We start from the raw sequence: 1,153,433 nt of genomic DNA on the forward strand, positions 1-1,153,433 counted from the left end.
CTCTTGTCCTGTTTTGATATCTTAATTTGAATTTCTGGTAAACTGAGATCACAGAACTATTTCAATCTACATTTTATGTCCGATCTGGTTGTGTTAGTTTTGCACTTTGGTTTCCTGTGTAGATTTTCTCTAAACTCAAGGCCAATAAAAAAATCTGAATGTGTGGTATAAAACAAATCTATAATGCCATACATGACTTCTCACTGTCACAACTTCTTCTATAGGTGAAACTGACATGATGAACTTTACAAGCTATGAACTTTATCTTATGTCATCAGTACCAACACAGGACAGCATTACATGTTCTGGCAAAGAAAATGTAAGCCTGTTATTAGCGTAGCTAATATTACATCCATGTGAAATATTCTTTTTTTTCTGTTGGATGAGTTCTGGAGACATTAGATAATATTTGAAATTATCACAAACTTTCTACTTAACACAATATTACCTGATATATAGGCCAATTGGAATACTCAACAATTCCTGAAAATCAAGCCATTTCAAAGTGTCACAGGTTGAGTAACCAAAAATGGAGGGACCTAAAATCTCATCACTTTTTGAAAATCTTGGCTGTACTAACTATGGGACATTTGTGCTAAAAATATGACACTTGATGTCCATTCTATAGTGCATTTGATTTCTCTAGGCAGGGTCAGATTTTCAGATTTCAGCTCATTTAGCATGTAATGAGCTGAAAAGTCTCTCCCATCATAGATAAATTTGCTTTTTTCTTTCCAGAGTGATGCTGCTTCTGGTCAGTAGGCTATCTTTTCATGAGATGCTACCGTCAATGTGGAAAGGGTCAAATCAAGTAGAGGTATGCATGTCACTTGCTGTTGTCTTTTGTGGGAAAGAACACATGCTTGTTAACCAGTTGGAGAACTAGCAGTTTTCCACTGAATGCATCCGATGAAGTGAGCTGTAGCTCACGAAAGCTTATGCTCAAATAAATTGGTTAGTCTCTAAGGTGCCACAAGTACTCCTTTTCTTTTAGCAGGACATAAAGACACATAAAAGAGATCAGGACAGCATCAATCTGTGAAATAACTGGTATCAGGGTTCTGTCAAATATGTAGGAGCACATTGTGGTTGATGCAAGAATCCAATCATAATTTGAGAGTTTTGTCCTCCTTCCCTTGTTCAAGAGATCCTGACAAAGGAGAAAGACAATCCTGGATTTAACAAAATGAATTGTGACATCCCCGAGTCAGTCTCTACTGCAACATTAACTTGCATAATGTCTGCAGGCAACTTGTTTTACTCGTACCAGAGGACTGTGTACTTTTCTCTGTGTTCAAGGAAAATCGTGTCAGACACAAATACACAAAGTAAACAATGAAGCACAGAGTATTGTCATTGGCGAAGCCAAGGAAAGAAGTTGACCATCTGCCAGTATGTGCGGAGAACCAACGGAAGGAGCTTTACTCCAAAGGACACAGGCGTGGAGTACAGAGGTGCTAGGATCTTTCATGTCAGACAAAGACAAAGAAGAAACATTGCACCTGTTTCTTGTGCCAAAGAAGCAGACCTAATTTTGTTTTGCACAGTGGTAGATAAGTACCAAAGGTACTGTATCTGTATCCTAGACAAATTCATACCCTCTCTAGTACAAACTTATCCCTACCTGCTGAAAACAGCTAATGTCTTATCACAGTAAAAGCAAACTCAGAGATAGACTCTAAAGCAAACAACATAAAATAACATCTGTACAAAAAGCAATTTATTTTGCCAGTAATTTTGTGTTCTCTTTCTTATTGTAAAGATAGACATAGAGATAGATCGATACGGATATATCACACCTTGTCTCCACTGTGTGATCCTGATGTTATGCTTCTTTGTTTATGGCATCATGTTGTGTTACAAAGAAATTATTTGTTTCAGAGTAACAGCCGTGTTAGTCTGTATTCGCAAAAAGAAAAGGAGTACTTGTGGCACCTTAGAGACTAACCAATTTATTTGAGCATAAGCTTTCGTGAGCTACAGCTCACTTCATCGGATGCATACTGTGGAAAGTGTAGAAGATCTTTTTATACACACAAAGCATGAAAAAATACCTCCCCCTACCCCACTCTCCTGCTGGTAATAGCTTATCTAAAGTGATCACTCTCCTTACAATGTGTATGATAATCAAGGTGGGCTATTTCCAGCACAAATCCAGGGTTTAACAAGAACAGCTTGGGGGAGGGGGGTATAGGAAAAAACAAGGGCAAATAGGTTACCTTGCATAATGACTTAGCCACTCCCAGTCTCTATTCAAGCCTAAGTTAATTGTATCCAATTTGCAAATGAATTCCAATTCAACAGTTTCTCACTGGAGTCTAGATTTGAAGTTTTTTTGTTGTAATATCGGAACTTTCATGTCTGTAATCGTGTGACCAGAGAGATTGAAGTGTTCTCCGACTGGTTTATGAATGTTATAATTCTTTACATCTGATTTGTGTCCATTTATTCTTTTACGTAGAGACTGTCCAGTTTGACCCATGTACATGGCAGAGGGGCATTGCTGGCACATGATGGCATATATCACATTGGTGGATGTGCAGGTGAACGAGTCTCTGATAGTGTGGCTGATGTTATTAGGGCCTGTGATGGTGTCCCCTGAATAGATATGTGGGCACAGTTGGCCACGGGCTTTGTTGCAAGGATAGGTTCCCGGGTTAGCGGTTCTGTTGTGTGGTATGTGGTTGCTGGTGAATATTTGCTTCAGGTTGGGGGGCTGTCTGTAGGCAAGGACTGGCCTGTCTCCCAAGATTTGTGAGAGTGTTGGGTCATCCTTCAGGAGGCTCAAATAAATTGGTTAGTCTCTAAGGTGCCACAAGTACTCCTTTTCTTTTAAAGAAATTATTGTGATTTCACCACAACTCCAGCATTATGAGGACTCATGTCAGTGCTACCACAGAAGATTGATGGTGAGAGAGAAGACTTTTATTTAAATACAAAATGCTGAAGATCCATAAAAGCAACTAGTGAGTATGGATACCTCCATACCTGGGTGGCTAATTTGAGACATCTTAAAAGGGGGCGATATTTCAAATGACGGGTGTTCAGCACTTTCTGATGCCCCTCGAAATATCTCAAATTTGGCACCCAAAAATTTGAGGTACCTAGAGTCACCAGTTACTTTTGAAAATCTTGACCAAATATTTTTTCCTAGCAAAAGGCACAAAAGACACGTGAAAGATGGACTCATGTAATTTTAAAATTCAATGCACCTTGTAGGATTTTCAAAAGCACCATCTGCGTCTTTAGGCATCTAAATACCTTTAAAAATCTGGCCCAGATTTTTAGATAAAAAATATCTAAATATCTGTAATTTGATTAACCTTTCTCAGTTACCTTAATTACCATCTATTTGTCACAGAAGTGGGTCTCACAAGGGCACAGAAGGAAGAGACTTTCCCCAGGCAAAGTAAATACTTTAACTGATAGAGATCAGCCAGAAGTGAAATACTGGGGTTTGGATCTGGATAATGACCCCTACAATGTTTGGAGCTGTTCAGATCCAAGGTCTGGGCTCTTGACATTAATTCCTTTTTTCCTTTCACAAGTTACAGTGCTAAAGGGAGAATTCTTGGTGTTGGCTGCGAACCTTCATACATTGCAGATGGGACTCACCTCTGGTTTATGCTAGTAGCTGCGGGTACCAGTGGCAGCTGTTGGTCCATCGGGGATAGATTAATAACAATAAAAAATATTGCAGTTGGACTTAGAGGACCCAAATGACACTGGGGCCCCACTGTGGTAGGCACGTTGCAAACACTTAGTGAAAAATGTCCCAAAAGGTGGCCAGTAATGTGCTTATTCTTTGACAGCCTCCATTGGTGGGGCTCCTGGTATGAACTAAAGTTGCCTTTTCTTGACATAACCTGTGAGGGAAAGCAGACAGTGTTTGTTCCTGAAGTGCAACAGTCCACACTGGTACACTGAGATGCAGGCTTCACCTCCTTGCTTCAGTCAGAATGAATATGGCCTAATTTCCTTTTTCTATATCCAACTCACACATCTACAGAGAGGAGGAAGATTTATGTCTTAAGGAGAGGCAGTATGGCCTAGTGGATCGCACACTGGAGCGGGACTCCAGAGATATGGGTTCTATTTGTGACTCTGCTATTGGCCTCCAGGATGACCTTGGGCAAGTCACTTAATATCTCAGTCTCCCTGTCTTTAAATGGAGATAATGACACCTTCTTTGTCAAGTACTTTACTTGGAGCTCTACTGCTGCAAAACTCTATGTAAGAGCTATTAACCCCTCCTCAGAGTTGCATAAATATCAAACTACAATATCTACTTGGTTTTGCCATGGAGAAGTTCACATTACTAATACACTTATAGACAATTATTACTATTATTATTTATTATATTATTATACTATTCATCATCTTTTTTGAGTGCCTAGAAGGCCCCCTCAAACCATGTAAGAACATCATCCCCACCTTGAAGAATGTCAGTCTAAATTTAACCTGACATTCACAAGTGGATTATAACTATAGAGTCGGGGAAGGGGACAGGAAAGACAAAGGTAGCAACAGTTTCATGGTGTGGTTACTCAGCAAGACCAGCACACCATCAACTGTTCAGAGTGTGCTATGACTATTAACAAATGAATCCGCAGAACGCTGCTGGGTGGTGGGTCAATACACATTACTATGCCTGTTAGACAGTTGGGCAAATGGTGGCAAAGAAATGAAGTGATTTGCAAAAGGCCACACCACACCACAAGTGAGTCGCACAGCTGGTGTTAGAGCTTGGGTCTGCCTGATTTACAGTCCAGTGCTCATGTGACCAGCCCATGCTGCCACCGCTAGCTTTTATCCTTTATTCTCAACGACTCACCCCTTGCTTCCGATGGTATCAGCTATGTAGGCCCTGATCCTGCACTGAGAATTGTGCAGAATTTCAGTGTGTGGGGAGGGAGGGGCGTTGGCCTTATGGGTCTCAATGCAGAACTGAGGCCTTATTTTTAAAAACAAACAAACAATGAGAATGCTTCCAATAGCACATTGTCTCTCTATCATAGGTACCTATATGGTCAATGTGTCTGCAGGTCTCATAATCATTAATGTGTTTACCTTCAGAACACCCTGGTGAGGCAGGGAAGAGCTATCATCCCCATTTTACAGATGGAGAACAGAGACACAGAGAGGCTAAGAGACGTGCCAAAGGTCACACAAGAAGTGTGTGGCAGAGCAGGGAATTAAATGCAGGTCTCCAGCATCTGAGAATAACAATCTAACTCCTGAGCCATCCTTCCTCTTTTTTCGATCACTTTCCTTGCTTTCACCATTGCTCTCAAATGTTGGGTTTGGAGGGGTGCCTGAGTGGGTTATAATCACAGTTGCCAACTTTCACGCGGTAAATAAGCACTCCGACTTTCACAGTAAGCCAAAAATCAAGCTAATCCCATTTCAAAACAAGGCCAAAACAAGCCAATCCCTAAGAACCCCAACACTATATGTGACTAGATCACCCCTGTCTGGGACTATGGTGGGCCCCCTGTACACTCTTGACTCTCTCTCCCCCTTGTCCCTACTTGCCCCTTGTCCCTGCTTGCCAGGAGCTGATTAAAAAAAAAAAAAAGAAGCAACAAGCCACAACAAGCTACAAGCCAAAAACTAGCCAACAAGCAACTCACAAGCCAATTAAGCCAAAAACAAGCCCAATTTCTGAGGTTTTTTCATGGGTATGGCATGTCTGGTTATAATACTGCTAATTAGTAAAGGAGGTCTCAACATTAATAGTTTCACACTTTCAAGTTCACTTGTCTAGTTTGCCCCTGTGGTCCCTAAGAAAATTCTGCCCATTTCTTGTTTATAACTGGCTAGGGGACTAGCACTAAGAAAGGCTGGTTGGGGTGTGAGGGCTTTCTGACACGTGTGCAAGCTTTATTCATGGAACACTCTGTTTCTCATGTAAGTTCTTTGATGCTGAACAATCCATTTTATTCAGGGGATCACGTTTCACCTCTAATATACTTAAGTTTTGTACGTGGTTCAAGAATCACTGTTAGGGTTGTTGCTTTTTCAGTGTTTTGGTCTTGGAGACCTAACAAATCTGCAGCCAACAAAAGCTCATTCTTTCTGTTTCATGCCCAAAAAATATCATCATGTAACTAACAAATATCATATTTTGGTTACAGTATCAGATGGGCAGAGCTTGTTACCTCCCAGCAGATTAACCTTTGAATCTGTACCGATTCATTAACTGTGCATATCAGTCACCAGATTGTAGTAAAATTTATTGCAATTAAACGTTGCTGCACTGTAGAGGCTGAATAGGATTCTCCGTTATCAGCACTGTTAATGGCTTTCTGAACTGTTGCCAGTTCATTCACCCCACCCAGCCTTCAATAATAAAATAATTTTGACATAGGGCCCATGTTTCAACATTTTTAATAAAAACAAAATAAAAAATCCATCCGTAGCAGAGCAGTAAAGTTTCCCCTCTCTTTCCTCTTTGCCAAAACTAACAGAAAGGAAAATGTCAGCCTGGCCTGACTCCAAAAAGGGAGGAAATTGAATGGTCTTAGTTCTGATTCTTTGACTAGTAGCATTGTGTACATAGAAGACTTGAGTCCTAGGCTCATTTTGATGGATCTGAAACACAGATAAGAACATAGAAGACTAGATGCTGTAATTTATAGCCAATGATTCTGTTTAAGATCTTTCAGTACCACATAACAAATCAATGTGATTTAGAAAATAACATGGTTTCTGCCATTGACATAAGCCATATGTGAACTACTAAGCTACTATGTAAGCCACAGTTATAAATTTTAGTCAGTAGGAGGAGATGCTTTATATTTTTGTGCTCAAAACAATTTAATCCATTATCAAAATTCTGAAAGAGCCCTTGCTAAATTGCAGTCTGGAAATGTACTGGAAGTTCTCTCTTACACTAAGTGAAGATATAAGACTGTCTTCCAATCAGTTTCCTATGCAGTTCACTCAGGAGAATATGACAGTAGCATCTGTTTTAACAGCACAACCTCTGTATCGTTCAATATTGTTACTGCTTTATCACAGCACATTAGCAATACAATCAAGAGATTAAATTACATATGGTGTATTTCTGATATGGATGGCAGGGGATGCAGATCTGTAGTGAGTGGGACAGCTAATTAGCCATAGCAAGACTCAAATAGCAGATAAATGGGCCTGAATCTTCCCTGCAGTTATTACCATTTTTTAAAACAGAGTTTTTAGCTCACCCTGAACTTCTTGCTGGGAAGGATCATGACTGCTTGTCCTGATCACGGAAGTCTGACATTTCTGGCAGTTTTGATGGCACAAATGAAAAATTAAAGAGCCAGCCCTCAGTATACTGAACTTGATTTCTGATGTGGTATCATGTCTCTGAGCTTGGGTGAAGATGCTACCAGCTGACTCCTACAGGGCCATGGTTTTCAAAGCACCATGCAAAATTTATGTGCACCCACCATGTAGGCAAAATCCCACACTTTCACATATAAATAGCCATTTGCAAGTGTAGTTGCCTGATTTACACACACAAACATCAAGCTACACAGGCAAATGTGGGATTTTGCTCATTTAGGCCTAGGTTATGAAGCAGTCCTATGAAACTGCACATGAAAGGAAAATGCCATTAGACTAGACTACAAACCTTTGCACCACAGCCCACCCTGCCCTTTCTTTCAGGGTACGGGAAGAGACCAGGGGCTAAGGTCCAGACTTTCAAAGGTATTTTGGCATTGCTTTGTTCAGCATTGCAATGCCTAAGTCTCATTTTCAAAAGTGATGTAGTCATCTAGAAGTCTAAATCCCATTGTCACTGGTGCCGAAATCCCTTTTGAAAATAAAAGACTTCTGGCATTGCAACTCTGAGTGCAGCAATGTCTAAATACCTTTAAAAATCTGTGCCTAAATGTTCCCTACTCTCCACGTAATGGCTCTATCCCTACTTGTCTCGTTAATGTGCCGGCCAGCAGAGCTCATTGGACTTAAAGGGATCATGTGCCGCATCTGGTAGCGGATCTACACAGCATATTCCCCTGCTTGTGCAACAAGAGACCCAGAGGAATTGTCACTCTTCAGAGCTGTCTAAATCATAATTCCTTGGGCACCACACCCTTACTCAAGACCAAGTAAACGTTCAATCTGACTTTTAACATGAACATACACATTCTCCTGCTGCATGAAAAATTGATCTGCTAACTTCTTTATGGAATTAATATAAAATAAACAGCAAATATATACTCAGGGAATATTTGGCATTATATACATTCGTTGTATAACTTCTAAAATATCACAGCTTTTTGGCAATGTAAAGTATTTGGAAGCAGATTTAGTGCTAAGGATAGGAGCAGATTTTCAAGGTGAAAAGACTATATAAAAGGAAACGAATCCACTTTTTTGACTGCACTTTTAAACAAATAATGGCAGGAGTTGAACATTTCTCCTTCTCATCATCAGTCTATGAAGTAGGCTTAGAAAAATGTGTTTGGACTGCCCTGCCAAAGTGTTACTACCCCTGACAGTTAGCAAAATACTGGATCTTAAAGTGTGGGAGTCAAGTAGTTTATTAAAATATTTGCATGTGTTATTGAATGTTAACTATGTTCAACTTCAATAGTTCACAAAACCTAAAAGAAAATTAACATTTGTACCTCCTCAATGAGTCTCCCTCCCAGCAAAACTGTCTGAATCACATGCTGTTGTTGACATCATAATTAGTTCCTGTTTCTGCCAAAAAGAGAATTCACCAGGACCAGTAAAGTGGAGAAACTATCAGACTTAGGGTAAAATTTGCAAAAGTACCTAAGTGACTTAGGAGACTTTGTTCCAGTTTCAAAAGTGACTTGAGTACTTAAGGCCAGATTTTTAAAGGTATGTGGGTGCCAAGAGATGCAAATAAGCCCCAGTGGAATTTTCAGAAATACTTAAGAAGTTTAGGTACATAAATCCAATTGAAACCAATGGGAGTTAAGCACCTAACTTGCTTAGACACTTTTGAAAATCCCACTAGATACTAACCTGCATCTTAACTGACTAAATACTTTTTTAAATGCATCCTTTAGGTGCTTTTGAACATTTTACCGATGAAAACAGATGTGTAAATCTGGAGTAAGATGGTAGGACTTCTGAAACTATTAAAGTTTTAGTTCCTATTCAAATGAACTCCCAAATAATCAATTACACAGCGAAAGTATTTTAATAAATTTGTGACATCCATGCAATGATCCATGCCTGCTGATAGGGGGGAGTCGCAGAGTGAGGGCAACTCGCTTCAGCAGTGTTACTGAGCATGATCAGTCCATACGAGCATGCTCACTACAAGCCAAGTGTAAGGGGACTGTTGCCCCCTTACTAACATTCAGTGGGGGTGTTTTGGTTGTCTAGCTCCCAGTACTAAGAAGGGGGAAGGGTCAATGGGGAATCAGGACCCTGAGACTGACAGCCCCCAGGAACAATGGGGAGAGGCCAATGCTCCAGGTCAGCCTGAATGACAGGGCGGGCAGGCTAATTAGGGAGACAGGAGGCCAGGGAGGTCCCATCCTCCGTGTGAGCTGGATTTGCCTGGGTCAGACAGAGTGGGGCTGAGCTAAGGAGAAAGCAGGGGCCCAAGCTGAGCTGGGGAGCAGAGCTGTGCCAGATCCAGAGGGACCAGAAAAGCAGCCCAGAGAGAGAGACCCTGTCCTGGGAGCAGAGCTGCAGCCCCACAGTCAGAGGCACAGCCCAGAGAGAGCAGACTTGCCCTGGGAGCGGAGCTGCAGCAACCAGAGGCAGAGGGGCCAGAAAAGCAGCCCACGAAGCAGGTCAGTGCTGGGAGCAGAGTCACAGAAGCAGCCTGCAGAGCAGACCTGTCCTGGGAGCAGAGCTGTAGCAACCAGAGGCAGAGGGGCCAGAGAAGCAGCCCAGGGAGTTGGAGGCAGAGCAGCAGCAGCAGCAGTGCAGAGACCGAGTGGTGGAGCTGGGGCTGGAGCAGTCTGGAGCTGGGTGCGGTGAGCAGCTGGGGAGAGCGAGGGGGACCCTGGGCAGTGGGCCCAGCAGGGGGAGATGCCTCAGCCAAGAGGCTCTGCAGGCCAGGCTTGGATCGTAACCCCAACAGGACGGGGGTGACGCTGGGAAGAAGGGGCCTACCACTTAGAGCCTGAGAGCGTGTGGCCACCACCAGAGCAAGTGTCCAACCCACAGCATCCCTGCAGCACAGCCAGGGCCTGAGAAGAAGGCCTGGGACTTACAAGGAACAGACTGTGAACTGCCCTGACATTCCAGAGACACTGTTTGTGATGTTCCCTGCCACAGAGCGGGGTGATGTGTTTCCTTTAACCTTTCCCATTTTTCCTTATTCTTTTTAAAATTAATTAATTAAATAACTTGCATTTGCTTTAACTTGTATGTAATGGTCAGTGGGTCAGAGAAGTGCCCAGTGCAGAGAGAGTACCCCGGAGTGGGCACACCCTAGCCCTGTCCTAGGTGACTGCAGCAGGGTTGGGGGTTGAGCCCCCCAGGAATCCTGGGCCCAGCCTTGTTGGGGTTACGAGGACTCTGCCAGACAGGAGAATGGAAGGAAAGTCCTCAAGGGCAGGGAGGCCACTGGGTAAAGGAAGTGGGAGCGAGGATCCTTTTGCTAGCCCACTTCACCGGGGTAGTGCAGAGGCCAGGAAAGTACCCCACCATAGCAGGACTATTTCCCCGCTTACACAAGCAGCAAATGGGGAGGGAGGGTCAGGTGACTCTGCATGCCTCCTCCTACGTCTCCTCTGCATCCATGCTTAAAGAATACTGTATTCATTCTTAATACCATATTTTTTCCCTTTCTTCAATTTCAGCCTGTTTTTACTAGACAACATTCTAATGTATCCCTAGATTTAGAGATTATGAGCTTCATTCTCATTTATACTAAGTCTCATTGACATCACTGTGACAGTGTAAAGGGGCCTTAAAGTGGTCCCAGAGAAGTTTAAAGAGACTTTAGTGAAAATGAAAATCAGGCCTCGTGTTTTTAAAAATTTTCTGTTATATGAGAACCTCAAAAGTTGAATGGAGCTACTCTGGATACTCGAACTGGTGTAACAGAGAGCAGAAGCTAGCTCTAGATTACATCAGCTATGACTAAGATAAAAGAATGCTGATGTTCCCCCATTTCTTTGTTGGAATCTGTGGGTACCATGTTTTAGGATCTAAGGGCCAGACCTTTAAAGGCATTTAGGCACCTACATAGGCACCTAATGGATTTTTAATAGTGCCTTGATGCCTAATACCCGTGAAAATCTGCCCCAAAACCACCACTCCTAGCAGATTCACAATTCTGTGCTTTATGAGCCAAAAGAGAAGACTCCACTGGTCTTACGTTGCTGAGAAGCTATAAAGATAGCTATGTAGCTAACTCTGCCTAAAGAAGGAAGATATTGGGCTACATCCTGCTCTTATTTCAACTATACTAAATCTGGATTAATTCTGTTAAAGTCAGTGGAATTACTCCAGTCTAAGTAAGAGCAGAACTTGGCCCCCGGGTACCATATGTTCTGTATTTACTTCTCAACATGATTAGAACAGAAGTAGAATGTTGATAAAATCTGCCATTTAAATCAATAAGGGACTATAATGACATGTAATTTCTCTAGTAGTCACCAGATTTTCCTAAATACACTTTCCCTAGCTGAAGCGCTACCAGCAAAATGTAGAACATCATGTCATGGGAATAATAGTCAGCTTTCAGGCAGCTGGTAACTTATATCTCCCAAAGTGCCTGCCCTTCTCTCCCACATTGTTTTTAATCCAACTTTAGGTTCTAGACAAGCCAGATAACTAAATGGTTCATCTTAATTACTATTTCATGGTCAATATATGATGTAACAACTGTCTGAAAGTTACAGATTCATGTTTCAGTTTTATGCAGTACTGTGGTCGTTGGCCTCCGTACTAAAACCAAAATAAATGTGAGCATTTTTGGACCCTTTACTACAACTACACCATGCATTCCTTTCATCTTTCTTTCTGGAGACATCATACAATAGTTTCCTTGTTTTAGACCTTCAGCATTGTTGACATTAATGCAATTATTTTTGACAAGTTGAAAATCTTCTTGTAATTGAGTTTGTATTTGACTTCAATGTTTGCCCCATTTGGAAAGCCCTGTTAACAGATTTCAAGCTGTGATAATAATATTTCCTTCCTCGATTATCAAACATTCTAATCTATTTTTTTCCAGACCAGCACGACTCAAAATGGCTACAAGATATTTTTAAAGGTGGAAAAGATCTTCTTTTTAAAAAGCCTTTTGGATTTGTATCATCACGTCCAGTGTTTTCCAAACAAAACAAAAGAGAGTATTAGTACCTCAAACTAATAGTCTGTAGTTAGAATTTAACAGAGCTGCGGTCTGTGCAGCTTTACAGAAAGTGTTATATTTTTTGGAAAATACCATGTAATATATATGTATTATATTTATTAACAAAGATATAAATAAAGATACTTGCTTCTAATTTATTTGTCTTTTCAGCTGGACCTCCTCCTCCCAACCTTTTCTGACTCAGGTTATTTTCTTTGCTTGTTTGAAAAGTCCGACTTCCACACGCAAAGACAAATGAAAGCCTGGAAAATTTAAAGGCTTCAGTCTTACCAGTCTTGAATTGCTTTTCAGAGAAATTACTATTCACAAACTTTCTCATTTAAGGCACACTGACAGTGAAATTATCGTTTTGGTTTCAAATTGATTTTTTTTTCCTGGCAGAACAGTTTCTAGGCATTTATTCTGAGCTATCCATGCCAGGGATCACATTACTCTTAAAAATAGAATCTGGGATTTTTTTTTTTTGAGTATCTGATGGTTTGGATTTAAGAGATAAATATCAGCTTCTAGTTCTCCTTTCAACACTGTTTATATAGATATTTAAAGGCCAAAGTTGCATTCTTCTTGTACCCACTGCTCCTGTCAAAAAAATTAAGGAACAAAAGGCAAGGCATTTATAGAAACTCTGCCAAAACAACCAAACAATGGGAATTTACATGGAGGATCATTTTTAAGACATGCCCCTCTAACCACCTCCATTCTCAGGTTATATCAATTGTCTGCCCCCAAGACCACCAGGTTCGGCAATGATGTCCACTACTGGTCCTCAGATATTGAGGTTAGGGAAGGGTGTGTGCATATGAAGCCTTATTTAAAACATTGTTCCGATTTCATTATAGATTTTTCAGGATGTATAGATGTTAAATTCTGATCAGAGCGATGATAATGGGTGACCTCAGATATTCTTGCGTTGATGTAATCATTGGCAATTGCACTTACATCTTTTCTCTGCAAAACTCGGGGGCAAGTCCTGTCTTTCCCAACTGGAGTGGAAGGCTCAGAACCATAACTACAAGGGCGCAATTAGGTTTATCATCTGCAGTGGAGGGGCTAGGCTTTGCTTTTCCGGAGGTTTTCTGCCCTTGTGCATAAAGGAAGTGGCACGTTCCCAAGAAGATGCTAGACTGCTAGTTGTGAGACTACACAGATTCACCCTTAGCGATGGTCAGAAGGGTGTTACAACCCTGAGGCGGTAGTAGCTGCTGTGGAGACATTCTGTTGCTGCCTCTTGAGATAGGGACAACCCGCACCACCACCACCACCAGCTCCCATGGACCTTCTTAGCACACAGGCGCTTTATTAAAGCTGTGCACCAAGAAGAGCATTTGTGCCTGAAGAAGTAACAGTCCCCATACAGATAAGCTATGGGTTGTCTATGGGTTGCAAAAAAATGTAGCTGTGAGACTTTTGATGATAGGTGGCATAGCAAACCTCTTAAGCCAATGACAAAACAGTGTTTCACTGCTATCTGGGTTCCACTAATAGATGTTAATAGAACTTGTTTCCAATTTAAAAAAAATGAAGAATTGCCTATTTACTAGAGCTGGTCAAATAATGAAAAAAGATTTGCAAATATAGTCATGAATAAAATACTCAAAATCAGTTTGCTTCTCTTTGGGGTTCTTGTTATTTGGTATTACCAAATATTCACACTGTGCTCCTGCTGGTACAGTATCCATAAAAAGCTTGATGAATCCCCAAAGTTTCATGAACAGGTGCAAGAAATGTGGTAGCGTTCATTATTTCCTCTCTATTCTCCCTCTAAAAAATATAATTAATCCCAATCAGAGAGCAGGAAATGTGACCAGTTGCATGATATGAATGGCAAGCAGGGGTTTCTCATGCCTGAAACTTGAGGGAATGGAAAGAAGGTGAAAACCTGCAAAGAGCAAAACCATGGAAAAAGTGCAAATGAACCCTGTGTGATGCAAAAATGCTGATTTTCACAGGACTCTAGCATTGGTGCTCAAGGCATTTAGCTTAGAACATAGACAAATATACGAAAGATGTGACTTGTATGATAGGGGGGTTATTAAATATTTTGTAATTGATAATTTGCCACCATAACTCATTGCCTTGTTCTAAATCAGTCTCTGAGGTGTCATGCTCCCTGCTAAAAGCTCTAACAACATTCAGCTCCAGCTAGCTCTAAATAAATTTATAACTTAGCATTTAACTATAAATTGCATTTAAATATCAAAATTCCTAATACCAGCAGAGACTGCTTTTTGAGCTGAAAAGTACAGGAAGAGCACCTAGACTTGCAGTGTCTGCTCAGAGTCATAGCAGCCACAGCAGCTGTGCTGGCCTGTCATCTGCCCTTCCCATTAAAGGAATACTGCTGTGGGTAATAGGCAACAGGATAAATGGGAATGGATCCCAAGTGAATGAGTATCCGCGTAAATATGATTCAGTGGCAAGTCATCTACCGCCTTCTAGTTCGCTCAGTTACGGTAATAATATATACATTCAACTGCTTAATCTTTTACTGCAGCGGTTCTCAAACTTCACTGCACTGCAATCCCCTTCTGACAACTACAATTACTACATGACCCCAGGAGCCGTGACTGAAGCCTGACCCCACCGAAGCCCTGCCGCTCTGGGTGGGGGAGGCCAAAGCCCAAGCCCCACCATCCTGGGCACAGGGGCCAAAGACCAAGGGCTTCTTCAGCCTCAGGCAGGGGACTTGTAACCTGAGCCCTGCCACCCTGGGCTGAGACGGTGGGGCTGGGGCTTGGGCTTGGGCCCCAAGCCCCAGCAAGTTTAACATCAGCCCTGGCAACTACATTAAAACGAAGTTGCGACCCACTTTGGGATCCTGACCCACAGTTTGAGAACCGCTGCTTACTGTCAGGTACTAAGGCGTATGATATGGTTATGTGCTTAACCCTTTTTTATTCCTTTCTTTATATGAATGGTTTGTTTTCTTTTTATATGTGAAGATTTACTGACACAAACTTGAGGGACTGAACTAGAGTATGGATTCCAATTTTGCATCTGTTTGTACTATATAAATTGTCTTATAATGTCATGTGCCTTCTTAGGCACTTTCTAAAATACCCGCTTCTGAGAATCTTATGAGAGGATTCCCTGGGGACGATTCTAGTTCTCATACTCACTTATTTAGTAAAAAGAATAAAGCTGCAAAGCTATTACAAGGCTGTAGTACTTCAAAATTTAATCTGGTGAAATTAAAAGTGTAGGACTTGAAATTCCTGATATCAAGTATTTCAGAGACCCATTTGATGTATTATCAATCTAATCTTATTATTCAATCAGACTAGGGATTGAAGGTCAACTCATCAACCAGACTGATGAGTCAGCATCAAATTGGGTTTCATATATGGAGGCTTGGAAGGATTAGATTTTTATCTGTAAATGTTGGTAACTATCAGTGTCACCACTCACAAACAGAAAAAAAAATTCTGTTGATAATAATCAAAATGTGTAGATATGCAAAGTAAAAAAAATGCTTCTTGAGAATTTATTAAAGATTGATTTAAGGATGTGTTGCTTTGTATATTTTGATATGTGATGTTGACAATTTGTGTTTTAATTGGCTATAAAGTTTTAATTTTTTTTAATCTTAACGTCGACTCTCCTTAAATAACTATTGTCTGACTGCCCCACACATAATTTCCCACAACTGTGAAAATTTAAATTGATAAACTGAAAATTTAAATTGGTAAATTTAAATAGATAAAAATTGTAAAAAATACTTTAAAATAAACAGTTATAATATCAGTCAAAAATATAAACAAATAAAAAATAGAATTCTGCCAATCCTACGTATATGGTCCTGTACATAAAAAAGATAATGTGAACAGAACAAAAAATACCCCACTGAAGTACATTCTCTCTGTTTAATTTTGTGTTATCTGGATGCACGTGAGTGTAGCGGAAACCTAAATGATAATGTGTCAAACAATTGTACTCATTCTGCTGTATTCCATCCTAGAGGAGGCTGCATTTGGTGTTGGATGAATTACACAGCATATATACAAAAATCTGCTTTCCCCCCCTTATTCCCATAAATGAACATGCAAGACAAGGTGTTTTTTAGTAATAGCTTGCTTAGCTTATTTTTATCCTGATGCTCAGACACTAGCTTACTGATATGTGATTTGAAATTAATTACAGATTTAGGTAACGTTTAATGTTTTATATTTTTATAACTGATGCATAGCAATAAACAAGAAATGGAGAGAAGATAAAGAAGGAAACATTAGAAATGGAGTTCTCTACATATTGTAGCAATGAAAGTGATTTACCAATCTTGCCAGAAAGAAAAGGAGTACTTGTGGCACCTTAGAGACTAACCAATTTATTTGAGCATAAGCTTTCGTGAGCTACAGCTCACTTCATCTCATGCATCAGATGAAGTGAGCTGTAGCTCACGAAAGCTTATGCTCAGACAAATTGATTAGTCTCTAAGGTGCCACAAGTACTCCGTTTCTTTTTGCGAATACAGACTAACACGGCTGCTACTCTGAAACCAATCTTGCCAGAGTAGCACATTTTATTTGATGGGAGGGGGAGCAGGGAAGGTTATGACTGTATTGGTTTAACATTTGTGGGATGGGATGTAATTGCTTCCATTATTGAGCTTTGCCACTACATTCTGACTCATACCTGCACATGCTACTTTCCATGTGTGAAATTTTCAGTCACTCCTCAGCCTCTGTGAATGAACACATGCTGAATGAGCAGATTTAGGACCTCTTTCTGGTAGTCTTAAATACAATAGAGTCCACAGCAAGAACATAACAACGTAAGAATGGCCATACTGGGTCAGACCAAAGGTCCAACTAACCCAGTATCCTGTCTTCTGAGAGTGGCCAATGACAGGTGCCCCAGAGGGAACGAACAGAACAGGAAATCATCAAGTGATCCATCCCCGGTCGCCCAGTCCCAGCTTCTGGCAAACAGAGGCTAGGGACACCATCCCTGCCCATTCTGGCTAATAGCCATTGATGGACCTATCCTCCATGAATTTATCTAGTTCTTTTTTGAACCCTGTTACAGTCTTGGCCTTCACAACATCCTCTGGCAAGGAGTTCCACAGGTTGACTGTGCATTGTGTGAAAAAATACTTCCTTTAGTTTGCTTTAAACCTGCTGCCTCTTAATTTCATTTGGTGACCCCTAGTTCTTGTGTTATGAGAAGGAGTAAATAATACTTCCTTATCTACTTTCTCCACACCAGTCATGGTTTTATAGACCCATCATATCCCCCCTTAGTCATCTCTTTTCCAGATGGAAGAGTCCCCGTCTTATTAATTGCTCCTCATACAGAAGCTGTTCCATACCCCTAATCATTTTTGTTGCCCTTTTCTGAACCTTTTTTTATCTTTTTTGAGATGGGGCAACCACATCTGCAGTCAGTATTCAAGATGTGGACATACCATGGATTTATATAGAGGCAATATGATATTTTCTGTCTTATTATCTATCCCTTTCTTAATGATTCCAAACATTCTGTTTGCTTTTTTGACTGCCACTGCACATTGAATGGATGTTTTCAGAGTCACCATTAAAGACATTGTTTACAAATGGTTACCACACAGCTTGCAGGGATTTCACTTCTGGCACTGTACCTTTTAACTAGCTTCGTTGTTTTTGTGTAGTCTCCCTTTCTGAAATGAAATGCTACAGTGTTGGGCTGCTGTAGTTTTTTCCCCACCACAGGGATGTTGAATTTAATTATATTATGGTCACTATTACCAAGCAGTCCAGCTATATTCACCTCTTGGACCAGATCCTGTGCAGCACTTAGGACTAAATCAAGAATTGCCTCTCCCCTTGTGGGTTCCAGGTCTAGCTTTTCCAAGAAGGAATCATTTAAGGTGTCAAGAAACTTTATTTCTGCATCCCATCCTGAGGTGACACGTACCCAGTCAATATGGGGATAGTTGAAATCCCCCATTATTACTGAGTATTTTATTTTTGTAGCCTCTCTAATCTCCCTGAGCATTTCACAGTCACTATCACCATCCTGGTCAGGTGGTCGGTAATATATCCCTACTGCTATATTCTTATTATTCGAGCATTGAATTACTATCCATAGAGATTCTATGGTACAGTTTGGTTCATTTTAGATTTTTACTTCATGTGATTCTACGCTTTCTTTCACATATAATGCCACTCCCCCACCAGCATGACCTGTTCTGTCCTTCCAATATATTTTGTACCCTGGTATTACTGTGTCCCATTGATTATCCTCATTCCGTCAAGTTTCTGTGATGCCTGTTATATCAATATCCTCATTTAATACGAGGCACTCTAGTTCACCGATATTATTTAGACTTCTAGCATTTGTATATAAGCACTTTAAAAACTTGTCACTTTTTAGCTGTCCTACTTCTTTTATTTATTACTTATTTTTAATAAATTGTACCGAAGGCAACTGGGCTTTGGGCAATTTCAGATTCATATTATTGTGGCCCCTGTGGTGAACAAAATAACAAAATGAAGGGCCACATTTTAATGGATGTCAGCCAGGCCTCCATTTCTGCACACATAGTTTTGACCACATAAGTGAGGGTGTGGCCCAAAGTTTTGCGTAGCCAAATGGAAGTGCCTACAATGAAATCCTGACTCCATTAAAAAATGGGAATTTTGCCATTGTCTTTAGTGTGGCCAGGATTTCACCCCTAAAGTGAGCTGAGTTGAATTAACTATTACAAAAATATTCTGTGTTACTGTGTTGTCATACTATGGGTTCTGTCATGAGTGGCCTAACTTGCCCTCTTAGCGCATCAGCCAGGATAGCTGAGCCAGTGCAGAGAGGAAGTAAGCTGCCCTAGGAAAAGGGGTGGTGCAGTTTACTTCTCTCATTGGGCAAGGAGGTTTCTGTTCTCTTCTGCTTCAGCCATAGCACAGCTTCATACTGCCTCTTACTTGGACAGAGTTGCCAGTCTGCCCTATATGAATGGTTACAATTGTTCCTGTGCATGTCATGAACTCTACCCTTTTCAAAAGTTTCAATTTTTAAAATACAGGTTCATCTCATAGAATCATAGAATATCAGGGTTGGAAGGGACCCCAGAAGGTCATCTAGTCCAACCCCCTGCTCGAAGCAGGACCAATTCCCAGTTAAATCATCCCAGCCAGGGCTTTGTCAAGCCCGACCTTAAAAACCTCTAAGGAAGGAGATTCTACCACCTCCCTAGGTAACGCATTCCAGTGTTTCACCACCCTCTTAGTGAAAAAGTTTTTCCTAATATCCAATCTAAACCTCCCCCACTGCAACTTGAGACCATTACTCCTCGTTCTGTCATCTGCTACCATTGAGAACAGTCTAGAGCCATCCTCTTTGGAACCCCCTTTCAGGTAGTTGAAAGCAGCTATCAAATCCCCCCTCATTCTTCTCTTCTGCAGGCTAAACAATCCCAGCTCCCTCAGCCTCTCCTCATAAGTCATGTGTTCCAGACCCCTAATCATTTTTGTTGCCCTTCGCTGGACTCTCTCCAATTTATCCACATCCTTCTTGAAGTGTGGGGCCCAAAACTGGACACAGTACTCCAGATGAGGCCTCACCAATGTCGAATAGAGGGGAACGATCACGTCCCTCGATCTGCTCGCTATGCCCCTACCTATACATCCCAAAATGCCATTGGCCTTCTTGGCAACAAGGGCACACTGCTGACTCATATCCAGCTTCTCGTCCACTGTCACCCCTAGGTCCTTTTCCGCAGAACTGCTGCCTAGCCGTTCGGTCCCTAGTCTGTAGCTGTGCATTGGGTTCTTCCGTCCTAAGTGCAGGACCCTGCACTTATCCTTATTGAACCTCATCAGATTTCTTTTGGCCCAATCCTCCAATTTGTCTAGGTCCTTCTGTATCCTATCCCTCCCCTCCAGCGTATCTACCACTCCTCCCAGTTTAGTATCATCCGCAAATTTGCTGAGAGTGCAATCCACACCATCCTCCAGATCATTTATGAAGATATTGAACAAAACCGGCCCCAGGACCGACCCTTGGGGCACTCCACTTGATACCGGCTGCCAACTAGACATGGAGCCATTGATCACTACCCGTTGAGCCCGACAATCTAGCCAGCTTTCTACCCACCTTATAGTGCATTCATCCAGCCCATACTTCCTTAACTTGCTGACAAGAATACTGTGGAAGACCGTGTCAAAAGCTTTGCTAAAGTCAAGAAACAATACATCCACTGCTTTCCCTTCATCCACAGAACCAGTAACCTCATCATAAAAGGTGATTAGATTAATTAGATTAATCTCCTTTTGTTTTGACCTTTCCCACAGGGCCAGGGGTTTCCCTTGCTGTATGCGCTGAGATCATTTTGTTCATTCAATCAAGACCCATACTAGTATGTGCCATTGGTTCTTCAAAAGGGCAACACCAGTGGTCTGTGGAGCCCTTCATGTTAATCTACCCAATAAAATACGTAGGGAAGTGGAAATGAGAGATTGGCTGGGATGCTCTCCTGCAGGGACCTGGGACAGATAACCAGCTGCAACCCTAATCCCTCTGACTGATGCAGGTTTCAAAGGCCTCCTTCCCAGCTAGTAAGTAATGATGAACCCTTTGTTGTCCTTTTCTCCTGACTTTCTGCTCTTTCATTCCTCACAATCTCCAGTTGCTAACTGCAACTTATCAGAAGAGAAAAACTTTGCTAGAGGTCTAAATAGCAAACTGGTATAGCGGGGACTTTGTGCTATTTGAAAGAGAAGGAGGATGAATTTGGTGGGATCTTTAGTTTTAGAACTTTGTCATGATTCAGTCAGTCGTGGTGTTGATGGCAATGAGAGACACTCCTACTGAGGTCAAGGTGGAGTTTGGCTCAGTGTGTTTGTCCATAGAGGGTATAATGGCTTTTTATTACTTTCATTTTTAACAACCTGTTGTTACATTATTGTAAGTGTTCATCTCTCAAAGTGTGACCGAGTGCTGGAAGATAACAGGTGAACAAGCATTCTAATCATTTAGGCACCAGTCAGTTCTGCTGGAGATGGCTGATTGGGACTATGCAGTTAATTAGCCTGCGAGGGCTGATGAACCAATCAGCCATCAGCTGAGGGGTATAAAAGAAGATACAGGCTGCATGGGGAACTTGGGTTAGCTGGGGCCCAGTATGCACTGATAGCTCAAGCAAGGGAAACCTCTGGGCCTGTGGAAAAAGGCTAATGGGCAGAAATGCTGTAAATACTTAGCTGCATGTTACTGTATTGGTGTTAGTGATGGGAATATAAATAAAGTTGCTACCTACTGACAGAACCTGAGAGGTTCCTAGGACATCAGGGGATGGGGATGGTGCATACCTCATTACACAGAGTAGTAACTATTACTATTAGTAGTAAATGTTTATATTATGAAAGCATCAAAAGGCCTAGTGGGGACTGGGTGCTGTACAAAGCCCTGAAGTGTTTACTCCCCTTTTAACTTTTCCTATCTCCTCTTATTGGTATTGAGGGAAATCGGTGGAGTGATGATGATTTACATCAGCTGAGAATCTGGCCCAAACTATTTTTGAGAATGGTCTTGCCTTTGGCAATTTACTGTGCACTGTTGGCAAATATACAAATATTAGACAGAAATACAAGGCATAGCTTTGAATTTGGATTCTCAAGAATATTTATACTGTTGATTCAATATAACAATTAGTGCCTAGCTGTAATGCTAAATGGTTAATATGCATAAAATACTGTTATGCACTGTACTCAGGTGCTGATTGCTTATTCCATCACCTCACCTACTTCATAGCTTGAATATCATTGCGAGTCCAAGCAGTGCTCAGTAAGGACATAAGTAGCTGACAATGACTCATAAAATAGAAAGGAGAGAATTCTAACCCTGGAACTGACAGGGGAACATTGCTAATCTTCATGTGTTCCCACAGCTGGAGAGTCAACATCTTACATAACTACAGACTCTGCAAGGATGCCTCATACCCGGTTGCTGAAGTGGCTTTCCTGTAAAACACAGAATGGTTAAAAACACTCTGCAGATCCTGCCCAATCAAAGGCCGTTGGCTTTATAAGTTCACTTTACTGCCTGAGTTTGAAGTTTTCATTTTCAATGCCAGACAAGTTCAAAAAGAATGTCTGTTTTCATTTCAACAAGCCTAATCCCTACGTAACATCCTTTCCCACTATTTACTAGACTGCAGCTATCAAATGCAGATATGATGTCTGTGTTTGGGTTAGTTAGTTTAAATTCTAATGACCATGATGTAATCACTATAATCAAGCAGAGCTTGTCTGTCTTTGCATTTTGGTCTCTTTGCCATCAGCCCAATGTGTACTCTCTAGCCTCGTCATTAAACAAACCACAATTCTGCCTAATTTTCAATTAGCAGTAAGCTTGCTATACAAAGCTGTGTGGCCCTAATTTAAAGCTTGTTTCTTAGGGTTCTTTGTTCTTTCTTAACAGTTTACTAACATTAGTAGCCCCAGCTGAACTGAGCTTTCACTGATTCCCCTCCCTCACCAAAACCACTCATTAATTCCACTCACATTCAGTGCTGATGAGACTTCTGAGTAGAGTTGCCTAGGAAGGGCTTAATTTAAATCAATACAGAAATGTCCAAGAAAAAGCAAAACAAAGCTCTTTTAATGTGCAATTTACCGTGTGTGTGTTGCTGGTTAATCAGAATTTCCAAAAACACACTGGGGGGAGGGATAGCTCTGTGGTTTGAGCATTGGCCTGCCAACCCTGGGGTTGTAAATTCAATCCTTGAGGGGGCCATTTAGGGATCTGGGGCAAAAATTGGGGATTGGTCCTGCTTTGAGCAGGGGGTTGAACTAGATGACCTGCTGAGGTCCCTTCCAACCCTAGTATTCTATGACCTTTATCTGGGAGAGCAGCAAAGATCAACCCACTGCAGCAGGAACTCTGAAGTGATAGTAACCCCAAAAGGAGGAGAAAGGATAGGGGATTCAAACTGTTATGCTGTTTAGCTAACACAGTTTCTTGAGCCAATGGCTAATAATAGATTTCTTACATTTGAAACTGATTAGCTGTATTGTCAAAAGCAATTTTACATTGCTTCCCTCTAGCTTGATCAGTCAGATTGTGAAAGCAAGGTACGACACACAATAGTTTTACATTAGTGTTCTCACCTGGTCAAAAGATTTTAGTGTCAAAAACTATTTATTGTCAAGCCATTGGCTGAGAGAGTTACATGAACCTGTGTCCCAAAGCAGAGAAGGGCAAAAAAGCCCTGTGCTTGGAACATTTATATGTATCTCACAACTTGGGGGGGGGGGGCAGTAATATTCTACTACAAACTTTAATTTTAGTTCAGTTTAGTGGCTCCAATTTATATCTCAGACTGCTCTCATATGATATCACCTACAAAATTCCATGTAATTTTGGGCTCCGTGTGACTGGAAAGATGTAAACAAACCAGAGGGAAATCAGCTAATAGTGGCAAAGGACTTGAGGAAATATTAAAAGTATTAAATGTGTGTGGCTTGGCAGATCTACAGTTAAGGGCATCTTACAGATATTTTCAATGTAAATATCAAGGAGGGAAGAAGGGGTTTGTTTTTAGTGTGATAGAGAGAGGTACAACTTGGACTAATGGGATGAAACTAAATAAAAAAGGCAAATTTAGGCTAAACATAAAGAAAAACTTCCTGACAGTGAAATGTCCGAGGACAGTACAGTAGTCTCCATAGGGAAGCAGGGGAAGCCCAATTTATTGGGACTTTTAAAACTACATTGAAAAAAAGGGACAAAATATGCTGCATGGAATAATCCTACATTAGCATAAACATGGACTGGTTGATATAGTATACTTTTATAGGTGAAAATAATTTCTGTCTATTATTCTATCTACTATATTTATATGCATTCTATATGATCTATACATTAGTGTGATATTTCCTTACCTATATTCTGCCCTTGTGGAGTTCACTAAGCTCCACCTACACCAAGGATGTCATGGTTTTCATAGTAATTATTGTACTTTAAATAGAAAAAATGCTTAGAGATTTTAAACCTACAAAAAGGGACAAATATGTGGACTAAACAAAGTATGAGAGGGTGTTATGGTATAAAATTTGTATTGCAACTTGTTTGGGAAGCCCTCCATTATTCACGAGTGAATAATGAGGTCATCACAAACTTATGTGGATCAGGTATTCTCTCAGTATGATAGATGCAGCTTTCTTCAATCTAACCACTGAATAGTAATACATTTTTAAGGCTATCCGAGGAAGTGAAAAGGGCTTATTTGCCAAAGATCAAATTTCTAATAGTTTGCTTTAACTTTAATTCTGATGATGTCTGACTGCCCTATATTATCCTTTATCCATGTGAGAAACTGCCATTGATATCAAAAGGATTGTCAGAGTCACTGATACTCATTTATTTGTACACTTAGTAAATTTTGTGTCATCTTTATAGCTGCCTAATAATCTGCTAGAAAAATTAAGAAGCTTGAATATTAATATCAAGCCAGAGGATAGCTGTAATAAAAATGAGCTTCTGAACCTAAGCCAACCTAAAACCCATTAGACCTTTAAAACACATGTGTAGAGAACGGCATCTATATTGACGTTTGTAATCCGCTGTGTGAATTATCACTGATGATTCAGCCATACATTATTGCCCTCATGTCAGTAAAAACTGCACTAAAATGTTCACAGTGAAACCCAACAGTATATGAAACTCATTTGTTTTCGATCTTATTACTGCAACTGCTCAAAATGTAAACCAGGTTCACAAACCTTTTGAGCAAACATGGGGCCAATTTTTGGTTTTGTATTGAAGTCAAGGAAAATCTGCTGGTTCACATGGTATTGATAAAAAGAAAAGGAGTACTTGTGGCACCTTAGAGACTAACAAATTTATGGTGCCACAAGTACTCCTTTTCTTTTTGCGAATACAGACTAACACGGCTGCTACTCTGAAACATGGTATTGATAGAAATTCAGCAGTTTTGACTAAGTTTTGCATTGCAGTTTTTAGATTGTTCAAACCCCAAACTTAGGAGTGTGAAACCAAATAAAATGTTTGCGCAGAGAGATTTATCCCAGCTCTAGGTATGCAGATGTGGAGAAGAGCAGGAACTAGATGAAGAAAAAACACAATAAACACAAGAGGTGAAAATGATCCATGCAGAGGTCTTTACACTAAGTCAGAAGAGCTGCATGCTGTACATTAATACCATGTAACCATGATTTACTGAACACTTGTTAAGTGGAACTCCCAGTTAACCAAAGCTTTGTAATGCCCCCAAGGGTCATATTGAACTCTTCACTCACTTCTACATTTTCCAAGCCCAGAGCAAAGTGAAGAATTAGAAAGCCAGCCAGCCAGCAAAGAAAGCCTGCGTTCCAGATTACCCGGGCCCAGAGCAAAGTGAAGATTCCAGCCCAGCCAGCCAGTAAGCCTCTGTTCCCAGTTCCTCCCATCTGGAAAGCAGTGAAGATAGTTGCTTTGCAGACTGGCCAACTTTAAAGCAGCTGTACTAGCTGGAATACAGCCCTTTTAAAACTGACCAGAACCCTCTGAAATCAACAGGGTACCTCCCCTGACCTTCTGAATCCCTTCTGTCTGAAAGTTTCTACAGCTCCTGGACACCATAGGTCAATCAGGGTGGTATTGTACATGTATTTGATCTCTTTCGTGTAATGAAGGCATATAGCTGGCTATACACCTTCTTAGTCTCCTTATTTTGACTGTGATCTCCCAAGCTTTTGACCTTCTCATGACGTCTCCTGAGCTTTTGTCTCACTGCCATACTCCCAAAGCTGTGAGATGTTTCCTTACATTGTATGTGCTGGCTCCTTTTAGCTCTCCTCTCTGCCCTGCAGAAGTCTGCCATCTACTGAAAGTTGCAAGAGCCGAGAGCACAGCAGCTGGAGCTCTGTGTGAGTGGAAAGGAAGTCAGCTGGGTGGGCTGACTTGACCAGCTACAACTTGCAGTGCCAAAAGCTCCCCACTAGTTATGGCTGCACAAGAAATTGTGGGTAGCCCCTTCAGAGTTACAGTAATGGAGAGAAGGATAGTGAGGCAAGGTGGGAATTTGCAATGCTACAGAGGGGGGTGGGGTTGAAGGAGAAATTGCTGGAGGATATTTAGAGCCTCAAGAAGCATTTTTGTGGGACTTACCTGGACCACTTAACACATGCTTTACATATCTTCAAATATAGCTGCCACTCTTCTTAAATAAGCTGTACCTTCCTGCATTATTAATTGGTCTCTTAAAATGTTTGTTTAACCTTTAAAAACTCTTCTCTGGAGCATGCTGTCTCTCTAACTTTGTATTTAATTTTATTTCTCTCTTTTTTTGAGGAGTGAAGTGTAGCTCGGCTCCTATATTTCTAGGAATATAGGCACTCCCATACTGGATCAGACCAGTGTCCTGTCTATTCCAGTATCTAGTCCCCAGCAGTGGCCAGTGCCTACCTATAGGCAAGCACGGAGCAACCTGCCCACATTACAGTTTCTTCCTAGCCCTCCATTAGTTAGAGATTGGCTTATGCCTGTTTCAATCCCACTGTTTTCCTTCTGCCACTTCTAGTCTCTCATGAGGCATGAATTTTTTATTTTTATTTTTTCCTGTTGAAGCTTTAGAGATTCGTGTATGTTGCCTTTTATTCTTCCAACTACCTGAGTCCAAATGCTAATGAGAATAGCTTCCCAAGAGCATGAAATAATTGAACAGAAATGATGTAATGCTGTGTAAATATGTTCAGACTTTCACAGGTCACTGTCCTGCAAAAAAAAAAAAGGCTTTCCTCCCAAATTAAAAAATATAGATGATGAAGGCTGCTGCCTACCACCCACCCACCCACCTCCTCAAAAAACTTGTCAACAAACGTTACAGTGAAGTACCTGATGCTTTAACTACTCCAGTAAACAGTAGTGTCCGAGTTGTCTGAAAGGCAGATTGCATGACACTTCAGGTATAAAGCAAATTACATACAAGGCCACTACTTTGCTTTAGGATTATTCTAACATATAAAATGACATGTTGGATATGGTTAATTAATGTGTTCACTCAAACTTCATTCACCTATGGTCATCTGTTGCATGGAATAACATAACTATAAGCCAAACTAATATGAGGAGGGAAATATGCTCATTCATTTTAGGGAAACCTAAACTTTTTTTAAAAAGAGAAACAAGGAAATACTTACAATTGCTCTCAGTATTAGAGCCAGCAGTAAAAAAACAACAAACCTAAACAATCACAACAACAAAAAATGCAGATGTTAAAACAAAAACTGTGATGTTTATGAAGAATAGCAACTATTGAATGAGCGTAAAAATAGAAAAGAGCGATGTTTAACATTTTTGCCCGTTCTTATTTTAGAAGATGACTGCACAAAGCAAACTTAGAGTGGGATAGGATTTCACATTTTATTGGCATTTGGGGAAACTTTATACTCTGTCTCTGGAAAATCAGAAAGGGAAGTGGTTGCAAGGAATCCACATAATAATGTATGGGAAAGCCAACTAGAATTTACAAGGGAGTGGACTGTGCTGGTAAATCAAAGGGTTGCCAGATCACATGGTTCACAATTAATAATAGTGGGGTGCTTACCAGCAAGCAGCTTCTCCATTTTCTTCTCCTTTATTACTATTTTATTCCCACTAAGCCATTAAATGATTTTTGCTTAACTGTTGGTGCAAAATACATGTTATTAGTAAAACCACATTGTGTATAAAATGGGAAAAAAACAAGCCTATTGCAGTTTCATAAAAAGGCAAAAATGTTCCAAACTGCAGAGTGTTGTGCTTTGTTTTGCTGGGAAATAATATTTTATGGCTGAATGTTCTGAGAGACCAAGTATTCACAAAGACTAGAGTTTCTGTAGCTTGGTTTTGAGGCTCATTTTAGGTATATGGAACTAACTTAAAGTGTTGGCTATTGACTTAGCTCCAGTTTCCCAGCTGTGACTCCCAGTAAAGGAGGTTTATAGAAAACCACTGACAGAACAAGCTTGAAAGTCTTTTTCTGATGTTCTCCAAAATGCCAGATATCACATAAGCTAGCATTTTCTCACACCATGTGACTATACAGCACTCAGCTGAAAAATATGGTAAAAAAAAATTGCCTTATAAAGCAAAAAGGAATGCCAACTGTCTAGGTAATTGACGTCTCAAAACATGGTTTACCCTAAAACCTCCCAATTTTGGTTTGTTAATCCTCTTCCATATTTAATTATAGTATGGCTACCTAGAGGGCTTTGTAAGAGAACAGACTGGTTAAGAGCATTCTTGCCGCTCACATTTAGAGGAAAGAAAGGGAAAGAGAAATTCACCAGAAACTATGCATATCTTTGAACTATCCCTAGAAACATCCAAAAGAACTCGAAGTGTTTTACCAACTAGGAATTATAATGCAGCCACTACTGGGGTAGAATGCTGCAGCTGTGCATAGCAACATTTCACATCAGTTAAGTACAGGAAGCTTCACTTTATAAAGTGTGCATGGTGACCTAGCGATGTATAAGAAGATAAGATGTAAGATTCAGTTTGATTTTCAATTTGAGTTCAGTGGGAGTTTGCCCTGTGAGGATTCAATAAAAAGCAAGTAAGAAGCTCAGGATTTAGTCCATAACCACTAGAGTTGAAGCTTTAATAAATAGGAAGCATGAATATTTTAGGATGGATGAAGTGAATGCAAAATGCCATAAGAAAATTTGATTGCAGTTGACGTAGGGAAATATAGTAAACTATCATCATTAAAGAACAGTTCAAACCCCAGAGGTAGAAGCTTAATATAAGAGTAAAGAAGGATTTTAGTCAGAAATATTTCACTCAAAGAATAGTAAATATATGGACTATATTGGCAAGTAAAGCCATTGAAATAAATAGTTAAATGAGTCTGAGACATCTAGACACTTTTATGAAGAGAAAAGAGAATAAAGGAGTCACTGACAAAGTAGAGAGGTAAAGCTGAGATAAACTGAAAACATACAGGCCTTGTAAGCACTCGTTTTATAGAAATCTTACATCTTATGCATGACTTGCATACCATTCATAGTACTGAAAAGCTATTCTACACAGCTGCTGAAATGAGAATATATATAAATAAGGGAAATTGTTGACTATATGTCCAGAATCTTGTTGGACATACTGTGTAAAAAAAAGAAAAAAAAAGTTTATACTCGCACAAAAAACTCAAGAAACCAGGGTATTTGTCTTAAAGGGATAAGACATCGGACAATAGGATATCTTTAAATAAAGCACTTCACTACAATGGTGCATGGCTACCAGCCTTGGGAGGGATTTTCCAAAGCACTCCGGATTGAGCAACTCTGCTCCCATTGAAGTCAGTGAGAGGAGAGCTAAGCTGTGCTGTGTGCTTTGGGGAATCCTACCCCTAATATTCAGAAACGCTGAGTGCAAGGCCACATGTCAGAATCCCCTTCCCACTCAGCACAAATAGACGCATCCACAGATTAGCTCAAACCTTCTCCCAAACTGTCTCATTTGATCATCATCCCAGTGCTGATTGCTGGACTTTCCCTTCCTCCCAATACTTCCCTGGTACCTGCGACAGAATCACTTCAGTTGCTGGATGAGGTCTCACTGTTTCCTTGTGCCACCTTGGTTCCTGAAATGCTGCTACTATCTGGGAGGAATGTTTCTAGATTTGTCATGAGACAAGTCTCTTTCACTCTCTTCCCCCTTCACTCTCGCCCTCCATTCTATTCCCCCCTTCCCTCAGCCAGTGCCCTGGACTTGTTTTCCTTTTTCTCACCTGTGCCTGGATGGCAACCTGTGAGCGATTTGGCAGGGAAAACTCTTCTAATAAGCAGAGGGCCGACGGGCTGCCAGGCCCCAATGCAACATTCAGCTCTTTGGGATTCTGCTGAGTTTCAGTTGGTGGGGTTTTGTTCGGTTGCTTAGGTGGTGATGGTGGTTGTGGTTGCTCTGTGTGTGTGTGTGTGTGTGTTGGTTTTTTCTCCCTAATGAGGGGAAAGGCAGTAAAATGTCACCCAAAACTCCCAGAAGCCACAACTTCTAGTGGCTCTGGCTGATCTGAAAAATCATCCCTGGAAAAAAAACATAGTTCCCCTCTGTGCTACCAATGCAGATCCCCTTACTCCCAGTAGATTCTCTCTTTTTCCAGCCTATTTTCCCACCAAGGGCTGCTCCCCACCATTTGTCCCATCTCTCTCCCGTTGCCTGGGCTTCTTTTAGCTCACATAGAGTGTGCAACCCCCCCAGCTCCTTGCAGGCTGCTGCTGTCTACTGCATGCTGAGCCTGGCTTTAGGGGTAACTGAAGGGGATCAAAGCTGACAAAAGCAGACATCAGGGAGTGGAGGAAGGGGCTGCTGAACACCTGCCTTCTGCACATTCCCAGAGCATTGGCTGGGCATAACCTTCACCCTGCCAGGGCCTAAATGTGGGATCCAGTATACGATAAAGACCCAAAATGAGGAACACATACAAAGTATCCATGCAGGAAGCTTGGTGTGCTGTCAGATTAATTCCTTCCTACAGATAGTGCTTTCTGTACCCACCAATGCAGGAGTCTTCATTTCTGATGTAAATAATTTCAGCAATGAAAATGAGGGGACACCAAATTTGTATCATGGAATGTAGGTAACTCTAGGACTCAGATGAGTACTAGCCTCATAGCCACTTTACAACTTTTATGAGGCTCACTGATATGTCTACGATGCAATAAAACACCTGCAGCTGGCCCATGTCAGCTGACTTGCGCTCCTAGGGCTAGGGCTCTGGAGCTATAAAATTGCAGTGTAGCTGTTTGGGCTTGGGTTGGAACCCATGCAGTGTAGATGTAACGAGGTATTTGGCTAAGACAGTGGTTTCCCAGGATGGGTTTTCAAAACCCAGGACTGCCCTGACTGAAACATGACTATTGGTGGGTGTGTTGGTTGCTACCCTTCTCTGCTCCCCCTCAGACTTCCTGGAGGGATCTGTGCTGGGAGACAAAGGGGAAAGATGCCTCTACTGGGTCTTTAGGAAGAAGCAGACTCATGTGCAAAGGGTCTTCATATAATGGCAAAGATTATACAAATCAACAGAGCTCCATTATATTGAAGTTTTAAGTAATAAGAATGAATTATGTCACAATTATAATCCTATCAAACACACCTCTAAGGTGGTTATGGGAAGGAGCTGTCTGAGATCACCTGTTTCAAGTATAAAGAAGGCAAGTGAGAGTCTGCGGGAAAATTTACAAGAAAAAGAAAAGTTCAAATTCAAAAGTTTTTCAGAAACCAGAGGGAATAAAAATTTAGATGGAAATTGGCTGTATATAGGTCGATATTTCGTGCCTCCATCACCAATTCTTCATGCACAGCCCTTTGATTGATAGAGATTTTAGTGCCAAAAATAGGGCTGCTAGCACCCAGTCTCATGATAGCATGGTACAACACATAGTCTCAGCTTAAGTCAAGTAGCTGTTGTTTATGACTTTAAGCCAAGCACACTGGAGTCCTTATTTAAACAGAGATGCAAGTTTTGTGGAATGCTTTTGGCAAGGATAGTGCTTCAGAGGTAAATCTTAATTTCCATGTCGGTGAAAGATCTTACAAATATAACATTTGTGGTAGCTAGTTTACAGCAGAGAACCTTAAGATGCATTTTGAGACTCTTAAATAATACAAAAGGCCTCTCATTCATATGACTATAAATCCAGAAGCTGACCATCTGTATAATGTTCCCACTAGCAATGGCATTCTGTAAGATGACCAGTCCATCATTATGTAGCAAACATGTAATTGTGGGTTACAAACTTGTTTTGACAACACTGCTCGCATTGGTGAGGATTGACGTGCTCCCGAATCTCTTTTCTTCAGATGGTCTGAAAAATTCATAGTGTCACAATATGACAATTCATATTCAATTGACAACTTATCTGGGAAACAAAGGCAAATATAAAAAATTTGACACGGTTACCAGAAACCAAACAGAAATTGTGTTGGCGAGCTAGCAGCAGTCCTAGTGGCTTTTGTAGAAGTGGGAAAAAGAAATATAGGTAAGGAGGGATTTCAAAGTTCTGTCACTTTGAGAATACGACAAAATCAGCAAGAGAGTCCAATGTATCAACTCTATCCGAGTCCAAAGTCCTCCAGAGTTACTCAAAAGTATATTTCTACTCACAGTAGATATGGCTCATGCAAGATTCAGTTCTGGCCCCCAAGAAATGCCTAGTGGGGAAGCAATAGATGTGACAGAACTTAATTTTAGTAAGGCTTTTGACACAGTCCCACATGATGTTCTCATAAGCAAACTAGGGAAATGTGGTCTAGATTAAATCACTATGAGTGCAAAGCTGGTTGAAAAACTATATTCAATTATTAGTTATCAGTGGTTCACTGTGATATGTGTATACATAGCTGGTGGGGTCCTGCAGTGGTCTGTCCTGAGTCTGGTACTATTCAACATTTTCACTAATGACTTGGACACTGGAATGGAGTAAAATTTGCAGATGACGCCAACGTGGGAAGGGTTGCTAGCACTTCAGAGGACAGGATTAAAATTCAAAATAATCTTGACAAATTGGAAAATTGGTCTGAATTCAACAAGATGAAAATCAATAAGGACAACTGCAGAGTACTCCGCTTAAGAAAGAAAAATCAAATTCACAATTACAAATTGGGGAATAACTGGTTAGGTAGTAATACTGATTAAAAATATCTAGGGGTGATAGTGGATCATAAATTGAATATGAACCAGCAATGGGATCCAGTAGCAAAAAAAGACTAATATCATTTTGTGGTGTATTAACAGGAGTGTCACATGTAAGACACAGGAGGTAATTGTCCTACTCTACTTGGCAGTGGTGAGATCTCAGCTGGAATACTGGATCTTGTTCTGTGTGACACACTTTAAGAAAGACGTGGACAAATTTTGAAGAGAGTCAAGAAGAGAGCAAAAAAAATGATAAAAGATTTAGAAAACCTGATCTATGATGAATTGTGGTTTTTTTTTAAAAAAAGGGGGCATGTTTAGTCTTGAGAAAAGAAGACTGAGGGGGAACCTAATAACCGTTTTCAAATATATTTAAGGGCTGTTACAAAGGGGATGGTGATCAATTTTTCTCCATGTCCATTGAAGGTAGGACAAAAAATAATCCGCTTAATCTGCAGCAAGGGAGATTTAGGTTAGCTGTGCAGGAAAACTTTCTAACTATAAAGGTAGCTAAGGACTGGAATAGGCTTCCAAGGGAGGTTGTGGAATTCTTGTCACTGGAGGTTTTCAAGAATAGATTAGACCAACACCTGTCAGGGATGGTCTAGGTCAGCGTTTCTCAAACTGGGGTCCATGGACCCCTGAGGGTCCATGAGGGAACTCCAGGGAGTCCGCAGACCCCACAGTTTAACCCTTTCCCCTCCCTCCCAGGCAAACTCCCTACCTGCCCCGGTTCTGCACAGCTCCCAGAAGCAGCTGCCAGATCCCTGTAGCTCTAGGCACAGGCACACCCAGGGAGGCTCCGCAGGAGGGGTCCTCAGGTTGCTAAAGTTTGAGAACCACTTGGTCCTGCCTTAGCACAGCAGGCTGAGCTAGAGAACCTCTCAAGTTCCCTTCAAGCCCTACATTTCTATGTTTCTATGCCACTACTTTGCTTCCACAGTTTTGTGGTCCTGCATGGGTAGAAATAAGAGCTTTTTAATATTGGGAAGGGAAAACCCCCAGATTCTGGATGGGATCCAGCACTCTAGCCCTGGTATGAAAAAATGTATCTAGAAAAAAGCTATTTTGGGTCTTATTTTATAGATTTTCGTTTCAGCCTCTGAACCTTGTATAGTTGGACTTTATAGTAATGAAGGCACATAGCATTACTATAGCCCCCCAAAATTTTTAGACATTTAAAAATATTTATAAAAACACTCTTTGCCAGCATTGTGGTGTATACAGAATAGAGTAGTGAGGTTGAAAGGTTTTATTGGTACTCATTTGGGATGACTAGAATAATTCACTCATGGTTTTTCTACTCATAAGGAATTTGACCATTCCAAACTCATATCAATAAAGCTTTTATACCACATGACACCATTATGTATTTGCTAGGCATATCGTTCTCTTATGGTCACTTGCTTTTTGTCTCCCTCTCATCCGTATGTGTGCATTTAAGCCAGTTCTACTTCTTTGAACAACATACTATGATATGGTAAGACAGTCAGCTTTTAAACCCAGAAGTCACAGTGGCAGGGCTAAAAGTGGCAGCTAGGACAGTGAAAAAGCAACATCAGAAGATCAAACACACGCACAACTACCATTCCCAATCCTCTTGTCTCCTGAACTGTAAATCGGCTTTCTTACCACATAGGCTGACTCTGAACTGATTTCCTAAAATTCTGTTGTCGCGGTACTTTTTCTGTTTTTGTTTTGTTTACAGTATCTGAAGTGAAGTTAGCATCCAGGAAAGCTGCAGGAGATGACATAATTGGAACGTGAAGTCCTGTATTCAATCACAGCTCAGGTGCAGCATAAGCAGCAGCAGCGTGCCAGTTGTAATGGTGTTTTCAATAATGTGGACGTATTTTTCTGGGAGGAACTGAAATGGCCAACTGACTTTAGATCAGATTACAGAAAGTGATGTGGTTCTACTGACTTATGCCAAGCCATCATTTTGACCTTCTCTCCTTTTCCAAGGCAAATACAAGCCTTCGTTGTTAACAAGCTGCTTTCTCCTAATGAAAGATACCCCACGAAGCCACCTTTATTAGAAAAGAGAACCGTCCATTTAAATGCCCAAAGTCTGTGCTAGCAAAACATATAGACTCCTTTTTCTGAGGAGTCTCCCTCCGCTGCTTACTCTGATGTTAGCAGCATCAGGTGGGCTAGTGTTGAAAGTCTCCCATGCATAACACTATTTTGAACACCATGTTGTTTAGACCTTCCTTTAAGCTGGGTTAGATGACATGGTGTTAAAAACAATTGCAGCTCTGACAGCTTTGCCTACACTAAGGCTCCCACATGCAAACACTGATGGAGTGGCACCAGTATTAGCAATGATGGGAGATATTTCAGGGTAATGCGTACTGCAGCCCCCCTTCCCCAAAGAGTTTTCTTGGCTAGCAACTAGAAAAATACCAGTTTTCACTTTGTGCATATTCCTTTGCAAAATCTAGTGTTTTTGCAAGTATTTTTATAAGATAGATAGTCTGATAAAGTACCTAGATAATAAAACATAACAGGACACTTAACTATGGCCATAGTATCATGATATGTCTCTCAGATCTTGCCAATTATACTATATATACACTCAAGTTCTTTTTTACACTACAAAATTAAGATGCACGTGTTAATGTAGCACTCTGGTAAGTACTTTAGAGTTGAGTATACCTCTGTTCGTGGAAATGTTATTCTGTATTGTCCCTTGTGTATTCCTATTGAAGACACTTGTTAGGTAGCATGACCTAGTGGTTACAGCTTGAGCTTGCGAGTCAAGAGAGCTAGGTTCCAATCATGCCCTGCTACTGCCTCACTACGCAGCTTTGGACATACCATCTAAGCTCTGGCTCAGTTACTAAATCTGAATTATATAAATATCATAAGAGAAAACTGTATCACTGGGGTGTTGTGTGAATTTGGTTAATTTTGCAAAGCATCTGGAATGTGCAATTCAGTTATTATTGTACCTAAGCATGGTACATGTACCCTGCTAATTATTATTTCATTATCAGTTTGGCCCATTAACAGGTGTGTAACTGCCACCCCTCCAGCTGCATGGTGCTAGAGAAATGGGAGGCCCAGCAGGAACTGCAAGGGTTGGAGGAGGGTGAGGAGCCAATCTGACTGGACTGTGATGTCGTGTGGAACGAAGCAGGACGACGTAGGCAGGCATGGTGTCACAAATACCCAGAGGCAAAGGGAGCAGCAGTGGGTAGAGAATGCTGCCAAATCCCTTCCTCTCTCCCTTGGAGAATAGCTCCCATTGCTGTTTGATGGTCTGAAGCAGGGGAGCTGAGAAAAGCAGCTGTTCTTTGAAAGGGCTCAAGCTTCTTGCCTGGGAGCAAGCATGGGAAGCTACCACTTGCCTAGCCACCAGAAGTATTAAATGGGAGTCTTGAACAGCTGGAAGGTTGGCAAAGAGGAGAGGTTGCCACAAGTTAGTAACTCATTGTGACATAATGGCAGCCATCAGCTACAGGGGAGAGGAGGAGGAGGGCAAAGAGAGAAGGTGGTAGCAAAGTAGCGATGAATCTGGCAGCCACCTGGTGGGAGGGGAAATGGAAATGGAGGGTGGTAGCCACTATGGACAGTCAGAGTTGCATGGGCTAGGATAGACATTTTGGGTGAATGAGGAGAAAGGGGCAAACTCTGGGTTGGGGAGCAGTGTGAAGTTGTGTAGGGAGAGGGACCTACTTTTAAATTTTGCTTGGATGGGTTCATCCAACTATCATTTTGCTCTGGCCCATTCTGTCTGTTTAGAGTCTTATTCTCTTATATATTAATTGGTTTTCACTGTACCTCAGGCACCGAGCATTAGTAGGTAACCAGAAGGGTGAGTGAACAAGTTGAGAAGCTAGTAACATTCAGACATAGGGAGAGAACCTGGACATGCAGGCACATCTTGATAGCTTTGAGGAAGACAATGAGAAGCCCTGAAGTAAAGACCCCACATTTTGGCCAAGAAGAGGTGGGTAGTTATTTTAAAGCTACAGGCTGGAGCAAATGTGAGCACGGCAAGTTATGAAGTGATGCAGCTGGGGTGCAGAACACAGGCACGACCAGCATTGATGACATAACAGGGAGTTTCTAAAGTGTAGCTGTAACATATCGGATTCTACTAGCTAAGTTATCAGAATGCATGACATAAGACAATGCACTCCAGTGTAGTCCTGGGAAGGAGTACTGTATTTACGCAGCCATGTTACCATTACCCTCTACATCATGGTGTTCCATTACAAATGAGAGTGGAAATTAATTAAAAGACCTGGTGGTCCAAAATGTGCACAAAGAGCAGTCACAGAAGGAATTACTTTTATTAGGAGTAAAATTTTTGGTGTAATGTAGTATTTCCTAGCCTCATTACCAAAAGGGCAAATTGAGTCCGAGTGGAAAATACAACTATATGCTGTGTGTATACATCTGTGTGCCTCTGCATGTGTGTCATATCTTACCTGCACACATACAGAAATAGGTTATTATATAGTAAATATACAGTATAAAAAGGATGTCTGTAACGGTTGCTCAAAATCTATGGGAAATTTTGTCAAATCCTGCAAAATTTGGGGGCTTGGGGTTTTTCTTCAGATTCTGAAGAATTTTTTTTGAAAACGGGCAAGAAAATCAATGTAACTTTTTTTCAGTTGTCTCCCAAAAATATAATTCAACAGCACAAAAGGATCACAAAATACACATATTACAATCTACATGTTCTATAATAAAATAGAATACATCACCACGAAGATAAAGGGGCTCAGTCTTGCTGCCACTGAATTTAAGAGAAAAACTCCCATTGACTTCAGTGAGAGCAGGTTCAGTACCAGGAAGGATACATTTTTCATGCACAGCCCAGTCACAAACAGTCCTTTTCCCAACCTCACTCCTCCTTTAGTTCATTGTATTTCAGTATTTTTCAATATTGACATATGAGCAGCAGGATCAGCACTAATGTAACTACAGTCCTAGTGGGCTCCACCATCACAAGGCCTCTTCCAGCTGCCTCCTATACCACCCTACCCATCACAGAGTTTTAAAGGCCCTCACCCAACCCCAGTACTCCTGGCAACCCATTTTTACAGTCTCTAACAGTTTTCTTGATGTCAGAGGCTGCATCATTCACCCATGATTCTCTGGATTTGATCAACTAATTGATTTTGTAGCTGCATTTTTTATTTTTGTTTAATTAATTCATTACTTTCTTGTATTGTATTCAACATAATCAAAAAGAGGAATGGTTACATAGGAATCTGAATGTACCCCATGTTGGTATATCAGAAAGCAGAAGTCAGTGGAAACTGTTTTACATTATGAGGTACTCAGCTTATATGTCAATGCTTAGTTTTATTTTTCATTTAACTAATTAACAATATTTATCATAATTTAAAATCCTACATAGATGGATGTCAAGGAATCCTATTCATCTTCAGTATAAATCTAAATATCAGATCATAATATTATTCTTGGAAACCAATTGATTGGCTTGAACACCCCTCAGGTATCTTTAGAAGTTAAAAGTGGTAGTCAATTGATTTACTGTTTTGTGAAGTCCCAGGAGTCTGCTGGGTATATTTGTGTTTATAGAAGCTTTCTTTTTTGGTTTTGATATAGCATGTTTTTTTCAGTAGGTAAAGGTAGGTTCTGAGTTCATGTCTGCAAATCTGTAATGTGGACTTTGTTGGTACAGTCAGTAGATTTATGATAAGCATTTTTTTCAGCATAAACATTTTATTCTGTACTTAATTTTTTTCTTATCAATGCCTGCATTTTAAAAATAGGCTTTTTAGAATTTTATCTCATGGTCAGTCACCTACACTTCTCACACCCACACATACATTTATCATTGCCTTGAGATGGCTCTTTGTTGCAGGCGGAAAATGTGTCATGCCTATCACCAGTTAAGGTTAAAGCCCTGCAGAAATGCCTGAAAGTACTGGATATTTCATTTTCCATTATCTGTAGTTCTCTGTTGATAGCAATGATTCTGTCTCATCCTGAATATGTTTCTGTCTTGGTATCTTACTGAAGAAAGGATAAAGGTCTTTTATTTTTGGTGAAGGGGATTGGGTGGGGGAGGTTAAGCAATTACAAAATACAGTAGTTCAATTAACAGCAATAAAGAGACTTGTGTTTTTGGACTAGCAGTGTGCAAGCCTTAGGGCTCTCCTTTCAGTCTCCCTCAAGATGACCAGAAGGCAACTAAATTTCATGTCCTTCCCTCCTCAACAAAATGAAAAGGGTAGTTATTTGTGAAGTCCTTTTGTAATAAGGGTGCCATCTCCTCTTGGCTGACTGTTTCTCTATTTCACTGTGCCTTAAAGAAGAGTGTTCCTTTGTCAAGAAAGCTGGAGTAGCTCTGTGGGGATTATGAAAACTGATGGGCAATTTATGAGAGACAGGCCCAAGAAGAGAGGTATACCTAGAAAGTTTATGTCTCTGTATCCCAAAAGTAAGTTCAACCCTTTTATTTAGGTGGAAATCCCTTAAGAAAAGGGATCAAGATTTTCCAAAGTGATTAGTGACCTTAGTTGCCTCATATTGTAGGTCCCCAACTTGAGACAGTTTAAAGGGGCCTTGTTTTCAGAAAGTGCTGTGCACCTATTCTCTGAAAATCAGCCCACTTTAAGGAATTCTATCATGTGACTAGCCAACTCTTCTCAGACCAAAAAATGCTATATATTAAACTGGTGCATTCTGGGATATAAGGGAAAGTGTTAATTTATTCAGTAAGTCATCCTGACACAACACTCCGAGATTATATTATTTTTTTTGGAAGCAACTTGGTTATAAAATTAGTTGAAAATGCATTTTGGAGCAAATATTCATTTTAACAATTTTCAAAAAGGTATTGAAGTGGAAAGGACCTACTGGGCTAACTGTACAAATACATGAAGCGAATTTGGGCATGCAAAACAGGCAATTTGGTGTGCAAAAGGAGACAATTGGGAAGCCAGTTACAAATTCCACAATAAAAAAGTGTAGATTGAGGAGCTAAATATTCTGTATGTGAAGTTGGATCTTTTGCATGTGCACCTTAGATACATATTTCTTTAAACTCAGCCCACTAAGTTATCTGTTCCATTATCTTGTCAATAAAAGATTGGGTTATTTGTATGACCCCAATCTAGCAACATAGGTGCTGAAACTAGGTTGTGGTGGATGCTGCACCACCACCCCCTGGCTTGAAGTGGATTCCATTATATACAGGAAAAAGAAAAGGAGTACTTTTGGCACCTTAGAGACTAACAAGCCCTCCTTTTCTTTTTGCGGATACAGACTAACACGGCTGCTACTCTGAAACCTGTCATTATATACAGGGTTTCAGTTTGGTTCAATGGCTCTCAGCACCTCCACTATACAAATTGTTCCATTGACTACGAGTCGTGAAGCGAATCACAAAAGTCACCCAATTTGCTTAAAGTTACAACAAAGCACATGGGTGTATCAGGTCTTTCACTGGTATGTACTTTATCAAGGACAGTTCAATACTGGATGGAAAGGGACTTCCTTATTTTCCTACATAGTGCAAATTTGAATAAAAGATTTTTTGGTGTTGATGTTATTGAGGTTGGGGGTTGGTTTTGCTTTTGCTTTTTGCTATGGTTCAGTTTTCAGTATTGAAGTTCTACAACAGCCAAATGCATTATTAATCACAAAACAGTGGAATGTTTTGAGGTGCCTACCTTTTTAGCTTTAATTTGCTGTATTTCTTTGCCAGCACTTTGCCTTCATTGTTTCAAACAGCAAAATGATGATGATAATAATAATGGCTTTCACATAATTCTTTCTTTAAAACATTCTGAAGGCTGAATCAGGAAATGGGAGATCTGCTTCTGGGTCACTGTGGCATGAGGGGAGAAAGAAATGCCATGATAACTAAGAATGAAAGTCCTACACAAGTAGGTGAGCCCAGAAAAGATAACTAAGAATTCATTTTGAAATGAAAGTTTGCTTTTCATTATGATTGTATCTGGAGGAGTTGGGGACGGATTCAAAGTTTGCTACAAGGCTGCACACTGTCAGACACGTAACTGAAACCTACTCCCGCTCCTACTGAAGTCAACAGGAGTCTTGACATTGACTTTACTATAAGCAGGGTCACCATGCCTCTGGTGATGACAACCACCCTACCAAGCTTTCATCTCTGTTTAGTCTCCTTTTGGGGGATGAGGGTACAAAGAATGCATATTCCTTTCGGATGATTTAGTTAATTATTGCTGCTTGCCTTTACAAAAAAAATACCATTGTGCTCGGGAAAATACGCCAAGTAAAAGCCTGAGACAAACCTGTCTGTTAAAGGCATACAGGGAGGTGACTTTGTTTAATTTAATAAACTTTATTTTATTATATTTCAGAATTAGAGAATTCAGTAAATCTAGAAATAAATCAGAACACATGATGATTGTTCATTTGTCCCTTATAAAGCATAGGTGCTATGGTTAAGTTTTTCAAAAGCACTTAGGCTCCTAAGTCACTTAAGTCTCATTGAAAGTCAGTGAGAGTTTGGCTTCTAAATCCCTCAGTCACTTTTGAAAATGGAACTTAGGATTCTAAATCACTTAAGCGCTTTTGAAATATTAGCTCATGCTTATGCATTTCTTTTAATGTCTGTGTCTCCTAGTGAACATGACAGTACATAACTCAGTTAATTCAGTTCCTCTTTTTCAAGTGATTTATATTACTTTTCCAGTGCTCCTTTAGCTGTGTTTTTGTAGAGAAATATGTCTGCATATAGAGACAAGTAAGGACTTTCAGAAATACATAATGTCTAATCCTCTACCCAAATTCCTTATTGCCTACTTAAAAATCTACATGTGAATTGTTCTCAGAATCCTATATACAGTAGTTCTGAAAGAAACTCAGAAAGAATCTTCACCCTGACATTTAATCTGCAAATTAGTGGAGTCTAATCATTTGCTAACCATATAACAAAGGTTCACAGATCTTAAGCGGGAGAAATTTCCTGGGACACTCAGTCCACCTCCGTACTCGAGCAGTCATCTGTCCTGTTCTTCTGATTTCCCCTTGGACTCCGCAAGTGTTAGTGCCTTGATGACTTCCCTGGGTATATTATTCCATATAATCCTCATGCCTGTCTAATTTCAGGCCATTATTACTGTTCTTGCCTTATTTCTCTATCCTGAATTTTGTCCTTCAATTTACCCGCAGTTCCAACAAAAACCTGCCTGGTTTATTGCCAGTTTGCTCACCCCAACTTCTAGGCAGCAGATACCCCAGGGCTTCCAGGTCCACAGCTCTGAGGTAACCCATCAGCTGGGCTGCCTCTGAATCAGAGACCCTAGGGCATCCAGGAGCTGCAGGTCCAGGACAGCATACCAGGTTGACTGCCTCAGGCCAGGGACCCCCATGCAGGGTCATGGCTCCAGGGCAGCCAACCATGCAGACAGCCCCAGACCTGGGACACCACCCTCTTTCACAGGAAATTTCAAAATTTTGGGGTTTAATTCCAAATCAGAACAAAACCATATTTTGAAATAGCAAAATACTCCACAAAACAGAATACATCTCTCCGCCCATCTCTACTTTTCAGTTCTTGGTTTTGCTATCTTAATAATATTCTTTTAACATAGCTGTTTTGGGCGTAATTCGTATTGAAGGGCCCTAGTAGCATTTAGGAAACATGTAGACTTCCTTTCTCCTCCAAAGGGGCCCAAGCCACTGCCCATTCTCCTCTTCATCAGATCTCTCTTTCCGTTACCAAGTCAAGCCCTGCTTACTTGCGGTAACTTGTCATCTGGACGGGGAGGTCTGGTGGCCTTTTAATCTCCTTCCAATAAGAGTTCTGCTACTTTCCTCCATTAATTTTGGATGAATAGAGCTGCGTGAGTAATAGGATAAAAATACAAAAGACAGACGAAGCTCCATTAGATCTGGTTCTGAAAGTTCTTCCAACTTAGGTGGGGAGTGGAAAAGATCTGCGTTGGCAAACCCCAGTGTTTTCACAGTATATGTGTTTTGCCAGAAAATCTTAAGGTCTACTTGAAAAAGTGCTGGGGTTGGCCTGGGAAGACTTGGGTTCAAATACCAGCTCAGCCACTGACTTCCTGTGTGACCTGGTGGAAGTCACTTAACAAACCCTGTGCCTAGGCTCCTGCTCTGTGTAACTGGGATAATCCTTCTCTTCCACACAGGGGTGTCAGGAGGTGAAATTGTTAAATCTACTGATGATTGTGAGGGGCTCAGACACTGAGGGCAGATGGTGGCTGCCCCTTACACAGCTGTGTGGGGAGGCTGGCATAAGGAGCCTGGATAGGGGCCAGCTGCAGCTGAAGTCTCTGTGCTCAGGGGAGTGTATGAGCTGCTTTAACCAATTCGCTCCCAGTAGTCCCCAGCACCCCCAATGTCATGGGGAGGAGATGTGGACACAACCTCACCCTCCTTTACGCTGGCCCCTAGAACAGGCTACACTACACTAAAGCATAGTGACCTCTACTCATCCCCTGTGCACGCCGGGGAATGGTTGTGCTTCCCTTGTATTTGGGTGGTTCTGCACTATAGCAATGCAGGGTTGTCCGTTAACTGCCTGTCCTAGCTGTAACTGTGTGGTGCTGACCAGAAACTTTTATGTTTAGAGGTCAGGACTCAGACAATCTGAATGTGAAATTAAGTGTTTAAAGTTGGGGCAGAGGGGTGGGGGAGAAATCATTGTCATCATATAAATTCATGAAACCCCATAAAAAGTATTTACACGTCACAGCTAATCTAACTTTTTTTGGCCCTTGACTAACTCATCATTATAATGAAGTATATTTTTGGTTACTTTATTTTAGTTTGCTTTTTTACAGTTCATATTTACCAAGTCTCTGGGGCCTGAAATTACCTCCGTCTTTTCCTTCAGATCTACCGCTGCAGTTTCTTGCCATCACTATAGCAACACTTGGAATGCAAGCATTGTGTTTGCTTTTCTGTTAGGAAAATAAGTGAAGTTAAAGTAGCAACTACCACCAGGAGACAGATAAATGCCTTTATAAATGACTGTAATTAAGAATTTAAAGTTGCATGGTTATGTGGAATACAAGAATGACTTCTGAGTACTTTGATATTCTAACAGGCAGTAAGTCAGCTACAACACATGGCATATTCTGTCGTGCCCTCAAAATAGAAATTCAGCTAGGTTTATCATGTAAACATCAGCCAAGATTAGTTTACAGAATTTGTATGGAAAAGAACTATTGGCTTTTCAGAAGTGACTAGTTATTTTTGGGTTCCTCAATCTTTAGGTGTCCAATTTAAAAAGCCTAAAAGGGAACTGAGTTTCAGAGGGTGGGCAATCAAGTTTAGCCTCCAAAAACTGAGGCACCCAAAATCACTATTCACTTTGAAAATCTTGGCCCTTGTCTTTTTTAGGATAGAAAAATCTCACAAGAAGAATAGAGCTTTTTTCCCGCTGAGCCAATAATCATATCTTTTGGATCATGCCAAAAAGTGAGGTGGAAGGAATTGAAATAGCTTGAAGGCCTGGAGCTGATAGGATTTGGCTTTGGATAGTCCTCTAGGGTTAATCACGTTTCGTTGTAGTAGTAGTGCCATATGACTAAAAAACCCTGTAAGTATAGTGTATTGATAATTATCAATGGTGCTTTACTTCTTCATTTGTGTTGCCTTTGCTGTGCATGTATTTAATATCAAGGTCAAACAAATAGTAGTGTCAAGTTTGTTATTAGTTGGACAGAGGAGATATTGTTCATACTTTGCATTTGAAAACAGAGATAAACTAATGATCACATCTCTGTTGTTAGCATGGCTCAGCTAATATTACTCTTCTCTTTGGACTGACAAGGTCATGGGCTCAAATTTGAAACCAGGCCTTGGACACAGTAAATGCTGACATTGTAGCACAGGGGATACCAACCCCCTAGGAACACAAAATGTAACACCGACAGACCCCAGTCATCAGGAGGTAGGATCGGACCTCTAGAGCTAAATGCTTGAGCCTCTACTGCATGAGCTAAAAGACACATAGCTCTTAGCTAAGGCTGTGGCAGACTCATTTATCTCTAAGTGGTCTTGGTGTGGGACAGAACACCACACCCAGGAGGTGTGTGGGTTACATACTTCCCCCTAGCTGAGGAAGCATGTCCTGAGCTTCTGAGACTTCCCAGTTGATATCCTGGGCAAGCCCCCACTTGTAACACAGTGGGCGGGATTGAACCTGGGAACCTCTGATGCTAAATGCATGAGCATCTACTGAATGAGTTAAAAGGCAAGGGGCCATTAGCTAAGGTTGTAGCAAACTCATTAATCTCTAAGTGGTTCAGTGCCACTAGAGAGGACAGAGTAACACTGGTTATTTATCTAGTTTTGAATTTTAATAATCAGCAATGACATCTGTTAACAATCTGAAAATCGTGTGTCCATTTGATGAACCTGATTGGGCTGCTTGAAGAAATGTGGAGAAAACACCATTACATTTAGCATCACTTGGCCATATATAGAGATGGGCCTGAGCTGCAAAGCTGGTCACAGCACTTGCAACTTCCTCAAAGTTCAAGGATTATTTGGATCCAGGGGGTTGGTATGGTCAATTACAGGATTAGGGCATCTCCACACAAGTCAGATCTGCATCCAGATCCAAACTTCCCCATAGATTGGGGAATCTCCAGAGATTTGTTTCAGGCCCACCTCAGTCATATCAGCGTTGGCTTTACCATACATACCAAACAGAAAGCTATCAAGGCAATCAAATATGCAGGGCAGCACAATGTTCAGTAGCTCTTAGACGGTCAAATTTTTCTGGAAAGGGACTGTCTTTTACTATGTCTCTTACTAGCACCATAGGGCCCAGATCCTTTGGAGCTGTTGCAATTCAAATACATACATATTAATTGATAATAATTCATAATAAATGTTTGGGTGTGGGGCAAATATTTTATGGATTACTTACAACAGCATCTACAACTCGCTCAAAGCCACAACATTGATAAGGGAAACAAAATTATATATTCGACCCCCTCCCCCTCCCATTGACTTCAATGGCAGCAGACCTTAGATCTTTTAATTTATAACTACTATATGAAAGTAAACAACACAGAATCATGCTTAATTCCAGGTGACAGCTTACTAGACCCCTTCCCTTTGCTGACAGGAAGAATAGAAAAGAGTTATTAAAATTACATCCTGTCATAAATATAAAGGGAAGGGTAAACCCCTTTGAAATCCCTCCTGGCCAGGAGAAAGCTCCTCTCACCTGTAAAGGGTTAAGAAGCTAAAGGTAACCTCACTGGCACCTGACCAAAATGACCAATGAGGAGACAAGATACTTTCAAAAGCTGGGAGGAGGGAGAGAAACAAAGGGTCTGTGTCTGTCTGTATGCTGTTCTTGCCAGGGACAGAACAGGAATGGAGTCTTAGAACTTTTAGTAAGTAATCTAGCTAGGTATGTGTTAGATTAGGATTTCTTTAAATGGCTGAGAAAAGAATTGTGCTGAATAGAATAACTATTTCTGTCTGTGTATCTTTTTTGTAACTTAAGGTTTTGCCTAGAGGGGTTCTCTATGTTTTTGAATCTAATTACCCTGTAAGATATCTACCATCCTGATTTTACAGGGGGGATTTCTTTATTTCTATTTACTTCTATTTTTTATTAAAAGTCTTCTTGTAAAAAACTGAATGCTTTTTCATTGTTCTCAGATCCAAGGGTTTGGGTCTGTGGTCACCTATGCAAATTGGTGAGGCTTTTTATCCAACATTTCCCAGGAAAGGGGGGGTGCAAGTGTTGGGAGGATTGTTCATTGTTCTTAAGATCCAAGGGTCTGGGTCTGTAGTCACCTAGGCAAATTGGTGAGGCTTTTTACCAAACCTTGTCCAGGAAGTGGGATGCAAGGTTTTGGGAAGTATTTTGGGGGGAAAGACGCGTCCAAACAGCTCTTCCCCAGTAACCAGTATTAGTTTGGTGGTGGTAGCGGCCATTCCAAGGATAACGGGTGTAATATTTTGTACCTTGGGGAAGTTTTGACCTAAGCTGGTAAAGATAAGCTTAGGAGGTTTTTCATGCAGGTCCCCACATCTGTACCCTAGAGTTCAGAGTGGGGGAGGAACCTTGACACATCCATTTGCTTGGCATATCATGTCTTCATTCAAAAAGGTTGGGACAGACAGGGTGAGGAGCAGGGCCACGACACACACACACAAGGCTAAATTCAGATCTTATTTACTCCATTAACTTCAATGGCATTACTTTGCATTTATGTTGGTGTAAATGAAATCAGAATCTGGTCTTGTGGGGCCATTGTTAATTAATATTTTTTTTTTTGTCACTGCTGGACCATGTCACCATTACAAATTGCAAATAAGGTGGAAAAGAATTTACTTTCCCCATAGTTCAAGTGGGTAAGTATTTACATATCCATGCCAGCAAATAAATGAAAGAGGGAAGCCAGCCACAGTATTGAGTACTAAGTCAGCTGGATCAGATAACTCTGCACTCTATGATAAACCTATCATATGGGACTTACTTACCTATGATGCCTAAAGTACTGCCAACCATACACTGATTCTAATCACTCTTTAACTTGGTTCCCAAGAATGTTTGAAGAATTTGTTTTGTAATGTATAAGATCTTAGTTCAGGGGAAAAAAATCATACTATGTCTCTTAATTTTCAGAGAGACAAGGTGGGTGAGGTAATATCTTTCATTAGACCAACTTCTGTTGGTGAGAAAGACAAGTCTTTACATAACAGAGCACTTCTTCAGATCTGGGAAAGGTACTCAGTGTCACAGCTAAATACAAGTTGAAACAGATTGTTTAGCATGAGCAGTTAATACATATTCTTAGGAACCATTCAAGGTGAAGTGGCCTGTTAACACCCCTGTAGTCACTGGACAAAAAAGGCAGATTAGTGGGTTACAGATTGTTGTAATAAACCATAAATCCAGTGTCTTTATTAAGGGCATGACTACATTTGCAGATGTAGAGCGCTTTGAGTTAAACCAGCCTTTGGAGAGTCCAGTAGGGAAAGCGCTGCAATCTGTCCACACTGACAGCTGCAAGCGCGCTGGCGTGGCCACATTTGCGGCACTTGCAGCGGTATTGGGAGCGGTTCATTATGGGGAGCTATCCCACAGAGCACCTCTTCCCATTCTGGTGCTGTGGCTTGTGGGAAGGGGGCGGGGGAGGGATTTTGGGTCCTGTCCCAATGCCCCGTGATGCATCGGTTCGCATCCCAGCAATCCCTGTCCACATTTGGCACCATCTTTCAATGTTTTTTGTACTGTGTGCTCTGTCTTCCCTTTTGGTCTGTGGGAATGGAGCCCGAAGTGCTGAGGAATATGCTGACGAGTCTTGCCAGCACATCACGTTTGGCAGTCGAGTTACTCCTTTAGATCCAAACTGACAGTGAGGACTCCGACGATGATACTGACTCCACTAATGCATACTACACGAGACTGCTTGTGGCATTCACGGACATGCTCACCACAGTGGATCACCACTTTTGAGCTCAGGAAACAAGCACTGAATGGTGGGATTACATCGTCATGCAAGTCTGGGATGACGAGCAGTGGCTGCAGAACTTTCGGATGAGAAAAGCCATTTTCATGGGACTGTGTGATGAGTTCGCCCCCACCCTGCAGCACAAGGACACAAGATTGAGAGCTGCCCTGATGGTGAAGAAATGGGTGGCTATTGAAATCTGGAAGCTGGCAACTCCAGACAGCTACTAATCGGTCGCTAACCAGTTTGGAGTGGGAAAATCTACCGTTGGAATCGTGTTGATGCAAGTTTGCAGGGCCAATGATCGCATCCTGCTCAGAAGAACCATGACTCTGGGTAATATGCATGACATTGTGGCTGACTTGGCACAAACGGGTTTCCCTAAATGGGTTTCCTTAACTGCGGAGGGGTGATAGATGCGGCGCATATTCCAATGCTGGTACCAGCCCACCTAGCCTCTGAGTACATTAATTGGGAGGGGTGTTTCTCTATATAGTTCTCCAGGTGCTTGTGGATCACCATGGGCATTTCATTGACATTGGCACTGGCTGGCTCGGAATCGTGCATGATGCACACATCTTTCGGAACACTGGCCTGTTCAGGAAGCTGCAAGCTGGGACTTTTTTTCCAGACCAGAAGATCACCATAGGGGAAGTCGAAATGCCCATTGTGATCCTTGGAGACCCCGCTTATCCTTTAATGCCATGGCTCATGAAACCCTACACTGGGAGCCTTGGCAGCAGCAAGGAGAGGTTCAACAACAGGTTGAGCCAGTGCAGAATGACTGTGGAGTGTGCTTTTGGCCATATAAAGGGCCGCTGGTGCTCTCTTTGTATGGGAAGCTGGACCTGGCCGATGACAACATCCCCGCGGTTATATCTGCGTGCTGTACCCTCCATAATATTTGTGAAGAGAAGGGTGAACGATTCACTCAGACATGGAACTCCGAGGTTCAACACCTGGAGGCTGAATTTGAACAGCCAGAGAGCAGGGCTCTTAGAGGGGCCCAGCGCAGGGCTGCAAGGATTAGGGATGCCTTGAGGGAGCAATTTGAGGCTGAAAGCCACCAGTAATGTTTGGTGCCCTGCACGGGAGTGAAGTGCAGTGATTCCAATGTTAGTAGGAATCTGTGTTTGCAACGTTGACTTGCAGTGCCTGTTGCTTTTCTGGGCTGAGGTATCTTTTACTTTATGGAATAATAAAGAATGTTTTCAAAGCCAAAAAATCCATTTATTGAAAAGAAGATGCATTTATTGAAAAGAAACACAACTGCCTGGGAAACAGAAAGGGCAAGGGGGTGGGGTGAGGAATGGTACAATCACAGATTTGCGTATGTCCTGTTATCATACTCAGTCTTCCTGTCTGGAGTGCTGTGCAATAAGTGCTGCACTTCAGGATGGCTATACTGCATGGTGATGGGAGTTGAGTGCAGTGGGTAAGGGTCATAGTTTTCAGGGCTGGATGGTGAAGCTACTGGTGTTGGAGGCAGCTGGTGGCAATAAGAACCTGGCTGCTGGGGAAAGTGGGTTGGAGGTGACATAGGGGCACAGGGGAAAGAGTTTTGGGACAACGGCTGTGGGTGGGGGTGGGGGGAGCAGCTTGTTTCTGATTATGAGCTTGGTGAGTTTGGGGGTTTGTTTGAAGGCCAGAATAGGGCGTTCAGGAAAGCTTTCTTTCAGGATGTGGTCCCCATCAAGTATGGGCTATAGTTGTTTGATGATACCCCATATGGTTTCCAGTGAGAATTTTGGTGACAACTAGGGATGTGCAGTTGGACTGAGGGTGGGAGGTTCTGTATTGAAGCAGGTTCTCTTGGGGTACTTGGGTGCCCGGTTCCATGATGCAATCTACTTCTCTAGTAGAGTGTCCTTGTTTGGTGAAGGTGGTTTTAAGTGTGTTAAGGTGTGTATCTCTGACTGTCTCCTTGGAGCATATTCCATGTATCTGAGTGCCTGGCTGTAAGTAACAGATTTCTTGGTGTATTTGGGATGGTTACTGGATCTGTGAAGGTAGGTGTGGAGATTTGTGTGTTTCTTGTATATAGTTTTCTGGAGGGTTGAAGCTGATTGTGGTGTCCAGGAAGTTGATGCTAGTGCAAGGGGGACATGCAGGGTATGATTCTGTTCCCACTGAAGTCAATGACAAAAACCTCTAATTGATTTCAGTGAAAGCAGGATCAGGCCCATACTCTGCAGATGTATCTTTAACTAGATATCAGCTTTCTAAAACTTTGGTGAATAATAAATAACTGGCAATTAATCTATATCTCCAAAATGGCATACAAACATCAGTTAAACCTCACAACACCCCTTTGGGGTAAATGTTCTTACCTACATTTTTAGATGGAGAAACTGAAGCAGGGAGCTGATCTGATTTACCCAAGTGCACACAGTGTTTCAGTGGTAGAGCAGCGAGTAAATCACAGGAGTAATACAGAAAGATCAGCTTTATTAACTACTCCTTGCTCTATGGAAGCTTTATCTCCTTGTTCAATAAGTAAAACTCCCAGAGTATTGTCTCCCAGCATGCACTGGAATTTAGGTAAAGCCTAGAGTGACTTCTTCAGTGTTTCTAGTTTTGTTTTTCTAATGCCCTTGAATAGAACATAGTGGGGATCTTTCATACATCCCACACTACCAAGATCTCTTCTATCCTCCTACCTTTTGTAAACAGTCCCATTGAAAGTGGAGTCCAGTTCACAAAAAAATCACACAGTGAGTAGAATATACCCAGCAAGCTTCAGCTGTCCCTGCCTCTAGACCTTCCTCCACTCTTCTTTGGTTCTGAAGCAAAAATCTTAAGCATATGAAATTCTATTCCTTTACACAGCTCCTTATCGCCATTCTTCATGCCTAGGAGCTTTGATTACATGACCATGTAGCTCTGGTCAGTGGGACAAATGTTTATTTTACAAATATTCGTTAGCTAGGCCAAGAACAAAGACTCATTTCCTACACTAATTTCAGTATGTTATCAGATTGTACAGGTAAATTGACATCTGAGAGGTTCTCTATCAGACAGGCCTATCTTAATATATATTCACAAGGGATCCAAGATAAAGGAGATGTGGGAAGGGAGATGTAAGAATACTGATGGTGGGAGACCAAGGAGAGAGGAGAAATCTTATCTTTGAATTTCCTGACCTCTTTAGGGTTAGATCTCACTCTTAATATTCCATCCGTGTAGCATTTGGGGCTGAATTTCCTTAGTTGTAATTTCATTTTAAGAAAAGAAAATGCAAAATGGTGAGAGAGGAGAAGGAAAAGATAAGAGAGCAAGCAAAGCAGAAGAAAGGCGATAGGAGAGAAGAACGAGACTGATATCTTCCTAAGGGTATATCTGCATTGCAGTTAAAAACCATCAGCTGGTCCCACTGACTTGCACTTGCGGGGCTTGTGCTAAGGGGCTGTTTAATTACAATACAGACATTCGAGCTTGGGAAGCCAGGGCTCTAGCTCCCTGGGGGGTGGAAGAGTCCCAGAGCTCAGGCTGCAGTTCAAGCCCGAATGTCTACAACACAATTAAGCAGCCTCTTAGCCTGAGCCCCGTGAGCCTGAGTCAGCTGACGTGGGCAGCCGCAGGTGTCTAATTGCAGGGTAGACATTCTCTAAGGCCACGTCTACACTACCCGCCAGATCGGCGGGTAGTGATCTATCTATTGGGGATCGATTTATCGCGTCTAGTGTAGACGTGATAAATCGATCCCTGGTCGCTCTGCTGTCGACTCCGGAACTCCACCACAGTGAGAGGCAGAAGCAGAGTCGACAGGGAAATGGCAGCCGTCGATCCTGCACCGCGAGGACATGAAGTAAGTGATTCTAAGTCAATCTAAGATACGTCGACTACAGCTAGGCTATTCTCGTAGCTGAAGTTATGTATCTTAGATTGATTTCCCGCCACCTCAGTGTAGACCAGGCCTAAGTGTTCACAGTAGAGCTACATGCCCCCTACAGAGCGCACAGCTTTTCCTTCTGCTAGGGAATGGTCAGTATGCTTATGCAATAGCAGCAGCATTGGGAACCCTCTTAAAGGGTTACATCGTGTTGAATTTAATGGCCAAACTTCCATTGGTTTCAATGGATGCAGGATTGGGCTTATCTACGGTGCCTCTATGTACCATGGCCATAATTGGCCATCTTTGTAGCAGTGCAACTGTTTTGCTTTTTTATAGCTAGCATTTAAAAAATTAATGTCACAGACATAACTAGGTGTGAAATTCCACTGTGATCAAAATCAATTTGATGAATTAAAATAGCCTAGGGAAGGTGCAACCTGTTCCTTTCTCTGTGGTTGGCCAGTCTCCAAGGCCAGAGTAGAGAGGAGTGGTAAGGTGTGTTAAGGCAACCCAGTGAGTTAAACATCAAATTAAGGATTATCTTTATTTTCCAACACTATAATTACCTATAAAAAATGTCCCATGAGGGATTGTCCCCATTTCCTCATTTGATACTTCGTCTCTTGAGACCGAGGCATAAGCTGAAGGTCTGAGCCCAAGCCTAGGTGCTGGGAACCTTTGAGTTTTAACACTGGTGCAGATTCCTTCAGTAACCTTGGGCAAGCCACTTTTACCCTTCCTCACTTTCACTGCCTTGTCTAGTGTACCTGACAGCATTGGGAAGATGAAGGGCATGATCCTGTTCTCTTTTGAAATTACTGGCAAAACTTACTTGGACTTCAATGGGGTCAGGAGACTCAAGCTCCAATTAGTTTCTAGTGGCCCAATTTTTCGAGATGCTGAACCCCCACAGCTCCACTGACGTCAGTGGGCATTCCAAGCACTCCACACCTCATACTCAGGTGCCAGAAGGTGCAGGATGAAAAGCGTTATCTAGGGCCTATGTATAAGAGTTATGGATTTGGTTACTTTGTCCAAAACTTGACCCAGCACCCGGCATAGTCGCTCTGCCTGTTGAGCTAAGGGATAATCTAGTATCTGTCTATCAATTGAGACTGATAAGCAAAGAATTTTGGCCTGCTCTAGCCCCCCACTTTACAGGGACAAAGGCCAAAATAGTACGGAATGCAGTTTAGCATAACACAGAAAACAAGAGATGTTCTAAGCATGGGGGAGCAGCGTGGGGAAAAGACACAAAAAGTCACATTCTCTGCTGCGGTAACCCCACTGAAATCAATGGCATTATTCCAGCAAAGACCTTAATCCAAAAGTGGAAAAGGAGAAAACAGAAGCAGTAAAGTTGCATGTTTGAAAAAAGGTGGGGCAGACATGTGAGACACAGGAGGAGAAGACCAGGGCAGAGAGAGAGGCAGAGGGGGAGCTGTGTGAAACAATGTTGAGAAGGAAGAGACTGAATTTAATACACAAAAAGATAAGAACATAGCAGAAGGTTAGTGGCACGGGACTGACATGGTCAATGTTGTGAGAGACAATAGTTGGCTGGCCCAATATGGTGGGAGGCTAAAGAATTCCTTTAAAGAAAGGCCATTCCTGAAATAGATATTTCCAACCGTTTCAGCAATTTGCAGACAGATGCAGTTGTGGAAATAATGGAAACCCCACTGTTTAATGATCACGCACATTCCCATATGCATCACTGCATGCACCACACACATTCTGGTCCTTACATGCTTGTCATGTCCACAGTGCACTCCAGGCAATGTAGTTAAGTCAGAAGCTAATAAAATCTAGTACACCTGACTTTGGACATTAATTTTACTTTGTGTCTTCTTCAGTGCTAATCACTGTGGAGCACATGCATTGCTAACACACCCAGCCAGTGTGCACAGTATGCAAATTCTCTCGGATAATCATCATGCATAAGTTCAAGTCCTTATTGCCAGGGCCAGTTTCTGATCTGTTACACAAGTGCAAAATCACATCTCCACTTAAGTCAATGTGGGTTGGAGTGAGAAAAAACTTAGTAAGAACCTTGAGGATTTTATGCAATGAGCCACAACTTACATGGGGGTAAAACAGATTTCAGTTTCATTTTGTCTGCGTTTTAAGGACATGATTTTACAACTTTTTGTCGCATTAAGCAGCACTGGGAACATTCTAATGAACTGTGGACTGCCTGTGTTTTGCTTGAAGTATTTATCTGGATCTTATGACAGATTCAGATTCTATAGAATCTAAGATTACAGAATCTGTTGTTTCTCTGTGTGGATGCTGCAGGTGCAAACTTAAACTAGTTTACACTAATGTAGTCCTATTTGAAGAAGACTGCATTAATGTGAACTAGGAACCTTTAAGTTAGCACCTGCAGTGTCCACACGGGAGAGTTACAGCGTGCCACTTTAGTGTGCACTGCAGTTCACGCCCCAGTCAACTGAGCTGCAAGGCAGTTTAGACATGCTCTAAAGCTTTTTTTTTTTTTTTAAAGGAAAGATTCTAGCCCTAAAAGCTGTGAAGAAAAATGTTTAAATGTGAACTGATCAAAAATCAGAGTAATCGTTTATGCTTCACTTAATCAAGGAATAATAATCAGTAATAATATGGGTTAAAACTGTTTGGATAGTTTTTTAAAAAACTACAAATATTTTTGAGACTACAATTACTAAATTTGGTTAACTATGATTCTTGTGGTGATATTATTTGTAAATAGTCAGACAGCCGCTGAGCACTTTTGAAAATGTTCATGAATCCAACATTTTCAAGAATTTCAGCATGAATGATTATCTAAAAAGTCATACCATAAGCACGTTGTTTATTTCCATGCTCTCCCCTCTCCTCTCCCTCCTCCCCCGCCACACACACTACTCTCCTGTTCATTCAAATGTTTCAGTTACCTAGTCAGACAATATCAAGCAGAAGCAATATCAAGGGCAAGATTAGAGATGTCAAACATACAGCCTCAATTGTTTTATGTGGCCCATATGACGTATTCAGATTGTCCAGAATCTCTGCTTTCTTTTTTCTAAGAAGAATACTTTTACCTTATAAAGTGCCTTGCATTCAAGAATGGAAATTCAGGGCCAAATTAATCAGTGGTCTATGTGGGAACGATCTAGTGACATCAATGGAGTTGCACACTTGGTTACATTAATATGAATATGAACCTTAGTGTTTAAACCTTTTCAGAATGAAATCACGCAATCCTGTTAAAATGTTGAGCTGTCACTTAGTAGATGCTGGCAACTTAAATCCCAAGCCGATTAAATCCCAATAATGCCAATGTATGAGCTAAACGTTCCACTCTTTATTCGTGCAAATAGAAAGCCTCAAAGAATGTTATAGAAATTATTGTGCAAGATTCCCATGGCTTATTGTCTCCTAACGCTTAACAACTAAAAAATGGTCGTTCAAATACTTGCAGGGCCAGACATGCCAGCAATGTGAAAGTTAAGGGACAGAAGGGTTAAAGGAAGGATGTCAACCATATCGTTGAAAAAAATAGCTGCAGTGGCTCGCCAGAAAGTGTTATGCCTGACAATCTCCATCATTATCTTATTTCTTAGTATCTCAGGCTGTAATTAGGGTACAGTTGCTGGGCTGAGAAATATTTTTCCACTGTTTACAGAAATCAGGGAAGTACTCCTTCAAAACCTAGTTTGGCTTCCAAATAATGTTTTATTCAAGTTACATGCTAATTTCCCTAGATATTTTTATTAGGAGAGATTTATAGGCTCTTAAAGCAATACTATTTATTAGTATGCATGTATATTTCCATATTTATATTTACCAGTCTCAGCAAGGCATAACATAGGTGCCACTAGGTAAGAAATATCATCCTTGTCTTGTGAAATCCTGAAACTGCTCAGATGCAGCTATAAATTTGTTTTATGTGGCGCACTATTTAAAATTACTTATTTGGCATCGAATTATAAAAAGACATATTTTATGTTACAGCTGGAATGCTACATCTTTGTTGTGGTCTTTCGACATTCATTTGCAGGCATCATTTTTGCCAGGGTATTATAAACCATTTTTATTTATATGAATATAATGTCAAAAGAGTAGCAGCAGAAAAAGCTAGCCTAAAACACCTTAAAGCCCCCCTACAGTACAAGACATGAGATTTATAGTACCAGAGTGAGCTCACATAAACACATTTACCATATGAACTGTCTGACAAGCAGATAGTGTTGCCTAGGACAATTATCAAGGGGCTCCTTATATTTTTTTTATCATGTCCCAAACTGTATCATGTCTCACAAATAATGAAACCACAGCAATCCCTGCAGAGTCATTGAGGCAAGAAAATAATAGAAGCAGAAAGCATTGGTAAATCCTTTCTGTAAGTTAAAAGTTTTGCAATTTGGCACAGACTTTACAAGCAGTGATATAATGAAGTTTGTACTTACATGATACATGATCTAAAAGAAAGTCCTAGAGTTAAGAGCCTACGTCTTTGGGGGACTAAATTTCCAGGACTTTCAAGACATGAAGAGTGAACAGCCCGACTACTGAAATGTGAAACTTAACATTATCATCATGCATATCCATCACTTTTGTTTGTTAACCTATTTGAAATGACAGCAATTAAAGGGAGGAGTGGTGGTGAGCATCTGGCATGTACTAGAGTAGCCTAACCATCTTCAAAAGAACCGAATCTTGAAGAGAACATATTGACAGAGACAAACTAGCATGAACATGAACTCCTTTAAGTAATAATTCAAGCATCAAGTGTCCAATTCAGTAAAACATGTGGAGTCTGTTTGTGCCCCTCTGAAGCCCTGATTTTATGATTCCAAGCTTACACAGGCTTTTGAGCCACAAAGACTTGATGTATTAGGCCAAATCCTCAGCTGAATTGGTGGTGGTGAAATATATGCCAATTTATACCAGCTGAAGATCTGACCCAGTATTTGGAGTATATATGGGCTTGGGCCCATGAGAAGTTGAGAGGTGCTTATTGCCCATAACTCCTACTGAAGTTGAGGGCGCTCAGCACCTCACAGGACTCAGCCCTTTGACCATATCAGAATATATAGCAAATCCACATGAGCTGTTTCGTTCTTTAAAGCCTATTTAAGGATTATAGCAGAGAACACTTGACTTTCCAAGAGCTCTATCAGAGGCAAATCCAGCCCCAGTCCACTGTGGAGGCTCCTCAGACTGGGGCAGAGTCAGTGCATAGAGAGGAGGCTGGATGTAGTAGTGCTCATCCCGTGCAGTGTGAGCCTCTGCTCTATGCAAACCCCTTGAGAAGAAGCATGAAGGCATGAAATAGATGGTGCCACACAAGCCCCTGCTACAAAGACCCTCTGATCTTCTGCCCCACGGAGAAGCCATGGAAAGGCTTATGAAGGCTAGTCCAGCCATTGGAGATGTTGACATTTCAGAGCTGGTTTCACAAGATTTTGGCATCAAACTGCAGAAATCTCATTCCACCAGCTGAGCATGTGTGGTTTCTGCTGTCTTGAATTGGGGAAATTGCATGAGCTGTTTCCATGAGATTACTGCATCCTGGAAACTGCATCCATGCTAGAACCAGACAATAAGCTTTTTGGTTTGTATGGTCTGGGATCAAACCCAGAACCAAAACCGTAAGGGCAAGTTCAGATCTAGGGATTCAAACCCAAACCCCCGTTGAATCAAGTTTCAAAGTGTTTGGTTTGGCTCATCTCTAGTGCTGAGGAAGCTACTGTTCCTGATGCAACAAAATGTTGATGCAGCAGTAGTTGGTAGGCTCATCAACAGAGCAATTAAGAGGTGCAGGTCAAGTAAGGACTTCTGTGTTACCATTTATGAGTGCTTTGAATGCATACCTAAGCACTGACATTGTCAAAAAAATTAATAAATACTCTGAAACTGAACCCACTTTATTTTACCACTTTGATGTCATGTGGCATCAAAACAAGGTTATACAGGTTGCATGTGTTATGGCTCCATGCTTTAAGTACATCTTTTTTATGTTTCTGATGCCAAACATTGCTAGAAACGTTGCTGATAAGGAATATCATTGCCACTATTTTTGACAATAAATTAGAATCCAGAATAAAGAACATGCCAGAACAGACTCTCAAGAAATCACACATGGCCACTGCAAGCCTATAAAGTTCTTGTGACAAAACTGTAAAGCAATTAATATCCTGAATCACCAACAGGGGTGGATAAAAAGCTCATATTGTAATTATGAATCTCCGTTACTGAATAGGGAGCTCAGATGTTGTGGGTGATGGGCACCATAGGAATGAATACATTGGTGACCCTGTTAAATGGCGAAAACACATCACTGTTAGTCCTCAAATAGTGCTCCTCTCCTTCATTGGGATGCAATAAATCTGATGTTATTGTTTTTATGTAACATATACTTCAGTAGTGCCCGGAGGCAGAATCTGAGCCCCACATCTAAGGTGTTGTACAAACACACAAGAGACAGTCCCTGCCCCAAACAGCATAAAATCTATGATAATTTCCAGTGCTGTTACTTGTTGAATAATATTCTGAAGAAAAACATGAATAATGAATAGTTATGTGAACAAAAATGTTATTTGCTTAACAAGTTAAGATAGGTACCAAAAATCTAGCCAAACTAGTAATTACAAATTCCAACCTACCGCAATGATTTACTAAATTATAACTCCTCCTTTTAAGAAACACTTTTAAACCGTTTAAGAAACACAGCCCTTCAAGCAGATCTACAACCCATTAAAACTGCAAATTTTTGAGTGAAAAATCTGAAAGGTTAGAATTTTGTCTTCAAGTCAAATATACTGTTCATTCCTTCCTAATGAATAGCTAAAGAAACCTTTCATCCACATCTTTATCTCAAACAGTAGTTCTGTTTTCAAGATCTGAAGTGAGAACCTTTTCTACATGTGATTTTATTATGCTTCTGAGCCAGAAACCAAGACATGGAAATACAAGAAATGTTGGTTTCTGTCATAGAAACCTGTTTTTTGTTGCTTTGTTTGTTTTTAAACTATCTTGGATCTAACCCAGTTTGTTTGTGTGCACATCACAGCAGAAACCTTAAGGACAAAAACCTGTTACATTTTTGCCTGGGACCCAAATCTCTGTAGTTCAATTCTTTTAAATATTGATGGGCCACTATCAAAAGGTCAAGAGTATGAGTTTGATTGGGATAAGCATCCAGAAGTACAAATTCTTAACCTATAGGAACAGACTCCATATGGAGTCCCCTTCCTTTCATGTCACAAAAGTCATCTCCCACACAGGCTCTTCCCTTCTACCTGGGTCAGCCAATTACGTAATACCCCCATCCTCTGTTGTTTCCAGCATAGTTCCTTTTTTCCTTCTCTTCCGGAGGGAATAAAGCACTTATCTTACAGAGCCACTACTTTAGCAGAGCAACGTTATACTCTCTGTGCTTTGTGAATTAGTTCTCTTCAGTTACCGGAAAGATGTAATTCATCTTCCCAACAGTCAGCGTGATGTGTAGTATGGTTTTGCACACTGTGCCAGGGTGGCATGCAGTACCCAGGATTCAGTAGGCCAATTTCTGTGCTCTCACATTGCTGTAAATCTGGAGTAATTCCATTGAGATCATAGCTGATATCAGAATCCTGGCCCATTAATGCCATACGAAACTATGGCAACTGAAAGTATTGCTCCTGTGAAAAAGCCAGTTCGTTCTTGTGCTCTCTCTGTCTTCTGTCCACAGTATTCTTGTTGGATACATGTCAGAAGCTCACTATAATGTGTTGGTTACAAAGAAAGAACTAAGTGCTTCTCACTGAATTTCATCCTGAACTCTCATGTGCAAATATTTCCTCAGTTAACACATATCCCAATTCCCACTAGGATTAGATCACTGTACCTCTAATATTTCACTGCTGGTTTGATAAATTGAAAAGATGGCATCTTCTTTACCACAAAGTCGTTTGCCCCACCAAAGAACCAGGCTGTAATAAATAATAAATATACAGTACTGCTTCTGTAGCCAGATTCCAAGAATTTTATATGCTGTAATTTAATCCTTAGAAAACCAGAGGATATTAAATGAACTAAACTGTCTTAGCCAGAAATCTCTGATTTGGGCTGCTCTTTGATGTTGGTTTCTGCAACTCTTTGATGTCTTAAAATTGTTTCAGAAATTAGAAAAAAAATCTTGACTTTGTAAATCATTTTGGGATTACAGCAATGGCAATATGATGATGAATGGCAGAGAGTTTGAAAAAAGAATAATTTCTCTGAATGTTATATTAAGCACAAAACCAAGACTGTCTAGCATTAGTTCCTGGTGACTTAGCGATCCTTTGGCATTCCAGATGCACAATGAAACAAAAATAGTCCAACTTTATTATGAGCACCTTTCCACATCTGCAGTCCTGTTATACAATAAAGTCTTGTTCTTTTGTTGCAGGATTGCACTGGCTCTTTATGTTTTTATTATCATTAATTTAAAACATGTGGGCAGAGGGTAATCCAGTAAACCATAGGCATTTCATATCAGAGCTTTCATAAAATCATATGTAACATCAACCATCTGGGTGGATGGCTAGATAGAGATTGTCTTGTATAGATAGATCATGAATGATAACAAGGTAGAGAGACAGCAGTGATCAAATGGATATAAAGTATGTATGTGTATTTATTCACTTATATACATTAATTATTACATAATTATAATTCATTTGGACAATGTTCCATATATGGAACAAACAGTTCCTCTCTATTAAATAAAATAGCAAACACATTTATTTATACACATAAACATCTATGGACCCAATTCTCATTTAAACTAAGGCCACTTTATGCTGTTCCAGCAGTATAACGTAGTCTTCAAGAGGATGTAAATTACATTTCTTCATATATTACACAATGTAAAAGGGAATAGGCCTATGTTTGTGTGTGTGTGCACACACAAGTAAATTATATTTATATATTTCATAGTGTAAAAGGAGATAGTCCTCTGTATGTCTGTGGTCTGTGCATGTAAAAGAGAAAGAGATTCCTATAAGCAAAATATTTTTTTTATGATTGGAAAAACAAATTCCGTTCTTAAAATTCCACAAATCTTCTGGATGATTCAGCTGACGAGAAATAAGGCAATAATTTTCAGACAGGATCTCTGCTTTAGTTTTCAACAGACAAAAATTATTATCTCTGTGAATACATTCATTTATCACCTATTTCCAAAGAGAACTTCAAAATGACCAAAAAAAAAAAGTGATTGGAACAGAGTAAAACAATCATTTAACAGATATCTGAAAGGGATAAGATGTATTTCTCCTTTGCCTTTTTGCCATCACAAGATATCTTACAGCACAGCCTTATGGAAACAAATAAAGGAACATTATTTTTTTATGATTGATAACCCTATTTGGGAGTTTTGTGAAAACCTGGTGAAAATTCAATAATTTGCACATCAACTCAAAATGGACTAAAACTGACCACCAATACAGACATTTTCTACTTCAGTTATTTATAGTACTGTGAAATCCAACCTGCAAATGGGTGGAATCTTGCATATGATTTTAAAAGGGTTGCACATTACAAGGTATGGAAAGAAAATAGTAGTTGTATCTGAAGATTTGTTCCTTTCTGAAGCAGAAAGGAAAAATATATGACCTATGAAGTACCTGCTGCAGCATGGTATGCATTAGTGAGTTTCCAGTGTGTTTTGTAGGTAATATATCATCTAGTCATTAAGTGTACTCCAAGCGGATGTGTTGTTTTAATTTTGAATTTCTGATACTCCCTATTTCACTATGGAACCTGTGTCCATACTGGCACCTAAAGTAATGATCTGGACACTAAAGAGATTCTGGCGGGGGTGGTTGAAATGTTTAGCAAACAAGTCATCTCAGTCAGTTCCTGGAGACTTTTTGTCTCCCAAATGACTTGCTTAAATCATTATTGATTTGACTGATTTATTTACTTTTACTCATGAGCTTTGAACATTCAGCCCCGGCCCACATAGAGAACACACGAGAGAGAGAAACATTTTAAAGAAGGAGTAAGGCAAATCACTTATGCACATGCTTAACTGAAAACTGTTATGGGACTTGAAGTTAATGGGATTACTCATCTGTCTATAGTTAAGCACGTGAATAAGTGTTTTGCTGTATTGGGACCAAACTGCTGGTTTTGAATCTGTGCTAGTAAAGTAGCAGGCACATAATTTTAATCAGTGTCAAAGCCAGTCAGGATTAGAATCCGGGAGTTCTTGGCTTCCAGCGGCCCCATAATAGATGTGTATATATAAACATTCAGAGTTCAGAATTTCCACCAATACCTAGGCACAAAGAGCCAGACCATCTCCACCCAGTGACTAACCCAGGGGAGGGAGACAAAAAGGCTGGCAAACGCCTCAAGGTTCACATGTGGAGTTTCCTTTTAATGCTTCCCGCAGGAGGAAGAGATTTGCAGGGTCCAGAACTTTGAAGCCCACGAATCTAGAGGGAACATTAGCAGTAATTCTTGTGCAGATATCTGTCAGGAGGGCTCACACAGTGGAATGTGGCTACTCTTGCCTCCCCCCTCTGCTACTTCCTGATCTGCAGAGTTCAAGGCCATGTTTACACTTACCAGAGATGGACACTGCTGTGATCGATGCAATGAGGGTCGATTTAGCGGGTCTGGTGAAGACCCACTAATTCGATGGCAGAGCGCTCTCTGGTTGACTCCGGTACTGCACTGGAACGAGAAGAGTAAGGTAAGTCAATGGGAGAGTGTCTCCCGTTGATGCAGCGCAGTGAAGACACCTAAGCTACGTTGACTGCAGCTGCGTTATTCATGCAACTGGACTAGCGTAACTTAGGTTAACTTACCACGGTGGTGTAGACAAGGCCCAAGTGGAGGCAGGGCTTCCATCAGCTTGGGGGCAAGAGGGATAGCTCATCTTGCTATCCCCCTTTCACAAAGCCACCTGGTGGCTCCTCGCTGCTACGTTTTTTAACTGTGGTACCCTATTATCATGCTGTCCTTGCAATCTATCATGTATTTATCCTCACAACAGCCCTGTAAGAAAAGCATTATTATCCTCATTTTACATATGGGGAAACTGAGGCACTACATGACTTGCCAGGGTACCCACAGGAAATCTGTGGCAAAGCAGGGAGTTGAACCTATGTTTCCTGAGTCTCAGTTAGTGCCCTAACCACTGGACCACCCTCCCTCCCTTCCTCTATCACTGTTGGAAAACTTTCTGTTGTAACTGTGAACACTTAGCTTCTGCTGGTTTAAATCAGAACTTCTCTTGCCCCTACATTTTGAGTCCAGCAATTTCAAAAGTGGGAGTCTAAAATGAGCTACCCATCTTTGAATATCTTGGCCAGAAAACTTTGTATTGAATTTTATCTATGACTTGGAAAATATAGCAGGATATGATTTTAATGCAGGTGTTTTTATCCCTGTGCACATAAAAAATCAGGGCTGGTGTATACTAGGAACTTACATTGGCACAGCTACATCTCTCAGGGGTGTGAAAAATTCACACCCCTGAGAGATGCAGCTATGCCAGCCTAACCCTGGTGTAGCCAGCACTGGGTTGATGGAAGAATTCTTCTGTTGACCTAGCTACCACCTTTCAGGGAAGTGGATTACCTATGCTGACAGGAGACCCCCCCCATGTCAGAGTAGGTGGTGTCTACACTGAAGCATTACAGCAGTGCAGCTGCAGCAATTTAAGTGTAGACAAATTCTCAGTTGCAAAAAGTCCTAATATGTGACCTTGGGATCTATCATGGGAAAGTATCCTGTATCCACTGATATTAGCCAAAATGTGTCATGAGGAATCTGTTTAATAATAGTACGCAACTTCCTAGGTTTGGGAATGAAGTTGTTTTGTTTTCCTCCATTCATTAGTTTTTAACTTAATTAGTGATGGGATTATTGATTTGAGTATTAAATAGCTTTTGACGAGGACCCTTTGTTCCACATACTTTTTTTTTAAATACTCGCTGGGTGTGTGACTTGCAATAACAATAACATTAAATTAATACTTTTAACCAAATACATGATGTAATTAGGAAAAACAAGTGCATTAGTTAAAATGTCCTAAAGAAGTTTCTTCTAGCACTAAAGATGAGGGGAAAACCTCACAACTGATATGGATTGCTTTTGAATGCATTAAGAAACTCCCTTTCAACACAGGCTTAACGGAATGAGTCAAGAAATCCTGGAAAAAAATCTCTCATGACACTAAAGGCTAAACCATAACCATCGTGGCTAATCTCTAATGTCCTAGGATGCTCCGTTTCAATAAACAGTATGTACTGTATGTCAGTAGCTTAATTCACAGGGCTGGTTTTATAAATGTACCTGAACTAAGCAAAATGGATTTCTATTTCTTTCTTTTCTGTTTCCCTGAACCCTGAAATAAATATGTCCATTTTTTGCTGTCTTTCTGGAGCACCAAATAAAATGGGACATCTCATCCCCAAATTTCTTTTTGACTGGATCTGACCTCGCTTTCCAAATCACATAATCCTGCTGAGATTTAGTACCTCAAAGGTACAAGTTACTGATTTCCACTGCAGTTGGGAAGTAGCATTGCCTAGTGATTAAAGCAGCAAACTGATATTCAGCAGCTAGTGATTCTGTTCTCAACTTTGCAACTAACTCATTTGGTTGATGTAAGGCATCATTTAACCTTTCTGGGTCTCAGTTTACCACTTTGTAAAATGTATCATGTACAATATATTTAGGTATTACTCAGAGGCATTGTGGCCTATGAGGTCAGTTTAGATGTTTGAATGAAAGACCCTACAAAAGTGCAAAGTAATGTAATATTATTAAGCTATGTAACTATTTTTATACCAGTCATAACCAAAAGATTCCTATGCTCTCATTAAGGCCCCGTGTATTCCAGGATCATGTAAACTAATGTGTAACTGCAGGTTATTTTTAAACTGCTGCATGGCATTGACATTTTTTAAAAACATATAAGGGCTGGATTCTTCCTCCCATTATGATCCCTGTATGCCAGTGTACGAGGACCAGAGCGTCTCTTAGCTGGCCGGGAGAAAATCCCTGCAGTGCGAGCATTGCATAGAACAGCTATAGGTTGTTTTACACAAAACCCCACAAACTCTGGGGTGGGGAGTGTGCTGGGGTGGGTCTAGAGCAGGAGGAGCATGTCCAGGATGGGAGGGAATGCATATAAAGTGCTAGATTCTGGGACAGCTCTGGGTTTTGGAACTGCTCATAGGCAGCACAAGGGAGGCTGTCATAACTTAGAGCAGCACATGGACTGCATAACTTACACCAGGGACCATTTTGGCCCCCAATCAGCCCAGAATCTGGAGATCCTAAAGCTACATTAATGCCACCTTTGCTTGCCCTTCCCTTGGCTGTCTGTGTGTGCTGTGTCTCTTAAAGGGATAGCACGCAATCCCACCCTAAATCTCTAGCCCTTGTGGTTGCAGAGAGAACTTTTGAACTGTGAGCTGAATGTACACTGATGCAGCTATCTCTGCCTGAGCCTGCAAATGGCCTGAAACAATAGCCCTGAGAGAAGTGTGAACTGTTAGTATTATGGCAATTCTCAACTGGCTCAATCAAATAATGGGGCAGCCCATTTTGTTAACTCTGTACAAACACATGGGAAGAGATGGTCCCTACCTAGGCGATATTATAATCCAGTGCAAAACAAGAAGCAACAAGGGATTAAGACAGACAAGAGGCAAGATGGAGGGAGGACAAGGCTAATAGAATTAAGTTCAAGCGGTTACACTGGTCAGATATCTGTGCAGCTTGGTGGTCCATTTAAATAAATAAATAATACTCAATTAAATATCAGCTGCCTCTCAGTCTATCCATTACTAGCTGTCTGATTTCTTGTAGGCGTTGCAGCAGAAGTGAAGAGCTAGGGGTTAGCTAGTGAAGAAGAAGGGTGTAGTGAGTTTATTAGCCAGTTCAGGAAGAATGTTCCATGTGTAAGTGAAGGAATCTTGGGAGAAAGCACAAAGATAATAATGGGTAGCCAAGACTGGCATCATTAGAGGACTGCAGGGGACGGGACAACACAAAATGGGCCTGGTCCATTGAGGTGCCCATTCACTTCAGTGGGCTTTGGGTCAGGCCTAAAGCAACAACAGAGGATAAATTGTTCGGGGCGGAGCAAAGATGTGAAGGGTCTTGAAGATGAAGGTCACGAAATTTGAATTTGCCACACAGGGAAACAAGGAGCTAGAGGGTAGAATCAAAGAGGGGACTAATATGGTCAGAGTGATAGGCAAAGCATATGAATTTTCAGATGCCTTTTGTATCTCAATGGGCATTCAGACTGAAGTTTAAAATGCCAATTTAAATGCCCATTAACTATTAACTATTAAATATTAACTATCCACCATAATTAACTATTAACTATCCACCATTAACTATTTCAATACAGGTCATTTTAACAAAAATATCAGACTAGGGTGCTAATCCATCATTGTTTGATGTAATGGCAGATTTTGGGGCAGGTGTGGTAGGACAGCTATTTGCTTGGAAGAATTGCCGGTGCGAGGAAAATGAGGAATTCATATTCCCACAAGAAACCATTTAAAGTAACCCCAGGTTTTCTAACTGGGAGAGGAAAGAAAGAAATGTACCTGCCCACCAGTAAGAAAAGCTTCAGCTGCTTCCTGGATAACCAAAACCACCTCCCAGGCCTCTCTGGGTGCTAAAAGACCCAACTTCCCCCTACTCAGTTGTGAAGACTTCCAGCTTTGTCGCTGGCAACTTCCACAGTGTAATTACTTGTACTTGTACTTTGTGCTTTTCAGTACAAAACTGCAGCACACTGCAAATTTAGAATTTGGCATAATATAAAATAGCAAACTAAATAACATGAGGGGCACTGTACTGATTGGACTGGTGTGGGAAGAAGGAGAGGTCTTGAGATGACTGTGCTGTGTAATTCCAGGGTCCTGATCCATAATTTAGGTTTAATGTTCTCTACAGGACATAGTGCATAAGCTATGCTGGTTTGCTATCACCTAAAACAGAGGAAAATTAAAACAGACTAGACACTGTACTGTGTGATCACAATCAGGTGATTTGGAGGCAGTTCCATACATTTTCCTTTGCTGAATAAATAATGCAACCACAGGGCCTCCAAATTAGCTGGCAATGCATTTGTAGGGGAAAGAAGGCAAAGGGAGGTCATGAGAGATGTAGACGTGTGAAAGTCTATACGTAAATTCACCAAGAGATAATGAATCATGTAATGGGGTAAGGTGAGCCCAGGCCAGAATTTTAAAAAGCCTGATGCTCCCCTCTCCCGACATGTTTTCCCTCTTCCTTGTCCATCACTGCTGGTTTGGAATGTGGTCCCAATGTACATCCCACCATTAACCATGCACCAAAGTGGGACTGTCCAATCAAGACAGTGGGGATGAATGGCTCACATGAAAACCAACAAGTCTGGGATCTCGGCTGGATCTACTCGATTTCATTCTGTGCCTCAGGAGGAATAAAGGCAGCTCAGCTGGACTCAGAAAATACTACAGAGCATCCATTAAGAGGTTCATAATACTCTGTCTCAGACAGGGCAGACTCAAGCTCTCTCTGTGTTATTAGCCTTCATTGTTCAATATGAAGAGACTCACACAGGATCTTAGAACATGGTCATAGCTTTCCTGAGGGTAGTATAACATTGAGGCTAGGGGATGAGACTGTAGTGAGATTGAGAATGCACTAAAGAATGTGTGACAAATGGCAATGACAAGGTAGCCTGTGAAGCCATGAAATGGAACTCTTGCCCAACAGCACAGAGTTCAGCCCCCTGAGTAGTACAACCAGCAGAGCCCCTGCACCTGCATTTGAAAGTCGAGACTACTCTCACGAGAAGAATTCAGTCTGTTTTCACAAGCAAATACCTCTGAGTGATATCAAGGCTGCTGCTGGCCTTCAGATCAGGAAGCTGTAACCAGCTCCCTGACAATCCCTAAACCCTCCCCTCCTGCACTGAGCATGGGAGAGAATTTGATCAAACACCTCTTTTGGTCTTCAGAACCAGTAGCAACACCAGAAGTGAGGGTGACCCACGCTTACTGAGACTGATCCTGGGTGCAGCCATTATGTACTTGAATCCTTGAAGATTGAGCATTTTGCAGAATTCGTACACTGTTGCCACCTACGGGGCAGGCCAGTAGGACAAATAAATCTGAAATAGAAATGAGACCATCTCACAATAAGGAAGTACGCAATCTTAGCCATACACAAGGATTTTTTCCCCTGTTGTTCTTCTAGAATAATAGAGATCCAAATGGCATCCCATAAAAATTAAAGTGAACTTTTCCTTCTTTGGATTGCCACACAAAACAAACCAACAGAAATGTGTCTTTACTACTGACATCAAATTCACCCAACATTTCTTTTTTGTGGAAGGATTTGTCACACAATTAAAGGTGTCGAAACATGTCACAATGAACTATCCTTGGGATCTTCACATACTTATTTTGTAAACCATTTAACAGATCACCTTGTCTCTTGTCCACTCGCTAATTCTAATCAAGTTGCAGAAAAGATTATGCACCCAAAATCTAATGCTTCTACTTTGACTGGGATTCAATACTTCTTTTTTTATTATTAACAGGTCCAGTTAAAATGAATACATTTCAATTTATATTCTTTATCAAGGAAATGGCTTTTCTTGGCTAATCCAGACATATTAAGTGCATTTTATTTAAAAACTTGTTGTAAAATATTGGCATATACCTATAACTTGTTTTCTGTGTTCTCCCCAGCTGTTACACTCAACTCCTTCTAAATACCTTTTAACCTTACAGACAAAATATTTGTATAATCAGAATATATTAGTATGTAGGGTCTAATCCAAAAGTCCACTGAAATCAGTGGAAAAGATTCCCCAAGGCTTTGGATGGGGTCTGTGGAGACTAACGATGATATAAATGTAGCATTGATTAGTCAAACATTCAGAAAACTACAAGGTCAGAAAGTAATTATTATTTGATAAAAGATAAATCCAGTACAAAAAATAATATATTTCTTAAATGCTGTTGAGTGCAGTACAAGCTGAATGTATTACAGGAAGCATGTGATTACATACATACAAAATAAACTATATTTCCATGGTGATTTCAGTATTGCCAACCCAAGCCAGTCAAATATTATGAATCAGTCAGGCCTCTCAAAATTGTGCAGTTGGCTTAAATATCATTATATTTTTTAAACAACACATTTGGGGGTTCTTGTCATTTATCATCTGGTTTCTGAGCCTGTAGGGTGCACTTGGATAACATTTTCCAGTTTTTCTATGCAGTAATGAGGGCTAGAAACTTACTTTAAAAAAAAAAAGAAAGCTGAGATTCCCATGACTCCGAGAGCTGGGGGCTAAATCCATAAAGGGACTTAGGCACTGTAAGGCTGAGCATTGCAATACCTAACTTCTATGTGTCTAGCCACATAGTGAAATCCAGAGCCCCATGTTAGGTGCTGAGGCTCTCTATACAACACATGGGGACAATTAGGCACCTAAGAATGGGAGCTACAAAAGCCAGCACACTGAGCAGGGAGCTGGTTAAGCAAGCCAATAGCTCCACCCCTCAAAGGGACTTAATCACCTAAATCCAAGATGGAGGGAGGTGCCTATCTTTGCTTGGGATTCCTAGCTGTGAACCCTCTCCTGGAATTAGGTAACTAAGCAGTTCCTTGCAAAAAATACCAGAGGAAGAGGTAGTGGTGCCTCCTCTTATAAGTTTTAGCCCAGCGGCTAGAGCACTCACCTGGCATATGGGAGACCTGGGTTAGATTTCCCCCCTCTGTCTGATGTAGAGAAGATCTTAGTCTCCCCCCTCTCAGAATACTGCCTTAACCACTGGGCTATGGGATATTCTGTGATATGTTGCTCTTAAACTCTCATGTTGAAGCTGTTGCACCATGTACAAAAAAACAAAAATGCATTAGGCTTTGAGAATGAATGTATATCCCAATGGTCAGAGCATCCACCTGGGATATGGGGTTCCAATTCCCTTGCTCCAGACTGGGACTCTGCAGAGGTGGTGAAACTAGGACTAGGACGAGGCTACTGGGACTGGAATGAGAAGTCTGAGGAGTGGAGACTAGGACTAGTGAGGTGAGGTGAATGGGACTGGGTTGAAGAGCCATGCATGGGGAAGAGGCAGGATTGGGACAGGGAAAGGTTGGGGGGGCAAGACAGAAGGAGGCGAGCTTGGAGGGAATGAGTAGAAGACCCTGTGCCCATGAGAACACAGTCCCCTCCAGACTTCAGAATGGAACCCAAGATTTCTGACTCTCGCCATTCCGGTCAGTAAATGCTTGTGAAGCTCACTGACAAAGTGTCCCATCCCCCTCTACAGCTGGTCCACTTAGAGAATAACAACCTACTATTACTCTCATTTATTTCATTAGCTCACGTGGCAGAGGTCTGTGTAGTGGATCTAATGGCTCCTGTTGATGACCCGTGTGGGTGTCAATCTGATGTCACATAATGGAACTTCGGGGTGGGGGGTTAGTTTGCTTTTTAAAAACCTAGGAAATTGCATACACGCAAAACTATATTAAAAGACAGTCTTAATGTTGCAAAGTTAAATATTCAAAAGTTAAGAAACGCCATAATTAAGGTTGCTTGTGTAACCTTAATTCAGCCCCCTTCCCCTTTGTGCATATGCATTATGATACTGTCTTTAATTACATGATCACATACTATTTTTTCCACAAGGCCCTTGCTTGATTCAGTGCACAGGATGAACTTGTTCTGGGGATGAATCAGGGTTGTGTGATGAAAGAGGCCATTGTCTATAGGATCCCTGCCTTATTTGCTGCAGAAGCTGAAAGGTATGTAGTGAATGAAGCAGGGGATATGTAGGGAGAGAAAGAACAACCTCATGGTTAAGGTTATTGAATGCTGCCCTGGAGAATTAGATTCTTTCCCTGGCCCTGCCACAGAGTTCTTATGTGACACTGGGCAAGTCAGTTTTCACAGGTGGTCAGTAATTGTGTGTTCCTCATTTTCTGGGTGCCTGACTTGAGGCATTGGGCTTTGATTTCCAGAAGTGCAGATCGCTCACAACTATAATTGAAGTTAATGGGAGCTGTGCATTAAACGTATAAAGAGCTTCTAAGTACTCTGAAAAGTCAAGTCCGAGATGTGTCAGATTGGGCACCCAAAATTAGTGGATAGTTTTGACAATCTCTTGAAGCCTCAGTTCCCCATCTGTAAAATGGGAATAATAATACCCCTCCATCTCAGAGGCGTGTTGTGAAAAGAAATTAATTAACATTTGTGCAGTACTCACAAACTATAGTGATGAGTGCCACAGAAAAACCCACTAGAAATTTAATAATTCTGTCTTCAGAGCAGTATTTTAATAGTGTGCAATAAATTGGCCCACATACTGAGTAATAAGGATACAACAAAATATTGAATAGCTGCTCATTAAGTGAGCACTGTCCATTTTGTGCACTGGAATGAGGCATAGTCTAGTGGAAAAAACAGTATGTGATCATGTAATTAAAGACTATATCATAATGTATATTCACCAGGGGACCAAGTTAAGGTTGCACAGACATCCTTAATTCTGGCATTTCATGGTTTTGAGTGCCTGACTTTACAATCTTAATTATATTCTTTTAGCACAGCTTATTTTTGGGGTGGGACTTGGGGGTGTGGTTATGTTTTTATGTGTGTGTGTGTGTGTGTGTGTGTTTCAAGAGATGCTTTCAAGGTTTAGGCAGAGAATTTAAGCTAGCTTCATTGCTACAAATTAATCATAAAGGTTCTCCTCATACAAAATATTTTTCTTGAAAAAACAAGTCTGCTGGTCCATTGTGAAGAAATAAAAACACCAAAACATAAACAGTCTCTTGTTTTGTAGAAACCAGGGTTCTGGTGATCCTCTTCTGCTGCTGCTTCAAAAGGCTAATACTGTTCCCAAAGCAGGGTGAAAATTGCTGATGGTGCTGTTGTGCATGGATTGTTTGGGATGATTAGGTGGTGACTAAACCAAATGGGATGTCAACCAATAACAGATGTCAGTTTCTGCTCTATTCAAAGCACAAGGAAAACTCCACTCTGAGGCGGTAACTGTGATGTAGTGGACTGAACATATATTTCATTAGGAATTGCACATGCACAACTGATGGGACAATCAAACCCTCTGATTCTAATTATTGCTCTGATACTAACTTGCTATGTGACCTTGGACAAGGCTTATTCAAATGAGTAATGTTGTAGGATCCCTAACCTCTCCATGTCTGAGCCTCCCATCAGTAAGATAATGATATGTGTTTATCTACCTACCTCCCAGACATTTTTTAAGATTAAGTGATAATTAGTTAATATCTGCACACTGCTTTGAAGATGGAAAGTGTTAAGTTTTCCTACTATTATTTTATTGCAGAAGGGAAAGAAGCAAGATGGGCATGGAAAAAATATTTCCAAACTTCTAAGAGGGTATCAAAAACAATGGTGAGTGAGACAACTGGCTGGCTCAGTGGTTTTGCAAAGGAGACAGAATCTTTGTGTCAAATCAGTTCAAATCCCAGCCTACTTTGTTAGTGGCAGAAAGTAAATGCCATGTGATGGATGAAACAAGCTTGTGGTCTTCCTCCCTCCAGTTCTCAGTGGAGAAGTCTCCATATCACACCAAAACAATAATATTGTAACTGTCATATGTGCAAGGACAGTCTCCAAAGAATGACCAGAAATTAAGCAGGTGTAAAGACCCGGTTACCCATTCAGCCTAGAGATGGTCCTACCGGATCAAGGTTAAGGCACATTGGTAGGTTGGTTGGTGAATCTTTCTCTGCCAGTATTTGTGCTGTACCTGATCTGATGATAGATAAACAAAGGACTTCCATCTCCAGAGCATTCAATCTGGCATTACCCTCACATTCTTTCAAAGGTGAGGGGAGAAAAAAACTATAAAGAAATAATCATTTATATCATAATAAAATTAATTATTATAATAATGACATGGGGAAAAACATTCCACTCTCCTAGGTAAACAATATATGTTTATATTATATTTCAGTTTCCACAAATAACAATATAGAGAAATCAAGATGAATGAAGCTATGTTTAAATTACATCACAGTTTTCACACAACCTGATAAAAAGCTAGGAAATTCAATAATACATGCCCTGTTCTTATTTCCCTCAGCCCCAGGTTATGGACTAAAGAATAAAGTGTCATTCATAAAACTGTGCACACATGATGAATCACATCACACCCCAACCTCAGCTATACATTTAATTTGTCTATGATTTACCCAAAACTGAACTTTTGACATTCATTCTTGGTCGTTCAGTCCCTTCTGGGGAAATATCAAGAAGTATTTTCTTAAAACCTTCCAAATGCTGTGTAATAGAATTGTAAATGGAAATGAATTGAACATTATTGGCAGAATGCTCCCTGCTTTAATTTCTTTTGCCCAGAATGCACATTTTGCCCCTGGCTTCTTACGTCAGGAAGCTGCACTGTAGTGAATGTCACATATCTCAGGAAACTCCCGATCCTGCAATCTGATCTGTTCAAGCAGATGCCTATATACCCTTATAGAGTCCTACTGACGTCACACTGGAATGTGGTGGTCCATCCGCCATCGGGACTGTGGGATAAGTGCCTAAAATGGTCTCAGGGACCAGACTCTGATGTCAATAAGAGTGTTAACTCCTTTAACTTCAATTAAGTTATTCTGGATTTAGGCAGAGATCAGAATCTGTCTCCTGGGCTGCAACTCCAATAATTCACTAACTCTGAAAACAGATGGTGCTGAAAAGATATGTCATCAACACAAGGAATTTATACTGCATGTTAGGGTCAAGCTTTTGCAGAAAGCTAATCTGAATCTTGGGATTTCAAGAGGTCTCTTACAGATTCCAAGTTCCAATCAATCCAGTTCAACAAAAACTCTGAAATGGTTGCTTTTATTTTTTTTCAATAAGTTGGAATGCTTACACACAAACTCCCAGCTCTGTGTCTCTATTTTGTCTTCCCCAGATGGTGTAGTCAAGCAACTCACTTGGTGTGTGGTGGCAGCTTGCAGAGGGCTAGTTGCTTGAGGCCCAGCCCAGACAACTCAGCTCTCTCTCTAGACCCTGTCTTTAGGCTGTGTCTCTAGCCTGTGTGCTTCTATTTCCATAACATTTCAAAGGCCTTTTCTGGCTCTCTAGATTGCCAAGGGCCTCCATCGTCTTGCATACTGACTTCTATATTCTCCTCTTCTCTGGTCTTTATGCCAGCTACATTGTCTCCTTCACATCCATTCAAAACACTGCTACTAGGCTCATCTTCCTGACTCATTGCTCTGCCCACATCACCTGAAGCTTTTGGTCACTCTAGGCTTCCACTCCACCACTGGATCAAACACAAGCTCTTTGTCTTCGCCTTTATGATCCTTCATCATTTAGCCACTCCCTAACTATCATATCTACTAACTTATGAAGACATCAGCCCTCCCCTTCATTCTTCCAGGAATGCCAGCCCCAATCGCTTGATTTTCTCCATCCTACCCTCTATGCACAAGAAAAGTTCTGTTAAAATCTATAAAGCTGCCTTCTATCCTCATTTACATCTTAATGCCTACTCTGTGGTGATCCCTGCAAATCACTCCCATCTGCCATTTGTAAGGTGTGTGATGAGCTGAGAGTTCTGCTAGACGCTATTCATCATTTTATTGTAATCTCTAACCCACACCCACCCTTCTTGGCTGTTCTGTCTGTATGTTGCATTCTGTCTGACATGTGAACTGCAGACTGTCTGGAATAGGGGCTGTCTTGTTTATTTGTACATCACCCAGCACAATGGGGCCTCAATTCTTGATAGGGTTCATGAGTACTACTGTAATGTTCAACAGCAATAGACAAGACAGAGGTAACATTGGAGAAAGCAACTGGAATATCTAGTGGAGACTACATCAGCCCTCCCAGATTCCAAGAGCGCCCCTAACATTTGATATTCAGGGTCACAGATTGAGAGTTGTGTGAGACCTTTGGCAGATCCTAGATCAAGTGTAGCCAAGGCTACTTTTCTCCATGTGAGTTTAGGAAGAAGGTTGGGGCCTTTTGTTTGGATGCAGAGCTACCTACATTTATCCATGTCTTTGTCACTTTAAGATTAGACTGTTGTAATGCATTCTGTACAGTATTGCACCTTCAAAAACTTAAGGTAGTGCAGAATGCAGCTGCCTGTCTATTAAATAGCATTTCACAAAGAGTGCAGGTTACATGAGAACTTTGGGATCAACACTGACTTGCAATTAGTTTCCAGGTATAATTGAAGGTGTTGGTTTATAGCTACAAATCCCATAATCATTTGAGACCTGGCTCTCTGAATGACCTCTTCCTCCTGGTGCCACACTGTGCCAGTTGTGATCAGCAAAATGGCTGACTGTCAGCATCCTGGTTTAAGAGGGAGGCAGCGGGGGTATTTCCATACCAGTGCCTTGAGCTCTAGAACTCATCCACCCCATTTATTTTGGTTTAAGAGACACCAGATTTGCTGTCTGAGTGAGAAAGCTATAATTATTTTGTTGGGAAGCTATATTTTTTGTAGGTTGGGATGGGTTGGTCAGGCAAGCCAATTTTTTGTGGGTTTTAATCCTGCATATTTTCAATGATTCATACAAGCACCTGGACTTGTGGTGTAGGTGATTTTAACGAAATGTGAATAACTAAATGTTTGCACAGTTCTTTGAAGATGTAAACCATCTATCTACAAGTTCTAGATGTTGTTTTTAAACTATGTGGTGTCTGTGACTGAAAAAAACCCAACCTTTGACACACAACAAGCTGAAGTTCAAAAATTAATGTGAAGCACTGACAAAATTTCAGAGTACTAGTTTAAATGATCACTGAGCAATTACTTTGTCTGGTTCAAACAAACATAGAACATAATAATCTAAGGTTTCATCAACCACAGAGCTGTTCTGGGAAGGTTTCAAAGCAGCTTCTTACAGAAAAGTATCTTCCTCCCCCCACATTATTTCTGTTGAAATGGAAAACCTCTATACAGAAATTTTGCATGGACATTATATATTTCATCCCCTCCATTTCTCTCAAGCTGTTACAATCTGCTGCATTCAAAATGTGTTAAAATATGTCTGAAATGATAGCTCACTGAATTTACTTTATGCATCTTTGAAATAAGAAGAAAATTAATATTTTAGCTTATGTTCTTTGGAAAGAGCTAAAAACAATCTTACAGCTGAACAGAATTTGACAACAGGATCCCCTTGGTTATACCCATGTACCTTTTCCATTAGAACTTCTCATTTGTCCAATCAGAATACTATGTTTTTATTCAAACCTTAATAGCAGGTGGACTCTGTAATAATCTTTCCCTGTGTATGTTACTGTATTCTGTACCCATTGTGATGCAAGCATAGGGGTTTGGTTGCTTTCTTGCTTGCTTTGCTCTTTTTGTGTTTTGTCTCCTAAAATTTTTAATTCAAAATTTGGACCAGAAACCAACAAAAACCTCCAAGAACACCAATCAGTGTTTCAGGAGCCTAGGCTAATCATCTGATACTTCTTCCGATCTATTTTAGCTTCATACGTCAGTGGAAATGTTGAGGAGATGTATATAGTTGAAGATTTTCAATCCCCATCCCGGTTGGTTTCATTTTCTAACGTAAATATATTCCTGATAAGGAACTTTGCAATGGAAATAATTTGTTGTCAGCTATCCCTCTTGCCAAACAACTTTAAACTATTTGTACCTGTATATCTTTAAACAAAACAGATTTGAAACGATGTAAAATGAAAGAGAGCATGTTTAGTTCCTTTTCAGATAAATCGCCCTATGCGTTTAATTGCTCATCTTCGCTCTTCAAACACTCCTGAACAATTTGAACTCTTCAACTTCTTGTGTTACAGTTCCCATAGTGCTCTGTGATGATCTTGGTTTACAGCAAATGTTTACGTAAACATATGCACAATAAATACCACACTGTCGTGGTATGCTCTCTCCTTTTTAATGTAAGCCTCCTAACCACATTAGTGAGAGTGAACAGAATCTCAGCGTTATTTCTGTTTCTTTATTATTAGATATTTAGTTAAGTAATTTAAATGCACAAAAAGCCACTAAACTTTGAAATAACACTACTAATAATGCAGGTGATAAGATGCTGAAAAAAAGGGGCACTTTAATTTGTGAGTAAAAGGGCAGGAAAAAAAAGCACTGATTGATTTGAAAATGGCGCATTTTGCGTCTATTTTATACTAATTGGCACTCAGACGGTGAGTACTTGCAGAAATATTGCTTACCTGTTGGGTCGCTCATGAACGCTCCTGAGTTCCGGGAGCTGTCCAATGTACCTCTCTCCTTGTCGCTTTACCTTCAGGGTGGTGTCCCAAACTAGGTGATGTACCAGACGCCTCTGTTCTCTCCTGATCACATCTAACTGTGCGGAATAGCTCTTTCCATTTGTCTTTGGAAGCCCTGAATTGCTTCATATAAAATATATGTAAGGAAGAGTGAGAGAGTCATGTGGGAGACATAGTTCCAGCCTCATCGTTCACAGAAAAAGATATTTGGTTTGCAGCAGCTACTCAGTGTGTTGGAAATAGGAGGAGAGCTTTGCCATCGACTGGCAATGTTTGCAGTCCTGTAGCCAAACAGGAAGGATTTTCCCGGATGGTTTGTTTGTTTGTTATTGTTTTGTTTCTGGGGATTTTTTTTTCTGGGGACGTGTGATGGGGTTTGAAATCCCAGCAAAAAATTAAAGGCTAAATAGCCCCAAAGCGGACGTGGTGTGCTGATGATGCATGATAAGCATTAAAGAAAATACCGATACGTTTGCTTTTCAGAAATAAACTCCAGTCAAGGACAAAAGGTACCCCGTGTACCAACGATGTACAGTAGGAAATCGATAAAGAGATGCAATTCCAATTAAAGAGTGGTGGGTCTCACAAATGATTATACCTCTAGGGCTAGTGTGCATATCTAAATACAGTAGGTGGTGTCCGAACTGAAAAATCCGACCCTCCTGCCCCCTAAAAACGCTAACTCGGCAAGTCAAAGGTAGTCAGCAGGATTCCGATTTAAAAAATCGTATTGTTCTCATTGCGTGACTTTAGCTGGTTTCGAATATGCCCAGGCGTTGATTGGGATTAAAGCCTATATTCTTCTCAAATGCAGGAAGAAAGAGTTTCACATCAAGTGCTTTGAGACTGGCTGAAACAAAATGGGCTTTACAAGCCAGTGTTTTACTGCCCCGCTGGATAGATGTTTGAACTCTAGTTGAAAGGGGGGAGAGGAGGGAGCCGATTCCAACAGTTACTATTGGGAATGCAATATGGGGTCCCCTACAATGCTTGCTTAGGCTAATGGAGGTCCTGCCTTTCAGCTCTCCTTGCACTGGGATACAGGGTAAACATTTCCCCGGTGACCCTTTGCATGCAGGTCCCCTCTTCGGGACATCATTAAAAGCCTACATGTACTTGTCTGACATCAATTGTCAGGCACGGTCGCAAGGTGCAGAGATCCGTGCAGCGAGCAGGGAAGCTAGCCCAGGGGAGAACAATCTTGGCCGCTCGGGCTTGAAAGAGGCTGAAAATCGCTCGGTTGCGGGGGTGTCGGAAGAGACAAAAGCGCGCAGCAGGTAAGAGCTAGGGACGGTTGCCAAGAAGGAACTGCCCCTGATCGCTGTGACAGGATTGAAGCCCTGGGGACCTCTCTCACTGGAACATCCACGCGTCCCCGAGGGGCTGCCTGTCTCCTCTCATCAGCATCGAGGGGAAACAGTTCATAGCCTTCCTCTTTGGTCCAGCTAATCCGGTTATCTGCTGGGTTATAAATATTAATGCCCTCGCGCCGTTGGGCTGGGGATGGTACCAGCCAAGCCCTCTGTGGAGTGAGATATCAGCCTCTTCCCAGCCCGCACACGCCCTGGGAGAATCGATGAAATACCCAGCCGAGCCCAGCAAATGGCGTATCAGGAAGGGCCGGTGGGCGCCTCGGTGCTGGACTTCGTGGCCGATCTCTCCCTGGGGCATCCTGAGTGCCACCCCCGAGGGGTGCCCAGCCTGGACCTGTACGATTTCTCCTCCGCACCTCCGTTTGGGGAGAGAGCCCTGGCTCTCCGAGAGGGCATGGCCGGGGGGCTGCCGCTGGCCCCCTTTGATGATGGAGACCCCGAGGAAGAAGAGGAGGAAGAGGAGGAGGAGAGAATGAGGGGCACGTCTCTGCTGGACCGACCCAAGAGAAAGCGAGTCATCACCTATGCCCAGCGCCAGGCTGCCAACATACGGGAGAGGAAGAGGATGTTCAACCTCAACGAAGCGTTTGATCAGCTGAGGAAGAAGGTGCCCACCTTCGCCTACGAGAAGCGGCTCTCCCGGATAGAGACCTTACGCCTGGCCATAGTCTACATCTCCTTTATGACTGAGCTCTTGGACAGCTGCAACAAGAAGGAGGCGAGCTAGAGAGCCGAGGACGCAGGGCTTCTGCATCCAGGGATGGAGGCGGACAGCAGCATCCCAGCCAGGGCAGGGGGAGGAGAAAGGACGGGGGGCGCAGGTTAGCAGGGGCAGCGCTCCTGGCGCTCAGGCTAGTGTCCGGGGTCACGCAGAGGGTTCAGGGGACGATGGGATGAGATCAAATCAAGGGGCACTCCGGGAGGGCGGGGCAGGGAGGAAAGCGCCACCATCTGTACAGTCGTTGATATCTAATGGGACTTTTGGCAAGAAAAAAAGCGACGATGATTTTTGTTTGTTTCTTTTTACTTAAAACTTTTGCAACCTGCTGCCTTTGGGGGAAAGGTCTGAGGCTCCCCCGCTGACATAGACCTGGTGGCTTTCAAAGGGATTTTCCTTGGAGGCATCCCTGCCTTACAGAGACGGGGAGTAAATGCTTTCCACGTGCTGCCTATGGGCTCCGTTCATGGTAGCGGGGTTCGCCTGTCGAAAGTCCTCACTCTTTTCTTCTAGCCGGAAAAGGCAATCTAATGCATCACATGACAACTCACGCGTCGAATGGACCATTTGAACAGAGCTGGGAATTGGCACGGGGGCTTCCAGCAAGCCCAGCAAAGTTTCTTGGGAAAGGAGTGCTGGGAAAGGACGGGGCCGGGGGTAAGGTCTGGGAGAGAGTCCAGCCGCGTCCAGGCGATGTTGAAAAGTCCCCGAAGGAAAGAAAGAGACAAGGGGGGAGGGGGACGAGCCTGGGGGAGGGGAGCCAATGGCTCCCGGGAAGAACGTGCCCTAGGAGCGATCCGTGCTCCGGGTGAGCAGGGAAACACACGCCCCTGGGCCCGATCCCCGGCTGGCGTCAATCAGCCGGCCTCCCTGGGCTAACCGCCGCTGAGGCACTGCGATGAAGGAGCCGGCCTAGCAGCGAGCGAGTGAGGCAGGCCAGAGGGATCCTGGAGGGGTCCCTGTTCCCCCCGTCTCTGGCTCGGCTGCAGAGGCCGGCTCCGTTCGCCTCCCGCGGGCACACAGCTGAGCGCAGCGGCCCGGCGCCCCTAGAAAGCCCGGCGCGTCCTCCGTTGTGCCCCCTCGGCCCAGCCCGGGCTAACTGGCTTGCGCCTCTCCGCCTGCAGGTGGGGGCGGGCGGAGGCTTACTGCAGGCCCGGCGAGGGGCGAGTTTAATTATTTTGGCATTATCCGAGAGCGCCGCCGGGGTCACCCGTTCCCATGTGCCCGGGACCAGTGGCAAGAGCCAGCGGCGAGTGACGAGATGAGCAGCGAAGGGGAAAAGCCCCCTGTCCTCCCAGCTGCCCCGCCCCCCCATCTGCCCTTGACTCGGGGCTGCTTTCCCCGGCAATAGCTCTGGCCTTTGCCCTGCGAACTGAGTCCCCTGCAGGGGCTCCTGAGTGCTTTCTGAGCTCAGGTCTGGCCTGGCTCTCGCGCCTTATGTGCGTTCCAGCTCCTCTGCCAAAGCAATGGGGAAACTGACCGAGATTAGTCACCCCTGGCCATTTTTACATCCAGCCCCGGTGTGTTTGTAAAAGATCTGTCCTAGGAATTATTTTGGCCTGAGTTATGCAGGAGGTCAGACTAGATGATCACAATGGTCCCTTCTGGCCTTGGACTCTAGGAATCTGCCTCCACTATTAGTATCACTGGAATTGCGTCTGATCTGGGGAAAGGAGGGTGGGGGAATTGGGGCCCCTGGGAATGAAAATTTGACTTGTCTAAAAATAAATTTGAGATTTTGAAATTTTTTTTAAAAATTGGCTAGCCCTAAAGGTGATCTGAAAACAGAAGAAAATTGTAATTTTTTCATTTCATTTCCCCCCAATTTTTAAAAATTTCAGAATGTTGCAATTCAGAAAATTCCAAACACCTATAATCTAAATCTGGAACATCTATATCTACATTGCGGACAAGTTTCTCTCTCTCTCTCTCTCTCTCTCTCTCTCTCTCTCTCTCTCTCTCTCTCTCCACATACATTTCTAGTGTTCCTGTTCCCTCTCACCTTCATTTCTCATGGTTTTCCGTTGTTACTTCTTCTCCAGTGAGATAAATAAAACAGGTTTATTTACCCTGACCTTACATCAAAAGCATCTTAATAAACAGGTTAGGGTCTGAGTGTGCCCTCACTGAAGTCAGTGACAGAACTCCCTTTGAATTAAGTGGTATAAATCTGCAACAGTGCCAATCAAAAGAGTGTCTCTGGATTTTTGCCAATATAACCGAGATCAGAATCTGGCCCAAGTATCTATGATTTATAGTCCATGGTTTTGTTAACTCCCATAAGGATTGTTATTGCTGTTTCTCATTATGTTTATTATTTACTATTAATATTGCTATTAACATTTGCATTGCCAGATGCTTATTCCTTACCTGTGCTGACCTTCCTAATTCAGATATCAGTTGCTTTGCAATATATCTGCTTTCTGAGTTGTTGAAATATCTTTTCTAAGAGAGGGTGGGCTGGCTAATACAGGCCAAACCTCACTATAAAACTGGGGTGCTTCCTGTATTAGAATATATTCTGCTAAAAATGAAAAATTTAACTAGAAGTGAAGATTAAACCCCTCAAATCAACAAATGGTCCAGATGTATATTGTTATTACCACTGTATAAAGCATCAACATGAAGACAGATTCTTTAAGGACAATGGAGTGTGCAATTAGATTTTCATTTCTTAAAACTACTCCTATATTATAATTTTTATATAACTGTGGTCTCCATAGAAAGGCTGTGTATCTCTTCATGAGTGTTCTTTTCTGTGTCACTGGATAAAATTAGGTCTCTATAACCCATTTTATTTCAAGCTAAGAGATTCAAAATGTAAACATGTCTGTGTCAGATAATTCAGAAATTATTGGTTTTCTCTTTTTTTGGCTTAATAACAAAACATTGGAACATTTCAAGATCCAAATTGTTTTCATACTTGTGTTAACAATTAGGAAAAAGCAGAAAGCAAAGTCTGTGTTTTATTATTTATGTATGACCCAAAATCCTGATCCATTATAATTAATTATTATTAAAGAATTCACTGGAAATTTGACAATGATAAGTCAGAGCTATAGTGAAATTCCTGTTTGAATCATTGATTTTGAAGAAAAAAATGCCACTTCAGTTTATGCCAGAGGAGAAAATGTATAAACAGCTCAGGGCAAATGTCAAGGACCTCCACTGGTGTAAATTGCTATCGCACTATTGCCTTCAAGGGAGCTCCTCCAATTCTGTGTTGATTTACATGAGGGGAGGAGCTGACAAATGTCTTCCTACAAACCAACTATCAAGTGCAAGTGTCTGGCTTTGCTTGCTTCAATTGATTTATCACTGACTTGGATGACTTTATAAAAAAAAGCATGATCTGATGCAATCGCATACTTGGTGCAGAGCTCTCTTGGGCTCCCATCAACAACAGTAACTAGATCTGTTCAGGCAGACCCCTTCACCCCTGTGGGACTGCACTGAAGGCAGTGGGATTCCACATGGGCTCATCCATCTGCCCCTGTTGATCCAGTTGCAATACTGGGGCCATGGTGTGCCAGACATGTAAACACATTTTGGAACCATACTGGGCAGGTTTCCAGCTGCAGTATAATCCCTTCTCATTGCAATCAAATGTACAATTGGCCTGATTCTCATCTCACTTACCCTGGTCTGATTCAGGGGTAACACCACTAAAGTCAATGGAGTAGTATAAATCTGGTATATCTGGGATCAGAATGGGATCCAGTGAAATCCTGGCCCTATTGAAGTAAATGGCTAAACTCCTATTAATTTCAATGGGGTAGGATTTTACCCAGTATATTTAAAGGTCTCCAAAACACAGAAGCCTCCAATGCACAAGCTAATCACAGCTATTGGTTCTCCTAAAGGACCATGCCTTTATCACCGCATTAAAAAGAAAAACTGATGGTGTCAATTATTCCTGGGAAAAGATAATAATGGGGTTTTTTAAGTCTTAGAGCTGTTTGAACAAATACCATTTTTAGATCTTGCTCTGAGGCGGGTTTGTTTATATTCTCTTTGCTCACTGAAGGCTGCCTTTTGGTATAAAGCTGAGTTCCCTCATAGCTATCAGGTTACTCTTAGTATTCAGACATGTAAACCAAAAAATAAGTCTAAATGAAATCATATTTGAAAGACATTACCAAGCTTTCCAAGAGAAGGAAAAATAATCAAAAGACTTTACAATCTATAGTCAGGCTGATCTTGTTTTACAACTTCCCAACCTGAAAGCAGATTTAAGCAAATTAGTGCTGGAAACAGAACAAAATATTATGATAGCATTGAAAACTCCTGCATCCACATTCTGACTAGCTACTAAGGCCCCATGATTGGTGTTTATTATCACATTTGTCAGCATTTCCATTATAAACACACTAGTGTGGAGGGTTTATAACTCAGCTATAAAAATTCCCTCCAGGATGAAACTTGATAAGTGAGGAATTGCCCAACAACTCTTTTTTTTTTCCTTTTGCAAAATTTAAAAGAAATTAGGTTTTAAAGTCACAGGGGTACTAAGCAGAATAGATGGGGTGGAGGCTTAGACTTTTTTTTTTTTTGGTACTTCTTTAACTTCAGATCAGCTGTGTTTCTTAAGATGATTTTCTCTGCAGCTATTTTGCTTCTTAATATGAACTTGAACCCTTTGATATTTTTTTAAAAATTGCAAATAGCTGAGATAATGAGGTTTAAAGGGTGACTGCTCCATATATGTAGGACCGGTTTTCATAAGGATCTTTTTCTATGCGTTGATATTAGTGAGCCATAATAATGAAAGTGCAGCAGGCCTCAAGAGCACCGGTTTCATATACTAGCCCTGTGCATTACGCCTGCACCATTGGTGGCACAGACTGCCATTCGAGAATAGGACTTTTTAGCCACTTGTGACACTTCAGCACGATACCGGGCTTGTCATCACGTGCAGCCCTATAGCAGCACTGCTGTACTGGTGCAGCTGCACCACTGTAGCGCTTTAGTGAAGATGCTACTATGCCGACTGGAGAGCTCTCCCATCACTGTAGTTAATCCACCTCCCCGAGAAGCAGGAGCTGTGTCAACAGGAGAAGCTCTCCCATCAACATAGCATTGTCTACGTTGGGGCTATCTCAGTATAACTCCATCACTCAGGGGTGTGGATTTTTCACAGCCCTCAGCAACGTAGTTATACCGATATAAGTCTGTAGTGTAGATCAGGCCATTGTAACTGCTTTGGCGCTTGTACCATCATCTTTTGAGAAGGACAGTTGTAATCTAATAGGGCAAACCATGCTTTTGCTAGTATGCATACACCATAACAGTTGCAAAGGCTGTTGGGTAGGATGAAAAGGTTGTTAACAGTTCTACACAAAACTTTTTAAAGAATTGCTACATCTGAAGCATTCTCATTTAGGCCTTGATGCAAAAGAACAGACTGATCCCAAACAGCCTCGACAATTGACAGTATGCCCAGGTAAAACTACCAGTGACTTCAATGGGATCAAGAATTCAATTGCAATTGCCTTCAAGACTTTGTCTGTTTAAGGACTGTAGGATGGAATCCTTAATGGAATATAGACCTGGTTGATAAAAATTCCTCAGGTTGGTCTTTATGTTAACATGATAGACCTTAGAATGTGATTCAGCTGAATAACATATGACCTTAAATGTTGTCTGAACCTCTTTACAAATACTTTTGTTTCTCACCTTTTTCTCCCCTAATTTCAGAGGTGACTCTCAGGTCTGGTCTACAGCAGGCTTTTATCCTCTAAAATTTTCCACTGTGGCTCCACTGGAGGTAAGAATAGTGAGAGTCCAGTCCAACAATCCTTGGCCATTTGAAATTCCCGTTGATTTAACCAAAGAATTCAAAGTTAAAGGGGTGATCCTTAGTTTTGGGATGTATAATGTTAATATTTACATGTGTATATATACTTGTAAGAGAACATATGAACTGTAAAGGTATTCAAATCTTTATGTATATTATCTTAACTTAGAATTATTTACCTACATTTTAATGGCTTTAATTGTAACATTCTGGCATTCGGATCATCTTCTCCCATGGCAAAGCATTTAAGAGGAGGAAATTTCTACAAAGATCCCTTCATGGAATTCCTTCCCATTGCAGGAGCATTGACCTCACTGCCGAGGAGTAGACCAGGGGGTTTAATGCCAAATCAGAATGATCCGAGGATGGATGGTTCTCAGGAATCCATGGGAGGCCAGGGCCATTCATGCCTCTGCACCAGCTCTGTCACCTGCATATTCTCCCTCCTTCCAGAACTCCACAGAAGATAGAGTAGAGCTTCATGCTGTATCACCTTTCTCACCTCAGCTCATGGGGCCAGAAGGAGACCATGTGTGTCCACTCCCTTTTCTGAGCCACCGAGTCTCTTCCCCCTAACCCTGCATGAACCCAACCCAGGACCCCAAAGGTAGGGAGTGATGCTACAAAGGCAGCTGACCTTTCACAGATGTCTACATGGCAGGGGGGAGATCTGTGTGTAGAGGGTCCTTTTCCATGCACAGATCAGGAGTTGATGATCCAAACTTTGATATATATTTTTTCTACTACATGTTACTTAGTGTAGCATCCTTCACTTCGTTAATGGCTTTATTTTTTAAATCTGGAATTCCATAGGTCAGAGGGAAAGGGGGACAACATTTCTTATTAATGATGACTGTAATGTAAATATATAATCTCAAAATCTTGAAGCCAAGCCCCACCAGAGCTTCTTCAACAATTCTGATTCATCCCTAATGTTGCAGATGATTCTTTCTCATTAGATAAAAAAAAAAAATAGTCAAAATTTTCAAAGGTGACCAGTGATTTGGGGCAACCTCCATTTTTGCATGCCCAACTTGAGATACCTTACAAAAGTCCTGATTTTCAGAGGATGAGTGCTCAGCACTACTTGAAAATCAGGACCCCTTAAAGAGTCCCAAATTGGGCACTAGTCACTTAAGAAAATGTTGGCCATTATTCCAAATAATGAACACCCTTCTACACTCAGGCTCAAATGGATGTGTGCAGGTGCACTTGTACGCTTCTGTATGTGTGTGTGAAATGCCTAGTACATGTGTGTAAGTCAGGCAAATGCTGAAGTGTGCAAACACACTGGAAAGTGTGGGGCTCAGAATCTGTGCATACCGGAGCTGATGTAAATTTCTGCCTTGCACAACAAAGATTCTATGGAATCTGGTCAGCAGGAGCCATCAATCATAGATACTTTTGCTCCACTGGATTAAAGGTTATCATTTCTTTTTCACTCACTGTCACCATTCTCAACGTTTGCTGTTCAATTAACAAACATGTTCAAAATGGATGGAAAGCCAGCATGTATTTTACCTTGCCCTAATGAACTACATTAACTAACCCTTCTACCTCCTCTGGAGATCAGGGAGGGAGCAAGCATGCGGTATGTGTAGGGTGGGGAAGAGCCAATGGCCACATGGCTCCTAGAACTAGTGACCTGGGATGATTTGAAATGGAACATTCCATCCTGAGTAGTTGCTCCCAAGCTCCACCGCCTCACCCACAACCCAACACAATGAAACAGAACCTTGACCAGACACTATTTATCGCGGGGAAGGGGAGGCTTCTGCAAGCTCAGGGGACTCATACAGCATAGTCTCCCCTCTTCCAGGGCAAGAGGCTCTTTGAATTTTTTTCCTCACTGCTTCACTCCTCTTTACACCGTCAGCAGAGGAGAGCATAGAGCCCTTGAAGGGTGACTAACGTTAATTAAAAGAAATCTTTTAAAATAAACATGAAACCCCTTAGGGCTAAATCCAGCAACAATGCATGAGATCTCATGTTGCAACAGGGGTCAGATGTCTGTGCAAACTGGCATGAGTGCCCACATGCTGCCACTCAGCCCATTCTATGTAACTCCATTTCCTCTGCCCCCCCATAAGCCAAACAAGTGACGATCTGAAAACAGCCCATTCATTTAGCTGACTATCTGCCAGAAATCAGACATCTTCTAAAATGCAGAGATCCATCTGTTGTCTGCTTCCATGCAGGGAAGTGGATTTCCAAAGAGAAGTGGGTGTTGGCCCCAAATGGCTGGAATTATCCAAATGCCAAAGTACTTCATAGATTATTATGTTTTCAAGGAGCGTTTGGACCCAGTCTTGGCCACATAAGTTACAAGTGATGTCTTTACAAATAATGTATACAACTGATCTGTGTAGCTAATGGAGCTGCTGAATACATACTTTTTAAGTATCTTTAAGCTGATTCAGAGATCCTAATGTGAGATCTAAGACTCAGGACTATTCCCTGGAACACTTGGGAGTCCTTAAATGTATAAATGGTTTACACTGCATGGCTTAAAAAGATTATTGTAATTATATATACAAAAGAAAAAAGTAAAGAGCCATAACAGCAGATCTCATATTCATTGAATATACAGAAAAATTGAGGAACCTTTAAATCCCCATTTTAAAAGATGTGTTAGAATATGTATGAATAGCATTAATGAAATGATTCCACAGTATCCTTCAACCTTACAATGAGAATCATTAAATCCAAGAGAAGTTGGAGGAGGGTGAATAACAGGCAGGAAAAAGAATAAAGTGACTGAGAGACAATGAAAACAATATTTTTCAGAGGTCTTCCCTTGTTGTACTAAGGGAAGCTCTGAATTAATTTTATCCTATGTTTGAGTTTGTTTTTAATTTCCAAGTCTTCTCAGATATCTTGAAGCATTGCCATTAAGTTGATATTTTAGCTCTTCATAAAATGCTGTCCTATCCATACATAGACTCCAATTCTTAATTGTGGGTAGAGGTGGATTTCTCCATCAGCCTAACAATGTGCCCTTCATGCCTCGTATTGCAAGAGCAAGCCTTGGTTAGATGCAAAAGATAGTTCAAACCCTTAACATTATTAACAATATCAAGCTATTAGATCTAGGGGTATTTTCCCCACTACTCTGTCTATTATTTTACCATACCAGCTGTACATGCTTCCCCAAACGGTGGGTCAGTTCTCACAATTATATGTTTGATACCATAAGTAACTAACGGGCTTTATGAAGGCCACATTGATTGCCAGCTCAACAAGTGGCCAAACCCCACACCCTGACAACATGGTACCTTGGAAACGCCACAAGTTTAAATGCATGAAGTTTCTGAGTACTGCCTTTGCGAGTTTTTCTGCAGGAGGGCTTGATCTGGCCCCATATTACTGGCAATACACTTGCAGATTTGAAAGTACCTCCAGAGGTATTGTGGAGGTTTAGCATCTCTTTCTTGAACATGGCTAAAAACATTAAAGTGTTATCCACATACAAGTCTCATATGCACTTGGGCTCAAATCCTCTCCCCAGGGCATAACCCAAGTAGTTGACTAGGGGTTTCTTTGGGGACAAGGGTTAGAAGTCTTCTCTCCAAGCTGTAGAGCCAAAGCGGATAGTTAGAAGCAGGGGCAGGGGAAGTACTGAGAAGCAGGCCCTACAAACTCTTCACAACCTCCACAGAGCCACTATTTGTGAATATGATTAGAGTTGCCCTCTCAGGGACATCTGAATAGGGAAGAGCTCCTGACACACAGCCCCACACCCTACCCCGCACTAGCACCCAGCATAACCACAGTGGTTCCACTGAGCCTTGGACCTCTGTATGGGTAAGGGTGGAAGGATTTGTGCCCATATTCCTGTCTTTTACATTTTATAAATGTCACTTGCTCTGTTTTTCTCCATTTATTTGAACAAGAGTTGTTCCGCATAGAGAGGTTTAACATTTCTATTAGGTGCAATCCATACAGAGTAAACATACTGCTTGTATTGGGAAGATTTTCTAACTAATGCAGTGAGAGTGTGAGCTACTTTGGCTTCTGTCTCCCTCTAGCATTCCAGTGCTATGATAGTGTCATGTCATGCATGTATTAGTTCCCCTGAACCATGAGGATTTTTTAATGGTGTTTAGTCCAATCTTGACCTCAACCTCACATTTTAAACTGTTTTTTAAAATACGTTTTAGCAACTTTTACTTGCAACTTTTTAGCTATATAGTCATTTAGCTACAAACCTGAGTTAGAGGCAATGTCAAACCTCTTTGCTCCAGAACAGTGTCTGAAGAAATACACTACTCCTGTAGCTTCGGGGACTACACAGGGAAAGCATGTGCTGCACTATCCTTTAGAACGACTCAGCCTGCTCCCCCTTTACAGTGAGCCTCTGCAGATGGTCAGCTTTGCACATCCAAGGTAAAGGGTATTGCCTGCAGAACTGGTTGGCTGAATTGGTTACGGAGCCACTCATCTGCATCCCATGGGGGTGTGGTGGATTTGCACTCGGATTGCCCCAGTGTTTGCACAGAATGTTTAGGTGAGTGTGAAGGGCCTTCCCCCTTCCTTGCACAATTAAACTAGGGTTAGGGACTATCTAGCCCAGTGGTTTCCAACCTGTGGTTGGCAGACCCCTGGGTGACTGAAGACTATGTCTAAAGGTCCATGAAAAGTTGTGACAGTGGTTTTCAGCCTGTGGTCTAAGGACCGAGGATACACAGATTTTGTCTAAGATTTCCAAAGGGGTCTTCACCTCCATTTGAAATGTTTTAGGAGTCCACAGATGAAAAAGGTTGAAAACTACTGACCTAACCCATAATTTTCTAAACACAATTAAACTGTGTTTCAAACACCATTTCCCCTCCCCCATTTTTTCCCCTTAAATGAAAATTTCTGTGCACAATTTATTGTTGGTTCGAATGGAAACATTTAGACATTTAACTAGCTGACTTCCTCAACAGAACAAGCACTTTGACATCTAGATGGAATCATTTGTTCCTGCAATTAATTGCAGGTGAAAAGAAAAGAAAAGAAACCAGGCACAATTATTTAGGGTTGAAAGATTCTGCTTCCAAATTGGAAGCCAAATTCAGCCTCCACTAAAATGCAGCCACCTCCAGAGGAGATTCCAGGAGATGCTTCACCATGCACAGCAACACTACACAGTAATTTAGGACACGAAGTATAGAAAATTACCACGGTTGTTTGAAATGTAAGCCAATTAGACCATACCATAGCTAAGCAACTATTGATGTTAAATTTAAATAGACAAGCTGTATTATCCATAATAAATTTGGCCAAGGCATTGGGGTTAACACCTTTACTCTTTCAAGGCTGCTCTATGATTTTCAATGACCAAAAGAAGTCTGCTGCTCAGTTTAAGATCTTGACTGATAATGGCTGGGTTGAGGGGCATTTTAAATGGGATTGTATATTTTATCCCGCTTCCTCACTCTTCATATGCTACTTTCCTTTTTAGACTGTAAGGTCTTCCTCCGATGCAGACAGCACCTAGCTGTGCACTTTACTATAATGCAAAGAATATATAATCATCATCAGTGGCATCTCCACAACCATGTATTCTACTATCATGTGAGGACATTGAATCAGCACTGACTCAGAGAGGAAATGCCACATCTACTGTATTGTCTGTACCACTTCCTCAAGTCCTGTGGATTTTTGCTAGAGGTCACCCATCTAAGTAGAGATCAGTCCTAACCTTCATTAGCGTTTCTGATCCAACAAGATCACAACATGAGTTTGTATGGCTGCAGGCCATGGAAAGCTATGTGACCAGACACATATTTATCTGTAATGAATGACCATAGCATCATAGAAATGTAGGGCTGGGAGGGATCTCAAAAGAGATGTCGTCTAGTCCATCCTCCTGCGCTGTGGCAGTACCAGGTACACCTAGACCATCCCTGACAGGTACTTTCTTAAAAATCAATAAAGGGGATTCCACAACATCCCTTGGTAACCTATTCCAGTGCTTAACTGTCCTTATGGTTCCTAATATCTAACCTAAATATCCCTTGCTTCAAATTAAATCAATTACTTCTTGTCCTATCTTCATGGAATGTGGAGAACAGTTGATCAGCATCCTCTTTATAACAGCCCTTACCATATGGGAGGATGGTTATCAGCTCCCTCCTCAGTCTTCTTTTCTCAATGCCAAACACACATAGTTTTTAAAAGATTTCTTCATAGATCAGGTTTTCTAATTTTTTTTATCATTTTGTGTCCTCTGCACTCTCTCCGATTTGTCCATATCTTTCTCAAAGTGTGGTGCCCAAAACTGGACACAGGACTGCAGTTATGGCCTCACCAATCCAAGTAAAAAGGAACAACTACCTCCCATGTCATAGATATGAGGTAATACATATAACACTCCTTTTAGTACACCCGAGAGAGAGATTAGCCTTTTTTGTAACTGCATCACATTCTTAGCTCATACTCAATTCATGATCCACTATGAATCCAAGATCCCTTTTTGCAGTACTACCACTTAGCCAGTTATTTCCCCATTTTGTATTTGTGCATTTGATTTTTCCTTCCCAAGTGTAGTACTTTACACTTGTCTTTACTGAATTTCATCTTGTTGATTTCAGACCAATTCTCCAATTTATCCAAGTACTTTTGAATTCTAATCCTGTCCTCCCCAAAGTGCTTGTAACACCTCTCATCTTAGTGTCATCTACAAAATTTAGACGCATATGCTCCACAAAAAGATGGACTAGTACCAGACCCAGGACAGACTCTCTTATTCGTTATGACTTTCATTGAATAATCAATGTTCAGCAGAAACTCCAGGAGACGTGTTTCTTTCAAATTACCCAAACTTTTGGGATAAGGAGTAAAAACAACCAACGTTATGACCCTCAGTCTGGACATGGGACACAATGGGGTAAGTGTTGGGGGGTTGGAATTTGGATTTATAATGGTTTTCTTTTAATATGTGTATTGCTATCCCCTATGTGTCGCTGGGGGGAAAAGGATTACTGACCCAAGAGATGACATAAACTTCACTCTGCTTCATTCTGGAACTCTTAGTACATTCCATTATAGATTATTTACCTTCTAATTATTTACAACATTTGCTATCACCGAGGGCTGTATTAGCCCATTTGCAAAATGTGTAACAGCAAAGAAAAACATTAAATCAGACACTAGAAAACTTCATAACCTGTCTGAGTATGAACACAGACATAAACTTGGAAATATTTCAATGGCAGGAGAATATTTTGGAATGAAGTCCCTGCTCCACCTCTGGCAATCTAGGTCATATCTTACAATTTAGGACCCAGCCCATACACACATCATTGAAATAACACACCCTTTGCACTTACTTGACCAACATACTTTGAAAACAAAGTTTTAAAGCACTAAGGAATTTTCAAGTTCTCAAGAGTGCAATTGAGCCAGAATTTTGATCAAATGAAACATTTTGTTCACTCCTGGAAATTTCATCAACTCACTTTAACTAAAATTAAAATAAATATTAATGAACAGTGGGTGAGTACTGGATGGACTAATTTGCACCCTGTGCTCCAAAAGGGATCTCTCCAAACATTTTTTCACCAGCATCAGTCACCTATGAGCCCCCGGAAAGCCCCTGTTTCCCTGACTGATCCAGGCCACATGTCATTTTAATTTACACATGGTAGGGCCTGACCTAAAGCCCTTTGAAGCTATTGGAAACACTCTCACTAACTTCAGTGGACTGTGGATCAGGCCCATTATGATCACTGACCGCAAATGTCTTAAAAGAAGAAACAAATATTTCTCTGCTCCTGATGGTAATTATTTTTAGTGCAGCAAGGTTGAATAATGGACTTGGATATGAAAGTATGTTCAGTACAGTAGACAAATTTCAGGGTAGAATCTGTATTAATATGCTATATATATAGTCATGCTGTCAGGAGTGGTTCACAACCATGAGTGTGAACCTCAGGGCAGACTGTCAAAAAGCAGAGCAGAGACCCCATCGTAGTTGTATGTTCTATAATTGCTAGATTTCATCAACTCAGTAACAAATGTGAACTCCTGATGCACTATAACTGTCTTACTATGGAATCACAGACTGTGGATATATCTACTCCAATCTGTCTTGCCACCCAGGCAAGACGGATTTAGTGACAAATTGTCACTTGCACCAAAAAACACAAAATATTCAGGTAGCTCCCAGTCCTAAGAGACCAGTCACTCACCCCAGGTCATCTGTACCTTAGATCTCACACCAAAGACAATGCTTGTAGCCAATCTTAGGATTGTAGCCAATCCTAACTAAGGATTTATTAACTAGGAAAAAGGAAATTGAGAGTTATTTACAGGTTAAAGCAGGCAACATATATACACAAATGAGTTACAGTCTATGGTTCCAAAAGATGACAGAGTTGTAGTAATCTGTCAGCACCAAAATGTCTTTTAGGGCTAACCCATGCCAAACAGCATGGGGATTTCTTGCACATGTTTAGGAATTGTTGCCATCAGAGTCCAGACAGCCTAAAAGATGGAAAATTTTCATGTCAGCTATCTTTATTTCCTTCTTTCAGAATTCAAGCTGATGGGACAAGCTTTCTTGCAGGTGGCACCTTCATGGGTGTGATGGGGCAATTAACAAAGCCTTCGTATTGTAATGTAACACTGGCCAATTTGGATTCAATAGTCCTTCCTGATGAGCTGAAGAGAACACTTTTTGTAAATATTCAATGTTTTGTGTTAGCGAGTTACATAGCTTGGAACAAACATTTTACAGTTATGGAGTAAACACTTAAGCATTACCTGATAGCATGGGGTACAGACATTTCAAGCATTTAATAAAATCTAAACACTAACAACATTGTTTTAAGTCCAGTCTCCATCCTAACTATGCTAACACATAGGTGAGCTAGACTGGTTTCCAACAATACATTTGTCAGCGCTCAGCTGCGGCCTAAAAAGCCTTGGCCAGAGATGGCACGTGGTATGCCAGCATCACATATATATAATGCTAATATGCCACTAGCCCTTCTAGAAAACATTTTCTTTTAACTCCTGTCGAACTGTGAGTAGTGAAAGATGGTATCTCAAAATAAATTGTTGTGGATTCATAACTCCAATATAAAATAAATAGAACATATTATTTATGCCCAGAATTAAGCCATAGTCATAAACAAGCTCCATATGCAAAGAAGGTTCCCTGGCTGAGTATCTTTCAAGGACCCTGTGGAAGGAAGTAGGTTCAGCATGAAATAATGTCTGTGTTTGTGCCTCTAAGATGTGCAGCACAGAACTCACAGCCAGGGGGGGTAAGGGTCTTTTTAAAGCGATCTCTGTACCTTCAGTCCTAAACTCCAGGGGGCTGGAAAGGCCCCTGGCCTTATCTTAGAAAGCCCTTGGGGCCTGTCTAAGTTACAGCAGCCTTCCCTGGCTGTCCTATGGTCGCAGCACTGCCCAGGATCTCCACAGTACTGCATGCTGTGGCCCCAACACTGACATACCTTTCTCACCCCCCCCAGCACATCCCCTACCCCGGGATGTGTGAGGGTCAGGGGTAGGCAGCCTACAGCTGTCTCCTGCAGTGTGTCTTATAGTGAGATCCTCCCCTCACTGCATAGCAGACTTTCAGGGTCTCTTAATTCGATTCCTTTCAGACAGTGTAAATGGGCCAGAGCCAGGGGAGGGTTTCACCTCTTGTCTTCTAGTTGTGTACATCATCATAAACACTTAGGGTTAAATTCGCCTCTGTGCAGAGGGCCAACACAAGGCATATGAACCACTTTTTTGAGGCTAGAGTGGGATTTAGGTCAGACTCCTTTTTCTTCCCATCCTATCAGACACTGTGAAAATCATACTGCATTGAGGGGTAGCAGTTAGTATTCTGTGATGGCTTGGACAATGACAGAGTTGCACTCTCCCATCTACAGAGACTTTATAGCTTCTCCTTTCCACAAAGGATATGTCTACCCTGGCATAAAAGGGATATGTTAAATATCCTGTTACCGAACACATTTACCTACAATTTAAAACCCTAGTGTAGACGGGCACGTTGTATTTTGACATGAGTTGGCTCGTGGAGGTGAACTCTGTACTATTGGTCCTAGAATACTAGAGGAAGGTAGCTTGTGATCCCATAACTAAGTGCTGTAGTTATTCCTTGTGCAGATCTCCCACTGGAATCAATAGCAATCTTGTATGTAAAGAGGCTGCAGGATTGGGCACTAATGTATCATGGTTTCTTTTCTTAAAAAAAAAAATCTGTGTTCAACTAATGATTAGGACCTGATCCTTCCAGGGACTGAGCATGCTTACTCCCATTGATTTCAGTGGGATCTGTGAGCACTGAGCTAGTCACAAAAGCTACTTAGCACCCTTTGGGATTGACCCCCTTGAAACGAAGGATGATCTTGTGGCTAGCGCACTGCACAGGGAGCTGGGTAACACGGATTCTGTAACTGACCTACACTAGGCTTCTTGGCTGGCTTTGGGCAAGTTACTTAATCTCTCTGCCGCCATCTGTAACATGGGGATAATAATATTATTAACCCACCTCACTGAAGGTTGTGAGATTAAATTCATTCCTGTCTGTAAAGCACTTACAGATCCTTGGATTCAAGGTGCAACATTACATAGCAATGGCAATTGTTAGCACTCTAGTTAGCGAGCTATCCTCTAAGTTTTTACATTAATAAATAAGATTTCATGCTTGATTAGTGGTAATTATTTACTCACAGAACATTTGATTACCACTCCTCTATTCTAAAGTGAGGTGCTATGTTTTGTTAGCATTTGGACTACAGCTGTTATAAACTTAGTCTCTGTCCTTCAATTGTCCAAGACTCTTGGACATTAATTCTGTATTTACTTATTACCATGGTTTATATTCTACAGTGCCCCAGTGGTTCAAACAGATTTAATCGGGTCCCGTATACTCCATTCAGAACACTCTTTTATCACCGTTTGATTGATTAAGATATCAGCATGCTAAGGCAGCAATAGTAGTAATGTAAACATCTCCTTTCTGTGTCCCTTTAAATTGGTGGCAACAGCAAAAGGAAACAAGTGGCTGCACATTCCACTGCTGAACTATGAGGAAACTCCTGGGCATCACATTTGGACATTTCCACTGCAGCACTGAGCAGTGTGGCAGGGTTGCACAGAACACAGGAGAGCAGGAGGTTACACTTTGGTCACCCAATTCAACGCGCTATCCAGAGGCAGGCAAATGAGATCCAGGACCATAAAGTGATAATTGGGTTGCATTTAGAAGTTATGCTCCATTGTAGAGCCTCAAGGTGTCAAAGCAGAAGGCCCTACACAGCACAAAATATTCATGATCTTTTCATCTACAGAAACCTGTTGATCCTGGCACTACTGTCCCAGATAGACCTAAAAGAAAGGATAACCTGACACAGATGCAAACAAAACCCCTTCCCTAGAGCTATTCCGGTCCTAGAAAGGAATCAGACTGTCCTGAGAACCAGGATAACTAGGGAAAGTCTGAGGTACATGTTCATTTACATAAGCTTTGACTTCCCCTAATCAACTCCTCTCATCCACAGGGCTATTGTAATCTCCTTTTGTGGTTCCTGGGTGGGAGGAGGAGATGGATGGGATCCAACCTGGCTTCCAATCAGCCAGACTTCCAATCAGGAGAACACTGCTATTGACCTAGGAGAACATACATGTATGGTGGGACAACCTTCCATTCCATCTCATTCACACCCACTTTTGCTGTCTGCTTTAGCAGAGGTGGGGACTCCACTGACTGGTGATCTGCTGCAGAGTCTTCCCAGTCACTGTCCTTTCTTTTATGCCTCCTTTCTTCATCTCCGTATCTCCCTCCGTGCAGCTATCAGCCAGACAGAGAGACCCTTTGGGCAGCAAGTTCTTGATGTTCTCCTGCAGGTGGCTACTGTTGTCTTAGCAAGGGAAGAGACTCTCACCCTCACAATTTGTATGATTCTAACATGAATCCCATGGGCTCTGGGGTGAGTCACAGAATCCACATCTTAAAAGGAAAAAGAAAAGGAGTACTTGTGGCACCTTAGAGACTAACCAATTTATTTGAGCATAAGCTTTCGTGAGCTACAGCTCACTTCATCAGATGCATGCTGTGGAAAGTGTAGAAGATCTTATTATATACATATTTATATATATATGTGGGGGGAGGGTGAGAAAACCTGAATTTGTGCTGGAAATGGCCCAACTTGATTATCATACACATTGTAAGGAGAGTGATCACTTTAGATAAGCTATTACCAGCAGGAGAGTGGGGTGGGAGGAGGTATTTTTTCATGCTTTTTGTGTGTATATAATAAGATCTTCTACACTTCCCACAGCATGCATCCAATGAAGTGAGCTGTAGCTCAAGAAAGCTTATGCTCAAATAAATTGGTTAGTCTCTAAGGTGCCACAAGTACTCCTTTTCTTTTTGCGAATACAGACTAACACGGCTGTTACTCTGAAACCTATCTTAAAAGGAGAGCATTTGTGCAATGCTATATCCATCATCTGTGCCTAAAAAAGAGAGGAAATTTTTCCTCCTTGGACAAGAAAGTAGCTTCAGTGGCTGAAAAGACCAGGAGTCTCAGGGTGTTTCCAGGAACCCACAACACTGAAGGCTGGGGCCTAGAAATCTGAGTAAAATGTGAGAACAGTCAGAATACAGAAAAGGAAATATATGGTTTAACAGCGGTGAAAGGGAAAAAAACCAAAAAGATTAAAATAGCAAATAAGATGCATTATTAACATAAATAACCATTTTCCTCTGGAATATATAAACTCTCAGCAATTAAGCCAGTTTTTAATTGATACTCTACTAAAATTTAGACATAAAACCACATACATATGGTTCACAACTATAATTAGGAGTTCTGCCCCAGTGTAAGAACCATTGCCACAGGATTGTGGGCTTAATTGTGCCTGGCCCTACATGAGCTTACAAGAGAGAGAGGGATGAGAGTGAGAATCTGTAAAGGGGAGAATACACAGATGCTGTTACACACTAGGGCTTTCTTCCCCAGAGAGCAGAGGACATGTGGGAGTGCATGCTCTCCCAAGGCTCCTGTAGCCTTGAATCCTAATGCCTCCTGGAGCTGCACCCCCCTCCTGCTAGATATGGCTCAATGCCACAGCTGAGTCCTGTACGTGGAACATAAATCAGGACTGATGGTCAACAAACAGCCCATTATCCTGGTTACCTGCTATAAGCAAATAAAAACAGAGGCAATGTACTATGATATACTCTGAGAAATATGACAAACCAACATTTGGGGGTGGGGGTCCAGCTAAATGAAGCTATGACAGTGTTTTAAAGCAGGATGTCTTCACCCGTAGGGAAAGCAGAGCCCAACACAAATCTGGTTCTGAAAATACAGTGATTGGCTTTTTAAAAAAAATCAAAGTCCCAGAGAAAAATAGAGATCAAAATGGAAGGGGAGTGAAAGGGAAATAAACACTGTAAAAGGTAAGCACATATTGAAATGAAATGATTTCTGTTCAAAGCAGGAGAATCAAAGGTGCAGTAACATTCTATTCTGTACAGTGAATCCACAGCTAGTCAGAATTTTAGTGACTCAAAAAACAGATAGCAGAATTCCTTTTTTTTTTTTAAGTCCTGTTTTGTTTCTTTTGGCAGTTAACTAAATTAAATGACTTGATTTCCTTCACATTTTCAACAGGTAAAAAATGACTTTAAGCGTAAGAAAAATATTAGAAATGTCAATGGTTTCATTTCCATGTAGAAGTGTCCAAACATAGATGAACAACTTGGAAATGCCTCATAAGCAATCACTAAAGTCTAGCTCATGGCATCACTCATTGGTACTTGTAAGAAAAAGCAAATTTGCATTTGAAGAGGGCGGTAGTGAGTTTGTGGGACTAAGAAGAAATGGTGGTGGTGAATTAAAATATACCCACTCTGACTTACTGTACCCCTGAGATTTTGATGTTCTTCAAGCCCAATGTTACTAGAAAGGAAAAATACAGGCTCTAACTCTGCCCTCAGACACACCTGTGTAAATCCTATGTAACTCCAATGAAATCAGTGGAGTTACTCTGGATTTACTCAACAGCAAATAAGTAACTTTTTGCATATTTTTCTACCAACATTTTAAGTAGGAAAGAGAGGTAAATTATTACCATTTCCTCCACTGATGTCCTAGTTAAGCTCTTCCTGAGCTACCTTTATTTAAAACGGGGTTCTATAGGAAATTGTGCCCTCTTGTGGTATTAGCATTACAGCACAATACCTTTGCAAGTAATGTATACTTACAACTGGATAAAAAAAATCACACACTTTGGAGACAGTGTCCCAAGTGAACAGAAGTTGAACTCATGAATCTTTGCTCCCCCAGAGCAATCACGAGACTACCTGAATTTTAAAGTTTATATAGCGATAGTTTCTGAACAACAACAACAATAACAATGGAAAGATTGAAAGGTGACACAGGGTAAAAGAAGAAAGGAAAAAGAAACTGAAAACTTGGATCTGTCCTGTTCACTTATACTTTACCATATCTCTCTGGTTTGTGCTCCTCTGAATCTGTCTGTACTGTAGCATTATAGAATTTATGCACATTTTCCCTCTACACGCTTTGAACATAGTATTCAATATGAAAGTATGTGGGTGAAATCCAGGCCCTATTGAAGTCAGAGGACTTTTGCTATTGACTTCAAAGGACCACAATTTCACTCTCTGTCTTTAGGATTAGAATGTATAGGATTGACCACAGTCTATAGAAACCAGTGGAAAGATTTCTCCTGATTTTAATTGGCTTTGGTTCAGGCCCTAAACGTACAAAATATCAGGAGATTCTACATGTGAGGCTTTTCACATCATCATTAATGCAGCCACCTTGTATGTGTGTCATATGTCGCATTACTGGACATCCTGTTAAATCTGTGCTTGCATGTGTGTGTACTGAGTTAACACTGGTTGAAACATTACCTTTCTAATTAATTGACTGTGTGTTTCAATTTGTATGCTTTCTTATTGGATTTCATTGATTTAAAAAAAATGTAAACTAGAATTCTCACTGTTCCATAACTTGTAACTGAACACTGAGCCACTACACCTAAAAGCAGTGGGGTTATCTATTAAGCTAAAGGAGAATCTGATTTTATTTTTCAGTCTGGGGTAGTCCTACACTGGATTGTGCCTAAATTGTACACGTTTCACAGACTCTGTTCCTTTTGAGGCCTTCCATCCAAATACTAGCCATGACCACCCATGACAGTTTTTAAAACCCAAATAAGATCAAGATCATACTGACCAGCACAGACCTGATCTTTCAACCATCTAGTTGCTGCAAACTCAACTTCCTATGAGCCCCATCATTTATTCATTTCAATATGCACTTATACATCTGTAATATATATTTTAATATTACAGTTTTATAAACTCTGGCTCAATAAGGAAGTCATTTTGCTGCTGTGTGCTAAGCAGTGTTCTCTCTCAGTCTAAGATCCAATCTCATAAATGCCAAGGAACTGTCTCCTTCAGTCCTCGCTCAAGCAAACCTCCCATTGAAACCACACGCTCCTGAATCCCAGTTGGCAGATTTTAAATAAAGATAGTTTCATGTTATCTGAGCACACAAAATGACCAAGATATCTTTTTGAGTGGAAAACCCCCCGCAGTTGCATAATTCGAAAATACTGAACTGATTCTCTTTGAACTTTACACACACAGAGAGAGGAACCTCTCACCTTTGGGCTGAAATCAAGAGAACTTTCAAACTTCAAAAGGCTATTTCTGAAAACGTTAAGACCAGCTGAAAAGAAGGGTTTGGAATGGAAAGTCCTTCCCAGTTTTAACTTGTCTGCCTAGCAGCTCGCTTACAATACATTCGCATGCTGTGAGAAGTACACATTCGATTTCTAGACTTCTTCTTGTGCTGGCAGTACCTGAAGGGACTTAGCTTAATTCTCTTTCTAGCAACTGATTTGTGGCTTATTAAAAATCAATCTGATGTCGATTGTTGGGTGGTTATAGCAGATCGGAGGGTATAAATTACAGATAATGCAACTGCTGGCTGACAATCCCCTGTGCAGTTAAGAAAACAGGGCATTTCACCCCAGTTGCAATAAGAAAATAACTGAGCTTGGCAGACGTCAGCAACCCCATAGTTAGGAGATTTTCTTTCTTTTCTTTTCTTGACCATGTTTAACATTTATTCTGCTAGCTATGGCCATTTGCTTGCCCTGAGTTTTTCATTAGGTAGAGAAGAGTGACTCCGAAGTCCATCCATCCACAAAGATCACTTTCTCCCCAGCCACTGTTTCCCTTTTCTTTGAGGTGGGAAAGAAAGAACGTTTGTTTAGGCTCCTCGCATGGATTTTCCTCTCACCGTGTTCTTTCGATTAACCAGTAACACGCAGACTAGACTCTCCCGCCCCATCCACCACCGCCACGCGCTACGAAGCGCGCTCGAAGTTCAGTGCTCCGGTGAAGGAAGGGTGCCACTTCTTTTACAACCACGCCCCGGGGATCAGCGATTCCGCAGGCAAGGCTGTTTTGATTGTATCCTTTTAGGCTAAAGCCTTTTACTCTTTGACTAGCTTACTGTGGACTCTCTGCCCCTCCCCACCACCTTCCTTCACCATTTTTTCCTGGCTAGATAATATTTAGGTTACATTTTGCCCTCCGATACCACGCATTTTACAGTTTTACTGCCTGCATCATAGTGAAAGAAAGAAAGAAAGATGTTATTGTCATCCTAGCAAAGGTTACGCTTGCATTGCCAGCTGCCATCAAAGCAGAAGTACTAGATTACTACTGGGAGTTGGGCAGATCCTCCTCTGGGAACAAATGATAAAATGGTGCCACCCAGGCAAGCCCTCATTCTAAGGGAGGGTGACAATGTCAAAGGGGAAAGGCCTATTGGTCACTGTAGAGTGACACACGCGCAAAGCCAAGGGCATTATGACAACTAGCGCTTTGCACCTGCACCTTGCCAATGTGTGCGGGGCAGCTCTTGGAGCTGGGTGGCGCCTTTATCGCTTCTCAGTGAGTAACCCATCTGCTTTTCACACCCCATCGATAAAGGATCGAGCAATTTTTTGTTTAAATCAGTGGGGGAAATGCAACCAGGAGACCAACCTCATTGTTCGTAACTATAATAAAACAACAACGAAGTAGCCAATTTGCACAGTTATTTCGAAACGCCAACTAGAATAGTATCTAGTATGCATGCCAACGATGAAGATTCAAGCCATGCATAAAGAAATCAGGGCATGGGATTCCGATTTTTATCAATGAAAGCTTCCATCGCAAACGGCCTCAACACACCCAGGAGCAGATCCTCAGCTGGGGTCAATTGCCCCAGCTCCACTGAAGTCAAAGGAACTATGACAATTTACACCATTTGGGGATCTGCTGAGGCTCTCTGTGTTTCTTCATAGTAAACAGTCTGAGACGGGGGGGGGATAAAACTAAATTAAGTCATTAATAAAACAAGTCACCGTTGTCTTCAAAAGTGTGAGCTTTCCCCCTTTCTTGGGATTTTCCCCCATCCATCTTTCCTGTTTAGAACAGCCGTATTAATATTCTGGATTCCTTCAATCTGTATATTTCATCTTTCTTTTCTTCTTCTAACCCAGTACGTGCGGGGAACAGAGCAATGTAAATTCGGGACTATAACTGTACTGTCCCGTGCTTTGGCTTTCGACAAGGTACCCAGACAGACACTCAAAAGGTTGAGAAGCGAGAGCTAACAAAGTGTTGTGTAAACCCTGCATTAAAGCCTTGCGCTCTCCAGATACCGTGATCTAAAATATTGACTGGCCGCATTGCAACTCTTCGCCTTCGAACTCAGGCTTTCTACGGTTTGCAGCTGAGATGTTGTGAAAAATGCACAGCACCTGCCCTTTTCTGGTAGGGAACTGGGAGGGGAGGACCAAGAGCGGTGTATGTTCCTAAAAAACCAAATGTAAAACAGATTGGCGCTATGTTCCCCCCTCCCCCCCCAAAACACATCTGGGTGAGGGAAAACTTACTGCCTGATCACCAGTAATGAAATCTCAGCAGTGAGGAGTTATACAACACAGTCTCCTCACTTACTTCCCTCTGTATGCGAAGTGTTGGATTGTCAGTACTATGTCAAATATGTGGGGGGTAGGGGGTTTCCAAGTCAGAAGAAGAACTCCAGGATATGCGTGAAATGAGCTACTATCAGCATTTCTCCATATTTACATAGAAGAAGGCTTCCCCCTTGCAGATTACATCACCCCAATAGGACAGACCGCCCAAGAAACCCTTGGCTCCCCCGGAAATGCAGCCCATGCAGCAGAGGTGATGGGAGCGAGCGGTGTGTGTACCAGCACCGCACACTGCGTCTTCTTGTTAATTTCTTCTCCCTCCCTTAGTTCTGCAAGCCGTTGCCCATCGCACGGGGAACTTGGGAGAGGGGCAGACTGCCCCAGCTGCTCGTGCTGCTGGGACAACCCGCCCTGTGCAGCCCGAACAATAAGGGCCGTGCTCCCAATTATTAACGGGGCTCAGGGCGCAGTGGCAAAGCCCCCCCCGCCAGCGATCGTGTAAACGGGAAGAGCCCGAGCGGGAGGGATGGACGAGGGAGGGGGGTAGATCTCTTGTGAATGGTTTGGAAACATAATTGGGGGAGGGGGGGAACGGAAACGTCCCTATAAAGCTCAGCAAAGTCCCTCCTCTCCACGTCAGGCCGATGACACCGCCGCTGCCCCAAACTTTCCGCCAGCAGGAGCTATAAGAGCCTCCAAGTCTGCAACTTTCTCCCAATCCCAGACACCTCGAAGGGGCTCCAAGGAGGGATCGGGAGGGGTGGGTTGTGGAGGTTTTTTTTTTTTCTCCTGGATCCTGATGCCATCCCCCCACCCCCCGAACTGAGGTCCTCCTCCCTCTCCTCCTCCTCCTCGCAGGCCCGCAAGCCGCGATCTAGGGGGAGCTGGCGGGTTAGGTGCCCCCCTCTTCTCCCTGCCCCCCTCCGGGCCCGCGTCGTGTGTCCCCCCCCAGAGATGATGCAGCAGGACGAATCGAGCTCTCCAGTCTCCCCGGCCGACGACAGCCTGAGCAACAGCGAAGAGGAGCCCGACCGGCAGCAGCAGCCCAGCGGCAAGCGAGGGGGGCGCAAGCGGAGATCCAGCCGGCGCAGCACAGGAGCGGCCGTCGGAGCCGGGGACGAGCCGTGCAGCCCGGCCCAAGGCAAGCGAGGCAAGAAGTCCGGCGCCGGGGGAGGCGGCGGTAGCAGCAGCGGCGGAGGCAGCCCCCAGTCCTACGAGGAGCTGCAGACCCAGCGGGTCATGGCCAACGTGCGGGAGCGCCAGCGCACCCAGTCCCTGAACGAAGCCTTCGCCGCCCTGCGGAAGATCATCCCCACCCTGCCCTCGGACAAGCTCAGCAAGATCCAGACCCTCAAGCTGGCGGCCAGGTACATCGACTTCCTCTACCAGGTCTTACAGAGCGACGAGCTGGACTCCAAGATGGCCAGCTGCAGCTATGTGGCCCACGAGCGGCTCAGCTACGCCTTCTCCGTGTGGAGGATGGAGGGCGCCTGGTCCATGTCCGCATCCCACTAGCAGGGAGGGGCCCCCACCCGCACCCCCAGGGAAGGAGACCTAGGTAAGGGAGGACGCGGCACGGGGGCGAGCCCATCCCTGCGCGCGTGGGGCTGGGAGGTGGGGGGGTGGGGGCGGAGAGCGTGGGGGGATGGAGCCGTGGGGCAGAGCTGGGGAATATCAGGGCTTGGGCCTGCACCGAGGGAGCCCAACGCTAGTGAGCGGAGAGGGCTCCGCTTGCTGGGTGCCCAGCGGGAGACGTCTGGAAGGGGCCTGCTGTTCAGCCAGTGCCCAGCCAAGCGCCCCCCGGCCAGGCCCCTGGGAGAGGGATCGAGCCGGGCACCAGAACCACTCGGTACATTTGCAACGCGTGGGCGGGTGTAACATACAGACGGCTTCCCGTGCGGGGGGGGGGGGGGGACGCGGTCGCTTCGGCCAACGTTGCATGAGCGAAGGTGGGGGTTCGGATGGTTTCCTGTCCTTGCTCTGTGTGTGTGTGTGTGAGAGAGAGAAAGATTATTCGTCCACCAAACCTTCATTGTAAATTCGCTTTTTAAACAGAGGAATCGGTGTCTCTGGTACACTTCCCAGTGTGCGTTTCCCAATTCCTTTCCCCCCTGCTATGGTCCCCCCTACCCCACCCCCACCGCCGGGTGCTTTAATTCCTCCTGATTGTTTTGCTGTGGTGGATCACGAGCAGTTGTGTCGCATGCAAAACAGCACAGCTCGCTCGCTCTCTTTTCCCTTCTGCATACATTTTTTTTTAATAAAAAGAATCAGTAACAAACCTTTCCTCCCCCTCTCTGGGTTTTTGCAGATGACATTGTTTCCAAAGAAGGAGAAAATGGACAGTCTAGAGACTCTGAAGTTGGATACCATTTTAAAAAAAAAAAAAAAAAAAATATGCCAAGGATTTTCTTGGAAATTAGAAGAGCTATATCCAAATTCAAAGCAGGGCGTGGGGAGCACTTAAAGAAAGAAAGAGGCAAGGGTGCTTGGACAGTGACCACCCAGATAGGCATCTGCACAATCCACACCTCTCTGCATTCTGATAGAAGTCTGAACAGTGGTTTGGGTTTTTTTTTAATTTTGACGAAGAATGTTGGAATTTAATTTTTTTTTTGCATGCATGCATTCCCAAGAGGTCGGGCCTATGATCCATTGAGAAAAGGAAAATACATTATTGTGGACTTTCGCCGTTCTTGAATGGTCATAATGAAAAACAAAACAAACGTTAGAGACGAACACTTTTTAGGGGGAAAACAAACTGAGCTCAAACTGTTATACACAAACCTACCCGGTTCCTACTTTTTATTATTATTTTTTCCTCTGAGAAAAAAAATAAACATTTTATTTATTTATTGATGACCCATGTTAAAATGCAAATAGATCCGGTGTCTAAATGCATTCATATTTTTATGGTTGTTTTGTAAATATCATTGTATATTATTTTTCTGCAATAAATAAATATGATTGAAATTTTAAGAACCTTAAAGTTTGGTCTATATGAAAACGCTGGGCTGAAGCTGGAGATAAATACCTGCTTGTAGAGCTGTAAAGACACCCAAGAGAGAGGGGGCACTAATATAAACAAAGGGGGCGAAAAACGCAAATAAACTAGCTACTGGCAGACACCGGCAAGTTATTTATAGAGACAGCTTTATTATTCTACTTTAGTGCTCATTGGACTTTGGGGTCGGAAATTCTCTGTGTCTCTTTATTTTAATCAGAACTCCAAATAATGTTACAATAAGTGAAGAACGGAATTGTTTTAGCCACCGATCTAAAGTAATGGCATTCTTTTTCCAGACCATTTGCCTCCGACATGTAAGCCAGAAAGATGGCATATGCCCCCTGCCATCGCTCTGTGCACAGCAAATTGTATTGATTTAGCTAAAAAAGAGTCGAGGACAGAGAGCGCATCCGTTTTAAAGAGGCCCATAAACAGACAAGGCGAAGGCAAAGAGAGGCTGGAATAAGAAACCAAATGGATATTTGGGTTTTATGAAGAAGGTGTTGTTTTAATATTTGAATTGCAAGGCTTACAAGCCTTATTTTTGGTTGTAAAAAGGGGTGGGATACAATAACCTCACGCTGGTTTCCTTTTCTAACTATAAACAGGAGGGCTTCGCCATTTAGGAAGCATTTTTGTCTCTATTTTTCTCCGCTTTTATGGTTTAAAATCTAATGTAGGGTAAAACTGCAATTGTAAATATCTTCGGGCTTCAATGATCAAAGTAATTGTGGAAGGGGCAGCTATTTAAAATACTAAAAACAGCCAGTCTCTCTAGTATAGTCATCGGTACCATTGTATTTGTATTGTATTCCACCGATTAATATATACAGCTAGCTATAGCTGTTGTTTTTATTTAAAGCAAACCACAAAACTGACAAGCAATGCTTCGTTTATTTTATTTTGTAAATTAGAGGTTGTGATCAATATGCTCATACTAACAGGAAAGTGGGCGGTCACTGCTTAGCTCCTAAATAAGACTCTAGATCAAATCGTAGTAACTCACAAAAGGCGTGTGGGTTGCAAACTATAAGTTCCTTTTGCTGAACAGATTCAGTCAATGTCTAGGGTAAATAAGATGGTGTGTTTACTCAAAACAAGTCATGTTTGCTTAGCCCAGGTTGAGTTTACTTTATTGCCTGACTGTTTTTGTTTCCATATCCACATATTACCATATATTGCTGACATAACAGTATTATGAATTTAATATCGTGCATATTTTAGACCAGCGCGCAATGTTTACAGTAGAAAGCCTGCAGCGTTTGTTTATATTAAAGGATTAGCGAGGACTTTGAAAATTGGATTTGGGTTGTGGTGGTCCCAGCACTAAGCATCGGACAGAAGGGGGGAATTTGTGTGTGTGTGCTAGAGAGGGATTCGCTATTTTTGGTGGTCCTACAAGTGGATTTCTGACTCTCTCCATCAAGGTCTGATCGCTTGATATTCAGATTTCTTGAAAAGCTCCAGCAATGATGAGAGCCCACCATCAAGGAGAAGGTAATGCTTGTCTCTGCTACCTTTGCTTACGTAAAGAGATGGTGAAAAGAGGAATGTCTTGTACCTTTTGCTGGTTTTCTCTTAGAGAGGGGAAGGCTCACCAGAAAATGTGTTCAGTATCATGACAAATGCTAAAGAATAATTTGTCCTAAATTTGCAAAAGAGAGAAATAGGTAACTAACTGCTGGGTAATTTTGAAGGAAAGGGGAATTTACCGAACAGATTATTATATTACTAAATATAAAAAAGCAGACCAGTGGATAATAACATGGGGGAGAAGGGGGGAAGAGCAAATTCTGCTCCCATTTTACTGGTGAAAAATCCAGACTAAATCAGCTGAGTTGGACGTCGTTTGTCCTGATTGACACCATCATAAGTGAATGCAGAATTTGGCCCAATCTACATCAACTCTTTCCAGCAACTTGCAATACGCTGAGGAGGGGCGGGGGATCAAGTCACTTCCAACATTTTTAATTACTGCATATACTATCCTTACTTGCCTTGTACCTTTCCTAGGAGGAAATTTAATCTGTATTTTGCAGTGATCACTATAAAAAGGTGGCAAATACCATATACCCAATATTTTTATTGTTCCCATTACAAAAGGGGTCTGTTTTATTTGTCTAGTATCAATCGTTATCTTTATTTAAAAAAAAATAACAGGAGATGATCCTGATTTAAAACTACAAACGTGACCTTTCCCGTTTGGTACTTTGTTACTGTGTGGCCCCCTACACTTGAGTCAAGAGCTATTAACTCAGATTCAGCCTTATTGAAGAAAAACATGAATTCCTCTTCTGGGAATGTTAAGCACTGCTGCAATCAAAAGCTGACTCTGTCTTTGAAAGTTATGATTTCTGATTGATTCTTTTTGCAAGGCACAAAGCTGGACAGTTTATTTCCAGAACAAAATGTAGCATAGATGAGGTTCCCATGCAGAATGTTCCCATGTTTTGTTACCCTAGCTATGAACACACTAAACGTGTTCTGTTGGCAATCCATGGATAGTTGTGCAGGCTAACAAACCCAATGCCTGTTACAAGGAAAGCCGGGGAACAAGGGGCCGGATCCTGGAACTTTTACTCACGCCTGTAGGCTAATAGAGCGAGGAAAGGTTCCAGGATTCAGGCCCAGATGTATAGCTTGTATCTCTCTGTCCCACGCAACAACCTCACGGCTTTGCAATTTTGAGGTTCAGTTTATTCCATGGAGATTCTTAGGACGCTAACCTCGGCCTTGTGCAAGAGAGTGGAGCATTTTGCACATTCCACGGTTTGGCAAGCTCAGAACTAGCGATTTTCTCTAGTCCAGTATCAAATTCTTCTCAGGCATATGATTTCACTTGAAGTCCTGCCCAGGAATCCTTCAAAGTGAGCGTTTGTCCCGCTCTCATGATGTCAGGCGGTTTTCCCTGCATCTGTAATTTTAAGAAAAACAAACAAACGTGTGGGGGAACAAATGTGACGGAAATCCAAACAAAATTCAGTAGAGAAAAGGGGTTCACCTGCGGTGTGGGTAAACAGCACTGCCCCTGCGTGTGGATAGGGAGGACCTGGCGGGTAAATACAGTGCCGATCCCTCCCACATGGGAACCGCAGTTAGCAACCGATGCTGTAGCTGCGACAAGCTCTCGTTAAAAGGAGACCAATAGATACAGGATAAAAGATTGTAAAAGATGGGGAAGGATCCTGGTCCCTTTGCCGTCAAAGAGCGTCTATGGGGAGCAGGATCGGTCCCTGAACCCTCAGAATGTATCGAAAGAGAACTGTACGGAAACAGAGGCGGAAGCGACTTTGGGGCCATTCTCCAGAGTCCTGTGTGCCCTTGTTCACACGATCAGTCACTTCACCTGCATCCCTGCAAGCTGGGAGCAGACCCCTTGTGAAAAGCGGGCTTTGCCATAAATTAGTATCTTTTGGAAGTCGGGGGGAAATGATCCGAATCAACTGCCATGGGATGCATGTGGCTAAGAGCAAAGAAGGCGCACACATTTAGCTCGCGCCAGAACTTGTTTTATTTGCTGAACAACACACAATCTGCCCGCAGTAAACATTGCACAGGGTGCATTTTACATTAACTTCTGCACCAGTTTCTTTAGACTTCAGTCCGCTTAATGTTCTTAGCAAATCAAAGCACGTGTCCTTTGAAGAAGGTGTGTAATTGGAGTTTAAGGCATGTATGGAATTCCCAGATGTCTATAAAATAAGAAAGAGCATTTGGCAGGTCACTTGAAGGTGGAGCAGGTTAAAATCACTTGCACAAATCCCCCCCCCCCCTTGCCCTGTTTTTAAGAGTCTACCATTTAAAAGGGCCAAGTGATAAGAATTCTGGAAGACTTTGCAAACGTTTAAAAAGTAGGAATAATAAAGAGCTACAAATAGTAACACACGTTTTAAAAACCCAAAAGAAATAGTAAAATAGTTTGGAACAGCCCAGTGGGAAAACTGCAGTGAGACCTTGCCCTGCCTGTGTCTAATGCCCTCCTTGCTAGGATTATACCGTTTTTATTTCCATCGCTTTGTCGTATATAGTAACCAACACGTCGGTAATGACTTTTATAATGTGATCTGAAACTTAAAGGAACTGAATCAGTTGAACTCGCGCTCTTTGAGAACACCTACAAGAGACTGGGGTTGAGTTTCATTCCCAAACCATCTCGTTGCAAAACAAGTCGAAAACATTATCATTAATAGCGGAATAAAAGTGTCTCGCTTTCGGATTTAGCCGATTAAGCTATCAACACCTGGCCTGCGGAGTGTTTCCTATAAGGAAGAGTGCAGGGAAGATATTAGCATACGCCAGAATTGCAGGGGTGTGTTTTGTTTCGAATTCCGTTATTTGGTCCAGAGCAGAAACCAACGCACAAGGATTGCACTGGGATGGTGTGAGATGTTACCTTTGGTAATCCAAGCAAAAGTTGGAATTGTTGGGGGTCAAAGCGGGGGGGGGGGAGCGAAAGTATTGGCACTTTAATATTTTAGGGCTAGGATTTATTTTATTTTATTTTTTTATTTTATTTTATTTTTTGCACTGTGGGGGAAAGCAGCGCACAAAACAGCCGTGGAGGAAAGGGGAGCTTCAGAGGTGGAGGGCTTTTGACATATGAAAAGTTAAGCAGGTACCTGAAAGAGGTTTATTTTGACCAGATGTTGGAGCTTTTAGGAAAACGTCACGTGAAGGGAACAGATGTACAATCGCAAATGGAGCCACGCCTTCTAACTACACGGAAGGAAAATCGAACATAAATCAGTCTTGCCTTTTTCCCCCTTTATAAATGGGCTTTATTTAAACATTAATTTTTGTTTGTTTGCGGAATGGAGGACGCCCATGTGTGATCCAGGGGCCCTCTGTCTGAAGATTAGGAGTCTTTTAAACTCCACCTTCCCTCTCTGTTGTTGTTGGAGTTTGGGGTTTGGTTGTGTGTGTGTTATTTTCTCTCTCTCCGCCCCCCCCCCCAGCCCCTTTCAGAATCGTTTGATCCTGAGAAAAGTATCGGATCTCGGTTGGGAAAAAGCTGAGACTAATCAATTTTTGTTTCGAAGGTGGGTAGCGGCTGATAAGAAGAGTGGAGGAATGCCTCTCCGGACAGAGCCTAAATTTCAAACTCCAGGGAGGAGACTCCAGGCTGGAAGGGAAGACAGGCTGGTATGCTACTTCCAGGCTGCAGAGCTCTGCCCATTCTGTCGCGCGTTTAGCCTGGCTGCCACTGCCTGCGGTCTGCTTGCCAGGAGCAGATAAATATCTGGCGTGAGTGAACGGCAGGTCTGGGACAAAAGAAGTAACGCCACGACTATGCAGGAAATCAAAAGCTGCCCAGAGGTCGACACTTCAGCAGGGCACCATCTTTCTTTGCCACTTGAAAGAAGTTAAAGGACAAATGCACAAATCCTTCGTTCTAGGCAGAATTCTAACGTTAAAAAATCTAGGTATATTTTAGTGTAAAGGAGAAAGTCCTGTTAAACAGGCACTGTCCTGTAATTTCACAGGGCTTATTACATTTTATGGATGGGGGGAAACCGCAGTTTTTCAGTTGTTGTCGCTTTAAAAAGCTAACAACCTGCAAAGCCTAAACGAGGCGTCAATATCAATTCCAGTCCAGGAAAGGAATCATTCCCTAGATGTGTGTGTCTTCCATAGGTCTGGTACAGCCACGGCTTATTCTTTTGGCGAGTTGCAGAAAATGGCAACCAACTGTCCATACTCCTTATTTATTTCTGCACATATATTCATATACTCAGGCGAGTATCCAGAGCGAGTCTATCTTCTGTCTTCTGCATTTGGGGACAGACGCTCTGTATAATGCGGGTCTCTATTAAATAGTTCTTTGGTTGAACTTCGACATCGGGAGTCTACAGAGGTAGTCATAAATGCGCCCAGATTTACTGTGTCTTTTGAACGATAAAAAAAATGTAATTGATCACATTAGCTTTAGGGATGACAATTTAGGTATGTATAATACCAGATGAATAGTCTGCTTTGCTATGCACTGTTTATAGTCTATAGCATCAGTCTAAAAATCCCTCGGGATTCTTAATCTAGATTTATTGCCTTTGAGTCCCTCTCACATGATCTCGTAAAAAGTTTTAAGCGAACGCACATACAAGATTTTGAAAACAAAAGATTAACTCTGGGGTCTTTCTTCCTTGTTATCCACCTCATAATATAAATGATGCACTTCAATTATGCAGTGACGCGAAAGCCAACTTTCCTTACAATACATTATATACTTGACAAAAATATGGCCGAGAAGCTTTTTTTTCTTTTGCTTTTTAATTTAACAAAGAACTAAGATCTTTCTTCGTGCGTAGGTACCGTGCACTCTCCCTCTTTCTCTCTCGGACTCTGGAGCTATCAAACACGTTTAGTGACAGAGTGATGTGCTGTCTATAAAGGGGTTGTTGATGTAGGAGCTAAATTAGCGTTAATTTCAAACAGGCGGCTAATTCTTCCATGGAACCTCAGCACTTTCAAAATGTGTTGATGTGCTTCAAATTTAATTTCTGTCGATGGAAAATATATCCTTTTCCCACGTGGATAGTTACATGGTTAATTATTTAATTTTGCGGTTGTGTTGGCTCTTTCTTTCTTTCTTTCTTTCTTTCTTTCTTTCTTTCTTTCTTTCTTTCTTTCTTCTTTCTTTCTGTTTTCATGCATCCTGGAGCACCTTTCAACTTTAATTTTTTACACCAATATAAACCAGATCCAAAACAGAGACTTTCCCCACCCACTTCAGATCTAAACTTAAAACATATATCATAGATCAGTTTTCATCCAACGAATTTAGGCATAGTGCTCGACCTGTACTTTCAAAGAGAATCGAAGCTGGAGTCTGCAATATTTAATCCAGTCAGCTATTAAATGTCCTCCGGCTTGAACCAAGAATTTAAACAGGAATCTGTATCGGGCATAATGACAGTAAAAGCTGGGGGAGGGGGAGGTTGGATTAGGGGGAGCCACAAAAATAAGACAACTTTTGTGCCTTTGATTTGGAAAATCTCTGATTTTAGGAGACCTGTCAGAGTAATAAAGAGAAAACATGAAAGAAAATCCTTTGTTCAAGGATATGGTTTTAATGAAAATTGTCCTATTAATACCTGACAATGCCTGCTTCGGCAACTCCACTTTCTTCCCAGCCCCCAAATTATGATAAAATACGTATTTGGTTTGCCCTCTTCCTCTCTATAAATATTCCGTTCCTTGGAATGCGTGTAACGGTGCGTTTCTCTGATCATTCCCTCATTTCGTTCCCATCAGAAATCCTCCTCTGAGGCCTCGTGTTCCCTCTTCATTACTAGACTCATTTTTCATTTCCAAGGGGCTGCACCTTGAGCTCATCTTGGCGCAGTGTGGGAGTTAGCTCTGTGGCTGAAAGGGGCACTTTAGACCGAGAGGGCATTTTTTCAAACCTGGCAATCAATGTCTAGAGTTACTCTGAAAGATGATTTTAAGAATATGGGGCATTAATAAAATCTAATCAGGCTTCAATGGGAGGGGAATTAAAGGGGGACGTGGGAAAGAGGGTTAGGTTTGGTTTTTATGAAGAATATGTCTGCTCCTGCGGTTAAGACAATTAAAACTCTTTTCTGATCAAAGGGCTGCATAAATCACCAGAAGAAATGGATTGGAAAGAGGCATTTTGTCTGTGTGATTAGGACCCGGGATCAGGCTTTCGTCTGCGCCTTTTGGATACTGCCTTTAACTTACACTGCCCTCAGTGCTTCTCATTTCGAGAGTGGATTTATGGCACTGGTTTTTGTTGTGTTTGTTTGTTTAAAAAACAGCAGCAAGAATGGGAAACCTTCCTGATCACTAGTGATAATAAGACCCTGTGCACAAGGAAGTTTTGTGGGAAAGAAAGAAAGAAAGAACCTAAAACTGGCGCTGTTGGCTTTTGGATACAAGATAACAATACTGATAGCCAAGGAAGAAAATACGCAGAAACCTAATTCCCTGGTCCCTTAGAATTAATACCTGCGCCCTGAAATATCTGATATAATTCTTTCTCAGGAGAATAGGGCCATGTATTTGGATTACATTGAACATGTGTAAACCCCTGTGCTGAAGCAGCTTTGTCAGCTTTGTTGACCGCCCCCGCGCCGCCTCCCAACGCACACAACATAGAATAATTTTCTTTTGCCCCATGGAGGGCTTGTTCTGCCCCAGGTCTTTTTGATTCTCCCGGAGGGGTGGAAATCTAAGGTATCTTTAAAACGTGGCTCCTCTGACCGTCAGGGTGGTCTCCTCGCCCAGCTTGTATCTGAGCATAGGGTGGGAGGTGGGCCGAGGGCGAAGCGTATACCTCTGCTGAGTAAACGCGCAGCACCTTCTTACCACCAAGGTCCCTGCAAGGCGAAGGCAAGTTCGCTGCAAGGTCTGTTCTGGGCGTTCGCCGGCTCGTGGCGTTTCCTAGCTGTGGGGTTCTGCGGCTGTAGGTTTCAGGGGGGTAGCCCTATTAGTCTGTATCAACCTCCCTCCCCCATCTTTACTCAATGCACCCTCTCGATAAGTCGGCCTTTGCATATAATAGGTGTTTATGGCTGGAGGGGATGCTCTTTGATCTAGGCATTTGGAGGTGAACCTCTTAGGGGTCTCAAGGCGTTTGTCTGACTTGAATGCTTCTCAGGGTGATTTATGGCTAAAGGCTCCTTCCTGACACCTCCAGATGCCAAACCTCTTACCTTGCAGGAATCGGGGGCGGGTGTGTGTGCGTGTGTTTGTGTGAAAACCTGTTTCCAATAGCCAGGGCGAGTGATAGCTGCTCCTTCAGTAGCTGGGCTGGGTTAACAGGAGGGGCACCAGCTCTGCAACAGATCACTAGCAAGAGTGGTCCGAATGGTGTCTTCCAAACATGCACGTGCTTGGTTGGTGTCTCTTCGGTTAACACCCGCGGAACTGAACCTGTCCTCATGGAGCCATGAAAGACGACGGCCCCTTCACGCATAGGGTGACTTTCCCTAACACTGTTCTGGGCAGTTCATAGCCCTCTCTGGGGCCTGGTTGTGCATTTATGAGTTGTCTACTTTAAAGAATTCGAACCCCATGATCACATTACCACAGGAGTTCCCAAGCCAGGCAAACCCAGGCGTTCTCTGCCCAGCAATCCCTGAGGCAATCTAGTCAGTGCCAACCTGGGCAAAGGAACTGAAGGGGACCCACATGCATTCAGAAGGCACCAGGCAACATGAGGCATGTAGGAATGCTAGTACTGCACTGGAATCCCAGGAGAAATCGATTGTGGTTGAATTACTGATGACCCACTAGTTTAATAGGTTTGTCCAATTGCAGCGAAATGGGTTAGATGAACATCCACAGTAAAACACTGTAGCAGTCCTGCTCTAATGCACTTCACAAAGACAATGAGCAGCAGCTGCATTCCTTGTTCAGCCCAAATTCCCATTGATATCAATGGGAGTGAAGCAAGGGAAAAAAACTCACTAAGAGTAAAGGACATCAGAATCTGGCTCAATATTTGGAAGCTGCATCGGATTTCTTGTAGCGGTGAAAAGGTGGGAGAAGACAGTTGCCACCCACTCCTTGACTTCTCTCAAAGAGGAAGAAATTCTTCCGTCTGAAATGTTATGCATACTACCAACACTGAATAGATCAGAGACAACAAGGAGCCCTGAGTATTGAGAAGAATAGCCCAGGAGGACAGTAATAGCAATATACAGACACTGACAGTTAGGATTTGTAATAAGAAAAGGAGGACTTGTGTGGCACCTTAGAGACTAACCAATTTATTTGAGCATAAGCTTTCGTGAGCTACAGCTCACTTCATCGGAAGCTTATGCTCAAATAAATTGGTTAGTCTCTAAGGTGCCACAAGTACTCCTTTTCTTTTTGCGAATACAGACTAACACGGCTGCTACTCTGAAACCTGTCAGTATTTGTAATGGAAGTTCTAGGGCCTGAGCCTTCCCCCATTGAAGTCAATGGAGATTTTGCTAATGGGATTAAATAAAAAGGTTACCAGACGATCTAACGTCTCACGCTGGTATCATCAAATTATTACAAAGCTTAATGCTATAAAAGATAGCTGTCCAGGCACCTAGATAGATACAACTACATTTGATTATAGCGTTCCAAACCTATATTACAAGCCTGTGTAATGTAGCCCATGTCAGTTTACCTGCTATTAGTTTATCTGCAAATTCACAGATAAAGTTTTACTGGGTAGAAGGTAGAGAACAGGTTAGTTGGGAGAGGGGGACAAACAGTCTATATAGATTTAATTTTCTCTCAGTATGCAGATGGACCTGTTTTTTCACCTGGAGGATGATTGCGGGACTGAGTCAGCTTTTACTGGCTTGCGGCTAACAGCTCCTTAGTGTAAAAACCTTAATCACAGGACAAAAGCCAAGTAAATGTAACTAAAAATGGTGTCTGGCCTTAAAGAAAAAGGCTGGTTCTCCCCACCCCCATCCCCATGTTTGTCAACCAGATCAAATGGCTTGGATCACTTTTGTCCTGCTGCATGTATATTTTCAAGAAAATTAAAAGAAACTCCCCTAAACTTCAAACCTATCAAATGTTTAGCAGCTGAAGGATATTCATCTTTAGGAGGTAGGCCAAAATGTCAATAACAATTTAATTATTTCTGAAACATATGGGAGCACTTACAAGACCAAACCCATGATAGTAAGTATTGATACTGGGAGGAAACTCAACAATATACTCTCATATTTGCTGGTCAAGACCCTGTCCCCCCAAAAGGCAACACAAGCCACTGAAATTGTAATTAATCCTGACAGGGCCTCTAAAGCTGGTACTAAAGATAGATCAGTGACCATGGGGGTTACCTGCATACAGCTTAATGATAGATTGATGCTGAACATCTATGTGCAGAGAACAACATGTGTTTAGCATTTATTAGTATAGTCAATAGGAAAAGAATATTTGCATGGGTGAGATTCTTGCCGTCTGAAATGAGTTATCTCCTTTGTGTATGTGGGCCTAGGAAGAAAGTGAAACCAGGAGACAATCATTTCATAGTGGAATAAAAAGCAAGGCCCAAATTTTAAAGTTAGAAATAGTTTCAACATAATGATTTTTCAAAGGTATTGTCAAGCAGGGGATTGTTTTCCAAGGGCTGGATCTGACGGCTGTTGGAGTCTTCCACTGACTTCTGTGGGTGTTGGATCAGGCCCCTGGAGAGTGACATGGCATAGCTAAGACAAGGCATTGAATAAAGGAAAGAGTTGTGTAAAGTTCTTCTGGCTTAATGTAGGAGGTTGAGATAAAATAGTTTGAGAAGGCCTTCTCAACATTTTCATCCGTGAATTCTTATATGGCTCCTGGGCCTGCCATATTCTTCAGAGCCATTCCAATTCTAAAGAGTCACTCTTTCAAACTTAAGATTGCAATCAGATTATACATGCCAGAATTAGCAGGAATAACACTACATACACATCACTGCTGTCACTGTTTTAACTCCTGTATTTTAATAGACTGCAAGTAAAGCGGGAAATAGTAATATCACAACTGTTACAACATATAAATTTGCACCAACACAACCCTTTTCCCCTTTCATCATGTGGTGGAGACATCTATGTGTTAAATTGCAAAGCTGTGTGACAAATTGTTTTTAATCATGTTTCTTTGATTGTCTCACCTGCACTCTGCCCAGTAATCTGTCTACACTGGGGCTGTTTTCAATATTCCAGATATCAGCTTCAAATAGGCATCATTACAAGCAAAAGAAAAACAAAACACTGCCAGACAAATTTGGAATTACCCTTTCCCTCACTGTCCCCCTCCAATCCCACAAAGATGACATCTAAAACCAATCCAAAACAATGGAGTGAGGTACAGTTCAGGAAATAATTAGGCCTGGAGCAATGGCAGGTTTATAGTCTGATATCACTGAAAAACACAGTTTTCCAGCTTTCCAATAGAATACAGCACTTGCTTCTAACCTGGCAGGTCCTGAAATAGTGGACAAATTGTGACATTATGTATGAAAAAAGTTATTTTATTTAGTGTGTCGAGGTTTCTAACATTTATTAGCTATCACCTTTCTCTTCCTTGGAGACCTGTACAGTTGGATTCATGGTAATTAAGGCAGCCTGGCTTCACAGGAGCTGCCTTAATTGCCAGGAATATGAAAAATAGACCCCTCCCCCCCAAATGTTGAAAACACTCTAAAATATCGTTTTTATTCCAAACATGTGGAATTAAGGATACATGATGGTCTGGTATGATATAAAGGTTTTATTGATGCCCATTGTGAAGCCCTGCACCAGTCATGCATAGATTCGTCATGCCTGAGTAATGCAGCCATCCCAAATTCATGCCAATAGAATCTTTATACTGTACCATGGCATCATGTATTGTATGGACAAAGAGAAAGGCTAATCTGGTACTTAAGGGAGAGAGTTAGGAATCGTGGGATATGTTTTCCCCCCTCTAGTTCTGCCATAGATTTCCTGCATAACACAAGCAAGTTATTGGGGGCAATACTGATTAATTAGTACTGATTAATCTCAAAGAATGATGCAAGGCTTAATTCATTAATATTTGCAAAGTGCTTTGAGGTCCTCAGCCGGAAGATGCTGTCAGTGCAAGGTATTATTTTACTATTCTCTGTCTCAATATATATTACACCAGTGGGAACATAATCTATAGGTTTTATAACCTATGGGTTATGTACCCATGTGTAGATATTTAGCTAATTTAAAGCAGTCAGCTATTATGAAGATTCACAACAGAAGATGACTATGCCATTCTGAGTACTTCCCTTTATGCCCCCCTATATTATATAGCATGCTTGTGTTACATTAAATATTTTTATTTTCTTCCTAAACTCCTGGTTTGTTTAATTCTTTCTCCTTTCCTAAACTGAAATGAAATCTAGTTCAAGCTGAACCAAACAGCCTGTGTTGATGTTACCTTTATCTGTATTTGCTGTAAGCAAAATATAACATAAGGTACGAGAGGGCAGTAGGGGGGTGTTTCTCTGGTTATTTTATGTAGCCAGTCATGCAGCATGCTATACTTACTGGACCCTGCAGTGACCCTTTTACTCACATTGAGTAGCACCTCACTCCATAAATAGGCCTACTGAAGCCAATTGAGCTATTCATGGAGTCAGGTATAAGGACTGTCTTTTGGTTCTGTATTTGTACAGCATATAGTGTGATGGGGGCCTGATCCATTACTAAGGCTACTACTTGCTACAGTAATGCAACTAAATAAACAAATAATAATTCCACATGGGCAGAGGTCTTGGAATCTGGCCCTTAGAATTTCTTGCTTCTATTTTTTAGAAAAAGAATTAAGATCCACAAGAAATGGCAAAATTCGCATTTATTGAGGGCTTTTGGCAAGTCAGAATAGGTTTCCAATGCAAGAGGGAAAAAATAGATTCACAAAGTAGAATGTGACTGGTGGAGTGATTTTTGTGCATCACCTTGCCAGTAATAACATGTCTTCCAGTCATAGTAATGATCTTGTAGCATAAAGTGAATAATTCTTGCAAACAGAGGGGTGGCAGGGGGAACGATGACCTTTTTACATTCTTTCCAACAGAAGTAAAAGAATAATTATGGGAGTTCAGCTTCAGCTAGGAATATTGGAACAAGCTCACATGTCATTATTTTAAAATGAACTGTTAATATTTCTAATTAACTTATTCATTTCTCCTGGGAAAACATTGCTAATTCAAGGAAGTGGTGTTTGTATAACTTGTTTAGGCTGGACATCACACAGGCTCATGGCCTAAAGTGAATTTTGCTTTGCAGATGTAGATGGCCCAGAGCCTCAAAGGCATGTAGGCACTCTTTGTTTGTGTGTCTTAGCAATTGTAGTCCCTCCTCTTCCCTTGAGACCATGAAGTTAGGCAGACTCTTCTGACCTGCAGTATTACTTCATTGTCATACACTGTAAGGAAATATGAAAAAACAATGAATGTGACCATCCTCTTCATGCCCATGTCTTCCTACTCCTTCACTCATTCCTGGATGGAGTGAGGAAGCTGAATGTTGCTCTTGAACCCAGTCCACCAGACAGTTCAGCCAGCCCACTGTTCTGTGGTTTCCCAGATTGCTTCCCGGACATATTTTGGATTAAAAGCTAGGCTATGATCTTGCCTCTGGATCACTGTGGGTGGACTCTGATGCCTAGTGGAGCTCCTTGAAGTCAATGATTCGATGATATACGCTTTATAAACAGGAAGCTTCTCTTTCTGGTCACAAATTAGCAGTGAATGTTTCTAATTGCTCAGCAAATCTATGATGTGAATAATAAAAGGAGCTTTTCAAAATGGCCATGAGAACAAGCCCAGTGTAAACACCTTGATGCAGATTTAGCTGTGCTACTTTTCCCCGCTGTTTTTGCTTCCTGAAAACAGTCTTGTGAACAAACACTCCTTCTCCCAAATGTTTGCAAATAAGCAAAGATATTGCAGGCACCAACAAAGTGAATTATTGGGCTTTATGCACAATGGGTGAAATTCACCTAGGGTGTGGATGGCCCAAACAAGATTCTCTGTACCACTAAAGCCCCATTTTCAGCATATGTGGACAGTCTGCTGACAGTGATTGCAGCAGGGATATCTGCCCACCCTCTATGCATCATGGAAAGAGAATGCATTAGTTCCGCATAGGCTGACAGACCAGTCGTAGGTGGGGGCAGGTAGGAAGAGGAGCTATTGATCCACATTTATACAGGTCCAGTAACTTGTTCAGTTGGCATACAGGGGCTGAGGTCATTATTTTAGCCCAGCGGTTGAAACAGCACGCTGCAGAAGGCTGGTCCTTGGTTGGGGAGATAGATTTCACCTCTTCAACTCCCCGGGCTTCACCCACATAGAGTTTGGCTCTCTGCAGGTGGAGTAGGTTTCACCCAATAATATCAATTAGCTCTTTGAAAACTCCATTCACTCAGCTCTAGTAAAAACATTATTGCAATATCAATTATCAATCTTGTTCTGTTTCCCTTCCATGGGACTGACAAAATACGGATATTTAATTAGCGGTAGAACCAAACAGCAATAGGAGCCTTCTCAGTTCTGTCTTTTCTTCACCACTTGACAGTAATAGGACTTATCCTCACTAGTCAGGATACATTTGTTATTCAGCAGCTCGTTTTTATCTTGTGTATGTATGGGAGGAGGGCAGTGTCTCCGATTGTTTGCATGTATGTGCAGCAGGAGACAAAAAGCTTTTGCACCGACAGGCAGAGATGATGTATTTGGTAATGTTTATTTGCAGCTATGCTTCATAAAGGTATCAGCCATCAGCTCCACACTGAACTTTCCTTTCCTATGTGTAACATCAAAGTCGAGGTTTAAAGCACTATAACCTTTTCTTGAGAAGCACACTCTCGAGTATTTCTGTTTCTTGTTTTGCTTTGTGGTCACTAACCACAGGAGAAATTTGTCTTTTTTACATATGCTGGAAATAATTTACTGCCCTTAGAAATATTAAACCACAAAAAAAAAAAAACCTACATTAAAGTAACGTTAAGGGTCTGCCTAAAACCCACAAAAAGCCAGGAAATTGAGAGTTAAAGCTGAAACGCTGCTCGGATACTCCAGCCTTAATTTACCTCATCATGCCTAGGTACAGCTGGTGTCTCAAGCCAGTGAGTGACTGTTGTCGTGTAGCATACCCTGTATCTTCTGCAACACCTAAACACGACAGGATAAGTTAAATAAATATTTACTCTTCATAACCCACGTATACTCTGGAGTAAGAATGTGAAGCACGCACTCCCTGCAGCCACTGTTAATTCCATTACGAGCAGCACTCGCATCCTTAGCCTGCAACCTGATTTTGGCCAGCAGATCTGCCCATTTGCAAGTACACAGGCTTCCATTCCAAATCCTACCTCTGCAAGATGCTCAGAGATTTGCAGCTCATGCCCAGAGAGCTTTGCTTCGTTGCACCCAGGGAGTCAGCAATCCCCCTACATGGTCTGCCCATGCCCTGTTCTGTCCTGTGCTGCTTTCACTGCATTTTGGATGTTCTACAACCCTTCCATGCCTGAGAAAATTCTCACACAAGGGTCTTACTGACAGGACAGTTATTGATAAAGGGGAAGGACGGATCCCTCTGTGGCTTGTCACCTGCTTTGCTTTTCCAGGACAGCTGCATTTCCTACACCCTAATCTACATCATTGGCCCATCAAAATGACAACAAATGGCTGGATTCTGGTTGATTGTAAGAAGTGGCATGGAACTGCTCTGCCCTGGGGGCAGCTTTGGGAAGGAAAGCTAGACTGGTGCTCATCTTACTTAGCTGAGTAGCCCCTCCCTTGCTTGTCCTACTGGGTTCTTGGTCCTCAGCTCCTGCTGTCTGGATACACTGCCATATGAGCCAGTAGGTAGGGACAGGATGGAGAGAGCCCGTGGGTGGGTGGAGCCTTGCTTTTTGTTCTCCCCCCAACTCACTGGCCAGAGTAGCTGGGGAGGAAGAAAGCGGGGACTAAGTTGCACCTTTCAAGGTGCAAAGGGAAGAATTGTGCCAGAGGGGAGTGTCTCTGAGAACTACAATCTCTTGGTCTGCTTCTGGGGTCATGCAGCTTACACACCAGCCCTTGTTCAGGGCCATGCCTGAAAGCACCAGATTGTCCGGAACATTTAGAGTGCAATTCAGAGTGGCCTGCTACAGGGGTTCTCAACATGGGGTCATGAACAGGGCTCACAAGTTGCTCACCCTCCCTTTCCCATGTTGCTAAATGGGAAAGAAATCCTGGGTAGACTGGCTAGGTAGAAAGGTGGTTTGAAGGGGTTCTGTTATGAAAAAGATTGAACCCCACTAGTCTTTTACACAGGTTTCATCCTCTGAAACAGGGTTATCCAAAAGGCACCTGTATGCTCCGAATCCTGCTTCCAGTGAGGTCAATGGCAAAATTCCCTTCGGTGGGAGCAGGCTTGGGCCAGCTCAGTAGAATTTTATAATGCCCTAGTGCTAATGAAATGTTCCCGAAATGAGTGGAGCGGGAGGGCTGGTAAGGTATGTAATCAATACTGAATATTTAAAATTACAGCATGTTCTACCCCCAGATGCATTATCTTCTATAATACATTAGGCCACTGATAATGTTACCTCTGCTCCTCCTCAGTGTGGAAAGTTGATCTCTGCTACAGAGAAGCCACCAAGCTGTTGAATCTCTGGGGTCTAACTTGTGCTGTACACAGATAAAAAGCCTTATGAACGTATCAGGATTTTAACTCCTCCCACTAGCAGTATCCTGTGAGGGTTTTTTTTTTTTAAAGCTTTTGAGAGGCAAAAATCCTAAATACCTCGCATGGAAATGATAAACTGCCTGTTGTGCCTTTACGTTGACCGAGTTCTCCTGCAGAGTATCATGTTTAAATAAATTGCCATTGAGTGCAGCAAGCAACACAATCATGCACGTTCAGCTGGAGCCTTTTGATCATATTCTGCAATGCAATCAAGACTCACATGAGGATTCAAGTACACACCGGCCTCATTCTATGCTAAATAGGTGATAGGGAAAAAGGAGTATTAATTGTGGATTATGACTAATTGGCCGATGCATTAGAGTACATCTGTACCCATAGAACCTTAAACTAGTTACATACAGTGCTGTATAATTGCAAAGGGATCATATTCACAGCGCTGTACTACAAATGTATGGTCATTCACCGCTGAAAGATTATTAACATAGATTTTTGTTCTGTCTCAGCTAAAAAAAGGACTTGGGGGCTTTTAATCCACAAGGCACATTAGGGTCACCAACTGGGAATTGCTAACTGATGGATTAATTGAGGAAACTTATGGATGCTGTTGAACTTCAGCCAATAATTTAGCTGATGGGTTTAAGTAGAGGCAACAGATGTGGAGTGGAACCTTTCAAGGAATGTACTACATTGGTAGAGTGGTATCTCTGCTCTCATTTAAATTACAAATAAGAAAAAAAATCCAGTGAGAACACTGAGAGCTGATGCTGTCTGAAAATATTACCTGCTTGACAAAGATGTGCAGTTTGGAGAACAAATTCTTTGCATGATCACATGGAGATAGGCTCTGCCAGCGATAACAGCCTTGCCTTCCCTGTTTGTCTGCCTTGCATACATTTCTTGGTGCATTTCTTCCATGCTGTCTCTTATGAATGATGTGCCCTCCCTGAACTGATCTGTAGGGCCACTTTTCTCTCCTACCTCTCTTCAAGACCCACTTCTTCCAGGTTTCCTGCAAGAAGTTAGCCAACTAGCACTGGCTTGGGTTGAGGGGCATTTGGAGAATGTTGATGTTTCTTTAATGTTTGAAATGAATACATTTTTACCTCATGTTTTATTCATCTTCTCCATCCCATTCTTTGTCTTCTGAAGCTGTGAGCTTTTCATGGCAGGCTACGGGTCAACTCAATGGCACTGAAGTCCTGTTGAGTAAGTGGCAAAACTCCCCTGGACTTCAAAGGGGCCAGGGTTTCACTCTGTGTCTGGGCAGCATCAAGCACACAGGGATACCATGATAGTACAAATAAAGGAGTAATAATGGGCCCAGTTTTACCACTCTTATCCACACTGAGTAGTACTTTACTGTTGGATGGTGCTGGATGCGGGCATGGAGACAACTTTTTCTGGCTCAGTCCTCAGTAGAAGGGGAATCTCTGCCATTCCTGTTCCTACTTAGCCGGGGACAAGAAAAGTGTCTTTCACAGGGCCCTCTCTCATTGCCCTTCAGTGAAGAAGATCTCACTCAGGCTCTCCCTCTTCTCGTGCTGAAAAAGGAAAATGGAAGAGGAAAGATTCCCTGGCTAGCCCAGTCTGGCTCTTGTTTTCCTTCACTAAAAAAGATGGGCCAAACTTAGCCCTGGCATGAATGGGTGCAGCTCCATTGACTTCACTTGGCTCCATCCCAGCAACATGTAATCAGCGCGAACTGAAGGGATAACAACAGCTCTGCTTTTTGCAGAACCAATAAATAATTGTTTGCTATGATGGCTATACACTGCTGTAAACATTTAGGAACAGAAAGCATGACATGGAAAGACTTTTCAGCTACATGGTATTTTTCAAGCATCATTCATGTGTGGGGTTCTCCTCGGCTTTACTTTTCTGTGTTTGCTGGGTTTTGGGGGATTGTTTCTTAAGAAAATTCCAACAGCGTATAATAGGCCCTCTCTTTCAAATGGCCCTCATTCCCCAACTCCCAGTGTAACCGCCACTATGGGACCCAATCCCATTGACAGTAATGGGAGTTTTGCCATTGATTTCAATACAAGCAGGATCAGACCCATAAACAACACTATGTGAAACTTGAAGCCCTACCTTCAAAGCTGAGGGAAAAAAATTGTCTTTTGGAAATGAGTTACCTTGACTTCATCTGCATTTGGTTTCAGGAATGATCAGCAAAAAATTCCTGGGGTCCATGGGAAAGGCACATTTAGTGTCAGAGCTGTAGCATCTCTATATCCTGCCATCAACGCCAAGAGAAAGGAGAAATAGTTGAAAAGAAATAATGTTGTGTTTCTTATTGGTGAGGAGGAAGGAGTAAAACAGCTTGATTTTTTTTGTTATCCTAAGAGAGATGTATTTAAATGTCTCTGTTGCTGAAGGCTATTTGGCAGGCCCACATTGTTAAATTTACATTTGTTCTTAGACTTAAAAGGGGTTATTTCATATTTGAAATATTATTCACTATTTCTTGAGCCTCCTGAGAAGTTTTTGTTAGATTGTATGATTGCTGTTTTGTAGGTAATAATTCTGCTGCATCTCTCCAGCGGTGAGGTCATTTTCTTTGTAATCTTTATTGCATTTTTCTGGAAATTCTTAGCAAATCAGATCAATTCCCTTGTCTCTCTGTAGTTCTGGGAAAGCATCTTAATTTCTCACTACATCTGATGAACTGATTATCACCCACATTGGACCTGTAGTTCCATGTTCTATGTATGTTAGGTATTAATGTGAACACCTCACAATCTTTGATGCATTTATCTTGAAAACAACTTTGTGAGCTAGGGAAGTGCTATTATCCCCCTTTCACAAATGGGAAACTGAGGCACAACTGGACTGGACTTTTAAAAGTTATTTAGGCACCTAAAAAGGCAGATGGATGCTTAGTAGGATTTTCAAAAGCACTAAAATAAGTTAGGGACCCAATCTGTTCAGGAGCTTTTGAAACTCCCACGAGGTACACATTTAGGCACCTAAATACCTGGCCCTAAGTGACTTACCTGAAGTCACACAGGACACCTGTAGCAAGCAAGGATTTGAACACAGTTTGTCTATGTGCTGCCCTGGTACTCAAACCACTAGACCATCCTTCCTCATAGAATCACAAGGGCTTAACTTTGTAAAAGTCCACTTGTACACACCTGCTGGTACACAGGGATGCATGTTCAGTGTACCAGTGGCTATCCTGTACATGACACTGGTTTGCACAGTCCATCCTATCCCCTTCTCAAGTCTGCCTGCAGAGCAGGGAAAAAAATGGTTGTGTTTGGGTGGAAAGGGATGGGACAGGGCCTAAGAAGAGATTCTTCATATGCTGGATGCCAGAACTGGCTGCTGTTAGCTGGGACTGCAAACTTTTAAATATTAAAAATATTAAAAATAATTAAACATTAAAAATAACTGTCCTTATGCTGTTAAGCCCCCACTCCAGTAAAGCATTTAATTGTAAGTATGTGAGCAAGGCCATTGATTTTACTGGCTCATTGAGACTACTAACATGTTTAAAATTATGTTCAGAGGGGTTACTGCATCAGGGCCTTATTTCTGATGGAAGTAAAAATATATATGAGTGTGTGACATTTCCCAGTTCACAGAAATGGGTACACAGGTCCAGGGTTCCTATCTGAGCTCCCAGCTAGAAGGCTTCCTAGAGGCAGCTGGGACAAGCCCATCAAATCTGCAGTCATATAAAGGGAACCCGGGTCAATGTACTTGTGCACACATGGAGTGAATGTGTCTGTCCTAAAAGCATGGGATGAAGTGTTTTTAGTTACCGTCTTACGGCCGCACAGCGCCCCCTGTACTGCTGATGCTAGTGCTAGCCCTGGACTAGCTGATGGCAAGCCCCCTCCCCCCTCACCTCAGTAGCTTTAAAAACATTTATACCTATTACTTGTGGTGGACATTGTTCTTCTGAACTGGGGCCTGTATAACCTCAGACTTCCTAGCCTGCATCTATTGGTTCTGTGGCATTGTTTTTTCTGAGGGGATCCATCTGTAATATTGGGGAAGGTTCCATTCTGACCTTTACCAAATGATAACAAAGGAAATGTCTTGAATTTTAAAGAACCAAAAGAATAAAAATCTATATGGGTCTGCCAACCCCTCTCCTGCTAGCTCCAAAACTGTGGTTGGTGGAGGACACACCTTGTTCTGAGAGGGAGAGAGAGAGAGAGAGAGAGAGCACATCTTCCCTAGCTAGACAACCCTCCCTCAGGCTTCTCACAGCCAGATGTGCAAATATTAAGCTTCAGAGTCTGATACCCTTGATCACATTGAGTAGTTTCTTACTCCACATTTAATCCAATTGATTTATCACCCATGAACTAAGCTACTACATGTGTATGTAAATCTGGCCCAATAGCTAGTTCTAGGACTTCTGCTGATGGCGATATAGATAGATGTACCCAAGCACCGGGCTACTTGTTTGTAAGGGAAGCGTTGTTTGTAGGGACTGACAAATCCTGACAGGAACCCACCCCCCCAAAAGAAACAAATGAAAAAGCAGCACTTGCTGAAGAACTCATCTTCAACTTTAGCTTCTGAATCTGGGATATCACTGGTGGTCAGCTGTGAAGTTATTTATAAATCCACTTCAGATGACAAACTCTTGTACTATATGAATGCAATAAACAAAATAAAAGGGAAATGCAGCAGGAGAAGGGCAAACAAATATTTACACCTTCCCCAGCTCTCTGTCAGCTGCCAAAAGTGCTTCTCTAACTGCTTTTTATGAGCGCTACATCTATCATGCATCCAGCTAAATTTGGAGGGTAATAATTTGTTTCCCCCCTTGATGTTAGAGATGCTAGAAACTTCTTGGAAACTCCGTTTAAGGAAAGGGATCTCTCGGGTGAAACAGGTGTTGAGGGTGAATCATTTTACGTGACAACTTAGATCCCTGTAACCTTGTCTGGGAAAGCGGGATCCAAACATGGAATAACACAATTCTAGATTCATTTTCATGTTGGTTGTTGCCTGCAGGCTGGTTATTTTGTTGTCTTTTAATATTTCCCTCTCAAACAAGTGGTGCAATGAAGAAGTGTCTCTTTTTGCTTGTGGCTAATATATATACAAGGGTTAAACTAAGGGGGCTTTAGGGCAGCACAGATCCCGTCCTCTGCTATAAGCTTCCTTTCTTCTCCTGTGCTTGAGTAAACAGTGATCCCTCATAACTCCCCTTCTTGCTGCTAACGGTACACCTCCCCCTCCTGTTTCAAGGTAATTTAACTACTGTATATGCATACAATGGTGCTAGATTGTGCGGATGCACAAGAATGGGGCTTCCCTTTTACTCCTGCACTAGAGCTGAGTAATGATCAGAGTCCTGAGACTCACCTGAACAAGGGTAACACTGCTACTGGCTCTAGTTGTTTTAAGGAGGCAAGAAAGAGGCAGGGTCACAGCCCAACCCCCACCTCTGCATATGCCGGCTGCAGAGGGGCATGTACAGTGCACCTTTTTTAAAGGGTGGCATGACAGCCTAACTATGTTAGACTTCTAATCAGCATGGAGCAGCGCGCACCTGGCATGATCCAGGCTAGCGTACACAGCATCTATGAGCATTTAGATTTGCGTGTGTGTGTGTGTGTGTGTTTAGCATATAAGGGTGTTTAGAACTTTTTTAAGGACTTATTTTCAATGTGGGCAGAAGCAGCTGAAAGCTTTCCTCAAAATTGCAGCTGGCCTAGAAAGCATGGCCCCTCTATCGGATTCTGTCGGAACACTTTCTTTTTCACTTGGCCTCCTTTGGGAGACACGTCACTGCATATTTTGCAGCAGAGCTGTTACTTTTTTGATCAATTGCTTGCATGGCAAAGAATTTTTATTAATTGATCTCTAGCTGGCCTGAAAGTTTCTTGGCCCATCCCAGCTGTTTGCTGGGAAAGGCTCTTTCTCCGGGAATTCAGTTTGATAATAGCACAATCATCTTAGCTTCAGCTACAGTAACCCTGAGTGTTACTCTCTGTTCAAAGCTATCATTTGATCTATATTTAGCAGGCCAGATTCACTCTCCCAGACACAGGGGTAGCAATTTATGTTCCTGCCCCTTCCCCCCGCCCCACACACCCATGGAGCAGCTGCACTAGAGAAGGGATTCATTCCAGGTGAGAGCAAATCATGAAGCTATTATTGCTCTTCCCCTGGGCTTCTGTTGGGGGAGGAGAGCTGTAAATTCTAGCCTGGGCTCTTTAGGGGCCCTTCCCACGGAGACTGCTTGGGAGTGGCATGGAGTGAGAGCATCTCCCGTCCCAGCTGGCCTGGGTTTCACCAGTCCTCTGCCATCTCCAACCCATTGTGATGCTATGCAAGTCAGCCACAAGCCCTCTAGCAGAGCTAGTGTGGTGGGTAGTTTACATCATTGTGCTTCTGCTCTAGGTGGATTTTCTGTCACTGAGAGCCCAGAACGTGGTTACCTCTGGCTTGGAGCCATGCAACCCCTGGAGTGGATCTGGCTGTGTTTCTGTTATCAAGCCATCATTTAATCACCTTCAGAACATTGCCAGACTGAGCCGCAGTCTAAACAGGAAAGATGTGAAATGTTATGTGAGACATTCATCCTTTCAAGGACAGATTACTGTAACCCACTGCTGGATCTTCCACAAAGTGTCACTGACAATTTGCTAAGGCTATGTCATGCTGCTGTGGTGCTGTTACTGGCTGTGGGTGATTCGGTCAGATTACTCCACTGGATGTGTGACAGCAGGAGAGAAATGAATACGTGTGCACGGCGATCTGTGCAGGAGAACTTGATATGTGATATGGGCTGCAGTGCAGATCTAACACCAGAACACCCTCCTCTCTTTGCTGGAAGGGTGGGTGAAGACTATAGCATCATATGATGGAATACAGAATTAGATGGCATATAAGCAATGTGTTTGAATTAAGGCTGGCTTTGGAGCTTTAACTAGAAATGTCATGCTCTTTTGGGGACAGGTCCTGGCCCCTTGTTGCAGCTGCTTGGGGTTTGGCTTAGCTAGCACCTCAAGTGTTCCTCCAACATAGGGGAAATCCCTGGATTAGCTGATTTAAGGCTACCTTCTCCTGGGCTCCAGTATATGGGATAGTTCAGGAAAAGGGGCTGCATTCTGTGGCCATTATAGCTGAATGTAAGCTAGAGTATCTCTGAGGTTGCTCTGACTTGTGTTGGGGGCCAAACTGGCTCTAGCATTTGTAGGTGAACAAAGCCCACATACCGCAGCCTTTACCCCACCATTCTTTGTGCCCTACACCAAACGGAGCTCTGCCAAACCAGAAGATTGAGATATTTGTGTTTAAAATATCTACTTTAACCTTACAATAAGAAAGGATTTTTGCTGTAAGTTTTTTGGGGGGAGTGGTTTTGTCTCTAGGGATTTTCATGTGATTTGGATAAAAAAACTGCCTGGATCTCTTATTCAGATCATATAAAGGCTTATTGCCTTTTTGCCATGTGGCATGCATTCCAAGAAGCTTGGAAGTCACATGAAGGGAGTGTGGATAGTGAATAGAGGTCAGCGATGACATATAAAGGGGGGGGGAAGTTGTCAACATGAACAAATTGCACGTATTTTCCCCTCTGAAAACGTTCCCAAAATATATGTGCCTAGGGCAAAAGCTTGAGAGAAGAAAGCAAACGATCCAGCACACTTTGTTTCTAATATCTGGCTTTCAAAGTAGATCCAGACGTTGGCCAAAGAAAGTATATAAATTCTGGGTTCTATTCAGTGGGAGGTAGGAATCCCTTTTGGATTCATAACTCAAACTGAAAACCATCACTCATGGAATCTGCTCCATTTTGTGAAAAACATTCTTTCCATCTCTATTTTCCAAAAAAATATTTAAAAAAGCTCTATCCCAGACTATTTTGTATTTACACACCAAAATCCATATGGATGGATTTGAAACAGAAGTGAAACTAGTGAGCAATTATTATGAAGCTCCAGAGCTAAGGGGCAGCATACAATCTTGAGCTATCTTGATTTGGGCCATAGCTTTGTTAGCCTGTCCTTATGAATTTGTGTAAGTAAATTGAACATAGTCTCGTATGTTTATTTTGGAAAATAGAGTTGAAAAGAATTAATTTGCACTAAAAAGGAGGGCATTCTGGGAACTATTGTTTTCATCAGATAAAGTTTTTCTTGGCCAAATTTAAGTAACACAATAAGCTTGGTCACAACACTTAGCATCACCTCACACCATAGCCACTGTATTTATTTAATTAAAATTGCTACTTTATAGGATATTCATTAAAGTTAGCAACAAGTAAAATCACCACCCATTGCCAGAGAAAACAGACACTTATGGGAATTTGGTCAAATTTTCTGAGTGATATTTTGGCACAAATGTTGGAGAGTTCTCTTCTACTTATCCTCAAGCTTTGAAATTTCCATGGGCAATTTTCTTTCTTCTTTTTAATTCCCATTCTTGTTGGTCTCACTAATATCAGAAATCAATACAAGACAGAAAGATTTCAGATATTTGAGGTATTAAATTCAGGTTTTTTAAATTGTACCCTAAGTAAAGATAATCTTTGGGCCAATTGGAATCTATAGGAAATGCTGATAAAACCTGGAGAAATTTCTCAGCACAGTTCTGTGGAATATAAATTTAACAGAATACTCCATGATATTAGAATATTCCACTTCATACAGTGAACTGCTCTGTAGTCATATTTATAATAGATGCAAAAAATTGAATGACAAAGGATAAAGACCTGGTCCCACTGAAATCTATGGCAAAATTCAATGTCATGTAAGTTTGCCTATGAGGGTCGATCCTCAGCTGGCTTTGACTCTGATGGAGCTATGACAATTTACTCCAGCTGAGGATCTACCCCCTATTGTTTAGATATTGCGATGGTCCAGATAGCACAGTCATTGATGCAGTATGTACAGCTAGACATAGGTAGACTTACATAGAATATTTTAGCACTCTGGGTCCCAAATAAATTGTGATGAATGTGGGTAGCTAACCTAAATGTGCCCAGGGTGGTCTGGCATTTATCCAATAATTCCCTGGTTAATTTGCTTCATTTCCAAGAGAAAATTTTTTTTTTCTAACTGCCAGACCTGCAAACTCAATTTTGGATCCGAAAGTCAAGCTGTTAGTTCTCTCACATGAATTATATGTAACTGTAATAAAGAGTCAGCAACAGAAAGGCAGAGCTAAATTGTGACCCCTTTACTTCTACTAGTGAGGAGTTACTCCCATGAGTTATCCGACTGACTTCAATAAGATTGCTTGTGGGCTGCTGATCAGTGGGAATAAGGCATTCACAATCTGGCCCTAAGGTAACAATTTTGTCTATGATGCTTGAAGCAGTGTAGAACATAGTTCTGTCTCCCACAGATGTGTTTCTTCTCCAGGGCTGACAGGAATACATATTTTTCAGAGTAGAATAGCACTTTAAAACTAATTCAGCAAACACAGTTTCCCTTCAGAACACTTCAGGCTGGTTCCATAATCAGAAAGGATTAAAAACTGTATTTTTTTTTAAGGCACAACAGTTTCTACAGAACATCCAGGTGGATTTCTATTCTATTATCCCCACACTCTCTACTCACCTCATAACACACTTAACATCCTCACCTTCAGTTTACACTTTTAAAAATTATTCATGTTAATTCCTTTGTGAAGCAACATTTGTACAAATGGAAAATGGGTCGAGACTAATGTCTGCTCTTCAGATTTACTGCAATACATTACCGCAGCCAACCACAGTACGTCTTGAGGCAAAATAATGCATGGAGATATAAACAATAAAAACACAAATCTGGCACATCTGGGAATATCATATTATAGAGGGCACACTCTAAGTAGACCTGATGAAGAAAGCAGACAGCAAACTGAGATAAAAACGATGATGCTGAGACAGAGTGTATAATGCAAGTGATACCGTGACAGAAATAGGGCAATGGACAACAACATATATAGAAATACCACATCCGATGAAGTGAGCGGTAGCTCACGAAAGCTTATGCTCAAATAACTTTGTTAGTCTCTAAAATGCCACAAGTACTCCTGTTCTTTTTGCGAATACAGACTAACACAGCTGCTACTCTGAAACCAGAAATACCACAGTTCATATTGTTACATCCCCATAGAAACTCACATTGTACATAAGAGAGAATACACTTTCTCCTCTTACGTGCACAAATAACTCACCTCCTTGTAGATACAAATAGACATCACGTTAGGCACCTTAGGAAATTACTCAGCAAAATATATAATATGTTAAATTTCATTGACAGCTGCATTCGGTAGTTCTTAAGTCTTTCAATAGCCATGGAAAAGATAGCTATCTGCAGCATTTGGAGACGCAACCCTCCGATCATTTGGGGCCTGATCCAAAGCCCATTGAAGTAATTGGAATAAGACTCCCATTAACTTCAGTGTGCTTTGGATGAGGCCCTTGGCAATACTGTGTACTGTCTCTCTAACAGTAATTCTGCAAGCTCTTACTCTGGCATGTAGCCATGTTGAAGTCTCTGAGATTGTTTGCATGAGCAAGGAAGTTTCTGTCAGTCACACTGACTGCATTCAAGAAATGAATAAACACATAATAAGAATAATGTTGGTTACAGAGATGTGCTAGTGTTACGGGTAAAAGCAATACTCTTAAACACCCTTTTCTCTCTTTTCTCCTTACTTGTTTTGACTTAACTGATCCTTGTGTCTGCGGCAACCATTTTGAAAAAAATTTTATGCAGCTGCCCACTTCCTGTTCCCTGTGTTGGCTTATCTGCCATTCACCAGTAGTGATGTGAATGGGTGGAGTTCAGGATCAAGATACATTTCCTTGTTCAAATACAGAGCAAGCTGTAAATTGCTATGGGTTGTATGAAGACTGTGTTGCTACTGCCCAGATCCTCAAAGATATTCAGATGCCTCACTCCCATTGATGTCAAAGTAACTTAAGTAAGAACATAAGAATGGTTACGCGGGTCAGACCAATGAGCCATCTAGCCCAGTATCCTGTCTTCCGACTGTGACTGTGCCAAATGCTTCAGAGAGAATGAACAAAACAGGGCAATTATTGAGTGATCCAGCCCATCACCCAGTCCAGCTTCTGGCAGTTGGAGGTTTAGAGACACCCAGAGCATAGCATTGTGTCCCTGACTATGATGGCTAATAGCCCTTGATCGACCTACGCTCCGGGAACTGAGCTAATTGTTTTTTGAACCCAGCTATACTTTTGGCCACCCCAACATCTCCTGGCCACAAGCTCCACAGTTTGACTCTGTGGTGTGTGAAGAAGTATTTCCTTATGTTTCTTTGAAACCTGCCGCCTATTAATTTCATTGGGTGACATCTGATTCTTGTGTTATGGGAAAAGGTAAATAACCCTTCCCTATTCACTTTCTCTGCACCATTCATGATTTTATAGACCTCCATTCACCCTACCCCCGCTTAGCACTCTCTTTTCTAAGCTGATCACCCCCAGCCTTTTTAATTGCTCTTCATGTGGAAGTTGTTCTATGCCCATAATCATTTTTGTTGCCCCTTTCTCTACTTCTTCCAGTTCTAACGTATCTTTTTTGTGATGAGGTGACCAGAACTACATAAACTATTCAAGGTGTGGGCGGACCATGGGTTTATATAGAGGCATTATGATATTCTCTGTCTTATTATCTATCCCTGTCCCAGTGATTCCCAACATTCTGTTAGCTTTTTAAGCTGCCACTGCACATTGAGCAGATGTTTTCCAAGAACTATTCACAATGATGCCAAGAGCTCTTTCTTGAGTGGTAACAGCTAATTTAGACCCCATCATTTTGTATATATACTGGGGATTATGTTTTCCAATGTGCATTATGTCACATTTATCAACACTGAATTTCATCTGTCATTTTGTTGTCCAGTCACCCAGTTTTGTGAGGTCTCTTTGTAACTCTTCACAGTCCACTTTGGACTTAATTATCTTGAGTAGTTTTGTATCATCCTGCTTCTGATGTACTTAAAAATATTTCGTTGTTAGTGTTTGCGTCTTTTGCTAGTTGCTTTCAAATTCTTTTTTTGGCCTACCTAATTGTACTTTTACACTTGATTTTGCCAGAGTTTATGCGCCTTTCTATTTTCCTCAGTAAGATTTGTCTTCCAGTTTTTAAAGGCTGCCTTTTTGTCTCTAACTTCAGCTTTTATTCTGTTGCTTAGCCATGATGGCATTTTTTTCGGTCCTCCAATTGTTTTTTTAATTTGGGGTATACATTTGGTTTGAGCTTTTGTTATGGTGTTTTTAAATGGTTTCCATGCAGCTTTCAGGCATTTCATTCTTGTGACTGTTCCTTTTAATTTCCATTTACTCATTTTTTGCGTAGTTTCCATTTTTGAAGTTAACTGCTACTGTGGTGGGTTTCTTTGGTATTGTCCCCCCTGCAAGGATGTTAAATTTAATTACATTATGGTCACTGCTACTGAGCGGTTCAGCTATGTTCACCTCTTGTGCTCCGCTTAGGACTAAATCAAGAATTGCCTCTCCCTTGTGGGTTCCAGAACTAGTTGCTCCAAGAAGCAGTCATTAAAGGTATCTAAATATTTTATCTCTGAATGGGTACCTGCCACCTCAGGTCAGGAGTCAATGTGGGGATAGCTGAAATCCCCCATTATTATTGGATTTTCTGTTTTTGTAGGCTCTCTAGTCTCCCTGAGTAATTCATGGGCACTGACACTATCCTGGTCAGGTGGTCGGTAGTATATTCCTACTGCTGGGCTCTTATTATTCAAGCATGAAATTTCTACCCACAGAGATTCTATGGTACAGTTTGATTAAGATTTTTATTTTATTTGACTCGATGCTTTCTTTCATATATAGTGCCACTCCCCCACCAGCATGACCTGTCTGTCATTCCTATATATTTTGTATCCTAGTAGTACCATGTCTCATTGATTACCATCATTTCCCCAAGTTTCTGTGATGCCTTCTATATCAATCTCCCCATTTAATACCAGGCACTCAAGTTCACCCACCTTAGCATTTAGACTTCTAGCATTGTATACAAGCACTTATAAAATTTGTCAATATTTAGTTCTCTGCCTTCCTGTGATGTAATTGAATGGGATTCTTTTTCCTTTGACTATTTCTGTTCTGCTCCTACCTGTACTTTATCTATTTCTATACTCTCCTCTTTACTAGGATGTTGAGGATTCGCTTTAATAAATCCTCCCATAAGGGAAGTGTCTGTCTGAGCCATGTGCTCCTCTGCACCTGTTGGCATTCCCCCCAGCCCTTAGTTTTAAAACATCTCTACAAACTTTTTAATTTTACATGCCAGCAGTCTGCTTCCAATTTTGTTTAGGTGGAGCCCATCTTCCTGAATAGACTCCTCTTTTCCCAAATGGTTCCCCAGTTCCTAATGAATCTAAAGCCCTCCCCCAGATATCATCATCTCATCCACACATTGAGATCCTGCAGTTTTTCCTGTCTAACTCATCCTGCATGTGGAAACTGGAAGCATTTCAAAGAATGGTTTCAGAGTAACAGCCGTGTTAGTCTGTATTCGCAAAAAGAAAAGGAGTACTTGTGGCACCTTAGAGACTAACCAATTTATTTGAGCATGAGCCCATCCAAAGTGACAACTCTCTACACAATGTGCATGATAATCAAGTTGGGCCATTTCCTGCACAAATCCAGGTTCTCTCACCCCCTCACCCCCCTCGCACATTGTGTAGAGAGTTGTCACTTTGGATGGGCTATTACCAGCAGGAGAGTGAATTTGTGTGTGGGGGGGTGGAGGGTGAGAAAACCTGGATTTGTGCTGGAAATGGCCAAACTTGATGATCACTTTAGATAAGCTATTACCAGCAGGACAGTGGGGTGGGAGGAGGTATTGTTTCATATTCTCTGTGTGTATATAAAATCTGCTGCAGTTTCCACGGTATGCATCCGATGAAGTGAGCTGTAGCTCACGAAAGCTCATGCTCAAATAAATTGGTTAGTCTCTAAGGTGCCACAAGTACTCCTTTTCTTATTTCAAAGAATGCTACCATGGAGCTCCTGGACTTTAATTGTTTACCTACCAGTCTAAATGTGGCCTCCAGGACCTCTCTCCTCCCTTTCCCTATGTTATTGGTACCTACATGTACCACAGTCACCAGTTCCTCCTCAATACTGTTTAGATGTTTCAAGAGGTCTGCAATCTTCACACCAAATGGACAATTCACCATGCGGTTCTCCCAGTGATCACAAACTCAGTTATCTATATTTATAATAATCGAATTCCCCATTACCTGTCTTTTCCTAACAACTGCGGTTCCTTAGAGGATATCGTGATGTCATCTGGAAGGAGGTTTCCCTTTGCTCCAGCTTGATGTTCTGCTTCCCCAAGGCTTTCATCCTCCTCAACAACAAAAGGCTGTCAGAATAGGGTGGGACTGCTCTACTATGTCCTAGAAAGTCTCATCTATGTATCTCTGTCTCCCTTAGTTCTGCAAGTTCAGCCCTCTGGTCTCAAGAGCCTGTACTCACTCTCTGAGGGCCATGAGCTGCTTGCACCAAATGCACAAATATGCCACCTGCCCACAAGGCAGGTAATCATACATGCTGCATTCAGCACAGTACACTGGATAGCCTCCATTCTGCTGTTGGACTTCTGCCTCCATGATTTTGATTCTTGTAGGGTTCTTTTTGTTTATTTGTTCTTTGGGATTTTTTTTTGGGTGGGGGGTGGGGTTATTGGCCTAAGTTTAGAGTATGTTTGTTAGGTGTATCTGGCTCATGCTCCCTCTCTGAACTCTCTCACAAAACTCCCCTGATTGCTGTTGCTGTTTGCTCGTTTTGCACAGCAAACGAGGCAGCACACAACAAACAATCTAACAGACAACAAAGTCACCCCGAGGGTCATGTGGTTGCTTCTCATTCACTTGGAGAACGTCCTTGCAAAACTGCTCTGTTTGCTGCTCCTCTGATTGCTTAGGAGCTGACTTTTATTAAACCCGTTCTCTCTGAGTTAGACCCGCTCCCTTGTCAAGGGATCCTAAAGGAATTAGGGATCAAATCATAGCGGGCTAGAGCCTCATTAGGAAGCTCTCAGCCTTGCCTAGCAGATCACTAGGCTCAGCACACAGCCGCCAAAACAGTCCAGAATACCAACTTCAATCAAGGAGGCACATGGCAAGCAAGCACAAAACAAACTCATGGACAGGCAACAACATTAGGTACCTAAATAGCTTTGAAGGTCTGGGCCTAAGTCACCAAAGCACTGTGCAATGTGTGTGGTTTTGTATCTCTAGTATCACCTCAAGCAGTAGAAGTGGAAGTTTGTGCAGTGCTGGATCATCAGGAAGAGAGGTTTTAGTACCAGGGCCTCCTAGTGTTGGGTGGCACCCACAGGGAGTATGTTCTAGCTTACCTTCAGTGCTGGGGCATGTAGCTAGCAAAGTAAGGATAAGTGTAAATTGCTTATGTTGATTGATAAAGATAAAAAGTAGGTGTTTTCTTCACCAATTTATGTATTTGTTGGTAAAATGTGCAACGAGATAACTGCATCAATACTTTACCCCTTTGTATAATTTACAGTCACAGGGTCTGATTCATTTTTGCCTTAAGGTCCCTTAGCATCAGCTATCATTGATGCTAAAGGGCTGGAAAGCAAGTGTAAGGACCCTTCCCAGTGACTACCATTGGTGCAGGAGATCTCTCCACCAGGCACAGAGTTGGTCCTGCCCACCCTGGAGAAGCTCCTAGCACAGGAGATGTCCCAAGGCAAATCAGGCTGAGCAGGGTTTGCGTTAGGTGTTTCTAGGGAGTTCATCTTAGCATCCAAAACAGCTTGCACCTTGATTTCAGCCTAGCAGCCAAAACAGCCCTCCACTGCATCATGACTGGGAAGATGCAAACCATCCTACTTCTGTCTCTGTAAGGCCTCAGAGCTGGCTCTTTCCCTGAGAGATCAGGAGATGGAGCAGCTGATAAAGTCATCCACAAAGAAAAAAGAAAGTTACTCATAAACACACAAAAAACCCAGGCAAATCTCCTAGTCTTCATGTGTGGCAGAAGGAGATGGAATGAAAGGGAAATACAATACTTTGGTGTATTAAAAGAAGTAATTTTAACTTGGTGCTAAGTTGAGGCAAAAGGCATAATGCCTAACTGAAATTATAGTTCCCCAATTTTGGAATTGTCTTAGATTAAATGCAGCCAAATCCCTGCTGACTTCAACGGGAATAGGAGTTGGCCCAACATCACTATGTAGTTGTTAGGAAACTAAATTTATTTTAGCACCAGATATGACAACCTTCTGTTTGTGATGGCTCTCCATAGAAGAGATTCCCGTAATAATAAGAGCTGACTTTGGTATTTCCATTCTAGCAAAAGTACTAGACACAGTCTACATAGTTCAAATTGTGCTTAAGTCATTAAAAAAAAACAGGATACCACACCCAGTTCATAAACCAAGGATTCTTAACAAGCTACCCTTTTAGGCACTCACAACGATTTTCACTGTGAATAGTGGTTGCTAGAAAGCAGTCCCGAGACTCCTTTTTACTGTTGCAAAATTGTACAGTATTTTAAGAGGTTGAATATAGTGAATTGCGGGAATCATTTGAACATATTTTTGCTGCTGTTGCTATCAAGATGTGGCCAGACATAAAGACTGGTAGAAACTGGTAAACTAAGGGTTTCTAATTTTAGTTAGGGAAGCTTTGTTAAGGCTGTACCTGCAAAAACACACATACAGTACAGTACTTTTCAGTGTAGCTTTCTCACTGAAATGATGGGGCTGAGATTCTGAATGGCAGCACTATGCAGCGCTTTACGCAGCCAATAGAAGCCCCAGTGTCCAATATAGTTTCATAGAGTTCCCAGTTAGTGTTTTATAAACATGCAGCCTGTTGGCAAATTAATCTAGCATGATGAGCTGGTAAAGAGTTACTTGAAAAGGTAAATAGACATAAAAGTGAACCTTGTAAATAGTACTTATACAACGGCTTCCTGAAGAGATGTCACTTGGACTTCTCTGGAGCTCTCTACTGGTTTTTTTTGGTGTGCTCTTAAAGGTCTCATGCATTTCCCCAGCCAAAGCCTAGCTCTAAGCCATTTTAGTACTGCAATTTGAGGGCTGCCATAACATTAAATTACACCCACTTAAATAATTACATCTCTTGAGCTACAAATGATAAAATAAACGTATCAGGTTTAGTGCACACCCGTTGCCTACATTCATACAGCAGTTTACACATAACAATTTTCCCAAAGTAAGTTGTGGGGTGGGGGGGGGATCCCTTTTGGAAAGCTTTACCAGTCTGTTAACATATTTTATTGTGGGAAACAATAGCTCAAACAAGCCAAAAGTTTTGGTGGAAAAATAAACTAAATCAAATGGGAATAAACTACAGCTAAAAACTGACAAATTTCAGTCAACATGCCCTTTATTTTCATTCGTAACCTCAATTAACTGTTTAAGGGCATCTGCTTGTTAAATGATGTCGTCTGTTGACTTCACAAGGTTTATTATACATGTTTGCCCTTTCAGGGCACATAAGACTTTGTCTCTCATTCAACTTTATGCTTGGGATCATCATTCATTGTACTGAAATATGACAAAAGATGTGTGGGCAGGAGAAAGCAGATGGATAATTGGATGCCTGGCTGTAGTTAACAGATTTTTTTGTATGTCAGGGGTGGTTGCTGGATCTGTGGCGGTAAAGTGTGTTGATCTGTGGATTTACTGTATATACTCAGTTGTAGGGTTCCATTGCTGAAGCTGATCGTGGTGTCCAGGAATTTGATGCTGGCGTGGGAGTGTTCCAGAGAGTTTGATGGATGGGTGGCGGTGGTTGAAGTTGTGGTGAAAATTTATGAGGGAATTCTAGAGGATGAAAATATCATTGATATATCTCAGGTATAGTGGTGATTTTGTGGTGCATTTCTCCCCCCACCCCCAGAAATTCTTCCTTGAAGTGGCCCGTGAAGAGGTTGGTATTTTGAGGCACCGTCCTAATACCCATGGCTTGCAGAAAGTGTTTGTTGTTAAATGTGAAGTTGTTGTGGATGAGGATGACATAGATGAGTTTGGCAATGTGTTTAGGGTGGATTTCCCAAGCATTGTACATTATCTCGTAGGTATTTGAGACAGACAGTGATGCCATCATGGTAAGGGTAGTGTTCAGAGGGGAAGGGGGAAGTTGGTGAAGTTGCGGTAGTGTATTCAGGAAGCTGGTCTGTAGCTCACGAAAGCTTATGCTCAAATAAATTGGTTAGCCTCTAAGGTGCCACAAGTCCTCCTTTTCTTTTTGCAAATACAGACTAACACGGCTGTTACTCTGAAACCTGTCTTTATGTAGTGAGTTGTTTGAGGATGATTTCTACAAGTCCCGATATTCTCTCAGTGCCATGGCCCAGCTATGATGAGGCTGCCTGGGTTCCCTTGTTCATGTATCTTGAGAAGCATATAGATTCATGTGGGATTCATGTGGGATGAGGGCTGGATTCATGTGGGATGAGGCTATAGAGTTTTTTGTGGCATTGGATTTGATGGTATATTTAAATTCCCATGTGACCTGCAGTGAGGGGTTTTCCCTGAGTTCTTTATAGTAGGTGGTCTCAGAGAGTTGTCCGTTGGCATTATTGACATAGTCATTGTGATTAATTATTTTTTATTATTATTAATTATTCGCTCCTATATTGTCCTTTCCTAAAACATATGCATATTATGGAGAGATGACAATGTCATCATATGTATGGTTTGCAGCCTTATTTTTAGTCCTATAATTTGGTGCTTCCCCTTTTCTCTTGGCCTTCAGAAACCCTTTTACCCCATGTACCTGGGCTTGGAGCTCAGCTGGTCAGGAAGCACCATCTGCTTGCACAATAGTCCATGGTTCCCTCTGGACTGCTTTGATGCCAATCTGCTATCCACACACAGGGTTAATGATTCATTCCTGATTGGAGCTGGCAGAGTATCTTCCTTTTCCCATAGATTCCCCCACATGCCTCCTCTACTAGGGGATCATTCCAAGAAAATACTGCAAGATGAACTTTACAGAATTTCCTGGACTCTCCAATTCTCAACCCAAGTGTTTTACCACAAGACAGCAAGATATTCCCTTTGGAGAGGTTTGGTCTGAGGAGCCAGCTTGTACATAATATGGGCAGCTTAAACAAATGGCATCCTCAGAAATACACAACGCAAAGGAAGCCGAAACAATCAGAAACAGGCATGCGGAGGGAATTCTGAGAAATCAGTTTCCTACAGAGAAACAGGGTTTTATAAAGCTCCTAAGGCCTGATCTAATTTCCAGAATCAACACTCATCCCTAGGGCCTTGCACTACCTTCTACTATGTTGTGATGGTGCATGTAGTTTGTATCTGTTATGACTTGTGCCTGTGTACTGCATCTTTAAGAGTAAAGAGCACCCTTGCCCCGCCCCTCCCCCTCTCCCACCTGTCTGCAGGGGCATTCCCCATAAAACCATTCAAGATGATCTTCTTGCTCTCAATGTAAAATAAAGGCCCTTTGAGACTGAAGGGCTATAGTCCTGCAATATTTAGCGTATATTTGAGCCCAAGCTCCTGGAGTCATGTTATAAAGTGAGAATCTCAGATTTCTTTTTTTTTTTTAAAGAAAAAAAGCTACTATCTGCAATGGCTGCAAGGAAAAGATTGAAGATGTGAACTTTGAAAGTTCAAAAACCAGAAGGCCAAATAAATAAATCATTTTAAACATTTTATTTTTTATTTTTAAGCCACTCTTGAGATTTTTTTTTGTGGGGGGGGGATTTTTTTCTGAATCATGACTTTTGAATGCTTGGGGTTTGCCCACCTATGTAGATGCAAATAGAGAGGCCATACAGAGGCTGCTTCCCCTTCCCCTCCATCCCTCAAGCTGTGACCCACCATGTGGGAAAGCAGGAGAGGGGGAGTAAGGCAAGTGACAGTCTTGCCCTATTCTCTAATTATATGTACACCTGAAAGGATGCTGTTGATCCAATTTCCTTTCAAATCCCCAAGTGTACTGACAGCAGCATTATAGGAGACCCGAAGTAGTTTGGTTGCCATGATTAAAAACAAAGGCAGTATTTAATGATATGTGTTTGTTCTTCATAACAAAAATTCAAACTATTCCTAACAGTTTATCTAATAAACTGATGGAATTATCTAATTCAGTATATTTAATTCGGTTATTCCTGCATTTCGTACACAGCCCAAATAGTTCTTTTTTGGTTTTCCTGCAGATCATTCTAAAAAGGTGGTAGTTAGAAAAAACAAGAAAACTACAGGATATGATTTATATAAATGCCACATCTTCCCTATAAGCTCTTAAATTCTTCTTTACTCAAGAACAAAAGCCTTATTTTCAATGTTCTAGTTAGCAGTTGGCTACCCTGGCTTTACACATACTAGAGACCAAGGGGGCTCAAAAGGGGGAGCTAAAATTAGAGGAAGAGGAACATTCAGTAGCTAAAGAAACACATCTAAAGACCCATATGAATATATTGCGGTGGAAGGATGGAAGTGGCTTAATTGGGCATTAGATTAGGTTTCAGGATTGGGACTCAGGAGCTTCCTGGATCAGCCACAGACTGACCTTGGACAAGTCCCTTAACTCACCCTATTCCCCATCTGTAAAATTAGGCTAATACTTCCCCGCCACATTGTGTTGTGAGGATAAAAATCTATTAATGATCGTGAGGCACTTGGGCCGAGAGCCTCACCAGAATTAGGTACCTAACTCACATTGAAAGCAATTGGAGGTAGGTGCCTAAATACTTTTGAGGATCTGGGCCTCGAATACTACAGAGACAAGGGGCATATAAATAGATCAATATGGTCCAATAACTTTTGCCCAATGAGAGCAAATGTAATTGTGACATCATGGCTGTTTTGCTATGCAAAAGAAAGCAAACTACAGGGAATATGAAACTAAGCAACTCCTACTGGTGTTGAACACCAGTTGAGAGCTCGTGCACACTGCCATCGGAAAATGTCTGTTTTGCTACATGAGCTAATAAAATGAGGGAATAAAAGTGATCCATGTGCAGAGGGGGATTGTGGCAGAGGGAGCTGCAAGAGGGACTGGGACTCCCTCCCAAAGGCCAAATTCTGCCGTCACTTACACCTATGTAGCTCCATTGGCACCAAAATTTCCTGTCAGCGGGGTTGAATAGAAATAGGTGTAAGTGTGGGTCGTTTGACTCATTCTGTCACTTCTCAGTCATGCTGACAGTATAGCGCCACTGTTAGGTGAACAGGGCAAAGCGTGGTGGTGAATACTGTACTAAATAACAACGTTTAAAAACATTTGAAGCTCTTAGTCTGTGACCTTTACTTCTAGGAATCAAAAGGAATGTTGTCCCCATCCAGCAATGTACTTGCTTGGATGCCCTTTGCCACTTGGGGCCCATTTAGAGGTTTGGTAAAACTCGTATGCATCCCTTTTGGCCATGTTTAGCTACACTAAAGAAGAGCGTCAAGACCTGAATGGGGAGGTTTGAGGTGTGTGGTGGATGATGATTCAACTACTCTTTATCTTCCTCAACAAACTGACAGACATAGAAAGAGACACTCCTAAGCAAAAGAAAGGGATGCCATCATGAATAAATACCCCAACTGCCTGTCTACCCACACCAAGAGGATTCAGCAGGACTTAACTGACATCACCTTAGATCCACAGCCCAACTACAGTGCAGGCCTCAAAGGTGATAGTATCAGCTTCAGGTTAGGCCTACGAAGGTGTAGTTTTCTTCCTTGGCATCATATGTGAACCAGAATGTCCCTTAAAGGCTCCAAAACTTACATTTTAGACAAGAGTCTGTCACTGCACTAATGCCAGTCAAGGAGTGATGTGCCTGGACATGCTAAAAGACAACTGGAGTGCAGCACTATTTCTGAAGTTCTCCTCTCCACCTGCTCCCTTCTTACAGATTGCACTGCTGCTGCTCCCATGGTTGGAACTATTATGCCTCAGTATGGGCCTAATCCAAAGTCCCTTACGTTCTCAACTGGAAATGTTTTTCAGGAAGGGGAACTGAAACTATAAAAAAAGAGGGCCAAGCACCCAAAGACACCTCTCCCCTCTCTCTCCCTGTCCAGCTCACTCTTTGCACCTGACAAAAGAAGCAGCTATTGGACTCTGGGGAAGGGGTCCTGACCTGAAGCGTTTGGTTAGTAATGCTGTTGGAAGCCTGTGGTGAGAAACTTTGCCTTGAATCTAATATAGTTTGCTAAGTTAGGTGCTAGAAAGCATTTTATCTTTATTTTCTTTTGTAACCATTTCTGACTCATATGCCTCTTTGCTTGTACTCACTTAAAATCTCTCTCTTTGTAGTTAATAGTAGTTGTATTGTTTTAGTTAATCCAGTGTGTTTAAGTTAAAGTGTCTGGGTAATTCTATTTAAGATAATAAGCTGGTGTATGTTATTCCCATTATTATGAAGGAATAATGGACTTAATATATTTGGACTGTCCAGGAGAGGGCTGGGCCGTGCAAGACACATTTTTTGGGAGGGAAATCCAAGACTTGGAATGTGTTGGGGGTCACCTTGCAGTGTAACCCAGGCTGGTAAAAGCCAAAGTGTAAACCAAGTGTGGCTGGCAGGTTGCAGTTACACACAGACACTCAGGGTGTGGTGGCATGCTGCAAGGGTGTTTGTGAGGGGCCGAGGTGGGAGCTACTGCATTGTAAGGAATCCAAGGTTGCAGGGTAGGGGTGACATACCCCTTTCCTGGTCTGCATTGTACCCTGGGATGTCACACCTGCTGCAAGTAACTTAAAATTAATGTTCCTAAAATAGTGTTTTCTGTAAGTAAAAACATCATTCATTAAAAGTTGTTGTAGTTAGTTATTAATAGTTGATCATTATTAATTTAGTTATGGTAGTGCTCACCATGTGATGGGTGTTTGCACACTTGTTAGAAGAGAGAGTCCCTGCCTCAGAGAGCTCACAGTCTAAGGGCAAAGAGGGTGATAGCTGCACAAAACATTGGCACCAATAGCTAGCTCTGCCACATAGGGAATCTCATTCAAGCCTTGTAATTGGGTTTACTCAGAAACTGGCCCCCATGCAAAGCCAACCCCCACATTGTCCCCAGACAAAGTGCAATAAGCATGGAATGTCACACATGGATCCTACATATCTCTTACTTCAAGCATCCAGGCTACCTGTGGGGAAGGCAAAATGACCCATAGTGTCTAGTGAGGGGAAAAAGTCCTTCTCAGCACCCTTTCCTTTCCCCCACCACACACACACAATGATGATTGGCATAATACTCACAGCATCCTCAGAAATTTGGTGTCACCTTACTCTGGTTGGAGGGGAGGGGAAAAGCAAGGTATCAAACATGAATGCACAATGTGGACATACACTCCAATCCTTGCAGGGCTATTTATCTCCTCTGAGGAGAAGAAAGGGGCCAGACAATTCCCTCTACCCCTTTCAAAGCAGCTGGTGGGCTGTGATTGTTGAGAAGAAAACCTCTCCCCAGCTAGGAGGAATCCAAGAGGAGGTAGGGAGGAACTCATTCCCAATGGCAGAAGGATCTCAGGAGTGTCTTTTACTTCTGCCAGTCCACCAGAGCACCTCCCTTTTTCAGACAGAGGAGCATTTCTGTGGCAGGTTGGTTTTAAAACAGAATTGGTGTCTGTCTGAAGTTTCTCAGAAGTTTGGAATGTTAGAACTAGTCCATGGGGAGATGGTCTAATGCACAGTGTGCAGGTGAGGCTGCAAAAGGAGACTGATGAGTGTAATTTATCACATAGCTCTGCAGTTTTTCATATGGATATCACTAACTACAGACAACCAGAGAAGCAGATAGATGAGACATATAAGCTGTTTGGGGGCATGGAACGTTTTTTTAATATTCCATGTAAATTATATGGCTACAAATATAAATGTTATATAATCACAATATGTTGTACAAGGCAGATTTCCCCCCACTCCCCCTCATCAGGATGATTAAGAAATAAAAAGACATTGAATTCTGGAGAACTAATTTAAACTGAAATAAGGCTCTTTTTTTTTTTGCTTTTTTTTTAAATGGCCTCTGAAATAGTGCCTGCAAAATCCCCATTTGTGTAGGCAAACAGGGATTTTCCTTTGCAAATCAGATACTTGTGCACCCAACTAGCCATTTGAATGCTAGATTTTCCAATTCTGTGAGCACAAAATACCACACACAGGAGCGGATTTCACAGGCCTAAATTCAGAGGCCTCTTTGGATTATGTGAATATGATGAAAATTTATTCCAAGTTAAATATGACATTTTTTATTTATTCCACCCTGGTCTTTAGCTCTTAAATGAAAACTAGTATGCTATCACACAATAGTAAGCCCCCAAATTATAGTAATATGGTAGTACACTGTAGTGTTTGTACTATTACAGTAGTGTACTGTATATTTCTTCCCCAAAAGGAGTAGGTTCTGAAGAGCTTTCAAAACAGGGTGTGTGATAATACATATTTCAATAGGGGGAGAATTGGGCCCACTGCAAATTCCGCATTGCCTCAGAACAATGAGCAAAATTAAGTACAGAATATGAGCTTGGGTTTTCAGCCTTAATTCTGAGTCTTTTTTGCCTTATGTGGGTTTTAGTCTGACATATAACATTACTTTTACATTAACGTTTGCGGTTCAGTTTTTTATGCACTCCAGCTTCATCACACTCAACCCTTTATGTTTTATTAGTCAAATTCCTCTGATTCAACCAGGGTGGCAAGTTCAGATGCTGAACATCTATTTAATCCAGATTTTTAATAACAGAAAAAAAACCGCAAAACCAGAGCAGAGTATGAAACAATCTTATTTCAAATAGCCTTTATTCACACTAGAACAAGATTAATAGTCAAATAATTATACAAAACGCAAGACAAAAGGAATTTTCACAACTTGATTGAAGTCTACTTACACCAGTCCAACGCCTATATATCTACAACCAACAAATTTTTGGAGCACAACACTACTCAAAGTCACCCAATGGATGCTTTCAGATACAAAAACGTATCAGGACTAATAATGATCCACTGGCTCCTCTTAGTTGCACAGCAATATTAATATTAACCTTTTATTCTAGAAGAGTTTTGCACATTTGGGATGATCCCACTGCTTTCCAAACAGGTTTGGCAATTTAAATTTTTCTCAGCAGCTCCTACGTTAATGAAGCTGGAAAGATAAATGACCAATGAAACTTTTAAAGCAGAGAACCCAACGTATCTCTTTTATTATAGAAACAGATAGCAAACAACAATTTAAACTAAAAATTGACATTTCAACTGTGCATCTTTAGACCAGAGAAAAAAGCAGCATTGTTGACATACACAGCAACAAGCTTGTTCTGAAAGATTTAACAACAAATGTACCAGGTGTTGCTTTTTGTTGTTCTACTGCATCCTTATTTTAAAATGTTAAATCTAACAGGTAGTTTAACATGGTAATAAATAAAGTAGCAAGGGTGAGGGGTCTGCAGAGCAGGACTGGCTCTAGGCACCAGCAAAGCAAGCACGTGCTTGGGGCGGCATAATTCCGGCCCTCCCCCCGCACCCTTTTTTTCTTTTTTTTTTTTGCTTGGGCAGATGTGCACGTTCAGGCATGTTTGGATCCAGAGTTTAGGTCTGGATCCAGCGCTGCTTAATGGACCTCATCCAAAGCACATTGAAGTCAATGGGAGATGTTCCATTGTCTTCAGTGGACTTTGGATCAGGCTCCATGCAACTTTGCCTTTGCAGATGTGCCTACAGGCAGCGAATATCCAGAAATACCCTGGGGAGTACCTTAAAATTCAGGAAAAGCATTTGGAGATTTAGCAAAGAAGAATCACCTCTCACATAATATAGTGACAGAGCTCCTAAGGTTTATGGTTCATATTTCTGCGGACCTTATGCACACTCCAAGTACTACATGACTGGACCTACAGTGTTACAGCTTAATCATTCACATTCAGCTTTTAAAACCAAGCAGCCTCATATGCAGAATATTTTATAAATGGTCATAAAATGCAGAGCTGCAGAATCCAGCTCTATGAGGAGGGACTGGAGAGTACATACAGTATATGCAGTACCAGCTGGAAAGTTCTTTTTGTTTTTAGCTTTTCTCTTGTGGTGTGCTAGTTCCTAGTGCCTAAAACTTCGCTTCTGCTGAGCTGGTAGCAAGATGCCATGGAACAAAAATCCCCCTTTCGGACCAAATGAAAATATTACATTGCTAGTCCCCAAATGGGCCATTTTTGAGGTTAGAAAGGAATGTTAGTTTCAAAGTCACAACAATCAGCAGACAGACAGTGAAATCGAACTAATAAAATACTGACTCCAGTTTGGATCTGTTACAAAACTAAGCATTTAATTGCAAATAAAGAAGACTGTTTATTCTGTGAGAAGTGACGGAGATAAGTTATTCTTATTCCCACATCAAGCATAGAGGCTTCTGTCAGAACTAACAGATTTTGTACTCTGCAAAAAAAAGCATAGTTAAAATGAAACACATAATAAGTGAAGTGAAAAGTAAAAGCTAAAGAAACAACAAAATCCCCAAACCCTTCCAATTCCAGGTAGCAGAGTTAAGAGAAATTCTTTCCCAGCAGGCTTCCCCTATCAACATATTTATTCTCTTTTACCTCCATATGGAGTCTGAAAAAAATAACCAAAATGACCCCTCTCCCCTCCCCCCACACACTTTACAGTGGTTCACCAGGTCCTATGAGCGACCTTTTAAAATAAAACAACTGTGTTTACTGTTATTTAGGCCCTTGGAAGGACCACTGGAGCAGAACCTTCTATTTCTCTATAGTTCTCATGTTAGAGAGCATCTCTTCTCGAGGCTTGTGCATTTTAGGTAAGAGGGATGACTACATGGAGCACATTTTAAGGGCAGGGCACCTAATTGTCGCTATTCTTTTTTTACTTTTGTTTTTTTTTTTGGAAGGGGAGAGGAATTTTCACAGGTGTAGATGGCAGTTAGGCACTTTGCGCTACAAGTTAATGGGGGTTAGGTGCCTAATTGCCATTTGTGGCTGTGGCAATCTTCCTCTGGGTTCCTTGTTCCAGACAGATTGCCCTGGAAGTGTTTAGCTGTATGTCTACACAAACTAGTCTGTCTCCAGTTCTTGGTCTCTGCAGTACCTCTGGAATTGGCTTCAGCACAAACTTTCTAATATTTCATCTCCAATTATGCGTCCCAGCTTCTAAGGGAGTCTGTATTCAGACAAGATATCTGCAGGAAAAAAACCCCCAAGATATTCCAGTCAGAGAATAATTTTGCCACCTTATCCTTAGCTGTGCTTTGTTGGGGTTTTTTTAATATAAAAGACAAAGTAAGCTTTGCTTATATAAGAGTTATTTTTATTCTCTAGTTATTTTATTAGTTTTATATAATAGAGGTTAGTGGGTTTTTCAGGTTTGATTTCCTCAAACTAGTTTCCTCACTTTCATGGTAAGTAAAATTAAGTAGGTATGCAAGCAAAGGACCCATCCTGCAGTCTTTACATTGGCTAGACTTCTGTGGGCTTAGATTACTTTTATGGGAAGTAAGAACCACAGAATCAGGCCCATAATTGCTGCACCTTGTACTAAAACAAATTAGTACACATATGATTCCCACAAGAAAAGTTAGAAAATGAACCACAGGATACACTGAGTTATTAGCGGTTGAATATTCGTTATTTCCACCCCAGTCCAGTAAAGGTATTATAGTGCAGAAAAACAAGTTGGTCTTGATATTATGCTACATGCTATCCCCATCTGGTTTATCAGATACAGGGGCTTGGAATCACTATGAGTTTCGATTCTGAATTTCCTGCAAGGTCTCCCACCTGAACCATGAACACCTATAGAAATGACAGGGGAGTGATTGTCCCCAAAACTGGCTGAGGTTCTGACTTCCATAGTAGGTAAGAGAATCACATGGAGGTCCCAGGCCTCTGTATACCTCCTTTGACTCCACCTTCTCCATGACATAATGGCTCCCATATGAATGTCCCATTGTATGAATATTTAGGCCCACATTTTCAGAAGTAATCTAATTTTGTGAGCCTCATTTTTTTGGTGGCCAACTTTAGACACTGGGGACTTAATTTTCAGAAGTGCGAGTCATGTCCAAATCAAGTTTAAGTCAATGGTTGCTACAAGTCTGCCATTCCTCTGTAAGTCAATTCTTACATGTCTAAACTTGGAAACTGAAAAATGGAGACACCTAAAATTAGTGAACACTTTTGGAAATTTGGGCTTGATTTCAATTAAAAACAAGCATTTTTAAGTGGGTGGGTGTGATTATTGACCAAGAGATATGGCTAAAATCTGTGCTTAAATGGGAGAGAGTCAAACAGCATCCCATGGGGAGCTATTGTTGGTAATCAAAATAAAAAAAAAACAATGAAAATAAAACAGCAGCAAGTGAAACTGCCCTCTCAGAAAGCACTGGTTTGTTTTAAAGAGAGTGTTGATATTCTCCATAAGCTTCAGTCATGTCCCACAGGGCTATGCTGTATCTTGTAATGGTATAATCAAAAAGCAATGGTGCTCTGAACTTGCAAATACAGGGCCCAATCTTCCTTCCGTTGAAATCGATGAGAGTTTTGTTATTGACTTCAGTGGGAACAAGAGCAGGCCCACAGTCATATGTCATTAATCCTATGTGTAGTTTATCTGCACATTTGCTTCTCCAAATGATTCTAACTGGACCCAACAGTGTACAGTCTCATATATGCATGTCTGTCTATAGGAAAGCATGAATGTGAGATTGCTTTAATAATGTATTTTTAATCCAAATGGTCTTGGAAATTGTAAAATGATTCCAATTACCAAGACTGACTTAGCTGGTGCCTGCACATTTCCCCCCATAAATACAGAGTTAAATTAGTGTAGATCAGTCATTCTTATTTGAATATATGCTAGAAAATGCAAATAGATTTTTAGGTTATTTTTAAATCCTCCCAATTATGTATCCAAATAAAATATTACATCACATTGTTTTAAATCAGGACAACTGTTTTAAAATACCCAATCCATCAGCCATGGTTCTTGGTTTCCTTGGAGCACAGTTTCTTTGATGATTACTAGAAAATTGCAATAACTGACAGGTAAGATTGTCATAACTAGCTCCTTTGATAATACAGGACCAAATCCTGATTGCTTTATTCATCTGAATAGTCCCATTCAAGTCAATGGACCATATTCAGCTTTGGTTTAATTCCATGGGAGAGAATTACACCTGAATGAATTTAGCCTGTTGGGACTATTTGCATTAGTAAAACAAGCAGGAATTAGCTCATAAAAGTGTGGGCAGAATTTTATTTTATTTTAAAAATTAATGAATGGTATATATCCATTTTAACGTAACTCTTTCAAAATAGAAGTCTACTCCATGTTATAGGAAATTACATTCCTTTTAGATTTCCTATTTCAAAGAGTGGCTCAAATTTCCAAGATTTCCAAGAGAGTTTTTGTATAAGTAATAAAAGTCTTTAAAATGAAAATGCTAATTGTAAACAAACCCAAATGCATGAAAAATATAGTCTGACTGCATAACAAAAGAGAATTATATAATTCTATTTGAGTGAAATCTTTCATCTTTGATTTACAGGTTTGAGTCCCCTATAACTGAAACCATATTGTTCCATATCTTTCATATCATGGCATTCCCCAAAATCTTGTTTTAATTAAGGTTTCTTTGAGATTTTTGAATAAAAAGCATGACAGTCTTCACTTATGGCTTTAATATATCCTTTGAGTTTGGAAAATATATAAAAAATGAACATCACTTACTTTCAAAAGCAAAGCCAGCTTTCAAATACTGCAAGTAGAATTCTTCAAGGTAAGTAAAACAGCTCCCAGGGTTCACTGGTGTGGGGGTTGGGGGACATTGTAAACAAAACTAAACTTGCTGTATCACAATTTGTGTTCATTTAAAGTATTCTACATAAATGCCCTGTTCCCTTTTACCTTCTGACAATAAGGCAACATGTGTAATAGTTTAAGTGTTCATTATCTGCTAAAGGCACAGTTCTATATTACACTCTCAAACATTAATTTAAGGAGTTAAAGTCACTTTTCAAGGACATTTTGCTACTTTTAAGGATCTAAAATATAGACTAAACCCTTTGAAACTTTTTAAGCAACACTAACTTCTGTGAATCTGCAGTAATGAAAATAATCTGTTTGCATTCAGATGGTGACGTGTAAAAAAACCTCTCAACAAATTATCACTGCAGAAACACCTGAGCTTCCAATGAGCTCACACAAATACTTAAGCTTTCTCTTCTTAGAGTCAGGATGCAAAACAAACTAAAACAACTTTTGAAAAGTCATCCATTTTTCAGAGACTATATGAGTCTCTAACGCACATATGCTGAAAGCTACTGTCAACTCTGCAGAGTGCAGCATTTTTAAAAAGGCAGAAGATCACTCATTGTAGAGAACCTTGATTATGGTGTTATTGATATAAAATTATACATTAAACATGGATATAATTCTAGAAAGAGAGAAAATAAAACAACACACCACCAAGCACAGTACTTTGGGGGACTTAAAGTACAGCAAGCAGTGCTTTCTTTTTAGCTAAAATTCTCTCATCCTAATTTACACGTCTTTAATTTATCCAAACAAGAATTCAGTACATTGCCTTAAAAAGACACGGTTTATGAACTATCCATTATTTCATTACACGAAGCACAGACAACAAGTTCTATTAACAATTTAACACAGTGTGAAAACGATTACCCAGTAAAAAGTTTTTCAGAATGTCAGAAAGAGTGATTCGTGGAGTTTCCCCAGAATTTTGCTGGATGTTGCAATTTTTGTAGCTATCAGTAATCTATCATGTAAAATATTTTAATATTTCTATTTCACAATTTATGTCAGTGAGTGGGTCACACAGCATATTAAAAGCATGCACTAGGCTCTTTCTCTCAAGCCTGATTTATGGTAACTTTAGAATTGTAGCGGTTACATTTAAGGAATCTTTAGGGCCCTTTCAAGTCCATCCAAAGAACAAGTGAAGCTGCTGTTCAGAGTTTTGTGCCCAGTGTTTATGTTCCATCTGATCTGTGCCACCCAAGCAGCAGACAAGACATGTCTGAGGGTGCTTTGGGGGGATACACAATGATGTCACACACAGGAAATATCAGGGAGGACTTGGCACTTCACAAGGCTGGTTCTTCTTCCATGGGCTCGCCAGCAGCTCTGTAAAAATAAACAGGCAATCAGAATACAGCGCAAGAGTACACAATGACATTGTAGATTTTCATGCATAATCAAAGCTGATTTTTCAACTCTCTCTGATGTTTATTTGTGTTATTCAGTTATCCATAAATAGAGTTTCTTTCTTAGGAAGTATAAACAAATGTCAAGTGGAAAAACATTTTAGATCTAAGCAATCACTGCAAATGTTCCTGTTTATATTAAAATATGTCAGAATATTTTATAATGTCAGGTTCAGAAATGTACATGCGTTGTGTCAGCAGAGTCAATTAATTTAATGAAAAAATTAGCTGGGATACTTTTATTTTTCAAGCATTTGCAACTAAAAATTAATTACTCTTCTTCAGCTGGGACCATACCATTAAAACCAAATAGTCACCATGTAGTTAGCTGACATGCCAGTCCTCTGATTTTTGCTTCTGCACTTTCGTAACTACAGTGGTTGGTTGCATGCCTTCCTAAAATTTCTAAGACCAAATTCTGAATTTGATTAGCAGATCACTGCCATACAGCAGGCATCTATTAATAATATATAATCAGATTAGACACCTATCCTTTACTAGAAATCATCTGGGAGACATTCCACTCAGGCAAAACCAAAATCGACTGTTAAAGATGTACAGCTGGTATAAACTGTCATAGCTTTACGACAAGTTACGCCAGCGGAGGATCTGCCCCAGTATCAGCATCCACTATATAAGGGATTGTCAAAGATTATATTAGAAACCTCATTGTTGAAGATCTTAAGAATTTGGACATGACCATTTTCTTTCCTAAGAAATAATTTGACATCTAAGCTTGGAACTTCAATTGAAAAACAAAAAAGGCAGTTCAAGCCATTTTTTTACATGAGAGGAAGACTAAACCAAAAAGAGGCATTCACCAGTAAATCTCACTTAACGTTTGGATTCAATAAAACCTCCCCCAGGAAGTGGAAGCTCTCATGCAAGCCCTAGAAAATTAATTATTTAGGGCTTGAATAGTCTTACACGGGTTTCTGCAGCAAGGAAGCCAAAGAACTTTAACTGAATCTGGACTTTATTTAAGGCTCCTCCAATGAAAATTCAGCAGTGTCTCTTTAAAGGAATTTATACAGGTTATTAATCCAATCACTAATCACTTCTGGTATTTTGAAAAAAATAAAATAAAACGAGTGTAATATGAAAAAGCAAATATCTTGTAACTGACTACTTTCCATAAAGATTTTTACAATGTGTTTGGATTATTAATCCATAAAGCACAAATCCTTCCCCCTTCCCCACGCTGTGGAGGGTCTCATATGCAACGTAACCACTCACGTTCTGCTGCTCCTGGGAGTTGAAAGGGAATGGAATTTATGGGAGCTCTACAGACGTGTACTCCCATGCATACAGTTCTGTGAAGGTATGTTTGAAAATGTGGCAGGAGCAGGGCTGGATAGGATTGGTGTATCTATTTTCAGACAGACTATTGCCACACATGTAAGGGGGCATAAGCATATGCCCATGTTCATGGACATTTTAGGGAAAAAGTAGGTTAAATTTTTCAGTGGTATTTTTTAAATGTTTCAATGAGCTACGCAGCCATTCTGTGGCCTGATGAAGGTGTCCCAGTCCCCTCTTGAGATCACTAACACATGGCCCACTACTCAGTGTGGTGCACTGAATTCCAGTGATAGGGTATAAATGCCCCACTGACTCTGTGGTAAATATGCACTCATCATAACATCTCGAAGTGAGTCATCGCTGTGTATACAACATGTATATTAAGGCTAACAGACAAAATGTACAAAAATCAAGCTACAGATAGACAAATTATCTTAGGATGGTTGATTTGTGTGAGAGAGTAGGGATGTGTTGTATAACATAGGGTTTTCATAGCATTTGCCCCCAAAAATGCACATCATTGTCAACAGAAATGGGTCCCAGAATAGAAGCGACTAGATTCTGCCTATCTGCTACCACTGGAGGTGAAGAGAGAGCCTCCTAGCATAACCTCTCCACAAGGCTTATCATAGCATTCCTATGATTCTATACTTGATGTATTGGCTTTTCTACGATTCTGTGATTCTTGACTGTCTCACCTGAACTCTGCTAATCCATCTCCCCAGAGGATACATCTAATATTTCAAACTTCTGAGCAGTTTCAAATAGCTGCCATTTTGTGCTACAGACAACAGGCTGGATAAACACAGCCATCTTTCCCACAATGTGAATTCACCCATATTCTAATTTATCCCTCATCTGGAAGGATCAGGGCCTATACCAGTGACAGGCTACAGGTCTATTAGCTTCCTAGCCTTCAGAGCTTCCCACCAGTTCCAAGGGGAGAGTCCCATCTTTTCACTAAATCCACTTAGAGCCCTGGAAGATCACAAAATATCAGACTATAAAGTCATGCTATTTTTATGTATAGAAAAGTTATTAGAGAATAGTTTTTAGGGATTTTGACAATTGTGTTGATTTTAACAGACCGTTTTCTTTCCTTTATATTCATGCAAACCATTGACTTCAATAGGATTGCAAGGATTAAGCTAAAAGCAGAAATTGACCATATTTTACATATATATATATAATATATGTGTCTGTGTATATATATCATTACACACACACACACTCACCTATGTAGAAGTGATACCCACATGCCAAATTGAAAATCCATGGATTCTTAAATATATTATCCTGCAACTTTGATCACTTCACCTGGTTTCTCTGCTCACTAATCCATCTTCCTTTGAATTCATTCTCACATCATAATCTAGGAACTGACATACGGAATCAGACTTGAAATCCATCTAGTCCAGTGTTCTGTTTCTGAGAGTGACTGGTAGTAGATCCCTCCAAGAAGGTGAAAGAAGGCGACTGTAGAAAGGTCTGGGATAATCTGCCCACCCCACCTCCACCTCCCAACACATATATACGCACATTAGGTCTCATCCTTGTCTCTTAGAGTTAGAGATTGGCTTGAAACCTGAAGAATGAGGTTTTGGAATCCTTTCCAAATTTTGTTATTAATAACGATAATGTTGGATATTCTTGCTATCCATATAAATAAACAATCTCATTTTGAATCTTGTTAAATTCTTGGCCTCAATGACTTCTGTGGCAATGTTTAATATATTTCCTTTCTCAGTTTTCAATTTTTGTCTTTGTTCTTGTATTTTAACAAGGAGAACTGAAGATCCTGATGTACCTTCTCCATACCATCATTGTTTTATATGCTTTATCATGTTCCCTCTTACTCGTCTCCATCTAAGGTCAAGAGTCCTAATCTTTTCAATCTCTTTTCATACAAGTATTTTTCTGTGCCCTTGCTCACTCTCATCACCGTTCTCTGAGTCCCCTCTAGTTCTGTAATTGCTTTTTGAAGATGGGGTGATCAGCACAGCACACAGTGCTGCAGATAAGGATGCACCACTCATTTATATAAAGGTATTATACTATTCTTTTTATTATTTGCTATCCTACTCCTTATGCATCCTAACTTCTTGTTTGCTTTTTGACTATAGCTGCACATAGAGCAGAGGTCTTCATTGAGCTGTCTATAATGATCCCCATATTTCTTTCTTGAGCTGATACCGTTAATTTAGATCCCTGAAAAATGTCTGAATAGTTCAACTTTTTCCCTCCAATGTGCACTTTATCAGCATTGAACTTCAGTTCCCATCAAGTTGCTCATTCACATAGCTTGTTTAATTCTCTCTGAAGTTCCACTCAGTCCTCTCTGGTGATAACTAACCTAAATAACTTTGAGTCAAATTTTGCTACTCATTATTCACCCCACTTTCCAGATCATTAATAAACATATTAAATAACACTGAACCTACTACACACCTTTGAGGCACCCTTTGTTAACTTTTGCCATGATAAAAATTACTCTTTACTTTCTGTCTCCGAGCCAGCATTTGATGCATTACAGCACTTTGCCTCTCACCCCATGACTATTTAATATCTTTAGTAGCAGTCAAAGCCCTTTTGAAAGTCTAAACCAATTGTGCCAGCTGTTCTTCCTTATCCACTACTCTACTGACATGTTCAAAGAATTCTAAGCGATTAGTGAGACATGATTTTCCTTTGCAGAATTCAGGCTGGCTAGATCCTAACATCTTATGATCTTTCAGATACTTTGTTATTCTGCCCTTAATGAACAGTCTGGTTTTCAAAAATCAGCCTGCTGAAAAAAAATCCTCCTTCTGATCCCAAATCTGGAATTAAAACATTTATTTGGAATACTGTTTAAAATGATTTGTTTCTATATTTGTTTCATTCACTGTTAAGAATACAGGAGAAAAAAATTGTATGTCACCAAAAAAGTGTTTTCCTCATTTTAGAAATTGGAATTACACAGATTTCTCAGCTCAACATCATCACACTGAGATTAAAAATAAAAGTACAAGGTATGGTTCTAAGCAACAGAGGACTGTCAAATGCTCAAATAGCGTAAGAACATAAGAATAGCCATACTGAGTCAGATTATTGGCCCATCTAGCCCACTATCCTCTCTTCCAACAGTGGCCAATACAGGTGCTTCAGAGGGAATGAACAGAACAGGTAATCATCAAGTGATCCATCCACTATCACCTAATCCCAGCTTCTGGCAAACGGAGGCTAGGGACACTTCAGAGCATGGTTTTGCATCCCTGCCTGTCCTGGCTAATAGCCATTGATGGACCTATCCTTCGTGAACTTATCTGGTTTTTTTAATGCTGTTGTAGTCTTGGTCTTCACAACATCCTCTGGCAAAGAGTTCCACAGGCTGACTTTGAGTTGTGTGAAGAAATACTTCCTTGTGTTTGTTTTAAACTTGCTGCCAATTAATTTCATTTGGTGATCCCTAGTTCTTGTGTTATGAGAAGAAGTAAATAACACTTCCTTATTTACTTTCTCCACACTAGTCATGAATTTATAGACCTCCATCATATCATATTAATCTCTTTTCCAAGTTGAAAATTCCCAGTCTTATTAATCTCTCCCCATATGGAAGCTGTTCCATACCCCTAATCATTTTTGTTGCCCTTTTCTATACCTTTTCCAATTCCAAAATATATTTTTTTTTGAGATGGGGTGACCGGATCTGAACACAGTATTCAAGATGTGGAAGTACCAGGGATTTATATAGAGGCAATATGATATTTTCTGTCTTATTATCTACCCCTTTCTTAATGATTCCCAACATTCCGTAAGCTTTTTTGACTTCCACTGCACATTGCGTGGATGTTTTCAGAGAACTATTCACAATGACTCCAAGATCATCATTTGGTATATATAACTGGGATTATGTTTTCCAATGTACATTACTTTGCATTTATCAACATTGAATTTCATCTGCCATTTTGTTGTCCAGTCACCCAGTTTTATGAGATCCCTTTTTAACTCTTTTCAATCTGCTTTGGACTTAACTATCATGAGTAGTTTTGTATCATCTGCAAATTTTGCCACCTCACTGTTTACCCCTTTTTCCAGATCATTTATGAATATGTTGAATAGGACTGGTCCCAGTACAGACCCCTCGGGGACACCACTATTTAGCTCTCTCCATTCTGAAAACTGACCATTTATTCCTACTCTTTGTTTCCTATCTTTTAACCAGTTACCAATCCATTAGAGGACCTACCCCTCTTATCCCATAACACCTTAGTTTGCTTAAGAGCCTTGGGTGAGGGACCTTGTCAAAGGCATTCTGAAAATCTAAGTACACTATATCCACTGGATCCCCTATGCCCACATCCTTGCTGACCCCCTCAAAGAATTCTAGTAGATTGGTCAGGCATGATTTCCCTTTACAAAAACCATGTTGACTCTTCCCCAACAAATCATGTTCATCTATGTGTCTGATAATTCTGTTCTTAACTATCATTTCAGCCAATCTGCCTGGTACTGAATTTAGGCTTACTGGGCTGTAATTGCTGGGATCGCCGCTGGAGCCTTTTTAAATAATGGGCATCACATTAGCTATCCTCCAGTCATTTGGTACAGAAGCTGATTTAAATGATAGATTACAAACTGCAGTTAGTAGTTCTGCAATTTCCCAATAGAAATGCATTCTTAGGAACAGGTTTTCTGGTGTGGTGTGGCTGTTTCAGTGCCCAGCAGAATGTGGCCCTCGTCTAGCTCAGCTGTGGAGGATCACTACTGTGTAAAGGTGATTTCTGGTATAAGGCTCTTATCCTTGCCCTGGAATAGCAGGACAAGATAGGCAAGAAAGGAAAGGGCTTGGCCAGAATACCTTGTGCCATGCCAATCCTAGAGTGTGGTTTCCTCCCACTCGCACTGTTTACAGTTGGCATAAATTAGAGCAGCCCTCACGATACTCTAATTTTATGCAGGTGGATTAGTCCTGCGCAGAGATGACACTAGGGTCAGAGGAGTGCAAAAACCAGCATTATGCACCTCTGCACATACACCCCCCACCATGACTGGCAGTCTATGAAAAACAGCTGCATCTCAGGATCTGGTCCTTAATCTTTCCAAAAGAAATTATAACATGATGAAAATCCCAATCCTTAGTTCAGAAACCACAGAATCCTCTAAAATGGATTTTAATCCAACATCTCGGAATTACATTTCATATCTCAGGTTTCAGAGTAACAGCTGTGTTAGTCTGTCTTTGCAAAAAGAAAAGGAGTACTTGTGGCACCTTAGAGACTAACCAATTTATTTGAGCATGAGCTTTCATGAGCTACAGCTCACTTCATCCGATGAAGTGAGCTGTAGCTCATGAAAGCTCATGCTCAAATAAATTGGTTAGTCTCTAAGGTGCCACAAGTACTCCTTTTCTTATTTCATATCTCATTTCTAGTTGGATAAAATCTATATCCAGGTAAACCAGGGGCATGAATTTAAATTCTTTTAAATGTATTCCTAAAATTTATAATGACTTGCTGTAAAACAATTAAGTACCAGATAGCCTTTGCTCCTTAAAAAAAAAGAAGTAAAAGAATCAAGGAGACTATTGTACTGAACTTTTTCAAAACAAAAGATTTGTAAAACAATTGTTGGCCACTACAAAGCTCTAATCAGTTAAATGTGTATCTCATTTAGGTAACAAGTAGTTATCAACACAAACAATGTGTTGTGGTTAAACATGTTTATAGGACCATGGCTGTTTATTTAATTGTCTCTGTATTTAAATTTGTATTTGCATCATTCATATTTTCCCTTCTGTCCTATCCATAAATCACTTCTCCCTTATCTATTCTCTTCTGAAGTCTACAATTTCGTTTCAAATGTATATTAAAATGCATAGAGTATTTTAACAAAAAAACACCAAGAACAAAAATAGCTTTTCATAAAGTCTGTTTCACTCAGCATGTCAGGGCCAATCAAATTGAAACAACTGTCTACTTTGTGTTGTCATTTACCCCCGCAAAAAAAAATAAATAAATAAAATAAAATAAAAGGGAAAGAAAGAAAGAAAATGAAAAAAAATACTTAGAATGGTTCTTAGCCAGGAGCATTTTATCCTTTATTCATCAGTGGTAAATGAGTCAGATATGAGTTGGCCAGAAAAAGAGCTGCTTTACCCAAAATCTGAGTTTAAAATGAGTCATCTCACTCCAAACACCAATATATCCTCCAACATAACTGGCAAGAGTTTCCTACAAAGAGACTCTCCTGCTATTGCTCTCTTCATCTGGGAGCCTGATTCTACACAGCTGAAGTCAGTGGGATCTTTACCATGGATTCAGTGAAGCAGGATTGAGTCTTTAGGATGCCCCTCCTAGAAGCACAGCAAAGAAGCTGTAGGCCAGATGCCTGTGTACGTGGAGGGAGGAAGGGAGGGGATTTAAGCCACCTTTGCATCCTCTCCGGTTGCTCTGAGCTGTGGAAAGGCTCTTAGCATAACTTATACAGTTCTGGGGGCCTGTCTAAGTTACAGCACCCTCCCTAGACTGTCATGTGGACTGCAGCACTGTGTGCTTTGGCCCTACCTTCAACATGACCTGGCATACCCTGTGTACCAGGGCTTGCCAGGGGATCCTCCGATGGCAGCCTTACAGTTCTCATCTTTAGTGCCAGTTTCAGTGCAATGCTCACTCAGCTGAAACCAGAGCTTAGAGGGGCCCTCTACATCTGCCATAAACGTCCAGGAGCAGGGGTGAGGCTCTCTTACTTGGTCTGTAATTGTTATATGTGTTACTATCCTGTATGGGTCTGTCTCACTGCAGTGCTCCTTCAGTTTTATGCTGTTGTACTTCACAGAACTTAAGAGAGTTAAGATGGGGTAAAATTGGAGTAATGCAGTGGTAAATCAGGCCCTTTGTTTCTAATACTGCTTTAGAGTTCCTCCATGCCTGTGCTAAGCACACACAGTTCCTCTCAGGAGGTTCCCAGCATCTCAAAGAAAGCAGGCCCTAGAAAGCAGATTTTAGAAGTAACTATTTTTGTTTGTCTCTGTTAACAGGAAGGTGGGGGGGGGGGAAGGAAACATGGTGGCCAAAGCTACTGGAGAGCCTGGCTATCAGTTTGGTCCAACAGGACAGGTCCAAAGGTGCCCCTGTCATTCACTTATGGAAAGGCTGGTTTTGAATGACCACTGTCCAGGTTATGAATGTGGTAGTGTAATCAGCAATGTAGGCATGCAAAGGTTTTATTGTGCTGCTGAAAAACCTCTGCAGCACCACAAACGATATTTCAAGTGGAGCCATTTTTCCACAGAACAATTCATGACAGATTCATTCCTATTACCGTCCAGAACTGATGAAGTGTAGTGAACCTGGCAGCCAAATGAATTCCATTTGTATACATATCAGTACATCCGTTTTTCTCACACTCCCTTCAGCTGCACTCTCAATTCATTCCATGTCAAGAAGGGGTAGAAATTGCCACAGGTTATCAGTAGTCAGGTGATATATTTACATAGCATTAAGAATATACGTTGTTCGCAGAAGTACTGCTTTATTGAAGTGATTATAGAATCAATTACTGTGAAGTAGCTATAGTTTTAGATTAATATAGGTTTATAACATGACTTTTAATTACTGATTATTCCAACCTATGTAATTTTATATGCAAAATTAATTACATTTTATTTAAGAGAGCCTAAAACTTGGCTTTATTTCATCATATTAATTAGTTACCAAACCCTAAATTATAGTCCCTTTACATTAGCCCCTCACTCATATGTGGAAAAGGTTTTTACATCCTTGGCTAACAAACGAGAGCACTAATTACCACACACTTAGATTATAAACATTTGGGTTCATTCCTTAGCTGAGGGTTAATTGACAATGTTGTGGATCAAAAATAAGATCACTCATATGGACCAACTGTCTGTCACTGAAAGAAAAAAATGGTTCCTTCCTATGCATTTATGTATTTGTAATAATAATAACAACAATAATCATAAAAAGAAAAGGAGGACTTGTGGCACCTTAGAGACTAACCAATTTATTTGAGCATAAGCTTTCGTGAGCTACAGCTCACTTCATCGGACGCATTCTCTAAGGTGCCACAAGTACTCCTTTTCTTTTTGCGAATACAGACTTACACGGCTGCTACTCTGAAACAATAATCATAATCTGTTATTCAAGTGCAGATCACTAGATCTGTGTCTTTGAGTCACAGCTGCTTACTTTACTGAAAAACCCAAGTTTTTACTCTTGTGAGAGCCGATACAACTACAGAAGATTCTACAATATTCTGCTGAGTTCTATAGTTATCCCCCTTGTGCATCATCAGTAAAATTGTCAGCTGAATTCAGATTAAAACAGCCAGTGCAGGTTTTGAAGGGACTAGAACCTTACCACTCAGCCCACAGGCAGCAACTGCCAGTACATTCACATAAGTCATGGATCCATTGGCTACACTCCCACTGCTCCTTTGGCCCACCCACAACTCTCTCCTCCCTTCGATGCTCCTGTGGAGAGAGCTGTCATGGAGCACAGCTTCACAGTGCACAGGGAGCTGAGGAGTCCCATTGTAGGGCCTCCCTATCTCCTGCCCCTTTTTCCTCTTGTCCAGTGGAATCAGAAGGTTCCACTGCATTTTTGGGTCTCCACTGCAGAGAGGCCAGTCGCGTTTGGCGGTGAAGGAGAATAAATAGGAAACTCCATAATGTAATTTTTATAAAGCGACATTTCTGACTCCAACAATTCCTTAAAGAAACATTGTACTGCATATGGCCCTATTCAATAGACATCAGTGCTTCATTTTGAAATACAGTATTGACAAAAGCGCATTGGCAGTTATTGTTCCATTTTATAGAATTGTTACATTCACATCCAAGTCGGTCTTACTGGATCAGTGTGAAATGTCAGCTGACAGGAAGGGAAAATCAGCACTCTTTATTTGATGACCTATCTTCATCGTGGTACACTAAATACAGTTGGCCTGATTCTCCACCGTCTTACTCCAGTTTTACATCTTGTCATACACTGAATTCAGTGGAATTACATTAGTGTAAAACTGAAGTAACACAGTGGTGATTTCAGTCTATCATGACTAAGACTGTCTGAAAGCAGTTTAAATGTATTTTTATAAAGTCAAATCTAAAATAGGTCTGAATGGCCTCTCAGGAGAAGACCATGATCAACTATGCTTTGGCAATTCATGATTTTTTCACATCAGTATTTTGCTTTTTAATTTAGTTTTTGAGGGGGGAAGGGGTGAATTTAGTAACTGTGGATCTTAATAAATATTTATACACACATTTTCAAAGGTGATTCCCTCATATAGGGTGACTCTGTTTTTTGGATGCCCAACTCAATATACTTTCCTAATGGTCTCAAGCTGGGGAGTCAAAATCCAAAGCACTCAAAATTATCAAATGCTTTTCAAAATCTGGGTTCTGGTTCTTACAACACCAGGGTACAAAATCTTGCCATCTGGGTTTCCAACAATGTCCACTTACCTGGTGCCTTCCCGAGAAAAAGACTGTTCAGCACCCACTGACAGTGAGGCCATCGCAGAGACAGTCTCCGTCTCCTCTCTCTCTTGTTTCTGAGTCTCAGCCAGAGCACAACCCACTAGCACAGGATACGGCTTCACTGACTTCCAGTACTTGCCTACAAAAAAAAAACACACATAATAATTTATGGGAATTTTAGCTAGCATGGTGGTATAAGCACAGTAATCACTTCGGTCCAGCGCAGAGTGATTATAAGTTAAAATCTGTACTGTAAGCAGTTGTAATTGGGATTTCAAGCTGCCACGGATCTAAGAATGCCAAATTGGAAAGTGCTCTCATTCCAAGGACTGTGTCACACCCTTCCCCAGAAGGTAATAAACTAAAGGAGTAACACACAGCCTAACGAACTCATATTATCAGTCAGACTGTTGGCTATATCTATGGTAGGAGAAGGAAGTTCAGAGCAGATAGGTATGATAGTGCCGGGCAATAGGTGCATTTGCAACAAATGGGAATAGAAAAAGGAAAATAATTGTACAAAATGCTCACATAGCACTGACTTGAGGGGGTGGGGGGTGGAGTCATGAATGCCAGCATGGCCTGCAGTTATGTTGCCAGAACAATCAGGTTTGTTAGTCCTGGATGTTCTTTCTCGTCCAACCTCAGGGTGTGTACTAGAACAATAATTTATTTAAAACATTCATATATGCACTGGCTTTTGTTGGAATGCTACTAGGTATTATAAGAAAGACATTTTTCTGGTTTTGGGGGTAAAAACACACCAGTGGAATAAAAGTGTGAGAGAGTAGTCAGCCTTCTGCCTGCAACAAAAAAGACTTTGAAAAACTTCCCAAGTGAAGCAAAAAATAAAGTGTAGGTGAGTAGGAATGAAAAATAATCACTCAGTAATATGTTATTCAAGAACTGGGGTCAATTAGTGGTAACCAGGTGAACAACTTAAAACTTGCATACATATTCCTCATAGTATAATAATCCATAGAATTCTTACTAAATTCCAGGTGGATGCCACCTGGAAAGTAGGAGCTGGAAGGGGGCTGGAAGGGAGTTTGGGACCAGCACTTATCCAGTGGTTAGCAAGAGGCTTCCAGCCGCTGGGCCAGCAGCAGGGTCAGAGCACTTATTTGGGAATTAGTGGAAGGGTTTCAACAGCTGTGACAGAGGGGGGCTCAAGTAGGGGAACTTTTCCAAGGACTAGGAGGAAGATTTTGGCAGTTGGGAGGTGGGTTGGGTCAAGGTGCTTAGCTGTGGGATAGCTGGAGGGTTTCAACAACTGGCAGGCAGGGCCAATTGTACTACTGTGTATTTTGGACTGAGTGTTAAAAATTCCTTCTTTGATAACATGGCATATAACACCATTCCAGGCTTTTCAAAAGATGAGTGTTTTTAGTCAAATGAGACAGCAGCAGTCAATCAAGATAGCAATAACCTTATTTAAAATATACTCAAAAGATGAAAGTATGAGTCAATCTCCATGATCGATAGGCAGCATGGAAGACGGGTGTTCCTTTGAACCCTAGTACTGTGCATGTTTGAATAGTTAGCAGGATCTTTAAATAATAGGGATGGGGGGGGAATAAAATCTAAAGTGTATTAAGTATACTACAAAGTTAAGATTAAGTGTTAGAAGCTGGATTTTCCTCCAGACACATGAGAGCCATGGCTAAAAAACTATGCACATAACACTAAACCAAATGGCTGCGGCCTGGCAAATTCTATAAAAACAAGACAAAAATATTCTATGGAGACCATATTCTCTAGTCTTTAAAATAAAAAAAAAATAAAAAAGTTATTTAGGCATTCCACAATGTTCTCACAGCAGTTATATGTAAAATCAGACTGTGCAATATACACGGGATAATTTATGGGCTAAACGTTCACAAGTGGGCAGGGTTTTTGTTGCAGAAACAGATGTGCAAGAAAATCAGATCTGTTGGCATGAGAATAATACACAGTTTTGCCCGTAAAAGAAATGAACCCATGTTCACTGCTGGAGTTTTCAAGGGCTCCTATTCATAAAATAAAATAGTAGTAACTAGCCACTACTGTGCTGCTCTCCTGCAGCAACAATAAAACAGCATCGGAGAGGACTGCTACATCAAATACACGCCCACACACACACACACACACACACAGAGCAGCTGCCCCCTGCCCCTGACTTTCTTCTAACACTGAAACTAACAACCAAATTCAAGCATATCTGTTAGCACTGAGTATCCATTTTACCTTCCACCCCCTGTGATCATTCATTACCCTCTCCCCTTCCCTTTCCCTACACTCAATTAACATTGTGAGAGGGGGTTTGGAGGTGGAGGGGAATTGCAGAGCAGGGACAGGAAGCAGGTGGCAGTATCCAGGTAGTGGTCATCGCATCTAGGTATCGATATCTGGGGGATGGAATGAGCAGTGTTTGGGGAGGCACTTCTGAAGTAGTCCCCATTAGGGACAGCATCCAGTTAGCAGAGGGTACACTAAACAGGCTCATGGACTAAGTGCTCCCTTATACTTACAAGAAAATATGAGATAAATTTCTTAAAAACACAAAGCTGTATCCTATGCCAAGATGACTCTCTTTGGAAAATGAGACCTGTAGGATTGTTTTTATAACAATGGGATGACCAACACTGTGCACAAAAGGCATGTGTAATTTATCACCTATTTTTCATGCACAACTACAAGTGAATGTACAAATTGGGCCTTTGTGTATTTTTGACTACCTGATTTGCATGAACAGTCTCAGCAATTGTATTTGCATAGTGGAGGCAATTGCACAACTACTTTTGCTAGCAGCCCAAATCAGTATTAAAATCCAGCTCTGTCTGAAACAAAAGCACCAGGGACAAACAGCTCACAACTGACATTTTCACTTTCCAAGGCAGAAATGTGAAATCCCCCTAATCTTGTTATATTTTCTAATAAGAACATTTGGGAGTTTATGAAGTGGAATGAAGTGGGTTGCTGGTCCCATACATGCCCAGCTTGTGGCATAGATTACTTCTAAGAATAAACTATGAAACCATATAAGTAATCTAGGTATGCTTTTGTTTGATGTATGAAAAAGTGCTCAAGTCTCCAATAAGGCAATGGGAACATTTCCCATTCACAAAGGAAATAGTAACAGTGAATGTTTATATCATGTAGTTTGGTTACAGACATTTCAAACTTCCTTTAAGTATGTGGGAATGTTGTATGTGGCTTAGGATGACATTTTCCATGTATAAAGAGCTCGGTTCCGGGGTGGTGCCTAAGCGAGTGAGAACAACTTACTTAGAAATACATATTGTATGGTTGTGGGGAATACTACTTCCAGTTGTATCGTATTCCCATAAATACATGATACCATTGTCACAAACAAAGAAGTTTATACAAATTCCATTCTACTTAGAAACAATTTGGGTTTTCTCTTTGTCTGATCTAAAATCTGCAATTTCCAGCCTGTTTTTGAAACAGAGATGGAGCAAAGGCAATCCTTGGACTAAAACACTCATCAGAGGTTGTAACATTTAAATACTTGACATCAGAGCTGTATCACAGAAACCTAAGCATTAAGTAATGCACATGCCAAAGCAGAATTTGTCAGTATTTTGTCCTGTCTAGTTTTAAATGTTATATGTGATGGATTTCCCCAGGTTATAATTCTACAGTTTAACACATTTCACCCCCAAAAGTTGTCCCTGATATTCAGCCTATATTTTCCTTCTTTTAATTTCATCCAGTTGTTCCTACTGAACTAACTCCCCCATGTAAAATTCATATTAGTTCCTCTCCATCACTAGTGTTTACTCCTTTCAAATATGAGTAGACTGTTATATCCTCTCAGTCATCTCTTAGCCAAATTATGCAGATTTGGCTCTTTTAAGTCAATTCCTCCAATCACTTCCATCATTAATATGGCTCTTCTCTGAACTCTCTCCATTTTGTCAAGATTTTTCTGGTTATAAATTGTACAGAACTAAATGCAAGATTCAGGTCACATCAGAGATCTATAGAAAAAGACTATTGCCTTTGTGCTCTGTGATGAATATGGCACCTAAGTTGCTTTGATATTTTTGCTGCCATATTACCTTGTACATGCATGTCTCATTTTTGTCCACTATCATCTCTAGGTCTCTTTCAGCATAACCGCATTCCAGATTTCTCTTTCCATTCAACTGTTTTCTTTTTCTCAAATATTTTTTCTCTCAAATTGAATTGTGTTTTGTTATTTTTTGTCTAGGTTTCTCATCTCTCTAGCTCTCTATGTATTATTTCTCTGCCCTCATTAGCATTTGCAGCTTACCCAGTTTTGTATGGTATGTGATTTTCATTAACAAGCTGCTTACTGTCTCCTCCAGATCGTTAGCAGAAGATATTAAAGAAGATTGAACCTAGCAGCAGCTCCTGCAGTTCTCCACTACACATATCTCCTCAAACCTGACACTGACATTTATCCTGAAGTCCTGAAGAAAGCTGATTTAACGGCGACATTCATTTACCTGAGTGCATAAGTGGGAGCAGGGTAAACTTATCAGTTATGTCGCTTCACATGAGTTTTCCAGTGTCTCTTCACACGTGAAGAAATATATAAAGAACTAACCAATAATTCTGTATTATGCACATTTTAAAATATGGTGAATCTGCTTTTTTTTTTCACCTAATACTAGCAGAACATCTGGTACTCAAACTAAATCTAAATCTAAATGGCACCAGAGGGTGATGAGAAAGAACTGGCAAATGATAGGTAGGAATCAGGAAGTCTCCCCCACCCACCCACTTAGCATGGCTTGAGGTAGCACATGGTGGCAAGTGGAGGAAGGTCTCTATAGCTGAGTTGAGGCAACTGGGAGCAGGGCAAGGTAGGAAGGTGCAGGTGGAAAACTTAGCAACAAAAACTGGGTGGCAGTAGAGGGCCACAGAGAGTTTATGTGGGGAAGGTTCAGGACTGGTGTGGAGATGCATAAGTAATATGCATAGGGAAGGGGTGGTGGGAGGGAAGCACTGAATATTTTCCATGACTATCCCATGTGGCAGCAGCCATTTTAAATATCTGGATGTACTGTAGTTTTAAACTCACGTCCATCTCAACATGAATACACTGAAAAGATATTTGTCTACAAATTGAATCCAAAGAGACAATGTCATATCCCTAATATACCCACCATATATCTATACACACACACACATATTTCTCTCACTGGATTGCAAGACTAAAATGCTTGAAATGAGAGTTGTGCAAATGAAAGATTTTCAACTATATGGGAATAGGAATGCTTTGATTAACGTTAACAACTCAGCATTTTAAGTGTTAAATCATCAATGAAACAAAAGATGTGCCAAAGAAACAAGAGCACAAGCATACATGTGATAAACATATATCGTGAATATGCTCAGATATCATATTTTTGCTTAGTCTTTACTCTGTAGCAAAAGTTTAATCAGTTTTCTCTGACATTAATTAATAATGAGAAAAAACACTGAAACATACTTTGAATTTCAGTGGTCTTTTGTAAAGAAGCCATTGCATTCATATTAGGGGTTTGGTGCAGCATATCTTCTGGGAGAGGCTCCAGCTGCAAGAATAGAACAGAATAATATGAGCAGAATATTATGAATTTACTATAAGACACATGGAAATAAACCAAACTGAAACAGCCTAATCCTCAAGAGAAGCTCAGCCCAAGAACTAGTTAATATTTTGCTGGTATCACTTCTAAAAGTATAGCCACAATTTTGTTTTTTTGTTTTTCAGCCATGTAATTGAATTCCAAGGGGCTTTTCTATTGGCTGCAAGACTAATCTATGGAGTCTCTGAAGCAGGTGCATGTCTGTGTATTATTCATTAAAAAAATTTTAGTTATTTGTGTAATTTTTGTAGGTTCTTCACAAACCAAATTCCATTGCATCTGTATGTGCAGCTGGGCACTCCAAACAAAACCTTGCTGAAGCCGCATTGGGACTAAAGTGTGCACTCTATTATCTTTATTTTTCTAGTGTTATTACATCTAACCATCTTACACATTTCAACATTTTACAGTGGAAAACTATAAAACACAGCTGCTTTTAGTAATCTTGCGTTAATTTCAAGTAAAATAGTAGACAAAATACTTAAGCATATCAACAATAAAAGTCATATAAATTTTATTTGGGCTCCGCTGTACTTTTAACTGGCTACATTTACTTTCAATACCCTTTAGTTTGTTTATGTGTTTGAGTGTGCACATGCATGAAACAAAATGCCAACACTTATATGTTGTTTTCCCTATAATTCCATTTTCAATGGCACTAACTATTCTGAAAGGAGAGCTAGTGCAGTGGTTAGGGGCCTAACCAAAGCCTTTATAAACCTGGGTTCAAGTCCCCCATAAACCAACAGATTTCCTGTATGACCTTAAGCAAATCACTTAGTGTCTTGCTGCCTTGGTTCCCCATCTGTAAAATGGGAATAATAGTACTGCTCTATTTCATACTGAAATGGTAGCTAATAAGTACCTTGGATAGAGAACCTAATATATCAGACATGAATGGATCCTAAATTAAACACTGGGACTTGTGAAATATCAACATGTCATGATATTGAGCACTGACATGATGACATTGTATCATGATGCATGATGATATATCATCACAAGAGCTAAGCAAAAAAGGCAAATCATGTTCCACGTACATTCCTTTCAATTTTTAAATGAATTCAGCTGTGCTTATGCCCCTTTCTGTATACCTTCCATTCTACACATATTAGGGCAATTAAGTTTTACTGGCACAAATGCTCACAGCCATCTGTGTGAGTTCTCATGGAAACAGCAGCTGAAATTTGTACACATAGATATTGATGGCAGAAGTATTTGCATACCCATACAGTCAAAGGGCTGGAATAACATCATGTGAGTCATCTGCCCAATCATGACTAAGAAACTAGCTCTTCTTTTGAATATTTGTAAACTAAGTAAACAAATTCAAAAATATATTTGTTGAATAAATCTGTATGATGAATACTCTGGAGAGAATTTCAAAGTTATATGGATATTCCGTGGGCAGAAAAAGAGGCAAAATTGTCTCACTTATTCATTGTCAATGATTAGATCAGCTCTAGTCATTAAGTCAAGGAGGTTAGCCTGGATTATAAAGAGGTGACAAACTAAGCAAATTTACCCAAAGTCTCCGAATTGCTGGGATTCAGGTAAAATGATCAGCAGAGAAATATTTTAATGCTGATGAAATTCCAATTATCATCAGGCTTTTGGGTTAATTCTCATGAGATGAATGGTGCTATTCATACGTCTTGTTTTTATCTGCCTATAGTCCTGCATGGGGAATCTACCTGGAAGATTTTCTTTGAAACCATAAGAATTAGCAACATAATTTATATTAAGGTAATATAAATGTTTAAATTCTCTGGAATTCAACAGGACTGCCAGAAAAAGGATGGTACAAATATCAGCCTATACTAACTCCAAAAAACCACTGAGGATGCCAGATTGTAATGGTGGATTGCCGCTATTTTAAATGATGCATTAAGACATGCCAATCCAGCTTTAGGATTAGAGCTAGTTGAATAATAAAAATCAAAGTAAGTGATATATTTGAAATTAACAAGTCAACTTTGCTTCACTGGTCTTCATAGGTCCTAGTATTCGCTTATTTGCAAGCACTTGGATGAAAGCTGAGTATTTGTGAAAATGTTCACAAATCACTAATTTCACAAATTTTAGCACAAGTGATTATTCATCTGAAAATTCATACTGGAAATCAGGTATTTGTTAATAACTATTATTCATTTTTGTCATATATTATTCTCTATTTAAAATGTTTCAGGCGTCCAACCAAGAAGCAGAAAAAATACTATGGGCCCAATGCTCAGGACCAGCTGGGCTGAGCTCAGCACAGGTCCACAGGCAGGAGAACAAAGGTGGCTTAAAGCCATATTCTTACATTATTCCAATCCGTATGGCTACTGGGACCCAATTTAGCTTCTGGAGTAAGTTAGAACAGATTCAAGGCTACTCTAACCTGCACCTCTGGGAGCCATCGCACAGGCTGTGGAATTGTCATCGTGCAAGATGCTCCAGCTGTGCCTTGCTCCATCTTCAACATATCCTTCCTGTTCCCCTGCAAACTCCTTCTCTTGGACAGGAGTTGGTGATGTAGACATAGCTATTGTAGCTCTATGCCAACCAGTGTTTCTCCTCATCAAAGGGAATCTCGTCAGGCAACTTTCATAAATTGGTTGGACTGGGGTCCAATGATATGGCCTTGTGTTATTTAGGAGGCCAATCACACACCTTAATTAACCAGCAACGAACAATTAAAGTGACGAGTTCACAAATAACTCATAGGCTAACTCATCTAAAATGTCTGATCAATACTTATGAATACCAAATACATGCACAAAAATCAGGTTAGGTTCATGACTTTAGCAAAGCTTTTGACACGGTCTCCCACAGTATTCTTGTCAGCAAGTTAAGGAAGTATGGGCTGGATGAATGCACTATAAGGTGGGTAGAAAGCTGGCTAGATTGTCGGGCTCAACGGGTAGTGATCAATGGCTCCATGTCTAGTTGGCAGCCGATATCAAGTGGAGTGCCCCAAGGGTCGGTCCTGGGGCCGGTTTTGTTCAATATCTTCATAAATGATCTGGAGGATGGTGTGGATTGCACCCTCAGCAAATTTACGGATGATACTAAACTGGGAGGAGTGGTAGATACGCTGGAGGGGAGGGATAGGATACAGAAGGACCTAGACAAATTGGAGGATTGGGCCAAAAGAAATCTGATGAGGTTCAATAAGGATAAGTGCAGGGTCCTGCACTTAGGACGGAAGAACCCAATGCACAGCTACAGACTAGGGACCGAATGGCTAGGCAGCAGTTCTGCGGAAAATGACCTAGGGGTGACAGTGGACGAGAAGCTGGATATGAGTCAGCAGTGTGCCCTTGTTGCCAAGAAGGCCAATGGCATTTTGGGATGTATAAGTAGGGGCATAGTGAGCAGATCGAGGGACGTGATCGTTCCCCTCTATTCGACATTGGTGAGGCCTCATCTGGAGTACTGTGTCCAGTTTTGGGCCCCACACTACAAGAAGGATGTGGATAAATTGGAGAGAGTCCAGCGAAGGGCAACAAAAATTATTAGGGGTCTGGAACACATGACTTATGAGGAGAGGCTGAGGGAGCTGGGATTGTTTAGCCTGCAGAAGAGAAGAATGAGGGGGGATTTGATAGCTGCTTTCAACTACCTGAAAGGGGGTTCCAAAGAGGATGGCTCTAGACTGTTCTCAATGGTAGCAGATGACAGAACGAGGAGTAATGGTCTCAAGTTGCAGTGGGGGAGGTTTAGATTGGATATTAGGAAAAACTTTTTCACTAAGAGGGTGGTGAAACACTGGAATGCGTTACCTAGGGAGGTGGTAGAATCTCCTTCCTTAGAGATTTTTAAGGTCAGGCTTGACAAAGCCCTGGCTGGGATGATTTAACTGGGAATCAGTCCTGCTTCGAGCAGGGGGTTGGACTAGATGACCTTCTGGGGTCCCTTCCAACCCTGATATTCTATGATTCTATGATTCATGAATCAACCACAAACAGAAAAAAGGGCCAAATTCGCAATCATTATTATGCAAGATGAACATTTTGGTCAGCTCTTATAACAGACCAGTATCTGACATGGATTTTCAGTGTTTGTTATCTAAACTTCTTCCCCACCCCACCCAAAAAATAAATAAAAAAAAAACCCTCCCTGTAACTATTCCAGCTTGGTTTCAACTGTAGAAATGTGCTCTGTCTCCATATTCTTTGCAGTAGCCAAGCAGAATGCTGGATCCTGTTCCATATCAATAAAACCACATCAGACTCCAGACATAAGTTCATTACATTGTATACCCTGTTCAACCCTGATGCACTATTGTTACAAAAACACTGTAAAAATAAAGACAGTGGATTATTACAGCTATTTCTATACTCCTTTGGAACATGGCCTTCTGCATCAGGGAGAATAATTTCAGTTGGCAGTGATCCACTTTTTGGATATAGCTACATAGACATAGGGGTGTCCCTGGAAAATATCAGGACACAGACCCAACAGTGAACAAAAGAAATCACTCTACACCTGACAGTCATAGCACCATCACCTTCACTCCTACACTTCTTGGCATTCAAATCATCCAGTTTATTAGAACTGGAGCCGAAGAGAATAGAAGTCGTAAAGAGCACTGGAAATATATTTGCAGAACAGAATCTTTCAGAGAGGAATGACTCAGGTCAGTGCAGGACCAACAAAGTCACTTAAGGGAGAGCTTGGATCATTTACAGAAGGCAAAATTTTCAAAGGGTTTGCACCACTAAATTGGGCTTTTTTGTGCCCAAGGGAACGTAATGGAATGTGTGTCCAATAAACATTTTCAAAGGAAAAAAGCAACTTGTGCACCACATACTTTGGGTAGTCAAAAGTTGCCATAACTGAATTGTGTCCTATCAGCAAGTGGCATAAAAATACACCGCCTATCAAATTTTCACATGCTTGGAAGGTGGTGTAAGTGATGGTAAGGGTGTAAGCAGTTTGTCAGAATTTGAGACAACTGTCATCTGCACTGGATGAGCAGCCCAGACTTGGTACCTGACTGCACTGCCTCCTTAGCCCTGCCATGTTTTAAGGAGTAGAAGCTAGATTTATTCATGGGTGTTGGTGAATTTGTTTAGAGAAAAAATGACACCCAGGAACATTTTAGGCAATCTCAGGCTTAAAGCAAGGGTTCTGGAGAAGGAGATGGTGATGGTAATAGATGGTAATGGGGTCCACAGATCCCATGGATGCCTGAGAGTCAACCATACACTTCAAAGTGGGTCTACAGGCCATGGGGGGTTTATAGATTTACTGGAGATGGGATTTTTCTTTAGTACAGGTTTGACTTGATAACCATTTTACAGCTCTGTGAAGTGGAGCCAGAAGGGTATGTGGAGACTCACACACATAGGAGCCATGACTGAGGTGGTCAAAGTGGCAAAGAGTCCTGTGGCACCTTATAGACTAACAGATGTATTGGAGCATAAGCTTTCGTGGGTGAATACCCACTTCTTCAGATGCATGTACCCTATATGCATCTGACAAATATAGAAAGCTTATACCCACACATTTTTTTTTAAAGTGTGACTCTTAATCTCCCCTGTTTCTTCCTCTAAAATGGCTCAAAGCTTCCATTTGAGGTCCTGTTCCTTATACTACTCTTTATTTGGATACCTTCCTTTGCTTGAACCAGCTTTTTAAATATTAGAAAATCCCTGTTAGGAGCCACGCTATGTAGTAAGTATGTCGACATAAAGCTGTGCCATGATGATAGCTGTAGGTATCCCCAGGTTGTATTAGAATTGGAACAATGCTGTTCCATCTAGTCTTTCAATCTAGGAGAGATTTCATTTAGGAGTCATATATCCTTCTTGTTTTGAATGTTAGGAATTTTCTGAATATTTCTATATTTTAGGTTTATATAGAACTATTTTTAGGTGGAAATTTTTCAGTGATCCATAACTGTTATGTACAACATGAATAAATCCATTTTCATTAGGGAGTATATTTTAAAGGTCTTAAGGGTGGTTAGGAACCTAATGCCCAAGGACAGTCAATGGGAGTTAGGCACATAACTCCCATTTGTGCATTGGAAAATCTCTCACTAGTAATATATCAATTTTTAAACCAGTTCCTCTTCAGTCTGCTTGGCCAAGCCATCTCCTGGCTACTAGCACTGGTCACTTCTGGGACTATAATGTCACCCTATTGGCACATACTTTGCACTATTGTAGACTCCTCCCACAGCCGACTTTTCATTTTTGGGCCCCTTCTCCCAGGTTTATGCCAGCCAGAGTTGACATAAACCTCAGGTGAACCAATGATTGTAACTGTATTAATTATTTGGCAATAATAACAAACTCAGATTAACAATGAAGATATGAGCTGTGACCAGGCTTAACTTTCAATTTAAAGTTGATCTCCGGCAATTTTCACTTATATGTATGCTATTTGGGAAATATTTCCATTTTAGAGAGAGAAGCATTTACCTATTCTGGCAAATCACACTCCTCCCCCCACCCCTCCTTTTTTTCAATGCCGTGTCTGCATTCTTAGCAGAGCTCTTTGCATAGCTGGCAAGCTTCCCCAGATTCACACCAAATTCTGCAAAAATGGGGAAATGCCAACTTTTCATCATCTGAATGAAAGCTGCAGAGCACTAATTTTCCATTTAAATGGCCACACACACCCAAACCCAAGATCCACTAATTGCAAGAAAGCAGCACAAATTTCACACTTTACAACAACAGTGTCCAGTACAGATTTTTAAATACACGTGGTAGCCAACCAATCACGATGTTTTGTCAGATTACACTTCAGAAGAATAATTCAAGCAGGAAGAATATTTACTAGAAGATGTTAAATTTAGCCATTGAAAAATGTTTTCCTACTTTGGGCCAAATCCAGCCTTGGCCAGCACAGTAAGAAAGAGCAGACACACTTCCTGGTGTGTCCTCTGCTACAAGGATCCCGCTGGGTGGAATGCACAATGGACTACACTTTGCTGCTCCCTCTGAGCAGGAGGACATCTGGTACTAGTTAGCATTTGCTACAGACTCTGGGACACTTGCTACAGCATACGGGGCTGGCTACTAGATACCTCCCTAAGCCACAGACCATTTCTTCTTGGGGACAAGGTGCATAGGGTACAAGTTAGCACTTGCTCCAGACCATCGGGCTAATAGTTAACCCAGAGACCATTTCTTTTGTGGGACAGGGTTCGTATTGGTTTGACTGTGAGCTATGGGGAGATCCTGTATGGCTGCTTACAATGGGGGTTGGAAAGGTTGTTGTGGAGAGAAGAATTAAGCCTATGACTTCAAACCAAAGTAGTCTGGGGAAAGAAGGTTTAGCAAATCTGTCACTGCACTGATATATTATTAGCCATCACCTACCAGGGCATGGTAATGTAAGGGCCAGAGAGGCTATTCTAGCTCAATGACTGTATTTGAAGCCATGGTGTGGGACCACTTTTACTCCCCAGCCTGGGCATAAGATTCTCACCACTACCACCCTCACAGAGATGCCCAACACCCACTCCAAATACATATATAGTAAAGTAATACACTTAATCGGTGATGGAAAAATATGGATTAATCCAGGGTGCCCAACCTACAGCCTGTGGACCATACATGGCACACCAGAGCATTTCGTAAGGCCCATGGCCTGCTTCAACACAGTACACTAACAGCTGATTCATCAGTGTTTTGTCCTCATGTTAACATCATTTTAGTTTACACAAGTGTGTATACAGACACTACTGTACATAGAGACAACCTATCTAAATACATACAAAACAAGAGGAACTTAAAATATAAATCGATACAGGTGACTTTAAACCTTATTAAAATATGTAGAATGTGTTTGGCCCACACAAGGTTTGTGCTTGGGTTTGTGTGGCCCTCCTGTGTAATAAGATTGGGCAACACTGAGCTAGTAACGGAAGCCAACAGGGGAAAAGCCACTGTTCACAGAAAATGCGGGAGCTGAATTTTCAGTGTAAGGTATCAACATCTCAACAGCTTCCTGGTTTAAAAGTAATTTCTCTTTTCTAATTAGCTGAAACCATCTTTTCTTTTGTTTTGACAGGTGCCCATGTAATGGATGTGATCTAAAAGCACTAACAGAAGATGTCTAGGACATTTTACAGCAACTTAACCACATCCTTCTTTCTGTACCTGCAGGAAGGATTTCACTGTTTTGATTTTGGATTTCAGGGAAATCCAATTGCTTAATCACTTCTCGCCTCTCGGGAAGATTTCCTTCCTAGGAGGCTACCCAGGGTGCTTCTAATTAGCTTTGCATTTAGTTCAGTAAATTGTCCTTAAAAGAAATTCAGGTTTTTCTTTTTGTGTACAAAAATCTGAATGATAAAAACTGAAATCTAGATATATTTATGTCTACAATTATGTCTACATTGTTTAATTTTTGCTTCATTTATTGTCTGTACAAATAAACAACTGCTACGCTAAGTCTTTCTGATTAAAAAAAATGCCAATGGTGTTTATTTTGTAGAGTTCCATATATGTTTCTGTGGAATTTCCAAAATTAATGGTCACAACACTTCTGTGGAGAAGTTCAAAAGTATTCATCACCCATTGATTGTGCTGATAACTCATTTAAATGTTGAGGTCTTCCAAGAAAAAGAGACCTTCTGAAATGGATTTTTTGGTGAGTCTTCAAAGTCAACATTTGCATGAAGGACTTTCCTTTACCATGCTCAAATTATTTAACAAAGTTAATTCAATAGCATATTATTTTCATATTGACCCAACTCATAATTATTAAGGGAAAAGTAAAAGCTATCTTCCTTAACAGATCACTTTCATGAAGGCCACATGTAATTAAAAGCAAGTTTGGGTTTGGGTTTGGAGTTGAGGGATTTCTTTTGGTTTTGTCGTTTTGGGGTGTCAACATGTTTTTCTTGCAGAGAATCAGACACAAATGAGTTAAAGCAAGCATTTCTAGTTTGTAAGTCTGTTGTTTCATCTGCATGTCTGACTGGCTCCTCATGAAAGTTGGAAGTTACTGCTAATTTTACGGTTACTCTTTTTGTTAAAAGTTATTCTGCTGATAAGAAGACATACGTAGTAGTGTATTGCTCTACTGACAGGTTCTGGCCAAGAACAATATAGGCAAAGAAAAAAGAATTTAAAAAAACCCTGCAAAATGTTTATGAATTCTATCCTCAGCACATGAATAAATACAACTGACAAACTGCAGAGTACCTTACAAAGGCCTTTCCTGACCTTTCTAATTTGAGTTCAATTGCATGTGCAGTGTTTAGAAGCCAAAGTTGGTCTTGCCAATGTTTTTAAACTACGGTTGCAATACCTATCATTATTTGTAAAAGTGAAGTGCCAGATAATAAGTTATAATTACCCTATTAATCACCTGTAAATAATTGCGTTCAAGGAAGAATGCATCTTCAAATTACAATAATTGGTGACTTAAAGGAACCGATTTTTTCTGTCCTTGACTGGAGGAGACTTTGTAGTTGGCTGTGCAAATCTACAAGTATTCTGTTGAAATGAGGCAGTGTACATCATATATATGCTTTGGTCCATATCCTCATCTAGTATTGATTGGCATAACTCCATGGAAGTCGATAGATCTGTGCCAATTTACACAAGGCCCTATATCTATATGCCCTATATCTATATGCCCTTCCTTATCAGCCTACCCATCTCATCAATAACTTTAGTCACAGATTTTCTGTGAGCAGTTTCTTATGGTGGTGATAATGACATAGTTTCTGAATCTTCCATCTCCAAAATTAGCGGGAGCAGTATCTACTCTCTCCTTCCTGTAACATTGTTCAGTTTTGGTTTGGAGATGTGTGTCTGCCTGTTTCCTGCATGTCCCTAGTTAGATTTAATACTTGGAAAATAAGCATGCTTGTATTATAAATCATAATGTAAGTGTACATGGAAGAATATTTCTTGTGTGAGAGGTTTCAAGATCTTAATGTTCATGTCTTTCCTCAAGTGAATTATAATGCACATGCACTCACACTTGTCTTCATCTTCCATTATTAAAAGTCCTTCCTTCATTTATTACGCTATATTTTGCAAACAGATAAACCCATTGAATCACCCAGCCTACTTTATTGGCCTCAGATTACTTGTCTCCCTTAAGTGCCAATAGAGTTAGGTCAATATTTCAGCACACTCACACATAACTCACAGTGAAATACATTTCATGTCTATTTCCAACCGTAGATATTTTTCTGAGAATGCAGAGGGTCAGCAGCTGTAGAAGCAGTAGCAGGGGTGATCCAACATTAAAACAAAATGAGGCCTTTCTCACAAAGAAGCAAAGTCACCAAATGGTCATCGTTGGCTGTAGAGAGTCAGGCCCCTGGCATAGTGGTTGGAGCATAGTTTCATTAGCATTATTTGTCTCCCCACGAGGCTGCAAACCTCAGAGAGATATTACCTTAAATGTGTCCAAGCTAACCACAACCAAGCATAAATCAGGCTGACACATCTCCAGGCTAAAGCTGGGCAAGATTGCACCATGAGAACATTGTTGTTGTGGCTGATTTTGGAGGAGAAGGATTCAGAGGATATGCCACCATCACCACCACAGTAAACTGCAGTGTACGGATATGAAGTTCATGAATGATGGTGTGGGTGAGGATGGGCAGGAGGGCAGGCTGATCAGGAGGGGCAACAAAACCTTATGAATAAGATTTTCAAACAGAGGTGCCTGAAGTCAGGCTTCTAAATTCATATTTCAACACCCAAACATTCAAAAGTGTTGATCATCCATCTCAAAAGGATTCAGAGGAACAGCCGTGTTAGTCTGTATTCGCAAAAAGAAAAGGAGTACTTGTGGCACCTTAGAGACTAACCAATTTATTTGAGCATGAGCTTTCGTGAGCCACAGCTCACTTCACACTGGATGTTCAGCACTTTTGAAAACTTTTGTTTATGGGCCATATCATAAGTCACCCAGCATGGAACTCAAATAGGCCTGAATATTCTGTTATGGCACACCTGTTCCCACAGAACGCAATGGGATGGGGAGAGGAGAGACCTTTCCAGCTACCCCAACCCCAACCAGCAACCCCAACCACCTTCACACAAGGTATCATTTTTCTTTGCTCACCCCTCAATGGTGGCACTCCCTTAATGTATTAATTCCTACACTGTCCCTGGTGCCTGCAAGGGAGAAGGCTGAGGAACTGTTTGGGCTTGCTCAAAAGAGCTTCTTTGCATTAATTTCCTGTTCCCAAGAAGCTCTATAGTTCCTTTTCCTGGAAGAGGTGCCTTGTACCTTCTGAATCAGTCTACTTGTTCTCAAAACAGGCCATTATGATGCAGAGCTAGCATATGCAGCCTGTTGGGGCATACTATGTTGACATGTAAACTAAGTTCAAGACTTGGCATATAGTAAATTTTCCTTAACCTGCAAAGGAAAAAAATTATGAGCTTGTGTCCTTTATTGCTTCTTTGTGATACATAAAGAAAGCCTGAAAGGTTTTGGTTCAAAGTAAGGCTTAGGATATGGCTTAGGATATGGGGGTTTCCTGCTTGTTTGGTTCAAAGTAAGGCTTAGGAAAGGCTTAGGATATGGGGGTTTCCTGCTTGTTTTTAACACTACAAATTCATGTCTTTTCTACTTTGGAAGTTTCTATGGATACTGGAGAATTGATGAAATTGAGACTTCACCAGAGCCAACAGATAGAAAACTGAGCAGCTGAAAGGGGGAAAGGATTTTTAGACAAATTGTTTAACATTGTTTTTTTTTTTAACATGTATTCAACTCAAATGCTTGAAGAACATTTGAGAGAAAAGATATCTTTGTTAAAGGTTCATTACTATTACCCTTTTGATTTAGGTTTGAGAGCTCCCAATACACATCTCTGAGATGCTCAATAGGTTCTCCAGAAAAACTAGGGAAGGCCTCATGTGACATTTTTGTTATCTATAAAGTAAAACAAGCAGAAAAAAACCCTTTCAGGCATTCTGTATGCATCATAAAAAACAAAACAAAAAAGGGCACAAAGGTCTTTACAAAGTCCTTCATAGGTGATCTTACAGGTTATAAGCAATTTCCACTATAAGAAACAGCACTTCACACCAATCTAATAGGCATAAAATGGTGCCCTGAAAAGGAATTAGGAGACTAGTAAGTGAGTAAGTACGCTAAAGAATACTGATTATTGTAGCTGTCTCAGTTTCTAGTAAAAATAATGACTTGCAATACTGCTCCCCACAACAAGATTTCACAGACCACGGCATGAGAACATGTGACAGGGCCACAATTTAAAGTAAAGATATATTGCCTTTATGTATTTGATTCTTGTATGTGCCTTTAGCAGGTTTACCCTTTATCATTTTCACCACAGAGTGAGCATATGCAGAGAGCAGAAATTTGCCAGTGAATGGTGGAAAGAGAAGTTTCAAAACAGGCATGAAAATGTGCTTTTGCTATTTTCAGTCCAAGAAATTACCAACGATCTTGCAAGAAGAGCCTGTTTTTCCATGATAGCTCACTCGAAGACTTGATCAATGATGAGCATCAGTGACCCCCACTGATGTCAAGGCAGGTTCTCAGCAGGTTCTCAGCACAGCATATTGAGTCCTTCTCAGGATCAAGATTAGTTTTGCAAATCCTAGAGATTCATATAAACATCTGATGGTGGGGTGCTTATCAAAACCAAAATAACTTCCAACTCTTTTGCATTTTGCTCATTACTAAGACATGTGCAAAAGGCACTTAGTTCTACACACAGGGAAAATTAAAAGAAAACAAAAAGACAGAACTGTTCGAAAACATGGATTGTCCTCTGAAACTCTAGGACTTGTCTTTTACCTCATTTCCTAGAAGGGCATTTACACAGGCTTCAGACGCATCACAGATGGCAGTAAGGTCATGTCCTCCCTCCAGTGCCAGCACCACACGACCAGCTGCTAGCTTCAGCAACTGCTTTGTTAGGTGACCAAAACCTAGCATGCAAAGACAGTAGTGCAAATTATTAAAGCAGAACAAATATTAATGACATATTTTGCATCTGTTGTATCAGAAAGTAGGAAACATGAGGCTATTGCACAAAAATATAAGATCAGGACCATGGTTCATCTATTTCAGTAACCTGGCTCCAACATTGGTCAGCCCTAAATGCTACAGAAGAAAGTGTAACTCTGACCCTAGGCACCTCTGTATTCACACCCTACTGTAATGAGATTTGTACAAAATATGCCTTGTGAGGTACCATACGAAAGCTAATAACACACTGGTTATTAATATCATTGTAAAATTATACACATTCACATAGTTATATGTGAAGCTGTGAATTCCCACTGTGTGACATTACTAGAACATGTTTACGACCAGACAGGCTAGCCTAGGTAAAGGTGATGAACAGGTCTGTCCTAGAAAAGACATTGCAGATTTACCCCAGTTTACATATTAGCAGTAAACAAAACCATGAAGCTAAACCAGTGGCATTTATCCTGATCCTGAACTCAAGAGGTAGAGATTTAACACGATTCCTGTATCCCGGAGAACACAGGAGACTAAATCCCCAGGAGGTCTTCCTAACCTGCAAGACATAGACATTCCTTTGGGGATATAAGGAACAAAGAGAGAATCCACCTTTATCCTTCACCATAGGAGACAAAAAACAAAAACAAAACCAACAACAAGTGATTTGAGCTCTGTGATGGATCCTGGCCAGGCAGGCTAGTAAAAGCTGAAAATGAGCCTGTGGGTAAGAGAAACTATCTTGAACAAAGACTGTATCTTGCTAAATTAAGTTTTAGACTCTTAGATGCATTTTTCACTTTGTACAGAGACCAGCACAATGGGCCCTGATCTTAATGCACTACCAAAGTGTAAAAAATAAATAATACTATATGTTACATTTTGGTGTTTGTTAAAGCCAGGGCACTAACAACAATCTCTGGAATCAGGCTTAGTGCAGGCTGAAACTGTTCAAGGTTTACAAGACAGCTCTGCTAGTGTTCCTCAGTCCTGATCCACAACACTCTGTTTCCCTGCATCACAACCAGAGGCTCCCAATGGAGTTCCATTGTATCCAGCTTTATGAGGGTATTCAACTCAGGTAACACCACCACTTAAATTTCATCTGAGATTAAAGTTCGGTGAAATTCTTTTATTTTTGTTTAATCAAATTTCATAAAAAGATAGGTAATTTGGGGAGGAAAATTTTGAAAATGGTTGTGTAATTTCCAAGGGCAGTTTTTGCTTTTGCTTGACCTCCCTTCCAATGGTTAATGGCAGGTTAGGCCTTGAGACTTTTTAAGCTAAATTCAAAACACACTTGCAGACTGGGTCTCACACTTCTATCCACTCTGTTCTAGTTGCTCTTCCGCCAGTGGTCCCTACCATCTCCAGAGCACCTCATGTCCCCTTGGTTTAATAAACAGATTGGAAAGACACCCAGGGGTCTAGGGCTCCAGAAAGACATTTTTACTGTGCTCCAGTGAGAAAGGAATGTAGAAATTCGACATTGCAATAAATGAAAAAAATATTCTGGAGAAATGTTCTGAGACACAGCCTGAAGCCCTGACCCTGTAAGCATTTACACAGATGCTTAAGAAGTAAGCACACAAGTAACCCCATTTACTTCAATGGGACATATAGTTAAGCATGGCTATAACTGTTTGCAGGATCGGGTCCTTAATTATTCCACATTTTGCCTAATTGTTCACAAAATTCTACTTGCCGCTTGTCCCAGGGCTGATCCCAGAACACTTGAAGTGAAATGTTAATTCTTTAAACCGTTTCACAGCCTAGTGTAGCTCTGTAAGAACTGCAGTGTTGACTCTACAGAAGCCACTATACTGTGCTTCAAATTACACATGGTTTGAAAAACAAGCAAAAATTTAAATCTCTCATTTAAGCTCAACCTTCACTCACAGTGGGGGGGAAAAGAAAAAGCTTTGCAAAAGACCAAATTTAGTGGGATAATAAAAGTGAAGGAAGAAGTGGAATGAGGATAACCTTTGATCATTAGCCAGTTTCCACTTTCTTTTACCTAGAGGATTTATTTCTGTCTGCAGACTACACATGGGATCTTCAGACTTATATCAAGACAGTGCCAGCAGTGGTACCATGAGATGAACACATAGCATTCAAAGGAAATGAAGACGAATGAATAGTTCCTGGGCTCCCCACATCCACATGCTGTGTAACTCTCCCTTCAGCTTTGTGGGAAGTGCAACAGGACTTTGAGATGCGATTATCCCTCACTTCACACAGCTTCTGTCAGGAAGGGAAAGTTCTACTGAATCCAATACCCTGCACAGTTTGAAAACGATATACGAACACAAGGGTCACTGCAGCCACACCATAATTTTCTGGCAATAAATTCAGAGACTCTCCCAATAGATTTTTCTTCTTTTTGAAAATCGTACTCAGTACTTGTGACAGAGATCATTACCAGGTTATTTCATTTGCTTGCTTTCCTCAAACTACTAGCAAATATCAATGTTACAATATTGCCAAATAATGTCAAATAATTAAGGGGTATGGGGGAGGAAAGGGAAACAAGCACTGTGAAAAGAAGCAGTCATCTCTCCTGGTATAAGGAGACTGAGCATGTCTCTAAATTCCCAAGTGACCAGAACTGGGGTGACTGGGGCAAGGAAGGGGTCAGACAATCCAATTTTTAATCCTAAACCTTCAGACTCACCCGAATCCTTAAAAACCAGTGGCAGATTCAATTCTTGGCCTCTTTCCTGACATTGCTGACAATGGTGCCAGTTGTGATGGTGGCTTCAAAAAACAGTTTCAGTTCGGCCTTGCCATACTGTAAAAGGGTCTGCTTTTGTTGCGGTGTATAAGATGTATAGTATGGTAGCATTTTATGCGAACAGAACAGGTTCCGATAGATGATAAAGATGATAGACTTTAAAATGGAAAGTCATATTAAAAATACTAAGAGCTTGATTTGCAGCTTAGCCTGAAATGGGCATCCCTTTTTGAGCCTGCAATTTGGTGGACAGAAATAATTGCAAGGACAACTCAGGCCATTTAGACATCTACGTACATTAATTGGTGAGTGCAGTCCATTACTTAGACGCGTAAATGGCTTAATTGTGCCCACAAATACTTGCACCCATGAGAGAGGGTATAAAAAGAGGATGTCATTTTGAAAACATCCATCCCTATGGATGTTAACAATCGATTGTTTCAAGTGGATAAATAATAAGGAAAAGATTAAACACAGGCTGGTATTTCCCAAATGCTACTGTGAATGTGCTGCATCAGTACATTTCTTAATACTTACACACCAGTAGCCAGATTTTTTAGAATAGCCATTTTTTTTTTGTGCCAGGAAACTGTGAGCATGGTTTTGTGTCAACAATTATTTTCAGGCACCCTGTTTATAATTCATACATTGAAGTACTTGTTTCCCTCTCAAATCCAGTACTTAGATATACAGGGGGTGGTTTGCAAAAGTGCCCAGCATTGGCTAATTATGAGCCTATTGTATTCAATGATAAAACTTCCATTGACTTCAATGGGACCACAGTCAAGATGGTGCGGAGCAGTTTCGAGAAGCCTGCCTCCTAACTGCCTTAAATTTTGCCAACAAAAAATCGTGGGTGCCAAACTGTGCCAAATCTCTAGACTCAAAAAGGAAGGATAGATTATGGCCAGGTTGAAAATCAGACTTTATAAACCAAATTTTTTTCTTTGGAATCTGTAGAAATTATAAAAATGTTGAGTAGTAGAACTAAACAGCAATGGTGTAAACAGCAAATTGTAAATTTGACACTGACATACACGGTTAGCAACATACATCAAGGCTATGCACTTGATGGGTATTCTTAACTACAGACCCATGCCTGCAATGATTGATGCACGTTTAACTTCACACACTACAAGTGGCCCCATTGACTTGAACTAAATGTCCATATTACTCCCCCATTCCCTTTCTCCCTTCCTATCCCCCATTTTCTGATTAAATATAGTGCTGGTTGGAATTTTAACAAAATTCCAAATAAAAAAAAATCACAAATTATTTTCCCTTCACCCCCCCTCCCCAAGCTTTATATTTTAAAGTGGGCCCTGTTAAGGGGTGCTGGATTCTACTGCACCAGACAGCATACAATCCTAGGCTGGGGTGAACAGCCTGCCGTACTGCTCCATGATGAAGGTCAAAAGCAGAGTATGCAAAGTTACCCCCTGGAGCGGAGACTTGCACAAGTGAGCTAGCTACCTGGTGGTCACCCTCAAAGCACTCTGACGTAATGAGTTAGTGAGTAGGGAGCAAAGAGATAAGTCATTTCCTAATGTTAACCCATCCATAGGATAAATCACATATTGTATTCCTAGATGCCTTAAAGTAAAATCTCTCCTATAGTCACTCTGAGAATGAAATATTCAAGAATATATTGTATCATAAATCGTAACCATGGAAGAGACCATAAGGAACACTTGTTAATACACTGTGTTCAGTGCTCCTCTCTCCAAGCAGATGGGAGAGTCACATGTGGAAGGGCTGCTCCAGGCCAGTATTGTGCTACTTATGTTTTCCATAAACTGTAACATGCACAGTCTCTATTCTCTCATCAGTGCACGTGCAAAACTTGTATTCAATAGGCTCTTGGTCCCAAGGCCAAAAGGAACCATTGTGATCATCAGGGAAATCCACTGGCGGGCCGGGACGGTTTGTTTATCGGCAGCGTCCGCAGGTTCGGCCGATCGCAGCTCCCATGGGCTGCAGTTCCCCGTTCCAGGCCAATGGGGGCTGCAGGAAGCGGTGTGGGCCGAGGGATGTACCATTGTCAGAATTCTTTTGTATAATAATACACTTTTTAAAAAATTAATGGGAACTGTGCTTGCATCTGGGAGCATAGCACCTCTACTGTATACAAGGAAGACAGTCCTATCTTGTACAGGCATTGCTCCCTGCCAGCTGGGTAAAAAGGTGGGGTGAGGTCAGAGACGTGGTCCCCCGCCTTTCCTGAGGAGGTGGTTGGTGGAAAGAGGAGGGGACAGTGCAGCCACTGAAAGGGTGGTGGAGCTGCTAAGTTACCCAGAAAACCTCCTGAGAGCTCCGCTGCAGCAGGGTCTTTGTGCACTTCCCCCCTTTCTCTCCCCCCCCCCGTGCCGCCCCCCCCCAGCATAGTCAGTATCTTAAAAGCCACAATCTGACCCTAAATTACTAGCAGACAGCTGGTGATCTCCTCTGGCTATTCAGCACAGTACAGAAAGAAATACTCCCAAAACACAAAAACTCCACAGTCTCTGTCCTGGACCTACAGGCATGCATTTAACTATTATTTACCATTTAATCATGTCATTACTCTCTAATTTACTTGAGAATGTGTTTTCCTCTCATTAAAACTTTTGTGATGGTCACTGCCAAGAATCTACCCACCAGTGTTCTGCACTCTATCCTTGCGGTTCTTTCATGACTATTTGATTATTTTTCATTGATATTCTTCCAACAATCGCATCTAAAATTAAGTGGGTCAGTTTTTACATAACTTCCTGAGTCATCAGGCTACGTGTCCTAAATAAATATCTCCACACAGGAGTCAAATGACAGTTGACCCTTCCAGTGCTGGGCTACAGCTAAAGCACTTTGCAAAGCTTGTCCTCTGTTTGGAGAACAAGTTATTCTTTTAGGGTTTGATCCTTACTTTTACTCAAGCAAAACTTCCTTTGAAGTCCATCAGAGGTTTGCCTGAGTCAATAGGATCTGGACTTTGAGTGAATGAGGGAGAGGGATTCTGCATTTAATGCCAAATACATTCTTATGAAAGGCACTTTCCAAATGGCAGAAGTTCTTAATGCCAGTACTAAAATACCTGAGTTTACAAGACGAATATTTGACCTCCCGGCAGAGCTGGTAACTTCATGGTTTTAATACTACAGAAAGAAGCTCAGCTTTAAATTACATGTCTCATGCAGGCATTTAATTTAGATTAAATTAGACAGTAATTGTTCATTAAATACCAGCATTCTCAGAAATGCATTTTTTGAGGATTAACAATTTCTATAATAGATGTTTTCCTACACAGTTGTTAGTCCTACAGTAGTATGTTTTTCATAATTAATTGGTTTTTAACTGCTACCGTGTACCTATCTTACGTTATCAAACCTCTATGGGGTACATACTTGAGGAGACACAAGACACCTAACTGAAAGCCAAGTAATATTGACCCGTCTCACCAAATATGTGCTGGAATGAGGAAGAAGAGTGGAGAGTACAGGAGCTAGCCTTCCCCATTGGGCACAATGGCTCGGGCTTCAGAAGCCATGTGCACTGCAATGCCCCCGTCTTTCTAGGTACTTCGACGGTGGCCCACATCCCCTGAATGCCTCCTTACTACTCCTTCCGTAAGAAGCAACTTGTGCACCTCTACCGCAAGGCGGCCCCTTTTGGATAGTGCAGACATGTCAGCCAACTTCTCTCCAAGAGGCAAAGGTAGTGCATGAGGGAAGAAGCAGTTCCCCCCACCTCTTCCTTCAATTATCTTTTGCACTGTCTATCTCTATGACTGTAATACATAGATAAAATTAATGGAAAGGTACAAGATAAGGGAACTATTCACTTTTAGTGCTGTTATAACATTACGTTTGTAACTAAATACAGTGGAATAATGCAATGCATTTTATCGTTATGTAGTATCCAAAATACAGAGTATGGCTACAACTTTCACAGACATATTTATAGGGCTAAAGAGAAAATGAAGGTTTTAAGAAAGTGTTTAAAGAGCAATTGCCGCAGTGGCTAAAAGAGAAAGAGAGTTCTAGGAGGATCAGCCAGAACAAGAGGGAGTGACCTCTGAACAATGAACAAGGGTTCACATTCACAAGGAGGGGAAAGAGTTGCCAGAACTGGAGAAATGTATAGGAAAGTACTGCACGTGGCTGTGAAGTCAGAGAGGTAGAGTGGAAGGGATAAATGGAGAGGGTCTAAATACCAGAAAACTTGGCTCTGTCACTGAGGTCAATAAAGCTTTGGGCTAGATCTTGGATTTTATGCCACAGCTATGTGTAGGGGGATGTTCAGAGCCACACCAGCCCAGGAGAGAGGCAGGCACACTAAGTAAAGTCATTAGGCTGGCACAGATTGCTCCACCCAGTGAATTGGCTTAAAGGCTGGGCTTCCTGCTGGCCCCTTCTCAGGTGAGTTGCTTCTCATGGGGAACCATGAGTGATGTCAATGGAACTACATCAATTTACACTAGCAGAGGATTTGGCTCACCCAAATTACTGGTCTAATCCTGCAAGGTGTTATATATCCCCTGTGACTTGCCAAGGGACCTCAGCACCCACTTATTTAAACTAGAATTGTAGACTATTATGATCAAGGAGCAGTTAGAGGCAAAAAGGCATCTTTAAAAATTGGCAGTGAAATCATACTGAGGAAAATAGAAAGAAGAATAAACTCCAGCAAGATTTTGTGGTTTCTGAACTGATTGGGATTTTCATCATGTTATAATTTCTGTTAGAAAGATTAAGGGCCAGATCCTGAGATACAGCTGTTTTCCAAAGAGAGCCAGTCATGGGGGGTGCATAACACTTGGCTTGCACTCTTCCACCTACATTAAATTAGAGCAGGGGTTGGCAACCTTCGGCGCAGACCACAGGAACGTGCTGGCTGCCACTTCCCGCAGCTCCCATTGGCCGGGAACGGTGAACTGCAGCCACTGGGAGCTGCAGGGGCCTGTGCCTGCGGACAGTCAATGCAAACAAAATGTCTCACGGCAGTGGATTATCTTGATGGGCCACATGCCAAAGGTTGCCGACCTCTGAATTAGAGCATCTTGAGGGCTGCTCTAATTTATGCCATCTGCAAACAGCTCGACTGGGCTGAAACCACAGTCTAGGATTGGCATTGCACAAGGTATTCTGGCCAAACCCTTTCCTTTGCCCATGCCTCTCTTGTCCTGCTATTCCAGGGCAAGGATAAGAGCCTTACACAAGAAATCACCTTTTCCCAGTAGTGATTCTCCACAGTGGAGCTAGATTAGGGCCACATTCTGCTGGGTGTGTGGCACAAAACAGCCACACCATACCAGAAAATCTGTCCCTTAGAATTCATTTCTATTGTGAAATTGCAGAACAACTAACTGTGGTACGTAACCTATCATTTAAATCAGCAGGTCTATAAAATTGTGACTGGTGTGGTGAAAGTGAATAAGGAAGTGTTATTTATTCCTTCGCATAACACAGGAATTAGGGGTCACCCAATGAAATTAATAGTCAGCAGATTTAAAACAAAGAAAGGGAAGTATTTCTTCACACAATGCACAGTCAACTCGATGCCAGGGGATGTTGTGAGGGCCAAAACTATAACTGGGTTAAAAAAAGAACTAGATAAATTCATGGAGGATAGGTCCATCAATGGCAATTGGCCAAGATGGTCAGGGGTGCAATCCTATGCTATGAGTTTCCCTAGCCTCTGTTTGCCAAAAGCTATGACTGGATGTTAGGGGATGGATCACTTGGTGATTGCCCTGTTCTGTTCATGCCCTCTGAAGCACCTGGCATTGAGCACTGTGGAAAGAGAGGATATTGGACTAGATGGACCATTGGTCTGACACAGTATGGCCGTTCTTATGTATGAAAATTAAGTAAAATACAGAGGGCCAGATCCTCCAGTTAGGCTGAATGGTGCTTGGGGCAGGACTTGTGAAGTGGAGGGCAAAAGGTGACTTGAAGCCAACTTGACAGCCCCAGAGCCTGGGATCAGTCTCCAGTGTCAATCAGATGAGCTTCAAGGCTGCTCCCATCTGCATCAGCTGTCGATGGTTCTCAGGGGCTGCTTTCACAGAGATCCTCAGGAGATAAGGAAAAACCTAGTGTGCCCCTTATCTAAGCATCTGCTAATTTTTTTCCGTGGTGCTCCCCAAAGATTCTGACTTAAGCCCACGGCTCAGAAATTCAGAACGGATTGGTGCTGACTGGATAAGGTCTACAGAATTCTGCCAAAAAGGCAGAATGGACTAGATATCTCCGATCTGACCTTTTCACAGTGTGCAGATCTATCATTCTGTGAACTAAGGCTCTCACTTTGTCATGTATTTACCCAATCACACCTACATAATCATTAAATTCAGGGACAAATCCTCAGCTTATGTAAAGCAGCACATGCCGATGAACAGTAGCTGAGGATCTGGTCCCCATATGTAAAATAATGCACCATGCTGAGATTACGGCAATACCTACAATGGGTACAGCAAGGATGGGTTTTCAATGATCAGGTAGCTTCAGGGTTAATGTTGAATTTCCTGGCTCAAATTGGCACCCACTCTACCAGTGAAGTCAACATGAGTTGTGGGTGCTTTGCATTTCCTATGAGTTGGTCCCTTATGTTTAATAAACTCGATTTCCTACTAGCAAGAGGAACTCAAGGAAGTGCATTTCTAAGGGATTACTGGGTAGTTAGTCACTTTGTCTCTGGCTTTATGCCTTCAAACACCACCTGACACATGTTATAATAACCCAAAAATGCACTGCCTGTCATTTATTATTGCAGAAGCAGTGTGTAAAATTCAGCAAAAGAGAGGAAACTGTGTTGAAACTGGGTTTGGGTTTGAATAATCGTAATTTCCAAATTAAATGCACTGAGCACCATTCTGCTGTAGTCTGTTAAAAAGATATATGAGAATGAAGGGTCAGATTCTGCCTCATACGACAGCACTTTGTGCCTCTCTGAGGGTTCAAAGGGGCTGTAAAGGATGCTCTGAAAGGGCAGGTAAGGATTCCCCCGGTGTGAGGAAAATCATGGATGGCATATGAATGACATAGCTGGATCTATACCACCACCTCCCAGCTCCCCTAATGTAGGAATCATGTTAGAGTCTTGTCAGGTACATTGTTATCAGACAGCAGAGGGAGGAAGAGTCCTGAGGCTGGTCTAACTTATGCCAGAGGCAAAACCAGTTCTCAGCTGCCCCAGGGAACACACAAAGGTGGCATACAGCCATCTGGGCTCCAACAGAGGACCTTTGCCCCACAGAGCCAGTCCGAAGAACTGGGACCAAGGTTCAGAATTTACTTCACTTTATTGTGATTCACAGTCAGGTAAACACAGTAGAAAATGACAAGGAGTCTGGTGGCACCTTAAAGACTAACAGATTTATTTGAGCATAAGCTTTCATGGGTAAAAACCCCATTTCTTCAGATGCATGGAGTGAAAATTACAGATGCAGACATAAATATACTGACACATGAAGAGAAAGGAGTTACCTCACAATTGGAGAACCAGTGTTGACAGGGCCAATTCTATCAGAGTGGATGTAGTCCACTCCCAATAATAGATGAGGAGGTGTCCATTCCAGGAGAGCTAAAGCTGCTTTTGTGATGAATCAGCCACTCCCAGTCCCTATTCAAGCCCAAATTAATGGCGTTAAATTTGCAAATGAATTTTAGTTCTGCTATTTCTCTTTGAAGTCTGTTTCTGAAGTTTTTTTGTTCAAGTATAGCTACTTTCAAATCTGTTACAGAATGTCCAGGAAGATTGACAGGTTTCAGAGTAGCAGCTGTGTTAGTCTGTGTCCGCAAAAAGAAAAGGAGGACTTGTGGCACCTTAGAGACTAACCAATTTATCTGAGCATAAGCTTTCGTGAGCTACAGCTCACTTCATCGGATGCATTCAGTGGAAAATATAGTGGGGAGATTTATATACACAGAGAACATGAAACAATGGGTGTTACCATACACACTGTAACAAGAGTGATCAGGTGTTCTCCTACTGGCGTTTGTATGTTACCATTCCTGATGTCCAATTTGTGTCCATTTATTCTTGTACATAGGGACCATCCAGTTTGACCAATGTACTTGGCAGAGGGGCATTGCTGGCACATGACGGCATATATAACATTAGTAGATGTGCAGGTGAATGAGCCTCTGATGGTGTGGCTGATGTGGTTGGGTCCTCTGATGGTGTCACTAGAATAGATATGGGGACAGAATAGGCAATGGGGTTTGTTTCAGGGATTGGTTCCTGGGTTAGTGTTTCTGTGGTGTAGTGTGTAGCTGCTGGTGAGTATTTGCTGTAGGTTAGGGGGGCTATCTGTAAGCGAGGACTGGCCTGCCTCCCAAGGTCTGGGAGAGTGAGGGATCGTTTTCCAGGATAGGTTGTAGATTGTTGATAATGTGCTGGAGAGGTTTTAGCTGGGGGCTGTACATGCTGGCCAGTGGTGTTCTGTTATTTTCCTTGTTGGGCCTGTCCTGTAGTAGGTAATTTCTGGGTACCTGTCTCCCTCTGTCAATCTGTTTCCTCATTTCCCCAGGTGGGTATTCTAGTTTTAAGAATGCTTGATAAAGACCTTGTAGGTGCTTGTCTCTGTCTGAGGGATTGGAGCAAATTCAGGGGCATCTTAGGGCTTGGCTGGAGACAATGGATCATGTGCTGTGTCCTGGATGGAAGCTGGAGGCATGAAAGTAGGCATAGCGGTCAGTAGGTTTCCGGTATAGGGTGGTGTTTATGTGGCCATCACTTATTTGCACTGTAGTGTTCAGGAAGTGGATCTCTTGTGTGGACTGGTCCAGGCAGAGGTTGATGGTGGGGTGGAAATTGTTGAAATCCAGTTGGAATTCTGCAAGGGCCTCCCTCCCATAGGTCCATATGATGAAGATATCATCAATGTAGCGCAAGTAGAGGAGGGGCACTAGGGGACGAGAGCTGAGGAAGAGTGGTTCTAAGTCAGCCAATAAAATGTTGGCATACTGTGGGCCCATCGGGTACCAATAGCAGTGCCACTGACTTGAATGTATAGATTGTCTCCAAATCTGAAATGGTTGTGGGTGAGGACAAAGTCACAAAGCTCAGCCACCAGGTGTGCTGTGGCCTCATCAGGGATACTGTTCTTGACAGCTTGTAGTCCATCCTCATGTGGAATATTGGCATAAAGAGCTTCTACATCCATGGTGGCCAGGATGGTGTTTTCAGGAAGATCACCAATGCATTGTAGTTGCCTCAGAAAGTTGGTGGTGTCTTGAAGATAGCTAGGAGTGCTGGTAGCATAGGGTCTGAGGAGAGAGTCCAAATAGCCAGATAATCCTGCTGTAAGAGTGCTGATGCCTGAGATGATGGGGCGTCCAGGGCTTCCAGGTTTATGGATCTTGGGTAGCAGACAGAATACCCCTGGTCGGGGCTCTGGGGGTGTGTCCATGTAGATTTGTTCCAGTGCTGCAGCAGGGAGTTTGTTGAGCAGATGGTGTAGTTTCTTCTGGTACTCCTCAGTGGGGTCAGAGGATAGTGGCCTGTAGAATGTGGTGTTGGAGAGTTGCCTGGCAGCCTCCTGTTCACAATCTGATGTGTTCATTATGACTACAGAACCTCCTTTGTCAGCCCCTTTGATTATAATGTCAGAGTGGTTTCTGAGGCTGTGGATGGCATTGCGTTCTGTACGGCTGAGGTTATGGGGCAAGCGATGCTGTTTGATCACAATTTCACGTCCGTGGAAGCATTCTATGTAGAAGTCCAGTCTGTCATTTTGACCATCAGGAGGAGTCAATGTAGAATTCTTCTTCTTGTAGTGTTGGTAGGAGAGTTCCTTTGGGTCACTGTTCAGTGGTGTCTTGAAAATATTCCTTAAGTTGGAGACAATGAAAATAGGCTTCCAGATCACCGCAGAACTGTATCATGTTCGTGGGGGTGGTGGGGCAGAAAGAGAGTCCCCGAGATAGGACAGACTCTTCCGCTGGGCTAAGTGTATGTTGGATAGATTAATAATATTGTTAGATGAATTGAGGGTACCACTGTTGTAGCCCCCTGTGGCATGTAGGAGTTTAGATAGTTTACTGTCCTTAGTCCTCTGTAGAGAAGTGAAGAGTGCGTTGTAAATGGCTTGTCTTGTTTTTGTAAAGTCCAGCCACGTGGAAGTTTGTGTGGAAGGTTGGTTTTGTATGGGAGTCTCCAGTTTTGAGAGCTCATTCTTGATCTTCTCCTTTCTGCTATACAGATGGCGATGGTTCCTCAGTTTCTTTGAGAGTGTACGGCACAGTCTCTCACCATAGTCAGTGTAGTATGTCGATCGCAATGGATTTTTTACCTTCAGTCCATTTGGTATGATGTCCATCTGTTTGCACTTGGAGAGTATGATGATGTCTGTCTGTATCTGTGTGAGTATTTTTTGAGGTTGATGGATTTCCACTCCATACGGCTAAATTTAGTGTCTTGCATGGTGTCAAGTATCAGTGGGGTAGCTGTGTTAGTCTGTATCCACAAAAACAACAAGTCCAGTGGCACCTTAAAGACGAACAGATTTATTTGAGCATAAGCTTTCATGGGTAAGTTCTTTCTTGCTACTTCCTGAAGTAAAACATGTGACTGCATCACCTCAGATGCTTTGGATTTTAGAAAATCTAGAGCAAGGGTTTTCTTGCTATTTCATTCAGTAGACATGTACATGAGAATAAAATCTTCCACAGAACATCCCTCTCCCACCCCCCAATATATGGTGCTCAAATGTTTCATTCTGTGCACTACTGAAAACCAGTGGCTCCAGGGACCACAGTTTGAGGACTGCTATTTTCAGTATTTAGAGCTTTGTCTGGAAATCCTCATCCATTAGTTTTCTGGTTTTCCAAAGGGAAACTTTGAAATAGTGTTGGCATCCAGTTACATATCCCCACAGGACCCCCGCATGAGAAAGGCCTTGAGGCAGATCAGCAATTGTCTGATCCTACCCTCTGGGTCTCGCCACTTGAGTTGAGTTGCATCTTCCCCACTAGGCTCTGCAGATAGGTTAATGGCCTCTAGCTATCTAGGCCCCTGTCACCATAGTATTGGAGTAGCATCACAGGCAGCTGACAGATCTCTAAAAAGAAATCAGTGGGATGCCTAATCTTCATTCATCAGCAGAAGGATCAATCAACAGTGCAGTTTCTGTACCATACCCAGCCCTAAACCCAAACAGATTGGTATTGAGGTGATCCGAGGAATCTAGATATTGCTGCAGCTGCAACCTCATAGTCTTCTCAGTAATTCTTCCTTAGAGCAGAAGATTCAAGATGGGGCAATAAACGGAGAATTTCTCTGTGTTAAGAGATGGTTTCTTCAACAACAATAACAATAGCTTCCTTAAGGGAAGAAAGCATCTTGTCTGCGGCAATCAATTACAATAATAGCCACTGTGTCTCTCCTGACTTTTACTAACTAGGAGGGACAAGGAGCTAGCTCACAGATCCTGAAGATCTCCAACAACTCCAGGACCTTCTTGAACAGCATGTACTGAACTGCAGCAAAAAAGACTGCATTTGTCCCCTAACAGACACAGCTCTGCAGCCACAGAAGCTGAAAGCTCAATCCAAAGCTAAGCAGTCCTATTTGCAAAGCAACTCCAAAATTCCTGACAGCAAGAACTCTTTGACTCTCTCACTAGGTACAAACAGACAAGATCAACTGAATTGTTCTAAAACTGGAGCAGTTCCACAGATCACAACTTTTCAGATGTTCTACTGCATGCGGGGAAATTATTTTTCCCTTCTCGGTTTTGGCAGAACTCCTTAGTTTCTTTTTATGAGATAGATAGGCAAGAACCAAAATTCCAGATCTAAACACCACTCTGCTATTCAGATCCAAATGTCACAGCTGGATCCTAGTGTAAGACAGAGAGGATGTGGGTGTGTCAGAAAAGGGATAAGTGTGTGTGGTGTGTCAGTGAATGAGTATGACAATGAATAAGTGTGTGTGTTTGTGCCAAAGAGACAGTATAAGCATGTAAGGGAGAAGACTAGATATCTGAGTTCCTGTGTGGGTGAGCAACAGTAGAAATGAATGTATGTATGGGGCCAGAATGATGACAAATTGTATTTTCCTGTACTGCATATCCCATCATGAGATTTGGAAGGAGGAGGGAGCAGTGATAAATCACTTAGAGATAAATCACTTCTCTCTACAAACAGAGGGGACCTAGAGCCAGAGAATCTCCCCAGGGGGATGAATAAGGGGAGATGCTTTGGTAGCTCCTTTGTAGGTGCTTCACATGGACTGAGTAATGTGTGTTTACAGGAGGTGGGCTGGAGAAGGAGGTGGTGGAACCTGGGAAGGGGTCATGAGTGATGCTTTCTGCAACATTAGATCTCACAGGCCCATGCAGCATCCCAAAGCAGGATAATGCTGACCCAATCCAGCACTGTCTTGACAGTGTAGATCACTACATAGTAAATCACACTTTCTGAGGGAGAATTCAGGGGCAACAATCAGCAGGGAAGTCCATGGAGCTGTGCTGCCATAGAGCCTTGAGGTAAGTGTTGAAGTATGGTGCTCCTGTGGACCTCGGAGGATGTGTTTAGGGGCCAAACCCCCAGCCAGTTCCATGGGAAGCACAAGTCCCACCTCCCATGAAGACAATTCCAATATAACCTTCAATGTAATCAAGGAGGACGTTCCTGTGAAAGGCTGATGAAAAAAAGAGAAAAAATAAGCAGCAGTGGATCATTTCTAAAACTTTTATGCCAAATATGTAGCTCGGCTTCTGATTTTACACAGCAGAATTTATTGACCATTTTTCTTATTCACTTTGGAAGGGTGAGTTGATATCAGTCATTGTTACCAGTTGTTTGCTCAACTCTCCTTGATATCCCATCCAGTGTGGGGAGTGCTCCTGGACCCAGGGCTTGGCTCATGCTGTCTTTGACCAAGTGTGAGAAAAGTCCTGATCAGATACATCCATTAAGTCTTTAAGGGTACGTCTTTACTGCAGGGTTAGACCAGGCGATCAGCACCAGGCAACCAGGTTAGCCTAACCTGTGTCTGAACAGCCAGACTGCAAAGTCATACCTAAGTCACTGTGTCCTCACCGGTGTTGAGTGATCTTCTGTGTGATTTGGCAGCACTACTGGGGCCATTGTCCATGGTTCTGTGTGCTGCAGTAAGTTGCTCTCTTTGTTCGTGAATTCTGGGAGAACTCGTCTGTCATTCTGGGCACATGGGGGGATTTGGAGGACTGGACTATCGACACTCAAGCAGCTCAGCCTGCATCCTCACTGCAGATTGGGCAAGTTACCAGCCTGAGTGAAAGTGGAACCTGAGCTCTAACCCACACCCCCAGCTGTGTCAACTAGACCTGATTCAAAGCATCTCTTAACGCAGGTGAGGAGTTAGTCTGTGTAGATAGGAGGCGGGTTGAGGAGAACACCTGAGGAAGAGCCAAATAGCCAGGCCCTTGACAAAAAACATGTGGCCCAAGAGGAGATTTCACCCCTTGTCACTGCTTCAGCTACGTTTAGTATCATTGCTTCAGTCATGTTAGTCAGTGGGGGCCAATGTAAATCTGAAGTAATCCCATTGACTACAATAGAGTTATACCTGTGTAACAGCGGGCAGAATTTAGCCCAATAATTGCAATATCTTCCCCAGTCTTTAATCATCACAAAAATAACCCTAGAAATTGTGTGTAACATCTACATTCAAGCCAAAAGGACAGAGATGCATGTTTGGAAGCAGAATACAGACTATAGCAATCACAAGGCATTAAAGATTTTCATAAGCTTCTGTAATTACACCTAAACTAGACAGTACTTAATAGCATCCAAACTGTGGTCCTACAGTTCTGTAGGGCAGCTGCTCTTTCAAACTTGTCATCATGTATGTTTTTACATACTGTGTTTTGTTCTGATGGTTTGTCCAAGTGTTGAGGGCAAGAGGGCAGGTGGTGCAGGGCCAATATGAGGTGAAGCGAATAGTAAGGAGTCATGAGTGGGAGCAACATAAAAAGGGAGAGGGACTGTAAGAGGATGAAAACAGGAGCCTGTGGAGCACAGGGGAGGGCATGTGTAATTTGTTGGGGATTTTTTTAACCTTTTAACCTTGTAGGCACAGCCCCTCACTGGGGCCACATCATCTTCGCAGGAGCTCACACCCCTTTACAGGGTAGAGCACACTACCCCAGCCAGACAGCACCACTGGTTAGCTGGGTGGCTGAGTGTGTGTGCGTGTGTAGTGAGGCTCTGTGGCCCGGTTTCCTCCCAGCCCCCTTTGGGATACTCTAGGTACTCAAGGAAGCAGGGAAGCAGCCGTGCCTGTGCTCTTTGAAGAGGAGGGGGCTGAATTTCTTCCTGGTTCTTATGCCCTCTGTGCTGTGGATATCACCTCATTACCTCATATCCTTGCCCTATTTTGCACCGGGATAAGGCCCAGACAGAATTTTTCTCTTTGATTTGAATATTGTCAGCCCTGCAGGACTAGCACAGGTCTGGGAGAGTGAACGGAGTTATTTTTTGCCTTGCACATTATCAAACATTTTTAACTAAAGTACATTGGCAAGGCCACCTGTGCAGCCCTACTTTCACCTTCAGATTATCACCTCACGGATCTGCGTGCAATTAGACTGTCTTCAAGTTATGCACACAGTTAACCTGGCAACCCCCACAAAAGCACTACTAACTATAATAGCTGCTAATAGGAGAAGCCTGTTATCCTAGGGGCGGGAAAGGCCCATTGATACAAAGTCCTGGTGCTGGTTGTGGAGGAATCCAACCCAGCTCTCTATCCCCTGACCTGTGAGATGGAGGAACTCCTGCCCCCATAGGGGAGAAGGGCTGCTGGGGCCCATGCTGGGTCTGCTGGTTGCGGGGGGGGAAGCCGGCTCAGCATTCATTCTCTCTCTCCCGTCCACTGGGAATTGAGGGAACTCCAGCCCCACATGGTGTCCCCAGAGAAGCGGGAGCATGGGCCACTGGGGCAAACATGTGCCACTTTCTGGGGGAGCCTAGCTCAGCAATTTCTCCCACCCAAGTCCAGCTGGTCTGGCAACTCTCAATTCAGTGTCTGCAGTTGCTGTTTTAGTGGTAGCATGGGTCTAGCTTTAGGATGTTCATGGGTTTATTTTGCCCAGCTGCTAAAATTTTACTGAAGAATGAAAGTGGGAAAAGGGAAATGCCAATTTTTAAGTTATATCTCGTCTGGTATATATTGTCTTAGCTTAATGGATCCACAAGCAGATCTCAGCAAAAGCTGTACGGAATTTTATGGGACAAACAAGAGGCATTTCCCTAGACTGAGGGAGTTTTTGCTGCCAGATATCAAAAGTCTGCTGCAAAGAATGGAGCTGTGAGAGCTTCTCAAAGAAAAGATCAGAGGAATCTTTTATAATGGAAAGTGTTAGGCAACCTAAATAAAGAGGTTGGTGCAGCTCTTCCTCTAATTATGGTATTTATATAAGAACACAAATAATTGTATTTATTCTTTTAAAAGCAGTATTTCAATGAATCTTTAAAATCTTTTCTTCCCTCAGTGCAAGAACATCACTTTCATTACACTGCTAGAAGTTGCGCAAGTGCACTGAAGCAGTGATAGACCTCTCTGTTTGGGTATGGTTCTTCAAGCCCTTACTAGAAAATTTACCATGAATAAAAATGTAGCTGCTAGATCAATAGTGCCCACCAAAAGTCTCTAACGGTCCAGGACCAAAGAGAATCTTGGGTTGTCCAGCGGGTTTTACATGGGAGAGGAGAGAAAAATTAGCTACCACATAGTAAATATCTCAAAGTCTGCAATTCACCTTGAGATATGCTACAAATGGTGCCCAGCCTGACAGGCTTTTGTGCAATACGAGCAGCATGCTGTTTAAGGGCCCAATCCTGCTCTCATGGAAGTCAGTGGTAGTTTTTTCCCATCGACTCAATGAGAGCAGGATCAAGCCTTAAATGATTACAGCTGATTAAATGATTCATTTGCAAATAAATTATCTAACACATTTAGCTCCGATTTATGTTCATAAATGGTTTGTGAATGCATTTGTTAATATTTGCCAAATAATCTGTTCAACAAACTTCAAACTATAGATTGTTTGCTAACTGTTCGCTTTGACCATTCACCAGTAGTAATTCATGGCACATGGGTGATCACCAAACTTACATGGTATTGTTTCTGCTCCCTGAGTGGCGCTTTACACACAGCAGAATAGTGACTAGACAAGACAGAGTAATAAATACAAATATTCCTGTCCACACACGTACCCAGGTAGTCATACAAGGAACAGCTGCTCCTCACACATTAAAGGGAACAAAAGCTTGTGCTTGTAACTATTCTTGAATAGGAAATAAAAAGGGGGAAGAAGATGGCTGGAATGGGCAGAGGTTTGAAACTCAAACACATGTTTGCTGATTTAAAAAAGAGCACTCACATTCAACCAGTTTTAACATTAACCCGTGTCACTAGCCTCCATTTCAATCCACTACCTGATGAAACATAAAGAATGTGCTGATAAAAGTAAAGACGACTTGGCAGAAGAACAGCAAATGATAATTCTACAAGTAAGTACTGTTTAATGAAGGACACACCAAAGGCCCCAACATTGTGATTTGATACATGCAAATGGACTGGTACACCCACATGGAGCCCTTCAAGGCGGAGACAGGCAGATATGTCATTTCCTTTGAGAACAACAAACTGCAGGATAGGTTACAAGAGAGTAACAGAAAATGCATCTGTAACTAGGGCTGGTCAAAATGTTTCAAAATTTGAAGGCTGGGTTTTTTTTATACAACACCAGGAAATTTACACAAACATTTTTGTGAACAACTTATCCCATTTTTTTATCCAAATCTATCAGCCTGGAAAACATATTTAAAACCTTGTTTTTAACTTCATTGCTGCACTTCCATTTTTTATTTCAATTCTTTACCCTGGCTACCAAACAAAACCTTGGCAAACTGTGATTTTTGTTCATATTCACAATCAGACAAATCACTGAAAAGCTTCATTTTCTTCCTTATGTTCCTGCCAAACTTCAAAACAGCCAGATACTGGTGTTCAGACATATTCTGACAACGTCTCTTTCTCTATTTTTTTGGTCTTTACCATGGTGAAATTGCCATGTTTGGTAAAGTAAGATTAAACCAATACAGCTGATTTACAAAAAAACAAAATACACACCCTTAAAGGAACTGAATGCATAAAAAAACAATTTGGGGGCCACATGGGAGTTTAAACAGCACATTTATTTACATCTAATTTTTGTGCTGTCACACATCAGCACTGAAGGCCTGATTCAGAACACATGCAATTTCCCTTTGAAGTTTTGGCTGCTTTTTTAACAGTGGCAAAAAAAGATATAGAGAAATTAAAGTACAACACATATTATAAAACTGGGCTTTCGTGCTCTTGATTTACAAGCTGTTATTATCTCATGTTTGTAAATAAACAAACAAATAAATTAAATAAAATAAAAACACCACACCTTTATTCCCAATAATCTTTCACAGGAAAAGTCACTGATATATCTTTCTACATCAAATCCTTCTCTTCTGAACTTAGTTCTCTTCTTTTTTCCTCTCTGAGTCATTCTGCTTTTATTTTAGTTCACTGAAAACAGTTTATTTTAGTTTTCTGAAGACAAAAAGGGAGTAGAAAATCTGCAGCATCTGCACATGTCAAACCCTTATTGTGTCAGTGTTTACTGTACTCCCTGTACGGTGTCCTGACTGAATTTGCGGGGTAGTTGAATGAAAAAATAGTGTACTCGGTCTTCTTGGTCAAGTTACCTAGCAATGGCATTTTCCAAGGCTGTGCATGAAAGCTGATATTTATAGCTATTTGGTGTTATTGGTGTCGGCTTAATGATGCCATCTATATGGCTTTGAAGCATATCTACATAATAATAATCTATGTGCCTCTGAAGGCTGAAAATTTCAAAGGGACAGGAATTATTGTTTAAGGAATATCTATGGAGATATAACCAGGAGCAATTTCAGAATAAATATTAGTTAAGTTTAAGTGGACCACCCTCCCAAAGAAAGTTGTACAAGCACCATGACTAAAATAATTTAAAATGAGAATGGAAAAGGCATTCAGTAATATGGTATATAGAGGAGGGAATAATCCTGCACTAGCAGAACAGATCTTTTCCATCTCTGACTTCTTTGATTATGTCCTTATTTATGGTTCTTCTCCAAAGCAGTCTCTTACAAACATGAGTTTTTCTTAAGAGTGATGCAAAAACCTGAGCACAACCCAAATCACATGTGGTATGGCCCTCCCACTGTAAATTTGATAAGGCACAGTGCACCTGCAACCATAACATGCTGACAGTGTTATTCATTGTCATAAACTACGTAGAATCGAGTCAGGTCAACAGGATGAAAAACCAGACTTCCAAGGAAAAAGTGGGTTATTCAGGAAGTAGGGTAGGTGATTTAGTCTGTGGCACTCTTCCCTCTGAATCAGTATTGATTTAATTCCAAAGGTGTGCTGGAGGAGCTGTTATCTTCTGGATGAGATATAACAAAAGCCCTGACTATTAAAGCATTGAAAATATCTCCTCCCAGTTTTTGCTTAAAGTAAGTTTGTATTTACCTTGGTATCCATTTTAATGGTAATGCCATTTTAAATTGCAGAAATTACTCCTCATTTCCCCTCTTTAAAATAATGTGCAGTGTGGCAAATACAGATTGGTTGACATGTACCCCCACAGAGGAGGTTGCTTTACAAAAGTAGCCAAATGCTCTCTGTGTATTATCTGATATGTCCTGTCCTGTTTTCATTGAAGTCAGTTGCAAAACTCCCATTGCTTTAATGCAAAAAAAAAAAAAAAAAAAAAGAAGTCAGGTCAGTGATCTGTAAAGCACTTTGAAAGCTTTCAGAACAAAAGATGCAGCTTATCAATATTTTTTCTTTATTTACTATTGATTTCTATTTTTAACCATGAAAGTCAGACTACATAATACTCTCGGGGGATCTACTTGATCTTTAGTACATTGTTTAGAAGACAAATGGGTGATTCATTGTATGTTTTCAGTGTGTATGTGTGTGTATTTCCCTCCAAACTTTACTATGTCTGCGATAAAGCATTAAATGTGGTCCAGCAGATTTAATTTCCCGTTCTCTTTAAAAGCACTAGGTAAAAACTTATCTTCATTAAGTGCCACTGGGAGTCTGGCACCACATAACTAATCAGAGAATTCAGTAGCTTCATGTCCATGTGATACCTCAAGTTCAAAGGGGACCAAGACATCCTGTTTGGTGTTTTGTTTCACTCAAGCTATTAAAACTGCCCAGGCCTCCTTAAGTGTATTTTTAAGGTAATCTTCTTTACTCCTCATCAATAACACTAACCATTATAAAATCCAATGTCAGCCTAGATAATTTTCAAATTTGCAACATGATTAAAAAAGATCAGTAACCATCAGTGAAATGGAAGGTCAGAAACTCTTGATGGATACTTCCATTTCTATTCTATTATTGTTTTCCATAGACCTCTAAGCATTTTGGTTCAAACGTTGTGACCCTGATGCCGCTACACCAAGATGTAGGTAGGCATGCTGGGAAATTTGCCAGAGATGTATGTTGTATGCAGGAACGAACACATCCAAGAAGGGTCAAACAAAAAAAAGGTATGTGTCAGTACACTTACCCTCTCCTCTAAAGTGCTCTTTTAAAACAACCATTAGTGGTAGCTGATACAACTAGAAAAACAAAGTTTTACACAAAAGGTCACTTTCTCTTCAGAAGGTATAGAAACATCACAATTTTATACACTCTTCCTTTGATCTAGTTACATTAAATTATGAGATTTGAATCAATATGTTATCACTCGATTCACAGATTTACTTCATTCTGTTCCCAGGACCTGATTAATACTGTGTAGCTTTAGCAAACTTGCTCACTTATTTATGTTTAGTTTAATAAGAAAATATTAAATGCATCTTTTTGTGTTAATTTTTATATACTAAAATGCATATATACTAAATGTGAGATTAAATACTATGTACCACTTTTATTTCTTACACTAAGTGTTCTGAAATATTGAAGAAAATGGGTACGTACATGTTAAAGCTGCCCCCAGATGCTGCTTTCTTCAAATCTTACTGAACTTGTTAGCATTTACAGGAATCACGTTCAAACAAATAACTTGTTCTTAAGCTATTTCTCCAGTATATGGAAGTTCAAAAGTTCTCATTTGGAGTAAATTATGAATGGTATTTGAAAATAAAGGATTTAATTTTTTCACTGAAAAATAAAAATATGTAAAAGGAACTAAAATTTTCCATGAACATCTTTGATTGGAGAAAAGGCCATTTTTTACTGAAAAAAAGTACTGGATGAAAAATTTTAACTGGATCTACCGGCAGCATGAGAATCCCATGCAGAAGATTTTAAGTTAGGGTTTTTTCCATGCTTTAAACCTGATTTGACATAGAGAAAAAGAACCTTAGAACTGGACTTTTTAAAGAAGAGTCGATGCAGAACTGCACACATACATCGTCTGTGCAATCACACATGTAATGTGCATGACTGCAGGCACAAATTGGGTTACAGTATGTATACAAGTGATTATCTGATTCATACCCAAACACAGTAGTGACATGTGCAGATTAGGCATGCAATTGTGCACTTACCACTTTTAAAAATCAGACACTTTATGTACAAGGAAATCATATAAATGTAGGACTGGAAAGCACCTCAAGAGCTCATATAGTCCAGCCTTCCAAGCTTGAGGCAGGACCAAATAAACCTAGACCATTCCTGACAGGTGTTTGTCTAGACTGTTCTTAACCTCCAATGATTGGGATTTCATAAACTCCCTTGGTAACCTCCTATAGTACTTAGCTAGTCTTACAGTTTTTCCTAATATCTCAGCTACATCTCTCTTGATGCAGATTAAGCCAATGACTTCTTGTCCTACCTTCAGTGGACATTGAGAACAATTGATCTCTGTCCTCCTCTTTAGAACAGCCCTTAAAATATCTGAATATCCGCCCGCCGCCCCATTTTTTAATGGTAAAGTCTTGTGTGTTTTTTAAGATTGCGAAGCAAGTACAAGTAGAACTGAGGCTGCTTCACAAACACATGCATCACCATCAATTTGCACTACCCAAAGGATGGTGTATAGGCAGATGTTTGTTTTGGAAGTTTTTGGCAGTGCAGCCAAAGAGCCATCCTTCCAGGATGTATATAGGGGATGAGGCTGAGAAGGCTACATGATAAAAGAGACAGAGAAAAACTCAATAGATATCAGTAATTAGTAAATATGAGCAACCAGAATGGAAGGGAACTGTGATGGATTGGCAATATTTAGTTGTTTTTGTACAGTATCTTATTCTTGGCTTGCTCTTACTTTACTGAACAATCTTTCAGCAATCTGCCTTTTGGACATATTTGTGCATGTTGTTTGAATCTCAATCAATGGGAAAAACGGAATCTAAAAATGTGCTTCTTTTTTATGCATTTTAAAGTACACTGCTTTTTATTAGGAAAACTGCTTCAGCTTCTTCCAAGTTATCTCCATGAAACTGAGGGAAATATTAAATCATTCTAATATTTCTCATGTGATTTCTCATGTGAGAAGGAATGTGACGTTTTCCTCCTATAGTGAATATTTATATATTATATTAACACTTACAAACCTGGTGCCTGTTCCCAAAATTATTAGAGTACTCATTTCAGTAAATCTTAATCATGCTAGTAGAGTAGTCCCACTTAAGTCAGCAGGACAACTCAAGAGAATAAGGATTTGTGGAATCTGACCCTACATTCTAGCACGTCTAGCAGTTTACGGTCGTTCATTGATAGAAGCATGAACCATTTCCTTTTGACAAAATATCTTTTAAATATTGATAAAAAGTAATAATTTTTATCATGTTCTGATATTGCCAACTTTCATATTTTATTGCAAATCGCATCAAATTTGGTACTTGTATTAATCTCCAACTGCTGGAATCAAGAAATTGCATGAGAATCTCAGCTTTCCTTAAACAGAAAGTGTCGAGTTTTCATGGTTGCAGAGAAAAGCTTGAAAATTGGAGCAAGCATATGTTAAGAGTTCACAAACAAGCAGACAAAAAAAAACCTACCGCCAAATTTCTTATTTTTAATATATCTAATGATTTTGGGGGACTTGACTCAAGATTTTTTAACTTTTGGATTAGCAATACTAATGTTCTATTTTAGTTATTGGTTAAAATTCAAGCATAATGCACAATATTGCACATAAAGTAGATTTCTGCAACTATACTGTCCTGTGCAGGATTGCAGGATTGGGCCCCATCAGCGAATGTTCAACCAAAACAACTCCAATTATAATTCCATGGGTTTTTCTTTTCTATTGAATCTCTAAATGGACACAAAAAACTCCTACACCTTTGTTTTAAATTTGATATCTGTTTGATTTTGAATGTTTTACAAAAATAACAGAAAACAAGACAATTGTTTGGATCAAATGTAAATGAGTCTAGAAAATATCATTAGACAATTGAGGGATCCCTGTTGCTGACACCAGTCAAGCATGAAGTGTACTTGATACTGGGACAGTGTGAAAGAGATGAGGTTTCAGACCAGAAAACAGATGGCCCCTTATCACCCCCTGAGGCTAAACACACAGCAGCAAACTTCAGAGATGCCTTTACCTTTACCCTGTCTGTCCCTATCAGGATAGGATCTGTTATATTAAGGGTTATTGCCTCTCTAGCCCTCCCTGGGATCAGCTTTTGAAGTCCATGGCCAAGAGGCCAGTGTGAGAATATCACCACAGATAAGAGGTGTTTGCTTTGTGAAATTTTCAGGACAAGAATCCATGGAACCCTTCATAGTCCAGTAGGGAACCACAAACTCAAGCTAATATCTTCTAATCCCCTGTTGGTTTCAGAACTACCCACCATAAAAAGCATAACTGGCTGTTCATTTGTGCAGCCAAGTGATAACATCCTAAAGTTACAATCTGCCTTAAGTAGTGGGGATATGAAGCCCAAGAAATGAACCATCCAAGCTCATAATCAAAATTGCGTGTGCTCTCTCCTTCTCTGCCTAATGAAATGTAAACATTTTGGCCACTAATTCTTTTTTTGAATATTAATCAAATATAGTGGTCAAAAATCACAAAGGAGAGCTCTGCTCCCTAATTAAATGGCTTGCGTTGTAGTTTTCTGAAGCTTTGGACAATATGTTAAGAAATGTTCCCATGACACAGCCAAGTAAATACTTGTGGCACATTTCTCTTTATTACAAAGAATACTTCAATTCTAAGACATAAGTCATGCTCTTCTAATAAAGGCTTTACAAATTCCCAAAGAGAAGCTGAATTCCCAATGCACCAATGCTGCAAAAGATCAGACCCTTCCTTTTATGTAGAAATTCACATTTTGGAGACTGCTTTCAACATTCTCCTCTCAGACAAATGCCAAGAAACTCATGCAAGTTGCTGAGCACCCTCAACACCCTTCAAATAGGCCCTAAAGCTTAATTGTTATCGGTTTTCTTTGCCTCACAATTTTGTCAAGTTTAAAATATCCTGACTGGAACAAAATCCTTCTCCATCTTCCTCCCTCTTACAATGGATTACCCAAACCTTTTTGATATCAGGCAAAAGTGTGGATTGATTGAGTTTAAGTTACAGAATCTAGATAATACACCACCAAAATATTTATTGCATGGGTTGTATTAGTTATTATCTCATCATCATTCTGTGCCTCTATCATAGCACAAAGGGAAAAATAATGTGAGTGGGAAAAGAGATAAAGGAAGAGCAGTGAGAGGGAAAAATGTTTCTTAATGGTGCAGTGGGTTCTCTTTCCATTGTAATCTATCCTCCTCCCTGTCACCAGCAAACTACCTTAAATCAAGTAACTGGCACCTGATGTATTCTGCAGATGGGTCAGCACTGTATATCTGGAACACAGTATACAGGTGGTTTTTCACTTGTGCTTGTTAGTTAACTAGCTAGAAGACACATCTTCTTTAGGGGGGCTGCGGCACTTGGAAAGGAAAATATCTCCTGGATGATTCACAAAAAGTAAGAGTAAGTGAAGGAGTAGATCCACTGAGTGTTTATCTATTAATACATTTAGTTGTCTTCACTTCCTCCTTAGGCAGACACTTCCTGGAAGCAGTAAGTGACAGTTGCAGTGATAAAATCTAAGTACATTAGATAACCAGATGAATTTTTGAAAATGTGGACACAAAAAATCAGTGCTAAGAAGAGTTCTGTATAGTTCAGATATGCTTTGGATAAGTATCCAGTTAGGGGCATGTAGTAAAACCACCAATTTATGAAGTTCTCCCTTCCCTAGTTCTAGCCAATTGTTTACTTCCTTTACCTGAGGATTTCTCTCACCTTGGCATAGTAGGTAAAATGTTCAGAAAGAGCTCTGGCTGTCAGCCCTCGGTGGCTGGGGCTTGTGCTGAAGGACCATGGACACCTGGGAGGTGAGGATAAAGGAGAGAGCCGGAGCCCCGCCATCTGGGTTGGGTTCACCTCTCCCCCAACCCCAATTCCTCACCTGGAAGTGGCGGGGCTCCGGCCGTCAGCCCCGAGGTGATAGCAGCAGTGCAGAAGTAAGGGTGCCAATGGGGCACTAAGTCTGCTGTGAAAAGTGATATTGCTGAATATCACTTTTCACATTAGAGACTAACAAATTTATTTGAGCATAAGCTTTCGTGAGCTACAGCTCACTTTATCGGATGCAACCGATGAAGTGAGCTGTAGCTCAGGAAAGCTTATGCTCAAATAAATTTGTTAGTCTCTAAGGTACCACAAGTCCTCCTTTTCTTTTTGCGAATACAAACTAACACAGCTGCTACTCTGAAACTTTTCATATTGCCACCCTTACTTCTGTGCTGCTCCTGGCACAGCTCTGCCTTCCGAGCTGGGCGCCCGACCAGCAGCCACTGCTCTCCACTCTGCCTTCAGAGCTGGGCGCCCGACCAGCAGCCACTGCTCTCCACTCTGCCTTCAGAGCTGGGCGCCCGACCAGCAGCCACTGCTCTCCACTCTGCCTTCAGAGCTGGGCACCCGACCAGCAGCTGCTGCTCTCCGCTCTGCCTTCAGAGCTGCGTGGCGATACATGTACTTAGGGGGTGTGGGGCTGTAAATGATTACAGACACAAAAAAAGAGGGCTCCGGTCAAATAAGTTTGAGAACCACTGATCTAGTATACTGCTAACTCATATATCAGTTCCACCTCTAAAACATCTAACAGAATATGTTTCTCTGTTCTGATGTAGATATAGTTTTGGAATCTTCTATATTTCAGATGTATTACACTAGAAATGCAGATTACGTGTCTGATCCTACACTCACGGAAATCAACAACAAAGCTGTAACTGATTTCAGTGATGTAAATTCAGGCCTTAGAAATGGAAGGTGTGGATGACTGATGGAATGCTGCCAATAAGCTTGGCAACTGCTTTGATGAGGAGAATCTACCACCCACTCTATAGCATGCAATAATTCAACCAGTATTAAAGAAATCACTGCAAGAGATCTCACAAACTCCCATGGTTTAACATCCCTTTCCTAAGCAAGCTAATGGAGAAGAAGCCAATACTGCAATTAGACTGTATCTTCCTTGAGCAAGTCTGGGTATAGTAAAGGAACCAACACTTGTTGCTTTGGTAGATAACCTTCTCCTGTCTGTAACAGGGGAAGTACATCCAAGTCATTCAGGTGGGCCTCTGTGGAGCCTTTGATACCATCAGTTACCAAGTACTCCTGACCCGACTCCAAGAGGCAGCAGGAGTGAATGGAAATTCCCTGGCGCAGCCACCTTCCTCTGAGATTGATATTCACATTATGGACAACTGTTCCTCCACCTCCAAGCTGTCACCTGCAGAGCTCCTGTACATCAAAAGTAAACAGCATTATCTGCTTTCCAACCCAACTCACCCTTTGGATGAAAAGCAGCAGGCTAACAGGGAATCCAGAAAAAATGAGGTAATGCTGAACTCTCAAAGCTCATATTTTGTTGGGCTGGCTGTTTGCTTGTAGAGAGAGGAAATTTGATATGGCATCAGTGAGACACAATGACCCTGAAACCCTACAATTTACAAATTTTTGTAAACTAGAACTCCACTTAAAAAGATACCAAACCAACATTCATTTTATATGCTATCTATCATATATTTATATGGGCTTCCCTTGCCTGTCTCCTTTATAATAATATTATGTTATCTGTATATTACAGTAACTCCTAGAAGACCCAACCAGGATTGGAACTCTGTTATGCTAGGTGCTGTACAAACACAGAGGAACACATGGCCCTTGACCTAAAGAGTTTACAATCTATCTAAGGTACTCTGTATCGGACTGTACAACATTCTCTTGTGAGCCCTCTGGACAATGCAAAGTACGTCAAAAGACCACAGAGGATCAGTTATTGGAATAGCCAAATAGTTACTGAGAACAATATATCAATCCTAGTGAAAGCAAGTATCAAAGTCATGCTTATAGAGACAAGCCTAAGTCACTAAGTTTAGCTCCAGATCAAAAGTCCCCCAAAGATTAAGGGCTTTAGTTCAGATCCACCCCTTTTAATCATATTACAAATCTAATGCCACAGACAAACTGAACAGAACTTCATGAGATGATGTAGCAACTTTGAACCTGGGAAAAAACTTCAGGAGGCCACACATGACTGAAGAGACACAGAGAAAGAACCAAATAATTTATTTTGATGTAAGACAGCAGCCATAATGAGCACCCAAAAAAGAGCATAAAAATATTATTTACTACTCCCTGAGACTTCATAGTTTCTAATGTCAGAAGGGACCATTATGATTTAGTCTGGCTTCCTGAAGAACATATGCTCCGTAGAATTTCACCAAGTAATTCCTAGAGCAAGTCCATAACTCCTGGATGAGCTAGAGCACACCTTTTAAAAACACATATAATCTTGATTGAAAGGGTTCATGTAATGATGGATCTATCATACTAGATAAGCTGCTTCGAAACATGGGTCTTATTTCTAGTCTGAATTTGTCAACTTCAAACATTCGATTTTAGATTAAAGACCCCTCTACTGGCAGACATATTTTCCCATGTAAAGCATGTACACTGTGATCAAATATCTGAAGAGCAGAACAGAAACTAGGGTTCAAATTGCCCATTCTCCCTCTGAGTTCTGAGAAGCACCACCAGGACCCAAAAAGCATGAGGGCTTGATCTACAGGATGTGAGCACAGCTAATCCAAGAAATGGGAGCTGCAGAGCAACCCTAATTTGCACATTAAGTTTTACAGCAGAAGGCAATATGTCTCTTGGGAAAATATTGCTGCTTAGGATGTTAGTGAATCCTGTGCTGTGATTAATGAGACAGGCCCTGTGCTGTGATGAGAGGGTGCCCCATTCCCTATGCTGTGAATGGTGGGATGCGTTCAGTGCTTTACAACTGATTTTATTAGTCACCATTCAAAGTATTCGATAATGCAATATTTATTTCAACAAGCTTAGAGAAGTCAATTTGATTTTCTTCAAGAAAAAAGCACAAGGAAAGCAAACCAACACATCATGGGCAATATAATGGGCCTGCAGCACATTAACTTAGAGTGAGTTGGAACCCATCGATTCCATATACTTGAGCAACCGTGCGTCACTAATTTGACACAGCAGTAAGTAGGTATCCAACCTGACACTGAATGATTTACTCTTTAAATGCCTGCAGTGGCGTCTTTTCCTACTGCTAATTGTTGATCTCATTTTGCACCCTGGTGTCAAATAGTCTCCCTGGGATAAGAGAGTAAAAGGACAGGAAAACTTCAGCAGATCATTATAGCTCTTAATGAAATGCAGTTGTCAAAGAAGATAACAGACCCCAAAACATCTTAAGTCTTGCTTGACACTTCTCTGTTTACAGTTTTTATGGAATGATCACCATTTAATGACCAATTGCCAATAATCCTTACTTAAGTGGGAAAATGATATAAGGGACTTTACTGCAGACAGTATACTAAGGACTATACTATAAGACAAAAAGAAAGCAATTCACATAAGGATAATATTACAGGGAGAAATTCTCTATTTATAATCGCTAAATTTGAAATTGTTGCTTTTACTAGATCCAACAAACTGCAAATTTATGACCAGATCTGACAGTCCTTTCTTAGATCTGTGTGCAGAGTACATCAAATGGCATGAAAATATGACCTAGCATAGGCTATAGAAATTAACTATAAAAGAAAGTACAGGACATACCAGCTACATCTCAGCGTTCCAGATAAGGCTCAGCAAGCCAACCCAAAATCTTAGAATACCATACTCTCAGCATCATTTCTCCTTCCTCCCTTTCATCCTTAATGGAGATTTTTTCATTACTCCAAAATCAAAAATGGTATTTTATGCTCATATATTTTTTTATAATATACTATATATTATACTGAATTTTTTATGTTACATTATTGAAAGTTTAATAAAAGGTTAGCCATAAAAGAGAAATACTAAGATTATTCAGTAACTGATATGGGCTTTCCCCTTAAATGTTTTTGGATTGTATTAAAATGAACACTCATATACTACACTTGATCCATACAAAGAACTTCCAGTAATATCAATAGTTGCTCTGTATGAAAATCAAAGGCAGCAGTATATGGTCCTAATTTTGGTAAATCTTTTATTGAGTGCTACAGTAAATGGCCAATGGAATATCAATAGTAGTACATTGTGTGATGAAAGGTGCGACAGAAAATGCTCCGATTGTTAGATAACATGTATAAGTTTATACAAGCTGAATGGACAATCTATATGTTTGTTTTGCATTTTTCATACAACTGTGTATTGTGCAACAAATTAATTTAGAGTCAGGCTTCAATATTACTTTTCTTCAACCCAATAATAAATACACACATACATACTTGATGGTGGGGTGTACAGATTTGATTGGCATGTGTTTAGGGCATGTACCCGGTTACCATCTCACCTCTATTTAAGCTCTCACTGGCATAGTGCCACTGACCTGGGGATATACCATTTCACCCCAGCTGAGGATGGTGCCCTTAGATGTTTGCACATATATTTACAAGTAGCATCGTTAAAGAAATAATGCCTGCTAAGCCAGTAGAGGCTGTCAGCTGCACAGGAATGCCATTCTATCTGGATCATGATAGCTTGCTGAAAGAACAGCAATACAGAGAGAGAGCCTCCTGTTGCACAGGTCCTCTCCAAAAACAGTTTTTGTAATTGATTTAACGCACCAGTGTGGATATAGTTATACCAGTACAAAGGTGTTTTGTAAACTCTCTGCAGAAACATTATGGGGTTTCACTGATTTAACCAAATGGTTTTTCTATCTATCAATTTAGTTGAATTAGTACAAAACTGTGTGCAGACAAGCTTTTAGTAACTTCAGCATGAGAGTAGTGTTCACATGTACCCCGGTTCAGGAAGGAACTAATGCATGTGTATAAGCTCATCCCTGTTCAGGAGAGCACTTAAGCACATACGTATGTATTACATTTAACTTTAAGGCTTCAATTCTCTGCTATATGTGGATTCAGCTCAGAGATAGTAACAAGTGTCAGCTGCAGGGAGCTGGGTGTGGGTCCCTGATCCTCAGCTGCCCGGTCCCAATAGAAGCTAGAGAACTATGTGGCCTACTCTAACTTCTACTGCTAACACAAGATCCATAACAGGCCCTATGCCAGTGGAGGATCAGGACCACGGCTTCCCCTTGACCAGGCTCCCTCCTGTTATGTCACATAACATGGTGTAGCTCTGAGAGGAGTGGTGGGTGAAGGAATCCTCCCTTCAGCAGCTGGCAAGATTAACTGGGGCCACAACTGCAGCCTCAAAACTGCAGAAATACCTGTGGTCCCTCTGAATCCTCTTCATAGGGTGTTTTAGGCAGTGGATCCACATGGCCCCCTGGTCATGCCACCTCTCTCCCTTATTGCCTTCAAAGCCCTTCTATAGAACTCCACTTCATGGTACGGCTTCTCCATGACTCAGACCCCCCATGAACTGCAACTGTGCAGTTTGACTCCTTTGACACCTTTGACTCCTTCCACAGCCTTTCAACAGACTGCTGGATTTGGCTCATAAATACTTGGTAAGCTAACCAAAGAAGGAATAGCTCTAGCTGTGGACTGTGCAATAAGTTAGTCTGGTGACAGATCCTCCAGAACCAGCATTACTATCATCAGAGGACTCAACTGTGCCTTTAAACTGCAGTGCTCTATTAGGCACGGCAAGGAGCACCACCACCTCAGGGGAATATCAGGGAAAGACTCTGCTTCACGGGCCATGCCTGGTATTGAATGGGAGCCAGCTGAAAGGGTATGGAGTAGTCATTTGCTGCTGATGTATTCATTTACTGTTCGGAAGCTGAGACCGGGCAGTGGCCCAGACTACACTTATTTTAAATAAAGTAACAGGCAAAAATGTGTGATTGCATTAATACAGGCTATAAATTAAACATGCTTCCCAAAATAACAGACCACAATCATTGGACACATAGCTGGTGAGACGAAAGCAACTGGGACTCTAAGGGAGTTAGCCAGCTGAGTTCACCAGTGGAGGAAGGTTTTTTATTTTGTTTTGTTTCCCCCCCCCCTTTCGTTAACTTGCAGGTAACTCCACAAGGAAGAACCCACAATGGGAGGAAAATAGTGTGTTGCCAACGCCACTGCTAGCTCCTTCTTTTCCTGCACCTGTGGGGTACCTAGTCAGACAAGCATCCTGACCCTGGAGCCTTCTACCAAGATCCTGTTTTTGACTTGCTTGGAATGCAGCCTTCATGTCTGAGCCAATGAAAGCCAGGCAAGGGAAATCACCTGGTGTGAGAGGTGTCTGTTGGTGGAGTCCTTCAAGAAGGAGGTAAGAGAGCTGAAGGAGGAGGTGGCTAATTTGTGTAATATCTGGGAGCGTGAGGACTACATTGACAGGATGCAAATGGAAACATCTGGGATGAAGGATGGTAGCCAACTACAGATGACTACAGCAACACCAAAGGAGGAAAGAGAACTGGCTGCTCTGTGTGGAGGAAATTGGCTGCCTGCCACCTAGGGTAGGACACAGTGCTCCATCCTCCATGCAGGTCTCATTTCCAACGTGGTCAAGAACCAGTATGCTGTACTGGCAACAGGACGTGATGCCAATAACAGAGGAGAAGGAGCCATCTGCCATGAAGCGTGGGAGGCTCACGGCCACAGCACCTAACAGGAGGCGTGCTGGTGGCTGGGGACTCCCTTCTGAGGGGGATGGAGATATCCATCAATCTGACCTGTCATGATGCCCCAGGAAGTGTGCTGCCTGCATAGAGCCCATATCAGACACATAAAGAAAGGTTGTTGAGGCTCACTATCCCTCTGATCACTACCTCATGCTGCTCATTCATGCAGGCACTAACAGTATGACCCTGAGCAGATCAGCAGTGACTACAATGCTCTGAGAGTGATGGCAAAGGAGTTGGGGTGCAGGTTGTGTTCTTGTCCATCCTCTGAGTCAGGGGAAAACCCAAGGCAGAGACGCACACATCCTGGAGACAAATACGTGGCTGCACAAATGGTGTCAGTAGGAGAGATTAGGCTTCCTTGACCATGAGATGCTGTTCTGGAAAGGAGGGCTGCTGGGAGGAGATGGGGTCCATCAAAGAAAAGGAAGAGCATCTTTGCCCATCAACTGACTAACCTAGTGAGGAGGACTTTACACTAGGTTCAAAGGGGGCAGGTGACAAAAGCCTACAGATAGGCATAAAAATGCAACCTTGACAGCTAGATGTTGTGGGGAACATGGAAAATTACAGTAGGGTCATAGGAGCAAAAAGATAGAAATCAGTGGGGGAATCTGCTCAATATCTTAGTCTATACACAAATTCAAGGAGTATGGGTAATAAACAGGAGGAACTGGACATAATAGTGCATAAGCCAAATTATGACTTAATTAGCATCACAGTGACTTGGGAAATATCATGCTGGAATATTCATACAGAGGGGTATATCTTGTTCAGGATGGACAGGAAGGGGAAAAAAGGAGGAGGTGTTACATTATATATCAAGAATATATACATTTGTTCTGAGGTCCAAGGAAGGAGGTGAGGGGCAGACCACTTGAAAGTCTCTGTGTAAAGATAAAAGGGGGGGAAAATAGAGATGATATCATGGTAGGGGTATACTGTAGACAATGAAATCAAGAACAGGAGGTGGATGAGGTGTTTTTAGAACAAATAACAGAAATATGCAAAACATAAGACTGGTAGTAGTGGGGGAATTTAAGATGTCTGCTGGAAAAGTAATATGGCAAAACACAAAATTTCCAATAAATTCTTGGACTGTATTGTGATCAACTTTTTGTTTCAGAAATTGGAAGACATAAGGACAACAGGACAGTCATTTTAGATTTTATTCTGACCAGCACATGAGAATGGGTTATGAATCTGAAGGTGGAAGGCAATTTGGGTGAAAGTGATCATATAATGATAGATTTCATGATTCTAAGGAAAGGAAGGATTGAGATCTGCAGGGACAATGGTTAAAAAAAACAGACTTTAAAAAACCCAGAGAACTGATAGGTATTGCTGTTTAAGAAGAAAATCTAAGGGAAGGAGTTTGGAAGAATTGGCAGTTTCTCAAGGAAGCAGTATTAAAGACACAACTTAAACTATCCCAATGTGAGGAAAAGGTAGGAAGAATAGTAACAGCCCAATATGGCTCCATCTGAAGCTCTTTAATTACCTTAAAATAAAAAATAATAATCCTACAAAGAGTGGAAACATGGACCAATTGCTAAGGAAGAATGCAAAAGAATAGCACAACTATGCTGGTACAAATCAGAAAGGCTAAGGCACAAAATGAGTTAAACCTAGCAAGGGACATAAAAGCCAATAAGAAGAGATTCTTTAAATATATTTGGAGCAAGAGAAAGATGTAGGAAAGTGTGGGTCCTCTACTTAGCAGGAAAGGAGAGTTAATAACTGACAACATCAAGAAGGCTGAGGTGTTTAATGCTTATTTTGCTTCAGTCTTCAATAAAAAGGTGACCAGATAATCCACACCAATTAATATTGACAAGAAGGAGGAAGGAATGCAAGACAAAATAGGAAAAGCAGAGGTTAAAATCTTTTTAGATAAGTTAGATGTAGTCAAATCAGCAGGGCCTAATGAAATCCATCCTAGTATACTTAAGGAACTAGCTGAAACAATCTTGGAACCATTAGCAATTATCTTTCTGAACTTATGGAAGACAGGTGAGGTCCCGGGGGCTGGAGAAAGACACAAAGAAGATCCAGGGAATTACTGACCAGTAAGCCTAACTTCAATACCTGGAAAGACACTGGAACAAATAATGAAATAATCAACTTGTAAGCACATAAAGAATAATAGGGTGAGAAGGAATAGCCAGCATGGGTTTGTCATGAACAAATCATGCCAAACCAACCCAATTTCCTTCAGTGACAAAGTTACTAACCTAGTGGATGGGGGAAAGCTATAGATGTGATATATCTAGATTTTAGTAAAGCTTTTGACACAGTCTCACTTGACAGTCTCATAAGCAAACTAAGGAAATATGGTCTAGATCAGGGGTTCCCAAACTTGGTTTGCAGCTTGTTCAGGGTAAGCCCTTGAGGGAGACGTTTTGCTTACCTGAGCATCCCAGTGGACGTGGTTCGCCATTCCCGGACAATGGGAGCTGTGGGAAGCGGTGGCTCAGCCACCTGGTCTAGATGAACCCCTGGCCTAGAAGAAATTACTATAAGGTGGGTGCGCAGTTGGTTGAAAGACCGTACTCAGAGTAAGATATCAATTGTTTGCTGTCAAACTGGGAGGGCATATCTACTGGGGTCTTGCAGAGGTTAGTCCTAGATATAGTACAACTCAATATTTTCATTAATGACTGGAATGATGGAGTGGAGAGTAGGCTTATGAAATTTGAAGATGACACCAAGCTGGGAGGGGGGTGCAAGCACTTTGTAGGACAGGATAAGAATTCAAAATTACCTTGACAAATTGAAGAACTGGTCTGAAATCAACAAGATGACATTCAATAAAGACAAAGGTAAAGTACTTCACTGAGGAAGCAAAAATCACATGCACAACTACAAAATAAGGAATAATTGGCTAGGCAGTAGTACTGCATAAAAGGTTCTGGGTATTATAGTGGATCACAAATTGAATATGAGCCAACAATTTGATGCAGTTGCAAAAAAGGCTAATATCATTCTAGCATTTGTTAACAGGAGTGTTGCATGTAAGACAATTGTTCTGCTCTGTTCAGCACTGGTGAGGACTCAGCTAGAATACGGTGTCCATTTCTGGGTGCCACACTTTAGGAAAGATGTAGATAAATTGGAAAGCATCCAGAGGAAAGCAATAAAAATGATAAAAGGTTAGGGTTAGGATAAAAGGTTTAGAAAACCTGACTATGAGGAAAGGTTAAAAAACTGGGCATATTTAGTCTTGAGAAAAGAAGATTGAGGGGAGACCCGATAAAACTCTTCAAATATATTAAGGGATCTTATAAAGAGGATGGTGATCAATTGTTCTTCATGTCTACTGAAGATAGGACAAGAAGCAATGGGCTTAATCTGCAGCAAGAGAGATTTAGATTAGATATTAGGAAAAACTTTCTGCACTATAAGGGTAGTTAAATTCAGGAATAGGCTTCCAAGGGAGGTTGGGGAAAACCCATCATTGGAGGTTTTTAAGACAAACACTGGTCACGGATGGTCTAGGTTTACATGGTTCTGCCTCAGCACAGGGGGCTGAACCTGATGACCTCTTAAGGTCCCTTGCAGCACTATATTTATATGATTCCATGAGTACAGTCGAGTTACACCAGGGATGTATTTGGCCCAGTGATTTTCTCATTTGGATCATCTATCTTCATCCTTTTTCTCCCAGCTCTTCAGAGCCAGGACTTGCTGTTCTGTTAACGCTTTACAGCTATTCCTGTGTGACTGTGCTCTGACTGAAGGCCATAAAATGCTCTCCATCAACGATGCAGCATCTCTGTATTGCTTCTTTACCAAGCGGGGAAAATAGTCAAAGAATCAGTTTTCCTTTTTTGATGTAAATGTCTTAATTCTCAAGTGCAAAGATTGTATTGGGTCATTGGAAATCAGGGAGACCAGTGTATTAAATGGGTTCAAAACACTAAAAATATATAAATGAAATGACAATAATCATTTGGCTACAAGCTACAGTTTGGCCTGCAAAAACATGTTAGAATTTCTCTGTGCACTTGCTTGTATTGTACGTTTTACAAGTCTGAGAAGTAACCAATGATATTACTGTTTCTTCATGGATCCACATTTAGATTACCTTTGTACTTCTTTAATATGGAATTTGTCTCTCAAATGTTAGGTGATTTTTTTTTTATAGGCAGTATGCACTTTTCTCTATACCATATGCAGGATATATGCTCTAAAAACGTATGGTGAAATGTTGAGAATTTTGGTTGAGGGAAATAATAAAATCCTTTGGCTCTGTACAAAGGACTTTATTCGTCCTTTAGATACGTGATTATTATCTGGGCCTATATTTGCTTTTCCTTTAATTTAAACAAGAGCCACTTACTGTAAATCAACTTTTTGTTTACATTTATACTGGTGTGTATGTGTGGCCTCTTGTTCTAAAATTTTAAGACAATTTCAGGTTCTGTATGTGCTACGCAAAGAGGGTAGGGTGGATTCAGAACACAGAGCGGATGAAGAAAAATTTTCTTCACTGTCAGGGTGAAATTCACTCCATTCTCCTTCTCAGTGTTGCGGGGGAGGGGGGAGGGGAATAAGATACATCCTCCAATATACTGGTAGGTTGTGGAATTGCTGCACAGCCCATCCTGCCTGGAACAGCAAGTGGTACCTCTCAAGCCCACTGAGCAAGGGTTCCTAGCTGTGACATCCAGGTAAGTAAGGATCCCTCTGAACCAACAATTTTAGAGTCATTGTGAAGCCCTCTTGCCCTGCACACTGGGAGTGTTGAGCTCATGCAATCACAGCTCTACCCATTCCCCTTATTTGTAAAGGATAATAATAAGGACTGTGCAGCGTGGAGGGACTTGCATGAGCCCTCCGCCAAGGGGGGATTTCACCCCCAGTGCATATCTTTGCAGAAGAAATTTAGAGATATAATAAATTAAAGGTCATTTTTTATTTGCACTCTGCATGCATGTCACAATGCAGATAACATCCCAACCTTGAAGGAGATGGCAGTTAAGCTTCTGTGGCTGGTCAGCTCCTCACCATGGCCATGTTCTTGTTTCCTCTCCATTCCCACTGCAGATTAACACATCCCACTGGCATGCAAGGACTCATTGAGCTAAACCTTTACACAGTGCTCCCTCCTTTGCACACCAACACACAACTCCCACTGACTCCTATGGAGTGATTTTAAATTACACTAAATAAGGATCTGGATTAGAAAACAGTCTATTTTGTATTCCAGCATAGAATGTCAACAGTGTCTTATATATTGCAATGCTACACTGCGCATTGCTCTACATATTGTTATTGGGCCAGATTTTTAAAGGTATTTAGGTGCCTAAAGATGCAGCTACCTACTGTAATTTTCAAAATGACCGTGTCACCTACTTCTTACTGATTTAATCAGCACATCCCTCGGGCCGCGCCACTTCCCGCAGCCCACATTGGCCTGGAGCAGCGAACCGCGGCCAGTGGGAGCCACGATCAGCCGAACCTGTGGACACGGCAGGTAAACAAACCGGTCCGGCGTGCCAGGGGCTTTCCCTGAACAAGCGGTGGACCGGCTTTGAGAATCACTGCGTTAGGTGCTTAAACTGGGCATCCAGAAACTGAGGCACTGCACATCACTAATTTCTTTTAAAAAACTTGACTTTCATGAACAGTGGTGTAAATCAGGAGTAACTCATTTAGTGGGTTACAGTAATATAAAAACAATGTGAGATCAGAATTAAGCCTCCAAATTTATCATGTTCGACACAGTTTAAAAATGACTAATTTATTACTTCATTTGGAAGTGGGGCCTGTTGAAAAAAAGCATGAAATCTCTGAAAGGTTATTTGAATGCCAGCAAAATAAAGCTTTCAAACCTATACAGAAATATGCCAAGAGGCTCTGCAACAAGGAGTGAGCTAGAATAGCTAAGATATAATTTTATTTGTATCACATTCAACTGGTTCCTGCGAGTTCTATGGCTACTCACGGATATTAACTAAAGGACAAATTCTTCTGTCAGTTACACCAGGGCAATTTTATATGTGTATAAATGAGGACAAAATTTGGTTCTAAAATGAAGACCTGTCCCAGAAGGACAGAAAAAAATAACCACTTTATGACTATACATACATTTAGCTGTGACTTTGTACCCGCCTAATGGAGCATCGTGGCCTTCCACAGCATCAAATCCCGCTGATACTAGGATAATGTCCGGATCAAACTCTTTGGCAATAGGCATAATCACAGTCCTGCAGAATAAAAAGGCAGCCAGTTACAAACTACAGCTCACACCTTCATTAAGCATACTGCTTGGCATGATCCCCAAAATCCTCTATACAAAAACAAAAGTCTGGGCATCAAAAACATTAATATCTTCCTTTAACTAAATTCATCATCATTATATTTAGTCAAAAAAATCCAACTTTTCCCATCTCTGCTTTCATTCTTTTTCTTTTCCAATTTTCTAGGGTTTTTTTTAAAGTACAGGTACACGTGAAAACCTCTAATATTACACACACATCTGTGCCTGTTTTATCCCGCTGCCTATAAAAAGCTGTCTCTTCCAGGGGAGTGACTAATGGTTTACAGAGAATATTCAAAGCCTCAGTGGAAACCTGGACGGCTCCAGTGAGTGCGAACTTGGTGTAAATTTGAACTATAAATTTCTTTTGGGAAAATGTTTGCTTTCCAAACATATTTTTTCTTAACATTTTAAAATGTTTGTCGAGGTGGGGGGTGACTCTAGCAAAGGAAAAACATGAAATTCCCTTAATCAAATCCAGGCTACGTTGTCAAGCCTTTCCAAGGTCAAGCATAGCAGGAATGTGACAACCACAAAATAGTGACAGCAACCCCTGCTGGTTTCAGTCAGATAATTCAATGCTTCACATTCCCAAATGTTCTCGTTTTTTTAACCCTTTCCTTCACGTAGGTTTTATCCTGGGTTAGGATTTTTATTGTTTAGCTTAGCTTTTATCAGCATTTAAAGATTTCTTTAAAGCAAATTTATTAAAGAGAAGGTAAAGCTCAAACTGGATTCACAAATATTTTCTTTGACTTGACTTTTCAGGATTCCTGCTCATACGTTGGCTTAAAAATTACAGGTTCAAACGCTGATACTTTATTATTGTTGACTGAGTTTAATTCTGAAGGTCTTCAATTATATTAAAAGTCAATTAAGATGCTAATCTAAATTCACTAACTCCAGACTTCAGACTGAAATTCTTTTTAAAATGGATATCTTTATATATTAACTATGATAGCACCTGCCTTATTTCAAAGCATATGTCCATTTCCTTACTGATACTGCACATAGGAGAAAGAAGAGCATGTTAAGGATCTAGGTTTCATGTTAAATAAGTTAGACTGTTAACAGTTCTTGTCCATTCTGTGTGATTTTTGTTTCTGCATTTTAATTTCCTTTGTTTTGTTCCAAATTCCTCAACAGTACTTTTAACACTAGTGACCATATCCTGCACTCTTTACTCCCCCAAAACTCCACTTGAGTTGCAGTCAGTCGGAGTTTTATCTAAATAATGAGGGTAGGATCAGGACACTGGAGAATCAAATGGCTGTCAAGTTAGCTCAGAAAAGAGGAGAGTTCAGCTTTACTGCAGGTCTGTTACGCTTATTCCACTGAGATTGCACTGAAGCACTACAATGCAAGTATGCAGACAATTCCATAAAGACAGAACAATTATTATGTAATTACCTTTAAAGAAAGCTATGTTGAAAGAACATTAAGTTTGTAAAGCAAGTAGTCAAAAGTTAGGAAATGCCTGGGCAGCCTTAATCCAGCCCCTCCCCCCCCCCGTGCATATTTATTATGAGACAGTATCTAAGTCCATGATCACTGCCTCATTCACTACACACCTTCCAACTTCTGCAACAAACGAGGCAGGGGCCCTACAGACATCAGCCTTCTTCATTGCACAGCCCCAAATTCTCTCTGAGAGCATTGTGCATCCTGTGCACTGAATGAGGCGGGGATGATGTGAAGTCCCAGCCCAGGTAATGCTTCTAACTCCCTTCTCCCTCATACTCCCAGCTCCTGCTCCTGACCTACAGCACTGCATCTCTCCTGCCATCCTACCACCACCCTGGTTCCTCACCCCTCTGCATTCCAGACAGGCTGCATATTCCTTATCCAAGCTGACAGCATGCCAGCAGGGGCAGCATTGAGAGCACAACAAAGAACAATTGCAGGGGAAGTCCTGCTCAGGCCCGCAGTCTCTGTGGGGAAGGTGCATGAGTAAAGCCCCATGTTCGTCGCAAATGCAAAATAACACAAAATGAAAAAGAACATAAAAAATGGCATAAAACAAAAATGCACCCTGCAGTGGCAGCTCCTGCAGCTCTTGTCCTTCAGGGCTGGATCCAGATCCCTGCTCTGGGTGTTGCAACCTGGCACATGGGATCACAGTGCTGCACAGGTTGCCCGGGCCCCACTGATGAAGGGGCAGCTGGGTCAAACCTGAGCAATGCTGCAAACCCATGTCCAAGTAACAATGCCTGGCATGGGGAACTGGGCCTAGACCTGCAGGACAGGAGCCACTCTTGCAGAATGAGTGCGGGTGGGCTTTATCTGCAACCCCTTGGGGCCTCCCAACCCCGAGGTGCAAGACCTGATCCCTTCCCCCAGAGTTTTCCACCTCCTGCGGGCAGGACCCAACCCCTCACTAGGTTCCCCCTCACCCAGAGAACAGGGAAAATATATAAGGAGGAATAAGTGAGGGGTCCTCAGGACTAATGGGGGACCTGGGGGGCTGGGACTCAGTAGGGGAGGTGGAATATTTAAGGGGGCTAGGGAAGGGGTTTCTGGGCCTAATGGGATTGGGGGGCTGAAGGTCAATAGGAGAGGGGTTTGACAGGTGTCAGCAGTAGTATTCTGATCACTGACATTGCTGTAGCTTGGAGAAGGCTGCAGGCCCAGCTGAGGGCAATTACGCATTTTCTGATGGGGGATTGTGAGCCCCTGGGTGACAATCACTAGGTTAACAAGGTAATTGGGGAGAATATAAGGAGAGGAAACAGGAAGCCAGGGGAGCTCAAGAGGTGCCCAGAAGGAAGCTCCAGAGAGTCAGCCTGAGCTGGGCAGTGAGGGCTGCAGGGGAACCTACCATGCTGTAAGCCTGTATTGCACAAGTACTGTTCTGTAAGAGGGACATAAATGCACACCTTGGTGAAAGATAAACAACCCAGTGTGTATGTTTGTGATGGTGAAACCATCTGGACTGGCCAGGCTGCGAGATTCACTAGGTACTGACGGAGGCGCCCTGTTACAAGGGGGGATATATAAGAGGGCATGAGGGTGCCTGGATTAATGGGTAAAATAAAAGAACAAGAAATTCCTAAAACAAAACAATTATAAAAAATAAAAAGAAGATCATGGGTTCTACAGTTGAGCAGCCTGGTCATCAAATAGTATCTGTGAATGGATGGAGAATGCTCGCTACAGATTGAATCTTTGGAAAATGTAGCTCCCATATTCTAACAGGTTTCTAGTGAGCATATGCAAACTGAGGCTATTATTATAACTTGACCACATTTGGTCACAGTTCCCCTGGGCAGCCAATAGGCTTATCCCTGATATCAGGGCATCCCACCCCATCTGCTGACCACTGTTCCCTCTAAGCTGTGTGCATGTGGGCGCGCACACAGATCCTAAACCCCGCGCACACAAAAATTTGCACAGAAGAAATTTTTTGCGCACACGGCCTGTCAAAAATTAGAGGGAACACTGCCGCGGACCAAATTTCAAGTCCCTGCTCCAAAGCCTGGAGACACTAAAGTGTCTCAGTGAAATGGTTGTAAGAATTTTTTAGCTCAGGCAAAACGTGTTTTCCTCTAATCTTGTTCACAGAAACAGCTCAAGCATTTTAGCTGAAACGTCCCAGAAAAATTCAGACTGAAGCAAAAATGCAGCATGGGAAATTTCAGCTGAAATGGTTAAATTATGGGAAAGTTATAAGTAATGAACACAGCATCTTACAATTGGACATGTCAGGCAACCATACTTAACAGGCGTCACTATTTAGCGCCACCTATAATGGTAGTAAAAAGTCTGTCCAGAGAGGATACCTGAAAACCTCCAGACAAAAGAAAGAGATGACTTTTACAATGATAGTAACTGGAAAGGTGGGTGTGACATTTAGTACGGTTCTGTCAGTGATAGCTGAGACTATAAGGTTGAGTAAATGCCTTAAAACGCTTTTCTGAAAATTAGCAAAAAGAATGAGAAATTCTGCTTTTGAGAATGCAGATGTAAAGCATCAACTTGGATGAATGTATTTCACACCAGAGCAGTACCGCCACTCCCTCCACAAAACAATGAAGTTACTTTACAAACTGGCAGACTTTTGCTAGTACGATTCAGCATATTGCACACAGAGTTGGCCTATGAAGACCAGAAAACCTGTGTCATTGCTTCCCTTCCCTTTCATCCCTCCAAATCTGGAGGTAACTGGAATATCAGGCTTAATCTAATTCATCTTTCATGTTTTAATAATAAAAATACATGTATAGTTCTTTTCTTTTCAAAATACTAAGGAAAGTATAATTTGATTGCTAGGATAGAAAGTTAGTCCCTATTTTCTTCTAAAAATCATTAGTTGTTTATGGTTCTCACTACAGCAGCCCTAGGCTGGTCTTTGGCCTCCAAGAAAACCATGGCTGCAGGTTCACTGATTTTGGGAAGGACTCACATGGTAATGGATTCCAGTGCTCCATAAACTGCTACTGATAGCACTAATGTCGCTCTCTCCCTCAAACCTAGCAACATGAATCTAACTGGTTACTCTGTTGAACAACCAATATGTCTGTAAACATGATGGGACAGTTCATCATGAAGGTATAATGCGCCTCGTCTAATAGACTACATGTAGAACTGAAAGCCAGGGATGACTCCTCTCTATGTCCAGCTCTGACAATGACTCCTTCTATGGCCTAGGCAAGTGATGGAACATCTCTGCTTACATTCCTCCATCTATAAAACCAAGACAGTGATACTTTCATACCCCATGGGGTTGCTGTCATGAATAATTTGTTTGACTCAAATATATAGATAATGCATTTCACCAGAATGCACACCAAACCCTGTGGTCACAGTGGCTCTCACAGACCCCCAACCTCCTTGACTTGTCTGGACAACTGTCCTTTGCAAAAGCTTTTAGAAGTTGACCACCATGCAGAGCCCTGTTCAAGCTGCACTTCATCAGGGCTGCACTTCATCAGGAGGCTGGGGACCCCTTGAAGATCCACCCCTTTCCCCCGCCCATACTTGAGGCTCTGTTCTTCCCTGAACCCAAGTTTTGTTTAGCTCCGGGCAGAAGGAACAGTCAGAGAGCAGGTTACAGCTCCCTGATCCTGTGCTGGCCTGGCCAAGCATCAGAGAGAGCAGCCCTGGGACCCTGCATTAGTGAAGGATCTGCATCACACAGAGAGCTCCATCATGATCTACCCTCCCTCAGGAACACCCATGACACCAGTGTGGGGTGGGGTAGTTGGCCCATAAGCCGCTTCACTGAGTTTGCACCAGAGTGAGTTCACCCACGCCATGGCAATTCTCCTCTGGCCTGCTTCAGCCAAAATAAGTCTGGATCTGATAATAACAGAGGGAAAAAAACAATAAAATTACATTTGGGTGTATTCTAAAGAATCATCTTGTTAGCCATCCCTAATTCCTCAGGACATACCTATGCTCAATAGCATATCACATCTGACGGGTTCTGGTTATGATGAATGTCAAAACACTTCTTACAATCCCAACAAAAATACTCTAAAAGTCTCTGTAGATAGAGGCTGTATCCAAGATTAAGACTAAGGATAGTTATTATTTTATCTGGAGGGGAATTAAGAATTAGATCCAGGCAATAGTGCACTAGGGGCCAAATTCTTCTATCAGATGCAGTAGTGCAACCCGATGGAAGCCAGCTGGGCTGCATGAGTATAACAGAAAGCAAAATCTATTACTAAGATATTTCTGAGACTTTAGATGGAAATACTATTGTCTGACTAGATCTGAGTTTTATATTTTAACTATTAGTCATACCCTCCTTCCCTCGCTAAAGAAAAAAATCCAAAAGAGAGACTGATTTTCTGTTATCCTGTGTCATACAGAGCCATAATTATTGGATATAAAGTATTCAGATGAAAAGGATTTTAGGGACTTCCCTGCTCTTTTCTTCCTTTTGCTGTGCCACTAATTGCATGTCACATTTTAAAATCATGAGCAGTCGGGTCATGGTTTATCTCACACCAGAGTTTACTTCACTCCATTAAGCCTTACAGCTATAGTGGATGGTTTCAGAGTAACAGCCGTGTTAGTCTGTATTCGCAAAAAGAAAAGGAGGACTTGTGGCACCTTAGAGACTAACCAATTTATTTGAGCATAAGCTTTCGTGAGCTACAGCTCACTTCATCGGATGTGACTATAGTGGAGTGACTCAAGACAATGCAGCCCCTCCTTTAGTTTGATGGCACTGGCAGTAGAGCATGTGCCTGGGAATTTGAAGAGATTAATTTTAGTTCCACAAAAGAGATTTCCCCATAGAATTAATGCATTCAATTTGGGTATGCTGCTGTCTGCAAAGAAGCCATGGGACGGCTTCCAGTTGGGTGTAGTCCTAGAGAAAACATCAAGCATGTGTTCTTTCCCCTCCCCAACAGTATGAACATCAGATGCAAGACATTATAGAGACTTTACCATTTACTTGATCTCATTCCTTTTATTCTTCTATTCTATTTTTGTGGTTTTACTGCACATGGGAAGCATGCTCCCAAACATTTGTTCTCCCAGAAGACATGCAGAGAAGTACCCAAGCCAGAAATTCATCGGGATGTGCCACCAAATAAAGCCAAATATATCCAGAGAAAGGGCTAAGTTGACATAAATGACCACTCTACTTTGATAGAGTTTATAATTTAAGAGGAAGCACAGACAACCTACACAGAACATTGAGGGTGGTAATTAGTATAACTGAAGGGTAAATCCACATTTTTCTGAACCTACAGGGCATAGTGGTTTAGTAACATCAATTATTCACACTGACTACAAAAAAGTAGCACTTTCCACCCACAGTTCTCAAAGCACTTTATAAATGTTAACTAAGAAACACAATGATCCACATCCTCAGCTGGTGGAAATCAGCATAGCTATGATCTGGCCCAACATCTCCTTAAAGTAGGCATTATTATACCCATTTCACAAATGAATAAACTGAGGCAGAGGACAGGTAACTAACTTGCTTAAAGTAACACAGTGATCATTAGGAAAAACCTGGACAGACAACAGAAATAAAGAATGCATGTCCACTGTTTTAGTTACTAGACAACATTAAGTATTATTTCAGAGTAGCAGCTGTGTTAGTCTGTATTTGCAAAAAGAAAAGGAGGACTTGTGGCACCTTAGAGACAAACAAATTTATTTGAGCATAAGCTTTCGTGAGCTACAGCTCACTTCATCGGATGCATTCAGTGGAAAATACAGTGGGGAGATTTATGTACACAGAGAACATGAAACAATGGGTGTTACCATACACACTGTAATGAGAGTGATCAGGTAAGGTGAGCTTTTTCCAGCAGGAGAGCGGGGGGAAAAAACCTTTTGCAGTGATAATCAAGGTGGGCCATTTCCAGCAGTTGACAAGAATGTTTGAGGAACAGTGGGGGGAGGAATAAACATGGGGAAATAGTTTTACTTTGTGTAATGACACATCCACTTCCAGTCTTTATTCAAGCCTAAGTTAATTGTATTCAGTTTGCAAATTAATTCCAATTCAGCAGTCTCTCATTGGAGTCTGTTTTTGAAATTTTTTTGTTGAAGAATTGCCACTTTTAGGTCTGTAATCATAGAATCATAGAATCATAGAATATCAGGGTTGGAAGGGACCCCAGAAGGTCATCTAGTCCAACCCCCTGCTCAAAGCAGGACCAATTCCCAGTTAAATCATCCCAGCCAGGGCTTTGTCAAGCCTGACCTTAAAAACCTCTAAGGAAGGAGATTCTACCACCTCCCTAGGTAACGCATTCCAGTGTTTCACCACCCTCTTAGTGAAAAAGTTTTTCCTAATATCCAATCTAAACCTCCCCCACTGCAACTTGAGACCATTACTCCTCGTTCTGTCATCTGCTACCATTGAGAACAGTCTAGAGCCATCCTCTTTGGAACCCCCTTTCAGGTAGTTGAAAGCAGCTATCAAATCCCCCCTCATTCTTCTCTTCTGCAGGCTAAACAATCCCAGCTCCCTCAGCCTCTCCTCATAACTCATGTGTTCCAGTCCCCTAATCATTTTTGTTGCCCTTCGCTGGACTCTCTCCAATTTATCCACATCCTTCTTGAAGTGTGGGGCCCAAAACTGGACACAGTACTCCAGATGAGGCCTCACCAATGTCGAATAGAGGGGAACAATCACGTCCCTTGATCTGCTCGCTATGCCCCTACTTATACATCCCAAAATGCCATTGGCCTTCTTGGCAACAAGGGCACACTGCTGACTCATATCCAGCTTCTCGTCCACTGTCACCCCTAGGTCCTTTTCCGCAGAACTGCTGCCTAGCCATTCGGTCCCTAGTCTGTAGCTGTGCATTGGGTTCTTCCGTCCTAAGTGCAGGACCCTGCACTTATCCTTATTGAACCTCATCAGATTCAATGGAATCGATTGACCAAAGAGGTTGAAGTGTACTCTGACTGGTTTTTGAACGTTATAATTCTTGACTTCTGATTTGTGTCCATTTATTCTTTTACGTAGAGACTGTCCAGTTTGGCCAATGTACATGGCAGAGGGGCGCATGATGGCATATATGACATTGGTAGATGTGCAGGTGAACGAGCCTCTGATAAAAAGAAAAGGACTACTTGTGGCACCTTAGAGACTAACCAATTTATTTGAGCATGAGCTTTCGTGAGCTACAGCTCACTTCATCGGATGCATCCGATGAAGTGAGCTGTAGCTCACGAAAGCTCATGCTCAAATAAATTGGTTAGTCTCTAAGGTGCCACAAGTACTCCTTTTCTTTTTGCGAATACAGACTAACACGGCTGTTACTCTGGAGCCTCTGATAGTGTGGCTGATGTGATTAGGCCCTATGATGGTGTCCCCTGGATAGATATGTGGACACAGTTGGCAACGGGCTTTGTTGCAAGGATCGGTTCCTGGGTTAGTGGTTCTGTTGTGTGGTGTTTGGTTGCCGGTGAGTATTTGCTTCAGGTTGGGGGGCTGTCTGTAAGCAAGGACTGGCCTGTCTCCCAAGATCTATGAGAGTGATGGGTCATCCTTCAGGATAGGTTGTAGATCCTGGATGATGCATTAGAGAGGTTTTAGTTGGGGGCTGAAGGTGATGGCTAGTGGCGTTCTGTTATTTTCTTTGTTGGGCCTGTCCTGTAGTAGGTAACTTCTGGCCTAATCACATCAGCCACACAGTCAGAAGCTCGTTCACCTGCACATCTACCAATGTGATATATGCCATCATGTGCCAGCAATGCCCCTCTGCCATGTACATTGGCCAAACTGGACAGTCTCTACGTAAAAGAATAAATGGACACAAATCAGACGTCAAGAATTATTACATTCAAAAACCAGTTGGAGAACACTTCAACCTCTTTGGTCACTCGATTACAGACCTAAAAGTGGCAATTCTTCAACAAAAAAACTTCAAAAACAGACTCCATCAAGAGATTGCTGAATTGGAATTAATTTGCTAACTGGATACAATTAACTTAGGCTTGAATAAAGACTGGGAGTGGATGGGTCATTACACAAAGTAAAACTATTTCCCCATGTTTATTCTCTCCCCTCCCTCCCCCCCTCCCCCCGGCTGTTCCTCAGACGTTCTTGTCAACTGCTGGAAATGGCCCACCTTGATTATCACTACGAAATGTTCCCCCCTCCCCCACTCTCCTGCTGGTAATAGCTCACCTTACCTGATCACTCTCATTACAGTGTGTATGGTAACACCCATTGTTTCATGTTCTCTGTGCATATAAGTCTCCCCACTGTATTTTCCACTGAATGCATCCAATGAAGTGAGCTGTAGCTCACGAAAGCTTATGCTCAAATAAATGTGTTTGTCTCTAACGTGCCACAAGTCCTCCTTTTCTTTTTAAGTATTATTTATTCAGTTTCCCCACTCCCCCCTTTTGCTGAATATACATAACACGTTAGTTCTAATCTATCTTGTTTTTGATCCAAGAGGGGCCCTCCCTTAATTTGAAGTAATGTACTGCTATCTGCTAAGACTCTTGATTTCCCATCTTGAAGAAAAACTATCAGAATCGCCTCCACCGGACTGAAAGTTACATATGTTCAAGTATTTTGCTGAACCCAGGCCCAGTGAATAGATCAGTGAAGCCCAGGAGGTTGATCCCCAGCATTTCAAAGCATATGCAATACTTGTTGGGAACAGTGCCCTATGGTATCTATTACTTTTACACATTGTTTTCATGTATGTTTTAATATAATATCATGTAAGTTACCTACTTGCATAAAAGAAAACTATGTTGCATTCCCTCCCCCTGCCTCCCAGAACTTCAGGTTAATTTTTTCTGTATTATGTAGTACAGTTATCTCTCCTAATCAATCTAGCTAACCTTGGATATGGCACTAAATCAGAATAAATGGGGTTTTAAAACAGGAATGAATCTCTAGCATACTTAAGGGACCTTCCCTTCTTAGACCGCAATCCTACCGACAATTAACCAAGTGCTTAACTTTATTACTGTGAGTAGCCCCACCAATTTCCATTGAATCAAAAGGTTTAAAGGCACCCTCAGCTTTGCATCTTTTATTTTTCTTTTTATTTATTTATTTATTTTTGGCTTTTGCAGCTTACATTTTTGAGCCTGAGATTATTATTCATGGGTTTCTTTTTAAATGAATAATGATTTAGGCATCCTGCCTGAAATTTTCCTAAGTTCTGTTACAACTGGAATTGCAACATCAACACCAACCAAAAAACATAAGAAATATTTACTACAATGTGTGCTGATCCTTCCATTTTTAAAATTATTCTTTACAAAGGTGGTTTTCATGTAATTACAAGGGCCCTTCTACATTTGATCTATGGCATGCCTAAATCTGATCCACTGAATTAGTTCAAAAATAACCAAAGATGGGGAAAATAAATTAGCAAACAGGAGGAAGTTTAGAAAAATATTACTTTGAAATTTTCAGAAACTACAAAGAAGGAGCTTATGGTATTGTCACATGAAAATATCCAACTTCTAGAAGCTATGACATACAGACATCCACAATGAGAATAAATATCTATATTCAGATTTCAGTTTATTCACAGCTTAGCAGTGTTTAGATATAGGGTTTTAAGTTTGGCCCAATATGGAGACAAATTTCAGAGAAGTTTAGATCCATAACCATGGCCAGGCTCCAGTGTTCAAATATGTGGCTTTAGTCCAAACCCATCCAGAATTTGCTGCTGAACATAGATGCCCATCTGCGTACAGATACAAAGTGATATGTGGACGATATTTGAAAAGAGGCCAAGAGAACACATACAATAGTATGCCCCCTTAAAGAGCAGTTTTATTCTGAAAGGTCAGTATGTAAAATAGCACCTGCTTACTCAACAAACCTGCTCCTACATGTATTCATAGTCATATGTGTTTACGTATTTTAGTGATAGAAATAAGTGTTTTTGGTCTTCTCCTCTGCAGAACCAACACAGCTAAAAACTGATCAAGTTGGATATCATTCCATCTTATAGATCATAAACAAAAGTATTTAAGTTTCTTTCAGCTGTGGACCATGGTACTGACAAGTGTGACTGCAGGATTAATTTGACCTTGAAGATCTTTATTATTGGTGAAGATGCACAAGAAGCAAGAAATCCAGCTTAACTTCTAGATTCTGCAAGGCTGGGGGTTAAAAAAACAACAACATCGTGTTACCTGTAAACTGAACACAATGACTAAGGAGAAGCAGAAAGATGATAAACATGAAACCTTATAACCACACTAACATACATTATGCACACACACACACACAAATACCCCACAAAATTTTGCTCTCAGGAATACCTTAGCCCAGAATTTAGCACATGTAGTGTAACGTGCCTATTGGAAACTCGTTTACTGCCCATCTGTTATTACTTTATTTTATATATATATAGACAGACAGACAGACACACACACACACACATATATATATATATAATCCCCAGAAGTTTTTCTGACATAAAATATAAAAGTAATAATAGGGATTAAAAAAGAGTTTTCTATTTTAAAATTTGGATGGCGTGCAATGTGGAGCTTAACACTCATATTTCACTTCTATAAAATCTGGGTACAGTACAGCATATCCTTTTTGTTAGGCTTAAATAGCTATCAGTTTTGTCTTTCCGTTAAATCATTTCTTTCAACAGAATTTTATCACACAAATCAATGGACTTGGCCTAAATCTTTGCCACAATAAGCCAACAATACTACTAAAATCCCCACAGTAAACCTAAATATTACATACTAAATGTGGTTGTTCCTGACAAGAAAAAAAAATCAAAATTTATAATAATAGAAATAAGTAAATGGAGAGGTCAGACTTTATGGTAAGTAAATGTAGTGTGGTTTATGGAATGCACAAAACAAATGATAGCTTGTCTATGGAATTGTTTGTTTCTATGGAAAAATTTGTATTTTCAATAAAGACTACCTTTTAATGTGGTCTTTCCAAAGCATTTGACATCAAGAATTCCCTAACTACATAATAATCTGAGAATGGTAAAATAGAAAGGATAATTTAGTAGCTAATTTACATGCCAGAAGAATATTGAACAGGTGGGTAGGGAGAAGAAGGCCAAGGGTACTGCTTGGAATAAACTAAAAAACATTCTGCCTTCATGACCCAATGGACCCTTTATTTGTTTCAGAGACCATGCAAAGCAACAGGCCAAGCCACAATTTAGAGCCTAAAATTCCCCAAAGTTCAAAAGGTATTAGGGTATGTCTACACTGCAATCATGGGTGGTAACTGCAGCTCATGTATACATATCTGAGTTAGCTTTAATCTAGCTAGCTTGAGTAGCGGTAGTAATGAAGCCATGGCAGCACGGGCTAGTTGCCCTAGTAATTACCATGGATTCTCAGCAGGCTTAATCCCAGATCAAGTTTATGAATATTTGTGAAAATATCACTTTTCACATCCACTAGTCAGGAACAGTGTTATGCATGGAACTTAGTTATCTTTTTACATTTTTTCCCCATATTTCACATATTCATTTTCCTAGATGTAATGAAAGCTGTGTGAAGTGAAGTTGGAAGTGTCCTCAGAGTTTATCTAGTCTGGCTCCTAGTATACTTAGCATAGCTTCTAAAATGTAGTTCCTCTGCTTTTTTCTTTCTTGCCTTTAAAAGCTCTTGTGGTAATGATTTCACAACTTTTCTGGGCAGCCTATTCCATTGCTCACTTTTCCCTTGAACTGAAGGAATTCAGAAGTTGCTTTTATGTGCTTAAGCTGATTTTGTCAACTCTTAAGAGTTATTACCTCAAAGGGAAGAGGTATGTATATGTTATTTCCTCCTACTTTGTCCTAATGTATAAAATGAAGCAATTGAGAAGAGTGACATGGAGATTTCCTTACACCCAGGCCAAATTCACTATGAGGGAGTCTCTCTGATCTACAGTAAGATGATGCTGTTGTCCGGCTATACCAAAAGAAGGACAGGAGACACTTGATATGAATTTAACCAGGCTGCAACTTTATTATTAGATGTCTGGGACTACCCGGTGGATAAAAGTGTACAGTGCAGGCAACTCCATGTTCATGTTCATTCAAATAACTACCCAGGACTTCCATCAGCCCTCCTTCATTCTCCATCCAGGTCCCCCAGCCAACCCATAGCTTGGACCTTACCATCCCCCCTGGTAGGAGGGTTAAGGTGGGCTATAAGAAAGTGGGGTTGACTCCTTGCCATACCAATCACAGGAGCCCTGAACACCACCCTCTATTCTGTTCCTTTAACCAGCACCTATTTTTTTATTCCTTTACCAGGCCATTTATCTGGTCACTGGATGCCTTCCCAGTGGAGTACTTGCACTGGACACCGGCCACAAGGAGGTGCCAGCAATTAACTTGGCTGCTCCCCTCCACCCCAAACCCAGTCGGGTTCCCAGACATCTCCCAATGGCCTCTTTTATAGCATCTAAACATGCCAGCCCTCAAGTCTGAGAGGTGAACCGCCATCCTCACAGAATAACTCAGTTGCCCCTTGCATGATGTCAGGATTGTCAAGGACACCAGCAGCTGGATTGCCAACGGCCATGTACTGAAACACCTGCCCCGCTCTGATGGGCCATATCGGTGACTAGCATTCCAGATCCTGAAATTGGAAGAATTCATTAAAATTTCCTTCATAACTCAGCCATGTGCCCGGAGCCAAGGATCTCCATAGCACTGGCAACATCGTACGCCGAGGCTCCGTAGTGCCAGCGGCATCTGCTCGGGTTCGTTGCTAGCTCCTGGTGCAAGCTGCTGATATCTGTGGAAGTGAAAATGAGACAAGGCATCTGCTATGCCATTATCCACCCCAGGAATGTGCTTGGAAGACAAGCAGATGTTGAGGCTTAAACATTGTAGCACAAATGCCCTCACTAACATCATAACTCTGTGTGACCGGGACGTTTGGTGACTGATAACATGTAGTACCACGGCCATGTTGTCACACCAGAAGCACAACCTTTTATTCGCTAACTCTGGTCCCCAGATAACCACTGCAACTAAAATGGAGTCAAATTTCAGGAAAGTCATGTCATGCACTACCCCGTTTTGCATCCAGATGGCTGGCCATTTCTGGGAACACAACCTGCTTTGGTAAAACACCCCAAAACCCATATCCCTGAAGCATCTGAATGGATTTTCAAACCCGCCTCTAATAACCATTCCTCCCTCCATAATGACACCCCATTAAATTGACTCAGAAACTGTTCCCACACCTTCAAGTCTTCCTACATCTCTCTAATAACTCATATATAATGATGTGGCCTGGCTATTTTCACTGTTGACACTGCAAGCCTGGCCACAGAATGCCCCACAAATATGCCCCATCTGCTTTATTAGGGTAATCCCATAGGAGATGCATTAAAACCTCTGGCCTATCTGGCATTGGTGCTCATGTCCATTGCACCGCCCCCAGCTTGGCCCCCCTTCCCCTGCTTGTGTTCTGTGCGCCATAACCTGCTCCAACCAAGCCAAACCTGAGGTTGCCACTTGACACCCCCCCCCATCCTGTTTCCCCCTTGCAACCGTCCCCTACCCCTCTGGCAAGAACGGGCTGAAAGAGTTGAGAAAAGTGACATGGAGATTTCCTTACACTTAGGCTATGTGGGAGTCTCTCTGATCTACAGCAAGATGATGTTGATGCTACAGACATGTCCCTTTTAGGAGACGCAGGATGGTTGGCACTTCTCTATCTCAGCAGGGCTATGAACCTTTCACTGAAACCATGACACAATATTGCCAAAGAAAAAACCATTACATCACTATATTCTTTTCCAAACATGCATTTAAAAAGAAGCAGGATTTCACACCCACAGTGCTGCAGCTAGAAGTGAGCTGTAGCTCACGAAAGCTTATGCTCAAATAAATTGGTTAGTCTCTAAGGTGCCACAAGTCCTCCTTTTCTTCTTACAGCTAGAACAGACATTAATGAAGTACACAAACCAAACACCAATTCTGCTAATGTGGGCTGTGCAGAATTCTGCATAATTAGACATTTAGTAGAGTCCCAAGTCAGGTCCTTACAGTGATGTGCTGTAATCAGTACAACTTTTTGGCCTCTTGTTTGTTACACTACATAAACCCCCTTTCCCTTGTTCATGGGACAAGGCGGAATGCTCATAGTAATGCTACAACCTCTAGATACTACACAGTGTTAGAAACTACTACTGATTCTGTAAAAGTTCCAGATACTGTTCAGCTAGAAATCTGACCTGTTTTGGCTCTGGATAACACTGTCATCCTGCTTTTCTCATTTTCTCTTTTTCCCTCTCTCTTTTTGCTCAGCACAATAAAAGAAATTATAACAGATCTCCCAAAGTAGTGGGGAAATTCAGTGCCAGTGATCACAAACCAACTGAAGCAGGTATATTAAGAAGGGGTGGTATCACAGACAGCCAAAGGAAAGCGCTACACTTCAAAAAGGAGGAGACTGCGAATCACAATGAGCAATATCAGATTGCTGGCATATTAAAACATAAGTACACCATCCTGCAAGATGTTTGTGGTCCTTGTATCTCACACAATGTGCTCACCATCTAAAAGGATGGGGTCAAAAAAGGTAATTGGAGGGATGGGAGACATTGGCAGATTTGCGGCCTGTTTTTGTATAGTTGAAATGAATAGGAATTTTGCCATTGACTTCAATGAAACCAAGAAATCAATCTTTATCACTGAAATATAAAAGAAAGAGATCTCATAAAGAAGGAAATCCAGAATAGAAAAGAAACACTGTCACCAAAATGAAGTTTCATAAAAGCCCAATGTCACTGAAATGATTTGCTTAAAATTGTTATCTAAAGCAGAAAACAAGATAGAGGTCAAGAGATAAACTGGGAGATTATGAGACACTGAAAGAAAATCAATGAAAACCTGTTGACTAAAGCAATGAATGGAAACTAAATGTTTTTCTCAAAGGTATCAAGCAGAGAAGAAAGATTGAAGACAAAGTAGGACCTCTGAAGAATGAGGATGGAGAGCAATACCAGAGGAATCAGGAATGGCAGAACGCCTAAATAAATATTCCCCAGTTTTTAACAGGAAGGAATGGGGAATAGACATATACACTGGGGAGGTCAATACAAGAAACAAAAAGGGAAAATACAGAGCTAAGTGGCAATAAAATGATGTTAAATAAGTATTTAATTAAACTGCTGTTGACTTCAATGAGATCAGTATTTCACCAAATGGGTTTTATTAAGGCTCTGCCAAAAAGGGGTAAGAGATGCATTGTTAATGCATGCGGCCCTGTGGCATTACACCTGTGAAAGCTAGAGCAGACATAATTCTTCCAGAAGTATTGTGAGATGGAAGCTTTGAGCAGCACCACCAGCAGATTCTGGACAGAAAGCCAGGACATCTGGCACTGGGAGGTTTACAATAGTGCAATGGGGTGGCATTTGTTCTCCTATACAGAGTAGGGGGCAAGTTCAGAGGAAAGGGGCATGGCAAGATTTGCACTAGCATCCAACGTCACTTTAAAAATGATGTTGCTGAATTTGCCTTTTATTCATTCACTCACTTACAAGATACTGCATTCTTCCTGTGAAGCGAAACTGCTCACACCTCTTTCAATCATTTTTTCATTCCCATTTGAAGTGATATATTGGGTAGCCCCTTTCATGAGCATTTTTTAAGTCGCATGAAATAAGAAATACTTTTTCTACCATATGTTATAGTTAAAATACTTAAAGCTGTTTCCCATTATTGGCTGGTCCATCTTTGTGTCGTCAGTTGCCTTGGGAACTGAGATTGATCATAATTTCAACATTTAAGAATGAACTGAATAGTATATTTCCGTATGCAATGTGCAGCTACATTTATATTATATGTTGGAACTGTTGGCAGTGCATGCAAATAAGCATGATTTCCACTTTTACCTACATTTTTCACTCACTTGTCTCCCACAGTTACAGACAAAATAACATATTGACATAGATTAAATACATGAGTAAATGACTATAAACTTCCAATAATCTATTGGGAAAACACTGTAAGGAGGATGTATAATTCTAATTACACAAGACTTGTTGTATACCTGTTAAATCCTCATTTTCCAGTTTGAATCTCTGAAGCCAAAATCTTTATCTGGTCTTATGTCTGAAATTTTCATCGAAATCAAATTTGGTTTTATTTGGTTTATTTTATTTTGATTTTCCAAATATTCCGGAGGTCCTCCAAGACTTTCATAAAATTGGGGAGTTACGTGTACACACACTCTTCAGTTACATAAGCTCCTTCATAAACATTTATTAATCCTGAACGAGGAGTTGTATTTATAGGCTTCAATGTGCTTAAAGCAAACAGGAGAAAAGCAAGCATTTGCTTATTGACACAGTTTTGCCATTTTAAATCCTTTGCCATGGAATAGCCAGTAAAGCTTGTAAACTGTGCTCAAGAGCAGTAGTTTTCAAACTGTCGTTCATGAACTACCAGCAGTCCCCAAAGTATTTGCTGCTGCTCTGAAAAATCTGGCTGCTGAAAGAGAGAGCTCTTCATTTCCCACCTGCCACAACACATTTAAATATAGGCAAAAATTCAATTCCTGTATTGGACCAGTTCCTCAACTGAAGTGAAGCATTGCCAATTTGCACCACCTGAGAACCTAACCATTATATATTTCAATAAAATGATTTTTTCAATGAAAAGTTACCATAGTTGCCACAGGGAAGTTAGGCAATTACAATGAGTGGGAAGGTGTTCTATGTGATCACAAATGGATGGGGAGACAGTCCTCGAGATAATCTAGGTTATGGCCCACACAGTGGAAAGGACTGAGGACTTCTGCCTCCAGAACTAAGAATTTGTCAGCTGTTCAAGATGAATAGCTATGGATTTAGTTCTGTTTTACACTTTTTATTCTTTGTTTCATTTTTCTTTAAGAACAGTCCAGGAAATTATATTTTAAAAAACCAAATGACCCTGCATATTAGTACAAAAACTTAGGTGATTAAAGGTTACAAACAGGATACACAACATGGCCAAGTTAAGGTTGCTTTTGGAGGGGTCACGTTAGCATATTCTGACTTTTGTGATTTAAATTTGAGCTGATCAGATAATATCCAGAGTTGATTTGGTCCACTTTTCCTCTTAAATTATTGACAAATAAGTTTTCACATTATTCAACCTGCTGCATAAGCAGGTCAAATATTATTCATCAAGTGATTTATATGATGAATTTGTTCCTACCATTAGTTAAATTATTTTGAATAGTTTGGATGTTTATTGGCCAGTTTTAACTTCTCAATGTATCTTTCACATCGCAGCAACCTGCTTTTTGTATTTGATGTACGTCCTCATTAAGTAATTAACAATCCCTTCACATTATTGTACACCTTGAGTTCAAATTAAAAAATGGTGCTGTTAAACTGTAAAGCTTAAACTTTAAGGTCACATTCCAAAGACAATTAGTTCCAAGACATTTGCAAAATCCTGGCAACTTAGCAAACCAACTGGAGACCCACAGTCAGGGAGGAAATGGTTATCTTTGAGGAGACTTGCTTGGAAAACCTGAAACTGGAAGAGGCTTGCTTGTTACAAGACAGAAAAAATCAGCATAATTGTCCCATCACCTCGCCGCTCTGTTTTGTTAGCTGTCAGAAATATACAGGGAAGGGTAAACACCTTTAAATCCCTCCTGGCCAGAGGAAAAACCCTTTCACCATGTCAAGGTTCCTTCCCCACTCTGAACTCTAGGGTACAGATGTGGGGGCCTGCATGAAAACCCACCTAAGCTTATTTTTACTAGCTTAGGTTAAAACTTCCCCAAGGTACAAACTATTTTACCTTTTGTCCCTGGACTTTATTGCTGCCACCACCAAGCGTCTAACAAATTTATAACAGAGAAAGAGCCCGCTTGGAAACGCCTCCTCCCCCCAAATCCTCCCAAACCCTACACCCCCTTTCCTGGGGAAGGCTTGATAAAAATCCTCCCCAATTTGCATAGGTGAACACAGACCCAAACCCTTGGATCTTAAGAACAATGAAAAAGCAATCAGGTTCTTAAAAGAAGAATTTTAATTAAAGAAAAAGTAAAAGAAAAACCTCTGTAAAATCAGGATGGTAAATACCTTACAGGGTAATCGGACTCAAAACATAGAGAATCCCTCCAGGCTAAACCTTAAGTTACAAAAAGACAAAAACAGGAATATACATCCCATTCAGCACAACTTATTTTATCAGCCATTTAAACAAAACAGAATCAAACACATATCGAACTAGGTTGCTTACTGACTCTTTACAGGAGTTCTGACCTGCATTCCTGCTCTGGTCCCGGCAAAAACATCACACAGACAGAGAGAACCCTTTGTCGTCCCTCCCCTCCCCCGCCTCTAGCTTTGAAAGTATCTTGTCTCCTTATTGGTCATTTTGGTCAGGTGCCAGTGAGGTTGTCTTAGCTTCTTAACCCTTTACAGGTGAAAGGGTTTTTCCCCTGGCCAGGAGGGATTTAAAGGTGGTTAGCCTTCCCTTTATATTTATGACATTAGCTAACAAGGCAAAAATGGTGATGAGGAGTACCAAGAAGCAAACAATACTTTAAAAGAAGCCTGTTCTGCAAAGACTGGTCTTATCCTCCCCCTGACTCTTCTCTGTTCTCTTAAAATGTCCTTGAATCTCTAAAGGTGTGCTCTGCCCTGACTGTGGAGAAAAAAAATCTGGTAACTAGACCAACTATTTCCCCAGAATCAAAAGTACTCTGCCACCTGTGATCTGAGCAGCATAATTTTTAGCTGTATTGTTGAGTACTGGTGAACATTTATCAAGAATGGCTTAGAAGGAATTAGGAGACTGTGCTATAGTTTTAAAAAGTGAAATACCACTAAAAAGTAAAAAGACATACAGTACAAATGAAAATTTAGAAAATGGAATGTGACATGATGTTGTTACATCAACCATAAGGTTTAAAAGAATCTTCTATTTCTCCCCCTCTTTAGGTGCAACTGGGTTAAACTCCTGACCTACATTTCCTGTAGTATTGTTGTGTGCTCTTTACCAGTTGCTGCACTGTACTCCAGAGGTGGCTGCATTTTAATGAAGAAGTAATTGTAAAGACAGATTACAAAAGTCCTTGGGATTCTTTGGGCTAAAAGTCACCAGGCAAATATAAATTATGGTGTATTTTTAGGAGACAGGAAATTATTCTCAAAATACATAATTATGAGACTGGACTGTTGAGAGATAAAATAGATATTTGGTGTTGTGGATCAAGTGCTTGAAAATAGGTTGTGTTTATGTATTTTATACATATGTTCAATTTTAGGTTCAGCTTAACTTCAAGAGGAAGTGTACATTAGCAAAGGACAGATCTCAAGAGGTTTGGCTTGAATAAACATGTAAATGTTTTGATGTTTATCTGAAGCTCATCTATGAGGGGTCACCAATATCATCAGAATATCCCTCTCACAGTATCTCTTTTTCCGGTCCCAGGATGAAGAGGTTCACAATAGTTTTGTTTTAAGTTTCCCAAACTTTTTCAAATCTTGTCAAAGATTTGGTTCATTTTGAAGTCTGACTGAAGGTATGCTTTGGTTTTTATTTTATCCAGACTAGTTCTTCCATCCCTTGTGTAAATCAATGTGTTCTTGTCTCTCTCACTTCATTGGCTTTTTTTGCCTCCATCTGTTTTCTCTCATCTTTTCCTCTCCTTTCCTCTGCCTCATCTATGTTCTCCCTCTGTTTTCTCTCATCTCTTTGCTCATTACTGTTTCCCCACTCCTTGCTCTTCTTGTTTCCCTTTTTTCTTTTCAAGTCTCCTGGAGCGGATGAAGACGAAGGACTCAATTCTGTAAGGTGCTAAGTTCTTTCAACACCAATTGACTTCTTTTAATGACTGTTGCTTCAATATAAATGAAGCATTTGAAGTCACTCATACTATGTAAAATTAAGCATGTGCATAAATCTCTTCTGGATCAGGGCCTAAATATCTATATTAAATTATTGGTGGTGACCTGACACTGTAGGCCAAATTCTGCTTAATATGTCACCGATGCAGCACCATGTATGTTGTGATTTGGATGGCAGAATCTGTCCCACCATAAATGTGCTAGAAATAATCCTTAATCTGAATTCAATCTAAAACCCAAATTAGAAGTCACTATAATTTTTTCACTTTCTTTCTAAAGAATAACTATTAACTAACACTACAAAATCCTGCAGCTGTCAGTGGTAGGAATAGGATATTGAACTTTAAGAAGCACAGATGTGATCACCATCCACTTGAGAGGGATTCACAACATTTGCTATTTGTGCACAACACCTGGCCTTCACTAATGATACTCTGAAGATATTGTCTGAGCACCTACAACTTGCTAGCGTCCACTGAAGTGGATGGGATGCATCTCAGGATTTGGCCCATCATTTCCACTTAGAGCAAAGATTTCCCAGAGCATTACCTATGTGTCTATATATCTCACTCATTATCACTCTAGTCGAGCACCTAACAAAGTTATCACCAACACAGTAAGATTCAGACATTATTATTATTAAAAATTAGTTGTATTACCATAGTGCCTAGGAGTCCTTGTTATGGATCAGGACCCCATTGTCCTAGGTGCTATACAAACACAGAACAAAAAGACAGTCCCTTCCCCAAGAGTCAAACATGGTCTACTTTCCTCTCTCCTTCCCCTGCGACAGCTGGTGAAGCTTCTAACTGCCATATCCAACAGCTAAAAATACTCATATAAGGAGCCAGTTTTTGTTTTGTGGGACCCACAAGCTCTGCTCTGGTGCCAGTAGTCTGTATGATTCTGGAACCTTGGCTCACTTGCATATGGAATTTACAAGCTCTGCAGATCCAAAGAGCACAGTCTGCAGACACTCCTGAGCCAAAAGGGGCAGCTCAGAAAGCATGACCACTGCTCTGCTCTGGATGTTCTATCAGGCATTGGGTAATTCCAAAATGTTCAGGAGGTTCCAAATAGGTTTTAGAAAGGAAACTGTTTATCTTGAACCTGGAGTTGCTATGACAGTTCCATAATTATGAAAACTTTCAAAGATTTACCCCAGGGATACAATGGGCCAAGTTCTCCCATGTACAACAACTCCCACTGAATTTCCAAGAGCTACACTGGTATCAGTGGAAAGAGAGTTTGACCATACTAAATTCTACACAACAAAGATAGCTTGTTTCATTCTATCTTCCATGACATATCATATTATAGTGAACACTAGAATTTAGTAGAAACTAGGGCTACTACTAATTGTCAGTGTAAGCATAGCTATGTGCAATGGAAGCAGTAACAAGCATTTTACATTTTCAATGAGGCACAATCTGAAAGTGCCTCTTGCAATAAAATGTTGGACTCATGAAACTGAGTAATTTGGCAAAACCCTATTTATAAACAGTTATTCAGGACAGCATTTTTGGAAGGCAGCCACCAGAGTGTACTGTATTACAGAATAAATCACACTAAAAAGACACACTCTGTCAAGCTGCAGATGATCTCAGAAAATGTCAATTACAGAACCCATCACATGTATGTGACTGTTTCTCTCTTTGCTCATGACACAAGCTTATTTCATACATATCATAAGATCCCGCATGATTTCTCATAAGATTTCACACTGATCGCTGATTTTAGTTCTGTTGGAAAGGACTTGTTCATTCAGTAACATGAAGTATAACTAAGGCAAGATCTTCATTTGACAGATCCCATCTATCTCCCTGAGGAATGTGCTGCTGTTTAACTATTTTAAAAGACCTTTCTCCACTATTTCAGCTGCTCTGAAACTCATATAAATATTATCAGCTGCGTGTACAGTGCCTTTGTGAAGGTACTGCTCAGGTCGGGCTATAATGGAATCTCACCCCAAAGTTTTATTTTGTTTATCAGTTGTTTTCAGGTAGTGCCTAGTGATCCCAGTCATGGATCAGGGCCCCATTCTGCTAGGTGCCATAGAAATACCTAACAAAAAGACATTCCCTGCCCCCAAAGAATTTACTAAGTACCTGACCCGCCATTTACTTACTTCATCAACGATCTGAAGTGGTTATCCTGTCTAGGTAAGGGAGATGGCTCTGTCCTCATCCCTACCTTCACACTAGCTTACTCTTGAACCTCTCCTGTTGGACCCCGTGTATAATGGCAGCATAACTGCACTCCTTTTCAAAAATCATCCCATAATTGTGCTCTAGAATCCTGCCATTCTGGCTGTGAAGTTAACCTTCAGCATGTGGAGCAAATATAAACTGGATGCAGTGAGGTCCGCTCAAGTCTCCTGATGGACAGCCTAAAATATTAGCTCTGAGAGAAGTGTAAAGTACTCCCATTATCTTAGACCTCAATTCAGGAGTAACCCTGTTCAGGACAGCAAGTTTGACTTAAGTACAAGCTTAAAGTTAAGTATATGCATAAGTATTGTCCTCAACAGAGATGGACTACAGCAAGTGTTGAAATGTTTTCCTCTATCAGGACCTAAATACAGTGTTAAATCTGAAGCCTAATGATCTCATATTAACTGTCACCAATGTTAACTATTTCAAACTGAACATTTTAGCAGAAACATCAAGCTAATATGCTTACTGTTATTCATAGAGTCCAAGATCAAAAGGGACCATTGTGATCATCTATTCTAATCTCCTGAATAGCAAGCAATAGAACTTCCCCAAAATAATTTCTTTTGAACTAGTGCATCTTTTAGAAAAAACATCCAATCTTGATTTAAAAATTGGCAGTAATAGAGAATCTGCTACGATCCCTGGTAAATTGTTCCAATGGTTAATTACTCTCACTGTTGAAAATTTACACCTTATTTCCAGTCTGAATTTGTCTAGTTTTAACTTCCAGACTTTGATTAGTGTTATGCTTTTCTCTGTAGATTCAAGAGCCCATTATCAAATATTTGTTCTCAATCTAGGTACTTATAGTCTATGATCAAATCACCCCTTAAACTTCTCTTTGTTAAAGTAAATAGATTTAGCCCCTTGATATAAGGCATGTTTTCAAATTCTTTAATTATTCTCATGGCTATTCTCTTCAATTTATCTACATCCTTCTTGAATTGTGGACACCAGAACTGTGCACAGTATCCCAGCAGCAGTCACACCAGTGCCAAATATAGAGGTAAAATAACCTCTCTACTTTTACTTGAGATTCCCCTCTTTATGCATCCCAGGATCGCATTAGCCTTTTTGGCCCCAACGTAGCCCCAGGGGCTCATGTTCAGTTGATTATCCACCAACCCCAACCCCGCCTCCCCATCTTTTTTCATAGTCTCATAGACTTTAAGGCCAGAAGGCTAGTTTGGATTATCTAATCTGACCTCCTGCACACCGTAGGCCACAGAACCTCACCCACCCACTCCTGTAATTGACCCATAACCTCTGCCTGAGTTACTGAAGTCCTCAAATCTTGATTCAAAGACTTCATATTACAGAGAATCCACCATTCACTCTAGTTCAAACCAGCAAGCGACCCAGGCCCCATGTCGCAGAGGAAGGCAAACCTCCCCCAGAGTCTCTGCCAATTTGACCTGGGAAAATTAATTTCTGATATCAGATATGGCAATCAGTTAGACCTTGAGCATATGGGCAAGACCCACCAACCAAGAACCTAGGACAGAATTCTCTGTAGTAACTCAGAGCTCTCCCCACCTAGTGTTTCATCCTCGGCCATATATATCTGCTCATAGCAGATGTAGATAAGCCATATGCCTTGTAGGCAACCTTATCATACTATCCCCTCCATAAACTTATGAAGCCCAGTCTTGAAACACATTAGGTTTTTTGCCCCCACTACTCCGCTTGGAAAGCTGTTCCAAAACTTCACTCCACTTCATCTAATTTCAAGCCTAACCTTATTGATGGCCAATTTATATCCATTTGTTCTTGAGCCAGTGTTTACCCTTCACTTAAATAACTCCAGTCCCTCCCTGGTGTTTATCCTTCTGATGTATCAATAGACAGCAAACATATCTCCCCTCATCCTTCATTTTTTTATGCTAAAAAATCCATGCTCCTGAAATTTCCTCTCATAAGGTAGACTCTGCATTCCTCTGATCATCCTAATAGCCTTTCTCTGCACCTGTTCCAGTTTGAATTCATCTTTCTTGCCTGATGCATCATAGGATTACATTGCCCTTTTTCGTTGCTGCAACACACTGGCAGCTCATAGTCATCCTGTGATCAAGCAATACAGCCAGGTCTTTCTATTCCTCTGTCGCTTCCCACTGATACGCCCCCAGCTTATAGCAAAAATTATTTGTTTTAGTTCCAAACTGCATGACCTTGCACTTTGTATTATTGGATTTCTTCCCATTTCTATTACTCCAGTTTTCAAGGTTGTCCAAATCTTCTTGTATAATATTCCAGTACTCCTCCCTATTGGCAATACTTCCCAGCTTTGTGGCATCCACAAAATTTATTCGCCCATGCCCACTTTTTGTGCCATGGTCATTAATGAAAACATTAAATAAGAGTCATTGCTTCCCAGGATACAGTTCCTCATCCTGTAAGTTTGGCCTACATTCTTTGTCCTTAGATGTATACATTTACATTTAGCTGTATTAAAACACATATGGTTTGCTTGAGCCCAGCTTACCAAGCGATACACACAGCTTTGTATCAGTAACCAGTCCTTGTTATTATTTACTACTCCCCTAATTTTTGTGTCAAGTGCAAACTTTATCAGTGATAATTTTATGTTTAATTTCAGGTCATTGATAAAAATGTTAAATAGCATAGTGCCAAGAGGCAATCCCTGCTTGATGATTTCCCATTTACAAATAGATTTTGACACCTATCAGTTAGCCAGTTTTTAACCATTTTATTGCATGCCATGTTAATTTTGCATCATTCTAGCTTGTTAAAATAAATGTCATGTGGTATCAACACAAACACATTCCAGAAATCTAAGTATATTACACCAACACTATTACCATTGTCAATCAAACTTGTAATTTTATCAAAAAAGCTGTCAAGTTAATTTAACAGGATCTATTTTAAATAAACCTATGTTGATTGGCATTAATGATGTTAAGCTTCTTTAATTCTTTATTAACCGATTCCTGTATGAGCTGCCCAGGATCGATGTCTGACTGACAGTCCTATAATTACCTAGGTCATTCGATTTACATTTTTAAAATATTGGCACAACATTAGCTTTCTTTCAGTCTTCTAAAACTTCCCCACTGTTCCAAGACTTATTGGAAATTGACATTAATGGTCCAGTGAACTTCTCAGCCCCTCTTTTAAAATTCTTGAATGGAAGTTGTCCAGACATGCTGATGCCAACTAACTTTAGTAGCCGCTGTTTAACTTCATCCCAAGATATTAGCGGAATGGAAAGAGTGTCATCATCATATTATATGACTACATCATCTGGCTTTTTCCCAGAACAGAAACATTTATTGAACACTTCTGCTTTTTCTGCATTATTATTGATAATCCTACTATGTTCATCTAGTAATGGAATAGTGCCATTGTTAGGATTTTTTTTGTTCTTTTTATTTGTGTTATGAGAAGAAGTAAACAACACCTCCTTATCTACTTTCTCTACACCTTCTTATTGTCCTTAAGTACTCTGCAAGCTATAGATTTTCCCTTGTGTCCCTTTGCTTCCCTTATCAATTTTCTGTGATTCCTGTCTTCTCATTTATATTCATTACTATCATTATACATAAAATAGCTGTCTTTACTTCCCTCTAAATGAGGTCAGTTTTTCAATCCATACAGCCTTCTTCCTTGATGGTGAATTTTTGGGCATTTAGTAAAGTGTCCTTAAACAACTCCCAATTATCATTCACCTTTTTCTGGCTAAATTCTTCCTCCCAGCTGATCTGGCTGATAATTGTTTTCAGCTCTTTGAAATTGGCCCTTATAAATAACCAAGGATACATACTACTAGTCTGGACTTTATTCTGTTTACACATTACAAATGTGATCAAGTCATAATCACTTGTACCCAAACTACCATTAATTTTAAGTCTGTGATCAACTCCTCTTTATCTGTCAAGACAAGATCTAATATAGAATCCTCCTGTATTGGATGCAACACTTTCTGAGTTAGAGCAACAAGAAATTCCAGTTCCTCTTCTTTGTTGCCATGGTCTCCTAGCACTGTCATGTAGGCCATTAAAGAATTGGGATTAAGAAAGAATTTATCCAAAAGACAGCACACCATCCTGTTCTTTGCCTGTCCCTTGCAGAATGTTCTTTCAATTCTTCTTTGTACAGAATCCACATCAAGGATCATCTGTCTTCCTTAAATGGTTGGAGATCTCTGTGGGAAAGCTTGCTTTTCTTACAGGTTGGCTGACAGAATTGCCAGGCAGCCAGCTGAGGCAGAAGCAGATGCAGGCTGTAGCAAAGGCTGGCTAGCGTGAAAACAGGCACACACTAGAGCAGAAGCAAAGCAAGGGCTGGCTGCTGCAGGAGCAGGATCAATGGCAGTCTATCAGAACTATAGGCAATAGGAGTGTTCCCATCCAGGTAGTGATGTTGAGCAGACTGAATAGACGGCTTCTCTTAGGAGTCTATAACCTGCCTTGGCTCTCTTGTGGATTGACTAAACCCTAGTTGAATTGTGTGGGGCCTGTCACAAGACCAGCAGATAACGGACTCTGATGACTTATCACACTCTCTGGGAGGACTCATCTGGCGTAAACAGGCTTAGGTTCAGAGATAACTCAGCGTTAGGCAGGCTCAGGCTCAGGGGTAACTCAGAGATGAGTCATCACATCAGGCCAAACAGCAATCCGCAGGTGTTTCCCATACATCTCTCCGTTCTCTTGGACCACCTGGATTTTGAGAGATATCTTCCACAGTTTCCATGTTGAGGACCTGGTATTGAGTATAAATTCCTAACTGTGTGAAATTCCTCCTGGTCCTTCTTCCTCTGGTGGGCACAGCCTGCCCATCCTTGTCTATCTCCAGCTCTATAGAATGCCATTTGGCCTCTTGCCTCTGGAGATTATGAACTGCCAAACCTCCTCTCTGACTTCCTTTCTCTCTGACTCCTTGGTGCCCCATTCCTTTTTTCCTTGAACTTGGGGTATTGATGTTTCCTGAACCTGGCTGTCCAGGAACTTCTCTGATTCTCAGTAGCATTTCTATCTGCCTATCCAATCCAAGAATCTTTTCTTCCAGCACAGCCACCAACATGCACTTCATATACAGGAAGTCCCTTCTGGCTTTAGGCAAGAAAGAAAATATGGCACATCTGCGGAAGGTCACCACCACTATTCCATTGCTGGCCATTGTGGAATCACACTCAGAGCTGGACCTGGAGGGAAAGTCTCTCATACTATATCTCCAAACTCCTTCCGAAACTCTCCTGTTAGCTGCTTCTGTTCATGGGTCTTGAGTTTGTCGAGCAAGTGCCTTTTTATACCCAATCTTCCCGTTCAGTTCAGCTCCACTCCACCCCTCAGTACTAGGGAGCAATTAACCACTAAGAAATTTCAATCAGCAGAGCTGATCAAAGGTCTGAGGGTCAAAGCCACATGGCCTTCACCAAGCAACCTGCCTCAGCTTACTTAGGGACCCACAGCCCAACATACAGCCCATACACAGAGAACTAACAAATAGCAAACAAACATCCCACAGATGGACTAACTGCACCACTCCCCAAATCCTGCTACCTACAAGCACTGAGTCTGCCCCTAAATCCTCCAAAACTTCCCTTTTAGGTGCCTCTGTTTGCAGCTCCCAAGTTTGCCTAGCAAATAACATTTTATACTAAGCCTCCCTGTTTAACTCAACTCAGCTCCACCCCTCACACCAGGGAGAGATTAACCACTCAGAGACTTCAAACCACAGGGTTGATCAAAGGTCCAACGGCCAGAGCCAAACAGACATACCAAGACACCAACAAGCAGAACTGTTACTCCATCCTCTCTCAAGGTAGAGGGGCATTTAGTAGCTGTGAAGCTTGCCTGGGGTGAACAATGCAGAATTCAATTCCTCTTCCCAAATATAAAGTCATCTTTGCCCAAAAGCAAAAGGAAAGAGGAGGTGAATCCCATCCCCCAGATCAAATTCTTCAACTAGTTCTTGGGTGCCAAAAAAAATCAAAAACACTTCCCAAGCTTTCCTGAATGCTAGTAACATCCCCTACGCAGCTGCCAAAACCTTAGTTTCCTTCTGATGATTTCTACATTTATGCATTTTCAGTTAAAAAATCATTGGTAAATCTGGGCAAGTAAACAATTTCATAGTGATGTAAATAATCAACACCAGGGGCACTGTACTGGAAATGGAGTAGTGGTCTTTTAAATTAAGGATCTCTGCCACATAATTTAAGTCTAGAATGCTAAGTAGAACATAGGGCCTTGCCTCAATGATTGAAGCAGCTATTACATAAAAACTGGATTTACTGCTAATCTCATCTGAATTATTGCACTCTTTTTTTCGGAGGCTCAAGAGAGGACGCCTCACAAACATAAACCATGGCTCTAAATTAAAGATAGAAAAACAACATTTCCCATTTGCTAAGATTTTTTTAAGTGTAATAATAAATGGAATCTAATAGGAAGTCTCTTGCCATTTTTAGCTTCTTAAAGAAACTTTAAATTCCTGGATGTTTTCCTGAGTTTCATTACCATCCTATCAATCACTGCAGTTGTACATATGAATTAAATTAAAGCAACTCAGTACATTAGGAGAAAACACGGCAACAAAAAGCACCCCATGCTTTTTCTTAATCCCAATTTTGACCTTGTTAACAAGCAGGTGTAAGTCTTCACACCACCACTACAAATAATAAAGAAGCGTGCTATTCTTTAAACCACACTAGCTACCATTTGTTTTGTGTGATGTTCCCCATTATCCTTTTTGTTTTTTCACATTTACTGTAGTCAGAAAGGAAAAGTACAGTTCTTTGATCTCCTACATCACACAAAAGTAATCTTTGAGACTGCAGCATGTGCCGTGGTATGAGAAATGTGTCCCAATGGAATTCCAGAGTCCAAAGTATAACCTAACTAGAATATCCTCTATGCACAGTTTCTGCAGTGAATTACTCCCACTGCTATTACTGAGTATAGCAATGAAATATCACAGCCAAAAAAAGCCACATTTAATACATCAGCTAGATAATTTCCTTACATTATAGTAACTCTTTCATTCTCCCTTAGCAGCACAAATATACTGTTGTTTTAAGGTAATTTGGAATTAGAACAACAGCTGAAGCATCCACACTCTAGTAGTTAAAAAAAAAGAATATTATATTATGTTTTATACTTACTTAGAGAGGTGAATTAGACTGTGTGTATTAAGTGGTTTTCCTATTCAATTACTACAGGATACACTTTGACAGTTCTGTATTTGGTAGGGTCACACTAAATGTTGGTAATGCACTTCAAAGATAAAAAGTTCTAAGTAGATATAAAACATAATGAAATATACAAAAATACAAATTAAGCACTTTATATGTAACGTCACTGGCAGGTGTAAAAGAAGAATAATTCCACTGAAGTCAGTGAAGTTACACTGATTTAAAGAAAGAAGAGAAGCAAACCCTAAATTCAGAAAAAGTCGGAAGGGGAACAGGTTGCTACATCAATACATAAAGTGAACATGGAACAAAAGGATTACTACTACTAATCATTTTTTAAAATATTGAAAAGTAGGACATAACAACAACAGTAATGTTCTGAGCATAAAGAGTAGTCAGGAAAACTACTTGGCCTGCAGGAATCAGCATAGAGTTGGTTATACTTCTAATCCTGTCTCTGCCAGTGATTCATTATGTCGTCTGTTCAGTGCTTTAAACATACACAGTGTTACAGAAAGACCGTTTTACTAATATTTTTATTGTGTTTTGCTTTTCAGGTTGCAGTCTTAAAAAAATGTTTTTTTCACAAAAATTGTTATGGTTGAAAACATGACTTAGTGAAGTGAGAAAATTCACCAGAAAATTACCGTTTATATAATGAACACTCTACTCATTTTTAAAAAGTGCTGTAAAGCCTGGAAATGAACAGAATGAACAATGGAATGCTTCATTATCACTCTACCTGACTTACATCATTCATCCACCCTTAACTTTGCCCCATAAAATTTGCAAAACTAAATGCAAAGGTCAAATTAAATTACTAGTGGATTATAAAATCAAATCACCTGTTCAAAGGATCACTGTCCGATATAGTATAACATTAACAAATACTACACAGACACATTCCCTAAAATCACATTAGTTGCTACAAAATACAGTCAATATAGTTAAAAGTGGAGACATGCAAATTTTACATACACTTGAACACACGCAGCCTCCTCACAAAGGAATATCATTACAGCAAGCAGATCAGTCATTCCAATTCTATTCATCAAAGTATTCTTCTGCTTCACCAGTACATTACAGGACGGGTATGATCAGGCTTCTATCTGATTTTGTTACGGGATTCAAACTGCATCTTACCTGGGCAAATATGAGTCCAGAATATGTTGGTTTGCTGAAGTGGTAGTTTAAACTATCTCTTATATCAAGTATGGGATCAAAGAGGAAGTCTCTTGCATTTTTTTAATTTAGCCACTAAAAATGAGAGCAAATAAAATCTGCTATTTAATAAAAAGCATAACATCTGTCCATCTGGAAATATTATCTACTGAAACTTACAACCATTCACTCTATGACACATAAAGCACATTTTCTCATCAATTATATTATTATTATTATTGGATTGTTCTGTATTAGAAGAGAAATCATTATATTCTGAATATTTTACTGCATTATCACTAAATAAATGGATATTTTGTCGTCTTATTGCATAGAGTTTTACATGCAAGTTGCTTATGAATGATAACAAAATCTCCATCAAGATAAAAAAGCTCTCTATAATGCTACCTATATATTGATCATGCTAAATTCTTCTAAGGTATTGATTAGACTCAGACAATGCTGATTATCTTTAAAGCATTACAAAACTAAATTATTTTCAGCGGAGTAAAATGCATTAAAATTATAGAACATATACAGAGAAAAAAAAAACATGCTTCTTATACATGGGTCATTTGTGGTAAAATATTTTTCAGTTACAAGTAGCATGGCTGCATGCAGAGTATTTGAGGTATATCACAGAATGGCATAATTCCAGATTACAGTGTCTTGATGCATATAATATTGCTGGATTAACAGAGGATCTATGCAATGTATAAATCCCAGCTCATAGATGTAACATTAGAACATAAAAAAGATTCAATTTTTCCCCCAATGGAATCTAAAAATGTTGAGAATATTAAAGAACCCAGGAATAACTAAAGGAGACCTTGAAATTCTGGGATCCACAGTTTAGTTTGCATGCACAATTTTGTCCTTTCCTGTTTATCGAAAGACAATTATTTTAAGGGGCTCTGAGTGTGTTATGATGATATCTACAGTCACTGCGCACAAGTTTTCCTAACAGTAGCCCCGGTGCTCATTTGGCTGGAGAGGGAGAATGATCACTGCAATGTCACATGGGTGAGGTGTCTTTGTTATGCTCCACTAAAAAAACAAAATAGATGCCCTCAAAAGTGACTCTTCAGTCCCTTATAACTTTTTTATTTTTATTTTTCTGCATGTGTATTTTTTTGCGGGGGGCGAGGGGGACAGGGGAGGAGTCTGGATCTGGATCTGAGCTTTGTAGTTTGGACCCCGCCTCCAATTAATATTGCTTTTATAACATGCCAGTGGTGGTAATATAAAATCTGGCTCAAATTTGCCAACAGTAAAGACTTTTTTCTTGAGAGGCCCAATAATGCAAACGTTTATGCAGATGTGTAATTTTACTGATGTGAGTAGTCCTATTGACTCCAACAGGACTATTTGCACAAATAAAGTTACACACTGCCTAAGTGTTTGCGGGGTTCATTCCAGGCTTCTTAAATGCTGTCTTCCCATTGACCTCAATGGGCTTGGGCCTTAGAACACTCCCTGCTTTGGTGTGCCAAGATCTGGACACTCATTGATTAGCATGAGTGCAGATCCTTATTTATCCAGCAGCACCAGCAGCAGAAGCAGCTATGGGGCTAGGACCATACTCTGAAAGCAACCATCCTTGAAAGAGTAACTCACAGCTAACAGTGCTGAAATGCTGCAGTTGTTCCTGTGAGCTACAGTATTTCACTTTTAAAAGCACAGATGTGCTCTGCATTCACTGTAGGGGTGTTCACAGGATCCCTTTTGCTTTTGCAGAACACCTTTGCATTCACTCACGTTACCCTGAAGATATCAGGCCAGATATAAGGGAGTTGGTTCTTTAGGGTGTCAGGTCTGCAAACACACCACAGGGGTTTCCTCACTTATTTCCACTTCAAAGAAGCATTAAAAATAATTTCACTTTATGACAGATTTTAACTAGATTTCTTTCCTCTGTGATGATTAATTAGGCATTTGTTATAATTTGCCATCTTTGCAGCCCGAAAAATAAATGTGCCCTTCTGCAAATCAGGCACAAACAAAATGTTTTGAAAAGTAATCACTTGTTAAAAAAAATGGAAATTGGGCTTCTGTGTTGTTAGGAATGTACACACATAATAGAGTGAAATTTAACACTGGTAAATGATCTGACTACCTCAAAGTGAAGTTTTTGCCTTCCTACAGTGGCCTTTCACCCTGCCCTTTCCTCCAATCTGAAGAGAGCTGATGTTGATGGAACATATAATGGCTCCTTTCCTGTGTAGTAAAGTCAGCAATAAAGCTCAGTAATTAAGGTGACCGGGGAGGCCCAGCCCAGCAGGCTAGTGGTGTGGCGAACACTTTTAGAACTTCAAACAATATCAAAGTCACTGAGAAACGGACCTAGTTCAGGACTGGTTTGAATTAAGCCTCACTTCCACACGCACTTTTCAAATCCAAGCTCAAACAAGAAAGCCAAGGCCTTCTGGATTTCATTAGAGCCAATTATCTTATCTGTTTCATCTCAGGCCTGACCCTAAGGCTGGCAAACAGCTATTCAGTGTGTTTGTGTGGTTGTTTGAGAAAGCCTCCAGCCAGCCAATGGCCTGAGGAACTGCTAATTAAAACACTGTTGCCCCCTGCCTCTAGTGATTAAATATTTTCAAGCTTTTGTAAATAATTTTTCCATTCTTTGCCCCAAGCCTCGGAGGTCCAATACATTCAGTAATTTATTTAGTTTGTCAGAGAATACTGCTGGAAATCTGACTATAATACAAATTTAGGAAACTTTTATACCTCTCAACTTCTGAAAGTGACATTTTATAAATGAGCAAACTATGTATACTGTTTCTGATGTAATTAAGTCCTAATGACCTTATTCTGTTTGAAGTGATATAGTGTATAACAGGGCTTACATTTTGTTGATGATCATCATATTTCCTCAAATGTCAACACGATATCTAGGCTCAGGGGCTTAATGAGATCATACATATCCTACAATTGATATTGAGGTACATATATGGTCTTTAGAATTGTAACTAGAGGGTGGGGTCAGTGTTCCAAAGCCTGGCCTGGGAAGGATTGTATCCCAAGACACCATATTCAAACATAAAAATCTGCCAAGCTAGCCTGAGAATACCTTATCCATTATTTATTATTATTGTCATTACTTGTATTACCATAGCACCTACAAGCCCTTCTCATGGACCAGGACCCCGTTGTGCTAAGTGATGTACAAACACAGAACAAGACAGTCTCTGCCCTAAAGAGCTTATAATCTAAGTATAAAACAAGAGATAACAGATGGATACAGACACATGGGGGAGCAAACGAAACAATTTAACACAATATTGGTCAGCATGATAGGCAGTGGTATCAGCTTACCAGTGGCCTAACCATGGTCAAGTTTTTTTGTAGGCATCACAAGGAAAAGCTTTAAGGAGGACTTTGAAGGAGAATGAGATGGTTTTGTGGATGTTTACAAGGAACTCCTCCTAAGCGTGAGGGGCTGTTTGTGGGAGAAAGCACAAAGGTGCTAATGTGAAAATATAACAAGTGGGCAATGGAACCTGACATCATGGGCTGCTCAGCTGAAATTTTGATACTGAATTAAAGACAATAGGTAGGATGGGGATAAGCCATGATGGGCTTTGAAAGTGAAGACAAGCAGTTTATGTCTGATGCAAAAGAGACAGGAAGTCAGTGGAGGGATGTAAAGGTGGGTAACATGGTCAAAGTGACAGGCTAGGAAAATATTCATTACAGCAGCATTGTGAATGCATATGAGAGGGGCAAGGTGGCATTTGTCAAGACAAGAGGAAAGGATGTGGCAGTACTTGAGATATGAGATGATGAGAGCTTGGAGTTTTAGCAGTGTGCATGGACAGAAAAGGACGTCTCTTAGAAAGGTTATGCAAAAAGAATCTCCAAGGTGGATATATCCTAGATGTAAGGACCTAGAGAGAGGTCCAAGTCAAAGAAGACATATTGGTTAGGGGCCTGAATGACAGGCAGAATGATTGTGTTAACCACAGTGAGTGAGAAAGGAAAAAATGGGGAAGACTTGGGGGGAAGATTAAGAGCTCCATTTTAGCTATATTAAGCTTAAGCTGATGGCTAGACATCCATGAGGAGATGTCAGATGGGCCAAGATTTTAGTTTGGACAGAAGGAGACTGGTCTGGAGTAAAGAGCATACCATAGAGATGGTAGCTGAATTTGTGTTTGTGGATGCACTTACCCAGAGAGAAAGTGTATACGACCAAGCCTTGTGGAACCCTCAGTGAAAGATGAACGAGAGATGAAGAGGATCACCAGAAGAACACACATGATTAAAAGCAATTAGAGAGGTAGGAAGAGAACAGAATCACGGAAGCAGAGGGACGACAAGATTTCAAGAAGTGTGTCAAAGGCAGCTAACAGATTCTGTTCACCAGAGTGATGAGGGTCGAGGATGGAATTGGAAGAGAACAACTCCAGATAGCGATTATATGCAGCGCACTCAATGAATTTATAGATGAAAGGGAGAAGGGGCGGTAGTTGGAGGCGCAAGTGGAGTCCAAGATAGGGGTTTTATGATGGGAGAGACTAAAGTATATTTGTATTGTGCGGGGAAAAAGACAGAGGAGAATGAGAGGTTAAGGAGAAGAGTAAAGGAGGAGATGAGAGTGGATGTGAGGGAGATCAGATGGGATGGGATGGGGTCAGTGGGACAAGTGGATGGTTTAGAGGAGGCAAGTAGATGAGAAACGTCTGTGTTTGTGACAGGGAAGGTGAAGAGAGTTGTAAGAGGGAAAGGAAGGCAAGCAGATGCTGTTTCAGAGAATTTAGTGAGTGCTTCTAGTAAAGAAAGAAATTTGAAGGGAAAAGGGTGCAGAGGAGTCTTAGCAAATACATTTCCATTGCTTAAAGGAAAAATGCAAATGACTTGTTCTAATCATTTAAATAGCTAAATAGTCAATATATATATTGAAAAAATAAATGTTAAACCAGAGGGCTTGATTCTCCCTTTCACTTCAACTTTTACATGTGCTTTGGATTGGTGTAAATGACTGCACATCTTACTACCATTCTTATTTGGTAACATTTTACACCCAATTGCATGGTGTAAATGACAGAGAATCAGGCCCAGAATCTCCATTTGTTGAATGGTGTCTTTCAATGATAGCTGGCATTTTGCTGATCCTCCCTAAGAGTGCGTCTGATGGTGCAAAGTAGGAGTGAAATAATTGCCTTCCTTGTCAGTTACTGTTAGTCATTAGACAGTATCCGAGCTGTTGTAAATTCTCTATTTCTTTTTGAGTTAGCATTGATTATATGAAAAAAATTATAGCAACAATGTTTAAACTGTTTGATTTTCAGGGTTATTGGTGGTTGGTTAGTTTTTTGTTTCTTATTGAAGAAAAAGCATTTATTGTCTGATAAATGGATATTGATTGTCATTTGAAAAACTGAATCAGCTGTAGCTCACAAAAGCTTATGCTCAAATAAACTGGTTAGTCTCTAAGGTGCCACAAGCACTCCTTTTCTTCTTCCCCAGTGAGCTAGTTAGTGGAGGGGGAGTGGGGGCAGGGCTGTGCTGATGCTCCTAAGCTCTAGGGAATGATGATACCTTATCTTGTGAGAATGGAAGTGGTGGAAGGGGAAAGAGATTATCATATTCGTGGCCACAGTTCCTTCATCCAGACACCTCTTGCTGGGTATTTGTGAATAAACCCACAGAGTTCCTTATCAGCCCAATAACTCAGGATCACTCAGCATAGGATGGAGAAGTCAGACAAAGCTTGTAGCCTTTACAGTGCTACTGCTGTCTAATGCATTTTCTTTATTGTCATTCTTTTTTTGACATGTTTGTATTTTTAAATGTATTGTTAATGTGTCTACAGAGACTCAGATAGGCAAATCATATAAGTTAAATAAATAATTAAAAGGACAGCAAATTATTTCAGCGTATGTTGATGCAGGTGAATGCTTGCGCATTATTTTTTTAACTTTCGTTACTTGAACAGTTGTTTAAACATAGCTAAAATAACTAATTTAAAGCCAGATTCTACCACCTTTACCCTGTTAGTAGTTCTACCACTCACTAGCATTAATGAGATTACTTCTGGAGTAAGCTGTTATTCAGTGTGAGTAAAAGTATCAGAACTCAGTCCTTAGAATATATACGTATAGAATTTACCCTGTAACAATGCCTTCTTACGATACAGCTGATTGATTCAGTCCTATGCCCTGATCCTTAGGTGTGTACAATTCTGCAGGTGTGTGGATAAAACGGAGGCCCATGTTTGCATCATCAAAAATAGACGACGGTAGCTTGCTATCTGAGCCTTCTTTTATTACTATTTGTAAAAAAGCAATTAAACTTTAATACCTCATTCTAATACACTACCTCACACTGAGGAGCACCTTACTCTACAAGGAGTTCTATTCACTTCAGTGGGGCTGTTTGTGGATAAAAGCAGTATTGCCAATTTCAATAATCATGAGCCAGGTGCCCCAAAAACATGAGACTTAAAAACAAAAGAGGGTTCTCTTTTTTGTAGCCTGTTTACGAGCCCTTAGGGATCATGTTTTCAAGATTTTCTGCACAGCCATGTAGACTACAAATTTATGTTAAAAAAAATAAAATAAAAGCTGAAATTCTCACAATCACAGAATTCCAGGTGCTGGGGCTTTTAATAAAAATACTATATCATGGGACTCAGGATAAAAATCACAAAAATTGGAAACACTGAGTCAATTACTTCTCAGCATAAGACAGTGTGTTAGAATATGTCCCTTAGAGATTTATTCTTCCTTGGAATGACTGCACAGGCATTGTTCTTAGTGACCTGAAGAAGAATTCTGTGGCGCTCTAAAGCTTTTCTCTTTCACCAAACAGTTGGTCCAGTAAAAGATATTACCGCACTCACCTTGCCTTTTTCATGTATAGGTACTGAGTAGAATGTATTTTGTATGAGAAAGGACGGAATTATGGTATGAACAATCTATGATACAACCACTCAATTCCTCTAGGATTAAAAAATACAACCCCAAGAAGTTTGTGCTACTCAACCATTAGCACACCCATGTGCACATATGAGTACATACACATACACACCACAGATGGACACACACTGACATACACACTGACACAGGTGCTTGCACGCACTTCTCTGCAATCCAAATCATGTTTTAATGGAGGCAAATACTAATTCCACTTCTTTTTTCTTCTTGAAGTATTTAAAAAATGGTGGTGATCTCATTAGCTAAACTAACTAAAGAAGGTATGAAAAAGAACTATGTAACTGAAAGGCCTCTGTTGCTGCTGTTCTTGAAATAACACTTCTGTCTGATTCTGGATAATGGGCTTTTACTAAAAATATCCACCAAAGGAAAACAATTAAACAATACATAAAGCACTAGGGTGCAATCTAGTGGTTCTGTTACAGTCTGGAGCTCTGGAGCTGTTCCAGAGGAGAACATGTGGAGATAGATAGATAAATAGATAGGCTATAGTATAGTTATCATAAGTTATTAGAAAGAAACAAAATTTTAAATTAGGGCTGGACAACTACACAATAAACCAGTGTTGATGCAGGACTTTACCTTCAGACCTGAGGTTTTGCCTGCCCTAAATACTACAGATATTTTGACTATCAAGAAAAATCCTCTAATACCACTTTTTCTATTTAATTTCTTCAAGGACATATGAGGTGATATTTCTTACCTCTTCACCAGAGTATTCAAAAGTTGGCAAATTCATTCTCCATATATCCCTAGTCTTCCATCTTTTTGGCTTGACAGAAATTGGAAAATACTAATAATGCTACAAAAGCTCAGGTACATTCCTGCTCTTTGAAAACCATGGACATTGCATGGCTTAGGGTTTTAATCAAATAGTTTTTAACCTGAACCCCATAAACTTGACACATGCCATATTTTATTATCCTTTCTCCCCTACCCCCTAGTAGGCCATGTTAATAAAAGAAACTGTGCATCTGTAGGAAAGTAAGCCGACACTAATTAATTTCTATAATGAAAGGTTCCATTTCTGTAGTTCCAGTAGGTTAAAGGAGCTTCATCTGCAATTTTAAAAAGCTGGTGCAGTTAGGGAGACAAGAAGATTTAGAGTGTTTTGGTGAGAAGTTGGGATTTCCAAATAAAAATACATAAGAGGGAAGAACAAGAGGTCACAGGATATAAGCACTGTTGCCACTTTTAGCTTGATGGTAAACTTTGAAGTCCAACAAAATGATGAGAGGCCATTTTTGCACTGTTTCAAATGACTCCCTTCTCGATTCCAGAGCAGAAAAAAAAAAAAAAAAAAGAACAACCTCTCCCTACCTACCAATGCAAATCTAAATGTGAAATGGCACTGGTCACTCTGGAGTTCTTCAGATCCAGAGGGAATGTCAGGAAACAAAGAAAACAGCATAGCTCCAAAATTTACCACCCACACTTTCAAAAATGTACTAGAAAATCTCAGTCCTCATTCAGGACAACTGAATAAACCACATTAGAAGCTCATATATTAAGCTATTTTGAGAGAGAGCATTCCAAACAAACATTTACATAGCAAAACAGCTCTGCATTTTAAAACCTTCTCTCTCACAGATGCTTTGTCCAGTTACCTTTACATTTTCCCCAAAACATTTTCTCTGGCAGAAGAACATACATGAGAAATTGTTTATGTGGTTATTTTCCTTTTGCACAAATTCATCTGCAAAACTCACTCCTGCAATGCCTTAGTATGATGATCCACAAAGTAACAAAATTACATATTCTTAGCCTGAATAGAGGTGTGACTACTCTGACTATAGGAAAAAAAACAGGAGTACTTGTGGCACCTCAGAGACGAACAAATTTATTTGGGCATAAGCCTTCGTGGGCTAAATCCCACTCCCATGAAAGCTTATGCCCAAATAAATTTGTTCGTCTCTAAGGTGCCACAAGTACTTCTCGTTTTTTTTGCTGATACAGACTAACACGGCTACCGCTCTGAAATCTGACTATAGAGTTATTTGTGACTCCTCTGTATTGTCTTTCTAATTTAGGGTTACATTGTGCAATTTACACAGAAACCAGTATATGCATCTCATCTATTTATACTGTAAGCGATTCAGGATTGAGACTATCTCGGACCATATGCCTGGCACAATGGGGGTCTGGTCTCAGCTGAGGTCACCAGGCAAGTACATAGAACAACACTGATCACTCTGGTTACAGTGTGTATGGTAACACCCATTATTTCATGTTCTCTGTGTATATAAATCTCCCCACTGTATTTTCCATTGAATGCATCCGATGAAGTGAGCTGTAGCTCACAAAAGCTCATGCTCAAGTAAATTTGTTAGTCTCTAAGGTGCCACAAGTACTCCTTTTCTTTTTACTGATTAAAGTTTATCTAGTAACAATTTTCAGAAGAGACAATTTCCTCTACAGAGGGATATCCATAGTGGAATTGATTCCATGTAGTCACTATACTAATGTCCTAATAGTTCACTTACTTCTAAGTGTAGCTAGGGAAAACATTATCTGTTGTCTCATATTTTATTTTCTTATTTTATCCAAAAAATACTAATTCTCAGCTAGAGATTTACGCAGCATTGTAGAATGGGCATACTACTTATTAAATAGTACCATAATAATATTGAAAATATTATACAACCATTATATAAATCAATAGTACGCCATCATGTGGCATGTTACGTTCACTTCTGATCTCAAAGATGACATTGCAGAAAGAGAAGGGCTTCAGAGATGGGTGACGAGTTTTCATTATATGGGTAGTTTGAAGAGTCTGTATTATTCCATTACTGAGATATTTAGGGTTAAAATAAAGTCTGACATCAGGTGCTAAATTTCTTGAAAGACCCATTATTTAATTAATTTTAACTCTCAAACTAATTAATGGAATTACTTGTAAATTCTCTGAAAATTCAGTTTATTCTCAAAGAATAAGTGCTGAATTTTTAGGGGGAAATGTTATATTTCTCATATCTAACTAAGAGGATGGGTGCCTGCTTTAAGTGCAAAACTCAGCTCAACCTTAAATCTGAAGCCACAAATGGCATCTCCGTAATACTCAGCTATGTGCTGGTCAGCCAAAAGGTCTGAAAAAGGTAGTGAGCATACAAATATGATGTGTACTTCATACTGACCAATAACTTAGAGCAACGTTTCCCAAACATGAAAGCTGAACCTCACTCCTCATTAAGGAAAATGAAACCAATCACTTCAATCCTTCTCGGTTAGCAGGGTAACATGGAAGAAACTAGCATTGCCATGACTCCTCACTCCATACTTTTGGAAAATGCTGCCTAAATGAGATTCTCTTCTTCCCATGAGTGAAATATCCTGAGAACTCTGGGGATAACTAAATTACTGATACTATTTAACACATGGGGCACATACTTTTAGGTAGTTTTGGAAAAATGAGTCAGCCATGAAGTAAGAAACTACATGTATGAATGGATACAGACATCTAAGTACTATTTTAATAAACAATTAGCCAATTTGCATGTACAACTGAATAAATGAGAGAGAGTGTCAGGCCTCATATTTATCCAAATCTGTCCCTCAATATTATTAACAGTTGTGTTTAGTGATGCCAAAACAAGCAAGCATAAAATAAAAACTAGTTGGCAGAATGAAAACTCTGAATTATTTTCAACATCAACTTTCCTACTTGTGTTATAGAAAGCTTTGTCCTTCTGTCTTTTAGCATCGAGCTAAATTTTCCACTTATCTCTTTGTGGTCAACAAATCAAGCACTTCAGTATGTGTTAAACTTAACATGAATTAACCATACAAGCAACAGTCTTAGCAGAAACGCAAAAGAAACTGAAGGAAAAACATTTTCTTTTACACAATAGAGAGAGACATTTTCAAGCTGGCTGCATACATTTAAAACTTTTGTTTGTATTGAAAAAAATACGTGATCTGAACTTTATCTGTGCTGAAATGTGTTTTTGTTTTGTTTTGCACATAAATGAGTGTCTGTCAGTTTAAAGAAGTGATAAAACAGCATGAAACCAACATGGCAGCCACAAGCCAGCATGGTGGTTTTTCACAGCTCTCCTAGCACACCCATGGGAGCCACTCATCCAGCACACTTTTAAAGTGACTGCTCTGTACTAGGCTTCTAGCTCATCTGCAACTGGGTTCATGGGTTCTTATACATGGAAGGTGGTTTGTTTTCACTTCTTCTGTGAATACTACAGGATTTTCCTAGGTTGCTTTAGAGGGAAAAGACTGAGATTTACTCTTGTTCAGCATAAATAAGACATGTTAATTGGATTCATCCGGTGATAGATCAGCATATCAGACGAGATGTGCATTTCTGTGCGTGTGAGTGCGGGTTCCCAAGAACAGATATCTACATAAAGCATTACATTCATGGCATCGAAAGTATCAATGAAGGCCGAATACCTGACTATAAAACAAAAATCTAATAGAGGGAAAAAAGCGGGTGTCTGTTTCTATGGCCATTATTGTTTAGAAGGGCCTCTGTTGTGAAATTAGTGTCAATCAAGCAATAATTGGCACCCTACGCCATAGTTGCCAACATTTTAAAAAATGTGCCTACGGCAATTCTGGGAAGAAGCCAGAGCTCTGAGGGCTGTTTGTATTACCGCTATCGGAGGGGGATTTGCTTCTACCCTGTCACTGCCTTCATTATGTTGGGTGGCACCATCTTGGTCCTCTGTGTTGCTCATATACCTCATTTTTTTCATTTCTCAACATCAGACCAGCTGACACCTGATGCTCTTTTTACATCCTCTTGGTCCTGGCTTTGGCCCTATCTGTCTGGGTGTGCCAGCTGACTGCTGCTACTCCGACATTGTCTTTGGTTTTGTCTCTATCAGTGTCCTGAGTCTGTTGCTACTTCATACAACCTGTCCCATTGCAACTTGAACAGTTGCCTTTTGCCATTGCTTTTGGACTATAGGACAGCTGGACTCAGACCTGCTCACCAGCGTGTAACAACCTCAGGTCCTTGGCTTTGTTGTAGTGGACTACCCGCTTAACTTGGCATTCTCTTAACTGTTTCTGTTTACCTGTTCTGCACTAGTGGTTGTTATTGTTTTGATCCTTTCCCTGAACATTTAGCTGCCCTTGCTATTTGGAGGCATTTCTCTAGGGATTTCTCTGTTTCTCTCAACAATCATTTCTGTAAGCTGAGAACGGGTCTTTAATTAGGGAATGTTTAATGTCACCAATGTGGATGCCACAGTTCTCAGCTCTGTAACCTAAGAATTTATCCCCTCTTCTACTTCTTGGTTTCAGGTAAAAAAAAATCAGAATCTTTCTACATTCTCATTCTGTTGGGGTCACAGCACTCATCAAGCACCTTTGTCAGCTGTTCCAGTGTTTCAGGCATTATTCCAGGCAACAATATCTTCGTGAAAACCCGGGGGACTGTGGACAGGCCATTGGGAAGAGCGGTGAATTGGTAATGAGTCTGGTTTACAATAAACCTGACAAATCATCTGTGGCCACAGAAGATAGAAATATAAAAGTAAGCGTCCTTCAAGTCAAGGGCGGATCCAGGGAGGGAATGACAGAGGCCAGGAAGAGCATGCAGAACCTCAGTTTCTGAGCTATCTCTTGAGGCAATGCAGGTCCAGGATGGGATGAAGGCCCCCATTAGCTTTGGGATTAGGAAATAATAGGAGTAAAACACCTTCCCTCTCAAGTTTTGAGGTACCTCCTCCACAGCCCCCATCCATAGGAGGGTCTGCACCTCCTGGGAAAGGAGTTGCTCATGAGAAGGGTCCCTGAAGAGGGACGGGAATAGGGGTGGGAGGGAGGGGTAGATAAAAATTGCACAGTATAACAAATTGCCATAGTATTTAGAATCCAGTGGTTCAATGTTATGCAGGACCATGCTGGGCTGACGTGGGGCAGCCAGTCCAAAAATAAAGAGGAAGCAGGATCTGAAGCAGGAAGTGGTATAATACCCTGGGGTGCACCTTCTAAAGGCCTGCTTGGACCCACCAGAGAACCTTTGTGACCCTGACGGGAGGTTGAGGTGGATGGAAATAGTTGACAGCACTTGTAACCTCTCTCTTTTCTCTGATAAGGTTCCTGTCTTGGAGGCGGAGCTGAGAAGTATGGCAGCTGTTGGGGCCTGAAGTGCTTCGTCGAATCAGATGGAGCACACTGGACTCAATGATCTCAGCAGAATCAATGGTGCCACCATGGGACCGGGGATGGAGGAATGGCCCAACGTGGGTTGCACTCCATCACCTTCCCCTTGCTTACCTTTCTTTGGCAGCAGCGAGGCACCCTCTATCGGTGTGCTGCTTTTTGTGCTTCTTTCTTGGCACCAGGGATGGAGAGCAGTGCCGGGATGCACACAGTGGCGGAGGAGCACTTTGCACAGAGGCTGAAGTGCTGAATCCAAGGGGCTTAGTTCTGAAGCCGGTCTAAGAGCCGCTTCCATTAGGATATCCTTAAGTCTGATCACTCTGACCTTCTTTGTGCAAGGTTTAAAGTCCCAACAAATTTGGCAGTGGTCTTACATGTGAGATTCTCTCAGACACTTCAGACAACTGGGGTGTGGGTTGCTCATGGGCATAGGCTTCGCAACCATCACGGGCAGTAAGAAGGAACTGAGAGGGTGTGGAGCCGGCAGTGACCCTTATACATGTGCATAAGCGTGCAGCACCAGAGGGCATCAGAGCTGGCCCAATGAATATCACTGAGAGAAAAATCTCTGGCAACAATCTGGCAAATCATCTTAGGTGTTCACACACCTAACGTGGAATGGACATGTGCAAGCACTCAACGAAGAGCTAAACTGGCTCTTTTTTAAGACAACTATATACACAGATGCTGTATCTGCAGCTAGCATTCAAGCCAAGAGCACACAGACTGACTTTATGGTGCCTCCTCCAAACTCCTCCTTCCTGAAACCTGCGCTCCTCCCTCCAAATTCCATTCAGGTTGCTATATTGACAACTATGCTAAACCATCATCACAATTAGTACTAATTGTATTCATGATGGCACTCTCAAAAGAGAGGCAAAGATTACTGAGGCAAATAGACTGAATTATCCTCTTATTCTTAAAGGAGTTCTATTCAGGGAAGGTTTGAGGCACAGGGGTGTGGTACTGAAGGGACACTTTTACTACTACACCTGCTCTTTTAGATAAATGGAGCACATCAGTATCCATTACAAACAATCCCATGCTGTTTAGTAGCATCACATTCACAAAAAGAGTTTCAAAATAAAATAATAATAACTGTAGAACAATGCAGAAGTGGTATGCACATTATTTGGACATAACTATGGGTTTTAAAGGGACACTGTTAGAATGGCAATACCAAATTTTGATATAACAGCTAGATAAAATGAATTAAGCTGCCTACATTTTTATGTGAAGGCATAGTAGTAAAATTAAATTTATAAAAGTCTGGTTTTTTTTTCAAAGTTGGAACAAGTTGTTATTGTATGGTTGCAGACTTGCTTAAATTATTTATTCTTTAATAAATAACAATATTTTTCTTTTTCTAAAATTTGCCTTTCAAAGTCTGAAGTCCTCTTTTTAGTCATGACACCAGCGCAGCATGGACAGGAGCAAAACAAGCTTCTCCACAGTGTTCATGAATGTGCCTCAAACTTGACCTGTGGGGAATAGATTTAGGCTGGATCATTAATTTCCTGTCTCTGCTGTCAGTGATAAGTATGGCAGTGGTCTCTGTGATGTAAACTTCTACCCATTAAAAAGGGCTGAGACCACCAACTCATTTCACATAAGCCATAATATGGTGACAATTTCACTCACTACCAACCTGGGCTGGAGTTGAACCAGGAACGTAGAGGTGAGAAGCACTATAGCCCAGTATTAGTCCTGAGTCAGCCAATCTCCTTGCTTTTATAAAATCTCAAACAAAGAACAAGACTGACCTTGGCAACAGAGTAAATGAAACTTTTAAGGGAGTCAAATTTTGGGGCCTACCACCTTGATAATGTCCCTTGAAATAACTGACTGTTTGGTTAGACTGTTTTAAGTAAGGCAAATGGTGTAAGTAAAATTAAAACCCTTTTCACAAAAACAGTAACAGATCGTAATTTTCTATGTTTAGGGTTTAGGCTTTGAATTCAGTTGTGTGATGTCTAAATACAAAACCTTCTTGGATACTGTACATACCACTTCATGGACCACCCAAGAGGTGTTACAGAAAAAAAAAAGTTTTATATGTTTGTGGTATATTTGCTTTATCGTACAGGTTCAGAGTTATATATTTTAGATAAACCATTTCAAATTATAAGTCTTGACAGGGTCAGAGGTACAAGTTAGTGGACTCACTGCCATTTTTGAACTGCAGCCATTACAAATTGAAGCCTGGTATTTCCCAGCAGTTACAGTTTGCCCAGTCTTGACTGGCACTTGTTCACCAAGCCCTTCCACAGCAATAAGACCAAATGCATTCTGCTTTACTGTGAAAGGAAATGATGTATGAAATGTAGGGCTGCTGGAAGTAAGTACAGTAGGGCATGTTTTAAATAGGTTCTTTCTCCTCTGGCCCCATGAAAACAGATTATCAAAAGCCAATGCTTCATGGCTGAAAGAGTGATCCGTCATTTAGAATGAGATATTTCACTGATATTATGTTTCACAGGTACTTATTTTAAAGCAAATAACACTTTATTGTATTGCACAGAAGATACCATTCTTGGCCAAATCCATGAACCTTAGTAGGAGTTTTACCTGAGTAAGGTGTGAAGATTTGGCCCATATTATACTTTACTGGTATTTTTTATACTTCTATACAATTACAATGCAGTTAAAACTACGTATTTTTCTCATACCGGGTAAAATTGTTTACATTTAACTTTAATAGTGGTACATGTGAGGAGGTAGATGTAAAGTTGGTTTACTGCTATCGTATAATAATGATGTTTATCAGTGACTGATTAAATTATCAAACATTTTCTTGTATATTTTGAGTTGATGGCCAGAACAAGTAAATTGCTTGTTTATTGAAACCTATAATGTTTCCAAGAATCATAAATTTTATAAAAAGTCTAGTTTTATATATTTTGTAGTATATTTGCTATATAGTGCCGGTATAAAGTTGCATATTCTTGATATAACTTTTCAAATTGCAAGTCTTGACAGACGTCAGAGGTAAAAAAGTTAGCGGTCTTGTTGCCATTTTGCTTAAACAGTTATTTTAAACTAGTTCCACCATGGGTCATTTTTTATGTCTTTCAGGATTACTATAGTTGTTACTTGTGTGAGCTTTCACTCTACTGCCAGTTTTGGCACTTTTAGAAGGAAACAAATACCAACCTGAATGCTGTTAGGTACTCTACATCTCCCATGGGGGGATCCAAGCCACCTGTCCAAGCAATATTTACATTATATCCTTTGCCAAGGCCTCTTCCAACCTGAAAAGACAGGGGAAAGTGCCAAAGTGGGAGGGGAGCAGGAAAAGGGGAGATGAAAAAAATAAGAAAACATACAAATGTGTGCTTTTGAAACAAACATCAAACACCATGTCAAATCAGCCCAGCCTTGTTTGACAGGGACTGTTCTGGGTTATACACTTGTTCTCTACTGGTCCTCCAGTCCCAATGGACAATTTGGTAATCTGGTGTAATTTAAAGCACCAGCGAAGGACGAGAAAATTAGGGGTAATCATGCAAAGCAATTACCTGAAAGATGCAAATAAAAATGGGTCTCTAAAGAAATAAACCTAACCTCATTTGGGGCTCCACTGCCAGGGAAGAAGTTGCCTTCATCATAGCGATGGAGGGAAACATACAGGATGCTGGGGTCAGCATAAAAAGCCTGCTGTGTACCATTGCCATGGTGAACATCCTAAAGGGGAAATTAAATAGATGACAAATGCAATAATGTCCAACTCGGTGAGTAGAGATAAGTTCTTCTCTCTCTCTCTCTCTCTCTCTTCCCCTCCCTCCTCTTTTCTCTTTCCCACTCCCTCCACCACCCCTATACTTCCTGAACTTTCAGGCAAATTACTCTTTAATGCACTCATTTTTTAAACTGGCTTCTAAAAATCAGGAAACCACAGTGAGCGTGCCCTGGAGACTCCAGATGAGCAGTCATTGAGAAATCCCAGTCCTTTTGTACAATTAGATATTTATACACCGGCTCTTTGTACTCCTTGCCTCAGTGATGGAATCTAGCATCCTGTTTTATGGAGGAATTTTATGACTTATTAACTGCCAACAGTTCATAACCCCTCAGGCTTAATTAACTAGCCTCACTGGCCTCTGAAGAAAGACTAATGTTTAAACTACAAACTAGTATTTTGCAAAAGGATCTATGGTTTACAGAGCATTTTCGCAATTCTTGACAGAACACTAACCATAAGTGCGTTCATTGATTTGCCAAGTTCCACTACTGAGGTCAAAGGCTTTGCGACCAGCTGAGTAAATTGGCTTTCTTGAAACATTCAGTTCAGTTAGCAGTCCCTCAGCAGTTAGATCCACATCAAAAGATGCCAGATGCAGAAGGACTTCATACTTCATTTTTGCAAAATCATGACGGCAACAGTCAAAGACATAGCAGTATGATCTCATTAGCTGTTAAATCATCTGGCAGAGAAGAGCTGATAGTATGGTGCCTTCCACAACCAGGGAATGACCATAGCCAATTTGCATATTTCAAACATTATATAACAGCCCGAACACCAGTGCACAGGAAATCTCTTTCTTTAAATAAAATATTTTAAAAAATATTTAGAGAATGAGCATACGATAATGGATAATGGTTTAAACTTTTCAAATTTCTTTTTTGTTTCTTCACAATTGTCTCATTGTACAGTATATGGTTAGATACATATGGGGTTTTATAAGTGAAAAGGGAAAACCCAGGTGCACTGTGGTGGAAGAAAACTGAAGGGTTTGGGGTTTTTTTCTAAACTTCCACATTGAACCTTATAAGAGGCTGAAAGATTTCAGATGTTGATTCTGCTTCTTTACTCCATCTGAGTAAAAATATAGATTTCAAGAAGCTATACCGCAAGGAGAATAAACAAAATATTTTGAAAAGCAACCCTAATGCTTTGACTGCATTTTCATTACAAACGAGTGTCCTTGGGTCTGGGCTGATATATAGTCTTCAAAAAATATTTTATTCAAAACCTCTCAACAAAATTGCCAGCTGTTCATCATTCATCTATTCACTGTGATCTCTGGGCACCAGATACAAATTAAAGGAACATAAAAATAAATGATATAAAGGCCTGTGCTCTCCATTCTTAAGTTGGCTTCTACTGTCATGGGGTTTGATTTTTTTAATATGTTCTTGTTCCAACAATTTTTAAATTATAGGAATTAAAATAGACACTTGGGCCTTTTATATACTTCTTCATCTTCTATCCTGCAAAAAAATAATTTTCTATTGTAAACTTAAATTTTGCCAATGAAAATAGTCCGGAAATGCCATTGAGTAGACAAAGATATCTGCATGGTAAGGATAGTGTATTCTACTATTAATCAGTTATATGGTTTGTGTATGGACTGGGTTCTGAGCCTATCCTTCTTGGATGAAATGTATGACTTATTCAGAAACTATGGATCAATCCAAAAACTGAGATTTATTCATAGGAAGGAATGAAAAAAGAAAAGCAGAAAGGGAGGTGTTTTTTTCCCCTGGCGTAGACGTAGAAAGTTTCAAAATGAAAAACAGAGAAGTTAAAGTTATATATACCAAAGCATTTCTGAACTTTAAGGAATGCACTGGACTGAATATTATTAATTATTATTATTATTATTGTAGTAGCCCCTACAGGTCTCAGTCAGCTTGGGGCCACATTGTGCTCGCCACTATAAACATATAGCCTGGAAGGTCAATTAGAAATCCCAGGGTACATCTACACTTGAAATGCTACAGCGGCACAGCTGCAGCGCTGCACTTGTGCCTCTGTAAGTGTGGACCCTGACTGCATCCACGGAAGGGATTCTCCCACTGATGTAGTTAATTCATCTCCCCAAGAGGCAGTAGCTAGGCTGATGGGAGAATTTTTCCTAATACTGCGGATTAGGTCAGCATAGTAACATTTTTCAAGGATGTCGATTTTTCACGCTCCTAACATCTATGATTCGATGTTATCTTTCAGGTGAGACCACTAAGGGCAGTTCTCCTTTGCTTTGAATGGACATTAGTGCTCTCATAGGTAATTAGTTACATTTGGATTGTGGCTTTGCCTCTATGTTCATAGAAGGGGCAACACGTTGTTGCATTGAGCCTGGAGGAGATCAGAGACCAGACTGTGACTGTTCCAGGGGTGAAGTCATCTGTGCCAGCCCTCCGTACCAGCTCAGCTCAACATGTTTGTGGAGGAGAGCCAGAGGGGAGCTGAGCGTTACTTGCCATTCAAAATTCAAGCTGGGTTTCTTAGTGGAGATTGGTCAAATAGGCCTCTTGTTTATAATTCTATTCCCGGACTGGATGACAGTAACATTATAAGCAGATCTAAACTTTACATAGGTTTGCTAGGAGTTTATAAACTTAAAATTTACTTCATGCTAGTAAATCCCAATCACCCAGTGAGCAAATGGACACAAAATACAGTGGAAGTGAATTTGTTCACAAATCCTGATGAGTTTCTGCAGAAATATGTTTGTGCTGTTCTTTCTCTCCATCAGTGCATTCCTAAACCATAGGGTAAAACTTCTGATAAATATTTGAAAACTATTCCAAGAATATCAATATTACTTTTATATTTATTTTAACCATATATTTCTTCATTTGCTATTTCTCTTGCTTACACTTTCCCCTCCCCCCTCTCTTTTTCCTTAACTACTAGTATGCACACTTAAGTAAACAAAAGTGCTAGATGGTAAGGCCATGACTTCACAATAAGATTTAATTATGAGAGCAGATATGAACAAGATTTAGACTATTAAGCCATGCACTTCAAAAAACCTTTAACATATTTTGTCTTTAAATCTTTTATCACCTGCAAAAATTAATTAAGTGCAGATGTAACAGGTTAGGTTTTGATGCCAGGGTTCATTTCCTGTCTATGCTTTGTCAGACAACCTATTACACCTCCTCATGAACTGTAGGCAAAACAAAAATGGTGCTCATAAATCAACATTCAGCTTTCTCTGGGCTGTGTATTGAGCTGATCCTTTAAGTATGAAGCAAAGCTCCAATTCATTATTCATGAAAATAATATAGACAACATGCCAAACGTCATCTGTATTTAAATAAACCATCTGTTAAAAAAATTAGAACTCTATTGTGTAAGAATGCATTCTATTAAAATACTAGATTAATCCAATGAAGTTGACTTTTAATCATTTTGCTCTCCTGCAGGGAATCATCCAAAGCTGGCATATATGATTTGAAAACTTTTCAGAGAGAATGACTTGTTGATTTGTTTTAATAATATCAATGTTACTCAACAAGCAGATGGGGGAAGTGGCCAATTTGGTTACCAAAGCAACAGCATTCTTTAAAGCATATCAGACTATTTAAAGTCTGTATTCTGTAGGGAAAAGTAAACTTGGGTTCTGTTGGGTTATTTTAACAGTGGAAGTATCAATTCATTTAAGGACCATAAATGTTGCCCTGATCTGTGCCTTCTTCTCATTAAGTTGCAGTTAACACCATTAAAGTGAAACATAGATGTTTATAGTTTCAGTACTGCCATCCTGGCTTTAATGAGTTCCCAAATTCAAAGGAAATACACACTTTTATTTCTTGTAAGTATTAAAGGCAGGAAAGCCTGACATACAAATATAAATTCATTATATTTTATCTAGATGCACTGAAAGTGTGATGCTTGCCAAGAATACATACCAGATCTACAATCAATATCTTGCCTATATTTAGCTTGTCTCTCAAGTATTTGGCAGTAATTGCAACCGAATTAAAAAAGCAGAACCCCCTGTGGAATAGAGAAGAACAGAAATAAGAAAGCAAATCAGTCAGGAAAACAGTTATAAATAATGTTCAGGGCATTTAAAAAAAACCCTATAAGATCTCTGAAGCCATAAATCTGCTTCTGGGAGTACCTAGAAAGCCTTTTCAGTCATCTGCTAACAATTAGAGTTCTTCAGAGACATGCACAGTGCAGGTGATTGCCAGTAACCCTAGCACTCCAAGATGGGCAATATTCCCTGGTACTTACATGGCTGTTGATTCTTCAGCATGATGGCCTGGGGGCCTTACAACAGCAAAACCGTTCTGTAAGAACAAGATAGGTTTTCAATTATCAGATTTTTTTGGAAAAAAAAGCTGGTTTCTCTGTGTAACACAGCACAGCAGGCAAACAGAATTGGATTCTACCAGAGGCTCTTGAGCACGTTTTGCTGCCCCCATTACCCTTTCATAGAATTAGCAGAAACAATATATGTGATCAAAGCTGCATGTATATCATAACTTAAAGAGAAGCAAAGAGACAGACTCTAATATAGTCAGGATAACAGTAAGATATTTTGGAGCTGTACAGCACATAGATGGCAAATATACACAATAGCTATTGTTCTGTACGACACAAGCATAACTGATTTATTCATTTTAGTCCAGAATTCATAGTTGGTAGAGAGAAAGTATCACTGATCCACCCAAATTAACATTTCATCCAAATTAAATTGCTCCCTGTTGATCCATTTCAGACTATAAAACAGTAGAAAGGAAAAAAGCATTGATATTTACATACAATGGTTTGGAAATGTTGGCTCTACCTTCTGTGTAAACTAAATAATAAATTTACACTCGCACACAGAAAAGGCAATTCCTAAGAGTAGAAAAGGAGGACAATGAAAATCTCATTCTTCTCCAGTCTATAAATTAAGCTTGGAGGCCTGCCAAAGCTTGCAACTTTATTGAATTCCCTTAGTCAATTTCTAACACACATTCTGGAGTTTTATAGAACATTTTCATACACAGCAGCTATCAGAAGTAGTGATGATCAAGGAATTCCTTAACCTACAGATTCACTGCAATGCATCACGTAAAAAAAAAACCATGAAGTCCCCCCTACATGAAGTAAAGGAAAGATCTATAAATCCTTGCAGGACAGCTGCTGTTCAAAAATGTAGGCTGGATAGTCATGAAAATAATTTGCTATCATAAGGAAAAAACTGTTAATCAAAACCTGGGCCAAATTCCACTCCCTCTTATACCAGTGTGAATCAGGAGTAACTCCATTACTTTAGCAGATTTACTCTTGGTTTACACAGATGCGACGGGGAGCAGAGTTGGACTCTTGTGTGTTCAACTACTGCTTTAAAACCATAGCCAATGGAGATTTAAAAAAATGAGGTTCTAATCAATGCATAATTCTGGCAGCCAAACCTATATTTTAAGTAGTCAACAAGGAGTGCCCCAAATCTCTCATACAAAATGCAGCAATGGATTTTAAGAAAACACTGTAGAGTACTGTTGAATACATATGCCTTTCATTGATAAATTATTCTAATTAGAACTAAAGAGGCTAGTTAGGTTGCAGTGCTGCAGTACTTATCCAGGAAAACAACTATGAGAATCGATGGACCTGATTGTCCTTTCACTTCCACAGGTGTAAATAATGAGTAACTACAAATAAATCAAGGGAGCTATACTGGTGTATGTGAGATCCATTTTCTTAGACAAAAGTGCCATTGAACGTAAAAATAGCAGTTGCCTTACTGAAGGCTAATTTAACAGCCAAGCAACATTACAATAGCATCTCATATAACCTACCGGTTAAACGCAATTAGAGAAGCCAACTACAATATTTTCTAGAGTCTAGACTATTGTGTTATCAGTCTAAACGGAGCCCAAGGCAGCTGCAAAGGAAGTTCCACTGACCCTCATTTAGAGACTTCAGGACACTCGGCAGCATCTCTCATTGTCATACTCCTCATTTGCATATAAATGTTCATACTTTATCAAAAAGAGACACACACGTCAGATATATGTGTCAGTTCTGAGCTATATCTCCCTTGGCAATTGAACAGAAATTGCCTGTAGATTGAATTCACCAGCAATGAAAACCAAAAACCAAGGCAACTACAAAGCCATTAGAGAGGAATATCCAGGATTGCCTACACTCATCGGGTTTGTTGTTTTTCATAAAGCTTCAGATCTTGGAGTCAGGTGATTAAAAAAAACATTTCTAGCCTTCATAATTGCTGAGAAAAACTTGAAAATGTAACCTTTGAAGGCTCAAAGGCCAGATGGCAAATTAAAAGTACCCCAAATTTACTATTTTTAAAAAATTTCATCATTTTAAAGCCAATGTAACGGACCATGGGGGATCTAATTCATGATTTTTGAATACTTAGGGTTGGCAATACTGAACAGCACTGGCTGTCTAAAGTAATTAGTCTGCTGATTGTACTTAATATACAGTATAGTGAATCAGAAGGAGGATGGGCTAGCCTATAGCTGTCAAACCAAATACTGCTAGCTAAAATCTTAGTACTTTTTGCGGCCTCTTTTTTCACAAAATATGTTTCACAGGTGAGTGTAACAAATTTCATTCTCATTCAGACAAATTCTGAGATGTGTTTCTCCCCTCTATCATTTGTGAAAATCTAAATAATATATACATTCAAGTACATGTAGGTAGAGAACCAAGAGAACACATAGTCAAGGAGGCATCACTCATCAAGTTATGACGTGTATTTTGCTCTTTCAATCCTGGAAAACAATTTGGAAATATCAGTGCAAGAATTATAGCTGCCCCTGCTCAGTTCACAGATCATTATTATCTAACCTTATCAGTATTCCCAAAAGATAGATATAATTAAGATGATTATCTCTCAGAGTACATCATGGGGATATCTAAAGGGGAGAAAATGGGACACTTTCCTGTTTTTGACAGCATGACAGATACATTGTACACTCCTCTCTTCTGTTTCTTTACTGTGGCAATCCACAAAGGCAAGGAGAATTGTTAGAATGATCCATTTGGAGATCTAGTTTCCTTACCAGTGGCTAATTTGGGACATCTTGGGGTAGTTAACCCTGTCAGTCCCCTATGAGCATCCAAAATACCTATGTGACCCCTCTGGAGCATGCATTATATATCCGTACATTACACTGAAATACAGTGCATTACAACAGGCATGTGGGGAAACATTTTTCTTAGGAAAAAACCCTATGCTGGTGATCAAGCAGTTAATTTAATCTAATCCATATTGAGCAACACTGAACAGTGATTATCAGCTAACACACAGTATTAAAAAACAACATTCATGCAACTGATAGAACACTTCACATGTCCTTTAGCTTCAAGCTTTGCACAAACATACTCTATATTAGCACAACTGAATGTCAGCTCATTTATTTAGGCAATATTTAAATACCAAACTGTGAGCTCTGAACAGCTCTGGCTGAGGGTTAGACAGAAATGCAAAAATACACTGTAGAGATAGACAGAGTAACGAAGAACAATATGTTGAAAATGAAGTGAACACATAAATTCAAAACATTTTTTACATACACCTATTTATACTAGGATACAGAAACCATTATATGTAAACTGACTGACATAAATGCACATTAAAAGAAAGATTCACGTCTGTGGCATTATATACTTAGTTCTCTGGTTAAACTTGAAGATAAGGAGTAGACCTGCAACTAAGATGGTATAAAGCAGTGGCTCTGAACCTTTCCAGATTACTGTACCCCTTTCAGGAGTCTGATTTGTTTTGCATACCTCAAGTTTCACCTCACTTAAAAACTACTTGCTTACAAAATCAGATGCAAAAATACAAAAGTGTCATAGCACACTATTACTGAAAAATTGCTGACTTTCTAATTTTTACCATATAATTATAAAATAAATCAATTAGAATATAAATATTGTACTCACATTTCAGTGTATAGCATATAGAGCAGTTTAAACAAGTCATTGTCTGTACGAAACTTTAGTTTGTACTGACTTTGCTAGTGCTTTTTATGAAGCCTGTTGTAAAACTAGGCAGATATCTCAATGAGTTGATGTACCCCCGGAAGACCTCTGCATACCCGCAGCATACGTGTACCCCTGTTTGAGAATCACTGGTATAAAGTCTACACAGGCTCAAACTGGGAATGAGAGAGGAGTCATATATTCAAACTTTCAATTCACAGAGAAGATGCATTTTCTATCTATGTGATCCTGTCTCCAGGCTACTGGAGAGAAAAACAAGGAGAATTCATTCTCTTCCTGTACTAAGGTAAGTATTCTGCTCCCTTTCAATGCTATACATGTGGCTGGATGCCTACTTTCCAAAGAGTAGCTGGGAGATCAGTCATGTATGCTAGCATTCTTTTCTTCAGTATTTTACTTAATTCCTTGATGCTATGCTATGCTATGCTATGCAACAGCACAATCGGACATCCATCCTGTTTCTGTTGAAATGCGCAGTCAAGGATAGTTTCCATCACATTATTGGGTTCTCTGCTGTTTATGTACAGGTTATATGCACTGATCTTCTATGGTGGATCCACGGCATAATGAGGTAATATAGGCCTAAGAAGCATTTTGCCACAATGTGAATTTGTCCATTCACAGCAATGTGAGAACAAGATCATGGTTACTGATGTTCTTCTCAAATATCCTGTACCCATCCTCAATGATTCATGTGTTTATGGACACATTCCTACAAAGTGCTGAATGACTTCTAGAGGTGCTGGGCACTATCAACTCTCATTGGCTTCAAAGAGAGTTTAGGATGATTAATAACTTGCAGTCAGGCCCTGAGAGGGTAACATTGATTCAGCAGTTGAAACCACTGCCAGCCAACTTTGACTAGTTAATTGATAAATATAACTTTTGTATTAAAATGAATGGTATTTAGTATATTATGTCTTGTTACAAAAAACGTACAGCATTTGTAAAATATATTTATTGCGGCAAGAAGCAGGGGTTCCTTTGGAAAAAAGACATCTAATCCTCTTTTGCTATCCTCAAGTTCAGTACAAAACTGGTACTGTATGATATTTATAAGCCCACTTGTGCATTGACTGAAAGCACCTTTTGGATCTTTACAAATGAGTTTCACATGACTTCACCCTACAGGACAAATAAATGCTCCCCAGAAAGTGTTCCAGTCATTTGCAGTGTCATGCATGCCGCTGCATCCCAATGGGACAACTTGTGTGAAAAAAGCTAGCCCTGTTTTTTTTAAAGACACAGCTTGGCTGTCTAATTTTGAAAATTTAGCCTTCTTTGTCTTTTGACTGTGTAAATAGGTAAAACAGTGTGATGCTGGGACCTAAGGCTTAACAATAGTAATATTCAAAGTGCCATTCTTGGTCATCAAAACATCCCTTTGATTTTAATAGGAGGGCTTTAGCTCTGTTTTAACAAATTTTCTGGATTTTTACATAGTAATTGGGTGCACAAGTCTTCTGGATCAGGCCAATATTGACATAAGACACTACTACATTTCTCTGTTTAGACTGCACTAGTTGGGTATATGACAAGTTCACCATGCTTTCATAAATAAAATCCTTTACAGTAGCATACTTTAAATACCTTTACTTTTAATATAGTTGGCCTATGTGATTTAAAAAAAATAATTTTGTAGCCATATTTGCAGCTGTGCAGGAGTTCCATTCAGCCAGCCGATGGGAGGGGACAAAGGTGGCCTTAAAACACCTTTGTGCTCCTCCAGTCTCTGATACTGTCAGCTCCCTGGCACAACATGGAATAGCCACAGGGCTGCTCTAAGTCCCACCAGCTTGTAATAGTCCCTTTGAAGCTATTATCCTGGATGAGAATCACTGTGTTCCAATCATCCTGCTTCAGCATGACCCCAAGACATGCCATACCTCATGGTGGAGGGAACAAGAGTGTAAGAGGTAGGGGAATCTTCAGGTGTCTGTTTTAGGGTAGCTTTAAAGGCTATTTGCCAGAGCAGGAGCTAACATCTGGCCCTTGGTGTCTAAGAATGCTGTGTACAAGAACTCATGATATTAACAGAGCAGTACAAGCAGCATGTAGATTTGCCAAGAAAACTATAACGAACATGCAGGAATGCCATTATTTCTTACAAAAGAAGCCAGCAGAGGCCAGAAACACAAGAAATCGCCATTAAACATGTAACTGTATGATGGAAACAGAGTAATACGCAACTGCTTGTCTGCATCCGTGACAATTCTGTAAAGATGACAGCATTGGAGAAAACTGGAAACGTGGGACTTGTAGTCTAAGAGGGCTGTACCTGGGTTGGCCTGTCTAGCCATGTATATTAACTACCCTAGTGAAAAATCAAACAAACAATAGGAAGAGAAAGACAATTGCTGTGAAGTTCAAGTGAATAATTCAAGTTGTATTGTTGTATAAAATAATAGCAATCACTTAGCTATGAACATAGCCATAATTACTAGGAGAAAACATCTAAGAGATGTTTTTGAATGCATTTTTTAAAAGACTAAAAGTAGAGCAAATAAAGGAAATGGTGTTTATTTAAAAATCCATACTAGGCAATTATAGTTGCCAGCTTTTATAAAAACAATACAAACAATATAACAATAACTATAAACAAAGCAATTCTGATGATAGCAATTTACTCTGTGTTTGTCTTTTTTCTTCTTTCTTTTTAACTCAGTGTGCATAGATGCTGTTGCAATAGGCACAGGGAGAGATTTTCAAAGGTGGAAATGACAGCTAAGCACCTAATCCTGAGTGTCAGTGGGAACTGGGCACCAAACCGCCCTATGTGCCTTTGGAAATCTCTCCTGCCATGGACATTAATTCATTCATTAGGAAGATGAGAGCTGGTGGCGGTAAGTCCTTCTCAGATAAGTGGCTTGTGTTGCTGCACTCCCACAGAGCTGGCCAGCAGAATCCCAAATGTGAGTGGGGCCACGGCCACAGGAGCAGGCAGAGACAGGTTCACTGGGGGCTAAACTAAATCAGTCTCTGCTGAAAAGCCTCTGTTACAGTGGAGCCGGGATTGAATTTTAAAACTGCCATTCCCCAGCGGAACTCCTTGGGCAGAGTAGCAGTGGTATCACCTCTGGAACAGTTACCCCAGGAGAAGGTGAAAATTGAATCTGTGGGGTTGAATCTGGCTCATTTTCTTTCATGCTTCATACCTTAATATTTCTTACTTACTTCAGTGTAGTTCAACAGGGATGCATTTGGGCATTGTTCTTCATTTCCCCCTTTGCTATACATCTGAAGTTGCCTTATAGAACTACTTATCAGTAAAACAGTACCACACAAATACCTGCTAAAGTAAAGCATAAACCATGAAGCAGTTCCTTACATAATCAATATATAACTGCATATGTAACACATTAGGAAGATTGGTACAGATGAAGTTAATATGTCATATTACTAACATGCCACAGTCATTTTATGTGATGTAACAAGCAGAAATAGTATAGTTCTTTGTACCCAAATGGTATAACTTGTCATATTACAAAGATGGGAAGAAAAAAAATAAATCATTTTCCCCAGTATCTATTATGCACACCAACACACATTCAAGTAACACAACTAATTCAACTCTTTCATGATGATTGAAACAATATGGACATTACAACATCCCACTCTATCCACAAATCAGCTGGTATCCAAGTTCAGTGCTGCCAAAAATATCTGACAAACTGTATGGCACATTTTTTGCATCTCATGCACTTAATCTTGTCTGACCGTATACTTTATAGACTAAGGTGAGACAGTGGTTCAGAGACCAACACCATATTCAAGCATATGGGTCTAATTCAAAGCCCACTGAAGTCAATAGGAGTCTCCAATGAAGTTTAAATCAGTCCCTATGTTCCTAGAATAGTCTTTTAAAGAAGTTTTTTTCCTAATTGTTTTTAAGAGATCAGGAGTAAAGCTCTTTTCGTGCTTCTCTTCGACTGATTTCACAGACTTTTATAAAGATGCTTTGAAGCAGAAGCAGAGCCGTATTCCAATCCATGTTCCGCCCATCTTTTGACTACTAAATAACTATGCCGTCTTCTGCTATGTACAGGCCTCAATACCTTTCTCCCACGGTAAAGTCTGAACCAACTTTTTCCCTGCTTGCCTAAACTGGATTTTAGCAATACATCTGAACTGAGGGTATGGGCAATTAAAAAAAAATTTGTTTAAAGAGGTGCATTATTGAAGGGGGAAATGAACAAATATATGCCTCTCCTTTTAAAGAGTAACAAAGAAGGAGAATATTTTGGGACAAATTGTGCTTACCCTCCTCACATGAATAATATCACTGATTTTATAGTGCTAGTTCCATGAGCATGACAGGCAGGATCTGGCCCTGTATGACTTGAGCCTTGAGCAATATCAGTATCCAAACTTATTTGGAATGACAATTTCAAGTTCAATTCCAGTTACCCAGAAATAGCAGGGAAACAGCACAGTAACAATGACTGAATACAGCAAATTTATTTTGTTCCTGATGTGTGCTGACATATTGCAAAGCACCACCCCATAAAAGGATACAGTTTTTGTTTCTGAGGATATTAATTTCAAACTGTTTTAATTCAATTAAATGATCCCTGTCTAGTAAGAGGGTAATTACACCCACCCACACACCTGAAGATATGGGAAGGGGCTTGTGTTTGTTTTGGTTCAGTTTAACTAGATGCTCAAGATAGTATCGGACCTTGTCATCTTTTAACTGATTTGGCCTTTTTCTTGAGTGTCCTTGTGCATTACTGCCATGGAAACTTTTAAAACAAAAGGGAATAACCAGACAAAATCCACCAGTTCTTCACAGTTGTTTGCAGAGGTCTCTTCTGTTTCATATTTGTCAAATTAAAAATATATGGTGCTTATGTGTTTCTCGCACAGAATAGAGTGTTGCCATTGCCAATGTTGACATATTTAATGAATATAAAAATAAAATGAAGAGAAATCCTTATTTTGAGTATTGTGCTTAAAATAATTAACTCCAACTTATAGTAGCACTTCATAGGGATATTGGAAACTGCAGAAAAGAGTATCAGAAATGTTCCTGTGGATTCCAAAGGCCCAGTTGTGCAATCTTACTCACATTGAGTAGTACTTAATTACAAAAGGCCCCCCACTGCACAATTAGTCCCCAAATTAGGCAGCCCCTTTCTTCAGCTACATTAGTTCAAGAATTAACCCATTTCACATCTGTTAATTTTTCTGTCAATGGGAAGGTGTGACAGGGTTGCCAAAGAAATCCAAGGCACATTACATAACTGGGAAAGACACTCAGAGATTGCATTTTCACAAGATACTATCCAATAAAACTAATATTGCAGCATCGAAAAAGTATTTTTTAAGAATAATATTACTGAGCAATGTGTAAACATAACCAATTATAGTATTAATTTACTTATTGTTATATACTTATAAATTAATTTTAGAGCCTTAAAAGCATTACTAATATAATGAATAAGCACTGACAATAAATAATAATAGTAAAATATCTGGTTTTAAAAAGTTACCAGTATTAATCATGACAATTTGGTTATCACTAGGGAAATACCAAAGACCCAAACACTATCACAGAAAGCAATTATTGGCTCCATTAAACATTAAAGGGTGAAATTCTGTGCTGTGCCGCTAAGAGGTGCAGCACAGAACTTACAACCTGGAGGAAGAAAGCAAAGGTGTGCCCTTTTGATGCTGGGCTGCTCCAGGGACTGGTGAAGTCCCGGACATAACTTAGGCTATCTCTGGGAGCCTCTCTAAAAATATCTCTAGACAGCAATCGGGAGTTGTGACTGCAGGATGTATAGCCATACCGAAGCTAGCTTTGATCTAGCTAGTTCAAATAACAATGGCAGCATGGGCAGCGGCATGGGCCAGCTGCCTGAGTACGTACAAGAATCCCGGGCAGGCTTGTACTTAGACAGCGCCAGAGCTGCATCACTATTCTTATTAGAGCTACCTAGATCAAAGCTCCTCCGGGTTTGCACACATGTATCATAGAATCATAGAATCATAGAATATCAGGGTTGGAAGGGACCCCAGAAGGTCATCTAGTCCAACCCCCTGCTCGAAGCAGGACCAATTCCCAGTTAAATCATCCCAGCCAGGGCTTTGTCAAGCCTGACCTTAAAAACCTCTAAGGAAGGAGATTCTACCACCTCCCTAGGTAACGCATTCCAGTGTTTCACCACCCTCTTAGTGAAAAAGTTTTTCCTAATATCCAATCTAAACCTCCCCCACTGCAACTTGAGACCATTACTCCCTGTTCTGTCATCTGGTACCACTGAGAAAAGTCTAGATCCATCCTCTTTGGAACCCCCTTTCAGGTAGTTGAAAGCAGCTATCAAATCCCCCCTCATTCTTCTCTTCTGCAGACTAAACAATCCCAGCTCCCTCAGCCTCTCCTCATAACTCATGTGTTCCAGACCCCTAATCATTTTTGTTGCCCTTCGCTGGACTCTCTCCAATTTATCCACATCCTTCTTGAAGTGTGGGGCCCAAAACTGGACACAGTACTCCAGATGAGGCCTCACCAATGTCGAATAGAGGGGAACGATCACGTCCCTCGATCTGCTCACTATGCCCCTACTTATACATCCCAAAATGCCATTGGCCTTCTTGGCAACAAGGGCACACTGCTGACTCATATCCAGCTTCTCGTCCACTGTCACCCCTAGGTCCTTTTCCGCAGAACTGCTGCCTAGCCATTCGGTCCCTAGTCTGTAGCTGTGCATTGGGTTCTTCCGTCCTAAGTGCAGGACCCTGCACTTATCCTTATTGTGCTGCAGTCACACCTCTGATTGCCATGTAGCCCTCTCCTGAATTACGGCAGCATTCCTGGGTGGTTGTATCGGTTGTAGCACTGTGTACGCTGACCCCACCCACACCACAATGCCTTGTACTCACTCCCAGCATGCCTCTTCCCTCCCACTACACCAGGGCTTGCACTGAGGGAATGCTTCCTCTGGAGGACAAAGGTCTTCTTCCACAGGAATGTTTGGTCCCTTTACTTGTCTTAAAGGGCCCAGCATAGGGGTGAGGATCTCATCCCAAAAGCCTAATTCACCAATGAAGTCCATGGGCCATATTTGATAAGATCTCATACATATGAAGAGCTATACACAAGAAGTTATTTGTAGTGCACAACTACTATTGGTCCTAAAACCCGCATGAACTATGTTCTGTATTCCTGAGCACCATCTAGTGAACCTTATCTATTAATTATTTACCTAGACATCTCTCATCTACAGAGCACTCCTGTAACAATATTCACCTAGGTTTGACACTGGCCTCCGCTTACATACACCCAAGTTGAGGGTCCATAGCTGAGAAAAGTTTACCAGGAATTGTATTGTAGTGCCAGAAGTCTCCACAACCTTCCCACCACTAGGGGTCTACAGTCAGCCAGTGTAGTGCCAAAAGTTGATGGTGCTGAACAGTGAGAGGAATGGGGGATGCAGCAGGGCTGGCTGGGGAATGTGCTGATTCAATACATCTAAGGTGCAGACTTCATCAGCAGGGTTCCTAACAATTGCATTTTGTGTCTCAAACAAATGTATGACAATGTTTTGAGTATCTAAATTATAGACAAATTCAATTTTCAATTTACTATTTAAAAAGTAAATAGCAGATTAGCACTAGATTTAAAATATTGACTTCCAGACTGCAACCACTTCCGTGGTAACTGAGGTCTTACAGTGGCTTACACTTTATTCTTCTCAGCTACTCATTACACACAGATAAACAACCAAGAAGAATCACACAGTGTGCAAGACCCCATAAATCCATGGAGATAAGCAATAAAGGTCTTGCAGCAGATCCTGGTCATGTCAACTGCACATACAGCATATCTGTTTATTCTTATCTAGTCCTCCTTTTAAACTCTGTTAAGTTCTGCAGGGCAACCTACAGTCAACAAAGATAAAAGCTTGCTAAAAATCTCTACAGGTCCCTCATTGGTCCCTCTGGCCAGGAACAATGCACTGTAACTGTATGCACAGTACTAAACAGGGCCCAATTTTCAAACTTCTGTGCATAAAGGCCTGACATTTAGTCAGCAGGATTACTCTTCAACCTGAGTAGAGGGCTCCACAATATGGCCATATGTTTGGGTGCCCCAATTCTTCATTTGGTGCTTCAAATCACAAACACTTATTATTTATTCATTTATTTATATTATCAGACCACATAGAAGCCCTAGTCATGGACCAGGAATCAAGCGCTGTACAAACGCAGAGCAAAAGAGCTTACACTGCCCACTCTAAGTAGAAGACAAAAGGCAACAGAGGGATACAGACAGACTGACAGGAGAGTACAAGGAAACTGTCAGACAATAATCATGGTTTAAGCACCTAAATGTCAACATCCAGGTTTGAAATTGAGCTAAAAAGATACTGTCTTAACTGAACTACGCTATCTAGGGTATAATTTGAAATACTGACGGAAGTAAAATTGAGATGACGGAAATTCACCATAATTTCATTCCAACATACATTGTTGGTCCTAAAATATTTACCTCCTACCTAGGCTTTGATCACGGGACTAAGTCCACCAGTATTTGGACAAGAAAATGTATACGCAGTTGCATTAAGAAGCCATGTTAGCTCCAGCAATATTTATTGGGGTAACTCTGCATTCAAGAAGAGTTATGGTGTACCTTAAATAGAGGTGTTAAAATACCAAATAAAATGTCAAAGTCTGTCATGTCTGGAACTTTTATAAATTGTTTAGACTGGGAATAATTTGGGTTTTGTACATCATTCTGTTCAGATCATGTAGAAAAGAGAAAAATAAGGTGGGAGAGGAAGAACAATGAAGCATAGTCAGTTTGAAGTTGTTTGATGGAAAAGTATACCCTGGATCATTACCTCCCTAATCAACAATTTCCCTATTCCTCCGTAACTTGCAAGTCCACTAGTTACCTTTCCTCTCTCTGGGTGGTATTCTGAGGCTACACATACTACTCAATAATCATATTAAAAATCACTTCAAAAGGGAATTCCAGTACAGCTTGCCAGATATGTACATACTATGAGTAATTTTAACTTGGACTGTAGCTCCCTAATCACCTCTGTGTTAAAAAAAAAATACTACAGTATACCGACAGCAAACCTTTCCCTTGTGAACAGAAGGTTTTGAGTAATAAAATCTGCCAACTACCTAGCAGAGTATTTAGATTACCACACCTTAGTGACCATCTTTCCCACTCTCTCCTCTTCCACCTTCGCCACAACTCCAGAAAAATAACATCTCTCTTTCAGCTTCTTCCCTCGTTTTCCCACACACCACGCAACCCAGACCTCACCTTCAGCTCTCCAGAGGCTACTTTGGAAGCCAGTTCGATGACACAGCCAACAGCCATGCGTGCAGCGCCGGACGAATGCAGCTCATTCCAAATGGTGTCACTGTCCACCTGAGCAAACAGTCAGTAGAGAAGGAAAAAAAAAAAAAGAAAGAAAGAAAGAAAGAGAGAGAGTATAAGAGAAAACAAATCAGTGAGGGAGGGCTGGCAGGGTGACAGCCAATGTACAATAACATTAGTCTTCCGCCTTGGCCAGCTGAAAAGGCCTTCTGGACATGGCTTTGCTTATACTTTTTCTCTACACTGACTTCTCCAATGGAAACACATTCCTGTCATGCCTCACTGCCATTCCCTGTTTAGATTTCTCATTACAAACAGCATTACATAGGCCGGATCTGGCCTAGTTACAGGCCTGTTAGACACCAGGCCCCAGTAGTAGATACAATATATCTACTACTTAGAGGGCCCTTAGTTATACGTGAAAATGAGTTTTGCAAGTGCCAGGACAAAGAAAGAATTTAAAAGAAATTTTTGACTACAGGCATTAGGAAAGCAAAAGTTTGTGTTATTAAGAAATCAGTAGCACATATTCTTCGCAAGACGACAGCTACCGTTCATATTCCTTAAATAAATGGAAGGAAAATTTTAGATTTACTGAGAACACTCAATAAAGCCATTTAAAAATTAGAACTACTAAAATAATAAATCAGATAAAGAAAAGCATCCTCAGGATAATCCCACATTTTTATAATCCCAATCCTATTTTCTATATGCTACTTTGCTAGGATTTGCCTAGTGGAAAATAGAAATATAATCAAATAGTTTGTTAGATTTCTGAATGCAAACTATACATTTATGATTCATTTGATTCATGATTGAGATAGGAGCAAAATAAGGAAGAAATACAATGTGAAAAATTAATCTCTGCTGCAATTCCACTGAATTTGATGCAGTTATATCAGGGATGAATTCGGACCAGAACGTTTTAGCTACTAACATTCAATTAAAGATTAACAGGATCGCTGACTCTTCAAATTATTTTCTATCATAAGTATTAAATGAGATCCTGCCACCTATTAAAAAAAATAAGGGAATACAGCAGACATGAGACAGCATAGATTAAGAACTTTAGTAAATATGTTTAAAAAGTTACACTTATGAAATTCTTCTGTTTTCAATAACCCATTAAATGTCCTTGCATAAAGTAATGAATGCAAAGCAGAATAAAAACTAATGAATGAAAATGATGAAGGGTTGCATTTACATCGTATGATTTCATACCAAGCAGAAACATTAGTATGAAATATTTGAATCTGGCAAATATGCAGCCTTCTTTGATGCTCTATAGGAAGTACCTTTAAATGGGAAAAATATCACACAAGTCCACTATGAAAATAAAAAAGCTTTAGAAATACCAATTCTAGGTGGCAGATCCTATTTTTTAAAGTTTCCAAATACACTGAGACATGTTTTTAATTTGAACTTCTGTTCTTAATTTCTCAAAAACGAAATCAGGTAATTGAAAATAGATGCAACTGTTACTTGACTCTGGAATTTCTGAGGAATTCTCTAGAAATAGTAGAAATAGAAAGAAGTTTGATCTTCTATACACCTGTCAAATGTGTTCATCATTGATGTTACATTACTATTAAATTTCAAGCTGTCGTAATGATCTCATTTTTCAGTGTATTGCACCTGATTCCTCTTTCTCTTTCACCAGGTTACACTGGTATAACACAACTGACTTCAAGTGGGTCAGTCCACATTCTCATCACTGTGAGAGGAGAATTAGGCCCTTTGAATAGTAAGACTTGCATTTGCTTGTCAAGCTTAGTATAATGAAGATATTTTGTATTTTCATCTGAGGATGTCAAAGTGCTGTACAAACATGAATTAAGCCTCACAACACAAATAAGTAATGATTTATTATGCTTCTCTTACAGATGGGTAATATTATTTTTTAAGAAATTAAGCAGGTTTTCCAAGGATACACAGTACGTCAATAGGTAGATCGCAGAATAAAACCAACAAGCACTAAGTCCCGAAGCTTCAGCCATTAGACAACACTCCTGCGGCGTTTGTCTCTAATGCTTCATATGAAGCAGCTGTCATTAAGATCTATTTTAAGTCAAAAATGGAAAAAAATAGAAGATATTTGTTAAACACAATAGAGTAGGATAAACACAGTATTGTATTCAATTTGAATGCTTATTAAGAGAAGGGCTAAACAGGAGCCCTTTCCTACCATGTGCATGGCTAGCAAATGAAGGTTAAAAAACCAAAGCAGTGGTTGATGAAAATGATTCAACTGCAGTTCAACGTGCCAAGATACAAGCAAGCAGGGAACCTACAGCCTTGGAGGGGCTATGATTCATTTCCAGAGTTGCTTGTTGAGTCAAAAATTGTAACCACAGTTTGTGAATGTATCCGCCCTTCAAAATGGTTGTCTCCTCTATAACATGAGAAAGGGATTGCTAGCAGCTGAGCACTATCCCTGTTGCCCAGACTGTTTATTGTGTTAACTATTTTCTGTGTTCTACTGTGGATAAGGAGAATGAATTGGAACAAGGCCCAATATTTACCACTGGAAATTTCCCTATGAGCTCTTGACCCACGAGAGCCTAATTTTAAAGGGACTTGAGATAATAATGGGAAATTGGAAAACAAAACAGCATGTTTCTCCTGCTGATAATAGCTCATCTTACCTAATTAGCCTCTCACAGTTTGTATGGCAACTTCCAACTTATCCGTATGTATATATATTTCTTCTTACTATATGTTCCATTCTATGCATCCGAAGAAGTGAGCTGTAGCCCTCGAAAGCTTATGCGCTAATAAATTTGTTAGTCTCTAAACTGCCACAAGTACTCCATGTCTCAAGGTATTTTCAAATATGACTAACAGAGAGTATAAGGGAAATTCAGCACTTTAACAGATGAATTGGGGATGGCACATATCATGCATTTGGATCTCCCAAAGCAACAGGTGCACACTTCCAGCTGCGGAACTGTGTGTGCTGCAAGAAGGGTACAAGAAAATTAACACACACACGAAAAAGGGATGATCAACGTGGGGAGATACAGCTTTACATTTTACCCCTTAAAAATTAAATTCTGGAATCCACACTCCTGCAAATCTCTATTGAACTCCATGGGAGATTTCCCTGAGAAACAACTAAAGAAGATCTTGGCACATAAAATTCAACTCCTGAGGTCAGGAATGGAGGAGCTCTATTAGATGATCTAGTTCATCCCTCTGCCAGTGCAGAATTGTTTCTTTCCCTATTATTACTAGTTTTAAATATCTCAGTTGCTTGGGCCTAAGACATTTTCTTAGAGGCAATTTACTCAGTAGTTTATTCAGCAGTATGCTATTGAACTACCACTGTATAAAAAGGCAAACGTGAAAGTTATGTCTGTTAGTTTTCCTAGATTTCACTCTTTAATTGCAATACACTGGGATGTAAAAGAAAGCAGAAGGTAGCCCTATGTATCTTCTTGATTGCGCACGATGGGCCAAATTCAGAGGTGTCATAAATAGGCTGGACACTGCAACAACCTAGTGTCTGAATGTAAATGTATGTGTGTTACTACTGTAAGAAATTGGAGAGGAAGGAGAAAGTTGTAGTAGAAAAAGTAGCCAGAATGTAAGAGGATGGGAAGCTTCTTTTTGCTTTTATGCACCTCTTGTTTATTTTTTCTGTTCCAACCCCACTCTTCTGTGTGTTTTAATGCCACCTACATATACTCACACCAATGTACTGGGATGTAACTTATACCACGATCTAAGTATCTTCTGAATGTATCATAGTCTGAAAGAGGTATTTGAAGAGAAACAATTCTAACTAAATTGAAGGGCAATATTTACAATTATTTCAACTCTACAGATAAATGATTATTTATTAAATAGGTAACAGCTCCTCAGAAAATGTCTCAAATGCAATCCCCTGAAACATTTAAAACTACACAAATGATGTTTAATTTAAATATTTTACTGGGTGTTCCCCAGTGAAATGTGAAGACAACTGCTGTGTTAAAGTCCAGTCAGGTATACAAGACCAATTTTTGTTTGGATTACTTGTATAAGATGAACACAACAGGACAACATATATGAATAAGTGGAGTAGGATTTGAGTCTTTGTGTAGTCCATCATTACTTCCTGCCTACCTCAGGTCCACCTCATGGACAACCTATATACTTAGTGCATAACATTCTTGCTAAAGATGTCATAGTTTCTTTATGGAAAAGTCCTATAGAATTTAATAGAAAGTGATGCCTTTTCCATAGGTGTTTTGGACCATCCTATAGACTTTAATAGAAAATGTTATCCCTGTTAGATATTCCTACAGAATATTTTAAATAAAACCCTATATAAAATTTAGCATTTTATACTAAATTCGATTGGTTTCTAGCACAGGATCCTTTCACTTTAATCCCTATTAATGGTTGTTTATTTTCCCATGAGGAACATATGCTTTGGATGTTTTGAAAATTAACCTAGAGCATTCAGTATCTTGATAGAATAAAATATACATAACATAAAACAAAAAGGGGTTTTAATAGAATTTTGATAGCACCAAAACTTCAGTATTAAAATATAACTATACTCAGTGTTTTGGCATCAATGTTCTTATCATTTATGCAGACCTTCAAAGAATAAGAATAATCTGTGATAATGCTGTGAGCCAGAAAACACAACCCCAGTCTGAAGAGTAAAGTTTTTAAGACCCATATGAATTTACTTCATTCAGAGTTTTCTGAATGAACACTGTACTTTGCAGGCTCTTTCAAGCACATCTATCGTAGCTCAACCATTGGTATGAATAGCAACACTAATACTCTGTAAAGCTGCAAATGATAAAAATTAAACTACTTATTCTTGACATAGATGTGGCGATATTAAAAAGGAAGAGAGAATGACTTAAATGAAAAGCATTTATACTGTCTAAAAGCATCTAATGTTTCAAGTGTTGGATGCACTTGAAATGCTATATCTTATACTACCAAAAGGAACTTGATAGGAATGTATTTCTTATGATCAATTTATATCGGATATCTTGAGGCCTAACAATGAAAACCTTAACATTCCAAAAGCAAGCAAACAAACAAAAGACCTCACAGCAACACATAACAGTCCAGTTTATAGGGTGCTTGTTACAACAGCAAGACTGGGACACTCTGTGTTAGGCTGGATTGGTTAGTAGCTGAAAATAGCTGTTACCACTATAAATTACTGCCAGATGCATTGTGTGGGGAGAGGTGGAGAGGTGAGGGAAGATACATTTGGGTGGGTGGGGGGGACTGTTTATCTTAATGGCTTTTTTAATTACAAAAATCTGAAATACTATATGCCTAATACTGTAAATATACGCTTATCTTTGGTGGCCTGGATCCTATCTGAGGGATGGGGAGAGTGATGAAAAAATTCTAAAAACAGTTAAACATTTTTCTTGCAACTTTTCTGTCTTCTCTCTCTCACCTGTCACATATCCCAGCCCCCACCATTGATCTCTATTCCAAACTCTCTCCCTCCTTAAGAAGGGTCCTTTCAAGATCCTGGCACCAACTCTACCCTGTGGGCATTTGGGATCCAGATTTTCTGTTCATAATATAACAATATAAGTGTGTCATTTCCAATTATCAGAGAGAGACAGGCAGGCAGGCAGAGTGTTCTACAGCTTATCTTCTTCTCTGAAACTAAGCTCAGTCTCAAATTCACATATACCAATAACCGGGAAATAATACAAGACAAAGGCAATGATCAGGGCCATTCTTTAGGTCCCACACTTACAAGCTCTGTAGGTTCTTCTGATTAATCAAACATGTCCGAGTTGGAGGGGCACAACTGCCACTGAATATTATCCTTTAAAAATCAGAGTGCATTCAACTCAAATTTTAAGGTTGGGGGGTTTGTCTCAACTGCAGCGTTAGCTTGAATGATCTACTCTCTAGTTAACAGCTCTTAAGTTAGCCTCACTCTAGTGAGAGCAGTCACACTACAAAAAAACACTCAAGCCGCTCAGAGTGATGGTAGTAGCAGTTCAGAGTAGCTGAGTCCCTAGTGAATTAGTAGGTCCTGCATCAGCAGCTCTTGAGCTTGAACCCACACTCCCTAACAGGCCAGCTAGCCTGAGTTTAAAGTGCCACTTAACTGGAGCTATTAATGTGTATCAGTTAGGAGTCAGTTAGGGGTAACACTTGAGTTACACCTTGAGCTAAAACTGCAGTGAAGGCAAGCTCTAGATCTCAAATGCAAAGGGCTAGAATATCTGCTTGGTACCCTCTGACTCCTAATGCATCTCTCTCACACGCACATATTGAATTAAAATGTATGCAGCTCCCCCAGGAGGATCATATGCTGGTTGGTGGGAACTGTTGGCAAAAGATGACCTTTTAATGGCAGTTACTGTATATTATATGCACAGTATCTTGGGCAAAAGCAAAAACGGGTAATTGTGGTTCAAAAGTAATAGCTCTTCGGAGCGATTTAAAGGGACTTCCCTCTCATCCATTGAACCACTAGGAGTTGTGCTAAAATATTCTCAGATGGAAGTTGTACCAACATATATTTCAGGGGAAATCGGTAACTTAACACATACTCTGGAGAACCCATTACATTGATTTTATGTTATGGTCAGACACGGTAAATATAAAGATGGAATGCAACAGAGTAATATTAACTAGCTAAGTTATTGGCCTTCATGGAATGGACCAACAGAAAACTGTAAGAAATACACTCGAAATCACAGATTTCCCATGTGACCATGTGATCCACAGGAATTTGTATGTTGCTTAGTGAATTTTATGTGCCTTAGCAGGTATAAAAGTTTTCAGAGTCTCACACTCTGCCACTTGTGTCAGAGCAAACATGTTTCCTTCACTGTTTTTTGTTACTGGCATGTAAGTAGTAACTGAATATTTTCCTGAAGCATTACAGCCTCTAAAACGTGTGTGTGGCATTTTGATATGTCTGCCAGCAACGAGCCTGTCATCATTGGAATGAGCTAGTGCCAAAGAGTGTTAATGCACTAGCCTGCAACAGTGTGCTCATGTCCATGCCCAGTGCTACACTCCAGCTGCCATGCTAATAGTTCCCGTCTCCTATCCATATGGAATCACTGGTCACAGTGATCATTCATCACATCCATGATTTCACTAGGAATCAAAAGAGCCTCTGTCTTGCTTCTCTGCTTCTGTTTCATCTCACCATGACTAAAGAAGCTAAGGTGTGTACATCATAACCTAGAAACGATCCTTAATAAATGGCCTGTCATCCATGTCTCTCAATAGTGAACAAAGGAGAGAAAGTATGTGTGCCTGGCCTGGTGTTTCCTTCATAAATTTCGTTTATCTGAAGCGTGTGAGTAGGATACTTTAGAAAGAATATATTCCAACACTGGCATACTGAGCTTCTTATAATATTATAATTACTTATAAAACTGCAGCAGTTTACTAAGATTTTGCTTTGATAATGGTTTTCCTGATATACGAGTACTCAGAATAGCAGCTATTCAGGAATGTATTTGTACTTCCAGTGTGATTTATAAGGAAATAATAAATATGCAACCTTTAGAATCTGAGCTAGATAAATACCTCAAAATATTTTCACAGTTACTTAAAAAAACCACGCCAACAACCTGAATTCACTTGGGCTGTGTTCACTCCCCATTTGTGTTTGCTCCCTGATAATATTCTAATAAATGAGTCTACTGGCTGGAAAGTCCACGGAAACAGCAAATTTTAAGAAGATTTTGGAAAATGTTTGCAGTGTTGCAATAGGTGTGTCGGTCCCAGGATATGAGAGAGACAAGGTGGGTGAGGTAAAATCTTTTATTGGACCAACCTCTGTTTGTGAAAGAGACAAGCTTTTGAGCTTACACAGAGCTCTTCTTCAGGTATTATTGGAGACTATAGCCAGAGAGTGAATTTTGAATTTAGAAAGGCAACTATTTGCACAAGAAATGTTACTATAATGGTATGTCTACACTGCAGGCAGAGGTGTGACCACAGCACTTCTAGAGGTACCTGAGCTAGCTTTGATCTAACCAGCTTGAATAACAATAGCACAACAACAACCATTGCAGCATCGCCCAGAACTCTAGGTATGTATTCAAGTGCCTAGTCCATGCTGCCACCTGTTCTGTCTTGGTTTCACTGCTGTTATTATTTGAGCTAGCTAGGTCAAAACAAGTTCGCAAAGTCACGCCTCTGATTGCAGTAGAGACATACCATAAGAGTACGCCATATATATACTTGGAGCTAAGCCACTCCAAACAAGGAACAGAAAAATGCCATGTTACCTATGCGTTCCCTAATCAAGACTTCTAAAGTTTGGAATAATAAATACAAGTAATTAGCTACTCATGAATGATCTACAGTCCAAAATTTATTTAGAGAAAATATTCCTGCTGAAGAAAAAAAAAGAATGTCAAGGGCCCTATTTTGCCCTGTTGCATTGGTGATTGGGCTTAAAGTTTCATTGTGAATTCAATTTCTGAGCCATAAATGCCTGAAGAAGCAAGTTTGTAACAGCAGTGCTGATAGATTTTTAAAAGTGAATTGGAAAACATTTCATTTTTTTAATTTTAAATGATCTTCTTTGGCTTTCAAATCACTAACAAAACTGTATCGATATAAGTGCAAGAAAAGTATTAAAATAATGTTATCTTTAAAAGAAGTAGTTGAACTTAATAACCCACCTTAAATTTTTGGAAAGATTCAAGTTCAGGGTTCTGTGTGTCTCTTGCAGCCGCTGAAGATATTACAAACACCTCACAAAAACACAAAGTCTTGAACCCAAATTTGGATGGATATAATAGTGGTGGTAGGATCATTTCTTTTGGGGAAAGGATGGATTAGAATTTATTTTTAGAAAAAGATCATAAATAATACAGCTTGGCACAGATTCAAGTCTCAGATATGTGGCACATATCACCAGATGCTGGTAAAAAAGTTACTGCAGACCTCGCCCTAAGTATTCTATTAATTTAACTCTACATTTGCTTCAGTTTTCAATGTATTTGTGTGCAAAAATCCATACGCAATTGCCTCCCTGTATTTGATGATGCAGTTCCTATGAGTTCATGTGCAAATTGAGCCATTTGTGCATGCAATCACAGTAACTGCAGATATTTACATGTAGAACTCAGGCCCCCTCTTTGAAAAGTTTGACCTCTTACTACAGAGTTCATTTTTCGGATGCATCATGTTTCAGCCCTCTTCTTGGACATAGATGATATTCTTTCTGTTAGGAGTCACTATGGAGCTATTATGGAGCCTTGGTATTTACTATGATAAAAATTACAGGAAAAATACAAAGAAGTTCTTGTGCCAATTCTGGAGGCTGAATTCCATCACTGAAGCATGTCACAGTGGAATTTCAAAGTACAAATGCAGAAAGTTAAGTAGTTTCTATCAAAATCTCATGTGTGTGCGCATGTGTAAGCTTGTTTGGGGGCTATGAACATATGTATGTATGTTTGTAAACCGTATATAATGTAATATAAAATTATTTATAATTAACTTACGTGTATAATGTTCAATACCACCCTTATAAATAAAGAGGGATTCTCTGTTTTACATAATACTACTCTATACTTTGCAAGCTTTGGGATACTTGATATTTTTGTGGAAGCCACAAAATGAAATAAAATCCTCAAGGCATTGAATTTATGACACTTTATCAGCTTCACATTCATTCTCTGCGTTCCACATGATGTTTGGTGCTTTATAATTTGGGTTGTCTTAGTACCTGTGAAATAGTGAATGCAATTAAGAAAGAGCTTCATTATTAAAAATGAGGCAAAATAGATCTAAAGGGACAGATTCTTTGCTTTACCAAGATTCCACCAGGCAGAAAAGTTGCATTGCAAAGGGTTACATCTCTTCAGTTTTCTGTCCAGTCCCCAATCAGAGGCCTGTACAAGACTGAACAAATTGAAGCTCTTCTAACTTTTACCCATTGGCAACAAAGCCAAGGGACTGTCTGCTAGTTAAACAACACAGGACAGCTCTCACTGCCCCCAGCATGACTCTGTGCTGGGGCTTGTGGGGGAGGGGGATGGGTCTATGTCCACAGGTTTGTCAAATGGCTGCTTCAGGACATGAAAAATATCAACATTATCACAATTACATAATGTGCCTTCCAGATTCCTTCTTTGCGCCTCTACCCAAATGAGGTCTTATGTGTACACAGTTTTGTTCTCTTATTTTCTTTTTCACATACATTTCATGCTTGAGAAAGATGCTACCCTGATAGCCCTGAAGAGTGTAGTCCTCTGTGTGGACTGCTTGAATTTGCACAAGTCCAGCCCTGTCCTGCAAATAATTACTCATATGACTCGTCCTCATTAACAGAAATAATACCATTGCCCTAATAAAGCAAACTCACGTGAGTAAGGACCACTTACATGACCCAGGATTTTCAGAATTGTGCAGCTACCAATCCAAAAGATACACTAATAAACCACTATCAAGAAGTAAAGCTGTATCACTGAGAGATACGATAATACCAATCAGACCACGACATTAATTAAAACCAGAGAAAAAAAGAACAATACATAAATAAATAAATTATTCACCGACTTGATTCAGTATTTTAAAAGATAGTAACTTTAGGGGGAAAAGCTGCATGCATTTTTAAAAATATATTTATATAAACACACACATCTACACTTTCTTCTTCTGGGTAGTCAGATGGTAAAATTCTCTATTGGTGTAAATGAGCAGGACTCCACTGCAGTCAGTGAAACTGCACCCATTTACACCAGCAGATACTTTTACCTATGGTTCGTATATATGAAAGCAAAGTTACAAGGAATTCACCGTGCATATACGGAATAGTCCCAAACCCATTGTGCACAGCAGAGAGTGGCTAAACTGATCAAACTACATCAATATTTATTACATGGACTACTGTTCAGTTAGTCCTCTCAACATTGATGCTGTGTAAGTCTGATTTCATGCAGAGTATTGTTTTGACTCTTCCACAGCTCCTCCTCTTCCAATTTAAAGATCTGACTTTGCACATCGCAGGGTGGTGGTGGTTGTTTTTTCTTGGTATTGGATGACTGCCCTATTTCATGATAAAAGTGGAATTCTCTTCTGTCTGCAGGGCAGTCCCCAGGGATCAAAGTATGAAACCCAAACTTAAATAAAATCATATCCTGTTTGCAAACATCATATTCCCTTTGCTATTCACTAATCTGGACCCATAAACCCTAGCACAGCTTGAGAGCCCATTCCTCATCTAAACAAATGCCATAAGCCTCTTTATACTTTTACAACCATGTCAGAAAATAATATTGACTGCCAATAGTGATGTGATCGGAGTTGCCTCCTCTGAGCCATAAAAGAAGTGGTCTGTTATCAATTTCTCTAAATGTATCAAGGGAACTATGGGTTGATTCAGTTCCAAGTTATAAATGACAACTCAAAAGCCACAGAAGCTTTTGAAGCTGGGAGCCGATGATGACATTATCATAAAAGCCTGCTCTTCCTTACTTTTGTGGGTTTTTTGCCTATCAACTGGACAAAAAATATAGCTGAGAAATGATTTCAAGATTTCTTCACACAGCAGCAAGTCAGATGGGCAGGAAAACAATCACTATTTTCAGTGACATACTGGGGGGGAGATAAATTTGCCCACATTAAAATTAGTTTCTGCTTCCCATAATTATCAACTTCATAACACAGTTCATAGGGAGGTGTTGTAATAAATCAATCGCATCTCAGGTGGCATCATGTAATGATCAATCAGATCTCAGATGGTGATTAAAAAACTGTGGAACCCTTTGATAATTATCAGAGCCACAAGATAATTTGCATTTAGAATCCTCTTTTGGCCATCTCACCAACACTTTATTCATTTTTCCTGGGATACTCCTAACATCCGAAACCTCTGATCAACTTCAGGGAGTCATCATTTATTATTAAAACCACTGGCCTTAATACAGTCTTTTTCTTTCTCCAACATGTGCAATTTCTCCCCAAAATTACAACAGCATGAGGTATGGAATTGATAATAGTCCAGGAATAGTATAAAGTCCAAAAACGTGCATCTCTGAAAAAAGAAAATTAGGAATATTACTGGAAAGGGGAGATTCCCAGCCATTCAACAGTTTCAAACTGCTAGTTCTGGAAGGGCCCTGGATATAAAACCTTAAAAATTGAAATATTTGTGTGAAAGAACCTATTTCAGGCAAAGTTTAAGAGGTTAGAATTAGTCATCATTTCTCTCTCCCTGTGAGACCTGTACAGTTCAGCTCGTAGTATAAGGCAGCCTGACTTTATAGGAAGAGGAATAGATTTATTTCTAATACAGTTTCTTGTAAAACTCTATAAATATTTTTAAAATATTTTTTCTGAAAAATATTTGGCACATACAGAGTCCAATTCACCAGTGACCTGTACTTTTTATGATCATTTTCACTACAGGAAAGTGAGGGCAAAGTGGATATAAAATGCTTACAAAAGGTAGCATTTTACACCTATTTTGCTTCTGTACAAAAGGTGCAGGGCAAAGCTGAATCACAGAAAATATGGGCTTCAGTATTTATTCTGGCCTCCATTTTGATTATAAGATCTTTGGGACAGGGCCTGTCTCTTGCTATGTCTATACATGGTACCTGGCACAAAGGGTCCCTGATCTTGGTTAGGACCTCTAGGTGTTGTAATAATACACATAAGAATTTGACAGGATAATGTGTCATGAAGGTTGTACTGGCCCTCATTTGGGATCATTTGTAAGTAATCCAGGCCATCCCAAACTACTACTTCTAGCCTTAGCCCTATCTATATGCATCAGCTCTTTGAGTCACTCTTCGCCATTCCAGTCTGTCTTGAAGCAGTTCCTTGGAAAGTCTGCAGCTAATCATATCCTTTTGTATGACATCCATCCATCTAGGTTTGAGTCTTCCACCCCTTCTCTTACCCTCCACTTCTAAATTTAACACCCTGTTTCCTACATATTTTTCCAATCTTCTTTTCACACGCCCAAACCATCTGAACCTGGATTCTCTCAACTTTTCTACCATCTTCACATCACCTCTAATCCATTAACTCCATGGTCCATCCTTGCAACTCCAAGCCTCCATCCTAACATCTTCATTTCTACTGCATTCAAGATCTGCTCCTGTCTCTTCCTCAGTGCCCAGCATTCAGAGCCATACAAAAGTGAAGGCCTAATTACCATCTTGACAGGTTTCAGAGTAGCAGCCGTGTTAGTCTGTATTTGCAAAAAGAAAAGGAGTACTTGTGGCACCTTAGAGACTAACAAATTTATCTGAGCATAAGCTTTCGTGAGCTACAGCTCACTTCATCGGATGCATTCAGTGGAAAATACAGTGGGGAGATTTATATACATAGAGAACACGAAACAATGGGTGTTACCATAAACACTGTAACGAAAGTGATCACTCTTGTTACAAGGTTCTCGTTACAGTGTGTATGGTAACACCCATTGTTTCATGTTCTCTATGTATATAAATCTCCCCAATGTATTTTCCACTGAATGCATCTGATGAAGTGAGCTGTAGCTCACGAAAGCTTATGCTCAAGTAAATTTGTTAGTCTCTAAGGTACCACAAGTACTCCTTTTCTTTTTGTAATTACCATCTTGTAGATCTTAATTTGCAATGAGATAATTCTCCTGTTGCAGTTCATTCCACTCAATTCTCTCCATTTAGTCCATGTCTTTCCTGTTCTGCTTATTAATTCATCTCTGAGTTCATCATTATCCCATACAATCAAACCTAAAGACTTAAACGTCTGTTTGTAGTAGTAGCTGACCCCTCAAACTTATGGTATTCTTTGTCTTCCTGAAAGGTATCATCGAATCTACAGACCATATAGTCTCTTTCAATGCTGCTAATTTTCATGCCATTTCTTTCAGGTACACACCTACATCTCACTAAGCTTTCTTCCACTTCCTTTTTGCTGTCCCACATAGCACAGCATCATCTGGAAAGAGCATGTGCCAGGGTGCCACTCTCTGGATGTTTTCTGCTAGTGCATCGTGAAAAAAAGGGGCTAAGGACTGAGCATTGATATATTCCAATTCTTACTAGAAACTGTTTAGTTTCTCCACATGGCCTTCTAACAGTGGTAACAGCACCCTAGTACATGTCCTGGATAAGTCTGGTATAGGCTATGTCCACATTTACGACAGCATGTAGTGTACAGGCAGTACACGTGTAGTTACCTGCCATACTGAAAGGCAGGCTGCATCAACACTTGCTACTGTGGTGTGTAGCTACATGTCACAATGAACTACTCTGGCAGCGGGAGACAGCTGGGTTAGGTTCTGCAGTGGGGAAGCAGTGAGGAAAGGTTCTGGCAGTGGGGAGCCTTTCCCTGCTGTCTCCCCCAGCCAGAACCTTTCCTCACTGCTGGAGCCTCTCCCTGCTTCCTCCCCCCACCAGTGCCTTTCCCCACTGCCAGAGCATTTCACTGTGGTGGGGAAAGACTCCAGCAGCCAGGAGGCAGTGGGACATTACACTGGTGAAAATAGCTGTGCAGACACAAAAGACTGCTTCCGTGTGTAAAGAGCCTATGTAGGGTATATACCCTGGGCATTCAGTTGTGTAGGGCACTTTATTCTCCTTGCTTCACCTAAGCATGCCATGCTATTTATACCATGCTAGCTGGGTGTTCAGTGTTTGTACTCTACATGATGCCATAAATTTAGACATACTTACAGTCTTCCAATATCTGTTCCAGTCTCATAAGCCACCAGATTACTTCTCTCTGAATGTGGTCATAAGCCTTCTCAAGATTGATAAATACCACATACAGCGTTTTCCTCTTTTCTCTATATTTTTCCACAAGCAATCTCAATGCAAAGATAGCATCCTATGTTGAGTTGCCTAGCCTGGATCCAAACTAATTGTTACTGACCTTTACTTCTGTTTGTAGTATCTTATCAATAACTTTTTCCAGATCTTCATCATGTGGCTCATGAGTTTAATGCCAACGTGGTTACCAAAGTCTTGTACGTCTCCTTTTCTCTTTAATACTGGTACTAATGTGCTCTTTCTCCAGGCATCAGGCATTGTCTCAATCCTCATGATACAATTAAACAGTTATGTCAATATGTTCATGTCTGTTGCTCCAGGTACTTCCATACTCTGCTGGTATGCCACCAGGGCTGAGATTTTTCTTATTTTTCGTGTGGCTCAATGCTTTTATAACTTTTCCTTTTAGGTCTGGTGCTACCAGACCTTGGTTTGGTTTTATTATAGGGCATGGTCCTATTGGTTTCTCTCCATTCATTAGCTTTTTAAAGTAATTTCTCCACTGTTCCTTAACCTGGTTCTCCTTGATTAATTATAGCCACTTTCATCTTTAATTACTTTGATCTCACTACTGTCTTTAATTCACTTATCACAGGTCTTTGCCAATGAATATATTTATTTCTCACCTTCCTTCATTTCAAAATGGGCATTTAAAATGGGCTTCCATGGCTTTAGCCTTAGCAGCTGCTATCTCTTTCTTTGCCTTTTTTTTTTTTTTTGGTTGTTTTTGGCTTTTTTATACTTCTGAAAATCCTGCTGTTGGAGCATTGCTTGCCAAAGTTTAAAACACTTTTTCTTCTCCTTCTCAGCCTCTCAAACTTTCTCATTCTGCCACCAGATCTTACTGGGGACAAAGGTTCTTGCTTCTGTTCACCAAGCGGGCTCTGTGCACTTTCTTGAATTTTGCTTGCTACATGAATCTATCTTTGATTCGTATTTTCTCTTAAGCCTTCTAAAGAGATCTCCTCTAACACTTTCATTTTAAACTTCCTGCTAACTTTTTAAGCTTACACCACTTGGTTTTCTGTAGTGCTTCGGACTGTTTTCTTCTAATGTACTAGATGTATCCATAGTCAAGACCCAGCATTCTATGTTGAGTTGCAGTGCTTTTCCCTAGGATGACCTTGGTTCACCAAATCATCATCTATTCCCTATATTTTAATGCAAGAGGAGTTGATAAACTTGGTAAGTATCAAGACAACTTGACAATTTTCTATAAGTCACTAACTATAATAACCCACTCATAGACTTAATAAGCAAAGCAGCACAAAAGCAATTTCTTTCGAACCAGCACCAAAACAATATTTAACTTAATAAAGCTGGCCACTATGGCCCCAAGCCTACCAAAAATGATGCACCTACTTAATTTTAAGCATGTGCACAATTCTTTGCAAAATCAGGGCTTAAATTCCAAAAATACTACAAGGGGAGGTCAAAGTAAAAATGTGCATCTTATCATTCTCTCCCCTGTGCAAGGAACTAGGCTTAAAAAGAGGTTAGCCATATTATTATAGTAGCATAGAAAGGAAAATCACATAAACCTTGCTAAGCACCCTGTGCACACTCAAATAATAAATAAAATAATAATAATAATAATAACAGAAAGAAAGGGGAAAAGCTACCTTCTTCGAATAACACCACTGTTTATAATATACTTTGAATGAGTGAACTTTCTCTGAGCTAGACTCTCAGCTGGTGTCAATGGACTTCAATGGAGCTACTGCAATTGACGCCAGCTGACAATCTGGCACCAGATATTTCCATTTGCAAGTCATTTCTGATTATTTATCAACGCCCCAAACACAGAACAGAGAACTTCACACAGGCTCAGAAGATCTTCTTAAAGAAGGGGAGTCTTTCATATATTCTTTCCCACTATATTCTCTGCTACAGAATACAGACTTGAATTTCATTTTCATACAAGTAAGCAAAAGAAAATAAAGATCTGCTCACCAGCAAATGAGAAAACTACATTCGAAGTCATCCATCCCATCACATAAAACATTCAGACAAGCTGTATGCTGGGTTTACTGCATTATGCAGTACAACCCCCCCCCCTTATCCCAAAAGCTATCAAATAACAATGACCCTTCACTACTTCCACCCTCATAATAGAAAGAGCTCATTTTAACTAAGAGACAACTAATTCAGCCAAAAAAAGGTCTCCTCAACTGAGCATTTACTCTGGAAAAGGTCATAACCTCCCCTCTCCCTCTCTACAAAGAGTTCCTAACCAAACACGAAAATAAAATAAAAAGAGGCAAACTAACTAGCGGTACGCTAAATAGAGGGTGTAATACAACAATATATATTTCTGTTTATATGATTCTGAATCAGAAATGAGTCAAATGAGTTTGACAAAGTGCAGGTTCCTCTAAACATCTGAAAGAACAAAGGTTGGCTGAGTATTTCCTGACCTGTGTTAGTGCAGAACAGCACACATGCCTCCCATTTCTAGAAGCACTGCAAAGCCCCTTTCTCTCTCTCTTCACTGATTTTTCTCATTGCACACATTGGTCAATATCTTGATGACCTATTTCTCAGAAGTAAGATTTTCCAAAATTGTACCCTCCAAAATAATGTGAGCACATGGCAACCTACTTTCCCATGCTCTCGAGCAATCAGGCACCTCTTATTAACTACTTTTTGCTCATAAATGCAGATAACATCTCCTGAAGTTATTCCTCATTTCTTGCTCAGTCCTTTCTCAAACAAAATTCCCAATAACTTCAATGACAGTTTTGCCTCAGTAGGACCTGATTTGGACACACACACACACACACACACAACCTGAATATATATAGCATGTCATTACCATTAGTCGCTAGTCTTACAACACTGGACCCAATCCTCAGCTTATATAGCCACATTGATTTACATCCTCTGAGAGTCTGTTCCTTAATTCCTAGGAGTGAAATCTTTAGAAATTACCAAATAATAACAACAATTATAAAGTGAAATTGATTGTTTGTTAAAGCCTGGTAGCCTGGATATGCTTTTTGTCAGGTTCAAGCTTCACGATAACATCTCGTAATAAGAAAAACTCACAGCAAAGATTACAGTGGAATGGAAATTATCCTATGTGGGGGACAAAAGCATATACAATGTGTTGGCAAGCTTCAGTAGAGAAAAAGCAAACTTGTAGTATTTCAATGGAAGTTGGCCTCTAGCTCCAATTGCACTCTAGAGACTGTGGTTTCACTCCTGAAGACAAAAACAGTGAAAGGGAGCTAGAACAAATGTGCAACTCTCAGCCAGCATATCAGTGGCCAATAATCTAAGCATTGCACCTTAATTTTATTGACAGTGATCGTTTACAGTTCCATTTAGACCACAGAACATAGGGTAGCTAAAGAAAGCACCAGTGAAGAAAATTGTAGATGGAAAATTGTTTCTAACTGTTAACGACCTTCAACAGCAAATAACAGGAGAATGGTAACAAATGTTGATAGAGCTCTCTTCTGTGGGGGATTTTTTTTTTTTAATTTTGATTCTTTTCCTAATATTGGAACAGTTTCTCCTAGAAATCTGGACCCATTGGCTCAAAATGTAGCAGAATAAATAGTTTCCATAATTTGGTATTAAAAAGGTTGGTCAAAAATTCTATTTAATATTTTATTAACAAAAATTATGCCCTGACAGTTAGTAAACAATGCCCATTATGCAAAGTGCTATTTGTGTGTACTTTATTTTTTTCCTTTCAGTGGAACATAGTGCTGGATTAACTATTCAGGACTCTTTATCAGGCTTTCGCTATAGCTAAGAACATTTCACTACAATACAGCCCCTCTAATTATCACATTACTTTTCTCAAAAACCAACGCACTAAAGAAAATATGTCCAGTGACAGACAAGTAACATACCTCCTATCAGGACAAAAATATTGCCCTGTGATACTGCAATCTCAGATTATGAATATACACAGTATCTAGAAAAAAATCAGTATGGCAGTATGACAAAAGCTTCATTTTTATTTTCTGTCATTGTATATTAGCTCCTCAAGTGTAGGACCCACTGAACATGAGTCTGAAGATGACCAATAACTTTAAAAATCTATTTATGCTGTACAGATTACATTGGAACAGCCTCTACTTACCCCAAGTCCCCCACAAGGCAACAAGGAAAAGATTTTTTGAGACACGCTGCCTATATGTTAAAGAGAAAAGACAACAATAAACATAAAACTGAAAAATAATCTTCATTAATTCAATCCTAATTTATTAATCTCTCTCAATAACTAGTCAACTAAAATACAGTTTGCAGTGTTGCTGTAGCCATGCTGGTCCCAGGTTATGAGAGAGACAAGATGGGGGAGGTAATATCTTTTATTGGACCAACTTCCGTTGGTGAAAGAGACAAGCTTCCAAGCTCCTCAGAGCTCTTTTTCAGGTCTTCCTGCAGAAGAAATCTGTGGCGCTCGAAAGTTGTCTTCTTCACCCACAGAAGTCAAACAAAAATACTATAACTTTAGAGTAACACTGTGATTTGTACTAAAAAGATCAGAATCAGTCTTTGGATTTTGGGGTTAAATTTTGAAACACTAATAAAGCTGTTAAACTGGTTAGGCTGGGATTTCCAAAGGAATGGGGGTTAGACATGAAACCTCACTGAAAATCAATGTGAATGCCGGTACTTTTAATGGTCCAGACAATTACAGTATGAGCTCATTTAAAGGGTAATTATATCAGTATTTTAATAGCTTATAATTAACATAAATAACTGTATACTTCAGCAGTACTATATGAATTGATAGCATTACTATACCAAATGAAACTTAGACAAAGAACATACAGATAACACAGTCTAATGTATTACTTTCCTTAATTTACACAATATGATGACTCACTGGATCCTGCAGTTGTTACTTAGTTTTAAGTCAGTCCTATATTCAGTTTTTATTACCTTTGAACTTAGTTTCAGAGTAGCAGCCATGTTAGTCTGTATTCGCAAAAAGAAAAGGAGTACTTGTGGTACCTTAGAGACTAACCAATTTATTTGAGCATAAGCTTTCGTGAGATGAAGTGAGCTGTAGCTCACGAAAGCTTATGCTCAAATAAATGTGTTAGTCTCTAAGGTGCCACAAGTACTCCTTTTCTTTTTTTGAACTTAGTGTTTGCCTTATTGAGGACTATGTTAAAACTAGGTAAGAATTTTAGAATTTGACCCATTCACTGTTGGAGTATGTAATTTGGTTCTAGGAAAATCTTTCCAGGGCAGTTGTGGAAGAGAACATAGATTTCCCCCACTGTACCACTGAATTAGTTTTGTAACTTCAACACAGAGGGAATGCTAGATGGTGGATCAATTCAAGCTGCCTAGGAAGTAGCAATCCATTGCTGAGGAAGAGGCAAAGGCTAGAGTTACTTGTGTTTAACCAGTATAAATGAAGTGTATAAAGAAGATTATAAACTATAGTCTTTCAGCACTGAGAGACCAGATTGGAAAGTTGGAAGAAAGTGCCTTAGTCTGATAGTAAAATCCAAGACACACTGAATTTGCAGCTATTTCTAATCAGCAGAACAGGGCATATTGATCAATTAACATAGGGTGAAAATCATACAGGTAAAGAGGGACTAAACAAAGCCATCTGCACCAATTTAGAGCTCCCATGTGACTATGCAAGGGGATTGCACATGCAGTAGCTGTACAGAATATTCTCTTACAGTATGCCATAGAGGGATGATTACCCCAGATATACCAGGGTAGGTAGATGCTCTGGGGCATGCAAGAAAGGGGATATGGAAGGGGGTCATCAGGTCACTTGCAATGCAGATCCAGTGGCTGAGGTGGATGGCACTTTTTCACATTTTTCTGAGGAGATGATGGAAAAGTCTGGGAAAGGGCACTAAAAAATACATAATTAAAAATAACAGGTTTGAGGTGCTGTCAAAGTATTAATGGTCTCAAGTTGCAGTGGGGGAGGTTTAGATTGGATATTAGGAAAAACTTTTTCACTATGAGGGTGCTGAAACACTGGAATGCATTACCTAGGGAGGTGGTAGAATCTCCTTCCTTAGAGGTTTTTAAGGTCAGGCTTGACAAAGCCCTGGCTGGGATGATTTAACTGGGAATTGGTCCTGCTTCGAGCAGGGGGTTGGACTAGATGACCTTCTGGGGTCCCTTCCAACCCTGATATTCTATGATTCTATGATTCTATTAGGAGGGGGTGACTAAAGTTTCATGAGAGATAAAGGATGACATTTTGAAAACATTGTATAACTAGAATTTTTTTCAAGAAATCCAGTGGCTAACTGATGGAACGTGAGAGAGGAAAGATGAATTCCCAGATATCTTAATCCTAGATGCATATAGGAATTGTCACGAAAAGAGAGCAGATGGTGAAGCAAGATGTAGAAATCCATCAACAGACAGTATTCAACACTGAAGTATTGACACAGGGGAAAATATGTACAAAGACTTTTCAACACATCAAGAAATTTACCAGAAACACTCATTCCCTATTGCACAATTGTCAGAGAAGCAGATAGCAAAGTGATAACAGAACAGGAAAAACATCAAGATCTCTTTGAAAGAACAGTATGAAAAGGTTTTGCTAAGAGGGAATAGGACGGTCACCTAATGATCGTCATAGCAATGAAAGAACCTCCAGCTTTGTTGACAAAACAAAAAGACACACCAAAAAAAGCAACCCAAAACCAGCAGTAAAAATGTTCAAAATGAGACAATTCAAGAGGTCCTAATGATATTTGGAAAGATTCAAAAGTACTTGGCAAATGCCTACTACTTGATTTTTCACAAAATGTATCAAAGGAAAAAAAAAGGATTTGAATATACCAGATAAGGTGGAAGGAGAGTGAAAATTTCACAATAAGTTCTTCAGTCTTGCATCAGAACAGGTCTTGTAAGATTGAGAGCCAAACACTTGAAGAAAATGACCATCAGGAGAAGATCTGAGGAATATGGTGTTTCAGCGGCCTACTCCATTAGTCACAGATACAATATAGAGCACAAATAAAGGAATATTAAAATAGGAGAATCACAAAGATTCCCTTTTCTGATATGTAAGACCACAAAGGAAAGGATTCTCTGATGAACTCTCATACAAAGGAAACTGTTTGGAGGAGAGGGTTATGATGCAAAATTAAGTGCCACGTCAGCAATCCACATGGATGCTGCAGTCTGTGTGAGTGATTCACAGTGCAGGATTGAGGCTTTGTTGAGCAAAAGAAGAGGCAGCAGCAAAACAGGACTTTGTGGAAAGATGGACAATCTAGTAATACTGGATGAAAGCTTGCAGAACACAAGGGAGGTTTGGGGACCTGAACTGTTTTCCAATATCAACCCTCAGATTGAAGAGGGTATTGCTAAGTGATCACATAGGAATGCACAAAAATTGTAACATACTTACATATGCTGTCTAAATGTATCTTTTTGTTCCACTTAAAATGAAGCATATGAGCTGACAGCAAATTTTTCACATTTACAAATTTGTGGTAATTGGAAACTTTACTTTTTTAGAAACATTTTCATAATGACGGCAGGAGAGAAAAAATTCACACTGAACTTGTGGGATCTACATGGAAATGACTGGTTGTTCTGCATGTTAAAAGAGGTTTGAAATGGTGTTTCCTGTCACATTAAACCATAACGTAATATGACACATCATCTCCTGTATTAATTTGCATCACATCAAGATGTAATGCAACATGCCATGTTGTTTAACACACTGTAGTGAAACATGAGTAATCAAAAGCTTAACGTCTGAATAGTGCAAAGTTACATAATTTCTAAAAAAGTTACATAAATTGTAAAATGGTCATTTGTAATAACTGAACTCTTAGGCCCTGATTCAGGAAAAATGTAACCACGTGGATAAATCCATCCCTCTTCAGGAAAGCACTTAAGCACCTGCTTAACTATAACCGTGTGCTTAAATCCCATTGATTTATCAGGACTTAAGTATGTGGCTAAGCACCCTTTTTGAAGAGAGATGTTTTCCTGAATCAGGGATTTAATATGTAATTTGTAAAACACGCACTTAATTAGCTAGTACTCCATTTCTCATGCTAGATTTACCCCATCTCCTGTAAGTCACTTTTAACAGTAGCGCCCTAAGCGGTATCTTTTTTTATTTTTAAACTACAGAGAAAGGTTTGGATATTTCTGAATATGAAACAGTTTAATGCCATATAAATCAGTTGTTTCCACCTGGCCTACGGTCTGCGGTGTTCCACTGAAAAGTGTCTACTGTGCATGACTGTGTGAACGGTCGATGAGGGTGGGGAACAAAAGAGTGTATGATTTTGTCAACCATCATCTTTCCTTCGAGTTAGCACATGAAGCCAAATGGTAAAGCTAGTCAAAAATATTTCAACAGAACAATTTTCTGTCAAAAAAATGCAGTTTTGTTGAAATTGAAATGCTTTGCAGGAACTTATTGATTTCATGAAATTTTCAATGGGAAATATTTCACGTAGACTTTATAATCTCAATTTATTTTGCTTTGACATTTATATATTAATTCATTATATTACATTACATTAAGGCTTGGAAGGCGTACATTTTTATCAGTGAATGTTAATAAGCACTGATTTACACTGTATCACACAAATCAATGAAAAAAATATTTCCATCCATAATAATTGATATTTACAGCTAGGTAAAGTAAGAAAAACGATGATTGAGAACGTATTAGAATTTGATTTAAGGATATTTACTTTGTATATTTTGACGTGATGATGACAATTTGTGTTTTAACAGTTATAAAGCTTTAACATTTTTAATCTCAACATGTACTGACATTAAATAATTATTGTCTGACCCCCATTGTATGACTTTCCCCATAATTTCCTGCAACTCTGAAAATCTAAATCAATAAAAATAAAGAAGCTTAAAAATAAACACTATTATCCCTCAAAATTATAAAAAAAATTCAAATTCTGCCAAACCTAATTACATATAATGTTTAATATTGTGTGTATATAACATATTACAATTAATACAGTACAAAAGTCAAAACGAAATTGATCAAAATGACAGGTTTCAGAGTAACAGCCTGTTAGTCTGTATTCGCAAAAAGAAAAGGAGGACTTGTGGCACCTTAGAGATTAACCAATTTATTTGGATGAAGTGAGCTGTAGTTCACGAAAGCTTATGCTCAGATAAATTGGTTAGTCTCTAAGGTGCCACAAGTACTCCTTTTCTTTTTATCAAAATGATAAAGTCTCAATGAAATATTTCAAATCTTCAGGGGTCTAGAAGTGATTCTATTTTAATGTATTCTATTTTAATGTAGTTTTATTCTACTTTAATGTAGTTTTAATGTAGTTGTAGAAATAGTTATAATGAATCTCTGGGGGAAAAAAAGCTTTTGAGGGGAAGGGCATGTTATAAATATAAAGCTCCATGTCTTATACTGGGTGAAATAATAGTAGCTAAGAACTCTAATGTGTAGAGTGCAACATTCACTATTGTAGGTTTGTCAAGATACTTTGCCTTGTGCACTACCTATCTGAGATTTGAATCTAACCCTACCGTTCCTAAAATTAAAGTATATGCTCAGCACTGACCATGCATCCGAATATAATTCTTGAGACGCATCAGTGCTGATAGCTTGTTTTTATTTTTACATATCCATTAAAACCATTTAAAGCTTTAAATATGATTTTATGTTACTCAAAGATACTATACACTGCATACTGCACAATTACACAAAGTTCAATTATCAGCAAAATCTGATGAATGGTATCTATATTCAACCCGACCGAAATAAAGATTAAAATAAATAAAATGAATGAGAACAGCAGAAGAACAGTTTTGACAAGCAAGTGTATTTTTAACTCTTATTTTTAGATCAAGGACATAAAGAAATAGAAGATCTATTGCATTCCAAATTTCCATAGTTACTGACTTCTGGCGGAAATGACTTAAAGGGTTAATATTAAAATGATGTAAAAGCAAATGTGGAGAAACTTCCATTGTTGTTTTCCAGCCAGTGCATTTTACTAACGTATATTGGCTTCCACTGTAACATTCTCATTTCACTTAGCAATGCATTTGGAAAAAGTGAATTTTTGTCACACTGCTTGCCAAGTATTTTAAACTGACACCAGCTATGACTAATGACAGTGCTGGAATGTGCTGTTCTCAATAGAATAGAGGCCTGTACAGACCTAGGAGTTTCCTGGGGTCCAGCTTCTGTCTGTTCAGGGGGCTGGTGCCATATAGCAGTGAATGATGTTCAGAGTGAACCAGCTGTATTTCCTCCAGACTGGCTTTTCGACCTCGAATTCGCTGAAAGAAAACAGCAGAGGCCTACAATATTCCACTGACAATATTTAGGGGGGGAAAGTAAAGGTCCAAAATAACATTTAGTATGATTAATAATGGGTTGAAATTGCGTCATGCAGGAATGTGACACTGATTTGTTTATTAAAGTATAGTAGATGAAAAACAAATGCATGTGTGGTTTATCACAAATGCTGTGTTTGAGTCTTAACTTATAGTTGGCAAGATACAGTATTTCACATAAGAAAAAATAGAAGTCTCTCTCTCTCTCTTTCTTACAAGCCAATAAGTGTTAGAAAACAAATATAAATGTGTTTTCTATAGAACCCAATCCACTTTGAATATCTGTGTATTAAAGAAAACAGTGTATTCACACCTGGAAGCCACAGATGAATTTTGAAATAAAGATCACTGTGTTTTGCTAGGGCCACTATTACTTACCACAGTATCAATTTATTCTTCTAGAAAGGAAAATATAAAAATCATACATTTAAAGGAAGCTAAAAGTACTTTTTTTCTTGAATTTAGGGTTGGTCTCCATAGAGTTTCATTCTGCCAGACTCAGATTCATTTGCTGCCTCTTTTTTATTTGTATTGCTTCCTTACATATTGTAACTGGAGTTTGGCCCTTTAAATACTTACCCAGCTGTTGCCCTTCCCGTACAGCTATGTTAAACTTCAAGGACTATTCTTCTAGCTCCATTAAAGTACAGTCAGTTAAAAAAACTGTAAAAATGACACTTGCTTACTCAACAGAGCTGCTCCCTGTGTGTATTTAGTTATATTTGCTTACTACAGTGACATAAATAAGCATTTACTACTTTCTTCTCCTGTTAGTACTGCACACAGTTGATACAGCTATAGCAGAGTGAAATGGATTTTATTCTTGTTCATGCATAATCAGCAGCAAGTTCTGATCACAATATCTTTATTACTGTAGAAGGAGAAAGAAAACAGCTCAACTTAAAAATCCCCGGTTTTATTTGCAGTGTTGACATTTAGAAACAGCATGGGTCAAATCCTCAGCTGGTGCACACTGTCATAACTCAGGCTGAGGATCTACACCCATCAAATATGTTCTGTATGTAAGTAAATAGATATGAAATTTACTGAGGGACAATACACATGTAACCCCCATGCTATTTTCATGGAGTCATTTTTCAAAGTATGTACTTCCATGCTTTGGATGACTCTTCTTTTGGATAATTTCCATTTCGGAACTTTTTTTTTCCTGGAGGTAAATTTCTAGCACTCAGTATTACATAACCGCCCCCCCCCCATACACACACACACATTGCAAAACACTAAACTCTTCTCTTCACCAGGGCACAAATGCAACAATTACATATATTTAGTGTCCTACCAAATTCACGGCCATGAAAAACGTGTGACAGACTGTGAAATCTGGTCTCCCCCGTGAAATCTGTATAGTATAGGATAAAAGTACACAAAAGTTCAGATTTCACGGGGGAGACCAGCGTTTCTCAAACTGGGGTCCCAACCCAAAAGAGGATCATACAGGGTGTTGCAAGGTTATTGTAGTGGGGTTGCAGTATTGCCACCCTTACTTCTGTGCTGTTTTAAGAGCTGGGAGGCTGGAGAGCAGTGGCTGCTGGCCAGGTGCCCAACTCTGAAGGCAGCACCCAGCCAGCAGCAGTGCAGAAATAAAGATGGCAATACCATCCCATGCCACCCTTACTTCTGTGCTGCTGCCTTCAGCATTGAGTCAGGACTCCTACAGTTACAACACCATGAAATTTCAGATTTAAATATCTGAAATCATGAAATTTACAATTTTTAAAATCCTATGACCATGAAATTGACCAAACTGGACCATGAATTGGGTAGGGCCCTACGTATATTTGAAGAGAGCAAGTTTTGAGGGAAAAGAGGTGTCTAGGGTGGTCCAACCAGACTGGGCATAATTTATACTAAGTTAAGCAGAGGCAATTTTTTCTGAATAATCAGAAAAATATCCCTAAAAACTAGATCTAGGGGACTGTGGAATAGTCTCCAAAAGGAAATGGTGGAAATCCTATTTGGTGCATAATTTAAAACTAGACTGGACACAGCAATGGAAAATAAAATTTAGGGAACAATCCATGGACTAAATGACATCAGCTCTTTTTTCATCTCCAAGTTCTCCAGGCCTCTCCAGTCTCACGTGAGACTTTGTAGCAGCACCTTCACATCCTTTTGACACAATGTTCTACAATCAAAATCAGCACATTATGTTTCTGCGTGGAGTCAATGATAAAAATATTTTTTCTTCACAAGCGTGGTGACTGGTAAGATTTGTTCATTCATCCATTCTCTCTAAAAATTGTATATATTTCTATCAATTGTTTCACAACATATGTACACAATTCTCTACAGAGATAGGGAGGGAAGGATAGTTCTTAGGTCAGCTAAAAATGTTTTCTAATCAGATAGATAAACAGATGTGGTGTCATTTTATCAGAATGAGCTTGGAATGGCTGTATTAGTCACAAGTGGCAAAGGTCCAAGTGCAATAAGCAGGTCATCTCAACTAGGTGCATGTTCATACACTTAGATCACATAGAGGGCTTGTCCACATGCCCATTCAGTTTGCAGCAAGTCTGGGTTTAAATCCACCCCACATCAGTCTGCCATGCAACAACTGTCCAAGTGAACACTGCTGCCACACACTAACAGTTCCTTAGGGCATGTCTACACTGACTGGTAGATCGGCACGGCTGCAATCGATGCAGCGAGTGTTGATTTAGTGGGTTTAGTGAAGACACACTAAATCAATGGGAGAGCAATCTCCCATCGATCTGAGTACTCCACCTCCCCGAGAAGCGTAAGGGAAGTCGCTGGGAGACATTCTCCCGCCGACACAGCTCAGTGTAGCCACCGCGGTAAGTGCCTCTAACTACGTCGACTTCAGTTATGTTATTCATGTAATCGTAGTTGCGTAAGTTAGATCTATTTACCATAGTACTTTAGACTAGCCCCTAGTGCACTTTGATCTACTTCACTTTGAAATGGGACTAGATCGCAGTGCACTAAAGAACTGTTAGTGAGTGTCAGAAGATTCCACATAGTTAATGTGCGGCAAGATAGTGCAGGGTAGATTTATACCCCAGCTTGCTGCTAACTAAATGTTCATGTAGACAAGCCCACAGATTATAGATAAACTATTTTAGAAATATTTAAGAGGGTTAGGTTTTTTTTTAACTGCCATTAATTGTTATAACCTTTTGCCTGTAAAGCCAATTTCTATAGTACCCAAACTCCAACTACTCAGGACTCAGGTCAGAATAATGTCAAGTTTTTGAGGTCCAATATGTCAAGACCTACCAAGGTTATATAAGTAAATGCTGTAACCCCATTATAAAATTTGGAGTCTCAGTTTTTCCAATGGTGCAAAGTTCCGGTTTTAAGTCCGCATAGGCCACAAGATGTCAGACAGCATAATGTAGGCATTTCTGTATCTTTAAGTATACACAAATATAATTTATTTGTTGGGGGATAAACAGAGAGATGTGAACTGCTTTATCTGTGTCCCCTAATACTTTCAAGGTCTGAAATATGGCCAATGTAATGTCCTAATTAGTTCTGATTGGCCCTGAAGGTATCTCAACCTTTAGTAAAATACAGTAAAAGATGTAAAATCATGATAAAGTACACTGTTGTTAAGGAATTAGCAATAATGTAGCAGAACAGATGGATTGCATTGGTTTTGTATTATGGAGAACTTGAAAGGGCTCATTTTGGGGTAGATCCACAGCAAGGGCAAACTTCTCTTCTCTGAACTCCACGATATTCTGCTTCCCCATCATGGTCAGTTCCCTCACTGACATCAGCTTGGAGGTATGCATACGTCAAGGGAGTAGAATATTGAAGTTGGGTAACGGGAAATGTCCACCCTAGAATCAGCCAGAATTGGAGGGGCCTATATCTTCTCCATTGTATTAAACTAAAAATAATTGATAACATGGATTAAACAGTATTTATCACTCAAATCTCTCAGTATAAGCAGTTCCTTTATCACAGCGACATGGAGGGATCTGCTTCCTCTAAACTTCCACTAGGTTCTCTAGTCTGCAAACATACAAATAAACAAACAAACAAACTAATGGTCTTCATAGTTTTCTCATCTTTCTTGGGATTTTTCACAGTGGTTAAATTCTCTCTCAGTTCCTTAAAACACACACACTAAAATGACCTGTTGCCCAGTTAGCACATCAGGGTCTCGCTCTCGCTCTCATATGTGCGTATCTTTCTCTTAAAAACACATGCACACAAAGACATGTTCTGTTGCTCTGTACATACCTTCATCTTTCCTGGTCTTTCGGTATCTCATGTGAATGTGTTTGTCATTAAAAAAAAATGTTTTTAAAGTGCCCATACAGCTCTCCCTCCTGATGCCCTATCACTCTCCTACCCGCACCTTTGCCTTTTGTGTCTCCTTTAGAGTTAAAGTGAGATTATGAAGAAGGAATCTTTATTTCAAAATTCAATAATAAAAATAATCCAGGAGTCTCAGACTTCTTTAACAAAACTTCTTCTCCTCCCCCAGAAAGTTAAAGCTCATGAACTGGCCAACGCAGCCATGTAGTAAGGCAGAAGTACCGACCCCAACAGCATAAAACATCTCCTTAATCCCCTGTGAAAGCACTGCAGGTCACATTGTGAGCTGAGAGAGCAGCCAGGACCGGGTCCATGGGCAGCGTGTATAAGAGGCGTGAGGAGGCTAAGCCTCCCTAAACGGGGAAAGAAATGCCAGATGTGGCAAACCTCCCTTTGGAGGTGTGCAGTCCTGCTGCCTGTGGAGTGTCACTGCCGGACGCTCCTGAGAAGTGCCATGCGAACCACTGGCACCCAGACCGGGGTTCCGCCCCGAGGCCCCTCTCCCACTCAGCCTCTTCCCTCACGGCCCCACCCGCACGGCACCTCTTCCCGCTGAGGCCTCGCCCTTGCTCTGCCCCTTCCTGCCCCCACTCTGTCTCTTCCTCTGAGGCCGTCCCCCCGCCCGCTGCTGCACCTTTCCACCGCCTCTCCCCCATTGCTCAACCTTAAGGCAGGATGGGGCAGAGAGGAGCAAGCAGTGGGTGGGGAGGCCTCGGGGGAGGGGTGGAGAGGAGTGGGGGGCTCAGGGGAGGGAGGAGCAGGCAGGGGGGCCTTGGGGGAGGAGGGAGAGGTTCCTCAGGGCAGAGTGGGGGTGGTGCCTCGGGGGAGGAGGCCAAGAGAGGGCAAGGCCTTGTGCTAAAGAGGGGGCAGGGCCACAGTCCAGGCACCGGTGGCCCTCCCACTTTTAGGGAGCTTCCAGCACTCGCGTCAGCCTCTCCGAAACACAAGAGGTATGTGCCACCTATGGCTGGGTCGCTACTTCCCATCTCATGCTAGGGAGGGGGGGAATAGCTGCAGCCTTGTCTCTACTCTCTTCCCCCCACGTGCCAGCCAGTGTAGCTGAGCCAGCACATTTGGGGATGTACTCTTCTGTGCCAGCAAAAGAGTTGGTACAACTTATTCCCCACACTGAAGCAAGTGGGAAGCCGTAATCAGACTGTTATTTGTGAGTCACAATTCAGTCACTATTCTGGCTCCTGAGGCAGCACAATTCTGCACTGCCCTGATGGTATTAATTTTGATGGACTATATGGGGACAAAGAGTTAAAGGTGTCAACATGACCCTTTCACTGTCCAACTTTAAATAGTTTTAAATAAGGTTCGGGGTTTGGTGTATAGAGCTCTTAGTCTGCTTAGCGCCATGGCAAGTACACTACTAAAAATCTTCTTAACTTTTTAGAGTCTTTGGAAGGAAATAACCCTAGTCTGACAGCCTCTTAGATGGTAGTAATTGTCCTTTGCGGAAAAAGAGAAAAAGTTAGTTGAGATGGGTTGGAGTTGTTAAAATCCAAACCTATTTCCTAGAAGACAAAACAAGACAAACACACACAAAAGGCGAAAGAAAAGAATAGCAAAGATAAAAGCTGCAGCTTCTGTCTCTTGTGTTGATATTCACTTGCAACCTTGCTGCTGGAATAAACACGTGCATGGCACACAGTTGTATTAGTCACTCTGAAAATTAGCAAATTTGTGCCAACATCAGGCTGTTTAGGGAATTGCTTTTAACTGCCTCTTTGATTGCAGGCTTACAGCAGTGTTGCAATATATACAGTCTTGTCTGACTGAGTCAGACTCTGACTAGGCAGAAGACAAATGGAGAAGGAATGAAAAGAGAAGAAATAAGGTGAGCGTAATATTTTGGGGTGCAACCCAGACCAGTGAGAGGTTGTGTCACTGCCTGCTCTGTAAACCCAGGTGCCTTAAATGCTCTGCTGCTGTGCTCACAGCCTGCACACCAACAGCCAGCAGACAAGCATATAGTTCCCTGTGTCTCTGTGTGCGCTGTGCAACACTGATTCAGCACTCTGACCCCAGCAGGCTGCCTACAATACAACAGCTCTACCCTGGTCTCCAGCAGCCTTGGTGACTACTTGCTGTACACTCCAACTCCCAAATTTCCATCTGCCCGGAAGTCTTGAGCCCTCTCCTGGAACACTCAGAGAAGTAGTAAGGTTCATTGAGCCTTAAAAGAGATAAAAGTGCAGTTTATCATTTTAACTGGAGTGAACAATCTCTTCAATTCAAACAGGGCACTGAGCTGGATTATAGTAAAAATAAAGCAAGTTTATTAACATAGGTTAAGTGATACCAAATAGAAGGGATTGAAGCTAGAATGGGTGAACAAATGAACAAAAGTAAAAATACACTTTCTAATGACAAAGACCTAACTTAACATGGCTGACCAGATGCTCTGGCCAGGACCCAACACAGGGACCACAAAGCTCTAGGTTTCTTTGTCTCCTCAGGTGTCAGATAAAGATGGAGTCTCTCTTTGACCCTTATGTTCCAAAGGAATTGTCTTTGTCCTAAAAGTCAGGAAGGTCTCCTGGTGAGTCAGTCTCCTGTGTCTCTCTGGGATGCAGGAACCATGTTCATTCTCTGTCTCTCGAGTACAGTTTCAGGATAACCCCTGCTCATTTAGCTTGATGGCTTTGTTTTTGCTAATATATGAACTGAGGTCAACCCACATTCCTTTGTTTATGACAAACCTGTTTATTACTTTTACCTGGGTTAGGCCGTCTGGTTTTAAAGATGTTCTACTAACATTACACAGAGACCATTCATAACTTTACATATGATGTGGTTACATTCATTTTATAATGATATTACTGACCAGTGTGTTATTAGTTTTCAAATGATACCTCACAGGGCATATTCTGTATAAATATCCTTGCTGTAGTGTGTAGTATGTGAATACACGGGGACCTAGGTTCACAGTGGGGAAGAAAAACGACACATGAAGCGCGGCAATGACAAAGTTTCATATCCCAGGTGTGGTTCAGGTTTAGCCAAAGCCGGTGGAGGTGATGATGTCTTCTGGTTTCCCCTCTCTGGCCCAGCCTGGTCAGGCCATCTTTCAGGATCAGAATGACAGAGGCTCAGCAGTGTTAAAGAAGATCCCAGTGTCCCACGAGATGGTGCGGGTGGCAGCCATGATGTTGAAACTTGCTGCAGTGGTTGCTGGCAGACAACTTCTTCTTCTTCATTCCCCCACCCACCCCCAAGACTTTTCTTTTGAGATCCCAAAAGGGAGAAAGACTAATTCAATCTTTTTGTCTCCCATTTGCACATTTTCCCATCCACATTTATTGCTATAGGCTATTGTGTCATTTTATAAACTTTCAGTCACTTCTCATAGTTGAGCTAATAATTAGGGTAAATCTGTAGGCCCAATTATCAAAACACTCCTTACTTAGGATACATTGCAAAGTCCAATCTAGCAGCTAGGTAGCACTCTGCAACTTTCAGTTGCTCAGTTCTGATGTATCACATGACACTTACTCAGTTATCCTATGTCCATAGACCTTTGTCAGGCAGAGTAGGTGCATCAATAAATGCACAAGCAACAGCTCATCTTATATGAAAATATTACATCAATGTTTTACACACAAATTAAAGTCCCCAGTATTGCAAATGCTGTATAAATTATTCCATTCTAACCCTCTGTTTTCAGTTACTAATAACTTTCTAAAACTCACCATTCAAACTAAAATTTTCATGGTTTGGTCATGGGCTGAATGGGAATTCTTACTTTTCTTTAAGTTGATGGGGAAATGATCCAGCCATTTTGGAGTAAAAGCAAAGTGGAAGGAGTAAAAAACAAACAAACACCTGCTCCATTCAACACATTTTTTTTGCAAATCTTTATATGAACAGCTAAAATGTCTACGGGTAGCCCAATGCTGCAAATGCTTTGTTAAATAAGGTTAGACGTAAGCATATGCTTAATGTTAAGTATGTCCTTAAGATGCTTTGCTGAAACTGGGCCTTAGAGTTCATGAAAAGTAAAAGACAGACTGGACTGTCAAATGAAATCCTCTCTTGAGACACAGAACAAGTTCAAGACAAACACCTGCAATGTGCACTTCCCTTCATCTCCCTATCAAAGCGCCTCAAATTTATATCCCCTCAGATTTCACTTTATTGGATGAAAAGGCTATTTTTACACTGGAACCATTACAATACCAATTTCTGAATAGTTTCAACAAAGAAGCCATTTTCCTTCAAATAATTAAACATGAATATACAACAAGCTATGAAATGTCATTTGTAAAACGTAAGTAAGCTTTCACAAAATGCTTCCTTTGAAACACATAGGGGTACCAAATTAGTTGAATGCAGCTTGAGTTAAACTGCTTTGTTTCCTCAAAGCTCCTGCAAACTTACAAGATCCTACAAGATCTGAAAGGCTACATTTTAATTTCTAAAATAACTAAATTGTAGGGGAAAATCTTATATATTTAATATGAAAAAGGTTATTTTGGCCTAATATTACACATAATAAAAACATAACATTTTTTTTACCTTTAATTGTATTCAGACCTATAAAATGTTTGGGGTCCCATTATATCACCCTTGCTAACATTGAGAACTAATCAGTGGGATGATTTGTGAAGTAAAGTGCTATAAGATCAGAGTTAGGGCATCTGAATCTGGACCTTAATGATTTACATAACAGTGTATACAAAAGAAAGGAAACCATGCAGACCACACATGACCAGACAACTATTATGGCAGCTGCTTTGATAGTGGTTGTAAACAATAAGGCTTTTTTCTTTTAGATGTCTCTCTGATTATTTTTTACACGCTGCTTGTTGCAGCTTCACGTAACCTGTTAACATGCCAGTTGCATTATTCTGTACATTTTCCAGTATGGGTCTGAACCACAAAGTTCCAGATCCAAATTTCCCAAAGTTTTAGAAGTGTTCAGATCCAAGGTTTGGGATTGGCTTATCACAAAGGTAGATAGGGGGCCACTCATAACATTTCTATCCAAATGTAAGGGGACTGTTGCCCCCTTACTAACATTCAGTGGGGGTGTTTTAGTTGCTAGCTCCCAGTACTCAAAGGGGAAGGGTCCATGGGGATTCAGGACCCTGAGACTGCCAGTCCCCAGGAACAATATGGAGAGGCCAATGCTCCAGGTCAGGCTGAATGACAGGGCGGGCAGGCTAATCAGGGAGACAGGAGGCCAGGGAGGTCCCATCCTCCGTGTGAGCTGGATTTGCCTGGGTCAGTCAGAGTGCGGCCGAGCTAAGGAGAAAGCAGGGGCCCAAGCTGAGCTGGGGAGCAGAGCTGTGCCAGATCCAGAGGGACCAGAAAAGCAGCCCAGAGAGAGAGACCCTGTCCTGGGAGCAGAGCTGCAGCCCCACAGCCAGAGGCACAGCCCAGAGAGAGCAGACTTGCCCTGGGAACAGAACTGCAGCAACCAGAGCCAGAGGGGCCAGAGAAGCAGCCCAGGGAGCTGGAGGCAGAGCAGCAGCCGTGCTGCGGTAGAATGGAGCTGTAGCTAAGACAGAGTCGAGCTGGAGCTGGAGCTGGGGTTGCAGCAGTCCGGAGCCGGGTGTCATGAGCAGCTGTGGAGAGCGAGGGGGGACCCTGGGCAGTGGGCCCAACACAGGGAGACACCTCAGCCAGGAGGCTCTGCAGACTTGAAGGGGGACTGGTAACCCTGACAGGGCAGGGACAACGCTGGGAAGAAGGGCCCTGCTACCTAGAGCCTGTGGTCACCACCAGAGCGAGTGTCCAACCCGCAGCATCCCTGCAGCACAGCCAGGGCCTGAGAAGAAGGCCTGGGACTTACACGGAACAGACTGTGAACTGCCCTGACATTCCAGAAACACTGTTTGTGATGTTCCCTGCCACAGAGCGAGTTGATGTGTTTCCTTTAGCCTTTCCCATTTCCCCTTATTCTTTTTAAAATTAATTGTTGATTAAATAACTTGCATTTGCTTCAAATTGTATGTAATAATCAGTGGGTCAGAGAAGTGCCCAGTGCAGAGAGAGTACCCCGGAGTGGGGACACCCTAGCCCCTGTCCTAGGTGACTGCAGCAGGGTTGGGGATAGAGCCCCCCAGGAATCCTGGGCCCAGCCTTGTCAAGATTATGAGGACTCTGCCAGACAGGAGAGTGGAAGGGGAGTCCTCAAGGGCAGGGAGGCCACTGGGTAAAGGAAGTGGGAGCGAGGACTCAGATCCTTTCGCTAGCCCAGTTCACCGGGGTAGTGCAATTCCCCACAATAGCAGGACTATTCCCCCGCTTACATAAATCCAACTTTCCCAAAGACTGGGAGTGTCAGGATCCAGGGTTTCAGTTTAGGTACATCTGTAATATGAAGAGTAAAAGCAGACTCCATGATATGCTGTTGTAATGAGATATGCCGTTGGAACTTCAAGGGTTCCAGAAAACTACTGGACTACAGAACTATAATGTACCTCAGGCATGTGACACTTATACCTAAGAATCAATTTATACCACATTATAGGTGCTGCCTTTCCAAAATTCGACACAGTTTACTGATTAGTAATGTCAGCTTCTTTACTGCAGATATTATGTAACGAAAATCCACACTGCATCTTACTTATGTTCTTTTGTGTTCACTATGACCCTGAGTCAGCAAAGTAATTAGGCCTCAAATTTAGCAAAGCACTTAACTAAGCATGTGTTCATGACCCATTGTAATCGATGGAACAACTCCTGCTAGAAGTTACACATGTGCTTGAGGACCTTGCCGAGTCACAGCCTACTAAAACATTAAAAAAATTAAAGCAAATGAAAAAAACAGCCTGTTAGAGTGTTGCCATTTTGTTAAATTAGTGTATATAACAAATCCATTACAGTGCTTGTTACTTCATAGTTCTATGTGCTCGGTTCTCTACAGAGCAAAAAATCTCTGTGAATAGTTAGTGTTTCCTGAAGAAGTGACCTACAGTGCTAGTTCATGTGGATTTGCAAAAATATTAGTAAACAACACAATTGTAATGTGAAAAACAGAGTATGTGAGCCGAGGAAATGACTTGATCCTGCAAAACGTAAGCACCTGCTAACTTTACTTATGGGAGTAGTGTGCATTGAGCTCTGTTAGGGCCTGCTCCTGAGAATCAGTGAGCACCCACAACTCCCAGGGACTTCAATAAGATGTGAGCATGTTCAGCACCTCTCAAGAGGCATTAAATGCCTTTCAAGACTGAGCCCCTTGTGTGTTTCCAAGATTTGCAAAATGATGACTGTAGGCTGTTTTCAGTCCACTTTTAATTAACTTATTATGCACTAATACACAATCATAAAATCATAGGAATGTAGGGCTGGAAGGGACCTTGAGATGTCATCTAGCCCAACCCCTGTGTGGAAACAGAACCAAGTAAACCTAGATCATCCCTGACAGATGTTTGTTCAACCTGTTCTTAAAAACCTCCTATAATAAGGATTCCACAACCTCTGTCGGAAGCCTGTTCCAGAGCTTAGCTTCCCTTATATTGAACAATGTTGTAAATGTAAAGGAAATTAAAATATAAATACACTAAATGCCAAAGTTGCCCAGATATTGTCTGGAGAATTGGGCTTCAAGTGTCTTGATTTTCTGACCCAATGTCCATCTCACTCCTGGGACAATAAGAAAAGCTTATGAAAGCAAGTTTTATATGCAGAAACATGACAAGGTGAAGCATGCAATTATGAAGACAATGGAGATGATTAATAAATAACACAAATGTTCTTATGCTGTTACAAAAGTGAAATTGTTAGCTGTCTGAAGAAACAATGATCCTATTGGAAAGATTGTAACTCCCTTTTGATCGCTATCTATCCATCCATCCATCCCTTCCATCCTTTACATTATCTCTCTCTATGTATCCCCAGGTGGAGAACACAGCTGAAGTCTGGATTTCATGTTATGGTATTACAAGTAGAAGAAATTTACACAACTACAGGTGGAAAAATTAATGTCAGTGTGAAGATCCCATTTTAGGAGAGGAAAGGAGGCATCAGAATGTGCAATATTTTAGTAATGTCGACCAATCATTATAGAGACAATGTATTCTATTATTACAGAAGTGACACAGATTTAGGATTTATTATTTTGCCGTTTGAAGCTACCTGGTCTTTATTACCTCGCACTTGTTTAGCAGCCCAGTTTCTTGCAGCCTCGACCAGATGCTTTGTATTCTTCCAGCATGCTCTGGATGGTTGGCATAGTTGCCACACATGCATTGGTGCTTCAGCATTAGACTGTCATAGACAATACCTTCAGCATAAAGACAATACAACAAGAAAATAGAAGTAAAACTGAAATACAAGTTATATTATTCTATACATAGTGCTTCCATCATGAACAGATTTTATTTAATACCCAAATTGACCAAAACCAAATTCCCAGATCTGAACATCCCTTAACTTTGGGCATATCAAAATATGGATCCCAAATGTGCATATTAATTATTATGACAGTACCTAGGGTCCCCAGTCATGGACCACGCTCCCATTGTGCTAGACACTGTACACACACAGAATATCTTGTCCCAGCATAGAAGAGAAAAGTAGAATCACTGAGAAATAATGCTACCAGACCACGTAATCTGCAAAGAATTATATTGAAAAGTACCTTGTGAACAGTTTTGAATAAGTAGCATAATTCAATTGAATTACTGAATCATTTATTTACAGTTTATTCAATTGATATTTTTGTGGCATGGGAAGGGCATATATTTATTGCAGATTATGAGGAAATCACTCACACAGCCCCTGAAAGTTTGATTCAATGTGTTGAACATAATAGAAAATAAAATGTAGATTTTAAACATGCTCCGTATGACATTTAAGTGAGTGGTACAAACACAGCAGCTGGAGCCAAAACTCTTCTTTCATCAAAGAAAAGAGTTATACCCTGCATGAATTTATGACCAAATTTTGCTGTCAGGTCCAAATGCAAGGCTCCCTTTGAATTTGGTTTACTCATACATCCAAGGCCAGAACAATTTAGTACCAAACAACTCTCAGTGTCATGTCAGTTTTAGTTGTATCTTGGGAGCAAGAAGCTTTTAGGGTATTTTGGTCATTGGGCTCAGTGCTAGTCTTTCATTTCAAGGCATGATTTAAAACCAAGTCTAAGCCCTGGTCTACACTAATTTTTCGAATTTAGCAGTGTTAAATCGATGTAAACCTGCACCCATCCACACAATGAAGCCCTTTATTTCGACTTAAAGGGCTCTTAAAATCGATTTCCTTACTCCACCCTGACAAGTGGATTAGCGCTTAAATCGGCCTTGCCGGCTCAAATTTGGGGTACTGTGGACACAATTCGATGGTATTGGCCTCTGGGAGCTATCCCAGAGTGCTCCATTGTGACCGCTCTGGACAGCACTCTCAACTCAGATGCACTGCCCAGGTAGACAGGAAAAGAACCACGAACTTTTGAATCTCATTTCCTGTTTGGGCAGCGTGGCAAGCTGCAGGTGACCATGCAGAGCTCATCAGCAGAGGTGACAATGATGGAGTCCCAGAATCGCAAAAGAGCTCCAGCATGGACTGAACGGGAGGTACGGGATCTGATCGCTGTATGGGGAGAGGAATCTGTGCTATCAGAACTCCGTTCCAGTTTTCGAAATGCCAAAACCTTTGTCAAAATCTCCCAGGACATGAAGGACAGAGGCCATAACAGGGATCCGAAGCAGTGCCGCGTGAAACTTAAGGAGCTGAGGCAAGCCTACCAGAAAACCAGAGGGGCGAACGGCCGCTCCGGGTCAGAGCCCCAAACATGCCGCTTCTATGATGAGCTGCATGCCATTTTAGGGAGCTCAGCCACCACTACCTCAGCCATGTTGTTTGACTCCTTCAATGGAGATGGAGGCAACACGGAAGCAGGTTTTGGGGATGAAGAAGATGATGACGATGATGATGAGGTTGTAAATAGCTCACAGCAAGCAAGCGGAGAAACCGGTTTTCCCGACAGCCAGGAACTGTTTCTCACCCTGGACCTGGAGCCAGTACCCCCCGAACCCACCCAAGGCTGCCTCCTGGACCTGGCAGGCGGAGAAGGGACCTCCGGTGAGTGTACCTTTTAAAATACTATACATGGTTTAAAAGCAAGCATGTGAAAGGATTAATTTGCCCTGGCATTCGCGGCTCTCCTGGATGTACTCCCAAAGCCTTTGCAAAAGGTTTCTGGGGAGGGCAGCCTTATTGCGTCCTTCATGGTAGGACACTTTACCACTCCAGGCCAGTAACACGTACTCAGGAATCATTGTACAACAAAACATTGCAGTGTATGTTTGCTGGCGTTCAAACAACATCTGTTCTTTATCTCTCTGTGTTATCCTCAGGAGAGTGAGATATCATTCATGGTCTCCTGGTTGAAATAGGGTGCTTTTCTTCAGGGGACATTCAGAGGAGCCCAATCGTGCTGAGCTGTTTGCCTACGGCTGAACAGAAATGTTCCCCACTGTTAGCCACGGGGAGGGGGGTGGGTTGAGGGGGTAGCCACGCGGTAGGGGGAGGCAAAATGCGACCTTGTAACAAAAGCACATGTGCTATGTATGTAATGTTAACAGCAAGGTTTACCCTGAAAGAGTGTAGCCACTGTTTTATAAAATGTGTCTTTTTAAATACCGCTGTCCCTTTTTTTTTCTCCACCAGCTGCATGTGTTTCAATGATCACAGGATCTTCTCCTTCCTAGAGGCTAGTGAAGATTAGAAAGAAAAAAAAAACGCACTCGTGATGAAATGTTCTCTGAGCTCATTCTGTCCTCCCGCACTGACAGAGCATAGACGAATGCGTGGAGGCAAATAATGTCAGAGTGCAGGAAAGCACAAAATGACCAGGAGGAGAGGTGGTGGGCTGAAGAGAGTAAGTGGCGGGCTGAAGACAGGGCTGAAGCTCAAATGTGGTGGCAGCGTGATGAGAGGAGGCAGGATTCAATGCTGAGGCTGCTGGAGGATCAAACCAATATGCTCCAGTGTATGGTTGAGCCGCAGCAAAGGCAGCTGGAGCACAGACTGCCACTACAGTCCCTGTGTAACCAACCGCCCTCCTCCCCAAGTTCCATAGCCTCCACACCCAGACGCCCAAGAACGCCACTCCACTACAGAGGATTGCCCAAAAAAAAGAAGGCTGGCATTCAATAAATTTTAAAGTTGTAAACTTTTAAAGTGCTGTGCTTAAAGTGCTGTGTGGCATTTTCCTTCCCTCCTCCACCACCCCTCCTGGGCTACCTTGGTACTCATCCCCCTATTTGCGTGCTGAATGAATAAAGAATGCATGAATGTGAAGCGACAATGACTTTATTGCCTCTGCAAGCGGTGATCAAAGGGAGGAGGGGAGAGCGGTTAGCTTACAGGGAAGTAGAGTGAACCAAGGGGCGGGGATAAACAAAGAGAACTTTCACACCGTAGCCTGGCCAGTCATGAAACTGGTTTTCAAAGCTTCTCTGATGTGTACTGCGCCCTCCTGTGCTCTTCTAACCGCCCTGGTGTCTGGCTGCACATAACCAGCAGCCAGGTGATTTGCCTCAACCTCCCACCCCGCCATAAACGTCTCCCTCTTACTCTCACAGATATTGTGGAGCACACAGCAAGCAGTAATAACAGTGGGAATATTAGGTTTCGCTGAGGTCTAAGCGAGTCAGTAAACTGCGCCAGCGCGCCTTTAAATGTCCAAATGCACATTCTACCACCATTCTGCACTTGCTCAGACTGTAGTTGAACAGCTCCTGACTACTGTCCAGGCTGCCTGTGTACGGCTTCATGAGCCATGGCATTAAGGGGTAGGCTGGGTCCCCAAGGATACATATAGGCATTTCAACATCCCCAACAGTTATTTTCTGGTCTGGGAATAAAGTCCCTTCCTGCAGCTTTTGAAACAGACCAGAGTTCCTGAAGATGCGAGCGTCATGTACCTTTCCCGGCCATCCCACGTTGATGTTGGTGAAACGTCCCTTGTGATCCACCAGAGCTTGCAGCACTATTGAAAAGTACCCCTTGCGGTTTATGTACTCGCTGGCTTGGTGCTCCGATGCCAAGATAGGGATATGGGTTCCGTCTATGGCCCCACCACAGTTAGGGAATCCCATTGCAGCAAAGCCATCCACTACGACCTGCACATTTCCCAGGGTCACTACCCTTGATATCAGCAGATCTTTGATTGCATGGGCTCCTTGCATCACAGCAGCCCCCATAGTAGATTTGCCCACTCCAAATTGATTCCCAACTGACCGGTAGCTGTCTGGCGTTGCAAGCTTCCACAGGGCTATCGCCACTCGCTTCTCAACTGTGAGGGCTGCTCTCATCTTGGTATTCATGCGCTTCAGGGCAGGGGAAAGCAAGTCACAAAGTTTCATGAAAGTGCCCTTACGCATGCGAAAGTTTCGCAGCCACTGGGAATCGTCCCAGACCTGCAACACTATGCGGTCCCACCAGTCTGTGCTTGTTTCCTGAGCCCAGAATCGGTGTTCCACAGCATGAACCTGCCCCATTAGCACCATGATGTATGCATTGGCAGGGCCCATGCTTTCAGAGAAATCTGTGTCCATGTCCTGATCACTCACGCGACCACGCTGACGTCGCCTACTCGCCCGGTATCGCTCTGCCAGGTTCTGGTGCTGCATATACTGCTGGATAATGCGTGGGTGTTTAATGTGCTCCTAATTGCCAAAGTGAGCTGAGTGGCCTCCATGCTTGCCTTGGTATGGCGTCCGCACAGAAAAAAGAACCGCGGAACGATTGTCTGCCGTTGCTCTGACGGAGGGAGGGGCGACTGACGACACGGCTTACAGGGTTGGCTTCAGGGAGCTAAAATCAACAAAGGGGGTGTCTTTACATCAAGGAGTATTTCAGGCAGGACTTCATGGAGGGTTCCAATAAGAAATGGTGCACCTAAGTTATTTTTCTTATTGGAACAAGAAGGTTAGCCTGGCCTTTGATTGATACATGGCTAGATTTACCTCGCTGCACCTTTTCTGTGAGTGACTGCAGTGTGATCTAGAGGAATGAGTCCCCTAGACAGGGGTGGGGGGGAAGCAAATGAATACAAAACAAATCTGGTCTATTTCTTGTTTTGATCCACTCCATCTATCTTTTACATCTTTGGCTGGCAGCAGACGGTGCAGAAGGACTGCATGCCATCCACATCTCATGGCTGCTTGGCAGAAGATGGTACAGTACGACTGCTAGCCATCCTCATCTCTTACCTGCCTGGCAGAAGATGGTACAATATGACTGCTAGCCATCCTCATGTCTTGCCTGCCCGGCAGAAGATGGTACAGTACGACTGCTAGCAATCCATATCGCCTGCCTGCTCACCATAAGACGGTTCAATAGGACTGACTGCAGGACTAAAGAGAATGACCTGGTCAAGTCACTCCAAATTTAGTCCCTGCGCCCATGTCTGCCCAGGCGCTCCCAGCCGACGTGGCCAGGAGCACCTCGGACACGACGATGACGGCTACCAGTCCTTTTGCACCATCTGCTGCCAGAAGGCAATGGGTTGCTGCTACTGTGTAGCAATGCCGTACCGCGTCTGCCAGCATCCAGGAGACATACGGTGACGGTTAGCTGAGCGGGCTCCATGCTTGCCATGGTATGGTGTCTGCAAAGGTAACTCAGGAAAAAAGACACGAAATGATTGTCTGCCCTTGTTTTCATGGAGGGAGGGAGAGAGGGAATGGGGGCCCGATGATATGTACCCAGAACCACCCATGGCAATGTTTTAGCCCCATCAGGCATTGGGATCTCAACCCAGAATTCCAATGGGCAGTGGAGACTGCGGGAACTGTGGGATAGCTACCCACAGTGCAACGCTCCGGAAGTCGACCCTAGCCTCAGTACTGTGGAAGCACTCCGCCGAGTTAATGTACTTAATGTACTTAGAGCATTTTCTGTGGGGACACACACACTCGAATATATAAAACTGATTTCTAAAAAACTGACTTCTATAAATTTGACCTAATTTCGTAGTGTAGACAAAGACACTGACAAGTCATTTTTATTTATTTATTTTAACTCTGGTATTTGTATTTCCCTCAGAAATGACTGAAATAAAAAATATGTTCCTAACCACTTTGGATCTTTTTCATTTGGAAAAACTTTGGATTTTTTCCCCCTTGCATTTGGATGGGACTGAAATTAACAACTTTGGTAAATTACACAATTCAACGCTTAAAACCTCCCTCTTATGCACCAACATCAGGGGAGGGATAGATAGGTGGTTTGAGCATTGGCCTGCTAAACCCAGGGTTGTGAGTTCAATCCTTGAGGGGGCTATTTAGGGATCTGAGACAAAAATTGGGGATGGGTCCTGCTTTGAGCAGGGGGTTGGACTAGATGACCTCCTGAAGTCCCTTCCAAACCCTGATATTCTGTGATCACTAAGGATGCCAATACATTTCTGGTAAAATTGTATTAGCCTGCTGTTTCTGAACAGTCAGCCAGGGAGGAAAATATAAAATTAAAGTTCAGATTCAACAAAGCACTCAAACACATCATTCAGCACATGTGTAAATTAAGCACAAGCTTAAGTGGTTTGCTGAATCGGGGCCTGTTTGCACTATGGGCAATGCAAAGTTAAGGTTCTATTTAAAAGGTAGAGCATTCCAAATTATGGTGCTTCTGATACTTTAATTCTTCTGTATTACCAATCCTGTGCACTTTAAACCTGATCCTGTGCTGGAAGATCTTCTATTCACTTCAGTGGGTATGAATGTAGGATTGCACTACAAAATGATAATACGCTAGTAAAGTTTACATATAACAGGAGCAAGAAAAACGACCTATATGCAACATAGCAAAGTTCATGCTGATTGAGCATCCTTGATCTAACAAACTTAAAAGTGCGTTAATGCTAACATTTTGTATTGACTTACCTGGTTTGTTTTCTTTTAAAGGAAAAAAAAGGAAAAAACAAGATCTGGAGGTAATCATCTAATATGGCTTAAAAGCTCTGCTGGCATTGCTGATACAGTTTAGAATTTCCTTTCTCTACAACTATTTGCATTTCACAGTTAACAAGCTTTCCTGCTTCATCATCGGGGCTTATAAATTCTCAGAACCAACAAATGCACACTCATGTAGTTGCATACTCACATGCTATGCATCTCTCTTCTGTGCCCATATAGCTTTATTTTTTATGCTCAGTGTACAGCTTTCCAGTGGGCATTACTTGGTTAAAAATAAAGCACAATTTTTTTCAGACTAACTAACACCATATGTCTCTGGTAAGTACTATGGCCAGATTTTCAAAAGGTATTTAGACACCTAAAGATGCAAGTAGGTACCTAATGAGATTTTCAAAAATCACCGAAGCAAGTTAGGTGCCTAAGTCCCATTGATTTCAGTGGTTCTGCTCACAGTGCCTAAAGTTAAGCATCTGCAAAGTCTTTACAGGATCAGGGCATATAAAACGTATCCCTCCCTCCCCCTGGGATTTGTCCTGATTATGCTAGTTCCCAAGAGGGTCTCCCAGAGTAACCCCAATTCTAATCAACAGAAATAAAAATACTATTAAAATAAATTAAAAGGTGCTGTGTAATAGTAACTTTTTTGGAAATGATATAGACATATGTGGCTTTGACAATTTTGAGGCTATTGGTTGATGATGCCTAGCAATGCAGACAACTATGCAAACATTACATTTTTAGAGGTGGCAATAATGTTCCATTAGCATGTTCTCTAATACAGAGTAAAACAAAAATATAATTTTTATGGTAATTGAGTTATTTTCTCCAAATCAAAAAATCAGTTCAGTTTGGATGAGGTAATGGGTCACTCCTATAATTTTACGATGGAAACATCCACCCCAAAATTTTAAATGGTAAGATATTCACACCACCAAGTGCATAATTTTCTTCTAAATAGGATTATTTGGTTTAAAAAGAGACTGAAATACACATTTTCATTTACTGAAAGCATCTAAATTGATTTAGGATGTGCAACTAATTCAGTGACACAAAGCACATGTGTTTGGTACAATACCACAATGCAGCAGCAGCGCTCACTGCTAAAAATAGCCTGTAGGATTTCCCCAACAGGATTCAGCCAACAATCTCCCCACCCCCACAGAGGAAGAGACAACTGTTTTCAATTGCAGGCTGCTGTGGATCATTAGCAAAAGACGGTTACTCTGTCTTTCTAGAAGAAATGCCTCGGGCCAGATTCTGATCTCATATGCCTTTGTGTAAATCCACTGAGGCCAGTAGAGTTATTCAGGATTTACACCAATGTAACTGAAGTTAGCATCTGGCCCTTGGTGACGGAATGGAATGGTGACCTCACTCAACCATGCAATGAAAGATAAGGGACCAAAGAAATCTATCTTTCATTTGTGTCAGAAAAGGTGAGTTGCTCCTAGTCAGGATTGCATAAATCTCATTCTATTCCAAAATTCCTTATCTGGAAGAACTTTTTTAATACCATTTGAAACAATGGGGGGACACCTAAATTGTGGCTAACAAATATCTTGATAACAATGTTTTCTATGAAGCTACAGCCATAAAAAGTCATTGAGAACAATAATACCTTCAGCAAAGCTCAAGAGAAGGGGTTCTAATAAATTAAACAGCATAACAATCTAAAATAAAAAATGTCAGAAGTCTGATATAAACTGACCAAATGAATATACATCAGACAATGCCGTCATTCTCCATCTTTAGCTCACAGTCGTGTGCCTAAATACTGCAGAGCTTGCATGACACTATTCTGAATCCCAGGATTTTGCTAATAGCGTTCTCTCCCACATCTCACAGACCAATGGCAGTTTTAAGTCAAGCATTCAAAGGTTTGGAAATGCCAAAATTAAGGTTGACTCTGCAACCCGAATTCAGCCCTCTTGTGTGTACGTATTATCCCAGACTCCATGCCGAGCAGCACCTATCACCTATCACACTTATAGCACTCCCAGCATTATCTATAATAACAACTCCCTCCTCACACTATTGGCATTTGCTTTATTGCTGCTGCTCATTGCAGGTTTATACGCATTTCTTTTGGGACATCTACAAGCTTCTTACTCTCCAAGAGTGAGAATCCTACACCAAGGATATCTTTGGAGAAGGAAAAAATGCTTAAATTGTTATCTCGTTTCTCTGAGGATGTTGTCTTGCAGTCATTAACCCACTCACCCACTTCCCCTTCGTGTTTACAGGTTACCTTCTTCAGGTGTTTTTTCTTTTGCATCTTTTTCATTTTTTCTCTGAGACACATTTTTCTATATCATGCTGATCACCTCCAATTGTCATTTCTCTCTGTAAACTTTATTTCCTGCATAGTCAAGTAAATGAAATATTTGGAGGGCAGTGACTATACTTGACAGGCTGATCAGTGGTGGCCATTAAGGGGTCTGGCTTGCACTCTGTTCCACTACCCTGCCCTCAAGAATTATAAACTTTAAGAGCTAGGGTAGCTCTGCCAGTCTCATGCTAAGGAGCTAAGACCCAAGAGAGAAACCTAAGAAATAATATTTTAAGAGAAGCAAATTTACAAGTCATTTTCCCTTTCTTCCTATCAGAGTAAGCAAAGCATGATTTATCTCCCACTTATAGGCACACACTGTATTTTTAGGCCAAGACCTATATTCCTATAGGTTAGATTCTATTTTTTCTGATTAGCTGCAATTGGGGAACCAGGCTTTCTGTTTAAGGCATTTTCTTCCTATTGTTGGAGACTTTCAGGCCCCTCAATCTTTCTATGGATCATATACGTATGAGCTGCTCATTGAATGTCTGGAATAGATGGTGACTGCCCAGCAAAACCTCTCCACTGATAGCTTTCACACAAAACTGTTAAAAGACTTCAAGCCTGTAGCTGACATCACTGTCCCGTGACTGATCACCTCATTTGTGCTGCCAGGACTTTGTTTTTCATAGTGAACAGCAGCACCCCTGCAGGACTGAGTGACATTCCCACTGGAATCAAATGAAGATGTTGAGAATCATATCCCAGCCTTGACACTTACTGGTGGTCTCTTTTCAATGCATTGGTGGTCTCTTTGCAAAAAGAACATGAAGAAGAGAGGCAGAGGATGGGGAAATGAAAGAAAAAATTGTAAATGACATAAAGACACCAAAAATGCACCTGTTGCTACATTGCCAGAGTCAGTGGACAATAATAATTTATGACTGTGTGAATATTAACCCTGTGATTTATCAGCTGCATTGGTTGATTTAATTCCAATAAAGCATCATAAAACTCAGTAACGGTGAGATTAAAAATGAATGCATTGCTACAGGAGATATTTAAGGCATTTAAATCAGTTGACCCCAAATGAACAGTGCATTCACTCTGCCTATTAAAAGAGGTCCTTAGGGAGTCCTACCAGTCATGTAGACAGGCTGGATGGGCCGGTCCATTGCTGGATGAGGTAATGTGGAAGCAGCAGGGGAAGAATGGGTCCTGGAAACAGGTCGATGTTTATCTAATCCTGCCATGCCAACTGTAGCCATCTGAGCCTGGTACATTTGCAACTGGTGGATACGTTGATGCTCCAGGATCTGCTGTTGCCAAGAAAACAGCACAGTAGAAAGAAATGTGAGAAGGGATCAAGTAAGACACTGAGAGAAACATGTCAACAAATTAAGTTCATTAGGTCAGGGCTGTAATAAACAGTGTGAAAAAAAAACAACACCTAAGACCTCGTCAATAAATCCATTCAACAGATGTTTTCACACTGACACTGAGGGGCTGCCCGCATTGCTGAATAGTATGTGATGGCAGGCAATCTCTCAATTCTCACTGATGGAAAGAAACAGCTCTACCCACAGAGAGTAACATTTGACTGAAGACTTTTCTAATAAGTTGATAACATAATATTAAGCAGGCTCTGTACTGTTATAAGACTATGTGAGGGGAAAAAAAAATCTTCCTTTAGTACCTCATTCTAAGAGAAGGATTCTGAGCACTTGCACTTAAAATGTGTTGAATCTAGTGGGCCAAACTTTACAAAGGCCTCAATCTAATTTTCATCAAGATGGCTGGAAAATGAGTAACATTTTAACAGAAATTTTTGTGAAAAATTTAGGAACATAGGAATTGCCAGGTCCATATAGTCCCGTAACCTGTTGCTGACAGTACCAGATGCATCAGAGGAAAGTGGAAGTACCACACAGTAGACAGATGTGGGAAGATAAGGGAAGGTAGATGTATCCCTTTTTTTTTGTTTGTCAAAAAATGTGGAAATGCAAAATTTTTCAGTGCACTCTTGGGTGAAATTCTAGCCTTACCGAAGTCAACGTGAGTTTTGTCATTGACTTCAATATAGACAGAATTTTGTCCCTAGTCTTAATTTTTTATGTACAGTCTTAGGCCCACAACTGATTGCTGATGCAAAACTGATGGTACAAAACTGAGATTTTTACAAAAAATATTTAGCTCTAAAAATAACTGAAATATAGACCTCCATTTTAGGGCTATAAGCTGCATTTTTCTTTTCTAGGCACTTATGTTTACCGATTTTCTTTGGAACTAAGCAACATATAATCAATGCATTGGCTCATTTAGTACTGCTGCAGACCTGGGTGCAATAGCAAGTTCAGTTTGCCAAAGGCCTGGCCTGCCATGGAAGGTATTTTTCAATGTTCAGAGAGTGGAAGCAGAGTTCAGTTTGTACACAAAAGCAGGCGGGAGTACACTATTTCCCCTAGCTAGCTATAGAATTAATCCAAGATCCTGTGAAATGTAAGTAGTGGTCCTGTGGGAGAGGGAATTAAAGCTTTTCCAAGGGACAGATGCTCAAAAGAGGAGTATTCAACATGAGATGAAATGGGAACCAACAGTTAAAAGACATGAAAGCCCCCTCACCCACATTAATACCCAGAGTCACCACTTCAGTGAGATGATGTTGAGTCATAGAGAGGATAAACTGCCTAGTTTTATTGCCATAAAATGACTCAACATAGAAAGAAAATGCAAATAAATAAAAAGAGCTTTTACCGAAAGTTGCTTGGTTTCAGGTCATGAACTATTTTTTCCCTTCTTTTCTTCTTTCAGTGGTGGTGGCATAGGGTGTTATAAATTCCCAGAGTTACTTGGTAATAGCTCAAGAAATCACTGCACCCAACTCCTTCATGAACATATCACAGGTACCAGACATAAAAAAGAATCCCCCTTGCCAAAAATGCTTAATAGTATGTTGTTTTAACACATCTGCTGAAGTTGCATAATGTGTTTGTGAAGATATATGTTGTACACCAGATTGAATGTGTCTTTTGTAGCCATAGCTGTGTGAAGTGGTCATCGAAGGGAAGGAATAGTTGTGCAATGGCAGCATAAACAGGAAACATTCTATCTGTGGAGGACACAGGCAGAGTCGATCTAAGTGAGTTTATTCTGTTCATATCTAGCTGTGGTTTCCTGGAAGAAAGCAGGAGCAAAGTCTGAGAACCTGGATATGTGAATTCAAGAGGAGAGGGACATTGGACATCCAATATTTTTTATGTGCTTTTAAATAGTTACAGTACTTTTGACCTCACTGCACTCTATATTTGTGTTTGATCTACATGGTATCTATAAAGGGTACTGTTTTCAACTGTAGCCAGAAGGACTGATTTTAACACGTGTATTAAGCTGAGTGTATTGTATCTAACAACTTGTTTTTCAGATATTTTAGCAAGAGTTTCTGATAAAATTTGCTGAAGACCGAGAGAGGAGCTAATTCCTGGGTTTCTTATCCTGCCAAAGTCTGTCCCCACATAAACCTATACAAGTATCTAGAAATTGCAACAACCCTATTTGACATAACCAGTTTAGAAAAGAGGAATCGTGGTAGGATATTTATTTTAATAGCCACTGCTATATCTTCTAAAATTTGTTAAAATAACTTGTAGTAATTTGTATAATGGGAATTCATTTTGGGGTGGATTATTCTTTCAAGATATCACAAAGCCCCTTTTACTTTAAGAATCAAGGTTTTAGATACCAAGCGGATGTCCTCTTATCATCATTGCTTCTGTTTTAGGTTTGATTAGTTTTGAGCCAGAGATTTAGGCTGAATTGCAGAATTAAGTTAAAGAGCACAGCCACTGAGCTCTTTGATTTTTTGATAAATAGCAGTGCATTCAGAAATTCCCCCTCCTATATATTTATGCCCTTATCTGTGAATAATGCTGTATCACACTGGTTAGGGGTTTAATTGCTAATGTATAGAGTAGCAGGGTTAATTAACACCCTTATCTGGTTTCCCAGAAAGTGCACCTGGATTTGGAAGGATGATGCTTAGCTCAATACTATGAATTCATCCTTGGATTCCCTGTGCCGTAGCACTGCGAACATATGTCCATGTGTCCAGTGATAGGACAAGAGAACTGTCTGCACATCTGTAGTTAGTGATTTGTGTGAATATATCTGGAACATTTCTTAGGTTATCTGAGCCTTGTCCTCCCTGCATGAAGCCTGTTTGTTCCAGGTGCATGAGATTAGTTCATTAGAGGAGTTAGGCAATTAGGGCCTGATCCAACAACTATTCAAGGCAGTGAAAAGATATCCATTAAATTCTCTTGACATTGGATCAGCCCCTTAGTAATTATTTTGAGGAGGATTTTCAAAGCCGTCTCTAAAAAGGAGATGGGTCTTTTGGAGGTATGTAAGTTAAATTCTTGTTGTTCTTCCAGTATTACCATAATAAGTGTTGCTTGTAGGGAATCAATCTCAGTTTAGACTTGATGTGAGTGCTCCCTGTAGGGGCTTATGTATTTTTTTCCTAGGAAAGTTATATACAAATGTGATTCATATCCATCAACCTAATGCTTTGTATAGACTATGGAATTTAATGAGAGTTATTTCCTTTGTTTCCAATGGGTCTGAGAGTTGCTACCTGATGTTTAGCAAGGTAAGTCAATTTTGTTGTTGTCAGGAAGTTATAATTTTCAAGATGAGATCAGGGGTTCCTTCTGTTCGCTGTAAAGCTGATATAAGGTTTAGTACCACCTGCAGTAATTTCTTCTGCTCCGTTGATTATTTTGTTCTGTGCCTAGTAAAAAATAGGTGCATTCATACTGGAAGGTTGTTGTTTCTTCACGTGGAACCCTACCAGTCTACTTGCCCCTTTTCTAAACAGTTATGTAGTTTCTGTACTGTTTTATCTGTTCAATTTATCATGATAGTTTTAGTCTACAGATTTGAATACCTACCCTTGTCCATTTAGAAATAACACAACAATGAGCTCAAATTTCTCTTTGCAATATTTTGTTTGTTTTCTGATATAATTATTTTATTCTGAAAACTACTTTTCAGGTTTTGCACAGGATTATTTCTTCATTGGTTTTCAGGGAAACCTTTTTTATTTCTATCCCTATAAAATGTTCAAAATTCGAATTTCCTAAGATTGAAATCCGTGTAAATGAATTGTTGTCATAAGTCAAGCAGGTGAAACAGGGTGCTTATGCCTTTGCTTATGCTTTATAATCATCTACAGCACCTTCTACTGATGTGCTTCTAACACAGTTGTTTTCAACCCTTTTCCATTTGCGGGACCTTCAAATGGAGGCAGGGACCCCTTTGGAAATCTGAAACATTGTTCCGTGGACCCTTGGGGGTGCACAGACTAAGTTGAAAGCCACTGCTCTAGCACATGGTGCTCAGAGCCGTAACATGGGTAATGTCCAGTCATCATGTTAGCCCTTTTAAAAATGCGATGGCGTCAGCATTGCCAGCCCTGCAAGTTCAAAACTCATGTGAAAGGCATAAACATAGTTTTAATCCTGTGGAAACTGCCCCTTTTTGTGCGCTCGGATTTCCAGAAACCACCTGGAAATGCACAAAAATAAATACATGCACAGGGTGGGGCCCTCCTCCTCTCACTTCTGAGGGCTGATGATGACCCTGCCTCCCCTGCTGCAGGCGAGGCTAGGCACCTTCCCCCAGCCCTGAAGGCTGTTCCTGATCTCTGCTCTGCGCCCTCCCTCTGTCTGCCCTACAGCCCCGCTTCCGGCTGCCTCCCCCCTGCACACTGCGCCTGGAGCGGCGCAGGCGGGGGGTGCTGGTGACGGGAGGATCTTCTCCGCCACCCCGCGCCTCCTCAGCGCACGGGAGCAAGGAGGCTGCTAGCGGCAGCTGGCCCACGCTGGGCACCGGCCGCGCGCCCCGCAGCACGCGAAGCCTCTGCCGCCGGCCGCCCCCCAGCTCAGGCTGCCAAGAGCAGCATCTGGCGGCGGAAGGCGGAACTGCAGCACCGGTTTCGGTTCGGCCCGGACCCCTGAGCGGCCGGCGGAGGCAGGTCGACGCGCTCCGGTGTGACCGGGGGACGCGCGGAAGGAAGTAGGACGGGGGGGTGGCAAGGCCGCCACTGAGCAGCCGGGCTAGGCTCCTGCGGGCAGCGGGGTGGAGTGGGACCAGCTCAGGGAGCGATGTCTAGCCAGTTCGTGCTCGGGCGCCCAGGGAGGGCGAGCCCGGTGCAAAGGGTGTGCATGGGGGAGCCGGGCCTAATCCCTGCTGCCGGGCTGGGCTCTCTCCAGCCACCCTGTCCTGGCGAGTTTTACCAGCACCAGGGCAGAGCTTACGTGGTGCTAATCTTCGTCTCCGCCTTGGGGGTGTCCCGCGCCCCGGCTGTGGAGTTCAGGGCACGCACTCCCCCAGCCAGCCTGGGCAATGTAGGGAGCACCTTGGGGGGGGTGGCTCTTTCCACTCCTACTGCTAGGGACCTTGGTGTGGTGCACCTGTATTTAGTAAGGAGAAGAGTCCTTTCCTCTCCAGGCTCTCTGAATAGGAGGAACTTTATGCCCAGGTTTCCCAGGGAAGGACGGGTGACTAGAAGACTGTATTTTTCTAATAAGTGACTGACAACTTCTTTTTTTTTTTGCTTTGGATTCAGAGAGAGAAGAGCAGGAAACTTGTCCTGTCCATCTCCTTTTTGAGATTTTTATGTTCTTGCCTAGTTGTGTTTCCTGTAAGTAGGAATGGAACAAGTTACAGATTTAAATCAGCTGAGAAATCTGTGTTATTGAGTAGGGGAGACATTATTGATTGCAAGAGAGAGCACCAGACTGGGACTCAGAAGACATGGGGTCTGTTCTCTGCTCTGCTGCTGACATGCTGTGATACTGAAGTCACTTCACTGGCCCATGCCTCCATTTTCTTTCCCATAAAATGGGAAGAATGAGACTTTGTAAGGTGATTTTCAGATCTACTGATGAAAAGCGCTTTGTAAGAGCAAGGAATTATTATCTTTTCTTACACAGGCCCCTTTGTGGACCTGAGCCAAAATCCCGGATCTGAACAACTCCAAACTTTGAACAACTGTTAGAAGTTTGGAGTCAGGTTACAATCCAGGACTTGGATCCAAATTTCACAGCTGAGCCCTATCTTTGTCTTTCCAGAAGAAAGTTCTAGATGCAGACACTCCTGAACAAGAAGGTTTATTTAAAAAAAAAAACAAAAAATAAACCCAAAATCCTATTTGCACTTAGAAATCTTGCAAAAATAGGTTATGTGCTTATTTATGTGCACAAATACATTCACAAGCAAGAGTGCACAAATATTCTTCACACAAGTGACTTGTCAGTGCAAAACTACATACAAGTGGAAACCCGCCAGGAGCCTTTAATAATGTAGATCTTAAGGTTACATTTTTTAGTTGTCCTATCATTTGAAATACCACATATAAAACTGCAAAACCCCAGGAATCCCATTGTAAAAAAAAAAAAAAAACAAATACAAAACTGCAAATTTCCATCATTTTAAAGAAAACCTCAGGAATTAACCATTTAAAATATATGTATAGCAAACTACACATAATTTAAAAATAAGTAAATACCACATTCACAAAAGGAGGGACAGAACAAGATTGGGGCCCTGACATGATGGATGTGAAGGAGTCAGGCTTGTGGGAGAAGTAAAGAATAGGAATCTCTGGTACCTTAACCCAAGAGAGGCAATACTTGGTAGAAATGGAGGAAACAGGTGTGTGGCCCTGACTGTGTGAAAAAAGGAGGCAGCAGGAAAGAGTGGGACTAAGACAGTCACTAGGCTGAAGGCAGACAGAAATGAAGAGGAAAGCCACAGTGGAAAGTGGTGTCTGGGAGTGACAGAGAGATACTGTGGTAAGATGGCTCCAAAGCCACCTGGGGGCTGTTTTTGCTTCCTGCTCTGTGTAAGACCTGACTTTTCCCCATAGGTGTAGCTGCAAGTATTTGACTTGTCATCTTTACCAGAATACCAGCTTTACGGAAACTGAACACACCACACACTCGGGTAAATATGGTACTTCGTCTATGGTTGGATTCCTGACTCAACCTTCTCATAACTATTTCAACACTCTGGAGGTAAAAAACAAAACAGAGTGGAAATCTCATGAATAAAAAAAAGTTGAACAAGATTTCTGGTACCTTCTCAGGCTATATATAGCACAAGGATCTCTCTCAGTATTTTGATGCTTTCCATACCAGAAACAAGATATGCAGAGATGCACAAAAGTGAACTCTACTAGAAACTAATGTATCCCCATATTTTACATTCAATTCAAACTAGAAGAAAATACATATTTAAGATGCATATACAAGGCTCTACATGTACTAGCACATAAATAATATTGCCACATAACCCCAGCAGCATTTAAAAAATTCAGATAAGAATCTGGTTCGCTAACCATCTACAAAAGCCTCTTGTCCACCCGTTCATAGTTGTAGGAAGCTTGTATTCTCAATGCTCTCCAAAAACCCTGTCAAACCAGTATGAATGGGTTATTTTATCTGAATCACTTCATCCCTGATCATAACCTAAAGTCCTTTCATTTTTGTTTCTGCTCAGTTAATTCATTTTTGGTATTATAAATATGTTTTAACAATGAGCACCATTTTTTTAAAAATAAAAATATTTGGCCCTCATTCTGTGCAGAAAGTACAGTGTATGGACTAAATTCAGCAATAGGCCATGTGCTCTGATAACATACATGGCCTGATTCTACTTTTACTTCATTGCTTTTATACAGGTGGAACTCCACTGGCTTCAAGATTTCTTGTGGTACAAACGGGAGAAGTCTCAAGCCCCATTGTATGAAGGAAATGCTGGGAACTCTTTGTTCAATATACTGCCACCATACATATGAACACACAAAGGACCAGATTCATTGTTGCCTTAAGGGAAGCATAAGCCCCCTAGCACAGATTCTCTTCTGTCCTGTGCAGAAGACTGCTATGCCAGGACTGCATCTCCTGAGTAGGAGCCCTCTGCTCAGAGGGCATTCTGGAGAGAGATAAGTGTGGTCAACACATTTTTACAGCTCAGCAATCCTGTGCCCTGGCCATGGGCCATATAGGTCACTGCAACTGGAGCACAAACTCAGCCAGCCTTTAGGGCTGCCATCATCTGTACGCAATTGTTTTCTGTGAATAATAAAGAAGGGCTGTTGTTTTGTTTTTTTTTTAACATGGATGTTTAACCTTAGAAATATCAGAGATGTCAATATCTGGTCTTACCTTGATTGGTTGGAGGACTTTTTGCGGGTTTCAGAGATGCATATTGTTAGTTCTCATGCCCTACTTATAGTGGGATTGGAATCCTTGACAGACTTCCTTTCTCCAAAATATTAGTCATTGGAGTTTAACAGGGGGTTAATAAAAACAAAAACACACACAATCCTCCCCCCCCCCCCCACAAGCAGAATTTTAAACAGTCTGACTCAAAATCCCTTCCCCTCTCAAGAGCTCAGCTTTCACCTCCTTGGCTTTTGTGATGTCATCACTTCACTAGTTCTTCAGTCGTCATAAAGTCTTCCAGGACACAAGACCTGATTTTTTTCCTAATATAAATATACAGGGGAGAAAAAGACCCTTAAGAAAATAAAACTGAAAGCTTTCCAGACCTTCTCTATACATCATTATGAATCAAGAAAGAACAACCCCCCCCCCTTTTTTTTTCTCACTTGTAACCAACCACCAGCAAGTATCAGTTGAGGGGTAGAGTGGATGTTTAACTGAAGTGAGAACAAAATTGTACTGGAAACCTTGGGGAGAGTTTAAAATGTTCACTAAAGACCAGGATTGTCTGTTACAAGTAGAAGCCTCAGGTTTCACTGTATTTAATATGAAGAGAAAATAAAACACTACCAGAGGGGGTTAATTGATTGGGGGAGAGGGGGGAAATCTATACTTGCTGATCTACGAAAAAGTAGAGGATAAAAAAAATTGGAAAATAGTGCTGTGTCAGCACATACTATATTACAGACTGCAAAATAAAGTGTAGTTTCCAATTTCTCGACTCTCCAACTGATCTTGGACCAAGGAAGGCAGAGTACATTTCAGAAATAATCATAATATTTATTATGTTGCATGGTAAGGATGGGTGAACTTGTTTGAACTTTGATTTCACACAAACATAACATGTTTGACTCTATTAAACATTAGTCGATGCATATTCCACTTAGGACAAGACTTAAAAAAAGACTAGGGGTTGAAGTGAACCAGTGAGAGCAGTATTGCCAACTCCAAACATTAAAAGGGGGGGGGGGGGCAAAATAATGAGATTAGTTTAAAAATCAAGAGCTGTTTTAAAATTAATATATTTGGATTTCTTTTTATTTGCCTTCTGTTTTTTGAGTCTTTAGTGTGCATTTGGGTCACATTTTCAGACTTCTAACACCATGGGGAAAAGAAACTTACTTTTTATGTAAATGGAAGCTGAGTTTCTCACATAATCAGGCTTCTCAGAAAGGTGGGACTTTAGTAAATCCTCACATATCACAAAACTTTCATTAAAATCACAAGAATTGGCAACTATTAGAGAAGCTGAAAAGGAACAAACTAGAGAAGAAGGAACAAATATATTTTTTAAAAATATTTTAAAATATACAAACACGCACACCTTTCCCCAATCTAGCTTTTGGGGGTGGAGGGAAGGGACTGATTTTTTTAAAATCACTGGTCACTTTTGAAAACATAGGCCTTTATATTTCATGAAATTAGGTTGCTTTTGTTACCTAGTTACCTTAGAGAAGAAAACAGTGCTATAGTCAATGAAGGAAGTCACCTAACTCAACTGGCTACTAAAATTAAGATTCACAAAACATAATTCATCATTGTGATTTGGTTTTGAGGCCAAATTGTGTTATCATGTACGCTGGTGTAAATCTAGATTAATTCCACTGAAGCCACTAGAGTTACCCTGGATTTACATTAGGATAAGGAAGTGCAGAATTTGGCCTTCACTAGCTATTCTTCAAAACAAATCCCAGAAAAGAAAAGAGAGAGTATTTCTAAAGCCCAAACAAAGTTAGAGGAAAAATGTAATAGAGAATGTTGCCTTAAGTGAAAAACCACAATTTTAACTGCATATAGTAAAAGTGAAAAGAGCCTTAAAAACCAGTCAAAGCAAAATGTTAATTCTAATTGTTCTATTTAGTTGTCCTTGATTTGTGACAGGTTTGTTAGTATGCAGATTTCCTACATGCCACTTTCCATGGGGGTGTTTACCAAGTGAAATTATGCAGACTATTTCCCCTCGCATCTCATGTCTTTAGTCCTAATTATGTTGGCCCTGTGTTCACTCAGGGTTATGTTACAGTTGTCCCCAAGTGTTCTTTATTTGGGACCAGTGACAAACTAAATCATCCGATGAAGTGAGCTGTAGCTCATGAAAGCTTATGCTCAAATAAATTTGTTAGTCTCTAAGATGCCACAAGTCCTCCTTTTCTTTTTGCAAAACTAAATCATATAGTTTATGCAGAACATTTAAAAAAAATCATAAAAAGTAAATCCTGAGATGCTGAAAAACAGGGTTGTGCTTGCTTATTCCTCCCAACAGATGTTTACCTGTTTATTGGCATTGTTCCATTATATTTCTTAATCCCTTTTTGATTTTCCTGTTCTGTATTTAGGATTTAGCTGTTCAATAATTTCACCTGGACTATATGTTTCCTAATAAAAATGTACCTGTATAACTACTGGCATGCTGCAGTCCCTGGGCTGAAACCAGAGATTCAAACAGTGATGGCTAGACTGGGCATTATTGTATTCTATGGTATTTGTATTGTACTTGGATGTTCTGCCTGTGAAAGTGAAGAGCTGGTTTTATTGGTACCAGCAGACTGGCTAATGCCTCATAGTGGACTGAAGAGTACCTAGTGCTGAGTGTCCTGAGAAGCCACCATGCCCATATCTGAAGTCCTGAGTGCTGGGACAGATAGCCAAGCAGGCTAAGGAATCACTGTGGATAGTGTGATGGGATAAGGGAACTCAAACCAGGTAGTCAGGAGGACAAGGACTCATGGTGTGTATCTAGGATGCCAAGCTCAGACCTTCACCTGTGATTGCAGTCACTGGACACTTGCCCACGAAAATTAAGGGAACAAAAAAGGATCAGCCTGATTGCCATGGGGTCTGTTACCAGCATCTGACCAGCACATACAGTATTAATCAATTCTGCCCAAAGTTAGAGTGTGATTATTCAGAAATGGGTGCCTCTACTATTGTATCAATGGATGAGGCTCTCTGGATCTTAGTGATGATCTCTGTCCATACAGGTTTGGAATCCAGGCTATGGTGAACATTCACTGCAATGTATTGTTTATTTGGGAACTCAGTCATTCTGCAACTGATCATGCATCTCTGCACTGGCGTTAGGCCATGAGGACTCCAATCCCAAGATCACATACCGTGGTAGCTGGCTCTTCAGTTTTACGCCTTATCTGTTTTCCATGACGCTAATGCCAGTGTCATTGGGATAATGGCCCTTAGAAAGTTATCACCTGTCAGCTGGTTTTGTGTGTATGTGGTATACAGGTCCATTGGGGATCTAAAGGAGTGGACGAGGAGGCCTCTGGGATCAAAATCTGCATGTTTTTTTTTAATGACAATGGTGGGAGGTGGGTGCGAAGGAAACAACCTGCAGGAAATAACCAGGCACAGTGGCTACCTCCTTTCCTCTGGTTATGGAAAGGGAGAAGGCACCACTGAGTGCCAGGATGCAGACAAGGAGAGAAGCAGGTGGATCTCATTCTTAATAAAAGGAGCTGCTGTGCTCCAAAGAAAGGTGGTAGAGAGATGCCGAGGAAATGTTTACTTGGGTGAATGGTTCAAAGCCCTGGTGCTTCTTTGCAGGGCAGGGGAGGATTCAGATTGGAGTCCATTTTTGTTTGTTTTGTGTCTAGACTTGAGTCTGAGAATTTAAATAAAATATTCCTGGGGCGGGTGGCCCAGTGAACAGAGCACTAGATTGGGAATCCTAAAACCTGGGTTCTGTTTGCAGCTGTCACTGACCAGCTGTGTGACCCTGGGCATATCATTTAACTTCTCTGTGCCTTTGTTTCCCCTTCATCTGTGCTGTCAATTTAGACTGTAAATTTGTCAAGGCATGGAATGTCTTTTACTGTGCAATTGTTCAGTGTGTAACAAAGTGGGCTCCTGACCTCAGTTGGGGTCTCTACGTGCTATTGTAATACAAATAATAAAATAATGAAAAAGGGATCTTTTTATTGTTGAACCCACCACCAAAAAAAAAAAAAAAGTGGTGCATTTCTCACAATTTGTTGGCCCTCCCACAAGAATTATCTGGGGTTCTCTAGATAGGGCTAATCATATAACAGAGTTAAAAAACACAGCGAGATGGAACTGAGGAGCAAGGGGAGTGGTGGAAGAGAAGTTAGATTGTTCGCTTATTATGGGTCTGACTGCAATATTCAATGTAGGTCCCATTGCTGAGAATCTGAATCCAACCGGTCTGTCTATCTCATGTGACTTGGAAATCATCCTTTAACCCAGTGCTGATGTGCAGGGTTCCCAGAATTACTTGTTTGATTTTCAACTATGAGTGAGAAACATTTGACTTCCTGAATAGAGAGAGTATTCAAGGGCTTTTCTTTTTCTTTAAATTCAAGGGCTTGTCCCTTCTGTAACCATCTACCTGAAAAGTCAGTGCACATTTTAATAAATGTCACTGCACATCCATGTATGAATTATTGGCCTCCACGTACTATGTAAAGTGTTCTGAAGAATAGCCCCTCTGCCTCACTTCAACAAGTGCTACACAAATCTTCAAACATAGACATTGAATGGCTGTAAGTATTAGTCTGTATCCACAAAAACAATGAGGAGTCCAGGGGCACCTTAAAGACTAACAGATTTATTTGGGCATAAGCTTTCGTGGGTAAAAAAACACTTCTTCAGATGCAACTGAATTGAATAGTCTTGTTCATTGCAACGTGATGCTTTCTGAATCTGCGGCTGGCTTTTTTCAAAGTCCCTGTTCTGATATAGCAAACCTATATAACATGGTAAAGAGCTGGTTTATTTGAAGTCTGCTAAAAAGAGATGGTAATTAAACTACCACAAACATAATGACACTGTGACAATTAATAGTCAAACAGAATCAGCTGAGAAAGCAGATCTGATTCCATGCTGACTGCAGCTTCCACCTATTGCTGACCACAATAACCTTTTTGGGAAAAGTCACTTCCATCAGTCAGGCCACTATAGGGCACTGGCCGCAAGGCAGCAAAGCAGTACTTGGAATAATTCTTTGCAGATGCCAGGAACCGGAAGTTTCAGGAGGAAAAATGAAAGCCATTCACTCTTCCAATGACACAGGCCTTTGATACCACAAAGTCATTTGGGCAGAGAGCTCCAAGGTCAGGAAGGCACGTAAAGATTGGTGATTAGAGAAATACTATATCAGCAAAGTGTGGCAAGCTATTAAAAGAAACTGTAGCTTTTATGATTGTGTTGCTGAAGCTTCCCCAGGGCTATTTGCATTAGATATTGAGTTAAGCATAACTTATTTAGTCCCAGCATTCCAGAAAACATTTTGATGTCAGCTACTGCAGGAAAGTAAACACGAGGCAAAGGAGGAAACAGTACTGATCCCAAACAGATAAAATATTGTAATTTAATTTTATGAACCCATGCATTTCAGAGCATTAAGAATGAGGAATTTTTAAAAGGCTCTTTTAACTTTTTTTTTTTTTTTTTAAAAGGGTGGTGGAATGAGGGAAAGCTTTTAGTCATTTTGTTGGGAGGGGGAGGGGAAAGGGAGAAGAGAGAAACCAAGTCATGATTTATCATCAAACATACACTAGTATCTGCCAATACATTAATGCACTTACTCTTATGAAGGATTTTATGCACAGCTATAGCTCTCTTCTAATTTTATATACTTGCATACACATAGTATTTTTTCATTTCTTTGTCCAGTGGCTCTTCTGCATGTCTGCTGATGGGGACTTACAACAAGTAAAAAGAACCTCGAAAATGGAATTGCAGTTTGGTGGAGCATGTCTGAGGAAGGAGATCCTTCTTTTTGGATTGTGCTGGCAAACACTGACTGAACACTGTTCACGGTACTTAGAGAATAAGAAGTAGTCCTTTACAATGTTGCGCACAAAATCTGGTTGCATTCAAGGCACAGTGTAGGGGTTCTATCTCCATCCCATCTGCTTCATGCTGATACTCCCAGCTGTGCCACTCTTGCTGCCAGCGTGTTTTCTGCTGTTGGTGCCACTGCAAATCCTCAACTGGTGACATTAAAATTCTGGATCGTTAGTCACTAAATTGAGATTGAACTCTCAGGAAAGGTGGTTATCCCACAGATTACCAGCTCCTATACTATACCGGAGTTGGTTTGTTTTAAAGAGGAAGCCAATAAAGCCAACAAGGAATTTTGTATATGGATTATCTATTGAATCACTGTTCTAGGATACCACAGCAGGGATACAAGGGAATCACAGACTTCAATGAATGGTCAGATTTTCCTTGGATTGACCACACTAACTGTGTACACAAGGGGGGGAAAGCTGGAACCCCAAAAGCCATACATACGTTATGGTGAAGAATACTCTCTCTCTAATACATTGGAGACACTGTCCAAGAGCAGTGTTGTTGGTTTTTTTTAACATAAAGACTGACCTTGCAGTGTTGACAAAGCTTTGCTTACTGGCTATAGAATTGTTATGGCCACAAGTTAAAGGATCCTGGAAGTAGCTTGTTCACCTCACTTTTGTGTAAGATTTTTGGTAGCTTTGTGTTCATTCACTGGTGTTGCCTGCTCACGCGTGCCTCCCTTCTCTGCCTGTCTGTGAATTTACACACCTCCCCAGCTTCATCACTGTAAGCAGAAGTACAGGGTACAGAATATTAGTTTTGCTTTGATGGCCAATTCGAGTCTGATCTTGAGAGATGCTGAGCTCCTTCATTCTCATTCACCTCAATAGAAGATGAGCTATTTCAGTACTTTGTATGGAGTGCTCAGTACCTGGCATGATCAGTACAGTGCTTTGGGGGAAATTGTTCTATTGTAACAGTGATCTCTTTTGGATCACGACAATCCTCATTCAGGACTGGAAAAGAATCCTCTCAGAAGAGGACATGTACTTTGCTGGGGGTGGTTGTTTGGGAGATGTTTTATTTTTTTGCTATATAGTGTGTCCTAACTAGTTACATAATTCCTCTCCAGTGAAAATATGATTATATTAGGAATATCCTGACTATGCAGGCAACATCTCCGTGATTAGTTCTTCCAGACAGAGGGTTGTATTCCACTTAGAAATGCAAATGCTTTGACTCCTGGTTATCAATATCTCCTTGCAAGATTTAGTCAGCATATTAATTCCTACTACGCCCACTGCCTGGAAAGATACTGATGAATAAAAGGGCACTAATGAGAAATGTTTTGAAACTATTTTATCCAAATTTAGATATTGTAGCTAGAGTAGAACCTCAGTGTTACTCCTTGGGAATGGAGATTGTTCATAACTCTGAACAAAATTTTATGATTGTTCTTTCAAAAGTTTACAACTGAACATTGACTAAATACAGCTTTGAAACTTTACCATGCAGAAGAAAAATGCTGCTTTTAACCATGTTAATTTAAAAGAAACAAGCACAAAAACACATTCCTTACCTTGCCAAATCTTTTTTAAGCTTTCCCTTTTATGTTTTTAGTAGTTTACATTTAACACAGTACTGTACTGTATTTGCTTTTTTTATTTTGTTTTGTCTCTGCTGCTGCCTGATTGTGTACTTCTGGTCCCAAATGAGGTGTATGGTTAACCAGTCAGTTTGTAACTCTGGTGTTGTACTATTTACCCTTGACATATCAAGTTACAATTATATAGTAATGTCTTGATTGTAAGTCCTTCACTTTTAAAATACATTGAACTGTACTTAATCACTAATAAAACGGAAATGAGAAAAGTATGGAACACTTCAGTTAACTATAGAGTTTAAGTCCATTACTTTCAGAAAGTGCAACTGGTGGGTTTTTTGACTCAGTGGAGGCATATTTGAAATTGTTTGTCTTGGAGGATATAGGTAAGTGTCAGTTTTTTGGTTTTGAGCAAGGGAGATCAGCAGGTGGGTGGCTTAACAAAGAGAAAGCAGGAAAGTATTTCACTCTGGAGCTAGCGTGAATTACTTTTGCTAATTTTGGAGAACAGCTGAAGGATTTTCCAAGAGTTTGACAGGACATATTTAAGTGAAGTTCTGTTGGGTTAGAATTAATAATGTTAAAGTGCATTTCAGTTTTTTAGGAGTTTGTGCATTTTATAGTAATCTGGGGAAGATAACATGCTCCCAGTTCTCCATTGTATAAGTCACCTGTCTTGGTCCCTGTATGCTCATTGGGCTGCTTTAACTTACACTGTGGCTACAGTTGTGCTCTGTGGGCTGTCCTGCTGAGAATAGCAGTGTGCAGCTATTCTCTTCCTCAGTACACCCCAGGTTTGTCCCTTACTCTGAAAGTCAAGAAGGGGCTGGCATAGAGCCGTCCTGGGGAGGTTCGCTATGTTGGTGATATTTGCCAAAGCCCAAATCTGGGGTATAGTTTAGTTTTATTTAACTGTTAAGGTTTTTACTGCCATGAATTCTTGTATGAAAGTTACACACTAAGAGTCAGTAATGTGTGTGACTTGCAAATTGTCTTGTCTTCATCTCTGCTCTTATTTTCCTAGGCCCCTTACACGCTCCTCGTTTCGTCTTTCATTCCTAGTGTAGACTTAACCTAGGCTACACACTCTGGGAGAAGCTAGACTGGTAGCTTCTGCATCAAGCTGCTGCCTGTGGGCACCTGTATGGAAAGTACCATAACGTGTCTTATTCAGTATTTGAGGGCGGTACTTCATGCCACTTTTTTCCTCTTTTAAACAAGACTAACTACAGTTCTAGTGACGGAAAAATCTGCAGAAAAGTTGTAAAAGCAAAGGAAAAAATAGTAATGTATTTCATGCTAACATTCTTTAAATAGGAAATAAATTCTCCTTTACTGTTGAAAGATACTTGCCTTTGAAGATAAAATACCATTTACAAAAACTGTAAGACCCTCTCTAATGTAGCTTTCATTATCTTCTGTGTTCCCCTCTCTCTGAAAACCAAATGACTGATGTCAAGATCAAGGGAGCCAATCAAAGTAGATACACTCCAGGACCTGGCCAGGAAATAAATCACTCTTGCCCCTATCCAAGGTAGATACTAACTAAAGGAGAGAGTTTACATGTTCACTATCCAGCTGGGGGAGGCCAAGTTTCCCAATCAGTCACCAATCAGGGTGCTTAGTATCACTTATCAAATAGGCTAATCAAAGTTTGAGATAAACCAGCTCTTGACCACTTCTTGCCCTTTGAACACTCCAGAGCCACCTCCTACCCTTAGACTTTTATCTCATTAAAGTTAAAGAGGGAAAATTAATCCATGGAAGAAAATGAGATAACAGCCATTGTAGCAGACCATCCTACAGACTGTTTGGCTTTCATCTATTGCTACCTGACAATTAACTCTTCAGCCGCACAGGAACCCTCCTTCATTAGAGATGGATCTGTCCCTTAATGCAGCTATTCTTTTGATTGTCTTTAACTCTGCTTCAGCTGTTTCATTTATTGCTCCACTCTGTAGTTCTTCGGACTCGTAATGGGTGCAGGTAAATAAAAAGGTCATCATTTATTCTGCGTTTCTCAAGCTTGACTGAGTGCTGTTTTCACTTACAAAATACAAAAGTGAAAACTGTAATTTATTACAGTACTAGCAATTCAAGATGTTTTGCTTGGATTCCGTGCTTGCAATTGGTTACCAACATTCTAGCCTCTCTTGCTTTTTTTGGCTACTAGCTTATTGCCCATAATTTCATTTCTCTCAATCTGCATTTAAAAAACAATTTAACACTTTGATTTTGTTTGGAAGAAATAGTGGTGTGTTCCCTTTGCTAATGCACTGCAAACTGTGTACTGTGTGATTGGTTGTTTTGTTTTTAGAAGCCATTAGGATTCTGACGACTCTCAAATCTAAAGACTCTTCCCTATCATCAGTTTAATTTCTCATCTACTAAAGTTTTTAGCACAGTGAATATCAGAAGTGGGTTCACTCCAGTAACACAGCAGCAGTCAGTTGCACTGCCAACAGAGAGACCTGCATTTTACAGAGGACTTGGGAGTCCCACTGATTGTACTTGCTTCTCTTGGAAAAGAGTGCAGGCCATGCTGTTCTTACAGCAACACCTGCTGGACACTACACGGTGGTGTCCCGGTACTAGCTTCAGAGGGGGCTTTCTCAGGGGAAGTTTAGTTTATATGAAACTGAAACTGCAAGGGAGGGGAATTTAACTTTAAATCACTTCAAAGACATGACAGATTTGCATTTTCAACATCTTTAATAGGAAACATTAGATTATAAAATCTATGGGGCAGGACAGGCCAAATTCAGAAATCCATGCATAATTCCTCCTTACACTCAGACTCCCTCTCGCCCACTGTACCCTGTGATAAACTATCTAAGTGGTGTCATTTACAGGCCGGGGAGCTCAATGTGTGATTTAAAGTAGCCCCTTCCTTACACCCACTTAAACTCCTGATCACAAAGAGAAAACTGGTCTAATTTATACTGCCTTTTGCATTACTTCTGAAATTGGCCACTGTCATGTGTTTTTTCAGTCTGTAGAAACCACACCCATCTATGGCATGACAGCCATTAAATTCCCAACAAAGCTACCTTTAATATTGCCTTGGCCTTCGTGTGTGGGTGTGTGTGTATATATATGCAATTCTCCACACTTAGTATAGGGCACTATATAATACAATTAATTACTTACAAATGGCCATTGTAAAAGATAAGGCTTGATCTACTTTCATCCAAGTCCATGGGAAATCTCCCATTGACTGAAATGCCTACATTTTAGAGAGATGCCCAAACTAAGCCCCTCTACATGGAGTTATTCTGAACTTTGGGAGAATTTGAATCCAGTCAATATCTGAACTAATATATGGCCCTTCTGTCTACAATGACCTGAACCAAACCCCCAGATCTGAACACCCCCCAAATGTCATAATGATGCCCTGCAATTTTCTCACAGACATTTAGCTAAGGAAACAATATTGTGGAGACTTTTAGGAGTGAGAAATTTAAGTGTTCATACCCATGAATTACTCCCTCTGTGAACCTTTTGGGCTACAAGACACCCCATAAGGAGTGGGAAGGAACTGAGGCCAGCAGTGAGGGGAGTATATTTTACCTCCCAACACCCCCACCCCTGAATTGGTGTAGCAGCAAGGCTATTTCCACTGTGTGCAGAGTTCCTCCTAAAGCACTCATTTGAATGATGCAGCTTCACTCCACAAAATGTCTGTATCTTGAAGGCACGGTTTCTTAGGTGCCAGTTAGTACCAGCTCTAGTGGTTTTTAATGTGGACAACTATCCACTACGAACTGGACAAACTACTAACTAGAAAACGTACCACAGAGAACAATTCTTCACTGGCAGGGGGATAGTTTCTATGCATTCATTTTATATAGGCCACTGCACAGTTGGGTTATAACCGATCACGGTCATGATCCACAAGAGACAGATTTGAACCTCTGACGCAAAGGCGAAAGGCTCTGTATCCAATTACCAACCTCCTCAGACATGCAGTCCCTCGTATAGTTTTTATTTCAATAACTAAATACCATTAACATTCACAGGCTACACGGCAATGTTTTCAATGGTCCTGATTCCTCATAAGTTCAAAAGGAAAGTGAAATTCAATCTTGCACTAGACTCTAAAACTTGGAGGGAACTTCTATTCCAAACAATGGAACCTCATTGATGTTTAATAATACCATTGTTCCTTATTTAAATGGGGGAAGAAGAATAATAAAAGAAAAGCAAGGGCTGGATTAGGATGAAATGTACTTAGAAATGTCTAAGGATAAGACGTACTGTACTAGTGGAACACACTATCCACTGGTCCTGTGCTGCTGTTCCCACTGTCTCATATGACTGACCATTGGCAAGAGTTCTTCTGTCTTCCTTACTGGCAGTTCTAAATCTTCTACTATAATGCCACAAAGAATGAGAGTCTGAATTCCATCCAGCATCCAAAGATTAACACTGACTTGATCGTGATCTTGGTAAGCATGATTAAAGTATTTCAGGATATATAAACTTAAACAGAATAAGGCTGGGAAGACATAATATCTTAATCTTCTATTGAAAGATAAATTTGGAAATAACCAAAAATAATTTATGTTAAATAGCAGTTGGAGGTCAGTATTCATGTTGGAGGAGGTCTAGTTCTTTTTTCCCCCTTTACCTACAAGCCAAGTATCACTAAGCCAGAAACCACCAACCAGCACAGTCTCACAGTAAGAAGATATTAATAGCCCATGGAAAAATCAACATATAATTTTATATTATGCTACTTACTAGAGTCCCTGTATTTTTTTAGTTCTGAACTAACTGTAATACTAGAAAAGGCAACAAAGTGACATACGCACATCTATGCACACTTTATTTTTTAATATATTTCAAATACTTTAAGGATTTTCTTGTGTAATTTTTAAAGCACCCTTACTTCATCCCTCAGATTACAGAGGGCTGTGGAGTTTTCTGATTTTACCCCCCCTCCACCCCCCACACCTCATCTTCCAATATTCAGAGAAATATGAAGTAAGCTTGAGAGTGTATAAAATAATTCTGAATTTCTGCCATGTCCCGTACCTCCCTCTCTGCCTACATCATTAATTATATGAGCCTTATTCACCCATAAAACAGAGCTGATGCACATGGAAGTATTAAGTAAATACACATGTGTTTTCATTGCATGGCAAAGAACATTTGCATTATATTCTGGGCCCTCTAGGAAGTGACCCACATACGTACAGGCATATAGCCATATCCCTAATAAGTGCCTAAAACACATTAGTGGTTTTTACCTTAACCATAAAATGACTGTACAGAGGTTTGTACATGTGGAAAAGGCTAACAAACTAAACTTGTTTAAACCACCACACCATGTAAAAAATACCTAACTTAGCCACCTTCCTTACTACAATTAGTGTACTAGCATTTTCCAGAACAACTTTTACTGTTTTGCTCCCATGGGCCGATCATGTAGTATCAATAACTTGAAGTGTCCTGTTGCCATGTCCCCTAGTGGGGATTATGTGGATTAAACCTAATGCATTGTACTAAACATTCACCCCATGTGCCACAAATGTTTACAAAAACATATTTTCTTGTTTGCTTTAAATTTTTGAATCAGAGCAGGCACTTGATATCTTTTGTTGGTGAAATCAAGTGAAAATAAAGGACAGCTACAGAATCATTTGATCTCATTAATTCAACGTTAAATAGCAATAAACTTTTGACTTATCTGTCTCCCACACCTAAAAAGACATGCAAAGTGATGCCTAGACTTTCAACCAGAGTCTTTGAATCATCTATGCTTTGCAAGAATTCAAGCTAGATATGATATGCAAAGGTGTTTCTCAATGTCAGAAGGAGTGTCAAAGAAGTAGAGAGAATGCCAAGCGAGAGAGAGGGAATACAGACACATTCTTTCTGAAGACTCATCCCCAGCAATAAAAAAAGAGCCTAAATGGGGGAGTCCATTAAGCAAATGATTTACAGGATAAGATGTTACATGGATAACTCCATTCTCACAGGCAAGTCAAGAGTCACAGTTAAAGTTCAAAGATATAGCACTAGGTTAGAGCAGAAATGTCAGGTCTTTCTAAGAACTGTAAGTCTTATTTCAGTTATGCTGTAGAGTTTAAGGTACTTTTAAAGCTACAATATGTGGAATTGCAGCCTAGATTCATGATTATATTAAACGTTTTGCTTCTGTTTATATTCTAATGCTAAAAATTCACTTTGAAACCAGATTAGGCAGTTGGAGAAATGTTGGGTTAATCTACTCCACAGGAATTCTCATTGGTCATCAGAATGGAGTGAGGTCCTGCTGAAAGGATTTAAAAGTAGGCAACAATATTGGAAACTAAGCCAAACCATCAGTGTTGTTTCTAAAGCTCAGGACTCTGTTCCAAACTTACTATCCCCTCTTCTCAAGCAGCCTTGTCTTCAAAAATAGGTCCAGGTAGTTCTTTTAACCACCATGATTTGGTGTCAATAAATCTTTTTTTAAGGTGACAAATCAAATAAGCACCCTATGAATTGATCTACTTCACACCATCATGGAATCTGTTGTCCTATTTTTTTTCTACATACCCAAGTATTTCATTCTGTTCTTTCTCTAAAACATGGAGGATTTGGATTTCTCCCCCTCCCCAGATAGTTATTGTTGGCCATCACATCAAAAGACTTCTTTTAGTGAACTCTAGCCACAGAACAAACACACCAACCAAACCAAAGGCGCCCTATTCAAAGCACAGCCCCATTTGGCAACCAATTCCTCTCATACCATTAAATCCAGTGCAAACTATAAATCTTTCATCTTGCTACCTCAACTGTGTAAAACTGGTTATTATAATGATTTTAGTAAAATGATCAGCTGCTAGAAAGGGATTGTACTGAAGGTGTAACATTTCACAGGGTTTGTCTCATATAGTTTTTTTTTTTCTCTTTCCCAAAATGTTTCGAATGCTGTTCTCCAGAAAATTTCAAACGATACTTTTTGGGGTCTACTGCTACATTCCTTTTATTGTTAAATTTGCTTATGTTTTCTACTCAGGCCCCTTTCTTTTGACAGTAGTTTTTTCCTCTATGACCTCTCTCCTCCTCTGTTGCTATTATTGTTGACCTCAGTGACATAGCTTATCATCCGTATGCTACCAGCAACCATGGTACAAGTTTCTGCTTTAGGAAAGAATACCACTGTCACTGCCATAGGTGAGATACAGATTTGTTAAACTCTGAACCAAATTCAGGTCTCATTCAGAACAGGCGTCCGTTGAATGTATTTAATCATGCCAGAGTTGAATTTGGTCTAGATTAGAACCTGTTTCCCCAGGTTGGTGTAAACTGAATTCTTCGTCATACTGGAGGGAAAAAATGGCAGGAAAGAGACTATCTCCTCAGGTATGATTTCCTGAAAAGTTAGGCAATTAAGCTGTACTACCCAGAAAGTTCCTTGGCATCTTTATCACCAGACAGCAAACTCCTTCCTTCCCTAATTCACTGATAAACTTTGGGTCCACCTCAGATCTGAAGCTCAGTTTACCACCAGTGCCTATCTCCCACTCACTTATGCATGCTACAACCTGTAACAGAACTTGGCATGTTGCACTAAACGAGGGTTTGAGTCACAGAGATTGCAGTGGGAAGGACCTGTCAAAATGATGGCCATTCCAGTACCAGTGGCAGAAGCTCAAATTACTAACACTGGTTCAGATACAGTGCTTGTGGTAAGAAACTCTATACTAATTATTCTGAATGGCTAGAGTGGTGATAATTTTGGAGGAAGTTACTTTGCCCATTCAGGGCCTGATCCAAAGCTCATTGACTTCATGTATCCCATTGAGGATAACTGAAAGTTGTGAATGGAATATGCAACTGCTTTACAGAGGCGTGCTTAGGAACAAAAGAAGGTGAAAATCATGAATGGAACATAGGTAGAAGACCATAGCTACAGAAAAACAATTAAAATTAGTATTTCCTGACCATTACCACAGTTGTCCCTTGCAATGCTTTGTAATTCTTGGTAAAAGCCAACTTGTAAATGGTAACTACTGTATATGTGGAAAGTTTCCTTAATCCTCTAATATGTTTATGGTTACAAATGCTTTGTTGTCATCTTCAGTGCAGTGTATTTATTTTTCACTAAGTCTTCCTCCGAGTGAGCTATTATACTGAAAAAAACAACGAGGAGTCCTTGTGACACCTTAGAGACTAACAAATTTATTTGGGCATAAGCTTTCGTGGGCTAAAACCCACTTAATCAGATGCATGGAGTGGAAAATACAGTAGCAGGTATAAATACACAGCACATCAACAGATGGGAGTTGCCGTACCAAGTAGGAGATGGTAATGTAATGATCCAACCATTCCCACTTTTAGGTCTGTTATTGAATGACCAGGAAGATTGAAGTGTTCTCCTACTGGCTTTTTAATGTTATAATTCCTGATGTAAGATTTGTGTCCATTTATTCTTTTGCGTAGAGACTGTCTGGTTTGGCAAATGTACATGGCAGAGGAGCATTGCTGGCACATATCACATTGGTAGATGTGCAGGTGAACGAGCCCCTGATGGTGTGGCTGATGTGGTTAGGTCCTATGATGGTGTCCCTTGAACAGGTATGTGGACAGAGTTGGCACCGGGGTTTGTTGCAGGGTTTGGTTCCTTGGTTGTTGTCTGCAACTCAATAACAGACCTAAAAGTGGCAATTCTTCAACAAAAAAATGTCAAAAACAGACTCCAACATGAAACTGCAGAACTGGAATTAATTTGCAAACTGGACACCATTAAATTAGGCCTGAATAAAGACTGGGAGTGGTTGGGTCATTACAAAACCTAATTTTCCCCATACTAATTTCCCCCTCCTGTTACTCACACCTTCTTGTCAACTGTTTGAAATGGGCCACTCTCATTACCACTTCAAAAGTAATTTTTCCTCCCTTGGTATCTTACTGTTAATTGAATTGTCTTGTTAGACTGACCTCCTATTTGGTAAGGCAACTCCCATCTGTTGATGTGCTGTGTATTTATACCTGCTACTGTATTTTCCACTCCATGCATCTGATGAAGTGGGTTCTAGCCCATGAAAGCTTATGCCTAAATAAATTTGTTAATCTCTGAGGTGTCACAAAGACTTCTCATTGTTTTTGCTGATACAGACTAACACGGCTACCACTCTGAAACCTGTTATACTGAGTGACCTAAGTTCTGCTCTCATGTCTAGTACAGTGGGGGAAAATTGGAATAACTCCACTTAATTTAGCAGGTTATTCTGGGAGGGATATTTCCTCCAACCATGGTCCCAGATCCAGCCAAAAGAGAACTCCTTCAGCATAAGGAACTGAGTAAAAGAGCCAGCAAGTCTTAAAATGCCCACTCCACAAGCCAATGGTGCTATTGGCTACAGGGGATGGGCCAGGAGTGGAAGGGATCAGGCTTACGAAAGACTTCACTACAGTGATTAGATGTGGTGCTATCCGGATAGGCAGTTTGGCTTGAGCTACATAACATAGGTTACTTTGGGCACCCGCAGCAGGGCAGAATTGAGAGGATACTAAGGTGGCTTAAAGCTACCTTAGCCTCCTTCCCCTTGGGCTATGTCTATCAGTTGCTGCACAAAAGCTCACCCTGTGTATAAATGTATAAATGTGCATGGACTTTGTCCCGATTATATGTACTACATGCACAAACACACTCAGAGGACATTTTCACAGAAAATACACAGCAACAGATTCCAAGTCTGAAGATGTGCGGCTTCCCATGACCATTTTGTTTTAGAGTTCTCCAGCTAACCTTCTGCGAGGTTGTGGTGAGCCACAAACAGGGTGGAGATCTGTTTGCTCTCCATAAACAATCTTCAAAGGGACATTCAATCATATTGCATTTAAAAAATAAAAACTGTCGGAACTCAAAGAAAGAAAAGCAACCCTCGCAGCCATTATGCTTAAAGCAAAACACACAATAAAAAAATTTTACAGAAGAAATTAAATTCTGAAAACAAATTACATTTGTTTAGACTAAATATTAGAGAGAACTTTTAATAACATTTCAGAACTAGTGGCTCGTTTATTGTTCTTTGGCATATAATTGTCCATGTAAAATCACCTGATATTGATTCTGTTCTCTGCTTAGACGGCTGGAACTTTTGAAATAGAATAACACAGAGTAAAGAATAAATACCCTCATACGTGTAGGATGCTCTTGTTCATATACAAAAATGGGCCTTCGTACCGCCATTCCTCCACATGCAAGTGTTTTAAAAAATAACATCCATTTGTGAGACTGTTCACAAACAGCAACAAAACACAACAAAACCACGAGGCCCAAAAAGTGGATAATTGTTCACCAACAGAGTTTCAAAAGTAATAGATTATCTGTGTTTACAATTTATAGCTCAAAAATCTAGCCCAAAATCCTGACAAAATCACCTCACCGTCCACCCAGGACTACTTAAATAAGAGCTGAAGTAAACAGACAGTTGAAGCCAATCCTGTATGGGCCAAATTCTGCTGTCACACTGGTGTGCAAGGTAACAACTGTGGACTTACACTGGTGTAGCAGAATTAAGCCCTGTATGGAATGAATTCAGCCTATGAATAAGTATTCTCAATCCTTCATCAGAACTACAGCAAATATATGACATCACCAAGTGATAGAACTAAAGAAGCAGAATTGGTGCAATTAATGAATGATGGTGTTCTAAGGTTGTCCAGCAAGTTAAGGACTTTAGCATGTGTCTCTTTAAGGCATATCTGTCTGACAATAGCATGAATGTGGTAATGTGTTATTTACTGCTTTTGAGTCATGTAGCGAATGTAGTGGCTCCATGGTGCAGAACTGATTAAATTTGTGAGGTTCTCCCTACAGCTATGGAGCAATTCTCTAGGTGAGTGAAAGTACCATCACTAAGGTTCATAGTATTCATGCAGCCAACCAGCTTCTCCTTTTTGCCATAGGTGGAGTCCATGGCTCCTTCCCCGTAGGAACTAGTGGATTTTAGGAAAGTGCTGAACATGCCCAGTGCCTCTAAAGACTGATGGGGAAGGCAGGTTTCTAATAACTTACTAGGTGCTTCACATCCCTAAAACACCCACTTTGGAGTCTCAGACCTTTTGATTTAGAGCTGTTAGGAGAAATTATGAGGTAATTGGTCTGTGATGAACAGGCAGGAAGAGGGAGAAAGACCACCTGTTGTCCAACACAAAAACTACTATTTTTATATTTTTAGGTTTACAGTACTTTCTGCAACTTCGTCTAAGAAGCCACTAGCATAGGTTTTCAGGGGGGAATGAACCCTACACCATCAGCAGTAAAAGCAGAGGTCTCTACCACCTAAGCTACAGGAGTGTCTCTGTTAGCTTGCCGAAGTAGCACAGTCTCCTCTTCGGTTACCCAGCCATTAGAGGGGTACAAGCAAAGCTGAAACAGTAGGTTATGCGAGAATGAAAAGCAAGAGGAGGCAGTTTAAGTGGAGGATTGCTTCCATGCAAATCCCTTTCTGCAGCAAGCCATGATACTCAGAATAAATTGGTTGGTGGGACACTGTTTTGAGCAACAACAGGGGATTTACATAACCTGTATTACCACATAATGGAGGGCCAGGACTTGAAACAGGGTGTGACTGTATAACAGTCTGGTATTTAACATGAAATACGTCTAGTTCAGATTACTAAATCAAAAAGAACTATTTCACTTGCTTTTAGTATGAAAAATTAGGCTAGCTGGTAGATGGATTAGAGATACATACAGGCATATCACACAGACCGTTAAATACAAGTAAACATATATTGTAATTTCTAAATAGGTTAAATATTGAATGTGAGAAGAGGTTAATACACCGATGGCCAGATTTTTAAAAAGTCAGGCATATAAGACCATGTGCAAAGATGTACGCAAAGACAATTCCATACCTGTTTATACCTGTTACCACAACTGCAGAGGCAAACCATTGTGCAAGTGCCTGACTTGCATATGCAGTTATGGTACCTGTGTGTGCAAATGTAGGCACTTTATTTTCAAATGATCTGGAGTTGCAAGAATTTTGAAAATCAGGCCCTGAATATCTGTCACTTGTTTATTGTGCCCACATGTCCCCAGGAAGGTCCCTTGTTTCCAGTTTAAAAAAACAAAACAAAAAACAAAACACAACAGGGACTCCCCAGATATGCCCAACAGCACAACCACATTTTTGACCTATTGCTCACAGATATGTCAACTCTTGACTTGATTAATGTAAGCTTTTCCTGCCTGGCCTCTCTGCCTCTTCTCTTTCCCACCACCTATTCTTTCCAATATGACACAGCAAAAGCAATCGTCTCTGCTGTCTCCCTCCCCAAGCTCCAGTTGCATCACCTCTCCCTTGAATCACTTCACTGGTTTCGTTTTACTGAATCAAGCTCAAGCTCCACATCATTACACCACAACACAGTCATGCAGATTACAATCACATATTATTTTGTTTTATACCCGACTCCTGTCTGCTTGCACACTCTCACCCACAAACAGTCACTAGATCAATGTCTAGGTATATGCACACACCTATGTACAGTTGTCAGCACAGTACCTCTATAATCGATTTGCAATGACATGGTTTCACAGCATATCAATGTGTGTTTCTAGGTAAATGGAAAACAGAGAGAAACACCTGTTAATATTGTGGGAAGTGGTGTCAGCTTGTGGTTCTCAAAAACTGAGAGCCAAGTAGATCCAGAGCTCTGATTCAGAATGAGCTACTGACACATTACTCTGGGAATTACTTTACTTTGTGACTTTGGAGAAACCAGTTTGATTTCATTTGTAAGCAAATTCCACCTGAATATGCTAGGACATAGGTGCAGTATCCTACTCAAATATACATGAAAGTGAAGTCTGTAACTTAAACTGACTACAAAGCTATTAACTATTGTCCACAGTCACACTTAACTTGTTCAGCTCTGAAAAAATGTAAAATAAAAAGGCTTTCCACATATAGTAGTTTCTTATATCAAGGACAGGTTTCAGAGTAACAGCCGTGTTAGTCTGTATCGCAAAAAGAAAAGGAGTACTTGTGGCACCTTAGAGACTAACCAATTTATTTGAGCATAAGCTTTCGTGAGCTATAGCTCACGAAAGCTTATGCTCAAATAAATTGGTTAGTCTCTAAGGTGCCACAAGTACTCCTTTTCTTTTTAAATCAAGGAATTCACCTTGATTAAAGATGCTTCGTGGAACTGACACTGTGAAAGTTTGCTTTCTTTATTCTCTGTCATGAAAGATATAGCCCCAAAAGGCTCAAGTATGTATTACAAGTGGTTTTCCAGTCTTTAAATATTACTTAATAGCATTTACCATCTGTGGCCTTAATTCAAGAAAGCACCCATTCAGGATAGCACTGAAGCATGTGCTCAGATCGTACTGAAGCCAATGGAACTTAAGCACATGCTTAAAAGTTAAGCACTCTTAAGTGCTTTCCTGAATTGGGGCTTATAATGTTCATCACCATAAATGTCATTTTACCAAATTCTAGGATTTACCACACAGATTTCTGTTAAAGTTTGTTACATATATTTCATATAACTTCTGAATTACTAAAGGTGTTTTATAAAGTTAGCCCTTATCAGGCTACTTGTGTGATGACTTGCAATGCAGTCATGCTTAGTTTTGCTTTTATAATTTCATCTTTTAAAAAGAAAAACTGAAACCTGCACCCACCAATACATGTCAGACAAGAACTAAATGCATTATGATGGAACAGTTATACATAGTGTGGGGCAGCTGGAAAAGTCCTAACAGCCAAGTCTGAAATAACACAATGATACATGCTTTAAGTTTCTGCTAACAAAGCTTATTTCTGACCAGGAAGCTAGAGTATTCTCCTTTTTTTTTTTTTTTTTTTGTATATTAAACCTCCAAAAGTGACAGTTCTTCTTCATATCTTTACTATTTCCTTTTCAGCTCACCAAGGCCAAAATGTCATCTTTTTTGTAAAACAAAAAATCAAAGCCAAATGGTAAAAATGCAAAGTTTTGGTTAAACAAACAGTCAGTATTTCAGTGGTTTTATCTGCAGCCTTCAGAGTAGCTAAACAAAGCCAAGATATTGTCCATCTCTTTGACAGACAAAGAGCCTCAGAGGTCCAGAATGACATGCCCGAGGCTGGCACGTGATTGGAGTAATTAAATTAAATAGCAGGAAACATGTTTTCCATATGCCATTGCCTGGCCACACACAAACTGTAACAGTAAATCTTTTATATAACAACGGTTGGGGGGAAAGCGTAACCATTTTAGAAGTGCACGGTGCCCACAAAAATAATGTTAAAGTGAGAATAGCAGCATGTTCTGCAAGCTCCCTGTCTTTGGTCATTGTCCTCAAATGTTAAGTCAGTTATTTTTTTTAAAGGTGTGGCTCAAACTGCTAAGGGTATGTGAAAACTCAGGAATGTTCATTAAGACAAGCTGAAAACAGGTTAAAGAAAAAAGAAATCTCCACACTGAAGTCAAGGGAAATTTCAGGTATTGCTTGAAATCAAGGTGCTAACACATTTCTGACAGCATTTTATCCTAATCCAGAGCTCAACAAATACTTCAGAACTGAAAGATAAATCCCTTTTCAGACTTTTAGTAATGACGTGAACTTAAATTTCGTATTTTGTGACAACTTGTCTGAAGGATACCGCACATTTATCTACACCTTCATATATCCAGATGAATTGCACTTGGGTGCAATTTGTCACTCTTGTTTTTGGTTGGCATTGTTATTAGCACTATCTAGAATGCTAGTTTGGAACTAATATCTAGGAGTAGCTTTTAACTAGATGAGGATGTCAGATTAGATCACTGGTACAGTTTTTTGCACCATAGGGCCAAGACTGAAAACGGGAATGGAAGGCACTATTAATGAATGATTGTCACTATGGTTTAAATGTCCAGTCACTGAGATTTCTAGGAGATGACTAATGACAGGTAAACCATTTCCCATATATGATATTCTCGAAATTATAAAGTGTTTTTAACATAAAGAGGATTAAAAATCTGGGAAAATCCTACTTGGCACATCAAGACGTGTCTTTTAAAATAATTTTAATGAAACGAAGAAAAATGTGCCCAATATCTTTTTGGTTAAGTATTTATTGTGTATTTTTGCTAATATTTTTACCCCAAATGTGTTTCTGTAGCAGCTGGTCATAGCCTCAGCAGATATTTGAAGAGGTTTAGATTTCAGGGCGGGCACTGTATTAACATGTTAGTCTTAATAATTGATAATGATATAATGAAATCAGGGTACAGTCTTCCAGCTGGAAAAATAATAGTGTAAATTTGTATTTCATAAATGGTATAACAGAGATGACAAGAGGTTGATACTGTTGGCTCTGCCTCTGGTTATTATAATATGCACTCAAATTGTTAAATTGAGATTTAGATGTAACAAGTATAGAGACTAGAACAGAGGATAGGGTTTTTTTTCTCTACTTTTTTGATCCTGTGCTTACTGATTATAATCTCCATTACTAGACCAAGAAAATTCTTGTTTAACAATAAATCTAACATCATTGAAGGAGTCACAAAGAATAGAAATGCAACAATCAATTTGGGTGTCATGCTAGGTAGCCATAAATAGTATAGTTGGTAGAAAATTTTTGAATTTAAACTTTTTTAAACGAAAATTCTCAAGCTTCATGAATTGACTCCCTGAAAATATTCAGTGAAAATCTGTATTTTATTTATTCAACCAGCTATAGAGCTGGTCCAAATTATTAGATTTTTTGGGAAAACAGAAAAAAAAAAATCACAAAATTGTATTTAAAAAAAAAAACCAGCTGTGATAAATAGTTCTCTAAACTATTACGTGTAGTAGGTAAAACCCAGGATCCTCCGTCTTTATCTATTCCAGAACTTCCCATTGAAGCAGTGATGTTATGAGGAAGGGGCAGAGGTGCTACAAATCAGTAGGTACAAAGGGACAAAACCCGCCATCCAGTTGAACGAGAGGGGATGCAGACCGGGCTAGAAGGGGTGGAGGGTGCTGCTCCTGTGCCATCTTCCTCTGTCCCATCCCTTTCTTCTTTCCTGAAGAACTTATGGGTGGGCTTGGAGATGGCAGCAGGTGCTGTTGTCCTCTGTTTACCTTCCCACAGAAGTCATAATTATCCACTCAGGTACCTGGGACCTAAATTAATACTGTGTGAAGCAGCAGTAACTAGGGCTCTGTGCTTGTAATCCTTCTGGAGAGGGTTTCCTTTGTGCAACAGCACATGCCTTCCAATGACCATGCAGCCAGGAGGCAGAAGGCCCAAGGAACACTGTGGTGGGTCTGATACATCTGGGGACTTGTGAGGATATATGAACTGTTCCACTAAAACCATAGCAGGAATCCAGGAAGGGGTGGGCTAGGGAAGTTTCTAGGCCAAAGCTCTTCAGTGAAGCAGAGGGAAACATAATAGCTTTAGGGATAAGATTGTTCTCTTTATTCTGATAAAGCTAGAAAAGCAAATGTTAGAAAGCAAATGTTCCTGTAATTATTGTGCTCTTTATCACCATAACGCTGAGGAACTCATGCTGCTTTCTCTGAGGAACACTAAGCCAGTTCCACAGTGAACCCCACACAATTGTCCAAAGGGACAGTTTGAAGAACATTTTGTGGAGTTTCCTTGCTGTTTTATCTCCCACCTGTAGGTAACTTTAGAACTGCAGCCAATATTTAAAAAGGAAGTTCCCTCAAAACCTTTCTCCCTTGGTCTGTGATACATGATATTCTCTCTGGTTTTCCCACTCAAAATCTTATCGATCCTTTAACCTGAGCACAATATATTTTCAATCCAAATCACCCATCCCTATTCCCCTAGCCAAACACTTCTTTGAGCCACCACATTTCCCCCAAAAGCTCCTCCAGAAGACTCCCCTACCTGACAGCTGTTCCTCACAGCAGCAGTAGTTGTGATAGGTGGTTGTATTGTGACCTCTCTTTGTAGCAATGGTGGAAGACGGTCTGTACTATGGCCTCTGGCTGTGGTGTGCATTGTCAGATGGGGAGTGGGTCTTCTCTGATGGTGGACTGGGTAGCTAACTTGGGAGCGAACACCTGCTGGTCGATAAGCTACTAAAAGAAAATATCTCCGGGCACACCTGTCATCTGCTAGTGTCTTGAATCCTCTCAGATAGGTGTCAGGCCCCAACACTTGTTCTGGTGGATGGCCTTCTCCTTGCATAGATATGTGAAGTACAGCTATACTCCTTCTTGACCCCTCTGAAGCATTTGATGCTGTTGATCAATAAAAACTCCTGTTCGTCCTGCAGATTGAATACAATCAGCCCAAAATGGTTTGTGTCCTTCCTCTCAGACTGAGTCCAGAGCCCTTACCTGCAGAGTCCTACAAAGTTCGGTCTCATCGATATTATTCAACATCTATACCAAAATATTGCTGCAGTGGGTGAGACAACAGGGGTTGAAGTATCAACAGTACATACACTACCAGCACTCCCAGCTACCTTCGAGACACCACTAACTTCCTAAGGAAACTACAGTCCATCGGTGATCTTCCTGATAACACCATCCTGACCCCTATGGATGTAGAAGCCCTCTACACCAACATTCCACACAAAGATGGACTACAAGCTGTCAAGAACACTATCCTGGATAATGTCACGGCTAACCTGGTGGCTGAACTTTGTGCCTTTGTCCTTACCCATAACTATTTTACATTTGGGGACAATGCATACCTTCAAATCAGCAGCACTGCTATGGGTACCCGCATGGCCCCACAGTATGCCAACATTTTTATGGCTGATTTAAAACAATGCTTCCTCAGCTCTCGTCCCCTATCGCCCCTACTCTACTTGCGCTATATTGATGACATCTTCATCATCTGGACCCATGGAAAAGAAGCCCTTGAGGAATTCCACCATGATTTCAACAACTTCCATCCCACCATCAACCTCAGCCTGGTCCAGTCCACACAAGAGATCCACTTCCTGGACACTACAGTACTAATAAACAATGGTCACATAAACACCACCCTATACCGGAAACCTACTGACCGCTATTCCTACCTACATGCCTCCGGCTTTCACCCTGACCACACCACACGATCCATTGTCTACAGCCAAGCTCTGCGATACAACCGCATTTGTTCCAACCCCTCAGACAGAGACAAACACCTACAAGATCTCTATCAAGCATTCTTACAATTACAATACCCACCTGCAGAAGTGAAGAAACAGATTGATAGAGCCAGAAGAGTTCCCAGAAGTCACCTACTACAGGACAGGCCTAACAAAGAAAATAACAGAATGCCACTAGCCGTCACCTTCAGCCCACAACTAAAACCCCTCCAACACATTATCAAGGATCTACAACCTATCCTGAAGGACGACCCAACACTCTCACAAATCTTGGGAGACAGGCCAGTCCTTGCCTACAGACAGCCCCCCAACCTGAAGCGAATGCTCACCAGCAACCACATACCACACAACAGAACCACTAACCCAGGAACCTATCCTTGCAACAAAGCCCGTTGCCAACTGTGCCCACATATCTATTCGGGGACACCATCACAGGGCCTAATAACATCAGTCACACTATCAGAGGCTCGTTCACCTGCACATCTACCAATGTGATATATGCCATCATGTGCCAGCAGTGCCCTTCTGCCATGTACATTGGGCAAACTGGACAGTCTCTACGTAAAAGAATAAATGGACACAAATCAGATGTCAAGAATTATAACATTCATAAACCAGTCGGAGAACATTTCAAGCTCTCTGGTCACTCAATTTCTGATCTCAAAGTGACTATCCTTCAACAAAAAAACTTAGAAAACAGACTCCAACGAGAGACTGCTGAATTGGAATTAATTTGCAAATTGGTACAATTAACTTAGGTTACTTTTTATAATGAATCAACCATTCCCAGTCTCTATTCAAGCCTATTTCCCCTTGTTTATTCCTTCCCCCCCCTCCCCCTCCCCCCCCACTGTTGCTCAGACGTTCTTGTTAAACCCTGGATTTGTGCTGGAAATGGCCCACCTTGATTATCATACACATTGTAAGGAGAGTGATCACTTTAGATAAGCTATTACCAGCAGGAGAATGGGGTGGGAGGAGAGAAAACCTTTTGTAGTGATAAACACCCATTTTTTCATGGTCTGTGTGTATAAAACATCCTCACTGCATTTTCCACTTTATGCATCTGATGAAGTGAGCTGTAGCTCACGAAAGCTTATGCTCAAATAAATTGGTTAGTCTCTAAGGTGCCACAAGTACTCCTTCCCATAGCTCTGGCATCCCATAGAAAAAAGTCCAGTTCAAGCTCTTTGTTCTGATACTGAAAGTCCTTTGTGAACTGGACCTAGCTACCTGAGCAGTTGTGCTTTCCCCAGGACAATGACCTGCTATACAGCCATGTTCCACTGGAAGAGTGAAACTGCCAGTCAACAGTGGGAAGTTTGAGAGTGCAGGAGACAGAACTTTCCTCAGAGCAGCATCTAGACTGTGGAATTCACTGCCAGATGAGATGAGAATGAGCACTGGCCTCAGTACATTGAGAGCAAGATACAAAACGTATTTCTTTGACGAAGCTTTCTCTACCTGCCCCCGCACCCTCATCTCTCTAAAGTGAAATAACTAAACTAACAGAGTTATTTCTTTGAAAGGCTGGCGTAAAAGAGACAGCCTTATTTCTAAATATGCAAGCGGATTCAAATACCGTAAGGGTGGGAGACCATATGAGCACATGACTAGAGAGATCAAGAGCAGCAATTGGTGCAGTCCAAGAGAGGGCTGAAAGTTACAAGATGCAGAGTCCTTTTGGGCAGGCTGCAAAACAATATTATCCTGCCCTTAAATCCAAATGTAATGGATTCCAGTCCACCTTCATCACACATCCAAGGGTTGATTCGGTGGGATATCTCTCAAATTTAACAAGTTTATTTTACATAAAGAGTGTGGTTGTGTCGTGTGCAGTATTCACCATCCCCTGCTGCTGCAGAAATGGTGCTCCCCTGCTCTTCCTTCCAACCCTAATACTTGGTTTGCATTGGTTTCCAAGGCCCTCTGTGCAAAGAAAATCGCTAGAACTATATATATATATAAAGACTATAATGAAAACTTAGAGTGTCCTTCATGGGGCACAAAGGACATTTCTGTTAGCAAAGGGGTTCGTGCAAGTTGATATAGTCCAAATTGCTTGCCTTAAGGCAGGGGTGGGCAAACTACGGCCCGGGGGCCACATCTGGCCCTTCAGACATTTTAATACAGCCCTTGAGCTCCAGCTGGGGACCAGGGTCAGGGGCTTGCCCCGCTCCACGCATGCCAGGGCTCTGTTCGGCTCCCGGAAGCAGCAGCATGTCCCCGTTCCACCTCCTATGCATGGGGCAGCCAGGGGGCTCCGCACACTGCTCCCACAGTTCCCATTAGCTGGCAACCACAGCCAATGAGAGCTGCTGGGGCAGTGCCTGTGAACGGGGCTGCACCTCTGCATAGGAGCTGGAGGGAGAACATGCCACTGCTTCTGGGAGCTGCTTGAGGTAAGCTCCGCTCGGAGCCTGCACGCCTGCCCCAGCCCTGATCCCCCTCCGAACCCCTCGGTCCCAGCCCAGAGAACCCTCCTGCACCCCAACCCTTCATCACCAGCCCTACCCCAAAGCCTGCACCCCCAGTCAAAGCCCTCACCCCCTCCTGCACCCCAACCCCCAATTTAGTGAGCATTCATGGCCTGCCATACAATTTCCATATCCAGATGTGGCTCTCAGGCCAAAAAGTTTGTCCACCCCTGCCTTAAATGCATACAATGCAAATTCTTCCCTAGAAATGAATAGATTTGAACTACTTGATGAAGTGAAATGTAATTGGAATGAGCAATGTGGTGATGAATAGAGATCATATTTAGTGTTATTTTCTTCTTCTATCAAAACTACAGAAGAAATTGTATTGAAGATATAAGCATATGGTCAAGAATTCAGCACATTTAAAAATATCCATAAGACAATCCATCACACTACTCCACAGGAGATAAAACTTGAGCAATTTTCCATTTTGAGACAAAAGGAAACTATACAGATAAGAGAGAAGAAGAACTATAAGAGACTGTTGGTTACTTTTGGTCTTCTAGCATTTTATCTATCTTGGAAAAAAGAGGAGGTTTAGAGGGATTGCTGATGAGATAGAGAGTTTTTCATGTCTAAATCACTGTTTCAGCCATGGATCAAGTCTGATATATCCAAAAGATGGTCCTGCTGGCTGCTGTTTGGTGGTGTCTGTGAAATGAGTTGGCAGAATCTGGTTGCTAAGAGATGGGTGGCCAGATAAATAAAGAACTCAGCTGCATAATTAATGTTAACTGTCAACCTTACAGGCATTCTCAGCAGAGGGGGGACTAGCTAAAGACTGAACAGTCCTGAAGAGGCCCTAGAAGAGGTCCCCCATAGTCAGGTCTGAGGTTTATCGCAGAGCAGCATGAGGAAGCTCCCCTTTCAGTTTTGCTCAGAGTCTGACAGAATCTCATCCTGAAAACACACATTTTAAATGATAACATAAAGAATAAAAGAACAAGCACTGGGAGTCACTGCAGCGCACAAGTTGTGTCACTTCAGAAGATTGACAATGGCCTAACTGTGTTGTCAGATGTGTAACCAAAACATCCCCGCTCTAGCTCCCCCTCATGGTGCAGGGGGGTTCTGAAGACATGCTTGGAATGCCCTACCCTCCTCCAATCCCTGGACGCATAATGGGCCCTAACGGGCTGTTACCAGATTACAATATTCAGAGCAGCTTTGAGCTGCTCTAAGTAGCACCTGAGGCTGAACTGCTCCCAGGACTGAAGGGGCAGAAGATTAGTGTAATGGCAGCCTTCCTGGCTCCTGTGTGACACAGACTTAAGGAGCTGGCCTAGAAAGAAGAGTAATCTCATCATTGCTGAAGGCATTGAGTTGAGCTGGTATGCACTGGAGTTTTGTACCTACACTCTTCTGGTGACACAACATTTTCTCTAGAATTCTAAATACATTCAGAAACAGAATTAGGCCTCCATCCCTTCTTGTTGTGACATTATTCTGAACACGAACGGCAGTGCCACATCTCTAAGGCCAAAATGCTGTCCCTTGCAAAAGACACAGAAGGCTCTAAATGGGCCCAACCCAGTATGGTTACACTGTGCAAGTGGAGACTTTGAAGGGGGACCTTTCTTGCAGGGCTTTCTGGTGGTGTCGCTGGGAGCTGTGAAGGGGAGTGATGAGGAGATTCAGTGCCAAGTGAATTCATGGGGTTAAAACAACTGGCCTAGGACTGGGAGCCTGTGAAGAGCTGCTTGCTCCAAGCCAGCCACTTGGTTGTGGAAGATTATTCCCCAGCCCTTCGTAGAGCCTCCATGAAAAGCTCTTTATTCACACTCCATGTGGGGTAAATGAACATTTGGTCTTAGGAGTTGTGGACTGCCCCCCTTTGAATGTTGACTCTGAAGCCCAGTAGCAACACTTTAAAATCTTAGCATTGTTAACTGTGTCTGTACACATCATTGTGATAGGCACATCTACCTGGTCTGATTTATGGCTAGAGTTTGCCATTATAAGTGGTGCTTGGTTCCACACTCTTCCCATCCCCTCCTAAGAAGGGCATCTCATTAATTTGTACAGCACCCAGCACAATGGGGTTCTGAGCTTGACTGGGCTTCTAGGCACTACTGTGTCATAGATAAGAAACTGGTCATTCTATTATACTGTGCTTTTAGAAATATAAGAACCATTCAGTTTTGTGATATAGAACAGAAAACAGATGCCGCTCCTAAGAATTGAAGTATACCATAAATGCCAGAAAACAGGGCTAAAAATAAATATATGCTCTATAAACATATGGCATAAAGCTAGAGCAGCACAGGTAGGAACACTATAGAGCTACTGGAAAAATACAGACTGATATACTCTACCTTGGCTATGCATTTAGATCTGACAGAGTTAGAACAAAAAGCAAAATAAAAATCAAGTTGGGCTGAATTATACTGAAGATGAAAGGCACAAGGGACAATACACAACCAAATACTCCGATGCAAGCCTGTTACAGTCAACGGGATTGTACCAGAATAACTGAGAGGATAATTTTACCCATGGTGAACTTCTCTTTTGCCTGAGGAGGACTTCAGTCAGTGTACAGTATAATGCTCAAAACTATGATCCTCCAGCAAGCAAATGAGGTACTGAAAAAGCTCTGCCACCTAGATGATGGGAATTGCATAAGGAAATCAGAAAGTAAACAAATAAATGACAAGCAAACAACATCCTTTAAATGGATAAGTAGGCCAGGCTGCTACTCGGACAGAACATAATACAGCAAAGTTAATTTCCTCACTAATTCTGGCTGCAAATTGTGGAGAGTTCATAGCCCAGCGTTTTGGGAGTAATGTTCACAAAAATGTTTACCTCAGAATGCCAGTGAAATAAAAACAGGGTACAGCTGGATTGCTCAGGATGGATATACAGAGTAAATCTTAGCGATCCTGAAGATGATATAGTAATGATAAAGGTGCATGACTGAATTTCTGAATGGTAGAGATATGTCAGCACTCCTCAGATTACTTCTTCGCTACTCAGAGATTCAGCTTTTAATACTATTTTGTTAACAACAAACAATGAACAGATATTAAAGGGACAAGAACTGTATAACAGCAGTGTATGGCTGAATAGAGTTTGTTTTCTCAGAGTACATAACTTATATGAAGCATTTTTACTAATTTCGAAGTGATTGTTCACAAATGCTACATATACAGGCTTTATTTTTGACAACAGGACAGCATACATACCTATTGTTCCAAAGAAGAGACACCTTACCTCCCAAAAAAATTACATGTGGTATTTATTTGATTATAACTTTTGTTTCATCGCAACTTGCTTGGAAACATGGCAAATAAAGAAATCTTTTAGCTACACTCAGAAAATGAATGCTGTAAAATAAGCTCTTGGGTTATAGATGGAAAATGTTTAAAACTGCTATTCTGACATGTTTATTAAAATAACAGGCCTCATTTCAAAATTTTTTGTCAGCAGTGTTCTCTACTTAAAGACTTTAGTTTATAAATAGGAGATCAATATGGTAAGTTGTTACAGCAGTATGGTTAATGCTAATTAACCTGTTTAACTTTTTCAAATTAAGCCTTTTACCATTATTCTTTTTAGCTAGTAAGTATTTTGAGTATAGCACTCAGATCATGGAAAAGTAGTGCTCATACAATTAACTGTAATGTAAAACTGTATTTATGGAAGCATGTTTATTCATATCTATTTGTTTTAGAAACCATTTATCTTGGTGCAAGAACCCCTGGAGGTGAAAGCGTTAAGAACCTAACCATTGCAGAGTTAGAGAAGATGGATAATAATTCTGCCAGGCCACCTTTTCAATATCTGATTTTCTGGATGCTTTATTTGCCCTTCACACATTCTTTGTAGCAAAATTTCAGAGACTCCTAACAACGAAAGTAGTTATGTATATTGGAATATGATTCCAATATATCTTTGTTAAAGTTAAAGCAAAGTTAGGGTCCAATTCAAGAAAGCATCACCCACCATTCAGCAAAGCACTTAAGCATATCGTTATAGTGCTTTTCAGAATCAATGTTGAAAACCACCCTATAATTAGTCTGAAGTTCTCTCTCCAGATTTATATTTATAGGTAAACTTTGTTTTAATCAAGGTTTCAAGAGACATCCAAAACTTTCGTCAGTTGATCAACAAATTGTAGGTTATATATGAGTTTTGGAAATAGGAATGGAAATGATTTTCAAATAGCCCACATGTTGGTTAATCAGGGGTCAGAAAATTTGGGTTTATCTGTATTTTATTTGTTCTGTATGGTACCATTGATAATCACATGTCCAAGACAAATGCCATGATGGGAAAATGAGCATGCATAGATATTATTTCCATTTGTTTTACAGTTTATAATGGCTGATGTAGGATCAAATAACAGACCAAAATAGACTTTGTTTAATCATTGTAAAAATAGTGTAATAAAAAATCTTGCTCCTAAAAGCTTTAATGGATTTTTTCAACAATGCGTAGCCAGCAGATTTGGTTATACAAAAAGCAGAGCACCAACTAAAACTATCAACTTTACACAAAGCCAGATATATGAAAGGGGATCTTTTAAAAAAAAGCTTTATTTGAGAAAGAAATAGACTTATATCAGAAGGCAAGAAAGGGAACATACAAACAGAATATATTTACAACACAAAACAAGAGATCACCTCCAAAGGTGTAGATTATAATAAATACAGTAGATTTAAAATGTAAGAGACATTATCAATTAGAAATATTGTTATTCAACCCAGTTTTCCTTTTCACTGGTTCCAGGTAGTTTCTTGATTCAATTCAGAGGCTATCAAATTTGAATAGAATTAAAGTCCACTGGCTTTACTGGGGTAACTTTCCTGAATGACACTATAAAAATATCTTTTGTTGTTTGTTACGCTTCTTTGAAATGATATTGTACAAAAGTCTTCTCATTTGCAAGTTCCTCTGTAAATAAAATGTATTTTAAAAGATTGATTATCCCTTTTTGGTGAGGCTAAAATTAGGCATGGTAGGAAATGAAATATAAACAGAATGGGAAAATACATGTTTTCCTCTTTATATGCTTCATTATGTTGAATGTGCATGTTATTTTCCCTCTTTGTATTTAAGCGCGGAGGACGGGGGGGTATATTTAAGCAAAAACCATATATTGTCAATTAACAAGTCTTTCCTATCAAAGCTGATATTAATGTTTCAGGAGGCCTTTCTTTTACAGCAACTATTTAAGTAATTTAATTTGTTTGGAGACTTTTTATGGAAAAGGATAATGTATCTTTAGAAGTCGCAACATTTTATAAGGGACTTTATAATATTAGAGCAAAATGTAAACAACACATACTAATAACATATATTAGAACAACTTCTACATTTGGCAAAACAGCTATCTCTTTTGAAACAGGATACTGCACCTTAAAATACCTTAGCTTTAGAAATATAAATATTTTGAATAGAAAAAAAACTGACAGGGACTCCAGGTCAGTTTTGGATTATCCATACTAAAGAGATCTTAATACAATGAATCTTTAACTAGCTTAACAAAAGTAAACCTATAAAACAAGGTAAACATATCAAAAGGGAATATGAAGGAAATGTTTCACTGGAAAGCTTCCTTAACAATTTCCCTACTTGCTTTGTTATTTTCTTTGACAATAAATCAATTCATAGAGTGCCCTTTAAAAACAGAGTAAAACACTATCCATCCCCCCATTCCTTCCCCCACCCCCTTACATTCCTCAGTACATGAATCACTTGGACTTCCTGTTTCCATAAGGCATTTCCTGTTCACCCCCACAGAATCACTTTTCTGTAGGAGAACAGCAGGGACCTGACAAAGTACTGACTTAAATAAACAGTGCCTTCTATTTGCATTCAGAGTTGTTCTGATTTTATAGCAAAAAAAAGGACACCAGCATTCTGAAAGTACCGTCTATATAAGTGCATTTATCATTTAGCAATTGTTAAAATACTTTTTACCAAATTAAATGACCTTTTGCCACATTGGTGTCTTACACACTATGTCATTAATTTAGCACTTCAGTGAGACCCTAATGGTAAAGGTTGTACAATATTATATGATTAGTCTTTCTTAAAAAAGTATTGACTATCAGATGATCTGTGTTTTTTCTACAATTACAGATATACCCTAATATCTGATTGGAACACAATGTTGCATATCATTCCTTGCCAATATTTGAATCTGCTTCATTTGATCATGCCTTTGTAGACAACATAATCAAATAGGGAAGAATGAAAAATACACTAAGAAGTGCAAAAGGAAAAACCTTTTAAATAGTGCCTTGCCTTGTATGTTTACTTCCACTTTGCACTCCCAATATCTCCATAATCATACTCTATACACAAACCTAGGGCCTCTGGTATTGCAACCAATATCTGCCTAATGGAGGAAACAATCCTACTCTTAACAGTGTTCAAGACTACAGCATGATACATTGTATACATATAGGTGAAAGGAAAAAGTCAAGACATCAGAAGAATTCAAAAACAGAGAAAGAATGTTTCATTGATCAATTCTGGAAACGGACTCCAGCAACTACTGATCTCAACAAATTAGTTAAACAACAGTGAGTTCTGTTTCCCTAGAACTAACTGATGTGATGAAGTCGAGAGCAAAAACAAGTTCTCTGTATTATGCACTGACTTTTGTAGAATAATTGAGTGCAGCAAGTATTTTCTCAATTAGTGGCCTTTAAAATGAGCGTCACTATGTTTTAGGAGTGCACACAAATGCACCCACTTTTGTTAGATTCTCTGAACACTAAAATGAAATTAGCTAGATCCATGAATCAAAAGACAGTCAATCTCTTATTCAAGCCCTAAAAATGCATTTGATGTTCAAATAACAACTTTAATTACAAATCCTGGAGCTAAATTTTTGCCTATTACCTGTTGCATAAAAGCAGCCTGCTCCCCAGATTCCATTTGCTGGGTTTGATTATCGTCATCAGTGTCCAGTGGCTCCTCTTTCACTTTCACAGCCCCCACGTGCTGTCCTATTCTGTCATCCACACAAACGCTGCAGCTGTCATCCCTAATGCTGTTACCACTAGAGGGAGCTCTTTCTTCCTGCATAGCATGATCTCCATGAAGCTCTTCTTCAGCTTCTTCGAGATGATTGCCAGGCTGCTTTAGCTGTTCAATGGATTTAGAGAGCAGCTGAAAGAGAGAGAGAGAAATTTAAAGTTACTGCCAATATTTCTCCACAGATGCCACATGCTAAGGATTACTATATTTGTATTGACAAGTGAGTCAAAACTTTCCTGGCAAAACTAGTTAAGATGCAACTTTGCAGCAGAAGTTTATCTGAATGAAGAATGTAAGCTCCTCACTAACAGGATCCTATCGTCTTTCAATTTAGAAGATGCTATGTACAAATATAGCATTTTATAGTAATATTAAATGTAATAATAATAACAATATAGCAACATAGTTAACAGACGTGTTTATAAATACTTCCATATAGACATTTTAAAAAATGATGTTCTTCTTAAAATACCTTAGCAGTCAAACATAAATACGTTTTAATTCAAATATTTGACCTGCAGTTCAGTACATTTTACATAATATAGTTTGCATTGAACTTCTAACAAGCTTAACAGAATTAACAATACACAAAAATATAAAAAGGGGAGAATTGAGTCATTAAAAGCTCATTTTCCATGTATAGCTTGCAAATACTGGAAGGCTGAAAAACAGGGTTTCTGTGATATTCAAAATTTCAGCAGCTGAAAGGTTAATATATTTTCCCTATCTAACTAATTTAGTCTGCACCTGTGGAACTAAATTTTGTGGTAAACATTTCCCCATTTATCTTCTGCAAAGCACAGAAACTTCTGCTTTTGTTAGATTCTGTGCTTTGCTGGGTTTCCCTCTTTCCTGTCATTGATGGAGCTATGCCAATTTACACCAGGGAAGGCTCTAGGGCCTTTATTTTAAGGGGCAGTTAGCTTTTAGCAGATCTTTTTGTTAAAATATTATCAGTATTGAAACATGTTTACTGATGATAGAAAGAAAAGAGATCATGATTTACTTTAACTCAAATAAGTAGCCCTAATAATGAAAAGAAAATTTTATGTAGTGGCAAAATTAATTTGCAAAATGTGATACATGCTAAATCTTGTGTGAATCCTGGTAGAGAACCCCAAAGTGAAGAATCTATTAGAAGGGAAGAGGAGGTGGTGCAAGAAGGTGTCTACCAGGACACAGAGAATCAATGAATTTCAAACAGTGAATAGCACTGGCCAAGATATGCACTTTGTCCCAGATCCACAAAGGTATTTAGGCACCCAAACCCCAGACTTATCTAACTGTCTAACTCCCAGTTTTAGGAACCCTTGTGATCCTCAAAAGGCTGCCTAACCCTAAGTGTTCACTGCAAGAGTTCCCTTGGTGTCTCTGTTTCCGCTTCTGAGTATGGACACTGCTACCCCCCCTCTAGGCATCTGCCTATCTCCTGCCTGAGCATCGGTATGATCCATGAAGTGGGGGGAAGATAGGTGCTCCGCCCCCTATTGGGCCCAATCCAGTAGGAGTGCTCAGAGACTGCCTACTGGAAAAGGTGTGTGTGTGTGGGGGGGGGGGATTCCATAACTTTCAATCCAATGGTTACAGCACTCACCTGGAATGTGGGAGGCCCAGGTTTATTTAGTTCCTTCCTCTGCCTGCTGGGGAATATAATTTGAATAGGGCTCTCCCACTTCTCAGGTGAATACTCCAACCACTAAGCTATGGAATATTCTGATGTGGGGGCTCCCTCCGTTTCTCCTATTGAAGCTGTTTCACTGTGTATAAATAAGGGGTCACTGGACCTCCGGTCTCCCCATTTCCAGGCTACAGAGTCTCTCTCTGTCCCAATCACTCTGATTAATTATCTACCGTGGAACAACTTCAACAGGAGAGATTGAAGGGGCCCCCACCATCAGACTATCTCATAGTTCAGTGCTTAGGGCACTCACTTGAGCAGGGAGACTCCTGTTCAAACTCTTTCTCTCCCTCTTGTAGGAGGATGAAAATAGAACCTGGGTCTCCCACAGGCAGTGATCTAACCACTGGGCTAAAATTGTTAAGGTGGACACTGGAACCACCAGCCCCACCACCTCCTCCAGCCATTTTGTGTTGTGCAAAACTGGCCCCTAGCTCTTTCTCACAAGAAATAACTTAAGCGCCTAAGCCACCTGTCTCCAAAAGGGGGTAGTTCCTGGCTGTGGATCACAAGCAGAGATAGGTGCCTCCCAGCAGTTCAGACTTAGGTATCTATCTCCATGAGAGGGTCCCATTGGCTAGCTTAGGCAGCTCCTTGCTTAGCATGCTGGCTTTTGTGGAGAGCATTCTTAGGCACCTATCTCTCCCCATTCATTGTATAGGGAGCCTAAGCACTTAACTCAAGCTTTGTGAATTGCTTTGTTGTTCCTGCAGTTTTCTAGGTTCCGGAAAGTTAGCCCTTGCAATGCTCACCATCACAATGCCTAAGTCTCTTTGTGGATCCGGGCCTTCCTGTCTGTGCAGCTCACATGGAACTCCCTGTTGAAATTATAGCGAATCCTCTCAGCAGCAACCACAGAGCACAGGCATTAGTGAAAACATCGTCAGCCATCTGCTTGCTTAAATATCTGCTGCAATATAAGAGGACTTTCTGATGCAGGAAGGTGTGTTTTGCACTTCCTTGTGTGAGTTTCTGGAATGTGGTCCAGTAACTGCACCTTTAACTTGCTGGAAAAGATGCAACTGGGCCTGAACCTGCAAATGCCTAATCACAGGACTAGTCATTATTCATGTGAGCATACTGATTTGAAGTGAATAAGAGTTTACAGGATCAAGCCCAAGATTTATCATAGAGAAGTCTTCTGTGGTAGCAGAGTCGTGTCTTTGAGGACAAAATGTAAAATATTTTCAGATCTGCACTGGCTTGAATAGAGGTTGGCAGAAAATTTTCAGTGAAGAGTCCCTCTACTCTGGAACTTATTCTCCTTTTGGTGCAGCAGAGCCCAGATGTGATATTTATTTTCCAAGGGTTTGTTTTTTTGCCTCATAGGGAAGGCTTAATGGGGTATGAGTGGATTGGGAAGAGGGGATTTATGGTAGTTTGAGATATTTATCCAATAGCATTTTGTATGATGTTTAAAAAATTAACAAATAATGTGCAGGTGCCTAAAATTTGGGATTAATGGTTTTTTTATAAATGCAAAACATCCCTTTTAGGCTATGGTCCACCTCCAGAATCATGGGCCGGTGTGAAAGAGAAAGATTTATGATGGTCACTGATTGAGGCAAGGGCAGAATTAACACCCCACTTTCACCCATGTAGACATAGGATTTATGAGCAAAGTGCTGGAGGCCATAAAATCATCTTCTATTCTATTACTAGATCCCACATGCAGATCATCTACAACACATCAGTCAGATTGTTTTCCATAAACATTAGGAAGCACCGATGCGATGTAATTGAAACAAAGAGCTACATCTCCTAGGCACTAATCATTAACACTAACCAGAGCCTGCAACAGCAAAATAATAATTAAAAGAAGTTACTTTACCATTGTTGATCCTGAACAAGTTGTGTGTGTTACAGGGATAATTGGGGTTCTGGTCATTCCCCCATAGTAGGACAAGATTACCCAGGCCATTGAAGGTGCTGAGCCTAAAAGCAGATGTGTGTACCCACTTGTGCAGCTGCATTTGCAAGCTCAGCGCTTACGTCAAATAGTACAGCTATTTAAAAAAATATGTCCATGATGAAAGTCTTCAGGCAAGAGAGAGAACCCTTTCGGACACTGGTACTGAGGGCCACAGCAGCCCACTTAAAAAATCTCTCTGTTATTCTAGTATTCATCTGTCACTTCAAATGCATCTTCAGTGCTGCAGGTGGCATCGTTATAAGCAGAGGAATCCCTGCTAGCGCAACTAACGCTAACTGACTCCTTATAAAGAAGAATCTGGAAAATTTCTCAGATCATACCAGTAAATGTCTTCCAGTTCTTTCTCAGGGGCTGATGCTGCCCAAGAAGGCAGTGGAGCTAACTACATGTATGCAGAATAGTAGACTATTATCTGTCTTTTTGTTAAACATCTGTTGGTGATCCTGCAGCAAAATAAAATTAAAGAGTCTGGCTGCTGGCTGGCTAGCAAGCAAACACAAGCTAAAACATCTGTGTGACAGATAATCATATACAGCTAGCATGAGTCACTGACGCTGATCCATCTGTAAAACATTCCATATGCCAGTTGTCTGACATCAGGTGGGTTACTCGGTAGGAAAATCCAAGAGAGACTGAGAGCTAGTCCACAGCACAGTTAGGGAGCATATTTCATTTCCTTACTGCTCTCCTTTCTTCTGTGCTTTCTCACTTTTATGTGGGCTTGCTCGCCTTTCATGCTACTGTATGGCACTGTTCCTGAAAGCTGATGAGGCTACTGATGCAACCCCATTGTGTCATTTGGGGAAATTCACCTAAGTATGGCACGTGCTCAAATGCATTTTTGGATGACCTAATGAGTAGAGTGATGCAAGCACCTATAGGAGGGGTATTTTATGCTTAGACTACATTTAGTGGTGGCATGCATTTAAATCTGCAATATTGCTGTGTTAGGGCCTGATCCTGAATTACTGAAATCATTGGATATTTGCTAAAGACTTCACTGAGATCAAGGCCTTTGTAAGTAATAAATGTGTGCCTTGTTTCATAGATCTCAAAGTGCTTAACCAGGTGGGTATACATTGTCCCTATTTCTGGAGAAATAAAAACAAGGCAATAACTTTCCCAAGACCACATGGCAGATTAGAAGATGGAACCTTGAGTTTCCTTGAGTCCCAGCCATGTTCAGTCCACGAGTCTACAGCTACTTCCCCTCCCTCCTTGAACTTTCATTTTGTTTATGTGGTTTAAAAGAGAGCTTGGCACTATCATATTATATTGCCAAATATACCTGATACCACATGGCTCTTCTAGTCACATATATTCATCATTAATGATCTGGATGATGGGATGGATTGCACCCTCAGCAAGTTCGCGGATGACACTAAGCTGGGAGGAGAGGTAGATATGCTGGAGGGTAGGGCTAGGGTCCAGAGTGACTTAGACAAATTGAAGATTGGGCCAAAAGAAATCTGATGAGGTTCAACAAGGACAAGTGCAGAGTCCTGCACTTAGGATGAAAGAATCCCATGCACTGCTACAGGCTGGGGACTGACTGGCTAAGCGGCAGTTCTGCAGAAAAGGACCTGGGGATCATCAGTGGACGAGAAGATGGATATGAGCCAACAGTGTGCCCTTGTTGCCAAGAAGGCAAATGGCATATTGGGCTGCATTAGTAGGAGCATTACCAGCAGACTGAAGGAGGTGATTATTCCCCTCTATTAAGACTGGTGAGACCACATCTGGAGTATTGTGTTCAGTTTTGGGGCCTCCACTACAGAAAGGATGTGTTCAAATTGGAGGGAGTCCAGTGGAGGGCAACAATAATGATTAGGGGGCTGGGGCACATGACTTGCAAGGAGAGGCTGAGGGAACCGGGCTTATTTAGTCTGCAGAAGAGAAGAACGAGGGGGGATTTGATAGCAGCCTTCAACTACCTAAAGGGGGGTTCCAAAGAGGATGGAGCTAAGCTGTTCTCAGTGGTGGCAGATGATAGAACAAGAAACAATGGTCTCAAACTGCAATGAGGGAGGTCTAGGTTGGATATTAGGAAAAACTATTTCACTAGGAGGGTGGTGAAGCACTGGAATGGGTTACTAGGAAGGTGGTAGAATCCAATCCTTAGAGGTTTTTAAGGCCTGGCTTGACAAATCCCTGGCTGGGATGATTTAGTTGGGGTTGGTCCTGCTTTGAGCAGGGGGTTGGACTAGAGGACCTCCTGAGGTCTCTTCCAACCCTAATCTTCTATGATTCGATATGTTAAAAACATCAGTTTACACTTTACTTCCTGATATTACTCCTTCAACTTGTCTGATCATTTTGTTTCTGAATCTATAGTTAAATACATAGATTTTTGATACTGAAAATGAATATGTTGTTTGCTAGCATGAATATTTAGTAATAGTTTTGGAAAGAGGAGTCCTTAATTTGAGCTCTAATGAGACTATACTTTAAAATAATGATAAAGCCATGTTTCAGTTAATGTTCTAAATTAGAATTGTACAAACTGGACTTCTCCAAAACAACATGCATACATTTTAGAGTTATTCAAATTGAGACAGCAGCTTAGAGAATGACCTCAAGCTACTGTAATCCATATTGTTTCATTTTTTTGTTTTAAGGAAATTAAGCTGTAAGGAATATGCATAAGCATTTTTTAATACAAGAGTCCAACCAGGGCCTGTCCTGTAGTAGGTAACTTCTGGGTACTCTTCCACACTATCAGAGGCTCATTCACCTGCACATCTACCAATGTGATATATGCCATCATGTGCCAGCAATGCCCCTCTGCCATGTACATTGGCCAAACTGGACAGTCTCTACGTAAAAGAATAAATGGACACAAATCAGACGTCAAGAATTATAACATTCAAAAACCAGTCGGAGAACACTTCAACCTCTTTGGTCACTGGATTACAGACCTAAAAGTGGCAATTCTTCAACAAAAAAACTTCAAAAACAGACTCCAACGAGAGACTGCTGAAGTGGAATTAATTGGCAAACTGAATACAATTAACTTAGGCTTGAATAAAGACTGGGAGTGGATGGGTCATTACACAAAGTAAAACTATTTCCCCATGTTTATTCCCCTCCCACCCTCCCCCCGCTGTTCCTCAGACATTCTTGTTAACTGCTGGAAATGGCCCACCTTGATTATCACCACAAAAGGTTTCCCCTGCCCTCACTCTCCTGCTGGTAATAGCTCACCTTACCTTATCACTCTCATTACAGTGTGTATGGTAACACCCATTGTTTCATGTTCTCTGTGTTTATAAATCTCCCCACTGTATTTTCCACTGAATGCATCCGATGAAGTGAGCTGTAGCTCATGAAAGCTTATGCTCAAATAAATTTGTTCGTCTCTAAGGTGCCACAAGTCCTCCTTTTCTTTTTATTTAAATGAAATGTCTCTACAAACATACGAGGTACAAAGCACCAAGAGTGAACCTGCAGCAACAGCCACTTACATTTATTTCCATCAGAACTCGATCATCTTATTTATTAATCAAATAAACATTGGAAGAGGAGGGAAAAACAATTTTCCATAAGCATATACGTTTTTTGAATCAACATATCCATGCACTTAGCGAGCTATGCTTGTAATCAGCTATGCTTGCATAACCAGTGTATTGGCCTGTTTGAAGATAGAAATTTTGTATTGAGCATGTACATAAGAAACTAATGAGTCAGCTGTTCATTCAAAATTATTTTCCAAAGTAAGCATTGGTTCTAGTTCTCAATAAATAATCTGTCTACGGCAATGCATTATTCATTTATTGTTGCGAAAGTCTTGTCCGAAAAAGTGTGATTAGAATTTTTAAACCAGGAAGTGTGTTTGGGGTTCCCTCCTCCACCCTACTATTTGCTGGACATGGTGATCACACATAAGGATATGATGGAGAGCCAGATCCTGAGCTGGAGTGAGCTCAATGGAGGTATGCCAACTCACACCCGCAGAAGATCTGGCCCAGACCCAGTTTTAGCATTTTGCTAAACAGCTGTTCATTTATTGCTTTAGTTGCCGAGAATTAGTTGACCACATTAAAAGTTCCTATTGAAAAACTCAGTTTTTTCTGTCAACAAACTCATGTCAAGAATGAGAAACCTCTAAATTATTTTCCCTCTCTTTATATGCTTTATCTCAGTTATTATCATAATCATAGAATATCAGGGTTGGAAGGGACCTCAGGAGGTCATCTAGTCTAACCCCCTGCTCAAAGCAGGACCAATCCCCAATTTTTGCCCCAGATCCCTAAATGGCCCCCTCAAGGATTGAACTCACAACCCTGGGTTTAGCAGGCCAATGCTCAAACCACTGAGCTATAATCTAAAGTACTCTCATTTCATTTCCCTGTGTATTTTCTTTCTCCTTTTCTCACCTCACAGTCATACCTAACCATTGTTTTCTCATCCAAGTAAAAGACTTTATGAACAGATTAACAGCCTGAAGTGAAAACTGAAGGTCAAGCCCTCCTTCTTTTATCTTTAAGTTATGAAAGCAGCATTGGGAATTATAATGTATATTGCAAACTGTCCCATAACTTGACTGTTTAGTTTCCCTCTCCAGTACAAAGTTTCATCATTACAAAGTAACACTGAACACTTAGTTCAATATAAATATGTTATGTAATGACAATATGTGGAAGTGCTCCTACACTGATGGGGTAAAGTCCTAGTCCCATCAAAATCTTTGGGAGTTTTGCCATCAGCTTCACTGGGGCCAGGATTTCACTCACAGTCTGCACTGATAAAACCGCTTCTAAAGGAACAGAGCATGTTCACTTAATTCCCTCACTGCTTTAATTTCTGAGGTTTTCCTAAATTCAGACATCTGCCAATGGCCTTGTGTTTATATTAATTATGCAGAAATCACATATTTTAAGTAGTAAGGTCAAGGTTCTTTAGATACCCAAATAACATAAGGAGCGAAACAGTAAGATTTTTGTTGCAATGTCAGTATTTTGGTACCTGCTACAATAAGTTTAACTGGGTTTGTAGACATGCTATTCCTTTTATTGGGTAAAATGAAGTTCTAAAATGCTGATCAAAGGACTCCACAAGGAAATAAGCTGTCATTTGGACAGAAGTGTATTAAATCTGACAACAGCAAAGCCTATCTTCCAAAAGAAAAGCCCAGTTCAGGTTTCCACACATTTGATTTTTCAAAAGCAAGGGCAAGGCTTTCCACCTACTTCTGGATGGGATGTCAAAATTTGCATTTCAGCTAGAATGTTTTGAAAAGGTCAGTGTACTAGATCCCGTAGGTATAAAGTCAGACTCTAGTGAGGAGGTGTACTATTTCCCACATCAAAAACCTGCCATCTGACAATTGACCAGAAGTAGTCCACAGGGGAATCTTCTCTTTGTTACTAAGGATAGAAGCACACCTCTTGGCTCAATGATTTGTTTCTTTTTAGAGTGGAAATGATCCAGGGAAATCTTTACCTCTGGCCTGTGTTAGGTTTTGTTTTTTATCACTCTAATCACAGCCTTGGCTTGTGGCTGGAAGTATATTTCCCTTACAAAGAAAAGGAACCATATTTTATGCCTGTAGTTTTGCAAACTATAATGCTTTACAAATCATGAGTTTAGCTGTATTGCCACTGTTTTTCCCCTTGTCACTGCTATAGCTCAATTTTCCCAATTGCCATAAAAAGAGATTCCTTGACGTTCAGGGGTTTATATCATGCCATAAAGAATTATTCCAAGCTGAAACATCAAATACAGTATTTCCATTTGCATTATTAAAAAAGTATTGATTTAAAGTTTTAAAAATAAATATGTCATGAAATGCCAGTAATTTCCAGAAGGGCAGAGTAAGAAGATGCAGGGGAAAGGGATAGTATCTTGTCCTGAGCTCATAACAACTGAGTGTTATTTTATTTCGAGAGTCTTGCCATCTCAAAAATTGCTTTCCTGGCTTTCCAAGTTAAAACTGCTAAGAAAATGCTTCAGATTATCTGATTTATTAAATAAAGTGCACCTTTTCATAAACAAAATTTAGGAAATAGAATGATAGATTTTTGGATACTTCACTTTACTGCCTTCTTACAGAAATGCAATGAGCAATAGGACCAGTGGGAAAACATTAGATGCACATATATGCTTGGGACATGGAAAGACGCTGCACTGTATTGTTTAAGAACCAAATAATCCAGCATTGAAGCCGTTTTTATTTTGTTTTAAATAGCCCCACAAACTAAAGTCATTAGTAGGATATCATGAACAGATAACTTTAACTTCAAGTAGAGCAAACTTTTAGCTGATCAACCCTATCCTATACAGTTGATTAATGCCTTTACAAATGTTTTTATCCAAAACAAGCGGACCACCTGAAGATGAAAAGACAGTTTTGAATTATTTCTTTTTAGCAAAATTTTAAGAGTGAACACAGTACACTCTGTGGTGAATAATTTCATAGTTCAGGTAAACATCAAAAGCTTATTGTAAGTGAAGTGCTGTTCAATCTCAAGCAATAATTTAATAACACAATTGTATGTTTCACTCTCATTCATATAACATTTTAAGTTACCACAGTACTCAAAATGATCACCCGCCTTCTCAGTTGTTCAGTCATCACTCTCTTCTATAGCCTCATGGTGGCTGTTCTTTAAATTTATTTATACAGGTTCTCCCTTTAGATATATGAAGATCACCTCTTGCTTTGTGTAGGTTTGCAGAGAACAGCTACATGACCAGAACAGCAGCATTTTTCAGTAATCTCTCTAAGATGTACAGTTACAAGAATGGTTTCAGAGTATCCACAAAAAGAACAGGAGTACTCGTGGCACCTTAGTGACTTACAAATTTATTAGAGCATAAGCTTTTGTGGGCTACAGCCCTCTTCATCGGATGCTGGCCCAGAAATCATGGCCACAATCTCGTGATCAGAAGACCAGTAAAAACGAGTGTGACAAAGTATTTTCAGGAGATATTGGGCCACTGAATACTATAGTCCTTGCTAATTTCTACCATAGATGTAAATCAGTGGTTAGATGCTGCTGACTGGCTGAACATGGCACAGTTAAGTTTACCCACAATAAATAAGAGCAATATTTCAGAAGCATTTATTCTCCAATGCCAAAGATTAACTAACTAATTAAGTGTATGTGTCTCAAGACGTGATTAGTCCCATAAATTTTTGTTTCTTTTCTTAGAATTACATTTTAACCAAGAAAAAAAACTTCACAATGGAACCACAGACTAAACGCAGCCTTTACAGTCCAGTTCCTAAGGGGTGAAATGTGTGCCTGGATAAAATTAAAAGATTAGTAATTACTACTTCAGTATCATTCCATTCTGATGTTGTTTGATTCAAGTTTCATTAGACACATTTAGGATAGACACCCCTAAAGCTCATATTATTTATCCCTAAAAGCTACAGACTGTCTTACAATAGAATCACAGGTTTATCTTTCATACAAATATAGATTTGATTCTTCATTTTGTGAAAAAAAAGCATGATCATTGTTTGCTGTGGATACCTTTTAACAATGCGAAGACTCAGTCCTTTACCCGCTAATAAAAAGTTCTCTTTTTTTCAGACAATTGAGGGCAGGTGAAATATTTTCAAAACCTAGAGGCTACAAGATGTACATATGCCATCTTGATTAAACATATGGAACGCATACTCAAAGAAAAGCCAACTGGAGTCCTAGTTGAGTAATCAAAACACCCTAGCTGAGAGGGGTTAACATGCAAGGATCAGCTCTGAACTTTGAAGTTTTCTGGTCTTCATTTTTCCTAATTAAGACAAGATTTAATAACCAAACCACTGTACAAACTATGTACTTAAACTCTGGGTTTGTTTCTAATTTTGTTGGGAATTCCTAACAGATTCCAAGAAATCAGCACCCCATGAGAGAAGTTCACCAGTGAGATGGGTTGATCCTTTCTCCGATGTACAAGGGCAACATGCCTGCTTTTCATCTTATTTTCTCCCATGTGACTGACTTTCATAGATACCCATCAAATAATTCTCTGACAAGATAGAAAAAGGGAAGATGCATTGATTCACATGTGTCAAAATTATTCAAAGCAGTCTGGCAAACATACATTTAACTTCAACTCAAAAATGAGTATAGTACAATGAGTAAGACGGAAGGGTGTGCACTAAAAAGGTTTTCCTGGGATTAGATCATTTAATTACTCACATATCTCAGTATTAGAGTGTGGCATTGTTCATGGCTATAACTTACCTCTTTTATTAAACTATATTGTCTCTGCTATGAATAAAATAAGGTATTACTTTATATAAGGAAGAGTAGTAGAATTGAGCCCCAAATTTATTAGTAGCAATAGTTGGTTCTCCTCTGACATACTAATCTTTTATCCTGACATGCAGGCAATGAACTTTTTATTACTTGTCAATTTTATATGGAAAGCAGTGTCTTGATGGAAGGTTACAAAAAAGTTGCTTTGGCTGATCAGTAAAGCCTCTAGATGGAAAAGGAGGTGGATTTTGAAGAAGTCCCAATGTATTGCTCACCATTAATCAAGTAAGCTTAAAATATGAATCACAGGTAGCAACACAGAATTACCTCCCAACAGCAAAATGGGAAGTAAAATAAGTCAAAAATAAATCCAATAATCTTTTGAGGAATCATTTATCAATACGACAGGAAACTGACTTAAAATGGTAATTTAAAACTTTGAGAGAATCTGGTTGCTGTTTCATTTAATTATATTCTTCCTAATGCTGATGCCCAGAGAACCAACTTTGAACAATCTTTAGGAATGACAGAAAATGGATATGTAGTCTAACATTAACACTCACACCCAAACCTGACATGCCTATGTATATATAATGTACACGTGTAGCAGGGACTTCCGTGCTGCTCAAGTACAGCATTGTACCAGATATCCACGCTATCTTGTTAGTTTTTCATTCTCTGCATGTATTGGAAAGGCTTTAGTTTGGGAGCTCACTTTGTTCATGTGAATCTGTTGCTGGTACTGTTTCTGCTTCTCCAGGAACTGCTGGTGCTGCTGCTGAATGACCAGCTGGGCCAAGGTGCTCTGAGGCAGTGGAGCTGACTGGGTTCGATTCAGGGGCCTATGGCGAGGCAACTTGTGGGCAACTCTGATGCCAGGTGAGACTCTTTCCTTTGTTGCTAATGGAGACTGTGGATGGAGAGGAACCCCTCCTGCAAAACAATGACATTTCACTCATCAAATATGAGGATCAGTAAAACTAAGAAAACATAAAAGTCAGGGAGAGCTTCAGGGTCGCTGGGGTACTGAAGAACTTTGCAGTAATATCAATAAAATAATATTCCTAGCACATGCCCAGCAACAACAGGAAGTTTGATAGCCCCAAGAGAAAGCTACTACATTTTCTGCAATCATTTTACCCTTGGAGGCAGAAGCAAGAGATTGGAGCAGATCTCACTGGAAGCAGGAGAAAAAAATCAAACACCACACTGCTTCCCCTCCTGCCCCCCCCCCCACCCCCCACAAATGGCTGAGCACTGTAGCATTCATGTATTGCATTTCATTTAAAAATGAAGTCACTCTCTTGTAAAACTCCAGTTTAAAAAAAGCTCTAAAGGACACTCCAGTGAAGCCTGTGATAATTACCAGTCACAAGAAGCTTTTGCTGTCTCATTTGCTCCTTCAGTAACAAATGTTGCAGGAGAGCCTGATGGCTACTGTTAGGTTTTCCCTCTAGAGCAATATGAGGCTGAGCTGAAGAGGGAGGCACGTTTCCCCCATACAGTCCAGGAAGAGCCACTCCCTGCCTCAGGGTCTGGGTCTCACACTTCTGTTTTTCTTTGAGTGAAGATGAAGCCTGTGTTAAGATACATCAGAAATGTTAGCTGCTTTTCAAAGACTTGGTCCATTAGGTCTCCACATAATTAGCTGAGCTATTTATACTATAATTTAAAAGAAAATCCCCATTTTACCCTGTGTCTATTGACTGAAAATGGAAAACATGCCAGTTATTTTAACACAGTGGCATCAATGCACAGGGAACCAGAAATAAAGAGGTTGTTCTCGAAGGGCAAGACTGTGACCTTTCCTTACAATGGTGTGTAAGGAAGTGTGGCCTTCCCTAGTGCCCTGCATAACTCACTCAAATCAACACTTTCTGTACAGGGGGAAGGAGAGCAACAACGGTAACAGGTGCCTTGAATTCAGTGGGAAGCAGGTGAGCTTTGGCTTTCCACACATCTCACACAATAGATCAATCAGCAATACTGAGCCAAAGTGAGATGGAATGTTAACTACAGCTGGTATAGACCTGGTGAATGTTATTTCCCCCAAAGCAATTCCTTCTCTGGCCTACTCCTGGGGCAGCACAATTATACACTGCCTCCTTACTCAGGGTGGATTATAAAGTAACAATCTTGATTCCAGGAGTCAATGGGAGCTGCTGGGCAATTGGCACTTTAAAGCCCCCTGATTTAAGTGCCTAAATACAGACTATAGGACCTAAATTTAGGCATCCATTTCAGAAAATCTTGACCAATTACCATTGCAAATCTACTTGAGATCTGTGTTCCAGTTAATGGATGCTTACATTTTCACTGAAAAATATAAACTAGATTTTTTAAAAGGGTTGATAAAAAAGTAATAAATAGCAATAATAAATGTTGAGTCTTCCCAGGTTGTACATGGTTACCATTCAGTTTGTAATAGTAAAAAAAAGCTATTCCCGGATTATCTGAATTCCAGATGTTCTAGTCAGGCAAACCCTAACCTTTTTCATTAAGTTTCTTGTACATACTTTTTACTTCACATTCTGCCTCTGCCATTCTCTCCTGAAAAAACACCATGGTGGGCTACATTCAATTTAAATTACACTATCTTATTCTAGCAATTGCATAAACATTACCTTGCAAAAATCAAATACCCTGTTTGTTCAATTTCCAAAAGTAGCATTTAGTATTAACTGATCTCAATACAAGCTTATATGATGTGTGTGTGTATGTGTTTTTTAAAGATAATAGCTTTTAATTTCACGTAATAAATTACTTTGACATTACTTAGTACCTGTTCTCAACTGGACAAGACATTTTTGCAGAAAGGAAAAATTAGTTATAAGTAGTGCATTTTGGAATGTTACTCACTGTTACTTATGACCAGTATCTTAACTAGAATCATTTGCTTACAAGTGTCTGATGCAAGATTCCTAGAGAATTTATGTAGAGTTGCAAAATTTTCTTTTGCAAACTTCTCCAGGTGTCTGATGTTAGAAAATAGTACAATATTTTCCCTCAGAAATGAACTAAGTAACAACAATATATCAGAGATAATGACATTATATTGTACTGGAAAAAAGAAACAGGTATGATATAAAACTTGAACTAGATTTAGCATTCAAATTAAGTACTACCGTACTGAAAACCATAATAAAGTGCATATTTAAAATGAAACTTCTTGCATACTATAAAGTGACACATACTCATTTATACATGTAGAATTTATATAAATTCTACCAAATTCATAAGTCATACCACTGTGTCATAAATTAAATCTTAAATTGCAGAGATTTCTTAATAATATTCCATATTATTGTACAGAGTCATCATAAAACCTATTTTAAATCCTTATTGGCAGTCAAACTGAACTAAGAAGTCCTAGGGTAAAATTTGGGCCCCACTGAACTCAATGGCAAAACTTTAATTTACTTGAACGTGGCCAGGATTTCACCCCTAGAGTTCTGTGACTTTTTCTCAACCTGATATTCTCTTTATGAGTAAACATGAAATGTCATTCATTAATAGACTACTGTGTCTACATAGTCATGCACTTATTTTAACATTTAAATACAAAGAAATTTAAATGCAAGGGACTTCTCCAAATATATTAGCTCCAACACAGCCTGAGTCAGTATTAGAATGTCATCTTAAAGACTATTGGCTTTGGAAGGGTATTCCTGGAAGAAATTTTATTGACGATAGTAGTCACCAGTACAAAAGTAGTTCAAAAGGTCAAATTGTATGACCCACCCAGGTATCTCTCACCACTTTTGTGGCTTCAAGCATTTGTACCTATAATTCAGAAATTGTGTTTGGTACATCACTGTATGGAGCGTTATGCTTACGTTTGTTTATTCATTATTATTCAGTGTGATTATTTATTGTTTCAAGTAGTGCCCACAGTGTATCAGGTCCTGTATAACACAAATGAAGTCATGGGTCTTGCCCTGAATTGCTTACACTCCAAAAAGACAAAACAGAGATGGAGATGGCTTTTTGAGGAGAAAAGAGACCAGAGTATTCTTGTATTGTGATAGAAAGTCGACAGAAGAGTGAAAAGTTGAAGAGGAAGGGGTGGTGAAAGCAGGGATAAGGGAGGTTGGTCTCAAAGAAAAAAACATGATAGAAAAAGGACACCCTTTTAAAGTGATCACTTACACTGAGCTGGGATTGTACCGCTGGAAGTCCCAAGGTAATGTTGGGCAAAGAAGGAGACGTATACAAACTCAACAGGTTCATTGATTCTTCATGAATCAGAATACGTTGTTGAGAAACCAAGTGCTGAAACAAGAAAAAAAATCACCTCCAGATCTGTAACACCTATTTCTATTACCCTTCGGCAACAAAAGCCAGTTAGTTAGTTATCTTTGTTAGTGTGCCTAAGATGCCAAATATTGGGGAAAAGTACTTCATTTCCTGATATACTGAGTATCCTGAGTATTGGGGCCTACTAATATTTCCCCAGGATAGCTCTGAGATTCTTTTCCTGAAATGGAGACAAATATTCACCTGCCTACCATGCTGCCTTGGTTAATCAGTTAAATTCCTATGCCGAACCAAAACATTAAGGATTCCCTGCTCCATTACCTCTTCTCCCACCAACCACAAATTCATTGCTATAGGGTCAATGCGAGTTTTGCTTGAGTAAATATTCAGGAAGGATTGCATAATATGTCTTATGGAACACTGATGATTCACCTCTTAATGGATGTAAGGACACATATATAGCTGCATTGGATATCATTTGGATATGCTGAGGGATATCCTCCTTACTAGAACTAGAGCAGATAACCTAAATGAGATTTTCATTAAAATGGAAGAAAAAGTTCTAAAGGAGTATAATTCATATGCCTTGCTGCAAAACTTCACCCAATGTAATTCAACACTATTCATTCTGAGTATCTTATCCCCTTGCCACTAAATTACCATTAGGCTACAGTGTTTAATATGGATGGAGAAAGTTTGAGTAAAAAGTGATTTAGGAAGCAAATGCCATTTAAAAAAAAAATGTTAAAAAACATGCCCCCCCATTGCTGTTGGGTGCTGAGCTGCCCCGTGAAGTGCTTAGCCTCCTTAACTCCCTCCAATTTCAACACCTTGCTGGACAGTCCCCACACTTGTTTTGAAACCATATGATAAAACCGCTTATGAAGAGGACATATAATTTCTGATATGATTTTTTAAATTACCCTGCACAGAGAAACAGGTATTCTGAAAAGATCCCCCATAAGCACCCATTTTACATTCAGTGGGAAGAAGCATTAAAAGGTTACATTATCACATGCTTACTGCAAGAGGAATCTTTTTGAAGCGTCTGCCATTCTGCTTTAATGGTCATGTTTTTCAACATGTGGTCTAGTATAGTTGCTTGAATTACATTTTCTGTTTAACTCTTACTTCCCTCCCAGAACTTTTACACAATAAGAGCTACAAAGGTCTTATTAGGCTTAGGAACTCTGGCATGATATGGTCCCCAAGGGAACAACATCCCTGAAAAAGAATACCCTGTGTAACAGTATGACACAGTGACTGCTTTCTTCCCAAACAAAAAGCATATGGGGCTCCAATAATAGACCACCTCCAAGAGGGATACTGCACACTCGGGCTTTGACTAAAGTAAATATAATAACTTGTCAAGCATGTTGTGGGGAGCAGTAGATTTTCCCCTGGACAAACCTGGGATATCAATTAACTTTGAAAATACCTTGTGCTAATACAATGCAACTTCAGACTGTCACTGAAAACTAGTGCTGCACAAAAAACACAGGATGTTATTCCAAAACATAACCTTCCTCATAGTTTGTTTGGAAATAAGACCTATCACTGAGACAATAACAGTAGAAGTCTCGATGTGTAATTTTCTCTTGGTATCTTGGGAATGCTAGAAGACAGCATATGAAAGAGAAGAGATATGGACTGTATGGAACACAAGTGTAAAGAAACTGCTTCATTTGTATATTACATTAATTTCCCATTAAAATTGCACTTGCTTGATAACATCCAAATATATACATTATTAAAATGAAGTATGCCCAAAATACACAAAACTAGTGTGAAATGCTATAAAGATCTTACCAAAAGAGATGCTGTAAACATGTAATCCTCTTTTTAGGACATCATCAGACTTGTACTGGTTGCAGCATCTATATGGTGCTGCATTTAAAAAATATATGTTTCCTTTTTGGTTTTATGATATGCCACTGTTAAATTCCAAGGTGTGAATTGAGGAACAAGAGTGAAATGATGGGATTTAAGGAATAAGTCAAGCACTAAAAGGCAATGCCATGGCTGTTAAAACTGAATCTCTCCTAATCTGTTCTGTTAACCATATGTAATAAGACAGCTGTGTTAAAAAAATTGATTATTAATAACATTTGCACTGAAATTTAACAGCATGAATATGCCTCTACAACATAGTCATTTTCTTTTAACAATCAACTGGTATTTGTTCTACAACCCTCAGATTAAGGCCATATTGAGACCCATATCCTGAAATGAGCTTTATGCTGACTCAGGGGGCCACTTGCATGGAGGTTACTGTGGAATCAGGGCCTATGTCTGTCTTTGAGCAACTGTAAGTGTTACTCTAGAGACAATTTACTAAGGCTGCTGTGCCATGCATTTACTAAAAGTTGTGCAGTGTGTGTAGCTGCTGTTTGTTGGCTCTCCTGCTGACAAAAAAACTTCTACCGCCAATGAGCAGCACTTGCCCTGTTCGCACTGGCACTTGTCGTGGCAAAACTTTTGTCTTTCCGGAGGACGGTGGAAGGGGGGACGGGGTTTAACACCTCTGAAGACAAAAGTTTTGTCTTTCAATTGCCAGTGTAGACATAGCCTAAGCTAATGGAGCATAGTCCTGTCCCCCACAACATCCATTTGTTGAGGCAGAAAATTTCCAGCCTGCCAGTGTTTTAAAAGAAACAATCCTATCAGTCAGGTTCACTTAATTCTTAAAATGTAAGTACAGTAATTAGATGTAGCAGTGTGTGGCTTTACTGTCTAATATCAACTTCTCTCTCCCTTTCCCACACACACACACACACACACATGTTATTGGAGGAAAAGGGACTATTTTCTTTTGGCTTTAAATCTTCCAAGTTGCAGACACAGTGTCTGAAGTTACCATTGCTTTGAACAGTCAGAATAAGTGGCACTCAGAAGTAAGAACTTTCTTTTATTTTATACTTCTGTTCTTTTCGTTAGTTTTAAAAATTAAGTACATTCCTTTTTCATGTTTGGATTGAATTCCAATTTCATAATGCTGGCTAGAGACTTAAAAGTTTTACCGTTGAAGACCTACTAAGTGTGCTTCTCAAAGCTGAGGTTCATAAACTAATATTATGCAAGATGGGTTTAAGAGACATTTATACCATGTGTGTTTATTTATGTCCTCCATATAATCAGGCAGTTCAGTTTCTCCTATTACCTTCAATATACCAGTCTCCAAAAGTTCTGTACACCAAATGTAAGTGGATTCTGTATGGGCCTGAATTAAAACCCATTGAGATGAATGGGATGAATGGGATTTCATTGGGCTTTGCCTCAGGCCCTCTCTGTGCTTAGAGTTAGCACCTATGTTTGAATGGTGCCTTAGTGAGGCAAGCTGTTCCAATGAAGTCATAGGGAATCCTTGCATGAAAAAGGCAGGCAGGGTTTAGCCAAGCACAGCATGTCATTTGAAAATATATGGTTTGCTCCAACAGACAAATAGTTACCGCAGTGAATCTTGAAACATCAGAGACAAAACCTAGGTCTAATAAACTTATAATTGCATCTTATAAATAAAAGTTGTTTTTAACTTTTAAGGCTCATATAATAACAGAAAGTCTTTTAACAGACTGGTTACTGAAATCACTATTAGAGAAATTGATAGCAAGGAATTTATCTGCAAGGTTTCTTACTCACAGTGCTCTTCTGTGCTTTCAGAAAATTTAAATAAATGGTTACCACACTGCCCGCTGTGGGTTAAGACACTTAAGGGATTGCTATTTAAATGATTAAGGCAGAAATGTTTTAAAAGAATCAACATTTCATTACTGATATTGCTCTAGTCACTAAAGTGTGATCATTTACAGTATTGACTCAGATTTTTACTGGTAAATGATTCTTCTGTCATCGCAACCTGTTTTTCCCCAGCAAAAAATGTTCATTTGCCACCATGAATACCACGGCCATACGCCCACTCGGATGTGAATACAACACTTACTGCAAATGTCACAATAACTATTAGGAAACAACAGCAGAGTGAGTCATGCAGGGTTACGGCAAAACAAGTGACATTTTGCATGATTTTAGAACACAACCTATTATTAGAAACCTCTGTACTTTGTGTGTCTGACAAAAAATTGATTAAATAAAGACCATTCGAGAGCTGGCAGCTAATGTTCAACTACAGAAGAAATATTCAGCTGTTTGGTTACTAATAAACTATTAAATAAAATCAAAATGTACTGATGTTGAGATCTATGGAAATATGTTTGCACCCACAGGACCACAAAATTAACAATCAAGTAACCAGTGAGGTAAAGAAGTCTCTGACTGGAGCCAGAAATGGAAGCCAGTGGTTTCAGCTTCCAAGTGTTCTGCCAAAGAGCTAAGTGAGTGGCTCCAGCACATAGAGCTCAGCTTTTAAAATAGCTTTTTAGGCTCATTTCAGCCCTCATGATAGTAAGAGACTAATACCACCATTGCCTGGCACAGCAAGGGAAGATGATTTTGCGATGTAGTGTTCTAGCAATGCACAGAATACAGTCCTAATGGTCCTAGAGCTTCAGTCTTTCCAAACCTTTCCTGAACAGAGACTACCCATCACACCAGACTGGCCAGTTTTGGTTGTGGTCAGAGGGCTCTGCTCTTCCTGATGAAGCTGCCGCAAATTGGCTTTGGAAGTTCTGCATCTGCTAAGGAGACTACCGGATTGTAAACTGTGTCTGTGGTGGTTTAATGATGTGTACAAATGTCTAGGAGCTAGAATATTCAGAGTACCAAACACTGTAAATAAGCCCAAATAAGCATCATTATTCCCTTTTCTATTTTGTGGTGTTAGCGTTAATGGCAAAGTATTCAAGTAGCTGTAGTATCCAATTCCATATGATTTTCCATCTAATATAGCATTAACACCCCTATTATACCCCTATTTGAAGTTGTGCTTCCCAAGGTGAAAATACACTATTTTAATCCCACTGTACTGACTAGTCTGTGGTCTGAACTTTTTTATAATTTGCAATACATAATCTGAATTTCTTTACAATCCCATACGGGGGCGATGAGGCAAAACCACATGTTAGCCATCAATGTAACTTTTTTGTTTTCTCTGTGCCACAGAGAGGCTACTAATCAGTGTGCAGAGGTCACCTACCTGCCCTCTGGATCATAGTTCACACACACAATTAATTCATTATGGGGAAGAATCCCTGCTGGAGGTTGAACTAGCCAATCCAGTTTTTTTGAGGTGAATGTCCTGCCACTGACCTGGAGAAACAGCTCCATTAGCCCAAACTCTGGTAAGTCACATTTCCGCATGCTCTTTTGTTTAATCAGCAGATAATATAAAACAATTAACAGCAAGCTAGGCCATCAAAGTAGTTATGATTATGGACATTAGCTGCAGAAGATAGGGTGGAATACAAATCTTAGCATTGAATGAGATGTCCTTTTGCGTGTATTGGCACTAATAGGGAAAAACTGCCTTTGGCATGTGTATTGCAAATATTGTATGAGGGAGGAAAGTAATAAATAATTAGTACCTGTATTGTGCCTTCCATCTAAAAACCTCAGAGAGCTTTACAAAACAGTAATGAACCCTCCTCACACCTTTGTTATGTTAGGGAATTATTATACAGATAGGGAAAACGAGGCACAGAGAGACTGAGTGACTTGCCTAAGGGCACACATGATGTCTCTGAGGATAAGACTCCTGACTTCCAGCCCTATGCTTTAGCCACACATCCTTCATTTTAATAATAACTGATAACTAATAGATTATTCAATAATACAGTAAGGCAGGACTTTGCTTACCACAAGTTAGGTTTTCCAAATTGTAGGGGGGCGGGGGGGGGGTGTATACATATGTAGTGTGCTGGGAGCTATTTTTTTATCCCTTTAAAGCCAGTTCATTAGGGCCTGCATTCAGCAGACCACTTACGCACATGCTTAATTTTAAGCATCCAAATCAATCAGAGATCAATTAGACTACTCACTGCTTAAGGTTAACTTGGATGTAAGTGCTTTGCTGAGTAAGGGCCTTGAATACCCTCTGCCTAACTGCACGACACTCAGCATGAGAGAAAATTACTACAATTCAAAATAATTCAAAAAATGACAAAATCATGTTTATAAATAAAAAATGTCAGGACATTTCTGTCTAATCCCTCAAGACTTTCCAGGGCTAGAGGTATATGCTGGTTGGCCCCTGGGGAAACTAGGAAACTCCACTATCCTATAGCATTGAACTTCTGTTTGTTGTTCTGACAGGTAACAAGATATTGGACTCTACACCCATCTGGAGTGATTAATATCCATTTGGGTCTTAGGCCAACATAATTGGAGGTGGGGGAAGGGAGAATATTCACATTTTGAGGGACAGGGAACCACTTCCTTAGAAAGTTTATTTTTAAAATAACGCCAGATGCTTGACATTCCTGAGAGTTTTGGAATGTTAAAAGCAGTCCTGGGGCAATGGATTAGTGGGCAGAGTGCAGGTGAGGCAGTCAATGATGATAAATACAATTTGTCACATGGTTGTCAATACCAAATTCTGGAGGTGTCAATAGTGACTCCATTATTAAGGTTATGTTGAGATATATACTTGAAGCAGGATTAAAATCCTTCTATTTCACTGAGAATTTTGTTTCCAAATAGCACAGTGAGTTTTCAGATGACAATTGAATTTTCCATAATTATTATTATTAATTTTATTTATTTATTTTTGGTAAAGTATTTACTAATTTTTACATAGGAAATTTAAAATGAGCCCCTTTTGCAATTTTTTACGTGTTGTGTGGTCCTTGAAGCTAAAGGTCCAGGGGCCCCACAAACACCCGGGTATATGCAGCAACCTTTTTGTGCCCCTCTCCATTTCCCCTCCCCACAGTGTCTTACTGGAGATGTTAACCTTTTGCAGTGGAAATCTGACAGACCTGCTCAGGTCTGCTAGATAGAGGTTCCACTCTGCAGATGCACAGGAAGCACAACCCAGAGGAAGAAATTGCCCCTCTAGCATCATTCCTGCAGGATCTTAAGCTGCAAGTCTCCTCCTCCTCTCCTTGCCGTTTGTTTATAATAGAGGCTGGGACAGGGAGGGGACAGGAAGAAGTAGAAAGTTACAGTTCAGGATGCCTTATAAGTGGAGGAAATAGTAAAGTTTTAATATACGTTATGGAATCGATGGGAACGCTCTCTCCATTAATAAAGCTATTAGCCCTTGTGTCTAGCTCGTACAATCTGCTCTTTGATTTCTAATACATTTGTCAGCAGTTGGAGGGATGCTAAGACCAATTATGCCTTACTGGATGTGTTGTGGTGTGTGTGTCATATCTGAAAATAAACTAAATACATTATCTTGTGAAAGGAATTTCTAAACATACTGCAAGAACATATATTTGAATGTATATCTCTATTTAATTAACAAAGCAAAACTCACCTGGCCAGCTAGTTACAACTATGATATAAAGCTATTTCACAGCTATGCTATCAACAGATTACAGCATCTCTCTTTTGTTTTTGTTTTTTTAATTCAGTTACTGGAGTACACTGCCACAAAACACCTAAATTTATTATTTTACTACCTCTGAGAAACATATGTAGGAGAACAAACAAATACATACGTCATAAGAAAAACAGTAAATGTTGTCAATTACTATATATTACTTGGGGAGTTTATGTTACGTATCTGTGCTTTCTGTTGGTCTGCCCACATTAAACAAGATGCAATACACCTGAAGTGTGCATATTGTAAGGCTGTATTTCTTCATTCACAGTTCTGATGAGCTATGCTTCACTCTTCTGGTTTATGTTTTCATTGGAAACCATCATAGCTTCACTGTGCCACTTTACTGACAGTGAGTAGTGCCTTATTGTATGAGCATTCCCATGTACATTAATGGGACTACGTAACAGTGTCTCACCACTCTGACACAGGTACGGCTGCTGCCGCCTCAGTTTCCTCAGAGCCTCCCTTTCACGGTTTAATGAGTTTAGCCCTTTGGCTAAACCGAAAATATCCTACTGTGTAAGCAAAACAAGAAGTCCACAATACAAGTCAGTGACTCTGCGTATAGCTCTCTTTTTGCAGTCTGTGTAACCCTGTGTAACCCTCCTTCCTTTGAGGAGCATAACCAAGCCCTTCTAGCTGGCACCTTAGTGCCACAGGGGAGCTCATGCTTTGGCCCTAGAAACCCAAAGAGTGAAGGTGACTGCCCACTCCAAATTCAATGGTCATTGCTTCACTTTCCCCTCAAAGCCGCCTCCTATATTTGTCTTGCCCCCACAACTCCTTTCCCTTTATTCTACAGTATGGCTCCCCCGGGCTCCTTCTCTGACTCCTCTTCTGGGTGTACCACCACTGGTCTTCAAAACCTGGACACTGAAGAACCTCCCCAGCTAGCTGTACCCTGCACAGCAAGCAAAAAGGAGATCTTTTATATCCCTGGCCCCTTTCCCAGCATATTTTGTACCAGCCTACAGTTCCCTTGTCCCTCAGGGAACTACAACTTCCAGAATTCCTCTGTTCCAGACTGGAACTCAGAACAGGAATGAGTCAGACCTTAGCTAGCATAAACTGTAAAAGACTACTTACAGAGCAAGGTACTACTCAGCATGAGTAAGAGCTTGTCTACAGAGATAGTCACTCAGGAATAATTCCATGTGTAGACAAACCCTAAAGCAGATAAAATTTAGCCCTACATTTATACGTGTGTGAGAGCATAAAGCATTTTGCTGGAGTATCATTTGCTCCAAATAAGATTCCAAAGCAAAGTACTTTGCAGTATCCTGCGTATCAGTTGTTTATGTTAATATTTAGAAACACTGGTGTTATTTCATGGGATTTCATTATTTCTAAGATACCAATAATCATTATGATATATCAAAACAGTCATTCCACAGTGTATCTCAGCACCATCATATCTCTGCCGTAGACCAGTTTCCACTGCCATCTGAAATACAAGACAGTTTCTCTTTCACACACAGTTACTGTGACTTCCAGGTGAAGGAAGGAAATCAGAGAGCAATTATGGTCTTTAAGGTGCTTTATCCAACTTTAAAAAGCTAAGCAATTACCTGGTCAATAAAAGGATTGAGTGTATTATTCTTACCTCAGCTTGAGAATTAGATGGCAAAAGTGAGGTTTCATTTTCTGTCACACTTCCAGTAGGGCCATTGCTTGGTGAGCTGGGCCCTGTTCCTGGAGAACTGCTACTAACTGATGACTCTGAAAAAAGATTAAGCACACATGAATTTACAAGTAACACAGAAATCCAGCTGCGATTATAATGACCAATATATTGCTTATGGCATAGTCTTTCTTTTGTTGAAGAATAGTTTTCCTGTATGAATGGACTTTTTACTGTCTTAAGGATTTTCTCTCAGTCCCAATTTGTTTGCAATCTTAAAAAGATAGATAGTTTCATTCTTTTCTCCTCTTGATCCCTTCTGCACAAAGGGGGAATTTATTACTTGAGTTTCCTGCAAAGATGGCAAGTTACTCAGTGGAAGGCAGAGATGTACAAACAGAACTCCTAATGAGGAAAAAGGAAAGGAAGTACTTTTTATTGCATACTCTTCTGCCTCTGTGAGAGATCAAAATGACAGAAACAGTAGACTTGCAAAGGTCATGATAACATGTCATCAATTCATGAGGCCTACTGTCATTCCCTTGCTGTTTGGGAAGGGCTCCGGAGTATTTAGTTGTGAACTAACCTCTATATGAGTAACCAATAAAAAACAATACACCATTTGCAATACATCTCTGTCAGCAAGGTATGAGGGACTGTTTGCAGCATACAAAATCTTAAAATAGCATTTTGAGGGCTATAATTTACTCGGGTTTGGTGAAAAAACTCCCAGGAGTTTTGGTTAAGACGAAAGGTAATATGTTTAGGAAATGATACATCTGCTATCGGTGATGTATATACCATGGGAAGGTATTCTGCACTTGTAAAGGAATGGACTTAATGATCTAGTTGATCTTCATCACATCTTACTGTTATAAATCCTATATTGATGACGAGAGTTTTTTGTACAGAACAAGGAAAGAATATAAATAACTAAAATCAGAATTGTATGGTGTTAGCAGAGATAAGAATATTTTATAGAACATCTTTCATACAAACTATCTCAAGAAAATTAAGATAATTTAGAGAATTTCTTTAATTAGCGAGCTATCAATTTATGGCTATCACCAATTCTTTGCTCTCTTTTTGGGGTCAGTTTGCTAGGTTCCCACTCCTCTTGTCACTGAAGAAAACGGAAGTTTTGCTAGTGACGTTAAGGAACCATTCCTACTCCCAGCTAGAGTACATTTCTGCAATTCACTGTCCCATCAATAAACTAATAATATAGGTCTGGTCAGGAAATGTTTTTGCTCAAAAATATTTCAGGTTTTAATTTTTTTTTAAATGAAATCACAAACTCATAATTCTTGCTTTTCAGATTCTAACAACTTTATGATCATTGGGGTTTTTTGTATCAATTTTACTTTAGTCAAAAAGTCATTTTCTTTCTAAAAAAGGATTCAACAGAAAATGTTTGATCAGCTGTACTTTTAGCCGATGGGGGGTTATACAAAGTATGACGGGGAAAAAAATCACAAACAAGTCAATGGCAATCTTGTAAAAATTAGAGAATGAGAATATAATTTCAGGAATATAAGCAATCATTGATAATAAATCAGTCACAGAGTCAGGATTAGAATAGAAACGTGCCAACACCCAGTCATGTACTTTAACTATGACTATAGGTAATGCTCTATTACTAAAATCATTAATGTTCTACTTTGAAACTCACTTGAAAATATATGTATCACAAAGGAATGGGCCACTCTAGAAATATATGGAAAGAGTGTCAGTAAAGAGAGAATCAGCAATAAGACGCCAACCCTTAGATCCCCAACAAATTCAGCAATTACACTTAACACCAGTGTTTGTGAAATTAATTGGGAATATCTTGGTCAGACAGCAATATTATGGAAAGCTCTGTATTCAGCTGCTCCCTGGAGATTAAGAACAGGAGAGTGATTTTTTTTACATTTGCACCCATGTCACAATCCCATAGTCTGTAATAAACCCTGTGAAAAGCTGTCCTGAAAACTGCACTTATTGGACAGGGAACTTAATTTGTTTACATTGTGTCATAGCTACATGGTGATGTAAAATCAGTGAGATGCACTGATTTAATTAAACCCTTCCTTGACTAATGGATGCCGATATATATAACCAGCTGAGCAGTAATCAAGCACCCTTATATACACAAGGCCTAAGTCTCATCACATTGAAACAAGTGTAAACCAAGTGTGATCCAGTGGAGTTGCAGTGGTGTCAAACAAGAGCAAGTGACATCGGAATCAGGCGCAGACGTTGTAGATTCTCCTATTCTATTCAGATTAATGGGCCAGGCCCTGAAAGCATCCAATGTCTGCATGTTCAGGAGTCTGGATTCCAATGTGCTTGCAGAGGGGACATTTCAAAGAAAAGTTCAGCCATAATTTTCCAAGATAACATATATGATAATGGTACACTAACGCTAAACATATATAACCACTTTATGAGCATACATAATATGCAAAAGTATACTTTATTATCCAAAGATAACTGGCCTCTTCATTTACTTAGTTCAAATGTGTGGAAAGGAATTTAAAACCAATTTTAATTAACCTAAAATCTTTCACTTTGTATTTTTTTTCCTCTCTGCAACTTTTCTCCCTAAGGTGCAAAACTTTTATGTTATAACTGCTAAAAAATCCCTTCTAATTACTAGCAGCACCATCTGCTATGACTGAAAAATGTGCCAATGAATATTTAAACAGGTCTGTAAATACTTCAAGTCACATAATACCTTGGTGGGTTCTTAAAATCAAAAACAATTAAGGCTGACATTTTCAAACAAAGGGAACCAGGAGGAGTGGTCAAACATATGATTTCAAAAAGGTTGTGAAGAGTTGCCCTCATTTCAAGTTCTTTCTTTTGAAAACATCAGCTCTCACTCATCAAAATTGTTAATCCAAGCAACACTTCTAAGGAATCAGGTATCCTCCGCCATGTTTGGAAAAATCATCAAGATGATATTTCTTATTTTGCCCATCTTGTTCAAAATGTTCAGACATTTCTTTAACCCTGGGAGATCACTCAATTCAGAGAAAGCCTAACACAGGGAAAAACATCCGAAAGACTTAGGTTGAATTTCTAACCTGCACACTCCAAAAGAAACTAAACTGTCAGATCACCCCACTATAAACTAAGCTGGCAGATACATAAGACATAATAGTGCCACTGAGGGCTATTGAATATTACGGAACATTTCCCTCTATAAAAAAAGAATACAAGTTCTCTCACACAGCATATCTTGGTTCTCTGGGAAAACACACAAAGCCAAAAAGCAGGTGGAATTTCAATTACTTCAGTGGAGTTGTATACAGACACATGCATTCCCATCCAGAAAGCTTCATATGGTTTGTGGGTCCCTACACTTCAGAGGTCCCATGAAGGTCGTTAGGTCTCCAGCAGCATCCTCTGGCAAATGAGCTCCAGAGCTCCTTCAGTGGCTGCCACTGTACTGCCTCCCTCCCTCCACTAGGGGCTGCTGCTGAGAGCCAAGAGCACAGTAGAGCAGTAGTTCTCAAAGCCGGTCCGCCGCTTGTTCAGGGAAAGCCCCTGGCGCGCCGGACCGGTTTGTTTACCTGCCGCGTCCGCAGGTTCGGCCGATCGCGGCTCCCACTGGCCACTGTTCGCTGCTCCAGGCCAATGGGGGCTATGGGAAGCGGCGCGGGCCAAAGGACATGCTGGCCGCCACTTCCCGCAGCTCCCATTGGCCTGGAGCGGTGAACCGTGGCCAGTGGGAGCCACGATCGGCCGAACCTGCGGACGCGGCAGGTAAACAAACCGGTCCGGCACGCCAGGGGCTTTCCCTGAACAAGCGGCGGACCGGCTTTGAGAACCACTGCAGTAGAGCATCCTCTCCAGCACTGTCAGCTGCCAGATGCTTCTCAATCATTCTAGCTCTGAGTGCATGCAGCTGGCATTTGACAATGGGGAGAGCTGCAGCTGGTTACTTCAGGTTGCAACAGGGGACCAGCCCTCCTCTTGACTTAATGGATGATTAACCATGTGCGCTCAAGACATGAGTATGCTTTGCATAGTCTTCAGTTAAGCAACTATAGATAAATTAAATCTGTGTCTATTACCCATGCATTAATTAGAATACTGTTATCCGGCTCCGCTCCTCTTGGATAGAAGAGCCCAAGAACAAGCGAACACACACACATAAGAGTGTTGCAAATAATGCTCTGTCCTGTTTTAGTTTGAGAGAACATACTTATTCAGGACATTATTTAGGTATGTGCCCAAGTCCCATTGAAGTTAATAGGATTTAAGCATGTGCATAAGTACTTTCCTGAATCAGGACCTTAAATTGTATTGGCTTCAGAGCTGTTCGCAAGCCTGTTAAACTACTGCTTTGATTTGTTAAAATCTGTGTACTGTTCATTCTCTACATTCCTAAAGGTCTGCTTTTCTCGAAGAGATTAATTTGGGTTTAGTATTCCCTTTTTAGCTGGGAGTATGATGAAAGATATTCATTCATTTCTTGTTCAAATTAAAGGGACAGGAATTTTGTTTATATTAAGTATTGTTAATCTATTTTTGTGATAGTGCAACCTTTACATAGTATATATTAGTATTTTAAAAGCATTTTTTTTATCCCTTTAAAGCATTATATCGGCTTTTCTATTCCCTTGCTGTCTTTTGGGAGGGGCATGGACTGCTCCTGCCTCCCTCCTTCCTCTTCCACTCTGTACATACAGCTGCCTTTTCAGTTTACATTTTAGCTTTGCTGCTGCTACTGCTAAACAGCCTCTTACAGAGCCTGAGGAAGAGCTTGTACACTCTCCACAGAGCAGAACAGGAGAGCGATGCAAGACCAGCAATGAACCAGTGACACTGACTACACAAAAGTGCTACCAACCCACACACGAAACAAACAGGAACAATAGAGAATCTTTTTCCTTCTAATCTCTTTTTATTCCAACAATTCTATGGGTTCCTTGTTTTTGTACTTATTATTATAAGTAAGAAAAAGTGTCCTGATGGAAGTGTGATTTTTAAGTTGACAGTGCCCTTCTCACAAGTGAATAAAGCAAATTATTGTATGCAATTGTATCTTAAGTACAGTTGCGTTTCTGACAGAGAAATCTCTCTCCACACCTATGTTCAATACACAATTACATTTCCATTAAACTATTTTTCAGGTCTTCTAAACTAGCATAGTTGTTTCGGCAGAATCTCTCCAGTCCTTAATTACCTGTCACTTCAAACAGTCTCTTCTTGAATGAACTGACAACATTTCCATCCTTCCGCCTGAGTAAGGGGCTGCTTCTCCTTTCTGTCACCTTCTGTTTTAACCTGGAACGCACCTTCAAGTTGGGCTCTGAGGCTGGGAATTAAGAGAAGAAAATGGAGAATTTAAAATTAAAAAGCTGTTTCACAAAACAGTGCTTCCTATCCTTGAAATACCCCTCGCTCAGCCCCCACCTAATCAGAGAAGAGAGAGCAATTTAATTACAGCTCCTCAGCCCCTGTTACCACTTCATACCTAAGGTCAGACCTAAACTCTGAGCAGACCAGAGGAGGAAGGAGAAGCTTAAAATATGCTCTTCCCAGAAATGGTGCCACTCTAGAAAGCCCCCTTAGCCACCCCCTACCCCAGCCCTGAGCCAACGGTAGAAGACAGCAGAGAAAGTACTTTATTTTTATTTCCTTTTTTTCTTCTAAGCAAAATCACTGAATCTCTTTGTTTTATAAATTTCTGTGGTTATTATTCTACAGTACTTGAATGGTATTGTGACAGCGTCGGGCCAGATGGCTATAGGAGCGTAATAGAAGGCAGATATATTAGCCCCAGGCTAAGTAGGTCCCTTCTCCTTCGGTAAGGTAACCAGGAAGGTTCCAGAGCAATCAGGAACCTTCTGGAGACAATTAAGACAGGCTGATTAGAACACCTGCAGCCAATCAAGAAGCTGCTAGAATCAATTAAGGCAGGCTAATCAGGGCACCTGGGTTTTAAAAAGGAGCTCACTTCAGTTTGTGGTGTGCGTGTGAGGAGCTGAGAGTGAGAATGCGGACTGTTGGAGGACTGAAGTGTACAAGCATTATCAGACACCAGGAGGAAGGTCCTACGGTGAGGATAAAGAAGGTGTTGGGAGGAGGCCATGGGGAAGTAGCCCAGGGAGTTATAGCTGTTGCACAGCTGTTCCAGGAGGCACTCTAGACAGCTGCATTCCACAGGGCCCTGGGCTGGAACCCGGAGTAGAGGGCGGGCCCGGGTTTCCCCCAAATCCTCCCAACTCCTGGTCAGACACAGGAGGAGTCAACCTGGACTGTGAATTCAGAAAAATGGCCAAGCTGAGGGCTGCCATAAAGCTCCAAGGCGAGCAAATCCGCCAATAAGCGCAAGACCCACCAAGGTAGAGCAGGAACTTTGTCACAGTATATATGTACCTAATGTATTAGGTCGAGATGTGCTTGAAAGATTTAGCAGCACAAAGCCCATTAAAAGTCAGTGAGACCTGTACTCCTAAAACCCTTAAGTTCTTTTGAAATTGTCTCTAAACAGATATATTCCCCATATACTTCTCCCTCTCTTTAATGGAGTACAGACCTACCACACTGTCAAAGATATTTATAATAAGAGTGGCATTTTGGTGGGTATGTTAAAGAAGAAAAAGAAAGAAATTTCACTAGTCAGCCACTGAGTTTATTTTTGTTTCCAGTCCTTAGCGAAATCCCTGCTATTTCCCTCTCTCTCTCTCTCTCATCCCAGCTGTGATACAAAGAAAAGTATCTCAACATAAGGATAGACAAAGTTTTCTATAGCAGTTAACAAACAGCAGAAATGTGGATTATTAATATGCAGTTTTATTATTAAAATTATCCAGAGGCCAAGGAAAGCTTCATTTTACTACATTCCTACTGTAGGTGAAAACTGGTAACAGTCTCGTTGGGAATCCCCTTGTGGGTTTAGACTTTGATCTGATGGTAGAAATAGCAAGAAGCTTCTGCTGAGGCCTTTTGATTTCTTATAGGCATATAATTCATATCAAAGCCCATTGGGAGAGCATTTCTTAGTGAGCAGTTCTGAGCCCTAAACCTTCAGGATTTTCTGAATAACTGCACCAAAACAACTGCATTTACTGCCGTACTCTGAGAATATTGATACATGATAATATAAACTCAGCCTGAAAAGGAAGAAGTAAGATCAAATGCCAGGAATCCTAGGGATTATATGTAATGAATTCTGGCAAGTTCTTCCACCTTTTTCCTTTACTGAATGGACAAGTCTTAGAATATGAATGCTAGAGACCAGGTTTTGTGGTGTTTATTAATTTGTGGCATCTCTCATATGAAAAAATGTTTCATGTACCCATTTATCTGCTCTTCTAAGTAAGCCTGTAACAAACAGACTGCTAAGGATTAGTGCAGCCACCTGGCAGGTAAATTTAGGGTAGAATTTGTTTATGTTTCATTGTCTGGCCATACATCTTGGCTCATCAATATCTTAACACGTAAAGAGGGTTGGAAAATAGGATCAGTTTTCTCTCTCTCTCTCTCTCTCTCTCTAACACACACACACACACACACACACACACACTCTATCTCTCACATGCTCTTTCTCCTGTGTGTGTGTGCACATGCGCACACACTCACACAGAGTTAGAAATGGAGGAAGAAAAGAAGAGATGAAATCCTGGCTACATTGAAGTCAGTAGCGTTTTGCCATTGACTTCAGTGGGGCCTGGATTTCTAATTCCAGCTCTCTTCTCACGTGCACTGTGAAGGCATTTGTTTCCTGTTCCATTAGTTTCTAAAGTGATGAGCACATGCAAAATGCCTCAGACAGATCAATGGGGGTGCCATTTTGCCTGCTCAAGAGTGGTACAAAATGTTTAGTAAACTCAGGACTGGTTGGATTTGCAATATCTCTAGCCACTATTTGTCATGCCTCTTCTAATGGTGCTAAATAGTTCCTGAGAGAACACTGCCTCCTGTGTGGTCTACAGTGTGTGCTGCTTTCAGGGGAACTATATAACACCCTGATACAAAACTAGAAATCTTTGAAGAAAATTTTAAATTTAACTTTGATTTTACACTTTATCAGTCACTATATGACTCATCCACAGGAAAGCAAATCTGATTTATTTCTTTAGAAAGATATGGTTTTGATACAGAACTGTCAACTTACAAATTAACGTATGATAAGATTACATTGGTGTACTAGGAACATATCTATGTGTGCTCAGACCATGAATCTCATCTAGTTATAATTGCATTTGGAAGTAAGGTAACTCATATATTGTGCTGACTCAGTTTGCGGTTAGGGTTCATTCTATTTATAATTCTCCAAACTCCCAAGCTGCAGGAGATGATTTCCATACCAGTGACTAACTAATGTGATGTAAATCCTCTGGGTCCAGAGAAAGAGCTCTTCAGCGTTCACTGGGGAGAAGTTCCACTTGTATATGAATGTATTTCATGCCCAGTCACACTGATTGCCTTTCTATTTTTAACCATGTTGCCATCACACTCTGCATTTCAATCAATCACATAAACAGAGATGGCAGTCTTTTTATGTGGATATCTGAGTTTATGCGCCAGCTGAGAAGAAAACCCTTGCATAAAAGAGGAATATCATTATTTAAATGAAAACAATAAATTTTCAAATGAAGAGGAAGAAAACAACCCAGTTTTTTAATATTCCAAATAAAAGATAAAAATTAAAGCTTTAAAGAGTATGAGGTTCAGAAAAAGACTTTCTTGAATATCTGTTGTGAAATGCAGCAAACTCAGAGCACTATGCCAGACAAGACTCTTAATGATAAGAGGTGAAAACTCAGATTTTAATACAGCAAGAAGAGGGTGTTAGGGCTGATGGTTAGAGTATAAGGTTGAGGAAACAGTCCTGGGTTCTAATCCTGGCTGAGATATCAATTTGGTCTGTTACCTTGGAAAAGCCCACAGGGTAAAATCCTAGCCCTGCTGAAGTCATGACAAAATGCTCATTGACTTCAACAGGTCAGGATTTCACCCACAATCTCCACAGGCTTCAGTTTATTCTGGTATCAAAAGATTGTAACAACAGGCATCTATCACTGTTTTGTCAGCGTTAAAGAGATACAGTCAGGTAGTATAGACTCCAAATATAGTCTTTGTTCTTAAAAAAGGTTTATCATAGTTCAGTATTCATATAAATGATTTGTAGAATTAAAATTTTCATTGTTTAAACTGAGTGAAATGCTAACAAGTAAACTAAAATAAAAAATAGGGAAAAGTAAATTATATGTTTACATTATTTCACTTCTGATATTCAAGCTTTTTTATTAGTAATTCTTACTATATAATTTTTAACATTTCATTGTCCCTTTATTTAATTAATGTTTATAAAGTGCTTGGAGATCCTTGGATAAAGATGCTAAAGAAATATCAAACTTATTCAGTAGTAGGTTTTAAATGAGTATTTGGTATGATGGTTTAACTATTGGTTCTTAGAAGTAACTTTTGTTATGTCCCATTATCAGTCAAAAAAGACTTTTATGACTCCATATAATGGTTCATTGATGCATTAAGACTCTGATTCAGCATGGTATTTAAGCATGTGCCTAACTTTAAGCAAATGAGCAGTCCCATTAACAAGAGTCTACAGCTAGATTCAGCCTGGCTGGTACAGGATGGTGCAAATTCCACCTTCCTGAACCAGCAGTCCCTTACATGCCAAGGAGGATGCATCCCTAAATCAGGGCAGGAGGTGTTTCCACAATTGCCCTTCATTGGGGAAGCTATACAGGGATAGGGCAACTTAAGTTTCTCTCAGGGCCTCCATAGCATCCCTGGTGGCAGAGACAGAAGTGGGATTATGCTGACTAAGAAGCCAGCATAAACCAGAGATGAATCTAGCTCATAGCTTGTAAAGAAATTTGCATCTGGCTCTCAGCTCCATCAAGCTTTTGGATTGCCAGTCAGCACAGCACTTTGAGCTAGATCCACAAAGGGACTTAGGTGCCTAAATGCCTCTTTAGGTACCTAATGTCAACATTTAGGTGCCACTGGTATTCACAAAACTTTCACTGTCTTGCTGCCTAGCCTGTGGGTGCCTAAATTTCTGCCACTAACGTCCCCTATGTGCCTAAGTTTCTGCAAGTGGGCATGTGCAAAACCACCTACATTCAGACACTGCTGAGTCATTCGGTGCCTACCTCATTCCTAAGCTATGGCAGGATTCTCAAACTAGGTGTTCCCTGACTGTCTCACATGTAGGAGCCAGTCTGGTAGGAATGCTCTGAGCATGACTTAACCCTCACAAAAGACAGCTGGGTATGAGACTTTGTGGGGCTGGCTGTGCATTTCCCATTATACCCAACAGCCCAGTGGTTAGAGCACAACCGTGGGCTGTGGGAAACCTAGATCTGAACTCCAACCCTGCCTGATTTGGAGCAGAAATTTGAACCTAGATCCCAACTGTGTGCCCTAGCCACCATGCTAATGAGTATTTTAGGGTGCATTTCTCAATCTCTCCCTTTTAAGCTGTTCCTCTTGGTATAAATAATTAACTATTCATTGGGGCAATGACTTGAACCTGACTTTCCCACATCCCAGGTGAGTTCCCCTAACTACTGGGGATATTTAATTATTTATGCCAAGTGGAACAGCTTCAACAAGAGAGATAGAGAGACTCGTCTCTGAATACCCAACAGCCTGGTGATCTGGGCACTCTCTTGGGAAGTAGCAGGCCCTGGATTTAAGTCCCTGCTCCAGAGCAGGGATTTGAAAACAGATCTCCCACATTCTTGGCTAGTTTAAGTGGCTTCCTTGCTGGCTTCTGTGAATCCCTTTCTTAGGTGCCTAACTTTTCCCATACAATGCATAGAGCCTGGGCACTCAGTTTGGGGCTGTGAATTCTACTGGGCAGAAGGGCAGCTAGGAGTTGCAACACCTAACTCCATTTGTGGATCTAGCCCTTTGTGTCTAGTTTTGCTGGTATCTCCCCAATTTAAGGAAGGGAAAATGTATTATTCAAGTTTGCTTTGGATAAAAGCAAGCAAAAAGAGAAAGTTGGCAGACAGTTGGTGGAGTGTCAAAGCACTAGAGAATCATTCTGCACATGCAACTCTCATTTGCAGTGTGTGTTCAGATCTAAAATGTTATGGGCCCTTTCAGTAATGTTGGCAGTTTAGCATCCCATTGTTATCAGTTTGCTTAATGTCTACTGAAATGCTGACCATAATATCATTCGATATTATTTCTCCAATCTATTCTAAATGGGCAACACCTAGAAATCATACAACACATGTTTTTAATTTAAACCAGCACATAAGAATTATAGGCAACTCAGGAGGTCAGCTGAGAGCAATAGCAAGAGTGCTCGAGTTCCTTCAGCTGAGAGAGGAAGGTAGTTCTGCAGAGCTGATGTTTCTGGTCCCAGAGGAAGGAGGGTGGGTTACATCAGAATGAATTTTTGGAATTTTGAGGTAGGTGGCTGTTGAGTGCCCTTGCAGAAGATGATGTTACTACTCCCTGCTATAGAGCTGTATGAACCATTAGCAAGGAAGCCAGTCGCAATGGGGTGGATCAACCAAATGGTAGGTTAAAACTTTGTGACACCCACCCCTTACACCATTGCAAGTTGCTCTCTAGGGAAATTTCCTTATTGGTTGGGTGAGACATACAACAGTTCACACTTAGGTAGCCAGTACCTGTAGGGAGACAGTACTGCAGCAAAGAGCAGCAATCCTATACTGTTGACATTAGAAAGAAAATATGACACTGTACATAAGTACAGATGATTTCACTGAGATCACCCCTCTTACTCAACTGTATGATATCACAAGTAGGCCCAGTCTCTCATGAATAGTGTGATGATGTAACACAAGCATGGGAGACAGAAAAGTAATACACTGAAATCATGTCACATATTACAGTGTTCTTAATTACTTGCAATGTACAGATACTGGCATTAAAGAATGCAGTCCAAGAACTGGATCACTCCCCAATGTGAAAACAAGGCTGAGATTTCTTGGATAGGATTACCTTGACTATTTCTTTAATTGAACATACTCAGATATTTAAGAATCCTGTTGGAGGAATCAAAACACCTAACATTGAAGGGGGAAAGCCTTATAAAGAAAGGGTGTTTAACAGATAATAGTACACTGCTTTCTGATGGTGCCTAGAAAACAATAGTACTTTTGTATTACAAAAGTATGTGCCAATTTCAAATCAGCATTTAATGAACCAAGGCAGGAAATGGGGGATGGGATAGGGGTATAGTGAGCCAGTCCTCATCTTGAGGCTAAAACCATATATAGGAAACCTGAGGAGCAGAAAGTGAGCTTTTGTCAAGGCTTAGGATGGATCTATAGTGAAAGCATTTCCTTTTATTAGCTCATAGGCTGGTTTTAGAAAATCGTAGGGAAGCAGAGGTAGTTGACACTAACTTTGGCAATAGTGACTGTTTATTTTTTTTTAAAGTTTAACAGGCAGCAACTTCTGTATGTTTCCAAGATTTGTTGCATCCCATGTAAGAATGTCAAATTTGTTCCCTATAGCTCATGCTAAAATCACTATTCCTGAGTTCATTTAGAGAAATAATAATAAAGAATGTTGTGATGTGTTTAAGTCCACAAAGAGAAATATGACAAAGATAAAGAATTAGCAAACTATTTAGTAATTTTAAAAAATTGTTGGTATTTTCTCTTTATTTTCGGGTACAGATGACCATTTTATTTGGGGCATGGAGGGTCATATTTTATTTTGAATAAATTATGTGGTATTACCATAATATATTATATTGTATTGACAAAGAAATAAAATTGTTGACATGACTAGTAGTTGTATTTCTAATCATTTAAATTGTTTTTAAACTTACAGTGTTATATCGTAGAAGTATCAATAAAGGCAATAACATTTTCAAGGGCTGATTTTCAATAAGCAGGATGATGCTTTAGACTGGAGCAATTTACCAGTCAATTACTGAAATAAAAAAGAAACCTTAACATAATACAAAACTGGTTTTAATACACTCTCATCCCTAAAACAGAGTGGTTTAAAATATGTAATAAAAAGGGATAACATGTACCTCTGGTACATTCTATAAAAGTGAAGGTCAGGGAAGATAAATGGACAGTCTTTTAAAAATATGTATAATTTTTGATACTGAGGGCCCCCAATTCTTCTCCTAATTCTTTGTCTCCAAAAGCCTGAGCCTGCATCCTGACTTAGGTATGTTTGTACATCAATATGGGTGGGGCAGCCACAGCAATACTTGGGGAAACTGAGGCTGCTGAAGAGAGGGGACTGCTGCTATTTCAAAGAGCAGCAATCTGAAAACTACTGGGGGTAAGCATCTTTGTCCTTTTCTGTCCCCAAAGGATCCGGGGGAAGGACACACATACACACTTCCCCAATAAAGGCAGCTGAGGGAGGAATACCTGTGTCACGCCAAGAATCTGAGGCTAAGGTGCATGCCTCATTTCACCTCATCAGCATGCCATTCCAGTGAAGACAGCTGAAGAAAGAGGAGCATATTTGCTTCCCAAGAGTCTGGGCAGGCAGGGGTGGAAAGAGGGCTCAGGAGAAATACACACACACACAAACACCTCTGAGATAGGAGGGACCAGAAGCTCCCAAGTCCTTCCCAATAACCTAGACAGCACAGAGGGCACAAGATTACCACACCTCCATTAGCAAGAAGTAGTTGACGCTGCTGTAGGCTCCCTCCTGAAGCTTCTGGGATGCCCAGGACCCTTCCAAAGATGGCAGAGAGCTGAGGGAAAGGGGTTCAGAGAGGACGGTTGCCAGCTTTGACTTCCTGCTCCCTCAGTGGCTTGCTAGAGAGCCACCAGTAGCCCTTACTTTACTGGAGGTGTGTGAGGATCTCAACTTCATCCCAGGGTGCACTAGGTTCAGGGAGAGGCATAAATACTCACTGTTCTGCCTGGTGGTTTCTGGCTGCTGCTATTTTAAGCTGCCCCAGCCTCTTCAGCTACCTCAGAATATTTGTATTTATTAAAGGCCAAGATGTGCCATTTAGTTCTCCCAACCCTATGATTCACTAAGTGACCTCTGTGCTTATAACGTTACTTTCCAACAAGATCCAGTAATGGGGAGTTAACTCTTTGGATACTATGGGCATCTCTCATGGCTGGCGCTCTGGGAAATGCCAGCACACTATACTAAAAGGCCACTGGCTCTTTAATTCTGATATTTTAAAATGCCATTTCAGGTTAAAGTTAGATTTATGAGAGAGAGAGAGAGCCATTTGCACCATTTCCTCTAAAGCTTTTCCAAGAACTACACGGAGCATCCATTCGGATGGGCCTGACTGTTGGGTGGTCCCAACAAGGCTAGAGCATCATGTACTGTGGTGAAGGATGAAGATGCTTTATTTTTCTGGCTTGCATCACCTAATGTGTTTTCAGCATGCACAGAAACTGTTTCCTGATCAGCCGCTTGGTTTAAAGGGAATGTTGATCACATGTGAAACCTTTTAGCCCTTTGCTTTATTTTAGTTTTGTAAAAGGTAAAATGCTTTATTTACTCAGGCTAAGGTAAATATCCAACCCCTAAATAAAAAAACAGGGTTAGTGAAACACATGTTAAAAACAGCTAATTAGATTAGAGGGATATTTCAGCCCTTTAGCTTTCTTCGGGCTATGGAAGCAGATTTAACAAGGTTAGTTGTTTTTCGTCTGTAGCCTAAAGAAGGTTCAGAACTGAAATCTCCCCTCAAGCCCATTTGTAAATTTCTACTATGCATTTTAGAATCTCCCTCACTGTTTTTCTCTATAGTCTACATATTAATGTAAAACCTGTTTCATTGGCCATCCCAGGAAGCATTAAATTTGGCTCACTAAGTCTTTGCTGATTTAGGTTTATATATTTTATATTGTACCATATCCTCTTGCAGAGAATTAGGTGCCTTTTAAATCTAGGGAGGTGGAGCAAATGATGAACACTGGGTTGGATTCTCTATTGACATTTGGCCTCTTTGTGTCACTTGGGAAGCAAAGGCAACAGATTCTGGCTGCCATCTGCCAGAAGAGAATTCCCTGGCTATGGGGAGTTCTTCCCATGTGTGTATATGCCAGATCTGGGCCCTGCATCTGCCTTGACAAAACTCCCATTGACTTCAATGGCGCCTGGGATTTTACCTATAGAGCTTTAATACATATTATGTAGGACGCATAGACCACATTTTGTTCGGCGTTTCCTGGAGTCTTAGATATGTGCATACCTAGCTTCAGGTCATTAACTGCCCTTGCCAAAACTGAGCTGTCTCTTTCTTTCCCCTCCATACCATTCATAATTTGGATATATTTCAGCTCATGGCTTACGCACATTAATGGGGTGAGATAACTATGTAGTTTATGCAATGGAGCTATTTATTCACATTGCTTTCACATAAGTTTGTATGTAACCACTCCATGTACTGGCCTCCAATAAAAGTCAATTTCAATAAGAACTATGTGCATGAAGTGTTTCCCTGATCAGACCCATAATTCTGGTGTTAGCCTACAGAAAAGTTTGTTATATTAAGTTATGGTGTAATTCTGTGACTTACTGGCTTGTCCTAAATTTTCCCGTGGCATCACAGGGAAAGCCAGATTATTTTAAAAGAGGATCCTGTCTGCTATAAGAAACAGAGGACTAATAGATAAATTAAAAAACAGTCTTATAATATGGTGGAGGGGGGGAAGGAGATCATGAATACTTCATAGTGAACTTCCCCACTCCCTTACCCCTCAAATTTAGAAATTTTGACCCCACTTTAACATTATGGGAGGAAAAAGGTGCAGGAAGTCAAGTACCTCTCAGTACACCTGTGTGAGGGACAGCCCTGATTTGGTTAGTTAGGGGTTGGGTCAGGCTCAGTGGTGAGCTGGAGCCGGTTCGCACTGGTTCGCTGAAACCGGTTGTTAAATTTAGAAGCCCTTTTAGAACCAGTTGTCCGGCGAGAGAGAACTGGTTCTAAAAAGGCTTCTAAATTTAACAACTGGTCAAAAGTGGCGCCTTAGGCGCAAACTCTGTGGGTGCTCTGGGGCTGGAGCACCCACGGGGAAAATTTGGTGGGTGCAAAGCACCCACTGGCAGCTCCCCATCCCACCCTGCCCCCAGCTCACCTCCGCTCCACTCTGCGGGAAGCCTGGGAGGGCTGAGAAGCAGGTAGCAGCTTTGCGCTCAGGCCCAGGGAGGCGGAGCAGAGGTGAGCTGGGGCAGGGGAGCGCGAGGAGGGCTGCCTGCAGGTAACACGGGGGGGCGCGCAGGGGAACTACTCCCCACCCCAGCTCACCTCCACCTCCCTGGGCCTGATCGCGAAGCTGCCGCTTGCATCTCAGCCCTCCAGCCCTAGAGCACCCATGGAGTCGGTGCCTAAGCTGCCACTTTTGATGTGAACAGTGGGCGGACCGGCTGCTCCCCCTGCTCCCACCCTAGTTTCGCTACCCCACCCCTAAGGGCCAGAGCCGCCCCAGGTAAGCACCACTGGGACTCCCCACTTCACCCCCCGGCAGGTCTCTCTGGCTCTTAGGGGCGGGGCAGAGTGGGCACCCACTACGGTGGTCCACGAGACCCTCCTGCCCGGTTCCGGGGGCAGTCAGGGGAGGGGGGTGGATTGGGCAGGGGTCCTGGGGAGGTGGGGGGAGGCAGGCTACAACCCCCTCGTGGGGTGAGGAGGGAACCGGTTGTTAAGATTTTGGCAGCTCATCACTGGTCAGGCTCATGGCTGGCAGTGCTTGGTTTAAAGGAGATATCCCTGCATTGGATTAGCATCATCCCCTCTTCCACCCCAGTATACCCAACAGTGCTAGCTGGGAAACTACACAAAGCTACACTTTGTGTGAGTGTAACTAGCTAGTCCCACTCCCCATTGCACTCCCCCTAACATCCATGGAGTCATTACACTTTACACAAGCAGAATGACTCTCTCCATTGAAGAAGTGCCAGAGCTAATCCCCTTACCCTGGCACCCCAAGCTTTTGCAGGGCCACCATTTGACCCTTAGATGCTTGACTTGTAGACTGCAGCATATTCATGCTCACTTCCTCTAGTCCCCACACAAGAAGGAATTATTTAATGTGATGATTAAATCCCAGGGATATTAATCTAGGAGAAAATCCAACAGTGATAACTCATCTGATGGCAGGCAACAAACTACAACACTGTATTTCGCCAGCCTGCAGAAGCCCAGTATTAAACATCACCACCTTCTCCCCAAATTTAAAAGGACATTAATTTCCTCAGTAGATGAAAGCTCAGGAAGTCTACACTATCTAGGCATACTGCTTAGGTATGGTGCAAAGGTAAGACAGAATGTCAGCATGTAGGGAATTTGCTATAGCAGTACATGATGCCAAGAAAACTAAACACAAAAAGCAATATGTCTTGATTTCAGAATGGATAACTCTGGGCCAAATTCAGCTCTCGTATAAGAAAGTGCAACTCCATTGAAATCAGTGGAGGCTGAATTTGGCCCTGAATATTTGTTAAACATATGTTTCAATAATTCCTATGATTCTGTAGGTATGAAGGTTGATTTTGTAAAAGGAACTGTCATGTTAATCAAAGGGAGGGGAGAGAAAACCACCTGTTTAAACTCTTAATTAGGCATAGATACTGCACATCCACAATGAACTTAATTAAAACAAGTTTACTTTCAGATATGCTCTTTTTGTTCTGGGATATAATTCCAGTCCTCTAAAACTTAATTAGCTAAATATACAATGTAACCTTCCATCTGGTAGAGTAATTTAGCTGGAATAATTGTACACCACCATAACTCAACGAGACACTGAGGAAAAGCATTGAAATGCTATTTCCTTTCCTTTGGAAGAGAATTATGTACAATTTCAGCATGCTTTGCATTTCTAACAGTTAAAGCCAAAAGGGAGGTATCACTCTCATTTATATTACTTTCCCATGAGAAAATCAACAGCAAAGTACAAAGCTTGTGCCGTTATTCATGAACAACTCTGTAATACTTATTTGGCTTTAGCCAGAACATGTTATTTGGCAGCTAAACCCTTTAATTAGAGTTGTGGGTTTGGACAGATTTTCATTGAAACTATGTTTTGTAGGAGTTTAAAGAAGTATAATCTTTACAAACCAGCATATTCTATTTTGGAGGGGCTGATGTCATGTGACTTCCAGTATTCACCTCTCTCTCTTTTGTCACCTTTCTATATGCTTTGATTTGTTTTCCCCAGTTTTCAACTTTTCCCTGCCACTGGTACAGTAGTGGTGAAATCCTGGCTCCACGCCATTGACTTTAATGTGATCAGTATTTCACCCCTCATATTTTGACTCTCTGGGTACTCTCTTATTTGTAGGGGAGAGAGTTTCAAAAGCCCCACAAAAGATTTAGGAGCTCATGTCTCACTCACCTTACATGGGATTTGTGCTCCTAAATTTCTAAGGCTCTTTGGAAAATCTTCACCTATATGTATGTATTATGCGATATATTCTATACTCAAGCAAGTTTCCCTTGGCTTCAAAGGGATCTTTGCCTGAGTAGAGCATGTAGAGAAAGTGGCCCAATGTCTGCTGTTTGCTTTTGATGCAAAGTATGTTCATATTTGAAAGCCTTTTTGGAAAGCTTTCTGTGTAACAAAATCTGCATGTATCATGTTAAACAATTCACAAATGTAAAATACATAGGGTGCGGTTTTGACTGTTTTTCTACTTAGTAAACAAATTAGTGTGAGCTCAGAGAAGAGTAATACAAATGATAACAGGGCTGGGAGGACTGATGTAAGAAGAAATGATTATGAATATATTGCCATCTGTAAGTATGGGTCTTTAGAGATGTGGTAACCCAGTTTCCTTTGCTGAGGAACTTACAATTTAAGGACCTGATCTTGCTGAGGCTTATGGCTATGCTATTTTTAGTCATGAGAAGTCCAATTGGCATCAGTGGTTATATGATTAAAGGTAAGCATAAGTGTTGATCCTGCACCAGAACTTACATTAGATATCACTCAAAATACATTGTTAACTGAGAAATCAAGTTTCTCATGTGTATTTCCTAGCAACTCAATCACTTAAAATCACCAAAGTAATATCCAAGGCAGTCTCCATTCATAAGACTTGCCAACCAATCATCAAAAAACTCTGCAGCACTCACAACTCAGAAAATGAAGGAGACAAAGGGAGCATTAACAAGACAGTAAGTGGACTAACTTTGCATAGTTTGTCTAAATGATGACTAATTGGGGACACAGTAATCATCTATCCACTAAGGAGGCAGAGGAATTATTCAGTGTAATACAAGGTGATGTAACTATAAGTAATGGGACTAAATTAAGAAAAGAAGATTCACATTAAAATATACTGGGGGGAAGGGGGAAGCATCCTGAAAGTGAGCTAGAATAGTCATTTAAAGGGAACCCTTTTGTTTGACACACTGAAAAGTAGAGTGTGTGAATAAAATACATTACAAAAACAATCTTCCGCAGACAGGGGGATGAACTAAGGGTTTCATCCTGCTGGACTTTAAGTATGGATCAAACCCTAATAGGGTCCTTTCTGTGACGCTGTCTTTCGGTTTATTTTAGCATATTGTTATTTTTGTGTTCGATTATTTTGCAGTGCTTCACAGACTAAACTGCAGCAACACAACGTTTACAGCTCTAACTCAGGTAGCTACAGAACATTAATAGTACCAAGTAGATTGCAACAGTATTAGATTTCTTCAGAGCTATTGGGCTCCAGTACAAATTGATTGCAACTTTCCTCTAGTCTGTTCATTATATAAATCCGGAAGAAGCTGTTAACGTCAGTTTGCTTCAGATTCATTCGTTAATCAAAAGTGAAAGTCTCCTCTGTTTCTCAAACCTATTATTACTAATTATGCCCTCCAAACTTATCAATAGAGACTTTAACAAGGCTAAAAATTCCACCTAGTAATTAGCTGTTACAGGAGAAGAAGAGTCTCAAAGCAAATGGCCTGGGAATCAGGAGATTTGACTTTTATTCCCAGCTCTGCCAAAGATTTCCTGTGTCTCCTTGGGCAAATCAGTTAGGGCAAAATTCTCAAGAGTGTCTACTAAATTTGGCAACCAGTTTTGGGGAGCCCTGGATTGTCAGCACCTCAAAGTCAGATCACAAATAAGGAGAAGTATGTTTTCTTTGCTGTATTTTCACTGTTTTAACAACAAATATGCCCTTGCCATTTAATAACAGTGTACACTGTCCTAACCTTTAAAAGTTTATGTATATGCCCAAAGAACCTGAAAATAACTCCCTTCTGGAAATCTGGTAATTGAAGATTTGGGCCCTTTCTAGACTTTTTAAATGGAAGATTTGCACTTAGGAGACCCAGAAGAAATCTACAAATGCAGTCTTTTCCTATAGTATTACTTCATGCGGGAGGGGCGGGGGTAATGTAGAAAATGTAGACAGAGGCACAATGAGGTGGGGGTGTGGGTCAGGAAGGAGAGGAAGAAAAGACTTTCTCACACAAAATGTTTTTCTTCTCAACCGCAGTCACTCCTGCAGATTAGTGAATCCATAAGCATAGCAGAAACCACAGTAAGGAACAAGTTTAATTACTTTCTTTAAAAAATACATTTGCTGAATTCTGATACAAGAATCTTCTACCTCACCATAATAAAGCAAGATTACCTGCTAAAACTGTGTTGTTAGTATGCTACCTAATTAGGCTAGTCCAACGTGGTCCTATTGTTTTTGTGTTTGGAGCTTCACTGTACACAGCACACCTCTCCTCTCCTTTACCACAAATGAACTCTTTGCTTACACTACGTTTTTATTTTCCAGTCTCAAATAATATAACCTAGCATCAAAACAGCACCTTGTGCTATTACTAACTAAACATGCCGTTCTGAGTTTCATCTGTACACACTTCCAATATTTGGCTAGTAAGCCGCAAACAATTTTCTTAGATCGTACTAAACCACAGATGAAAGTCTGCAGTTGAGTCCATAACAAAGTAAGGCACTAAAGACACAAAATCTAGAGAGCTCCTTACAGAAATAGAAGTGTTGATCAGTAGCACTGGTTTTCAATGTCTGCTTCAGGCATTTGTGCTGTTGTGCAGTAGTTTTCAACCTTTTTTCATTTGCAGACCCCTAAAAAATATTGAATGGAGGTGCATACCCCTTTGGAAATCTTAGACATAGTCTACAGACGCCCAGGGCTCTGTGGATCACAGGTTGAAAACCACTGTTTTGTGGTAATGACAACCTTTCATGGACCTCTTAGATATAGTTTGCGGATCCCCAGGGCTGTGGAGAATCACCGCTGTAGAGCTATCAACTTGCAATTTATGCTCAGTGTGAGGAAAATAACCTCCAAAACATTAGTCGTTAGCACTAGCTGGCACTCAGGTGAAACACAATCTATAACTCTAGAAAAATGAAAACATTATCCTCAGTAACAATTTCAAGGATAGCACCATAACTAACAGTTTATAAGAGCAAAACACAATTTAAATATGAAAGTAACATGCAGAAAGGATAAGAAGCTCCTATGTTGCAATATAAAAGGTATTCAAAAGTCTAGTCTTTTGATTGCCAGATTAGGACTCCAACCCATGGTGGTGTTCTCTGGAATTTCTTCCAACGAACGCCAAGAAATGATGCAAAATGAAGGCAGAGGCTCCATCTATAAGCAACTTTTAAAAAAGACACATGGCTTTAGTTAAAACAGTGGGCTAATCTTCATTTGGAATTTACTGGCTTTTACTGGTTTGCATCAATACTAGAGCATAGAAAGTGAAATGTTACAGTTCCAAGAAAATGCAAACATTCTGGCTTTATGCCAGAATATTTTGTATTGTTTCAACAAGGTGAAAAGTAAGTTTTGTAGAGAACAACTCCTCCTCCATGAAATCCATCTGGTTTGTTATATTTTTTACTCTTATTCATTTTAAAGGAGCCTAGTCTAAAGATAACATCTTCCCAGTTAGACACACAGAGAATTATGGTGTTCAACACCAAATGGCTTTCATCTAGACACCTAAATATGTGACCAGATTTTCAAAAGAGATCAGTTCCCTTTAGGCCTTCTAAAAATGACCTGACTTTCAAAAGTGTTCAATATTGAGCAGCTTCCATTGAGTGGAATTTTCAAAAACACCTGAGTGATTTAGGAGCACAAGTCCCATTGGAAATCATCTAAGTCATCTAGGTGCTTTTGAGAATTGCCACACTAATCTTAATGGGAGCTCCTGGGCACTGAGCACTTTTAAAAATCTGACCCTACATATTGTAGGCCAAATTCTGCTCTCAATTACACAGGTGTCACTCCTCTACATGGTAAATCTAAATCCATGTATCTAACAAAGCGATGGCTTCCCCAGTCCTCCTCCTGCTCAGCTCCTTCAAGAGCCTGTCAACAAAAAGCCTATCACAAAGTGATCACTCCATATCTGACCTCCCAGTCCTCGTTATTACAGGAAACCTGCACCTCACCTTCAAAAGATGAGCCTGGAAACTTAAATTCATAATTCGGGACACCAAAAGCCATGGTATTAACAGAGACACTGGTTTCATGGCTTATTACAACAATTTGTAACACACCCTGCTGCTTTCTATCCTCCTTTATCCTATCACTGCAGTAGTGATAATTGCCCACATCATTTTAAGTTGTTTCCTACAACAAATGTGAACCACTTATGCTTAATAATCTGTCTCAGCTTGTATTTGGCCTGGACATTATGGTTCCCTTCTCTAGACCTAAGGAAGAGTCCTGTGAAGCTCAAAAGCTTGTCCTTCCATCAACAGAAGTTGGTCAAATGAAAGATATCACGTCACCCACTTGCAACCAATATGGCTACAACAACACTGCAAACAACAAATGTGAATGCCATTGTGCAAGGAGCTGCAATCCTTGTCCTAAAGACCGCAAACTAGTGTCAAACCCCTGTGCACTAGAACTGCACCAATTTTACTACACACAGGTCCCTCTACACCGGCTGGGGAAGGAACAATACATGGGCTCACAGTCACTGCAGTGGGGTGATTACTCTGGAATCTAATGATGAGCATGTAAATATCAAGACGCTAACTAATTAGCTACAATATCCAGTTATTCCGGATTTTTGTGGCTTGTAGGCAGAATTTGAGTAGAGTAGTTCTCCCTTTTACAGTCTGACCTTTGAATACAGTTGAACAGATTTAGTAGCAAGACACCATTTCTCCATGATGACAATGGTGGGATGGGGAAGGGAAGGTTGGGGAAACATTCTGCTGAAACAAAAAGGAGGAAAACCTCATGACTTATGTATGTTTCTTTCCTAACACTGTGTTTCTTGTTCACAGTTTAGCTGTTGGAATAGCATTTTTCAGCTTTGCTTCTCATTCCTATATGCTGAATCTAAACTAACTAAATATAATCAAAAGTATCCTTTGAGGGCACCATGTAAATGTAGAGAAGAGAAAGACACCTCTTGATTTTATGTTAAGAGCATCAATAAGAACTGGGGAAACAAATCAGAACTATTATTAAAAACTAACCCTTAATTTGGGTTTTAGGTATCCCTTTCTTAATGTTCAACAGAACATAAAGGTTCGTTTTCATAGCAATTGCTGACTGCATGCAGGTTCAGAAAAACAGAATTCTGCTAAAAGCCAGTGGCAATAAGCATTCATAGCCCCAGGAAAAGGCTCACCCTGATGGCAAAGGTCAGATTTCTGCAGGCAGAGAGCCTGTCTATATATATGAATGTTCCTGGGACATCTTTGTCTGATATGGTCCCATGAGGATGACACAGGCTCCACAATGTCCCCTCTGCCTAAGGGATGGCCCTATAGCCACCCAGATCAGTTTGGGGTCATTTGACTTGTGTTGTTCCAGTTCCTGTTGATTTTACTCTGAACCTGGGGAACAATCATTGGAACCTTTGTGGAGCTGTTGCTGAAGGCTTAAATTAAGACTCTTCTGCTATTGGGAGTATTTAATAGGTAAACAAGATATTTATAAGAGTTGCTATATTAACAGATATAGCTAGCTATCAAATAGAGTTCTTGTCTAAGAAATGACATACTGAACATATCAGTAGTTTACATAGCAGAATGTTGAAGTAAAAGTATCAAACACTGAAGTGACAAAAAGACTGCTACGCTAATGAATATATCATATCATTATTTGTCTATTTCTGTTGTGTGTATTTTTTAAAGAGAATTATACTTATGAGTTCTATTTGTAACTGATGCACTGCATGCCCAAATATTTGGGATAATGTATGGAAAACATCTGCATTTAATTATATTATAGTCTTCTTATACAGACAATGGGAATTGAATTAAGGAATATTTTGAAACCCCCACAGAGATATAAAAGTATTAACAGCTGCACAAGAACTTTAGTGTTACAGTGTTTGAAAATGTTTTGTTTTACAGATCAACAGTCTGACACATCATAAATATCAATCATACTATCTAAAATATGTAAAAATGGAAGGAAAATTAAAACCTGCATTTTGAAAATGCAGAAACATTCACAGCATTTTAGAAGGTGCAGACTCTATTCTTTTGTTTTCCAAACCAATGTAAACATATAGCATGTTGGCACAGAAAATACATCTTGTACAATGCCATTAAGCAAAGAACTGCAAAGGGCTTATTATGACAGAATAGCCTCAGCAAGCTTTTTATAGGATCCTTATATTGCCACCATGGTGTACCAAAAGCAGACTGAATAATTCAGACGGAATAAATTAGCAGTTTGTTTTTCATTCTTTACAAAAACAAGCACTAAACTATTCTTGTGAAAACATTAGGGGATATAACATGAGCTCTGAGTGTCTGTCCTGAAGAATTAGATGTAGATTGGATTTTCTTTCTGGATGCTTACTGGTTTCAAATGCCACATCTCTTCTATGTCAGTACCAGTTCTGCAGTTAGTTTTCAATCTCCCAGTGATTGAAGCACATTCAAAGGCAGTTAGCACAGCAGGGGGGTAGACTTTCTCTCAGAATGTAACTATATCACTCAACAGCAGCCGCATGCAATAAGGGATCTAATGTTTTCTTTTCTCTTCTCCCTCACCCCCTTAATGTCTCCCTGCATTCTTGGATGCCAGTCACCTCACCAACAACCTGGGGCAAGAGGCACCAAGTCTCCATCACCAGCCCCTTAACATACTCTATGGTGTAGACAAAGTCAAGTCTACACTTCACCGATTGTCAGGAAAAGAGGTTCAGCTAAAGCTTGTTTTCTAAGTGAACACTTTCTTTTAAAATATTTCACATTTTTATTTGAAGGATTTTAAAATAGATATATTTAACCTTGGCAACCACCCAAAGAAAATGGTCTGATATAATACTTATCTACCTCCCCCCAAAAGAAAAAGAACTCTGAAGACCTTAATGTAAGTGCAGTATATACTGTATGTGAGCGAGAGAGCCATGATTGTCAAATTAAACTCAGAATTAATATTAGACTTATTAATAATACTGCACAAGTTCCCCTGATATTGTGAAATATTAACAACAAGTACATATGTCAGGACTGCTAGCATTGGGAGATACTGGTTCTTGACACCACAGGGTCCATCTAAATTGGAAAACTATACACTTAGCACCTTTGAACCTTTCCAATGAATCATGCAGCTGAATAGGCTTTTCGGGTTATGATATATACCTTGCTAGCGACAGCCTGATTAACAACCAAGTGAGGCAGAATTGTGGGGTAGGAGATTAGAACAAACTTCTCTGACTCACCAGTTTTTCGAAGTGGAAAATCATCCTTGGCATCCTGTGCTCCTGGTAAAGTGTATTTGTATGATGGAGAGGCCCCGCTCAGGGGTGGAGAGCTTTGATCCAGTGAGGTATGGTGGGCAGCCCTGTAGCAGACACAGAGAGGTCACGAATTAGCAGTAAGTGAGGTGACCAACAGTAACCATCTACACATGTTGTCCACATGTCTCAGCTGTGTTTATGTTCTTACTCCTCCAAGTGTGCACAAACCACAGGCTCATGTAACCAATTTCACTTTTACAGTAAGTTATGGAACTGCTCAGGATTCCCAAGAATGCCCTTTTTCACTTATCATAAAAGTCACAAAGGATAAGAGTCATGTTGCCCCACAGGGATCTGTACCAGATCAGGGAATTGAACATTTTAGGTTGTTGCGTTTTTTTAAACTGTACCAGCTGAAGCAAAGCCATTTGATTCCTGTTTATTAAATACAAATATAAATTTAAAGTGGCCTTTACTCTGCAGTTATCACTTTTTGTAGGGCAATTACCCAATATTTTGAAGAGGAGGTGTTACTCCGCTGGAAAAATATAGATGAGTTTGCCAGGAGTCGTAAAGGAGAAAGCAAAACCTTGTCTTTAGTTTGGGCAGCAAATGAAACTTCATAACTGCAGTACTTTGCAGCACGTAAAGTTAGTGTCAGCAGTGAAGTCCCACACTGGAGAGCTCTTTCTGACACATGGGCAATGCAAGAAAAACTGTGGGCAGCTCTTTCAAACCATAAATGCCCAAGGGAATTGCATCATTTGGCTCAAAGACAACATAATTTACAGAGCTTTTTTCTTGTGGGGCCCTTCGTGGAACCTCATATCTACCCATTTTACTCCTGTCCTCTTGGCTGCTGGGCCAGAAATTTTACATAGTTAGTAGAATAGTGCACATTATATAGCACAAACTATTAAGTACAGTACCGCCATCGGAAACAATGTAATTACATATTAAAACATGTTACCAGGATTCTCAAAGAGTACAATACAGTGAAAACCCCAGAGGGAAATCTTTAATAACTGTTTAAAAAGAACTAACTCCAGATCAAAATGTTTAATCAAGGGACATCTAGGTGTCTTGGTAGATTGCACAACAGACTATCTTGGTAGGAATCTTGGGTTTGCTCCTCAGGTCTCTAAGCCTCTCTTGGGAAGGAGGTGAGACCAGCATGCTCCATATATTTCGCTCTATCCAGGCAGACTCAGGAATGGTGTTGAAGTCTCTTGGAAACATGTCCACTATCCTGTTTGCAGGATTGTTTTATATTGATACAGCTGCTATGATAAGGATGGCAGAAAAGACTGGACTGAAATAGTGAAAAAAGTGACCAGAGGAATGTAAGAGTGTAAACCCTTAGGCTATCTTGCAGCCATTGCAATGCTTAGCAGCATCACTATCTCAGTAACCTGAGAACCTCTCGTTAAGGTCGTTAAGGTCTCTCTCGTTAAGGTCGTTAAGGTCGTTAAGGTCTCTCTCTGAGATCAATGTGCATTCTTGGATACCTAGGGCCAACAATTTCAAAAAGAATGGTGAAAAAAGCTTAGAGATCTTTTACCACTTTTACTTAGAGATCTTTTACTAGCATATTGAGATATGCTAGAGAATTATTTCTAAAATCCCACACAACACATTGGACCGAAGAGCAGCATTCTACAATATCTGTTAACTTCATCTTCTACAATATCATGGCTTTGCATTATACCTGAGGCTAAAAGGAGGCTATTTCATTGTCTGAGTCTTAATCTGATAGACTCAAGCACAAAGCCATTCCCAATGGAAAAATAGGTCAGATTTGCAAGATCGCTTGAGATTTTATATAAATGATATAGCAGAAGAGATTACAGACAATTAAAACTTCAGAAAAGTTGAAAAGAAATCTCCACCCCTCCTAGATCCTCAAATTACATCAGCTTCCCTTTCTGGAAATGGGATGGCTCACCCTGAGCCTATCAATCTGTTATCCATGTTCTCCATGAGCAGGTGAACCACAAGGCCACAGCAAACTTTCATAACCAGGTCTAAAGCCAGACAAAAATTGCCTAGCATCATTATAAACACTAAACTTGGCCCAGGTTCACAAGCTTTTTAGCCAGCCTGAGTCAGCTTTTGAGTGAACCTGGGAAAATTATGGGTGTGGGTGGAAAACGGATGCATTCACATATTCTGTCTCCAAATGTGACAGTTTTGGCTGAGCTCTGCTTTGAGTTTGATAGGGGATGGTTTGAATGTGAAACTCAAGGTGAGACACTTGGGACTTGAAATAGGAAAAAAAAATACAAACTCCTGTGAATTGAAACCACTTTGTTTTGAAAAGCTCTAAGTACATCACTTTGAGTACAGGTTCTCAGTACTACTCCATTCAGTAAGAAGTGTTTTTATTTTGTTTCTTTATTAATGTTCTTGGGAGAATTTTTACTTTGGCCTGGAGACAGGTTCTCAATATCCCTGTTGGCGAGGAATTCGGGTGCCCACCCTTAGCAAGTATATCGGTGAGACATGAACACATCTTAACATAGAACATACGTGTACCAGAGCTTGGGGTGGCGGCTCGTGGAATGATTCTTCCCATTAGTTGGAGAGTCTTTTGTTGCTGATTTACTCAACAGGAACTCTTGAAGTTTCTGCTTCACTTCTGTGCTTGCCACTGCCCCTAAAACACATAAAGATTGAAAGCTCTTCCCATTCTCCACAACACCAGGGGGGAAAACAAAAACAAAAAAGAGCCAACAGCTTGTGGAAAGTGATGGAAAATAGTAGGAGCCCTGGTGGAAATCATAGTCAAACTGGGACAGAGTCTAAATTAAATGTTCACTCTGCAGGACACTTCTCTTTCAGGGCCTGATCCAAAAGCCCATTGAAGTTAATGGGAGCATTTAAGTTGACTTCAGTGGGCTTTGAATCAGGCCCTTTCTCCTGTGAATCCTTTCCAGGTACAGAACCAACTCTTAAATATCCCCAAATCATTAGGAAAAAGAAATGCTGACAGAAATAAAATATGGTCTGAGTCCCTTTGAGTTTGAGTTACCCACAGATAATATCTTCACTGAACTAAAGCAATGCTAATAGCCCCTCAAACCTGTCCTCTGCCTACTGCACTGACCCCTAACAGAATGCTGCATGATGCCTCAGAGCTAAGTCTTTATTTTCAAGGCACTTACTGACCTAGGCTTGCGATCCTAAGAGATCACCTAATGATAAGGCCTGTGGTTGACAATTTTGCTCTTGACACAATGGAACTTTCCACAGTAAGAGTGAAGCTCATTTGTGCTGGAGACAGCTTCTTGTGGGCCAGTTGGGACAGCAGAACAAACTGCCCCAAGGTATGGGAACTCACCCACCACGTTCCATTTCAAGTGCAAGCCATACTTTTTCAACCTGAAAAATAAGAGCCTGAATAGAAGAGAGGAAATCTTTTGAAAACACAATTTCAGAGACAAATTTTGCCTTCAAACACTTGTGTGCAGTTTCCACTAACGCGATGGGAGTTCCAATGAGTCTTTAGTTTTTAAAACCAAAAACATATTATAGATGCTCCTGCAAAACTGGTACTATTTTCCTTATAACTAAAAAAGGCTGAGGAATGTAAATCCTGTGGGCATGGTATGCAGATCTCTTCTGGTTTGCTCTTTGTGCTCCTTCAGCTGCACCAGCAGTAATATCTCCTTAGAGCAATTCCATTTTGAATCACTTTACATTTTTGATACCCTGGAACAATCTGGTTTTAAACTGACCTTACTGAGGGAATTATTTGTATCTGTCTCCCTCTAGTGAGCATCACATTCCAGCAATGTTCTTTCTATCATTTGCCTTAAAGCCACACTGGAGCTGGAAACAGAACTCTTGGGTACATCTCAGGAAGCTGCATCAGCAACACTGATATGCCCGTCTGAAAAGAACTAGTGATGGAGCTAGACCAGATGTGCTCACTTGAAATACTCTTAAATGCTATATTAAGTTTTCCATCTTGAAATAATGTTCAAATGAATTTCTTTGCCAGCAAGCACCCTGCTCTTTGGTAGTGCACTCCGCATGAGGTAATAAAGAAACTATCTGAGAGAGAAGATCTCAAACGAAGCTTTGTGCTTTCAAACTACATAACATTATATTTTTAAAAAGGCAAGGTAGGTATCTGAGAGGAAGATATATAACCATGGTGCAACCCCCCACATCTGCATAAACTAACAGTGTGGCTGAGCCGGTGTAACAGGTGAATCTGCATTTTTGCAGGCACACCACTTACTCCTGTGGCTGAATATTTAACGTTGAATAGGACCACACTTATTAGCCTTGCTCCTGGCCATTACCCATTGCAGGGGGCGGGGGAAGGACATATAATCTTTTTATCCTGAGTCCTGGTACCGTGGCTCTTACTTTCTCGGCCTCTCTCTTTGCCTCTGAGGGGAGGAAGTTGCTGTTCCCTGCGATGTCTCTCTAGTTCCTGCTCTTGCCTCTGCTGCTCCAGTTTCTGCTCCTTTTCAAGGAGTTCCTGCTGTTGTTTAATGGCGAGGAGTTCCTGTTGTAACTTGCAAAGAATAAAAGACATGAGCAAATGCAGTCTGTACCGCTGTCCAGGTCAGTGTTGGCCAAAATAACCCACTTCAATAGCTGATATAAGAGCTTTCATCTGTGCTCATATTACTCCGTAACCCACTTTTCTATTCTTTCAAGTGGAATATTGTGTTATCAGCTGCCACTAAAATCAGCTCTAATATCACAAAGTAGCTGGCTGCATTGGTTTTGCTTCTTTTCTTTTGCCAAATGTGGGTATAACCTGCACATTATTGTCACTCTCTACCAATGCAGCATCAGACTCGAGATGCTATTCTCAACTGGATTTGTCAGTCGCATCATAGAAGAGATCACCACATTAGCAGAGCAGCAGTCTAAGATATTTCAGAAAGAAAAAGAAAAAAAACAAGACCATAATCTCTCAGTCAAAAAATCTACTTCAGTGTTTCTTCCATGACAGGTTTAATCCCATAAATCAGTTTGTTTCATATTCTGTGAGGTAGCCTAGAGAAGGGCAAAGTGCCAAATTTGCAGCACCTGTCCCCATTTTTGCAAATATCAAAAGGCAGGAGGCCTGTCTATGTGATTTGCGGACACAGACTCAAGCAGGTGCAAAAAAAAAAAAAAAAAAAAACAGTCACATATACTAGGCAGATCAAAATCGCTCCTACAAAAAAGGCAGCCATATGGAGGCCTGACTGAAAATTTGGTTAAAAATGTGGACTTTGATTGACTGAGAAGGTCTCATCTTAATGAGACAGAGTATTCTATTCTAATTCAGAGTGCCTTGATTTTCTGCCTGTATAGTACAACACTGCAATAGCCTCTACCAATTATGCTTGACCATCCTTTTTTAATAGCCAAATGTTATCACCATCAAATCCAGTGTGGGTTTCCATCACTTCTCTATACCATGCACATGGACAACAATAATCACTCAAACAACATCTTTAAATCACAGTAAAACTTCCAGGAGAGGAGCACACCCTTTGCAGTATTCAGCTGAGAATATTTAGCTTACTGTGGAGGAGCCCCAAGATAAATGAAAGATTTTGCTACCTTTATGTGCTCCTGGAGCTGGGCCTGGTGCTGTCGGGTCAAGTTTTCATGCTGTTTCTGAAACTCCGCAATCAGAAGTTGTTTCTGAATTTGCTGCTGCTGCTGGATCAGAAGTAGCTCCTGCTGGAGCTGCTTTTCACGCATAATTGGGTCCACCATGGGAACCATCATCCTGAGATCTGTTCGCAAGTCCAGTGGTGTGATGGGCTCCAATCCCACAGGAACCTCTGACTTTACATCCACTATAAAATAACAACAACAAAAGGAAAATATATAAATGAATGCAGATAAAAATGAATTTATGCTGCATATTGGGGAGAACTAATTTAATTTCACCCCAAATTCCTTCAATTTATCAAAAAGAAAAGGAGTACTTGTGGCACCTTAGAGACTAACCAATTTATTTGAGCATGAGCGAAGAAGTGAGCTGTAGCTCACGAAAGCTCATGCTCAAATAAATTGGTTAGTCTCTAAGGTGCCACAAGTACTCCTTTTCTTTTTGCGAATACAGACTAACACGGCTGTTACTCTGAAACCTGTCAATTTATCAAGTTAGCAAAATGCCTGTCATTGTAAGCCATATGCAAAATCTAGTCATTTCCACTAGCAATCTAACACATTCACACACCATCCTATTACTTTCCTCCCATTTTTTAAAGAAATCTCCCCCTGAGGAATAATGAGAACCCCAGCTCCTACAAAACATTGCACAACAGGTCAGAACTTGCAAGTTTGCAAACTTAGCATTATTTAGTTTAATTGGTGAGATATTACTGGGTATGCAGTGTTGTGTAACAATACACATTTAGTATACTTGTGGTATTTGGCATAAGTTGAAAGCCCTGGAGTTGTAAGAGTTCTTATTTTCAGTGGAGAAAGCTTACATTCAGACTGACTGCATATGATTTTACACCTTTACAGATATTCTGCATTATGCAGTGAGAGCCATAAATGTGCTACGCACAGAGGAAGACGCACAGGATTATATGGGACAATACTGGGAAAAATATATTTTTAAAGTTTTAAATAATGAACACTCACATGCTTACAGAAGATAGAATGTGGCACATACAATGCATTACTCATCAGAGAATGAAAAGATCTTGCTAAAAAGACTGTTTTAATTCATCCTCAGTAATGGAATAAACTGCTAACACAACATCGAACCAGGTAATGAAGAATCCCTTGATCTTTCATTCCCTGAATTCAATCCAAGGATATATACAAACTTAATGATTTTCACTATGCTACACAGCAGAGCCATTTGGGTTTTCATACCAACTGAGGGGAGTAGAACACAGATCTATCTGTTCCAAAAAGGCAGAAGCACCCACCACTTGTGCTAAAAGAGACTCTCCATTGGTAGTTAGCAGTATAGGGTCTGAGCAGTTCTCACTGAGCAGAGTCTGAGCAGTGTTTCGATTCACTAAAGGGGAATTATACACAAACACACTAGTTCACTGCAACTATTTCTACTGAAAAAAAATTTAGTGGATATAAATACAGTGTCTCAAAATGATGAGCTGCACATACTTCTATACATATTTTCTCTCATGTTTTATTTACTTTTATTGTTCCCTTGGTTCGAAACAAAGAAGAGAAGGACAGAATACAGTAGAAACATTCCAACACATAGTAGTAGTATGCTGGCTGTGACAGCTAAAACTCACAGCCAACATCTTCAGCTGAGTTCTAAGCATATGCTAAAATCTGTTGGGTATACTTTGGCATCTGACACATGCGAAATAAAAAATAAACTTTTTTTTTTAAAGAAGACATGAGACACCAAATCTTTCCCTTTTTATTATATTCTCTTTGTCAATAAACTGGTAACATCAAACATTTAGTTTTACTCCTTGAAACAGTGCTTGTAAACCTCAAAGTATAATTTGACTTCTTAACCTGCTATCCCAACAGAATGATTATGCCTAACTGCTTGCTTTTGTTCTGAGACTAATCACTAAATTGTAAAAAATCACCCTTAACTTACAAAAACTACTCTTGATTATAAATAATTGCCCCAGACCAAGAGAAAGCAGCAGTCAAGAACCCAGCCTTTCATCCAAATTATTCAGCTGCAATCCACATTCCATTTGTCTAGACTAAATATAGCAGCGTTTATACAAGAAATCAATAGTGCTTCCAGAGAGCAGAGCAGAGACATGAATATTTCATCAAACTCAGAGAGAAACGGCAATCAGCAAACTGACAGTTCTGTGTAGGTTGACTGGCCCTCCAGATAAGTCCCTGTTACTTGGACAATGGCTCATCGCCTGCAAGTCACAATCTTATCATAGGCACTGTTCTATTTTTAACATTACTTGTGTTGTAGGTGACAAAGGCTTATGATGTTTAAAGTGGAGAGATGGATTTTCATACATCTTCTGTGACAGGATAATAAGCCTCACCAGGGGCAATAATAGTAACTAGAGCTGTGAAAACCCTGCGGGGTTCAGTTTGCAATAGTGTTTGCAAACTGAACCCTGCAGTTTGGTTTGCAGGCACTGGCTACAAACCAATCCCTGCATGTTTGCCTGGTGATTCAAGACTGATTATAAATCGTACCTCCCAGAAGCATCCCACCTCTCTATCCCCAGAAAACCCCTATCTGGTTAGGGTGAGAAAGTGAATAGATTTTTCTAACAATGGAAACTTCCCTCTCTTAATCAGCAAAATGTAGCAAACCTGAAACTCACGCTCACTTTGAAGGGATTCAAATTCTTGCTGCAAAGAATTCACACAGCTCTAATATTAGCTGCATACTGGTAGCTCCACTTCAGCAAGTTCAACTTACCATCCTCACTAGTGGGGAGAAAATCAACGAGTGGGTATTCAGAAATAGAGACTGTGTAAATCAGTACACAATATTTACAGTGGTCATTGTTAAAGAGTCAATATTTTCCTATAAATTCGCATGATCCTGGAGACAATGCAGATATTTCCTGTCAAAAGTATTGGTAGCAATTGTGTTATCTCGGATTCTGCTGTGCAGTAACTATTGGTACAGTGATATTGACTTTTTAATGGCAACCACTGTACTGAGACCGCATCCCTGGTAACAGCTAACCTCATCAACCAAAACCTCAGGAATGATTCTGAACAAAATGTACATGAAACCATTAATTAAACAGACTGCTATGGTGCTGGCTGTTGTATAGTCTTGGGCCATTTTCATTATGGTTATTTCCTACCAATTCATGAGGATGACATAGAGGGAGCCAATCAGTGTAAAAGTGGAATAATGGCGTTCAAGTGTATAAGAGCTTTGACATATTATGGTTGAGGTTCCTTTCCCCCCACCATTTTCATTTTAGAAAGATCAAAGAAGGCACAAAAATGTTTATTCTGATCACACTTCATGTGTTATGCACAGCCACATCACAGTAGAACACGTGTGTTTTTCAAGTGCACACAAGGTGCCTTAATTTTCAGTGTTTGCAACATGTGCACAGCTGAACTAGGAGTGGGAATTTTTAAACATCCCAAGAAACAATGGGTTCAGGTCTCCCATCTGAGGACTTACCAAAATCATTGGCTGAAGGAGTGGGAAGATGGGCATAAAGAAAACAGTAAGCTTTGACATCCTGCTGTCTGCTGATGAGACAACTAAAGATGTTACTCTAAGCTCCAGCGATTCAGGAACTATGCCAAAATGTTAGAGGAACAAACACTCAGCAAGTTGCAAAAACAAGTATATTTGTTTCCCTTAAGAGCTTCTTTTGCCTTAATCTTAAAATATAACAGCACAAGGGTCACAAAAGGGTCTCTATACAGGCTGCATTCAGTATATGGGCCTTACGGCAATGTTTTTGACACACTAAGGCAAATATTAGCAACACCTGCAAAACAGCATGGTCCACATGGAGCTTGCATATCCATGTATAACAATACAGAAGGTCTGATTTTAACTGACTGAGGCTTTGGTTCTTGAAGCCACTCTTACACATGGGCATCAGTGGAGGAGCACAGCTCCTTTGTTGAAGGATGCCATTTCAAGCTGTTTCCAGTGACTCATAGTTTAAATTTCCGCTGACTGGCCTATTCAAAGATCAGGGTCTTACTCACCATTTTTGTAAGAAAACATCAGGAAAAAACAACAATCAGTGGCATTGACCACCATTTTCTCACAAACGGGACAATCTTCCCATCCTTTGGCAATTACCTTCCTTGGTACACAATTATGTCATTTTTAAATACAGGAACTTTCACAAGAGATGCTGTAATCTGCTGATCAGGTTACCATTTGTCTGCTATTCTTTATTTGAAATTTAATGAAGAATTCTAATAGGTTTGCTTTCTGTAACCTGTTTGATTCATTTACAGTTCTGAGGCTAGAGGAACTGTGTAAGTGCATTCATTGGCCGTACAGAAATTCAAGTTAACCCCTTCATCACTGAATTTCCTGGGCAGCAGGTTGAGTTGTTCAGATGGGAACGGGTGGCAGACAGGTTAAAGAAGCTAAGATCAGGTCAAGTTTTTTTGGTCACCTTTTTTGCCGGGGAGAGGGTAGCTGAAGCATTTTAGAGTTTGGAGGAGTGGCTCTTCTTCTGTGGGGAGAAGGAGGGCTGCAAAAGCTGGTGAGCTAAAATTAAATGACACATTGCAACAGGGAATATGTAAAAGACAACAGGTAACCGTCCTTTTCCTAAAGCTAGCAATTTTAATGTTGAGAGGTAAAGGAGGATTTCTGAAAACTTATAAGATTTATTAAAATCCCAAAGAAACAAACTTCAAAGAAAGGGACACAAACTATTCAAAGTGTCAGCCCAACTTTGAGACACAAGGTATAAAAAATAGACAATCTTTTCTATAGGGCATCATTGGGAAAATGTTAGTGCTACTCTTTTTAATTATATTCTCCAAAAGAGGTAATTCTTGAAATTATTACTAAGTTGTGCAGCACCATCCACAAGCATTATCTTCACTTCATAAAACGAAAACAAAAACAAACTAGAACATAATAAAGAGTTATGAACATTCAGAGAAGATAGAAGTCTTAAATTAAGATTCAAAAGTAGAGGAAAAATTAATGTACAAAATTAATATTTTTCAATGTGGAAATAGAAGGGATCGGTTGACCAGCAACAAATCATCACATGTCCATAACCAAAGTGCTGGAGAACCCAGAGAAATTAGTTTAAAATGGTAAGAATGTGGTGTGGTGGGAAAGCTTAAAAAAATCAGTTACGATGCTTTGAACTTACTTCTTACTTTAACCCCTGAACTTTGGGATTTACGTGCAGAAAATCTAGTGGTTGGGAGGAATCACTGAGGTAAAGGCTGGGTGTGTTTTCTCCTCCGGGATTTCTGCACCACTGCGGAATGCAGAATTCATGCAGAATTAATGTTCTGTGCAGAACTTTATTTTTCCCCTGCAGAATTGGTGCTGCAGAGCTGCTGGCCACCATTAGGAGCCACTGAACCCAGCAGAGCCCAGTTCTCCAGCTCACAAATAAAGGACACTGCCCGGGGGGAAAAAGGAGGGGAAGGGGAGCTGGAAGGTTCCCGGGAGCTGTAGTTCCCAGCATGTCATGAAGGAAGGAGGCAGCGTGCAGGAAACTCCATACAAGCCTGGGACCCAGCATCAGGCTGTTTCTTTCTCTGGATCCCTGGGCTCTAGAGTGTAGGGGGATGGGTGTCTGGGCTGGGGGGCATGACACAGCAGGGCTCTGGTGGGTTGGGGGTGTGGGTGTCTGAGCTGCATGGGCTCCCCATGGTTGAGTTCTGGGGGGGGGGGGGGCGATGTCTGAGACTGGTGGAGCAGAGTTTTCCCCCAAGATGTGCCCAGCTGGCACATGTGACACATCCAGACTGAGGTGCCCAACAAAAGCGTAAAGATAAACAGGAACTAGGTTGTCATACGGTTTTCTTTAATGCTCTACTCCTGGGGGAATCTCTTTTGTTGTCTGTATTGTTACAGACATACTTGCTGACAGGTATTTTGAAATAAAGTTCCAAAATAATTGAAACTGGTGTGATTATGTAGTGTGATTTTAACAAATAAAATATACAGAATTTAAAATATTGTGTGCAGAATTTTTAATTTTGGGGCGTGGCATTCCCCCAGTGCTGTGATATCCTGAAGCAGTGTGTGGAGGGGGTAGGAGAAATGGAGTGCTAGGGGGTTGCAGAAATGAGATATAAGGGGACAGTGGGGGAAGGTATAGAAGTAGTGGGCCACAAGTGGGAGTTGGTAGAACTATGGGACAGTGCAGGACAGGCATGTGGGGACTGAGTAAGAGAAGTAGGGTGAGGCAACGCCACTGGGAGAGGGTGCAGGCTGAAGAAGATCTGCCCATGCAGGGAGATCTTTGCAATCATCCAGAGACAGAGTATAGGGAGAGGGGGTCAGGAGCTCAGAGCCAGTTGAGGAAGAAATTTCTCCCTGTTGGGCAACAGAATTACAGGAACATTGCATACCCTGTAATCTAAGAGCAGTTCTGGCATGCTGATAAAGTGGTGTGGCAGGACCACGCAGCCAATGTAAATAAACAAATAATGGAGTGATGTGTCAGTAGTGAGAATACTGGAAAATTAAGAGAGCAGCATGGTTTTGAACAGCCAGGGATAGAGGAAACATGGAGTCTGGCAAGAAAATTATTGAAATGGTCCAATGTGAAATAGTTACACAATAATTCATCATTTTGGACATGTTCCTGAGAGAAGCTGAGTGCTCACAACTGTCATTCGCTTCAGAAGGAGCTATTTGTGTTCAATGGCTCTCAGGATTGGACCCATACATTGCCGAAGGGGGCTAGAAGTTTTGATTTTTAAAAGTATTGAATACATAAAGCCAGACAGTCCATGAGCAATGAGATATGGTCAAATTGAAAGGGATGCCCAGGACCAGATTCTCAGCCTCAATGGAGCAAAGTTGATTTACCCCAGCTGAGAATCTGGCCCCAAGACCTTAGCCACTAGTACCAGAATGAGACGAATCTAGACGGCCTGGAGAGAATCTCATTTTAATTATCCTTCCAGGGACACCAGCATCCTCATTTAGGACTAAAATTTAGGTTTTGTAAAAAAGGGTTTTACAAAATGTATGATCAGTAGGAATGATTCCCTACCATCACAACTGGCAAGTGAAGGCACTTGCGCTGTAGATCATGGAGTGGTCACTTAACAGATTTCACTGTAATATTTTCTCTAAGCAGTTTACATGAATTACATTTTCTCTATCATAGTCTGTCCTCTGGACATCAAAGAAAAAATGGAAGTGTAGAAAAAATGGAAGTGTAGAAAAAACCGATAGTATACACACAGGGAGATTTTCAAAGCATAAATGGCACAATGACTTTCAATGGGAGTTAGGTGCCCATTTGTGCCTTTGAAATTCTCTCCTCCTTTGTATTGGCCTGGAAGGGAAAGCACAAGAAATTAAACAACAGTTATTTTCTTCCAGAACATAAATTTATACTTAGATCACTCTTAAAGGACCATTGTGAACTGGAAATATAAATGAATTACCAACCCTGATGAGACACTCATCTAATGTTACAGTACCCAGCAGCAGAGTAATAGATTGGACTAGAAATGTATTCCCCCTTGTTCTTCATAAGGGATCTTACCATGATTATACCTTTTCTCTCTTTCTTTTAAGCATTTGCATACATGTCATAAATGAGAAGTAAAATAAATGCAAACAGCGTTCTGGGCTTTGATTTACCATTCTCTTATTTCCCAAAGGCCTGAAAAGGAAGCTCAGACAACCACAAACTTCTAAAATATCAGCGAGAGGCCTTGAAATACCAACACTGAAATAAAAGCTAGCTGGCTGGCTGTTTTAAAAATCAAAGACTGTATTATATTGATTTACTAAATTCAGACTCTTTCTCTGCAAATATGTTTCTGAGTTAAACAGTCATAACAAACCATAATACAAACATGAATTCCACATAATTTGTAATACCCAAAAAGTTCTTAAATGTTGTAGTGTTTGTTATTACTTCACTAGTGAGTACTTAGCAAAAAGCTCCATTTATAAGCTTTCCAGTTTTCTTGCAAACATCAAGCCAACATCTTGCTGTTAACTAGCAGGGGTCAGAGGATTACAGGCAAATGAACACAAGATGTTACATTAAAATCTGAAACAAATTCAAAATCTGTTAAAACCAAAACCATGATGATATGTTATCAAAGTCAGACCTGGGCTATATTTGGATTTCTATGTTGCTCTATTTATGCTTCTGCCAGTACTGTTCTTACCCACAGATTCTCTACACCTGCTGACATATGGGACTATTCATTTTTTAGAAACTGCCCTTTTCTTACAGGGAATCTGAATGGTCTTAATTCTAGATACTTCTCCTGCCAGCAAGATAAAAATATGCCAAAGATATATTTTAAAATGCAGAATCTCTCCCCAACCTTTGAACTTCCTTCACAGCTCCAATGTCCATGCTATACCCATGGTGACAACTAATTAATGATAATATAATATACACACAGTATAAATGCTATGTGTAGACACGTCATATCTGTATCTACCTGGCCAGATTGTGCCTGACCGCTGCATATGTATGCAAGAAAGGGAAGGTGAGAATGCAAATGGAATAATAGAATCCTAGAAATGGAGGACTGGAACGGACTTCGAAAAGTCATCTAATCCAGCCCCTTTCGCTGAGGCAGAATCAAGTAAATCTAGACCATCCCTGAGAGGTGTTTGTCCAACCTGTTCTTAACAACCTCCAATGACGCAGATTCCACCACCTCCCTGGAAGTCTATTTCAGTGCTTACCTATCCTTATAAAGCTTTTCCTAATATCTAACTAAAATCTCCCTTGCTACAGATTAAGCCCATTACTTCTTGTCCTACCTCCAGTGAACCTGGGGAACAACTGATTGCAGTCCTCTTTATAATGACCCTTAACATATTTGAAGACTGTTATCAGATCTCCTCTCAGTTTACTTTATTTAAGCATTCCTCAACCCTTATGTCCCCCATGCAATGACCAGACACAACTGTAGCTCTGTTTTCCTGTCTTTTCTTGATCATTACTGAAGACTGGATCTAATGTGACACCATTGTCTGCAGAACTAAATACACATGTATCCCCGACTCAATACAGTTTATCAATACCCTTGTTTAAGATCATGTAGCCAGTTTTCAATCCATGTGACATAAGCAACAGAGTTCTAAAGTGTAAATTAGACAGGAGCATATCACTGGCTGTGTGTCTATGTATACACACAGCCACAAACATTGATCTGAATGAATCCTTGGTGTTCAGACATGCACGCACATATCCTGTCATATTTGCAAAAAGTAAAGGATAGCTGTCATACACTGGGCACATGCTTTCCCCATCCTCCTTTCTTTCAAAAATATAAAAATCTGGACTGTGATTTCAGCAATTCTGCGGTTCCCATCTCAAACTACTGCATGTAATCAAAGAAGGCAAAAAAAAACTCTCAATGACTTTTGTTCAAAATCTAACAAAGAAGGATTTTAGCAAACACCACTTTGAAACGGTCAAATGAATATAATGTAATTCCTAAAAGGTAATTTTTACTCCCAGTCACTGAGATTGAATAGTAAAAAAATCATGGGCCAGATTCCCTGGTTTACTCTGAATAGGCTTGGAAAACAAAGGGATGGTTGTGGGAGACAGGGTGCGGGAGGGTTACACAGCTGATTACGGATCACTGATTCTGCCACCTGGCTCTGATGGCTCTCAGGGCTCCTGTAACCAGTGCTAGCTGCCAACACGCCCAAGGGACTGTCTGCCAATAAAACTTAGCCAGAGCGCACTATGTTCTGATGACTCCTCCTTACTCCATCATTCTCTTGCGCTGGAGACTGTAGGAAGGCTAGTGGCTATAATGGCTTTCCATCAGTTGACCAATCTCCAGCATGGGGATAAAACCAGTTTCCATCAAATCACAAAAGTATAGGAAAGGGGCCAAGAATTTTCTCCTATCACTGAGATCCCAAAGGAAGTATCACTTGAGTGGGCTGGTAGCTGTGTCCCCTAATACCATTTGCTACCAAATGCAGCTCATACAGTAGGCAGACATGTGCAAGTAAACTGTCCACAAATAAAGCTCAAACATGGGCTACCCATTGCCCATGAAAATATGAGTGAGGGCTATGTCAGGCAGTCAACTCAGTGCAAACCTGTCAGAGGACAGCAGATAATATAAACTAGAAAAAGTATATAAAAAACAAAGACTCTAGAATTTACATTTCTAAAAGGCATACTTAGAAAGCCTCAGCCTTTTGAATTTCTACAGCTACGTGTAAGTTGTTGAGATATGAGAATGCCCAGGTTTTATCACATTGCATAGTGTAACTTAATGTGCCACAACTCACTGAGCTCACAACCTCTTGAGAAGTCATTATACCCAGGAAATTAAAAAAAAGACACTTGATTATTTCAATGCCTTTAATCAATGTTTTTGGAACACCCTGGTCTTTGACAAGCAGGGGGCTAAACATGGTTTCTAATCACAGAAACAGAAAAGGGGAGGCATTGAACTGAACCTTCCTACAGAGGAGAAACAAAAATCCTGAAAGGAAGATAATAATATCTCTTTAGAAGTCTTTTGCAATGGGGGACTGGATAAACTAGTAATGAGATACATATTGAAACCTGAACTGCTACCCAAAGAGTAAAGATCCTGTACATACAAGGTTGTTAATTACTGTTTATATTTATTAGTAAAAAATGATATATTTCATTGTATATTTTATCTCTCTCTTCCTCCACCTTTAATATGTTCCTTGTTTTCTTAGACTGCATGCTATTCAGGCCAGGGACTGTGTGTGTGGGGAGGTGGGGGGAAAGGAGTGGGTGTGTGCACGCATGTGTACACATGCCACACCTAGAATATTTTGGGTACTACTAGAACACAAAGGGATACAACATAAATGCAAAGAGACCACAATGATAGCAGACACATGCCATTCCAGTTCCATATTTTTGTGTGTGTCTGGTAGTGTAGTTGACACAAGGAAGACGAACGCATTGTTGAAGCAAATAAGGTGAGTGGATAAAGGGACAGGAAAATTTAGGGGTAGACTGAAGGGGGAAATGAAAGGGGATGACTGATGGAAAGGCCTCCTGCAGAGAGGCAGCACCAGTTAGGCACACCTGCAGAACATGCTTTACCCGGAGAAGTGGAGTTTAGAAGGGCGAGATTAGCCACAGAAGGGGTGCCGGGGGGCAGTTTTCCTAGGAGTAGAGAGGCTGCCAAGGACTACTTGTGATATCCGGTAGCAAGGGCAGCTCAGCCTGAGGCAGTTACTAAAAACTTTTCCTTCAACCACCCTGTTTGGGGCAATCTAACACAATAAACTCAATCTGAGCGAAGGCCCTGGAGAGCTGCTTCTAGCCAACAACCTGTGGTGGGTTCTGGGAAATGCCACCAGGGAATAGATTCTAGGGGACTGTAAATTGGACTAAAAAAAGACCCCAGGAATGACTTGAACTCCTGCTGTGAATAATAAGATTGCTCAGGAAAGGGCAGCTCCTGTAGGGGACCCAAGGGCAAGAGACTCAAGACACTACAGCTGAGCCAAAGCGGAGGGTCAGCTGACTACAGGGGCTCAGAAGAAGCGGGGAAAGCACAATGAGCAGGCAGCATGAGGCTTGGTACGATGAAGAGCTGCAGTTTTAGGAGTGGAGTGGGATGATGGGGACAAACAACCAATGGAAAAATTATACAGGGCTCAAGATGCAGAGCTGAGATGATTTTGATATTAGAAGGCAGCTACTGCTTCAGTTTCCCATGAAGAAGGGAAGGGGAAACTACTGGGACTTGCTTCCTGGGAGGGCCCCTCTAGGTCTGGTGAGAGGATTATAGAGGACTGAATGGCCCTGATATACCCACTGCACCCTCTCCTGCAGCTGGGGTATACTTTGGAAAACAATCCTGGATTGGCTTTGGGATGGACTATATATAAATCAACAGATCTTTTCCACCGCTGGTGTTTATGCTTATAAGAGAGGAGCTTCAGAGTGAGGGATTACACAAAAGGACACACAACAGAAAGTAAAAAAGGAAATCAAGGAAGTACCCATCAATCGTCATGAACACTTAGTGCATGCCACTGCCTCCCAAACATGAAGACATTTTGGTTTTACAGCATCCAAATTCAAACCACAGCAATTTATGGAAAATAATCCCAAGTCAGCCTTTTTTCCCCTCTGCTATTAAGAATGAGTATGGGGATTGCTTAAGGTAGAGAAGAAGAGAAACAACACATATTCACAGTTCTACTCAATCAACATTTTATAGGACTCTTTCCACTGTAAACAGTGAGGTCTACTTGGCAAAGTGATACTTTGTGGGTTTTCTTTGAATATCAGATTACATTCTTGAGCTGAAAACAAAATTAAGCTGCTGAGAGATCTAATATTTAGTTCACACAATTATGTGACTTATCTAGCTTCCCTAATCTATTATACTGTGTATTTGAACGCTTCTTTTTCTAATCTGGCTTCTTTGAACACATGAAATGGTTTAATCATAGAATCATAGAATATCAGGGTTGGAAGGGACTTCAGGAGGTCATTTAGTCCAACCCCCTGCTCAAAGCAGGACCGATCTCCAATTAAATCATCTCAGCCAGGGCTCTGTGAAGCCTGACCTTAAAAACCTCTAAGGAAGGAGATTCCACTACCTCCCTAGGTAACGCATTCCAGTGTTTCACCACTCTCCTAGTGAAAAAGTTTTTCCTAATATCCAACCTAAAGCTCCCCCACTGCAACTTGAGACCATTACTCCTTGTTCTGTCATCTGCTACCACTGAGAACAGTCTAGAGTCATCCTCTTTGGAACCCCCTTTCAGGTAGTTGAAAGCAGCTATCAAATCCCCCCTCATTCTTCTCTTCTGAAGACTAAACATCCCCAGTTCCCTCAGCCTCTCTTCATAAGTCATGTGTTCCAGTCCCCTAATCATTTTTGTTGCCCTCCGCTGGACTCTTTCCAATTTTTCCACATCCATCTTGTAGTGTGGGGCCCAAAACTGGACACAGTACTCCAGATGAGGCCTCACCAGTGTCGAATAGAGGGGAACAATCACGTCCCTCGATCTGCTGGCAATGCCCCTACTTATACATCCCAAAATGCCATTGGCCTTCTTGACAACAAGGGCACACTGTTGACTCATATCCAGCTTCTCGTCCACTGTAATCCCTAGGTCCTTTTCTGCAGAACTGCTGCCGAGCCATTCAGTCCCTCGTCTGTAGCAGTGCATTGGATTCTTCCGTCCTAAGTGCAGGACTCTGAACTTGTCCTTGTTGAACTTCATCAGATTACTTTTGGCCCAATCCTCCAATTTGTCTAGGTCCCTCTGTATCCTATCCCTACCCTCCAGCATATTTACCTCTCCTCCCAGTTTAGTGTCATCTGCAAACTTGCTGAGGGTGCAATCCACACCATCCTCCAGATCATTTATGAAGATATTGAACAAAACCGGCCCCAGGATTAACCCTTGGGGCACTCCGCTTGATACCAGCTGCCAACTAGACATGGAGCCATTGATCACTACCTGTTGAGCCTGACAATCTAGCCAGCTTTCTATCCACCTTATAGTCCATTCATCCAGCCCATACTTCTTTAACTTGTTGGCAAGAATACTGTGGGAGACCATGTCAAAAGCTTTGCTAAAGTCAAGGAACAACACATCCACTGCTTTCCCTTCATCCACAGAGCTAGTTATCTCATCATAGAAGGCAATTAGATTAGTCAGGCATGACTTGCCCTTGGTGAATCCATGCTGACTGTTCCTGATCACTTTCTTCTCCTCTAAGAGCTTCAGAATTGATTCCTTGAGGACCTGCTCCATGATTTTTCCAGGGACTGAGGTGAGGCTGACTGGCCTGTAGTTCCCAGGATCCTCCTTCTTCCCTTTTTTAAAGATGGGCACTACATTAGCCTTTTTCCAGTCGTCCGGGACCTTCCCCGATCGCCATGAGTTTTCAAAGATAATGGCCAATGGCTCTGCAATCACATCCGCCAACTCCTTTAGCACTCTCGGATGCAACGCATCCGGCCCCATGGACTTGTGCACGTCCAGCTTTTCTAAATAGTCCCAAACCACTTCTTTGACCACAGAGGGCTGGTCACCTCCTCCCCATGCTGTGCTGCCCAGTGCAGTAGTCTGGGAGCTGACCTTGTTCGTGAAGACAGAGGCAAAAAAAGCATTGAGTACATTAGCTTTTTCCACATCCTCTGTCACTAGGTTGCCTCCCTCATTCAGTAAGGGGCCCATACTTTCCTTGACTTTCTTGTTGTTGCTAACATACCTGAAGAAACCCTTCTTGTTACTCTTAACATCTCTTGCTAGCTGCAACTCCAGGTGTGATTTGGCCTTCCTGATTTCACTCCTGCATGCCCGAGCAATATTTTTATACTCATCCCTGGTCATTTGTCCAATCTTCCACTTCTTGTAAGCTTCTTTTTTGTATTTAAGATCAGCAAGGATTTCACTGTTAAGCCAAGCCGGTCACCTGCCATATTTACTATTCTTTCTACACATCGGGATGGTTCGTCCCTGTAACCTCAATAAGGATTCTTTAAAATACAGCCAGCTCTCCTGGACTCCTTGGGCTATTACCAGCAGGAGAGTGAGTTTGTGAGTGGGGGGGTGGAGGGTGAGAAAACCTGGATTTGTGCTGGAAATGGCCCAACTTGATGATCACTTTAGATAAGCTATTACCAGCAGGACAGTGGGGTGGGAGGAGGTATTGTTTCATGATCTCTGTGTATATATAAAGTCTGCTGCTGTATCCACGGTATGCATCCGATGAAGTGAGCTGTAGCTCACGAAAGCTCATGCTCAAATAAATTGGTTAGTCTCTAAGGTGCCACAAGTACTCCTTTTCTTTTTCCCCCTCATGTTATTCTCCCAGGGGATCTTGCCCATCAGCTCTCTGAGGGAGTCAAAGTCTGCTTTTCTGAAGTCCAGGGTCCGTATTCTGCTGCTTTCCTTTCTTCCTTGTGTCAGGATCCTGAACTTGACCATCTCATGGTCACTGCCTCCCAGGTTCCCATCCACTTTTGCTTCCCCTACTAATTCTTCCCGGTTTGTGAGCAGCAGGTCAAGAAGATCTCTGCCCCTAGTTGGTTCCTCCAGTACTTGCACCAGGAAATTGTCCCCTACATTTTCCAAAAACTTCCTGGATTGTCTGTTTAGATCTGACTTTGCTCATACATTTATTTATTTTGCTAAGGGTCCATTTTGCTTCTTTAACACTCTGCTTTTCTGAAGTCCAGGGTCCGTATTCTGCTGCTTTCCTTTCTTCCTTGTGTCAGGATCCTGAACTTGACCATCTCATGGTCACTGCCTCCCAGGTTCCCATCCACTTTTGCTTCCCCTACTAATTCTTCCTGGTTTGTGAGCAGCAGGTCAAGAAGATCTCTGCCCCTAGTTGGTTCCTCCAGTACTTGCACCAGGAAACTGTCCCCTACATTTTCCAAAAACTTCCTGGATTGTCTGTTTAGCTCTGACTTTGCTCATACATTTATTTATTTTGCTAAGGGTCCATTTTGCTTCTTTAACACAAAGTTGTTTAACGTTTCTTATTCAATTTAGAATATTGTGATGATAGACATAATGAGCACTAAAAATATGATCCATCCGACACTCAGAGAGAACATAGATATTAAGATCTTTTTAACAATGAAATTCAAAAACACTGTACGTTATCAGGCATACTCAACATTCCCTATACCAAATAGATCTATGGATAACATCCGCTGGAATGTAAAGCTATTATTTTAGCCACCAGAGGGAGTCTATTTTTAAGTCAATAAAAACACATTTAGAATTAAAAGAAAAGAAAATACAAGGGAAAGAGAATGCAAACAGACTCCCTGGTTTCTATCAAGATATATATGAATGGGCAATTTAATTAAAATCAGGTTGAATTTAGTGTGGTCTTTACTTTATCAAAAATGAAGAATAATCCTGAATTGTTATTAGAAATGTTTTCCATGAATAGAATTTCTCTTAATATAATCTTTCATGTATGACTGTAGAGTGATCAGGTTGATCTAGAATGATGTTCTAATATTCCCATTGTCAGGACAATACCCCAGATTTCCATTCAGATTAGCGTTCTTTCCTTATTTGTCTTCAAGTCACTTCCATGAGTCTTAGTCCAACTGTTTTAGACATGCGCTGGCTCACCTAACAACTGTAAACACAGCAGATTGTCTCCAATTTACTTCTGATTAAGTCATCTTGTGAGCAAGCACAGTTATGGTTTTTAAGATACTGGGTGAGAAAGAAATTAAAATTTCCCTTCATTTACATAAACGTTTGCCTTTGTAATTTTTAATCACCAAGCAAACAAACTATAGGATTTTTTTGTGATGGCAACTTTCCAGGTACTGCTGCATTAGATAGGGAAACGACTCTTATTCTGAAAAATCACAGAAAAATGTTTGTATGTTCCATAATACTCTATAACCTAATTGCCTAGACAAATGAACCACTGCTAAATATATACAGAAATAGGACCATTAGATGAAGTAACTACACAGAACAAGTTTGTACAATTCTGCTAGGAAATAATAAGTAAAGTATCACATCTAATTCAGAGAAACTGAGACAGAAATTATAACCCATTAATTGGTTTTCTGCATCTGTGCACATCAATTTATATATAGTGGGTTGCTTCTCTTTTCCTCGTATCTGACAGGTAACGAGTCACTCCAGTAAGAGGATTTTTGGTACATTTTCCTCAGATTCTCACAAAAGATTCTTTTCCCCAGCAAGATTTTCCATAGCTGTAAGACTGCAGTAGGCCCGACCGTAAGGGACTTCCATTGATTTTAGTAGGCTTTGGATCAGGCCCAGTATAAACACTCAGGTTGGAATTTTCAAATGAGTCTAATTAAAATTCAAGGATCCCAGCCTAATCAACCAGACACTGAAAGAACTATTTACCACATTAAAACTAATATTTCTAGGTTGTTTCTGGTCTGAACTAATAGTTACGTGAGACCATCTTAACATAGTTCATTGTGAAAAAAATTGAATGGTGTTAACTGAAATTGTAACCTAATTAAAGGGGTCATATTGTGATACATAAAGACTATGACCAGGTAAGAATTTCTATTTCTGCTCTCTCAGGACATCCTCTACAACTCATGGGACCTGACTCACAATCCCTTATGGAATTATTGCATCTGATATGGTACACCAAGAGCTAGGTGAAGAACTAAGTGGGAGTAACTGCTCTAAACACCAGTCATGCTGGCAGACATGAAGGAAAACTTTAAAAAGGATAGGGCTAAGCGGGGGTCACAATTAATGGCTGGGCTGCAATTAAGCAAGAGGAAGGATGGTTCAGTGATTAGGGTGATAATTTAGGACTTGAGACCTGGGTTCTATTGCCTACTCTGCCCCAGACTTCCTGCGTGACCTTGGGCACATTGCTTAGCCTCTGTTCCCCATATGTAGAATGAGGATAATAAGAACATAAGAGTGGCCATACTGGGTCAGACCAAAGGTCCATCTAGCCCAGTATCCTGTCTTCCAACAATGGCCAATGCCAGGTGCTTCAGAGGGAACGAACAGAACAGGTAATCATCAAGTGATCCATCCCCTGTTGCCCATTCCCAGCTTCTGGCAAAATATTACCCTACCTCACAGGTATATGATAAGAATAAATATATTAAAGATTTTGATGCACTCCAATACTACAATAATGGGGCCTATAAGTACCTCAGATACAAACCCAGCCACTACATTAAAGGGACAACTTTGAGATGGGTGGATTGATGGTGAGTTCGCATTTAAACTAGAGGGCTGTAAAATTGTGGGTGAGGTAGTATCTCTAAAATTGTGTTTATTAGTGAAATCCCATCAGTCAGCAAAGATACACTCAAAACCTTTTTTGAGATCACATTAAATCTTGATTGTAAAACTAGCTGATAGTGCTTAGAGAAAGCATCCAGGGAGGAGAGGACAAGACCGCCTAGATATTTTGGAAGCCATATGGGTTGCCAAGGGGATCATGCCACGTTTCCAGACATTTTCAGGAAGGAATCAAAAATAGTGAACAACCTGTAGAGGCAATAGTTCTGGGGAGGGGAAATTCAAGTGGTTTGTGAGAAAGATGATAGTCATAAAGGAGGAGACGATACATCTGTGGTGGAGGAGGTCCTTGGATTGTTTCCAGAGGCATTCAGAGGGATGAGAATAGGAGCAGAAGATATGGGCTGTGAGCCAGGGTTGAGAGTCCGTGAGATGGAAGGTGCATTGGGGAGTGGTGAAAGAGGGAATGGAGTTGAGGGGACTGATTACAGATTAAATGGATTGAGGAAGAAGAGAAGAGGGTGCAGAGCTCCAGGGAAGTCAGGGTTTAGATACTGGATTGATGGGAAGAAGTATAAAACCCTAAGATATATACACTTCAGATGCTTATCTAATTAAATCTCTAGCCCTTTTGATGTTTACTAGCCATCATATAAATTACCCTAAAAATACACCACAAATAAAAAAAGCATAGTCAAACCTTAATCTCTCAATCACTGCCTTACATCTCCAGAAGCCTTCCTTTGATTCATTAGTGCAAGTAGAATATGTAAAACCTGGTTTTAGAGCTTGCTAAAGGAGATTTCTGACAACTTTGAAAATCCTTTAGAGAAACCAAATTCATTTCCACCAAAGAACCTCTTTCCCTAAAAGAGAAGGCTGACAGGGGACATAACAGTTTTCTAATACATAAAAGGTTGTTACAAGGAGAAGGGAGAAAATTGTTCTCATTAACCTCTGATGATAGGACAAGAAGCAATAGGCTTAAATTGCAGCAAGGGAGGTTTAGATTTGACATTAGGAAAAACTTCAGGGTGGTTAAGCATTGGAATAAATTGCCTAGGGAGGTGGTGGAATCTCCATCATTGGAGATTTTTAAGAGCAGGTTAGATAAACACCTGTCAGGAATGATCTATATAATACTTAGTCCTGCCACGAGTGCAAGGGACTGGACTAGATGACTTCTCAAGGTCCCTTCCAGTCCTATGGGTATGTCTACACTACGGAATAAGGTCGAATTTATAGAAGTCGGTTTTTTAGAAATCGGTTTTATATATTCGAGTGTGTGTGTCCCCACAGAAAATGCTCTAAGTGCATTAAGTGCATTAACTCGGCGGAGTGCTTCCACAGTACCGAGGCTAGAGTCGACTTCCGGAGCGTTGCACTGTGGGTAGCTATCCCACAGTTCCCGCAGTCTCCGCTGCCCATTGGAATTCTGGGTTGAGATCCCAATGCCTGATGGGGCTAAAACAATGTGGCGGGTGGTTCTGGGTACATATTGTCAGGCCCCCGTTCCCTCCCTCCCTCCGTGAAAGCAAGGGCAGACAATCGTTTCGCGCCTTTTTTCCTGAGTTACCTGTGCAGACGCCATATCACGGCAAGCATGGAGCCCGCTCAGGTAACCGTCACCATATGTCTCCTGGGTGCTGGCAGATGCGGTACGGCATTGCTACACAGTAGCAACAACCCATTGCCTTCTGGCAGCAGACGGTGCAATACGACTGGTAGCCATCATCGTCGTGTCCGAGGTGCCCCTGGCTACGTCGGCCGGGAGCGCCTGGGCAGACATGGGCGCAGGGACTAAATTTGGAGTGACTTGACCAGGTCATTCTCTTTAGTCCTGCAGTCAGTCCTATTGAACCGTCTTATGGTGAGCAGGCAGGCGATACAGATTGCTAGCAGTCGTACTGTACCATCTTCTGCCGAGCAGCCATGAGATATGGATGGCATGCAGTCCTTCTGCACCGTCTGCTGCCAGCCAAAGATGTAAAAGATAGATGGAGTGGATCAAAACAAGAAATAGACCAGATTTGTTTTGTATTCATTTGCTTCCCCCCCGCCCCTGTCTAGGGGACTCATTCCTCTAGGTCACACTGCAGTCACTCACAGGGAAGGTGCAGTGAGGTAAATCTAGCCACGTATCAATCAGAGGCCAGACTAACCTCCTTGTTCCAATAAGAACAATAACGTAGGTGCACCATTTCTTATTGGAACCCTCCGTGAAATCCTGCATGAAATACTCCTTAATATAAAGCCACCCGCTTTGTTGATTTTAGCTTCCTGAAGCCAACCCTGTAAGCCGTGTCGTCAGTTGCCCCTCCCTCCGTCAGAGCAACGGCAGACAATCGTTCCGCGCCTTTTTTCTGTGCGGACGCCATACCAAGGCAAGCATGGAGGTCGCTCAGCTCACTTTGGCAATTAGGAGCACATTAAACACCACACGCAGTATCCAGCAGTATATGCAGCACCAGAACCTGGCAAAGCGATACCGGGCGAGGAGGCGACGTCAGGGTGGTCACATGAATGATCAGGACATGGACACAGATTTCTCTGAAAGCATGGGCCCTGCCAATGCATGCATCATGGTGCTAATGGGGCAGGTTCATGCTGTGGAACGCCGATTCTGGGCTCGGGAAACAAGCACAGACTGGTGGGACCGCATAGTGTTGCAGGTCTGGGACGATTCCCAGTGGCTGCGAAACTTTCGCATGCGTAGGGGCACTTTCATGGAACTTTGTGACTTGCTTTCCCCTGCCCTGAAGCGCATGAATATCAAGATGAGAGCAGCCCTCACAGTTGAGAAGCGAGTGGCGATAGCCCTGTGGAAGCTTGCAATGCCAGACAGCTACCGGTCAGTTGGGAATCAATTTGGAGTGGGCAAATCTACTGTGGGGGCTGCTGTGATGCAAGGAGCCCATGCAATCAAAGATCTGCTGATATCAAGGGTAGTGACCCTGGGAAATGTGCAGGTCATAGTGGATGGCTTTGCTGCAATGGGATTCCCTAACTGTGGTGGGGCTATAGACGGAACCCATATCCCTATCTTGGCACCGGAGCACCAAGCCGCCGAGTACATAAACCACAAGGGGTACTTTTCAATAGTGCTGCAAGCTCTGGTGGATAACAAGGGACGTTTCACCAACATCAACGTGAGATGGCCGGGAAAAGTACATGACGCTCGCATCTTCAGGAACTCTGGTCTGTTTCAAAAGCTGCAGGAAGGGACTTTAATCCCAGACCAGAAAATAACAGTTGGGGATGTTGAAATGTCTACAGTTATCCTTGGGGACCCAGCCTACCCCTTAATGCCATGGCTCATGAAGCTGTACACAGGCAGCCTGGACAGTAGTCAGGAGCTGTTCAACTACAGGCTGAGCAAGTGCAAAATGGTGGTAGAATGTGCATTTGGACGTTTAAAGGCACGCTGGCGCAGTTTACTGACTCACTTAGACCTCAGCGAAACCAATATTCCCACTGTTATTACTGCTTGCTGTGTGCTTCACAATATCTGTGAGAGTAAGGGGGAGACGTTTATGGTGGGGTGGGAGGTTGAGGCAAATCGCCTGGCTGCTGGTTACGCGCAGCCAGACACCAGGGCGGTTAGAAGAGCACAGGAGGGCGTGGTACGCATCAGAGAAGCTTTGAAAACCAGTTTCATGACTGGCCAGGCTACGGTGTGAAAGTTCTGTTTGTTTCTCCTTGATGAAACCCCCCGCCCCTTGGTTCACTCTACTTCCCTGTAAGCTAACCACCCTCCTCTCCTCCCTTCGATCACCGCTTGCAGAGGCAATAAAGTCATTGTTGCTTCACATTCATGCATTCTTTATTCATTCATCACACAAATAGGGGGATGACTACCAAGGTAGCCCTGGAAGGGTGGTGGAGGAGGGAAGGAAAATGCCACACAGCACTTTAAAAGTTTACAACTTTAAAATTTATTGAATGACAGCCTTGTTTTTTTTGGGCAATCCTCTGTGGCAGAGTGGCTGGTGGTCCCCCCACCGCGTTCTTGGGCATCTGGGTGTGGAGGCTATGGAACTTGGGGAGGAGGGCGGTTGGTTACACAGGGGCTGTAGTGGCAGTCTGTGCTCCAGCTGCCTTTGCTGCTGCTCAACCATACAGTGGAGCATACTGGTTTGGTCCTCCAGCAGCCTCAACAATGAATCCTGCCTCCTCTCATCACTCTGCCGCCACATTTGAGCTTCAGCCCTGTCTTCAGCCCGCCACTTACTCTCTTCAGCCCGCCACTTACTCCCTTCAGCCCGCCACCTCTCCTCCCAGTCATTTTGTGCTTTCCTGCACTCTGACATTATTTGCCTCCACGCATTCGTCTATGCTCTGTCAGTGCGGGAGGACAGCATGAGCTCGGAGAACATTTCATCTCGAGTGCGTTTTTTTTTCTTTCTAATCTTCACTAGCCTCTAGGAAGGAGAAGATCCTGTGATCATTGAAACACATGCAGCTGGTGGAGGAAAAAAAAGGGACAGCGGTATTTAAAAAGACACATTTTATAAAACAGTGGCTACACTCCTTCAGGGTAAACCTTGCTGTTAACATTACATACATAGCACATGTGCTTTCGTTACAAGGTCGCATTTTGCCTCCCACCACCACGTGGCTACGCCCTCAACCCTCCTCCCTCCCCGTGGCTAACAGCAGGGAACATTTCTGTTTAGCCACAGGCAAACAGCCCAGCAGGAACGGGCTCCTCTGAGTGTCCCCTGAAGAAAAGCACTCTATTTCAACCAGGTGACCATGAATGATATCTCACTCTCCTGAGGATAACACAGAGAGATAAAGAACGGATGTTGTTTGAACGCCAGCAAACATACACTGCAATGCTTTGTTGTACAATGATTCCCGAGTACGTGTTACTGGCCTGGAGTGGTAAAGTGTCCTACCATGAAGGACGCAATAAGGCTGTCCCCCCCAGAAACCTTTTGCAAAGGCTTTGGGAGTACATCCAGGAGAGCCGCGAATGCCAGGGCAAAGTAATCCTTTCACATGCTTGCTTTTAAACAATGTATAGTATTTTAAAAGATACACTCACCGGAGGTCCTTTCTCCGCCTGCCGGGTCCAGGAAGCAGCCTTGGGTGGGTTCAGGGGGTACTGGCTCCAGGTCCAGGGTGAGAAACAGTTCCTGGCTGTCGGGAAAACCGGTTTCTGCGTTTGCTTGCTGTGAGCTATCTACAACCTCATCATCATCATCATCTTCTTCGTCCCCAAAACCTGCTTCCGTGTTGCCTCCATCTCCATTGAAGGAGTCAAACAACACGGCTGGGGTAGTGGTGGCTGAACTCCCTAAAATGGCATGCAGCTCATCATAGAAGCAGCATGTTTGGGGCTCTGACCCGGAGCGGTCGTTCGCCTCTCTGGTTTTCTGGTAGGCTTGCCTCAGCTCCTTCAGTTTCACGCGGCACTGCTTCGGGTTCCTGTTATGGCCTCTGTCCTTCATGCCCTGGGAGATTTTGACAAAGGTTTTGGCATTTCGAAAACTGGAACGGAGTTCTAAGAGCACGGATTCCTCTCCCCAAACAGCAATCAGATCCCGTACCTCCAGTTCGGTCCATGCTGGAGCTCTTTTGCGATTCTAGGACTCCATCATGGTCACCTCTGCTGATGAGCTCTGCATGGTCACCTGCAGCTTGCCACACTGCCCAAACAGGAAATGAGATTCAAAAGTTCGCAGTTCTTTTCCTGTCTACCTGGCCAGTGCATCTGAGTTGAGAGTGCTGTCCAGAGCGGTCACAATAGAGCACTCTGGGATAGCTCCCGGATGCCAATACCGTCGAATTGTGTCCACAATATCCCAAATTCGAGCCGGCAAGGCCGATTTAAGCGCTAATCCACTTGTCAGGGGTGGAGTAAGGAAATCGATTTTAAGAGCCCTTTAAGTCAAAATAAAGGGCTTCATCGTGTGGACGGGTGCAGGTTTACATCGATTTAACGCTGCTAAATTCGACCTAAAGTCCTAGTGTAGACCAGGGCTATGTTTCTATGATTATGCAGGACCTGATCTTGCTCTAACTGAAGTCAATGATAAAACTCCCATTGACTTCAATGAGAGATGAACTGGGCCGCTATTCAATAGATATATGGTAAAACTGAATTGCACGGGGAATACACTGAGAATCACCTTGAGCACTGTTATAACTATATTAGTCCCAGAATATTAGATATTAGGATATTAGCGAGACAAGGTTGGTGATCGTGATCGGCTCTTTGGGGATAAATGCTTCTAGAACTTCAAGTGGGCATTTTATATCATATTATTTGCAGTTACATTAATTTTATTTTTCAGAAATGTGCTTTCCTTAGTTAGCTCATATTAAAACAACATTCCACAGCCAAAAGATGTTAGATTTGAATTTGAAATCTTCACTGTCCATTTTGGAAAGTTTAGCAAAACAGATTTTGAATTTTGGGTGAACAATCAAAAAACTACAGGCATCTAATCCTTCAGTCTTCACCTCATTTCAACAAGCAGTCATGTTTGATAACTTCTGGAAACTAAAGTTAGTTTTCCAGCCAAAAAGCCATTGCCCACTGATCACACGGATTCTTTTGACAAACATGGCCTAAAGTGAAACTGCTGTTATTTAAGAGGAGCTGGTTTTCCCTCAGGCATATTTATCTTTTCAAATTCCATCATCAAGCAATTCAGTAAATAAACACACTACAGCAAGAAACTGCTTGAGTAAAGAAAGAAAGAAACTGGCTCTGGAGCTTCCTTGTCATGCATGCCAGATACCTAAGGTGACCAGTCATCTTGATATTATTGGGAATGTCCCAATATTAGGGGATTTGTCTTATATATGCAACTATAACTCCCATCCTCTGAAAAAAAGTGACTCGATTTTTCACACTTGCTACCTGTTCACCCTCCACACACCTCACCCAACTTTTAAACATTTTTCCCGATGATATTAATCTATTGATTTTGAGCATTGCTGTTTAAAAAGATACAGCAAAGTACTCTTCAGTAGCTTACACTTACTGTAACAATCCCAAAGCAATATTAAAACTGAATAATATTAAAGACATTAAAAGCAAAATTAAAATAGTTTATTGTGGAATCCACAGTAACAATGGTGTCAAGGTTCCTCCCCCACTCTGAACTCTAGGGTACAAATGTGGGGACCTGCATGAAAAACCTCCTAAGCTTATCTTTACCTGCTTAGGTCAAAACTTCCCCAAGGTACAAAATATTCCACCCTTTGCCCTTGGATTGGCCGCTACCACCACCAAACTAATACTGGTTACTGGGGAAGAGCTGTTTGGACACGTCTTCCCCCACAAAATACTTCCCAAAACCTTGCACCCCACTTCCTGGACAAGGTTTGGTAAAAAGCCTCACTAATTTGCCTAGGTGACTTCAGACCCAGACCCTTGGATCTTAAGAACAATGAACAATCCTCCCAACACTTGCACCCCCCCTTTCCTGGGAAATGTTGGATAAAAAGCCTCACCAATTTGCATAGGTGACCACAAACCCAAACCCTTGGATCGGAGAACAATGAAAAAGCATTCAGTTTTCTTATAAGAAGACTTTTAATAAAAATAGAAGTAAATAGAAATAAAGAAATCCCCCCTGTAAAATCAGGATGGTAGATACCTTACAGGGTAATTAGATTCAAAACATAGAGAACCCCTCTAGGCAAAACCTTAAGTTACAAAAAAGATACACAGACAGAAATAGTTATTCTATTCAGCACAGTTCTTTTCTCCGCCATTTAAAGAAATCATGATCTAACACGTACCTAGCTAGATTACTTACTAAAAGTTCTAAGACTCCATTCCTGGTCTATCCCCAGCAAACACAGAATATAGACAGACACACAGACCCTTTGTTTCTCTCCCTCCTCCCAGCTTTTGAAAGTATCTTGTCTCCTCATTGGTCATTTTGGTCAGGTGCCAGTGAGGTTACCTTTAGCTTCTTAGCCCTTTACAGGTGAAAGGATTTTTTTCCTCTGGCCAGGAGGGATTTTAAAGGGGTTTACCCTTCCCTTTATATTTATGACAAATGGCTATGCTTTATCGGATTATTTTAAAATTATATATTGTTAATATTAGATTTATATTTATTTAAAAATAGATATTTAGACTATGGAGGAACTTTACCAGTCAAGTTACTCGTATGACTACTTAGGTATAATCATTCTTAGGCTGAGATCATAAGCTATTGCTAGTTTTAGTTCGTGTTACTTTAAACTGTGCATCAGTTTTCCTCTCTATAGTAGTAATATTGGATGACAATACCTAAGCCCATATTACTGTACTCTTATGGTCATTTATTGAATGTAGAATTACTCACACCATCTTCCAATCTAATAAATAGAATCTTCTGCTCAAAAAAATCCAATTTATATTTCCTCTCTTCTTTGTGTGTCAAATTCCAAGGGTTTCTGGGCTCTAACTACTGTCATAACAATCACATCATATATCTTGATAATGACAGTCGGGCTCGGCTCCTGGTCCACCAAACTTAAAGCTCCGCTGGCTTTTCCAGTTGTGAGTCAAGAGTCTTAATAAGCTAAAATGGTCTATCAAACTGCCTTCCACAACTTCCTAGTGCAATTCGGCTGAAACGTTTTTCCATCACAAATTCCCCATTATCATTATGAGAAAGAAAAACCAAATAACCATTATTCATTCTGAAGCAAATGTCAGTCTGACCCAAGAAGTAAAACAAATTTTTATATAGTTAATGTTGCTCAATTCTAAGGACTTGCATGATTCACTTCCTTTGGTATTTCAAGACAACAGGTTTTTTTAGAAGATATCTATTTATTCCCCAGCACATCTCACAGCTCTTGTTTCTACACGAGAATCATTTTGACACAGAGTACACAGGCACAATGCAATAAAATGTACTCAATCTCTTATGAAAGTAGGTTTCATTTATTTATACGCACAGTGTTGGTTTGGCGGGTTCCAGGGATAGACGGCAATGCATTTAGCCTCACAAAAACTACTGCTTGTGACCTTGCCAAAATCAAAGATAAAAAATAAGATGCAGCGAAACAGTAGCAATGATTGTGTGCATTACTTTACAAGTAATTTCTTACCTATACTCTGCCTGCTTTAAAACAACATCAGGAGATACACTTTCCTGGAAACCATATTTGTAGCTATTTATTCTCTGATAGATTACTGGACCTTTGTTTCATGCATTAATGTCACATTGGGTTACAAAAAAACCCCACTGGTATATGTTACAGTAATTATGACTGATGATTTTATATATATATATATATATAAACACACATAATAAATGACACACACAGGTTAGAATGCAAAGTGCCAATAAGTCCACTCAGTATACAGCTATTACCCATCTCTTATTATGGATGAATACTATTTTCTACACAAGCTAAACAACATATGTCCTATCTCATACAGCAATATTGGGAGCAGCAATGTATGCAAATAAACAATCTGACTGACAAAACACAGAGGATCGCAACACAGACAGTGCCAAAGGAGTGGCAATAAACAAGGACTTAAATGGACACCAAATTTAACTGCAATGTATTGGATAATTTTTAAAAAAAACTATTATAAAAATTTCCTTCCATATCATGCTCTCTCTAAATCTGTGGGATCAGAATGGCATGTAAGCAACATCTCCAGCTACTAATCTGATTGTGGAACCTTATTGAGACTAGCCATTGATCTAGTGGTATTTATTGGCCTTGGAAGGAGTGCAGAGATGCTGTAACTCCTTCTTTCTGTGGTTTCCTTTTCCACAATCAGCTACACAACATTGCAAGGTACATTCGAGACCAGTATAAACTTCCTGCTAAATGACTGTGGTTCCCGACTATGGGCACCAAGGATTGAACCACAGTCTCTGGAGTAAAGAAGTATTAACACACTTCTTCAGTTGCTGAGTAAAATGATTAATGTATCCAAATATCTGTATTTTCTAGCACCGTTTGTTCCTAATGGTTTTACTAGGCTTTTTGGAATCTATAGCTTGCATTGCTGTTAAAAAAAAAAAGCCCACTTAAGGTTTCTTTTTGAAATACACGATTGCCATGATTTATATTGCACTGGATCTTTACATGCCATTAAAACTTGGTCATTTAGTCTTCAGAGTGACTATAATCTTCTTTGGGAAAAAAGTACCCTGAAAGTAGGATTCTTGAAATCTTTATTTTGTAATAAAACCTGCCACAAGCAAATAAACACAGTTCTGAGCTAAAGCTGCAGAAGCATTGGGTTTCAGTGCTATCATAAAACAGTCAGTCTGGGATGGGAGATGCTGAAGAGGAAAGCAGCCTCAGCTCAGCTACCTAGACTTACCAAAAACTCTCTAAGACTTCAATCCTGCAAACCCTTACACATAACAATCATACATTGTTCACAATTATACATGTGAGTGGTCCCACTGAATGTAAAGTTAAACATATGTGAAACAGAGCTGGATTACGGCACAGGGACTACAGGTTCCATGCCCAGGGCTGCAGCTCTGAGGGTTATGTGATTAAGTCAGAATCTAAACTTGCTTTCTTTCTCTTTCTTCTGTAACTTTCTAGCCTCAGGTTGTGAAGGAAAGGTCAAAAATGTGACCTAAGTATAAACAATGCAGTAGCATCTGCCTGAGTCTGAAGAGAGCCTGAAACAACGCCTCTGAGAGAGGTGAACTTCCCCCATGCATCCCAGTGTAGCATCAGGGCCTTAGAAAGTTAGGCCCCAATATTATGAAGTAAATGGGAGCTGTGTGCACGCAAAACATAGAGGGATTAGAATTTCCTCAGGCATGAATTTTGATCATTGTATGCTTTGCTTGGCTACAAATACATTAGCAACTACCTACTGTAGTTCTGTATTTAGCACCAACTACTTAAAACCATATTGATGCTATCTTAAAACCTAAGAAGTTGGCTGGTCTGCTGGCTTGGGAGCTCTTGCGTTCAGGAATGATCTAATCCTTTCTACATTTGGCAGAGATCTGACATAGCACAGCAGTGACACACACTTCAGCACAGGGGGTGGCACATCATAAAGGCTGATGGCTGCTACACAATGACACTGCGAGCCGTTTCATAGACCACCATCGTGTGTACTGGAAGATGGGGCCACAAAGTGCGTGGATGTTTCACAGTATGGATGGGGGCAACGATACTTAGTTAAAAGGGATACAGACATGGACAGAATTCTCACTCACCATGCAGGGGGAAGTTAAACTGCTTTATTGAGCCTGGCTGCCACATGGGGTCCATCACTGGGGAAGTGATATCAAATGTCACTTCCTTTCCTTCACTGCCAGACAGGTCTCTGTCTCCCTGTTGAGACACTACAGTCCCCTCTCTTTTTCCATTCCCTGCTGGATGTGCCTGCAAAGCAGGGAGCAGCTAAATCTAGCCAGGAAGAGACTGGCGGGTATTCAAGAAACCAGCGCAGACCTAAACAGAACCCAATAGCCTCCCACCTCAACACACTCTATAAGGGTGTGTGAATTAGGTAGGAACCCCAGAAAGAGGGAGTACATAAAACGTCTCATGATCTTTAGCCTGTGAGAAAGAGGTAGTAGAAGTGCACAGCAGAGGGGAGGGACAGAGAGGAAGGAAGGAGATAAGGCAAGAGGGATAGCTGGGATTGCAGAGAGGTAGGAGAAAGCTGCAAAGTGCTAGGAAGGGGTGGCTGGGCCTGCAGACTGCCAGAGTGGTAGAGCAGGCTTCAGAGTACTGGGAAGGTCTGAGAGAAGTGGCCTGTGATTGATGCTCCAATCTTCAGCATGACACGGCATGTGATCCCCATCAGGGCAGATACTGGACTTCTTTTTACTTTTTTTTTTAAATAAATGGAAGAGCTAATGTAACAAGGGCTGTTTTTCCATCTAGGGAGGGCAGCCGAGGCTGCCTAAGAGAGAGAACAAGACAGTCTGCTGCTGCTTCAAGCAGCTGCTTCCCTTGCCTCAATGTACATGAGACTATGGCAAACAAGGAAGGAGAGCCAATACCATATACAAAAAATCCTAATGACTCGGCAGGAAGAGATTTGAGTGGGACCTATGGGCTTTAAATCTCCCCCAGCCCATAAGTATGTACAAAGACTGGAACTGAATTTATTCACACTAGCCTTCACTTGTGATTAGTGAGGTTTTTAGTTCCCAGCCCCTGGCTTGCTTACAACAGCCATTAACCTATGTAAAAGTATTTGGCCAGTCAAACTGACTTATCTTATCAGTCCTATAGCCACTGCATACTATTTTGCTTTATGACCTCTGAGCACACATCCAGGAATGCTGCTTGGAAAAGTGAACATTTTCTAGGCCAGATACTCACAGAAAATCCCACAGGGGAGAAAAAGATGTTAAAAATAGTTATGAGTTTACCTTTTTCAAGTGAGCAGGAGGCTGGGCCTACAACCCAACTGATGTGTCAAGATCTGCAAGAAAATCCCATGAACCACACAGTATTCATGCCCGGCTTGACATTTGAAAAACATGTTGGGCTTTCCATGCTACTCCCTGATCCTCCCCTCTCCTCATGCTCTTGGCACCAGGGCTCTATTTGAAGTCATGCGGCCAGCACCTTACTGCTTACAGCTGGCCCCCCTTCCTACTTCCACCACTCACTCCTTTAGGGGATTTGCAGGCAGCACTCACATGTCCAAGTTTTGGAATCTCTCACCTGTGCATCTAGAGTTGAAAAAATAGAGACACAGAAGTTTGCACATGCACAAACCAAAACCCGATTAAGCCCTTGGAAATGTCACCATTACGACAGCTTAATACATTACTTGGTAAGTGAATAATAAATTGGCATGTACAGAGAGCACACTTTCTTTTAAATGACAGGTTTCAGAGTAGCAGCCGTGTTAGTCTGTATTCGCAAAAGGAAAAGGAGTACTTGAGGCACCTTAGAGACTAACCAATTTATTTGAGCATAAGCTTTCGTGAGCTACAGCTCACTTCATCGGATGCATTCAGTGGACTGAGCTGTAGCTCACGAAAGCTTATGCTCAAATAAATTGGTTAGTCTCTAAGGTGCCACAAGTCCTCCTTTTCTTTTAAATGTATCTCTTGGTTTTGCACTGCATCTTTAAACAACTCATGGCATTTATTACTTTGTCACACTGACAGTTTTTGTGGACATCGTATGATTCTTTGACATTCCAATAGCTACAATGCAATAGTATTTTTCTTGCAAGACTGATATCATACAATGATAGCTCTCTTGTAAAGACTGCCTTGTGATTTGGTATTGACATCATACTAAGTAATGTTTCACTGGATTAAACTTGATCATTCACTATTTGTTATGCTGCTAGCAAACAGCTGGGCCATGGTAACTTCAGCACAATTTATATGTAACTTAGTAACATATTTATTACTGATCTTCTTAAAACTAAAAACACAGCCTGAAATCTGAAAGTCTAATTTCATGTGTTGTTTATTTATAAACACTTTCATCTGAAAACACTGCCATATTTGTTCATCACATTTGTGCTAGCAGTTATGAAGGTAGAACACAGCAATCGGGTCTACCACGAACATACAGATATAATAAAAGACAGCAGATAATACCTGCTCAGAGTAGTATACATATAATACAAGCACGAATTATATGTTGGATACAACTGTCCTTCAGAGGGAAATGATCATACAAGACAGGATACATTTCCCTCTCCAGATACCTAATAAGAATATATGAACAAATATCTGTAGTACTCTTTAAGAATGTATCATAAAATGGAAAGATTTAAGAAAGTCATCCAAAGAATCATCCTCTACTATTTCAGTTCTATTGGCAAACCATGTAGTTTCCCCCCTATAAATACTGCATGTGAACAACAATAAAGACAAAGATTTTTAAAATAGTTCACCTGGGTTAGGAACAAGCAGCATTGTGCAGGTGGGAATCACCTATCTCTGGTACAAGTGCAGATTATGTCCATATTCGACACATAGGAAGTCTCTACCAATATAAATCAGCTGTCATCACCACTTAGTGAATTCATGTCACTTCAGAGCACAGCACAAATCCTTGATGTTGGTCTGTTGTCTCATGCGACATATTACCATGTCTCGAGGGAGGAAAGAGTCAGGAAATATAAACATTTTGAATGTGGAATGTGAAAGATAGATTTGTGATGTGTGTCTACAACCAGATAAGACTGCTTAGTACTGATCATCACAGATAACAGCTATGGAATACAGACACAAATCACACAGAAGAGATAGATTTCCCATTATTAGGAGCAGCAGTCTCAATGGCTCAGCACTTACTAAATCGAAACTAAACACTGAACAGGATATGGAAGTACTTAGTGCCCCCAAAGAGTAATAACTCCACAGCAGCACTGCTTACAGCTACACTCTCATGTGTCAGATGAAAAGGAGAATTGTACGGCTGCTTTTGAGAGCTTTCAGTTTTGCAACCTTTACTCACTTATTTACACCATTTCTGGAAGGGAGTACACAGCAGAATTCCTTTGGCCATGACCACACCTTTTTTCAGAAGTCTCAATCACTTTCCCAATATGCACCCAAGATATGAACAACTCATGCACCTTGCTTTCTGCCCCATCCCACAGATGCATGGGGCACAGCCTTTAGTCTTGTGTCACTCGCTCATTTTCTTTGCAGTAAGTCTGACAAAGAACCCAAAATGAGCAGATATGAAAATGAACCCATACTATCACTCTAGTCTTTCCATGCTTTTTGAAGGCAGATAGAAGACATTATGGCTCAATAACATGGAACAGCAGTGATGTGCTGCAGGGAGCAAGCTGGAGCTACTTATTAAAATGTCACCACGAGGGGATTCCTCCCACTTCTCCTACCTGGGTCTGTTAGCAAAGAAAACATGTATTAAAACCTTACTCCTGTGAACCAACTGGTTGGATTCCTGTTCACAGTCAGAAGCTGATTCCTCACTGCTTCCACTCTCCCTTTCTGTCCTCCACAGCACAGGAGCGAAGGAGCAACAAGCATAAGGAAAGCACACAAGAGGCTGCAGGGTGCTTCACTTGAGAGCAAGACACCTCTCTATCCAACTTTAATTCTTCAGCATCTATGTTTGAAGGCCAAGAAGAGATTTTCATGTGGGAATGGAGACCCAGGGGAGGATAAGAAACCATCCGGGGAAGGGGGACTCTGTGAGAACAAGACAGTGTAGAAACCCTCTGAGTGACAGGCACATTCAGAAAGCAACATGTCAGTAAGAGACTCTGAAGCAAGAGACTGGATTATGGAGCTAAATAAACAGAGGCATCTTGATTTGAACTACTTTTTTTCATTCTCCAATTTTCTTCTCCCTGACTTATTTCACAGCCTGACATTTTTGTGGTCATTTTTGGATCCAGTCGTACAAGGTCCTGAGCATGATCAACGCCGGGTGGCTTAACTGGCTCTTGTCACACTGCAGGGCAAGTCCCTCTGTGGCTGTCATGTTCTGTAGCCCGTAACCGCGAATGGTAATTTGAAAAAAAAACAACTTGCTTGAATGGAATTTGCCATCCTTTCTATTTGTCTTCCAAGAACATTGATAGGAGTGGTATTTTTCCCTTTAGAAAAAGAGAAAGGAAGGATAGTTTTCTAGTCCAGGCACTTACGACTAGCCTGCAGAGAGTGAGGTTCAATTTCCCTCTCTGCTTTCTAATAAGAAAATGATAACATGTACAGAGCCTCAAGGATTCACGTAGCTTTGCAACAATGCTATTCAAATGCATCCTCACAAAGAACTATGAACTGTTATTTATAGCCAAAGCATATTTGCTTTAATACAAAAATAAATCTGCAGTTAGACAATTAAAATCAGCTCAAGGTTTTTTGATATATATACATACATAAACATATGTAAAGAGAATCATGAAGACTTGACTATTTAAAGACTTATTTCAAGAACTGAGGGGGTCCTTCTACTCTTTTAGAACCTTGACCAGCGTGCCATGCTGCCAAGGGCATCCTCTCCTGGCACACAGTGGAAGGCACGAGTCCATACACATTAGCAAGTGATCAGATGCCAATGGAAAATCATTTCACAGTCAATTTACTTCATGAAAAAGAAATTTCTAAATCAAATCAGTGTCACCTGCTACACTTTCTAAGCCATTTTCCATAAAATCAGATTTCTTAGCTGTCTAAAACTATTTAAAGCCGTCTACTTAATGCAACATATTATGGGTTACTTTTTATTTATTTTTGCAACACATCAATTCATTTAGACTAAAGCTACATAGAATCTGATTCTGTAGCCCTTGAGAAGCCATGAGAATTCCATGAGAAGCCAACAGGACTGCAGAACCTGAACAACAAAATTTCAAAATATCAAATTTTGGGGACTCATTACATACACACACACACATAAGTTATGTTAAAGAACATTATTAAGGTTGCAAAGTTAAACACTCAAAAAAGTTAGGAAATGTCAGAACTGATGTTGCCTGTGCCTATGCATTATGATACAGTCTTTAGTTACATGATCAAACACTATTTTTCTCCTCTAGACCCCTGCCTCCTGTCCTCTCTTCCCCCAGCTAGCTCCCAGCCTCTCCCCCATCATTTCCTCCTTGGCTCCCAATCCCAATCTCCTTGCCCAGCCAGTCCAAGTCTCCCGCCCAGCCTCCCAGTCCCATTCTCCCCCCTTCATTCCCAGTTCTTTGTCCAACCCACCAGTCTCCAGTCCCACTCCTCCCCTAATTCCTTGTCCCAATCTACGAACCCCCTTAAGTTCCAACTCTTCTGCCCTCTGCATTTGAGTCAGGTAGCTTCCTCCTCCTCACTGCCTGAGGATCAGCAGGAAGGCTTTGAGAGTACAGGAGAGAGAGGCTGCCTGCTCTCAGTTCCACTGCCCAGACTCAGCATAGCTCAGGCTATCCAGGAACTGCAATGGCAGGGAAAATCCCGGACAACCTTGGGCTGGAGTATGCCCAGTGCAGTTGGAATCTTCAGGGAACTAAATTACACAGCTCTAGCCAGTCTGTCCTGAGCATGTGTGATTTTTTTTAAAGGCCAAATTTGGGTGGGTTTTCATGGGAACAGTGAACGGCATATCCTGACACAAAGGCCACCCCTGCCAAATTTCAAGTCCCTGCTCTAAAGCATGGGGTGGGGGGAATACATCTTATTGAAAAAGCTGCCAGAATTTAACATTGGCAAAACAATGAATTTTCCCCAGCCTTCTTACCGGAAATGGCTGAACTGTTTTGGCTGAAACTAAAAGAAAAAACACCAAGAAAACAAATCAGCCTGGGGCAACCCATGGCACTACAACAGGGGTGGGCAAACTTTTTAGCCCGAGGGCCACATCGGGGTGTGAAACTGGATGGAGGGCTGGGTAGGGAAGGCTGTGCCACCCCAAACAGCCTGGCCCCACCCCCTATCCGCCCCTTCCCACTTCCCGCTCCCTGACTGCCCCCCTCAGAACCTCCAACCCATCCAAACCCCCCCTGCTCCTTGTCCCCTGACCACCCCCTCCTGGAACCCTCGCCCCTAACCACCCCCCAGAACCTCCCCATCCAACCCCCCCCAGAACCTCCACCCTATTCAACCGCCCTCTGTTCCCCCCTGATTACCCCCCCGAACCTCCGTCCCATCCAACCGTCCCCTGACCCCTGACTGCCCCCCGGGACTCCCTGCCCCTTACCCAACCCCCCAGCCACGGCCCCCTTACCATGCTGCTCAGAGCAGCATGTCTGGGAGCCGAGCCACCCACCAGCCAGAGCTACACACGCTGCTGCTTTGCCCTGCAGGAGCGCACAGCCCCGCCTCCCAGAGCGCTGCCTGCGCGGTGTGGCGTGGCTGCGGGGGAGGAGGGACAGCGGGGGAGGGGCCAGGGGCTAGCCTCCCCTGCCAGGAGCTCAGGGGCTGGGCGGGACGGTCCCGCGGGCCGTAGTTTGCCCACCTCTGCACTACAAGCAGTTAAATCTCTACAGAGGGGAAGAAATGTGATAAACCGTGGGCTGGAAGACAGAGTGAGAGCAAAGATTAACCAGTGTCAGGACAAGAGTAAAATGCCCTACTTGGGAGAAAAATGCAAGTAACATGAAAAACTGCATCCCAAAGTGTAGTAAATGCTTTTCAAAATTTGGCCTTTAGTGCATGGAGGTAATTTAGATTGGTCCAGATGAAAGTTTGACTTACAAAATTCCTAGAATCCCCATGAATATAAATAATTTTAGAGTTCCTGGCAAATGTTTATGTTTGTGCAAACATGTTGGACAATGAAACCAAACCAATGTCACTGTTTTTGTCATTTCAGTGTTCAGTTCTTATAAATTATCTCTTTTATATTATTGAAGAATTCAATTAAATCCTTCTGGCATCCCCACTTGGTAAATGATGCTTCTCCTTAAATAAAACCTCTTACAAATGTTTTACTGTACAACTGGAGAATAAAGGTAAGATTATAATCAATTTTACTATTACAAATATCTAAAGGATGTCCAAGAGAGACTACCCGTTGGATAAAGTGACAGATAGGTAGCACTTCAGATTAAGAAATCTTGTTGAAATTTCACATTAGCCTTGCTCCTTTTTGGTGCCTAATCACATAAGTAAGGTCACCTCTATTCTTCTCTGACATTCTTGTCTTTACCATTTCTAAGTGTCTTTGACTAGTGAAAAATCCCTTCTTCCACAGTCTCAGAATGGTAGCTCAATAATTTTGACGTTAAATGTAACTGACACATGAGTTCCAGGAAACAAGTTCAGAAATCCCTCTTTGGAGACTTAAGGGGCCTGATTCAATCCTGAGAGTCTTTCCACTGATTTCAGTGGGTACTGCTGGACCAGGCCAAATCCTGCCCCTTACTTTGCAACCACAGAGGACCCTGACTAAGCAGAAATAGTACCATTCTGCAGCAAAATCAGAAGGCAGGAAATGGAGACCTTATGCAGAAGGTTGACATCCACTGCATGCCATGGAGCTGTAGCTCACAGGCTTGCCTTTACTGTATTCACAGCCTTGCCTTCATTATATTTGGCTGGTTTTATTATATTCAGCTGTAACATAAGAAACCTACAGTATCCTGTAAGATATTAGCTGAAGCACAAGTTAGTATAAGTGTGGTTAAGTAGGCCATAACACTTGGCACAGGTCAACAGGTACATTTAGATTTTAGGAACTAAGGAGGGCTTGCTCAATGGTAGGAGGTAGAATGTTCCAGTAAGTGCTATTGCAAGGAACATGGAAGTATTAACTGCAAAGTTTAAGCAAGGGGTGATGGGTATGACCTGAAATGGTATGTACATGTATCAGTATACTAACCTATAGAAGTAGGACCCTCAACATTAATAGGATGATGAAATACAAATAAGGAAAAAGAGAAAAACCCCTACTGAATATGCATTAGATACAACGGCATCAGTGTCACATAGTATAAAAGCTGCATCCCAGCCTGTAAAGACAGGAAAGAGAGAGAGAGATGTAGCCCTTGGAAGAGGCCAGAATGACAATCACTGGTTATAAGGAAGAAGGTGATGGCGATGAGGAAGATAACGGCTAACATTTTAGGTCGTCCTGCAATGGATGGATAAGTATATGGATGTGCAAATATACATTCTGTAGTCTCTCTATCTACCTTACTGAGTTAGAGTGTTTGTGACTTTGCTAAATGTATTAATAAACTATTTGGAAATATAGAAGAGTTCCTATAGTGTGAGTACTGCAATTGTGCACATTGGGGTTCCCAACTCTATAGTAATTTTAACAATACCAGGCCTGATCTTGGTACAAGAATCTGTCAACACTCAAAGTGATAAATGGGATTCCTTAGTAATCAATATAATTAATTAATCTATGGACCAGGCTACAGAGCCCTTCTCCACAGAGGCTCCTTATGCTTTATTGCACAGAAGGTTGGAGGAGTATGTGCTTATGGGTGAGCTATTCTCCTCTGTTCCCGAGAGAGCCTGTAGTGGAGGTTGTGTTCCATGTGGGAGAAGGGTTCTTTCACTCCAACTCTGCAGGGCTCTCCACTGCAGATCCCACCCATTTTGGTTGCATACTGGTTCCAGGACTTGGTCCTGTAAAGTTAAGCATCTCTGGATGCCTAGCTTTAATGTGAAGAACAATGCTGATGTAAGGTTTCAGGTTTCTTTGTGACTGTATATATTCAAGTGATGCCAACATCTACTGGTTGCACCTTCCATTTCTCTCCTCATTTTCTTTTAATACTGATCAGCATGCTTACCTCCACAGATTCAGTAACTACCCCAGACACTAAAAAAATAAAAAATCTGCTCTCTACAGCCAAGCACTCAGATACCATAAAGAGACACGCCACCAGAGAAGTAGACTGCATCATGGAATGGGCCACCTAAATACCCTGGGAGAACCTACTTCAGTGGGTGGGGGGTGAGAAACAGCCCTACTTGTCATCTGCTACCCCACACAGGAACACATACAGAGGATTATCAAAGAGTTATAACTAATACTTATTGGGGACCAAATCCTGAAAAAATCTTTCCCAAACCCCCTCTTCTGGCCTTCAAATAACCGCCCCAACCTTGCCAAGCTCATCATTAGAACCAAGCTCCCCACAGACTAGCACACACCAACTCAAAATGACACCAGACCCTGCCAGAACAACAGATGCAAAACTTGTGGACATGTCTCCACTGCTACAATGATCCACACCTTCCACAACACACCTTTCAAGATCCATGGGTCCTATATATGCCTATCACATGTGGTGTACGACCTGCAGTGCATCATATACCCCAATAACAAATATGTGGGTGAAACCAGACAATCACTATGCTCTTAAATGAACTCACACAGGAAAATGATAAAAGACAAAAACACCTGTGGGCAAACAGTATTCACAGAATGATCACTCCATAACTGATCTTTCAAAGGAAACCTGTGCAAACACTTTCAAAATGCGAACCTGGGAACTTCAATTTATAACTCTGCTAGACACTGAAAACCATGGACTTAACAGGGACACTGGTTTTATGGCTCATTACAACAATTTGTAATACATCACATTGCCTGCTACCCTTAATTGTGCACTTCAAACCCTTTATGGATAACAATCTAACCCCCAATTGCCCACTTCATTTCAAGTAACTGCCTCCACCTGTGTTACCTCTTCTGCTTAACAATCTGTCCCAACTTGTATTTGGCTCAGACACTCTGATTTCCTTCTCCAGACCTGAAGAAGAGTTCTGTATAGCTCAAAAGCTTGTGCCTTCCACCAGCAGAAGCTGGTCCAATAAAAGATATTATCTCACCTATTTTGTCTCTCTCAACCTCTTCTAAAGACATTCTGCCTGCATGTCTTATTGGATAGACACTACACCTAAATTCAGTCCAGGCCTTCGAATTAGTTACTGTCTCAAACTGCTGACTGACAGTGATCCCATTGCTTTCCTTTCAGGGTGCTATATGCAGCATACCTCTTTAAGTTCCAGTTAGCCTCCTTTCTTTTACGCTATGTAGGCCATTCATATCCTTTGTACTACAAATAGAACTGATATAGTTAATTGAAGGCTTCCCTGCTGCTGAATTTAGCTTGTTACTCTGTCGTTTGAAACTTCAGAGAGAGTTCCTATAATACAGAGCCAAAGGCGACTTCAATTTCCTCTGACCCCATTATGGGCAATAATTTTTTATAGTAAGTTTTGTGATGCAATAGCAAGCAGTGGTTTTATCCACCCAGCACTTTAGTGCATTACAGCAGTTACTGTCTAGCACTCCACTGGCTAGAGCTATAACTTTATTAGTATATACATACTGGTAGAACCATTTTGATTCTCCGAAATGAGAATTCCACCTCAACAGTCAGAGCAACATAAACAAGATATATAACCATTCTAGGTCAGATTTTTTAAAGGTATTTAGCTGACTAAATGTGCAGATAGATGCTTAGTGGGATTTTCAAAAGATCCAATAGGAGTTAGGTGTCTTTCAAATAGGAGGAAGCATCATCATCCCTAATTAGATAAGAAAAAAAGAGACACAAAGAGGTTAAGTGACTTACCCAAGGCCACACAACAAGTCAGTGGCAGAACTGGGAACAAAACCAGGGTCTCCTGACTCCCAGTTATCTTGCTCATCCTCTAGGCTGTGTTCTTTTTGCTTGGCCTTCCACTGCTGTAACTTAGACTCATTCTATATCCATCCCATTTTCAGAGTTTCATAACTTATGCTACTGTACCATTTTGCCCCTAAGTGAAATTTAGTGCAAAGGTCTCAGCCCTAAATTTAATATAATTTTTTACCAAACTTAAAGAAGGAAATAAAGTGGGGGCTGTTTACAAACATTGCTGTTTTATATTTTCTAAAATAAATTTCTTCTGCTCCTATGGTTCAGTAATGGCTTTGTCTCTGGAAATATTTTTTCCAAGCCATTAAACCATTAAGAGCAGTGCTGCCTTCAGTAATTAAAGGGGTGAAAAAAAGCACAAATTATAAATGACTGAGATATTCCATTTAGAATATGCATTGATTGCCTCCCACAAAAATATCCTAAGGATTACAGAACAATATTATATCTGTATCAGGAAGGCTGTGCAAGACTGATGAAGCCGAGCCTATTTATTGAAACAGGCCTCAGTAAGGATATGCAGTAAGTAATAATGGGGCTTTAACTAACCCAAATTTGCCTCTGTAGCTATGGGTCTTAGAAGTTTCCAAGAGACAAGGAGAAAAGGGAGCCACCACAGCAGAAGGTAGGTGAGGAAGAGCTGAGGTCTCTCCCCATCTCCCTGGTATGCATGCTTCTCTCCTTCTTGACACTACGCAAAGGTATAACTCCAGCCCTAAGACTAACATCTCTTATGGACTGTGCTGCGCTATCAGGGGATTTGTGGGGGTGAGTGTTGGGGGTTGGGGGGCTGATCCAACAGAGAGGTGAAGTGTATGGGAGTTTATGGATATTTTTATGTGAGCTCTCCTTTCACCCTCCCCCGGACCTGAGCGGTCCATAACTTCTTGGACACAAACTTGGGAGATTTTTGAGGCATTATTGGTCTTCTGCAGTAGGCACAGGCCATAGAGTTAACTATGGGTATAAGAGGACGATGGGAACTATAGCTTTCCCACACTTGGACATCCCAGACCCCTGCATTGGGTACCATAGGAACACCTTTTAATAAAAGCACATCAGATATTTATGTGAATAAATATTATTCAGTTTATAAACACCTACCAGAGAAAAAATAATTAAAAGAATGAAATTAAATGCAAAACATGATGGGCCTGATGGTTGTGTCACAATGGCTTTACACTAACATAACTCCACTGTCTGCAACTGAGTTGCTCCCAGTTGGCACAAGTGTGAGTAAGATAAGAATCATCACTTGTTTACATAATGTTAAAACACACAAAAGGCCCAGGACAATGACAGTAAAGTCTATCACTCACTGGAGCCTTTTCATTTGCTAGGTCTTTTATTTTTCACAACAGTGTGAATAAAGGGATGAATACAAGTCACAGCTGTGCTATTTAGTTTATGGCCATCTATAGCTAGTTAACATTATGTAACACAATTGATGTAGTTACTGTACTTAAAGGCAATTTGTCAATAGAAAAGTTAGCACAACCGGAGTCATACTATAAATACATTAACTAGGTATTTGTAAGTGATTTTTGCATTTATATAGAAAAACCCAAATAGATATATTTTTACAATCTTCACTAAGTGAGGCAAATGGGCTAATCATTTTTACTGTGCAAATAACATGTCCTCTAGGCCCTAATCCTGCAAAGAGATCCAGGCAGTGGACCCTTAGGCTTACAGTGAGTCCACTGACTCTCACACATGTTTGGATCCTTGGGGCCCTAATCAGTGGCAAATTTTGGACAGAATAATTGTATCAGACCAAACCAGTGTATCAGTCAGCTTCCTCCTAAGATTTATAGAGGTTTCCGTCTAGGCTTCAACTCAACCAGCTAGAATGTGCTAAAATACAAATGCCTTTTGCTCTAGTCTACACATACCCTTAGAGATCCATAAAGGTCCTAAATTAACAGAAAGTGACAGGAGAGGTGATGGGAGGAGCTGAAGGAGCTTTGGATAATATTTTAATTCAGGCAGTATTACGCAACTATGTTATGCAAGCTTTTTATTTTATTAGTAGTGCTCTTAAAACTATGTTTTGACGTGGAAGGCCACTGGTTTTCCTTTGTTAGTTCATTACTACTTTCTCAAAACATTTTCTTCCCCTTGAAAAGTTACATAATACTATGAAGAGGATGGAAGGAGCTGTGACTTATATTCATCCCTTAATTCACACTGCTGTGAAAAATAAAAGACTAAATGAAAAGGCTCCAGTGAGTGGTAGACTTTACTGTCATTGTCTTGGGCCTTTTGTGCATTTTAGCATTATGTAAACAAGTGATTCTTATCTTACTCACACTAGTGCCAACTGGGCAGGGCTGGCTCTAGGCACCAGCAAACCAAGCACGTGCTTGGGGCAGACTTTTCAAAGGGTGGCGCTCTGGCCCTTTTTTTCTTTTTTTCTTTTTTTGCTTTGGCGGTAGTGCTTGGGGTGGCAAAAAACCTAGAGCTGGCCCTGCAACTGGGAGCAACTCAGTTGCAGACAGTGGAGTTATGCTAGTGTAAAGCCATTGTTGCACAACCATCAGGCCCATCATGCTGGCATTCATCAGAAATTGGCTTTATGCACATTTCTGAACAAAAACATTTTAGTCATCATCACGAGTGATAGACTAAGAAAATAATACATTATTTCAGAAAGAAATGGATTGCCTCTCAATGAGGAAAATTAGAGAGGATGACACTATTCTAAACATTGCCTTTTCCTCATAAGACATCAGTTTTCCTATAACTGCATTGGTTAGTCTCTAAGGTGCCACAAGTAGTCCTTTTCTTATAACTGCATGGTATCCATTATTGTTCAAATGGCTCAATCTCTCCTGATTGGATTCCACATCATTATTTTTGCCAAAAAGAAAGGTTTGCTGTGTTCTTAAAATAATTAGGCCTGATTGCAAATCAAATTATCCAATTTCAAAGCTCTATTTTCCTCTCTGAAAATGCCTGTTAAAGAAAGACTGCAGATGACTAAGCCTTGTGTCATCCCATGTCTTTATTAGGAAAATGTTCTAAGTCCTTCACTTTCTATGTAATCAGAACTATAATTTCTTCAGTTATTTTAAGACCCAGCTATGGCTAAAGCAGGAAACTCAATTTTATTGTGCGCTCCAGACACATTGACGCAGCCAAGCTGGGCTCCAGTTTTATAGGCTATCTTCTTACATAAAACCTAACATTGGTATGAGACTAGTACCCCAAAAGATGCACTATGCTACCTAGTATCAGATAGCTTTCTATTCATGGAGCAAGACATAAAGGGTAGTACAATCTGCTTACAAGTCACTTACTCTAGAAGTGAAATAGGCCCAACATGGCCACTGCCTTTGTCTCTTCTATTTATTTTTTAAAACTTTGAAAAACAATCCTGTACACAAGGGAATTAGAAGAGCCATAGTAACAGAGATGTACCCTGAAACCGTGGAACAGTAAACTCAAACTATTCAATTCCACTTAGTTCTTGCTCATTGTTATTGGTATTTGTTTCATTATAATTCTAGTAAGTTATAGAATTAATTGTACTAAGGCATCCTGTTCATGCTAAGACACTAATCACGCTGTAAATAGTTATATTAATAGTGTATAGCATCACTTCATAACAGGTAAAATCATCCTTAAGAGCCATCTGCTTTCAGCGAGCAAGTACATCTAACTACAACACTCAAAAGAAATACAACAAACTTAAAAAAAAAAAAGAAAATCAAATCAAAGTGCAATGAATTGTAAAAGCAAATTAGCTGTGACACTGCAGCTACGAGGTCTTCTTGGGGCTGTGGAAAAAATAGAACATGGTTAGTACTACACTATTTTTCAACAGCCTAAAGAAGGCCTTGCAGCTAAAATGTCATCTTGCATCTGATTTTCTGCTGCTAGGATATAATTTAATTAACTCTTACTTTTTATTATTTTGCTATTTATAGCCCCTGTAACCCCTGCATTTGCTCAACCCCTCTATCTCCCCCCCCAAAAAATACAGATAGAAGTCCCAGATAAAGAAAACTTTTGACCAATGCCTCTGGGATTACCCAATTGCCAACGTTTTCATTAGATTACCTACTTCATTGCTCTTCTTTCTTCCCATTTCTCCACCTTTCCTCATTTCACTCCACAAATGAATCTCATCTCACCACGCTCTATTTATCCTCTTTGTCTTTTCTTCATTTCTTTTATGCTCCCTCCTGTTACTGAGCACTGAGTTCTCTCTCTCTTTTTTTCATTCAAATCCATCCTCAGAACTCACTGGGAAGTACACAAACACTAACCCAGATTAACAAAAGTACCACGAATCACCTTTTGCCTTCCCACCAGTAGAAATGTTGTTCTAAAGCAGAACCTTCAACTGGGTCCTCTAGGATGTTTTTGCCTATCTTTCTATTTAGCCTGTAAGTTCCCCAGGAAAGAGATTGTATTTTCTTCCTTTCAAATTACATATTTTTTCCCAATTGATCAAACATTTTAGATTCGTCAACAACTCTTGTGGGTTTGTCTGGCCTATTCTGAATAATAATATCATCCACTTATACAACTAGCATTAACAGGGATTGTATAAAGCTTTACAGAAGAAGGGCTCGACCGTATCTGGGACTTACCTGAGTGCACAAGGGACAGAGAAAAGTAGAACAGAGCTCTCTCCTCCTACACCATCCTTACCTCCCATGTGCAGTTCAAATTTTGAATTGCAATTGTCACTCACATCTGAAACGTTTTCTCCATTACTGTAAAGTTTAGAAACTTTTAAAAATGAAAATATTAAACCTGCAGTTTCTTTTCATGTAAGAAATGCTGGTACAAGGTACTACAAAGGACATGTCTGATTCCAATCCACTTATACAGTTCCTCCAAATCTGTGTAAAAGTCAACGAATCTTAAAGGTACAGTATTTCACATAATGAAGAAACACTCCAATCCTAGGAGCAGTACCGGATATACAATGTCACCTGCCACGGCGCCAGGCCCACACTCAGAAGGGTCCCAGCCTGCTCCGCTTGTGCTGCACCCTGAGGCCCTGCCAGCCTGCTGGCTCCTCTCCGCTGCCCACTGCTCGCTCCTCTCTGCCCCTGACCGGATCCCAGTGTGGCTCTGGCTTTAGCCAGTCTCAGCCAGTGTGGAGGGGAGGGGCCAGTGTGTGGGACTTGGCTGAGCCCCTCCAGGCAAAAGGGTCCTGAGGGACCCCGGTTTGGGTGGGGTCAGGCCTTGGCCTGGCCGATTGTGCCACTCCTGAAGGACCGGAATGATTCCCCGCCAGGAACCAGCCCTGGCCGCACTGCCCTCTCAGCCCAGCAGACACAGTCACTTCCCAGCAGGACCTGGGCAGTGGACGAGATCTGTCTGTGTTGGGGTGGTAGGAGTGGGGGTGCTGTGGGCGGTCCTGAGCAGTTGTGGTGGGGTGTTGGATGGGGTGGCACTGGGCAGGGGTGATGGTGCGCAGGGCACTGTGCATTTGTGGGAGTCTGGTGGGGAGGGGTGCTGGGCATAGTGGGTCCAGGGGCGCTGGGCATAGGGAGTCAGGGGGTGTTGGCCGGGGGGTGGAGGGAGGGCTGTGTGGCGTGGCATGGGCCTGCCCCTGAGGGGAAGGAACATGCTGGTAGCACAGGACCGGGCAGGCCAGTGTGTTTCTGGTAACTGCAGGTTTGTAAACAGTGCCCTTGCACTGGGCTGGGGCGGAGCAGGGCCACTCCTGCCATGCCAAGCTCCATTGCCCCTGGCCGGTACCTCACTCTGGGGACTGACCTCCCTGCGCCTTCTTCGATTGCCCCCATGGGGACCCAAATATATATTTGGTGCCAGGCCCACAAAGAATTAATCCAGCCCTGCCTATGAGAAATCCTTCATAGGCCAATCTATTAGACCCCAGTTCATCAAGGTACATACACACAGGCTTCAGTGGGACTACTCATATGTTTAAAGTGAGGTACATGCTTGAGGCCTTAATTACCTGGAATAGCTATGTATTTTATATGTCACCTTTATAATAGCGATATTTACCATTGGTTTGTTTAAATGTTTTTAGGAAGATCAGGACACAAGAAAGGGCCACTGTGATGCTCAGAGGCATCACTATACCACACATTTGGTTAAATCAGATATTTCTTGCTGAGTTTGACTAAAACATTTGTGAAATGAACAATGAATTTAAAGGGATACTGTATCAACCCCAGACATGGGGACCTAGTTGCATGTCAACTGCTGCATCATCTCCATTCAGAAAGTAAACCAATTCTGAAAAACAAACAATACAGAAGACTGCTATCCCTGACCAAAAGAAAACATCATCATCTGACTTGATCTTTAGCAAACAATAGCAAATATTTCATTCAGTTTCCATTGACGCAAGGCCTGACACAAATGGCAATATTTCTGGGTCTAAGTAAAACCTGAATGTATTGCCCGGGAAGATAATCATCAAAGGCAGTGATCAAACAGGCCATTTCTGCCCTCTACACAAATAGTAAAGAGAGAGTTTATACCACAGTACTAAACTAAGGTAATTTTTCAAGGGAGCAGCTGAGCAAACTAAGGATGAAATTGTCTTTTCTTTCTTGTCTTTAATTTCTACATGTTAGAAGCCCAGAGGTCAATAGCATAAAATCACTCTGGGGATCTCTGTGGCTGACCATTAAGAGTCTTAAAGACATGCTGGAACATTTTGAATCCCTCCAGCTTTCTCATGCTCAAAATTAAAGCTGTAAAATTACTGTTCAATATAATACAAGATCCAGACGAGGTTTACGTATCTGATTCAGTGTGGATTGAAATAAAGGTGCAGAAATAACATTTATGTTTCCCCTTTACAATAAAGCAAGTTGCCTATTAAGACCAGTGGTTCTCAAAGCCGGTCCGCCGCTTGTTCAGGGCAAGCCCCTGGCGGTGGTTTTCCGCTCCAGGCCAATGGGGGCTGTGGGAAGGGTGGCCAGCATGTCCTTTGGCCCGCGCCGCTTCCCGCAGCCCCCATTGGATTGGAGTGGCGAACTGCGGCCAGTGGGAGCCGCGATCAGCCAAACCTGTGGACGTGGCAGGTAAACAAACTGGTCCAGCCCACCAGGGGCTTTCCCTGAACAAGCGGCAGACCAGCTTTGAGAACCACTGTATTAGACAATTTACTGAAGAACAGCAAAAAACTATTGTACCTGTCAATACTGTGTACTCTTAAAGAACCAATAATTCAGCAGTATTCATGATTAAGAGCTAGGTGAACCCTGAAGGGTTTGGAATACGGGAAGGTTTACATGCTGAATCTGCAATTAGGTTTGTCGGGATGCCAGTAAACCAATCCCTTCATGTTCACTTGGCGGTTCAAGGCCGTAAACGTTGATTTCTAAGAGACAATTTCTTTCTTCTCAACTCAACATCAATCAACCCCTGGAATTACCCTACCTTCCATTATTCTCCTCAGTGGACTTAGGGGTCAGGGAGATCCTATCCTGGACTTCTAGCATGCCTGATTGCCCCACTCTCCTATCTTCAGGGGTCACCAGGCACGGCCACTATTCCACAATTCCAGGTGTCTTCCAGGGAGACTAAAAAGTATTCTGAGCACCCCCAAGAGTACCAAGAGAGGGAGGACTTCCTTCTCATCCCTCCCACTCTTGCAGTAGCAGCTCTGAACTGAGCTCACTGGCATTAAGTGCCTTTTAAGGTCTTGCTTAGTAACTAAAGAATGCTTGGAGGTTCTCCAACAATTGCGTTTTAGAAATTAGAAGGCTTTCCTTCCCAGTGCATAATCTCTAGACCTAGAGACAAGGGAACCTGTGAGAAGTCCCTGGATACTGTGCTAGAGTTTATGAAAAGTTGCATATGAAGAGCTGCACAAGCAACCTTAGTTTTGGCATTTCCTAATGGTTGAGTGCTTGACTTTGCAATCTTAATTATGTTCTTTTAATGTAGTTTTTGTGTGTGTATTACTACTGATGGCTAACTTTGGATGCAGTCGTTAAATAAATGATTGAACAACTGAGTAGTAAGGCAGAAAATTACCTAAAACAACACAAAACACTTTGGCAGAGAAAAAGAGATGTGCTTTGTTTGCAGAAGTTTTTCTGAGATCAGAGCAGCAGGTCAGGAAACTTCCATTTTGCAGAAATGCTACCAGAAACAAATAAATAATAATAATAGTTCAACAGGTACTGACATAAGTCCCTGTATCCTATTATCTTCTGCATTTGGTTTCTCTGCTCTCGCTGTCTCTGTCTTTTGTGACGTCGTATCTAAACACACTGTAACAAGATCCAGACCAGTGATATGCTGGAAGGGATATTTATGACTCCCAGGAACCACACAACATTTTTGCCTACTTGAACAGAAAACTGGGGTAATATTCTCTGCTGTTAATCAAGGACACTCCTCTCTGGATATGGCTAAATACTACATGGCCTTAGAAAAATATGCATGAAGAACAGATATTTTGTCTTTAAAATAAATCAAAACAAATTCAATATATAGTATAGACAAAAACCTACATTAAAAGAACATTATTAAGGTTGCAAAGCTAAGCACTCAAAAGTCAGGAAATGCCTGAATCAAGGTTGTCTGTGCAATCTTAATTCAGCTCCCTTGTGTGTATGCATTATGACACAGTCTTTAATTACCTGATCAAATACTATTTCCCCCCACAAGATTCCGTCTGGAGCAAATGAAGCAGGGGTCCTATGGACAATAAACTCCTTCATAATACAATTTTGATTCAACCCCAGAAAAGGTTTATCCTGTGCATTGAATGAGGCAGAGGTCCTGTGTGTTTTCCCAAATCTCCCCCAGCCCCCTCACCAGTTTGCACACATGCCTCCTTCTGTTTATACATTGATCACTGTGCTGTATTATACTAATAATATACTCAGCATATTTTTCAGGAACAAAGTATAAACATTTCCATGAAATATATTTAATATAAGTTTGTTTAACAAATGATGTTGCCTCATTGGTCATGAGAAAGTTTCTGATTAATTTCTGTTTAAATAATAAAACAAAGGGTTATCCAGTCCCTCTTCTCTCTGCAACCACATGCTCCCCTGATGAATGGGGTCTCCCATACAGTGCTGTTTACAAGCAAACTGGAGTGTGTTGAACCACAGTTATGACTGGGTATTCCACTTAGACCTGGTATGAAAGGTATGGCCTTAATCCAAGGGCAACAGACAACAGGCAAATACACTGCACTGAAGGAATGAAATAGCCACAGCTGATGAATGAAATATCATACTGGATCTCTTCCTGTTAACTGCTAGCTAAAACTTGGGGGAAATAGATGATGTCAGCAATTGGACTTGATAATCTTTCCACCTTGATTTCAGAGGCATCCTAAATTACACTTTACCTTCCCAACTAAAGGGCTTGAATAATGTAATTCCAGGTAATTGATAGCTATGCATTTCTGAAGTCCCAAGCTCATAAAAGGGCCACTCCTGCAAGTTGCCACTCCTGCAAGTTACAATATAGCACCGTTCGTTGTCCTGGACTAGGCACTTTATATGTACGACTGTGTCTAACAGTGGTACTTTACCCTTGTACGAAGATTCTGGATGTGTGATGTAGTAGAATATTATAGACTATCCAAATACCTGATTCAAGGTTACACATGGTCTGGCAAGATTCACTCCTATCTAAACAAATTCTCAATTCACTTCACCTACAAATTCTGTGTCAAAATGAAACCAGGGATGAGAGAATGTATTAATTAATTTCTCACCATGCAACAGGTGCCACTTCAAAATATTAATTTCTGTTTTAAGACAAATTATTTTAATTAAAGCAATATGAACAAAACAGCACTTTTACATACGTGCTTTTCAAAGGAAGAAAGAAACTCACTTAAGTCAGCTGACCCTAGTGGAAAAGTTCCACAGAATTTAATAAAATATTGTAAACTTGCTATAGGTTTCTGAACTGTCCTACAATTTAACAGAAAATCATATCTTTGCTATAGACTTTGATACCATGGTTCAAAAACCTACAGCAAATATCTCATTCTCTAGAGTGGTTTCTATGGAGCTCACTGACTTTTCTATAGGACTATTCATTTAAACAAATCTTTTCCTTAAGAGGAATCAACTGAGATAAAGTCAGAAATGGTTCTTTATTTTTATAGGAAGGGGTCTCTTTGCTTCCATTTGGTGTCTTATGTTCAGTCCAAGGAAAGAGGCAACTTTAAGGCTTCATCCAACTTCCAGTGAAGTCAATGGGGAGTATATATCTATTTTTGAAAACCTAACTAGTATCTGTGTCATGAATACTTACCATTAGATCCCAAGTATTTCCAGAGTCAAAGGACATATCTGGGGACATATCCACTAGGTTAACAGAAAATAATTACTTTTATAACTTTACCATAGTAACTGTAAATACTCTGTTAGCAAATTATTATTACAAAACAACTATGCAGCACTTTAAATTTTCACAACATAAAGAGCTATCTCCTGACCTGAAGAGCTTACAACTGAAAGACAAAAAGATTTCTGCCATAATATACTTATGAAGTGTGGTCAAGTTACTGTTGCAGTGGTTGCCATTTCAAATTAGTAAGGGATATGGGGTTTGACCCTGCAAAGTGCTGAATGCTCTGGCCCCAGTCCAGTAATGTACTTAAACACATGACTAACGTTAAGCACAAGAGTAGTCTCTTTGCAGGATCAGGGCTAGACTACTCAGCAGGATATTTCCCATGATGTACCAAACATGCACAAAACACTGTTTCACTCCTCACTTATTTCTCAGCCAATTCTTACGAAACTTGCGTTAACCATTCATTCCACATACAAGTCAGGACACTGATCCTTCAGTGAACTCTGCACAGGTTGATCCCAGCACCTTCATTGAGCCCACATTAACTACAATGGAATAGGTAGCTCTGCACAGCACAGGGCTCAGCGCACATTAATTCCTATGGAATACGTAGATCTGCATCGGAACTGGGGTCAGCAGTGCATAGCTCTTTGAAACATTGGAGCCTAGTTTTTTTAAAAAATAGGCATTTTAGAGATATCTCCAAACTCTCCAAAAGTCTGAAGAACATCTTAATACATGATTTTATTCATGTTCTGGCAACTAAATATTGGACAACTGGCTTTTACACACATATGCACAAAACAAGGATGTGAAGTTTCAAGCCAAAGAGTATTTTTTCAGGAAAGCTATTGGCACATGAAAATAGGGATTAGAATGAAGGTGCCTCCTTTAACCCCAGTACCATATAATTTCAGCCATTAACACACAGTGTATAGATTTTCATTTTGTAGAAACAAAAAAACATTTTTCAGATTATTTTGGGCAAGTTGAACACAGTCACATCAGTGTTAAATGCTAATTAGGTTTCTTAATGTCCATCATTACTTAAGAATTCAGGGTACTACTGAAGAAGAATATAACAATAAAAACAAATATAGTGGACTGGAACTGAGGCCCAGAAAAGGGCGGGGAAAAGAGTGTATCTACACGGTTTTCAAGCAACTAAACATGTCCTTGGAAGTCTGGCAGAAATCTGAAATTGACTATTATATGTATAGGTGATCTGTGCAATTTGAGCTGATTCTAAAAACTGCGTATCTACATAAAATGCAAACAAGTCATGACTCATATTTTTCAAGTTTTAAATTATTTAAAAACAGCTTGTTTGGTTGGTTCCCCCACCCGCTTCTCCCAAGGACAGATTTTATAACTTTCAACAAAACAGAATTCAAGCATTCAGAAAATGTAATTAAATCCTCAGCTCTGGGTGAGCAGAAAATGAAAAAGGAAAAAAACTGCAAAGGAGAAATATTAATAAAAAAATTGAGTATCACTTCTTTAACTTTGGGAAGATCTATATGAAACAAGGATACTGTCAATCAAGAACATGAATAAACAAAATGATAAAGACTTTTACAGTATGAGACAGCTGCTTCTTGGCAGAGAAAATATATGAAAACATTTATGGACAGCTCATTCAAAATGTAATAAACATTAAATGATGAAATGTGCCAAACAACATGCCAGAAAATTAGATTTTCCATATTCATGCCATTTTCACTTATTTGAAACCTATTGGATTTTAGATCCCTTTATCTAAAAAAGAAACATCAAATGATGACAAGGCCCTCTTCAGATGGTTGGGAAATGAATAATTTTGGTATCAGTTTGATTTAGTGGCCAATTCTCGTTAGTATCAAGGGGGAAAAAAGCCAGGACTATCTACTGTAGATTTTGTTATTTTTTTAATACACAAGGGCAACAACAGTAATAAAATTGTACCTTGAATTTATTTTGCACCATTCATGCCTAAAGATCCCAAAGCAAGTTACAAAACCTTCTTACTTTCCTGAGTCACACAAGGTAAGTGGGATCATTGTGGAGCTAGCAGATTGGTCCTTGAATTCTCCTGGCTGCAGAGTGGCTCAGGGAAGCCAGAAGAGGAGAACAAACATGCTCTGGAGAATACCTAACTGATCTTCCAAAAAGAAGCAGGAAGAGAAACCCAGAAACACTCAATTTTTCTATAGGCTGCAAGCATGCAAATGTACATTTTATGCAAATTAGATGTCTGGTTTCTTGTTGGTCTACTGTAGGCACATATGGTCTCATCTGACAGGCAGCACCTTCCTCAGCACAGTTCCTTCTAACATCATGCTGGGCACTTGTGCGTTAGACTAGGAGGTAACAGTACCACCTAGTGAATCACCAGCACACAGCACTACTTACTGCAGCACCTCCCTCTGAGATTCAGTATCCATAATATAGGGGAGGGAAGCGGGGCAAATTACTCCAGGAGGTGTGGCGTCCCTCTGGCCTTCCTCTCAGGGAAAGACGATAGGCCACCAGTGCTTGCCCCATGTTCTCTCCCCATTACTGCTGCAGTCTGCTACATGCCATGGAAGAAATAGTTGCCATCATTCAGCTTTCCTGGGTAAGTAATGTGCAAAATAAAATGCCTCAGTGCCTCTGTTGCAGAAAAAGTATTAGACAGAGGCAGAAAGCAGCAGTGGGGAAATTAAGTGACAGAGTGAGTAAACTGCACTCTTGTCCCACTGGAAGTTATCAGTTTTGCACCCATTCCTGTAGGCATTTTACTGCTGTTATATGCTATATTCTAGTTAACATAAAATCATAGATAAGGCTAGAAAAATATATTAATGTCACCCTTCTAACCCCCCTCAATTCTGCAACTCTTCTCCCTATGTTACTCCACTTAATCCTGATCTCTTGGTGAATACCTGCGGTGATGGTTTTTCAGCTTCCTCCCTTGGCTGGTTATCTATGTCACTGCTCTCAATTGCTCTTACTGTTATGAAAAAGTTCTTGCATCTTTCATCAGCTAAAATTCCCCATCCCCTCTGTTTCAGGCCATCATTTCTTGTTTCACCACCGTCTGAGAACAAATAATTCCCTCCCTTCATTTATATTGTTACCTTGAAGTTATTTATAGCTTGTGCCCAGGGCCTCCTGAGTTTTCTCCTTTATAGGCTATAAATATAGCTCCCTTAATCCCGCTTCATATGTTTTATCCTCCCAACTTTGCATCAGTTTTGTTACTCTTCTTTATGTTTCTCTAGCTTTTAAACTGTTGAGACTCAAGCTCTGCATTTGTGCAGTGACATAATTACCTCACTAGTTTTAAAAGCTATACCACTATAGTTTTGACCACTACAATTAAAGTCAAAATACAGTTTCTGTTTTAACTACTTTCCCTTTTTCAGTTGCTCTTTCTAAAACAAATTGCTTTGAGGCTAAAATTTCCCATGTTTTGTTTCAATCCAGAGATTAATCTTGTAAAGTTTCAGCAAAATACATTCAACCATTTTTGAATTATGTATGTGTGCAAATTGAGAGAGAGAGAGAGATGCCCTTTCACCATATGTTCTCTCAAACTTTATCCCCCACATAACCCAACAGCTAAATCAATTTTGTTTAAACATGGCTTGTTTTGATCTTATTGACATTTACAGAACAATTCAAGTTTGAAGGAAACTGGTTCTGTAGTTCCGTAGTAATAAGCTTTGACTTTTTGCTATACATATTTGTTATACAACTTTGGGGCATTTGAGGCAATGGATCAAAAAAATAGGTCTAAAGGAGACAGGAGCAGAGCCTCAGCTAGAAAAATTGTCATAGCTCCCTTGACTTCAACCTGCTTCCAAAAATGTATCTGGACTTTCAAAAAACCTTTCACAAGATCTATCACAAGAGGTTATTAAGGAAACTAAGGACTGGGCACCTGTTGACTTCTTTGGATCAGGCTTCACTTAGTCATAGGCTGAGAGTTAAAGTTTTATCTGAGATCAGAAACTATTTTAGAGTTTAAAAAAAAGAGAGTAAGAATAAACCATGGTAAAACGTGGTACAAGGTAGACAATGGCAAGCCACAAAGTTCTGCAACAGTATTATGCTTTAATATATTTATTAATGATGTCAAAAAATGGGAGGAGGAACAGTGATCTGGATAAAACTGTAAGTGAAAAAAATTATTTAGGATAGTCAAGGGAAGACTGTGAGGAACTCTAGGGGTCCTAGCACAGCTATGTGATTGGGTAGCTCATTGGCAGATTAAATTCACTGTTGTCATGTGCAAGATACTTCCTATTGGGAGGCTGTGACTACCTGGGAAACATTCAGTACAGTCTATGAATACTGTGTGAGATTATGAACTCTCTGTATGTATCTTTACCAACCTGCTATCCCCATTTTGAATGTTCTGCTCCTTTGCCTTCTCTGTTGGCCACAGGACTTCATGAAATTCCAAAGGCTAGTGGCAAAAGAATAGCAAAATGCGGTCTTTGATATTAAGCGCTGTTCCTTTGAAATGGAATAGCTCTAAACAATAGACAAGCTCCCAACCAGGAGAACTGGATTGTCAGGGGAGAGTTCACGAAGTTCAAAGGTACCTGAGAAAGCTGATCAGGACATCCCTGACAGCGAGGGGCTAAAAGCAATAAAAGGGCAGGAACAAACTGGTCTTCTTCAGGGCCATTTTTCTCCTGCTCAAGAGGAGGGCAAAGCAACATAGCATATAGGATTCAAATGAGTCAGGGGACTCTGCCCACCCTCCGGAACACAGGCAGTCTCCTAATGGAAGGATGAGCTAGTGACAGGCATTGCATTTAGAATGTTTACTGTGTTCTACATTATCTGTACCTTCTGTGTGATGGAAGAGCAATGGTGCTAGAATCCTATGAAAAGTGTTTCTATCTCTGTGTGTTAAGTGTTTACATCTACCACATACTCCTTGAAGAGGTGACCAGAAGGTTCATACCTTTGAGTGGAGTTCTGGGACAGGATGTGCTTATGTTACAGGGATGTCTGAGGGGTCAGCACTGAGTCCAGGGGCTAAGCAGCTGGACAACAGGTTCCAATTCTCAGAATTCTCCGCTAGGCAGAGGATCCGTGACTCAAGAGTGAGCCCAGGGACCCTAAAATGAGGCCAGTGCCTGTGTTCCATTCTGGCTCTGGAGACTTAAAATACCTGGGGATCCAGCATCTGGGCCCCCTCACAGCAGTGACCAAAAGAGGGTGCTTGACTGGACCCAAAACAAAGGCATAATTTGAACTACACCTTGCTGGGCTCTATATTACCTTTAAACAAGACCTGGGTGGCATTGTGGACAACTCAATGTAAACAGCAGGTCAATGTGCAGCAGCCAGAATTTGAAGAAAAAACAAAACAAATTTGGGAAGTATAAAGAATGGTATAGAATACACTAGGAATAGAGCAGTTCCATGTATATCAATGGAGCATTTTTGCAAGGAATACTGTGTTCAGTTCTTGTCATCCCAACTCAAAAAAGACAGCAAAAATTAAAAAAAGGCATAAATTGGATGAAAAAATTACCAGAGATATGGAAAAACTTCCAGATGAAGAAAGAGTGAAAAAATTATAAATCTGATTCTCATTTACACAGTACTGTGGCACTGTAAAGGGGCCTTAAACTGGGAATAAACATAAGAACAGTTAGAGGCCAATATGGCTGCATCAGGAGCTCTTTAATAACCTGGGAATCAAAAAGGAATCCTACCAAAAGTGGAAACAGGACAAATTGCTAAGAATAAATACAAAGAATAGCACAGGCGTGTAGGGACAAAATCAAAAAGACTAAGGCACAAATGAGTTATACCACGCAAGGGATATAAAACACTATGAGAAGTAGTTCTATAAATACATCAGGAGTATAAGGAAGTCGAAGGAAGTTGTTGGTCCACTACTTAGCAGGGAAGATATGCTAATTACAGATAACATAAAGAAGACTTGAGGTGTTTTATGCCTGTTTTGCTACAGCATTTTCTAAAAACATTAATTGTGACCAGATGTTTAACACAATTAATATTAACAACAAGGAGGAAGGCGTACAAGACAGAATACGGAAAGAACAGGTTAAAGACTACTTAGATAAGTTAGATGTATTCGAGTCAGCAAGGCCTGACAAAATTCACCCTTGGTACTTCAGGAACCAGCTGAAGCAATCTCAGAACCATCAGTGAGTATCTTCAAGAACTCCTAGAGGATAAGTGAAATCCCAGAGGCCTGGGACAGGGAAAACATAGTAGCCATCTTTAAAAAGGGAAACAAAAAGGACCCAGGGAATTACAGACCAGGAGCCTAACTTTGATACCTGGAAAGACACTGGAACAAATGATTAAACAATCAATTTGTAAGAGGATAAAAGAGTGACATGGATTTGTCAAGAACAAATTATGCCAAACCAACTTAATTTCCTTCTTTGACAGGATTAATGGCCTTCTGGATAGGGGTGATATTGTAGACGTAATAGATCTTGATTTTAGTTAACCTTTAGACACTGTCCCACATGACATTCTCATAAGCAAACTAGGGAAATGTGGTCTAGACAAATTTACTATAAAGTGGGTGTACAACTGGTTGAAAAATCATACTCAAAGGGTAGTTATTAATTGTTTGCTGTCAAAATAGGAAGATGTATCTAGTGGGGTCCTCCAGGGGCACGTCCTGGCTCCGGTACTATTCAATATTTTCATTAATGACTTGGGTAATGGAGTGTAGTATGCTTATAAAATTTGCAGATGGCACCAAGCTGGGATGGGTTGTAAGAAATTTGGAATTCAAAATGACCTTGATGAATTGGAGAATTAGTCTGAAATCAACAAGTAAAACAAGAAATTCAATAAAAATAAGTGCAAAATTCTACACTTAGGAAGGAAAAATGAAATGCACAAATCAAAATGAGGAATAATTAGAATAAATTAGGAAAAGCATCTGGGGGTTAGAGTGGATCACACATTGAATATAAGCCAACCATGTGCTGTGGTTGCAAAAAAGGCTATTCTGGAGTGTACTAATAGGAATATCAAATGTAAATGTGGGAGGTAACTATTCCTCTGTACTCAGCACTGGTGAGGCCCCAGCTGGAGTACTGTGTCCAGTTTTGGGCACCACACTTTAAAGAAGAGTGGGAGTAAAGAGGAAACTGAGCTCTTTCCTATAGCAGGATGAATTTTTGAGCATATCACTAAGTTTGTGTTTCAATTCTTCTCTCACCCAATTCCATAAGCAGGCAAAATGGTTATTGTTATTATTAGTTTTATATGTCTATGTTTCCCATTAGAGCTTTGGGAAAGCTAAGACAAAGAAGTGCGTCTTGCATTTTGCCCTGACTGTGGTTATCCTCAGCTCGTGTGGAAAGGCGTTCCACCACAATGGGCCAGCCACCAAAAAGGCTCCATCTCTGACCAGTTTAACACACTCTGCTGAGAGTTTCGCAGGGATGAATATAATTGTCTTGGGAGGTCTTGGTAAAGGAAGAAGTGCGGTTAGTAAAGGTAGTTTAGGCACAATCGACTGACAGCCTTGAAAATCAAGATTTGGGCATTAAACTTGACCCAGTATTCAGCTCCTAAAAATGGTGCACTACAGTAATATGGCCCTTTTGACTTGTGTTTGCTGATATGTGGGCTGCTGATGTAACCATCACTTCAGGGTCAATACAAAAGTAAGGTATTATTATAGTCTTTTCTTTTTACTGGGACATCCTGAAATTTAGCCTATGGACAATGAACGGTAATGGTGCCTCTTTAACCAGGACAGTATTAGCACACATTCCACTTAATGGGGGAGTGCTATGTAATTAAGTGGTGTTTAATACAGTGTTAATTAGGTGTGAAATACTAAGCTCTGGTCTTTTCATATACAAATTACCAATTAAATTTTGAGAGGTGCTTTTTCTAGGCACTCAGGGCTTGTCTACACTTGAAATGCTGCAGCGCTATGACACTGTAGCACTTCAGTGTAGATACTAACTCCATAATCCACCTACCTAAGAGGCAGTAGCTAGGTCGATGGAAGAATTCTTCAATCAACCTAGCACTGTCTACACTGGGGGTTAGGTCGGTTTAACTATGCTATTCCAGGGTTTTGATTTTTCACACCCGAGTGACATAGTTAAGCCAACTTAATTTTCTAGTGTTGACTAGACCTCAATCAAGAGCAACCTTGGTCAAGGGCAGCAGAGTTCAAGTGACTCAGTGAGATCTTCCAAAGAGACCATTCCTCAAAGAGAAAGCAAGTTGTAAAGTCCTAGTTGAATACAAAGGAGTTTCTTAATACAAATCCTTCTTGGTTGAAGCAGACAAAATCTTAGACATAAATGTAGCCAGCAGATGATGGAGTTTCACAGCTGAGTAGAGTGTGTCTCTACTGTATACTGCCATCAATTTTGTTTCTCCTATAAAATAAAATAAAATAAAATAAAATAAAATGAAAAAAAACCCCAAACCCTGACTTCCAAATTGGGAAGCTAGACTGGGGAATGAGGTGGAATTTTTCTACCAAATTTGAAAAGAGTTGGCCGAGGATTGTTATGGCATCCTAAATAAATCACTTTGTAGCAAAAAAGGGGAAAAAAGGAGAAAGCAGAAAAGAAATAAATATTAAATTTACTGAACTCCTGCTACTGAAGTTTGGCATAGCAATAAAATGTAGTATATTATTTATTAATCTGTGTTTGTATAGCACCTAAGCACAATGGGGTCCTGGTCCATGATTGGAGCTCCTAGTTGCGATGGTAAAACAAATAAAAATAATTATCAGCACCACCACCACCCCTCGAAGGAAACAAATTAGGCCAAACTCCTTGAGATCCTTATGAAGGAAGCTTTTCATAGAGTCATAGACTGTAAAGTCAGAAGGGACCACTGTGAATGTCTTGTCTGACTTCCCATATAACACAGGCCATAGGACTTTTCTGAATTAATTCCTGTTTGAACTACACAATACCTTTTTAGAAAGATATCAAATTGTGATTTAAACATTGCCAGTAATGGAGAATCCATCACTGCTGCAGACCTCAGAATATGTGCAAGTGGAGGGTGATGGGGGACAGAACAGTAGGTTTATGGCGCTTCCCCCTTCCTGTTGACCTACTGAAGCCTGCAGAATGGGAGAACTACCAAATAACCTTAGGAGAATCATTGGCCCCACTCACAAGCCTTAGCAAGCTTGTTTGAGCTCACCTAACCCTTGAGCCTTAGGCTACATCTACACTGAACCAAGGATGTGATTTGCAGCCCATGTAGACATACCCATAATAACTTTAATCTAGTTAGCTCAATAAAAAGAGTAGTCACGATGTGGCAGCACAGTCTGCACAAGCCTGCCTTACCCCCCAGGGTACATAACCACTTGTGCAGCCCACAATGAAGTGCATGCTGCTATGTCCTCACTTCTATTTTTACAGAGCTAGCTAGATTAAAGTGAGCATGGGTACATCAATACAAGGTGCAAACCACACCCCTGACTACTGTGGTGTAGATGTACCCCCCAGAGTCTCTTGCATTTCCATGAACCTTTGTAAGGTCAGTATCACTACCATTTATTCATCTGCAGTAAGAAGAAAAGGAGTACTTGTGGCACCTTAGAGACTAACAAATTTATTTGAGCATAAGCTTTCGTGAGCTACAGCTCACTTCATCGGATGCATTCAGTGGAATTCACTGAATGCATCCGATGAAGTGAGCTGTAGCTCACGAAAGCTTATGCTCAAATAAATTTGTTAATCTCTAAGGTGCCACAAGTACTCCTTTTCTTTTTGCGAATACAGACTAACATGGCTGCTACTCTGAAACCTGTCATCTGCAGTGTCACTCTATTAATCTTAGTTACAGTAGCTTTCCTTGTCTCCGTTTCCACTTTGCTCATGGTTTTTCTACTGTTGTCACTTGCAATTTCCTTGCTTCCTGCATAAAGTTTTCCGATTGCCTCAGTATTAGCCTTTATGTATTGAAATCAGCACAAAAATAGCAAATAGGTGCAAAATTCTAATTGGCCAAAAAGATGAAGGGGAGGAGAAATGAGTTTAAGTGTTCTGGTCTAATTCTATGTCCCCACAAACCTATGCAGAATCTGCTCTGTAAGTGCTCTATGAATGCCAAGGTGCATTCCAAGAAGGAGCCTAGGGATGTATCCCACACATTGTGACACACGTAACGTGCCCATAGTCCTATGCACCCCACACTAGACGGGTAACTAAGGGCTTGTCTAGATGAACAAATAGGTTCATGGTAAGCTGGGGTATAAATCATCTACTCTTGTTTCAAAACAGAGTAGATCAAACCACATTACAGAACTTTTAGTGCATGGTAGTAGGGACCACTCGTACAGTTAGTGTCCACATACTTAGGCGAAGTAGATTTACATCCCAGCTTGCTGCGCACTAACTGTTCATGTAGATAAGCCAGTGTTGTTCTGCCAAAACACTATATGTGGTAGGGAGAAGGATGCCTGAATATTGGCTCAGAACTAATTGCTTTTGTGCCTTAATGTACAACTGTTTGGGAGAAAATCAACGTGTGTCTGAATTTGGCCCTTACAACTTTTGCTTATTTCATAATGTTCTCATTTTTTCCGTGTGTTCTTCATTATTTTCCTTTTTTTGTATAGATCCTCTATTCTTTCAGTTAAACGTGGCTATTTCAGAATAGTTTTCCCCTTCCTTATTTTAGGTACACTTTCCTAGCTGGCTAATGTGTATTTCAATCTCCCTTTTCCACTTCCTATGCAATTCCCTTTCATTTTCAGTTCTTTCACCAATCTCCCTGGCAGCAACATTTAACATTTTCTGGAGGTGCACCTACAATGTTAACCTTTTTGCTCCAAGTACTATGTTTCTTAACCTCTCTCATCCTTTTCCAACCACTTTCCACCTGGGGTCTTAATCTATCATACTACCTGAAGAAATATACATGAGAGCTAAATATTATTACTGAGGCTGAAATTATTTCAATGGAAACTATTCTTAATCTTTAAAAATGTACATTGTTGTCTTTCTCTGAAAAAAAGTCATTGGATGGCAAATGTCTTAAAGAAACAATGACACGAAAGAATGGCATAAACCCTTAAGGAAAATATACTATACACCTGTCCTGCTACTTTTATTAATAAAGACATATACTGGCAATCTTTTCTTTCTACCTCATACATTTTTTCTTGTGCGTCAAGATATTAAATCTCTCTGACATTAAATTATTCATCTCAGAATAAACTCCCCAAAAGCCTGTGTTTAAATGTATTTCATCTTTTTTGTTGTTGTCGTTGTAATTCATACATTTTCCGCATGCATTTTAAACAGTTTCAAGGTCATTTCTAACCGATTCAAATTTGACTGTCAAAAACAACAGTCTAGAAGATTGGGATTGGTTGTTTAGATTCTTTTAGACCCATGAAAATATAATGTTGATCCAGTTCAAGGAAAAAGCCATGCCTTTCAAAATGACTGGTGAACTAAGGATCACACAGGTGGATTAAGAGGACTAAAAAAATATTCTCAGTAGACAGTGGAGTTATGAAGGACTAAGTAATAAAGTCAATTGCTAACATATTTACTGTGGTTGCATGCAGAAGAAGCACAAACCAAACACAGTTACTGCATAACATTTGGCATTTAGAGGCTATATTCCCTCATCCCTGCAGTATTGTTACTGCTCAACACCAACAGGGTGATGGCCTCGGGCACAAAGAAAGAAAAAGGAAACTTGGATTAAGAACAGAACAAATGGGGGAAATTATTAAATTAACATTAAGCTTTCTCATTATTCCATTCCAGGCTGCACATAAATTGAATAGCTATCATTCCTCCCTGGGGTATGCATACCTCCAGCTGCACGCACCCTGGGAGAGAACAATAACCTTTGATTGTAAAAACATGATTTTGAAAATTGGCATTTTGAAAGAATTCATTTTGTGCTCGGTCTTGTCTCATTTTGATTATACTCAGTCTCAATACCAGAAGGAATGTGCTATCATTAGAATGAACCATCCTGCATTTCAAGCACCCTCATCAACAAAGGGCCTGAATTCTTGAAGCTCTTGTCATGTTTATACGCTTCCCGAAGCAGTAAGTGGTTTATAATCGGGAGACAAAAACAACTAAAGCAGATGTATCAGCTATGTTCAGATGATAATGCCAAAGTAGCCTTAAAGTAGTGTACAAAACTGCATATCTGACAAAAACAAACTCTTGCTTATCCTATATTATATGAATTAAGCATTAATGCCGCGCTGCCACATCATATCATGGATGCTGCCATTTTTTCAAGTATTTTTAAACACTTGCATTCCAAAGTGGATATAACCCAGGGACATTTTGTTTAGTCAGGAATGTGCACAAAGGTCACAATAAGCTGTTTAATTTGGGGGGAAAGTTTGTTAGACTGTTATGATATTACTGCAGTATATTTCACCAGCTCCCTGAGCAACACGTACCTATAGATCTGTCACATTATCTTCATTCTTTCTTCTTACATTGCCTACAAAAGCTACACTGAGCCTACTACTGCCCTTCATTTCACCTGTGCAACCACACTAATTTCAGTAGGGTTCTGTGGGTGTAAGCAAGTGGAGAATTTAGCCCATCATAGTTATGACCTATAGCTCTCTATGTAGGATTTGAAGCTGTACAGGTAATCACGTATGTTTTAGGGGCAGTCGGAAGGGGTTTGCTAAAATGTGTCAAAGAACTGAAGTTGCTGATTGTGTCTTTGCATAGAGAATTACAATGCGCATTGGCATGTAGATGAATTGAAGACGTTTCTATTGTGGTTAATGAGTTTTCACTAGAAGGGTCGAAGCTGGAGGAGCTGTATATGTGTGACATGTTCGCACTGAACACGGAGCTTGACAGTGCTTGCCCCTAAAAATAGAACCTGAATGACCCTTGTTGTCTTTGTCAACCGAAATCTTGTGATCCCTGTGACATGGTGTGTTAATTTGGACCACTTTCTCTGCCTGTGGAGAAGAGAGCGCTATCCTAAGGCATCTCTTTTTAGTTGAAGTAGTAGAGATAAAAGGGATGTTGCATCTGCTACAAGCACACATTTTAAACAATATCATCACCCCTTAGCAGGCTGTTATCATGTTGTTTTGGCAGCAGGAAGGAATCTGTGGTTTTTCTTGAATGTTGCTCTTCTTTATTTAAACTACTAGAAATAACCCAAAAATGACAGAATGCTCTGTCTATAAATAATCATTCCGGTGTAGAGTTATATTAGGAGGTAACTCAGATGGAATGATAACGCCTAACAGGCTAATCTTAGACCTGTAATGCCACAAGATGAAAATAACTAGGCTAAGAATAACTGACCCATTGGAGTCAGCCTTCTGAAGAGATCCACAATATAGGGCATGTTAGATTTTCATAGATTTAACAATAATCTGTCATCTTCTTTCCTCAGAATGCTTTTGGGTTATTTTGTGTTTTTAATCAGAAGAAACTGTATTTATACTGGGTTACCATGTAATGCCATCTGAAACCTCACATGGCAAATACACACACACACACAGAGATGTGTATTAATGTTTGTATACTACATGGTCAGTCATTCTGCCTTCTCACAGCTTTTGCTTTCTCCACAAACACTGTGCAAGAGAAAGGGAAAGAATGGTTAATGCAGAAATGGAAGTTTGATTAAAGCTATGACAATGCAAATTGTATATTAAATGGGGCGAATTCTCTCCTTGCACTCAGTGCATGAAATCAATGGGTTCATACACAGGTATAAATTATGACAGAATTTGGTTCATACTATCTGCTTTTAAGTGCAATACATACCAATCTATGGAGTAGAGCTGAAGATTTTAATACATGTGGCTAAAATAATATAACGAAAAAACCAGAAAGAGTTTAAGTCCTCCCCTATTGAAAGTTATCATGCACTGTACGCTACAGAGTTGTTGTTGGTATCAGAGAGTACCTGCAATTCAGTCAAGGAGCAGCTGCAGTACTTTCAATGCCAAGCATTCGGAAATCAAGAGACTGGCTTAAAAGTTTTTTAAAAATATTACATATTGGATTGTTTTTATCTGAATCTGGCGGGGGGGGGGGGAAGGGGTTGTGCCTTTAAGGGTTTGTATTTTCACACTTTTCTCCATAACCGTGAGAACTAGAAATTTAAAGAAAGCTGAGATTTTCACATAATCTCAGGTATCCAGGAGCTAAGGCTTTAAGAAAAATATCAAATATCGCAAGACACATGATGAAATGAGAATTGGCCAAATCCATGCCCTCTTTTAGGAAAGGTAAAGTCCAAAAACAGTGTCGCTCAGAACAGGGCCAATCTAGCAGGTGCTTTCTGTTCCCCTTGGCTGTTCACAGAGCTCATTGTAGTATCAATGTCCAGTCTTGCAGCCCTAGAGCAAGCAAAACTTCCACTGAAGTCAATGGAGTTTTCACTGCATAAGGACTGCAGTATCCACAGGACTTTGGCTCTTCTAATTCCATTAAAGGTGATGGCAAGCCTCAGAATTTAAACAGCCGTAACACTGAATAGATCCTATTTTCTCCCTTTGAGTCTGTGGGACAGAAATGGATTCCCTTGGCAGCAAAATTCTGGATGCTTTAAAGAGTTTATGGGTTTCATATCTACAGCAGCAAAATATTCTCTGCTTCTTGGAACATGCTTAATGCTCAGCTTTTCTGCTTATCCTCTTTCCAGAGCTCTAGAGAGAGCCAAAAAGCACAAGTTCAGGGAAACATCAAGCGTTCTCTGTCACAATAGTGTTTTAACAGCCACAGTGCCATTGCCTCAAGATCACAAGATCCATACAGCCCCTTACCAATATAAAATGCTATATGGTATCTAACTGAAATGGACAAATAATTCAAGTTTTCCATGAATATTAGAGATGGGGTTCTCAACCTTTTCCTTTCTGAGCCTCCGCCCCCCCACCCCCAACATGCTATAAAAACTCCCCGGCCCACCTGTGCCATAACAACTGTTTTGCTGCATATAAAAGCCAGGGCCAGTGTTAGGGGATAGCAAGCAGGGCAACTGCCTGGGGCCCAACACCACAGGACCCCCACAAAGCTACATTTCTCAAGCTTCAGCCCCAGATGGCGGGGCTCAGGGCCCCAGGCTTCAGCCCCATGTGGTGGGGCTTCGGGTTCCTGCCCTGTGTCCCAGCAAATGTAATGTTGGCCCTGCTTGGTGGACCCCCTGAAACCTGCTTGCAGCCCCCCGGGGGCCCCAGACCTCTGGTTGAGAACCATTGTATTAGAGCAAATCTTCAAATGAATTGGATTCAGCCATCCTTATGATCATTTTGCATTCACTATGCAAGAACATATGAGCAACTGAGTTTTCTTGGCCTTAAGAAGTGGATTTCAAAGTCACACATGCTAGTATTTGCAGTTGACCATTCACATACTTATCTAACCACAGAACAGAAACAACAAACATGATTTATTCCACCACTCACCTCTAAGCAATGCAACTTGAATTTCTTGATCAAACCACAGAGTAAAATATTTGAAAATACATGCACTGACTAGATTTCAGGAAATTGCAGATCTTTTGGAAGCAGATAGAGAGGCTACGTTAATCAAATACGTCATTCTGAATTATTTTACTTCACGGGGAACCTCCTTGTGAGCCTGATAAGTAAGAATTATTTTCCTGATTTTACAGGAAAAACGAGATGTACCAAGTTATGTAACTTGCCCAGGGCCAGCAAGTCAACGGCACATTTAGGCTTAGAACTCAAGCTCTTTCTTGAGCTTTGACCAGGCTTGTAAGCACAACACAACAGTATAGGATCAGAAGAGAAGAATTCTTTATCCAAATACAAATGCAGGTAGAGTGCAGGGAGGAAGAATGCAGGAATCCATGTTGGAATATGGCCAGGAAAGCAGGACCAACATCCCTACCCTTCTTAAAAAATGGCAAGGAATATTTAATGAATAAAAGGATTCATGATCTTGGGTTTACTTCTCAAAGCCATGTATCCTCAGTTCTCACAGCATGGTAAATCTACGTCTCCCCTCTACACAAAGGCCAAATTCATCACTGGTTAAGCTCCATTTAATCCAATTATTATTGTTCAGTGCAAATTTTTTGCCCTGCTCTAAAAAAGCTTAGTAGTATTAAACATCAATTATTATTGTTCTGGGCAAATTATTTGCCTTGCTCTGTTAAGCTTACTGGCCTTTCACTAGAGATCAGTTTGACCCAACACACTTTCCCCATTTTCAGTGGGGAAATTAACAAGACAAAGTATTTTTTCCTTAGAGAGAAAGAGAGAAGTTCACTTTCTTTTGTCTAAAATACATATTTGATACCATAATTTTAATCAGTATTGTCTTGTTGAAGAAACCTGCCGAGTACGTGGTAGTGCATTTCAGAGCAAATAGTACCATACATTAACATATAGTACAGTCTTTTTCAAGATCGCTGATATTCTTATTGTCTGACATAGGGTGTAGGTGTTTGTAATTATATAGCTTCTTGATTTGGTGCCTATCTGGATTGTCCCATTCATGATTATACTTTGATTGGTACTTATCCAGATCATCCCATTCATAAGGTGATTTACAAGCTGAGATGGAGGCAGGCAGGCAAAGCAGTAATTAAGGGAATACCAGAAGTGCTGTTTCACATGACAGGAGTATTTCATATGCCTGGTATTCTTAGAAATTCCTCAGACAGTTTGGTTTGCGAATACATATCAGATGCCCATTGGAAGTGTCTCCTTTGGGGTTGACTCCATCTATCTTAAAAATAGAGCTGAGGAATGTGTGCACAGTGAATCTGGAGATTTGCAAATCTAAAAATCCATTAACTGAGTGCTAAATTTGTGCTAATTCCTAGATTTCTGAAGGATTAAGGGTGCACAGTGTAAATATTTAGAGGTCTAGTCTCTTATGATAAATATGCATAGCGCATTAATAGGAATGGAAGTTACACGTCTACATGAGAAAACAGACCACTAAGCTATTAGTGTACACACAAAAAACCACTACAATTAGCTGACAATTTAGCCACCCTGTCTAACAAAGCCATATAGCACCCTAGCAGCCTTAGAGGAGCAACTCCTCTCTCCTATAAGCAGTAGAGCAGGTTCTGCTGACACAGATGTCTTTCACAAATTTCAGAAATGTGGGGGGTAGGGGTGTTTTCATTTTAAATCACATTAAGGTACAGCAGCATCTCATTTATTATTTGTTGCATAACAGTGTGATAAAATATTATAGAACAAACAGGAGGCACCTTTCCAGTTCAGAAATATATGGATCCTTAGTGTTTTATTAGATTTCATCGATTGATGTGACATTTTTCATAAGTTCTGTAAAACATGAGCCAACATATAACACTGGACCCTCTAGTCACACATGTGATGGATTAAACTGCAGACTATGTAAATTGTTAACTAGTTGTATTTTATTTGTGTATTTTAAAGGTCAGCATAAATACTGAAAAATGTTTTTTGTTTTAAACAAAGTAACTTTTAAACTGTTTAAAGCCTTCAACTGGAAGACAGTCTTTTGTCTCCCAATTAAGAAAGGAAGCCATTAAAACATTATCTATTGATTTAGAAGAAGTTTTATGTGTTACATGGATCTAACAATACCAGATAAAAGACAGATGTTATCTGACATTCTTGTCTCCAAGGAAGGAAAATAGAGCTATAATCTCACAGAAAAGTACCAGCTTTTCTTGGGTTCCAAATCAGATAACTGCTGTTATTCAAATGGCACTGACTGGTAGTTCAAGGAAGCACGATGGGTTATGCACTAACTTTCCACCTCTGTAAAACTGTGTTCAAAATTGGCTTTTTTGCAAATGAAAACGAAAAGAGTGGTCCTAGTCCGATCTCTGGGTTATGTCGGTGCCTATTACAAAACCACCATACACCTATTAATCTGTGCACAGTAGGCCAGTGATTATAACAACAGGTCTATGCTTAGGTGGCTTGGCAGAGTTGTGAGAAAGCTTGAAAGAAATTTCGGAGCCTAGCCTCAATCTGAGCCGTGGCTTAAACCTTTACACTTATGAACAAATTTACCCCCAGATTTTTTTTTAAACAAGGAACCTGGCATGAGTGGTACAAAACCTATTCCCAAAACACAAAGAAACAGCTTTGGAAATTCTTGAAGAGGAGACCAAAAACTGAGTCACAATGGGAGGGGAAAAAAGCTTTACAACAGAGAAAACAGACAATACTAAGCAGTACTGGTCAAAAGTTCCCTCTCCCATTCCATTATCTCCAGGCTTGAGATTGCATTTAAGCAGTTCTTCAGTCTTTCATCACTTCTCTCATTGTATAATTATTCCTAGGTGGCCTGGGTTTTCTGCAACGGAAATTATTTACTGTGCTGTTAAGACATGTATATGTCTTGGCTGAAAAGGCAGGCATTCCCAGTTGACAAACTCTCACAACATTACCATTTATTTTAATATCTGAAACCAATATTCTGCTTCTCAGTTCCACCCCAGTATGAAACAAATACAACTCTCAGCTTATCCCTGTCCACAAAACAGGAAAGGAAGTAGATATCAAATATATATACTAATCATAGAAGGTTCAACAGGTGGACCAAGGATATGACCATTAGAACAGGCATGTTGCGAACCAGCAAAAGGGTTTTTTCAGACATGCTCACACTTCGGAAAGTGGGAAGCACTGCCAAGTTTTGTGACTGTTTCGGGGGGTTAACTAAGATTGAAGTCTATGTGAGCAATTCACAGCAAATTTCACATGCAGGTCTTATGCAAAGCCAACTTTACAACTACTGTAATAAAGGAGAACCAGAAACAAGGAGTTGAAAGTGCATAAAGCAGATAACATTGTGTCCCCAAACATAATGAAGTTAAGCACTGTAAAACCAAAGCCAGAACCTCACAGTGTTAACCAGAGAGAGACCAAATTTGACTTGCACTCTGGGTTCTTTTACTAAGTTATCTTGTTAAACTCTTGCAACGTAATTCAGTTTCAGTGCATCATTTGCAAGGTCTAAAACACAGATACTACAGAAACTAGAAAATACAAGGTCTTCAAAACTGTGAGATAATATCTGTTATTCTGTAACTGCAGCTTTAAAACACCTGCTTTAAAAACACATCCAACTTACATTTTCAGTGAGTCATCACATCTGACTGGCACTGCCAAGGTTCCCAAATATGTTTAAAAGTACAAACAGGTTTAAAGTAAAGTAATATGTTTAAAGTTACGGGAGCCCTATGTAAGAAAGACACAGATTTACTTTAGAATAATCAAAAATGACAGCATTATGAAAACAGAAAAGGACTTTTACAGAAAACTCTGTCTGTAAATTGAGAAAAAGAAACTTACAAATTGACCTATTCCTGCTTACAAAATGATATATGAACAAAACTGACTAATATGAGTTATATGAATTGCAGCCTGCTGATAACGGTCTTGTTTGATGGAGTCTCATTCTGACTGAGCTTGCAATCATTGCAAGCCCCATTTTGCCATCACAGAAAAAGAGAGAAAAAAACCCCGCACTGCATTTTACTTGCTAGTTTTCTTTCTGCTTGGAAGCAGCAGGCTTAAAAGAAAACCACAACAGCAGCAGCAAGTGTTCACATAATATTGTTGTAGAGATAATCATTTAATAAAAAGCAGAATAAAAGAACTTGAAATAGAACCAACTCCTTAAAGCAGAAGTGCTTTACTGTGACAGTTTGTATTTCCTGAGAAAGTCATCCTCCAGACAGAGAAGCCTTAGTTATTGAACTGCCTCTTACCTGAGCTGATCATACTGTGCATTCTTTGCTGAGCAAAGAGCTGTTCACGTCCAGAAACTCCATCTGAGGAAAAACACGATTCGCTCTCGTAAATTGTCTGCAGCATATTCCAATCAGTCTGTACTTCAGCTACATGAAAGATTCATCACTGTATACAGGGGTGTCAGGAGCTACCCTCTCTAATCCTACCTCCTTCGGGGGGGGGGGGGTTGGAGAAATAATAGACTTTGGTAATTAACAATATTTAAGCATTTGAATAAATATCTATTTAAAAAACAAAAGAATAATCCATTTTTGCTCTGCCCCAGTCTGCTGCAAAATAATAAGGAGGACTCAGTGGACTATGCACCTCTGAGTTGGAACAGTTGTGTTCTGGAAGCCAACAGCAGGTGGATGAAGAAATGTATTTGTGCTTCAGGCTTTCTTGTGGGGTGGTGGTGGGGAGAATAAAGCCACTTTAAAAAATAAAACCAAATAAGCACCGTTTCCAGGGACTTCAGCCCCTAAGGGCTTAGTTTCAATTACCCTCAGCCTTGACAAGTGTTTCTGTCTCTGTGCCCTCCTCCTTTCTCTCTCTCCTCTCCGTCTCTCCTCTCTCTCTCTATCTCCCTTTCTCTGTGTCTCTGCAAAGTTGGCTGAAGCTAGTGATAACTCATTTGCATATGAATCAACAACAGTGTGGCCCACAGGCAACAGAAATAGAACAATGGCCAGCCTGAGCCAAAAATAGGTCAAGCATGGCCCAGTGATTGGAGCCTGCATTAATGCACTTAAAAATACCACAGCAAACACAGCTGTCCAGTCTCTGTCTTTCAAACTGCAATTCTCTTGCCAATCCTCAAAAGTAATTAACCCTTTCCCACTGTCAAACTTATTTGTGCACAAATGTATGTTTCTGAGCAGCTTTTCAAGCAAGAAAACAAGAAGGGAACTATAAATTAAAATTCTAGATGTCTTTTATTTCTTTCTTTCTTTCTCCTCCGATCCTCCCCATGGGTATTTTGTGAAAAGAGAACAAAATGAGAAGGGCTCTGGATTGGTTCTAAAATAATACTGGAAGCTTTCGCTCATAATGTGGTTTCTGCCTCACCCACGCACAGCAATCCTGGCATTCTATTTTTGTTGCCTGTTTCTCTGGCTACGCTGCACTTGGCTGTAGCACTAGAATCTTGCTGCTGTCTTTTAGTTTCAGGTCCTACAGTACGCTCAGAAGCAGTGGCTTCTGAAACCAATCAGACTGCGGTGGGTGGGAGGCATATTAATGAGGGATCCATTTTTTCACTTTCATTATAAGCAGTTTGTTCATTTTTAGGATGATTGATATAGTCCTAATGTCTGTTTTCAACTGCAGTACGCATATTAGAGATGCGCTATTCCAGTGATTTATTAGTCTTTGGACAAGAGCTGCACTAGTCTGCCTCTCTCACAGCTTCAGCTCTAAACAATTTTTACTGCAGTTATCTGAGTTTAAAAGGAAACGTGGACTCAAAATAGCAGCTTTTAGACTTTCATAGAAACGTTAAAACTACATATTGCTGTGCATCTTGCAAGCTACTGTGTGATGCAATGTCAAGTGTAGCTGTTGCCTGCTCCCTTCTCCCCTTACTCCAAGAACTGTTTATTTGCATTTTAAAAGGTAGGTGCAGATTATATTTGCTAATTAAGTACAAAGGTCTTTATACCTGCACACACAGAAGTAGATACGTAAATCAACGTTACAGATGATACACCTGGTTTCTTTTGGTTCAGTATTGCTATATAGAGTTTGCTATGTGTACGCAAATAGTGCACCATTGTTCTAGCCAAACCATATCAGCTTTTTAATAGACCATATAAAGAGTATAAACTAGCCACAAACCTCTCAAGAGGTACATCAGAGTATTCCAGTTCTGAGAAGGGGAAGGCAACCACAGCAGGTTAGTAATTACGCTACTAGAAAGTCAAATAAGGCAGCAGATGCACATGTTCAATTGTCCTTATGAGACTCAACTAATCTCTGAGCCATTTCAACCATACCTCTTTTCTCTCTTGGAGGTGCAAGGTTACTAAGCTGAACTATGGATTCAATTCTGCTTTTAGGTCAAGTGTAGAGAACTGAATTGTCTGTCACTGAACTGACAGGATAGAACTAGTTTCAGCACAGACAGTTCAATGCATCCACATTAGTCATGCTGATTCGGTCTAAATACCATTATAGCTGTAAACACAGATTCACATTAGCATTGTTCTAAATGTTTCAGTTGCAATGCCCTATGGGTAACCATCCTGTAGTTCCCCACACTGCTCCCAGAAGTGGTTTCTGGGACATTTATATAGACCATGGATGCACTGCGGGTCAGTAGCGGAAGGCCTGCTGGAACAATTTAATCCTGCATCCGCAGTCTGGCTGCCATTCTGATCAACCTTGCTTTAGGGTCCATACAAGGTTTTTTGTGTGGATTCTGTATCTCAAGACCATACATTTTAAGAATCTGCCTGATGATGACCCTCTACCACTGTTGAGCATATTGAAATATTGACTTCTCATTCCACCTTCACCACCCCCCATAATCATTAAAAGAGTTTGCATGATTTAGGGCAAAGAAAATCAAGGCAGAAGAATTCTAATAAGTGAAATGCAGGTATTTAACATGTGCAATATCATCAATAACAATAATATTTGAGTAATAGGTGTACATGAGGATGAAAATTAGGGGATAGCATGGACCTCAATTATCATTTTATATAGTGACCACTATTTATTTTATATAGTGACCACTCTTTTTAATGTAAAAAATATTCAACACATTATATATATCATCAAAAGAATAACAACATATGGAATCATTATAAATGATTACTAGTGTTCTCTCTCAATCAAACTACAGTTGAGTGTCCGCATATGAGTAATACCACTGACTACTTGTCATTGTAGTTTTCATCTGCAAATGCTAATGCTGATTTTTTGAAATCATTGCAACACAATACACCTCCTTGGCATGCACACAATATGATTGGGACTGTTACATCTACTTCTCATAGACTTACAAGGCATATCACTCTCACAAGAGTACTTTATTAACTCCAAAATATATGGAGGAGAACATAAGAATGGCCACACTGGGTCAGACCAGAGGTCCACATAGCCCAATATCCTGCCTTCTGACAGTGGCCTATGCCAGGTGCCCCAGAGGGAATGAACAGGTAATCATCAAGTGATCCATTCCCTGTTGCTCATTCCCAGCTTCTGGCAAACAGAGGCTAGGGACACCATCCCTGCCCATCTTGGCTAATAGCCATTGATAGACCTGTCCTCCATGAATTTATCTAGTTCTTTTTCTAACCCTGTTATAAGCAAGCATGACATTGTCTGGTACAGTTTTTGAAAACAGAGACTTGGAACTGTCATTGTGCATCCATCCATACTGCAGTGGATCAAGTGCCGGTGTCTCTGGATTCAAAGCACTTTTCCACACACATGCTTGAAAATGTACTCATTTTACATTTACTATAAATGCTTCAGTTGTTAGTGGTAGGAAACTGAGATTTGGTGTTGACATTTGCCATTTTTTGCTACTGATTTCTACCATGCTTCCGACATGGTGGCACAATTTGATTGTCCGTAGCATGCAGCCATGAATTTCAATGACATCAGGCATTGCTGCACTGAGTCATCCAGAAGAGGGAGGGAGCATCCAGCTCACAGAAACTCAAACATAGTGCTTTTGCTGAGGCCGAAATAGGAAACTACTGTATCACCTGAGAGTGCATGGGCAGTTAACAGTCCTGGTACAATGTTCTGGTGTTGCTCTGCAGGAGCACGGATGTCTATTACAGCTCTCTCTTGTACCTGGGTTCCAAAATCACGGAAGAGGTTAGACTCTGTTCAAGGTAGTGGTGCAAAAAAAAGACAAATACATCAGTGTCATCTGATAATAATGATATTACCAACAGACTATGTTTTGCAACCATCACTCTTTGTTGTGCAAGGATGTTGTTGGCTTCCTCATGAGAGGTGGCCATATACTCTCTATTGATCACTACATCTCACTTGTTTATTTCAGCTGTGGTGTTGTCACTGCCTGTGATGACTAGCGTGTGCTTTAATGTGTGTCACTGGTGAAATTTCTTGTCTTGTTAATGAGTTTGGTACAAACTATGCCAATCATCTGTGTCTTATTTTCAGTTACTATCAAGTAACCTTTCTGTGGAGGAAGCTGTGTACTTGTACTCAACTGACACACTCTGCTTGTTTCTGTAGCTCTGCTAAATCTTGTGCTGAAGTCTTTGTACCTGTCAAAGACAAGGTATACATCGCCTACTGCTGCCTTGTGTTTAATGTAATCTCTGAAACTGGTCACAAGTCGTTGATGATACCTCTTGCTGGCTAGTGTATTAGCCAAAGAACGACGGAACTGTCAATAATTGTGCAGGTTATCTCTTGTGAAGTATGCCTAGTTGACACCTCTGCCTGCAGCTGCTTCTATAGGTTAGACATAGCATGGGTAATCCTTATGTCACCAGAGCCAGTGAACATTGAGGTTGATACAGGAGCCAACTCACATGACAAAATATTCTTGATGCTCACCCCGGTAAGTGTCTTGTAAGCCTCTTGAACAGATAAGGTTAGTATCAAATATCTTTGTTGGACCAATCTGCACATGCTTTTTTGTCACTGCCAGTTGCTCTGTTATCCTTAGTATTGTGTCATAGAACTCTTTGGTCAGCCATGTTCAAATTCTTGCATTTGGCGAATTCCAATTTTAAGAGTGTCATGTACATTGATGGATGGTGGTGTCATTCCACCACTGACAATGTTTACCATTGACTTTGGGTGCTTAGTGGGGTGTAAAGGATTGATGCACAGCTCTAGTTTCTTACTAGTGGCTTCTCTGTCCCCACATCTGCAGCTATCCTTGACTTCATTTCTTCTTTGTAGAGCTCTTGTATTTGTGCCTCATTGGTGCTCTTTATGTTTGCAATGTCTTCTACCAGCCAGCTGCATATGTGGAGGCTACGAATCTAAGTCTTCAGGGTAATCCAAATGATGCCACTATGGCTGTGGCCATAACTCAAGAAAGTAGTTTCAATGTACATGTCACTCCATCTGCCATTTCATATTCCTGGAACTTGGTGCATGACATGTTTACCCTTCATAGACCACTCTAAGATGTTACCTGACATGGATTCCTTGGATCACAAGTAATTGACATGTCCAACTACAAAGACACAAAGCAGCATCAGTTTCACAGCTTCTAGATGCAGTGGCCCATTTCCTTTTCTTTCTGCTCTTACCTATATAATGATGTCTTGGTTTGGGGGGATAAGAGGAAAGTACTAATAAGCTATACGGTTTATACAGACACTAATACAGATATATCATCTGTACCTCCTAGTTAATTCTGTTCCATAACAAAATATTAGTGTGAAGTTTTCAATAAAATAATTGAAATTTAATTAAAGTAATTTCACTGACATCTGGCTTGTGAATCAGGAGGCGGTGGTGTTCTTATTCCAGTGACAAAGTGTCATCAGGGAATTTCTTTGCATTCAGGGTCTTGAAATCCATAATGCACAAAAACATTGTATGGACACTAAAACAAGATACTGCCAAAAAGTGCATTAAGCTGCCAGACTATACTGGAAAAGAGCAGTGCAAACTGACTATTGAGAGAGCAATGATTCTTAAGACTTGTGGAAAGCAAGAATAATCCATTTTTTTGTGGAACACGTGCAAAATGAAGTATGGAGCACGTTTGTGTGTGGGTGTGAGGTGACTGACAAGTGGGGTTGGGGTTAAAGTCTAACATTACTTAGAATAGAAAATTTCTCTAGTGTAGAAAAAGCTTTTGTCACACATATGTATGTCACAAAGCCTTTGATCCACTCAAGAGTGTGTGGCTCAGTTTCCTAATTCAGTGCCTCAAATCAACAAATTCTGTGTTACAGAATACCACCTAAAGGGTAAGTTAAAAACGGTATACAGTATAGAATGTTCATAATTTTCAAACCTTGCTGCCTAAATTCGTATTTAGGCTCCTAAATAAGTGGACTGGACTGATTTTCAGTGGTGCTGGGCATTCACAGGTCCACTTGACTTCAAACAGAAGTTAGGGAGGCTTAGTTAGGGAAAATCGGAATATTTTGTAGGAGTATAAATATGCACTTGAGTGCCTAACTTGAGGCAACCTTAATTTTTAGCATACATATATAAAAACATAAACATACTATACTATCTAAATTATTATACCAGCGATCATCAGTGTTGTATCTGAGCATATATAAGAACACACATTTTAAATTTTATATATAAAACTACATTAAAATGTTATTTATTGCAAAGTCAATTTTTTTTTTGCAAAATCAAGGAATAAGTTAGGACTTTTGCAACTTTGATTCTTCCCCTTTGTGCACATGCATTATGGCTGTGATTAAACAAAGCGAAGAATCACAGAAGTGTAGGACTGAAAAGGACCTCAACAGGTCATCTAGTCTAGTCCCTACACTGAAGGCAGGACGACATAATAAAAGACCATTCTTGACAGGTGTTTGTCTAACCTATTCTTAAAAACCTCCTATGATGGAGATTCCACAACATCCCTAGGCAATTTGTTCCAGTACTTAACTACCCTCATGGTTAGGAAGTTTTTCCTAATGTCCAACCTAAACCTCTCTTGCGACAATTTAAGCACATTGCTTCTTGTCCTATCCTCAGAGATTAATGAGAACAATTTTTCATCCTCCTCCTTGTAACAACTTTTTATGTACTTGAAAACGGCTATCATGTCCCCCCTTCAGTCTTCTTTTCTGCAGACTAAACCCATTTTTTTTCCAATCTTCCCTCATAGGTCATGTTTTCTAGACCTTTAATCATTTTTGTTGCTCTCCTCTGGACTTTCTTCAATTTGTCCACATCTTTCCTGAGATGTGGCACCCGGAACTGGACACAGTACTCCAGCTGAGGCCTTACCAGTGCAGAGTAGATTGGAAGAATTACTTCTTGTGTCATGCTTACAACATGCCTCCTAATACGCCCCAGAATGAGGTTCACTTTTTTTTTTTGCAACAGTGTTACACTGTTAGAACATAAGAACAGCCATACAGGGTCAGATCAAAGGTCCATTCAGCCCAGTATCCTGTCTGCCGACAGTGGCCAATGGCAGGTGCCCCAGAGGGAGTGAACCTAACAGGTAATGATTTAGTGATCTCTCTCCTGCCATCCATCTCCTCCCTCTGAGGCTAGGGACACCATTCCTTACCCATCCAAGCTAACAGCCATTAATGGACTTAATCTCCATGAATTTATCCAGTTCTCTTTTAAACCCTGTTATTGTCCTAGCCTTCACAACCTCCTCAGGCAAGGAGTTCCACAGGTTGACTGTGCACTGAGTGAAGAAGAAATTTCTTTTATTTGTTTTAAACCTGCTACCCATTAATTTCATTTGGTGGCGCCTAGTTCTTTTATTATGGGAATAAATAAATAACTTTTCCTTATTCACTTTCTCCACACCACTCATGATTTTATATATCTCTATCATATCCCCCCTTAGTCTCCTCTTTTCCAAGCTGAAAAGTCCTAGCCTCTTTAAACTCTCCTCATATAGGACCCATTCCAAACCTCTAATCATTTTAGTTGCCCTTTTCTGAACCTTTTCTAATGCCAGTATATCTTTTTTGAGATGAGAGGACCACATATGTATGCAGTATTCAAGATGTGGGCATACCATGGATTTATATAAGGGCAATAAGATATTCTCTGCTTATTCTGTATCCCTTTTTCAATGATTCCTAACATCCTGTTTGCTTTTTTGACTGCTGCTGCACACCACATGGACGTCTTCAGAGAACTATCCACGATGACTCCAAGATCTTTCTCCTGATTAGTTGTCGCTAAATTAGCCCCCATCATATTGTATGTATAGTTGGGGTTATTTTTTCCAATGTGCATTACTTTACATTTATCCACATTACATTTCATTTGCCATTTTGTTGCCCAATCACTTAGTTTTGTGAGATCTTTTTGAAGTTCTTCACAGTCTGCTTTGGTCTTAACTATCTTGAGCAGTTTAGTATCATCTGCAAACTTACCACCTCACTGTTTACCCCTTTCTCCAGATCATGTATGAATATGTTGAATAGGACTGGTCCTAGGACTGACCCTTGGGGAACACCACTAGTTACCCCTGTCCATTCTGAAAATTTACCATTTATTCCTACCCTTTGTTCCCTGTCTTTTAACCAGTTCTCAATCCATGAAAGGATCTTCCCTCTTATCCCATAGCAACTTAATTTACGTAAGAGCCTTTGGTGAGGGACCTTGTCAAAGGCTTTATGGAAATCTAAGTACACTATGTCCACTGGATCCCCCTTGTCCACATGTTTGTTGACCCCCTCAAAGAACTCTAATAGATTAGTAAGACGTGATCTCCCTTTACAGAAACCATGTTGCCTTTTGCGCAACAATTTATGTTCTTCTATGTGTCTGACAATTTTATTCTTTACTATTGCTTCAACTAATTTGCCCAGTACTGACGTTAGACTTACCGGTCTGTAATTGCCAGGATCACCTCTAGAGCCCTTCTTAAATATTGGCATTACATTAGCTATCTTCCAGTCACTGGGTACAGTAGCTGATTTAAAGGACAGGTTACAAACCATAGTTAATAGTTCCGCAATTTCACATTTGAGTTCTTTCAGAACTCTTGGGTGAATGCCATCTGGTCCCAGTGACTTGTTAAGTTTCTCAATTAATTCCAAAACCTCCTCTAGTGACACTTCAATCTGTGACAATTCTTCAGATCTGTCACCTACAAAAGATGGCTCAGGTTTGGGAATCTCCCTAACATCCTCAGCCGTGAAGACTGAAGCAAAGAATTCATTTAGTTTCTCTGCAATGACTTTATCATCTTTAAGTGCTCCTTTTGTATCTCCATAGTCCGGGGCCCCAATGGTTGTTTAGCAGGCTTCCTGCTTCTGATGTACTTAAAAAACATTTTGTTATTACCTTTTGAGTTTTTGGCTAGCTGTTCTTCAAACTCCTTTTTGGCTTTTCTTATTACATTTTTACATTTAATTTGGTGGTGTTTATGCTCCTTTCTATTTACCTCACTAGGATTTGACTTCCACTTTTTAAAATATGCCTTTTTATCTCTCACTGCTTCTTTTACATAGTTATTCAGACACGGTGGCTCTTTTTAAATTCTTTTACTGTATTTTTTAATTTGGGGTATACATTTAAGTTGAGGCCTCTATTATGGTGTCTTTGAAAAGCATCCAGGCAGCTTGCAGGGATTTCACTCGAGTTACTGTACCTTTTAATTTCTGTTTAACTATCCTCCTCATTTTTGCATAGTTCCCCTTTCTGAAATTAAATGCCACAGTGTTGGGCTGTTGAGGTGTTCTTCCCACCACAGGAATGCTAAATGTTATTATATTATGGTCACTATTTCCAAGCGGCCCTGCTGACTCATATTTAGCTTGTTATACACTGTTAACCCCAGATCCCTTTCTGCAGTACTCCTTGCTATGCAGTCATTTCCCATTTTGTATATGTGCAATTGATTGTTCCTTTCTAACTGCAGTACTTTGCATTTATCCTTATTGAATTTCACCCTATTTACTTCAGACCATTTCTTCAGTTTGTCCAGATCATTTTGAATTTTAATACTATCCTCCAAAGCACTTGTTCCTTGTTTAAAAAAGCACTTGTAACCCCTCGTAACTTGGTACCATCTGCAAGTTAAATAAATAAATGCTTAACTTATGCTTAAGCATAATACTTAAGCATGTGTGTAAATCCATCCCTTTTCAGCAAACACTTAAGCACATGCTTAAATCCTATTAATCTCAATGGGATTTAAACACATGCTTAAATGCATTGCTCAATCAGTGCTTATAATACAATCTTTAACTACGTTGTGATCACATCATTTTATATACATCTTTTATAGCCCCCAGAGGGGAAGGATAAAGAGGAAAATCTGTTTCATATTTCTAAATCTATGCATGTTTCAATCTGCCTTTTCATGCAGGAACATGAGTTTTCTATTCATTTTTCCCCCCAGGCATGTCCTAAACCTAGAGAGCTTTAATGACACTAGTCTTAAGAGTACGCTCTTGAAGTGACATAATAGTGATGAGGTGGCAAGAAATTCAGCAACACTGAAGAAACTCCAAAGCACTCTAGCAGCACTGAGATCTCATTACAGTGATTTCACAATGTTGTTCTCTCTTTGCCCCTCTAACTTGAAATAAATAAATAAATACAAGTAAATTACATTAAAAAACAGCATTAATGCCATATTAATGTTGATAAATCAAGCACTCAAAAATAAGGAAGTGTTAAGGCTTCTATTGCATGAATAACTCAGCCACATTGTAATTAAGTAGTAATTTTTTATTCCTGATTTCTTTGTTAAATGCAAACAATTACTGGTTGTTTTTTAATCTGCACTATTCAATATACATGCTATTTTTTAAGATGGCTTAATTAATGTTTCAGTGAAGCCTTAACTTTTCGAATTTCCATGCTTGTGAGTGCTAGACATCTCCGCCTTGATGTTCCATTAATGTAAGTTTCACAGTGTATGGATTTTACATTTAAAAAATGAAGTTAAAAGACTGCTATTTAGGTTGCAATGTCATGCCCCTTGGAAGTTAGGAAATGTCAGCTTTATGGTTGCCCATGTAACCTTAATTTGGTCCTCTTATGCGTCCTTCCTTTGCAGAGGAATGAGGCAGCAGTTCTGGAGAAAACAGAGTATGTGATCATGGAATTAAAGACTGTATCATAATGAATATGCACAAGGGGCAACCATAAAATCTGGCATTTCCTAACTTTTGAGTTCTCAGCTTTGCAACCTAACTAACCTTCTTTTAATAAAGTTCTTTTGTGTGTAATTTTCTAGGACTTTTTTTTTAAAAGAAAAAAGTTTTAAAAATTCTATCCTGTGCAACTTTAACGCCTCCGCACCCTGTTACAAATCATTTGCAGGGTGTGAACCTAGCACCTTCAGCATTGCAGCTACCACCTAAGCTACATTAAGACTAACTACATTGGCTAGCAGCAAGAGAAAGTTGTTTTCCCAGAGGGGTGGATGGGTTACTGGGTCAGGGAAGCCCAGTTGTCTTGGTGCGATCTCTTTCTCCTCCCGCTCCGCCGCCCCTGGAGTTAGGGGAGCTCCTTCCCCACATAGTGCACCTGGGGAAGTGTAAATGGGTGTGGGTCATATGCTGAGTTTGGGAGTTTACATGTGGGGGCAGCTCAACAATTCCCCCATTCTTCTTTCCACTACAGCTGCTCCAGCGGCTCACTGGTGTCCCAATGCACTGTGTGCTGCTATTATTCTTTGACAGTGCCATGAGCCCACTCACAAGGTGTTCTGCAATTCTGGGATGTTGGTAATTTCTTACAAATGAGAGAAGGAAAATAGTGATTTGTAACATTTTTTATCTCAATCATATCTGAATGGAATGTCCTGGGACAAAGAAAAGGTAGTTCTGTAGCCTCAGGGGGCTGCATAGTAAGTCTGCTGCAAACAGTGGAGGTGTGAGAGCTTCTCGAAGAAAGCGTTGCAAGGATCCTTTGTAGTGGAAAGTGTAGGGGCCTCTACCAGTCCCCTGTATAATAATATAGAGTCTTTTAATACTGTTGTCTTGTTATAAGATTGTATCATTTTGAATAAAATAACACACTGGGGCTTTTTGTAACTTTCTTGAAAATATCTGTTAATTTTTGAACAATCATGTCAAATCAACCTCACAACAAAAATAAAAATCAGTGTTATCAATATATTTACTGGACTGATGATAAAGTGCTTGAAAATCACAGGACAATCTTTTTAAACGAGATAATTTGATGCTTAAATAATGGCTAAGGCTTCTCACTTGCACTGCTAAATTTTTAAATAAACCAGAGTGTATTTTCTATTTAATAATAATGATTAAAAACAGCAAACAAAAAGCAAAATATATCTTGTTAGGAAATACAACAACAACCCAGCTGAAAGATTAACCCATGGCAAATGGTTATCATAAAACTTTGAAAGAGGCACTGTTTAAATTGGTAGATTAACAATGTGACCTATTGTACCAACTATATTTCAGATGGTAGTTACATGCATTCACATGCCACTTTTCCCTGCTGTGATGTTGTGCTCTCTGATCGTCTTTTCTGCTTTCATTATTCTACAAACTGTATTTATTGCAGAGCAGACTAGCACAGAGAAATAATATTACACATGCAAACGTACCTCTGATAGCAGAGACAAACTTAGCACTCACTGCTCTATTATTAAAAAGTCACATCTAGAACCTTTCAATACTTTCATTATGGGACCCCATGAAATCCCCCTTTCCTGGGGAAGGCTTGGTAAAAATCCTCACCAATTTGTACAGGTGAACACAGACCCAAACCCTTCAATCTTAAGAACAATGACAAATCAATCAGGTTCTTAAAAGAAGAATTTTAATTAAAGAAAAGGTAAGAGAATCACCTCTGTACAATCAGGATGGTAAATACCTTACAAGTTGATCAGATTCAAAACATAGAAAATCCCTCTAGGCAAAACCTTAAGTTACAAAAAGACACAAAAACAGGAATATACATTGCATCCGATGAAGTGAGCTGTAGTTCACGAAAGCTTATGCTCAAATAAATTTGTTAGTCTCTAAGGTGCCACAAGTACTCCTTTTCTTTCAACTGGCATAAATTTTCATAGCTACATGGACAGTTGAGCATCTACCCCTTACTGTTTCATTGAAAACCAAGCAAAACATGAGAGGTGAAATCCTCATGAAATAAATGCAAATCAGCAGAGGTGAGATTTCTCCTGAGGAGTTCAGTAATTTTAATGTTTCTTATTCAAACCTCAAACAAAAAGGCTGAAAACCCCAAATAAAGCAAAATAAAAGTAAACATAAATCACTGAGCTTTCCAAATTCTGGATAAAACTAGGGCAAAGGTTGCTTGTTTCCCCCCCTGCAAATAAATCTTTAAATGTGCAGGCTACACAGAAAAAAATTACTTTTACTTGTAACATGCTGAAGACCAAATTTTGGCACTACCAAATCACAGCTTGGAGCGGCTTCTTGATTTTTTAAATATTTGTATTCAACATTTTAAAACTAAACTTAATAGCAGGCCTTATAATGCAGTACCTGGAAAAATACAGAGAACTGAGAATTACAAGGGACTATGGAAAATAATGAATTACATGCACTGTATTGTCCTTGTTCAGACAACACTCCCATTTAAGTCAGCTATATATAAGCGGGGGAATAGTCCCACTATTGTGGGGAACTTTCCTGGCTTCTGCACTAACCCAGTGAAGTGGTCTAGCGAAGGATCTGAGTCCTCGCTCCCACTTCCTTTACCCAGTGGCCTCCCTGCCCTTGAGGACTCCCCTTCCACTCTCCTGCCTGGCAGAGTCCTCGTAATCCAAACAAGGCTGGGCCCAGGATTCCTGGGGGGCTCGACCCCCAACCCTGCTGTGGTCACCTAGGACAGGGGCTAGGGTGTCCCCATTCTGGGGTACTCTCTCTGCACTGGGCACTTCTCTGACCCACTGACCATTACATACAATTTAAAGCAAATGCAAGTTATTTAATCAACAATTAATTTTAAAAAGAATAAGGAAAAATGGGAAAGGTTAAAGGAAACACATCAACCCGCTGTATGGCAGGGAACATCACAAATAGTGTCTCTGGAATGTCAGGGCAGTTCACAGTCTGTTCCTTGTAAGTCCCAGGCCTTCTTCTCAGGCCTGGCTTTGCTGCAGGGATGCTGTGGGTTGGACACTTGCTCTGGTGGTGGCCACACGCTCTCAGGCTCTAAGTGATAGGCCCCTTCTTCCCAGCGTCACCCCCGTCCTGTCGGGGTTACGATCCAAACCTGGCCTGCAGAGCCTCTTGGCTGAGGCGTCTCCCTCTGCTGGGCCCACTCCCCAGGGTCCCCCTCGCTCTCCCCAGCTGCTCACCGCACCCAGCTCCAGACTGCTCCAGCCCCAGCTGCACCACTCAGTCTCTGCGCTGCTGCTGCTGCTCTGCCTCCAACTCCCTGGGCTGCTTCTCTGGCCCCTCTGCCTCTGGTTGCTACAGCTCTGCTCCCAGGACAGGTCTGCTCTGCAGGCTGCTTCTGTGACTCTGCTCCCAGCACTGACCTGCTTCGTGGGCTGCTTCTCTGGCCCCTCTGGCTCTGGTTGCTGCAGCTCTGCTCCCAGGACAGGTCTGCTCTGCAGGCTGCTTCTGTGACTCTGCTCCCAGCACTGACCTGTGTCCTGGGCTGCTTTTCTGGCCCCTCTGGCTCTGGTTGCTGCAGCTCCGCTCCCAGGGCAAGTCTGCTCTCTCTGGGCTGTGCCTCTGGCTGTGGGGCTGCAGCTCTGCTCCCAGGACAGGGTCTGCTCTCTCTGGGCTGCTTTTCTGGTCCCTCTGGATCTGGCACAGCTCTGCTCCCCAGCTCAGCTTGGGCCCCTGCTTTCTCCTTAGCTCGGCCCCACTCTGTCTGACCCAGGCAAATCCAGCTCACACGGAGGATGGGACCTCCCTGACTCCCTGATTAGCCTGCCCGCCCTGTCATTCAGGCTGACCTGGAGCATTTGCCCCTCCCCATTGTTCTCAGAGTCCTGGTTTCCCATCGACCCTTCCCCTTTCAGTACTGGGAGCTAGCCAACCAGAACACCCCCACTGAATGTTAGTAAGGGGGCAACATATTTCTTCCTTATGAACTTTTCAGCAGTTGACAGACACATTAACTCTTTGCAGTTCACTTTTATATGTGTTTTTGCATTCATGAAAGTTGATATAGTACCCACAATGGGTGAAATCTTGCCCCATTGAAGTCAATGGGAACACTCTCATTGACTTCAATAAGACCAGGATTTGACCCATTACGCTTTAAATATTCTCAGTGAGGATGCTGAAGGAGGAAGTTGGCAAAACTCAGGCCACCATGTAAAGAGGAGTCCAGGAAAAGAGCTATTTTTTTTAAAGAGCAAAGCCTTAAACCCATAATTCGCAGCAGAGTTAGTGTATCAGACATGGGCTTGAACCTCACAGTGGTCAAAATCTGGATCAGAACTTTGTGGCTTGTCCCTACCTCTAATAGTAATGCAGGCCTCAGTGTATCATATAACACTGGTACTTGGTAAAAGCAGGTGGGAAGATATTGGCAATACTGTCAGGAAAAACACCTCTTAGGTCAACCAGTCAGAGCCCTTAAATGCTCAGATCACATATTCAGTAATGTCTGAGCTAACCTGCTTCTGAATTCTCTATCTGCAGAGATGGTGCCTCAACTTCTTCCCTCACCAGTCTATTCCACTGCCACACTGATTGGAACATTTTCCTAAGGTCCAGCATAAAACTTTCCTTCCTAAGCTTCTGACTATTGCTCACTGTTTTATCAGTTCCTAAAACCCATCCGCTTACCCTTAGACTATGTCTACACTTGGAAAAATAGGTGTGTTTTGCAATGAGATAGCGCACATGCACTAGCTATGACACTGTAAAATCCTAGCACAGACAGGGCAAGTTGCAGTTTTACCTCAGTGTTGCTGGCTGAAGTGAACCTCAGAGGAATGTGCAATGTGTTTGCTGTCATGTATATCATTACAAAAACATACCTGTTTTTCCTAGAGAAGACATGGCCTAGTGTGCTCATGGATTTCCTGAGTCCTCCTTACTTGCCCCTAGTGCTGTCAGGATTCATCATGGGCTTGATTCACAGCAAATCAAGAAACAAAGATTGTATCATTAAGAAAATGTGTCTTGAAAAATGTTTGTTTGGAATGGGTGAGGAAGTCTTCTCTGTCTTGGGAGATGAGTCAACATGCCCAAAAGATGTCCATGGTTCTACCTTTGTTTAGTCTGATTGGGGTAGCAAAACTGGGCACCACCCTGACTAAAAATAAATGTGTTCAGAACAGCAACAAGGCTGAAAACCACACAAGCAAATAACCAAGTTCTATGAAATTGGAATAAACCTGCAAAAGTTGTTTTTCACAGCACAGATCATATGAATTCTTCTAAAAAATAGCATTGTTATACTTCACAATTCATTTTCCTACCATCCCCAGTCCATTTCTTTCTCTATTTTCAAGTTGTGTGCATAAAACAAGATAGATCTTAGATTTCACAGCTATTGTCTGCAATAAGATAAGAGGGCCAGGTTTATTTGGTCAAATTCAAATAAAATGCTATATTTAAACTTTTGAATCATGTCACAGTCTTTATATGAGTACGTATCCACATACCATTAAGGATAAAAATCTCTCTCCCACACACACTGCACAGTACATGTTCACGTACCCCACGCAAACCATGCATTTTTAGCCACTGGCATTCCAAGACCCTGAAGTTCCTATACAGACACATGAAATGAGAGTGTATTAAGGCCTGGATTTAGCAAGGTACTTAACCACGTGCTCAACTTTAAGCATATGAGTGCTTAAATACTTTGCCGAATTGGAGCCTAAAACATTACAATCAGTTTCATTAAAGAATTCACAGGTACTCTTCTTTCATAAATTTTCAGACACTTCCAAATACAGCAGAGAGCCACTGACCAGCAGGCCATTTTGCTGTTTTATGTCTCATCTAGAAATGAAACAGCTGGCAAATATCAACTATCTAGCCTCCAAACAAGGTTCCAAAACACATTACCTACTAGAAGACCCCACAGACTAGCAATATTCTTGGAATTGCTGCCAACAGAAATATCCATCAAAATCTTTTCCTGTGGAGTTATCCATTTAAGTGTCACTTTGGAATGCAGTATTTCCAGGAAGGGCATGAAATAAATTGTGTGGATGACTCCTGAATCAGAAGGTAGCCCTGGCTCCAACCCATCTTGCTCTCGTATTATTACAAAAACACAGTTTGTGGAAACTCCAGATTCTTTGCAGTATCTAATGACTGCATTTTGGGACTGTCCTTTCTGTTGTGTGTGACACTGCTTCTTTCTGGAGAAGAATGTTAGGATTTTCAGCATCATTCCCTTTGGTCTCAAGGCTCAGCCAGCATTAAACTTATAACTACTGCCTCATGACTCGTTGTTCTACTTATTAGCATTAGAATTACAGTGACAGAAGTTCTAATTATCTTTCATATTGTATTAAACTGTTCCACTGAAGTTATCTTTAGGAGGCTCTAAGAGGATGACATTCTTTCTAGACAATCTATATGTCTGAGAGTCCCAGGACAGTATAACAAACATTCCTTAAAGATTATAACTCTTGGCGTATACAAGGCAAATATCAGTCTTTGTTTTAAAAGTTATGAAATATATTTAGGACACAGGTTGCAAAGCATTTGAAAATCAAAACCTCTAATAATCCCCCAAAATTAAAATCATGGTCAGTTTTGACAGCACAGGTCTAAATTAAATTATTTTTATGCATAATCATGGACCAATTATTTTTTTAACATTGAAATTTTCTCTTCAGTTCATTAAACATTTCTTACATAGGACCCAGCTCTATACATCATAACTCTGCATATCATCCTATTCCAGGTGTATGGAAAAGAGAACGTAGGGTGAAACCATTTCTACTGGATTTTTACCAACTTCAGCCTTTCCTTTCTATAATTTCAAACTGAGCTGATTTTCACTGCACTAGCTCACAGATCTTTCTCTTGTTCCCATTCTTGCTGCATACACGCACATATACACATGCTTCTCTGCAGCCTGTAATTTTCCTGTCCTGTGTCCTACAAGAGAGAACAATGGGAGCGTACCATTTGTGCAGTGAGAGGACAGAGTGACATTTCAGACTGTGCTGGCGTCACTGGAAAGGCTGATAAACAATCCATACAATTTGGCTGCTTTGTTTGCCAAGCTTTGTATTGATTTTTTTTCTTTTTAGTAACTGTGTAGGAAAAAGTGGGTAAACAAGTGGTTTTACTATAAGTAACAGCTGTACATAAATGTGAAATTAACCAGAGTTGTCGATCTTCAGATTAATGAAGGAGTCTAGAATTTTTAAATTTTAATTTTAGATACAGATATGGCAGCATTCAGTCTGATTTGAAAGATATTGACCTGCATCCATGATGTCTTTTCAAAGGCTTGTTTTTGCAAGCTGAACAAACTAGCCTGAATGTGACTCATTCTCCCCACTATTATCCTGAGCCAATGCTCTATTCTGCAAGCTAGCGACAAGTAACATTAGTTACTTCACCTGAAGCAATGACATTCTGTACTATGTCAGCAAGTGCGGCCTGCAGCAGTTGCGTTTTGGCTGTGCCAGAAAGGAACCTTGAGTTCCGTTCATATACCGGAGGGCAAATATTCACTAGTAAATTACTGGTTATTTTTAAGTTTGCAAGCTTCCATTTTTCTTGAGTAACATAGGTAAAGAACATACATAGCAACAACATTTTTTGTATGTTAATAAGGTACTGTAACTATCCGCGAAGCCCCTATTTGGAGGGCACTGTTAATGGCTATTTAATATATTTATTATAATACTTAATATGAGAGAAAAACAGTCCAAGAGAGGAAGGATGATGCAGTGGTTAGGGCATTAACTTAGGACCTGGAAGACATGGGATCAATTCCCTGATCTGTCATGGAATTCCGGGGCAAGTTAGTCTTGTACATCAGTTCTCCATCTCTAAAATGAGGATAATAGCACTTCCCTACCTCTCAGTGGGTTTGTGATGGCAAATATATTAGAAATTGAGGGACACTCAAACATTGTGGTAATGGGGGCCATATACATTCCTTAGATTAGAGTATAAAGCATTAACATCTCCATAGCACCTTTTATCTATTTATAATAATTTGTAAGCTTCATTTTTGCCACCTAAAATTGGCAAACTGCAGGAGTCTACTGTAGTCTTTTATTTATTTGCATTGTTGGGAGGTACAATCACTGTTGAAAAGACAACCCTACATGATCTCCCAGTACCACTGAGCTAGGTGGCTTCTACTTAAACAACATAAAGAAGGCACAAACAGCATACACAAGTTTTCCTTTTTAAAAAAATGTTGTCCTTATGTTATACTTAATCCAACCTCCCACCCTACAGAACATTTGAAGTCATGTTGTTCCACTTTATGAATGGGAAAATATCTAGTAGAAACACTGAGGAGAAAGAAGCTTCTCTGCTTGAGCATCAATTCTAAAGTAGCTTTTTAAAAATATTTTAAATTAATTTCCCAAATACAAAAAATATGCCAAAATATAAGATTCATCATAATACACAAAGTAAATAAAGAGGTTAGGACAAAGGGAGGGAAGGGGAAGTGACCTATCTATCTTCAGGGCCTCCGTTAAACATAGACTTCTAAAGAGTCAGCATAAATTTACATTTTTGGGGCTGTTGCTTTCTGTGGAATGCTGGTGATTTGTTAGCTGCAAGATCAGTCATATCACTGAGCCAGGCATCAATATTTGGTGGGAATCAATTTTTCCATTTTTGCAAGATTAATTTTTTAGTAACCAAAGCTGCACTTTGGAACCACACTACCTTATTACCAGGTGACCTCCAGGTATCAGGAATATATATCCAAGAATGAAACTCAAGGAGGAGGGCTACAACTTACCATCCAATATCAAGTTGGTCCTTTGACCCACCTCATACCAGAAATTCTTGAACCAGAAGCATTCCCAAAACATACAAGCTAATGTAGCACGAAGAGAATTAGATTTTGAAGAGCTGTCAGCATTTATGAGGCCAACTAACATTAGGCTAAGTGGTGACTGGTATATTCCAAAAAGTGTCTTTTGGTGAATAAGCCATTTTCTCAGCTCTATAGTAGGTTTTTTGTTTTTGTTTTTTTTTTAACATTAGATACGATTGTATTCCCTGGGTCAGAAATATTTGTGTATCCAAATTTCTATTCCAAGCAACTCTCAAATTATCAATCTTTGGCAGAGTTTTTCAGGCCAGAAAATCATAATAGGATACTGCTGGCTAAGAAAATCCTGGAAGTTCCTCCAAAATAATAAAAGTTCTTGAGGTTCTCAAGCTCCCAATGCATCCAGTCCAAATACATTCACAAGTAAATGCTTTAACTGGAGATATTTCCATGCTCCAGAGCAGGGCAAGCCAAATTGTTGTTGAAAATCTACAAATGGTTTAAATTTATCATTGGCAAATTAGCTTCAACACAGTCATAATTCCTCTCTCCAGCCAATCCCGCCACATAAAGGTTTTAATGATAGGATTGCTCCATACTATTGCTTTTACATGGAAGAATGGATGGAAGCAGAACCATTTAGCCACATTTGACCAAGTTTGTCTCACAGCCATGATTGTAGGAGCTCTTTAATAATCAAATCGATAATAATTTGATCCCACAGTGCCTGGAAGGAAGAGAGGGCACACAAATTATCATTCAACTCTACCCAAAGTGGGGGTCTGTGTGGTCATATCTAACAGCCACAAAGATGCCTGGCTTAACAAATAGGAGATATGATAATTTTCCAAGTTGGGAAAACAAAATCCTCCCAGAGATAGGGGTAGCTGTAATTTGTTCAGAGCCTGTCTAGGTTTCTTACCTGTGTTCCAAAGGAACATTGTGAAAATATTATTGAATTTCTTAAAATAAGTTTGAGAAATAGAAATAGGGAGACCCCTCTGGATATATAAAATTTAGGAAAAACATTTATTTTCAGTATATTAGTTTTAACCCTCAAACTGAGGGTTAACAACTCCATCTCCCCAAATCATTAGCCACATGGGCAATAATTGGTTCTATATTTATCTTAGTGATGTCCTGAATATTTTTGGGAATCAGTATTCCTAAAAGTGTCATATAAGAGGACTGCCTTTAAGAGTCCCAATTTAAGAAAAGGCCTTTGTGGACATATTTGCCAATGCCTAATATTTTCTGATTTACCCTAATCACTTTTATATCCTTAGATCCTTATATCCTTAGTCCAAGCTTACTAATAATGGTTGAAAGATTAGGAATGGTAACCTTGGCCTTAGATACAAATATAGGAGCATCATCTGCATAGAGAATAATGTTGTGCTCTTCTTGGCCCCCCCCCCCGACACCATGAATCTGCTGATTTGCTCAGATGGCAATGGCTAAAGGTTCTAGAGCTAAATCAAACAGAAGAGGAGAAAAGGGGCAGCCCTGCCTCACACCTCTCGGTAATAAATATCACCATTGGTAACTACCCTAGAATTCAGGTTACAGTATAAAATCTTAATCCAAATCTTGCTAACACATGAAAAAGATAGTCCTTGGCTATGCTGTCAAAGGCCTTTTTGGCATCTAAAGAAATGACAGCTGTGAGTCCTTTATAATCTTGCAAGTGGCAATAATATCAATCAGCTGACTCGAACAATCCGAACCACATCTATTACAAAGGAAGCCTACTTGATGTGTGTGTGTATAACCCTTTTGCCTGTCAGAGTTGGCAGCAACAAGGGCCGAGTTCAGTATCTAGGGGTTCCATTCCAATAACACAATGCAAAACTGGCTCGAGCCCCCACCCAGTGACCTGGGACAAATATATACCACCCCCGCTGGGAGCCTCCAGGAGGCAATACTTCCCCTCTCGCAAGCACAGAGTCTGAGTATAGCAAAAGCCTTTTAATAACAGAGAGAAACAATGTGGCATTATGTTGGGGAAACACCACCAACAGGATTCAGAACACAGCCAATGAGAAAAAACCCACCCCAAGCAAATTGGGGCATGTCCTTTCCCTTTGGTTCTTGAGTCCAGCAACCCAAAGTCACCCAAAGTCCCAAAAGTTCAACAACCCAAAAGTCTCTGTCCCTGGTCAGTGCAGCGCCAGAGTTCGAAAGTTTATCTGCAGTTTTACCTCCCAACCTGGGTGGAGATGGGGGGGTTAAGGGGGCACCTTACGTGGTTCAAAGCCCATTGCCCCCACCTCTCCATGGGCTCCACTCTGCCAGCCACCCCCATGAACCACTCCAGCCATCCCACAAACTGCTCCACCAGCCGCTCTGCTTGGCTGCTGTGCCATGAGCCGCTCCAGCCATCCCATGAACTGCTCCACAATATATCTTCAGGGCCCCCCCCCACTTAACACAACACTCAGTGATTTCACCTCTCAGTAAGTTTCGCTCTTTTGTGCTTTCAGCTTGTAATAGGGAAGCCTCAGTGCTGGTGCACCATTGGCCAAAGTGAATTCAGTTCAACAGCTTGTAACTAGACTGCTAATGGAATCAAAATTAGCTCTAATATTTCACAGTGGAGAGAGGAGGAGGTGCAATTAGCATGTAAGGCCCTCACCAGGGGGTCCATACCACCAGGTATTAATACCTGTCCCCAGGCTCTCTCAATTCACTGAGTTTTGGAATCCATGTCCCTTGCTTAGCAAGTGCTACTTAGTTGATGGCGAGTCCCTCCATCTTAACAAAAGGCCAAGTACAGTTCCACTGTCCTTGATTCACATAATCAGGATAATAACAGATTATTCTTCCTGCCCCAATAACAGAGAAACTGGGGATCTCACAGCAGACAAAGTGACCATGTAGACAGCTATGGGCTCATGCTTGGCGGGATGGGTGTGCCTATGCAAATGAGATCAGCCCCTGAAGTTCTTTTCCACAACTTGCCACAACTCACCACCAGATGTCAGGGTGGAGCTCATCCTGACTCTGCTTACATGTGTAACGTGTGAGAGAGGTTTGTCCAACCGCATAGTAAGAGCTTTAGCTAAACTCTTAGCATCACAATTGATTAAACTGGCCTGTAATTACTACATAGTCAAGGTCTTCCCCAGGTTTAGGAATAACTGAAATTACAGTTTCTATTAAAGTAGGCAGGAGAGTTTGCTCATTCTTGGCCTCATTGAACATATTCAATAACTCCTGGGGAATTTTTGTGTCTCTCTGTAGGTTACAGACATACTTGCTGACAGGTATTTTGAAAAACATGATGAAAGCGGAGGAAGAAAAATTCGCTGTCACCCAGAGAGCAATGCAAAGGCAAATGTGTAAGATATCGTTCCATGATCATATACCAAATGAGGAGATCAGAAGGCGTACAGAGGTGACTGATGTAGTGCAGGCAATGTACGATGCAAAGTGAAGATGGGCAGGTCATGTAGTCCACAGGCAAGACAATTCGTGGACAACCCCCATCAGTGACTGGATCCACAGAGACCACAAGCGACTGCTGGGCAGACCAAAAATGTGCTGGGCTGATCCCATGATGAAACTCTTTGGACAGTAATGGAAAGAATGTTTTCACAACAAAATGGAATGGTGGACGGACGAGGACAAGCTGGATAAATGTGACAAAGGTGATTTTGAAATAATTTATCAAAATAATTGAAACTGGAGTGATTATGTAGTGTTATTTAGACAAAATTTGCAGAAATTTAAAATATTTTTAGAATTTTTAATTTTTTGATGCAGAATGCCCCCAGGAGTAGGTGTTTCAATGCCCCTTGCTTTAAAATTAAAGTAACTAGAAAACGAGGCCTACCCGATCTCTATTCAGTTTACAAACTTCAAGTTCTGTCAGATGCATCTCTTGGCAGATGGCAATACCAACATTCTCTTTTTTAAACATTGAATATATTTGTTTCTTTTATTAGGGTTATCAAAACCCTCTATATTCCAGGACAGATACTTAATTATTGGAACCATTGTTGTTAATATATACTGGATAAAATATAAAGTCACTTTGTGACTAAATGAGAAATTGCAAATTTTCCTGAGCAACATACAGTTCTTGCACATCTCAGTAGCAAAATTTATATAATCTAGGAGTAGGGTATTGCTTCCCAGTACATATTCTATGGGAGTGGAAAGAAAATTCCCAGAGTGGGACAGTAACAGGAGGGGGACAGAAAGAGGAGTTAAATAAGTGAAAAAAATGAAACAGCAAAGATAATAGAGAGAGAAATATACATTAGCACCATACAATGAAAAGGAAAAATCTGTTTAAACAGTTCAAAAATACACACTTGGCACCCAGATCAGGTGGCTGGATTAGAGATCCTTACTGCTGTTGAGGCCCCAAACATTACAACTATAGTAATCACATATTACCAATAGAACCTTCATACATTAGTCCATAAGGAAACGCCATCTAATAAAGCAATGATTTTTTATATATATATATATAAAGTTCCTCCTCTGCCTTGGTGGGTCCTGCGCTTATTGGCAGATTTGCTTGCCTCAGAGATTCATGGCAGCCCTCAGTCTGGCCACTTTTGCTAGTGGCTCAAACCTGCCATTCACTCAGCTAACTTCATCACTGGCCAGCATGGGGGAAAGGAAGCAGAATAATCCCTGCAGTCTGCTGATCCACCTAGTGGGTAGGGGAACAGGCCAGGGACCTTCCATTCTGGTGGGACCCAGAGTCCAAGTCAACTCCTCCTGTATCCAATAGGGAGTTGGGGGGATGGAGGGATGCGGGGAACCCTGGCCCGCCCTCTACTCCGGGTTCCATCCAGGGCCCTGTGGATTGCAGCTGTCTACAGTTTCTCTTGTAACAGCTGCGTGACAGCTACAACTCCCTGGGCTACTTCCCCATGGCCTCCTCCCTTAAGGATAAACACCTTCTTTATCCTCACCTCAGTACCTTCCTCCTGATGTCTGGTAACGCTTGTACTTTGCCGTCCTCCAGCAGTATGCCTACTCACTCTCAGCTTCTTGCACCTCTTGCTCCCAGCTGCTCGCACTCACCTTACTAACTGAAGTGAGGTCCTTCTTAAAACCAGATGCCCTGATTAGCCTGCCTGTCCTAATTGATTCTGGTAGCTTTTTAATTGGCTCCAGGTATCCTAATTACCATGCCTTAATTGGTTCCAGAAACTTCCTGATTGTTCTGGAACAGCCCATTAGCCTACTCAGGGAAAATGGACCTGCTTAATCTGGGGCTAATATATCTACCTTCTATCACTCTCCTGTAGCCATCTGACCTGACCCATCTCTCTCTCTCTCTCTCTCTCTATATATATATATATATATACACACACACACACACACACACACACACACACACATATATAATTACCAATCAAATTATAGGTTTTACTTCAATGATCCTTTTTCATGAATTAAGGCAATAGGAAGTAAATTGAAAATAACACTTTAATCCTTCAACCGCAATGAGAGAGAAAAAGGAAAAGAAAAGGAACTAACGTATCAGTATCAACTAGCACCCATCAATTTGTTTAGAGCAGCCATATCAGATCTCAGACAGCAATACATAAATTCCATATGGTTGGATGATTCCTAGGTGTCTCCTGTTGCAAGAGAGGAGATGGAGACTTTTGAGTAATTTTTCTGCCTCCTGAGGAGAACTGAATGATACTATCTTCTCATCATTCTTAATGTGGAGTGTTGCCAAGTATTTAATACAATACTTCAAGTCCATCTTCCTGGCCAGTTGTTTTGTTGATTGCAACCATATCACAGGGATAATCTTGAAGGGGCAGTATTTTAATTGCTGGTTTTCTCTATAACAGCTCCTTTTTCTTCTCTGGATTTCTGCAATATAAGCTCCTTAGTGGTAAACTTCAAGAACTTCACAATCAATGGTCCAGGACCACCTCCTGGAGCTGGCTTGGGGGCAAGAGCCCATTGTGCCAGTTCTATATCAAAACAAAAATCCACTGGCAGATCCAACAACTTAGTTACCAGTTTAGGAACAAATTCAGAGAATTTACCTTTCTATGTTCCCGCAGGGACATCCACAATCCTGATGTTATGTCATCTTGAGTAGCCTTCCAGATCAGTGGTTTTCAACCTCTTTTCATTAGTGGACCCCTAAAAAATTTCAAATGGAGGTGCGGACTCCTTTGGAAATCGTACACAGTCTGTGGACCCCCAGGGTCCGTGGACCACAGGTTGAAAACCACTGTTCTATGATAATAATAACCTTTTGCATATGCCTTAGACATAGATTGCGGATCCCCACAGGTCCGCAGACCACAGGTTGAAAACCACTGTTCTAGATCAATTAGCTTGATCTTACTAGTCTTGATATCATTATAGTTCTTCATAACCTGTAATTTGCTCTCTTTGAGATCATCTTTCACTTCAGAAATTCTGCCTTCTGTTTCACCCATCCATCCGGATAGAGCTTGTAGTGCACTCCCACTCATAGTCACAGTGGTCTATAGGGTGGAAACTGTAGATTTAATTTCAACAGTACTGTGGCCATCAGCTGCATTCCATGAGGCACCATTTTGTTTGTATAAGTGGGAGAGACAGGTCTCCTCTTGTCTTTTCAGCACTTTCAGATTTGAAAAGGGAGACGTAGAGCTAGAGGGCATCTTGAGCATTTCAATAGTCCAGCACATTATTTATTGAGGTTGGATGACAGATTTTAGGGTACAATGTTGGTTGTTCCCCATGGGCTGCTAGGAACTCAAGCCAACTGCCTCCACCTCGCAGCACTATATGATGTCCTGAAAGTAGCTTTCAGAAGTGATGGTTAAGCAGAGAAGCCTTCTTACCCTCTGTCTCTCTAGCTCCCCAGTTTTCCTATTAGCAATCCCCCCATTCATAAAGGGGAACAACATGACTGAGAGGATGCCTTCAGTAAAAACTCTTAGCAGGAAATGAATCCAGCTAATGTGCATATTAAATACCTAATATGCAAAAACAAAATAAAAAACCAACCCTTTTTATATCTTAGGTGGAAATGACACATTATTTTTCAACATGGGGGTAAATATCTTGGTCTTTAAATCTGCATCACAATGACTTGTTGAGATTGAATGGAGGAGTCATTTTTATGCCATTCAGCTGTAGCTTCCTTTGTGGTCATATGCACCTGCTCTGCTCACTTCATCTCCAACATGGGCCAGGCATCGACAGGTAATTTTCCTTCCATTTTGGGCTGAGGATACTTCAACAATGATAGACAATGATGAACTGCATCTTCTCCACTACATAACTGTCTGGCCAACCTCCATCCATAGCACCCCTGACTCTGGAACCACAAGAGATCTATCCATATTGAGGTACTTATTTCCAAGGACTTTTCAGCTGTCCATGGAAGATATTTTTGCATGGCTGGAGGCTCCTGGTGTCCCTAAACCTCCAACCTGCAGAAGCTGGGACTGTACAATGGGGGATGGATCTCTCAAAACTGCCCTGTTCTATATCAAAACAAAAATCCACCAGCAGATCCACTGTCAGAAGACAGTATATTGGGCTACATAGACCATTGTTCTGACCCAGTATGACTGTTCTTATGTTCTTAACTTCATCCACAAACACAAATTAAAGCGCCATCTCTGTGTTGAAGACTCACAGATCCACTTCCCTACTCCAGACATGTCTCTTTCTGTCCAAACTAAAATCTCAGCCTTTCTTTCTGACATCTCCTCCTGGATGCCCAGCCATCAGATCAAGCTCAACATAGCTAAATCAGAGCTCTGAATTCCACTCACCCCCCCCCCCCCAAGCCTCCCCACTACCTCTTTTCTCGATCACGACCTTGATCACGACATCTCTGACTCAGACCTCTCTCTCTAAATCTTCACATCCAGGTTATATCTACATCTTGCAGATTGTTTTTGCATAACATCTTTAAGACATGGCCTTTCATAGAATCATAGAATCATAGAATATCAGGGTTGGAAGGGACCTCAGGAGGTCATCTAGTCCAACCCCCTGCTCAAAAGCAGGACCCATACCCAATTAAATCATCCCAGCCAGGGTTTTGTCAAGACTGACCTTAAAAACTTCTAAGGAAGGAGATTCCACCACCTCCCTAGGCAACGCATTCCAGTGTTTCACCACCCTCCTAGTGAAAAAGTTTTTCCTAATATTCAACCTAAACCTCCCCCACTGCAACTTGAGACCATTACTCCTTGTCCTGTCCTCTTCTACCACTGAGAATAGTCTAGAACCATCCTCTCTGGAACCACCTCTCAGGTAGTTGAAAGTAGCTATCAAATCCCCCCTCATTCTTCTCTTCTGCAGACTAAACAATCCTAGTTCCCTCAGCCTCTCTTCATAAGTCATGTGTTCCAGACCCCTAATCATTTTTGTTGCCCTTCGCTGGACTCTTTCCAATTTATCCACATCCTTCTTGAAGTGTGGGGCCCAAAACTGGACACAGTACTGCAGATGAGGCCTCACCAATGTCGAATAGAGGGGGACGATCACGTCCCTCGATCTGCTCGCTATGCCCTTACTTATACATCCCAAAATGCCATTGGCCTTCTTGGCAACAAGGGCACACTGCTGACTCATATCCAGCTTCTCGTCCACTGTCACCCCTAGGTCCTTTTCCGCAGAACTGCTGCCTAGCCATTCGGTCCTTAGTCTGTACCTGTGCATTGGGTTCTTCCGTCCTAAGTGCAGGACCCTGCACTTATCCTTATTGAACCTCATCAGATTTCTTTTGGCTCAATCCTCCAATTTGTCTAGGTCCCTCTGTATCCTATCCCTGCCCTCCAGCGTATCAACCACTCCTCCCAGGTTAGTATCATCCGCAAATTTGCTGAGAGTGCAATCCACACCATCCTCCAGATCATTTATGAAGATATTGAACAAAACCGGCCCCAGGACCGACCCCTGGGGCACTCCACTTGACACCGGCTGCCAACTAGACATGGAGCCATTGATCACTACCTGTTGAGCCCGACAATCTAGCCAACTTTCTACCCACCTTGTAGTGCATTCATCCAGCCCGTACTTCTTTAACTTGCTGACAAGAATACTGTGGGAGACCGTGTCAAAAGCTTTGCTAAAGTCAAGAAACAATATATCCACTGTTTTCCCTTCATCCACAGAACCAGTAATCTCATCATAGAAGGCGATTAGATTAGTCAGGCATGACCTTCCCTTGGTAAATCCATGCTGACTGTTCCTGATCACTTTCCTCTCCTCTAAGTGCTTCAGGATTGATTCTTTGAGGACCTGCTCCATGATTTTTCCGGGGACTGAAGTGAGGCTGACTGGCCTGTAGTTCCCAGGATCCTCCTTCTTCCCTTTTTTAAAGATTGGCACTACATTAGCCTTTTTCCAGTCATCCGGGACTTCCCCCGTTCGCCACGAGTTTTCAAAGATAATGGCCCATGGCTCTGCAATCACAGCCGCCAGTTCCTTTAGCACTCTCGGATGCAACTCGTCCGGCCCCATGGACTTGTGCACGTCCAGCTTTCCTATTCATCCACATAGCTAAAACTCTCACCCAGGCCCTCATCATCTGATGTCTCAATTACTACAACATCCTTTTCTCTACTTTAGCAAATGTAATATTCCTCTGCTAATATCCATTCAGAATGCAATTCCGAAGGTCATTTTCCTAGCCCATCACTTTGATCACCTCACTCCTCTGTTTGCATTGCTCCACTGGCTCCCCTTTCTCTATAACATTAAACAAACTGCTTGTCTTCACTTTTAAGGCCTTTCACAGCCTATCACAATCTTGCCTATTATCTCTCATTCAGTGTCAAAATGAGAGATTCCTGATATCAATCAGCCCATGATGCCAGCCTCCATCACCTACTTCTTAAACTGTCAAGCAATCACCTTAGTGCTTCCTTCCTCCATGCTGCCCTTCAAAGTTGGGAGGAGCCCCCCATAAACATCCACAAAGCCACCTCATTATCCACCATCAAATCCCTCCTCAAAACTGTCCTTTGTCATGATGCCTAAAAAAAACTTGACAAGTGCTACACTGCTGGTGTGCTGAGACCACTGTCTGTCATGTCAACCAGTGCTGTCTCATTGTTTCCCCATCTCTCTTTCTGTGTCCATCTATAATCTCTTGTCTTCTACCTAGTCCCTGCCTCAAAGAATTTAAAAGCTATCTTTTAGTTCTGTATTTGTACAGCGTCTAGTACAATGGTTCATGACGAGTGCTCCTAGCCACTTCTGCAGTATTAATAAATAATAGTAATAATGGTCGATGTGTATTATTTGTAGCCATCTGTTCCTGATACATAGAAAATGTGAGTCTGTTACAGCCATGGCTCTTTAGCTCAAGTTGTAGAAACTCACACTTTTAGCTCTGTAGGTGTTTGGTTCAATCCCAGGATCCACCAAGAAGGCATTGTCACATCTGGAATCTCCTAGAACCTAAAATGACGTGATAGTTCCTTTACTCCATTCATCTGGGCTTTCTTACTAATGGTACAGTCTGCCATCCAGCAGTATACCCAACTAGAGCATCAGGGGCACTGCTTGGAGTGTGGAGACCCCCCCAATTTGATACAGATAGTCATTATAAAGAAACTGTTGGCCATGCACAGACTGAGCAAATATGTTATTATTCCCATCAAACAAACAGAACAGCCCGTCCTTAAAATAAAATGAAACCTTTGTTTTTTCACCTTGCTCTATTATCTGTGACTCACACAACAGGATTCCATCACAGAATCATGTATTGTCTCAAAACATAGATTAACAAACCTCTGAAGAACTCAACCTTTTGAACTGAGTTATCACAAAAGTTCTTACACTTATTATGGGTTGGAAACCAGGAGGGTATCAAAATTTGCTGTGGCAAATCAGTTTTCACTCCTCTACTCAGGGATGTATCCAAGTTTATTTACTTGGTTAGTTTGTTAACTTTATTTTATTAAGAGAATGTGATAGGCCAAAAGTCTGAAGCTGATTCGACTATATGTGCACTAGGTTTATGCTAGTAGAAAAGAAGGTAGATTTTGCAACAATTTTTTTATTATGGTTATCAACATAAAGTGGCCCCTTAACAGACATGAATTTAGGGATCATGGCTCTATAGCCCTAATTATAACTCCATTCTGATCACTGCAGCTTCAGTACTACTTTGTTGTTAATCCAAAATTTCTGCTACTCCCAAGAATACCACCAACTGCATTCTTTTTGTAGGAAATGCTCATTTGGATGAATCCCAGATCGGTTTGGGGAGCACCTTGCAGTAATTAGAAATGGCATTTGTTTCCAACCTATTGTTCACTGTTTCACATAATTGAGAATTCCATGATCCCTGTCTGTGTTGAACTCCAGTAATAAATCCAGGGCATCTATCAAGGAACAGCTGACACCAAATATATTTGTCTAGACTCCCATTGTTCCTGATAAATAAACATCTTTCCCACACATTTTCCTTTCACTTTTCACAGCTCTTTTTCCTCTGATGCTTGCTTTCTCTATTTTTTCATATTTACTCCATTTTCCATAAAGTTCTTCAGAATCCCCCTCCCAAAAACTATGATTAACACTTCTCAATTCTAATCTTCTTAGCTGCCTAAAATTATCACATATTTCAGAACAGTTTTTACTCTTTGATCCATTAATTCGTATCTTACCCCCAGTCCCTTTGTTCTTCATGTATACATCCTGAATAATTTTTCATGTTGTACTAGTCAAAAACACTTCCCTCACCCACTTGTTTCCATGTTGTACTCACAGACTTTCATCTTTCCTTATACTACATACATGCTTCTCTATGACTCAATGTCTTTTCCACCTACTGATACTCCTACTTTGAGTTCCCCAGCCAAAAGAAGACTTCAGTCACAGTCAAAAAACACTTCTAATCCTCTTTTTTCCTCGTTTTTGGCAGGGTGTATGACCCAAAAGCACCCTTAGAATCACACCCTACACATTACTTTAATTATCTTTGTACAAGATATGCCTGTGAGATATCATTTGAAAACTAATAACTCGCAGGTCGATAATATCATGGTGAAATGTTTGTAGCAACATTATCTGTAAAGTTATGAATTCCCCCTGTATGATGTTACTTGTTCAAAACAGACAGTCCTGCCTATGCAAATGTTGTTAAAAGGGCCTATCCTAAGCAAAGGAATGTGTGTTTACCTCAGTTTACATATAAGTAGTAAACAGGGTCAACAAGACAGCAAGGGGAGGAGATGGCAGGGAACAGAACAATTTGCATTTCAGCAAACACAAGTTGGGGAAAAAAAGAACATGGAGCCTCCTTCACCACAACTCCATGTCTTCTTCCTCCCTACCTGAATAGACTTTGCTTGGAGGGGTAACCTCCAGAAGAATCCATTTCAAAGGTTCACTGGACTATAAAAGAACAGGACAGAAAACCCCAGTAATCTCTTTCACCTAAGAAGACAGAGGCACCAGCACCATTGGGCGTCTGCAAGAGATCCTGACAGAGGATAGGGTTAATCACCTTCTTGCTGGAAGACTGTAGATGAGAAAGGCAATTTTGAACAAATCCTTAAGCCAAAATTTACTAGATTAAATTTTAGACTTTTAGATCAGAGGTGGGCAAACTGCAGCCCGCAGGCCACATCCAGCCCATGGGACCATCCTGCCCAGCCCCTGAGCTCCCCACCGGGGAGGCTAGCGCCCGGCACCTCCCCCGCTGTCCCCCATCCCCTGCAGTCACGACGCCGCGCAAGCAGTGCTCTGGCCCACTGCTCCTGTCAGGCAACGTGGTGGCGTGGCTGACTCAGGCATGGTAAGGGGGCGGGGAGCGGGGGAGGGGGGGTTGGATAAGGGGCAGGGGGTCCCAAGGAGCAGTCAGGGGACAGGGAGCATGGAGCAGTTTGATGGGGCGGAGGTTCTGGGGGGGGACAGTCAGGGGACAGGGAGCAGGGGGAGTTGGATAGGTGCTGGGGTCCCGGGTTGCAGTTAGGGGTGGGGGGTCCTAGGAGGGGGTGGTCAGGGGTCAAGGAGCAGGGGAGGTTGATGGGTCAGGGGTTCTGAGGGGGTTGGGAAGTGGGAGGGGGTGGATAGGAGGCGGGGGCCAGGCTGTTTGGGGAGGCACAGCCTTCCTACCCAGCCCTCCACACAATTGCGCAACCCCAGTGTGGCCCTTGGGCCAAAAAGTTTGCCCACCCCTGTTTTAGATGCATGTTTTAATGTTCATTTGCTTGTATCTAACTTTCTATCTTATATCTGAATTCAGTTACAATCCCATCTGTGTTTGTTAATATGCTTGTTTTACTCTCAATCTAAACCAATAGTCCTGTGTTGGTACTAAAGTGAATGTCAGCTCCAGTTAATGTGCCAAACTGGTATGTTTTGTCTCCTTCAAGTAGCAAACAAGCCATATTATGTCTCTGAACTGTCCAGGAGAGGGCTGGAGATTGCAGAGCACACAGTTTTGGATAAAAAACCAGGACTGGGAGTGTGTTGGGGGGGTCACCCTACAAGTAGTAACCAAGTCTGGAGGAAGCTAGAATGGGGGCTCTGGGGCTGTAGACAGGCTGCTTGGGTCAGAGCTGCTGACCCAGGGCTGTCTAGCACACATACTCTCAGGGTTTGACCTGCCTGCTGGCAGCTGGTTCTGAGTAGTCCAGCTTGGGATCTACAACAGCAAAGCATTGTGAGGCACCCAAGATTACAGGACAAGCAGTGAACACAACCCCTTACTGGTGTGGATTGCACCCCAGTACACGACTGGGGGGAGGGGGATTGTGACGTGTTATAGATTCAGATAATTTCATTTTTGATTTTGTAGAAGCTACAATTTTGTCTCTCATCCTTCTCTGAGAAAATGTGGTCCTTCATATGCAACTCAAAGGGTTTGAGAGATCTTGACCCACTTGTCATCTACTCAGAGAACAAAGGCAACATCTCCTGAGTTGAACAATTTTATTTCCCAAGCCAATGTAAATCCAGTGACCAGACAAGAGAAATAGAAAACACCCAAAGGGCACCAAATTGTTATGATTCTGAGGACTCAACATGTCAGAGGCTAAAAATACACTGAGAACATAACAGGAGCTTTGTGTACTTGATTTCCATAGTTTGTGGTCATCTCTTTTTAGCCAGTTTCATTCCATGCCATTTGGGAAACAAATGGGTGTGAAAGCACTGTTTTTAATGGAAATCACACTAACTTAGGCTTTTTTTAATGAAAGAGGACACACTCTGTACTCTGGGAAAGACTGGCTAAGAGAAGGGACAGGAAGCTGCTGAATGCATAACAAAGAAGAAGGAGTGATGAGGTAGTTCCCAAACAGAAATGGGAAACTCTTAAGAAACCCAGAGAAGCCTGCTAGGAAAACAAACAAATGTGGCACTTCAGGAAAAAAACTAAGACGGACCTAAATATGATGGTTTCATAGCATATGATCAGCGTTACCAGACAACACTCATCATGGATCTTAGCGATAAGCTTGCAAAACATAAAGCAAGACTCTGCAAATCCAATTGTTAATTAGTTTAAAAGCTCTCTCTCTCTCTCACACACACACGCACTCTTTCAGTATTTTGTTCGCTTTCTATGGATGTGTTCATGGTTCAGCTGTACCTTGCTTAAAAGGTGCTCAGGAAAAGCATCAGAAGCACAAGTAATACTGCTCAGTTGCCTGATTGAGCAGATCCTCTGGCTGTCAACAGGGCAGCATCTGCAACTTCACTTTCCATTACCCTTTCACTACCTCTCTCTCTGTTCTCTGGTATGCCCGCTGCCTGCCTCATGTTGAAGGCACGTGCTGATCATCCATACACTTCACACTTTTACAGTCCTATTATTTGCTAGTTGATTCACAGTGACAAATGTCTACACAACCCCCCATTGCGTCATTTCCAATGTAACTCCTCAGGACAGGGCCCACATCTTATTTGTGTCTGTAAAGAGCCAGGCACAACTGTGGTACCATACAAATAACAATGGCCCTGATCCTCCAAACACTTAAGACAGGCTTAACTTTACATACACAGAATGTAATGTGACTGTTCAGTGCATAAAGTTAAGCATATGTGTTTGCAACACTGAGTCCAGTATGCCCATTTGTTATTTATCAAATAATGCTATGCACCATTTAGCATGTCAGAAAGCATGAAGGAAGGAGAATCAACAGCTCACAAATTAAAAAGTAAAAAAAAAATAAAAATAAGCACTCATCTCAGTGGCTCAGTCTATGTTTACGATAAGCCAAACTTTATAGAAGTAACAATAACAAATATGTGTGAGGTCTATCATTCTACTAAGATGTGTAACACTAGTGTTTACAGGTGCCTTCTGCCAGTTTAGCAAAAATAGCAAAGAAATTACTAGGTTATATTAAAAGATGAGTTTAAAATAAGCATCATGAGCTTATGCAATGCACTTAGTTAAGTCACACCTACAGTGTCTTATTGCCTTGAGCTCTGGCAACTCCTTTGCTGAGCTCTACAAACGTGCTGGTAAAGATGTAAAGAAGAGAGTCAGCAATAACTATAACATCAAGTCAGGAATCTCTCACAACCTTTTGCTTTCAATATGTGATAAATATTGCTACAATTTCCTCTTTCTTTCTTGTTTTATAGAAAATTCTGATGCTTATGTTAAGGCAGATTATATCAAACACGTGACTGATTTCTTCTGTTTAGCCACGTGGGAATGGAGTTCAGTTATGTCAAAGTTCCTTCCCCACTCTGAACTCGAGGGTGCAGATGTGGGGACCTGCATGAATACCTCCTAAGCTTACTTTTACCAGCTTAGGTTAAAACTTCCCCAAGGTACAAACTATTTTATCCTTTGCCCTTGGACTTCCACTGCCACCACCAAATGTCTGACCAGGTTTATTTTATTAGGAAAAAGCCCATTTGGAAACGTCTTTCCCCCCAGAAGCCTCCCAACCCTTGCACCCCACTTCCTGGGGAAGGTTTGGTAAAAATCCTCACCAATTTGCATAGGTGACCACAGACCCAAACACTTGGATCTTAAGAACAATAAAAAAAAGCATTCAGTTCTTGAAAAGAAGAATTTTAATAGAAGTAACAATAAAAAGAATCACCTCTGTAAAATCAGGATGATAAATACCTTACAGGGTAATTAGATTCAAAACATAGAGAATCCCTCTAGGCAAAACCTTAAGTTACAAAAAGACACACAGACAGGAATATCCATTCTATTCAGCACAGCTTATTTTCTCAGCCATTTAAAGAAATCATCATCTAACGCATATCTAGCTAGATTACTTACTAAGTTGTAAGACTCCATTCCTGTTCTGTCCCCGGCAAAAGCATCACACAGACAGACACAGAGAGATTTGTTTTCTCCCTCCCCCCCAGCTTTTGAAAGTATCTTGTCTCCTTATTGGTCAGTTTGCCAGTGAGGTTATCCTAGCTTCTTAACCCTTTACAGGTGAAAGGATTTTTCCTCTGGCCAGGAGGGATTTTAAAGGTGTTTGCCCTTCCCTTTATATTTATGACAAGTTAATACAGCAGACTTCACCTTCCCAAGGTATACTCACCCTTATTGTTCTTATATTAAATATATAGCTAAAGATATGATCACGATTAGCCCCCTCCCTCTCTCCACCCACAATTTAGACACTCACAAAGGATGAAGTGGCATATCTAAATTAGAAACACGTCACAGCTATGCTGTTTCAAACACTGAGCCAAACCTTGAGAAGTGCTGAGCTCCTCTGGAGAGGTGTTGAGGCACCCTCAAATCACATCATCTTCAATGGGAATACAAAACAATGGGATTTGAGGATGCTCAGCACTTACAGGATTTGGCTGAATGGTTGATCAAAAAACAACAGCAAAATGAGAGACCTTGTAGAATGAAAGGGGATTTAGAATGCCCTATTGCTGAGGTGCATTACAGAGTTGCACTATAGAGTGCTATCTATTTATATGTAGCACACACTTGTCCAAGGCAACTTGTTCAGGCAACTATCACAAGTTCTCAGTAGCTGGTACTAGGGTAAACCTGACCTAAATTATAGGGCTCTCTCTTGACCCATAGTATGTGAGATCAACACCTATTCAAAATGCAAAATGTGAACACTACTCCAAGATGTTAGAAAATGAAGGGGAAAAAACCTTCTAAACAAAACTTGTGGAACTGACAAGACATTGTTAAACCTCACCCCTTGGTCACCTGGCTTTTTGGCCCATTCCACTTTACATCCTTTTTCTCTCTGCTTCTGTTTAGAGGGCAGGATCCTTGTCTACATACCCATCTGTAAATCAACTAATATGCTCTGAGTGCTATATAAATAATAACTAATTAAATAAAAAGTGATAATTGATGATGATGTGTGTTAAGGAAGAAGTCTGGTATTTAACTGTAAATTTATTTCAAGGCATGTTTTAACATTATTCATTTTTGTACATTGTTATTTAATCTTCGATGGATTTTAGAATACACGTTAGATTAAAACGAGGCAGAAGGGAAGTGGCACTGCTGTAGTATGAGAGATGAAACTTCTTTAGAAAAGATATCAGGTCAATAGAGTCATTATGACTTAGATAAGTTTTCTCGCGATTGGATGCAGGTTATTTTGCCTTTAAGGCAAGCCAGACTCAGCCTCACCTGTGAGCAGACAGCTATGCCGCAGCTGAAGATGATGGATACAGTTATAATGGCTGACCCCAACTATGAGGGATCAGAGAGAGAGAGAATGAACTACTAAAACTATGCTGTGAACACAGTTTTTAGGAAGGGCCAAGGAAGCCAGGCTGGAAGAGACTCACAGAGCTCAAGCTCTGAGATAGGACCTGCAAAGAACAAGGAGGTCACTGATGTAAACTGCTGGAATACCTGGCGAAGGATCCATGGGGAACTGGTTGGGTAAGAGACAGCTTAGGAGGGCTAAGCCATATAGTGCTCAGATAGGGTACATCTGCCCCTTGGGGGTGGGGGTGATTCCCAGCTGAAGTAGACATACTTGTACTAGCTCTCATTGAACTAGTATGGTAAAAATAGAATGTGGTTGCAGCAGTCTGAGCTGTGGGAGGTCTAGCTACCCTGAGGACATACCCAGGGTCTTGGATGGACACCTGCTTGAGGTGGTTACTCCTTCCTGTAATTTGTACTGTGGTGGTCACATTCTGTTTGTTAATTCACCAGCTCAATGAGAGCTAGCTCAAGAATGTCTTCTCAAGCTAGGAATCACACAGCTCGAAGTGTAAACGTACCTTATCCGAGTGTTCTGTGACCTGGCCCTCCCAAGCTGTTTCTTACCCAACACTGCCCCCTTCTCCACAGACTCATAACCTATGCCTACATTACAAGCTAGGGGGTGTGATTTCCCATGATTGTGTACACATACTTAGGATAGCTCTCATCAAGCTAGCGCAAGGATAAATAGTAGTGGAATGAAGATAGCAGCACCACAGGCATGGCTTAGCTGTGCGGAGTACAACCCTCCCTGAAACGGGGTACATACTTAGCATGACTAAGCCATGTCTGCTCACCTGCTACCCATGCTACTCTGGCTACTCTGCTATTGATACTTGCGCTAGCTTGATGAGAGCTAATGCAAGTGTGTGCACATGAGCAGGGACATCACACTCCTAGCCTATAGTACAGCTGTAGCCATAGAGATGGTCCAGCCCCGGCACGCCCAGGGCAAGAAACAGAGGTGAGGAAGTGGTCAACACATGGTACTGCACTGCAGTGTCCAGGCATGAGGGGGCATCCTGGAGTTGAGGGTGTGCTATAGCAATGCCAAGTAGTTGCTTGATCAACTTTGCTACCTTGATTGTTTCAACAGCTGTTTTGTTTAAAAACAAACAAACTATATTAAATGTAATCCTCTCAGATAGGCTGGCAAAAGCTACTGAACTCTAGATTGCTACTACTCAAAACACCTGACTCCAAAGAAGGATTGTGAAATACTATAAATGTGTATCAGACTTCATCAACATGTAAAATACCTGGGGTGAAATCCTGCTCCACTGAAATCAATGAGAGTTTGCCATTGACTTCAGAAGGGCCCGGATTGCATCCCTGGATCCTGCTCTAAGGAGCCTACAATCCAAATAACAAGGAATACTATAGCTGTGTGAAACGCACACACTTATCTAACAGCATCAGGTGCTGCAAAAAGGTATGTAGACATTCTGATTATGTATTGTACTTTAATATAGGTATTAACCTTTAAATGTGCGGAATAAAGATAACTGTTCCAATGTTTTTTATAGGAGGACTTTAAAACTCTACTAGCCTATTTACCAGTAGCAAGCAGTGTTCACTGGAGAGTGGGGCCATCAACTTCTGTAGAGTTTGAGCTCTCATTACAAATAATTACATTTCCAGCACTTATGGTAGGAAGATACCCTTATATATGTGAATTGCTGTAGTGCTGTCTTCCTGAGCCATTAGAAAAAAGGTCATTCCCAAGCATCTGCTGCTGCATCATTGGTCCCAAGCACAATGAGACTGAAACTGACAGGACTGTGATCAATTTCCTGGCTGTTACTTAGACCCCTGGGCTGCTTGGATATTCAGGTGATAATGTCAGTTTATTTCTATTGCTTCCTGGGAAAGGTGGGAGAAGTGGAGGTGGCGGGGCACCTGGCAGACTCGGCTATGAGTACTACAACTTCCCAAACATGAAAAGGTAAATTCTTCACATAGGTTTCTTTTCCCCCCATCACAATCTGATGTACAATAAGACTTTATATGGTCTCTAGGTAACTCATAGGAAATTGCTTACAGTTGCCTACAACTGATAAGCTCCAAAAATAGAGTGAAACTGATCCCACAGGATGGACTGGATTGGCTGAAAAAAAAAGGAAAAGAAATAAACTTTATTTCCTTTGAAAGGTTATGAATAAAAAATCTCCAAACTGTAAAGCAATGAAATCTATGTCCAATCCAAATGTTTTGTTTTCCCACCTGGAGATAGGAGCTGACAATACAATTGTTAACAAAATTAGTGCTTTGTTCAGAATATCACCATAAATAGGCCTGTAATAAAAAACAGGTGCACTGCCTATTACTGTTTTAAAGGCTTATCAAGCCACTAAAGGCCAAGTTTGTTGTAATAAAAACAACACAAGAATGCAGTGGCTAGATAACTTATTATGCATAGACAATCCAGGAAGTTTTTGGAAAGCGTAGGGGACAATTTCCTGGTGCAAGTGCTAGAGGAGCCAACTAGGGGGGGCGCTTTTCTTGACCTGCTGCTCACAAACCGGGTAGAATTAGTAGGGGAAGCAAAAGTGGATGGGAATCTGGGAGGCAGTGACCATGAGTTGGTTGAGTTCAGGATCCTGACGCAGGGAAGAAAGGTAAGCAGCAGGATAAGGACTCTGGACTTCAGGAAAGCAGACTTCGACTCCCTCAGGGAACGGATGGCCAGGATCCCCTAGGGGACTAACTTGAAGGGGAAAGGAGTCCAGGAGAGCTGGCTGTATTTCAAGGAATCCCTGTTGAGGTTACAGGGACAAACCATCCCAATGAGTCGAAAGAATAGTAAATATGGCAGGCGACCAGCTTGGCTTAATGGTGAAATCCTAGCGGATCTTAAACATAAAAAAGAAGCTTACAAGAAGTGGAAGGTTGGACATATGACCAGGGAAGAGTATAAAAATATTGCTCGGGCATGTAGGAATCATATCAGGAGGGCCAAATCGCACCTGGAGCTGCAGCTAGCAAGAGATGTCAAGAGTAACAAGAAGGGTTTCTTCAGGTATGTTGGCAACAAGAAGAAAGCCAAGGAAAGTGTGGGCCCCTTACTGAATGAGGGAGGCAACCTAGTGACAGAGGATGTGGAAAAAGCTAATGTACTCAATGCTTTTTTTGCCTCTGTTTTCACTAACAAGGTCAGCTCCCAGACTGCTGCGCTGGGCATCACAAAATGGGGAAGAGATGGCCAGCCCTCTGTGGAGATAGAAGTGGTTAGGGACTATTTAGAAAAGCTGGACGTGCACACGTCCATGGGGCCGGACGAGTTGCATCCGAGAGTGCTGAAGGAATTGGCGGCTGTGATTGCAGAGCCATTGGCCATTATCTTTGAAAACTCGTGGCGAACCGGGGAAGTCCCGGATGACAGGAAAAAGGCTAATGTAGTGCCAATCTTTAAAAAAGGGAAGAAGGAGGATCCTGGGAACTACAGGCCAGTCAGCCTCACCTCAGTCCCTGGAAAAATCATGGAGCAGGTCCTCAAAGAATCAATCCCGAAGCACTTGCATGAGAGGAAAGTGACCAGGAACAGCCAGCATGGATTCACCAAGGGAAGGTCATGCCTGACTAATCTAATCGCCTTTTATGATGAGATTACTGGTTCTGTGGATGAAGGGAAAGCAGTGGATGTATTGTTTCTTGACTTTAGCAAAGCTTTTGACACGGTCTCCCACAGTATTCTTGTCAGCAAGTTAAGGAAGTATGGGCTGGATGAATGCACTATAAGGTGGGTAGAAAGCTGGCTAGATTGTCGGGCTCAACGGGTAGTGATCAATGGCTCCATGTCTAGTTGGCAGCCGGTATCAAGTGGAGTGCCCCAAGGGTCGGTCCTGGGGCCGGTTTTGTTCAATATCTTCATAAATGATCTGGAGGATGGTGTGGATTGCACTCTCAGCAAATTTGCGGATGATACTAAACTGGGAGGAGTGGTAGATACGCTGGAGGGGAGGGATAGGATACAGAAGGACCTAGACAAATTGGAGGATTGGGCCAAAAGAAATCTGATGAGGTTCAATAAGGATAAGTGCAGGGTCCTGCACTTAGGATGGAAGAATCCAATGCACCGCTACAGACTAGGGACCGAATGGCTAGGCAGCAGTTCTGCGGAAAAGGACCTAGGGGTGACAGTGGACGAGAAGCTGGATATGAGTCAGCAGTGTGCCCTTGTTGCCAAGAAGGCCAATGGCATTTTGGGATGTATAAGTAGGGGCATAGCGAGCAGATCGAGGGATGTGATCGTTCCCCTCTATTCGACATTGGTGAGGCCTCATCTGGAGTACTCTGTCCAGTTTTGGGCCCCACACTACAAGAAGGATGTGGATAAATTGGAGAGAGTCCAGCGAAGGGCAACAAAAATGATTAGGGGTCTAGAACACATGAGTTATGAGGAGAGGCTGAGGGAGCTGGGATTGTTTAGCCTGCAGAAGAGAAGAATGAGGGGGGATTTGATAGCTGCTTTCAACTACCTGAAAGGGGGTTCCAAAGAGGATGGCTCTAGACTGTTCTCAATGGTAGCAGATGACAGAACGAGGAGTAATGGTCTCAAGTTGCAGTGGGGGAGGTTTAGATTGGATATTAGGAAAAACTTTTTCACTAAGAGGGTGGTGAAACACTGGAATGCGTTACCTAGGGAGGTGGTAGAATCTCCTTCCTTAGAGGTTTTTAAGGTCAGGCTTGACAAAGCCCTGGCTGGGATGATTTAACTGGGAATTGGTCCTGCTTCGAGCAGGGGGTTGGACTAGATGACCTCCTGAGGTCCCTTCCAACCCTGATATTCTATGATTCTATGATTCTATTATCACAACTAACAGAAAAACATGTACAAACCTGATTTATAACATACATATTTAATGTTAGAATCCCACAAACGAATCTATGGAGAAAGCATGTATTTAGGTGGAAACAGCTGTTTTTGTCAGGTATAATCCTTTTCCTATTACTAGAAAATACTGACAAATGCGAACAACAATACTCCTCTGTTAGTGGGTGAAACAAGTCTTTTCACAAATACATTTTATTTTCTTAAGAGACAGATCACAATTTTCAACACTTTTTCCCCAAGTCACACTGAAACACCAATGTCAATGTCAGCTGTATTGAAAAATGTTAGCTACATGCTAGGGAATTAGTCTTAAATTTACACTCTTGACTTTCATACCAGTTGTAATCAGTTAGTAAAGTAATTTTAAATCACCCTGATGAGTATATTTCAATCTTTTCTACCAACCGTATTTTTTACCTTTTCCTCTTGACAAAACAAACCATTTGCATTGTTTACTGAATAGACGCAACAATGTTTTTACTAAAAGTAATCTAATTTTGCTGTAATTTTTCTACCACCCTAATCTAATATTCTATGTCTAGCATTTTTTGTAACTCTTGTTTATTTTCTCAGTCTGGCATAACAAGCAGTGTAGCTGCAAGTGCTAGCAAGGAGTTAGCATTGGACTGTTTTGATTATTGTTAAAATAAATCCATCTTTCACTGCATTCATATAAGGGTCTCATAAAAATGTCCTATTGGAACTTATGCATATGAACAGTTTCATCGTAGGGAAATCCCTTGCTGAAGTGCACAATGTAAAGATATTATAAACTGTTAAATATAAAAAGCTGTGATTTTTGCAAACACAGCCTGATCTCTGATGTGTCATAACTCTACAAAATTACATGTAACTTCAGATAGGAATTGTCTGACCTGAACTGAAATCTAGTGAGACTGCTGCCAAAAGCAACAATGTTGATTTCTTTTTAAAAAAAAATACATTGTATTTAAGTTAAAGGATAAGCACAACTGAAGCAGAAACAGGATACTAAACAGTGCTGTAAATTATGATGGTTTGTGAAGAAGTTCACATACAATACTGTAGTAGTATATTTCCTAATGCAATGTTTTTGAAGGTTCATGTTATTTAGATTTAGCATTTTATAATGTATCTTGTTAATGTGTGTGCACAAGTCTGATGCTATTTATCAGATGAGTAAGCAACAAACTCAGAGACCCTGATCCAAAGGCCATTGAAGTCAAAGACTCTTGACTGGATTCAATGGGCTTTGGATTAGACCCTAAGTGTATATAATTTTGGATGTTCAGAGTGATCAAGTGTGAACTACACTAGTATGAAGAGATGGGCCATATATAATTTCAGAGGTATTTTTTCATGGTCTTGCAAAAAGGTGTCAGATTTGACTGAGGACCTCAAGAATTTCATCAATCATATTATATCTTTTTCTGAGATGGGGAACTCCATTTTTTCCTATTATTGTCATTTCAGTTTTATTGTTCGTTCTCATTTTGTATTGCAAATATTTCAATCAGAGTTGAGCCAGGAAAATGGTGCTTGGATGTCACTTTGGTATGCTAAATGTTTTGGAATGTGTATTTGACAGTTAATCAAAGTTAGGGTTCAGGTTTGGATTTGATACCAAAATCTAATGACATTCTTGTAAGATTTTATCCCCAAATGGCAGAATCTTGTAAAATCAGATAACGTAGTGAGATTTCTGCCAGTACAAACAGTAGCGATCACAACACTTTTGCCATCTTGGGTGAAATCCTGGCCACATTTTAAATCAGTGGGAGTTTTGTCACTCACATCAATGGAGCCAGGATTTCACAACCTGCATGATGTTCTGAGTTTTCATCTATATCATCGCCAGCACAGAGGAAAGTCTTTTTCTCTTTTCGATTTCACCTCGAATCCAAAAGATACAATTTTTTTCTTTTTTGGATTTCACCTGGAATCCCAAAAACCTGAACCACCTGAAATTCAACAGGGATTGAGATTTGAAGTTCCTGTTTCAGCTATCTGTAATATTTCATAGATATGCAAACCCAGTATCAATACTATCAGTTTACCAAAGAAGGGCTGGTAAAACCCAGAGCTGGGGATCATAAGATTTCTCTTGTGCAAAACTTATATTCATAAACTTGAAATTGTATAAGTGAAGTTTCTGATTGAATGGAAAAGTCTCTGTCAGAGTGACAACTGGATGCAAGACACAGAGGAAACCTAGGTAAGATACGGTAGGTAACTGGACTGGGTGAAATAGATGAGATTCAGTAACAATCATACAAAGTCCAATATCTGGGGAGAAGAAATGAATAATACAGATAAAGGCAGAGGGACAACCAAAAAAGACTCATATGTGATGGGTAGGCGATAGCACAGTAAAAATGATCTTGCAGTGTGATGTCATTGCAAAAACCAGTCAGTTCCAGTTTCATACATATATTGCATATAGAGGAATAATAATATGTAATCATACCATATTTTATAAACCTGAAAAAACATGTTCAGAATGGTTAAGGAAATGTGCACACAGAATATTTTTCAGTCTCCAAGAGGTTAAAACAATCACTCGTGAATAAAATGAAGCCACTGAGAAGATTTCAATCAAGAACCTACCATCCTGTTCTACAGACAATCTGAGATTAAGATGCACTAGACTAATGCCTGGGAGTAACACACTGCAGCACAGCCCATCCCCATTTATTTCTCAGCATCACCAGTCAGTGAAAGAAAAACTGTCCCCATAATATTATACTAACAACTAACGCTGATACCTTGAGAACCCTATAGTTACCAAGTCCCCTCAGGGACAATGAATTGCATATTTATAGTTTTAACCAGGGAAGTGGTTGCCTGGTAGCAGGGATGTTCACACCTGTTATAAAATGATCTCAGAGAACCCCAGGAAAGACTGAGTAAAAACATAATACTAAAAGCTTTATAATCACTTACATTAAATTCATGGACATTCAAGATTTCCGCTGAATTAATTTTTTATTTAAATTTGTATTTACATATTTTTTGTATGCCTTGTGAATTGTTTTTAAACTTTGCACATATGCCACCATGGTTTTGGTATTAAGGGGTGGGGGGAGGAGAGAAAGCGGGTGGGGGAGAGAGAGAGAGAATCTTTTCAGTGTAGTTTATATTCTGCTTAATGTTGTGCAAGTGCATTTGTAAAGGTAGTATGTGCCTGCAAATAATCAAGTGTAATCAAATTCCATGCAAGTAAAGTTAGTTCTCAGGAGAAAAGACCATAGTCCAGAAAATTGTACTTAATTGTTGTTAAGCACTGAAATCACTATCTGTACCACTGAATCTGCAATGGATACAAAGATAATCCCCTACGGTATTTTCCTCACAGGTAATCCCCAGGTTAACAAAAATACATCTTAACTACCCTCTTTTGGTCTAAGAATGACTAGATGTGGCTCCCAACACACATCCTTGCCAACTCTCACAATTTTATCATGAGTCTTGTGATATTTGGTTTTTTTCCCTTCAAGCTCTGCCTCCTGAATGCATTTGATTAGGTGAAATCTCAGCTTTTATTTTTAAAAAAAGTTTCTAGCCCTCAAGGTCACAAAGGAAAGCTTGAAAATGTGACCCAAGTGTAACCTAAAAACAGAAATCAGAAGGCAAATAAACAGAACGCAAAATGTATTTTAAAAAATAAATGATATTTTAAATTATTTTTTCAACTCTCAATTTTTAAGCCAATCAAAAGCATTTGGCAACACTGAGGCTGGTAATATAGCATCATTGCCCAGTAATAATATGCCTTAACTGGACAACAAAGTCATAGCTGAATAACATGAGACATCCATATGTACCTCCTCCCAGGAATGAGAGGAGAGGACAGGCCTGGAAATTGGACTCATTTCTCCTGCACAACAGTGCAGGTCTGGCCAATAAGGCCACAGAATCATAGAACTGGAAGGGACTTCGAGAGGTCATCTAGTCCAGTCCCCTGCACTTATGGCAGGACTAATTAACTAGACCATTCCTGACAGGGGTTTGTCTAACCTGCTCATAAAAATCTCCAATAATCGAGATTCTACAACCTCCCTAGGCAATTTATTCCAGTGCTTAACCACCCTGACAGTTAGGAACTTTTTTCTAATGTCCAACCTAAACCTCCCTTTCTGCAATTTAAGCCCGTTGCTTCTTGTCCTATCCTCAGAGGTTAAGAAAAACAATGTTTCTTCCTCCTCCTTGTAACAGCCTTTTACATGCTTGAAAACACTTATGTCCCCTCTCAGTCTTCTCTTTTCCAGACTAAACAAACCCAGTTTTTTCAATCTTCCCTTATAGGTCATGTTTTCTAGACCTTTAATCATTTTTGTTGATCTTCTCTGGACTCTCACCAATCTGTGCACATCCTTCCTGAAATGTAGTGCCCAGAACTGAACACAATACTCCAGTTGAGGCCTAATCAGCGAGGAGCAGAGCAGAAGAATTACTTGTGTCTTGCTTACAACACTCCTGCTAATACATCCCAGAAGGATGTTCGCTTTTTTTGCAACAGCATTACACTGTTGACTCATATTTAGCTTGTGGTCCACTATGACCCGCAGGTTCCTTTCCACAGTACTCCTTCCTAGGCAGTCATTTCCCATTTTGTATGTGTGCAACTGATTGTTCCTTCCTAAGTGGAGTTATTTGCAGTTGTCCTTATTGAATTTCATCCTATTTACTTCAGACCATTTCTCCAATTTGTCCAGAGCATTTTGAATTTTAATCCTATCCTCCAAAGCAGTTGCAACCCCTCCCAGCTTGATATCATCCACAAACTTTGTAAGTGTACTCTGTATGCCATTATCTAAATAATTGATGAAGATATTGAACAGAACCGGACCCAGAACTGATCCCTGCGGGACCCCACTCATTATGTCCTTCCAGCATGACTGTGAACCACTGATTGTTATTCTCTGAGAACGGTTTTCCAACCAGTTTTTCACCCACCTTATAGCTTCATCTAGGTTGCATTTCCCTAGTTTATTTATGAGAAGGTCATGTGGGACAGCATCAAAAGCTTTACTGATATCAAGATATACTATGTCTACCGCTTCCCCCCTATCCACAAGGCTTGTTACCCTGTCAAAGAAAGCTATCAGGTTGGTTTGACACTATTTGTTTTTGACAAATCTATGCTGACTGTTACTTATCACCTTATTATCATCTAGATGTTTGCAAATTGATTACTTAATTATTTGCTCCATTATCTTTCTGGGTACAGAAGTGAAGCTGACTGGTCTGTAATTCCCTGGGTTGTCCTTATTTCCCTTTTTATAGATGGGCACTATATTTTCCCTTTTCCAGTCTTCTGGAATTTCTCCTGTCTTCCATGACCTCTCAAAGATAATCACTAATGGCTCAGATATCTCCTCAGTCAGCTCCTTGAATATTCTAGGATGCATTTCATCAGGCCCTGGTGACTTGAAGACATCTAATTTGTCCAAATAATTTTTAACTTGTTCTTTCCATATTTTAGCCTCTTCTGATCCTACCTTCACTGGCATTCACTACGTTAGAGGTCCAATCACCACCAACCTTCTTGGTGAAAACTAAAACAAAGAAGTCATGAAGGATAGGGCCAGCCAAAACAAAATCATTTAAAAAAATCAGACAACAGATAATACTCTAGAGCCTTAGGGAGGAAAGTTTACTTCCCCTTTCGGTTCCCCAAGTAACAGCTCCCCAAGCAACATAGCTTATACATTTAAAAAAAACAACAATAAATTTTGGTCCATCAAGCAAAGCTTGAGCAAAAACATATTTGTCCATGTTAATTACCTAGTGGTCGGTAACAAGGAGCTTCTTCCAACAGTTAACAGTGTCTGGAACATCCACACCGATAAGACACTGACTCAACTACGGGGCACATTCTTACCTATCTACTTAAGTTTGTAGATAAGTGTATCTGTGTGGTGCATGCCTCCGCTAGTTATGACTCGTCCAGCAGAGAGAGTTGCTCAGCTTCACATTACTAAATGCAAATCAAAATACTGTTTGATTTCTTCCCTGAGGTCCCCAAATTTTCAAGCAACTTATCACCAGAATTTCAATCAACTCTGGGAAATAATTTTGTGCTAGTAACTGCACAGAGATGTGCCTTTATCTCCCCTTTATTTACATATGCATCCTCTCCAATTTATGCTATTGTATATAATTTGCTGGAGATTGTAACACGGTTTCTACTGCCTCTTTCTTTCTCTGCCTCTTTAACTAAGAAGAAAATCAGCAGCAAGTAAAAGCTCAGTTTTAATTACGCTAGGGCCAAGATGTAATTTAATTTAAATAATACACCTTTTCTTTTCTAAATCTCCTTTAATTCCCCATAGATATCAGTTGCAGTTTTTCATACACATCTATGAAAACCACTAAGAAGAGCTCAAAACCTCTTTGCATTTCAACTCTATTAGCAGGACAAATAACGTCTGCCTTCTCATTTTCACTACATCTGATGACAGTTAGCTACCATAAACCCTTCCTCTCTGTCCTTGATGTCAGTCATATTTGTCCTCCTTGAATAAATTCTGCTGCTAAGATCATCTTCCTAGTTTATTATTCTGACCTTATCACCCCTTTCTTTTTATCCCTCCACTGGTTCCTCATCCTTCACCACATCAAACACAAGCTCCTTGTCTTTGCTTTTAAGGCCCTTCACCATTTAGAACCACCCTACTTATCAAAGCGACTAGTTTATCAAGCCATCAGCTCCTGCCCACTCCTCCACCAGCACCTCTGTACTTTTTTCTATGCTACTGTTACACATGGAAAATTTTCACCAAGAAAAATCACAAAATCTTTTCATGCAGACTATCATCATGATTTCAACCATACATGTGCATGTGTATATATATATATGGGGGGAGTGGGTATACTTTTATATCATTAGATCGCATTTGTTCCTTCTTTTTTTTTATGCTATTTGCTTACTGAAACCATGAGGGCTTTTTTCATACTGAATTATTTTGAGCTTTCTTTTGAGATTTAAAAAAAGATGTGCCACATGTTAACACGGACAGCAAATAATGGGCAGGAATACATTTTGCAGCACAGAAACGTAGTTCTGGAAATTCACTGCAATATGTCTAAAATGATAGGGATTCAGTGCTTTTGTACCACTTCTACAATGCAGGCAAATGAGCTGGAGTGAGAATGATCATAGACAGCATGTAGAGTGCAGTAGCAACAAAACTGAGGTTAATATCGTAAACCAGATTTTTGGCAATCACTTTAGGAAATGTTTCTGCAAAATGTAGACAACACCATATAAAAATAAACTGCTAAAAGCCATTGCTCCTTTAAAAATATCAATAAATATGTACAGAAATCACCCTAAATTCATGCCCTTTTAAATAACTGCTTATATAGCACACTCATTTACAACTGTTGAAAAATAAGGCTAAAAGTAAGGGATACTTTGTGCCCAGAGTTCTCCTTCAGAAGTCAGAACACACTAAGCCTGAATCCTGTATGCAGTGCGCATGGTTGGACACTTGCTCCCAGGTGGAGACCCAGCAATTTACATGGAACTCCATGTGTACAGCAGTCCATCTGCACACATCATGGTACTGGATCAAGACCTCATTCGCATGTAGGAATTACAATGGTTGAATTTAAATGGGTTTTTAAACTGATTTAGTTAACCTGGAGCAAGTGTCTGTGACCACCTTTACTTTAATTCTATTTAAGAGTGACTTATTTTGGTCTAGTTAAAATCTGTCCCAGATTTTTAGACTTTTAGACTTTTTTTTTAGACTTATGCTAAACCAAAATAAGACTAATTTAATGTGAATGTCCATGCAGGGGTTAGACGTAGTTTAAGTAAAGTAGTTTAAAATCATATTGTAAATTGAATCAGTGCCATTTCCTTGTGTGAACAAACACTGTTTGATTTCCATGGAGCTAAACTGATTTATGCCAGCTGAAGACCTGGCCTATTTTGATTAATCAACAGAGGGATTGCTAGTTTGCCTAAACTATTCAAAAGCATAAATTCTGAAAAGGGATAAGAAAACCTGTAACCAGCTGGCTTGCTCCATGGGCTGGAGAGCGTGGGGCTCAGCCAGCCCTGATTACAGTCTGGACTCTACCTGAGAGAAATCAGGTATTTCTTGTATAAAAGGAGCCAGCTTTAAGTGCTGAGAGGGCCAAGGTGGGGAAAAGCTAGAGGGAAAAGACTGCAGGGAGCAGGGAGGCTCCTGAATGGTCCCATGGGTAATGGGACCAATCTTATTTAATCTTTTTATTACTGACCTTGGCACAAAAAGTGGGAATGTGCTAATAAAGTTTGTGGATGACACAAAACTGGGAGGTATTGCCAATACAGAGAAGGACTGGGATATCATACAGGAAGATCTGGATGACCTTGTAAACTGGAGTAATAGTAACAGGATGAAATTTAATAGTGAAAAGTGCAAGGTCATGCATTTAGGGATTAATAACAAGAATTTCTGTTATAAACTGGTGACACATTACTTGGAATAAACAGAGGAGGAGAAGGACCTCAGAGTATTGGTTGATCACAGGATGACTATGAGCTGCCAGTGTGTTATGACCGTGAAAAAAGCTAATGTGGTCTTGGGATGCATCAGGCGAGGTATTTCCAGTAGAGATAAGGTTTTAGTACCATTATACAAGGCACTGGTGAGACCTCATCTGGAATACTGTGCGCAGTTCTGGCCTCCCATGTTTAAGAAGGATGAATTCAAACTGGAACAGGCACAGAGAAGAGCTACTAGGATGGTCCAAGGAATGGAAAACCTGTCTTATGAAAGGAGACTCAATGAGCTTGGCTTGTTTAGCCTAACTAAAAGAAGGCTGAGAGGAATATGATTCCTACCTAGAAATATATCGGAGGGATAAATACCATGGAGGGAGAAGAATTATTTAAACTCAGTACCAGTGTGGACACAAGAACAAATGGATATAAACTGGCCATCAGGAAGTTTAGACTTGAAATTAGACAAAGGTTTCTAACCATCAGAGGAGTGAAGTTCTGGAACAGCCTTTCAAGGGAAGCAGTGGGGGCAAAAGACATATCTGGCTTCAAAACAAAGCTTGATAAGTTTATGGAGGAAATGATATGATGGGATAGCCTAATTTTGGCAATTAATTGATCTTCAACTACTAGCGGTAGATATGCCCGATGACCTGTGATGGGATGCTAGATGGGGTGGGATCTTAGTTACAACAGAGAATTCTTTCCTGGGTGTCTGGCTGGTGGGTCTTCCCACATGCTCAGGGTTTAGCTGATTGCCATATTTGCGGTTGGGAAGGAATTTTCCCCCAGGGCAGACTGGCAGAGGCCCTGGGGGTTTTTCGCCTTCCTCTGCAGTGTGGGGCATGGGTCACTTGCTGGAGGAGTCTCTGCACCTTAAAGTCTTTAAACCATGATTTGAGGACTTCAATAGCTCAGACATAAGTTAGGAGTTTGTTACAGGAGTTGGTGGGTGAGATTCCATGGCCCGCGTTGTGCAGGAGGTCAGACTAGACAATCATAATGGTCCCTTCTGACCTTAAAGTCTATGATTCTATGAAAAGACTGCAGGGAGCAGGGAGGCTCCTGAACAGTCCCATGGGTATGTCTACATTGCAATAAAACACCCACGGCTGGCCTGTGCCAGCTGACTCAGCTATAAAAGTGCAGTGTAGATGTTCTGGCTCTGGGACCCCATAAGGGGGAGGGTCCCACAGCCCAAGCTTCACCCACAGCCTGAATGTCTACACAGCAATTTTACAGCCCTGCAGTCTGAGCCCCATGAGCTCAAGTCATCTGTCATGGGCCAGCTGTGGGTGCTTTATTGCAGTGTAGACATACACTGAGTGATCAGGTGGGAAGTGGCCCAGGGAAAACTGCCATGTGGGTAGAGGATTTGACCTAGTTGTGCAGTACAGGGACCTGGGCTGGAACCTAGAGTCAAGAGTGGGATGGCGTTCCCCAACTGGCCCCAAAGAGGGGCCATACAAATCCTTCACAAGATGAACTGAGCTCAGCAAAGGGGCTACAGACTGAACATGACCTAGCAGAAGAAAAGCCCAGAGAGGGTGGAAGCCTTTTGTTTCTGTTAAAGAGTTCTGAACTTCACTTTGGACCAGTGGTGGGCAACCTGCGGCCTGCACGCAGCCTGTCAGGGTAATCTGCTGGCAGGCCGCAAGACAGTTTGTTTACATCGACCATCTGCAGGCATGGCTGCCTGCAGCTCCCAGGGGCTGCGGTTTGCCATTCCTGGCCAATGGGAGCTGCAGGAAGTGGGTTTGGGCACATCATTTTCTATTAATGAAATGATGGATTTTCTATGAGCTTGTATTGTCCAGGAGGGTGCAGGACAGTGCAAGATGCACAATTCTGGGGACAAGTCGAGCACTGAGAACTTGCGGATATCTCTCTGTAATATAATTCAGGTGTGACTGGCACTCATATCATTCCACTTGGTCCATTTTTTGCACGTGGGTGAAAAGAGCAGGAGTGGTTGTTCTCACAGAGAAGCAGTGTAAAAGGCACCCCAGGCTGGAGAGTTGACAATACCCAGCTGTTTAACAGTCCAGCTTGTACCCTGGGTAACGTCACACAGAGACACCACCACAGAGCTGGGGTGACCGTCAACAGGAGGCCCTGCGACTGCTATGCACCCCTCCTGGCCAGGCACAGTGTAAGTGGACTCTTACAAAACCCCTCCCTATTCAGGGAATAAACTACTGGACAGGCCCAAAGAACATGGTTTTCTTGCCTCAAAAATACGATTAATCCTCCGTTTTAGTAAAAGTACTGGACAGGTCATTAAACAAAAATTCACGGCCGTGACCTGTCCATGACTTGTACTGTATATCCCTGACTAAATCTTGGGTGCTCTGGGGTGGGGGGAGGCGGCAGTGTGCAGCCTGGCACCCCCCACTGCTGCTAGGGGGTGGTGCTGGTGGCAGCACGTAGCTGGGGATCCCCGCTGCTGCTGGGGGGGTGGGGCGGGGGGATGGGTAGGCGGAGCCCAGGTCCTCTGCTGGTGCACAGGAGGGCACGGCGGTGGCCACTGCAGAAGTCACAGAGGTCCCAGAAAGTCACAGAATCCGTGACTTCTGTGACCTCCATGATGGACTTGCAGTCTTACCTATGATTTTCAACTGTTAAACAACATAAACTATAGCTGATCAAAAATATTCACTTGAGAAATTGTTTTGATGCAAAATGACCTTTTTTGCAAAATGAAATATTTTGAGGTAACTTTCTCTTTGAACTTTCCTTTATTTGACAAAGAGTTGACAATTTTGGCCTTCATCCTGCTGCGTCTGTAGATTTTTTTAAGAAGCAAAACAAGACACATTTCTTTCTTTTTAAACTTTTTGTGGAAAATATTTATCATTTTCCTACCCATTCTAGTACAACCATTTATCCATGGTTGGAGGTTGAAAATAGCCATAGGACTGAACGTTTTGTAATACACAGAGGCAAACTGTGTGTTCAGTGATAGCATTGCAACCCTATACGTTTTCACTAGGGTTTTCACAATGCAAAGGAGGGCATCCTGTGGCCTACAGGTTTTTAGGATGGAATTTTTGAAAGTGTTCAGCATTGGTCTAACTCTGCTTCCTCTGAAGTCAAATCTAATTCAAGGGGAGCCCAATTTAGGCCAGAGCATTTTTGAAAATGGCACCCTTAATAGTTTTGAAAACTGCTAGCACTGATAAAATTTAAACTGATTTAAAACTTTATTAATTTTTTTTAAAAAGGACTTTGGAGAATAAATTCAATTTTTTTTCTAACCTTGGTCTAAATAGAAATAGCTATATAGCCAGATCCTGAAGCTCACAGAGTTATACCAGTTTACAGAAGCTGAGGATCTAGCTTGAAATGTTTAACATTAATCAAGCAAGCAGGCTATCCTCGAGTGAGAAACACAAAGTCAGTTCAACCCAATGACACAAACCTAAAAGCTGCTACTGAAGAACAAAATAACATTAACTTGTCTATAAATGGTCCCCGGTTCAGCAAAACCTTCAGTGGACAACAATGAGGTATTAAGTGGCAAAATTAAAGTAACTTACTCTAATTAGATTTAGGCTACTACTTAAAGAAAGTTTTGACTTGACACTAATAACTAATGTTACCTTCCGTGATCAGTGCAAGCTGATTACAGTTGATTAAGTACATAATCTGTTGGCTGTGACATGATTGTTGTCTTAAAAACTGCATTATTCATTTTTCTGCAGCTGCAATTTTCTTTCTAACAGAAATGCTCAGCACACTGCAAGCTATTCTGTGACCCATATATTATGGGGAACCTTTGGATTATAAATTGATCACTTACGCTCTTCTACAATTTGAGAAATTAATTGCTGATCAGAGATTTAAAAAAAATATTGGTACTATTCATTATGGACCTGATCCTGAGATGTGAGGAACATCTTCAGTTTCAGGGCATATGTTCTCAGAGGTAGGGAGAGAGAGCAATTCAGCAGATTCAGGAGTCTGGAAGTTCCCAGTAAATAATTCTATCTGAACACAAGAAATAAAAATAAAAGTTATAAAACTCTTATCCTTGAGCTGATAGATACTTTGGTTCCAAAAGGGCCCAGTGAATAAAATGATATTGAAATTATCCATCCACATATCCCTCTTCATTCAGACCCTATTCCCACTCAGTCCTAGCTACATGAACAAGGTCATGGCAGGACAATACAAAAGGCAGTTTGGGATATTTATAGTAATTCAGTGGGGTTGACAAAGAAATATCCTATAAGGCCAGATTCTGATACCCTGACTCACACTGAATAGTACCATATGCCACAAATGGTCCCATTGACTCAACATGAGTAAGGGGAGCTGGCCCCGGTGTTTTCCCCATTTAACACACATGTTGCTATATACATCTATTTGAATGTTGTTGTGATTAGTTAGCTAGTATCATCCTGGAATAGGTGAATGGTAGTAACATGTACTTGTATTTAGAGAATGGGGGCCAAAATCTCCCTAAATTCCTCCATCTTCAATAGTTGCATTCAGTATAACAGAGGTGAGAAGTTGGCCCGAAATTTACATTCTAAAACTGCAAAGTCAAAATGAAATAAATTGGAAAACACTCATATAGACACCCCTCTCTCTCCCATATATTTCTCTTTTGAAAGACACAGTAAATGAAATCTCATTGAAAATTGTAATGCCTGTTCTCTATACACTGAGCCTATAAAGAATGCATATTAAAAGAATCTTCACTGTATATTAACAAATTCAAGCATGAAATTTGACAATCATGTCTTTGTCCACGACCGCTTGAAAACTGAAAAAGACTTGAGACTTTCCGAAAACCGGGAATGATTCCGTTTTGTTGTATTCAGGTTTTTTAGTAAAATTCCCCACCCTCCATACACACTTCATTATACAGTGAATGACAGGCCTTTTTAATTATTCTTAAAGTAACTGATTGTCCCTGTTGGTGAGGATCTAGTAAAAATGTCATCAGACTGATGTTCTGGGTGATTTTTTCATGGCTAGTGATGAGCACTTGCTGATTTGATTTTGTAGTTTGTTGCAGAAAAATGTTCCTCTTAGAGCCTGTTAGTTTCCTGTCTGTCCATTTGCAGTAACTGGCTGATTTTGGGATACCCTTTGTATATTTATGTAGCATAAAGTCAATGTCAGCTCTCTATGTAAGTCAGTGAAGTTGTGCCTACTCTCACCAAAGACTGAATTTGGTATCTGAATGGGTCACAGAGGGAACATGAAGATCACTGTGATGGAAAAGCTGTTCTTATAGCCTCTTACTAGAACACTGAATTTCTCAAGGCCAGAGATCCCCCCCCCTAAAGTAAATTCAGGTGTAGGGCCTTGGCAGTGGGAAGTCCCTAATGGAGAATTTGCAGCATCCACATTTCCAAGGGGGTCATAGCAGGCCAGCATAGCCTCGAAGTGCATGTAGCTGGTTGGAAATTTGTCAACAAACTTTTTTGGTTGGAAAATCCAGATTTGTCAGGAAAAGTTCCTCAGTCCAGAATGGAATTTCTGATCAACACCACAGAGAAACAGCAAGATGCCAGAACAGCCAATAGCTCAGTGATTAGGGCACTCACCAGGGATGTAGGATACCAGGGTTCAAGTTCCTACTCTGAATCAGATAGAGCAGGGACTTAAAGCTAGGACCCCCCACTCCCAAGTGAGTGCCCTAACCACCAGGCAACTGACTGCTCTGGGGTGGATCTGGGTGTGTGGTTTGTTTGTAACATTTTTTTAAAAGATTTTGTCCCAATGTACAATGGGAATTTTATTTTAAATCTCAAATTTTTCAGGATGGCAAACTGTTTCCCACCAGCTCTATTTGGAACAGGCTTGGGCAGGGTGGACAGCAGCCATACTGAGGCAGCACATCCCCTCAGCAGACTCTGCTGATAGGGATCCAATGGAGCTGTAGTCATAAATTAAACATATTTTGTGGTAGAAAACATGAGGAAGATAATGGTGGCAATGCAGCCTGCCCTCCCCCCAGGCTTTAGTGAATCTGTTCCACAGTTCATATTCTATATGCTCACACATATGCTTGTGTCTGCGTGTGTGTGTGTTGCTAAGAGGCTAGGGTTGCCAACTTTCTAACAGCACAAAACTGAACACCCCATCCCACCCCATGCCCTGCTCCTTCCCAGAGGCCATGCCCATGTCCCGCCCCTTCTCTGAGCCACACCCCCACTCGCTTCATCCCCTCCCCCCCCCGTCGCTTGCTCTCCCCCACCCTCACTCACTTTCACAGGGCTGGGGCAGGGGGTTGGGGTGCACGGGCAGGAAAATGAGGGCTCTGGCTGTGGGGGCCACGCTCTGGGTGGGGCCAGGAATGAGGGATTTGGGGTGTGGGAGAGAGCTTATGGCTGGGGGGCGGGTACGGGGTATGGGCTCTGGGAGGGGGGTTGGGAGTGGGAGGGGACTCCGGGCTGGGGCAGGGGGTTGGGGTGTGGAATGGGGTGTGGGGTCCTGGCAGAGCTTACCGCAGCTCCCAGGAAGTGGCCAGAGAGGCTCCACAGCACGGCGTGCTGCCCTCACGCCCACAGGCACCTCCCCCGCAGCTCCCATTGGTCATGGTTCCCAGCCAATGGGAGCTGTGGATCTGGCACTCAAGCAGCGCGTGTTGCCTCCCTGCACCTAGTGGCCGCAGGGATCTGGTGGCTGCTTCTGGGAGCCGCCTGGAGCCAAGGCAGGTAGGAAGTCTGCCTTAGTCCCGGGCCCCTCCTGTGCCGCTGACCGGACTTTTAACGGCCCGGTTGGCGGTGCTGACCAGAGCCACCGGGGTCCGTTTTCGACCAGGTATTCCAGTCCAAAACTGGACATCTGGCAACCCTATAAGAGGCTAGTGATCTTCATTCATGTGTACATAGGAGCATACAGCAAGACACTTAAAGAACAGGGTAAGGACATCTGGCCCAATATGCCTGCTTTTTATGGTTTATTCAGTGCTGTGCAGTTATTTTTTATGTAGAGTTTCTTTATTATCTAGAATTTTCTGCAGCTGGTTTACTGAATATACAGTAGGATTATACAGCTCCTGTCTCACACTGAATGTAAATGGAGTATTTCAATCATGCCAGTATGAATGGAGTATTTCAGTCATATTACTTCAGATTTATAGTCTTATAATTGAGGATCGAGCTCAGGCTCTTTAAGTGTAAATAATCAGAACCCCTTTGTTTGTGTCCCTTTTACTATGTATTATAACTTCAGAGTGCAAGGCTGTTATTGTGGTTTCCTTCCCGTAGGGCACATATATTGGTCTGCGGTCTACAACTGAATTTACAGGGGGAAAAGAACTTTATAATCTTTCTGACTAAACTCCCAAGATGGGCAAGTTCTATCAGAATTCATTCAAGTTTCAACTGGGATTTTAGGCAAACACAACATTCCAAAGAAACACGTAGAGGACATGAACTCCTGCCAACTGCATGCACTGATCTGAGTTCAGTAAAACTGTCTGAAGTGAAACTGACCAGTTTCCCTAAGTCCAAACAACTAATTTTCCTTTGCTAATTTAAGCAAGTACCTGAAAACTTCACCTGTTCGCAATCCTGTCTCATCTGCCACCTGCTGGAGCCCTACATATTAACTCTTCAAAATCTGCCTGAACTTCCAAAAATAAATCATAAACAATCTTACTATTATTAGTATAAGTGAATATACATCAGAAAAGGGTGAAGAATGGTGTAAGCTATTGTCATTCATTCTGATGACCTAGTATAGTGATCTCACTTTTATCTCTCCTTTGATCTGATGCAACAGTTAGGTCAGCATCCAAAATCATGAAATATGTGCCTCATAAATGGTGTACTGAATATCACAGTAAAAGCTACAGGGCCAAATTGCAGTCTTAGGTACAAGGGGGCATATCCAGAGTAACTCCCCTGTTGTCAACTGAGTTACTCTGATTGTAATTGATTCCAGACTTTGTCACATTATTTTCCTGTAAATTTTTAAAACAACCTGAGTGCCAGAATATTTAGAGCATGAGAGTCACATATTGTAGGAACCTGTAAAAGACATGTGCCTTTTAGGAACCTGTAAAAGGGGTCTGTATATATTAGACAAGCATGCAAATATCTTTTCAGAGACAAATTTAGGTATAGTATTTCCAGACATGCCATATCTCACTGTAAATTGAAAGAAACTTCTTCCCTTTGCCAAATGTACCAATGTGTCAGTCCTCATGAAAGGCCAGACTCACTTCTGAATTATCGTTACCAGGGCAGGCTGCATATTGTAAACTGCAAGGATGGACAACAATTTTAGTTAGGCTACTAGACTTCCTTAACCAAAGCAATGAGACCTCCTTACACAAAGCTTACCTCCTCACTGTAAGATGAGAGGAGACATTTCTGGACCCATGTCGGCGATGCTTACTCCCAAGACAACCAAGAAGGATATCCTTTTTACTGCTTTTGGGCCAGGCAGGTGTCTCCTCCGTGGAGTAAGGGCCTAGATTCTTGTTCTGAACATTTGGCACTCAATCCTGAGAAGTTACCAGGGTCTTAAATGGATGTTGGGGATGCTGACCGCCTCACAGTATGGGGACTTTTGTGTGTGACCCTTTGAACCTGCATTCCCAAGTTTCTGGGATAGTATAGATGGCACAAGTAGCGAAGACTATAGTTAAGGTTGCCCAAAACTTTTCGTTATATGACCATGGTTTTTTTCATTTGATTATAATTTTGCCAAAGTTTAACTATTTGGGCTGTAATTTTCCATACTATGTGTCTGCCTCAGGCTGAATTTTTGGGAAAAGTTGCAGCTAAAACAGTTCAGCTCTTCCTGAGAAGGAAGTTGGGCAAAACGATGTATTTTTTCCTTTGTTAAAAAATTCTTATAGCAGTTTCATTGAGAAGCTTGAGTACCTCCAAGCTTTGGAACAGAGACTTAAAATTTGGCTGGGGAGTTACCCTATGGTCAGAAATAGGCCTTTTGCCATGCCCAGTGAAAATTCACCTGAATCTAAAAAATCACTTAAAAAATCACTATTTGGACATGCTGCATAGAGGCTAGTCAGCAGGCAGAAGCTGGCAGTGAAGTTTCCTGAGCATTTTGTTTCTACTGAGCACGTTCCACCCTCACAGAGTGCACTGAGCATGCACACTCCAGGCCAGGGCTGAGAAAGACTTTTCTTGTAATTGCACCTTTGGGCTGCAAGGACTTTCCATGGCACTAGACCTATGAGCTAAATGACTGTCTGTCCTGTACTTTCTATGTGGAAGGGCAAAATCAATTCATGTGATAGATTTTTTTCCAATTTGTGTTTAAAAATTTAGAAAATTACAGGCAAGAAATCATTTTAAAAGCATGTTAAGGTTGCAAGCTCATGCACTAAAACATTAGAAAATTGCCTGTGTAACCTTAACTTGGTCCCCTGGTGTGTATTCATGATGACAATACAGTCTTTAATTTACAAGATCATATACTACTTTTTCCACAGGATTCCTGTCTCTTTCAGTGCACAGGATGGATGGTGCTCAGGAAATGAAACAACCGTGAAGTGAATGTTGCTGTAGAACCCCTACCTCATTTATTGCAGAAGTTGGAAGGTGCGTAGTGAATGAGAAAAGAGAGTGCAGGAAGAGAAAAGTGGTCTCCTGGCTAAGGCAATAGAATACTGCACTGGAAAACTGGATTCTGTCCTTGCCTTTGCCACAGAGTTCCTCTATGTTGTTGGACAAGTCATTTAAAACAATGTTTTCACAAGTGGCCACAGCATATTCCTCATTTTCTGAGTGAATGACTTGAGATACTTGGGGTTCTGATTTGCAGAAGTGCTCAGCCCTCCGAATTGCATCTGAAGTTGAGTGCATGGTTCTATGAATATACAAAGTGCTAAAGTACTCTGCAATATCAGACTGTAGGCTTCTAAAGTTGGTCATCCCAAATTCGTGGTCACTTGATAATTTTGGCTTTAATCTATGTGTCTCAGTTCTCCATTTATAACATGGGGGTGTCATCTCACCTTTCAAGGATGTTGTGAAAATAAATTAACTAATCTTTGTGAAACATTTAGATACCCTGGTCATCAGCATCATAAAAAAAAATAATTCTGTGTTCAATGCAGGATTTAGGTGGTGTGCAATAAGGCAGCCTGGGGCCACACACTGAATGAGTAGAGTAAAAAGAAATATTGAATAGCAACCTATGCACTAGCAATGTCCATCCTGTGCACTGTTTAGGCAGAGACCCTGTGGAAAAAATAGTATGGGATCATGTAATTGACTGGTACATAATACATACTCTCAAAAGGGGAGAATTAGATTGCACAGCAATTTTAATGTTTTAATATTTTTGTTACATCTTATGTATGTATAAAGTCACAATAATTAAATGTAATAATTAAATGTATTATTTTTGTTACATCTTATGTATGTATAAAGTCATAATAATTAAATGTATTTTATATATTTCCTCTATTTCTACCTGATTAGTTTATATTTATGCTCTTAAGCCTATTTATGGTATTTATACCAGGTTTCTAAAGACAAACAAAAGCAAAAATCCTAATTTCCTCAGTTAGGATATTAAAGTTCTATTTATGTAGAGAGGTGCATCATTACATCTCATTCCGAACCCATTAGGCACAGACGGTTAGCCCTATTTATAGATGGGGGAAGCACAAGGTTTTTTGGCATGAGGGTGTTAGAGTCCTCTCCTGATTTCAGATTTAAAATGACAGATAACACCAAAAAAAAAAAGTAATTATTCCCCTCAAATAAAGAAAATTACCTTTTCTAAACTCAAAGGTAATCTGTTTTAATTATAAAAGACTTAAACAGAAGTGTGTATGTACACACACACACGCACACTACTTACCAAAGATTATTTTAGTCAGAAATCCAAATGGAATTGGGGCTAACATCACCTTTAATTAAAATCAGCTCAGTAAACCTGATACTGGATTTCCAGTGCTAAATGGAGGTTTACAGGGCTTTAATTAGGATATAAAGTCTCTGTTTCCAGTGGAATAGATCCTCCCTAAACCCCTCTGCTATTCCATTATCCCCAGCCCAGCATGCATCATTAGATGCCTCTGTCTATTTTAGCCTTATTAATGTGTTTAGGCACATACATCAATGAATTAGCTCAAACTGGTCTAGAGTTTCAGCACTGGGGAGTCAGTCATTTCCATCGCATCAGCTTTACCTCTCACCCTTCCAGAAAAATAAATACCACAACCCACTCCTGGTAGTTTCCTTAGTTAACTTCTTTAGATATACAACAGGTTTCATAATAAAAGATTGCATTTCAGCAAAGGTTTATATAACAAATACAAAGTTTCTTTAAGAAGGCATATATGGAGCAAATAATCCATTGGTATTCTGATTTACAAGAAAGACTTACTGTCAGGACATGGGATATTTCAACCTTCCAAATGCAAAGAACTTCAAGAAAAAAGTTTACTTTTAAAATCAAAGTACTCTTTTCTCTCGTTGCTATAATTCCATCAGATAAATATAGAGCTACAACTATTTATCAGGACAGATGGAATTCTTACAAGAACTATTCTTAAATTGCTTTCCTGGCTCACTTTTTGACCCAAAATACTCAGCAGGGACCCCGCAGCCCTTCTATGGGGAGAACTTTTCATTGACAGAATCTAATGTCTGCCAATATCCCAAGTAAGAATATGTTTGTTACCAAAAGTTATTTGTTCTGTGTTTTCCAGAATGTGAAGTCCCATTTTCAATTTTCAAGATATTTCAAAGCCACCTGGAACTCCAGAATTGCCATGCTCAAGTTCACAGGAATCAAGAAGAATCTTAATTTTGTTGCAACTGCTGCGCTTGATTTTCAACTAACCTGAATTTTGAAAAAATGGGAAAAATCACAGGATGCAACAAATAGAAGGTAAATGTTAATTATTTAGCTGAACATGACAATGGTAACTGAACACACTTTACTTAAACTAAATGGACCAGTTTATTTTATCTTCAGACACACCAAATTAAGGGCTAGGTTGTATCATTAGACTCCGCCCTGAGTAAGGGGCAACACCCAGCTGCACCATCCAGGAGGAGCTTCAAGGACTATGACCCAGTCACAAATCCTCCTGTTTCTTCATTGGTCTGAGGAGGCCAGGCAGGGGGAGTAAATTCTGACACTATTTCCCCTCAACTGCTCCTGGAAAGAGAATCAGGCATGTAGCCCCTGCTCTTCTCACTTTTACCCAAGCCACATGACGAGTCCCTCCCCTTAGTCCCATGTTGGCGGCCTAGCACAGCCACTAGTGGTAACATGGCACAGTAAGTCTGCTACCAACTGAACTATGGATGGCCCCTATGCACAGGTGCAAGAAGGAAGAAGATTCCTTGCATCTTCTCTATCTTTCCCGCAGCACCTCTACCAAGCTCTCAGTTTTGGGTCAAATGCTATGCAGAGAAATCTATTATTTCACTTCAGAAGGATTTTTTTTCTGAGTGGGACTGAGAAAGAAATTCAGAATCTGGTCCTACATTTGTCATTTTAGAAGGAATTGTTCTGTGCTTTGAAATGAACACAGAACTAGTCTCACTCACTGAGATAATCTGAGAACCACTGTAACAGTGAACACATAGTTACCACTTCTGCAGCACAGTATTAAGCATCATGTTTAAAATAGCTAGACTCTTGGGAATCATAGGTTCAGGTTCTGAGGGGGTCAGCTAAACCTTAATTGGCAGATACTCTGTGACATGCAGTTTACTGGATATGGACTATGTGTTGAGACCTTAAAAACCTAGTCCAAAATTTTCAGATTTGAGTGTCTCTAGTTAGGCACCAAAATCAATATTTAGACACCTACATAAGAGGCTTAATTTTCACAGGTCCTGCGTACACAGAGCTTCCTTTGATTTCAGTCGGTGTCGTGAGTGATGTGTAGAGTTGTGCAGATAACTTATTTTTTGGTTTGCTGGAAGTTATGGAAAAATAGTTTGGGAATGAAGAAAACATTTTGTTTTTATTGTGGGCTTTTTATGCTTTAAAGTCTTTTTAAAATAAAATTGAAGGACATTTCTAAACAAAAAGTCATTTTGAATTAAAAAATAGAAACATTTTATTTCACAAATGTCACAGTGGAATGTTTTGGGGATTTGTTTTTTTTGTTTTTTTTTAACTGAAACAGTTTGGTGAATTTGACACTAAATCACAAAATGTTTTGGTCAACCCGAATCTGCATTTTTTGCCCCAAAATTTTGCCCAGCTATAGTGCAGAGCACATCTACAGTGAAAGCCACTCTTATTTAGTTGCACAAATATAGATTTAGCTACTTATCAATAGAAACCAAAGTCTGAAAAATTTGACCTTACCGTTTGTTTCTAGCTTTTCTCTGCAATTATCTTAAAGATCCCATGGCATTTTTCATATGAGTAGAGGTTTGCACAGAAGTCCTTGGTCAAAATGCCCCCTTCCTGTATTAGCTGCTTGCCAGGCTCAACACCAAAGACAGCTGCAGTTCAGTGGTGGTGAATGTGTAGAGCTTATAAAGTGTTTTGGGATCTTTTGGGATAAAAGGTGTATCTAAATATAAAACAGTGTTTGTGATCTTGTCAGTGCTGCATGTCATTCTCCATGACACAGCTTTGTATTCTCTCTGAAGAATGAACCTATTATTCAGTCCGATAGTATGGAATTACTTCTGCAACTATGATCAATAAATTCAGAAATGTTCATCAGATAATAGGCCAAATTCAGAGGTGCTGGGTAGAATGGTGTAAGTTACACAACAATAAGGAACATTGATTAGATTTGTAAGGAACACTTTGTTGGCTAATCTTATATACTGAGGGGCTAGAAGTGACAGAAAGGTATAATGACAGGTTTCAGAGTAAAAGTTAAACTTGAGGGATGAGGCGGCACTATCTTAAACCTCTCAATTGCTGCTAGATACACGTCTTGTGGCCCCTTCTCTTGGAAGTTACACCAACATAGACTCTTACGGAACCCTCTCTTATGGACACGTAGAAATCCTGTGAATTTGTTCCATAATTTCTTTGTTAACATAACCCAATTTCTCTGTATTTCTTGAGAGAAACAGTCTATATTTGGGAAACCCACTATATACCTGGGAAAGGAGATTTTGCTGCTTTCTTGAATCGTCCTGTGACAATAAAGGGATGGGCAGAAGCAAGACTTGTCAGCAAGCCAGTTACCACTGAACATGAAGATGTCCTTAGGAAGAGTAAGGTTGTCTCTCTAAAACCTGCTGAACATGAGCAGAAGAATAGATGAGTGTTTGTGGGGGGGGATTAAAACCTACTACTATTAAAAATTTTTTGTTTGCGTTAATTTAAGATTTTGTTTTCAAATTTCCTACTCTTTCCTACTGGAACACAATGCCAGAGGCCCAAAGTATAGCCAGTGGTCCAAATTCTTCCACCTAATAATGTAGGCTTCAATGGGAAACAAGGGTACATCTGGGCATATTTTGGCCCTGTCACTTATTCTTCATCAGTATTTTTTATAGTCTAGCTCACAACCAACATTTTGTGCTATCCAATTAAATGACTAAGTAAAATAAAATAAATAGTTGAAACTTTTTAATATATACTTGGATGTGCAGTTATATGTCAATAGATCCCTGTAAACTGATTTTATTAGCAGAACTATGGTAGTGCCTAGAGGCCCCAACTGAGATCAAGATCCTATAGCGCTAGACTCTGCAAACACAGAGTGAGAGAGAGATTCTCCACCAAAGAGCTCACAGTCTGAATAGACAAAAAGAATAAAGGAAACTGAGGCATGGAGACGTAAGATGGCTTGCCCAAAGTCACTTAGCAGATCGATGGCAAAGCTGGGAATACCACCCCAGTCTCCTGAGTACTGAGTACTGAGTAATGTTCGACCTAGTGGACCACATTGCCTCCGAAGGTTGAAGGTGGAAAGCAGGGCATACACGGCTGCATAGGGCACCCGAAAATTTGGGGCACCACTGGGACCATAAGTGATGACTTCTCATCTTGTCAGGGGGTGCTTGACCCCCCCAACTCTGCTCCAGGCCCCGACCCCATTCTCCCAAGCCCCCACCCCACCTCTTCCTGCTCCTACTCCACCCCCACCCCACCTCTTCCCCACCTGCTCCCCTGAGCATGCCCCATCTCCGCTCATCCCCCTCCCTCCCGGAGCTTGAACGCCGCCAATCAGCTGTTTGCTGCACTCTGGAAGCGCTGGGAGGGAAGGGAAGGAGTTGGTAAGCATGGGGCTGCTGGCGTACGAGAGGCACAGGGAGAGGGGAGCGGAGGGGGAAGTTTGGTGCTGGTGGGTGCTCTGCCCCCACTACATTTTCCCTGGGAGTGCTCCAGTCCCAGAGCACCCATCCACGGAGTCTGTGCCTATGACCGGAACAGCAGTTAAGAAAGGGTCGGCTCCCGCACACCCAGCACATGCTGCAGTCTCCTTATTAGACAGAAAGCAGGGGCCATATTCACAGAGCTGAATGCGCCAGCATAGGGGCACCAGTATAGGGGCAGTATGGGGACACCAGTATTCACAGAGCCGAATCTGCAGGTGTAGGGGCACCAGTTTAATAATACTGCGTAGGGCCCCATAAATCCTAAGGATGGCCCTAGTGGAAAGTGTTATGTACAGTAAATTCTATGTATTATTAGTTGAATGGTTAAACATCAGCTTTTCTGTTGATCAGCTATAATAATCAGATAACATTTACAAGATAAGCTTCATGAGGACGGTGGATACAAAATAGAGTGGGAAAGGCAACTGGTAAACTATACTCTTAGTAATACATAGGACCAACTTTTAAAAATTTCATTTAAGCTGTTTTGGTAACCAATCCATTTATATGATATGAAATTACACTGAAAATTGATTGACAGACTCATCAAGAGGCTGTGGAATCAGCTCAAATCCCTCTACCCATTAACAATTCTGTCCTTTTATGAATCCAGGATATAAATGTGCTCTGTATTGTATTCACATAGGAAAGAATAGAAAAGGTAAATATTTTATTCCAGCTACTGTGAGTGTGACAATGCATTGTATGAGCCTGACAAGAATATCTGATTTCATGCATCATACTTGTGTGGAGTAGTCGATAAGACGTTATGAATATTCAATTATTGCCAAAAATCCATGGAATTTTAGACAATAATTTTAAATATTCTGTTACCTACTAAACAAAAGTCTATTAGGATGCTGTCATGGCTGTAGAGGCTGCTTGTTAGCTTTCCGGCATGGCAATAAAGCTTGGGCAATGAATGTAATTGTACTGGGGATCAAAGAGTTGAGCTCCTACTGAGAAGCAAGTGTATATACTGCCAATATTTCATCATTCAGGGCCACCTTCCCTCCTCTACCTAATATGAAAGCTATAAAAACAAAACAAAAAAAGCCCCTGAAACTGTTATTGTTAAAGCCAAAAACTAATTAGTCATTGCTTCCCAAAGTGTTATGTGAAAAGTCACTAGAAATAATGGGCTCCATTCTCAAATTTTATAGGTTTACTGAGTCTAGTGTTCTCTGGTATTTCCTGTTTCCCTTGCTAGGGAAGATTGAGTAAAGTTTACAAGTCATCTTGAATAACACACAAACCTTTCAATAAAGGCAATAATTTGTGGATTCATAAAGTGTACAACTACTCTTGAAATAAAGACAAGGGCGGCAAATAAAAAAGCAATGGTTGGATTTTTGTTTGTTATGATTTTAGTTACTCACAGTGTCCAGTAACATAAATCTTCTTTAGACAGTAAATGCGTTTCCAGACTTGAGATTAGGTGACAAACTTAATAATTGTCCTTGTGAATATTTTTGTTTTTGATAAGATATCAGTATTAGGTCCAAAGTTTACACGTCATCTTGAATAATACACAAACCTTTCAATAAAGGCAATAATTTGTGGATTCGTAAAGTGTACAACTACTCTTGAAATAAAGACATATTAGAATTTGATTAAAAAAGTGTCCTGTATAAGTTCAGACTCTCTGTGTACATACACAAGCTTCAAAGCAATTCCAGACTGCTAAAAATATGTTAAATAATGAACAAAAAAAACCCTGACGTATTTGAGACATTTCATCTAAAAGTCCCAAAGCACTCAAGAAGCTGATAACAACACATACTGAGACCACTTCACCCATATTTGAAACGCACAACCTTGGCACTCAGTCGAAGGATGTTCAAAGCCATGAACAGTGCATGAATAATGCTAGAAAACAGTTAATAACAGGAAGTACAGCATACCTTCTTTTCCAATAGAAGCTATAAAAGAACCAGGGTTAAATGTCATTACTCTTGAGAAAAGTACATGGGTGAGTGAAATCCTGACCCCATTGAAGTCACTGCGAGTTTTGCTAGTTTTTTCAGCCGTCGGGATTTCACCTATGAGATAGTTTAATGATCCCATATAGTCAGGACTTTGGTTTTACATCTGAAAGACTCTCTAGAACAACTGTGAGTCATAATGTTGTGGCTGGCCATTGGTTTAGTGTTGACTCAAAGGGAAAAGGGCCATCTATTGAACAGCCAATAATAATTCTTCCAGCACCTGGGGCACTGGACAAGCATGCCCAAGCCTGCTTATGAGATCTAAAAAGATCACAGTCCAAGGGGCTCTGGCTGTTGCCATTTGGTTCTTTGTTTTGTTTTTAACATTTCATTTTATTTTGCCTTCAGCTGCATACATTTACACAAATCTATGTATATTTTATGCAAATTAGGGGCAATGCTTGAGGTCCTGACAAGTTGTCTACATGACCATTGGTGCTGCAAAGACTGTGCCCCACTGATGTTGAATAAGTTAAGTCTCTTATTCCTAACCAGAACTGCCTTCATTTTTTGATCTGGCACAATAAGCACACTCTTAATGTGTGACAAAAAGTCATTGTCATAAAATGTCTATGTATTGTTTTTAACACAGAGAGCTTTTTGGTTTTAAAAGTTCATAAAACATATCAAAACATTTTTAGAAAAGAAATCCAAGATACCTGTTTTGAATAAACTTCTGTGTTCTGAGGTAACTGGACTGTAAAAACAAATATGAGTATTAATAAAAATGTTCCATCAGTTTAAGCCTGTTGTGATTTAGTAAAATACAGTATACCCACCCACTAATGCTGTGCTATAAAGTTACTTTGGACCTAATACCGATGTATTTGTGGCTGAATTTGTGGCAATCTCCATTAATGCTGAAATTCTTTTTGATCCCACAAATAGTCCTGCAGAGAGATGCTGGAATTATTAATATCAGTTAAAGATGGGTGAGTTAATTCAGGACAATAAAACAGAAAAACCCACCGAGAACATGTACCTATGCCCCTAGCCAAACAATGATTTTTTTCTTAATGGGGTAGAGATATTGATTTATCTAAGAACTTGCCTTTCCCCTGACTCTCAACAAGCTATAGACATAACTGCTTAGGGGTGCCAACATAGAGGTGGTGGCCTGTAAGGTTTAAAAAGATGCTGGGTACTACTAGGACTGCCGCCATTAAGTTCACAGGAAGGATCCTGCCGATTGTGGAGTCTCAACACTGAGTGATTTGAACAGCTGTGGCAGTTGGTGTGTCCCTGAAGAGGATCTTTCTACCTGGAGGATTCTCCGTGCCACAAACCTGAAGAGGAATGGGGAAAAAGCACTATCTGAAATACAACAGACCTTTTGTCCTTTCTCCCTGTACTCCAACAGACGACAACTCCCTCCCCACTTTGAAAAAAACGTGTTGAACCCGGTATTAAATGGAAGACTATTACAGCCAGTGACCTCCCCGGGAAATGTACAAAATGAAACTGTCATAAGCATGAAACAGGACCTTGTACTTTGGGGATAGTATATGAAGATCACGGAGGAAATAAAAGGTATGTTGTTTTGGTTTTGGTTTTGTTTAAAGTCTGGTTTTCCTTGCACTAGCTTCAGTAAGTGTTTGTTCATGGACAAAGGAACAAAAGGAAGCGCAGACTTCATGGTAAAGAAAACCATGCCACATCCATGAGAAAAAAAATTGCGTAAACCTTTCAATTATTTCACAAGGATGATGATTATCTCCATAAATCTACCACTAAGTTTCACACCTCATAAGTTAGTGAGGTTTTTCACTGATGCAGCCTAATTGGACCATGGATGGAGTATTGAATAGTCACTCGCAGAATTAGGGTTAAAAATTAGCTTGTCTTTTCTTGGTTATTGCTTTCTATCTCCGAATATTTGGCAGAGTGGCTATTTCTTTCTGGGCTACCAGGCCCAGCTTTATGTTAATTATAATTATTCTTTACATTCTTTGAAATGCCCAGATATGGTGTCAGGGCACAATATAAATAAATAATCCTCAGTTGTGTTCCTCACTGGACGAAGAATGAAGTGACACGAGAAGCAGTGTCTATTGAGGTAAAAAAAAAAAAGATCAGTTTCTTTAAAAGTACGTGAGAGCAACACTAGGAGGATAATAATAATAATTAACTCTTATATAGTGACTTTTATCCATAGAGAGGTTTTGACAGGGCCTGATGGGAACTGCTCAATGCCAAGAAGGATAGAAGTAAAGGAACTGTTGTGCTGTGGACCCTACTGTGGGAAAGGAATCTGTCCCGTATGCTACCCTAAAAGTGAGAACTGTCATCTGAAAGGAGGTGTTTCCCCGAAAGACTACTTCAATTAGCCCAGTTAATTGGTACTAAATCACTGTGACAGTGATCAGTGATTCACAAGTGAGAAACGGGAGTGGTCCAGGCTGCAGATGACATGCATCCACCCCCAGTGGCCCTGTATAGTTCCCCATTTAAAAAAAAAAAAAAGTTAATACAGCTCCAAGCTATAAAGTTAATACAGCTCCACAGTGCAGATTCCCTTGTTAATGGGGGCCTATAGGAAGCGGCTGGCTGCTTGGGGTCTATTGGGAGTACAGAGACAAAATGGAGGCACAAGACATCTAGAAAAATGTATCCCTAGTCTCCTGAATGATCTGGGAGGGTTTGCTGTTGGGTCCCACAGCCTGACCCATGAGTGTGAAAATCCTGCCCTCCTCCCCACCCCGCGCCCAAGATGTAACAATGGAGATGCATATTGGCCAGGAAAACCTTACTAAATTTTCTCTTCCTTCCCATGGTGATTAGGCCCTCAATTTTTAATCAGGCAAACTCCGTTGCTTCCATGGGAGTTGTATCAAATAAAATCCAAGAAAGGAGCTCTGGATTTGGTGGTTTTAGAGACATGGCAATAAGATGGATGTTGTGATGGTCAATCCCAACAGCTATTTTCACAGGAGTACAAGGACACAAGTAGGAAACAATGTGTTTTTTTTAAAAAAGATGTAGTAAATTTAAACAGCAAACCAAACAATTAGGGCAACAAGCCAGGATCAATTGATGAGTGGTAGGACGTTCATTGCTCTTTCATTACAAATGTATTTGGGGCTTGCTCCTGATAATGAATTTATTTTGTATTAACACAGATGTCATTGCCCTTGCATAAGAATTCACTTGTAGCGCCGCACTTGTTTTATGTACCATTAGAAATATAATGGTGATGCCAAAGGGAAGCTGAAGGACAACAAGATGAAAAGTCCTAGCTGAAAGGAGGAAGTAGGAATTTGTTTGGTCTGCCAATCAGGAAGCATAATTCAAACAGAGACCAAATGACTGATTTTACTATTCAAAATGAAAGTGTTTAGGGAATGTGGATCCTGATTATATGAGTTAACCCTCCCTTTTCAACATCAGATATCCGGAAAAGCCAAGGTTTTTGCTTTGTTCATTTATTCATTGAAATGAGAATACAGGGAGTATCAAACATTCCTGCATCATCTAGCAGCATGTTTTACAAATAAATTCCTTGATTATTATAAAAAAAACGTTTAAAATCCCTTCAGTTAAGCCCATGCAAACATCTAATTTAGATGCACCTTAGTTTCCTTAATTTTTAAAGACAAGCTAGTCACTGTTCCGGAGCCTGGGGTAACTGCTGTTTGTGGAGCCCCTCCCCTCCCCTCTTTCCTCTTTCCAGCAGTAAGGAATCCTGCTGTGCCCTTACTCAGGAACTCTCAAGATAGGGTAGGGAGATGGACTTATCTGCTATTCTCCATCTTTCTGAGCTGTCTGGCTCTCTTTTAAACTCCTCCTCCAGCCGGAGAACACTCCGCAGGTATGATGACCAAAACTGCTCTTTAACTCCTATCCCAGAGGGGGGATTTATATACCCCACCACAGTTCTGAAATAGGCCATTTTCTGAATATATGAGGAATAGGACTTATGAGGATTTGTTTAAATTATTTTACAGTGTAAGGTTAAAATCTCCAGCACGTACAATACAGAAAATAAATATCTTTAAATCAAGCTCTAAATTCTCAAGCAGCCTTTTTATACTTTTCCTATTTGTAAATGTTGATTATTTTCAATGGAAATTTTTCCCCCATTGGTTTGTGTGTGTACAGTAAAATCAATATTTACCGACAAATATCTAATCCTTCCAAGCCTAATTATACTATTTTGCATAGTCAGATTAAGGTAATTTATCCCCAAATGCTGGTAACATTCAACGTCATGTAACTTTTTTAGAATTATTGAAGTAGGGAATAAAAATTGGTCACAACTAAAAATACCACTGGCCTGATCCTGCTTTCAGCTACAGCAGTATAAACCAGGAGTAATTCTATTGCAATCAAGGGAGTTATACCTATGTAAAACCTGTATAAGTGAGAGGAGAAACAGGTTTTGTACATATTTCTAGACAAAAACTATGTTAAAATGAAGTTAGAGTTAAGAACATAAGAATGGCCATACTGGGTCAGACCAAGGGTCCATCTAGCCCAGTATCTTGTCTTCCGACAGTGGCCAATCCCAGGTGGCCCAGAGAGAATGAACACAACAGGTAATCATAAAATCATAGAATATTAGGGTTGGAAGAGACCTCAAAGCAGGACCATCAAGTGATCCAGCCCCGTCTCCCATTCCCAGCTTCTGGCAAACAGAGATTACGGACACCATCCCTGCCCATCCTGGCTAATAGCCATTGGCGGACCTATCCTTCATGAATTTATCTAGTTCTTTTTTGAACCCTGCTACAGTCTTGGCCTTCACAACATCCTCTGGCAAAGAGTTCCACAAGTTGACTGTGTGTGTGTTGTGTGAAGAAATACTTGATTTTGTTTTAAACCTGCTGCCTATTAATTTCGTTTGGTGACCCCTAGTTCTTGTGTTTTGAAAAGGAGTAAATAACACTTCCTAATTTACTTTCTTCACACCTGTCATGATTTTATAGACCTCTATCATATCTCCCTTTAATTGTCTCTTTTCCAAGTTGAAAAGTCCAAGTCTTATTAATCTCTCCTCACATGGCAGCCGTTCCATACCCCTAATCATTTTTGTTGCCCTTTTCTGATACACAATTTTTGAGATGGGGAACCACATCTGCATGCAGTAGTCAAGATAGATTTATATAGAGGCAATACGATGTTTTCTGTCTTATTATCTATTCCTTTCTTAATGATGTCCAATCTTCTGTTAGCATTTTTGACTGCTGCTTACACTGAGTGGATGTTTTCAGAGAACTTGACAGTCATTGTCAGTAATTTAAGGTAGAATGTAACACAGGGCTGTTGTAATTATTCCAGAAACAAACATTATAAATCCAGGAAATTCAGAGTTAAACCTAAAAGAAATTCAGACATGTTATGCTACTGAAATGCACGGTTAGGGTACCCAGACAACCGTAACTCTGTCCTGTAGAAGTTCCCTAGGGAAGGAAAAAGAAATGAAAAAAATCAAATGTGTTTGGAAAAATTAGTTTAATCTAATCTGGGAACACAAACCCTAAAAAACCTTGATCATAAGCGTATGGTTATTGCATCACCCTTCCCCACCCAGCTCTGCGCAGCAGATCAGGAGGCAGGCTCCCAGTCCCAAGCAGCATGGCCAGCAGCAGCTTCATGGTGGTGGGAGGGGCAGGGGCAGCGCAGCAGCTGCAGATAGCAGCAGGGCAGGGTATAGGGTTGCCAGTTTTGGTTGGACATATTCCTGGAGGTTTCATCACATCACATAGTCTTTAATTTGAAGATTAATCTTTAATTCCTGGAGACTCCAGGACAATCCTGGAGGTTTGGCAACCCTAGCAGGGCAGTGGGGGGAGGTGGGGCAGCATCTTCCCTCCTGCTGCAAACTTCACCCAGACGTGGTACCAAACTTGCAAGGGGGAAGGGCAGATGTCCCTCCTGTCCTCTCCAAATAGAGCCCTTCCCAGGGGCGCCGAGTTACTACAGAGAATTCTTTCCCAGGTGCCTGGCTGACAGGTCTTGCTCACATGATCACGATCTAACTGATCACCATATTTGGGGTTGGGAAGGAATTTCCCACGGATCAAATTGGGAGAGACCCTGGTGGGTGGGGGAGGTTCACCTTCCTCTGCAGCATGGGGAATGGGGTTACTTGCAGGTTCAAACTAGTGTAAATGGTGGATTCTCTGTAACTTGAAGTCTTTAAATCATGATTTGAGGACTTCAGTAACTCAGTCAGAGTTTATGGGTCTATTACAGGAGCGTGGGTGGGAGGGGAGGTTCTGTGGGCTGCAGTGTGCAGGAAGTCAGACTAGATGATCACAATGGTCCCTTCTTGCCTTAAAGTCTGAGTCCATGAGTGTAACACTATGGTGGCTTTATCACTGTATATATCAGCACACAAGTCATATCTAGATGGAAACACACACATTCTCCACAACCAGGTTAAATCCATATCTTTACACAGTGGGCAAATGTCTGTGTTTGGCACCCAAAACATGCAGAGCAAAGAATGAGAGTCATTTCTAGCTTGACAAAGAAAAATGATACATTACTGACAGGAAGACATAGTTTTGACACACTGTAATTGCACCACGTATAGCAGGAGTTGCTGTGGATCTACTGAATAATCTCAAAATATCTCCTGATAATTTAATTTTTTTCATAGGAATCAAATGGCAACGTCACAATACCTAATAACTCAACTGATAATTGAAGATGAAGCTGAACCAAAACAATGGATCTGAGCACCTGGGCACTTAGGTGAAATTTGCATCTGAATCCAATGTGTGTGGCTCAGGCCCCTTCCAAATACTACTGAATAAAAAAACTCAGCCACTCAGGAAATTCATAATCTATATCAGGGTGTCAAACTCCTGTCTTATTTATTGTATTTTAGCTGGCCTCCAAGAAATATTTAGATTCTGTTGAAATGCAGCCTTGTTTGATAGAGATGTAATTATATATTAATTTATCTTCACAATCATAAGAAATATTATAAATATAAAATATTCCTTGTGATTTTGATATATAATATTCCTTATGGTCATGAAGTTAACTTTCTAAATTTGAACTGACGCAATACTATTGAAGCAATCTGAAAAATAGTTCTACGATATATGTGAACTACCCCTGCACATTTTATTGGGGTGCTAATTCCGATGCCTAATAAGGATATTCAAAACTCATACTTTCAAATGATCTTAGTATGCAATTGTATGCTTAAGTTGTACATGTATTAAGGGCCAGGGGCCAAATAAACAAAAGACAGACATCTTAAAAGAGCTCTGCATCATTTTTTCCCCCAACTGTATGAAGCTGGCTGTAATAACAGTTTTATTAAATTTAGAGGCCAGCGCTAATTTAGGACACTTACTCAAGCTGAATAATACCTTATTCCAAAAGTAGAAAGACAGAATCAGGCCATAACGGTAAGCGATTGCAGAGGGCTGTAGCCTATCCTTCAGTCTTTGTGCAAGCCTCCCACCCTCACCATCAGGAGATCTACTGTGAATTAAGGGCAGCATATGGTCTTAAACTTTGCAGCCACCAATGGACAATGATCAAAAATGTCGCTACCCAAAGACCTGACTACTGATCTAAATGGGTAAGGAAGAGCTTTCCTGAAGTTCTTGTCCAAGGCTTCTGTCTGTCAGTTTTACGGTAGCTGTGAAAGATCGCCAAAAGCCTCAAAAGGTAGAATGGGATATTCCATGGTCAGAGCTATTACCTGGTAAACTGGGTTAGCAAGAGTAGGTCAGGCATGTCTATCCTCACTGACTCTTCAGACTTGAGAACTTCACAGATAATAGATTTTATTCAATAGAACTGCGAGGATGGATGAATTTACCTAGTAGATATAAAATCGAGATTTGCTTTGGCTTAACCTTGTCAGTTGGTGAGGTGCTTTCACAATAATGGCTCTTTCTTATATAAAATGGTAACTACACATTAATGAAGAGACCCAGTGAAAGACACTATTACCAATAGTGAAAAAGCTGAATGCAGAGAGTTATATTCATGTTATTCAGGAAGAGCAGGAGGGGAGAGAGAGAGAGAGAAGGAGAGAGAGAGACCCCAAGAGGCTTCAGATGTTTTCATAAAAAAACCTAAATCTGTTGTTCTGCAAGTCTGAGCACAATTAATTCTTAAGTGCTGTGTTTCTGGGTAAGAGACACCAGAGATTAGCGTGGTATGTAGTCATTTGACAATATGTGTAAAAGGTGCTCTACTTTGACAAGCATGACCAGTAAAATTTCTATAAAGGCAAAGAATGTGCTCATAGTGGTTGTGTAAGAGATATACAAAAGGGAATTGGGGACATGCAATGCCAGCAACCAAAACATGGCTGTCTTTTTTGCTACTCCAGGTTTGTTTTATTTAAACTGCCTTGGGTGATGTTTCTTTGGAAGAAGAATTTCAAATGTACTTGCTTTGAAGAGGTTTGGCTAGCATTAGCCGAACAAACCTAATTTTAGTGAAGATGCTGCAAACCATTGGACACACCCCTACATCTCTTTCCAGCCCCTTTCTTGTACTAATTTTTCCACCACTGTTATCTGAATTATGCTTAGAAGCTAAAAGAAACTCTCACAGAAAACTGAGCGTGGTATTTTTAGTAGCATGGAGGTGATGCATAAAAGGATAGAGTCTGTCTGAGATTATTTGTATTACAAAAGAGTTGAAGCTACTGCTCCAAACACCAGCAACCAAGGCATGGGGGATTGATCTATTTAAAACACCTCTTTGATCTCAAAGATGTAGCTGTCTTCACTGAATAGACTAAAGAACTACAAACAGATGGATAATATGGAAAATAAGGCAATAATTCTGAATTTAAGTATTCTTGATGTTGCAAGAAGATTAAAATGTAGAGAAATTACTAATTTTATTTTTATTTGTTTTTTTAAATGTGTGAATGCCTGCTATCTTTGAAACAGTTTTTGATAAACTGTCATGCTCTATATCTGCAAAGATGAACTAAATAACCAAATTGTTAGACCTTAGTATCTTGTCCTACCTGCAAGCCAGAAACCAAAGACTATTTATTGCAAGATTACCTCAAGAATTTGTGCTGAAAGAATCCTAAATCTCTGCTTTAGCCTCAGATTTTACCCTGCACTTGCTGAAGACAGCATCGACTTTCAGACATGAACAGTAGCTCTGAGCATTAGGACATCATTCTGCTGTCTTAAACACGTCCAAAGTATTTGCTGACTCAGTTGGCCAATTGTATATTGAGCCAAAAACATTTGCAACAAAGAAATGGGAGATACCAGAGAACATTTCATTGTATGTGCTATGTGCACTAAATATTTGTAAGGTGTTCCATGCTTGGAGTCTTCCATTAGAGCTGTAAGAGCATTAATGATGTCTAGGGGCAGGATCTTAGCAGCCATGTGTTACTTGTTAGCGTACTAGAGCTTGCCAAGCTGTACTTTGCTAATCATACACTTTATAATTCTCTCTCTCTCTGTCACACACACACAGACACAGAGGACTTCTCAGAAAAGATTTAATAGAAGAATGATGTAGTGAAGTGTAGCATTACTAAGCCTTAATTATTTGCACTACAATACATTTATTAATATATTATGTAGCATTATAAGTGGTTAAAATTAGAATAGACTACTGCACAGGTGTCTTGATAAATGGTATGTTTTGTGATGCCTTATCCTTGTTTTTTCAATATTTATCTACTTGGGCCTGATCTAAAGCCTATTTAAGCCAATGGAAGAACTCCAATTGTCTTTTCTGGGCTCTAGCCAGCAAAATTCATACAAAATACTCTTTGAATCTACAGTAACTCTGAGTAAGGTCTGATGGATTTGGTTCTTATTCACTAATATGCAAATTTCAATAATTAGCAGTGGGTCTGACATTTATTAGTACACATTGGGGAGGGTCTCTCGTGTTGTTTGATCAAGAATTCTTGGATGTATATTGCTTTATTGTGTTTTTTCCAACATTTTAAGAGAGAACACCTGCAAACCTGGCAGCTTAGTTAGTGAGCACACACACAAGAGAGTGTAACATCGGCCTTTAAAGGTCCAAATATTGATTGGCTGCTTCAATAATACAAAATACATAAATAGTTTATAAAGAGAAGAGACAAGAAAAATGGATGCTTTTCATGAACAAATAAACAGTGTTTAACTGCCGCCTCATTCAGGGTCACTGTTCTACTAGAAGGATACACAGAACTTGAACTATTCTTCCTTAGATTAAACCCTTTGTGCCATATAATATATCACAGATGTTCTCTTGGATGGATGGACATTCCCCTTTTCAGGCTCATTGTCCCTGGTCTGCCTAACTCTGACCCTTTTGGGGATTTACACACACACTTATTATTTGTACAGCTTAGTGAGATCTCAATCAGATAAATGCATCAAGGAGCTATTTCTCAACAAGAAAAAACAAAAGTGTGTTCTGTCCTTTTTATACATCTGAAACCAAAACCACAGCTAGAAGTGGCCTATTTATTTGCTTCACAACATATACGGTGTTGAAAACAATGAGTATTATGGGCTATAACTATTTGTAGATGTTATCTCCTGCCTACAAAAACTATACTGGCCCCAAACGTTCATGCTTGCTATGCTACTGAAAAAACACTTTTGTGGTGTAGGAAACAAATGTGATATGGTATTATATTTTTCTGTGGCAAGGCCCTTTTAAGATTTATGTTTAGGCATCTTATTTAGATATGGTTGAAACAAAAGAAATGACCCATTCAGCTTTTGCTTCAGCAGTTTAAGGCACGTTTTGCATATGATTGCTGGTATTATAATCATTACTGAGATGACACTCATTTTCGGCAAACGTGTTTCATCGACCCCGAAACATCAGATGACAGCTTAGCTACCCAGGAACTTTAAGAAAAAAGAAATGGAGGAAGTTTCTTGGTTGCTTTAGTTTTTTTCTCAAGTAATTTAAGTTTGTCGTGACTCTGAAATATGTAAATGATGGATGCAATAAGCCACATTCTCCTCTGTAGCAGGAGTAGTTTTGGGGCCCAGCTTGCTAGTATCACAAATCCTGGGAACCCATGGGGAGGAGGATTAACAGATGCATGATTGGCCATACAGAGGGGCCACTTCTCCATACTATTACTTCCCCCTGCAGGCAGCATGGTTCCAGCAGGGCCCACATTGTCATTGGTTGATTGTCCTAGCTGCAGCATAGGGGACCTCACAGGAAGCAATGCTGCCTGAGTCAGCATTAATGCCAGAAGGTGTATCCTGTGGGCCCAGTTGGGAGAAATGCCGTGAAGAGTGACTGGTGTCACCCCTTCCCTGCCATGATCTCTGTTGATACCTGCTCTAGGGCTCTGTAGCATGACTCCACAAAATGTCTCATGGAGGGACTTCCAGGAGGTTCTAGGAATGGAGTGACAATATCATGAATGAAGCATTCTTTCTCTGCCATACCCTAAAGGGGCATTTTGCCTACGTTGGGTCTCCTCCGGTTACATAAAAAAGGGGATGATATGGGCCTAGATCATTATCTTCTGTCTGATACCTGCTACTCTGTTAATTTACATTGAATATGGTGCTATGACTGGACAGAAAACAAAGGCCAAGAGACATTACCTCTCACTAGTTAAAAACAAACAAGTTAATCTCATTTAGAGACTTCTCAATTAATTAAATAAAAATGCAGCCACCAGATTTGTATTGGGGGAAGGACGTTTTTAAGAATGTTTCTAATTCAATACAATTTTAAAAAAACTTCACAAAAACTGCTTTGTAACATTTTCAAGAAAAGCTTTCCAAGATTTCAATTGTTGGTTTTAGTGCACGGAAGGGAGCTGGATTTTTGAAATGTAAAGAATACAAAGGGCTGTTTACCTTATGAAATGAAAAAAGAGCCAATAGCCATGAACGGAGTCCGAGTTTAGAAGCCAGACAGAATTCTAACAAGAATCAACAAAATCAATCATATATGCACTTGGGAACACAGTATGTCTACACAGAGAAGGAGTTTAAGAAGACATTTTAAGACAGTAACATATAGACAGCTCTGCATTCACTAAGAAACATTTCATTTAGCAAACAGTTGGGAGAAAGAAAAGGAGTACTTGTGGCACCTTAGAGACTAACCAATTTATTTGAGCATAAGCTTTCGTGAGCTACAGCTAGCTCATGAAAGCTTATGCTCAAAGAAATTGGTTAGTCTCTAAGGTGCCACAAGTACTCCTTTTCTTTTTGCGAATATAGACTAACACGGCTGTTACTCTGAAAGTTGGGAGAAAAATGATCTTCTAAAATATCAGTGTAAATTCACAGGCAACTCTCTCTCTATTATCCCATTCAAAACACAGGTTTAGGATTCAACTGGGGATGATGTTTTCTCCTCTTCCCCCATCCCTATTCCCTTATGTATGTGATCAGATAAGTATAATTACTCCTGGGAAAAAACATAATGGACATCACTGTCCATCTTTTAAAGTTGCTATGATTGATCAAAATAAATATAGGCTTAGTGAACTGAATGCACACATTTCCCTCTAACAATAATTACAGACATTTAAAGAATATACATGAAGAGGGCACATTTTCAAACCCAGGCCATACAGTTCAATTGTCCCTTTTTGTGGAAAAGTCTACCAGAGACAAAAAATATTCTGCAGCCTCTGCAGGAAGAGCCTCACAAAGCTCCCTTCAAGAATTCTGTGAGGAAACCAGACTGTATCCCTCAGGGATCCAGAAGCAACTAACCGGAGCATCCCCTAGCTGAGCAGTGTGCCTGCAAGGGCTTCAATTATATTCTCCCTAAATTGTTATACCACCTTCATCACCCCAGTACAGCGGTTCTCAAACTGTGGGTCAGGACCCCAAAGTGGGGGCCAGGGCTGCCATTAGACTTGCTGGGGCCTAGGGCTGAAGCCCGAGCCCCATCGCCTGGGGCTGAAGCTGAAGCCTGAGATCTTCAGTCCTGGGCAGCTGGGCTCAGGTTACAGGCCCCTCGCCCAGGGCTAAAGCCCTTGGGCTTTGCCCCCTCCAACTTAGGTGGCAAGTTTTGGTACCCCCTCCTGGGGTAAGGTAGTAATTTTTGTTGTCAGAAGGGGGTCGCGGTGCAATGAAGTTTGAGAACCACTGCCCTAGTGTATCAGTGCCTTCCATTAATGCATTAAAGAGACAAGTTGGGTGAGGTAATGTCTTTTGTTGGACCAACTTCTGTTAGCAAAAGAGATAAGCTTTCTAGCTACACAGAGCACTTCTTTGCTTGTCTCTTTCACCAAAAGAAGTTGGTTCAATAAAAGATATCCCACCTACCTTATCCCTCTAATATCCTGGGACCAATACAGCTGCAACAACACAGCAAACATTAATGCAGCAAGTCATGTGACTACCATCTAACCAAGAACTGTGTTCAGCCCAGGGGAGAATTGTGCTTGCAATGCAGTGCTATGTTTTGCTAGGATTTTTGTTTTGAGGTTGGTTGGTTTGTTTTTTGAAGTATAAACACTGTTGTGTTAATGTTAAAGGAGGCTTGCATTTAAAGAGCAGAAGGCAGTGAGTTATTTCCTGTGAGAGTCTGTTCCATAGTCCTAGATTGGCTCTCAAGAAAGCTCTGTCTCCTGTACAGGTACATTTTACATTTATGGTAGGACATTCCATTGTGCTTGAGGAGCAGAGTTGTTGACCACAGTCCTCATCACAGAGCAGTAGGTGATCTTTTATATATCCTGGGCCCAGGCTATAGAGCATCTTAAAGATAAGGACCAAGACCTTGAGCTTGATCTGATATTTTATGGGAAGTAAGTGTAGAATGGAAGACAGGGCTGATGTGTCATGGTAGTCCATGTTGCAGAGGAGACATACGTCTGTATTTGCTGTGCTTCTGTGGGTGTGGGGTTGTAGACAGTCCCAGCCTAAATTTCCACTTCCTTTTGCTCACCTCTGCCAGCAGAAAGTGAGGGGGCCTTCAAAATTATGGACAAAATTATGGACAAAACAACAGAAATTTAAGCTCTGAACTGATGGGTGCAGTTAGGTACCACACTGCTTTTGTTAGGCCAAAAGAGGTACCACTGAGGCTAATTATTTTTCTGTGTTTCTGTCCATAAGCATTACACTTTTCAGTGTTCCCAGAGAAAATCTTTAGTTAATGAGATCCATAAAGATTCCTTTATCAGCATATATTGTGAAGGAGTATTAGAGTCTCCACTTTCACAACAGGCACATGAAATATACAGTTTTATGATATATTACTAGCATGGGAACTCACCTTCCCCTCCCCCGAACCACCTGCAATTTTTAATAGTCATGTATCGCCAGGGTACCAGAAACCCATAAAAGTTTAACCTGCCAATTAACAGCTAGGTAACGTTCCAGCCTTGTACATTTTGATTGATTCCTAGAGCTACTCACAAATATAGCAAAGATTCCCTTCAAACCATCAGCCAAAGTTTTGATCTGATCTAGTTCAAAAAAAAAAAAAAGAACAGGGCAGTGGATCATAGAAGCAGCAAAATAACAGTAGATAGAAAATTGCCTCTTTTATATAGCAGAAACTTTCATTCAAATATTTCCTGTAAGTGGGATACACAAAGAATGGATAGTATTCAGATGTTAGAGATCTCTGTTAATCACGATGTGAAGTACTGTAAAATGCTTCTCATGCTATTGTTATAGATATACAGTACATATACAGACACTAGAAAGAATGGAGGATAAATTGAGTTCCTAATAATTTTCTTAGTCCTGTTTCGTCAGTTAAAACCATGTCAGTTTTCATGTGACATGAAATGTGTTTTAGAGTTGGATAAGAAAGTACAGATCTCAAACTGTGTTCAGGAACATATCAGTAAATGTAATCTAGCCAATTGGGCTCAGGACGGGGAAATCAGGATTCCTGATTCTAATCCTGGCTGTGCTGCTAACCTGCAGTGTGACCATGGGCATCTAATTTCACTTCTCTCTATGTTTTCCCTTTTATCTGGTTAGGGTAAGACCTTCAGAGCACAGACTGTTTCTTCCTGTGTGCTTAAACAGTACCTAGCACAATGGGACCTGGTCTCTAGGGGTACTGAGAGGGTAAAAACTCATAGTCCAATCTCTCACCTTCCCACAGCAGCCTGCAAAGCATAAGATAGCTATACTATGATAAATATTAGCCATATGCCCTAGACACAATGAAGTTGAACTCTGGTGCAACTCTGCATTGCCCTTAGATCAACAATTACTTGGATTCAGGCGTCAAAAACTCCAATATGTATGCAGGTTACCTGAAGATGGATTAATAGCTATGGAGGTGCCCTACACACTCTGCCAGCAGGCTGGGGTGCATTTCAATCCCCCCCTAACCCCCCATTTAGACTTTGCAGAGAAAAGAGTCAATTTCACCCCGTCAGAGAGGTTTTATTTTACACTATTTTTACTGATGAAGGAAATAATAAAATTTACACACGAGTAAATTTCAGTGCTGCTAACTCTCAACATTTTATCACAAGTCACACAAGAATTGCTTCTTTTCTGATTGACTCCAAAACTGAGGCTCTCTACTACATCAGAATCTTAGCTTTCATTTTTTTTTTAAATTAAGTTTCTAGCCTTCCTTGTTTGGAGAATGGCTAAAAAACATGAACCATAAAGGGAAATAGAAAGACCCAAAATGTATTTGATTTTTCTATGTTAGGGGTTGGCAAGATCAAAAGTGTGTGTACTCTGCACTTTTATTAAAATCTCTCTTAAAAAATGTTTTCTCAGAAAACACTACTATGCTTTCAGCTTGCAGTGAACTACCATTACTATTTGACACCTCATGAAGGGAAATAACACAAATGTAAGGAGTGACCACAACTTGTGCTCTCTTATCAGGCCATAAATTGAGTGAACAAACAGCAGTGCACTTCATGACACTTTCAAATATTCCTCCATCATTTTATTAACCAACTGTCTGGCTTTTTCCTGCACACACAGATTTCATAATGTGTTTTGTATCCCTTTCTTGCCTTATGAGCAGCGGAATGAAACCAACATTTCTCAGTGTGCTGTTGTTGTTGCTTTTGCAATACAGGGGTAAACAAAACCAAAAAAACCTAGTAGTAAAATCCATAGGCTAAACTTTAACATTAGGTACAGGCTGTACAGCCTGACTAAAATCATTTTGATTCCATGTCATTTTTGTCTCTTCCTATTTCGCATTTGCTTAAAATCTCTCATCAGTTTCTGGATTATTTTGATTCAAGTTCCCCCCTCCCCCCAATAATATAACAGAAGTTACCATATTACTTAGGAATCCATTCCACCCCAATTCAATGGATTACAAAAGAATACCATCTTCTTGTTCACACTACACCATACTGTAGGAACATGCTCCAAAATTAGGCCTCAATCCCGAAAGACTAAACACATGCTTAACTTGATGTACTGTGACCAGTCCCATTAAAAAGCTTACCATGAGTGCAAATTTTTGCCAGAATAAAGCCATAGGTAGGGCCCTCTCAATTCTAAGGAAAGTACCATCAGAGGACTCAGGGAAGCTGGGAGCATGGCTGCCGAGACAACCATGGTGCAGGATTGGTGGATGGGCACTGGGCCTCCATGCAAATGTCCGGGATTTTCAGCATCCTGAGATGTGTGGGATTTCCCCACAGATCTTGCAATATCTGGAATTAGAAGGGCTATGCTCTTTATTGATTACGCTGTGGTGAAAAAATGCATATAACCATAATTAAAAGTTATTTTGGGGGTGTGGGAATTTGGAGGCTGGCTGAGGGTCTAGACAGGTAATGAGCCTGGGGAGCCAGTCAAATCATCAGACATACTCCATTTAAGACTTCCCACACCCAGGGAAGAAAGTGTAACCATTGCATAGCGCAGAGGAAAGTTAGCAACTTCACTTGTCAGTCCTCAGATTTTATTATTGCAAAGACAGACAGTATTAGAAATCCAGGGCTACATCCTCAGCTGACATAAACTGGCATAGCTCTGTTGAAATCAATGGAACTAGTCAATGGAATCAACATAAGCAAAGCACAAATTATGCTGTACAGCAAATATAGCCACCTTGCTTATTAGATAGCATTACACAAGAGTTCAAGAGTATCATCGGGGGGGGGGGGGGGAAGCGATAGCTCAGTGGTTTGAGCATTGGCCTGCTAAACCCAGGGTTGTGAGTTCAATCCTTGAGGAGGCCATTTAGGGAACTGGGGCAAAAACTGGGAATTGGTCCTGCTTTGAGCAGGGGGTTGGACTAGATGACCTCCTGAGGTCGCTTCCAACCCTGATATTCTATGATTCTATGATCATGAAAAGGGCCTACAATATTTCCTGTACTAAATATAGTCTGATATTTAGTATGTTCAGACTTTACAATCATAGACATGTAGTGTTGGAAGGGACCTCAAGAAGTCATCTAATCTAGCCCCTTGTGCTGAGGCAGGACCAAGTAAACCTAGACCATCCCTGACAGGTGTTTCTCCAACCTGTTCTTCAAAACCTCCAATGAGGGTGATTCCACAACCTCCCTTGGAAGCCTATTCCAGAGCTTAACTGCCCTTATAGTTACAAAGCTTTCCTAATATCTAACCTAAATCTCCCTTGCTGCAGATTAAGACCATTACTTCTTGTCCTACATTCAATGGATGTAGAGAAAAATTGATCAATGTCTTCTTCATAACAGCCCTTAACATATTTGAAGACTTATTAGGTTCCCCACTCAGACTTTATGCCCATGGTCAGATTTTTTAAAAGCTGTTACCATTTTTGTTGATCTCCTCTGGACTCTCTCCAATTTCTCCCCAACTGTCCTAAAGAGTGGTGCCCAGAATCGGAAGAAGTACTCCAGCTGAGGCCTCACCAGTGCCGAGAAGAGTGGGACACCTCCCATGTCTTACTGATGACTCTCCTGTTAATATACCCCAGAATCTTAGCCTTTTGTGCAACTGCACCACATTGTTGACTTATATTCAGTTTGTGACCCACTATAAACCTCAGACCCTATACAGCAGTACTACCACATAGCCACTTATTCCCCATTTTGTGGTTCTACATTTTATTTTTGCTTCCCAAGTGAAGTACTTTGCACTCGTCTTTACTGATTTTCATCTGGTTGATTTCAGACCAAGGTCATATCCCTTCCTCTCTCCTTCCCCCCCTTTCCACTTTTATCTTTTTAGACAGTAAACTCTTTGGGGCAATGACTATGTGTTAGCAGAACACCCGATTGGAGGCTTTTGGCACTGCCCCAATAACAATAGTTTACATAAAACCCACTCCCCAGAATGCAGCTGAGGTTTTCTCTTTTTCAACTCTGAAGAAGCTTGCAGTCCACATAATCTAAAAATGTGAAATTTTACAGTTTGCATTTTGTAACCGCCAAAAATCCATCAATAAAATCTAAATCAACATTATAATTATTTGTGTAATACCACCTTAATACATGTGAGATGTGCTACACGTAACAATAAGTAATAATAAAATGACATTCAGCAGCAGCCTCTGTGTTTCTACATTACAACATACATGAAGGGAATGTAGGCAAATGTTACACAACTTAACATCCCCATTTTCCCCAACAAGATTCCACACATGTTAAATCTATTACTGGGGGAGGAGGTGCGGTAAAAAGTCTCCTTAGGAACTCTGTCAATTTTTGGATACCTTCAGTATTCTCTGGTGTCGTTTCCAAGAGTAATAATTATATTGGTCAGGGTCTGGGACAGATCCTCAGCTGGCATAAACTCTCGTTCCTCCACTGAAGTCCAGTGATTGAAACTATGACAATTTACGCTAGCTAAGGCTCCGCCCCTTTGAATCCGCCCCTAAATCAGGCATCATCTTAGGTGGCCAATTTTGGCATCACACAGACTTTGGCAGTGGACAAGAGGTAGCAGTTTCAATAGCTCCAGAGTCCACAAAACCCATGGAAGGAAATTTGGGCCAGATAAATAGTTCCCTTGTTGCTATAATAACCCCATCCAGTTTATATTACTTACACAAGAAGGCAAATTAGGCATCAAAATAACAGTGTCAAATAACAGCTCCTTTTCATATTGTTATAACATTTTGTTTCACACTGATATTCAAAATTTATAATCAGCTGGATTCTTCCACATGCTGCAGTTTTGATTCTGCAGTTGATTTATCTGGCTTTTTAGTTCTGAGGGTCATAGGAGACTTTCCTGTTTGCTGCCTCTGAAAATGCCCTTTTTAATTTCATGATTGCAGAGGAAAATGGATCATGCAGTCATACCATATTGTTTTACTCAATGCTACAGAAATTAGCTTTGTCACACACCAGTGACCTGCATAGTCATTTTTCAGCTTCATAAACAAGTCAAAAGGAAAGGAAATCTATTTTTATTAGCCAGCTTCTAAAACTAAAGCCATTTATAAAAGCTCTGTACTTCACTCCATTGAGACCACTAGTCAAAGGAAAAGAAAGCCAACTGCAATAAGTTTACCAGTAGGTTGCTTTATTAAAACCTATAAGGTGAAATTTTTCAACACAATCAAATCATCATAAAATATGTTATGTATTTATGGTAAATTAAACTGTTATTACACTCCTTCCTCTCTATGACACCACCCGAGGGGGGCGGGGGTGGAAAGGATTTTGTAGGTTCCAAATGTGTTATTGTAAGGTGCTGCTCTAGTTAAGGTTAACTTGCATTTTCCATTATAAATGCTTATTTCCAGGGATTTATTACCCAACCATAAAAATCTGCTTGGGGCTGAAATATGGTATGTAAAGACAGCTCAACAACAATTTCTTTTTTCTTCCCTCTCTCGTTTTTTTGCGTTTAATTTAAAACAAAAGAAAAGTAAGAAAAGAAAACCTCAGTTTAGCTATTTTTAAATCAGACAAGCATCAACAATTCCATACAAGCAAGGATCTGAATTGGGATCCAAAGTATGCTACAAAGATCCTAAGGATGACAGAGGATAGCTCAGATAACTCAGAGGATGTATTTTGTTTATTCACCTTATGTCAGTCACAAGCGAATTACTCCACCTAACATGCTAGTAGTTCTGTCCAGACTTTCTACTGCCTGAGCCTGCACCCACTGGAGTCAATGGCAACATTGGCATTGACTTCAGTGGTGCAGAATCAAGTCCAGAGGCTAGCAGGAGGAACATCGTGTCTGGCGTTCTTCAGTATGGTGGCAGATGTTCAAGAAAGGAAAAGGATCCCCTCTTTCCAATTTCTTTTTAAATAAGTATTATTTTATTTTATTTTGCATTTGTATCACTCAAATATAACTTCAGTGTCAAGCAGGCAACTAACCCAAAATTTGATTTGATCGCTTTTAATACTATGGGGGAAAAAATAAAGTGTCTCCTGTGAAGGGGTATTTTATTATGCATTAGAGTCCTAGAAGTTAATAGGGCAAGACCTTGATGATGCAGTTGCACTACTCTTGCATTGCTAGACTAAAGGTGACAAGACTGACTGCATTATAATCCCAGAATTTTCATCTCATATCAATTTCTGGAAAGAAGATTTTGAGCTGAAATTTCTCTGGGTATTCTTGATTGAAATAAGATTATTTATTTTTAGCACACGAAGTACAAGTTATTCGGAGCCGCTGTAGTCCCCATTGTAGACACAAAACCCAATTATGTTAAAAGAACATTATTAAGACTGCAAGGTTAAGCACTCAAAAGCTGGAAATGTGAGAATTAAAGTTGCCTGTAAAACTTTAATTTGGCCTTTTTGTGCACATACATTAAGATACAGTCTTTAATTACATGAACATACACTATTTTCCCCACAGGACCAAGCCTAATTTAGTACACAGAATGGACTATGTTAATTTGAATAGCTGCTCCTCGTTTGTTTTTTCCTCGTTGTTCTATGTGTAGCCACATGCCTTAATTATTGCACACTAGTCAAACTCTGCTCTGAAGAAAGAATTATTAATTTTCTCATGGACTTTTCTAGGACACTCATTACTAGACTATCTGAGTGCATTACAAAGATTAATTTATTTTCACAACATCTCTGTGAGATGAACGGCTCGTATTATCCCGATATTACAGATGGGGAATTGAAGCACAGAGAGATTAAACTCAAAAGTATCCAGTATGGAGGGCCCAATTTGAGATGTCTACGTCCTGATTTTGCAGAGTACTTGGCATTATATAACACTTTATATGTTCAAGCTACAGCTTCCATTGACTTCATTTGTGGCTATGAGTGCTCAGCACTTCTGACAGCAAGTCAGAACCCAGGTATGAAATCAGGAACCCAGAAAATAAGGAACACAATTAGTGACCAGTGAAAAGTTTGTTTTAAGCGGCTTTCCCATCATCGGATAGGAACTTTCAAGCAGAGACAGGGATAGAATCCAATCTCCAGGGCAACATTCAACTGCCTTAACCAAGAGACCCTCCTTCCTCTCCTTGCAATCCTCTGCCTCATTTACTACACACTTTCCAGCTTCTGCAATAATTGAGGGAGGGGGTCCAACTGACAGTAGTCTCCTTCCCTGCAGGTCGGGCTCTCAACCCCTCTACATTTGAATAAAGCAGCTTCCTTATCCATGCTATCTGGGGCCAACAGGGGGTCAGAGAGAGAGAGCATAGGAGAGATAGGTTCCCTGCTCTCAGTTCAGGTGCCCAGACCTGGATGTGGTGCAGCCAGTAGTAGCCCAGAGCTGCAGCTGCAGGGAAAGTCCTGCTTAACCCTGGGCTGGAGCACATTCAGTGTGGATGGAATCATCAGGGAATTTAGCTGCTAAAATCTAAGAAGTCTCTACTGAGCATGTGCAAACTGCAATTTTTCAAATGCTTATAACTTTGCCAAATTTGGGTGGATTTTCATGGGGATAGAATAAGCCACATCCCTGAATGTAAGGCCATCTCTGCCAAATTTATAGTCCCTGCTCCAAAGCATGAGGACACTAGAACTTTTCAATGAAGACGTTTGAATTTTTTTTTAACATGGGCAAAACAATTTTTCCCTAGCCTCATTCTTGGAAACAACTGAACTGTTTTGGCTGAGGGAGGAGAAAACAGCCTGAGGCAGATACCCAGCATGGAAAAATTCACATCAAACAGTTAAAGTCTGGCTAAGTTATAAGTAACTGAAAACAGGGTCTTATATTGGAAAGTGCTACCAGCTCTGCCGCCTTTGATAAAATTCTATTAAAAATGATCTTTTCTTTTCTCCTCCCCAATAATTTTGCTAGGAAGTTGAAAGTGAAAAGTATCTATATTCATATTAATAATTATACAGATGTACATATATAATATACACACACTAACATTTCAATGTATGTGAATGCATAAATGTCAATGTGTGTGCAATATAAAGCACATGCTTGTAACAGGTCACTGAGTGAATGACTGACAATTATTTTCTATGGTCCCATGGAGCTAGTGTCTTGAAATTTAGCACATTTATTAATTTTGGTCCACTGAATTTAAGAAAAATTATAAATTTGAACTCTGACCTTTCCTTCCCAGGTAATCAGCAATTTCTATCAGATTGTGCGTGGGACTGCTTAAATGCTTTTACGTGTATACTAGCTTCAGGTGACAATTTACAAAAACTGCATGTTTATTTCTTCTGTAAGCCATTGATGCTGGGTATGAGGCCTCCACTTTGGGGAAATGAAGGACATACAAGGTAACCGTTTCTATTTATGGATTTTAGACAGAATAACTTCCATATGATGTTTCTGTGAGTTATTATGGTTGCAAGCCTTGATACAATCTAAATAGCAAAGTGTTCCAATTGAGAGGCTCTAATAGATTGCATAGTGTAATACAAATATCACTTATACTTTGTATATCCTGGAGTTTTAGCCACATGCATCTAAGGTAAATACCTAGTGTAGACACGATTTGTGCTGGTGCAGCTTAATCCAGTTTGGAACCATATGTTCACTAGGCACTGCACAAGTACAAATCATCTCCACACCAAAGGTATGCAGTGGTACAGCTGCAGTGACAGCTAAAAAGCCAGTGTAGACAAGACCTTGCTCTCAATGTTTTCTAAGCAGTATCTCGAAAGACATTTTCCTTTAGTACAAATTGAAACATATTGGGCTAGATTCTACACAGTGTGAGGGCAGCTTTGCCCCTCTTTGTTAGTGCTACAGTACCATCAAGCTGCTCGAGCTCCTGCATAGTGCTGACCTGGCACAGCATAGCCCTGGTTTAAAGCTTCCTTTGCATTTCCCATCCTGGGTCACCCATGTATTCCTCAATCAGAGCTGAGGATCAGGGCCACAATGTTCACTATTAATTAACTGTCAGAATGAACACACACATGCACACACAGAGTATATTGTGCTTATGCAAGACTACACAAACCACATAAAACTTTGTGCTATAGTAGTCATAATAGGAAGATTCTTCCCACTCCCTCAACATACACACCCCATTCACAGTCAAAATGTGATTTCAGGTATCCTCTTCCTAAAGGTTTTAAGGCCCCTTGTGAAAAGCTAAGTGGAGATTATTTAAAGACTTAAATACACAGAAACCCGACACACTCATTTTTAATGGGCAAGCAGACTGTTTATTTAGTTTTTGAAATCTAGTCTAGATTAGGCTTTAATAAAGAAAAGAAAAAGTCTAGGTTTCAATTAACAGATTGAAGGGATAATTTGAACTTAAGTGAAACATGTGTATGAAGTAAAAATAAAAACAAGCACTTCCTCAAAATGCATACTGCTTTGTATCAGTCCGGTTATCTGTGGTTTCGTGTTCTGGTTACATTTACGCTGGAAATTGACATTGTTAATAGATTTTTTATGAGATATCAGTCAACATAAAACAAGAATGATTCTTATTCAAAATCACTGTCTAAAATCAATTGTTAAATCTTTTAGCATTGTCCAGCTTATTAATAATGCCCCGCCTAAAGAAATCAGAGCAGTATGATCAGAATAGTAGGAACAAGAAAAGTTTCCATAAGGAACATGTCAGTGGAAAGCAGTGAAATGGAAATATTATTGTAAGAGAAAATGATGTCCCTTTCTAATGTTACTGTCAAATTTGGAAAAGGTCTGACTTCTATTGTGCAAGTTACTGACCTACACCAGTACTTACTAGTGCTGGGAAAAATACTCTTAACAAAATGTTATAATGAAAATACATTTTCTCCAAAATCCTTGCTTTTCACAAAACAAAAGCAATTTTTTAAAAATTCAAGAACTTCCCACAATAAAAATTGTTCAAATTCTTCGGGTGAGACTCTGCCACCATTACTCAAGTGCATTATCTGATTAATAAGGCTACGACTTCTTCACAGGCATTTTTAGTAAAAGTCATGGACAGGTCAGGGGCAATAAACAAAAATTCACGGCCCTGTGACTTGGCTTATACTATAAACACCCCTGAAAAAATCTTGAAGTGCGCTGCTGGGGATGGTGCGCCCCAGGGGCCACTGCTGGGGAAGGCGGGGTGCTACGGGGCCAGCAGCACTAGCTGCTGGGGGCCACTGAGTAGAGGCTGCTCCGGCAGCCTAGGGCTGCTGAGCAGCAGCTGCTCTGGCCGCCCCAGGGACCATTGCTTGGGTAGTCCCGGGGCAGCTCCAGCGGCAGCCAGTGCGGCTGGCTGTGGGGCACCCGAGCAGCTGGCTGCAGAGTTGCTCCAACAGTGGCAGGTGTGGCTGTCCCTGGGGCCACCCGAGCAGCAGCCCTGGAGCCAGCTGCTTGGGCAGCCCTGGGGTCAGCCGTACTGGCTGCGGCAGAAGCCACGGAAGAAGCGGAAAGTCATGGAATCCGTAACTTCCATGACCTCTGTGACAGACATGGAGCCCTACTTATTCCACATATAGTCCCACTGAATTCAATCCAACTACTTGCAGAGAAAGGTACTGCTCAACAAGAGTAAGGCTGTCAAAACATGTTCTTTTGTTATAAGGACTAGGAAGAAGGCACATTAATCATTGGGGGGGCAGGGCTGGGAATTAAGGTTAGACTGAGTGAGAGTGGTCTTGGGATACTGATTTTGGTGATACTGTGCCAAGCTGCAATGGGCAGGAAATATGCCAGTCGTTTTGACTCATTCTTTGAGAAGTGGCATAAGAGAAGAGATCTGTGCACTGCTTTCTGTTGTAGCTACTCCTGCACCTGAAATCAATCCAGGTTTTTAACTAAGGTTGTAGCCTTCTCAGTTTTCATCCAAAAACACTGGATGAAAAAGTGTTTCTCCACTGAAGACACAAGAAAAATTATAGTAAAACAATAGCTTAAATTCTCCCTCCTTAAAAAGAACCCCTCAAACTGTTTGTACGTCTCAGACGCTTAATAACATAGCGGGTTGGCATTAAATACAGTAAAGTGCTTTTAAGTACAAAGCCACTGAAATTAGGTCCAGTCAGGAAACACGGAATATGAAGACTACTGATTCATAATTAGTATGAATGTTTTCTGTGATACAACCAGTCATAGGGTTTGCTTTACTATTCCTTTAATCTATTAAGAAGATAAATGGGCCTAAACCACAAAGTAAGATCCAGATCTGAACTACTCATCTCTGGCTAATGTCTACTCAGCACTTTTTGAGACACAGTGCTACATAATTGTTATTTATTATTATTCTGCTTCGGTTCAACATGCTGGGGGAAACCATTAATTTATTAGTTTGGTGAACAGATCCTATGCAAAAGGATGAATGATAATTATTTATTCAGGGTTTTTTGGGATCTGCATGTACATAGAAAATGTGGAGTTGGAAGAAGCCCTGGCTCTCCTCAAGCCTGAGAGCTAACAGGAAAATGTACTGAACTGAAAACACGATTTGTTCACCTTGCAAACCCTGAAACTAAAGCACGAGGGTTTTTGTACTGCTGATACGTTTATATTACCTTGTAGGAAAGTGTAGTTATAAATTTTAAAACCATTTGTATATATAAAACAAGCTCAACTTCCTGTTCGCCTCCAATTTTAGGTTAAGGGTCAGAGGTCACTCCACTTGTTCAAGGAAAATGCTTTGTTGTTTCAGCTCTTTAAACTATCTTACATCCCTTCTAATTCCCTAGTGTCTCCATTTAGGCATTCACTTTTTGGGGGGAGGGGAGGGTCTTGCTTTGAGGCCCCTTTCTTAGTCCTCTAAACATTGTAACACAGCTTGGAAAATACATGATTGCACAGTAAAACACATTTGCTGTATGTGGTTCTCTAACCCTTCTTTAACTGTTACTCATGCATATAATCCTTACTTAAATGAGTATCCCCATTCAGTAAGCCTGTGTGTTCTACGGAGGTTTAAAAAAGTATCCCCATTCAGTGTAGATACTCATCTGAGTAAGATTGCAAGATCAGGCCTAAAATTCTAACATACATAAATGAATATTACACGATACCCTTCCTTACACTGTATCCTCAGGAAGTCACACCATCTTGTATATTACCAATGAAAACTCTTGTCTCTCTTTGGGCTACACTGTCCCTGGTCCTTGGTCAAGTGCACATGGGGACTTCTCTGCCCTTTCGCACCCTACACAGAAGCCTGGAACAATGTGCTCAGAGAAGGACAGAGTTGCTCTCTCCTCGGGACCTGACGGGTGCACATTGCCCCACATGGCATTCAGACAGCATGTTGATTAGCAGAGCATTAAAAGTTAGCTAAAAAGCAAAGGGTCAAAAGAAGCTAGGGTCATTTGCCTCACATGCCCTATCCAAGTGAGAGCAAGCTGCCTTATCCTGTGCCATGCAGAACACAGGGAAAGAGTGTGCCTCCCCGACAGCCCAGTGTATCATGAACAGCCTCCATCATATCAAGCTGTGAAATGGTGTGCCAAGACATGCATAAAAAGGGGACTCTAATATGGGGGACCTTCGTGTTTCTGGGTGGTAGATGGAATTTACAATTTTGCTCAGCTTTGGGGCCCATTGTCACAAGTGACTGCAATTTACAGCAAGCTGCAAAGGTAACCAGTGTCAACTATGAACTTTTCATGGGATAAATAATTTCTGCTTGAACACAATGACAACTGCATTGCCAAAAACTGCTGAAAAAAAATCTAACAGAAGTTCCATTTGAAGGCTTAGTTTGCATACTAGCCAACCCCAACCTTTGCCAGTAGTAGCTCTGATGGCTTTGTAATCCAGTGCCCAAAGTGAAGGGGCTTCCTGTACAGAGGTTTGCATCACTGCTGACTGAGGCCTCCCTTCCCTAGTGGCCTTCTCCAAGTTTTAAGTCACGTGAGGCAACAGCAACAAAAGTGATGAATGTTCCATTCTATCAGAAACCTGCCTGGGCTGGGGCAGTAGGCACTGGGCTGGAAGTCAGGAAGCACCGAGTTCTAATCACAGCTCTGCCACTGACTCACTTTACCTCTCTGTCTCGTAACACTAAATTCACAGCAGCATGGGAGGGTTAAATTAGTTACTATGTGTACTATGGTTTGAATATGTATAGCTCTAGGTAAATGCTAAGTATTGCTGGGCCAGATGGCTTCTGTTGTTCAAGCTAAGAAAAATGCAAAAGGTAAAATCAGTAACAAATTAGATTTACAAAATACTTTCACTTTAATAACTGAGGGTGCTATTTTGTTGCATGGAAAGAATTTTAAACATATAGGGGCTGAATTCTCTGCCGCATCAAACAGTTCATAATGAGATGTCTAAGTCTCCAGTTACTTTTCCACCTGCCCTCCTGTTCTGTGGCTGCCCTGCAAAGGTTACATGAGCCAGCACACCTCAGAACCCATCAGCTGAGGATTCCCCCTCATTGAGATTCTTTGCCTGCCCATTTAAGGCAGCTTTAAAGTCACTTTGACCAGTAAGGTGGCACAAAAGCCCATGATTTGGCCCATATGATTTTCATCCCCGCAATGTCCTTTTTTAAATTCTATTACGCCAGCTGAGGGGAACAGTAATGAGTTGGGGGGTGGAGGGGAGTCATGTGTTATGGTATGCAGCAGAAATTTTCATTAGTGGTGTGCATCTATGGTAATCAGGGATAAGTTTCACTGTAGTTTAAGAAAATTGATTTTGTCTATAGGTCATAGTCCATCTAGGCATAAGACACCTATGGCAGATCTTAAAAGCATTATACATTTTAATACAGCTGATAATTGATTAATGAGGCCTGGAATGATGAGAGCCGAATGTGGGATTTTTTTTTTAAGAAAGAAAAGATCTTCAAGTTAAAAATGAAATATTTTTGTAGCTATCTTTGATTAAGTTATTCACTGTCCTAGTAATTTATTTTCAGATACTAATGAACAAGGGCCTGATTCTGATCTCACGCTGTTTTTTTTTACCAATGTAAATCAAGTGACTTCACTGAAGTTACATTTGATTTACCCTAGCATAAATAAGATCAGAATTAGACCCAAAATCAGAGCTTAAATTCAGCCAGAGCTGCCCGGAGCAGAGCTCCGGTAAATATTTTCAAAACCGTGGGAGCATCCTGTGGGGCAGAAGCCCTGGCAGCACCTTCTCCCCGCCATGGTGCAGATAAAGCCCCGAGCCCTGGCACCGCCCCCCCCCCCCCCCGGTGGAGCTAAAGCCCCGAGGAGTCCTGACTGCTCCCCCTCAAAGCCCCAAGACCCCCTGCCCCTGAGCTGAAGCCCGGAGGCCCGAATGCGGGGGGGGTGGGGGGAGGACGGGAGGAGAGCGCGGCTCCGGGAAATAATCTGTGAGAATTTAAGCCCTGCCCTAAATGTATAATGGCTTCAGAGTTACAGAATGAGCGGAAGACCATAGAGAATAACAGAGAAAGTACATGCGCACACTCATAAATTTATGACACTAAAAAAAAGTTTGCCAAGAAGACAAAACAGCACTCTAGTTTTCTAGCATGCACTAGAAGGGAACATTATAGTCTGTGCCACCTTGTACCCAGAAAACAGAATTGAGCTAGCTAACCACCACCATTCTGTAGATGAATTATTGTTACTTCTAATGAGACTCAACTGGGTCCCTAGTGGTACATAGGCAGCATTTCTGCTGGGTGAGCCAAAATGAAGCCTCCCTCCGCCAGGTCAGTAGGAGCTGTGAAAACAGGTCTCAGCTGGAAGTTGCTCTGTCTATCTTACATATCTAACCTTACATTTACGTTCCTTAAATTTGGGATTGTAATTGGGGAAGCCTGCAGAGTGTGCATCTGGTTCTCTACAGGAGATGTCAGTGGCAAACAAAGTTAATCTGACACAGGGACACTTGCACTTAACACACAAATCTGTGTGTGTCTCTCTCTCAGGCTACTGCTGTATTGTACACCTCGTGCCGTGGTGTGTACGGTATGTGTAGCTACACACTGCAGTGAAAAGCAGGCTGCGTCCACGCTGCAGTGGATGCAATGTCATTTAGAAGGCTCTGGCAGGGGAGATGGCACAGAAAAGTTTAACAGTGGAAAGTTGCTGGCGTCTTTCCCCACTGTCTCTCCTTGCCAGTCTTCCACTGCAGGAGGAAGAGGGGAAGCAGGGCTAGACTTAGGGAAAATGGCGCCCTGGGAGAACTTGTATTATGATGCCCCTGTCCCCAGCTGCCTTCCAGAGCTCCCCACCCATCCCCTCATGGCTCCTGGCCCTCGCTGCCTCCCCCAGCCCCCTGCCCATCTCCCCACGCTCCCCCCGACCTATTTCCCCATCTCTCCTGCTGCCTCCTTGGGCTCCCCACACACCCATTGCTTCCCCGCCATTGCCCCAAGCTCCCTTCCAATCCCGCTCCTTGCCTCTTGACCACAACACCCCCCTGACCATGAAGCCCTGGGCATTCGCCCACATTGCCCACCCATAAGGCCAGCCCTGGGGGAAAGGCTCTGGCAATTTCCTGAGGTCGTGAAAGGCTCCAGCTGCAGGGGGCAGCCAGAATCTTTCCCTGTGGTTGGAGCTTTTCCCTGCAGCTAAAAATGGCAGTGTACACAGGGGTGGCACTTGGGTGAGAAGAGATCTTCTAGGGTACATAGCCCTAGAGGGTTCAGGCATGCGAGGGTCTCACCATCTACACTGCACCGCTTGCAAAAGCAATCTCTGGTCACGAGACTAGCCCTACTGAAGTAATCGAAGTTGGGCACTAGATATTTATTTTATGAACCATACTCATATTTTAGAGGAAAACTGTAGTTTGAAAAGCTACAGCTTTTTTTAAATGCTGTTTGCTCCATGAGTCCCTCCTCCCCTAATCCTTTGTTTGCAGATTTCAGTTATCTTGAGTGGAAACTGGCCACTACCACCTCAACAGCAGTGTTTCTAGTGTTCATAGGGCTCTCTAAAGGGTCTGTGGAAGGGGAGGAAATCTCACAAAGGAGAGGGGAGCTGATGGCAGGCCCAAGTGGCACACAGAAATTACAGAGGAAAGATCATACGGCCCCAGGCTTTGGGGATTCCACATTAAGGGGAAAAATAAATCAGCCCCGATGATGGATTTGTGGGGGGTGGGGGGGAGAGATCTCCACAACAGCTGCAGAAGCCATGGAGCCTGGCTCTATTTGAACTGCAACAGCAGGGAATGCAGTATATGTCCAGGGAACATGGTCTCAGCACAAATGCTCCTGGCTTCCTGCTGATCACTAGTGATCCGTGCAGTTTGTGGGTCACATTCTGTTGTTTGGGGGAGGCAGAAGCAGCATACCTTCCTCACCTACAGTGTAATGATCAGAGACAAACCTCAGATTTCATGCCCTTTAGTCCCCTCCAGCAACTTTTATTGCAGGAGGGGGTGATCAGGCCCATTGGTTTTTATTCTTTTAGGCATAGCATTAGTTATGGGTAGAGTTCCTTACTTGTTAGACCAGTTCAAACAGAGTCAACTAAAAATATAACTTTATATACATATAAGACATTTAAATTAAGTTATGATAGTTATTGTACAATAGTGCTGGAAGTGCTGCAAAAGTCACACTGTGCCACAGAACGTTCTACAGAATCCAAGCTGTTATTTAAAAATGTTTCTGGCCTTCATGGTTGCAAAGAAAACAATGGGCTTATATTTTCAAAGTTAAATGAAGCAGTGCTTTGTTTTTGAGTCTGCAGACAGCCAGCAACAAATGAGATGAGAGCTATGAGCTGTCTCACTCATCTTAAAGGTGATAGCTCTGAAACCTAATGATTGCAACACTGATGTCAACACTTAATCATTTCTTTACTGCTAATTTTCCTCACAAACATCCTGCTAGGGATTGTGCTCCTGTGATCCCAACCATACCTCACCTGGTGACAAAAGCCCCACGTATCCTCTGCACAGCAGCCAAAACCTCCAGCTTGCTGATGATAACTTTTATGATAGGTTTCAGAGTAACAGCCGTGTTAGTCTGTATTCGCAAAAAGAAAAGGAGTACTTGTGGCACCTTAGAGACTAACCAATTTATTTGAGCATAAGCTTTCGTGAGCTACAGCTCACTTCATCGGATGCATGTGGTTATGTGTTGTCAATACAAAAACAATGGCCCACTGAAAACTGACATTGCAGAGACAGTGAAAAAATAAACTGAATGTAATGCATTGATCAGGTTAGCACATTTTCATATATAATTTATAATGCTGATTTTTAAGAATTTGAATCCGCTACAAGTATTTACAGAATTTCCACTCGAATACTGATTAATCCAATGAACTTGCAACAGACTTGCCTCAGAACATATGGGGCTTTGGTTATTTCTGTAAATTTCTATTAAACTTTTATGAGTCAGTTGAACTAGCACAGACAGGATCTTTTTCTTTACTGTAGGGTGGACATATATTTCTAGAGGCCCTTATATTGTATTGGGACTGTGGTTTTAAAATATTATTTATTGTTTATGGCAGTGCCCAGAGGGCCCATGTGACATCAGGGCCACATTGTTCTAGGCACTGTTCAAACAGTAAGAGACAGTCTCTGCCCTGAATAGCTTTCAATCTAAATCGACGAGGAAAACAAAGAGTGTGAGAAACGGAGTATTATCCCTATTTTACAGAGAGAGAACTGAAACACTAACGAGATGAAGTGAATTGTCCAAAGTCACATGGACAGTCAGTGGAAAAGTTGTGTACAGACCTCAGAAAGCCCAAGTCCCAGCTAGTGCCTTCAACACAAGACCATCCTTCTCTATGAATTCAAATGAAGTTATTTTCTTTTTTAAAATAAAAGAGTGAGAGAGCATAAGTTTCCTCTTCTACAAGTTGTTCTGTGTAGGAAAACTCACAAAGCTAATGGGGCACCGTGCAAGTAAAGGAATCCGTCTGGAATAACTTGTACGACTGATTTTTGTTTTAAAATCTAAATGGGAGATAGATCACTGGCAAAAACAGATCTACAATGCCCACCAATAGTCTGTTGAACAAAATGATTTGCTCTCCAGTTGCACAGAAGGACCCGGACTCATCCTTCCCTGAACTGTTCTAAATCTGTGAAACAAAATCAGTTCCTATGCTATCAGCCTGGTATGTGCTACTGATTCAATTAAAACATTGTATGCTATCACCTTCTTTTCTCCCAATCTTTAAGAAAACATAATACCAAAGTGTCACAGTAGTTTGGCATTTCAGGAAAAGGCCATTGTACAGCTGTTTAAAAACATCCCTAGAGACATAGGACTTCAGATCTGATCTGATTGCAGACTGAGTCATATTCAGACTATACACTACGACAGTAATAATTGCTATGTGTTAAGAAAATGTTTTTTATAATTCACATGGCATACTGTTTTGTGCTGTCTGTTTTAAAACATCACAAATATCTGTGTGGTCTACTGAAAAGCTAGTTGGATTGTCTAGATTTTAACATTCATCCCTGGTCATTCCAGTACTGAGCCATATTCACACTGACACTGTTATAGCGTTAGTTAAATGTGTCAGTTTGAAAGGTATTCTAAAACTTGACTCTTTGGAATACATTTTCAAAGGCAGGCACAATTAGTGCACCCCATATTGTACAACTGTGGCAACTGCATATTCAGTGAGCTCTGTGTGCAAATATGTATTTGTGTATGTGAACATGTTTGAAAGTCTGTCTCATTAATTATGAGTCCCTAAACACACACACACCCCATATATAATTACATACAAAATCATTACATTGTAAGATTTATTTAGGTTGCCTTCATGCACCATTCTTTGTTCTGAATGAGGCAAAGCACCCGTAATCATGTAATTAAAGACTGTATACATAATACATATGCACAAGGAGACAGAATTAAGGACCGATGGGCAACTGAAATCTGACATTTTTTAACTTTAATCTAAACCATGGTCTTTTTTGTGTAATGTTTTGTATATAATTTCCTAGGGATGTGGGGGTGCGATGGGAGCATTGTTTTTAAGAAAAGGGTAAAAATCAAATCCTATTCTGTACAACCATAACAACCCCCACATCATGCATCAGCATTTGAACCTAGCACCTTCAGCACTGCAACCCACATTTCTATCACATGAACTGAAGGACTAAAGACATTAACTGGGAACAGCAGAAGGCAGTTATTACATGGGGTGGGAGGATGGGTCACTGAGGTCATGTGCTGAGGCTGCAGGGATGGTCGTGGGAGCCTAGTTCAGCTCTCCCCTCACTACCCCACAACAGGGGTAATGCATAATTTTTTATCAAGGTCCAAATTTTGTGGTCAAGGTATAATAAAGGTCCAGACTTCAGAAAAAATAATAAAATACTCAATAATGATAATAAGTAAATAAAAAGATTTTGTGGTCCATTCAAAAGCATCTGGTGGTCCAGATTTGGTCTGCCTATTGACTGCCCCGCCACAGGAATTGGGTCGCTCCTGTCCCATGAGACACTCCAGGGGAAGGGGGTCGCTAGGTACATGTGCTGGGTTTAGGGGTTAGACAGAGGGGGAGTCCTGCCTGCCTCTCTCTCTCTCTCTCTCACCTCCACCACTGATACAGCTGCTCTGGCGGCTCCCGAGCATTCCCACCAGCCAATTGCTGCTGCTGCTTGGGCAACGCAGATACCAGCTCTTTAGAATGTTCTTGTTCGGTGCATGCAAACAGGAAGGAAATGGCCATTTTTAAACTATTTCTATTTTAGATAAACCTGAATAGAAATTCATGGGATAAACAAAAAGGCACATCTCTAACCAGAGGGCTTTGTCCCTGCTGAATTTCAAAGGCCTGCTGCAAACAAGAACTTCTCAAAAGAAGGTTGCAAGAATCTTTTATAATGGAAAGTATTAGGTAATTTAACTATAGCGGTTTTCTACCAGCTCCCTCTATAATTATGTGTATATACACACACACTATAGACATGCGTACATCATAGAATATCAGGGTTAGAAGGGACCTTAGGAGATCTTCTAGTCCAACCCCCTGCTCAGAGCAGGACCAATCCCCAATTTTTACCCCAGATCCCTAAATAGCCCCCTCAAGGATTGAACTCACAAGCCTGGGTTTAGCAGGCTAATGCTCAAACCACTGAGCTATCCCTCCCCCCATGCTGAGTTGGGATGTTTCTGATGGCAACTTCAGAAGAAACACAGTCTCGTCAACAAACCACTACCAAACAACAGTCTTACATCCAGAGTTTTGCCCCAGTGATTCTAAATATCTTCCCCTCTTTTAAACAACCTAAAGTCATTTAGATCATTTTCAATTTAATTTTTACAAGTTAAAAAACAAGAAAATATTTAGCCAATGGGGCCTGAATCCCATGAGCTCCAGGATAGTACCACGGCTGTATTTTAAAAAATTTCTGGAAATCCATAAATACCGTATCAGAAATAAAAAAGGATGGTCATACACCGTTATTAGTGAGTTGGAAAAGCCAAAACAGCAACCCAGTGGGAGAGAGAAATGTTAGACTGATATGATTATGAGTCAATGCAGTTTTGCTTGAATCATGGCCATTTATTTGAAAATCTGCTGTCCCAAAATGTTTCCTAATTTGCAAAGCCTTTATTTTTTTAACTGGAGATCTTTTATATAAATTTGTTTCCATCACTTTATTCTCAGGAATTTTTCATGTTGGCCTTTGTGTAGCATGATGCCAATAACATCCAAAACAGAGGGCTCCAGGATGTCTGCCATAAGAAAATATACTGGCTTTCTTTATTTTTAAATGTTAATACAGTTGGCAACCATGAGGACATGAATGACATGATTTACAAGTTTGTGGGCCAGACAAAGAAGGATCAAAAGATTATCTGCAAGCAAAGAGTCAACGTTCCAAATGGAGGAAATAGAAATAGAAAAGGCCTCAACTGTACCCAGCCCAAATCTTTTCAACAGTCAAAGGTAAAACAGCAGAGATAGAGTGAAATCTTCTACTCTAGCTCCCTCTAAAGGAGTTAAAGTGTAATCATGTGGGAGAAAGAAGAAAATTAAGGCTAACAAAACCCTTTTTTCAGATCATTTTGTCCAGCTAGGACACCAGTGCAAAATTGGGTACTCCTCTGTTGTCTGACAAATAGATAAAATTAAGAGGATGATTCCTGGCTATTACCTATGCAGTAAAATTGAAATTAAGACAAAATCTTCTGGACACAGAGGAGTCCTTTTAACCTAAAAAAAGCTTGACCAATCTTTTCACACCTCCAGTATTTCTTCCCTTCCAACTCGTCTTCCCTGCTGTCTTAACTTTCTTCAGCTTTCTCCCTTGTTGTATCTAATTTCTCCTTATTACCTCTCCGCCTCTCACTTCTCTGCCAATGAAGTATAGAATAGAAGTATATACACTCACTATCCCTGAAGTCATCCTTTCTCCCAGACCCTTAAATAAATCTCTCTCTGCTATTACCTTTACAACATGAGATAGGAGGGAGACACTGCAGACAGACACCTTCACCACAGTGAGTGGTAGGGACAACTGGTCACAACCCAACCAAAAAAAATGGAATTCCTATGTCTAGTTTTAGTTGTAAACTCAATCTTTGCAGGAAAGAGTCACATTATAGAGTCTTTGTCCTCTAGGTCAGCATTTTTCGAAGTTTGGGTGGCAACCTAGTACTGGGTCACGGCATGTAAGACACTGGGTTGCTCTGGTCAGCATCGTCAATTGGGATGTTACATCTGCCCTGGGCGGTGCTGCCCGGCTAAGGCAGGCTAGTGCCTACCTGTTCCGACACCGTACTGCACCATGGAAGCAACCAGCAATAGGTCCAGCTTCTAGGCAGGAGGGCCACAGGATTCCGTGTGCTGCCCCCACACTGAGCACTGGCTCCGCACTCCCATTGGCCAGTTCCATGGGCGAGAGCCACGCAGAGCCGCTTGCACGCCTCCACCTAGGAGCTGGACCTGCTGCTGGCCACTTCAGGCACAGCGCCGTCCGCGGGGCCAGGACAGGCGAGAAGCCTGCCTCTGCATCCGGGCTGTGCCGCTGACCAGGAGCTGCTGGGGGTAAATCCATGCCCCAACCCTGCTCCCCAATCCCCTGTCCCAGCCCTGAGCCCCCTCCCCAAACCCTGAGCCCCTTCTGCACCCCAAACCCCTCATCCGTGGCCCCACCCCAGAGCCCTGACCCTCTCCCACACCCCAACCCTCTGCCCCACCCTGATCCCCCCAAAACCTGGAGCCCTCCTGCACCCCAAGCCCCTCATCCCCAGCCCCAGCCCAGAGCCTGCACCCCCCAGCCCAAAGCCCTGACCGCCTCTTGCACCCTAACCCCCTGCCCCAGCCCAGAGCCCGCTTTTACACACTGAACCCCTCATTCCCAGCCCCACGCCACAACCCTCACCCCCACACCCCAAACCCTTCATCCCCAGCTCCTTTGGGTCACAGGCATCCCCAATTTTCTTCAACTGGGTCTCCAGAAAAAAAAAGTTTGAAAACTACTGCTCTAGGTCCTAGGTCACTGGGTTGAATGCAGCATTGGCTGGTTGTGACAAAGCACTTAAGGGGCTGTTAATTGCCTTTGTCAGCTTAGTTGTTTGCCTCTGTCTTGTCCCTAATGAACAGGTGTTCACAGTTACCCTTGCTTTCAGTGCCTACAGAATCTGTGTGAAGGAGAGTTTTATATTACCAATTCTGAAGAAGGGTGTGTATATTTTTAAAAAAAGTAATCTTCTTTCCAGCTACTTTTACAGATCTCCAGTCTCTTCTTTGCGATTAAGATCCTGGATACCTGAAGAAGCAGCTGGAAATGAGGAGGAGGAGATACCATCACTTGAGCAGCCAGCCTCTACATAGCTGCAGTGGTCCATGGACTATGGTTTGGGAACTAGTACTCTAAAGATTATCCCTTACACTAACTTCTCTCTTTGACAGACACATCTGACTGCTTTCTCTGCTAACCCCATGGGAAGAAATATTTCTGTCATTCTCTCCCCTAGCTCAGCAAAGAATGTGAAGGACAGTTTTTAGCAGGGGAATGGAAAGGAGAAAAAGCAGGAACTGGATCACAATGGGAGTGAGATGGAATATTATGGGAATATTCAGCCAAATCAAATACCCTCTGGATATCATAACAGTGCACAAGTCCCCAAAACAAAAGTAACCTAATGCTGAACATGCAACCCTGCAGATTTTATGAGCTGTACAATGAGGATCATGCAGGTATCCCTTCAAGGACATGTGCCATTTATGAATACAGCATTTGAGTTGTTAAAAAGAGCCATTACAATTTTAAATTAACACCTACTTTTAAAAACAGTTCTCCAAGTGGACTGTTGACACAATACAGGGCTCACATTTCCAGATTTCTCCTTTTTCTGTACCCAAACGGGCATTTTCTGAATGCAGTGACTGGGGAAACTGGTCTTTCCCTGGAGCTCTGCAACCGTTTATACAGGCAGTCCCATCCACTGAATAATGAAAGGTCTGTGTTTAAGGATGAATTGTTTAACCAGATGGGTACAACTTCAACCTGCAGCTCTCTCTACCAGCAAAGTCAAAAGAAGTTCAAAAAAACTGAAAAGGCAGAAAGTGAAATGGTTTTTGAATTGAAAAGCACCAGGTGTAAAAAAAAAATTTTTTCCACCAACAACAGCAACAGTTCTACAGAAGTGCAGAAACTCATATTCAAAACCGGCAACAGCCTCTAAAGAGTGGTGACAGTGACACAGCACCTCATAATATAGCTGATCAGTGGACAGCAAGGGTGCTGCTGCACGTGCCCCAAAGCCACTATTGAAAATATTCTACTCATTTTAAAATTAATTTTAACACGCATTATACATTTTTCACATTTTGTGATATAAAATGAAAGATAAATTCTGCCTTGGCTGCATGTACAAGGCCACCATTAACTTCAAAGGGAGCTCAATGAACACATCTGAGAGCAAAGGATTGTTGTTGTTCTTGTTTTATTCACAACATTGTGAAAAGCTTTCAACAACAATAAACCACAAGTGCAAAGGGTTGGGGTTTTATAATATAGTACACAGACATACCATGTGTGTTCAAATACAAATGCGCGCACACACACATTTATCTATCAAATGGCTGTGTAATTTATCACGTGGATATTATCTCCAAATGCGTGTGTATTATACACACATACATATGTGTAACGCATACACATTTTTAACATGAAGAAAAGGAGTACTTGTGGCACCTTAGAGACTAACCAATTTATTTGAGCATAAGCTTTCGTGAGCTACAGCTCACTTCATCGGATGCACGTGCATCCGATGAAGTGAGCTGTAGCTCACGAAAGCTTATGCTCAAATAAATTGGTTAGTCTCTAAGGTGCCACAAGTACTCCTTTTCTTTTTGCGAATACAGACTAACACGGCTGTTACTCTGAAACCCATTTTTAACATGTGCACTCTAATAAACTAAGTACAGATGAATGGATCTTATTTTTTAATTGTGGACAAAATACTCATCGAGTGAATTTTTATGCTAGAAACTTTTCAAATTATATCTATTCAAATTATAACTATTCAACTTTTCAACTCAACTCTTCCAAAGTTTTTACAGGAAATGAATGGTTAAATCCCCCTCACTGCTGTGAAAATCTCAATGAGCAGATAAGCAAATGGAAGTGAATCATGAATGGATGTCTATATTCAGATCTTCCAGACACAACAGATACTGGACAAAATCTCATTGCTATTTGATTTATGCTCTTATATTGCTTGGGTACTTCAACCAAATGTTTCAAATTATTTATAATAGATCATTGTGGGATCCTTATTTTTATGATTTCACTAGTTGTTGACTGCAAAAGTGATATATGCGATTTACTTTACCTTTTTGCAAACTTCAACAGAAAAAATGGTTATTAAAATTCACCCAGCTGTAGACTCCTCTTTATTCTAATCCTTCTTAGTGTGTCCTTAACCTAAGTTCAAAAGGTATGAATCTGACATTTGCATTATGTAAGAATCTTTCTTTCATTAGATCCATGCAGGAATTAAAGGGGAAAAAAGCAATACTATATACACATATATTACTGTATATGCACTACTATTTATATAGAAAGTCTACATGCTTATTTAATCATCTCAGGAATCCTGTACACAATCCTTTGAGCATCAGTATACTGGCAAAGAGGAAATCTATGTTTGCTTTCATAATATTGCATAAATCTAACTCTAGGGACATACCAAAATTCTTTATTAGTCACCTGCAAGTTACTGTAATATATTAACCATATCAAAAACAAACTGTCTTTAACTATACAGTCTCATTTACAATTCCCTAGCTTCCAGTCACTAAATATGAACCAGCCATAGAATAAACACTCAAAACCCTACAAACATCAACTATTCCAAAGCTAGCTTTGGTCTCTATTTTTCCTAATGCTTAGATATTAGTTGTTTCATTTTTGCTGACTGATCATTTAAACTCATATCTATTAAGTCTTTGGGCTTTAGGAGTTTCCGTTCTAACTACTGAGGAATCTGAGATCTCCTTTAGGTTTCCTGGAATGAGAGGTTAAATATTTTTCAAGAGGTGTGAAAAATGAACCATTTCCTTTAGCCTGTCTGTGGATAACTCTTCATCTCTTACCAACAAAAGCAACAGGATAAAGCTTCACCACACTAGCATTCCATAGTCTTTAAAACTGAATTACACAACAAGGAAGTAAGAAGCTTTACACTTGTAAAAATGCAGATCTTGGCAGGTAAGGAAAAAAGAACATATTGTTATTATTATCTGTTTTTTATCTTAAATCCATCAGTATATCTTTTCAGTAGTACATTCAGAGAGCTACACACATGTTTCTAATTACAATGATTGATAGTTTAGTGTAAAATATTCACTAAGAAATTAATGAAAGTCAAAATTTGAGGTTTTCCCCAAAATGGTCCAATTTCACACACACAAAAAGTTTTAAATGAAGAACAGGATAACTAACAAAAATGTAATCATACTACTCAAAAATGGCCTAATTTTAAAGAAAAAATTATGATATTTTAATTCAATTCAGAAAATTATCCATTTTCTTTTCAAAAACATGTGCCCAAAATTGAATGTTTGCATATTTTGGTGCCAAAATTCCATTTTGTGAAATTTGTGAAATTTTATAAGAACACAATTTTGTGGGCATGATATCATACAATTTCACAGCTGCAGTGAATGTTGGGCATGTGTGTATATTCCATCGTAGAATATCTATCTACATATTATCATTTATATTATTTCAGGTCACACTAACATGAGTATCAAGTCTACAGAATTTTCAGATTCTCAAGGATGAACATATTCAATGTAATTCAATTACAGGCCATACCTGCAGATGTCCCACTGCACCACCGAGTCCGGATACAGTCGCTGGGGTTCTGCATGGGCGCAGCAGCATATTTGTGCATTACCAATTTCAATGTCAGAACCCCCATGTAAAAAATGAGTTCTATTAATTAAATTAGGATGTAATCACACAACTCTCATTTGGTTTCAACAGGACTCTTTGCATGTGTAAGACCTACTTTTACAAGTCAGGGCCACATGATCTAGCACTTTCATTGTACCGCTCCCCAGTGCTAGAGATCTGTCATTTATCTGTAAAGCACCAGGCACATCTACTATACTGAATAAATTATAAATAAATAAATAAATAAATAACAGAATTTATTATATAATAAATCACCGCAGGTGAAATCTTGGCCATTTAAAGCCAACCACTGAAGTCAATGGCAAAGTCCCATTGACTTTAATGGAGACAGGATTTCACTTTGTATGACTACTTGCCTATTTGTTCCCTAGATCAAAGTAGTGGGGCTAATACTCTGTTCCTTTACACTGGTTTTGAAGTCTATGAGTGCTATGCTGGTGTAAAACCAGTGTAACAGAATGGAGAATCAAGCCTAATAATTAACAACATTGATCAATTGTCATAATGTAGCTCAAATTCAATAGCCACTGCAGAGGCAGGAAGAGTTTGCACATAGGAGCTGCAATAAAATGACATAACTGGGTGAGCTAAGATGGAAGTGAATTATGAGACCCTTTCAGTAGAGGACTTAAGCTGTCATCTTTAATTCTGGATGTCTTCGGTTTTATGGCAAATTTTAAGTCACACCCTTGAAGCTTTTTAGCACAGTTTTTATATTCAACAAGATGAGAAAAAGACCAATGAGTTAAATATCTTAAATTCCAGTGTAATGGTTTTCATATATATTTTTAAAAGGAAAATGTTGCACCACAAAACACAGGTTGGTAGGTTTTGGCAGAACACAACAATACCAAGGCTATAAATTTGTTTTAAAAAAAGTTCAATTACTTACAAGAAGTGTCATGATCTTAAAGCAAAGAATATATACACCATCATAACCTCATCCATAGATAACTGAAATTTCAAGGAACAGCTGAAGAATGTTAATGATCAATAAAGAAGATTTACCTCACAGGTTCAAAGTTGGAGAGTGGTATTAAATATATGGTCCTTGCAGAGCTAATTTAGTTTCACTTACACTTTGGTTCTGAAAGGACTGGTATAACACAATGACATTTCAATAGCATGACATTGCATTCATTTGCCACAAAACTACAAAAGGCATTGCTTTTCCGAGAAAAGGAACTCACTGTCAAGAACCTGTAGTAGAATGAAAGACAGTAGATAAACTCTAAGAATTTCGGTGCCAATTTTAATCTTGCTTTAAGGTTTACCGACAGCAGTACTAGGGCTTGAGTAACCGATGAAACATCTGTTTCCACCCTTCTATCATCCATAATGTAAACGAGCAAGATCTATAAAAATCTATGCAAGTCTGAGACTCCCAGTCTGACACAAACACATAATTATGTCTGCAGCTACACAGATAGAAAGTTAGAATGCCTTTCTTAACTACATCTAGATATTGACACCCTGCTGTTAGTTAACCATTAGCTAACTGTTAAGGACAACTGGTCTGATTCTATCATCTTCCTCAAAACGTTCCTTTTAATTTCCTTTTTAAATTGATACTTTAAAATATTAAGGTCTATTTTGCCATATCCAGGAGAATTTCTTCTGTCCTTTCATTTAATTATCTATTTCAGAAGTACTGTATGTGAGTCACATGAATCTGAAGAATCAATAAAATATGTAAAATAGTTGTTATTTTAGTGCCTAATCTGAATAATCTATCTAATAAGTAGAGACGGTTCCAAGCTGCAAAGTTTGGAACAGAGTCTGAACTTCTCAGAACTGAGGGCTGCTCAGATCTAAGGATTTTAGCTAATGTTCATCTTTAGCAGCAGTGTTTTCTAACAGCTTTAAGATACTGAAAGCAGGTGGAGTACAGACCTGACATGAATGCCTCATACACAGGTGCGGTACCAACTAGCTCCTTATACACCCGTCAGGTAAGATAATGGACTCAAAAAGAAAACAGTTTTGTTCTCAAAGACATCCATTCAACCCCATTAATGTTAATGGTGCTGCATGGTGTTATTTGAGAGCAAATTTTCACCTGGGTTCTAAATTGGAAATACTAATACAATGAATCTCTCCCATGTCTAATTACATTATTTGGATACAGCACGTTGCATTTCTGGTATTACATCTATCATGATATGCCTTACGTTATTTCTGACCAGCAGAAGGGCAACCAGAATTTTCATAGAGCTCTCCCTCTGCTGCCCTCCACCCAGCACCCCACACTTCCCCCTACCTACTGCCACTGTACCCAGCCCGGAGCTCTCCCTCCTACACCCACATTCGCTCCCCTCCCTGCTGCCCCACACTCAGACCCACTCTCTCCCCACTCCACCCAGGTCCACACACACTCCCCTCCTGCTGTCGCACACTGTGTCTTATGCTCTTCCCCCCGCACAGACACACATTGCCCTGCACCCAGCTCCGAGCTCTCCTCCCTGCACCCAGTCGTGTGGTCTCTCCTTCCCACACCCAAACCAGATCTCTTACCCAGAGAGGTGATGTGACAGGACAGTTTGCCCCTTAAAGGCATAATGGTCAGCCCACCACATCATATGGCATGGCATGGCTGCTAAGGGTTTGAAAAGTCTGATTATACATGAGGACCCAGGAGACATTGGGAGAGAGGAAGCGGTCCTGGGAGTAAGAAGTGTTTGGGAGGAAATCCCATTACTATTTCTTAAAGGGCCCCGGGGCCAGAAGCCTTGCAGGGAGGGCAGGGCAAGGCTCCCCCGCTCTTCCCTACCAACTGGGGATAAGCTGGGGGAGCCTTATCATAAAGGCTGTCTCCGCACTCAGAGTGGATACCAGCAGGGAAAGCTGGCCTGCTGAGCAGCCTGAAGCCTAAGAAAAGGGGCCAGCTGGGGGAGAAGCTGGTTAAGGCCGCACGGCTGGCTAATCCACAACTCAGCTTCAGAGAGTTGAGGGGAGAGCTAAGGAGAGACTAGAACATAAGAACAGCCCAATTGGGTCAGACCAAAGGTCCATCTAGCCCAATATCCTGTCTTCCAATAGTGGCCAATGCCAGGCGCCCCACAGGGAATGAACAGACAGGTAATCATCAAGTCGCCCATTCCTAGTTTCTGGCAAACAGAGGCTAGGGACACCATTCCTGCCCATCCTGGCTAATAGCCATTGATGGATCTATCCTCCATGAACTTATCTACTTCTTTTTTAAATCCTGTAATAGTCTTGGCCTTCACAATATCAAGAGAATCTAATTAAGAGAACTTGGGAGACTCCTGAGTAGGAAGAAAGTGCGGGACTAACTAATATAGCTCAGTTCTAGACAGGAGAGCTGGGAATTCCTGCTTAAGGAAGGACAGACAGAAGTAACCCAGAGAAAGAAGTAAAAAGGGTTCCAGAAACAGAGTGTTTACACGCCCAGGAAAGAAGAGTCTCTTGAAGGAAGACCGGTAGTTGTATGAAGCCTGAGACGATGAATGCCCCAGGTGTAGCTGAGAGCACTTGTACTTACACTCATGGCTCTTGTAAATAAAGGAGACTCTTGGAAGGGGGCACTCTTTGATAAAAAGATCTGCCTGGACTTGTTTAGAACTTGGGTGAAGGGAAGTGAGGCAGGACTCACAAGCATTACCATTCCTGACTGAAAGGGGGAACACCAGGGTGGACACCACGCCATCACAGGTGGCCAGGCTGAGGCTCACCATCCCCACCAGGGGCCAAGCAGTTCTGGGAGCCTCAGACACCATCCTCCTTCTGTGTGTGTCTGCTTCCCCAAGAAGCAGCAAAAGCCCGGATCCAACCCTCCCATCCTCCTGAGAACTGGGGGTTCCTGGTGCCTCATGCTCTGCTTCTCCTCGATGGCTGGGAATGCCTGGTGCCAATGGATGCTGGAAGATCTACAAAAGTATGTGGGGGGCGGGGCGAGGATTAAGCTGGTCCAAGAAATAACAATGTCATGCAAATTTGACCCAGTCGCCCCTCCGTCACACCAGCCAGGAAGGGGCTTCACCATTAGGTACCCCAATCCAGTTGATGCCAATATTATGCCCTTACTTTTCAGCTCTCTATTTAGCAAAAACTGACAACTCGTTGAGACAAGCAATTCTAGAATGGATACACAAAATGTTTGGGGGTGGGGGTGGGGTGTATTCCTTACCTATTTTAGGCCCCAGTGAAGCAAGATAAATAAGCACATGCCTAACGAGTGAGTAGTCACATTGACTTGTATAGGACTATTCAGAAGCTTAAAGTTTGACCCGTTTATGTAAATTGCTTAATATGTATTTGGACCAAAATGCAAACAGACACCCACATTTTTATATGAGCAAGGGAGTCAGATAACGTAGGTGCCTCAATCTGCAAGTCCTATAATCATTCGGGATGCATCTGTTCTGGTTTATTTATTTGTTCCTGTGCAGTGAATGTTTTTCTTTAACATTTTTTTTAATACTGAAGTTTCTTGAACATATTTTTACTCTTACTAGTACATCTGATTATTTTTAATTCCTCATACCAAACCTCCAGGCACCTTTGCAAAGAATATCTACAAACAGTGTTTAGAACAGATTGAATACATTCTAGGCAATTTGTCCTAAGGCATGCAAATACTAAGAAGTAGGATACACTCAGACAGATTCCTTCTCTTATTGAGGGGTGAGGAGAGGGTACTGACTTAAATTAAAAGTATCCTCTGGAAAGAGGAACAGAGAGTGTGGCTAAAGCAGTCTGCAGTTAAAATCACAAATCGTCCTGTTCTGGACCCTGAAATCCATGTTAGCCAGCCTCTTTCTGCAGCTCCTAACTTGTTTCTTTTTGTACCTCAACCTCCTACAGGTCCTTTATCCTTAACATACTCTTTTACCCATCCTCATACACCTATTTTCTACATGCGTTTGTAGAGCAATATGATACCAGCATTAGCCCAATGCAAAGCACATCCAAGAAATAAAGTGGTTGTTGAAAACTTTCCTTGTATTAGGCTGAAATGCAATACAAGTAAATGTTTGAATGAGAAAATCTTTATAATTATAGTCTAACCATAATTCATTATTATATATTTATTGTAGTAATATTAATTATGACAGATAAACTCATTTGTTAATAATGAAGATGCCAAGTGTACTTCAATGGGATTTTTTTGTTCAGTATTCATTAAAAGGACTATTATTTTAAACGGCTTCCAAAAATATTAATACATAATGTTAAACTGAAATCCATACTTCAGTTATGTTCGTGAAGCAACTGGCAAGGTTTGCTTAAGAAATTTCATGCCCGAGCTTTAGAAGTGTGCACCCTAACCTTCTTTGACACATAATTCAAGATAAACACTTTCTTCGTGACAGACATTTCAAGAGATCAAAGAGTGGAACAAAGGCAGACGGTGACATGAAGCACAAGTTCTGGACCATTAAGATGAATGGATAGATTAGCTGGAAAATTCATGATGACACATTGGGCTGGCTGAAGTGGCTCTGTTTATGTAATTACAGCTTGGGTGCCTAGGGGATATGATGCTGTAAACAACAATTTTACAGTACTGCCCCTGTAGGAGAGCTCCTGCAGTATTTCAGCAAGCCCGTCCATCAGTGCCAATCAATGCAATTCACCTCACATCTCATTACAGGTTTTAAGCACTTAGATGTCATCTAGAAGAGGACAAATAGTTCATTAGAAAAACTGTTATGGAACAAATACAACCTTTATGCACAACATTCCAAACAACATTCAAGTGTAATGCCAAATAGGGCTAAATAAAAGTCAAACAAGTTAAATTAGCTATAATGGAGTGCGCTCTTTGTATAGCCCAATCACCCAACCGGCCCATGTTTATGATTTATTGACATAGTGTTCTGCTTGCCAAACACAAACGTGTTTTATAACGCATATCCCAGATACAGAGAGTGAGATTGGGAGTGTTGCTTTCACCTCTGAAGCTTTCTTTGTGATGTGAATAAGGAATAAACCAATGATTTGTTTTGTTTGCTGAAGCTCAATGTGTTCAGCCCACCATCTAAATTAATGTTTTCAGCAACGTTGTAGACCTTAAGACGGACTTTAGAGTATGCCATGACAGCAAAAACCTGGCCAAGGTTTCTCTTTCAATGGCAGTTTGAAAGGATATGTAATTAATTAAAACTGTGATTTATGAGATTCTAAGTGGAGCTACACTCACTGATTTGCTGACGATTACAGGAAGAAAGCTATCCACACAGCTGGCAAATCCTAGAGTGCTGGAATATAGAGATAGTGGGGTGGGGGGAGGGGGAAAGCTAGGGTTTCTTGAACTTGTTCACAGGTGCCTTCCAAACAGTTGCACATTTCTTTTCATGCTAGGAACTCCACTGCACATTTCTCAGAAAAGCAGAAGGTCTCCTCTAAAGCTAGAATTCCCTCCCCTAGAAATGAAAAAGCATAAGTGATAGGGAGCAACCCTGCAATGGCAGGAAGATGGACTAGCTCAGTCATTCCCCATATTTTTTCTCCATAAGGTGGATAACATGTTAATAGAGAGTTTGTTGCCTGTTTGCAAACACAGAGACCACCTTCCTTCTCAGTCACAGTCACAGCCTCCATGGCAAGAATAGCAACTGCTTACTTGGAAAGGGAATATATGAACAATAATGTATTTTTAGATCCTTTAAATGCCATTTAACAACTGGAAGCAAGGAGGATAATCAGTACCATGATGAATGCCAGCGAGTGTGCCAGAGAGCCCAGTTTGCATTCTAGTCTAGAAGTTCGCATAGTCTGCGAACTGTTGCACTAGATGTCCTCGTTGGCATTTCTCATTTCTAATTTTTTTTATTGCTATTTTGTCATTGTGGGTAACATTTTACTATATTAGCAGGATTTAGAGGTTATAGTGGACAAGCAACTGAACATGAGCTCCCAGAGCAATACTATGGCAAAAAGGGCTGATGTGATCTTTTGCTGGAGTAGAAGTATGCTTTTACCTCTGTATACACCGTTGGTGAGTACACTGGAATCCTGAATATAGCTCTGGTGTCCACATTTTAAAAAGGATGATGAAAATTTGGAGAGCGTGCTGAAAACAAAAGCCACAAATATTATTTGAGGACTGGAAAAAATGCCTTTCAGTGAGAGACTTAAAGAATCTGTTTAGCTTTTCAAAAGGAGGGCTGAGAGGCAACTTGATTACAGAATATAAAAGTACTATCCTGGGGAGAAAATACTGGTATTAAAGCATTTTTTAATCTAGCAAAGAAAGGCATAACACAAACCAATGGCTGGAAGCTGAAGCCAGACAAATTCAAAATAAAGATCAGGCACACGTTTTTAACAGTGAGGGTGATTAACCACTGGAACAAACTGACAAGGGAAGTGGTAGACTTTTCATCTCTTAATGTCTCCAAATCAAGACTGGATGCCTTTCTGGCATATATACTTTAGCCAAACATAAATTATGCTTTAGTCAAACACAAGTTATTCGGCTCAATATAGGGGTAAGTGGGTGAAACGTAATGGTCTGTGCTATACAGACTAGATGATCTAATGGTCCCATCTGGCCTTAAGCTCTATGAATCTCTATAGTAAGAGAATTAAAGGAAAAATGGCAGAATGCCAGTTCCAAACACCAGTGTTAAACTGAAGTGACCATACAACACATTTCCAGTTCTGGGTTTGATCTTGGGGCCACATTCCAGCTGCTTCATTGGCACAGGGAAGCCCTCAGCTTGGTGGATCAGGCCCCTGTGCAGAGGATGCCAGTGCAGGGGCTGTTGCCAGGATGAAGAGGTAATTGCCAGGACTCCCCTACTCCCAGGCTCCCTTAGGAAGCTGAACCAACACAGAGCAGCCCCAGGCATCTCTGCATAAATCCCTCCTAGCTGCACTGACTGCTCCACAGCCATGGCAGGAAATCTGACCCTCTGTCACATCAAAAGCACACTCTCCTTCAAGACTCTGCCCGGGGCCACCCCGCTTACATCTCTGCCCTTGTGTCCTACTACAGAGCCATTAAAGTTATATATTTTGTCAACTGCAACCACCTTACAGTCTCTTCCAAGCTGTGCTCCAGCAAGCTTCACTGATGTAAAACATAAATTAGAGCAACTCTTAGGCTACTCTAACTAGCAAGGCAGAAAATCAGCTTAGAGGCACATATGCCTCCCCAGGAGTTGTGTCAAGCATGACTGGCACAACTAAGGATTGCTCAGAACCTGAAAAGCACTTTCGGCAGCTTCAGGATAAAAGGTGCTATATGTTGTAAAATTAAAATATTATTTCCATCAGTATTAAGATTTTTGTCCTGAGAAGCCATGTTGTCAGGGTTTGAAACCAAGGGTACATCTACAGTATGAAATTATTTCGAAATTATTTTATTCAAATTTTTGTAAGTTATTTTATACATTTGGTCTTCTTTGTCCCCACTAAAGCGCGTGAATTCGGCAGATTGCATCCACAGTACCAAGGCTAGCATCGAATGTCAGAGCGGTGCACTGTGGGTAGCTATCCCACAGTTCCCACAGTCCCCGCCGCCCACTGGAATTCTGGGTTAAGCTCCCAGTGCATGATGGGGCAAAAACATTCTCATGGGTGTTTCTGGGTGTGTGTCGTCAGAAAGCTATGGCAGACAATTGTTTCGCACCTTTTTGGCGTGCAGATGCCACACTGCTTTCAGCAGACGGTGCACCGCTGCTCTCCTGCTACTATGAATCCACCTCTCCAACTCAACTCTGCTCAGCCATCGTGAACCGAGCAATACAGCTTCCGCCGCCAACTCTCCTCTCCCGCTATTGCCGTGCTTCCAAGCTTCTCCATGTTGTCTGTCCTGGGGTCCCACCTCCGTGAAAGCCACAGAAGACAACCATTTTCAGCCTTTGTTTGGCTACCATGAACCAAACAGCACAGCTTCCACTGCCACTCTGCTCTCCTACATTTCACGTCCTTTTTCCAGGATTGCCGGTGCAGGCGCCATAGCCATGGAGCCCGATCAGATCTCCGCTGCAGTTTTGACCATTGTAAATACCTCACGCGTTATCCAGCAGTATGTGCAGTACCTGCAAAAGCGGGCGAGGAAGCGACGACAGCACAATTACTATAGTGATGAGGACATGGACACAGACCGCACGGCATGTGGTGATTGGGAGATCATGCTGCTGTTGGGTCAGGTTCATGCTGTGGAACGCCAATTCTGGGCCTGGGAAACAAGCACAGACTGGTGGGACCACATGGTTTCCCAGTGGCTGAGAAACTTTCATATGTGTAGGGCCACTTTCATGGAACTTTGTGACTTGCTGTCCCCTGCCCTGAAGCACAAAGACACCAAAATGAGAGCAGCCCTCACAGTTGAGAAGCGAGTGGCCATAGCCCTGTGGAAGCTTGCAACGCCCGACAGCTACTGGTCAGTCGAGAATCAATTTGGAGTGGGGAAATCTACTGTGGGGGCTGCTGTTCTGCAAGTAGCCAACGCAATCATTGACCAGCTGCTATCAAGGGTAGTGACTTTGGGAAATGTGCAGACCATTGTGGATGGCTTTAATGCACTGGGGTTCCCTAACTGCGGTGGGGCGATAGATGGAACGTATATCCCTATCTTGGCCCCAGAACACGGGAGTGGCCAGTACATAAACCACAAGGGGTACTTTTCCATGGTATTGCAAGCACTGGTGGATCACAAGGGACATTTCATCGACATCAATGTGGGATGGTTGGGAAAGGTTCATGAACGCTCGCATCTTCAGGAACTCTGGTCTGTTTGAACAGCTGCAGGAAGGAACTTACTTCCCAGACCAGAAAATTACTGTTGGGGATGTTGAAATGCATATAGTTATCCTCGGGGACCCAGCCTACCCCTTAATGCCATGGCTCATGAAGCTGTACACAGGCACCCTGGACAGTAGTTAGGAGCAGTTCAACTGTAGGCTGAGCAAGTGCAGAATGGTGGTAGAATGTGCGTTTGGATGTTTGAAAGCGCGCTGGTGCAGTTTACTGACTCAGTTAGATCTCAGCACAACCAATATTCCAATTGTAATTGCTGCTTGTTGTGTGCTCCACAATATCTGTCAGAGTAAGGGGTAGACATTTATGGTGAGGTGGGAGGTTGAGGCAACTCACCTGGTGGCCAGTTTCACACAGCCAGACAACAGGGCGATTAGAAGAGCACAGTAGGGTACATTGCACATCAGAGAAGCTTTGAAAGCCAGTTTCATGACTGGCTAGGGTATGGTGTGAGAGTTGTGTTTGTTTCTCTTAAAGTTACCTGCCCCCTATATATATATTAAAGGAAGTAAAGTCACAATTGTTTAAAAACAGTTCTGTATTATTTGTTGCACAAAACACTGAGAGAAATCAGAAGCTAGACGGGGGTGGGTGGGTTGGGGGGGAGTGGAGGAGGAGGGAAGGACAAGTCCAGAAACCAAATAAAAATTTAGGATATGCCAGCTTTCTGCTGCTTGTGCAATCCTCTGGGGTTGGCTGTGTGGGTCCCTGTAGCCTCCCTCTCCGTGTTCTTGGGCATCCGGGTGAGGAGGCTATGAAACTTGGGGAGGAGGGAGGGCGGTTATTCAGGGGCTGCAGCGGCAGTCTGTGGTCTTGCTGCCTTTCCCGCATTAAATCTACCATACAGTGGAGCATGTCAGTTTGCTCCCTCATGAGCTTGACCATAGCATCCTGCCTGCTCTCATTGCACACGTCCCTCCTCTCTTCGTATTCATGTAACGTTTTACAGGACTCCATAATTATTTGCCTCCATGCATTCAACTGGGCCCTATCAGTGTGGGAGGACTGCATGAGCTCGGCAAACATGTCGTCCCGAGTTCGTTTTTTCCGCCTTCTAATCTGGACCAGCCTCTGGGACGGAGTCGATAGGGGCAGTGTTGAAACATTCGCACCTGCAGGAGGAGAAAAAGGGAGGGTAGTATTTTAAAGATACATTTTAGAGAACAAAGGGGACACTCTTTCTCAGTGAAACAGGCAATTCATAGTACACAGCACATGTTCTTTCTGTACAAGGTCGCATTTTGCCTCTTATATTGAAGTGCCTCCCACTTTGGTGTGAGTAAGCCATCACATGCAGCCAGGGAACAGAATTCAGCTTGCAGGCAGTGGCCAGGCAACAGAATTCATCTTGCAGGCAGCCTGCGGGCTCTCTGGGATGATCGCTTCACACAACACCCTCTTCCCCCCCCCCCAAACTGTGGGGCTCCGATGAGGCTCTGAGCAGGGATGAGCCCTTTAAACTAAATGTGAACAGCCCAGCGCAGCTCTGGTGAGGCTCTGAGAAGGGATGAGCCCTTTAAACTAAACGCGAACAGCCCAGCTGTTTCCCCCCACCGTGTGGCTCCGATCAAGCTCTCACTCACCAGAAGTGCCTTCTCCAGGGTCATGGTCTGGGAGCATGCTTTGGGAGTAGGGGGAGGCTATTGGCTCCAGCGTTAAGAATAGTTCCTGGCTAGGGGGGAAAACAGATTCCCCACTTGCTGCCTGTGCACTGTCCTCCTCCTCTTCCTCTTCGTCTTCCAAAAACTCATCCTCCTCAATCCATGCTACTCCCCCCTTGCAGGTGTCCACGACAGTTGTGGGATAGTGGTGTCATCACTCCCCATAATTGCATGCAGCTCACAGTAGAAGCGACATGTTAGGGGCTGTGACCCAGAGTGCCCGTTCGCCTCCCTGGCTCTTTGGTACACTTGCCTGAGCTCCTTGATTTTTGTATGACACTGTTCTGTGTCCCTGGAGTAGCCTCTTTCCGTCATGGCCCTGGAGACTTTAGCATACGTATTTGCATTCCTTTTTTTGGAACGTAGTTCTGCCATAACATATTCATCTCCCCAACATGCAATGAGATCCAGTACCTCCCTTTCAGACCATGTTGGAGCTCGTCTGCGAATCAGGGACTGCGTGGTTACCTGTGATGATGGACTGTACTGATGGTCACCTGTGATGGTGGTGACCAAACAGGAAATTCAAAAGTTCCCGGGGCTTTTACTGCCTACCTGGCTAGTGCATCGGCGTTCAGAGTGTTGTCCAGAGTGGTCACAAGGGAGCATTCTGGGATAGCTCCCGGAGGCCAATATAATCGAATGGCGTCCACAGTATCTGTAACCCGGAACTGCGATCTCGATTTTAGCGCTACTCCACTTGCCGAGGTGGAGTACAGAAATCGGAGTAAAGAGCCCTTTAAATCGAAAAAACTGGTTTGGTTGTGTGGATGGAACCAGTTTTATTTCGAGGTTACTCAGCTAATTCCAAAATAACCGCGTACTGTAGACCAGGCCCAAGAAAGAATGGATGCAAACACCATTTAATTACTTCATGTGATATTACCATAATTCTGTTACTAGTATGAGAGATGCTAGCTGCACTACTTATGTTGATAACTTAGCATACTTTTTATGGATCATATAATTACCCTGTAGAATGAACTGCCACAGGATACTATTGAAGCTAGTTATTTAGTCAAATGGAGAAAAGGATTATACATATATATGAATAAGGAACAGCATATGATGTTGTTCTAGCTACATTAAAACATAAGCAATATCAGTCCTCATGCTTCGAGTCATAAACTAATTGCCATCTGAGGTTAGGTAGGAATATCTTGCTCATTTCATATTTGGCTGGGTGCATTACCTGGTTTTTTTTACCTCTCTGTGACTCATCAGTTACAGTATGCACAACTGCCTAGAGGCATACAAAAATAACATGTTTTAATATTTTGTGTAAAACATAATACACATTAAACTTGCCCAATATCGTATCCTTTCATTGTATATTATCCTTTAATACTCTGGTAAGTGAAAACTTTTTGTTGCTGTAAAATCTAGGAAGAACACTGAGAGAACGTGATAAATACAACATGTAATTTGGTAGGATCATACAGGACTCAGTTCATCATTCAATAGAATAAGTCAACAGCAGTCCTAACAGTTCAGGATCATTCTTCACTGCAAAGTCAAACTGCATGCACAGGATTTTAATTTTCTAAAGTAAAATGTTGGTCCATTCAATTACTTTTATCAGTAGCATACCCTGGTATTTATTCTACTTTTCCCACATTTTTAGACCAAATTAGTCCAGAAGTAGCCCTCAAATTCATGAAAGCAAAGTTTATCTGAGAATTCTATTACTATACAATACCATCATTAAGTTTAACTAATTTACAATGATTCATGTTCCTGTTTTGAAAATGACAAAGGTTCTCCAATTTATAAATTGTAAAAAACCCTTCACTGTGCAGGAAGAAACACCTAATGAAGAGCGATAGAATAAACCTAGTTTTGTGCACACCAGTAACAGATTGTTTCTGTTTACATCGTATCTATATTTAGAAAAGGGGAAAAAAGTAAGCCAGACCAGCTAGTCTGACCTCAGTGGTATGTAAGGTTTTAAAACAAACTGTGAAGGAAAGAATAATTAAATTAATGGATGTAAACAGTAAAGGGGATGTAATGCAACTAAGGTAGATCATGCCAAATTAATGTGATTTCTGTCTTTGAGAAAATAACCGACTTTTTAGATTAGGGATGTGCAGTAGATCTACCGGCCTGTCTATACTTAAAAGGCTGCAGCAGCATTTTGTAGTGCTTTAGGGACAGACAGTTTACCTACACTCCCGTCAACGTAGGTAAACTGTCTACACCGGGGATTAGCTTGGTTTAACCGCATTACTCAGAGGTGCAGCTATTTCACACCCCTGAGTGACGCAGTTATATTGACTTAATTTCCTACTGTAGACCAGGCTTAATATACTTGGATGTAAGTAAAGCATTTGATGCAGTACTACAAATTCAGGCTAGAAAACAGAAGGTTTCTAACCATCATAGAATATCAGGCTTAGAAGGGACCTCAGGAGGTCATCTAGTCCAACCCCCTGCTCAAAGCTGGACCAATCCCCAATTTTTGGCTCAGATCCCTAAGTGACCTCCTCAAGGATTGAACGTACAGCCCTGGGTTTAGCAAGCCAATGCTCAAACCACTGAGCTATCCCTCCCCTCTCATCAGAGAGGTGAGGTTCTGGACTAGCCTCCCAATAGGAGCTGTGAGGGGGTGGGGGTCAAACAACTTAATTAGTTTTAAGAAACAGCTGGACAAATTTAGGAGTCCAACTGTATTATGGGGTTGCTTCTGATGCTAGAGGGTAGGACTCAACAGGGCTCACTTCCAGTTTATGTCGAATATTCCTAAAAGCTCATTCTTCAGGGCTTGAGCTGGCCACCTACAGGGGTCAGGAAAGAATTCCGCCCCCCCCCACCCCGAATGAATTCTGAGAGGATTTGTTTTAATCTCTTTCCTCTGAAGCATCAAAGGTGGCATGGCTGGAGATGGGCCATTGGATGGGGAGGGCCAGTGCTGTGAGGTGGCACTGAGCATTCTCCCTCTCAAGTGCTAGGCTGGCTGGTTCTTGCTCACATGTTCAGCATCTAACTGATTGCCATATGTGGGGTCGGGAAGGAATTTTCTCCCAGGTCAGACTGGCAGTGACCTAAGGGGGTTGTCGCCTTCATCTGCAGGGTGGCAGTGCAGTTCATTTGTCAGGATTATCTGTTTATACCTCACTTAACCATTTCCCGGTCATTGCAGGGCCTCTCACACCGGTGCACCTCAGTCCCTCCTAGTCTCTGCCTGTGGCACACAATACTCTAGTCTCCTGAGGGATGGAATACTTTGATCTAATTTCGGTTTGGGGTTTTGTGTGGGGCGCTGGGTGGTGTTGGCGATCTGTGATATACAGGAGATCAGACCAGTTGATCTGCTGGTCCCTTCTGTCCTTAAACTCTAACACTCTATGACTCTCTAACAAGATCAATCATTCACCCAGTTCCCGAGAGTCACAGGAGGCACGTATGCTGGTCTGCTGCACAACAAAACACTGGGGGGTTAAGTAGCCCAAATTAAAAGGTTAGATTGTGCAGCAGTTTAACAAATCAGACTATTCTCTTGCAACCAAAGTGCTTCAAACTAGAAGAACTATAGATCCTTTGGGACTTTGCCTGGAGCTCTAGTTGGTCGACTCATGTCAACTCCTGTAAAAGCAGGAATGTGCTCCAGCTAACTTAAAGAGCTAGCCAATGCTGAATTAGCACTTGCATTTGGACCAAAGTAGAAGAGGAAGGGAGAGAATCTCTCAAGAACAACAACCAAAAAATTGGCTGCAAGTTTTTTGCCTCTGTCAGTAAAGGACTGGCAAAAAAAATTCTCTCTCTGTGTGAAGTAGAAACGACAGTGCCACATTAAATTGCCTTTGTAAACCAGATATTTTTAAAAAACCTTGAAGGCAACATTTCTTCAAATGGCTTCAACTTAACTCTTCTGCTCTGTTAACAGAGAAAGTTAAGCTGAAAAACAAGACACAGGTCCCTAAGCCACGCAAATCTATACAATTCTTTGGATCTTGAGTTCAGTTACCTCCTTTTGAACACTGCTAGGTAGGCTAGGCCAGAAACAACATGTGATTTCCTCTTCCCGGATCAGAGGAATTTGAGTTAAGAGTTTGCAAAAGGTATAGCCTGAGGATTCTCATGCTTGAATTTGATTTAAAGATGCAGTTTAAATTTGCAGCTGTTATTTAAAAAAAGGAAAAACAGTTGACAGGCATAAACTCAATGTTCAATGCTTCTGGTTAAACTTTCACTAGTGATCCAAGCTCAGTGGTGCCAGGTCCTACCATGACAGCTTGTCTGATTCCAGCCCTTCTTTCCAGTGACCGAGGAGCCAGTTGGCTTGTTAAACTTTCCATTAGATTAGGAACAATCTACTCTCCAAATCACATAGGTACTGTAAGTGATGCCATTAATTTAGTCTGCCGTGCAGTTCTTTGCCTTTTATTGTGCCTTTTACTTCTATAAGCACTCAGCTAAATGAAAGACAATGGGACTGATTCTCCATTAGCGTACCCTATATGTTATCATTCACACCAGTGCAAAGTGAGTGTAGAAGGCTGCCATTTTCATTTAGTAGTATTTACGCCCACTTGGCTCTGGTGTAAATGACTGCAGATCATGCAGGTTAATGGAGAAATGGCCTATTTATACATTAAACTTCCTTTTGAGGAGTATGTAAAGTTGAGCATAAGCTATTCTTTCCTCTCTTTAATTCAAGATGTGTTACGTTACACTCACTAGCCAATTGCTTATCTGATTTTAAAAGGTAATCCCTAATCAAAAAGGCAATAATGTTCTGTTATTCTTTACTACCAGTGGCAATATCCCCCAGGTGGTGAACTCAGGTACATAAGAAGTACCTCAACAGATCCCCGAAGGTGGATGGGAGTGGATTTAGGGTCACATAAGCTAAGCAAGGAGTCTCCACAACATTTGGATATACTTTAGGTAAAAAGCATCTCGACTTCTGGGTGCTAAAACACATTTCATTTACAAGGCCTCATGCAAAGTCTATTGAAATGTTCACTTAGCACTAGTTTCACTGACATATTTACTCTAAGTTAGTTTTTTGTAGCCATAGACAGTTTTAAAGGAATTGTGAAAAGAAATCAAATTTGAGGTGTAAGTTTTTACTTTAAAGGGAATTGAGGGCTTTAACAAAAGAGTATAATGTTTCTTTAATATTTGTCCTTATAGCTAGCTTATTTCACATTGCAAATTCTACGATCCCTATTATTCCTCCTAATAAAAAACCGTGGATTTCCCTCTAGAGGTAACCTGGCAAAAGGGCTCAATCTGTTGGAAATTCACCAAAATAAATAAGATCACATTTATTCTTTAAGTCTTTGAGTATTAGACTGGTAAATCACTGGTGTTTTCCAACTCTCCCTACAGGATTTTACCCTCTTTGGTAATCTCCTAATATAAGCAGAAATGATAGCAATAGAAAGATAACACAAAATTGTCTCTGAATGTAAACTCAATGATCTGATGCAGGCTAAAATTTTCCCTGGGGTTTGTTTATATTTTAATTTATTAAAAGCTGAAGTTACATGGTCAATGGTGCTTGCAACACATATGCAACAGATAATCCTCAAGGAAAATATGCTCTACGTAGTATCCCATTTTCATCTGACATTTATATTTATCATTACCCTGCTCTATGTTTTGAAAAAGCATTTAAAGGACATTTTATTTTTAATTGATTTTTTTATGATGATGGTGTTGCAGATACAAATAAGCCAGATCTAAGCCACAACATTTGGATTTGAATGTCTCCTAAATTGGGAAGCGTGTACTTGGATCCAGAGGTTTGGTCCATTTCCAGTTGTGGCAGCAAAGACAGCCATTTAGAAAAGGCACAGTAACACCTGTTGTGCAATGTAATTCCCTAAAGTCTCATTAGTTAGAATCTCTCAGGGTACGTCTTCACTACCCACTGGCTCGGCAGGTAGTGATCGATCTATCAGGGATCGATTTATCGTGTCTCGTCTAGATGCAATAAATCGATCCCCAAATCGATGCCTGTACTCCACCTCGGCAGGAGGAGTAAGCGGAGTCGACGGGGGAGATGCCGTGGTCGACTCGCTGCCATGAGGACTTATGTGAGGTAGGTAAGTATTAACCCCATTTTACACCTAGAGATAGGAGGTGGAGAGTTTGTGACTTTCCCCAAGGTTGTGGAGAGAGAGCAAGTGACAGTCAAGATGAAAACTACAGGTCTTACAGCACTTTCAGGAAAAAGAGAGGATAATTCCAGTGTCTAGGCTAACCCTCACAGGTAAATAGGCTCTAAAGCCCAAAATATGGTGAGGGCACAACAGCTGTCTCATTTGCCTACATAGTCACTGTACTGCAAGTATGTAACTAATTGCATCCAATGCCTTGAAGTACCTAGACATCAAAAAGGTCCTCTGCCAAATCTACTTCTATTTTATTCTTTACCTGAATGTCTAGATATCTCCATTTTCAAACGGTCATTGGGCACTGGGATTTATCAGCCATTACACAGGATGATGGGATAGAAGATTAATTCAAAAGGAATTTTACTACAGATAACCACCTTTGTTTATGAACAGGTAACAAAATTCATTTTAAAATCTGAAGGAGATTCATGAACACTACCAAGGTCACACACCACACTCTATAATCACACTCAAGTTCTGTCTCTACTCATAATGAACTGCAATGTAGAGCAATGGTAACATGGCTGCATTACTGTATCGTGTAATTGTGTATGAAAGGTATAAAGCTACTTGGCATCTTGTGGGTTATAATGCATAATGAAATCAAGCTAATAAGCTAAACCAGGGTGTAGCTTATTAGCCACTTTACTTTGAGTCAGTATTTTAGAAGACAAGGTTTCCTTTCATTTTCTCCATGTATTTATACTGTGACTAACCTTTTTCAGCATTAAATCTGCAGATGGATGCATCATCAAGCTGCACCCTCCCCAACCAAAACCAAGAGAACCATCAACTGTTCCAATAGACATTCATCTAGCATGATGCATCTGGCACCCTTCTGCACTAGCCCCCGCCTCTGCCTTTAGAATTCACGTCTGCACATTAGCTACTGTCAGTCTTTTTCTCCCACTTTCTAATAGTGTGAAGTGAAGTTTCATAAACAGTGAAGTGTGTTAATTCAAACAAAATACAAGACAGCAGTTCTTTCTAGGCGGTAAAGCCCTGTCTGCATATTTCAGCTCTTGCATAATTGTTACCTTTAGCCCATAAACTTCAAGGTCAATTCAAGGTCAAGAAGAAGTGGTTAGCACATGTAACGGGAAGGAATGTAGCTAGAAAGAACACATTTGAGAAAATACAATGATTGTTTTTGAATTTTTTTCAAATTTTCTTCACAATATGTATTGTTATACAGTACTTCCAAGCAAAATGTATGCATGTATATACTATTATATGTACAATAACTGTATATCTAGAATACAAGATTAACATATCATTTCTATAAGCCAGATTCTTTTACTTTCCCCTTTAACCTCCACATCAAGTGTTCATGTTTATGGTTGTGGAAGGGCAGAACTCAGCTGGCCATTCAAACATTGATCCATTTATTCATGGGGGCCATGTCTGATCATTGAGGGTCCTTATGAAGACAAAACACTATTGAGACTGGCATTCCAGACAAGTTCCTCCATATTGAAAAAGCTATAGGTGTTTTACAGTACATTTAAAACCAAGTACATACAATTTTATTTAATTTATATTTCTCTCCATCATTTCTAAATGATGAATTCTATATGCCAGCCATAGCTAGGACAAACTTCTCATTACAATATAGATATTTGCTCCCACACAAAATAGCAACACATTGTATAATCATGAAGAAAACATCCCAAAATATTAAAAGTATATTACTGCGTGTGTGAAGTAATAATGTGTGTGAAGTAAGTAATCGCTTAAATTTCTGCTAACATGCAAAAGTGGTTTCGAAAGTTGACTGTTTTTATGCTCCATTTTCACTTGCATGCTTGTTGATACCCAAGATACAGCAAATAATGTCATCAATTTCCTTACAAAGGATTAATTTGCTCCCTGGGAATACAAGGTTGCGACAGTAGCTTTTGGATCACTTGACAACAGAATCCAGCATTTATAACAAGGCTCAAAAGCACAGGGGAAGGGGGCGAAAAAGTCATTTACTTAGCATTCTTTAATTCTTTGAGGTATAACAAGAATATGTCATGATTTATGGTTGAATAGCACATTTATTTTGCTCACAAGAAAAGCCTTTCATAACCTGCTCATTTTTGTGGCACTTTAGAGTTATGAGATCTAAGTCCACTCATAAATGTGGTGTCCTGCTGAAAGCTATCAGATAGCCTTTCCATTCCAAAAAATAGTTGTATGTACTGCAAGGTTTCTAAGTCTCTGGGTTAAAAATTCTAAGTACCAGAGTTTGTAAGTATGTATCGAATGATGGATACAATTAGTTATTGTATTACTTGTTTCTGAATATGGGGTCATTTATTTCTAATTAAGCATTCTTACCCTGACTTGATTACATAAAGAGTTAGTTTTGTAACACAATAGCGCATGAAGGTCAGTATGGCTAGAGAAGAAACCTTATATACTGTGACAAATCCAATAACCATCAGGGTATTTGGTTCACAGAAATACAGCATTTCTGAAAATATTTTGCTGATTCTCTAAGGTATTGGTAGACATTTTGCTGACTGTGGAGCCTGACCTACATTGAAAGGCATATAGAATATAGTGAGGCTGTCAACAAATTTGCTTATGAGATGAAAGTTTTCACTTTGGGGAAGCTAAGGGTATACTGGCAGAACAAACAGACGTGAAGACGCAGGGGCTGCTGAAAGAAAGGGAAAAAAAATGAAAAACAGCTACTTTTCGTCTCTGATTTCACATCTCTGCCTATTTGCAGAAACTGGAAAGATTGTGTTGGGCTTTCCCTTTGCTGGGCACCTTGAGAAACATTTTTAGTGTTGTTACATTTAACCTTTTTTAATTTTCATTACCTTTTAGGAAACTTAAAGGCATTAAGGATGTTAATTGCCATTACATTTCAAGAAGTTAAAACATGGTTGTGATCAGCAATGTATACTTCAGTCTGTAACTTGTTGGTACAATTGAAAAATGTATTTAAATACGGTATGTTTAAATCTCAAAATAAAAAAAATTAGGAAAAATACCATCCCAGAGGAACACACACTAACTTATTCCAGAAATTAGTTTCAATTCTCTGTAAAAGTGTCTCAAGTAAAAGCAAAGCTACCCCCCTCCCTGCAAAAAATGGTAATAATAAGACTTCAGCTCCCTCTAGAGGTTTCTAGCTTGTAGCCTGCCTTCTTTCCATTTATGTTCATTTAAGTTCTATTCCCTGATCAGGGAGAATGATTTCAGATGCACTAAGCTAGGTTTCAAATGCTTATTGATTTCACATTTTTAGGCGTATGAGACTGTTAGAAGAATATCAGGAGAGAGATGCAGTCAAAGTAATGTTTGTGCTAGCAAAAATAACTGTCACATCACCATATTGTTCTAACCGCTATAAAACAAGTTAACACAGCCTGATGCAAAGGCCTTTGAAGTGAACGATTCTTTCCATTGACTTCAAAGGGCTTTGGATCAAGGCCTTACTGTTTTGCGTATCACAGCATGAAAATGAGATGGGGCATCAAGCCATTTACATTTACATCAGTTTTAAAAATGTAAGGGCCAAATCCTGTTCTTAGAGCACATTCTGGGGAAAGCCATTGCCCTCTCATGTCAAAGTGGTATTGATGTATACAGTACATATCCACTAGCCTGGTCCCTACATTTTTCCTGCATACTGGGCACTGCGGCACAGAGCGTGGACCATTTGTGTGAATCACTCAGGTTCCCCTGTGTTCTCCAAGAAAAGGGCAAGTCAGCAAGTATTTTCAGCATGATTAAAAACACTGGTTCTCATTATTCTAATGACACTTTTTACTGGCAAACGTACATGATTTGTTTAGTTTTAATCAGATTTCTATACAATGGTAAAGCTTGGAAGACAGTCCAGTCCTCTCCAAACCACTGCAGCTCAAAGCTGAAAAACAGGTTAAGAAGAAACATGCCAACAACAAAGCTACTGCATGCACGGTCATAGTACTTATGGGTATTAGTGGTGGGTCAGGATCCCATGGCTGCACCTGCAAAGCTTGACACTGTGATATTAGTTAATATCCTGCATAGATTATATTCCTTCTGTTTTAAAAGCAAATAAAAAATAGCTGTGTGTGTTACTAACCTGTATTCCTGGGAAACTTGTGTAGTTTATCTTTATGGCAATGGACTATTCCAAACCAACCCCATGTGGCAGGGCTTCTCCCTATTGTTCAAGTAGAATGGAAATTCAAAGCTCCCACCATCCTTTTTTTTTTTTTTGGCTTGGAGGGGGTTGGGGTTTGTTTTGTTTTGTTTTTTTAAGAAGGGGAAAAATCTAAGAGCATGAAATCAGAAAATTCAAAAAGACATATATGGTTCACTCTGCATGTACTGTATTCAGAAATAAAAAGAAAACTGAGCTGTCCACCTGTTTAAACTGTTTGAATATTTTTGATATGTCAAATAATGATATAATATACAACAAGCCAAAATTATAATGCTGGATAGCAAGGGCCTTGTGCCTTTGATCTGGGTTCAGGTTATGAAGCCAGATCTGGATGTGAATTTCACCCTAACTCCTGTTTTCACAATGGATTAAATATATCCAAACACCCATGAGCATAGCTGAATTGAAATTCAAATCCAGATCTTAACTTGTGGGTAATAGGCCTCAGCCACAAAGTATATAGATGAAGAACTTGTAAATTTTGTTTGCAAAAATAGAAGATTCGGTCAATTATTTCTCAGCAGCAGCTCATAAATCACAACTAAACAGTGTGTTTGTATGACATTCACATACTATATGGAAATAATGGTGATCAAGGATGAAAATTTTTCCTTTCTGATGACTTCCCAGAATCAGTACCATATTGTTTTTACGTCCTGGGGAAAAAATGATCCCTCAAAGTATATCTGCCCATGATAGGTCATGAAATACTCATAATCTAAAAAAAATAACATAATTCTGATCATGTTGCTTTCTTCTAACCTCCAATGATTTTAAGTAGTCAGTATCTGATGAATTGCGACATTTAGAGATTAAAATATTGGGTTTTTTTAAACAAATCATGAACAAGTCGGTGAACCACACACATGAATAGCTACATTAATTGTTCCTTGTGCATGCAACATGATTTATACACCTGATTTGTTCAAAAATCACTTCCTTAGTCTTTTTGTGACTTGAAAGATTTTAAATTGTATATTACAAAAGCACTGTTTTCTAGCTTTAGCAGTTCTGTTGACAGTACCTTCTAAAATTATATTTGAATTGAAATGTAGGAATGAAGACACAAGAATGCAATCAGAATGGTATGGTTTTATCATCTTAACTCAAGCTTTTTGGTCTGGAAACAACTGTAATTGACTGTTGAAAGATGAGATCTCCAGTTTTCCAGAGGTAGATAATAGTCATTTCTTGCCTTGATTATTTATGACATACCCAATGTCCAAAATGTCACTGGTCCCTTGGCATAAACAGAACTTTTTTTTTTTGGCACTGCTGAGGAATTCAATATAGCAAGTCCCTAGGCTGGTATCAGTTTCATTTGCATTCCAAGATACTGACAGAGCCTCGTTGCCTTGTTTTTCACATGTAACGAGAAGACTGATCTCCCAAATTTTCTAGGACTATGAGGGAAATATGTGTTTTAATATGGACCTGATCTAATAGCTGCACCACATACAGAAAAGCTCACTGACTTCATAGGACTTCTGTGCACAAAACAACTGCATAAATGGACCCTAACCCCTACTGGGAGTAATACTTGCATTTCTGACCTTCCACAACAAGGCCAGTTTATAAAAATGCAAATCAGTCAGAAATGGAACAGGAATCTACTTTCATTTTGACACCAAACAACAGAAACAGTAGGATAAATGGGCAAAGAACAGATAATATGCAAGTTAACCTAAATCAATAACAGCTAAATACACACAGAAAAATATGTGCTGTTCTTTAAATGTTCAAGGTAAATTAGGATTAAGGCTGATCATGGTGGGGCCACGAGATATAAAATATTCTGCCTCCCAAGACAGTAAAGACTAGGGAGTATTTTTCTTGATACTGGGTTAATGAATAGCTAATAAAAACTGTATCTCTATAGTTCTAATGTATTATTTTCTATTTGTATTACAGGTGCACCTAGTGCCAAGCCAATAGCAGGGCTCCACCGTGCAACAAACACATAATAAAAGTCCTGTACAACCTGTACAAACATATAGAAAAAGTCATCCCTGCCTTGGGTTTTTATTCCAAATAGACAAATCAGACAAAGGGAGGGAACAAGGGGAAAACATACAAGTAGACTACTGGGAACTGAGCCACAGAGAGGTCCAGTGAGTGGCCTAGGATCGGACTTAAACCTTGTGGCAGATCTGGGAATATCACACAGACTTCTGAATCCCAGTCCAGTGTCTTAACCACAAGACCATTTCTCCTCCCTCTAGTTTACAGTGTAAATCAACACTGGATAGTAAAAATATGAAGGACTGCTGAGCAGAGATGGAGTCCCCTATTAAGGAAGGGGAAAGAGTATCTTTGGATACAGAGTGGCTAACCTAGTTAGGAGGGCTTTAAACTAGGTTTGATGGGGGCAGGAGACAAAAACCCACAGGTAATTCAAAAAACATGGAGACCTGGGGGAAGGGTCGGAATTTGAGGGGAGCATGGGCTGTTGTAGCAGGGATAAGGGAGAGAAGAGAGGGAACACAGAGAGGAAATCAAATCAGTATCTTAGATGTCTGTATGTAGAAGTATGGGGAATAAGCAGGAAGAACCAGAAATGCTAGTTAATAAACACAACTATGACATAGTTGGCATTACAGAGATTGATGGGATAATATACATAACTGGAATATTGGTATGGAAGGGTACAATGTGCTCAGGAAGGGCAGGCAGGGAAAAAAGGGAGGAGGTGTTGCCTTATATATCAAAGATGTCTACACCGGGACTGAGGTTGAGATGGAAATAGGAGGTAGACTTGTTGAAAGTCTCTGAGTAAGGATAAAAGAGGTAAAAAAAACAAGGGTGATGGCATGGTAGGGGTCTACTACAGACCACCTAAACAGGAAGAAGAGGTAGATGAGGCTTTTTAAAACCAACTAACAAAATCATCCAAAGCACAGGACTTGGTGGTGATGGGGCACTTCAACTACCTAGATATCTGTTGGGAAAATCGCACAGCAAAGCACAGATTATCCAACAGATTTTTTGGAATGCATTGCAGACATATTTTTATTTCAGAAGGTGGAGGAAGCCACTCAGGGAGAGGCTGTTCTAGATTTGGTTTTGACAAATAGGGAGGAACTGGTTGAGAATTTGAAAATGGAAGGCAACTTGAGTGAAAGTAATCATGAAATGGTAGCGTCCATAGGTCTAAGGAATGGTACAAGGGAGCTGGTAGGTAACATCCCATGGGAAGCAAGTCTAAGGGGAAAAACAGTAAAAGAGAGTTGGCAGTTTTTCAAAGAGACATTATCAAGGGCACAAGAGCAAACTACCCCACTAAATATGAAAGATCGGAAGTATGGCTAGAGACCACCCAGGCTTAACCAGGAGATCTTCAATGATATGAAACTCAAAAGAGAGTCCTTACATGACCTTCTCATTAATAAATTAGGGAAATAAAACCTAGATGGAGCTACTATAAGATGGGTGCATAACTGGTTGGAAAACCATTCCCAGTGAGTAGTTATCTGCAGTTCACAGTCAAGCTGGAAGGGCATATCAAGTGGGGTCCAGCAGAGATCAGTTCTGGGTCCCGTTCTGTTCAATATCTTCATCAATCATTTAGATAATGGCAGGCAGAGTAAAATTATAAAAAGTTTGCGAACAATACCTGCCCTGCCCCTCCTCCAGGAGCCCCACTCTACCTGACCCCTTCTCCAAGGCCCCACTCTTCACTCACTCCATCCCCCCTCCCTCTGTCACTCACTCTCCCCACTCACTAACTTGTTCATTTTCACTGGGCTTGCTCAGGGGGTTGTGATGTGGGAGGGGTTGAGGACTCTGTGGTGGGGCCAGGGATGAGGGGTTTGGGGTACAGGAGGGGGCTCTGGGCTGGGACCAAGGGGTTTGGATGGCAGGAAGGGGATCTGGTCTGGGGCAGGGGATTGGGGCACAGAAGGGGGTCGGGTGCAGGCTCTGGGCGGTGCTTACCTGCACTTGGGGTGGGGGCACATGAGGAGCCGAAAGGGGCACATGCCGCTGCTTCCAGAAGCCATGCGGAGCCACGGCAGGCAGGGAGCCTGCCTTAGCCCAGCTGCACTGCCGACCGGACTTTTAATGGTCGCCTGGGTCCCTTTTCAACCGGGCATACCGGTCAAAAAAGAGACACCTGGCAACCTGGCTCATACGCAGGAGTGTTGTATGCAAGACACAGTAAGTGATTCTTCCTATCTACTCCATGCTGAGATAGCCTCAACTGGAGTATTGTGTCCAGTTCTGGGTGCCACATTTCTGGAAAGATGTGGACAAATTGGAGGAAGTCCAGAGAATAGCAATCAAAATGATTAAAAATCTAGAAAATATGCCCTATGAGGAAAAATTGGATCTGTTTATTTTGGAAAACAGAAGACTGAGGAGGGCCATGATAGCAGTTTTCAAGTACATAAAAGGTTGTTACAAGGAGGAGGGAGGTAAATTGTTCTTGTTCTGAGGATAGCACAAGAAGCAATAGGCTTAAATTGCAGCAAGGGTGGGTTAGGTTGGATGTTAGGAAAAAACTTCCTAACTGTCAGGGTGGTGAAGGACTGGAATAAATTGCCCAGAGAGGATGTGGAGATTTTTAAGAGCAGGTTAGACGATCACCTGTCAGGGATGGTCTAGATCATACTTAGTCCTGCCTTGAGTGCCAGGGACTGGATTAGAAAACCTCTCAAGGTCCATTCCAGTCCTACAATTCTGTGATCTTGGATTAAAATGGGTCCTTTCACTGAAGCACTAAAATCCATTTTTAATCAAGCAGAAGCATAAACGGGTTACAGGCTTTGTTTTCCCTTCCAAAATTCCTCTGAAATTGACTGAATAAATGTCTTGCTTGACACCTCCAATGCGCGAGTTTAACATAGATCTTCTGTGAAAACCAGAGCAACATCTGACACCCTTCAAAATTCCAATCCATCCTCAGGCACAAACAAATTTTATTGGAGCTCAGCAACTGTAGTAATTTATTCCTGTAGTAGTTTTATTGATAAAAATGAAGAGGGCCAGTTTCATTAGGGTTATCTGAAATGAGAGCAGGGGGATAAGAACATTAAACCCTTACACAAATGCTAAGGCCCCAGGGTGTCCATAAGACTAGGTTGTATGCTACAAAACAAGCTGGCATTAATGCTTTGATTTACAGTACCTCCTCACTCAAGTCAAAACAATACATAGTGTGTTTCAGTCTTTCCCACATGAACCTCTTAGTGCTGGGATCTGGGACTTTTTTTATGCAACACCCTTCAGTAAATCTATAATATAAAACAACAACAACATATACTGCAGGGAGTAATCCCGCATTCTCAGATAAATTACTTAGATGACGTAATACATCTTTTCCGTCTCTAATGTCTGTGCTTGTTTAGTGTTTCGGCACTTAAAGTGTTCATTGGAACCTGGGTTTTTCACAATATGTGAAGCATTAAGTTAAACCTGATGCAAAGTTAAAATCAAATTAGAATACTATTAACACATGTTCTGGAAAGAGCTTCTAGTTTTAACCTGCTTTGTTGAGTAAGCTCCATAGATAGATTAGTGAAATTAAAGATGCACATTTGACATGATCTCCGTTCCCACAAGTAAAGCTAAATATTAACTAAATATAGTTATGGAATTTAGGTTCTAGGACATCAGACCCTTCTTAGCCTACGTCCAGAAAAACCTGTGGATTGTCGGATATTGCCATCTGTCTGTTCAGCTACAGAAAGGGAGGAGACAATCCAGCCTGCTGGAAAAGAAATGTAAATGAAACTTCATAAATTGAAGCTTGTGAAGCTAATGACACTACAACCCCATTTTTTTAAACCACGTAGGAGGCAATATGGGCCGAGAAGCAGCAAATGAAAAACATTTAATCTTTAAATGACATGTAATCCCATGAAATAACTACCAGTATAAAAGAAGGTAGCAAAGGATGGAGTGGGGAGTAATGCTAGGAACAGCCGAATTCTTGGTGCCTTCAATTCTTTGTGTCTAAATTTTAATTCCAGTGTCAATGGAAATAGATGATTTTTCTGGGTTGTGTATGTATAGATATGCATGCCAGTATGCATATAAATATATATAACCACACACACACACTTATTAAACAAACAATTCTGAAGACGTCATTGAATTTTGTGCTTTTTTTAAAAATGATTTTTTCTAAACAATGTAGAACAAATTACACCGCACTGAGAAAAGAGATCTCCCTCTTAACCAAGCACACAAAAGTATTTAAATATAGCTTTAATGCCTTTTAATATAAAGCCTCCTCCAGCACTTACTCATTTAGAACAGCTTTGATCTATTTTTTTCCTCTTAAATTAACAAAGAATTTCTAGCAGTATAAGAAGCAGTGAAATCTTATGCATACATTAGTATATTATACAATATAATATTAAACTTTGCTGTTCACTTTTATCACATCTGTAGCATAAATGATACTACAGAGGAGGCTGCTTTGAAAACATACTCAAGCATATTATTTGGAAAACATTCAATAATGTGGTCAGCAGGGGGAGCCATAATGCAAAAATAACTAGTCCAACTGCAGAATAAGTGAATAGTATAATATTCAGATGATATTTTGATTCATTTGGGTAATGTTCAGGCATCCAGAAGCAGTTATTACACTATACAACCCCTCAGTCCTTTCTAAGAGACCTTCAGCCCATACCCCAGGATACAGATATGTACGAAACAACCTCTTCTGGAGAGGTTATTCAGTATGTTACAAACCTCCCCTCCTGCTTCAGTTCACATTCCACATCCCATTCCTCCTCTCAAGCTCTTTATGGGGTGAGGACTTTCAAATTATTTTTTAGAATTGGGAGAGATCTTCCCCATCTCATAGCATCTGATAGGCAAAAGTTCAGTCACTAGGCTAAACTAGCTTGGGAGCTGTGATGCAGCATAAACACTGTTTGATGGAGTAACAGAAACCTGTAGTTGTAACTAGCTACATCATTAAAAATGCTTTGCTATCACATTTAAGTCTTTCTGATGTATCTCTCAACCCCATATCCCGTGTAGATGAGGGGCTGGACTAAATGTCAACCTCACAACTGCAGGGTTGGGTGTGGCAGCCTGGAGTCCTCCTCCCAGTATAACCTACCTGTGGCTTTTCAGGATGCTGGAGACTAAAGAAAAAGCAATACATGGGAAATAAGACTGCCAAACCCATCTATTGGCTCAAGCCAGCAAAAAGTTCTTGGTGAGTAGAGGAGGGACATTTCTGATAATACTCCATGTTATATTTAATCTTTCATGAGAGATTCATTCATTCATTATAATCAATAGTGTAATCCAGGGTTATATATATGGTATTTTTTTATTTGTGATTACCTTATTCAGACACACTTTGTGCAAAGCACTCTGTACAATTATTGCACCAGTTTTTAATTTGCACTATTCTAACTAAACCATTGTGCTGCATTATTGCATGATTTCCTTTTTCAATTTGTAACACTAAAGCCCTAATAATTAGGATCAACAAGACTCACATATAAGAGGATAATTATGCACAAATCAGGTAAATGCGCACCTCACCATTTGATGATCCCAGCAACTTCACAGGCCAGCTGGAAGCATGACCTTCTTCTATTTTGTTGCACTAACAGAAAATATGAGAACCAATTCATCACCAAAATAAAATACCTGAATCCTCGGAGATGTTAACTAAATAATGTTTAGTCTAATGCATACAGTCTCTGCTTCATATTTCACAGATCTTCACAAATCTAGAGCAATGAGGGACTCAGTGGTATCATATGCAGTCCCCAGAAGTGACATAAAATTCTCCTTTTTTACATTACATTTTATTTATTATGTAGTGTCCTTGAACCAAAATACTGAAGAAGAGTAATAGAAGGATACTGCAATAAATCAACAGAAACCCCCCCAAAAAAGAATCCACAACTGGTGGTCTTGAATGAGAGCAATATATTAAGTTCATAAGAAGACTACCAGGAAAAGAAAAGGAAGTTGTGTAGAAACTGTAATTCTTCAAAATGGGTCTCCCTATGGGTGCTCCCTTGATCACAGATTTCTAGCTAGCAGTGTCCCTTTGGCCTGTGCACACACCCTAAGACTCCTTGTTGCAGACATCGAGGCTATATAGGAGTGTGCAGGTGAAACACCCTCTTTCTCTACCCAGGCATCCTCTCAGGAACAATCAAAGTAGAGGGGAAGAAGAGCACCCATAGGGACCCACGTCAAAGAACTCCAGTTACTGCACAGGGTGAGTAATCCTTCCTTCTTTCTCAAGTAGTGCTCCTACAGGTGCTCCACCTCAGGAGATGTCCCTCCAAAAGAGGAGAGAGCTTTGGAATAGAGTCCAGAACTGAAGATAGTACTGCGGAGCTAACTGCAGCATCGGATCTGATGGCATGGAGCAAGGCATAATGCTTTGAAAATGTATGAACTGAAGTCCAAGTAGTGGCTCTCTATATATCAGATACTGATATATTCTTCAAAAATGCAGTAGACGTTGCCTACAATCTGGCTGAATGTGCTCTCGCCCCTTGAGGGGCTGAGCACATGCAGACTCATAACAGGTAGAGATAAAAAACGAATACCCATTTTGAAAGTCTTTGAAAAGAGACACGAGCCCCTCAAGATCAATCTGCGAAGGAGACTAAGAGTCTAGGTGATCTCCTAAACTGCTTAGTCCTATTCAGGTTGAAGGCTAAGGCCCTTCTAAAGTCCAGGGTATGGAAATAGGATTCCTACTGAGAACTACGAGGTTTTGGGAAAAAATCTGATAGATGGCTAGATTGATTAAGATTAAAATCCAATGTCATCTTCTATAGGATTTTAGAATGTGAACATAAAGAGACCTTATCATTAAAGGACACTGTAAAAGGAGGATCTGCCATCAAGGCTCTAATCTCTCCGATCCTATAGGCCAACATGACAGCAACAAGAAGACAGTCTTCATAGATAAGTGAAGTAGGGAGCAGGTTGCCATTGGTTCAATTACAGGTCTCGTGAGGGTAATTGAGGACCAAGTTGAGGTCCCAAGATGGGGTGTGGTGTCTAATGAGGGGGAAGAGATTATGCAGACTCTTAATAAATCGGGACAATACTTAATAAATCGGGACAATGGGTGAGCAGAAATGGAGCAACCCTCAACTGGGGGAATGAAAGGCTGACATAGCAGCTGAGTACACCTTGACTGAATTGATGGATAACCTGGATGTCTTCAGATCTAGCAGGTAATCTAGGACCAGGGAAATGGGAACCAATTCAGGCCGGAGGTATCTACGACTGCACCAATGACAGAATCTCTTCTTTTCTGCAGGTAAGTAGTGTGGGTTGATATTTTTTCTACTGTTTAATAACACCTGCTGTATATCTGCTGAGCAGCAAGCCTTCATTCCCGAAAATCATCCAGGAGCCATGCCCTGAGATGCAGAATCATTAGATTGGAGTGAAGCATGAGACCCACATCCTGAGACAGGAGATGAGGAAGGGTCGAGAGCTTGATCAAAGTTTGGACACAAATCTGAAGCAGGAAAGGGTACCAAGCTTTTCTATGAGGTACTATGAGGATAACTCTGGCCTTGTCCTGTCTGATCTTGCTCAGCACCCTTAGAATCAGGGGTGTTGGAGAAAAGGCAGAGAACAGACTCTTCTCTCCAGACATCCTCCCCTTCCCCCCAGGAAACAATGACCCAGATCCTCCTTGAACAGAAGAGAGGGCACTTCCTGTTCTCAGAGGTGGCAAAAAAAGATCAATCTCTGGCTGTCCCCATCTCTGGATTATGCTGTGGAGAACCTAAGTGTCAGCTCCCATTCATAGTCATGGAAGAAGTGTCTGCTGAGCGTATTGGCTGTTGTGTTCTGGATGCCTGGAAGGTAGACCGCTGAAATCTTGTTGTGCTATACACTAGTTCCAGAGCTTTAATGGATGTAGAACATGCAGAACATGTTGTCCATCATGACCCCGATTGCCTTGCTCCTAATGAGGCGCAGGAAATGGGGACAAGCATTCCTGACTGTCCTAAGCTCCAACAGATTGATGTGCAGACTGGCTTTGTGAACTGTCCATCTGTCCTGAACCAAGATGGGCTCCCCATCCTAACAGGGATGCATCAGTAGTCAGAGTCACTGATGGGTTTGGGTGACAGAAAGGATGCCTGAGTTGCTCCTTCCACCAGTTTAGGAAGTTCTTTATGTGCAAGGGGCTCGTCACCTGCCTGTCCAAGTTGACCCTGCTCAGAAAGTAGGTTGTTCTGAGCCAATCCTGGAAGCAGTGGAAGCATAGCCTTGAGTGATTGGCCACAAAGGTGCAAGCTGCCATATGGCTCAAGAGTTGAAGACTGTTCCTTACTATGATCCGAAGGCTTCCTTGAATTGTCCCTACTGACAATGTCACAAATCTGTCTAAAGGGAGATATGCTCTGGTTGTCAAGGAGTCCAAGTACACCCCTATCTGTAAACTTTGTACTAGTACCAGTGTGGATTTCTTTATATTCAACTGTAGGCCAAACTCCTGGAACACAGCGAGCGCTGTCTTGAAGGAGCAGCCCTTGAGTAGCTAGTTGTCTAGGTTCAGGAAGACCAGGATCATTTCCTACCAAAGTAAGCCGCCATTACCACTAGATCCTTCTCAAAACACCCTTGGGGCAGAGGATAGGCCAAAGGGGAGCACGCGGTCCTGGAAATAATCTTGGCCTCTGGTGAAACATACGGTAAGTATTTCCTGTGTGATGGGTGTATAGTTATATGGAACTAGGCACTTTGTAAGTTGAGGGCCGAAATCAACCCTCTTTTTCTATTAAAGGAATTATAGTTGCCAGGGTAACCATCCTGAACTTTTGAGGCTTTACAAACTTGTTCAACAGTCTTAGATCTAAGATCTGTCTCCAATTTCCATCCTTCTTTAGTACTAAGAAATACTTTGAGTTGAACCCCCTACCCATGAGGAGAAGGAACTGGTTTTACTGCTCCTAGTTGGAGTAGAGAGTCCACGTCTTCTTTAAATTTTAAGTTCTCTATCACATCTTTAATTCTAGCAGAATGCATAATTAAGTAGATGGAGGTAGTCAATGAGCTAGTTCAGTTCATCACTTTCCTCATTAGCCCACTCCCAACACTCAGTCAATGACTGATCACAGTGTACAAATAAACCTTAATTAAGGTCAATTAACCCTTCTCTTCTCAAGCTCCTTCTTCTGTGTTACCTTAATTACAAAGAAAAACAAGTTTCAGAGGAACAGCCGTGTTAGTCTGTATTCGCAAAAAGAAAAGGAGTACTTGTGGCACCTTAGAGACTAACCAATTTATTTGAGCATGAGCTTTCGTGAGCTACAGCTCACTTCATCAGATGTATACCGTGGAAACTGCAGCAGACTTTATATACACACAGAGAATATGAAACAATACCTCCTCCCACCCCACTGTCCTGCTGGTAATAGCTTATCTAGGGTGATGGAAATGGCCCACCTGTTGATCACTTTAGATAAGCTATTACCAGCAGGACAGTGGGGTGGGAGGAGGTATTGTTTCATATTCTCTGTGTGTATATAAAGTCTGCTGCAGTTTCCACGGTATACATCTGATGAAGTGAGCTGTAGCTCACGAAAGCTCATGCTCAAATAAATTAGTTAGTCTCTAAGGTGCCACAAGTACTCCTTTTCTTTTTAAAGAAAAACAAAAAGATCTCTTAGGAGCCCACCAGAAGATACAGAAAGACTTATCTTGATTGCATACATGTCTAAAGATATGGCAAAGGAAATGTTCACTAACACTTCTCTTATTCAACGGGAGCAATCAGCAAAAACTTAGGTACATACTAACCACCCAGACCCCAGAGTTACAACCCCTTCCTTTTGTTCAGTAACTAATGCCCTTGTTTTAAGTCCTGAATTGTGTATATGAATATGGTCCTGAATTGTGTAAGATGCATTTTGTCACCAGAAAACTGCAGGAGGAAAAGAGCAGATAGGTTTTAAATAAACCTGAATCTTCCTATAACTCCTGTGCCTGCCTCTGCTGCCGCTCATATGTTTGCTAGTCAGCAGCAGCAGCATGAAGCTAACATGATTATTAAAGTTTCATGCCACTCACAGGGTTTTGAATAGCAGGACTGAAACTGAGCAGTCTTGTAAATTTCACTCTGTTGCAGTAGAAGCTGTGGCATGGGATCTACCTGTCTGAAGATACAGCAAAATAATATTGAATCAGTTTATATTCCTGTCACAATAGAAAGGGTTCTTTATAACCACAATGGATAGATTTCTTTTTTAAAACAAAAGGTTATGTTCTGCAAAAACTGGTATCTTAAGCCCCCACATTCACCTGGGAAAGCTTCCCATTTGCCACTGGCAAGTAGATTTTTCTAACTCTGTTCTGTGACTTATCTCAGATCTTATATTAAACTAATTTTAGTGTGTTTACCACTTTTAGCATCATAACATTATTGCTGAGGATGATTTCACAGTCAGAGATTGTCAATGCTCTGATTCAGGCTTGTATTCATATCCAAGACACTCATTTCTCTCAGCTTTTCCTTACCTGGGAATATTACAAAAGGTATGTCAACACTGCAATCACAGGCTGTGACTGCAGCTCATACAGACACAACCGAGATAGCTTTAATCTCGCTAGTTCAGGTATCAGAGGAGTGAAGGCACAGCAGGCTGGGCTTCAGTGTGATCTGAGTAATTACCCAGGGCTCCAGGTGGACTTGTACAGCTTGCACTGAAGGCCATGCCGCCACGGCTTCACTGCTAGCTCGGTATTGCAACTTGTGTAGATGTAGCCAAAGAGTACTAACAAGCTCCTTCTTACTTTTACTTCTTTCTTTTTTGTCCATCTGCATAATGGGCAGACACTTTATATTGGAGAAAAACCTCAACCCCAGAAGGTTTTTTTTCTCTGCATTGGTTTGGAAATGTTTTTGGTACTTGCTGCACATGCAGTCTACTTAGCTGCCTTGCACCACGACAGTGGCTTAAAGGAGAAGTCAAAGTTTACAAGATTTAGTCCCTCACAACAGCGTTACTAGTGATTCTCCCATCTGCTAAGCACTATGGACCAGATCTATTGAGCTATGACAGTTTATACCAGCTAAGAATCTGACCCATGTATATTGACACAAGACATGACAAAAACAAGGACATACTAGACGGCAATAAGATTTTGTTAAGAAAACACTGCATAAAAGCCATAACATTTCAGAAGATTACCCATTTATGTTTATGTCCATGCAGAAAAGATTACCTTCTCTGGAGATTTAATTGGGGTTTTTGTGGGGTAGGGAAAGAGAGGAAGTATTTTGCTAGATCTGGGCCTAAATGCACAGAAATTACTACATCCCTAGTCAACAAGGCAAACAAATGCTGTAACATGTAAACATGCTGTAATCTTGGAGATGGGGCATCCTCCATGGATGGCCTCATCTCTGTGAATCACTTAAGAGCCATGTATGCCTTTGAATTTTTTTTTAATTTAATTATATTACCATTTATAAAACTGTGCCCCCTCTCAAGCCTCTAGATGTAGGTATAAACTCAATTTAAAAACCAAAGCCATGTATCAGCCAACATGAACACATGAAGACAACACAATCATGAACCTACAATCACCGTTCCTAAGCAAAGGCCTCAGCCAGAGTATCAGGGCCTACATTGTTGCCAGCTCCTGCAATTTTAATCATGAGTTTCAGGATATTTGATCTTTCTCTTAAAGCCTCAAAGTTCTGGAGTCATGTTGTGTTGTAAGAATTTCAGATTTCATTTAAGAAAAGAAAAAAGTAAGCCCTCCTGGAGAAAAGCTTGAAAACATGGCTCTTAATTGCTTTAAAAGAGGCAAATAAAAACAAAAAAATTAAAAATCTCAGAATTTCTAAACTAATCTCATCATTCTGGGGTCCTGACTTTTGGCAGAACTGAGTGATTCACAGAGATGAAGGCTATCCATGGAGGATGCCCCATCTCCAAGACTACAGCATGCAAATCTGTGGACTGTTAGATGAAATGCACTGGCTGAACTCAGCTGCCACACAGGGTGACAGCTGGTCCGAGACCCACACCAAATAGGACTTGATAAATCATAATCAACACCCTGAACTGCACTCACAAGCCAGTGGAGACTCCAGAGATAAGTTTTAATATGTCCTCAACAGTTTATACTGTTAGGTAAATGAGCAGTGTTAATCTGATCTAGCTGAACCATGTCCCCATTTGCATTCTGTGGCATCACACTCTTAGCAGCAGCAGGAAGGTTAGGGCAGAGCAGAGCTAGCTGTTCCAAAGTTAAGCAGATCTACCGCCCAAAAAGTGTTCTAAAGTCCTATGTATGTGTTGTGACAAAGTTCCTCCTCTGCCTTGGTGGATCCTGTGCTTATTGGTGGATTTGCTTGCCTCAGAGATTCATGGCAGTCCTCAGTTTGGCCCCTTTTGCTAGTGGCTCAAACCTGCCATTCACTCAGCTAACCTCATCACTGGCCAGCATGGGGGAAAGGAAGGAGAACAATTCCTGCAGTCTGCTGATCCACCTAGTGGGTCGGGGGGAACAGGCCAGGGACCTTCCACTCTGGTGGGACCCACAGTCCAGGTCAACTCCTCCTGTATCCAATAGGGAGTTGGGTGGATGGGGGAACCCGGGCCCGCTCTCTACTCCAGGTTCCATCCAGGGCCCTGTGGATCACAGCTGTTTACAGTGTTTTGTGTAACAACTGTGTGACAGCTACAACTCCCTGGGCTACTTCCCCATGGCCTCCTCCCAACACCTTCTTTATCCTCACCACCAGACCTTCCTCCTGGTGCCATATAGCGTTTGTACTCCTCAGTCCTCCAGCAGCACACCCTCTCACTCTCAGCTCCTTGCGCACCTCTCACTGACTGAAGTGAGGTCCTTTTTAAACCAGGTGCCCTGATTAGCCTGCCTGTCTTAATGGACTCTAGCAGCTTCTCAATTGGCTCCACGTGTCCTAATTAGCCTGCCTGCCTTCTATCACTCTCCTGTAGCCGGCTTCGCCCGCCCATGTCCCGGATCCCAATAGGATCACTCTCCTGTAGCCATCTGTTCCAACCCTGTCACAGTGTGTACTTGCGAAGGGATCACAATGGGCATGGACACTACTACAGAGCGTGCTCCAATGCTCCGCTGCTGTCACAGTGGAGGGGGACAGTTTCCCACTCAGTGTTCACTCCCTAACATGAATTCCAACAGCTGAAGCACTTACATTCAATATCACTTCTGTGATTCCACAGACCTGTAGATGCATTTTCCACTTTTAATCTTGGAGGAGTCTCAGTAAAGGCCAGGGTTGGTTGTGGCAAAGGGATGGTTGTGCTGAGGTGTCTACCCCACACAGGCATAGGTGGGGTTAATCATGCTCTGACCTGGAAGGAGTGATGGAGGTGAGTCTTTCAAGACCCGGAGGGTCTACATGAAGTACACCCAATCAGGGGGGAGTTGCAGGGAGCAACCAGTCAGGACCTAGCTGGCTCAGATAAAAAGGGAGCTGTAGGACAGAGTAGGGTCAGTTGCTGCTTGGAGCACAGGGAATAAGAATGGTATCCCTGGAGGGCTGAGAGAATGAATCACCTTGGAGAGCAGCTGCTAGCAGGGACTGGGGGAGCGAGAGGGAGCTCCTAGCTGAACAGCTGAGTGCCCTGAGGTAAGAACAAAGAAAGTGCTGGGACGATGGGGAAGTGGCCCAGGGAAATATAGCAACATTGACAGAGGCTTCAGAGGACCATCAGGAGGTTGCTATTTACAGGGTCCCTGGGCTGGGCCCCAGAGTAGTGGGTAGGCCTTGGTCCTGTCCGCCCACTTGCCACTGGGGAAGTGGCTGGACTGTTGGACAGAGATGCCCTCCCCTCCCAGAAGGGGGAAACACAGACGACAATGTAGGCAATGTAGACAATGTAGACAATGAGGGCTGAGTCGCAAAGAGGATGCTGCTGTTCTAGGAGCTGAAAGAGGAGCCATAGGCACAAGCAGAGACAGAGTGCCAATGTGCAGACCACAGGCATGGGTGTTGGCCTTGAGCTAATCCCCAGCATGACCAGGAGGAGGCACCAGTCTGGAAGTGAGGGCTGCACCCCATGACAATGGTAATCATGGTAATCCAATTCACACAACACATGGGAATAAGAAAAAGAGGTTTTAAAAGAACGAGGAAAGAAAAATATTTAATAAAAATGGGACATGAATGAACTCCCCAAAGACCCCAGCATCATCCAAAACAAAGTGTCAATAACATAACAAACCAACCTCAGAGGAACTGGAGCCTGCTCCCCCTTTACTAAGACAGTTTTCTAGATAGGTAGGACTAAGGAGAGTGCTCTGACAGTGTGACGGAGGATGAGGAGGCGTGGCTAGGAACAGCTCATTGGAGAGGATGGAAGCCAGACTGGAGTGGATTTAAGAGGGAGTTAGAAGAGACCAGCTCATTGCAGTTGTTGGAATTACCCCATTTAAGCAGCACTGGGTATGTCTACACTTCAATGTAAGCCTAGCGTTAGTGGAACTCAAGTTAGCGGAGCCTGGGTTCAGGAACCCAGGGCTTGAACATCTACAACGATTGTCAACCCTAGCTTAAGAATTTTCTAACCTGGGCCCAAAACCAGGGCTCTGGCATCCACACTGCAGTACAGAGACCTGAGTCCAATGACTCATATCCCAGACTTCCTCGTGCCCTCCCTAAATGTGGACACTCTAGCCCTTTTTTCTTGGTGCAGTGTGGGAAAACTTGACTGTTCACCAAACGTAACTGTCCAGAGGACAAAGAAAGTCAGCCTGTAAGATTGTGGGATACTTCTGATGGACTCCCAGAGCACAAGTCCAGTGGGACCTGGTCTACACTGCAAAGCAATAGGGTTGAATCCTGGATCCCGGCTTGGCTCAAGCTCGGACACTCCACCTCTGTGGGGTCCTGGGACCTGGGTCCAAGCCCTTGGTTAGTGCAATTTGTGTGTAGGCGAAAGGAGGGTTAGACTTGAGCTCAGTTCAAACTCTGGGCTCATACTGCAGTGTAGACGTACACTTACAGGCAAAGGGAGAAGGAAAATGGGATAGCTGCTGAAGAGACAAGTGGGTTCAAGATTTTTGGGTAGGGGATATTCATATTTTCTTGATTTTAGGGTGGAGACACCAGGTCCTGCTTGTATACATATGAAAACGCACTTGATGATAAGAAGGTGAAAGGAAATAGGAAGGCTGGAATGAGTGTAAGGTATAGAGAAGGCAGTAACCAGGAGGAGATGAGGTTCAGGATGCAGGTGGAGGATTGAAGGTGAGAATAGGAAAGATATCTCAAAGTGACTGAGATAAAGGAGAAAGTATATATGGATGAGAGGGAGAAGGAAGAGGTGTGAGGCAAGGATGGGGCTTGGGCAAAGGACATGTTTCATCTTGTCAGCCTTCTTGAAGAAGTCAGAAAGATATTGGGCAAAGACAACTATGTAGGAATTAAAGATGGTGGAATAGTGGAAAACACCATCCTGGCCACCATGGATGTAGAAGCTCTTTACACCAATATTTCACATGAGGATGGACTACAAGCTGTCTGGAACAGTATCCCCGATGAGGTCATGGCACACCTGGTGGCTGAACTTTGTGACTTTGTTCTCACCCACAACCATTTCAGATTTGGGGACAACTTATACCTTCAAGTCAGAGACACTGCTATGGGTACCCACATGGCCCCACAGTATGCCAACATTTTTATGACTAACTTAGAGCAACGCTTCCTCAGCTCTCGTCCCCTAGCGCCCCTCCTCTACTTGCACCACATTGATGACATCATCATATTGACCCACTGAAAGGAGGTTCTTGAAGAATTCCACCTCGATTTCAACAATTTCCACCCCACATTCAACCTCAGTCTGCATCAGTCCACACAAGAGATCCACTTCCTGGACACTACAGTGCAAATAAGTGATGGTCACATAAACACCACCCTCTACCAGAAATCTACTGACCACTAACTTACCGACATGCCTCCAGCTTCCATCCAGGAAACATCACACGATCCATTGTCTACAGCCAAGCCCTAAGATACAAACACATTTGCTCCAATCCCTCAGACAGAGACAAACACCTACAAGATCTCTATCAAGCCTTCTTAAAAACTACAATACCCACCTGCTGAAGTGAAGAAACAGATTGACAGAGCCAGAAGAATACCCAGAAGTCACCTACTCCAGGACAGGCCCAACAGAGGAAGTAACAGAATGCCACTGGCCATCACATACAGCCCCCAGCTAAAACCTCTCCTGCACATCAATGATCTACAACCTATCCTAGAAAATGATCCCTCACTCTCACAAACCTTGGGAGGCAGGCCAGTCCTCGCTTACAGATAGCCCCCCAACCTGAAGCAAATATTCACCAGCAACTACACACCACACCACAGAAACACTAACCCAGGAACCAATCCCTGAAACAAACCCCATTGCCTATTCTGTCCCCATATCTACTCTAGCGACACCATCAGAGGACCCAACCACATCAGCCACACTATCAGGGGCTCATTCACCTGCACATCTACTAATGTGATATATGCCATTGTGTGCCAGCAATGCCCCTCTGCCATGTACATTGGCCAAACCGGACAGTCTCTACATAAAAGAATAAATAGACACAAATCAGACATCAGGAATGGTAACATACAAAAGCCAGTAGGAGAACACTTCAATCTCTCTGGACAGTCAATAACAGATTTAAAAGTAGCCATCCTTCAACAAAAAATCTTCAAAAACAGACTTCAAAGAGAAACTGCGGAGCTTGAATAGGGACTGGGAGTGGCTGGCTCACTACAAAAGCAATTTCCCCTCTCTTGGTATTGACACCCCATCAGTTACTGGGAGTGGACCACATCCACCCTGACTGAATTTGCCTTGTTAACACTGGTTCTCCACTTGTAAGGTACATGTTTCAGTATATTTATGCCTGTAGCCGTAATTTTCACTCCATGCATCTGAAGAAGTGGGGTTTTTTTACCCACAAAAGCTTATGCCCAAATAAATCTGTTAGTCTTAAAGATGCCACCGGACTCCTCGTTGTTTTTGTGGAATAGTCAGTAGGACCTATCAATTTCTTCCCAAGAATTAATTTTCCCAAGTTCCATACCTCCAAGGCACCAAATAATGCCATCTCCACCCTTGTATTCTCTCCTTCTTTGCTTAGATTGAGCAGGTTACTTCTGCAACACCTGACTTCCTGCCCCCCTCCCCCCGCCCGCCCCACTGGCCTGGAGGCTTGAGTCCTAAATTCACTTCCCAACCCAAGTCTCACACAAAGAAAGCATTTGTTTCTGGAACGTGGTTAGCTTTGTGATAATCACAGATCATAACAGCTAAAAGGAACACTTCTGAAAGCCAAAGAGCTGAAACTGCTAAAAAAAAAATCTGTGTTAGTAACAGTAGGTTTCAATGAGCTGATCTGGGAGAAGCTGGGGAGCTAATTTTCCTTTCAACAAAACATTAATGCAGCAAACATTTCAAATGTAAATATGCTGAAAGAGATACAGTGCCACAAAGGACAGGCATTTCCTTATTTTATTGCTATCATATTATGACTTTATTTTACAAGGGGATTTAAAAGAGTTGAAAGGGCCCTCAAGACAAGCCAGGGCTCCTTCCCCCTTTTCTTTTTCACATATTGAGCTCTTTTAAACAAAGCAATATGAGATACAGGAAGTGCTTATCTCTCACTGTAGTCATTTTGGATGAAACCAAAATTTAAATAGGATAGAAAACTACTTGAGAAGAGAAAAATGACTGAGGAGAGGAAAAAAATAAGAGTTGTTTAGTTTACCATATCAAAAAAGAAATTATATCTGCGATTACTCTGCATCCTTGGCTTAAAGCTAAGCAGGAGAGATCCTCGCTAGTAAACATCATCTAGCTCATTCTTAAGAGGCTTAAGAAATGCCATCAAAATATTTTGATGTAGATTTTTGCAATAACTAACAAAATGCACACATGTTAAATGCATATTTTAAGTACTCTATTGGAAAATTTTATTTTAAACATTTGAAACTAAATCACTCTGCTCAGAGGATTTTTTACCCAAATCCTTCAAGATACACCTTTGGACTATCCGTATGGATATTATTGTGAAGAATCGAGGGGAAAAAAAAGATTCTCTCTTCTTGTGACTTCCTAAATGCTGCATGTTACAGGACAGAAATGGATTTCAAAAAAACCCTCAGTGCCTCAGTTTTCTACCAATAAACTGTTAGTTTTAAAATGACAGCAGTGGATTTATCTCTATAGCTGTGATTACTGCTAATGGTTGAATAGACGTTAATTTCCTTATCAGATATTCAGAGACTGGTGCAATATTTTATTCATGGATAGCCATCAAAGATTATGGGAGGAATTCAGTCATTCAAAAGTAATTTATCAAGCTGGAAATGATGATGTCACTTACACTCTGCAATATTAAAAAGAGGTGAGGTACAGGGCTCCCTTGATCCCCCATGCTTTTCAGTGGGAGTTGGGAATGCTTCTTAGGGGGCTGGGAAGAGAAGACCGAAATCAAAGATGGTACAGGGAAAGGTAGCTGAAGGTGGCAGAGTGGGCCTAGAAAGGAGAAGAGCCTGCTGTCAAAGAACTGAATCACCAACAAAGAGTGCTGCAACCCTTTGAGAATCTTATCAAATAATTAAAAAACCCCAAACAGCTGAAATATAAACACTTATCCAACAAATACACTGAAACCTATAACCGAATTCTATACCCTTAATTCCCGTGGGCTCATATATAAACCAAGATAGAGCAGCCATAGCTTTACAATTTATTTTAAACACTGCATCAGATGTTATCCACTACAGCACACTATGTTCTTTTTATAGAACTAAGTATTCATGTGTCCCAGAACTATGCAATCAATTTACACTAGAAAAATAACCACTGTGTCCTCTAAAGACAGAGGCCAGCACAATTACAACATATTGGAAAATGGCTCAAAGGTGCTTTAAGCCAATTTCAGTGTAACTCCCCCTTCAGAGGGAAAGAACAAGTAAAGGAAGGTCACGTTTTGTTATAAATAAATTGCAGAAGTATGGAAAAGGGACACTTGAAAGTTGGCTGGGTTTTCAGTTCCTCTTTAAAAATCCACAAAATGTAATGTAGAAAAAAGTCTAAAATTATTTATATATATAATGCTAACATAACAGCTAGTCTTTTTATCACATTGCTTTGGTTTGCTGTCTGAACACTATGTTGATGCTAATCCTGTACACCTTGAAATTACAACAGAATCAGAGTAAATGGATTTTCAAAAAAAATAAATATGGTAATTACTTGAATAGTTTAATAGCCACCCTGATTATTAGTTTGGCCTTATCAAATATTTAACACTTAGTATAGCGCTTTTCTTGACTAGATCTCAAAACGTTTTACAAATGGAAAAAGCATTTTTACTCCCATTTCAGAGGGAACTGAGTCAAGAAGAGGTAAGTGACTTGACTATGGTCATATAGCACATCAGAGGCAGTGAGCTGTAAGTCCCATGTCTCCTGGCTCCCAAACCATGTTTACTATCCATTAGACCTCAGCTGACTCCTTTGTCAATATTCATTGGCAGAAATATCTAGTCATCTTCCTTGAAACAAAGGGCTTGTCCACACGGAAAGTTAGTGTGTGGCAAACCAGAGTGTGAATCTACAATAGACTAACTGGCCGTGTGGACCCTGCTGCCTCTGACAAAAAGTTCTATGCCTTTTGACGTACTTCCATTTGAAACAGCAGTATGCCGAAGTGGACTACGGAACATTTAGTGTGCCGTAACAGGATCCAAATGGCCAGTAAGCTAGTGTGCTGTAGATTCACACGCTGGCTGGTCGTGCATTCTCTCCATGAAGACCAGCCCCTAGGTTCTGACAGCATAGCTTTACTAATATAGCTTTACCAGCAAATCCTCCTATTGTAGATGCATCTTCAGTGTTCAAAAGTGTGCCGGAACAGGTTATACCAGTTCCCCAAATGAAATAAGCTATATTGGCAGAAGCGCTTTTTGGCTGGTATAACAGTAGGTACACGAGGGCATTTGCAGGTATACAAATATAAAAAATAAAAACATGAGACCCCAAACCAACATTACTGGCAAACGTTTCTAGTGTAGTCTTGGCCTTTATCTTGAAAATTTCATTTGCCTGCCATTTCTGAAACGTACACTGATTTATGCCAAACTGAACTTCCTAAAGTGACAGTTTTTCCAAGGTTATATTGTGCCAGTAATCCCTGTATGTGCCTGTGAAAATATATACTTGATGCACACAATGACCTAGTTGTAGGTGCAAATGCCAGTCTTTACAAAAATGCCAGTTCAATGAGCATGCACACATATTTTGCAGGTACCCCTTAGGTGTTAACTTTTCAAAATATGGCCCTCAATTTTCTTAAAGTGATACTGCATGATTCAACAACATTTCTGTCAATAAATTTTGTGTTCAAAAGCTATTTAAGTCCAAAATATTGAAGACTATTTCAAAGGCCCACTATATTTTAAAAATAACTGTGCTTGAATACCCACTATTCACTTCCAGTATAGTGCTTAGAATTTTTTAACTTTAAATGTTAAAAATATATGTATATTTCTTCTCATTCCCCACCCCTTTTTTTACCAGCTCTACTTCAAAACTTTTGTATATTCAATATTTATTTTGATACTGGATCTGAGAATGTCTCTATCTGTTTATTATTACTATTATGTATCCAATATTTCTCCCTTTGGGTCTGAGCCAGAACTGGAGTGGGATTTTAGTTAACGTCTTTCATAAGGAACACAGTTTTGCAAAAGCAACAGAACCACCTCTCTGAGTTATCCTAGTGTCACCCTTAGGATTTACAGAAAAGCCAGAGATAGTTCTTTATCACATCTGTTCCCTTTAAGAAACCCAAAGACTTATTTTTAATACAGAATGATTTTTAGACCGCTACCATGCTTTTCTGCTGCTGGAGAAGTGGAACCCGGCAGCTTGTACTGGGGTCTAACTCCACAAATCTCATTCACATACCGCACTGGCCTTACTTATATTTTTTCCACATTTGCTCCCCTCTTCATCATCAAACAAATCAGTTTCTAGTGGGGTCCTGTAGAGATCGGTTCTTAGCTCTACACTATTTAACATTTTAACCTGGAAGAAAACAAAGTCATCACAGATATAAAATTTGCAGATGACCCAGAAGTATGGGAAGTGGTAAATAATTAAAAGGACAGGTCACTGATACAGAATGATCTGGATCGCTTGGTAAACTGGATGCAAGCAAACAATATACTTTAATATAGCTAAATGTCTATATCTAGGAACAAAGAATGTAGGCCATATTTACTGGATGTTGGACTCTATCCTGAGAAGCAATAACTGAAAAAGATTTGGGGATGATAGCAGATAAACAGCTGAACATGAGGTCCTAGTGAGATGCTGTGCCAAAAAGCCAGTGCTGAAATAATGTATTTAGTTCTGGTGTCCACAATTCAAGAATTACATTGATAAATTGGAGAGGGTTCAGATAAGAGTCACAAGAATGAATGAAAGACTAGAAAACTTGCTTTACAGTGACAGAATCAAGGAGCACAATCAACTTAGCTTAACAAAGAGAAAGCTAAGGGGTGACTAGATTACAGACTGAAAGTACCTACATGAGGGAACAAATACTTAATAATAGACTCTTCATTCTAGTAGAGAAGGGTATATAGCATGATCCAATGGCTGGAAAATGAAGCCAGACACATTCAGATTGGAAATCAGGCATAAATTTTTACTGGTGACGGTAATTAACCATTGGAGCAATTTACCAAGGGTCGTGGTGGATTCTCCATCACTGGTAATTTTTAAATCAAGATTTTATTTGGGGGAAGTTCTATGGCCTGTGTTATACAGGATGTCAGAGTAGATGATCATTGATCACAGGGGGCCCTTCAGGCCTCGGAATCTATGAATCGTTGGGTAACCTCCTGCCTCTGCTCTCCACGGAACTCTTCTCACCTGGAACAAACCATCATCCCATGATCCCAGCCCCCTGAGAACACTGTAGCTGTGGTTCCCAAGAGCAAATAAGAATGCTTTCAGTTTTATAGGAAAGTGATTTTCAGCAGTACTATATTATTCTTCAGCAGCTATGTGAAACTGATGAAATTTAGAGGAAGAAAAGCTAAACACCCTGTTAAAAAAAATGGCAAACAATGCAGAAGTCATAAATAAGATATTTCCAACTACACACCCAGGACAGGAAATGCACAATTAAACTGCTCCTCTCTTAATACTCAGTCCCACCCCTCCCAAGAGCCATTAGGCACTATTAATAGTTATAATTAAATGGTTTTGGTCCGTCAAAGTCCCTTACAATAATTCTACTAACTATTTAATTACTAAAAACTCTTCTTGCCATTATGCTAACAGTTGAGATTAATAACAAAAGCACAAGATAATTAAACAAGGATATTTTAACCAAATGGAATTCATGCATTTATTACACACTTGGTTGCCTGACTAAAATTAGGCAACTAATCTGAATATGACTGATGAGAAACAACAATGAAAGAACAAATAAAAACAATGTGAAGATAAATGCAATCATTTTTCTCTTTTTAGCCTGAAGTGCCATTTCTATTTCTGATTATAAAAGTGGCCTAATCTGATTTCCTATTTGGTTTATCATTACAGGCCAAAAGCAAAGCACACTGTTAATTAGTCAGCACAAACTATATAATTTGTTTTTATTTATCTCCAGGCTTTGATCTTAATTTCTCTTGTGCTTCCTGTCAGAACTGTTTGTCATATTTCTGCAAAATCCATGAACCACAATGGATATGCTGATCTTATATTGAGTCCTTTACTTCTGAGTAATCTTCCTATATACTCTATTTTACATAGTTGTATTTTTAGGGGATTTTTCCATATGGCTGTATTACTGAAGCATTTGCCAGTACAAATGAACATAAAGAGGTGTCCGTGGCATCTGCTTTTGAGGGTTACAGTTTGCATACAATAATGCTCCATAAGCTACGATCTGGCATACACCATCAGGTAATGCCTTAGAGAAAATTCATTTTACAAAATGTCAAGGGAAAATCAGTTTGGCTATTCTTAAGCTATAGGAATGCAAAATAAAAATAGGAATTGGTGGTTTCTGGAGCATTTGTATAACTCAAATCTGGGTTTTCGTTAGGCTTGCATTTGTGTACTTCTGTGGATTTGTATCTTTAGGTTCTGGGGCATTCATGCACAAATGAATAATGAATGAGCTGTTACACTTAGGAAAAAGTAGCTATCACCTATGTGTAGGACATCATGCCAGACAAGCATTCGGGAGAAGCCATCGCTATTTTTTGCCTAATTAGAATAGGAGCACTATACTCTTTATATATTACATATAATTTAGTAAGTTATTTCAGTTCTCTCTGCCCATCCTAATCACTTGCTATTTTCAGAGATGCTGGCACTTCCAATTCCTATTAAGATCAATGAGACTCTAAAAGGGTGGCAAGATCACTGTCAGTAGAGTGGTTGTCCCACTCAGTTTTAACCCTGGAAGGGGCTGCAGACTCAATCTTCGATCATATGGCCACCATTACTGTATGATCTGAGTGACTCACAACCTTTAAGAGTATTCATTAAACACCCAGTCAGGTAGGGAAGTTCTATTAGCCTTGCCCAAAGCCAAAAAAAGTCTGTGGTGGAGCAGGGCATTGAATTAATGTCTTCCAAGTTCCAGGTTAGTTCTCTAACCACTAGATCATCCTTTTTACTCACTGTACGGTGATTCTTCCTGACTTACTGGGTAAATGTGGATCGTTAATGTCACCATGGATATAAGGGAAGTTGGAAGTAGCCCTCTGGGAAAAGCAGCTAGGGCCTGGGGAAGAGGCTTGGGCTTGTTTTGTTTTTGAGTTACCTTGTACGAAAGCCAAACTGTAGGGGGATGGGGGAAGAGGAAGAGACAGTGCATGTGTTTTTTTCCTGTGCGAGAGCAGGGCAAGCACACAGATCATACACCGGAGCTTTGAGGATCTCAGCACCTCTGAAAATTGACGGGGAAAAAACCCTTAATATCCACACAATCAAAATGTAACAACAACAAAAAAAACCCTACCCATATAACAAGATCATAATCCCCAAAGAATAAATGGCACTGTAAACCCTTGAAATAAGCCCCCAACCTTCAAATCACCCCCCTTCAAAATCTCAGGAAATAAATAGTTTGGTTTGAAACTGGGGTATCAGTTATTTAGGTCTTTTGTTTTGGTTTTGGGGAGGTTTGTATTTCTAAACGAAGGCTGTACAAAACCTAATATGTAGAAATATTTTCAGAACATTTTGAAAAACTTTAAATATTAAAAAAAAAAGTTAAACATTCCTCTGTACATTGTGAATGTGAACTCATCAGCTCTGCACTAATGCATGAAAACTGGGAAGTGAAACTGAAGCAAAAGAGAAAGTAAATATTCTTGAACAGAACAGGCTTGTTTCCCTGTTCAAGTTGAGGGAAGTGTGAAGAGCAAACAAAAAAGCATAAAGGGTAAAAAAGTAAATGAGATTTTTACAATTCTTTCTGTTTTAATCATCTGTTTTAAAATATGATTTTTATGTTGCTGATATCCTGCCAAAAAGTGGTCTCAACAATCTATAAGCAAATATTTTTATTCCATCATTTTAACTAATGTTACAAAAAAATGGGGAAAATGTAGTAAAAATAGGTTCAAATAACTTTAAGGGCTTGGTTTAAATAAATATAAGCCAGGAAGTGCAGTTAAGATTGACATTCTCGTCATCCTACTCTGTTGTGGCCAGTTAATGAAGCTTATATGATCCTCTGAGGAGTAGGTAATTTTATATATGCTGGCAGCAATGACACATTAAGGAAAAGGGTTTTAGTGTTTCTGGCTTCTCTCAGTTTAAGCCAGATCTTTAAATACTATTTTAACGTAGTTTGTATGTGTGTGACTTTCTTCCCTTGTGTATGCATACTTTTGTACTGTTTGTTTCTAAGCTTTGGTGTTGTTAGGTTTTATTGGCAGGTTTTTCCTCAGTAAGAATGCGTTCTTCCTTTACTTTGTACCATAAATGAGCTGTTTGGTGGGATTTCCTCCTTGTTAGAGATTCTGCGATTTGAGGGCAGGAAGTCAACAATTTATTTTGTTCACGAAGAGTTTTGATACTTCATACCAGAAAGTAAGCCCTACTCACTTTACATTTTTTGTTGTTGTTTCCAACGTTATATACCTGACTCAAGAGAAATATATCTTTGCAGCTACTGAGTAATTTAAATAGCTCTATTTTTGTCGACATACAGTAATTTAATACAAAGCAAGCAAATGTACCACCATCTAACCAAACTGATTTTACAACAGGCATCTAGATAATGTCAATTACAATAAATCCTGTAATACCACTTTCTCATATGCATATTATTTATCATTAGATTTAGTAATTAATATGCATATTAGAAAGAGGAAATAAAGGATTCATTTAAATTTCAGGAATATTTTACAATGAACTTTTCAAGGTAAAAACTGACTTCTAAATTTCTCCAAAATACACAAAATTCTAAGGAAGGCTGCAAAATGAGGTACTTTACGAATGCCACACTTGTATCACCCAAAACCCTTGTTTATATTGAAACTTTGCATCATGGTAACATGCTTTAGAAACGGAATGTTAAACACACTTTTGCTCTTTATCTGGACAAAAACAGCCATGTTTACAAACGTGTTAGCTAGTCATGGTTAACCCTACGGGTAACATCACACTTAACACAGGGCTACTTAAAACGTGTTAGCTTGTTTTCTAACATGATGCATTTAAACAGTATAGTACAGGCAAAAGTGCAGCCACGGGTAAAGCTCTTAGGGTATGTCTGCACTGCACCTGGGAGTGAGCCTACCAGCCAGGTAGACAAACTCATGCTAGCAGGGCTTGTGCCAGCACACTAAAATAGCCATGTGGACGTTGTGACACCTGTGAAGGCTTCAGATAGCCACCTGAGCTCAAGCCCACCTTACCCCTGGGTCCAAGCACAGGTGGATAGTTCAAACCATCACCAGTGCTGCAATGTACGTACAGCTATTTTTTTTGCAGGCTACATGGGCCCTGCAGCTCACTCCCAGCCTCAGTGTTGACATGCACCAGGCGTGGTGCAGGATCAAATGGTTGGAAAGGGAATGCAACCTGGTAAGGCAACTGACTGGAAATGCTATAGAGAAATGCTAAAGAAACCATCCCTGAACGTCAATAGCACAAAGGAAGTTTTAAAAAAAATATATAAATACACCCACCCCATTCCATCCTTAGTCAACCACAGTGTGCGTAGGCAGTCCAGGGATTAAGGTTGCCAGGAGTCCGTTTTTTGACCAAGGGACCTGGCAGCTCCGGTCAGCATTGCTGACTGGGCCCTTAAAAGTCCGGTTGGCAGCGCAGTGGAGCTAAGGCAGGTTCCCAGGCTGCCCTGGCTCCACGCAGCTCCCAGAAGTGGCTGGCATATCTCTGCAGCCCCTAGATGCAGGGGCAATCAGAGAAGCTCTGCATGCTGTCCCTGCTCCCAGCTCCGCAGCTCCCATTGGCCAGGAACCACAGCCAATGGGAGCTGCGGGGCTGCACCTGCGGGCACGGGCAGCATGCAATGCACAGAGCCGCCTCGCCATGCCTCTGCTGAGGGGCTAGACATGCTGGCAGCTTCCAGGAGCAGCACTGAGCCAGAGCAGGCAGGGAGCCTGCCTTAGCCCTGCTGCGGTGCCGACCGGGAACCACCTGAGGTAAGCGCCACCCAGCCGGAGCCTGCACCTTGGGCCTCCTCCCACGCTCCAACCCACTGCCCCAGGTCAGAACCCCCTCCTGCATCCTAACTCCCTCCCAGACCCAAAACTCCGCACATCCACCTGCGCCCCAACCCCCTGCCCCAAGTCGGAACCCCTTCCCAAACCCTAACTCCCTCCCAGGCCCCACACCCCAACCCTCTGCCCCAGCCCTGAGCCCACTTCCACACTCCAAACCCCTTGGCCCCAGTCCAGAGCCCCCTCGTGTACCCCAAGCCCCTCATCCCAGCCCCACTCCAGAGCCTGCACCCACAACCAGAGCCCTCACCCCCTCCCGCACCCCAACCTCCTGCCCCAGCCCGGAACCCTCTTCTGCACCCTGAACCCCTAATTTCTGGCCCCATCCTGGAGCCTGCACCCCCGGCTGGAGCCTTCAGCCCCTCTGCACCCCAATCCCCTGTCCCAGCCCAGTGAAAGGTGGGGGAGAATGAGCAACTGATGTGGGGGGGCAGGGCCTCAGGGAAGGGGCAAGGGTGTTTCATTTTGTGCAATTAGAAAGCTGACAACCCTACCAGGGATCCCAGAGCAATGGATGGATTCTTCCTGCCACAGGTGCTATAATATCTAGAACAACAAAGAGTTGAAGATGGAGTAGCATCTTCATACAGAATTTAGGCCTTGAACTTGCAATGAGCTGAATGCAGGCCAGTTCCTGTGCTTGTGTGGAACCCCCAAAGCACTGACCAGAGGGGTCTGCCTGGGAGCTCACTGTAGGATAAGAGTCTGTTTCTTCTAGAGTCTTTTAAAAAGGAGGCCGCAGGTCTGTGCACAAATGTGCACTGTATTTTTACGCACAGTTACTGTGACTGCATGTGCAAAAATATATGCTGCTGATTTAACTGAAGCAAACAAACTGAATGAGATATTAGTTAAAACACGAAATACAATTACAGTTGAGCAGTTGACATGTAAACTGCACTCCTAATGTCTGCTCAGTGAAAGTTATAACAACTGTATTGTAAACCATTTAAAAATAAAGATTATAATGCGAACAAGTCACAGATCCCCCAGTATAAAAATGCACATAGGCATAATTATAATTAAAAAATGTAACCTTGAACACATCCACTTCCACTCCAGTTATCTCTACAATGTTTGTCCATTTTATCTACTCAGTAATGTTTTTGCTATTCTCAGCAACCAAGGCTTAACACAGCGGAAGAAACTGCAGCTGCGTTCACTCTGCTTCATAAATCATCATCACCAGTCAGAGATAATGACAAAAATTTCTGACTTTTCAGTGTTTGTTTTTATATAAAAACTGCATTAAGTTAGAAGTAAGATCCAAGTGAAACCCCAAAAATGGCAAAAAGAGTCAAGTTAAGGTTGAAATTAAATGTTCTCTTACATCAAGGCACAATATCCAGGCATTACATTCAGTATGCCTTAATTCTGGAGGACATATGGTATATTTTTACCTTAATTTCAAATGTTCTCACCTTTATGGGTTTTAATTAGATCTTTAATGTTAAACTACAACTATTGTAAGGTAATTTCTTTTCATTTGAGTATTTAAAGGGACCAATAACTTTTTTATGAAGTTTCAGTTTTATCATTTATATTCTCATTGTTAGTAAGAGCCTTAAAATAGTTTTAAACAGCTTTCTTTCGCCTCTGATTTTCTTCTTTTCTAACTGGAGACATCATTTTCCTGTATTTTGAAGGGGGATGGAATTCTCATTATAAATTATTTCCGAGTGCTCAGAATTGTGCTATGGACTTTAGAGAAACATCTCTGCCCCCAAAAAGCTAAACTCTAAGATCTGATCCTGAAAACACTGACACTCCTGAGTAGTTTCTATTGAAGTCACTGGGAATACTCATGGGTATAACTTTACTCACAGACGTAAACCTTTGCAGGACCAAGACCTAAGTTCTAATGTGATACAACAAAAGAGGCTAAAAGACAAACCATGAAGAGGGAGGGAAGAGGGAGGACAACGGTAACAATAAAATCATGTGGTTACTTGGTTAAGGCACATACACATCTTGAGGCTTCTGGGATGTTTTAGTTTATTTACATACAAGAACTTGGGATATCTCGCTGATTACCTTGACTAATAGCCATTAATGGACCTAACCTCCATGAACTTACACAATTATTTTTTTAACCCAGTTATACTTTTGGCCATCATGACATCACATAGCAATACACAGGTTAATTGCATTGTGTACAAAAGTATTTACTCTTGTTTGTATTAAACCTGATGCCTATTACATTAATTAGGCGACCCCTTGTTTCTGTATTCTGGGAAAGGGTAAACAACACTTCTCTATTCATTTTTTCCACACCATTCATGAAATATAATGTCTTAATGCACTTTTCACACAACAAAGAAGTGAGTTTTTAGGGATTTGAATGAAGGGCTCAGGGTTAGCAAATAGGGTTGGGAGGACTGTGTTTAAAAAGGCACAGACAGGAGGAGGAAATGGATGAAGAGGACACTGAGAATGGAAGTGATTGACGCAACTGTTTCATTGAACTAGCCCCATGACTTCAGCTTCCACAGAAACAAGGACTGGTGACTAACCTGGGTAAAATAAGAAAAAACGGCTACTAATCTTTCGGTAACTGTTGTTCTTTGAGACGTATTGCACATGTCCATTCCACTTTAAGTGTGCACATGCCACATGCACAGTAGCCGGAAATTTCTTCCCTCAGCAGTATCTGTTGGGTCAGCTCTAGCAGCCTCTGGTGCCGTGAACTCATGAGCTGATATAAGGCGTCTGGCCAACCCCACAGCTGCTCATCTCCTCCTTGCCAGTAACTCTGACAGAGGGGTAGGAGGGTGGTTCGTGGAATAGACATGTGCAACACATTTTGAAGAACAGCAGTTATGGAAAAGTTAGTAACTGTTTTTTGGTCTTTGAGTGCTTACACATGTCCATTCCATGTTAGGTGACTCCCAAGCAGTACCACAGGAGGTGGGACTGGAGTTCATGGACATGCTGACCGCAACACAGCTTGACCAAAACCGGCCAAAACCTTACTATGTGATGGCGTAGTGGGATGAAAATATATGTACCAACGACCAAATCGCGGCTCTACAGATGTCCTGAATCAGGACCTGGGCCAGGAACACCACTGAGGAAGCTTATGCCCTTGTACAATGAGCCATCAATATAGCCAGTGGTGGGACCCAATACCTGCTCACAGCATATATGGATGCACAATGTGATCCAGGATGAAATCCTCTGAAATAGGAAGGCTAGTGTGTAGAGATATTGTTCCTGCTCGCATGTGGTTTCAGGAAGAAACCCGGCAGGCAAATAGCCTGATTACTGTGAAATTGCGAAACCACCTTTGGGAGGAATGCAGGGTGAGGACGAAGCTATACCTTGTCCTTAAAGATGACCATGTATCGGGGTTCTGACGTAAGGGCCCTGATCTCTGAGACCCTCCTGGCTGAAGTGATAGCTACCAGAAACGCTGCCTTCCAGGAAAGGTACAAGGGACATGTTGCCAGTAGCTCTAATGGAAGGCCCGTGAGTTTTGACATGTTTAGGTCCCACAGGGGACTGGGTTCCTGAATCTGTGAGTACAGTCTTTCTAGGCCCTTGATAAAATGAATGGTCATCTCATGCAAGAAAACCAATCGGTCATCCACTTGAATAGGAGAGCTCCCAGTGTACTTTAACTAATGAATCACTGCCAGGTGTACTTTAACTAATGAAAATTGCCAGACCTTGCTGTTTCAGATGTCCCAACTACTTCAGAATGGTTTGCAGTAACAACCGGGTGTGTGAGAGACCTTGCTGGAAAGACCAAATGGAAAAGCGCTTCCACTTGGCAATGTGTGTAGGCTCTGGTAGAAGGCTTCCTGCTACCTAGCAGAACCTGGCAGACTTGCTCCAAACAGATCAGCTCCTTGGCATTTAACCATATCGTTCCCAAGCTGTCAAGTGGAGGGTGCTGAGGTTTGGGCGGAGCATTCGACCATGGTCCTGCAATATCAGGTCCGGGAGGAGAGGGAGCGTCATTGGAGTTGCTACTGAAAGACCTAGCATTGTGGCAAACCAGTGCTGGCGAGGCCAGGCTGGGGCTACAAAAATGACTCACATTCTGTCCTGCTTGCTCTTCAGCAGAACCTTGCGCACAAGAGGAATGGGGGAAGCAGTAGAACAGGAGCCTCATCCAAGGGAGCAGTAAAGCATCTGTGAGCGAGCCCAGGCTATGGCCTCACAGGGAGCAAACTGGTGACATTCTCTATTCTGCCTGGTTGCAAAGAGGTCTAACTGGGGAATCCCCCACTGATGGCAAACTACTGTTACTACAGGGATCATTAGACTGGAGAAATACCTGCTGAGGTGATCTGCCAGCTCATTCCGGGCCCCCAAAAGGTGAGATGGATAGAGTGCATTATGTAGAACTCCCAAAAGCAAATAGCTTCCTGGTACAGGGAGGAAGGGAAAGCCCTTCCTTGCCCCTGTTGAGGTAAAATATGGCATATTGTCCGTGAGCACTAGCATGTTCTTGTTTGCAATGTGGGGTAAGAACACCTGACAGCCAGGCATTCTTTACTCCTTGACATATATATGTAGGGAGAGCGTCTTTGATGGGGCGGCAGAGCTGAGAAATGGGTGAAGTGCTGGAGCCTGAAGTACTTCCACAAAGGTGCTATGGTGTAGAGACCCAGGGGCTTGAAGGTTGCTCTGGAGTCTTTCAGGCCATGGAGCTTTGCATCCGTTTTCTCTGCTGGACCTCTGTTGGCCGTCATGTGGACTGTACTTTGCCAAGTACTCGGGGGTATCCCTGCACCCAGATCCACAACCAGATAGAGTTGACTGGGGGGGAGTGGGGTACTGGCTGAGGATACGACGCCACTTCCAAGTCCAATGACAAGCCTTCCTCTGGGGACCCATCGGTGCCGGGGAACAGTACCAAGAGGGGACCTGTGTCGAGACCAGCAGAGCCAGTCTCCCTCTAGGCAGTATCAAGATATGCTCCCTTCTGCTCACTGGCACAGTCGCTGCTAACTCCCCTTCTGCTCACTGGCACAGACGCTGCTAACTCTTGTATTGCCGGCGACGGCTGTACCGAAAGCACCAGCAAGTTCCTTGCCAAACAAATGCTTCCAGGGTAGATGGAACCGCGATCCCATTGGTGCCACATTGTCCCTCCGGTGTCAAAGGTTGGTCTGGGACCAGACTCAACAGAGCCTGCATACAGGACAAAGTTAACAGTACTGCCCTCGGAGCAGGGGCAGAAGAGTGGCCAGATTCAGGTCATACTCCACTGTGTTCCCCATATTTGGCTTTCTTTAGAGTCGGGCAACACCCCCTCTCAGCCAGCTGCTTCTTATGTTTTTTCCTCGGCACCAGTGAAGGGGAACAGTGCCAAGAGATGATACTCTGGTGGGAGGAGCACTCTGCATCATGCCAAGGTACTCGGTGCCAAGTCTAACTGGCTTGGTTCCAATGAGGGTTGGAGCACGGCCTCCATCAGGAGGGATTTCAGCCTGGCCTCCTGGTCCTTCTTAGTGCAGGGGTTGAAGTCCTGGCAGATTTTCCAACAATCCCTGATACAAGTCTCTCTCAGGCACTTCAGACAACTGCAGTGCAGGTTGCTCACAGGCATAGGCTTGCCACAGGAGGCACAGAGCTCAAAACCCAGAGACCAAGGCATGCCTTGCACCAGGAGCGATGAAGTCTCCGCTTACACAGCAAAAAATGCCACCTATAGACAACAAATTGACAACAGTCCAAATGAGATATAAAGAACTGGGATGAAAGAAACAAGGGGAAAGGTAGTAATCTAAGACCACTTGAGCCATTCCAGCAACTGTCACAGGTGGTAAGAAGAAACTGAATGGGTACGGGGTCAGGCAGAATCCTTATGTTGACGCATGAGAGCACCGCACCAGAGGGATACCACCAAAGGAAAAAAATTCTGGCGACTTTGCACACGGCACGTGCACACCTAAGATGGAATGGACATGTGCAAGCGCTCGAAGAATAACTAGAAGTTTTACTGTAGGTTAAAAATATTGTATTTGTTGTTTGTGTTGTTGTTTAAAGTTCCCCATGCACTCGCACTTTCTGATTTCAGCCAAAGATAAAAATAGAAGTATCAGAGATACTTGGGGGGGGGGGGGCGGAATATTTCTACCCTCCTGGTACTTTCAACCTCAATTCCAAAACATCTTAAGAAAGAAAGAAAGAAAGAAAGAAAGAAAGAAAGAAAGAAAGAAAGCTATTTTCTAGGGGTTCCAGTTTCATTTATTGACCAAAGAGGTCTGATAAATTTGAATAAGCTTTCTGAATGTTTAGTCAAACCAAATATCTGAGTCATTTAAGGCTCAGCCTTCATAACCTGTACAGCTTGTTATAGTGTCCAAAGATGTTTGGGTTCAGACATCTCCAAATGAGCTATCTCTTGGACAAAGTTTGTTCATTAACTTCTGTTGCAGAGAAAAAAAAATTTATGGTTCGGTATGGTCTATAGAACTAGTGGTTACACTGTATTGCTGCCCTGCCCCCATATTTCAGCAATGAATTGTCAAATTAAAAATTAAAAGTAGTTAGGTAAAATTCCCTGATTTTTAATTATCAAATTATTACAATTATAAGGCTATTTGGATCTAAAAAACATAACAGTTCAGTATTGTTTAATGGTCTGTGTTAGTTAAAGCTGATTTAAATGTAGTGGTGATGACAGATACCTCATGGGTAGCTGGAGATATAAAAGTTTGTTACAGGGTTTATTTTGTTTTTCCTGAAAGTTAAGTCCTTGTTTTGTTTGTTTATAACTGAAGCATAGCAAGTTAGCTGTTTGTTTTCCAATATTACGAGTTTAGCAAGTAACTACAGTTATGGCAGAATAGTTCCGAACATTAGAGAACTGAGCATCCCAGTTCAACGTAGAATGATCATATTTTTATAATAGTACTGATGCTGAATGATCTACAGCAAACTACCACGTATAGTTTTGGGGCAATCTTAAAGTATCTTGCCATAAAATACACTGTATATTCTGAAAGAAACCAGGGATTAAATAAAACCAGTTCCAATACTTCTTTCCCTATGAAACAGTACCAAAATAATAAAATAAAACAAGAACTTTGCCCCAAAAAATTTAAAAAAGTTTTGGGGCAGCTGATTTAGTTTGAAAGCTTGTAAATTAAGGATATTTTGTTTGCTATTTTATATTTGTTTTGCTGGGTTTTTTTATGTTCTGCTCTTCAATTTACAACTCTTTATAGCAGTGGTGGGCAACCAGCGGCCCGCAGGCTGCATGCGGCCCATCAGGGTAATCTGATTGCGGGCTGTGAGACATTTTGCTAATGTTTACCGTCCGTAGGCACAGCCCCCCACAGCTCCCAGTGGCTGCGGTTTGCCTTTCCTGGCCAATGGGAGCTGCGGAAAGCAGCAGGCTGCAGGGGCATGCAGGCCGCCACTTCCCACAGCTCCCAGTGGCTGCAGTTTGCCGTTCCCGGCCAATGGTTTATAGACATCTCTCCTCCTCCTTCAACACTTATTCTAATATACTTCTCAAGTCTATATGTATGAGGGAGACTGGCTAGATTTCACAGTTCCTAGGAACGTCTCTCTCTCTTTCTCACAAGCATTGAGTATTTACAAATTATGACTCTCAAATCCTGTATGTAAAATTAAGAAAGCTCAAGTCTGCTTTCAGCTAAAAAGCTGTCCAAATAGAGCTGGAACAAAATGTGACTGTTAACACTGTTTTAATGTACTACAACACAAGTGAAGTCTGTCACATTACAATCCCAAGGCACTTTATAATTTTTAACAAAAGCCGACAAACCCCCATTAGATATGACAGAGAAAACAGATGTTTCTTAAGCATCATCTTGTATACTAAAATAGTATCTGAATATCAAACAAAAGAAGTTCAAGATCAGAGTAGTACTACAACTAAAAATATGAGACTCCCCTCCTCTTCTCCCCAGGTCTTAAATCTGGGGCTAGAAGTTCTCTTGGTTACCTCAGGATAAAGGAGTTGGGAAGTGACCAATAACCTCAAAGAAAGTATCCCAGGCTCATGTGTTGTCCACATTATCTGACTATTCACAGAATACAGTTAACATTCATGCAGTATGGCAAAGCCCTCTAATGACAAGAGCTAAGTACCAAGACACATGGATAAACTAATATGATCGAGACAGACCAGTGGTTCTCAACCTATTTACCACTGTAGGTCGCATATGCAGCTCTCTATGTGTTATGTGGGCCGCATCCACACAATATATATACTCTACCCATATGACCCTGAGGATATCATGTAGGCTGCAAGTGTGTGCTGATTGGGCCGCATGCATCCCGCAGTCCACAGGTTGAGAACCACTGAGATAGACAGATCTATATAAACAGCAGCAACAAAACCATGCTATTCCACTTACATATCATCCATGCTTTATATACATCTGGCCTTTATGTATGTGTTTGCAGCTTTATATGCGGAATGGTCTGTATAATATTTATATGGTCAGCTCCTTGGGGCAATGACTACATTGGCAATGACTGTATTTGTACAGCACCAAGCACATATAAATAGATATAGAAGTTTACATATCAACAAGTTCATCTTTCTTACAAAGATTAGGGACCCAATTCTGTTTCTACTCATATCAATGGCAAAACTGCCACTAACTTCAATGAAATCACACTCAAAACCATATGGTCTCTATCCCCTAATGGCCCAAAATACATCCCTAATATATAAGAGGATTGGCAAGTTAGATATTCTTCCCAGACTTATACTAATGATAAAACAATACAATTTACAGAATCTTTAACTCAGAGTTCAAAAACTGATTTGCAACTACGGATAAGGGTTGCATTTCACTGTTGCACAAAGTATTTACCTTCTGAGTGAAAGGTGAGAGTTCCTTCACAGTTCATAGCAATACCGCCTAACAGTTCAAGACAAAAGTGAAGAATCCAGTTAAAAGTGCAAGAGGCAATTTAGATATACAGAATTTAAAACTGCACCTTCTCTCCCAGACAGAAACATGTGGAAGATATGCTGAAGCTATATCTACACTACAGCCTATGCCAGCATAGTTATAGTGGCATAGCCCCATAGCGTAGATGCAGCCTACACCAACAGAAGGAGTTTTTCGGCTGGTGTGGGAACACCACCACTCCACACAATATTAGCTATGCTGCTGATGTAAGCAATCTTCCATTGACAAAGCTGCACCCGTGGGGATTTTGTTGGCATAGCTATGTCAGTCAGATGTGTGTTTTTTTCATACCCTTGACCAATGTAGCTACATCAATTTAAGTTTTAAGTGTAGACCAAGCCTGAGTAACACTCCAGTTTCTGAAACACTGCAATACTCAAGTACTACATAAATATAGGTTGGTGACATCCCAGATTATTTGCCTTCATCCTGTTTCGTTTGGGTGTTTTCCATGTTAGTTTAATCATAAATTACTGCCTTTGGTAATTTCTTGTCTCTTCTTCCTCAGAACAAGAGGTTTCAATTTTCAAACTCAGGAACAGATACACACACTCACTCCATATGTCCTTTACACAATTATTTAATCCGGTAACTAAAGGGTTATGCACCTGTCATTGTGTATGCACGCAGGCTAAGATGGAGCCCACATGAGCCATTATGCTGCTATTGTCTAGTACAGTAAAGGTGATATGCTCTTGTAACCAGTGTTGCAGCCCCAGGGTACTCAAATGTTTTCAGAATACGGCCATATCATAAAACAAAGATATTAGCCTTGATTCTTGAGCAAGCAGGGATGCATGTAGCTGGTTGTGGTTCCCTGCCTTGGGGCTGCCCCAGCTTCTCACAATTTAGAGCAGGAGGAATCCTACTTTAATTTACAGTGCTGGTGTAAGGATAAGAAGCTCAGCTCTGTCACACCTCCCTGCTCCTGACACACCCTCAGCCCGCACATGACAGTGCTCTTTCTTACATGGAGTGGAATGTGGGGTCCTCTATCCTAGCAGGGGAAAGCTCTGCTGGAAAACTTCAGCCAGTTTAAGGCCACTTTGTACAACATGAATGTGAAGCATAAACTGGCCTTAGCAGAATAATTAATTTGGGTCATTTTCTCTTGGATATCTCCTGTCCAATGTCTGATCACACTTTCAAACACAGATCAGAAGGGAAGTGACCTAGCATCCCTATGGCAAATACAGCAATTACCTATATGGCAAAGTAATATTAGGATAGTATTTGATTCACCTTGTGATTCTTTTACTGTGACTTAACAGCTGGAAATAAGGAGGAGAGCTGACACTGTGACTATCCCCACAGGCCACCAGCAAGATCTACGTGGTCCACTAGTGGACCGTGGAACACACCATTTTGGAATCACTGCTCTTTTTGTTCTGTGTCTGTACAGCACCTAGCACAATGGGATCCTGGTCCATGGCTAAGGCTCCTAGGCTCTACTACACTACAAATAACAACAACCACCACCACCTGCAACTGTGTTAATTCTATTAAGGCAGACCAATGCAGAAAAGTAGCTGGGGAGCTACTACTGTGCTGGCTTTTGAAGCTGTTTAGTCTGTTTTTATCGTGTTGCGACCTGGAAAACAAATCTTGGTTTAGTCTAAGTTTCAGGGATGAAATCCAGATGGGTGCTTCATGATTCTTTGATTCACAGGAAGGTAGTTACATGCTGTTTTCAACTAGGAACCAAAAGATATAGTAGGCACTGAAAAGGAAAGAAATTATCTCACCAGCTGGAAATGTTAAACTCCTCTTTAAGAACTAGGCTACCCATGGTAAGCAGAAGTATTTAAATCTATGCCCTACTTTTGGGATGAATCATAGAATATCAGGGTTGGAAGGGACCCCAGAAGGTCATCTAGTCCAACCCCCTGCTTGAAGCAAGACCAATTCCCAGTTAAATCATCCCAGCCAGGGCTTTGTCAAGCCTGACCTTAAAAACCTCTAAGGAAGGAGATTCTACCACCTCCCTAGGTAACACATTCCAGTGTTTCACCACCCTCTTAGTGAAAAAGTTTTTCCTAATATCCAATCTAAACCTACCCCACTGCAACTTGAGACCATTACTCCTCGTTCTGTCATCTGCTACCATTGAGAACAGTCTAGAGCCATCCTCTTTGGAACTCCCTTTCAGGTAGTTGAAAGGAGCTATCAAATCCCCCCTCATTCTTCTCTTCTGCAGGCTAAACAATCCCAGCTCCCTCAGCCTCTCCTCATAAGTCATGTGTTCCAGACCCCTAATCATTTTTGTTGCCCTTCGCTGGACTCTCTCCAATTTATCCACATCCTTCTTGTAGTGTGGGGCCCAAAACTGGACACAGTACTCCAGATGAGGCCTCACCAATGTCGAATAGAGGGGAACGATCACGTCCCTCGATCTGCTCGCTATGCCCCTACTTATACATCCCAAAATGCCATTGGCCTTCTTGGCAACAAGGGCACACTGCTGACTCATATCCAGCTTCTCGTCCACTGTCACCCCTAGGTCCTTTTCTGCAGAACTGCTGCCTAGCCATTCGGTCCCTAGTCTGTAGCTGTGCATTGGGTTCTTCCGTCCTAAGTGCAGGACCCTGCACTTATCCTTATTGAACCTCATCAGATTTCTTTTGACCCAATCCTCCAATTTGTCTAGGTCCTTCTGTATCCTATCCCTCCCCTCCAGCGTATCTACCACTCCTCCCAGTTTAGTATCATCCGCAAATTTGCTGAGAGTGCAATCCACACCATCCTCCAGATCATTTATGAAGATATTGAACAAAACCGGCCCCAGGACCGACCCTTGGGGCACTCCACTTGATACCGGCTGCCAACTAGACATGGAGCCATTGATCACTACCCGTTGAGCCCGACAATCTAGCCAGCTTTCTACCCACCTTGTAGTGCATTCATCCAGCCCATACTTCCTTAACTTGCTGACAAGAATACTGTGGGAGACCGTGTCAAAAGCTTTGCTAAAGTCAAGAAACAATACATGCTTTCCCTTTCCCACTGCTTTCCCCTTTTCCCTTTCCCACTGCTTTCCCTTCATCCACAGAACCAGTAATCTCATCATAAAAGGCGATTAGATTAGTCAGGCATGACCTTCCCTTGGTGAATCCATGCTGGCTGTTCCTGATCACTTTCCTCTCATGCAAGTGCTTCAGGATTGATTCTTTGAGGACCTGCTCCATGATTTTTCCAGGGACTGAGGTGAGGCTGACTGGCCTGTAGTTCCCAGGATCCTCCTTCTTCCCTTTTTTAAAGACTGGCACTACATTAGCCTTTTTCCAGTCATCCGGGACTTCCCCGGTTCGCCACGAGTTTTCAAAGATAATGGCCAATGGCTCTGCAATCACAGCCGCCAATTCCTTCAGCACTCTCGGATGCAACTCGTCCGGCCCCATGGACTTGTGCACGTCCAGCTTTTCTAAATAGTCCCTAACCACCTCTATCTCCACAGAGGGCTGGCCATCTCTTCCCCATTTTGTGATGCCCAGCACAGCAGTCTGGGAGCTGACCTTGTTAGTGAAAACAGAGGCAAAAAAAGCATTGAGTACATTAGCTTTTTCCACATCCTCTGTCACTAGGTTGCCTCCCTCATTCAGTAAGGGGCCCACACTTTCCTTGGCTTTCTTCTTGTTGCCAACATACCTGAAGAAACCCTTCTTGTTACTCTTAACATCTCTGGCTAGCTGCAGCTCCAGGTGCGATTTGGCCCTCCTGATATCATTCCTACATGCCCGAGCAATATTTTTATACTCTTCCCTGGTCATATGTCCAACCTTACACTTCTTGTAAGCTTCTTTTTTATGTATAAGATCCGCTAGGATTTCACCATTAAGCCAAGCTGGTCGCCTGCCATATTTACTATTCTTTCGACTCATCGGGATGGTTTGTCCCTGTAACCTCAACAGGGATTCCTTGAAATACAGCCAGCTCTCCTGGACTCCTTTCCCCTTCAAGTTAGTCCCCCAGGGGATCCTGGCCATCTGTTTCCTGAGGGAGTCGAAGTCTGCTTTTCTGAAGTCCAGGGTCCGTATCCTGCTGCTTACCTTTCTTCCCTGCGTCAGGATCCTGAACTCAACCAACTCATGGTCACTGCCTCCCAGATTCCCATCCACTTTTGCTTCCCCCACTAATTCTACCCGGTTTGTGAGCAGCAGGTCAAGAAAAGCGCCCCCCCTAGTTGGCTCCTCTAGCACTTGCACCAGGAAATTGTCCCCTACGCTTTCCAAAAACTTCCTGGATTGTCTATGCACCGCTGTATTGCTCTCCCAGCAGATATCAGGAAAATTAAAGTCACCCATGAGAATCAGGGCATGCGATCTAGTAGCTTCCGTGAGCTGCCAGAAGAAAGCCTCATCTACCTCATCCCCCTGGTCCGGTGGTCTATAGCAGACTCCCACCACTACATCACTCTTGTTGCACACCCTTCTAAACTTAATCCAGAGACACTCAGGTTTTTCTGCAGTTTCGTACCGGAGCTCTGAGCAGTCATACTGCTCCCTTACATACAGTGCTACTCCCCCACCTTTTCTGCCCTGCCTGTCCTTCCTGAACAGTTTATAACCATCCATGACAGTACTCCAGTCATGTGAGTTATCCCACCAAGTCTCTGTTATTCCGATCATGTCATAGTTCCTTGACATCACCAGGACCTCCAGTTCTCCCTGCTTGTTTCCAAGGCTTTGTGCATTTGTATATAAGCACTTGAGATAACCTGTTGATCGCCCCTCATTCCCCGTATGAGGCAGGAGCCCTCCCCTCACAGACATTCCTGCCTGTGCTTCCTCCCGGTATCTCGCTTTCCCACTTACCTCAGGGCTTTGGTCTCCTTCCCCCGGTGAACCTAGTTTAAAGCCCTCCTCACTAGGTTAGCCAGCCTGCTGGCAAAGATGCTCTTCCCTCTCTTCGTAAGATGGAGCCCGTCTCTGCCCAGCACTCCTCCTTCATGGAACACCATCCCATGGTCAAAGAATCCAAAGCCTTCTCTCCGACACCACCTGCGTAGCCATTCATTGACTTCCACGATTCGACGGTCCCTACCTAGGCCTTTTCCTTCCACGGGGAGGATGGACGAGAACACCACTTGCGCCTCCAACTCCTTTATCCTTCTTCCTAGAGCCACATAGTCCGCAGTGATCCGCTCAAGGTCATTCTTGGCAGTATCATTGGTGCCCACGTGGAGAAGCAGGAAGGGGTAGCGATCCGAGGGCTTGATGAGTCTCGGCAGTCTCTCTGTCACATCGCGAATCTTAGCCCCTGGCAAGCAGCAGACTTCTCGGTTTTCCCGGTCAGGGCGGGGAAATAAGAGACTCAAAACTGCAAAAATATGCTTACCCTAGACCTCTATACCAACAAACTTCCAGTTAAGAAAGTAAGGGGCTTGTATTAAAATCTTCAGTCATGAGGTTTTGAAGGCAGCTCTCTTTCCCTGCATTTGCTCGTTCAAAAGTAGAGAAGCTGGTTTAGTTCAGGGTCACGAAGCCGGTTTTTGGAGTGTGCATGCCTGACATCTGTAAAACAGCAGTGCTCCTGAAACGTGCATCCCTCATTTAGCGTACCTGTATCACTCAACCACTGTCACAATATTGTAGGACTTCCTGTCTGGATCAGCTCTCGGGGCTCTGCTGCCATAGGCAAGCCAGGAATGGTCTGCACCCACTATAACAAGTTCACATGCTACAGACAACTGATACAATCATTATAAAATCTAATGAACATGTAAAGCTCGGACCCAGGACTAGACTCCTCGTACTTCTGCTACAGAAACACAGAGTTCTACCACTCCTGAGCAGAGTAACTGCTATAGCTCCTAGCAATAGGTCCTCTATCCCTTTTGTGGACCTGCCTCCAGGGGCAATATCACTCACTTATTCACAAAGCCAGTACATTACACTGTCAGCCTGCACAGTTTGGGAACATTCTGCTGCCCTTGGGGGTGTGTGATTAAAGCCATCATGATTTCTGCAGCTCCCTATAAGACAATGCAATGGCACCTCCCAAAATAATGATAGCTCCACCTGGCAGGGAAAGGGAGGTAGAGTGGCTCTATTCAGGTATATACACTGAATGCAGAAGGCAAATAGCTACACTAGAAGACATATTTTATGGAGCCACTTTCAAAGCTGAGTGAATTTTGGGGAACAGAAGGGACGGAAACATTTACACAAAAAGCAGTTTAATCTACCAATATGTTTTTTTAATTTAATTTTTCAGTATTTCAGGTATTAGTGTTTGTTCAGCGTGATCTCTCACCCAGTCCTGCCCCACCTTCAATCCAATCCTGCACTGAAGACTGAAAACAATGTCTGTGATCTCAGAACCCGTAGACATGGGAATTAACTATTAATTACAGGGGGCCAAATTCAGATATCCTGAGGCAAGCAAAGACCAGCTTGAGTAGAAGGAAATGAGCCATGAGGAACTCAACTTGTGATCAAACATGTATTTTTGGATCACTCACAAACCCATCCTTCACTCCATAACCCCACAGCAAAAAAAAAAAAAAAAAAAAAAAACAGCCACCAAACAAACACCCTAAAATGTGATCAAATTTATTGTTAAATCTGATATAAGTGACATGTTGTGAAGTTTTTAATCTCTTAATAAAATTAATTATAAGAAATATTATGCAAAACATTTTTAGAAAAATATCCTACTCAGTCACTGATTTGTTCTACACGCAGGCAGATTATTTAATACATAGATTATGCTTTTGATAGCAGTAGTAACTCTTCTTCCCCTGATTCTGAAATCCTTTTCAAGAGAAAGGTCCAGATTCTACTTCACTTGCACTGGAGTAAATCAGTAATTCCAGTGACATTCACTTATACTATTGTTACAGTGAACAGAATTTCGGTAAAGACCACTTCACGCTAGTAGACCAGGCTGTCAAGGATACAGGCAACTCACATTTCAAAAACTGCCAACTGAGAACAATTACTACCAGATTAAATAAAATAGATTCTAGATGCACAGGACCAGATTCTGATACCCTTATTCATGTGAAGTAGCACCTTACTGCATGAATCATTCCACTGACGTCAAGGAACAGCTTTTGGAGTAAGGTGTTATTCAGCACCAAGAAGGTTATCAGAACTTGGCCTACCAGGGGGGAAAAAAAACAAAAAACCAACACAACCTTTTCTCATTTCATCCTGATCAGTCAAGAAGGCAAACTATAACAGGTTATGTACTTTTTTTTGTTTGTTTTTAAAAGTACCAGCAGCTAACAACATGAAGAGCAGTCAAGCCATATATAGGTATTTCTACCTGGCTGGAGTGTATGCTTGGTTTATTTCTGTCTTTAGCCTGATGCTGTTCATACTGTCTGTGGTGTGACATTTTCAAGATTACACAGTCTTGGAGCCATTAATGCTGCATATTCGTATATTTATATTTGGTGCTCAATAATAGGAAACACATGAAAAGTGCTTTAAGAGGACCATTTAATTTGAAAAGCACAGTTTATCAGAGTATTCCATGGAATTTAGACATACTCATGTAATTTTACTAATTTCTGTAGCGTCTAACAGAACAAAAGAGAAACAATTAACCAAAAGCTAAACAAAATGCTTTGCATCATGCCCAGAGCCCGGCAAGGCTACAGCTTTGTTGAGCTGCCTAGGGAAGCAAAAACTATAGACGCGGGAGGGCAGGACCTCAATTAAGAAAGCACTGGAAGACATTCTTTCAAACTTACTGATAGCAAGTACTTAATCTTCAGTGCTGTGGTAGGGTACAGAGTGAGAAGAAGATCTGTCAGTTAACTGATTCCTGGGCTGTTCAGGCCTTTGAAAATCATCACCAGCACTGAACTCTCTGCAGAAATGAAAAGGTAGCCAAAGCAGAGACATGAACACAGGTGTCATATATTCACAACTTTCTATCTGCTACTCTGTTTCTACGGTGCCTAGCATAATGGGGCGTCGTTCTTAGTTGGTCCTTAGACACCACCATAATGCACATGATCAGTAATAATGAAAACTGTGCAAGGTCTGCATTTGAGAGGAAAACCCAGTCTTCTGTCCAGTAAATGAAATCAATTTGTAGGTGCAGGTACTGCTACTATATGGTCTAATCAAGGAGAAATCACATCATCGATGGTGTAGACATAGCCCCTTCCAAATAATTCCCTACCAACAGACTTCGCTCCAGAAGCAGCCAGAACTTGGCCATTACAATGGTGGGCACAATCAAAAAAAAAATCTACCTTAGATACAAATAGGCTGAGTCAGAGTCGGTTCACCTTACATTGATCCTACTTCAGAAGCTCTGCCAATTCTCATCTCTTTGAAGTGTGCATAATAATGTTACAGCAAAGTTTATTATAAAGAGTGGCTTTTGGATAACACCATTATGAGCTAATAGTTGTTGGTAGGTTCAGTTTCATTTCAGGGTCCATTTCTACACAAAGTCTGAGAACATTTAGAAACGGGCTCAACTGTCATACACAGCAAGTGCAATAAATATTTCATTCTATCTTTGGATACAACACTCACAATCAAAGAGAGCAAAGAAAAGGAAATCCTTTAAACAGGCAGGTGATGTGGTGAGTGCTGATGACCTTTCGTACAAGAGAGGAGAAGGATGCAGCATGCAAACTACAGGTCACATCAAAATCATCACGCTTACAAAGAAAAGACAATTACCAAGACAGTTTAAATAAGCATTCAGGTCACTCTCAACTTAAATGCATTAATTTTTTATAAACAGGAATGCCCTGAAGTCAGATTGCCAATATTTTTCATTGTAGTCAGTCCCTCTAATATTGCTGCTTTGCAGCACTTTATCTGGTTCATTTTTACATGACCTGGAATGCAAACAGTCACAACAAAAGGCAGTAGAAGTAGATCACAAAAGACAAATATGGGTCTTCAAGAAGGATCCATATGTGTAGGGGAAAGAGGTTATGAAACCTGGACCTCTCAATATTCTTACTGAACTGATCTCAAAATATAATCTCTCTTTGCAACCTAACCAACAGCCAATGTAACATTGACATGATTTATGACAGGCATTAGTCCAAACAAATACTAAAACGTATTCTGATGGTGGCTGGCCTATTTATCTTACTTTGGTTCTCAGGTCCTTTTTAGGGACCTGATCTAAAGCTCATTAAAGTCAATGGAAAGACCCCCATTGACTACAATGCCCTTTGGAGCCTACTGAATTGCACTGAATGCACACTACAAAACCAGCTCTTTCCTCATTAAAAAAAAGTTTAAAAGTGTTATCTTAAAAAGGGGTCTAAGTTAATGAAATATACTAACACTCTTGAGTAGTTCAGCCCTTCCCAAATCAACTCCTGAGCAAAACTGGATGTTTTAAAAGTCTTCTGTTTGCGTATGGCAAACAAAGCTGTGAAGCAATGGCCAGGCAATAAGATAAAGAGATGACGAGAGGTGTGTGATATGCAGCAAGGTCTCATACCATCTACCTTGCCACAGGCAGGAAGTTCACTCTGTCTTTAAACAACAGTTTCACAAATAGATACAGACTTCTTGCCTTTTCTCAACAGTGTTTTTAGTATGTGGTTTAATAAAGTGGTTCTCTGAGAAAACAGATCTGGCACTTACAGCAACTAGCAAAATACCATTGAGTATCTTGCTGATTGTAAAGCTAACCAAACAATACAGTTACCAAATATTCTACTATTTTTTCCAAGTCTGCCAGTAATAGGTACTTCTTCTACATCACCCTGAAAACAGTGCTCCATTCTTTTATTGATTTTTTTCAGCTTATCAAACCTGTCAAAACCTAGAGCTAGATTCTCTGCAAGGATCAGAGATGGGCTGCTGGAGACCTGGCTACAGCTAGCTGATTCTCTGCCCAGACCTAGCCGCACTACTGGGAGCTGCTCTAACTGGGAGCTGCTCTGTTGTCTTCTGGCAACAGTCCCTTCAGCTGAGTGTCTGTCTTTCTGCAGCTGGGTGTGGCCCTGCCTGTGTATGTCCTAGAGGAGGCTTAAGAGCCTACTCATAGAATCATAGAATCATAGAATATCAGGGTTGGAAGGGACCCCAGAAGGTCATCTAGTCCAACCCCCTGCTCGAAGCAGGACCAATTCCCAGTTAAATCATCCCAGCCTTTGTCAAGCCTGACCTTAAAAACCTCTAAGGAAGGAGATTCTACCACCTCCCTAGGTAACGCATTCCAGTGTTTCACCACCCTCTTAGTGAAAAAGTTTTTCCTAATATCCAATCTAAACCTACCCCACTGCAACTTGAGACCATTACTCCTCGTTCTGTCATCTGCTACCATTGAGAACAGTCTAGAGCCATCCTCTTTGGAACCCCCTTTCAGGTAGTTGAAAGCAGCTATCAAATCCCCCCTCATTCTTCTCTTCTGCAGGCTAAACAATCCCAGCTCCCTCAGCCTCTCCTCATAAGTCATGTGTTCCAGACCCCTAATCATTTTTGTTGCCCTTCGCTGGACTCTCTCCAATTTATCCACATCCTTCTTGAAGTGTGGGGCCCAAAACTGGACACAGTACTCCAGATGAGGCCTCACCAATGTCGAATAGAGGGGAACGATCACGTCCCTCGATCTGCTCGCTATGCCCCTATTATACTTTTCGACTCATTGGGATGGTTTGTCCCTGTAACCTCAACAGGGATTCCTTGAAATACAGCCAGCTCTCCTGGACTCAGCAAGATTGGGTAAAGGTAAAGCCTGGCAGAACAGGACGGTTCAGTGGTATCCCAGTACATCAGGTGGCACTTTAAGGGGGGCAACCTGTCACAATCCCTTAGGAAAAATGGTGTGCTAGCTAACTCGAGATAAGGTCCTAGTGAAGACAGGCCATTTGCAGTTGTCACACAAGTTAGAAGGTTGAGTGAAAGATCTGCTAACTCGTGTGAAAACTGCAAACGGCCTTGTCTTCACTAGGATTTACCTCAAGTTAGCTAACTGGAGTTAAAAACACACCTTTTTTTTCCAAGTGAGGACAAGGCCTAAGGCAGACTCAGCTGAAGGGACTTGCCCCAGCACTCAGGTGCCCACTTCCCTTGGATTGTAGACTCAAAGGTATATTGTCTTTCACTGTATAGAAAGAACTGCACAACACAAGCTCATAAAAATTCGCCCTCTCCCTCAATGTGAAGAGAGATATGCACAGCTTCTTTCCCTCCCAGATATGGATTGCACAAACTGGGTCTAATAATAAAGAAAAACAAGTTTATTAACTATAAAAGCTAGATTTTAAGTGATTATAAGGGATAGCAAACCGAACAAAGCAGATTACCAAGGAAATAAAACAAAACACGCATACTAAGCTTGGGATCTTAAAGAAACTGGTTTCAAGAAGCAATTTCCCACCCTAAATGTTATTTTAGGTAAGTTGCAGAGTTTCAGTAGCTTCGAGTTCCAGTTATTTCTTCTTACAGACTGGATCCCTGTCTCAGCCTGGACTCACCCCTGCCTTTCACTTCAGCTTAGTACCTTTGTCCCTTCAGGTTCTTTCAGCAGTCTCAGTGGTAGCAGATGACAGAACAAGGAGTAATGGTCTCAAGTTGCAAGTGGGGGAGGTTTAGGTTGGATATTAGGAAAATCTTTTTCACTAGGAGGGTGGTGAAACACTGGAATGCTTTACCTAGGGAGGTGGTGGAATCTCCTTCCTTAGATATTTTTAAGGTCAGGCTTGACAAAGCCCTGGCTGGGATGATTTAGTTGGGGATTGGTCCTGCTTTGAGCAGGGGGTTGGACTAGATGACCTCCTGAGGTCCCTTCCAACCCTGATATTCTATGATTCTATGATTCCTTCTTCTTGGGTTGGCAATGGAGAAGAGTCCAGATCAACCCCCTCCCCAGTCCTTAAAAAAGGATTTACCTAAGGCGGGAATTCTTTGTTTGATCCCCAGCCCCCTACAGTGGAAAAGTACCAGCAGTGTCCAAGAGGTGACATCACCACCTGACTTTGCAGTGTCAATGAAGCATCTCAGGAGGATTGCCTACTCTCTGGTGGGCATTCCCCCCAAGTATACACAGAGTTCAATTGTTACATGGTCAATATTCCTAACTTTAGATAAAGAAATGATACATACATACAAATTGGATAATCACATCAGTAATTCATAACCTTTCCAATGACATCTTACATGAGCCATCTTGCATAAAGTATACCTTAGTTATGCCATATTCATATCATAACAATATTTCTATGAAGAAATGTGCGTAACATCACAGGGATCATCCACAATTGCGGGATACCTGCAGCACATCAACTTCTGGCAGTTCCTCCTCCAAACCATGACTTTGATCTTTCTGTCCCAGCATGCCCCCTCCACTAGTGGCTGCAGGAAGGAAGGCATAGGAGCCGGCTACATCAGCTCTACATCTGCTCAGGACTCCCCCACACTAGAGAGATATGGGCAGTCTCTACATCAGTGTTCCCCAAACTTTTTCTGTCATTCCCTTACCTTTAATGGAATCTGTCTGCACCTCCTCCCCCAGGAGCTGTGTCCACAGTTGGGAGCCAGGGACTGAGGCGGGGGCCGGAGCTGTAGCAGGGAGTGGGACCGCAGGCAGGGCCAGGAGCTGTGGGCCTCGGCTGGGGCTGGGGCTGGGCGCAAAATCCGGGGTTACAGCTGTGACTATGGGTGGGGCTAGAGCTGGGGGCAGAGCGAGGCGGTGTGGCACTCTCTCCCTGCCCCCCAGGTGAGCTGGCCCTGGTTCCTCCACATCCCGCCTTGAACATTCCTCCCCGCACCCTAGGGGGACATGCCCCACTGTTTGGGGACCGCTGCTCTACACCCTTTCCTGTAGAGGGTTCTAGGAGAGCAAAGGCAGGCTTTAAAATTCCTCCACTGTTCACTATAACAGAAAGAAAAAAACAGGTTGGCTTTCAACAAGGTGAGTAGGGACCTATCGGCACAAACCAAAATGAGATTAAAGGGGGTCAATGGACTAAGACCCCTGTGCATGTTACATTTGCTATTCCCCTGTCACTCACTCATTTTTCATTCTACGATCTTCCTTAACATGGAAAATACAGTTTCCATTAATTGTCCCTTCCATTATGATTTCTTTGTTTGTTTGTTTAAATGGAACAATTTTCTAAAAGGGAATACTACCATCTGGGAGAGTCTCACACTTAACTCCAAATTTTTGGCAGATCTCTATATAATCCGGGCAGCACCACTTTTAGCAAATTGGCAGTTCTTCCTGTAGTTACCATACTGCAGTTCTAAAGCCCTCATTAGAAGATTAGGACATTCCAGTGAACTCAGATTATAAAACAGATCTTTCCTTAGGATGCATTTTATCTCAGAAGGATGTGAGTAGCCAAAGGAAACAAAAGAAAAAGACCAACGCTGTCTAGAATTGCAGTCCCTCCCCACTAACTCCTCAGCAGAACCAAATGTTTAACAACTTCTGCAGCAAATATTACAGCATGTAAATCTGATTGTTGGAGCAGTCTATTTCTGACCTGGTGGGTGTTAATAGCTAGTCTCAAATTAGGTGACAGACTGAATTTTGGGGGCATTGGCGCTTTTTGACCTAAACAGCTTGTCAAAATTTGAGTCTGTGTGTGTGTGTTTCAGTTGAGAATAGAAATTGGTGGTAGCCACGTATTTTTAGTTTGATGCAATCTTGTTTACTTACAACAAATGTACGAAGTCCTGTGTCTCTGAAAGCAGAAGGAACCAAGAACAAAAATGAGCAGTTTCTTAGCTTACCAGTGCCCAAGCCTCTCTCTAGCTTTTTTTCCAGCGTCACATAGGGGTCAGCAATGTGTCCGTACACTGACACAAGTGTCTGTGATAAAAATGTTGAGGTACGTGGTAATTTTTTAAGAAACGTTGAATGGCTGAATGACATAACCCTCCCAATGCCCATCATTAAGTACAGTAATTTGGTCAGGTGTCCGTCGCACAACATAGTGGTGCCAACCTCTGGCGTCACACTGTGCTTCCAGGCTCCTGCTTGGCTTTTTATTGCCTCTTTCTGTTCTTGTCTGTGACTTTGACATCAGTATCTGTGTGTTCTCTCACACTCCCATTTACAATTGTGCTGAAAGACCAGGATCCCAAAGATCAATCTAAAAACAGTTCCATGAGGGAATGTGTTAACATAAACAGGTCAACTATCATGTAACACTTGTGCAGTTCATGTTTACTGTAACTAAGAAGTCAGGATTTGCATAAAAGCTACGGGTAATGAGTGTTTGTGGTGTGTGTGCAAGTGAAAAGCATGTTAAATATCTGTTTTGACACTTGTGGCATGCTACACAGGCTGTACAATGCTTCATGGTTTTGGAGAGTTGATAGTCGTCATCAGTACACAGTCAAAAAATGGGAGACAAGTCTACCACCTTCCTAGCATGCCTGTCACATATTGGTGAAACACCTCACCTCTTGGATGAAAAATTTCCATTGTGCTGTATACTCTTGCAAGAAGTTTGAGAGCACCCAGCTTTTTCATCCCCAAAGTCTAAAGCCTCCAATAATGAAGGCAAATTCATTTCCAGATATATTTCTTAGTTAACTCTTTTTGTGAATACAGACTAACATGGCTGTTACTCTGCAACCTGTCATTAGACTACTCCAACTCCCTTCCGAAAAAGCATTTCTACCAAAAGGCCTAATCCAAATCGTAATCCTCCCCAGACAGAAGTGTTAAATTAATAATAGAAATTTCTCTCTCTCTCTCTGCAAGTAAGACAGAAAGAAAGAGGAAATTGCCACAGCTAAACCCCACATCTTTTCAACAACATCCCTTAGTAGTTTCTACATAGATTATTCAGATGGTGAGCTCTTTGAGGAGAATATCATGGGCCAGATTCTGAACTGGTGTAAATTGGTGTCCTTTTGATAACAGTTAACACCTTTGCTGGTGTCATAAATATAAAGGGAAGGGTAAACCCCTTTGAAATCCCTCCTGGCCAGAGGAAAAACTCCTCTCACCTCTAAAGAGTTAAGAAGCTAAAGGTAACCTCGCTGGCACCTGACCAAAATGACCAATGAGGAGACAAGATACTTTCAAAAGCTGGGAGGAGGGAGAAAAAGAAAGGGTCTCTGTCTCTCTGTATGCTGCCTTTGTCGGGGATAGACCAGGAATGGAGTCTTAGAACTTTTAGTAAGTAATCTAGCTAGGTATGTGTTAGCTTATGATTTCTTTAAATGGCTGAGAAAATAATTGTGCTGAATAGAATAACTATTTCTGTCTGTGTATCTTTTTTGTAACTTAAGGTTTTGCCTAGAGGGGTTCTCTATGTTTTGAATCTAATTACCCTGTAAGATATCTACCATCCTGATTTTACAGAGGAGATTTCTATTTACTTCTATTTCTATTAAAAGTCTTCTTGTAAGAAAACTGAATGCTTTTTCATTGTTCTCAGATCCAAGGGTTTGGGTCTGTGGTCACCTATGCAAATTGGTGAGGCTTTTTATCCAACATTTCCCAGGAAAGGGGGGTGCAAGTGTTGGGAGGATTGTTCATTGTTCTTAAGATCCAAGGGTCTTGGTCTGTAGTCACCTAGGCAAATTGGTGAGGCTTTTTACCAAACCTTGTCCAGGAAGTGGGGTGCAAGGTTTTGGGAAGTATTTTGGGGGGAAAGACGTGTCCAAACAGCTCTTCCCTAGTAACCAGTATTTATTTGGTGGTGGTAGCGGCCAATCCAAGGACAAAGGGTGGAATATTTTGTACCTTGGGGAAGTTTTGACCTAAGCTGGTAAAGATAAGCTTAGGAGGTTTTTCATGCAGGTCCCCACATCTGTACCCTAGAGTTCAGAGTGGGGGAGGAACCTTGACAGCTGGCCTGACCAAATATATTCATAACTTCCTGTAAAGTACCTAACCCACTGCTAGTGCCATATAAATAATAAATAAATAATCATGTGAATTGGTTATGTAAATATGACATTTCTAAAATGTCTAGACGAGACTAATCTCTGTACTGATACTTCTTTTATTCTCCACACTGAACACTGGCTCCTTTTACCTTTAATGCCTCCAACCACACTAAAGAGGTGTCCTGAAAGTGCACTGTATGGTGGACAACAGCAATTTTTGCCAGAGCTGACATCTCAGATCACAGTACAATTGGTTTTCAAATATATAACTCACAGTGGAATGACAGTAAAAATTGTCAGGCTCAACATCACCAGCTAATGAAAACTAAAGTTTTAGTGGATGGACTGTAGATTAAGTATTTGGCATTTTAAATACTATTTGGCACAGTATCTCTCTTCCTCAAAGAATCACTATCATAAAACAGCTAATAAAAATGCTGTACTATCAGGAGCCTGCAAATCTTGATGGTGATAAGCACCCCTTTTAATATTAAAACCCATCATCATTATGTCTGTTTTTCTAAAGTAGTTTCTACCTATGCCTACCATTCAAAGAGCAAAACACTGTGATCTCAGAAGACTGACAACAGACAGCCTTCCGTTGTGTGACCCTGCTACAATTACAGGATGCTGACTTTTATCAAGAACCTTGTTGAGATGTGCATTGAATATAGTGTTCACATTAACAAGACCTGAGAAATTAAACAGCCTTAACATGTGACAATCAGGGGTCAAAGTATAATATTTTCATGCAAATGGACTTTCCCATTTACCATTAATAAAATAAAAAATATATATACCATGCACATTTAAATCATCTGCATTTCAAAAGGCTTATTATTGTTTTCTGTTCAGAACTGATACTTTTTATTGTATTTGAGATATGTGGATGCAGAGAAGACCTTATGCTTTGTTTTGTCCTCCCACTTGCCTATTCCACACTGAGAAAGTTCAAGTAAAAAATTATGACTCTGATGTGAAAAGGTAGAGGAAGGTTATACTGGAGCATGCTTCTGTTTACATATACTTAGCATAAATAATTATCTCTTGAAGGATAAAACAGACAATTATATGAACTATAAGAACTAAAGTTTAATTCATTTTGAGATGTTTCTACATTTTGAGATGTAAATCCATCTTAAAGGAACTTGTTCCCATAATCAATGTTTACTTGAAAGTCATACATTATATAGGATGTATTCTGTCAGTAGCCCAAGCCGTTTTTATTTGACACAATTTTTTTCAGCTATTTTATCCATTTTGTTAAGAACATTAGAAATTTCTGCTACACGTCTGTGCATGCAATCAAACTTTAAACGGTCACATCAGATGTTTCACTGCCTTGAAACATTCTAGCTAACTCAAAGCACTGCTTAATGGCTAGGAAAAAACTGCAAAAGAGCAATGGAGGAAAATGGAAATTCTGTTAAAGATGCATTAAAGTGACAGGATTTACACAACGCTGATTTCCATGACAGCCTTCTGCTCTTAAGTGATGAGATCTATCACATACAAAGCAGTATTTGGACTCTGAAATATAGCTGATTAAGTAAATTGTACTTCTTCAAACTGGAAAATCCTCTCAGTAAAAAAGGACTGGTCATTAAAAACTATTGACTTCATTGCATAGTTCATTAACAAACACTGAATATCATGGACCAAATTCATTTCCACTGTAATTCCAACAGAGCTAATGGAGTCATCCTAGGTTACATTTGGCCCTGACTTTTCAGCAGGTCAAATTGTTTTAGACCATTTTATTTTTAAGTGTTAAACATCTGTTTTGTGTACATCAAAGCTGAAAAACATACCACAGGAATGCAAAGTTAGGATGAGCTTATTATCCTTGTTTATTCAGACTACTTCCTCAGACTATTTCAGAGTATATAGGAGCTCCACAGATAAGATACATCCAAACGTATAAAATAAAAGGTCCATGATAAGATGGTATTAGAGACCTTTTAAAGAATTCCTAAGCATTTGCCATTAGTAGCTCATCTAGGTTCTAGATTTGGGTGCATTAGAAAGAGGCACAGATGAGGAGTACTTATCACCACTTCAGTTATGATCAGACAGCTGACATTTATAAGAATATTTTATACAGTAATGTGCATAGTCCAGGTAATGATAGAGTGCTGTCCTGGCAGTGACTTGTGGTGGATAGCTACTTGTGTTAGGCCATCAACCCTTGGAGTCCAACACTGAAAGTCAACTTCTCAATCTATTTAACAAAGGTACTTTTAGCTTTTACTAGGTGTGTGCATACGTGTGCGTGTGAGAGGATATGTGCATATGCATGTGTGCAGTATCTAGAGATTAGTATCCTCTTCCCTTTTTTTCATTGGGGGGGAAAAAACAGTACTATACTTTCACCTGCCTCTACACCACCTGCAGGCTACAGGTACTGTTAGGAATCTCTACTGTGGTCTGGGTGGATAGCATTTCAATCTATCACCATAAAAACAAACCTGACACTAAATATTTTGTCTGAATTTATGCCCAACGTTAAGAAAGCACCTACTTCACTTACAAATAACGGAACTATAGTAACTTCCTCAGAAATAGTGTATCAGTGATCATTTTATAACACAGGCATAAGTTCTACCTTCTTTTCCATGCAGGGTCTGATCCAAAGCCCATTGAAATCAGTAGAAAGATACCCATTGACTTCAATGAGTTTTGTTGTATTAGGCACTTAATCCTCACTTATTTTAAATCTGAGAGCAAAATTTTCTGTTTTACGGTGTATTATCACAGTGTGTGAGCACTGATCAAAAATTAACAAACTGAGCATCACAACATATCTATGATACACACACACCCCAGGGTGGGTATAATTAATCCCATTATACCAATTGGGAAACTGAGGTTAAATGGCTTGCCCAAGGTCACACAGGGACATCTGTGGCAGAGCTAGGAACAGAATTTTGACTCCCAGTCACACATCTTAACCACAAGACAATTGATCAGTTATAGCTACAAGAGAAAATGACATTTCTTAAAATTCATTCAACATTGGGTTCTTCATTGTTCCCCTTGCAACTTCAAAAATGCCAATGAGGTTGTATGAATAGGCAGAATTTGGCCGAGTGTTTTGAACTAATTACTGTAAACTCTCTTAGTTAAATCAAAATAGCACTAATTGGGTAGGATTGGCTGGAAAACAAGAACTCTGTTTCACAAAAAAGTTTTGAAGTTTCTAAATAGGTTTCTGAACCGCACTGGAAAAAAAAGAAGAAGAAAAAAGCTTTTTTGAAAATTTGGGCCAAAACAACAGCAACAACAAAGCAAAAGGGGGAGGGATACACACATACCACCTGGGGGTTAGTTTATTCACCTGGGATGGGGCTGACCCAGGTTCAAGTCCCTGCTTTTCCTGATTGGCAAATGCCCAAACCACTGGGCTAAAGAGTCAGTTTCTCAATCTCTCTTCTTGGAGCTGTTCTACTTTGTATAAGTAATTAAATATTCATTGGGCCAACAAGATACTGACTCTATAGCCCAGTAGTTAGGGTACTCACTTGGAATGGGAACTTGAACTTGTGTCTCCCAAATTCTTCATGGGGATGGCTGAGTGTTCTGCCCTGGGCTACTGACTATCCTGGGGGCTCTCTGTCTTTCATTTTGACCAGAAATTCTACCCTGGACCTTAGAACCCATCTCAATAAATCAGATTTTCTGATGAAAAACAGTTCATCAAAACATTCCCAACCAGCTCTACTCATTGGGACAAATTCTGCCTTGGCTTAACTTTACTCCCATACGGAAGTCAATGGACTTGGGCAGAATATGACCTTTCAGTGCTTATTGGAGTGTGGAAAAATACATCCACTATTATGGCTTCAAGAACAAGGAACAAAATATATATTTTTTTAAATAACAAAGAAGTGAGAATATTTTTTCTTGCTTATGGATCCATACGTCCTTTGCATATAGAGCAATAACCCTCAAGATCATCTTCTCTTGTCAAAATATTGTGACTAGAAAAGATATGCAGCAAACACAACAGTCAATGACCAAAACAAGCCCTAAGTCCCATGCATTCCACTGTACCAGAGAAGCATCTGAATGTGATGTTTTCAAAAATAAGATCAAATCTACCTCTTTCCAATTTTTTCCTAGCTCAAAATAATTTTGAACTGAGATTGAAACATTTTCCCATCTGTCAAAATATTTTAAGTAGAATAAAGCTGGTGGTAATTTGTCAAAATATTTAATTGCTTATAGTATCTAAAATTAAGCAAGCAGCTCCCTGAACTATTTAAAATAAATACGCTGACAAAGAAACAAAGCATTTTTAGAAAAGTTTGCAGGATTTTGCTGCATAACTAATGAGGTTATTTAAATTGACATGAAGACTGATGAGAGTAGTAAAATGTATACAGAGAATGCTGGGCTTCATTTTCTGCCTGGAGGTTCCGGGCTCTAGATCACCATATATACATTAGATTATGAACCTTACTGGAGAAATGCTTAGGGGGATGGATATGTATCACCAGATGAGCTTTCTTTCTGCTCTCAAATCCTTCATTTAAAAATCAAATCTTCTTCTTCCACGAAGACTTTCAAAAACACCCACCAGAAATCAAATAAAGCAAAACCATCAAAAATGCAGTTTCATGGCTCTACTTTCAACCTACTGATTTTATATGTATTTTATAAACACACAAAAAATGTGTTAAAAGTCAAGCACTCAAAAGTTAAGAAAATGCCAGAATTAAAGTTGCCTGGACAACCTTAATTTTCCTCCCTTCTGTGTAATTTATCGTGATTAATTGTGCTGTTAAACAACAACAGAATACCATTTATTTAAAATAATTTTGGAGGTTAAATACATTTTAAAATATATTAATTTCAATTACAACACAGAATACAAAGTGTACAGTGCTCACTTTATATTTATTTTTATTACAAATATTTGCACTGTAAAAAACAAAAAAAATGTATTTTTCTATTCACTTCATACAAGTACCATAGTGCAACCTCTTTATCACGAAAGTTCAACTTACAAATGTAGAATTATGTACAAAAAAACCTATATTCAAAATAAAACAATATAAAACTTTAGAGCCTACAAGTTCACTCAGTCCTACTTCTTGGTCAGCCAATCACTCAGACAAACAAGGTTGGTTACAATTTGCAGGAGATAATGCTACTTGCTTCTTGTTTATAATGTCACCTGAAAGTGAGAATAGGCATTTGCACGGCACTGTTGTAGCTGATGTTGCAAAATATTTACATGCGAGAGGAGCTAAAGATTCATATGTCCCTTCATGCTTCAACCACCATTCCGGAGGACACGCATCCATGCTGATGATGGGTTCTGCCTGATAACGATCCAAAGCAGTGAGGATTGACGCATGTTCATTTTCATTATTTGAGTTAAATGCCACCAGCAGAAGGTTGATTTTCTTTTTTGGTGATTTGGGTTCTATAGTTTTTTCAGAGTGTTTTTTCATAAATACTAAGGTCAGAAGGGACCATTACGATCATCTAGTCCAACCTCCTGCACAACACAGGCCACAGAATCTCACCCACCCACTCCTGCAAAAAACCTCTCACCTATGTCTGAGCTATTGAAGTCCTCAAATCATGGTTTAAAGACTTCAAGGAGCAGAGAATCCTCCAGCAAGTGACCCATGCCCCATGCTACAGAGGAAGGCGAAAAACATCCAGGGCCTCTTCCAATCTGCCCTGAAGGAAAATTCCTTCCCGACCCCAGATATGGCAATCAGCTAAACCCTGAGCATATGGGCAAGATTCACCAGCCAGATACCCAGGAAAGAATTTTTTGTAGTAACTCAGATCCCACCCCATCTAACATCCCATCTCAGGCCATTGGGCCTATTTATCATGAATAGTTAAAGATCAATTAATTACCAAAATCATGTTATCCCATCATACCATCTCCTCCATAAACGTATCGAGTTTAATCTTAAAGCCAGATAGATCTTTTGCTCCCACTGCTTCCCTTGGAAGGCTATTCCAAAACTTCACTCCTCTGATGGTTAGAAACCTTCATCTAATTTCAAGTCTAAACTTCCCAATGACCAGTTTATATCCATTTGTTCTTGTGTCCACACTGGTACTGAGCTTAAATAATTCCTCTCCCTCTCTGGTATTTATCCCTCTGATATATTTATAGAGAGCAATCATATCTCCCCTCAACCTTCTTTTAGTTAGGCTAAACAAGCCAAGCTTCTCAAGCCTCCTTTCATAAGACAGGTTTTCCATTCCTCGGATCATCCTAGTAGCCCTTCTCTGGACCTGTTCCAGTTTGAAATCATCCTTCTTAAACATGGGAGACCAGAACTGCACACAGTATTCCAGGTGAGATCTCACCAGTGCCTTGTATAACGGTACTAACACCTCCTTATCTCTACTGGAAATACCTCGCCTGATGCATCCCAAGACCGCATTAGCTTTTTTCACGGCCATATCACATTGGCAGCTCATAGTCATCCTATGATCAACCAATACTCCAAGGTCCTTCTCCTCCTCCGTTACTTCTAATTGATGTGTCCCCAGCTTATAACTAAAATTCTTGTTACTAATCCCTAAATGCATGACCTTACACTTCTCACTGTTAAATTTCATCCTATTGCTATTACTCCAGTATACAAGGTCATGCAAATCTTCCTGTATGATTTCCCGGTCCTTCTCTAAATTGGCAATACCGCCCAGCTTTGTATCATCCGCAAACTATATTAGCACACTCCCACTTTTTGTGCCGAGGTCAGTAATAAAAAGATTAAATAAGATTGGTCCCAAAACCGATCCCGGAGGAACTCCACTGGTAACCTCCCTCCAGCCTGACAGTTCACCTTTCAGTAGGACCCACTGTAGTCTTCCTGTTAACCAATTCCTTATCCACCTTTCAATTTTCATATTGATCCCCATCTTTTCCAATTTAACTAATAATTCCCCATGTGGCACGATATCAAACGCCTTCCTGAAATCTAGGTAAATTAGATCCACTGCGCTTCCTTTGTCTAAAAATGCTGTTACTTTCTCAAAGAACGAGATCAGGCTGGTTTGGCATGATCTACCTTTTGTAAAATCATGTTGTATTGTGTCCCATTTACCATTGACCTCAATGTCCTTAACTACTTTCTCCTTCAAAATTTTTTCCAAGACCTTGCATACTACAGATGTCAAACTAACAGACCTGTAGTTACCCAGCTCATTTTTTTTTCCTTTCTTAAAAATAGGGACTATGTCAGCAATTCTCCAGTCATACGGTACAACCCCTGAGTTTACAGATTCATTAATTCTTGCTAATGGGCTTGCAATTTCATGTGCCAATTCCTTTAATAGTCTTGGATGAAGATTATCTGGGCCCCCCGATTTAGTCCCATTAAGCTGTTCGAGTTTCGCTTCTACCTCAGATATGGTAATATCTACCTCCATAGCCTCATTCTCATTTGTCATGCTACCATTATCCCTAAAATCCTCTTTAGCCTTATTAAAGACTGAGGCAAAGTATTTGTTTAGATATTGGGCCATGCCTAGATTATCCTTGACCTCCGCTCCATCCTCAGTGTTTAGCGGTCCCACTTCTTCTTTCTTTGTTTTTTTCTTATTTATATGGCTATAGAACTTTTTACTATTGGTTTTCATTCCCTTTGTAAGGTCCAACTCTACTTGACTTTTAGCCTGTCTCACTTTATCCCTACATGTTCTGACCTCAATAAGGTACTTTCCTTGTTCATCCCTCCCATCTTCCACTCCCTGTATGCTTCCTGCTTTTTCTTAATCACCTCTCTGAGACGCTTGCTCATCCAGCTTGGTCTACAACTCCTGCCTACAAATTTTTTCCCCTTTCTTGGGATGCAGGCTTCCGATAGCTTCTGCAGCTTTGATTTAAAGTAATCCCAGGCCTCCTCTGCCTTTAGATCCACAAGTTCTTCAGTCCAATCCATTTCCCTAACTAATTTCCTTAATTTTTGAAAGTCAGCCCTTTTGAAATCAAAAACCCTAGTTGCAGATTTATTTTTGTTAATCCTTCCGTTCAGTTTGAACTGAATTAGCTCATGGTCGCTCGAACCAAGATTGTCCCCTACAACCATTTCTTCTATGAGATCCTCACTACTCACCAAAACCAAATCTAAAATGGCTTCCCCTCTAGTCGGTTCAGCAACTACTTGATGAAGGAATCCATCAGCTATCGCATCTAGGAAAACCTGAGCCCTATTATTGGTACTAGCACTCGTCCTCCAGTCTATATCTGGGAAGTTAAAGTCTCCCATGATCACGCAATTTCCATTAGTATTTACTTCATTAAAAACATTAAAGAGGGCTCTATCCATATCCAAATTAGATCCCAGGGGAGGCTCTAGTAGTTTTCTTCCCCAATGTAATTTTTACCCAGACGGACTCTGTCTTATCCATTCCATCGCTTCTTATTTCTTTACATTCTACTTCATCACTGATATACAATGCTACTCCACCACCTTTACCTTTATTTCTGTCTTTCCTAAACAGCACATACCCTTCAATACCTGTAGTCCAGTCATGACTACTATTCCACCATGTTTCTGTTATCCCTATAATATCTGGTTTCACTTCCTGCACCAGTAGCTCTAGTTCCTCCATTTTGTTACTGAGGCTCTTCGCATTGGTGTACAAACATCTTAATTTTTGCTGTTTGGCCTCGCTCACATTCTGTACCCTATTAGGCATGGTCATTCTACAGCCAGTATAACCTATTAGACTGGAATCCACTGCCCTTCCTCCTTATATACATTCTCCTATCCACAGCTGTATCCTTTCTTACTTCGTTTTCTTCCCTCACAATGCTAAAATCTGGCGTGGAGATTACCTGGACATCTCCCAACCATCTCCCCCAAATTGCTAGTTTAAAGCTCTCTTAATCAGTTGTGCCAGCCTCCATCCTAGAAGTCTATTTCCTTCCCTACTCAGATGAAGTCCATCCCGAGAGAACTGTCCTCTGTCCATGAATGCCTCCCAGTGGCCGTACATTCCAAAGCCCTCCTTATAGCACCACTGCCTAAGCCATCTGTTGATAGTCATAATCTTGTCACACCTTTGTTGCCCTTCTCTAGGAACAGGCAGAATCCCACTAAAGATCACCTGAGCCTCGATTTCCTTAAGCGTCTTCCCCAGCCTAGCATAATCTCCCTTAATACTTTCCAGCGAGAATCTAGCCTTATCATTTGTTCCCACATGAAGGATAATTAGGAGATTCTTTCCTGCTCCCTTTACAACCTCAGGTCTACATCTTAGCACCTGGAAGACAGCACACCCTTCTATTCTTTGGATCAGCTCTGGTTACTCTTTTAAGACTTCTGAAAGCATGCTCCATACCTTGTCTCTCTCAGATTTTGGACGGCACTTCAGATTATTAAACCTTGGGTTGAGTGCTGTCGCTATTTTTAAAAATCTCACATAGGTACCTTCTTTGTGTTTTGTCAAATCTGCTGTGAAAGTGTTCTTCAAATGAACATGTGCTGGGTCATCATCCAAGACTGCTATAACATGAAATATATGCAGAATGTGGGTAAAACAGAGCAGGAGACATACAATTCTTCCCCCAAGGAGTATAGTCACAAATTTAATTGAAACTTTTTTTTTTAAATAAGCATCATCAGCATGGAAGCATGTCCTCTGGAATGGTGGCTGAAACATGAAGGGGCATACAAATGTTTAGAATATCTGGCATGTAAATACCTTACAATGCTGGCTACAAAAGTGCCATGCAAACTCGTGTTCTCACTTTCAGATGACATTGTAAATAAGAAGCAGGCAGCAGTATCTCCCGTCAATGTAAACAAACATGTTTGTCTTAGTGATTAGCAGAATTAAGAAGTAGGACTGAGTGGACTTGTATGGGCTAAAGTTTTACACTGTTTTGTTTTTGAGTGCAGTTATGTAATCAAACAGAATTTGCCTTTGTAAATTACACTTTCAAGATAAAGAGATTGCTCTTCAGGACTTGTATGAGGTGAATTGAAAAATACTATTTCTTTTGCTTATCATTTTTACACTGCATATATTTGTAATAAAAAATAATATAAAGTGAGCACTGTGCACTTTGTATTCTGTGTTGTAACTGAAATCAATATTGAAAATGTAGAAAAACATCCAAAAATATTTAATAAATTTCAATTGGTATTCTACTGTTATAAGTGTGATTAATCGTGATTAATTTTTTAATTGCAAATTTTTTTTGCATTAATTGCATGAGGTAACTAAGATTAATTGACAGCCCTATCAGTTACTCAATATTTTGTTTCTCCTCATTTTTCAGTGTGTGGCTCCATATCTTATTTATTGTACACTATTCAAAACACTGCTTGGATGACAGAATTATTAATTTCCTCATGGGCTTCTCTGTGGTGCTCATCAATATAGTATGACTGCTTTGCAAACAGTTCTTGTCTCCAGAAGCCCCGTGAGGTTAAGGAGTAAGGTATTATTCCCACTGTAAAAAAGTTGAGGCACAGACAGATTAAGGACAAAAGTTTCCACTCATTTTGGCATATCTAGGACTTGTTTTTTCAGAGTACTTAGCATTCTGTAGCACTTTATATGTTCAAAGAACAACTCCCACTGACTTTAGTCCCAGCTGTGATCACGCAGAACTACTGTAGTGCGTGCCACAGGGTACTAATTCAGGTACTCAAAAAATTATGAACATGCAATTAGTGACCACCTCTGAAAAGTTTGGTTTAAGTAACTTGCCCAGCACTACACAGGAACTCTGACGTGCTGCTGTCCCAAATCTGTCTCTTCCCCATTCCTTGTTCCCACGCACATTCTTTAGTACTCAGGCTTCTCATCGCAGTCTTGGTCTCCCCCTCTGGGCTTTCTATGGTCCCAATCCCTTTTCTCACTCCCAGCCTCACCTACTCCCCACATTCAGTTCTGACCTCTTTACCCAGCCAGTCCAATTTCTCCCCCTCCCATCTGTCTCTCCTTTCTCTTGCCACTAACTCCCAGTCCCAGTCTCCACTCCTCAGGCTTCTGATTCCAGTCCCAGTGTTCTTGGCCAGCAAGTCCTACTCTCACCCCTCTGGAATCCTCATCTAACCAGTCTTTCCCCCAGTCCCAATCTCCTTGTCCTATCTCAGTGTGCCCCTTCCCAGCTAACTTGTCCCAGTCTCTTTGCCCAGCCAGTTCTACTTCTCCCCCAACATCCCAGCCCCCACCATTAGGTCTGTCTTCCCTCTCTCCCCCAACCCTCGTGGTTATCAGTTCCAATCTGCTTGTCTAGCCATTATCAGTCTCCCCCAACTCTCTGTCCCAGTCTCCTGGCCCAGCCAGTCCAAGTCTCCCTCCCCTCTGTTAGCCTCCGACTCTTATCCCCTCTGCAATCTAATCTGGCAGTTTCCTCCTCCATACTACCTGGTCCATTAAGAGTGCAGGAGAAAGAGGCACTCTGCTCTCAGCTCAGGTGCCGAGACCTGACGTAGCGCACACAGCAGTCCAGAGCTTCAATTGCAGGAAAAACCCTTCTCAGCCTCACACTAGAGCATGCCCAGTGCAGATGGAGCCTTCAGGGAATTTAGCTGTTAAGGACTTGTTTCAAAGGCTTATCACTTGGCCAAATTTTAGTAGATTTTTCATGGGGACAACAAGAGACACAATACTGACACAAAGGCCACCCCTGCCAAATTTAAAATCCCTGCTGCAAAGCATGGAGGTGTTTGAGTTTTTCAAAGAAATGGTTGCCAGAATTTTTTACCTGGGCAAAATGAAGTATTTTTCCTTATCCTTGTTCTCTGAAACAGCTGAACTATATTTTGGTAATTATTCTCCCACTCCCCACAATATCCAGCCTGAGGCATTAAACTAGCACGGACAATTTCAGCCCAATGATTACAAGTTTGTCAAAGTTACAAGCAACTGAAAACATGGGAAGTGTTGGGCAACTTTAATAATAGACTGTGCTACCAGCCCTGCCTTGCACATGCGAAAGAGAGAGTTTATATGTAACCTGTCTGAATACATTGTCTGTGTCATTCAACTGTAAGACCCTTGTGGGAAGGGGACAGTGCCTTCCTCTATATTTCCACAGTGTAATCACATAGATGGTGCGCAATAAAAAATAATAGTAACAACAAAAACATTACTATCAGATTGTTCCTTACCTTCCAGTCATGAAACCACTGTCTACTTTTTCCTCCTAGACAATATTCTAGTAAGAATAGATAGGAAATCCATGCTTTCTTCTTCTTCTTCTTCTTTTTTTTCCTTAAACAAGGGGCAGATTTACATGTCCAACTCTCATTAACACTTGTGTTATATACATTGAGAAAGAAATGAATTCCTTTGTAATCCTGCAGGATCACACCATTTTTCACGCACACATTGTTACACACCGCACTGTAACAGTCGCTCTCTCCATAATCCTAATGCAACGCCCTTTAAAGACAATAGAAGGATGATCATTGACTTCGATGGGACTGATCCAACTCCAACGTGACTTGATGTACCAGCAAATCTAGTAAAATTACACCTTCATGTTCCATTCTTCTGGAGTGAATAATGGCTAGCACATCATCCCCTTTACCCAGGCTAGCTTTCACTCCTCCAAACCCTTTCCAAAGGAACAGGGCCACTTCAGTTGCTTCAGCAGATCTACAGATGGGCTAGTAATTACTAGGGAGAATATTGTCTGCAAACAAACATTTGGAAAGGATTGTGGTGCTGGAGTGTGTCAGACTTCAAAATTTCAGTTCAAATGAAAGGCCTTCCTGAGAGATGCAAGACTGCCCTATGGTTAAGACAAAAGATTGGGAGTCAGGAGTCAAGGCCACACGGCAAACTTTGTGTGTCTTTGGCCAAGTAACTTAGAACTAAACTATGATTCAAAGTATATGTAACTGCACAAAAGAAGCAAGAAGGATAACAACCTCCCATAGGCCCCTACTGATGCTATCCAGACCTCAGGCAAAATTCTGAGCTGTGCCTCTAAGAGGCGCAGTCTGGAACTTGCAGCCCTGAGGCAGGAGAGGCTAATGTGGTTTAATCCACCTTTGCACCCTCCTGCTCTGGGGGATGGAGAAGCCCCTTGCATAATTCAGACAGGCCTCCCAGGGCTGTCTGAGTTCCAGCAGTCTTCTCAGGCTGTCTGATGAGCATCAGTACTGCCCAGAATCTACACACCATACATGCTGCAGTCCAGCCCCGACACCCCCCCTCCCCCATTTCCCAGCCCCACTCCTGGGACAGCCTCTAAACTGGAACTTCCAAAGGAGTCCTTGGAAGGCAGATTTATGGCTCACTACTGCAGTATCTTCACCACAGGACTCCTCCCCACATTGGACCAGGGCTTTTTAGGCCCTTTTACGTGGCAAAAAGTGGCTAGAATAGGAGGGAGGATCCCACTCATTAGGTCCAGGTGCACAGGTGTAGGTGGAGCTGTCTGTCTGCTTACTCCTTTCCCAGAGTAGAAAGTGGTCGGGAAGGGACAAGGAATGGGGGGGGATGAAGTACAGTTTTGGTTCAATGCCTCTAATCTGCTGGCCATTGTAGTTGAGCCAACACAGAGAGCACGGTCATTAATTACTGGTACAGTTCAGCAGAAAATTAATATTCCCTGGGAGCAAATGTGATTCAGTTACATCTCTGAGGCCCAGTGACTACCAGTGCTACTCTTGGGGTTTACACACTATCCCTTGTTCAGGACAGTACCTAAAGGTAAACTCTAGCCCTTAATCTCTTTGTGCCTCATTTTCCTCAACTGTTTAACAAAGGTGTGGAAGGCTTAACTCATTCATGTTGATAAAGTACTTTGAGATCATTGGAGTGAAAGCACTATGTAAGTGCACAGCAGTATTATAGCAATCAAGTGTGCACAGAGAGAGCTCCTGTAGCCTGTACAGGGCATCGTCAGTGGGGATTTGCCAGAGACTTCACTAAGAACAGGATTAGGCCCATAATCCATGGAAGCTACATTTTAGCTAGTACTATCGCCATGTATCATTTTAATAGATCGTTCCACTAGGTGACATTTTCAGTACTAGTAAAATATCCCTGGTCTATAACAATGACTACAGTTGCATGACCTTCTGAATAGAGCTAAATTTTTACTACTTCCTTGCTTAGGTATATAGAGTGTTAGACAAATGCTGTTTTTCTTCTAGACTTCTCTCTCGAGCTATTTTCAGATAGCCAAATTTGTATGTGCTTTTATAACTGGATTATAACAGCATTTTATGCCAACGGGTTAAATTTTTTAAGCTCTCAGAAAAGCTGCTTAATAATGCTTAATAACATAAAAACAACTGCACGGCTAAATGAAAGAAATATCTATAAATGGGTGGCCCTTGAGTGTTTCCAGCTATTGAAGAGCATAAGTGAATTTTATTGGTAAGGAATTAGGAATTACTGAGGTGTACTCCAAGCAATACAAATCAAGTTACTGAGCAATATATTTGCTTGTGAATGGACTGAGAAAATATTCTCAGGTAATTTATAATACAACACATTTGTTAAAAATTCAGAAGTCAATCACAAAATACAAAAAAAAAATCACAAAAATACCTAAGAATAAGTAATCAAAATTAAAACATTACAACAACGCAGAAACAGTAAATTATTCCCAACATATATCATCCTAGTGTGCACAATCATACAAAAATTTTACTCATGTCTGTTGTTCTCAGACAGTCTGAAATTTGATATATTATCTTGCAGTCCAAGTAACTATGAAAATGTGCCATATAAATACAAACCCTCTCAGACATATCCATCGTAGGCCTGATCCTACATTTCTGGCTCTGCCAAAACTCCCACTGAGCAGAATGATAGGGTGATGGTGCTTAGCACCTTGCAGAATAGGGCCCTAATTTAACTGGACTGTGCTACTGGTCAGCCCAAAAAAAAAAAATCTCATTTTCAGTTGCACTCCTGAATAATTTCCCACAATAAGAATGGGAAAGTCCTATCAAAAATTAAGCCAAACATTTAATAACGTGTCAAGTATTTCCCCTGAACTTACTGCATTTCGTACGAGTTTGTCTTGACAAGAGTGAAGGTATAATTTGATAATACTGCAGGTATACTCCAGAACAGCAATCTCACACTTTGCAGTTGTTGCCGGAGAATTGTGTAGCTGCCAACTTTGATATAGCCTCAGCATCCTTATGTAATGACAACTTATTCCCTCAAGTGAAACACAACAAATCTGTTGTCCAGAATAAGTTTTCCTACATATCTAAAATTAGCTGGTCACATTTGGAAAACTCACTCATAACTGAACATTTACTTCTGCCTAATCTAGAAGCCCTCTTTTTTACTCTCTGTGGTATTTGTGAGCAAAAAACATTAATTTATAAGATTGCCGTCTCATTCTAAGCAATAAGCTTGCGAAAATAAAATGTTAGTAGTGACAGCTATATTACTATTTTAAAATATCGTAAAAACAAGCAACAGAAAATTAAAAACCATCAACACTGGACTAATTTTTTTAAACTTGCTTCATTCATTCTCATTACCGAGCATGAAATTGCTTTATAGTATGGATGAATGATCTTAGAATACCATATCTTGGTCTCAGAGGAGAAAATCCAATGCAAAGAGAAAAAATATATTTGTCAAACACTTGTGCCCTGTGTTAAAATGTATTTACATTACTTACCATAGCCCCAAAGTCTATTCCAATACATGGTGGGGGATACCGTAGAATGACCCCTCTGCAGGCGTCCAAATCGTTCTGGGTAGTTAAGATGCTTCTCATAAGAGGCTTCTGTAATGCATCCCAAACATTTTCCATCTAAATCCATTTTAGCGCAAAGTAAGAAAAACATTAAGTACAGGAACATGAAACACAATTTTGATTATAGTCAACTTTCTCTACCTGAATGAACAGTTGACATTATGTTCCCCCCAAAAGCATTTTAAATGTAGCAGCCTCACACATAAATCCATAAGAAACAAGAGCTATTATGCAAAATAGTGGATATGCTAACAATGGCTATACAAAATAAAACCACAAAATTCAATCTTGTGACTTTCAGCTCAAGAGAGAAAATGATCATTTTAAACATATTCCACAATGGAAAATAATACTGTGATAGATCTTAGCGTTTATTTTAATTACTTACTACAAATTAGAAGTGATATCCTTGTCAAAATAGTATTTCTTGTCATAAAAATCATTTCAGAAAACACCTACGAGGAAAAGTAGGGCTTGTCTACACATAGAACGCTGCAGTGGTGCAGCTGCTAAGGTTCCCAGTTTTGGTTGGACGTATTCCTGGAGATTTAATCACATGACATAATTTTTAATTCACGATTAATCTCTAATCCTGGAGGATTGGCAACGCGAGCAGCTGCACTGATGCAGGTGAAGGCACTCTACACCAATGGGAGAGAGCTCTCCCGTCGACATAATAAAACCACCTCTGCAAGAGGCAGTAGGTATGTCGGTGGGAGAAGCTCTCCTGCGAACACAGTGCTGTCCACACCGGTGCTAATCTCGGTGTAATTTATATCGCTTGGGGGTGGTTTATTCACAACCTGTGCAACATAAATTATGCTGACATAAGCTGTAGTGTTGACATCTTTTTTGTCTTTTCTAACTGTAGCGAGGAAATACCAGTATTTAAACGGATGTTGAAAACAATAGGCATATTACTTTAATTGGACCTAATTATTAAATTTACTTGACTGTCCTAAGAGGGAAGTATTGGCCTTTTCTTCATTAATTTTGCCTTCTTGTTTTATTCAATCAGGCATTAAAACTTTAGACTTGATGTCAAGTATGATAACCATTCACTATAAAAAAGGCTGCCACTATAAGCAAGACTGATATTTTTATTTATACAGTCAAAAAAGCTAAACTAAACTACAAGGTTTATGTGCCTCTTAATGGAAATTATAGTTTGCCTTTTGCTGCTTCATAAGCATCTAAGGTCAAGAACCCCGGGAGGTTGCTTTTGGTTCCAAGCGGTATCTCTCTTGGCAGCAAATATGCAAAGCCAGACCAAGTACTTCCTTACACCTTTCAACCCAGGAGTGGAGTCACAGAGCTGGTTTACAACGAACAGTGACATCTGCATAGCTACGTCTCTCAGGGGTCTGAAATATCCACACCCCTGAGGGACATAGTTAAACTAACCTAACCCCCGGTGTTGGCAGCAGTAGGTTGACAGAATAATTTTTCCTTCAGCCTCGCTACCACCTCTTGAGGAGGTGAATTACATACAGCAACAGGAGAACCCCTCCCATCACTGTAGTAAGTCTCTACGCTTACAACACTACCTCAACACAGCTGCAGCTGTGCCACTGTAGTATTTTAACTGTACTGTATAGCCTAGAATCTACCTAGGCTAATACAGATTTATTTGAATTATATTGGTGATTGGTAGGTCTACCACAATGTAATAACTAATACAATTCTTCCTTGGCTGCTTTGATATGGAAGAAATTTTAAAAGGTCTTCAGGCTCTTCACAGCTGAAAATTTAGAAACAGAATTAGAGAGACAAGGTGGATGAGGCAAATTCTTTTATCAGACCAGCTACTGCTGGTAAGAGAGACAAGCTTTCGAGCTTATATGGAGCTCTTCTTTAGGTCTGGAAAACATACTGAGGGCATATCTACACTACAAAATTAAGTCGACATAACTTACATCAGCATACAGCTACAGCAGTAGTTACATTATTTGTGTGTGTCTATACTTTGTACGCCTGAGGGAATTGCATGCCACTGCGCAATGCAGAATTTGCACAGAATTAATGTACTGTGTGCAGAATTTCATTTTTCTCCACAGAATTGGTGCTGCAGAGCTGCTGGCCACCACTAGGGGCCGCTGGACCCAGCAGAGCCAGGACACTGTCCAGGAGAGGGGGAGGGGGAGCTGCAGCTGTGGTTCCAGGCACATCCTGAAGGAAGGAGGCAATGTGCAGGAAATGCAGTACAAGCCTTGGATCCAGCATCAGGCTGTTTCTTTCTCTGGATCCCTAGGTTCTGGATGGAGGGGGGCAGGAGATGTGGGTGTCTGGGCTGGGGCAGTGGGTGCCCTGCAGCTGGGCTCTTTGGGGGGATGGATGTGCCGGTGTCCGGAATGGGGGTGGATGTAAGTGTCTGGGCTCGGGGGGCAGGGGCACAATTGGGCCCTGGGGAGTATGGAGTGCAGGTGTTTGATAGCAGAGGGGCAGAGTTCTCTCCAAAACATACCCAGCTGACATGTGACACAACCAGACTGAGGCATCCAACAAAAGCATAACAGAGAAACAGGAACTGGATTGTCATAGGGGTTTCTTTAACTCTCTACCCCGGGGAGAATCTTTTGTTGTCTGTATTGTTACAAGAAAAGGAGTACTTGTGGCACCTTAGAGACTAACCAATTTATTTGAGCATGAGCTTTCGTGAGCTACAGCTCACTTCATCAGATACATACCGTGGAAACTGCAGCAGACTTTATATACACACAGAGAATATGAAACAATACCTCCTCCCACCCCACTGTCCTGCTGGTAATAGCTTATCTAAAGTGATCAACAGGTGGACCATTTCCAGCACAAATCCAGGTTTTCTCACCCTCCACCCCCCCACACAAATTCACTCTCCTGCTGGTGCTAGCCCATCCAAAGTGACAACTCTTTACATAATCAAGTCGGGCTATTTCCTGCATAGATCCAGGTTTTCTCACATCCCCTCCACCCCCATACACACACAAACTCACTCTCCTGCTGGTAATAGCTCATCTAAACTGACCACTCTCCAAGTTTAAATCCAAGTTAAACCAGAACATCTGGGGGGGGGGGGGTAGGAAAAAACAAGAGGAAACAGGCTACCTTGCATAATGACTTAGCCACTCCCAGTCTCTATTTAAGCCTAAATTAATAGTATCCAATTTGCAAATGAATTCCAATTCAGCAGTTTCTCACTGGAGTCTGGATTTGAAGTTTTTTTGTTTTAAGATAGCGACCTTCATGTCTGTGATTGCGTGACCAGAGAGATTGAAGTGTTCTCCGACTGGTTTATGAATGTTATAATTCTTGACATCTGATTTGTGTCCATTTATTCTTTTACGTAGAGACTGTCCAGTTTGACCAATGTACATGGCAGAGGGGCATTGCTGGCACATGATGGCATATATCACATTGGTGGATGTGCAGGTGAACGAGCCTCTGATAGTGTGGCTGATGTTATTAGGCCCTGTGATGGTGTCCCCTGAATAGATATGTGGGCACAATTGGCAACGGGCTTTGTTGCAAGGATAAGTTCCTGGGTTAGTGGTTCTGTTGTGTGGTATGTGGTTGTTGGTGAGTATTTGCTTCAGGTTGCGGGGCTGTCTGTAGGCAAGGACTGGCCTGTCTCCCAAGACTTGTGAGAGTGTTGGGTCATCCTTTAGGATAGGTTGTAGATCCTTAATAATGCGTTGGAGGGGTTTTAGTTGGGGGCTGAAGGTGACCGCTAGTGGCGTTCTGTTATTTTCTTTGTTAGGCCTGTCCTGTAGTAGGTAACTTCTGGGAACTCTTCTGGCTCTATCAATCTGTTTCTTTACTTCTGCAGGTGGGTATTGTAGTTGTAAGAAAGCTTGACAGAGATCTTGTAGGTGTTTGTCTCTGTCTGAGGGGTTGGAGCAAATGCGGTTGTATCGCAGAGCTTGGCTGTAGACGATGGATCGTGTGGTGTGGTCAGGGTGAAAGCTGGAGGCATGTAGGTAGGAATAGCGGTCAGTAGGTTTCCGGTATAGGGTGGTGTTTATGTGGCCATTGTTTATTAGCACTGTAGTGTCCAGGAAGTGGATCTCTTGTGTGGACTGGACCAGGCTGAGGTTGGTGGTGGGATGGAAATTGTTGAAATCATGGTGGAATTCCTCAAGGGCTTCTTTTCCATGGGTCCAGATGATGAAGATGTCATCAATATAGCGCAAGTAGAGTAGGGGCTTTAGGGGACGAGAGCTGAGGAAGCGTTGTTCTAAATCAGCCATAAAAATGTTGGCATACTGTGGGGCCATGCGGGTACCCATAGCAGTGCCGCTGATCTGAAGGTATACATTGTCCCCAAATGTGAAATAGTTATGGGTAAGGACAAAGTCACAAAGTTCAGCCACCAGGTTAGCCGTGACATTATCAGGGATAGTGTTCTTGACGGCTTGTAATCCATCTTTGTGTGGAATGTTGGTGTAGAGGGCTTCTACATCCATAGTAGCCAGGATGGTGTTATCAGGAAGATCACCGATGGATCCTCAATGATCTTCCTGATAACACCATCCTGGCTACTATGGATGTAGAAGCCCTCTACACCAACATTCCACACAAAGATGGATTACAAGCCGTCAAGAACACTATCCCTGATAATGTCACGGCTAACCTGGTGGCTGAACTTTGTGACTTTGTCCTTACCCATAACTATTTCACATTTGGGGACAATGTATACCTTCAGATCAGCGGCACTGCTATGGGTACCCGCATGGCCCCACAGTATGCCAACATTTTTATGGCTGATTTAGAACAACGCTTCCTCAGCTCTCGTCCCCTAAAGCCCCTACTCTACTTGCGCTATATTGATGACATCTTCATCATCTGGACCCATGGAAAAGAAGCCCTTGAGGAATTCCACCATGATTTCAACAATTTCCATCCCACCACCAACCTCAGCCTGGTCCAGTCCACACAAGAGATCCACTTCCTGGACACTACAGTGCTAATAAACAATGGCCACATAAACACCACCCTATACCGGAAACCTACTGACCGCTATTCCTACCTACATGCCTCCAGCTTTCACCCTGACCACACCACACGATCCATCGTCTACAGCCAAGCTCTGCGATACAACCGCATTTGCTCCAACCCCTCAGACAGAGACAAACACCTACAAGATCTCTGTCAAGCTTTCTTACAACTACAATACCCACCTGCAGAAGTAAAGAAACAGATCGATAGAGCCAGAAGAGTTCCCAGAAGTTACCTACTACAGGACAGGCCTAACAAAGAAAATAACAGAACGCCACTAGCGGTCACCTTCAGCCCCCAACTAAAACCCCTCCAACGCATTATTAAGGATCTACAACCTATCCTAAAGGATGACCCAACACTCTCACAAGTCTTGGGAGACAGGCCAGTCCTTGCCTACAGACAGCCCCGCAACCTGAAGCAAATACTCACCAACAACCACATACCACACAACAGAACCACTAACCCAGGAACTTATCCTTGCAACAAAGCCCGTTGCCAATTGTGCCCACATATCTATTCAGGGGACACCATCACAGGGCCTAATAACATCAGCCACACTATCAGAGGCTCGTTCACCTGCACATCCACCAATGTGATATATGCCATCATGTGCCAGCAATGCCCCTCTGCCATGTACATTGGTCAAACTGGACAGTCTCTACGTAAAAGAATAAATGGACACAAATCAGATGTCAAGAATTATAACATTCATAAACCAGTCGGAGAACACTTCAATCTCTCTGGTCACGCAATCACAGACATGAAGGTCGCTATCTTAAAACAAAAAAACTTCAAATCCAGACTCCAGCGAGAAACTGCTGAATTGGAATTCATTTGCAAATTGGATACTATTAATTTAGGCTTAAATAGAGACTGGGAGTGGCTAAGTCATTATGCAAGGTAGCCTGTTTCCTCTTGTTTTTTCCTACCCCCCCCCAGATGTTCTGGTTTAACTTGCATTTAAACTTGGAGAGTGGTCAGTTTAGATGAGCTATTACCAGCAGGAGAGTGAGTTTGTGTGTGTATGGGGGTGGAGGGGATGTGAGAAAACCTGGATCTATGCAGGAAATAGCCCGACTTGATTATGTAAAGAGTTGTCACTTTGGATGGGCTAGCACCAGCAGGAGAGTGAATTTGTGTGGGGGGGTGGAGGGTGAGAAAACCTGGATTTGTGCTGGAAATGGCCCACCTGTTGATCACTTTAGATAAGCTATTACCAGCAGGACAGTGGGGTGGGAGGAGGTATTGTTTCATATTCTCTGTGTGTATATAAAGTCTGCTGCAGTTTCCACGGTATGTATCTGATGAAGTGAGCTGTAGCTCACGAAAGCTCATGCTCAAATAAATTGGTTAGTCTCTAAGGTGCCACAAGTACTCCTTTTCTTTTTGCGAATACAGACTAACACGGCTGTTCCTCTGAAACCTGTATTGTTACAGACATACTTGCTGATAGGTATTTGAAATAAATTACCAAATTAATTGAAACTGCTGTGATTATATTGTGTTATTTTGACAAATAAAGTATGCAGAATTTTGCAGAATTTTAAAATATTGTGCACAGAATTTTAAAGTTTTTGGTGCAGAATTCCCCCAGGACTACCTCCTTCTGTCAGTGATGTACATCCTTACCAGGAGCGCTTGCACCAATTGAATTGTCAGTGTCAGACATCATGGGATTGATTCTAAAAGCCAGCAATAGTCAATGTAAGCAACACAGTGTCTATATAGACACTGAGTCGACCTAAGTACATTGACAATGACTCTACACCTCTCATGGAGGTGGAGTTATTAAGTCAGTGTCATGGGCGAATTGTACTGGAGTGAAATTTTAATGTAGACACTTAGGCTATGTCTACACTGCACTTTTGTCGTTAAAACTCTTGTCACTCGGGCGTGAAAAAAACACCCCCTGAAAGACAAAAGTTTTAACAATAAAAAGCACCGGTGTGGACAGCCCCTTGTTGGGGTGATTTTATTTTGTCATCAGGAGAGCTCTTTCCTGGCAACAAAGAGTGGCTACATTGCCTATCTTACAATGGTGCAGCTGTGGTGGCACACTGCACCATTGTAAGGTGTGCAGTGTAGACATACCTTACAATTAGGTTGATGTAAACTGCCTTGCCTCGACCTAACCTTGTAGCATTGACCAGGGCTCATAGTGTCACAGCTAAATACAAGATGGAACAGATTGTTTAGCCTAAGTACTTAACACATATTTCAAGAGCCCATTCAAGGTGAAGTGGCCCATTAACACCCCTCCAGTCAAAGGGGGGGGGGAATAAAAGTGAGAGCGGGAGGCAGCTGGGGGGAGTTTGTTAAACAATCTGCTCCACCTTGTATTCAGCAGTCACATAGAGAATGTTTTCCAGAGCTGAAGAAGATCTCTGCAGGAGAGGGTACTGATGTCAAAAGTTGGTTTAACACTTCAACAAACTCTGTTTCCAGGTTCTTAGTCAGTGACTTCCAGTAGTTCAGTGGTCTGACTTTCTTTAAAACTTGGCAGAAAATATGTACTGCTTAATATTACTTTTTGTATTTAATTTAAATTATTTAGGCCTTAAAATGGGTTGTCAAAAGTAATTTAAAACAGATTATTAAAAATAAACCTATATTTTATTTAAATAAAAAAATTAAACAAATTTCAAAGATCCAATTTAAATTAAAAAATTGATTTTTATGCTCAATGGTGTTCGCTTATGAGATCTCCTTTTCCAAGCACCTTTGCAGCCCACTGATGTGAAGCTGTGTGGTGTTGATTTTACCTTTTGTGGCAGGCAGAGTTTGCAAATGGATAGGTTAACCCACACAGAGGCAGAGGTACTAATTTTGGTCTTCTGGGGCCCTACTAGTGTTGCTGGGCATCTGGTTTTCACCTGAAACGCCCGATCGAAAAGGGACCCTGGCGGCTCCAGTCAGCACCTGTGACTGGGCCGCTAAAAGTCCAGTCAGCTGCGCAGTGGGCCTAAGGCAGGCTCCATGCCTTCCCTGGCTCTACGCAGCTCGCAGAGCTGGTGGCATGTCCCCACTCTGGCTCCTAGGCTCTGGGAAAGCCAGGGAGCCCTGTGCGCTGTCACCGCCCTGAGTGCTGGCTCCACAGCTCCCATTGGCCAGGAATCATGGCCAAAGGGAGCTGCAGGGGCGGCACCTGCAGGCAGGGGCAGTGTGCAGAGATGCCTGGCCATGCCTTTGCCTAGGAGCCGCAGAGACGTACTGGCTACTTCCAGGGAGCCGCCCAAGGTAAGCACTGCCCAGAGCCTGCACCCACACTCCCTCCCATATCCCAACCCTCTTCCCCAGCCCTGAGCCCCCTCCTGCACTCCAAACCCCTCAGCCCCAGTCCGTAGCCCCCTCCTGCACTCCAAACCCCTCATCCCTGGCCCCACCCCAGAGCCCGCACCCCCAGCCAGAGCCCTCACTCCCTCCTGCCCCTCAACCCCCTGTCCCAGTCCGGTGAAAATGAGTGAGTGAGCAAGGGTGGGGGAGAGTGAGCAATGGAGGGAGGGGGGATGGAGTGATCAGGGATGGGACCTCGGAGAAGGGGCAGGGGTGGGGCCTCAGGGAAGGGGCAAGGGATGGGGCATGGGTGTTCAGTTTTCTGTAATCAGAAAGTTGGCAACCCTAGGCCTTAAACATCGATACTCAGCTAACTACACTGTGTTATGACCTTCTAAAAAAGTAAGTGAAAACTTGTCTTTGTAACAAAAAGAGACTGATTAAGCTTTACTAAGTCATGCCATCTGACTTCAAGGGAAGGCCTTTTTTTTTAATCAGCCAAAGTTTGCTGGTAAGGTACCTCCAGTTGATAGAATGTAGTATTATTAAAATTTAGTATCATTAAACACAGGTCTGTATCCGAGGGCTAAATTAGGCAGAAGTAGTGAATAAACTAAATCTTTAAATGTGATAAGGTCCATTTACACTCCTAGATGAGATTACTTTTCTCTACATTACCCAAAGGTACTTGCAAAACAGAGGGAATATATTATGCTGGTGTTAAGCAGAACTTTTTTTTTTAAAGTAGGTCAAATTTTTAAAACAAAACCTTAAAATCTTATGCAGTGTTACCAAGAAAAAAAAAATCTTGAGAGCTGTACTACCAAGGTGCTAATCACTTTTTAAAATATAAAAAGACTTACTTTTGCATAAACATTAAATGTAACGCTTTGAAATGCATAGTCACACACCTAAGGCTGTTCTTTCACTGTCATTTTAATTTAGTGTTTAATAACCAACTGAGTTTTAATTAACTCCATTGTTTTATTCATTTATATTTCTTGCACTTCACAAAAGACTGATTTGATGTCTGACATGCATATTTTCTGTCATCCAATTGCCCCCTTTCCCAAATAGTCACAAAGGGTTTGGGCGTTGGGGCTAGTTTAGTTTTTTGGTGGGAAAGTAATAAGTGTACTTTAGATTCAAGATATTGCTGCCTTGCTTATTTTCATGTACCACATGCACATTGTTCCTGTTAAACAAAGATGGACAAAGCAGTAAAACTAGTAACAAAACGGAGACAGAAATAGCTGCACTGCCAGCGCTCCAGAAAACACAGCTCTAGCTTCAGGTTCCTTGCACACAGAGTACTGCGCAAACCCAGACGCATGCCAATCTCTTCGTAAGAACAGCGTAAGGGCCATCATTCCAATGCCTGGTCAACACCAGGCAATTTACCCATTGCTCACAACATGGCCTGTCTACATTAACCAATTTCAGAGCCATAATTCACCACTGGTGCAATACATTCAGGCTCTGATCCTGCAGCATAGAAGTCAATGAAAAGTTTGCCATTTACTTCAATTAAAGTAGAATTAAGTCCTTACAAGATGCAGTGTTAACCTCCGGCCTTGCCCCCATGAGTCCTATCTATTACAGCTACTATTGGTAGGACTCCACCGGTGCTGGATTATGACTATAAACTTCACTAGCATAGACAGGGGTCAGCAGTGGGTACAGCTAAATCAGTTCTGAAAACAGTCAGTTACTTAGGTGAGACAAGACTTATTTTCAGAGAAATTTGATGGAAAGAAGGAGGCAGCATACTGAGAGTGTAGGCGAGATGAAGCACAGGAACAGTTCTAGTGTCTATGTCCCTGTACCATATGAGATTTAGAAGGGAGCAGTGGGAAGTGATAGCCTTAACACTGTCAGTGTATACTTTAATATTGGACAGGGTGGGAGAACTGAGATCCCAAATCCCTTGTGGTTAGCAATTCAGGAAATATTTAACAAAAAAAGGAATGGGAACAATAGAACTTCTCCAAAATAATCCCTACAGCAGATCTTTTAGAAAAACAACCAACCTTGATTTAAAAATTGTCGGTGATTGAGAATCCACCATGACCCTTGGTAAATTGTTCCAGTGGTTAATTACTATCACCATTAAAAAATATGCCTTATTTCGGTCTGTATTTGACTAGCTTCAACATCCAGCCAATGTGTTATACCTCTCTCTGCTAGATTTGAAGAGCCCATTATTAAATATTGTTCCCCTTCAAGAGGGTACTTAAAGACAGTAATCAAGTCAGCCCTTAACATGCTTTTTGTTAAGATAGACTAAGCTCCGTGAATCTAAGGCCTGGTCTACCCTACGAGTTTAGGTTGAATTTAGCAGCGTTATCTCAATTTAACCCTGCACACGTCCACACGACGAAGCCCTTTTTTTTTTTTACTTAAAGGGATCTTAAAATTGATTTCTTTACTCCACCCCTGACGATGGGATTAGCACTGAAATCGGCCTTGCCTGGTTGAATTTGGGGTACTGTGGATGCAATTCAAAGGTATTGGCCTCTAGGAGCTATCCCAGAGTGCTCAGTTGTGACCGCTCTGGACAGCGCTCTCAACTCAGATGCACTGGCCAGGTATCCAGAAAAAGGCCTGTGAACTTTTGAATCTCATTTCCTGTTTGGCCAGCATGGCGAGCTCACCTGCACAGGTCACCATGCAGAGCTCATCATCACAGGAGACCAGGCAGTCCCAGAATCGCCGAAGAGCTCCAGCATGGACCGAACGGGAGGTACGGGAGCTGTATGGGGAGATGAATCCGTGCTGGCAGAACTCCATTCAAAAAGATGAAATGCCATAATATTTGAAAAAAGAAAGCTCCAATGGCATGAAGGACAGATACTATAACAGGGACCTGCAGCAGTGCCTCGTGAAAATTAAGGAACTCAGGCAAGCCTACCAAAAAAACAGAGAGGCAAATGGCCTCTCCGGTTCAGAGCCCCAGACATGATGAGCTACATGCCATTCTACGGGGTGCAGCCATCACTACCCCAACCCTGTGCTTTGACTCTGTCCAAGGAGTGGGAGGCAACATGGACACGGGTTTTGGGAGTGAGGAAGATGATAATGGTGAGGAGGTTGTAGATAGCTCACAGCAAGGAAGCGGAGAAACCGGTTTCCCCAACAGCCAGGATCTATTTATCATCCTGGATCTGGACCCAGTAGCCCTCGAACCCACCCAAGGTGGGCTCCCGGACCCTGAAGGCGGAGAAGGGACCTCTGGTGAGTGTACCTTTGTAAATATTATACATGGTTTAAAAGCAAGCGTGTTTAATGATTAATTTGCCCTGACATTCGCTGCCAGTACAGCTACTGGAAAAGTCTGTTAACTTGTCTGGGGATGGAGCGGAAATCCTCTAGGGACATCTCCGCAAAGCTCCCTTGGATGTACTCCCAAAGCCTTTGCAAAAGGTTTCTGGGGAGGGCAGCCTTATTCCGTCCTCCATGATAGGATACTTTACCACGCCAGGCCAGTAGCACGTAGTTGGGAATCATTGTAGAACAAAGCATTGCAGCGTATGGTCCCAGTGTTTGCTTGCATTCAAACAACATCAGTTCTTTATCTCTCTGTGTTACCCTCAGGAGAGTGATATCATTCATGGTCACCTGGTTGAAATAGGGTGGTTTTAGTAAGCAGGCATTCAGAGGTGCCTGCTCCTGCTGGGCTGTTTGCCTGTGGCTGAACAGAAATCTTCCCCGCTGTTAGCCACGCGGTGGGGGGAGGGGTGAAGCCATCATCCCAGAGAATTATGGGGGGTGGGGGTGGGGGGGAAGGGTTAGTTGGGTTTCTGCTGCACGTGAACCCGGAAACTGCACCCCTCCTTTTAAATTGCCAACCCATTTTTAATGGCCAACCCAACGGCTACATCATATGGGAAATGAGGGCGCTGCTGTTTGAAACCATTTGCACATGAAGGTTAAAGAAGCCAAAAGACTGTGGCTTACCATGGCTGCCTGCAAGCCGAATTCTGTTGCCCAGCCCTGCGTGAGTGATCTCTCACACCAAACCGGCATACCCTCAATAAGAGGCAAAATGCGACCTTGTAATGAAAGCACATGTGTTATGTAATGTTAACAGCAAGGTTTACCGTGAAAGAGTGTACCCATTGTTCTATAAAATGTGTCTTTTTAACTACCACTCTCCCTTTTTTTTCCCTCCACCAGCTGCATGTGTTTCTCCTTCCCAGAGGCTAGTGAAGATTAGAAGGCAAAAAATACGCACTCGCAATGAAATCTTCTCTGACCTCATGCTGTCCTCCTACACTGACAGAGCACAGAAAACTATGTGGAGGCAAACAATCTCAGAGTGCAGGAAAACACAATATGATCACGAGGAGAGGTGGCGGGCTGAAGATGGTAGGTGGCGTCAGCTTGCTGAAAGAAGGCAGGAGTCAATGCTCAGGCTGCTGGAGGATCAAACTCATATGCTCCAGCGTATGGTTAAGCTGCAGGAAAGGCAGCAGGAGCACAGACCGCCGCTACAGCCCCTGTGTAACCAACCGCCCTCCTCCCCAAGTTCCATAACCTCCTCATCCAGGCGCCTAAGAACGCGGTGGGGGGGGGCCTCTGGCCACCCAGCCACTCCACCCCAGAGGATTGCCCAAACAACAGAAGGCTGGCATTCAATAAGTTTTAAAGTTTTAAAGTGCTGCGTGGCCTTGTCCTTCCCTCCTTCCCCCCCTCCCGGGCTACCTTGGCAGTTATCCTCCTATTTATGTGATGAATAAATAAAGAATGCATGAATGTGAAGCAACAATGACTTTATTGCCTCTGCAAGTGGTGATCGAGGGGACGGTGGTTAGCTTACAGGGAAGTAGAGCGAACCAAGAGGAGGTGTTTCATCAAGGAGAAACAAACAAAGCTTTCACACTGTAGCCTGGCCATTCCTGAAACTGGTTTTCAAAGCTTCTCTGATGCACACCGTGCCCTCCTGTACTCTTCTAACCGGCCCGGTCATAGAATCATAGAATATCAGGGTTGGAAGGGACCTCAGGAGGTCATCTAGTCCAACCCCCTGCTCAGAGCAGGACCAATCCCCAACTAAATCATCCCAGCCAGGGCTTTGTCAAGCCTGACCTTAAAAATATCTAAGGAAGGAGATTCCACCACCTCCCTAGGTAACGCATTCCAGTGTTTCACCACCCTCCTCATGAAAAAGTTTTTCCTAATATCCAACCTGGTCTCTGGCTGCGCATAATCAGTGGCCAGGCGATTTGCCTCAACCTACCACCCCACCATAAATGTCTTCCCCTTACTCTCACAGATATTGTGGAGCGCACAGCAAGCAGTATTAACAATGGGAATATTGGTTTCGCTGAGGTCTAAGCAAGTCAGTAAACTGCACCAGCGTGCTTTTAAATGCCTAAATGCACATTCTACCACCATTCTGCACTTGCTCAGCCTATAGTTGAACAGCTCCTGACTACTGTCCAGGCTGCCTGTGTACGGCTTCATGAGCCATGGCATTAACGGGTAGGCTGGGTCCCCAAGGATAACTGTAGGCATTTCAACATCCCCAACAGTTATTTTCTGGTCTGGAAAGTAAGTCCCTTGCTGCAGCTGTTGAAACAGACCAGAGTTCCTGAAGATGCGAGCGTCATGTATCTTTCCCGGCCATCCCACATTGATGTTGGTGAAACGTCCCTTGTGATCCACCAGAGCTTGCAGCACTATTGAAAAGTACCCCTTGCGGTTTATGTACTCGGCGGCTTGGTGCTCCGGTGCCAAGATAAGGATATGGGTTCCGTCTATCGCCCCACCACAGTTAGGGAATCCCATTGCAGCAAAGCCATCCACTATGACCTGCACATTTCCCAGAGTCATTACCCTTGATATCAGCAGTTCAGTGATAGCGTTGGCTACTTGCATCACAGCAGCCCCCACAGTAGATTTGCCCACTCCAAATTGATTCCCGACTGACTGGTAGCTTTCTGGCGTTGCAAGCTTCCAGAGGGCTATCACCACTCACTTCTCAACTGTGAGGGATACTCTCATCTTGGTATTCTTGCGCTTCAGGGCAGGGGAAAGCAAGTCACAAAGTTCCATGAAAGTGCCCTTACGCATGCGAAAGTTTCGCAGCCACTGGGAATCGTCCCAGACCTGCAACACTATGCAGTCCCACCATCCTGTGCTTGTTTCCCGGGCCCAGAATCGACGTTCCACACCATGAACCTGCCCAATTGACACCATGATGTGCACATTGCAGGGGCCCGTACTTTGCGAGAAGTCTATGTCCATGTCCTCATCACTCTCATCACCATCCTGCAGTCGCCTCCTCGTCACCTGGTTTCACTTTTCTTGCAGGTTATGGTTCTGCATATCCTGCTGGATAATGTGCGCGGTATTTATAGTGCTCATAATTGCCGCGGTGATCTGAGCGGCCTCCATGTTCCCAGTGCTATGGCGTCTGCGCTGAAGAAGGCGTGAAACAATTGTCTGCCATTGCTCTGATGGAGGGAGGGGTGCTGACAACATGGCTTACAGGGAATTGAAATCAACAAAGGGGGTGGCTTTGCATCAAGGAGAAACAGAATGGCCCCCTCAAGGATAGAACTCAAACCCCTGGGTTTAGCAGGCCATTGATTTCACGGAGAGAGGGAGGAAGGGGAGAAAATGAATACAAAACAAATCTGATCTATTTCTTGTTTTGATCCACTTCATCTATCTTTATACATCTTGCTGGCAGCAGATGGTGCAGTATGACGGCTGGCCATCATCGTCTCCTGGTTGCTCATTAGAAGACGGTGCAGTACGACTGCTGGCAGGACTGAATCACCATGAGATGAAACTTAAAAGGGAAATGACCTGGCTGAGTCACTCCCAGGTTTGCCCAGGCGCCCCAACCAACCTCACCGAGGTTGGCTAAAAGAGCACCCTGGAGTACGGCGACGATGGCTACCAGTCATACTGCACTGTCTGCTGCCAAAAGGCAATGAGCTGCTGCTGTGTAGCAATGCAGAACCGCATCTGCCAGGACCCAGGAGACATATGGTGACGGTGAGCTGAGCGGGCTCCATGCTTGCTGTGGTATGGTGTCTGCAGGGATAACCCAGGAAAAAAGGTGCGAAACGATTGTCTGCCATTGCTTTCATGGAGGGAGGAAGGGAGGGAGGGAAGGGGGGGCCTGGTGATATGAACCCAGAACCACCTGCAACAATGTTTTTGCCCCATCAGGCATTGGGATTTCTACCCAGAATACAAATGGGCAGCGGAGACTGCAGGAACTGTGGGATAGCTACCCATAGTGCAACACTCTGGAAGACGACACACTCCGCCGACTAAATGCACTTAGAGCATTTGTATGGGGACACACACAGTCGACTGTATAAAAATGCTTTATACAAAACCACCTTCTAAAAATTCAACCTAATTTCATAGTGTAAACATAGCCTAACACTGTAAGGCATGTTTTCGAATTCTTGAAAGTTCTTGTTGCTCTTCTCTGAGCCCTCTCCAATTTATCAACATCCTTCTTGGATTGTGGGCACCAGAACAGGACACAGTATTCCAGCAGCCATCGCACCAGTGCCAAAAACAGAGGTAAAAGTAAAATGATCAGGAAAAGTAACACGTATTCAGTCTATAATGCTAATGTAGAGTTCGAGTCTGGTTCTTCTGAAGTAGGGGCTGGTTTGAAGAGAGAGAAAAAAAAACTTTTTTACCTCAAGTTAATTGATTGCCATTTAACATATTTTTCACAGTGCTAATGTGGACACTTCCCATGTCTTTAATCTGGGCTACAAATTGAGAACTAAGAGCTGGTCTACACTGGGAACTTACACTGGCAACATCCACACCCCTGAGAGATGTAGCTGTGTCGATTCAGCCCCCCCACAACTAGACAGCACTAGGTCGACAGAAGAATTCTCCCATCACCTAGCTACTGCCTCTTGGGGAGGTGTAGTAGATCCAGTGGTGGGAGAACCCCTCCCATCAGCGTAGGTAGTGTCTGCACTGAAGCACTACAGCTGCGCTGCTACATCTTTTTGCCCTTTGCCCAAGCCCTTACTAACTAGAGGTAAAAAAGGTCTGGGGTAGGTATACCCCAAGTTTTGTCATTGACTTCACCAGGAGCAGGATTGGTCTCCTAATTTAATCTCTACACTAAAAACTCTTAATAGATATGCATCACATATTAGAAAGAGATGGATGAAGGCTTGATCATACACAAAAAAGAATTTTCATAAGATGTGCTTTGTTCCTCCATAGGAAAAAATGGACTTGGAGAAGATGCAATTAATTAAAATTCTTGCTAAAGGACTGTTACATAATGATACTATTTGTACATGTCTAAATTTAACTGTTAATCCAAACCAACTGACTAGATAAAAGGATAATTCCACTTTACACAGTCAAATGCCTTATCATTAACCAGGGAAAGCATCACCACAAAATCCTGCCCCCACTAAAATGAGTCAGTGACAAAACTGCCATTGGCTTCAGGGAGTCCACGAAAAACATCCCCAATCCTGCATTGTCATAGAGTTTAAGGCCAGAAGGGACCACCAGGTCATGTAGTCTAGCCTCCTGTTCATCACAGACCACCACCACCACCCAGCACCACACACTAAACCCAACAACCGAAATTAGAGCATTAAATTAAATTAAATTAAAGCATTGCAGCCCTCAGGAAACTAAACTATTATGTTCCACTGGCAAAAAATAGGAGAGTCTGAGGTGCACCAATGTCCAAGGCCCCTACAACAGTAGGGAAATGATTCAGTGAGATATACCCAGACAATCCTGACAAGTGACCCACACTACACACTGCAGAGGAAGGGGGTAAAACCCCAAGGTCACTGTCAGTCTGAAGAAAGGAATTCCTTCCCAACCCTACATATGGCAATCAGTTTGATCTTGAGCATGTGAGCATGAACCAGCCAGCCTACCACCTGAGAGGCAGAACATTCTGTGCAACCTCAGAGCACTGGCCCACCCCATCCAGTGTCCCATCTCCAGTGATGGGCATCTCTGAGGCTTTGGATAAACAGACACACACACACAAATCTTGGCACTAGAAATGGTTGAATATTATTGATAAACATTATTCAGCAAACTTTGCTGTTTTTCTTCAAATGATTTATTTGATGATTTTTTTAAAGTATTAGATCATCTCTACTGAGCCCTGAAGCTTTTGTTTCACTTATTCTTATCTATATATTTGTAAAGAATTGCATAGCATTTGCAAACTGGGGTGGTGTGAACAAAGTAGTGGCCCTTTGGGTTATTCAACCTTAGCAGTCTCCTAAGTTAACAACAGTAATAATAATCACTTGGATATCTAAGATTTGATCATTTTTAAAAGAAAAATAAAATTAAGACTAAATAATAAACTACAGTAACAGGATGGTAAATTACAAAGTAGCAGGATTAATTTCACTTCTGAAGCCAAAAGTAATCATGAAAATGAAATAACAAGAGCTCCAGTGGCAGGCTTGCTTAAGAATATTAAATGAGTAACAAAGCTAAGCACAATTTGAAGATTTCAACAGCACTAAAGGATAGGAAGAGTGAAAATGACTATCAGCATCTGCTGTTTCATTGCAAGATTAAAAGAAATCTGTCCCCAAATACAAAGCTGCTTAAAGCTTTCTGACTAAATTATATGCAGTATATTGCCTGCTCTATCTAATTTTGACTGGAGATGCACGAAGTTTGGGAATCATCATTCCCAGAAGTACAATACTTGCACAAAAGAACCAGGAATGGGATTAAAGTGATTAGCCACCACTGATATTTCATGAGTGATACTGTTCTGGAGAGGAGTTCAAGTAACAGGATAAAAACATTGAAGCCTCCACTCTAGAGCAACCTCAAGTAGGTATTTAAAAACACAAACATACACACAACCACTCCTATGATTCACACATCTCAGGATTGGTTTATTGTACAGCACACCTTTTGTTTCCCTAGAATTGGGTAGAGAAAGAGACCCAAAAATGAAATTTATTTGGTCAATCATGTTAGTCAATCCCCAGTGTATTTAACTCTCTCTACTGGCTCTTTGAATGTATATTGCAAGATTACTCTGTTGAAATCACCTTGATTCTCTGGAAGCTTGCTTCCAGCTGTCGAAGTGTTCAGAAAAGCTGCAATATGCAAAATATCTTTTCTAAGCTGCCACTCTACATACTATAAAACACTTAGGGAAATGACACTGGAAAATATAGCTCAGGCACTTCCTTCAGTTCTTACCCTCCAAAAAAAAAAATTACATTTACACTAAGATACATATAAATTGTGTATATGACACTTGCATGCAGCCTTACACTCACGATTGCAAGGGAAAAAGAATGAATCGTGGTCACAAACTTGTACCTGTCAAAATGAAGGCCAAGTCTGAAAAGCAGGCCCCATATCTGGGCTTGGAAAAATAGATTTTCCATATCTCAGAAGCAAAAGCATACCAAGAACTTGGTAAGATTCAGAAAGGGAAATTATGTTTATATGGATAACACGAATATCCAGAGTTATAATTAATAACAAAAAATCTGAAAGGGATATTATACCTCATGCTTCAGGGATTAAGCTAATACCTAACTATTAGAGATCAGGATAGGATCTAATGCATGGGGCAGACAAACTTACTAACAGTTCTGATGCCTTCCTCTGAAGCTCCTGGTACTAGACACTGTCAGAGATAGGACATTGGCTCTGATCTAGTACGGCAATTCCTATATTCCAAAAGAGATTAATAGTGAGCTGCCTTAAGGAACAATACTAGGTTCAGTGCTGCTCAATTGATGTATTAATGATGCTGAAGTGGAGGGTGCATACAGTATTGCCAACCCCAACCATGAGGGCTAGAAAACTTTTTTTTATTATTATTATTTAAACTAAAAACTCAGATACTCAAATGATTCCAGTTGCGGCTTTGGGAAAAAACAGCAACAGCCAGATCCTTAATTTGGGTAAATCATCATAACTCAACTGAGGTTAATAAAGCTATGACAATTTACAGCATCTAAGGCTCTGACCCCAAATATTGCAGTAGTTGCAACACTGAAGAATGAAGAGTCAAAATCTATTTATGACACACATAATATTTTGAGGGATTAGGGAGAACCATGAAGATTTCCAGAATTAACTAACAGAAGTAGATAACTGGGCAAAAGAATAATAAAGAAATTCAATGTAGATACGCACAAGGTAATGCACACTGGGTGTATCAATCTCCCCTGAAAACAGGCCAGATGAGCCAGCCAGTTTTGATTTGTGTGATAGGTCAGTGTTAAATTATTTTATGACAAGACTGTATGTCTCTCCACTTCACTCAGATGACTGAGACCAATGACCTTAAACAGTAATGCATTCTGCAGCCCCTGCTACTGCATAACTTGTTCACTGTAAGTATTGTTATCACATTGTTTTGTTCCCTTACCTACTGGATTTAAAATGTGCTTCTTTATGGCAGTGCCCTCTAGTGCCATTAATGGTATAGATACTTTATGATTAAGCTTCTGTAATAAAATATTGGTTTATTACAATATAAGAGCCCATTATTCTATAGCTAGCATATAACATTTTGCTCTTGGCTGAAACTTGAATCACAGGTGCCCACGTTTTTTTCTTGGACTAACCTTAAACTAACCTGTTTAAATTATTTCCACAATTTTTCAGTGAGAGAACAGCAGGCAAAGCAAGCATGTTTAGTGGTTTCAGATGCTGTTTTACCTTCCTGTACTACATCTGTTTGTTTTCATTAAGTTTCCAGGTGATTTAGTGGAGTGCTTTCACTATTTAAAACAAAAAAGCCAAGTATAATCCAGTCAGTTTTTGTTTTTTTTAAAGTGATCACTCGCAAAAGGAAGAAACTACTTTAAAAAAAAAAAAGTAGGAATCTGAGAGGGTGATGAAGTAACCACACAGACTATAGAGCTTAACATCTGTGCTCACATACCAACTGAAGTGACTCCAGGATGGCATTACTGTGGATGATGACTCCTAAAAAGCCATCAGTTTATTTTTTGTCACACATTTTTGAAAAAGCTTTCCCCAGGAACAACACTCATAATTAAATAAAAATAATTGATCATATAAATTGACCCATCCCTGTAAACTAGCAGCCCAGGACAGAACATGCCATTTATTTTGAATTTGTTTGCTTTTTTATAGTTTTGTTTGGGGCTTAGATACTCAGATCACAGGTGCTGTATTAAAAAAAAAACGGCTGAAACTCCATTGTCAATATTTGTGCTTGTGTATTTAGGATCCAATCCAACTCCCACTTAAACCAATTAAATGTAGGATCAGGGCCTTAAATTGCAATGGTCTCCAAATAGTGGGTAAGCCTAATGAGGTAAGTTAAGATTAGAGTTTCAGCCTTAATTATATAAGTCTAAAATAACATTACTTCAGTTCAGGTTATTTAGTGCTGGTCTCACCCTCCCAGCTTTAGTAGACAGACAGACATACACTAGCGCTGTTCAAGTTAGTATGCTAAAAATACCATTGTAGCTGGGGCAGGATGGGTGGCAGCTTGGATTAGCCACCCAAGTTTGTACCCAGGGAATCCAGGTGGGTTGCACTCAGGCAGCTACCTGAGCTGCTACCCATGCTACCCCTGCTACACTGGTATTTTTAGCACCCATCTATCTACCCATGCTGGGAAGCATGCTCCCAACTGCCGTGTAATCATACCCCCCGAGAATGAAATCCTCATCAACAAGGTACACACCGGGCAGAAGCAGTACTAGTGTGATATATCTCCACCACGGATGGGGTAAGAGGATGGTTCAATATCCATTCCGTGGCCACTGCTTAGACAAGCTACAAGTTTTCAAATTACAATAGAACCTCAGACTTACAAACACCAGAGTTACGAACTGACCGGTCAACCACACACCTCATTTGGAACCAGAAGTAGACAATCAAGCAGAAGCAGAGACCAAAAAAAAAAAAAAGGAAATGCAATACAGTACTGTGTTAAACAAACTACTAAAAAAAAATAAGGGGAAAGTTTAAAAAAAGCTTTGATAAGGTAAGGAAATTGTTTCTGTGGTGTTTCATTTAAATTAAGATGTTAAAAACAGTATCTTTCTTCTGCATAGCAAAGTTTCAAAGCTGTATTAAGCCAGTGTTCAGCTGTAAACTTTTGAAAGAACCATAACATTTTGTTCAGAGTTACAAATATTTCAGAGTTATGAACAACCTCCATTCCTGAGGTTCGTAACTCTGAATTTCCACTGTAGCATCAACTGTGATGATGTTCCCTGCTACATGAACACTTATTTACTAGGAACTGGATTGAGACCACCAAATTAGACCTAGCAAACAGCCACCAAATGGTTACAGGAATAAATGAGGCTGCATTCAACCAAGTGACATGGGGGCAAAGGGCTGCACACAATGAAGTACTAATACTTAACATTTACATACGGATCTACATTTTCAACTCACTGCAAAAAGATCAACTAATCAATTAATCTGTTTATCATCTTCTACTCTTCCCAACTCAGGATTGTCCCCCAACCCCCTCCCCACCTTTTTTTGTGTGCTCTTAATACTTTGAAGAATAAACAGCATTAAGAAGAATCAGTAGTTAAATATACATTTCCTCATCAAGGGAAGGGGGACCTCGGCAGACAGCGTGACCTCCCTTTAAGTCAACTTGTTATTTTAGCACCTGTGTCTATGTGATCTGCATTTTTCTGCATAATACAATCCGTTATACTGTATTTCAAATGATTATCCAAAGGCTGCAACTTGTAAAACAAAGTTTTTAACATTGCACTTAATTTCCACTTTAACCTTCACCTTAGATCTTAAATAAAATTAACTTACCAATCCGAGTGTACATTTGTCTCATTTATATAGCTCACAGTGGTTCTGAAAACTAGCAGGGCTCTGCTAATATTATAACTGACCTAAAAAATTACAAGTAACAATGAAGGGAAGTGGTTAGTCAACTAGCTGTTTTTATTACTACTCCCTCCCACTGTAACAGTACCTGCCGTAGACACATCATTCAACTTTCCAACCAAGTTCCTCCTTTTGGTTGTTTTAAAATATAACTAGTTTTCAGGGGGTTATATTCAGTGCAGGTGTTACATGACTATGGCCATGATATGGCAGAAGAAACTAGATATAGACTGTCCAAGCAGTACAAAGCTTCAGTTTCCCAGGATATAAGCTCGTAAATTTATCTGTTAAAGTACCAATTTATAGAGTTATCCCTAACAGTATCCACCCTCTTTGCTGCTTAGAATTTATGCCAATAAAATTTGGACCACTTTGGGGGTGGAAGAATGTGGTATTGTGTATTATTTATTACTATTCAAACTTGGGAGTCAATACAAAATTTAAAGACCCTCCAACTAACAGGAACACAGGCATGACCCCATTTTCAACATATATATCGCACAACATTGTGTGCTGTAGCATGGAGAAAATCAGGGATTGCTGACGCCTCAGAGGACAAAACTGAACCCCAAGGATCAGGTTCAGCTATGTAAATATCTTCCTTTTACACATGCAGGTCAGCATTTTGAAACAAGAACATAACTCTCTGTCCAGCTGCATATTCATATTACCATGGGGAACACTGATATGTGTGTTTTCTTCTGAGAGCTTTAAGAAGATGGGGATCATTTTTAGCAGGAAACAGTGTATTGTAAAGCAGATTTTCCATCATTTCCTGCAGAATCTCACAAATTCTCCTCACGCAAAGTCATAATCCTTTACAATCTTAACAATCAGTTGCTGACAATGTTATTATGAAATCAAAATGACAAAGAGTATTATCAGTTAAAGCAAAGAATAAAAAGCGTGAGCAGTTCGATTTCTAAGAAGCAGAAGTTTCTTACTCAAAATAGAAAGTGTGACTCTCCCCTGCCTTGCACTTAATGCAGCCATTTACATGTATGCAAAGTGAGTGCAAAATGCATTTTACACCCATGTTAACACAGGTATAAATGAGTACTGTAAGTGCAAGGCAAGGCAGGGTTGGCTCAGAAGATGCACAAACAAAATTATTTCTGAACAGAACATTTTTCAAAGGTTTCTGAAAGCCATCTTTGCACACACCTTTCCTGAGCTTCACTGTGTTCTCCTTGGCTTCTGCCAATAATCTTGCCCACTATATCTTAGCAAATGCACTTTAAGGATTAATATGCAGCGTTCCATTAGATCATTTTATGGCATTAATTCTTAGACTATATACTCACCAGATTATATCATACAGTGCAATTCTCCCTCATCCACGCCCTTTCCCTGCCCAGCTGTGCTGCCCACTGAACTCACAGGGCTCTTATGTGGAGACTGTGAGCACGGACTTCCACACAGTAGCAGGAATGGTGAAATGGTGGCACTCTGAAGGAAGGGAGCTGAGCCTGATAGATTTGGGGCTGTTTTAGAGGGTCTTCCATGACTTTCATTGCTTCTGCAGCAAAACGCAGAGTGTATAAGCCAGCCCTTAGCCAGGACACAGGCCCCAAGAAAGTTTGTTCTTTTAACAGGTTGCTCATTTTTTTAAGATGTTCATTTCTAAACAAATTATAGCAGTGGTGCACACTGCGAGCCTCCGTCAATGTATAAAGCACCATTGCTGTCACGTCTAGGTGCCACATCGACCATTTATGAAACAATCATCCTCCAAGAAAACCCTGTGCTCCTTTCTGCTTTCAGATGGAGGTGGTCAATGAGGCTTTTTGCATGTGTAATCTAAAGCAGAAACTGGGCCTCTGTTTTTTGCTCTCTTTTTATATTTTTTGCCATGTGACTTTTCACAATATATTTTCAGGTTCTTATGTTTACTGAATCCAAATAACTGCTGGTCCATTAAAATCTCATGCAAACAATTGCCATTTTGAGATACATTTGATTTTAATTATGTGTTCTTATATACAAAATTTCCAAGACATGGCACATTACATAAGTTATACCTAGAGAAAAAGATAGAATAATAACAAATTCAGGACATCTTGAATTGCTATTTTCTGAGTATCTGTTATTCACACTGAGCAAATTTTAGTCTTCAAGACAAATGTTTAAATACAGTGCTTGATCTATGCTTAAAAGGCTAAAAATACCGAGTATTGCATAAGGTGATCGTTAGATAGGAAGGTGTTTAGAATACAGTTAAACAAAAGCTAAGGTAATTTGACTGTTAAGATGTACAGTATAGCCAGAACAATCCTACACCTGCCTTTTCTTCAATGAAATAAATCTGGTGCAATGCTTTTATATATATTATATATGAACACAGAGTCAATCATATCAGGAGTTATCTATGTCAGGAAATTATCCGGCCTTATTTACTTTCCTCCCATGTTTAGCAAATAGACCAGGACTTCAGCTGTTGTGTGTCATAAAAAGAAGTCCAAAGGCACTTAAACTCAATGGGCCAGATCCTGAGCTGATGTAAATCATCATGACTTCAATGGAACTGCACTGACTTACACAAAATCAATCCTAATATTTCACAGGTGTATGTAAAATAGGTTAAGACTGAACAGTGAATTGACCACTGTTCAGTGTAAAATTTACTGCCTTCAGGGACAGTGGATTAATTTGCACAGTCTAGGACTTAATCTAAAAGTAAACATGACTTAGGTGGAGGTGAACATCATGGAAGCACAATACTTTTTACATCATTACTCCCCAGCTGCACTTCAACAGAACTATCTACCAGCATATTAACTGCTGTGTCAATATCACCATCATGCAAGTGCCACTGCAAAGCATATATACCCTATTAAACCTTTCAAAAGGTCAGTTAAGAGGTTCTCTCAAAATATTTCCCCAAATGTAAAATGAAAAAGACCCAGCAACCCATTAACCCCAGCTATCCCCCACAGAATATAAATAGCCCTCAGGTCAGCTCCCCAGCCATTAAATAAATTCCTCTTCAGCATCCACACCAAAATAATCCCCATCAAACCCTCTCATCATGAAAAACCTGAGACTCTTTCAGAGCATCTTGAAGATTGCCAAATCTGGGCTCTTTTGAACCAAAGAGAAAAGCAAGACCCAGAGCATGAAAATAATCCAACCTGAAGGCAACTAAAACACAGTTAATAATGTTCCAGGTCTGCGTCCACATAAACTGGCTGCTACCTGCTTCTTAACAGGAGACAATAAAAAGTCCTCAACACCAGCTGAAATCCCAACATTCAGGAAAACCTAGGAATACAATATACTTAGTTGCAGCAACTTGGAAACAAAGTATGTATATATTCCGCTCATTTCGGGGTACTGGGATAGCATAATGACTATCATTTCTTCTTCTTCAATATACAATTTAGGGTCAATATCTCAACATCCACCAGAAAGTTCATGTTCATATTAGTATCACAATGTTTATATCCATCCCCTCTCCACACCATTCAATATACACACACAGCTGCATTTATTCAACTGTTTCTGTTCAGTTAATAACAATGTAACAGAAAAGATTTCCAGACTTTTTAAATTTAAAATAAAACCCAGTGAAAAATAAATATGTTTGCTATTTTAGGGCTGTTTATTTTTTTAGTAGATAAATAATTGTTTGCTGTGCTGACATAAGTAACATATAACCCTATGATTTCAAGACAGATATCTAAACATTGCTTCATCTGCTCTCTTGAGAAATCATTACATGCTCCTTCCTATTTAAAAAAATAAAAATAAAGAAAATAAAAATATCTCAACTGCTCCAATCCCCTTTTAGACCAGTTATGCATTGCTGAAATTCCTTGAGGAAGTGCAACTTTCAGAAGTTTGGACAGCTTGTTTCATTTCCCCACGCTGTTTCTTTTTAATATTTTTGCCTAAGGAAAAAACAATTTTTTTCAAGAGACAAACGGCCATGTTCACAGAACATACATTGTCTTTTTAAAACTGACTTTTAAATATTACTAGTAAATCAAACTACTATAAAACAATTATGGGGAAAGAGATAATCACCATCCTATTTTAGTGTCTTGCTTTCTAATGTACCGGGAGAAGGTTCCATGGTTTTTACGAGCAAAATTATTTTACAATCTGTTCCACGTATGGGGCAGCAAGCAGCTGTGTTGCTCCAGAAGCAGACCAGGAAACAGATTGTGAGAGTCACAATCTACCTCCTGGTTTTCCTCTGCTTGGCATAACACACCCTGTGCCACAGCACCTATATCTGGGACAGTGTACATCTCCCACTGCAGCCTTGTTGGTTGGTGAATTGTGGGGAGGGAAGTGGAGCTACTCCTTCTAATTCACACTCCATCCACCCACATGTACAGAGGGGACAGAGTCACCCCACAGAGATTGAGTAGATGGCACAAGGAAGTAAGAAAGCACCTTACACCCCTAAAAAATTCCCCTGAAAGGTGACAGAGGAAAGGCCACAATCTGGCTCTATAAAATGACTTCCCTCAGGCATTATAGAGGAAAATGAGTTTTATTTTTACAGTTGAAACACTTACTAAATTTTTCATGACATCAAAATGTCTTTACCTGAAAGCCTCAGTGTTTCCATGTCCCAGTGGTCAGCACAGAAAGGCCTGCACAGTCTAGGCTTTTAGTTGCTCCTGAGAAGCAGTGCTTTCAATGTGAGTGAAAAGAATGTTCTAACTGATTGGAAGGATCTGACCGTCCTAACCAATATAGAATTGACTTGGAAGGATTAGATTTTTTTTAAATCAGTAATGTTGGTAAACAGCAATTTCACAATACACTTGCAAGCCAATGGAAAATAATATATAATCAAAATTTACAGATAAGCAAAGAAAGAAAAATGTTTCTTGAGAACTTGAAGTCTGCCTTAAGGATGTTTACTTTGTATATTTTGACATGTGATGTTGACGTGTGTTTTAACAGTTATAAAGTTTTAACTTTTTGAATCGCAGTGTCCACAATAATTAATTTATTGTCTGACCTCCCTATTGTCCTATCCCATCCCTATAACTTCCACATCTGTGAACATTTAAATTGATAAAAATTGGAAAAAAGCAAACCCCATAATTCTGCACAACTGTGAAAAATAAAATGGATAACATTGTTTTTGAAATCCTTAAAAATGAAAATTGATATTATCCATGGAAATTATTTAAAAAAAATCAAATTCTGCCAAACCTATGTACAATTATTAAGGTAATATTAATGGGCCTGATCCAATAAGCAGGCAGAACTCCCCTTTTCCCATTACGTATCAACTTACGGCTGAGATGGCTAAAAATTACTATAACAATTCCTGCAGTATTTTGCACTTGCCCCTATTACAAAATCGGGGAGTTTTTGTAAGATCCTATAGAATTTGTACACCCTCCATAAACAATTGTACCAGAGAGACTGCTTTAGTTGTCTTCATTGTATTTTGTGGGAAAAGATATTTTGAGCCTGATTCTCATTTACACCAAAGCCCTTTTACTCCACTCTGGCAACACAAAGGGGCCTTAAAGCCTGGGTGAGATTCTGTGCTGTGCCTCTAGAGTCTGGACATGGACAAGACCACAGCACTAAGAGATGCCAGGAAGCTCTGCCATCCGTGGGGCAGCCTGGGAAGGCTTTAAGCCACCTTTGCAGCCACTGAACTGCTCTGGGGGCTAGAGAGGCTTCCAGTGTAATTTCGATAGTTCAGGGGTGGGTGCGGAGGAAGCCTGTCCATGCTATGGGAGATTCCTTAGCTGCCCAGAATCTCTGCAGCCCTGCACCTGGCATGAACAGGTTTGCAAGGGTATCCTCAGAGTGCAGCCTTACAGCTCTCTTCCACAGGAACTACACCAGCAAAATCCTACCCAGCCAGACATGGGGCTTTTAAAGCCTCTTTATGACACTCCAACTCTTTAACACATAAAGGGGCCAGAGTGAGGGCTGTGGTATAAAGGGCCACTGCTGTAGACGAGGATCAACACTCCCCATTTTTGTTCTTTCACTTTACAGTTTTCTAGCAGGTTCAAATTTTAGTGAAGTTTAAAGAAAAAAATGTTCCAAAGGTTACAAAAATAAAACACCCAGTCTCTGGGTCAGTGCTAGTAGCTTGGGTGGAGCCTCTTCATTCAACACTGCATGCTCCCCACTCCCCCAGTAATCTCATTATGCTGTTTTGCCGTCCCTAAGGATTGAGTAGTGACCACATTTCCCAGTTCTATGTTCCTATAACATGGACTGAATGTGTTGGAAAAGGCAATGAGGATCTCAAATCTTTGCAGACACCTTAATTTTCTCAGCAAATGTCTTTTCTCATTATCTAACATCTCTGCATTGCCCTGTGTGATCTGGTCTAAACTCCACAGCTGGATTTAGAAACTGGAGATGAGTTCAGCACTAAATGTCAAACTATTATGAAAGGTTTCACATTTCAGTAAAACTCTTCAAGTGCTACGTTCTATCAGGATGACGCTAGTCCACGTTTTCTGTAAATTAAGATTCTGCACATAGACCTGTCAAAACCCACTGAGATCAGCATCTCATGCGCAAGGCCAGCCCATTGATGGCTGAAGTTTAATGGTTTTCCTATCTGCTGTGCAGTGCTCTCTCATTTACAGGAACGTTTGTGTAACGAAAAGCCTCAGCTTCAGAGTTTTCCACAGGCATCTGAGCCTGAAATGATAATAAGATCTTTTGCAGCACCTCTTTCTTGTCCACATACCCTCTATACTACTTTCTCTCTATTTTCAATACTCTCGGTATGGAAGAAGACAAGTTGAACACTAAAGACTGTGTATAATTCCATTACTAAAATGACTATTGGAGGCTGCCTGGGGTGAAAGTTTAAAAATTACTAGAACTTCGAGGATGAACTCTCTGGCCCTCCCCCATCTTAGAGATCTCAGAATTAAAAAGGGCCAAGAGTGGAAATGGGCCAAAATCAAAATAGCTATATTTGTAAGTCAGATCTGGAAAGCATTTCCCACCAAAGGATAAGAACTTTAAACAAGGTCAAACAGCAGGCTAAGATAGGTTGCCAATGGGCCTTTAAACTTTCCTTTAGCTTTTAGAAAGTAAATTGACTTTGAGGTGAAGTATGAAAAGTGGCACATTGGACAGCAAATCTAAAACATGGTAAGTACAAGTGGCCAATATTTTCAAAAGTTACTAGTAATTTGGGGTGCCCCACCTGAGATGCTTTAAAGGAGTCTGATGTTTAGAGGGAGGGTGCTCAGCCCTTTGCAAGTGCCTCAAGTTGAGCACCCAAAATTCAAGGCACTGAAAATCACTAGCATTGGAACTATATGTTCCTAAATATACTAGTCCAGTATATTTGGGAACATATAGTCATAAAATAAAGAGTGTGGGGTGGGAGTTTTAATTCAGATTGGGTCTGCTTTTTAGTATGAGATGTGGGTGGGGAAGGACAAGTGCTGCTGCTGCTTTGATTGACTGCATAAACTTTTCTTGATCGTACTTTTAATGTAGGTCAAGGGGGCTCAGGGCTCAGGATGAGTGGTCTTTGGGATGGAACTTTTAAAATCTAAAATTAATTAATTAAATAAATGAAATAAAGCATATTAGAAAAAAAAAAGTGCAACACCGTAGAAACTGGAAACTTCTGTGTGGAAGAAATATCAGACGCTGTGATCACTCCTATCGGGGGCCCTCTGCATACTAGACAGACCCAAGGATCCTCCACTTTTTCTCCATATCCAGTACCCAAAATGGCTCATTTTATCCGAGGAGGACTGCACTGCCTGGAACCACCCTTGGATCTAATCAGTTTTGCTCTTTAACTGTCCAGAGGTCACTATTGGGCAGTGTTATCTAGTGGTTAGAGTAGGAAAGTGGAGTTCCTGGGTTTTATTGCTAGCTCTGCCAATGACTCACAGTACAGCCGCAGGTAAATCACATAACTGCTCAGTGCCTCAGTTTCCCATTCTGGAGAACACTTACCTCTCAGAAGTGTGTGAGGCTTCATTAGTACTTAGATGAAAGATGCTACATAAATGTCATTTAGGAGCTGAAATCAAGGCCTCCAGAGCTGGGGGGAAGAAAAAATCAGGACCAAAATCAAACCCAGGCCACCAGCATTAAAGACAACTGCCCAACCATAACTAAGTAGGTTGTGTAAATGAATCATTTTTTCCTTAAAAACAAATACACCTCTACCCCGATATAACGCTGTCCTCAGGAGCCAAAAAATCTTACCATGTTATAGGTAAAACCGCGTCATATTGAACTTGCTTTGCTCCACTGGAGCATGCAGCCCTGCCCGCCGGAGGGCTGCTTTACCGTGTTATATCCGAATTCATGTTATATCGGGTCACGTTATATCGGGGTAGAAGTGTACTTAATTTTCATTTTGATTATTAAGGCTTATTTTTCTCTCAACAAGGCTATACAAAAAATGAATGCGTAACACAGCAAATATGAAAATGCTAAAAACTCTTGGGAATGCAGTAAGGTCACTAAATTCACCTTAAACCCTACTACTGTACCTCTTGTGATTAATAGAAAGCACCAAAAGTGTACCAGATGCTGACAGACCAGTGTGCCCCCATCCCAAAGCATTAATAGACATAAATAAGGTATTCCACTTATCTCCTGTATGTTCTTCTTTGGCAGTACTTAATACAAGAGAACCAGACCTCCCTTTCTCAGGGAATCATAAACAAAGGAGCTGCTGTTGTTACTATATTTACCTTGTGTGACAGGGCTACAGGAAAGTGATGGAAGGCAGATATATTAGCCCCAGATTAAGCAGGTCTCTTTTCCCTAGGTAAGGTAACGGGGCGGTTCCAGAACAATCAGGAACTTGCTGGAACCAATTAAGGCAGGCAGGCTAATTAGGACACCTGGAGCCAATTAAGAAGCTGCTAGAATCAATTAAGACAGGCAGGCTAATCAGGGCACCTGGTTTAAAAAGGACCTCACTTCAGGCAGCAAGGGGTGTGCAAGGAGCTGAGAGTGAGAGACTGTGCTGCTGGAAGTCTGAGGAGTACAAACACTATATGGCAACAGGAGGAAGGTCCTGTGGAGAGGATAAAGAAGGTGTTGGAAGGAGGCCATGGGGAAGTAGCCCAGGGAGTTGTAGCTGTCACACAGCTATTACAAGAAACACAGTAGACAGCTGTGATCCACAGGGCCCTGGGCTGGAACCTGGAGTAGAGGGTGGGCCTGGGTTCCCCCATTCCCCTCCCCACTACTGGATATAAGAGGAGTTGGCCTGGACTGTAGGTGCCACCAGAATGGAAGGTCCCTGGCCTGTCCCCTGACCACTAGGTGGATCAGCAGAGACTGCGAGGATTGTTCTCCTTCCTTTTCCCCATGCTGGCCAGTGATGAGGTTAGCTGAGTGAATGGCAGGTTTGAGCCACTAGCAAAAGTGGCCAAACTGAGGGCTGCCGTGAATCTCTGAGGTGAGCAAATCTGCCAATAAGCACAGGACCCAACAAGGCAGAGGAAGAACTTTGTCACACTTGCCTCCTGCTTTTTTCTCTTTACAGAGAAAACTTTTGGGGGGATTTCCTGGTGAGTATATTTTCCCTCCATGCTCTCCTAACTTCTCAAACATTCTCCAGTCTGATTTTGTGGAATTTTTCTTCTCTTTCCCTCTCTGTTCCTTACTACAATCCTGCCAAATAGCAGCAACACACGTGGTTTACACCAGCTACCATATAAGTTCTAGCCTCAAGGATTTTAACAAAAATAAAAACACAAAAGGCAGATTGGGGATTTTATGCCACTTGTCAACTGAATTTTCTCCTCCCAAGATTTTCTTCAGATACCCACATGACCACTACCACTTGCCAACATCTCTCGCCAACATCTCCCCCAGTTATGGTACATGAGACCTGCATGATCATATAGGTCAGTGGTTCTGAAACTATTTTTTTGCGGACCACTTGAAAATTGCTGAGGGTCTCGGCAGATCACTTAATGATCTTTCCAAATGTCGTTTGTACCGTTAGCTATTATAAAGCATTTGGATAAAAGCACTGTATTAAAAAAACCTTAATAATTAATGTTTTTTTGTTCTACAAAAAAGCACACAACTCATATTTTAATATCAGTAGTCTTACCTTTCTAATGTGATGGATGTGCCCTCTCTTTCCCGCTGCAGCAGTCCCTGAGCTGGGACTGGGAAAGAGGGGGTAGGGGTCTCTCCCCCGAGCAGAGCCACAGAGCTGAGGCTGGGAAGGAGGGCCATCTCTCCCTGGCAGCCACAGCCCCAGAGCTGAGGAAAGTCACCTCTTTCTCTGGCCGCTGCAGCCCTCCACATCCCAAATTTTCCCCCACCCCCTCTTCTTACCCCACTGTGCCCTCCCACCTACTCCCTAGTCCCCCCAAGGCCACCACCTCACCTTACATGTACATCTTCTCCAGGGTCCAGGCACCTAATTAGTGGAGCCACACCTGCACGGCACCACTAATTAGGTGGGTGACCCTTCATTTTTGTGTGCGGCCACCAGGCACAAACCTTAGAGGGAACTATCCACAGACCACCTGAATGGAGCTCGCACACTACAGTTTGAGAACCTCTGATCCATGTCATACAGATTGAGAACTGATGACACAGCAAGTGGAATTTCAATTTTTGGGATGCATAGGGTACAGGAAAACAGAGAAATTTCCCTCTTCCCAAACCCAAATGAAAATTGGCAAAAAGCTGTCCCACCAAAACATTCAAATTTTTCAACCTGGCACTAAAATCCTCTGAAAAGCACATTATAAAAACTGCATAGTCTGTGCATATTTTATTTTAGACAACTTCTACTGTTATTAAAACTTTGGGAGCATCAGACAGGGCTTTATGCTGAATGATCAGACCTTAAAAAGCACAGCAGTCTGTAGCTCAATCTCATTTACAGGGGTTTTAGATTGTAAGCAATTCTAGTTATAACAATTCTGATTGTAATTTGATATCTTCTGTGACTGTATTGCTCTGGCGTAAGACATATGTAAACCAGCTCTTTAACTGGTATGCTCTGTAAGAGGCTTAAAAGGATCACTGATCAGATAACATAAGGATTTTTAGAGCAGAATGTGCACGTTCATGATGGCTAAATGGATAAAGGGATTGGTGGCTATTTGTCCCTTATTTACTCCCAGAGCAAGAGAATCCCAGAGTTATAGTGTGCTAGAACTTTGCTGAAACCAGCCATGAAGTAGAGTACTTTCTATGGCACTCCCCGGAAAGAAGTATTTTAATCCTCAAAACACTGCTTTAAACCTCAACTTTATTGTAACAAGAGCAATTTTGCTGCATTCAGTGATCTCTCATCCACTGAAGTGCACACTCCCTTTGAGCTGGGTCTCACAAGTGACTATGACAGGGAGTGTTTTATCTTCAAAAACCAGGGTTTCTCAGCCTGTCAGTTGGGACCCATAACTGGGTCACCAGAATGTTTCAAAGGGTCACGTGGCAGCTCCTGTCTCACAGGACTGGCTGGGTTCACCTTCTGGCTCCATGTACTGCAACCTCTGGGGTCCCTGCACCACACAGGTTTGGCCGAGCCATCATGACGACAGGTAGGCCAAATTTGAATGAGTGGCACTGCAATCCCATGAGCCTGGTCACAACTTCACAGTCACAAATTTGGTCCAGTCAGAGGGGCAGGGCCAAATCTGATCATTACTGCAACCCCAGAGACTGCAACACCCAGAGCCAAGGGCCAAGCCCAGCCAGCCCCACAGCAGAGGAGCTGCAGGAGTCACTACTCTGGGGTAAGTGCCAGGTAGAACCCAACCGAAACCACCCCAGGATCTCCACCCTCAGACTATTTACTGGGTTGCGACAGGCCATAAACACAAATGGGTCCTGGGCCCAAAAAGGTAGAGAACCACTGTTCTAAATCACCAGACTCTCTGTGATAAACATTTCTTTTAAACCTTCCCCTTCCTGTCCTGGCCCTCCTTTGATTGAGCTCTCAGACCTATATAACTATCTCTCTTACTGGCAAATAAATTATAGCCAAAGTCCAATTTCACAATGGAAAACTGAATATTATATATATATATACACACACACACACTCTGACTAAATCACTTTATAATCATTAAATAATGTGAAAATGGTTCTACTCAGAGCTCCTCAATTTTTTTCCTTGATTGATTCCCAGCTAAAACTGTTAAATGCTCAGTTCTGACATTCAGTAAGAAGTATTTCACTCCAAATCAGAATAAATTATATTATGGTAGACTTTCTTCTGTGTCCTCATTTCAGAAAAGCATCCACATTCAGAAAAGCACTTAAGCCATTCCTAAATCCCCTCTATTTCAATAGGATGCTATGTTCAGGAAAGCATATTAAACACATGCTTAAGTGCTTTCTTGAACTGGAACACAAGTAGGGTTGCCAATTTTGGTTGGATGTATTCCTGGAGATTTCATCACATGACATAATCTTTAATTAAAGATTAATCGTTAATTCCTGGAGACTCCAGGCTAATCCTGGAGGCTTGGCAACCCTAGGCATAAGAGACGCACAGTTGCATTTGATGACATGATCTGAACATGAGGCAAATAGAGTGTTCCACAAAGCAACTTTTGTACAGTTCTGTAAATGAAAACTATGCAATTACCACTGTATTGCCAAATCTAAGGAGAGAGCCATTCATTTTAATGCAATGGCAGGCTATCAAGTATGTATCTCTAAAGCAACGCAAATCTTACAATGATAGTGCATCTTTAAATCCCCCCATTTTTTAAGCTGAGACAACATTTAATGACTGCTTCTAGCACAGAACTTAGAACACTAAGCTACTGATCCTTCTCATCAGAAATGTATATTTAGATAAGCAATTTATTTTATCTGTATACCAGTTTCTCATTATTACAGAACATAAGTTCTTCCTCAAAATAACTTGCTATTTTTATATCATCACTCAGCCACATACTTCCACAAAGCTGCAAGTGTTACTTCAGATAAACTTATTGGGTTTTTGGCTAGTTTCCATATTACTTTAGACCAACTTTACTTACAAGAAGATTAATTTAAGGAGGCTTGTTTCCGGTACACCCTCCACCATTACTTGAACTAAGAAAGAATCAAGAACTGATTTCTTTGTCAGTCCTCAGAAGAGCTTATGCAAAATGTGAGTTTTATGTACATTTTCCCCCTAATGGGTGAAAACAAATCCAACATCAAAACCACTCATCTGGCTACCTTTTATTGCAATGCATAATGTTTTCTGGACATAGGATGGTAGCATTCCCAATAACAATATTATCCTGCCCTAAGAAGCAATTTAAAAGAGTGCTAAGAAAGAGTTAGATCTCCTAACAAAATTGTTAGTGTAAAATTCTGACAAACATTTTTCTAAATCTGTGTTCCCCAGTTGATTTTTCTGTCCATGCATTTAGCTGGAGCAACTTGAATTATTTTAAAAATACTTCAAATTTAATTCAGTGACCATACGGCATCTGAACACCAAGAAGTCAGCTAGTGCTACTTTAACAAACATACACACTCTCTGAGGTTTAGGATCCACAGAAACTTTGAACAGCAACCCTCACAGTCAATGAAACATTTTATTTACTCATTCACAAGTATCATGGTGTGACATATAACACTATGGCAATGCCAAAAAGAAAGCCAAGGTGTATGTTGAGCTCCCCAAATCTCACAAAATAAATATTTGCAGCCTGATAGCATTCTTCTTTTGTGATGCTAATTTTTTTTGTTTAAGACTGCCCTACACATCTTATAGAAGCAGTAGTAGCTATATATTTCCACTGTTCTATACAGGAGATACTAACTTGTCTTCCGTTCAGGTCTCTTTTGATAAAAATGGCTGCATGTGAAAATCTCATTGAAATAAATCGGAGTTGTGAACTCAGACTGACAGACATCCTGCATAGTGCCACTTACAACTATCATGACTGATTTAGATCATGTACTGATTTAGATTGATTTAGATCAGTAGATATATACTGATAAAGAAATGCATGGAAACACAGATTATCTACAAGTACCATACTGTACTATAATATTTTTCTTCTTTTCTCTTCTAAAATATTCTAAATAGCAAATACAGGAATATTTACACATTTCTTACCAACTATGCACTTCTTTATTTACATAGTTACTTTGGGCCATATCGTGCAATCCTTACATAGAATAATTCATACTCGTACAAAAAAAACCTTATTAGTTCGAGGGGACCATTCACAAATTCTACACAATGTGAGTAAGGATTACATAATCAAGCCTTTATTATTTAGGCCTAGAAATAGTTTAAGAGCTAGAAATATCTGGTAATGAGTTAGTGAAGAATTTTGACTCAAGTAATTTACTGAATACAGTTGAGCTCTTATTTTACACTGTTATGCATACAGGTTATGCTGAGCAAGTTGGCCATGTGGAAGATGGATGACTTTCTTTCTCTATAGCTCTGCTCCTGGGAAGAACAGTAAGATCCACAGGAACAGGGTTTGAAGCGTGTACCTTGGAGACAGAACCAACCTTCGATTAATCATGAGTTTTCATTAACCAGAGTTCAGTATGTCAGGATAAAACTGTGCAAAACCAAACTGCTTTTCAGAGCTTCAGCTCACATTAAATTCAATGGAGTTGTGGACATTCAGCAGCTCTGAAAATCAAACTCTGCATGCCTTACAAATTGCTGTTCAGGGTAGGGATTGTTTTATACTATGTGTTTGTTCAGCATATAGTACAATGGGACCCCCCCAATCCTTATGGTAGCCTATGGACACCACTATAATACAAATAAATAACACTGAACAACTTGGAAAAAACTAACATTCTTGTAACTTTCACTTACACGTGGTTTATTACAGTCCTTCATTTTTATTTCTATACCTACTTTACCAACCGTTCTTTCTGTTTACAAAAAAAAAAATCTTTCTTCTGGACCAAATTCTGTCCTAAATTACATATAAACTTAAATATTACTGCCAGGTATAACCAAAAGTGGACTCTGCCCCTCTGATTTTAGCACACAAAATTAATTGAATCTACATGCTTAGAAAAGGAGGCAAGAAGGAGTCTCTTCAGTGTTTTACTGCAGAGGGTGCTGTTTCAATAATGAAATGGTTTGACACATCCAGAGAATAAAAAGGTAAACTCCTAAATTTAAGGTACAAGCATCTCTTTAACCATATGAGTAGATGCTCATATAGCATTTTCTGTATTCTCTTGTGATTCCCTCTAAGATCTCTTCCTTTTACACTGCCCTGTATGTCTGCGAGCCTAGCAAAGAGAAAAATCCAGTGATCTATAATTTATTAGCACCTGCAAGACTGAGTGCATACTGTGATGAATGTGAGCTACACAGAAGCCAGTAATCTGCCTCAGGAGACTGTCCCTCATCTCCCTAATAGTTCTGGATGGTGCAAACAATTAACGATTAGATTATTTACACCCGACTGTTCACAGATATTAGAACCGCAAATACGATTTAGTGCTAGAGCAAAGTTACTGAGCTAGAGATGCAGTTTTATCAACCTGCTCATCTGAATCTCTGCTGCACTTGATCTAGGTTTCCCAGTGCTGATGGTTGTTTAATTAGCTAAATCGTAGCCTATTTCTAACTAGTCAAATTCTACTCTGGAGTTCTATGGGCCTGATCCAAAGCACAATGAAACCAACAGAAAGACGAGGCCACATTAAAGTTCACCAGCAGCATCTTGCCCCTCTGAAATACTGGCTGAAGAGAAAGGGTCTCTGAAAGATCTTTTAAACAAGCTATTTTAGTTCTTCATATAGATGCTAAAACTCTGTTTCTTCCGTAGAGGAGAAAGGGGGTCAAGTTCTGGGATGCTGATAGCCTTATATATATTCAAGTGTTTCCAGAAATTAGTGGAGAATAGGCCATATAGAATCTGATCTTAAAAAAACAAACTTGCAAGATTACTTATTAAAAATAACAATTTGCTAATTAAAACTGAAAGCATCTGAGAACCAAGTCAAGGTTTAAGACAGCCATATCCTGGGAATTCTACATGATGTTGATCTTGAGTCCATGCCATAGAAAACTCCATTCCAACTCCTAAAATTGCACACTGTACTGTGGAGAGGAATTATAAAATCCCTACACTCAAAAACAAAACAAGAGAACAATAGAAGCAGCACTATTACTGCAACCTTGTCCAACACAAGTGGCAGGGAACAAATTCTGGAAGCACCTTAGGCTTAAATAGCCATTTATAAAGTTCAAGTTACTGTTTTTCCTTACCTGAGCACCATCACAGAAGCATATCCGAATGAGCTTGCACCTCTGAAATTGGCATGTGAACATCCAGAAGTGCAAACAGCTATATTATTCCCTGAAAAATCCTGGGTTATCCAGAAAGAAAAATTCTTAGTGCCAGGTTCTCAGCTGGTGTAAATCAGCATAGCTCTGTTGCAGACAGTGTTGCTATGCTGATTCATACCAGCTAATAATCTGACTCTGTCTTCTGGGACATTAATTTGGCTAAAACTGTAGTGGTAGAGGTCCAGAAAGCCAGCCAATCCTGCTTCTTGGAATTCTCAGAAGTGGAGGACTACTTATATGTTAATGTTTTAATCATTGTTCAGTGTAAGAAAGATTTGTCTGAATTCCCCTTGTTCCTTACCCCCACTGAATTTGCTGTCCATCCTTCACTGGAATGCCTTTGATTTTATAATTGTATTCAGGTGGCACTACACAAAGTGAAAGCCACCAGGCCAACTTTTGAGGATCCTAACAAGACAACTTGTCAGTTTTCATCAAAGGTAGTTTACCATTTGACCCACTGTGCTATAAAAATAAAACATCTCTCTTTTTAGACAAGAATCTTTATTGTATTCGCTAATTAACTATGTATGTGATATAGGGATATGACCTGAGCTTAACCTTTGTAGTTGTATGTGTTATTCCATTTTTTAAAATCTGAATATGACACATTACAATATTTTACATACATATTAACAAAAACTATTTAAGAAAATAAATATAGCCACCCTCAAAGGAACGTTGCTCAGTGATCCTACATTTGTAGTGTGACACTGCAAGTTTAAATGATTGAAGCATACTATTGTAAGCATTTCTAGTAGCATTGGACTGCAAATCTGTATATAAAAAGCATATTATGCATGAGCATTTAATTTCATAAACTGGGTCATATTTTAGTATATTCATTCAAGTTCAAGGATATTGCTGGATTGTCTTTACATTTAAGGATACCATGGTAATGGGCAACAAATAAGTGCTTGTAGTAACAAACAACAACATCATCATTATAGTCCATTTATCAGACATGCAACTTCTACCAACATTGCAGCCCTGTTTGCATCTGCACTAAAAATAAACTAGTTTCAAAAACGGTTTCAGAATGGTGTGCTAATTATGAAGTAGGATAGAAAAGAGAATCAGAAAGGAGGAGACAATACCATGTACTATACTGCATATAAGAGGGTTCTGAACTGAGAAAACTGTTGCAATCCTAAAATCTTACTGATATTGAAAACATGGTGTGTGTGTGCGTGCGTGCGCACACGCGTGTGTGTTTTAAACTAGCAGTTAAACCAAAAGATTAGTCAACTATGAAAAATTTCCTATTTATAATATCATCAATATTGACTCTATTCTGGAAAATTTGGAAGTCATTTAGTTTGAAATGCAAGGAAATATGAATAACTATACAGTACTTGTATATATCCAAATGCTAATGGAAAAGATGGATACTTAAGACCTGCCATGGGAGAGGAAAAATCTCACTAGCAGTTGCAAGTAATCAACCTTGCAAGATATTCAGTATAATATAGTATTTGGAATTTATATGTAAAAGGTGAGCCTACTCATTTTACTTGTATATTTGCACATCACACACTAGAATTTCTTCTCTAATTTCTGGAAAGTTAAACTATTTTAACAAGTTTGCTACACTCAGCGTATTGTTACACAGTATCTGATCAATACAATTAACCGTGTTACTACACGCTAGGATTTTAAAAAATCCCCATTTCCTATCAATGAAGGTGAAATAAAATAGCGAAGTAAAATCCAGAATTTGAAACCGAGATTAGCAATATTAGTAAATTCTTCGAAATTAATAAGTAATCTTATCTCTCTGAGCACCCCCGGGACTTGCTGAATGAATGCCTACAAGGTATTTGCATTTCTTTTTCCTCTAAATTGTTAACATTTCCACCAGATTAGAAAACCTGAACAGGAATTGAAAGATATGGAAACTCAATTCCTATGAAGCTATTTCCAACAAAATCATTTTAATTTATTCAGGATAGAAATGCAAATAAATCTTTTGAACACATACCGAGCACAGAAGATTGCCCTGAGACTTAAATATAATTATTCTGACATGAGGGGAGAAAATTGAGAAAAGTATTAGCATGGCATTAGAAAAGAAACATTCAAAGCATGCAATTCATCAGATAAGCACTGACACGGGTCACATTGTCACCAAATCAAAGAGTACCAGCAGTAGTTTTCAAACTACAATCAGAAATCCAAGAGAAACAACAGAACTCTTTAACATAGAAGCCTGACATGCAAAAATGTAGGATAGTAAAAAAAAAAAATCATAATATTTTTAATGGAGGCAAGGTGACAGTAAGCAGCATGTCTTATTGTTACTTGATGCTGAGCAGGTTTGGGGCTGGGTGGGACAGCCTTATCATCTTCCTTTTTTTTAAAAAAAAGTGATTTTCTCATGTAAATTTGGGAGACTGTTTTATCAGATGAATTAGGCATTTTACTTCCACCTGGGAGGAACTGCGATAATGATTAGCTATTCAAATATTTTGACCTTTATATACAGCTTATTTTCAGAGAGAGAGGTAAAACTGCAGCATAGTATATTGTGGAAATGTTCATGCCAATCATCAAAAGGACCAGTGAAGATCAGTTGAGTTTTAACCGGAATATGCCTACAGAAGATTTAAACACCTAATATGTCAAGGAAAAGGCAGAAAAAGCTGACCCTTTCCTCTTCTGCATCTACCAGCACAAGAGTCTTCGGTCATTAGAATAAAAAGATCCCAGAAATAACAAAGGAAATAACGTAGACTATTTCCCATCAAGGTGACATTTTGTTATTTATTAAAACATAAAAATAATTTTGTCCCAGGAATTCCACACCTTACTATTAACAAGGTGTACGGAGGAAATAAATTCCAAATTACTTAGGAAAAGTATATTTGAAAGTCTCATCAGACTTCAACTTAAATTATTTTAAGAGAAATTTGCCCACATAATGCAGTATTAGGTATTCTGAATCCTAATTACTACCCACTTGCCTGATTTAATTTATACTAAAATTGCTTTGTTTGTTAAATTTTAATCTGAGTTTTTGTCTAATTTCTGTATGCCCAATTCAATGTAACAGGACAACTGCAGTATCCCTCAACAATGAACTGAGCCATAAGATCAACATCACTTCTAACATGAAGAGATAAGAACAAAAATTATGGGAAGCCACATTATAATACTAGCAGTCACTTTCAAGACCTTACAGAGGCCCAGAAACAAAATCCCGCAAATACCTATCCATGTACATAGATATTGAACACAAGGTAACTCTATGGATATCTCTTATTATAAATTATATAAAATGTCAATAGTTCACTAGAAAAGGGACTAGAAAAACCCCCAGTTTATTTCTTATAGGTCATCAAAAGGCAGCAGATGACAATGACACTGCACCCATACCAACATTGGCTCAAATCAAACTAGAGAGCTAGAGATGAAAAGACAGACCATATTCCAGTATTATCAATCCCCTAAATCTGAAAGGGTCATTAATTCCTAGTGATGTTTAATAAGAAATACAATATTGGATTTTACATGAAAATGGACCTCTGAAAGCCCTAAATCCATCAGATTATAGTGAAAAGATAGAAGAAAGTTATAAATGTACATCACAATATTCCATTTGTTCAGTCATTATCCTTGTCTAAATTTAAGGGCTGGAAGCAAACCTGTGTGAAAATTATTGCTAATGACAACTGGTAAATCTGCAAGAGGAGGAATCTAAATAACTGCAAAATGTGTAAGTGCAGTTGATGTTTAGGAGGGGCTGGGTGTTTAAAAAAAAACAAAAAAAAACAGTGCAGCTGTTCTCAGACTTGGGGCTGCAACTCCAAGATGAGTTATGAAACTGTTTTCTGGGTGGATAGGGCAGGTGCAAAAATGTTATAACTTGAAATGATTTGTAATAGGATGTTCCTAACCTACCCCACCTGGTTTCAAAGATAAACTTCCAAAGGGAACTGAGATAATTGGATGTACCAGATTGGGGAATGTGCAAAATATTTTCAACCAAAATACACAGGGTGAATCTGTGCCATTTGGACAAAGCCTTCTGTACGGGGAAGGGAAATGTCAAGGAGGTGCACCACACCTCAGGGAGCCTCATCAGTGATTGTGCCTCTGGTGCAGTTACTCCTAAGACTGTTCAGTGTACACAGGGATGATGAAAATTGCCCCCCCCCCGTACGTTGGTCTCACTGTGCACGCCAATGTGGAGGACATATGGGACTGCTGCCTTACCTTCTCTCTGCCTCCTTTTTGGTTAAATTTGGGACAAGAGAAGGAAGAGCAAGGACTGAGGAGTCCCTTTCTGTGTGATCCCAATCTGCCCCATAATTTATATGCTTTTCCCCATATACTGTAAATAAAATATCAACATTAAATGCAGAGGACCAGTTCTGCACACAGCTACAAAGCTTCACATTCAGAGTAATTCCATTGGCTGTAATGGGATTACTCTGGATTTCCAGAACTGTAAATGAATGCTGAATTTGGCTCCCTGCATGTCTGTACCTACTTGAGCGATACATGGCACAATGAGCTTAAAATATCTAGCATGTTATGTATTATAGCACTTTTAGAAATCTTGACTGACATATTGCAAATGATTCTGGGAAATGGGATCATGGGAGAAAATCCTGGGTGGTTTTAGGAGCACAAATATTTAGTATTTCCGCTTTCATGTTTAGAGTCCTCAGAATTTGTTCCAAATTACTGCAAAACTTGATATTTTTTAGAAGCAGGACATTTTAATTAAAACTAATCATATTTTTAGAAAGAGAGCAGAGTTTGTTTGTACTAAAAAGGAGACAAAGATGTACTCCTGGTAGAATAATAAAAGTAATTTCATTCTAGCAGTTTCGTATTTCTTTTTCTGTTCATCACTAGAAGGAGGATTTCCTGCTCAGTCTAAAATCAGTTAAAATATTCAATATGCAGAAGTGCTTGGACACTTATTTTTATGTGAGAAATATAGAAATCTGTGTTTCTGTTGAAAAGTCTAAATTTAGCTGCAGAAAAAGAGGTAGTGCAAGTGTGAAATCTGTGGTCATCTTGGAACTTCCACAGCGTTTAACTTCTTTCCTTGTCTAGATAAGGGTGTAAACTAGCTTCAGACACGTACAACACAGAAATACTTCAGTTCCATTTGCAAACTTGGGCAAGCTGTAAAATACTAAACTGATCTGCTACCTGCAAGAACCTCCAGAAGGTATAGTTCATAATAGTTCCTAAGACTTTGTGTGGCAAAAAATAATCACCAGTGAGAAGGCAGAGATGCACCAGGGATTGGGAGGGAGTCTGAGTTGAGGGGTAGTGCTCAATTCTGAGAACTTCTGCAAGGTGCTGGATACCCTCAACTCCAGTGCGATCAAGACCATATGTCTTAAAGCCTGATGTTACACTGAGTTAGTTAAATAGGGGCAACTGTGTGGACACGCCTTCATGAATTTAAACCTGGCTTACCACAGTTTGGCATGCTGCCATTTAATAATGGGGTAAGAGTCACAATTCCTTCCCTATTCATAGATGCATAGATTTCCAGAAGGGACAATTATGATCATCTGGTCTGACCACCTGTATACCACAGGCCATATAACTTCCCAAAAATTATTCCTACAGAATCTTTTAGAAAAACAGCCAATCTTGATTTTAAAATTGCCAGTGATGGAAAATCCATTGTGACTCTTCGTATATTGTTCCAATGGTTAATTACCCTCACTGTTAAAAATTTATAACTTATTTTTCCAGTCTGAATTTGTCTAGCTTCAGCTTCAAGCCACTGGATGCTGTTATGCTGGATGTTTTCTCTGTTAGACTGAAGACTGTTATCACTTATTTGTTCCCCATGTGGGTACTTATAGTCTGTAATCAAGTCACTTTTTAACCTTCTTTTTGTGAAGGTAAATAGAGACTCAAAGAGCTCAATCACAATAAGGCATGTTTACTAATCTTTCAATCATTCTTGTGGCTTCTCTGAACCCTCTCTAATTTATGAACACCCTTCCTGAATTGTGGATAATGGTAGCCCAGCAGCAGTGACATCAGTGCCAAACACAAAGGTAAAATAACCTTTCTACTCCTACTCAAGATTCCCCTGTTTATTTATCCAGGGTTTTGAATTAGCTGGTTTGGCCACAGTGTCACTCCGGAGCTCCTGTTCTGCTGATTATCCACCTCAACCACCAAATCCTTTTCAGAGTCCCTGTTTCCCAGGATAGAGTGTCTCCCTCTGCCCCTCCATCCAGTAAGTATGGCCTACATTTTTTGTTTCTAGATGTATTCATTTAGCTACATTAAAATACATATTGTTTGCTTCCGCCAAGTTTTCCAAGCATTCCAGATCGCTCTATAACAGTGACCTGTATTCTTCATTATTTATCATTCCCCCTATTTTGTGTCATCTTCAAACTTTATCAGTGATTATTTTGTTTACTTCCAGGTCATTGATAAAAATCTTAAATAGCGCAGGGCCAAGAACTGATCCCTGCAGGACCCCACCAGAAACAGCTGCTCAATGGCATTTTCTTGTTCAGTTATATTTTGAGACCTATCAGTTAACCAGTGTGACAGACCCAGACCAGTGGGGTACAGGAGTCAGGCAGAAGGCAAATATATTGGCCATTAGATGAATAGTTTTCTGTTCCCTGAGTGACCAGAGCAGGGGTTGCACTAGAGCAATCAGGAACCTGCTAGAACCAATTAAGACAGGCAAGCTAATTAAGACATCTGGAGCCAATTAAGAACATACTAGAATCAATTATGGCAGGCAAACTAATCAGGACACCTGATTTAAAAGGACCTCCCATCAGTTAGTGGAGGGCATGCAAGGAGCAGGGAGTGAGAAGGCATGGTGCTGGAGGACTGAGCTGAGGAGTACAAGCGTGATCAGGCTTCAGGAGGAAGATCCTGTGGTGAGGATAAAGAAGGTGCTGGGGGGAGGCCACAGGAAAGTAGCCCAGGGAGTTGTAGCTGTCATGCAGCTGATACAGGTGATGTAGACAGCTGCTATCCACAAGACCCTGAGCTGGAACCCGGTGTAGAGGGCAGGTCCTGGTTTCCCCCCAACTCCTGATTGGACACAGGAGGAGTTGACCTGGTCTGTGAGCAACACCAGAAGGGAAGGTCTAATTTAGAAAGGGATCTGGCCTGTCCCTGACCCACTAGGTGGGACAACAGAGACTGCGGAGCTTGTTCTTCATTTCCCCCATGCTAGCCAATGATGAGGTTAGCTGAGCGAATGGCAGGTGTGAGCCTCTAGCAGAACTGGCCAAACTGAGGGCTGCCATGAACCTCTGAGGTGAACATATCCGCCGAAAAGCAAAGGACCCATCAAGGCAGAGGAGGAACTTTGTCACACTGGTGGCAGGCTTGGGTTTGGGTGCACAGCGTGGTGGAAGAAGGAGGTGTTTGGTTTGTTTAAAGAGGGCTTATTATTTTTCTTCTCCACAATGGAGGACGTAGTGCAGGCACTGATACAAGCCACAGTTGCTCTGCAGGAGGCTACCCATGTCCAGGCAGGTGCCCAACAGGAGGCAGGGCGGCTGCAGCAAGAGACCAATCACCTGTTGAAGGACCAGGCCGCTCAAGACAGTGCTATGTTGTGGGAACCGGTAAATCAAGTGAAGGCCCTTACAGAGCTGAACCGCAGCCATGATCGGACATGGGTCATACGGGCCAGCAATTGGCTGCAGAAAATGACGCAGGAGGATGACGTAGAGGCATACCTCCTGGCCTTTGAGAGGACAGCCCTACAGGAGGCTTTGCCCAAGAACAGTGATCTGGCATCCTCACTCCATTCCTGTGTGGGGCAGCCCAGAAGGCGTATTATGATATGTCTGAAAAGACTGTGGCAGACTAACCCCAGCTGAACACAGAGATCCTGGCCAGATCTGGGGTAATGACTGCAGTGAGGGCTGAGAGGTATCATGAGTCGAGGTACCAGGAAAACAAAACCCAGTGGTCCCAATTATATGACCTCATCCATCTCACACCAAAGCGGTTACAAACCGAGTCTCAGAATCCAGAAGAGATACTAGAGGTTCTGGTCATCGACCAGTACATGTGAGGATTACCGCCAGACCTTCACACCCAGGTAAGCCAGAATGACCCCTCCACCTACAACGAGGTCGCCGCCCTGGTAGAGAGGCGTAGGACAGCAAGGGAACTGACCCGACCAGTTGAGGAAGAGGCGCCCCAGATTAAACTAGTGGCACCAACCCGTAGACCTCAGGCAACTGAGCCCCCAGGAAGGCCCAGGTGGAAAAAGAAAGGGTCTGAAGGCCCACCAGAGGCCACTAGAAGTCAGAGCACTGAGGGTGAAGAGGATTGTGATGTTAGACTGCCCAAACCAAGAGGCCGGGGAAAGCCTAGGGCCCCATACAGATGTTACGCCTGCGGGGAGTGGGGACACATAGCTGCACAGTGCCCCAGTGCTGAGGAGTCTGTGCAACGTAACCTAGGCAACTGGGAAAACCCATGCTCCCTAATTCACATTGTGGGGGTTGCACTAACCCCACACAAATATACCAGGCCACTGGAGGTTAAATGGAGTAGAGATCACAGCACTGATAGATTCGGGGAGCACCATCACGCTCACCTCAGGAAAGCTCATGAAACAGTCAGTTACTACAGGTAAAACGCACAGGGGTGACATGCGTCCATGGGACAGTTAGTTATTACCCCACCATCCTGGTAAAAATTGAAATCCAGGGGAACCGCTACAGAGGTAGCAGCAGGTGTAGTGCCTAAACTCCCTTACCTGGTGCTCATAGGGAGGGACTTCCCAGGATTGGATGATTTACTGCCAGTAGGTGAATCAGAGAAAAGGGAGGACCCTGCAGCTAGTGAGGAGTCCACGGCAGATAGTGTCAACCCCCAATTTTCTCTGAAATTTCCCCAGATTTTTTTCTCCACTCCCAGGCGGGGCAGAAAGACAAAAAGGGAAAGAAGGGCAGCTAAGGCCTTGAGAGCCGAATACTGACCCAAAGCCAGAGGGTCACCCTTGTAAGTAGGTGGAACCGGGCAGCTGAAAAGGAGGCTGCCCAGGAGGGAAAAGCACCTGAGCCAGACCCTAATGCCTCCGAACCAGCAGAAGCAGTAGAGACCAGTCCCCTACAACTTGGGCAGACCAGCCCCGGGAGGAAAAGTTTCGGACAGGACCAAGCCAAAGATCCAAGGTAAGACAACATTAGGAAGGAGGTAACAGAAATAGATTGGGTCCCCGTGGAAGGGAAAACACAGGGACCCGGCCCCTACTTCATCATAAAGAAGGATCTCCTCTACCGGGTTGCACCAGGACAGGGACAGAAGGTAGAGCAGCTCCGACTGCCTCACAAACACCAGATGGCTGTATTAAGCCTCGCGCATAGTCATCCTTTGGGGGGGCATTTAGGGGTAGAGAAGACCCTGGCAAGGATCCTACAAAGGTTCTTCTGGCCTGGGATGCACGAAGAAGTGCGGAGATACTGCGCTTCCTGCCCAGAGTGTCAGCTGCACCATCTCCATCCCCACTTGAGGACACCTTTGGTACCTCTTCCCATCACAGAGGTCCCGTTTGAGCAAATAGCCATGGACCTAGTGGGACCCCTAGAGAAGACTATCTGGGGCCACCCATATATACATGTCGTTCTGGACTATGCTACACGGTATCCAGAAGCCATCCCCCTGTGGAACACAGCTTCTAAAACAATAGCCGAAGAGCTAGTGGGGATCTTTGCCTGTGTGGGGCTACCAAAGGAGATACTGACGGACCAAGGAACCCCATTTATGTCAAAACTAATGAGGGACCTATGTGTCCTACTCCACATATATACCCTGAGGACTTCGGTCTATCATCCACAGACCGATGCGCTGGTAGAAAGGTTCAACTGAATCCTGAAGGCTGTGATAAGGAAGGTGGTAAGTTGAGATGGGAAGGATTGGGACACCCTACTACCATACCTTATTTTTGCCATCCGGGAGGTACCTCAGGCCTTAACTGGGTTTTCTCCCTTTGAGCTATTATATGGGTGCCACCTCTGGGGCATCTTGGACATAGCCAAGGAAATTGGGGAGGAGGAGCCCAATGAGGGGAAGAATGTAATCGAGCACATGTTATAAATGAGGGACCGGATAGCGCGGGTCACTCCCATTGTGCAGGAACACCTAGAGAAGGCCCAAGAGGCCCAACGAGCTCAGTACAATCGCCAGGCCAAAGTTCAGCAGTTCCAGCCCGGAGACCGAGTCATGGTGTTGGTACCCACAACAGAGAGTAAACTTTTGGCTCAGTGGCAAGGACCCTATGAAATAGCTGAACCTGTAGGGGAGGTAAATTACAAGGTGTGACAACCAGGACGTTGGAAACAAGAGCAAATATATCACATCAACCTTCTAAAACCCTGGCATGCACAAAAGCCATGCGCAGCTGTCCGAAAAGACCTACCGCAGGAAAACAAACCTTCCAAACAGGTGACAGCGTCTCCCAATTTAACACCAGACTAGAAGAATGAAGTGTCTGAGATGATCTTCCAAGATGTGTTCTCGACAAAACTGGGTCGAACCACTGAGACATATCACCACATCATCACGAACCCTGGGGCCAGAGTAACAATGAGGCCCTACCAGGTGCCAGCGGCCAAAAGGGAGGAAATAAAAGCGGAAGTAAAAAAAAAAAATACTGGAGTTGGGGAATCAAAGAATCCCACAGTCCGTGGTTCAGCCCAATTGTGCTGGTGCCCAAACCTGATGGCACCACAAGATTTTGCAATGACTTCTGGCAACTAAATGAGGTATCCCAGTTTGACACATACCCCATAACTTGCATAGATGAGCTAGTGGACTGTCTGGGCAATGCCCGGTACTTGACTACCCTACACTTGACAAAGGGGTACTGGCAAATTCCCCTTGCTGAAGATGCAAAGGAAAAGACTGCATTCTCTACACCAGAGGGTCTTTTCCAATATACTGTCCTCCCTTTTGGACCACATGGGGCCCCAGCTACCTTCCAGCATCTCATGGACAAGCTATTACGCCCCCATAACAATTATGCTGCTGCCTACCTGGACAATGTGGTCATCCATACCCCAGACTGGGAACCTACCTAGAGAAGGTGAAGGTAGTCCTCGATATCTTCAGGGGAGCTGGCCTTACAGCAAACCCTGCCAAGTGTGCTGTAGGATTTACGGAGGCCTGTCAAGGTTCCTCCCCCACTCTGAACTCTAGGGTACAGATGTGGGGACCTGCATGAAAAACCTCCTAAGCTTATCTTTACCAGCTTAGGTCAAAACTTCCCCAAGGTACGAAATATTCCACCCTTTGTCCTTGGATTGGCCGCTACCACCACCAAACTAATACTGGTTACTGGGAAAGAGCTGTTTGGACATGTCTTTCCCCCCCCAAAATACTTCCCAAAACCTTGCACCCCACTTCCTGGACAAGGTTTGGTAAAAAGCCTCACCAATTTGCCTAGGTGACTACAGACCCAGACCCTTGGATCTTAAGAACAATGAAAAAGCATTCAGTTTTCTTACAAGAAAACTTTTAATAAAAACAGAAATAAAGAAATCCCCCCTGTAAAATCAGGATGGTTGATACCTTACAGGGTAATTAGATTCAAAACATAGAGAACCCCTCTAAGCAAAACCTTAAGTTACAAAAAAGATACAGAGACAGAAATAGTTATTCTATTCAGCACAGTTCTTTTCTCAGCCATTTAAAGAAATCATAATCTAACACGTACCTAGCTAGATTACTTACTAAAAGTTCTAAGACTCCATTCCTGGTCTATCCCCGGCAAAGACAGAATATAGACAGACACACAGACCCTTTGTTTCTCTCCCTCCTCCCAGCTTTTGAAAGTATCTTGTCTCCTCATTGGTCATTTTGGTCAGGTGCCAGTGAGGTTACCTTTAGCTTCTTAACCCTTTACAGGTGAGAGGATTTTTTTCTCTGGCCAGGAGGGATTTTAAAGGGGTTTACCCTTCCCTTTATATTTATGACAAGGCCAAATATCTTGGCTACATTGTGGGAAAAGGTCTGGTAAAACTCCAACTGAATAAGTTAGAGGCCATCCAAAATTGGCCCCAACCAAGTCGCAAGAAACAAGTCCGGCATTCCAAGGTGTGGTGGGGTATTACAGACTATTTATCCCCCACTTTGCCACAAGGGCAAGTCCCCTGACAGACCTAGTGAAGGCCTATGGACCTGATCTGGTGAGATGGTCTGATGCAGCAGAGAGAGCGTTCACAGACCTATAGGCTGCCCTCTGCAGTAACCCCATACTGATAGCCCCAGATTTCACCAAGGAATTTATCCTGCAGACAGATGCATCGGAAGTAGGGTTGGGGACCGTTCTATCACAGATGGGGGGGGGACTCCTTCCGAGGGAACAAAAATATGCAGTGGTGGAAAGAGAGTGCCTCACCGTAAAATGGACGATGGAAACATCGCGTTACTACCTGCTTGGGCATAGATTTGGCCTCATGACCGACCATGCCCCTCTTCAATGGATGCAGCAGAACAAGGAGAAGAACACAAGGGTGACCAGGTGGTTCTTATCCCTCCAACCTTTCCAGTTCCGTGTGCAACACAGAGCAGGGAGCCATCATATCAATGCCAATGACTTGTCAGGTGTGCACTGTCTGGCGTCCCAAGCTGCCCAACCCCTTGATTTTGAGCAAGGGGGAAGGATATTTGACAGACCCAGACCAGTGGGGTACAGGAGTCTGGTAGAAGGCAAATATACTGGCCACTGGATGAATAGTTTTGTTCCCTGAGTGACCAGAGCAGGGGCTGCCCTAGAGCAATCAGGAACCTGCTAGAACCAATTAAGACAGGCAAGCTAATTAAGACACCTGGAGCCAATTAAGAACATACTAGAATCAATTATGGCAGGCAGACTAATCAGGACACCTGGTTTAAAAAGGACCTCCCATCAGTTAGTGGAGGGCATGCAAGAAGCAGGGAGTGAGAAGGCATCTGCTGGAGGACTGAGGAGTACAAGCGTGATCAGTCTTCAGGAGGAAGATCCTGCAGTGAGGATAAAGAAGGTGTTTGGGGGAGGCCATGGGGAAGTAGCCCAGGGAGTTGTAGTTGTAACGCGGCTGATACAGGAGATGTAGACAGCTGCTATCCACAGGGCTCTAGGCTGGAACCCAGTGTTAGAGGGTGGGCCCGGGTTTCCCCCATTCCCCCAACTCCTGATTGGACACAGGAGGAGTTGACCTGGTCTGTGAGCAACACCAGAAGGTAAGGTCTAATTTGGAAAGGGATCTGGCCTGTCCCTGACCTATTAGGTGGGACAACAGGCTGTGGAGATTGTTCTCCATTTTCCCCCATGCTGGCCAGTGATGAGGTTAGCCGAGCATACGGCAGGTTTGAGCCTCTAGAGGAAGCGGCCTAACTGAGAGCTGCCGTGAACCTCTGAGGTGAACAAATCAGCCAAAAAGCACAGTACCCACCACGGCAGAGAAGGAACTTTGTCAAACCATTTATTGATCAATTAATATGTGCAATCTTAATTTTACATCTTTCTAATTTTTCAATCAAAATGTTGTGCAAGTCAAATGCCTTACAGAAGTCTAAGTATATTACATTAATACTAGTATCTTTATCTCATTAGAAAAAGAGACATATCAAGTTAGTTTGGTAGGATCTATTTTCCAGAAACCCATGTTGATTGGCATGTATTATATTAGCCTCCTTTAAAGCTTTATTAATTGATGTCCTATCTGCTGCTCCATTATCTTGCCCAGTATCAATGTCAGACTGACAGGCCTATAAATTAGGTTGGACATCATATTTACCTTTTGTAAATACTGACAGAACATTAGCTTTCTTTTCTTCCACAACTTCTCTGGTGTTCCAAAACATATTGAAAATCAACGTTACTGATCCAGCCAGCTCTTTTAAAACTCTTGGATGTAAGTTCTCCAGACCTGCTGATTCAAATATGTGTAACCCAAGTAGCTGCTGTTTAACATCCTTCTTAGATACTAGTGGAATGAAAAGAATGTTATAATAAAATACAATTACATCAGTAGTTTTTTTCCAAATACAGAATAGAAATATTTATCTGCCTTTTCTGCATTATTGAGAATTTTATCATTTCCATCTAGTAATGGGCCAAGACCATTGTTAGGATTCTTTTTGTTCCTAATAACTGTAAAAACTCCTTATTGTCCTTAACTCTGCTGGCCATAGATTTCTCCTTATATTCCTTTGCTTTCCTTATTTTTCTATCCCCTTTCTTTCATTTGCCTTTTTTTTTTTTAATAGTTGCCTTCACTTGTCCTCTAAACCTGACAATTTGTGTTACTCAGTTATGGGATTGTGGCTTTGGTGGGCATTTAGTAAAGTGTTTTTATATAATTCCCATTTATCATTCCCATTTTTGATCACTTGTACCTAACCTATCATTAATTTTTAGTTCTGTGTGCAGTTCCTTTTTGTCTGCCAACTTGAAGTCTAACATTGAATTCCCCCATGTTAGATGTAACACTGAGCAGGAAATTGTTAGTTATAACATTCCCTATTACCCCGCTGCTCCTGGGGGGATGAAATAACTTGCTGTAATTACTGAGTGCAGCCTACTTCCCTCCTTGTACTGGCTCAGGTCTGTAGGCCAACCCATCTCGAGTAAAACCAATGCTCTGTCCAAAACCAGCCCCTCTCTACTCCCTTCTACCTATCTGCTTAGGGGGTTGGGTAGAATGCTAGCTATTCAACCCCTACTCTCCCTCCTCCACCTGCAGCCAGAATGAAGGCTATACAAGGATCATCAGGGGGCCTTACTCCCCTGTATGCCCGTTTAGGGAATGGGGCCACAATCATCCCTTAGTAAATGGACTGGAAACCATTTGTATATCACTGACTAAATATTTAAATTAAAAAAACTGGAGCAATCATACTAATCACGGAACTGCTCCTACAGCTGGGGTTATCTAAATCTGGAAACTCATCTGTTTAAGACTCCATGTTGTGCAACCATGTGTATATCTACTTTAAAAATTACATCTGCGTAGTTTTATCGCTGCTCCTGTCAAAAACTAATAAACACTCAGTTTGATTTCCCCCTAAGACATCTTAGAACTTGACTACAAGTGGTACTATTTTAAGATCCACTTGTAAGTGGAACATGCAATCACATGCAGGAGATGTCAGACCTGCAAGTTTTAAATCACTTGTTTCAACCAATGATAAAAAAAAATTCTTTAAAAAACAAATTCATCCACTTCTAAGTCACTTTTGAAAGTTATTTTCATGCTTTTATATTGAAATGCTTCCAAAAGCTTTTGGAAATTGTAAAATTCTGCTTAATATGAGTTAGTACAAAAACTTACAGGCCCAATAAAGACTGATTAACGTGATTCTTCTGCATTTCAAAAAAAACCCCAAACCCAGCACTTGTGATGGATGCAGAAGAATTACATGTCGAGGAGAGAATGGCAGTTTCATCAGAGATGACCAGTACCTGCTGAGGGGTGTGGGGGGGGGGAGGGGCGGGCAGAATGAGGGTGGCAGATTCAACAGATGTTACTGAGCATGCTCAGTCCATGTGCGCATGCTCAGTATAAATCAAGCAGCAACTCTGGGGGGGCACGTGACCCTGTATGGCGCCCCCCCTCCCCCAACGCATTGCCTCTGATTTCAATCTACTTGTGTGGTAGAAACTGTAGTTGTGGCACTGTTAGTCTTTTGAGTGAGGGTGTGGAGTAGAAGGAAGGAGTAAAGATGCTGCTTGCTGAACACAGAGGCACAGAAAACAGTTTTAAAGTAGGGGAAAGGAGTATTTAGGTCTTCTCAATGAAGTAAAATGCAACAGCTAAAATTAATTAAAGCAAATAGCAAAAGTTAGGGTAGAAATTGCATTCCAAACCTCAAAACTAAAAGGAAACTGAACATGAGATTTAAGAAAAACCTTAATGCTCTAACAAAACAAACTTTCAAAGAAAATGGAAGGAAGTGATGGGACAAGGGTATGGAACTTCACTTTATTTAAGACCCCTCTCTTTGAGCCTTGGACATAAAGGGTATCTGTGTTCAGATACTATCAATGTTTTCAGATCCTGCTACCATTTTTCAAGCAAGTGCACAGTTTGGCTGTTGCCATTATGGCTCCTACAATAAGCCTACTTGCTTCTCCCCAGGAGTTTGTCTTATTCCATTTCTCTTGCTTTAGTTAAAAAAACCAACTGTTTATTGTAGAGGTTATTCTCACTTTGACCGTTCTTGGCTCTATAGTATTTCACTTTTTCTTTTCCTATACTGGGACCTGCATGATTCATTATATTTGTCAGACTTTGATTTGGCTTTTATTTTAATGCATTTTATACAGTTCTTATGATGTACATTACCATGAGTTCTTTGACAGTTAGTTCTGTGTGTGATAAGGCAGAAAATATTCAAATCTGTACCTGCAAGTACAATTATAATGAGATGCTCAGATTCTACACAGAGGAACATTTGATATAATACAGCATTAGGATTAGCCACAGAGGCGTACTGAAACATGTTTAAGCTCTTTGAAACAGAACTTGCGTATGTATGGCACCTATTATTTGAGTTGACCACCAGATGACAATTCTGTTTCCCAGCAACTTTTGAAATCAGTTTTCATTCCACATCTGTGAAAATGAAAACAAGAGAGAGGAGAGCGTGTGAGAGAAAGAGATACTATACCTGGGTGGTCTTAGAGTGCTGGCCTGGGCTTTCCACAATATTTTCATTGGGAAAGTCTTTGGGATGGGTACAGAGCAGGAGAGTGTGTCTACAGGTGGGCAGTTTGGATACCAACCTGTGATGTGAGAGAACCAGGTTAAAGTCCATGCTCTGCCTGATTCATAATGAGATTACCTTCCCAGATCACTCCAAATCAGGGACTTCAATATTAATCTTCCACATCACAGGCCATTACCCACCCACCCAACTGAGTCTCTCTCACACTCTTTCTGTTGACCTGGACCCAGAAACCTTCCCAACAAAAGTCTCGTGGAAATTGCTAAGTCTCTGTGAAACATTTCAGCAAAAATGTTCCAACTACCTATACCTGTTACAATGGGGACCCGATCTTGATTAGGGTTTTTGGGTACTATGCTAATATAAATATTAGTAATTATCTTAGGCAAGATTCTGATACCCCTTCTCATGTTGAATAGTACTTTACCCTTAATACCTTACTCCACAAGCAGTCCCTTAATACCTTACTCCACAAGCAGTGACTTAATTGGGACTATTCATGGAGTAAATTATTATTCTAAATGTGCAAATTTGGCACATTTCAAATAGGGCTTTTCTTGTGAACATATATGGTATGTTCCTATGAATTTAGCATTATGAAACCATTCTTTGACTTACCCATGTGGGGAAATATTAAAATAAATTAACATTTTTACTGGCTCTCTAATTGGTAGTGTCTGTTCTAAACAAATATGTTTATCAAACAGTTTGACTGACAAAATATATTACTATAGCTGCAGTTACCCAAATTACATGCTGTCTAAAGCAAAAAGGGCAAAAGCCATCTGGCTCATATAACTTACATTTTCTAGACAGCTTGCAGCTGGTTCTGATTAAGCAGCATCTCAAAACTCTCAGAGATCTATTTTTATCTCTAAGTTTATTTTTAGGGCTCACACATCCAAGGCACATGGTGTTTACATTAATAAATGAACAACCGCCTACAGTTAAGAAGTTTGTGCAATTCTTGTGGCACAGGAACTGTTCAAGATGGATAGAAGGCTGAATAAAATAGCTTGTGGCCCAATTAAAAGACCTGTCTGTTCCCTGACTCTTTACAAATTTGCAAGGAGTAACTGGAGAATTGAACAAGGAAGGAAGCAAAACACTCGTGAAAAAACCTGAGTTAGATAACTCTATTAAAGCCTTTTTTCCCCATGAAGATCTTTATTCATGTAGTTTACCTCCGAAGTGAAAATTGATTTGGTTGATCTTTGTCTCCTTAGGACATTGGTACCAAGCAAAAAACTACTGTACAGTTCAGAATGATTGGCGGTCTCTGTTCAAGACAAACCCCAGAACTGTAAGGGTAAGGGTGTTACTCCTCAATCTTTACTTGCATTAGCAGACCAATATGCAGAGACCTGTTAAATTTAAGGCTTTCCAATATTATAAGGCCTTAATTTTCACACATACCAAATGCATGCAGAAGCCAAACATTCAAGCCAGGACATTGAATTTCATATTTATTACTGTATAATACAGACATACAAACTGACCTCATCATTATATATTCAAAAAATCAAGCAGACACATAGCTATAATAAAATGCAGCAAGAACTAAAGTCAACCAGCATCTCTGCATATGCAATTTTATATTGCAATATTTGTTTCCTTAAGAACAGACTTTTTTCACAGAAAGAAATTGGTATGTGGCACTAGAGTACATGCAGTACATGATGGGAGAATGAGCAAAACAAATAGAAATAAGTCATCACAATTAAGACCTGACCTGAATCACAGTATGATCTTCAAATAATTGTGGCTGAGTTTTGGACAAGACATGGAAAATTGCAGAAAATTAATAATGGACCTTTCTTAATAGCAGTAATTTGGAAAAGCCACAGTAGACCTACTGGTTTAAGAAAAAAATGCTAGAATGATATAAACGCTCAACTATTATGCTATGCCTGCAAATTTTTTGATAACCAGAAAATCTGGTGCAACTAGATCACATTCATTTAAAAAGAAAAAGACAGCTTAATTATAAAATTCAGAAGACTAAAAGTCTAAACACAACTGCTGTAGAAATCGAGTCTAGTCACTTTAGCCATTTACATTTTACAGGCATTGAATGTTAGTGCAGTACACCCTACTACAATGGTCTCCTTCATGCCCTGTCTTTGCTTTGTGAAGATTTGTCCGTACCGAGATACTGCACACTCAGAATCCACAGAATTAAGATCGATAGTGGTTGCTTTGCTGTCTCTGCTAACTCTGGAAAATGTTGTAGAACTGAAGGTGAATCCCAAAACTCTCCAAGATCATTTAATGTTCTAATGAGGAAAAAAGTGTGTGTGCTCTAATGAGGAAAAAAATGTATGCAAAATTGTGGGCTGTGCAAAGAAACCTAACATTGTGGAATCCACCATTTCTGCAATATCGCAAGTGAAGTAGAACCTTAATCGTGATTTATATCCTTCCAATACATAAAGAGTAAAACTGAATTTAATCTTTTAGTACTTCGGTCTGCCTTGGGTTTTAAAATTCCAATCAGTTTCAGTTCTGGAATGAGCATCCAATGGAAGTGGTAAACAGCCCTGTACAACAAGAACTGTTGAGATGGAGTGAAAAGTCCCTACCACAACAAACATCAATTCTGAAGCCCAACTTGCCAGAGTGCCTCCAGAAATCTTCAATCCGAATAGCTTTGTTTTAGAAAAATTAATTTCTTAAATCTGTCCCTTTAATTGGGTTTATTTCAGCTTTCAACTCAGGGAAAAGTGAAACAGCACGTTCACATTTATGCTTTTTCTCCCCTATTTTAAACCTTTTTTTAAAAATGTATAACTGAGAAGTGTTGGTATGGCATACTCAACTATACCCCTAAATTAGAGAATTAACATCTAGAAGTTGTATGGTCCTTTATGCATTAAGCAATTCAAAGAATAATATAAGGTAGACAGTGCTAGTCATGCTGTATATTATGCAACTGAACCAAATCAAGCAAGCAGCTTATTCCCGTTAGATGCACCTCACTTTAACTTCCATGTACTTCCACTCTACTGGTAAGTGCCTTCCCTAACACATCATTCCCTTCTATCCCTTTGATGTGTACTGTTATAATGTTATTACATAAATCAATGGTGCGGCCTCATCTAGAATCCACTGTGCACTATTGGTCACACACTCCACCTCAACAAAGATATTGCGGAATTAGAGATGGGCAACAGTATGATCTGGGGCACAGAAAACCTCTCATGTGGAAAGAGATTGTTTTCCTTTGAAAGGAAACAAACGGGACAAAGTAGATTGGGATCATTGGTTTGCGCCACATCAGGAACTACTCTAATTTATGGGGGCTGTCCACAGCTACCAATGGCCTGCTCTGCAATCCAGAACTGATGGTGCACAGAGCATTCTGGCCACTCCCACTCTGGGCCCCAGTCACACTGCCATGCAAGGGGCTGTGATGGGGGGGGGGTCACACGGGTGGGCAGCACTGCCCCAGCTCTGAAGATATTCCCTAGAAGCCAGTCTTTGCAGCTGAGCTATAATAAAGTCACCAAAATGGCACCCACATTGGGCTGTCTGTGCATAAGGGAGTCTTAACTGATGCTGAGATTTCCAGATGAAGGTGTAAATTGCACCAGCTTTGAGTCCCTCATTTCAACTCAGATCTCAGTTGGACCCCATATTAGCCTGTAAAGTGTTTGGGGCTTTATTCTCTTTGTTGCCTCCTCTTCAGAAAACAAGCCAAACCCATGCTACCATAACCCAGCACCTGTCTTCTGGGATCAGAGCTGACTCACAATCCATTTGCCAGCTGTTGCACCATGAGACAGAGTGCTCCTGACACCCAGTAATGGTTGCTGCCACTGCACGGAAGAATAGCCAATCTAAGAAGTGCTGCAGCATGGAAACAGAAAGCTGAATATGGCTTCCCACTCCTGACTGAGAAGGTGCCATCAGAATACCTTGATCTTTCTATGGTCTTCAATACAGTTATAAGTCAACTATTTATAGTACACCTATGGTAGGGGAGCAATCTGAATCACTAATCAGTTTTTGACTTCACTGGGGTCAGGCTTTCACCCTGCGTGCTACTCTTCTAGGAATGTGAGCTACTTGGTTACTCTGATGCCCTCACTGATTTCCTTATTTATGACAACAGATTTTTGACCACTACAGTCAGTGATGTAAGGATACTCTGTAATAACTATTAGGCAATGGTTTCAGAACTCTGGACACATATTAAGCTCTCTTAATGTTCGGCAATGTCATATCCATGTCACTATTCATGAACCCAGTGAATGCACAAGTTTAGTATTTTAACCTTATTTTACTTGGAGATCCAATGTCAGAATTATAAGACACTTCAAGGGTTTATTATACTTCTGAGATGAATAAAGATCTTCATGCTTTTCAGCATCATGCAACAAATGAAATATTTACATATATATTGCAAGTTATGCACATTACTTAAGAATACCAACCATGTTTAGCATTAGAGTACACTATTTCTAAAGAATAGAGGTGTACTTGATTAAAAATATATATTATTTTTGTCACATTTTACCATTAAGGAGTCAAATATAGATATTTTTGGAGACAAATATCAGGAACTGGTATTTTGCGGTTGGGATGAGAGCTAGGCAGTTTACCAACCAATCTATGATTTGTGCTGTATTGCTCGCTTGAACAATGCATGTTAAAATCCAGATGTTTAAAATATGTTTCACAGGATATGGCAAGAACAAGGTCATAACTGCTGCAAGGGTGTGTTTGCATTTGAAAGATTCTCAAAGTCTGTAAGAAAACTGTTTTCCTAAACATGTTCTGCATGGAACATCCTGCAAACTACCTAGCAAACATCTAGACTATAATTTAAAAAAAACAAAAACAAACCAAACCCCCCCCACACACACACAAAATCCCTCCTCTCATCTGGATGGCAAATCTGCTTTTAAGAACCAAGGAACATAAGAATGGCCATACTTGATCAGACCTATGGTCCATTTAATCCAGTATCCTCTCTCCAACAGTGGCCGGCACCAGATGCTTTATAGGAACGTGCAAGAAACCCCATAGAACTGGGATAATTTGCCCTCCATGAAAGTCTCATGCTAATCTCTAATAGTTAGTGATTGTTTTAAGATCTGGAACCTGAGATTTTTATCCCTTCCAAGAACCTCATCATTTTAGTGTACATCTAAATGCCATCTCAGTTGCAATAAAATATACAGCATATACAAAAATCAGAAAGTTCTTTATTAAATAGCTGCTAAGATTGTCTCACCCAACCTAGTCCTTTTGAGCTGCCCCAGAAACAAAAAAGATCTGGAAGCTAGCTACATTGGGCCACCTGAGAATTCGTCCAGCAGAGTAGCTCTGAGTTGACATAAAGTCAGCATACCCAGCTCCCACACTGCTCCCTGACATAGCATAGGGTGGGTCTCAGCACATGAGAGAATCTGGTCCAGGACTTCTCATGACATCAATATCTGAGGGAGCTTGAGGCATTTCCCCATAATTAGGGCCCTACCAAATTCATGGCCATGAAAACCTCATCACGGGCCATGAAATCTGGTCTCCCCCTGGGAAATCTGGTCTTTTGTGTACTTTTACACTATACTATACACCTTTCACAGGGGAGACCAGTGTTTCTCAAATTGGGGGTCTCCAAAAAGGGAGTTGCAGGGGGGTCAGAAGGTTATTTTAGGGAGGGTCATAGTATTGCTACCCTTACCTCTGCACTGCCATCAGAGCTGGGCAGCCGGAGAGCAGCGGCTGTTGGCCGGGCGCCCAGCTCTGAAGGCCACGCCCCGCCAGCAGCAGCACAGAAGGGTGGCAATATCATACCATGCCACCCTTACTTCTGTGGCAGCGGCTCTGCTTTCAGACCTGGGCTCCTGGTCAGCAGCCGCTGCTCTCCAGCTGCCCAGCTCTGAAGGCAGTGTAAGGGTAGCAGTACCGCAACCTTCCCGCAAAGTCCTTTTTGGCTCAGGAACCCTACAATTACACCACTATGAAATTTCAGATTTTAATAGCTGAAATCATGAAATTTCTGATTTATAAAATTCTTTGACCATGAAATTGACCAAAATGGACTGTGAATTTGGTAGGGCCCCCTACCCATATCTTTTTTAAAATTATTATTACTCTTGCCTATGTGGGTACTTCAGTATCGTCCATCTCTCATCTTCCTCTCTCTCTTCATCTATTTCTTTTTCATCTTCCCCACACTCCTCCCTCATTCTATTTTTTCCAGTCTCTTTCATTTGTCATCTCCTCTTGTTTTCTGTTTCATACCTGAGTTTTCCTCCTCTTCCCCCTCCCCTGCTTTCTCCCATTCCTCCCTATATTTCTTTGCTGTTTCTGTCTGCCTCTTAGGCCTGGTCAACACACAGATTTTGCACCAATATAACTATTTTGGTTAGGGTGTGATTTTTTTTAAAACCAAGATCATTATACCAGCACATCCCTTACTGTTGACACAGTTATGCCAGCATAAATGTGGCTTATGCCAGTACAGTTTATTTCCCTTCTCATACAGTGGGACTGAAACAATTTGTGTAGTGGGGGTGCTGAGAGCCATTGAACCAAACGGTAAACCCTGTATATAATGGAAACCACTTCCATTACAGCAGCACCCCCTGTTCCAGCAACTATGTTCTCATATGAGAATAAGCTATACCAGTATAACTCTGCTACATGGGAGGGAGAAGGGGTGTTGTACCACTTTATTATACTAGTATAGTTAAAGCATGGCAGCGTATAGTCCCGATGTTTGCTGGCATTCAAGCAACATCCGTTCTTTATCTCCCTGTGTTATCCTCAGGAGAGTGATATCATTCATGGTCACCTGGTTGAAATAGGGGAATTTTATTAAGGGGACATTCAGAGGTGGCCGTTCCTGTTGGGATGTTTGCCTGTGGCTGAACAGAAATCATCCCCGCTGTTAGCCATGCGGTGGGGGGAGGGGTGAAGTGATCATCCCAGAGAATTGTATGTGTGTGGGGGTGGTGGTTAGTTGGGTTTGTGCTGCACATTAACCTGAAAACCGCAGCCTCTCCTTTTAAAGGACAAACCCATTTTAAAGGGCCAACCCAATGGGTACTTGGTATGTAAAATGAGGGCGCTGCTGTTTGAAACCATTCCCAACATGTTATGAAGGTTAAAGAAGCCAAAAGACTGTGGCTTACCATGGCTGCCTGCAAGCTGAATTCTGTTGCCCACCACCCCTGCATGTGTGATCTCTCACACCATACCAGCAGGCCCTCAATATAAGAGGCAAAATGTGACCTTGTAAAGAAATCACACGTGCTATGTAATCTTAACAGCTTGGTTCACTGCGAAAGAGTCTACCCATTGTTCTTTAAAAGTCTCTTTTTAAAGACTAATCTCCCTTTTTTTCCTCCTGCAGCTGTAAATGTTTAATCGCTCCATGTATCATCTCTGTCCCAGAGGCTATCAAAGATTAGAAGCCGAAAAAAACGCATTCGCGATGAAATGTTCTCTGAACTCATGCAGTCCTCCCATGCTGAAAGAGCCCAGCCCAATGGATGGAGGGAGACAATGTCAGAGCCCAGGAAAGCACAAAATGAATGTGAGGAGAGGAGGGATGAGCAAGAGGAGAGGTGGCAACAGCGTGATGAGAGGAGGCAGGATGCAATGCTGAGGCTACTGGAGGATCAAACTGATATGCTCCGGTGTATGGCTGAGGTGCAGGAAAGGCAGCAGGAGCACAGACCGCCACTGCAGCCCCTGTGTAACCAACCACCCTCCTCCCCAAGTGCTATAGCCTCCTCACCCAGACGCCTAAGAACGCGGTGGGGGGACCTCCAGGCACCCAACCACTCCATCCCAGAGGACTGCCCAAGCAACAGAAAGCTGGCATTCAACAAGTTTTGAAGTGCAGTGTAGCCTTGTCCTTCCATCCTCCCCTCCTCCACCACCCCACCCAGTGCTTCCCTTCTCCACCACCCCTCCTGGGCTACCTGGGCAGTTATCCCCCTATTTGTGTGATGAATTAATAAAGAATGCATGAATTTGAAACAACAATGACTTTATTGCCTCTGAAAGCAGTGATCAAAGGGGGGAGCGGAAGGAGGGTGCCTTACAGGGAAGTAGAGTGAACCAAGGGGGTGGGCTTTCATCAAGGAGAAACAAACAGAACTTTCACACCGTAGCCTGGCCAGTCATGAAACTAGTTTTCAAAGCTTCTCTGGTGCACAGCGTGCCCTGCTGTGCTCTTCTAACCACCCTGGTGTCTGGCTGCGTGTAATCAGCAGCCAGATGATTTGCCTCAACCTCCCACCCTGCCATAAATGTCTCCCCCTTACTCTCACAGATATTGTGGAGCACACAGCAAGCAGTAATAACAATGGGAATAATGGTTTCACTGAGGTCTAAGCGAGTCAGTAAACTGCACCAGCACACTTTTAAACATCCAAATACACATTCTACCACCATTCTGCACTTGCTCAGCCTATAGTTGAACAGCTCCTGACTACTGTCCAGACTTTCTGTGAATGGCTTCATGAGCCATGGCATTAAGCGGTAGGCTGGGTCCCCAAGCATAACTGTAGGCATTTCAACATCCCCAACAGTTATTTTCTGGTCTGGAAAGTAAGTCCCTTGCTGCAGCTGTTGAAACAGACCAGAGTTCCTGAAGATGAAAGCATCATGTACCTTTCCCGGCCATCCCACGTTGATGTTGGTGAAACATCCCTTGTGATCCACCAGTGTTTGCAGCACCATTGAAAAGTACCTCTTTCGGTTTATGTACTCACTGCCTTGGTGGTCCAGTCCCAATATAGGGATATGGGTTCCGTCTATCGCTCCACCGCAGTTAGGGAATCCCATTGCAGCAAAGCCATCCACTATGACCTGCACATTTCCCAGAGTCACTGCCCTGGATAGCAGCAGGTCAGTGATCGCGTTGGTTACTTGCATCACCGCAGCCCACACAGTAGATTTGTCCATTCCAAATTGATTCCCAACTGACCGGTAGCTGTCTGGTGTTGCAAGCTTCCAGAGGGCTATCGCCACTCGCTTGTGAACTGTGTGGGCTGCTCTCATCTTGGTATTCTGGCACTTCAGGGCAGGGGAAAGCAAGTCACAAAGTTCCATGAAAGTGCCCTTATGGATGCAAAAGTTTCACAGCCATTTGGAATCGTCCCAGACCTGCAACACTATGCAGTCCCACCAGTCTGTGCTTGTTTCCCGGGCCCAGAATCAGCATTCCATGGCATGAGCCTGCCCCATTGCCACCAGGATGGCCACACTGCCGAGGCCTGTACTTTGAGGGAAGTCTGTGTCCATGTCTTCATCACTCTCCTCACCGCGCTGCCGTCACCTACTCTCCTGTTTTTGCAGGTTCTGATTCTGGTTCTGCATATACTGCTGGATAATGCAAATGGGGATTAGAGCAGCCACAACTGCCGCGGTGATGTGAGCGGGCTCCATCCTTGCCATGGTATGGCGTGAGCAGCAGAGCAGAGTGGCAGCAGAAGCGGCAGGTGGATGACGATGCTGACAGCAATATGGTGCCTGCACAGAAAAAGGCGCGAAATGATGATTGCTTTCATAGAGGGAGCAAGGGGTAGGCTGGCAGCAGACTGTGCAGTATGATTGCTAGCGGACATTGTCTCCTGGGTGCTTGCGGTGCTGCTGGCTGGGAGAGCAGCCTGAGACAGAATGGCCTCCTCAAGGATTGAACTCGCAACCCTAGGTTTAGCAGACCAATGCTCAAACCACTGAGCTATCCCTCTGCCAATATTCCAGGCAGGACTGAATCTCCATTAGACAAAACTTAAAGAAGAGAATGACCTGAGCCACTCCCATTTATGTCCAGGCACCCCTGACAGACCTTACTGAGGTTTGCCAGGAGCATGATGTCTGCCCAGGCGCCCCGACCGATCTCACTGAGGCCGGCCAAGAGCACCCAGGATACAACCAGATACCAGTTGTACTGCACCATCTGCTGTCACAAGGCAATGAGCTGCTGCTGTGTAGCAATGCAGTCCCACATCTGCCAGGAGACGTACGGTGATGGTGAGCTGAGCGGGCTCCATGCTTGCCGTGGTATGGTGTCTGCACGGGTAACCCAGGAAAAAAGGTGTGAAATGATTGTCTACCATTGCTTTCACGGATGGAGGGAGGGAGGAAGGGATGGGGGGCCTGACGACATTTACCCAGAACCACCCGCGACAATGTTTTTTGCCCCACCAGGCATTGGGATCTCAACCCAGAATTCTAATGGGCGGTGGAGACTGCGGGAACTGTGGGATAGCTACCCACAGTGCAAGGCTTCAGAAGTCAACACTAGCCTCGGTACTGTGGAGGCACTCCACCGACTTAATGGTCTTAAGTGGGGACACACACACACAATCGACTGTGTAAAATCATTCTAAAAAAATCGACTTCTATAAATTCGACCTCATTTCGTAGTGTAGACATACCCTCAGGCTAGTGGGACAACCACCACCCATATGCCCTCTAGAGGAATCTGTGATAAATATTTGTGTAAAAACAAAAAAGAACTCAATCAGAATTTCTGAGAGGTAAGGTTTTAGGGTGAAATCTTGGGTTGATTGAAGTTAATATGAATTACCTAAATACAGCTTAATAACCATCAGATTTGTCACCCTTAGTCACACTGAATATCTCCAATGAACTACAGCCCTGGAGTCTTTATTCAGGCACAAGTCCCACTGTGCTCCATGCAGGTTGTAGCTGAGTAAAATCAACAGGATTTGCCGAACATTCTTGGGAGGAAAAAGGAAGCTAGTGAACTTGTTGTTTCCTGTAATAGTTAATATTTCTTTTTTGATTCGCAATGACTGATTCACAGAACACAGAGGCAACAGGATGAGTAACAGGACTGTGCACCTACAGAAAATGCAGCATGTCTTTGCCACATCACTTTCCCCAGGATTAGTCATTCATAAATCTTATACTCATGGTTGCAAATATAGTGTTATTAAACAGGCATAATATTAATGAATAAGCTACCTCTGTAGTTTTACTTCTGTGCATTTATACTTTCTGCAAAATTGAAATTCTGCTTCAACTATTACCTTTCCCCAACGCTTTGTGAGTGATGAAAAACAGTTCAAGTCCCGAGCTCAGGCAATGAGTGCACCTGGAAAATGGACCAACATTTAACCCAGTTAAAAAATAAAAAAAAAACAACAGGTGATGGATGTGTATATGTTAATTATTTTCATTGATAACTTCCTACACAACACACAAGATTCCATAAAGCCATATGAGAACACAAAACATCAAAATGTGGCTTTTGACAGACATGGTAATGCAAAGATCTTACAAGAGCGTGAAATTATTTTCCTTAATTTCCTTCGCATAAAGAACCTTCTGTAACAAGTTTAATGTTTCACCATTTATGGCATGAGGCGATTTGGGCAAAGATAAAATCTGTGTCTAAAACTAGTTATGAGTAAAGTTCCGAGGTAGCATGCTTAAAATTAACTAATAAGCCAGCATTCGTGTCACCTTCTAGAATATGATGCTCAATACATTGTATCCTTTTACACTATGCTGTACAGTTTTAAAATTGCATCAACTTCCACATCAAGGTGCTACAAAATAGCCCCACTTTGTGAGAGTTAATCTGCAAATTACCTGTTATAAGTATTCTCATTATCATTACAGAATCACTTATTCTGCAGATACATCTGGGCTGCCAGAGACAAACTTAAGAAGTGGTGTGTGGGTAGAAAAAAATTAAAAGTTCTCAAACATACTTTCTTTGGTCGTTCAACTTAATCTGTTATTCCAATTATTTCTCCTGATATTTATGCAGCTAATTAGTGAATTCAGAAACTACAGAAAAAGTTTGCGATGCTATAACACTTTTTACTTTGTATTTATTTAGGGTGTTTTGTGAAATTTTCTGTTTAAAACATCTTATTTCTGCAATTATCTGTGTATCTGTAGAAATACACGAACACTGGCTATGTGTTTATGACATCCAGGTGCTGAACTGTAAGTCCCGGTGATAAAGAAAAAAAAATGCATTCTGCACATACCTTTAGCAGTTTGGTGGTGACTGGAGCTTTATGAACCTTCCGGGATGTGTGTGGGGTCTAAAACATTCTGTGTAGCAGAGTTCAAAGGACTTGTCATTTGGTAGCCACTGCAATTGTTGTTGGAGAGGGAACCCAAGAATGAATGATGTAGTTTGTACATAAAGACCCACATTGTCAAGGTTCCTCCCCCACTCTGAACTCTAGGGTACAGATGTGGGGACCTGCATGAAAAACCTCCTAAGCTTATCTTTACCAGCTTAGGTCAAAACTTCCCCAAGGTACAAAATATTACACCCGTTGTCCTTGGACTGGCCGCTACCACCACCAAACTAATACTGGTTACTGGGGAAGAGCTGTTTGGATGCGTCCTTCCCCCCAAAATACTTCCCAAAACCTTGCACCCCACTTCCTGGACAAGGTTTGGTAAAAAGCCTCACCAATTTGCCTAGGTGACTACAGACCCAGACCCTTGGATCTTAAGAACAATGAACAATCCTCCCAACACTTGCACCCCCCCTTTCCTGGGAAATGTTGGATAAAAAGCCTCACCAATTTGCATAGGTGACCACAGACCCAAACCCTTGGATCTGAGAACAATGAAAAAGCATTCAGTTTTTTACAAGAAGACTTTTAATAAAAAATAGAAGTAAATAGAAATAAAGAAATCCCCCCTGTAAAATCAGGATGGTAGATATCTTACAGGGTAATTAGATTCAAAAACATAGAGAACCCCTCTAGGCAAAACCTTAAGTTACAAAAAAGATACACAGACAGAAATAGTTATTCTATTCAGCACAATTCTTTTCTCAGCCATTTAAAGAAATCATAAGCTAACACATACCTAGCTAGATTACTTACTAGAAGTTCTAAGACTCCATTCCTGGTCTATCCCCGGCAAAGACCCAGCATACAGACAGACCCAGACCCTTTGTTTCTCTCCCTCCTCCCAGCTTTTGAAAGTATCTTGTCTCCTCATTGGACATTTTGGTCAGGTGCCAGCAAGGTTACCTTTAGCTTCTTAACCCTTTACAGGTGAGAGGAGCTTTCCCCTGGCCAGGAGGGATTTCAAAGGGGTTTACCCTTCCCTTTATATTTATGACACACATACTGGGCCATATGACACTTTTTTGTTGTTACTGTGTTTTCTTGCTGTTAGTCTCATCCATGAAAATACTTTGTAGTTAATTAAAAAGAGCATGATTGTCTTAAAAGGATGTAAAGATATAATACACTTCATGTGCACCTTGCCCATTAGGATTACCTGTGACATGCCAGCACTCTGAGCAGCATCAAGCAACTGGCTCCTGCTTTTTCTTTTAAACAACCTGCCAAAGAAGTGTTTCCTTTTTCCACCATCCGCCATGATCCAGGGCAGGCAATATTCATTCTTGGTAGTTCACAGCCTATCTGGGATAGGGGCTTTGTAATGTTGGGCAATTCCTAGTTCTCTCTTTCCTGGTTGCAAGAAACGCACAGAGAAAGTTAGCAATACCCAAGCCTCATTGCCAGGTCCCTGGACTTGGCTCCACTGGCTGACAAAAAATCTTCTCAATTAGATAGAAAACAGGATCGGCACTGACCTGGGAGAGTCCTTGGAAGCTGGGTACTGAAAAAGCAGCTCCTCCAAGGGCAGATGTCAAGCCCAACAAGTACAGAGGACAGGTGGGCAGTTGAGCTATCAAGTTAACTTTGTACAGCTTGGGAAGACTGAGCTGTAGCTTAGAGACTGTCCCATAGAGACTGTCCCTTAAGGTTAAAAAAAAATAAAAAGGGTCTTGGAGAGCCTATTATGGTGCATACCAACTGTAGTGGAAAACAGAGAAACTCTACCCAGGGACATGGACAGAACTGGACAGTCAGGGATGCTAGAACCGAAGCCACGGTGGAGCTATAGCAACCAAACCAGCCCAGAGTAGCGAAGAACCACCAGAGAGAGGTGTAGCTACTTCAGGGGAGTTTCAGTACCACAAAAACTCTAATGGGCTCCATTATGGTTTGCTAAATCATTGCTCCAAGATCCAAAGGACATGCTGGAACCTGCCCAGAGGTTGTAAAGCCATCCACAGATACGAAGAGCAGGAGCCACAAGTCAGCACAAACCTTGGGGCCAGGGGAGGGGTGAGACAGAATACAGAGGACATTTATTCCAGTGAGCCAACCAGGGACCAAATACCAGAGGGGTAGTATTAGACCCAAGACATCCTGGACCAGCAGACAATAAAAAGAAGGAAGCATTTAGGAAAAGAAATGTAGTTGTTCTGAAAAAAAATTTCAAGTGAGATTTTTAAAAGGACAAACATAAGGATTTTTTTTTGGTTAGTTACAAGGGAAAATTGTATGGGTAATTAACATTTGCTTAATCTTATTAACACAAGGTGATTGTTTCAACAAAGCAAAAATGTTTTTGCTTAAAAAAAAATCCCTATAAATTTGCTGTGCATGTGTGCGCCCATGTGTGTAAGAGTCAGATTGCTGGGAATCAGAAGTAATATTTATAAATTTAAAAGTGTGTGAGAAATAACATGGCACAATTGGAGTTGGCTGAAATTTTTTAAATTCCAGAATTAAAACAATTGTGAATATGTTGTCATCACCATCCACTGTGCTAGCATGCCTTGCTGGTAGGTTCTCTTACACCTGCACAACCAGCTCCCCCATTCCCTGTAGGGGTTCTCCTATCCACTGGCATGGAGAAAGTTGGGTATATGTTGCATTCTTATGGAAGGACCTGTATCACCCTATTACCTCACAAGCCTTTAAGCTCTTGCTTGCCGCATTCAGCAATGGATTATCTAGCAAGTCTGAATGCATCTGGGAGGACTTCTGGATTGGAGACCGAGTACCTGCATAATCATGTGACAACTTTGGTGCCAGGCTCTTCTTTGAAATAACCTTCAGGGGGCCAATGAATACATCCTCTCTCTAAGATCAATCAGAATGAAACTGGGTGAATACAGTACTATGGGAGTGTGCAGAGAGAAAGCATGCCCTGGTAAGGCTCAGAGAAGTCACCTTTCCAGTCCCCTGACTTGGTCAGGCTTCTTCGTGGACATGGCAATTTCCTGACCAAGGTGCGATTAACTGCAGTACCGCAAAGAGCTATTGATTTTAGTGGGTTGAACCTCAAAGACTTTGGGATGCATTGTTTAATCAAGTTGGACACCCTAGTAGCTCATTAAGATCAGTCTTGCAGGATACAATCTGAACATTAGTCATATGTGAAGGTCCTGCTAGAACAAATAGAAAATTCACTAGATGGTAGTAGCCACAGCACCATCCATTGGGCCCAGCAAGAGGATTGGATCATAGCTCATTATGTGTGTGACATGTACTAGGATTATAAAATGTTGTGGGATCATTTTGCTAGCCTGGATCACTCTTAGATCCTGACTGTTCACTGAGGGAAGAATGATACAGTTATCAGAGCCATGGCTTCTTGTAATAAGGCTAGGCTTTTTAGCTGAAGGTCAAATGGGATGTCATGCAGTGGTAGTGACTCTCTTCTGGAATAGAACAAGACTCTCTCAATTTGAACAGCAATACAATATTGGCCAGAATTGCATGAGACAGCTACTTCTGTCTTCACTTTTTCCACTAAGTATTTGTTGAGCCAGAAGAGTTCCCAGAAGTTACCTACTACAGGACAGGCCTAACAAAGAAAATAACAGAACGCCACTAGCGGTCACCTTCAGCCCCCAACTAAAACCCCTCCAACGCATTATTAAGGATCTACAACCTATCCTAAAGGATGACCCAACACTCTCACAAGTCTTGGGAGACAGGCCAGTCCTTGCCTACAGACAGCCCTGCAACCTGAAGCAAATACTCACCAACAACCACATACCACACAACAGAACCACTAACCCAGGAACTTATCCTTGCAACAAAGCCCGTTGCCAATAGTGCCCACATATCTATTCAGGGGACACCATCACAGGGCCTAATAACATCAGCCACACTATCAGAGGCTCGTTCACCTGCACATCCACCAATGTGATATATGCCATCATGTGCCAGCAATGCCCCTCTGCCATGTACATTGGTCAAACTGGACAGTCTCTACGTAAAAGAATAAATGGACACAAATCAGATGTCAAGAATTATAACATTCATAAACCAGTGGGAGAACACTTCAATCTCTCTGGTCACGCAATCACAGACATGAAGGTCGCTATCTTAAAACAAAAAAACTTCAAATCCAGACTCCAGCGAGAAACTGCTGAATTGGAATTCATTTGCAAATTGGATACTATTAATTTAGGCTTAAATAGAGACTGGGAGTGGCTAAGTCATTATGCAAGGTAGCCTGTTTCCTCTTGTTTTTTCCTACCCCCCCCCCCCCGATGTTCTGGTTTAACTTGGATTTAAACCTGGAGAGTGGTCAGTTTAGATGAGCTATTACCAGCAGGAGAGTGAGTTTGTGTGTGTATGGGGGTGGGGGGGATGTGAGAAAACCTTGATCTATGCAGGAAATAGCCCGACTTGATTATGTAAAGAGTTGTCACTTTGGATGGGCTAGCACCAGCAGGAGAGTGAATTTGTGTGGGGGGGTGGAGGGTGAGAAAACCTGGATTTGTGCTGGAAATGGCCCACCTGTTGATCACTTTAGATAAGCTATTACCAGCAGGACAGTGGGGTGGGAGGAGGTATTGTTTCATATTCTCTGTGTGTATATAAAGTCTGCTGCAGTTTCCACGGTAAACATCTGATGAAGTGAGCTGTAGCTCACGAAAGCTCATGCTCAAATAAATTGGTTAATCTCTAAGGTGCCACAAGTACTCCTTTTCTTGTTGGGAGACAGGTCATCAAGCATAAGGGCATCATCTACAGCTAGAAGCTGCCCTCCTCCCCGGGAATTTTTCAGGAATTTCATTTTATTTCATTTTATTTCCCCCACCCCCAGAGGGATAAAACAAAATAAAATTAATTCCTGAAAATAAAAAGAAAAATGATAGAAGATATTAATTTCACAGGACTCTACCTATATAGCTCGCCAAATTTGTTGTAGCATGCTGATATCCATCTGGCTAGCACAGGGGTTGATGATGTATTTTTGTCAGATATTAAAACCCAGTTGAAGCAGTTTCCAGTTCCCTGACAGGACTCGGATTTGAAGGTCAGATGAGATCATTCAGACAATTTTGACCTTCTATATAGCATAGGCTAAAAAACCTCACCCAGTGAGCTCTACATCAAGCCCTCTTTTATACCATATCTTTTAGAAAGACATCCACTCCACTTTAAAGGACTTAAAACTGGTGTTGAATCCATTGCATCCCTAGGTAAGTTGTTCCAGTGGCTAATTACCACCTTAAAAAATTACACACAATTTCTAGTCTGACTGTCTAGATTCAGGTTCCAACAATTGGATCTGGTTATGCCTTTTTCTCCTAGATTAAAGTGCCATCTCCTATCAGAAATCTCTTCTCCATGCAGGTGTTTTTAAATTATGATCAAGTCAGCTCTTAATTTTCTCTTGGATAAATTAAATAGATTGGGCTTCTTAAGTTTCTTACTATAAAGGCATGGTTTCCAGCCCTCAAATCATTCTTGCAGCTCTTTTCTGAGCCCTTTCCAGTTTTACAGCACCCTTTTTGAAGTGTAGACACCAGAACCCTCTAGCTATTTCATATGAATTAATGTAAATCTGGACAGAATATTTCAGTAATGTTCTCACTAATGAAGTACCCAGAAGTAAAATTACCTCCCTACTCTTACTTGATATTCTCCTGCTCAGACAGCCGAGGATCACATCCATTCTCTTAGCTACAGCATCAGACTGAGAGCTCATTTTCTATTGGTTATCTATTCACGCCTGTAATTATTGTCACTGCGTTCCAGGATTCAGTCTTGTAAGTGTGACCTACGCACTTTATTCATAGATGTATGATTTTACATTGGCTGTATTAAAAATGGAGTTGTTCAAATGATCCCACCTTATCGAGCAAACCAGGTTGCCCTGGATAATTGACCCGGGCCATTATTTTTTTTTACCAGACCACCAATTTGTCAGCTACAAAATTTAGTGAATTAATTCTCTTCCAGATCATTAACATTCAAGATGTTAACAACATTAGCAGAGAAGAGATCCTTGCTGGACCACACTAAAAATACCTCCAGTGGCTGACAACTCACCATATACAATTACTTTAAGATCTATCAGTTAACCAGTTTTTAATCTATGTAACATGGGCTATTGATTTTATTTAGTATGTTGGGGTTTTATAAGCAGAATGTCATATGGAAGTACATCAAATTCCTTACAGAAAGGTAAGTATATTATATCAACACAATTACCTTTAACAAATTTGTGATCTCATCAATAAAAGATAACATCTTTCACAAGACTTGCTTTCCATAAAACCATGTTGATTGGCATTAATTATTTTACCTGTGACAGATATCTGACCTGGGAAGCATGATGTCTTCAAAAGATTATTTGTGAAGGGGGTGTTCACCCCACACCAGAAAGGAAAAGGTTAAAAGCAGCTTAGGGAGGCTACACAGGGGCGGCCAACCAGAGAGAGGCTGCATGGAGCAACCAATCAGGGCTCATTGGGCTCACATAAAAGGGAGCTGCAGGGCAGAGCAGGGTCAGTTGCTGCAGGGAGCCCAATGAGAGAGAATGGTGTTCCTAGTGGGCTGCATGAAGATAGCACCTTGGACAGAGCAGCTGCTGGTATAGACCGATGGAGCAGAAGAGAGCTCCTGGCTGGCTGCTGGGACCCAATGGCTGGAGGCCCTGGGAAGAGGGTACAGAAGGTGCTAGGGCCACGGGGAAGTGTCCCTGGGAACTGAAGCAGCACTTGTGGAGAAGTTAAGGAGAGGCAGCAGGAGCTGCTATTTATAGGGTCCCTAGGCCAAGATCTGGAGTAGTAGGCAGGCCCAGGTTCCTCCCATTTGCCACTGGGGAAGTGGCTGGACTATAGAACTGGGAGATACTTTTCCCCCAGAAGGGGAAAATACAGATGGTGGCACGGCCAGAGGGCTGAGTTATGAAAAGGAAGCTGCGGTTCCTGGACTGAGGAGAGCCTACAAGAGAAGGCAGGGAGAGAGGCACCACCAGGAGCGGGTGCATCAGCTGAGAGAGCTAGTCCCCAAGGTGGCCAGCAGGAGGTGCCGCTCTGGTGAGTGAATTCCATCACACTATTATATTGAAATATGCCACATCTAGTTGTATTACTGAAACCTGGTGGGATGATTCACATGACTGGAATGTTAAAAATAAATGGCTATAGTCTATTTAGGAAGGATTGAATGGGAAAAAGGCAAGGGGAAGCAGCACTCTACGTCAAAAAATGTTTCCAACTCAGAAGAAAATTAACTTGAATGCCTATGGATTAATATCCTAGCAGATAAAGTACATGATGGGGTATTGGTTGATCTGTTAAACCAAAATCACACCAGGGAATAGGACAATCAGTCCCCATTTATAATATGTAGTAGAAAAAGCTCCGTGATCATGGGGGGCTTCAATTTGAGTGATATTTGAGGTCTGATGCTGCTAGTACTAAAACATCCTTGGAATTTCCAAATATAGCAGATAATTTCCTAACTCAAAAAGTGTTACATCCAACATGAGGGAATTCTACATCAGATTTCATCTTGACAGATAAAGAGGAACTGGTCACAGAACTAAAAATTGATACCTGATGTACAAGCGATCATGACTTGACCAGATATATAATGTACAAACAGAATTCAGTCCAGACCACTAATATATTGTGATGAGCTGGGTGAAAATTTGTCTGGGGCGGGGTTAAAACTCCCCTGAGGTTGGTAGGTGTGAACTCTTCCTTCAGTTAAAATAAGTTTAAACATGCCCCAAAACCCACAGTTTTACAGTAGAGGAAGAAGGCTATATTGGTTAAAAAAAGACTTGGTTTAGAGGGGAAGTTAAGGCAGCTATAAAAAATAATATATAACAAGTGGGGGGGAAATAGGGAAGTTGATAGTAACGAATACAGATCAAAAGCTAGGAATTGCAGAAAACTGATAAGGGAGGCTAAGGGACACTAAGAGAAGTCTACAGCCAGCAGAGTTAAGAACAAGAATGTTTTTTAAAAAGTGTATAATGAACAAAAAGAATCCTAACAAAGGTATTGGTGCACCATTTGATAGAAATGGTAGGATTATCAGTAATAATGTAGAATGTGTTCAATAAATATTTGTTCCATGCTTGGGGGGCAGAACGGGGGTTGGGGGAAACGGTGTTGTAGTCAGATCACATAATGATAACACTCTTTCCATTCCGTAGTATCTTAGAGTGTTAAACAGCAACTACTAAAGTTAGACATTTTTAAATCAGCAAGTCTGGATAATTTACACGCAGCAGTTTTAAATACTGTGTCCAGTTCTCGTGTCCACAATTCAAGGAGGACGTTGATAAATTGGAAAAGGTTCAGAGAAGCCACAAGAATGAAAAAGGATTAGAAAACATGCCTTATTGTGACTAAGGCCTGGTTTACACTACACTGTTAGGTCGAGGGATGGCAGCTTACGTCAACCTAGCTGTGGAAGTTTCTTCACTTAATCTGGCTCCTGGTGATGTAAATGCCTCTCTGTGACAATTTACTAACACCACCTCCCCAAGCAGCGTAGAGTCGGGGTCAGTGTAATTAGATCGACAATATTAATGTTGACACTACGTTACTTATATCAACTGTTACTGGCCTCCAGGAGCTGTCCCACAATGCTCCACAGTGACCACTCTGGTCACTGTTGTGAACTCAGCTATCAGAGGTCAGGAAGACAGGAAGCCGCCCCTCCCCTTCAAAGTCCCACAAATTTTTTAAATTTCTTTTCCTGGTTTCCCGGCTTGGCAAGCCCACCCAGCAACTCTCCGTTGTTGTTTGCAACGTCCCAGCTGACCATGATGACAACACGCTCCAGACACACTCCTGCCTGGAACAGACAGGAGGTGTTGGATCTCCTGTGCCTGCGGGGAGAAGAGGCTGCGCAGGCACAGCTCCGATCCAGATGTAGGAATGTGGACATCTACAAGCACGTTGCTCAGAGGATGCAGAAAAAGGGCTACAACCAGGGACCAGCAGCAGTGTCAAGTGAAAGCCAATGAGCTGTGACAGGCAAACCAGAAGGCCAGGGAGCTACCCCCAAAGTAGCAGGACATCTTCTGATTGATTTATTTTTACTTTTGCTAGAAGAAGTACTGGAACAACCAAGAGAGGTTGAGTTGCTCTGCTTTTCATTCCCTTCCAAAGTTAGGCAGTAGGGGTCATGTGGAGCAGTTGTTTATGTGCACCAGGATGTCCTGTGAATCCTCTGTAGAGATCAACTTTCAAGCAGGTACTCTGCAATCCACCACTGAAGGTTTCTGGGGAGGGCTGACTTATTTCTTCATCCACAGAAGGACATTTTCCCAAGCCACTTCAGCAGTTACTTCAGCAGGCACCATTACAGTACACACACTAGCAGCATACAGGCGCAGGAAGAATTGGGATGCCAACAGAAGCTGTGCTCTCTTTGCCTCGGTTACCCTCAGGAGTGAGATATCAGCTAAAATCACCACTGCCTGTGGAAAATGGTGCCAGTTCTATTGCCTATACAACTAGAATAATGCAAGCGACCTAGTCCCTCCTCATGTCCCAAACCCCCTGAGGGCCACACTCACCATGGCTGCTGTGACTGGCACCATGCTCTATCAATCTCAAGCAGAAATGAGAATGGTGCTTACAACTTTTCGGGCACAAGGGGAGTCAGTTCAGCATCTTAAGTTTTTGATTTCCATCATGAATACACTGACAATGGTACCTCTGTGTTTTATCTGCAGTTGCTGCCATTGTGGCCTTCAGGGTCTCCCCCTCCACACCCACAGAATGCCTGAACCAGAAAAAGAACAGAAAGAGGACTTTGGATGAAAAGTTCCAGGAGATACTGCAAGCCTGTGCTGCATCAGAGACTGAGCAGAGCCTGGAGGATCACCCTTGCAGACAGCATGGACAAGGGCAGAGTGGAGAGGAGAAAGGTGCAGGAAAAGGAGAGGGACGTGCACCAGATGCTTGTGCTTCTCAGACAGCAAACAGAAATGCCAAAGATTCTGGTGATCCTACAGGTTCAACAATCCCATGCTCGTCTCCCTCTGCAGCCCATAAAGAACTCTATATTGGGACCTTCCTATATATGCCTCTCAACATTCCATGTGGCATCAAAGGTCGGTGCATTACCCTTATCACTCCATCCAGGGGGACATTAAAGATAATCTCAGCTTCTTATACACTGACCTGAGAAAAACACGGTTGGTGTATGTGTATGGAAAGTTCTAAATGTCTTTTTAATTGCCTGGTTCATGTTACAGAATTCAATTCTATTTTTTTAGAACATAAATTTATCTTTATTAGTTCACAACATATGCTGGCTGTTGATGAGCAGATCTGATAGTGATCAATTTCCTGTTAGTGCAGTGTCGGAGAACCCACAACCTCATTCACGAACAATATTAAAAGGTGCATTGACAATGTTATATTCCTACATACCTAGCAATCACTACAAGATTCATTCTGCTCCCCAAAAGAGCAAGGCCAGATAGAGCATACTACATCAACACAAACCACTATCCGCAAAAAGAAAAGGAGTACTTGTGGCACCTTAGAGCTGTAGCTCACGAAAGCTTATGCTCAAATAAATTGGTTAGTCTCTAAGGTGCCACAAACCACTATGGCTCACTATTAAAAGGGCCTTTCAATGCCTCCTTGAGCCATATAGTTCTGTACTGAGCTCTTCTTATAGCCCTTGTATCTGGCTGTTCAAATTCAGCAGACAGACACTCTACCTCTGCCCTGGTGGAAGCTTTTCCCCTTTTGCTTCATAGATATTACCCAAGACACAGCAGGCAGCTATAACCATTGGGGTATTTTTTTCCACTGAAGTCCAATCTTGTAAGTAAACAATGTCAGAGACCCTTTAAATAACCAAAGGCACATTCAACTGTTGTTCTGCACTTGCTGAACCTGTAGCTGAAGTGCTCCTTGCTGCTGTTGAGGTTGATGTATGGTTTCATGAGCCATGGGAGCAAGGGATAGGCTGGGTTGCCCAGGATCACTACTGGCATTTCAGTGTCACCAATTGGAGCTTTCTGAACAGTCCTGTGTTCTTAAAGATGTGTACATCATGCACCTTCTCTGATCAGCCCACACTGATGTTAAACATCCCTGGTGATCTACCAGCACTTGCATAACCACAGAAAAGTACCCTTTTCTGTTGATGTACTCTGTGGCAAGGCAGTCTGCTGCTAAAATAAGAATATGCGTGCCATCTATTGCCCTGCTGCAGTTTGGAAACCCCATTGCTGCAAAACCATCCACTACATTCTACACATTGCCCAGAGACACATCCTGCATAGCAGGGAGTGATGAATGGCTCTGCACACTTGCATGACAACAGCCCCTGCAGTGGATTTCCCAGCTCCAAAATGAATTCTGACTGACCGGTGGTATTGCAAGTTTCCACAGTGCAACTGCCATTTGCTTCTCAACTTTCAGGGCTGCTTTCATTTTGGCATCTCTGTGCTGGAGGGCTGGGGCGAGTTTGGCACACAGATCAAGGAAGGTGGCCTTGCACACCTGAAAGTTCTGCAGCCACTACTCATCATGCCAAACCTGCAGGACAATGCAATCCCACCAGTCAGTGCTTGTTTCTCGGGCTGAGAACCAGCGCTCCACCATCTCCTCCATGAACGCCACCAACCTTGAACTGTTTCATTCTATGTCCCACAGCAATCTAGCCTCCAAGACACTGTCATGCACTAAGTATGCATTTAAAAACTGAAAAATGAGCATGGAAATCAACGGTAAGGAATCTATAAGCATGCACCAAAAGAACTGCACAATAAGGGCAAGGAGTAGGAGAATCTTACCGTTTGATTATTTGTTTTCTGTGAAAAAATGTGTGGATTGTTCCCATATGGAAAGGGAAATGTAAATGAATTAAAAGGTCAATTAAATAACTATTGATAATGTGTGTGCATGCATGTATTAGGTAAGCAGGCTTCTAGTCACCTGTTTGAAAGCTGCTAAAATACTTCTGTGGGAACTGAAGGGAAAAAGCAGCTGAACAGACATAAAAAAAATGCAACATCTTCAACCAAATCTTTAATTCATACTCAAGTTGTTATTCAGGCAAACTCCCACACTGTCTGAGTAAGGACTTCAGGGTTCAACCCACTATGAGAGAAAAAGAAAGATATATACTCTATAAACAGCAACTTCTTTCAGACCTCACCAAGGGACAAGTCAGGTTGCACAGTCAGACTAAGGCTATTTTGGATGTCTGTAAGGAGATTTGAAAGGTCAAAACACTTGAGTTTGTGCATTGCATTTAAAGTTAAAAAATGAATCTTCCTTTAACCTAGTTCAATCTGCAGGAGCTTACAGAACTTATCTTCTTTTAATATACAGTGCAGATGCAATAGCAAGCCAGACATGAATTCTGTTAAGCCATAATAAGCATCTATTCATTTGGATAATTACTGGGCCAAATTCAGCACTGGTGTAAATCACTGCAACTCCCTTGAGCTCACTGGTCTTACACTAGGACTAAATTTGGCTCAGGTTTTATTCAAAGGTACTTTTGCATTCCACCTCAAAATGAAAAATCATGGCAAACCACAAACACACTTGATTCCCTCAATGTGCAGTTAGGCCCCAATTCAAGAAAGTGCTCAAGCACATGCATCAGTTATATTGACTGCAATGGAACTTACAGCACATATGCAATTGTGCTATATATGTTCTGCGTATTAACAGAAGACATTCTCCAGTTCCATCCATCAAGCATCTTTTGTGAGCACTAAATTCTGAAATATTTTCCAAAATGAGTGAAGATGATTACCTGGGAGGATGATATATTAAAAAGTGGCCATATGCAGTCTGTCCCTCAAACTTCCTCTGGTTTCATCTCTCCATGGTGTTTGTTGCTGGGTCTGATAATATCAGCAGGCTGGGGTTACCCACCTCTACTAGTGGGATGTTTTCCTTCCTCTACTGGTGAATGTTAACACTGGATTAAGGTACATTTTCTACACTGTAGGGACCATAGAAAAGATTTTAAAAATAAAAGCAAACCAGAACAAGAAAACAGCTGAGGACAGGAAGAGTAAACAACTGAGAAACATGGGAGTGGGCACTATGAGGAGGAGATCAAGTCAAGCTATTCTACGACAGGAACATTAAGAATCAAGACTGCCACCAGAGCAAAAGAGCAAGGTGGCACAGAGGAGCCGCAGAAGTGGGAAGAGGAACAATTCAACAGAAGCCTTCTGTCTGTTTTCATAGTCCATCAAGAAAAAGTCAGATTCTGATGAACTCTTGTAACAACAAGAAGCTCTTGCAATGTATAAAAGCCTTTGAAAGGTTAACACTGTTACTGGAGACCAGGCAGGAAGTGTGGACAAAAGCACTAAAGAGGAGGAAAGACAAGAAGAAATCCTAGCCAGCCAACAGGGACTTCTACATGTTGTTCCCAATGTTGTTCCTCCAAGGGGTGTCACTGTAAAACTCCCTTGTCATAAGTCCTTCCATACCAAACCTGAAATACAACACATACAAAAATCACAGAAACATGAGATTTTGGTCAATGAGAAACCACGTGTTTCAACAGTTTGTAGTTTGAGTCATGGGGAATTTTATTTTGTAGAAAATTTACTTTCACTGTTTAAATAGCTACTGACATCTCATTAAGTTAGAGAATGAGAAAGTGAAAGGAAGTAGGGGGAAGGAGAGAGAGAGAGAAAAGAACAGTCACAAAGAACGAAGCCAGGAATCAGGAACTGAAAAGGATCCTGAAAGTGTAGGTGGGACAAATATAAAATAACAAGACGATCATATAAACAAAATGATGTGGAAGCATTATCTGAAGGGGAAAAAAAAACCCACCACCTGCATTTTAAATGTACTTAATTTGGCCTACTAGAAGCAGGCCCCACAGCCAAAGAATAGTCTGATCAGTAAGTTTGGCTTGAGTGAGAAGTATAATTGCCACTTCCTAGATTGCTGGGGGGGGAAAAAAAATCATTGTACTGTACTCTGCTGCTAAACCAACAGGCATCACTATAAAAGCCAGATTCTTTATGCCACCTGTAGACTGTTCCCAGTTGTTGTGGCTTCCATAACCAAAAAGGAATCTAAACTAGCAAGCTAAATAGGGAATAGACGAGTTTTGCTATAACTTAGAAAAAATAAAATGGAGAACAGAAAAACAACACACCCAGAGGTGAAAGTAAGCCAGTATACCCCAGTACAGCATACCGGTAAGAGCCGGTGCGCTGTACCAGGACCGGCTTTCAGAGAGGGCAATTTAAAGCCCTGGGGTAGTGGCGGCGGGCTCAGGTGGGGATTTAAAGGGCCCTGTGGCAGTAGCAGCGGCTGGAGCTCCGGGGCCCTTTAAATCGCCACCAGAGCCGCGCCACCGCTACCCCAGGGCTTGGGCAGCAGGGCTCAGGCCGGGATTTAAAGGGCCCTGGAGCGCCAGCCGCCACTACTGCTCCGGGGCCCTTTAAATCCCCGCCTGAGCCTTGCTGCCGAAGCCCTGGGGTAGCGGTGGCGCGGCTCTGGTGGCGATTTAAAGGGCCCCGGAGCTCCAGCCGCTGCTACTGCCACAGGGCCCTTTAAATCCCCGCCGGAGCCCTGCTGCCAAAGCCCTGGGGTAGTGGCAGTGGGGCTCCGGCGGGCATTTAAAGGGCCGGGGCGGTAGCGGCGGCTGGAGCTCCGGGGCCCTTTAAATCCACGATGGAGTCCAGCCACAGCTACCCCAGGGCTCGGGCAGCAGGGCTCAAGCGGGGTTTTAAAGGGCTCAGAGCTCCAGCAGCCGCTACCACAGCAGAGCCCCAGATCCTTTAAAGCTCTGCCAGAGCCCTGGGGTAGTGGTGGCAGCCAGGAGCCCCCAGGGCTCCTCAGTGATTTAAAGGGCCCAGGGCTCCGCTGCAGTAGCGGCAGCTGGAGCCCTGGGCCCTTTAAATCGCCCCCGAGCCCCATGGTTCCCAGCCGCCTCTGCAGCTGGTAGCTCGGGGGTGATTTAAAGGGCCTCAGGCTCCCAGCCCCGCCACTACCGCAGCTGGAGCCCTGGTCCTTTAAATCAAGATTTAAAGGGCTCGGGGATTTAAGGCCCTGCCTCTTCCCATTGAGGCCATGCCTCTTCCGGTTGAGGCCACGCCCCTTGCTCAGGACTCCGGCGTACCAGTAAGTCCTCTAACTTACTTTCACCCCTGAACACACATGAATGTTATTAAGGCCACTGCCTTTCAGTGAGGAAAGAAATGGAGGAAACAAGCTGAATAGTACACAGATAGGGGGAAAGTCTGCTTACTCTCATAGACCCTTGCCTAAAGTGGAGAACAATCACTGCTTCCAGACTGGTGAACTGAGGATGCAGAAAATGCAGCAGTTAAGGTCAAAGCCTATTTGTAATAAGAGCATGGAAAACAGTCTGGGACTGCCACACTAACTGTAGGCTGGGCTGTGCCTGGGGTGGGTTTGTACTGGAAGGGAGGAAGCCTGCACACAGCCAGAGATAAATGTAATGGATTTTGAACGGACATAAGAACGGAATTGCTTCCTATAAAAAGAAGCCATCTAAAATTGTTCAAGAGGCCTCTCTTCCCATATTTCAAATTTCCTTTCCCCCCCTCTAACCTGAATAAGCAGATTTGAAATATAACTGGGGGCATTACCTATTAATAACACATGGTGGCAATGACAATAACCTTTCATGTAACTCTGGATAAACCAGCATCTCTGAGCATAAAGGAAGGGTGCTCAGGTTATTTCTAATTAAATACAAAAACTATGTTAATGGAACATTGAGACTGCACAATTAATAGGCATCAGGTTTAAAATGAACACAAGGAAGTATTTCTTCCCACAACACATAGTCAACCTGTGGAACTCTTTGCCAGAGGATGTTGTGAAGACCAAGACTATAACAGGGCTTAAAAAAAGAACTACATAAGCTCATGGAGAATAGGTCCATCAATGGCTATTAGCCAGGATAGACAGGGATGCAAAACCATGTTCTGAAGTGTCCCTAGCTTTTCAGCATTTGCTCACAGGCTTTTGGAAAAGGGGCATGGTTCTGGGGGTGTAGAAAAACTCTTACTAAACATCCTTTTATATATTGATCAGTAGCTTTCACATGTGCTACAGTGAGAATAAAAAAAACCTGCTTAGTAAATTTACTGTGAAATTGGATAAGAAGTAGTCAGCTTTATATTGAATTGTGCTATGAGACACCTTGCCCACTTTTCAGAAGTTGGTAATTTCTAGAAGATCAAGACCCTTGACAGTTCAGAATCCACCCATTTCCCTGTCTTCAACATGTAATGACATTAGTCACACCGCTCTCTCCAACCACAAGTGACTCCATCCTATCCCCTTCTTCTCCTGGCCTCGAAACAGCTCCAAACCCTTTTTTTTTAAGTTTCCTCATAAAACTGATGTTTTCATCACTTTCCTTCTTTCAGAATAAAGTTTTCATTGACAGATGGAAATTAGGGCCACTATTTTTAATATCATAAAACTTTCAAATAATACATTCTGCTGATGTAAGAACTTTTTGAGTGACATACTGGTTCAAAAAAAAATGGGGGACAACAATAAAACCTACTGGGGGGAAAACCCAGTGTTTTTACATAACCCTGCTTTTTGCAGGCATATTAGAAGTATGTTCCTTTTTGCAGGTGTGCACATATTTCTTTCCCTTGAAAGTCTGGACAACTGCCTTTAACATAAAATAACTACCTTTCATTGTCACCCAATTTTATTAAACTGTTCTCCTGAGACTTATAAAAACAGCATGTTGGCAAGAGATAGAACCATCAGAAACAGAACTGGCATTCATCTGATGTAGACAAAGCCCCAGCCACAAAACCATGGATTATTATTAAAAAAAAAAAAAAAAAAAGAGCCAGCTCTCAGCTGATGACTATGTATTATGAAGTAAACACAAACACCACTAAGCATCTCTCGCCATAAAAAATATCCATGTATATATTAATCCACTACTGGGGGTTTTGCTTATTTAACCACTATTGGCAAGCAAACAAAGGAGGAAAAGTTTTCCACAAACAATACCAAGTTAACCACACCCTTTAAGAGCAAATATTTTCTTTTTTCCCCCCCAACACTTTTATGTACGTGGATTGGTTAAGAACATGTAACAGCAACAGGATGTAAACACTTCCTTAATGATCTTACAGTTTATAACAAGCAAAGCAAACAATCAAACACAGGCATTTTACCCCCTACTGGGATTCAGCATTTACTTTATAGCTACATGAATTAGCCACTCATTTAGCCAGGGCCTGGTCCCTAAAGGTTCACAGAGCTGCTTTCAACTTATTGGGTTATGGTGTTGTTGTAAGTAGATGTTGCTACACAGGAGGCCTATTTATTGCATCATGCAGTGTAAGGAAATATTTATTATGTGTATTGGTTCTGGAAACAAAGCCTACCCAAAGAGGTTCCTTGGATATCATCTGGATAAAACATGTACAACTCTTGCTTGGTCCACATCTGTTCTTTCAATGGTTTTGTTGGACAATGAGTTTACAAACTCAATATAAAGGGAAGCCTGTTAAAATACAGCTTGTCTAAAGAAAGTAACTATTTCCTCCTCTTATTGCTCCAGCCCTCAAAGTTTCTAGCAATACCAACGCCCAGAACACTTCCACAGCTCATGTTCTGAAATTATAAATGAGTTTAGCAGAACATTTTACACTTGAGCAAAATCTGAAAAGATGTTAAAAGAAGATTAATAAATAATGAGTATCCCATCTATAAAATGGATCAGCATGGAACATTCACTTACATACCAGTACCACTTAAATGCATAAATGACACCACAGTGACAAACTGATATTTCACTTATTATTGCTGTCACCTTCTATGTAAATAGCATGTGTGTTATTATTTTTATATAAAAGATAAAATGTAAACTCAAACGCGTTATCGGCAACTTTTCTCTACATCTACACCAGTGGCTCAAACCACCACCAATGCCAATAGCATTCCTGCAGTTCTTTCTAACCATGTGTGTAGAATCATAAAATCATAGAATATCAGGGTTGGAAGGGACCTCAGGAGGTCATCTAGTCCAAACCCCTGCTCAAAGCAGGACCAATCCCTAATTTTTGCCCCAGATCCCTAAATGGCTCCCTCATGGTGGGTTTGTTTTCAAATGAGGGAGCATTCCATTCCTTCACAAGGGAAAAACAACAGTACTGTAAACCTGACAGATTAAGTCCAACAATCATTCCCTACTGAAAAGTGATTTAAAATCCTTCTCAACTTCTGGCTCTATTTCAGAATAGCCTTTCCAGGGTCAGACATGGGCCCCTGGAAGCATCTAGGCCACCGGGAGCGGTAGTGCAATGGGGCAAGCTACCCGCAAGCCCTGTGCTAGCCTACTGTAGCCCGATTCAACACGCCTCCGGGGAGCCTCCGCCAGTCAGGCAGCTCTGGAGCCCCTGACAGAACTTAAAAGTGGCTTCCTCAAGGTGCAACTGCCAAGGGAGGGAGCCCGTAGTACTACTGCTGGCCACGCCCAGGGATGGATTCCGCTGCCAGTATAGCTGCACCCACTGGTAGAAGGGGATGCAGTTTATGTATGTAGTACCATCTGTAACGAAAAAGATGTATGCTCCTTCCACCTTGAATCCCAATGTTGCCAACCACAAGCCATTCAAAAATCACAAATCAGCCCCCCTCATCACGAAATTGACTTAATCTGATTTATCTTGTGACCCTTAAGCCTCTAGGGTTGGTGTTTTCAAGCTTTTCTCCACAACCATGAAGCTTCCTTTTTTCCCCCTTTTCTTTTTTTTTCTTTTTTTTAAATGAAAGCTGAGGTTCTTTCATGTTCACGTGACTCCAAGACCCGGGATTTTATGAAAAGCAGGAAAATTTGCAAGGGTTGACGACAATGTGTGCAAGCAAGTATGCTTATTAACACAGAGTTCCTGTTTTTTAGTACTAAGTGAATACACTATACAAATCCATGAGTTCAACATCACATACAGATGACAGATAACTGTACGCTATGGGTAGGCAGAGGTCCAGCACAAGGTCCTCTATACCACACATGGGGAACAGAAGTTGGAGTGGATGCACAGGACTGCCTATACGCAATGGAAACTATATCTGCACAAAGCCTAGAGGGATGTAGGCAAACCAAGAGTAGGCCAGGAAAGGAAGGTTCAAAGGATCCACGTAAGCACGTAAGCAAAAGGACTGAAAACCCAGGGGTAACTCATGCAGTGGGGTCAAGGTTGTTATTCCAGCCCACTGGCTGGAACAGCAACTAAGAATGGGAAGAGATAGCAGTCATGGGGAAGGTGGGGATTTTCAATCAGAACTAATACTGGCATGGGGCAGGGTAGATTTAACCTTCCTAACTTCACTGCATTCCAGCCTAACAAGAGCCTGATCATAGGGACTTTATTTGGGAGGAGCAGATTTTAGCCTTCAGGAATAACAGCATAAATCAGCAAATCACAAATTATCTATTTGCAGCATTTAAATTTACATTCTCATTCTCTTATGTTTGATATATAGTACAGGAATTATGTTTCTAAAAGCACACTTTCTTTTTATATGAACTTTCTTAGATTTTTGCTGCTACCCTGCGTGGTGCTGAAGCAGCTACAGGTTATAAATTGCTTTCCACCTGCAGATAGGTCATTCTAAACATATACACTCTATTTGTTAAAAAAAAAAAATTAAGTCAAGTGGAACTTAATACTACTAATTTATCTTATTTCGTTACACAAAGCTTGAAGCAACACAGCCATAGGCACAATTACTGAAAGTTACAAAGGTGTCACTTCCACCATCAGTTGGAGTCATGTTTCCCTCGAGATGAGAAACATTTTTTAAATTAAAACCAAGAATGAGTCTTAAAAAACTATCCATTGTAGCCTTCTTAATTTTCTTCCACACTGCCTGTCCCCTGCCAGAAACTTTCACTGCAGAGGGGAAAGGCTGCAGCAGCATGGAGTCACCAGGACCTTACACTGCTAAAAACAATGTGGGCTCAGGCATGTAAGGAGACATGTGGGGTATAAACACTAGGGGGTTCAGGTGATTAGGCACTCTACTCACCTAAGCCACATCTCATCACCTACACAGCTACTTATACCTGTGCTAGCTGGGGATGCAGTGTCTGTACTCGAAATGCCACCGTAAGTGTAGACCTACCTCTAAATAGTAAAAAGCAGCCTGGTCACAGGCCAGGCCCTATTGAAAGCTGGGATTAGGTCAGCAGTTTATTTTAAGAGCTCCTTTTTTTTAATTATTTCATTTATCAAATTTTAAAAGAACTAGTCCCATGAAACACTGACCAACTATTTTATACTTTTGTGTCATATCATAGTCATTACCATATTACCTGTAATTGTTGCTTGTTACACTGTCTGGAGCAGTGGTTCTCACACATTTTTTTTCGCGGACCATTTGAAAATTGCTGAGGGTTTCAGCAGATCACTTAATGATCTTTTCAAATGTTGTTTGTACCATTAGCTAACTATTGTAAAGCGCTTTAGATAAAAGTGCTGTATAAGAAAGCATCAATAACTAACTTTTTTTGTTCTACAAATAAAAGCACATAACTCATATTTTAATATCAGTAGTCTTACCTTTCTAATGCGATGGATGTGCCCTCTCTCCCCTGCCGCAGCAGCCCCCGAGCTGGGGCTGGGAAGGAGGAGGGTCTCTCCCCCGTCACAGCAGCCACAGAGCTGAGACTGGGAAGGAGGGCCATCTCTCCCCGGCAGCCACAGCACTGGAGCTGGGGAAAGTCGCCTCTTTGTCTGACCGCTGCAACTCTGCATGTCCCAAATTCACCCCGCCCCCTCTTCTCACCTCACTGCCCCCTCCCACCTACCCACTATTCCCTCCCCCCTCCCCAAAGCCACCCCCTCCCCTTACATGTGCATCTTCTCCAGGGTCCAGGCACCTAATTAGTGAAGCCACACCTGCGCGGCTCCACTAATTAGGTGGGTGATCCTTCATTCTCTAGTGTGCAGCCACCCAGATGTACACCTTAGAGGGAACTATCAGTGGACCACCTGAATGGAGTTCGTGGACCACAGTTTGCGAACCTCTGGTCTAGAGCTCTCACTGTTACCTTATACTCCCACCCCTCCACCTGTCTTTTGTATCTACCTGCTGTCTATCATCTTAAAACTCAGCCTGTACGCTCCTTTGGGCAGGGACCATCTTTCTGTTATATATTTGTATAGTGCCTTTTATAGTGGGGCCCTGACCTCCAGGAGCTCCGCCAATAAAAAAAAATTCAAAATATTTGACCTAAAGAAGTCAGTGCCCCTGTATTGTCTAGATCTGGAATCTGATCACATATTCACAGTACAGGAAGAATGATACCTGCATAGCAATTATGGCCCAGAGTCCAGAACTGCATGGACGCATGTTGGGCCAGTTTGTGGCTGGCCTGCCATGTAGGTGGTAGAAAGGGTGGGAACAGTAAAGGTAGGCTGCTTTCCTTTCCCTTTCCCCTACCTCTACTTCTCCATCTCCTTGCACAGAGACAGGTGCAAATAAACTCCCTCCTAAGGCCTCTCAGGGAGAGTTGCCACACAAAGGTCAGAGCTGGTCACCCATGCAGCATTGTATCTACCTAAGGAGCAGCAAGGTCTCACTATAGGCCTGAGCACACTAGGAGGAATCACACCTCATCCAGCATCGTCCAGTGAGCATGTGGCATGGCTTCACCTATCAGGGACATCAAGTGTAGACTAAGGAGGTAACTTGAGCCTGTGTTTAGAAGCCAGGACTGTTCTCGGATCTGCCATCATTGACCTGCTGCATGAACCATTTCACTCCTTTGCATTCTCTCTCCCCTTCCCCCCCCCCCTCGTCCATTTTGACTATTTAGACTGCAAGATCTATGTTGTTATACACCATCTAGCACAAATACGGCCCTGAACTGGATTGGAGACCCTAGGTACTATTGTAATATAACCAGTAATAGAAATAATTAATAATCCAACTCCCACCAAAGTCAACAAGAGTCTTTCCAATGACCTCAACAGAAGTTGGATTAGATACTATGCATGTGCAATTCTGAAAAGTGAGGCTTGTGGATATTTTTATTAACAATAGTTCCATAGGATAACTTGGCAGTCTAGTGGCAGCACAAAGCAGTGCCATAAAAAGATACCCATTTAGGTCTCCAGCACCAAGGCCAGAAGGTTTTTATGATGTCAGTAAACATCCCAATCCACTAACACACACGCAGTAAAATGTAATAGCACCATCGTTCACTCTCTCCCTTTTTCTCTCTGAATTAAGAAACTGATATTTCCTGACCCATCTCCAGGGTGACAATTTGGGACAAATGAATTATGTACACTTAAAAGTGTATTATAGGCAGGGCTAGTAGTTCTGCCATTATTAAAGTTGCCTGATACCTCCCATTGTAACTTTGCCAATCTTTAACCAGTTGGAATGAAATTTTACACACTGTGTGTCTCTGCCTCAAGCTGAATTTTTATGGGGAGGGGGAAGAAATCAGCAAACAATCTAGCTGTTTCAAGAATGAGGCAGGGGAGGGGAAATATTTTTGCCCACATTAAAAAAATTCTAGCAACTTTTTCTTTGAACAGCTCTAGCACCCCCGCATTCTGGAGCATGTATTGAAATCTGCCAGGGATGTCTTTCTGTCAGATATGTGCCTTTTGCTGTTCCTGTGAAAATACAAGTTACGAGCCTTTGGAAAAAAAATCTCAGTTCACACATGCTCAGTAGAGACTTACCAGAGTCTCACAGCTAAATTCCCCAAAGATTCCATCTGCACTGGGCATGCTCCAGCCTGGGGCTAAATAGGATTTTCCTGCAACTGCAGCTCTGGGCTGCTGTAGGCAAGGCCAGGGCTGGACACCAGAACTGAGAGCAGGCAGACTATTTCTGCTGTTGTCAAGGTTCCTTCCCGACTCTGAACTCTAGGGTACAGATGTGGGGACCTGCATGAAAAAAACCCTAAACAAAACTGGGGACAAGGAGCTAGGGAGAAATAGGAATGACTGGTCAAGGAGACTGGGACTAGGATGAGAAGTCTGTGGAATGGAAACTGAGACTGACTGGGATGCAGAGAATGATACTTGGGACAAAGACCAGGAATAGGGAAGAGGGACAGAATGGGGAGAGGACAGCACAAAGGAAGTTAAGCTTGGGGAGATGGGCAGAAGAGTCTATCCATTAGAGCAGAGACCCTCAGAGTCTGGAATGTAACCCAATTAGGGTGACCAGGTGTCCGATTTTCAACAGGAACACCTGGTCAGAAAGGGATCCTGGTGGCTCCGCCCAGTACTGCTTACCGGGCCATTAACTGTCTGGTTGGTGGCGCCACGCAGTGGGGCTGGCAGGCTCCCTGCTACTCTCTGTGCCGCGTGGCCCCTGGGAAGCAGCCAGCATGGCACCTCTCCAGTTCCTAAGTGTAGGGGCAGCCAGGGGTCTCCGCATGCTGCCCCCGCCCCAAGTGCTGCCCCCAGAGCTCCCATTGGCCGGGAACCACATAGCCGCCTAGCCACGCCTAGGCATAGGAACAGGAGGGGGACATGCTGCTGCTTCCAGGAGCTGCTTGAGGTAAGTGCCGCCTGGAGCCTGCACCTCTGAGGTCCCCCCGCATCCCAACCCCAGCCCCAGCCCTGATCCTCCTCCCGCCCTCTGAACCCCTTGGTCCCAGCCCAGAACACCCTCCTGCACCCCAAACCCCTCATCCCCAGCCCACCACAGATCCTGCACCCCTAGCCAGAGCCCTCACCCCCCACCCATGCCCCAACCCCCTGCCCCAACCCTGATCCCTCTCCCGCCCTCCGAACCCCTTGGTCCCAGCCAGGAGAACCCTCCTACACCTCAAACCCCTCATCCCCTGCCCCACATCAGAGCACGCACCAGCAACTGGAGCCTGCACCCCAATCCCCTGACCCATCCCAGAGCCCCCTCCTGCACCCCAGATCCCTCATCCCTAGCCCCACATCAGAGCCCGCACCCCTAGCCAAAGCCCTCACACCCCAAATGAGCAAGTGAGTGAAGGTGGGGAGAGCGAGCAACAGAGGGAGGGGGGATGGACTGAGCAGGGGTGGGGCCTGAGCAGGGCCTTAGAGGAGGGGTGGTGCAAGTTGACAACCCTAAACCCAAGATTCCCAAGTCTCACAATTCCTCTGCTATCAATAAATATTTTTGAAACACAGTGGCAAAGCATGTTTTATCCCCCTCTATAGCTAGTCTACACTGAAGATGATAACTTACTACAGCTATCAGTTACTCTGTTAGCTCAAGTGGCAGAAGTCTGTGTCGTGGATCAAAAGGTTCCAACCCTGCTGATGACTCATGTGGGTATCAATACAGTGTCTCATGTGGAATTTCGGGGTAAGGGGTTGTTCCAGTTTGTTTTTTTAAAAACCTAGGAAATTACATACACTCAAAAAACCTATGTTAAAAGAAAATTAAGTTTGCAAATAAAGCATTCAAAAGTTACTAAATGCCACAATTAAGGCTGCCTAGTCAACCTTAATTTAGCCCCCTGGTGCATATGCATATGAAGGAGTCTTTAATTACATGATCACATGCTGTTTTTTCCACAGGACCCCAGCCTCATTCAGTGTACAGAATTAACAGTGATTACTTAATAAGCAGCTATTCAATATTTTGTTTTCTCCTTGTTCTTCAATGTGAAACCCCATGGCATTAAAAAGCTACTGAATGAAATCCTGGCTTCATTGTAGTCAATGGGAGTTTTGCCACTAACTTCAATGGAGCCAGGATTTCACCCAGTGTAATCTCAATATAATCTTGGTTAAAGCACAAGAGCTTTCCCGTGGATGACGCAGGGATACATTAAGGTGACAGGTACCTTAGAAATACCATGGATCAATCTTGCCTCCATGTAATTTTACAGTATTGTATGTAACCCTTCTGCCTGTCAGAGTTGGCAGCAACAAGGGCCGGGTTCAATATCTAGGGGATCCATTCCAATAACACAATGCAAACCGGCTCGAGCCCCCACCCAGTGACCTGGGACAAATATATACCACCCCCGCTGGGTGCCTCCAAGAGGCAATACTTCCCCTCTCGCAAGCACATAGTCTGAGTGTAGCAAAAAGCCTTTTAATAACAGAGAGAAACAATGTGGCATTATGTTGGGGAAACACCACCAACAGGATTCATAACACAACCCATGAGCAAAAAAACCCACCCCAAGCAAATTGGGGCATGCCCCTTTCCCTTTGGTTCTTGAGTCCGGCAACCCCAAATCACCCAAAGTCCCAAAAGTCCAATGACCCAAAAGTCTCTTCCCCTGGTCAGGGCAGCCCCAGAGTTCGAAAGTTTATCTGTGGAGCTTTACCTCTCAACCTGGGTGGAGATGGGACGGGGGTAAGAGGCACCTTACATGTGAAGCTGACCGCCCCACAGCTCCATAGGCCTCCGCTCCACTCCACTCCGCTCTGCTCTGCCAGCCGCCCCACGAACTCCTTCGCTCCGCTCCGCAGCCCACAAGCAGCTCCCACCGTCCCACGAACTACTCCACCAGCTGGTCCACAAACTGCTGCGTGTCCCACCAGCAGCTCCCGCCGTCCTACGCACTGCTCTACCAGCCTGTCCACAAGGCACTCCAGCCGTCCCGCAAACTGCTCCACAATATATCTTCAGGCTCCCCCGCTACTTAACACAACACTCAGTGATTTCAGCTCTTAGGTGAATTCAGCTTGTAGTAGGGGAGCCTCAGTGCTGGTGCACTATTAGCCCAAAGTGAGCTCAGCAGCCTGTAACTAGACTCCTAATAGAATCAAAATTAGCTCTGATATTCCACAGTGGAGAGAGAAGGAAGTGCAATTAGCATGTAAAGCCCTCACCAAGGGGCCCATGCCACCAAGTATTAATACTTGTCCCCAGCCTCTCTCCATTCACAGAATTTTAAAACCCATGACCCTTGCCTAGCAAGTGCTACTTAGTTGATGGTGAGTCCCTCCATCATAACAAAAGGCCAAGTACAGTTCCAAGCACAGTTCCCATAATCAGGGTAATAACAATTTATTCTTCCTGCCCAAATAACAGAGACACTGGGGATCCCACAGCAGCCAAAGTGACCATTTGGGCAGCTATGGCCTCATTCTAGGCGGGGTGGGTGTGCCTATGCAAATGAGATTGGCCCCTGAAGTTCTTTTCCACAACTTGCCACACCTCACCACCAGATGGCAGGGTGGAGTTCATCCTGACGCTGCTTACATGTACATAAGATAAAAACAATGTGATCTCATACCCTGCAGATTTACAATGTACAAAGATGAAGATTAGAACAGATGAACACAATTTACAAATGCTCCATATATATGAAGGTAAGAAAGAATTAACCATTTTCTATCATCCATTTGGAATAAGAACTGAAACCACTGAAGAGATAATCCATTTATACACAGGTCAAGTGCACTGAGTAGTTCATACTGTATTTCTTGAAGAAGAGGCACTAATTGTTCATTCAAACCAGATACAATCCAGTCGGCTACTCCCAAGATTTTGCAGTGTTTTGGTTTTTTTCCCCCACTCATCCTTTGATTGTGTAGCCCAACAGGAAAAGGAAGGAAGCTATGCAACTTGGGGTTATAATAATTGTTAGATATGAAACTTTTCAATTTTTCCACTTTCCAATTGAGTGCCATAACTGTGGGCAGTGGAGCATGACTGGTAGTTTCAATAAGTCATCCACAACTTTTGAAAATCAGACCGTGCCTTTTGGGTACTCTAGAGTGCTTGTACAGTACACCCTTGCTATAACACCCTTCATTATTACAAAACTTCAGCTATAACGAACCTGGTCCCTGGATCCCTACTGCAGTACAATACCGTACTGTTAAATAAATAAATAAATAAATATGTTGCACACGCGTGCACAATTTTTATCTAGCCTCATACGTTGGGGCTAGGGCCAACTCCTTAGTTTCTGCCCTTGAGCCCGTCTCCCTTACTTCCCAGGGCTGAAGCTAAAGTCCCAGGCCCAGCTGTCCAGGGCTGACAGCCTGAAGCCGAGCCCCAGCTCTACCACCCACTCATTTTGATTGTCCTTTTGCTGTAATGAACAAAAGGCTTGGGTCCTGACAGGTTCATTATAGCGAGGCTGTACTGTAGTAAGATTAGTGCTGTTTTAAATTCAACAGTGATTCCATTTTACAGATAGCCATTTTTGCCACAAAACAATTTTACTGAATGACCTAATTACAAATAGTTAGAGACACTAGATTACCATACGGTGACTTCACATTCAATTTTTTATAAAAAAAAAAAACCAACCTCTACACAGAATGGAAAGATTTCTTTATATTAGGGGTGGACACAAACACCAACCACCACCCAACAATGGCTAATTCTTTTAATAAATCAGAGTTCCAGTTTTAGTCTATTAGGGGTAAATATTCAGCATGAGGCACGGTCATAAACACACAACTCTTAACGTTAATGGAAGTCAGTTAAAGACCCATTGGGAGTTGAGTACTGTGCACCTAGCAGGAATAGACCCTACAAACAGAACTCATATCACTACTACCCTGCTCATCAAACTGAAGAGGTCTCCTTTATGGCATTTGGAATGACAGTAGAAACTTCAATAGGCACCCATAATCCTCTTCCTCCTAGTAACGAGGGTCAATTTGACACCTTGCATTGAGAGCCAAATCATCTCCAACTGGAGTAGAGAGTTACACCAGGAATAAATCAACTAAAGATCAGCAATATACATTAGAAAAGCACCATGCAAAGTGGAGGGCTGTAACATGTACGGTATATGAGAAAAGCACAGTAATACATTTCATATTTGTTGCCAAGGGGACACATACAAAACCATGAGACTACAGAGCCAAAAAGCAGAGCACAACTCCTTCAAGAAAGCAGAAGGAGAAGTCAACAACAGCCTTAACGTTCAGATCATCGAGTCCTCGTCTACAAAATTTGTTCTGCTCAGACCCAGAACAATAGGGACTTGATTTTTAAATCAGGCCTCCATTATCGGAGGCATATTTTGTATCCACAATAAATTACGTCCATCAGTTTTGACCGCAGGTCATTCAAGCTTTTTCCTGACAATTATTGCAGATGCAAAATTGTGTTTGCAAAAATGGAGGCCAAGTTTGAAATTCAGGCCACTTTTTGAGGCACTAATGTGGATACCGTTATTCCTCATTTCCATCACAATATCTCTGATATTGCTTTTAAAAAAAAAATCTTAACTGAAAAACATTCCTAAATTGAGCTGCATGATATCCTCCACAAAAAATTCAGTTAAGAGCCCTGCTTATTATTACAATTTCTTTCTTGTTTTATGCTAATTATTTTCACAAAAGCCAAAAGCAGACATAAATAAAATCACCTGCACAGTGTTATGTTTTTAAAGTGGAGGTGAACTGGAGTGTGGGCTATATGGGACATTGTGCAGATTTGATTCTCACTCCTCAAAGCAGTGGAGAGTAGGCGTGTTCCATATTAACTTTTCTTTCTCTAGAACGATGGGTATTGGCTGTACCGCTCACAGTTCATCTCCTGCCAGCTGAACCAGAACTAGCTCATTCTACTGACATCAGATAAAGCAGGTGCTCAGACTTATATTAACTAAGCATGTGCCTACAAAGACAAACATAGCAGAGGATGACTGCATGGGCAAGTATCCTTCCACCATAGGGATATGATGAGCAATGAAGCTCAAACTCAGATTGTTCAAACACGGCTATAATGTAAAGGTGCACAGTAATTTAATGCACAAGTATACAAATATTAAGAAAGAATAAAAATATGTTAAATATGTCTATTTGTGTTTCATTATGATTATTTGGCTCCTAAACAAGTCATATGGAAAACATTACACAAGAATTACAGAATCATTCAGTTTGTAATCGAACTGAGATAAAATATCCACACAATATAATTTCTTCATGCATACTCCTGTATTTCATTTCATATGACAGTCAAATCTTAATTACATGAAACTGGCATAAGGGTCACTTGCCACCTCTAGTTCGGCTTTGAACACAGACACAGAATGAAGAATTCTGCAAAATTACAACAAATGTTAATATTCTGTGACATCTGAAAAAACTGACCTGGCTGTGTTGTGGAGCTCATCGTTGCTGATGAAACGATAAATTGTTAACAGATTGAGCCCAAATCTCGGCAGCAGTAGACCAGGCTGTAATGTTCTGGCCAAGATGAGGTGAATCTGAAGATGAAATCTAAAGATGAAAAACATAGATCTGTGCATTAACAATATACTATCCGTGCACACTTTAGCCAATTCTTCTAAACAAAATTTCTTCTACAATCATGCTCTGTAGGTTCAAGTAGCTATGGCCCCAAAAAACAAAACTTTAAAACTAAACATCCTCAAACTTTAGGAAAGTTCAAATTCATCTAAATTTGCAGCTTAGGCCCATCTCTAGTTTCAAAATTAGCTTGGAAAAAAAAAGTCAAAGCCATGATTTCTCTTACCATGAGGTCAGAGGATTAACTGTGGAAACTGAAAGGCCTGAGGATAAAGTAGGTGGATTAGTATCTTTCAGTTAAACAATGGCTAATTCACAATCTGTTTCCTAATTTAGGCTTTCGGTTTCTGAAACAGTTTCACATTGGGAACTCTTTCCAGCAAATATACAGTCTTAATTTCTAATGTTTACCTTGTTTAGAAATAGACAAATTTCCTTGTTGAAATGTGTAGCATCACTGAATGGATCTCTTACTACTAACTAATGACATCTATGACACCGTCAGGGAAATGCCGCTAGTAGGGTGGGCTGGCTTGAGAGTAGGTCAAGAAAGTTCATAGAAATCATAGAATATCAGGGTTGGAAGGGACCTCAGGAGGTCATCAAGTCCAACCCCCTGCTCAAAGCAGGACCAATCCCCAACTAAATCATCCCAGCCAGGGCTTTGTCAAGCCTGACCTTAAAAACTTCTAAGGAAGGAGATTCCACCACCTCCCTAGGTAACGCATTCCAGTGTTTCACCACCCTCCTAGTGAAAAAGGTTTTCCTAATATCCAACTAAACCTCCCCCACTGCAACTTGAGACCATTACTCCTCGTTCTGTCATCTGCTACCACTGAGAACAGTCTAGATCCATCCTCTATGGAACCCCCTTTCAGGTAGTTGAAAGCAGCTATCAAATCCCCCCTCATTCTTCTCTTCCGCAGACTAAACAATCCCAGTTCCCTCAGCTTCTCCTCTTAAATCATGTGTTCCAGTCCCCTACTCATTTTTGTTGCCCTCCGCTGGACGTTTTCCAATTTTTCCACATCCTTCTTGTATTGTGGCGCCCACAACTGGACACAGTTCTGCTGTTAGACTGAATTTTTTCATACCCTTCCAGAATATTACAGTCAGAGCAAAAGCAAAAAGAAGCAAAGCTTTTGTAATACTTTACCTACTAAAAACTGAAAGTTGCAGATATGTTACACTTTCAGAGGTATATTTTCATTCCAGCATGATACGAATAGCATAATGCACAACCTTCTATCTCCAGTTGCAGTGCTTTGTAACTGTGACTACCTTATTCAATCAGTGCTGTAGATGTGTCTGAAGATATTTTAATGCTGTATCTTAGCAGTTTTTGTCAAAATGTTTTTTTAGACACTAAGGGGTTTCAAGTAGAGCTGAGATGAATTTCAGCTAATAAATTAGAATGACAAAATTTGGTAATTTTGCATTATCAACATTAGCTATGCAGGGAGAGAGAGTCTCACCTGTTTAGATGAAGAACCTGTATTAGTGTCACCATTAAAGACATAATTCACACAGATCTGATACTTGGATATACCTGGCATTCAGATATCTAATATTCAGATAAGGTGGTGGTGGGGAGAGTGCAGCAGAACGTTATGAAAAGCTAAAACTTTACAAAATTATATTTGAATCAAAATTCTTTATCAAGAGGCAAGTGTCCTCAACTCAATGAAGGCTGCTACTAAACCTGAATAGTTCCTAAGATTAGTCTGCGCCGTGTATTTTTTCTCCATTTACAAGGCTAGAGTAAATGCTACTGTGGGGAATCACTGTACTATCCAAGATCGAAGGTTTCACACAAAACAAAAAGGCAGTGTCTTGGATCAGAACAACTATTATTCAATTCATAGAGCTAACAAGTGTGCTAGTGGCTCCATAGCAAAGAAATAAAAATACAATTCCTGCCTCAGAAAACTAACAAAGTTAAGCATAAAATTCTGCAAACACTCAGATATGAACTCCTACAGCAAATACTCCTATTGACTTCAATACAACTGCTTAGATAGCTAAACTAACATGCATAGAACATTAGGCCCTAAATTTCAGACAAACAAGGAGGGGATAGAACAAAAATGAATGAGGCTTACAGCACTTATGGTCAAGAGTCTGTCACAGGTATTTTTAGTAAAAGTCAGGGACAGGTCACAGGCAATAAACAAAAATTCACAGATGCCCACTACCTGCCCCTGACTTTTACTAAAAATACTCAGGGGAGGGAGGAACACAAAGAAAGCCCTGCCAGGGTTTGCAGCTGCTCCAGTCCACCACTGCCCCTGTGGCAGGGGACTGACCCCCAGCCACTGCGCCAGTCAGCTGTTCCAGAAGCCCCAGGACTAGCAGCTGCTCCAGCCTTCCCCCGGGGGGGGAGGGATAGCTCAGTGGTTTGAGCCTTGGCCTGCTAAACCCAGGGTTGTGAGCTCAATCCTTGAGGGGGACATTTAGGGATCAGGGCAAAAATTGGGGATTGGTCCTGCTTTGAGCAAGGGGGTTGGACTAGATGACATCCTGAGGTCCCTTCCAACCCTGATATTCTATGATTCCTGGAATATCACATACCATGACAGAATCATAGCCTTAATTATGGTTACATAATGATTCATTTTAAGTGCATGCATATCTTAGTAGTTTAGATAAAGTTTCTCTCTTTGGGGGGAGGGTTCCTTGAAATAACTACCATAATGGTATAAAATAATAAATTGTAATGACTCATTTACTGTGGGCATTATCAAAGGAGTCCTAGATATGGTGACTGAAATAGTGCTTTGGTAGTGTTTTCAAGGAGGGGTTTTAAATCATGCTTTGAAATGAAATAAAACAATTGGGGTCTTTTAATTTGCTCCAAATGTTACAAAAGCACTATTTCAGCCACCATATCTAGGGCTAATATGTTAAATTTTATATGATGTACTGTCCTGATCCTGCTTAACACTTGGGAGAAGGCTGACAGAAGTCATGTTTTTAATTCAGTAAGTGACAACTCCACCTTGTTTACAAGGAATGTCCACTGAACTACTGAAAGAAAAAAGCCATCCAAAGAGGAAAAAAAGTTTACCAGAGATCCAGACACCATTTTGGTTATCACCAGCTGGGAGAAAAATGCCCATCACTTCAGAATGATGGATCTGATGGGTTGAACGGGCCGTTCAATTGCATCTAATATTAGAGGCAAAACCAAAAGGTGTTTGACTTTTTCCCCAAAAAAAGGTTAAACTACTTTTTGTATTTGAGAGAGTTTTACCATTAGTGTCAATTTACATGTACTTTGCGACACCCAATTGTTTAAGTATTTAGTTAACATTCAGTGCTTCATCAGTAAAAGTTAACAATTGTGGTTGTCTGCATTGTGGAAGTCATTTCACCGACGTTCATTATTAAACTGCTTCTTTTTAGAGCCTTGATATGAAATGGAAAACCCTTGAATTCCAAGATACTGATAAAGAGAATCAGCACTGAATATTTATTGGAGGATAGATTTGCTGAAAATAACTCTTGTATAACTAAGTATTTTGCTAGGATCCTTATAAAATACCTGCATAGAAGTCTTTTATAAATTCCTCTCCACTGGTAATATATTTTACAAAATGACAACTGGCATCCTGCCTAAAGAGACAGTATATTTCCATTTCTTTCTTTCAAATACAGAGTTTTTATTTCTAATATAGTACAATATTTGGTTTGAAGAGTTGTTAAAATCAAACCCGGACAACAAGATTCATGTTTTCAGAGCTCCCATTTAGTCCCATGAAACATACCAGACCATCACTTACAGAAGTACAGATGCAATCCAATCACTCTCATTCAAATACACTTACATTTTAAAAGCGCGTATACTTCATTTCTCTTAGTGAGATGGGATGTGCAGAGAAATACTGGAGGGAATATCATATTGTGAGCTACAGTATAAAGTGCAGTCCCAGATGTATTTTAGTGTTGTGTTTGAACTGAAGAGAATCAGAATAGTGCTGGCATTAGGTCAACATTTTATGTGCGGCACTCTAATTCTCCTTGAAGGGTAATTCCATCTCCCCAACTCCTCCACACCCACAAGTAGAGGTGCAAAGGTCCTGACCCCAGCAGAACCATTAGTGTTCCATGTGCAAGGAGTGGTTCAGGATGCTAGGATCCTATACAGATCTGCACTCTACATGCCCCAGGATGGTGGGTGGTGGTGAAGGATAGCTCAATGCAGGCCCAGTGGATTCACCAGCCATTTCCTTCATAGAGGGAAGACAGTGGAGCAGGTGCTGCAAAGGTTAGTGCCATCCTGACCAGCCTCAGAGGTGATAGATTTCCTTTCCCTATGGTCACCATAAAGCTTAGATGCTTCTTGTGATTGTAACTAGGTACAACATTTTTAGACAGAAATGTGAATTTCAAGTTAATGTTATTCCTTTAAGCACTGTCCTCTTCTTTCACCCCAATTCCCCAGACCACTCACTCACTCCCATTCTTTATGTTGTGCCTATATTGCAAAATTTGAGAGAATATGGTTTCTAAAATAGGATGCACTGAATAGAAATTAACAGAATTTAGATAAAATAGACGTATCTATTTCCAATCCCTCCCATCCCGAGCAGATGAACATGTGTGTGTGTGCGCTTTCAAAATGCACCCAGTGGCATATACTTTTGAAATAATTTTTTAAGGAGGAAATCTCCAGAGCCCCCTCCAGAAGGATTTTACACCTTTCTCTAAAATACTTCCCTTTGAAAAGTGCATGAGGAAATTATGCATAGATTTTACAAAAAAAAATACAGCATGCTGTACTCCCTGAAATTATAAACAGGTTGGCATCCCTCATAACATGTTAAGTAATCAGAATCTCTTTCCAGCTATTTTTGCTTTTCTTTTTCTTTTTACAAGAGTGGCTTCTGTTTATCACTTGCTGCAAAAGTTCTCTTTTATTTTGACCTCAAATTCTCTGGCCCTTTGACCTCAAGTAGCACAGAAAATACCCTTCCTCCTAAAGCTGTTGTATATGAATTTTTTAGACCCAAATCCTTTGTTAGTACTGATAGAGTCCCTATTGTCCAATAATATAATGGGTTTTGCAGTGTGCTATAGTTGGAAATACAGTATTAAAAAATTCTATGGCTTCAAAAACAAACCCTACCCTCTTATCACCTTCAACAACAACTATCCCTACAGGGCAGCAAGAACAGGCCTCTTCAACATAAAAACGGACTTATTCCAAATTATGGAAGTTAACACCATAATTATGAAGAGGTATCAATGTCATATATGGTGGAACCTGCTCATAAAATACTCTGATACAGTGAAAATCTATTGAAGATGGATCAAATTGACTGCAACATTGTATAGCAACAGAAAGACCACAATTCAGGTTACAGCAAACTTTGAAACTTAGATAGCGGTAAACTGACCCCTGTGCAGACAGACAGCACTCCAAGTCCACACCACTCAAGTCCTGCATAAACCATAAAAATTAGACTAGGAAATAAGATGGTATAAGGGCATGGAGACAAACAGTTCCAGGGTAGAGGTCAGGAGTCTAAAGAAATGCATACGTGAAACTGAAACAAACTGGTTTTAAAAAACACCTGTGTTTATTTTGGTTTTAGTACATTTTACATTTATATATTAACAAAATTAATACAGTAAGATAAGAATGAAGTATGTGTAAAGCCATTAGGCATGAGGCCTGTTCATAGAGTGCAATATGCATTTATTTCTAGCTCTAAAAAACAAACTATGGCCCAAATTCTGCAATGACCTCTGGGCAATCAGATTCTTGCACCTGCACCTTAGTCATTGTAGGATTGAGGACTGTAGCAGGGTGGTCACCCCGCTCCGGCCCTGAAAGGGTTAAAACAGCCCTGGGAGAGAGCTTCCCTGGGGCAGCCAATAGTAAAAGGAGCCCTGGAGAAGGCTGTGGCTGGTAATGAGAGGAGTGAGAACAGCTGGGAGAAGCTGACTGTGTAGCTGACCACAGCTGTATCCAGCTCAATCAGGGCCCAGCTGGCCCTTATAAGAGGGCTGTGGGCCAGAGGCAAAAGGAGTCTCACTCTAGCCCTGGATGGGAAGGGTTAGCTGCCTGAGAGTAAGGTACCTGAAGTGGAGCAGTACTAGGGAAAAGGGCAAGAGGAGCTGGGGAGGCCTCCAGCCTGATAAACCCCAGGCTGCAGGCCTTAGTGAAGGACTACAAAGGTACTGGGGGGGGCCTGAGGATAGGCAAAGGCAGCAGGTCCTAATCCCTTGCCAGTAATGAGTGGCCATTACACTACAGTCTGCCCCAGTGCATGGGGGCTAGATGATGACTGGCAGTAGCCACTGAGGCAAGGTGGGTTTAGAGGGTTGGGGGTTCCCCAGGGAGGGGAGACCCAGAGTGTGGGGATACTGCTGGGGCAGAACCCTAAGGTAAAGGGCACCGGGGTCTGGGAGGGTCATGGGGCCAGCAGCAAGTGAGATGTTGGCCTACAGATGGTGCTCTGTAAGCTGGAAAAGAGCTAATTCCCAGATGACCTGCAGGAGGTGTTGTACCAGTGAGTCATCACCTTGCTACAGGGACCAAAAACAGGGTAAGAGGTTGGTAAAGAAAAACATGATCCCACTGAGTGCACATTATGTCTATAAAATAATAATAAGCTGGTAAATATACGTTGGGTATGACTAAAAGTAGGGCAGCTCCTCACTAGGGAGTCAAGAAATGCACATCTTTCTCTCTCTCTGTGTAACTTATGTCATTGTACTTCCCCTTATCATACATACAAATTGGGGAAAGAATGAATTTATCACTATTTGAACAACCCACTCGCCCAATCATAAGTGGGGAAAGTACTTGATTTCTATCTCCTCAGCTTGACTTTTAGCTTCTAAAATATATACAGGAATCTATCCCTGTTTGACAGCATTATTTCACCCTCTCTTCCTAATACACAAAGTGCATGGTGGTTGAATGAGTGTTCCTGCTACTGAGGTAAGAGGACTTACTCCCAGTACTGACTCTCATGCTTAAAATTTAAGCACAAATTTAGTCCCATTGAAGCCAATGGAACTACTCACATGCTTAATTTAAGCTTGTGTTTCAGCACCTGTCTGAACTGGGGCCTAGACACATTAGACAGTGGGGAGGGTGCCAGTGTGGGGAGAGGGGGGAAGACACACAACATCCAGAAGATCCCACAGGATTTGTGGGCAGTCCCCACAGCATGTTCCCAAATGGAGGCACCCCAGTCTCCTGACAACAATCAGGAAGAAACTTATGCAAGCTGAACCTTGGAAGAGATGTTCTCTGCTGTAGTTCCCTTCCTTGAGTTTCACACCAAGGAGGAAGAAGAGGTAGGGCAGAGTTGGCTACTGAACTCAATAATATTTTACAAATAGATTATTTTGAAAGAACTTCTGGTATGAAGAACTCTATGTATCTTTTTCTTTCCCCACTTTGCTTTTCCAGGAATCAGGCAAAGCAAGCACATTGCACCAAGTCTGGACTGAAGTCCAAGGAGCACAACTCCACCTATATCAACAGAGCTCATCTGCTTACACTCACGCTGAGTTCAACCTAATTATCCTCTCCTTTGTCTTGGAGTTTGCCCATTGCCCTAAAAACATAGGATTTCTGAAAAATTAAAAGGAGACTAAATATCATTTAAACCCTGATATTGTGTTTATTACAGTAGGGTCTGGGAATGAACCAAGATCAGGATCCCCTTGTACAAATAAAGTAGTTGACAACCCCTTCCCCAAAGAGCTTACTCTCTAAATAGGCAAGACAGACACAATGGAGGGGAAAGGGATATAATTCCCTATGCCTAAAAATGTAGGGTCTTAGACCAGAACATTAAGGATTTACACAAACTGAATAAAATCCCAACAACAGTATCTGTCTAGAGCAGTGGCTCTCAACCTTTCTGACAACTATACCCTTTTCAGGTGTCCGGTTTGTCTTCCATATCCCCCAAGTTACCTCACTTAAAAACTACTTGCTCACAAAAAATCAATGGGAGCCGTGATCGGCCGAACCTGCAGACGCGGCAGGTAAACAAACCGGTCTGGCCCGCCAGGGGCTTTCCCTGAACAAGCGGCTGACCGGCTTTGAAAACCACTGGTCTAGAGCACTAGCAAAAAATGGTAGTTTTAAGGAACTGGAAATGGATAGGCAAATTGAACTCTTTGGAACAGTCTAATAGATAGCAACAGACACACAAAAGAGTGTTTTACCCTTGGCTCATCTTTTATATCAAAAGTTTAGAAGCTTCTTTTTTTTAAAAAGAATTAAAACAGATTTTTTAAATTAAAAAGAAAAGGAGGACTTGTGGCACCTTAGAGACCAACAAATTTATTTGAGCATAAGCTTTTGTGAGCTACAGCTCACTTCATCGGATGCATGCAGTGGAAAATACAGTGGGGAGATTTTATATACACAGAGAACATGAAACAATGGTTGTTACCATACACACTGTAACGAGAGTGATCAGGTAAGGTGAGCTATTGCCAGCAGGAGACAAAAAACCTTTTGTAGTGATAATCAAGGTGGGCCATGATAATGAACCTCGATGAGCAGCGTGAGCAGCTAACATACAGCCCAGGAAGAAGGATGAGGATATTGAGGTGACATGATTTTAATTTCATGATCTCCTTATTCGTTTTATCCCTTTGACTTAAGAGGTAGTTTTTTAATTATGTATTTTATTACATTGTACTCTGCCTGAGCACTTCAAGAAGGATTATGAACAACAATTATCTTTATGAGAGTCAATAATGTTTCCAATTGTTGGTGTTTTTTAGTAGTTCTTCCTCATGTGTAATAATCTTTAGTGTTATCTTGCTTTAGACTTCATTGCTATCAAGAGTGCCGCCTTCTCCCCCTGCCCCCGCATACTATCCCTGTTCCCTCCTGCGTTGTTAAATTTAATACAGAATTTTCAGTGCTTCCATTTACATTGATTTTTCAGAAGTGCTCAGGTTTGGCCTAACTCTGCTCCTTATGAAGTCAACAGAAGTTTTACTGCTGTCTTCAATAGGAGCAGAGTTGGACCAAGGCTGATGGCTTCTGAAAATCCCATGCTAGAAGCATAAAAATAAATATATTTCTCTAATTTCAGTGCAACAACTGTAATGATCTTGGAGTTCATTAAATAACAAACCAATGACTGAGCGAGGAATAAAACTTCAACAAAACAAACTAGAGAACATCTTTGGTGAACTGCTTGCACACAGCCAGGCGGCGTTCCCAACTCCTGCCTCCATTTGCATCTCCAAATACCTATGTTCATAATACTGTCCCTTATCAGGGAGCATCTCTAAATTATGATCTTCTACAAATCTCTCTACAACACCAGGTAAGTGTTTTTCTGGTTTTGTTTTTAATATAGCTATTTACAGAGCTGTGCTAAATTCAGTGGTCTTGATATGCAAAGGGTTTAATATATTTTTGGACAGGTTAGTAGATTCATGTGCATTCACACCTAAGTTTTGCTTTGAATTTGGAATTTAATTGAACTGCAGAACAATGTGAAACAAGCATATCTGCCATGGTTTACACAGTTTTTGTCTGAAACCATGATACCCCACCAAGCTACTCATTGTTTGGATGAAACCGTTATTTCTATTAAAGTAGTGCCAAGAATGCCCCACGAAGATTTTGAGCCCTTTTCTAAGAGATCATTTCTGCCCCAAAAAGCTGACAGTGTAAACCAGCTAAAGGACGTGGAAATCACAAGGCTACCCTTTCTCTCTATAAATCAATATGAAATGTCATGAAGGGGAAATTTCATTTTATAATACATGGTCGTACACTGCGGGCCTGCTGTCTGAGGACTGAGAAATAGTTTTCATAAGCAGAAAGGCAAAGTAAGTTGAGACTCACCCTTAGCAAATGTTTCAAACTGCCCTGCCTCCCCATTATAGGAACTATCTCCAGTCCTAGACACAGCATCCCTTCCACGTTATAGAACAAGATTTTTCAAATTTAACCTAATTTAGTTTGGTATGATTGTTTCTTTCTGGCTTCTGGAAAGCTAGAGGGGCACTTATTTCAGCTGGATATTACTGCTGCTGTTTCAAAGAAAACAGAACATAATATTGATATGCTGTAAAATCCAAACTGACAATGAGTATTTGGATTTATGATTCACTGGATTTTGTTCTTTTCATACTGAATGCGAGAATCCCTATCTAAAATTTATATCCTAGTTTAAAAACTCAGGAAAATAGTTTGACATAAAAGAAAGCAAAGGACTCAGAACAGAGTCCTGTGGGACTCTGAGAAAATGATGGAATTAAAGAAGCTGATGTGGCTACAGGGCAGAAACTGCTTGCACAGAAAGATAAAACGTGAACTAAGAAAGAATAGTCTGGTACAAGTTGTCATGTCTCAAAATGTTTACCAAGGAGTGAATGGCCAATTACTTTTATTTTCATATTACAATAGCATGTAGCCGCCTCAACTGTTATCAGGGCCTCCATTGTATCGGGTGCTGTACAAACACATAGGACAGGGAGCCCCTGCCCAAAAGAGCTTACAACCTAAATAGACTAGACAGAGAAAGGGTGTGAAAAAGGGATACAACAACAAAAAACAGTCGGTGATTGCTGACAAATGTCATCTTAAATGCATAAGTTTTTAAAATATTGACTTTGTTTTCTTCATAATGTGTGCTTACTTTTCTTCCCATCTTTTTTTTTAAATGAGATGGGTTAAGTCAAAAGGAGAAGAAGGACATTTAATAGAGGGAGAAAGATATGAGAAACTGTTAAGGAGCTAAATTCTGCCCCCAAACTACTGGCACATACAATTCCCATTGACTTCAATAGGAGTTACATACCAGTAACCCATATGTGAAATTTTGTCCCAATTTTCAATCTTAGAGGAATGTTTCATATGCTGTAAACAATCAATAGCTACTAGTCAAAGTATTTCCCATTGATGCTTTTATTTAATGGAAAATTGGGTTTTTGACTAAATGACAATTATCACAAGAAAGTGGGGGAGGGGTTTTGTTTTTGAGGAAAGCAAAGATTACTTGATCAAAACTGAAAACTCAAAACCTCCCAAATTTTTGGTTTTCAACAGTTTTTGGCCGAAACTGTGTGGTTGTTGGTTCCTGGAAATGACATTTGTTTATTGGGGAGAGACATTTTCCATCCCGATCTATTAGAAATGCCTCAGATTATTAACAGTTTAAATTTTTAAAAATTCAACCACTTGTCATTAGATACACTCTGCATTTAATTCCTCTAAACAGGGAGGATGAAAAGCTTTGTCAGCTTTTATTTATAGTCATTTTCACTTTTGGATTCTCAGTGCTGCAGTGTTTGAAACCCAAATGTTGCAAAGGAAAGTTTAAAACTTATAAATAGTTGTGGTGTAAACACAACTATTTGCATTCAATTTGTTTAATTGTAGAAACATCTATTGGTCTTATTTAAAATAAACCTTGGTCTCTCAATTTAAGTTATGGAGTAAATATAAATTAATACCCCTTTAATTGTGGGTTTCTCTGCAGTAGTTGGCTTGTGTCCGAACTATAATAATCTAATCATGGGACACAGGTATAGGCTGGGGGAGGCTGTGCCTCCTCAAACAGCCAGGTATGGCTCCGTCTACCCTCAGGCCCCCTTCTGTCAGTTCCCCTGTGCCATGGTCCCAGCTAGGGCTGGGGGCTGCTTCACCCGCCCTCCTGGCACTCCAAGGCAGGGGGCCATGCTGCCCACCCTCCCAGAGCTCCAAGGTCTAGGGGCTGCACTGCCCACCCTCCTGGTGCTCCGGGCAATAGCTGCGGTGTGGGGGGACGATGGGCTTCCCAGCAGGGGGCATGCAGAAGGGGTGGGCCTTCAGGCAGAAGGGGTGCAGCTGGGGCCTAGCCTCCCCCAGCTGGCTGTTCACACTCTGCCCATGATTCTAATATAATTTACTGTATGCTAATAGCTACTTTGGCAGGCATTAAGTAACACAGGAAGATTCAACCAATGCTTTGGCATGCCAGCCATAGAACAGAAGCAAAGAAAATCTAAATTCCAGCAGCAGGTAGTTAAACTGATTTCACTGAGAGATCTGGAATAATGCTTTCAATACAGAAGGAAATTTCTGTGAATTCACCCCTGTGCATATTAACATTTGGGATTTCAATATTTTCTCATAATTTACAAGTTCCGGAATATTGCAGATAAGGTAGCCTTCAGTCAGCATTCATTGACTCTAATGGGTACAGTATCAGGCTCAGAGGACTCCTTTTGACTTCAATGGGTGCTGGATCCAACAACTGAGCAGAACTTAAATGAAAAATCCTGTGCCTCTGCACAAGTGCAAAAGGGTGCTTTGGCAGCATTCCTAGAGTAGGGCAAAATAACAAAAGCAGACATTGGATTCAATAAAAAAAATTAAACAGGAATATAATGCCAGTAAACATGGTTTTATGGAAAACTGTCAAAGCTGATTTTTTTGATAAGATTATAATTTTGGTGTTGTGTCAGTGTGCAATCACCTCTTGTGAGCATCTCCTGTTTGTTGTGTGCAAACCTGCACTCTATGCTCGCTGTTGCCCTTGTTGGGTGGGTCAGTGGCTCAGACATCTGGTTAAGTCACACAGTCTCAACACATGAAAGAACTGCTTCTGGGGCCAAAGGTCTAACAGGGCCTATCCCTGTACCCTTCTTACTATCTTTAGCCCTGCCTGTGGGCTCAAGCCTTAGCCCCGTTCTGGCCTAGCTTTAAGTCTGTGCCTGCCCTGGTATAGTGTAGTGCCCCCAGGGCTTTCTCCCTGGAGACTTTAGACCTTTACCAGTTCTCTGGTGTCCCTTTAAGTCTTGCCCTTTACTTGAGCCTCTAAACAAACCTTATATCCTTCTTGGGGCTTAGGCCACCTCCCCAGTGGCTGGTGGGAGGATTCAGGCCTACCCTCTGATCCAGGGATCCTACAAATAGCAGCTATGTGCTGCTTCATGTAATAGGTGCTACTGCTGTTCCCTGAGCCACTTCCCACATAGCTCCTTCCTCTTCACCCTTATTTCAGGGCTGAAGTTCTTGCTCCTTCCTCATGGACTAAGTGTCACCATATTCTGGTTCTCCCTTGAGCTCCAACCACCATTAAGGAGCAACCTTCCTTACTCCTCTGGTAGTAAGGGTCAGACCTGCTCAGCCCCTGCAGCTCCATTTAAGTGAACCTGCTACACTCTGATTGGCTGTTTACCTGCAGCATCTCTAGGTAGGCCTGGAGGACCCACCTTCACTTGTCCTTTTCTGGGGTGGGGTATAATAGGGCCTCCAGCTGGAGGCCTCAAAGGGCCTGGTACCCCCCCATCACAAGTTGGTCAATGTAATTGCAAAAGTTATATATTTAGACTTTTGTAAGACGTTTGACTTAGTACCACATGATAGCCTGATTTAAGAAAGTAGCACTAGACAATGTCAGTACCACACATCTTAAGTGAATTAAGAATTGGCTGATGGATATTAAAGTAGTTGTCAATAGGGAATCATCTCTAAATGGGGGTGTTTCTAATAGGGTTTTTATAAGGATTCATACTAGGCTTGACATTCAATGATCTGGAAGTAATTACAGAATCACTGCTGATCAGCATATACATGGATGACACAGGTTGGCAGAGCGGTAAATAATTGACAGAACAGTCTTGGATCACTTGTTAACCAGGATCCATGCAAACAATTTTTTTAACATCTAAGAACAGAATGCAGACCCACCATGCCTACAGAATTGGGAAATATGCCCTGGAATACAGAGACTCAAAGAATTTAGAGTATCAGCCGTGTTAGTCTCTATCCGCAAAAAGAGAGTACTTGTGGCACCTGAGACTAACATTTATTTGAACATAAGCTTTCATGAGCTACAGCTCACGTCATCGAATGCATACAGTGGAAAATACAGTAGGGAGATTTTATATACACAGAACATGAAACAATGAGTGTAACCATACACACTGTAACAAGTGATCAGGTAAGGTGAGCTATTACCGGCAGGAGAGGAAAAAAAACCTTTTGTAGTGATGATCAAGGTGGGCCATTTCCAGCAGTTGACAAGAATGTCTGAGGAACAGTACAGCGGGGGGGGGGGGCGGGAATAAACATGGGGAAATCGTTTTACTTTGTGTAATGACACATCCACTCCCAGTCTTTATTCAAGCCTAAGTTAATGGTGTCCAGTTTGCAAATTAATTCCAATTCAGCAGTCTCTTGTTGGAGTCTGTTTTTGAAGTTTTTTTTGTCGAAGAATTGCGACTTTTAGGTCTGTAATCGAGTGACCAGAGAGACTGAAGTGTTCTCTGACTGGTTTTTGAATGTTATAATTCTTGACCTCTGATTTGTGTCCATTTATTCTTTTACGTAGAGACTGTCCAGTTTGGCCAATGTACATGGCAGAGGGGCATAGCTGACACATGATGGCACATCACATTGGTAGATGTGCAGGTGAACAAGCCTCTGATAATGTGGCTGATAGGATTAGGCCCTATGGTGGTGTCCCCTGAATAGATATGTGGACACAGCTGGCAACGGGCTTTGTTGCAAGGATAGGTTCCTGGGTTAGTGTGGTTGCTGGTGAGTATTTGCTTCTGATTGGGGGGGCTGTCTGTAAGTAAGGACTGGCCTGTCTCCCAAGATCTATGAAAGTAATGGGTCATCCTTCAGGATAGGTTGTAGATCCTTGATGATGCACTGGAGAGGTTTTAGTTGGGGGCTGAAGGTGATGGCTAGTGACGTTCTGTTATTTTCTTTGTTGGGCCTGTCCTGTAGTAGGTAACTTCTGGGTACTCTTCTAGCTCTGTCAATCTGTTTCTTCATTTCATCAGGTGGGTATTGTAGTTGTAAGAATGCTTGATAGAGATCTTGTAGGTGTTTGTCTGAGGGGTTGGAGCAAATGCGGTTGTACTGTAGAGCTTGGTGTGGTCCGAATAGTTTTTCCCTGAATATAGCTGTTCATCCAAGAAATACTTCCATTTTAAGTATTCTTATAAAACCACTGGTTTTGTATTATCTCAAGTCCTAGCCTCAGAGGCAACACTCAATTAAGCTGTGCCCACAAAACTGTAACCATCAACTGGACACACAATTTCACATCCTATAAATGCAGAGTCTTGCCTGTAGTAAGGATTCCTGCATCTCAGTCCACAAATATGAAAAATACTGGGCTATTCCTCTTCCTATTTCAAATGAGACAGACATATTTTGGCACTGACTCAGTTTCCCTTCCAGTTTTGACTAGGACTGAAAATAGCAGTCTGCACAATTATTTCAGTTTCTATCTATATGGGCTTGTTCCCCCTCCCCCAAAACTTAAAGGTTAATAAACCACGATCTCAAAAAAAAAAAACTAAAAAAACTGACAAGTTGACAATTGACATGTTAACTACACATACAATCTATTAGCTCCATTATGACAATATTACATTCTGATCTTAATCACTTCAGTGTGAATTCCGAGTAATTCCATTAATGTGAATGACCATAGCTCAGAATGTAAAACCAATACTGAAGGAGTTAAATATTGGTATTAAATACATGGTAATAAGTAATTCTCAGGTTATGAAGGAACCATATTAACTATATATTCTTTTTTGGTTCCTAATGACAGCATATTTGCTTTCCTTTTTAAACCAGTTTGTTTTGTGAAGCATTTTATAGATGAATAGACAGACACAGGAAGTTAATTGATTTGCCCATAGTCACTCAGTGAATTAATGGTACAACTGGGAATAAACCCAGCCTCCTGACTTATAGTCAGGGACTATCCTTTTAGACAGTGTTGCATCCAGTAAGAAACTGTTCAAGTGTTGGAAGTGGCATTTCATATGGCCAAATGTAAATATTAAATGTAATTAACAAACTATAACCATATTACCATAGCTGGTGCCTTGAATATATAGGATGAAGTTTTCAAAGGGCAACAACCCAGCCCTACAACATTTGTGGGCTTCAAGTACTGTAGTTCAATCTCTTTATTGTGAAAGTAACTTACAAATGTAGGGGGTTTTTGTTACATAACTGCACTCAAACAAAACAATGTAAAACTTTAGCACCTACAAGTCCACTTGGTCCTACTTCTTGTTTAGCCAATTGCTAAGACAAACTAGTTTGTTTACATTTATGGGAGATACTGCTGACTGCTTCTTGTTTACAATGTCACCTGAAAGTGAGAACAGGTATTCACATGGCACTGTTGTAGCTGGTGTTGCAAGATATTTACATGCCAGATGCGCTAAAGATTCCTATGTCCCTTCATGCTTCAACCACCATTCCAGAAGACATGCATCCATGCTGATGATGGGTTCTGCTCAAGAATGATCCAAAGCAGAGCATGTTTATTTTCATCACCTGAGTCAGATGCCACCAGCAGAAGGTTGATTTTCTTTTTTGGTGGCTCGCGTTATGTAGTTTCCGCATTGGAGTGTTGCTCTTTTAAGATATCTGAAAGCATGCTCCACACCTCATCCCTCTCACAGATTTTAGAAGGCACTTCAGATTCTTAAACTTTAGGTCAAGTGCTGTATCTGTCCTTAGAAATCTCACAGTGGTACCTTCTGTGTGTTTGTCAAATCTGCTGTGGAAGTATTCTTAAAATGAACATGCGCTGGGTCATCATCCCAGACTGCTATAACATGAAATATATGGCAGAATGCAGGTAAAAAAACAGGAGACATACAATTCTCCCCCAAGGAGTTTGGTCACAAATTTAATTAATGCATATTTTCAAACTATCATCATCAGCATGGAAGCATGTCTTCTGGTGGTTGAAGAATGAAAGGACATATGAATCTTTAGCACATCTGGCACAAATACCTTGCAAAGCCAGCTACAAAAGTGAAAGTGAGAACACCTGTTCGCATGGCAAGTGACACTGTAAATAAGCAGTCAGCAGTATCTCCCATAAATGTAAACAAACATGTTTGTCTTAGCAACTGGCTGAAGAAGAAGTAGGACTGAGTGGACTTGTAGGCTCTAAAGTTTTACATAACTGCACGCAAACAAAACAATGTAACAACCCTACATTTGTCAGATACTTTCATGATAGAGATTGTACTACAGTACTTGTATGAGGTGAATTAAAATACTATTTTTACAGTGAAAATATTTGTAATAAAAATATAAAGTGAGCACTGTGCACTTTATATTCTGTGTTGTAATAGAAATCAATATATTTGAAAATGTAGAAAAAAAATCCAAAAATATTTTTAGTATTTAACAGTGCAATTTTTTAATCACTTTACAGCCCTAATTTTTATTACACCACAGGAAATGCCTTAAATTAACAAGTCACAATGAATGAAAAATTCAAATATGAAATAAAGACACAAAAACATTAACTGCAAGACATCATCATGTAATGAAACACAGAAAACAAAGACCATCAGAACTCCAACCCTCTGACTTTACTTTAACCCTATTTGTTTATTAGGGAAACAGAATTAAAGCTATGCACACACAAAATTAAAGGTGACTGCAGAATAAGCAGTTAAACTGTGCCACAGTTTGAAATGGTTGCATGATTCTTCAATAAAACCTGTTTCCCAACCTCTGTGTATGCCTGAAGGTCCTGCATGAAATGAATTTGTTGGCCCCATCTCACTTCTGGGGATCTCAATCTATTTAAGAAACCCACTCTGAAATGTTGAATAATGGTTAAATCTCAATGAAAAATCAGACTCAAAACCAAGCACCAAGAAACTCTAATTTGTAGGGATCTCTCTAAGTAAAGATGGACTTCCAGGAGAGAGCAGTGGCCAGGCATGTTGATTGTAATAGTCTACCTCCTAACTGATTTAAAAGACACACACTTTAATTCTCTCAAATTATCACAGACTTTGTCAGGAATAAACAATGTTTGTGAATTTCAGAGAGAAGTTTAAAGGAGAGACCCAGAAATACCCTAAAAAAAAAAATCACATATCTAACTTTTATAGAAGGTGTGTGAATACTACTACATATGTTTCCAGAGCTTGATCCTAAACTCATTGATGTCAATGAGTTAATGGTGCAGGATCAGGGCCACGGTGCCTAGCATAATGATCTTGTGATTCCCCCATTGGCCTTCCTGATGCTTCCATAACACTATTATTGAATTAATAAATAAAAAAACTGAACAGTAGTATACATCACTCTAGATATTCCAAGAAATGCAGAAAATAGAAACAGACCTATATCAAAGGCACAAAAGAACCTCCCCAAGGCTCACATTCACAAATGCACTTTATATGGCATCACAAGAGTTTGATGGGAACCATTCATAAAGAGAAGTAGTATGATCTTTTTTAAAACAGGAAAAAGTTCCAATTGTGGACAGTCAAGAGGAGAGACGAGGTCAAAGTTGCAGAAACAGAGCAAATGGGCAGGAAAGTAGGTGGATAAAGGTCAAAAAAATTCACTAGAGTAAGTCCATGGAGAGAGTTCAAAAACAGAAGGACAATTCTCAACTGTATTCTGAGATAGGCCTCCAGCTGAGACAGTCAATGACAATGATAATGTAAGAGGACAAGGTAGAGAAGCAGGGAGTAAGACTTTAAAGGTTTCAAACATGAATTTTCATTCACAGGATTAGAGGATCTTCACAAGTGGAGGAAATTAGTGAAGAGGGTTCATGGCAATTTGTACAGTAAGTGAATCAAAGCATGCATGGTGTCCTGCACCTTTTTGATGTTAAATGGAACAGTACCGCCAATGTCTCAGTGTTCATCGATGGGAAGATTGGAGGAAAAAGTGCTTTCGGGGAAAGCAGAAGTAGAGCAGATCAATAATCTGTTAATGTATTAAAGCTTCATCCTATGCCCATTGAAACTAATGAGAAAGCTCCTATGACCTCAGTGGTGCAGATCAGAGCCTTAAGCAGTAAGAGCCATTTGGACCTCAGTCTACAGAGAATTTAGAAGATAAGGAGCTGAGCTAACTATAATCCCAGTGGATGGTGATCTTCAGTTGCCCCACTGTCTCCCCAAACACCAGCAGCTGAAACTGAATTCATGGAACTGGGCAAATAATAGCCAAAAGATAAGGGATTTGGGAGGGGAAAACAAAGACATAAAATGTAAATCAGTGGCTTCTCTGAAATCATAACTTGAAACTCTCTCAAGATAAATGTTACAGCCCATAGTGCTTAATGCTTCAACATACACTGAAGCACATGAAAAAATTAGATTAGAACCAGGGACTATAAAAACATAATTTACCGTTTTTTAATGCTGCTCATTTCTCCCAACTTGAACAATGAAAACAGAGGAGTTAATTTCACTTTCAGCTTCTCTCACACAAAGCTGAAGCTTGTGAGTTGCAAATACTGCATGCAGAAGAATGTTTAAAAAATTGTTTGCAATGGAATTTTTTAAATTAATGGAAACATTTCAATTGACCTTAAATTTTATAAAAATCTTATTTTCACAAAACCTAAGTTTTGAACCAAGTTTGTTCTGAGAATATTCCTTTTATAATGTCCTGATTATGAACACTTACAGCTGAAAAGCATTCCATATTTCAGATCTCCATCTGGCAACAAATACAGTCTATAAGAGCTTTGGCCACAAGTTGCGTGCCCCTAGTGCAATATTGCAAACAGACATTGTCTTGCTTTCTCCACAAAAGGAAAAAATTGGGGTGTAGGGATTGGGGATATGGTACCACTTTTAGTCTGTTAGTATAGTTAAAGCAGTACCACCTCCACACCCCAGCTAATACAGGTAAAGTGACACACTTGGTAAGGGCAGGAGGGGGAATAAAGACACTTCAGTGATTAGTAAGTCATGTATACAATAGCATAAATATAAAAAATTGCACAAGTTACCGTGTAACCAAATTGTGTGATTACTTCTAGTTTCATAACATTTTAAGTGTTAACTGACATAACAATTATGGACAATAAGGAACGTGTACTGTTTGCTTTATCCAACTGTTTCATTAAACATGAGGTATTACAAGGAAGGATTACCCCATTATGAATAAAGTGAAAGTAAGAGTTTTTGTCCCCTTGTTTTCTCCCCAACACCCCCCACCCTGCCATTAGTAAAATAAAAGTCTTTATGGAGAGGTACTTACCAAGCCAACAAACCGAGAGAGAGAGAATCTCATGTGTTCTTTTGTTTGTTTTAGCAGTCTAGTGAATAGTGAACAATTAGGATTGCGCCAGGAAAAAGATAAATAAACACAACAGCTATTGAGAACTTATATTTAAAATAACTTTTCCAGATGCACTAGAAAAACTACATATAACAAAAGAATTCAATTAAAGGTCCAGAAGCAAAAATAATAAATGATTAATCTAAAATAGTAAGTCTTCTGTAACTCAGAAATAGCTTGTTAAATCTCTGCCAATAAGCAAGACACCTTTCTCACAAGATGGAGAAAATTTAGGGACCTATATTTAGCAATGGAAGTCACAATTAAATATAAGTGTCTGCCAGAAAAAAGGCATGAAACTATAGCAGCTGCTTTGATGAAAAACACCTTCTATTATTGTTTCCCTGCCGAAGCTAAACCTGGGTTCAGATAAAGAGGCAAAGCTACAACTCTGTTTTCAGAAAATGAGATCAACTAAGTCAATATCTTACAATAATTAAACTATAGATTCCAGATTTAACACCTCCAATTGGAATTTTCTTCACTAGTGCTTTGGATACCAATTAGCGTAAGAAATAAATATTTCATTAGAGGCTCTTAAAACATTTTAACATTAATTTAGCCCAACAAATTACTAAATTCTCTTGAGACTTGGGAAACATGAGGCAGACCAGAACCTATCTACATCACTGTAGTTTCTGATTGCCTCACAATTTGTATTTATCCTCACAACACCCCTGTGAGCAAAGGAAATATTATTATTCCTATTTTACAGATGGGGAACTAAGGCAGACAAAGTGGTTTACCTAAGAACACACAAGCAGGTGGAGCAGAAAATCAGGGTTCTATAAGTTCCAGGTTAGCACCCTGACCACTATAATGTCCCTAGAAGGCAGAGACCTGGTACAATGGCTGATTAGCTGTGAAACACACACCCCTTTAAAACACCAGGTGATGCAGATCACCACCAGCTGTAAATCAGGTTACTAGATTATGGGTCTGATCCAACACCCTCACCTTAGACCTTAGTTCTCCTCCTGTGCCACTGACATGTTGAGTAGTCCAGTTCCTCCACTGATTATGGTCTCTCTCTCTGGTTGTGATACTTCTTCCCAAGTGAAGATAACACGTTCATGATCCTCTATCACAGTCTTTCACTAGTTCTTCCCTTGGCCTTTCTCATTTTCTCTTTCCTCTTTCAGATGCCCAGTTCAATACTTGCTTAACATGCCTCCCATCTTCCATACAGTGTACATGTCCCAAAATACCTGAGCCTTCTTTCTCTGATGATATTTTTTTAATATGTCCCGCTGTGTCAGCAGCCTTACTCTCACAGTTATTATTTGGTCTTTCCATGACATGTGTAATATCTTCTTCAGCCATCTGTGATGGGCAGCCTCCAACCTCTTTTTGTTAGCCACTGTGTAACATGGTGGCACTCCTCTTCCGAGCACCCCCTGGCCAGGTGTGTGTCTGCACCTCTGGCAGTCTGTGGTGATAGCTATTGTTAGGATATAGATATTCAGGCCTGTCTGTAAAGGCCTCTACTCTAAGAATTTAGGTGTATTCTTATCACTTAGCTAGTTATAGAGGTATAAAAGAGAGAATCAAAATCAATGTCTGCCGGTGTAAGGTCCTTCTCTTACTGTGACAGTCTGAGGCCCTGTGCTTAGGCTAAGATCTTTGGCTAAGCAACAGAGGCAGCCATAAGCTGGGAAGTGAATGGTCATATCCTCACATTCCAAACTAGTCACATTGAAATAAGGTGCTATTGGGCTGTTAGGAATACAATCCTGTCCTGATAATGCCTATCGCCTCCAGAGAAAGGGAAGTGCCTAGAAAATGTAAAAGGAAACTTAGTTTGATAGCATCCTGTCTGGCAAGAACTCACTTATCAAGAGTTGGGATGTGAAATCCTCACTTCTGTATTGTTTTGTCATTATAGTTCCCACTTTGCTATTATTTGTCTGTATAATCTCTGTCTGGTTCTGTGATTGTTTCTGTCTGCTGTATAATTAATTTTGCTGGGTGTAAACTAATTAAGGTGGTGGGATATAATTGGTTACATAATCATGTTAGGATTGGTTAGTTAAATTTCAGGAAAATGATTGGTTAAGGTATAGCTAAGCAGAACTTATGTTTTACTATATAGTCTGCAGTCAATCAGGAAGTGTGTGGGTGGAGGGGAATGGGGGTGGGGAATTGGAATCATGTTTTGCTAAGGGGGGGAATGGGAACAGGGACACAGGTAAGGCTCTGTGGTGTTAGAGCTGGGAAGGGGGACACTAAGGAAGAAAACTGGAATCATGCTTGCTGGAAGTTCACCCCAATAAACATCAAATTATTTGCACCTTTGGACTTCGGGTATTGTTGCTCTCTGTTCATGTGAGAAGGACCAGGGAAGTAAGTGGGTGAAGGAATAAGCCCCCTAACAGCTATCTGTAGTTTCTCAGGTGGTTTCAGTGACTGAGCCCTCTGGCCAAGTCACAATCTGTGTGAAACAAACAAAGCAGACCCCTTCCAGGATCAACAGTCCACAGGGCCTACCACAAAGCCTCTAAGTCTTTACACAGTCCCAGCCCTGGTGTGGGGCTATGCCCCCAGGAGGCAATGGTTTCACCCTTTCTGGGCCCTTCTGGCCCCAACTAGGCCACCCACAGGTCAGATCCCCTTCTTAGGGGGTGTCAAAGTCCAATATTCAGACTACTTCCCCAGTGACTAATGGGGGGACCCAGGCCCACCCACTACTCCAGGTCCAGCCCAGGGACCCTATGAATAGCAGCTGTCCCCTGCATCCTTTTGACCACTCACGATGCTTCTACATTTCCCTTGGCCACTTCCCTGCATCCCCAACCATGGCTTGTCTATCTTCAGTCCCAGAAGCCAGCCAAGAGCTCCTTCTTGCTCCCCTGATCTCTGCCAGCACTTCTCTGCATCTGTACCTCCCTTGGGTCAGCCAGGAGCACCATCTGCACTCCTCTAACTCCAGCAAGGAACTAGCTATCTGTAGCTCTGCAGCTCTTTTACATAGTCCTCCTGGGCTCTGTACATGGCTGCTCCCTGCAGCCTCCCTCCAATTGGCTCCCCCCCACAACAGCCCCTTTAGGTCACTTGGAGGATTTAGCTCCACATCTCCTTTCTGGACAAGGTGTGGTAGGACACTGAGGCCTCCAACACCCTGTCACACACCTCCCCCCTCACACAGGATCAGGGTGCTGATTCTGTTGCAGGTAATGTCCCGTCTTACCCAGTGCCCCACTCTAGTAGGGTCTTCTCCCTCCCTATCTCTATCTGGAGAGCTATTCATAGTTTCTATGCCCTTTTCAAGCAGGGTCCTTTTTCTTTGAGGACTCTCCACCTTGAGAGTTCATCTTAGTCCTTGCCCCCTTTTTAATCAGAGCTCTCTCCCGCAGACTAGTCTTTGCCCTGGTCTCTCAGGGTCCACTCTCCCAGGCCTTTCTTACCTGGAGAGCATGTCTGTAGTCCCTTGACTCACTTTCTTCTCCTGGATTTGGGGGTCTCTCTATGCTGAGCCTCTAGCTGTGTCTCAAAATCATATACCGCATAGAGCAAGTGCTGTTTTTCCATCCTCAGTTAACTCGCTGCTGCCTCAAGTCATTTTGCCAGGCCATCACCCCTTAGGAGGGAGCTTATAAAACCTGCCTGCACTACTCTCTTCCCTGTCCTAATGTTCTGTTTTCTACTCCAGCCCTTCTATTTCACCTCTCCCTGTTGGGAAGATTCTGTCTGGGCCTCTGTGCTCGTTAGCAAAATGGGTATTTTAGCCTGGGGTCCCCCAGTATCCTGCTGAACTCGGAAATCTGTCTGGGTCTCTGTTGTAGCCCTCTGAGTTTTCTCCCACTGGGCCTGGGCCAATGCTTCCTGTAAAGCCAAGCGTTGTTTTCTTTGTCTCAGCTTCCACCTGTCCTCAGGCCAACTCCTGTTCTACCCTGACCAACTGGCCAACAATTTTCCCTCATGAAGTGTTAGCCTTGTCCAACTCTCATTAGCACTGTCCCAGCTGTTACCTGAAGTCTTGGTCATTCTGGTATCATCTCTGTGTTCTTTTCTGGGGTCTCTTTACCCTGGCTCCCAGTGCCTCTGTTTCCTTTCAATCACATGGTATAATCTGACCGTTAGTTTGGTATAGACACTTCTGTTTCACCAGATGTTCACCAGCAAAAGTGGTGTTTGCTTTTCCCAATCTTGTATGAATCTCTTTATCATAGCCACCTTCAAATGTCACCACTCCCCAGACAGCATCTCTTCTTCCTGTTTGATTTCTTTTCCATCCTTTGCATCTGTTGTCCAGTTTCCTACCTTCATTATCTCAGTTTTCTCTGCATTTACTTTCAATCCAGTATTCGCTGCTTCCTGTTCTACCTCTAACAAAAATGATTAAGGGTACTGAACAGCTTCCATGAGGAGAAATTTAAAAAAAATACTGGAACTGTTAAGCCATTGACACCAGCTATGTTAAGGTCACGTGACCTGACGTAGGCTCTAAAGAGTCGTGCCCTGGAGGGATCGAGCATCCATAGCTCTGCTAGAGCTCAATACCAGTTGAGTAGCATGTGGATGGTGAAGTGATGTCCCTCACTAACACCAGGTCTGTCAGGATTGGAGACTCCGGATCTGTATATTGCTGGGTCCTTGAGCAGGGCATGCCGAGGTTTAGCTAGAGGAGAACAGGTAGAGTCAGTCTGGGATCCATCGGTGCAGGCTTGGGAGCACAGTGTGGTACTGCTGGTGATATAGGGGCTGAGTGGTGTTTAATGTCCTTGCATGCTTTGGCTGGCAATCTTGGAGCACAGGAAGCTCCTGTTATTGTCGATGCCTTCCCCCATTCCCTATGAGCTCCAGGCACACCAGCTCCAGAGTGTGGAGTTTTGTTCAGTCCTGAGGGAAAGGGGAAAGCCACTCATCATTGATAGGATTTGTCTGACCTCTTACAAGGGTGCCTCTCCTTACTATCATCATGCTTCCATTTCATGGAATCTTTGGGTCTGCTAGAGGATTTCAGCAATGCCGGCAGGGCATTGCTCAGCAGCTCCGGCTGATGAGGTGGGTCTCAGATCTGAGAAAGGTTTCATAGCAAGTTCCATTAGGTGTCAGCAGAGTCTGAACTCCTGAGACTGCCTAATGCAAAGGGGGAAAGAGCAACAGAACTTACAGTTCAATGAGATGTGTGATTCCCTGAGGCAGGTTTTGTCCAGGTTGCTTACCAGGAAGACCCAGGGGCGGGCAAGACAAGGCTTGAAGCTCGAGACCATGGGCATAAGTGCCCTGGCTTTGATGGCGAGAACCCTCCAAACCCCACTAACTACACTAAGATACTAAAAAGTGCTAATTAAACAATTTACAATATTTATAGGGAGTAGAGTTTTGAACAAGCTGGAGAGTATGGACACAAGAGGATTCCATCCTAGCCCGCAAGCGGTAGAAGAGGAACTGAAGAGAGGTGGGCAGTCCATACTGCCACTTATGCTCTCAGGTTGCAGCACAAAGCAGCATAGCATGCAGGTGCAGAACAATGAACACTGGCATTGAAAAATTTCCAGTACTGGGCACACAGAGCACATGCGTACCCCACAGCAAATGCCTGGAGGGCCTGGCACTTGAAGAATTGCACCCGCAAAATATTCAAGTACAGCCATTATAAGTACACAATCCTTATTTTTAAGTACAGAATACAAACCTGAAAACACAAATGTTGATTTGCATTCTCAATTACCCAACATGCGTGGGCTAAGTGATTGTACTCATACATTTGAAGGAGGCAATTAAAGGGCCTGCCAATAACCTTTTTTAATTATTATATTAACTATTGGAAAGAATTTTTCAATGCCTTAAAAATAAGGTTGCTATAAGAAGTGAGTAATATAGAGGGGAGGATTAAGCCATGACAAGGAAATACTGGCCAGATCTTGTCCTACGCTGTTTAAGAAGTTTTATTAAATAATTTTCCTTCAGTGGCATATTCTTCCTTCCAACCCACACACCAAAGCACTCAACTGCTTATTTACTGGTTTTCCAACCTCATGATTTCCACACACCTCTCCCCCTTCCCCCCCAGTAGCTCCCAATCTTTTGGATATTCCTCACCTATCCCATACCTGTGTTACAACCTCAACTCGTGGACTTCTTCCAGCATCCTGAATCCACAAAAAAGTTACTTGAAGCCTCTAGCTTTTGATTCAACCACCTTACTTTTACATTCTCAGGGATGGATTCCGGCTAAATGACCCACAGAGTGGGATTTTCATAAGCACTCAGCCTTGGCCTAACTGCTGCTTCAGTGGGACCTGAATTAAGCTAAATGCTGAAGTGCTTTTGAAACGCCCACCAACAGCAGTTTAATTTAAAGACCCCTTGACAGCACCTCTCCCCCCAATTATTTTTAATTAGTTTTACTGTATATTAAAGATAATGGGATTGACAATCCCTTGGACAGAAACTGCTTATTTTTACACAACAGGGACAATATCAGTGCAAGCGTCTCTGCACTGTCCTGACAACGTGCCTCAAACCTAACCTGATGGGTAAGTGGTAAGAAGCTAGTTTAGTCTCCATGGTGATTCAGGCTGTAAATGCTAACTGGTGCTGAATATGATATTGGTTTTGTGATGTGCAGCATTAGCCACTCAGAACAGGACTGAGATCATTAATAAAAAATTAAAATTGCATACTACTATGACTTTGCTCTTATTTAGTGCCTCCTACTTCAGCCCTGTGAAGAAGAGGGGAGGGAAGGAAAGTGTTAGCTTGTTTTAAACTGAGAATGGAAAATATATATATTATGGTAGTAAAACTATATAAAGCCATTTTGTTAGACCAAGTAAAGCTTGAAAATGGAGGTGAAATAGCTGCTATCAGTAAAGTGATGAGCAATCACTTTTATTGTCATTGGTGTTGCTTAATTTCTGTCCTTACGCCTGATGCTGTGAGGTTCTGAGCAACCTCAGTGCGCAGGCGCCTAGAACAAAACTTGACCAATGTCAATGAAAATACTACTGATTACCCAACACATAATTGGATTTGGGCCCAAAATTCCATGTGCTTGCTTCACCAGACAATATTGTTTCAGACATCTTCGGTGTGCTTTTCTCTGTGTTAGTTACAAACTTTAATATAGCTAAATCTTGATAGCAGGCCTGAAAGGAAATTGCTGCCAACATGATCTTGCTACTTCAGTTTTAAAGTACAACTAGAGTCTCCACTCCCTTGATATTAATATAATTTACTTTCTGCACAGTATACTGAAGATGGTATGGTATATATTCTCAAAACTAATGTGGGTACTATCTGTGGTCCCAACTGGTTTCTATGCACAAGATTCTTTTCTTCTGGAATAGACAATTACAATTCAACAATAATTCAGTGCTGCTATCCTTAAGTGAATACAAACTCCCACTGAAGTCAATGGAATCTGTGTGCATAAAGACAGGATATATAAAGGTGCTCGGTTTTGGATGGGAAAAACTTCAGGCACTTATAAGCCTGACTTCACATCCACGTCAGAGTGTGATGGGGAACAGCAAGTAAGAAATCCTCCACTGCTGCTGGTAGAAGCCTCTAAAGCAGTAATACTCAGATCTCTAATTCCGGAGCCAAATCAGTGATCAACATTACCCAAGAGAGCCAGAGTAGCGTGAAATTGTTGTTTCATTTACTATTTATATTACTATACTATATAGATATAATGTATTATTTTATCAACTACAAACAGTTAACATTAAGTAAATGCATCCTAATTGGTTAATAATTAAAAAAAAAAATCACACAATGCTTTAATATCATGGGCTATTCAGAGTCACAGGAGACACACACACAAAAAAAAAAAATCACTTGCGTCTTGCAAGCCAGTCTCAGTATCACTGCTTTAAAGGTTTGGCCCTTTGTGCTCTTAATGTTTTAAAAATGACTAAATCAAATGTTTGTACTCATTTCTTTTTGGACAGCTTGACTGCTGTACTGAGTAAGAGGCTCTATTTTCCTCTCGGAAGGTTCTACTCGGTGTTAACTTTCTATGTTATGTTTGAGTGTGTTCTCAAGTGGGCTTTAATTTTAGTTCATTTTGTTTCTACTTTCCCACTGCAAGGTATTTTTATGGTGCATTTAGATTCCCTCTGTTCTGTTAGCAGTGTGCTATCTTTCCTTTATGTAAGTTGTGCATTTATTTTGCTGTGCCCTGATTTTGTCCATTCAGCCTGTTTGTAGAAGAACAAAAAAATAGCAGCTGTAATGGTTACTATGCATTTTGAACAAGCTTCACTTATTGTATTAGTGTACACAGTACAGGTCACTGTGCTGTGTACTGAAGTACAAACACCCCTCCCTACCCCGCCAATGGGGTTTTATCCACAAGTTTTCAGGATGAAAACATTAGACTGGATTCCTGTCGATGCTGAATCCAAATATAAACTAGATATGATCTCCCAGACAAACCCTCACTTGGATCCTATTTGCCATTCACAGTGCCTCCTTAACACCTGTAAATCCCTACTGGTCAAGGAAGAGAATAATTTAAAACATTCTCCTTGTAGCACTTTTGTCCCACAGATGCAACTCCTACCTGACACCCCCTACCCCCATTTTCATCCCATGATTCCTACCAGAGACTGCCTAGGTCTGCAGTATCCAGCATCTGGGCTTTTCGTAGCCTAGTAAGGCTCTAACTACAGTTCCATTTCCCAGGAAACCATGGAAAGCAAGCTTGACTTAAATAAATCTGATAATTGTTGATCTCTTGCGCATAGCCCCACTTGTCTCATAATCAGACTTGAGAAAGGAAGAAAGAAGTGGTGCTAAACAACAAAGAAAAAATCAATCTACAGACAAGAAGGAAAGATGTAGAACAATATCATCATCATATGCGATCCCTTGATTTGAGGATGATAGCTACCATGGATTTACATACGAGTCCTGAGATGACTCAGGAGTCTGATCCTGGAACCACAGATCCACCCGCAGTAGGTACAGACAGTTCCTGGCAGGCCAGATGCCTGCTGGGAGAAAGTTCTCTCTTTTTCCTTCCTTCTCTCTTTCTCTTTAGCTTTGTGGGCAAGGCACTTCACCTCAAAGTGGGCCACTGCCTAACGAAAGATGTGGCATCACTGGGGTTGGTTGGTGGCTTGTTCCTCCCAGCTTGTGATGTCCATGTCAGTTTTCTTGAGATACGCTTTCAGTGTGTCTTTGTAGTGTTTCCTCTAACCACCATAGGATCTCTGACCATGGGTGAGCTCAGAGTAAAGGACTTGTTCTGGGAGGAGAGAGTCTGGCATCCACACACAATGTCCAGGCCAGTAGAGTTGGTGCATGAGGATCATTGCTTCATTGCTGGTGACATTGGCTTCAGTGAGGATTCTGGCGTTAGTGCAATGATCTTCCCACTTGACCGTTGGTGATACCTCTCCAGACTCTTGATGTGCTGTTGATGAGTCACCCGGGTTTCACATCCATAAAGGAGTGTAAGGATAACAGTTGTCTTATAGACCTGGATCTCGGTGTCCTGCCATAGGTCATGGTCCATGAAAACGCGTCAGAGCAATTTCCCCAAGGAAGCACTTGTGCACTGGATCTCACTGTTGATTTTTGTGTTTTGAGAAAGTTGACTACCGAGGAAGCAGAAGTGCTCAACCATCCCCAAAGTCTGTCCCTTGATGGTGATTTGTGGTGGGTCATGTGCAAGGCCTGAAGCAGGCTGATAAAGCACTTTAGTCTTCTCAATATCAAGTGAGAATCCTAGGCTTCTGTAAGCTTGTGCAAAAAAATCCAGTGTGGACTGAAGGGCATTCTCAGTGTGTGCAAGGATGGCACAGTCATCAGCATACTGAAGATCAGTAATGGACACCCTGAGGACTTTAGACTTCGAATGGAGACGAAGATTAAAAATATGTCTGAGACAGGAAATATACACCATTTCTGGTGTATAGTTACTCTGCATATCTATAGGGTTCTGATTTAATCTTTAATCATAACCATATAGATACACAGAGTAACTCTACACCATCAATGGTGTATATTTCGTGTCTCAGACATATTTTACAATTTACTCCTGGGGAAATCCTGCGCCACTGTGCACGCACAGAATTAATGTCCTCCACAGATTCCTCCGCTGCAGAATAATTGATTCGACTGCGAGGCAATGGGAAGCTTCAAATACACCTTTCACACATCAGGGGCTGATGTGGCACCAGAAAAGAGAGCAGCTGGCTCACAGGCTGGAGCACCCAAATGCGGAGAGGGAGGGCCAGAGGCTGCCTTCTTCACAGTGCCCTGCCCATGGGGTCAGGTGAGGAGGCATGGGAAAGACAGAGCAGGGCATACAGGGCTGCTGGGGGTGGTCACACTGACTGCAGTTCAGAAAGGCTAGTGGCGGGACACACCGGAGGGGTCATAGGAGCTAGTGGGATGACAACATTGAGCCAGATGCTAAATAGGAGTGGGGATGCAGGGACACATGGGGATGGGGAGTGGCTGAGTGAGGGTGCAGGGACACATGGGGATGGGGAGTGGCTGAGTGGGGATGCAGGGACACATGGGGATGGGGAGTGGCTGAGTGAGGGTGCAGGGACACATGGGGATGGGGAGTGGCTGAGTGAGGGTGCAGGGACACATGGACAGAGGGACACCTATGCCTGGCTGAAAGTGCAGGGATACATGGGGACAGGGAGGTGGGGGTGCAGGGACACGAGCAGATGTGCCTGACTGAATGGGAGAGGCTAGGGATCAGCCAGGGTCCTTACCTATCCATTCCTCCGCCCTCCAAAAAAAAAAAAAAAAAAAGTTCCATACTTCTGCTACCCAAACGCAACAACCCTCCAGGTTCACTCCCAAGCTCCTCCCCAGCAATTACTTCTCTCTCCCTCAGCTCCTCCATTACCCTGACTCCCACAGTCTTTTGCACTGCTTCTGAATGGAACCCATGCATGAATTTCTGAAACCATGGTCATCACATCCATACTGTGTGGCCTATGGACACAGAATCAAATTCTTCTGGTATCATGGGATATTTTCATACTTCTTGCGAGACCTAGAGAGAAGTTGCACTGCCATTAGTGATTTTTAGAAATAATGTCTTGGGGCATTGTGGCATACTATGTGTTAGAAACTAGATATTGTGATGAAATTAATGGACCTGTGATGCATTTGGAGCTTCTCTGTAATAATTCATGAATACCATATGTTGACATGGTTATTGGCCTGTTTACTGTACAAATATATTAGTTTAGTTTAATTAGGGGCTGTTGGAAAAACAAGCAGGAAGGGGGAAAAAAGCTCAAGCCAAGCCTTAGTATACACATGAGGGTTGTTAAGTGCCAATGGCAGAGCCATTGGCTCTGAGGACTTGGCCTGATCTCCTCCTGAGTGTTCAGGATTGTTTCGGTCCAGAAGGACCAAAGCAGGAGAACAGAGCGGAAAAAAACAAAACAACAACAGCAAGGTTCAAGAGGAACTCTCTCTCAAGAACCAGACAGAGCACAGGGACTCGCTGAGGGCGTCTGAAGAAGTTAGGCCTACTGGTGTTACCCTCAGGGGATGGTAAGACTTTAGATAAGACAGACGTGTGTAAGTCTGTTTCAAAATCCTTTTTGCTAAATGCTTTGTTCCCTGTTAAAACAAATAATACTTTGGTTTGAGAAGGCTGTCTGTATACCGCTGAAAGAAGAAAAGGAGGACATGTGGCTCACTTCATCGGATGAAGTGAGCTGTAGCTCACAAAAGCTTATGCTCAAATAAATTTGTTAGTCTCTAAGGTGCCACAAGTCCTCCTTTTCTTTTTGCGGATACAGACTAACACGGCTGCTACTCTGAAACCTGTCAGACTAACATGGCTGCTACTCTGAAACCTCTGAAATCACTGGTCACTGATTCATGAAGGAAAGAATACCAGAACTCAGTCAGATCTGCTGGGTTGATACACAGGGTACAGTAGTCCAGGACCTGGTCCAAGAACAGGAGTTTTATGGAATTTCCACTCCAGGAAAGGTAAAGGCTTTATACGACTTGTGTTCTCTATTTACAGCAGGATGAGAATGCCATCAGTTCTCATACACACTATGGCTTTTTGCCAGTATATTCATCATTAGTTGCCTGAACATCTCACCGATGTGTTATAGAACAACAGTTATTTTTCCCTTCTACAACATGGAGGATCCTAACTCCCCAGGAATTCCCCAAGGAAGAGTGGTAAGATTTGGAAACCCTATGAGCAGGGCTATTTCCCCATACACCAGAGAACAGGTTTGCAGTGGTTCTCTAAATCCTATCAAAATGGGTTTAGAAGCAGGGACAGGTGGATCTGATTACACAGAACCACTACCTATTATTTCTTGGAGTGCAGGAAAAGCAAAAACTAATGTGGTATCAATGCAGACTGACTGTGCATTCCCCAGCCATCTCCAACCCAATTACCCAGACTGCACTGGCCACAGGCTTTAGATGATAGTGATCAAATGCAAAGCCTCTAGTTTTTGTTTTCCTCCTCCCCCATCTTTTGGAACATTTAGTTTTCTTTTTGGTTGCTCTTGTAATGAGGTGTTTTGCAGCTTTTATTATTCTGCAAACAGTTCTTTGAATAGCAGTCACACTTTCTCTCCTATGCTTAGTACTGCAAGAAAATGCTAATAGTCGCTATTAATATCCCTATGTTGTAAAAGAAAATCAATTAACTTACTTTGAAATATCAGCATTAAGGCTTCTAAAGGTATTATTAGGAAATGAGATCCCATTGTGCTAGGTGCTGTACTAACATGCAGTTTGTGGCCCTAAGTGCTTCCAAACCTATTCCAGTTAGGAATTATCTTTTACATTCTCCTCTCATACTTATCTCTGTTTTAAATGGCATCAGATTTCTCAGTATAAAAAACCAAACACACACATTTTTCCAAGATGGAAACTAAGAGAAATATAAGTGGTTACAAGTGGTGTTTGAGACTTAACTTCAGTGATTCTTGCATACATTCAGAGTATCAAACTTTGGCCCCAAACAAGTGACCCCTGGCAGAGAGTTAGACCCACTTGAATTCCAAGAGAATTATTTCCTCTAGCTGAATTTGGCAGGAGAGGAGAACACACCATTATGCTGTGTGGTAGCCAAGACGCACCCTGATATAACACAGCAGTATTAATCTGGAGTACCTCTGGAGCAATACAGCAACATTTAGCCACAAGGATACTCACAGCTAGCAGTCCACTGCCCTAGTAAACATGCAGCTATGTTTCAGGTAATGCTGATTTAGTCTGTCTAAACAAACAGGGCTTTGCTTTTAATTCAATAGAAATTTACATTATGGCTGAGATTTTCAAATGCTGCCTATGGAATTTAGAAACCCAGTTCCCATTAAAAGTAAGGGCATTTGTATGCTGAATTTCTGTAGGCAACTTTGAAAATTTCATCTTACATATTCTGATGAGTTAGACAATGTATGGCCAAATATTCCATAGCTTGGATACAAGAGAACGGAACATAAGCAAGAATGAAAACAAAATGGAGATGATGCAGTGACACCAGGGGACGATTAACAATACCAGCAATGTTAGCCCCCCCACCCCCCCCCAAAAGGCAGGGGGACACGAGTAATTTTATGCATATGTAAGTCCCATGCAGTAAAATTACTCATGTGCGTAAGTGTTTTAAGGATTAAAGACTATGCACCCATGATGGGTGAGGGAGTTGTGGATTTGACTCCATCCTACTGCCCTTTGGCATGAATCACATTTGATTTCCCAAGGAGTTTAGAGTAAGATAAACAGTTTAAAACTCAACTCTGTCCTTAGATATGTGCTTAGAGCTCCCATTGACTTCAATGTATAAAAATACACTTATCTGGTGACAGAATTTGGCCCTTAATATCTTCGGTTTTACATGTCTGGATCAAGACGGTGGGTAATTACATAGTATTCTCTTTCTCAAAATGCATTAGTATAAAATTATATTCTAGAAACCACAAGAAAAGGCACCTTAAAAATATCTGAAAGACAGAATCATCTGATATTTTAATAAATACCTCAATATCTTAAAGCTAACCAATTTCATGCAAGAAAATGGGCTTTCACCAGAATAAGCAAGGAGAACTTGCCCCCAAAAGAGGTTTTAAAAATCTAATTTACTTTTCACTTGTTTGCCATTTATATTTCTGTCAACCTCAACCATGTGAAAATAGACTTACTTTTACGTTCTCAGTGCTGCAGTATTTGGATTGCAAACACATCAGAGCATACAGATTTTTTTTTAAATTCATGGAAACATTTCTATTGCTCTAACCCAGAAGTGGGCAAACTATGGCCTGCGGGACCGTCCTGCCTGGTCCCTAAGCTCCCGGCCAGGGAGGCTAGCTCCCAACCCCTCCCCTGCTGTCCCTCCTCCCCCGCAGCCACACCACTGTGTGGGCAGCACTCTAGCCCGCCTCTCCTGTCAGGCATGGCGGCGGCGTGGCTGGCTCCAGCATGGTAAGGGGGCAGGGAGTGGGGAGGTTGGATAAGGGGCAGGGGGTCCCAAGGGGCAGTCAGGGGACAGGGGGCAGTTGGATGGGGTAGAGGTTTGGGCGGGGGGGGGAAGGAGTCAGGGAACGGGGAGCAGGGGGGTTGGATAGGGGGCAGGGTCCCAGGGGGCAAGGAGCAGGGGAGGTTGTATGGGTCGGGGATTCTGAGGGGAGTGGGAAGTGGAAGGGGGTGTATAGGAGGTGGGGGTCAGGCTGTTTGGGGAGGCACAACCTTCCCTACCTGGCCCTCCATACAGTTGCTCAACCCCGATGCGGCCCTTGGGCCAGAAAGTTTGCCCACCCCTGCTCTAACCTGTCATTTCTGTTTGTAAAGCCTAAACTACAATCCATATTTCACCACTCCAGTTTCTTTTTCCTGGCATAAAGGAGCCAGAGGACAAGGAGGATCTCACCCCCTTTAAGTCAATGGTAGAACATCTGGTAGAAATCCGGGATCACATTTGTCACAGTCTCAACATTAGTACTATACTGTTTAAAACAATGTACTGGGTAGCAAGTTACTAAACACACTGTAATCCGAGTATTTTATAGAGTATAAACTGCTCACATTAACTCACATACAGATTTCTCACCTTATCTTCCTCTGTAACTTATTTACCTATCTGAAAAACTGTGCCAACAACATACATTAGGCTGAGAAAAAGAGAGAAAAGGTATATCAGTTATTTGAACAACAGTGGAACAAATCTTATCACAGCTATGGGTCCAATTCACCATTGGTGGTGCTCCTGTTTTATCCCAATGCAATTCCACTGAAATCCATGGAGTATAAAGCTACAGTAATGCAGTGATGAATCACACCAGCCCCACATCTCTTTCTCTACCAACAGTTCCTAATGAAAGCCTACTGGTCCAAATATCACTGATAACTTTATTTCCTAACTTAAGGATGTTTGAATCTTATTGTTGCATGATAACTGAAGCATATTGAAATGTAGTGATAGTTTAATATCTGGTGATCCTGCTCTTCTTTCAGTGGGGGAAAAAGGGTATATTTAGTGAACACTCACGGTGAAGGAATGATTAAAAGTAAAGTCCAAGTGCAGAAACTCTGTGCTCCTCCATCTCACTATTTACATATTAATCTGGTCTTAAAGAAGAGTTTTTTCCTCTAGGTGTTCCTTGATTTAAAAGCTCTTGCTAACATGAGGCTAACATATTTTCAATAGTTGGAATTAACATGCCTAAACACTATACTCAATTTTTGTGTTACTTCATATCAAACGGTGCTGTGTGTTATGCACAAAGCATCCACCCTAAACTAGGAACAAGCTCATGCAAGCCAGACCCTGCTTATAAAATGGAGTACATTATATGACTTAACTGAGGGATACCCTGAGATATATCATTAAAAAGTGATTATGGCTTTCAGTAATTTAGACTGACTTGCTCACCAAACTTCACTAGCATTTGTACTGCTAGTGTAACACCATCCGTTGGGATTGAACCTGGGGCCTCTGAAGCTTAGTGCATGAGCCACTACTGCATGAGCTAAAAGTCATATGGCCCTTACCTAAGGCTGTAGAGATTACCATTAATCTCTCTCTAAGTGATCTTGGTGCCACTAGACGGGACAGAGCACCACACCCAGGAGGTGTGTGGTTTACACTAGCTCAATGGCTGACTTTATCTGATTCATGGTTGTTGGGGTTTTTTTGATGTATGTAGTTAAACGGCAGTTATTTACCTGGAAAATCTCTCTTTGATATCAATAAATCTCTCTTTGATATCAATAGTTTAAGGACTGCAGTGATTAACTGCACTTTAGTCAAATATTACATTGGCTCTATTTGTCAATTCTTCCACAATCACCTTCATGCCTTGTACACTGGCTTTGATGCCTGGAACATCCTCCCTGAATTAAACCATAAACCTTATACCTTCTCTTCCTCCAAATCATTCCTCAAAACCCTCTTCTTCAGTGACACATACAAAAACATCCAACCAAGAATGGTTTGGTTGTACTTCAGTTGGAGAAACATTTAAAATTACAAACATACTCACTTGAAACCATCAAGCCGCTTTTAGCTGTGCATATAGCTTACTTTGTAGAGCTATGTGAACTTATTTTGTTATCCTCATCCCTCTTCCCCATTTTCTCCTTATGTCTGTCATACACACACTTGTTACATCTTTTCTCAAAGTACAATCACTATCTGCATTTACAGTTCTTAGTACAACAGAGCCCTGATCCCAACTGGGGACTCTAGGTGATACTATTTATTATTTGTAATAACCCAAAGTTTAAAGTGACTAGGTCTACTACCTTACTTTAGCCAAACTACAATTAAACATTTGTTTTAAAAAGAAAACTAAATTAGTTTCTCTAAGACTGAATTATTGTAGTGTCTGTCGGTGAGAACTAAAAGTGAAGTCAGCTGACAAAGCAGCATATTCTATCCCCAGTAATCCACATATAAATCAAGGACAGTATAAGGCTCTGTAGGACTTACCAGAATGCGATAAGGAGCACTTCAGACAGGGGAAGAAGGATCCCCACAGAAGCTGTTAGATGGGGTTAGGCAGAGAGGCAGCACACTCATCTAAGGAAGGCTGAAGCCTGGAGTCCCCCAGGTCACTTGAAAACATTCAGATTTAAGGGGAGTTTCTGTTGGCATGCAAAAAGTGAAAATCATCCCACAGAAGGGAGACAGTAAACTGAATCTAGGGTGTAGTTCACTTGAACTGGTTTCAAATTTAGCCAGCTTGACCTACATTGACTGAATGATTCATGAACCACAGCACACCTGAGCTGTGTTTGTGATGGAGGACAAACAGATGGCTACATTATGAGCTATTACCCTAATTAGGAGGACCTAAAACAACTTCTTCTCTTCGCTTTGCTACAAGCGGGAGATGGGATAATTTAAAAGTTAGCCTGACTTCATTTGCATGTTGTAACAAGGGGAAAACATAAATTTCCCATAAAGATATTTAGTTTTTTCAGAGAAAAAACAAAAATGCATTTTTGAAACACAAAAACATTTGGGTTTTGACAAAAGTGTTCATTTTCAAAAACTGAAACTTTTAAACTTTTGTATTATTAATTATTATATTATTATTAAAGAAAAATGTTTTGGTTGTTATTTTTGGTGAAAACAAACCAAAAGTTTGGCAGGGCTCATGCCTGTAAAAATATTGGGAACCACTACCATAGGGAAAGTTTATTCCTAACCCTATCCATTATTAGTTGTCTTATATCTTGAAGTCTAAGGATTTATAGCCCTTAAAAAAAATCTTGGTATCCTATTTAATGTAACTGAATATCCTTATTATCCCTATAAATCTCCAGGTTATTTGTAAGTCCTGTTAGGCATTTCAATATCTTGTAGAAATGAGTTCCACAGGTTAAGTATATGTTGTATATAGAAGTATTTTTGTTTATTAATTTTATATTCATTGCCTTTCACTGTCATTGAATGCCTCCCATTATTGTATTATGAGAAAGGGTAAATGTCCCATCTTTTTTTGTCTTGTCTCTACCTAAACGCTCCAATCTGTCATCATAAAGAAGTCTCTCCTTGGCTCTAACCATTTTTATTACTGATTTTTGAACCTCTTCCTATTTCTACTACACATACACAGGTTGACTAGAACTGAACACTATTTTCCAGGTAGGACATGCTATTGATTTAAACAATAGTATTATAATATTATTTTCTATCCCAATCTTCAATCCGAACATATCCTAACATTTTCTTTGAGTTTTTGATGACCAATGCACACTAAGCAAGGTTTCATTAACTTGTCTAACAATGGGGCACCCCAATGTTTTTGCTATGATGAACAAACCATTTATTTCTACTGTTTGTTTTAGACAGAAGCATGTTCAGATGGAAGAAGAAGGATGGCTCACTGGTTAGGGGCACCAGCCTAGGCTATGGAGATCCAGGTTCAATTTCCTGCTCCTCCACAGACTTTCTATGTGACATTGGGTAAGTCACTTAGACTCTCTGAACCTCAGTTTCCAAACCTGTAAAATGCAGACAATAATACTTCCCTACCTCACAGTAGAACTGTGAGGCCCTCAGATACTACGGGAAGAGGAGCCACATAGTTATGAAAGATGGGGTGCAGAATGACTTAAATGCTTATTTCCTTGCTGTTTGCACTAATGCAATATGCAATCTAGAAACATTAAACATAATTGTTTAAAAAGAAATATTTTGGGAATGAGTAGGGAGGGAGGATTATAGTAGCTATATTCTGACAACTAAGACTCTTTGCAATCCACTCTACAAATCCCCTTTAAATGATACAGAATGACTATATGCTCCGATCAGCTTCTATTATAGGCATCTATACTCTGATGTAGACTAGACAGTCTCCATGTTTCAGAAAATTGGAAAGTACAATAAGTAGACAATTTGCAGCTGCTTCTCTTATACCAGGGGTGGGCAAACCTTTTGGCCTGAGGGCCACATCGGGGTGCGAAACTGTATAGAGGCCGGGTAAGGAAGTCTGTGCCCCCCATACAGCCCCCCCATACAGCCTGGCCCCCGCCCCCTATCAACCCCCTCCCACTTCCCGCCCCCTGCCTGCCCCCCTTGGAATCCCCGACCCATCCAACCCTCCCTGCTCCTTGTCCCCTGACCCCCCGCCCCAATCCCCCCCCATCCAATCCCCCTGCACCCAGTCCCCTGACTGCCCCAACCCCTATCCACCCCTCCTTGACAGGCCACCCCGGGACTCCCACGCCCTATCCAACCCCCCCTGTTCCCAACCCCTGACCGCCCCAGAATCTCTGCCCCATCCAACCACTCCCTGTCCCCTGACTGCCCCCCGGGACTCCCTACCCAACCCCTGCACTGCCGCACATGCGCCGCCCCCGCCCCCTTACCATACCGCTCAGAGCAGCAGGAGCGCACAGCTCTGCACAGCAGCATGACTGCAGGGAAGGGGGGACAGTGGGGGAGGGGCCAGAGCTAGCCTCCCTGGCCCAGATGTCAAGGTTTGCCCACCTCTGTCTTATACCTGCCTTCTCCTAGGGCCCCTGTTTTGTGGAGGTTTAAAAACATTCTCTTAGGTAAATGCTAAATCAGTAAAAAAACAAATCAAAAGTCACTACTCAACTATTGATTATTATTTTCATTTAGATTCACTGATCCTTTCATTCATACCATCTTTTCAAAGTTTATTTAATGTGTCTATACTGTAAATATAAAAAGAAAATGGTAGTTTCAGTGTAGAATACCTAGCTTTCAGTTTAAGGAATCAATAATCTGGTTTGTTAATTCATGGTGGTTGTACGATCTATAGAATAGGGATAGCTGTAACGTTAAAGAAGTAATTATACCTACAGCATACTGTCAGGGAACAAATACTTTGGAATATTAAACATTTCTTTTAAATCAGAATAGCATATAGAGCCTCTGGAGAAAACATAATTAAACAGAGCAGACTTTATTAAGGGTACGTCTACACTACAGCAGCGTACCTATGGCACTTCTGCTGTGATGCTGAAGTGTAGACATTTCCTATATCAGTGGAGGGGAGTTTTCTGTCAATGTAGGTAATCCACCTCTCTGAGAAGCAGTAACTAGGTCAACAGAAGAATTCTTTCGCTGACCTAGTTGCAGCTATAACGGGGGTAAACCCAACTACACAGCAGAGGGTATGAAATTTTTCACAGCCCTGAGAGATGTAGCTAGATCAACCTAAATTTTAGATGTAGACAGGCCAGAGGAGGAGTGTAGGACTGAAAAGGTTCAAATTTTCTGTGCATACACTGACAACTGTTTCCAAGTGTTACTTGATTTCAAGTGTTACTTCAAGTGAATCAAACAAATTAAATACCAGTCAGTCATTTCACACCCATTTATTATTTATTTAGTGCAGTTGGTTTGTGCGTGCCACATGAGCCATATTTATAGCTGTTTAACTCCAAGGTTTGCTTTCTATTTGGGATTTATACCTCCAGTATTTTTCCCCCTCCTTCTTGGAAATATTATACTCTTGCCTCAAGCTAATCCATCTCTCTTGAAAACAAAGCTTGAGTTTAACAGCTTTGCTTCTTCGAGGCCTAATGATAGATGTCAAAAAAACCCTGAACAATTAGGGTTTTGTTCAGTTAAACACCAAGGCTTACTGCAATGTTTGTGTTATGCAACTTTCCTGTTTAACTTTTATAAAGAAGTCATAGTACTGTATGTAAGGAGCTTCAAAATAAAATTCCTATGTCACACCACCTCATATTACAAGGTAAAATGATTAAGGAACCATTGCATGCCAAAAATTATCAGTGCATTTGAGTTTCCTGTAGATAAGATGCACAAATAAGTTCTCCAGTGGAATTTATTACGAACTTTTAAAATCAACTTTATGGGTTTCAAGGAGCTGTGGTTTTGATCAATGCCATAATGGTGCATTATCTTGTACCAAATTATTAATCTATTTACTACTTGTCATATTCATCAATGTGAAGTGCTGTGCTGAAGTGTAAGGAAGGAATGTGTACAGGATTTTTTATTTTAAATGTATAGTTCATGTATAGAGTGCTGAAAGGCAACAGAAGTAGAGCTAAGCAATTTTTCGACAAACATTTTTCAGCAAAAAATGCATTTTTCAGGGCTCCAAAACTATTCATAAATTCAGGTTAAATTCGACATATGTTTTCAGCCAAGAAAAAAACCTGAAAGTCAAAACATTTCATTTCAGCAATTGTTTCATTTTGACTTTTTCCTCTTTCAAAATAGTATTTTAAATTCAAGTCTGGCCAATTAACCCCCCCGCCCCCCCCCACACACACACACGGTGGAAGACACCTGAAAATGGCCAAATTCACCAAAACATTTTTGTCAACCCAAAATGAATAAAAATACTGAAAAAAAAATTGTGTTTCAAATTGACCCAAAACATTTCAGTTGACGTGGAACCAAATTTTTAAATTTAAAATAGAAAGTTTTGGTTTAAAACAAACTAGATTTCTTTTTCTTTTTTTTTTTTTTTTGGTATTTGGTCCCAGAACTGAAAATCCATTATTCACTCAGCTCTAGACAGAAGAAAGCATAAATCAGGAAAATCAGACTTTCAGTTTGGAGTGACTGAAGAGACTTGCCTGATCCAAAGTCCATTGGGCTTTAGATCAGTCCCCTAGTGCTAACCTTCCACGGCCACTTCCTAAAAAAAATTAAGATTAAAATATCAATTGGAGAAAACACCTCAAAAATGAACAGCATTTTATATGTACACTTGCAGAGTAATCCCACGGTTGTGCAGTTAGGACATTTAGGCTATGCCTTCACTGCAGAGTAAACTCCTCTCAAGTTAAAAAGAGAATGGCCATACTGCAAAAAGACATTTGAACTACATACACAGCAATATACCTACACAGCAATCGCAGCTCATATAGACATACACGAGCTAGCTTTAATCTAGCTAACACGGATACTGGAGCACCGAAGTCTGCTACTGCCGTTTCACCATGGGATGTACTTGCCCACCCAGAACCCTCATAATTACCCCAACAGAGTATGCCATACAGCAAAAAGGACTTTTTTGTCAATATAACTGCATCATAGGGCTTTTGCCAGCACAGCCATGTCAGGGGATGGGAGGGAATCGCACCTCTGACTAACATAGATATGGGGGCAAAAGTTTAAGTGTAGACCAGGCCTAAAATCATTATTTAAAACAATTTAGTGAAACCAGTGAAACCCCTGATGTGGGCACTCTTATTCCTTTCTAAAAATAGAGTAAGATGACTCAAAATAAACCAACTCTTAATCAATTTACAATGAACCAAAGTAAGCTGGGTTCAGACTGAAATGAGTGTCTATACTGCTTTAACTGAATCTTTAAAAAAAAATAATTTGTTTTTAAAATCACAAGTTAAATGAATTCTCAACTTTCTTTCAACAGGCAGTGTAACCTGGATAGAGCGCTAGACTGGGACTCTGGAAATCTGAGTTTCGTTCATAGTTCTGTGACTGGGTACCATTGGGCATGTCATTTCCCTTTCTGTGCCTCAGTTTTCCCCCCATATGTGAAATACAGATAATACTTATCTCCTTTGTTTTCAGATCTACTTATAAAAAACACTCTATAAGAGCTAGGAATTATGATTTCTTGTGTAGACAAGGCTCAGCTGTCAAAAGCTCACAGCAGCAAATCCACTCGAGCAACTCTTCTTGTGTGAAAGTCTATGATGAACTGAGCAGACAGGAGAGACCTGAGACAGGCTATTTACTCTTGGGTAAGTTACTCCCTCCTGCCTCTGGCCAGCACCAGAAAGAACCTTCAGATAATGGAAATTTTGAACATTTGAGTATGTAACAGCATATGTCATCTCTTCGCACCCCTTTTGCAGCCCAATCTGGGAATGTGGACATGCCCTGCCTTAATTTCCCTCAGTTGGGGCAGTAGTAGGTTCACTTGAACAGTCCAGGGTAAGGTGAAGCCAACACACATTAACAAAACAGCCTATCCTGTTTTAATAAGATTTCAGGAGAGGAGCAATGACAATAAATACTTCATCAGGTCCTCACCTCAGGACCCTGGTTCAGAGCTCCCAAACTTAAAGTCCACAAAACAAAATCCCTGAGTGTGATTAGGCAAGTCTCCTGGAAACAGAGAGAAATCACCATTCACTGCACCTTGCATGGCTTCTACTCCCCTCTCACTTGCTCAGCTTCCTGTTCAGCATTCTGGTGGCACTGGGGGAACATCAACCACTGTAGGCTCTACAGTCCTAGGTTCTAGATCCCAGCTTCTTAAGCATACCTAGTGCTCTTCCCGTTTAAATAGCTCAGCTCTAGGGTAGGGCACAGCATCCTTGATTACACCCCAGAGTGTTCCGGCCTGTCCCTTAAAGGGGTAGTACATTCCTTCACAAAGTGTTTCTTTTGTTTTCTTTCTTTCCTTGCCCCAGGTTAAGCAGGAGGTAACTGTGGGAGCAGGAAGGCAGGAGGTGATGTAAGAGGGAACCTTTATCCCGGGTTACCATAAGGAATTGACAAGTCATGGTTACAGTGGTAGCAACAAGGTCAACTAGGTAGAGTTTATATTTTTAAAAATGGAACTAACAATAGCCAAGTAGAGTGGAAATTGTAGATACTTTGTCATAATAAATTTTTTAACCGGAATTACCAAAATTTTGCCAGTGATCACACTCATCATTTTGCTTATACAAAATATTCCTTTCCCTTATCCTTCCATTTCTTGTCTTTTTAGATTGTAAAATCTTCAGGTCAGTGACTTTGTCTGTTTGTTTTGTGAGTCATCTATTGTGCCTTCAAGGAGGTATAGATAATAAGTAATCAATTATTACAATTTTTCTCCTATGGATTTGTGCAGTTGAGAGATCATCCATATCTTCATGCAATTTCTCAACATTCTTGTCCTTTAAAAATAATACAATTTTTATCATAGTACTTGATGGAAATTTTTCAAAAACATTCTAAAATGTGTTATGTCGCATGAGAACTGTGTGTGCTGTGGGCTTATCTATGCTGGGAAAAAAGGTGTATTTTTAACACGTTGCCCAATGTATTAGTCCCAATGAAGACAAGACAGTTGTAGTGCTAAAAGGTGTTATCTGGTCAAGATAAACTCTAGACTCCCTCATAAGTTTTACCTTGACCAGCTGACATGTTAAAACTATGATTGCCTTGTCTTCATTAGGACTTTAGCATATGTTAGCTCATGTTTAAAAATATACCTTTTTTCCTAGTGTAGACATATACCTTTTACATACAAACAGGCTAACACTAGGGATGGTCTTCTTCACTCAAGAGTACACAGATTATTTGCAGGGGACTCAAAGCAGAAGTTGGAAGATTCACCAGAATAACATATGCATGGAAGATATTTTCATCAGTTGTTTTATATTCTCCTCCCTATCCTAGTCAGTATACAGTCCATTATTCTCTATTGCTGTAATTTGTTTTTCTTTACTTCTGTGAAGGTTATTCACAAATGGCAAAGGGACAGTGTAACTTTAAGCTAAAGTTTGGGTTCAATTTTTTAAAAACTGTATTTTTGCATAGTTCTGAGAATTCCAATGAAAACCAGTCTGCTGGTTTTTAAATTTAGCTGTTACTCCTGCAGTACTGGACTTCCAGAAACAATGAGATTTTGCTACACAGAGGTTCTTACACTTATTTTCATAGTGTGGACCATATCTGCATAGAGATTTTCCAGTGAACTGCCTCCATAACCATTCACAAACACTGACAGCTACTTTTCCATGTAAGTAATATGAAGCAGCAATGTATTCTATCTGTCTTTAAGTATGATTTAGCAGCTGGATAAAAAGACAGCACCATGTGACATGTTTGCTCTCCCCAGACCACCAGCAAGTGCTCCATGGACTGCAATTTCAAAGCCACTGACTGTGTTAGCATATAGGAATCAGAAAGTTAAAATGACTAACCACCCAGTCTAGTTTCACTGAACAAACTAAGTGAGTTGAAAAACAAACAACATAAATCAAAGTACCTCATTTTGAATGAGCCAAGATATATATCTATTTTATTTTGACTGTCATTTCAGTGAAACAGAGCTTTCTCATGTGAAGACACCCTTCTGCAATGATACAGGTGACTCCTTCCAGTTTTTACCTACAGATGGAAGTTGACCATTTTCTCCTCCACAGATCAGACTGATGGTTACCTCCCCTGCCAGGAAAACAATGTTGTCCTTCTCATGCTGGTCTACACTCCAGAGGTAGGTCAGTTTAACTACATCACTCAAGACTTTGAAAAATGCTGTGCCCCTTACAATGTAATTAAGCCAACCTAAGTCACACTGCAGACACCACTAGGTCAACGGAACAATTCTTCCATCAACCTAGCTACCATCTCTTGGAGAAGTGGATTTACTACAGCAATAGAAGAACCCCCTGTGCTTCTGTACTATTTCTAGTGCAGACATACTCTTGGAGTCCAATTCCTCTATTACGGTTCCGGTCCCAAACTCCATGCCATCTACCTGTGAGTTAACAATCATTCCTCTTCAATTCCTGTGCCCCAGTTCCAGAGCCTCCACACCTATGGCAGTTCTTCATGTTTCTTGTGACTCTTTTTCCATAGTTCACAATTCAAGGCTTCTGCAAGAGGGCTCCCCACAACGTTCCACCTCCAGGCCTCCATTGCCTGCAAGTACTACCTTTGCTGAGCAGTTGCTCATAAGAACCTCCCTCTACAAAAATATAACCCTCTTTTTTTCTGGGCTCAGCCTGCCCCAACTGGGCTGATTCTCCCACTTTGCCCAGAGGGAGACATGAGCCTTCTACTCAGTAGGTTCCCCCAACAGTCCAATTCTCTCAAACAGCTCTCAACCACAGCACTCTCCTATTAGCTCTCTGCACTGTAACCTCAACTTCTGCTCTCTCAGGTGTTATACAGGCAACTCCCTACAGTTTCTCCCTACTCCCCTTTCTCAACTGCTGCCTGATTCCTTACAGAAGCCAGGTGCCCTCTATCAGAGCCCACTGCAAAGCAACTAACTAGTCATAGGTTGAACTTAAAAGGGCCAGTCACCCTTGCACACAGTTTATTAGCAAACAAGAGGAAGATTTTGCTTCTTTCTGCAAAATGCTCCACGCTTCACTCTGAATGCACTGACTTAAATGAGAACTTTGCCTGGGTAAGGAGTGCACTCTCAAGCAAATCCTCTTGCCACTGCCCATCCTGGGTAATCAGGCCACATTGTGAGGGGGACCCTGAGTACCCTGCTAGATTCCTCCCACCAAAGACAACAGAGCAACAGATGAGCAGCTCTAGGGCTAGTGGCCAATATTGCAACCTCAAGGCTGAAGAAACCAGAGGAGAAGCAGGTGAATCGGTGTAGTCATGGATCCACCAGCCCTGCAGCTGCTGCTGCTCCTTGAAATCCCCTTGCATGTGGTGGCACAGGGGAGTACAGCTTGCCACTGTAGTCCCTGTGTGGTGCTCCTGAACCTCACACAAGCAGACTGTATTCAAGGCCTTTCATGGCCACAGGGAAGGTAGTCAGCATTTGCCTACTAGCACTTAATCCTCTAGTGTAAACTCAAGCAGTACCACTGATTCAGTGGGCCCAATCATGGTAGTAAACACTGCATGTCTACACATGGAGTTGTTCCTGATTAACTGTTCCTACTTAACTCCATGTGTTAACACTCCTATTCCACAATATGAATGTCTTTTCCTGTTTAGCTTAACCCAGTAGTTTAACTCCTATCATTTTTATTCGCTTGCAATGATCATATTATTATAAATGACTATTAACCATTCACACTACTATAAGTGCTTGAATTTGATCGTGGTTCTCTGCATGTGAATTATATCCTTTAGCAATACCGGAAACCTTCAATTTAAATTAATTAGAGTGCTGGGATAAGTAAATGATAATTATTTCTCATTATTAGAATGTTTCTGATGTCCTAATATTTAGACATTTTCTTTTAAAATGACCTTTTTTATATTATTCCCCCTCAGAAATTTGAAATGTTTTAAATATTTGACCTTAAGACTTTTCATTTTGTTTTTCATATTTAATTATTTTTTTTCATTTACAACTCCAAAAGAAACATCTGTCTCAAACATATAAAGTCAAATCACTATTTCACTTTTGTTTTAGAATCTTCGTGACAGATGAAGAAAGGTGGTGGTAGTAAGTTAAAAGCAACTTAACAGGAATTACTGTTCCTCCAGTCTTTAGTGGAGTTTTCACTAAATCCTGCTACTCATTTGTGGATAAGTACTAGTTTACAGAAGGTGAACAGTAGGCCAGGAGTCATTGGTTCCAAATACTAAAATTGGTATTTTAGTCTGGATGAAAACCTGCATCTCTATGTGCATTTTTAAATGATCAGAATGAAATAGAATATGAGACAGAGAACAGTGTTTTGAGTAAGGTTAACCTTACTCAACCTTTAGTGCTGTAAGTGAGAGTACCTTGACAGCAGCAGAGGTAGAATGGAGTGCTTTTCCCTGCTGCTGGAGCCTTTCACTGCGGGGAGGAAAGACTCTGGCAGGCAGGAGGCAGAGGGAAAAGTCTGAGCCTTTCCCAGTGCCTCCCCTCTGCCAGAGCCTTTCCCTGCTGAGGGGAAAGGTTCCAGCAATGGGGAGCTGACAGAGCCTTTCCTCACTGCGGGAGTATTGGAAGGGGCCTAGTATCAGGGAGCTGCCGGAGACTTTCCCAGCAGCTTGCCTGCTGGCAGAGATTTTCCCCACTACCAGAGTCTTTTTCTGTGGTGAGGAAAGGCTCCAGCAGTGGGAAGACAGTGGGACACTACACTGCTAAGAAGAGCAGTGTAGACAGGGACGCACAGATTGGGCAAGTAGAGAAGCATGTAGGTTATGTACTCGAGTACAGACCCACAACCTTCAGGCATGCCGTTACTCACCTAAGCTGCACCTCACTGTCTTTGCTGCTATTTATATCCATGCTAGGTAGACTATATATGAATGTACGCTACACACTGCCAAAAGAAGGGTGCAGCGTAGATGCACTCATAGAGCAGAGATATTTCAGTGTGTACGTGAGGGGGCTAGCCCCAATGGCAGGCACAATACAGCTGGGGTAAAGGCATGTTTTTTCTAGGGTTGGAACAGGTCTGTTTGCTGATACAGTCAAAAGGAGGTGTGAAAATGATGTATTGTTGTAATGTTAATTTTACAAATGTGTTGATTGAGTTATATATACACTTGTGAACTGTATAATATACATCTGTAAAATGATACAACTTTTCTGTGTGAGGGCAGCGAATTGCCTTCCAACAATATTACTTTGGTACTGCGTTAGAGCATGATTCTGAACTAAATAGGAGTTTGGGGTACGAAGCAAATGTGGGACTGGGCCCTTCCGAAAGGAATGGGTAGGCTTGTCACAGAAAATTTAGAAAACAAAACAGGATGAAAATCAAGAGTTTTACAACTCAGGCAGATCAAGGAAGATGGTGCTGAGAGGAAAGAGTTGGGAAAGCCTTAATCTGAATTGCTTTTCCTCTATTGCTCATAGAGTTTACGGTAAGGCTTGCAAGCCCTTGTACTTCACAAATGTATTAAAACTGCTTTACGTGTTTGTCCCAAAACTGTTCTTACTTCTATCATTTCATTAAACTAAAAGTGTCATAAAGTAGACAGGCAAAAATATATATGAATTCCTTGATTTACATTATAATTTTTATCTGTGTTGTTTATGACAAAGAATCATAACACCTATTGCATTAGAAAAGAACGCTAAGACCTTTTCAAATGTCAAAAGGTTCCCAAAACACACCTCATTAAGCCTGTTTTAGGCTTGTTTTAAATATTCCTTCCATAAATTCATTTCATTCTTGTATATTTTAATAACACCTTTAAGTTTTGAAACTGCTGCATGGCTCTTAAAACTACAAACTCCATCATGATGAATGTAAATCTTTCAAGGGTGGATACATTTTCTGCAGTATTCACAATCATAAATCCTATTTTTCTAAAGTAACTTGAAGTATAAATTATCAAGTATTACCGTTATCATCTATTTCAGACTGTACAGTAATATACAGGAAATTTAGGCACATTTACACTGTTTGCAAAATATCAAAACAATTTTACCTTATTCTAAAGAGCCAAAACTAGTCAGTCATTCTAGGCTTATTTCAGTTTCTTACAAGCTTTTGGGAGTCGAAGTCACTCAACCACTTAGTCATAAAAAATAAAAACTCACACCTTCCTGAAATTAGGGGTATAAGAGTCTCAAATGAGGATTCAAATTAGCATCAGGAAATGCATCTTTACTTTTCCTATCACTGCATCATCCAAATACTTCTAAAATAGCTACATCTGGCCCATTCCTATTATTTAACCAAATGTCTTATTACACCAGGAAAGCACACCTTAAAACAAAATCCGTACAGGTTACAATGACTGAAAAAAACCACTTAATACTGTGGATACAGACATGAGCTCTTCCACCTGTGCAGTGGGTAGCAAAACATCTCCCACTGTGACACCCCAGTGTAGGTTTTAATTACCCAGTTAACCTTAACGAGCATATAATTTCCTATTCATCTTCCACCGGCCTAGAAATTATTTTTGTCAGCTCTTGAACTTTCATGAAAACCTGGCTGTTTTATTAACATTGTCGCTGGATAGGGCACTGCAGAGCACAGTGACAACAGCTGCTGGAGACGAAGGGAGGCAGTCAGGAAGATTTCCCTCCCAGTACAAGTTATATTATTAAAAGAAACTTCTCATTATGTATCTGCTCTCCAAAGAAATAAAAATGCCTTGGGGAATAATCGTCTCCAGCAGCAGATCCTCATGCCCTGCACACACACACACCCCTCCCTCCACACCATCAGCACCACCCTAACATGAAAGAGCCATGCAGCTAGCCCACCAGGCTTGACCCAACCAAGAGCTGAAGTTCTGACAGCCCAGTGACATGGTCCTAAAAATCCAGCTGGCGTGGGAGACCCAAGGGACCGCCTGCCCGGGCACGGATGGAGAGGGGGCCCCAGGGAAGAGCTAGCCCTTGGCTCGCAAGACTGGTGGATCAGAGGCTTTTGCAACCTGGCTAACAGGAGCCACCCAGCACTGAGCCCCCGCCGCTCCCTGGCATTGATGCCACTCACCTTCCCTGCCGCTGCCTCTTACCGCTCCGCTCCCGGGCTGCAACTTCCAGCCCTTCCCCAAACTGCCATCTTCCAAGGGCGCGGGAGGGGAGGGGAAAGTTGCCGCGGCTGCGGGAGGCTAGCTGGCCGTGGCCCGGGCGGCGCGCAGGCAGCAGCCGGGGCTGGCTCAGTGTGTGCGGGGCTGAGGGGCGGCAGCGCGCGGCGAGGGAGGGAGGGAGGCAGGCAGCCGCGGCTGCAACCAGCGAGGGGCTGAGCAGCGAGCACAGCCCGTGGCGACACAAGGAGGATTTGCTAAAAATAGCCCCTCGCTACCGGGAGGAGGAGAGGCCGGCGGGCTGAGCCAACCCGCCCCGCCGCTGGGGGGGCGAGCGCACGGACGGGGAGGGGAGGGGGAGCCCGGCCCGGGGGTGATGGTCCAAGAGCGGGGGGAGGGAAGAGGCGCCCTCGGGGGGCTAGGGCTATGCAGAGGGGGCGGCTGCCTGGCGCCTGGCTTTCTTGCCACGGGAGCTGGGTCCCCGGGGCGTGCAGCCCTGGCTAAAGCCCTGGAGTCGTTCTGCAGGGTTCCTTGGCTGGAGGCACAGCCCAGTGTAGCAGGCTGCTCCCCAAGTACAGTGCCCCGTCCCTCCCATAGCCCCTAGGGTGTGGGCCTGCCTGGCCCTGCGCTTTGCAGCGCCCAGGGGACAGCCAGGGGTACCTAAGGAAAGCGGCCTGGCTGAGGGCAGGTGCACTGGGAGTGGAGCCCCTCCTTTGGGATATCATCCCATCTTCCTTCCCACTAGACCCTGTAACGGAAAGGGAGGGCGCTGACTCAAGTGCCACAAAGTTCTCATTGACCTCCCCTGGGAACCTGATTTACCTTGGCTTTTTGTTGTGGTGTTTTTTTAAACCCGACCCTCTCTTTGGTGAAGTCTGATGCTCCATTACCCGCTGGCTTTGTCTATGCTGCGCTTTCTCTTCATGTATGGCTTGATGGTGGTACCCACGGTGAGGGCGCTAATGTAAAGTAGGCACCAGCAGCCTCCCTGCTTTCCCCTACTGCCTTATGTCGACCTGCACTTTGCAGGATTACATGGGATGATTTGCAACGCTGCAGCTGGCCCCCATTAGCATTTTGACCAGTGGTGCAACCGGTGGAGCTGTGACAGTGGGACGTTTTAGGGGTAGAGCATAATGAAGACCCCAGTTGCCAAAGGAGAAGTCACCTCCTGGGTGGCATCTTCCACTGGTTCTATCCGTCTCTGACTTTCTAGTTCTGGAAGAAGCACCCATTTTAGCCAGCTACTTTGCCTTCCACTACAGAGTAGATAACTTCACTCCCCTGGGCCTTTATGCCTGCAGACCTTTTCACCTCCCAATTTTGCCTCCCTTTCTCAGGCTCAACTTTATTCTTTCTGCCAAACTGGTATGTTTGGAACAGTCTTACTATTTTCATCCACAAGATGCCCCTCTTCCTCAAAAACTTTTCTTAAATCTCTCCTTTTCTAATAATTAATAATCCCCACAGCCTCCCTCTCCTAAAATATTATCCTATATATTGTTTTATATGCACTAGGAGCTCTTCAGGGGAGGGAATGTGTTTTATTTATGTTTATATCTTAGCCTCTCTTTTGCTTAGAAAAAAAGCAAGCTTCTACTTTTTATTTCTTCCCTTGCAGAAGGAGGATAGCCTCAAAGCAGTTTGGTCCTCAAAAATTTGAACAATCCAAAAGCTCCTCAAATTTTTCACTAGCCTCAGCCTGGATACAGGCTTTAGAATTTTAATTTGGATTTATATTTGTTTGGTTTATTTTATTGAGGAGTTCTCAAGTTCCTGGGAAAAACATTTTATCTACATATTTATGTTGATGATTAGAAGAGAAGTTTCATCTATTCTGGTTGTTTCTATTTGATTCTTACTGGTTTCTTGTAGCTTGTTTTCAGGTTTTTTTTTCTTTATGTGACAAAAACGTTAAAAGCTTCTTGCTATGCCTTATTCTTGTTTTTTGTCTCTGACTCTGCCTGAGAATTGGTTCAGGTAACCCCTAGTTGTAGAGAAGGGGAATTGGAGCTTTTTGGCATGAATGTCCATCACATACACACAACCCTGCGGTGGAGCTCCCATCTCTGAACACTCAGCAGGCTGGGGCCAAACTCAGCTGTGTTCTGTATGCTCTTTTAGCTTCCTGATCAGGGGCCACTGTCTCTCACTCTGGGTCCCTAGACAGACTGTCAGGGTACAGATCCTCTTCTAGTAACGCCTTCTCAGAGTTCAGATCCCCACAGTCGGGGTGAAAGAGGTGCTGGAACTCAAGCAATTAGGTGCCAGAGCTCAAGCAATTTTTTTACATTAATTGACGCAGCAAGCCCATATGTGCTGGGGCTATGAACTGCCAAGCACAGAGGGGCTGGGGCTCAGTCCTGGCAAGCCCTGGCACAAATTAAGCACTAGTCCATCTGCCCAGATCCTAAGTCAAGAGCTGGCTTGTAAAAGGTGCCATTCCAGCACACCCCTTCATAGAGGGCCATAGCAATACAGCAGCTCTCTGCCTCAGCTTCCCCACATGGTCCTCAGCCCACTTTCGCTGTGGATGTGACTTAGCCCTCAAGTCAAATTGCTTCAGGAAGTTCAACCTCATCTGGGGTAACTGAGGCTATGTCTACACTGCACACCTTGCAGCAGCACAGCTGTGCCAATGTAAGATATGCAGTGTAGCCTCTCTTTGTTGGCAGGAGAGAGCTCTCCTGCCAACAAATTAAAACCACCCCCAACAAGGGGCGATAGCTTTGTTGGGGGGAAAAATCTCCCACTGACAAAGTGCTCTCCATACCAGTGCTTTTCATCAGTACAATTTTTGTCAGTCAAGGGAGTGTTTTTTCCACACCCCTGACTGACAAAGGTTTTACCAACGAAAGTGCAGCGTAGACATAGCCTGAGTCTTTTATTCAAAATTCAGCAGTGGTTTCACATGAACAGATAGTGATAGTGTTCCCCCTAGCATTTCATCTATTTGCTTCCCATCAGTTATGACGTCTCCATTAAGAGATCTGAGAGGAGCAGTCTCCTTGACTGAAGGACCTGTTGCTTTCTTGATTTCATTTTACATACCTCTTACATACCTCCAATCTCAAAGGATGTTTGTATCTTCTTGCACAGATGGAGACAGTATGACTCAGCATATTCCTTTGCTTTTCATTGCAATGTGCTCTTGCCCATGCTGAGGTTAGCAAATGCCTCAGGAGAGGGGTTCATGTTGTGGTGGAGATATGCTGTGCGTTTTGCTTCAGCTACTGGAAGCATATATTCAGAGTATGCTGCAAACCAGTCTGTATCTTCTACAGACTTTTTACTAAAAGCTAAGGTTGCGGCTGTATGGATATTCATTCTGAGTGTGTTCCATGCTGCACTGGAATTCAGGGGAGGTACAGTCGATGACATAGCTTCCCTGAGATTCATAGTGAATTGGAGACATCTTCCTTTATCTTTTGTGTTGTTGATGTTAATGTGTGGGCGACAGCTTTGTTTGACATTATGGGATTTCTGGGTTTTGCAGGGGATTTCTGATTTTAGTTTTTAGCATACAAGTGTGTGGTCTGTGTCACAGTCTGCACTGTGAAAACTAAGAGTATGGGAAGATCCTATGTTTTCTGCGGGTGGCAATTAAATCCAGTTGGTACCAGTGTCCAGATCTGCGCTGTCTCCATGAGACCTTCCAGCGATGAAAGCCTTGGAATAGGTATTGGTAGTGCACAGTCCTTGCGGAGTGCTGCATTCCAGTAGCCTTTGCCCATTGTTGTTCATTTTTCCACCTCCATGGTGGCCACATCTCATGATCTGAACCAACTCTAGCATTGAAAGCTCCCAGTAGATATAGTTGCTAACTCAGTGGTAGCTTATTGATAATGCCATCAAGTTGCTAATAGAACAAGTCCTTCTCTTCAGAGACGAAGGAAAGTGGTGGGGAATATGCACTGATGATATTGGCAAAGCCATCTGTAGTAAATATTTTTAGTGACATGATATGTTCTGATGTTGCAACAGAACATTAGAACATGAGTGTTAATGAGTGTTTTGAATGCAAAATGCACTCTGTGTTCACAGTGGTCTTTCTCCATGCCAGAAAAAAGTACAATGCATCTTGTGTATAGAGCCTGTACAAGTCAGGTTTCAGAGAGAGTGGCTACATAAATGTCTAACTTCTCCATCTCTCTATCAATGTTGACAGACTTTCTAGAGTTATTGACCTCCTCTAGATAATTTGACATGCCGGTGAACATTGTCTTCATATTCCAACGAGCAACTTCGAAGAGGGAGACCAATGTATACAAACCTTTGGCATGTACGCCCAGGCAGAAAAAATAAGGAGCCAGATGCTTGCCTTAGGATCAAAGCCTTCCCTTTTGTGGTACCGACTTACCCCAAAAGCTTGGAGACCAAGACATTTGGAAGTCTGCATGGCTGCAGGAGATGCTGGAGGACAGAGCTGAGTTGCAGTGCCAAATACCTGACATTTTCTCTGCAGTGGATTTGATTCAAGATTTTCTCCCCTAGCCTTTGTTCAGCCAAGAATTACCTACTGTAAGGCAGCAGCACCAGATGGCATAATTCCTTTGTGGATATTGTTTTTCATTCCAATGGGTATCTGGTAGGGGATTCATGGTTTAGTTGCCAAGTGCCTGATCCATGGCAAGTTGTACTGGGTTACGTGGTACCAGTAGCAGGCTTACATGCCTGACCTTATTTGAAAATAGACACAACAGACAAGGAATTAAGAGGGAAGGTATATAACAGAGTGAACAAATGCAAATGTCATGATAGTTCCACAGTTTCTGTTATTGCTTTCTTTCAGTGTTCTTGTTTTGTTTGTGTTTATTTATTTATTGGGGGAAGGGGCTTGGGAGGGGTATTAGCTGAACAGTGAGACTAAGAAGTAGGGACAAGGAAGATAGGGGAAAAGAAAAAAATGATAGAAGGGAGCATGGAGATAGGTGGAGTGATGTGAAAAGACAATGCAGCAGGGGATAGGAGGGAGTTGGACCCAACAGCTAATCGGCAGGGGAGAGAACGGCCAGAGTAACTCCTGTAAAAAGCAGTCAGGCACTGCTGACATAATCAGTGTCTACAGGTCCCTGCATGACTCCTTCGCTCTGCTCCTGCTGGCTCAGTTTCAAGAAGGCCTCTTCCAGAATTTTTTCGTCCATGAGATCACATTGCTGGGAGAAGAGGTGGGTCCATATGAGGCATGGTGTCCCTGGAGAGGGACTCTCCCCTGCATAATTCAGTGTCTTAGAGCAAGGGGTATCCCCAGCTTGGTCTTGGCTCCCCCTCCCAAGTTGGAGCTGTTAACTGCTGCAGCTGTTTGTCATTGCTCCTGCTGGCTCAGGCACAACTTCCATTGGCTTGGTAGCGGTGCCTGGGTAAGGACTGCAGGATGCTTCTCAGGAGTAGAGCCAGCTGGAAATTTTCCAACAAAACTGATTTGTAAGAACAAACTTGTCACTGAAAAATATTGCTTTTGACAAGCCTTTCATGAGAAGATTTATCAGATCTAAGATAGACTTTCATGTGAGCAAGAGACCCAACCCTATGGTAAGGGCATTCACCTGGGCTATGGGAGACCCAGGATCAAGTCCCTGATTTGCCTAATTAGGTGCAGGGACTGTAACCTGGGCCTCCTTCATGTCAGCTGAGTGCCCTGACTACTAGGCTATGGAGTCAGTTTTGTTGTATCCCAGTGAGTATTTAATTACTTATTCAAGTGGAATAGCTCCAACATAAGAGATTGACTCTTTAGGCTGGTGGATGGGGCACTCAGATGGCAAATGTGACACCCAAGTTCAAGTTGCTGCTCTGAATCAGGGTCTCCCACAACCCAGGTGAGTGCCCTACCCACTGAGCTATTGGCTATTCCTGGGTCTCTCTTGACCTCATTTTCAAAAAGTTTTGCTTTCCTTCTGATGTAGAGCCACACATTTTGAAATCTCAAAAAAATTGTGAAATTCTTGTTTTCCAGCCAGCCCTACTAAGTAGCATTAGAGTTCTCAGCTTCTTTAAACAGCTCCCCACATATGGGCTTCAGTTTGTAGGGCAATTTGGTATGAACACTAGTATTTTACAAATTCATATATATTATTATAAGTTGATGTGGATAATGAAAATGGAGTAATTGGAATAAAATATTGTCATGTGATTAGGTTCTGTCTGAAAAATTTCAGCTCCCTTTTGGAACTCACCTACCATCAACAACATAATATTATTTACGGAAAATAATCAATTCCATTTACATTTTATCTTGAAAAGAAAATGTTTGTGTGACAGCGAGTGAGAGAAGGAACAAGCCATCATCTCTGTTTTTTGTGATTACTGCCCACAAATCTTACCACTTTTTACTTTTCAAAAATATTCTCATAAAAATATTAGTACTAATAGTACAGTATGCATATGTTGTTAGAGTATAAATAGTGCAACTCAATCTTTGTAGTTTAGTAGAAACTCACAAGCTTGCTAAGGGCTCAATCCAACGACTTCAGTAAGACTTGAGAATTCTGAACAGCTTACAGGAAGCACTCAACACATGAAGGACTGGGCAATATATTAACGGCCTAATCAAAGGATGTACTAAGCACCATCATCTCTCACTGAATCTAGTGGGAGTTATGGACCTCAGCACCTTGCATCATCAAACTCTCAGTTTTCAAATGTGTGTTGAAAAAGAGCTCCTTTTTATGTTGCATTGTGCCACCATTCTAGTGAAGGTACAAAACACCACTTTCAGATTGTTCATACAGTGACCAAAAGGTGTCTGCTTCCTTTAACTCTTTACCAGATTCATTTTTATTACGTGAAGTTTTAAAGAGGAAATTCATCAGACAAGAAAAATAAGAACACCTTTTTAGTCTGTAGTAGAAACAGGCCTACCCTTAAGTAGTTCCTGAGTTCCAAAAGCTAATACCAATAAATGCTAAAACGTACATTGCCATCAAACAGGGGTACTATGTTTAATAGCACCAATAGTTTAAAGTGCAATGCATCACAAACTCAAAGCTACATTAAAAAGCAGGCTACAGACAATTCTTAGAGACCCAACATAAAAAAAATGTTGAAGATGTCTGACAAAAGCGGGCACAAACATCTGAGAGGAGGACAAAAAACTAAAGACTCTCAAAAGAAAGATCAAGATCAAAATTAACAAAGGATGTCTTTTACTTTGACAGAAATCTCATTGATATTTGAAATATTTAAATATTGCATAACTTTGTGTGGTTCACTGGGTAGTTTTGTGCTTTTTGTCACAATTAGTATCTCTCTGCCCTAAGAGTTCCATTTTCAATTCAGTGAATATTCCTGGACAACAACCTCTGATTCAGCTTTTATCAGCCTTCTGTGTACAATATCTTCTACACTAAACTGAATAACGGTGTAGAGGTCACACATCCTCATTGTACTGCACGAGTGCCCACTTTCTGAAAGATTTCACAAAATGTAATAGGCACTTTAGATTAAAATATATATGCCCATTGAATACGACCTATTCAGCTGGAGTAAAACATTCAGTGTGTGTATGTATGTGAGAGAAAGAGGCAGATTCAGAATTACGTCTTTGTTCATGCTAACCCTTGAGTAACACTGTATTATGCATTGAAGGTTATAAAATAAAATGTTATAATACTGTTTCATATACCTATCCTGTGTGCAGCTGATAGCTGCTTTGTGTGCGCGTGTGCATGTGTGTGAGATTTTACCTCAACAATTATTAAAATTCCTAGAAGAGGAGGTTTAGGGTAAAATGGAAATTCACCTTGTGAGTAATCTTTGGTGTCTAAGAGATTTTAAACTTTTTCCATTGCACTGAATTAAACTACTAGAATTATAGGAGAATATGAGAGAATAGAGAATCCATTCTCTCAGTATCCCTGTCTTTTTCTTGTCAGGCAGCTGAACTATAAGCCCAATCTCGATGTCCTTTATTCAGGAAATAATTCTATTGAGGGAGTGCCTGAGTACAAATGTAAGGTCTTCAGAAGGGAGTTCATTAAGGAAAAATAAATAGCAGTAAATAAGCAAACGGGTTGTTAAACTCACATTTTCCCTGTACATAGTCTGTTCAGATTAAACAAGTGTATATTACTCTATTCATAAGAAATACAAACAAGAGATTAAAAACTCAAAAGCTGACTTTAAATAAATCTCAGATGGATTTACTGGTGAGCTTTTAGAGAAAATATAGGTTTATTGATTTTGATGTTTCTTTTTGTTTGCATTTATAAAAGCCTCTTTAGACATCCATCTATGCATTGAATGTCCATCCCATATGTTAAAAATGTATAAACAAAAATATATACACAAATAATAACACAACCTAAAAGTGTGCCTATCCCATCCTGACATATAAATATTCACCAGCACATATATAAAATAAAATCAAAGTTCTCTGGTCCTTAACTCACTCTCCCACCCCAATAAACAAGTCTTGGCACCTAGATTCCAATTGTGTTTTTGATGAAAGATCAGTTGCCCATTCTACTAACATAGCACATTTTACCCCTATTGCTAAAACCCAGCAAAGACTTTCTTAATACTGATCTCACTTTCGCAACGTGATTGTAAGATACTGTCAAAAATACTTGTGAGCAGACTACAAAAAGATATAGGCACTATAACCCCTCAAGAGTAAACAGGATTAATAATGAAAATATTTGAAGCTGACTGCATTAGTACCCCATTGGTTAGAAAGGAGCTGTTCTCATTCATTGCTTTACCTCTCAATGACTAAAGCGTTTGATAGTGTTGAATTGAATCATCTTTTTAATACAGTGTATAGAAATATGCACATTTAATACAATACTAGAAAAAATGGATTTTATGCCAATTTTATTGTGTGTGTCCAAACACTATACAATAACCAACAGGAATCCAAACCCAGTTCAGCTATTTCAAATTCTTTGAAGTTAACTAGAGGCAAAAGGCAAGGCCTCTCCTTTCCTCCAATATTGTTATTGTGACCCTTGAATTTTTGGAAACAACCATATGAAGCAACCTTCAAATTCAAGCTGTGAGTGGTCAGCATGATGGTGGGAGAATACTCCAATTACATTTGCCCTAAAACTTGTGACATTTAAAAAAAAAACAAAAAACACTACTGACAACTATTATGTGTCCAAGTTTTGTGCCAAAGAGGCCATAATTCCATAAAAAATTAATGGAAGAGGGCTTGGAATTATAAATTACCTTTAACAATGTCCTATGGAAAGATATTATAAGAACATATATAAAGCCTTCACTAATATAGGTTTACTAATATAAACCTATCTGATTCAAAATCCTAATGTAACAGTATAAGTCAATTTTCCTTTTAGGAGACACTGAAGGCAAAAATAATCAACTCAGACAACCAGTGGAGATGTAGTACTAGTCCTGGGTGCTTATGCCAACACTTTAAACTATAGGCAGATAGAATTAGGCAATAAATCTACATTACTACGTTACTAAATAAACATCGTCTGTCCCAGCTGGTGACTTCATAGTTCCTTTTAACTTCAGTGGGAGCTATGAGTGCTCAGCATCTCTAAAATCAAGCCACTTGTATATAGGTGCCCAAAAGTAGAATTAGAGCTCAACTCAATGAAGAGCAGCTCCTGGTTCCAGAGGGCCCCTGCCTGGATTCTACCCTCTCAAGAGCTGACGTCAGGGAGACAAAGGTTAAGGGAGGGTGGGGTGGTATACGCTCCCCTCCCCCAATGGTAGGGCAGCCTCCAAATGACCTCACATGCCACAGAGGTGATGTCAGAGAGCCTGGAGAAGGGATGTTTTTTACAGTTCCCCTGCCCAGGGGAGAGCATGGGTTGGCTCCAGATGGCCTCTACCAACAACCTGACCCTGGGGAGTGGGGATAGTGCAGGGAATTATAGCCTCCTTCTCTGCAGTGGGGAGTGGGTGCCTGCTTCCAGAACACATACATCTTTCCAATTTAAGAACAGTGAGGTGGGGCTTTTGGATTTTGTAGAGTTTGGATACCTCTGCATCTGTATAACTTAATTAAATCTTGTTTATGCTGAATGACCATGTGTGAGCGTAAGAGCCCCTCAATGCCAACTGGCAAAGAGTTCGCTGCTATGTAACAGCAATGTCTATCTGGCCTGACCAACTCATTATACCTAACACCGCTGTCATGGTATTTATCTACAGAGAATATTGTGTACGGTATCAAACAAATACCTATATCATGTTGGTCATCATGATAATTGTGTGATGTATGTACAGACAACAATTAAATAGTTGTGTGTTTATACTGAATATATGTTTAAACCTAGCAAACCAAGGATGGTTGATAAGCAAAGGTTTCCCAGACAAAGGAAAGTTGACTTGTCTGTCTGCCCAAATCTTAAATGTACATGGAGCAAGGTTGGCCAGAGATAATGGGAACTGTATTTGCATATTGAGTCAACAGGAAAACCAAATAATTCTTTTTTAGGCAGCTAACTTTCCCACTGCATTATATAGGGATCCTGGGTGCATAAGTCAGGATTGTGAATTCCACTAGGAGGAAGGGTGCCTGAAAGATAGATACTGCAATACTCAGCATTGCAACACTTAAGGGCTTGGTCTACACATACAGTGCTGCAGCAGCGCAGCTGCACCACTTTAGTGCTTTAGTGAAGGAGAGCTTCTCCTGTCAGCATAGTTAATCAATGCCTGGGACAGGCAGTAGCTCTGTCCTGTCAACATAACTCTCCTCTCAACATAGTGCTGTCTACACTGGGGGTTAGATCAGTATATCTACCTCGCTCAGGGCCATGGATTTTTCATACCCCTAAGCAATGCAGTTGTACCAATGTAAGTTTGCAGTGTAGACCTGGGCTAAGTCCCCTTTTGAATCTACCAATAAATGGGGCTGAAACTGAAAAGAGATTTTGTCTTTCCTCACAGTCACATCACAATAATATTTGTTGAACACTGTGGCTTAGGGTGTAGAATTAGCCGATAAATACGCCAGTGCCAAATCTATAATTTCTATAACTACTTCTGAAGTCATTAATCTTTTTTGTTTGTTTTAAACAGACACAGAGGAGGTTTCTCAGGAGAGCAAACATTTTGTAATAAATTATTTATAACAAGAACTCATGGATTGAATGGTTAAAAAGGAAACAGAATATCAAGCAGAATTTATTTACACACAGGGTGGTTGAACATTAAATAAACTTCTGAAGTCAATAATAGACAAAGGGAACGTGCTATAAATCAGTTTGATCAGCTGAGCAAATCAGAAGAGATTAGCATGTTGTAGATTTTAGCAGTTTGTACATAGGTTGATTTGTATATTTCTCAAGAGGTTTGTGGTCTTCTTCCCCTTAAATATTCCTTTGTACAAGTGAATTGATTGAAAGGAGGATGGCTGAGGGCATATAACCCCATGGTCAGCCTTTGTAAGGAAACTCCAAGGTGCAAGATGTCAGTCCATGTTTCAAAACAGTATTTGAGTAGAGTATAAATGAACTGTCTGTTGTTTCCCCAAATGAGGCAATAAATGCTGATGTCTTGAGAAAAATAGAAACAGTACATTTGTTTTCACATTTGTGAAGTGGTAAGCATTTAATTGTATGCATGTAATTAGGGCTAAGTGAATGGTCTGTAACCAAAACAAAATGAAAAAAATCCCCCAAAATCCCTCCCTTCAAAATTCAAGGGCTTTAATTGTCTGAGCCAAGATAGAACTTCATAAATATTTCTAAATGTTTTATGATCTTTAGGAATGAGCATGAGTGCATCCCTTTAGTAATTATATAACACTATCACTTCTATGACAGTAGAAAGTACAAAACTTCAATGCTCTAAAAAGCATAGTATATCTGCCCACAATGTTCCAGTTTTGGGGCTCAATTCTCCAATGCACAGAGCACTTTAGCCCTGATCCAGCAAAGGACTTAGGCACCCACTTAATTTTAAGCACTTAAGTTGTCCCATTGACATCAATGCAACCTGGCCCCCAAACTATTGTCCTACTTTTCAGGATGTAACCAACTACTTTTAACTATTTAGCTATTTTTAAAATGTCTGATATAAATACTTCAGCTAAATAGTAGGACCACGTTGTGAGACCTTGATGCTATATGTCATCGATGACCTCCCTATTTCCCGATCTCTGGTAAATGGTTGAATTACACTTAACTATCTATTTCACTGGGTTTTTGTGGAACAAAATTCACTCGTACTAGACTGCAGGCAATCATACATGAATTGTGCAAAGATTTGGAAAAGTATGGTAAGGATACTTCTCCCTGCCCATTCCTGTTCAGGGACCTGTCCAGGAATAATTCAGGTGTTAGGGAGTATTGTTAGCACTTTTTATAAGTAGTGGTGACTCTAGCTTTAGAAAAAAGGAGGTGGGGTGATTGCAGGGCTCCACCCACTCTGCCGGCACTGGATAACAGAACTGGACTGGTGCAGGTGGGCAGGCATGTGCTACACTCATTTAAACTGGAGCGGTGATGTTGCTCCAGTATTTGCTCCCCAAGAGTCCCAATGATAATTCAAGCTGACTCAGCCAAAATTCTTTCTGGGGTTCCACAACAATGTGATCCCCTCGTCACGGTTACAGGGAGACATGCACTTTAGACCCCTTTTAGTCCTTCTCGAGTGCAGTCCTCTGGAGTTATATTTTGCGACCTTGCTGGGTGGAACCACCTGGTCCGACTACTTTTGTATGGGATCACTAGGCTGCAGTTTCTTGTTTCCCAATCATGTTAACCTGAAAGGCCCAAATATGTTTGGCACATGTAAGCCCTTTTCCTCCAGGAGCATGCCACAGCAGCTGATTAAAGTGACTCAGAAACAACTTCTTCAAAACACAGCATTATTTATTCACCCAGAGGTACATAGCAAGCAGAGCAAAGGGTAAAAACAATCTTTATGATTTTAACATGCCTTTTGACCAGGCCTAGGAACAGTAAACCTTCCCAGCCTGGTTGGAGACAGGCAGGAACATTTTCCAGTTAATAGTTCCCCCCATTATTCCCTTAGGGAGTCTTCTCTATGTCTTTGTTTAATTTCCTGTTTGCTTCCTCACCTTCCTCAACAACCCCCAACAGCCTCCTTTGACTTAACTCTAAGTAACCAGGCAGGATAATATCAAACAGTTAAACTGAAGAACGTATCATACTCATAAACAGTACCACAGATATCTCCCTCCTGCTCCACACGCCTCTTCACATCCTTCTCCCTGCCATCCGTTGACTTTTTAGCATAGGCAATGGTTTAAAATCCATCATCTGGTCTGTAATCTTCTCAAACAGTTTGGTATTGTCAGATGAAAAATGCTATATGATGCACATGGTTATTATTAATTAATTAATTTTTATTATTATGTATAGTTACAGATCTGACATGATATACGGGGCTTAATATATTATTCCAGCATCTGTGTACATCACGAAGCTTCCTCCTTCTCTTTTTGCTGTTTCACTCACTGTTATTTGCTTTCCTGCTGTCTACCCATCCATGCATAATATGACATATTTTCAACTGTAATCTCAGTATGAAAACACTCAGAGCTTTAAAACTTTCATACATCTCCAGAGCACTGTAGCTTACTTTTACTTCAGATTATATTCAGATGACTGTCATGAAGAACATTAAAGTGAAACATCAAATGCTGTAAGTATCAGGAGTTGCACATGGTAGATGCAAGATTCAATGCACAAAGTAACTCCCTCTTAATAAACAAGCAACACATTGTAAGGAAAATTTCCCTGCATATGAAATTTAACTGCCAACCATCCACATCCTACACATAACTGTCATAAAGGATGTCTAAATCTGTCCTTGTTTATAATACATGTTGTGACAAGATTTGACAGTTTCTGAAAGAGCTATAATTGCTACCTAAACATCCAGCATTTTGTCAACTGCGATCATAGTTAGGGAAAGCATTTATTTCACTTAAACACGCACACACCCCAATTTTTTTTTCCTTCCTGGAAGATGACAATTTTTTTTTCTTCTGATTAGTGGTTGCAAGTCAGGGTTTTTTTTCATTGCACTACTTTTCCAGTGAAGGAAGTTGGAACTTTTAAAAGAGGAATCCAAAATGAGCAAAATGTAATGTCAATTAAAACAATTTAAGAGGTACTTCTACAAAGATACTGGTACTTCTGAGAGTTAATTAGTGTTTTTTGACCTGAGGAGCTGATTTAGGCGGGTACTATGCTGTCTATCACAGGAGCAAGGGTGAGAATGGGGAAATAATGTCTCAGTGTTTGAGATTTTGATACACTTGACCAACAGTTATGTAACAAACCCATGCGGGTTTGGGGCAGGGTTTGGTGTTTCCGCCCCCCCCCCCCACTTACCAGTAGATTATAATATTGTTGTACAAGTTTTACTCAAATGTGCAGAGTTATTCTACATATACATGCATTGCTACAGGGTTGAAAGTTGTCATTTCAGGAGGCACGATGTTCCTGCTAAAGGAACTGTGATGTTCCTCTCATGCAGTAATTTTCTGCATAGATAAAACTTCTATTAATCTAAAGCTGATAAACTTTCATTCCCTCCAAAGTATTATAGCAGAGCACCAGCTCTTCTATTGTTAAAGTTAAGTCTGTTTAAAGGACATTTTTTCTAAGTGCTCTAAATATGCATGCTTACTTGGATTGTCTTGACATTTGATTTTCCTCATTAGTAGTGTTAGCGGTGCAAATCTGGGTTCATTTGAGCAATGGGTTCCTGAGATACTGCCTTACAAAAAACAGCATTTTACAAAATCAACAAATCCTTAATTTTTTAATTGCACACTCCTGGGTTTCAACCTCTGGCTCTGATTGTCCCCACAACTGATCTCAGTCAGTTGACCTTTACCTCATGTAGTGCATGGCACGCACTGCTCCTTTCGGGAAGCAATATTGAAAGTGTTATTAAAGGAAGTGTGTGGCTCTCAAGAAAGTTATCTGCCAAACACTCATGCACCAAAGAGATCGAAACGTACATATGTAGCAAGACTAGGTAAGAAGGTTTTTAAGCAGCCCATCAGCATAGTAACTGGATGGCTCAATGGGACATGTTATCATTGAATCTGAGCTACATCCATGCACAGTAAATCTGAATCTTACCCTCAGCAGAAATCTGTAGGCATGTTGCTCTTATCTGCCTCTGTTATGTTGTTGGGTTTTGTTTGTTTCTTTGTTTTCTTTTTTTGAAATGTGCCCTGATAATTTAGAGAGTGCTGTTTTCTGAAAAATAATAAATTACACATGCACTGGGCAGATATATGAGAATGATGCTGGGCATGTTGATACTTTTCCACCTGGAGTCAGCGTTTTCTATAGGACAGATGAAAGACAGGATAATGTAATCATGTTTCCTGAGCAATGGGATTGAGTGAGTTTATGGTCAAGGGGTTCCTAATATACAGTCCTCTGAGGTACTCAGAAAACTTTTAGATTTTTATAACTTTTTTGGTGGAGATCTGGGGAATATGGGGGACCAGAGCAGTGAGGGGGAAATGAGTGTGTGTGAGAGAGAAGCGCTGTGGGTGTGAGAGTTGGGATAGTACAGGGAGGAGAGATTTAGAGGCCAAGGAGAGGCAGGGCCTAGGGCAGTGGAGTGCAACCTGCAGCCCAAGGCCATACGCGGCCTGTCAGGGGAATCCACTGGTGAGCCGCAATACAGTTCGTTTACATTGACCATCCGCAGGCACGGTGGCTCGCAGCTCTCAGTGGCCACGGTTCACCGTTCCAGCCCAATGGGAGCTGTGGGAAGTGACAGCCAGCATGTCCCTGCAGCCCGCCAGTGGATTACCCTGATGGCCTGTGTGTGACCCATGGACTGCAGGATTCCCACCACTGGCCTAGGGGGAGAGAGGTTTGGGGCTGTGGCAAGTTGCATAAAAGGGGATGGATGGTAGGGGAGTGGAGAGCAATTGTGGGGAGGCCAAGGGTAGGGGATTGGGGTATACGAAGGACACGGAGAAGGGACATGAGGGTGAGTGGCAGGGGAAATAGGAGCAGGGGATTAGGGGTAGGGACTTGTGAGCCCAACATTCTCTCCTCTTGTGTGAGTGCTGGGATCTAGGAGGGCCCTGCCAGTTGAGGGTGGGGAGGGGCTGAGCCCTATTCCCTGCCCTGTGTGTGAGCCAAGTTTGGGGGCCTGCCCTTATGTAGGGTCTGAGCCTCTCTCTCAGTGCCCCATGTGTGTTCTGGGATCTAGGGGGGGAGGGCCTGCCCCTCTTCAGTAGAAGGTATAATGTAGCTCAAAGCCATTAAAAGCAAGGCTATATGCAGCAATAACAAATATTCTTGTGGACAAGAAGGAAGAGAAATGGATCTAACGTATCAGGTTTAAAATAGGACCTTGTGTTAAATATGAACTGTACTTATCCATGAGGCTATTTTTCCAATGAAATGCAATGTTTCACCTTACATATATCAACTGCAGAGGTGACATTCAAAGCAAATTTAGTGCCAACATTTTGTAAAGTCATCTTTTTATAGTCACAAAATCCCAGCTCCCCTGTATTGAAGAATAAGCAACCTCAGCTGCATTCTCTGATGTGAAATGGCTAAACAGAAGGTAATCCTGGTTTCAAATAGCAGCTCACTCATACAACAATGGGGAAAAAATAGACTTTTTAAAAAAGACAAACAGCTTGCTGAACTACAACACTGATTCTTTTCCTGATGGCTAAAATGCTTTTCTTATGTGCAGATAAGGGGTTTTGTGGCCTTTGTGATGGCCTCACTTGGTAGCATTTGGAGCATCCACTGTTCTGATGCTACATGATGTCAGGGTTCAGTTCAGCTATTAGTTGAATTTGGATCATTTCTCTCTTTCCTTTCCCTTCCAAGAGAAGATGGTATATGGTAGGGAAGTTTGGGGGGGATGGGAGGCTAGGATATGGTGGTTTCATAAGGGAGGAGAGAAGGGGATATGGGTTGTATTTAGGCAAGGAGGTTGCAAAGACTGATCTGGAGATGTCTCAGAGAGGAAGTCCATCAGGGGGTCTATTGAAAAGAAAGTTATAGAGAGAGGGGAGATGGGATCTGATGGGTCTTTATAGGAGAGTAGGGTACTGAAGGATGTGAGGGAGGGGAAAATGGAATCTAGGTGGATCTCAAGGGTGGAGAAGATGTGATCTGGAGTGTACCTTGCAGGTAGGGGAACAGGAAAGGAAGTAGACTATGGTCTCATTTATGGGGAATATTAGGGGTTGGGAAAAGGCACCATTTCAGATTTATGTGGGGGACAACTTTAACTGTCATTCCAGGGGATACTTAGACACCTGAAAACTCGAGGGTTTTTTGTTTGTTTGTTTGTTTTTTGCAGATAATAACTTAGAAATTAGCTGACAGGAACACTGTGTCTAATTCCTCAGCAAGATCTCTTTTCATAACAGGATAGCAGACACCAGACTTTAAAAATTCTTGAGTGCTCTTGAGAACATCATGTGTAGATGACCGACCCAGTGTACTAGAAACAAAAAAACAAGGCCAGCTTGGAGGATATTTTGTAAGGTTTTATTGCTGTGCTCAGCAGTTGTGACCGCCTGACCTGGAATAGCAATTTCAAATTCTTTGGCAATGATTTCAGCTTCACCACATAGCTCCTTCCATTTGCTTTCAGATGCTCTCATTTCTTTAAGAGCAACAACATTTCTTGCTACTAATTCCATGGCACTTGACAAGTTCAGGTTTTCATTTTGCAATTCTTCTGAAGCACTATTCAAAATCTCAAATATTCTTTACAAAACCAAGAGCCTCAACAGAAAGGAATAGCTCTTTATCCTTGCCATCAAGACCTTTGCAGTGCTAGCTCATGGTCAATCAGCTTTCTGAACTATAATGGGTTCCAGTGTTTCCACTACAATGCCATATCTTGCATGCAGTTTTCAGAGGAAGTTATACTGGCACGACCAGCGAGTTTCACACAATCTACTTAGCTCAAGTACCTTCTGGCCTAGCTCCTGCTGTGCCTTAACAGACAGTTCATGGTGCTTGTAACTACGGCTAGGTCATTAACTAGGAGAGTGTGCGGTCTTGAGGGTAGAGTAGCAGAATGGGGATCAGGGCTGAGATACATTTCTAGCTTTAATACTAACATGCTCTGACACCTGGTGGCAAGAAACTTAAGTGACACTGCTTAGGCTTAAATTTTAATGTATATTCTTACCTTATTACTAGCTCTTGAATACAACAATTGTAGAAAAATCTAGATTACTTTTTATCATTTAGGCTGCTTACTTTTTGCAGTTCACCAAGCTTGGAATAGATCATTTAACTTTTGGAAACATCCTACTAGGGCAAGGCCCCATGAGTTTATACTGCACCTGCCAGTGCTCTAGATGGTGTTACCCTACTACAAATAATAATAGACTAGAAACTGACTTTAAACAGAAGTGAAACTGACACTTTCAAGTCACTTTCACTTCTGTTTAAAGGCTAGTCACTTTCCAGAAGGCTCTTAAACACAACACTAGAATGACTGAGTTGCAGTTCTCACAGGAGAATATTTAAAACCAAACATCAAGAAAATTCCACATTTTAAAGTTGAGAAAAAAATGGAGTCTTGTTTATTATTTAAAGTTTGTATATATGTTTCTTTAAAGTACCATTCTGTGTTTGGACACTGTGTCTCAGTTCCCACTGTTGTAAAATGGAATAATAATACTTTCCTGCCTGCCATCTGGAATTATAAGGATTAGATTGAGATCTGTTGGGCAGTGTGACAGGGTGGATTAGGTCCAGAGGCCCCCTGCTGGAGGCTTCATGGCCCTGCCTCAGAAAAGAGCAGAGGGGAAGTCCTCCAGGCAGCCTAGAGTGGCTGCAGGGGAGCAGCCAATCAGAGGGGTTGCTGGAGCAGCCAATCAGGGGCCAGAAGGATCTTATAAAAAGGGGCAGCAGAGGCTGTGTAGTTAGTTGCTGCCTGGAACTTGAAAAGGGAGACCTACGCACCTGGGTGGCTGGAAGAGCAGCAGGACTGTGGACAGCTCACTGCAAGCAGGACTGAGCCCAGGTAAGGCTACTGAAGACTGGCTAGCTGGAAGAGCTGCAGGACCATGGACAGGTCAATGTGGGTAGGCTAAGCCCAGGGGACTGAGCCCAGGGGACTGAGCCCAGAACCTAGCCAGACTGGGCGAGGGTACTCTAATGGGCCCTGATGGTCTGGCTGAAGACTGAGCCCAGGTGAGGGCTGCTAAATTGACATCAACTGAGGGTACTAAGATGGGCCCCTGTTGAGTGATTAAAGAAGGCACTGCCTCTGGGGAGGAAGCCTTAGAACTATGGCCTCATATGAGGGCTGTGAGCAAGAACTAGAGACTATATGCCCCGCAATGGGGGACAGTGTGTGTGACTCAGCCAGAGGGTTGAGTCACTGAAGACCTGCCAGAAGAACTATTGGCTGGGGCGTGGGCAGGCACTCATGAGAGGCAGGTGGCACTGTGTTGTAAGAACTGGGAAAAAACAGGCTCACAATCCCCCAAGAAAGGGGGTGCCTGCAAAAGGTTGGTGCCACCTCACTCAAAACTGAGTGATTGCAGGCACATATCAGCCAGAGAGGGGGTGCTCATGAGAGGCAAGTGCTGATGCTGTTACAGGCAGGAACTGAGCCATCTTAATGATTTATATGGTGCCTAGCAGAATGAGGGACTCCTATTGATTAAGGTCTTTGAGCACTACTAGAACATTAGTCAGCTGTTGAGATGCCTGATGGTAGCTGAAGGGACTTGCCTGGTGAGTGGGATATTGGTGGCATACAGGTTGATCTGTGTTGGCCAGCAGCTGCAGCACAGCCCTCGTCCCCTGTGAGCTCAGCACTTCTGGCAGAATTTGCAGCAGAGGGTGAATACACACCTGTCCTTGAAGCCGCAACCACTAGTGCACATGATGGCTCTGGACTGGAAGGGTCTGTCCCCCGTCTCTTCCCAGGGAGAGGTGAGGGTACTCCCTGCTTTTCGGAAGACAAATAGACCCAAGTCCCTCTTAGTGCCTCCTAGCCCCCACCCTTCTTCAGCTCTTGCTCCCTCCAGATCTTTGCCCCAGGGATTGTTTCCCCTCGCTGCTTCTCCCACACTCACTGCCCCTCCCTCAGGGCACAGCCCTATGCCATCTCTCTCTTCCCCTGGGAACTGACTTCCCTTTCCCAACCCACTATCCCCCCAGACTCCAACAACTGCCCTGCCACTAGTGCCCTGTGCCCCCCTCTTCCTACTGTCACCATCGGGAGCCCTATATTTCCTCTGCTCCCCCAACCGCCAGGGACCCTCTTGTCTTCCTTCCCCTCTGGGGCTCCTGTGCTTTCCCCTCTCCTACCCACCACTACTGGGGACCTTGTGCTCTCCCCCCCACACACTCCGACTGATCCCTTCCTTGCCGAACTCCCTGTTACATTACTCAGGGTACAATTGTCACAACCTCAGCGGTTCCCCTGGGGAAGGCAGATCAGCACTGCATGTTGCTAACACTGTTGCAAGCACCGCAAAGCATTTTGGTGAGGGTCAAAGGTGTGAGTGAAGAGTGAAAGATACTTTTGTGGGCTGCAAGAGACCAAAGGGGGAAGGAGAAAGAGAGCAGAGAATGGGTTAACTCAACACTGTAGCTAGCAAGCTCAGTCCAATGATAAGACACTGGCCCCAGCCCAAGGACACTGCTCACAACCGAGACTTGGCTGACAGCCGAGAAAGACGGGGGCGTGAATGTGCTGGAGCAGCCATGAGAGAGAAAAACCCAACTGTACAGATCTGCAAGGCAGCAAGGCCAGCAAAGTAGGAAACAAGGTCTAAGACTGCAGAGATTGAAAACACCGGTGAGACGGCAAGAGGGGGAGCCGAGCCTTGCATCCCTGGAGCTGGGGTGTTTTGAGAAAACTGAAGACAACATGGAAAGCCGGTTTGGACTGGCACCCTCCCTCTCACAAGGAGCCCAGGACTTAAAACCCTCCTGAGAGCTGGAGCAACTTGGAGATCACAGCGGACCCTGGATGACCTGGGCCCAGGACAGAACTCCCATCCACCCTTCTCCCCTCTTCTTACGTTACACCCGGGCCTGGCCAGCCTCGGGTAGTGCGTGTGTGAGTATGAAAGTGGGTTAGGGCTTGGGGCACTAATGCTTTCTTCCTTCCTCTGAGTGATGTTATTTTATTATTTTATCAATAAAGCTTTAAAACTCAGACATTTGGTGTGTTCCGTTATCTCCTCCCTTAACGATCCTGTGGCCTCAGACTGATCACCTGACGCTTCAGGCAGATTAGTAACAGAAATCTGTCACACAATCTGGACCAATGAATAGCTGTGTCCCCTCCGTTCTCCAACCTGGGGTGCCTTTTGCACTGCTTCATTGTGAGAGCAACTACTCCTGGGCCTCCTCACACACAACCTCTAGCATGTAAGTTTTATTCCCAGCTATGCTGTATGAGAGCTATAGTCAGCCACTCCTGAATTACACTGCAGAGCAACCCCAACAAATACCCAGCCCCAGACTTTCCCCAGAAATGTACATCTTGTACTGTCCTGCTCTCTCCAGGACAATACAAGCTCATATAAAGTCCATCATGTCATTAATAGAAAATGATTTGTACAAATCCTGTTATCCCCAATGGAGTTTCCCAAACTCTTCCATCCAAACAGAAAAATCAGTTAAACAAGTTTATTAACTACAGAAAGATAGATTAAGTGATTATCAGTAATGAGGCATAAAAGTCAAAATTGGTTACAAGAAAATAAAAGTAAATTGCAACTAACTTAACAGGCTAAGTGAATTCAAAGCAAAGGTTTCCCTCTCTCTCTCCCTCTCTCTCTAAATGTTTCAGCAATCTTACTGGCTGAATCTCTCAGTCTGGATTTCTTCCCCAGTCCAGAGCTGTTGCCTTTGGTCTTCAGGTGTTGTGGATGCTGTGGGGAGAGAAAGGGAGACATAATTTGGGGCATTTGCTCATCCTTCTTATAGCTCTCTCTTTGAGAATCATCTCCAGCTGAGGTTCAGGAGACAGTCTATGTGGGTGGGAATGCCAACCTGTTTCTTTCTCCAGGTGTAGATTTTTTTTCCACCCATACCCTCTCTCCTGCTAGAGAGTGGCCACTTAACAAGATGATGGTCCATTTGATTTCATTGGCACCTCATGGAGGCATTGGTTAGCCTTTTATCTCTGGTGAACTGGTTTGTGATTGCTCTCCAGATGTGGAACATGTCTTAGTAATATCCTACAATAGAATCTTAACCTTACATATAATGTTGCCACAGATTTTTACCATGACAATAATGATCAGCAAATTGAGTTTTCAAATGATACCTTCCAAAATCTATCATAGTTTTGTAAAAGGGGGTGACCCCCTTCTCTTTACCCCAGGCCAGTTAAGTCATTCTGTATCCTCTCAGCTGCTGGGGGAGGCAGATGAGGGGGCAGGGTGGGTGAGCTAGCACAATGGAGGAAACTGACCATGGAAGCCATAGCTGGAGAACCATGACAGCTGGAGAACCATGACTCCTGGAGGTCTGATGGTGCTGCTAGGTAAGAGCTGGGGCATGTGTCACAAGCAGACCTCCAGTATGAAACCTTTCCCCTTTCCTCCCTAAATGGCATCCCTGGGGTTGGGGGAAGAAAATGCACAAGTCTGGTCAGGTGAAAGAATGAGGAAGTGTTAGGCTTAGATCAATGGTGGGGAAGAGAGAGAGAGCCCCAGACAAGAGGGGACGTGTCTGAAAGAGAGGAATGGGATTATTATTGGTAATAATCAAAAGACCTATGCTATGTCTACACTACAGAGATTATACCATTGTCAAGAAGCAGGGCCTGCAAAAGAGCTAGTGTCCAAGTAACCTTGTCAGTACAGCTGGCCTGCTGCAGGCTGCCTGAGTGGCCAAAGGGGCCAGCAGACTGGCCCTTAAGCCAGCAGGAGCTCACTGCCTGTTCAGTGCTCATAGCCGCCACTGTAACTGCTCCTGTGTTACCTTGTTCCTGCAGCTCCTATGATGCCCTCAGCCTTGCTTTGGTTCTGCCCCTGCCTTGAATCACTCTTTACCCGCTACCCTGGCGGCTCCAGTGCAAGATCTCCACTTTGACCCATGGCTCTGGCTTCTAACTACTGCCTCTGGCTGGACCTTCAGTTCTGGTATCCAGTTCCTGCACTCTAGTTTGAGCCATGGCTCTGGTCTCTGACTACTGACGCTGGTTCTGACCCTAGTCCCTGGTTCTGATACTTGGTTCCTGCTCTGACCACTAGGATAGACCACCCTCATCCTGGTTACCTGACAACCAGCATAGCTATGTTGGCGTAGCTGTTCAGGCATAACCTGTAGTACAGATCAGTGGTTCTCAACCCGGGGTACATGTAGAAGTCTGCCATTAACTCATTTAGATAGTTGCCTAGTTTTACAACAAGCTACATAAAAAGCACTAGTAAAGTCCATACAAACTAAAATGTCATACCATGATTTGTTTATACTGCTCTATATACACTGAAACATAAGCACAATATTTATATTCCAATTGATTTATTATATAATTATATGGTAAAAATTAGAAAATAAGCAATTTTTCAGTAATAGTGTGCTGGGACACTGGTATTTTTATGTCTGATTTTTGTAAGCTAATAATTTAAGTGAGGTGAAATGTGGGGTATGCAAGACCAATCAGACTTCTGAACAGGACACAGCAGTTGGGAAAGGATGAGAGCCACTGGTATAGACATATCCTACACAATGGAAGTGGGGTTTCTCTTGGTGTAGGAACACCACCTCCCCAAGCAAACAGCTACATTGATGGGAGCATTCTTCTACTGACATTGCTGCATCTACATAAAGGGTTAGGTCAGCATCGCATGTGTTAGTCAGTGTTTTATGTGTATTCCACACCCTTGACTGATGTAGCTATGTCCACCTAGCTTTTTAGTATAGACCAAGCCCTAGCTTTTATACAGTGCTTTTCATCCCTAGATCTCAAAGAATTTTACATCATTATCCCCCTTTTACAGATGGGAAACTGAGGCACAGAAAGGTGAAGTGACTTGCTCAAAGTTAGCCAGAACTACGAATAATCCCAGGCCAGGGGTCTTTCCAGTATGCCCTGTGGTTGCTATGTGTTTCCTTGATGCTCCTCCCTCAGCTCCTGTATGCTTTGTTATAGTACAATGGGGATATGGTTGTGCTTTGAAATGTTTGCAATGTGTGGTTGCTAACAGGCCTGGGGAGAGAAATCTCATCTGTGCTCTATATCCCCAAACCTTGATGCCTTTATTACAAGGTCATTACAGTTACTTGAAGCATGAGAGAGAAGACTGGTGTGTGTCTTTCCTTCTCCATCCCCTGCCCCATCATTCCCTGCAACTTGTAGCCCCCTGCCAACATTTCCAGCTCCCCTGACCCTTCATGTCCCATTAAGCCATTATTTGGCACAGTAGATGCAATTAACATGTAAGTAGAGCTCTACAAATCTGTGGATAACCACTTTATATCCATGGATAGCCACATCTGTAGATGCCGATATCCGTGGACCATTTTTGTGGATAGCACCTTGGCAGGGACATAGGCCGGGGGCTACTCGGGGGCCCCCCGCCCAGGCCAGGTGAAGGGTCTGCCATGGCTCCCAACACCTGCCTGCCCAGCTCACCCTGACCTGGCTGGGGGGGGAAGGTCTTGGAGCTACAGTCTGACCATGATGAGAGCTGGGTGAGCGGGCCCTCCATCTGCCTGTGGGGTGGGGGAGGAGGGGCTGAAAGCAGACCCTGGCAGCATCCCTGCCCCCCAGACTCCCTGCCCGGGTCCATGATGGCTTCCCACAGCTGCCTGCATAGCTCTCCCCAACCTAGCTTTGATGCATGGGGGTGTGCCTCAGAGCCTCAGCCCAGCCACTGTAAATAGAGCCCTGCAAATCCACAGACATCCACGTGACCTGGTGTGTCTGGGGCAGCCCCCACTGGAAATGCCACGGTTGGGGAGTTTAACTTCAGGGTTACTCACCAGTCTTAGAAGCCTAAGGCTTCTAAGACTGGTGAGTAACCCTGAAGTTAAACTCCACAAACTGTTCTTCTGATCCCCTCCACTGGTTATCAAGAAGCAAAAAACGAAATCACCCCACCCCCATTGCATTCCAGTTATCTGGCTCCCAATCAGCACCTAGCTCCAGCACAGTGAGAAATTATTTAAAAAACTCTGCTCACATATACAAAATGTTCTTCTGACCCCAAAGGGCCAGCCACATACCAGGTCAGAACAGGTTTCGATCTTGCCCAAAATACCATGCTTCCAGCCAATCCTTAAGTGTCTGAAACTAAAGGTTTATTATAAAGAAAGAACAAGAAGAGAGTTGTTAAATGGTAAAACAATCACATACATACAATGACTTCAAAGTCCTCATATCAGTTTCCTGGCAGTATGGGAGAGTTTGCTGGCTTGCAAGTCCCTCTGGAACACATCCACACAGCTTGGATGGGTCATTCAGTCCTTTGATCAGAGCTTTGTTTGTAGAAAGGTTACTCCAGAGGCAAGAAACAGGCCTGAAGACAAGAAGCAGGAGATGCAGCTGCCTTTTATAGTCTTTTGCCATGCAGCTTGATTTCCTTGGTTTTAAACACAAGCTGCCCAGCACATGGCCTGGAAGCCTTAGAGTTCTGTCCATGCATGCCTTGCTAAGTCATAAGGTATATCCCTTGCCTTCTCTCAAGGGGTCAGTTGTGTAGCTGATATCCCTTGATGCAGGGTAATTCTGAATATTCTGCTGTACTCAGATTAGATTGCTTTAAAAAACACACCCAAACATCACAATATGAAGAGGCCCAAGGCAGGTTTCAAACTTCAAAGTTGCTAATGTCAAGGTGCACTTAATGAACCTGTTCTCAGAGCTGTATCTCTGGAACCCCTTACTCAAATGACCCCACATTTGGATCACTAACCCTACCCTAAACTCTCAGGTGGCATAGCAAATGTCAAGACAATCCATTTAAACACAGCTCTTAGATTAGAGTTGTCCTTCAAACAGGAAAGGCTTCCCCACCTAAGCTAGAGCAAAACTGGTGCTCTTTTATAATTATGCTTGGCAGAATTCTGTTAAATGTTACATTTTTCTATAAATTTAAATTCTGTTATGGGAACCTCTAGGAGAGTCAGACAATTTATATAATAGATCTTGAGATTCAAAAAGGTAAAGCTTTGTAACTGTTAAAATACAAATGATCAACAACACATGTCAAAATACAGAGAAAATATCCTTAAATCAAACTCTAAATTCTCAAGCAGCATTTTTCTTTCTTTGCCCATCTGTAATTTTTGATTACTACTGATGGAAATATTTGTCCTCCATTTGTGTGTACAGTGAGATTGATGTTTATGGACACTAATTCATAAAAACCTAATCCTTCCAAGCCTCATTATACTACTGTATGAAACTAAAAGGAGAATGGAGCAGAGGGTCTCTACACATCCATCAGTAGCTTAGCAGATTTAGAGAGGTGTGAAGTGTCCCAGTCATCTCAATGTGATATTCTCATCTGAAAGTGAATACCCAGTGGAGATGAAAATAGCCTGAAACACTAGATCTGAGATATGAATTGCTCCATTCAAGTCAGTGGCCTTTCTCATCTCCCCTCCCCAGGACTGTAGAGTTTCTGACATGCCCATTCTCAGCTCCCCACCTCCCTCAGTAGTGCATGCTCTGGGCATGCCTGTTCTAAGCCACTCAGAGGGCCAGGGCTTCCCCAGATCCTGGGGCCCTCCCAGGAGATAGTGGGGGGAGGGGGCACAGAGGGTGGTCTCAGACACCTCCAGAAAAACAAGGGCCCCCACTTGTCTCACATCAGGGTGGGGCAGGGATAGCAGGTCAGACTGCCTCAGATAGGCAGCCCCACATAGCCTGGAACAAAGGGGACAGAGACTCCTACTCCCAACTCACATAGTAGGGGTAAGGGGAGGGATTCAGACCTCCCTCTGACAGGCAAGCCCCCATAACCTGGATCACATGAGGGACCACACCCCTGGAGATGAGACGGGAGGAGAAAGTGGCTCCAACAAGTGCCCCAGCCCTATTTTCCTCCAGATCCCCTGTCATTCACTCCCATATACCTCTGTCCCATCTTTCCTTCCCACTGCCCCTAGTCCCCATCACCTGATCTCACAACCCTTCTCCCTCATTCCCACTAGCTGTTCCAACCCAATCATACTTTCCTCCCAGTGAGCATTTGTGTAATATATTTTGTTTTCAAAAAATAGTTTCAGCACCTTTTGAATATTCTGTTGTACTGATTACATCTCCCCAAAATAAACCCCCCCTCAGACAGGCAGCTTGGAGGAATATGTGGGGTTTTTTATTTCAGATTTCTTCCCTGAGTTGAATTTGAATTCAGTGTTTGGGTGGGTGGAGTCAATGCCATGACATATCTCAGAGCCACACACCTCCTGGGACGTCAGAATACTTTTCCAGATAGTTAGCCTCTCTCTCTGTGCACATGTACAGTATAATCCACTAAGTGTACAAATAAGCCTGAGCCTTAGAGCTGCTCGGCGCACACCTTACCATAGAAGTAAACTCTTTTTCAAATAACATTTTAATTTAGTTTCCCCCAAAGGGCTTGGTGGGTGATGTGCATTCTTTTGGGGGTAACGCTCCAGCTTCTGAGACCTTGATGCAATGATTAGAGCCCCACTTTGAATTCTATCTGGGCACAAAAAAGGTTGCTAGAATGTGTCCACAATTTAAAAAAAAGCTGTTTTGGGAGGGGGCTGTATCTCAGAAATCCCTTGGTCAAATGACCCTTTAACAGAGTGCACTCAGCACTAGATGCCCCCTCATGGCCTTGTGTGGCATAGTAGCTCTCACAGGGCTAGCACCCCCTGCCAATGATCTGTATGGCACTGTGGTGTATGTGGTTTTGTTTGTTTTGGTTTTGCTTGGTAACTCAGCCATTGAGCTGGGACTTTAGTCTACCCTCTTTAAGGTCACAATTGCCCCAAACTAAAAGTCCAAGAGTATCTTTAACAGAAACAAAATTCCTTCTGCACTCTCTGGGGCTCTTCCTCAGCATGTTTTCAGCTCAGCCTGCTGGGCAAAACCACCCTTACAGGTGGGGCTTATTCTGTAATCAGGTTGGTTTAGCCCAGGCTCTCCAACTCCCAAGGCAAGCCACACAGTTACAGACTCCCAAATCTGGATCATTGACAGTACCTCATGCTCCCACAAGGCATGCCACATTTCAAGGCAATCCAAGTAACCAAATGGATTTTAGAGCACTTGGAAGCATCACATTTTAAACAGGAAGCTGGTCTTAGTTCAACTATAGTTAAAGTTATCGCTCTCTTATATAGCAATGGATAGTTTCAACATACGACCCTCCTCTAGCAAACTACCTTTTCTTTTTGGACTTTTCTAGAGCAGTTGAATGTGGAAGTTACATCTGAAGACAGATAATATTGCCCTTTTCCCCATCCTGAGCCCAGGTTTTCTCTAACCTCTTTTCCCCTTTTCTGCATTCTTCAGAAAGCATTGCTCCATATTCCCTACACCTTCATTAGCTTCTCTGCTACCATGGCAGTATGACAAAATAGATATTCCATAAAATTCCACATGTGCGGTTTAGTCTCTGATGAAGAATTCTGTGGTGTGTTTTTAATGAAGCATTCAAAATCTCTGCTCTCCCACACTTCACCCCCATTGAAATGGTAATAAGCTTCGTGGTCTGTTAATAAGTGTCTCTCATTTAGTTACAGTATATTTTAAAAGCAAACAGCTATGAACTTCCCCCTCCCCATTTGGAATCTAAACTCCCAGACACATTTTGCCTTTAAAGGAACTGGAACCAGTGAATTTAGTTAGTAAATGTGGTTTTGAATTAAAGTTTAAGGTAAATTTACCTTAAACCAGATTTCAAATATGCCACCTTTTCATGCTGATCTCTGTAGAACAGTTTAATTGCTTTCGCTTCATGGAAATGCCTGCCACTGAGGAATAGCTTTTTTTTAATCTTAAATACAATATTTTTGTTGTTGGTTTTAGTTTCATGCCTGATTTCTGAAGAGTAAAAAATACCACTGGTATTTATTTTTTTTTAATTCCTCAGTTAGTGGCCATCCTGACTACGCAGTGATAATGTTACGTACTCCATTCAGACTCAATCCTGATATTTGTTCTCTAGGACAGGAGAGATTTCCTGAAAGGAATTTACTACCTAACTTTGCTCAACAGTGAAGCCTCTGGGCAAAGAAATAATGGCACTGTCATATTCCAAAGGGTAGCCTCCTGGAAAGATGGCAAATGATACAGGGGCTGAATGGAGGGAAATTAAAGTGGGTAGACCAGGCCTGTGTTAAGAATGGAATTGTTTTCCCTACAGAGTTAGGTTAAAGAAAGCTGCCTTAAGTCGACCTGTTAATGTATGTGTCTACACTATCGGGTCCTTTATGTTGAGCTAAGTCACCTCTGATGTATACTTCTGTAATCCACATCTCTGAGAGGCGTAGCACTTAGTTTGATTTTCATGGGCCAACTGCGAGGTAGTGCAGACACAGCATTGTGTAATTTGACTTAATTGGCCTCCAGGTGGTGTCCCACAATGCACATCTGTGACCACTCCGGAGATCATTCTCAACTCTGCTGCACTACAGCCAGGTACACAGGAAACAGCCCCTCCCCTGCTAAAGCCCCAGGAACTTTTGATTTCCCATTTCCTGTTTGATCAGCATTGGGAGTGTGCCACCTTGAGGACAGCTGATCATGGAAACTAGATGCCCCAAAAGCGCTCCAGCCTAGTCTGCACAGTAGGTGGTGGATCTCATCGCTGTGTGGGGAGAAGAGTCTGTGCAGGGAGAGCTCCGATCCAGCAGAAGAAATGCTGACATCTATGCGAAGATCGTTTGTGGAATGGGGGAGAAGGACTACATGAGGAATACACAGCAGTGCTGTATGAAAATAAAAACTTCGCCAGGCGTACCAGAAGGCAAGAGAAGCAAATAGTCATTCTTGTGCTGAACCCCACACATGCTGGTTCTACAACGAGCTGCATGCAATTCTCGGGAGTGACCCTACCAGCACCCCCACCAGCAATGTGGACACCTCAAAGGTGTGTGAGTCTAGGGACAACAGGGAGAATTATATGGTGGATGAGGAGGATAATAGAAGACAGGTGAGTGGTGGATTCTTTCTCCCTGAGAACCAGGAAATATTTTTAACCCTGGAGCCTCACAGGACATCATGGTGGCTGACCGTGATGCTGGGGAAGCACCCTTGGTGAGTATACAGTTAAAATGAAAGTCCAGTTAAACTTTAGCTGGTACACGCATTTGGTGGTATTGCATGTTTACTGTGAAGAAAAAGCGAGGTGCTGTGGTTCTCTGCTTACAAGAGACCAATCCAGCTAGGCAGAGAGTGGCCCCCAGAAAAGACTGTTTATGTGGACTGGGATAGCCCAGGAGGATTCTGGGAACTACAGGCCAGTCAGCCTCACCTCAGTCCCTGGAAAAATCATGGAGCAGGTCCTCAAGGAATGAATTCTGAAGCACTTAGAGGAGAGGAAAGTGATCAGGAACAGTCAGCATGGATTCACCAAGGACAAGTCATGCCTGACTAATCTAATTGCCTTCTATGACGAGATAACTGGCTCTGTAGATGAGGGGAAAGCAATGGACGTGTTGTTCCTTGACTTTAGCAAAGCTTTTGACACGGTCTCCCACAGTATTCTTGCCAGCAAGTTAAAGAAGTATGGGCTGGATGAATGGACTATAAAGGTGGATAGAAAGCTGGCTAGATTGTCGGGCTCAACGGGTAGTGATCAATGGCTCCATGTCTACTTGGCAGCCGGTATCAAGTGGAGTGCCCCAAGGGTCAGTCCTCGGGCTGGTTTTGTTCAATATCTTCATTAATGATTTGGAGGATGGTGTAGATTGCACCCTCAGCAAGTTTGCAGATGATACTAAACTGGGAGGAGAGGTAGATACGCTGGAGGGTAGGGATAGAATACAGAGGGACCTAGACAAATTAGAGGATTGGGCCAAAAGAAATCTGATGAGGTTCAACAAGGATAAGTGCAGGGTCCTGCACTTAGGACAGAAGAATGCCATGCACCGCTACAGACTAGGGACCGAATGGTTAGGCAGCAGTTCTGCAGAAAATGACCGAGGGGTTACAGTGGACGAGAAGCTGGATATGAGTCAACAGTGTGCTGTTGCCAAAAAGGCGAATGGCATTTTGGGATGTTTAAGTAGGGGCACTGCCAGCAGATTGCGGGACGTGATCATTCCCCTCTATTCGACATTGGTGAGGCCTTATCTGGAGTACTGTGTCCAGTTTTGGGCCCCACACTACAAGAAGGATGTGGAAAATTTGGAAAACATCCAGTGGAGGGCAACAAAAATGATTAGGGGACTGGAACACATGACTTACGAGGAGAGGCTGAGGGAACTGGGATTGTTTAGTCTGCGGAAGAGAAGAATGAGGGGGGATTTGATAGCTGCTTTCAACTACCTGAAAGGGGGTTCCAAAGAGGATGGATCTAGACTGTTCTCAGTGGTAGCAGATGACAGAATGAGGAGTAATGGTCTCAAGTTGCAGTGGGGGAGGTTTAGGTTGGATATTAGGAAAACCTTTTTCGCTAGAAGGGTGGAGAAACACTGGAATGCATTACCTAGGGAGGAGGTGGAATCTCCTTCCTTAGAAGTTTTTAAGGTCAGGCTTGACAAAGCCCTGGCTGGGATGATTTAGTTGGGGATTGGTCCTGCTTTCAGTAGGGGGTTGGACTAGATGACCTCCTGAGGTTCCTTCCAACCCTGATATTCTATGATTCTATGAATCCTCCATGGATATCTGTAGGAAACTTTTGTGGAGGTACTCTACAATCCTTTGCAGAAGGTTTCTCGGCAGGGCAGACTTATTTATTCCACCATGGTAGGACACTTTTTTCCACACAAACTCCTGAATTAATTGTGCTGGCATCATTGTGGTACACAGCATAGCAGCCTAAGGACTGTGTCTATACCCAGACGCTTGCAGCATCTCCTTCCTTTCCGACTCTGTTACCCTCAGGAGACTGATATCACATAGGGTCGCCTAGGGGAAACAGGGGAAGTTCTCATTAAAAGTGCTCTTACACAGGGGAAAAAAGGGCATGTAGACCCCCCCCCACACACACACACATTCTGGATCGCCAAACTACGTGGCCGCTAATGTGCCTTTACTGTGCTTGGCATGGGCTTGTACCAGGGCTGCTTGCAGGACATTGCTATGTTCCTCGCGGCAGACCCTGCTTCAGCTCTGGAAATACTTCAGGAGAAGGCATGAGGTGTTTGAGATGCTCACAGCAAGAGCACAGAACTGAGCAGGCTCCATGCTTCTGGGGTTATGGCATACAAAAACACAGCAGTTTTAAGGCTCGAAAACCACTGGGTTGTTTGCCATTGATGTGAGGGAGGGAGCAAAGGGCATCATGGGATGCTGACGCAATGTTCCCATTCTCCCCTGCGACAATGTGTTGGTCCCATGGGGCCCTGCACAAACTTCCCAAAACACACTGCGGCAAGTTGCACTTTAGGATAGCTTGCATCGATGCAGGCACTGCTAGTGAGGATGCACTCCATTGAGACAACAAGCATAGCGTGGCCATGCACAATCTATTTCATTAATTCAGGGGCTCAGGGTCAAATTAGATAAAGTAGACTTAATTTTGTAGTGTATACAAGCCCACACTTTCTGAAAGTGCAGGACCCCCTTGGAGAGGTCACATCAGCAGGTGACAGAACTCCACATATGGGGGATTAGCAAGCTTTGATGTATTTATATGAATAGAAACAATCTTTTTTTTAAATTTGTGAACACAACTTGATAGGCTAATTAGTCATGCACGACAGCACGGCCCTTCAACAATTTATTTCCATCCGCAGTATTAATCACTGCAAAGCAGATGTATTAGGGACAACCCAAGGTTAAAATAAATTATACAAAATAATGAACTAGAGCACAACGTGATAACCTGGAGAACTTCTTGATTTATTATGCTGCAAGAGTCTGCTGTGGGCTTCTGCAGCAATGTTATGCAAATCTATTTCCCTTTTAACCAGATAGGATCACCATGATCAGAGATCAGAGGGGTAGCCGTGTTAGTCTGGATCTGTAAAAGCAGCAAAGAGTCCTGTGGCACCTTATAGACTAACAGAAGTATTGGAGCATAAGCTTTCGTGGGTGAATACCCACTTCGTGCATTAATTTTATCTGCCTTTAGAGGTAATGTAACTGTGATAAGAGTCCATTAGTTTTGCACCATCAAGGAGGACAATGAAATGTGACTTGGCAAAACAAAGATAAAATGAACCATTTGTGTAAATGGGGCTATTCATTGTTGTTTTTCTTGAAAAGCTTATTCTGTATACGTTCAGCTCCACAAACTAAAGAACAGTTGAGGATATGTAAACTTACTCAAATAAACATGTTCTGGAATTAACATGACACTAGTGTAGTAGTAACATTGCCCAGTAATTCAGGGCTAACTTTCCATAAGCCATTAGATCTCTGTCTAAAGATTGTATTTCACACACCTGAATGTCTAAGTGGCACAGTGAGAAATGAACTAGCAACAAGCTTTTGTAGTCTGGGCTTGCTAAGTAAGAAGTGAAATGAGCTGATGGTCTCAGTGAATTTTGGGGGGGATATAACATAAGCACAACAACATCATCTTGTCACAACTGTCAATGTGCATTCACTGCTTCAGAGTGAGCCTGTACTGGAATTTCTCACCAGGGTGAAGCAAACTTAAACTGTTTGGTAGACAAAAATGAAAAGTTATTTCTTATGCTATAGTAATACTGTGCACCACTACAGAACCGATCATACAAATAGTTTTACATAAACCATGCATCACAATGTTCCTGTGATGTATAGATAACTGCTATCCCCATTTTACCAGGGAGAAAGGCTCATTTTAGAGAGTTAGCAGGATAATATTATGATCATATGTCCATGATCATAATCTGTACTATATTTCAGTAAGAGAAACCCTTTCTAAGTCCTTGTGACGTTAATTTAAGGCAGGGGTTTCCAGTGAAGTCTATGGCAGTTTGGTGCCTGACTCCTATTGAAATTTAGTAAGATTTGGATGCCTATGGCTCCTTTTAAATTCCCAGCCCAAAATTCTGCTGCCATTAGCTCTAGAAAATCATCATCTGAAGTCAGTGGAGTTACTCCAGATTTATACTAGCATAAGTGACCTTGCAATTTGACCCACTTTTTAAAATGGGGTTTGTGTTTTTTTTCATAGCTCTGTATTGTTACTGTTGGCTCATAACTTTTGTTTGTAGTTATTTTAGTAGTTAATAAATTAATAAATATTTAATATTAATTGATATTAATGAATTTTGGATCAGCCACTTAGTGAGAGGTCATATGTGCCTCTCTGCTGCTGTTTGGCTGTAGTTCCTCTCTTGAGGACTTCTTTGAATCAATTTGCATAACTAATAATTTCATACATCTTAGGTTTTTGCACGTTCAAAGCCCCCATTGAAACCATTGGGAGTTATGGGGTTGTGAAGGATGCAGGATCAGGTCCAATAACACACGGCAGTTGGATAGAACATAAAGGACTTGTAAATATGACATTTACAAAAAAAATACACAAGAAACAAACCAGCAAAAAGATGAAAATTAATCATTTCAGATATAGAACATTTTCATCCAATGGCCTGATTAGGTCCGCTAAATAGTCTTGTTTCCATAACAGAGTACAGGATTAACTGCAATGGATAGCCTCAGACTAAGAATACTGATCTAGGTAGAAGATAATTGTTTCTCAGTCTAGTGTTTCTGTACTGAGGTGTAAGCAAAGAGTCCTTCAGGTTATGAACAACTTTATTCTCTTATTATCAAATCTATTTTTTCCAGACTTCTTTTAGAACCATGGACTATGAGGCTATTAGAGGAATGGGATATTTTACTAAGACATCTGGATATAAGCTTGGGGATCTGCACTTTCTGAGAGACTTCACACTATGGAAAAAGATACTCTGATACTTGAAGTAAATTATTTTATTTGCCTGGATGCTTCTATATAGATGTCAGTTCTGAAACACACACATCCAGCTGGTGCTCAAATTCTATAGTGCAGGCATAGAGATAACATGGTGATGAGACACATCAGGAAAAACAAGATAGATAGAAACTTAGACACAAGACAATTTTGAATTGCCATGTATATTTAAAATGAGTTTTTCTATGGAGATCTGAACCCTGGTTGACCATCCCCTCATTTTAAAATTTGCTGTCTTCTACATGTGGTATTTTGAACTTGCACCATTCTTTTCAAAATCTGAGTAAATAGAAAGTTTTAAATTGCTTCAAGCAAAGGCACCCACCATCGCACTGAAATGGTGAGGCAATCTTAGCAATTTAATATTAATATTTATAACAATTTTCATCTGTAGATCTCAAAGTGCTTCACAGTGGTGTGTAAACATTATGTCCATATTACAGATGGGAAAAATGTGGCATGAAGTTAAGGTCTGAATATTCAGAGGCAAGTATCCATAAACTCCAGGTGTCTATGATTTTGAGCACTCAACTTCAGAAACCTACTGTAGGGTCAGATTTTCAGAGGTTGCTAAGAATCTTCAATTCCAATTAAAGTTGATAGGAGCTGCATGTCATTAGCAGCTCTCAAAATCAAATGAATTAGTTGGGGGCACAAAAAAGAAGAAATCCAAAGTTAATGGAAATGTTTGTATCGGTGATTTAGCCAAAATCAGAGGGTCAGGAATGGAACCTTGGTCTCCTGGCTTCAAGCCTGTGCTCAGTCCACTATACCACAGTCTTGTTCAAATCATCTTGATCTTTTTATTTTCCAGCACATGTGCATGTATTTAAGTGACCTGGGGGGTGAATACCAGAGTTAGGGAGAACTGATGAAACACTAATTAAAAGATACATTATTTATAAGAGTGTAGGGAGTGGGAGAGTTTTTTAAATAGAGAAAGCAAGAAAAGGAACAATCATTGTGTCCCACCCTATGGAAAACTCTGAAAACATTCAAGCCAAAATGTACAACCTGGGATTTTTAAAGTTTTATGCAACTAAACTCTTATTGGGTTCAATGGGAGCAGAATCAGGCATTCCGGGGCTTAATTTGTGCCAGGGCTGAGTTCCGACATCTCTAGGTTTGGCAGTTCATAGCCCTGGCACCTCTGGGCTTGCTGCATTAGTTATGAATGTAAAAAAACTGCTTGAGCCCTGGCATCTCTTCCATTACAAATTAAGCACTCAGGCCTTCCATAACTGGCCATAATCCTCTGTTTCTGACATTCCAGTTGGTTGCAGTGGAAAAGGATTGAATTGGGGCGGGGTAGGGGGGAGATTAATGACCTCATGTATGGAATAAACAGTAGGAACAGATGATATGATTCTGCTTTCATGCAAATGATCTTAGCAACAGAGTACAAAAGGGAAGAAAGCAGAAAGTGTTTTTTCAAAGCTTTCCATAAGACATCAGCACTCTTTAAAAACTTTGAGCATCACAGAGACTAAGACCTGGTCTACACCTAAAACTTAGGCCAACCTAGCTCAATGCCACTCAAGAGTGTGAAAAATTCACACCCCTGAGAGATGTGCCTAACCCCACCATCCTATATAATAAAAGATAGGTATGTAAATAGCACAGACTGGTAGCTTGTATTCCCTCAGACTGGCCCTATATCTACTTTATTTCTTAGATTATTTGTATTTAATTTCAATTTGACACAGATAGTGGGCTAGATCTTTATGAATAAAGAAATAACAACTCTGCATTTTTGGAGCTCTAGCCATGACAGCTGCAAAAAGTAAATTACTCTTACAGTAAAAACTGTCATAACAGAATATTCATGTGTACTAACAAATTACAACTTTTAGAATCTTCACTTCAAAACTAAACAAACTTGAGAATTACAGGCCACTGACAAAATACATTAGGTCTGAATTATTGTCCCATGAGAAATTCAGTGCCCTTATATAAGTTACAAATGTTCCACTTTGCAACAGAATATTATCTTGGTTTAAGCATTTTCCTCTGCACGCGTAGAATCTGACAAACTTTCTTTCGAGCATTGTAATTATGTGTTATGATATTGAACTAAGCTTTTATGTTGTCATGAAAATTTGGACATTGATTTCTCACCCTTTGTGAACACTTTTTTATTAGCTACTGAAAGAGCAAAACCTGCATTTATTAGCCTCTCTGTCAGTTAGATATGGGTGTTTTGCTAGCTACTGAACAGAGCACTGCCTTATCTTCAGGAAAACAGCATGGGTACCAAAAATACTCTCGGGTAATCCAGTGAAAAAACACATTACCCAAAAATGACTGTCTGCGGTTGCATGAACTATTGATTCAGAATTTCTGCTTTAGCACAAAGGATAAAAACACAAGCTTATGGAGGGGAGATACTATTATACAAAGTACAGAAAGCAAAAAAACCAATGCTTAAGTCTATGCTGTGGATTCATCCCAATCAACTCTAAAGCAAGCAATTAGCATATGGTACAGCCTGCAAATGGATAAGGTGAAGCACACATTCCCATCTGACATCATTTGTAGGCCTGATCCTGTTTCTATTGAAGTCAGTATAGGTTTTGCCACTTCCTTTGATTGGAACAGGACTGGTCTGTTTAGTAAGTACTTCACTAAAAGCAAAACAAGCCAGACTACAGAATGCTGCTGTTAAAAGCCTCTTTCTCTCCTGGCATTCAGATAATGTTACTCCCTTCTTGAAACCTTTCTTCTAGCTTCCTTTTTCCATCAACCTACTACCTAAGTTCTTCCTAAACCACCCTCCCAACTAGTCATTTCATATCTTTCCAGCCAGCTCCTAGACTTAATCTGGCTTTGTATGTCTAAACTGTACTGAAAATCCAATTTAGAATATTACCTCTCATGAACAGCAACCATATCTACATACATACAGCACCAAGTACAAAGTCATTGTTCCATAAAAAGCCAGTTTTGATAGGGCTGTTGGATCATCCACAGTTTCACACCCAGAGAGAACGGTCCCAGTTGACCCATCTCAGTTCTAACAATATGCTCAGTGCTTAAGAGTGTCATGCTCTACATTTGCTTTTTGTCTATGGCACAAAGCTGAGTAATCAGATTCAGACTAATTCATAGATTTTTTTTTTCAACCCCAAAGGAAGGGGGGATAGCTCAGTGGTTTGAATATTGGCCTGCTAAACCCAGGGTTGTGAGCTCAATCCTTGAGAAGGCCATTTAGGGATCTGGGGCAAAAATTAGGGATTGGTCCTGCTTTGAACAGGAGGTTGGACTAGATGACCTCCTGAAGTCCCTTCCAACCCTGATATTCTATGATTATATAATTTATTCTTACCTCAGTTGTCTGTCATGAAACATTTGCTCTACATTAGGGGTAACCAAACTGTTTAACATTAGTTGGTCTTAATTTAATTTTGTATTAAATATCTAGTTTAAAATTTCTTAGGGTGTGGGCCATCTACAGTAAATATTGTAGGCATTTCCCTCACTGAGGCCTTGGCTACACTTGAGAGTTACAGCGCAATAAAGGAGCCCTGGGCACACTAGCTCACTACCCGTCCACACTGGCAAGGCACGTAGAGCGCTCTGACTCTGCGGCTACAGCGCTCCTGGTACTCCACCTTGGCGAGTGGAATAACTTTTGCTGCGCCCCTACTGGAGTGCCGCAATGCCAGTGTGGATGCCCTGGTCTGTTAGTGCGCTCTTATCGGCCTCCAGAAGTATCCCACAATGCCTGTTCTAGCCATTGTAGTCATCACTTTGAACTCTATTGCCCTGCCCTCAGGTGACCAACCGTCAGACCCACCCTTTAAATTCTCTGGGGAATTTTGAAAATCCCCTTCCTGTTTGCTCAGCCAGGCGTGGAGTGCTCTCAGCGAATCTTTCCCGGTGACCATGCCTCCATGCGCCAGGCGATCCCAAGTATGGAGCAATGGCGAGTTGCTGAACCTCATCAGTGTTTGGGGGGAAGAAGCTGTCCAGTCCCAGCTGTGCTCCAGCCGTAGGAATTACGATACCTTCGGGCAGATATCAAGGGACATGATGGCAAGGGGCCATGACTGGGACACACTGCAGTGCAGGATTAAAGTGAAGGAGCTGTGGAATGCCTACCACAAAGCCTGCGAGGCAAACCGCCGCTCCAGCGCTGCCCCAGCGACCTGCCGTTTCTACAAAGAGCTGGACTTGATACTTGGGGGTGACCCCACCTCCACTCCAGGGACCACCATGGACACTTGAGAGCCCAGTGCAAAAAGGCAGGAGGAGGAGCAGCAAAGCGGGAGCGAGGGTGCTGAGATGGAGGAAGACACCCCAGAATCCCCAGATGCATGCAGCCAGGAGCTGTTCTCAAGCCAGGAGGAAGGTAGCCAGTCATGGTGGCCAGTGCTTGGGGAAGGACAAACACCAGAGGAAGTTCCTGGTAAGTGGCTTTTATTTTGGTAAGGAAATTATTCGGTGCGGGCTCTTGGGGCGAGGAAGGTTAGGGCTGCATGCATGCCTAGATGTGGAATAGGGTGTTGATGTGCACTCTCACATTGCGGTAACTGGCCTCAGTGATCTCTTCAAAGGTCTCATCCAGAACTTGGGCAATGCGCTTGTGCAGGTTTCTCGGGAGAGCCACTGTGATCCTTGTCCCAGTCAGGCTAACTTGTCCGCGCCACTGTGCCATGAGGGGCAGGGGGACCATTGCTGCACACAGGCAAGCTGCATATGGGCCATGGTGGAAGCCGCATTGCAGTAGAAGACTCTCCCTTGCTTCCCAGGTCAGCGAGATATCTTCCTATCTTCCAGGACGAACTCCTGTAGAAAATGTGGGGACAGTATTCAGTATAGAGGCCCCCTGCCGCTGTTGCTTCTCCCCAAGGCACAGAAACCCAGAGGACAGTACAGCCATGAAACCATCAGTCATGCTTGACCCTGTGCTTACTCACCATTTTGGGGCTCCCGTGGGTTATGTGCACTCACTTTGGGACGGGCAAATTATGCTATTGTGTAGACTGTGCTTGCCCTTAAGTAAAGGGGAATCATTACTGTGCCTGGTGTGAACAATGCTGCCTCTGTTAAGTGTTGCATTTTGCCTTTACAGATGCAACCTTGAGATCTCAGCCGTCTGTGTTATCACCGGCTGAAAGACTCCAAAGAATCGGAAAGAGGCCACGTAGAAGCAAGGAAGACACGTTTCATGAAGTAATGCAGCATTCAAGTAATGAAAATCAAAAAGTGCAGGAGTGGCGGGAGAGTGAAAGGAGGGTCCACCAGCAGAATGCGGATCGCCAGCACCAAAGCACGAAGCGGCTGCTAAGCATCATGGAACGCCAAGTGGACTCGATATAGGCGCTCGTAGCAATGCAGGTGGAGCACTACCATGTCCGCTTCCCCTGCAGCCCTTGTCCCAAAACTCTTTCCCTTGTACCCCCATGTCACCTCCAAGCCACTTTCCCCAACATCCAGGTTCTTACCACCACCAGCTGCCTCCAACACCTGTAGCTTCACCACCCAGCCCTGAAAACTATGACCCTTACCCACTGCACTCAACCCCATCACCATGCAGTATAGCCATCCTGAACTGCAGCACTCATTGCACAGCACTCCAGTCAGGACATAGACAAATCTGTGATTGTACTATTCCGCACCCCCTTGCCCTTTCTGTTTCCCAAGCAGTTGTCTCTTTTCAATAAATGGATTTTTTGGCTTTGAAAACATTCTTTATTATGCATAAAGTAAAAGATACCTTAGCCAGGAAAGAAACAGGCACTGCAAGTCAGCGTAGCAAACACAAATTCCTACTAACATTGGAACCACTGCACTTCACTCCCGTGCAGGGCACTAGACACTACTGGTGGCTTTCAGCCTCAAATTGCTCCCTCAAGGCATCCCTAATCCTTGCAGCCGTGAGCTGGGCCCCTCTAATAGCCCTACTCTCCAGCTGTTCAAATGCAGACTCCAAGTGTTGAACCTCTGAGTTCCATGCCTGAGTGAATCTTTCATCCTTCCCTTCACAAATGTTATGGAAGGTACAGCACGTCGATATAACCGTGGGGATGCTGACATCAGCCAGGTCCAGCTTCCCATACAGAGAGCACCAGCGGCCCTTTAAACGGCCAAAAGCACACTCCACAGTCATTCTGCACTGGCTCAACCTGTTGTTGAACCGCTCCTTGCTGCTGTCAAGGCTCCCTGTGTAGGGTTTTATGAGCCACGGCATTAAAGGGTAAGCGGGGTCTTCAAGGATCACAATGGGCATTTCGACTTCCCCTACGGTGATCTTCTGGTCTGGGAAAAAGGTCCTAGCTTCCTGAACCAGCGAGTGTTCTGAAAGATGCGTGCGTCATGCACCTTTCCAGGCCAGCCTGCGTTAATGTCAATGAAATGCCCATGGTGATCCACGAGCATCTGGAGAACCATTGAGAAATACCCCTTCCGATTAATGTACTCGGAGGCTAGGTGGGCTGGTGCCAGAATTGGAATATGCATGCCATCTGTCACCCCTCCGCAGTTAGGGAAACCCATTTGTGCAAAGCCAGTCACAATGTCATGCACATTACCAAGAATCATGGTTCTTCTGAGCAGGATACAATTAATGGCTCTGCAAACTTGCATCAACATGATTCCAACGGTCAGCTTCCGCACTCCAAACTGGTTAGCAACCAGTCAGTAGCTGTCTGGAGTTGCCAACTTCCAGATTGCAATAGCCACTCGCTTCTCCACCATCAGGGCAACTCTCAATCTCATGTCCTTGCGCCGCAGGGTGGGTGAGAGCTCCTAACACAGTCCCATGAAAGTGGTTTTTCTCATCCGAAAGTTCTGCAGTCACTGCTCGTCATCCCAGAGTTGCATGATGATGTGATCCCACCACTCAGTGCTTGTTTCCTGAGCCCAAAAGCGGCGTTCCACGGTGGTGAGCATGTCCGTGAATGCCACAAGCAAACTCGCATCATATGCGTTACTCGAGTAGATATCAGCATCGGCGCCCTCACTGTCACATTGAGGAATAACTCGACTGCCAAACATGATGTGCTGGCGAGACTCATCAGCATACTCCTCAGCAATTCAGGCTCCATTCCCGCAGATCAAAAGGGAAGACAGAGGGCGCAGTACTAAAAACATTGAAAGATGGCGCCAAATGTGGACAGAAGCAAAGGGGATGCTGGGATGCGAACAAATGGATCATGGGGCGTTGGGACAGGACCAAAATGCCCCGCACTCCCCGCCCCCTTCCCACCAGCCACAGCGCCAGAATGGGAAGAGGTGCTCTGAGGGATAGCTGCCCATAATGCACCGCTCCCAATGCTGCAGCAAGTGCTGCAAATGTGGCCATGCCAGTGCGCTTGCAGCTGTCAGTGTGGACAGACTGCAGCGCTTTCCCTACTGCGCTCTACGAAGGTGAGTTTAACTCTACATCTGCAAATGTAGCCATGCCCTGATTTTCTCTGTGCCAGGTTGTCTTTCCTGTGGGTAGGTTTGTCTGTTTATAACCTCTTAATGTCTTTTATTGCTGATCCTCAATTCATATATTCTTCACTTGAGAATTCTTAGGGAAATTAGAGATTTCAAATGAGAGCCCACGTTTGCTTTTTTAAAATGTTAGCTCTTTTCACTTTTTTTCCTTCCCCAAAATGACTTGTCTGTGGTATAATTTTATTTAGATTTTTTCAGAAATATTTGTGCATTTGATTCTTATGCCAATGAAGATTAGTAAGTAGCTCTAGTTCGTCAGTTTTCATCCAAATATCCCCATGTAGAGGCAAATCTTATGGCCAAAATCCTGCAGAGTGGGCAGCAGCCATGCAGCTGTATAAGCATAAAGCATGTCCAATACCAGAAACATCCAGGATACCACAGGCAGAGCCTGGTCTTGCAAAAATGCTCAGATGTTCAAGGCTTGTGTACAGTACTGCTTCCAAAGTCAGGAGCAACATGCTCACTATAATCATGGTAGCATATGTGATCACAGGATTTTGGCTTAGCTCTATTCCTTTTTCCTGAAACCATGCACCTAGTAGACACTGTGTGAATGTCCAGCCACGCTGGTTAGGAATTTCCTCTAGTGCTCCTGGATTTTGTCTCTTTGCACAGGTGCAGAAAGTACAGAGGGGATTGACATAAGCAGGAATTTATTCACACTGACTGTGACATATGGAATATGGGGGACCACTTATATTATCGATACCAATGTTACAAAACTGTAATAAATCCTATACCAGAATTGCCATGTAAGATATTGGAAAAGGTATGATTTGCTAAATATGATAAGCTTGTTTATATGTATGTATCATCTTTGTATCATGAGTTATAAATGTATGGTATACTGATATCTCAAAACTTGTGCTATGCATCTGGCTGATACCCCCAGATTGGCATCAGCACTATCCAGCCTGCTTGATGGGCAAGCGGATGTACAATGAACTCATTGAGAGAAGCTGGGGGATACATCTATAAGTCAGCTGTGACCCATGTACTGTGAGTTTGTGTTTGGGACAAAGGATGCACAAGCCACATGGCAAAGGATATAAGAAGGAAGCTGCATCTTCATTTTGTCTTCAGTCTTACTTCTCACCACCTGGAGTAAATGTTTTACAAACTGAAGCTTTGAACAAATGCCTAGTAGATCCATCCAGGCTTTGGATGTGCTCCAGCACGACTTTACAAGTCAGCAAATGCACCACTACTGCTAAGAACCTGATATATGGACTCTGAAGTCATATGTATATATCTGATTGTTCTTGTCTAATAAACCTTTCCTTTTAGATACTAAAGGATTGGCTGGCAGCATGGTATTTTGGGTAAGATCCAAATTAATACTGATCTGGTAATGTGGCTGGTCCTTTATTCACATTACAAAATATTCTTCTAAGCCTTAGAGTTTTAAGTAACTTCTCACTTTACTGGACCTATGTGATTGGGAGCAACAGAATGAAATGCAATAAGGGGGCTGTGTGTTTTTTTTTTAAGCTTCTTGATCGCCTCCTCCCTGATCCCCCTCCTCCCTGGTTATTAGGAGCACAGTTTGTGACTGGCTGGTGAATCTAATTATAGTGTCAACCATCAGTTCTGGGAGAATCTGCTCTTTTTTGCAGCCTGCTCTGACCTTGGCATTTTTCAGTGTGGGATACCCTAGGCACCTCAGGTCACATTGACTCTGTCAATGATGCTTACTCCCTGAACTTTGCCAATTATGCCACAAACTTATAGGTGCAAATTCTGCAAACACTTACACTGTAAAGTAATTTACACACAAGTAGCCAACTCAGGGCTGTTCTACAGCTGAGTCTAGTGCAGTGGTTCCTCAACTATGGTTCATGGACCCTTGAGGGTTTGCACATGTTACAAGAGGTTCTCAGAAAAAAATCCATAATGGCAGACAGACCCCAGGCAGGGCCAGCGGGGGAAATCGGGTGGCATGAGGGGCAGAGTGGGAGGGGGAGCCACGCTGTACCTGGGGGGCCATCCCTGGTCTTGCACCCCCATAGAGACAGCCGTGATGGAGGAAGAAAAAGTGGTTGCGCATCAAACCAGTCACAACCAAGGTCATTGTAGCCAATGTAGTGGCGGTAATGTCCCTCAGTTAGTCGATACTCAGTCATTCACTGTGGAGTGCTGTTTTGCTCCAGTGAGAGGTGAGTGAATCTTCTCATTTACTAGTTTGTTCATTTGTTAGCATTCTCAGTCTGCTTTTATTTGAACTGTTGTACACCCAATAATGGACAAGTGGTTGAAAATGCAAAGTGTAAAGACACTAGAAAACAAACGTTCGACTTCAGCTAGTGTTTCATCATGTCCAAAGTGTAGAAAATCTAAGTCAAATGATCATGATGGACCTGGAAAGTTGCTTATGAAGAAAAAAAATTACTACAATTATATAAAATATGGCTTTACATGCATTGGTGATCAAGAGCATCCAAAACCACAGTGTGTAATTTGTGGTGATGTTCTAGCAAACAGCAGCCTCAAACCTTCTCTATTTCGACACCACTTAGAAACTAGGCACCCCGCACAACTCAACAAGCCTGTTGATTTTTTCAAGTGAAAATTAGCCGAGTGGAAAAGTGACATTACCAGTTTTGTATCCAAAGCAAGTATTGATAATGAAAATGCACTTGAAGCGTTGTACTGAGTAGCAAAATCATCAGACGCCCATACTGTAGAAAAGATCTTGATTGGTCTATGTATAAAAGACGTAGTTCATTGCATGTTTGGAGAAAAGTCTGCAAAAAAGATAGTACCTTTGTCCAACAATACATTGTCGCAGAGAATTAATGACATGTCAAGTAATGTAGAGACCACAATTGTACACAGAGTGAAAAATAGTCACTATTATGCTATACAGTTGAATAAATCAACTGATGTTGCTACTGTTTGTATATTATGTGAATGAAGGTATGGTTGAAGACGACTTGGTGTTTTGCTGACCATAGAAAGAATGTACAACTGGATAAGATATCTTCAGTCTGACTAATGCATATTTTCAAGACAAGGAAATAGATTGGTCTCATTGCCTAGGCACTTGCACTGATGGGGCCACATCAATGATGGGGAAGTATACCGGATTTTTAGCTCAGACAAAAAAAGTTGCATCAGATGTCTCTTGGACTCATTGCAGTATCCATAGACAAGCCCTCGTGGCAAAACGCATGCCCGAGGGACTGAAGAAAGTGCTGGACAATGCAGTGAAAATGGTGAGTGTCATAAAATCATGGCCAACAAATTCCAGAATATTTTACATACTTTGTAAAGAAAGGGGTAGTGTACACAATTGTCTGTTGACCCATACAGAAGTTAGATGGCTCTCACGGGGCAAAATCCCTGTGTGCTTGTTTGAGCTTAGAATGGAAATCCAAGGTTTTTTTTTTTTTTCCAACAGCCACTCTTTCTACCTTGTCAGCTGTATGGAAAATCATGTCTGGCTCCAGAGCCTAGCTTATTTAGCAGACATTTTCTTGAGGATTAATTACCTAAATTTCTCTCTTCAAGGCCTCAATATAACAGTTTTCAATGTGCAAGACTGAGTTGAATCCATGATAAAGAAGTTGCAGTTCGGGGAAAGGTGTTTGGAAAACAATCAAACTGAGTGTTCCAGTACTCTTCATGACTTCCTGGCAGAACATAAACTTCAGTTGGATCAGTGCACTAAAACCAATATAACTGCATACCTAAAAACTTTGTACAACATCCAGTGAATACTCTCCAGCTATGTCAGGTGATAATGACTGGATTTGCAACCCTTTGATGATACCACTTACTCAACGCAGTTATTGAGCACTGAGGAAAAAGAGAAATTGATAGAGATCTCCTGTGATTATGAACTGAAAAGTAGTTTTAGAAATGTCATTGATCAACTTTAGGCTGATTTTAAGAAATTTAGTATCCCCTTCTGGCACAAAAAGCTATACAGTTTTGTTACTGTTTTCAACAACATACTTTTGCAAGAATCTTCCTCGAATGCACATTTGAAAACCAAATATCGAAGCAGACTCAATGCCAAACCAGACCTGAGACTTTATCTTTCTCCAGGGTTCTGGACTTCCAAGACCTATGCAGATCAAAGCAAGCGCATCCATCACATGGAGGAGATTTAAACTTCAAGGCTCCTTCTGAGAAAAGGAAAGGGATATGTTTGGTGTTTTAAAATTATAGTCTACTAGTGTTTTAAAATTATGAAGAACAAGTTTAAGCTTTGTTGTAGTCATGCGTTGTTTGCCTGGACTCCTCAAGACCTGAATGCTTGTGTTGGAGGAACTCTTTATTTGAGTTGGTTTCTTAAATACCTTCATGCTGTTTCATGTCTGATACTCCTTGATGAAACATAGGAGCCTTGTCCTATAACAGGCTTAATCAAAGTGATCCAAGATTTCACTTTGGTAGCTTGTAAGAGTGTTGCCGTTTTCATAATGTAATAAAATGAATACTGTAATGATAAATAAGTGTGTAATAAGCGTGTCATAAAAAACAAATTTTATATGTCCAAGATCACTACTTTTATAATTTATGCTCGGGTAAGGGAGAAAATCCCTGGAAATATTCATTTTTAGGAGGGGGTTTGCGAGATCTGACATTTTTGTGAAAGGGGTTCATGGGTTGTTAAAGTTTGGGAACCACTGGTCTAGTGCAATGTAGTCTGACTATGACCCCTTCCTTCTCCAGTATGTGCCCTGCACAGGCGACTGTAAGGGGTGGAATGACATGCAGGAGTCAGAAGGGCAACACAACTATTCCAGCATCTCTACAATGCCCAGGCAACTCCTTCATGTCAACAGTGTTTCGTAAGGGTTTTTTCCACCATTTTTGCTTACTCCAGTAGTATGAAGGTACTGCAGTGGAACACAACCTGTCCCATCTACTACAGACAAGAGCATAAAAACCACCAATAGAAATAGGTGGTGCAGCAATAGAAACAAACAGGCAGCTAAAAGCAGCCGTAGCTTCCCCACTACCTGACGAGAGCCAATACAACCAAAGATTGGATGGACCTGGCCAGAAAGAGTGTAGACCAGTTGTCCCCAAACTTTTACGCTTACCTGGTCCATACCAGTCAGGAACAGGACCATGATCAGGAGTGGGGCCAGCACTGCCAGCGGGGTATACCCCACAAGTTGGGGACCACTGGTGTAAATAGACCAGTCTGGGGATGTGCTGGTTCAGTGCATTCCCTCAGCAGCTTCTATCAGCAGTGCTCTTTTGGAAGCCAAGAGGAACTACCAAAAAAGGGCAGTTAGTAGATACCTGCAGTGAATCTCTGTGGGGGACTAGGGGCCTTGCTAGTAGCATCAGGTGCAACTTACACCTCCAGAAAGTCCCTTCTGTGAAAGTAGCCCCTATTCTGTGCATCCTATAAGAATACCTGACCTACACTTCTTTAGTGTATGCTATAAAAGTTAATATGAGGTTTTAAATTACTTTATTTACACTATCTGCAAATGAAGACATTGGAGGACACAAACTTAAATAATTTAGTTCAATAATATACAATTATGGTACAAGAATTGGCTTGTGGTTGTCTTGAATATGCACCATTATATTAAAACCTCATAACGCTTAAAATGACATTTGGGTGCCTTACATGTGACCCTTTTTCTAGATTAACCAAAGAAAACTTGAGTTTATAGAAAATATTCATCTTAAATTAAAATCACATTTCTGAGCCAAATCCATTCCTCCTGTAACCCATTTGCTTCCAAAACATTACACCAGAGATGAATTTAGCCATTCAGCTATAAAATCAAGATAGCAAATCGGTGTAAGAGTCTAGTTTTCTTTTTAAACATTTACATTGTAATGCAAAAGCTTGTGAGTCAATATTCTGCAGCCAATATTTGTTTCACAAAAGCAATGGAATAAGCTGCCACCTAGAGTTGAGGCCTAGGATGATACTAGTATTGTGTTATGACTACTCCAGCATTACGATATTTTAGGAGCTATGTGCCACTAGTCAGCACTAGGCTTTGAATATTGGCAAAGGATTAGAAATTTGGTACTGAGCACAAATAAATGTGAGTTTGATGTGAATAATTTCTTGACTGATATCAATCTGTTTCAAAGACACAACAGGATCGGGAATTATTTTTTAGAATCTATATTTCTCAAACAGTTTGGATTCCAAATGTAATAGCTGATCAGCAAAATGAACCAATATTTTAAAAACAGGCAGTCATTTTTCATTTCTTGATGCTGTAAATTTCAGTCTAGTGGGATTGGACGTACACATATGTCACGACCTGACAATTTCATCAGCTGCTTGTTTTTTTCCCCATAGGTGAATTCTGAAGCAGAGATAGTCCTACGGGCTTCTAAATCTACTAAATAAGAAATCTGAATATATGCATTCATATGTAAATGAGACATTAATTATGATGTTAAAGGAGAGGGATTATAAGTGTTCCCTACAGCCCACACAGGTTGACAATTTATTGCTGTTGGAAAGTGCTGTATAAATTTGTGAAAGTCACCAGAATACACACAATCTTCAAGTAATGGGAGCATCTGGCTACCTCCTGAACGCCAGCTTTTTGGACTATTGTCACATGCAAAATGATTAAATATTCAAAGTGAGCTTGATGCTTGGCCTGGGTGTTTGTGTAACCCAGGCCTGATTGGTGTGGTGCTCTGTCCCCCTCTAGTGGCACTTAGTGAGCTAGACATTGAGTCTGTTACAGCCTTAGCTAAGAGACACAAGGCTTTTAGCTCATGCATTTAGCTCCACAGGTCTCTTGTTCAGTCCTGGCCGCTTATGACCGGGGTCTGTCAGTGTTACACTTAATTCCTTTTTGGGGCCTCAGGCCAGAACTCCTGGGAAAGGGCAGATGGGGTCCTCTCCTTAAACTGGACCATGCCGAAGTGGAACAAGCCACAGCTGCCTTCCATTCATAGTAGCAAGAAAAGATCATAGATACATTTCTTTGAAATGTTCTAGAATTTATATGCATGAGATACTTTGCCCATTTTAAACAAAGGTGTTTTACAAAGATGGACCAGTATTATTTGCATTTGGGGAAAGGGAGACAGAGTGGTTAAGAGACTTGCCCAAGGTCATACAGCAAGTCTATGGTAGAGTGGGAAACAGACCTCAAGTTTCCTAAATCCCCCTTCTCTGCTCTACCTACCAGAACAAGCTGCCTTTCCTGCCAAATACAATAACTTTATTATGGACACCATTATAAGTAAAAGATGGCTTTTAATTCTTTGGCCATTTTATCAAACAGCAGCTTTGGACTGTATAACTTACAATTAAAAAATTCAAAACAGCCTAATTCATAATCATATTCTACCAAGAGTACATACAAATCACAGTTTGGTGTGCATGGTATATAATAACCAAGTGTGTGAAATCTAGTGAAAAAGTATTTGTAAAGAAGTCATGCCAGCAGGGAAATGAACCAGGGACCTTTTGCACCAAACACAGGACTAGTTATTGAGCGAAAAGAGAATCTGTAGTCCTCTGTAAGTCTTGTAATCAAAGGCCAACGAGGATACCAAAGAGTACACTGGTGCTCTAGGAGTCCCCTCTGACAGGTCGTTAATGATGACTAGAAGTGTGTATGCCCTTAGACTTTGGCCTGTGAGTTGGAAGAGTGATTATTTGTGCATGGGTCAAAAGGGGCATTCTGAAACAAGTATTCTTTGTATACTTTTGCGGGGGCAAAGTGCTTTGCTCGCATATTTACAGAAAATTGTTGTGGAACTTTTTATTTAGAGAACTAAATTATAAAGGAAAACTATACAGAATGAGCTCACAAAGATAAAGGCAATCTATCAGATTGTCATCCTTGTTTAGTATCCCAGTATACTATTATTATGATAAACAGTAATGCCTCCTATTTAGCTTTAGTCTCAGTTGTACTTACAATAATCAGTTAACACAAATCTAGGGCCTGATCCAGCCATTCTAAGTCAAACAAAGCTCCCATTAACTGTCATTGATGTAAACACTACAATATCAGACCCACACTGGCTTCAGGCATTGTATAGTAAACTGTTTATACCTGTGTCATCTTTCTCCCAAATCAATATTCTTACTTTTTCAGATATTGTCAATGAGTGTCTTTTGGGGATTAACATTTAAATTTTTGTGCATGTCTCTATCATTTTACCAAGCTTGAAATGAACAGAAATGTTCACATGATTCTTTAAACGTTCTTTCTTGTACTTTCAAAACAAGAATCAAACTGTTCTTATTGAATTTTTTAAATCAGCAACATTGATCTAATACATAGATCTACCATGTGAACTGACTGTAAACCAGAGTGTAACTGAGCATTCTGGGCCAAATTCTACTTTCACTTCGGTGTATGTAATTTCACTGACCTTGGCCTTACGTTCATTGTCCAAATGCAAAAAATAAACAATATATAATATAAGGAAGTTTGAATTTTTCAAATGATTGATGTTTAAATAATCTAAGGCAATAGTTTCCAAATTTTTTCAGTTGCGGACACCTACAAAATTTCAAATGACGTGGCGGACCCCTTTGGAAATCTGAGACATAGCAGGTTGAAACCTTAGAGAAGTCGTTAATGACAATCTTTCATGGACCTTTTGACATAGTCTGCGGACCCCACAGGTTGAAAACCACTGATCTAAGATGTTGTTAAATGTTTACAAATTTTTGAATATTTTGACTCTTGGACCTATTATTTATCATTCTTTAAAATTTTTTATTGTAGTAACATCTAGAGACCCCAGTCCAGATGGTTGCCCTATTGTGCTAGTTGCTGCACAAACATATAGGATGACATGGTCCTGTCTCAAGGGCTTTATAATTTTCTGCCTAAAGGTCAAGGGAACACAAGTTATGTTCTTATGAAGGAGTTTGTGATATTCTTTGGCCTGTACAGGGAATTGAGCTGAGTGAACCCCTGAAGCTCAGAATGAGCTTACCGTGCTACGGTGAGTATATAACCTACAACCAAGCAGCGTAGCACTGTAGTGTTGGCTGAGCCATCTAAAGGGGTTGATGGGCCTCCCACAGTCTTGGCTAACAGGGCTGGACCTTTTCAGTCAGGCACATAGAGCCTCATGCTTTTTGAGCCAAAGGTCTCAGGTACACACCCCACTGTCAACAACCCACCCAGGGGCATGTTACCTATGGAGAGTTTGTATTTAACACTTAGATTATTTTTTTATGTATAGATTGCATAATGCTAATACAACAGGCTGCGTTGACTGCATCTTGCAGCTCTCTGCCTTCCATGATATAGAATGGAGGTTGCTCTCTGTAGTCATACCCCACATCCTGATGTAACACTGGCAGCTACTCTGCACTCAGATGAAGTGCAGACCTCCAGTGCTCTATTGCTTTTCAGTAGAACTTGTACTCCTAAGTACTTAGATGCTTGTGAAAAGCCACTAGATAACTGCAAGCATTAAAGCAAATCCAGAGGTTTGTATAAAGAGTAAAGTATCCAATTTGCATCTAACATACGTATTATACAGTACCTCTTTAGAGTCAAAAATACCTTTTGCTACTTATCTTGCATTTCTGAGTGCAAGAGTCGAGTAGCAAGATAGTAATGCAAACTATGGGACTGACTGACCCCCAGAGCTCCAACCCATGAGTTAGACCACCAAAAAATTATGATTGTCTCAATCAAAGCTTTTTAAAAAGAAGACCGTAGTGTGGTTTTGGTTGTTTTTTGATTTTTGAACTCCCCCTGCCCATCCCCTGTGTGTGTTTGTATGAGTGCGTGTGTGTATTAGTGCTGTCAGCACTTCCAATTGTATTGAGTAAAGTGAATTTGTCTCCTGCTGCTGGAGCTCTTACTGGCTGCCAGCTTATCCCTAAACTTTATAATTTTAATTAATTGTGTGTCTTCCCCACCTGACACCTGCCTATCCTCCAGCCAGCAATTAATTCTGGTCCCCCAGCATCCACATCAATTATTCTGCCTCTATTCCCAACCCCCCACATCAGTTCTGCCTCTGTATCAATTCTACCTCATAGGTGCAACATCTTTTTGTCCCATTCCCACCAGCCCTACCTCTGCTTCTCTTGGGGCCCTGCAGGTCTGGGGGGCAGCTGAAGAGGGTTCACTTCTTGTCTTTCCGGGGCTGGGGAGCAGCTGCAGGGCTCTCTACCCCCTCTCTCCCTCCTCAAGGCAGCTCCAGGAGCTCTGCACCCCATCCTCCCTTCCTAGACCCAGTGTTTGAGGGAGGGTGAGGGCACAGGACCAGTACTAGACAGAAGACCACAGGGCTATGGCCTGCTGACTGGAAGATTGAATGAAGAGGTTATAACGCTGTTTCCAGTAAAAGGGTCTATGCCTAAGGGCTGGGTTAGACACTGTCAGTTCATCTCTTTATCCTTCCTAAAGCAATTGTGCCTAGGGTATTTGCACTTCCTCTTTTGAGCAACCCTAGCTAAGAAATTCTTTGGTGTTTCATCACACACTCTGAATCTTTTAGGAACCCACTGCAGGAACTACAGCCTGTAGAGCCTCGTGCCTGGAATATCGACAGCTTTTGCCTTTGAGCTTGTGTTATAGCAAAGATGCTACCAAACATGTAAGGGACTAGTACCCCATAATACTCGCAAGGGGGTTTGTTACACTGGTGTAAATCTGGAGTAATTCCATTGACTTGTATCCTTGTAAAGCAACAGAACTTGGCTGGTGTTAGAATTATTCAAACACAGAGATTTCCAACCTGTGGGGAAACCCACTTAGCGGGCGTGGAGGAACATTCCGGGGGGGGGGGGGGGGGGGCGGGAAGAGTGGTGACACCAGGCAGCTTGGGCCAGCCCTGCTCAGGGAGGGAGCGCCACTTCCACCTCAACTCACCTCAGCGGGCCACCCTGCCTGTGGGTCAGTGCCAAAATCTGCCACGGCTGTGCTGATTTCTGCCCCCGGCAGCCTCCGCCCCCAGTGCTCGCTCTGCCCCCAGAGACCATCGCATACATCTTCCCCAACCCTGAAAACCGGAGGGGGAGGGGCCGGTATTAGGGGGAGGGCACAACCAAAAATTGTAACTTAAGGGAGGGAGGGGGCGGCGGCTCAACTCAAAGTTTGAAAACTGTTATTCAAACAAATCCCTCGGTTATGGTATTTTAGAAGTAATACACATCTGCTATGCAGTAATCTACAGTTAAACTGCAATTAACATGTTATAACCACACTATCTAGTTGTCTCTAAAGCATTTCAGTTAGAAAGAATAGTGCCATTTTGAAGCATTCAGCAAGTTACTATATAAAAAAACATCTGTAGAGGAAGATAGGATGTTGCTATAGATCAGTGATCACGGTTTGTGTAGGCTTATGATGTCATGCTCATCCAAGCAGTAAATTACTTTTTGGACAGAATTAATCACCTCAGAGAGTTGTAGCTCTTTTTGAAATAAAAGTATTGACAGCTCAGTGTTGGAAGACACATTGCAGTTCACTTTACATCAAATATAATTATTTTGCATTTGATAGCTATACATAACAGTGACAAATGATGGCTTCCTTACTTTTACTGAACTCCTCTACTATACTTTTCAGTCTGTGTTTCTTCCCTCTCCCACGCACATACACACTACATATTCTTGCACTCCCTTTAATTTTATATAACCTGGTGACATCAGAAAGAGATTTGAAAAGCTGCTGGCAGACAACAACATCTCATACATTTGGAAGTGTTTGTCAGGTTTCATTGCTTATCAATAGCACATTTTTTAAAAGTGGTAGTAGTAGTATAAGGGAATGTTTCTTCTGTCTTTTTAATGATTAGTTTAAGGCTCTATTCTGCCCGTTAATTGTACCTGTGCACCTTAAAGGCTGGCATAATTTAAATGTTATAACAGTGGTTTTCAAACTTTTTTCTGGTGACCCAGTTGAAGAAAATTGTTGATGCCCACTGTAGCAAGGCAAAGACTCACTGGCACGGTGCCTCCTGCTGGTCATCTTGGGAATTAGCTCTTTTCCACCATACAGAGCACCCTCTGCAGGCCGGTGTCTTGTCTGCCGCTGGCCCCATGTCCCTCCTGGACCCCGGTACCCTTTACCTCAGGGGTGCTGCCCCAGCAGTACCCCCACTCTCTGGGTCTTCCCTCCCAGAGTAACTCCCTCCCCTCTAAACCCACCTTGCCTCAGTGGCTACTGCCAGTCATCATCTAGCCCCCACCCACTGGGGCAGACTACAATCTGTAATAGCCACTCATCGTTGGCAAGGGGTTAGGACCTGCTACCTTTGCCTATCCTCAGGCTACCCCTCTGCAGCCCCAGTACCTTTTCATAGGCCTTCCTCAAGGCCTGCGGGGTTACCAGGCTGGAGCCCCCCGAGCTCCCTTGCCTTGCCTTGCCTTGTTCTGGGTACCTTGCTCTTAGGCAGCTAGCCCTTCCCATTCCAGGGCTAGAGTGAAACTCCTTTAGCTTCTGGCCCCCAACCCTCTTATAAGAGCTAGCTGGGCCCTAATTAAGCTGGCCACAGCTGTGGCTGCTTCCCCAATCAGCCTACCTTGGCTGCTTTTAACCCTGTTTTACTGGAGTGGGGCAATTGCCCCACTACACCTGTGACTCAAGGGAGCTGGGGACAAGGGATTTGGAGTGTGGGAGGGGCTCAGGGCTGGGGCAGAGGGTTGAGGTGCAGGAGGGGGTGAGAGGTTCAGGGTGTGGGAAAGGGCTCTGAGCTGGGGCAGGTGGTTGGGGTGTGGGAGGGTCAGAACTCTGGGCTGGGGTTCAGGCTCTGGAGTGGGGCCAGGCATGAGTGGTTTAGGATGCAGGAGGAGGCTCTGGGTTTGGGGGGGCTCAGGGCTGGGGCAGGGGATTGAGGTATAGTAGATGGTCAAGGCTCTGAGCTGGGGATGAGGGGTTTGGAATGCAGGAGGGGGCTCAGGATTTTGGTGGGGCTGAGGCTGGAGCATGGGGTTGGGGCATGGGCTTTCCTTCGGTGGCTCCTGGACAGTGGTGCAGTGGGGGTGCTAAGGCATGCTTCCTGCCTGTTCTGGCACCACAGACCACGCTATACCCTGGAAGCGGCCAGCAGCAGGTCCGGCTCCTAGGTGAAGGTGCACAAGCAGCTCTCGCCCACAGTCCCCGCCCGCCCCAGCTCCCATTGTCCGGAACCGGAGTGTGGAGCTGTGCTCAGGGTGGGGGCAGTGTGGGGAACCCTTAGCCATCCTCCCCCCCCCCCCCGCACCTAGGAGCTGGACCTGCTGCTGGCCGCTTCCGGTGCACAGCACGGTGTCAGAACAGGTAGGAACTAGCCTGCCTTAGCCGGGCAGCACTGCCAACGGGACTTTTAACGGCCTCGTTGGCGGTACTGACCAGAGCCGCCACGACCCAGTACTGGGTCGTGACCCACAGTTTGAAAACCACTGTTCTATAAGGTATTCTCCTTTTAAGAATTAGCGGGCGTGGAGGAACAGTGGGTCTTTGGGAGCAGACTAGGAGCATGTGGGTCTTTGTCCCCCTCTAATGTCTGGTCCACATGTGTTTCCCACTAACAGTCAAAGCCCTCAGTTACAAAAGTTATGCTCAGTGCGGATGCTGAAGTCTAGTAGACCTCAGATACCTGGAACAAACATCCCCGGCTAGGGAAATATATAAGCCACACAAGGATAGTGTGGATCTTTGTCCTCCTCTAGTGGCTGATCCACATAAAATTTTTTATTTTGCTATGGCTTCCACCTGAAGGACTAGGGCCAGATTTTTAAAGATATTTAGGCACCTAAAAATGCAGATAGGTTCCCAGTTGGATTTTCATTGGCAGTAGGTGCCTAGGCACTTTTGAAGATTCCACTAGGTGCCTATTTGCATATTTAGGTGCCTAAATACTTTTAAAAATCTGGCCCTAACTCCATTAGCTCACATAACAGACTCTCATATTTTTAGCTATGTAGGATCTGGGTTCAGTTCCTACTGATGAGCCAGATGGTGTTGGTCCCATAAACTTCCTGAGAAATTGCTGGGTGTGCATAAGTATAGATGTTCATTTTAAAAGGGAAGAGAAGGAAGTAAATAAGGATTCAAAGGGTAAACAGATTCAAATGACCAAGTCATATAGGGCCACTATCTCCTTCCAGTCACACTCCAGCAACACTGCTTACTTTAATGGAACTACAGTAGTGTCAATGGAAGGAAAATTTGGCCCATTCTCTAAGTTTTTTGAACTCAGAAAAATTGAAAGTGTACATTAAATCTGCTTCCAGAAAGATGGAGGGGGGAAAAGAAGTAGAACTAATAAACACACAGGGTTAAATGTTGCAATCAATTATGCTTACAGCTGGTCAGGAATTTTCCAGTGGGAAATGAAGTTGACCCAAAATCAGAATTTTAATTTTGCTGAAAATTTTCAATCTAATGAAACATTTCATTTTGAGTCTGTTTGACATGAACTGGAATATTTAGGGTTTTTTAACTGACCTGTTTAATTTCAAATTAGCTCAACAAAATGTTAAACTGAATTTCTCTATCAGGGTACATTGCCTTATGGTTGTAGTTCTGATCCCTGTTCTCTGAAATGGGCTGAGCTCCTGGAGGATTACATCTTCCTAAGGCAATGTTCACTGATTTCACTCTGACCAAGCTGTGTGGTATGTAATAGGAGTCACATGACTTTGGATGCATTATGGGAGATGCAGTACTGCCAGGGAGACTGGGCTATAAGGACGAATGGGGGCATCAAGGTCTCGAATGACAGTTCTGATAAGGCAATGCACCACCATAAGGAAATACAGCCTGTAATGTTGACATGAATCTAAACAAAGTTTTTTGGATCACTTCAGCAAACTGAAACAAAACATTTCAGTTTTGGGAATATCTAAATATTTAGTTTTGTTTGAAAATGTCAAAACAAAACATTCCAGCATTTCTGTGCAGATTTTTTTTGAATTTCTGTTCTGCAGAAAATTTCTACATTTCAACTTTTTGTTCCGTTTCAGGATAAAAACAAATGTTGAAATATCAGAATGTCCTGTGGGATTAAAATTCCAAATTTTGTACAGTTCTAGTAGTTATGCTGGTGTAAGTTTAGTGCAACTCTGCTGAAGATATGAAATTCTTATGGACTCACACACCATTTTAAATGAAAATGTGTCCCTCTATCTGTCAAACACACAGGCTGATGCTTACTTGTCTATGAACTTTTCTTTGCAAGCAAGAGCCTGGCAGAAAGCAAACATGCATTTGCAATTAAGGCATAAAAGTCAATATACATCCCTGAGTATTTACTGCAAAGTTCAACAAATGAAAGGGAAACATTACAAAGAGAAGTTTCATCACAGACAAGAACATCTATTCCTGCTAATTTTGATATCTTACAAATAAAAACCCTAGCCATATGTACAGTACCCTAAAACAATTACTGTGTTACTAAACTTCACATATTGGGCCAACTTCATCATTTATCTCCCACAAAATCAATGTGACTTCAGAGACGGCCCTGTGTGGAAGAGATTTTATTGTATAGTATGGATACAAGGTGTGGCTACAAAGGTCAATAAATGACCCTTCATATTGGAATTTGGGACTCTAGATTGTTACTACACAGCATAACAGACAAGCTGCAGGCTGAAGTCAATAGCAGGCTCTGATTCCTGGTGCTAAATTTATATAGTCTTAATAATTTAATTGCCAAAGAAAAACTCTTTGCTTTATTGGGAAGAACAAGGTACCCACTGTACTAACACATACTTCTGCTTTAGAATTTCAAAAGTCTATTTAAAACACTGAAAAAAAAGTACAATTAGTTTGTTTAAATAAACCCTTTCTTAAGGGGCTAAGCAAAGAAGCTTTTGTACCTAACTGCACAAGGCAGGACAGGATCTGTTTTACCAAGCATAAAGTAGTACAATGTTATCAATTAATAATAATATTAAAATTTTGTTGGAGTTCTTACTTAAGCCTTTAAATAAAATAAACTATTTAACAGTAATGAGTAATTTAGATAAACCATCCTCTGACTGGCACAGAATGGGAGAAATTAGATGCTACTTGATGTGTAATCCTGATGGTACAAGACAAGATTTCCACAAGACGGACCAGGAAAATGCACCACAGGCCTGATTAAAATGGGGGTCTTTCCACTTCCACATGGCACACTTTCTTGTCCCTCTTAACAGGAAGATGTACTCCAGAAACTGATGAAGCAGTGTAACACTGAAAGTAACTATATGGTGCTCTTACAGATTATCCTACATGTTGTTTGGTTGCATAGGTTGTTAGGTTTTGGAGCAACTGCTTAGTAGTAATGAAATTCTTTATTGGAAGCTCAGCATATTGCCAGTTGGTTCTCCCTGCCTTCATCCCTCTGACTGAATCATTTAGTAGGAGCAGAGCTGCTGCCTACAAGTTCCACACAAGCAAACAAAGCCTATACAGTACCTGGTATCAAGTTGCATATAGACTAACCAGATGCAGGAAGGGTAAGTAGATATACCTTGTCATTGACAGATGGGGACATGGTATATTAGTTAACTGTAATTTTCACACAATCCTGACTAGCTATTTGTGGATGGGTGGGTGAGGAGGAAAGTGGTGAAAAAATGGCCGTCTAAAGCTTCTGATTATGCCTCCTTTTGCACCAATGCTGAATAGGGCAGAATTTAGCCCCAAAGTGGAGAGATTAGGATAAGTGATTCTGTCCAAAATGTCATAACAGGAAGAAATCTTCAGAATGTATGAACATATTTTTATGTTATTGTAATTTGTCAAATCTGGAAACAATGGAGATAGATTGTTAACTTGTACATTACATCTTATTATAAAACAATTCTATGATAACATTAATTTTGCTAACCCACAATTTATTTGGCACTTCTGCAGGAGGCAGGGGAAACTAGTCTGAAAAATGTATAATTAGATTTAATTATCTGTATTGTTGTATTAAAGAAGGAAGACAAGTCTTATGTTTTGGCACATTCCAAAATGGATTATTATACACTGAGGAACTACACTTCTTCAATACCTTATTAAATTGGTTACTTTTTGCTGAATTGCACACAGTAAATAGATCAGATGTCATTATAATTCATAGTCCCTATTAAGGCCAACTTTTTCTGTGAAGCCTACAAGAAATTAGCCATCTAAGACTTTGTTAAAAATAAAAATCTACATAATACCTTTGATTCACCTTGCTCTGCACTAGCTCTCAATGAGTCACTGTTATTTTACTGGTACCTCTGTCCTTCTTCCTCCCTTCTGTTTTGTTATTGTCCTCATTTAGAGCATGCCAGAACTTAGGCTTGGTCCACACTACAAACTTACTTTGCTATAACTATGTCACTCAGAGGTGTGAAAAATCCACGCCCCTGAGTGATGCAGTTATACCAACCTTAACCCGCTATGTCAACAGTGCTATGTCATCGTGAAAGCTTCTGCCACCTACATAGCTACCGCCTCTCACAGAGGCGGAGTTGTTAAGCTGATGCAAGAGGTCTTTCCCATTGGCTTAGAGCATCTTCACCAGACATGCCACAGTGGTGCAGCTGTGCTGATGTAAATTTGTAGTGTAGATCTGCCCTTAGTTTGGAAGCTCCTTGGGACAGGAATCATATCTTTTATTTGTATTGGGAAGTGTACTTTGTAGCAGGAAAAATGTTGTGTGGGTTTTTCAAAAGCGCTCAGAATCAGCCTAACTCTGCTCCCATTGAAGTCAACGGTACAGGATTTTACTTTAGATAAGATAAGAGGGGAGGCAAGGTCACTTTGAGGTCTGCTTAGCCGCAAGGGTCTTCAAGTGACTGATCAGTCCAAGCTGAGCCTTTGTGGCCTCCTGCATAATACAAGTGGTCCTATAGAGCAGTGGTTCCCAAACTTGTTCCGCCGCTTGTGCAGGGAAAGACCCTGCCGGGCCGGGCCAATTTATTTACCTGCCGCTTCTGCAGGTTCAGCTGATCGCGGCTCCCACTGGCCGCGGCTCGCTGCTCCAGGCCAATGGGGGCTGCAGGAAGGGCGGCCAGTACGTCCCTCAGCCCCGCGCCGCTTCCAGCAGCTTCCATTGGCCTGGAGCAGCGAACCGCGGCCACTGGGAGCCACGATCGGCCAAACCTGCGGACGCGGCAGGTAAACAAATTGGCCTGGCCCGGCAGGGGCCTTCCCTGCACAAGCAGCAGAACAAGTTTAGGAACCACTGCTATAGAGCATTATGCTAGCCCTCCAATCCTTGGACAAGACATTACCCAGCTTGCTCAGTATATCTGGTAACAAGGCTCTTAAGAATTATGCTCAGCAATTTATCTAACATCATTAAGAATGGGCTCTACTATGGCTATCACTCAGCTGGGAAAGACTTATAAAGGCATCACAGACCAAATTAACTGGGATCTCCCTGCCTGACAGTTCCTTGCTAGAGAAGGGGCATCGCAGCCAAAGGTCTCCCTCTACCTTTCCAAAATAAGATGATCAAAGAAACACCCTCCTTTCCCCCACATACATACACAAAGCAATCCAGGATGGAAACTTGCCATAACCCCCCTTCAGGCTCCCCAAAAGAGGTTTTAAAATAAAGTTTAAAGGTGTTCCACAGGCTGAGCCATGAGCTATCCGTTCTCATCCAGGGGATGCACAGAGGGAGTTAGTGTGGCCCTAGAATTAGAGGAAGTCCTTCAAATAGCATAGTCCCCAGCCCAGTGGGAGTGTAGGGAGACACATGGAACAAAACTCAGAAGTATTGTGATGAAAGCCTCAGCTGGTATAATTAAAGAGCCATCTTGCCTCTGACATGCTGTCAGTAAGAGAACTTCAGAGAATTTCTGACAATTTCCTAAAAAGATAACTGGACACTTGTATACATTTGTAACCATTACCAGGGCAACCTGGGACAATGAGCATGAAGAAAGAACTCTTCATCTCAGATGTTAGTTGCTCTTTACATTTTAGGATGGGCTGTGGGTTTTGTCCTTCAAGAGATGCTGATGAAACCCAAAGCCCTATTTGTGCCAAGTAATGTTATGATTGGGACATTGTTAAGTAGTTCTTTGTTTCTGTGCACCCCATTGTAAACAAACTGTTAGGTGCAATAAACAGGAAATGATATGTTACATATTATTAAAATATTTGCTACATTTTGACCACTGAGCTTTCAATGAAGTGAGTTGTCAAGACACTTTGCAAATGAAATTTTTAATATTTTCAGCTAAAAAGATCAGAATGGAACAAGGAATATATATCCAGTATTAGAAAGACACCGTGAACGATCATAGTGAAGGAATTAACATAGGAATTTTTATATAGATATATTTAATCACTTGTTTGTACAGTATTACAAAAACAGGTATGCCTAAAGAAAGAAAGAAAAAAAATAAAATAAAACAGCCCAAAACAAAAACTCTCTCTCAAGTTGGTAGTTCTGTTGCATACAATAGTCTCCAAAATCTTTTGATGGCATCACACACATAATAGATTTTGTAGACCATTGGTGGGCAAACTGCAGCCCATGGGCTGCATGTGGCCCATCAGGGCAAGCCACTGGCAGGCCGCCAGACCATTTGTTTACATTTGCATAGCTGCCTGCAGCTCCCAGTAACCGCAGTTTGCCATTCCTGGCCAATGGGAGCTGCAGGAAGCGGCACAAGTCGCAAGTTGCCCACCACTGTTGTCGACTGTCTCACGTAACAGAATTACCATTTTGGGATTATTTCTGCGGGGTTCCTGCGCTATAAAATTTAGCACTACATCACTTCCAATGAGCCTTTCAAGTTGATGCAACTCTACTGGAAGTAAATGAATGAAGTTGCATCACTGTAAGAAGGGAGTAATGCAATGGAGACTCAAGCCCAGTCTTTACACCTGAACACACAGTTTTGCCCAGGGAAAAACTTGCAATTTGCTTTGCATTTACCAATCATGTTGCTGGGCACCAAATTCAAACAAGTGTCACAAATATCCAGACCATTCTCAATAGTGCATTCTCTGTCTCACAAACCAAACAAGGATCCATAGCGAATTAAAAATAAAATAAAATAAAACCCCAACACTTTCTTAAAACAACTACATCCTCAGCACTTTTCAAAGATCCTGATAGCTAGTCCATTTTACATTACTAGCTAAGTTATGCTATGTGTGATTCCATGTAATAAAAATGTTATGTGACCTAGATTAAAAGCCAGCTCTCACCAACATCTGTAACATCTTCTGAGTTACACTAGGTGGATAGGGTTTGATCCTACCCCATAAGGAGCAAGAGTCACTGCATGTTCCAGCTCCTTTTTGGGGTACTCTATAAACCCAATTTAGCTAGGTTAATTTGATCAGAGCAGGTTAATAACCATTTTCCATTGTAAAATACTGTATAGGAGCTAGAGTGCACCAGTGAATCTAGCCTAATTAGGAGAAACACATTCTAACAGAGTAAAGAGAATACTTTTGATCAGAAGCTGCTTCCCATCCTGTCCTGCAGAACTCCCCAGCCTCCACAACCTCCCCTGGCCTCCTCCTTCTCCATCCCCAGTGCCAAGCACCCGCTTCCCATCCACCCTCCACAACCTTCCTTCAGGGACCCGCTCCCAATCTGTCTCCTCAGCTCTCTCTTGGTCTCTTGATCCTCCACCCCCTAGGACCAGGGACACTACCCACTCACAACCTTTCCCCTGAGCCACACAGCTGAATCACAACAGAACCCAGGTAGCCCCAGTACCCCTCAAAAAAAAAAAAAAAAGAGGAGAAGGATTTGAGGCTTGTTGGTTTTTTAAAAAAAATGTTTACATTAGAAATTCAGATCTACTGTGGAATACTCTTGGTGATCAGGGAATCAGAGCCTAGCTTAAAGGTCTTTGGATCCAGGCCTCTAGTGAAATTACAATATAAGAAAGAAAGGAGTCAAAGATGAATAAGTGAGAGGAGAAGGGATTCATGTTCAAATTATTTTTTGTTTGAGATAAAGATCAGTTTAACTCCAATGTCTAAAGAATCCATAAGAGAAAGGTTACCTTTGTTAAAGATTCAGTACCCTGCTCCTTCAGTTAAGATCTCAAAACAGCTGAGCTCTCCTGGGTAAGGGCACAGTCCCACTCCTGTCTTCTTGCTCTGTCTACACAGACCGTTCAGAGATCCTCCATTGTTAAGACACCACTGTGTAGCTTATTTACATTGCTCTTCCCACCATCTTAACTGATCTATATACCACATCATTTACAGCATCAGTTTCTCCTCTGCCAAGGAAGGGAGAGATCTCACCACCGAGAAAGCCTTCCATAGTGCTGACTCTGCTAGCCTACACCTTCTTCCTCTGCTGCCTTCTATCCGCTGTGTTGATGGGCTAATTAGCTCTTTAGTCCTGCCCAGCACAGTCTAAGCCATTAATTAGGCACAGCCAGGTCCACACTGGAGGGACTTAATTGGTGTTTAAGTGATCAGAGCGCTGGCTCAACTGTTGCTTCCCAGCATTCTGTCACACACCCACAAAAAGTTGACATTCCTAAGGTTAAAAAACCTAGCCAAATACCCCAAATACTTGCAAGCCTTCATTTGCATCATGAAGTGGTAAAAAAGGACAGAAGCCCAATTAAAATAAATTATTTGCAGATCACTTGTAATTCTTCTATTCCACTGTTTTCATAATGTTTTGAATATGCAAGGAAAATATTCTGGCATTTAAGGACCAAATTTTGTGGCAAGGAACACTGGCTTCTGTAGCATTAATAGGCCAGTTAGATAATCCTGACCTGTACAAAAGTATGTGATACCAAAAAAGGGCCAGGTGTTCAGCCCCTTGCAGGATAAGGCTCTGAGCAAACGCTTCTAACACAATGCCCAGCCTACTGAAATACTCACGATCTAGCCACATAGGCAGCCCACTGTGTGCAGATCTTTTCCATGTAGCGTAGTCGGTCAGCCATGTCCATGGCACAGCTGTCCTGTGTATAGGGAGGACTGGAGCATGGAATGATATATGCATTGCAATGATGTGACTTATCCAACTTTGTCTCTGTCAATAGAACTGTAATTGCTTTCACGTATGAAAACCTGTAGTCGTTCTTGCTGCTTTCCCATGCTTCCAACATTAGTACAGTGATATATCAGGCTTCTTCATTTTGCCAACTTGTACAATACTCTGTCTGAACTTCCTTTATTAGTCACATTATCCTTTTTTTCCCTTTCCTGTGTAAGCCTGTAGGGAGTTAATTTGGGGTATTAAATCCTCCATAATATGACTCTACCCTCACTGCTCAGTTTAAGAAATGACTACAAATTAAAAATAAAAATCTATACAATCAAACGAGGAAGTTAGTAATAGGTGCATGCATCTGTAAAATTATTTAAAAGCAACGAAGTCTATACATAACTGAGTTAGCACCTGTCAAACAGACAACAATGACTAAATAACACAATTACTATAAATTTTCTTTCTATTTCTGTGAAGCATTTAGTGTACTTTTGGGTGCTCAAAATAATTACTACAACAAAAAATATACCTTTAAAATTCTGAAGTAAGATTAACAAGATGGAAAAATTGTCAAGTCAATGTTTATACCTAAAGATCTTGAAAGTGATCTTTTGGAGACAAATTACAGTCATGTACAAGCCCATGGAAGTTGTATTTTCCCTTGATCTTCATCTTACTTTAGTGCCAAATCCAAAGCATACCAAAATCAATGGCAAGCCAAAACCCACAGTTTACCTCATACTCTAGAAAGAAGAGAATAAAAATAAAACCAGAATGACTTCATTTTTTTATTGCGCTCAGCAGAAAATAAACATTATTACTGAAGCCTTTAAAATAGTATAGGAAGTCAAAGATTCTTAGGCTTTCTCACATTCTAAAATCCTGCAAATTACTTTATGTAATTACAGTACTAGTAAAACACACCTGAATCTGAACCACCAAGCTATTAACTTAAAACTGTTAAAATTAAATTTCTAATTGGAAAAAGCCCTCCACAAAGTGCCACTCAAAGGACCTAGTTCACTCTGCTTGTTCACAAAAATGCTGCTTCTAGCTCCCCACTCTGCAATCTTTTAATCGACAACCGAACTCCTCAATGTGATAAGAATGTTGACTGCAAAAAAGACAGAAAATATTTTATCATAATAGCAGAATTTACATATCCTCATTGTTTGCAGAGTTGAGGCCAGACTTTATTCAGACAGTATATGCAGGCTACTCACAGGCATGAGTATTTACAGCATCACGCCTTTGTGGGCATGACAGTAAAGATTCTGAATGCATTTACAAAGATAAAGACAGCTAGTGTGTATCCAGCTAAATAGCGAATAATGTAAAACCAGGATTTCACTTACAACATTTTTACCTACATCAGGTAAGAAAAGAGTATTTTTCTTTATATAGTCTCAAAAATAAATCACTTCAGCAGTCACTGGATAGTAAAATTAAGCATTCTCATAAGTGTTTTCAGGATTTAGACACTATTGACTAACAGAGATACATAGCTGTTGAATCCAGGGGGTCTTTCTGACCCTGCTCAAATCAGTACAGACGAGCTTCAGTATTGCCAACCCTCAGTGTTCAGAAATCATGGATCAGCCCCTAAAAACACAAGATTGGCTTAAAAGTCACAACATTATTCAAAAATAAGTTTTGGGTCCTTTTATTTGCCTTCTGGTTTTTCATAGAATCATAGAATATCAGGGTTGGAAGGGACCTCAGGAGGTCATCTAGTCCAACCCCCTGCTCAAAGCAGGACCAATCCCCAATTAAATCATCCCAGCCAGGGCTTTGTCAAGCCTGACCTTAAAAACTTCTAAGGAAGGAGATTCTACCACCTCCCTAGGTAACGCATTCCAGTGTTTCACCACCCTCCTAGTGAAGAAGTTTTTCCTAATATCCAACCTAAACCTCCCCCACTGCAACTTGAGACCATTACTCCTTGTCCTGTCCTCTTCTACCACTGAGAATAGTCTAGAACCATCCTCTCTGGAACCACCTCTCAGGTAGTTGAAAAGCAGTTATCAAATCCCCTCTCATTCTTCTCTTCTGCAGACTAAACAATCCCAGTTCCCTCAGCCTCTCCTCATAAGTCTGTGTTCCAGACCCCTAATCATTTTTGTTGCCCTTCGCTGGACTCTCTCCAATTTATCCACATCCTTCTTGTAGTGTGGGGCCCAAAACTGGACACAGTACTCCAGATGAGGCCTCACCAATGCCGAATAGAGGGGAACGATCACGTCCCTCGATCTGCTCGCTATGCCCCTACTTATACATCCCAAAATGCCATTGGCCTTCTTGGCAACAAGGGCACACTGCTGACTCATATCCAGCTTCTCGTCCACTGTCACCCCTAGGTCCTTTTCCGCAGAACTGCTGCCTAGCCATTTGGTCCCTAGTCTGTAGCTGTGCATTGGGTTCTTCCGTCCTAAGTGCAGGACCCTGCACTTATCCTTATTGAACCTCATCAGATTTCTTTTGGCCCAATCCTCCAATTTGTCTAGGTCCCTCTGTATCCTATCCCTGCCCTCCAGCGTATCAACCATTCCTCCCAGTTTAGTATCATCCGCAAATTTGCTGAGAGTGCAATCCACACCATCCTCCAGATCATTTATGAAGATATTGAACAAAACCGGCCCCAGGACCGACCCTGGGGCACTCCACTTGACACCGGCTGCCAACTAGACATGGAGCCATTGATCACTACCCGTTGAGCCCGACAATCTAGCCAACTTTCTACCCACCTTATAGTGCATTCATCCAGCCCGTACTTCTTTAACTTGCTGGCAAGAATACTGTGGGAGACAGTGTCAAAAGCTTTGCTAAAGTCAAGAAAAAATACATTCACTGCTTTCCCTTCATCCACAGAACCAGTAATCTCATCATAGAAGGCGATTAGATTAGTGAGGCATGACCTTCCCTTGGTGAATCCATGCTGACTGTTCCTGATCACTTTCCTCTCATGTAAGTGCTTCAGGATTGATTCCTTGAGGACCTGCTCCATGATTTTTCCGGGGACTGAGGTGAGGCTGACTGGCCTGTAGTTCCCAGGATCCTCCTTCTTCCCTTTTTTAAAGATTGGCACTACATTAGCCTTTTTCCAGTCATCTGGGACTTCCCGCATTTGCCACGAGTTTTCAAAGATAATGGCCAATGGCTCTGCAATCACAGCCGCCAATTCCTTTAGCACTCTCGGATGCAACTCGTCCGGCCCCATGGATTTGTGCACGTCCAGCTTTTCTAAATAGTCCCTAATCACCTCTTTCTCCACAGAGGGCTGGCCATCTACTCCCCATGTTGTGATGCCCAGCGCAGCAGTCTGGGAGCTGTCCTTGTTAGTGAAGACAGAGGCAAAAAAAGCATTGAGCACATTAGCTTTTTCCACATCCTCTGTCACTAGGTTGCCTCCCTCATTCAGTAAGGGGCCCACACTTTCCTTGGCTTTCTTCTTGTTGCCAACATACCTGAAGAAACCCTTCTTTTAAGCCTTTAGAATTCACATATTTAAGCTCTTGTCTGCAGCCATGAGGGATAACAAACAAATTGAAGCTGAGAATCTCAAATAATCACATGACACAATGAGCTGGAGCTTTAAGAAAATAAGAAAAAATATCACAAGACTTGCTATGATGTGAGTTGGCAACACTGGATAGTTTTTGAAGGAGCAGAGAGGACATTTCCTCTCTCAATTTGAGCAGAGGGACACTGTCAAATATAAAGGGAAGGGTACCCACCTTTCTGTATACAGTGCTATAAAATCCCTCCTGGCCAGAGGCAACATCCTGTTACCTGTAAAGGGTTAAGAAGCTCAGCTAACCTGGCTGGCACCTGACCCAAATGACCAATAAGGGAACAAGATACTTTCAAATCTTGGGGGGGAAAGGCTTTTGTTTGTGCTCTTTGTTTACATGTTTGTTCTCTCTTGGGACTAAGAGAGGCCAGACAGAAATCCATCTTCTCCAACCCATCCTAATCCAAGTCTCCAATATCGCAACCAGTATAGGTAAGCCAGGCAAGGCGGATTAGTTTATCTTTTGTTTTATGTGAATTTTCCCTGTGTTCAGAGGGAGGTTTATTCCTGTTTTCTGTAACTTTAAGGTTTTGCCCAAAGGGGGAATCCTCTGTGTTTTGAATCTGAATACCCTGTAAAGTATTTTCAATCCTGATTTTACAGAGGTGATTCTTTTACCTTTTCTTTAATTAAAATTCTTCTTTTAAGAACCTGATTGATTTTTTCATTGTTCTTAAGATCCAAGGGTTTGGGCCTGTGTTCACCTGTACAAATTGGTGAGGATTATTATCAAACCTTCCCTAGGAAAGGGGGTGTAGGGTTTGGGGGAATATTTTGGGGGAAGACGTCTCCAAGTGGTCTCTTTCCCTGTTCTTTGTTTAAAATGCTTGGTGGTGGCAGCATACTGTTCAAGGACAAGGCAAAGTTTGTACCTTGGGAAAGTTTTTAACCTAAGATGGTAAGAATAAGCTTAGGGGGTCTTTCATGTGGGTCCCCACATCTGTACCCTAGAGTTCAGAGTGAGGAAGGAACCCTGACAGAGACAATAGTACTTCCCCTTGAATTAAAGGGAATGGGAGAAAGGTCAGAGGCAGAAGGGGTTCTTGCAGGGGCACTCCCTTATTCCTGGAAATGAGACCTCTCCTCAGCCAGCAGTGGGTGATAGAAAGCAAGTCTCCTCTGCCTTCTGAGAGCATGCTTCCCCCACAGAGCCTGCACCCTACTGGGGAAGAAAGAGTGGAGACACTAGCCAGAGTCCCTTCCCAATCCAAGGGAAGAGAGGTAATTCTGTGAGGGGAAAGGGAGATAGCTTGCCCTATTGGGGGGACAAAGATGGAACACAAATGTGCAGTGACTGAGGAAGGGGACCAGAACAGGAGTAGAATGTAAGAGGGTTCGGTGTTTATTGTATCTAAGTATCTAAGTCATACCAGAAGAAACATGTTTAGTTTGAAGCTTTGCAAACTCACTCTGGGCACTCAGAATCCAGAAGAATTCTACTGCAGGCCGAATGTCATCTTCACTTAATCCTGAGCAATTCCATTGTCTCCAAATGATGTCAGCAGTGTGATTGCAAAGGTGTAAGTGAGGATATCATTTGACTGCAGCATCTTTATTTCTTGTAATGATGGGTGACAAGTAAAGATCTCAGACTAAGTTTGCTGGGTTGGTAATTACAGAAGAACCTCGGTTTATTATTAAAATGAATGGATTTGATATAGGAGCAGCAGGACACTAACACTGAATCCTATAATGCTATTTTAGGGTAAATCTTCACTACAGAGTGTGAGCAGCCACACTTCAAAGCCCTACCTGAGTTATTCTGTCCTCAGTAGTGCTGTGTTCCTCTGTCTGAGTTACCACCTCTGGGGCATATCCCATGGTTCTTTATGCTGCAGTAAACTGAGCAGCTCTGTGATTCTTTACCAAAAAATTGTGGGAGAACTTGTCTGCCCTTCTGGGTACATAGAGAAAATTGTAGGAAGACACTACAGGAGTGGATGATCAGTAGGCTTGGAAGGATTAGATTTTTATCAGTAAATGTCAGTAAACATTGATTTCACCAAACACACACAAACCAACAAAAAATATTTCCATCAATAATGAAATTTACAGATAAGTAAAGAAAAATGTTTCTTGAGAAATTCTTAGAGTTTGACTTAAGGATATTTACTTTGTATATTTTGATGTGACATTGACAATTTGTGTTTTAACAGTTATAAAGCTTTAACTTTTTGAATCTGTGTCTACTGTCATTAAATTATTCTCTGCTCCCTTGTCCCCCATAATTCCCCACAACTGAAAATGTAAATAGATAAAAATAAAAAATGCTTAAACCCTATAATTTTGTACAACTGTGAAAATTTAAATAGATAAAAATTGAAATAAGGTGATCAGCACGACTTGTAAAACCTCTAGTGCAGACAAAGCCGGGGATACTGCTTAGGTCTGAGTAAACAATTTACAAGTTATTTGCTTTCAGATAAGTCAGTGACTATCCTTGCAGGACAGTCTTTTCCCTAATTTATTGCAAACTGTCACCCAGTTCCAGATTTGTCTCTTAGGATTTCCAGAGGTTTTGATGACTAAACTTAAAAACATACAAACAACTCTGACCTTATGTTATTATTTTGTCTGTCTTTATTGTGATTTTTTGGCATAAATTCAACCTTGATCAATTTTTGCTAATAGTGCCAAATGGGAGGGGTATCAAACCCATGGGAAAACAGAACCAAACTGCAAAGTGTCCTGAAAAGAGTGGAGCAGTGGGGGGCTTGAGGTAATAAGGGAAGATACATTACAAATAATAAACTTCTCTACTCGGAGACAGGAAATAAATAGTAGAGAGACACATTAAGAGAGGCTTACAACCAACCAGCTACAGTCATAACAAATAGTGCTGCTAGTTCTCCCAAGTTTATTGCAACCCTCACAGTATTTGGTGTATTTTCTTAAAATTTCAGATCCTGGAGTCATGTAATTAGGAGATATTTTTTCCTTTAAATGAAAGCCAGAACTAAGTTTCTAGCCCTCATGGTTGTGGAGAAAAGCTTGAAAATGTGACTTGAGTGAACCCTAAGAGGTTCAAAAACCACAAGGCAAATAAAAAGTAAAAAAAAGAGATTAAAAAAAAATGTTAAGACCTGACTAATGATCTGTGAATGCTTGGATTTGCTAATGCTATGGTTAGAAAGTTTTTTCATCTTGTCTACTTAATACTGTCCTAATAATACATTTTCTTGTACACAGGAGGCAGGCTAGTTGCCACAGGAAAACTGTGGATTCTAGATTAGGAGTTTGGGACAGGAGGTGACCCATAGTATAAGAAATCTTGAAAGTCACTGGTATGGATTAATATTTTCCTTTTCCAGGATGATGAATTTATGTTCAAGGAGCTAATCCTCTACTCAGCCTTTCTTAAACTCATTTTTAACATGTTTCCTAATTAACAACACTTTCTCTGATGAAGTGTCAAAGCACTGAGATTAATTTTTCCTTACAGTTCTAACAGTTTTCAGGATGGTGTTTACAGCTGATCTTGCATAACAAGGACCTTGTCCCTTTCCCGGCATAAGCAGGACTACAGGGGTGAATCATGCTCCCCATTCTCCATTTCCTTCTCTTAACACATAATGAATGGCTTGGTTCTTCACTGTCTTTTTTTCCCACTGGTCCCCCGTTGTTAAACCTTTAGCAACCACCGCTATTTTTTACAGCTGTTCCTAAGCAATATTTCAATTTTAATAATAGTTTGGCATAAGAATACAGATACCCTGATTTGGATTTTGTCATCCAAAAAGTTTAGATGACTATCAACATATACTCTTATTTAAGCTGCCTCCAGAATACAACCAGTTCCTCTGTTCTCGGGTCTTTCCTCTTTTCCCTTTCTACTAAGAATCCAGTGTTTTCCTTTTAAAATGGTAAAATAAAATTTGGGGTGGTTATATGTTTTACCAACTTATTGATGTTTCTCTCAGAGCGAGGCTATGTCTACACTATCACTTATGTCAGCAAAACTTATATCGCTTAGGGGTGTGAATCCCCCAGCCCCCTGAGTGACATAAGAGGTAGTGTGCACAGCACTATGTTGGAGGGAGAACCTCTCCTGCCAACATAACTACTGTCGCTTGTTGGGGATGATTTAATTATGTAGACATGAGAGCTCTCTCCTATTAGCATAGAGAGGCTACATGAGAGATCTTACAGAGGTGCAGCTGCATCGGTACAGCTGTGCCACTGTAAACTCTCTAGTGCAGACTTAGTTTAAGACACCTTTTCTTTTGGCTCCCTCTATCCTTGGGTCATTCAGCCATTAATGTGACTCTGTCTTCCTTTCTTTGTCAAATTTATTGCATTGATTCAGTCTTTCATTCCCATCCAAGAATCTCCCAGTTCCTTTAGAAATCCTGGGTAATCCCTATCTACAAAGCACTAGATTAGAGCATCTTTGTGTGTGACCTGTCACCTGTGCTCTCTCTGTCATATAGAGGATCACTAGATACTCCTTCCATACTACCACCCCACCACCAATTTCATGACCTGCTGACATGAGTACTCTGGCCCCATACTTTATTTTAATAAATGGTATTGTCCATATCTTCATAAGGAGAGGGGTGCATGTTACAAAGATTCAAACAAATCCTGCTTGCTAACCACTGGAACAAATAAAGCCCATCCCTGTCTTTAGCTCCTCTGATCACTGACAAAAGAAATAGCCTGGGCAAACAAATATAGGCTACAGTGTGTTCTAAAAATGGTCATGGTCAAATGGAGCTCAAGAGGAAGCAAATTTCACAGCTGTTGGCCCTTCACCCACAATAACCTGTCAGCCACCGGCAGGAGGAGTTCAGACTTTAGGACAAAGAGGAAGAGCATTCAAACATTTCACAAGAGGGCATAGGAGAGACATCGCTCAGACATCCAGGTCAAAGGTCACTTATATATAGGTATTATGTATAGGTAATACCCAATACCTTGATAGGGACAGGGAGCATTTGCAGAGCACAGAGATGTATGCCTGTAACTCCTGACCCACTTCTGTGACATGTGGCCACATATTCCATACTAACTGAAGTGTCTGGCTTCAAGGAGGATTTCACTTTAAAATGAAAGCAAACAATAAAAAATGATCTTTTAAAAGTCCATTTAAAGAAAAAAATACTAATGAAAACAGGCCAGTTAAAATACCTATTTTCCCAATCATGCTGTCTACTCTCTTTCATTTACTTGTTGCCCATAGCAGCAACAGCGTGGTAAGTGGCGCAGGAAACACTCTGTTTGCATGCTGTTCAGATAATGAATGGCCAGAAGCTGAGTGACTGATGCTTGCATCATTGTTCTGAAATGATCTTAGTCACGGTCATTATAGACTAATAAAATGATTTAATCTCTAAATTATGCTGTCTCCATAAAAATAAATCCATTTTTCTAAATGCAGAAGTACAATCTAGCTCCTGAATGCTCCAAATAAGTAAAAATAGTAAAGAAAATCTAGAATCTTTGGGCTCATTGGAGTAGTCCAGCGTAGCATAACGGAGCTGACAAACGTATGTGTAACTGTAGTGAGATCTATATCAGGGAGGAAAGGCCAAACATGATGAAAGGCACTTAGGCCACAAGGAGCAATGATAATTCCAAGAAAACTGCTAAAATATTGACAGGAAGGGTGGGCATTGCATCCCCCTTACAACGTAAGAAGCAATGATAACACCTGTCATTTCCTCAAGATCAGTAGTTCTCAAACTTTTGTACTGGTGACCCCTTTTACTTAGCAAGCCTCTGCATGCGACCCCCCCTTATAAATTAAAAACACTTTTTTATATATTTAACACCATTATAAATGCTGGAGGCAAAGCAGGGTTTGGGGTGGAGGCTGACAGCTCATGACCCCCCATGTAATAACCTCATGACCCCCTGAGGGATCCCAACCCCCAGTTTGAGAACCCCTCCTCAAGATCCTTTCCTCTAACTGCCGATATCAACCTTGTCTGGATTGATCCTTTCAGTCATGACCTCTTGTGTTACACCAGTTAGTTTTCCTCTTATACCTTTTCTCAGCTAAACAGTGGGAAACCAAGGAGAGGGAGGTATCTCTATTCAATAAGCTGTAGTGCTGATTCTCACTTGCATACTGATGGCACAGGAGCCCAAAACATCCTCCAGTCTTCTCTAATGGCCTTCCATGCACACTAAGCAGGAATAGGTGGCAGGAGGGAATCCTGTGAGATTTGGAATATGAGTGCCCTGAGATATAAGTAGCATCACAACCCTCTGGGTCCTCTTTTAAAAGAAAAGCACAGTCACTTTAGGCAATCAGGTATTAGCAACAGTATCAAATCTTGAAAACTGTCTCACATCAACAGCTATTCCATCACATAAGGCATTTGATTTGCTATGTATAGATGGACATTTTCCCAACAGACCACCAGAAAGGGTCACGAAAACAACAAAGGTGGCTGAATAATTGAATCAAGTCAAACTTGGATCTATCCATTCCTAAACTACACAATCTGTCAAAATAAAAAGTGAGGCTGATCAATAATATGTACAAGTAGGGAGAGGTTCTCCTACCAAGAAAAGTGGGAAATTTCAGATTTTGTTTTTGATGATTTTTGTTCTAATTAGAAAAAGCCTAATAACTATTAAAGCAAAGAGCCGTATAGAACAAACTTTGTCTCCTCTTCTTTTCCTATTCTCCACTTTTCTTTTGTAGACCTTTTTCTTTGGTCTGGCCTTCTCCACCTCTTGCATTTAGTGTTTTTCTTCTCCTGTCTCCTCCGTGTTCAGATCTTTCCGCTTCCCCTTGGTCTTCTCTCCTGTAATTCGGAGTTTCTGGGATGGAGCTGGAGTATCTGCCCTCTCCAAATGCAGATGACCAGTGATTTGCTGAGTTTGTTGGGTCTTGCCTTCCAGGTGGGTTGACAGCTCTGCAACCACCACTGTCCTCCTTTTAGTTTCTGAAAAATTAATACTTTCCCTTCTGTTGTCTCATTTTCAGGTCAGAGCAGCATCTCTTCCTTCTACTGCTGCATCTTTTCCGTTTGATCTCTTTCTTTACACTCCACCCTGTTCTTCTATCATCTTTCTTCCTTCCTTTGGTCTTTCCTGTGTCCTCCTGCCCATATCTGAACTTTGTTGAGGGGCAGATAAATTCAATGTTTTCACAAACTATAATTTACTAGAATCACTGGTAAATTTCACAATGTATCCAGGGGTGCACAACAGATCTAAAGGAACAGAACTGCAGGACTCTCAGATTCTCTTTTCTGCTCCATCCGCTGGTGGTGTATGTGTAGGCTGCAGGCTTAAAAGCAAAGTTCATCAAGGAATACATTAAATATTGCTTTGCAAAGTCTCAGTGCCGCAGGACAGGCAAAGAAAATCAGAGACTGCCCTTTGGGCAAGCTTGGATCAGGAAAAGCTGTGGATGATCTTGTGTGGTACACCAAACCCTTTTGGTGATATGCAAAGTGTACCATGAGTTGGAGAGATCACACAGGTGATCTTGGCATTTTGTGAATGATTCCTCAAGCCTAGTATCAGGATTGTTCCTTGAAGTTGGTTCCTGTTGAAGAGCAAATAAGTGTTTTGTCCTTGGGTTTTACGCGACAGGGCTTTGAGCTTATCTTTAGTAGTTTTGTTGAAGGGACCATCTATATTGTCATCCATTTATCTAGTGTGAATGGCCTTGTTTCCAGACTGTCTTATACTGCCACAGGAAAAAGCCAGAAAAAATGTGCATAAGATGTGCAAATGTAAACTTCTGCATTGCAGTAGAACCTCACTGCACAACTTCTCATAATCCACCAATGACCCACGCAAATGCAGTTCTCTCCATTCCTTACACTTCAATTCTAATCTCAGCAGGCCTTCCTCTCCTAATTCCTCAATTTCTACTCTCCTCCCAGACCTTCATTTCTCTTCCCCACCGCATACTCCCACTGCTGTCCCATGTTAATAACTCCTCTGCTAGGGGGTCTTCTGTTCCACTGTGTAAATGCCTTTGTGGTCCTACCCTCCCTTGCACCCTCTTTCCTGCGGTTTGCAGCCACATTATTCTTGCCTTCTGAAGTCAAACTACTGATAACCTAAAGTTAGAATACTATATTATAACTTTCATAGATGATAATTTTTGCATCAATATTGATGTTTCATGTCCACGGAATCCTTGTTGATATAGGGATAAAGAACAGTAGTGAATACACTATTCAGTAGCTTCATTGCACCAGTACAGGAATGTTAGGTGGTTCCCTGCACAGCATGTTGTTTGCCATTGCCAACCGTCAGGCAGAAGAAGGAATAGGTTTGAAGACGTCAGGCGTAAAGTATTAGTTAGGATTTGTTTTTAATGACAAGAAAAAATATCTATATATTTATATAACTAAACTCTGGTTCAATAATTTGAAAATGATACATGTTGCATTGAGGCCAATTCAAGCTTCCCATCTGCACTGAGCTCAGTCAGGAAGTGCTACTTGTATTATGAGAAGGAAGAGGAGAGAGTTTGTTCAACTAAGCCAAGATTTGAGGTTAAGGATACTGTTCCAGAATTTGGGACATCTGACACAGTAGCATGTACAGTTGCCCAGCCTAATATTCTACTCTTGTAACATTGACAGTTGGGATTTTCAAAAGTGCTTAAATGAGTTAGAAGCACAAGTTCTGTTGACTTTCAAATGGATGTTTTGTTTTATAAGAACCAAGTGTCCCTTCTTTCTGCACATAGCACACTTAAGAAATTAGGGTGGGGTTCTCAAAAGTGTTTTTTCTTCTTCAATAGGACTTGTGCTCCTAATTCATTTGTTTATTTTTTAAAATCCCACTCTATGCTCTTAAGGGCACTCAAGATGCAGAAAGAGGAGAGATTTGACTGTAATCACAAAGTATCCATTTTACTAGAACACCACCTATGATTCAATTACAGCAAAACACAATGACCCTTTCTCTATATATGTTCACTTAATCCCTACAGTTGCACTTCCTGTTTCGCTCATGATTTCTCCCTACATTTTATACACTGTAATTTATCTTATCATTTGAACAGTTCCATACCTCACGCACAGAGAACACACTAATGTCAGCCTGTGGATGTTACCTAATTTGGGTACAACCAATATAAAAATAGCTATGTGACTATGTGCTCACACTCTGTTTTTGCACAGTTATACAACTGATAGTTTACCAAGCACTCTGGTATACTATTGCCCCCTTTCGAGCTGTCTCTAAGCACAGTGCAGCTAATTGGCTGAGTGCAATTAGATATGTGATGAAGACTTGAATGTTGTGAATGCAGACTTACTGCTATGCATAATTTTTTAGTTCTGGTAAACAAATATCCTTTGTGTGAAAGAAAATTAAGCTATGATAGGTTTCAGAGTAGCAGCCGTGTTAGTCTGTATTCGCAAAAAGAAAAGGAGTACTAGTGGCACCTTAGAGACTAACCAATTTATTTGAGCATAAGCTTTCGTGAGCTACAGCTCACTTCATCGGATGCTATGATAATTCTTTTATGTCCTTTTTTGTAACATGTAAAGAAAATCCAAATGCCTGATGCAGTGGAATACCTATGCTCAAATAAATCTGTTAGTCTCTAAGGCGCCACAAGTACTCCTTTTCTTTTTGCGAATACAGACTAACACAGCTGCTACTCTGAAACCTGTTCATTCTAGAACTCAGTAGTCCTAGTGGAATTCTTCATTACCCACTCCCACTCACCCCTCTACTATAAAGAAAACAGGTTTCCTCCCCTTCCCAAGTCCAAACTAGACCAAATATAAAGTCCCCTGAGCTCTTCCATTTCTGGTTCCAGGCTTTCTCTAACTTCTACTACTACTTTTCCCTTCATGCACATCACGAGACCTGTGATGCAATAACCCTTTATCCACTCCCCCCTACACTTTACTTACCCATGCCTAATTTCACATACCTTGAATATCTGCCAGGGATCATGGAGTTTTGCTTTCAGTACAAACTGAAGGCTTTAATAATTTTAGTACATATAAAACTGGACGAATACTGAACTGTCAAGACAGATTCTCCTGAAAACAGGGATATGCTGTCCTTGTTTGAAATTTAAGGTCCTGATCCTGCAAAGACTGGTGCACTTAACTGGGGATTATCATTCCTACAGACTTCCGTGGGACTGTTAACGTGGGCCAAGTTAAACATGTGTGTGTTTCTGCAAGAGCAGGATATAAATACTTTTATGCGTTTATATTTTTGCTTTCCTAAAAGTGCAGCAAAATCTGCGGAAGTTTTACACAATTTACTCCCTCCCCCCCGACGTGTGCTAATCGTCTAAGAAAATACTTGCTGCCTTAAAATCTGATGCCAGAGAGCAGTTAAGCCCATAGGAGATCTGTTGTCCTAGGCGTTTCTCAGGTCCAGCTGCACCTGCAGGCAGCAGCCAGCTAAGCGAGCAAGCGAAACTCAGCAGGAACAGGACCAAACCCAAAACTCAAAAGGAACCAGCTAAGTAAAACAAAGACTAACTTTCTGGAGCGAGAGCAAGCTCCCAGTCAAACCACCCCCGCCCCGCTGCTGACACGTGGGACATTTCAAGACCCCCCCCACCAATACCATCCTCATCCCCGAAGTTGTTTGCATTCAACCCCTGGGCTGGGAGAACGCGGCGCGGCTCACTGAGGTGCATTTCCCAGCCCAGGCCCTGGCTCCACGCTGGGTCCTAAATTCCCCGGCTACTGCTGCAGCCTCAGGGCTACTGGCCATTACCCTGACTGACGAGCCCAGGCTGCCCCGCACGGGGGCGACCCCTATGGTGGCTGCTGCTCTGGTCACGTCGCGCCCATGCCTAGGTGGGGAGCGCAGGGCCAGGCCCGGGCCCGGGACGGAGACAGGCCAGGTGGGGGCGGCTCCCTCCCCGTCTCTCCGCATGCTGCGGCCCCAATGGGCGGGCGCGCCGGCGGCGGCGGCTCACGTCGCCCTCCCAAGATGGCCGCCGCTCCGGATCGAGCTGCGGCGGCGGCGGCGAAGCTGAGGGCAGCAAACGGCCGCTGAGGAGGTCGGCAGGGAGCCGGCAGCCGCCCGCCGCGCAGCGGAGCGGCGGAGTCTTTCCCGGGCTGCTGCGGGCACCATGCAGCGGGGCTAGGGCCGGGGGAGTCCGCAGCGGGGCAATAATGTTAGCAGAGGTAAGAGCCCACCGAGGCCGGGAGGAGCAGCCCCAATCTCCCGCTGTGTGGGTCTTCCCAGGGCCTTGGCCCCCTTCCCACCTCCGGGCTGGGCTGAGCCCATCCCACACAGCAGCCAGCGGCTCTCGTCCCTTGAGCTGCCCGACACGGGAGCTGGGCCCCTCAGCCCGTCCACATCGTTAATCACCTCGGTAACCAGGAACGGCGATTCGTCCCTGCCTCCCTAACGGCTGCGGGGGGCTCTTGGAGGAGCCGCTGGGCCGGCCCCGCTCTGGCCTGGGGTGTTACGTTGTTATGAAGTGCAGTGGCCCCTGCTTTGGGTTTAGTCATTCAAGAGGCCGAGGTCCCTCAGCCTAGCCTGTCCAGAGGTCAGAGTGCCTCCCCCAGCCCCACACGATTGGGCTTCAACTTCAATATGACCCCATCTCTGTTAAGCACCCTATGTGAGATCACTGGTGCACAGGCTTTGCCTTACTTACTTTTGTATTTATTAATTGGACATTGAGGCTGATTGAGGTAAAGGGCTGAGAAGCAGGAATCCCTGGGTTCCAGTCTTGCTCTGCTGTTGCCTTGGTGCATGGCTGTAGACACTTCCTGAGACGTGTTTGCCTCTGTTTCCCTATGACAATTTGGGGAGTTTTGCCTTCCTTACAGGTGTGTTTTGATGCTTAAGGTAATGTTTAAAGTAATAGCACATAAAATATAATGTAAATCTAAAGTATCTGATGCCCAGTCTACACTAGAAAATTAGGTCAGCATAACTACATCACTCAGGGATATGAAAAATCCATATCCCTAAGCAGCATCGTTAAACCACTCTAAATCCCCATGTAGACAGCGCTAGGTCAACGGAAGAATTCTTCTATCAGCTAACTACCACCTTGCAGGAAGGTGGATTACCTATATGTAGGTAGTGCCTATGCTGAAGCTACCGTGGAGCCATGCTGTTCTAGAGTTTTAAGTGCAGACAAGCCCTGAGTGTCATAAGTGTGCTTGGTGTTGTGTAAAACATAGAAAAGATATGATTGCTGCACCAAGAGGCTGGGAGTGCAGTGTGATGTCTGGCATAGTTTATCAAATGCTTTAAGTGACAGGGGTTTCATAACATTTGTAAGTTTCCTTTCTTTAAAGGATTATTGATTATCTGAATGCTAGCAGTGTGCTTAATGTACAAACATTTATAAGGCATGATTCCTCTCCATTGTCCCTGTTCATATTTTGGTCTGTCATTTAAGTCCACCTACCTGCAAGGTGGGCTAATTCCTCTAAACAATATATAGTTAAATTTTGTCACGTGTTCTTATGTGTAGGAAAATGGCATTAAAGGGAAGTGACACTGCCTTTTGACAGCTGAAGCATCTGATTTTTATTGGCCATGAAGACAAACAGATATTTTAAGTTCTGATTTGCATATCCTTTTATCTCATTGAGATGTAAGTTCCTGAGTGGGGAAGGTGCAGTGCAGTATTTGTGGGAAGTGTTCATGTTAATGTAACAGGAAAAGAACTTGCAGACTAAATAATACGTATAAAATAAAAATCCTAGTTTGAACGTGAGCTATGTGGTGGTATTTTGTTTGGAGTAAATGGACTACTTTGAGTAATGGTCAATAAGTGATTTGTATATGTAATGCTTTATGTGCAGTATTTCAGCAGTAAAACCATATTACTGTAGATTTTTAAAATCTATGCTAAATTAAAGTAAATACAATCTTGGGTGAATGATTAGTACAAAGTTCATATTTAGCATGTTCTTATATCCAAGGGGCTTTATATCTAAAAGGGTTTACTGAGGCAGTGAGCTGCTTTGAGGTTGAAATTTCTGCTTATTTTTATGATATCTCTTGGTGATATTTCAAGGTACATCATCAGAATTCATACTAATAGTTGCTTATAATATTTTCCAATTTGAGTTGTGAAGTGAAGAATGCTACCCCAAACGAATAAAGATTACCAGTTTTTCAAACTTTGGGTTTAAATTTGATTTACTGATTAAAATCCTACCAGCAAAACAGAGTTATCCACAAATACTATATCCTAAAATTAATACTAAAGAGATTCATACAGCTCCAGGTTTCCCCACTGTCCGCTTTATGCTGCTCATAATCAGTTTCATAAAGAGGCCATTGCTGAAGACTTCTAACTGGAGAGGAAATCAGTAAGTGACAGAAATGTGTTGTGCCTTTTTATTTGCCAAAAGAAACTCCCTAAAATTTTCAGGAACTTTAAGAGTAGCCCACCTTTCGTGAAGTTAGTGTGTAAAATTAAATAGTATAAATTATTTTGCTAAGTAAGCAAAACATAACCTTTGAACCAAACATATGACTTGATGTTGGGGTCAGAAGGAGATATTTGTAAGTGCCATGTAGATCAGTGGTTCTCAAAGCCGGTCTGCCCCTTGTTCAGGGAAAGCCCCTGGTGGGCCGGACCGATTTGTTTACCTGCCACGTCCGCAGGTTCGGCCGATCGCAGCTCCCACTGGTTGCGGTTTGCTGCTCCAGGCCAATGGGGGCTGTAGGAAGGGCGGCCAGCACGTGCCTTGGCCTGTGCACAGCCCCCATTGGCCTGGAGCAGCGAACCGCAACCACTGGGAGCCGTGATCGGCCGAACCTGTGGACGCGGCAGGTAAACAAATCGGTCCGGCCCGCCAGGGGCTTTCCCTGAACAAGCAGTGGACCAGCTTGGAGAACCACTGATGTAGATGATTCTTCTTGATCTTGGATTGTTGGTTTTTGGGTTTTTTAAAGAAGCATCATTCCTCCTTCAATTTCAATAATCCATAGTTACTTACATTTAATCAAAATAATAAAAACACTTTGAAGGCTCAATTTGCATTCAGATACTCGTGTTCTTAAATAGTTTTCTATTATTCTTATTAAGTATTACCAGCTTGTCAGTGAGCACCCTCTTCTCCCTCATATTTCCCCCGAACAGACCCACTTTAAATTGTTAGTGTTGCTCTTTCATTTCCTTAACTTTTCCGGGATTATGTTGCTACATTCATGATGCTTTTTATAGATGATACTCTAAAAATATAATTTTTTATGTGGCCCAAGTATAGTATATCTCTTCTTAAGCAGACACTAGATTCCACTTTATAAAATGTGTTTCATGTGGATGCTATTTAGACAGTCATGTACCCATATGCCTTTTCTTTTGGGAAAACAAATATTCTGTATAGTTTGGCCTAGTAATGACAAATATAGTCATGCTTCTGTAAGGTATTCGACTTGATACTACAGCTCATTTTGATTAAAAAAAAACCCTAGAAAGATATAAAATTAACATGGCACACATTAAATGGATTAAAAACTGGATAACTGGTTGGCCTCAAAATTTAAATGTAAATAGGAAATCATCATAGAATGGGTGTTTTTAGTGGAGTCCCACAGGGACTGGTTATTGGCCCTCTGCTATTTTACATTTTTATTAGTAACGTGGAAGAAAACAAAATCATTACTGATAAAGTTTGCAGATGACCCAAAAATTGGGGGAGTGGTAAGCAATGAAGAAGACAGATCACTGATACAGAGCAATTTTGATTACTTGGTAAACTGGGTGCAACCAAACCATATGTATTTTAATACTATTACATCTAAGTATATACATCCAGGAACAAAGAATGTAGGCCATACTTACAGGATGGGGGAACTCTATCCTGAGAAACAGTTGTGGCAGACTGACAACTTCCTGCAGTATCCTGAATGAACTTTGTTGAATTATTAAAAATGCAATTGTCTGTGTTATTGTGCAATTGTCTGTATTTCCATGGAAGGATAAAAAGAAAAGCTGGGGAGATTAAGAGATGTAGTAATATCTTCAGAGAAGAGACCTTTACATCTGCCCCCACTTCCTGAAAGGTATGCATATACTAGTTCAAACTGGATTCTCCAGGCACCAACAGACACCAAAAACGTTTTTGGATAAATAGCTTGGATTTAAACTGGTTTATGGCCTTCTTCCTGATCAGACAGGACCCCTTATCCACACAAGACCACAGTGCTTAGGGTAGGATTGGAAGACTGGGACTACTGAGGTTCAGGAGATTGAGTGCTTGTTTTCAGATGAATCTGTGATGAAGTGGTAACTGGAAGGAATCCCATTAGATAGTGGAGTTGAAGGACTGCTCCTGCGAGGGTGACCATATATCCCGTTTTGCCTGGGACAGTCCCTTTTTTAAGCCTGGTCCCTGGCCGTCCCCACTTTTTTGGCAGAAATGGGTATTTGTCCTGTTTGCTCTTGCTGACTTGATCAGTTGGCAAGAGCAAATGGGACAAATGACCACTTTAAAAAAAACAAACAAACAAAACCAAAGGTGGAATGCGGTGTGGAGGAATGTGTGGGAGGGGGATGAGCAGCCATGCCAGCCCTGTGCAGGGGGAGAGGCAGGGCTCAGGTAAGCAGCGACGCCAGCCCCAGCCCTATGGGTTGCGGGGGTGGGAAGCGGAGCTTGGGCCAGCCCCATGTGGGGTGGGGGGTGCCTTTGGACCAGCACTCTGTGATGTCCCATTTTCCCTTTGGGAAATATGGTCATCCTATCTCCTGTAGAGTATGTTAGGGTTGGGGTTAATTCTGGTAAGCTTATTAGCATGCATTCTTTTAATGTTTTAATATGTTTTCTCGGTAAAGCTTTTTAACTTAATAAAATGGGCTTTCCTAGGAAGTGCTGTGTGGTACCTTATCACTGTAGAGAGTACAACTGCTAACCATCTCTGAAGAGAAAGCAAGCAGGCATCCCTGGGAAACATGTGCAGGGAAATACATGATGAAGGAGGGGACTGGGCAGCCTGGAAACACCCTGGTGACAAGGGAGAGGGATGCGTGTCTCCACTCAAGAGAGGCAACAGCTGTGGAGCTGGAAACCTGAGAGTGGGTGCCCTGGCTGGTCCACTGAGGGGAAATACAGGTGCAGTTGCTCTCAACTGTGCCAGCAGACTCTGAAAAAGATTTGTGGTCATGGTGGATAATAAGTTGAACATGAGCTCCCAGTGTGACACTGTGGCCAAAAGGACTAATGAGATCCTTGGATGCATAAACAGGGAAATATTGAGTGGGAGTAGAGAGGTTATATTTGCCATTGGTTCAACTGCTACTGGAATACCGTGACCAGTTCTGGTGTCCCCAATTCAAGAAGGATATTGATAAATTGGAAAGGGTTCAGAGAGGAGTCAAGACAACAATTGAAGGATTAGAAAACATGCCTTATAGTAAGAGTCTTGGAGCTCAAACTGTTTATCTGATAAAAGAGAAAGTTAAGGGGTGACTTGATTACAGTGTAAAATATTTAATAATTGGCTCTTCAATCTAGCAAAGAAAGTTATAACACAATCCAATGGCTGGAAATTGAAGCTAGGCACATTCAGACCGAAAATAAGGCATAAATTTTTAACAGTGAGAGTAATTAACCATTGGAACAATTTACCATGGGTTGTGGTGGATTCTTCATCACTGGCAATTTTAAATCAAGATTGGATGCTTTTCTAAAAGATATGCTGTAGGAATTATTGTGGGAAAGTTCTATGGACTGTTATACAGGAGGGCAAACAAGATTATCACAGTGGTCCTTTCTAGCCTTGGAATCTAAATGCTGTAGATTTAAATGTAGTAGCTCATTTTTTCTTTCTCTTAAATCTGTGCTGCAGATATCTTAAAATGTATTTAATGTTTGCAAAGCACTATATAATTTGTAAGTGCTGTAGTGAGAGCAACAGTGACTAGAGTGGCTCCAAATCCTACAAAGACTTGCATATGTTTAAATTTCTGTACTGTGAGTAGCCCCTTTGTCTTAATTGGGACTACTTATACTGAATAAAGCGAAGAATGTACATAAGTTTTGACAGTTAGAGGACTGCAATGGTTTCCATTCCAGTCTCCTTTATAGTTTCTTACAACTTTCTGAAACTCTTCATTATTTTAGGATGAAATTTTCCAGGCTTGGGTTCTGCTAAAAAGGGATTCTTTTTTTAAAGTTTGTGCAAAAACAGATGAGCTGTTTATTGAGTTGTGAAAAGAGTGTGGGCATATGTGGAGTTGGACGTTACAAATTCTTGCTAAATAATTTTTGAACAGCTCTTCAGCTGAAACACCTGGGCATAGAAAATTGAAACATGGCTGGAAATAGTGCTTTTTGAGAAGTGTTTTTGAGTTTTCTGGTGAAGGTTAGGTTTGATTTGACTGAATTATGACTCTAAGAAAATTGCATGCTTCCTTGCGTGCTTCGCATTTTGCGCATGGTTTCTTACTAAGCTTGTGAAGTAAGCGGTTATGGCAGTCTATGGTGCATATGTATATGTCTATGCTGCAGTGTAAGACCAGGGTTTGAACTCAGGCTCAAGCCTAACCCACTTCCCATCCAAACAAAACACTAACCCAGGGCTAAGACCCAGAGCCCCAGAGGGGGCTTGTCTAAGCCTGACTCAAGCAGGACCCATGGTTCAAGCCCTATTGCTTTTCACTGTAGACACAGCCACACTGGACTCATGCTCTGGGAGTGTGCCAAAAGCATCCCACAATCCTAAGGTCTGAATCTCTTTGTCCTCTGAAGAGTCAAGTTTGTAGACAGTCGAGTTTTCCCACACGGTGCCATGAACAAAGAGCTAGTTGCCACATTTGGGAGGGCCCTCGGAAATCTGGGATATGGGTGACTGGACTTGGGCCATGCAGTGTAGGTGCTAGAATCCCAGGTAGGGACCAAGGGTTTAACAATTCTTAACTTGGGGTTACAAATGAGCGTAGCTGCTATTTTACTAACTCTTGGATTGCATTGCGTTGTAGATATATCCTTAGGGCCTATCTACACAGGAAGTTAAGCCAAATTAACCAAGGCACTATCTACACTATGGGACTATAGTGGCATTGTTAGGGTGCCCTAGCTATGCTGGCATATCCCTGTAGCGAAGATGCAGCCTACAGCGACGGAACTGGCTTGTCCATTGCTGTAAGAACACCACATCCCTGAGTGATGGTAGCTAGGTCAATGGAAGCATTCTTCTGTTGACCTAGTTGCATGCACACCAGGGGCTAGGTCAGCATAGCTATGGTGCTCAGAGGTGAGGATTTTTCATGCACCTAAGCACAATAGCTATGTCAACTTAAAATTTAATATAGACCAGGCTTAAAGATGTGACTTCAAAGTGTGTTAGTTAAAGTACATTAAACTCCTGAGTGGATGATCTCATTTAGAAGTAAAGTGGCCTTAGTTCACTAAGGGTTTGTCCACAACTGGCACTTTAGGGTGCTGCAACTTTCTTGCTCAGGGGTGTGAAAAAACACTCCCCTGAGTGCAGTAAGTTTCAGTGCTGTAAAGCGCTAGTGTAGACAGTGCACCATAGCTGGGAGCTATGCCCTCGTGGAGATGTTTTTTTTAAGAGTGCTGGCAGAGCTCTCTCCCAGCGCTGTGCTGTGACTATACAAGCCATGTTAAAGTGCTGCTGTGGCAGGGCTTTAATGTTGCCAGTGTAGACAAGCCCTAAGTGAATTAAGCTAAAGCAAAGCCCTTAGTTATTTAGGTAAAAGTGTACTGGAGGTGCAAAGGGATCTGCTAGAACTGCTGCTCTGAAGCACCTTGCGAGTTTCACAATAGAGCAATGCACCATTCCCAGTTATGCAGCTTGTAAGTAGAAGGGGACTTCTGTGGACCTCTTTAGTATGTGAGAGAGTTCCCATTGCAACAAGTCAAAACTTCCAGAATATTCTTTAAAGCCAACTTTGCTGTGTGTAAGGGAGTGAATCTCATTTTTATGGCGGGGAAGGGATAGCTCAATGGTTTGAGCATTGGCCTGCTAAACCCAGCGTTGTGAGTTCAATCCTTGAGGGTGCCATTTAGGGATCTGGGGCAAAAATTGGGGAATGGTCCTGCTTTGAGCAGGGGGTTGGACTAGATAACCTCCTGAGGTCCCTTCCAACCCTGATATTCTATGATTCTATGGATATGTCTTTAAAAAATAAACAAAAAACCTCAGAAGTCCCTATATTAAGTAAAATCTATATTAAGTAAATGTTAAGCTTACAAAATTCAGTGTTCAGATCAAGAAATGCCAAAGTTAAAGAAGCACAGTAGTTTTATCAATTCTCCAAATATGGTAAAAAAGGACTGTCCTTGCGAAACCACAGATTTATGGAGGAAAAGTTGTAAAAAGTCTTAGGGTCTTTTATAGTTGGCTCCTGTTTAATGGAGTATAGGATTTTGACCCTGGTATTTTGATGGCTTTACATTTTTATTGTGAAATAATTGATTTTGAACTGAAAATAATTACTGTGGGACTTTTCCCCATAAATGTGTGTTTTTGCAATATTTCCCATGTCAGCCATATTTTGCTATGGCAAGCAACCAGCCTTATTGGCTATTAACTTGCTTTGAAATAGTCACCTTTATTAATATGTTGCAGTTTACCACCTCATTGCTATAATACTAGCTCGATTCAGAAATATTCAGGAACAAGTTTAACATACAGACTTGTTTAATTTCTTTTGTCTATTCCTTGATTTGCAGCTATGAAAAGTTGAAGACTAGGTTTTCCAAAGGTGGCTTTGAAGTTTGACATCATGGTTGGGTTATAAATTGCTGGTAGATGTAGGCCTGGCTTGACATGAGTAACTGGACATGGGTGAAGCCTTATTTTTTGGGAGACAACATGAGGGAGTTAAATGGATCAGCAGGCTGGAAACAGAATGTCTTTAGGAGCTAAGATAAGGGAAATATTGCACAAATATGTCACTGTTATTAAATTTTACCAGTCTGCACTTACCTAAAAAATTGTGCCCACTAAAAGTTAGTAAAATATAGTTAAAAACTGTTTTTTAAAAACTTTCTAAACCAAAATGTTTAAAAATGCATAAGACTGGTAGAGTTGGGGGATGGGTACATTAAAATAAACTTAATAGGATTGGCACAAAACTAAACTGTTCGTTTAAAACCAGCATCTCATTGTAAAACCAAACTGACATAGAAATGCTGTGGGAACATAAGCATTTCAACAGAAGATAGCGACAAAAGTAGAGCATCCATTGAATGAGCAAAACCAAGGACTCATTAATAAAGCTTTAACTATATATATAATAAACATAACATTGTAATTGCTTTACAAAAGTATAACATTAACATAAGAACATAACATAACAGCCGTACTGGATCAGACCAAGGTCCAACTAGCCCAGTATCCTGTCTTCTGACAGTGGCCAATGCCAGGTGCCCCTGAGGGAATGAACAGAACAGGTAATTATCAAGTGATCCATTCCCTGTCGCCCATTCCCAGCTTCTGACAAACTGAGGCTAAGGACACCATCCCTACCCATGCTGGCTAGTAACCATTGATGGAGCTATCCTCCATGAACTTATCTAGTTCTTTTTTGAACCCTTTTATAGTGTTGGCCTTCACAACATCCTCTGGCAAGGAGTTTCACAGGTTGACTATGCATTGTGTGAAAAAATTCTTCCTTTTGTTTGCTTTAATTCTGCTGCCTATTAATTTCATATGGTGACCCCTAGTTCTTGTGTTAGGAGGAGTAGTAGTAAATAACACTTCCTTATTTACTTTCGCCACACCAGTCATGATTTTATAGACCTCTGTCATATCCCCCGTTAGTCGTCTCTTTTCCAAGTTGAAAAGTCCCAGTCTTATTAATTTCTCCTCATATGGTAACATTAAGTCAATATGTTCTAATAGGAATATTGTGTAGCATGTAGGAGATACGTGCTATACAAAGTAAAAGTGGCCAAGTTCTATGGAGCAAAAAACCTTGCCTTTTATCACCACAGAAAAGTTAAAACTTTGGTATAAGAATGGTAATACCAGTTGGTGCAAGGTAGGAAAATGAACAAGGGTCCAGTACCACGACGTTAAATGTGAAACCCATATGATGTGGAAGAAGTTTGTTTTCTCTCCTCAAATACTGTTCCAAGATAATGCAAGGTCTGGAAAGCCTCAGCCTTGTACTGCCATTTGCACCTGGGGGACACTTACATGTGCAGGTGTAATGTCTTACAGACAAAGATGCTGGCAAGTGGATTCACGCTGGGGGAACAGTCTCCAAATTGTACAGTACAGCTGAGATACTGGATGTTTGTAAAATAAACATTGCATATGCTGGTGATAAGTATTCTGTAGTCTCTGAAGAGGGCCACTTCTGGTATGGACCAAGGGGATGTTATTTTAATTGGCCTATGGTTTCTTTCACACCTAAATTGCCTCTAGAAAATGAAAAGATTATATTTTTAGCCTTTTTTACAACATATAAAAACAAAGTTAAAATTATAGAAGGATGCTTTAAAGGCACTGCAAGCTTATAATGTGGAATTATACCCTGGCGGGCTATACCATAAGAGATAAGCTTGTACCCCCCAGTTTGTACTTTAAGCCTAGTATCAGTGGTGGTTCAAATAATTACAACAACTGTGATCTTGAGAATGTGTTGCAGGGCAATGAACTTAAAAAAGAGAGCACAGAAAAACAGATATACTGAAAATAAAACCCATTCTAATATAGAAAAGAAAAACAAAAGCAGTGGAATGTAGGCCTGGCTTGACATGAGTATTTGGAAGTGGGTGAGGCCTCCTTTCTTGGGAGTCTGAGTTAGGGAGGTAAATGAATCAGCAGGTTGGAAATAGAATGTCTGTATAAGCTAAGATCATTTACAATGGACAAGATAACAGTGGATAAGATAAGTTAGGAATGTAAAGATGAGGTAAAGAGTATATGGACAGAGCATGCTGTGCAGGGATTGGTCCCTACAAAGTAACCAAGCCAATCCCAAAACATGATGCAATGTGTAGTACGTGCAATGTAATGTGTAAATGTATGTAAAAGAAGAGGTTTGCTATGTAATATGTGTGATATGGATGTATGATATGTCCTATACCCATACCCTACACTTGCATCTGATCAACTCAGCATAGCTTTGCTGTATGCCAAATAAAGGACTCTAAATGATGAGACTGAAGTCGAACAGAGTTCTTGATGAACTGAGTGGAAGAAGTCTTGGGGGAACCCCAAGACCCCAATAAGAGAGATATTTTAGAATATGAAAATAAGTCAGTTGGGCTGTGATCCTGAAGTTATAGGCAGAATGACCCTCTGGAATTTCAGTGACTTCACTGGGACTTTGTGCATGTTCAGGATCCACTTGTGGAGATATGATTACAGAACCAAGGCGTTAGTTTGTAAGCTCTTCAGGGAAGGGGATTTCTTTCCATGAATGTTTGTACCAGGCTTAGCACAGTGGAACTCTGTTCCTGATAGGGGCTCCTGGGCACTACCTTAGCAAGGATTTAATGATTTTATCTTCTGTAAGCTGCCACTGGATTCTACAGTCCCATTTGTTCTAACATTTCTTAGACAATTTTAAGAAAGGTAGGGTTTTACGTGTCCAACGTAATTTACATCTTTGCCACACAATATATTAAAAATATTTTACAACTGTATTAAAGGACAATGATTGAAATCTCCAAAAGAATAGCCTAGAATATATAGTGGGCCTTAAAATAATTTGGTTGTAGTGTAGCCACCTTGCTGCAGACTTTTGTACTTGGCCTTATTGGACAACACAGATGAACTAAGTGCATTCAAAATAGCTTATAAGCTATACAGTAAACATGGTGTTTTGATGTTTTCAGATTCTGAGGTGACTGGTGTAGTAGAGCAACCTGTATGTATAGCTTGAAGAAAAAGCAAATGTAAAAATTTGTGAGAAGTGGATTAAAATGGTGGGTCAGTCAGATGTGAGCAAATAGATAAATAGACCGTAATTCCAGGTGGTCTGTAGCACTGAACTGGCTCCTAACAGAGACCTTATGCCTTTGATCCTAGTTTTTGCTCCTCTTTTCCCCGCCCCACACAAGATGACATAGCATGCTGTACTAGCAGAGACCATGAGGAGAGCTGCTAGTATTCGCTTTAGCTTTAGACACAACATACTAGTAGTAACTATGTTGCTGGTAGCACTTAAAGCATTGGCTAATTAAAGTACTTCTAGCATCTCACACTGTTGCTTGGGTGGAGGTTGCAAGGTTGGTATGGTAGAGAGATCAAAAAGTAGAAGAGGAAAGAGAGAGAAAATAGGAGTGATAGAGTCCCAAAAAGCACTGGTTCTGGTTGGAAACATTTTATTTGTAGGTCATAGGTTGGAAGCACTGCCTCTAGAAAAGTCAGGTCAGATGTGGTGACGTAGAAGGGGTCATAAAGTAGGGCTGAATCACCTGACCTCTGGTAGTGGTAAAGCAATTGGTGTCTGAATCTTTTCGATATTTTGATCCTTATCTTCAGTGTTGGGATGCTGTCCCACTTTGAAAACATTTTGAAAATTTATCTTGGCAGGGCTATGGATGCTCTCACATAGTTGTTAAATTTAATCATATAAACACACTTGACAGTTTTAAAATGACCACTATTTCAATGGCATAACTGTGAGCTTATTACGGATAAAATTCAGTACTTGCAAATACATACCAAAACTAGGCATTGTGAGATAGCATAGATTGGTAGGCATGTTGGGCTGAGTTGCCTTTTTCTGTAACTAAATCTTTGTGCTTAGGATAATTTTCAGAGCTTTTTTGTACCATGCATATGAGCATTGAAGGATATCTGTGAATCAGTTGTCTTGTTTTTCTTCATGTTTTGTGTAGCCGTTGACTAAAATTCCCAAGTATGTTGCTGCATGGCAACACCAAGGCCTGTACGGTTTGTGTTAAACAGCTGCATGTTTTTTATTGTGGTTGAAATGTCACCTCAATGCTACAGTTCAAATAACCTGACCAAATATAGGCCCCAAAGTTGTTACTGTTTTTTGCATTATCGACATGTATACAGGGACTTAGGCATTATGCTAATATGAAATAAAGACAGGTCCTTTCCCCCAAAGAGCTGCAAACAACTGTTCCATTCAAATTGAGCCTTAATGGGGTTTTGCACAGGTGTAGTGATCAATCCATGCAGAACATGTTATAGGATCAGGCCATAGTGATTAGGCTATTAGTTCCTCATATTGGAAACTACAGGATTGTCCGACTATACCATCACCATCAATTTTGTCATACTTCACAAAGGAAATGTGTGACATGGCTTGAGAAGAGCGTTAGAACCGTTTCTGATATGTAGAATTGTTGGGGATCATCAGGAGTTGCTTCATCTTGTGTATATGTAAACATGAGTTTTTTCAGATGACTTAAGTACTTCAGGACTAATGCGTAACTGCTGTTGGTATAGTGCTTTTTACATTTGTTCAACAGCTAGCTAGGGTTGATTCAGAGTTAATAGTGAAAGTGATGGATAATACTGGATAATAACTCTGTTAAATGTTCTTTACATCAATATTGGCTATGACATTAGATTCTTAAAACACTTATTTTACTTCCATATGTTTATAGTTAACTAGATTTTTGCATCAGTGGGTAAGGAAGCTATACTCAAAATTTTTGCTTTCTAAGAGCATTTCTGAGCTTGTGACTATTTAATAACTGTTAGGAAATGCTGCGGACAGGTTTGGCTTTTGCATTTTTCTATGATTATGGGAGTAAGGCTTTACTGGAGTATGTTTTAGGATAAGCTCTGATCATAATATATTTGTGTTCATAATCATGCCAGTATTCTTTTAAATTCCATCCATTTCAGACTGTGCAGTATATCCCTCTAGTCTTAAGGAATGAACTGTATTAAAGATTTTTGCTGGTACCTTAAGGCCATTCCACGTTAGCAAGGCCATTGTTTTTGCCAGGTTTCAGAGTAGCAGCCATGTTAGTCTGTAACCGCAAAAAGAACGGAAGTAGTTGTGGCACCTTAGACACTAACAAATTTTTTTGAGCATAACCTTCCGTGGGCTACAGCCCACTTCATCGGATGCATGCCGTGGAAAATACAGTAGGACGATTTTATATACACAGAGGACATGAAACAATGGGTGTTACCATGCACACTATAACGAGAGTGATCAGTTAAGGTGAGCTGTTACCAGTGGGAGAGAAAAAAAACCTTTTGTAGTGATAATTAAGATGGTAATAGCTCACCTTAACTGATCACTCTCGTTATAGTGTGCATGGTAACACCCATTGTTTCATGTCCTCTGTGTATATAAAATCATCCTACTGTATTTTCCACTGCATGCATCCGATGAAGTGGGCTGTAGCCCACAAAAGCTTATGCTTAGATAAATTTGTTAGTCTCTCAGGTGCCACAAGTATTCCTATTATTTTTGCTGTAAAGGAATGAGCTTCAACAGGAAATTTGAAGTTGCTACACATCCTTTAGGATATTCTACATTTCCATTCTTCCTGTTGACTCTCACAGACGTGGATCGACTGCAGAAAATGCTCAGAAGTTCATTATCAGACTTGTTTCAGATGACCCACTGGCTATGATATAGTGACTCAGACTTCTGGGTTGAATTTGTTACTAGAAATCTAAATACTGCTCCTTCAGTTCCCCAGAGCGTATGGATCATTGATGATGCAAGATGTCCCACCTCTCAATCTAGGAACAGAAAGAATTGACTCTACCATGCTGACCCACAGAATCGGGGCTGCATTAGTTCCATACTGGTGGGTGCTTCCACTCTGCTGATGATGTAGCTTTTCTGTTTGTGCATCTCTCGCCGCCCCACAGATGTTTTTCTTTTCTCTTGTGTTTTTTTCTTCTTCTTTCCTTTCCCTCACCCAGGAGTATGGCAGGACAAGTTGCAGAGTGAAATCTTCTACTCTGTTTAGTCAGTTTTCTTTAGCACAGCAGGATGAGCAGAGTGGCAGAGTGAAGTATCTCTTTGAGTGTCCCAGCAGTTGCAGGAAATTTCCTCTTTGACTCTGCCACTCCTTCAGGTTACTATGCCTGTAGAGTTCTGAATGAAACTAACTAGAAACATTGCTGGGCAAACACTGTGGTTGAGATTTTCAAAAATACTCTGAATGGGCTGTCCACACACTTTCCCTTTAATTTTAAGGACAACTGGATCCCATATACCTTAGGTATCAGAGGAACAGCCGTGTTAGTCTGTATTCGCAAAAAGAAAAGGAGTACTTGTGGCACCTTAGAGACTAACCAATTTATTTGAGCATGAGCTTTCGTGAGCTACAGCTCACTTCATCAGATGTTTACCGTGGAAACTGCAGCAGACTTTATATACACACAGAAATCATGAAACAATACCTCCTCCCACCCCACTGTCCTGCTGGTAATAGCTTATCTAAAGTGATCAACAGGTGGGCCATTTCCAGCACAAATCCAGGTTTTCTCACCCTCCACCCCCCCACACAAATTCACTCTCCTGCTGGTGCTAGCCCATCCAAAGTGACAACTCTTTACATAATCAAGTCGGGCTATTTCCTGCATAGATCAAGGTTTTCTCACATCCCCCCCACCCCCATACACACACAAACTCACTCTCCTGCTGGTAATAGCTCATCTAAACTGACCACTCTCCAGGTTTAAATCCAAGTTAAACCAGAACATCTGGGGGGGGGGGGAGGGGGGTAGGAAAAAACAAGAGGAAACAGGCTACCTTGCATAATGACTTAGCCACTCCCAGTCTCTATTTAAGCCTAAATTAATAGTATCCAATTTGCAAATGAATTCCAATTCAGCAGTTTCTCGCTGGAGTCTGGATTTGAAGTTTTTTTGTTTTAAGATAGCGACCTTCATGTCTGTGATTGCGTGACCAGAGAGATTGAAGTGTTCTCCGACTGGTTTATGAATGTTATAATTCTTGACATCTGATTTGTGTCCATTTATTCTTTTACGTAGAGACTGTCCAGTTTGACCAATGTACATGGCAGAGGGGCATTGCTGGCACATGATGGCATATATCACATTGGTGGATGTGCAGGTGAACGAGCCTCTGATGGTGTGGCTGATGTTATTAGGCCCTGTGATGGTGTCCCCTGAATAGATATGTGGGCACAATTGGCAACGGGCTTTGTTGCAAGGATAAGTTCCTGGGTTAGTGGTTCTGTTGTGTGGTATGTGGTTGTTGGTGAGTATTTGCTTCAGGTTGCGGGGCTGTCTGTAGGCAAGGACTGGCCTGTCTCCCAAGACTTGTGAGAGTGTTGGGTCATCCTTTAGGATAGGTTGTAGATCCTTAATAATGCGTTGGAGGGGTTTTAGTTGGGGGCTGAAGGTGACCGCTAGTGGCGTTCTGTTATTTTCTTTGTTAGGCCTGTCTTGTAGTAGGTAACTTCTGGGAACTCTTCTGGCTCTATCAATCTGTTTCTTTACTTCTGCAGGTGGGTATTGTAGTTGTAAGAAAGCTTGACAGAGATCTTGTAGGTGTCTGTCTCTGTCTGAGGGGTTGGAGCAAATGCGGTTGTATCGCAGAGCTTGGCTGTAGACGATGGATCGTGTGGTGTGGTCAGGGTGAAAGCTGGAGGCATGCAGGTAGGAATAGCGGTCAGTAGGTTTCCGGTATAGGGTGGTGTTTATGTGGCCATTGTTTATTAGCACTGTAGTGTCCAGGAAGTGGATCTCTTGTGTGGACTGGACCAGGCTGAGGTTGGTGGTGGGATGGAAATTGTTGAAATCATGGTGGAATTCCTCAAGGGCTTCTTTTCCATGGGTCCAGATGATGAAGATGTCATCAATATAGCGCAAGTAGAGTAGGGGCTTTAGGGGACGAGAGCTGAGGAAGCGTTGTTCTAAATCAGCCATAAAAATGTTGGCATACTGTGGGGCCATGCGGGTACCCATAGCAGTGCCGCTGATCTGAAGGTATACATTGTCCCCAAATGTGAAATAGTTATGGGTAAGGACAAAGTCACAAAGTTCAGCCACCAGGTTAGCCGTGACATTATCGGGGATAGTGTTCTTGACGGCTTGTAGTCCATCTTTGTGTGGAATGTTGGTGTAGAGGGCTTCTACATCCATAGTAGCCAGGATGGTGTTATCAGGAAGATCACCGATGGATTGAAGTTTCCTCAGGAAGTCAGTGGTGTCTCGAAGGTAGCTGGGAGTGCTGGTAGCGTAGGGCCTGAGGAGGGAGTCTACATAGCCAGACAATCCTGCTGTCAGGGTGCCAATGCCTGAGATGATGGGGCGCCCAGGATTTCCAGGTTTATGGATCTTGGGTAGTAGATAGAATATCCCAGGTCGGGGTTCCAGGGGTGTGTCTGTGCGGATTTGATCTTGTGCTTTTTCAGGAAGTTTCTTGAGCAAATGCTGTAGTTGCTTTTGGTAACTCTCAGTGGGATCATAGGGTAATGGCTTGTAGAAACTCGTGTTGGAGAGCTGCCGAGCAGCCTCTTGTTCATATTCCGACCTATTCATGATGACAACAGCACCTCCTTTGTCAGCCTTTTTGATTATGATGTCAGAGTTGTTTCTGAGGCTGTGGATGGCATTGCGTTCCGCATGGCTGAGGTTATGGGGCAAGTGATGCTGCTTTTCCACAATTTCAGCCCGTGCACGTCGGCGGAAGCACTCTATGTAGAAGTCCAGTCTGCTGTTTCCAGGATTGTCTGGCTATGTAGACTCCCTCCTCAGGCCCTACGCTACCAGCACTCCCAGCTACCTTCGAGACACCACTGACTTCCTGAGGAAACTTCAATCCATCGGTGATCTTCCTGATAACACCATCCTGGCTACTATGGATGTAGAAGCCCTCTACACCAACATTCCACACAAAGATGGACTACAAGCCGTCAAGAACACTATCCCCGATAATGTCACGGCTAACCTGGTGGCTGAACTTTGTGACTTTGTCCTTACCCATAACTATTTCACATTTGGGGACAATGTATACCTTCAGATCAGCGGCACTGCTATGGGTACCTGCATGGCCCCACAGTATGCCAACATTTTTATGGCTGATTTAGAACAACGCTTCCTCAGCTCTCGTCCCCTAAAGCCCCTACTCTACTTGCGCTATATTGATGACATCTTCATCATCTGGACCCATGGAAAAGAAGCCCTTGAGGAATTCCACCATGATTTCAACAATTTCCATCCCACCACCAACCTCAGCCTGGTCCAGTCCACACAAGAGATCCACTTCCTGGACACTACAGTGCTAATAAACAATGGCCACATAAACACCACCCTATACCGGAAACCTACTGACCGCTATTCCTACCTGCATGCCTCCAGCTTTCACCCTGACCACACCACACGATCCATCGTCTACAGCCAAGCTCTGCGATACAACCGCATTTGCTCCAACCCCTCAGACAGAGACAGACACCTACAAGATCTCTGTCAAGCTTTCTTACAACTACAATACCCACCTGCAGAAGTAAAGAAACAGATTGATAGAGCCAGAAGAGTTCCCAGAAGTTACCTACTACAAGACAGGCCTAACAAAGAAAATAACAGAACGCCACTAGCGGTCACCTTCAGCCCCCAACTAAAACCCCTCCAACGCATTATTAAGGATCTACAACCTATCCTAAAGGATGACCCAACACTCTCACAAGTCTTGGGAGACAGGCCAGTCCTTGCCTACAGACAGCCCCGCAACCTGAAGCAAATACTCACCAACAACCACATACCACACAACAGAACCACTAACCCAGGAACTTATCCTTGCAACAAAGCCCGTTGCCAATTGTGCCCACATATCTATTCAGGGGACACCATCACAGGGCCTAATAACATCAGCCACACCATCAGAGGCTCGTTCACCTGCACATCCACCAATGTGATATATGCCATCATGTGCCAGCAATGCCCCTCTGCCATGTACATTGGTCAAACTGGACAGTCTCTACGTAAAAGAATAAATGGACACAAATCAGATGTCAAGAATTATAACATTCATAAACCAGTCGGAGAACACTTCAATCTCTCTGGTCACGCAATCACAGACATGAAGGTCGCTATCTTAAAACAAAAAAACTTCAAATCCAGACTCCAGCGAGAAACTGCTGAATTGGAATTCATTTGCAAATTGGATACTATTAATTTAGGCTTAAATAGAGACTGGGAGTGGCTAAGTCATTATGCAAGGTAGCCTGTTTCCTCTTGTTTTTTCCTACCCCCTCCCCCCCCCCCCCCCAGATGTTCTGGTTTAACTTGGATTTAAACCTGGAGAGTGGTCAGTTTAGATGAGCTATTACCAGCAGGAGAGTGAGTTTGTGTGTGTATGGGGGTGGGGGGGATGTGAGAAAACCTTGATCTATGCAGGAAATAGCCCGACTTGATTATGTAAAGAGTTGTCACTTTGGATGGGCTAGCACCAGCAGGAGAGTGAATTTGTGTGGGGGGGTGGAGGGTGAGAAAACCTGGATTTGTGCTGGAAATGGCCCACCTGTTGATCACTTTAGATAAGCTATTACCAGCAGGACAGTGGGGTGGGAGGAGGTATTGTTTCATGATTTCTGTGTGTATATAAAGTCTGCTGCAGTTTCCACGGTAAACATCTGATGAAGTGAGCTGTAGCTCACGAAAGCTCATGCTCAAATAAATTGGTTAGTCTCTAAGGTGCCACAAGTACTCCTTTTCTTTTTGCATATACCTTAGGTAGCTTTGAAAATCTCAGTTTGTGTCCCTAAACAGAAGCAGCATCATGGGCATAACGCTTGACTGCAGGTGGCATGGGAAAATGCAGTATTCATGATCTTTGACTGAATCTAAATCCTTGGAGAGGTATGAGGCCCAGATCCTGTGAACACTTACACAGCATGAGTAGTTCGTTCCACTGATTTAACTGGGACTGCTCACCTGTATGATGTTACTCCTAAGCTTTGGGGCCCTTAGTCTAGCCCTCTCATAAAAAAGAGGGGAGGTAGGAGTTCTGTTTGTCAGATAATATTGGTGCCTGGCAGTCTAGGAGCAGTGGTTAGTTCTATTCATAAAGATGACCTTGTTGTCATTCTTCGACAATATGCCCAGTGTAACATTTGTTACTATTCGCTCAATTTATTTCAACTAGGATTTTCTGCTTGAAGCACAAAAGAGGTAAGAGTTTCTTGCTTCAATATTAAGTGAATGTGCTACATTGATGCCTCATATGATTAGGAAACATGATGTACATAAATGGCACATGCATTGCCACCTTTGTAATTAAGTATTTAACTTCAGTAAAGCGAAGCTGACGACAGCTAGGAACCGAGATAAATTCTTAAAAGTAGGTGCATCCTATTGGTTAACATTAATGGGATTTCTTTGTGATCCATGAGGGAAAAGTAGGATTCTTGATATAAATTTAAAATAAAAAAAATTCACTGAATTAGTAAATTTTTGATGTTTTTGAGAGGGAGTACAGGGAAATGTTTGGTGACAAACAAACATAATATGCATATTGTGGAGGATCACTGGGATACTTTAAGGAGAGAAATGTGTTGCAATCCAACATACTCTCTTCCTCTCCACTGTGCACTGCCCCCACCCCTTTAAAGTGTATCCTAATGAAGACCCTGATTTATCAAGTTTCTTAAGCATGTGAGTAGTCCCATTAAAGTCAGTGGCCCTACTGATTAAGAACCTTATTAATCAGAGCACAAGTCATTTTGGCAGAAGGAGAATGCTGCTGGAGGGCTGCTCTCTACATAAGTTCTTGCTGAGCTATTTCAAGAGGTCAGTCAGAAGGATTTGGTAAGAAGGAATAAAAAATGCTTCTTTCTAGGAGACAGTGATGTATACAATGACCATCTGTACCTTAACATGGGGAGGGTGAAGAAAGTAGACTACAATTGGTGTGTTACTTAATATGTGCTTTATTTTTCTTTGAAAAGTTGTGGGATATTGGGATGTTTCCTCGAAATGTTTTCTCTACAGATTTTTACTTAAAATGTAGATATAACCAAAGAAATTTTCACTAGAAATTGAACATTTAAAACCTTGAAAGTGACTGCACACTTTGAATCGGCACATCTCTGAAAATCAGTCATTGTTGATGTTTTGACACACGTGGTGAAGCCAGCCATTGTCTTGTGGGCACATCTTTTAGCTCTTGCAGTGGAGGGTGGTAGGGCTGTCTGATATCAAAAGCAGTCTGTCTTGGGTGCTCCCACAGAGTGGGAGTTGGCTAAATATATAATCTGAACTTCAGAACTGAAAAGTATAAGGATAGTTTACAAAGTGTTTAAAAAGCCCTCTTACACTTAAAATAAAATAGCTTTTAAAAACTGTTTGCCTTTAAATTGTTTTTTGCAGTATCTACTTTAAAATGGTATTACATACGCATAGCTAAGCAGCATCATTTAACGAGTCACACAAACATCTTTACTAATCCTGAATCTAAGAGGTATATTCCCTACCCCTCAGTTTTGAAGTCTTCCTGACTTGTCTTTATTTGTTGTTTTAAGATATAGTTTTTGTTAGTGTTATAGCTTCATTAACATACACTATTACTTCATTTTCCCACTTTGATGTATTTTTTTAATGAATAAATAAAGTAACAAGTATAGAGCATTCTCTCAATAAATTTAACAAGTTCCCAGAGACAACTGGAATTCAGTAAATTTGTCTTCTGTATTTCCATAGTACAATATTCTCCAGTTGAACATCATTATTCTGCAATTTTTGAATCTTTTTCTTTTCTTGTTGCCTCGTGTTATTTGGCATGTAGAATGTTTGCTATGGCATGTAGAATGTTTGCTCATTGCAACTAATGACAGAAATTTCAGACATCATTAAATCTTCATGTGTGTGATGTTAGTCAATTGGTAATATTAAAGTAAATATTCTAGTAAGACTTAATATTTAAAAGGACTGTATCCTAAGGCATGTCAAATTATGACCACAGATGGCTGAAGTCTTCATTCTGCAACATGGACCTCAGAAGCCTATTCTGGAGCTTAATTACCCTGGTACTTAAGTTTTTCTTAATATCTAACCTAAATTTTCCTTGCTGCAGATTAAGTGCATTACTACTTGTACTATTTTCAGTGGACATGGAGAACAATTGATCAGCATCCTCTTTATAACAGCCTTTAACAAATTTGAAGACTTATCAGTTTCCCCATCAGTTGTCTTTTCTCAAGACTTAACATACACAGCATTTTTAACCTTTCCTTATAGGTCAGATTTTCTAAACCTTTTATCATTTTTGTTGTTCTTCTCTGGACTCTTCAATTTGTCCACATCTTTCCTAAAATGTGGTGCCTGGAATTGGACACAGTACTCCAGCTGAGGCCTTGCCAGTGCTGAGTAGAGCGGGACAGCTACCCCCCATGTCTTACACGACACTCCTCTTAATATACCCCAGAATGGGATTAGCCTTTTTCTCAACTGCATCACACTGATTCATATTCAGTTTGTGATTCACTGTAACACCCTGATCCTTTTCAGCAGTACTACCACCTAGCTAGTTATTCCCCATTTTGTACTTTTGTATTTGTGCGTTTGATTTTTTCCTTCCTAAGTGAAGTATTTTGCATTTGTCTTTGTTGATTTCATCTTGTTGAAGACAAGTGCAGAGTACATCATTTAGGAGGGAAAAGTCAAGTGCACAATGATGAATTGCTTTTTCTTTCTGGGTTGTGAATGATTAGTATAAATAGAAAACTGGACTAGGTAATGGGCTACAGAGGTATAGAGGAGAGGTGGGCAAACTATGGCCCGTGGGCCATATCTGGCCCACGGGACCCTCCTGTCCGGCCCCTGAGCTCTTGGCCTGGGAGGCTAGCCCCCGGCCTCTCCCCCGCTGTTTCCCCTTCCCTGCAGCCTCACCTCGCTGCGCTGCCTGCGCAGTGCTCTGGGCGGTGGGGCAGTGAGCTCCTGGGGCAGCAAAGGTGCAGAGCATGGCCTGACCCGGTGCTCTGAGCTGCACGGTGCATGGCTGGCTCCAGTGCTCCAGGCAGCGTGGTAAGGGGGCAGGGAGCGGGGGGTTGGATAGAGGGCAGGGGAGTTTGGGGGCAGGGGTGTGGATAGGGGTCGGGGTGGTCAGAGGGTGGGGAGCAGGGGGTTGAATGGGGGCAGGGATCCTGGGGGGCAGGAAGGTGGCGGGGGGGGCGGGGGTTCTGGGGGCAGTCAGGGAGAAGGAGTGGTTGCATTGGGCAGGGATCTGCAGGGGGGAGGAGGGGTTGGATGGGGCAGTCAGGAGCGGGGGGGTCCAGGAATGGTCAGGGGACAGGGAGGGGTGGATGGGGCAGGGGGGCTGTTAGGGGATGAGAAACAAGGGAGTTTGGATATGTGTGTGTGTGGGGGGGGGGGCTGGCCACACCTGTGTGTTTGGGGAGGTACAGCCTCCCCTAACCGGCCCTCCATACAATTTTGGAAACCTGATGTGGCCCTCAGGCCAAAAAGTTTGCCTGCCCCTGCTATAGAGTGAAAATGACAATACACAAAGTGGTGTCATATGGACATGGTGATCTTTGAAGAAATAGGTATTTTCCTTTACTCTCTCAGCTAGAGGAGTCTTATGTAGTATTTTTAGCAATAGATATAATATCTCACTTAATTTTTTAAAGTTAACTGCATCCCTTTACATTTATGTCAGAAGGTTCATGGCTTTCTTACTTATGTTTGTTTCTGGTTATCCTTTTGTCTTTTGGATGTGGGTACTCTGAATTTCCATTCGACTTAAATGAATATATGTTGTTTAGCTTGGTGTTTAGTTAAATATATTTTTAGGCCTTCCCTTTTGTTGGTTTATTACCCACTGTAAAGTGATGCACCACTGTGTAAATAGTGCCTGTTGAACTTTCAATGAACTTTTTTGGGGAAAAGGAGAATAAAAAAACCTTGCAAACAAGTCCCCACAATGAGACAGGATTCATAGTACTAAAAGTGACCATACAGATGCTACCTGGTACTTAGTTTTCCATAGTGTGATCATCTGGACAATTTGTGCTTGAATTTAAGACATTGAATACTTAGTTATGTTTGACTTGGATTCTAAAAATTTCATTCTGGAGCAAAACCTCTTGCCTGCTGTAGTAGGGTCTGATCCCACAAACTTTTATTACCAACTACAGTGTTTACTAGTGTTAGTGTCATTGGGTATGTCAAGATATACAGTTGGGCAGTGCTTTTTAAAAAAGATTGATTTAGCTAACATGACTTGAACCCCTTAACACCTAGGCTACAGCTTGACCAAATAACACCATGTAAAGGTGTTAAACTATGTCTATCCTAAGTGTTAAGGGTTGTTTCAAAGACATGCTGGCTAACATGATTTTAGAAAGCATCTCTTTTTATTGTCTAAACAATAGCATTGAACCACTTTACTGTGCAAAGTAAATGGTTGTAGGACTGTACCCTTGCTCATCTATGTAATGGAGCACAAAATTAATTGAACTGTTAAAACATATCTAACATCCTATCATAGAACTATTATAGCTTGAATGTATTTTCATAGGTGAATGAACTCAAAGATATTTTTTTAAATGTGAAGTCTGCAGTTACCACAACTAAGCACCAGTGAAGTCAGCTATGCAGGTGGATGTGATAATAAATGAATACCTCAATAATTCAGTTTTCATTTGATAATTATCTTGTAATTCTGGTAATTGCTTCTTTCAGTAACAAGCAAATTGGAAACTAAAGAAATAAAACTGGACTTTCACATAATGTAGTATAAAGTTAACCAGTAATTAAAACCAAGACACTTGCTAAAGGAATAGATGTAATTCCTGCACAAACTTTTTGCAGCTTGCCATCTTAAAAACTAAAGATATTGTAGTAGCAGCATTTGCGTGGGGGGGCTCTGTTCCACATATGCTCATATCCACAGAAGTGTTTCTTGGTCATAAGAAACTGTAGATCTGGCTTTAGATTTTGATGATTTGTCAATCTAATATTTAAAAGAGAAGCCTCTTGTAAACAGTTTGAGTTGTATGTTAAAAGAATCCTAATCACAAGCCTACAAATTAATTGAGAGAGGATGAAATGTCTTAAATTTTAATGTTCTCAAATTTATGTAAAATTTGATTTGAATAAATAATCACTGAATTAAACATGACAGGTATTCTGGAGCATTGTATCTTCATGTATGATAAAAAAAAAGATGCAATATACTTCTCTTGTGCTGTATGAAATTTTCAAATTTCCATAATTTTACTAAGAATGGAAACTTTATGGTACTTCAGTGTCCCTGTCATTGACTTCCTTATTTGCTTAAAAAACTGAGCTAATTTGTCACAATTCACTGTCTGACTTTGTGGGACTGTCACTTTCTAAGATTTTAGGAGTTTTATAAAGAAAATGTCTAGTCAGCTTAATGATTCCCCTTTTCTTTAAAAAATGGGAAATTTTGTAATGTAAAATCTTAAGAAGGTGAAATCATTAAATACTATTCTCGCTGGCTTACTTGACTGGCGTACAGGTGGTTGTGAGGGATGTTTCCGTAGCATAGATTGTAACTATCTATGTGAAACTTGTCAAAACCAAAAAATTCTATCTGAACATCAGGTACAAGAGAAGCACAGGTGTGTGTGTGGGGGGAAATCAGTGCCTGGTATTCTAAATAGCAAAGCTATAACTGGCTGCAAAGAACTGGAGTACTTGCACACATGGAGAAAAACACTGGGTTATATTGGATTAAAATTCTAAATGTGCAACTCTATGGCCTAGAAGCCCAATTTTACTTTAAATAATATTTTAAATTCTACAGAGGCAGGTTTAGGCTTTATGCTCCTCAAGATGGGGATGGGGATTGTTAAGCCCTGGTGGAGGATTTTTTTTTTTTTTAGTTTAAAGAGAGATTGCCATCTCTTTATCATCCAAAGGAAAGTAAGCTATAGCAAAATAATCATGTTTACACGTTGGAAATACCACTTATTCCTGGGACAATACAGCTCTCAATACATCGCCTGTCCTTTGAGGCATGTAAAGTGTATATTGTTGGCGTAGATTAAACTATTGACTGTGCCTACCATTATGTAGAAATAAGATAAAATTATTCGTACCTGGGAATTTATGTAACAACTTGCGTATAGTAGCTAAGACTATTTACCTTCTTAAAAGCATTTGGAGTCATCTGCACTAGCTACACTGTTGCTAGCAAGTAGCATACACTGTTGAGGCAATTTATAAATCATATCACTGTCACAGTGTATAGGATATTTTAGATGAAATCAGTACATCATTGTTGATTTGGTAAACAGCATGTTGAATATCAATAAGAGGACTAGATTTTCACTTTTGTGGTGCAGCTTATCAACTTTTATGAATTATCTGGCTTGGCCTGTTTGAATAGCAGTTAAGTCAAGTCTCCTCCTTCTTGGTCACCTGCTTCATCACCATTTCAGTAGTTGTGCTGGAAACTGATAAAATCTGGCTCACGCTGTGAGAAAGCAAAGCATCAAGGTTGTTGCATTGGAGTTAGGCAGCTTGTGTGCTGTGCCAACATAAGAAATATCTTTTCCATATTCTTATGGAATTGTAAATTTTTCTTTCTAAAGGGGAAATAGTCTGTAAGCTTAGAAAAATTCAAGTTTAAGGGGACCTGCCAACCATCAGCTCCCCCCTCCTGCCCCTCCAGCAGTTGGCCATGTGCTGTACCCAACTGATTCTCATATATCTAATAACTTCTCAGGGAGAGTGCAGACTGACAGGGCAGTATGCTGTAGAAATGGGTTCAAGGAGCAGGTGGCTATTGCTATGAAGCAAAAGGGTAAATGAAATGTGCAGTGCAGGTGTGTTATAGGGGAATGAGCTAGTCTGCTGTTGGCATTCCAGCCTCAGGGCACATTAACACAAACATAACCACCATTTGTTTTACAATGCCACTTTTCATCTTCAAGAAGTACAGCTACTAAATTATGAAGAAAAGTTTGTTACAGTTGTAACTCATCTTGTATGACTGCCGGTGCTGTGATAGTTCTGACGGAGCTTAGCACTCAAGTTTTAAACCTGGTAGAATACAAATAGTCTACTAGAAATGATTTTTTGTAAACGAAGGCTGACCTAATGAATTGGTGCTGAATTGTATGTTAGAAGCTGGAGGAAGTTTAAGTGGCTCAGACTATCCCAGACTGTCAGGACTGGCTAAGAAAATATAGGTGAAATAAACCATTAAGTAATTAATACAGAATTGCAATATTATTGCAACATGAAAACAGTAGAGTTTTAAACGTATAGGTGCTTTTTAAGCAGAACAAAGCTTAATGTGCAGATGTGGTTTCTTTGTGTTTTTGTTGTAGGAAATGTAAAATATAGCCATAGTATTATATTTACTTGAAGAGAAATGTTTTGAGAATTCTGTTTCAGTGCAGAACCAGGAAATACATGTAATTTGTTTATCCAAAGGCCAAATACAGGATAGTTCAGGAATAGTACAAGTTTATTCCATTGGTGTGAACTCAGCCTTGAGGTGGAAGGATCACTGTGTTATCCTACACTGAGTGGGTAGGTTTCAGAGGAACAGCCGTGTTAGTCTGTATTCGCAAAAAGAAAAGGAGTACTTGTGGCACCTTAGAGACTAACCAATTTATTTGAGCATGAGCTTTCGTGAGCCACAGCTCACTTCATCAGAGCTGTGGCTCACGAAAGCTCATGCTCAAATAAATTGGTTAGTCTCTAAGGTGCCACAAGTACTCCTTTTCTTTTTGAGTGGGTAGGTAAACTTTCCCTATGCTTGTGTGGTTCAAAGTACTTTGTCTGACTCTTTATACCCCCTTTAGTTTTACTTATTTCCTTCCTGTTTGCACCTTTCTGATTTAAATCACCAAGTGGAAAGTCTTGATTTAAATAATCAATTTTAATAAACTTTTTCCATTTGTACTTCAGTTAAAGAGAGTTGCATTCTCAGTGGTTGAAACATTGATTTACAGCTAAACAGAGCCTTTACACTAGATTTGTTATCTTTTTTTCTCCCTACGAGGGTATGACTATAACTATATACATTTATTTAAGCAGTTATATAGTTTAATATTTTCACACTTATATTAATTGTACATTTTAGTATGTTAGAAAATGGTGAATGATATATTGCCTATTTATTAATTAAATTTTGCTCATGATTTGTGTCAAAGCTGCATTAGGATGGTAACCGGAATTAAATTAAATGCATACAACAGCATGCAAAATTTATTTTTATTAAACAAAACAACCTTAAATGTTTTGGATATATATATTTTTCTGATTCAAAATGTTTCTCATTTATAACTAAATGCTTTATTAAACAGTGGGAAAAACTGTAGACAGTGAATTAAACTGATTTCAGGTCAGCCTGGGAAAATGTTCGAATATGCCTACGTGAAAGTGACTTGAGCTTAAGTTCCTACTTGCCAAAGTCTCTTGAAAATGAGACTGTCACCTAAGTTACTGAGGCTGTCTTTCAATCTTTGAAAACTAGTAGTAGATCCCCTTCCTCCATATTTTTATTCCCAGACTGGAAGGGAGAGACAAGTTTTCCTGTTTTTTCAACACCCAGTTCATTTCTCAACATTGAGTGAATTAGTTCAAATGAAAAAAATATTCCTTCTGTGTCTGCAGAAGAGGTTACTGCTTTCAAAGGCTGGTTTAGCACTTCACCAAACTCTGGTTTCAGGTGCTTAGCTAGTGACTTCCACCAGTTAGGTGGTCTGACTTTCTTTTAAAACATCAGCAAATATGTTCTGCTTGAATGGTTCATTTCCAGTCCTGAGATTTATTATAGTTAGAATGGCTGAAGGGTGATTATTAGATGCCCATGTGCAGCAGCTAAGCATCTACCTCGGTACCTTATGTTGAGAATACTGGCAGGAAAGTAAGGTGCAGTACAGTAGTTGATCAGTCTGCTTCTTTACCACCTGCAATTTAACTTTGTTGTTGGGTATTCCTTGGAATGTCTCTTGAAGTTCTTTCCAAATTTCATAAAAAATACAGCAGCAGCAAACTTCCTGCAGTTTGTCCAAGTATATGGAAATAGATTTTAGTATATTCACCATATCTTCTACATTTTTCTTTATCCGAGGTTGAGTACTTTGGCTTTGATAGTTTCATATATTTTATCATGATTTCTTCACAAATTGTCATCAGAATAGGCCAGTTTTTAATAAACAGCTCAAAACCGTCAACTACTGAATTCTATTGTACATCTTTGGGAGAATTAGTTTCTTCCTGCTCTCTTCAGTGAAGCTGAAGCAAAGTGGTTGTTAAAGTATTTTCCAATTTAAACAACATTTTCCTTTTATTCTTGGAGTTGTACTTAACCCTTTGGCTAAAAGATGCATTAAATGATCACTGTAACCCGATGTTGTTAGTTTCAGGTTCCCTTCATTATCTTCTTCTCGATTTCTTCTTATCCTTGCTACATGTGCAGCATTTTGTGTGACAAAGCTAAGTGCTTGAAATTTGAATTTTTGTTCAGTTTGTTATAACTTTTACTGCTCAGTTTAATAGGGAAAATAAGAAATCATAAAGAGTATCTAAATCTATTTTAAACCTGATCTTTAGCAACATACCAAACAGCATGGGAGGAAAAAACCTTTTTTTAAATGTTACAATTCATAAATGGCTAATAGCGCTTTACTTTTAAACAGGAAGTCTTCACTTAGAATGTCTGATTATATTAAGCAATAAAAAATAATTTCAGAAGTCCAGCAACAATAGGAAAATTTATCAATTATATTTGTACTCTGACAAATTAACATAGCAATTATATTTTGAACACTGTCATTTTGAAATTCATAAGTAATCCACCCACAACATAAATCTATGATGATCTAAGTTATAATTTACTAGCATAAAAAGACACAGTGGCAGCCCGTAAGAGTGGTGCAAAAATAAGTTTACTATCCACATTGTTCAGACATGTCCACATCATCATCATCGTCAAAGTTATTGCCATCCAAAGGGCATTTTTCATAATATTGTTTCATCCTACAGTGTCCTGCTTTGACACCAGTGTTGTTCATTTCTGGTTTCACACTCTGCTTTTTCTCCCTTGTTATATAACTCCACCGCCCTAACCTCACCTCCAGAAAGACAAAAAAGCTAACAGCAATCCAAAACTTCTGCTTGTGTAATTCTCATGCCTTTTGCACTATAGCATTTTATTTGTTTTGAGACAGAGAGGGGAGGAAGTTGAGAAATTAATGGATTTCTGTTTTTGTATCTCTGCAAGGAGACAAAGCAAGGCCATTTCCTTGAAGTGCTCAGAACCATCCAGAAGCAAGGGCTTGTAGTAACAGGGCAGATCAGTGTTTTTCCATGAGTTGGAGTGTACATTTCCATGCTTGGTGGAGTCAAAAATATTAATCATTTGGGATGATCAGAGCTCAGGTAGGGAGAAGAGATAAAGTAGGAATCTGAGACCACCCAGTTAGGCTCAGCAGATGATCCTATTGAGATACATGATGGTGTCTCCTGGAGTCAGAGCCTGGGCCCCAATGTCTGTCATGGCTAAGGCTACATTTTAGTCACGGGTATTTTTAGTAAAAGTCATGGACTGGTCACGGCAGTAAACAAAATTTACGGGCCTGTGACTTATTTTACTAAAAATACCGCTGACTAAAACAGTATGGGACTTGGGGAGTGCTGGGAAGCTGGGGTGGGCTCCTTACCCACCTCCTGGGAAGCAGCGGCCCCAGCTCCCTAGCTCCATGGGCTACCTCTGCTCTGTCCCAAGCCCTAGTTCTGCAGCTCCCATTGGCTGGGAACTGTGGCCAATGGGAGCTGCAGGGACGCTGCCGGCAGAGGCAGCATGTGGAGCTAGGGGAGCTGAGGGAGAGAAAACCCCCGCAATCCTCCCAGGTAAGCAGTGGCCCAAGCCCCCTACCTCCCCCAAACTCCTGCTTCTGGGGGAACCCTGAGACTGCTCCAGCAGCAGCCAATGCGATTGACTCAGTGGTTTCCCGAGTTTCTCAGGTGGCTCCTGGACCAGCTGCATGGAGATGCTGCGGAAGTCATGGAGTTCACGGAGTCCGTGACTTCTGTGACCTCTTTGACAAACACAGAGCCTTAGTCATGACTAAGCCAGTAGCACAGCCCCTGGATCTCCCACAGGAAACCTGTCCTTAATACAGTACATGACCTGTTGTGCCATATTTATAAAGCTTGACTTCAAAAGTTGGGTGGCTTTTCCCCCTGATTTTTTCTTTATCTAGAAAAGTAGCCTCTCTAATTCAGTTTTTGTTAGAGGCTCATGAAGTCAGCATATTTATTTTTTATGTAAATGTTTTAAGAGATTATAATAAGTTTAAGCCTTAACATATTTTGTATTACATTCAGGTTTCATTTTAAATGAATATATCTTTGAAAAGAAAAACCTAATTTAAATAACAATAAAAAATTCAATTTGAATTAAAAAAAAGATTTTTTAAAAAAATTGTCATTTTTTTTTATCCAACCTTTTTACATTTAGGTTAGTTTTTTAACATTTGGTGCTATAAAGCTGGAAAATACCATTTTTGAATGGGTTACAAGTTGGTCTCCTATGCCCAAATTCAGGGAAGCATTTGGGCAAGTGCTTAACTTTGAACATATGCTTATATCCCATTGTTTTCAGCGGGACTTAGCATATCTTCTAGCTGTTTTGTACATAAGGATGCTTTCCTGAATCAGGGACATAGTGCAGTTTGTGATCAGAAAAGAGATTTTTCAATTGGAACATGAATAAGTATTCTGCTAATATAAGGCATAACAAAATCCAAGATCTCTTTCCCAAACTGTTGGTTCTGCATCACCATATCATTTAATATCTTATTTATTAGAAAATAAAATTAATATGGCTCAACATACTTACTCCATATGCAAGGAATATTTGCTTTAAGTGAAAAGGTGCCATTTTTGTGTTGTTTCTCTTACTGAGGACAATGCATGTGTCAAAAAGAACAAAGTTTGACTCTCAGATCCTAGGTTCAATTGACAATAAAAGTGTGTGTGGGGGGGAGTTGTTTTTTTCTTACAGGTTAGTAGAATTGATATGGACATTATTTAATATTTTTGATACTACCACCAATGTGTGTGTTCCTTTTGGAATAGAAAAGAGACATTCCTTTTCCTGAGGAGCTTGCAGTCTAAAGCTATTAGGATAGTAAACATAGAACCCAATTACACTACTTTTAGTCTCTTGTCAGATTATAATGGATTTAAAAGGATCTGCGAAAGTAGATGGGTCTAATTTATTTTATAATCTTGATACTTCTACTGAAAAAATCAGTGTTTAAAGGGACACAGTCAACTCAGTACCATTAGTGTCTGACACATTTTTCCTACTGTTGTAATACCTAAAATGATTGTAACTTGAAAGATCAAAGGGAATTAGTTAAGTCTCTTTACCTGATGTCACTTTGTGTATAGATTCTCCCCTGGCCGATTTTCCTTTGCAATATGGGAAAGGTAATGAGAGAATTGGGTTACTGTGCATGCCTTGCTGTGATTTTTCATAGCCTTATAGCTTCCTAGGATGAAATGGATCACAGAAGTGACTTTTAAAAAGACAAATTGTTAAATCTTGATAGTTGTGTTGTTATATTACTAGTTTAGCACAGTTACTTGCCTCTCTATGCTACTAAGAAGTTGGGAATAAGTAATTTGCAGAGCTGTGACTCTACAAAGCTCCACCTGACATCAGTTTCACTTTGTTGTCAAGACCTTAAGTCATCGAGGTGTAAAGACTTCAGCAGTTTATTTCACGTGTTATGATTGTTGTGCCTCACTGACGTTTTTTTAAAGATATATGCTGTGTAAATCAGAGTTCTGGTTCCACCTACAATGTTCCAGATTCTAGTTGTCATGATAGCTGAAGTAATTTAAATTCCCAAATAATTGTTTTAATCACTAAAATGACCTCTACCCTAATTATATAAAGGTGTATACATGAACAAATTTCTATTGCTCTCAGAATTGGAAACCAAAACTTAAAAGGCAGATGTGTTCGGAATTAAATATTTAAACTCAAATGTGTAGGTTAGTTGTCATACAATGTCTGATAACTACTGTATGTGCTATAACTTACCCATCCATTGACAGAGTTTTCTGTCACTCCAGCAGTGATGCTAAATATATTAGGCAAAATTTAGCACTGTATTTCTTATTTAAAAACTAATACACTGATATGATAATTCTTTGTGCAAACTGAATAGTTTTGTCATTGCTCTGTAGTAGCTACTCATAAACTACACTAAATAAAACCATTGCCTAAATGGAATTTAATTTAAATATTATAATAGAACTGATTATTCAAAATAAATGATTGTCATGTAAGTGTTTCAAAGAAACCCTTGCTGCCACCATGCTGTAGTGAGTAGATACGTCCTTCCTGCACTCTCTCTCAACTCCACTGCGTGGGAAGGAGAACTATGAGAATCAGTCTGTTTCTTGGTGGTGGTAGGATAAGTCTTAAGTTACCACAGCTGTAATGGGGGTAACCCATTCTTGAAGTCTTGAGGTTCAGGTAAATGATTCTGGAGCTGAATCTTTATACCAACTTCCATTAGATTTTTGTTTCCCTTTATAAAAAAAACCAACAATTTAGAAACGCTGTCAACAAAGTTCATGCTTCTGTCTGATATATTTTTTTACTCTTTATTATAAGTAATGCGTGGGTTATTAAAATGACAATATCAGGGATTTTCTTTTCCACTTTCACTGTGCATCTGACAGTTCTTTCCATGTAAGTGGTTTCACTTCCTCATTTCCTATTTTAGTATGAAGATGGCCATCTCAAACTGCTATATGGGGCACCCAGTTGCCTACTCTCCCTTTGGCAATGTGATTTTTGGTCCCTCATAAGCATTACTGTTATACCTTTGAGACTTGCTGTTTGGAAAAACAAGTTTATTAAATCACAGTCTGAACTTCTTGGAGCTTACACATGCAGAGTCTTCCATTCTCTGGACCTAGGCAAAATGTCTCTCACAGTGCTTTGCATCTCAAATACACTCTAGAATGGTGCCACACCCTGTTCTTAAAAGGATAGCTCCAATTCACTAAAACACAGGTAAATACACTGAAAAATGCATTTAATTTCAGTCAAAAAAACCCTGAATAAATAATATTTTGGAAATGTTGAAATGTGTCACTTCGAAGCAACGTTTTTTCAGTTTTTCATTTCAATGAGGAAAAACCAAAAGTTCAGTGTCTGTTCAAAATGAGCCGGATTCTTTTTTGGATTTTTTTTTTTTGGTTCAGCTACAAAACCAAAACTGTAATTATTCACTCAGCTGTATTTGTGACACAGCAGTATACTCTGTGTAAGGCCTGCAACAAACACCTCCACTCTATCAGCCATCTATCAGCAGCAACCAACCCTTGCTCCATTACCCATGACCTGCTGTGGACACAGTCTACGGGAAGTCCCTTCTCAAGGAGTCTGACAGACAAAAAAGTAACCTCATGGCTCCTTATTGGCTCCCCGCCCTATATAAACCCAAAGGGTGTTCCAGGAAGTATCTAGTCAACAGCATAGGTGTCCTGTAGTTGCCACCTCCATTCCTGCTTTATGCTCTTGAACTCTGGGCTCTGACCTAAGCTTGGTTTGGACCTTGCATTCTAACTTGGACTCTGATTTTTGGTATTGATCCCAGGTTGGAACTTGACTACAAACTTGTCCGCTACTCTTGGCCTCAGGTTTCTCCCTGTTCTGACTCTTGGTCCCAGCCGCCCTTGTTAGGATCCTGACACTCTGGGTGTCAGGATTCTTGGTCTTTTTTTACCTGGGTCTAAGAGTAGACTGTGGTGTTAGGAGCTAGGCAGCATAGCTAATGTAACTGTTCTCCTGTGAAAGTTGTCTGTGGGGATTGAGATGTAAAAGCATGAGCATCACGAAATCATGTGAAGGCTGAAGCTTTTGCAGTCTTCCCAAGACCAGTTGCAGCAGGGTCCAAAATCACATTATTTGTGAGTTGGCAACACTGTTAACTATTTGGCTCGTTTTGAATACGGCTAACTCCCTATCCACTTACCTATTTCTTTCCACACTTTCCAAACAAGACTGTCTCTACCCTCAGAATCTGGAACTAGTGGAATTTGAGAGCTGGAACAAATAGCTGATGATGCCGAGTCTTTCTCTCCTGAAAGAAGCAGGGCTTTCCTACAAAGCTACAGGTCCAACTGAATTTATGTAATTTAAAAATATGTAACTTGTAAAACAGTTTCAGAATCGCTGCTTTATATACTCCTTGTGTTAATCTTTGTTCAGTTATTTAAAGGGACAAAAGTTCCATTTCAACGTGCACTTCTCACTTAATACAGAATAGATTCTTACAGTAGCAAAATATTCAGTAACCTAGTCTGCCATTTTTGTGTTTTTCAGTTTCAGAATTACCTACTCCCACAGATATGGAAAAATAAAAACTCCTGTTATGGGATTTATGCCATTCTAAAAATGTAACAAAAAATTCTATTTTTACATGTACATCTTAAAATATCTTTTGGTATGCCTCTGAACTTGCTAGTTCAAAAATGTGGAAAACTAGTATGTTGCAGAAAAAACAAAATAGCTGGTTTTTACTAATAACTAATAATAATGTACCTTTTTAAAAAAGTTTGATGCATTTCCCTTAATGACCCTAAACTTTTGAAATATCCTTCTTTGCAATCTAGCTTTTTGGAGGTTTCTGAGAAATGAAGTCTATCACTTTGCTGCAGTGATATAGAACAAGGTCTTAATGTGAGTATTTTATTCTGCTTTTATGAGAACAAAACAGTAAAAAGGCACTTTATCCTAGGTGCCCATTGTCCTTCCAAATTTTTTAAAACTTAAAGATGAATCCAGGAGCAAACTCTGTGTAAAGCAATAAATAAACTTAACAGTGAAAAATTGAGACATTACATCTGCTAAATATTGTCTTGAGCAACACTGCAAAACTCCCTACCCAAAAGACTATGTAAAAAGGTGTATTTTGCATTATGCTATGAAAATCAACAAATATGGGCTGTTTTGGAGCAGATTCTGAATTTATGGGTCCATCATGCTAGCATCTTCTTCCCTTTATATTAAGGGAGTCTGGCTTGCGTATCTCTGCTGGTTTCATTCTGGCACAGGAAAAGATAGTCTCTTAAGAAGGTGTGTCCAAGGCCATTACGGGCTTCATACCATAGGTCATAACCATCAACTTAAATTCCACCTGGAAACCTGTAGACAGCCAATGCAAATTACAGTGCCCTTTTTAATAACAAGTTCATGGTGAGAGACTTTGCTTAACAAATGGTAGAGAATGCACCAGCCTAGTCTGTTTCCAAATGAATTGAAGATGTAGCTCCCAATAGAGTGCATTGCAGCAATCCAGTTTTGTGGTGACAAAGGAATGAATTATGGTAGCAAGAGAGAAGGCCACAACCACCTAGTAAAAAATTGGAATATCTTTTCACTTAAATGACACCCCAGGCAGGATGCAAACCATACAAGCCTTTCATGGGCAGGAGGAAATCCATAAACAAGCTCTGCTATTATTGTTAAAAAGGGAAGTGGGCACAACCCCCGCTTAATCAGTTTCACGAGACTTGCACCTGTATATCACTTGCTTTTCTTCTCCTAGGCTTTCTACCCAGCATAAAAAGCACAGCCCTCCCCACCCTCTAACCTCTCAGTGAGTATCTTAGTTTCATACTAGGAGAAAGTAGTAGCAGTTACCATTCTTGTCCTTAAAAAAGAAACAGGGAGTAATCTGACCAGGAGGCAGAGCTGAACGATTAAGGAGTGCCTCTAAACAGTCCTGTCCTATCAGCTCTGTCTGTGCCAGCCATTAACCTGGCCCTTCCCTTTTCATGTTTATAGCAACTTTACCCTTATTTAGTCTATCCACTACGTGGAGAGGAGGCAGGTATGTGGAGGTGAGGGAAGTAGGGGGAAAAACATAATTTCTTGTTTCCCCTCCCTTACAAATTGCTGATGCAGCTGGTGGCAGGATGTGTATGTCTTCTGTACTTTTAGAAAGGAATTACTTATCTATAATTGCACACTGACCCATCTTCCTTCCCTGGAGAGCTGGATCATGCTATGTTCTTAAATTGGGACCCAGAAAAAGAACAAACTATAGAACAATACGGAATTCTGTGAAACTCTGAGCTGTGTGTCAGAAATAATGTTTATGGAAACCCCCTTTCTGGGTAGCTTTGATTATTTTTTTTCATAATTTTTCATAATTTTTTCAATTTAGGTTTCAATCCCGCAACCGCATTTGCATGCTTAATTGCAAGTGAATAATCCCACTGAACTGCTTAAATTAAGTGTGTTTAAGTCTTTTCAGGACTGAGGCCTATATTATATGTTGGAGTCTAAGTAGCTTTCTATAGGATGTCTATGCATGTATATACAGGATGTGTATACATGTCTACAAAAAAGGTACAGTAAAAATTCTCAGTCATTGAGATTGAGGGTATGCCTACACTGCAAAAAAAACAACAATCCTACAGCAGTGAGTCTCAGAGCCTGGGTCAAATGACTATGGAGCTAATAAAGCCGTGTAGATGTTCTCATTTGGGCTGGAGTCCAGGATCTGAGACCTGGTGAGAAGGGAAGCCTAGGTTCCAGCCTGCATGGGAATGTCTACACTGCTATTTTTAGCCCTGTATCATGAGCCCGTGACAGTTTACCCGGGCTCTGAGATCTGCTGCTGCAGGGTTTTTTGCAGTGTAGATGTACCTCGAGAGTCCTAGAGAAATGCCTCCATCTAACAACCAAAGCATAACCTCCTTTCCTGAGGGAATCAGTTCACAGGTCCCTCTAGAATGAATAGTTTTCTCTTTAAAATAAATATAGTAGAACTAGAAATACTTGAAAAATCTGCAGAATTGTAAATTACATTGATTATTTACAGCAACATTAGCAGTAATGTCCATCTTCAGCATTTGGGTGGGAGTTGAAAAATATTGGCATTTGAATATTAGCTGTTTACGCTAAAGTAAATAATTCTGCAGCATTTTCTACTAAGCTGGTATTATGTGTTTTGTAGCAAATTCTCCTGGAGTGACTCCTTATGCTAGCCCAGTAGAGTTATGGACTTTCCTTGCATTAAGTCTTTTATAATTTCAATAGCTGATAGATAAATTTTAAAGAAACGGATGTAGCTGTGAGTCTTAATGCTGCAAACTTTGTTTAAAATTGTTCTTGGGAATTCCATTATCAAGAAGCCTAAACAGTACCTTTCTAAAGATTAGCTTTTTTGAGTAGCTAGAAAACAATAAGATTATGTACCATTTCGTAAAGCATAGAAGAATTTGGGTGAAAATCTCAGCTAAAATTAATACAGTGGTACCTAATAGTGAGAGAGCTATACAATTGGGTCAGTTAAATTTTAGTCTTAAGAAATCCGATTAAAATGACTAATGAGATTTGACTCTTGGCAGCTGTATGCTACATTACAAAAAATGATATGGGGTAGAGAAGTTCACTGTTCTGGCTACCCAGAAAGTTTTGAGGGAGGTGTATTTGATAATTATAGAGAGAGTCTCATATCTTCTCAATGTGAAGTTTTCCCCCAGACTTCTAAGATTAGATCTTGCAATCCATGTTTAATAAAGCCTCAGTATAAGCATTCTGTATGACTTTAAAAATTATAGAGAAAATCTAGTGTGATTTTGTATTTATAAATTTTGGTCCCCATATACCCTGACTTCTGTTTGTCATGTCTTCCCTTGCCCTCTCTTGTTGTTTAGGCTGTAAACTATTTGGAGTAGGGCCCATGTCTGTTTTCTAGTTATGGCACCTAGCACACTTTTGAGGGCACAGTGAATGCATTTTCTTTTCTGTAAACTTGGGGAGCTCCTAGAATTGGAGGAACCTTGTTTTGCCATATTGTGTAATGGAAACTTTTGTTTGTGTTCTTATTTTTAAGACTTTTATTTCTGACTTTGCTGCTAGGCCATAGTTGTTCTGCTCAAAGAGAAAACAGTTATATCTTGAACTGAATTGGCTAGAAGAAGATTCCATGATTAGTTAGTATCAGTGCCCTATGTATTATGTGACCAGGAAATGTATTTCTTGTCACAGAACTGTTCTTCAAAATTTGAACTGTCATATTTTTTTGAAGTATCTAACCCTAGTTATGATGATACTACTGAAAACACATACAGGAAGATATACCAGAATAATCTGTACAGGAATAATATGAGTAGAAGAGGCAACCAAATCCTCAAATCTCTAGGTGACTAAAGTTGAGAATATTGGCCAGTGTTTTTATCCCACAATCCCAAACTCTCTGTTCAGCTGCCAAAGGCCCCAATTCCAAAACGTGGCAACTTCCACACAAAAATATGTGGTGTACTGAAATATGATGATAGTGTAAAATAGAATTTAACATAAGTGAAAGTAATACAGAAGAAATTGATTAACAAACCTATCTTTTTTTAATTCAATGAAGCTGTTGTAAAATTTCCAGACTGCTGTGTATGTGATACAAAATTTTGGTCCACCTTTCTATGGTGCACACAGGAGCTTGCTTACAATAAGGGCCACTGGAAATGCCAACTTTTAGGGTGGCAGAGATCTTTGCTATTTCTGGTATTTTCTGCAGAATTTAAGCTTTTGTAAAAGATGCTAGTCTCCTGACACAAGACATGCTGCAAAGTGAGAATTGCCATATTCTTTTCAGTGGGGGTTAGTTTTTACGCCTTGTGATGACAAGTTAAATCAACATAGCCAAGCATTTCATTTTGGATAATTTGATGGCAGAAAGAAGAATTGAAGAATCTGTTTTTTCATTAGAAAACGTTGGGGAAAAAACAGTGGTTTTGAAATTGTAGATGAAATATAACTTTGTTCTGGTTATTAAAGTTAGAACATAAAGAATGGCCAAATTGGGTCATATCAAAGGTCCATCAAGCCCAGTATCCTGTCCTCTGACAGTGGCCAATGGCAGGTGTCTCAAAGGGAATGAACAGACAGGTTATCAAGTGATCCATGCTCTGTCACCCAATCCCAGCTTCTTGCAAACAGAGGCTAGGGACACCATTCCTGCCCATCCTGGCTAATAGCCATTGATGGACCTATCTTCCAAGAATCTGTCTAGCTCCCTTTTGAACCCCGTTCTAGTATTGGCCTTCACAACACCCTCTGGCAAGGAGTTCCAGAGGTTGACAGTGCATTGCATGAAAAAATACTTCCTTTTGTTTGTTTTAAACCTGCTACTTATTAATTTCATTTTGTGGCCCCTTGTCCTTGTATTATGAGAAGGAATAAATTACACTTCCTTATTTACTTTCTCTATACCACTCATGATTTTATAGACCTCTGTCATATCCCCCCTTAGTCTCCTCTTTTCCAAGCTGAAAAGTCCCAGTCTTATTAATCGCTCCTCATATGGAAGCTGTTCTATACCCCAATCATTTTTGTTGCCCTTTTCTGAACCTTTTCCAATTCCAATATATCTTTTTTGAGATGGGGCAACCACATCTTGACGCAGTATTCAAGGTATGGGCGTACCATGGATTTATATAGAGGCAATATGATATTTTCTGTCTTATTATCTATCCCTTTCTTGATGATTCCCAACATTCTGTTCACTTTTTTGACTGCCACTGCACATTGAGTGGATGATTTCAGAGAACTATCCACAATGACTCCAAGATCTCTTTCTTTAGTGGTAGCAGCTAATTTAGACCCCATCATTGTGTGTGTGTGTATGTATATAAATAAAATTAGGATTATATTTTCCAATGTGCATTGCATTTGCATCAACATTAAATTTCATCTGCCATTTTGTTGCCCAGTCACCCAATTGTGAGATCCTTTTGTAGCTCTTCACAGTCTGTCTGGGATTTAATTATCTTGAATAGTTTTCTATCATCTGCAAATTTTGCCACCTCGCTTGTTTACCCCGTTTTCCAGATCATTTATGAATATGTTAAATAGGACTGGGCCCAGTACAGATCCCTGTGGGACACCACTATTTACCTCTCTGAAAACTGACCATTTATTCCTAGCCTTTGTTTCCTATCTTTTAACTAGTTACCAATCCATGAGAGAACCTTCCCTCTTATCCCATGACTGCTTATTTTGCTTAAGAGTCTTTGGTGAAGGACCTTGTCAAAGGCTTTCTGAAAATCTAAATACGCTATATCCATTTGGATCTCCTTTGTCCGCATGCTTATTGACCCCTCCCCCACCACCAAGTTGATCTACCTGGAAGGAGACTGGGAGCTGGAATTGTGGATTTTTCATGATAGAAAGATGCATGTATGGTCTGAAGATCAAGGGGAGAACGAGAGATAAAATAGCTTGTCATTTTCTGTGACAAGAATAAATCTATCTAGTAAGGTCAAAGCAGTTCACAGCCAAAAAAAATCTGTAGAGGTTTCAATTTTCAGCTACTAGATTTTGAATTGTATTAATGTTTTAATTAATATTTATCTATAAAAATCTCTGATGTTAGAAGGAAAAATGTGTCTTCCAACTCTTGAGCCTCCCTGCCCTCCCTTCTGCAAATGACTGCATCTTACCATAGATACTGGGACACTTATTTAGGTGGCTAGTCTCTCTCTTAGGAAGAAACAAGTAATTTTAACCGATAGGAAAGTAGAACTTCACTCTTAACATTCCAATAGGATTTAAAATCACATATAATTCTTTATATCTTATAATAGATTGAGACACCTACTCACCCAGCAATCTATCCTGAGTGGTGGAAATTTTTTCTTTTTTCCTCCAGAAAGGCACAGAGGCCACTCTATTATATCTGTTCCTTTGGGTTATATGGCTTTTGACTCTCCTAAGGGTCTAAATACCTTTTCTAGAAAGTGAGCTTTCTGACTTGCATGCATAAAGTCGAAGCCAAAGTGTGTAAACTCTGAATATTCTAATCACTCTTTTCAGAGAATAAGAATTAAAGATAGACTTTTCATCGTTCTTTGAGGAGAGCCGGCTGACAATATAGTGCTGGATCTCCTTTTGTTTTACAACTGTCAAACCACATTAGAAGACAAGTACATTAAATACTTAATGACAGGTTTCAGAGTAATAGCCCTGTTAGTCTGTATTCTCAAAAAGAAAAGGAGTACTTGTGGCACCTTAGAGACTAACCAATTTAAAGCTTGATGAAGTGAGCTGTAGCTCACGAAAGCTTATGCTCAGATAAATTGGTTAGTCTCTAAGGTGCCACAAGTACTCCTTTTCTTTTTGTAAATACTTAATGTTATTCTTCCCTGTAGGCAATTGCTCGAATTCCCACAGGGATGTCATTTAATTACTAGTAGAAAAGGTGGTAAATTACACACACTCTGAGATGTATCCACACCCAGAAAAAGTTTGAGAACCCCTTAGTATTGCAGAACTCTTGGAAAGCCTCTAAATTCTTGCCTGTATTAATTTTATTTAATGCTTGGGATCAGGTTAAAGCATGCTTTCCATATTTGGCTGTAGACTGGACTGAACTGAACTATGCTTTAACTATGTTCATAGGCCATGTTGCAGCATTGCAAAAGTCGTGACTAGTGTAGTAAAGTTTGTAGAGCCTTTTGTGGATACAAAATATCACATATCCACATTTGGTCAGCATAAATTGGCTGCAGATAGCTGCAGATTTGCAGGGCTCTACATAAGAGCTCCCCAAGTCACCATGCAGGGAGGCTACATCCCACAGGGTGCTCGGTTGCTCTAACACACACAGTTAGCACGCGGTCGTGCTCTCTTTTGGGAGTTGTCGTTTACCTTCTCCATTTGAGCAAGCTGGGGACTATAACACCCAGAATGCTCAGGTAGCTATTGCTGCTGATGTGTGATTCAGAAAGCAGAGCTGCAGCTTCAGGGCTGGGTGACAACCTCTCTGTTCTTGTGAGTGTGTGCCACAGAAACCTGCGTGGATAATTGTATCCGCATCCAAGGTGCGAGCTGCAAAAATGGTCTGTGCATATAAAGCATGTATCTTCAGATTTTCAGGGTTCTACTGTTTGGTCCTATCTGCACTGTTATACTGAACTTTTAAAACTGTATCTGGGGGCTACTTTGTTGCTGGGGGACCCTGGATACATATTACAGATTACAGTGTAAATACTAATTGAGCATTGTGACAACGTAAATCTCATTCCACTATTCTGGCAATTTCTTCATGAGCAGAAAAAGGTGAAGAATTGTCCATTGAACTATGTAAAGTCTAGAATTAATTTACTTCTCAAATGCTCATTAGATTAATATACTAGGCTTCATCTTGCAATGCTGTCAGCAAATGATTTGAGCAAGAATTAAAATTTTCTGTCTGTTTTCTATCATATGCTACTCTATCTCCTGAGTGTTCCCATTGGAACACAAGCAGTGTAACATAGTAATATGTAGGGTATATCTACACAGCAGTTAGACACCTGTGGCTGGCCTGAGTCAGAGTCTTCAGACCCTCAGAGCAAGGATTGTAGGACAGCATTTGGACTTGCGGTGGATCCTGGGCTCTGGGACCCTCCTCCCGGCCACACTCCCCACTGACTGAGTCTCTGCTATAGTGACGGGTCTTGTGAGGTGGTGGTTGAAACATACGTCCCTCAGTGTTTTATTCATATTCTGTTTATTGAGCAGTTTCTCATAAAACTGCTGCCCCTTCTAAATGACCTCACTGTCTTCCACCAGTACTCTCCTCTTTTTATCTTTGACATACTTCACAGCTCCCAAGTCTTTTGTGCTTCTTTGCCTGATCTTGGCTAATCTATATATTCGTTTCCATAGTTCTATATATTCCCCACCCCCCAAAAGAGTTTTCGTGGTCGAGGTGGGTTTCACGCCCTAGAAAATGCCTCCTGCAGCTGGTGTAATATATATATCCTCTGACAGATAAACTGCTACCACTTTTCTTTTTGTGGCAGAGTCATTCTTAATTGAAAGTGGGGGGTGGGAAAGGCGAGTGTCTGGCACCTTATAACCAGACTGCTCCAGACAGATGGGGCTCATAAGCTGTCGTAGGCAGTCCACCTGGGTGAAGGAACTTGATTTGAAATCGGAGAACATCAGGCCTGGCCAATGGATTTGTAAAAGTTGTGCCAATCACACATGCTCTATGGGTATGTCTACGCAGCCTGTGGAAACAAGCCTCCCAGCCCAGGTCAGCAGACTTGGGCTAGCGGGGCTCATGCTAATGTTCTTAAAAATAGCTGTGTAGACAGTGCTTTGAAGTTGCTGCTCAGGTTGGACCTTGGTCTCTGAAGCTTAGGGAGAAAGGTAGATTTCAAAGGCCAAGCTCCAGCCAGAGCTGTAGCTTCAAAGCCCTGTATACACTGCTATTTGTAGAACACTAGTGTGAGCCTCGCTAGCCCGAGTCTATTGATCCAAGCTAAGAGGCTTTCTTCCATAGGCAGTGTAGACATAACCTGTGGGTCTTCGTATTCAGGGAGTATCAGTACAAAGTGAGGGCATCCCCCAGAAATCATGCATAATTGCTTTGTCTGATGTCTGGGGAAATGGGAAGATGCTACTGCATTCCAGGTGCATTTGGCTAAAGAAGTGAGCCCACCAACTATATCTGGCTTCCCTGAACGTGGGAATGACGCCTGGGAAATGAAGAGAAGCAGATGAGATTTGAAAAGGAGAGTGTATGTTTTCTGCATACAAGAGACAAAATGGAAGGATCAAAATCCATGAACATCAGGGTGGGTTACAAGAAGTATCATGGCTCTGCATCAAGGAGGAATAGAGTAGGAATAATTGTATCAGAAATATTACAGGATAAGGTTGTGGACATCCAGAGGAAGAGTGATTTGCTGGTGAAAGTCAAAATAGCACTGAGCAGAGAACAAATATTTAATGTTATATGCAGATATGTTGTGTGATTGAGGGAGGATGAGGAATTCCAGATAGCGTTGAACCAAGTTATAAGTGAAGTACCGCAAACTAATTACTTGATTGTTTTAGCAGATCTCAACAGGCATGTGGGAGAACGCAGTGAGGGCTATGACAGTTGTCATGAAAGACGAGCCTTTGGAACCAGAAATGAAGCTGGTGAGGATATGTTCGGGTTAACCAGCCCAAGGCCTGATTGTTGCCAATATATACCTCATAAAGAGGGAGGAGCACCTAATTACATACAAAAGTGGTACCATCAGGTCCCAGATTTATTACTTCCTGACAAGAGGAGGAGGTCTAAAAATGTGAGACTGTAAAGTGATCTGAGGAGAGCATATTGTGGAGTAACATAGATTGCTTGTAATGGACTTCTGTGTGGGTGGTATTGGTGGCCTTTGATATACAGACTAGATCTGTCCTTAAATTCTGTGACCCTGTCATTGAGAACTTGACACACACAATTAACTTAGCCCTCCAAATAAGCCTTCAGCAGAATGTTTGATGCAGCTCTTGGCCAATGCAGTGGTATTAGTGGAGGATGGACCATTTTGTGTTGGTCCCTAGTTTAATATAATTCCTTCTGCCTAAATGAAGGAGTCGCACTATGGAAGGTAGTGCACAAGTGGAAAGATAGTTATTGTGTGACCTGAGCATATACTTTCTGTGACACAGACTCCTTGGCAAAGGACTTTTACCTCAGACCTGACAAACTTACTCAGCCAAACATATCTTGCGGAATATGTATCCATAAGGTATCTACAGAAAGCTTGTAACTTGTCAGGATTCATAATCATTGTAAGATGTATGGAGGGTAATATTTAAGGAATAATGTATTTATAGTGAAAGTATACTTTGAGGACATGGAGTAAAAGTTAGTCTCCAGGATAGTTTGTCTTGGTGATTGCCTATTCAAGGAGGAAGAAGTTTTCACCCTGTCCTGGTTAGTTGATGATATAATGCAAGGCTCAATTATCTAGCATTGTTCCATCCCAAGACTTTCAATGGAACACCACCAGAGAAACTGCAAACAATCGAAATCACGTGGAGGTAAAAAAGGAACGCTGCAACAGACAGAGACTCACGCTGCCTATGAATAAAGACAAGATACTGTTTCAGCATAACACAGGATGAGGAAAGGCACTCTGTATCCATTCACCGAGGAAACATCTTGTGTATTGAGGTTGTGTGACGGGTTCCCTTCAGGGTGCCACCTGGGAATGAGGTACCACTGAGCCCGCCTGATCCACCAGCCTGGGCTCCCTTTACACTGTATTGCTGAGGCAAGCCAGTCAAGCCCTCCCTCAGGCTTCAGACTGCACTTTACAAGCACACATACAGGTAGGGACGCACCCAGCTACAGTCCTACACACAGATGCTGAGATCAGCTCTGCATGGGAAGGCTCAGCTAAGGAACTGCCCAGTCACTCAAGTGCACCCCTCCCCTCCCCTGAGTATAAACCCAAAATTCTACCATCTTGGCTGCACAGAGAACTGTACAGCATAAGCTCATGAAATTTGCCCCCTCCCTCAATGTGGAGAGATATACAACAGCTTTCTGCCCCAAGTTATAATTTCCACACACACTGGTTTTAGACCAAACAGAAGAAGTTTATTAACCATAAAAGATAGATTTTTTTAAGTGATTATAAGTGAGGCTATGTTTTTTTCTGGGTATTTTTAGTAAAAGTCATGGACAGGTCACTGACAGTAAACAAAAATTCTCAGCTGTGACCTATCCATGACTTTTACTAAAAATACTGGCGAATAAAACTTGGGGGGGAGGGACTGCACTGGGGCCCCATGGGTGCTGGGGGGGCTCTCTACCTGCTCTGTGCCTTCCCCCTCCCCCCAGCAGCAGCAGAGTTTGGGTGTGGGAGGGGGTAGTGCTATCTCTGAGAGGTTTCTATTGTAGAAAGTTCCTGGCGTAATCCCTGTGCTTGTGTGTATTTTCTCAATGAGCTATTAACATTGTTTTGCCTTTTTACTGTTGCACCTGAAAGGCTCCTTGTGGGTGTTTTTCAACCTCACATTTTTCAGTAACACATACACAGCCAAACTTCAGAACTTCACATACAATGATAGCACATACAATCCAATGAGATATTAATATATAGCAGATCAAGACTTTTAGAATGATACAAGGCATACTTTGTACAAAACTTATCCTAATTACATGACAGTGGTGAATATTGGGGTGCCAGGATGTCACAAATGGTTTTTCTCATAAGTTTGGATCCTGGTTCCTGTGAAGCCAGCCAGTTCTGCAACAGATTGCATTGTGCGTGTGTGTTTGGGGGGGAGGGGATGGGAAAATTAACTATTAATAAATGTAGACCCAGGTTTGCATTTTATGATTTGGTTTTGTATTATGACCATTTGTTTCCACTGCACTCTCTTGTTTCCAATTAACTTGCAATTCTTTCTTAAATAAACCTACTCTTGTTTTATTATAAGTGCTGTGTGATTTTACAGAAGCAGTGATTTAAGGAAAATTATGGTGCACACTGCTCCTTTGGGGCCAGAGGATCTGGGATTTCTGAGTAGCTAGTGTTGGGCTGGAGATCACAGAAGAACACTTCAAAGGGCATCAGAGGCTGGAGTGCCCCTATTTTTAATCTGCAGGACGAAGACAAAGCTGGTATAGCCCTGAGGAGAGTGCATGAGTGGCTAAAACCCAGCCACAATAGCCAAGGCTTCCACTTGCTGGAGGCAGGGGGTGACTCGCAGTCCTGGGTTACCTGAGAACCATCACGCTTCCCTTCTCCAGAAAGTCTGAGACACATCAAAAGAGGTGTACAGACTGTAACAGAGGAGGAAGAAGTAGAAAGTTACATGAAAATAAGAGGACCCAAGGAAGAGAAGTGCACAAATGCATAATCAGAGTAGGGATGACAGTGTGTAAAGGAGGGAAGGACATGTAATATTTAATTTTTGCATGGAAGGGAGGATTAGTCGCTGAAAGAATCATGCAGTGGGATTGTTGGCTAAATTGGATTGTCAGCCCAAAAGTATTCAGTGATAAAAACGTCCTTTCTGGTACTTTGGAACCTCTTCTCTTTATGTCAAATAAAACTAAAACTCTGAAAACTAAATGGAAATGGGCAGTCATTATGAAATCTTTTAAGACATTTCAAATACATTAAATTTAATCTACTAAAAATTCTCCAAAACGTACAAATATTGTATTAATTATTCCTGTTCTGTTTTTTATTTCAGACCAGTCTTTCCATATGGGGATGGGGAAGCCTTGGTGTTGTGCTCTTTCTAGTAACTTTTGGACCGTTTGCTATATTTTACTTTGCGTTTTATATCCTCTGCTTTGTGGGTGGGTAAGTATACTCTACTGTGGATTATAGTGTATTTTGTAAGTTTAATTTAATTTACCATTTAAAAAGAACACATGAGAACTAAAACTGAGAAAAAGGGTAGAAATACGCCAATAGGAAGCTATCAAGCCATGAAGCATATCCTACATTTTCTCAGATGCTTCACGTGTTCACAGTGGAGTACATTAATCTATCATTTTTTCTTTGTCTAATGGAAAAAGTATCCTACTTCTCTTATTAAATAAATGAAGAAAATAAAATTATCCTCTGCTTACTGCTTTCTTATTTACTTCATTACAGTATTTTACATAGCTGATAAATTTTTACTTAAGATATTTATTTCCGTTCTTGAAAATTTATGTACAAACTATTATGAAATAAAAAGGGAAACTGGAAATAAAACAAACAGAACTTTATTTTCCACTGAATGGTGCTTATTACAATATCTCCACCCAAGTTTGAGTAGTAACCATTTCTTTCTGACTCATGACATGTCATATTGATTTCTTACATTTTAGCAATAAACTGAAAATAAATAGGCATGCAATGACTGACTTTACTATCTTCAGTTGATCATTACCTTCAATTACTGTACTGATTACTTGGCCAAGAACCATGAGATAACTGTACTTTGTCCATTTCCCTTATCAAAATCCTATTTCCCCGGTTTTTTATCTATATGCTAGTTAACTCAGCAACTCCTATTTGAATGCCAGTCTTCCTTGGCAGCCACACTTTCAGCTGCATATCCAAAGAGATGGAACGAGAGTGTAATTTTGTCTGAGGAAAGAGCTGGTGATATTTTAGTTGTGTTTAGCTCCAGTGTTATAGTGGGCATTACAGCATGTGATATAATTAAGGTCGCAATTTGTTTTTATTTCTATACTTGTATGTAAACCAAAATTATATATTTTGTTAATATATATCCTAAACTATATAATACGTGTTGTGGTAGTAACCCTGTCTGTTGTAAACAGCCAGGAAATTCCCCCTTCCTTTTTCAATTTATGATGTTGCATTAGTGCTATATGTTTTTTGTGTGTGTGTTTCGATATGTATTGAGTTTTAGTCTGCTTAGCATATTATCAACTGCAGTAGTCTTTCTGCAGGATGTTTTGGCAGTAGGTTATATTGACAGGTGTAGTAGCTTCTGATAGGGTGCTTAGTGGCTAAAAGTAGGGCACAGTATTTCTCCTAACCGTTTTGGAGTCTAGACCCTTTGAGAGCACATGAGGGTCAGTTTTATGGAGTTGTACAACATGGTTAAAACTGAATTATTCCCAGAAAACACTTCCTAGAAGGAGTGGGATTTTAGACATGTATGGCTAGAGTATTTTTTTATTGGTACTTCCAGTGAAAGTGGTACTTCCAGTTGAGCGCTGATATAAAGAAACTAATATTTTTAAGTTTTGTTATGGGTTCACTGCTCAATGCGTAAGATGATCTGAAAAGTTTTGTCCAGCTATACTGAAAGAAGGACAGGAGACACTTTATATGGTTTTAATGAAGCCTCAACTCTACTATCAGATATCTGGGACAAACTGGCAGATAAAAGTGTACCCCATGTTCATTCAATATCTACCTGGGGAGCTTCTGCCAGCCCCCCCTCTTTTTCCATCCAGGTCCCACAGCCAACCCATGGCTGGGACCTTACCATCCCCTAAGGTTAAGGTAGGCTGTAAGGAAGGAGGGTTGGCTCCTTGCTGTACCAATTGTCAAAGTCAGATTCAGGACTCACATAATTTGTCAGACCACTCTGTTTATTAGGAAAGCGCTTTGCCAGTGCACCCAGATATGTGAGCCCCTCTCTGAGGCTCAAGCTAACTTATTTATACAGCTAAGCCAAAGCCAATTGAGACAAAAGGAAGCAGAAACTGACCAAATATACATACATATCTTATTTGCATACTAACATTTGCCAATCTCCTAGCTCAGTAGGAGCTCTAAGTTAATTAGTTTGAGGACCCATTGTCTCACACTCCTTAATGTTTCTCTTCCTGACTTCAACAAACCTTTCAAGTAGCATTTCTTTAATGAATTATAATTTCAATATAATTTATTCTATTTTCACACATTCATAGGAGCCCCGAGCCTACCCCCATTCCGTTCCTTTATCCAACTCCTCCTTTTTAAGTCCTTTACCGAGGCATTTGTCTGCTCACTGTATACCTTTCTTATGGAGTACGTGCACTGAATATTTTTGCTCCATGCTTATATAGTAAGTTGTGACATATAGCCTAACTCCCTTCATGCCTCACATCAGCAAAGCCCTCCCTGAACCTGCTGTGGGGAAGGCGAAACCCCACTATCCCCCAGACCAATCTGGTGGTGAAAGAAAAATTCCTTCCCAGCTCTTCCATAAAAAGGGGTGGCTAGAGTAATGCCCACAGCAGGTCCTTGTATATTGCCACCTAAGGTGGAAGGAGGAGGAGTGCTGCTTCTCCTGCTCTGTGGAAAAGGGCTTTTTCTGCCCGGGCTTCCTCTTTTCAACTTGCCTGGGCTTCCTCTTTTCAACTCTTCCAGTCCCAGGGGATGAGTGAGCGTGGCCACATTGACCCATTTCCCCCTGTTGCAGTAGCTTCTGACCTCTCCTATCCGCTGCCCCCGTAGAGCACTGTTCCCTTTCCTTCGGCCAGCTGGACATCATCCTCCCCCTTTAAAGGTGCGGTGAGTATCTTAAATCTTTTGTCTTATCAGTATTAAGGATGTTGGTCCACTGAGTAAGAAGTACTGGCCCACAGGAAAGCACACCAAGTGCTGTATGGCTCCTTCACTCGAGTAGCTTATCAATATTTTGAGGCAGCATGTTTTTGCTTTTGACAACTTTGTCTTTGAAAGTTTGAAATCGTGTATGTGTCGGCTTCCCCCTTACCACTGATATTTGGGGCAGTGAGCACAAAATGTGTAAACTAGTTCATTTAAAAAATCTATTTGCAGCATGTTAAAATGTTTATAGACAGTTCCTTCATTTATTACCACTTCCTTATTACAATGTAGTCTGAGAAATTCTCAGAAATGGAAACTGCACTAATCTCTAGTTTGTGTTCAGTTTCAGCTCCCAGGCTGAATTGCTTGGCTTGTCAAACCTATCAGACTGAGGAACCAAAGACAACTCCTCACGCAGTCAATTTACCATCTTTGATTATTCATTATTGTAGGTAGCTTGGCTGCTACATCTTGTACATTTCACCAAGCCTCATCAATATCCGCCTTAAAGCTAATTTCATTTTATGGTAATATCCGATGAAGTGAGCTGTAGCTCACGAAAGCTTATGGTCAGATAAATTTGTTAGTCTCTAAGGTGCCACAAGTCCTCCTTTTCTTTTTGCGGATACAGACTAACATGGCTGCTACTCTGAATACTCTATACTGTTATAGCAGATTTTTCCAGCCGTCGTCCTGGTACTTATTTATTGATGTTGGTAGATGTTAAATCTCAGACCTCAAGTGGAATGTTATTACTTTGAATTTTCTGTGCACGAGGTTTCCTGTCTTTCTTTCTACGTATCCCTACTTAGTGGTGTTTAATCTTTTCAGGAGCATGATACTTGCTTAAATTAAACTGTATCAATGTGTGAGGAACAGAGCTATGCGTATGGAACAGTTGAAGCTAGGTTGTATCTGAATTGTTCCTGTCTGCATTTTCTTCACTAATTGGTTTGTCACATTAATCTGATCCAAATTATGTAAGATTCCAAATACTCTTCCTCTGATACAAAGGTATGTAAGTACTTGTCATGATTCATTAAAGTAAACAAAGTTTTAAGCTGTTGTTTAAGGTAAATTACTCATCTATACTTAGTAATTAAATAATATGCTGTGTAGTATATTATATATATACTACACATATACACACAAGTATATATACCTTTATACCAGAAAGAAACAAACCTTAATTCTTTGGGAGGTCTCCCTACACCCAATTCATCTTTATCATCCTGAACAAAACACGTAGCACACAACAATTTTGGGTATGGATCTTTGCTTGATTCCTGTATATATTTATATCTCTGTTTTTTCCTATTTGGCATGCACAGTCTTACCAGTTTGTATAGTTTTTTCCTCACAAGTGTTTCAAAGCCTATATACTTAAGCAGTACCATTATTTTATGTATTCATGTCCCTTCAATGTTGATGTCAGAACAGTATCAATCTTTGTCTATTTCTTCATTGTATATGCTAGTTAAATAAAAATGCTTTGTTAAATCATATGGCAATAGTTTCCTTTTAAATGTGATATACTCTAGCTAACTGCACATTTTATTTTATTTTAGTATGCTGTAGTCAGGTTACAACCGTTGTTCTTCAGCACATTTGTGGAATGATATTGGAACTCTTATTTTTATACATATGCATAGCTATAAGTCTGAAGTCCTTTTCTGCTTGATATTTATTTTTTTTTATTTGCAGACTGATTTACAAACATTTAGTTTTTTTTTGTAGTACATCTCTTCATCAATTCAGGATCAGGTAAGCTATCACATTAGGAAATTTGGCATTTCCAGAAGCAAGAGGCAAAATATTGGTATCATTTATGCAAGTTACATAACATAAAACCATAGAACATCTCAGTTTCCATGAAATATTTTTTGCCTCTACTTCAAGTATTGATAACTCCTTTGACCTATGTGCTGGACCCTAATTCTACCACCTCCCCTTTCTTTGAACAACATGTGAACATCTTTACTCCTGGGGGAATTGTGTGCCACTGCACAAACACAGAATTAATGTCCCTGCAGATTCCCCCCTCCTTTTGCCCACCGGGTCTGATGTGGTACCAGAAAGAGAGAGAGAGAGAAGCAGCTGGCTCGGGGCTGCAGCAGCCAGCTGAGGAGGGGAAGGGGGCAGAGGCTACCTTTCTCAGATTGAGGTGAGGAGGCGGCACAGGATATGGGGAGGATGAACAGAGCGGGGCACATGGGGTTGCTAGGGAGTCACAGACTGGGCTTCAGAAGGGCTAGTGGGGGGATGACGGACTGGGGAGGGGGCATAGGAGCTAGTGGGGTGACAACACTGAGCCAGAGGCTTAATAGAAGTGGGGGGAGGGTGCAGGGCTACATGGGGATATGTGCAGATGTGCCGGACTGAATGGGAAAGGCTGAGATCAGCCAGGGTCTGCATGGGGGAGGCTCCCCAGCTCCCTAACAATCCCTCCGTGCTCCCCCCAAATAAAACCTGTCCCATACTTCTGCCACCCACACCCCACAGCCCTCCTGGTTCACTCCCAGGCTCCTTCCCAGCTATTACTTTCCTCTCACTCAGTTCCTCCATTGCCCCTGACTCTTGCAATCCTTTGGACTGCTTCTGAGAGGTGCAGGAAATACATTTCTGTATTGTAGTTTATATAAATTAATACTCAGAGTTCTGTACTAGTATGCCTAGTAAGAAATTGGTTTATCAAAAAAACATTTCCTGAATCTTTTTTGTTGTCTGTATTGTTGGACATACTTGCTGACAGGTATGTTGAAATAAATTACCAAAATAATTGAAATTGGTGTGATTATGTTGTTGTTTTGACAAATAAAATATGCAGAATTTTAAAATATTGTGCACACAATTTTAACTTTTTGGTGCAGAATTTCCCCAGGAGTAACATCTTTCCTCAGTTTTTTCCTTTGGATCCTAAGTGATGCTAGGCAAAATGGCAGTTATTTGCTGGAATTGAATTTTAATTGTGTAGACATAGAGAATAGATGTGACGAATCGGGACTGTTCTTAATGTTTCCTCTGAATAGTGTAGGGGTGCCTCAGTTTCCCCTATGTAGTTCTTAAGTATCTAGGTGGTGGGATAAGGGTGTATGATCATTGAAGAGCCCTAGAGGGCAGGTGTGTGCAGGGGTCTGGACACAGAGAATGGCCAACACCCTGTTTCCTGGCCACTGATGGCCTGGCCCCTTCCCCCCTGCAAGGTGAGAGCTAAAGGGTGAGAGAACAAAGGGATCAGGTGACCTCCTGGCCCGGGAAAGGGACAAAGCCCAGAGGAGGAGGGGCTGGAGAGAGTTTCAGTTTGGGGCTGGCTGGGGACAAGGAGTGAAGTGCAGATGTGTGGTCTGGCTCACTGCCCCCAAAATGGACCCGGCAGAGGGGTCCTGTTCTCTGCACCTACAAGCTCTGTTTTAGACTGTGTTCCTGTCATCTAACCTTCTGTTTCACTGGCTGGCTGAGAGTCACGTCTGACTGCAAAGTTGGGGTGCAGGATCCTCTGGCTTCCCCAGGAGCCCGCCTGGGCGGACTCGCTGTGGGAAGTGCATGGAGGGGCAGAGGATGCTGAATGGTCAGACCCAGGAAGGTGGAAGTTGTGTGAGCTGTGTGTCCTGAAGACAGTCTGCTCAAAGAAAGGAGACTTTCCCAGAGTCCTGACTGGCTTCGTAGGGAGCAGTTCCAGAGCAGCGCCTGGGGACTCCGTGACAATAGGCTTTGAAGCTAACATTTTGGATTTCTTTTGCTCACGTGCTTGGATCATCTGACTCTTACTTTGTGGCTGCAGGGAATGGCTTCTGGCCCATTAGGCCTACCTATCAATATCTTATCAATGTGTTCCTTTTTGTTGCTGGGATCTTAAATTAAAACTGTTGTTTGCCTATGTTTTTAGATGCAACCCAAATTGGGAATGTTGCTGAAGCTGCTTTTGATCCTTAAATAGTCTTAATTTGTTGTTATCACCTTTAGGGCTATAATTCCTTAAGGGAGAGAATAGTCCAGATAAATCTGGAGCAAGATGGATGAGAATTTCAGCTCCAATTACTATGCTGTTTTAAACATTTTTCCTGAAAAGCTAGTCTTGCAGTTTCCTTTATGACAGGGTTACAGCTCTCTAATACTTTTGAATGTAAACAAACCGTAGGGTCTCCCCATTTGTATTCATCAACGTGTTTTCTGTGGTGTCTGATAAGGAGTTGAGGCAAACATTACTTTTTACAGTGCGTCAGTTAGTGTCCTTTTTAACTTATGTAAAACGGTGGCTGCTTCATATTGATAAAAGGCTGAAATTATCACTCTGCATCTCTAGTAACACAATGTGGGCACTTTTGGACACCATTTGCTCTCCCCACTAGGTGGGCATGTGAACCTCTACCTTTGCTGTTAAGCTTCAAACTACTGTGGAATGGATGAGTTCCCTTCTCTGTTTATGGCATATTGATATTGAAAAGAGAAGACAAAAACAGCAGTTAGCAATAGTTTGTGGTACAAATGCTTTTTCACACTCCTTATTTGCCAGTCTATTGCCCACATGCCTCTCTCATGCTTGAAGTTTTTAACTGGGAAGCGCATTCAACTTAGTCACATAGGAGTTGTCTTATTGGATCAGGCCAGTGATCTGCATTGTCTGTTGACAGTTGCCAATACCTGATGCATCAGAAAAAGATAAGAATGCATATCCGTGTGCACCTAATCAGTTTGTCCAACACTTTATGTAGGTGTGAGTAGACAGGATTTCTTTCCAATTCTTTATCTCATTTTCCTGAAGTTTAAGATTTTAGCTATATATATTCTATTAACTTCTAGAAATGAGTGATAAGAGTATATGTTTGGATGAGTAACTGCAGTCTACTGCATCCTCCTTCCAGTACAGTATGTAGGGCCAAATTCTCTAAAGCAGTGCTTAACTTCTGAGAAAAAGAAACAAGACACATTTACCGGAAGATCAGTATAAAAAAAAGAGGGGTTATGAGACTCTGTGTATATATCAGCTTTCATCTGTGAGGATCTCAAAATTCCATTACAAAAGTCTATAATTATTATCCTTAGGTGCCTGTAAATTCAGAAATATTCATGCAGTCTGTATTTGCTGCTCAAGTTTTTAAAGAAGGGAAGGCCACTGAACTGGTAGAATTCAATGGCCAAGCACAGGGAATCAGAGTTTCTTGAAGTGCTAAACCAGTTTTTGACAACAGTTGCCTCTTGTACAAGTGCATAGAGAACATGTTCTTCATTTCAGTTTATTCAGCTAGTTCAGTGACAAGTTCATTCAAAGTTGAGAAACTGTTCGGAATAGAAAAAAACAGGAAAGCTTGTTTTCCTTTTCTAATGTATGAATAAAAACTTTGTGAGAGATTTCAGAGGAACAGCCGTGTTAGTCTGTATTCGCAAAAAGAAAAGGAGTACTTGTGGCACCTTAGAGACTAACCAATTTATTTGAGCATGAGCTTTCGTGAGCCACAGCTCACTTCATCAGATGTGTACCGTGGAAACTGCAGCAGACTTTATATACACACAGAGAATATGAAACAATACCTCCTCCCACCCCACTGTCCTGCTGGTAATAGCTTATCTAAAGTGATCAACAGGTGGGCCATTTCCAGCACAAATCCAGGTTTTCTCACCCTCCACCCCCCCACACAAATTCACTCTCCTGCTGGTGCTAGCCCATCCAAAGTGACAACTCTTTACATAATCAAGTCGGGCTATTTCCTGCATAGATCCAGGTTTTCTCACTTCCCCCCCACCCCCATACACACACAAACTCACTCTCCTGCTGGTAATAGCTCATCTAAACTGACCACTCTCCAAGTTTAAATCCAAGTTAAACCAGAATATCTGGGGGGGGGGGGGGGTAGGAAAAAACAAGAGGAAACAGGCTACCTTGCATAATGACTTAGCCACTCCCAGTCTCTATTTAAGCCTAAATTAATAGTATCCAATTTGCAAATGAATTCCAATTCAGCAGTTTCTCGCTGGAGTCTGGATTTGAAGTTTTTTTGTTTTAAGATAGCGACCTTCATGTCTGTGATTGCGTGACCAGAGAGATTGAAGTGTTCTCCGACTGGTTTATAAATGTTAGAATTCTTGACATCTGATTTGTGTCCATTTATTCTTTTACGTAGAGACTGTCCAGTTTGACCAATGTACATGGCAGAGGGGCATTGCTGGCACATGATGGCATATATCACATTGGTGGATGTGCAGGTGAACGATGGTGTGGCTGATGTTATTAGGCCCTGTGATGGTGTCCCCTGAATAGATATGTGGGCACAATTGGCAACGGGCTTTGTTGCAAGGATAAGTTCCTGGGTTAGTGGTTCTGTTGTGTGGTATGTGGTTGTTGGTGAGTATTTGCTTCAGGTTGCGGGGCTGTCTGTAGGCAAGGACTGGCCTGTCTCCCAAGACTTGTGAGAGTGTTGGGTCATCCTTTAGGATAGGTTGTAGATCCTTAATAATGCGTTGGAGGGGTTTTAGTTGGGGGCTGAAGGTGACGGCTAGTGGTGTTCTGTTATTGTCTTTGTTAGGCCTGTCCTGTAGTAGGTAACTTCTGGGAACTCTTCTGGCTCTATCAATCTGTTTCTTTACTTCTGCAGGTGGGTATTGTAGTTGTAAGAAAGCTTGACAGAGATCTTGTAGGTGTTTGTCTCTGTCTGAGGGGTTGGAGCAAATGCGGTTTCTCTCCAGCGAGAAACTGCTGAATTGGAATTCATTTGCAAATTGGATACTATTAATTTAGGCTTAAATAGAGACTGGGAGTGGCTAAGTCATTATGCAAGGTAGCCTGTTTCCTCTTGTTTTTTCCTACCCCCCCCCCCCCCCAGATATTCTGGTTTAACTTGGATTTAAACTTGGAGAGTGGTCAGTTTAGATGAGCTATTACCAGCAGGAGAGTGAGTTTGTGTGTGTATGGGGGTGGGGGGGGAAGTGAGAAAACCTGGATCTATGCAGGAAATAGCCCGACTTGATTATGTAAAGAGTTGTCACTTTGGATGGGCTAGCACCAGCAGGAGAGTGAATTTGTGTGGGGGGGTGGAGGGTGAGAAAACCTGGATTTGTGCTGGAAATGGCCCACCTGTTGATCACTTTAGATAAGCTATTACCAGCAGGACAGTGGGGTGGGAGGAGGTATTGTTTCATATTCTCTGTGTGTATATAAAGTCTGCTGCAGTTTCCACGGTACACATCTGATGAAGTGAGCTGTGGCTCACGAAAGCTCATGCTCAAATAAATTGGTTAGTCTCTAAGGTGCCACAAGTACTCCTTTTCTTTTTGTGAGAGATATCATCTACTAGTTCTAATATCTTGAAAGACATGGTGACCAGAAGCAGCCAGTTCAATTTACTAAATACTTCCCTTGTTTTAATAAATCAGTTAGCTTTAAATACAAAAACTGTTTTGCATTTAACTTTTTTCTCCCTTATGTATCCCAGCACATTGCTGGTAGTTTTAATAAATAAAACTAATGTTAAAATGCTGTTTTTGTGCATTTGAATTGAATTGAATTATTCAAGAATTTGAATAAGTATAAATCAAGCTATATAATTGCTTAAATAAGTGTGTGTGTGTGTGTGTATATATATATATATATATATATATATAAAAATATATATATATAAAAATCAGCAAGTAGAAAACCTTGATTTAATAACTGAATTTAATCTTGTTTTTCACTGTACTTTTTAGTTATTTTCCTAAACAAAGATTGGATTCTCACTGGCAACAAAAGGTAATACCAAATTATACCAGCCAGTGAGAATCCAATCTTTGTTTAGGAAAATAACTAAAAAGTACAGTGAAAAACAAGATTAAATTCAATTATTAAATGAAGGTTTTCTACTTGCTGATTTAAATCATGATTAAAATCACTTTGATTTAAATTAATCTACCCTGCTAAAACATGTTGTATTTCTGGGTTTCAAAATTACTATTTATGGTAACATTAAAAAGTTGTTCAGAGGATATTTTTAATATAAAATCGTATTAACACTTTTTTCGGTTTGAAAATATCATGGTAGTCATATGATTTTAGTAACTTACTTTAATGTGTCATCTTGGATTTTCTAACAGATTTGAAACAGAGCTATAATGTATGTAGTTTGTCTGTTACTTCCATGCATAGAAAACTGTTAATTTTGATTCTCTTTTGATAGAGTATAATAGAGAAATTTTGAAATTGGTTATTTTTCAAGTTAAAACTAGTTTATCATGCATAAAACGTTATATGCATCATCTTTAAAACATAGTTGGTTCCCTTCCTTTATAAAATGTTGCTTTAAAATTCATATCTGCAAATTTGCCTTTTGGAGAGAGGATTAATAATGGATAACTGATGATCATGATTGGCAAAAGTTGTCTGTTTTTATAGTCACCGTTTCAATTATGCTGTGAAATTTATTTTGGGGAAATTGTTTTAATATAGTCTAACAAATTTGGGAAGGTTCTAAGAAAGATATTTCAACTGTTAATTATACTAATTGTCATTGACAGTGCCTGTAAAGTACAGTTTCTGAAACCATCTCTGCTTGCAGAGAGCAGGACACTGTAGAGCTCAGGTTTTTTTTTGGCCCTCAATGATTTCCATATCAAATATGCTTACTTTGGGAGTGAAAAGATATGTTCTAACTGCCAGTACTGCAAACTCCACCTGGGATGTATAAATCAAGCTATGTTCTGCCCCCCAGCCCTTGCATCATCTACAGTAATAAAGGTTCTGTATTGCCAAATATCCATAGTTATGCTGTGCAACTGTGTTGTCCTCCATGACTTTTCACAAGTGTAACTGATTGGAACTTAGTAAATCATCATATTGATGAGCTTCAAAAAGGGATAGCATCAGTCTCTCTGCTTCTTAGTTATATTGTTTCTGGAGTGCTTGCAGGAGTAAAAAGCCTTACAGTTTTGGGATTGAAACCTGCAAATAGATCTGCTTGAGTGTATCATGTGTTCAGACAGATCCATTTGCACTAATCAGCCCCTATTTTATTCATCAATGTAAGCATTCCATATATGACCGAACAGGGAACAGATCTGTTCAATAATAGTATACTATTTTTTTATAGTTACATTTCAGTGTAGAGCAGCACTTCAGGTTATCCATATGGCCATTAAAAGCCTCCAACTAGTTTACCTGAAATTTGCAATTTGCCTTTAAAACTTTGTGTATGACTAACATGAGCAATAATAACTTTCACCTTCTCATTCTCCTCCAGTTTAATTCTTTTTCAAAGGCTGCTTTTTTGATTTCACCCATTCCGAAGTAGAAAGAGAACATACAATACAGCTTTTTGGGTTTCATCCACTTCCTATCAAAAGCAGCAGTGTTTGTCTTTCTGCTATCATCCACCAGGGTTGAGTAGTTGATTCGTCATAAAAAGCAATTGAATTTGTCATCATCACAACTGAAACCATTATTTTTTTTCCTGCTATCTTCATTTTTACCAGGATGAAAATGTGCAATAATAAAATTAGTTGCACTTCTATTCATCTTATCATTGTAGAACAGGGGTAGGCAAACTTTTTGGCCCGAGGGCCACATTGTGGAATAGAAATTGTATGGCGGGTTATGAATGGTCACAAAATTGGGGTTTGGGTGCGGGCTGTGGGGTGGGGCTGGAGATGAGGAGTTTGGAGTGTAGGAGGATGCTCTGGGCTGGGATCGAGGGGTTTGGAGAGCGGGAGGGGGATCAGGGCTAGAGCAGGGGTTTGGGGCGTGGGGAGAGGCTCAGGGGATGCAGGCTCCAAGTGGCACTTACTTCAAGTGGCTCCCAGATGCAGTGGCATGTCCCTTCTCTGGCTCCTACACGGAGACGCAGCCAGGTGGCTCTTCATGCTGTCCCATCTGCAGGCACCGCCCCTGCAACGCCCACTGGAGCGCGTAGGAGCCAAAGTGAGGCCATGCCACTGCTTCCGGGAACCGCATGTTGCGATCCCGATCCTGTGCCCCATCTGGAGCGCCGGTGCGGGGCCAGGCCGCATGGTGTGGCCCCGACTCAGCGCCCTGGCCGGAGCCAGGCCACGTGGTGTGGCCTTGACCCTGTACCCTCACCGGAGCGGGGGCCAGCTTAAAACAGCTCGAGGGCTGGATCCGGCCCGCGGGCTGTAGTTTGCCCACCCCAGTTGTAGAAGCTCAAGAAGAGCCAAAAGTTAATTTCTGATAAAACCTCATTTTCTGCCAACCCATAAAAAAGCTTTACAATGTTCCTTTCATTGATTAAATTTTATATTTAAATAAAAAAAATAGTAATAAAATCACTTGCTTACCAAGCTCTATCATCTTCACCTCAGGCTTTTAACTTAGCTTTCTTTTCTTATCCAAGCTACCCGATAAGTCTACTAGTTTGACCTTACATCTTAACTTACTGCTCCTTTCCTGTTTCAGCTGTCATTATGCTAATTTAAGTAATGAGTTCAGTGTTACTATAACACAATATAGTTTCTTCCTGGTAAAAGTTATTCTACAAAGAGTTATTTTCATACATTTAAATGTTTGTGTGTCCATGTCTTACACTTTCATGTTGCGGTTTGAGTGCATTTCTAAAGAGATTAGTGCTTTGTAGAGTTTAAAGAAAATATATACATAATAATATGTATTTATTTATAATGGCTCGACTGCCTCTAAACCTACTTCATTTTGCTAACATCTCTGTGAACATAAATACTGTGGGTAAATTTACCATCTTTAGTTCTGATCCTGCATCAGGATCCACTAGTATAGACACCGGCCCTGTGCAGAATCCCCATGTGGAATGAATCAAAACATATCCCAGTGCTGGATAGCGGCTAAAGATTTTACCAGTACAAAGTACACTGGTGACATTAAACGGGATGTTACACAGAAGTAGAGTTTTCATGGTTCTTTTTAAAAAAATATTTCTTGAAAAATATAGAAATTCAGCTTTGTATACGGTGAACAACAATCACCTTTGGTAAGCGTTACACAATGTGTGTAAACTTTTGCTAGAAAATATTGCTTACCAGATGCCTTTGAATTTTTAAGTTTTAGATTGAACATCTAAGTTGAACATTTAGAACATGGAAGCTGATTATTTTATTTTGTATCTTTTTTTAGGGGTTTTGTGGTCACTCTCTTATTTGGAAAAACAAATTCAGAAAAGTACCTTGAACAGTGTGAACACTCATTTCTTCCTCCTACGTCTGTTGGGGTTTTTAAGGTAAGCAACATAAGGAAAATTTACAAAGCATTATAGCTTCAAGATCAGAATCCATAAATTTCAGACTTTGCCACTTGAGTCTTTCAGTATGTTGTACTATCAAAAAAATTGAAATGTATCAGTTTAAGTGCATATTTCTCAAGATAAACATTTATATTCTCGGAATTTGAGCCAGGTTTTCTTCTGCTACAAAGAAATATAATAAATGGACAAACTCTGCACTTTCCTTTCAAAAACACATTTTTACGAAGTGTGCGCTACTTTAAAGAAACAGCTTATTTTGATTATATTTTTCTGGCTACAGTGTGAGAAGCAGAATAACGTATATACTAAGTAGTTTCTTCCTATGTGCAATCTGTATAGTTTTTTCTCTGATTAACTTTTATAATTTCCTATGTATTCATTTAATAAATGTTTGTGTCTTAGTCTGCAAAAATGCAGAGACTGGGGCTCCTCACTCACTCCAACAGGATCAGCATTGCTCTTTGATATTTTTTCCATTCCTAGGATCTTCCTCTCTGCATCTTCAGTTTGATTCCCTCTGATCAGAAGGGCACCTGTTAGCTTACTTTTCTTGCCTAACTTAGTTGAGAAAGATTATTGAAGATTGGGTCTGGAAAGCTTGATAGGATGAGAGTCTGTCTTGGCCAAGTCAGAGAAAGCATGGTAAATGATTTACAGCTAGGGAAACTGTGAAACCATCTCCTCAGCTGTCATGTTTTCTGAAGCTAGTGACCTTTCTTTGCTCTGTTTAACAACCTGGTCTTCTGGTTGTGTGAGCCTCCTTTCAAGACTCTTCATTGGGTAGATTTTTTTGCATCTCCTTACCTTGAAGGTAATGTAACAAATACAATGGACAATGGAAGAGGTATTTCATGCTCTCAAGTAGGTCTCCATATTTGATCTTCTATAGCAGTGGTTCCCAAACTTATTCCACCGCTTGTGCAGGGAAAGCCCCTGCCGGGCCGGGCCGGTTTGTTTACCTGCCGCATCCGCAGGTTTGGCTGATTGTGGCTCCCAGTGGCCGCGGTTCACTGCTCCAGGCCAATGGGATGCGGAAGGTAAGCAAATGGGCCCAGCCCAGGAGGGGCTTTCCCTGCAGAAGCGGCGGAACAAGTTTGGGAACCACTGTTCTATAGTGATAAGTGTTCCTTTACACTTGTCTTTGTTAAAAACTAAGATCCTGTCCACCTAACAAAGTTTTCAGAGTTTTGTTCCTTAAGCGAGGAATGTTGAAGCCTGAGCCTGAAAATGTGTTTAAATATATCTGCAGCCTTCAGGGGACTGGATCCTCTTCCAGGTTTCAAGGAGAGGCATCTAGGCTTCTGTATACATCATGGCCAGATGAAGGTTTGTAAGGCCACAGAAGGAAGTTCATTGTCTCATGAGGTTTAGAGAGACCATTCCATTAGAGCCAGAGCTCTGGCTCTGGGCTGAAGAGGGACAAGTATCAGTGGGGAAGCCTTGCAAAACTGATACCTGTTATTCCATGCTTTTACTAGTTACTATTTGAATGTGAAGGCACCTACAAGTGCTATTCTACAATGGATGAGTGCTTAGAACTGGGCATCAGTTTAACATTCCTTTGAAGGGAGTGGGGTATGGGACTAGAGGTTGCAATTTTCTTCTCCTCAGGCTCTTCTGTCTAATTCAGCTGTGAAGTTCATGGTTTTCTATTGCAAACTGACCCACAGAAAGCATTATATACTAACTTATCAGCCAACTTGCTTTTTGTGGCTCTCTGGCAAGAGAGTGAAGGCTTCCACCATACCAGGCCTTCCAAAGCCAGGCTTCAACAATAGATTCTCCTTTGTTAAGGAGGTAGAGCAGACAGATGCCTTTTGGGTCAGAAGGAATCAAACTAGAGAGAGTGATGGGGGAGCCTGAGTGAGTGGAAGAATCCTGGGTAGTGGTTAGTTGTTGTCCTGTTTATCAGCAGGAATGAGGAAGAGGAACCCCAGAGTCTTTGCTGTCTTGATGGAACCACAGAAAACAAATTAGCTACTAAAAATTTGCCTTAAGTATCGCTGGGTCACTTCTATACTTTCAAAAGTCCTTCTACTGCTCTAATACTTAGTTACTCCAAATTTTCTTTCTTTGGAGGTGCTTACTGACTTTTGATGTTGTAAACACACATTGCACATTCAGGTTAATTTTGTCTATTCATTACATATAGGTTAGTCAAAACTCTGGGCTCTTGTGTGTCTGTGTGTTGAGGTATGTTTATGTTTTAAAATAGAGAAGCCCACACAACAAAGAAAGGGGAGTGTTGATGAAATTGCAGAATGTTACGGTTCCAATCTATACAACCCTATTCATCTTCTTTCCCCTCAGAATAATGTTTTCCATGCATTGCATAGGTTTTACAGCAGGAGTTGCTTTTCTTCTTTCCTTTCAGAATTTTTTAGGCAGATGGCCAGCAGGGATTACTGCTCGTTCGTTTATATCTCTAAAAATAAAGAAACCAGAAAACTGTGCACATGTGTGGATTGTGATACCAGGTGTGCCCATCACTATTACCCTCATCCTCCCTTTTCCTATTATTTTTTTCTTTTTGGTACATGCACTTGTTCTATTTTGTCTCTAAACCAAACTTTGTGGGACAGGAGCTCTCCCTTAGCAGGTGGTATCCAGCACAATGGGAACTCAGTCTGAATGAAGCCTCTGCATGCTTCTGTAATGCAAATAATGAGAAGCAAAACAGAAAGTATTGTAAATGGCACTCATAACGTGCAAATATTAAGTATTTCTTGCCTCATAATGGTTAAAGCCATTGGTCTCATTGGTTCAGATGTCTAAACGAATCTCAGCCTGTTGATTGTGTGCACTTCAAGACAGAGAAGATCCTTGGTGGCCCAAATGCCTCCAGCCAAATTTAAACAACCTGTGTTTAGTTCTAACTCCTCAGTCTGAGACAGGGAAATGGATCAGCGTTCACTCCCTATCAGTGACCGGGCCACGGAGCTAATGAGCCAACCAGCGGACCAAATTCAGTAATGAATGCTTGTTATGTACCACCTGAGGCTTGTTGCGCATACACTAAGAAATCTGAGACCGTTGCTTTCTCCTTGTTCCTCTTTGACTTGTCCTCCCTTATTCCCAATGCTTCAGTGGAGGCACAAGCTTATTCCATGGCTATCAAGATTGCACATTTTAAAAATAAAAAACTAGTTGTGGGGTTCTAGCAGGTCTGTGTTTTAAGGGTATAAACTTCTCTTATCTTCAGAAGCTGGGTCGTTGGCCAGTTGGTTACTTATCCTCTTGTGGCAAAGTTATTTAAACCTATGGGGTTATCATCTTAGCCTGAAGTATGAGCCTAGTACTCCGAGCTCTGTGTGTGCCTCCCTTTTTAGCCTCTGTTTAGTTTCCATGAGAATGTTAAACCAATGTTTTATTTTTAGTTGCTGCTGTTGCTGAAGGACAAATCAGCAAATTAGTGACACAATCAATAGAAATTTCATGTTTTTACTACCATAGGCTGAAAAAAGGAAAGTTCTAATGTTTGAGGGTGCAGAGTTGCTGTCTATTCTTTAGTGCATACAGTGTACGGTATTGCGTTAGCAATACCTCTGCTTCTCTTAATCTGCCTCTGTGAGCAGATTTTTGAGAAACTCTGCCTTCTCTGATCTCACCCTCAGTTTTTTGTTTAAATTGCTACTTTGATCAATTTATGTGTGGACTAACCTGACTTGTAGAGCACTTTCCCCCCCTTATAAATGACATTTCTATGACTGGTTTCAGAGTAGCAGCCATGTTAGTCTGTGTCCGCAAAAAGAACAGGAGTACTTGTGGCACCTTAGAGACTAACCAATTTATTTGAGCATGAGCTTTTGTGAGCTACAGCTCAGTCCTCACAACCTTCCCTGATGCTTTTACTACTGGTTTGTATATTGGTTGCTTGTGCATGTGTGTCCTCTTTTAAACTGTTAACTGGTCTGTATATTGAAATTTTGTTGTGCAAAGTTTATATGCATTTTTATAGTACCCTATTTAACAAAGAAATCTTTATTTTTGATTTACAGGCTTTATCGGGTTTATTATATAATAGTTCAACATTCTTTTAAGTCATTTTCCAAATAAGTTTAATTTTGTATGCTTAACACAACACAGAGGGTGAAGTGATTTGCTCAAGGTTGCAGTTTCTAATGGTCAAGTACAAGTCCCAGGTCTTTACTGTCAGTCCTGTCTTAATCACAGGCTATCCTGTCTCCTTTGACTATTATGACATTTCAAAGGAACCAATTTTTTCACCATATGGGCAGAGTTTTTCTAATATTAGTCCCTCAGCTCATTTCAGTACATAGTATAAGGGGTGGGAGAGGGGTGTGTGTGTGTATCTATCTTGTGTGTGTGTGTGTAAATATACACATAAGATATACATATTTTCAAATGATTTTATGTACTATATAACTAATGATTATAAGTGAAATACTGTAGTGTAGGATTTTTCATTAAGAAATATTCATATACCGTGAACAGTAGATGCAACAATTTTTATTCATAGTGAAGATCGGGTTAGTAAAATTGTCCTAATCTATTTTTAAGTGTACAGAAGAAATGAAATGTGAAGCCAGGCCTATTAAGATTGACAGAAGATTGACAGGTGCCAATATAATTGATGAACCTTTGCAACAAGTGAGTTTTAATATAAAATATTTGAATTTTTTTTCTTGTATTGGGTGTGGTATTTTTGTGGCCTTCATGACTAAAATATTTACATGATCCACAAAACGGGTAACTGTATATGAATTGCAATAATTGAATACTACTTTAATATAAATTGCACAGTTCTAAACCCACTTGAAGACCATTCTAAATAACTCTAACAATTCCTGTCTCATTTACAGGTTGGAGAGCTTACTTTTAAAATATCAAACATTTTCTGTGTGGAAGACCTGAATTAAATTTTATACTTACATGGTGGCAGAATGTGTTGTTAAATCCTTAATTTTTACTTGAACTGTGTTACTTATTTGGCAGATTTTATTCAAAATGATTAATGTGGACAAATGCAGCATTTTCAGTTTGTCTTTTGAGTAGTGGTTATAGTCAACACAATAATGACTTGCAGATAGAACATTATTCACAATATTTAACAAGAAACAAGTCTAAGAGGTGTTCAGTTGAGCCTCCTTTGACATTTTTGTTTACTTATAGAACAAATATGACACGGGCAGTGGCATTGTAAGTTTCCCTACATTGCCTTGCCTATATGCCTCTACCTAAGACGAAAGACTAAAGGTTGAAAAGAGTTCATTCAATCACCATAAGTAATCTAATCTTGGTCTTTTTAGTGAAGAAAGCAAAGAGTTAATTATAAGTTTATAACTGTCATAAATGGCATTTAAAGTGATTTATTATAAAATGTTACTGAATTATGTACATTTCACTTTTTAGAGCTTAGCTAAAGCATTGTTTTCTGCCCCCAAAAATGCTGGACATATTTAAAAAATATACTTGCTATAATAAACCTGATATGCACAGGCTATCCTTCAGGCATCAGATTGCAAATATCTTGAATTCTGAATACAAACTCTCTGCTACAAACCCAGACAATCTAGTGAAATAGTTGTTCTATAGCAATATGTTAAATACTCAGAATAAGGTTAAGCCTCTAGCATACCTTTGGTACTACCTACATAATTAACAATGTCATTTTCAGGAGGGTTTTTTTTTTTTTTTAATTTAAGGTGACTTATTTTAAAAATGTTTGTTCTCCCAAAGTAAATTTAATGATAGCTGACATAGCCTAGGTATAACATACAGCTCTTCAAAAGTTTTGGATCCTGTGCTAATATTGAGTAGTGGCAACACAGGAAAAAAGGTGCCTGATTAAAAGTTTAGTTTTTACTTCTTCAAAAAAGTTATAACTGGTTTTCAAACCCCAGTACTAGCTCTCAAACTCTGTACAGCAAATAATTCTTAGAGAGTACTTACTTTATCTATATCCATTCCTCCCTAAAACACATCTTTTAATGGTACTCTACAACTCACCATTCTCTATCTAAATTAGTACAAATTAGGTATTATGTATAGTACCAAACTAGTATGTTACAGGATGCAGTTAAAATTGTCATCCTGATCTCTATCATATCAACTATACAATTTATGAGCGTGTCTCTAATTTGGCCTTTTTTGCAGAAGGTTGAGAAGGTGAGGGGGCAACTTTGGAATCATTTGGAGTCCTCAAATTCCATGATTTCTTTCTGTCTAGCTTTCAGCCAGGGTGTGGAGCATTTTATCTAACTCCTTCTTTCCCCATCAATCCTTGCCTCCAGAATACTTTTGATTCTGGAGGGATGACCTATGATGCTCCTTCCAAATTGCCTTTTTAAAAAAAAAAAAAAAAAAAAAGTTCCTTCTCTGTGAATATCTCCAGGACTTACTTCTACTTCGGCTCATAGTCATCTCATACAGAAAAAGTGAATTTGATGCTATTGTGTGTTTCAGTCCTGCTCAGAATCTTCATTTTTTTTTTTTTTTATTGCTTGGGAAGTCTTCTGAACCACAGAACAGGCACTAGAGTTGTTTGTCTTCAGATTCAGGAAGGCAGCACTTAATCTGTTTACACTCCGTTCTATTTGGAAGTTATCTTTGCAACTATGTAGGCTTAGAAACTTTTTCAATTTTAAAAAAAAGCTCAAATTCTTTGTAAAGTTACTTAGTTCACCTTCATTCCCCTATATCCTTTATAGGAGCTGATAAATGAAACTTAATCCCTATCTTTCTCAGCTGTTGACTGACCATGGAGAAGTTCACTTGCAACAAAGCACAGTCAGGAAAAATTCACAACTTGGATTCTTTGTATGCCAAATCACTAAGTACTCTCAGAATTCTATTCCCAATGCTTAGCTTTCCATAGACAGCAAGGATTGTGTGCAACAGATAAATTGTATATCCTTCTGCCTCCTCTCTCTGATCTCCTTGCAAAATTCAGACTAAGCAAATTGCAGTTGAAGCACTCTTCAGTAATTCAGAAAGCTGCTTAGAAGGGAAAACTTAAGTGAGAGCTATTACCACCCTCACATGTACCTAACAGTTCTCAAATGTTGAACCCAGGCTCAAGGCTGTCTTCACTTCCCCTTTCCATTGTTTGTCTGAGATATGTTTTTATATCTATATTAAACCCTGCTAAAAGTGTGTCTGTGTGTGTGTGGGGGGGGGAGAGGTTTTACAGGATTAGTTGTGACCCTGGAATACTCATTTTGACATGGTATTTATTGCCAGCTTGCTGTGTTTTTATATATATAAAATAGGTGTCAGAATGTGATTGTTGTGGCTATGAAAATAGTTCTTGAATGATGATGCATTTATTAAAAATTATACTTGTATATTTCATAATATTTGTATTTATAGTTAAGGCTAAGATTTTGTCATGGATATTTTTAGTAAAAGTCATGGACGGGTCTCAGGCAAGAATGAAAAATTCACAGAAGCCCGTGACCTGTCCCTGATGTTTACTAAAAATATCCATGATAAAATGAGGAGCCTGGGCAGCTGCAGGTAGGCTGGGAGCTCCAGGGTCCCCCTCTGCTGCCAGCTCCCAGCTCCGGGGGTCCCTCCTGCCGAAGAGCTGCGGGGGTCCCCTCTGCCGTCTGTGGTGGCAGAGAGCTCTGGGGGCCCCCTGCTGCCTGCAGTTTCTGGGAGTGGCAGGAGGTCGCCTGCCAGCAGGGGACCCTGTAGCTCCCAGCTGGGGGTGGTTGAAGTCTCAGAGGTCTTTGGAACTCCAGGAATCTGTGATTTCTGTGACCTCCATGACTAAATCGCAGCCTTATTTATAGTTTATGGATGTAGTTTGACTCCTGGCAATCTCTCTCCTTTGTAAAAGTGCAAGGAGTCAATAAACTACAGTATAGAACTAGACCATTAAAAAGAATGGTGGTGGCTGCTCAGCATAAGTAAAGTAGTGTGAGCTTTGCAAGAGAGACAAATGGATTGCCACCTTTGTTACTGTGTTTTTTCATGCAAAATCCATTACTTGCTATGAGTGCAGAGCTGATAGTATAAAAAGAGGAAACTTGCCAGTTTTTCACTCTTTAAATTTCTTGTTGAAATTGATATTCTCCCCATTGACACAATTTTTGCTATGATGATGCAGGGCAAAATCATACACTTTAGTACATGTTAAATCTTGTGCACTTGCCAAGTACTCCCACTAAGCATTATATGAAGATTTAAAGATTACAGTATGTCACGTTGTCTGTAGTGGCTCACAACCATAAGTGCTTACCTCCGGGCAGACACCACAAATTGGTGGTATGTTCTATAATTAGATTTTACCAAGCCAGTAACAAATGTGAACTCTTGGATCACTATATCAGTCTTACCATGGAGTCACAGGTTTCAGAGTAGCAGCTGTGTTAGTCTGTATTTGCAAAAAGAAAAGGAGTACTTGTGGCACCTTAGAGACTAACCAATTTATTTGAGCATAAGCTTTCGTGAACTACAGCTCACTTCATCGGATGCATTCAGTATAAAATACAGTGGGGAGATTTATGTACATAGAGAACATGAAACCGTACATGTTGTAACGAGAGTGATCACTTAAGGTAAGCTATTACCAGCGGGGAGGGGGGAACCTTTTGTAGTGGTAATCAAGGTTGGCCATTTCTAGCAGTTGACAAGAATGTCTGAGGAACAGTGGGAGGTGGGGAACACCCAGTCGGAGAACACTTCAGTCTCCTTGGTCACTGGATTACAGACCTAAAAGTGGCAATTCTTCAACAAAAAACCTTCAAAAACAGACTCCAACAAGAGACTGCTGAATTGGAATTAGTTTGCAAACTGGATACAATTAACTTAGTCTTTAATAGAGACTGGGAGTGGATGGGTCATTACACAAAGTAAAACTTTAATAGAGACTGGGAGTGGATGGGTCATTACACAAAGTAAAACTATTTCTCCATGTTTATTTCCCCCCCCCCCTTCGCTGTTCCTCAGACGCTCTTGTCAACTGCTGGAAATGGCCCACTTTTATTATCACTACAAAAGGTCCCTCCTCCCCCCCCCCCCCCGCTGGTAATAGCTCACCTTAAGTGATCGCTCTCCTTACAGTATGTATGGTGACACCCATTGTTTCATGTTCTCTATGTATATAAATCTCCCCACTGTATTTTCCACTGAATGCATCCAATGAAGTGAGCTGTAGCTCACGAAAGCTTATGCTCAAATAAATTTGTTAGTCTCTAAGGTGCCACAAGTACTCGTTTTCTTCATGGAGTCACAGTGATGGACTGCGGAGTCACTTCTTAAACTGGAGAGTCTATCTTGCCATCAAGACAAACTCAACTTACTGATAAATGGTCACACCAAAAAAATCACACAATATTTCAGTTGCTTCCAATCTCAAGAGACCAGTCACTTACCCCAGATCAAATGGTACCATAGATATTGTACCAAAGACAAAGCTTGTAGCCAATCCTGTAGTAAACAATCTGAAGTTTTATTAACTAGGGAAGAGAAAGAAGAGGGGTGTGTGTGTATATATATATGTGTGTGTGTATATATACACACAAAGCAAGCAAATATGCACAAATGAGTTGCAATCTAAATTCTAAGAGTGACAGAGTTGTCGTGATCTGTCAATTCAAAGTGTCATTCAGGGCAAACCCAGGGGCAGCCCCTGGGGATCTCTGGCTGCAGTTTGGTATCTCCGGCCATGTGAGTGTTCAAACCGCAGAAATGAAAAATCTTCACATCAGCTATTTTTATTTCTCTCCTCCAGCATTCAAAGCAATGGGATGAGTCCTTCTGTATGTACTTCTCCATGGTGGATGAAAGCTTTTTAATGGCTCAGTTAAATTTCGATTGTTGTCCTTGGTGGGCAGTTGGGGGATGGAATTCCCATGCTTGGGTTCACAAGTTCAGAGCAAACATTTAGAGAGCTATAAAGTAAAACTTAGATATTTTCTTATTGCATGGAATGTGGACATTAGAAGTAAGATTAATGCATACAGCAATTTACAAGCATTTAATAATCTAAACATTAAATACATTCTTATAAGACTAATACCTATTTTAAGCAAAACTAACATAGAGCTGAACTGGTCTGGTCTCCAGCTATAAGTTTTTCAGTTCTTAGCTAATGTCTGCAGCCTTGGCAAGAGCCTCATCTGCCAGCATCACACCATGTCTTTAACCATGTCTACAACACACAGGTCATAGAGAACAAGAGTTATGATTTGCAGATTAAATATTTCTCCACTTTTCTGCAACCATAGGGCATGGTACTTATATGTCTGAGCCACAGCTATAATAATGATGATTAGAGGCTGTGGTTTGCACATCCTTCCTTTTTGTGGGCAGTAGATCTCTGTAGTTGGTAAATCCACTGTGGGAACATCTCAACACCCCATTGCTCAAACAATATGGAGAGAGTAGCATTTTAGTCGCAAGGAATTGCGGAGTCCCGCTGCATAGCTTCTCTGCTTATCATTCCCCCAAGCCAAGCAGTACAATGGTGTTTCACTGTGTTTGGGGCCTACCACAACTGCAGGAAGTCTGAGAATTTCATGTAGTGGTGAGTAAATTTGCATAGTCTAAGGTATGTGTCATGTCTGTATAAGCATAACAATATATTGGTAAAAGCAAAGATTTCAGGGATTGTTTTTTGATGCTCAGCCTTGTCTCTGTATGTTTTGAAAGATGCCTTGGAGTTTTCATCATTGTAACAATAGAGAAGGGTGAATGTTAGTCAACAGTAGAGAGACTGAGTTAAACATAAACAACGTTGAGGTTAAGTTATCTGTATAGCAGTGTCTCAATCACCGTGATGTAAAGGATATGAGAGAGCATTCTTTATTATATGAACTTTAAATGACACAGCTATTGCATCTTCACACGCTAAAAGATATTTTGTATCCTTTTTTTAAATTTTAGGTAATCCAGTTTTCACTGAGGGACTATGTCCAGTACTGGTATTATACACTAAGTGATGATGAATCCTTTCTTCTTGAAATCAGGCAGGCTCTTCAAAATGCACTCATTCAGTTTTCTACTAGGTAAGACCATTTGTGTTTCTATAAACATACGTTTAAGCAAGTACAAAATATCATCGGTAGATTGCAGTATAACAGCTGGAGTTTATATTTTTTTTAAAACTTCAAAAATTCTTGAGCCTAATATAAAAAGGAGTGTCTGAATTTTGTGGAAAGAGCCAATAGCTTTTAAAAATAATAGTTCAAGACAGCTTCAGCCATTTGGCCATCCTCTAATCTGAGTAAATCGAGTGGAATGTTGTTAAAGTTTAGCAATGTCATTACCAGAAAGATACTGGGTAGATATCAAGCTGGAGCAAGTTCAGATAACAGTGATATAAAGAATCAAGTGGTAGTGACAGTGATTTGAGGAAAGATTAATAACTGTATTTAATTTGCCTACATTTCAAAAGTAAGGGTTTTATTGCCAGTTACTCCTGGGGGAATTCTGCGCCATTGCACAATGCAGAATTTTACATTGTGCATGCAGAATTTCCTTTCCCCCACAGAAATGGGCTGCAGTGCTGCTAGCCACCATTGGGGCCAGTGGACTCAGCAGAGCCCAGCTTGCATATAGAAGACACTGCTGTGGGGAGGGAGAGGGAGCTAGAGGGTTCCTGGCTGCTGTAGTTCACAGCATGCCCTGAGGGAAGGAGAGGGTGGTGCGTAGGAAACTGTGTAAGCTTGGGACTGAGCATCAGGCTATTGCTCCCTCTGGATCCCTGGGCTCTGAGGGGGAGGGGAACGGGTGTCTGGGCAAGGGCGGGGGTGCCCACAGCTGGGCTTTGTGGAGGAGGGGTACAGGTATCTCGGCTGGGGAACCCCAGCAGTTGGACTCTGGGGAGGAGGTGGTTCGGGTGTATTGGGGGTTCAGGTGGGCTTTGCGGGGGTGGGGTTGTATGTGTCTGCCCCCACGGCTGGGCTGTTGGGGGGAGAAGGGGGAAGAGAAACAGGAACTGGGTTGTCATAGGGGTTTCTTTAACTCTCTATTCCTGGGGGAAATTTTGAGTGTGTCTGTATTGTTACAGACATACTTGCTGACAGGTATTTTTAAATAAATTATCAAAATAATTGAAACTGGCATGATTATGTAATGTTATTTTGTCAAAATTTGCAGAATTTTAAAATATTGTGCGCAGAATTTTTAATTTTTTTGGCACAGAATGCCCCCAGGAGTAGCCAATGGAGGTGAAAAATAATGTAGGGTGAACAGTGGGATGGAACTAGAATAATGGGTGAAATAGATGCGGAAAATTAGTCTTAATATCAAGAAGACGTCTTACCATTCAAATCTGTTAGGCTATAAGATAGTGGAAACTTGCAAATGCTGTCACTTGGGACGCTTAAAACCAGACTAAACAACACGGGAGGCTGTGTACTGTGGGAAATAATCCTGCATTTGCAGGAGATGGATTGCAGTTTGATTCCATCTTTTAACTACTATGATTCTGTGCAATTACTTAATTGGTTTATTTTTATAGGGAGGGAAAAAATTCACAGATTTTTGAGCGCTATTTGGCTATAGGCAAAAAATGTAACAGCTTATAGGAGTGCTAATTAATTAGTTATGACTAGATTGACCTGCTTTGACGTTAAAGTAGAACTTGCTGTCCTTGTAAGATTGAGAAGATTGCATTTATTCATTTCTTATCTTTAAGAACTTTATTTCATAGAATTGGTGCAAAGCCATCAATAGTCTGTAACTCAAAAAAAAAAAAAGGCTGCTCAAGTTTGTTACAGTGGTTATAGCTTGGTATACAGCTGTTCTGTAGGTAGGTGGATGATTTTTGGCAGAATTCTTTGTTTTCGTCTTGGGAGATGCTTGTCAGAGGAATTAGGTAAGGCTGCCACCTAATGTTCTTTGTGTGATTATTAGGTACTTACTACAAGTGAACAATTTGGCTGCTGAGTCATAGCTTTGTTATACTCTTCAAGGTGTAATGCTTTCTATTCATATTTTCCCCCCAGTTCATGCTTCTAGACTAGACTTTGCTGTAGGCTCAACCATTTGTAAAGTTTCTTGCCTATCTTGGTGGGAAAGCTGTTCAGAAACCAAGGTGGTTTTACTTAAGAGTGTTGTAGTGTGGCCCTTTTAGGCAGAGTAGGTACCAAAGTAGTTTACTTTTGCTCTTTCCGTTAAGAAAGAACCCGTACTGGGAATGCCTAGCGAGGAGGAGCTGTGATTGCCTACCTCATGCTTTACTAAAAGCAAAAGGGAGGAACTTCCTTCAGTCTACACAATTAGAAAGTGTTTTTTCCCCTAAGAGCACTAATGAAATGTTAATACATAAATATCATAAAATGGTGGCTGCTATTTTACCAAATGTATAATATGTCATCAATATAACTGGCTCCCTCACAGTTCATGTGATTTTTTTTAAATGATTGCTTGTTTATAATATTGAACTTGCTTATAGCTGTGATTTCTAATATGATTACATATTGCAGGGTGTGAGAAGAAAATAATTTGGCAACATATTTTTCACAAGTAATGTCACAGATCTGTCTGAGAGGTCTATTAGTATTACACTGAGACACAGTACAAATGTTCAACCTTTGTTTTCTTATGCTTAGTACAATTTATGAAAAATGCAAATATGCTCATTTTTAACGTTCTGATGCAAATGTTGAAATTACTGTTGTACAATATACGTTATAGTTGATTTTGTAAATTCATTTATAGCATGTAAGAAATCATACATTATTTAAGGTTTTTCTTGTCCTCCGTGTGTGGTGTTTTTGTTGATATAAAGCTTTCTAGTGTTGTACAATCAATCAATCTAAACATGGAAACATGTTTGAGTGTGTAGCCTTCTGTAGATCTTCCTGAGCTGATAAGTTACAGCAGGACCATACTGTTGATTGTTCATATAGTAATTGTATAGGCCTTCAGAAATATAATACCAAATTATAATTCTCATGTCCTTAGATAACTACTGTTTACAATAGCATTAAAATAAATTAGTGTTTTATTTTGCTTTAAACATTTTTGTTGATGTATACTCTATTTTCTGTAAGATCAAAAGAAATGGACTGGCAGCCTTATTTCACCACACGACTTGTTGATGATTTTGCCACTCATCTTCGAGTATTCAGAAAAGCTCAACAAAGGATAACAGAAAAAGATGATCAAATGAAAGGTATTGCCATAATTTAAAATGCATTTGACTTTTTTGTTGTTGACCCTGCATAGCAAATTTCTCTATTCTATTTCTCTATTCACTTTATCCAAACGCTTTTTTTATTTGTATTCAATTACTGGTGACTTACAAAAGAGTCTTTCATGTACACAAATATCTTCTAATGTCTTTTGTGTAGGTACAGCAGAAGACCTTGTAGATACATTCTTTAAGGTTGAAGTTGAAATGGAGAAGGAAGTCTGTCGTGATCTGGTCTGCACTTCTTCCAAAGATGAAGAAGGTTTTTCTAATGATTTTCTAAATGTTGTGTTGCTACATTAAGTTATGTTAGAAATGTTAGTTACAGCATCAGCCAATAACATTGAAGAGATTCAAAGCTAAGCCGGTAACTTTATTGCAACCAGTTATGACGTGATATTTCATATATTTCTTGATTGGTGCATATCAGTATTATACTTTTAGTGGCAGTGACAATATATGTAATGAGCGCTGAAAGAATTTGACGGAAATGTGTCTGTATTCAGTTTCATGGTATCCCTTTATAGGTGGTGGTGGGAGGAGGGAGAGGCTAGTTAATTCTACATCTAATATCAGACCATCATCTGATTGAGGAAACAAGGATCTGTTTTGTTTAAAAAAAATAAAAAATGAATAATAGTTTCAAGAAATTTTATGCTATTAATAGTACAGTTACTGCCTGATCTCCCTGGGCAATTTATTCCACTGCTTAACTATCCTGACAATTAGGAAGTTTTTCCTAATGTCCAACCTAAGCCTCCCTTGCTGCAATTTAAGCCCATTGCTTCTTGTGCTATCCTCAGAGGTTAACAAGAACAGTTTACCTCCCTCCTCCTTGTAACAACCCTTTATGTACTTGAAAACTGTTATCATGTCCTGCCCTCAGTCTTCTGTTCTCCTGCCTAAATGAAACCAGTTTTTAAAATTTTTCCTCCTAGGTTGTGTTTCTAGACTTTTAATCATTTTTGTTGCTCTTCTCTGGGCTTTCTCCAGATTCCCCACATCTTTCCAGAAATGTGGCACCCAGAACTGGGCACAATACTCCAGTTGAGGCTATATCAGCATTGAATAGATTCTTGTGTCTTGCTTACAACACTCCTGCTAATACATCCCAGAATGTTTGCTTTTTTTGCAACAGTTTACACTGTTGACCTGTATTTAGCTTGTGATCCACTGCGACCCCCAGATCCCTTTCTGCAGTACTCCTTCATAGGCAGTGATTTTCCATTTCGTATGTGTGCAACTGATTGTTCCTTCCTAAGTGGAGTACTTTGCATTTGTCCTATTTACTTCAGACCATTTCTCCAGTTTGTCCAGATCATTTTGAATTTTAATCCTATCCTCTAAAGCAGTTTTGTATCATCCACAAGCGTAGTAAGTGTACTCTCTCTATGCTGTTATATAAATCATTGATGAAGATGTTGAACAGAACTGGACCCAGAACTGATCCTTGTGGAACCCCACTCTATATGCCCTTCCAGATTGGCTGTGAACCACTGATAACTACTCTCTGGGAATGGTTTTCCAACCAGTTATGAGTAGTTCCATCTAGGCCAGCCGTCCCCAAACTTTTGAGGGTTGCGTCTCCCCGAAGCTGGGGCCGGGAGTGGGGCTGCAGCTGGGGTGGAGTGAGGGGGATGGGGGGATGGGGGTAAGGGGGTTGCAGCTTGGAGTGGGTCTGAGGCCGGGGCTGCGGTCAGGTGCAGCTCCACTCCTGGCCTTGCCTCCAGCCTTGGTCCTGGGCTGGGAATGGAGCCGTGGCCAGTGGCGGAGGTTGGGGGCTGGCGTGGGGCCAGGAGCGGAGCCGCGCTGCGTTTGGGTGTGAGGCCAGGCGTGAGGTCGGGAGGCAGGAATGCGGCTGCAAATGTAGAGAGGCTGGGTGGTGCTCCCTCCCCGCCGTGCACCTATGGGCATTGCTCCCCGTCCCCCAAGGGGGTGCGTGCCGCATACTTTGGGGACCTCTGATCTAGGTTGTATTTCCTTAGTTTGTTTATGAGACGGTCTTGAGAGACTGTATCAAAAGCCTTACTAAAGTCAAGATATACCACATCTACTGCTCTCTCCCCTCTTCCCCCCGGCGACAAGACTTGTTACCCTGTCAAAGAAAGCTATCAGGTTGGTTTGACATGGTTTTTTCTCTTGACAAATCCATGCTGGCTGTTACTTATCACCTTATTATATTCTAGTGTTTGCAAACTGATTGCTTAATTATTTGCCCCACTATCTTTCAGGGTACAGAAGTTAAGATGACTGGTTTGTAATTCCTTGAGTTGTCCTTATTTCCCTTTTCGTAGATTGGCAGTACTTTTTCCCATTTTCCAGTCCTCTGTAATCTCTCCCGTCTTCCAAGACTTTTTGAAGATAATCTCTAGGTTCAGATACCTCCTCAGTCATCTCCTTGAGTATTCTAGGGTGTATTTCATCGGGCCCTGGTGACTTGAAGACCTCTAACTTGTTAAAGTAATTTTTAACTTGTACTTTTCCTGTTTCAGCCTCTGATCCTACCTCATTTTCACTTGCATTCACTTTGTTAGATGTCCAATTGCTACTAATCTGTTTGGTGAAAACTGAAACACAAAAGTAATTTAGCACTTTTGCCATTTCCTCCTCCTCTCCTCCCACATTGAGTAAGGGGCCTACCCTTTTCTTGGTCTTCCTATTGCTTCTAATGTATTTGAAGAATATTTTCTTGTTACCTTTTGTGTGTGTAGGTAGTTTAATCTTGTTTTATGCCTTAGCCTTTCTAATTTTGTCCCTACATACTTGTGTTGTTTGTTTATATTCATTCTTTGTAATTTGATCTAGTTTCTACTTTTTGTAGGACTCGCTTTTGAGTTTCAGATCATTGAATATCTTCTGGTTAAGCCCAGGTGGTCTCTTACCGTACTTCCTATCTTTCCGATAAAGTGGGATAGTTTTCCCTTAATAATGTCTCTTTGAAAAACTGCAAACTCTCTTGAAATGTTTTTCCCCTTAGACTTCCTTCCCATGGGATCTTAATGACCAACTCCCTGAGTTTGCTCAAGTCTGCCTTCTTGAAATCCATTATCTTTATTGTTCTGTTTTCCCTGATACCATTGCTTAGACTCGTAAATGCTACCATTTCATGATTGCTTTCACTCAAGCTGCCTTCCACTTTCAAATTCTCAACCAGTTCCTCCCTATTTGTCAAAATCAAATCTAGAACAGCCTCTCCCTTAGTAGCTTTCTCCACCTTCTGAAATAAAAAAAAATGTCTCCAATACATTCCAGGAACTTGTTGGATGATCTGTGCCCTGCTGCATTATTTTCCCGACAGATGTCTGAGTAGTTGAAGTCCCCCATCAACACCAAGTCCTGTGCTTTAGATGATTTTGTTAGTTTTTTTTTTTTTAAAAAACAAATCATCCACCTCTTCTTCCTGGTTAGGTGGTCTGTTAGTAGACACCTACCATGAAATCACCCTTGTTTTTTACCCCTTTTATCCTTACCCAGAGACTTTCAATAAGTCTGTCTTCTATTTTTGATATATAAGGCAACGCCTCCTCCCTTTTTTCCTGCCTGTCCTTCCTGAGCAAGCTGTACCCTTCTATACCAAAATTCCAGTCGTATATTAATCTGTGATGCCAACTTGTTATACCAATAAAATAAAAAACAGCAGGATCTTATTAAAGGGGAAAAGGCAAAATGCCACATTTATTGTGAATACAGAAAGAATCATAGTAAGCAGTTAGTTATAGCTATAACATTCCATTCAATTTCATATTTATTCACGCATTCATTCATACACACACGCACACACAGGTTCTGCAAGGTTGTTATGCTAGTTACCAGCCTTAGAGTTGCTTGTGCCAAGCCACTGGTCAGGTGGCCTGGACACGAGGATGGAGCAAGGCCTTGTCAGATGCACATCTGACGCTCTTGGAGGTTGGTTTGCAGAATCAGACCTCAAAGTTCTCAGTTTCTAGAGTCCATTTTTATAGGAATTTCTTCCTATGCCAATCTATGGGAATTGCTTCATCATGCTGTTGCTGAATCAATCAGCAGATAGCACATTCCTGACTGCTCCGTGCTGCCAGATGTTATCTTGTTCTTCGGTTCTCCCATTCTTGAGGCTGTTGGGTGGATTCCTGTCTGCCCTCTGGGGGTCCTCTGGTTGTTTCCACTTGATGCCTTCTTCAGCCGATAGACACTGGATTCTTAGGCTGGCGCCTCCCTGATCATTCAGTTATTATCCACACCAAGCATCCATCCGCAAACATCCTCTATCTCTATTTTAATCACAATTGTTAACAAAGCGAGATAAATACAACAAAAGGATGGGGAGTCTCTGTGTGCTGTTTCTGTTGTTACAAAGTATTTCTTTGAGAACAGACTCTGTCTTAGGATGTACTAACACAATTAGCAGCTTGTAAGTTGCACACAGAGAGGGAGAGAAACAGTACCAAAAACCAAGAAACCTCTTAATTAGTAATACCCTGGAATTTAAACTGTGGGGAATCAAACTCATTTGTGATTTTAATACAGAACTTCTTTAATATGATCCAACAAACTGTGTTTATTAACTAGCATTTCAAATTCTTCCTACTTATTTCCCATACTTCTTGCATTAGTATATAGACATCTAAGATACTGATTTGATTTCCCTGCATGTTATCTCCTGTCTCTCCCTTATCCCTGCTATAACGGCTCATGATCTCCCCCAGATTCCAACCCTTCTCCCAGGTCTCCGTGTTTTTTGACTTACCTGTGGGTTTTTATCACCTGCCCCCATCGAACTTAGTTTAAAGCCCTCCTCACTAGGAGTCTGTATCCAAATAAGCTCTTCCCCTTCCTCGATAAGCGGATCCCATCTCTGCTTAGCAGCCCTTCTTCCCAGAACAGCATCTCATGGTCAAGGAAGCCTAAGCCGTTCTGTCAACTCCATCCTTGCAGCCAGGCATTCTCTTCCAGGTTCACGTCTCTGCCCTGTCTGATTCAGAGCAGGGGTTTGAATCAGGGTGTCCCCACATGAGTGGTCCTGACCACTGGACCATTAGCTATTATGGGTCTTTCTCTCATATCCTGGACCTGACAAACTTCCCAACAAAAGTTTAATGGAAACTGATTCATTCCTACGAAGAGTTTGTTTCAGCTAGCTTGCCTTTTCCAACAAAAAACTGTTTTGTTTGAAAAAAAATCCTGAAGTGCTCTATGCGTAAGTATGAAAAAAATGCACTGAAGGGGAGTAGCTGCTTCTGTGAGAGTTAAGAGAATGCACACATCCATTCATTCTAGTCAATATATATAAAATCAGTAAAGTCATTTACTGCCTAGATTAAGTCAGTCAGGAATTACTGCATTGTAAGATTTGAAGACAGATACATATCTTTATATAAAATAGAAAAACAAAACTTAAAAGTTTGAGCATCATTGAAAAGTATATTTAATGCTGTCAAATTCAGTCCATAAACTAAAGCTTTTTTTGTTACATGAGAATAATGGGAAGGTACATGTAGTGTTGTCACTACTCTATATTGGATTGATATTTTGTTATTGTTTTTCCCTAGGATTCCTAAGGGATCTGTGTGAGGTGTTACTGTATTTATTGCTACCTCCTGGAGACTTCCAGAACAAGATCATGCGATACTTTGTCAGGGTAAATTTAGGATTTATATTTCACCCTAAGATTTCCAGTCGTATATAGTATAAAAGAGATTTAGATATAGGTCACTTATTTTATGTGTTGTATAAAATGCAATCGTCAGCTATTATATTAATACCAGATGATACTTTTCAACATAATAGGTTAGATACATGTTTCATATGGAGGTGTTGACTTTTTATATGACATTGGTGAACAATTCTAGATGACATTTTTTAGAGATATGAGTGGCTTTTGGATGTGCAATAGTCACTGTTAAAAAGTCAGTATTTACCTACTGATATCACTCAGTGGTTTGTGTGATACTGTAACTCTGATATACTTAAAATGGAAAATAACTGAGACTGTAGATACTATAGAAGGTAAATGTTTTTCAATGGTCACCATTGTATTCTTGTCCGACTAATACTAAAGTTCTTAAAATCTTATGGGGATGAGTGTTTCATTTGTCGTATTTCTCTAAGGATCCTATTGCGTGGGTCTTAGCCCAAAAAAAGCTTATCCCCAAATAAATTTGTTAGTCTCTAAGGTGCCACAAGGACTCCTCATTGTTTTTGCTGGTACAGACTAACACGGCTACCACTCTGAATCCTGTGATATCTAGGTTGTCTTCCTTGAGGTCAGTTTCTGTACTGGGCACACAGCAGACTAAGAGAGCTAACATTCTTTATTTATCACAAGAATTTACCTTTGGGTGGGGAGAGTGAGTTCTGAGAAATAAATCTAATTTTCTAAATTTTTTGTTTCAGAATTTGTTTTTAAGTTTGTTCTTAATATGCTTGAAGTTTCACTTGTTACTCAAATAGAAGCTTTACGTTGAATTCATAGTAAAATTTGATAGTTTTTTGAGTAAACTATTTGTCATTTTTTAGATACAGAGGACAGATTTCAATTGTATTACATTTCATTTTTCAGGAAATCCTCGCCCGAGGAATTCTTCTTCCATTAATAAACCAGCTCAGTGATCCTGATTATATTAATCAGTATGTCATATGGATGGTAAGCTTTTTAGTGCTTCAGTAGTATTTCAAGAATATTCATCTGTAAGCACATTCCTATTCTCTTTTCCTATGCTCTCTAAGCATGGTTGGTTTAGTGGAAATACAATTTGTAATAGTACATCATTAGAGTAAAAGGGGTAGTGATGCTATCATTGATGTTGCATAAGAATTCCTATTCTAATCCCCTGCTTTGGTGGTTTTATGACTTTCTCAAACTTTGTTTTTTCAGGATGATAGTTTCTAAGCTTGCTCTCTACCTTCTGGTGAACTTTTAAAAAAAGTTTGAGTAAAAGCTGAGTACAATCAAACTAAGGAGGAAAGTAATTTGTCTTCAAGAATTTATTTTTCATGATTTTTATAGTGAAGTGCAGGGGTCAGCAATGTGTCTGTACACGGACACAAGTGTCTGTGGTAAAAATGTTGAGGACTGTGTTAATTTTTCAAAAAAATTGAATGACTGAATGACATAATTGCCCCACCCCATGTCTGTCACTAAGTACGGTAATTTTGTCAAGTGTCCATTGCACGACATGGTGGTGTCGACCCCTGGTAAAATGTTTTGAGAGGTCTAGTTCTGCAGTAGTCAGTATTTCTTGTGGAAATGTCTTAATTAAAAAATGCTTGTGAGAGTTGCATCAAAAATTTAGTTTTGGATTGGAATAGACACGACACATCTTAAATCACACTTTGCACATTCACAGTACTTTCCTAATCGTGATGCACAGCTAAGGAAGTCTGCACTTGCACACAACACAGTGAAACATTTAGTTGTGAGCTGATATGTAATTTAACATGCATCCTGCTGTGAGGTTAAAGCTGCACAGTTCCTAAGGCTCACAGTAGAGAGGTCACCTAAATTATGCACAAAAGGGCAGAGGTAAAGTGCATATGTAACCTTATACTTTTCGTTTCTTGACTTTTAAGTGTTTAACTGCAACTTTAATGTTCTCAATCATTTTTAATGGAATGAGAGTAGACACATTTTTTATGGAGCGACAGAATTTGGTTGGTGGAAAACTATATTTTTAAGAATTTTGGGAATTGTTTTAGCCTTACATGGAAGATAAAAACAGTAACATTAGCTCATAATACTATGATAAAGATGAATTCAGTAACTTATCAGTGATTCTCATAGCATGTCTCCAAATGAAGTAGTTTTCTTAAGGGCTTTAAGAATGACGGATGAAACAAAAACTAACAGCAGTTTAAGTACATTAGAAGCAGTCAGCCTGCAAAACCATCAGTGGGGCCACTGGATGATTGAAATGCTAAAGGAGCACTCAAGGGAGACGGTCGTTGCAGAGAAGCTAAATTAATTCTTTGCATCAGTCTTCACTGCAGAAGATTTGATGGAGATTTCCACACTTGAGCAGTTCTTTTTTGGTGACACATATGAGGAACTGTCCCAGATTGATATATCGTTCAAGGTGGTTTTGGAACAAATTGATAAATTAAACAGTAATAAGTCACCAGAACCAGAAGTAACTCAAATATGAAATTGCGGAACTACTGATTGTGGTATTTAACCTGTTGCTTAAATCAGCCTCTGTACCTGGTGACTGGAGGATAGCTAATGTAACAATGATTTTTAAAGAACGCTAGAGGGGCCATCTAGGCAATTACAGGCTGGTAAACCTAACTTAAGTACTAAGAAATTGGTTGAAACTATAGTAAAGAACAGAATTATCAGGTACATAGATGAAAACAACATGTTGGAGAAGAGTCACAAAAGGAGTCTCTTTTGTAAAGGGAAATCATGCCTCACTAATATATAAGAATTCTTTGAGGGTATCAACTAACATGGACAAGGGTGATCCAGTTGATACAGTGTACTTGGACTTTCATAAAGCCTTTGACAAGGTCCCTCATCAAAGTCTTTTAAGCAAAGATATTAAAAGATGATAAAAGATATTACCTCACTCACCATGTCTCTCTAATAATATGGGACAAACATGGCTACAACACCGCTTCATACTTAAGCAAAGTAAGCAGTCATGGAATAAGAAGGAAGGTCCTCTTATGTATCAGTAACTGGTTAAAAGATAGAAAATAAATGATAGGAATAAATGGTCAGTTTTCACAATGGAGAGAGATAAATAGCATAGATATTAGATATATAGATCCTCAAGGATCTATACTGAGATCAGTGCTGTTCAACATATTTATAGAAGATGTAGAAAAGGGGTAAACGGTGAGGATACAAAAGTACACAAAATAGTTAAGTCCAAAGCTGACGTGATGAGTTACAAAGGGATCTCACAAAACTGGGTGACTGGGCAACAAAATGTCAAATGAAATTCAGAGTTGATAAATGCGAAGTAATGCATATTGGAAAACGTAGTCCTAGCTATACATGTAAAATGATGAGGTCTAAATTAGCTGTTACCGCTCAAGAAAGAAATCTTGCAGTTATGGTGGATAGTTCTGTGAAAACATCTGCTCAGTGTGAAGTAGCAGTCAAAAAAGCTAACAGAATGTTTGGAATCTTTAGGAAAGGGAAAGATAAGACAGAAAATATCATCATGCCACTATATAAATCAAGGGTACTCTCTATTCCTACTCAAGATTCTCCTGTTTATGCATCGCAGGACTGTATTAGTTATTTTGGCCACAGCGTCACACTGGGAGAGTTCATGTTCAGCTTATTTATCTACCATGACACTAAATTTCTTCAATGGCACTGCTTCCCAAAACATAGTCTGTCACCCTGTAAGTATGGCCTGAATTCTTTGTTCCTAGATATATGCATTTACGTTTAGCTGTATTAAAATACACATTGTTTGCTTGGTAAACTGGATGCAAGCGATCAAGAGTGTTCTGCATTAGTGACCTGTTCTCTTCGTTATTTAGCACTCCCCCAATTTTTGCGTTATCTGCAAACTTTATCAGTGATGATTTTTGTTTTTTTCTGGCAATAGATAAAAAAGTTAAATAGTGTAGGGCCAGGAGCTGATCCCTATGGGACCCAACTGAGAAAACATCTGCTCAGTGGTGATGATTTCCCTGTTTACAATTACATTTTGAGACTTATCAGTTAGTCAACTTTTAATTCATAAAATGTATACCATGTTAATTTTATATCATTCTAATTTTTTATCAAAATGTCATGTGGTACAAAGTCAAAGTATGTCAACACTATTACCTTTTTCAATTACATGTATAATCACATTAAAAAATCAAGTTAGTTTGATGAGATCCATTTTCCATAAACCTATGTTGATTGACATTAATTATATTCTCCTCCTCTAATTCTTTGTTAATCAAATAACGTATCTGCCACTCCATTATCTTGCCCAGAGTTGATGTTAGGCAGAAAGGCCTATATTATAAATTGTCTGAAGTCAGACTCTTTCCAAATAAGTATTTCCAAAAAATAAGTAAATGGCATGCTTTCTGAGAAATTTTGATTTGTTTAGATTCCAATCAGGTTAAAAAGATGAATTTCCAATTTCTGAGACCAAAGTTGTGCTCCCCACTTTCTGATAGGGTTAGAAAGCCCATCCATGGGATTTTATTAACTTCAAAATGTTTTTACTCTTGATTATGATGGAAGTTCATGATGGATGTTTGTTCCACTCAGTAAGGTGTCATCTATGAAGACAGACAGCTTTAAATGAAAATCTTCCTGAGCTTGTCTTCCACGCTACACACATGTTACACACACACACACACACAACACTACATTAAAGTTCCAAAGTCACACACTGAAAAGTTAAGAAATGTCAGTATTAAGGTTGCTTGCATATGAATTATGACAGTTTAGTTTCATGATCACATACTGTTGTTCTACAGCACCCCACATAGCTCAGTGCACAGAATAGATGGTATTCACACCTATGTAGCTATTCAATATCTTTTTATTTTTTTCAATTATTGAACTCCTTGTTCAATTCATGGTTCCATGCTTCGTTTACTGCATGCTATTCAAAACTTGTGCTGAAGACAGAATTATTAATTTCCTCATGGACTTTTCTGGGGTGCTCATCGCAATAGCATTCAAGTGCATCACAAACATTATTTCATTTCTTTTCACGATACCCTTGTGAGATGAGGTGGTATTACTATCTCCATTTTATAGATGGAGAGTAGCGGCACAAAGAGATTAAGGTCAAAAATAGAATAGCTTGGAATGGAAATTCTGGTTCCCATGGGAATTCTGACACTTTGAAAGATATCGCATTCTGATTCAGAACAAAAATCTGAAATTTCTGGCAAAATGAAAATTAAAAAATGCAATTAGGGACCATCAAAGCGTTTTGTTTAGTGTCAAAATGCAACTTTTCAATACTGTCATTTTGTATAGACTTTCTATATTATATTTAGTATTTGAATATAAAATAAAATAATTTTAATATAATAATTTGAAACAAAAAATTAGAACAGCATTGTCAGTTGCAAATTTTTTGCCTTTTTGTTGACAAAAATTTTCAGTCTCGCAAGATGTTTCAATCTAAACTAACTGCATTTTTTCAAAATAATCAATTTCCATTGAAATTTTTTTGATCCACTCTAGTCAAAACTATCTGCTAATTTCGGAGGCCCAGTTTGAGACACCTACAGCCTGATTCTTCTGAAGATGTAGCACTTTATATGTTCAAATCACAGCTCCCATTGACTTCAATTTTGACTATGAGTACTTAGCACTTCTGCTAATCAGGTCCCAGGCTTTCAAGTCCGGCACCTTAAAAATGAAGACCTTACAGTTAGTAACAACCTGTGAAAAGTTTGTTTAAATGGCTTGGCCAGCATCACAGAGGAGCCCTGTGGTAGAGGCAGGGATTGAATCAGTTTGTCAAAGGCAGTATTCAACTGCCGTAAGCATTAGACTGTCCATTCTCTGCTTTCATCCCTTCTTTAGGGTTGCTCAACTTATGGTGCGCGGACTGTACATCACCCACCAGAACATTTCATAAGGCCCGCGGCCTGCTTCAACATATACTAATGGCTGATTCATTAGCATTTTGTCATCATGTTTACATCATTCTAGTTTACACAAGTGTGTAAATAGACAATGTTTCTATGTACAGAAATCTGTCTACATACGGAACAAGGTGAACCTAAAATATAAATCAATACAAGTGACTTTAAATCTTATTAAAATATGTAGAATCTGTTTGGCCCACACAGTTTTGCTTAGGTTTGCTAAGGTGGTTTTTAGGTTTATTTGGCCCTCTTGTGTAATAGAGTTGGGCACCACTGCTTCATTCAATATACACCTTCCAAGGCACTTAGCCAGTACATGGGGTTGCCTATCCTTCATGTTCCCCATTGTGTGCTACAAGATGTGAGGGCAGCCTTGCCCCCTGCTTCTCTTGCTTTTCTTGAGCAGGTCATGTGGGAAGGTACTTCTCTCTCACCCATGGATTTCTGGAGCTTATCGTTGCCTCCCTCATTCCCCGGTACACAAGCTGAGCAGTCTGGAGGCCATCCAGCTGGTCTGTCTGTGAACTGCATCTAGAGAACATCTGTATGCACTCATGCTCCAGACCATTCAATTCCTTGCCCTCATGTCCCACCCTGACACTAAGTGGTGGAACCTGCTGCCACCTGTGGAGGGTGGGAAGCCCTCATTAAGATAGATATTAAGGTCAGAAGGGACCGTTATGATCATCTAGTCCGACCTCCTGCACAATGCAGGCCACAGAATCTCACCCACCACTCCTGCGATAAATCTCTCCCCTATGTCTGAGCTATTGAAGTCCTCAAATCATGGTTTAAAGACTTGAAGGAGCAGAGAATCCTCCAGCAAGTGACCCATGCCGCATGCTACAGAGGAAGGCGAAAAACCTCCAGGGCCTCTTTCAGTCTGCCCTGGAGGAAAATTCCTTCCCGACCCCAAATATGGCGATCAGCTGAACCCTGCGCATATGGGCAAGATTCATTGATTGTTATCCCATCATACCATCTACTCCATAAACTTATCAAGTTTAATCTTAAAGCCAGATAGATCTTTTGCTCCCACTGCTTCCCTTGGAAGGCTATTCCAAAACTTCACTCTTCTAATGGTTAGAAACCTTTGTCTAATTTCAAGTCTAAACTTCCCGATGACCAGTTTATATCCATTTGTTCTTGTGTCCACATTGGTACTGAGCTTAAATAATTCCTCTCCCTCTCCAGTATTTATCCCTCTGATATACTTATAGAGAGCAATCATATCTCCTCTCAACCTTCTTTTAGTTAGGCTAAACAAGCCAAGCTCCTTGAGTCTCCTTTCATAAGACAGGTTTTCCATTCCTCGTATCATCCTAGTAGCCCTTCTCTGTACCTGTTCCAGTTTGAATTCATCCTTCTTAAACAAGGGAGACCAGAACTGCACACAGTATTCCAGGTGAGGTCTCACCAGTGCCTTGTATAATGGTACTAAAACCTCTTTATCTCTACTGGAAATACCTCGCCCGATCCATCCCAAGACCGCATTAACTTTTTTCATGGCCATATCACATTGGCCGATCATAGTCATCCTGTGATCAACCAATGCTCCAAAGTCCTTCTCCTCCTCCGTTACTTCTAATTGATGCGTCCCCAGCTTATAACTAAACTTCTTGTTGTTAATTCCTAAATGCATGACCTTACACTTCTCACTGTTAAATTTCATCCTATTGCTATTACTCCAGTATACAAGGTCATCCAGATCTTCCTGTATGATATCCTGGTCTCTCTCTAAATTGGCAATACCTCCCAGCTTTGTATCATCCGCAAACTTTATTAGCACACTCCTGCTTTTTGTGCCGAGGTCAGTAATAAAAAGATTAAATAAGATTGGTCCCAAAACTGATCACTGAGGAACTCTACTGGTAACCTCCCTCCAGCCTGACAGTTCACCTTTCAGTAGGACCCGCTGTAGTCTCTCTGTTAACCAATTCCTTATCCACCTTTCAATTTTCATATTGATCCCCATCTTTTCCAATTTAACTAATAATTCCCCATGTAGCACGGTATCAAACGCCTTCCTGAAATCTAGGTAAATTAGATCCACTGCATTTCCTTTGTCTAAAAAAAGCTGTTACTTTCTCAAAGAAGGAGATCAGGTTGGTTTGGCACGATCTACCTTTTGTAAAACCATGTTGTATTGTGTCCCATTTACCATTGACCTCAATGTCCTTAACTACTTTCTCCTTCAAAATTTTTTCCAAAACCTTGCATACTACAGATGTCAAACTAACAGGCCTGTAGTTACCCGGATCACTTTTTTTTCCTTTTTTAAAAACAGGAACCATGTTAGCAATTCTCCAGTCATACGGTACAACCCCTGAGTTTACAGATTCATTAAAAATTCTTGCTAATGGGCTTGCAATTTCATGTGCCAATTCCTTTAATAGTCTTGGATGAAGTTTATCCCCCCGATTTAGTCCCATTAAGCTGTTCGAGTTTCGCTTCTACCTCAGATATGGTAATATCTACCTCCATATCCTCATTCCCATTTGTCATGCTACCATTATCCCTAAAATCCTCTTTAGCCTTATTAAAGACTGAGGCAAAGTATTTGTTTAGATATTGGCCATGCCTGGATTATCCTTAACCTCCACTCCATCCTCAGTGTTTAGCGGTCCCACTTCTTCTTTCTTTGTTTTCTTCTTATTTATATGGCTATAGAACTTTTTACTATTGGTTTTCATTCCCTTTGTAAGGTCCAACTCTACTTGACTTTTAGCCTGTCTCACTTTATCCCTACATGTTCTGACCTCAGTAAGTAGCTTTCCTTGTTCATCCCTCCCATCTTCCACTCCCTGTATGCTTCCTGCTTTTTCTTAATCACCTCTCTGAGACGCTTGCTCATCCAGCTTGGTCTACAACTCCTGCCTATGAATTTTTTCCCCTTTCTTGGGATGCAGGTTTCCGATAGTTTCTGCAGCTTTGACTTAAAGTAATCCTAGGCTTCCTCTGCCTTTAGATCCATAAATTCTTCAGTCCAGTCCACTTCCCTAACTAATTTCCTTAATTTTTGAAAGTCAGCCCTTTTGAAATCAAAAACCCTAGTTGCAGATTTATTTTTGTTTATCCTTCCGTTCAGTTTGAACTGAATTAGCTCATGATCACTTGAACCAAGGTTGTCCCCTACAACCATTTCTTCTATGAGGTCCTCACTACTCACCAAAACCAAATCTAAAATGGCATCCCCTCTAGTCAGTTCAGCAACTACTTGATGAAGGAATCCATCAGCTATCACATCTAGGAAAATCTGAGCCCTATTATTATTACTAGCACTCGTCTTCCGGTCTATATCTGGGAAGTTAAAGTCTCCCATAATCACGCAGTTTCCATTAGTATTTACTTCATTAAAAACATTAAAGAGGGCTCTATCCATATCCAAATTAGATCCTGGCGGTCTATAGCACACCCCAAGCACTATCACAGGGGAGGCTCTAATAGTTTTCTTCCCCAATGTGATTTTTGCCCAGATGGACTCTGTCTTATCCATTCCATTGCTTCTTATTTCTTTACATTCTACCTCACCACCACCTTTACCTTTATTTCTGTCTTTCCTAAACAGCACATACCCTTCAATACCTGTAGTCCAGTCATGACTACTATTCCACCATGTTTCTATTATCCCTATAATATCTGGTTTCACTTCCTGCTCCAGTAGCTCTAGTTCCTCCATTTTGTTACCTAGGCTCCTCACATTGGTGTACAAACATCTTAATTTTTGCTGTTTGGCCTCGCTCACATTCTGTACCCAATTAGGCACGGTCATTCTACAGCTAGTATGACCTATTAGACTGGTATCCACACTACCCTTCCTCCTTATGTCCATTCTCCTACCCATGGCTGTATCCTCTCTTACTTTGTTTTCTTCCCTCTCAGTGCTAAAATCCGGCGTGGAGATTACCTCATGGGCAAGCCTGTACTCCACCCTGGTCCCACGGGCCACTGAGGATATTAGTTGGTGGCTCCTCTGTGCAGCTAATGGCATGGTTCATGTAGTCTCCTGAAACCTGCCCCTTCTGTGTTGTGCCCCAAGGTCTCCTTCTCATCTATGAAAAGTGCATCAGACTGCAGCCCCTCTTCTGACTCCTCCAAAACCTCCTGCTGAGGTTTTGGCTGCATTTTTTCCAGTATCACCTTATATTTGCATGTCCTATCCATGGCTCCACAAATCCATGAGACCTCCTTATCATCCTCCTCCTGATGCTGCCCAAGATGACCACCTACCAAACTAGGAGGAGCAAACTTGTGGCTCCTTGGACTCCACTGAGGAGCAGTGGGTGCTGTCCGGGGTTCTCAGCTCAATGTCCTCATCTGGATCCCCCGTTTTGACCCTATGACCCTTGTTCCCTTCACTGGTTTTTTTTTCATTTGTTGTCTCCCTTAAATCTGGGCTCAGTGGTTCCTTCCCCTTGGTTGAGTGGATCGGCCTGTAGTTCGGGGGGGTGGGGGGTGTCTAGGCCTCCCCATCCCAGTACCCACAGTGGATGCACACCTTCCAACCTCTGCAGTAATTGTAGCAGGGGTCAAACAGACAACAGTCTCACTTTGCACCCCTGATTCATCCCCAGAGCAGCTCCGTTCTGGGCTCTGAATGATGCAAAGAAACTGTTTAAAAAAAAAAAGTTGTCATGCAGTTGAAGACTGTATCATAATGCGCACACACAAGAGGGTCAAGTTAAGGTTGTACAGTGAACCTTCATTCTGGCATTTTCTAACTTAAGAGTGCTTGACTTTGCAACTTAATAATCTTTTAATATCATTTTTGGGTGATGTCATAGGTAAGGGTATGATTTAATTATGGAGGTCATGGATTCCATGACTTTAATGAACCTCCATGACTTCTTCGGCTTCAGCCTCTACCACAATGTGCTCTTCCCCCCTTTATTTTTAATAAAAGTCACAGACAGGTTGCGGGCTTCGGTGAATTTTTGTTTTGTGCCTGCAGCCTGTCCCTGACATTTACTAAAAATAACCGTGACAAAATCTTAACTTAATAATAGGATTTTAAAAAAGCAAAGTCAAACAGAAATTCCATCATGTCATGTTGACACTCACAGAAGTAATCAACAGGATTGGAACCTTCTGATCTTTAAGATCCTCAGCCACTTGAGGTCATGGTGTAACTGATAGTGGTAGTAGTAAGTTGTCATCTTCTATGTGGAACAGCACTAGATGGGGATGGGGTTTGGAGATGTTTGCTCACAGCAGAAGAATGGTGAAACTCAGGAATCTTAGTTTCCATTCCAGGCTCGGGATGGGAGTGTTGCCACAGACTCTCCTCTTTTCTCTTCATTTCTTGTCCCAGTGAGTGCCACTTTCATCACCTTGCCAGCCCCAGTCTCCACTCTTCAGATGTCTCATCTTTGTATCATCCCACTGAACTCCCCATCCCAGTCTTCTCGTCCTGCCAGTCTCAGTTCCCCACATACTTGGCTCCTTGTCCCCAGACTCCTTGCCCAGCCAGACTCCCTGTGTCATTTTCTGCCCCACCCTTTCTGACTCCTTGTCCCAGTCCATTCCCCTCATCCTCCTGCAGGTCTCACTCTTGTCCCCTCCACTTTCTAATCAGGCAGCTTCCTTCTGTATACTGTCTGGGGCCAGCAGAGGGATCATTGACCGCACAGGAGAGAGAGTCTCCCTTGACTCATTTCAAATGTCTGGACTTGGCACAGCAGCTCAGAGCTGCAATTGCAGGGAAAGCCCTGCTTAGTCTCAGGCTAGACCATGTGCAAAGTAGACAGAACCCTTGGGAATTTTAGCTGCTGAAATCCAAGTTGTCTCTACTGAGTGTACTCAAACTTTCATTTTCAAGACTTATAATTTGGTCAAATTTAGGCAGATTTTCACAGACACAACCCAGAGCACATCCCTAAAACAATGTCTGTCCCTACGAATTTCAAGCCCCTGCTCCAAAGCAAGTGGAGGGGGCAGGAGAGACTTTCAAAGAAAACGTCACCAGACTTTTTTAACACGGTGGCTTAAGGTGCCTTAGCTCACCCTCCCCCTGAACTGCAAGTTCTTAGTATCTCACCTTTTGTTTTAACATGTAGAGAGAGACCTCTAGTCTGTAATATCTAAGAAGGGGATTTTAAATGTGAGGTCTTAAACTTTGAGAATTTGTGTGTCTTCTGAAGTGAAATATGTGTTGGTTGTCCATGGGACCATTCTTGTATTAATAAACAGTTGTACACATCCCCACTCCTACAGTTCTGATCTTTTTCCTTGATAGAATGTGGGGAAATCCTTAAATGCTGTATGGTCTTTATATCATTCCTGATGCCAAGAACAACAATTCAAAACATACAAGTGTGGATCTGTATCTGATAGCAAAATGACAGAATCTGTTGCTTTAAACATGGCAGGAACACAATTACTGTGGGCCCCCAGAATCTGGTCTTTGTTTCTTCTGAACAGAAAGTTCTTTAAAATGTAGCCTTTAATTTAAAAAGTTCCTAATTGAAAACCAGGTTTAGAGGTTTAAACTGCCACAAGGATTTATTTCTCCATAGACGGCACAATCCTGAGAAAACAGTTTGAATTTCATGGCTGCCATGAACTGTGATGTTTTTAAAGTGATGGCACTATACAGTATATGTTAAATTTACAATTTTCCCTTAATTGTCGATTCCAGTTCACCATGAAGAAGCATACACTATGGATAGATTTTTCTCTTCTGCATAATTTGGGTTGTAAATTTTCTGACTATTTCAGATTCGTGATTCCAATTGTAACTATGAGGCCTTCATGAATGTTATTAAATTAAGTGACAATGTAGGGGAGCTGGAAGCGGTAAGAGATAAGGCTGGAGAAGAACTGCAATATCTTCGATCCTTAGATACAGCAGGAGATGGTTAGTATTTTTATTTTAATGAAGAATTAAAATAAACAAAAGCTAACAAGATTTTTTTTTTTTTGGTAATTACAGAAGAGTGTTAAAATGTGAACTCTTACCTTACTAGTGTTAATCGTGAGTGCTATTAAAAATGTTATGTGAAAGATTCAAACCTGAGTTTTCTCTGATGTGCAAGATCCAAGACTGATTGCCTCCATCTGTATTCCCCTTTCTGTGATGGCTGTTATCATGGTTTCTAACAGTAATTATGTGTCTTGATAGGTTTTGTTCTAACTTTCTATGATTTTGTTCTATCTTTTAATAAAAGTCAAATGTCCCGGTTGAAACCTGCCTGACTGGTTCTGACTTTCAGTAGTGGTTCATCTATTGATGATGGACTACTCACAACTTTTTAAATAATAACTGAAAGTTACATTGAGAATGGAAGGAAAAAGACTACTTAACTGCAATTCAGTTCTTCCAGTAGAAATTAAATGTATTCAAAACAAAACCAAACCACTTCACTGTAAATATTGACAGTCATATTCATTCTGGTAGGTGTCCTTACATAAGAACAAAACAAGGAAAATTATATGTATCTTTTAAAAGTGTGTTTAAATTGATAATATACTTCATCAATTGTTTGATCACTAGTTTGTTTCTACTTCAGTCCTCTTTAGTCTGAGTTATTGTTTTTTTTTCTCTAGATATCAATACGATAAAAAATCAAATAAACAGCTTATTATATGTTGTTAAAGTATGTGATTCAAGAATACAGAGGTTGCAGTCAGGAAAAGTAAGTAATACTTTTCTATTAATACTCTTTCTGATGTTTGTTTTAATCATAAATGATAATGTGAAATTGTCAAAGACGTGCTAGCGATTGTCATAAGATCTCTCTAGTTCATTAAGGGAAAAATATGACTATAGCCCTTGAGTTTATACTGTGTAGTATATATACTGACTATATTGAACTGTATACTGAGTAATTATGTAGCTAAAGTTGCACCTTCATACTTCCAATTTTATATGGAAAATTCACCTACCAGAGCTTTTGTTAGAAAATGTTATCCATTATATATATATAATAAATATATAGCTATTATGCTACATATTACTATTGCATATTTCAGATTTATTTTCAAACCTTTAAAAATCTGGAATATATTTTCAAATGATCTTGGTTTTAAACTCTTCCAATTAGAAAAGAACTGAAGTAAGCTGCATAGCTAACTAATGAAGTTAAGAATTAAGAGAACAGTTTCTCTGACACATGAGTTCAGCTTCTCTACATCATCAACTGAATTCCTGCCTCTGATTAGGAAGTTCATGCAACATGCAGCTCAGTCTGGAGGCCCTTAGACGAAGTCCCTGTTTTTCAGCTGTAGGAGTTTATAACGTTACTGCCTATTTATTGGTAGTAGTGTTCTCTTTTGAAGTACAGTTTGTTGTTCAGACTGTCACTTGTTTAAAAGTACCAATGGTATTTTGCACTGCTTGGAAGTTCTTGTGTGTCAGAAATTCGTCCGACTTGCTTCCTCTGTTTTAACAGCCTCTCCAGTTGCCATCTAGTCTCTAGCCTCTACTTTTTGTTACGTTTGAGAAACTGCTGACATTCTTACTGTAGCATATCTGACTTTGTCCTGTTTCTTGGGACTACATCAGTTGAGCTTTAAGCTTGGATGGGGCATAAAGATGATGAGGGTTGTGCTTATTGACCAACACAGTACCTAATATGTAGAGCTCTGGTCCATGTCTGGGGCCCCTAACACTACTGTAATACAATCAATAAAATAACTAATGGAAGTCAGATATCAATGGAGACAGATCTATATCATATTCTATATCATGTAGTGCTAATGAATTGGCTGCAGAATTTGAGGTGGTTTCAGGTAATTTTTAAGATGGCTCTAATAATTTCTTTAGAAAATATTTCAGAAGGTTGTGATGAACATTTTCTTATCTACCCACTTCGTGGCCACTTGTGAACAGCTAGGTTTAAAATACTTGCACACAGGAATTCTGGGGCAGGGATAGAATCCAATCTATGCTGTAAACAAACACTGTTATAAGTCATTACACAAACAAAAAATTGTGGAGATAGCAGTGATCCTGTATACTAACATTTTAAAAACCAAACCAAACAAACCCCAAACAGGTTGCTGTAGTTAAAGTAAATCTGTTTACATTATATAAACACTTTTTGGTAGTAATTTAAAAAATATAAAAATTAATAAAAATAATATATTATCAATGCTGTATCCCATATTGTACAGGAAATAGATACTGTGAAACTGGCAGCAAACTTCGGAAAACTTTGCACAGTCCCTCTGGACAACATTCTGGTAGACAATGTTGCACTACAATTTTTTATGGGTAAGAAAATGCTAACTTTGGGGGGGTGGGGGAGGAAGATTATTTTTCATGAAGTAAGAACATGCCTGTGAACTAATACAAATTTGTGTCGTGTGCCATAACTGTACATGATCCTTTTCGGAGGGAATTGAAACTTAGTCTTTGCCATGACGAGTGTAGGTTAAACTGATATTATTCTTAACTTCATACTTTATGTTGAAGTCAGCTTGAAAGAGTTTTCAGACATAGTGATTTAACTGCAAGACTGATTCAGTGAATGTTTACAGTGGTGTCACTTAAGTTTCTTTGGAGAGATTCTACCGGTCTGAGAGATTCCTTCCCTGTTAAGTAGGGAATATTGCTGGAGCTAGTAACATCTCTTAAATTGAACAAATTTTTTAAATTATGACCACGTTGCTTCAGAGATGACTAGTACCTGCTGATTGTGGTGGGGCACAATTTAAAGGTTCTCTCCACCCTCTCCCCGCAACACTTTGAGTCACATCCCCTCTTACCCTTAGTGGCCCCTCCCTGCAGTTCCCAGCTATCTTGCTGCTGCCTTTTCCCACGGCTGCAGCTTGCAGCTCACCAGCTCCAGGAGCTGCCACACACGAAGGGGGCTCAGCCAGCAAAATCTGGCAGAAATCTGGCGAGGACGGGACATGACCCCACATGCACCCCCATGTGTTGCCTCTGCATTGCCTCATACTCTAGGTAGTCCTATTGAGACTACTTACGGTAGTATCCACTATGCCAGAATTTGGAGGATTGCAGGACTTGTAGAAGGCTCAAAAAATGTCCTTTGTTTAAAAATACTTTTAAAAAGCATTAGAGTTTTAATATCTCTAAAATGTATTCATTTGCAAGAATAAGAATGTCTGTTTTTAGATTGTTGGATTCTGCACTAAATCACAACATTGATAAAGGAGTGAAGTTCATTTACAGGTTCCACATAGTGTCAGTTTATTCTGTTGTGCCCTGACATTGCGAGGATTAAATAAAAGTTAACCTTTAGACTTCTGTGAAGGGACTCAGTTTTACCCCAGGCTCAATTTCCTCTTGGCTCCTACCACGACGCACACAGTCCTGTTTCATCTCATATGGCTGTGGCTACAATTAAGATGTGTTCATTTTTTAATATAAAACACAGCCCTACTTCTATACTTTCCTCCAGACTTTGCTTGTTGATCAAATCTTATGAGTATCCTATTAGGCGTGCTGGGGGGTGTTTCTAACAGTGACTTTGTGAGTGTCAATGTTATAGTTTTATCCAAAACCATAATCAAATCCTGAAGCTTATTCCTAATTTAATGTTTCTGACCTAGTTGTTTTTTACATCAGGATGTGTGATTTCTTAAGATTTTTTTTATCCTCACAGGTATAATTACAATAATGATGATTGATTTTGTAGATTACATGCAGCAGACTGGAGGCCAAGCGCATCTCTTCTTCTGGATGACAGTGGAAGGGTACAGGGTTACAGCACAGCAACAGCTGGAGGTGTTACTAAGCCGGCAGAGAGATGGAAAACATCAGACTAATCAAACCAAAGGCCTATTAAGAGCAGCTGCAGTTGGAATTTATGAGCAGTACTTATCAGAGAAGGTAAGAATATTCTTTTTTTAAATACTTTACTAATTTTTGAATTCGTAAGTATTTGTGGAATGTTGTTTTAAAATGTACACTGCAGTGTCAGAACTCTTAGCTGAATTTAGAACAATCAGAAGCTAACTTCCTGTGAAATAGATTTGGTGAAAAACTTGTTACAAGAAAACAGATGCGTTGCAGTTGATACCTGAATGATTTCACTTGCATCAAGCTTAGGGTAAATAGTTCTTGCTAGCAGGTCTATAAAACGCAATGCATATAAAGTACTCAAAAGTTGGTTGACTTAAACGAAGAAAAACAAATTGAAAACCTAAAAGCTGGCATCCTCTGCTCATTCGAGCTCCACCTATAACCAACTGGGTGGTAAGCAGGCATTCTGAGGGTGTGCTTTGAGGGTGACCTAGCCTGTGACCTGGATCCTGCTCCCCTGTTGTTTTCCACCTGTCTGTCCCCCTTCCTCCCTGCCTGGGCCTCTATAACATCGGACCGGCGGGTCATCTGCACAGTAGCAGGGGGATATACTCTCTAGTTTATTTCTATCCCTCCCCGTCCCTCTTCAGGGACCCTTCTCACAAGCATCTGCTCGTTCAGGAGGTGCAAGGCCTTCTCCAGGTGGGAGCCATCGAAGAAGTCCCACTGCATTTAAGGGGCAAAGAGTTTTACTCCTGCTATTTTCGATGCCAAAGGGGGGTCGTGAGCTTCTCCCTAATCTCGTGGTCCTCCATCTCCAAGCTTGGTTCCTAGATGGTTCATGGGAATAAAATCCACCTGCTCGACAGGAGTATAATAAGTATTACTAAACATTAGAAGGGAGTCAACTTGAATTACTTTCAGAAATGGAAAAGGTTCAACCACGGGTGTCACCACCACCACCATCTCTGCTCTCTGCCATCTTGGATTATCTGCTGGACTTGAAAACAACCAGGTTTATCAGTTAGCTCTATTAAGGTTCATCTTGCCGCAATATCAGCATTTCAGTCCCTACTAGAGGGGTTTTTCTATTTTTGATCACTCTATGTTCTTGAGACATAGTAAGGATCTGGGGAATCTTCTACTCACAGGTTAAGGATACTGTCGACTTGATCTCAGCCTGGTACTTAGGTTCAAACTGAGGCTCCGTAAGGTATCTATGTAGACCTACTCCTTGCTTCACATATCTAAAAAGACACCCTTTCTAGAAGCTATCACATCAACCCACAGGGTTGGAGAAATTGAGTCTTGATGTCAGACTGCACACTTGTATTTTTCAAGGACAAGGTCTCCCTATGACCTATCCAAAGTTCTTACTTAAGCTGTTTAATTTCCATCTTAACCAGTCTATTAATCTACTAGTATTTTTTTCCTAACCCACATAAATCTCAGCAGGAGACGTCCCTTCATACATTAGATGTAGGCTGGGCATTGGCCTTTTATTGGGATAGGACCAAAAAATCACCTAAATTTTGTCTGCGTTGCAGAAAGATCAAAAGCAACTTCCACAGCCTTACTCAAAAACATTTCCATGTCTGAGATATGCAGACCTACTACATGGACTTCAATGCATACGTTTTCTAAACACTATACTAGGGATCAGCAGTCTTTGGCACGCGGCCCGTCAGGGAAATCCACTGGTTGGCTGGGACAGTTTGTTTACCTGCAGCGTCTGTAGGTTCGGCCGATCGCAGCTCCCACTGGCCATGGTTCGCCGTTTCAGGCCAATGGGGGCTGCGGGAAGCGGCGTGGGCCGAGGGATGTGCTGGCCGCCACTTTCCGCAGCCCCATTGGCCTGAAACGGTGAACCATGGCCAGTGGGAGCTGTGATCGGCCGAACCTGCAAACATTGCAGGTAAACAAACCGTCCCAGCCCGCCAGCGGATTTCCCTGATGGGCCACGTGCCGAAGGCTGCCGATCCCTGCACTATACCTTGGTCCAGGCCATCAGTTCTGATGTAATACTTGGTTTTGTTGTACTATCTTTAGTTTTGGACTTGATTCCAAACCTCCCTTCCTCCCTCCCATTCTGTGAGGATACAGCTCGGGAATCACCTGAAATGGAGCACCCATAGGTATTCTACTTGAAGAAGAAAAGGTTACTGTCCTTGCTCTGTAACTCTGGTTCTTCAAGATGATTGACCCTGTGGGTGCTCCACTGCCCACCCTATTTCCCCTCTGCTTTGGACTGTTCTTGTTGGATCTTCAGATAGAGAAGCAACTGAGGGTGATTCACCCACGCTGTCCCTATATACCCTTGGAGTGCGGCATGAGGTTGTATATAGCGCATGCGTGGGTTGAATGGACACTGGTAGCAGAAAATCTCCAATCAAGGGCTTCAGGCACCTGGGCACCTAATATGGAGCACCCACTGAGGGAGGGAGAAGGACACATCTTGAAGAACTAGTTACTGCACAGTTAACTTTCTGTACCCAGAAAGATAATGGAGCAAATAATTAAGCAATCAATTTGCAAACATCTAGAAGACAATAAGGTTATAAGTAACAGTCAGCATGGATCTGTCAAGAACAAATCGTGTCAAACCAACCTGATAGCTTTCTTTGACAGGGTAACAAGCCTTGTGGATGGGGGGAATCGGTAGACATGGTATATCTTAACTTTAGTAAAGCTTTGATACTGTTTCACGTGACCTTCTCATAAACAAACTAGGGAAATGTAAACTAGATGGAGCTACTATAAGATGGGTGCAAAACTGGTTGGAAAACCATTCCCAGAGGGTAAGTTACAGTGGTTCATATTCATGCTGGAAGGGCATAATGAGTGTGGTCCCACAGGGATCAGTTCCGGGTCCGGTTCTATTCAATATCTTCATCAATGATTTAGATAATGGCATAGAGAGTAGATTTATAAAGTTTGCGGACAATACCAAGCTGAGAGGGGTTGAAAGTCCTTTGGAGGATAGGGTTATCATTCAAAATGATCTGGAGAAATTATCTGAAGTAAATAGGATGAAATGCAGAGCGCTCCACTTAGGAAGGAACAATCAGTTGCACACATACAAAATGGGAAATGACTGCCTAGGAAGGAGTACTGCGGAAAGGGATCTGGGGATCATAGTGGACCGCAAGCTAAATATGAGTGAACAGTGTAACACTGTTGCAAGAAAAGTGAACATCATTCTCAGCTGTATTAGCAGGAGTGTCGTAAGCAAGACACGAGAAGTAATTCTTCCGCTCTACTCCGTGCTGATTAGGCCTCAGCTGGAGCACTGCGTCCAGTTCTGGCCCCCACATTTCAGGAAAGATGTGGAGAAATTGGAGAAAGTCCAGAGAAGACACATTGCCTAGGGAGGTTGTGGAATCTCCATCATTGGAGATTTTTAAGAGCAGGTGTCAAGGCTGATTCCCCACTCTGGCACTTTGAGTGGAGATGGTGGGGACCCTCAAGGATTTTAAAAATTAATACTTGCCGCTCCCGGCTTGTATTAAACTCCCAAGGTTACAGCTTCTCTCTGACCTTGGCTTGGTAAACGCTGCCATCACCCAAATGCAAAACCCCTTTTGGAACTCAGGAAGACTCACTTGGGAATTCACTTCAAAAACATGAAAATTAATATGTACTTCAGATTTTTTTAAAAGTATGCCTTAGTGTTACTTTCAAACTGTTTTTGTAAAAAGTAAAGCATTCTCCACATTTAATACTGGATAATATTTCGGAAAGTTTCACAATACACAAATGAAGATATTGAGAGGAATTTGAACTGTCTGTTCTCCCCTTACAATCATAGACTCATACGAGTGGAAGAGACTTCAAGAGGTCATCTAGTCCAGTCCCCTGTACTCATGGCAGGACTAAGTATTATGTAGACAGTTAGGAAGACCGTATCAAAAGCTTTACTGAAGTCAAGATATACCACGTTTACTACTTCCCCCCCATCCACAAGACTTGTTATCCTGTCAAAGAAGGATATCAGGTTGGTTTGACACAATTTGTTCTTGACAAATTCATGTTTGACTGTTACTTATCACCTTATTATCTTCTAGGTTTTTGCAAATAGATTTCTTAATTATTTGCTCCATTATCTTTCCAGGTACAGAAGTTAAGCTGACTGGTCTGTAATTCCCCGGGTTGTCCTTATTTCCCTTTTTATAGATTGACACTATATTTGCCCCTTTTCCAGTCTTCTGGAATCTCTCCTGTCTTCTATGACTTTTCAAAGATAATCGCTAATGGTTCAGATATCTCCTCAGTCATCTCCTTAAGTATTCTAGAATGAATTTCATCAGCCCTGACAACTTGAAGACATCTAACTTGTTTAAATAATTTTTAACTTGTTTCCCTATTTTAGCCACTGATCCTACCTCATTTTCAGTGGCATTCACTTTGTTAGCCGTCCAGTCACCACCAACCTTCATAGTGAAAACTGAAACAAAGAATTATTAAGCAGCTTTCCCATTTCCACATTTTCTGTTCTTGTTTTTCCCCCCCTCATTGAGTAATGGGCCTACCCTGTCCTTGGTCTTCCTCTTGCTTCTAATATGTTTGTAGAGTGTTTTCTTGTTACCCTTTATGTCTCTAGCTAGTTTAATCTCATTTTGTGCCTTGGCCTTTCTAATTTTGTCCCTACGTACTTGAGTTGTTTTTTTATATTCATCCTTTGTAATTTGACCCAGTTTCCACTTTTTGTAGTTTTCTGAGTTTTAGATCATTGAAGATCTCCTAGTTAAGCCAGGGTGGTCTCTTGCTATACTTTTTAGTTTTCCTACACAGTGGGATAATTTGCTCTTGTGCCCTTAATAATGTCTCTTTGGAAAAACTGCCAACTGTCTTCAATTGTTTTTCCCCTTAAACTTGCTTTCCATGGGATCTTACCTACCAACTCCCTGAGTTTGCTAACATCTGCCTTCCTGAAATCCATTATCTTTATTTTGCTGTTCTCCCTCCTACCTTTGCTTAGAATCATGAACTCTGCCATTTCATGATTGCTTTCACCCAAGCTGACTTCCAGTTGCAAATTCTCAACCAGTTCCTTCCTATTTGTCAATATCAAATCTAGAACAGCCTCTCCCCTAGTAGCTTTCTCCACCTTCTGAAATAAATAATTTTCTCCAATACATTCCAAGAACTTGTTGGATAATCTGTGCCCTGCTGTGTGATTTTTTTTTTCCCAACAGATGTCTGGGTCCTTGAAATCCCCCATCACCAACAAGTCCTGTGCTTTGGATGATTTTGCTAGTTTAAAAAAAAACCTCATTCACCTCTTCTTCCTGGTTAGGTGGTCTGTAGTAGACCCCTACCATGACATCACCCTTGCTTTTGCCCCTTTTATTCTTACCCAGAAGTTTCAACAAGTTTGCCTCCTCTTTCCATGTCAACCTCAGTCCGATTGTGTACATTTTTGATATCTAAGGCAACACCTCCTCCCTTTTTCCCCCTGCCTGTCCTTTCTGAGCAAGCTGTACGCTTGTATACCAATATTCCAGTCATGCATATTCTCCCACCAAGTCAGATGCCAACAGTCATAGTTGTATTTACTGGTATTTCGAGTTCTTCCTGCTTATTCCCCATACTTCTCGCATTAGTATACAGACTTTTCAGATACTGATTTGATTTCTCTTCCTCCTCCAGCCCCCTCGAGTTCTGTCTTGGCTCCCCCTTATGCCTGCTATAACAGCCCATGCTCCCCCCAAATTGCAACCCTTTTCTCAGGTCTCCATGTTTTTGACTTATCTGTGGGCTTTGGTCACCTGCGCCCTTCAAACCTAGTTTAAAGCCCTCCTCACTAAGTTAGCCAGTCTGTATCCAAATATGCTCTTCCCCTTCTTTTATAGGCAGACCCTATCTCTGCTTAGCAGTCCTTCGTGGAACAGCATCTCATGGTCGAGGAAGCCAAAGCCCTCCTGGCAACACCATCTACGCTGCCAGGCATTCACCTCCAGGATTCATCTGTCACTGCCAGGGCCCTACCCTTTACCTGAAGGATCGAAGAGAATACCCCTGTGCTCCCAACTCCTTCACCCTTAGTCCCAGACCCCTTTAGTCACTTCTGATCTGCAGAGGGTCATACCTTGCAGTATCATTAATGCCCACATGGATGAGTAACATGAGGTTCTAGTCAGAGGGCCGGATGATCATTGACAATCCCTCTGTACATCTCCGATACGGGCCCATGGCAGGCAGCATGTCTCCTGGGCTGCTATGTCAGGGCAACTGATGAGTGCCTCCATTCCCCTCAGAAGAGAGTCACCAACCACTGCTATCCTACGTTTCCTCCTGGGAATGGTGGCTGCGATCCTCCCAGCCTCGGGAGTACATGGCTTCTCCTCCGCCTTTGGGGGTGATTCCTCATTGCTTGTTGCTAGGGCATCATGACAGTTTTCCGTCACCATGGTGGATGGGTTCGGAGTAGGGGTGGAGTACTGCCTGCTGCCAGAGGTAACCAGCTGCCAGTGTCCTCCCTGAGACAGAGCCATATCCTCCTCCCCTGGTGGTGTGAAAGCAGTCCTTTGTAGCTGGATGGCTTGCTCAGCCTTGAATGTTTCCATATGAATACTCTCATGGGTATGAATGCTCCTCAGCCTAGTCACCTCCTAATGTAGCTCTCCTGCTTCCTGAGAGATTCCACCAGCAGGCAGCTGGTTGCCCCCAGCCTGGCTTTCTGAGAGTGGGAAATGCAGGCCATAGTCTGTGCAAAGCCACACCAGGATCTGGGTAGAGGCATCCATGGTTAGGCTGTCTGTCAGGATACAGGTGCAGGTGGAGGAAACAGAAGCAGTGCTGGCATCGGCGATGCAGCCCTTCCTAACCATAGCAATTATATTATGGCTTCCTCCCACCGACCTCCCTCTCAACTCCTCTCTTAGCGGTCCCCTTGATTCATATAACTCTCTTTAGCTAAATAGCAGCTGTATGCATGCATTAAAGAGTAAAATGCCACAGGGTATTTTTAGGTTTGATTTCAATCACTGATGCAGAGTCATTACTTTGTGTTTCTTATTTATAGCCCTATTTTGTATTAAGGTCGAGGTTTAATTTTTTCAAATGGAGTGGTGTTGGTTTTTTTAAGTTAAACACTACACACATTGATTTAGATCTCTGTGATAGGCATCTCCAAGAGTTAATATTGATGACTCCTTGGTAGCAAAACTGGCAGAAACATTGAACCATGAGGAACCAACACCTGAAATCTTCGATGACATTCAGAGAAAGGTATAACGTGGTCACTCTTTATTTAATAGGAATTATTGAGACTTATTACAGCAAGGTGGATTGATTTAAATCAAAGTGATTTAAATTGCTGAATTTAATGATGATTTAAATCAGCAAGCAGGAAACCTTGATTTAAATAGTTGATGTTAATCGTGTTTTGCATTTGTATTTTTTAGTTAAGATGAAAAACAAAAAAAACCCACATTGATTCTCCTTTGTAGTAACCATTAAAACATATGGACTTGCAATTGAATACAGCCTTTACACTAAATTCAGTGGTACTTGTTACCAACCAGGAAGATATACTATATCTATACTCATTTATTTAAGTAGCTATGTAGCTTGACTTATATTTATTCAAATTCTTAATTTTTACTTTTTTATTGATAGAAAATGGTGAATGATCTGTTTTTATTAATTTTTTTTTCATGTGTTTTTTTTGTCCAAACAGCATTTTAATTTGTTGAATTAAATAAAACTACCTTAAATATGCTGGATACATAAAAGTTTATCAAAAACTGATATATTAAAAGAATTGTTATCTGTAGTTAGTGAATTGAGCTGATTGTGTCTGGTCACCGTGTCCTTCAGGGTTTTAGAACTAGTTAGCTTTAATCCTCTTGGACCTCGTTTTTTATTCATAGAATAGAAGAAGAAGAAGAAGAAGAAAACAAGCATTTCTGCTTTTTCAAATCCCAATTGGTTTCTTAACTTTGAATGGATTAGTCATTGAACTGAAGTAGCTGAATAATCTGACATGAAGAAAATATTCTTTCTACCCCGAAACTATTGCTACAAAAGCTGGGTTAGCCCTTCATTTAAGGCTGGTTCCAGGTGCTTAACTAGTGACTCCCACCTGTTCAGGGGTTTGACTTTCTTTACAATTGGGCAACAAACATACTGCTTAATATTTATTTTTGTGTTTAATTTAAATGATTTTAATAATTATAATAAATTTAGGTCTTAATGTAGGCTATCAAATTTAATTATGAATACCTTTATTTGATTAAATAAGCCTGTAATTTAATTTAAATACAAAAAAATATTAATTTTTATTCCCTTCCCCCTCCCCCGCCCTTCTACTGAATTTATTGGCAATAATCAAATTTTTCTTCAATTTTCATTAAAAAATGAGTCACTCCAAAGTATCTAAGATTCAAAGTAGTCATCCTATGCTGTTTTACAGTTCCAGTGCACAGACCTCATAACTGGTTCATTGTTTTAAAAGCAAGTGGAGAAAAAAGATGTACATATGATAAAAGAAAAGGAGTACTTGTGGCACCTTAGAGACTAACCAATTTATTTGAGCATGAGCTTTCGTGAGCTACAGCTCACTTCATTGGATGCCACAGTATGCATCCGATGAAGTGAGCTGTAGCTCACGAAAGCTCATGCTCAAATAAATTGGTTAGTCTCTAAGGTGCCACAAGTACTCCTTTTCTTTTTGCGAATACAGACTAACACCGCTGTTACTCTGAAACCTGTACATATGATAGTAATTTTTTGGCATTGTTATAATTAGGGTGATATTGATATCTGTGTGTTAAAGCTCCAGTTTAGGAAAGCATCCTTACTGAGGACCACATTTAAACATGTGCTTAAGTCCCACTACTTTAATAATATCATCAAGGTAAGGATGGGTTGGTTAGATTTTTGTGCCTGAGCTAGGAAATTTTTAGGCAATTTTTTTTTTTCAAGGATGTTGCTATTGCAATGAATAACTTCCAGAAATACTGATAAAATATTAGATGTGAAAAAGTTAATTGCACTGCAGTTAACAAGGGAAAATATATATAGAACAAAGGGGGTGACATTTTTTAACCTTTTTACTGGTAAACAAGATTTTGTCTGGTTGAGCAGATATTCTCTATACTTTCAAAGGGAAATATTATTAGAACCAGTAATATCAAACCTTGTTTTAAAAGTATATTATTAACTGTGCTTCATGTACCAAAACATTTGTATAATACAGTAACAAGATTTAAAGAAAACCCCCAAAAGGGAGTGTGTGTGAGATGTTGTGTGCACATAAACAATGTCATGTAGATTTTAATAAAAATATGTATTTAGAAACTTGCGTTAATCTTGGTATTTTAATTCAATAAGGTGTATGAATTGATGCTGCGGGATGAAAGATTTTACCCTTCATTCAAACAAAATGCACTGTATGTGCGCATGTTAGCTGAACTGGATATGCTGAAGGATCCTAGTTTCAGAGGATCAGATGATGGGGAAGGAGGTGAGGTCATGAACTGTTACTTTTCCTTTTTAGCTTTGTATTTCCACGTAAATATTAAGCAGTCAAGCAACCAGAATTTTCAGTCTGACTTTTCAAATAATAAATGTATATTGGTTTTCTGTATTGCCTTCCCACATTCCGTTCTACATGGTCACCATGTCCTTCAAGATTTTAGAACTAGTTAGATCTCGTTCTCTTGGACCTGTTTTTTAATTGATGGAATGGAAGAGAAAAACAAGCATTCCTGCTATATGTGGAGTTCTGAAAGAGTTACACATTTTATTTAACTTTATTAACTGGTGTTAAAAAGTATTTAGAATATTAAATATTTATTAATTTAATTAATAAATTAAATATTAAATATAAATTAAGTATTTATTAAATTAAATTAAATGTATACAGTATGTCACAGATGACAAACTTATAGATAAATTGTAATCCAGTTACTGGTATGTATTTAATAGCTATCAGTGATCCTTGTGATGAACTGAAGCTTGAGATTTTTACATTTAGATTCCTGATTTAGCTGATTTTATATAAAGGTGAGTGAAAGCTTGCCCACGAGAGGCCCTGGATAAAATAAATATCTGGCTTTAGCTCAGATTTTCTCCAGATGCATTGCGTGAAGGAGAGTGATGAAGTTTACCAAGTCACTTCCAAATGTAATCAACCTCTATTGTGATGTCATTATGTCCTGACATATTAAGCAATATGGCTCATTTTAAGAAAGTGTGTACACTGTTGTGCACATGATTATACACTCATTGTGTGTGTACCACTTATTTGTGAGTATAAAATGTGTCATGAAAATGCATGCGATGTGGAATGTTCTGAAGGCTCTCTCAAAATTTAAAAATGATCACTACTGTAGCCACTTCTAAACAGGAAGTGCTAGATTCCATTGAGGAATAAAGCTCTTAATTCAATAACTAGTTAAAAACTTTGTTTTTATAGCTTCAGGCCATTGTTCCTCATCTCTATATCATCTGGCCTGGGAATGTCTCCCTATTTTATTTTATTTTATATTTTTATCTCAGACTATGATCCTGTTTCCTGAGTTGTCTTTTTCTAGATTATACAGATTTAGCCCTGTGTTTCTCTTATGACTTATACAAAATAATACAGGGTTTGAAGATAGATAAACTTACATCACATTTTATCCTTACCAATATAATGGAGGCTTTTTTAAAAAACAATCTAGATGCTAAAATTTATATACATATACACAAAGTAGAGAAACAGCTAAAGATGAAAAATGTAATTGTTGTGTACTTTTCTGCCCTCTAGTGGTGTTCTATAGCAATGTCTATAGAAGAATAAATTGGAGACCTGTTTGATGTCATTTATACTTCTGCCAAAATAGTTTTTCACTACAATATATTGTCCAATGTTTGTCCAGTTTTAAATAGCTCAGTTGATGGGGCTTTCCCTCCTGTCTTTGAGAAGGTCATGTCAGTCAAACACAATCCAGGGTATTCTGTCAACTTTTCTTCTTCATCCCCAAACTATTTGACATACTCCTTTATATCTACCCATCGTTGTGATTTCGAGTTTGCATGTTTATTATATCTGTTTTAGTTATTTGACCCAGCTTCACAATCTAGTTCTTACAATTCATATTAGTGACTCTGTTCCATTAATAATTTTGTTTCCTCAGAATTCCGTTCAGTGTGGACATCTTTCTATTATTGAAATGCTCCACGAATGAACGTAGTGTTCAAGGTGTTGTCTCCGTATAAACAAGGAACTGTTATTTCCAAATTTGATATTGAATGCAGTTTTGCTAGCATTTTATTCTCTTTATTTAGAAATTGGACAATACCATGTTTATATTTTTTCTTTGGTTCCAGAATAAAATTCTTTATTTTAAAATCTTTGTTTATTTGTAAACTATAACGATGAATAGATTTCAGAAATTTCCTTTACTGATGTTCTGATATTGTTTTGGCATTCATTGAATCACATTCCATGTTTGGTTTTTGCTGCTAAGACTGTCCAGATATTTCAATTCATGGCTTTCTCGTGGTACAAACAAGGTGATTTTTTTGTCCTTGTATGATGAGGCAAGAATAACAAAGTAAAGAAGAGTTAACATTTCCAGGTAGACAGTAGCATGGGACTTCCTTTGTGTGTATGCTAGCCCCAAACAAAATCCTTTGTTGGTGGGATGTACACTGAGAAACTTTAAGCAAACATAATTTTTACATGAAGTAAATAGCAGGTTAATGCAACTTTCAGACACATTCCATAACAGCCAAACATCACCCGGATCCAAGTGCATTTGGCTATTCACGTTCATGATAAAATCCCTTGCACTTCTAACATATAACCAAACACAAATGTGCATGTCAAAGGGTGGCTATAGAGAGGGTGTGATGATGTGTGTGGGGGGAAGGAGGATGGCAGGTAAGTGAGGAATGGGGGAATTTGGGCTTTATGTATGAAGTGGGGGAAGTGGTGCTTTGTGTTGGGTGACAGGTAAAGGATGGAAAGGGAAAGAGGAATTGCATTTTGAGGCCAGGTCTACGCTACAAACTTACATTGGTATAACTGTGTTGCTCAACGGTGTGAAAAATCTACACCCATGAGCAATCCAATTATACCGACCTAACCCCCAGTGTAGACAGCGCTATATCAATGGGAGAAGCGTCTGTCAGCATAGCTACTGCCTCTTGCAGAGGTGGATTAACTACGCTGTTGGGAGAAGCTCTCCTGTTGGCACAGTGGCATCTTCACTGAAGTGTTACAGCGATGCAGCTGTGCTCCTTACCTGTAAGTGCAGACCTGTCCTGAGGAACTACTGGATATTTGAGCGAAGTTTCTCTCTGCATCACCATCCCAGACTCCCACTTCAAATCTTCCTTTTTCCCTTATAAGCCCCAGCTTCCCTCTCAGTCCCACCCCTGCCAATACCTCTGTATGCTGTTGTATGGTGTACCTGGGGAGCTGACGTGGGTTTGTGAGCGTATGGGAGGATGCGGGTTGGGAGGAATGGGTCAAGAAAATTGGGGACTTAAAGGATAGCCTTATCCCTAAGTGCTCAGCCCCCCAGCCCTGTTTCCTTGCTAAGTGCTGCCCTTGTAAGAATGATGGCGTAATGCATAGGGAACTGGACTAGAACATGGGAGGCCAAGGTTTGGTTCCTGGCTCAACCACAGACTTCCTTTTGAGACCTTGGGCAAGTCACTGAGGGCTTAACTGCACAAACAATTAGTGTGTGATAAGCTGTGGTGTAAATCTCCCATTGCCTGCTGCCATTTGATCTACTGCCATTTCAAAACAGAACTTTTAGTGTGTGGTAGCAGGGTCCACATGGACAATTAGCATGCAGCAGGCTAACGCAGGGAACTTTTACACCACAACTTGTCATGCGCTAACTGTTTGTAGAGATCAAGCCTTTAGTCTTAGTCACCCTGTGGTACGCTGATCCTCAGTTTCCAATCTGCAAATTGAGAGGAATACCTTCTTATGTCACTGTGCTCTTGTGAGAATAATGTCCATTAATACTGGCAAGGCGGTCTGATACTACAGTAACAAGGACTGTATGAAAACCTAGATAGAGGCACCAGAGAAATAGTCAGTCAGTTTCAATTCCCTTGAAATTCTCAGTATTATGAGAGCTACTCCTGATGCTTTTGTCTAGTGCTTCTTGGAGCCGAGGCAACAGCAGTGAGCATTGCTTCTGTGTCCTCCTACCAGTAGGTACCACAAAAGCATCTCATATCTTATGCTCTTCAGTATCTCTGCTGAGCAGAACTGGTAGTAGCCACCAGAATATTGGCTATTCCTTGAAATCAGATTGTTATATCAAACAAGGGAATGATTCTGTCTGTGTTTAAATTTTAAAGGGGGCCTGGATTTGATGTATGTTAGGAAGGTATATGGAATATTTGGAGATTCTAATGACCGATTCTTCAACTGGAACTGACCAAAAAACATTTTTTATGCAAGGTAGTAAACAATTGACCAAAGAAAAGCAGCTCTGTTGTCCGAAGCAAAGTTAGTATGTTATATATGGAGACTAAATTCAATAGTTAATGTAAAATATATAGGGATTTTAGTCAAACTTAAGGTCACTTTCATATCTACACTTTTAATGCTTGAGCATCTATGATGCCTCCATAATTAGACAACTTAAAGTGATACCCTGAACCTAAAATCACAGATTGTTCTGTATTGTATGAATACTCTGTTCTTTTCTAGCTGCAGGTGCACACGCATTTTCATTTAGATGTTGTGGTTGGAGCCTTTAGGAGCTTAGACACTTGGAATTGGGTGTGTGCCACAAGTTATTCATTTTTTTAAATGTTTTGTTGTGTTTCAGCTGAGATGATTTTATTTCTATTGCGTGACTCTTAGATGCAGCAACTGTTTAGAAAGTATTTTCTGAATTCTAAGTTGATTTTTTTCCTGCAGAATCTTTTAATGGGTCTCCTACAAGCAGCATAAATTTGGTAAGTGCCTTGGGCTTTTTTCAACATTATAGAAGCCTTCTAAAATAGTTTAAAATATGTAGACATGAGGTTTTTGATTTTACTGCAGTTGCTTTTCTGAAAACATAAGCATACCTTCCTTTTGAACTGATTAAGCAAACGTAAAACTGTTCATTTATCCACAGAATACAGATTTACTTTTCAGCCCTTTCCCTGTTTTTTAAAACATGAACAATTTATTATTCTGTCTCTCATGGAAATGGGACACATTCATCTACAATTATGTTAATTTATGTAGAAACGTACAGTCATTCCTAAATGATTTCTTAAATAGGTATGAGCTTAGGTGAAAATGAAATAGCTCTTAAATTGATGGAGTACCTTGAAACCATGCAAATCTAAAAGGAATAATTTTTTGAAAAATAATGCACCTATGAAATTGTAAGGTTGCCAGAGATTATTAGCTTTCATGATATGGCTTGAACAAATTTAGTAGTTTGTAAATGAAATTCTAAATTCTGATTTACATTAGTTATACTAATAATTGTTTGAAATACATAAATATCAATCTTGCAGATTTCAGTAGGTCAGTATTCCTTTTAGAATAAGTTTTGAAATAGTTAATCAGAACCAAAGAACCAGTTCAATTATTTGACTCCTCTGTAATTTTTAATAAATACTTGTAGCTATGAAGTTTGTATGTGTTCCCACATATGTGAAGCTAATAGTCATATGATAAACTCGTTTATCATACACTTTTGAGCACTTGACCTGCCCTTTTGCCACTAATTTTTTCCAACAGGACTTATTCTAACATTCGAAATCCCTAAGCACATTCCACAGCTTCAATCCACAGCCATTAAAAAAAAAAAAAATCAGCCTGCCCAAGTATGCTTCCTCCTTTTCCTCTCAGTGTGTTCCCCCTAAATTACACCTGGCTGAGGCCCAAGCAAAATTCAGCTGCGCTCCTGTGACTGCTTTCTGTATGTAAGTGTGGTGACTTTGAAGCCCATCTCTCTGTTCTCAAAAAGATGGGAACCTTGTACACTGGGTCTCAGCCCTTACTTCAAGTCCGGAAAGGCGTGAAATCTGAATTTGAAGGCATTACATTTTCATGCCTAGCAAATGTTCTAGGAAGTTCTGTAGGGGATTCTCTGAGTCTCTACACTGTGATTAATTGTAACCTAGTTACCAGGCTCTAAAGGCAGAGGGATACAAACACTAGTCCCCACAATTAACTTGAAAGCTAGTCAATTTTAAAAAGTGAATTGAGAGTAGTTTATTGTTCTACACATATCTTGGAGTTCCCATGCCAGTTTTTGTGGTTTTACAATCATATTTTCATTTTCTTCTTCTTCTTCTTATTATTATTATCTGTTATATAAAACACACAAAAACAGGGGAAACTGACTAATCAACTGTTAAAAGGAAATGGGCTATACATAAAGTGCCATCAAATACATAAAATAAAAACTAGAGGAAAATAGTTCAGCTGAAGTAATCTTACTGTAGCATGTACAGTGTAGATTACAAAATTTCACACAACTATGATTTCTATACCTTTTCTTTAAAAAAAAAAAAAAAAAAAACATTTCTGCAATAGTTTTCCTGTATGATGGTGGTGGTGGTACTTTATTAATATTGGCAAATCCTGAATACTTGATGAGGGGTAAGGAATGGTGGATTTATTAGTCTTTATGCTTACCTGCATAACTTAATCATAGCTTCCCCAACCATAATTAGTGGCCACCCCAAACTAAAGCAGGTATAAAACCTTGATAGCTACACAATTATGTATTATCTGCATGTATGTGCTTTTGGTATTAAGCTTTTAAAATATCATTTACTCTTTGATTACCACATTTCATAACCTTATTGTAAAAATTATTTGCTCATAGAGTGTAAAGGACTTATTATGGTGGGATACACTATTATAAGAAAGGTCTGCATATGTGGAGGAACTGTTTACTTTGCTGGGTTTGTAACATTTAATGCTATTTCTGGTTTGCAATGCTTGTGCAGGTGCTTGAATACTAGTGGATTTTTTTTTTTCTGGCTGAGCTCCATGCTTGGAATATATGCCTACTCAAATAATACAGCTCCCTTGTGTCACTTAGTTACATAAAACAGAACAATCTATGAATAGGAAAAACATTACTTCTGAGGTCGCTGACTTGCAATATTTTGTAGCTCATGGCAATACATTAACTGTCCTGGTGACAAATATTTTTTTGCATTTGGATTAATTTGTGCTTCGCTAATGTAATTTGTATAAATTTTTTTATGTAAAACTACTTCTAATTTTAAATGTCCTAATATCTCCAACAAAAAAAGCCAAACAACCCCACCCAACACCCCTACACCTTCTTACGTATTGTGGTAAGTAATCATAGAATAACCATAATGTGTTCAGTTTACTTTCATTAATCAATGCACTTCCCAGCATGGCCAATCTAGTTAAGTTATTGCTACCATTTCCATTATAAAACTACGTTTTTAGCAGTTTATAACTTGATCTTAAGAATGTATTTCAGACTTATTTGGAGGACAGTCTCAGCCTAAGAGCTAATTTTTGTAAATCAGTTGTTTTAGATTCTAGATGGTTAGAGCAAAGTATATTTTTGTACCTTATGTTTAAGATAATTTTAAAATACAATACTGATGTAGCTTAACTTTTTGCAATTGATTTATATTGTAGATGAATCTTACCTGATATATTGAAATATATTCTTATGATTTGAGATGATGTACAGAACCATTGTAGTACATGCACAATAACTATTTTTCAAGTTGTTATACAGATATTATCTAAATGGGTCCATAATATAGAATTTACACTGGTGGTGGTGTTGGCTTTTCACATCATATCTCTTCCAGAAGTGTATGCTCTTGTGCCTATAAAAATTGCACAAATATTAGCTTAATGGAACTAAGCTAGGCATATACAGTTGTGAACATAAACTAGATATCTGTGCAAACATAGCTGTTCAGAAGTTTAACTGATTATTGGTTTGTATAGATGAATAATATGCACATACACATGTACACCTAATGTGCACATTTATTAGTTAGGGATTTGAAAATCTGAACATAATGTCCAAAGGAGGCAAGGATACCAATACATGTAAATACCTTTAACGTACTGTTTCTGTCTTCCCTATTTTTAAAAAATACATTAACATTAAAACTTAAAATGTCTAGAGCTCCATTCTCTCTTTTTGTGAACACAATTGTCCCCACACTTTTTGCACTTGCAGATAATTTGCAGCCCCAAATCTAGTTCATTAGAAGTCTATACAAGAACAAATAAATTAACTGGGTAATTACTAATATCAAATAGCTGTAAAATATATTCTTAAAGAAAAATCCTGAAAACATGGTGTGATGGGGTTCCCTCTCCATTCATGGTGCCTCCTGCTGTTCACTCTGACAGTTAGCTCCGTCTTGTCCTGCGCTCTCCTCAGTAGTCTCTTCATCCATCGTCTTCTCTCTGTATGTGGCCTCTCTCACGCTTGGTGCTGCCGCTTCAGGTCCATGGCTTGGTCCTCCAGCCAGATCACGATTTCCTCCCCCTTCTAGGGAAATCACAGTCTTTCCAGATCAACCATCTATCTGGTGTCTCCAGGGCCCTGAGCCACTACCCAGTGGCTGGTAAGGAAACCCAGGCCCACCCTCTACATTGGGTTCTAGTCCAGGGACCTGATAAGATGCAGCCTAGGCCTGAAGTGCCTTTGACCTTGCTGCTGTTTCCCTGGGCTTTTTCCTGCTTAACTGATTCTCCCTTTCTCTGGGTTCACCAGCTTCTCCACTCCCTCCTCTCAGAGAATCTGTGCAGCCTGCTTTCCTGCAGACTCATACACTCTTCCCCCTTTCCAGAGCATAACTGCCCTTCCCTAGGTGCCAATCTCTACCCTCTTGCTAGCTATCTGGCTTTCTACAGACCCTGCCTGTTCCTGCCCAAGTGAGCCCATTCCTCCTCAATTAGCTCCTGGCTTGCAGCCTAATTAGTAGCTTGGATCCATCTGGCTCCACCCAGCTCTTGCTGGGCCAGTTTGGGGTCCATACCCCAATACACATGAGCACTTTTGGGGCGCACCAGTTGTGAACTGGGAGACGAGGACAATATACTCCTATATATGACATAAGGACAAAAATCTCTTGCTGAGGAATTTTTTGAAACTGTCTACTCTTAGTTCAATTAAAATGATGCAGTTCTTTCATCCAGTTCATCAACTTTTGTGTAATATTTTTTACTTATTTTGATAGAAAAGAGAGTAATGCAGTCATGTGAAGCAACAGTATATAACACTTATTAATTCTTGATAGCAATATCTACTATGTCCATAATATTATTATTTTGCATTTGCAAATGCTCTATAAAAAGAGCGTACATGTAGATCAGATATAAGGCTAAGATTTAATGGGTATTTTTAGTGAAAGTCACAGGTCATGGGCAATGAACAAAAATTCACAGCCGCATGACCTGTCCATGATTTGTACTGTATATCCATGACTAAAGCTTGGATGTTCTGGGGGGTTCCGGGCACCCGCTGGTGCTGAGTTGGATGCTTCTGGGTGCCCACTGATGTTTGTGGGTGATGGCTCTGGAGCGCCTGCTGCTGCTGGGGCAGGGGCAGTACAGCTAGCCCTGGCAGCAGTATGGCTGGCCCTAGAGTCAGGCGCATTGGCAAGCTGCAGAAGTTATGGAGGTCCCGAAAAGTCACGGAATCCGTGGCCTCCATGAGAGACTCGCAGCCTTAATCAGATGAAAACCTAAATCTGGGTTAAATTTTGGGGGGGGGGGGGGGGGGGCAGGAATAAGGCTAGTAGATGAAGGTTTGACAAACGTGGGGGTGGGGGGTCATCAGTTTTTTTTTTAAAGATAGCGAAGATCTAATAGAAATTAGTAGAAGTGAAACTTCTAAAATAGGGGCTCAACATAAAAACAGAAATTATAGTTATCAGATACTGGAAATATTTATAATTTTAATTCTATTTATGTTTATAAAACTGTTTCATTCAAAACTGTGAATTAAGAGCTTGAAAATTAAATGAATAGGTGAATAAGCAAAAATCTCTTTCCTATTAGAGGGATTATACCTATGATCTTTTTCTCCCTTCCAGTCCTTAGATGACCTTTCAAACGTCTCTGCTGAAGAGTCAGCACAGCTACATGCATATATTTCAGATACTGGTAAGTGATTTTATTGTAGTGATGGCTGACTTGTCTTTTTTCCCCTGCCATTTTTGAGCTTCCGCCATTTAATATACATTTTTTATTTTAATTAATTCTAGTGTTCTAATGTTAGTGAACTAATTATAGGCCCCCTTAAATCTTAATGCTTTCTCTTTCCTTTCTGTATCTTAAACATTTGTTTTCATGTTTGCTGCTGATGAAATCATTGTAATCCAGAGCCTCCTCAAATTCATATTGTATTGTAGACAATGCACCTAATGTACTAAAATAGGAGACTTAGTTGTGCAGCATATCATACATTTCAAAGTCTCTCTACCACTAATAATTAGATGACCATCCATTAATTTTAATTCACTTGACTAATGCACAATACCTTACTATGCTCAATTTGAATTTATTTTAAAATTTAATTTATCCACTTCTAGCAGTTGTTGTCTCTTTTTCAGTCAAGCAAATCTTGTTCTCAAGTATTCTCTTCTGTACTATAACATCTTCAGCAATCTTGTTGTAAAGATTAAGTGAACCAGACTTTCACAGGTATAGAAGGGGCTAAATCTTATGCTGCAGTAATTGTTAAGAATGGCTCTCATATCAGCTCTTCAACAATTAATAAAAGTTTAATTGCTGTTACAATTAAAATTTAGGTGTTCAATAGGATTGCTCTTTGGTGGTATCAAATGCATCATATCTTCTCTTCATGTTTTGCTACAGTGGTAAGATTGTCATTGTTTCTTCATTTGATCTTATTACAGTACTAATATTTGATTTTTGGCATGGTATCAGGGTGCTATTGGGAAAACTTAGTATTTTATTCTTTCTTGGCCATGATTTCAGACAACAGTTCCCTCAGTGCATTTGACGGTTTCACTATATGGATACTAAAACTATTGCAGTGTGATATCTTTAAAACCAGAGATGACAAGTGTGTATTTTTGTATGCCCTTTAGATTGGGTTATTGGGTTGGGAGGTTTTTCTGTGTGCCTATGTAGACTTTAGTGAAATTCCCCTTTTATTATACCAGAACACCAGCTCCACTATAGTTAGAAAAATCTTTTTCTTTTACATCTTGATTTCTATAAGTGCTCTGAAATCCTCACAGTAACTCATATTGCCTTGAGATTTTGTTTGCCTCATGGGGGGAACGGGGATTGGTCAATGATCCAGTTTGGAGGCCATTTGAATAGGGAGTTCCTGAGGGACAGTCTCCTGAAAGAACAACTTAAAGTGGTCATGTTTTGGTGGTGATTTTTTGTGCACAGATAGAGATAAACTAAGTCTCCATAGCACCAGCATCCCAAACACTTGAGTTACTCTAACATAGTGCATGCCACACTTAGCGGTTTTGGGAAAATCAAATTGCAGCATTATTACCCAAAGAGTTTGGTTCTTGGACATGTCAGCTATATAAGTGCTTGGTGGCACACCACAAAGTTTATGCTGTGCATGCAGAGAGCGCGAAGCTAATTAGCTTGTTAATGTCTGAGTTACAGGAACTGAATGGCTCAAAGGGGAATGTTCCAACCATCAGACCTGAAAAGCATCCAAGCACTGAGAGTTCAAATCCAACCATTGGCAGAAATCTGAAATTATTAAAGGAGGCATCTGATTCTATCAAAGGTTTTGTTTTGAGGAAAAGTAGTCAGAGTACAGCAGAATATTCAGAAGGTGCTGAAACTGTTTTTGAAACAAAAATAAATTACATATGCAGATGTTTTCTGGGAGGGGAAAGTGATGGGGTGGAAGAGATTTGGGAATGGGGGGGGAAAGGATTTAGAGTGCAGCAAGGAGAGGGGGATTATGGAGAGGGGTTGGGACTCTGGGAAGTGAGAATCCCCAATATGGGGGACTTAACCTCTTGTGGGCGTCAGCATTTCTCCTTGCCCCACCTCTGTGAGCTGGGGTCTAGATGGTCCTGTCCCTCAGTGGATCTCTGAGCCCCTCTCCTTGCCTCTATATAAGCCAATATTTTGGGAGGGAAAGGCTGAAGGTCATGCAGATTTAAATATCTGAATTCCAGAAAATGAGTAGTTAAGCTACACGTCCACCCTATGTGGGGTGGGGAGGGCTGGCTAGAGTGTGCGGAGGAGGGGTGAACTGGGAGGGCCTGGCACATGGCTGGGGTGGCCTGGCAGAAACAATGGCAGGAGTGTCCCAGCTAGGGTGGGCAGTGGGAGTGAGGGGTCTATCTCAGTGTGCAACTCAGGCCACATAGCCAAGGTAGTTTGTGGCTCTCTAGTAAACTGCTCTATAATGAGTGTACACAGTAGCATAGGGCAGAAGACAGCAAGGAGGAACTTCTTATATGGTAATAGCGTCTAGAGTGTCAACTACTGGCTTAATGAAACCGAAAGGTGAACTGGAATTGAGGATGGGCTGCATGGTGCGGGAGGAGATACAGAAGAAGACACACACATCAGTCTTCTCTCAGTTGCTTAAAGTTATTGTAACTGCCATGTAATAAAACTGTCAAGGTTTTGGGACGTGAACTGTGGATGAGTTTCACTGTTCCTGTTAACAATTACACATTGTAATGCTTAACCATTATCCCTTTTTCACTCAAACAAAATGTACAGGATGGGGGAGGAGCATTGAGGAATCACATAGCAACAGTGTGGACTGGGACTATTACTTAGCTTTGTCCCTGGCCTGCTGGATGACCTAGGACAAGTCATTTCACCTCTCTGTGCCTTTGTTTCCCATCTGTAAAATGGGGACAATGATGTAAAATTCTTTGTGACATAGTCATGAAAATCACTATATTAAATTACTCCTGAGGGAATTCTGCGTCACTACACGTGCGCAGAATTCATGTCCTCTGCAGATTTTTTTGCTTCGCCACAGAAACATGATTTTCTGATGGGGAAGCAAAGGAAGCCGCAAAAGCAGTCATGTACCGCTTCCCAACAGCACAGGTGTGTGGTTTTGGGTGTCCAGAGCAGCCAGAGGAGAAGTAAATCACTGGGGGGAGGGGATGGGATGGGGCACCCCGACCAGTGGCTCCTGCCCTGTGCCAGGCTCAGGTGCTAGTCCCAGCTGGGCTGGGGAGGATGGGACTTCCTCTTCTCCTGCAAGGAGTTGCCAGGGCTGAGTCAGACCCCCCACCCCCTACGAAACCTCTCCAGCTGCAGGAAGCTCTGTACCCTCCCCCCCCCCCCCGCCGCTTCCGGTTCCCATCACTCCTCAGCCGTAGGAACTGCTCCCCTATCCACCCAACCCCCGTGCATCTGGACCCACCTCATGCCCAGATCATCCTGCCTATCTGCCCCCCCCAGCACTCGAACTCCCCCCCCCCCCAACAAAACCCACATGCACCTGGATCACCCTGACTTGACCCCCAACTGACCCCACTGAGCCGCACCGTGCCAGCACCTGGACACCCTCCCACCCACCGCTGAGCCCTCCAAACCCAGACTACCTCTGCTGAGCCCCAACCACCTTCACCTGGACTCCCCTGAGAGTCCCTTTGCTTCTGCACTCAGAACCCACCCCCCAACGAGGTTCATCCAGATCCCCCCCACACTATCCACCAAGCTGCACCCAGATAGCCCTGCACAGAACTCTCGCACACCACACCTGGATCTCCCCACACTATGCCCCTTCACACTTGGATCCTGCTGGGCTGAGCCTGCCTGACTAGTGTGCTTGGCATGGAGGGACAGGGCCCTGGGGTGTTTCTGGGGCAGTCCTGGTCCTGCGCTGTCAGGTGTAGCCTCACTGCCAAGTCCATGTCCGGGGGCAGGGGAGGGGCAGCCGGTTTGCATGGCGATCTCCCACCTCTGTGCAGTTAGTGGCCTGTGCTCCCCACTGCCATGCTGGAGCCTCCACATTTATTTATTCTCAAATAAAATTTGTAGAATTTTGCAGAACTTTAAAATATTGTATGCCCAACTTTTATTTTTTTGGCACAGAATTCCCTGTGGAGTAGTGATAAAGCTAAGACTTTTTGATTATTATCTCGCCACAGTAGCAAATCTGCTGCAAACTAAGTGAGAACTACAACTGCTTAAATGACCACTGACTCCTACCAACAAACATTTCTCTTTCTGTTTAAAAAGCTAGTAAATTCAATGGCAGAAAACGTCGTTAATACAGAGTTAAGGTTGCTGGGTGATAGGTTGTGCTCTTTCAGAACATTCAGCAAAACTCAACCTTCTGAAACCTGAGTACTCATAACTGCAGCTGAGGTCAATAGAAGCTCTGTCCTGAACATATGAATTTCTATAAAATGTCAAATAAGGTTTCTCAAATAGGGTACCCAAAATTAGTTGATACTTCTGACAATATTGGCTTTAATGTCAGTGCCTCAGTTCCCTGTGTATAAAATAGGAATAATACCTCCTTATTCCACAAGGTTGTAATGAAAATAAATTCACATTTATTAAGGCATTATGATGAAAGAATTTCCAATGAGGAAATTAATATTTCTATATTCAGAGAGGAGTTTGGATAGCATGCAGTAAATAATGCTACACTCTGAGTGATGAGGATAAAAGAAAATATTGAATAGTTTTCCATTCAGTAAGCACGTCCTTTCTGTTCATTGAATGAGGCAGCAGTCCTGTGAAATAAATAGAATGTGATCATGTAATTAAAGACTATATCATAATACATATACATAAGGAGGCCAAATTAAAGTTGCAGGGGTAACCTTAATTCTGATATTTTGTTGCTTTTGAGTGCTTGACCTTTTGCAACCTGAACATTCTTTTTACATGTCTTTTTTAATCTCATTTTCTAATTCTAAAATTGTAAAAAAGATATTTTAAAAAATGTCATCATGTGGAAACATATTGACTCTCATATGGGCCTTCAGCAATGTTGGAATCTTTAGATCCACCACACTGTTCTCTAACACTGGGGGTAATGGAATAACTTGTAGCAGTAGAATGCTGTTTTATGTATGTACCCTGTTACTAAAGTGGGCTGGAGATGCACGATTTTCCAGTGGGTTTCACAGCTGTTTTCTAGACAGCAAAAAAAAGTTGAGACTCGGGAATAGTACATTCAAGTCCAGATTCTGCAGGGGTGCTCTAGTAGTAGTAGATCTTTTGCTCCTTTTTCTATCCCCTCTTCACCCAGCTTCTCCCTCTCTCCTTTTGCCCCTGTCCCAAGGGCAGTTCCTGCCCTGTTTCTGGCCACCTCCCACCCCTCTCCCATCTTCCCTGCCCTTCACTGAGAGCACAGGAAAGACGATGTCCCTTCTCTTAGTTCCTGTGCCCAGTGCCACAATGGCTTCTGGCAACTGGGAGGAGCAATTGCAGGATAAGTCCTGCATAGCCCCTATTATCCCTGGATGGGGCATACTCACGTATTCTGTGGGAATTATACATGTCCAGTCCGCGAGGTCTGTTGGGGCTATGGGGGGATGGAGCACATGAAATCATACAATTTAGCTTTCAAGCTCTAATGGGTTTCTATTGATCATGTATAAATTGTAAATTTTTTCCAAAGGTTTGTGACATAGCCAAATTTGGGTGAATCTTTGTGAGGATAACAAAAACTGCTTCCCTGACAAATGCTACCCCCTGCCAAATTTAACGTCCCTGTTCCATGGCATGGCAATGTTAGAGCTTCTTGATGAATTGTTGTAAGATTTTTTTTAACATGGTCAAAATATTTTTTCACTACTTTGTTCTCAGACGCAGCTGAGCTGTTTTAGCTGAAACTTAAAAAAAAAGTTCCAATCCAGATGATCTAAGTTTGGGAAAGTTATAAGTAACTGAAAACAGGGTCTTATAATGGAAAGTGTCAAGCAACTTTATCTATAGGCATCACTATCTGCACCCTGCCTATAATTGCGTTTCATCTTGAGCTACTTGACTCCTATTAGCTCAAGATATGGCAGCTTTCAATTCTGATGGCAAAAAGTTACAATACAATATTTTCATTTCAAAATGCTTTGAAAACTACTATGACTTAAAACCTTTTACACTGCCCTCTAGAAAGTCATTGGTTGTGACATTTAATTTTAAGACTGCTTCTCTCCCTGTGTTTTAACCTAGTGGTTGAAATCCGCTGGGGAACAAACTCATAGTTCCTAGTTATTGTTCTAAAGCACAGAGGCAGGATGTTCTCGGTTAAAGATCTTTAAATCTGGAACTTCCTTGCTTAACACATTCACTCCCCCCACAGTCTTCAGAGTCCAAGTTTCTTGACCTACGTAAAGTTACCTATTTTTCCAAATTGGAAGTGGGGGTGCCAGCCTTATTACCTACTGAAAATGCATGCTTCAATGTTTCTTGATCAATTATCTCCAACATAGTCTCTTTAACTAAAAACCTTGCCATGCATGTTTTTTCTGTGGGTTGTATATAATTGGAAATAAGCGGGACTAGTGTGATAAAAAGACTATCATTTGGTATGATAAAGTATTTTTAAATGCACAACTGAGTAAAGTTGTCAGTTAAGATGTGTTCTCAATTTTTGGAGTCATTGATTAAATGAAGCTATGAGTTTTGTAGGATGAATGTGCCAAGGTTTTTGATGTTTTCTAGGGTGATATGTGGAACTCAAAGTTCTGTTGGCCTCCTAACATAGCATTCTTTCTATTGTATGTTTAAGTATAAACTTGGCATTGTTTCTAGGCTTTCTTAACATTGTGGATTTTATCACTGATTGATAAGTCTTTACACTTTAAATCCATGTTAATGTTTTTACTTGGAAATTCTATGACTGTATCTCTGGCATTTTGGGCTCTCACAGTGGGCTCAAAATTATTGAACTCAATACAGGGGTAACAGGATGAAATTTAATGGTCTGTGATATACAGGAGGTCAGACTAGATGATCTAATGTTTCCACCTGGTGTTAGACACTATAAATCTATGGGTGGAAAGGGAAAAGGGGGAAGGAAAGGTACAAAATAGATTATTGGAATTATAACCACTTTGAGAGAACCTACACTTCAAAAATATATTGGTATCTGTATCCTCGGTGTAAACAATTATAATAATCTGTAATAAAAGAAGAACAACAGAATAACTATACTATTAAATATTATTAAAAGTTTTAAAATGTTTTGCTTGGTAGTATTTTAGCTCTGTGTGTACCCCAAAAGAAGAAATCTGCAGAGGCAAAAGAAAAACTTATGGTATGTTTAGAGAGAAGAAACTACCTGAACATGAGTGCTGAGTAGTACTCTTTCTAGATTTACAGTAGAGTCCTTCACCCATTCCCTGGGATCCGCAAGGCTAAAATAATATTTGTCAATCAAAAAGATATTCAGTATTTAAAGATCTGACCACCTTATATACTCCTTGAGGCATATATATTTTTTATTTCATACATCAGTGAAACTTGTATAATTTTCTTCTAAGCTAAAGAATCATGCTTACACAATATGGGAGTCTCCGGAGGATGCTATCTACAGAGGGTTTATTCTTCTGCTTGCATCCATTTTTGTCTCCAGCTCTGTCATTTCAGATGTTTCCATTTCATGTCTCTTGTGTCCTTTCGTCTTCCTCTTTGTTTGTGTTCCTTCTTCATTTTTGTTTTAAATTACTAGTCTATGCTGACTATAACCCATATGCTGTGGCAGGAGTATGCAACGACCATGGCAAGACATATGCACTGTATGCGATCACTGTACATCGGAGAAATCCAACTAGTGAAGAGATATGGAAAACGTATCGTCGCTACAGTGACTTCCATGACTTCCACATGAGGATAACTGAACAGGTAACGGATCCTATAGAGACTGCTTAATCTTATGAGTATATCTTTGAAAGGCATGGTTGTGTCTTAGCAGCTATCACATTGTTTAGAATTGGCTACTAAAAGTTTATATTAATATAACTTTGTCACTTGTGTGGCCTTAATTCAGGGGTGGCCAAACTTTTTGGCCCAAAGAACACATCTGGGAATAGAAATAGTATGGACAGGCCAGGAATGCCCATGAAATTGAGGTTGGGGTGCGGAAGGGGGGGAGGACTCTGCTTGGGGCTGCAGGCTCCAGGGTGGGGCCAGAAATGAGGAGTTCAGGGTGTGGGCAGGGGGTGTGTGTGTGAGGGCTTCGGCTGGGAGTGCGGGCTCTGGGGTGGGGCTGGGGATGAGGGGTTTGGGGTTCAGGAGGGTGCTCCAGGCTGGGATCGAGGGGTTTGGAGGGCAGGAAGGGGCTCAGGGTTGGGGTCCGGGAAGGGCTCAGGGGTGCAGGCTCTGGGTGGCGTTTACCTCAAGAGGCTCCCTGAAGCAGCGGCCATGTTCCCACTCTGCCCCATCCGCAGGCGCCACCCCTGCAGCTCCCATAGGCCGCAGTTCCCGGCCAATGGGAGCTGCAGGAGTGGTGCTTGAGGTGGGGAGAAGCATGCAGAGCGGAGCCCCCTGACTGCCCCTACACGTAGGAGCTGGAGCAGGGCCATGCCACTGCTTCTGGGAGCCACATGGAGCAGCCCCCGACCCTTTTCCCCAGCTGGAGTGCTGGAGTGGGGTAAGCCCCAGACCCCTTTGTGTAGAGGAGCATCACTGTTGGGGGAGTTCAGGCAAAAACATGGGGTGAACACAGAAAGGTGCATAGCTCAGTGACTGTGTTCCCGCAGCCATTCTTTCACATAGCACCAGTTTCATTAACAGCTTGTCATAAATATAAAGGGAAGGGTAAACCCCTTTGAAATCCCTCCTGGCCAGGGGAAAGCTCCTCTCACCTGTAAAGGGTTAAGAAGCTAAAGGTAACCTCGCTGGCACCTGACCAAAATGACCAATGAGGAGACAAGATACTTTCAAAAGCTGGGAGGAGGGAGAGAAACAAAGGGTCTGTGTCTGTCTGTATGCTGGTCTTTGCCAGGGACAGAACAGGAATGGAGTCTTAGAACTTTTAGTAAGTAATCTAGCTAGGTATGTGTTAGATTATGATTTCTTTAAATGGCTGAGAAAAGAATTGTGCTGAATAGAATAACTATTTCTGTCTGTGCATCTTTTTTGTAACTTAAGGTTTTGCCTAGAGGGGTTCGCTATGTTTTTGAATCTAATTACCCTGTAAGATATCTACCATCCTGATTTTACAGGGGGGATTTCTTTATTTCTATTTACTTCTATTTTTTATTAAAAGTCTTCTTGTAAAAACTGAATGCTTTTTCATTGTTCTCAGATCCAAGGGTTTGGGTCTGTGGTCACCTATGCAAATTGGTGAGGCTTTTTATCCAACATTTCCCAGGAAAGGGGGGGTGCAAGTGTTGGGAGGATTGTTCATTGTTCTTAAGATCCAAGGGTCTGGGTCTGTAGTCACCTAGGCAAATTGGTGAGGCTTTTTACCAAACCTGGTCCAGGAAGTGGGGTGCAAGGTTTTGGGAAGTATTTTGGGGGGAAAGACGCATCCAAACAGCTCTTCCCCAGTAACCAGTATTAGTTTGGTGGTGGTAGCGGCCATTCCAAGGATAACGGGTGTAATATTTTGTACCTTGGGGAAGTTTTTGACCTAAGCTGGTAAAGATAAGCTTAGGAGGTTTTTCATGCAGGTCCCCACATCTGTACCCTAGAGTTCAGAGTGGGGGAGGAACCTTGACATGGTGGCACAGTGGTGGGATTAACCTGAAATCATTTTGAGATCCAGTTGAGATTTTTTGAACTAGAAATACAGATTTTAAAAAGGAATTTTTAGGAAGTCCAGAAAGCAGCTTTGAAACTGAAAGCAGCTTGGTTTCTCTCTGCTTTGTGGCCAAGCAGAGACAAAAGGGGATTATCTTGTGAATTGCAGGTTTTCTTTGCCTGGAGGCAGGGTACTTAACTCCTGCAGGGAAATTCACAGTCTTCCAACCCAGAGGTTTTTTTTTCTTTTCTTCCTAAAAGTAAATAGGGGGTGTGTGTTCTACCCATTTGCTTTTTCTTTGGGCTGGGTAAGCAGGTTTCCAAGTAGTTGGAGGTTTTTTGCTTTAATTTGGGCCCAGAGCAGAGACAAGGGAATTGTCTCTTTCTGTAGGCTGACAATCACTATCAGAGAATAGGTATTCTATTCCAGCACAGCAAAATTTTACAGCCAAGTTTTGTTTGTTTATTTCTAAACCTCGGGTGTAAAGTTAGTTAAAAACAGAGAGGTTAGAATGACCAAATCCTCAGCTCGACTACAGCTCGAATTAGCCAAATTTCAGGCTGAGGAAAGACAAAGGGAACATGAAAGACAGATAGAACTCATGCGGCTGAAGAAGGAACAAGAAAGGGAGGCAGAACAACACCAAGCGGCTGCTCACAGGAGAGCTATGGAAGCGAGGGACAAAGAACTGGAGGAGAAGGAAAAAGAGAGGAAGTATGTGGAGGAGATGGAGAAGATAAAGGCTCAGCAGAATATCCCAACAAACCCTAGTAATCCTTCTCCAAGTACCACTTCCCATCCCAGAAAGTTCCCCACCTACAAGGCAGGCGATGATACTGAGGCCTTCCTAGAAAACTTCGAAAGGGCCTGCCTTGGGTACAACATCTCTACTGACCAATACATGGTAGAGCTGAGGCCGCAGCTCAGTGGACCCTTAGCTGAGGTGGCAGCTGAAATGCCTAAAGAACACATGAACAAGTATGAACTGTTTAAATCCAAGGCGAGAGTCAGAATGGGGATAACACCCGAGCAGTCTCGTCGGAGGTTCAGAGCCCTAAGGTGGAAAGCAGACATGTCATTTACCCGACATGCCTACCACATTGTGAAACATTGGGATGCCTGGATATCAGGAGCAAGTGTTGAATCTCCAGTAAATTTGCCCTTCCTAATGCAAATGGAACAATTCTTAGAGGGTGTTCCTGAGGAAATAGAAAGATACATCCTAGATGGGAAACCCAAAACTGTAATTGAGGCAGGAGAGATTGGAGCCAGATGGGTGGAGGTGGCAGAGAAGAAGAAAACTGGTCGCAGTTGGAGCGGAGACCAGAAGGGACCACCCCAGACCACACCCTATTACCGGGGGCCGCCCAAAGCCCCACCTACCTCCCAAAGAACCCTCCAGACCCCTTATCGTCCCACCACCCCGTTCTCCAGCAACCCTCCTCGCCCCAGTGACCCGTCAGCTGGACGATGTTTTAAGTGTAACGAGCTGGGGCATGTAAAGGCCAACTGCCCCAAGAACCCCAACAGATTACAGTTCATTGCACCGGAATCACACCAGAGGTCCACAGGCCCAGATACCTCCCAGATACCCTTGGAGCGGAGGGAAACTGTGAGTGTGGGCAGGAAGAAGGTCACCGCGTGGAGGGACACCGGAGCACAAGTGTCAGCTATCCATGCTTCCTTAGTGGACCCCAATTTAATCAACCCAGAGATCCAAGTGACGATTCAACCCTTCAAGTCCAACTCTTTCAATTTGCCTACAGCCAAGTTGCATGTCCAGTACAAGGGCTGGTCAGGAATGTGGACTTTTGCAGTCTATGATGATTATCCCATCCCCATGCTGTTGGGGGAAGACTTGGCCAATCATGTGAAGCAGGCCAAGAGGGTGGGAATGTTCACCCGCAGCCAGGCTAAACAAGCCGTGAGGCCTAGCTCTGTTCCGGAAACTTCTATCAGGACCCGGTCAGAGGTGATGGACCCGGACCCCAGGCCAATGTCTGCAACAGCAGTAGTGGATCCAGTCCCAGAGACCCAGACGGAACCAGTCCCAGAACTGGAACCAGCCAAACAACCAACACCAGACCCCGTGCCAGCACTGAATCCAGTACTTGCAACCTCAACACCAGAGGGCTCCACCGAACCTGAACTGGCAGCAGCCGATAACCCTACACAAGAGGCTCAGCCGGAGCCTGAATCCCAACATAGTGCACCAGCGGAGAGCGGTTCACAGTCAACAGAAACAGCTCCATCCCCTATATCGCTTCCAGAGGGACCAAGCCTAGGTCCACAATCCCATGAGGAACTGATGTCTCCAGCATCAAGGGAACAGTTCCAGACCGAACAGGAAGCAGATGAAAGCCTCCAGAGAGCTTGGACGGCGGCACGGAGCAACCCACCGCCTCTCAGCTCTTCTAATCGATCCAGGTTTGTTATAGAAAGAGGACTTTTATACAAGGAAACTCTTTCTGGTGGACACCAGGAAGACTGGCATCCTCAGAGACAGTTGGTAGTTCCAACTAAATACCAGGCCAAGCTCTTGAGCTTAGCCCACGATCACCCTAGTGGCCATGCTGGGGTGAACAGGACCAAAGACCGTTTGGGGGGGGTCATTCCACTGGGAGGGAATGGGCAAGGATGTTTCTACCTATGTCCAGTCTTGTGAGGTGTGCCAAAGAGTGGGAAAACCCCAAGACCAGGTCAAAGCCCCTCTACAACCACTCCCCATCATTGAAGTTCCATTTCAGCGAGTAGCTGTGGATATTCTGGGTCCTTTTCCGAAAAAGACACCCAGAGGAAAGCAGTACATACTGACTTTCATGGATTTTGCCACCCGATGGCCGGAAGCAGTAGCTCTAAGCAACACCAGGGCTAAAAGTGTGTGCCAGGCACTAGCAGACATTTTTGCCAGGGTAGGTTGGCCCTCCGACATCCTCACAGATGCAGGGACTAATTTCCTGGCAGGAACTATGAAAAACCTTTGGGAAGCTCATGGGGTAAATCACTTGGTTGCCACTCCTTACCATCATCAAACAAATGGCATGGTGGAGAAGTTTAATGGAACTTTGGGGGCCATGATACGTAAATTTGTAAATGAGCACTCCAATGATTGGGACCTAGTGTTGCAGCAGTTGCTCTTTGCCTACAGAGCTGTACCACATCCCAGTTTAGGGTTTTCCCCATTTGAACTTGTATATGGCCGTGAGGTTAAGGGGCCATTGCAGTTGGTGAAGCAGCAATGGGAGGGATTTACACCGTCTCCAGGAACTAACATTCTGGACTTCGTAACCAACCTACAAAACACCCTCCGAACCTCTTTAGCCCTTGCTAGAGAAAACTTACAGGATGCTCAAAAAGAGCAAAAAGCCTGGTATGATAAACATGCCAGAGAGCGTTCCTTCAAAGTAGGAGACCAGGTCCTGGTCTTAAAGGCGCTCCAGGCCCATAAAATGGAAGCATCATGGGAAGGGCCATTCATGGTCCAGGAGCGCCTGGGAGCTGTTAATTATCTCATAGCATTCCCCACCTCCAACCGAAAGCCTAAGGTGTACCATATTAATTCTCTAAAGCCCTTTTATTCCAGAGAATTAAAGGTTTGTCAGTTTACAGCCCAGGGAGGAGACGACGCTGAGTGGCCTGAAGGTGTTTACTACGAAGGGAAATGTGCTGGTGGTGTGGAAGAGGTGAACCTCTCCATGACCCTTGGGCGTATGCAGCGACAGCAGATCCAGGAGCTGTGCACTAGCTACGCGCCAATGTTCTCAGCCACCCCAGGACTGACTGAACGGGCATACCACTCCATTGACACAGGTAATGCTCACCCAATTAGGGTCCAGCCTTACCGGGTGTCTCCTCAAGCTAAAACTGCTATAGAACGGGAGATCCAGGATATGTTACAGATGGGTGTAATCCGCCCCTCTGAAAGTGCATGGGCATCTCCAGTGGTTCTAGTTCCCAAACCAGATGGGGAAATACGTTTTTGCGTGGACTACCGTAAGCTAAATGCTGTAACTCGCCCAGACAACTATTCAATGCCACGCACAGATGAACTATTAGAGAAACTGGGACGGGCCCAGTTCATCTCTACCTTGGACTTAAGCAAGGGGTACTGGCAGGTACCGCTAGATGAATCTGCCAAGGAAAGGTCAGCCTTCATCACACATCTCGGGCTGTATGAATTTAATGTACTCCCTTTCGGGCTGCGAAATGCACCCGCCACTTTCCAAAGACTTGTAGATGGTCTCCTAGCGGGATTAGGAGAATATGCAGTCGCCTACCTTGACGATGTGGCCATATTTTCGGATTCCTGGGCAGACCACCTGGAACATCTACAAAAAGTCCTTGAGCGCATAAGGGAGGCAGGACTAACTGTTAAGGCTAAGAAGTGTCAAATAGGCCTAAACAGAGTGACTTACCTTGGACACCAGGTGGGTCAAGGAACTATCAGCCCCCTACAGGCCAAAGTGGATGCTATCCAAAAGTGGCCTGTCCCAAAGTCAAAGAAACAGGTTCAATCCTTCTTCGGCTTGGCCGGTTATTACAGACGATTTGTACCGCACTACAGCCAAATCGCCGCCCCACTGACAGACCTAACCAAAAAGAAACAGCCAAATGCTGTTCAGTGGACCGGAAAGTGTCAGAAGGCCTTTAACAAGCTTAAAGCGACACTCATGTCTGACCCTGTACTAAGGGCCCCAGACTTTGACAAACCGTTCCTAGTAACCATAGATGCATCTGAGCGTGGTGTGGGAGCAGTTTTAATGCAGAAAGGACCTGATCAAGAATTCCACCCTGTAGTGTTTCTCAGCAAAAAACTGTCTGAGAGGGAAAGCAACTGGTCAGTCACTGAAAAAGAATGTTACGCCATTGTCTACGCTCTGGAAAAGCTACGCCCATATGTTTGGGGACGGCGTTTCCACCTGCAAACCGACCATGTTGCACTGAAATGGCTTCACACCGTCAAGGAAACTAACAAAAAACTTCTTCAGTGGAGTTTAGCTCTCCAAGATTTTGATTTCGACGTCCAACACATCTCAGGAGCTTCTAACAAAGTGGCTGATGCACTCTCCCGTGAAAGTTTCCCAGAATCAACTGGTTAAAATCGTCCTTGAGATGTGGAAAATATTGTTAGTCTTTATGTACTTGGTAGTATATTTAGAGATGCATGTGTCTTATTAACTCTGTTTTTCCTAGAGCTCCAGGAAGAAATCCCAGCCAGTGTTTCACCCTAGCTGAGATTTGGGGGGCGTGTCATAAATATAAAGGGAAGGGTAAACCCCTTTGAAATCCCTCCTGGCCAGGGGAAAGCTCCTCTCACCTGTAAAGGGTTAAGAAGCTAAAGGTAACCTCGCTGGCACCTGACCAAAATGACCAATGAGGAGACAAGATACTTTCAAAAGCTGGGAGGAGGGAGAGAAACAAAGGGTCTGTGTCTGTCTGTATGCTGGTCTTTGCCAGGGACAGAACAGGAATGGAGTCTTAGAACTTTTAGTAAGTAATCTAGCTAGGTATGTGTTAGATTATGATTTCTTTAAATGGCTGAGAAAAGAATTGTGCTGAATAGAATAACTATTTCTGTCTGTGCATCTTTTTTGTAACTTAAGGTTTTGCCTAGAGGGGTTCGCTATGTTTTTGAATCTAATTACCCTGTAAGATATCTACCATCCTGATTTTACAGGGGGGATTTCTTTATTTCTATTTACTTCTATTTTTTATTAAAAGTCTTCTTGTAAAAACTGAATGCTTTTTCATTGTTCTCAGATCCAAGGGTTTGGGTCTGTGGTCACCTATGCAAATTGGTGAGGCTTTTTATCCAACATTTCCCAGGAAAGGGGGGGTGCAAGTGTTGGGAGGATTGTTCATTGTTCTTAAGATCCAAGGGTCTGGGTCTGTAGTCACCTAGGCAAATTGGTGAGGCTTTTTACCAAACCTTGTCCAGGAAGTGGGGTGCAAGGTTTTGGGAAGTATTTTGGGGGGAAAGACGCGTCCAAACAGCTCTTCCCCAGTAACCAGTATTAGTTTGGTGGTGGTAGCGGCCATTCCAAGGATAACGGGTGTAATATTTTGTACCTTGGGGAAGTTTTTGACCTAAGCTGGTAAAGATAAGCTTAGGAGGTTTTTCATGCAGGTCCCCACATCTGTACCCTAGAGTTCAGAGTGGGGGAGGAACCTTGACACAGCTCTATAAACCAATTAGTTGCACATTAAGGGCAAGGTTCACCAGTGCACTTTGGCTGTTTGACCTGTGCACCAGAAGAGAGCAATCTGTCCATAAGTTAAAATAAAATAAAAAAATTAAATGGTTAGTACTTATGTTCAAATCATTAGAAATATTAATGAGTAGCGTTCTGTTTCTTTGTTTAATGTTCATACATGAAACTTACAATGATTTTTAAAAAGGAAATACCAAGACAAAAAGCTATTGTTAAAATGGAGTTAAAGTTAAGAGTATTAGTCACTTAAGGGCAAAAAACATTACAGGGTTACTGTAATTAACTGAAACCCAAGTGTTGCAAACCCAGGAAATTCAGAATTAAGGTTTCATTTAAGAGATTCATATCCACATGCTACGGTGTGGAAATTACAAATAAGGCAAATTCTATCCTGTAGTCTCCCAGTAGACTAAAACACAGCCAGCTAATGTGGCTAGCCTGCATCTTAATGAAACTTTTCAATAATATTACATTAACCCAACTGAACTGATATGATTGAAAATTTCCCCCTTTTATGCCTGTTATGATAGTGCTTTAAAGGTCATAAGAATAAGCAATATCAAGTGTATCACCATGAGTGGTGTAAGACAATATTGTTCATACCTGGGGGGTAAAATCAGTCTAGTTTGGGCAGAGATGTCTGCTTTGGTTTTGGTAAAGTGTATATGCTGTGTTAGGATTTACACAGGTCAGTTTAGGATGATTATATTATTTGGATTACTGTAGGGCATAGGAGCCCTAGACCCAATGTACCAGATGCTGTACGAACAAAGAACACAAATGAAGGAATTTGCATATTAAATCCACAGTCCACCTTGCTTTCAACTCTCCTCTTACCATATCATAAAATCGTAGAATTTTAGGGCTGGAAAGGACTTTAAGCAGTCCCCTAGTCTAGCCCCCTAAGCTAAGACAGGACCAAGAAACCTATACTGTCTCTGATAGGTGTCTGCCCAACCGGTTCTTAAAAACTTCCAGTCATGGGGATTCCACAGCCTCCCTTGGAAGCCTCTTCCAGAGCTTAACTACCCTTACCGTAGAAAGATTTTCCTAATATATAACCAGAATCTCTCTTGCTGCAGATTAATCCCATTAATTCTTGTCCTGCTTTCAGTAGACAGGGAAAGCAATTGATCACAGTCCTCAATATATGCTGGTTCTCCTTTTTAATGTATGTGACCAGGATTTATCATCGAATTTGGTCCGCTGGTTAGACCATTAGCTTCCCCGGCCTGGGCTGGGTACTGATTGGGAGCGCAACATGAACGCTGATCCATGCCCCCCCCAATATGTTGGTAGCATATTGCAAAACTTATTCTATAGCATGAACACCATTTCCCTAGCTTGTCAGGCAAAACAAGTGTTCATCAAGTAGGACTATTGAAAACTGTTGAAAATTGTATTAGATAATGAATTTCAGTTATTTGAATTGATGTGCTCTTGTGTAATATATAACTGCATTTTCTCATGATTAATATGAAGAAAGATTTGCACTGAGCCTTATACTTGCATATTTTTAAAAATAAAATAGGTTTTTGTATATTAGTGATTGAAGCCTTTGTATTTGGTCAAGTAAAGAGAAGCTTTTTATAGGTATGTTTAGAATTAACCACCAAAAGAATAATGAAAAAAAATTTATCTTCAGAAAGATTTGGTTGACCTGTTTTAATTTTTCTATGGAAAGTTAAGTAATGTTCACAGTAGAAGTGTAGTCGGTGTGGAACAGTTCTTTAGTTCATTTGTTGTATTTGTCACAGAGCTTAAGAAATAAAAACTGAGCTTGGGAAATGGGCCATTTAGGTTTTTAAGTGAAATGCTAAGGATCTGTGAGGTCTAGGAAGGGGACAGCTGTTGGCAGTTCTATATACTATTAGACAATCTGCCTTTTATTGCTTTGCCTGTATTCTCATACTCTTAACCCCCATAAAATAAAAGAGAAAAATGCAGACTTGTAATTCACCAGCTGGTACAAAGTAGAACCTGTTCACATGAATAAGTGTTAACAACACAATACTTTTAAAGGAGTCAAATGCTTTTGAACCACATCTTAGTAGCGGTTGAGATTATTGACTATATAAATCCTTTAACTACTCTAAACTGTTGCTCTGTAACATATGTTTACTCTATTTTTTGGTAATAGAAGTGTAAATAGGTTTGAATACTCTGAGAGTTATCTGTGACCATGTTCTTATAGGGTCAAAATAACATTTTTAAATGGAAATGGCCAACTTCTTGAAAAGTAAGCATATATCAACCGATAAGCTCGATGCTTATCGGTTTCAGTTAACGATTAAACTCGGCTGCCGGCCCCACATGCTTGGGGTCCCAGCTGCTGGGACTCCACGTAAAACATGGGGATGCTGCAGCAGCCTCCCTCACCTGTAGTTCCCTGGTTAAATGTTTAATCGATATAATTTTAATAGGTTACAGAGTTACTTTTTTTACATGCTATTTACATCCCTAATATACACATACATATACTGTACACATACCATTTATATTTAATAATTTGTATATGCACATTAAATATTTTTTTAGATTATAAAAACTATTATCAGAGTTGGACAACTCTGACTAGCAGGGGATATAGAATAATATATTTCAGTATATCAATTCTGCACTCCTTCCTCTCTGCAGGATTAATATCTATTTAAAAAAAAAAAAAAGACATATCACACCCTGAAATCCATGAAGGTGAAACAGCTGTGTTAGGTCTCTTACATCAGTGGGTAAAGATGTGTAGTTGTTGTTGGCCCCATGCTGATAAAATGTATTCTAGAAAAGTGTAGTTTGTACATATAGACACACAGATTAAAAGCCCTGTGGAAGTCAGTGGTAGCCTTTCCATTCACTTCAGTGGGTTTTGCCTTAGGTTCTAGATCGATCACCATAGTTTGTGCTACAGTTTAAAGCAACAATATTGACACTTACAAATTCTTTATTGAGTTTCTTGAAGCTGCAGATAAATACCTATAAAATGTAATTATGGAAGTGTGTACAGAACAGGCTGTAAACCTCAGTTCAACGTTATTGTGTATTAAAGTTAGCTAACAAATCTTGCTCTTTCACAGAGTATTTCATTAGCCTGCATATCTTCCAATTGTGTAAACTATAAATATTTGCATACTGTGGCCTTTCTTTTGAATCCACTTTTTAACCTTTTATAAATAATGCATTATCTTTTGGTGTTTGCAAGATCTAAAATCTTGAATCTACAGATTTAAAAAGCAACACTACCATGTATTACCACACAGTGAGATTTGCTATTCTAGCCATTTGGAGAAAAAGAGATATTTTAGATGCCGTTGTGTGGTAAGTAACTTGTTAGTACCCATGATGTTGATGTATCTCCTGTGCTCTTCAATATGGGAGTATGCGACAGTGGTGTTTGAACGAGAGTTCTATTACATCTATCCTCTTACACTAGTGTAAGGTTCTTAAAGGACTTTGCAACAGTGGCATAAGCTAAAGCAGCCCCTCAGGTGTTCTCACTTGTGCAGGGGCTGCCAATGCTAGATCAAGGATCCATAGCTAGTGACTTACAGCCCACCTACACCCTGATTCACAAGCACAGCTTGTACATGCAGGAAACCTAGTCCTGTGGTTTTTGCCTTTTTATATTTAATTTTTAGCTAGCAGGAAGAACCATCACATTATTAATAGAGACTCTCTAAAAATAAATAACATCCAGAGCTGGGGTTTAATAGTGAGGAAGAAGTAAAGCTTTAATTATCCTGAGACAGTTAGTCTCCTCTGTAGTGCAATGGTTTTAGCTGATTCAGGGAAGGGGTACTTTACACTTCCCTGTGGTAGCTTTGAATTAGGCCCAATATTTTATTATAAATAAGAGCCCAGAAATGAGTCATAAGTATTTGAGCCTTCATAAAGGAGGGTTGGTAACTCTTATTTTTCTTCAACTTTCACAAAGCTGGCTTGTGGCATTGGTTTCAGACTGAGCAACCCACCCTAGAAGCAAGGGGCAGAAGATTTGTAGTGGGTGGCTGTGTAAGACAGGAAGTGGGAGCTCAAAGTTCTTCTGCTACTGAAACCAGCTTCTCTGGGTGCATTAATAAGAATATCATCTTCGACCAATAGGGATGTAGAAACTAAAGATTAGCACTACCTTTTGTAGGATTGCAGAAACTCAGCACTTGATCGTGACCTTGAACTTTGCTTTAGCTGTGTAATTAACTTTTTTTGTGATGATAGTTTGTGTCTGTTTGAAATGTAAAGAAGTTGTGAATTGGAAAGTTGCTGTACATGAGATACAAATTTATAAAGATGTCTTTGTTATAAAAAAGTGCTTAAAGCTCTGATATTATTTTAAAACAGTTTGTCGGACTATAAGATAGTATAGATATTTACTTTTTAGTGCTTTTTTTTAGGTTGACCTTCTGTTAGCATTTTTTGTTTTCTGACCTTGGTGTTGCATCTTGAAAATACTATAGGGTTGCTTCCAGTTTCTAGAAGTTAGTATTTTAATGAATTCTGAGACATGCCATTGAAACCAACTAACCATGCTTGATAGTCTATCTTCCACTTCTAGGGCTTCTGATTAGTATAGTTTTAACAGGATATTTTGTGTCTGTCTCTCTAGTAGTCTTCCTATGTGACGCGCATTTTTAGAGTGAACTAGACTTAAAGCCAAAAGGGAAAATGGTTCTACACAGCTCTTCCTACACATTGTAATTAATTTAGAGCTGTGGAAACCTTGCAGGGTTTGGTGGTCTTCACAGACTCAACCCTGGAGTTCACACTGCAGGAACTGGAAATGAACCAACCCTCCCCTGTTTGATTGGACTTCACACATCCTGAGAACAGTCGTTCCCTCACTCCCACAGGTGGTTCTTAACTAAATTCCACTTACCCCTTCAGAAGACACAGGTTCCTACCAGTCTCTTAGATGTTTCTAGTAGAAAATCTGGGCTTGCTGAGCATGAAGAGCACTGTCTGAGTCTTCAGGTTCTATTTTTACAACCTTAAATATTCTAGGGTATTGCCATGGGAAGACACTATCTCCCTAAAATACAAGGTCTCTCTGGAGGGTCTAAAAAACCCCTCCTCCATATAAAGCAGTGGGACAGAAAAGCACTTTAGCCTCTCCAATATGTGCTGCTACCCTAAGCCCAAGGGCATATAATGGCCTCTGAGGTTTAGTGCGATAACTAAGGGTAACTCTGATTCCCAGAATTCAGATGCCAAGAATTTGAGACTTGATTGCCTAGCATATGAATGCTAGAGAAACTGTGGATTCCTTTGCAAGTGTGCTGTGATGTGCCTATCTTGCTCTGCGTTTAATGTGACAGTGGTCACTTTCAGGTCTGGGGGTGTTTCACTTTTCTAACTGGTGTTGCTCCCCCAAAGATACAGTATGCAGTCAGCCATGTGACATCCCAAAAGATCTTGGCATAGGTCCAGACAATTAAAGAATGGAAGCAGCAGTAGTAGGAAGGAGGCCACTTCCCCAGAAGACTACAGTGGTAAGCAAGGCCTCTGAGGACTTGTGGAGAATGGCAGCAAGCTGGCTGACTTGGAGAGGAGGCAGGAGGACGTTTTGAAGGGGTTTGCAGATGCTCCCAATGTGCAATATTCTATGTGAATATTTTGTACAGTTCTAATTTAAAAATAAGTGGTTGCATCAAGTTGACACGTTATGCAGGAGTTCAGAATAGATGATATAATGGATCCTTCTGGCCTTCCAATCTATTTTTTTTTTTTAAAATCACAATAAAAAATATTTTTAACCTCCTTTTTTGTTTGTTTGTTTTCCTAGTTTGAAAACCTAGCAAGTATATTGAAGCTTCCTGGTAAAAAGACATTTAACAACATGGACAGAGAATTTTTAGAGAAGAGGAAAAAAGATTTAAATGCATATTTGCAGGTAAGTTCTTGACTAGTCTAGTTTCAAATTTTCCTTCATAGTTATGGCTGTCTGCCTGAACTAATAGTTCTCCATCAGGTATTCAGTAAATTCCACTAAATGTTAATTCAGTCACCATGAGATTGTCTTAATAAAATACCATGATTTGGAACAACACAAGTATGTTGTAAATGTCACAGCTGAAGGTAAATGCTAAATTTAACTCTGATCATTTGTGTTTCAGTGACCAGAACTTAAATAATTGAAGTATAAGTGGGGGATGCAGATGCTCAGTTTTATAAGGTGTTAATAACCCAGTTTCGAGTTGGATTAACTGAAGTAGTTTATCCTAATGACTGAAAGTGGTTTATTGCTTAAGGAAGAGTATCCCTCCTCTTATACCATAAATAGAACAGTAAAACTTTATTCTAGCTGTTAAAGTTTCCCCTCCTGTTAGCTCAGCATCCTTCTTCATTTTCCCCACTCCCAGGTCAACTTTCAAACTTAGTCTACATCTACACTGCAGTTGGGGGTGTGATTTGTAGCTTGTGTAGATATACCCATGCTACCTTTATTTTACCTGTTTTGCTAAAAATAGCAGTGAGGACATGGTAATGCAAGCTGCACAAGCCTGCCTGACTCCTCTGGGTATATACTTGCTTGTGCTGCCTGCACGGAAGTCCACGCCACCCTATCCTCGCTGCTATTTTTAGTGAGCTAGCTAGCTTTAATATAGCATAGGTAAGTCTACATAGGGCTGCAAATCATACTTCCAGCTGCAGCGAAGATATAGTCCTGGTAATTGTGCTCACTTGACTGAAACAATATTCCTGTCTTTTGGTCATTTTTTTAAAAAAGTGTTTAACCACTCTTTTCTTCCATTATTCTGATGCTGAATTCAGTTGTCTCATTTCTAAGTGACTCACTGAGGAGACTGGTCTCTAAACTTTTTGACTCAACAGGGAACGGTTGTCTGAGAAATTTTTTTGTTTCAGCGGGCACGTCTTTACTGGCACGATAAATCGGTGCTGCTGCTGTTGAAGCAGCAACGTCGATTTAGCGGATCTGGTGAAGAGACGCTAAGTCGATGGGAAAGCTCTCTCCCGTCAATGTCTATAATGCATCACAATGAGAGGTGGAAGCTTTGTCATCAGGAGAGCGTCTCCCATCGACATAGTGTAATGTGGACACCACTGTAAGTTGATCTAAGGTACGTCGACTTAAGTTACATTAGTTACGTAACTTAACTAGTGTGCCTTGGGTCAACTTATAGTGTTAATGTAGACCAGGCCTAAGTAAAATTCTAAGAGGGAGTGAGAGTAAACAAAATGCTATGAAATCTAACAGCTATTTAGATTGTCTAACAACCTGCATTTGTAATATGTATGGTACCTTATTTTATTTCAATATTTTTCCCAAGTGTTGATTACAGTGCAACTACTGATTTTAGACTCTAGTTTCAAGATAGCCAAAAAAGATGCATTTTACAAATAGAGTGGAACTAATAGATCCTTCTTAAAAAAAAAAATTAATTATGCAATGCTTATTTCCCTCTCTGTAACAATACTCATCTTGAAGTAATGTTTAGAGAGAGAATGAAGAAAATACATTCAAAACTGACACTTCTTTGTACAAATATGTAAATTTAGTCACTGCATACAGTATTAAAAATCTTTATCATATGAAAGGAAGTGATATGACTTTTTTCTAAATATGGTATTGTATTTTGGAAGAAGCTGAAAGTTTACAATTAATCTTTTCTTTCTTAGTTGTTGTTAAATCCTGAAATGATTAAAGCTTCCCCAGCTTTAGCCCATTGTGTGTATGACTTTCTGGAGAATAAAGCTTACAGCAAAGGAAAAGGAGATTTTGCTCGAAAGGTAAGAATGGCATTTAATATTTAGCAGATTTTAGTGATGCGTTTGGTGCCATAACTTATTAAATGAATTGAACATATCAGTAACTGACTGCAGACAGTTATAAACCATAGTGTTTTATTTCATGTGCAAGCAATTTTTGAATTTGCATTGTATTTGTAATGTGTGTTGTCAGAAAGCGACAATAATATATCAGGAAATAAGACCAGTATAGAATTAAGAACTTAGCCATTTTTAAAATGTGTTTATTTGTAAGTCAAGGAAACCAGATTTCCAAGAAATGAGTGGGTGTTGAATATGCTACAGAAGGCTTTTTAATTCTATTGTTGACAAGTTAACTTCCCATCAAAGATTCCTGTTCTCCCGTTCCTTTCCCAATCTCCTACCCACCTCCAACTGAACACATGGCTGCTGCTATCATGACTTCCGCTCTCCAGCCCAAAATATGTAATGTGTTTACCTTCTAAGGCTGCTGTTAATGCTGTTTCACATTCAGCCAGCAGAGAATACATGGAGATAAGCACCAAAGTCATGTGTCCACCGTTAAGCCTGCACAAAAAAAAATTCTCAGACAACTGTTCCCTGTTGAGTCAAAAAGTTTAGAGACTAGTCTCCTCAGTGAGTCACTTAGAAATGAGACAGCTGAATTCAGCATCAGAATAATGGGGGAAAAAACTCAGTTGTGTTTGTGAAATTGGAGTCTCTGCAAATAGATACTTGTGTTTACAATTGCCCATTTTGCATGGGCAGCTGCTTTTGCAAATTAGGTCCTCATCATTGCCAGATTTCCAGTGACCTGCATGTCCAACATCTTAAACTATTCAAAAAGTTACTTTTCAGTTATTTAAACTGCATTCTTTAAAAATTTACGTCCGTAGAGTTGACTGTAAAACATCATTCTGAATTTATCTAGCTTTATGTAATGTCCACAAAAGAATAAAGATTTAGTGTTCTGCTTTCCAAATGTATTGGATCTTTCATAACCTTATCTTTTCCTTTTGTAGACTATTACACTAGGTAGTGTGCTTTTGTTACTTGCACTGTTCTTAAGAAATAGTGTGCATTGAAAATATCAGAACACTCATAATTAGTCTCCATGAAATATTTTACTAAAAATAATTTAAATGTGTGCGCCTAATGCTGAACATGTTAGACTTAACAAATCACCATGATGCTATTTAGACAAGATATGGGACAGTGAGTCAGGTTGGAGATGAGATGAGAACTAGGGAGGTAGCGCTTCTGGAAGAAGTGAGTTCGGAGGAGAGAAAGGACAATTAGTGGGCAAAAAATTGAAAACGCTTCAAAGCATAAGGGAGTGCTATGAATGAAGGCATGAAGCTGAGACTGAAGAAGGAGCAATAAATGAGGATTTGATAGGTGTAGGCAGTTAGAATGGGAATGTGAGGAAATGGAAACTAATATAGATTAGACTGAAGCTAAAATGTTTCTCTGAACTCAGTGGGAAACAAACTTCAGCACTTTATCGCAATACATAGAAATGTTGCTTAAAGTATAGTTTTGATATGCACATGGGGAAACTTGTCCATATATTAAGATAATATGATACAAAGATATCAAACAACTGCGTATAGATTTCCCAAACATTTCAAATATACATGATTGTAAAAAATAAATGCAGAATTCATTTTAACTAATAAGTCTTGGGGCAGAACCTTGAAGACCTTTTAGTAAAACATGTCTGATGTCTGATTTCAGCTGGTGAAATTCCTTATTCTGTGTTTAACACATTGTTCCAAAATTTTAAGCGTTGATAGCCAATTAATTTTTGTCCACATTAGATAGTGTTTCCAATATATCTGAGTGAAAATACTGAAGTAAAAATACTTAATCTAGTGCGTGTATCAATTGAATTTTTATATTCAAAGTAAGAGTTGTACTATATATCGGTTTATTCTCTAGAACAGTGTGACTTTTTTCTTACTTGATGGTTGTACTAGTGTCCTCCGTAGGATATGCAATCGTGGTAAATGTTTTCCCCTTCAGATGGACACATTTGTAAATCCACTGCGTAACTCCATGAGAAATGTTTCAAATGCAGTCAAGTCCCTGCCTGACAGCCTGGCAGAGGGGATGACCAAAATGTCAGACAACATGGGCAAAATGTCAGAAAGATTGGGACAAGACATAAAGCAATCATTTTTCAAGGTAAGAATGTATTGGTGAGGTAATATATAGTAGAGTCTAACAGGAGATGACATTCAGGTTTGGGTCCCCTTATCTAAAAACAAATGTTAAACACCCTATTGAATATAAAAGGCTAAGAATAGCGAAACGACTATTATGCAAGGGTTCTGTTTACTTTGGAAAGTTGAAGAGTAATTGGAGTTCCAAAAGAAAGCAATATACAAGGTAATTAATGATATAGAGAAGATAAAACAGACACCTAGTTACTTTTAAACTACAAAAAAAAAAAGAAGGCATTAGGTAAAATTAAAAGGCATCATATTTCAAATTGATGGAAATATTGTGCAAAAAATTACATATTACAGATTTATTTAGGCCAACAACTCCGCAAAATCTGAAAAAGGAGTAGACCCAAAGCACAACTGGCATCCCGTTTTTTACTGACACTCTCTTCGAAATAAGGTTTACGGTAAATAACAGGTTTCAGAGGAACAGCCGTGTTAGTCTGTATTCGCAAAAAGAAAAGGAGTACTTGTGGCACCTTAGAGACTAACCAATTTATTAGTCTCTAAGGTGTCACAAGTACTCCTTTTCTTTTTGGTAAATAACAGTGCTTTTATGACCCAAACCAATTTTTAGATGGCCCTGATTTACTCTTTCTTGCTTCCTTGATGTTTCTAGGAAGTTGATATTTCTAGGAAGACCCTTCCCCACTCCCCTCCCTGCTGAAATTGCTAATGAAGTCCCTCAGCAAGGAAGCAACACTTGCTGTTTGAAGAGAGGAGGCAGGAAGGTGCTAGTACTTCATACAGAAAATCTACAGGGCAATAGGCAATCCTGTGCATTTTTCTCCCCTGCATCTGGCAACTGAGCATCAGGAAAGAGGTGAAGAAATCCTAAGCTCCACAGACATTGAAAGCAGACAAGGGAGCATTGATAAGGAGCTAAGTCTAGTGCTGGGTTTCCTGCTTCTGCTGCCAGGTTTTATGATGGCTTCCTGCCGGTGTCACCTAAGCTGCTGGCTCCGCTCTCTTCCCCACCAAGTCTATGGTGTTACTGGGAGGGAAGAAGAAGCTGTGGTGGTCTTCTGTACACCACCCACTCTTGACCAAATCTCCCATCGGGCATGCAATTTATTTTTCTTCCTTAGAGGGGCTGCCTTGACAACTGAAAGGGTAGGAATAGAGGGAAGTATTCTACTCATCTGGTCCTGCACTAGAAGTGGGAAAACTCAACAGTGATTTAATTGCCTGCTTGCTGGCATTGGTCCTGTCAGGGCTCTCTTTCTTCTCCTTGACTAACTTATATCTTTGGATAATTTGAACTTCTTTCCTGATCTTACCCACCCCTAGTGTACCAGGTATCTAAGGTTGTAAGTAGGGAGTGGGAACTCTGCTTCCTTCTTTGACTGATTGCACGTGAGCATTCCACTCTTGGTGTGTGTGCATCCCAAATCACAGTTGATGGAAAACTTTCCCTCACTAGTACCTGTCAGTGCAGCTTGAGCTCCTTGTGCTGCCTCACACTGCTGTGTGTAGATATAAAGGGCACAGATGATTCACACCCCCACTTTCATTCTTATCACCCGTGACTAATGTTGGAATCTGTTGGTCTTGCTTTAGCAAGTGCTCTCAGCATGTTTTTTTTCATATATGTAGTTATATATTTGTGTAGTTATTAGGGTCAGTTAGTGTTTGAGTTAGTTTTAGTCTTAGTTTTTCCCACATTTGGAGTTCCATTAGCAGTACCAAAGAATGCCTTTGGAAGTATCTTGCCTGGCATGCTCGAAGTCCATGCCTGTGAGTGACCCACACTCTAGTTGCTTGAAATGCTTGGATGAGTCACATATTAGGGATCAATGAAAGGACTTCAAGCCTCAGACCAAGGAAGATGGAGAAGCCAGGCTGAAGTTTCTTTTGATGGAAGCCATTCTGAAACCACCTTCAGAACCTTCTTGGTCAGAGAGGGTACCAAGTACATCAGCATCTGAGAGATGTGTGCCTTTGATACAGACTGAATCACTGTGTCCAGGAAGAAACAGAAGTCTTTCAAAGACGCTGCTGGGAGAGGCAGCTCTTCAGCCCCAGAGTCTGCCAGGAAAGGGGACAAAGTGAGTAGAATGCAGTCATAATCGAAGCACTCCTCCACTTATTCATCAGCTAAGTCGACCCGTTGACTCCTGCACAGAGGCAGGCACTGTCAAGTCTGAGGCCCGAAGAGGTACCTTCATGGTTGTGGCACCATCTAAATCTCTTGCACACCAGTCAGAGACATTCCTGGTACTGTCCATGCCAGGGACTTGCTAAGCTTATTGGTGCCAGTGTCCCCAGCGGTGCAGGAGATCATTCCTCCAGTACTGGTAAACCACTTGGAACCAGTGGAGGGCCCAGTACTGAGTCAACCTCCTGGGTCCTGGAGCTCTGCCCTCCAGTACTGTTGAGGAAGAAGCCAGCATTGATGGCTTCTCTTTGCTCTTCCCAGGACTCTCAGTCCCTGGCACTGACTGGAATGGCTCCTCCATAGTCAGGAGAAGGCAATTCTTCTTTTAACTTGGGGTTGCCTCCTATGTTTCCCAGCTGCAGTGTCTCTTGTCACTCCCTTCCTAGATCTTATCTCCTGGGATAATTGTGAGACCCTGTGTCTAGTGTTGGCCTGCATGCGTGGGCTGCATGACATTGGCTTCAGCGTCTATTCAGTGGCCCTTCTGCAATCCATGAAGGTTTTCCCATTTCCAGATCCTCACCTCATCAGTGGCATTCAGTTTCCCTGGGCTAGAAGTTGAGAGTCAGATTGTTGAGCTCCTCCTGATCCCAAGCAGGAAGATGATGTTCAGGAGCATTCGGTGGGACAACTAACAGAGGAGGCTCATCTACCTCAACCTGTGCTAGCTTCATCTGGTCCAAATGAAGCAGTTTCCTTGGGGGTGTCTTTGCCCCTTCTGATGATTACAGGAGACATCGGCCTTGGACATTCAGGTAGAAGAGGTTAGGGAATCTTCTCAAAACCTGCTATTCTGGCCTCTGCTGTTCCATCTTGGGTGGCACCACAAATAAACGAACCCATCAAGACACTCTGGCAAACTTCCTCCTTTCTTCCTCCTGCATCAAAGCAAGCAGATATCTAAAATAGATAAAGTTTTGCATGGTCATGCTGGCTTCCATTATTCTCTCCCTGGATCCTGGAGATTTGTATGTTGCCCTTGACTTAAAGGACCCCTATTTCCATGTGATGATTTGTCAAGGCCACAGGAAGTATCTCAGGTTCTTAATAAATTAATCTCGTTACCAGTTTGCAGTGTTGTCCTTTGGCCCATGGGCAGCTTCCCGGGTTATTACAAAATGTATGGCAATGGTAGCTGCCTTTCTGACAAGATTAGGAGTACATGTCTGTCCCTACCTGGAAGACTAGTTTGTGAGGCACCATTCCACAGTTCAGATACTCTTTAGTGTATCTCTCATTCAGTCAACTTTCAAGTCACTGGGTCTGTTGATTAACTCAGAAAAGTCTATCTTCTCACCAATTCAGAGGATAGAATTTATAGGAGCAGTACTGGATTGTATCCAAGCCAGAGTTTCTTTCCAGAGTCAAGGCATCCGACAATTTGATCCATCATTTTAGATTTTAAGGTTTATCCTTACAACTGCACAGAATTGTATGAGGTTTGTGGAACATATGGTCTCTTGCAAGTATGTGGTCTGGTATGTCAGATTGTGTTTCAGGATTCTACAAGATTGGCTGGCCTCAGTATTTTTGCTGAGCCTTCACCATTTGAACACTGCTCAGAGTGCCCTCTCACATTTTATTGCCTGGACTGGTGGACAAACCCTGTCAAATTTGCATAGGAGTTCCATTTGTCCTCAACCATCGCTAATGTTAGTAATGGATATGTCTTTCCTGAACTGGGGGGCTCATCTGGATTCCCTTCAGTCATAGGGGTTATGGTCCACAAAGGACATGATTCTTCATGTAGATGTCAGAGTTGAGAGCTAGCCATCTGCCGTGCCAGGTTTTTCTAACTCATATCAAGGGAAAAAAACCTGCTCGCTCTTACAAACCACACACAGTCAATGTTCTGTCTCAACAGATGAGGAGGGGCCCACTCGTCCCAGTTCTGCTATGACACAGTTATCTATGGGATTCCTGTATTACCAACACAATTGATCTCAAAGCCTCTTACCTTCCCGGGATGCAGATAGAGCTGTCAGATCACCTAAGCAGGTCATTTTTGAGTCACTAGGAGTGGTCTCTTCATCCAGATGTAGCCAGGTCCATTTTCCAGCTCTGGGGGATTCCCAAGCAACTCTGTTTGCAATGAGGTGCAATAGGAAATGTCCACAGTTTTGGTCCCCGAAAAGTCACAGTCTGGGTTCCCTAATGGATGCTTTCTTGTTGTCCAGTCTTTTTAATCTCTCCTCATATGGAAACTGTTATGTGCCCCTAATAATTTTTGTTTCCCTTCTCTGTACCTTTTTCAATTTTAATGCATCTTTTATGAGATGTGGCAACCAGAACTTCACACAGTATTCAAGGTGTGGGTGTACAATGGATTTATGTAATGGCATTATGATATTTTCGCTTTTTATCTGTCCCTTTCCTAGCGGTTTCTAACATTCTGTTAGCTTTTTTTGACTGCCTGTGCACATTGAGCGGATGTTTTTAGAGAACTATCCACAATGACTTCAAGATCTTTCTTGAGTGGTAGCAGCTAATTTAGATCCTATCATTTGGTATGTATAGTTGAGATTGTTTTCCAATGTGCATTATTTTGCACTTATCAACATTGAATTTCATCTGTCATTTTGTTGCCCAGTCACCCACTTCTGTGAGATCTTCACAGTCAGCTTTGTACTTATCTTGTGTAATTTAGTATCATCTGCAAACTTTGCCACTTCACTATTTATCCCCTTTTCCAGATCATTTATGAATACGTTGAACAGCACAGGTCCCAGTACAGATCCTGGTATTTATCTGTCCATTGTAACAACTGACCGTTTATTTCTACCCTTTATTTCCTATTTTTTAATGAGTTACTGATCCATGAGGGGTCCTTCCCTCTTATCTGATGTATGCTTTGCCTGGTTGCCTGCTCCACCCAAACCTGAAGGCACTCCATTTAATGGCATGGATGCTCTATGGTTAGAGCTGGGAAGGAGTCGTGTTCAAAAGAGCTTCTAGATGTGCTGTTGAATACCGAAAACTATCTACTAGGTTTACTTCCTTCTCTAAGTGAAAGCATTTCTCTATCTGGTCTCATTAGTCTGGAGTTTTGCTGATTACATTCTTCAATCCAGCATACTTGGACTGTCTTTTGTACCTGAAACTGCAGGAGTTGGCCATAAGCTGCTAAGTGGATCTTGATGAAACTATCTCGGCCTTCCATCCTCAGGTGGATAACAGTCTGTCTTTTCTAATTAAAATATCAATAAGATTTTTGAAAGGCCTGGAAAGATTGTACCCTCAGGAACAAGATCTGTTCTTCTATGAGACCTAACCTTGGTATAGTCAAAGCTTATGGGTCCTCCTTTTGAGCCTTTATCTATCGGTTTACTGCATCTTTCAATGAAAGTGGCATTTCTGGTGGCCATTGCTTCTGCTAGAAAGGTAAGTGAGCTGCAGACCCTGATGTCTGCTCTGCATTATACTGTTTTCTTTAAAGACAAAGTTTACCTGTATCCTCATGCAAAATTTGTCTTGGAAATGGTATCTAACTTCCATATCAACAAGGTGATTTACCTATCTTCATTCATTCCCAAACTATCTTGAATAAAGATCAGGAAAGGCTGCTGCATACTCTGGATATCTGGCTTGTCAGGTCCAAGCAGTTCCATCAGCCTTCTCAGCTCTTCTTGGCAGTCAAAGACAGTGTGACACAGCTCCCAGTTCCTTCTCAGAGAGAGAATCTTGGATACTCTCATGTATTTGCTTGTGCTTCAGTTTGGATAATGTTATCCCGCCAATCAGTGTGACAACACATTTGACAAGATCATAAGCAACTTCTGTGACCTTCCTGGGCAAAGTTCCTATCCTAGATATTTGGTCTTTGGTGCACATTTGCTTCCCATTATGCTATCACTCAACAACCTAGAAATAATGCTAGATTTTGGTGAGTTGTCCTTCAGTCTTTGTTCAGATAGGCTCCAATCCCATCCCTTTCATGGCTTCTGAGTCAGTAAGAGTGGAATGCACATATGCAATCACTCAAGAAAAAACTGTTACTTACCGGTTGTGCTTCGAGATGTGTTGCATGTGGCCATTATATGACCTGCCTTCCTATCCCTTTGCTTGGGAGCTTTTCTGACAAGAAGGAATTGAGGGAAGTTGGGGCCAGCTCCACCCTTCATATCTACACGCAGTAGTGCACAGCAGTGGCGTGCTCAAGCTGCCCCAGCAGGAACAGATGAGTGATCGTGTTTTCCACCCTAAATCCCATGTAATTTCAACCTCATGGAAAAGTATTCAAAAGAGATAAAAATCAACAGGCTCTCCTAGATGTTTTAATGGGGTTCTATAGGAATTACTCTACAAACCTGTAGAATTTAACAATGAAAAGATACTGTATAGTGGCTTAAAAATAATATAGAGACTTTATCAGAGATTGGGGTGACCAGACGTCCTGATAAAATTGGGACTATCCCGATATTTTACTCTGTGTCCACGTCCCGACGGATGACTTGGACGCCATTTGTCCCGATATTGTAAGGTAGCCCGGCGATGGCGTCCAGTTGGCGCGGGACTGGCAGGCTCCCTACCTGGCTCCGTGCAGCTCCCTGGAAGTGGTAACATCTCCCTCTGGGTCCTAGGCTCAGGGATGGCCAGGGGGCTCTGCGTGCTGCCCCCTGTTCCTGGCCATTGGGAGTTGCGGGGGCGGCACCTGTGGGTGAGGGAGTGCACAGAGCCACCTGGCCATGCCTCCGCCTAGGACCCAGCGGGAGATGTGGCCAGTTCCAGGGAGCTGCCTGAGATAAGCATCAGCCCACATACACTCCTGCACCCAAACTCCCTCATGGAGTCAGCACCCTGAACCACCACCCCCCCCCCAGCGCTCCCCCAGTTCTGAGACTTCCCCCTCGCAGCAGGGCCAGAGCTAGGGCCCTGCATCTCCCACTGACCCGTGGCTTGCTGCAGGGCTGCGCTTCCCCGATCCATGGCAGGGTCCGGGCCCAGGGGCTGCTGTTGAGGCTGTGTGACATGACCCCTAGCTTATGGCAGGGACTGCTACCCCGACCCATGGCTTGTGGCAGGTGCCGCGGCCTGGGGCTGATGTTGGGGCTGTGCACCCCGACCTGCAGCTTCCTTGGGCTGTGCGCTCCAGTGGGGGCTGTGAATAATGTGTCCTGATATTTTATTTTTGCCATCTGGTCACCCTGTCAGAGATACAATTCTATATTCAGTTTAATACAGCTGTTTAAAAATATATGGAAAGTTTATAACTTTCTACAGGGCTTTTGTTGGAACAGTTCTTTCCCCAGTTTTCCAAACAATCTTGCTTTCCAGCAAATTGCTCTTTATCTGCTCCTGTTCACACCTGATCTAATACCCCTAAAATATAGCACATTTTAAAAGTATAAATATAAAGTGGAACAAGATGAATGCCAACCATAAATCCTATGAAAATATTTTGTTTTCCCTCTTGCATCCTTATCCTTTCTAGTCTCCTACTTTTTTTTTTTTTTTTTTTTTTTGCAAATAATTAAGATTGTAAGCTCCTCAAAGCAGGTACTTTGTGGCTTTATGTCTGTAAAGCTCACCTCTAATATATCTATAGCTATAGCAAGAGCCGAGGTGAGGGCCCTTCTTCCTCAAAACAGGAATGACAAGACTGAGTCTGGGGTCATATGAAATACAAAACTGTTACTTGTAAAAAACATAGATTGGACCTCACCCTGAGCCTCTCTTTTTGGAAAGCTTCCCAGTTACATAAATAAGGATAACACAGTTATACTCACAAAGAGAGATCTAGGATTATGAATCCTCATGCTTCAGTCCTGAGATCAGGAAGAAATGGGGGAGGGATAGCTCAGGGGTTTGAGCATTGGCCTGCTAAACCTAGGGTTGTGAGTTCAATCCTTGAGGTGCCCATTTAGGGATCTGGGGCCAAAAATGGGGATTGGTCCTGCTTTGAGCAGCAGGTTGGACTAAGATGACCTCCTAAGGTCCCTTCCAACTCTGAGATTCTATGAAATGTCCACTGTTGGCTCTACAGTATGGATTGATTGGTTTTACACCTTTCTCTGAAGAATTAGCCGCTATCTGAAAGGGGATATAGAACTAACCATCAGTTTCTTCTGGTTTGAGAGTTTCTGTGATAATTTTTAATATAAATGTGCATGTGGGTTTTTTCTTGAGGATATTCGTACAGTTTTGATAACTATATTGGGAAATGTTTCAAGCTGTGCTGGAAAATAATTCCATATGCAACCATTGATATATCTTGATATGTCACTAACTTGGAATCAAAATGCGTGATAGTAAGTCAGTTATGAAGATTGTATCTGAAATTTTGAAATTGGTTCTGTCATAATTAGAGATTCTCTTTGATGGTTTCCTTGAGACCTTTAATTTTCCCCCCATAATCACGTCTTTTTTTATTTTGAATATAGGTGCCTCCTTTAATGCAGAAAACTGATTCAGATCCTGAACACTGCCGTGTTGCAGCACAGCTTGATGACAATGTGAGTCTGACTTTTATTTTAGATTTGTTTAGCAACTTAATTTTAAAGTACCAATGTGTGTGTTGTTTCATATTGTATTATTTACTTGCTCTATGCTATACTTTATTGGCATCAGAAATTACACCAGAGGGAAAACTGGAAACAGTACTTTCAGAACATTTTAAATTTTTTACTTTAAATAAAATTGACATATTTCATTCTAAAATGTTTAGAAGCCCTTTTAATACAAAATTGTTTGCATGGTAATGTGGTAAATGTTACCTACCTATTATTACTTCTGTAACTATCCTCAAAGATAGAATAAGGTTGCAATATGAATAGTATTCAGCTAAATCTGATCCTGCGATCTTTAAAACTAGCAAACATCGTCAGTATTGGTGATCAGAGAGAATTGTTTTAAAGAAAACTTTAAAAAAAAATTCCTAAACAATAAATGTTCAATCTGTGGACCCTGAAATATATAAAGGAAAAAATATTAGAAACGTGATAGTGAAGTTTAAAATGTTAAGCTCTTGATGTTCTCATAAGCTATGGTATTTTCCCAGTGTTCTGATTGATACACTGATCATATGTGTGAAACATAGTTGAATAAAATCTTTTATCCGTAACTAGGACTGAAGGCCCTTAAGATTACTAGTGATTATATGCGGATTTGTCATGGTTATAAATCTGCACCTGTTCCACACTTCACATTTTTATTTGTCACATCAAAGCATTCCAGTTTGTCTTCATGTGCATAACTGCTACCAGGACTCCAGTAAATGACGTTTTGCTCAAGTAACATAGGCTTCAGTTCTTTTGTTTTGCAGTGATTTCATCTAATACAATCGTTTATCTGTTTACTTTTGAAATTCTTGTATTCTGAAACACTGAGCTCAGCCAAAACAAATTAACATAGAAAGTATGTGTACACCATTTTAGCACTAAATGAGCAGAAGTTTGAATTACTGTATCTCCCTTTTTCTGCAGTTCAACTTTTCTGAAAAAATATAGCATCTACTTAGTCTTAAAATTTCATTTTGAAAGACTAGTGTTTGGAAGTTTGAATTTTGCACCATATTTTAGGATATTTTACATTTAGAACTTTTCCTGAACTTCACACAATGCCAGGAAATTCATAGTTAAACCTTTAGATAATATAATAATACTGCATTTCTCTTCTGTTAGCATTGCGAATAATCAATAGTATAAGGAAGATTTAGTTGGCCTATATTTCACTAACAGAATTGTGAACTAAGGCTAACATTTTCAAAGAGACACTTAAAATTACGTTTCAAAATCTATATTTAGGTTCCTGAATATGTGGCCAGACTTTGAGCACCCAACTTCAGTAATTGGTGCTGCATCCTGAGCACTTTTGAAAATCTAGCCACTTACTTAAGTGTATAGATTTAGGCTGGGATTTTCAAGGGTTCCTTAGGGAGTTAGGTGCCCAACTCCCACTGAAATTCAGTGGGAATTGGGCACCAAGTCCTTTAGGCTCCGTTCAAGCATAAGGCACTATTTTTCAAATCTTCGCTTTAGTTCCAATTGCATGTGGAAATTCTGCTCTCAACTATAGTTGTGCAACTCCATTGTTGGCAAATTGTGCCTTCTGAAACACCTTTACTATCCCATTGAATATAATGGAGTTGCACAGGTGAAAACAGTTTGTCTCTGCAGTTAGAACTTTGTGAACTAATTTTCCATAGTTGTATTGACTCTGCAATTGACTTTTGCAGGAGTAGAATATAGTAATGTTGTAATATCAGTTAAGGAAGTAATTCCATTTAAGAGGAAAGCTGTACTGTAAAATATTTAAATGTGACTGAATAGTATGCTTAGTTTGAAATTTTTGCCTGAAGCAAAGTGAATTCACCCTTTATGTCAGAGATTTACAGAGGAAAAGTTTTCAGTAAGTTTTCTTATGTTCCATGCCGGTACAGGTTTGTTAAAACAATACTAATTGGCATAAAAACCAAGAAACTCAGTTAATATTTGTGCATGGATTTCCTTTGTTTTTTAATAACCACTTTTGGCTGACTCACAATCTAGTATGAGTTGACTTCACATGTTGAAATGGCTGCTCTAGATAAGTTATTGTCTTACATGTAAATGTATTTGATAAAAATGAAGTTATTTACCTAATAGGGTCAGTAAATCTGTACACTTATATTTTGGTATATATAACATACAGCACATGGATAATAGATCCTACTGCTCACCTATAAAGAGACATTTATTATCAGATTTTACAGATTGTTTTTGACATCAGATACTATAGTGATGGATATCAATATAAAATGCTAAGATAAAAATTGAAAACAACATATTTTAAACATCAATATAAAGATTGACAGTTACTGCAATTTCACAATAGCCTCTTAAGTTAAATATCTAGTATTTTGGAGCTATAAATCTTTTTGCAATATCTCTGTAAATATAGCGTCACTGTAAAATAGCAGCCTATGCAACTTTTAACAATAAACACAATTTTTACTACAGAACCACAGTGAAGCATTTGAAAATAACAGACCTTTCTCTCTCCCCACCACTAAGTTAAAAACACAGGTCCTGTGGAATCATCTGACACTGACAGCTTATTTCTGCATCAAGATCAGATTGAACTCAAAAAATAAAAGTTTGGGTTCTGTAGCAATGGAAGAGTGGTCTGCAATTGGGCACCTTCCTTTCAGAGCCACTGTTGCTACTGCTACATTCAAAAGAAAGGGTATCCAGACGAAAGCCACTCCTTGAGTTTCCCATCAGCTCTGCTCTTGGAAGCACTGTTGCTATCTGAAGAAGAGAAGAATAAGAAACTCCTCTAAGTAATACTGCTGCCACCTTCTGTAACTGGTTCTGAACTCTACCATTCTGGCCTCAGTAATGCAGCAGATTCTTCTTTTAGGACATATTTTTAAAAGACCATACTTAAAAATCTAGTTTAATTTCAAAATAAAAACCATGAATGATTCCATCCTGGGGAAGAGAGATTTCAGACCATAGGAAACTCTTTTAATTATTGACTTCTTTCAGAAAGACAGTGCGTATGATGTAGTGTGGAAGAACTAAGACTCTTAACTTTAACAATTGTGGTAGATGCTACCTTAATTGCCTGAGCGGGAATTGAGGTTTTCAGTTTATACTTTGCCTTTTACTGTCCATATCTAGGTGGACGACAATATTCCTCTTAGAGTAATGCTGCTCCTTATGGATGAAGTCTTTGATTTAAAGGAGAGAAATCAGTGGTTAAGAAGAAATATAAAAAATCTACTTCAACAGCTTATTAGAGCAACATATGGAGACACGATCAATAGGTACCAGCTTTTTTATTCATGCTCAATTGCTGTATGAGAGTTTGTGAATCATGTCTAGAAAGTTATCCTTTTATTAGTTAGTTGTAATGTTCTACTGATTGTGCATCTGCAAATGTAAGCTCACTGCTTAAGTGCAATTTTTTCTTTCTGAGATTATACACAGATCATTAAAGATGGAATGAGATGGAAGCAGATTTTTTAAAACGTCATTTTTAGTGTCTGTTGCATAAGACATGGAATGCGTCTTATTTAAACTTCTCTAAAAATTTGTAATTTCCAAGAAAATAGTAAGCTCTTGCATATGTTTATAGAAGTATGAATTCATTATATTATCAACTAATGTTGACATTGTGTAAGCTTTTTGTAAACTTTACTTTTTATAGTGTGCAACTGTTTATAAGATTTATTACTTCTTGCACTGTTTAACAATTGAGTCAATCAAATGCTCATAAAACTGAAGCCCTACAATCTATCAGACTGGATGTATTGTACATAGTTATACAGTATGTGTTAGAAGTGGTGTCAACAAGATGTTTTTTGTTGGAAAATGCCGATTTGTCAAAGCTCAAACTTTTCATGGGAAGGGGGTGGTTTTTGATGAACTTTGTGACTCAAAAATAGTTTGGAAAAATAAATCATAATGACAACATTTCATTTTGATGCTTTCAAAATGAAAAATTCCAGTTTTCCCATTTGAAATGGCTGTTCATTAAAAAAAATAATATGGGGAAAAATTAAATGGTTGAAGTACTGTATTTAGAAATTACAGAAACAAAATGTTTTGGCTCAGACTGAAAATGTGTTTGATTTTCCATTCATGAAAGTATGAGATTTTGACTTTTCATCTGATTTGGGATGGGACAATGTTTTGATATGTCCAGTTTTTGTGGGATGGCAAAACTGTTCCCCGCTCAGCTCTAATAAGTAATGATATGGGAACTTACTGTATTAGTTTTTCTACTTCAGCATTTTAAGCGGTTTATTTAAGACCACCAAGACTTTTGTTTTATAATTATATTAAAATGTACATGAACTGTTATACTTCTTTTAAAAAGCTTAATCACTTTAGAGACAAACTCAGTTCTGTTTAATCCGTATTCTGTCTCGCAAATAGTTTCAAAGATGGGGGGGGAATAGCACTATTCTAATCTCCTATTTCCCCATCCCGCTAATAGGACACTGTTACATAATCCATGACTCCACCCACCAAGAAGCAGAAGACAAAGCAAATTGTAAATTATTAATCTTGTATAAGGAATAATTTCACTTACCCTCTTCATCCTAGAAGCAGGAAGACTATAGCTATCTCCAAACATTTTTTGTGCGCTTGGAGGTAGCAGAACTTGATGAGTGATGTGTTTGTTCTCTGCAAATGGGCTGTGTAGCTGGGCATGGGCCCCTGAGTAAGCAACTGAGACAGGTGTGTGTTGGTGCCTTGGTAAGGGCTGTGTGCTTTGACCCTTGGACCTTTGATCAGCCCTGCTGTTTGAAGTCTGAGTGGTTAATCATACCCTGGTGGTAAGGGGTGAAGCTGAGGTAAATAGGGAGACTTAATATAAAAGGTCATTTGCTAGGCAAACTTGAGCCGCAAACAAAGGCGGATAACAGGAGAGTTTCAGAGGGAGTTTGGAGAGGGAGCATGTGAGGTTTTCCTTTCAGTTCCAGGTCTATGTATGATTCCACAATGGCCAGCAATGGAACCGTGGTGGTGACCTGCAACAGACATGCCATATTTTCTTGCCTGCCTGAAGCCAGGAGGTACTTCCTCTGTATGAAGTTGGTGGCTATAATGGAAGAAAACATTCTTGGATTGGAAGGTGAAATAGAAATGCTACTGAGAATCAGAAAAGCTGATGAGTTAGCTCCCAGGTACAAGGTTGGGCAGTTCATAACCACCAGAAGTAAGAGGTCAAGGTGGCATTCTATGCAACTGCAGATAGATGAGGATGGCAAGCAGTGAGAAGAGGATCAGGAGGAATTTCACACAGCTAGAATCAATTGGAACCTTCTAGCTGTGTGGAATTCCTCCTGATTCTCTTCTTTCTGGTGGCCACAGCCTACCATCTCATCTGTCTCCAGCTGTATAACATGCCACCTTGACCTCTTCCCTCTGGTGATTATAAACTGTCAAACCTCCTCTATGATTTTCCCCTCTCTCCAATTCCATAGTGTAGAAACTGTACAATATATCTCTCAAAATCCAGCCAATCCAAGGAAACGGGAAGAGATGAGGGGGGACACGGATGAAAATCTGAAAGAAAATCAAGCTTGCCCACCGAGATCTCCAACCATCTAAGGCAAAACAAATTATCCTTGTTGGGGATTCAGTACTCTGAAGAATTGGAAGCACATTCTGCAAGGTAGAGGTGGACTACAGGATGGTGTGCTGCATTCCTGGAGCCAAGATAGGAGATGTCGCTCTAAGATGGGATAGGCTTTTGAAGTTCACCAGCAAGGATCCATTACTGATGGTTCATATCAGCATTAATGACACTGCATTGCAGGATATCTTGCAGCTAAGATGACTCTAGTGAACTCAGAAGTGTGGTGAAGAAGAAAGGAGGAGATATGAGCACTCATTACAAAATCGAGGTGCTGAGAACAAAATTAACTAAGGAATCAAAGAACATGAAGAAAAGAAAATTTTTAATTGCTTGTGCACCAGCGCTAGGAGTTGCTCATTTGTGAGCATAAATTCAGTGTAGCTGGTATTATTGAAACCTGGTAAGATGATTCATGTGACTGGAATGTTAAAAACAATCAATATAATCTAGTTAAAAAGGATTGAGTGGGCAAAAGGGAAGGAGGAGTGACAGTCTATTAAAACTGCTATTACTTGTTTCTGTGTCCTGCCTATACTATGTAAGGGGTGGGGGGGAGGGGAAGCTTCCCCCAACATGCTATAAAAGCTCCACGGCCTACCTGTGTCACAACAACCATTTTTCTGCATATAAAAACTGGGGCCGGCATTAGGAGGTAGCAAGCTGGGCAGTTGCCTGGGCCCTATGCCACAGGGGCCCCTGCAAAGCTATATTGATCAGGCTTCAGCTTCAGCCCCATATGCCAGGGCTTTGGCTTTCTGCCCTGGGCCCTAGTGAGTGTAATACTGGCCCTGCTTGGTAGCCCTCCTGAAACCTGCTCACGGCCCTCCATGGGGCTCCAGATCCCTGGCTGAGAACCACTGCTTAAAGGGGCCAATTTCGCAAAGCTGAAAACAGTTGAGCCAAATCAATTTGCGAGGAACAATTTAACCTGAAAAATGTGATTAATGATTGGGAATTATTTAAGAACACTTTAAAAGCCAAGTCCTACAATCAAAAAAAGAAGGCTGTATTAGTTAAAACCAACCAAGTTCAGAAGGGAAGGCAGCTTTAAACATTAAAAAGAATATATAACAAATGGAAGAAAGGGGAAGTTGATAGTAATGAAAATAAATCAGAAACTAGGAATTGTAGAAAACTGGTAAAGTAAGTAAAAGACCACAAGGAGATATCTATGGCTACCAGAGTTAAGGATGATAAGGAGTTTAAGTATATTAGGAAAAAAAATACTAACAATGGTATAGGTCATTTATTAGACGGAAATGGGAGAATTATTACTAATGCAGAAGAGTCAGAATCGTTCAATACATATTTTTGTTCTGGAAACAAGCCAGATGAAGTCATACTGTATAACAACACACTTCCCATTCCACTGCTGTCTTAGGAGGATGTTAAACAGCAGCTACTAAATTAGACACTTTTTAATAAATAAGGAGGTGCAGGTAACTTGCATCCAAGAGTTTTTAAAGAGCTGGCTGAAGAGCTTTCTGGACGGTTAATGCTGATTTTCAGTAAGTCTTGGAACAGTGAGGAAGATCCAGAAGACAGGAAGAAAGCTAATGTTGTGGCATCATTTAAAAAACAGTAAATGGGATGATCTAGGTATTTATAGGCCTGTCAGTTTGACATCTATCCCAGACAAGATAATGAAGCACCTGATATGGGATTTGATAAACAAAGAATTAAAGGAGGGTAATATAATTAATGTAAATCAACATGGGTTTATGGAAAATAGAACTTGTCAAACTAACTTGATATAACTTTTTGGTGAGAGTACTAGTTTGGCTGATGTAATAGACTTCTGTAAAGCATTTGACTTGGTACTTAACGACGTTTTGATTAAAGTAGAACAATACAAAATTAATAAAACACAAATTAAGTTAGTTTAAAGCTGGCTAATTGAAAGGTCTCAAAGTGTAATTGTGAATGATCATTAAAAGGATGTGGTTCTTGGCCCTATGCTATTTAAAATTTTTGTCAATGATCTGGAAGAAAATGGAAAATCATCACTGGTAGTTTGCAGATGACACAAAAATTGGGGGAATTGGTAATAAGAGGATGGCTCACTGATACAGAGCAATCTGGATGTTTCATAAACTGGGCACAAGCAAACAATTCTAGGAACAAAGAATGTAGGCCATGCTTGCATAATGGGAACTCTATCCTGGGAAGGAGTGACTCTGAAAAAGATTTTGGGGTTATGGTGGATAATCTGCTGAACATGAGTCAGATGCTGTGGCCAAATGGACTAATGTTATCCTTGGCTACCTAAACAGGGGAATTTTGGATAGTAGTAGTAGAGAGGTTTTACCCTCTGTATTTGGCACTGCTGGAGTAGTGTGTCCCATTGTGGTGTCCACAATTCAAGAATAGACTCAAGGAGCTCAATCTATTTAATCTTATCAAGGAGAAGGCTAAGGGATGACTTGATTGCAGTCTATACATACCTATATGGGAAACAGAAATTTGATAATGATCTCTTCAGTCTAGCAAACAAAGGTATAATATCAAGTGGCTGAAAATTGAAAATTCATTAATTGCTCTGCTTTCTGCATCAATGTGATGTAATGATCTAATGTTCTGTTTGTAGGATGGGAAAGAGAGTAAATTACCTAATGGCAGTCTGGGTTGTATGCTTCTTCTCTTCTCCACCCTTCTTCATCCTTTTTCTTTCCTATTTCTGTTGGGGTAAACCTATTTAACTTTAGAAGTACTCAAAATGAGGAAGGAAAATGAGTGAATTTAAACCTTAAGTGACTGAGAATGAACAAGAGGCTTTCTGGTGTGATAACTTGATGTAATCTGTGGAATGGTGAAAAGGAGAGATGATGCACTTTTTTGTTTTTTCTTGAATATTGTTTGAAGTTTTAACTACTTTAAAGCACTCTTTACTTAAAGAACTCTTCTTCCTGATGCCCTTTGAAAAGTAAAATGAGAGCAATCACTAATTCGTCTCGCTTTGATTTTAGAAAAATAGTTGATCACGTTGACTCGATGACTTCTCCTGACCAAGTAGCAGATGCAGTGAAACGCTTCAGGTGTGTTTTATAGATACCTTTTTTTATTTTAAAAGTATATTAAACTTATACCGGTATAGGCCAACTAATATTTAATGATTGTCCTCCTACCTCAGCAATGGAATCAGTTTAAGCTGTCAGAGACAGTAAGTCCACTTCACACCAGAAATTCTGCCTCTGTACAAGATTCAGATAGGTAGTTTATATCCTGATTTGTAAAGATTTTATGATATATAAATTATTCATTACTTGAACAGAGAATATTTTTCTTTTTTGGAAAGGGGTATCATAAAATCATAGAATATCAGGGTTGGAAGGGACCTCAGGAGGTCATATAGTACAACCCCTGCCCAAAGCAGGACCAATCCCCAACTAAATCATCCCAGTCAAGCCTGACCTTAAAAACCTCTGAGGAAGGAGATTCCACTAACTCCCTAGATAATCCATTCCAGTGCTTCACCACTCTTCTAGCGAAAAAGGTTTTCCTAATATCCAACCTAAACCTCCCCCACTGCAATTTGAGACCATTACTCCTTGTTCTGTCATCTGCTACCACTGAGAACAGTCTAGATCCATCCTCTTTGGAACCCCCTTTCCGGTAGTTGAAAGCAGCTATCAAATCCCACCTCATTCTTCTCTTCTGCAGACTAAATAATCCCAGTTCCTTCAGCCTCTCCTCATAAGTCATGTGCTCCAGCCCCTTAATCATTTTTGTTGACCTCCACTGGACTCTTTCCAATTTTTCCACATCCTTCTTGTAGTGTGGGGCCCAAAACTGGACACAGTACTCCAGATGAGGCCTCACCAATGCCGAATAGAGGGGAATGATCACGTCCTTCGATCTGCTGGCAGTGCTCCTACTTATACAGCCCAACATGCCATTAGCCTTCTTGGCAATAAGAGCACGCTGTTGACTCATATCTCGTCCACTGTAACCCATAGGTCCCTTTTCTGTAGAACTTCTGCCTAGCCACTTGTCCCTAGACTGTAGTAGGGCATGGGATTCTTCCATTCTAAGTGCAGGACTCTGCACTTATCCTTGTTGAACCTCATCAGATTTCTTTTGGTCCAGTCAGGTTCCTCTGTATCCTATCCCTGCCCTCCAGCGTATCTGCCACTTCTCCCAGTTTAGTGTCCTCTGCAAACTTGCTGAGGGTGCAATCCATGCCGTCCTCCAGATCATTAATGAAGATATTGAACAAAACCGGTCCCAGGACTGACCCTCAGGGCACTCCGCTTGATACCGACTGCCAACTAGAAATGAAGCCATTGATCACTACCCATTGAGCCTGACAATCTAGCCAGCTTTCTATCCACCTTATAGTCCATTCATCCAGCCCATTCTTCTTTAACTTGCTGCCAAGAATACAGTGTGTTTCCATATCAAAAGCTTTGCTAAAGTCAAGGAATAACACACCCACTGCTTTCCCCTCATCCACAGAGCCAGTTATCTCGTCATAGAAGGCAGTTAGGTTAGTCAGGCCCTTGGTGAATCCATTGCCCTTGGTGAATCCATGCTGACTGTTCCTGATCACTTTCCTGTCCTCTAAGTGCTTCAAAATTGATTCATTGAGGACCTGCTCCATGATTTTTCCAGGGACTGAGGTGAGGCTGACTGGCCTGTAGTTCCCCCGATTCTCCTTTTTTAAGTTATTCACTACCTGTTCTAAACTGTTGCAAAATTGTTGTGTACTTTTAAACAGTAGTTAAATTTCACTCCATTGATGGGTGAAGTGGCTTGTTTGTGTTCATGCAAGTGTATAATATGTTATATCAGGAGCAGCAACAATTACTGTAGTTAAAACCTTGCCACAGGTTATTACTAATATTTGTCTATACATTCATAACATTTGAACTTTCCTTTGGAGCTTTCAGCCCATTGAGTAATCATCGGTTTTAAAAAAAAAATTATGAGCTAAAGGAATCTATTTGTACTACATCACTTTTAGAATGCTGTCTTTGTAGAAGCCTCAAGAACATGCTAAAATAGTCATAAGATATGTAGGATGAGCTCTCCAGAAATGTGGTTCACAAAGATTGCCTGTTTAGCAAAGAAGATGAATATCTGACCGGTATTTTCATCTGAAGAGAGAAATACCTAAAGATGTAAAGGACAGTACTAACAGACCCCATAACAAAGGCTCTGTGACATTAGTCTTCTGGACACTCTTCCAGTCTGTATAGATATGGTCAAGACTGTATTTGAAGATGTTGCAGAAGTTTCATCTCTCACTGGAATTACTGAGTGAATTTTATAGCTTCTCCAAAGGTAGAATAGATCCCCAGACTGTGATCCATGTTTTATGTGCGTGAATGCAGTTATGTACCAAATTGAAACTGCTTTGCCAGCAATGTAAGAGCTCAAAAAGTGGATTTTACATTGTTCTGACTCTGGTCATTAATAAATAGCATGGACCCAAGTGTGAGGTAACTTCAGTATTTGTCATTTTATCCAACAGAGCAGTTGCAAATAGACTAGATAAAGTCAGATTGGCTAGGCAGGCAGACAGTTACAGAGACTGGAACTTTCAGTCCATAAGTTTCCTTAGATAATGTACTTTTGAAACTAAGAAGTTAACTTTTTTTACAAGCTTAAAAGTAATTTTTTTTCTTAATAGACAAAATTTTAAGGCAGTTTTCATTGATAGGATAGCAGGATTGTCTACATTTTCCTCATTTCTCTCCTTGAATTGTCCAATTAAGAATACTGAGAGTCTATATGTCCTCTAATTGTAAATAGAAATAAAAAGAAGCCCAAGGTTTGGACCCTTTTTAAAAGTAAAAAATGCAAGCAGCGCTGTTGTCACACAGATTAAACATTCCAAAGCAAGTCATCGTCTTGTGTCTTACTACCAAAAAATTTGAGCCTAAGTTGTTCCTAAAAGAGAGAGAGACTCATTGATATAAAGTGATTTGTAGACAAGTTACATATAGCTAATAAATTCAGCTGTATTTGGATGTTTCTGGCAGAGAAGGGGTGGGTGTATAAATTTTTCCAAGAGGCTCAAGCAACAGAGTCCCATACTGGAGTACATAGAGAGTAGTATACAACTGTTAGTAACATTGCTGAGTTATGTTCCTTTTAAAGAGAATTGACAAGCAAGAAATTCTTATTTTTTGTTCTACCGGTTCTGAACTACACCTCAAATGATTAACAAAAGCATTTTGAGTATTAAAGATTTTTGCAGGTTAATGTAATCTCTGAATGCTTTCAGTTTGTTCACATTATGCTATGAGGTAGCTCACAGGGTTTAAAAAATAGGTGTTTTTTTTAAAGAACTTGTTTTTGTATTTGTTACAGAGATGCCTTTTGGCCCAATGGCATTTTAGCTGAAACTGTTCCACGCAGAGACAAAGATATTAGAATGCGAACGAGAGTGGCAGGGAAAACTAAACTCCTGGAGATAATGCCAGGTGAGTGAGCTTTGAATATTTTTAGTATTTTTACTAATATTGTACATTACTGGATTTTATATTGTTACTGAAGTTGAAGTATGGGGGTCCCAATCTTTATTTAAAAGTGAAAGAAGCTAAAGTACTGAAATTAATATCCATGGAGTAATTAAATATCTATTTGAACCCATATTTTTAACGGATTATCAGAAGATTGAATATTTTTGGTTCAGTCTGACAGCTTGAGGTTTCTCTTAGAACCAGTTCAGTATTAACTTAAACTAAAGATTTAATTTTTAGGTCTTGGACATGCATACTGCGTGTAGATACCAAGGGACAGTAAAATGTATAGCAGCATTGTTTTGCATGTGTGTGTGACTAGTAAGTAAAAGTGCGCCATCATATTCAGAGATCTGTACTACTGTAATGGAACGACTTTTTTTCTCGCCTCCAAGCTGCATTCCTTTTAAACCCTTTCCCATAAGGTTCTGTCTGAATATTGCAATGGTTGATTTACAAGGAGTTCTACCTTTCCTATTAGTTAACCTATATATACTTAAAATATGTATAAAACTACTTCTGTAACTCTTGTCATTTGTGTAGATGAACTGAAGCACATCATAGGTGCTGAGACAACACGGAAAGGCATTCTTCGCGTCTTTGAAATGTTTCAGCATACTCAGCTAAATAAGAGGATGGTATATGTCTTTCTGGAGGGCTTCCTGGAAACCTTATTTCCACAATATAAATTCCATGAGCTCTTCAGCAAACTGCATTCACGGTCAGAGCAGATGCAGAGATACAAGCAGAGACTACAATCTACTCAAGCGCCTTCCTTACAGAAAAGGTGACACTCCAAACTATTGAGCTCGTGTTTGTTTGTCCAGGACTAGTGTCATGGGCATATTCTCTGGGGCTTAAAACTCACTTGCTGTTGTTTCTGCACCAGTCTTTTAGTGTCACATATTAGATTATTAATACATCCATAAGACCTGTGGATCTTCTCATCCTCACTTATATTGCAACCACTACCACAATGGGATTTGTGTCTCAAATGATTTGGTGCATCTTCATGCAACATTGAGAAGAATATTGGCCAGTTATGTAAGGAGTGTCAGTTTCTTCCATTCCTGACTGAATTGGTGTTTGCAAGCAATGAAAAGTGTCAGACTGTATTTGCTGAGGGCTAAGGAAAGCACAACTACAGTAACCATGAGGGATTTGACTAGTTTACCACTGGGAGATTGTGCAATGTGTGAGAATCAGGTGGGGTTTGTTTTGCATTATGATTGTGGGTCTTGATCAACATTTGTGTAAAGGTTGAGCTTTGGAATAGAAGTCTTTGGAACAGCTGGTTTCTGGAAAAAAATGTTACAGTATGTCCCCAAGAGTACACTCACTAAGTAGAGGTTGAGATAACGTGGCTTTTACACCTCCATTAACTTCATCTTCGTTTATTTTGAAAAAATAAACTAACATTATATCTTGGTTTGTTTTGTTTTTCAGTGGTGCAAGGCAGAGGTGTAGTAGAAAATAGACCCTTTATTCTGATGAATTTGTAGCTTTAAGGGCCCTCTTCTGTTCTTATGGCACATGGCATACAGTTTGCATGCAATTTAAATGGAAAAGGGGCATACAAATTTTATTGAAATTGTGCAACTGGTATTATCATTAAAGCATATCTCAAGTAGATTGGCAGTGACAGGGGATGGGATACATGCTCCAAGCAAGATAGACACCAAACTAAAAGAGTAGAAATTTGCAGTGGAGAGCAAGTTACACACAACTTTTCCCAGTAAAACTAAGAATTGTTTTTAAAAGCCCACTGTGTTGTACTTCATTTAAAATAGCCCCAGGATAGCTATGTACCCCTCACATGAAAAGTTGCTAGAATTTCTTGGTGCCTGACTTACACAAGATTCCTCTAGACTTCATTAAACAGTCATGTGCAAACATTTGGAAATTCCTGAATGCATCACAATGTATATATGAAAATATAAAAAGGAAATACAACTACAATATTTTTTTAAATAACAATCTTTTTTATTTTTTGCATAATGTAAAATTTTAATAAATAAACCTATTCTACACAAAGGCCCCAAGTCTATCCATTTACTTCCATAAAAATTGTCTGATCAAGAATAAAGATTAATTACACTTGTTTGACCTTAGTATATGACAGAGTTTGCATCCTACTTTTTGGACTCCCCTTCTATCTTGAGCTCCACCATCTAGGGCAAAGGATGGGAACAATACACACTCCATTGTCTATTTTCCATTTTTAAAAATGTTTACAAATATTTTCTAAATACTAATACTAAATACGAAGTAGGATATTTAATGGATCACTGAACCAAGGTCCTCAGGTGAGATGAGAACAAAATATGGTTCCATTGTCTGAGGGATGGGGAAGGGGACTTTTATGGGAGCGTTCTGAGGGGAGGAACCAAACAAGCCCTCATGGGTTGGGTGTGGAATCAAAACAGATCAAGTTTCCATACTGATTTTCTTTTTTCTCTTTGATTCCAATCAGATTTTTTTCATCGTATTTCTCTTGTAGTGAGTATCACTGTCATTGTCATATGGTATACATGTGCTCAAGTGCACTTGTTTTTCTTTTTTGCAGATCTACATACTGTAAATTAAGTCCCTTCCCTTATGATTTCCAGGAAGGCAAAGACAGCACATGTGGAAGATTTCTTCCCCATTGCCCCATCTATGTATAGTTTACGAGGTTCTAAAGAAACATAATAATTCACTGCTGTTGGAATTAACCATTTTTCCTCACATTCTTATATAAGGTAATAGATATGGCCATCGTTGAAATTCCTATTGCTTACATGTCAGTCTAAATCTTATTTCCATGTCAGTATGTATCACTTAAAATCTAAAGGACAAGATATCATGCAGGCTTTGTGTTTGGTAGTCCACACAATACATCAACTATTGGAAAGTGATGTATCTAAATACATACTAGAAAAGAGACCTAAAAATAATTATATAACCATACCAAATTCTATTTTTGAGTTAAATTTGTAAATCAGTTAATAATTACATATATACTTTGAAATCAGAATGATAATACGGTAGTCTGTGAAACTTGTGATGCCTCTTCTCGACCGGCACCCAGGCTAGACTTCTGGAAGAACAGTGGTCATGCTCATATTGTAGGAGATTTTACAATTACTTCTTCAGGAACACAAATTGTACATTGTGTACCAGGCTTAATAAAGTCATTACACTTAATGCATTTACTGCATATATATATATATATATATATATATATATATGGCTTTGTCTTCTACTATTTATTTCAGAATGTGGTTTCTTAACTGTAGGCAGGAACCATCAAAGATAAATAATTTTTATCAATGTTTGTGTGCTGTTTAAATGGTTTACATGTTGACCATTTAAAATAATCAACCCTGCCAATCTGTGTTATATATTACCCTGTAAATGCCCCAAAACTGAATGTTAAAATACAGCACTTAACTGGGAAGGTCTATATCCTAACATTTGCGTGCTGTTACTAGCCGCTGAAAATAATTGTGCCATGGACCAACAAATGCACTTATTTTAGCCTTAATTCATTTTAAGAGAAAATGAACAGTTGAACATTTCATTTGGTTCATTCTAAGCTTGTGTTGCTGGTGTTTGCTAGAACAAAACAGTTAACTTTAATGCTACCAGAATGTGAACCAAATTTTTTAAGAAGGTAAAAAAATAAAAAATTCCACAATCTAAATTTTAATTTTGTGCAATATTTTCATTTAACGCATGTGTATTTGAATAATTGTAAAATAAATGCATTTTTAATGTTCTGAGGTCTAGGTTAAGTTGTCTCCTTAACCCAGCAACTTACATTCTGTTGTGGTGCATCAGTTTATTTAAGGACTTGTTTTAAAAGTCTTGTTTGACACTCCTTGTAATCTCTCTTGTTATCAGTGATCTTTGCTCAACTGAGCATGGCTCCTATAAAACAAGGGAAAATCTAAAGAGCACATCTTATGAATATAGCTGTTATAAATGACTTGTGCATATCATTGTACAGTAAGTGTCAGCTGTGTGCCTAATTGTTCTAATGATATTCCCGTCCCCTCCTTTTGACTAACAAAGAACGAACATGAATCAGAATGTTATGGTCATTTTTACTGAACGGCAAAGGACTCTAAATTTTTATTTGGAGTTTGCATTATGCCCTGTCCAACAGAAAAGCTGAAAAAATATTACACTAATAAAGAATTAACAATATTTTTTGCTGAGTCTGTAATTGGTTTGTTTCAAAATAACCTTCCCATCAGAAGATGAACATTATATCACATGTCAGTCTGAAAACTCACTACTTGGTACTACTGCTTTACCTAGTAACATTAGGAGCTTGAATAATTTGTAACTATCTGCCAAAGGAATATTTTTGTTACAATTGCCAAAGGTAGTGCTGAAGAAGTCTGCAAAGTCATTGCTATTGGTAAATACTGGGTACAGATTCACTTCTTAAAAAAAAGTTAATGGCACAGTTTCATATTCGCACCTACATTCTAAAAAGATTGAAGCAATAAAGCCATGTGAGATACAAATAACTGCAGGCCTTCCTCAAACTATTCTACATGTTTGGACCTATATTAGGAAAAAAAATCTTTATCCTTTGGCTTTTTCCCTTGGGTTTATTTTCACAGCAGCTGAGTCTGCAATGGAAGCACAATTGTTACCTTTGAGAGAGAGAGAGATACATACACATATATATTCCAGCTGTTCCACATTCATGATAAAGATGTTCTGAGATCTTGGAGCCACAAAGATATCATTTGATTGACCCTGTTGTAAACTATTTACTGTGGCTATTTTCAGCTAATTTACACTTTTGTTACAGAATGTACACTTCAGGGATTTCATTAGCTGCTCACTGACAATTTATATGCATGTTTATTTCAGCTACCACTAGTGATAGTAAGACTTCACAACAAGAACTTTAATCGTTTTAGATTACTCAAAATAAAAACACTTGCCCAAGAACTGCTTTCTTTAAAAAGGTATTCCTTCTGTTGCATCTACAAAATTATGCATCTGCTAGTTGCTACATTAAGGTGATATATGTATGTATTTTATTTTGTTTTTACCCTCCAAGATACCATATTATGTCTAATTTATATGGTCTTTGATCTCTGGCAAAGGGGGAGGGGAGCTGGTATTTATATTATGCACAAACCATGACTTACTTTGACTCTTCTAATTTCAAACTTCTTGCTGTATCCCTTAGAGAAAAGAAAATGAACTTACGTAATGAAAACAGTGTGACTCTACTTTTACTAAATATTTCAAAATTAAGGTTTAGTTTCATGAAATATTCCATTTGTACTATTTTAGTTTTTCCTCCCCAATTCACCATATTTGGATACTTTAGTATTTAAGTATCTCCAATAACTAGTTTTCTTGCAAAGCTTTTTTTAAATTTCTATGGTCCATTGAGGTTAGGAATTGTTCACATACAACAGTTTCACGTACTAATTTCTGTTAATCATTTTGATACCTTACTTCAGGAAGGGCTAACTGGAGTTTTCACTTGACATAGTTTTAGGATCTGAATGGGGAACAATTTAATTCCAAAGGATAGGTTTAATTATACAAGTAGATCCCTGTGTTTATGCAGAATTGCCAATTCAAGGCACTGAAAAAATCATGGGTCTGGCCCAAAATAAATAAGGAAGCTGGCTATAAAAACATGAGTGGTTTTTTTTTTAAAGTGTATGTGTTGACAAGAGGAGGTATTGGCCTTCTGATTTTTTTGAGCCTTTAGGGAGCACTGAGGTCATGTTTTCAAGCTTTTCATTTCAACCATGAGAGCTAGAGATTTACTTTGCTTAAAAGAAAGCAGAGATTCTCATAGAATTACCAGGCCTACAAGACAATACCCAAATATCATGAGATTCATAATATTGTGGGTTAGCAACGCTGTTATGTTCATTAAGGGTTTGATCCCACGCATGCCCTCAACTGTGAATGATGACATGTTTTGCTGTATCAAATGAGCAGAGCATAGGAGAAAACAATTTTTTCTTGGTTGGCACAACTTTCCTTGTGTAAGCCCTAAAGGATGCAGACATAGGAAAATAAACTTCAGGCAAACATTTTAGCTGGAAGGCTCCTTGGAAGAGTCGTGAACTGGAGTGGAAGTTTTCTGAGCATCAGGTGAAGGGGATGGAGGTGTTTAAAATCTTTATAAAAGAGAATATGCTAAGTGGCAGGAGCTTAAATAACAAAACAGCAAAATCACAGCAAAACACCTATTTATTTATTTATTTATTTAGCAAAACATTGTCTACAAATCCACTTTCCCTCTCCCTCCCTCAGATTTCAGGTCTTATGCAGTCTTATATCCACTATACTCCTGCAAGGATAAACAAGGCCTTCGATTTCTAATGTAGAAACAATAGAAAAAACTTGGAAAAAAATTAGGGGCTTCAGTCTCTGTTGCCCTCCACCTTGTGTAGTTATTTACACAAGTGCAGAGTGGATGTAGGCTGCTATCATTCCAACATGGTGGTGTTTTACACCCATTTTACTCTGGTACATATAACAACAGAGAATTGGGTCCCAGACACACCCCAAAGTTTTACAAAAAGCCTCACCATCTGGCAGTAGCTGTTAAGTGATCCTAAGAATTCCATTTTATCCAGTCCTCCGGAGGATCTGTTAGGTATCATGTCCCAAACGTTCTGCTCACGGTAAATTCAACCAGTGAAAGAGAATTTGGGGAATGGGAATGAGGGCAGCTGACTACCCAGGAAAAGTTAGTGCGAGTCCTCCAGAAACAAGTGCATCTCCAGAAACAAAATGTGTGAGATGGGTCTGTTTTACTATGGCTGACTTCCAAAAGTGCCTGAGCCATTAAACTAGTCAGACAACAGAAACACGTTACATATTGGGAATAGATTAAAGGCAGCAGTTCTTTAGCCTGGGAGAAATTGCTAAAAGGGCAAAGGGAGAAATTCAGTGACAATGCCCACAACTCCTGAGGTGAGGGGCAAGCAAGATATTTTAACGTCAAGTGCTTGAAGAACTAAGAGTCCAGCCAGATGGTTCAGCCATGTATCTGCTCAATTGCCCTTTTTGATTCTCATTAGGGAGTCACAGCACATGTCCCAGAGTAAAATCAGTGAGTTGGGAACCATAATAAAACCAGGAATTTAAGCTGTGAGACCTTTTTTGGCTAGAGTGACTTAGATAACCTGTTCCTAGTAATATTCTGCACATCTATAGCAATCTTCAACTTGAAGATATCAGAGCATTTTATGGCTTTTATGGAAGTCTCAATGTCCCTGTGATGTGGATAAGTTAATAGTTTGGGGGACAGAGTTGAACGTCTTCCCTGTGGAATGATGGAATCGTTTGTTCATTGATCCACAGACTGCTTGGTATGAAAGGTACATTATGCACTTATGTAAATAATGCTGATAGTTCAAGGAACAGATTCTTGGAGATAACATAAAACATAATAGGCTTAGTGCATAGATTAATTTAGAAAATATCATAAGATGCACAGGGCAGTGCAAAGATTGAAGAGCTAGATAGCTATTTAACCAAGCCTCTGACTGCCAGACCCTGGGACTGGTTAATGGGATTGATCACTCAATAATTGGCCTGTTCTGTTTGTTCCCTCTGGAGCACCTGGCATTGGCCACTGTTGGAAGGCAGGATACTGGGCTAGATGAACCATTGATCTGACCCAGTATGAACATTATTCTTATGTTTTCGTTTGAATCAATTTCTAGTTTCAAATGGCTGTCTACCTGACAGAAAGGTCGGAACTGGCCATCCACTATCTTATAATGAATGCTTAGATGTAAGAAACTAATCCAGGCATACGCTGAAGTCATTCTCATTGGCATCTGTTCTGCCAGTTGCTTGTCTAACCATCTGGCAAACGGAAGACTGATTGATGTAAAGAATTAACAAATTATTTGTCAAACAGAAAGCATGTAGAAATAGCTTCCAAGTCTCTTAATACTCAGACATAAAAGTTTGATTTAGTTACCTTATAAATAATTTTGTAATACGGATGAGGGAAGAATTTTAACTTAGTGTATTTAGCTGGCTAGACTGTGATTTGCTTGACATAGTTTGTCTCATCCACCTGTGTTGTCGTATCCTAGATAGTCCTTGCGCTAGAGATTTAGTGTTTTATTACACATCTCCACAGTGCTTTGTACAATGAGATTCTGATACTTGATCTCCTTTGGTGCTACAGCAATACAAATATTAAACGATATATGAATTTAGCCTCTACCTGCGGAATGAGGTTAAATATGAGGCTCCTTATTTTTTAAAATGTAGTCATTACTGTCAATATTAGGTGGATTGTTTTGTGAATGTTATTACAATGGATTGATCACAGACAGATCTCTGTATCTGTTTGAGCTGGTTAGTTTTGAGTGGTCAGTGAAATCAGTCACATGATACTTCTCTCTTATTGAATGCAAATGGTCATGCGTGTCATTTTGAAACTTTCGTGAATGTTCATGGCAGTCAAACTTGATCATACAAATGTTTGTAGAAAGTGAATAAAGGACATGGAGATGGCTGAAGCGAATTCATTCAGCCAGTGAATATTAGCAGGCTGTTTTTTCAGTGCCCAACTCTATTCTATAATATGTCATCTGTCTCTTACAAAAAGGTAATGAATAGAAAGGGAAGAGTATTCGTGCCATCTCTAACACTGGGAAGTCCCACTCTTTTTTATGAAGGAAAAGCAGGCTCATGCTAATTAAAGGAGATGGTTTCCTAGCAAAAGCAGTAACAAGTATTGGATGTTTTGACCTAAACATAACGCAGCCACCTTACAAAGACTTAAGCACTTATGACGTATATTTGAATCACAACTGTCAAACAGTAAAATCAGCAGCATTCGCAGAAACAGAAATAACCAACCAGCAACTGAAACTCAGAGCTAAACAATAGCCCATCTGATACACAAGTACCAATCTGTATCTCACCCTTCCCTCCCTGAAAGCAGGAGTAAATAGAAGAAGGGTTTTGCAGCATGTCCTGGTTGTTTGAACCAACTGAAATAGTGAAACCAGAGAAAGCCAGCCCTGGAGGTGTTTAACCCCCTCTTAGAAACCAAGAGGCCTCCAGTCCTAAGCACCTCTGCTGGAGGCAACTGCTGCAGGTATCACCCAGGGAGAGAGGCAATCACTCATTGGCAGAACCCAAGTGATTTAGGGTGTATAAGGCCAAACCAACAGGCAGCCAGCGCTAGAGGACTGGCATCATGTATTCCTAACAGAAAACACCTGCAAACAAATGGGCTGCTACATTCTGCACTAGCTTCATCTTCTGAATGGATTAAAGAGGCAGCCCCACGCATAATTCACTACAATACTCTGTGCTGAGCAAACAAAAAAAATATATTGACACTAGTTATCTTGTATACAACTTGCAAACACCCGTCTAGACACAGATTGGTGGAAAATCTCAAACTAGCTACTGCTACTAACCTGATCATCTCACAACAGCTGGGGATCTAGCCAGGCTCCCCAACTGGGAACCTGAGTAGCAAAAGGTGGACACATGCAACCCATGTCAGTGGGACGTTTAAAATCCTCACCCCAACTTCCAGTTGTTTCCCTCCATCCTACCAGCATCTTTTATCCAGTCTGGATCATAGCCAGCCATGTCCAATTGCAGTTATATATATGGTAAAACATTAAGTGAATCAGATAGATTAGGTCAGATTAATAATAAGTTTAGCATACTGAAGGCCCCATAGCTCACATTTCCTCACTAGTCCTTCTAGCTGCCCTATATGTGCTGGCTAAGAGGGAAGACCAAATGGAACTCAAATGAGAATGTCCTTAAGGAGAACAAATAATTGCACAAAACTGCTCTTTGGGGATGCTCAGCAGGAAGGAACAAAGTTGCCCCAAAGCCTATACATTCATTCCTGTTGAGATATGCAAGCAAGTCAGCAATATCTAACGACCAGTTGTCAATAGGAAAGGTAGGTTTAATACTGGCATGGACTGTTGGGCCAAGATTTTCAAAAATGGATGTCTAAAGTTAATTGCTAAAATTGGTATTTAGAAAAATCAAGCCACTTATTTTGGTGCCTACATATGGATTACTAACTGCAGCTGCTCATTTAAAAAACTTTGCCCTGATCTCCATCCAATGTTTAAAGTGTGCTGTCTCAGACCCAACAAATAAAAGCTCTAAAGAGAAGCCTGGGTTTGTGAGGGGTGCATATGTTTAGTACAGCCTGGGGGGGAACCCCTCTAGATTCTTTCCCCGCTTGCTTGCCTCCTGGGGATGAACAGTGAGTCAGGGCTGCTGCGAGAAACATGCAGAGTGCTCTCCCCGTCCCCTCAGGAGCAGACCCCACTCTCATGAGAGGCAGGAAAGGGGGAGGAGAAAGACTTCAGCCTCCTCTGCCCTTCTCCTGCAACACCCAACCTGGAAAGAGGCAAAGGGGATCCTACTGCAGTCCACTCAGGCTAGAAGAGAGGGGTGAGGAAACCCAGGAGGAGCAGATGTGAGTCTAGAAGGCAGAATTAAAGGGGGAGCTGCAAGGAGCAGAATAGATATGGGAGCAGAATTTAGCGAGGGATGTGATTTGGCAGTTGGGGCAGAATTAAATGCTGGACAAGGGGATGAGCAGCTGTGGGTAGTGATGAGGTCATCCCACTTTTTTGTGGGGGCTGATGATGTCCCCCCACTTCCATAATCTGCAGCTAGGTAGAGAACATTCACCATTGTGACCAGTGTAATTTCCATACCATTCTCATCTCAGCACTAAGACTGAAGACTTGATACTGGATGATACTGGACGGACTTCTACCATTCTCCTATTCCACAGTCAAAAAAATTCAACCCATGTCTATTATTCTCCTTCCTTGATGTTCAATAGAGCTGGTAGAAAAATGTCAATTATTTTTCAAGGGAAATTTAAAAAAATAATTGTCCATTTCCTGTGTTAAAATAAATTCAGCTTTAGAATGGAAAACCAGAATTCTGAACAATTTTAATGAAGAAATATGGTTTCACTTTTTAACTGAAAAAAACCCACCAGAAAATACACTCAAATGAATTTTTCCACAGAAGTTTTGTTTTTGACAGGAAGCCATTTTGTCTTAATTACTTTTTATACAAATTGACTAGTCCAGCATCTTCACCCCTCAGATAATTATCACACAGCACTTCTTAACTGTTTGATCAAGCTCTACAAATTCAGTTTTTTTTCCCCTTCCTAACAAATTTCTCTTCACACAGAGGTCGTAATTTTCAAAGGAGCTGAGCACACTACTCCCCTAGGCCCCTTTGACAATTCCAGCCTAAACATTTATCTTGCTTTCCCTGAATTGCAGTTCCTCACCATTTCTCTGGTTATGAGATAATAGTAAAATCAAAATACAAAAAAATGTGGCATTAATAGATAGAAATAAGACTTGTTAAATATTTCCTATACCTTATTTTTGAAAGGAGTGATTTAATGGACTGACAAACAGTAGAATCAACCTGAGTTTTAAACCTGATTCTGATAGCAACTTCTCCTTTGGCTTTAGTTAAGTCACTTACCACTTATATGTCTGCCTGTTTTCCCCATCTGTAAAATCAGGGCAATACCTCACAAGAACACAGTGAAAATGAATAGTATTAGTATGGTACTTTGAATTTTTTTTTTTTTTAAAAAGCTATGAATTACTTTGGTGGAGTCTGGCACTGTACAGGATATCTAAGGGTATACCTGTGCTTCAAGTGAAGGTGTGATTGTAGTGCAAGTAGGCATATTTGTGCTAGATTTAATCTATGCCTACCTATGCTAATATGCCTACCTGTGCTACAATCACACCTTTGTTTGCAATCTTGACAAATGTAATCTCACTGATGTTGTATATTCCCCCATAATATGGGACACATTTTTATGTGTGCAACCCAAAACTGGGGTGGTATTTGGCATCTTTTCACTGACCTTGCCACCAAAGTTTAACCTCCTGAGACTGCTGCCTCTAATGGCATCATTCAGAAATTTCTTGTTGGACTTATTTGCTATCAACCCTCTGACACTGCCTCAGTCTGAGCCATTCCTCTCTGTATACAACTTCTTAGGTCAAATGACACAGCATGATAAATCCTCAATAGTGTGACTTCTGTTTTAATGATAACGTAAGCAAAACATTATTTTGGCATGTCTTAGTCACTCATTCTTCAGTGAATGGGTGAAGCTATATTTAATGCATATATATATATGTGTATATATAACAAACAATTTTGAAGAGATCCCTATATTTTACCATACATAAAATTATGGTATTTTATTGTCTGAAGGTGACAGAGATCAGGAATGACACAAAATGATGGATTTTCTGGAATACATTCACAAAAAGTCCGTTTGCCAGCAAAAGAACTGTCAGTATAAGCTGTCTCTCCATCGGGGGTGTTGCTGGTATAGCTAGGCTGGTGTAACTAATCGTAACTAATCAATGAGGCCATTGAAGCAATTGTAAAAGGGAATCTTTTCAGAAATGTATAGGAACCAAAGTGTAAACATTATAATTAAAACAGAAATAGGTCAAAACTGGAACTTCATATGAAACACCCTTTGAGTTACAGAGGAATGATTGGGCCTATTTACTTCAATTAGATTGTTCACATGAGCAAGAGCTGCAGGATTGGACCCATGGATTTTAAACCATTACTGTCACTTACTGTTTGTTCTGATTGGCCGTCTTTATTTTATTCCCCGACTTAAGGTTGGCTTTAAACTGGAAGGGAGCTGTCACATCATTACGAGTCAAGTCTAATACTACTTTAAAACATAGTGTTTAGAACTACGTAGTGTTTTGCAGCTCCAAATAGTTTGAGTGTTAACTAGTTCAATCCCCCTGGCACCCCTGCGAGAGAGGCAAGAAAATGTTATCCTCATTTTCCAGGAAGCAGAGAGCAAATGGGCCTGATCCAAAGCTCTCTGAAGTCAGTGGCTTATCCAAAGCTGAAGACATGAACAAGATAGTTGGGAGTTCCTTCTTCACAGTGCTCTTGGCCATTCAATTGGACCTCTAAATATTTACCAGCCTATTATTTGTTGATTTTAGTATTTTTCGTCCAACCCTCCCCCCCTCCAAAGCATACCACTGCATTGCTGTGTTTTGGTAAATGTAATAATAAGGCAAATAATTATTTGACTTTACCAGCAATTCCTCAGATAAAGCCAGTTTTATCCTTTTCAAAAGAATTCATTGTTACCAACCCAGCTCTACAGTAGTTGGGATTTTTCTCATTTTACTCCTATGGAAAATCTTCTAGCTGCAGGTGTTTTTCCTTTTTTCAGGAGGGGGAGGAGGTGGTTCATGGAGGTCACAGAAGCATGAAATCTGCCCTAATTCAGCTTAGCTGCTAATTACATAGAGAGAAAGGAAAGTGTGACTGAGTATTGAGTAAATGTCAGTTGGCACCTGTTTTCACCATCTCAATTTGTTTTTCTTCTCACAGCATTTTACACCTCTTAATTTAATTTGTGACTAACCTTTTCTCCTCCCAGCTGTCCCTGGCTATAGAGCACACATTCCAGCTGGTGTTATCAGGGGCTTAAATGGCCCATGTACTGAGCCAAGCAAATTACCAAAGTTGCATAGAACCCTGGGGTCCCAGCGCTGGCTGCCTTATCTCACAACTTGCTGGTAACTTGAGTCTCAGGATCTGAAATGGAATAAGCATATTTCAAATACCTCCAGAAAGTCTTTCCCATCCTAACTATGTTGTTTTGGGATTAAAAAAGACTTTAGGTAACCAAGTGGCCCATTCAGTGGCTTTGCAATAATTACAATGCTAATGTTGATTTAAGTTTGTTTTTTAAACATAAGGGTTCCTAATGGTATTTGCAGAATAGTTCATCTGAGGAACAGGCTGCTTTACAGCAGTACTGTTGAAATGTGTGGCGTGTAAGAGTTACACTTGACACATCAAAACAAAACCAAAAAAAAGCTGCAGGTCTGGAGAAATGGAACATTCCACTCTAGTTCCCCAGGAAAGTTTAAGGCAGTCCCAAAGTGAGATACAGAGCAGTAGCAAATTTAATTTCTTGGGCCTCAGGATGTGATAACTTAATCCCTCCCCTCTACCACAGCTATCTTCCACAGTAAGATGTGTGACTGTCTGGAGAAGTTAACAGACTGGAAGACTGAAAGATCATGAATTTGCAAGTTACAGAAGCCAACAATATCCCCTAAGCTTTGTCTATGGAGGTTCAGAGCATTTCAGGCCAATACCGGACAAACAAGCCTGACTCTGTTCTCTTTCTGAGCCAACATTTCTGATGTGCTCCGAGTCCTGTGACTTTTCAGAGATGAAGTTTACAAGCAGCAGTGGTTCATTAAATAGGTTGCTAATTTGTCTGCATTACAAAAATAAATAATCTGTTTCAAAACAAACAACTCTTTCTGTCATGGCAGCCAAATAACTTGCTCGAGATATTTCCATTGTGATGGGCCTGTCAATGCCTGTAAATGCCTGTAAAACAGCATTACATTATTGTCACTTTTATAGTGGGGTGGGACTTGTGAGATTTCTGTTATAGAAATTAATATGCAAGCCTCCTGTACAGTGTTTTCCTCTTGTGTTTGACATGACTTCCCCCACTCTCCACACACTACATTTATTACCCCTGAGCAGCAAATCTCTTTGCCTTTGTAAAATATACACTTGGCTGATACATTGCATACAGAACATGCTTTTTGAAATCGGGCCTTGGACTGATGAACTGGAGGAGAGATGGAGGGTTAAGAGGCTTCATGGGGGAACTCTAGGAGGCATTCAGTTTGGCAGCGGCTCTATTGAGGTCATTCCCTAGTCATGGGTGGTGCTTTCTGTAAGGCAGACCCCATCGCTTCTGACCCTTTCGGCAGAGAAGTCAAGGATTGCATGGCCATGACAACTTGAGCTACAAGTCCCACCAGGTGAGGAAGCACATAGTGTGGGGAAGCTCTAATGCTGAACAACTTGTCCTCCATAAAAAACGAGAATCCTGTTTATGTTCAAGGGAAAGAACTAAATTTGAAATTTAATACAGAGTAGGGTCCATCTTTCAAACCCGTCTCTCTCCATTTTAGTTGAGGAGTGTTCAAATTTGATTCTAGTTTTCCACTAACCCTTCCCCTGCCAAGCGTAGGGGTGTGTTGGGAAGTCACCACCATTCTGTTAGTGTTTAATGGACATAGTACTGATATGTGCGAAGAACCTTTTAGAAGCCTCTTTCAAATTAGAAAGGGAATGTGAATATCAAATTGTCTTTCCAAAGCATGATGAATAGAGGAGGCTTTCTTAGTGTGGAAATATGCACCAGGAAAAAGTCCTGTTTTTGTTTTTGTTTTTTGGAAAGTAATTTTTGTCTTGTCGTCCCACCAGTCAAGCCTTAAAGGGAAAAATAAAGTTACCGGGAGAGCCCATATGCAGGACTGCAGTGTTTGAGTCTCCAAGACATTGGCATATGTGGCCTCAAAAAAACCTAAAGCCTACCACCACAATTGGATTTTTCAGGTAACAGATCTTCCAAGTATATTTTTTTGAGTAAACAAGCATAAATTCAGTATATTTATAACAGACATTTCTCTAAACAAGTCTGGAATTAGGGATTCTAGTAACCAAGAGAAGTCTATATAATTCTTGAGTGAATTCAGGGTATCCAACCGTGTATACTTAATAGAGACATAGGGTGTACTCACATCATCTAGTCTGTTCCTTATCTACTGCAGTGAAGGCAACTGAGGTCGATTTGGGGAGTGATAAATGTTCATGCTCATTGTCTGTTCATTCTTCTGCTGCCTCTTGTCTCACATTTGACCGCAGCTGTTTGATTGTGTGCTTCAAGTGAAAAATCAAAATTACCTGCAAATTTTAAATCAGGAGGAACCCTCTCATTCCAGTGAATATTTACAAAATAGAACTAATGGGCAAGGGAGCATTTGAAAAAGTTTGGCTAACCTTTTGTTCACCTATATTTTCTTGTACCTGTGATTTCTGGTTTCAGCTAGAAGCAAAAGTACCAAAATATCACAAGAACCTGATTGCAGCCATCATGAGCCAGGAATCTCATGAGAACAGCATCTTTTGAAAGATTTCCAGTTAGATTTCTAGAGCCAAAAAATTTGCATAAGGTGCTGACCCAAATTTGGGAAGGGTCACCTCCCCCCCAACCTCTACTGCTCATTAATCCTTTCAGTGACCCTATCCCTTCGAAAAAAGGTGGCTTGTGAGTTGGTCTAATTATATATTTCTCATACTGTGGTAGTCAACAGCTGATGACAGAAGTGTCTGGGAAAACTCCAGGGGATGTGGTGCTTAATCTATGAAAGCAGCTGAATTTTTCCTACATTTGTCTCTTAGGAGGAGAAGCTGCTGTTTAAGAGAGAGTCACAGCAAGACAAAAGATGAGACTCTAGAAGTGGGGGTAGGAGGGAGGGAAGCACTGGGAAAATGCATTTGTTTAGTCAGTACTCACACGAGCTCTGGGGTCAAAGGTCACTCTAGCTCTTGGCAACTTTTAAATTTTTCTCAAATTTTTCTTGTGTAATAAAGCCACATAATTAAGGAGTAAGCTTTCAACCCGGGCTCAGCACTGGGACCGCCAGAAACTGATTACAAGACTTTTGTGGGGAAAAGGAAGTGATAACCCCTTGAGCACACCCAAAAGGCATTCTTCTTCCAGAGGGGTCGTGATTTCAGGGTCTGGCACAAAGCACCGCGCTGTCCTTTTAACGTGGGAGAGGAAACATTCACTTGGGAGGAGTCACAAGTTCAATAAAACAGATAGTAAACAAGAGGTGTTTCAGTACCTGCAGGTACAGCAAAATACACATCCATCCCAGGTGCCAATAATTCAGGTAGCTCTGGGTTAAGCCATCCAAATGCTAAACAAATAAAATGAGGTACATTGATTAATGGATTTGCTTCCTTACTACAGAGTATATAATTGTTTCTTGATATATTGTTGACCCTGCAGCATGTGTGTTAATTTCCTTCTCTGTGTCAGGTGATGATTTCGGTTTTGTTCTAAATTATATTATTTACATTTTTGTTCAAAGTGCGTCTCCCCCTGGAATGTTCATTCTGTACAAACCCACCCATGTGACAGCAAACATATTGAGGGGAGTTAGGTTTTCTTGGCATGAGTGTCTAGTTACTCATCATGACCAATCCCCAAATGGGTTTTAAGTGGGTCACCCCAAAAGAGTGCTAATGAAACCTTTATGCCATCCCATTATACCTACTTTGTCACACACAATCTGACTTTAAATCCAATCCTGTGATGGGATCTATGCAAAAAGGCGCTCAATCAAGATTTTTTTCTCTACCATTTTCTTACTGAGACATTAAAGATGAATTGTAAAAGAGAACAATGTTTAAGGCCTTTTAAAATACATTTTAAGGTGGGTGGGGGGAGAAGGGATAGAGGCGGGTAGGTTTGGAAGCCCAGCTAGCTTTTTACATTGAGAAATTTTAGAAATTCAAGTTTTAGGTACCTGGAAGGCAACTGGAAAACTAGTGAAATTCTGGCACTATAAGAGACTAAAATTGAATAACTGAGAGCGGAAGGGATTTTTAGTTTTGAAATTCTTTTGTTTAACTTCTATTTAACTCTAGTGCTTAAAGAATGCTTTGGAGACAGAGTGCTTATGATAAAATTCAGCCGTCTTACTTCTTTCATATGACACTTTGAAATCCATGCTCTTTTGAGACCCCTTGAATTTTTTCATTACAACTGGGGAAGACCAGAAGTGACAATCCTGCTATTTCTAGGTTATACAGGCTGGAAAACAAAACCTTATAAAAATAAATGAGCCTTCAGCCTGTTTTATATTTGATAAAGAATCAAAAATGGGCACATACCCTTTTTAAAAGCCTTTTGGAGGTCACCTTTAAAAAATGGTCCCAGTGTAACTATTTTTCAAGGCTAAGGCATTGTAAAGATAAAGCCCATGCAGACTGGGCCCATGTCCAGCCAGTTGAAGGGTATTTTGAGTAGTGACTCAGATAGGCTTTTTCATGTTCTTTTAAAACAAAAATCAATCTTTTAAAATTGTTTTGATAGAGGCAGGAAAAATAAGGTCTGTGTTTCTGTGCATGTGTGGGAGGGAGAAAAAGGATCAACGTCTGAAAAGCTTTAAACAAACCTTCCTTTCATTGTTCTTGGGCACAAAGAGCTTGTTTTGAGTTCTGGATACTTATGGCTTCCCTTCGTATTTCTCATTGTTTGCTTGTAAAACAGTCTGGTTGACCGGGGACGTGGGTGCTGTGGTAATCTCTTCCGACTGCACCTGTCCGTGGGCCAACATTAGTGTGTTCAGCGTGCGTAAAGTAGCACTGTCGATATGGTCTGAGCAGAGATTTCATTTTTCCAAGGTCACACGCTCATACCTTGTCATTGCAATTTGTTGCACATTTTTGCGTGTCACTGAAGTTTTGTCTTCCCAACCAACTGCCTTAGGTTCCTAGTCTGGAATAAACTATTGGCCTCATTCTGAGAGCTGCCATGTACCCCGTGAGTGCTAGTGACTTCAATGGGAGTTGTGGTTGCTTCATAACTAGGCCCCATGGATGTGCTGAGATCTTTGAGCTATCAACCTTCTTCCAGTATGTCACTTAAATAATCATATTGGTCAAACTATTCATACTGGGCAGTGGTAGCACGGAATTCTGCTTTACATGTTAGCAAATGTCTGCTCTTATTTGAGACCAAGGCCATGATCCAAAAATGAGCTTTCACGGGCAGCCCCCTGCACCCGTGCTGAAGTTGATGAGGCTCTGCTGGTGCATAGTCAGGGATATGCCCTTGCCCAGGGCTCCAGCTCCTGCAGCCATATGTTTACTTACCAAATAAATAAATAAAGCTGGAGAATGTTTTTTGAACATAATCCCTGCAGTGATGTCTGCTCAAGAGGTGGGAGTTGCCCATGTGTCTCAATGGGTTGTTAACACAAAGCCCCATAGCTCTGGGAGACACTAGCCATAGCAGCCCAACAGAGGTCTGTGTGGTGGGTGGGGAAGAGTGCAGTGGACCTGGTTCCCCTCAGCTGCTGGGATATATACTGTGGTTCCCGCAGTGGCTGCTCCTGAGAAGGAAAAGGAACCCTTATGCTGCTGCCCCTGCCTCCTTGAGAGAGAGAGAGAGGCTCCTTGCCACCTTTACTGCAAGTGGGGCCTGGCCACAATGCAGGAAAAATGGGTGGAGCCATGGGAGGGAGGGGGGAGCCCTGTGCTATGGTGTGCCTAGGGCACCCAATGGCCTCAATTCAGCCCTGTGCCCACGTGGAGCTCCCTGAAGGACGGAGGCCTAAAATTGTTAATTACTTGAAGCCTGCTGGGTAGCAGTAGCTTGTTGTTGTTGTTTTTGTCTGGTGTTGCCTTTGGCTTCTTCAAAACCCACTGAAAATAAGATGCTAATTTTAAATATCCCCCCTTTGTAAGAAAAGGAAAGAAGGTTTCACATTTCCTTTACTGGCTGGGCCTTGGCAAACGAAGTCCTAGGTCCAGTCTACACTACAAAGGCTTTGCCAATATAGTTGCCAAGGGCCCTTGTGCAGGCACAGCATGTACTGGCTAAAGGAGTTCTTTTGCCAGTATAGTTAACTTCCTTCCCTCTCCCATCCTTCCCCGTACCCCCCTCCCCCCACCCACCGTAACAAGATCAGCTATAGTGGCAAAAGAGACAGTGAACTGTGTTTACACTGGGAGTTTTGCTGGCATAGTTATGTCGGTTGGGGTGTGTGCTTTTTTCAAACACCTGGCCAACGGGACTATGCCAGTGACGCTTTGTAGTGTAGCCCTGACCTTACATATTGTAGCCCGTGCATGATCTGCTCAGAGCAAGATACAAACCCGTAATACACTCTGACCTTCATTGACACTGTCAACCTGAAATCTTTAAAATCTGATGCATTTAAAAAAAAATCCAGTTTCTGACAGAACACCTTTTCCAGAGTAGGTCCTGATTGGTAGTTTTAATTGCCAATTTTTAAAAAAGGGATTTTCTGATCCCCCTAAATGGTGAAAGTTGACTACACCTAAAGTACAAAGTGGCCAGTTATCATCTTATGTTACTTTTAACTCTGACGGATACAACATTTTCAGATGCAAATGAAATGTTCACTTTAACTGTATCCTTTTAAGCCAGCATAGTGCACAAACAGATATTTCAGGTGAACAGTAGCTTCTGAGTCTTTTAAAACAGCAACATGCTTGCTGGTTACCCAGAAACCAGGTTTTTTTGTTTACAACAGTGTTTACATGGAAACTAAAAACAGAGTAAAGTTATAAAAGAAACATTTGAAAAGGAATAATAGAGAAATAGGAAAATACAGTGTGTGTCCCTGTTATTGACCAAAAAGATCAGAGAAACTTTCAGGGCACAATCCTGTCAGCCTGCTAAGGTGTTGTTAATAAATAAGGATTATGAGATAGTAATGTTTTGTACTTCAGTGTGTCCTTCCATTTGAGTATCTCAAAGTGCTCTGCAATGTCATGACAGATGCCCTGGTCAGGTAAGTAAATATTAAGCCATTTTACAGATGAGGAAACTGAAGGAAAGAAAGATGAAGGCCCCATTGCTGTAAAGACTTAAGTGCTTGCTTAACTCAATGCATGCCACTGAATTCATTGGGACTCTCACTTTTGAAAACCAGGCAGTTCATCTCACTGTCTCACTTTCTCCATCTCTAAAATGTGGCTAACAATGTTGATATACTGACAGGGAAGGAGTGGTGTTTGTCCAGCACTTCGGACAAAATATAAAGTGCCACATATGTGTTAGGCCAGTGGTTCTCAACCAGGGGTATGTGGACCCCTGGAGGTACACAGAGATCTTCTAGGGGGTACATCAGCTCATCTAGATATTTGCCTAGTTTTACAATAGGCTACATAAAAAGCACTAGTGATGTCAGCACAAACTAAAGACAATGACTTGTTTATACTGCTCTATATACTATACTCTAAAATGTAAGTACAATATTTATATTCCAATTGATTTATTTTATAATTAGATGGTAAAAATGAACGTAAGCAATTTTTCAGTAATTGTGTGCTGGGACACTTGTATTTTTAGGTCTGATTTTGTAAGCAAGGAATTTTTAAGTGAGGAGGAACTTGGGGGTACGCAAGACAAATCAGACTCCTGAAAGGGATGTAGTAGTCTGGAAAAGTTAAGAACCACTGTGTTAGGCTGTTCTGTTTTTATCCTGCCTGGATGCCCTTTATGATGATCAAATTAGGGATGGATCCATTACAATCTGCATCACAGTCAGCTCTTTGTCAATTCTGTCACACACGAGGCCTGGGCTTCTTCAGCTATTCAGGTCTCCATTTCATGTGTGTGTCATAATCCTAGTGTGAGAACACTGATTGAAATGACCTGGAATTCATGGGCTTCCCTTTGATCATCCAATACATAAACTAATGGCAAGAGCAGCTACATATATGCATTCCAGCAGCCAACTGCACCTTACATTTGAGAGCACCTGGTAAGTGTGGAGAGAATCCCTTTTTAAATTAAGTTGTGTGGTGTTAAGAGTGAGTTCTGCTCTGCAAGAAGGAAAGTGAGAAGTAATGTTGAGGATTTCTTATAAAAATTCAAATGGATAGTAATAAGATATTAAAATTGGCCAAAATTTGAGTCTCACAGTCCCTTAATTTTTTTTAAGGTACAGACAAAATTGGGCTGGGATGGAGGGACTCTTCTTCCCAAGTGGTGTTTTGTTTGTTTGTTTTTAGTATAGATTTCATAATTATCCAGGGATGATGTGATTTTTTCTGGCAATATTTTTAATATGCTGTACTTAGTGCTGATAAAATCTGCTTCTGGCAGCTTATGAGTTCACCAGCACCACTGAGCTGTTTGTCAGATTGTAACTCTGAGGCGTGTGGTTTGTTGTTATAACCCAGATAGAACATGCAATTTAAAGGAAGGTGTTTTCCTGGCTGCTGTGACAGACATCTTTGAAATGCCTGGCATCATGGCAGTACCCCTAAATTGTGTCCTTGCAGTATTTGTCGTCAAAGCTACTGGGTATGCAGAAAGACACATCATCAATTCATTTTTGTCTGTGTTAATAAAGAGAGAAGAGTTATGAAAGCAATAATAGCAATCTCAAGCAAAGGGCATTTTCTGATGAATTGATGACTGGCTGGATTTAATGACCCTCAGCTTTGCTTTGGGTCATTAACTCTCCCAGCTAGTTGTTAATCCCCAGGAAATGCCCTGTGCCTCAATGATCATTGCTTAAAGACAAGACACTCTCTTTTCTTACACACATTTTCCTATGCAATGTCCAAAATACACATCCAACTGAATCTTTTTCCAGTCCAGATGTCCCAGTGTTTTTCACTCTTAAGGAGAAAAATCTTCCTTTATCTCAGTGATTTATGTTGGCCTGACATTGTGATGATTAAAAGTGGTCACTAATAGACCTCTGAGGCAGACAGAGAATATTTACACCCCTCAGTCTCTTGGCCTTCAGTCCCAATTCATTAAACTAGCAGCTAACTGGTCTGTGCAATATAATTTAGTTTTTACTCTGGAATGTGTGATTTATCAACATCATTCTCAACTCAGTCCCATGTATCTGACTGCCTTGCTCTGATGTGGAAAACAACACCCACTCTCATAGAGGAGAGACTGATACTCTTGCAGACTTCCTAATGTCAGCCTGTGCTGGCAATGCCAACAATTCATCCAGTCCTATGATATTTATGGGGCAGGTGAGAAGAACTTTTCTACTTTGCCCTGTTTAGCCTGGCTTAGAATCATGATGACTGTTGCAGCGTTGCTGGTTAGAAATGACCAAGATTCTCATTTTCCATTTGTGTCATTTGATTTTTTTTTTAAATCTGAATGGTTAAAAAGCATCTCTTAGCCTCCATTTTCTGCAAATCCCCATTTGCACTACAACAGAGGAGTCTGCTGGGAGTCAGCAGCTGAGGATCTAGAGAAAACAGCTCATTTCAGCTGTCACCATTACAGATGGATACGTGCTTTAGCATTCAGAAATCTTGACAGTAAGTGCATTTAGGATTTCCCAGCTCTGTGCGCTAATTGCAAATGCATGAATACTCAGTTAGGGGAAATCTTTACACTAACCCTTGATTATTGCATAAGAGGATAAGAAGGAGCAAGATACCTTGTATAGTGAAAAGGCAGAATAGTTTCTCGCCTTAGAATTTAAATGCCCTATTTTAATCTGCAATTTAAGCAGCTTTAATCAGGTTTATATGGGGTCTGATCCTACAGATTTCTACACAAAACTCCTATTGAATTCAAATAGGATTTTTTCATACAGAGGCCCATAGTTTGTAGCTGACACCTCATTTGCATTCAGCGTGCCTCATAAATAGGCAAAGAGGTATGGGGTAAATCTGTGAGTTATCCCTAGGGAATATTCACTTCTGACCAATGTAACTATCCTAATGATATCCATGTCACTCAAATGTTCCTAGAAGTGCCTTCCTCTGATATTTTACTCTTAGAAGAGGTAGTTTGATAATGACACTTCTGGCTGGTTTGGTGCTCCTTTCATGTGACTCTATCTGCAGGCTTATGGAACAATTCCAAAATTGTATATTTAATTATGGAGGGTGGTGACTGCAGAAGAGCTGTTCCTCCCCCCACCCCACCCCTGCTGATCATTAAAGAGTATCAAGGTCCGTCATAGTTGAGCGATATATGCCTATTTCTTTCCAGTTCTCCTGGGGTCCAGTCCTAAAGTCTTTTTCTTAGGCAAGCCTCTCATATAACTTCAATAAGAATTTTGCCCTGAAGGTGTAAATTCACCACTGCTATTAGCAGACAGAGGAATTGGGATTTGGCCCTCAGAGAATGAATACTAATGTATACTCCACCATTTCCTGTACCCAAGTGGGAGAGTGACCTACACCTACGCTCCTCCACAGATTGGGTTGCTATGCTATAGCTGCAAGCTATACACCAAGTCTTTCTCAAGTACAATAATACTGATTACACACCTGGACTATGAATGTGCACAACTGTGAAGCAAGAGTGCCACCTCCTGGAAAATGCAGTGATGATGTAGATGATGTGGGTGAGGTAATATCTTTTACTGGACCAACTTCTGTTGGAGAAAGACACAAGTTTTTATAGGAATCTTGAGAAATCATCAAGTCCTGCCTCCTGTTCTGAGGTAAGATCAAAAATACCCATCCTCAACCCTCCCTGACAGGTGTTTGTTGAGCTTACACAGAGCTCTTCTTCAGGTCTGGGCTATCTTGGTAAACACTAATGTGCCACTGGTTGCTAGTTAATTACTGATTTATGTTGCTGACTGATCCTGAGTTTTCTCTACAAACCCAAAAAGTGCAGGGTGGAGCCTCAGGGGAGAGCCATGGGGTCCCGGTATCAGGTATGAGCAGGGCACCCAGTTGCTTTAGTCCAGCCTTGTGCCCATTTGGAGCTCCCTGCAGGACTGCTGCCTAAAATTGTTGGTAACTGTAGCCTGTTGGTAACTGTAATTTGCTATTGCTGTTTGTGGTTGGTGTTGCCTTTCTTGGATTCTTAGAAACCCACTGAAAATGAGATGCTAAATCTTAAATATCCCCCTTGGATATAAGAAAAGAAAAGTGTCTGTTACATCTCCTTAATAGGCCTTAGCAAATCCAACAGTGACACATACCTTGCAACCGATTTTTGCCTATAAATAACTACAAAATGGGTCATTTGTTAAAAAGAAAAAAAAATCTATGTAATCTTTGCCATCTACTTGAAGATGAGTGTAGCAGAGGCTGTTTCTGAAGCTGTTACAACTCAAAGGTGAGTGCTAAAGGACAATAAAAAAGATCTTACGGAGAAGCAGATACAATCTTGGAATCTCTCTTCAGCCCTGACTCAGGCAAAATTTCCAGTGATTTCAGTGAGAGTTAGGCTTTGTCATTTCAGTCCAAGATTGCCAGTGATGATGACGAGGACTCTACAACTAGACAAACTGAAGCACCTTGCCAGGGATTCATCTGGGTGAGGTGCTCAATTTACAAGGAGCACACATCTCTTTGGGATTTGCAATGATGACGATGATAGATGGTTGGTTGGTTGATGATGGTTTCAGTCCTGGATCAGTTCAATGGACCAATAGGTCTGTATTCTGACTCTGACATGGCTCAGTAGAAGAGGATTCAGAAGCAGATTTAAGCTTTCATAAGGAGCAATGAGACGGTAACTTAACTATTGCTGATGTTTCTTGCCAATCATCTGTATTCGATGCTTGTTCTGAGTTTGCTGGAGTCAAAATGGAGTAAAGGCCTTAGTTAGGTCCACGGCACATAAAGCATGTCTTCTAACCTGATGAACTTGTGAAGGGGCTGTTTCAAAGTCAGCTGCATCTCATTTAAAAAGCACTGGGCAGAGGCTCTGTTAGTAGAGAACCCAACTGTGGACCCTTTGCCATATTTTTAAAATTCATCTTAGCAAACAGACAGGACACCCCGAAACTAAGTGCTATACAAATGTTATTTATGACAAGTGTACAGACGGGAGCTCTGATAAAATGACTCAGGTCTGGCTTTTGCCACACTGATCGCCCCATGAATAACTTGCCAGAAGCCCAATGGCTACACCATCTTCCATGTTCATGAGCATACTTTTAAAGTAAAACCAATGTACGAAACAACCACACAAAATCACATTTGTATCTGCTGATACAGCGTGAACAACCAATGGCTTGTAACTTTGTAGCTGATTATCTTTCCCCCTCACTTTGTTTGAACAGGGAAAGGGTGAATGCAAGGGTGGGAAGCAGGGTAGAACTCCACAGGCCCCTGTGCTGCTGTTGGGTTGCCCTAAGCATTTTAATTTTTTTTCCCTATTGCCAAACTTTTTGCCAGCACTGTTTTTATAGCTACCATTGTCTGCAGTTCCATTTTCATTTGGAATGCTGCTTTTGCTACTTCGCACTATGCATACAGATAGAGCTTCTTAGGTGACATTATTCCCAGTGCCTAAAAACTGGTGGATAATTTTAATTTGTGTTGTATTTACCTTTTTGTCTCTCTCTTGCAAGGATGTAACATCCATGCTATTGTACACGAGAACACTTCTTTAGAGAAATCTGTCTGTAGGAATAAGCCACACCATTCCCCATGTGACAATACAGAATGAAGACTTGCCAAGATGTTGCTATGCAGCAATACAAAATTATAGCAAGAAAGGACATGCTTGTGAAAGAAACCTGTTGAACAAACACGTTCCTTAGGGTCTTCATCAAAGTGGAGGCAGAAATAATACCAGGAGGCCTTATAAATCTACTACCTATTAAAGAAACAAAAACAATAAAGCTTTACAGAGTTAGACATTTCCAATGCTCAGTGATAGCCTTGAGCCAGCAATCAGTGTAGCTGCACCTATGAAGGCCTTATCTAGAGTAAGATTTGGAAGGTTTATGTGTAATATGTGTTAAAGGCCCATTGCCTTGTCTACACTGAGCTGTTGGCATGTGCTGGCTAATGTGCGTTAGCTATAACAGCTTCTAAATCTAACACACAGTAGGCAACATGTGCTAGCAGCTTAATGTAGGAAGGCACTATGCCTTTAAAACATGTTAAACATTGGTCATTGGAAAGGTTATGATTTACTCAATATGATTATCCTATTTGTATGCACGTATCATTTTTGTATCTGAAGTTAGGAATATTGGTTATGTCTCTGCAGTTCAAATGTGTTTACACTTGGGGAATGCCCACTAGACAAAAAGGCTCTCAGTCCAGTTGGCTGGCTGGGAAGGGCCCATTCAAGTTAATGAACCATTAACAACAGGCCTTAGGAAAAGCTTCTCTCTCACTCTGAGGGAGCCTTCCCGAGGATGCTGCTGACAGCCTCTGAATAATGGCTGCTGTGACACTACAGGGATATGTGACCAGGTCACCTGGTGCTGGACTCCATCTTGGGATATCAGTATTTTTCCATTGATTGGCGTGGGAACCAAGCTTTGAAACAAAGGGTTCCTACCATTTGCAAAAGCTATATAAGGCCGGGGAGTGACATCATTGTGGTTCTTCACTGACTCCCCACCCAAAGAGACTCCTGAAAACCCCTGAGGAACACTGAACTGGGGGAAGTGCTGGACCCAGGCTAAAGGGATTTTTATCTTATGAATGGAACACCTAGGGATTCCAAGCTATAAGCAAGTGCAGCTTGCCTCTTAAAAATCTGCAGCCTGCTTGTATCATCACTTAGGGTGAGAATTTGCTATTCATATCCAATCTCTTTAGTATATTAAGCTTAGTTTGCATTTTTGTTTATTTGCTAGGTAATCTGCTTTGATCTGTTTGCTATCCCTTATAATCACTTAAAATCTATCTTTTGTAGATAATAAATTTGTTTTTACTTTGTCTAAAACCAGTGTGTGAGATTCATAACTCGGGGCAGAAAGCTGTTGTATATTCCACTCCACATTGAGGGAGGGGATGAATTTCACGAGCTTATGCTGTACTGTTCCCTGTGCAGCACAAGATGGTATAATTTTGGGTTTATGCTCCGGGCGTGGGGGGGTGCCTGTGTAGCTGGGAAGTACTTTAGCTGGAGCCTTCCCATGCAGAGCTGATCACAGCGTCTGCATATAACTGTATGTGTGCTGGAGAAAGTGACAAAAACAACCCTGGAAATGATTTAAAACCCATTTTTGTACATTTCTCCCTCTTAGGCCCTTTCCTCACCCCAGAGAACTGGCCACTGTACTTAGCAGCTTTGGGGTGACGGTGTCTCTCCCCATGCCCTGAGTCTTTCAATAAACTCAACTGTATAAATCAAACCCCACAGTTTAAAAAAGACGTAGAATATGTTTTTATCACAGACTGAAGTCATAAAGATTTGGATTCTGACATGCCCGTTACAAAGGACCAGACACTGACACCCGAGACTCTTGCTGAGTAGCACCTTACTCCTTGAGTGGGCCTATTGATGTAAATGTGTAAGTATAAGGATGTCACAAGCTGTCCCTGGATAAGTGTGGTATGTGCAGAATTGCTGGTGCAGCAGCACAATAAATGACTTGTGAATATTTTCACCAATTAATGTGGCAAATTTGCTCTGCCTTCATTTGTGGGATAATTTTTGTTTTACAGATGATTGCTGGTTTATTCAAGGAAATGTCTGTAACCAGTGGGCAAACATTTAATGGACTTTAGTGTACAGATGGTTTATGCTACAAGTACATTGTGAGCTATTTAATAATATTTTTTCAAATTTCTATTGTGGTAGCACTTTGGAGCTTTCATCTGCAGATCTCAAAGGAGGTAAGTATTATTATCTGCATTTTACTGATAGTAAAACTGTGACACAGAGGTAAACTGAACTGTCTAAGGTCACCCAGCAGGCCAATGGCAGATCCAGGAATAAAACCCACGTTTCCCAAATCCCAGTCCATCGACCTATCCACTAGACCACACAGCTTCCCTTAGTTATTAGTAATTTGCCTATTTGAAAAGTTTTGTCATCTCCAAAGGGAGCAGAAACAATCCCACGTGACCCTAGGTGACAAATCCCCAACAGCTAGTGCATGAAAGACACGGTCGAACCAAGCTGCCTGTGAACAGTGCATGGAACAACTGCAAACCACTTCTAGGGGCAAAAAAAGTAGTTTAGTTTCCATGTCTATTGAATCCTTGGCCTCGCTACATATACTGCCAACGAGGCGTTTCTGGTAGTTTGCAGACATTTTTCTATTGGGAACTGGATTGAGTCCACCCAACCAACTTTGCAAATGTCATTACTGGCATCTTGTATCTGTATCAAACACATCACAAAAAGGTAGATTTTCCTTCCTTGTCCTTGGAGAGCTTTAAATTAGTGAATCAATGCCTATTAAATTAGATCTTTTCTCCCTTTCCAGAATTTGTTAGGTTAGACTGAAGAACGAACTTCTGTGACATGCAGACTCACTCAGTATTACTGCTTCTTTGGATTTAGAAGCTTTGGAGAAAGCTGCCAGCTAATTAACACAGACCAGCAGCTTAGCATTCTTGCCGAGTTACGACTCCACTGAGAATATTGAAAGAGTTAGTTCTAAATGCCGTGATGTTCTGTGTCTTTTACTAAACTTCAGATATGTGAGCAAGGAATGAACTGGAAAAAGCACATACCAATAAATATTTTAAAGGAACTTATGAAGTGCTTAAAGGCACCTGTTCCTTGAAATATTAATTTGTTAAAAAAATCAATAACAGGGAAAGCCCTAGGAAATATACTATAGGATAGAGTCCTTCATTTTCAGGGCGAGTAACTGGATGGTTTATTGAGGGTATTCCATCTCTAATATTGTGACACCTTCTTAGGGTCAGATTTTTAAAAGAGCTCAGAACCAGATTTACTCAGTTCCCATTTGATCACCTAAATAAGGACCAGAGTTTCAGAAGTGTTCAGCAGCCATTGTGCTAAACCGTTATGAAAGTCTGGCCACAATAATCAGTCTGGGACCATGTATAATTCCATAGGCAAATTAATGATAGAAAGGTAAGGGAAAATCTACAGAATCAAAATCTATAGAATCACGATTTCAACGATGTCACCATCTGCAGCGTGGCATGGGGACTTGCTTCTGCCCTTTCCCCTCCCCATCTACACCTTCCCTGGTTCCCAACTTCAGGTCCTCTGGCTGTGGAAAGTTATGATAAATACAGTGTCATTGGAAATTGGTCAAGCTGGGTATCACTCAAAAGCCCTTTCTCCCATGAACACAGTGGTACCAAACCAAGAACAATCACATAGCTATATATTTGAGAAAGTGCTTAAAATCAACTTTTTAAAAGTCATGCTTTAACACAGGCATGTCAAACAGGCAGTCCTTGCCCAGTTAAACTGTGGCCCCTGACTGATAGTACTCTGTTAGCAGTTAATGCTCAGAACATGATACCTGATTAATTTATTTAATGTTATAGATTACCGTAAATGGAAGGAGTGCTTCAGGATGAGTAGTCATCATCTTCAAATAAGAAGTGGTTCAGTGGTGTTGATTATCAGCTTTGTTCCTTATGCCAAAAGAGTTGTAATGAGGCACTGGCTAAGACCTCAGCATCGAGCCAGGACTTAGTAGAATCCATCCCCAAATGGTATGTACATAGTTACGTAACATAATTACAATCACAAAATAATTTACTATAAAATTCTTTTTTTTTATTTTGGTCTTGACCGTTTTTAGACATCAATTTGGAGATGAAGAGTAGCTGAATCTTTGGAGAATACCACTGCCAAGGACCTGGTTAAATGCAATGCTTGATGGCACCTTACGTGATATAAGAAGTGTACCCATAAACTGAATTTGGTAAGATTGGAGAGGAAGTAAATTGAGAATTAAGGAAAAGTTGAAGATGCTAGGACAAGTGCCAGCTGTGAGGAGAGACTCGCCTTCTATAAGGTTCCATGGCATGTATTTCAAGAAGAACACCTGCTTCTTCTGTGGTAAGCCAGAAGCCTGAAGGCATCCATTAAGTGCAATTTCAATGTCTGAGACAGGTGAGAAATAGTATGAAGCAGTCACACTTAGTGTGATAAATGAAGGGGGAAGGAGTAGCTTCCTTTTATGGACACCCAGCTAGTCAGTTAGCTATAAAGTCCATCTTGGTGGCTGTTCTCTGCTTGCTTTACCTGTAAAGGGTTAAAAAAGTCCCCCACGTAAAGGAAAGGGAGTGGGCACCTGACCAAAAAAGCCAATGAGAAGGCTAGAACTTTTTAAAATGGGGAAAAAACTTTCCCTTTGTGTCTGTTATGGTTCTCCGGGACAGAGGGGAACAGGGAGCAGTTATGCTGTAAGAAGCTTTAAGCCAGATATAAAAATCATCAGATCATATCTAGAACTACTTTTAACAACCCAAATGTGTAAGTAGATCAGGAATGTTTAGAAAGGTTTATTTCTGATTTTCTTATGGCTAGTGGACTCCTCTGTGCTAACCCCAGATGCTTTTGTTTGCTTGTAACCTTTAAGCTGAACCCCCCAGGAAGTTATTTTGGGTGCTTAATTTTTGGAATTGCTCTTTTAAAATCTAGCAAAAGCCTAAATTCCAGATGTATTTTCTTTCTTTTTGTTTTTAATAAAATTTACCTTTTTTAAGAACAGGATTGGATTTAAGGTGTCCCAAGAGGTTTGTGCGTATGTTGTTTAATTAGCGGGGGGCAACAGCTAATTTCCTTTGTTTTCTTTCTCAGCTCTTCCCTGGAGGGGAGGGGTGAAAGGATTTGAGAGTACCCCACAGGAAGGAATTCCCAAGTACTCCTTCCAAGGGGTTTGCATTTGGGTAGTGGAAGCTTCTACCCATCCAAGGTCAGAGAGAAGCTGTAACCTTGGGCGTTTAATACAAGCCTAGAGTGGCCAGTATTACTTTTTTGAATCCTTGCGGGCCCCCACCTTCTGCACTTGAAGTGTCAGAGTGGGGAATTAGCCTTCACACTTAGCGAGAACGTTCCATGGAAGTAAAGTTAAGAAGGTGCATTGATGTAAAAGACGTCCACGCATACAACAGTGTATTACATTGAGTGTTACATCAAGAATGTACGTAATGCGTTGCATCAAAAGGTGAAAGTAACAGGAAAATACTGTTTTTACTACTTCCAACTGTGCAACTAAGCTGGAGTTCTTAACTTGCCTAGAAGAGGCACTAATGGCTGATGCAGAGGGTAATTACAGAGAAATATTTGCTCTGAATGGGATTGAAGAGAAACAAAAGCGTAGCAGAGAGACTCTTAAAGCACTTATTGAAGGTGAACTGTGGGATATGGACATCGTTTTTAGCAAATCGATCCACAGAAATGAATCACAGCACATTAGGGTTGCCAACTTTTTACTCGCACAAAACTCCTTCCCCCGCCCCCCCCCCCGCCCCATCACTCACTCTTGCTACCCTCACTCGTTCATTTTCACTGGGCTGGCTCAGAGGGGTGGGGTGGGGGAGGGGTGAGGGCTCCGTCTGGGGGTACGGGCTCTAGGGTAGGTCCAGAAATAAGGATTTCAGGGTGCAGGAGGGGGCTCTGGGCTGAGGCAGTGGGTTGGGATGCAGGAGGGGTGAGGGCTTTGGCTGGGGCCAGGGATGAGGGGCTTAGGGTATAGGAGGGGGCTCCAGACTGAGGGGGTGGAGCCACGGGGTTTGGAGTATGGGAGGGGGCTCTGGGCTGAGTCAAGGGGTTGGGGTGTGAGGGGGGTATGGGCTCTTGGCTGGGAGTGGGTTCTGGGGTGGGGCCAGAAATGAGCGGTTCAGGGTGTGGGAGGGGGCTCTGGGCTGGGGCAGGAGGTTAGGGTGGGGTGGTGAGGGTTCTGGCTGGGATGGAACTGGGGATGAGAGGTTGGGGGTGTAGGAGGGTGCTCCGGGCTGGGACCGAGGGGTTTGGAGGGGGGGAGGTGGGGATCAGGGCTGGGGCAGGAGGTTGGGGCATGGGAGGGGGTCAGAGGTGCAGGCTCTGGCTGGTATGTACCTCAAGCAGCTCCCAGAAGCAGCAGCATGTCCCTCCCCGGGCTCCTATGCAGAGGTATGGCCAGGCAGCTCTGCGTGCTGCCCTGTCCACAGGTGCTGCCCCTGCAGCTCCCATTGGCTGAGGTTCCTGGCCAACAGGAGCTGTGGAGTTGGTGCTTGGGGTGGGGGCAGTGTGCGGAGCTCCCTGGCTGCCCCTATGCATAGGAGCCAGAGTGGGGGGGGCATGTTGCTGCTTCCAGGATCTACATAAGACTGTGGGGAAGTAAAAGTTCTCTGCCATACCACGATAAATGTTTGAATGCAATGGAACATGGCATATGTACCAGGTGAAAAGCAAACTAATGCACATCTTGCATGATCTTCCTAAGTCAGCACCTATTAACAATGTGACTTGCATCTTATGCCATCAGAGGCCTTTCAGCGTAGATGGTATGGCTGAGGCACAAATGCTCAACAAAGCAGAAATTGTTAACTGTTGAGATTTGGCGGAACACTTTGTTAGGAGGCTACAGAGAAAATACTGGCCCTATGGCAAAGCCAGTCTTGTCTTTGACATGTATGCAGAGGAATCAACTAAAAGATGAGATAAAATTACTAGAAAGATGAGACTTCATGGTATTGCACTTGTCTAATACAAAAATCATTGATTCCACATACATCTCCAATATCGCGGTGAAGAAGCTACTGTCTCATACTAACACGAAGGCTGAGTTAACTCACAGGAAAAAATGTTCCAGCAGGCAAAGAATTGCTAAAACAATTTACAGAGTAGCAGCCGTGTTAGTCTATATCCGCAAAAAGGAAAGGAGGACTTGTGGCACCTTAGAGACTAACAAATCTATTAGAGCATGAGCTGTCGTGAGCTACAGCACTTACAGAGCTACTACGGTGGATGTTTTCTAATTAGCATGCATCTGATGAAGTGGGCTGTAGCTCACAAAAGCTCATGCTCTAATCAATTTGTTAGTCTCTAAGGTGCCACAAGTCCTCCTTTTCTTTTTAAAACAATTTAGTCATTGTAATGAAGCTGCTACCTTGGACTGTCCAGTGGAATGACTTTGTAGTTCCCACGAGGAGGCTGACACTAAAATTATTTCACGAACCATCAATGCCGCAGAGAGGTGCTAATAACTCTGGATTTTTGCACCAGACACAGATGTTCTAGTGTTCTCTGTGAGACCTAAGACTTGTGCAAGACTGTTTGTGCCTGCTGCTGGGGAACAGAATTACTGTATATCCCAGAAGAGTTCCCATCACTCTGATGATTAAAAGCCACTGCATTGCCAGGTTTCCATGCCCTTTCAGGGTGTGACACGGCTGGAAAGAACAAATTATCTTACTGGAAGGCATTTGATTCAACCTCTAAAGACTCTCTTCATGCTCTGAAGATGCTTGGAATGGCTGAGACAGTCCCTGATGAGGTTATAAATGCACTGGAGGTGTTCATATGCCAAGTTGAAGATGGACATGACAACACTTATAGGGCTACTATGGTGGATGTTTTCTAATGAGCAGATAAACAAAAAAAATGCCACCGACAAGTAATTTATACTTAAATTACCAAGCAATGGAATGACTCGGGGATGATCGAGCACATTCAAAACTACCCTCCCCTGTTGCGCATGGATGGGTCTTGGATGGATTAATCTCACTAGTCGTGTGAAATACCAGGCGCTCCTGAGTCAATCCTTCAGCTAATCAAATTCTCACATGCAAAGACCAGATGCTCCCCACCCTGTAAATGTTTGGCCCTCAGCCAGCCTTGTCGTGGGATGTGCAAGTGCAGCACAGACAAGACTCAGTGTGACAATGCACCCAGCGGTGGTGCCTTAGATAGGACTGAAAACGTTTATTCATCTCTATTTGTCAAGGCTAACTTCCCTAGGATTACCAAACCTCAGTGTCTTTTTGATGTAAGTTATGTGGCCATTTTTAAAAACAATTGATTTTTTAAAAATGTTCTTGAATATATATCTACATAATTATTCTATGATTGTCGTGCTTGGTACCATTGTGTTCATAGGAGAAAAGGTTTTCAAATGATTCCCAACCAGACCCATTCCCAATGACACTCTGTTATCAAAATTTCCACTAACTAGGGGACCTGGATCCAGGGGGAGAGTCCCTCCGCCATGCTGCAGAGGGTGACACCACTGAAATCGTGATTCTGTAGATTTTTATGAATCAAATCACCCATAGGGTGAGATTTTACTACATTATACTCCCAGACCTAATGGGTGTTGAGTGCACATGAAACTCTGTCTTTTGAAAAGAGGTGTGTGTGTGTAAATTGACAGTTCTTTGCATGACACACCAATTAGCTATGAATAGTGATAAATACTTACAAACACATCTGCTCCCTCCCCAACAACATCCCCCAGATTCAAGCTGCTCAAGCCAAAGCTGCATCGACATTCTGTCTTCCATTCATCGTGTCCCTGAATGTGCCCCACTACTTACCTTGATTTCTTTTTTCTTTTTATTTAGTTGGTTCTAAAACCTTTTACTATTGGTTTTAATTTCCCTTGCAAGGTCCAACTCTGCTTGGCTTTTGGCAGTTCTCACTTTATCTCTACACTTTTTGACCTTCCTGATCCATGCCATCTTCCATTCCTTGTAGGCTTTCTGCTATCAGAAGAGGCATTACATGTTGTTGTTCATTCTGAATAATTGAGCATTCAACAGTGGGATAAAATGCCATGGTTTTGCAGGCATTTTTTTTTCAGGATTGTCTTAACATATACGTGTGCTGCTTAAAGCCAAGGTTTCCCCAGTTGGCTATGTCAGAACTTATGACATGTGTGAATTTTATCACCAAGCTTTGTTTTATATGAGATAAAGTGATTTATATCCTGCTTGATTATAAATATGACATTTGTTGTTTGAACTTATTTGGTCTTTTTTAAGTGCTGCTCTTTTGCTGAAGTGTTTGGACGACTTCAGTGTAACTTAGTTTGGCAGGCAGTTAGTTGTTTGACAGAAACTCAAGTACATTTTTTCATTAATGAAAGGAGAAGAAAATGACAAAATATTGAGAGAATTAAAATGCAATGGATCAAATCTCATTTCACATTTCAAACAGCCACCGCAACTTACATGTGAAAACTTTATTAAAAAAGTGTGTTTAAAAATTGGCTAGGATGTGATTTATAGTCTAACACTGCCACCTAGTGACTGCTGAGATTAATTAACACGTTTGTACTAAACTGTATTTTGACATTTCTTAGGATAATTTCTTCCCCCTTATAATTCAAGATCATATCTTTGTGACCTTTTCAAAAGTTGTTTTTTCCTGGGCAGTAAGCTAAAATAGTGCTAATGACTGACTCAGTACCCCTAGAAAAGGGTGGTTCTTTGCCTATTTGGATATGTACATCAAGGAGATAAATATCAGAGCATTAGGCATATGGCTCTCAGTGAAGTCAATGGGAATTACATCCTTGAAGAGTTATGAAATCTAGTTATGAAATCTGTTTTCTGCTACTGTATATGCATTTGTTCTTCTTCAAGAACACTCCCCAATACCAGAACTCAAGGAGGGGACAGGCGTACTTTAAAAAGAACAGTTCTCACTGCCTGACACCAGGATTCATTACAACCAGTATTTATCAAGTTTTTTTTTAGAAATTGTATGCCTAATATATGTACACTCCCTGGGTTACGTTGTATTTATCACCTCCTCACTGACCACTCATCTCCAAAATGACATTAACCTACAGATCAGAAACGGGAATAGTCATTGCTATAAGAGTGATAGATTTACAGCCTGATATCTTAAGGTCTATCATTGCTAATTGTGAGATGCTCCTCTGTGCCCATTAGAAAGGAATTTACAGTCTCCGCTTTGTCCCAATTATATTACATTGCAGTTAGGTGCATAGTGGGGTTTTGTATTCTGAAGCATCAGGTACTGATCACTGCCAGAGGACACACACAGGATGCTTAATTTTTCCCTCTCTCTTTCAATAACAACTTCTGATTCACTGGACTGTCAAAGAAAATAGCTCTTTGGTGATGGGTTGCTTTAGAATACCTGTGCAAATGAGCTGGTCTCTTAACTGTGTAAGATGATATTGGAGAGGGGAGGGGAATCACGTCACTGTGTTTCTCTTTAAACATTTATCTCTTCACAGTTGGTCTGATTTTATAAAGTATGCGAACCATCTGAAACAGGAAGCCATGTATGTAACGTCAAAAAAGTTATTGAAAACGGAAACTTACCATCAGTAACTTGATCTGTTGCATAGTTGGCCCCCTTCTCTGACATATTTGTCTTTCAACCCAAAATGGATGCCCGATGGAGCAAGTAAATATTCTATGATTTTGTTCACTAGACGGGGTGAGATGTAATTTTTTTTCTTTTTGACTATTTTTGGTGATAGTAATGCTTATTTTCTGCCATCCTGCTTTTCTCTTTCTTTCTCTCCCCCGCCCCCCCACCCCATGTAACCTGCATAGAGGAAAGGTAAGTCTAAGTTTGTATTGGTTGCAATTTACTTACCAATTCTGTGCTACAGAATTCTGACTTAAGGTATTTGCACAGACCATGAATTTATGTGTAGTACCTTTGCAAGGGACTACAGCTGGATTTTCTATAGGAACTTTCTAAATGCTAAAGGATAGAAATTAAAATAGGATTCACTGTCCCCTTCTCCCTCACCCTATTAGGAATCCTGTACCAGTCTTCATCATAAGAAAGTTACACACACACACACACACACAATATTAGCAGTTTCACACTTTTTTACTGAATAACGCTGCAGAAGATAAACTGTTACAGTACATCAGTTATAACACACCCTAGCTAGACTAACACTCTAACTAGAGATTTTGTTGTTTTCCTTTATATATAGTGACAAAGTTCCCCCTCTACCTTGGTGGGTCCTGTGCTTATTGGCAGATTTGCTTGCCTCAGAGATTCATGGCAGCCCTCAGTTTGGCCACTTTCATGGCTCAAATCTGCTATTTTACTCAGATAACCTCGTCACTGGCCAGCATGGGGAAAGGAAGAAGAACAATCCCCGCAGTCTCTGCTGACCCACCATGTGGGTTGGGGAACAGCCCAGAGACATTTCCCTCTGGTTGAACCCCACAGTCCAGGTCAACTCCTCCTGTGTCTGATCAGGAGTTGGGAGGTTTGGGGGGAACCCAGGCCCACCCTCTACTTCAGGTTCCAGCCCAGGGCCCTTTGGACTGTAGCTGTCTAGAGTGCCTCCTGGAACAGCTATGCGACATCTACAACTCCCTGGGCTACTTCCCCATGGCCTCCTCCCAACACCTTCTTTATCCTTACCACAGGACCTTTCTCCTGGTGTCTGATAATGCTTGTACTCCTCAGTTCTCCAGCAGTATGCCTACTCACTCTCAGCTCCTAGTGCCTCTTGCTCCCAGCTCCATGCATTCGCGCCACAAACTAAAGTGAGGCCCTTTTTAAACTCAGTTGCCCTGATTAGCCAGCCTGTCCTAATTGATTCTAGCAGTTTCTTCTTAATTGGCTCCAGGTGTCCTAATTAGCCTGCCTGCCTTAAGTGGTTCCAGGAAGTTCCTGCTTGTTCTGGAACTGCCCCTGTTACCTTACCCAGGGAAAAGGGATCTAGTTAATCTGAAACGAATATATCTCCTGTTGCCATCTGGCCTGACACTGTCACAATATATATTTAAATCTCACAAAATAAATACAGGGTTTGGGACTTTTGACAATTGAAGGTCTTTTGTTTTCACGTCGGATCATCCTGGGTATTACACTGACAACTAGATAAAACATTTAATGGTCCCACAAAACCACTTGTTTCAGCATCCACAATGTTGAGCACATACATAACTTCAAATGAAAAAACCCTGACAATTTATGTAACTGTTAGGCTCACACGGTTTCTTTGGTTCAATAATCTGACAAAACTCTCAAAGACATCCAGCCACCAGTCTATGATTTCACCTTTATTGTGGTTTCTTACTCTTAATCCCACTGATTTCTGTAAAATTACTGGAAACTGCATTGAGACTGAGAACTGTACCCACAGATTCAGTCTGGATTACCCCGGTAGCTCTATCATCTTCATGTGGGGCAAGGTTGGATCAACATGGTTATCAGTTTCGTTTCTCTGATAGAACTTGCCACTGATTGGTCAGGAGCTTACAGCTTCTAACTAAGGGTGTAATGTATGTACAGGAATGTCTGCCCTTAATGAAAACTTCTGCAGTGCCTTCAAAACAGCTTCTGAACATGATTAGCAGCTTCCTGTACTCCCTCTAGTGTGCTGAAATAGCAACTACTTGTTTGCAGTCACTCAAACCTTTATACTGCTGTCTTGTCTGGGAATGTTTCCATATCTACTCAGAGCAAGTAGATACAGCTGCTGTAATTACAGCAATAAGGCTTTTGACTGAACAATAGAAAAAGGAAAGGTTGGAGTAAGGGACTCTCTCACCCCACAAATAACCACTGGCCTTTGCAGGTAGTACAGTGGAAAGAAATGCTTTCTTATGGCACCGTATATGTTATCTGGGCCCTAATCTGAGACTACTGTGACTTGATAGTCTATTATGCATCTCAGCAAGGATCGCTTTGTCTGGATTTATTGGAATTTGACAAATTGTAATCGCTATGTTTGGCAAGTCCAATAGTCTAGAGAAGTACTGCACTCCCTGAATGCCTTCAGAAAGCACTTACAAACCACTATGAACCTCTTTCAGATGAGGGCATGGTAAACTATTCTAAAAGGAAATGCAATTAAGGAACTGTCAGTCTGAGCATTTAGATGTGAATCCCCAGGAAAGCCACCCAACAACAACAACAGCATAGTCTGTCACTGATCTCTGAGGTCACAGAATTGCACAATGTAGAGCAAAATACTTTGGTGACTAATGGAACTCTTTAAATAACATCCTTTCCCTGCCTGGGAGAGATGCCCCTTACAGCTTCAACAGAGAGCTAGCTTTACATTTTATAATAGCCCTGATAAGTAACTACCAACTTTTTTGTGAGAATAAAAAGTGAACCACTCAAAAGAGATGCTTACCTTTTACCTCTATTTAGTGTGTGTGTGGGCACGAGTGTGCAACACAAACACATTATGAATAGAGGGAATACATAACATAAACATTGTGTGTGTGTGTTTTTATATATATATATATATATAGACACGTACATGATTATATACTAAATAAAAATGGAAGCGCTGGTGGGCACCTTTTTAATGAAAATATTCCGTTTAATGCAATAAATCATATTGCTGCCAGTTAAATTTTAGCTGTTAAACTCACGTTCAGAGTTAATGTGGTGACATTACCAGTACCCTTTGTTCATACTGTACATGTGTTACAAAAGCAGGGTCTTTCATAATGGGATCATGTAACAGTGAGTAATGTGACATGCTGTACTTCTTTATTTTGTAAGCGTGAGCCTTGTATGGTTCCTTTTCCGTCCACTATGTGTGTAGGTATTTAGGATGGCAGAAGAGAAGGATTAGAAGTTTTTCACATTTCTTCAATGGTGAAAAGGGATAATGGCTAAATTAATGTGATTTTTTTCTTCATTTTTTCTAAAGAAAAATTCACTAAACTCAGGTTTTTCCGTTTACCTCTGTGACACGGTCGGGCCAGATGGGTACAGGAGAGTGATAGAAGGCAGATATATTAGCCCCAGGTTAAGTAGGTCCCTTTTCCCTGGGTAAGGTAACAGGGAAGGTTCCAGAACAATCAGGAACTTTCTGGAAACAATTAAGGCAGTCAGGCTGATTAGAAGACCTGCAGCCAATCAAGAAGCTGCTAGAATCAGTTAAGGCAGACTAATCAGGGCACCTGGGTTTAAAAAGGAGCTCACTTCAGTTTGTGGTGCGCGTGTGAGGAGCTGGGAGCAAGAGGCACTAGGAGCTGAGAGTGAGAAGGCGTACTGCTGGAGAACTGAGGAGTACAAGTATCATCAGACACCAGGAGGAAGGTCCTATGGTGAGGAAAAAGAAGGTGTTGGGAGGAGGCCATGGGGAAATAGCCCAGGGAGTTGTAGCTGTCGCACAGCTGTTCCAGGAGGCACTCTAGACAGCTGCATTCCTCAGGGTCCTGGGCTGGAACCTGAAGTAGAGGGTGGGCCCGGGTTCCCCCCAAACCTCCTAACTCCTGGTCAGATACAGGAGGAGTTGACCTAGACTGTGGGTTCACAAAAATGGCCAAACAGAGGGCTCCAAGGCGAGCAAATCCGCCAATAAGCGCAAGACCCACCAAGGTAGAGGAGGAACTTTGTCACACCTCATAACATTCCCAAAGGGAAATGGGGAATTTCATGTCGCTTTGGTGTTGTAAAAAATGGTGAGGGTCCCTGTTCTAGGGTGAGATTCTGTCCTGCACCTTTACAAAGTGCGTGACCTTCCTGACCTTGTCCTTATCAAGCTGTGATATGTTTTGACTGACTTTCAGTCAATGATTTTCATGCTAGAGGCTCAGAAATTCTCTTAAGCCTCAAGAGTGAGGCTCTCAAGCGTTGCTCAGGATCAACAAATAAAGGGACCATATAAGTGCCTAGATAGACGGCAGACAGACCAGGTGGGCGAGGTAATATCTTTTATTGGACCAACTTATTTTATTTTGTTTTTCTTTTATTGAACAGCATTTGGGTCAGCACAAGCCCACTTAACTGCAGAGGGTAAATCCCTTTCCCAGGTGCTAGATGGCATTGTACTTTAAGCCAGGAACTGTTAGAGGGTTGTCTAGTCATGCACAGTTTTATCAACCCATCTTCTTTACACTTATTCTAACAATCAGTTTTTCCTATACATAGAAAGAGATGTATGATTTGTATTCAGATGTACAATAGATACTCACTTAAGGGAGAGGGGAGATGTTAATTATATATTACACATGCTGAGACCAAGCAAATCTCAAGTGCTTTTATGAACATAGCATCCTAAAGGTGAATTACTGCCTCATGTCTGACGCTCCGCTATCTGGTGATATATTATGGGGTGGATATGTGGTTTTGAAACATTTTTCCTGTGTTGCAGCATGATTCTTGAAATATTTGGGGTGGGGGTAACTGCGTGGAAAAGATGATTCAGCTGTTGGAGGAAGTGACTTCAAGGTGGAATCAATCATCCAATCACATTTTGCAATGACCTCCTGTAGGCAACAATGATAAAGCAAATACAAAAATGCATCTCCCCTCCTTCCTAAACTTGCTTCATTTTGATGAAGCAATTTTACACCAGAAGCATGATGGGAAGAGTGTGCATTCAACTGACAGGGCCTTGGCACAACAGACAGACTTCAAAGTGCACTAATATTCTCTAGAGATCAGCCAATGTGATTGATATAGAGTCTGTGGGATTTTTGTTTTTTGTGAAGTTACACAGACTTCTAAAAAGAAAAACAAGTTTTATATTTAATATCTAATTTGTTCCACATGGTGGAACATGTATCAATATTTTCCTGTTAACGGCCAGATTATGAGCCCCCTGCTCATGCTGTTCAGTAACTTAGGCCTGGATCCACATGGGGCCTTCAGTGGGGTGGTGCTCAGCAATGCAATGCCTCAGTTTTGGGTGCTTAGAAAATCAAAGGAACAATGGCTGGATAAGATGGTGGTGGGGCTGCCCACTTTATAGCTTTTAGCCCAGTGATTGGAGACCTCTCCTGAGAGGTAAGATTTGACCAGGGGTTCCTGTCTCCACCTCAGCCACAAAGGGGTATTGAACCAGGGTCTCCAACATCCCAGGGGAGCACTCTAACCACTGACCTAAAAGTTATAGGCTGGGCACTGCCTCCTCCTCTTCTGGACAGATTTTGAATGGGACAGGTAGCTGTGATGGGTTGGACCTCCCCCATCCTCACTCTGTCCTAGCTGTACTAGGCCTTCTCTGGCACACACACAGGTAAGGCCACACCCAGCTGCAGACACAGACTGAATTCATCTGTGTGTGGGAGGAAGCAGCTCGGGAATTCACCCAGCACTCACGTGTACATCCCTTTTGGGGAGTAAACCCAAAATAATATTGTCTTGTGCTGTATAGAAAGATTTCCACATTGAAGGAGAGGGCAATTTTTATGAGCTTGCACTGTGCAGAGAGATATGCACAGCTTCTTGGCCCCGTCTCCCAGATATGAATTGCACAAACTGTGTTATGTTATAAACAAGAAATAAGTTTATTAACTATAAAAGGTAAATTTTAAGTTATTATAAGGGAGAGCAAACAGAACAAAGCAGATTACTGAGCAAATAAAACAAAACACTCAAACTAGGCTTAATACACTCAAGAAACAGGTTACAAAATGTAATTTCTTATCCTCAATGTTGTTTTTAGCCAAGTTGCAGAGTTTCTCTAGCTTAGAGTTCCAGTTATTTCTCATTACAGACTAGACTCCTGTCTTAGTTTGTACTCAGCCCTTGCCTTTCCCTCAGCTCAGGTCCTTTGTCTCTTCAGGTACTTTCAGCTGTCTTTCTTCTTGGGCAGGAAGGTAATGGAGAAGAGTCTTGTTTGCCTTACTCCTCAGTCTTAAGTAGAATTTACATAAGGTGGGAATCCTTTCTTTCCAGTTGAAAAGTACCAGAAGTGTCCAAGGTGGTACTTTTTACCAGGTGACATTATCACCTGACCTTGCAGTGTCAAAGCAACCATGAAACCAGGTTATTTGCCATGTCCACAGAAGATGGGGGATCCACATCTTCGAAGACTCATTGTCTTTTTCCCAATGGCCCATTAAGGCTGATTGCTTACTGTCTAGTGGCCATCTCCAAGTATAACCACAGTTGTAATTGTTACAGAGTCAATATTCCTAACTCCAGATATAGAAATGATAAATGCATACAAATTGGATAATCACATTCAGTAAATCATAGAATATCAGGGTTGGAAGGGACCTCAGGAGGTCATCTAGTCCAACCCCCTGCTCAAAGCAGGACCAATCCCCAACTAAATCATCCCAGCCAGGGCTTTGTCAAGCCTGACCTTAAAAACTTCTAAGGAAGGAGATTCCGCCACCTCCCTAGGTAACGCATTCCAGTGTTTCACCAGCCTCCTAGTGAAAAAGTTTTTCCTAATATCCAACCTAAATCTCCCCCACTGCAACTTGAGACCATTACTCCTTGTTCTGTCATCTGCTACTACTGAGAATGTTCTAGAGCCATCCTCTTTGGAACCCCCTTTCAGGTAGTTGAAAGCAGCTATCAAATCCCCCCTCATTCTTCTCTTCTGCAGACTATACAATCCCAATTCCCTCAGCCTCTCCTCATAACTCACGTGTTCCAGTCCCCTAATCATTTTTGTTGCCCTCCGCTGGACTCTTTCCAATTTTCCCACATCCTTCTTGTAGTGTGGGGCCCAAAACTGGACACAGTACTCCAGATGAGGCCTCACCAGTGTTGAATAGAGGGGAACGATCACGTCCCTCGATCTGCTGGCAGTGCCCCTACTTATACATCCCAAAATGCCATTGGCCTTCTTGACAACAAGGGCACACTGTTGACTCATATCCAGCTTCTTGTCCACTGTAACCCCTAGGTCCTTTTCTGCAGAACTTCTGCTGAGCCATTCGGTCCCTAGTCCCTATCATAACCTTTCCAATGATATCTTACATGAGCCATCTTGCATAAAATATATCTTAGCCATATTCATATCATAAGCATATTTCTATAAATAATATGGAGTGTCCTGGCACAGTGACCTCTGAGCATGCCTACTAGCTTGGGCACCACAGGTGAGATAGGTGCTTGTCCACCTATCTTCTTCCAGTTCATGGGTTGCAACAGGGAGTGGGGGATAGGCAGGGGATAGGCCTTGAGTTGAGGATAGCTGTGTGCATGCCCAGAGGTGCTTAGGGACCTTTTAGAGAGAGAATTAGTGTTATGTGACAACTGAGTGGGGATCACAGTTGTGTATAAAACTGGGACATAGGTGCCTAATTCTGAGGTTAGGTTCCTAAGTACCTTTGTGGATCTGAGACTAACTTCTCAAGTAGTTTCACTGAAGTCAATGGGAACATCTATGGAATAAGGTGCCTACTCAATATGAGTAAAGTTGTCAGAATCTGACAAATGAATGAAATAAAATGAAATTTGTGAATGAAATTTGTGTCCAATAGCTGTGTGTAAAAATAAATAAGTTGCTGGTCAGCTTTTTCCCTGATTGGTCTTTCCCATTAGTATTTCTCTATTAGCCAATTTAGGGAATATGAAACTGTTCATCTTTCACTCTGGAGTAGTTACTATTACATTTTACTATGGCAGAAGGGGTTCCCACTGTGTCAGAGCTATCCAGTCTATATTTCCAGTGCCAAGGTTTCTATAAGGGAAATTGTGTCTCTGGAGACACTGCTTTGGAATGCAGTTTAACTTATGGCTACACTACAATCCAAGGTGTGATTGCATCTTGGATTGACATAACCGTTCTAGCTTCACCTATGCAGCATTGTTAGAAATAGTAGCGTAGATGTAGTACAGGCTTTAGCACAAGCTGTACAAGCCTGTTGGGGACCCTACGCTAGATACTCACATTTGCTAGCCTGGGCTGAAGCCCTTGCCACTGCTTCTACACTGTTATTTTTAACAGTACTTGCGTGGGTATGTCTACCGAAGCGGGGGAGGGGATATGATAAAGGTCTATAAAGTCCATGACTAATGTGGAGGCAGTGAATAAGGAAGTGGTATCTACCCCTTCACATGGCACAGGGACCAGGGGTCACCCGATGAAATTAATAGGCAGCAGTTTTAAAACAAACAAAAGGAAGTACTTCTTTATACAACTCAGTCTACTCGTGGAACTTGTTGCCAGAGAATGTTGTGAAGGCCAAAACTGGGTTCAACAAAGAACTAGATAAGTTCCTGGAGGATAGGTTCATCAATGGCTATTAGTCAAGATGGTCAGGGATTTGACTCTACCCTCTGGGTGTCTCTAGCCTCTGAATGCCAGATGCTGGGACTGGTGACAGGGGATGGATCACCTGATGATAGCCCCAATCTGTTCATTCCCTTTGAAGCGTCTGGCATTGGCCACTGTCAGAAGACAGGATACTGGGCTAGATGGACCATTGATCTGACTCAGTATGGCAGTTCCTATATTCTTTATGTTCTTATGTACCTGAGATGTACCATGCTTTACTTGGATTAAAGTATAGCCATTCCCTAGGTAGGTGATATATCTTCCCATGGAAAGGAGTACTTGTGGCACCTTAGAGACTAACAAATTTATTTCTCTAAGGTGCCACAAGTACTCCTTTTCTTTTTGCAGATACAGACTAACATGGCTGCTACTCTGAAACCTATCTTCCCATGGGTGGCTGATACATGCAAAGAACTATGAATGAATACAGTTCTACTGCTGTCTGCACTTATTCATGACATGAGTCCCCTGTTTCTTGTCTTTATTTCTGTTTACCAAAAAAAAGTGGGTGAGACACTTTTGGGGGTTCAAAGAAGAGCTCCTTTTGGATATTTCCAAGGTAGTTAATCTCCAAACCCTTTTTTCATCTATCAAACAGCTCTGGCTGGGCTGCACTGGGCTGTTACTGCTGGGCATTTTCATTTGGTGCAGACAGATCATGTTCATAAATGCCTTTGTCATTTGTGCCACCTCTTTGCTATCTTTTTCAGGACCCCCCCCCCTTAAAAAAACCCTAAAGTTGAAAGGTGCATTCATATATTTCCTTCCTTACTGTATTAGTTCTCCAAAATGCATTTGCAGCACAGCTATAAATTGTTAAATGGGAAATGGGTAAAGTTTCCCTCACTCCTCTTCTTCTGCATGCAGCTGTTGAGTGGCAGTGGCACCCAGCCATAGCTTGAGAGACGAACTCCGAGAGTGGTGATGGTGCATGAGGTTTTGTGGTGGCATGTCCGGACTGCTACCCCACTGAGGGCTGCTGACCTTCTGCAGCACACTCATGCTCTCTCCCCCTCCCCCAGCAATTCCTGTCAGTGCTGAGGACACACCTTTTTCATATTTACTTACTGAATGAACGGAATGAAGGATGCCGTAACTTTCCCGCGCCTGGCTTGCTGTTCCTTTTCAGAAACTTCCTGTAGAGGTCAAATACATGATGCAGATTTAGAAGAACCAAACAATGAAATGTGGTAGCACAGGGGTTTCCCCCCTGTTGTCTGTGATCCACAGTACACTTGCTGCTGGTCTGCAGAGGATTGGTTGGTCTCACTGTACTGGCTCCCCTCTGTGCTTCCAACTTTCAAATGACATTAACAGTGAAGCTAAAATATATAAATAAAAGACTTTCCTAATATTCCATGCAAGCAGAGCTGTAACTATGATAAAAAGCATATGTGGTCACGAAAGGCTGGGGAGATGTTCCATGTGATTGGGAATGGTTCGTAGGCCTTGGCTGTGCTAGGAATTAGCCCCCATTCTGCTATTATTGGCTAGAAAATGGAGTTTGCTTCCAGTACGGCTACACCACATATAGACCAGGTGATTTGCATGGGTTGAAATTAGCCATTTCAAGCAGGAATAAGGCCAGCAGGTGAAAATCATTGCTTTTCTTGTCTACAGCTGGAGTTTTACATAGTCACCTCTTTGGGACAGGGGAATGGGCATTTTGTTCCATATTTGTACAAGGTCTAAGCAAAGTCTGTCTGGCAGCATGGAAACAAATGCTATTTAGCAGTAAATATTATAGGAGATTTGTTTGAGCATTAGTATAACACACTGATTTCAAAACCGTGTTAATGAGCTGACATAAGACCTACTGGATTTGTGTTCCTAAGCCCAGTGCATCAAATGCAGCAGTGTGAAATTCCTAGTATTCCACAGTCAGGTTGCAGTTAAGCTTGGAAGGGTTGAATCAGGCTGTATGCTTTTACCAGCTCTACTTAAAAAAATACGCCAGAGAAGAGGAGTGTTGCAAGAAGTATTGATGGATATGTGGCTGCAGTGCTAATGCTTTGCTGCTGGGTTAATACAACAGTTATATGAAGTCATTATCAAGTTGTAAATTGTGTCCGGGTAGTCTAGCTTCCAGCAGTCTCACTTCCAGGACTACTATTTATTAAAATAAAAAAAAATAAAAAAAAAATCAGATAAGTGCCAGATAAACAGCACTGGAAACGGCAATGCTCTCTCTCCCTCTCCCCTCCCCCGCCTTTTCCCTCTGCGTAATTGGAGCAGTTCAGACCATTGCTGTGGAAGGTCTCCTCTGTTCCCTAGACATTCATTGTGCCTTAGCTTTGATCTGCAGGGGTGAAGTCATTTCCTTTGCCATTTTTAGGCCACTATTCTGCAGTGTACTGAGCATTTCCTGAGAGGGGCTCAGCACCGTCAATGTCTGTTGGTCACCTGTCAAAGATTCTTGCACAATTGAACTTACTGGCCTCTCTGCTGAGACTCCCAACAAGGGCATCAACTGCTGGATTTTGTGCTCTGGACCCCAATTTAGTGGAACCCGTCTACGATCACCAACTCATTTCACACCTCTTAAAAAAGCACTTGGACAATAAAGGCTCTGTACCGAGTGTTTCCAGTACAGTGACTCTTCCAAACCAATCACTGAGATGATCTAACTGAGGCTAATGAGGCATTACTTGCAAAAATATGTTCTTTAATCCATAGCATCTAGTGGGAGTAGAATGGTCATTCTACACCCTGAGCATTCATAAGGATTTGGGTCCCCTGCAATTGATCTGTATTTTTAGACAAGTTGTGAAATTAGCACTAAAAATGTGATAATGTTATTGGCTAAAACTTATCAATAGACCAAAATCTTGGACCCTAGTTCAGCAAAGCATTGACGCGTGTGCTTAAGTCCATCTCTATTCAGCAAAACACTTAAGCACATGCTAATAGTTAAACATGTGTTTAGGTCCCATTGGCTTTGACAGGACTTTGCATGTTCCTGAAGTTAGGTATGTGCTTAAGTGCTTTGCTCAGTAAGACCAAACTGTTGATCTGGCACCTTAATATACAACTTGGGCAATTCCATTACCTTGTCTGGGATTGCAAAGGATGTGGCCCACTATATGGCCTGACCCAGACTTCAAAGAACAGGAATGTTATTCTAGGGGTTTCATGGGAAATATCATCCATTCCAAACTAAACATGATCTTCAGCATTAATGATGAGATATTAATACTTTTGAAAGAATAAGGATTGCATCAGCCATAACAGACACAGGAGTGAGAGGAATTTTTCACATGAAACATAGGATCTTAGTAATGACGAAATTAATCTCTTGGGAATGAAATTAAAAGCCCCACGAGACTCATAGACAGGGAGAGTGTATAGTGAAGGATCCAAGCCCATCAGGAATCCATTAGAATTAAATCCATTCCCATTTCCTGTCTAGGATAGCAGATGGCATTTTAAATCATAGTCTTGATTTAAAATGCCTTAAAAGTTCCCAGGCTACAAAGAGTTAAATAGAAAGATGTTTTCATTAAGTGAATTCCCCTTCTGGACTTTATGGTTCCTGTATCAAAGAGCGATACCACAATGAACCAAATATTTTGGAAGCTATTTCTCCTCTGGGAGAGAGACATTTACAGAAATTCCAGACATGAAAATGTCAAATGTTACTCATCCTCTATGGCTTTTTTATTTTTTCCCTAGGAATGTTTGCTTCTATGTGTTAGCTCAGGGAATCATTGCTCGCTGTTTGATATCCAATGCTGGGGCACACAAAAGGGTGACTAATCCCATTTACGGGAATTTTACTGTTTTCATCAAGGCCACAGTTTCCATTTCAAGCTTTATAGTAAAAGCAAAACACCAACTGGGAAATCAACTTCTGTTGTAGTAGTAAATGAATCTGACTTCAGCGTTACAGCAAAAGAAAGCTTTTTGATAGCTACTTCGGAAATCAAAGGAAACGTTAAAAAAAAAGATGGAGAATTTATAGTTACTATACAGTACAAAAGGCTCCTTGTCCATTTCCAGTCAGTGCAGGCTAGCACTTGCATGTGCATTCAAACACATACACACATCCCTCCCTGCCTCCCTTTTTAATTTCATGGTTTACAGGGACAACAGATTAAATCTAGTTTGAAATCAACAGCTAGTAGTTTAACCCCATGACTTCTCCTTCTGCCAATGGGAACCACAGGTCTAAAACCCTGTCGAGCACTTGAAATAACTTTTTCCCCTTAATGTTCAGCAAAATCTCATTTATTTCACGGAATGAAAAACTAACCTTTAAAAAAAAGTTTGTTGTTTAAGTTTGTCCATACAGGAGGCTTTTCTCTTTCAATTTTAATTGGTATTCCGTACACTCTTGAGTTTGCTTGTATTCTGCAAGGGTGCATGTGGCTTACAGAAATTTGTGGTGAAGCATGTCTATAGAAAAAATATGAGCTTATGACAAATGACCGTTTGAACATCAGATTTTAAAAAAGGAAAATCTAGTATATTTTGATTCTTGATATGTTTTCCTCTCTGCTGGTTGGTTGTTTGCTTCTACCCCTGGACTCAGTCCTTTCCACTACATCTTCTTTCTGTACTTCCTCCTCTCCCTATTCTCATCTCCTCCCTTGCCTTCTTTTCTTTTCCTGTCCCCTTACTTCTATTCACTCATGCCCTCTCCCTTCCCACATTACACCATCCGCCCTTATATAGCTACCCCGTGTTACACAATCTCATGGTCTCCTTATTAGTGGGTATGGGCAAGTAGGAAGAGTCCCTGGAATAATGACACAGACATGAGCCCAGTAAAAACAGATCACCATCTAACAGTTTTGCCAGTTCTCTCATGGTTTTATCAGGAATCTTGTGATATTGGGTGTTTTTCTCAAAGCCCCAGCTCCTCCAATTAGCTGATTGATTACATAAGAACCTCAGCTTTCAGTTGGAAAAAAAAGAAAAAAGGTAAGTTCCCAGCCCCTCTGGCGGCAAATAACAGCTTGAAGATGTTAACCCAAGGGTTCAAACTCCAGAAAGCAAATAAAAGGAGCAACAAATGTATTTTTAAAATCTCATTTTTTTAGGCCTAACTCATGACTTTTGAATGACTGAGGTTGGCAATACGTTTGTCACTGGAGGAAGGTGCCAAGGCAACTCCCCTACTTGAGCAGGTGTTGCTGAACCAAACAATTTCACTTTCTTTCCCAGGCAGGAAGAACACGCATGCCCACAAACTCTTTCAGAATTATTTCCTGGGATGACTTCCCACTAGGGAGAACCTGTACCTTTTTAGGGCTGTTTGTGAATGTACCATGGACCAGCAATCCACCACATCGACACAGTAACACTGTTACTTTATCTACTAAAAAGAACAATTTTAAAAATGTGGAACTCACATGTTGCTTGTCACTCTCCCTAATCACTCCGCTTCCATGTTGCATCCTTTTCCCCCCACCTATTATTCTATCTTGCCTGCTTGAGAGCACCTCCTCACCCAGTTGCAGGATCTAACTCTGAATTACAAACTCTTCAGGGAAGGGACTATATTTTATAATGTGTGTATAGATCCTAGAACAGTGCCCTGCTTCTGACTGGAACCTCTGGGCACTATAGAATCACACATAACAGAAGTATCATAACCAGGCTGGACCACTGAAAAGAGACTAAGGGGGAAACTCTTGAAACCCCCAATCCCCAGCATTTTAAAAGGCCATGTATTTGTTATCTGAAGTCCACAGGAACTTATTCTTGGAGGTTTTTATTTGTGTTTGGTTGAACGTAGCACTCATGAAAGGTGCTGTAAGTAGGCCTTGAAGCCATTCAATATTTGTGCTCTCTGCTCAGCTTGCCAGATCGGTTGACAATTAGTCTCAACTATGTTGGTGGATTTGGTCATGTTCTCTGGGAATAGTACTGAGATCAACTTCCTAGCATTTTATTTTGATGTTAGTAATGATTCTTTCTGGTGTAATGCCACTTCCTTTCTTGCTTCATTCTGCATGAAAAACAGGTCATCCTCAGCTGGTATAAATCAGCACAGATGCATTGACTTTACACCAGCTGAGCAACTAGCCCAGAATTCTAGGATAGAGAAATCACATTCTCTTACTGTACAAGTGCCTGTAAACTCATAGAACTGGATTCATCAATGAGATCATATGTAGGAATTTTAACAAACAATGGAATTCCTATTTGTAAGTTACATACTTTAGACTAGAATTCTGATAATAAATACCCCATTGTTCTGTTTATAAGTAGCACAGTTCTCTATGAACTGCTAGTTATCACCTATACATGCCAGATTTTGTAATTAACATCCCCCAAAGTACTGTTCAGTTCAGGGTTGCTAGTTAATGAAGTTGCCATCCATGATGGGTTCATGGTTGAGATCCCAAATCTTTCTTGTATAACCATTTCTGTCCTTTTTTTTTTTTTTTTTTTGAACCGTCTTATGTAATAAGAATCTAGCTTAGCCAGTCAGGACAATTCTATACTTGCAAAAATTTGTTGTGACCAGAATAGCGAGCTAGAAATGCTTGGAACAGCCTAATTATGGTACAAGTTCATGGAGTGACTAATTATGTTGTGTGCTGTATGCTGTGCCAGGGGGGTTTCTACCAATTGAACTGTAGCTCAGAGAGAGAAGTTGAATTTTCCTATCTCCTGCCAGTCTCCGCGCTCTCCCTGTTTGTGTGTTTTCATATTTTGTCTTAAAATCTGATCATTTCTTCTGAACAGCAAAACTTGAGATCTGCAACCTACAAATTCCTGTTGCTTTTCCCCAACAAAGTCATTTAATACCCTCTGACTAGAGCTTCTCCTTTTAAAATATTATTTTGAGGGGAAAATCTGAATTTTTTTTTTTAAGATTCCAATTAAAAAAAATTTCAGGTCAGTTTTTATCCTCACTGGGCCTCCTTGTAGTTTAAGGTACTTCTCAATGTGAGTCAAGGGTATTGTGATACATCACTCTCTACTTGTAAAAAAGTGAATATGGCCAGGCCAATCATACAGGGAGATTTTTTTTTTTTTAATACACAGAACTTCCGGTTCGAAACAGGCATTTTAGAATCAGCGTGTAGGCATGCATTGGTTTTCTGTTTCTACTTTGAGTGGACTTTGTTGTTTTTCCATTCCCAACTTCTCCCAGCAGGTGTCATTGTAAGGCAGAGCTGTTCAGAAAGTTTTTGAGGGAGACTTTAATAGATTACAAAATAAATGCATGAAAAGGGACTTTGCCTTCATGACTCTTATTTGCTTGCAGTGGTGATAAGCTAACTCCAAATAAATCAACACCAAAAATATAAACAGTTACAAATAATAAAAAACATTGGAAGGGGAAAATAAAATGGGAACATCAAAGTGTTCCAATAACTTGAATTTACAGACTACTTGGGCCCTATAAGATCCCATCAGAATCCATCCTCTCATTTTCCATTGTAATGGGTGTGAGAATGAAATCACCAAAATGACAGAGCATTTTGAAAGCATAATCTTTTAATGCATGGACTCTGTGCACATAAGCATGTATTTGAAAAGCAAGTGTGTGTCAATGAAACACAGGCGCAAATTCAGAGCCAAACTCTGCAAACTGGAAGGTAGTCATTTTTATTTTACATGTGTTTGAAGTAGGGATTAAAGAAAACAATAAGATTTGATTGGTTTGCAGGCTTATGCCCCACATGTCAATGAAGTATGCTCGTAGACAATTAAAATGCCATTTGGCAGGAAGTATTACTTATCCTTTCTTCTCTAATGTTTTAATTCGGTGAGTGAATCACATGTAAGTGCTGGATCGTTCCTTTTATATTTGACACTAGCACAGTCAGGTGGAGTAACAACAACTCATCAACCAACAGAACAGACTTTTTTCAATGTGCCATCCACTGGAGTCCTTCACCAGCTGCCTGTGTTGGGGCAAAGGATTTGGATCATTTGAGCTAGTACGATGACAAAAATCAGACTTACTGATCACAGTGCTCCTCAGAGAAGATCACTAAGAAAACAAAAAAGAAATGAGTACCAAGACAAATATTGTAAATGGAGGGTGGAATCCTCCTGAGATCAAGGAAAATTAAGAATGATGGTTCAAAAATGAATAGGTGGAACAAGTGGGGAGATAGAAATAAAGCTAAAGCAGAACCTGCCCTTAAATTGCACAGTTGATGAATAAAAATTATTTTGAGGCCTATTTTCTTCTGGTTGCATAGGTATAATTCATACTCCTATCAATGGTAATTCTGAGCTCACATCTGGAAGAGCATATACTTGCTCAGAGAACCTGCTGCTTCGCTACCAGTCAAATAATTTGACACTGAATGGGGGAAGTGTTAGTCTGCAATTCCATGCAAAAAACATGTGCAAAATATTCATAATGTAGTAAAAACAGCTAAAATGTCTGGGGGGTTTTGCATTTGCGAGTGGACTAAAGTCAGTTTTGGGGAAAATTTCATTGTTCTGCAGATTTTTTTTTTTTAAGTATGAATGAGTTTGAGTCCTGGTGAAATTGTGCCTTTTATAAACTAGAACAGGCTTTTGATTTAAAAACCTGAGAAAACCCATGCTTTTGCACATTTTCAGGGTGAAAATGACATTTTGCCAAAATTCCAGATAAAAAGAAAATTTGAAAAAAATAGAAAATGGCAGGGAAGTTATTGATACAAAAGTTATTTTTATGAGTTTATGAAAACTGGCACTAAGAATGTATGGCATTATTTATTCCTGTTTTAAGGCACAGCCATTCACAATCTCTACGGCTGGAGTTTGAGCACATTTTACATTATTTGCACAAGTCTGGATATGAGAAGTCCATAGTATTTGCCATGCACTAGGCACCAAACAGTAGCTAATGGGATCCAGTGGATATTGAGAACCCAGTTCATTCTTGATTCACCCTCGACAGACAAAGTTTGTGGGCCCCCAATAGCAGAAAGTCTGTCTGAAGTAGCAGCCTGGAGCCATAATCTACCTGCAGCCCCAGCTTCACCAGAAGTCTCTAGAGCAGCCAAGCAGCACAACCCAGAATATGGATGGAGTCCATCACAAGATGACATGGCCAATGAAACAGGGGCACATCCTGATTTGGCACCTCTCCAAGGCAGCATCCTCTGGCAGAGCTTTGATGGAGTTTAAAGCTGCCCTCCTCTTCTGGAACCTTTCAGGGCAAGACCTATTGGATTGCCCTGTGCATTTGGGAGTGAATTAAGCCCTCAGTCTGAATCCTCCATTCTTCTAGCTACTCGGCAGAGGTCGGCAAAAGGGAGGGACCCAGGGATGGCTGGAAGGTGGGAGCTAGGCCAAAAGGAAAGAAAAAAGGAGGCTCTGCTCTAGGAATGGGGTAGAGGGAGGAAACGGCTGACAGGAATGAGCAGGGAATTGTACTTGGCACACGGTTGGATGGAGGGAAGAAAGGACACAGGCGGGGAAGGGTGGAGGGCACAGAGGTCATTTCAGCTATGCATTCTTAGCAGTAAAAGTCTGAATCAGATTTACCAATGTGTTGACAAATCCACTCCGAATCAAATTAGTACCTTGTTCTGAGTCCACAGGCATGTCCTGAACATGTGGGCAGGCGCTTTGTGGCAGCGTTTTCATATGGGTCGTTTCCCTGTTCCCTGCTAAACTACTGAGCAAATTAAAAAGCCTCCCATTGTCTTTATAGTTTCTAAGTTTCTGTTTCTGAAAGCTTTTTAATGAAAATAAATTGCCATTTAAAAAAAAAAAGTATTTCCTTTTCCCTTTAATTTTAGTTTTCGACAGGGCAGTACTTAATAGAATCCATGTAGTTACTGTGTGAGATCCTAATAAAGTGCTTTTATCATTATACCATGAATAGAGAAGTAAACCTTAAGATTATTCATTTTAAATCAGTTACGTGTTTTATAATAGATTCCATAGTATAGATTTCAAAACTTCTAGTAGTTTAATCACAGACAGTGACTGTATCTTGCCTTCCTTCCTATGTAATTCAGCTGCTCCTCATTTTCTTCTGCAGCTTTGTGTTTTTTGAACATCTGGCTTGAAGGAGTCAATTTATGTCTGTTTGCCTTATTAGAGAGTTTGGTGGTTGAGTTTTCCAGCTGAATGCCAGAATCCTGCCTTTTGTTTTTCTCAGTGACGTGCACAAAAACTTTGAGGTGGTGTAGGAACAGAGGGATCCCTGGCTAATAAATACTTCATTTCAATGGAAGAGTGTTTGAATTGGGCTGTTGGTCTTGCTGGGTTTAATTCTAACCATAAGGAGCAATAATCACAGCATGCTTTGGGTGGGAGAGGACATCAATCACTGTCTCTTCAGCAGTGAGGGCGGGGGGGAGGGGGGAGCAGAGTAGAAAAACCATGCTGGATTTTAGTTCTCTGAAATTGCCACTAGGAATTCATTTAGGAGCTAGGTTAACTCTTGGGTAATCAGAATCCAATTCTTGCATCCCAAACTGTCTTTCAGTGGTTGTGGTTATTTTATTAGTAGGTTAGAAAGTGTATTTAATACTTTTATCCTGAATAGGCTTGGGTATTCTATATAATAACTGGTGATTACTCGTATTATTATAGCATCTAGAGCCCTTTCTGTGACTGGAGCCCACTGTACTTGGCATTGTGTACAGGGGATCATTATGGAATTTTCACTTTAATGGGACAGGAGGCTTTCCCATATTAGAGTTCCTTATCATTGGTGGTGAGAATTACCGCTAGTGTTCTGCTAAATTTCCCTTAAACATTTGAATATATGGTTAAGTGATTTGTATTTAAAACTGAGTACCATTACCAGCTAATATGTCCTCCATAAGTCATCTTGTCATAGCTGAAACAGGGCCAAAGATATTTAATCTACTCCATCCATTTCCCTGTACAGCTGTAATGAGGTCAGTGTGAGGGGAGCTATAGGCTTCCTCTCACTGATCACTGTACTGCTCTGGGCAAAATAATTTGACAAAGGAACAGCTGCATATTTCTATCAGTGCTAACCAAATGCTAGGTAAACCAACCCAGTGCTGGTGATTTATATGATTTCCTTCTGCCTTTCTCTGTCAGTGTGAGCTCCAGAATTAGAGATGACAAAATTTTCCAATTAAAATTTGTTTTTTGGTCAAGAAATAGGGTTTAATCAAAAAAGACTTTTTTCAATAGGAATGTGTCATTTTTGCCAACGCTTCTGATTTTTGAAAAAAAAAAATTTAGATGGGAAACTGAAATTATTGGAAATTAATTTTTTTAAAATAGAATGATTTTTTTTTCCAAATTTTCATTTTGAAATTGAGTTTTCCCCACTTTACTGTTTTCCAACTTTGCTAATTGGCAAAGAAGTGCTGAAAATGTTACTTTCAGAGAAAAAGTCACACTTTCTTCATATGTTATTTGGTACTAAAAGTGAACGTTTTGGGTTTTTTTAACCGAAAAAAATATTCCTACTTCCCCCACATTCCCTTGCGGTATCCCAAATGGAAAAAGTTTGGAAACAGTAAGGTACTATGGCGGGAAAACAAAATAAAAATAAACAAAAGACAGTTTCCACATATTTGAAGTGTCCCTTGGGAAACCGAGAATCCCTAGTTGGGGGAATTGCTAAAAGGAGATTTTCTGACCAGCTGTTCTCAACATATTTCCACTGTACTGTGGGGCTATACTTCATGTTCAGGATGAAATAAACATAGATTCATAGATTTTTAAGGCCAGAGGGACCATTATGAGCATCTAGTCTGACCTTCTGCATAACTAAGGCCATGGATTTCACCCAGTGCATCAAACCCAACAATTTATGGGAGCTAGGGCATATCTTCTAGAAAGACATCCAATCTTGAGTTAAAGAAGCCAAATGATGGTACAAATTACTAGACCCCTTGATAATTAAAATGTCTCTGAGTACATGAGTGTTTTCTGTTATGATCAATGATACTGAAACGTCAGTGTGAGCAAGCAGCTTGACATAGGCAGGCATGGGAATTTTGCCGCTGACTTCAATGGGACCATGAATTCACCTAAATTGCCTATTCCACTTTTTGTTTCCTTTTCATTCTTTTTGTCAAAGTTTCTCAGCACGCCTATCAGTTCATTGACACAGTTCCTTTTTATCTGGCAACGTGATACACTGTGTATCAAGGGAAATACAGTCATCTTCAACAGCATTGCTGTCCTCATTGACATGAGATAGATGTGATGCAGTGCCTTGCTGTCTCTACCCATTGCCGGCGGAGCAAAGAGGTAATATATATGTGATATTTGATTAGAGGGGTGGCATTTTCAAATGAAAATCTTCACTTTCTCAACTATATTGGCTACATTTGCTCTGACTTGTGGATATTTTTTACCACTTAGAAGTAGCTGACATTTTTTAAACATGATTTATATTTTTCCTCTCTTTTTGAAACTGCTGTCATATTTAGACATGAATTACTGTCTCTTCTTCTAAACTTCTCTTGGTGTTTAATTTCTTGGAGTGCCATCTGGCTCACTTAACAATGTGGAGTAGATGATCTACTTTCGCTTGACCACGATTTATTAATGCATACAGTCCAATTTAAAATGTAAATTAGAGATGATTTTGAAAAAAATGAAGACTGACACAAGCCTTCCACGATCCCAAATTCAATTTTTCAGTTCATTTAATTGTTTTCAATTTTTGTCACACCTCTTCACTTCCTAGTGGCTAAATCAGCCCAGAAAATGCATTTGTCCCTTTTTAAAAAACCAGGAGTGCAATCCTCTTTCTATTAAAATCAGTGCCATTGACTTCAATGGAGCCAGGGTTTCATTCTGTGCTTTCATTCCATGTAAAATTAAATATCAATTTTGAACATGTTTCTGATTAAAATGTTGGGTGGGAGGGAATAGAGAAAAAGGCACTAATTTTGTTTTTTACAAAAAATAAATTTTTGACAATCAACAGTTTTTCCAGAAAAAATGTATTTTTGACAAAAATGCTTTTTGTTGATATTTTTCAGATTATTTCTATTTAGTGTGACTGATTTTTCTTTCACCTCCCATTTCCTTCTTCCTTTCTTTTCCCTCTCCATTTCACTTTTCTGTTCTTTTCCATCTCAGTTTTGTCGTCTTACTATTTCCCTTTGTGCTTCCTTTCTTTTGTTCTCTTCTTATTTCACTCCTCTTCCTCACTTTCAGCCCATGTCTCTCTTTCTCCATTCCATTGGTTTCCCCATCTTTCTCTCCCTCTGCCTTCCCAATTTGTCTCCTCTTCCTTCTGTCACTCAGACAGTATCTCTTTCTCTCTCCCTATTCCATATAGCTGCTGTCCTATAGGACAGACCTGGTCCCCAGAGTCCAGCTCTTCAAGACATCCTGTTCCTCTATCTTCCTCACAAGCCTAGGTTCTGATCCACTCAGCAGCTCAGAACCTGATTTTTGAAGGCAGTTAGGCATTGCGCTGCTCAGCAGTGCAAGTCCTAAGGGATTTAGCCATCTAAATCCCATGCACTTTCAATGACACTTAGGTGCCTAAGTGACAAAATAATTTTTGGAAATGGGATTTAGCCATCTAAATCACATAGGTATTGAACC

General features: G+C 41.1%; 4 protein-coding genes and 1 long non-coding RNA gene across 26 annotated transcripts; 4 read left to right on the forward strand and 1 right to left on the reverse strand.

Annotated features, from left to right (window-relative positions):
- The first annotated feature begins 78,705 nt into the window (after window positions 1–78,705).
- Window positions 78,706–79,660, forward strand: FERD3L (Fer3 like bHLH transcription factor). The gene has a single exon (XM_048836972.2). It carries the CDS (start codon window positions 79,057–79,059, stop codon window positions 79,552–79,554), a length of 498 nt encoding a protein of 165 aa, XP_048692929.2. The 5' UTR covers window positions 78,706–79,056; the 3' UTR covers window positions 79,555–79,660.
- A 24,324-nt stretch (window positions 79,661–103,984) lies between these two features.
- Window positions 103,985–106,322, forward strand: TWIST1 (twist family bHLH transcription factor 1). Its single transcript, XM_048836971.2, has 2 exons — window positions 103,985–104,891; window positions 105,645–106,322. Exon 1 carries the CDS (start codon window positions 104,288–104,290, stop codon window positions 104,846–104,848), a length of 561 nt encoding a protein of 186 aa, XP_048692928.1. The 5' UTR covers window positions 103,985–104,287; the 3' UTR covers window positions 104,849–104,891; window positions 105,645–106,322.
- Window positions 106,323–148,203: 41,881 nt separating this feature from the next.
- Window positions 148,204–852,525, reverse strand: HDAC9 (histone deacetylase 9). 21 transcript variants are annotated; one of them, XM_075125815.1, is made up of 28 exons: window positions 852,285–852,525; window positions 802,046–802,174; window positions 705,796–705,930; window positions 506,775–506,837; window positions 437,011–437,252; window positions 435,814–435,964; window positions 433,966–434,092; window positions 431,419–431,540; window positions 410,995–411,126; window positions 405,798–405,913; window positions 396,643–396,765; window positions 393,860–394,070; window positions 393,209–393,426; window positions 380,535–380,804; window positions 337,625–337,802; window positions 327,438–327,571; window positions 314,838–314,958; window positions 308,801–308,850; window positions 289,916–290,023; window positions 276,898–276,953; window positions 276,567–276,654; window positions 272,490–272,609; window positions 272,079–272,176; window positions 223,886–224,004; window positions 183,788–183,921; window positions 170,899–170,983; window positions 165,420–165,573; window positions 148,204–154,571 (listed from the first exon to the last, which is right to left on the reverse strand). In XM_075125815.1, the coding sequence occupies exons 2-28, from the start codon at window positions 802,065–802,067 to the stop codon at window positions 154,532–154,534; spliced, it is 3,417 nt and encodes a 1,138-aa protein (XP_074981916.1). In that variant the 5' UTR covers window positions 802,068–802,174; window positions 852,285–852,525; the 3' UTR covers window positions 148,204–154,531. The 21 variants fall into 21 exon arrangements, with proteins under 21 accessions (XP_074981916.1, XP_048694285.1, XP_048694290.1 ...); XM_048838328.2 differs by lacking the exon at window positions 852,285–852,525 and adding an exon at window positions 735,925–736,012 and having other exon boundaries at window positions 802,046–802,170; XM_048838333.2 differs by lacking the exon at window positions 705,796–705,930.
- LOC142071184 (uncharacterized) lies at window positions 342,132–345,663 on the forward strand. Its single transcript, XR_012667224.1, has 3 exons — window positions 342,132–342,513; window positions 344,414–344,490; window positions 345,227–345,663. It is a non-coding gene; the product is annotated as an uncharacterized LOC142071184 (long non-coding RNA).
- A 78,424-nt stretch (window positions 852,526–930,949) lies between the features above and the next one.
- SNX13 (sorting nexin 13) lies at window positions 930,950–1,098,909 on the forward strand. Of its 2 annotated transcripts, XM_048838325.2 has the most exons (27): window positions 930,951–931,174; window positions 978,868–978,980; window positions 992,749–992,851; window positions 997,397–997,486; window positions 1,003,730–1,003,851; window positions 1,006,846–1,006,967; window positions 1,007,146–1,007,247; window positions 1,012,514–1,012,602; window positions 1,013,524–1,013,607; window positions 1,025,250–1,025,388; window positions 1,026,078–1,026,166; window positions 1,027,647–1,027,746; window positions 1,029,137–1,029,330; window positions 1,036,369–1,036,473; window positions 1,038,580–1,038,712; window positions 1,043,129–1,043,166; window positions 1,048,270–1,048,339; window positions 1,055,880–1,056,019; window positions 1,069,848–1,069,955; window positions 1,071,704–1,071,814; window positions 1,073,819–1,073,980; window positions 1,082,560–1,082,631; window positions 1,085,782–1,085,927; window positions 1,091,218–1,091,286; window positions 1,094,567–1,094,679; window positions 1,095,262–1,095,505; window positions 1,097,285–1,098,909. In XM_048838325.2, the coding sequence occupies exons 1-27, from the start codon at window positions 931,163–931,165 to the stop codon at window positions 1,097,382–1,097,384; spliced, it is 2,970 nt and encodes a 989-aa protein (XP_048694282.1). In that variant the 5' UTR covers window positions 930,951–931,162; the 3' UTR covers window positions 1,097,385–1,098,909. The 2 variants fall into 2 exon arrangements, with proteins under 2 accessions (XP_074981922.1, XP_048694282.1); XM_075125821.1 differs by lacking the exon at window positions 1,071,704–1,071,814 and having other exon boundaries at window positions 930,950–931,174.
- Window positions 1,098,910–1,153,433: the final 54,524 nt, after the last annotated feature.

Source organism: Caretta caretta, chromosome 2 (genome assembly GCF_965140235.1).
Source record: "Caretta caretta isolate rCarCar2 chromosome 2, rCarCar1.hap1, whole genome shotgun sequence".
Lineage (NCBI taxonomy): Eukaryota > Metazoa > Chordata > Testudines > Cheloniidae > Caretta > Caretta caretta.

What these genes read in the sequence shown, in the direction of transcription:
- FERD3L (XM_048836972.2), top strand. Translation starts at nt 79,057, where the DNA reads ATGGCGTATCAGGAAGGGCCGGTGGGCGCCTCGGTGCTGGACTTCGTG.
- TWIST1 (XM_048836971.2), top strand. Translation starts at nt 104,288, where the DNA reads ATGATGCAGCAGGACGAATCGAGCTCTCCAGTCTCCCCGGCCGACGAC.
- HDAC9 (XM_075125805.1), bottom strand. Translation starts at nt 460,242, where the DNA reads ATGAAGGACAGAGGCCATAACAGGAACCCGAAGCAGTGCCGCGTGAAA. An exon ending in GGCTGCTAAACAAGTGCGAG is followed by an intron (nt 314,959 to 327,437) that starts GTAATAAAGACC and finishes GTTTTCTTTCAG; the next exon opens with CGAATTCGAGGTCGAAAAGC. An exon ending in TTTTCTCGGGAAGGCACCAG is followed by an intron (nt 154,572 to 165,419) that starts GTAAGTGGACAT and finishes TTATTTTTACAG; the next exon opens with AGCTGCTGGCGAGCCCATGG.
- SNX13 (XM_048838325.2), top strand. An exon ending in AGAGGTTGCAGTCAGGAAAA is followed by an intron (nt 1,026,167 to 1,027,646) that starts GTAAGTAATACT and finishes CATATTGTACAG; the next exon opens with GAAATAGATACTGTGAAACT. An exon ending in TGCACTACAATTTTTTATGG is followed by an intron (nt 1,027,747 to 1,029,136) that starts GTAAGAAAATGC and finishes TTGATTTTGTAG; the next exon opens with ATTACATGCAGCAGACTGGA.